Source organism: Typopeltis vanoorti, chromosome 1, assembly GCF_054136105.1.
Source record: "Typopeltis vanoorti isolate ZY-2024b chromosome 1, IOZ_Tvanoo_1.0, whole genome shotgun sequence".
Taxonomy (NCBI): Eukaryota; Metazoa; Arthropoda; class Arachnida; order Uropygi; family Thelyphonidae; genus Typopeltis; species Typopeltis vanoorti.
This window is the reverse complement of record NC_143549.1, coordinates 113,748,956-114,832,924: the sequence shown is the minus strand read 5'-3', so window position 1 is coordinate 114,832,924 and position 1,083,969 is coordinate 113,748,956. Positions and strand designations below refer to the sequence as shown.

The 1,083,969-nt window shown below is 35.8% G+C and overlaps 5 protein-coding genes and 2 pseudogenes across 5 annotated transcripts; 3 read left to right on the top strand and 4 right to left on the bottom strand.

Moving 5' to 3' along the window:
- Positions 1-37,726: 37,726 nt before the first annotated feature.
- LOC150110329 (macrophage mannose receptor 1-like) lies at positions 37,727-192,443 on the bottom strand. Its single transcript, XM_090392932.1, has 24 exons — positions 192,327-192,443; positions 161,067-161,234; positions 149,647-149,741; positions 146,096-146,191; positions 142,970-143,085; positions 137,385-137,548; positions 133,699-133,892; positions 129,416-129,528; positions 129,054-129,139; positions 125,619-125,789; positions 120,989-121,027; positions 119,504-119,673; positions 114,731-114,905; positions 109,944-110,078; positions 106,486-106,608; positions 95,525-95,682; positions 83,133-83,232; positions 65,584-65,837; positions 63,890-64,064; positions 59,875-60,024; positions 52,500-52,607; positions 49,718-49,882; positions 46,456-46,533; positions 37,727-38,125 (listed from the first exon to the last, which is right to left on the bottom strand). The coding sequence occupies exons 1-24, from the start codon at positions 192,379-192,381 to the stop codon at positions 37,902-37,904; spliced, it is 3,312 nt and encodes a 1,103-aa protein (XP_090249058.1). The 5' UTR covers positions 192,382-192,443; the 3' UTR covers positions 37,727-37,901.
- Positions 192,444-284,105: 91,662 nt separating this feature from the next.
- Positions 284,106-607,537, bottom strand: LOC150110328 (TOG array regulator of axonemal microtubules protein 1-like). Its single transcript, XM_090392920.1, has 14 exons — positions 605,307-607,537; positions 578,032-578,131; positions 546,508-546,689; positions 523,056-523,111; positions 441,406-441,656; positions 433,636-433,853; positions 421,750-422,158; positions 405,472-405,538; positions 392,803-392,961; positions 370,888-371,080; positions 342,861-343,009; positions 320,249-320,407; positions 304,440-304,566; positions 284,106-285,148 (listed from the first exon to the last, which is right to left on the bottom strand). Exons 1-14 carry the CDS (start codon positions 607,179-607,181, stop codon positions 285,062-285,064), a joined length of 4,032 nt encoding a protein of 1,343 aa, XP_090249046.1. The 5' UTR covers positions 607,182-607,537; the 3' UTR covers positions 284,106-285,061.
- A 148-nt stretch (positions 607,538-607,685) lies between these two features.
- On the top strand, positions 607,686-818,222 carry Coq8 (ubiquinone biosynthesis protein COQ8, mitochondrial). The gene is made up of 13 exons (XM_090398930.1): positions 607,686-607,848; positions 635,745-635,941; positions 651,959-652,390; positions 683,852-683,918; positions 696,669-696,869; positions 708,579-708,664; positions 717,080-717,220; positions 739,474-739,555; positions 744,402-744,495; positions 755,799-755,940; positions 770,364-770,471; positions 794,244-794,396; positions 817,702-818,222. The coding sequence occupies exons 2-13, from the start codon at positions 635,747-635,749 to the stop codon at positions 817,981-817,983; spliced, it is 1,983 nt and encodes a 660-aa protein (XP_090255056.1). The 5' UTR covers positions 607,686-607,848; positions 635,745-635,746; the 3' UTR covers positions 817,984-818,222.
- LOC150110327 (small subunit ribosomal RNA) lies at positions 617,872-618,820 on the top strand (annotated as a pseudogene; the record flags this gene model as incomplete).
- A 23,784-nt stretch (positions 818,223-842,006) lies between the features above and the next one.
- On the bottom strand, positions 842,007-842,128 carry LOC150110325 (U4 spliceosomal RNA; annotated as a pseudogene).
- A 780-nt stretch (positions 842,129-842,908) lies between these two features.
- TrpRS (Tryptophanyl-tRNA synthetase) lies at positions 842,909-1,009,661 on the top strand. Its single transcript, XM_090392909.1, has 8 exons — positions 842,909-843,439; positions 852,063-852,171; positions 860,605-860,724; positions 887,977-888,159; positions 925,282-925,495; positions 950,840-951,013; positions 986,781-986,921; positions 1,009,434-1,009,661. The coding sequence occupies exons 1-8, from the start codon at positions 843,277-843,279 to the stop codon at positions 1,009,590-1,009,592; spliced, it is 1,263 nt and encodes a 420-aa protein (XP_090249035.1). The 5' UTR covers positions 842,909-843,276; the 3' UTR covers positions 1,009,593-1,009,661.
- A 13,396-nt stretch (positions 1,009,662-1,023,057) lies between these two features.
- Positions 1,023,058-1,074,192, bottom strand: LOC150110323 (H2.0-like homeobox protein). The gene is made up of 4 exons (XM_090392896.1): positions 1,073,723-1,074,192; positions 1,058,896-1,059,123; positions 1,055,994-1,056,214; positions 1,023,058-1,023,436 (listed from the first exon to the last, which is right to left on the bottom strand). The coding sequence occupies exons 1-4, from the start codon at positions 1,074,072-1,074,074 to the stop codon at positions 1,023,203-1,023,205; spliced, it is 1,035 nt and encodes a 344-aa protein (XP_090249022.1). The 5' UTR covers positions 1,074,075-1,074,192; the 3' UTR covers positions 1,023,058-1,023,202.
- Between the last annotated feature and the right edge of the window lie 9,777 nt (positions 1,074,193-1,083,969).

The window sequence follows — 1,083,969 nt, the reverse complement described above, 5'->3', positions numbered from 1 at the left end:
ACGCTTCCGCCTTCCTTCCACATCCATCTGAATGACCCTTCTTCCCACATATTCTTCCTCCCTCCTCATCACATGACCAAACCATCTCAACCTTGCCTCCTGTGTTTTCGCTCCTAAGTTCGTAACTTTCACTGTTCCCCTGACATAGTCATTTCTCAGATGATCCTTTCTGGTCACACCGCACATCCACCTAAGCATTCTCATCTCTACTACTTCCATCCTGCTGATGTTATTTTTCCTCAGGGCCACAGTTTCTATAGCATATGTCATAGCTGGCCTCACTACTGTCCTATAAATTTTGCCTTTCAGATTGTTCGGCACCCTCTTATCGCATAACACTCCAGCCATCTCCCTCCAGTTCCTCCAACCCGCTTGTATCCTGCATCCCACTTCCTTCTCAGCTCCTCCATCTTCTTCCACTGTTGAACGTCAGTATCTAAAGCCTCTCACCTTCCTGATGACATTTCCTTCCAGCTCCTGATCTGTCTGCTGGCCACCGCTCACTGCGCAACACATATACTCTGTCTTACTTCTGCTCAGTCTCATACCTCTCTCTTCCAGTACTTTTCTCCATCTTTCCAGTTTAGTTTCCGTTTCTTCACTTGAATCTACACACAGCAAGATGTCATCTGCATACAACATTGTCCAAGGTGCATCTTCTCTCACCTCCTCTGTTACCACCTCCATCACAATATTAAACAGAAACGGACTTAATGCTGACCCTTGATGCAAGCCAACTGTTACTTGAAAACTTTCTGTCTGTCCCAAACAGGTCCGAACACTTGTCTTCACATTTCTGCACATTTCCCGCACCAACCTTACATATTTCTCCGGCACATTCTTCTCCCTCAGACACCTCCAGACTTCTTGCCTTGGCATTCTATCGTATGCTTTCTCCAGATCAATAAATACCAGATGTAGCTCCCTTTGTTTCTCTCGATATTTTTCCATCATCTGTCGTAACTCAAAGATAGCATCTGTTGTTGATCTACCAGGCATGAAGCCAAATTGTTCCTTTGTAATCTCTACCTCCTCCCTCAATCTGCTATCAAGAACCCTTTCTAGGATCTTCATTGTGTGGGACATCAACTTTATTCCTCTGTAATTTTTACAGTCTTGTGCATCCCCTTTACCCTTGTAGATGGGAACAAGAGTACTCTCCCTCCATTCCTCGGGTATATTTTCCTGTTGGCAAACTTTCATGAACAGGTCCCACAGCAGGTCAATTCCCTCTTCCCCCAGTGCCTTCCATGCTTCCACTGGAATTCTGTCGGGGCCCACCGCTTTTCCATTCCTCATCATCTTCATGGCCTCCGTCACTTCCATTCTACTGATGTTCTGCACCATCCCCTCAGAAGGTTGCCCATCTCCTCTGTGAGACCTTGCATTTTCCTCATTCAAAAGTCCCTCAAAGTATATTTTCCATCTGTTTCTTATGTCCACATCCCTGTATAATACTCTTCCTTCAGCATCTTTGATCTGCTTCACATGTAAGATGTCCTTAGCTGCTTTATTTCTACATTTCGCTAGTTGGTAAATTTTCCTCTGTCCTTCCTTTGTTTCTAATTGATCATACAGATCTTGATATGCCATGGCCTTCGCCTGTGCCACAACTCTCTTGGCTTCTTGCTTTCTCTCTTTGTACACCTCTCTGTCCTCTTTACAGGCGTGTACAAATAGAATTGGCTGAAACAGTATATCATTTTAATCAGAAGTCTGCGCTCTTTTTAAGTTGCACATGGTCTTGCGATTGCTTTATTACACGCTGTCATGTAATAAATACATCAGATATATTACTGTAATGTAATATATCTGATAAATAATCCGCAGTCTTTCTGTTGATTATATTTGAGGCGTCCTTGATGATCTGCAAAATTTAAACACAGATAGATTATTGTTATATTCCCATGATTGCTCGCTATTTATCTTAGAATGAACATAGGATCATGACAACTTCGATTTGGCCTGATCCCATTTTATTCATTCTTGTGTTTCTCTTCCACAAATTTTGTTAACTTCTACTCCATTCATGCATAAATCTTTCCGGTAAAGTACAGTAGGATAATTCCTCTATTCTTTACATACTACATTATTTCGCTTTATAAACAGAGTGTTCGTTAAATCTATGTTGTAATCGCTGGTGCAATCACGTTTCGAGTCTGCTGACGTAGCAGTTGTCGTGTGACAACCGTTGAAATAAGAGTGTGAGAGTGAAGCGTGAAAGAGTTGTGAAAAACTTTACTGTAAATTAGGAAAAACTGCTACAGAACTGTACAAGACCTAGAAACAGTTTACTGCCTTGAGTGAGCCGTGCGCAGTTATTTTCGCTGGTTTTCTACGTTTAAAGGAGGGAGGAATCCTAGACGATTAACCACACTTTGAACGGACGGCAAGTTTCTGCACGGCAAATGAAAATGTGGTGAACGCTAGGGAAATTGTTTCCCATCACAGGCGAATAATCACTAGGTTACTCGCCGTACCGCTTGGCGTCGGTAAGGAAACGGCTAGATTAATATTAGAAAGAGATTTGCACAAGACGAAGAATTGTTCAAGGTTTGTGCCGCACAAGTTAACACAGGGACTAAGGGAGAACATCGGGTTGCATGTTACCAAAAGTTCATACATGCAGTTGATCGAGATCGCGATGTGTGTTGAAAAGAATTGTCGCCGGTTATGACAGTTGTTTATTTTTTTCAGTTTGATCCGGAAACGAAACGCCAGAGCATGAACTGTCGTAGAACGTTTTCTCACGGGCAAAACAAAGTCACGTTGCAAAACTCATGTGTCAACACAACGGTCATTGCTGCTTTCGACACTGCTTGAATTATCCACCATGAGTTTGTTTCTAAATTTTGAAGTCATTTATGAGTAATGCAACGTCTGCACGCCGCATGCGATGTGTCAGGAAAGAACTGTTCCACAACAATGTTTCTGTTGCACGACAACATGCTTGAGCACTGTATTTTGCCTGTGAAGCAGTTTATGGCTTTGAAGTCATCTGTGTGATTGAACATCCACTCCCCCCCCCTTATTCGCGAGATTTGGCTCAGGTAGAATTTTTCTTCTTCCCAAAAATGAAGTGTGCCTTGAAAGAGGAGCACTTCAGCGACATTGAAGACATCCAACGCAGTACGACCCACAGATTGAACGACGTGTCCGTCCGTTCAGGATTTCCACCGTGCCTTCGAACACCTGTACGACAGATGTAAACGTTGTGTGGAGTTGGAGGGAGATTATTTTGAATCTTTGTAATTGACAATTCTAAATATAATTCTTTGTTTTGATATAATAACTGTTATCTGATTACTTAACAGGCACACGCTCTGTATAGATGGGCATTTAGCATTCTAACACCAGTACTGCATCAGAAAACCGAGAGTCTGGATTATGAAATGTAGCCATTGTAATAGCTTATCTAAGCATTTCTCGTCAAGAATCATCTGATCCAGCTGTCTTACCATATAATCCTGATATATATATATATATATATATATATATATATATATATTCTAAACTCATTTTCCGATTCATTATTGTTAAATATTCTTGATTGCATCTTCCTGAATATTTTCATTATTCTATCACTACCGAATGATTTTTAAATAATTATCCTACATATCCAAAATGTTTTTTTCTTCTGTTTTATATCATTTTTATTATTTATTATCTTACATTCCTTGTTTATTACTCTTCCTTCAATTCTCGGTTTTAATTTTTCAAATTGTGGAGCATTTTGCCATCTTCGCGATGTTCATTATGTATACGTAAAGTATACATTAGGAACATCGTGAACTGGGTTTTCGTATTTTTATAAGATTTTTCTGGACTTTTGTTTACCTACTTTTAAACATGCCTTACTTTTCTCACATTTTTTCTTGTGTTCACAGAGTACTTGCAGATTTGCTTTAAATAATTTTTATGTTTCTTCTTTTTCCAAAACTATACATGAATCTCTAATGAAATTTGGATTTTTCTGTTATTGCAAACTTCACCTCACCATTCCTTCTCTTAATCTATCAGAAATTTCTTCAGAATTTATCATTTTCTCTGCAAGGTTTAGTTCTTGTTTTCGAACTTGTTTATTTTTCTTCAATAATAGTTGCATATTTGGTTAACAGCGTAATTTTCTCGTGTATCGGTGAGAGGGCTTCAACCCGAAATACGCTTGAAAACTCGCAGTGCATTAATAGCTTTCCCTGGAAATGTGTGGAAAGTGTCGAAGTTCTATTTCCCCCAGAGTATGCGATACATTTGACAGGAACTTTCAGGTGACTGTTCTTTAGGATACTATAAAATTAGTGTGAATAATGGATCTATTGAGTGTATTTCTGATAAAATAATATAACTGAATGAGGAAGGTATTGCTTCACTTATTATAAATGCATCTAATATAAGTCATCGCTGGATTGGTTGAAATCTATTACTGATGCCTTTTGTCTCATGCGAGAAACTTTTCATCAGATTGAAAAACGTAGCATGAAATCAAGATTTGAACGATCGGTTTAAATGATGTTCGATTTCTTAATGTATTATTTGGCTACATGATGCGTTAATATCCAAATGCTCTTACTGAGAAATGTAAGTTATGGTTAAACAGTGATAGTCTTAAATGTACGTTCCAGTTATGTAGCATATTTTATACCCGTCTTGCTCAGAATTCATATCTGCAGGGATTTTTAGCTCAAATATAGAACGTTTGCTTCTCAATAAGTATAATCAGTAGTGTGTGTGTGTTTGTGTTATAACTTTGAAAATATTCGCTGTATCTGAGTTTAATTTCTTCATGTCAATAGAGGACAAAATAAGTAAAATTTTATTGAGCCGGTAAGTACAGTTTCATTTTATGGATGTTCACCTTACGAGAAGCTTGAAAAAGTGAGTTTAAATTAAAAAAAAATTACAGATGTTATTTTATATGCACTGTGTGCAATCAATAACCATTATTTTCTTCTGCCATTTCTTTCACTGGTTAATTATGCTATTTGTGTATCTCAAACCACACACTTTTACAGACAGTTGTATTCTCTGAGTTTGCTAATTTAATTTAGTAGTAAAAGATAAGTCTGAGTCAACTAACCGTGATTTTCCGGTGTTTTTCTTTAGCCTGCAGTATTTTGGCCCCTATGTTTTTAAAATTTGCAAAGTCCCTGCTCACAAACGTGTTCCGACTGAGAATATCAAGTAACGCTGATTTTCGTACACAGTGAAGCTTTATAAAATTCTTCTTAAACTTTGGGAAAATTTGAAATCCCCATGAAATAATAATGGTTGTTTAACTGATACTGATCCTCTAACAAAAGAATAAACAGAAATTATAATATCATTCTTAACTTTATTCGACGGAGGTATTTTAGCAATTAGGTTTTATCACAGGATAATAAAAAAATACTGTATTCAGATTTCCATTTTTTTTGTAAAGAGGTTCTTAAGTCTCATGAAAGATTCAAATCTGTATCAGTTTTTCCTTTTAAAATGTTATAGGTTATTATTGTTATTTTATTTACATAATTGATACAGAGTCAAAAGAAGATATCTTTCAAACAATAATTTTGATTGGAGATATTGAGCAATTCGAATTACTCAAAATCTCCAGTCAGGTAGCGTCGTAAAATATGGACTGTTCCAAGTGCCGTTTTTTGTAGATCACATTATTATTATTATTATTACTGTTATTGTTGTTGTTATTACACCCTCCCCCATAGTGTCAACACAGTGATTGTATGCCGATCGTCTGTCTGTTGAATGACGCTAGAAGTGTCATTCAACTGACAAAATATTTATCGTAATGAATCTTAAAATTATTAACACTCCTTGCATTAAATTCTCATTCCCGTAATGCGTTCCATTTACTCGCAATTGTCCATGCAAAAATCTACTCTTTACAGCCTTCTTCACCACACTCTTACATAGGGATGGCCTCTGGTTCCTCTCTTCTCGCCTTAATCCCCTCTGGATTCGTCCAATAAAATTCTCTCACTAACTTAAACGTAGCCATCACATCACTTCATTTCCTCCTATAAACCACACTCAGCAATCCACATTCCTTTAACCCTCACCATAGCCAATAATCCACAGTCCTAATATTGTTTAGTCACTCATCTCTAGACCATCTCCAATGTTTCCACATCACAATGAAAACCAAATGACAAATATGAGTACAAGAGTCCAAGTATGTCAGAACAGTGCTTTATACTGTGGCACAACGATCCGTTTATCCCTACGTGTAAGTGTACTTCTTATTATAAAAGTACAACGATCTGGAGTCTTTGCAACCCTTGTAATATGCACTCTAAATTTCAGTCGCTCTCAAATCTCGAATACACCCACTTCCTACATTATGCATTATGCATGCACTATTGCATTATATATACAGTATATTCTATATGCTCTCTAGATCAAGATCTAGATCTAGGGAGCATATAGTATCTAGATCTTGATCCCATGGCGATCAAGATCTAGAGGGAGCTGCTTAGTTTAAGAGGGTGACGGAATTTAGGTACCTGAGGTCTATCGCGACTGAAAACAACAAAGTTGAAGCTGATGTCCAGAGTCCGGTGAATGCCCGAATGTGGCCTACTACCAAGTGCGTCCCCTTTTTGCCTCGCGTATACTGTCTTGGACTACAATGGTGAGACCATACAAGACTCTGATTAGACCTGTTCTCCTCTACGGTGCTGAATCGTGGACTCTCACTTTGAGGCAAGCCGACCACCTGAGAATATTCGAAAACAAGATACTACGACGTATCTATAGAGGGGTCATGGCAGACGGAGTCTGGTGGAGGCGGTCTAATGCTGCCATACACGCTTTGTGCAACTCGGCAGACGTCTTGATGGAGTTGCGAGCCCGGCGTCTTCAGTGGCTGGGGCATTTGCATCGTATGGGGCTCCGAAAGACTTGTGAGACAAGTGTGGGAGGCTCGACACCGATCAGGGAGGCCGCCGGGCAGACTGAGAAGGAGATGGGTGGATCACGAGGAGGAGGAGGAGGACCTGCAGGTTGTCGGGCTGGAGACCGAAATGTGGCGGATAGTCGCAGAGGACCGTGCCCAGACTTGAGGCCAAAAGTCTCTCCGGGCTGATAGTGCCTAGATAAGTCAATATACTATATGCATTATATATTGTATGAATGCATTATTGTATGTCTACAACAATATACATGTATATAAACATAAATATAATACATGCATTCTATCAATAATAGGCAATAATTTGCAACTATTTCGTTTCCACTTTTATATTAGTCGTCACTGCCTTCAAATCATTTATAAATAATTTTACATATGTGTGATCTTTCTTTCTAAAATCTTGAAAGTTTCTACTGAATTTAAAATTTGTAAAATATTTCGAGAATGTATTTATTTCAGTACTTTTAGATACATAAATCATAATGTACATTATGATAAATGATGTACATTATGTGCTTAGGTAATAATTTTAACTGCATTCTAGGATACATCATTGATATTACACTAAACAAGAATGTAATTAAAAAGAAATTGTATATAATAGCATTTACTAAAATCATTCACAACTCTAGAATAAATTGTAAGCATCATTACTTATATTTAATTTATTCGATCTCTTACTTTATATAAAAGACTACAAAACAGTTAACAGTTAGCCAAGTGGTTAGCATATCCGCTCTCCAGCCAAAAGGCTGTGGGTCCGAATCCTGCCGTGGGCATAGATGTTTGTGATTGTCTGTGGAAATACCAGTGGTCGGAGGTATACGGTGTTGGTGTAGTTTCGGTCAGTTGCTGGATTGAGTGGTGGAGACAGAGTTGTAGAGCAGCTGTCCTCCCTCGATGAGCCTTTGGACTCCCTGGAGGTGTCAAATAATAATAATGATATAAATATTTATTGGCAGCAAAATGGTCACCAATATGCAGAACAAAATCTGAAAAATATTATTCCCGCCTATAATCAACAATATTGCAAATATTATCGAAAAGCCCACACATATACCTGATTCCGAGCCCAATTTGAATGGAAAAAAGAAATCAGAGATATTAATATATTCTTGATAAAGTCACAATCTTCAAATTCTACATAAATCAAAATCTCAGAAGATAGAGATAGGTTGAATCAGAAAACAAAATACTCCAAATTACATTAAAAAAGTAGACTTCAACACAATAAAAAAATGAATGCAAATCATCAGATAGGTAATAATACCAGGATATATCAGCAATTGTACTTTTGACTCGCTCGATCTATGGAATCAACACACACAATTCAAATAACAGGACTCTCAATCTCGCATATTAATATCTGAAGCATTCGAAAACATTGGTTAATGTTACAGGTTTATCTGAAAATTACACCGGTGTTATTGATATATTGATGCTAACGGAAGGGATTTTTACTAATGGTGAAGCAACTGTCTTCCAAATTCCAGGCTTTCAACAACACAGATGCTGCAGACAAATACAAGATATGGTGGAATATTAATATTTAGCGAACGCAATTTCATAGCAAAGGAAAGTGTTTATAAGATTGAGCATGCTGAAAACATTTGTATCGATATAATTTATACCGCCAATCAACTTCATCCATTAATACGAAATGATATTTACAGGTCAGCAAACTTAAATTTAATAAAACTTTTACAAGAACTAAATTGTTAGCTTACACACCAAGAATTATGCTAAACAGAATATCTGATAATAATCAGTGATATAAACATGAATATTGAAAATGCAAACCATAACAACACTATACAATACCTACATAGGTTGTCCACGTATAACCAAATACATACTATAACGCCATCCAACAGAGAAGAAATAGTCAGAAATACTACTACTGTTTCTTGATTAGATCATATAAACATTAGAGCACCACCACATATTTACATAGCAGCATTTATAAGAAAGAAAAAAGAAAAATCGAACTGGAAACAGATGCCTCACTAAATTCAATAGATACCTCATCCAAAAACATCAAACTCACACTAAAGGAAATATATACGAAAGCTGCAAAGAAAGTCAGAATCCGTTCAAAAATCAATGAATAACACAAAGCATAATCATAGATATACAAAGACAGTATAAATATCCTAATGAAATAATTAAAGCGATATCCAAATAAAGCATCCTTAAAAACGCTAATTAAGATAACAAGGAATCGCCTTAAACTCAGATTAGAAATGCAAAAAAGAAATTATTACAGAGGCAAATTAACCTCACAAATTGAAGTGAAACAAACCTGGCATCTGATAAACGAGGTGCTACATTGAGCTTCCAATACCACCGCCTCTGAAACCATAAAACGCAGCTTCATGAAAGACGCCAAATCTTTCCAACAACTACCAAATGACTTTAACCAATACTTTGTACATACACTTCATCCAAGAACTACAGAGCAATATCCCTTCATTCATAAAACACGATTCTCCACTCGGACAAGAAGCAAAACAGACATTATTGTTCCTAAACGTAAGCGAAGCAGAACTTCCTTTGTATTACATCAAACCAACAAATGGTCAGGAATCGATAGTATAAGACCTAAGGATATGGTGATCATACTAAAATTAATAAATAAACTATTTAAAACCGCACATATACCAGAAGGATAAAAACTACTGTAATCACTCTTATATACGAACATGTTAAAAGAAATATAATCAATAATTACACCCATAGCAGCATTACCCATTATTAATCAAATTATGGAAACGTGCTTAGCAAACTCGCAACATATACAAAGACCATTTATTATCATCCTCAAAACACTGTATTGTATTCAGAAGAATATGGGAACAACATCTCTCTTGGAAGATTTTACAGACGTAATTAATGCCGCCTTAGATAAAAACAGAATTGTCATGATATTCTTTAACTACTTGACTAAAGATTTCAAAAGAGAAGCTAAGATATGTCGGAATAGGCACACTTGTGTTAGAAACTACCTTCAATACAGAAAACAAATTATACGCATTGGAAAGTCCGTACTAGTGTTACCAGTATCCTTAGGAGCGTCACAGGGAGTTGCTCTAGCCTCAATTCTATTCAACATATATATGCACGCTATTAACCAGCTACCTCTCAGTGACAATATGCACACGATACAGCTATAGTACTTATTCATAATAATCCAAGCATAGCCCAAATAAAGTGCATAATGTCATAAATATGCTACGATTGGATCATCAAAACTTCCATATACCTAAACTCTTATAAGACAAAATTAATTGCATTCAGACATACAGAGTCAACCAGTTTTGTACTGAACATCGTAGCTCAATAAATCAACTTCGAAAACTGGTAAACAATAATGAAGTCATTGACGTCTTTCGGCATCAACATGTAGATAAAAAGTCCTACACATGGAGGTCAGCAATCACAGCAACCAATAGGCCACTCTGTCAAGCACGACTGGACAGATATTACATATCCAAACACACTGTTCCTCTAGTTAGAAACATCTCATACATTCCTTCCTACATCTCAGATCATTGCTTCATTAAGCTGCAACTTTCATTATCTTTGGAAGCATCCAAATCAGGAAGTGCCTATTGGATCTTCAACAATACTCTCCTGAAAGATCCACAATACATAATTAACACTCAAGCTTTAATAACCAACCTCATTCACATGAAGTGGAATACAGAACCAACGGAGACATGGTGGCCGCACCTAAAACCGCCAGTAAAATCCTTCATGCAGATCTACAGTCACCAGAAGAATCAGCAGAGAAACATTAATATCCGAAAACTCGAAGAACAGCTGCAGTATCTACCAGAAGAAAGCCCCGAATATAATTCAGCCCTCCAAGCCATGCAAAGACACAAGTATCCGCAAAGGGTGCCCTACTTAGATCGCGACATACACAAATACGTTTCTCAGATGCACCCACGAAATATTCTTTTATCTTTGGAAAAAAATACCAGGCAAAAATAACTGCATCTCCGCTATTAGGTTTCAAGATGGCCGCATCACAGAGGATCCAAGTGAAATCACTTCTGAAATCCTGCAATACTACAAGAATGCCTACAGCTCTATAGGAACATCCCTTCATGCCATTCAAGAAATACTGAAAGAAACAAAAAGAATCTGCAACAGATCGGATTCACTTAGTAAACCCAATCACTCTACAGAAACTGAAAACTGCATGCACATCTTTGCCAAAGAACAAATCTCCCGGCCTTGATGGTCTCACGTCTGAGTTTTTCCAAATCATCTGGAATCAACTCGGACCACTTCTCCTCAATATACTGCAAGAAGTCTACCTCAATTGGCTCCCGCAATCCGTCACGACATCAGCAGCACGATTTTTACCAAAGAAGGGAGACCACACGGATATCCGAAACTAGCGTCCAATCTCCCTAATTAATACCGATTGCAAAATCATTTCCAAAGATTTAGCAAACCGAATAAAGGCCAACATTGCCTGAAGTTATTGGCCAACATCAAACGTACTCTGCCCAGGAAGATCAATACGCACTAACCTCCATGTAATAAGAGATCTCATCCATCCACATCGCAAATAGCCAACACGAAAAGAAGGCTTTCGACAGCGTAGAGCACTAGTACCTTTATGAAATCCTATAGGCATTTGGCTATGGTGCTCTCATCATTGAAACAGTGCAATTGCTATACAGAGATGCACACTTCTGTTTAAAAATCAACAACAGGTTCACTCGCACTTTGTCATACTTTCGAGGGATCTTGTCGTACTCTCGTGGGATCAAACAAGAATGTCCTCGCTCTGGACAATTATACATACTGGCCATAGAACCTTTCTTAAAAAGAGTATATTACACCATCATCGCCAAATGAACCAGCATAATAGAGCCACACCAAAAAATAACTCTATAAGCATATGCCGATGATGTCACTGTAATAGTCCGAAATGAAAAAGAAATCACACTAACCGAGGAAGAACACAGACTATATGCACCAGCCTCAGGGGGCAAATTAACTAATGCAAAAACCACTGGCTTGTGGTCAGGCAGATGGAAGGCTAGAAATGATTCTCCAATGGAGTGTACCTGATCAAGTGAAGGACAAATATACTTAGGTATGCACCTTGGCAACACCAAAATATATAATGCACTGAACTGAACACAGCTACACAACCAATATAAACAAGTGGTAGGAAAATGGAACTGCTTTGTTCAATGTCTTCACTTAGAGGAAGAATCCTAATAATCAACCAGATGACTGCGAGTGTGCTATGGCATACCCTGAAATTTCTAACATCCCCCCCCCGAAGACTTTTTCCGTCATATTAAAAAGGCAATGAAACGTTTCCTATGGAAATACTAACTGGACAACCTACTCTGAACTCTACAAGCCACTCAATAAGCGAGGTCAAGGCCGGATTTCTCTTGAAAAGAAGATCATATCCTTCAGGATAATCCTTTGGCTAAAGACACTTCAGTGCAATCATACTTATGTAACTACCTACGATTACATAATGAAATCATCCATCCGAGGACTTACACTTTCAACAATCCTCCTAATGGCCAGTTCTGTACCATTACCTCCTAAACTACCTCTTTTTTTACAAAGATGCTCTACAGCAGTGGACAAATACAGAGCTTCATCACACACTGACAGGATCAACAGAGTCAGCTGTACTAACAGAAGCACTGTTTTCGAACAGAAACATAACAAGTCTCACAACTGGCCAGCACTTCCTTTTCCCTAAATGGAACTGGGCAGGAATATGAATCATAGGGGAACTCCTAACTCAGACGCTAAACTGGAAAACACTAACATGCCTACCATTAAAAAATTCCAAAATTGAAATGCAATATCAAATGATGCAAGTTGCCATTATAAAAGCCTTCCCCGATATCGCTACGCGTCAGGGAATCCGTATTACTTCTAGAAACTGCGGGGAGCCTACCTTTCATCTTGCATCATCTGAAGCCTCAGTTCCAATTCTTCCCTCTAACTACAAGAAAATATACCACTTCCTCATATCAGTGCCTCCAACTCCACCCTTCTTATATTCATCCTTAACCCCTCTCATTTACTAAGCTGCACATGCCACCCAGTTTTCAGTGAGATCTTCCATATTAATCGAGGTGTTCCAAAACAGATTCCGAAATACAGTGGAGGCTATGGCATAACATCATGCCAACTCCTACTAAGATCACAAATTTCAGCTAAAATCGGATCAGTGTCCATTCTACGACGTTTCAGGCACCTTGGAACACACATACCTAATCTGTCCTGCAAACAAAGCGATGATCACCTACGCCCTGAATACAGCCTCCATCACCTGTAACTATGCACACAGCCAAGACGACTACTGGAATTTAGTCCATACAGAAGAGAACAAACACAGAATATGCAATTTCCTCTTCATCTGCGCCAAGGCTGTCATTTACAGTTTCTACCTTAAGCACACACAAGAAATAACCGGCACCCATCCATCATTGTATCGAAACAAACCCTCATGTGTAGCGTACGTCCGAAACTACAGAGCAGGCTTTCACTGGAATTTGATTATCACAAAGAAACAGGAGCTGTCGCAAAATTCATAAAGGAGTGTAATCCAACTGGTACCCATTTTTGATTGCCGACGACAACACACTTCAGCTGAAGAATACCTAAAAGTGATAGTGAACTGTAATATTGACTTTTACTGAAACGTTACATCCTGTCTATAACTAATGTACTTTTTCGCTCATTTCTATTGTATATCCAGAAAGAAAATCCTTTTTTTCTCTGTAATATACATTCTTATAATATGTAAATAGCCCTTTTTGTTATCTTTCTTCTAATGTATATTTTATCAAGTTTAATAATATATATATTCAAAAAACAAAGTCACGCTAAATGAACTAAAATCTGCATGCACATCCTTACCAAAGATCATATCTCCCGGCCTTGATGGTCTCACGTCTTGAGTTTTTCCAAGTCATCTGGGATCAACTCGGACCACTTCTCCTCAATATACTGCAAGAAGTCTACCTCGATTGGCTCCCGAAATCCGTCACGACATCAGTAGCACGATTGTTAGCAAAGAAAGGAGACCACACGGATATCCGAAACTAACGTCCAATCTCCCTAATTAATACCGATTGCAAAATCATTTCCAAAAAGTTATAGCAAACCGAATAAAGCCAACATTGCCTAAATGGCAACAGCAGTTATTGGCCTACATCAAATGTACTCTGTCCCAGGAAGATCAATACGCTAACCTCCATGTAATAAGAGATCTCATCCATCCACATCGCAAATAGCCAACACGAAAACCTATCACTCGTCAGTCTTGATCAGTAGAAGGCTTTCGACAACGTAGAGCACTGGTACCTTTATGAAGTCCTAATCGCATTTTCCTATGGTCCTCTCATCATTGAAACAGTGTAATTGCTATACAGAGATGCACACGTCTGTTTAAAAATCAACAACGGGCTCACTCGCACTTTGTATTACTCTCGAGGGATCAAGAAAGGATGTCCTCTCTCTGGAAAATTATACACACTGGCAATAGAACCCTTCTTAAAAAGAGTATACGACACCGTTATCTCCAAATGAACCATCGTAATAGAGCCACATCAAAAAATAACCCTATCAGCATATGCCGATGACGTCACTGTAATAGTCCCAAATGAAGAAGAAATGACACTAACCGAGGAAGAACGCAGACTATATGCAAAAGCCTCAGGGACTAAATTAAATTCTGGCTTGTGGTCTGGCAGATGGAAGGCTAGAAATGATTCTCCGATCGAATGTACCTGGTCAAGTGAAGGACAAATATACTTAGGTGTGCACCTTGGCAACACCAAAATATATAACACAATGAACTGGGCACAGCTGCACAACCGATTTAAACAGATGCTAGGAAAATGGAACAGCATTCGTTCCATGTCTTCACTTAGATGAAGAGTACTAATAGTTAACCAGATAGCTGTGAGTGTGTTATGGCATACCCTCAAAGTACTCACACCCCTGAAGAATTTCTCCACCACATTGAAAAAGCAATGAAACATTTCCCGGGAACAATACTAACTGGGCAATATACCCTGAGCTCTGCAAGCCACACAGTAAGAGAGGTCAGGCCTGATTTCCCTTGAAAACAAGAGTAGATCCTTCAGGATAATCTTTCTCCTAAAGACACTTCAGTGCAATCATACTTATGTAACCATCTTCGATTATATCACGAAATCATCTACCAGAGGATTTACACTTTCCACAGTCCTCTGAATGGCTTGTCCTAGACTACCTCATTTTTAAAGAGATGCTCTGCAGCTGTGGAAAAACACAAAACTTTATCACACACTGACAGGATCAACAGAGTCAGCTGCACTTACAGAAACGCTAATTTCGAACAGAAACATAACAATTCTCCAACTGACCATCCCTTTCTTTTCCTTACACGGAACTGGACAGGAATAAGAATCATAGAGGACCTCCTGATTCAGACCCTAAAGTGGAAAACATTTCAAAGCCTACCAGTGAAGAATCCAAAAACTGAAAAGCAACATCAACAGATGGAAGCTGCTATTATAAAAGCCTATACAGATATCGTTACTTCGCAGGGAACCCGCATGCCTTCTAGAAACTGCTCTGAGCCGATATTTCATCTTGTACAATCTGAAACCTCACTTCCAATTCTTCCCTTCAACTACAAGAAAATGTATCACTTCCTCTTGTCAGTGCCTCCAACCTAGCCCTTCGTATATTCATCCTTAACCCTCTCGTCTACAAGGCTGCACGTGCCACTCAATTTTCAGTGGGATCTTCCATATAAATAAGAGTTGGCCAAAAGTGATTACGCCATACAGTGGAGACTATGGTATAACATCTTGCCAACTCCTTCTAAGCTCTACAAATTTCAGCTCAGAGAAATGGATCTGTGTCTATTCTGCGAAGTTTCAGGTACCTTGGAACACACACACACATATCTATCCTGTCCCTCAAACACAGCGATGATCATCTATTTCCTGAACACTGCCTGTAACTACGCACACAGCCAAGAAGACTACTGTAATTTAGTCCATACAGAAGAAAACAGACACAGAATATGCACTTTCCTCTTCATCTACGCTAAGGCAGTCATCTGCAGGTTCTACCTAAAACACACAAGAAATAACCAGCACCCATCCCTACCCGAATCGGCACAATCCCTCATGTATAGCCTACGTTCGGAAACTACAAACCAGACTTTCACTAGAACTACAAAGAAACAAGGACTGTCGCGAAATTCATAGAGTGGTATCCAACTGGTACCCTATTCTGCATTGCCGACTACAATATACTTCATCTGAAAGAAAACTAAGAGTGAAACTGAACTGTAATGTTGATTCCTTTATTGTATTTTCTATTGTATATCCGAAAGGAAAATCTTTCTTTCTCTGTATTTATATACTTATAATATGTAAATAGTCCTTTTGTTACCTATCTTCTAATGTATATTTTATCAAGTTAAATAATGTATATATGTAGATAGAGAGATAGATTGATTGATATAGCTAGATTTACGGTACACAGCCACGGAATTGCAATATCACCGGTATTATATTTTTGCATTTATTCCCGTTAAAGATTCCCCTAATCTTCTAGCTTCGCGTGATTCCTAAAATTAAACACAATATACTAATGCTTCATGAAGAGACTTTTTGATGCGTAAACATTGCTAACTCGTTCGCGTTAATAGTTCGGGTGTGCGGTCACACACAAACACTTTTGAGCCCTTCGAACAGACGTAAAGATGACAGAGCGAGTCAAATTCTTAGCGTTCCAGTGAAAACTCGCCCAGAAAGCCAGGCAGCGAGACCGCTGAGACAATAGCACCTAGAAATCAGTGGCTATGATTGGTTATTGTGTCAACCAGTCCTACTGAGTTGCTGCTTTTGTTTTCTGATTTTCATCTGTTTTAAGTGTGTGAGTGCGAATTGATGTGTTTCGGACACCGATGTAGTCAAATAATTTTCTATAAACGATTTATAACTTTTTTTATCCATATTACAATGGTAAATAGTGTTAACAATCTATTAATTCCCGTTTTTGCCAGAGTTTTCGCGGATTGTATTATTGATTATAGTCGAAGGAGGTTGGAACTTATGTATAAATAAGTAAGTAAAATTAGTTATTTCAACCTTTCTTTGGTTCAGTACGGGAAAATAATAATTTTCCAAGTGATTACTTTTTCCGATTTCTGTGTATGGCTGTATTTAAAGTATATATAGATAGATTTTATTTGTTTATTTATTTTTATTTTATTGTAAACATAACAATCTTATATATATACAGGATTAACCGGCTTTTGGTTATCTGCAGTCAGGCAGAGAGATTACATGCTCATACTCTTGTTGAGATATGTTACATCAAAATATCAGTTATAAGGTGAATTACATTTTTTTAAGCCGTTAGCAGTTATTTTGAGAACATACTGTATAAGAACATAAAATTTGGCATGTATGTGGAAGGACATAACAGTTGCTATAGGAAAATATCATATATTTCCATGAAAGTGAAAGCTGATTAATATTCGCGCTGTTAAACACAAAAAAATCTTTCTTCCCCCCTTTCTTTGGGGGAGGGGAAATGATGTCATTGCCCCTCCCCCAAATTTACAAATTATAATTAACAAAATATAATTAACAAACAAATAATTTATTTTGAATAGAACAAAATTTAGAATAGGTTCCTCTTCATTTTCCGTCCATGAAAATCCAAATTTCAAGCACCGTATTTTCTGGTGAATAAGACGCTGCTATGTATAAGACGCACCCAAGAAATTTAATACAATTTTCTGGAAAAAAACTAAACTTTAAAGTATGGTTTTTAAAAAAATTGATAAAATAATGGGTAATTTTAATAGTAAACTGACCTTTTAGAAAGAAATAATTTTGTCTTTATATACTTTTGGCATTTTTGGACTGATTTTTGTTTTTGTACGCATACAAAGTCCACTGCGATTCATGAAACGGTAACACCATGAAGCACCACCTTTAAAATCTTGAATGTTACGCTCACAGGCTACTTTGACTGCATGTGTACGAATCATTTTTTTTTTAAATGGCAATGCCATTTTGCCGATTTTCTTGCACCCATTTCAAAACTTCGGTCTCTAGTTCTGGCTACTTCGCAATTTTTCCACGTTCCGCGCGCTTTTCATTACGCAATTTGTACATAATCTCCTTCTGACCACGCCAAGTTCTAATCATTTTTTCTGTAGGCGGAGGTCCAAAATGTCTTTCAGCTTCCCTATTCCCGTGTTCTTCCGCATATTTTACAACTTGCAATTTGTAACTTGAAGTATATGAATGTAGCCTGTTTTTTTTTCCATCAATAACATCTACGGGGAAATATCAAACTGAACGCAAAATATTTCAACACGTCAACTCAATACTGATAAACATTGGTAACTGATTATTGGGATAAGATATTATGAAACTTGAATAGGGACTCCCCGTTCTTAGCCAATGACGAGCTAGAAGTCACGTGAAGGTCACGCATCAATTTGATTGCACCATTAACCGCCTACAAAGATCTTGGAACACAAAAGGGAGTGCGTATGACTTTGAAAAGAGGAAACAATCCTTACCTTCATTATATAATACGCACCCCATTTTTAAGATGAATTTTTAAGGTAAAAAGGTGCGTCTTATACACCGGAAAATACGATAATTCATATCATACGAAGATTTTCATCTTCCTAGTTGGTTCTCTGGAGATGTCAGACGACACACCCTTATCAATTTCATTTGATCCAGATACAATATCAACGTTTTCTTTTTGCTTACAGCTACTTGTTTGGTATATTGCTCTCTTTTGTGGGTTTTATAAATCCTGTCTTTAATGAATAATCCATACTTAAGAATTTGAAAGCTAAAAAAATTAACGTATTTATTCTAATATAACTCGCACTTCTTTCCCGAAATTAAAGCCAAAAAAATCGTGGTGCGAGGTATATTCCGCAATTTGCTGAAACTAAAGTTTTTAGGAAAAAAAAAACTGAAAATGGTGCGACTTACCAAGAAGCTCCTACTCACTATCGCTACTTTTGGCATCGAGAACAGTTTCCTTGTGTGCATCGTCAAAGCCATCTGCTCACATAGCTTCATCTTTTTTCCCATTATTTCAAGCAAAAATTACAGTGAAATTTACATAATTTGTGCCGTATTAACAAACGTTTGCGCAAACCAAAGACAAAGGCAAGCCAACAGTTGAGTTGAAATGCTAATTCTCTTCAACCGAATTCCATAATATCTGAAACACATTCACTATGTATTTCTTAGTTTTAACACGTTCACGAAGGGGTGGTGTCAAGCAAAACTGCATGTTGCACAGGGAACATGTGGCTTGGCTTTAGTCAATACAGCAGTTTCTGTTGGTGGAGAGATGTGATTCATTAGTTAGTGCAGTTTTTATTCAAGCTGTCTCTAATTGCACTATTTGTTGAGAAATGTATTACGCAGACTGCAAATATCTCTGTACCTTGACGCTGTTGGGGAGAGCGTATTATTTAGCGCAGGGAGCAGGTTACTATCGCCAGGACCTGAATTATGGCGATTGTAACTCGCAATTTGAGTAGGAGAATTCATACATGATATATAATTTATTGAGAAATATATACGTTTAAAATAATTCGTTTTTTCTTAATAATGATTCCATGCATTAATGATGCATAGCCGAAAATTACCACGTACCCACTGAAGACCTTTCGCGTTACCCCGGGGATATGATTACCACATTTTGAGAAATACTGGTCTAGGTTTACAAGACCCATTGTTTCGCTTTGTTTTTGTTGGCTATGCTTATGAGATCCCTTATGAGGTGTACGTTTTCGTGGATCGACCATCCAGGGAGGGAATAGCTCTGATGCTTATCTATTATATCGTTCAGAGCGGGCTTAAATTTGTTAGTGATGACTTTTGATATTATTTTACAGTCGGTGTTTATGATCGAGATGGGTCTCCACTTTCCTAATTTCGAAGCGTCTCCTTTGTTTGGAATAAATTTAATAACAGATGTTGTCATATTGAGTGGGAAGCCATTTTCATTGACATCGACATATACTCTGTAGAGGTCCAAGCTGTTCCCAGAAGTTCCCAGGACTGGTAATATTCAGTGGTGAGTCCGTCTATTCCAGGAGATTTATCTTTAGGTAAGGAGGTGCAGGCAGTTGTCAAATCGTGTAGCGTGATGGGGAGTTCTGTGGCACACCTAGTTGCTGGTGAGTGTCTTTTCACAAAGGAGAGAATTATATCCGTGCCGTCTATAGATGTTGAGTTTGCTTGGTATACATTTTTGCAGTACTGCAAGGTATATAAGAGGATTTCGTCATGATTTTCTATGATGTTTTCACTATCTGTTGTTTTAACAGACACAGTGTTTCACTCTTGTTGGCCTTTTTCCAGTGAGAAGAAATACTTCGTGGGTGCATCTGTAAAGTTAATGTGTTTGCATCGTGCTCCAGTTGGGAGCGTATGGTGATTTCCAGGGACTTGTATTCCTCAAATTCCGGATGATATAATTGCTGCTATTGTTGTTGTTGTTGTTGCAGATTGTTGCTTATTCAAATTCCTCTGGTGGCTAGATTGTTGGTTAAATACCCTAACTTTGTATTTAAAGAGTGACCACCACTCGAAAATTGATTCTGAAGTAGGTATATTTCTGATGAGCGTTCCGATATAGTTTTTGGAGGTTCTGAGATATTCTGTATCCTGTAGCAGACTGCTTTTAAATATCCAGTATGCTCCTATTTTGTGTGTCTCCAGGAGTGCAAATGCTCAGAAGGATGGAATCATGGTCTGATGCATGAGATGAATGGTATGTGACTCTCCATAAGTAGGGTATTGTGTGCATAGATGTGCAGTATCTATCGAGTGGTGCCTGGTATAGGACACTGGTAGGACCACCTTTGGCTCTCCAGGAGAACACTTTCTCATGTGGGTGCAAGTGTCTGAAGGTGTCGGTCAGCTCGTAGTCATTTATTACATCCTGGAGAAGCAGAGCTAGCGCTTGTTGATGTTCATGGCATTGTTGTCTGTTCATTGCAGAATCCAGAGTGCAGTTAAAATCCCCTGCCAGTATGAGATGGTTATTGACCTTGCTGAGGTGGTTTCGGATGAACTCTAGTACCTGCAGTCCAAGCTATTCGCTTTATGGCATGTATATACTAATAATATGTATTTTCTTTCCTGTCCGAGTTGTAATGAGCGCATATATTGAACACCCAGCAAAGGTATCGATTGTTCCTAATTTTAGAGCGCTGTTTTTGGGGATTCCAATGCTGACTCCCTTTCCATGAAGTTGTATTCCAGAACAATGGTGCATGGTATATGGGCAGGTCTTCCAGTGTTGATCTGAAGCTTTGCTGTTGCAATGAAAGTTAGGTTCCTGCAGCATAACTATTTCTGGCCAGTGGTCAAGGATATGTTGCAGCATGAGCCTGTTTCGTAGTGGTATAGCACATCCTCTAGCGTTTAGTGAGAGAAGGTTTATTGAGGTGCTCATTATTTTATGGTTTAGTTTCTTTGACGGGGTAACCCTCACTTCCTTTACGGATTGTTATGCTGCTGCAGGGATTCAAGCCTGTTGATCAAGTAGAATATTCGTTTCTTGAGTTTGATGGTTTTATTTCCTCTTTTTCCTGCCAGAACGGTTCTTAATTCTTCCGGGTGGGTGATAAGGCCACTAATATCGGCGGTGTAGTCATATGCTGTCAGCAGCTTTTGTGAAGAGCCTCGAATGTTTTTAAGAAAGCTCTGAAGCTGCTCATTCGTTAGTGGGCTTTCAGTGTGAAGAAGAACGGCATTTTCCATTTCCTCTTCATCATCTGAGGACTCAAAAAGCTCGAGCTCTTCATCCCCCCCCCCTCTCTACAATCTGTTGGGAGGGCTTCAGAATGTTTGGAGGCAAAGAACCCCTGTTACAGCTGCGCTGGTTCGTCTTTGGCTGTTTTTCCGTTTTTGTTTCTTGCTCCTCTTCGTTATTTTTATTTTTATGAGTCGGTTAGTTGTCCGTTTTCTATTTCCTTTTCTCTAGGATTTCTTTTAATCGATGTTGGTGGAGGTTCTTCCGAAAGTTGGGTTTCCTTAGTGCCACCACGTGATTTTGTCTCCTGGGTAATAGACTGAGAGTTGTTTTCACAAGACTTTGTAGTTTTTTTGGGGTTGGCTGTTTGCTGCTTCTGGTTCTTTGATCCGCTAAGGTTGGTAGTATCGTTAACCAGTTTCTCATTTTTGGGTATATATGGGCATAACTTCCTTACATGACCTTCTACGTGGCAGTAAAAGCATTGAGCAGCGATACTAATATAAAAGTGTAGGGTACTCCATCTATTTTTGTGTTGATTATTTACGTATAGAGCCGATTGTGTTGTCGCCAAAGTGCATTAGATCCTGTCTTATAAAGCTCTTGATGTGAGCGAATTCCGGCCTAGTTGTAGAGTTTCGTGGTGTTCAGATTTTACCTGTCACTGCGCCGTATTTTGAAAGTAATCCGCGAAGTATTTGATGGCTTATTTCCGGTGGGACATTTGAGACAGTTACTTTTGTGGAAACTAGCATTATTGGTGAGACATTTACATGGCATGCCCTTTTCAATTAAGATACATTGTTAAAGTACATTTGTATGGTTCCGGCAACTCTTGAAATCTGAGTTATATTTTTTGATGGAACATGCTACGTTACTGCGTCTAGGTATATAATTTACGTATATAGGTATATATATATATATACGTATTTAGGTATATATAGCTAACCAACCGCGTTTATCCGACTAGAAAAGTCGGATAAACGCGGTTGGTTAGCTCCAAGTTTGTAAGCGCGGTGGTCGTCGTCCCAGTAGTAGTAGTAACGCGGAGGTATTAGCTGCAATGTCGGCATAAGAGAGAGAGAGAGAGAGAGAGAGTACTGCACTGACTTTTGTCCATTGTCGTCTACGGGGGGGGGGGGGGGGCTGCGATTGATGTGTTTTCTTTCTCTGGCGCTGTGGCTGGTGTCATTTCCTTGGTTATTGGAATCCTGCGACCTTGGACCAATTCCTGTTGAGCTCGGGCGTGGAAAACGGCTGGTGGTGGTGATATAGTGGGGTTGCTTGAGTTTTTACTGGCCTTTGCTTCTGGTGAATCCGGGAAAACGTAAGCTATCACAATTTACCGTCGCTAGGGAACTTACCGGTGTAGCAATAACCAAAGAAACAATGAAGATTTTAAACATTTTAAATAACTTTGCCTAGCTTCGCAAATTTAATAAACAAATTTTACAACCCTCCCTTCCATAGATCAGTTGCTGACGATTATGCAGGTATAAAACTTGAAGTTCATTGGTGTATTAGATCGCACAATATCCAAAGCTAGGTATGAGTGACCTTAGACACGTCCGCTCCATTCCGCGTAATACCATCTCCAATATACAAAACACCTAGAACTGTAAAACAATTACCATCACACAGGTTGAAACAATACGATACCTTGGAATAATGAAAATGATGAAAATAATCATGAAATAATTTCAGTTCTATACATCTATACAATTCTGATTCTGTACGTTCTGATATATATAAAACTCTAATGATTTGTTTTATCAAAAAATATCCATCAGAATACTTTGATTCCAAATAAAGTACAACAAAATATATTGAAATTTATAATGTATCTGGAATGCCAAACAAGGATAATGTCACTACCATAAATCGACAATATTTGAATAACTATTCTCAGATTTGTAACACAGTTATTTTTAGCTTCACTAAAGATGATTTTAAAAGTAAAATATTTTACTTACTAACTGTTTGGAAACAATTATCTTCAAATCTCGTCTACGAAGAGAGGAATCTTTATCATCACTTTTCAAATTAAGACAATTTATTCAGAATCATACAGAGGTAGTGAATATTTCCTCCTGGAAACAGAAATTTTTTATCTTGCAGAACAGGCTGTCGATACCCCCCACATGATTATCATAATGTACGTCATATGTGAAGCCTGCTTGTTTGAAACGTACACTATATTTAAACACCATTGCTTACTAACCATTTTACTGTAATAATCTGTCGCCTAAGACTCCGAAGATAAGTGGAAAGTAATTTTATTTCCCCGATGTGAGGTGGCACCGTTATTTTGAAGGATTAAAGTAATTGAAGGAAGAAACGGAGGATTCATAAGTAAAATTCGTTATTTTCTGTAACAAAAGTAAGGAAAATATTCTTCACAGGGGGACCGCAGTAGTGGAGTATCTGATGACTTTTATTTAGATGTTCCACATTTTATTTTTGTAATAGTCTAGCGTATCAAACAATCTCATCAAACTTTAGATAAAGAGTTTTATATAATTAAATGCATTAAAAATTTCTCCTCTCCCTTTAATGTAATGTAGTGCAATGTAATAATATGTCGGGAAATTTAATTTATCATTATAATTTAACTCAATTTTCGTCTCCAAAAACACAATAAAAGTTGTGTTAATAAATCACTTTTTAAATTTCTTACGTTGATCTACTGCTGTTTTACTCCATTCGAGTTTCTTTCCCCATCACTTTGTGAGAGTAAGGAAAAACAGTCCCGAAAGTAATCAATCTTGCTTATAGCAAAACCATAGCAAAAAATTAGAGAAACATCCTCCATAACCGTAGTTTTTACTCCTCGAGACAGCTTAGCAGGTTCCTGCCATTAAACCTATCGAAATATAATTCGAAAAGTAATAATTTCTTAGGTTCCTTCAGCTAGAGAGGGAGGGAGGTATACTTTTCTACTGAACAACTAAAATTGAACGCGATAATATAAACAATATATTAGGACATACTAATTCCTTTTTAAGAGAAATTTATGCCACTTTTACACGTGAACTCAGTCTGAAAGCAGAGTAATTTCGTTGATTCTGTTTGATCTTTGCACATAAAAATTGCTGTTAATTGTAAATCTCTCTCTCTCTCTCTCTCTCTCTCTCTCTCTCTCTCTCTCTCTCTCTCTCTCTCTACAGTAGAGGCATTTTACGTAATATTATGATACAAAAATCAGCATTTTGCAAGGAACATGAACATCATAAACAACTCTACAATGTTCACGTTATCGAAATTTTGATTTCCAAGTTTCTTCTCACTAAGAAAGAATCTGCAGTCCAGATCAGCATATTGAATTCCAACCAGTAACGCTACTCAATAATGCCAGCCTCCATACAAAAACTTCTTGTTCGTCTAACATGAGAAGTATAAATCGTGATTTCTTATTGCAGCACAATCTTCGAGCTATCTACTGTGACCACAGAACATACACTGAGTGACCAATTTATTAGAAACACCACTCTATTTTTTCCTTAAACTACACTCCGTGTAGTTCGGAATGAGGATTAGAAAAATCAGAAAATGTAGTTCAATGACCAGTGCTTTCGAATAAACTCACATCTCTGTATGACCAAGTTGATAACATTCAGGAACACATGCTAAGCGAAAAGCAGTAAGATCCACCCTGCGACCGTTATTAAATTTTATCAAATTTATCGTACTGTAGTACATCCAGAGGAAATCGTAGCTATTTAAAAACTTTGCTTAGCGTCACGTTTCCTTCCGTCGCTTAATTACTTCACACGCAGTTCATCCGGAATACTCTAATTACGTAGCCATCAAAAGCCTTTGATAACACAGCACTGGAAAAAAAAAAACGATTAACTTTGTTTCAATAAGTGGTTCTCGGTCAGGCATACATGTGACTACAGGGTTTGTTAGATGTAATATGTTTTATGGAAGAATAAAACAATAATCAGGATATCTTAATTTACTATAAAGAATAGACTTTATTTATAGCCAATCATGAATCGATGTTATGACTGTTCATTACCATGACATTAGAATAATTCCTGAAGATGAGATTAATTCGGTACCTTCGATGAAATAAAAGAACCAAAATTTTCATTTAATGAAATAAAATGATGTCTTTTATCTTAAAATTTTATTGAATTTTGAAAATAAATTCAAAGCCTGTAAAATTTAATATCAAAACAAGTAATTTTGAAAAACTTTAATCACCTGATTCTTCTGTGACTTCATAGGAATGACTGTCTGAAGCTACAAAATGCAATTGATAATGCGAAACAAACTCTCTCATCCTCTTGGTATATACAATGGATTTCTACCCTGTATAATTTTGATAATTAATACACTATACTCACAAAACTATTTGGACATCTAGTTGCCGTCAAAACTTCATTGACATTACGTTTCTAGTACCGAGTGGGACCACCATTGGCCTGAATGACAAAAACTACCCTTAGGTGCATGCTTTCATGCTTTAGTTGCATGTTACTTCGCAACAGAAAACTTCCATTCCTCGCGCAACGTTATTCCCATTACTAATTATATAAGGCCGCTTTGGTCTGGAGCGAACTAGTCCTGATTCATCCCAAAGATATTCGATGGGTTGGAAATCTGGACTCTGAGCCAGCTAGTCCAATACGTCAACCATGTTTTGTGGAAACCAGTCTCGGACACGCAGTGCAGTATGGCATGGAGCATTGTTTTGTGGAAGCATGAAGTTGTCCATCAAACACTTCAAGGTTTTGGCCACATCTACCAGTGGACCAAGCTACATCCAACTAAAACACTCCATACCATTACCGAGCCTCCACCAACTTGACAATTGTAATGATGCAGTCCTGATGAAACGGTTCCATGGGTAATCTCCAGACCCAAGCACGACCATACGAGTAAAATATATCGAACCGTGATTCATCTCTCCACAGAACCATTTTCCAATCATGCATGATTCAGGAACAACGCGAAAGACGCCAGTCCAAAAGTCGCTTAGCGTTGAGGATGTGATGTGTAGCTTGTTCGCAGCTGCTCTGCCGTAGTAATCTAAAGCAGGCGTGCAGGTCTCTGCGGACAGTTTTAGTACTGACAGATTTCGCTGCAGCATTTTTCAGGTTGAGTGCGAGTTCCGTTGATGAGAGGTCCGTCGCTGCGGGATTCCCGAAAATTCCAAGACTTATAATATTTTATAATATTGATATATTGATTTTATAATTGTGATATTCTAAATTGTAAATGTAGGTTAATCAAAAAAACAAAACCCGTCAAGTATTTGAGCCTCCATATCGATAGCAATTTGAAGTGGAACTCCCATACCACTTTCTTAACAAATAAGTTAGATTTTTTAACATAATATATTATGTTAACAAATTTGTAAATGCAGCATTCTTAAGATGTTTATACTATTCCTGGGTAAATTCTTCACTGCAATATAGCATTACCTGTTGGGAAGGAGACTATTATAACAATCTGCTTCCATTAATAAGAATACAAAACAGAATAATTAGAGCCATAACTACTACCTACTTTAAACATTCAACCAATGATCTCTATATCGTTCATAATATTCTACTATTTCAGAAACTATATCTCTATGGTTGTCTGTTATATGTAAAAAGAAACACTGAAAGTTTCTTGGTATATAGTGTAGACTATGGATTGCGCTGCGGTCGAAACACGCTGGAAGTACCTAAGGCTAACAAAGACAATTTTCATAAATCTTTCGAGTACATTACGACGAGCAGCTATAATAAACTTCCGAATGAAATTAAATCCATAACCTCAGAATATGTATTCAGAAAAAGATTGAGAAACTACCTTATGGGATTAAAGAATGTTGACAATTATTTTAAACGTATAGTATAAGAGATCATTATAACTCTTATATCATAACCAATTAAGGTATTGATTTACAAATTGGTTCATTCAATTAGGAATTAAAATATCAACATGTACTTTATTATAACTGGTAAGGGAACCCTCTTAGATGCGTTCCCCGTACTCTCAGTGTCTGTTTTGAGCTAATTACTTTTCTAGTAACCAATATGGCTACGGCCCTTGGTTACACATATTTGCATTAACTAACTTACATTACTCGAAACCAATTACTTATCATAACTTTGAACGCATTCGAAATATATTATATTCTACTTGCATATATGAGAAAACTTTTTATTAACCATAATAAAATAATAGCTATAATAAGTGTTAGTACCAACAGAATATGATAGTAATACTTGAATTTTATTTTGTAACATTGTAATGTGCATTGAATTGTATTGTGAAATATTGCCATAATTATACAAGTTGAATATTATAATATGTATAATTTGTATACGTGATGTGAATAATAAACATAGTAATAATAATAATGATAATAATCCAAATCCATTTCTCCATTTATGCAACAGTCTTCTATACTGTTTTCTGTCAAAACCTTAGAAAAATCCGCAATTATCAGGATGTATCAATGGTATTCTACACTGAAAAGAAGAAATACTTTATCTCTTGTGGGCCTGACAGTTTCAAGTATGACGAGAGCAACTTTCAAATTCGAAATGTGATCATGTGATGCATTGTGCCTATGGTCCCATAAGAGGTTTTGGTAAAGAAGATCGGAAGAAAGTGTTTTTAAGTCCTTAATTAGCGCATCTAACGCAAAGGAAAAGAAATGACTGGGCATATTCAGAAACTAAACAGGAGAGAAAGAAATTAATACTAATCACACAGAAATACTATTAGGATATCCATTATTATAATATCTACTCGATTTCTGTACAGGATGAGGAACAGTTATCTCTAACACAATTTTTAACATAATGATATAAAAACACGCTGGTTCGAGTACAAAAGCCTATAAGGAATTTTTGAAATACGAATCACCATTTTCTTTCAAATACTATTAAGTTCGAGGGTGCATCGTCAAGGTACTAACTGTGTAATTCTTCACTGAAATAAATGATATTTATATCTTTTATTTTACATTAATTAGGATTTTATTATATTTCTCTGATTTACGTCTTTATGTTGTATTTAGTATATTTCCTGATATATACTCGAATGTCGAGATATTGTAATATTAAACTGGCGTCGTAAAATGACAACAAAAGAAACTCCTAAGAATAATAAAGCAACAACAAACACCTGAAGTTGAGAACAAGACTGCTTGTTCCCACTGAACAGAAACATGCAGGTATTGAAACAGTAGTGATATTGAAATTGAATTGACTTTCGATCAGAACTAAAGCAAATTATTAGGCCGGTGAATCAGGAAATACAAAAAAAGTGAAGACGAGTTTAAGGAGCAGAGAAAGGACACGAAAGTTAAGAAACATAGGAGAGACAACTAAGCGCTCAAGTACCTGCGATATTATTGCATAACAGTTAAAAAAATTGAATTAAACGAAGTACGTAATATAATATGTTCATCATTCAAGTTTAGGCCCAGTGGCCTGTTCTAATTTTATTCCATGTTTTCCTTTGGTCGTCCTTTACTTCTATGTCCTCCATGCTTTCAACATGATCAATCCACTTATTTCGATATTCGTATACCGTATTTTCCGGGTTATATGACGCTCCTATGTATAAGATGCACCCAAGAAATATAATACAATTTTCTGGAAAAAACCTAAACTTTAAAGTAAGATTTAAAAAAAATGGATAAAATAATAGGTAATTTTTAATAGTAAACTGACCTTTCAGAAAGAAATAATTTTGTCTTCATATTCTTCTAGCATTTTTGGACTGATTTTTGTTTTTGTACGCATACAAAGTCCACTGCGATTCATGAAACGGTAACACCATGACGCACCACCTTTAAAATCTTCAATGTAAACAATAAAGAAATTCTCTCTTTTTTTTTATCCCTTTTTATATTTACATATATTCACACAGTAGCGCACTGGATTTAATCTTGGGTGGTGAGTTGAGTAGATGATTGAGAATACACACTAGGCATTGCATACCACTTATGACTGAAAATATCTGCAATAATCGCTAATTCATAAGTAGTATAGAGATAGAAGACACGACACAACATAAATTTTAAAAAAAATGAATTTTACTTAGAAAATGATTTTTGGAAATTTTCTAGTGTTTTTTCCTTTTTCTTTGAGGTCAAAGACCAGCTGGTCCCCCGTCTGGGTGTGCCACTAATGAAGAGAACACATACGTGTTATAGAGGAACACAAACACAGGAAAAGCTGTGTGGTCTAAGCTTAATCACTATTCAAAAATACATTGGATGTTGGAACTGAAGTAAACAAAAAAAAAATTCATTTTATAATAAGGCCTTAACACAATTCCTAAGGAAAACCAGGAGATTGGAACTTGTGTATAAATAAGTAAAACGAATTCTTTCAGCCCTTCTTTAGCGGAAATTATTATTTTTCATTTCTTTTTTTTTTAAATAACGAAACCTGTGGTGCGTTCATAATTAGAAGAAACACACACCACAGTGAAAATTATTTAATTGTAAATATTTCATTCTAAGTATCTTAGGACATCATCAGTACGGTATTTAAACAAAAATTGGGAATAACATATAGTTAGGGCGCATGATTACAATAGAATCTCATGAAAACGTGCATAACGTGCTAAAGTAGTACAAAAAAAAAAAAAACGTTAATTATTTAACAGAGTTTTGTATGATAATTTCCCATACTTTAGGAATAGTAAGAACGTCGTTGCGGTTTAGGTTTGGTCTGTGTAGTAGGGCTTCAAAACTTTCTTTGTATAAACGTTCATGTTTAAATAAAGATCTATGCAAAAGTTTAGCCTTTTCCCAATGGATTCTATGGTTTGGATTTTCAATTCCGTGTTGAGAGAGGCCAGATTTCTGCGGTTTAAGAAGACGAATGTGGTCTTGATGTTCCGAGATGCGTTTCTGAACAGACCTACCTGTCTGTCCAAAGTAAGATAATTTGCATGAGCATGGAATCTCATAAACACCAGGTAACATCAAGGGTGAGAATTTGTCCTTAGGAGAAGGTAATAAGTTGGTAAATTTGGTTGATAGGTTTGTAAGTAGTGGCAAAATTGTATTTCTTCATAATTTTAGAAAGACGTTCTGAGATGCCTTTAACGTAAGGTATGGGAATCCTATGCACTTCTTCCTGTCTGGTTTGATGTATGCAGAAGTGACTGATGATGATGTTTTGAGTTGTTTTGGGATTATATCCATTTAGGATGGCTGTATTTTTGATAACTTCTAATTCCTGGTTTAAAGATTCTTCAGAGGAGCAGAATTTCCGTGCTCTGGAAATTAGTGATTTAATAATGCCAGATTTCTGAGATGGATGATGAGCAGGAAGAATTGTGAATGTAGCGACCTGAGAATGTAGGCTTGCGAAAGACGGAAGTGGCGATGGAACCGTCTTCTTTTCTTTTGATGTGTAAATCCAAAAAAGAGATACCCTGTGAAGATTATTTTTCTAACGTAAAGTTGATGCGATGAAGAATAAGGTTAATTTTATCTAGAAACAGTTGCAATTCAGGTTCGGGATGATTCCATACTGCAAATACGTCATCGACATATCTTAGCCAAATTTTTGGTTTGGGTTCAAAAGTGAATATTTTTTCCTCAAGGTGTTCTAGAAACAAATTTGCTAGGTTTGGTGATAAAGGAGATCCTATTGCTGTTCCTTCCTCTTGCTTGTAAATTTGACCTTTCCAGGTGAAGTAACCTGATGCAATAACAAACTTGAACAATTCAACTATATCAGACGGAAATTTTTGAGTTAGTAATTCTATTGTTTCTTTATGGGGAATGTTAGTAAAGAGGGAGACAATGTCGAAGCTGATTAACAAGTCAGTTTTTGATAGTTGAATGTCTTTAATTTTTGTGTGAAACTCAGTAGAATTTTTGATTGAAAAGACTGAGTGGCCTATGTGAGGGCGGAGAAGGTTAGATAAGAATCTTGAAAACTTGTACGTTGGACAGCCGATACAGTCTACGACAGGTCTAAGTGGAACATTAGTTTTGTGTAGCTCAGGTAAGCCATAAATTCTAGGAAGTCTTGCATGGTATGTCTTAAGTTTTTTGATTGTTTCTTCATCTAAGGAGGAAGTTTCAGTAAGTAGCTTATTTAATTTTCTGAGTTGACGATTCGTAGGATCAAAATCCAATTTGGAGTAGGTATTACGATCTCGAAGAAGTAAATTAATTTTTCGGTCATATGAATTGGTATCAAGAACCACAGTGGTATTTCCTTTATCAGCTCTAGTAATGATTAAATTTTTGTTACGTTTTAAGGAAATAATAGCTTTCATTTCCGACGGTGGGATATTTAATTCTGAAGGTTTGGCGTTGTAGATCACTTTAGCTACTTCGAAACGAAGTTTGTTGGCTTCAATACTGGAGAGATGCTTGATGTTTCTTTCTATATGTATAAAGTCTAAATATGGGAAACACTTTGGTGAAATCGCAAATTTATGGCCTCTTGCTAGAACATTTAATTCATCTTTTGTTAGTTGACGGTTAGATAAATTCACTAGTTTCCAGAGCACACAAATTCTGCTCCTCTGAAGAATCTCTAAACCAGGAATTAGAAGTTATCAAAAATACAGCCATCCTAAATTCCCAAAACAACTCAAAAAATCACAGTCACTTCTGCATACATCAAACCAGAGGAAGAAGTGCATAGGATACCTTACGTTAAAGGCATCTCAGAACGTCTTTCTAAAATTATGAAGAAATACAATTTTGCCACTACTTACAAACCTATCAACCAAATTTACAACTTATTACCTTCTCCTAAGGACAAATTCTCACCCTTGATGTTACCTGGTGTTTATGAGATTCCATGCTCATGCAAATTATCTTACTTTGGACAGACAGGTAGGTCTGTTCAGAAACGCATCTCGGAACATCAAGACCACATTCGTCTTCTTAAACCGCAGAAATCTGGCCTCTCTCAACACGGAATTGAAAATCCAAACCATAGAATCCATTGGGAAAAGGCTAAACTTTTACATAGATCTTTATTTAAACATGAACGTTTATACAAAGAAAGTTCTGAAGCCCTACTACACAGACCAAACCTAAACCGCAACGACTTTCTTACTATTCCTAAAATATGGGAAATTATCATACAAAACTGTGTTAAATAATTAACGTTTTTTTTTTTTTTTTTTTTTGTACTACTTTGGCACGTTATGCACGTTTTCATGATATTCTATTGTAATCATGCGCCCTAACTGTATGTTATTCCTAATTTTTGTTTAAATACTGTACTGATGATGTCCTAAGATACTTAGGATGAAATATTTACAATTAAATAATTTTCACTGTGGTTTATACGTGTGTTTCTTCTAATTATTATTTTTCAATCCGGAAAAATAATAATTTCCCCAAGTGTTACGTTTTCCGATTTCTGTGCATATTATATGGCTGTATTTAAAAATAGTATTAAAAAATTGCATTTATCCTCGTCTCACTCTAGTATTTACCAATGATAATCTGATGTCACCACGAAATGTAAACCTTTGTGTATGCTTTCCTTATTTAAAACTATATTACCATATCACGTTCACACATGGGTGTCTGTCGTTTTTTTTTCCCTGGCGGGTACTAGCTTTTAGCGGATGTATGCAGCTTTCACGTTGAGCGGTAGCATTTTCACAAAGTTTTGCGGTATATTAGTTGCAACTATTTTCGGGAGAATTTTATATCTAAAATTAGCATTTAGGTATCTGGATGACATCGAGCATCTGAAATACACTTCAAACTGATTTCAAGTTACATGTTTGCTTTTCATAAATTGAGCGCTTTCTGTATCCAATGGTTATTATAAACAGCTATTACACAAATTTCAGCTGCAACTGAAAATTGAAAGCCTATGTTTATTGCTACAATAAACGTGTTCTGTTTGTGTGCCTGCAGGATATTCTGGGGGAGCAGAGTGTTTTTTCATGTGTCATTCGAATTGTCTCTAATTACACTAATTGTTCCTAAATATAGCACGCAAATATCTTTTTATTGTATTTAGGATTAAACAAAACTACCTTTTTTCTGGCAAACTTCAACAGATGCACTATAGCATCTGTTGAAGTTTTCTTTAATGGTATATGGGCATTTTCATTGATACATTGCTAAAAATTCAATCATACTGTTACAATTGCGGGAATTTTGTAGATCGGTTTGCATAAACCACACACACACACACACACACAATATATATATATATATATATATATATATATATATATATATATATATATATATATATATATATATATATATATATATATATATATATATATATATATATATATATATATTTTTTAAACGTGGCCACAAGTTTGATCATTTCAAAGGATTTGAATAACTGTTTTCATCAATGGCAGAAGCAATAAGCAAAGAGTGAACTTAGAAGGATAATTTTAAAGGAAAATTTTAGAAGAATAATGTTTTAAAAGAAAAGTGAACTACAAGAGTCGGTTACTTCTTTTGGCAAACGCAAATGCGGATGATTTATAAACAAATTTCGTTGTGGTAAATTTGGGTATCTTACGATGAACAATATTTTGGCCTAATTTTTCTGTATTAGAAAACATATTACAATTACTGAAATTATGTTTATTGAGAAATTTTTAGACCGTTCTTTAGAACGTTAGATAGAGGTTTCGATTAATTATCATCGGAATGATTATATAATATGATTTTGGGATGATTATATAACATATCACTAAATTTCCATCTTGTTAGTTTTACTTAATGCATTGTGAAATACGTAATAACTAAGGCTGTTGCAGCGCTCATCCTCTCATTACATTCTACCAAAACACAAACAGTGCCCCTCTCTGGGGCATTGTTTGCGTTTTGGCATTCTCTCTCTCTCTCTCTCTCTCTCTCTCTCTCTCTTCATTTTAAGTTTTTGTTCGATTTCAGTTTTTCTCATTCTGTCTAGTTTTTGTTCGATTACTTGCGTTAATGGCTGTGTCGTTATAACCAAGATGGCACACTAGTTAAAAGCTTTTGTGCTGTGTTTAGGTTTTATTTTACTACACAGAATTTTTTTCTCAGTTTTACAAGATCCATACAATATCCTTGATTTCTTCTTTCTCTACTTCCTGATATATCTTTTTTCTAATGTAAAAGTTCCTCAAATGTATACATATTCTTACTTGCTTTATTTTATTATTGTCTATTGTTATTTCTATATTAGTCATTAATTAGGTTTTGCATAGTTTATATATAATCCTAATTTATATGATTCTGCATTTAGTTCATCCCTCTTTTCCTCTACTCTGTTATGTAGTTTGCTATTACTAGAATATCATCAGCGTATCGTTGTATTGTGTTGAACATTGTGTTGAATTCTTCAAAATTAACAAAAATTCTTCAAATACTATCTTTCATTACTGCTGATTGGTGCATATATTTTATGTTTTTATTGTTTTCTTTTCTGAGTGTATACTGTTATATATGCTAACCGATCCGATACTCTTGCCTGAATAGTAACCTTGGTTACGATTCATCTGTTTATAGGAAAAGCCTATTTTTTTCTCTTGTTTCACATTTCATCTTCCTTTCCGATGAAATCATGTCCCATTTTAGTGCTACTGTGTCTTCTAATTTTTTTGTACATCTCACTATTATCTATTGCATTGCATTTCATTTTATTTATTTCATATTCCATTTTTTTTAACTGTTCGCCCACTTCTTGCAGAAGGATCGGAACATTTATAAGAGTTACTATAAAAAAAGACAGAAGATAATTAAATATTATTTTGATTATCATACTTATTTATGAAAGACTCTTAAAATAGGGCCCCTTAAGTAAAAATAATTTTGCACGTAAAATGTTAGTTATCTTATTGTTTGAAAGAATTGTATTCGAATCCTCAGACTATATTATAGGACACAAAAAATCTTTATAAGAACGTTTCAGGTAAACATAAGTTTGCTGAAAAAGGAGGTTGCAGGCTTCCGAAAACTGAGATTTTCATTCGATGAAAGAACGGATACCACGCACAGTTAATAATAATAAAGCGATGTCACAGCTTGAGATGTTTTGGCCGTAATTCAAACCAAATCTACAAAATGTGTATAGAATAAGCATAAAACCGTTCGAAAGAGAGAGACGGAGAGAGAGCATTTCTTCTTTTTTTCGGTTTAATTTTGAAAATTTTTGAAAACTTCTCATGAAGGCTATTTTGTAAAGATGCAATTTAAGAATACATTTCATTATTTAGTAATTATTTTAAATGTTTCCAAACTGTCGCAACATTTCTGTTTACACGAAAAATTGATTAAAGACGTTGGTTGTGGAAAGTTATCCTGGGTAAGCACAGTTTGTAACGTAACCTCCACTGCATTTAACATCTAGTTTACAGATTCGTCCCTTGGTTGGTGTGCTTAACAAAATAAATACTACTTAGTTCAGGATTCGGAAGAAGAAATGTACAGTTTCAACAAGATGTCCATTAGTTTGCATTTCTTATTTACTTTGCCTCATACGGATGTAATCAGAGCGTATCTTCGTTACTACAACTTGCGCTATATTCCTAAAATGATTTGCAACATTACTAATGTTGCAAATTTTACTAACATTACTAAGGTTCATGACATACATATTTTGACTTCTAAATTATATTATGCGTAACATAAGCTATTTTGGCAGAAAATGAAGTACCTCAATTTGCTGAAATATCCAGTAGCCATTATATCCATTTTGCTTTCGAGAAGTTTTGTAACTACGCAATCAATCATTAAATATTTGCAGAATAACTTGACAATTGTCACAAAAGTTAAACTACTAAATAATTAATAATGCCAAAGAATCTGTGAAAGATCTATATGTAACTTTAATAGAATAGAGTTCTTAGTTATGATGGTACGAAAATATTTACTCGACACAGTATGGACGCAAATTACGTAAAACCTAATTGTCAATTTATCTTTCAGTGCGGTTACTGAATTCTGATCAAAAATGGATGGAAGTTTCTGCTTTCTTCTCTATCCAAGCATGAGGTGCTAATCATAACGTGTGTCAATATTTTTAGAAATGCATATTTTGAAGCCGAGTTTATTTCACAAAATTAGCTGCTCAGTGTTTATGTATCAATGCCCATTATATGAACTCTCCGGATAACTGAAGTTTCCAGTCTACAAGGATAGAGCTTTGCACGTATGGGTTTCCACATTGGCATAACCTTTTATGAAAGGCTTACGAAAGTAGATCAATTATATTATTTGGTATGAAACAAGCAATTCTGTTCATTGAAGGTTTAAAGTTTCCTGAAAAATATACTATTTTTGATTTTTAAACTGTGGTTAACTGAGTGTAGAACCACCTTGTCCCTCGCATGGTAATAAATGCAAACAGTTACAGCTTTTCATGGGTAGTTTGTCATTAAAATGAAGTGAAGGCTGCTATATTTAGACTAAATACTCTGTGATGAAGAAAGAAACTCTGAATAAAATTCCAGTATCTGTTCAAATAATTGAGATTCCATTCTTTGTGTTCAGAAAACACAAAATTAGTAATTTGTGAATAACAGACTACTATTAGTATATCCACTAATTATAAATATGCAATCATGGAGAGACCGATGTATGATTTTCCTAAGTAATTTCTTAAAACTCATAATGCGATATTTCCAAAGAATCGCCTGGAGAAAACCAAATTATTGTTTGACATCATTTTGAAGGTGCACTGAAGAAAACTACATTAAGCAGTAAATTCACTTTGTAAGCTAACAAATGGAAAGTAATCTGTAAACCTACAAACCAAAATATCATCTTCTCATTTCCTGATATATTTCTAAACGCTTCCGATAAGATAACCAATCATTTAGTGATAAAGAGTGCTATCTGCTGTTTGGAGGAAAAGATGCATTAAATATGGTCACATAGTCCTTTCCAGAAGTAACCAACCGACATAAACAGCTTTGCAATTTGAATACTTGTTAATGAGATTTGTCTAGAAATAGGTTTACTTCATTAGTGACAAAGAAGGCATTGTATCTTAATCATTTTGTTCCACGTGTTTAAAAATAAATGAGCACTTTGAAAAGCATCTTTTATTATTTATTATACAGTACTGTACAACATTACGAGGTTTCATTCAAATTCCCAACCATACAAGCTACCTTGATGATATCACCTGATCTTCTTGCTTACTTCCTGCGTCCATCTCTCAAAATTAACACGAAGTTCTTAAAAACGCAATTCTCTACTTTAATGAAACCTAACTTCGTCGACTTCAGTTTCGCCGTTTCTAAGAAACGTTGCATTATCGCACCCAACGTTCTCCTGTTCCATATTGCTTAAAAGTGGAAAGCGTTTCATTCTTCCATTCTTCCTCTTCGAATAAATCCAAATCGCCACTGCAACAAACAGATTGATTATTGCAAGAGAAGCCACTACTATTCCTACAGTGCCACCTGCTGAGATATTCTGTCCTGTAAAAAAGAATGGCATTTAATAAAGCATCTGCTCATATAAGATTATACAAATACAATAGGTACTAATCCATACAAAAAATATAATATTATCATTTTTAAGTTTCTACGAAGTATCAAAATACAACAATTTTGGCGCTGTTCTAACAGGATATTATAAAACGAATTTATGCAATTGCAGTATAATTTGAATGTAATGTAATGTGAGGTTACGTTACATGTTAAATTTCGTTAATGCTTTCGCTGACAAATTATTACGTCCAAAGATGAAGCTTAATTTGTATGAGATTTACATGTTCATTTTTGTGGTGTTTTTAACTGTCATAGAGGTATCTGTGACACATTTAGCACCGCCGGTAGATTAGCAATTACATAATCAGCGTAAAGCCTTTTTGCAAGACCATTTCAGACCTCTAATAAAGAGGGTGACGATCATATGCCGGATGATGAAAATCGTCCATAACCGGAAAGGTTTAACAAAATTCCATGCTACATAGATTTTAAATTCACAGCCTGTTGATCAGAGAGTAATGATGCTATCCTCTCAGTCAACTAACCTGCCAAGATTTGAAAAAGTTGTGGATTTGTTGACAGAAGAATAAAATCTGCGAAAATTCCTTCTCTGCTAATCTAGTTCATATGGGAGGTTTTAAGATAGTAATTAAAACACATTCAGTCTTAATATGATATTCGCACTGATTTCCTTTACTGAAACAATTGAAAAAAAAAAAAAAAAAACTGATACAACTTTCCTCCAGAAGCTACAGAGGAAAATATTTTAGACAACATTTCTCATATATATGTAGAGATGGGATTTTTGTGTGAATTGGAAGTGAGTTCTTCTAAAGAGATAAGGGTTAATTCCAAGCTTCAGATTTCTAGAAGGCGCAAAGCAGTAGTACGGAACGTCCTCATGAGATTTTCCTCTTGATATAATATTTTCGTAATCTTGATTGCTACAGATAGCCTGTGTAGCACAGTGGATGTGGCGTTTGCACACCATGGCGCTCTTGGCCGCACGAAGGAAGACTTGGTTTCGAGTCTAGTCGGACTAGAGGAAATTTTTCTAAGCCTTTTTTCGACCGGTTCCCGAGTTAGTCGCTCTGGCACGGGCAAGCAGGTTTTTCCTCCCGGAAACTCGAGTTTTTCGTCCTGTAAACTCAAGAAAATCGACCGTAGAACCCACATTATTTCAGACATTAAATATATTGTGTTAGGGTTAGGGCCCACGAGATGGCACATTTGAGCCGTCTCTCTTCACTGTGTACCGCTTAAATAGTGATAGCCTTGGGCCATCTATCTCTGATTGTTACCAGTGGAGATTGAACTGCCCACTCAGTCTCCAAACGTTAGATAGGGCTAAATGGCCTCGCCTACTCCCGTATACGGGAATAAAAAGGCGTTAGCTGATTTTTTTTTTTTTTTTGATTGCTACAGACAAACTTGAATACTCTTTCAATATTATTTCAAATGAGACGATTTTCACTTACTTCTCTCATTATTGTTTATTTAATTTTTATTCCCTATTCTGTATTTCTGGATTATTTGTAATTTTGTTTTACGTATATAAAGGAAAACATTAACATTTTTGAATCTAAATTTTTAGACCTGTTTTATTTTACGATAAAAATTATGTGTCGTTAATCAATTAATCACTTCATTTTCAGATGATTAACAAAATTTATAATTGTCTATCCTGTTGCTAGTGTTCAACTACAATGTGATGTTCTGTATCAGCATGTGCTTGCTCTTCATAATCCGTTCTATTCGGAAAACAAGAAGGATAAACTAATGTACGAAGGGTGTTTCGAATGAAAAGTAATAATAATAATAAAATAAAATAATAATAAAAAAACATATATCAGCGAAATGAAAATAGAGAAGATATTTTAATGTCTATATATTATCACCATATACTATTTCTGAAAATAATTTCGCTTGCATTGTGATTGGCCTGTGAATTTAAGATTCTTGTAAAAGTAGTGATTTTTGTCAGTTTCATTGTGTATTTCGCTTAGAAAATTAGTGTTTTATAGTACATTAGTGTAGATTTTTGTGTTTTAATCTATTTAGTGTTTTATAACATATTTTTATTAATATGTTGCCGTATTAAATATAGTTTAAAATAGCACCAAACGTATCAGAGAGTAATGATTGGGTTTCACGAGGAGTGAAAGCAGATTATTAGACAGACGACGCTGGAAATTACACAAAATAGAGTATAGATTGAATGACTATATGGAATAAAAGAAAATTAAGCAACAAAATAAGAAACAACAAAGCACGGAACCAGGTACGTCAGATAAGCAATGTTGATTGTAAAAAGAAGATATTATTTTATTTACTGTAAAAATAAGATATTGCCAGCCAGGTTGGCCGAGGGTTTAGCATATCCGCTCTCCAGCTAAAAGGCTGTGGGTTCGAATTCCGTCGTGAGCATGGATGTTTGTGATTGTGTGTGAAAATAAAATTGGTGGTGGTGGTGGGCGTAGATGGCATTGGTGTAGATGATGATGGTAGTTGCAGTTTGTAGTAGTTAGTGAATTAGGTGGTGGAGACGGAGTTGTAGAGTAGGTTCCCTCCCTCGATGAGTCCCTTGGATTCCCTGGAGGTGTAACGTAATAATAATAATAATATTTGTTATGGCGACTCTATCATAAAACATGCTGTTGATGAGCCGGTGATAACTACAGTTTCCCAGAGCAAAAAATTAAAAATATAGCACATGCAATTCAAACACAGAAAAGTAAACGGGATCAAAACTGTAGCGATTACTAAAGCCTTAACTAGCGATAAGTTCAGTATTAGAGAGGATATGCAAGGGTTGTTGGGAAGAAGCGAGTGTAAAGAGTGAGAAAGTGAAAATCGTAAGAATATTACCTCGATATGATAAAAATGAATTAAGAAGAAGGGTTATGATGGCAAACAATTCGATATATAGGATGTGTGGAAAGAATAGATTCGAATTTTTGAATATGTGGAATGAGTCTGGGAGAAGACTGGATAATTGGAATGAGACTAACAAAGAGAGTTAGAGGAAACTAAATTATAAGGAAGGGAATGGTGAGAATCTGTGTAAGAACAACAACAATGTTACGTAGCTATATTAACTAAAAGGAATGGGAATTATCGTGGATCTGATTACGAGGAGAGAACGATTTCGATTTTTTTTGTTCTTCTAGTTTTGACACATCCAACGGGTGCAAAGATATTTGCATATACTGTATAAGGCATCAGAGAATAACAAATATCTGAACGTTGTCTGTTTCGCGCAAATTAAAGACAAGAGTATACAAAGAACATGCAGGAAGCCTATTATATCCACTTTGAAACACATATACTCTGTCTTACTTCTGCTCAGTCTCATACCCTCTCTCTTCCAGTACTTTCCTCAACTTTCCAGTCTAGTTGCCACGTCTACTCTTGATTCTGCGCACAGCGTGATATCATCTGCAAACAACATAGTTCAAGGCGCGTCTTCTCTCACCTCCTCCGCCACCACCTCTATCACAATATTAAACAGGAACGGACTTAATTCTGACCCTTGATGCAAGCCAACTGTCACTAGAAAACGTTTTGTCTCTCCAAGCCAGGTCCAAACTCTTGTCTTCACATTTCTGTACATCTCCTGCACCAGCCAGACAAATTTCTCCGGTACCTTCATCTTCCTCAGATGCCTCCAGGCTTCTTACCTTGGCACTATCATACGCTTTCTCCAGATCAATAAATACCAAATGTAGCTCCCGTTGCTTCTCTCGAAACTTTTCCATTATCTGCTGTAAGCCAAAGATAGCATCTGTCGTCGATCGACCAGGCATGAATCCAAATTGTTTCTTTGCAATCTCCACCTCCTTCCTCAGTCTTCCATCAAGAACCCTCTCTAGGATTTTCATTGTGTGGGATATCAACTTTATTCCTCTGTAATTCTTACAGTCTTCTGCATCCCTTTTACTCTTTTAGATGGGGACAAGAGTACTTTCCCTCCATTCCTCGGGTATATTTCCTGTTGACAAAACTTTATTAACAGGTCCCACAGCATGTCAATTTCCTCTTCCACCAGTTTATCCCATGCCTCCACTGGGATCCTGTCAGGGCTCACGGATTTTCCATTCTTCATTCTCTTTATGGCCTCCTTCACTTCCACTCTACTAATATTGTGCACTATCCCCTCATAAGGCTCCCTATTTTCTCTGTGAGTGCTTGCATTTTCTTCATTCAAAAGCCCTTCAAAGTATATTCTCCATCTATCCAGATCCCTCCTTAATACTCTTCCTCCAGAGTCTTTGATCTGACTCACATGTACGATCAAAATCAGAAATACTAACTGGTATTGAGTGAAACATGTGCAGTATTTTAGGAAGGATAGACAGCATAGGAAAGAAAGGGGGGGGGGGTAATGATATCAGATACTTAAATCCATTTAGTGTTGAGACCTATGATTGTAATACTAATAACAACTTTTCATGTTAGTGAGTTTGAAGCCATATGGTGTGAAATGGAATCTAACAAGATCGGATACATAGTGGGGTCATATCACAGACATGGATCAGTTGCCAGTGATGAAAACCACCAAAGAAAGACGATGGATGCGAAACCAGTAACCATAATGGTGGACTTTACTTATCCAAATATTGACTGTAGCATTAAAATCTCAAGAGAATAATGAAACTGAATTTATTGATCTGTTGCGAGACAACTTCCTCAATCAGCATGCGACAGAAAGAACTCGAGATCAAAGAGTGTTAGAATTGATTATAGTTTCAGAGAGCGTTTCAGTTAAAGACGTAAGTATTCTACCTCCGGTTGATGACAATGATCATGCAGTACTCACATGGAAAGTGGATAAGTTTAAGAATGCTCCATTTAGAAAAGGTTACATGCTTACTACAAAGCAGGAATTATGACCAATTAAATACTGAGTTACGCGGAATACTATCGGTTCCTGGGTGGGAGGAATATCGACAGTGCATGGAAAGCATTTAAAAATATTTAAATAATGCAATATCAGAATGTGTACCGAGAGTTCGAAGAATAAATAGGGTGGAAAGGAATTTAATAGAAAATGATTAAGTAGAAGGAATACCAAATGAATAAGGATAATGTCAATTATAATAATTATAACCAGCAGGACAAAAGAGTCACAAGTGTTTTCAGGTAAGCTAATTCTGAGCAAGAAAAGAAACTGACACTACAAGGTAAAGACTATCTGAAAGAATTCTATTTTTATGCAGAAAGTCAAAGAAAGAATAACTCTATTGAATGCATATTCAGTAGAGATATTCTTTCCATTTTGTTTCCAATTCAACATTGAATTTCCATTCAGTGCCCATTTATTGTTAAAATCTATCAACCTGGTATACATAATATTGAGCTCACTGCTACCTTTTCACTGGATAAAGAAACGCAGGTGTATGAGCACGAGGTATTAGAGCTGTTGCAGAATCTGGATAAGAATTCAGCAATAGGAACTGATGGTATATCAGCAAGTGTGAACTCACTATTCCTTTGACCAGGCTATTTAATATGAGTCTCAGAACAAGGAAGACACCGCAGGAATGGAAAGAATGTATGGTAATTCCATTGCAGAATGCTAGTGAAAAGGCCCATGCATCCAGCTATCGACCAATTAGTATCTCAGGAGTGGTGGTGGAGTTTTGGAAAATTTGGTTAAGACTTGCATTCAGAAATGGGTTGAGAGTTAATCTCTACTTTGCAATGAGCAACATGGATTTACTAAGGGAAGGTCATGTTCTTGCAACCTGCTCGCAATTTATAATAGTGTTACCATTGAACTAGACAAGGGGAATGGAAACAACATTGGTACTCTTGGATTATTCTAAGACTTTTGACAGAATACAGCATGATAGACTGTTGCATAAATTGGAGAATATGGATTTGGGTTTTAGAATATTAGCATGCAGAAGAGGATGGCTGACTGACAGATATGAAAAAGTGGGATCTGGGGTATGTGAGTCTGCAAGATTTATGGTAACCAGTGGTAACCTTGGTGCACTGTTATTCAATCTCTACATTAATGATATTGGGAAGGATTTGATAAGCCAGATACAGTTATTTGCTGATGATGCAATGATAGATAGGGTAACCAGTAATGTTGTTGATATGCATTTCTTCAAGAATAATTTTAATAGACTGTAATTGAGGGCATGGGAAAATGTATGTAAGTTCAATGTCAGTAAAAGTAAAGTCATGCATTTTGGCGTGATTAGATATCTAATGTTGTATTATATTGGCGGGATAATGCTAGTGAAAACTGATCAGGTCACAGATCTTGAAGTGTTAGTAGATAGGAAGTTGAAGTTCACAGGCCATGTAGCAAATATTGCAATAGCAGCTCAAAATATAATTGCAATGCTGAAACTAACTTTGACATATGAAGATAAGGATGGCATTTTGCCTCTCTACAAGATCTTGATAAGACATCCCTTCGATTATTGTTACCAGGTCTTGGCTCCTAGTTTTCGTTGTGTTCCGATACAATGCAAAGGAGAGTGTTAAAAATGATATCAGGATTGTGGAATACTGATTATGAAGACAAATAGAGAATTTGTAGACACTAGCAAACAGGCGAAAAGGGATGATATGATTGAGACTTACAAACTTCTGAAAGAGTCGATCAGTATTTCAGTTAATGAATTTTTTCAATTTATGGAGAGTGGGGAAAGGATACGAATGCATCCTTGGAAGCTGAGAATGAATTTCGCTAAGGATGGGGGGAGGGGTAAAGGCTAGATTTTTCTCTTATAGGGTTGTGCGTGATTGGAATGGATTGCCTTTGGATGTTGTGCTGAGTGCGCAAGCCATGTGAATAAATTCAAGAACAAGTATGACCGCTGGTGAGTGTAGTATGTAGCCTCCCTTGTTGAGTTTGATTCCATAGAGGTCTTTCTTAATAATAATAATAATAATCTTTGGAATTTGCGAAATATTTGAAATTAGCAATAATTAGCAAAAATTTACAAATATTTTGAATTAGCAAAAACATATGTTCGTTTCTAGCTGATGCTATGAAATCATGGAAAACAACTTTAATAGTGAATAATGAACGATTTGGAGATATCAGCATTAAACGTGAAATTTTCCAAGGTGATTGCTTGTCACCATTGCTCTTCAACATTTCTTTGATACCTTTATCTATGATTCTGAAGAAAACAAAACTTGGATATGAAATTCCTAAATGTAATATTAAAATTTTCCATCTGTTGTACATGGATGACTTGAAGTTATGTGGAAAATCGGTCACCTCAATTTAGAAAATAACCAGAAACTCGATATAGTCAAGTCTTGATATTTGGGAGAATCGTCCCCAGCTTCAATCCGACCTTCTTGATAGCATTAGAATGAACGAGCTAATATCGAACGACGTTTTAATGTTGCTTGCTATATCATATTGTGGATTTATGAGCAAAGCATTATAGATTGATGTAACCAATATGAAGAATATTAGGATAATACTCTTATGCTGGTATAAAAAGCACCAGCATAAGACATACTGAGTGCAATAAAACTCGATACAGTTATGTTCCTCCTTCAATCCTATAAGAGCATACATTGATTTCTCAATATTCACTAAACCTCATAGTACAATGAGATATTAGAATAGAAAGCACTCTCGGTATCAAAGCCATATTTCTAACTATCCAGCGTCCGAGTTAAGCAAACAAATTTATAACTGTGATGCATGATGTAATTATCACTGCGTCACCATCATTAATTTCTTTACATTAATTTAAGATTTATTTTCATACTTTCTTGAAATATGAAAATATTTCGAAATACTACAAGATCTAATAATTTCGATGTTTTGTATGGAAATTGCTCTTACATATTCTGTAATACGTGTGTAGTTTTACAGTTGACTTGATTATATACATTCAATGGATACGGAATGGCATTTCACAAACCAATAAAATGGACCCTGAGACATATTTCGAACCTAACATAATCCAAAAATATTTTATTGATCATATTAGGTCGATTTAGGAGATATTTAGGAGAAACGACGTGTAGAAACGCTTGAAAAGGAAGGAAAGAAATATCTTTAAAAATATGAATAAACATTTCCTAACTAGATTTTTCCTTTGTATCTGATGACGTCCAACATTAAGTAATAATGTCTTAGATGAAATCAGCAATGGTCAGTAGAATTTACTATTTTTTTACTTCATTATATGGTGGTCGTGAAGGAACTGTACGTCGCAATTTCGCATAATGTGCTTGCAAACACTGCGCTTGATTTATGGAATTCGAGAGGTGACTATAGAAATTTGTTATTCTTAATTATTCACACAATGAAACTCAATTATACTTACCATTATGAGTCAAATGATCCATTTCTGGATTTTTTAAATGGTAGATTGATGCGGCCGTGGAGGATATATTTGAAGGAACTAGAAAACAAAATAAACTCCATTAAATCATATTTATGTTTTCAATAACCCAGAAAAGGGTTATTGAAATAACACCAACACCACCATAAAAAAGATACTTACTAAATTAGATTTATCAGGGATAAGTACGCTATCAAACAAGCATGATACATTAATTCAATCAGTAGAATTTACATATAGAGAAAAGTGCCTATGTCATTTCAAAGATCGTTTATTCTGTTTTGCTCTTAAAAGAGAGCGGGACATATCTGCTACTATTATCGCACTTAAAAAGCTTATCTCTCATATGAACGAAACCATATCCGGACAATTCATCGCGGGAAAATTCATCGCGGAGAAAATTCATCGCGGGAAAATTAATCGTGGGGAAAATTAATGAAAAAAAAAAAAAAAGAAATATTTCCCATATATGAAAAAATAAATATTTTATATATTATTTAATATTTCGATTACATTTAGCTTTCTTAAATTTTTATTCCGTATAAAGTTATTAATATTCTTTCTTACTACAGGCTCTGTAGATGGAATTAGAATAGTTATTAGGGAGAATAAATTATTTAAGAATATTTATTCTTTTAACCGTTTACTGTTTTTCTGTTCATTTTGGCACCCATCAATGTGTGATATATTTTTATCTGAAGTTATTCAGAAGGTGACGTGTTTCAGTTATTGAATACACATGTATTTTGAAAACGACTCCACTTTTCTGCATAAGAAAGTTATGTTGTACGCTCGTATCGTTTACAGAGCTAGTTTAAGATCATAGGTGTATTTTTGAGTAATTACCTTAAAGAAAATTATAATAAAATTATTACGAAAATCCTATCAGCATAAGGAAAATAGCTGTCTGTAATACAAGTCCTTACCTTTTCCTACAACACTAGTATTTTATAACACTAAGAAATTGTAATATTATTTATATTTACTCTTCTTTACTGGAAAAAAAAATATATATATATATTTCAGAACATGCATCTACATATATAGCTGCATGCTCCCAAAGTGAAATTAATAATTAATTACTTCACTTGTAAAACGTTCAAAAATAAACTGTAATCAGAAATATCATGTCGTTAACAACCGACTGGATAGCATACCCTCTCCCACCAACGAGCTGTGGATTCGAAACTCGCAATGGGCACGGATGTTTGTAATTGCTTTTAGGTAAGGGATGGATTTGGAGGGAGCCTGAAGTGGATTGAGTGGTTTCCATGTTTGGTCATGGAATTTGAGCAGGATTTCCGAACCAGGTTAAAATGAATAAACATTACAACGAAACAGAAATTAGGAAACTCACCGATCAATAAATATATTACTTTCATTGTATAAGAATAAAAATATTTTGAAAATCTCATTAAAATCTAAACAGATAATACATAAATACGTGAGGAAAAAGAACTATATTTTGTAAAATTCATCTTACCTACATTTATTTATCATATATTGGTATCAATGCAATATCATTTCAATTTTCCAGCGAATAGTGTTTTCTGCGATGAATTGTCCGTGAACCGTGAGGAACGAGGAGCCATAATGCCCACCTTAATAAGATGTACACCTTTTGGACAGAGGAAATAGGACTTACTTTCGCTGCGCTGACTGCATCAATCCTACAAACATAGTTTCCACAAGTATACGATAGCGATCAATAGGAATTTTGGACCATTCTTCTTGTAGGCATGTGATGAAGACCTGGATTATTAAATTAAAAAATTTATAGAAAAACAGTTTTCACAGATACGTTATCAAGGAAGGACTTGCCGCCTGAGTTTGAGTTAATTTCATGATGAATAGAAGAAATAGATATTGCATTCCAGTAACATCTCCACTTTACTGTGACCTTCAATCCTTGTTAACACCATTTCTTTGGACGGAAGGTATATGGAAAATCCTCCCAACTGACTAGATAACTCAGGATTCAGCCTACTAACAGAAATATCCAGGTGAACAGGCAGACTGCCACAGCATGAAATGAAAATATATTAAAATGGAAAAGATTCACCAATAGCCATGGAATACACTAATAGTATTGAAGTGGAGAAAGGAAACAGAAGAAAGAAGAATAGAAACTAGTGTATAGATAACATAACATATGTATGTTAGAAAAATTAAGACGTCCTTTAGCAACAGCTTCATTGAATTTGCAAATACTCACTCCTCTCGTGTTTCCTTAAGATTTTAGTTAACAGTAAAACAGAATGAAGATATCATTCTGAAAGACGTAGACTACTATAAGTGCATTAGATTTTAGTTTTAAGCCATAATTAATTTTTACAATCTCTTCGGTTAGTTCAAACTTACTAATATTTTAATTAAAAGAACACACGTATTAACCATAGTGAAAATTATTTAATTGTAAATATTTCATCCTAAGTATCTCAGGACATCATCAGTACAGTAGTTTAAAACAATAATAGGAATAACATACAGTTAGGGCGCATGATTACAATAGAATCTCATTAAACGTGCGTAATGTGTTACAGAAGTAAAAAAATAAATAAAAATAAATAAATAAAAAAATATTAAAAAAAATAATTATTTAACACAATTTTGTATGACAATTTCCCATACTTTAAGAATAGTAAGAACGTCGTTGGGGTTTAAGTTTGGTATGTGTAGTAGGGCTTCAGAACTTTCTTTGTATAAAAGTTCATGTTTATATAAAGATCTATATTTCTTACTATTCCTAAAGTATGGGAAATTGTCATACAAAATTGTGTTAAATAATTATTTTTTATTTTTTATGTTATTTTTTATTTATTTTTTTAAATTTATTTTTATTTTTTATTTTTTTACTTCTGTAACACGTTACACACGTTTAATAAGATTCTATTGTAATCATGCGTCCTAACTGTATGTTATTCCTATTATTGTTTTAAACTACTATACTGATGATGTCCTATGATATTTAGGATGAAATATTTACAATTAAATAATTTTCACTGTGGTTAATACGTGTGTTCTTTTAATTATGATCGCACCACAGGTTTCGTTGTTTAAAAAATTACTTATATTTTTTCTTTGAACTCCTTCAAGCCTTTAAAAATTAAACCAAACATTCCCAACGAGTGTTCTTAAAGAATATCATCGTCATATAATTCATTATTTGAGGGAATAAATACAATAATAATATTTCTATAATCTCTTTTAGATTGAAATTCATCAATTGCAATAATAAATTTACCTTTCTTAATCATGCAGATGTATCCCTTTCGATATGTACATTCAACATCATTCCATTTTAAATTATTTACAAGCATCTCAACGCAATGTTCTTCTTTGCTGCTGGGTTCTCCGGCGGCCCAATCGGCATATTCAACAGGACTGTTGTCAAACCAAGCAAATCCGCCTACAAATGACAGAAACATTCTCTGAAACGTACGTAAATGAGTACTATACCAATGAAAAGGAAGTAATGTTTTTTAAAGAAATGCTAATTTTTATTATGTAACTTTTGCGCAATTTAATTACATTTGATTTTTTTTATTTATTAATACATTCACTATCTATTTACACCTATTAAGAAACACCTCGTGTATATTCAATATTCATGTTTCCCAACTTTTATTTGATGATAACCAAAACATGCTCATCATATGTTAGCGATACTATGCTTAAGTAACTTACTTGATGTCTGCACTAACTCTCTACCTCTTCCCAAAGGAAATGTAGCTCCCATACCAAATTGTAAAAGTTACAAAAACCAAGCCTACATAATTCATAAAATAATCATTGCAACGATCCAATCATTAATTATCAACTGTATGTAGTTTTTAGCACTTTATAAAATAAGCTGGGAAACATAAGGTGAGAAAAACACCCTTTTCTAATTCAACATTTTAACAAAGAAGTCACATATTGCAATCTTAATGTGACATTGGAAATTTTTATAATTAATATCAAATGCGTATATTTCCAGTAATTAGTTCGTTTGTATCCTGCCATCAGTTTACCTTTCAAAAGATCCAACTTTTTAATCCTTCCTCAAATTCCTGAAAGACTGGAAATGGGATTTATTTTTCAGTGCATCGTATGTAAAATAAGTGTAAAGATTTAGACGTTTTGTTAAAAAAAAATACTGATTCCAGCTATTTCAATTTAGTGATATAAATAGAAGAATTTTTATAAGGAAAAGATCAACAGTATTTGCCTAATCAGTTGGATTACTGAGAATTTTTTTACAAGTAAAATCCAAATAATATTGTTTTGTCTTTATCAAATTTTTATGGTACTTCTGGAAACCTATGAAAAAATTGAAAGCCTATAGTATATTAGTGTCGTGATTGAGTGATGGCTTACATAAAACATATACAATAATTGAAAGTGCAATTATTAGAATGAAAACAGAAATTCATCTACCATTCAAGAACATACACAAACAATTAAGATCGAGTCCGAACCTACAATTATATGTTCGAAACTGCAACCGTTGTCCATATGGCCGTCCAGGCAATCTATAGGACAGTTACACATTTGTGCATTAAAGTCAATGACGAAAACGAATTTGCTTTTGGCAAAGATAGATTACGCATAATCTTTACTTGAAGGAACGAAAGTGAGGAATATTTGATTAGGTTTTTGATTTAAGGAAACAATAAATATAATGAATATGATAAACAGAATGTTATAAGAACATTTTTATCCCAAAGATATCAAAAAGAAGTTTAATAATTACATATTTTTTTAATTTTGCATCATTGAGCTTCAATGGTATCGATATTCAGATATCAGACAACTTTTGCAGGTAGTATCGATAATATCTAAGATAGTACTGATTAATTTTAAACAAATGTGACTTTAAAGTACTGCTGACGGTTATGGATAACTCAAGTCAGAAGTTTTGAAATCTGCATGACATGCGCGCGCACGTAAACACACACAGACAAGTTCGAAAGTACTCCCGACACTAATATACTAATAATAACATTAATAAGCTACTTAAATCTACTATTTATTCTGCAAAGAGTAACCTACTGACCATTTACAATGTCGCTAACTGGCTGCAAGACAAGCCCTCTGGATACATTTTCAAAAGACTAAGCACTAACGAGGATGGTTTGAAATGTTCTCGACCTAACAATGAAAAAACGAATTTATAATTTCAAATTATTATTTTTCTTTCTCAACATAATCTCCCTTAAGACTAATGCGTTTATTCCAGCGATGCTCCAGCGCCATTATCCCTTCCCTGTAGTGGTTTTCATTAAGATCTGCAAAACCCCCTCTACATCTGGAATAACCTCTTGATTCGAAGAAATTCGCTGACCTTTCCCATTGCCAAAACACCTTTGGGAGCAGGTGCATTGTCCTGATAAAAGATTATATGATTTTTTCCTCTGAAAACCGGATCTTTTCTCACGAATTTTTTCTTCTAGTCTGGTTAAAAGATTAGAATAATATTCCACGATTATTGTTTTACCCTTTTCGAGATAATTCAAGATAATCTTGGATCGAAACTGCCAAGTGTCACAACTTACTTATTCTTACGGATGGAGCAGAGTTAGTTTGTTTTGTGAGGTAGTGATGAGAAGTGATTTGTTGATTTATTCTTCCAAAACTCCAATTTGTTTTTTTACTTATTTTTGGTTTGTCTGTTTTATTCCAGAAAACAGAAAATTACTATAAAGGCAGTCAGAAAAATGTATGAATACTTAAATATTCAGGAATAACCCATTCGTTTTTCCTTTCTAATTATGTTCCAAATAAAAAAAAACAGCAAGTTTAAACCAACCTAGTCTTATAAATGATTATTAAGCAATAACTTAAAGAAGCATAAAATATCATTCCGATATAAACACTCTATTTCCAGAAAGGTGTTATCTGTATATGCAATAATTGTATATCCTCTAAAACTATGGGATGTATTTAGGAAATGCCTTTTTACTTATGCATAACTCATAAAAAGTATGCCTCTAGGTAAAAAATGTTTATCTAACCTATCAGAAAGCTACTAAAGATGCACGTACCATTGTGTTTCCTTAGCAATCCGATCCAGACTGAACTTGCAGCGCTCTTCAGAAATATCCCTAAGACTTTCTGTTCATGTTCGGAGTGGATACTGACAAGTGACCCTCCTGCAACACGTTTTAAACAAAACCATTCTTCATCCATTATGCAATGAAAAACATTTGAGACCATATTACATGCATCTACATGAATAAATTAATACTTAGCAATGGAGACAAATCGATAAAATATTATAATAATCGATAAAATCATCAAAGAAATTATCCTGCATGTGATAACGCTAATTAGATGTTCCATTTGTTTTGGATAAATCTGAAAATATTTCTGAAGAAATAGAATTATTATTATGAAAGTCACCTTTATCTTCCCTAGTACTGGGTAAGTCTTCTCCTATTGAGGGAGCATTGGATGCACTTCTCTCATGGTGACCCACTCCATACTGGAAAAGTGTGTATATTTATCACCATTAGAAAAGTAGACCCGATCCTCCTCCTCCTCTAATGAGAGAGCAACTTAAGTAATCACAAACTTCGATGTTATAGGTGGGATTCGAAGTCCCCGCCTTTTGGATCGAGAGCGAATACGCTTACCGCATGGCCAGCTAGCCCGGCGTTGTTGTTGTTGTTGTTGTTGTTGTTGTTTTATTATCAGCAACAACATAAAGAAGATCTTGTCATAAATGGTCTTTCTGAAACTGCACCTACAGAAAACCTAAGAGACGCAGTTTTAAATTTAGACGACGCAATTGATACCCCCCCCCCTTACAGCTTAACGACATTCAGACCGTAAATCGGATTCCTAGGAAGAGCACAAACCAAGGCTAGCCACGACCAGTTGTAGTTCATCTTACGAGCAAATCCACAAGAGACAATCTCATAGAAGCCAGTAGACAGAAAAAAAAACAGTTGCCAAGGGCTTGAACGCATTGCAAGACAACACGCCAATCTTTCTATCCAAATATTTAACACTATTCAACCAGAATCTGTTGTACCAAGCAAAAAAACCAAAAACAGAAAAACATTACCAATTTTTGTGGATCAGAGATGCCAAAATATTCTTCAGGAAGTCACAAACTTCAAAGCCGATACAAATTAAAAGCTCAGAAGACATAGAAAGGCTGCCACAGTGAAAAAAAAGCCTCCTAATTAGTTCAAAAATAAGACCACAATAAAAATGAATGTGAACCATCAAGACAGATGCAATAACACCAGAATATATCGGCAATTTCACTTCGACGGACTTTTCAGATCATTCATTTGACCTCCCAAACATCTGCCTACTTCCAACACAGCAATCAAATCAATAATAAAAAAATCTAACCGGTGTCATCCTTAGATAAGCTAATTGCAAAGCTTCGAGGATGCAAGCTGAGACATTACATCCCAAAGGGGTCAACAGAAAGAAAATAAGAAATAAATAAATAAATTATTTATTACATTGAAAAAAATATAATAAAATAAAATAATTTTTTTAAAATATTATTATTATTATTATCTTATTATTATTATCAGTCAGTAAGGTGTATAACAATAATGAAGATACTGATATTAAAAAAAATGTGTACATGTAAATAGCCTATATTATAATAAGCTATGATATTGATATTGAAAAAAAAATTAGGTACATTATAGTGATTCTAAAAAAAATCACTGTACTCTACATTTTGTACTGAACAGAAAATGTAATAGTATACTTTATTGTATATATGTAAACACTCTGCATGATGATAAACAAAATGTTATTACAGTTTTTAAAAAAAAAATATTATTATTATCATTATCAAAGAAGAGACCTCTAGGGAGCCACGGATAACCGCGAGAGGACTCATTTCACCCACACCAACAATTATGCATTTTCATGAATTCATTCACACTACTCGCAATCGCCAATTCAAAGGCAATTCATTCAAATCGCAGGGCACACTCTAAGAGAAAAATCTAGAAAGTGTTAAACGTGATATCGAGATCGATATCACATTTAACACTTTCGTTTGTACTCTCTCTCTCTCTCTCTCTCTCTCTCTCTCTCTCTCTCTCTCTCTCTCTCTCTCTCTCTCTGCAATCTACCAGCATCACCACAGAAACCAAACCTATGAACAATAGTCGAAGTGAGGTGGGGTTGCTCTTATCAAAGAACAAAAATTGCTCTTGTAAAGAACAAAAATTAGTTCCTTATCCTTAATGTTAGATACGTTTCAGCATTGCAATTTTCCTCTGAGTTTTTATACATGGTCCCCTTAATTTCAGCTCCCTATCTGCTAAAACTATAAAATCCATAGTCGGATCAGTTTCTTCTAGCATAATGGATTCTTCTAGCTGGCCTGTTTAGTCCAGTGGTTAGCGTATCTGCTCTCCAGCCAAAAGGCTACGGGTTCGAATCCGCCGTGGGCGTGGATGTTTGTGATTGTCTATGAAAATACTAGTGGTGGTGGATGGCAGATTGCATTGGTGTAGATGATGATTGTAGTTGCGGTTCGTTGTAGTTGATGGAGACGGAAAGTTGTAGAGGAGGTGCCCTCCTTTGATGAGTCTTTGGACTCCCTGGAGGCCATGTAATAATAATAATAATAATCCTACCAATATAATATGCCATTCGACATCTCCCTACATCCAAGTGCATACTTTTCATTTCTCAACATTGAACACTGAATGTTATTTTCATATAGCCCTGATTTCCTGCTTATTCAAATCACTCTGCAATTACACTATATCAATCGCAGTCCTGATAACTCAGAATATAAAATATTATAAAATATAATATAAAATATAAAGAAATATAAATATAAAATATAAAGAAATATAAATATAAAATATAAATATTAATTCAGTCTTGCAGACTCAGATCTCCAATCTACAACTTTTTAATATCTGACCAGAGATATGCTCTTATTCAGTCTAATATTTTATTATCTAATCACATATTCTTCAATTTATCCAATATTCTTCCATGTTGTATTCTATCACAAGTCTTCAAAAAGTTCAAAAGCATCATGATGTACCAATTCCCCCTGTCTAACTGAACTACAAAATGCTGCGGGTTCGAATCCTGCCGTGGGCATGGATGTTTGTGATTTGTTTGTTGGAGATTTGTCTGTAAAAATAATGGTGGAGGTGGTCGGCGGCAGATGGCGTTGGTCTAGATGATGAAGGCAGTTGCCGTTAGTGGAGTGGCGGAGACGGAGCAGGTGGAGGGCACCTGTAGAACAGGTGCCCTCACTCGATGAGTCTTTGGACTCCCTGGAGGTGTTATGTAATAATAATAATATTCCTTGATTAACGCCATGCTGTTCATTGCACAGTATAAAATCTTTGTCAACCCATTTCTGTATTGGTGCTCTTACCACTTTTTGTCGTGCTGTTAACTGCCACTCTAGAGATACTGATAGTTGATAGTTAGAGACATCAGTATTTGTACCCCTCCTTTGGTGCACTGGGATTACCATGCATTCTTTACACTCATTTTGAATTCTCCATGTTCTGAAACTCAGACTCACGATAGTCTGCTCAGAGGAACAGCCAGTTCAGATGAATTTTCTTTTAGCATTTGTGCTGATATCCTACCAGTTCTTCTTGCCGAATTGCCATTTAATTCATCCAGCTTCTAGTATCTTCTCCTCATACATCCTGCTTCTTCATACAGCGAAGAGGTAGCAGTGATCTTAATGCTGCATACACGGGGTTGATAGATTTTAGAAAAATAGATACTTATTAAGTGGACACCCTCTTCTATATCTGTCACCCGCATACCATATACGTGTATTCCTTCTTTCACTTTCAGCATAAGGAAAAATGTTTTGTTGTTGTTTCTAGGTCGGAGCCAGCTTCTTTTCATACTCAGACTTAACTTTCCGTACAATAGTTGTAGCCCTTGTGACAAATGCCATCAACCTGATATGCGCAGGTTATTCCTTTCACATAATCGTTTTTTTAAGAATCTGTTGCTTAATAGGATTGCTCATTCATTTCTTTCCTAAAGTAATGCCAATATCTTTCTATCTAGCAACCAGTATTGTTGAAGAGACCCTAACATACTCTCAGGTAGTCATAATTTCCTGCTTGTAGAATAAACAGTCTTGGATTTACTGAAGAGATTACATGTTTCAGAAAAGTGTTTCGTAGATTAAAATTAAGAGCAAATAATGAAGAGATAATGCACATCTCTAACAGTCTATACTCCTCTCTCTCTCTCTCTCTCTCTCTTTCTCTCTTTCCCTCTTTCCCTCTTTAAGACATTAATCAGATAATTAAGTGGACACCCTCTTGTAAATTAATTAGCAAAATTAATTTTGCTAATTAATTTTGCTAATGGGGGTACAAAGTATTTAAATATAAATACACTGCTTGGAAAGAGATCAACGAACATTATAGTGTGAGGAAGAAACAGCCATGGCACCCACCTTAATAAGATACAGGACCTCCTTTATACTACGATGACTACAGCAATCCTACGGGGTATAGTTTTCACAGCGTACGATAGCGATCATTGAGAATTTTGGGCCATCCTTCCTGTAGGCATACAACAAGGTATTCAACTATTGGGGGACGGACGTCTCTTGACCTCACCCGACACTGTAGTTCGCCCCACAGATGTTCAATAGGGTTGAGATGAGGACAATGTAGAAGCCAATCAAGTGTGATAGTGTTCATGTCCACTAACAACGCAGTTACTGCAGCAGCCGTAGGCCACTGTGACACGGTCTTATTGAAAGAGACAATGGTCAGTTCTGTAGAAACTCCACAAAGTAGGAAACATCGCATTGTTCAAAATGTTCAGATACCTCTCAGAGTTCAATGTTACTGGCCCCATAAACGGAGGTCCTAGACTAAACCAGGAAAAACAGAACCATACCATCACATCGCCACCTCCGAAATTTTATAGTTGGGGTGCGCCTCTACTCCGTCATACCTGCACTTGATTCATCTCCTCGGTACAGTGTGTAGTGATTCATTGCCCCATACGCAGCTTTCCAAGGTTTCAAGTCTCACTGTACATACTCTTTGCACCATTCAAGAAGAGGCTACATGCTGGTTCGGGTAATTTGGGGGCATATTGGTCCTAGCATGGAAATTCATGTTATGTTCTGTGCAGATTCATGTTCCAGCTGATGCTCTGAACTGCGCATTCATGTGTGGACTGACGAATGGCATATTTACATATTATCCATCGTAGCAGCCTGCAGTCACGTCCAGTAAATGTGGTGTGATGGGTCGTCCGCTGAGGTGAATGCGCAGCGGACGACCTGCGCATTCACCTCAGTATGGTATGGCTCAATTTTTCAACAGTTTGCAGGATATATAGGCCTGCAACATTATTCTATCACAACGGCTATTTTAAATTCTGCCAGTTCCCTTCTGGCAGCTATTTCACCCGTACACAGTTGCATTGACTTGGGAGCACCATGTTCCTCCAATGTATACCGGCTAAAAACACATGACTTGTTACTGGCACGATACACCATGCTCATAGAGGGGGGTGTCCGTTGGCGTCTTTCCAAGCAGGGTGTATAAATATAAATCAACTTTATTTTAAAAGTGTACAATAAAATTTGAACTTTGCTTTTCTTTTATATTGTTTCTGAATTATGTTCTCACTTTTATACATATTGAAGAATTCTTTATGATATGAATCATCCGAATTGACATAAATCCTTTGTAACTAAATCCATTATATATAGAAATTTCCGAATGGTATTTTTCATTTTTTGGTTTTAAAATTATCGGTTGATGGCCCATAAGTTACGTGGGATGACTATTTGAAACAGACAAATTAGTCTGGGAATATACCTGGCTAATTTGTGTCTGCCTATTAACAGACCTAATACACTCACAGGCTTAGTCGCTTCGCTATTATTCCAATGAAACTAAATATAACAAAACGCAGACAATGAATTATTGTTTCTATATATATAAAAACAAACAATGAACTCAGAGTGGTGTAACCGATCTTCGCTCAGTAAACTTCACACCAGCCTATGATCACAAATGAACAAGTCATTCTATTACCAAAGTTTGCAAAACTGTCTGTTAATTAATAAAGAAAATTGGTTAACACAGTCTGAACTAATTGTTTGTGAATCATTTCGTCCAGGTAAGTATATAAATTTAAAGGTAATTTTTCTTCTTTGTAAATGTCAATTAACAGTTCTTAAAATGAGTCTGACGGTCTGGATGACCAAGTGGTTAACTCATCCACTCTCCAACCAACAGGATGTGAGTTCGAATTACGCCATACTTTGGATGCTTCTAATTGTCTTTTGGTGGGAGATGAATTTTCTCGTCCGGTGTGAGACCACTGTTCCATAATTTGAGAACTGTAGTGGGTTCAAAACGTTCTATGTTTGATTTCCGGACTGCATAAACATAAATTTTAAAAATAATTTTAAAATATAAATAAAATAAACATTATTAAAAAACTTTCTTAGTACTACGCCGGTTCTAAAGTGTACTAGAGGTTTATAACATTTCCTGGGTTGAGGACATATAAAAAGTACTTAGTTAATCCATTTAGTTTAATTAGTAAGCAGCTCTTTTAAACATGATTGGTTATACCAGAGTTCTTTGGTGTTTGTATCAAGATCTGGTAAACTTCAAAACCCATCCTTTTACCTACATTCTTCGTTATGTCGAAAGTAATTTATAGATATTGAACAAAACAAATAAGTTCCATCTCTCTTTCCAAATCTATTCGATATTATATCAACAATGGGATTGACTTATTCTGATTTGTTTATTTTTTATTTATTCTAATTTATTTGTCTGTTTATTTATTCTCATTTATTTATGCTTTGTTAATTCTGATTTCTTTGTTTGTTTGTTTATTTATTCTGATGAATAAATTTATTCATTCCTAGAAATAAATAATTGTCAAGCAAATATTTCTCGACAAATTTTAATAAAAACCTGAATCCGAAATACAGGCTTTTTTGAGTCTGAAATGTTACACTTACTTTGTGGCATGCTTTCCATGAATGATTATATGTAATGAAGTGCTTAAAGACTGTAAGAGTTTTAACACTTTAACGCTTTATTATGTTTCCTAAAATACTTCTGTAATAGTAATATTTCAAAGAAATTTAGCAAAAATAAGACCTCGATTTTAGTACTATAACTGAGCCGTAGGTTACGTCAAACACTTTAGACCTATCCTTTAGTGTACAGCATACAAAGATTATGTCGTTAAAATATTGCGCACTCTCTTTTCTATAATCAAATGCTTCGGTTTGTACAACAGTACAAAAGGAAAAAGTAACTTTGTTGATGAAACTTTACAGACTTTTTCCAACTAATATGTGCAAGAAAAAAGCAGGTTTATTGATGAAACCTTAAAGACGTTTTCAATTGCTGTATACCTGCAGCTTTTAGCAAGCAAACTTACCCTTTTGGTAACAGTTCGAGCTAGCAGTACTCCAAGTAACCTTTTCCTTGGTTTCGATAAAATAGCAGTACCTTCCTCCTAAATCATGCAAATCGTTTACGTTGGGTGGACAGACTGTATTTTCTTCTCTTGACAATGTTAATGGGGTGTCTTGAAATCATGAAAAAAAAAAAAAAAAAACATGTTCGGATATATATCATCAGAACCTTATTTTAAATATGTAGTGTTGACTTAATTAAAACATTTCAAAGAAAAGTTATAATCATTACATTATGATATATAAGTTACACAATAATGTACAGTATGTTATTCAATTATCCAGCTAGACAAGAATGGTTTCCAAATTATCCTAGAAACTGATTCTGAATGATCGTTCACATTTAGATCATTTCAAAAACTATTTTTAAATTATTTTCTTCACAACTCAAAATTACTGCTGTGTATACGCGAGGTAATAAAATAACGGAAAAGACGAAATATTCTGTTGACAGGTTTCTTGAGCAGCTTAAGGCTGTATGCTTTTTTAAATCTCTCTCTCTCTGTTTCGAAGAATAAGAGAGAGAGAGAGAGAAATGGAAAAGGAAGAAATTAAGTTGCTGGACGATTTCAAGATGGGTATTAATTATAGCTGGTCCTGATCCTACAGTCTTGGAGAAAATTGCAGAAATGGTGGCTCCAGACGAGAACACCACTGGCCATGAAAAAAGACAAAAAAAAAAAAAAAGAACGCCTATAAGAAATTGTAGTTTTGGCTCAGCCACTTCCAATGTCTGAGCAGTATACCAAGGGTGGGAACATTCTGGATTTATGCAGAGTCACCAGAACTGCAAGTGAAGAGCAGTGCCATGGAGAGGTTGGCGACTCGAGTCATTCGAAGTATGGAAATCTTATATTTTTATATATGAGTATTATCAAAAAGCAAGAGGGATATGAGATTTTGCTTGCGAAATAAGACACAGTTGTATTTTGGTAGAACGAAATTTACATGGTTACCCTTGACAACCGAAGAATGGCAAGGATTAGATTTTAAGGCACCTGGCTAAGAAAGATCTTGAACCTTCGAAGGATTTTGCAGTAAAACGCTTATTAAATGAAGAAAAGGAATGTAGTGTTCCTCAGTAGAAAAGCTATATATAGGATCTAAAAGTAGTGAAGTATATCACTTGTGTACAAGAGAAGAGAAGAGACAGACTAAAAGTGCCAGCCCCTACAGCACTAGTTGGAGTGAAAAGAAGGAAACTGATGAGTAATCCAATAGTAAAAATTAGAAAACAGAAAATAGTTGAGTGAACAGGTCTCTGCCAGATCGACTCAAATACCATGAAAATCTTAGGAACCATTCCATGGCTTGCATATAATGGTGGATGGTGATGTCATGGAAATCATCAGGGTGAAATCTACAGTACTAGTCACTGAAGATCTACTAGCCTCCTTTCCATGAGTAGAATTTCGCCATTCATGACCTCTTCGTGATTTTTAGCGAATTGAAGAAAACAGCTGAAGATAATTGGCTGAATAATCACTTTTTTTTGGCATGCATATAATGCAGGCTTATTTCCGAACTGTCGAAGAGAGGCAAAAAATGAAAGGTTAAAAAACCAATACAGAATGGTAATGATTCTAGAGAGAAAGTTTTTTAGCACAACAGGGCATATACCATCAACATCAGAAGACTTATCAAAATACTCACCATTCTTCTGATTTCTTTAATCATAAAGATAAGCGAAGACTTTGAATAAATTGTTCTTAATGTTGGATGTAATTTGCTGACTGACTATGAAAGAGAAGGACGAAGGTAGCAGGTTTTTCTTATCATTATATGACGCTAATAAGGTAGCATCAAGGTGTGATTATTGTCCCCAACAACGGACCAGGATACTTTATTGCAGTATGAACAGGGAAAAAGGATTCTTGTTTGGTATTTAGTATATTTGGTATATACCAAGTATGGGTTGAGTAAAAGGATATGCACTGCAGCTTTTGTACTGAATCACTCGTGATATGCTTAATTATTTTCTTAGGCTGTGCTGACATATTTTTTTTCAATAAGGAAATATCGTGAGTAGGCATATTTAAATCAATTATAATACCGAAATAAACTAATGTAAAATATTATTTGATTAGTATAATTGTCGCCTAAGTATCAAAGACAAGCATGAAGATCTGCTTTATTAGGCTAGAACACAAGCCTTCCATTCAATAACTTGAGCTTGAATAGTCTGGATTTGCAGAGCATGTTATCAACACTAGACATAGAATTCATTGGAACAAGAGTCCTTTTCAAAAGTCTGTTCTTTGTGTAAAGGCTTTATAAAGAAATATGTGAAACCTTACTTCACTCTCCTAACTTAAAGAGATCCGATGGCCTACGTCTATCCCCTTGTATGAGAAGTACATTTGAATATCAGCTAATATTTCCTAATTTTATTTTATTTAATTGTATATATGTATTTAATAAGTTAGGAAATTTAATGACCTTTTTAGTTATCTTACATTAGCTACTTAGGTGGAGGAGCCTTTTGGAATTGTAAGTTATTGTTATATTAGCTTTTACATGTACTGAAGATTTCTTTGATACTTAGGAGAATTCTGTACTAAAAGAATAATATTTTACGTGAGTTTATTTCTGTATTATAATTTATTTAGACATATTTATTGGAGAACCAAGGCTTGGATACTGGTCTGAAATTATAAGTGGAATGGAAAAAGAAAGTCTTCAATCAAGTTAGAAGTAGTCAACGTGTTGAGGTCACGAAAACAAAAAGTTATAAAGTCATGCAAAGAAGTAGAAGAAGAAGAAATTACTGAGGTCACCGATTAAGACACTATTTCAATTCCAAAGGTCGAGAATGAGAATGATTTAGTGAATATTGTTCTAGAGTAAAAGAAACTTGAAGAAACTTAAGGTGTATTGCCAAGATGGCAAGGATTACCTGACGTATAGATTAACTATTTAGTTAGGTTTTTGCAAACTGCAAAAACCTTTGCGTTCCTTCCGGCTTGATCAGTAGAATTGGAGAAGTGAAGTCTGTTTAAATTTGGGATGTAATACTGCCCAAGATGATGAAATGGCTGTTTATATGTTTTGATAGTAAAAAAAGCAGAGTCCTCAAAGATAATAATCAAAGAGATCAAAATAGCTATTGTTTTTTGGTTTTTTTTGAAGAGCGACAAAGACAGCACATGAAAGTAGCAAAGTGTGGTAGGTGTTTTTTCTTCCGGAGCACACCAAACAGAAGTGGGGGATTCTATTTCTGGCAATATTTTTCGTTCAAATGCAAGATACGGTTTGTCGGAAATCAGGATTAGAAGGTGCTGCACTGCAGAAAACAGAGAGAGAGAGAGAGAGAGAGAGATGCAAAAAATATTGGTGCGATGGTACTGCATAAAACGAATTGAAAAATAAAAAGATTTATGCCGCTCACATAATGTTTCTTGGATTTCAGTTCTTATGGCTAGTGGCGCAATTCCCAGAGATGTATTAAGACGTCTGGGGGATTTTTTTTTTTTTGAATTTGGCGTCATCTGCTGTAAATTTTCAATATTATGAATTAAATAGTTGTTATTGGTGCTATCGTTACCGTCATTTTTTTTTCATTACTTCACTTACCTCATGTCATTATTGATCTATACTATTTTTTTTAAAAAAATTAAGAGCTCTTAATAGTAGAACTGAAAACAGAGGATGGCGAAATAAAAAAATAAAAAAAGAGACAACCGCTGTTGTCACAAGATATTTCAAGATATACCTGTCAAACTACAACACAAAACTGTAATGAAAACATTTATTATTAACGGTTTGTGAAAATTTTATAATAAATTTTATCTATGCATACTTGATATTCACTGCAGTACCTGTCTTTAGATTGTGTTTCCTTAAGATATTATTTTAAATTATACTATTATTAAGTAGAAACAGAAAAGAGTTCGAATAACACGTTTTGTTTCATTGTCTGTTTCCATATCAAGTGTACATCAAGGAAGAATAAAGTCCTTTCTCCTAAAGAAGACTTACCATGTGTCACTTCACAGAGAAAAGGTCGTCTTTCTTGGCAGTTGCTCGTCATCCAGGATCCATCAGCCGTCATTACTGTGCAATAAACTCCTAACGCATTTTCTGTTGGTTGATCTTTACCCCAATCGGTGTAAGTAACAGGCCAACCTGATACCCATGCAAAACGTCTTTGAGTCTATAAAATAATAATAATAATAACAGGAAATGGTTGCACATGTCTGCAAAACATATGATTTATAAACAGAAAATATTCATGCAAAATAGTTTCCTGTTGTGAAACACAGATCCATCTAAAATGATCACTAAAATCACTAATGTATATTCTAATACATGATATTTAGTTAAATAAATCCATTTTTTTAAAGTGCTGTCCTTTCTTTTTTCCATGATTAAATAAGCCATTTTTCCATAATAAAAAGAAACTGATCAGGTGAATCTTTAAATTCGAAAAATAATAAAAACAAATTATTTTTTATCCGCGGAAGGCAATCAGACTTCATATTTATGTCAATACTTGTTCCCTTATTGCGTAACATATAAAAATATTTATCACAAACATCAGGACCGAGGTATTTACATTTAAGTGCTAATTTTATTTGCTACGGGAAAATGTAGCGATGTTGTCAGACTGCAGTCCGGAGCTCACTTGTGATCAGAATCCAATTAGTATCGATAAGAATAGAAGTGTGTTTAGCAAATGGGAAGTGTTTGGATTAAAGTCAAATCAATCTGAGTACAAACCTTGAGTGAATATGCGTTATATTTTTTCCGCTACTTTAAGAAAATAATGACACTTTTCGAAACAAAAAAATACTCTGCTAGTTGATCAAGACTGACGTCGTCAGGCTTGGTCAAATAGCAGAGTATTTTTTTTCCCTGAAAAACAGAACTTTCGCTACCTACACAGTGTGCGGATATAGACCTTTTCAAAGAAGGAATCTTTTCAAGCAAGCCTTGGTTTGTTGTTTTAAAATTTCCATGGTTATCCTTGACAAATTTATCACATTTGATTCACGCGCCATGGAAATCAGAAATACATATTTCTGATTCAACTTAAAAATGAAACAAATAACAGAAACATTCTGCAAGCTTTGCTGTAAACGAGAAATGCTTTGCATGATATTTAAATTCAGCATCAAATTTTATTTTATTTTATTTTTTATTTTTATTTTATTTAGTACAACCTACTCGTTGCAGGTCATCACTATAAATTTAGACTAGATAGTTTGATTGGCAATATTAGCGAAGCTTTAACTCTGGTAATGTGTACACAGATGTTGAAGCAATATTAAGGGAACGTGAAGTGATTTTGATCTGCTTTTGCTGAATACTTTTTGGTGGATACTTCTTAGATTGCAACACATTTCGATTGCCGAATATCGCAAATGACGATATTCTGTTTCACTGAGTTTGCAGATGATTGCAAAGACATGAAATGGCAAATAATACTTGCCGAGAATATAGCGTTAGCGTAAAAAAATCTCTAGAAGAAGAGATTTAAAAACTCAGTTTTCTTAAAGATATTATGACATTTAGAAAATGGAAAGTCTTGTTGTTTTAATTTTTAAGCAGTATTTTTTTCAATTTTAATGTGATTAAAATGGAAAACAAGAATCTTTGGAAATTCCTATTTATTATAAAGTCCAAAATTAGAAATAGAAATCTGTAGAAATTGCATATGCTTGATAACTCACGTTTTTCCTGAGTCCAATCCACAAAGGTGAAGAGATATTAGAAAGAATATTAGCTTTGAGCAATGTGTGAATAAAGATGTCTCTAACAGTCACAAGATGTCCACTAAATTCCTTACAAAATTGCTCTGCTCGATGAAACGTCTTTTCCTGTCTAGGAAGGATAAATGCTTTATAACAAAAATGTCCTAAACGCATCCAGCCTTCTGGAGAACTACAACTTATAGGATCATATCCTGGTGTTGAGAGTGTGGCGTCTACAAAAATGAATAAGTAAATTATTATTACTATTATTATTATTATTAAAAACCTGAGCATTAAAAATCTGAAACCCAATATAACATTAATAAGGAATTACTTCAACATCACCTACCGAAACAATAGAGATACATATCGTATAACACGACCTACAACAACTCTATACATCCCCACACCCTTCAAAATCTCATACGGTTCTTTCGCGAGATCACATCAGATACCCACGCAACTCAACAACCTACCAAGAAATTTAAAACACATAGATAACTACAAAACATTAAAACACGAACTCTGGAAAATATACCAATAAAGTTAATATACAATTAACACTAATATGCACATCACAAATCACCAGCATCCAACGCCTACATGTCATACATAAACAGTAACAACAACAACATAAATATTGAAGACTAATCCCACTGTCTTCATAAAAACTAATCCAAGATTCGAAGTAGGTGGGATTAAATCACCTCATTCATCTACACGTAATCCTCATAAACAAAGACTGCAGATTATGTAACAAAACAGTCAGTAAGGTGTATAACAATAATGAAGATATTTAAGGTGAAACACTATGCCACTACACAGCCATGTTAAAACATTACCACAGCCCAACCTACAGAGAAAACAGAACAACATATCAGATAACAAGACCACAGACAACAAACTACATAACATATATACAGCAATCACTACGGGAAAGCCACCTGAAACTTCCACGTACCTGACATGATAAACAAACTGCCGTTCGACGACAGAAACCTAGGTACATACAGAGAGTTGAAAGAGGCGCTATATAAATATTATAGCGAGAATGAGAATTAGAGAAATTCCTCTTTCTCTCTCTCTCCCTCACACACACACACACACACACACACACACACACACACACACACACACACACACAAAACCTAAGACAAACCCCTCTCAAAAAACACAACACAAGAACACAAACACACCATATTGAAATTCAACCCTACTTGCAAAAACAAAAAGTTGGACTGTGTAAAAGCAGTTGTAGTCTTCCAAACAGGTACCTACAAACAGTAAAATCAACACCTGGCTTGCGACCGGTATAGAAACATAACCACGAAACAACTGCTATCTATTATCTTCCTCAGATAAGCTCAGCAAAACTTCGAGGAAGAAATCAGAAATGCCTCCCAAAGAAACAATTATTATTATTATTATTAATTGTGTATATGTAAATAGGCAGTATAATAATAAGCTACGATATTGATACTGGAAAAAAATACATTTATATTTAAAAAAATCACTGTACTCTACATTTTACACTGAACAGAAATTGTAATAGTATGCTTTATTGTATGTATGTAAAATACCCTGTATGATGATAAATAAAAGGTTATTAGAGTTAAAAAAATTAATATCTGATTCACACAATGGATACACAGTAAAACAAGATATCATTCAAACAACAGTTTGACTGGTGATACAGAGCAATTCAGATTCTTCCCAAGAATCTAAGAATAACCTGTCAGAAAGCGTCATAAAGATAGCTTCTCTGAAATTGCAACAAATGCGCCAAATAACTATTGAGATGATTTTGGTGTGTGTGTGTGTGTGTGTGTGTGTGTGTGTGTGTGTGTGTGTGTGTGTGTGTGTGTGTGTGTGTGTGTGTGTGTGTGTGTGTGTGTGTGTGTGTGTGTGTGTGTGTGTGTGTGTGTGTGTGTGTGTGTGTGTGTCACAGTCAACCAACTTCGATGGCAAGATCTCGATAGTTGTTTTTTTTGTTCCTTCTTTGTTGTCGATGTTGTTATCGGTAGATACTGCGATGTGAATAATCCAGACATCTTCGTGTTCAAAAATTCTGATGTCAGGTCTATTGTGTTCCAAATGCCGATCAGTTTGTATTATTCTAAAGTCCCAGAATATTCCTGCTGTTTTATTTTCCAATACTCTTTCAATTTTATGCTGCGATCACTTATCAGAAGTAGGAAAACCGTATCTTTTGCATAAATGCCAATGTCCACTTGGTCACGGCGGTATTTATAATCACTTTTGGCATTCTTGCTGCAGGCACTGATTAGATTCTCCAGTGCCTGCAGCACCTAATGTCATATTTCTGATCGCATAATCTGCATTTCCTGTTATTATTGATGTTCAAACTTTTTGCTTTGATTGCATTACTTTGTAACGCCTGTTCTTGAGCTGCTAGAATAAATCCTTTTGTTTCTTTTTAATACATCCATATTGTAACGATTGCCATCTTTTTCAAGCGAGCTCTTTCCTCGGTATCTCGAAGAAATTGACCATGCTGGGTTTATTTTTCCAGCCGACATATCAGTCATTTTGCTGTTCCTTTTTGTAATCGGATTTGTTCCTTATTGCTTTTAAAAGGCGTTCTTGTGAAATGGCTTGTTCTGTGCTATTGTCAATGTAATTTTTAAACTAATTTCTTCTTTTTCTGCAGTCACTAGCAGCAGACTTCGTCCACCTATTCTTATTGGTAGGTACAGCCGGCCAACATCACTTCGTGGATGTAATGCATGATGCATTGTATCATGCATTACATGAAACGTCATTACTTTTCTAGTTTTGAGGTCCAATTCGCCCAATCTATTATGTTAGCTGTGTACTGGATCAGTGTTATAGCCAATGAGTTCATTACACTAATCGTGTTTAATCCATTAACATTTGTTTTTAGAATATCTCTGAATCGTTTGGTGTATTCCGTTGCTGCCTGTTGTTTAATTTTAGAGTGAAGAATATCACTGGTTTCTAGTATTCCTAGCTATTTATTATTATTATTATTTCCGGCAACTCCAAGGAGTCGACAGACTCATCGAGGGAGGCCCTATCATCATGTCAAGAACAACTATTCGACATTCACACAGTATCTATCATACCTCGCCTTGAAAGCATTCATAGTCATAGCGCCCACAACAGACTCTGGCAGCTTGATCCACTCATTCACCGCTCTCCAAGTAAAAAACCTAGCTCTAACACCCTTGCTAACCACACTCTTGCCTAGCTTCCATGGATGGCCTCTAGTCCTCCCACCACTAGTCTTATTCTCAAAAATATCTTCTGAATTAATCTTATAGAAACCCTTCAGTAATATGAATGTCTCAATCATATCACCCCTCCTCCGCCTATCAACCAATTTTTGCAACCCACAAATCTTCAACCTGTTCTCATAAGGTTCATTCCATAGACCTGCTATCATCTTGGTCACTCGTCTCTGGATCCTCTTCACCTCATCCCCATTAAGAAGAAACCCAGGCGCCCATATCTGGGCACAGTAGCCAGATGGATTCTTATCAAGGCTTGATACAGAGGAACAATACCTTGTTTTTCTCTGCTTGATAAAGTATTCTTCAGCATCCAAGTGATTTGATGAGCTGATTTGGACACTTTTTCGATGTACCCCCTAAACTTCAACTCCCTATCCACCAACACTCCCAAATCCCTGGCCTCATCAATCTCCTGGAGTATTCTACCAATGTGATATAGTGCTCCTAATCTTTTCACTCCAAAATGCATGACATTACACTTTTCCACATTAAATCGACATCCATTTTCTTTAGCCCAGTCCTCCAAACTATCCAAATCATCTTGCAAAATTTTGACATCCTGTCCACTCACTATTGCTCTACCCAACTTTGCATCATCAGCAAGCAAGTGAACACTTCCTCTCAGATCCTTTCCTATATCGTTAATGAACAAATTGAAAAGTAGTGGTCCAAGAACAGAACCCTGCGGCACACCATTATTCACAAGCCGTCTTTTGGACTCTACTCCTGAATAAACCACTCTCTGATATCTCTCCATCAACCACCTTCCTATCCATCTCACCAACCTTATATCCATCCTCATATGCTGCAGTTTACTGATTAAAATTCCATACGGAATCCTGTCAAAGGCCTTAGCAAGGTCCAGTAGAATCACTGTGGTGTTCGTTAGCTGAAATTGCTTTTATATATTTCTCCTGGTCAAAATTAAAATTGCTAGGTTCATTAATTTTTCCCTCATTAATAAATAAAATTGCATGTTTATCTGACCCAAATTTCATTTTGATGTCCTGACTGGAAATGCGAATCGTGTTCAGTAATTAGTCTATTTGCTTGTCCAAGTCTAATTTCATATTTAAGTTTTGATTTCTCCAAAATCATAGACGAAGGAATCAAAAACATTTTCCTGAAGAGTAATTTTACAAGAAATCACCTTGGAAATTTCCCCGTTTAATACTAATATCTGTGATTCGTTCATTATTGACTGCTAAAGTTGTTTTCCATGATTTCATAGCAGCCGGCAGAAACGAATATATGGTTTTGCTAATTCCAAATATTTGTAATTATTTTAAGATCCAGGAGTGTGGGAGAAAATTGAATGCTTTCTTATTTTTTTTTTAATGATAATTTTTGTTAATGTTAATTTTATCATTATTATTATTTTTTTTATAAAAAGGAAAATATCTGAACAGTTATAGAACATTGAAAGCCGAACTATTGAAACTGTATCAGCACACGTAGAACTTCAACATTACCATACATTTCACATAAAACATATTAATCACCGTAGAAACGCTAATAAAGGGAAAATAAAAAGTTTAGTTAATCGTTAATGCACTGGCTTCAGAAAAGTTAACTCAAGCTACGAAGTCATGAACTCCGCCTGTTCATTCTTTTAGTGCGAATATTAGTATCCAAATCATTTCAATAAATAAATAAATATATATATATATATCACATTACCATATTATGCATGTAATATAAATCGAAAATTATTATTATTGAAGCAAAGTGGATGGAACTCATATTCATTAATATATCATTTCCTTTTTTTTTTTTACTTTACGTAAGATACACACACACACTCAAATATACTTAGTTATTCAAATAATGTTCTTAATTATTTTAAAAGAAATAAAAAAAATATTTATTGCATAAAACATAATTCAATTAATAGTAATATTAAAATTACTAAGTGTAATGTGATAATATTATTAGGAATATACGACTATATGCAGTGTAATAATCTTATTATATACCATATCAATATCAATATTACTATGCATAATGTCCGTGCGGTTAGCCGAGCAGCTATGCTCTTCGCAGCCATATGCTTGGGAAAGGTGTGTCATGGGCTCGATTCCTGTCGCCGACGTGAGGCGCTTAAGGATCTTTCTCAGTCATATCCAAGTTAGCTGGTCTTCGACTGCAAGGTTTTTCTCCCCAGTTTATCTGGGGTTTTTCCTCCCACAAGTAGGAAAACCGACCCCGTGAACACACGCATCTACAGAAACACCGGAATGCCTGGCTAGCCACTTTATCATCGAGACGGGTACGGCTTAGAATTGCTAAGGATAGCTCCGTAACAGGCCACTAGGCCTAATACGTGAAGAGAAGAAGAAGAAGAAGAAGACTATGCATAATGCAATAATACTATATAATATATGAAAATACAATATAAAAAAACTTTAATATTATAAAATATATGTAAATAATGAATGTACTGTATGGTTTCACGAGATAGTAGGAAATATATTATTTTAATTGTAAATTTAAGTACCGTGTATATTCAAACTCTGTCAAATTTTGAAGGAAAAAAAAAAACGTGAACTGCGACGCATTATTAACTAATTTATGTAACTATGAATTATATATGGCAAATTATCACTGTAATTTTTATTAATAATAAAAACAAATTCTGACTTCACAATCATACACACAAACATAAAAAATGTTAAGAAACACTGACTTACATTGATAACACTGCTCAACTACACATTGACAAACATAGACTAATCCTGCCCAAAGTTGCAATAAAAGAGAGAGAGAGAGAGAGAGAGAGAGAGAGAAGGTTTATTCATACAACATCAATCACTACCAGTCCTACACCTTACGTAGACCAAACAAAAGAGGAGACGGAATCAAGGCTTTCATCAAAGAAAAATACAATGTGATAGAAAAACAAACTGGTTTCGAACATGCGGAAACACTAATTTTGGAAATCACAAATAGCGACAAATACACGATAAATATAATATATAGATCCCCAGATGAAAATGCACTCAGCTTTCTGCACAAATTAGAAGCATGGCTAAGCAACATTGAACCTCGTACAACAACACATCGGTTCATCCTATGTGTTGTTGTACGATAGGAGACTTAATCTAGAGTCTAGAAAATGCTTATTCAACCATTAACACATAGCTTGATATACTAAGTCAGTACAACATAAACCCTACCATAATCTCCTCGACAAGAGAAGAAATACTCAGCAATTCACACACTGACTCACAAGGCTCCATATTGTCACCTACTCAATTCAACATATGCATAACGACGTTCATAACCTGGCCTCACGAAGTCAAATATATCAGTAAGCAGATGACACCGCGCTACCAGCAGTCTACACAGACATCAACACGGCTCTCTCCAAACTACAACAAGACCTAAATGAAATCACAATTTACTTCTACCAAAACAGCACCAAAATGCAGATGTTAATTATACATAATCCGAGAATCATGTGGCCGCTCCACTGTCGGTACACTGTCACATATACCGTTGAATTAACAACAAAAGCTGCCAATGTCCCAAAATCACATCTATAACGCATGCAAAATACCTCGATCTTTACATAGATTACGACATTAAATGGACAAAATGTATAGAATATCTACATACTAAACTCTGTATCATCGCAGCAAAACTCTTCCAAGTTAAAGAGATGATTCCATCTAATATAAAAAAAACTCCTATATATCACAGAATTTGCGAATCTCTACTCAGGTACGGTATAACAGTCTATGCAAACACATCAAATAGCCACCTAACAAAATTAGAAAAACATTACATAAGAAAATTATGTCAACTGTGATTTGGAGACCTTATATACAACATCCAATATCCGAGCCGCTTACGGCGATACACAGAATCCGGAACATAAAAATTTGAAATATTACATAATGTTACTAAGGAATTACTTCAACAACACATATCGTAACAACAGACACATATCGCAGACGCATAACACGACCAACAACAACACTTTTACACCCCCTAGATCCTTCAACAACACATATCGTAACAACAGACACATATCGCAGACGCATAACACGACCAACAACAACACTTTTACACCCCCTAGATCCTTCAACAACTCATCGGGTTCTTTTGTGAGATCACGTCTGATACTCACGCTACTCAACAACCTACCAAGAAATTTAAAAAACATAGTTTAGAATACCTTAGATCAACTACAGAACATTAAAACAAACTCTAGAAGCTATTCCAATACAGTTAACATAGCATGCACACTTATATACACTTCACAAATCACCAGCATCCAACGCCTACATTCCATCCATAAATTCTACCTAAGAAGATAAACAGTGAAGGCTAATCCCACCCCTCTTCAAAAAACCTAATTCTAGCTTCGAAGTAGGAGGGATTAGCCCAAATCAATCAACTAATCCTCATAATCATAGACTGCAAGTTATTGTAATGTATATGTCAGTACGGTGTATAATAATAAATCATGATACTGATGTGAAAAAATTATGTTTATTTATATTCAAAGAAAAAATATTTTTAAAAAAATAAGGTATTCTAAACTATGTACAGAGCAGAAAATGTAATAAGTTTTAATGGCATATATGTAAATGCTCTGCCTGATAATAATAAAAATATTATTAATCAAAAAATATTAAATTAGAGAAATTATTCTGTGTGTCTGTTACAAAAAGTGTAAAAAATCTGTATAATCATCCTTGTCAATATTATAATATTATATGTTGTAAACAATTATTATTATTATTATTATTATTATTATTATTATTTGTTTAAAAATAATACGTATGTGTAAGTATCTGTTATGCACAATTGTGATCATAATGAACTATAAATATTGTGAATAAATAATAAAGTTTGATTCAAAAAAAAAATTATTTTTATCATTACATTTTAGGGCCTGTGCAGCTCAGTGGAAGTGGCGCTTGCGTCCTCTGCATTTGGTCGCTCGAAATTAGACTTAGGTTCAAGTCCAATCGTCGACTAGCCGACGGGAGGAACTTTTCTAAGCCTATTTTCGACCGATTCCCAAGCTAGTCGATCTCTGGCTCTGGCAAGCGGGTTTTTCCTCCCGGAAACTCGGGTTTTTCGTCCCGTAAACTCAAGAAAATCGGCCATAGTACCCACATTATTTCAGACAGTGACATATCCTGTTAGGCTTAGGTACCAAGAGATGACAGCACTTGTTTGCCAGCCTCTTCATCGGTGGCTACTTATAATTAGTGATAGACATAGGCCAGATATCTTTGATTGGCTACCAGTGGGGACTGAACTGCCCACTCAGTCTCCAAATGTTAGATAGGGTATAAAGGCCTCACCTACTCCCTATAAGGGAATAAAAGCGTTAGCTGATTTATTTACTTTTTTATTTCATTACATTTGTTATTCATTACACAAAACTTTTTCGGGTTTTCCGTTCCCCAGAACAGGCAAACCGGCCCTGTGAACACATGTATTACAGTCATGAATACGTCCCAGCCATATGCCGCTCCCGAACACGGATAAAATTGGGGAAAAGCAATAGTGAACTATCTTGTAAAAATCTCACCAATAATACTTTATAGGCAATGCCTACAAAATCATCTACTGTCGGAAACGACTAAAAGAGAAAACAGGATTATTATTTAAAGAAAATTATAATTATTATTATTACCTTTTGAATATAGGAAGCTTACAAAGTACAAACAGTCTGTAAAGGACCTTAAGGAATTACTATGAACGAGAAATACACGCGCTACACACCCTACAAACTTAATGAAACACAATATAATAGTTCAGGCTTTCCAGTACAGCGACGCGTCAAGGCATTCCAAATTATTGTGTGTGTGTGTGTGTGTGTGTGTGTGTGTGTGTGTGTGTGTGTGTGTGTGTGTGTGTGTGTGTGTGTGTGTGTGTGTGTGTGTGTGTGTGTGTGTGTGTGTGTGTGTGTGTGTGTGTGTGTGTGTGTGTGTGTGTGTGTGTGTGTGTGTGTGTGTGTGTGTGTGTGTGTGTGTGTGTGTGTGTGTCTCTATCAAGCATCGGCCTACTTTCAACACAGCTATCAAACAAATATACAATACCTAACCGGTGTCATCCTCAGATAAGCCTAATATAAAGCTTTGGGGATGCAAACTGACTCATTACACCTCCACTGGGATCAAAACTCAAAGAAGAAAAATTGTCATCATCATCATCGCAAAATTCTAGGGCAGGGGTTCCAAACCCTATGCCCGCGAGCACCATGGCGCCCGTCGACCAATTTGTGTGTGTCCGCCGCTGTTCTACGGTGTGCCGTATAGTTTGAAATAATCACGCAACAATTCATGGCATGCTATATGACGCATGCGTTAATGACACATGACGAGTATTAAACGCATACAATGTAAAGTAGACGCGCATTCGAAGTTGTTCAGGAGATGATGATATTCACTGGAATATCATCATATTCTCCTAATTATGAAGCACTGGCCAATGAAATGCAATGCCAGAGATCACACTAACTTACATATATATATTTAAATTTTTATATAATGTAAACTTTTAAGTAATAAAACATTTGATTATAATGTAAACTTTGTATGTATTCATTTAACAAAAGAATTCAAAAAATTTGCTTGAAAAAATAGATGGCGCCAGTCGCCCTTCCGGTATTTTAGAATGTGTTCTAGGAAACAAAAAAGTTGGGAAACCCCGCTCTAGGGAGTCAATAACATCGAGGGATGTAACAAATCATCACCCTCATAGAAGGACTGTCATAGAAGGTCTCTCATATTTTTTTTCTATTATTTATTTATCGCGACAACTGCCAGCACTGTTGAACTCACGATGACAGTAACAGCTTTTCGTCGGTAAGGTAAAAGGCCTGTGGAGTTATTGTGTTTTCATTAAGTGCAGGGTTAGTGTGTTCGTCCAGAAAATGGAGAAGTAAAATCTTGAAAAACGTTATGCAATTACATTTCGTGTTAAACTGAAAAACTGTAACAGCGAAACGTTCGATAAAATTAACCGACCATGTGGTGACGATTCATTTTCACGTGGTCAAGTGTTTAAATAGCACAAGGTGTTTTTGGAGGACCGTAGTCCAGAAGACTTTATACCTCCTGGAGTGACTAGTTATCAAATTTACTACAAAAGAATCTCTAAGTCCATAGATTCCACATTATTAGATCTTGCATGATGACAATTGGATATATTTAGCCAAAATAAGGCAAGACAGTGTTGGAATAGCTACTGTATTCGCGCGCTTGTTTCCGTGTGACTTTTTTTTCTTGTTCTCAACCTCAAGAAGATGAAAGATCTCCATTTCGAGACTGTAGAAAACAACGAAAGAGCCGTGACGGGGATCATAAACGAGCTAACAGAAGAGGATTTCCAATCCTGTTATACACAATGGGACGTTACTTTGAAGTTGCGACGATATATCAGACGAGAAATGAATACACGATTACTTGATTTTATACGATTTCTGTCTCATTCTCATTAGTCTTCTGCTAGACCACGACCTTTTCCTCAACTCATTCACACTAGACGCACTCACCACTTCAACAGGGAAACTGTTAAACTCTGTTCTGCTGGAGAAAATTTCGCTCCATCCCTTTCTTAACTGCACACAAACTACCTCCATGAATGCCCACCCCCTTTGTTGTTCGAGTTCTTACCAACTTCTCAAAAATCTTCACCATATGTCAGTAATTAGAAACATGAGCTTTTGTACTACTTTTGAACAAGGGAACTATCATATTTCCAGAGATTGCTCAAATTATATAACCAGGTCACCGGCCTGACCAGTACATTTGTACATTACTCTAGCATTCTCTGATATTCTATCTGTTCCTTCTGCCAAACTTTTAGACAGTCTGCATTCTTGTTGGCTGCGTTGATCCAACACTGTCAATTTCTTTTCATACGCCTATTTTTCTTTCCGTATAATACTCGTATCTATTCTGGCATAGCTTTTACATAACTCCAGTCATCTTCATTCTGATTCTCACGAAATTCCTTCCACCTCATCTTCTTCTGGGTTTCTTGTGATGATGAGCTATGGATAACGGGCGTAGACTACAAGCCTTCGACCATATAGGCCTACTTGTTGCAGACGTCTTGCCACAGTTTGTTGAGATATCCGTTTATTTGTTCTAGAGTCTATTTTCAATGGACTCTACTTGCAAGTTCACCTGCCGTGGTGCGTCGATGACATTTTCCTGTTATAAACAAAAATCTGTCTTTATGCTCCGTGGTAGAGTGAAGGCGACCTCTTAGAAAACGTTTGGAATACATTCCGTTGGTTTGAAATGCTGCCCAGAGTTTGGATAAAATGCTATGTGAAAGTCCAAAGTCTCTGGCAATATCAGTAATTCTGGGCCTTCTTAAAGCTTTCCAATAATTCTTCCACGCGTGAAATAATCTAGATTCTGTCTTTGACACGTTAAAAGACATCCAAGTTTGTAATTTTATTCCTTCACGAAATGTTTCCTCCAAACAGAAGCACAGACTTTTGCTTTTTATCCTATTGAGTGCTACCACGTGACTCCTTTGCGTGCGATTCGAAAATTTGAATGTGTGCCCACTTTCCAATCGAAATCGTGATTTATACAAATTGCCACAAGCTGATTCGCCTGAATTTCCGGTTATACTCTTCAGAAGTGGTGTTTGCACTTAGGATGTGGACACCGGTGTAGTAGTATCATGAATTCTTCATAATTTCCAGATTTTAATTTCAGCAAGTATCATTTCCTGAATAGAACGTCCACATACTTCTAACACTATTTTTTCACTCAGCTAATTCGTATTTTCTTATATTAGCTTCTTTAAAAAGTTGTCTCGCAGCATCTCAATACATTCTGCTTGATTTTTATATCATGAGTATTTTCTTCTGTCCATGCAAAGATAGGAAAAATTAAGTCACTCATAATATTTACTCACAGCAATTGAATCATGAACCTCCGTAACTCAGTCAGCATAGATGAAGAGCCCTTTGGTCGGAGAGACCTGGGTTTGATTCTTGTCAGTGCTTGAGGAACCTTTATCTGGTCTCTTTCGACGAAAGGTAGGTTAACCGGTCTCATACGGAGGGAGGGGTTATTTTCATCCGGAAACTTGGATTGTTCGTCCTCCAAAATAGGCAAACCGGCCCCCGTGAACACACACATGGATTAGTCATGAATACGTCCGAGCCATGTGCCGGTCCCGAGTCCGGATAAAATTGGGGGGTTGGGGAAAGCAATGGTGAACTACCCTATAAACATCTCACCAGGAATACTTTGTGGGCAATGCCTACAAAGTCATCTACGGTCGGAAACGACTGAAAGGGAAAAACAGAATGCAAATTAAATCACGAGATTAGTAACAACTGAATCCTCAGGGCTATAACAACACTGTCATGTATTTCTTCTCCTTAGCTTCATCCTAGATAGCCTCAGTCTCACTACTACAAGAAACTTTATTACTATTGTTATATTTCTATCGACATAAATCATCTAATATCATTAGAATATCGCCATCCTCTTCTCACCTAGAAAGCACTACCTCCTTTACACTCGATTCCAGTTACTACGCATAACACTGAGAAACAACATTCCCTAATGACAACTATCTTAGGCCCACAGCGATTCTCTGAAGCAACAACTCTGCTCATGGCATTTGTATATATAGAAAAATAACAAGTTACATCCTGAGGTTTTTCGTATACTTACGTCTGCAGTCTTCTTGGAACTAGATGAAAAACTTTCTCTGTCCAATATCCACATAAATTCAAAAGCTAGAATGCACGTGAGTCCACTTCTTTCTCAAATTCATAACCATGCTGAGTGATATTTTCACGGCTACATATCATAGTCATTTATGCACAGATTATCACAGTTCATTGAATGAAGATCTGGTTTCCTAAGTGTTTCCATTAGATTAAGTCCGAATAAACAATTTTTCCAGGCTATTGATGCCACATCCATTGTTCCTGTTATAAAAGTTTTCCCATCTTTCTCGCTTCTTCCAGAATTCTTCCATATCCTCTCTCAAATTGTATTTATTACTAATTTAAGCATTTGTTCCTACAAGCACTATCTCTTTTTTTTTTTTTCGTTTTCTCTGTTTTGTATTCGTCGCATCTTGAATATTAATTCGAAAATTCGAAGTCTGACTATGGTGATTATTCTGAAAGGGTTATTTCATTTATCTCCTATTGAATTACTATTAAATAAACAGCAAGCTAATTGTATTAAGGAGTGCCCTTACGTTGCTAAGCTAGGTAGCTTTTACCCTGCAGTGATATGATTAAAACATAGAATGCAATGAAATTGTTACACTAATATAAGGAAAAATAGAAAATAACCGTACTGGGGGGGGGGAACCCCCCAGTACGGTTATTTTCTATTGCACTTGAGAAAGAAACCGACTTGGTTTTTTCTTTGCACCAGAGAAAGAAACCGACATCACAACTGGTGTGTGACTGCGTCTTCTCTTCTACTCTCAGGGAGATAGCGGAACAAAAACTTTGACTTACGAGTATATAATAATACCAAAACGTAGATTGAATACAATGTGAAAATAATTACAAAGAATAATAATAATGAACGTGCGTACAATCTTTAAAAACAAAGAGAAACTGATAATTCACCAATTAAAGCAAGTGTTATAACATGACCATTATGAAAAAATTAGTAAAAGTCACTTGTGAAGTTAAAAGTAAACATTTAAAAGCTATAAATGTATATCGTGAGAAATTAAGAATTGGAATTTTGTTATATAAATGATTCATGAAGTGAACGATAAACTGAAGAGAGATAATAATTGGTAAATACAAAGAATGCTAGGCATTTCGAGATGATTTGCCATCTTTTAAGGAAAAGGCTGATTGAATACTCTTCAAAGAAAATGTGAATGAATGACAGTTATAAGCGATAGACAGGTGGCGGTACTCAGAAAAAACAGAGGCTCTGTTATTGGTTGAGAAATTAGAAGTAATTTTAATACTGTTTAGTTGCTAATTCTGAGACTACATAGGGGCGGTAAATATTTAATTCTTTATTACTAGTTTTAATTCTTATGGTTTCGGCAATGCTAAAATTTTGTATCGATATTTTGAAAATCTAAAATCAGCTTTCTCTGTTAATGGTGTATGTTTCTCTTCTTATAAAGCATGGGCTGCAATTTTTTTTCTTTTTTTTGCTAGTGCTAGTTAGTTTGTTTCTATTCGAGAAACTATAAAAGATAACACATATAGAACAGTACTTGTTTTTTTTATTTATTCGTGTGGGGGTTCCCCCCCCCAGTTCCTCGACCGCCCCTTAGGACTGGTTGAGCCCTCTTAATGAGGGATGAAAAACGGCTTCGCCCCTGTTCCTCAACCGTCCCTTAGGACTGGTTGGGCCCTCCTAATGAGAGATTAAATATGTATTTTATGACTGTAGATCCATGTGTGTTCAGGAGCCGGTTTGCCTGTTCTGAGGGACGAAAAACCCATGTTTCCAGGTGAAAAAAAAAAAAAACCTCTACCCCCGTATGAAACACCGGCTAACTCACCTTTAGTCGAAAGAGAACACATAAAGGTTCCCAACGTCATAGACGAGAATCGAATTCAGGTCTTTCCGACCAAAGGGCTTCGTCTATATCGACTGAACTATGGAGGCTCATAATAGAACAATAATTTTAGGATATGCAGATGATACACATACTGGCTACTGAATTAGAAACGTTTATGCAGATATACGCAGATAAATACAAAATACTTCTTCCTTGCCTGTTCTATGCAACTATTTAAGTATGCTGCTGATCAATAATTGTCAATATGTTGATCCAATGGGAAAAACAAAGGATCTTTAGGAGTTCAATAAATGGCTTGTCGTGAGAGAGCGTCTGGCTGCAGGCACGATTTTCAAAACAGCACAGCTGACAGGTTTTCAAAACGTTAAATATGCCGCGTGTTTAATTAGTGGATAAATAATCCACATTCTTTGTCTACGAGGAACTGTGATCCTAATACAGTCTCCTCCCAGAAACGACATTGCATTCGACTGAAGACTTGTACTAACATATAGAACTTCCTGTGTGCAGGAATTGACTGAAGCATTTAATCAAAGCTGGGTCCTGTCTTACCGAACTATGAGCAGGAAATTGAAGAGGATTGGTACTGGCTGTCGCATGCCTATATGGAAACCACTGATTTCTGCTAAGAACCGAAAACATAGTCTACAGTTGGTGTTAGGAACACAGTGATCGGACACTTAAAAACTGGAAAAAGTCGTGTGGTACAAAGATACACGGTACACCTTGTTCTGTGCCGACGGTAAGCAAAAAGTTTGGGGGTAGCCCCATTTATAAACACAACCCAAGGTTTGGAAGGTGGTTTCATGGTTCGGAGCATGTTATTTTGGTATAATGGAATTCCCCTGATATTGCTGGAAGGGCAAAGGAATATCTGTTGCCAATCGGGTCCGTCCTGCAATGTTGACTTTTTATCCAGTAGGTGACGTTTGTTTCTTGAACGACAATACTACTGTCCATTACGCAAGAATTGTTCAGTAGCGGTTTAGTGAGCATGATAGTGTTATTTTCCGGATTCGTTAGTTAGCCGAAGATCCAGAAATGGGAGTGATCCATTAGTTTCTAATTCATTGGTACATCTTATGTTATAGTACTGACTACTCAGGTATTCGTGAAAAAGCAGAAGTAAGGTGGTCCTTGGTTTCGGACTAAGGATATATTGTCAATGTATTTTTCGTAAGCGTAAGCGAACTCTCGTCGGTCCGTAAAAGTAATTACTAATATAAAGAGCCAATGGGCAGAAGGGAGAATTGTAATCATTCAAATAAAACAAATTTTCTTTAAAATAATGATCTAGGCTTAAGTGTTCCTATGAGGTCTACACCAAATAAGAAAGAACGTAATCACAAAGGAAAAAAACAAACATTACTACAGCAGTGCTTGCAGGTCCAGATTTCTTCAGGGTGAAAGTCGCTTCGAAGAGACTCAGAGAGAGAGAGAGAGAGAGAGAGAGAGAGAGAGAGAGAGAGAGAGAGTGTGTGTGTGTGTGTGTGTGTGTGTGTGTGTGTGTGTGTGTGTGTGTGTGTGTGTGTGTGTGTGTGTGTGTGTGTGTGTGTGTGTGTGTGTGTGTGTGTGTGTGTGTGTGTGTGTGTGTGTGTGTGTGTGTGTGTGTGTGTGTGTGTGTGTGTGTGAAAACTTATAAAACTTAGACAGTCAGCTTGTAAACGAGTTGTGAGTTGAATGTCCCAAAAGTTACGATAAGAAAGGTTGAGCCGGTTTTGAAATGAATGAAGCAAGGTAACAGATCCTGGAAAAATAGGATATAAGTAGAATTGCTGAAATTTGCAGAAGACAGCAGCAAATTACCTGTCTGAGGCTTCCCACTTCATTTAAAACAGAAAACAATCCAGAAAGGCATTAATAACAATAATGGAAATAACGGAAAGGAAGTTATAAAAAAATTATTACCAGATTATTATGAGCAGTATATTTAGAAAAGTAATAAATAACAAAATAATGCATCAGTAGTTAGAGTATAAAAATCCGTGGAGCAGGCAGGATTTAGACGTAATTACAGTATAATTAATAATATCTATATTCTTAGATCATAGAATAGACAAATGAATATATACAGTGTAATACAGTCATGATTCCACTGTTGCTAACTGCAAATGAAAAGTGAAAATTCTCCAAAATCATTTACTTGTGACTTACAGGAAGTTTTCTCACGAATTGATTTGGGAAAAAGGATGAGTTAAAATTAGTGAAAAAAGTTTGACTCCTCTGTGTTTTACTGATAGTGTAACTATCTTGCAGAAGAAATAAGATTAAGGGAATTAGTGGCATACTGAGTCAAACTCAGTTGAAGCTAAAATAAAAGTGAAACCTGGACTTTAAATAAAATTTATAAAAAAAATAACAAATTTTTTTTGTTTTTTTTTTCCTTTGGGTAACTTTCAAGTTACCCAGAGAAAAAATGGAAAGGAATATATTCGGTGCGACGCTTTGAGAGAGGATTCTTATGAAATGTAAGGCAATATTTAAATACATTCATTCAAAATGGAGATGGGCCAGGCACATTGCAAAGTAAAACACAAGGTGGCCTAATTATTGACAGAAGAGAAACCAATAGAGAAAGATCAAAGAATAGACGGAAAGATGAAATTCTTAGGATTACTGGAAAGTAACTGAATGATGAGGAAAGCTGAAAAGAGAACAGAATGGACAAACTTTGGAGGAGACCATTCAGCGGTGTACTTATCCGAGTTCAAGAAGAAGAATATGCTGGCTTACCTTTATACCTCTGGCAGATGAAAGCCTTCTTATGATCACAGGGAGCATCGTTCCATTTTCCCAAGTGTTCCCTCTGCATTGTCATCTCCACACATTCTTCCTAAATAAAATTAAATAACTTTATGTATTTTGATTAATGAGAAAAAGAAGATTTTCTAAATAACTATTCAGTAACATACAGGCAGTACACTATTTAACTTCACATCAAATTTAAATTTCATAGCTAGCAGCCAGATGGAAATATACAGTTGATTCATGTGATTAAAAAAATTGTTAGCAATTCTAAATAACCTGTACAGTTATTATTCTTGGTGACGTTGATTGATCTGCTGTTCATTCGATGGCTTGCAAAGTTAAAACCGAAACAATAGTTTTCTGGGCTATATTACCTTCACAAATCATCACTCGTACACAACTTGGAATAAATGGATAGACTTAAATGAACACTGACTCAAGCAATGGAATGCATTCCGAATAGGATTATGGAGCATGAAAAGTTTATAAACTACTGAGGATTTAAAGAACTTTCCAATGAATTAACTACATATAAAAAAACAGCTTACGCATTTCATTTTCTATATGGAGTAGGCGAGGCCGTTTCAGTCCTATCTAACTTTTGAAGACCGAGAGGGCAGTTCAGTCTCTAGCGATAGCCAATGAGAGAGAGCTGGCCCGAAACTGTCAGTAATTATAATAAATGGCATCCTGTGAAGAGAACAAACAAGTACCGCCGTCTCTTAAACCCTGTCCCAAACCCAGGATATTATTTATCTGAAATGTTGTGGTTCCACTCTCGAATTTTTTTAAAACTACAGGACGAAACTCACGATTTTCCGGGAGAAACAAAAATCTATTTGCCGTCGCCAACTCGAGTAACTCAGAAATCGCTCAAAGAAAGCCTCAGAAATTAGTTTCTCGAGTATCGAGTTTTAACTGAGAACGGATTTCTTCGGGAGGACTAGCGGTACAGATACAAACAAAACTTCCACGGAAGCTACACAGACCATGGCATGAAATAAATATAGTAAAACTATAAGAAACGAGATGATAGAGAAAAGTAAATTGAAGAGATACAAAATGAATATTACTTTATGGTGGAAAGAACTCAAATCTAAGGCCCATGAGAGGTGGTGCAGGGGATACATCTTACCTGGGCCGGGAGCCAAAAGAGGGGAGTCAAAAATTTCCTGGGATCTTAGAAAATATTTGCATATACTGTATTGTCTGAAGTCTAGCATTCACATTATGTATAAGTAGGCTGACCATACCTACCGTTTTGAACGAGGCAGTACCGTTTTTTTTTTCATATTTTTCGACCGTCCCGTCGTTTTAATGAAAATGTCAATTTTGTCCCGTTTTAATAAACACTATAAATATACTTTAACATTGGTCAGTCATAAATTACTATTCAAAATCTATAATCTTATATCAATATCATGGATACCAGTAATTTGTATAATCAGGGAGTCGCATTGTTCGATACTAAATATCAATATCTGCAGTGATTTATTCAGAGAATATTAAAAAAAAATACGTGTTGGCAACGCTTGCGCGTCCCAGACGCGGCGTCTGTTCTGTTGTAGCGTTAATTTTTGTTTTGCTTGCATGCTAACCGGTGGTCTGTTATTATATATATATATATATATATATATATATATATATATATATATATATATATATATATATATATATATATATATATATATATATATATATATATATATATATTAACTTTTAAGTCTTATTTTTTAAAGCTTTGAGTCTATCCTTGCAATGTCAAAAAGGCAAAACTGCAGTTTTAAATGACGATCTCCAGAAAGAATTCAAATTTATTAAACTGGAGACAAGCTGTGTAGTGATGGAACAAAAATGGTATACCAAAATTGCAATATCCATTTCTCCGTTGATCATAGCGGCAGAAGCGACATTAACCAACATCTACGTAGCCAGAAACATAAGGATGCTGAAAAGATTCTGGCTTCAGTTAAAAACAGCAGCTCGTTTATGGTGAGACGTGATGGTGATAGCGAAAGTGATAAAATTGAAGCAAGTGAAGTTCTTGTTGCTTATCATACTGTGGGTCACGGACAACGTTTTCGCGCAAATGACTGCTTGTCGACATTGATCAATAAAATTTATGAACCAAAATTTTCTTCAGCACGTACCAAATCAGAAACAATAATTACCAACGTTTTATCGCCATACATATTGGGAAATTAAAACTTTTTTTATAGTCTTACTTTTTCATTAATACAGATTATTACATAACCCCCGTCCCGTTTTTGCCATCTCAATGTCCTGTTTTTGTCTCAAGGAAATCTGGTCAGCCTATGCATAAGCCTACATAGTTTTACATCGAAATATCGTAATTCATAGAAATTATGATCTATAATATTATGTAGTGTTGGAAAATGTAGATTTATAATGAATAATATTACTGTATTTACTTTCATCATAGTATCACTACATCAGTGTGATTTAACCCTTAAATGCATAATGGGGTTATATTTACCCCATCACTTTTCCATTTTTCTATATCACCATGGCAACCGCTTCAGTATTATTTTATGACAATTTAGTACAATTTTGAGTACTAAAGTACGCAAATAGTCAATAATACATGAGAATGGTATACCATATCTGGGGTTCAAACTCTACTGGAAAATATAATTCTAATGCATTTAATGCATTAGAATTTAATTAGAAACATATATATGCACATAGCATACACAGAACTACCAGCCTACCTGGAATTGTTTTATTGTATTTGGTAGTTTTTTTGGTATTTTTTAGTTATTAAATCTGGTACATTTAAAAATTTTTTGTGGCGACGCTTGTCTAATGGTTATTTGTCAGTGGGCATTGGGCATTTGTCATGTATATGTGTGTTTTATTTAAATGTTTTTCATTTTTCAGATACAGACCTAATTGGGGTAAAATATTACCCAGTATATAATTACAAGTTAGGTATTTTTTATAATGGTATTAAGCAAAATTGAAATAACTTATATTTAGAGGTTCATATTTTCTCTAACTGTGTATGTATCCCTTAGTTTTGATATCACAACTTCAGTTTTTTGTTGTTGTTGTTGTTTTGTTTTTAGGTATTATTTGCTATTATTTTGTCTAATAAATTCAAATAAAATTGCCTGTAAAAAGATTTTGAAATACAGTGATTGATTATTTTGCCTTGACCACAATTTGCTGGCCATTTTTATTGGATAAGTGATAACTCACATGTCAACTGTGCAAAGATTATCTTTATAACCTTACTTGTACTACTAGTAGTAATCTACTACCACTACTTCTATTACTATACTAAATTATTAGTATATAACAATTTTTGTATTATTGTCTTCTTTTTTTTCCTTTTTTCAGATATAAAAGTATAAATTATAAATCATCTCTCCAAAATGTATTCTCACAAATTAGCAGCCCAGAAAAGGAAAGACAAGAAAGAATGAAAGGAAAATGATAAAAGAATGGTAAACAAACGCTCTTTCAATTCGGATTTATTATTATTATTATTATTATTTGACACCTCCAGGGAGTCCAAAGACTCATCAAGGGAGGATACCAGCTCTACAACTCTGTCTCCACCACTCAAGCCACCAACTGACTGGAACTACACCAACGCCATCTACCGCCGACCACTACTATTTCAGAAAATCACAAATATCCATGCCCAGCGGGATTCGAACCCGCAGCCTTTTGGCTGGAGAGCGGATACGCTAACCACTCGGCCAACGTTTCAAAATTTAAAACGCTTCAAAACGTTTTTCATTGAACTCACTAAAACTGGAGCAAGAAGAAACTGTTGGAAACCTCATCCCCAAAGAAGAAGCAGTTGATTTGGGTAATCATGCATAGCATTTTGATGAAGGGGCAAAGGCAGAAAATGAAAATGGAAAACAGAAAGAAACAGACTTACAGACACATATGAAAATGAATTTGGAAGATGATAGGAGTAATCGTAATGTAGGCCTTGATATGGTTCACGGACAATTAATCACGCGAAAATCTATCGCAGGGAAAATTGATTACAGGAAAAATCATCGCAGAAAAAATTCGCTGAAAGCGTTATTCGCTAGAAAATTGTTTGGTTTAACATGTGTTATGTAAAGGTGTGTGATATTTGATAATAAACTGTATCTGAGAGATACCGCGAACTCCGATGTCAGTATAGTATTGGTTTAGTTTTTTTTTTTATTTGTTTCTTTTTTTTCACTAATTTCTAGATTGTATCTGAAAATAAATAAACCATCATATAGTGTTTTTTTTGTTTTGTTTTGTTTTTAATTTTATCGCATTTCAACGCATACTAGTAATGAATGTATCTCTCGGATGCATGCGACCTAAGATGCAATCTTTTCGATCGCGACTACTGCAGGGTTAAAGAAGGTATCAATGTACTTATCCATAGTTGAAATACCGTACTTACTCGAATATAATTCGCGTATAACTCGCACCACGCCTGATTTTACTTTTCGAAAAAAAGAAATTAAAAAATTTCGCATATACCTCGCACATGAAAAAAAAAAACTTAAACAAGCGCACGTTGGGGACGATAGTAACTGCTCCCGCGGTAATCAATACGCCCTCCCCAATAGTCACTATATTGCAGAGGCAAGAAAAACAATTATTTTTGTTGTCAGTGAATAAGGTATGAGCAGTTTGTGTAATATATTTCTCAACAAATAGTGTAATTAGAGACAACTTGGATAAAAACAACACTAAATAAATGAATCACATGTCCCCCTCATAGAAACTATGGTGTATAGACTCAAGCAAAACCGTATGGCAAACAAAGTATCTAACTAAAAACTATTGTTATTAATTAGATGTGTGTGTGAGTTCGCAAAGCAGCAATGAAATTCAATTGAACGTGTTAAAATTCATAAATTTAATACTAAGAAATATATACCGTATTTGCCGTCGTATAAGACGCACCCCCTTTTTTGTATACATTTTTTAGAAAAAAAAAAGTTTTTTTAGATCCTCTTCCTGATTCCGCCAAGTTCTTATCATTATCTCAGTTGGGGCTGACCCGAAATGCCTCTCTGCAGCCCTGTTTCCATGTTCTTTAGCATACGCAATCACACGTAGCTTGTATGCAATATTGTAGCAATTCTGACGTTTTTCCATAATTTGCCAAGAAATTTAGAGAACATTTAACGGCAGAAATTTATCACCGTTCACAACAACAATTGGAAAGTTTAAACGAACAGGAACATAGCTGTGATCTTCGATGACAGCGCATGCGTATCCACTGTCGTCTATGCAACTGGAATGCTCTCACACACACTGCAAGGAAGCAAGAAAGAAATCGAGTAACTCGGAACAGAGAAAATTTCCAGAATTTCCAAAATTTCCGGCGTATAAGACACTCTGTTTTTCAGGCCTATTTTCAAAGAAAAAACGTGCGTCTTATACGCCGGCAAATACGGTGTATAGTAAATGTTGTTATGGCAGTTTCACATATGGAATTCGGTTGAAGAGAGTTAGCATTTCAACTCAACTGGCGGTTTGCTTTTATCTTTCGATCAAGCGATCTTTTGTTAATACCACATCAATCATATGCACTTTTTTTGCTGTCTGTTTCGCGTTAGGCTTAATTACCGTAAAGGGAGAAAAGTCACGAACCAGAAAATTTTTCCGGGTCTGGTGTATAAAAAAGTTCCGGGGCCGGAACTCGGAGAGCCCCGGCTTAATTTAACCACTGGTTCCCAGAGTATAAAAGCTGCTGTTTCACTACTATGTTGGAGCTGCTGCTGTGAATATATTCCTGTTTAGATATTTGAAAGTGAAGTTCTGCACTAGAAATTTCAAATTAAACAGTTTTACGTTACGTGTTCTCAGAAGTCCGATCCCCGACATTTTATTCTTTTGGTAAGTGTTTAAAAGTTCGAAGTTTAAGAACCAATTTATAAATTAATTACAATTATTGCACGATGCTTCCAGAATTTATTTTAAGCGAGAAGATGAGTGATGATGGTCATTTATTTATAAAAGACAAAGAAAATGAAGAAAAGATTTTTTGGAAATGTGATCAGTTTCAAAAAATGCATTGCCAATTGTCGCCAGCTTTATGAATGCGCGTATTCATAAAGCTGGCGACAACATTATCAAACGAATTAACCAACATAATCACGCTGGTAACATAGCACGGGTTGAAGCAGCGAAGCTACTTAATGAGAATAAAGATCGAGCCCGTGCAGCTAACGATGGGACTCATCGAATTATGACGGAAGCATACACAAAAATATCTCCTGCTGTCATCGGCCAAATGACGAACAATGCCTCTGTAAAGAAGTCTATTCGAAGAACTCGAAATCAAGCAGGACAGGTCCACCAAATCGAAATTCGTTAAGTAATTTAATTATTCTGCCTATATATAAAATCACTATGGAAATGAAGAGTTCCTTTTGCATGACAGCAACGATGGCCGCAACAGATTGTTATTTTCTACTAAACGAAATCTACAATTATTGTCGGAATCGACAACATGGTATGCAGATTGTACTTTTAAAACTACTCCACCTCTTTTTGAGCAGCTGTACACAATTAATGGCATTATAAACGATAACGTGATTCCTGCTGTTTCCGAATTTGCAATAAAAATGCGCATGATATCGGCAATTGCTTTTGTGCCATCTATAAATGTTGTACCTGCTTTCGAAATGTTATGTGAAAATAATGACCATCCTGCTGAAGCTCAGTCTGTTCTGCACTACGTAGAAGAAACCTGGATTGGCAAACCTGATCGTCAATCACTTTGTCGTCCACTTAGCTTTCCCCCTGCTTTATGGAATTGTTAACATGCTGCTCTGGAAGGGTTACCAAAAACAAACAACTCATACGAAGGGTGGCATCGTGCGTTCAGCGAACTAATTGTTGCTTCTCATCCGGCAATATGGAAGTTTCTAAAAACTTTGAAGGATGAGCAACATTTCAATGAGGAGAAAATAGAGCAATACATAGCAGGCACCCAACCTCCTCCTGGTAAGAAACGCTATCGAGATACTTCAAAAAGACTTCAGCTCATCGTTAGTGATTATGAAAATCGTGAAACCCTTGATTACTTAAGAGGAGTTGCCCATAATGTTTTATTTTGAAAACTTTGTGGCTGTGCATTCACCTTTTTTGTTTCATTTTTTTTTCATACTGCTCAGTTTTGAATAGTATGAAATAAAAAGTGCTCCTTTTCATGATCATCAAAACATCCTTTTCAGGACTATAAATATTGATAGAGAGATGCCTGATTGCACTGATTCCAGTTCTTCTTGAAGATAAATTTTTAAGTTGTTTTAATAACGACAGGATAATAATTGCTCTTTCGAAGTGGCTACTAGTACAATTTTGAAGGAATAAAATAAAAATAGAACATCACGACATTCATGCCTTCTAGGTGCACAACACTTGTTTTAACAAGTGTTGTGCACCTAGAAGTATTTTCCCTAAATATTCTACTTTACAACACTATTTTTATTTTTACAACACTATTTTCACTAAATATTCTTAAATATGGTGCTCTTTCTTCCTCACCATCCTATCCCAGTTCTGTAACAATTAATATTCCATCTACACAGCCTGTAGGACGAAAGAATATGAATAACTTTATACGTAAATTAACAGAAAAAAAAAATTTTTTTTCACATATATCCGCGATGAATTTTCGTGCGATTAATTTTCCCCACAATTAAATTTCCAGCGATGACTAGTCTCGGCGATGAACTGTCTGGACACGCCTTGATATTGAATGTATCACAACTGAATTTCCAGCTCAAAAGGAAATAAAAAAAATTATGTTATGAATTGTTATATCCCTCTGCCTAAAACATTCCCAAAAGACACCTGCAATCAAGTTTTTCCAGAAAGCATTCTGAAATTTCAAAGCACTAATGGAGAATTACATGTAAGAGATCGGCTTGTCTGGAGTCAACAGAAACAAGCGTTATATTGATTTCCATGTCGATGATTTTGGCACATAATAGACAAGACTAGCACTTCTGCGTGTAAGTTTGCACTGGTATCTGCTAAAGGCTGGAATTCTAATGGAAAGTGGTCGAAACTTTCCTACAAGATCCCAAAACATGACAAAGGCAATAGTCACCGATAATGTTACCTAGCTTGGCGAGAACTAGAAAGGCGCCTGTTGTGTAGGACAGGAGTTAACATCATCTACATGAGTCAAATTGAAGCTGTGAAATGGTACAACCTTTTAAAGCACATCACCAATGTTGTACTTTCTTGGGAGAACATTGTCTAGCATGAAATTCAAACAATGGAAACTGGAAACTTTAGGACTCATTGAACTGCACTCCAAGTGGAAGCCCATCCTTCAAGAACATGTGATAAGAACAGAGGAGCCACAGAAAAGAAGTGAGCGGTTCGAGTTCATTATCAGTCCCCTGACTCACAAAATGAATTTATTGCTTGAGAGGCAATCTGCAAAGTACTTTGCAGCTATAATAGATTCCACGCCAGATTCTTCCCATATTGAACAGACATTTTTTTTTTGAGAGAGAGAGAGAGACGTATTTTTAAAAGAAACGCAGTATGCAATTCAAGAAAGATTTCTCAAGTTCGCAGATTGTAACAACAAAAGAGAAGAAATCGCTCAGTTGATAACTGATACGTACAGTGAAAAATACCATGCTCCTCTTTTCTGTGATTGTTGAGCTCAAGCCTCCTGTAATGGGGCAAATGTGGACGGAAACTAAAATGACGCACAAGAAAAAAAAAAAAATCAACAGCATTTCTTTCACCTTGCGGTTGTCACACACACACTCAACTTATGTAGAAATGATACTGCTGAATGCATACTTGAAGCAATAGCTATTTTGGGAACAATTCAAACTGTGTACCCCCTGTTCGGTTCAAGTCCTAAGCGGTGGGAATTACTACAAAACTGTTGGATGTTCTCTTCATGGTATGTATGGAACAAGATTGTCAGATCGTGTTGAATGTATAAAGCCTTTTGCAGCTCACCTTTCTGGCATTACATTAACACTGGAAGATCTCCCAGAGCTAAATTTGCCGTCCAAACCAAGTAATGAAGTCCATGCAGTTTTATCATATGTGACATCTTTTGCTTGTGTGTTAATGTCAGCCTTGTGGTACAAAATGTTAGCTAGCATAGATATTTGCAAGAGGGTCACATTCAAGCTAGAGATGCAACATTGGATGTTGAAGTAGCAAATATAAAATATTTCCTCACGCAGCTGACAAAACTTCGAAACAACTGGTAATGCATGCGGAATGCAGCCAAATTGGTTGCCCCAAAGCCAATTATAGAAATAAAACTCTCCAGTAGATGTGATGGAGTTATGTGCGATAGGGCAAGGCCACATGAACAGCACACCTAATGCTAACTTGGAAGAAATGAATGACACAGATGATACTTCAGAGGAGGTCTACTTCAGAAAGTGTGTTTTACGTTTTGGTAGACAATGATATATATCAGGATTAACTGTCCGATCGATTCAATGCTGTTAAGCAGTTGACAGAAAATTTGATTTCTTGTGGAAATATCTCACCATGTGCGAAAGTGATATGGAAAGAAACGCTTTATCTTTACCAGAGTAATATACTGCTGACCTTAATGGTAATGATTGTGGAAAATAAACTCAACATTTATCCTCATTATACAAAGCATATTTTATAAATTTACAGGTAAAGCCATTAGATCTATTGAATTTGTTAATAGAGTACAGACGTGATGACCTGTTTCCAAATGTTTGTGTTAGCTTAAGAATACTGTTAACAATTCCAGCAACAGTAACTTATGGAGAGGGAGAGATTATTTAGCAAATTTAAGCTAATTAATAATTATTAAAGGTCTACAAGGTCTCAGGAATTTCTTGTGGATTTGGAAAGGCTACGTATTAGTCAAACGTTCTGAACAATTAATTTTCATGCTGTGATTCGAAATTTTTAACAAAACAATCCAGAAAAGCGCTTTTTTGAGAGTAAATAGTACGTTTATCTACATTTGTTTAGTAATACTTATATCTTCTGATGATCGGATCCCATTGCAATATAAACGTGCGTTTCAATGTGAATTATTTCTCTTTATCTGTATTGCAGCGTAAACAAAGATGTTCAAATCAAATGTGCTTTCTTATCTCTGATCCTCTTTTATTTCATTTATATTTATCTTGGAGGGAATATAGGAACATAAGGCCTTAAATGCAGAAATTTAAGAGAGCGTTCCACTTCACCCGTCTTCCATATCCATGTTGACCTTACAGGTTACAGCTCCTTGCATAAAACCATAATGGATAATGGATAAAACAGAATGACTGATGGAGAAAGGAAAGGGGCGGCGCCTGTGATCGACTAACTCGAGACTAATTCGAAGAAAGGCTTAGAAAATGTTCCTCTAGTTGGCGATTAATCGAACTTAGAACAGTCTTTCTTCAAGGAACACAGCACTATCGATGGAAACGTCATTTCACCAAGTTACTGGTTAACACTACCCAAACTTCAACCATTGAGAAATAAATCTGCACTACATCATTCTCAAATAGCCGTGCAAGTAAAAGTTATTTGAGGTTGATTCAGGGGATAGTATGATGTACGCATACCAGCCACTAAATTAGAAATCTTTATGGAGAAGTACATAACATCACTTTCGTAGTATAATAAATAAAATAAATCAGCTAAAGCCTTTCATTCCCTTATAGGGAGTAGGCGAGGCCTTTTATACCCTACCTAGCTTTTGGAGACTAAGTGGGTAGTTCAATCTCCACCAGTAGCCAATCAGAGAAAGCTAGCCCATGTCTATCAATAATTATAGCAGCCACTGATGAAGAGGCTGGAAAACAAATGCTGCCATAACCCTAACAAGATATGCAAAATATTTGGTCTCGTGCATCACTGCCTGCTCTAGCCTACTATTAAAAAATGCTGATTATCAGTAATCGTCAAAAGTGTCGATCACAATGGAAAAAAACAAAGGATCTTTCGGAGTTCGATGAAGAGCTTATTGTATGTGCCCGTCTTGGCTGGAGCCACGATTCTAAAAATAGCAGAGTTCACTGGTTTGTCAAAAGGGGAGATATTCATGGCGTTTAATCAGTGGGAAAATGACCCCCATTCCTTCTTCTAAAAGGAATAACTGTGGTCCTAAGCCTTCTCAGATGATGGCGTTCTCGTCAGAGACGAGATTGCCGTCGTCTGAGAAGGCTTGTGAAGAAAAACAGAACTCCCTGGCTGCAGCAATTGACCGACGCATTTAATGAAGGATGTTCTCGACCCATATCTCACTGAACTATACGCTGGGAATTGAAGAGGTTTGGTATTGTCAGTCGCATGCCTATACGGAAACCAATGATTTTTGCGAAGTTTCTAATTTAGTGGCCGGCCTGTCCAGTAAACTCTTTCTCTTCGGCATATCCACTAGTATGGAAAATGGAATAGGTAGTAACATCAAAATGGTTATTTCGGGAGTTAACATTCTTACCTAATGCATGTAATAAATACAACACACCATGGATATTCTCAGCTTGTTCGGATACGCAGTCCGATAATTCTCCTCTCAAAAAAACCATAATAAAAGAAAAGAGTACAGCTCCATTTCCACTCATTGACACACTAGCCATTCCTGTAAGTCCAAATAAATTCATTGCCTTCTCTATATAATTTTCTCATAACCAGATAACCAACACACACAGTTATATCAGTTCACTCTAACCCTGAGCTTGAATATTTCTTCAAAATATCTCCTCATCAGCTTATACTTGCCACCATTTAAAAAATTCAGCTCTTCCATTGGGAATGTTTTCAACAATTTTCAAACAACAGTCTCTGTGCAAAACATTTCCACGCAGCTCTTTTACGAATGCTGTGTATAGTTTTCCTGTCGGTGCCAGTCTCAGAAAAAAGCGCTTATAAATTTCTGTGTGCAATTTGCTATGATACACTACAAAACTTTTATTTCCTATGTCACTTATGAGCATTTCTTGTGCATGCATTGCCATTCGTCTCTAAGTTATCAACAGATCTTAAGAATGTTCTCGGACAACTGAAAATTAGCTTCCTTTGAAATGCACACATTTTATAATTTCCAATACTGCTTACGCTTTGCTCTGCGTTGTTTGAACATCTACATTAACCTATGCTTTGTTTTAGCACTGTGCATTATGAGTTTGGCTTTTTTCTTGTCGCCTATCGTCATCTCATAGGCAGAGGGGACGATAATTAGAGCCACTTCAGTTCCATTATAACTTAGTGTTTGGGTGACTATATTTCACTATCGTGAACGTATATGTGTTGATGTTACTGAACAATTTCAATTATTAATCTTTAATAATTAAAAAATTATAAACCTGTAAAGTACGTTTCTTAAATAAATGAATTTCCTGGTAGCCACCTATAGTTACTATTACCTTTATCATAGCGTAGAAACGCGATGGTTCATTGGGAGTCCAGTGCACATAGTCAACAGGAGAATTATCAGCCCAGAAGTAAACCTCGTTGTCGACCTGGTTATGGAGGCCTATCCATGTGTTCGTGTCGAATTCGACCATCATACCGCTGAGGAAATCTAGAAAATTAAAGTTGTTGTAATAAAAGGATCAAAGAAATAATAAATAAACAATAAATATACAAATAATACAGGGAGATTTTAACAAACGTGCTTGGATTCGAAATTTGGATACTTACGGTTGTCGAACAGAAATTAGTAAATATATGCTTGCTTTATACCATCAATGGAGCTAATGAGAAATCTTTTTTTTTTCTCTGAAAAAAAATTTGCACGCATAGTTTTGAACAAATAAGCAGCCTGTTAGATATATGTCCGTGTATGTTCCAAAGAGGACTGTATAAACCTGTGGAAATGACGTTTGCTTTCATAATGCTAGTCCGCTATACGTTTGATCTGGATACAACTGTAAGAACTTTTCTAACCTTTCTTCCACCACTTCCCCAGTTAGTTGATTACTAGCACCAGCAAGTAGCTTTTCATAAGCTCATCCCCAACTCAAGACAATCGGATCATAGACCTCAAACTATTTCAGATGAGAATATTCAGTATTTCAGTTAGCGAACTATCAGATTTCATTGGCATCAGTTGTCTGTCATGTTCTCCGCCCTGAATATATGTAAACCCTGATAGCTTTGGGTCTGCTATCTGTGATCGCTTAGGGTGGAGATGGATTACCCTTCAAGTCTTCAAGATGATGGGACTAAACTGTCTCATTCACTTTCTATGGGAAAAAAGGATAAGGTGGATTTATATGTAAATACTATGCTCAGAAATTAATCTTATGGTCGTAATGTGCACAACCTTAACAGTGCTCGACATGATACTAACGAACTCCTTCCAGAGACGATCAGCCAGATAGGTCTCTTCAGCATTATGCTATGGCTTGTTAGGAAATGGCCTAATGCTTTTTCATTAGGTTCTTTCAGGGCTTATTAGTACTATACACTGCCACGAAGACAGACATTGGGCAGAAATATATCGCCCATATTGTAGGGAAATCAACTATTACACGTTTTTAATAATTAAGTTTGTTACCAGGCAACGAAAACCATCTCACTTGAATGACTTTAGAGTAACATTATCATGCTCACATAAACAAAGTCATGTCATGTTTTCTTCGAAAGAAGAAACCAAGAAATTAGTGTGTTTTCAAAGAAGACACTTGAATCTCACTTGAATGACTTTAGAGTAACATTATAATGCTCACATAAACAAAGTCATGTCATGTTTTCTTCGAAAGAAGAAACCAAGAAATTAGTGTGTTTTCAAAGAAGACACGACTTTGTCATGCCTTCTTTTTAAGACGCTCGCTGATATTAGTTGTAGCTCACTTTCGTAGCATACACACGTCACATCCATATCCGCATACATAAAAAAGTAGGTATACTTTTATTACTCAACCGTCCAACCTATGAATAATATTTTCATAAGTGCTGCGACATCGATAAAAATTCTTAATGCTATAAAACTAAAAATACGTAAGCACTTCATAACAATCAAAAAAGTCGATAGTTCTACTAAGTAGTTAGCTTTTCTCTCTCTCTCTCTCTCTCTCTCTCTCTCTCTCTCTCTCTCTCTCGCTCGCTCAAACTCATGCCAAACACTAATTCTCAAAAAGATACTGCCTTCCATAGATGCTGGCATACTGAACTAGTATCCACTTTTTTCTTCTATTTCCAATACGAACCTATAGCACGAGCCTCTCGTAGTCAATATCTATTCATATCCCCAGTACAAATCAAGTGAGTTAATTGTCCTCCTCTTTTTTCGTCCATTTATCTCCGTATTCTGGAACGATCTATGTTGCGTGTTCCCAAAGGAACATGTCCTCTTGCTTTCCTAAAGTTATCCATCCATGATTTATTCAACTTTTGGCACATTAGGCAGATAGGGAAGTAAGAAGATAGTAGAAAGAGATTAACATTAGATTTTAAGACCTGTACATTGTACAGGTCTTCAGGACATACATAAGTGAAACGTATTCCAGAAGACCACAGTAGAAGGAGTGAACAAAGAGAACGAACCGTTTCTTCTACGAGTTTCGAAAACGAAACTCACAAAAGAGAAAACCTACTTTTTTTAATGCTGGGTAAGTGATATTTATAATATGTTTACGCCAAGAGAAAGTTTATATTAATCCCAACCAGAGAAATTTTATCTTATCAAGAGATTAAGAGATTTTGAATGCCGTCAAAAGAAATATGGAAAAAATCGATTTTTTTCGGAGGAAAAAATATAATTTAATTTTACTAGCATTAAACGTAAGAGGATTATCAGAACATCATTGAAGAATGGTTTGAAGATAATAATTTTCTGTTATTCCGTCTATAATCTGAAAGCTTTGGATATCTATGAAGAGCTAGCCTTGTCATAAGAAAAAGACTGTTTCGGGGTACTATCCGATTAGCAGAAAAAAACTGTGGATGGGATCTTCGGAACTGTAGATTGTCGGCTCTTTATTTAAAGAAGAGAATCGGTGAAAGAACAAATCTTGCGTAATAGCATCATTAAATGCACAAAGATTGAGAATAAAGATTCATCTCTCTTCACTAGTAATGCGCATCTAAATAGAAGGCGGTCACCCTAAATGAAGAAGTTATCAGACAATTCTTTATTCCAAAATGTTTCGAGATATCAAGAAAGTAATTGGTTAATACTATCCAAACTTTCCCATGTCACTTGTCCAAAGGAGGATCACATAAGCAAGAATATTCCCTGTTGATTGACAGCGTCAAAATTCAATAAAGTGACCACATAATGATGAGAGGCCTCAATAAGCTTAAAAGTTGAATGTTAATTTTTTTTTCCGAAAGGACTGAAATGATTAATATTGGACAGTAATTATTATTATTATTATTATTATTATTATCTGAGACCTCCAGGGAGTCAAAAAGTCGTCGAGGTAGGCTGTAAATTACCCAACCCAGCAATCATACCTTCCCTTAAATTCATTTACACTAGATGCACTCACTACCCCAAAGGGCAAATTGTTGCACTCACTCACTGCTCTCTGAGAGAAAATCCTAACTCTTGCCCCTTTCTTGACTGAGAACAACCTTAACTTCCATGAATGCCCCCGTGTTCTCTCCCCGCCTTCCATATATCTAAAAATTTCATCATTTGAAGTGCTATAATACCCATTCAAAAGTTTATAGACCTCTATCATATCACCCCTCTTTCTCCTGTTAACCAGAGTCTGTAATCCACATACTCGCAATCTGTCCTCATAATCTAAATCCCATAATCCGGATATAATCTTTGATGATTTTCCACAGCTTCTTTATCCCCTTGAAACCCAGGGGACCAAATCTGTGCACAGTAATCCAAGTGTGGTCTTATCAAAGCCTTATAAAGAGGCAAAATCACTTCCTTATCCTTACATGTCAAGGTTCGCTTCAACATAGAAATTATCCTCTGAGTTGTATTTGCAACTTTTGCTATGTGACCTTTGAACTTTAAATTCTTATCCACCAATACACCAAGATCCCTTGCCTCTTCAGTTTCTTGTAGCATAACCCCGCTAATATAATATGCCTCTGGATCTCTAATCACGCCAAAGTGCATAACTTTACAGTTACTAACATTAAATTGACAGCCAATTTCGTTTCCCAGATTTCCAGTCTATTCAAATCATTTTGTAATTGCTGAATATCAGTAGCATCCCTTATTGCCGTGCCTATCTTCTCATCATCAGTAAACAATTGAAAATCTGATGATAGACCCTGATTGAAGTCATTAATGTACAGATTGAACAATAATGGCCCAAGGACTGAACCCTGAGGTACACTACAGATTATCTTAAATCTGGCAGATTCACACCCACTGTATACCACTTTTTGATATCTGTCTGTTAACCGTCCCCTGATCCAAGTCAATAGATTATGTTCCAATCCCATATTCTCCAGTTTACGCAATAGCCTATCGTGTGGTATCCTATCAAATGCCTTAGAAAAATTCATCATTATCGTAGTGTATCTATTTCCTTTATCCAACTCGGCCGTAATATTGTTATAAAATATGAACAAATTGCTAAAACATGACCTTCCTTTAGTAACCCCATGCTGTTCCCTGCAGAGTATAGAATGATTGTCTACCCATTTCTGTATGCGAGTTCTTACTAGCTTCTCTAAAATCTTCACTACCATACCAGAAATGCTAATAGGTCGGTAGTTAGACACATCAGTTTTTGCACCACCCTTGTGCAATGGAACTATATTACATTCCTTCCATTCCCGTGGTATCATTCCTGAGCTAAGACTCAAGTTATACAAATGTGTGAAAGGCCTAGCCAATTCAACTGAACATTCCTTTAACAAACGGGCAGATATTCCATCTATCTCTATTGACAAATTCTTATCCAAGTTATGCAAAAGCTCTTCAACCTCATTTTTATGAACCTCTAATTCTTCATCCAACGTAGCAGTAGCACTGTGCACCATACTACATACACCTCGTTGATATATCTTAGCAAAGTGAGCACTTATTAACTGAACAATCTCCTTAGCTTCCGACACTCGTGTACCATCTGGATTCAATAAAGTTATTCTTCCACATTAATTCTTTCTTTTGCTTGCGGCATAACGATAAAATTCTTTTGGATTGCCTTTAGCTTACATGGCCAATTTCTTTCCATACACCGTTTTAGCTTTTCTCACAATGCTCGTTACTTTTCTGGCCTATATTTCATAACTCCTCTCACTCTTATTCTCACGATACGCTTTCCACATCACCTTCTTCTTGTGGATTTCTAGCTTAATAAGGCTGTACATCCATTTCACTCCCAACCTATTTACTCTTCGAACACTAGGGATACATTCAGATACCGCCTCATTCAAGTACTTTTTCAAAGATTCTCATGCATTGCTGACATATTTTCCATTCAGTAACTGATACCATTGGACCAAAGATAGTATTCTTCTAAGTCGATCATAATTTCCAGCTTTGTAGTTCAGCATGTAGCCCGTTTTAATCGAGGCTTCAATACAAGTAGATACTTCCCTAGAAAGAACAGCATGATCACTGTCACCAATTGGTGGTAAAATAGCTATATTCTTGACAAAGATCTCTTCTGACGCTATGAGCAAATCCAACACTCTTTGACCTCGAGTTCCTTCTTTCACATGCTGCTTGAGAAAGTTATCCCGCAACAATTCAATAAATTCCTGTTCTTTCTGATCATGAGATTTCTCTTATACCCAATCAATGTTTGGAAAATTAAAGTCACCCATAATATTCGCTTGGAACCCATAAGGCTAATTTGGCGATGCATTTCTTCGTCCCCTACAACTGAGCTGCCAGGTCTGTAGCAACACCCCCACCATATATTTCATTCTGTTTACCTCCACTTCGCACCAAATAGACTCAAACTCATCGCTAAATGGGACATTGTAACCATTATTGTTTTCTTGTATTTCTAGCCTAACTGGACTTAAGTCATCTGATATCATTAGTAGCACTCCTCCTCCTCTCCTATCTCTTCTGTCATTCCTAAAAATAGTATATCAGTTACACTCGATCCCTCTTACCATATCTGATTCTGATAGCTATGTTTCACTAATGCCAACAATCTTAGGCCACATCGCATTCAATAAAGCAACATACTCAACCCCTTTGTTTCTAATGCTCCTGGCATTTGTGTATAGACATAATAAATTACGACCTACCTTATTCTTATAATTAGATATGCAATGTATTTGGCCTTGTTCTAGAATTTTCTCTTTTTCATCCCCAGACATACTTAAAAGGCCCGAACCCAAAGAATATTTTTCCACTACCACGCCACATACATAACCATGTTCAAGCGCATTTTTATCTTTATCACGTTTGTATACCATAGCTGAACCTTCACACACATTTTGCCCATTTCTCCCTTGATGATCTAGTTCCCTGACTCTCTGCATTAAGTCTCATACCAAGAAGTAATTTCTCCAAGCTTCTGATACCAAATGAATTCAAGTGCAGGCCACCATTCTTATACAAATCTTTTCTGCCATCAAACACACCCCCACACGTCTAAAACCTCACATCCGTATCTTCTACATAGCCTGCACGTGAAATCATTTGCTATCATCGCCCTCCTTCTTAACTCAGTACTATGATATCTAGGTAGTAATTCTACAATTTTTCTCTCTCACATTTCTTTCTCACTTCTTCCCACAGACCTTTCATATACCAGCACTACCATTTCTTTTACATTTCTTTTTTTGGTTTTCAATTACGTTTGTTGTAGTTTTAATTTTCGCTCCCGGGAAACTAGAAGTGGTGACTCCCTCGGCAAGCGCAAATTTTAAAATTGAGTCATCATACAATATTATCTCTTTTTTCTTCGATATTAACTGACTTACCTTGTTGTTATTAATATTTGATTTCCATGTTCAGTATTTTCCTGCCTGTTCTTGTTCTCATCCTTTTTCTTATCCTGTCGAAGTTTAAACAAACGTTTTTCCACGTTTTCCAATTTCCTGGTGGATTTCCTAATAATTTCTTTTAACCGAGCTATTTCTAATGTCAGCGTATCTTCAGATTAATTATTATCATCACTGAAATAGTGTTTTGGTTCAGAACAAACACTTTCTTCAGTAGCAACTTTAGCTTTGGTCATTGCCTTGTTAGGACAAATTTTTGGCGCCATTTTTAAGAATAGTAAAAACTAATATTTTTTCTGAAATTATGTTATAAAACACTTTATTACAATAACTACACTAGTAAAACTACAATAATATACAAAAATACACAATTGAATATAAGAAAACACTTAATAAATCAACAAAAATCACAAATCTTTTAGGAGCTCTCTGACAGTATGTCTTTTCAGCTGCTAGCCTCGATAATTTGATGTGGCAAATAATAACAATAATAATAACGCTGTGTAGGTATACGAACGGGCGCACGGTGAGTGATATCGTTGACCCCGATTTTTATAGGTTTTAAAGTGGTTCCACTTCCTGTTTTTAATTTGAAAGTGTTCCCAAGTAATTCTACTTGTCACGCCGAAGACAGTGATATAAAATTCACCAAAATCAGCTAAGAAGAAACCAAATTTTGAAGTGTTGAAAAGTAAACAGAGAGGACTGTGGTCAACAACGAGCGAAGAACAAAGTACGTCGCCATCTTTACAATCACGCCACAATTGCTCAAGGGAAGAAAGGTGAGTCATGAAATGCATCAAATGCCTGGAGGATTTATCGTCCGACGGAAATCAAATAACCTGTATGAAATGCAGTAGGATTCTACACTTAAAATGTGCCGGCTTTTCATAAATAACCTAGCAACGTAAAACCAATGCAAACACGAGGAATGAAAGTATGTAATCTGCAGGAGGAACAAAGAAACACACCTAAGGCAGCCACCTACAGTGCAGTCTATTATACCGGAGGCAAAATCAGATGACGAACTGAACAGACAAAAAATGCAGGTGAGTCCTATAATTTCAACTCTTTAAATATACTAATAGAAAATGGTCTAGAGACTATAAAAGCCAACTTAGTAGATCTTGTGCAAGAACTCTTCGACAAACAGAACGAAGAAATAACAAAACAACCTAACGAATATAAAGATTTGGTCAAATATAATAATAACTTAGCAGTGATAGAAGTGTTGCAAACGGTAAAAGACATCAAAATCAGCATTAACGGGCTAAATGATAGGCAACGCAATTTGATGAAAGAAACATCTCCGAACTCCACCAAGAACTTCATTCTCTAAAACTACAATACGAACGTTTAAATCAGCAACAACATAAACAAGATCTTAACATAAACGGTCTTCCTGAAACTGCACCTACAGAAAACTTCAGAGACGTAGTTTTAAAATAATCCTTGCAATTGACATCCCCCTACAATTTAACAACATTCAGACTGTAAATCGGATTCCTAGGAAGAGCTAAAAACAAGGCATGCCATGACCAGTACCAGGTCATAGTTCGTCTTGCAAGCAAGTCCACAAGAGACAATTTCATAAAAGCCAGCAGACAGAAAAAACCAGTTGTCAAGGGCTTGAACGCATTGCAAGACAATACACCAATCTTCCTATCCGAATATTTAACACCATTCAACCAGAATCTCTTGTACCAAGCAAAAACAGGAAAAAAATTACTAATTTTTGTGGATCAGAGATTCCAAGATATTCTTGAGGAAGTCACAAAACTTCAAAACCGATACAAATTAAAAGCTCAGAAGACATAGGAAAGGCTGCCACAGTAAAAAAAAAAAGACTCCTAATTAGTTCAAAAAGAAGACCACAATAAAAATGAATGTGAACCTTCAAGACAGATGCAGTAACACCAGAACATAACACCGGCGATTTCACTTTGATCAGACCTTTCAAATCGTTCATTTGAACCACCAAAACATTAGCCTACTTCCAACACAGCAATTAAATCAATAAAACAAATGCATATATCTAACCGGTGTCATCCTTAGATATGCTCATTCAAAAGCTTCGTGGATGCAAGCAGAGACATTACATCTCATCTGAGATCAACAAAAAAAAAGAATTATTTATTGCATTGAAATTGAAGTGCTGTAGTTACAGCGGTTAAAAACATTAAAAAGTAAAAATTGTGAAGTATACATAATTTGCTGTTATACTATAAATGCTGTTAAAAAATGTAATCTTATCCAATTGCAAACTATAAATTACCATCCATAGTAACCATTATTAACGCATTTTAGAATACAAAAATTTGTATGAAATTTACTGTAAATATGTGTGTGTGTGTGTGTGTGTGTGTGTGTGTGTGTGTGTGTGTGTGTGTGTGTGTGTGTGTGTGTGTGTGTGTGTGTGTGTGTGTGTGTGTGTGTGTGTGTGTGTGTGTGTGTGCGTGTGTGTGTGTGTGTGTGTGTGTGTGTGTGTAATATGTAAATATATGTAAATATGCATATATATGTAAATGCTCTGTAAGTTGATAAATAAAATGTTATTACAGAAAAAAAAATTAAACATGAATCCGTAGACTCATCAGGGCTGGGGCCATCAATCTTAACACTAACCATCGATATCTATACAATACTCGTCATATTTTTCTTTCAACTTAATCACCGACAAAGCACTCACAATTGACTCTAGCAATTCCTTTCGCTGATTCACCACTTCCAAGAATATATTTTTCTCGTGTTATCAATTTGGAAAAGATTCTTGTGATCTCTTTCTGAAGAAATATGAAGGGAATGGGAATGACTGATGTGTATTTGGAATTGTATTATGATTACCAATATCGTCTGCGCAAAAATTTGAGAAAAAGAAGAATCACGTCAGCAGATTGCCTTTTACTGTGAGTAGCGATGCAATAGAATCACGCAAGGGCAAAACAGAGTGGCTCTGAAGTTGAGAAGACATCAGAAAGTCCAGCACAAATTTGAAATACAAAGATTCTGCATTTTTATTGTTTCGAAATTAAATTTGGTGTGTTGATAATTTGATTACAGTTTCTGACTTTGTTATAAACAAAAAGGATATGGAGACTTTGAAGAAAACCAGTTGTGATACCAACAGTTCAAGTTGTAGACGAGATTCAAGACTGGGTCTTTCCAGCAAAAACAAAAAGAGCATAAATGGAGAATAAATGCTTCCATCCTGTAAAATAACTGCTTGGGTGATACGTTCTTGTGATTGAAATATGAATTATCAGTTTTGTGATTCAAATATGCACATATTTGAATCACAAGAATGATAAAAAATAAACGTAATTCAACAAGGGAAATGAAGTACAGAAACTTTTAAAAAAAATCAAAAAGAACATGCGTACTTCCTTCACTTCTTAACCCTTGCTCACATACAGCACTGTTGTTGCTTGTTTGGACCTCTTATAGAAATTGCGAGAAAAACAACTAAAGCCACAATATCAAGTCAGTTAAATTCGTGGTTTTCGACAGGTTTGTGTGTTTTGAGGTTAATAAACACAAGTTTCCTATTAGAATCACACTAATATGAGACCGCACTTTTTTTGTTTGCGAGATTAATAAAAAACAGGGTTGAAAATTAAATCAGAAACATGACTTGATTGAGTCCTACTCAAAATATTGATTGCTTTTAAATTTTGTTATTAAAATTCCGTCCGTAACATTCAAGTCTATAAATATGGCCGGTACATTGCGCCAGCTAATTTCGTGTGCTCTTTTCTAATGACCGAATGCCTCTTCTGAAGTATGAAATCTTGAGATTCCATCGTATTTAGTTGAAACCCGAGTCTTTTGAAACGCAAAAAGCTTTGTAGATACCGACTGAGCTATGGCGTATCTTAAATTTGGCACTGCTTATTCACTGAATATCTGTAGCATACATGTGATAAATAAGTGGTGATATACACACTCTGTCCTTCGAAAATAGAAAAAACTATTGGAGTCACCTGTTGTACCTGTTTGTTGTCGAAAGCGGCAACCTTCATTAGTGTTGTGTCAACTGTTTATGACATTTGTTTCATTAGAAGCCGAGTTATAGTGCCAAGAGTGACAGTGTGTTTTGACGAACAGTCGAAAAATGAGTTTCGAAGAGAGAACTGCGATTGACTTTTGTGTTAAATTTGGTAAAAGTTTTACCGAAATACATCGAATGCTTCAAAAAGTATACGATGATGAATACTTATCCCGTACACAAGTTTACGGGTGGTTTAAGCGATTTCAAAGTGGTTGTGAGACGGTTGAGAACGACGAAAGGCCGGGCAGTCCAAAAACTGGATTGAGCAAAGTTAACATCCAAAACGTGCGTGATTTTATCAAAGAAAACCCGAAATCGTCAGTGAGATTGATTGAAGATGAATTGGGGATTCCAATTGGTGTGTACACATAAAAATATTTTATTAATTAGGGAAAAAAATTACCAGAAGCGTACATGATGAAAAGCATTTCTAAAATATCCACTTACTTTGTTCTTTAATATTATGAATTGATGCCAAAACACCACCTAACACTGAACACCTCTCCGCAGCATTTTTCCAATCTTCTCGTCTTTTTTGATCCTTTCCGATCGCCATAAAACACTTATTTCCTGTAGATTCACAGAAACGAAAAAAAAAATTCACCTCGTTTCGTAAAGGTAGAGAAAAACATATTCAATTACTTCAAATAAAGTTTCTAAAAATTCGATTAAACAGATTTCTCACAGTGAACCCATTCAATATTATATTTTTACATCTGAAAAGAGAAAATAAGGTGAAAAACTAACTAAAAATATAGCCTGCATTACCAGCTTGCCACTTTACATGCAACCTGGAATGCTATAGGTTAAAATGATGAACGTTTAAGGATATTTTATAGAATCAAAATGTAATATTTAGAAAAGAAAATTTCTGTGTAATCAAAAGAAATATTTTCATGTATTTAGTGAAAACGTTTATATTCTTATATAACAATACAAAAGTTCCTACCAAATAAATCAAAATATTTATTTTGAAATAGATACTGGAATTTATTAGGTATAATTAATGTTTTATAATTTCTCTTTTACATCACTGAGTAAGAATTAAGAATGAGCTAAGAACTGCTAAAGAAATTAACTCTTGAAATGATGTTTAAATAGTCGCCGATGAAATGGCTAGACTGCTCATTGGAAAAGTGTTCAAGTACCTGAGAAACTCGCATAATGCACTTGGACCAAAAGCAAACAATTGCCAGATGATAATTTTGTTTCATTTTCACGTAGAGTTTACTCTAATAATATATATGATTCAACAAAATTAACAGAACTAAAGGTTTTTCATGAATTTATTTTCAACAGTCTCACCTAAAGCGAATAGTTGATATAATAAGACATTCTGATATGCAAATTATGAGTACTGAACAGGAAATAATCAAACATTGATCTGGTCCGCACATAACGAATATTATTCATGCCAATAAAAACAAGGATTGCAATCACATCATTTCATTTCCGTCTTTTTTCCTTGCTCAGTGAGATATCTCCAGTACGTTCAGGAAGTCAAGTCATCATTGAGATGTTTCTTTGAGATGGCAAGCAGTTAGATAACGATCGTCCCTTCGCAGGCCAAGATGGCCCGTTAACTTAATGTTTCACGAAGTGTAGTCTCGCCACTATGAATGCAGTTTCAGGAGAGAAATCATTAGAAGAAGAGTAATATTTAAAATGTAATTTTAAGACGTAATCCTATCGTGTACTTTCACTATCTCTTGAAGTTGCTGCGACCACAGGTGAAAACATTCCCACTGGACTGTGTCAAGAAGGCTCAATTCAAGTGGACTAAACAAAGAAGCCAGTGGTTTGTATCGCCTTTTGCAACCAAGGCCATCCGTTCAACATCAGAGAAGGGAACATTACAGTGGATATAATATTCTCATGTAGGGCAGAATAATGATCGATGGCTGAACTTCTCATGTTTTTAACCACCTAATCGGTCATTATGGATCAAATACGCATCCTCATACGCTTCGTATTTCAATGTAATATCAACGATATTGCAATTTTAATATGAACATCGCATCCATGATAACCTTGACGTCTATTGACGTTTTGGCCGGTAATGCGGTTTTAATATGGATACCGATAAGAAATCCACCTATTATATGTAGGAATCAGTAAGGGTACGTTAATCCAGATTTTCTTTTCCTGCATGATTATATACCATTGCCAATAGAGCTCAAGAGGAGGAGTATCTTGAAACTGCAAATATCCAACGGGTGCCGTGGCTAAAACATTTACCATACTTAAATCCGATCGAACGCTTGGTATGGGATGCACACGTTTGATGGGTGTCACATTGCATTCCGACAACCACCACTTCAGTCAGTAATGGAATATGTTGCAATAAAATCTTATAGACACCTTCTATATCTAGCATGATTCACCATTTAGCAGTAAGAACGGGTTCATACTCTGTACTGATGGTATGCGACAATATTTTTAAGCACATTATTTATGCTTCTGTCGTGTTCTTTCGCGATAATTCTTATATATACTATGTAATATTCTTTATAACTGTCCTATGTTTCTCTCGTCTCCTTATTTCACAGATATTGTATTATACCCCACTATACAAAATTTTGACCTACTTCATCGCAAACTGCACGAGTTACGCTATATTTTAAGTGTTTTGTTAATTTTGTAGTACTGGGTACTTAGTTCGTAACATTCAACTGATAACGCGAAAAGTACAAATTAGGAAGGCATGTGCCATTAAGACTATTGACCAAACAGCATGGATTCAAAGTCTTTATACTGAATACTACAGTTTTTACTAGGTTCAACGAATTTTCTTGAAAATGGGAAGTAGATACTGAAGTGTGCAAAAATGCTCGAAATATTACTGATAATAGTGCCAAAAAACAAGGTTTCAAAAAATAGGGGATATTTCTTTCCGCTTCTTTGCAACCATCAGTAATAAGAGATTTTTGCAGGTAAGCTGGGAAGAAAGCGTCCCTTCTGACGAAGATATCCCTTCAGTTCTCCCCATTCTGTTCATTTAATTTGTTCTTAACCCACAATCGTTGTGTTAATTTGAACAGTCTGAATGGTTCATGGCCTAACTTGTGTTTTCCTGATCTTCTCACTCTTGTATTCACAAAAATAGTCATATAATAACGAAGCTATAAGTGCTTCGATGAGACGAAAACAATGCTCTCATTTTACTAACTGTTTTTACCAAAAATAAGTGTTGTATCGATAAAATTGGACGAGACACCAATTCGCTAATGTACTCTTTACAGATGAGAGTTGTTTATGTCTTTCCTCAGATTCTCGACAACACTTGATCTGGCGAGAATTCATTTTTATTGATGTCAATGCATCACCACATCGTACACGAGCATTGGAGATACTTCTGGAGACCGAGGATATTAATGGATTCGAGTGGCCAGCATGCTCCCCTGATCTGAACCCTATAGAACACGTTTGGGACGCAATAGGAAGACGGGCTTCTGCTCAAAATTCCCATTCAGAAAGAAAACAAAGCCTTAACCTTGCTCTGAAGGAGAAGTGGGCCAGTTTGCCTCAAGAATTCCTGAATCACTTGGTGCTAAGCATGGTACAACGTTGTGAGATCTTCATTGCAGTTCCTGTTGGACATATTCTATAGTAAAATATTTCTCCACATAGCTTTCTGTAAGCACTGTACATTAATTCTTTATATACGTCCTTAGGAAATTTGTAACTTTTGCCAAAAAACATATCGCGATTTAATTTGTAAGAAATTTATGACACAATTTGGTTTGTGTGTAATATAATTTATTAATATGCTGGTAATAAATTTATGTCCACATTTGACTGTATTCATGAAAGATTTTTCATATAGAGGTGAAAATGTAGTTTGTCCTTAACTTTTGAACACAAGTGTATATGTTACTACAGATATTAACTAAAATTTTACTTACCAAAGGGTCTCCAAGCATGCGGGCAGTATCCAGGTAATGGAGTTGTTGAAGGCGTATTTATCACAGCTGTTGATGAGTTTTGTTTCTTGCATATAAACGATGTTTTCAAATTGCAGTTGTCATCATTCCACGTACCTGAAAATCGAAATGAAATCAGAGAAGAATTCTATTGACGTCGGTCTTCGATAAAACTGTACTGGTGCAATAATTAGCAACAAGCACGAAAGCGAATAAAAATAAATAAAATAGATTATACTTGGTAAGTAATACGAAACAAGGAAACAAAAGTAACCTTCAGAATGTATCAGTACTCTTTTTCGTAGCAGTTACTTTCGATTTATCGTAATTTTAAAATAAGCAAGAATAGAATAATTCAACTTTCTTTTTTCCAGATCTCTCCAGTACTACATTTATTGCGATGTTCTCTTTTGGGAGCTCAATTGGAACCAAAAGATGATGATGCAGATGAAACAGAAAGTACATGAATGCCCCTAAAAGCTGTAGAGTAACATTGGTCTGGTATGCCATTCTGCAAACCATTTTAACATTAAAGACAGAAAGCCTTTCATAAAAATCCTAAAAGTAACTTGTACAAAACAGTAACCGACTACAACTTTTCATTGAGACAACATATTTAATTCTGACGAAGGAAAACTAATGGGACTCCCATTTCGTTCTTTTTCTTTTCAGCTAAAAAATGATAACCCGGATCAAAGAGAAGGACCAAATGGTGAATCACTGCATTTAAATAACGCGATTTCTATTAATGCATCTTTATTTTTGATTCAACACATCATGTGTGTGTGTGTGTGTGTGTGTGTGTGTGTGTGTGTGTGTGTGTGTGTGTGTGTGTGTGTGTGTGTGTGTGTGTGTGTGTGTGTGTGTGTGTGTGTGTGTGTGTGTGTGTGTGTGATATTGCTTTTTTGCTTTTTCTTTCGTTTTAGAAACACGCTCACTCTCACTAGAGATACGCTTATATTTCTCGTGACACTAGAGGCGTAATGTGTCAAATATACGTTTCATGTTTAATGTCATTCGATATGCTCAGTAACTCTATTACAAAATGGAGTGACTCAGTAAAGAAATGATGGTTATATCCGCTGTTTATGAGTCAGCATTTGTCAATGCGCCAAACTAATAAATTCAATTATGATAGGGTTCATTTAATTTGACAACCAACCAGTCGGTCTTAGAAATTTTAGTTCTTTTTTTGATTTACATTTCTTGATTTAACCCTATACTATATTTATACTGTGATTATATGACTGCTCGTGCATGGAAATCTCAGTCTTCCTTAAAGAAATCCGTAAGAAATCAGCCACGAAAAGGAACTTGTTGCAGGTGTATTAACAATATTTTTTTGCGAATAATTTTTAACTACAAACACTTATCCTTCGAAAAGGATAAATGCTTTCGCAAAATGAAGTGATAATGATCTCTCATAGAAATTTATAATCTGTAGGAATCATGTATGACTTCAAACGAAAAACAATGTCTTCAAGAAACAACCTCGGTTTGGTTCTGAATCATCTCCTCAAGATATCATAAGATGTATTCGATGATGCAGACTTTAGTTGAATGACTCCTATATCAGACTACACTATTTACTAGTTAGTTTGAAAACACATGTTATCAAACTAACTAGAAATGTTCAACAATAAAAAAATGTTCGATCTATAATAATAAAATAATATACATCGAACATTTATACATTTATACATAACATATATTTCTCAAAAGATGCCTCATTACATATATTTCTCAAAAAAAAAAGCAATTCTACAATCTCTTAATGACTTAAAATGAACTTTCAAAAAAGTATAGGTAGGTGTCATCTGTATAAAGATATTCATAATCGTACAGTCTAACCACCAACATTTTTCAAATGTGTTTAAGATTGTAGGAAAAGTCAGAGCATCATTCCTCAGTAGCTTTTCATCCTTCAATATAACAAACCGTACAGAAAAAACTCAAAATTCGGATGCATAAAAGATGCCTGCTAGCCTTATTTGTTTCGACCATAAATTCAAAACAATCACTGCTGAGTTCTATTGCTTTCACTTTATAACTGATTGCTACTGGTTCGTAACATAAATTACGCATGTATGTCCTTATAGTCCTTATAAGGACTGGCTTAAAGGGGCGAAGCAAGAATGCTTTTCATCTTCCCCGTTATCTGTAGAGGACAGTGTAGGGATAAGGTGTTATTGAACTATTAAAGCTCTGATCATGGCAGGAGGGTAACAGCAATAGCCGAGCCTCAGTTAAAACTTCACTGGCTACAGCATTGCCATCCATTACCCTCCAAGGGTATTAATCACCGCATCTTACGGCCGATTTCCTTCTTCCATCCAAGCATGTATGCCAAGTTCTTGTATATATATATATATATGCGTAATTTATATGAAACATTCTGGGGTATATGAAACATTCTGGGCTTATAAGTAACAGCATATCTCATTTTTATGTGAGATATTGTGTTATCCCTTTTATAAATTACACAATAGCCTATCTTAAAAATGTTTCTGCTCCTTCGGAAAGCCAATTGTAACCTTATAGGCTGTGACCATGGGGATTTCTCTCAGAGTGCATGTTGCATTTCAAATGATAAACTCTGGTTGTCATTAATAGTAACTTCTGTCACTGTATCCTATGAATGAATAAGGAAACTAAACAAACATTTGCCTTCGAAAGTTTGTTTAGTATCTCAAGCCTCTTCTATATCCTACTGGACAAGTCAGAAAACAGTTTAAGATATGCATTCATCAGCTAAACATCATTACCAACTAACTAACAGCGTGTTTGGCTTTTATCGGCAGATACTGCTTGCATCCGTCTTGGCATCGACCCCACTAGACCTCGGAAGGTGTCCTGAGTTATTCTATATCAGATGGAATAACGTTACAGAGATCATCGACGTAGCGAGGCACTGGCATCGACCGAGGATGCTACGTTCCACATGATCATACAAATAATCAGTGGGGTTAAAATCAGGCGGGAGAGCACACGAAATGCTTGGATATTCTTTTCAAACCATGCTTGCACAATAGGTATCTTGTGATGTGGGGCGTTCTCGTGCTGGAAGAGTCCAGATCCATCGAGTTTCTTTGCCATCGTGTAGGGAAATACCTGGTAAGAATTAGCGGTTGGATCCAATCGGAATGAGAGGACCCTGAGATGACCCATGATGTCCATGAGAACAATCCCCATACTGACCATTTTCCAGCTGCATCCACTCGCAGCGACAGGGGTGGTAAAATCTTTACGCATGAGGGTATGCATTTTTAGTAACACTCTGGAATGTGTATTCGAAAGATTACGCAGTGATAAATTCGATCAGCAATGTAATAGCTAAAATCAGGATGTATGATATCGTTATTTCTTGAAATAATTATCAAACAAGCTGGTTTGATAATTAAAGTTTATTTGATAATTAAAGTTTATTTGATAATTAAAGCTTCGTGAAGAGTAGTAAGCGAAAACAATCCCTATTGAAAATTTAAAGCAATAATCATTTCAAAAAAGCATACGAAACAATTCATCTAAATGTAAACATCAGAAAGTAGCAAGGGATGCGTCAATCCGTTCCATATGAGCACAATTGCTTGCCAGTTAGGTGAACGGAGAACCCTTGGAAAATGCTATTCATTTCCAGTATCTTGGCGGTCATTTTTTCTAAGAAAATTCTGAGTGATGAAGAAACTGCGTCACTTGAAATGGGTCTGCATAACTTTTGCACATGTGAGAAACCTCGAGTTTGGCTTGAGTATGCACGATCATACTCAGACGTCCAAAACCTGAACTTGCACATTCAGTAACATATAGCAAATTGGGACGACAAGAGCACTATAAGGCGAGAAACATGGACCAAGACAAAAGCACATAAATAATCTGGAAAATATTACCAATGTTGCTATCGAAATATCTATGATTTTGGATTGGGAAGACAGGCGCACTTATATTTCCAGTTTGATTGCCGATAGCTGCATTAGTATTGGGGTAGTGGTTATCCACTTCAAACTTTGCTAAATGAATCATCTCTCATGTATGTTAAGATACTCGCCTTTCGAATCAGATCTTCTTCTGCCAACTAAAGGATAGCTTAAATAACAAAAACGGGAAATGAATTGCATTAAGTATAGCGTCAACGCAAATATGAAAAATTGTAACATTGGCAACAACAACAACGGCGAGGTACTGATTCTAAATCCGTCGAAAACAAAAGAAGGTGCCTGCAAGATCTCTGTATTTTGGAACAGGGAGGGATGCCACAAATACAGAGAAGAAAAAAAAAAGAAGAAGCGTGTGAGACCGCAGGACGTAAATGTTTCTCATCTATAGTAGCTCCTCCTGGAAAACATATCACCTTGGTGGAAGGTCGTACTAGTCAGTCTTTAGCCTAATCATCCGTCTTTTGACTCATCACAAAACAAACTTTGGAAATCAAACTCGTTCGTGTCTATAAGGTGGAAAATAAATGGGAGCCCTAGTTCTGATGTACGGAAGGAGCAAACTATAAAGATAATGCTGTTTTGCTAAAGACGTACTGCAGTTCCATATGTTAGTAAGAGATTAAAACATTGTGCGCTATAACCTCTACTTAATAATCCAATTAGTGCTTTAGTTTATTTTCTAGAAGAAAAAAAATCAGCTAAACCAAAAGGGAAAATTAGTTTTAGATATTACCGTGGGAGACTGATACAAAAAGATCAAATGGCAAAATAATACATTTTTCATATAAACGCAATGTTGTATCCTACGATCACAACACTGCAACATTTGCTTACCTGAATCAATAAACATAGTGACGCAGCCTTCTTGTTTCATAAAGTTATTCGGTTCATTCACATTCCACTTCTCAAAGTCCACCACTGATCCATCGCTCCATTCGAAAGCTCCATCGAATCCTAATGCATTAAGACCAATCCATATCCTGGTCTGGTCCAACGTTTTACTGGAGAGCTAGGAAAAAATTATTCATAAGTGTTTAACTGATAACAATAAATTAGGTTTTATATAAATATTAAGCTTTTTTTATTTTATTTTTATAATGTAAAAATGATTTTAAGAAAATAAACTTTTGCAAAATTAGAACAGACGAGACATTTATCGAACCAAGAAAAATAAATAAATCCTGTAACACCTTTTGTCCTGAAATAAAATAGGCAGGAGTTACTTCATCCCTACTAATGTTATGAGGACAAATGGACAGTGAGTTACCATCCTTCGCTTCACTAATGGTGAATATAAGCTATCAATGAACTACTATGTTCCGAAGAAAGAGAAATGACAAATAATTTACGCATCACCTGCCATAAACCCTAGGTCATGTATCGTGGTGTCTTTACAGTCTTTTTTTTTTGTTTGTTTGTTTGTTTTTGTTTTTGTTTTGTTGAGATGACAGATGAAAACACGATATTCCTGCAGCAAAAAAATACCTCTAGTGCCAGAGATCGACTAACTTGGGTACCGACAAAAAACACAGAAGCACATTTGCTGTTTATTTAAGAATATGTAACGTAAAATAGTTTTTGAATGCTATTATTCAAATTTCTATCGGGATTCAAGAAAAATGTGATTATATTTCTTCTACTAACCAAGCACAACAAATCATAAAGGTAGACTGGTGAATTGCACTGAAGTAAGGAATACTATAATGATTTTTATCCTTCTTTATATTTACTTTTATTTTTTGGAAAGATATAAATTTAAACTTCATTCACGTATCTTTTTTTACCAGAGACAAGCGAAAGATTTTAGAGTGATCAATGGGCCGTTGTAGAAATAATGACGAAAATGTGACATCAGCATCTAGGTTCGAATAAATCGCTTTAAATTGGTTAAATTGCACAGGACGTTTATATAGAAATATATGAGGAATTTGATTATCATGTTGATTTAATTATCTGGATACTAATATTAGCAAAGCAATTTCATCGAACTTTGGTGTAGATTCACTTTTATGTCATCATTAATAACGTAAATTTGCATTATGAATAATTTCCTATAGAAAATTTTCCTCCATATTACAGTAGTTTTTTTTTCAGGACTTCAGTTATTGATAGATCTTATATATCGGTATTCTAAGAAACTTCGTGCTGTATCAATCCTCCTAGATCAGCGTTTCTCAAATTTTTCCTACGACAGAACACTTCACAAATCCTGAAATTTTAACGGAACACCTTGGTTAGAGTCGAGTATCATCGGTGTCGTATTCAATGTAAAGCTAAGGGCACACTGTCGCCGAAGCAGACGACAGTGTGCCCTTAGCTTTACATTGAATCTATATCGCTTCGCAAAAATGCGACAGCGCACATTACAGGCGCCGGGTCGCAGCCCATCGCATTGACCTTGCTTGCGATCGCACGTTTCCTAGAATAGATACCTCCGTACTTTACTCGGTCTCGGAGGTGTCGACAACCGCGGGCGGCTGAGTCAAGGCCAGCGCGCGCTGGCCTTAATAGCACAGTCCGCAAGCAAAGTGAGGAACGCCTGATTTTCAAACATGTTTGAACTTGTTCGCAACATTTAAAACCATTCCAGGCTCATATCAATTTTGATAATTTTTCACGGATCAATTATTCACTTTCAGTAGTAAAGAGAACTAAAAGTTTAAAGCACAAACTACTAGAAATTACGAAAACTAGTTCATTTGTTGGTATTGTGAACATCTAAACAGTTCGTTAAAAAACTGAATAACAGATCTATGCAACCGTTAATTGTCCCCAGCAAACACGCATTAACGGTTGTATAGATCTGTTATTCGGTTTCTTAACGAACTGTTTAGATGTTCACAATACCAACAAATGAACTAATTTTCGTAATTTCTAGTAGTTTGTGCTTTAAACTTTTAGTACTCTTTACCTCTGAAGATGTTAGTCTTACGACTAACAAAACTTGTCGGGTGCTGTTTTTAGTACTTGTTTAGTTTTAAAAACAGTTTTCTTTAATAAACATGTGGTCATAAAACCGGAATAACTATATTGAACTGCTTTATCACAGAAACTTCCGCAATAATAGCAGTCGTAGCATTTCAACAAATATTAAAATACATCGAAAAAAGGAACATCTCAAAAATGTTCATGAAACCAACAGGATGATGTCGTGAAACGGAAGTTAACATTACGATGTTAAAAAGAATTCCATTTTGAATGCAAACCATAGCGATCTCGGTAAATATAACATTAGACGCGCCTTGGTAACACACTAGGTATCATCAATCTCTAACACACGCATCAAATAGACAACGAAGACTATTCCCACTAGTGGTCCAATTTGAGTGCAGGTTATGACGATTATCTTAATCTTATATCACTGTTCTTATTGTAATCTAACACAACAAGAACAGCGATATAATATTAATATAATTCTTTGAAAACACGTGAATGTGCCAAACAGACGCTACGATATTAATGTCAGATTCAAAATGGGATTTAAAATATTTTTAAAACCATTTTGATTATTCTAAGCATTTTTTGATGAGTATTTGAGATCGACAAATGAATCCTTTCTGCATTTTCATAGGTTTGAGCAGGTAGCAATGCTACATGATCTGTTATGGCATCTCTTTTCTTAGTAGACTACAGAGGAACTACGAATTATACAATTTAAGAACCTGTGTAGCTCAGCCGAAAGGACGTTTGCTTCCAGAGCGCTAGGCCACCCGAAGAAACAGCACCTTAAGTTCTAGTCTAGTTGCAGGCTAGAGGAAATTTTCTAAGCCTTTTTTCGACAGGTTCCCAAGTTAGTCGATCTCTGGCATGGGAAATGTATATATATATATATATATATATATATATACACACACACACACACACACACACACCTCTTGTTCTGGTCTCTCTAGACGAATACTGGAACGTTCACCTTGCATTAATCCTATAAAACCCTTTATAGGATTGATGCAAGGAATTTATGGGAATTTTTCACAGATCGCTCACCATCTTGGTCGCTCGTATCTTTTCCACCACTTCCTCATCCTCAAAAAGCAAGGAGACCAGAGATGAGCGCAGTAATCCAAATGTGGACGTATCAAGGCCTTATAAAGTATCTTAGTTTTATCCATCTATTATTGAATTCTCTTTTTGACCAATTTTTCCAGTACTTTTGCCACCACGCCTGAGATACCGATTGATCTACAATTTGCGACTGCAGCCTTAAATGATTCCGTTATTGAAGAGAATTATTTTGCCCTGTCTGTTTCCTCTTCCTTGGAACTCTACCAAAGCTCAGACTTAGATTAAACAGCTTGGTCAAAGGCATTACCAGTTACCTTGCACATGCTCACGAAACCATAGCTGATATCCCATCTAATCGCACAGCTGTATTTACATTGAGATTCTGCATTATCCTAAGAAACTCCAATTCACCCACCTCTATTTCCATATTAATGTCTGTCACATAGGTTAAAGCAGTAACCTAACTAGGATGATATACCCTTGCAAAGGTTAATCAATACCTCAACTATTTTATCAGTTTCCATCTCCTCGTGGCCATCACTCATTAAGGTTAATCTTCCATAGTCATTCTTCCTCTTACGTGCCACAAAACGAAAGAACTCTTTGGGATTTCCTTTGACCTGCTCGGTTAGATTCTTCTCATAATCTGATATTGCCTTCCTTGCCATGTTGATCACTTTTTCTTGGTTGAACCTTGTACTATTCATAAGTTTGCTGGTCACCTTTCTCCCTACATACTCTCCACAGCATTTTCTTCTTCTGCAGCTTAATCATATTACTCATCGCTCTAACTCCTGTCTGATTAAACTTCCTTACGTTAGGTATACAATTTCATACTGTACTGCTTCCTCTAGATAACTCTTAACTATCTCCCACGCACTACTATCATCGTTTCCTTGCAGTGCAGTGCTTTATGCCATGGCACAACTTTTAGGTTCCTCCTAAGCTTGTAGTTCCACATAAATACCCCTTCTTTCTAAAATATTCCTCATGTTTTATAATCTCCCAAATCAAAATCTCATGTCACTTTCGACAATCGGAGGCCATGTGGTCACCTTGGTTATCGGTAGCCCTTCTGATCCTATGACCAGGTCAATACTCTCCCCCCCCCCCAGTCCACACAATGACATGCTGCCTCAAGTAATTATCCCTCAGTCGGTGTAAACATTCCATTTCCTTCCTGTATTGTGATGTTTCTTCCTTCCAATTTATATCTCCATAGTTGAAGTCCCCCATAATAATCACTCCACCTGTATTCATTATAGTAATTTGTTAATACATATCTTCCAGATCATCAGTGGAAATCCCTGATCTATAGCAGCACCCAATAGAAATGGTTGATGCAAATGAGCAGAAAGATTGTTCAGTTTTCCAGTCATGTAAAATATACATTTTTAAGTAACATTTCTCTAAAAATATGCTAATGAAGTTTAAAGGTGATTGCTATTATGATTAGCCTACCTATCATTTGACACCTGTGGCCTTTACTATTAAAAGACACTTAAAGACACAATTTGAAATGTTTGTGCATCGCCTTTAGTCGGGATTTTAGTATTGCATTTATTACTATTAAATTTAAAAGTACGAAAAAACGTTCCTTACCAGTCGTAACAGAAACAAGGCTTCCTTTGTAGAGTGGATGGATGTAAGCGAGGCACCTTTGCTTTTGCAGTATTCTAAAGCACGGTGCCAGTTGAACCTTGTTACCTTGAGATGGTAGCAGTTGTCATCGAAAAAATACCATTGAGCTCCAAGCGAGCTACACTCGCGAACTGAAAATCGTGAAATGAAAAAAAATTAATAATAATAATTAATTAAATTTATTCGTGAGGACAAAGAAAATTACGTAAGTTATTTTCGTAAGTATATTGAAATTAATCATTATAAGCTTAGATGTTCTTCATATTCTCTTTTAATAATGTGATTTATACCATTATATTTATTCTTAAAATTACTTAAATTACCTAAAATTCTGTATCTCAAATGTGGGCAACAATAGACCAACTCTTAGTAATCTTTTAAATGTAAAGTCTTAATGAGAATAATATTTTTGACAATAATAAAGTTTATTATTATCTTGCAGAGTATTTGTATAATTAAAACATTATTATTACATTTACAATCACAGTGTAAAATGCTGAATACTTTTTGTTTCGATAAACACACGTAATAATAAAAAAATATATCCCATTGTTGCACTTTTCTTTGTTTGTTCTGGAAACATCTCTACTGAATCCTCGAATATATGTTAAGCTTATCTGAGGATGAAATTAGAATAGCATATATTCGAGGGGTTCCTATATAGAGAATATAACGAGTGGTATCAGCATATCTGCTGATAGATTTTTAAACCGAATTAGGTATACAAGGTTTTGCATATTGCGGTGGAGGAAAAAACTGTTTCAGTCCAGATGTAGGATGAATTAATATCATGGCTACATATGTCAATTTCCTGAACAAATTCCAGGAATGTAAATCATAGGCTTTGTAATTTCCGTTACTGCAAGAGTCAGAATTAATTGTGATGGAATTCTTTACGAAATGAAAGGGAAACAGAATCATCATTTATTTAAGGGTTCTGAATTTAGCTGGAATTACGGACGAGGCAGCTAAGGGTTCGTGTCCAGTATGTTAGGTCGGTTAATTGCAAGTGCGTTTTTCAGGTCTGATAGCCTCTTTTGTAGAATGTAAACCCTGCGTTTTCAGGAGCGATAGAACACTGCCATCACCATATGAGACAACTCACCTCACCAAAAGAGAAATCCTTATATCAGTTCCTGACTCTCTATACAGGATTTGAATTTAGGTTTTTCTAGACAACTGTTACCATATCACCACGATAACGCTATTGGAGCTTATTTAGGGAATGAAAAATGAATAATTGTAATAAAGTGGAAAGTGAGTAAATAGTTAATGGATGCTTTTCTTTAAACTATTTCTTAGGGTTATAGCTTAAAATAACAAAACTTATCATTTATAAGCTTGTATATCTGAGTTCTGCACACACATATACCCACATATACTTCTTTAAAAAAAATACAAAGAAATGAAATGTATTAATGAGATTTGGTCGGTAGGATAACTTACGTGGTTCAACAGTGATTTCCTTCAAAGGATCAGCTAAAGCTAAGAAAAATTAAAAAATAAATAATGATATTCAAAATGAAATAGTTTTGAGAAATTGCAAAATATTCATAATTCATAACATTTTAAAATCAATAAATCTTCATTGAAACCTGCTAACATAAATTACTATTTAATTCATTTAATTTTGAAGAGAGTTTTATATAAGGGATGGTAATTATGTTGCCTCAAGTCTAACTAGTCCCTCTTCAGGATTTATTCATATAGGTGTGGGAAGACTTAGTTTCAGATTCGTTTTTTTATTGTTTCAAAAAATTAGATTTTTTTAAAACAAAGTACTGTTTTAATGACAGCATATGTTGGAACAATAAAAGCTCATCACAAACGCTTTTCATGATCTTTCTTGAATATTATTCATACAAATACACATAGGTGTTTCACGTCTTTAAATAAGAACTTCCAACCACTTCTTACAAACAACTTGGACATCTGGATGGTATTACGCGCAAAGTGAGGCAGAATGTATCTTTTCTGATAAATATAGAAATGTCGCATAACTGAGTGTTGAAAAGCTGAATTTATTATTTCTTTTCCCCTTTAGTAGGCTTTTATAGAAATACGCATTTTAGAAATGAATATAAATATTAACGAGGTCGTGTATGTTTGCATATTACACGATACGGCTCTAGGAATATAAAGTATTGTTATCCACAAAGCTATGGACATGTTGGAAATCAGTTTGCCGATGAAAAATAATGACAAATGCAGAATCGTGAGACACACTGATAAGATTTAACGATAAATTATGGCCCACTTCAAAAGCATAAAGAGATTTCATAATAAAGTAAGTTTGCCGTCTTTCAATTTGGAAAAAAAAAACATTATCTGCTAAACTTTGCATTTAATACGATATCCCGTTTTTATGCCATAAGTAGTTGAAGTTATTATTCAAAGATGAAATTTCTCTTTTTAGAATAACAATAAATTTGACCTCATAGACTTCTCACAATCACGTGAGTATGATGAGGAATGATACTGAGCTGATCAGCTACTAATTCTGTATATATCTACGGAAATGAAGTTAGTCACAACTGAAGCAACTTTATAAACTTATTTGCTTCTCGTGTTACTCTCCAACACAGCGAAATTAGTAAACATGAACAGAACTAAAGAGGACTGTCGACCATAGTACTAGTTATCAACACTATTGTGCAATATGGTAATTTATATTAAGTGATAAAGAAATAAAATATTTACAGTTTACTGAACAGTAGATTTTTCAATATCAATCTCTTACATGTAAACAATATTCAAATTCCAAAAACGCACTACATGCAAATACAAGAAAAAAAAAAAAAAAAAATCCTTTAAGTCATCCACACAGATTATATCCCGTGTGAGCAGTCAGTTTTCTGTGTTCCTTTTAATAACAAATTGGTTCTTGACTGATTAATGATTAATATCATTACTGAATTTAATTAAATGGAAAGAAAGGAATGGCAGTTCGGAACTATACTTTCATCAAAATGAATTCGTAAATCGGATATTGACAAAGAAGTCCTGTAAGAAATCAAGGATAGAAAATGGAGGGAAAAAATAATTTTTTTTCCACAGCACAACAAATAATTCCTATTTCGTTAAATAATTAACAATCAATCCAAAGTACCTGATATACTGAATTGTTATCGATAGATTTTTGTGTAGATCGAAGTGTAAAAACTATGCATGTCCATCTCTGCCCATCATGTCCATGTCCATGTCTCTGTCCATGTCCATCATGTATGTTCAACGACCTACAATGCGGCAGAGATGTGCGATTCTCGCGTTCGCTTACTCTTCATCTTACAGAATGGTTCATCGTCCAAGAAAATAGGCTAATATTTTCATTTGAAAATATTGACCTATTTTTTTGGATGATTAACGTCTGACTTAAGGCTCCTGTATTTTTTTCGAAATTAAACACCAACTTAGATTCTTTTTTTTTTTAATTTGGCATAATTTTTTATGTAATACAATTTTCGTTGGAACGTTTAAGCTCTCAACCTCCATATTACACAGTTCCTTGATACAGTAATGTCACAAACTTCATTTTTACAGAACTAAGTGCAGATACGTCTTAGAGCAGCCGATTACAGTGAAAAGTGGGAATCCACTGTCTAATTATTGCAAAACAGTCGTCAAGTGCAAACAATCAACTACCAATCGACCGTCAATGAGAAAAAGGAAGTGTTTATCTGATCGAACGATCGTTACTCGATTAAAACAGAAGAAATATATTAGAATAGCTGAGAAAATATTTGTGACTGCGTTGTCAGCAGAAGAATTTAGAACACGAAGTAACATTTTCGTAAACTTTCTAAATAAATCTAATCATAGTCCTCTCATTTATTCATGCATTTGACTAATCCAAAATGCGAATGAAACTGGAATTCGAAAATAAACTGAAACAAAAATGATATAAGTTTAGAAGTTTACCTTTAGGTTGCAATTTTTATCTATATTTTTTCTTTCTTGTCCAAGCAAAGCAGCTCGATAATAAATAAATAAATAAATAAATAAATATATATATATATATATATATATATACACACACACACACACACACACCAGGGCAACTCATTGTAAAGGTGATAAAGCTCTGATCACTATTCTTAGTATTTTCCCATAATGTAAAGCACATCTTACTAGAAGATGTATATACTGCAATGCACCATGTGTGGATTGCCACTACCCAGACCGGTTTCAACCTTTTTTGAGGTCTCCTCAGTGAGTAGCTAGATCCTAAATACCAAGGTTATAGTAATACGGAGCCTTAACAACTTTACCTATAGAAGTTGCAACAAAGTGTTTTTATTTTTAATAAAAATCGAGATTTTTATTAAAAATCTCGATTTTATTTTAATATCTTTTTATTTCAATAAAAATCGAGATTTTTATTAAAAATAAAAACACCTTGTTGCAACTTCTATATGTAAAGTTGTTAAGGCTCCGTATTACTATAACCTTGGTATTTAGGGTCTAGCTACTCACTGAGGAGACCTCAAAAAAGGTTGAAACCGGTCTGGGTAGTGACCACACACATAGTGCATTGCAGTATATACATCTTCTAGTAAGATGTGCTTTACATTATGGGAAAATACTAAGAATAGTGATCAGAGCTTTATCACCTTTACAATGAGTTGCCCTGGTGTTGTACCATCATTAGACTTGAACTTTGTTTCAGGCGCAAACTTAATTGTTTGCATACTTGGGATTAGGAGTTAAAATAACCAAGTTTATAAAATAACTTGGTTATCCTAATATACAATATCCCCAAGTTAAAAAATTTATTACATATATATGTATGAAAGTAATCGTTCTATGTGATTATTTACTTATTTGGAGTATTATATTTCTCATGAACTATGAGAAATGCAATGCTTCAAATAAGTAAATAATTGGAAAACAAAATTATAAAATAATTGCTGCAAAACCTGCCTTAAATTCCACTTTGGAGTGGAATTTAAGGCAGATTTATGGTGGAAAAATATTTGACTATATTTGAATTATATTTTTGGTTACGCATATTTTAGGATGCATTTTCTTTAAACACATCGGTTACCTCGTAGATATCAAAATCTAACCAAATAAATAATTATAATAATTGAAAACCGAAAAATAATAAAAAATACTTTGTGAAAAGTAGAAAATTCACCTTTCTTGCCGGACAATTATTAAGTAAGACCCATTTAGTTTCCTCGTCTAAAGTATTAGGTAAACTGCATAATTAAGATCTTTTTTTTTTCTGATATAAATGGATGTTAGAATTCCGTTACTTAAGAACAGACGCTTTCAATTAAAATGTGCTATATCATTAAATTAAGTACTTCTGTAAATTGAAATTAATTTCGATTTACAGGAGTACAAAATAAGCTCCCCGTAGCTTATTTTGTGTGTGCATGTCATCCAGCAGTCATCTGTCAAATATCGCATAAACAATAAACGTATTGTGACAAATGAAGCATCGTAATTAAGAATTAAGGAGCATCGTAATTAAGGATTAAGGAAATAATGAAAATCATACAATGTCCTAATAATCACATTTTCGGGAACAGTTTAAAAATGAAAATTAATGTTTCGTACTGAAATGTTTTATTTAAATTGAATATTAAGACTTTCCAGCATGTTTTTCCTTTTTTTTTCTTTTTTTAAATTTCAATCTCTTCCTCACGAAATTTGAAAAACCTGCAACGAATATTGCAAAGTGAGTAGATCAACGAGTTAAATAAACCAGAAAGATTGCTCTAGACTCCAGTGACTAAACCTTGTGCTTTTACAATCGAGTAATTGTGGTCATTGATGGGTAAGAAAATCATCTGAAAGCTTAAGAACATTCAAGCAATCCATTAGAGAATAGTCAATTCTCTAAGAAAATTCCCATAAGAAAAGTCAATATTCACTCTAAAACTAAGAAAAGCAAATACTTGCAAACTTATTTCTCTGAGCAGATTTGCTGTATATTCTTTAACAGCTAAAAAAAATGATCGAGTATCTTAACACTTGTTACTGTTACATGTTTAAAATAATTATCATTATTTGATTTTAAAAAAAATGAGGAACATGATTTACAAGAGCAAAAATGCAAGCAACCTACCTGTTAAATCCGCTTTACATATGAAACCCAAACGAGCAGAACAGGCTTTAAAATCGAAATAAGGAGCAATTGGATAGTGAGCAGCGCAGCTGCCTTCGAGATCTAAGTCATCCTTCCCCAGATTTTTAAATGCCTCAGAATCATTCTTTCCAGGATCAGTCCGCACGTCAGCTGGATAATAAACAAAAAGAACACAACAACTGATTGACCGAACTCACCTCGATAATTATGCAGCGTTGATTTCTGTTTTATGAATACAGAATAAGAACTAAGCACTGATTATCTGCACCCAGTGATGAACGTTAGCGATTAGTTGCAATCCTCAAATCGCATTTCATGTGGATCTAGCGCTGACGTGAGCAAGTTTACTGTTCAACCAGTGTTCATAATTTGTTTATATAAAAATAACTAAAAAATAAAAAATCTCTATTCTGAACAAATTACGCTAAATGTTTGCTTATTTTGCGCTATTTTCGTTGGTCATGCTACAAGAATTTCTTTTTTTTTTTTTTTGAATTTTTTTCACCGATATGTAAAAGATAAACTAATTCATTAATGTTGTTCATATAAAGAAAATTAATTAGCGGTTTTTTTTAATGCTAAGAAAAAATGAGCTATAAAATGTTCATCTAGATAATTAAATAATTTAAAAGAAGAATAAAAAAAAATTCATTTTTCTCCAAGTAAGCAAATTGAGGTTTGGGTTAACAAAATTCTGAAGCTGCCTCAAAGTATTGCCACAGCAATAGCTTTCCGAAATTACGCGAACTTCGCACGTGTTACTTTCATTTTGATGATGTTAATAAAAGCAAGCCAAATAGGATCTCAGATAAATTCTTATTTACAAATCATATTAGGGATTTTATTCTAATAATAGTCCTAAAAAGAACAAAAAATTAGTCAAGCTCTTTTGTACTCGACGAGGTTGCTACTCTTATTCCACTGTTAGTATTCATATTCAAAGAAACCTCTGTATGTACGAGATCGACTTCCACGGCAAATCCCTAAAACGATGTTTTATCTAAAGGATTTTGCAATGACATAATTAATGTTAGGGATGATGATGATATTCAACCAGTAGAATCGCCACTGCTGGGCAAGGCTGCTCCATCTAATGCGGTGAGGGATTGGGTCTGCTTCTCCCATGATGACCCAATACATCTTAGAAGAGTTATATTTGTATGTACGAGTGCGTGAAAGACAATGACAAATATCGATGCTCAAGAAGAAACTCGAACGGGCAACCTTTTGTCTGGAGAGTGAATAACTAACCACTCACTCAAAAAGGAAGGCCATTAATGTCAGTACTCATTCCCTGTTTCATGTTTTTCCTTCAGATAGTAATGGCTATTGGTTTCTTACAGCATTACTTTGCTAACAATTAGCAAGAATTAAAAATGGAACGATGGTATTGTTGACAATGGGAGGGAAATACACTGGTTTCCATAAATTAACGATCAAACAGTAAAATTATGATAATTCAAAACTGTATGATAATTTTATGCACTTCGCTGATAGCTGTATAATATGAAATGAAAAAGAAACATTCACAAAAAATTTTAAATGAATAGGTTAATTCAGTAAAAAATGGGTACACGACGTTTGTTATTTATAACGAGACTAGTAAAGTGCCTCAAAAAGGAATGCGGCCGCCACCCCCTCATAGCTATACAGCGACAAAATTATGTTTCACAGGGTTTGTAATAGTGTCCAGGAGCTCAGTTAGTAATAATAACCATTGCTCCTGCAAAGATCTTCAAAATCCCTCCAGGCTTTCAGGAGGGAGTGTTGAGAGCAGCATCATATCTACCTAGAGTATCCCAGACACGCTCAATAGAATTAAGGTCAGCAGCTCTGGCGGGGCGGTACATACTGTAGTCTGTTCTTGAAGATATTGATCCACGAGCTTCGCTCGATGACAACCGACCATTATCATCTTGTAGGATAAATGTTTCCCGTATTGCTCCAGCATATGGAAGAACACAGTGGTCCAGGGCCTCGTCTCTATAAGTAGCAGCATTCATTGGTTCCATTAGGATGTACATACAAGTCAGTGAGTCCACTTAACGAGATGGTCCAAACCATTACACAACTTCCACCATAAGTGTCCTTTCACGGAGATTAGAGGGATGATAACGTGTCCGTGGTTCTACCCAGATCAGAGTACGCCTAGTATCATTTTATAGAGCAAATCGGGACTAATCTGGAAACAATACTGATCCCTATTGGTTTTGAGTTCAGTTGAAGTGGAGCCTGACCCATTGCAACCGTTCTTCCTGTGGTGTGGGTGTAGAGGAACGATATCGATAGATATCGGTTACCGATGGGTTACCGATATCGTATAGATCTCGGTAACCCATTACGACTGTAACCTTCCTTCATTGTATCTCTGGGATGCGGTTTATCTCTGTTGGAATTGGTTGAGCAGTCTGTGAACCACAGAATTGGTCACATACAACTGTCTGGCTAACTTCGCTTGACTTTGGCTGTCCTCTATTCTTACGATGGCTCTCCACTTGAATTCATTGGCCAAATGATGTCTTTCAGCCATATCCAAGACTTTTGCTATAACGAAATGTTTTATTCTCAATCCAGACACGAAATGGAAAACCACTCTAAAATGCCAGATTTTATGCCGTGGCTCATTTGAGTATACTGTTGACAGCGCCATTCATTTGTATACGATAACCAAACTCAGGGTCACTTTTACATGTACCTAACTCTCTCTCTCTCTCTCTCTCTCTCTCTCTCTCTCTCTCTCTCTCTCTCTCTCTCTCTCTCTCTCTCTCTCTCTCTCTCTCTCTTCCTCTTTGTTATATTATAAGTTTTGTATTATTGAAAAAGTTTTTACAAAATAAATAATTTAACAAAAAATTTAAATCTCCGTTCAAGAATATTTAAAAATAATCTCAGATAATCAAGATATTAATTAAAACTAATCATCGTTTTTACTCCGATCTCTGACTCGAGACAAGTTTTCTGTTTACTTTCTCTCTTGCTGGTCAGGCACGAAACTCTTTCTTTTTTTGAGGAAGTCAACATGCCATTTAATGGGATTAATTATAGTTTTTGTTAATAATATTAAATATATTATTCGTAATGGATTATGAATAAAATTAATTACGAATTCGAAATTGATGAATCTTATGTTGTTAGATAGAAGGAGTGATGCAAAACATGCATTTTCGTTATAGATTATAACGAAATCTGGGAAGACTTGAATTAAATTGTTCATTGTTATTTAAAACGTGTTATAGAATTAATGTGTTTGGGTCAGGAATGCTGTTTTATTTCGAATAAATTGTGAGCACTTAAAAGAGAGTCATTTACTACTAAACTTATCACTTCCGCTTCGTAAATTAACAGAAACAATCACCACGCTCAAAGAGGAGAGTCCAAACATATGTGAAAATATCGATGTACATTTTTACTTACCGCTCTCATTAGATTGATGAGGTTGCATTTCTATCCAATAAGGGAATGAAGCATTTGTTGCAATAATATGAGGAGACCCAAGAAGTCTAAAGGAAAGAAAACTTAACTTCATTGCATGTTAAGCTCAACAGTATCACTAAAAATGGTTCATAAACCCACAGCATTAAGTTTCCTTCTATAGATCTATAGATCTATAGACACAAATGCATAGGAGACATCTTGGTTTCTCCCTTTGTTATTTACTTTAAACACTTTTTATATAAATGATTTCATAATTACATGGATTAAATTAAAATGAAAATAATCATGTTTAAATTTTTATGTGTTCATGATTCGCCAAGATTAGATGAATAAGAACTTACTGCACGAGTTCTTCCTTTTCCTTTTCCGTATCACAATTAGCTAAGTTCCCTCTTAGAGTTTGGCAGTACTTTAAGGAATCGTTCCAGTTTAGGGTAAGAAGTGGCGGAGATACCTGCAGTAGAAAGAAAGTTGCAAGTTGACGCGCACACACAAAAAAATAAAATAAAAAAAGAAGATTAAATAATCAAAAAAACACAAAATAAAAATAGGACTCAAAATCCTATCTAATCAAAATCCTATCTAAAAAATCTGTATAAGGAAACCAAGAATTATAAACGACACTGGTTGATACTTAGGCTTCTAAAAAGCGGTTTATCAAAACCAATACGACGCAAGTGATACATATAAGACAGATTGAGTAGCCCCAATTACTAGTCTTCTATGTTTAAATTTATAATATAGCAATAACTTTTATGCTTTCGCTGCAATGTTTCCTACATAGCAAGCTATTTCTCCACCCCCACCCCCACCCCAGAAAAAAAATCTCCATTTTTATGGCTACTAATTTATCATTACACTACGTTCTTAAGTAAAGTAATCTATACTACAGAAATTAATTCTTAACCATATAATGTAGTAACTATTTGAGGTAGTGGAAGTGAAGAAAATGAAAAATGTTTCATGTCGAAGGACATACATTTGAATGTTATCGCGCTGCTTAAATTTTTGTAGTTGGAGATATAACGAAAAAATAGGATTTCGTTGAGTGAAAGTTATGAAATTAATAGAGAAATGGAAATGGCAAACCATGAATTGATCTGAAGATAAAAGCAGAAACCTACTTGAAATAAATGTTAATATTCAATGAATAAGAATTAATGTCCAACAATAATGCTGCTGCTTTTACCCAGCTTGTCCATCCAGTTTTTTTTCATTCTTCCTCCTCATTCTGTCCATTAATTTATTATTTGGTGGTCTTTATGCTGGCTGCATTTTGTCTCCTCTCATCTGAATATAAAAGCATATCTATTCCTATTTTCTCATCCAGATCTCTCCGTCTATGTTCTTACTTTATATCGGTTTTTTTTATATAACTCTCTGTTTGTTATGCGATTTCGCCAAAATATTCGTAATTTTGTAAATTCATTTTGAAACCTAGTAAAATATTATTTGGCGATCTTCCATGTTTCAATATTATTTGTTAAGGCAGATAAATCTCTCTCTCTTTTCTCTTCCTCTTTCTCTCTCATAACTTAGTCTTACCTTATTGAGCTATAACCTTGATATAACGTCTTTTCAAACTGTAGACTTTTTATCCAAATTCATTAGAATTTTGTTTTTATTTAGGATTACGGCTTAATCAGCTATTGTCATGAAGCCAGTTTATTGTGTTAATTCTATCTGTTCTTGCGGTTAGTTTGTGAAATTAAAAATACTTCCACCTTCATATGAGACCGGATAACTCACCTTTATTTGAAAATACCTGATAAAAGTTCTCATCCTAGACAGGATAAAACGGAAAAACTCTTTCCTTCCAAAAGGAATCACAGGTACCGATTGAGCCATGGAGACTGCCATCCATCAAGATGTTATTTTATATGAATATACAATATCTGCTGTCATGGGCTGTCATGGTGAATTCCTGTTATAATGTTTCAAATTTCATGTTTATTCTCAAGTTTCTAATATTTTATACGAGAGTGGTCTGAAAAGTTCTCGGCCTAACAATGAAAAAACGAAAATTTATAATTTCAAAATTATTTTTATATTTCAACATAATCTCCCTTACGATTAATACATTTATTCCAGCGATGCTTCAGCGCCATTATTCCGTCCCTGTAGTGGTTCTCAGTATGATCTGCAAAATACCACTCTATGGCTGCAATCACCTCTTGATTCGAAGAAAAACGCTGACCAGCGAGGAAGAGTTTTAGTTTTGAGAAGAGATACAAGTCACAGGGAGCCAAATCTGAGAAATAGGGTGGATGTTCCAACAATTTATAGTGCAGATCCCTTAATTTTCCCATTGTTAAAACACCTTTGTGGGCAGATGCATTGTCAGGATAAAAGATGATTTTTTTTCTTCTTCAACCGGGTCTTTTCTCTCGACGTTTTTCGTCTAGTATGGTTAAAAGATCGGAATAATATTCCCCGGTTATTGTTTTACCCTTTTCAAGATAATTAATGAACATAATACCATTAGCATCCCAAAACATCGATGTCATGACCTTTCCTGCTGATGGAACCAACTTTGTCTTCTTTGGCGCTGAACAACCGGCTTCTGTTCACTGTTTTCACTGCTGTTTGGATTCTGGTGTGTAATGGTGAATCCAAGTCTCATCGATAGTAAAAAATCAGATTTTTTCCTTTTTAAAACGCTCCAAGCACTGTTCAGAGATTTTTCATGAAAGAGTGTTTTTGATTTGAGCAAGGGCAGCACCCATCTTGCTCAAAGTTTATTTCATTTGCAATTCCTCATGCAAAATATATCCTACACGTTTTTTGCATTACCTATAATCTCAGCAATTTCACGCACTTTGACTCGCCGATTATCCAATAACATATCGTGCACTTGTTCAATGATTTCTGGTGTTCTTACACTCTTTGGACGTCCTTCACGTGGATCATCTTCATGGCTGGTACGGCCACGTTTAAATTCGACAGCCCATTTCTTAATTGGTGAACACGAAGGAAAAGAGTGCCCATAAACTTTTATGAACTTCAAATGAATTTCTTTTTGCGTTAAACCTTCTTTCACAAAGAATTTTATAACCGCACGATACTCAATTTTATTCATTTCAAGGGATGCAGACAACACTTGTGCTTTAGACAGCTGTATAAAGCAAACTTCTTGATACAATGACTTGCAATTTCACACAGATGCTTATGACAGATGTACTAACATAGAAAAAAATATAAATATATATATATATATATATATATATATATATATTATATATATATATAATTGCATTAATATATATATATATATATATATATATATATATATATATATATATATATATATATATATATATATATATATATATTAATGCAATTACTTAACCTTTGTGGTGAGACCTCAATAAAGGTCGAAACCGGTCTGGGTAGTGGCCCCTTGCCTTTAATGCATAGTATCATACATCTCCTCAAGGAGATGTGTCTTGCATTAAGGGTAAATATTAAGATTAGTGATCAGAGCTTATTCCACCTTTATCACGAGTTGCCTAAGACTTGCACTACTTTGCGGGTCACCCAGACTTGCACTACTTGCAGGAGCAAACTTGACTTACTTGTCTGTTTGCTTACTTGGGAAATGGATTAAAACCTGGTTTTAATCCAATTAATCCACATATATATATATATATATATATATGTGGGGCAGTACAACCTGTTGTTCTAGGTACTGTAGTACTTGTTCTTTTCTTTAAATAGTATCGGCCTTTTGTTTCATTCCGTCAATTAAAGTTTCTACTAAAGTTTTAGGCAATATTCATAGTAAACTAATTCCTCTTCAATTTTCACATTTTGGGTATTTTTTTTCTATTATTTGTGTTTTCAGTTTTTTGGGGAATTTTTCTTTCCCTACTAAAAATCTAAATTTTATTTTCATTTTAAGACGTCATAAAATTACAATTAAAACCAGTCCTTCACAGCTTCTTTTGTCGTGGTATATTCCTGTTATACTACTTATAAATATTTATATCCGGTGATCAGTGAAACTGATATTCAAATGCTCCAAGATATGAACGGTCTGTTCCGTAAGAACAAATGTCCGCTTTTTTTCTCGTCTGCCAAGTTAATTACAAGGGCGATCATCACATTGCCTTGCCACGAATAGCCACTGAATCATGATTTTATAAAGGCCCTAAAAGTGAACGAATTTATTATAGTTTTGTATCTTAACAATTATTTTGCGTTTTTTTTTCTTTTTTTTTTTGTTGTTAACCGAAGAGAACCGAGTACAACTTGATCAGCACAAAAACCTTTCGTAGCTCAATCGACTTGGGTTCGAATCCTGTCTAGTCTGCAAATAACCTTTATCAGTGGATAAATGTTATTTTACTGGAAGGCACGTTAGGCTGATCTCATGTTATTCGGCGTAGTTTGTTTGTTTTTTATTCCCAGAAACTTGGGATTTTCGTCTCATAATTAGCCAAACCAGCCAGAAGAACAAACACAAAAATATATATTTAGACATAACATTAACCGCCTTATCCTCAAATTACAAAAACTAATCTAAGACATGTCGGGGAGCTTAAACATCTGTCAATACCGCAGATTATTATTATGATTATTATATTTTCAAAATAAAAAACATTCAAATAGATTGAGTACCTACCCAAAAGCAGAAGCCAGAAGCCGCACTCTTAATCCATGGATCGGGACAATAATCTTTTGAAGAATTTTCATCTTTTCTTATTCGCCTTTTACACAAAGCAAACGCCTTACTTTCCTCACAATCTTGTGTGGCTAAATTAAGTTGTTCTGAGAATGGATTCGCTCTAATGGTTACACAGTTTCCACTGCCTAAAACTTAAATTATTTAATGAAAGATATGACTTAAATATAGTCATTTTACATAATGCAGCATTTTAATAAAATGGTACTAATCAAAAATCATTACGTTTTACTCCTTCTGTATTTATATACCTAAAACTGTTAATGAAAAGTGATTTAGAATTATAAATACTTGGCGAATCTTTTTTAATATGTACTTCCATCTTTACGAAGTCGATTGATGATTTGTGGCTAATTCGAAATTACTTGGTAAAAAAAACAAAACTCAGCAGATGACCAACAATATATGTTGAAAATTATTTCTTGCATTTTGTTCTTGACGAATGAATTTATAAAATTTTTGAGAACAAAACGATTAATCTTTATAATCATAATAAAAGTACAGTGGTATAATACCGATATAGCGACTGTTTTTCCTGATAATTCTCTAATATTACAAGAATTGTGTCCTCGATTGTATAAAAAATAGCCTCGTCCTAACACGTGGTTAAAAATATGCTCAGAGAAGTGTAATGCTGAAAGAAGGTCAAGCTACAAAACAAACTTTATATTTAAATGAGGTCGCTTAAAGGATCAAAGGGAACAAACTCCACAGCTCTCAAAGAATGTGGAGAACTGCCGCGTCTAGTATTCTATACTGACTTAAAGCAAAAACAAAATAATGATACAAAAGGATGAAATATCATGCCGGCTGGAGGGTAATTCTACATAAATGTAGAAAAGTGTGGATGGCTTGTTATAAAGCAAATTTTCTATACGGAATTTGGATAATGGTGGAAAATCGACTGCGGAAACAAATGAAACTCAGCATCCGAGTGGAAGATAAGCTCCGTCATACTAAGAATGACAGACAAGTGGAAATGGCAGAAGAATTAGAGAAGTAGCTTGCGTGAATAATTGGTGCTACTCAGATCAACAAGGTTGAAACAGGCAAGTTTTTACTTAATAGCCAATACAATATGAGGCAATAATGATTAGACAAAGTAAAAAAGAAGAAGAAGAGTAGTTTGGTATTCTAGATTAAGGGCAAAGATAAGATAAACTTCATGAATAGCAAGCAATTTCAAATAGAATGATGTATGAAAGTTACAAAATGGGGGAAGTGCGAAATGAGATTTATTTGTGCTTGTCATACCGCAGAATTTCCTAAAAAGAAAGAAGTATTGGAATTTCTTAAGTCTTTATAATAAGCAGTTGATACAAAGAAACGGGAAAATATGGGGCATAATCTGCTGGGTTAAACAGCAGATTACGAATACGTACCAAACATTTAGAATTGTTTTAGGGGAAAAAACAGAGAAAAGGACAAGCTAATTATAATAATAAGCACCTCATGCTGGATTTCTGTTAAGAAATTAAATATCGAAATGTATTGTCATTAGTAACACCAAATTCCAACATGAAAACGTTAGAAAATGTTCTTTTGTATATTATATATATATATATATATATATACAGGGTGTTCGGGATAAATTTGACAGTTTCGTAAGGAAAAAGAAAATCTTCTTTGTATCTATTAAATTTAATGAATTGACAAAAAAACATTACAGGCAGAGTTAATTACAATACTATCAACAAGATTTACTCAAAATAACCACCATTAGCATCGATCACAGCTTCAATTCTGCTTCGGAACCTCGAACAAGCTGATGCTACAGTCTCCAAAAGCTAGATAGGGCTAAATGGCCTCGCCTACTCCCCGTATACGGGAATAAAAAGGCATTAGCTGATTTTTTTTAGCTGATAAAAAAAAAAAATATATATATATATATATATATGCGTTAAAGATACCAAGCTATTTTATATGTATATAAATATAAATCTGGTTTTAATCCATTTCCCAAGTAAGCAAACAGACAAGTAAGTCAAATTTGCACCTGCAAGTAGTACAAGTCTGGACGACTCCGTACGTAGTACAAGACTTAGGCAACTCTTGGTAAAGGTGGAATAAGCTGTGATCACTATTCTTAGTATTTACTACTTAGTATATATTATATATTATACCCAAGGTAAAAATAAACTCTATACATATATCTTTCATCCAGAAATTTTTATTTAATAAGGTCAAAGCACCTTATGGTAACTTGTTTTGGTAAAATATTTATAAGCTCTGTATTACTTAAACCTTGGTATTTCTAATCCTGGCTCCCACTGATGAGACCTCAATAAAGGTCGAAACCGGTCTGGGTAATGTCCCCTTGCCTTTAATATAGAGCATCATACATCTCCTTAAGGATATGTACTTTGCATTAAGGGGTAAATACTAAGAATAGTGATCAGAGCTTATTTCACCTTTACAATGAGTTGCCTAAGACTTGCACTACGTACGGAGTCGCCCTGACTTGCACTACTTGCAGGCGCAAACTTGATTTACTTGTCTGTTTGCTTACTTGGGAAATGGATTAAAACCAAGTTTATATTTATATATATATAAAATAGCTTGGCATCTTTAACGTGTATATTATATACTATACCCACTGTAAAAAAAACTTTCTATATATATATATATATATATATATATATATCACTACTTGAGGTTGATAAAGCCAATCGGCACACGTAAAATTTGAAAGAGTAGTTGTTGTAGAAGGTATTTGAGTAGCAGTGCTCAAATATCAAACCAAAGATTTTACATCGACAATATTGATATGATTTCTGTATTGTTGAAGGTGAAAATCCGATCTTGGCATGGCGCGCAACGTTGCATAATGCAGAAGGTAGAATTCTGTGTGATTGGAGTAAAGCTCTCAGAGTATCCATCTATAAGAAAGGGAAATAAAACAAAATGTGAGAATTCAGATATATATTTTCCTACTCAGAATTACGGTTAAGATTTATGCAAGCATACTTGAGAAGGAAATAAAAATAGCATAAGTGAAATGTAGAGTGGAGATAATATGCACAGGTATTTTATGTCTGTTTCATATCAAATTATTATCCATTATTCATGCAGTTTAAATGCCAACTTACATCGTACATACGGTATAAGCTAGGGTATATACAGACCTCATTAACGTTCCTTTCAGACTATAGGATTGTAGCATTTTTGAAGTGCTCTTATTTAGCACTTAATCGTACAGGTTTTCCATATCTACGGAACTTAGATATGGAAAACCTGCAGAACTATGTTATATTCATATGATTTCTCAATTGCAAGTGGAAATTCGATCTTGGCAACCTGTACACTCTGTACACCCATCTGAACCTAGCATTCTTGCTGTCTTATATATTCATGAACTAACTTATACTGTAAATATTGTATGAATTTGACTTTCTCTCTCTCTCTCTCTCTCTATGAAAATTTTCAACCATAATTCAATATTACGGATTGTAAAACTATACCAGACTTCCTCTCTCAAACTAGTTAAACATCCTTTAGTTAAGTTTATAATCTTCTGAGCTTTATTACTGTTGCCATATCAATATGATTCTGTAATTTTAGTGTGTAGTTAACCGAAATATTGAAATCATTTTATGCATTAACTTTTCTTTGATCTTAAAACTTACCTTCGAATTTTCGAGTCCATATAAGATCATTAGTGTTCAGAGGCAATCCGCTGTACATGAGTAAGTTACCATTATATCTTTGAAGTCCGATCCAGTAAGGCAGAGTAAATAACCTAGTTTCTGGTGGTGGTAGTAGCAGAGAGAGTATAAATGCGTTCTCGAACCTTTAAATAAAGAATGTAAATTGTAACATTTAATTCAATATCAGAAATAAGAGCAATTTGAATTAATGGGATGAGAAGCCATGAAACGATCTTGTCTTAAGAAGAATTCAAAGGTCTTGAAACTTTTAAAATTATTCTAATTACTAAAATTAAGTAGATTTATTATTTTATGATAGCAATATTAATAACAATTCCTCAGTCTGACACTGAACACACAAACACACACACACACACAGTTCAAAACGAAAACTTAAAAATGTTAAATATAAAATAGAATAAGGATATATAATAAAGCCTATGAGTAGGAATATATTCACCGAATTCACAGATACATAAAATGCTCTTGAAACTTATTTTCTCAGACAAGAAAAAAAAAAAATACTACAGCTGTCCTATAAGTTTGGATATTATCTCTTGCATAATAAGCTCTATAGCCTGTCACGTCCAAGTAAATTGGTTTTTTTGAAACCAATTAATGCACGAGAGAGTGATTACTTCTACCTGAATAGTCTCTAAACTGCGTTATTCCTCTGGTCAGTTTGCCAGTTTCGTGTGATGAAAAACCGTTTCAGGATGGAAAAATCCTTCCACCTTTTGTATAGGGCTGGGTAACTCACATTCAGATAAAAAGTCCTGATAAAGATTCTTTACGTCCTAGAAGGGATTACTTATATTTCAATAATTGTGTCGCCCAGTTTCTAAAGGAGTTGATCCTTCATTAGCAGGCAATCAAACATCCATCGCGTTCATTATTGCGTCTTTTCATCCATACTACTCAGGTACTTTGCTCTGGCCGGGAGGATTTTAATCATCATCATCATTGTCGTCAACGTCATTGCCATTTTTCAAGGATTTAAGCCGATTATGCCTTGTCCTGCCTCGGAAGTTATTGGTAAGTCTGTAAAGTGAGACTGCGAATTTTCTTTTTGCGAATGATTTGTATTAAAGCACTTGTTTGACCAATCTTACTATTTGTATTCTTTTATAATCCTCCATCCAGCCATGTTTGTATTTATTTGCTCGATTATTGGGTCTTGGTTAAATTATTTCATTACGTTTTCATTTCTTTTATAATCAAGTAGATTATATTTTGTTTTTATTCTCATAAATTGCATTTCAGCTGCCATTAATCTTGGCTCACCTTTTGGTTTTTTTTCCCAAATATTAATTTCATAAAATAGTGTTGGTGTAGCTAGTATATCATAAACTACATGTACGGGTATGTAAACTTTACATATTTTCTAAATTCATATTTCTATCCTTTTCTTTTTATTTTTCATGTGACATTATGCATTAAAATATAATAAAAGAATTTACTTGTAAAAATGTTATGATTTATGACCATTTGACTTCCAGTTGAATCTTGCTCTTTAAACGCATTCCTTTCGATTTTTCTCTTACGAATGTCATTCCAAAATCTTCAGCTGTTTCCTTTAAGTTTTAAATATCTTTCTGAAGTTTATCTTCAGGATCAGTAATTATCACCTGACACACTCCATATGCCAAAGTATACGTGTGCTTAAATTCGTATTAAAGAACTGTTAAATATATTGATGGTTACTCGTATTCAATTTTATTTTTATGTTATTTAAGAGTATATTAAAAGTATTGCAGATAGGGGACATTCCTGTTTAACTCCGTGGTTAATGGAAACGCATTGTTTCAGAAAGAATTGATTTTATGTAATGATATATGGAATTTAAAATATTTCCCTTACTGTAATATTGGTGAATGACATTATTGGTGAAATGTGGATGAGCCAATCCTTTTATACTTCTGTTTTTACCCTCAAAAATTATCACTAATTTTAAAAAGCAGCTAGTGAGTTTCATAAAGAACCAAAAGCCTTCACATGGGCGATGTAAAATTATTTAAATTAAGGGGATATTAAATCCCGCATTATTTCAATGCCGAATAGGAAACTCAAAGATAGAAATCAAAAAGTTTCATGCCGAATATATATATATATATATATAGCAAATAGCAAACTATAAAAGTTTCGGCGGATTGTAGCGTAAGCTAAAGCACGTGGTTCAATACTAGGGCAACTCGTAGTAAAGTTCTGATCATTATTCTTGGTATTTCACATAATGTAGAGCACATCTCCCAGAAGATGTATGATGTTATACATTATGGTGGAAGGTTGATTTTATTTCTAAAAATAACATTACCCAGACCGGTTTCGACCTTATGAATAAGTAAAGCCGTCTCTAAAAATTCGGACGATCCCTAGGCCACTCAATTGTGGGCGAAAGACCATCTCAGCGTTGGCTCCACTCAGTGATGGCGTTCCACCCACCACAACCACCGAGCAGAACCGCTCATATTTTCCGAAGAAAAGCATTCACCGACAAAGCCCCTCACCGGGCCGTGCCGAAAAACACTTTCCCCGGAGACTCAAATTGCTCCCTTAAGGCAAAAACCTTAAAAGAGTGAACTCATAATAGCCCCCACCGGTTTCGACCTTTATTGAGGTCTCATCAGTGAGTAGGTAGATCTAGATAATACTGAGATTATAGTGAAGAGAACTTATATACTTTGCTATACGAGTTGTCAAAAAGGTGCACCAATAAATTACTGAAATAAAGAGACAAAAGGCTTCACTTCGGCGATGGAAAATTATTTAAATTAAGGGGATGTTAAATCCCACATTATTTCAAAGCCGAATTTTGCGGTTTCAAGAAAAAATGTAAGTTATTTTTAGAAATAAAATAAATAAAGTTCTGTTAACACTGTGTGTTCTCACTTCTGTTAACACTGTATGTTCTCACTTCATAAGAGGAAATTAGGAACGTATGTTCTTAATTTCCTCCGTTTACGTAGTGTATATAGTATATTGTATAAGGCTTTGATTAGCCGATATATGGATTATTGTGCACAGATTTGGTCACTTGGTTTTCAAAAAGATGAAGATGTATTGGAAATAGCCCAGAGACGATTGACTAAGGTGGTTTCTGATCTCTGGAATGCTGAGTATGAAGACAGATTAAAAAAATGCAATTTACAGAAACTGGTGGATAGGAAGAGGAGTAATGTGATTGAGACATTACGTTGTTAAGGAGTTATTTAGCAGATTAATATGGAAGAGGTTTTGCATAGAATGGGTGAAGACAGGAAAGAACAAGATATCACTCCTGGAAGCTGTATAAGGAGAGTGTGAGCAAGAGATTGATGAACAGTTTTTTTGCATGGAGAGTGGTGTGTGCCTGGAATGCATTGTTCCGAGAGTGTGATGAGTGTGGAGACGTTAAGCATATAATATTTAAGGCGAGGTATGATAAACTGTCTATGGGACAGTGGAACCTCACGTGATGAGTCTTTAGACTCCATGGAGGTTTGATAATAATGATAATATTGTTACGTGTACATACTATCCGATCATCCCAATTAGAAATATAACTCATTTATTTGAAATTATAAGCAGATCCAAATCAACTCTAAATATAATAACTATTTTTACTTAATTCGTTTTTAATTACTTTAGTTAAATTACATCAAGTATTAAACTTTTGCTTCTTTGTGAATAAATGAAGTATTTTAAAATACGTTAGATCAACAAAGTTAATAGAATATAGTTTATAACTTTGTGAGAGCGACGTAGCAGAATAACAGGCATTCTATATAAGGTTTCTTCCATTGTGCCAAAAGAGCCTCGGTAGCTCAGTCGGTATAGAAGAAGCCCTTGAGTAGGTTTCGATTCCCGTCCATGATGTGAGGAACCTTTAGGTTTCTTTCGATTAAAGGTGAGTTAGCCGGTCTCATCAGGTGGTAGACAGTATTTTTCTCCCGTAAACTCGGATTTTTCGTCCATCAGGACAGACAAACCGACTACGTGAACACACACTGCTACAGTCAAAAAATACATATTTAATACTTCATTACGGGGGCTCAACCAGTCCTAAGGAACGGGGGTAACCCAATACACATAACAAAATCGTGTCAAAGATTAATATATACATTAATATTCTCTTTTTGTAGTTTTACTTTCATAAATAAATTCAATATTAGATTAATTATCTTGATATCGTGAATTTATATGACTTCAACTTTTAATGGATGAAGATGGGAAATACACAATGAATGAAAATTTTATATGGCGTTTTGGTTGTTGAATGGGGGAGGGAAAAAATCCTCAAGTTCTCTGCTAGATAAAACAGCCACTTCTTTAAATGAATTTGGACTCCGTAAGTATAATACTGAATAAATAATATTGCAAGACAAACTGCATCAAAGCTAAGATCATTTTTTATTAATGCACATAAGAGCTGTGCAAGTATTATCCTTTTTTTATCCAATGCAAAGGTAGAAAAATTTCCTTTCAGAAACTCGAGATTTTCTTACCCTAAAACAAGAAAATCAGCCAAAAGAATAAACTCAATTATTAACAAACATAATTCATTTGTCTCATAGCTTTAATTGTTTTGGTAGTAATTCTCGACTACATCCTATCGATATATTGATTCAGAAATATGAACATGGATTATAAAGAGTTATGTCTTCCTCCGAATGGAATCAATCAATCTAATTTCACTCAGCAATCATGGTCTCTCAAGGGCTCGAAAATTGAAAACACGTTCTGGTTTTTACATAAGCATCGACGTTGACAACACTTTTAAATTTTTTTAATGAAAATCTAGGTTGGGAAGTTCGTTTTCTTACTTTTCATAGATAGAAGTTTACTATTACTGCAATAATAACATATTATTGTAAAATAAAGCATTTCCAAAGCTGATATTGACTCTTCACACACTTTGCATATCACTTATTCGAAGCTGTGAGAGGTAGTGGCAGTTGTGTAAAGTTGTGTTCCAGTTCCAATCAAAACTGTTACCACAATAAAGTAGGTTTTTCTTGCTGTGAACGATAGACAAGAAAAACTCTCTCTCTCTCTCTCTCTCTCTATCTCTCGCTCGCTCGCGCGCGCACGTGTGTGTGTGTGTGTGTGTGTGTGTGTGTGTGTGTGTGTGTGTGTGTGTGTGTGTGTGTGTGTGTGTGTGTGTGTGTGTGCGTGTGCGTGTGCGTATGCGTATGCGTATGCGTGTGTGTGTGTGTGTGTGTGTGTGTGTGTGTGTGTGTGTGTGTGTGTGTGTGTGTGTGTGTGTGTGTGTGTGTGTGTGTGTGTGTGTGTGTGTGCGTGCGTGTGCGTATGCGGGTGTGTGTGTGCGTGCGTGCGTATGTCGAGAGATCACAAAGCCCTGTGTAAACAACCGATTTGGAAGAAAGATGGAATCTCTTAATATTTTTCTTAAAACTATAGTAGTTGTGAAAACGATATAAAGAAGGATGTTCTAAATAAAAGAAGGAGATTATATGAAGGAGGTGGATGCCAAATTGATACTATAAGTTTGAATATCGACAGTGTATAGAACTTGGATTGCAGTTGCTCATGAGGAAACAACACAATCAGCCGGTTTAACTTACTGATTGCTAATATCGGATAGAAGACCGCCTTGCTTCATGCAAGATGCTTGGGCTTCACTAGCTGACCACCTCACATGTTCTCTCCAGTAGCACCAGTTGCCATATCTAGTCATGCCCTGCAAATAATTTGTTACATTAGAATAAAATTACAAAGTAAAAAATAAAACATAAATAAATAAAATTCAAATACTTAATCGTGAAAATATTAGTTGTATGTTATTTAACTAACAATAAATAAGCAGATGGATTATATAATCTTAACGCTTTTGTAGATTAATGTCAGCACATTTACCAAGTCCTTGAAACGGAATCTTCTAAAGAGAATTGAACTGCAAGTGAAAAATTGTTTGTCGTGTATAATGAGCATTGTTACTAAATTCACTACGGCTATTTCAATATATAATCCGTCGTATAGTTATTAAGATAAACTAAATATTTGTCTTGATTTCATCAGAAAATCAGTTCGATTTTATGAATTCCTGAACAATGACTTCATTCTGAAGCATTTGTTGCAAAAAAAAATAAATGATTGTTGCAAAAAATTAGTGTGTGTGTGTGTGTGTGTGTTTATATTTATTGATATGTTTATATTTATATTTATATATAAATTTATTATATTTTATTATTTAAATATATATTTATTTATATATATTTATATGTACGTATTCGTACTTTAACTTTTATATTTGCATTCATTTACATTTACATTTTATATATACATATTTTACACTATATAATAGAAACATTATGAGTAGTTTGTATCAAAATAAGAATAAATATTTTTATCAAAATAATTAATACTTGGAGAAATGGTGTGTTTTTTTCAGGTCGAGTCTGCTTCTGATAAGCGGCACAAATTCTGTTGTTCTTGATCCGTTGTTTTTTACATGTTTTCCATTTCTCTTCCCACAACTTTTGACTTATTTCTTCTGCCAGTGTTTTCATACTGCTTTTGGTAGGTTATTTCTAACATTTAAAGTTTACTTCTTTAGCCAGCTAATCGACTCTCATTTTCCTATTACCCAGTATGCACTCTCATCCAGCTGAACTTAATTTTCCATCCCGCTAGTGACATTCCTTAACAGATTTCGTGTCTGCTTTCTTAACTCTAAGTGGTTGTTTTGTTTTTTATGCTGTCAATAGCGCTTCTACTGTCAGTGTAAATTGTTGCGGTCTTTTGATGAGAGTGTTGAGTTCGAATTCCCAGGAAATATGCGAGTGAAGAAACTATAGCAAAATGTTATGCTTGGTTGTTTGAACAGAGAGAGAGAGAGAATGCAGTCTAAAACTGCGTTCTTGTATAATGGACTATCTATAATATACTATGAAGGAACAACCCACGTTTCCTTCTGTTTTACTCCCATCAGTGTATATGGTAATATGTGGAAATGTTGTGGTAGACCAGGGGTGGGGAACCTTTTCAGTATCAAAGGAGAAAATTGCTAATTGAAAAACTTCTGCGGGCGACTGGCAAATTTTAACTCTTATATATAGTGTATGTAGTGTGCAATATATATCTCAATAAGTAAATATGCAACATGTGCGCAGTAAGGATGCAATCTTTCACAAACTCACGTTCATTATGGGTTTTAAGTTTTTTTAGCAAATTGTTCACACAACGCATAACTAGCTTGAGTTACAGATGGTCTTTCCTGAATAAGCTTTTTAAAGAGAGATTGGCTTTTGATTATATTTTCTTTCAAAGTCGCTATCTTGTCTAAACGTTCTAATCCTTTTAAATGTTCATATTTTTTATGTTTAGTCAAATAATGTGGTTCAAGATTATATTTTTTGTAAACTGCAACATGTTCGTTAGAAATAAGACAAATGCACTTGTCATTAATTTCAATAAAGAAGTATAGTTCTGTCCATTTTTCAAAAAACAGAGCACATTCATCACTTTTTTATGCTTTTCACTACAACTTGTCATTTAAAAAAATAAATTGAATAAAGTTGTCAACTGGTTAATAACGAGTTGTCAACTCGTTTACAAGGCACTCGCAGTACTTCATGAGAAAAACAAAGTCAAAGTCAATATGTTTTGACATGCCGGAAAATGTCATGGGGGTAATTGGGAAGCAACCAATCAGAGAACGTCTGAACTTTGCCCACGAAATGTGCCCGATTTCTTTTAATTTAATGGCTAGTCTCGATTTGATGGTTGCCAGACGTATGACGATCATATTTTATGTAATATAGTTATTTTTGATTTTTTATATTTAATTATTTAAATGTAAATAAATTTAATTATAATAAATTTAAAATATTATAAAATTTTATTTACATGTACATCAGCAAAGGGGCGAATTGAAATAGACTCGCAGGCGAAATTTCGCCCGCGGGCGAGGGGTTCCCCACCCCTGTGGTAGACAAATCTTTTGTGGATTTCCCTAAATCCATCAACTTCCTGAAGAGGTGAAGGATTCATTTAAAATTTGAGCAAATTTCCACCAAATGAAAAATTGACAAGCTGTTGAAATACAACTGATGATTATGCATATTTTAAATTATAAATGTCCACTTGATTAGACAAGTGGTTAGCTTATTCCTCTTTCAAACCAACAGGAGGCAGATTACAGTCCCACCATAGGTGAGTATTTAAAGATATTGAGATGTCAGATAGGAGATGGATTCCATCTTTTCCTGTAAGATCACCAACTCTCTTTCTAGATGCACGAAGTGGCTTCAGACTTACCACGTTTAATCTCGAATGCAGGATTTTCGGATTATCTAATCCTTAGCCCATGCACGATATTAATATTAATATAAAAAGGGTAGGTTTTTAGTTTGCTTTATTAGTTTTGCAATTTCAAGGTGGAGATTGGCTTACCCATTCCCCCAGTCTAAACACGTTAGGATTAAAGGGTCTCGTCTACCCTCTTTGGGAAATAAAAGGCATTAGTGTTTTTTAATACAAACAATATTCTATTAAATAGAAAAAAAAACACTTCCGCTTAAAAAAAAAGTTAATTCATCCCTATTCAGTATTATTTAGTTATGTCAATTCTTTTCTCATTAATTTTAATGAAGCAGTAAAACATTGTGGTGGATGGTTATGAAGAATATTATGAATGGAAAGAGAGAATGAGCTGAATTTCATTACACTTTTTAAAACACATTTCTTACCTCAAGAGGACACAAATCTTCACTCTCATCAGTGCATGGTGGATCGCGTTTACAAATGACTCCTCTGGCACCGTGACAATCATTAAGATTAGTTCTCTAGAAAATACAAAGCAATTTGAAAACAGCAACTTTCTTGTTTTTTAATTTTCAGTCATGGAAGTTGGAACTATTGAAACTATACAATTTATATATAAAATTTCTTGGAACCGAGCAGATATGTCTTTTTTTATTGTTATTTTAAGGTATTGTTAACTTTAATAACTCTTTCCTCAAATGCATATCTTGAACCTGTGAAACCTAGATATATGCAATAAAAATGAATTAATTGCACTAATAAATAATTACTTTAGTTTAATTAAAATATGTGAAATATAAAATATACATAAATCGCAGTGTTTATGACAATCCTAAAAACTAAAGGTTGTTAAGCTGTAACATTATCTAGAAATTTAAACTGGACATACTGAAAGTACATATGACATTTTAAGGTGCAAACTTGTATTTGAAATACTATTTTAAATAAATGCATTCGAAGAAAATATATTGTGATGAAGCTATTTTGTAATATACAATCACTTATGCTGAATACGTTGCTAGATTTTTCAAGATAATTTTACTGTCAGGAAATAAGTAGGGTTGCAGCATTTGCAAAAAACCAGGTCCCCTCGACCGACATCCAACACAGAGTAAACATTTGATGTTTTTGGATATCTTCGAAGATACGTTCATATCCATTTTCTAAGGTACTTTTGACTAGGAATATTGACAGGCTCGGTAATATGGAGGAGCAAATGGCATATTTTTCTCACACACCAAATGATAAAAAAAAGCATTGATGTAGGAAAAAATAATTGAAAAGGGCCCAGTTTAAGAGAAAAAGTATAAATTTAAAATAGAACAGAACATTTCTTTTTAATTTAGTGTCGGTCTTAAGTGTTGATTTATTTAGGACACGTCCCTGAGTGCAAGCAGGCTGCATCCATGAACAATTCTGCTTCATTAAATTCTTTGCCCAACAGAGCAGTATCATGGCCATTCACAACAAAGCATTCAACGACAATAATAAGAAAATTAACCATTACTCTGTTTAAAGTCTTCATATTTCAATTAGATATATTCCGTATATGCAGTATTTGTTTTGGGGAAAAATGAATTAAAGCAACTGGAATATATATTAAGAGAAATCTCATCTGAGCCTCCATAGTTCAGTCGGTATTGACGAAGCCCTTTGGTCGGAAAGACCTGGGTTCGATTCGCGTCAGTGATGCGAGGAACCTTTATCTGGTCTCTTTCGATTAAATATGAGTTAGCCGGTCTCCTACGGAGGTAGAGAATTTTTTCACCAGAAATTTCGGGTTTTTCGTCCTCCATAACAGGCAAACCAGCCCCGTGAACGAACGCATCTACAGACATAGGATACACCGGGGTGCCATAGGATCAACCATCTTGTCCTCGAGTTCCGGTTGCAGTTATGAGAATAAAAAAACCTTGACACCGTAAAGATAAAAGAAGAGGATTAAGAAAGAAGAAATCTTATCTTCAAGGAGAAGACATTTTTCCACATAATATAAAGATAAAGCAGAGTTCAATTAGTTACACATTAACTTAAACGTGGTGTGCTGAATTCATGTTACCCATATCGGTTTGGGTAACACGTTCCATTCCACATTCTATTTTCATCTTTTATACCTGCATTATCAAGAAGTTTTCTAGTTTCTATAAGAACAGAAATAAAAATGAAGAGCAGAAAAAACAAAATAATATAATATACCAATTTTTTTGGCTTTCATAGATTATGAAAAAGCCTTCGACTCAACATAAAGAAAAAAACCTCTTGATAATGCAGATAATCTTTATATGGCAAATGTAAAAGATGAAAATGGAATACTGATTACAAACAGAACAAATATATTAGAGATTATTGCTAGATTTTATCAAGAATTATATACAAATAAAGGGAAGGTAATAGAGAACAATAAGAACAATAACAGAGAAAAGGAAACTGAAAACTATAATGAAATACCCTCAAAAAATGATGAAGTAAAACATGCACTTTGGAAAGGAATCTGGAAATGATGGAATACTAATAGAAATGCTAAAATATAGAGGAGATCTCTTTCATATATAAAACCAGCAGAACTGTATATATAATAAGTTGTTAATATGTGAAGTTCAACCAGTGTATACTTTCAACAATGACCTATGATAGTAAAACCTGGAGTCTGACCAAAGAACATCTAGATAAACTGAAAAACAACACAAAGAAACATGGAAAGCGCCATTTTAGGAATAATCCGGTTAGACAAAAAGAATAATATTTATATAAGGAAGCAAACAAAGGTAATGGACATTACCTTAGTAATAAAAGGCAACAAATGATGTTGGGTAGGACATGTGATGAGAATGTCTGACAACAACCAGACAAAGAGAACAACAGAAAGGACGCCAAGAACTGGTTAACTGAAACCATGTAGAAAAGTGGTAAGATGGAACGATGAGATAACAGGATGTTATGAACATTTATGGCGGAAAGATGTATAAGACCGGCCAAAATTTAAGAAGCATGGAAAGGCATTCGTCCATCAGTGGACTGAAGAAAGCTGTTGGTGATGGGGATGAATGTACACCTTTTTAATTGTTTTTTTTTTCACTTTTTAAAGTATAGTGGAGTAAACGTATCACTGCATTTAAATAGCAGCCAGTTCACCAAGAACAGCACAAAATAACTGCGGTCAACAACATATCGGACTACAATGCGTGCAAAAATGTGTGTGGTAAAGTGCTCTTATCATTTAGGCAGCAATGCTACGAAAATGAATTTCTGAATAGAGTAGGTATTATCCTTTAAAAGGAGCTGAAGAAATCAATATTATTATATGTGAAAAATTGTTCCCAATGAAAATGAGCTATGAAGTGAAGTATATAGGACTGCGATCCTTTCTGACAAAATGGATGACATCTCCCCATTCTACTTTACAGCATGTGCATTCGAATACCGTTGTGATGTGTGTCTTTAGGTTGTAATTTAGTTTCTCTGTCCTACCTCCCACCCTGTTTATTTGAAATCTGAATTTGCTGGAAAAATTGCTATGAGTGGTCTCCAGAGCAGAAATCCCAGATATCATCTAAATCTTAGTCCACCCATTCCACGGTAAATAATATGGCATATATTTATAGCCTTTCCTAAGCAGGACAATTAATTTATTTTGTCCCATGTTTATCACAAACTTTATAAAAATATCGTCTTGACATTTTGACCTTCATCCCGCACAAGATATGGTGCTGAAATTACCCTTTTCTTAATTTTACATTGATGCGTTTTACTGTTTAACACTAGTAAGCTATAGAAATTTATCGGATAAAGAAAATAATAAACCAGGTACGCAAAATCATATAAATAAAATCTTGAAAAAAAATATTATACATGTGAACATCTATAAATGAGTAATTTCCTCATTATTTTTCATTTTTATATAATTGCAAAATCTTCTTTTCTTAATAAAGTTAGAATAGGAAAGTACTAAATAATATTTCATGAAGCAAGGCATTACCTCTTTATCTAAATAAGCACATTGGTTTGTTGCATTGGGTGTGACAGTGACTTCCAAAAATTCACTAGTAAAAATCCAGTAGGTTTCCTGTGAATCTAAAAAGTCAAATTTAGTATTCTTTCAAGTATATCCATTGCTATTTTATCGAGAATACATTAATTCATAACAAGTAGAGTTGTTTATACATTATAACAACTTAACAAACTCGCATTTGTTTTAGACAAAATGCTTTAATCATCTAATTCTCACTAATTTATAGAATTAGCACTAACTAACCAAAGTTCGTAAGTTACTTTGATATGTCTATAGCATAAATTACACAGCATATATAATAATGAACTGTAGCCCACTTCGTTAAAAGATGGAAATATGACGGAAAAATTCCGAGATGTGGTAGAGCAGACAGAAATAGATCTTAGAGTGCTAAAACAAAAAAAAAATTTTAAAAAGAGCAGTCAGTTTCTCCTGTTTTGAATAAATGGATTATTTTAACCAGAATTCACGGAGAGAAATGACTGGAGAGGTTTGTGCCAGATTATTGTATGCTGAAAACTATACAGCTTCGGTTTCCATGGAAAGATTGTTGCACTCACGTCAAGCATTGCCCAACTAATGGCAATGTCAATTTGTCTGTGAAACTTAGACAGTAAACCGGGAACGCTTTAATATAGAGAAAAACCTTTCCACGTTTACTGCTATAAAGCTTTACATCGTTATTTGTAATTACATCCAAGCATCTAAAGTTATGAGGTCATTTTTTTCTTTTGCGAGATGAAGTATTTAGGCAATTTTGCCTAAATACTTCATCTTGCCACCTAAATACTAGGTGGAAAGATGTATTTAGGCAATTTTGTTTAATTAGTGATGAGTGAGTGGTGGAAATTGCGCAGATGAATGTCAAAAGGTAATGCACTATATTATATTGAAAGAGTTGTGGAAACATGAATGCCTGTGTTCGTTTAACACCTAAATTACAGTCAATTACTCATTGAAGTCAAATACCTTCAATATACAGCTGGACAGCGGTATACTGAAGTTTGTGAACCTCTCGGATTGACATCTAATTTTTTGAAACTTAGTGTATATGTGCTGGAAATGTTTTTTAAATGATGTATTTTATTTAAAATGGCGTTTGTTGTCTTACTTGATTTTCATACCTCGACGTTATACAAGTTGTGAGAAATAAGTTGCACGTACTAAATTTGTTCTGTCAAAATCTAAGTATAGTGCAAGACGATAAAAATTATCACCAAGAGATTACCGTAATCGTGACTACTATATATGATATATTTAAATTAATGCCTTGTTGGCTAATCTTGTTCATTTAAATTTATGAAAATTCATGCTATTCAGGAATAACAAAGGGCAAAATTAAAAGTGATGGCCAATTAATTGCAGATCTCCGCTAAATTATTCGTTCCCCTTAGGAGTTTCACTGCGGCTCTAGCGGTGTGGGTAGTGAGGAAAAAAATCTCCATGTTTTGTATTTCATTATAAAAAAAGAATAAAAATTGTTAATAAATAAATAATTTATTAAATGTTTAAATCCTTTGGTGATTTACCGGCTCCTCCCTGTACTAAATTTGTGAACAGCTGAACATGTGTACGTATTGAGTTAATTGTGCATATGTAACAGCAGTAGTAGGTGAAAGATTGTCGAAACTGGAGCATTTGTTTGCAATTTGACTTAATTTCTGATTTGATTATTTCTTGTATATCTTGAGATCTTCCTTGGATAAAAAAAGTGTTTTAAAAATATTTGTGCCCTGTGTGCATTCCTTTTAGCAATACTTATACAAACACCTACAGTAGTTTCGAGATGAAACATTTGTGTTTTCAAATAAGCAAATAAGGATTGCGTATACCCTGGAGTTAAACATCTAATTATATCATGAAGTGTTAAGTTGAACTGAAGTTGAATAAAAATGGCAGATTGATAATATTCCACTTTAAACCAGAGTTGCACCACTCAAGTTTTGTATATAATGAATCGTGTTATTAGTAGGTAGTCGGTGGTTAGTTACAGAACTCTGCTTAAGAGCATTGCTGTGACTCATTCGCTAGCAAATGTTTTCTCTCTTCTCGTACTCTTCTATCCTAAAAACGGGTTGAGTCCCACACAGATAAGAGCCATCCAACGTTTTCTGTTCAATGCAAGCTCTTTCATATGCCAACCGCTTTGAAAGGGCTTTATGGGCTCTAAATCCTTAAAATGATGATGATGATGATGATGATGATGATATTGAATATCATCATCACCACCATCCTTTCAGGGATTTTGACTCAGTGGTCTGTTCCGATCAAATCCCATATTTTTTCCCTGTCGTCAATGTCCTTAACTGGGTGGTCTTGAAGTATATTTTTTTGCCCATTCTTTCAATATGTTCAATCCACTTATTCACTAACTTCTTTCGGTATTTGTATATTTTCTCCAATACTGAGACTAGTTTCAGTTCTTAACGTATTTCTACGGTTTGTTGTTTTTGTTTTTCTCCCAGAGAGAGAGTACAGCCTGCTGTTATTCGTGGGAATTTCGTTTCTCCGGTTTCTGTTTCTTGTTTCTTTTTCAGTTTAGCAGTTTTAATATGCATAATTCACTTCTGTACAGTGGAGATGGTCCTTCCAAAACTTTATAAACTCTAATCCTTGTATGTTTTTGAATTTGGCTAGGTTTAAAAGCAATATTAATCATCTTCGTTATCATTAGAAAGTTTGAATTTTTGAAATTAATGTGTTAAGTTGAAATGAAGTTGAATAAAAATGGCAGATTGATAATATTCCACTTTAAACCAGAGTCACACCACTCAAGTTTTTTACATAATGAATCCAGTTATGCTTCTTATGTGTATGATATAGTGCAGTGGTGGCGAACCTTTTTATGTGCGCGTGCCAAAAATTTAGAAATCGAGTTGCTGACGTGCCAGGCAGTTTTTAATAGGGGAAAAATTAATAGAAAATTAATCTAACATAATTTATTTATTTATTTATTTATAAATTTATAATATATATATTTATTTATAATACTCAATAAATAATTATTTATAATTTTATAAATAATATTTTATTTTATTTACATTTATTTATATATAAATTTATAATATTATCATCATTCATTCATCTTCAAGGCTCACCATTCCTAACTCGGTTGTGGGGAAGCAGATGCAAGAGGAAATTCCAATGGTCATGATCCTCCGCCACCAAGCTCAGGTGTTCTGGTGGAACTCCCAAACGTATCCACCCAAGGTTTTGGATATAATCTATCCAGCGAGTCGTTGGCCTTCCACGTAGCTTGGCAAAAAGGGCCTGCTGCTGGGGGGGCCTCTCTTGTGTCGTTCTGACCAGGTGCCCGTACCTGGTCAGAATGTTTAGAGATCACAACGTAACTGTGATCTCTCAACACGGAGAAGCAACAGTTGAATATTGAGGGTTTCCCGAATTGCAAAGATTCTGACTCTGTCGAGTCTTGTCAGCCCCGCAGCCCCTTGAAGGCACCACATTTCAGCCGCTTGGATTCGTGTCCGCATTCTTTCGATCATTACCCAACTCTCATGACCATAGGTGAGGATGGGGACATCGATTGTATTGAAGATAGCCAGCTTTGCCTTTGGCTTAACTCCCGCTTCAATACTGCCGAACGGCCAAGCATCTGCAATATTGCGCTTGCTGAGCCAATCCTAGTATCTAGCTCTTCGTCCCACTTTCAATCACTCGTGAATACGGACCCAAGATATTTAAATTTCTTCACCTGCCTCAGTGGGACTCCACTCACATGTAGAGTGCACTGGTATGGTTGTCTTGAGACCATGAATGCTTCAGTTTTGGCCACACTGATCTCCATTCCGGCTTCTGCACAAACAGCTAAAAACCTATCCAGGGTCCGCTGGAGGTCATTTATGAAAGACCTAGGCAGAACTAGGTCATCTACAAAAAGCAGATGTCCAATGCTACATCTTACAATTTTGACACACTCACTGCCTCTGCTGTGCCTATCAATCCAGTCCATAAATATGAAAAGGAGGGGCGACAGAACACACCCTTGGCGGAGGCCAACGGAGACTGTGAAAGGTTCATACATGGACTTGATGGCAGCTAATAGTTAGCCATTCACTCAATACTCCTGTACTACTTCCCAAAGCTCATCCCGAGGAACCCGGTCATATGCCTTTTCATGTCCACAAAACATGTGTAGACAGTCTTGGCATATACCCAAGATTTCTCAAAGACTTACCTTAAAGTGAAGGTTTGGTCAGTTGTGCTTCTACCAGGACGAAAGCCACATTGTTCTTCCTGGAACTTTGACTCAACTATGCTCCTGCACCTTCTTTCCAAGCATCTAGCATATACTTTCCCAGGCAGGCTGATCAGAGAGAGAGAGATGCCACGATAGTTGCTGCAATTTCTCTGGTCTTCCTTCTTGAAGACTTGTATTATTATGCCTGTCTGCCTTTGCTTTGGTACTCTCCCAGATATCCAAGCAGCCTGACAGACTCGAGTCAGCCAGAGAACACCGTCTATATGTAAGGCTTTTAGCATTTCGGGCCGAATTTCATCATCACCAGCAGCCTTGTCCGATTTTAGCGATTTTATTGCTAAATGGACCTCTTCTTCTGTGAGACTAGTCATTGCACCGATCTGCACCTCTTGGATGTTCACAACTGCTGGGGCCACCTGGGATAAGAAGGCTCTTAAAGTATTCCCTCCATCTGTGGAGGACATCGTTCTCGGTTGTTAAAAGTGCACCATCAGAGGCATTAATTGCCTTTTCTGTGCACGATTTCCTCCTTTAAATGCTGCGGATGGTCTGCCAGAATACGTTGTTTGAATACAGAATACTAATCTTTCTCCAAAGCATTCCCAAGCATTCTGCTTTGCTGTCTTTACTGCCTCAGCAGCAGCTTTTCGTGCCTCAGTGTACCGGATACGCATCTCAGGTGACCTGACCCTAAGCCATGTTAGGTAGGCCTCCTTTTTTGCCCAGACAGCTTTTTGGACCTCTTGGTTCCACCAAGGTGTCCTATTTCTCACTGCCCGTTGCCACGTCGAGCCGCTTTCTGCCACAGCATGAGAGTGCAGAGGCAGTGACAGCAGTTCTGGAAAGCTCCCACTCCTCCTCAACATCTGCAGTATGCTTGGGAATCTCTTTGAACCTGGAGGAAATGTCATCTGCAAAATTCTTCCTCATAGCTTCATTTTTCAGTGCCTCACATTTCATGCAGTATAGCTGCTTAGGCCTACCTTAGGCTACTATCGGCGTTGATAGTAGCATCTGGTTTCTGAAGTCATAGAGTGCAGACAACAAGGTGATGATCAGTTGATAGTTCAGCCCCTCTCCTCACACGAACGTCCAGCACTAAGGAAAATAGGTCTGCTGAGACTATAAAGAAGTCAATCAGAGACCTTTGTCCAAGTGTATCCCTGTACCAGGTATATTTATGGACTTCCTGGTGTATAAAGAAGATATTCATTATGGACAAGCTGTTAGTACAGCAGAAGTCCAATAATTTCAACCCATTCGCGTTAAGATGGGGTCTCCGTTCCTCCCAACCACACCCCTCCACGTTTGGTCATTTATAATGTTATTCAGTGTAAAATTGATTATTTTATTATTAAATTGATTTCATTATGTTGGTTTGAAGAAAAAAAAACAGTAGTGAGAAAATATTTATGCATTAACTCACCATAGAAGTCAGCTGAGCAGGAGAAGTAGCAGAAGGATGTCAACTTGTCGGCGAAACGCGTACCATATTTACTCGAAAATAACTCGCCCTCGCGTATAACTGGCACCCCTGATTTTAGCTTGCATTTGCCATTATACTGCAGATGCAAGAAAAACAAGTACTTTTATTGCATCCCTGATTAAGGTACGGATGCTTTTGCAGTCTGTGTAATATATTTCTCAACAAATAGTGCAATTAGAGACAGCTGGAATAAAAACGGCGCTAACTAATGAATCAGAAGTCCCCTCTCACAGAAACTACGCTGTATAGACTCAAGCAAAACCATATGTTGTATCGAAACACAGTATCTAACTAAAAACTCTTGTCCAATTTTTCAATTACATGAAATAAGTGTTTGTTTTATTGCATTTGAAATTCTCGATGTCATTATGACAGATCACAAAGGCTAACTTCAAATAAAATTCTACCACGAATTGAAATATGCCATATAATGCATGTGTGAGTTCCTGTGCCAGCTCATACACAAACAAGCAGCAATAAAATTCAACCAAAGGTTGAAAATTTGTGTGAGTTGAGCCCACCGATAAAAAAAAGTTCCATCAGACCCAGTGGCGACTATTGAAAATTTTAAGTAGGGGTACTGCATATACAAAATTTAAAAAAAAAATTCTTTTTTTCTTAATCAGTAATCAATTTATTAATAAATAAATTTACATATTAAAAAATTGCTTTATTAAAAATATTTCACCCTCACCACGAACAAACACCAATAATAAAAGTTTCGTATCTTACAGAATTAACGTGCGCAAGCATGCGATACACTGCCCAAACGAGCAGTGTCGGATTCAATTGTAACGTGCAATTACAAGAGCAAACGAATATCGGCGAGATTAGCTACAATGTTAGATCGCAGTGCATTTGTTTCGTGTAACGATAATTGAAAAATATAATTCTTTTCATATTTTCAACAGTTACACTCGTCATAATTCAGCCTTGTATCTATAATAAATAAATAATTATATGTTATTTTAAACGAAATAAAATAAGATTTATAAAAAATAGTTCACTCCCAATACGAATACCCACCAATAATAAAAGTTTCGTATCTCACAGAAATAACGCGCTCAAGCATACGATACACTTCCCAAACGAGCAGTGTCGGAATCACTTGTAACGTGCAATGAGAAGCGCAAACGAATATTGACGAGATTAGTTGCAATTGGCCGAATGTGACAATTCCGACACTGCGTTAGATCTCGGTGTATTTGTGTCGTAATCTAAAGTTAATCGAACAATTCCAATTATTAACTATTCGATCAATGTCAAAACATAAGACGTAACCTATAACATGTTGTATTGCATTTATATAATGTTGTATTGCATTTATATAATGTTGTAAGCATTGTTATTATTTATAAACACAAACAAAATTAAATTTTTTCATTTTTTTTCCTTGGGGGTGCTGCCGTATTGCAGTGCTTATGTACGAGCCGCCACTGGTCAGAACGATAAACGACACCCGTCGTGAATGTGTTAAAACTAAGAAATATATAGTCATCATCATCATACGTATCAAGGATTTAGGCCTAGCATGGCCTGTTCCGGCCTTAGAAGTCATTGTTGAATCGTTTAAGAGGACGTCTTGGTTTTCTTTTTCCTAATGGCTTGTACTTTAGGCCGAAGGCTTGTTTAAGGCTTGTTTTGGTAATCTTTCAATTTTCATTCTTTGAACATGTTCCATCCATTTATGTTTATATTTTTTAATTTTTTCTATTGCTATTTCTTGGTTTAATTCTTTCATAATATCTTTTCTTTTGTGATCAAATAGAGTATACTTTGCAGTTTTTCTCATAAACTTCATTTCTACTGTTGTTAATCTTTGTTTGTCTTATAAGAAATATATAGTGAATGTTGTTATGACTGTTTCACATGTTATGGAATTCGGTTGAAGAGAATTAGCATTTCAACTCAACAATTGTAGGTTGCCTTTGTTTTTGGTCGCGCGACCTTTTGTAATACTCACCAATCATATGCACATCTTCATAGCTGCTCTCTGGTGTAAAACAAAATTTAACTTGTACGTCTTGTAACAATTAAAAAAAAAAGGTTGAATAATTTATAAGCGTATAAAAGGATATTACCTGTAAATCGTTGATGTGCCAGCAAAATTCTCTGACGTGCCACCTCTGGCACGCGTGCCAGAGGTTCGCCATCTATGATATAGTGCATTCGCGGTATCTGAAGCAATTAATTTCTTCTACAATGTCATTATCAATCATGATTTTACTTCTGACAGTTGATGGTCCATGTTTAAAAGTTGTGTTTTTGTGTTCTATGTGTTAATATTTACATTTCATTTTTTTATGTTTAAGGAATAATATATCGATCTCTGTTCATCTTCACTTATTGAGTGATCATTTGATTATTTGCAAACAAAAGAGCATTAAGTATATTTCCTGTTAAATTAAATTAAATTAAATGCTGGTTTTATATTTTCTTCCATTTTTTTTTACTATTTCTTCTATCTAATCTAATCTAATCCTGTGGCCTCCTCTTTAAGAGGGTTGCAGGTGATGAACAGTCCGCTTCCATGCCTCTCTATCTCTTGCTTCTGTAAGATTCTTGCCCGTCCAATGTTTGATGTTGTCTTTCCATTGCAGTCGGGGTCTTCCTCTTCCTCTCTTTCCCTACACCATCCCCTGCAATACTATTCTGGGAAGCTCTCCAGAAGAATCCCTCCCCCCCCCTCATAAAATGTCCTGCAAATGCTATTTTTCTTCTTTGGATAGTAGCCATATAGTCTTTTCATATTGAATCTTTTAAGAACCTCTTCATTGCTCACTCTTTCAGTCCAGCTGATACGATCAATTTTTCTCAATCATCACATTTCAAATGCATTCAATCGGTCACCCATCTCCTTATTGATCGTCCAGAACTCGCATCCATACATCCCCACGCTCCAGATCATTGTCTTGAGGATTCTTACTTTTAATTGTTTGTTCAGATTTCTGCTTCCTAATATGTGGTATATTTGGAAAAATACTGCTTTTGCTTTTTTTAATTCTGTTCTTAATTTCATTATTAGATCTACTGTTTTTTCGCTATCCAACTCCCACAGGAAGCTCTGCTTGGGAGACCAAAAATGGAATTGTTTTAATGCAATTCAAGCCTCCAGTAAGCGAGGAGGTGGTTTCACACCTGGTAATGATATTCGAAACGTTTTACATTTTATTTAAATTAAGGGGATATTAAATCCCACATTGTTTTTTTAATAAGTTCTTTTCGCTATACCTCAGTATTGTACTGTCCGCGCGGTTAGCCTAGTGGCTTTGCGCTTCGTAACCATATGCCTGGGGAAGGAGTGTCCTAGGTTCGATTCCCGTCGGAGACGTGAGGAGCTGAAGGATCTTCCTCAGCCATAGCCAAGTTAGCCGGTCTTGGGCGCGGGCAGTAGGGTTTTTTCCGCCAGTTTATCTGGTGTTTTTCATCCCGCAAGCAGGCAAACCGGCCCCGTGAACACACAGGGATACAGCCAAGAATACCTTGAGGCATAGGAGTGACCATTCTATCCTCGTATTTCGGTTACGAAATCCAAGCATACTTGGAAGGTTGTGGGCCTTAAAGGCCTGTTAAAGCCATTGGGATAGATCAAAATAAATAAATAAAGATCAAAACTGGTCTGGGTAGTGACCTCCCACCATAATGTATAACATCATATATCTCCTAGGGGATGTGTTTTACATTATGGGAAATACTAAGAAGAGCGATCAGAGCTTTACCCACCTTTGCTACGAGTTGCCCTAGTTTGTTCTACGTACTTGAACTACGTGGTTTAGTTTACGCTAGTAGTCGCCGATACTTTTATAGTTACTATATTCGGCATGAAACTCTTTGATTCCAATCTTTGAATTTCTTATTAGTTTATAAAACAATGTGGGATTTAATATCCCCCTTAATTTAAATAATGTTTACATCGCCGAAATGAAGCCTATTGGCTCTTTATTTTAAATAGCTTTACATTTTCTATTCTTTGTCCGTTCAAAGTGATTTCCATCCCATCATTTCCTTTCCTTGAAATCTTCATCACTTTTGTCTTCTGAATGTTTATTTTCATTTTATATCTCATTTCCAACTCTGTTCAGTCTGTTCTTTGCAAGCCTTCCTCTGTTTCGCTCATAAGTACAATGTCATCTGCATATCTTATTTTATTTATCAGGTGTCCGTTTATCTTTATCTGATCTTGGAAGATCAGATCCTCCAAGGGCTCCCTCGTCATCCATTCACTATAGACATTAAAAAGGAGTGGGGACATCCCACACCCTTTCTTATGGGGATCCATTCAGTATCCTCTCCTTCAAATCTGACCCTGGCTTCTTGAGTTTTGTATATTCTGAACAAACTTCTCATAATATTTTTATCTATTCCTATATTATGCAAAATATCAAAAAAAAGAGTGATTAACGTTCTCGCAAGCTTTTTCATAGTCCACAAAGCATATATATATATAAATATTTATTGCACTCGATCATTCTTTCCCCCCCCCCCCAATATCCGTAATCCTGTGATAGCTTCCCTGGTTCCCTTGTTTCTCCTGAAACCAAACTGTGCTTCATTTAATTCCCTCTCTATCATCTGTTCCATTCTTCTATATATTATATTGATTAGGACTTTTGCAACGTGGCTAATCAAGCTGATAGTTATGTGCTTGTTGCAATCCATTGTTCCTGTAGTCTTGGGAATAGGAATAAAAATAGATCTTACAAAGTCTTTAGGTATTGTATCCTGCTCCAGACTTCTATTAAAGATGATGGATAAAAGTTTATTACTTTCTTTCCCAGTCCTTCAGTAACTCTCCTTGAATATCATCCACTCCTGGAGCTTTTTTATCCTTTATACTTTTAATGGCTGCATTGGTTTCCCATTCCTTAATTTCCGGGGCATCATCATTTTCTATCTGATCACATTCCAGATTATCTTCATCTCCATAAAGTTCTGTAACATACTTCTTTCATCTTATCATATTTTCATTTTTTTCCAACAAAATCTTTCCTCTTTTATCCTTCAAAGCACTGCTTTTTATCCTTCTCTTCTTCCTTGACATCAAGTTCAAGCCTTCATAGACCTTTCTCATATCCTTTGCTGTATCAGTTTCCGCTATTTCTTCTATATAGATATTAAATAAGAGTAGTGACATTGGGCATATCTGAAGAACTCCTCTGCTTACTGATAACCATTCTGTAGCTTTTTCATTGATTCTTAGTTATTGCAGCGAGTATTGTAGGTGATTCCGAATGTTTGACTTTTTGAGTATGAGCCATAGTTTGTTTGTTAAGGTTTTGCCAAAGGCTTTCTGGTATAAATGCTATGCATGTTTCTATGTTGAATTCACAATGATGCTTTTCATTAGGATTTTTTAATGTAAAATGTGGTTCAAAATACAGTCGTCCCTTTCGAAAGCCATTTGGTTCTTAACAAAATTATTATATGCATATGAATTGAGTTTTGAAATTAATATTCATACAATATAAACGGTGGTCTAACACACGCTACTAGGTAGATGACCATAATGTTTTGGTTCATAAGTGTATCTTATATTATAAAAATCATCTTATACATTTTATATTATGAAAATTATCTTTCTAAAAATAAGCATAGATTAAATCATATAGTTAACTGGAATAACAGCTGAAATAAACAGTTTCAACAACTATAAACACATTGCGAAATATAAACGTTTCTCACAAAATTGAAATTGACTGATCAGATAGACCATCTCTCCTATATCTTCCACAGTCGCTTGGGTTCCATTCAGTTCAACGCATTTTGCAGAAACATCTGTCCACGTTACATTTTCTGGAACTAACAAATAACAGAATTTTCCATATTTGGTCCATGAAGAGACAGACGTAACTGAAAATAGGAAGAAAAAAAATTGTTAGGCACAATAACAACTCCCGAAAGTTAGCTATAGAAATTTTAATGAATTTAATATATATTTCGACACCTTTCTCCATTAATAAAGAAATTTCTCTTGAAAAATAAACTGCTCATCCTTTTCTCATACACCGAACAGTATATATAAAACAGTATTTATCCAAAGGAGTTTCACAGAAAGAAAAAAAAAAGAAAAAGGAAATGGCTGTTTACATTTCAATAACGATTTGTCATCATCATTCATAAAATAAGGAGATACGTAAGATACTCCTCAGCTACTCCCTAATTCTTTGCCCTGTTCATTCTTCTAAGATAGTTGAAAGATCGAGCAGGACAACTCGCCTTTCAACTAGTAAGAGAATTCAATTCGCATTAATGATATCTTTATTCCGACTTTCTTTCAGTTGAATGTGAGGTAAGCAGATGACATACGGAGATAGCATAGTTTCTCCACCCGGAATCTCGAATTTTCATCTCAAATACAAGGATATCTGCCAGAGAACACAGACAGTTAACAAAAACAAAAATATAATTAGTATAAAGTGGATGGCGTAGATGTGTGGGTGGTGTATTATGTAGTGTATTAATGTATGGTATTTGGTGCATTATTCTGATGAATAATTGCTGGCCTGGTTGGCCGAGGGGTTAGCGTATCCGCTCTCCAGCCAAAAGGCTGTGAGCTCGAATCCCGCCGTGGGCATGGGTGTTTGTGATTGTCTGTGAAAATACTAGTGGTGATGGTGGTGGTGGTCGGCCGTAGATGGTGTAGATGATGATGATGGTGTATATCAGTGCTTCCCAAACTTCTGGATGTCATGGCCCCCTTTGCAAAAATTAAAATATTTTACGGCCCCCTCGAAAAAAAATCGTAATAGAGAGATATATTATTATAATATTTATTGTATTTATATTCAATACAAAACATACACAGCGAATATTGCAAAAATGAAATGCATATATTATATTTTTTGCCTCTTACCGTTTGGTTCTGAAGACGATGCGGGCTGTTCTGGTAAAATATGAAATACGGTCCTTTTTTTTTTGAGTCTGTCTCTGCTTCTTCTGATTGTTCGCGGGATTTTTATTTTTTATTTTTTATCAGCCACTTATCAATCTCAGGGTTAAATTTTTTAACGTAAAATAGCTCAAATAATAACACCATTTACCGATACTGGCACACCACAGACTGATAACATTAAATTAGTGAATATTACCTGAATAAGGGAATCCCCGGACCAGGAACATTTTCCTCTTTTGTGACTTTTCTCCCTTTAAGGTAATTAAGCCTAACGCGAAACAGGCAGCAAAGGCAGTTTATTAAAACGTGCATATGATTGGTGTGGTATTAACAAAAGATCGCGCAAACGAAAGATAAAAGCATAGCTGACAATTGTGTTGAAATGCTAACTCTCTTCAACCGAATTCCATATGTGAAACTGCCATAACATTCATTATATATATATATATATATATATATATATATATATATATATATATATATATATATATATATATATATATATATATATATATATATATATATATATATATATATATATATATATATATTACTTACACTTTTACGAATTTTAACACGTTCGGTTGAATTTTATTGCTGCCTTGGGAAATCGAACTCACACACATCTAATTAATAACAATAGTTTTTAGTTAGATACTGTGTTTGCTCATGCAACATATGGTGTTGTTTCAGTCTATACAGCATAGTTTCTGTATGAGGGGACATGTGATTCATTAATTAGTGTGTTTTTATCCCAGTTGTCTTTAATTGCACTGTTTGTTGAGAAATATATTATACAGACTCCTCATACCTTATTCACTGGCATAATAAAAGTACTTGTTTTTATTGCCTCTGCAGTATAGTGGCTGTTAGGGAGGGCGTGTTGTTTACCACTGCAAGCAGTTACTATCTCCCCATATTGAACTTGTTTAAGCTTTTTTTCATGTGTGAAGTATATGCGAAACTTTTATTGGTAACAGAAAACTAGCTCGGATGACAATGATAATATAAAACGAGTTTTGATATGTATATAAAGTCAATATCAACAGTCCCTGATTACGAACGCGTTAAGAAAGGGACAGAAAGATTTGGAACTTCCCTGGAGAGCATTCGAAGTAAACACAATTAACCACTGCTTTGAAATGAAACATATGAATAAGCAATATTTACTAATATTCGTTAAGCGCCGAAATACGCAGGAAGCAAAATTTGTGAACCAACACCAATGTGTGAATTTTTCCATTAAAATATAAAAAATAACAAAAAAGAAATAATAAATAATAAAAGTTAAATACGTTTCTTTTAAAATAAAAAAATCTACTTAGTCTTAAAACATTTTAAATTTGTTTTCATTATTACACGGCCCCCCTCAACAAAACCTACGGCCCCCAAGGGGGCCGCGGCCCACAGTTTGGGAAGCGCTGGTGTAGATGATTGAGTGGTGGAGACGAAGAGTTGTGCAGTTAGGTGCCCTCCCTCAACGAGTCATTGGACTCCCTGGAGGTATTATGTAATAATAATAATAATAATAACGTGGTGTGTAGATGGTGAGCATCCTTTCCAATTAGATCTTGTACTCCATAGACGCGCGCGTAAAAACATACACACACACAGAATATATACACTTTAAGCCGATATAAAGAGCACATTCATCAATTTGAATTAATACTTTTGAAGCTTTCATAAAATAAAGAGCGAAAGGGCTGAGATCAGAACTGTCGATTGTCGAAATTTCTCTTCCTGAAACTATTATGATGTCATCAACAATTAATACTAATCAGTGAACTCTGTTGAGTACTGGTGCTTTGTAAAATTAGATTTAAAAGATTAAACTGCATCAGCTTTGGAGTTATGTCTTCTAAGCATCTAATTTTGTTTGCTTAATTTTGTTAAAAAATCTTTCTATTGAAACGAATGTTGAAACAATTTCACAAATTTTAATAGAAATTCTAAATATTAAATTATATTAAATTCTCTTAAATAGCAAATTACATTTAATTCCATCCAGATAGTATGTGGAATTATTAATATCCATTTGAATTATTTTGCCAATAAATATAAAAAGCATGAACTCCATCCAACCGGAAAGGAGTTATTGAAATAAATCTTTTCCAAAGATGTGTGTTCGAATTTTATCCCATTTGCTATACCTTTAACCCATCCGAGAAAAAACAAATAGCAACCGATCAACAAAATCAGTTTTATTTAAAAATTATGATAATGATGATAATGGTGATGATGATGATGATAATAATAATAATAATAATAATAATAATAATAATAATAATAATAATAATAATAATAATAATAATAATATTTTTTTAAAGTTTTTTTTAAAGTTTGAGAAAGAATGATTATACATACAAATTTCTGCATTTGCTTATAAGTATTACTTGTAGATGAGTGAGGCAAGTTAATCCCACCTACTTCGAAGCTTGGGTTAGCTTTTATGAAGAGAGTGGGATTTAGCCTTCACTATTTGTGTTGTTGCTACTGTTTATGTATGGGATGTAGACATTGCATGCTAGTGATTTGTGATGTGTATATTAGTGTTAATGGTTTCTTAACTTTGTTGGTATATTTTCCAGAGTGAGTTCGTTTTTTAATGTTCTGTAGTTATCTACATGTTTTAACTTTCTTGGTAGGTTGTTGAGTTGCGTGGGTATCTGATATGATCTCACAAAAGAACCGTATGAGTTGTTGAAGGGTGTGGGGATGTAGAGAGTTGTTGTAGGTAGTGTTATACGATATGTGTCTCTGTTGTTTCGATAGATGATGTTGAAGTAATTCCTTGTTAATGTCATGTAGTGTTTCAGGTTTTTAATGCCCAGAATTCTGTGTATCGCCATGTGCTTGTCGGATATTGGTTGTTGCGTGTAAGATGTCCAGATCACTGTTGACACGATTTTCCTGTGTAGTGTTTCTAATTTTGTTAGGTGGCTGTTTGATGTATTTGTAAAGACTGTTATTCCGTATCTGAGTAGGGATTCGCAGATACCGTGATATAGGAGTTTTTTTATGTTGGATGGAATAATGTCTTTAACTTGGAAGAGTTTTGTTGCGATGATCCGGAGTTTGGTGTGTAGGTATTCTATATGTTTTGTCCATTTTAGGTGGGAATCGATATACAGACCGAGGTATTTTGCGAATACCTCGGTCTGTATATTGCGAATACCTGCCAATGTTCCGAAATCAAACCTGTGTTACAGGTTTGATTTCGGAACATTGGCAGGTATTTTTGTTGTTAATGCAGCGGTATGTGTGACAATGTATCGATAGTGATGCGGGGCGTATGATTCTTGGGTTGTGTATTATCAACATCTGTGTTTTGGTGCCGTTGATTAGAATTGCGTTTTGGTGGAAGTATGTTGTGATTTCGTTTAGGTCTTGTTGTGCTCTGCAGAGAGCTGTGTTAATGTCTGTGTGGATTGCTAGTAGTGCAGTGTCATCTGCGTATTGAAATATTTGACTTCTTATGGATATGTTATGAACATCGTTAATGTATATGTTGAATAGAGTGGGTGATAATACGGCACCTTGAGGTACACAGTGTTTTACTTGTATACTCCAACTGTACCTATTTATGTTACTTGTGTTCTGTTTGAGAGGTAGTTCTTGAACCATGTATGCAGTGTTCCTCTTATACCTATTGAGTATAGTTTGGTGAGTAGTGTGTCATGTTCAAGTGTGTCAAATGCTTTGGTTAGTTCCAGCAGTATAAGGACGGCGTACTTGTTTTTGTCGAGAGCTTTGTTTATTGTGTCAGCGATGTCTTCTAATAAAGTAATGGTGCTTTTTGTTTTCTGAAAGCCGTATTGGTTTTGCGAGATGATGTTGTACTTCTGTAAATAGTTCTGTAGTCTGGTGTGTGTTATTTTTTCTAGAATTTTTGAAATGACTGGTAGTGTAGCTATTGGTCTGTAGTTCTGAGTATCGTTTCTTTTGCCGTGTTTGTATATTGGCGTAATTACTGCAGTTTTTAGTTGTTGTGGAATAATGCCTGTGTCGAACAATATGTTCACGAATTTCAAAAATATTGGATTTATTTGTTCAAAGTGTGTTATAAGGTCTGTGAGCCTTATTTTGTCTATTCCTGGAGTGGTCTTTGGTTTTAGTTTTAGGAGTGCTTCTTTCAGTTCCTGTTTTGTTATGGGTGGGAAATACATCGTTTGTTGTTAATAGTAGTTTTTACTACCGACACAAAGTCGGTAGTAAAAACTACCGACTTTGTGTCGGTAGTTTTTTGTTGATCGTTGGTAGTTTGTCTTTTTTGAGTTGTGTGATGTTGTTTGTGAAAGCATGGTTGAATGATTCTGCTAGTTCCTCTTGGTTTGTGTCCTGACTGAAGCTTTTTGCAATAAAATCTTGTGCTGAAGTTTTCTTTTTTCGGGTTACTATTCATTGAGTGTAGCCCATGTTTGCTTAATGTTGTCGTTATATTCCATGAATTTTTGGAAATAGTAGCATCTTTTTGCCCTACGAATTTTTGTTGTTAGTTTATTTCTTGTGTTTTTGTATAAGGTTTGTAAATGTGTTACTGTGTGACTTTTTAAGTTTTTTCCATACATTTTCTTTTTCAGTAACGGTATTGAGTATGTCGTCATTTATCCATGGATTGTTGTCTGTTTGTCGCCTCGTTTCTGTAGGTTTAGTTGCTTTTTTGTATATTTCTGTGAACTTTAGTTGAAAGTTCTCGTATAATGTTACAGGATCGTTTATTTTAAGTAGGGAATTCCAGTCTGTATTTTTTATTTGGTTATCGACAATGCTCTTTAGTATGATCGAGTTTTGTCGACTTTTGTGGTGGTGGGAGGGGGGGGTAGGAAGCGTAATAAAACGAAGTTGAGACAAAGTAGTGATCTGCAATTTTTACGTTAATTACTGATGATGTATGGATGGGAGCCCGTATATTGAAATGATCAATGCATGATTGTGTTAGTGAGTTATTGAGTATTTCTTCTCTTATCGGGGATTTAATGGTAGGGTTTATGTTGTACTGACTTAGTATATCAAGATATGTGTTAGTGGTTGAAGAAGCGTGGTCAAGAGTATTTATGTTAATATCTCCTATTAGGATGAGCCTGTGTGTTGTACGCGGTTCGATGACGCTCAGCCATGTTTCTAACTCGTGAAGAAAACTGAGTGGATTATTATCTGGAGGTCTGTATATTTTGTTTATTGTATATTTGATACTATTGTGGCTATTTGTGATTTCCAAAATTAGTGTTTCCGCATGTTCAAAGTGAGTTTGTTTTTCTGTCACATTGTATTTTTCTTTGATAAATGCCACAATGCCAGCTCCTCTTTTGTTTGGTCTGCATAAGTTGTAGGTTTGATAATTATTTATGTTGTATGCGTAAATTTCTGTGTCATTTATTGCAACTTCGGTCAGTATTAGCGCATCTATGTTTATTATGGTATAATTGAGCTGTGTTATCAATGTAAGTCAGTGTTTTTTTATACTTCTTATGTTTGTGTGTATGATTGTGAAGTTAGTGTTGGTGGAAATGTTGTCTGACCATTTCTTCAAAGAGTCAAAGACCTTGAAGTTTATGTTGTCTGACTGGATATGTTCGCCTATGTTTGAAATCTCCATGATATAGTTTTTAAATGAGTTCTAATCTTATTATTAAGGATTTAAATAGTTAGTGTTTTATATTGGTAGGCTGTGTAAGTCGGATTCACTTGTAATTATGTATTCTCGAGTGTTTTCATTCTTTCTCAATAATATCTGGGAATTCTTTGTCGATAGGAACTTGTAGTTTTTCTCTGTTTTTGTCTTCCTTGCTTGGTATAGAAGATTTTTGTAGTATGGAGTCCAGTGTTCCGTTATATAGATTATATAACGGAATAATAATAATAATAATAATAATAATAATAATAAATGCAAAACTCCTTTAATGCTTTTAATTTTGCATATACTGTAAAAGTAAGTGACTAATGGCCTTAAAGCTCAGCAAAAATTCTCCAGGTGAAAACCCATCAGTAGCTTAATGTGTAGGAAGGGAGAGAAGAAAACTGTATCACGCTAATATTTCAATCTCCGTTTATATCTACAGCAATCACTGATATATAGATACAAGTTGCCATATTTGTATTTATAAAAATAATCATATATAAAGTATCTAACGCGTTTAGCCTTTATCCTTCATAAATGACAATATTATTATAATAATTATATATATTGTAAATATAATGATAGCAACGTAATAATTTCATCACAACATTTTTGGAAATTGGAAGGCAACCCATCTCAACACATCAGCATCTTTGCAATTCAGCGTATTTAATTAACGTGCCAGACTAAAGAGATCGCTGAAACCCTTCATCTTCATCTCTTCCATCCAAGGATGTGCTGCGTTCCTTGCAAATTAGATTTACACGCATTTTAGTGGAACCATCTTGCCATTACTGCTGAATCAATCAGGGGTGAGTTTTATGTTTACAGACATGTGTGCCTTCACGGGGTCTGTTTGCCTGTTTGCCTGTTTGCGAAGGAAATAATCGGAGTTACCAGGGGAAAAAATCCTGTTAGCTGAGTCCAGTATGTCAGCAAATCACTCACTTTCAGTTCTTGGGGGGGGGGTCTTTTTACTGGATTCAAATCGATGCTTTTTCCAATGAAAGGGCATCGTTCTTACCAAATGAGCTAGAGGTTTTCTACAGTCCTGACTAATATTTATTTTTATGTACTGATATTTTGTGGTTGATTTTACTCAGTAGTGGAGTTATAAACCGGTTTAGTTTAGGGGAAAAATGGAAATTAAAGAAAAATAAATAAGCATACTTGTTGAGCTAAAGACCGATTAACTTTTGAATCAGTTGGGAAAATACCCTAGAAAAAAGTATAGACGAAGCTCTTTGGTGGGAAAGATTTGGTTCTATTCCCGTCAGCGAGGTAAGGAACCTTTATCTGGTCTCTCTGCAAACTCACATTTCGACGAAAGGTGAGTTTGCAGGTCTCATAAGGAGGTAAGGATTTTTTTCATCAGAAAACTCAGGTGTTTCTTTTCCCAGAACAGGCAAACCGTCCCCATGAACACACATGGATTACAGTCATGAATACGTCCTAGCCATATGCCGATCCCGAGCCCGGATAAAATTGAGGGAGTTGAGGAAAGCAATGGAACTATCCTGTAAAAATTTCACCAGAAACACATTGGGTCAATGCCTACAAAGTCACCTAGGGTCGGAAACTACTGAAAGGGAAAAACCACCACTAATAGAGCATACCCACGTGCACAGACCACAATGAATGAATGTTCAACACACTCAGCTATTTAGAAGATTAAAGGGAAACCCTGTATTATAAGCACCAAAACGTAAATGATCATTACCGTCATAATGAAAATGAGATAAAATTCTCTGTTTATGTGCAGACTGTAAATGTCAAAGTGCATGAATCTCATCTTCAAAAACAATATTTTGAGGTACTGCCAAAAATATTTTCTTAGCCTTTCTCTCCGTCTGTGTCCATTAGTTGGTCTGGTGAGAAAAAGAGAACTGAACATAGGTGAGAGAGTAGATGTCTAAATTAGTATCCCAATGACCTCGATTGACTTTTTTTTTCTCTTAGAAGCCTTTGCTTGCTTTCTTACAAGATTGATAGCATTTGGAATGTGATCTTGCAATGTTTAGTACATAATAATATTAATTGAAGCCATGTTATCCTAAAACTACTGATGATATTAACTCTGCTTGGAGCAGTGATGTTCCATGTCTCGGCACCATATATAAGTACGACTAAATACTGTGGTCATGGGTTTGGATTTTCAAATATTAAGCTTTTATGGAATTGAAGAACTTTATGTTCTTCAATTCCATAAAAATTTCTGTTGTTTTGTTTTCGTTATGTCAGTTAGAGTACTGAAGTAGGAACCAAGGTAATGAAAGTCTTTTACTTCATCGAAACAAATCGTGTGGGCGTAGAGGTTAATGTTTCCTTCGATTCTACGTTTTGGAACGTAATTAGTTAAACGTAAATTCTTTTTTTTCTCCTTCTTCATCCATAGTCTATGTAGACAGGACACTTTAAAAGTGACAGTCCTAACATATTCTTTCCAGGTGTTTCTGTCCTGAGATATCCGTAAAAGGTGAAGAAAAAAGAAGTAGTCCCTTATCTGATCTTATTTAACCGGGTGATTCTAGATCTCCCTCATTGTTTTTAACCAGAAATCAAGCCTTCTAGTGCTACTTTAAATAAACTATCAAATCTAGCCAAGAGCTTCCACTTGTTGCTTCTACTTCTTATTTAAAATAAGGAAGGTTCCTTCATTCAATGTCATTTGTGTTATGTCATCGAGGTTTTGATTATAAACGTGTACTGTCTTCTGAGAAAAGGTTAACTATGTATTCATGCCAACATCATAAGATTTCATCCTTACAAGTCAAAATTGTCATTTTCATCATCAGTTAACCATTTAGTATCAGTAAAGGGTTTGATAATCTGCTTATTATTTGGAAAGCACTTCTGAAGTTGTTTCTTTCTAGTTTCTCTTTGATATTTTTACATTCCATTTGGCATGACCAACTGAATTCATTTCCGAATTTAATTGATTTTATCTGTTTAAATTTTATTTCTTATTATTTTTATTTCTCTATTTTTTCTGCAGTCGATATCCTTGTTTATACTTGTAAGTTATCTTTATACTGGATTTTAATATTTTCCTTTGGTCACATAGCTGTAACATGCCTTCTATAATCCGGGTTTGATAATGCTACGAGATTTCCCTATTCTGTTGTCATTTTCAGTTTCAAAATTTGAAGTATTCAAATTTTGAATACTTCTAAATTCTTCTAAGAAAGTATTCAAGGAATCAACAATATGGGATTTATACTGTTCTCAGATATGAAGTGATTCCAACTTGTTATCTCTTCCTTTGTGTTAGGTTATTTGGTTACCTTTTATTTGTTTCAATTTTATATCTAATTTTAGATTATTCTGTCTTCAAAGAGGAAATGGATTATACAGCCACCGTATTGCATATTTCTGTCATAGTATTCCCCCCCCTAGTAAATCATTCTTAACTAACAACAAAAATAGTTTTTTTTTTTTTTTAAGATGATAGACATCCAATTTACTGCAATTACAAAAAGAAACTTGGAATATAACAACGGTTAAATTGATCAGAGAATGCATCACAAACACTTTAGCCATTTCCTCCAAGTCCCTAATCTCGGAGTCCAATTTTGATTATATCTGGTACTGGAAATCTCACGATCCACCTGAAACGACGTATTTAATTTCAAAGCTCCTGCTTTCACTTTCTGATTAGTTACGCCATCACAAATCCACAGATATTTTTTTACTATTATACATTAAGTCAAGGGAAACGGAACTTAGTCAACCGTACGCAACACAGTTCCAATTATTTTTCTTCACTCATAGGAGATAAACAGTGAAATATCGTAACTACATTCAGGAGAACTCTGAACACAAACGATAACGAAGTCTGTTTGTGAGCTGTAAGCAATTTCCCGTCAGATTGGCGTGGTAAATGACGCAATCGGAAGCTTTGCTTTACTAGTCATTTTCTACCCTTGAAAGGATGAAGCAATCGTTTTCTACGAATGCAACAACATATACACGAAGCATAATAAAAGCACTTTAATAATAATAATGATAATGCTCAGAAACACAGAAGATAACTTCCATACCCAATAAAACAAGAAACCACAATAACAAGGGCCAACATTTTGTACATAAAAACCGTGAAAGTAATAAATAATGTTAACTATTTTCATAGAAGCTCACTTTAGCATTGAAGTCATTAATTGCACGGCTCAAAATATTTTCTTCTATTATTATTATTATTATTATTATTATTATTATTATTATTATTATTATTATTGGTGGTAGTAGTAGTAGTAGTAAATTCACTTCATAAATGTACTGTTTTATTACATTTTAAGTTATAATTATAAAATATTGCTTATTTAATTCGCCTTAAACAGCTCATGAGTTTTTCCTTCTGTCACTCCTTTTTCCTCTCCTTCCTCCATTTGATTTTATATCATTCTATTATAGTAAAGTATCTATTATGCAGTAATGCATTTACACTTTAAGCACTGTAACTTATATCAGTCAACTAGTATATGTGAATTATACCAGTTGACTAAATTTCACAATAAATTAATGTTTGATCATGAAGGTTGTTTTCTTGATCATAAATTAGTAAATAATAATATTTGGTTAACCGATCAAGTGTTGATCAATTTTATTAATTAACTGGACCAACTAGTTTCGCCACACTTATCTGTTGGCTTCTTCAGGGCACGTACATATAGCTGTTCCCCTTACATAGAGGAAGATAACCATTCAAGAATTTTCAAAGAGGCAGCCACAGTCGCCCGTTCTACTGTCAACCTTAACCGAAATCAAGGCCTAATACTCCCAGAGATATGGAAAACCCTAATCAGAGCCTTAAAAACGGAAGAAATGAACTTTAATACAAACTACAGAAGGTTCCTCAGCAACAGCTAGCTGATCTTGTACACGCGATACGTGTTTCACTCACGTTCGATACTATTTTATTTGTAATTATTCTAGTCAGTTTTTATTCTTGTCAGTTTGCAGTTACGCATAATTGTGAGAATGTTTAAACCTATATGTAAGTGCCCCTGAAGAAGCCAACAGATAAGTGTGGCGAAACTAGTTGGTCCAGTTAATTAATAAAATTGATCAACACTTGATCGGTTAACCAAATATTATTATTTACTAATCAATGTTTGACTTGCGATCATAAAAAACTCTTGGATTATTTATTTATTCGCACAGTTGAAACACATCTAAAACAGCAGATATTAATCACAACAATTTGACTAGTGATACAGCTGAAGTTTGATTCTACCCACGATCCAAGTGACTTCCAACTGCATACATAATGTCGATAAATGAAGCGAGGAGGTCGAATATTAATATTAATAAAAACAATAAAGGTGAAATAAATTCACTGTAAACGTAAGCATCCGGAAAACATTTGTATTTAAATAATGCATGCAGTTCATCAACAGCACTATATACAGTATTTAATGTAATCTATAGGACACCAAACTTCCAGAATCAGGTGCAACTATACTTAATAGTAACTGGTGATATAAACAAAAACATTGCAAATGTAAATCAACAACTAATCAAAACCAAACAACACTGCAAAATACTCAGACCTGCCATTCATGCTAACCTAATAATCTAGGAAGAAAAAGTCCGAAATACTATCACAGCTTTCTTTATTGACCATGTAAGCATACGGTCACCTCCAAATAGCTACACAGCAGTAATCATAAAATGCAAATTCGTACATCATTTCGCAGCCCCTAAATCCGCACAATAGAACCCGCACAATAGATTCATTGCAATTTTCTGAATGTGAAAGCAATACGAAAATAAACGAAGAAGTAGTTAACCAAGAAATAAGAAATATTGACTACAAACAAATGACATTACCCCGGACTCGAGATACTTTATCCTCAACTATTAAACTCTCGATGGAGAAAAGCTATGATAAAATTACAAAGAAACTCAAATTGTTATTATTATTATTATTATTATTATTATTATTATTATTATTATTAAGAGAGATTTCCAGGGAGTCAGGAACTCATCGATGGAGACCATACTATTCGCAACAGCTGTCATACCTGTTCTTGAATTCATTCACGCTACTTGCACGCACGCACGCACGCACGCACGCGCGCACACACACACACACACACACACACACACACACACACACACACGCACACACACACACACACACACACACACACAATATCAACGGCAATCCATTCTAGTCACGCACTCTTTTAAAATATGCACAGAAGCGATCCAAAATCATTCGATAACAAAACATAATTTTATAAATACAAAAAAAGCATGGTTTATGGAAACAACTAAAACCATATCTAAGTGACGTCGTTTTAGTAGATGAATGCAAAATTCTGAAAGAAACAACCTTAAATGCAGAAGAAAAACGCTAAAAGAAATTACTATAGAAACATACTAACTTGTGCATAAGACGATGGTAAACAAACTTGGCATCTAATTAGCGATATAGTAGACTGTATTTCTAAAGCCACTACCTTTGAAATCATAAAACATATCTTAATGAAAGAGGCTAAATCCTTCCAACTGCTAACAAATGTCATTAACTAACACTTTGTAGACTCCATTCTACAACAGAAACGATCTCTTCATTCAAAGCACGATCCAAGCATTCAAAGCACGATCCAAGCATTCAAAGCACGATCCTCCACTTGCACCACAAGCAAATCAAACACTGTGGTTTCCGACTATAAGAGAACTAGAACTATTCACTGCAGTTAAGCAGATCACTCCTAGCATCCTAGGTCCGATCATGAATAAAATATCTGAACTGAATAAATACCCAACACCCCCAAAGGGAAAAGAAATTCAATAAGCCACTACAGATTCATACTTTCTCTCTCTCTCTCTCTCTCTCAACAAGCGAAAATGAAAGGACGTCGCCGTCTTTACAATGACACTATATATTAAAATCTTTAAAATCTTTACAATCACAGTTATATTAAAGTATTACTTCAATGCTAAGCGCAGAATAGGTAGAATTCGTATTTCATAACATCAGACAACTAATTCCATCATATATAAAGATAATGATTATTACAGAAAAGCCGCTCGGAATTTTTTTATTCCAAATATTAAACAAATTACCATTTGAAAATAAGAACCTTGCAAACAACAGTACTGTGAAAATAGCCTTAAAATTGAAAATGCAATCCACAGAGCCAGCACACACATCATGCAAGCTCCAGATTTAACATTCAGTGATATGTCATCATATTCCAAAGTGTAGTGTATGTATGTATGCATGGCGCGTGTATGTTTGTGATCAATGCCATTCTCCAGATAAACTTAAGAAAAGCTTCGAAGACACATGCTATTTACTATACCTTATCCAGGAGCAATATTATGAAAATGATTTTATTTATTATAAATACAGCATTATAAATATTTTGGTAAAATATGTAGGGCGCTGTGTAGGCAGACGGATGCACGTACGCTGTATCGCTGCTCCTAGTTTTATATGTTTAAAGTGTTATTTAATTCATGTTTCCAACTTGAAAGTGCTACAATTTAATTCTACTAGTCACGCTGAAGACAGGGACGTTCAAATTACCAAAATCGGATAAGTAAGATTAAAATTTTCAGTGTTGGAAATTCATAGAGTGTACTGCAGTCACCAGCCAACGAAGAACAAAGGACGTCGCCATTTTAAAAGTCGCACTATAGTCGCTAACGGGAAGAAAGGCTAAAGGTCACCGAGACAGATAAGTTCAAGCAAAATGAGCTGTAACAAATGCAAGAAGCCATTAAGCGATGAATGGTACGGGCCGCATTGTTCCGGATGTAACAAAAAACAACACTTCCACTGTTCAGGGATCTCAGAAAGCACGTGGAAAGCAAAAGGAGCTGTGAAACGGACCGAATGGCGATGTCAACAGTGCCGTGAGAAAACGAAGAACAAAGACCAGACACCAAAGAAAAGTAACGACGCACATCAAGGTAAGCCGCTTCCGGATCCTAAAATTACAGTTAACTTTGATTCATTTAAACTCATGGTGAAAGACTTATTAAATGCACACATGGAACAAATTAACAAAAAATTCGAGGAGTATGAACACTACATACAGTTCAATAACGAGACCTCTGAAGAAATGTTAGGAACCGTGCGAGAAATAAAGACGAAATTAACGATAGCGATAGAAACGCAAGAAACATTCCAACGCGAAAATCAAGAATTGCGGAAAGAAGTAAACATACTCAAGTGTCAAATGGAACACATGCTACAAAAAGAAAGAAAAAAAGAACTTCAAATTGAGGGAATAACGAAAGAAAATACAGAAGACTTAAGCAACATAATGCAACTGATCGGCAGCAAAATTGGAATTTAAATCACAACCACAGATATCACCTATATCAACCGTGGCCCACAAAAAAAATAAAGAGAGACCGCCACCAATCATCGCTCGTTTTACCAACAGAAATCTGAGAGACTCCATTCTTACAGCAAGCAAGAACACAAGGCCGACAACAACGATCCTAACTGATAAGAAACTCCCAACACCAATCTATATAACGGAACACTGGATTCCATACTTCAAAAATCTTCTACACTAAGCAAGGAAGACAAAAACAGAGAAAAACTACAAGTTCCTGTGGAAAAAGAATTCCCAGATATTTTTGAGAAAGAACGAAAACACTCGAGTATACATAATTACAAGTGAATCCACTTACACAGCCTACCAATATAAAACACTAACTTTTCACATCCTTAAGAATAAGATGAGAACTCATTTAAATACTGTATAATGGAGATCTCAAACATTGGCGAGCATATCCAGTCAGACAACATAAACTTCAAGGTCTTTGACTCTTTGAAGAAATGGTCAGACAACATTTCCACCAACACTAACTTCACAATCATACACACAAACATAAGAAATATAAAAAAACACTGGCTTACATTGAAAACACAGCTCAATTATACCATGATAAACATAGATGCGCTAATACAGACCGAAGTTACAATAAACGACACAGAAATTTACGCATATAACATAAATAATTATCAAACCTACAACTTAGGTAGAACAAACAAAAGAGAAGGTGGCATTGTGTCATTTATCAAAGAAAAATACGTGACAGAAAAACAAACTCACTTCGAACATGCGAAAACACTAATTTTGGAAATCACAAATGTCCACAACAGTATCAAATACACAATAAACACAATATACAGACCCCCAGATAATAATCCACTCAGTTTTCTTAACGAGTTAGAAACATAGCTAAGCAGCATCGAACCGCGTACAACACACAGGCTCATCCTAATAGAAGACATTAACATAAATACTCTTGACTACGCTTCCTCAATCACTAACACATATCTTGTTATACTAAGTCAGTACAACATAAACCCTACCATTAACTCCCCAACAAGAGACGAAATACTCAATAACTCACTAACACAATCATGCATTGATCATATCAATATACGGACTGCCATCCATACATATACATCATCAGTAATTAACGTAAAAATTGCCGATCACTACTTTATCTCAACTTCGTTTAATCACGTTTCCTACCCCCCTCCCACCACCACAATAGTCGCCAAAACTCGATCATACTAAAGAGCATTGTCGATAACCAAGTAAAAAATACAGACTGGAATTCCCTACTTAAAATAAACGATCCTGTAACATTATTTATACGAGAATTTTCAACTAAAGTTCACAGAAATATACAAAAAAGCAACTAAACCTACAGAAACGAGGCGACAAACAGACAACAATCCACGGATAAATGACAACATACTCAATACCGTTACTGAAAAAGAAAATGTATGGAAAAAACTTAAAAAGTCACACAGTAACACATTTACAAACCTTATACAAAAACACAAGAAATAAACTAACAACAAAAATTCGTAGGGCAAAAAGACGCTACTATTTCCAAAAATTCATGGAATATAACGACAACATTTAGCAAACACGGGCCACACTCAACGAATTACTAACCTGAAAAAAGAAAACTTCAGCACAAGATTTTATTGCAAAAAGCTTCGATCAGGACACAAACCAAGGGGAACTAGCAGACTCATTCAACCATGCTTTCACAAACAACATCACATAACTCATAAAAGACAAACTACCAACGATCAACAAAAAACTACCGACACAAAGTCAACAACAACAAACGATGTATTTTCCACCCATAACAAAACAGGAACTGAAAGAAGCAAACCTACAACTAAAATCAAAGACCACTCCAGGAATAGACAAAATAAGACTCACAGACCTTATAACACACTTTGAACAAATAAATCCACTACTTTTGAAACTCGTGAACATAATATTCGACACAGGCATTATCCCACAACAACTATAAACTGCAGTAATTACGCCAATATACAAACACGGCAAAAGAAACGATACTCAGAACTACAGACCAATAGCTACACTACCAATCATCTGAAAAATTCTAGAAAAAATAACAGACACCAGACTACAGAACTATTTACAGAAGTACAACATCATCTCACAAAACCAATACGGCTTTCAGAAAACAAAAAGCACCATTACTTTATTAGAGGACATCGCCGACACAATAAACAAAGCTCTCGACAAAAACAAGTACGCCGTCCTTTTACTACTGGACCTAACCAAAGCATTTGACACACTTGAACATGACACACTACTCACCAAACTATACTCAATAGGTTTAAGAGGAACACTGCATACATGGTTCAAGAACTACCTCTCAAACAGAACACAATTAACAAAAATAGGTACATGTCACAGTCGGAGTATACAAGTAAAACACGGTATACCTCAAGGCGCCGTATTATCACCCACTCTATTCAACATATACATTAACGATGTTCATAACATATCCATAAGAAGTCAGATATTTCAATACGCAGTTGACACTACACTACTAGCAATCCACACAGACATTAACACAGCTCTCTGCAGAGCACAAAAAGACCTAAACGAAATCACAACATACTTCCACCAAAACGCAATTCTAATCAACGGCACCAAAACACAGATGTTGATAATACACAACCCAAGAATCATACGCTCCGCATCACTATCGATACAATGTCACACATACCGCTGCATTAACAACAAAAATACCTGCCAATGTTCCGAAATCAAACCTGTAACACACGCAAAATACCTCGGTCTCTATATAGATTCCCACCTTAAATGGGCAAAACATATAGAATACTTACAAACCAAACTCCGGATCATCGCAGCAAAACTCTTCCAAGTTAAAGACATTATTCCACTGAACATAAAAAAAAAAAACTCCAATATCACGGTATCTGCGAATCCCTACTCAGAAACGGAATAACAGTCTATGCAAATACATCAAACAGCCTTCTAACAAAATTAAAAACACTACAGAGGAAAATCGTGTCAACAATGATCTGGACACCATACACGCAACAATCAATATCCGTCAAGCACATGGCGATACACAGAATTCTCAGCATTAAAAACCTGAAACACTACATGATATTAACAAGGAATTACTTCAACATCACCTATCAAAACAACAGAGACACATATCATATAACACGACCTACAACAATTCTCTACAACCCCACACCCTTCAACAACTCATACGGTTCTTTTGTAAGATCACATCAGATACCCACGTAACTCAAAGACCTACCAAGAAAGATAAAACACGTAGATAACTACAGAAAATTAAAAAACGAACTCTGGAAAATATACCAACAAAGTTTAGAAACCATTATCACTAATATACACATCGCAAATCACTAGCATCTAATGCCTACATCTCATTCATAAACAGTAGCAACAACACAAACAGTGAAGGCTAAATCCCACTCTCTTCATAAAAGCTAACCCAAGCTTCGAAGTAGGTAGGATTAACTTGCCTGACTCATCTACAAGTAATCCTTATAAGTAAATGCAGAAATTGTATGTTTTATCACTCTTTCTCAATTATTATTATTATTATTATTATTATTATTATTATTATTATTATTATTATTATTCTGTATACTCTGTATTCAAAAATTCTGTATACTCTTTATTGTTAATATTAGAAGAACATGTGTTGTAAATACATAATATAGAAGCAAAAAAGTATTATTAAAAATTTTAATTGAAATCCAATGTAGAAAATGCAGCACTTAGTGCTGAATGCTGTCAAGTTATAAGTTAAAATGTCACTCAAGATGTTTATTGTATGTGTAAATGTTTTAACAATCAATAAACATATTATTATTATTAAAAAAATATTATTATTATTATTATTATTAACTTATAACTATATATTAACTAATAATTATTATTAGTATTCAATAAAGAAAGCTCTCGAAAAACAAGTACGCCGTCCTTATACTGCTGGACCTAACCAAAGCATTTGACACACTTGAACATGACATACTACTCACCAAACTATACTCAATAAGTATAAGAGGAACACTGCATACATGGTTCAAGAACTACCTCTCAAACAGAACACAAGTAACAAAAATAGGTACATGTCACAGTCGTAGTATACAAGTAAAACACGGTGTACCTCAAGTTGCCATATTATCACCCACTCTATTCAACATATACATTAACGATGTTCATAACATATCCATAAGAAGTCAAATATTTCAATACGCAGATGACACTGCACTGCTAGCAATCCACACAGACATTAACACAGCTCTCTGCAATGCACAACATGACCTAAACAAAATCACAACATACTTCCACCAAAACGCAATTCTAATCAACGGCACCAAAACACAGATGCTGATAATACACAACCCAAGAATCATACGCCCCGCATCACTATCGATACAATGTCACACATACCGCTGCATTAACAACAAAAATACCTGCCAATGTTCCGAAATCAAACCTGTAACACACGCAAAATACCTCGGTCTGTATATAGATTCCCACCTAAAATGGAGAAAACATATAGAATACCTACACACCAAACTCCGGATAATCGCAGCAAAACTCTTCCAAGTTAAAGACATTATTCCACCCAACATAAAAAAACTTCTATATCACGGTATCTGTGAATCCCTACTCAGATACGGAATAACAGTCTATACAAATACACCAAACAGCCACCTAACAAAATTAGAAACACTACACAGGAAAATCGTGTCAACAGTGATCTGGACATCTTACACGCAACAACCAATATCCGACAAGCACATGGCGATACACAGAATTCTGAGCATTATAAACCTGAAACACTACATGACATTAACAAGGAATTACTTCAACATCATCTATCGAAACAACAGAGATACATATCGTATAACACGGCCTACAACTCTTTACATCCCCACACCCTTCAATAACTCATACGGCTCTTTTGTGAGATCACATGAGATACCCACGCAACTCAACAACCAACCAAGAAAGTTAAAACACGTAGATAACTACAGAACATTAAAAAACGAACTCTGGAAAATATACCAACAAAGTTAAGAAACCATTTACACTAATATCCACATCACAAATCACTAGCATTCAATGCCTACATCCCATACATAAATAGTAGCAACAACACAAACAGTGAAGGCTAAATCCCACTCTCTTCATAAAAGCTAACCCAAGCTTCGTAGCAGGTGGGATTAACTTGCCTCACTCATCTACAAGTAATCCTTATAAGCAAATGCAGAAATGTGTATGTTTAATCATTCTTTCTCAAACTTAAAAAAAAAATAAAAAATAAAAAATAAATAAAAAAATAAAATAAATAAATAAAAAAAATAAAAAAATAATAATAAAATGTTAAAAAATGTTAATTAATAATTAAAAAAACATCTGTAATAATCATCATTATGAATATTATAATAGTATACGTTGTAAACAGTTATTGTTATTATTATTATTTAAAAAAACTTTATTTATGAGAAAGTATTTGTTATGCATAATTGTGTTCATATAATGTACGTAATTTATCTGAGAAATAATAAAATGTTAAAAAAAAAAATATTTCTTTCTTAGATAAGCTCTGCTAAGCTTCGAGGAAGAAATCAGAAATGCCTCCTAAAGAAAGAATATAATGCATTATACAGAAGAAAAAAAAAAAACCTGTTGTAAATATGTAATATTATGTGTTGTAAATATGCAATCAGAATATGCAATCATAATTTCAATAATAATAATAATAATAATATATATATATATATATATATATATATATATATATATACAGTTATCATTGTATCTATATAATGTAATTTATCTAAGACATAAAAAATTATTATTATTATTATTATTATTATTATTATTATTATATCAGATGGTGCTGTGTAGACATACAAACGGGCACACGGTGATATCGCTGCTCCCGTTTTTATAGTTTTAAAGTGGGTCTAAATCATGTTTTAATTTGAAAGTGTTCCCAAGTAACTCTACTTGTCATGACAATGACAGTCATATAAAATCACCGAAATTGGCTAAGAAGAAACCAAATTTTGAAGTGCTCAAAACTGAACAGAGAGGAACGAAGTCAACAATGAGTGAAGAAGAAAGGACGTCGACTTCTTTACAATCACACTACAGTTGCTCAAGGGAAGAAAGGTGAGTCATAAAGTGCATCAAATGCCTGAAGGATTTATCATCCGACGGAAATCATATAACCTGTAAGAAATGCCATAGGAATCTGCACTTTACATGTGCGGGCCATTCAGAAACAACCTGGCAACGTAAATCCAATGCAACATGTTGGGAATGGAAGTGCATACTCTGCAGGGAGAACAAAAGAAATGCACCTAAGGCATCCACCTATAGGCAGTCGATTATACCAGAGGCAAAATCAGATTATGAACTGAACAGACAAAAAAATACAGGTGAGTCCAATAATTTGAACTCCTTAATTATACTAATATAAAACGGTCTAGAGACTATAAAAGTCAGCTTAGTAGATCTCGTGCAAGAACTCTTTGATGAACAGAACGAACAAATAACAAAAAATCTAGCAAATATGTGAATTTGGTCAAACATAATAATTTAGCAGTGAAAGAAGTCTTGCAAATGGTAAAAGACATTAAGATCAGCATTAAAGCGCTGACAGCCAACACAATTTTATGAAAGAGACACCCAAACTCCATCAAGAACTTAATTCCCTAAAACTACAATACGAACGTTTAAATCAGCAACAACATAAAGAAGATCTTATTATAAACGGTCTTTCTGAAACTGCACCTACAGAAAACCTCAAAGAAGACGTAGTTTTAAAATTAAACTATGCAATTGACATCCCCTACAGCATAACGACGACACTCAGACACTGAATCGGATTTCCAGGAAGAACAAAAAACAAGATTTGCAATGACTTGCACCAATCAAGTTCGTCTTGCAAGCAAGTCCACAAGAAACAATCTCATGAAAGCTAGCAGACAGAAAAAATTAGTTGCCAAGGAATTGAACGCATTGCAAGACAATATGCCAAACTTCATATCCGAATATTTAACACAATTAAACCAGAATCTGTTGCACTAAGCAAGAAAAGCAAAAACAGAAAATAATACCAATTTTTGTGGATTAGAGATGCCAAGATATTCTTGAGAAAGTCATAAACTTCAAAGCCGATACAAATTAACCCTCCTACCAGCCAAGGTGGATGAAATAGCAAGACTACCCCAGACGTTTCCATGGATCAAAACTTCATCGCATTCTATCTTTTATCAAGTATTTACCCTCCTCCGCTGTTAATCCCTTAACATGTTCATTGCCAATCACGCGATATCGCGCGATGCGAGTTCTCACCGACCGGCCGGTCACGCGTTATCGCGTGGACGTCGCTAACTAAAAAAAAAACTTTTTTAAATTTGGCCACCACACGAAATTCCAATTTTCAGCTTGGCAATGAAAGTGTTAACGGCGATTTGAGAGCCATTAGCGGATTAACTGTGGTCGAGCGACTTTTGTGTCACTTGTCTTTACATGTACTCTGTTACTTCGAATTTTCTTCACTGTACTAGGATATTTGATCGTTTTTTTTTTTTTTTTTGCTGAACAAATTATTTCTTGTGTCTCTTTCCAAAAATAGAAGTTTCACATCTGCCAAAATAAAGATTCAATCCTGAAATGACCATAGATCAGCCTTTGCAATGAATATACTGTAGTAATAGTTAATTTCCACCACTTTACTGACAATATAGATTCCTTTTCGCGAATTTTCAAATCTTTGTTTACGTTTAAAATATTTTGTCAAATATTTATATTTTTAAATAACATTTAATGAAATAAATATGAGATTTTGCTTTCTTTCTTTGCAAAATATCTTTATATGGATTGTCACATTTCAATTTCAGGAACGTTCTTTTCAGAACGTTCCTGAAAGAAAGAACAAAAGTAAAAAACTTAGCTCTAACACCCTTGCTAACCACACTCTTGTCCAACTTCCATGGATGGTCCCTAGTCCTCCCACCACCAATCCTGTTCTCAAAAATATCTTCGGAATTAATCTTATAGAAAGCCTTCAGTAATTTGAATGTCTCAATCATATCACCCCTTTTCCGCCTATCAACCAATTTCTGCAACCCACAAATCTTCAACCTGTTTTCATAAGGTTCATTCCATAGACCTACTATCATCTTGGTCACTCGTCTCTGGATCCTCTCCACCTCCTCCTCCTCATCAAGAAGAAACCCTGGCGCCCAAATTTGGGCACATGTTTATGTATAAATTATCGAAATCTATCAAGTACTTTTTCAAATTATGTTTTTCAAAATTGAGGTGTAGACAGTGGTCAGCGAATTGAGAAGAACAAAGGACGCCGATTATGTTAACAGAGCAGTAGGAGCAGCAGCTCGAGGAAGTAAGGTGAAGGTGAAATCATCAAGTGTATCAAATGCCTAACTTTAGGCATTTCTACACGTTATGTAATTTCCAGCGGAAATTACATTAAGTACAGAAAGCGCATAAAGTGCATATATATATATATATATATATATATATATATATATATATATATGTAGAAAGTATTTTACCTTGGGTATAATAAATGTTGAAGATACCAAGCTATTTTAAACCTGGTTTTACTCCATTTCCCAAGTAAGCAAACAGACAAATAAGTCAAGTTTGCCCCTGCACGTAATGCAAGTCTAGCTGACTCTGCAGGTAGTGTAAGACCAAGATAACTCATGGTAAAAGTAGAATAAGCTCTGATCACTAATCTTAATATTTACCCATAATACCCATATTTACCCTTAATATTTACCCATCAAATAATTCTTGGGTTGTATGTGTGTGCGCGCGAGTGCTCAATTTACTATACCTCATCCAGAACTAATATTATTTTTAAAAAAATGTTTAATTATTATTAAAAAATGCATCTACTGTAAATCTCGCATGTTAAATGCATATGTAATAAAAGCAAAATACAACATTGTTGTTATCATTTAAGTATGTTTATATAAAAATAGTTACACTAGCATTTTTACTGAGTCATTGGAATGAACATTATATCTAATATTAATAATAATATTTAAGTGTATATTTATAAATACGAGAGAGATAAACCAAGGAGACCGACAGGGATGTCCCCTTTCAGCAACTCTTTTTAATGTTTATCTAAATGAAATAATAATAAAATGGAATGAAAATTTCCATCAAGGCATTAAACTTTCTCCTACTGTGAACTTAAACACTCTCCTTTTTGCCGATGACCAAATAATAATTACAAATTCTGAAGATAACTTACAGAAAGGTATTTTAAATTTAAATGAGATAGCTAAAGCTTATGGAATGATAATATCAACAGAAAAATCAAAAACTATGGCCTTTAAAGGGCAAGTTCCAGTAAGAACTAAAATAGTAATAGATAACAAGATCTTAGAACAGTTGAATTCATTTAACTACCTAGGATGTATGACTACATATGAAAATGAAAAAGATATAAACCTAAAATTGCAAAATATTTAAAAATATCAGGTAATTAACCTCTGTATTTAAACCAAACCTAGTACAAAAAACAAACCAGACTAAAAGTATACAATACATTAGCCCTATCAGTCCTATTGTATGGAAGTGAAATCTGGACAATAAAAAAAAAGACAAACAAAGATTAATAACAGTTGAAATGAAGCTTATGAGAAAAACTGCAGAGTATACTCTGTTTGATCACAAAAGAAATGAAGAAATTATGAAAGAATTAAACGCAAATGGATGAAACACTTTGAAAGAATGAAAACAGAAAGATTACCTAAACAAGCCCTAAATTACAAATTTTTGGAAAAAAAGAAAACCAGGACGTCCTCTTAAAGAGATTCAACGATGTCTTCTTAGGATGGAACAGGCCACTCTAGGCCCAAATTCTTGATAGGCATGATGATGATGACGATGATATTTATAAATACACTGTATATATGACGATTATAATAAACTGATTATATCGTAAATTTATTATTATTATTATTATTATTATTATTATTATTATTATTATTATTATTATTATTATTATTATTATTATTATTATTATTATTATTATTATTATTATTATTATTATTATTATTATTATTATTATTATTACTACTACTACTACTACTACTACTACTACTACTACTACTACGGAAAGGCCACGCGAAACTTCTACATCCCAGACATGATAAACAAATTACCTTTTGAATACAGAAACCTTACAAACTACAATTGCCTGAAAAGAGCTCTAAGGACATACTACGAACAAGAAACACACACCCAAAATACCATACAAACTTAATGAAACACAATATATTCGCTCAGGCTTCCAATTCAGCGACGCATCAGTACATTCCAATTTATTGTGGTGGGTAGGGCGTGTGTGTGCGTGCGTGCGTGCGTGTGCGTGTGAGTGCGCGCGCGCGAATTTCTCAATCATAGATTCCGTAGCATCCTAACACAGCAAAAAAAAAAAATAATAACAATAATAATAACCAACTGGTGTCATCCTCAGATAAGCTTACATTTAAGCTTCGAGGATGAAAGGAAAAAAAAATTAGTTCTCATCCAAGATGTATCATATGTAACGAAATGCGTGTAATGTATGTATCACAAGAAAACCAATGTATGTATTATATGTAAACCAATGTACGTAATGTAAATATCACATGTAAACAAATGTAAAGTAATGTATCATATGTAAACAAATGAATGTAATGTATATAATAATTGTAACAAATGTATGTAATGTATATAATAACTGTAACAAATGTATGCAATGTAAACAAAAATTATCTTAAAAGTAAATCATGAGTTTACACCGTATGTTTGTGAAAATAAGGACACATAATATTCAGATTGCATATGTGTAAATACTGTTGTATAATCACACCTTTTCAAACTTGAAAAAAAAATAGTAAACCACAACATGTAATATTATACAACTTATGTAACTCTGAACAATATAATTGTAAATTATTATTATGATTGTTATTTAAAATTAAAAAAAAGCTACGTTATCATCATTGCTATTTAAATCTAATTATATGTAGCACAAAGCACTGAACCTGGTAAAATAATATACTGAATAGATGATCATTGTACATATGTAAATATTTGAAAGAACAATAAAATAAAATAAAATAAAAATTATTATTATTATTACTATTATTATTTTCTGAACAAATCCAAATGTAATTATTAATTTGCAACTTATAAAGCATTTCAAATTATTACAGAAAGTATTTCGTACACATTCGATTCACGCTTCATAACGGAAAGCATACGACTACCTAATTCAATGTTAGGAGATTATTTAAAAAATAACAAAAATAAAGAAGTACATTTCTAAATGTATTAAAGATGTACTTCTTTAACAAAAATCGCGGTCTCTCACTTCGTAAGAGACCGCGATTTCATTTGATTTTGATTTCATTTCTCAGCTGCTCTCCTTTTAAGAGAGTTAAATATATTCTTACTTCCAGGAATGTGAAATGGTTGGGACGGTGATAGTCATTGAGGTTGTATCTCACTGCCATAAATGACGCTGCGACATTGCTCACAATTACATAGACAGTAATTCAATAAACATAGCTTTTCTACCAATGATTAACTCATAAGCCGGTAAAGGTTGGTCAATTGGTAGAGCCTCTGCTACTAATGGCTCAGTTTAAGTTTGATCGCGGTTAGTAGTTGGAAGGGGACCAATCGTTCGATGCTGTTGGCATACACTCTCCCTCGATGAGTCTTTGGACTCCCTGGAGGTGTCAAATAATAATAATAATAATAATAAATTCTGGCGTCTAATAAACTGAGTAATACAAAGAGGAGATACTAAGCTGTTGCAATCTTTCATAATCACTCAATAATTCTGTAGTAGGGGGCAGATGGCATAGCAATACGATTGCTAAAAGAGTGTTCTGCTGAACTGGCTTTTTCTTTGTACAAGCTACACATATCATTTGATTTTCAGAACAGGGAGGTATCTACAGGAATTAAAAGAATATATGATAATTGCATTGCACATAGGTCGTACAAAAACTGATGATTCTAACTATCGCGTATAAGCATCTCTAAGCAGTGGTGAAGTTTATCTTCACCACTATGGATTTACTAAGGAAAGGCCATGTCTGAGCTGATATTTTATAATAATGTATTTTGCTAAGGCTTTTAGCAGGATACAGCATGAAAGACTTGCATTAATTAGAGGATGTGGATGGGATTATAAAGCACTGACATGGATAAGAGAATGGAACTGACTGACAGATAAAAGTGGTGTATGGTGATCCTGTAAAATTTAAGCCGACCATTAGTTCACCGGAAATCAGTCCTCATTGCATTGTTATTTATTTAGCTGATATTAATGACATTGGAAAGGATTTAAAAGGTGACATACAGGTAAGCTAATGATGTTAAGACAGAGAGGGTAATCAGAAATGCGACAGGATGCCGTACCTGCAGAATGATTTGAATAGGCTGAGACTACAGGCATCTGAAAATGGTTATCAATTCAATGTTAGTATAGTACACCCACAGTACGAGACCCTTCGAAACTTCTGCGCATGTCAAAAGAAGGAGAATCCATTCCAATAATAGGGTAATCAATCCGTATTATGGGATGAGTGTTTATTATTACACGTCGGAAAATTAACTTCTCTTTTATGACCATTGTAGTTTTTAAAGTGCTAACTATTTTGCTTGTATAACAGTTGGAAAATGTTAAGTATAAAGCACTTGATTTCGCGTGTTGGTGGCCAAATCGTACACTGCCTTATTTCTTTCTCCAAGGAGTCCAAAGACTCATCACAGGAGGGAATTCTACTCCACTCGACTCTCGACTACACATCTACCGTCTCCCCTACTACTTAATTCTTGTACTACACACAACTACCATCAAAGCCATCTACTGCCCATCACCACCTTCAACGGCATATTTTGTCTGTAAATTGCATGTATTCTGATGGCCGATTTGCCTGTATGAGGGATGAAAAATCTGAATTTCAGGGAGAAAAAATCCTGCTATCTCCGTATGAGATCGGCTAACTCACCTACCTTCAAAAGAAAAAAACCATATAAAGATTCCTCTAATATATTCAGTACGTAATAGTTAGTCTTCAGGAAAAGGAATAAGAAGCTATACTATTCAACACTAAACAAGGTGATAAACTTCTCGAATGGCAAGCAATATCAAGTATAATTATATGACTAAATTTCAGAATCGGAAAATGGACGTTGATGCATTTGGACATATAGTATCACAAATAGGTCTGGGGAAAAGGGAAGGAGATTGGCGATTTTGAGAAAAAGACCACAACCGTTTCAGCAAACATCCTGGAGTTTATAATATTCCATGTTCATGTGGCCTTTCTTACATAGGGCAAACTTCCAGAAGATTGGAGATATGAATAACAACAGAGGAAACAGCTCAGGCCTAGATTTCCACTTCTCATACACTCACCATAATATTGAATGGGAGAAGAGCTCCATGTCTGACATACAGGAAAACTTCAATACCCACAACATCAGAGAATCTACGATGATTATCCACTTACAAGGCACACTCAACAGAAACCAAGGAGCGATTCTAAGATATTTGAAAGTCACTTATTAGATCTTTCCACACGTGAGACTCTAACTTTGCTCTAACACCGATCGCGCACACTTACTGAGCAATGACTGACCTCTGACAGCTTCCACGTGTTTTTCTGTTTCTGTTTAGTTTTCTACTTTAGTGTAACAATTCGTAACATTTTTCCGATTTTTATTTATGTAATGGTTTCCGTTGACCCCTTTATTTTATTATTTTTTGTTTTGCTCTTCCTAACCCAGAAGACGCCACTAGCCTAGGTGATAATGTTACTGATGATTTCACCATTTACATTAACCCCTTCCTTTCAAGACTTCTTGAAATATGGCTTATTAGAATATGGTGGTGAAACTAGTCGGTATATTCATTTGTAATATTACTGCCTAATAAAACTCCATACGAGTTATTTAATCAAATATTACAATACATAGTAAAGAATCCCTGCTTAACGTGATAAATAAGCACGTAGCAACTCCGTTTAAAGAGACATTCACCATTACCAAGAGGTCGGGTACCGATTCAAACCCAAAGAAATCGAAAAACATCTAAATGAAAAATTAAATAAGGAACTATATCTCAGGAAGCATAAATTCAGACTTATAAAAAATCTGCTTAAAAAATCAAGGATTAGTAGAAGTTTTATTTAATTAAGAAGTAAACGAGAAACAAGACATTAAATCTCTAGCAGCTCTTTACGTAACCATCTTAATATTCCGTGAATGATTTCAAGAAATAAATAAAAATAGAATCAAATAATACTAGGCATTTCGGTTTACTTTTTTTTCCTTCCGTGATAGTTTTTCAGACTAGCAAGCAGTGTTCCTCTACACCAGTGGTTCTCAACCTTTTTTTCCACTTGTGTACCCATTTGAAACCCGTTTCTATAAATTGTACCCCTTGTTTTTAAAATAGCTGTTTTTAAATACTGAAAAGCTAAATATCATAACTAACGTTTTGCATTTTGTTTATTTTACCTAACTTTACTGGGTTTTTTTTTTTTTTTTCGCCATTACTGATTATTTTTCGTGTATCCCTGAACGGCCCAGCACGTACCCACGGGGGTAAGCGTACCACCGATTGGGAACCGATGCTCTACACCACCAATCTATCTATATACTTTGTCTGCAAATATCGTTGCGTAGGCTTCTATGGAGATAGGTCATTCAAGGAATATGTTTTCCGGTATTTTTTCACAAAATTCATATAGAAACTATCTGTTTATTTTCTCGACAAATTTCTTAAATATTCGTTTGTTTCACTTCATCAGGGTAATTACTTGAATAAACTAAAAAACTAGAAAACAAGTAAGAACAGTTCTAGTTTTAAGAGAAACTTCTGCCATAGTTCTATACAGTAAGCACAGCTAACTCGAATTTGAACACGATTAAACAATAGAAAGCGTGCATTCGCTTATTACGCTTTTTGCTGATTCGTAGTTTGCTGTATGCTACTGGCAGATACGAGTGTGTCGTGATGAATTTGACCGAACTTGATATAAAATCATCTTTTTTTTTCTTTTTTTTTTTTTTGCACTGTAGAGGATGCTTCATCATAATTCAGCTGATTCTTTTAACGCTCTTGAATAAAAAAATGGTAATCTGTATGGATTTTGACTGCATAATAATAGATAATACCTAAGCAAAACAATCCCTCCGGTAAGAGTTAGGGGTCAAGGTATGTTCATTGACGATCCCATGATGCTCATGAGAACAACACTAGAATCACTGGATCCTAACAGTGATATCCATGAGAACAATTTTCATATCAGAATAGCCGCACCACCGTACTGTTTCTTGCTCGTTAATGTATACATGTAGATATAACCACTACTTACTACTTAATCTGTGCTGCAGTATAAGCATAATGTCAACAATTGGTAGCTAGATAAACAAGACACATTTTAGAGAGTTTTTCACTCCTGATTGGGTATTTTTGAGTCCAGTCAGGAGGCAATTCAGAAATCTGATATGCTCAGCAAACTAATAACAGCAGTAAGTGCACAGCTTAAAATCTGAGCTAAAAGTATAAAAGTTAGCCAAAGCGTTTCCTTAAGTAATTAAGAGGAGATGAACTTTTATAAGAGCATTTTAACTGAAGATGAGCCTAGCTGGTCTCATAAGAAGCTAGGAAGGTTTTTCCTCCCGCAAAAGAGACTGGAAAACGCACAGAATTAAGGAACATAATATGCAAGTATTGCTTCTGTCGTAATTTCAACTCATTTTAGTAAGAATTTACAAATATAAAATAGAATCGTTAGCGTATTCTATTTTCAACTTAGTACATTTTTAGGAAAAGCGATATGTAGTTCAGACTTTCTTAATACGGTTAGTATTATCAACTATACATTCTACAGTACTGTTAGTCCTGTAACATATGATAAATATATGCCAAGGTGTCATATATTATAATACATGCTACAGTAATAATCTAAATATACAGTTTAAGATTGAATATGAAAATGCGTTATCATTGTCAAAATAGAAATGGAGCTTACCTGATATTAAGAAAATATATGGAAAGCATAGTACAACCAACCAATAACCGTTCATAACGACGTTTTCAAACTCCTGCTACCAAGACGAAGTGAGGAAATTCTAGCAACAAATATGCTTCCGTCTGACGCGGAACTTCCGCAATTTGTTATCAAATCACTGTAAAGCAGGCTATGAGCATTCGTGTTTGTTAGTAAATTTTGACATCATTCTTTAAATGTTGTAGATCTATTATTTCAACCACGAGAATATAGATGACTGCATAAAGTCCAAAAAAATATAAGTACTTTCCTATTTATGTACGAAATTTTTCAAATGAGATGGTATTTATTTTTTCTAGGAATATCTTGAGATCTCTAAAATGCCCAAGCCTAGCAGCAGCACATGTTACAGATAGGAGGCAATCATTCAATCAGGGCTGCATTAACCATTAAGAAATTAAGCACGTGCTTAGGGTATCATGGAAAGGAGACACCACAGGATTTCTGCTTTAGTTAGATAACGAATTTAATTTAAATTAACTTTTAATTAATTTTTCATTGTTTTTATCTTTTCTTACTGTTACCTACTTTGTTTCAATAAATAATGATGTGTAGAAGGCCTAATAAAACTCTAACCACGTGCATGACGGTTCGTTTACACCGTATTATCGCTCACGATGCTTTCTGGCACTACCATTGCGTCAAATGAGGTAATTTTTTATAATTAACGTAATTATTTTATTTTTTATTTTCCTGTCTGTTTTAGGTCTTGTTTTAATAAATTATGTCTTATAAAAGGCTCCAGAAGCAAATATAAAACAAATCATGTGGTTGTCTCAGAAACGCGCCTGCGGTAAAAGGCCTAGCTGTCGCAGAAGTGCGATTGCGGTAAAATAAGAGTTAATTAAAGCACGAAAGCATAAGATTCCGGAAATTAAATTGTTCGTTTGATTTTGCCTGTGATATGTGTAACTGTGTTGATTGCCACATAATATTCAACAAAATAATCTTTTTATTTCTGTATTTAACAGATCCTAAGAACCAAGATGAAGCGTGTTCAGTTAAATAGTGCACAAAAGCGAAAACTATCAAAAAAGAAACAAGAGGAGACTTTGGAATTAGATTCCAAGACTGCAAAGATAACTGATTTCTTTACACAAGTTCCACAACATTATATTCCAATTCCTGATCGGAGCCAATCTCCGTCATCAGAAGTGGACACAAATACCACTTTGATCACTTCAAAATCAAAATATGATGATGTTGGAATCATCAAGGTGTCACAAGCAGGTTCATCAAGCATATATCTCACTATTGACCTTACTTTGTAAATTTAAATTCTCTTGATATCTCTACTGCAAATGTTGATGCAAGTTGCTTTACAAAACATTCTGAGGTTGAAATAATTGCTGAAAATGAAAGTTTAGTGGGCCATGGTGATGGTAGTGAAATGATTCAGTCTGCAAAAGAAGAAGTAAATATAGCAAAAAATCCAGGGTTGTGGCTTGATTTCTCTGCTGATGACGTGGCTTATTGGCCTGCTTGTGGATCCAGTGACTGCCAACACCACAATGGGCCATTTGACAAGTCTTGCCGACATTTTGGTGGCAAACCAGTAAGATACTGTTCGCAGAAACTTTTTGTTGGGACAAAAGCCAATGGTGAGGAATACAAGAGAGAGTGGTTATTGTATTCACCATCAACGTGATCAGTTTATTGTTTTGTTTGTAAACTGTTTGCTCCTAAAAATTTCTCAAATTTTGTTACAAGAGAAGGGTTCAGTGACTGGCGAAATACTATTGTAATTGATCAACATGAAAAACGCACTACTCACCGAGACTCTATGCTAACATGCTTAATTCGTAGACAAGGTGTAGGGTTGGGAACAGTTGGAAAAACAAATTCAGGAAGAGTGTGATTACTGGGAACATGTCCTGAGGCGTGTCATAGCTGCTATTCGAACGTTAGCTGAACGTGGCTTGGCTTTTCGAGGAACGGAAGAAAGATTTGGATCATTGCAAAATGGGAACTTTTTAGGGCTCCTTGAGCTCATAAATCAGTTTGATCCAATTTTAGCAGGTCACATTACGAAAAATGGAAATTATGGCAAAGGAAATCCTTCTTATCTGTCCAAAGCCACCTGTGAGGAACTCATTCAACTGATGGCTCAAAAGGTCCACGTGCTTATTGTTGATGAAGTAAAATCTTCTGATTATTTTAGCTTGTCAGTTGATTCAACACCAGATCTGTCACATATCGACCAGTTAAGTGTTGTACTTAGGTACTTAAAAGATGGACAGCCTATTGAACGCTTTTTAACCTTTCTGGAAATGAAAAGCCATACCGGTGAGGAAATGGCAAATCAGGTGTTGCAGTACTTACGTAAATTTTGTCAGCTAAACTTTTCAAAATGAAGGGTCAGTCTTATGACAACGCTGCTAACATGTCTGGGCGTTATAAGGGAATGCAGCAAAATATTTTAGAAACAAACAAGCTTGCTATATATGTGCCCTGTGCAGCTCATTCACTAAATTCGGTAGGCGGAAGTGCTGTTGACTGCTGTCAAGAGGCGGTTAATTTCTTCTCTACGGTGCGGTTGCTCTATACCTTTTTTTCAGCTTTAACCAGCCGGTGGACAATTCTTAAAGGTTGTATTGGAAATGAAAATGTCTTAAAATCCCTCTCTGATACCAGATGGGAGGCACACGCTATGGCAACAGTAGCAATTTTGAAATCTTTCCTTCAAATTTTACAAGCGTTAGACTGTATAGCCGAAGACCAGTCACAAAAGGGAGACACTAGAAGAGAAGCAGATAATATTGCAAATAAGATGCAACAGCTAGAATTCGTTTTTATGTTGAATTTTTGGGATGAGATTTTGCAACATTTTCATAGAGTAAGCTAAGTTCTACAGAATGAGGATGTCAACTTAAAAACATGTGCAGATCTGTATGGATCATTAGCTGACCAATTGTGCACCTCACGAAATGAATTTGAAAGATATGAAGCAGCTTCAAAGGAAGTGCTACCAGATGTTGATTACAAGGCAGCTCAAACTCGCAAACGTATCAGAAAGAAGGTAGCCAATGACGGAGATGCCGTAGAAGTATATCTGAATGCCAGAGATAAATTTCGTATCACCACCTTTTACTTTTACACAATTGTTGACAAACTTGAAACTGAGATGAAAAGAAGAGGAGAGATATACAAAGAAATATTAGAGAGATTTTCTTTTCTAAGTGATGTGCCATATAATGCTACTTCAGTGACTTCATCATCTACTGAAATTGAAAAGTATTCTCAGTGTTGTCAAAAGCTGATTGATGCTTACCCAGAGGACTTAAACACTAATTTCTCAGCTGAGCTTCAGCAGTTTCACTCATATGTGCGCCATAAGTTCAGTGCAACAAAAAATGTAAAAACAAGATTCAATCATGCTGAACTTTATAAAATAATTGTAGAAGACAATATTGAGTGTGCCTTTCGAAATGTAGACATTTGGAAAGGCACACTCAATATTGTAAACAAAAAATGTAAAAAAAAGATTCAGTCATGCTGAACTTTATAAAATAATTGTAGAAAACAATATTGAGTGTGTCTTTCTAAATGTAGACATTGCCTTTCGTATATTTTTAACATTAATAGTCACAAATTGCTCAACTGAGGGTTCATTTTCTCAGTTGAAGTATATTAAAAATCCCATCAGAACAACTATGCAACAAGGCAAGTTGAATGCCTTATCTCTACTAAGTATAGAAACAGATGTGTTACGTAAGGTTAATTTTGAGGATCTGATCAAAGACTTTGCAATTAAAAAAAAGTAGGAGAAAACTTTTCAAATCTAAATAAAGTTGAAGTATACAAAAATAAACATTATTGTTCATCTTACTATACGTTTTGTTTCATTTTGAAAAATAAAAATTTATTTTATGGTTTATTATTGTTTATATTTTGGATTACATATATATATGGCACCAAAATCTTTTAAGTGCTTAGGGCCTCTATGGGTCTTAATCCGGCCCTGCATTCAATTCTAATCTTGCAGTATTCTGACGTCTCCAAAATTATACAATTTCATTAGAGAATTACAACAAGTGTGGATGGAATAGTCGTTTTCTAATCATAATATTGAAATTAAACATTTTGCTTTGAGATCATGCTAAATATTTCGTTCGAAAATAACGGACTTATTAGATTTCGAGGTAATGCGACCTTAGGATTTCTGAATATAGACTATATTCAAATATTTGATTTTTACGCCAAATTTATTGTGCATTGTGTGATTCTAATAAAGTATCTCACTTACATATGAACAAGAACAACGTTAAAAAGTTCAGACGCAAGCATAAGAGCCTCTGTAACTCAACAGTACAGACGAATCCCTTTGGTTTGGACCTTGGTTCGAGTACCGTCAGTGACGGGAGGAACTTTTATCTGGTCCCTTTTGACTAAAGGTGAGTTAGCTGGTCTCATACGGAGTAAAGTTTTTTTTCCCTTCCCACCAGGAAACTCGAGTTTTTCGTACCGGTCCCGCGAACAAACATGGATTACAGTTATGTATACGTCCCAGCCATATGCCGGTCCTGAGCCTGGATGAAATTTGGGGGAGGGGGGGAGAAGCAATGGTGAACTACCCTATAAAAATCTCACCAGGAATACTTTGTGGGCAACGCCCACAAACCACAAAGTCACCACGGTCGGAAATGACTGAAAGGAAAAATCAAGATCAGACGCAAGCATTTTATTTTTTTAGCAAGAATTCAGTTGTAATATTTTCAGAAAGGGAGATAATACACGCATCTTTTAATGTGGAATTCCAGTCAACATTTTGCATTTTTAATATCTAACAGAATGGAACTCAGAACTACTACTATAGTATATTCAAGAAAAAAAATCGATTTTTCTATCCGTAAAATTTGTGTTGATCTGCCGGTTTTATACAGTAAATTTCTTAACCATATGACTATATGTAGCATCTTGAAACTTTTGTTTCGCAGAAACAGTTCTTCATAGATTTTGCAAGTTCTTCATAAATTTTATCTAATTATACCGCTTAAATTAGACTAACGATAATTGCATGAGGATCTGGCAAAAGAAGTCTGGCTAAGTTTTCCATTGTCGTTTGTTCTATTTCATTATTTTCTTTAGTCCTTGTAATAGGACTCAAGAAAATCCAATACCTCTACGCTTTAAACGTCCACCATTCTATTCGCACAATATTCCCTGTGATTACAACAAATATTTCGTCTTCTGGATTATTTCTAAAGCATATTTCCTATACTTCCCCACTATTTTTTCATTGTATATCATCAGAAAATACTCTGTCCTCAACAAAGTAGCGAATATCCAAGTTATCGTCTATATGGATATTTTGAGGTGATCGATGTATATACATTTTTTTTTTCGCGCATAGTGCCTGCTTTGACTTCCAAACCTACCATCTATCGAAAACGTTCTGTATTGAGAGAGCTCAGTTTTTTTTTAACAAACATTAACACTCTATTAGATCCGCCACCTCGTCACCATGTAACAACCATCTCTCATTCCTCAAATGTCATGATTTATATGCGAAGGTTTCTGTGGTTTAGCAGTTCATAAGAAAGATTGCGGTAATTGGACCACATGTTTATTAAGCTAAATAAAAATAAAAAAAACAAACCCGACAAGTTTCGTAAGTCGTTTGACTTACATCTTCAGGGCTCAAAGGTAACTAAAAATTATGATTTATGATTAGTCATGATTTATGTCATTCTCAAAAAGGAAATTTTCTTCTTGAGACTTTGGACAGAGATAGGTGTTAAAGTTTCCTAATATCAAGCATTTCAATAACAAAATCATTATGATGATTAGACAAGTTTTCTATTTCGCCTTGTAAAACTGGTGTATTTGGCCAATTTCCATGACTGCATTAGATAAATGCTTTCTAATTTCAGTTTCGTTATACTGAATAGATAATTATGAGGTAACGCATATATCATAACATTATTACTAGACATACTACCTTTTTTTTTTAAATTCTTCTTCTTTTTCACTATTAAGCATAAATGCTTGTAGTGACCTTATTTTCAAAGACCATCTCGCATCTTTTCCTTGGGGGTTCCTCTAGAGCCAAGTTATTTTCTTTCATTGCCCATCTGTTATCCTGTATTTTTAATTTGTATTCTGACTTTTTCCATTTCATTTACTTCTTTTATTATTTCATTCATTACTAAAATTACAGAAGGTGGGATTTAACGAATCACCATATCTAATTACTTTGGTTATTTTAATTTCTTCAGTGTGACCTTGTTTTGTATTTATTATAAATTAAAATTATCAAATATTAAATAAATTTTAACAGGCCTGTGTAGCTATGATGAACACGAGAGAAAGATTGTCGAATCTAGGGAAATTTCTCTAGATTCTTCTCATATCAACAACAGCCTGAGTTTTAATCTCTCTGACGCACACGTTGCCTCTGTTCAGTACTGGCGCACTCGCGACAGCGCGTAGTATCCGTTTGTTTGGAACTCAAGCTCGCATTTTGTTTTCAAACACGCTACTGTCTTTTTGTACTTGTTCTGTTATTACAATTTTAAGTCTCTGTAATTCTTTATATTCTTCTTTGATTGTGACACCTGAAGATGTTGATCAATTCAACAAAACTAGTAAACTAGTATCAAATATATCATGTCATCTTTTTATCTCTCAGTATCAGTCATTAAAGCTTTTTCATAATGTTCCAACCGAGTAAAAATAAATTCTGAAAAAAATTGACAATTGACAATTGACATTTATGTCTTTAGGTCTGAAGCAAGATGCTTTTCATATTCCCCGCTATCTGTTGTGGTTACAGTGAAGGTAAAATTTATGAGTAGATTGCTCGCCCTGAATGGGCATGGAGATTATGCATCACTAAAGAGGCTAATATTGCTTTTGGTCTTCTATATTTGAATATGTCCGTTGGATCGAATGCTGCAGCTCGCTGAACCAAATCGTTGGGATGTGTGGACGTCTTTAGGAAAAAATTGGTTGCTAAGGATTGTAGAAAAGAGAAAATATAGGGAATATTTGTGTCTCTGTGGAGTTGATTGTTTTTAACATACCACGGGGCGTTCAGAATCATTCTCAAGCACTTGTTCTGCACTCCCTGTATTTTGATAATGTTAGCATTAGCCGTATGGCTCCAGGCCGGAGAGGCATAGATGATTATAGGACGAATTGTCATCTGGTATAGTTGCAATTTGATTCTGTTGCTGAGCTTGCTATTTCTATTAATTAGCGGATAGATCTGAGCTATGGCTTTAGATGCCTTTGTGCAAGCAGACTTGGTGTGCTGATTGAAAGATAGCTTTTTGTCGAGAATTACACCCAGGTAATTTGTTTCTGTCTGCCAGGGAATTTTAGTATTGAATAGTAACACATCTCCTATAGGAGACATTGGCCTTTTTGAGAAAAGAACGGCTGAGCTTTTCTGGGGGGTTGACTTCCAATCTCCACTTAGAGAACCAACTCTCCAGCTTTAGAATGTTTTCTTGAAGCTTTCTAGTAATGAAATTGGGTCTGAGAGATCTGGTTAGTATTGCCGTATCGTCCGCATACAGGGCCAAAATGGAAGTCATCGGATTGTGCGGGATGTCTGACATGTATATAGAGAACAACAATGGAGCCAGTAGAGATCCCTGCGGCACTCCAGCAAAGATGTGGCGCTGGGAGGATGTAGAACCGTTGATCTTTACTTGCATTGACCTATTCTGAAGATATGAATGGATTATATGAACCATTTTTAGTGAGGTACCAGCTGAGATAAGTTTGTGCAGGAGTCCAAAATGCCAGATTTTGTCAAATGCTTTGGATAAGTCTAGAAAAACAGCGCCTGTGCACTGGTACCAGTTGTAGCTAGTGGTGATGTATTCGACAATTCTGTGGATTTTCTGGGTAGTACTATGGTGTTGCCTAAAACCAAACTGTTCTTTAGGGAGGATGTTTAGGTCATTTACTGAGGTTTGGAGTCGTGAGAGGATGACCTTCTCTGCAACCTTACCCAGATTTGAGATGAGACTGATTGTACGATAATTTTGCGGTAGGTGTGGGTCTTTGCCTGGCTTATGTATAGGAATTACGTCAGCCAGTTTCCAGGTGGAAGGAAAATAATGAAATCTTAAAATTGCATTTATTATACTGGTCAGGTGCGCTACTGCTTTTCGGGGCAGAAGTTTAATCACCCGATTAGTAATGCCGTCTGGCCCAGAAGCTTTTTTGTTCTTTAATTTTTTAATAATGTCATATATCTCAGCAGGTGATGTTGGTGCAATACGATCAGTGCTGGTGATAGGAAGTTTGAGTGAGTGTCTGACCTTGCTGTGAATTTTATATATACTGTATATTCAAAGTCAAGGTTTCCATATGAAGGCCGGCATATCTCCTCTAAGATATATGCTATAACTTCCGCTTTGTCTATCTGTGTGAGCAAGGCCCTGGTCAGAGAATATTGGGGGAAGGAATCTGTCTTTGTGTTTGATATTTTTCAGTAGTCCCCAGATGGAGTGATCAGTAGGTGAAATGGAGGATAACTTTTCATCCCATACTTGGTCTCTATGAGCTTTGAGTGCATCTCTTACTGCCCCATTTAATCTGTTTAGATTTATTTTATCTTGTGGTGCACACGTGTTATGGAATCTTTTCCCAGCTCTTTTTTTGTCTCTGATCAAGTTCATGATGTCTTCAGGCAAACGATCTGGCTTGTGGGCAGATTTGTAGGAGGAAGCTACCTTTATAGCAGAATTAATTTGTTGTGTGAGATTTGTAACTGCAGTTTCTACTTCTTCTTTTGTGCGCATGTGAGGAACAGGTCCAATATAATCCTTGAGTGCTGCTGACAGTCTTTCCCATGCAATGTAGGAGTGAGAAGGAGGACACAGGTATTCTTGATTTCCCAGCTGTAGTTGAATTGGATTGTGATCGGATGATAGTTCATCCATAGATATGATGCTGTACTGAAGTTTAATATCCTGCAGGATAGCTATATCCAGGATGTCAGCAGTGCCGAACGTACTGAGACGAGTTGGTTCGGTGAGGCCTGCCACAACAGCGTTGCTTGATCCTAAGTAATTGGAAAGGATACAACCATTCTTGTTTGTGGTTGTACAATTCCACGCAGGATGCTTGGAATTCAGATCCCCGGCAATAATGGTGTGCTCTCTGATACATAAGATGGCATTTAGATCAGAGTGAAGTAGAGATTTTTGGGGAGGGTTGTAAGCTGAGTAGATTTTCAGTTTGCCAGTGGAGCTGGTGACTACTTCCACTCCTGTGATCTCAAGGTTAGTGGTAGAAGGATTGCTCACAGAGTGGTGCTTAATGTAGTTTTTAATGAAGATGGCAGTGTCGCCGCTTCTGTAGAATAGTCTGTCATTTCTATATAGGTGATAGCCTCTTATTGTAGGATTGTCTGAGGGTATTAAATGAGTTTCACTGATTAAAATAACATCTGGTTGACACCTATATGTGAGGTCTCGGAGTTCCAGAATTTTGTTTTTGAAGCCATTTGCGTTCCAAGCAACTATCTGAAGAGATGCTGGAAAGTTTGTTACTATTCATTTATGAGAGCTCTGGGGATGACCTGCGTTTCAGGAAGAAATCTTTTAGTGGAGGTTTCAGTAGGGTTTGATAGGCTGAAATTTTGTAGCATGTTTGCTAGTGAGGCCGTAATAACAGCTGTTAGGTGTTTAGGTGCTGTTGGTTGATTTTGTTCTGGAATTGGTCTAATTGTACGGGTCACATCGGCATAACTTCTTGTTTGCTTTTGGGTGTCTCTATTATTGGGGGTCTCTGACTGTGGCCGCTGACTCTCCGGTTTTGATGTCTGGGCCGCTGGTGTTCTTGTACTGTAGGAGGAGGGCTGATTGATTGCCTCCATCTATCTGTTCTTTGGGTGCTGAGTACATCCTTTGTAGTTTGCAGGATGAGGGCCACTGCAGTTGGCACATTTGGCCGAGGTGGCCCTCGGCTTTGTGCAGGTATTGGTTGGGTGGCTGTCTCCGTATTTTAAACATCTATATTCCGCTCTGGATAGATTTTGGGCATGGCCAAACTTCTGGCACCTGTGGCACTGCCCAGAAGATGATCTTTCATGGAGTGGTTCCGGTGTGACGATGAGACCACAGACTGTTTTTAATTTGTAGATATCCTTGTATATTTTATGAATCTCAACAAGGACTGATGGCATGGGAGTCTTGTCTGCTTTGTACATTCTGCTGATCTTGACTGGAGGCAGATCCTAAGAATTTAGGTCAGCAGCTATTTCTGCTGTGTCAATGTCTTCACAGACACCACGAAGGACTACTTTTAAGTTTTTTTTCGGAGCTGAGCGCAAAGGTATGATATTGGATGCCTCTGTCGTCCAGTTCTTTGGTTAACCTTCTATAGTCTGTCACTGTTGCTGGCTGGATCTTTATGCCTTCATCCATGTTTTTGGCCTTAATGAAGCCAATATGCAAATTGGACATTGTGGATCTTAAAGCTGCCCACTTATGCTTTTCTCTAAGGATGATCGGAGGCACATTTTCTTTAGGAGAAATAGCGGCGTCCGAACCCTGAGAATCCTGTTCCGTTTTAGTATTGTCATTGTGTGGTTCATCTGTTGTTCTTCGCTTTTTGAGTGCGCGCACTTCTACAAACTCTGAAGGAGTAGAAGGCACCGATTCTAAATGATCTTCAGCGGCAACGTCTGAGACACATTCGGGGGAAAAAGTGTCATACAATTTCACTTTTCCCGGCCAATTATCACTCAGCAGCTTTCCTAGTCTGATTAATTCCATGTATACTTCCTCGAATTTGGTCTCATTCAGAAGTTTTGCCATTTGAATAATTTAAAATGTGTTAAGATACAGATGGAGAAAGAGTGGGATTTCTCAGGCGTTCCGAGCAGGTAAAGATACACCTGTGGACATTTGAGGGTCCACTAACAAATCCCGTAAACACTCTTAGGAGTCTACCAGCAATAAAATGTCGCTATAAGAAACAAACAAAGGCGATACTAGCGGCTGTAGGCCTAGCATATCGCCCTTGTAATTACAAATGACTTACCTGGATAAAGCACTATGGAAAATAAAGTGACTGTTTATGGTAGCAAGCAATTAACTACTATTACTAATGAATAAGCATAAATATAAATCGCTAAAAACATATCAATCAAATTCACAATTCATATATTGTCATATATGAATAATACACGACGCGAAACACTAACACACGAGCCGCCATCTTTTTCTCCCGATCTTCTGAAAAAAAAATATATATATATATATGACTACTACTATTAACTCGTGGTTGGGATATGTTCATTTTTAATATTAACTGACTTAAAACCCGAGAATTATAACAAAATAAGATTTATTTGAAAATGCAACATGTTTCGTCGAGATTGACTTCATCAGGCGTTAAGAACATAGAAAGATATTAAAAGACACTTTATCTTTAAATAAATAAAGATATTAAATAATATCTTTATAAATAATATATAAATAAATAAATAAATAAATAATAAATAAATAATATCTTTCTATGTTCTTAACGCCTGATGAAGTCAATCTCGACGAAACATGTTGCGTTTTCAAATAAATCTCATTTTGTTATAATTCTCGGGTTTTAAGTCAGTTAATATTAAAAATGAATATATATATATATATATATATATATATATATATATATATATATATATAAGTCAATCTCGACGAAACATGTTGCGTTTTCAAATAAATCTCATTTTGTTATAATTCTCGTGTTTTAAGTCAGTTAATATTAAAAATGAATATATATATATATATATATTTTTTTTTTTTTTTTTTTTCAAAATTCATTTTTACTCGGAATATTATAATTTGGTTGGAATATTATAAAAAAAGGTTTAATTACTGTTACCGAGAGATAAAAAGATGATAAGATATATTTAAAAAAGATACTACTAGTTTACTAGTTTCGTTACATGAACATCCTCAGGTATCACAATCAAAGAAGTATATAAAAAGTTACAGAGACTTAAAATTGTACTAACAGAACAAGTATAAAAAGACGGTAGCATGTTTGAAAAAATGTAAGTATGAGTTCCAAGCAAACGAATACTACGCGCTGTCGCCAGTGCGCCACTACTGAACAGAAGCAACGTGTGCGTCAGAGAGAGAGAGATTGTAACTCAGGCTGTTGTTGATATGAGATGAATCTAGAGAAATTTCCCAAGATTCAACAATCTTTCTTTCGAGTTCATCGTAGCACACATGGATGTTAGAAGTTTGAGTCCAGTTTACAATGTGCTGGCGGCCTTTGTCTGAGTTAGCTGAAAAGAGAACGTGGCTAGAGAGAGCGCTAGCTCTAGTCCTGTTATAGGAGATATCTCTACAGTGTTCATCCAAACGTAGAAGGATAGATTTAGCAGTCTGTCCATAGTATGGCTTTCCGCAATCACACAAGATTTTGTGTGATTGCGGAAAGCACCTAGAAACTGAGTAGGAAGATGTTTCTGTTTATGTTTGCTAAGTAATGAACGAAATTTTGGAAGCATCGTGAAGCACGTTTTGAAGTTGAATTTCTTGAGAATCTTGGCCAATTTTGGTGAAAGAGACCTGATGTAAGGCAAGGAGATGAAGGCTCTTGGGGAAGAGGGATCTTCAGAAGTAGTTAAGTGCATGGGGGAAAGAAATTTGTCAATTTTCTTTGGAGAGAAACCATTGTTAATAAACGTTTTTTTAAGAAAACGGAGTTCATTTTCAATTTCTGTTTCTTCTGTAAGTAATGATTTGGCTCGGTGAGCTAAAGTGGAAATAATACCACATTTTTGTGGGGGATAGTGATGGGAGGAAGCATGAAGGTATCTGTCAGTATGAGTAGGCTTTCTAAAAATTGAGAATTTAATGCTCTCAGCACATCTGGTAAGCTTGAGGTCTAAAAAGGGAAGGCAGTCATCTGATTCCAGTTCGATGGTGAAAGAGATTTTTTTCATGGCACTTGTTTAGGTGGTCTAAAAATAAATAGAGCTTATTGACACCGTCTTCCCAGATGAGGAAAATATCATCAATATAGCGGGACCAGACTTTTGGTTTAAAGTGAAAGGAGTTAATAGCTTTTTCTTCAAAATCGTTGAGAAATATATCCGCAAGAATCGGAGAGAGTGGGCTGCCCATAGCCAGACCAAGTAGATCTTGTTATCATATTTGAAGTATCCTGACTTTATGCAATGGGAGAGAAGAGCAAAGAGTTTTTTTGATAATTTGTTCTTGAGAAGATCGAGGACTTCTTGAGCAGGTACATTTGTAAAGAGAGAAACAATATCAAAACTGGCCATTAAATCTGTTTTTTTAAGTTTGATGTCCTTCATTTTAGAGACAAAATCTGCAGAGTTTTTAATATGTGAAGAGGAAATTCCAGAAAGATTTCTTAGAAAACTCGCTAGATATTTGGAGAGATTATAAGTGGGAGAGTGTATGCCCTCAACTATAGGTCTGAGTGGGCAGTTATTTTTGTGAATCTTGGGGAGACCATAGAGATATCTCCTATAACAGGACTAGAGCTAGCGCTCTCTCTAGCCACGTTCTCTTTTCAGCTAACTCAGACGAAGGCCGCCAGCACATTGTAAACTGGACTCAAACTTCTAACATCCATGTGTGCTACGATGAACTCGAAAGAAAGATTGTTGAATCTAGGGAAATTTCTCTAGATTCCTCTCACATCAACAACAGCCTGAGTTACAATCTCTCTCTCTCTGACGCACACGTTGCTTCTGTTCAGTACTGGCGCACTCGCGACAGCGCGTAGTATTCGTTTGCTTGGAACTTACACTTACATTTTTTCAAACATGCTACTGTCTTTTTATACTAGTTCTGTTAGTACAATTTTAAGTCTCTGTAATTCTGTAATTTTTTATATACTTCTTTGATTGTGATACTAGTAAACTAGTAGTATCCTTTTTAAATATATCTTGTCATCTTTTTATCTCTCGGTAACAGTCATTAAACCTGAGTTTAATGACTGTTACCGAGAAATATATATATATATATATATATATATATATATATATATATATATATATATATATATATATATATATATAGTCTTTCTTTTGGTGTGCGGAAGAGAGGGCATCAATTATCAGGAATGCTAAGTTAACTTTATGGACTCGAAATATGTAATCAAATAATGGGGTGGTAAAATAGCTAACAATTAGAATTGTTAATAACAGTAATACAAAAGTATTGAGATTTAAAAACTGAATGTAATTAATAATGTCACGTCATGTAACTGTATACTGTTAAAGGCTATGATTAATTTCACAAAATGAATTACTTGTAACAAATGGTAATACCTTTAAGCAGGTTAAAGCATATGCAAAAAACATATGATGAATATATCTATCGATGATGTGTCTATTTTACTGCTGTGTATTTATTTTTATTTGTATAAAAATAAAAAATCAGCTAACGCCTTTTTATTCCCGTATGCGGGGGAGTAGGCGAGGCCATTTAGCCCTATCTAACTTTATTTGGAGACTGAGTGGGCAGTTCAATCTCCACTGGTACCAATCAGAGATAGATGGCCCAAAGCTATCACTAATTAAGCGGTACTCAGTGAAGAGAGAAGGCTCAAATGTGCAGCCATGTCGTGGTCCCTAACCCTAATGCAATATATTTAATGCCTGAAATAATGTGGGCACTACGGTCGATTTTCTTGAGTTTACAGGACGAAAAACCAGAGTTTCCGGGAGAAAAAACCTGCTTGCTCGTGCCAGAGATCGACTAACTCGGGAACCGGTCGAAAAAAGGCTTAGAAAAATTTCCTCTAGTCGCCGACTAGACTCGAAATCAAGTCTTCCTTCGTGCGGCCAAGCGCCGTGGTTGGTAAACGCCACATCCACTGAGCTACACAGGCTCTTATTTTTATTTGTATAATAACAGTAATACAAAGGTATTAAATTAAGAGTTAAACCTGAATGTAACTAATTGAAATGTCATGTAATTGATCCCTGTTAAAGACTATGAGAAGAAAATTCACAAAATGAACTACTTGTAACAAATGGCAATACCTTTAAGGTGGTTAAAGCATATGCAAACATATGATGAATATATCTATCAATGATGTATCTATTTTACTGCTGTGAAGTTATTTTTATTTGTATAATAACAGTAATACAAAGGTATTAAGAGAGTTAAACCTGAATGTAATTAATCCCTGTTAAAGACTATGAAAAGTAAACTCACAAAATGAATTACCTGTAACAATTAGTAATACAGTACCCCTAAGAAGGTTAAAACAAATGTAAATATGTGATTTATATATCTACTTATGATGTGTTTATTTTTATTACTATGTATTTATTTGTTATTGATCTGATAACAGTAGTACAAAGATGTTAAGAGTAAAACCTGAATGTAGTCTGTATGTATATATCTATTTATGATGTAAATATTTTAGTACTATGTATTTATTTTTTATCGTTTTAATGAAATATACTCAGTGGAAGTGGCGCTTACATCCTCTTCACTTGGCTGCTTGAAGTTAGATCTAGGTTCAAGACTAGTCGCTGACTGGAGGAAAACTTTTTCTAAGCCTATCTTCGGCCGGTTCCCGAGTAAGTCGATCTCGGGCACGGGCAAGCGGATTTTTTCTCCCGGAAACTCGGGTTTCTTGTCCAGTAAACGCAAGAAAATCGACCGTAGTACCCACATTATTGCAGACAATGACATATCCTGTTACGGTTAGGCATCAAGAGATGGCAGCACTTGTTGGTCTCTTCATCAGTAGCCACCTATAATTACTGATAGACATGGGCCAGCTATCTCTGATTGGCTACCAGTGGAGATCGAACTACCCACTCAGTCTCCAAAAGCTAGATAGGGTGTAAAGGCCTTGTCTACTCCCAATTAATGAATAAAAGGCATTAGCTGATTTATTTTTTTAAAATAAATTTTAAAATACCAAAATAAAAATTTATTTTCATATTATTCTTAATTAACGTGGTTTGTCTTTAACTGTATTTTATTAAATGCTTTTCTTAAATCAATAAAGCACATGTAAAGAGGTTTATTTTATTCCATTGATTTGTCAATTATTTACTTTAATATATGCCAGCAAAGGGTGGTCGATTGATAGAGCCTCTGCTACTAATGGCTCACGCAAAAAGTTAAGCAAGTTTGAGTGAGCGCGGTTAGTAGTTGGAAGGGATCAATCGTTCGATGCTGTTGGCACACCGTCCCTCAATGAGTCTTTGGACTCCCTGGAGGTGTCACAAAATAATAAGTATTATTATTATTATTATTATTGCATCTGTTGATCTCTTTTTCCTAAATCTTTGTTATTCATTGGATAATTCAGTTAAATTATTTATGTGCATATTTTAATGTTGTGTGGAGCAGAATTTGGAATTATCTTATCTCCTTTCGTAAAGATCAGTAGTGTTAAGATCTTTACCGAGTCATTTGTTATTTTCCATTCTATAGATGACCTTGCTACATTGTCTTTTTCTTGACACATTTCCAATTTTAATTGGTAGTTGATTTCCTGTAATGCTCCTGCTATACGTATTGGTGACGCTTTCATCAGTGGGACTGATTAAAGCGCCACCAAATGCACTAGATGAAAAATTATTTCATCTAGTGAAATAAATTTCACTAGATGGCAGAGATATAGTTAATAATCATTCAGACGAATGATTATAAACACATCTCTTAGAAGACAATGTCTGATTTTAAGTATTATATTTATAAAATTTATTAATTAAAATATTATGAACTATATAAATATAAATAAACATAAAACTATACTATTTTATTCTTATTTAAAGTAAATAATGTCGTCATTCTTCATTGCTCTTATGTTTGACATGTACAGTTAGACATGATCTGGACCTGTGAAGGGAGAAATGTTAGCATATTAATATACTGCAAATTGAAAGCTAAAGCTAAGGGAAACCATATAATCATGCAACCAAATATTCAACATATCATGAATTCGAAATAATAGTTTCAAGCATAAACTTAAACTCGAAACCAAATTTTGGTGAGAAAGAAACAGTATCCGAGTATTTTTATGAGATGATAAGTCAAGGAGTTTACAGGTTTACATAAAAGCCATGATTCTTTAAGGAAATCCGAATAAGCTGCAAAAGTAAAGAATGAATGGGTATGCAGGTTTAAGTTCTCCAAGTGTATGGTTTTGGACTTTAGGATCCGCATGAGGGGAAGGGGGAAGCTTACTTTCTTTGTGTAACTATACGGAAGGAGGAACTAGGTCGATCACCGGTTGGTGGCTAATAAAAATTTGAAACTGAAGGAAAATATCGCAAAAACTGTGAACACAAGTCGGAGGATTGCTGCAATGATAAACACGACATTGATTAGCAGAGATAAAATACTAATAAATGTAGTTCTAAACTATGATCAGACTATATCTGAAATGTTGTTCTTAGATTTGATCACCAGGATCTGAAGAGACTGTGTAGAGGGTAAAATGGTGGTTCACAGAAAAAAAGATTTAAATCTGTTGAACTGAGAATAGATTGAAGGTATATAGATTGTGGATTGCAGTAGATTGAAGACGCAGTGAATGACAAAGTGATATAGGAAAGATTTTCCAATGGTACAAAAAGAGAAAACAAAGGACTAGCTGTCATTTCTTAGATGCTGAAGAAGAGTTTGGTACATAAATTAGTAAATCTTCTCCCCTTTTATTTCTTTTTCTCTTTGAAGAATGAAGAGTGAGTGAATTTTTCGCATGAATGTTTTATAAATACTAAAATTTTGAAAGAATTTGAGATTAAGTATGATAAGCATGCTGTAGTCAGTAATAGACCTCCCATAATCAGAAAGATGTTTTCTTGTAAAAATCACTGCTGTAATAATTTGTAGCAAAAATTACTCCTTCAATAACTTTCTGATAAAAATAACAATAATTCCAGCTCTCCAGAAGAAAGACCGGCATATGTTTAATTTTAATTGTTAAATGGTATTTTTTCAGCCAGTTTCTTAATCCCACTTTGCTGTAAGCAAGCTTTTCTTCCAAAAACGTGAATTTATACACCATTTTACGATACTCTCAAGAGTCACACTGCTCAGAGTCGTGAGCAAAATTTGAAGCAACACAGAAGTGTCATCCTTATTATAATATGGAGAATTTATTCCTTTAGCGAGATTCTGATTACTGGCATTAGTCTATGAGGTAGGTTCTGGAAAGACACTGTTTAACATGAAAGAGTTCAACATTTGTATCATATACATACGGTATAACTATAAGTTATTTAACTTATTTACACATGTACAATTTCTAACAACAGCGTTGAATGCATACGACGTGACTAGGTTAATGCAACTTCTTATTATTATTCTCTTCAATCCTCAAAGTGGGTTGAGTCCCATGTGGATAAGATTTTTCACCGTTCTCTGTGCAAAGCAAGCTCATTCATATGCCAACAGCTTTGAATGTCCGATGTAGTTCTAAGGACCTTACATCATGTTGAACTTGGTCTTTCTCTGAATCATCTACCGTTCATATCATCCTCAAATGCCAGCCGAGGAAATCTGTCCGGTCCCATTCGCACAATGTGACCAAGCCAACGGAGCTGATGCCTTTTAATTGTGCCAAGCATTGTTGAGTTAGGGATATTCAAATGCACCACTTGTGCTTTAGTCTTATAGTCTGTTTATTTTTGCTAATCATTTCATTTCACAAGCCAACAGAGTCCTTTCTCCTTCATTTTTAAGGTCCATGTTTCTGCACCGTAGAGAACTGTTGGTAGTATTCTTCCTTAGCATATTTTTTTAGAGTTGTAGGAATATTGTAGATTTTCCTTATTTTATTGAGTTTATTTATCATGGACTATTCTATAAAGATTCTGTGATTAATTGTTGCTGTGTCATTTATATTTGAATCAAAAATCACCATCATCCTCATCGTCAAATTCCTGAGCTGTATCCTCAAGTGGTAAACAGGATATGATAGTAGTACATGAAAAACTTACATCACCCCAAACTTCCTATCTACAATATTCCTTCAAATCAATCTGTTACCTATCAAGGCTCCAAAATTATCGCATTTTAAATAGTGTCTTCTAAGGCACTTTTTACTGTATCAATCCACCTATATCTTGGTCATCCTCTGGGTCATTTTCCTGCCAATTTGGCAGAGAACACTTGTTTTGTTAATCTTTCCTCTCCCATTCTGTTTATTTACATGTCCATGCCACCTGAGATTAGCTCAGTAACATATTCCTCGATGCTAACAATGTCAAGTTCTTTCCTAATATCCTCGTTTCCTATTGTAGGATTCTCATATCTGCAGACTCCAGTCTTTGGTCAAGTGTTTTGTTTCTAACTCTAACCCAGCTCGCAGATCCATAAGTTAAAATTGGCTTGAACACTGTCTTGTATGCAGCTAATTTAGTGTTTTGACTAATTTCTCTCTTATTCCACATAAAGTTATTCAGTCAACTTCCTACCATACTTGCTTTGTCGATTCTGTTGTCTATTTCCATATTCAATTTACTATCTTCACTAAAAATTGTGTTTAAGTAGCTGAAATGTTTACTGGTTCTATAGGATCCCAATGTGCGGTGCATTTGCTATTTTCAATTCTTCTTCCTATTTCCATTTTCTTTTGACTTGTTATTTCTAAATTTCATGCATTATCCACTACAACAGTTATTCAATTTAGTAGGGAATCTTGCAGACTTGTGCAAGATTTATTTAAAAGTATACATCATCCGCAGAAAGTAAAGAGCTGAGATTAACATTTCTAATTTTGATGTCAGGTTTAATACCACTTTCCTTCATAATGTGATCCATATAAATAATGAATGACAGAGGGGATAATGTACACCCTTGTCTGACACCAGATTTAACATTAAACCATCTTCTTATACTTTCTTCAATTCTAACTGCTGACTGCGGACTTAGAACTCAAATAAAGACTAAGTATTTCTTGATATAATACCCCATTGACACCATACAACTGTAGCGTTTTGAATAGCTTTTCTCTTGTCACCTTGTCATATGCCTTTTCCAGAACTACAAAACTTAAATACAGATCTTTGTTATATTTCTATGATTTCTCAACCATTTTTCGTAAAGTGAAAATTCTGTCAGCCTCTATTTGGCTGGAATCCAGCTTGTTCTTCACCAAGCTTCCCTTCCACAATCCTTCTCAAGTATACTTGCACATATCTTACAAGGAACACTCAATAGAGAAATACCTCTGTAAGTTCCCAATTCAGTTTTATTTCCCATTTATATATGGGTACTATGAGAGCTCTACTCCAATTAGCTAGAAATCGTTACTCTGTGCAAGCCTTCTGAACTATGCAGTGCAGCCACTGTAAGACTATTATACCTCCATACTTGAGCATTTCTGGTTGAATATCATCTACTCCAGCTGCCTTTCCACATTTCAGGCGTTTGATGACTTTTTCTACTTCAATTATGGATATGTATTCCTATTTGCTTGCCTGTTGGGTGTTGTTTTAACCATTGTGCTGTCACTGATTATTTCATTTAGCAATTTTTCAAAGTAATTACTCCATGCATCAATGATATCTTTTTCTCCAGTTTTCATGTCATCTTTATCATCTCTAATTCCTTTTACAGCACTGTTTCCTACATTTCTGAGATTCTTCAGCAACATTACTGAATATCTTGCGCTTTCTTGATATTTATTTTCTGAATAAAATATACTCTTAGGTAATTAAAACCAATAACTTGTTCTACGGTTTCCTGATGAAGTGTTATCTGTGTATCTTACAAATGTCTTCCAATTTTTATTATTTTTATTTTACTTGAATTTATAATGATATTATAATTTTGCAGGTTTCTTGTAATTTTGCAACCTGTTATTCGAGATTTGATTTTTATCTCTTATAATTAGTACATCATCTGCTTATGATATGTGTAATTAGTCTTCCATATTCTTTTTCTCCTTTTGTTGATTATAATTATCTTACCTTTACAAGGTGCATACAGACAACTAAGACATCTACAGTCCTGTTTTTAGTTCTCGTAAAAATACACAAATAAATTGAGACAATAAATATATACAACAAATAGGATATATAAGTTCTTTCAAAGGCTGACATCGAAAAACTCTTATGAATTGTACTTCATGCAGTCTATCTTCTTCAATTGCGCCGTTATTTACACACAGTAGAAAAGATATATATCACTGTGGATTTGCATAGCTTTATGGTGCACGAAATATACCAGTCTGTTGGAAAAAGCAATTGTCGTACCATACGTACGATAATTGCTTTCAGGCAATTGTCGTACGTATAAATAGGAATACATATCCATAATTGAAGTAGAAAAAGTCATCAAACGTATGACTGTTTCATTACTACCGTCTAGCCTTCTTTCCCTTTTCTCTTTCAGAGTCCTATCCATCTATTCTTTTTCTTCTCTAGTTAGAAGACTATGCTATTGCTTACATTACTATTGCTTACATCACTGTTTCCTTAGTTTTTTCATAATTACCAACCTTATAATTCCACATATATCCCTTTCTAATAAACATCCTCAAATAACTGGTCACCCCTGCAAGCGATCACTCTCACCGACTGGTGGAAGATTTGATACTCAGTTATTATAACACCATCTGATGAAATAATCAAATTCATTATCCTTGATCCTCGTGTACTCCCTGTTAAATAATGCCTAAGGTTATTATCCCTCAAAAACTCCAGAAATTCATTTTCTTTGCCCTTAAATACAGTCTTTTTATTCCAGTCTACATTGCCATAATTAAATCACACATCATGATCACTCATTTGTTGCTAACTAGGCTACTTTGTCTATTCATTTCCTTTTCATTATCCTCCATATTACCAGGTTTATAGAAACACCCAATTAAATATTTCATCCTGTTCAACATTACCCCACACCATATTGCCTCAAAACTGCCACCACTATTTTCAACTTGCAAATCCACCCACATGAGATGGGCAACTCATCTGCTACCATCAACAGTACTGCTTTATTTTTCCCTGTCTGTCTTCAAAAAATCTCATATCCGTTCATCTCTATTCCTATCAGGATATCATCCCCATCTTACCATGTCACCAACAGTTCTGCTCCGAACTAATGCAATCAGTGCAAGTTTTGGTCCCCTTATTTCGAATACTTCTGGCATTAGGAAACAAACATAAGAAATCGTTTCTGGTTCTACAAGTCCTACGAACATCCCATCTTCGATGGGCCTCTTCACATCTTTTCTCAAACTAATCTTTCTCCTCTCATTCCAGGCCATCTCCATCATTTTTTTGCTCACACACATTCCTCTTTGAATTCAGCATCCACATGTTTCATAAAGTGTCGCCTTATCCACCCTGACTCTTTCGCCCTGTTTGTATTGTGCTTTTATCCTCTCATTTACTTCATTTATGATATTCATCTCTCCATTTGCAAGCCTCCCTACCCCACTTATTTCTTCTTTCATATCACCTTGCACCACCTCAGATCTATTCATTACAATCATTACCTCTCCTTCCAGCAACAATCTCTCAGGCAGACTCACGCCAAAACATTTAAATGCAGCCCGTTTTCTTTATACCGTTCCGTCCGTCCCTCAAATTCATCCCATACATTCACAACATGCACTTCTTTCTCCCTGTCTTTTTTTTATAGGCAAACACATCATTCATGATCTTTTCTTGCTGCCTCATTTCATCATTATCATATCTTGGCAACACATTGACTACCTCTCCTGCTACACTGTTATCTTTTACTTCTCTTAATAATCTCCTATTATCCAGTCTGGCATTTTCCTTCTTCCCATTCAAACCATCTGTCCTTACAACAACCAACTCTTTTGCTTTCTTATTCCTCATGTTCAACGCTTCAATCACTTTGCTCATTCTACCTCCAGGAAAACAACGTTATGCACCTTCTCATTCACCACACCTCTAATAATGGAAATTCCACAGAGAGCTACTCTCTGGAATCATTCGTTACATCTTTCGCATGGCTATCTTTCCTAACACGCTCCCACGCATGTCCGTAATTCTTTTCATTTCATTTCGCATGCACTTCATCTCTTCCTCATCTTCGACTGTGATGTGCAACTAAGGCTTTAGCTGCTTATGGCTTTAATTTTACGTGCATTTCTCAAATCCCTTTGAGAAATGCACGTAAATCAATAAATAATAAACGAAAATTTTGATTATTTTTAATATTAATGTTATAAAATCATTTTAGTTGTAATGAATTAATACTATAAATTAATACTATGAATTAATTTTATTGCACTTAATATAAAATATTTTTTTATTATTGTTCGAGCTGATTAGTAGAAGTGATTAGCTTGTATTCTAGCAGTGAAAAGTGTTCTTATTGCTATTTAATTTCGGAGGATTCTGCTGTGTGTATTTATTTAACTTGATTTATATTTTCATATAATTTATTTATTATTATTATTATTCAGCACCTACATAGTCACAAGATTCATCATACAAAGACATTTTACAAATAACTCTTGGATTCTCATTGAGTATCATGTGAATTAATTTCTTAATTCTTTCCATGAATGATTTCCTTTAAGTGTTTAAATAATATATTTGCCAGTTGGTGAGCCGCTGAAGACGACAAGAAAAAAATTTTTTTTTATTTAAAAAAAATGATATTTTAAGAAAACGCAGAAGAATATGCAATATATAAAAGAATTCTAATCATAAAAATTAATGTAACAAATTATATTTTCCGAAAAAACGCAATGTTGTTCTTACTGTTCTTGCTGTTTATTCACTTCTCCACTGTGGAAATGCTATCCACTAATTATTTTGTGGAAAAATCCTATCAATTTATTGGGTACATCATTATACTTTTAATAATCATTAAAACAAATTGGGGAGGGGAGCACTTAGGCCAGCACTTTTTTCATCTGTTTTTCTCGTGAATAATCGGGTTAATATTTCCATATATTTTGTAAATTTTAGAAATATTGCATTATATGGGTGCATAATGTGCTACTTGCACACAAATGTATTGGGCTGTTAGTAAACAACTTCCTTATGACAGAAGGAAATCAAGGTCAAAGTGTTAGCAGAAGCTTCAGTTGAAGAGATGATTGTTGGTGATAGATCATGCAGTAATGACCTGGGAAGTAGCAAAGAATATGGATGTGCCATTCAGAAAAGGCTGCATGCGAAACACACTGCAGGAAATCATGACAAACGAAGGGGAATACCATATTCAATCCGATTGGACAATGCATGGGAAGAAGGAAAAAAATAGAAACAAATGATACAATATCAGAATTTGTCCCTAGAGTTTGAAGAATAAGTAAAGCAGTATTATTAATCAAGAGATTCATAAGAATGAGATGATATTAATGGAATACCATGTGCAATGTGTCAGTTTTAAACATTATAAAATGCAGGCCAGAAGGAGTATAGGTATTATGCAGAAAGATAAATATGAGTATGAAAAGAAACAGGTTCTGCAAGCTACAGACAGCCCAAAAGGATTCTGTCATTATGTAAACAAAAGAAAGCATAAGGTGCAGAAGAGATTGTTCAACTAATCAGTGCAAGTTTTGATAAGATCTATTAACCTGGTGTATGCAACATGAAGCTCACTGCTACACATACACCAAATGAAGAAACTCAGATATAGGAAGAGGAGATACTAGAGCTTTTGTATAGCTGAATAAGAATTCATCAATAAGGTGAATAGGATATCAGCAGGAATTCCAAAAGAGTGGTCATCTGAACTTTCTGTGATTTTTTTTGAGGTTGTATAATTTGAGTAACAGCACAGGAAAGATTCCACAAGAGTGGAAAAAAAAATATAGAATAATTACATTGCAAGGGTGATGCAAAGAACTGATACATCTACTATAAATGTATCAGTATCAGATACTCTGGAATGGTGGCAAAGATTTTGGAAGAGTTGTTTGAGAGAGAATCTATATTTTGCAATGAACAGCATGGGTTCACTGGGGGAAGGTCATGTTTGAGCAGTAGCAGAGCTTGGTTTTTGGTGCCCTTGGCAAATTTGTAGATAAGTTTTTGTTTGTATTTTAGTCTGGTAAAATATTCTGTCACTGGCACCCTTGGCAACTCCCTCAATGCCATAGTGTTTCTATGCCACTGTGTTTGAGCAACTTGTTGACACTTTGTAATACTGTAACATTTGAGTTATTATTATTATGATGATGATTATTATTACATGACACCTCCAGGGAGTCATGTAATAATAATGGATGACAATAAACCGCAATAATAACAATGAACCGCAAGTACACCAATGCCATCTACCGCCCACCACCACCACTAGTATTTTCATAGGCAATCACAAACATCCATCCCCACAGCGGGAATCAAACCTGCAGCCTTTTGGCTGGAGAACAGATACGCTAACCACTCAGCCAAACAGGCCGGCTGCATGTCTTAGACAAAGTCAGTTATACAAAGGGATTGGATACATGATGATACTCTTGGACTTTGCTAAGACTTTTGACAGGATATGGCATAGAAAGCTGTTGCATAAATTGCAGGACATGGGATCAGATTATAAACTATTAGCTTGAATAAGAAGATGGATGGCTGACTGACAGATATGAAACCGTGGCACAATGTACATGGTTGTGTGAATGTGCATGATTTAAAGTGATGAGTGGTGTACCCCAAGGATCAGTACTTGGTTTATTGTTATTCAATCTTTATACTATTGAAATTGGGAAAGATTTGATGGGAGACATGCAGCTCTTTGCTGCTGATGTTGATGATGATGCCATGATAAGCAGGAATGCCACTGACATGCAGTACTTGCAGAATGATATGAAAATGCTGAAATTGTGGGAATGGAAAATGGCTGACCATTTGTAAAGTTATTCATCTGGCATGATGAGATATCCAATCATATTACATTGGATATTTTATCCAATGGATTGATGCTGGAAGAAACAGGTCAGGTAATTGAGCCCATACTTTTACTGGATAAGAAGTTCAAGTTTAGGGACTGTATAGCAAAGACTGCAAATACAACTCAGAAGGTAATTGCAAGGCTGAAACAAACAAACATAAAAGTCCTTGCCTCCTTAGAAATCCTTGATACAACACTACATGGACTATTGTGCACAAATCTGGTCTCTTGGTTATCGAGGTGATGCAGATACTGTGGAAGGGGTGCAAAGGAAAGTGTTAAAGATGACATCAGGACTGTGGAATGTAAATTATTATGAGGAAAGACTTTCAGAATTTGTGGACTGCAGATATTAGCAAACAGGAAAAAGAGATGACAACAGAGCCCTTAAAACATCTGAAAGGTCATATGGAATACCATAAAATGGAATTTTTCATTTTATGAAGTGTAATATCAAAAATCTTCAGAGCCATTCTCCACTCATATACACTTTGATAATAATTTTAATTACTTTTTTTTTTGGCATTCCAAAAAAAAAGTAATTAAATTTATTATCAAAGTGTATATGAGTTCAACCTTTATATCAATGACATTGTCAATGGATTATAAGGGGATATTCAGTTGTTTGCGGATGATGTGAAGCTATGAAGGGTTATCAGTAATAGTGCAGATGTGGCAGCCCTGCAAGAGGATTTGAATAAACTAGACAGATGGGCAAATGAATGGGGTTGTCGATTTAATGGAGCAAAATGTAAGGTCTTGAGGTTTAGAACACATCGATGGGATGCTGCGTACTCTATTGGAGGCAGTACCATCGACAGGGTGTAGCATAGAGGCGGCCTGCCTCAAGGTGCAGCTTAATAAGGGTGTTTTTTCAGCCTATTGCGGTAGGCACCGTCGCTACGCTAACAATTCCTGTTAGCATAGCAAGTGCAGAAACAAGAGGATTGCTATAATATTGATTAAAAGTTATTTGTAAACAACAATAACCAAAGAAAGATTGGTTGGGCTAGCAACTATATCGATAAAGGCGGATATAGCTTATACTTTCAATTTAGAAGAGTTTATAAAAAATTTTTTTTTTGTGTGATATCCCTGTTGAGCAAACATTTAATTAATATTATTATGTAATCGTTTTGCACAATGTTTCAAAACAAAATAGCCATTGAAGATTTTCTTATATTTTTGTCTTATAATTCATCAGGGGCGATATTTAAATGTTTGCTCACGGTGCAATCTAACCTGGCGATGGCCCTGATTGGAGGAGCTATACTGGAGGAAGTAGGGGAGACAAGAGATCTGGGGGGTGATGATTGAGAGAAACCTGAAATTCAGGGAGCATATTGCAAAGGTAGTGAAGGTAACCCAGAGGATTGCTGCAATGCTGAGAAGGACACTGACCTACAGAAATAAAAGAGTTATCGTTCCATTGTATAAGATCCTGATCAGACCACACTTAGACTATTGTTTTCAAATTGGTCCCCAGGATTTGAAGGAGATAAATTAACTGTGGAAAGGATACAAAGGCAGATAACAAAGATGGTTTCAGGACTGTACAATGTCAGTTACGAGGATCGACTGAGGGAATGTTTACTGCAGAGCTTGGTGGATAGAAGAAGGAGAGGTGATATGATTGAGACTTTTAAACTGTTGAGTGGCAGTTACAGGGTAGACATTGGGGAGTTCTTTCACTTGGTGAAATGGCAGGAAGAAGCAATGACAAGGGGCCATCCCTGGAAGGTATGAAAGGAAGCTGTGAGCAAGAGGGTGAGGAGTGGTTTCTTTGTGTGGAGGATGGTTGAACCGTGGAATGCACTGCCTGAGAGAGAGAGTGGTTAGAGCAAGAATGGTCAGTGAGTTCAAGGAGTGGTATGATAAACTTTGTGTTTCCTAAGAACGACCTCCCACAATGAGTCTTTTGACTCCATGGAGGCCTGGATAATAATAATAATAATAATATTGAAATACTGCAAAATGCAAAGTAAAAATCTGTATAGTAATGTTCCTGCCCAGTTGTTATTGTTATCAGTTTATATTTCCTTTCAAAGAGTGTAAAGACTCATTGTGGGATATCCATTCAACCCATGCACACCACTTATCATACCTATTCTTAAAATCATTCAAAGATAATGCACTCACCGCTTCTGCTGTCAATTCACTCCCACTTACTCACTCACTCACTCACCAACTGAAAAATCTAGCCTCGTTCACTATACCACCTTTGTGTGGTAGTGTATACCGATCTCATACACTAACTATAATCCTATTCAGTTTCCAGAAATAATCCTTTCTTTTCTATCTCCTTCCTACCATATACAAAAATATTTCTCCTACATCTGTCCTATAAATTTCTTAGTTACTTACCCGTATGTAAGTAACTAAGAAATTTGCTCTCTCTCTCTCTCTACTGTTTTCTCATTCCAAAACTTCAGAGACCAGATGAGATCATATAACTCTTTGTAAAAAGACACATAATGATTTTATTATCCTTATATCAGTGCCCATCATTGCTGTTATATTCTGCACATTTTTTATTACCCTTGAAATGTGGTTTCAGCAGAGCAAAGCAAAGCAAAACAATCAATATAATATGACATTCAGAATCTCTTCAACCTAAAATGTATAACTTTGTATTTGGTAACAATGAGTGGCTTCTGCTATCATTTGCTAATTATTATCAGTAATTAGAAAATTATTACTACCAGTCTATTTTGATCCCCTTGCAGTGATAAATTATTTAAATCATTCCATATAACCATAGCAAGCATATTATCACATAATCAATAAACAAACTGAACAGTAATAGTCTAAGAACAGAGCCCTGTGACACCCAAGGGGTCACCCCCAAGCTCATTAACTTGCCCCATCCATAATCCACTTTGAATACTTGTCATTGAGGGGAGAAAAAAAAACAAAAAAAACAGCTGTCATTTACCTGTCATTGAGTCACCTCCTTATTATTTTTGTTTATTTATTTCATTTTTTTATGTTTCCCATTTGCAGAAGGTTGTAAACTTATAGCACAATAGCACCATGGGGCAGGCTAAGGATTTTTTTTAATAATTTTATCTTTATTTTTACATAGTCCAGGAAACCGTGCTCTAGAGACCAAACATGGAACTTGTTCAAGCTACTTCAGGTCCCCAATAAGAGGCCTTAGTCTTACACTGGGTGATGAAATTCCTCCCTCACCTAAAGATAATCACAGAATCCATGCTCGCAGTGAGATTTGAATATGCAGCCTGTTGGTTGGAGAATGGATATGTTAACTATTCAGCCAACCAGGCTGCAAATAGTTTATATTCCATCCATATTTTTCTGAGTTTATACTGTAACGTTCATATGATATTCTGTTGAATGCCATAGCTTAGTCCAATAATATCATGGTGCATATCTAGTACTGTATTAGTATTAATATCATTATTACTCTTGAACCTCCATGAATTCCAAAGGTTCATCATGGAGAGGTCAAACTTGACTCAAAGCCATTCAGCATTAGAGTACTCACCATCCACACCATCAACACATTCACTCATTCTCCACCTGCCAAGCACAAAACTCCTTTTCACTTCCTTACTCACATGACCTTTGTACAGTTTCCAAAGTTGACCATCACCCATTATCCCACGCAGTAATTCCCCTGTATCTATCTGATAGGCTCTTCTCAACAACTTATATGTCTTAATAATATCACCTCTCCGAGCTCTGGAGACAACATTTCATTAATCTGGCCTCATATTCAAAATTCCAGAGTTCTGACCAGTTCTTTGTTATATCTGTTTCCCTTATTTATATTGTTCATAATTTTAGCATAAAATAAGAGCAGATTGCTGAGATAAGAACTCTCTTGGAGAATATCAGTTCTCTGTCTGCACATTCCTGACTTTTACCAACTTTTCAAATCTTATCTGCCACTCTAGAGACACTGATTGACCTGTAATTCACTGTATCTGTTTAGGCACTACATTATTGTCTTGTTCAATGGGACAATCTTTTTATTATTATTATTATTATTATTATTCAGGCCTCCAAGGAATCTAAAGACTCATCGAGGTCCTTCCTAAGGCATAAGGTCTGTCAAGACTCATCGAGGGGAGGTCCCCCCCTAAGAAACACAAAGTCTATCATACCACTCTTTAAACTCACTAACCGTTCTCACTCCCACCACTCCATCAGGCAATGCATTCCACGGCTCACTCCTTACCCTCTTGCTCACAGTTTCCTTTCGTAACTTCCAGGGATGGCCTTTTGTCATCACTCCTTCCTGCTGTTCAACCAAGCAAAAGAACTCCCCAGTGTCAACCCTGTAACCACCTCTCAACAGTTTAAAAGTCTCAATCATATCACCTCTCCTTCTTCTATCCACCAAACTCTGCAGTCCACATTCTCTCAGCCGATCCTCATAACTATCCTTGTACAGTCCTGAAACCATCTTTGTCATCCGTCTTTGTATCCTTTCCACAGTTAATTTATCCCCTTCAAATCCTGGGGACCAAATCTGAGAACAATAGTCCAATTGTGGTCTGATCAGAGACTTATACAATGGAATGATAACCCTCTTATCTCTGCAGGTCAGTGTCCTTCTCATAATAGCAGCAATCCTCTGTGTTACCTTCACCACCTTTGCAATATGTCCCCTAAACTTCAGGTTTCTATCAATCATCAACCCCAGATCTCTTGTCTTCCCTACTTTCTCCAGTATAACTCCTCCCATAGAGTATGCAGCATCCCATTGATGTTTCCTAAACCTCAAGACCTTACATTTTGCTGTCCGCAAACAACTGAATATCCCCCTGCAATCCACTGGCTATGTCATTGATATAAAGGTTAAACAATATAGGTCCTAGTACTGAGCCCTGTGGGACCCCACTTGTAACCCTCTGCCTCCTGGAAACTGCTCCACCATACACAACTCTCTGATACCTATCAGACAGCCGATCCTGAATCCAGTTGACCAATCTGGCATCCAGACCCATGTGCTGCAGCTTAAATATCAGCTTATCATGTGGCACCCTGTCAAATGCCTTCGCCAAGTCTAAGAAAATTGCAGTATATGCCTTTCCCTCATCTAATGTTCTTGTAACTTTATTATAAAAGGCTAGCATATTGCTTAAACAAGAGCGTCCTTTCACAAATCCATGTTGATTCTCACAGATAACATTACCCTCATCTGCCCAATGCTGTATACGGTCCCTCACTACTTTCTCCAAGATCTTAACAACTACTGATGACACACAGACTGGCCTATAATTAGACACTTCCAGTCTGTTACCACCCTTATGCAATGGCACTATCTTACCTTCCTTCCATTCCCTGGGCACCTTTGCCAAAGCCGGACTTTCATTGAAAAGCCAGGTCAAAGGAGCTGTCAATTCCCTAGCACATTCTCTCAAAACTCGTGGTGAAATACCATCCAGTCCCACAGCTTTACTGACACCCAGAGTACTCAGTATCTGAAACACACTCTCCTCCTGTACCTCCAGACCTCTAGCCAGTTCTATCCCTCTAGCATTAAAACTGACTCCTCTAGGATGAAATACTCCAATAAAGTGTTCATTGAACAATTCCACTATGTCCTCTGCATCAGTCACTCTATTCCCATTTTTATCCCACAGTATCATTCTTCCACAGTCATTTCTCCTCCTACTGGCCACATAGCTAAAAAATTCCCTAGGATTTTCTTTGGATCTTAGGGCCAATCTCCTCTCATATTCCAGTTTCGCTTTCCTTACCACACTAGTCACTCTTCTGGCCTGTGTCTTATATTCCTCATGCATCTCTTCACCTGTCTCCTTATATCTCTTCCATAGCCTCTTTTTCGCATGCAATTCCTGTTTAATATTGTTTGTCATCCACTTTACTCTAAATTGCGTCCTCTTCTTCACTCGTGGTATACAACTTACCACTGCTGATAACAAATATTCTTTCACAATTTCCCACACACTAGTGATATACCGGCCTTCCAATTCCTCCCTCCATGAAACTTCCCGACGTTGATGTCTAAGACTATTATAATCACCTGCCTTATAATTCCACATAAGTTCCCGTCTCTTTGATACTCCTGCATGTCTATTCATTTTCCAAGTCAACACCATATGGTCACTCTCTCCAAATGGTGGGAGAAACGTCAACTCAGTTATTATCAACTCTTCTGATGCTATAACCAAATCCAAAACTTTTGAACCTCTTGTTCCCTCTGTTATATGTTGCCTAAGACATTTGTCCCTCAAGAATTCGAGAAATTCCATTCCCCTATTGCTACATGCATCTTCCTCTCTCCAATTTATACTACTGAAGTTAAAATCTCCCATAACAATCATTCTTCTTGCACTTGCCAAACTTAGCTGTCTAAACATCTCCTGGTCCCCATCCTCTGTGCTCATGGGTCTGTAGCAACACCCCACTAAATATCCTGTCTTGCCTACCTCTACCTCACACCATACGCTCTCAAAATCATTTGTCTCACTTCCTTCCAAATTCTCCACTCTTAGAGGACATAGGTCATCACTTATCATAAGCAGTACCCCACCACCACGCTTTCCCCTCCTATCCTGACGAAAAATGCTATACCCAGCGACTTCTATTCCTGTTGTTATATCCCCTTCTGTCAACCACGTCTCAGTGATCGCAATAATTTTTGGCCAGGCTGATGCTATCTGCGCCACCAATTCCTCTCCCTTATTCCAGATACTCCTGGCATTAGTATAAAGCATATAAATGCCATTGTTTCTATACCCAGCATTATCCCTTCTAGACTCCACTGGGCTCAGTGTTACCTGACATTGTCTCCCTTCTCCCAACTATCCATTCCCACAAGAGGCCACCCCTGCTATCATCCTCCCTGGGACACACTGACTCGTTCAGAACAGCAATCTCTCCAGATGCCTACGTCCTTCCTCATTCAAATGTAAACGGTCTCTCGCATACAATTCCTCTCTTTCCTCAAACGCACTCCAAGCATCCACATATACCAGTCCTCTCTTGTCACACATTCTTGCTATTATGCCATTCAATATCACCGCTCTTCTGCTCAGCTCATCATTATCATACCTAGGCAACACGCACACTATTTTTCCTCTCTCTCTGTCTTCTTTCGTACAGTCTCAAGCAAAAATCTCATATCTCTCGCTGCCCGACTTACATTACCACTCAAGTCATTCGTTCCTACCATCACAATCATCTCATCCACCCTTTCACCTCTCTTAATTGCCATAGCCACCCTTTCTATTGTTCCTCCTGGCAAACACTCCTCACACATCCTATCTTGAACACCACAGATCATTGAGTCGCCATACATTATACCTCTTACCATTCCCTCGCTCCTATTGTTTCCATTCTCTCCTCTTTCATTCCCATACCTCTCTCTTCTACTGTTTCCATTCTCTCCTCTTCTAGCACTCCCATACATCTCTCCCATTCCCTCTCTCCTACTGTTTCCATTTTCTCCACTTCTAGCACTTCCATATCTCTCTCTCATTCTGTCTCTCCTACTATTGTTTCCATCCCCCCGTCTTCTAGCATTCCCATACCTCTCTCTCATTCCATCTCTCCTACCGTTTCCATTCTCTCTTCTTCTAGCACTTCCATATCTCTCTCTCATTCCGTCTCTCCTACTGTTTCCATCCTCTCGTCTGCTAGCATTCCCATACCTCTCTCTCATTCCCTCTCTTCTACTGTTTCCATTCTCTCCTCTTCTAGCACCCCATACCTCTCACTCATACTCCCTAAATTCTCTCTCTCTCCTACTCTGATTCGCCTTGCATTTATCTCTTCCATTCTCCTAATCTTATCTTTCATACTTCTGCTCTCATTCACAAGACATCTTGTTCTCCTTTACTCATCTAGATCAAACTTGTGTTAAGACTCAGATTAAACAGGTCAAAGGCATTACCTTTAAACTATTTCTTCTGCTTCCACCTTACTACCATCTGCATTCACTAAGATTATTCTTCCAAAATCATTCTTTTATTTACTCACCATATATCAATAAAACTCCTTGTGATTTCTTTAATCCTGCTCAACTAACTGCTTTTCATAATTCATAATCTGATTCTGCTTTCTTTACATGTTTTCCACTGCAGTTGGTGCTTTATACTGTTTGCATTTCTTCTGTTTATTCTTCTTCTTATAGTCCTTCTTTTACTTCATTATTTTCTTTTTATTGAGCACTTCCTTAATAAGCTTATTCATCCATTTATTCTTTATGCTGATTTATTGTTTTAGCTCTGGAACAGTCAAGTACACACACAAACACACACACACACACACACACACACACACACACACACACACACATATATATATATTATGTAGGTCCCACCCATGAAAGGTTGTAAACTTATTGCAAATTAGTACCATGGGTAGGGCAAGGATTAGATAATGTGGAAACTCTGCTCTAGATCAAACATAGAAATATTTCAAGCCACTTCAGGCCTCCAATAAGCAAAGTAATGCTCTTAACCCTGTTTAATGACATTCACAAATCTCCATGCCTACAGTGGGACTGAAATCCACCACTGACTGCTTCCTCCAAGCATGTCTTGACAGCCTCGTAAATACTACAAGATCATTTTCCTTGAAATGTTTGGTATCATGGCACTACTTCAAGACATCTTCTAAGTTTCTTGTAGATCCTTGTTCTGCAGTCTGACATATATCTTTTCTTGGTTAAAACTTTCACGTATGCCAGCCACATCTCCCACATCAAAATGTCACAGGCACTCTCACTAATTGGAGGTATGATCATTTGTGCTATTTCACCTCATTTATAATATTTCAGAAATATTCTTTGTTTCTTCTCATGTGCATTTTCATCTGCCCCTGCTGTATTCTCATTATAAAAATCAGCTATAATAATGACTCATTACCTAACAGAGATAATTTGCAGATACATTACACCCATCCATTACGCAGTTACCTATCTCTGAAACGCTCTATCTTATATTCACTCTCTTAGCATTTGCCTCACACCGTGAATGCATTGTCTCCTTGCTAACAGTCATTCTGAATTTTGGCTAAATTCCTCTATTGCCACCAGCAGAGCTTCTCAACATCTTATTCTACCTATTCTATCAAGAAGAGGTATTTGCGAAACTAAAAGGCAGGTGATGACATGCTTAGGAAAAAGCTTAAATCTGTACTATGGCATAAAACACTGCAGGTTAAGGATATTAGAAGTGCATTGGATATAGTTAAGGGTCTTCTATAGGAAGCAGTATTAATCTGTGTATCTAGGGTGAGGAGGGTTAATCAGGTAGGAGTTAGATGGATGAGTAATATCATTAAGCATGAGCTGCAGAAGAAGAAAATGCTGTGGAGGGTATATATAAACAAAAAGGTGACTGGCAAACTCATAAAAAGTACAAGGCAGGTACGAATGGTGACTAGCATGGCAAAATCAGATTATGAGAAAAATTAGCCAAGCAGGCCAAAGGAAATCCCAAAGAGTTCTTTCATTATGTGGCAAGTGAGAAGAAGAATAACTATGCAAGATTAACCTTAAAGAGTGATGATGGTCACAAGGAGACAGAAGCAGATAAAATAATTGAGTTACTGAGTGACCACTTTGCAAGCTTATATCTTCCTAGTGAGATTACTGCTTTAACCTATGTGACAGACACTTATGTGGAAACAGAGGTGGATGAATTGGAGGTTCTTAGGATATTGCAGAATCTCACTGTAAATAATCTACTGTAATATAAGAAATAAGAAGAAGCTTGCAATTACAATTATTTAGAAAGGGGCAGAAGAAATATCAGTTTGCTGAGAAGGCCTCTATACTGAATTCTTTCAAGTGCTCTGAAAACCTTAAATATTAAACAGTGAAAGTGTAGCTTGAATTCTGTGTTTTTTGTTTTTAAATTTAAGTGGAGACCTTATATCTCCACTTAAATTTGAATGGAATGAGTAGTGAAGGTCTTTACTCCATCAAGAATTATTTTACTTACTTGATTGAAATTTCTATTAAAAAAAAAAACAGGGAAACGTTAGTTTGATATACTTTCCTCCAGCAGAAGAGAAAGATGTATAAAGGTGACATCAAGGTTAGTCATAAAGCACAGATTGTTAGCATGTTAGAATGGCAGGTACATATCAACCTGCAATAATTTGATGCTATAGAATACTATTATTTCTCTCTCTCTCAAAAAAAAAAAAAAAAAATTAAGGGCAACACGAAATTTACTGTTTTTTCCAGAATGGTAGAAGGTAAGCTATCTAGATCATTATTATGAGAGTGAAGGAAAGCTCAATGCCAAGGTGGGCATGGCTTCTTTAGGTGATATTGCAGCGATACCAGCAAGATGCAAGAGAGAGAGAGAGAGAGAGAGAGAAGCACATAGACCAGCCATCATAACCAGTGGTGACAGCTAAGTCACAGATCTTGGGATATGAAGTAAACTTCTCTATACAGATTATCAGATTAGATTTTATTTATGGTTGTTTCTTGCAGTTGTTACATGCTTTTATATAGGCGTAAATTGTGGGTAAGGCGTTTTGATGCATGACAGCCATGATATTTTCCATTTTTTGTTTGGACTTCCTTGGCATGCTTGTTGGAAAAACTGATTTAGATAATAGGTGGAGATTTTGAGAGGAATAAGTGTTCTTGTAAGGAGATGAAACCACAGAAAAACAAACTGCTGTAAACAAATGTCAGAAAGTTGGTAGTGACATGGAATTGTATACTGTAAAAGAGGAAACTTGCCAAATTATAGTCAGAAGTACGAGGCTGACAACCACAGTATACTTGGAAGAACTGTTTGGAAGAAACAGTTCAAAATGTTGAATTAGAAAATTGAAGCAGCATAGAGTTAAAAATATCAGGGAAGATTACCTTACTGTTCAGGTAGTTTGAAGGGAGATAAAACAAGACTCATGCATAAAATGTTAAAGAGCTTGGGGAACAGTAGAGATAGCAACAGAAAGAATGAGGCCAGGAAATTTTGAGCTACAAAAAGATCAAATGGGGGGGGGGGGGATTCAAGTCTGAGCTTGCATAGCTGAAAATCAAATCTTCAAATGCCAGCTTAGTTGGCCGAATAGATAGCGTATCCACTCTCCAGCCAAAAGGCTGTGGGTTTGAATCCTGTCATGGGCATGGATGTTTGTGATTGTCTGTGGAAATACCAGTGGTGATCAGTGGTAGATGGCGTTGGTGTAGTTGCAGTCAGTTGATGATTGAATGGTGAAGATAGAATTGTAGAGCATGTGCCCTCCCTCCCTCGATGAGTTCTTGGACTCCCTGGAGGTGTCAAATAATAATTATTATTATTTTGGACTATTATTTCGTCTCTGTGTCATTTTGTGTAATAATTTCTTGTGGGTATAAAATAGAAATGGAATCAAAAATTAAAAAAAAGTTATCCGGTGCACAAAATCGTAAGCGTCATGCTGCGAAAGAAGCAGATGTTAAGAAACAAACTGGGGCTCTTAATAAATTTGTTAAAATATTAAAATATTCTGATGCAGATTATAACCAACTCGATACATCAGAAATCAGAGTTGAAGAACCATGTACATCATCCTGTTTGCATGAAAGTACTATTGCAACTATTGAACAAGATAACAAGATGCATGATTTAAGTGAAAAATAGTTAGGAGAAGATTTAGTTGTAGTTGACCACGAAACTAACACATTGTTAGTCTCTGTAAATTTAGAAGATCCAGGTGAATGGGGAAATATTCATGAAAAATTACGAGTTGTTTTAATTGAAATGGGGCCTGTTCAAAAGAAAAATATAATATATCCCAGAGATACATATGGTCATAAATTTGGCAACATGTATTATAATTAAAAAATGGAAAACAGTGACCTCGTGCCAAGAACATGGCTCATTTATTCCGAAACTTTAAATTCTGTTTTTTGCTTTTGTTGCAAACCTTTCGCACCTACCGAATCAAGTAGTCTTGATTCGGTAGGTTTGAAGGCTATAACCAATCGTTATAGCCTTGTAGAAGACTATACCGATTGGAGAAATGTAAGTACAACTTTGCATATACATGAGACTAGTTTAACTCACATGAAAAATTTCTTAAAATGGAAGGAAGTTGATAAAAATTTAAAAAACAAAACTACTATTGATTGAGAGACAATGGAAAAGAAACATTGGACGAGTGTTTTAGAATGCTTGATTAAAATTATAAAATTCCTTGGTAGCCAAAATTTAACTTTTCGCAGATCATCTGATAAATTATATGAAAGGAATAACGACAATTTTTTAAAATTAGTTGAACTGTTTGCAAAGTTTGATCCCGTTCTGGAAAATCATGTTGAAAGGCCCCTACAATCAAACAATAGAATACACTATTTGAGTAAAGACAATCAAAATGAAATATTGGAACTAAGTAATGCAATCAAGGATACAATTTTATTATCAATTCAAAAATCTAAATATTATTCCATAATTTTAGACTGCACACCTGATGTAAGTAAAACAGAACAAATGACCATTATTATTCGCTTTGTTTCCTGTGACAATGGAATTGTTAAGATCAGGGAAAACTTTTTTAGGTTTTGAAGATATATCAGATTCCACAGGACGTGATTTATGCACAACAATAATGGAACAACGGGAAAAATCGAACATTCCCATTGAATACATGCGAGGTCAAGGGTATGACAATGGGCAAATATGAAAGGGAAAAAATGTGGGCTCCAAAATTTGCTTTTAAACAAAAATCCTCGAGCTTTTTACGTGCCATGTGCTGCTCATACTCTAAATTTAATCATTAACGATTCAGCCAAAGTGAATGCAGATACAATTAGTTTCTTTGCAATTATTCAGGAAATATACAATTTCATTTCATTCTCTTACAAACGTTGGGCAATCCTTTTAAAGTTCGTAAATAAATTAATATTGAAACATCCATCAGATACGCGATGGGAAAGTAAAATTAATGCAATCCGCCCTCTACGATATCAGTTAGGAGAAATTTATGATGCACTTTTTGAAATTTTAAATAATGAAAATTTTAATAAAGAAACTCAGCATGAAGCACAAACATTATATGCTAAAATAAAGGACTACAAATTTATTTGCTCTCTTATAACTGGGCATGATGTACTTAACAGAATAAACCCTGTGAGTAAAATGCTTCAAGACAAAAATATGAACATTACACTTGCTTTAGAATCTATCGAAAACTTAAAAATATTCTTACAAGAGTATCGATCAGATACAAATTTTAAAGAAGTTCTGAAACGGCAAAAGAACTGAGTGAAGAGGTGGATGGAGAATAAGAATTTAAAACTGGTACGGAAGTCCAACGACGAAAGAAGACACGCCAATTTGACTACAAGCATCATGACGAAACGCCACAATTGCCAGAAATAAATTTACAGTGAATGTGTTTTATACACTTCTAAACGTTGCAATGTGTTCGTTAATAGAACGTTTTGAACAACTAAAAACATATGATAATTTCAATTTCTTGTATAGATTACTACAAATTAATAACGAAGATTTATGAAAAAATTATGATGATTTAGAGATTCTCTTGAAGGATGGCGACAATAAAGACATAAATGCAATAGAACTATATGAGGAGTTATGTACTTTCCGGGATATTTTTCGGAAGGATAATTTAAATATTCAAAATCCTTTCGATGTTCTTAATTTTATTTTGTCCAATAATTTATCTTTCCCTAACTTTTCAATTGCTTTAAGAAAGAAAACTATTAACCTTACCTGTTAGTGTAGCGAGCGGTGTACATTCCTTTTCCAAGTTGAAATTGATTAAAAGTAGGTTTTAATTTTAAACCTACTTAAGAACAAGTATGTCACAAAAAAGGCTTGTTAATTTGGCCTTAATAGCTATTGAAAATGATATATGTGTGGAATTAGACGTTAAGACCATTATTTCTAATTTTAAGAATATGCAATCAAAAACCCTATAATTCAGCTAATCAATCAGCTAACACCTATGTTGTTCCTGTATAGGGAGTAGGTGGGGCCGTTTACCATATCTAACTTTTGGAGAATGAGTGGGAAGTTCAGTCTCCACTGGTAGCCAATCAGAGAGATAGCTGGCCCAAGGCTATCACTGATTCATCGGTACACAGTGAAGAAGGCAGCAAGGTAGTGCCGCCATCTCATGGTCTCTAACCCTAACACAATATTTTTAATGTCTGAAAATAGTGTGGGTTCTACGGTCAATTTTCTTGAGTTTATGGGACAAAAAACCTGAATTTCCACCAGAAAAAACCCGCTAGCCGTGCCAGAGATCGACTAACTCGGGAACCGGCTGAAAAAAGCTTAGAAAAATTTCCTCTAGTCGGCGACTAGATTTGAACCACCAAATCCTTTCTTCGTGCGGTCAAGTGCTGTAGAGTGCAAACGCCACTTCTACTGAGCTACACAGGCTCTTAACCTAAAATTTTAATCTCAACCCTAAAATTTTAATTTAAAAAAATGTCAAGTATATTTATGTAATTTAATTTATTTTCTGTTATTCTGTAAAGATGTTATTTTTTGAATACTTATATTAAATGTTCTAATTATTTCTGAATTCTTTTCTTATTTTCTCATCTATCTTGAGTTTCTTTTATTTTCCTAAAAGATAGTTCCACTTATAAAAATTATTAAAAAAATTTTTACAAGTTACTAAGAATTTAGTAACTTGTAAAATGCAAGAATTTTTAAAACTTTAGTTCAAATAAATTTTAACTTTAATTAAAATTCATTTTAATTTTGTTAGCGATTCTGGTCGGTGAGAAGGCTATAATCCCTGTATCATTATATTCAACGATTAAAGTGAGGTGGCTTTATCAAAATTTGCTTTAACTTTTGAAAATTTTTTGAATATTCGAGTTTTTAACGATTATCCTGCTTAGTCAACACCCACGGTTCGTTACATTTAGCGAAGCAGCGTGTGGCTCTTCTGTCAAAATTTATTTAAGAAATTTCAAATAATTTACATTTTTATTATCGTAAAAGAACCGCACAAGCCCGGATCGTTACAGGGGCGCTTAGATAGACATTGCATGCGGGCGGCAAAGACCCTAGCGTCGGCTCTGATTATTATTACTATTCCCTCAGTCTGTGCTGAAAACCCTATACCAATCATATTCTATTTCATATACGACATATTCTATTTCATATGTCGTATATGAAATAGAATATACCAATCATATTCTATTTCATATACGACATATGAAATAGAATATGTCGTATATGAAATAGAATATACCAATCATATTCTATTTCATATACGACATATTCTATTTCATATGTCGTATATGAAATAGAATATGATTGGTATATTCTATTTCATATACGACATATATATATATATGTCGTATATGAAATAGAATATACCAATCATATTCTATTTCATATACGACATAGTCCTTGGATAAGACTGGTTATGGACCTAAAAATGAATTACTGTGTTTGTTTACAAATGTCAGAAGTATCAGAGATAAGGCAGATGAAATGGTTTCACTGATTGAGTTTATTTGCCTCAAAATCATTGGAATAAATGAAGCCTAGTTGAATGAAGATGATATCCTAATGAGAATACAAATGGGTGGATACAGTATTTTTCATGAGGATAGAAAGGACAAGAATGGAGGAGGGGGGAGGGTTGCTGACCACAACAGGGGAATTATATCCATATAAGGTCGACATGAAAGAGGGAAATAGTGACAATGGTCATGAGGCAGTGTGATGTAACATGGAGGTTGATAGGAACACATATTTAGTTGGATGTTGCTATAAGCCCGGGAATGCGGAGGGTGGTGATGAAGAAATGTATAAACAACTTCTATTAGTGAACAAAGGAAGGGTAATTATTATGGATGATTTTAATTATGACAGTATAGATTGGAATGAAGAGACAGCATTTGGGAATAAAGAAAATGAATTTCTTGAGTTCTTGAGAGATAACTATCTCAGGCAGCATGTCTAGAAGGGCATGTGAGGATTGAGAGTTCTAAAACTGATCATTTCATCACAGGATGTAATTGTGAAAGGGGATTTTCACACTTTCCTCCAGTTGGTGAGAGTGATCATGCATATGGCTAGCCACATGCAGACTTTTGTGAGGAAAGGAAATATGTGAAATTATAAGGCTGGTGATTATGACAATCTTAGGAGACAGCTTGGAGCTATAACATGGAACGAGGAATTGAGCAGTAAGGAAATTCATGCTGCATGGGAACTGACAGAGAAATACATAACAGCATCAATGTGTGAATATATTCCAAAGGCAAAAAGGCTGAATAAGGTAGATGTAAAATGGATGAATGTGGAGCTTAGGCTTGAAATCTGGAAAAAGAAGGTACTTTAGAGGAAGTATGAGATGAATAATGGTAATAATCAGTTACATGAAGAGTATAAAGAACAAGCCGGTAAAGTGATTAATTTAGTAAGGAAAACAAAATTGATGTGAGCAGAAATTGGCAAAACAGGCTAAGAAAGACCATAGAGAGTTGTCTATATATGTGGCAAGTAGAACGAAGAATGATCATGATAAGATGATATTAATGGATGAAAATAGTAGAATGGTAACTGCTGTAAAAGATTATTGAGGTATTCGGTGATCAATTTATAATGGTATTTCATCCTGATCAGGGTGGAATCACAAGGAACTTAAGTGTAGAGGAAGGAGAAGATGGCTTAATTGCGAGTGAGCGGGAGGTATTTGAGGAAATAAATAACCTTGATGTCAGCAAGGCAATAGGATTTGATGACATATCACTATGCATCTAAAGGGAATATTACAGGGAAGTGGCAGTAACACTGGCATGCTTGTTTGATAAGAGTCTTGCAACAGCACTGGTTCCAAGGGAGTGGAAAGAAGGTAAAATTGTTTCATTGCATAAAGGTATGGATAAGGCTGTGGCTTCAAATTATAGGCCAATCTGTATATCTGGAGTTATGGTGAAGATACTAGTGAGATTGGTGAGAAATAGGATACAGAGTTGGGTTGAAAACAGCAGTATTATTTGTGGTCATCAGCATGGGTTTTCTAAGGGGAGATCATGTTTCACTAACAAGTGAAATTAGATAACAAGTTAGATTTTGCAAAGGCTTTCGATAGACTGCCACACGACAAGCTGTTAAATAAATTGAAACAGATGGGATTGAATAACAGACTTCTGAATTGGATCAGTGACTGCTGTCAGATAGGTATCAGGAAGTTGTATGTGGGGGTGCAGTATTCCGAAAGAAGAAGGTCACTTGTGGTGTAACTCAGGGGTCAGTTTTGAGACCATTGTTGTTCAATTTGTGTTAATGATATTGGAATGGATTTAACTAGTGATATGCAGCTGTTTGCAGATGATGCAAAACTCGGGAGAGAAATGCAGAGTCAAGCAAATATTATACCCAAAGTGAAATACTTTTCACATTAAACTGATAGTTCCACTTAGCTGCCCATTCATGCAATCTATTCAAGTCCTCCTGTAAGGCCATAACATTTGCTTGACTCTGCATTTCTCTCCCAAGTTTTGCATTATCTGCAAACAGCTGCATATCACTAGTTAAACCCATTCCAATAAATAAATTAAAACCGATGGGATTGAATAACAGACTTCTGAATTGGATCAGTGACTGCTGTCAGATAGGTATCAGGAAGTTGTATGTGGGGGTGCAGTATTCCGAAAGAAGAAGGTCACTTGTGATGTACCTCAGGGGTTAGTTTTGAGACCATTGTTGTTCAATTTGTGTTAATGATATTGGGATGGGTTTAACTAGTGATATGCAGCTGTTTGCAGATGATGCAAAACTCGGGAGAGAAATGCAGAGTCAAGCACATGTTATGGCCTTACAGGAGGACTTGAATAGATTGCATGAATGGGCAGGTAAGTGGAACTATCAATTTAATGTGAAAAGTGTTTTACCTTGAGTATAATATATGTTAAAGATACCAAGTAATTTTATAACCTTGGTTGTAATCCTTTTTCCCAAGTAAGCAAACAGACAAATAAGTCAAGTTTGCGCCTGAACGTGGTTCAAGAGTTATGGTGGTGCAACACCAAAGCAACCCGTGGTAAAGATGAATTAAATTCTGATCACTTTCCTTAGTATTTCCCATAAATGTAAAACACCTAGGAGATGTATGATGTTATACATTATGGGTGGGGGTCACTACCACCGGTTTCAACCTTTATTCAGGTCTCATCAGTGAGTAGGCAGACCCTGAAATGCCAAGGTTTAAGTAATACAGAGCTTATCAATTTTACCTATGCAAGTTGCCACAAGGTGCTTTGACCTTATTGATTAAGAATCTCCAGATGAGAGAAAGATGTGAAAAGTATTTTACCTTGGGTATAATATATGTTAAAGATACCAAGTAATTTTATAACCTTGGTTTTAATCCTTTTTCCCAAGTAAGCAAACAGACAGTTAAGTCAAGTTTGCGCCTGAATGTGGTTCAAGACTTGTGGTGCAACACCAAGGCAACTCGTGGTAAACTGAGGCCTACTCACTGATGAGACCTCAATAAAGGTTGAAACCGGTCTGGGTAGTGATCCCCACCCATAATGTATAACATCATACATCTCCTAGGAGATGTGTTTTACATTTATGAGAAATACTAAGGAAAGTGATCAGAACTTAATCCATCTTTACCAAGAGTTGCCTTGGTGTTGCACCATCACCATAAGTCTTGAACCACGTTCAGGCACAAACTTGACTTATTTGTCTGTTTGCTTACTTTGGAAAAAGGATTAAAACCAAGGTTATAAAATTACTTGGTATCTTTAACATATATCAGTTTAATGTTACAAAGCATAAGGTTTTGAGATTTGGTAATCAATGATGTGTTAAACTTTTGGCTTTCTGTTGTTAATTAGTCGGTTTAATCTTATCATACAATAATTTATTGTTTCTTGATTCTATTCTTTTGCTTACTTAAAACCTTATATAATCAGATTCTTACTGGCTGCGCCATTGTCGTGTCGTCCCTTCTTCTGAGAAAATTTTCCTTCTCAGTCCATTTTCTTCTAAATTAGTTTTGTTTCTGAGAAAATTTTCTTTCTTCTGACTTGTCTTCTTTTCAGCTTCCTCCTTCCCTTCTCTAACTTCTGTGATGTCTGATTTTGGCTGAGTATCAGCTATTTGCTTCTCACCTTTCTCCTTTTGTTTCTGTTTTCCCACAGTGTTCTTTTCTTTTCCTATGAACCTAATTGTATCTTTGGGGTAGTCACAGGCAAAACCATGCTTCCTTAAAAAATCCTCTCCCAGTATTAGTTCTTCATTAGACGATGAGTCTCTGGGAAGGATTAAGAAGTTGTGCCAGACATGTAGACCATACCCTAGTATGTCTAGTCTCAGTCTTATGTACCTTTTTGCATAGGTCGAAGTGGCAGATATGCCTAATAGTTTGACTGGGTTCCTTATCTTCTTAGCCCTCCCACTTACTTTTGTCCCCAGTTTCCCAAGAATTTTTTCTGAGATCAGGGAAACTTGAGAACTAGTATCGAGGAGTGCTCTTAGATTTCTCCTGCCAATTCTTAGTGTTGCTGTTATTCCTTTAATTTGTCCCTCATCATGACTTGCTTCGCTATCAACTGGTCTTGCACAAATATGGAATGTGGCTTCAGGCTGATATCTGGGTATGACTCTTCCATTTTTTCTAGGTCTCATTGTGTATCTGAGGGAGGGGTCTTGGATCCTTTCTCCAAAATCTGCCCCTCCCCTTTCCCCCCTTTTGATTATGATGGTGGGTGTCTTCCACGAGATTCTCATCCAGGTCTTCATCATCTCTGGTATGTCTGGGAAAGTATTCCTCAGACATATTCTGTTCTTGCTCTCCGTTGTTACCCTTGTTGTTTTTTCGGAGTTGTTCTCCTCCCTTTCTCTTTCTACGTCTACCGCAGATGTTTTCTAGGGAATCGCCTAAACAGACTATCCTATCTGATCTACTCTTGTATAGTTTCAATCGATCAGAATGGACTACCAAGGTTTTTTCATTGTTTTCCACTTTTCTAATCTTGTAGGTGACTGGTGATAATTTTTCTGTTATCTCATAGGGTCCATCAGCACCCTTTCCAAATTTGCCTCCTCTCCTCCTTGCTGAGTTCTGTTCTAACAAAACTAGTTTTCCCAGATCTAGATCTTTGTACTTTCTCAACCTGTTTGCACATGTCCTGGCATGCTGGGAACATGTGTTGCTGGATTGAGCTACTAGTTTGTATGCTAATTTATTCTCTTGGATGAGATTTGTCAGGTACTGGTTGATGTCAGAGAATCCTGTATCTACTGTGGAGCTTCTGAAATCGCTGGGGAAAAGGGGCTCGAAGCCATATAGTATGACTGCGGGGGTCTCTCTGGTGGCAGCATGGAGGGCTGTCCTGCATGCAAAAAGGGTATGTGTGAGGTGGGAATCCCACTTGGAAACCTGTTCTTCTGTCAGCTTAGATAGGGTAAGCTTCAGAGTGTGATTCATCCTCTCGCACATCCCATTTCCCTGTGGGTGATATGGAGTGGTAAATAACTTCCTTATCCCCAATAACTTACATAGTTGCAGCATCACTTCGGCGGTAAAATTTGTGTCCTGGTCCGACAGAAGTGTCTCAGGCGTTCCATACCTCAAAATTATCAGTTTGAAGAGCTTACTCGCCACAGTCTTCGCAGTTTGGTCCTTCATGGCTGTGGCTTCGGGGAACCTGGAGAACATATCAATTATAACAAGTATGTATCTGTTCCCCTTCGAGGTAGTGGGGAGTGGCCCCACTATGTCCATGGCCACAGCCTGAAAAGGACGTGAGGGGGAGTGGGAAAGGTTGGAGAGGTGACCTACCAGTGATGAGTGATTTTTATTGGTATAGATAACATGATGATACATATGCCTCGATATCACTTCTCATCCCCCTCCATAAATACCTGTCAGTCACCCTTCCAGGTCCTATATATGCCTTGATGGCCCGCTAGGTCCGTGTCATGAAAGGTGTACAACACCCAAGGGATCATGACACTGGGAACGAGAATTCTTTCCCTCCACTTTCCAGTGATGCCTTGTTTGGACAATAGAAGGCCATCTTTGTTGATGAAAATGGTTTCATAGAACCGTTGGCTGTGCGATAGAACTTGCCCTTCTGATAATCTTTTGTATACCTCCCCCAAGGTTGGATCTGTCCTTTGTGCATCAATGATTTGCTTTTTTCTCCAGACTTGTAGCTGGGGGGGGGGGGGTATGGATTCCCCTTTTCCCTTTTCCTTTATCACCATCACAGGGCTTATCCTATCTGTGTCTATGTAGCGGTTCTCATTAGGGTTTGGGTTCCAGTGACCTGGATAAATAATCAGCTACCACGTTTTCTTTGCCAGGAATATAACTGACCTCCATGTTGAATTCCTGCATTTCAAGGAACCAACGCACTATTCTCTGATTTTTTATCCTTCATTGAGGAGACAAAGGATAAGGGTATGTGATCTGATCTGAGAATAATTCATTGTCCCAGCAACAAGTATCTGAACTTCCTAAGGCTGCATACGATTGCCAGGGCCTCTCTCTCTCTCTCCATAACAGAGTAATTCTGTTCAGAGGATGACAATCTCCTACTCATAAAGGCAACTGGCCTAAAACTTTCTCCCTCAGCCTGTTCTAATACAGCGGCAATAGTATTACTTGAAGCATCAGCAGCAAGGAAGAATGTCTGTTCCATCTTGGGATGAGTGAGAACAGGTGCTGAAACCAAGGCGTTATTCAGAGCACAGTGGGCTCTTTGCTGCTCTTCCCCCATGCAAATTTCACCCCCTTTTTCGTAAGCTTCACTATGGGGTCCATTAACTCAGAGCACTGGAGAATAAATTCCTATAGAAATTTACCATTCCTATATATCATCTGATTTGTCTAACGGTGGAAGGAGGCTTTGCCTCCAAGACAGCATTCGCATTTTCTTTGGAAGGTCTTATTCCCGTGCCACTCACAACGTGTCCAAGGTATTCGAATTGTTTTAAGAAAAATTTGCACTTGAGTGACAGACGTGCTTCGCTCAGTCTGTGTAGAACCTTCAATAGGATCTCCTTGTGCTCGGCTATTGTGGACGAGTAGATCAGCTGGTCGTCTTGAAAACATAGGACCCCCTTACCCAATACATCAGATAGTACGGTGTTAGTGAGGCTCTGGAAGCTCATTGCTGAGTTTCTCGCTCCCTGGGGAAGGCATCACAGTTGGTATTTTTGCCATTTTGTAGTGAAGGCGAAATACTGTCTGTCCCGTTTCCTAAGGGGAATTTGGTAGTAGCCAGAGTTTAAATCGAGTTTAGAGAACACCTTTGCTCCCTCCAAGCCCACTAGCAACTCCTCTATCATACACATAGCGAAATCAATAGGCACGATGACCTTATTAATCTCTCTAAGGTCCAACACGAATCTTAAATCACCGTTGGATTTTTCCACCAGAATGAACGGGCTGTTCCAATGAGAGTTCGACTTCTTAATGATTCCTGCCTTTTCATATTCTGCTAGGGAGGTTATCCAACTTGTCTTGGTGTTTCAGGGGAATCTTGTACTGCCTAGTATATATAGGAGTTTCCGAGGTGACCTGTATGGAATGTTCCACCACATTTGTGCAACAAAGGGAATTGATTTCCTCTGTGAATACTCCGGGGAAATTGTTGTAGCAGGTGTGGAAGAATTGTCTAATTTCTTCCTTGACCAGCTTAGTGTGATGCAGTTCCATTGCATCATGCATGAGCCTTTCCTTCCATTCATGGTCATTGTTTGGACTGCTTACTTCAACCTTCATGGTTTCATTCACACTATTTCCCTCCTTGGGGCTGTTACCAATGCGGAAAACTCTCCCACAAAGAGAAAGAGACTGATTTCCGAAATCACATGCGAAGTTGTTCCATTCCAAAAAATCCCGACCCAGAACATCCTGATTGCTAAGGTCTGTCATCTCAGGTAGAACTAATAGTTCGTGAGTGAGATCTATGGGAAAACAAGGTATAGATATATGCACTTTTACTTTCGTTCTGGAGCACAATTCTATTCTTGCTATGCCTATCAGTGTGCGAGGGGTTTTCCAGTTCTGTGAGGTTCTCGGGACCCAAGGAATCAAATTTTTTAAAGATTGAGTGAGGAACAACCGAAACTTGTGCACCTGTGTCTAATAGAATCTCACATGGCGTTCCCTCTATGAGTCTACGGACCATGGTTAGATTTCCTTCATTCTGTGTCTGTGTTGGGGTGACGCTCTGCATCCGAAGTGGTTCACATTTTTTTTTTCTTTGTGATCCTCTCTCCCCTTTAATTTTTTTTCCTCTGATTCTTTTGTTATCATTTTCCTCATCTCATGGGCCTGATCCAACTCTTCTAACATTCTCTCCCTTTCCTTAGTCGCTTCATAACATTCTTTTAAACCCACAATTCCCTTTGAATGTGCTGCTTCCTTTAGTTCGTTTCTCAGACCAACTCAGAATTGTTGAAAAACAGCCCACTCTAAATGGCGTTTTTCATCTTTGGGTACACTTAAAGAATTTGCAAAACTAAGCAATCTGTTGTGGTAATCTGAGATGCATTCTTTCTCTTTCTGGATGATTTTCTGGAGTTTCCAGAGATTCAGTCCTATGCCCTTGGCCTTTGCAAATTGAGAGATAAGGAATGATTTGAATCTCTGGTAGTCCATTGTTTCCTTCAGGAGAGGTGAGGAGTAGAAAAAGCTTTTAGTTTTTCCAGTTAGCTTACTGTGAAGCAATATAAGCAACTGGAAGTCGCTCCACCTTCCTATCTTTCTGAGTTCTTTAACAAAATCAAAGAAAGACCTCGCATTGTCGGTCTCCTCACCAGAAAACTGAGGGAAAATTTGCTGGGGGGTTGATGCTTCTGAAAAATTCCGGGTCACTTAGTTCTGTGCTGCTTGCTAGCGCCATACTTATCTTTTTTGCTTACAAAATTTATCTAAATTGCTCAAACTTTCCCTTCTAAAATTTAGTTCCTATTTTCTTCTCATGTGACTGACACCACTTCACTGTGTTTGATTTATTTACTTCTTTTTTAATTTATTAAACACATCCTGTCGACTGCTGCGCCATTATTAAACTTTTGGCTTTCTATTGTTAGTTAGTCAGTTTAATCTTATTGTTATTATTATTATTATTATTATTATTCAGGCCTCCATGGAGTCAAAAGACTCATCGTGGGAGGTCCTTCCTAAGAAACACAAAGTCTATCAAGACTCATCGTGGGAGGTCCCTCCTAGGAAACACAAAGTCTATCATACCACTCCTTAAACTCATTGACTATTCTCATTCTTATCATTCTATCAGGAAATGCATAACTTATTTTTTTCCCTCACTCATATTTGCAAATCATTCTTGCATGGCTCATGTGTGATCAATGTTGGTTCACATATTTATTTTATTTTATTTTTTTTATTTTTATGCAACTTTTCTTTACACTAATTTAAACAAAAAGGGAGTTATTGACTCGCTTCAATTATTATTATTATTATTATTATTATTATTATTATTATTATTATTTTTACATTTCATATCATACATATCATATCATACATACAATAAATTATCATACAATAATTTATTGTTTCTTGATTCTATCCTTTTGCTTACTTAAAACCTTATATAATCAGATTCTTACTGGCTATGCCATTGTCGTGTCGTCCCTTCTTTCTTATTTTTATGTGTATCTAGTATCCTTCTCATTGATATCTCGGGACAACGCATTTTATATTAGCCTTTCTTATTGCAGTTGCAGTATCAACATATTTGTAGTATCGTATATGTCTCTATGTTAAATAGATTGCGTCATTGTTATGCGATCCACATTAGTAAATTATTATTATTATATTACACCTCCAGGGAGTCCAAAGACTCATCGAGGGAGGGCACTCTACAACTCTTCGTCTCACTACTCCACCAACCTTCATCACCTAACACCAACGCCAACTACCACTTTCACAGACAATCACAAACATCCATGCCATGTCTGGATTCGAACCCGCAGCCTTTTGGCTGGAGAGCAGATACGCTAACCACTCGGCCAACCAGGCCGGCAGTAATAAGCTTAGCCTTACGTCTCATTTCTTTTATGCTCCTTCTTACTTAGCTTAACCTTTAAGGGCCACCAGAAGATTACCCGTTCCCTGAATTCTATATATTATCCTGATTACTCGAGCAAATTTATTTTTTTTCTGCACCAGCCTGAGCCTTTAAGTTAGAGATAGACACTTCCTTTAGGTTAATTATAGAGCATCAGGTTAAATTTCTAGAAACCTGGGTTCTCAGGCATAATTTTTACTCTTATTTGCAGTCATGCCCTTACTTTCAATTGGGGTATTCCCGCACACTCACACGTACTCAGGTTCGATTTTTTATGAAGGGTCAGAGTCAGTCAACATGATCAGAAACACATATAATTACAGAATTAAACATTTATTAAGTTCAATTAGTGATGCTACACAAGTTAAATTGGTCATCAAATTCTAAAGTTAAATCACTACCTTTCATTCACTCTCTCAGTCTTAAATAAATTTTAGCATTCTACTTCAAAGTATCAGCAATTCAATGTCTCAATAACTCAATACATATTACATTTATGATTACAATTCATTTTTAACACTAAGTTCAGAGTATTAGAACAATTCAATGTTTCAATAACTCAATATACATTACATTTTAAGATTAAATTCATTTTAACATTAAGGCACTTTAACACAGTCTTCAAACTCTCTCAGAACAAACATAACAGAATCTCTATCTGGTTGAAAGTTCCTAGAGTTCGTTTCAAGAAAACATAGTCATTTTTTCAGATCTAAACTTTTCACTCTTTCTTCTAATACAAATTTCAAATTTCGCTCTCTCTTAAATGTTAGTCAATCTCAAAAGGGCTAGAATAAGTGAGGGTACTTATCTATTCTTTTTCTTCGGTTTCCTGCTGTCCTTCGTCCTTTGTCTCGATTTTCAAAGCCACATGGGTTGCACGTGCTCACTTGGGCTGGACGCTATACTTCTGCCTAGGTTTTTACATAGATGAACTTCTCACTACTGCCTGCGGTTTATCTTGCCGAAACTCTACTATGGTGTTATACTGAACTCTGTCGTAAGTCAGCCCTCAAATATGAGAGCTGAACCGCGAAGAACTCTCGGAGCACACAGAGAGAAAATTCAGGAACAAGAAAAAACGGGGGTCATTTTCTTCTGTGTCACGGGTTATATACCTTCTCCTGGAGTGCCACCTTTTCGAGTTTGAAATTTCTCATCGTTTCACCCATTGGTTTCCGTTCGGGTGACTTCACTGATTAACATACGGGACTTCTTGGTTCAGGGAACGTATGCATCATTGTGCCTTCTAAGATGTAATGCCTGCGGGTATTTCTCTGATCTTATAGTATTTAGGGTGATCTTTGCCCTATGTCGTTGAATAGTTCGCATTCTTTCACTTGCATTATTTCATTAACAATTCCTCTCTTATTTTGTCCTTTTTTCTGACTTACATTTGTGCTAGACACTTAGGTATTAAGTTTTAAAATTCACAAATTATTATATAGGAAGTTGTTATAAACAAAAAACACATTTTTACTGCTAAAAGATAAGTATGCAAGTGTGATTTTATGTAAATTGTTAGATTCTGGAATGGTGACGTCAGGTAAATTCTGAAGTTGCCTATTTCAGATCTAACAGATGGATGCAAAATATACACTTTGTGCGGTAACTTTAAAGGAAGTTGAGGGAGATGAGGGATCCAGGAGTGATGGTGTACAAGGACATGAAATTCAGGGCCAATATTGCACAAGTTTTGAAGATGTCACATTGGATAATGGCAATGATGCAGAGGACCCTGACATGCAGAAACAGGGAGCTTATGATGCCATTGGATAAGGCCTTGATCAAGGCTCATATGGATTATTGTGCACAGATTTGGTTGGTGGGTTTTCATGGTGATGATGAGGATATGTTTGAAAGGGTCCAGAGAAGATTCACAAAGATGGTCAGTGGCCTTTGGAATGTGGAGTACAAGGGCAGATTGAGGGAATGTAAGTTGCAAAGCCTCATGAATAGGATTAAGAGGGGGGGAGGAATATGTTTGAGATATATATAAGCTAGTCAGGGGTTGTTATGTGGTTAATATAGAAGAGATTTTTCATATGATGGGAGAAGAGGGGGGGTAGAAAAAGAGGCCATTACTGGAAACTGTATAAGGAGGGTGTGAGCAGAGGAGTGAGGAGTAGAGGGAGATGAGTGCATAGCATCATACATGTCCCCATAATGCATAGCATCATGTCCTCAAGGAGATGTGCTTTGCATTATGGAGAATACTAAGGAAAGCGATCAGAACTTACTCCACCTTTATGATGAGTTGCCCCTGTCCTGAAAGGTTGCTTACACTTGGATCCCCCGAAACTTTCATAGTTTCTATATTCGGCAAGAAACTCTTGTAGTTTCTATATATTCGGCTTTGTAATAATGTTGGATTCAATATCCACTTAATTTGGTGAGTGGAATGCATTGTCTGAGTGTGTTGTGAATGTAGACACATTGAATTAGTTTAAAGCACAAGTGGATAAGCATTGTATGCAGTGGTGTGTACCTCCCATGATGAGTCCCTGACTCCATGGAGGTCAGATGTTAATAACAATAATAATAAATACTGAAATAAAGAGCCAAAAGGCTTCACTTTGGTGATGCAAAATTATACAAATTAAGTGGATATTGAATCTAACATTATTATCCACATCGATATCCACTTAATTTGTATAATTTTGCATCGCCGAAGTGAAGCCTTCTGACTCTTTATTTCAGTAATTCTTGGTACCTTTTAAGATGTGAACACCTTTTGGCAACTCATACGGAAAAGTATGACTTTTCCGTACTGCATCACTTCGACCTGGGAGAAGTGATGCAGTACAGAAAGGTCGAGAACCAGTCTGGGTAGTGACCCCTTCCCATAATGCACAGCATCATACATGTCCTCAAGGAGATGTGCTTTGCATTATGGAGAATATTAAGGAAAGTGATCAGAACTTACTCCACCTTTATGACAAGTGGCTCCTGTCCTGAAAGGTTACTTATGCTGCTTGGATCTGCTGAAACTTTCATATTTTCTATATTCGGCAAGAAACGCTTGTAGTTTCTATGTATTCGGCTTTGTAATAATGTTGGATTCAATATCCACTTAATTTGTATAATAATAATAAATATCCACATCTATCACATAATTTTGATAATGACAACAATTTAAAGCAAAAATGCACTTACAGAACAACAGTCTTTGTCCTCCTCCTCTTATTCTTGATATTCTGGCATTAATGAGCAGCCATAAGAATTGGCCTCATATCAAATACTACCCCACTTCTATTATGATTAATTTGTCTCTCAGATTAGTAACCTGCAATTTAGCATTCAGTGACCCTGGTGATAGTATTTAATGACAGTCCCATCATGCTAGAGGGCTATCATGAGATGTCATCATAGCAAACAAAGTTTGCATGTGAAATATCTTACAACTATCTTACAACTATCTTTCAAATTTGCCCTAGTATCCCATAATTCAAAGCACACTTCCTTTCACACATGTATATTGTTATATACATTATATACTACACATAGATCTGGTCATCTGGATTTTTTTTAAATGAAGAAGTGGTGGATAGGATCTAAAGTGGCATGACCAAGATGGTGAGTAGGCTGAGTGTGTAATGAAATAGAAATTACTGAAAGGATTTTATAGGATTGATGTAGAGGAAGTTTTTCAGCACTTGGCTAGAGGGAGCAGAATTTCTAGAGATGACCCTCTGTTCTCCTCTTCCCTTCCCCCAGCAAGGGTGTGGGGAAGACTACATTTTTTTGCGCTTGATGTGTAGTGAACGAGTGGAAAATGGTTGCAAAAGATTGTTGTGAATGCTTAAAGTTCATGAATGATTTCAAAAAAAGATATAATAGATATTGTGTAGATAGTGTGGATCTCCTGTGATGAGTCTTTGGACTCCATGACAGTTCCTGTGCAATAATCGTAATAATTATGGGAATGATCACTACTCAGATAGGTGTCAACCTTTATTGAAGTTTTGCAGGAGCTAAACCCATAAAAATGGAAAGAGCTAAATTCTTTAGCTCTCAGTATTTGTTTCCTCCCATTTAACTAAATCTATGCAGAACCCTCTAAGCTCTGGGTTCATCCCAAGAGATGGAAAGAGGGAAAATAGGTCCATTGCATAAGGACGCTCCAAGACTGATGTAGCAATTTACTGACTGTTCAGCATCTTGGAGGTCAGGGGCAAAATATTAGGAAATACATGGTTAGCATATCTGCTCTCCAGCCATAAGGCTGCGGAATAGAATCCCACCGTGGCACGGATGTTTGTGATTGTGAAAATACTAGTGGTGGTGGTGGGTGGTAGATGGCATTGGTGTAGTTGCAATTCATTGTAGTTGGTGGATTGATGGAGAGAGAGAGAGAGAGATGTAGAGTGGATGCCCTCCCTCAGTGAGTCTTTGAACTCCCTGGAGGTGTCACGTAATAATAATAATAAAATAATCAACATGGTTTTGTGAAGGATAGGTCCTATAACTTGCTCAGCTGAGTCAGATAAAGGTAATTGGTTTACAGTGATACTGGTGGACTCTGCAAAGGCTTTTCACAGGATATCACATAGAATTCTAATCAATAAACATCAGCACTTGGGGATGGACCTAAAGCTGGTGAAGTGGATAAGAGGGCAGTTGATGGGGAGATACTAGACAGTGTCTCCTTGGATTATTGGTTGCTGAAGAACACCTTGATGAGCAGAGATAAGTAGGTTATTATCTTAACAGGGTCTTGGTAAGACACCTTGATTACTGTGTGCACAGATCTGAGTTCTTGGGGATGAGAAGGAGCTAGAAAGGATTCTAAGGCACTTGACCAAGATGATGGCAAGGCTATGAAATGCGCCTTATGAAGATAGGTTGAAGATCTGTGGATTACAAAAATAAAAATTGGTTGACAGGTGGAAAAGTGGTGATATGATTGAGACATACAAATTCAGAGTTTTTACAAGATTAATACAGAGGAAATTTTTCCAAACAGGTCTGGTGGTGGGAGAACTATGGACCACACTTAGAAGTTGAAGAGTGTAATTAGCAATTTTTGCTTAGAGTGGTTAATGAGTGGAATAGGTTACAAGAGTCTGTTGTGGGTGCCTTGACTGTGAATGCATTCAAAGCAAAGTATAATAGATACTGAGCAGATATTTCACACACAACCTTTGTTGTCTCATGCTAGGGTAATGAGAAGAGGAATACAATTTCTTGTCTAGAAAAAAAAAAAACTTCCTACAACTATCCCTAATCCAGAATATTTTAATAATATGTTTTTAATATTTTAATGCTATTCATTTTTCTGTTTGTATCAATTCAGAAGCTGTATTTTTTATTTTTTTATTTTTTTTTTTTTTTATAAAAAAAAATGCAGTTTCTGCATTGATTTAGCTCAGGAAGTATCTCCAGGGATCTAGCTCCTACTGATGAATCCACAATCAAGGTTGAACCCAGTCTGGGTAGTAAACCAACTCATAATGCATAACAGTATACCTGCCCAAAAGGAAGTGTGCTTTATATTATGCAATACTAGGGCAATTTGATGTGAAGACATCTGCACTCCATATACAAGTAGCCTAGTCATGAATGTGTTTGATGCAAACTTTGTTGCTCATGCTTGGGTAAGGATTAAAACAATATAATTTCTTGCAAAGTATAATTTTGCAAGAAATTATAAAGAAATAATCATGCCACTATTATATGAGACTAGCTAACTCACCTTCAGCTGAAAAGTCCTTAGAAACATAGCAAAGTGTAAAGTCATGCACTTTATGATAAAGAGATTATTAAGTGGTGTACTATATCAATGGAACTGAACCAAAATGCAGAAACTGATGATGCCAATGATTTGGGGATTATTGTTGATAAGTAGTTGAGGTTTATAGGGCATATTGCAAAGGTGACCAAAACAGCTCATTAGATTACCTGGATGTGAAGAACACACTGACAAGCAAAAATAGAGAAGTTATTATTATTCTTTATAAGGCCACATCTAGACTGCTGAGCATAGATCTGGTTGCTCGGATTCTGTGGAAATGAAAAATTGGTGGAGAGGATCCAGAGGCAAGTGACCAAGATTGTGGCAAGTGTTTGGAATGCTCCCTGTTAGAATAGGTTGAACATCTGCTGGTTTCAACAATTAGCTGATAGGCAAATAAGAGGGAATGTGAAACATAAAAGTTATTAAAGGGATTTTATAGAGCTGACACCAAAGACTTGTTGTTAGTACATGATAGGAAGGAAGAAAACCAGGGGGTGTCACCCCTGGAAATTATACAAGAGTTTGATTAGCAGTGATGTAAGGGCTATATTTTTTGCTTAGAAAACAGTGAATGGGTGGAATTAGTTATCAATGTGGTTGGGAGTGCTTCTTCAATGAATATTTGAGGAGAAGTATAATAGGTATTGTGTGAACAATAGTTAGATTGGATCTCCCAAAGAAGTCAAGCTATGCTTCTCAAAATATTATTACTTTTTTTTTTTTTTTTTTTTGAGTGAGATGATAGTTAAGTTAAAAACTATCATTATGAGGTTACAAGAATTGCTAAGTGAGAAAAACATTTCACATCTTCCAATTGTGAGGCTCAAAAAAAAAGTTTCTAGTTAGTCCTTCACATTACATATATTAAACATTGTTTGATGAAAATTTTCATATATTTCTTCCAATTATTATTATACAGGTCTTTGAGTTCAGAAGACTCATCACAGGTGATCCATTATTCATACACTAGCAATTATTCATACAATACCTTTATATCTTTCCTTAAACTCATTCACTGACAAAGCACTTACAACCACTTCTGGCAATCCATTCACCATCCTCCAAGCAAAAAATCTAGCCCTAACACTCTTTCTTACCACACACACTCTTATACAATTTCCAGGGGCAATTCCTCATTCTCTCCCTTCCTACCATGTACCGGAAAAAAAAAAATCTTACATAGAAACTGAGGCAAATGAACTGGAGGTGCATATCATAATACAGAACCTTGACATAATTACATTCTTGAAGAGATACTCGAGATATGACCAATTTCTTTAATTCACACCAAAAACACAAGGAATAAGTAATACTAAAAAGAAAATTAAATGAGATCGTAATTGTAGTAGGTTCTAAAGACTTAACTAGTGATAAGTTCAGTATAAGAGAGAGGATATGAAAGGTTTGTTGGAAAAGGCGAGAGTGAAGAATGAAAAATTGAAGTAGTAACTAGAATATTTCGATACAATAAAAATGAATTAAGAAGAAGGGCTATGATGGCAAATGATTCAATGCATAGGCTGTGTAGAAGAAACAAATGTCAGTTTTTGGATGTTTGGAGTAAGTTCGAGGGAAGATTAGATTTGTATAAGAGGGACATCCTAACCTGAAAATGCATCTGGTATCAGGAGCTTGAAAAACTAATAACTGGTATGAGACATAACACAGAGAGTCAGGTAAATTAAATTACAATGAGAGGAATGCTGAGAATATGAGTGTAACAGTGGCAATGTTATATAATTGTGCTAATTATGGGAATGGGCATTATCATGTACATGATTACGAGGAGAGAATGATTTCAACTTTGTGTTCTTCCAGTTTGGATTCATCATACATGTGCAAAGTTGTCTATATATATAAGGCACTAGAGAAGAACAGAGATCTGCAAGTTGTCCAACTATGTCATGCAGACTGCAGAAAAGAGTATACAAAAGAACATGCAGGTAGCTTATTAGGTCTATATAAGAATGCCAGGAGTATCAGAAACAAAGGAGTAGAGTTCGTTGCCTTGGCCTATATGTTGGGACCTCCGACTGTAGACATCAGTGAGACCTGGCTATCAGAATCAGACTTACTAACTGGTATCGAGTGTAAAGGATACAGTATTTTTAGGAAGGACAGACAGAGAGGAGGGAGCGTGCTGTGATTGATATTTGATGACTTGAATCCATTTAGTGTCAAGACCAATAATTGTAATAGTTTTTCATGTGGCAGTGAACTTGAAGCCATCTGGTGCGAGGTGGAATACTATTAAGATCGATTACATAGTGAGGTGTTACAGACATGGTGGATTAGTTGCTAGTGATGGTGTGAAAAGAGTAATCATTAAGGGATGCTTTATTTATCCAAATATGGATTGGGTCGCAGTAAAATATCACGAGAAGAATGAAACTGAATTTATTGAGGTGTTGCAGGTCAACTTCCTCAAGCAGTATCTGACAGAAGGAAGAACTTGAGGTCAAAGAGTATTAGATTTAATTATAGTGTCAGAGGGTGTTTCAGTTAAGGATATAACTATTCTGCCTCAGGTTGATGACAATGATCATGCAGTACTCACTTGGGAAGAGATTAAGTTTATGAATGTTCCATTTAGAAAAGGTTATGTGCTGAACTACAATGCAGAAAATTATAAAAAACTAAGGAGTTAGTTCAGCAGCAGAGGTAAAGCATGAATTCTTGAAGAAAAAGGCATTATGGAGGCAGCACAAGATGAGTGGCAATAACTAGGTACATGAGGAAACACGCCGGCAAAAGTTGGTTGATTGGTAGAGCCTCTGCTACTAATGGCTCAGTTAAGTAAGTTTGAGCACGGTTAGTAGTTGGAAGGGGACCAATCATTCGATGTTGTTGGCACACACACTCTCCCTTGATGAGTCTTTGGACTCCCTGGAGGTGTCAAATAATAATAATAATAATAATAATAATGAGGAATACAAAGAGTAAGCAAAGAAGGTAAGGTAAGGGTAGCAAAGGTGCAGTTTAAGCAGCAGTTAGCAAATGAGACTACTGCAAATCCCAGGGAGTTTTTTTTTTCGATATGTAGCCAGCAGAAGGAAGAATGATTACGGCAGGATGATGTTGGTCAGTGATAATGGGAGAATGATGAACAGATATAGTAAAGGTGTTAAATGAATAGGTCATTAAGGTATTCCATCCTTGTGACTTTAACATAATGCAAGTATTTCATCCTTATGATGGTAACATAATGCAGAACTTGAGCTTAAGAGCAGTGGGAATGGGAGAGGAGCCAATGATGGTGAGTGAGCAGGAAATACTTGAGGAATTGAGTAAACTTGATGTCAATTAGGCCATGGGACTTGATGGTATATCACTGTGTGTCTTGAGAGAACATTCCAGCAAGTTAACAACAGCTTTAACTTAATTTTTAAAATGAGTTCCAAGTTCCAAAGCAGTGGAAAGAGAGGAAAATTGTTTTGCTTTATAAAAGGAGTGATAAGACTAGGGTTTTGAGTTATAGGCCAATCTGCTTGTATGGAGTTGTGGTCAAAGTGATGAGGAAGCTAGTGAGGACAAGGTGCAGAACTGGGTTGACAGCAGCAGAATTCTCTTTAATGGACTACATGGGTTTGCTAAAGGAAGATCTTGTTTCAGCAATTTGCTTGCTTACTTATAACTGTGTGATGATTACATTGGAGAAGGGGGAAGGGGTTGCATATACAGCAGTAAGTTAAAATTTTGCAAAGGCTTTCAACAGATTAATGCATGATAAGCTATTAGTTAAATTGGAACAGACAAGGCTAAATTAGTACATCGCATTGGAGGATTGGTGTCTGACAGGTATCATCAGGTTGGGTATGGGGGAGTGATATCCCAAAAGAGGAAAGTCACTAGTGGTGTGACCGTTTTGGGGCCATTATTATTTAATTTGTATGTAAATAACATTGGAAGAGGCTTAAATTATGAGATACAGTTGTCTGCAAAGGTGGGGAGAGTTATGAGAAGTAGAGCAGATGTAGCCTTGCAAGAGGGCTTGGATAGACTGTCTGAATAGGCAAGTGTGTGAAGATATCAGTTTAATGTAGCAAGTCCTATGCACTATCGACATCTCCCCCGCCCTCTCTCTCTCTCTCTCTCTCTCTAAATTCTTATGCCATTGCTCTGCTGAAAGCTTATTCTCAGCTTATCATAATCAGCTGCTTTGTACTTCCATAGATATCCCTTCATAACACAAAATTCTGCATGTCTGACACTCTCCCAAGTCAAGACTACACGATTGCTTTCCCCAACAGCATAGCTGCATTGGTACTGATGCCATGATCAGATTCAATACTACCAAACCTCATGTCCCATCAATTACATGCTGTGTTGGGTAGTGCTGCCTCTCAGAAGCTGTACAAAATTCCATTTCCTTCTCTTCATGTGACCATTCCTCCTCTCAATCTATGTCCCTACATTTGAAATCCATAATAATTACTCGACCTGCACTGATAATGCTAATTTGCTCATGCATGTCTTCCACATTCTATCCCCCCCCAGGATTAGAGTGGCAACTAATTATATAATTTGTTCTGTAGCTTCTATCTCACACATGGATAGCCTCTACAGCAGAATTCTTCAACCTTTTTACACCTGCGGACCGGAAAAAATAGGAGAAATATTTTGCAGACCAGCTGACGGCTAAGACAAAAACATAAACCAATGTAGATAGTATTTTATTTATTAAATCCGATATTAAAAAATTACAATTTTTAGCTAGTGCGACATCTGCTGCTGCTTAGAGGTTAAAAAATTTGATATATGTGGCTGGAGTGTTGTTTCTGAGAGATGAAGAAATTTTTGGCAGATCACCAGGAAATTTCCGCAGACTGACACCAGTCCACCGGCCACAGGTTGAAGAACAAGGCTCTACAAAACTGTCCCTGCCCTTCTTGATGTAGTTCCAATCTTTTTGCTTCAGTTCCTCTGATGTCATTAGCAAATCCTCTTTCCCTATCCTGTTTCTTCTGTTCTCTATGAAGATACTATGTTATTATACTAAGACCCTTTGGAGTCACAGACTCATCTAAAAGGGCCCTTTTGTCATATACACAGCACATCATACTGTGCCTTAAACACATTCAAATTCTCTACAGACCCCACATTCTCAGACAATGCATTCCAATCATTCACAACTCTCCATGCAAAAAAACCTCCTTCTCACTCCCATGCTCACATCCTCCTACAGCTTCCAGGGATGACCTTTTGTTCTCCACCAAAATGGTCCCCCACCATTTTATGAAAAACCTCTTCGATGTTAATTCTATAACAACCAGTGACGTTGAAAGAATGAAGGAACCATTAGTTTATATGGGAATTGTGGTGAATGAAGTGGAGGTGAATAGTCTATTACAGAACCTTAATGTGAATACATCTGTGGGATTGGATGGTATATCAGCATGGGTCTTATGTGAAGTGGCTAAAGAATTGTCAGTGCCCTTGACCTTATTGTTTAATCTGAGTCGCGGGTCTGGTTTAGTCCCGAAGAGGTGGAAAGAGGGGAAAATAGTTCCACTGCATAAAGGAGGATCCAAGACTGCTGTTGCAAATTACCGACCTATCAGCATATCAGGAATCATTGTCAAAGTCTTGAAGAAAGTAGTCAAGGGAAAAATACAGGAATGGATTGATGAAAATGAGATACTGTATGGAGGACAGCATGGTTTTGTGAAGGGTAGATCATGCCTCAGTAACTTGCTCACGTTTTATAACACAGTGACGGCTGAACTGGATAAGGGTAATGGGTTTACAGTGATACTGCTGGACCTGGCTAAGGCCTCTGACAGGATACCACATGGAAGTCTAATCCATAAACTGCAATTTATGGGAATGGATGTAGGGTTGGTGAGATGTATAGGTTGATGGAGAGATACCAGAGAGTAGTTTATTCAGGAGTAGAGTCCAAAAGATGGCCTGTGACTAGTGGTGTGCTACAGGGTTCTGTACTTGGACCACTGCTGTTTAATTTGTTCATTAACGATATAGGGAAGGAACTGAGAGGAACGGTTCATTTGTTCGCTGATGATGCTAAGTTGGGTAGGGCAATAGTGAATGCAGAAGATGTCAAAATTTTGCAAGATAGATTTGGATAGATAGGTCTGGGCTAAGGAGAATGGATGTCAATTTAATGTGGCAAAATGTAAAGTTATGCATTTTGGGGTGAAAAGATTAGCAGCAGTATATCGCATTGGTGGAACTGTACTCCAGGAGATTGATGAGGCCAGGGACTTAGGAGTGTTGGTGGATAGGGAGTTGAAGTTTAGGGGACACATCGCAAAAGTGGCTAAATCAGCTCATCAAATCACTTGGATGCTGAAGAATACTTTGATGAGCAGAGATAAGCAAGTTGTTCTTCTGTATCGAGCTTAATAAGACCCCATCTTGATTACTGTGCCCAGATCTGGTCACCTAGGTTTCTTCTTGATGGGGAGGAGGTTGAGAGGATCCAGAGGCGAGGACCAAGATGATAGCAGGTCAATGGAATGAACCTTATGAAAACAGGTTGAAGATTTGTGGGTTGCAGAAATTGGTTGATAGGTGGAAAAGGGGAGATATGATTGAGACATTAAAATTGCTGAAGGGTTTCTATAGGATTAATTTAGAGGATATTTTGACAACAGGACTGGTGGTGAGAGGACTAAGGGATATGAATGGAAGCTGGGCAAGAGCGTGGTTAATAAGGGTGTTAGAGCTGGGTTTTTTACTTTTAAAGTGGTGAATGAGTGGAATAAGCTGCCTGAGTCTGTTGTGGGTGCTATGACAGTGAATAAGTTCAAGGCAAGGTATGATAGATACTGTGTGAATGTCAAATAGTTATGGATATGATGTTTAGGGCCCCCCTCGATGAGTCTAAGGATTCCTTGGAGTCGCCCATAATAATAATAATAATAATAATAATAATAATAATAAAAACTTGTACAACTCCATCATATCACCTCTCTTCCTCCTATCCATTAGACTCTACAAAGTGCATTGTCTCAACCTTTCTTGATATTATTATTATCATTATTATTAAGAGAGACCTCCAGGAAGTCAGAGACTCATCAAGGGAGACCACATACTACATATTGCATACACCAGTTTGATAGCTTTTAACAAGATAGGCACTCATTAGCTGAACAACTTCTTCTGCATCTGTAACCCTCACACCATCTGGATATAAGAGTTATTCTTTCATATTAATTCTTTCTTTTACTTGCAGCATATCGATAGAATTCTTGTGGGTTATCTTTAGCATGTAGAGCCAGTTTCTTTTGATACTCACACTTTGCTTTTGGTACAACAGTTGTGACTATTCTAGCCTGCTGCTTATAATGTTACACATCCTACCCTATTTATTCTTTGAACTCTTGGACACATTCTGATATCACATCAAGTATTGTTTAATGCTTCCCATGCACTGTTGATATTCTTTCCATCCAGCAACCGATTCTATTCCACTGAACTCAGTATACTCCTCAATTGGTCATAATTTCATGCTTTGTAGTTCAGCATGTAACCTTTTCTGAATGAAACATTCATAAACTTAGTCACTTCCCAAGTGAATATGACATGATCACTGTCACTAACTGAGGCAGAATAGTTATGTCTTTAACTGAAACGTCCTCTGACACTATAATCAAATCTAATGCTCTTTGCCCTCAAGTTCTTTCTGTCACATGCTGCTTGAGGAAGTCAATATTCAACATTCCAGAGATCAGAAACTATTTTTAACATCTCTTCATATTTTTGAAAACCAGGTGACCAAATCTGTGCACAGTAGCCTAATCAGAGCCTTATATAATGGAACCTGAATATTCTTACTTCTACAAGTGAGCATCCTCCACATCATTGCCAGATTTTGTTGTGTTGTCCTCACAGTTTTAGCATTGTGTCTGCTAAGTTTTTAAATCCTTATCCATCATCACCCCAAGATCTCTTATTTCCAAGTCCACCTCCAACAATATATTCCCACTAAGAGTAAATTCTACATCCCATCTCTGTTTTCCAAATTTTTTTAAAACCTTACATTTCATAACATTGAACTGGCATCCTCCCCCACTCATGTACCCATTCACTCAGCCTATTCAAGTCTTCTTGTAAGGACATGACATCTGTTGTACTCATAGTTCATTCCAAGAAACTCACTGAAACTCATTTTCTTTACTATCGGTTGCTATCTCATCATTTAAGGTCTATGTTTTCCATAATTAAAATCATTATGATCACCCCTTTTCCCATTTGCTTGGTAAATTTGCTTATAAATTTCCTGGTCACTATCCTCCGCATTACCAGGTATATAGCAACATTCAACAAAGTATTTCATTCTATTCACCTCTGTCTCACACATTACTGCCTGTAAACCACTACCAATATTATCCCCCTTGCATCTCTACCTTGTATGGACAAAACTCTTTTTCTATCACCAATAGCACTCCAAAAACATCTTACTCTTCCACCTCTATTTCTGTTAGGATGTCATCCTCTTCCAACCATGCCTCACTTATTCCAACAATTTTGGGGTGAACAAACTCAATGAATGCCACCATTTCATTTCCCTTGTTTCTGATACTTCTAGCATTTGTATACAAACATAACAGCTCATTCCTGGATTTATAACAAGTTTCATTGAAACCACTTATTAGATGCGACTTCTCCATACTTTCCTCAAGCCACTTCTTTTTCTTCTTACTCATCCCAGAACCTTCTTCAAATCCAATTGTTTTCCCTACATCCCAGGTCATCCCTTCCCTTTTTGTCTACATAAGCATTCACATCCTCTTGAAGCATCAACCTTTCTCACGATGTGTTCGACTGTCCACCCTGGATCTTCCCATTTCCCTGTTTGTCTTAGTTCTTTCATTATCTACACTCATGTTACCCACTTCTTCATTAATCAGCACCACTTCAATCTCTCTTTCACATCGCTTCTTACTTGCTCAGATTCATTCTCTACACTTATTACTTTCTATCCTGCAGCAGTCTCTCTCTCTCTCTCTCTCTCTCTCTCTCTCTAGATGACTCATACCAATACCATTCAAGTGGTAAAGGACTTCCCAGATGAGTCTTTGACTCCATGAGGTCTTGGGATAATAATAAATGCAGTCCATCACTCTTATACAGTTCAAATTTTCCTTCAAACTCATTCCACACACATTAACAAACTGCACTCCTTTCTCTTCACACATTTCTGCTAACATATCATTCATAACTCTCTCTCTCTCTCTCTCTCTCTCTGTGTCTCATTTCATCCTGTCATACATTGGCAACACAGCAACTACATTTCCTATCACACTATTATCTTTCATCCTTCTCAACAACCTCCTGATATACAATCTTGCATTATCCTTGTTCCCAGTCAAGTCATTTGTTCCTACTATCACTGCTAACACCTTTGCTCACTCACTCCTCATATCCAGTGCCTCAATCATTCTATTCATTTTACCTCCTGGAAAACAAACCTTGTGCATCTTCTTGTTTACCACACCTCTAATAATCAAATCGCCATTACAATGCCATTTGTGAGTCTTTCATTACCTTTTTTTAGCTGACATCATTTGTTTTATCTTCTTCATTCTCTCAAATTCTCTTCATTTCACTCTGCATCTGCCTCATCTTCATTAACTCAGCTTTCATATCTTGCATCCTTTTTATGCTATTATTCAGTCTCATTATTTTATCATCACACACACACACACACACACACACACACACTTGTTTGCCATCAACTCCACTCACCATCTTACCGTTAATTGCATGGAGTCGAAGACTCAACTAGGAGGTCCCTTTGTCACACACACACACACACACACACACAGGTCATCATACTGCACCTTAAACATATTTAAATTCTCTGCAGACACCACACTCTCAGACAAGGCATTTCAATCATTCACAATTCTGCATTCAAAAAACCAAACCTACTTCTCTCTCTCTCCTGTTCACACCATTCTTATACAGCTTCCAGAGATGACCTCTTTTTCTCTCCTGACCTCCCACCATTTTATGAAAAACCTCTTCAATATAGATCCTATAATAACCCCTTACCAACTTGTACATTTCTATCATATCACATCCCTCTTCCTCTTCTCTGCTAGACTCTGTAAATTGCATCTACTCCATCTTTTTTTCATACTCAACATTCCAGAGATCAGAGGTTATACTGGTCAGTCGCCTCTGGAACCTCTTCATCCTTTTGAAAACCAGGTGACTAAATCTGTGCTCAGTAGTCAATATGTGGTCTAATCAGAGTCTTATACAATGGAACCAGAATATTCTTACTTCTACAAGTTAGCATCCCCCCTCCCACATCATTGCCAGGATTTGTTGTGTTGTCCTCACAATTTGGCAGTATGTCCTCTAAATTTTAGATCCTTATCCACCATCACCCCAAGATCTATTTCCTCCCACCAAGAGTAAATTCTACCTCTCATCATCTTTGTTTTCCAAATTTTAAAACCTTAAATTTTTCAACACTGAACTGGCAAACCCACATCCATTCCCATTCACTTAATCTATTCAAATCTCCTTGTAGGACCACAACATCTGCTCTACTCCTCATAGTTGATCCCAACTTTGCATCATCTGCAAACAACTCAATATCGCCATCCAAATCCTTCCCAATATCATTAACATACAGATTAAACAACAGTGGCTCTAAAACAGACCCTTCAGGCACATCACTAGTGACTTTTCTCTTCCAGAATATTGCTCCTCCATACACAACTTGCTGATACCTATCAGAGAGCCAATCTTCAATCCAATGCACTAATCTAATATCCAATCCCATCCGCTCTAGTTTGACTATCAACTTCTATCAACTTATCATGTGATAATCTATTAAGCCTTTGCAAAATCTAAATATACTACTGCGTATCTGTCTCCTTTGTCCAATGAAACCATCATCTCATTGTAATGAGTAAGTAGATTACTAAAACATGATCTCCCTTTAGCAAATCCATGCTATCTATTAAAGATAATAACATTGTTGTCAACCCAATTCTGGATCCTGGTTCTCACTAGCCTTTTCAACACTTTAACCACAACAACTGACACAGACAGGTCTATAATTTGAGGTGTATAATTATAGGCCTATAACTTAATTTACTTATCTTGCTGTAGGCCATCCAACAACTGATGTTTAACTTACATCACCTACTGCAGGATCAACTTTAGAATAGAATAGAACAGTATGCACTATCCTTTGCATTCTGTTCTTATGACTATATCATCCTCCATCAACCAAGTCTCACTAATGACTATAACTTTTGGCCAAGCTGAGCTAACCAATGCCAAAAAACCCCTTGCCATTATTCTGAATATGTGTGGCATTTTAAGAATCTGGAGTGCTACATTTAGCATCATGTGATCCTCCTCTCAGTTACTAACCTGTAAGTTGCCTGGACCCAAGCTCACCTGCATCCCCCCCCCCCAAACATTTTAGTTTTACTGAATTTGCACTTCTAAATTTTTACTGTATAACCCTTTCTCAAGACTCCTGAACCTAATCCATTGAAATGCAAGCCATCCACTTATAAATTCTTCCCTCCATTAAACTCACTCCACACATCTACAAGCTCTACAATGTTCCTTGTGCACAATCCGCTGACTGACTCATTTACAATCGTAACTCTTCATCTCACTCGCCTCTATCACCCCAAGAGTCTCACAACTTTTACTTTCTGATTCATCATTCTCTAAATGAGAATAGTGATATTTCCAATATTTTAAGAACAAGTTCTCAAGAATAATTGATACAGAATTAAAGAGCATTTTTAGTGGTACTTTAATTCATACACTTATGAAGGACAGTTGTTACAGTTTCATGTAAATAATATGAAACAACACATAATGATAGTATGTATGCAAATGAAATAGTTATTATCAGAATTAGATGCAATCCAATATGTGTTATTAAAAATCCACTTTCTGCATTCATATTTGGATTTCTTTTCCCCTGTCTTCAGTGTTAAAAGTGATAAGCATGGGAAATGATTTCATTTGGGCATTTCTTGTAGGGAATAACAGTACTTAGTACTTATTTTTGTTGGTTCTTCAAAAAACCACTGATGCCAGAAGGGAAAGACTTCAAGGAAGACTTTTTATACTGTCAGTATATATTGGCACATATGTTGTACGATTCACATTTAGTGAAAATGAAACATTGTCTGGTTCTGTTTGCGTATTCAAGTTTTCCTTCTGATCGGATTTCTAAAGTATGATTTACTACTTATTAAACTCTAAAGGATGGAAAAGAGGACAAGAGAGTTCTTTGAGAACTTGCAAATATATAATGATCTGCATATCACTGATTTTGCCTAATAAGTATTGTGTGAATAATGACTAATTTGTGAAAATTGAATCTCCCATGATGAGTCTTCTGACTCCATGGAGATACCTGTATTATAATAATAATAATAATAATAATAATTTATGAGGTTATTCACTATTATTATATGTATGCAGAAATAATAAATGTTTTTTCAACAATCAAAAAATATTATAAAAAAAAAGAACATTTAAAAAAAAAGAAAGAAAGAAAGAACAAGAACTGTTATTTTTCCCATCTATAAGCTAATATTTTCTTTTTTTTTATTTTATAGAACTTATTAAGAGTTTAATGGATACTGAAGATGATGAACTTCATTTTTTTAAGACTCAACAAAACGACCTTTCCATATTTAGCTGCATAACTCTTCCACTTGGAATTGGCATCTTTTTTATGGGATTATCAACAACAGTCCTTGCTTATGCAGTGGAACCAGTAACTCTAGCAGAGTACTACAACATTCCTATTCGTTTCATAGGACCAACTTTTATGGGTTTTGCTGTTGGACTAATACTTGTATCATACATAATTTATTTATATCTTTAGTGCTGTTTGGAAATAGCATCAATTCTTGAATAAACTATGTAAAAAAAAAATAAGATTCCACAGTAAACTATGGAATGCTATATTTCAACTTTTTATGCATGTATATAATTACAAAGTACAAATATTAAATTTCATGTTTATCTGGTGAGAAGTAGATTCTTTTTCGCATGGAGGGTGGGTGAGTGAGTGGAAATACTATTATAGTAATATCAAAATATACTATTTTTAAGATAAGTATATTAATTATGGCCATCTGGACATATTTTGATCATCCATGCTGAAATGAGTATGAAATTTAAATATTTCATTAAAATACTATAGTCTAATTAATTTCTTTCCTATATAAATGGAAAATACAAATGCCTACCTACAGTTAAATCTTTACTACACCAGTGGAATGCATTGTTTCATCAGCCTAGTTAGATACTGAAAAATGATTGTGTGTGTGTGTGTGTGTGTGTGCAAGCATGCACGTGCACTCACATGTGCAAATGAATAAGAAGAAAGGGAAATGGCTCCAGTCAATCATGGAGAGATCACATCGAATGAGTGTTATCAGTGGAACTAGCTGTAGATCCAGGAATGAGCTTTTGTGTTTATATACAAATGCTAGAAGTGTAAGAAACAAGGCAGATGAAATGGTTGCACTAATTGAGTCTGTTTTTTGGAATAAATGAGACATGGTTAGATGAGGACGACATCCTTACAGGAATAGAGATGGAAGGATATAGTGTGTTTCATGAGGATAGAAGGGATAAAAAGGGAGGGGAAGTGCTATTGATGATAGAGAAAGAGTTATGTCCATACTAGAGATGCAAGAGGGAAATAGTGCCAGTGGTTTTGAGGCAGTATGGTGTGAGATAGAGGTCAATGGAATGAAATACTTGGTTGGATGTTGTTATAGACCAGGAAATGTAGATGGTAGTGACTATGAAATGTATAATCAAATTAGCCAAGCAAACAAGAAAAGAGTGATCATTATGGGCGATTTTAATTATGGCAATACAGACTGGAATGATGAGATAGCAACTGGAAGTAAAGAAGATAAGTTTCTTGAGTTTTTGAGAGATAACTACCTAAGACAGTATGTAACAGAGGGCACACGAGGATTGGGGGTCTTCGATTTGGTCATCTCATCAGCAGATGTAATTATAAATGAAGTCTCAAATCACCCACCATTTGGTGACAGTGACCATGAGGTGATTACCTGAGTGGCTGCCAGTAGTGTGAGGACCTCTGTAAGAAAAGGGTATATGTGGCCCTACAAGGGGGAGTGATTATGAAGAGCTCAGGAGACAGCTTGCAGGTGTAGCATGGAATGAGGAGTTAGCTGGAAAAGAGATCAATGCAGCTTGGGGGATTTTCAAAAACTATCTACTAGATCTTCCTGTCTTGGGCTGTAGCCACATCCAAGTTCTTCGTCCTCAAGTCCTCCTCCACCATCTCCCTCCACCTCTTCTTTGGCCGTCCTCTTCCCCTGCACATCTATCTGCATGACCTTTCTTCCCACATACTCTTCCTCCCTCCTCATCACATGACCAAACCATCTCAACCTTGCCTCCTGTATCTATCCTCCTAAGTTCATAACTTTCACCATCCCCCTTACATAGTCATTTCTCAGACGATCCTTTCTAGTCACACTGCACATCCACCTAAGCATTCTCATCTCCGCTATCTCCATCCTGATGATCTTATTTTTCCTCAGGGCCACAGTTTCCATATCATACATCCATACATCATAGCTGGTCTCACTACTGTCCTGTAGATTTTGCCTTTTAGATTGATTGGCACCCTCTTATCGCATAGCACTTCAGCCATCTCTCTCCAGTTCCTCCATCCTGCTTGTATCCTGCATCCAACTTCCTTCTCAGCCTCACCATCCTCTTTCATTGTTGAACCTAAGTATCTAAAGTCACTGACCTTCCTGATGATATTTCCTTCCAGCTCCAGATCTGTCTTCTGGCTGCCATCCACTTTGAAACACATATACTCTGTCTTACTTCTGCTCAGTCTCATACCTCTCTCTTCCAGTACTTTCTTCAAACTTTCCAGTTTAGCTGTCACTTCTCTTGATTCTGCACACAGCACGATGTCATCTGCATACAACATAGTCAAAGACACGTCTTCTCTCACCTCCTCCGTCACCACTTCCATCACAATATTAAACAGGAACGAATTTAATGCTGACTCTTGATGCAAGCCAACCGTTACTGGAAAACTTTATCTCTCTCCCAGGCAGGTTTGAACTCTTGTCTTCACATTTCTGTACATCTCCTGCACCAACCTGACAGGTACCTTCTTCTCCCTGAGACACCTCCAGACTTCTTGCCTTGGCACTCTATCATACGCTTTCTCCAGATCAATAAATACCAGATGTAGCTCTCGTTGCTTCTCTCGAAACTTTTCCATCATCTGTCGTAACCCAGAGATAGCATCTGTCATTGATGCTATCTCTATCGACCAGGCATGAAGCCAAATTGCTCCTTTGCAATCTCCACCTCCTTCCTCAGTCTTCCATCAAGAACCCCTCTCTAGGATTTTCATTGTGTGAGACATCAACTTTATTCCTCTGTAATTCTTACAGTCTTGTGCATCCCCTTTACTCTTGTAGATGGGGACAGGAGTACTTTCCCTCCATTCCTTGGGTATATTTTCCTGTTGACAAACTTTTATTAACAGTTCCCACAGCAGGTCAATTCCCTCTCCCCCCAGTGCCTTCCATGCCTCCACTGGGATCCTGTCAGGGGCCCACCAATTTTCCATCCTTCATCCTCTTTATAGCTTCCTTCACTTCCACTCTACTAATCTTCTGCACCATCCCCTCATAAGGCTCCCCATCGTTTCTGTGAGTCCTTGCATTTTCTTCATTCAAAAGCCCTTCAAAGTTTTGAATGAAGAAAATGCAATTTTCTTCATTATAAAAAACATGTAGAAAATATATTCTACATGTTTTTTATATCCACATCCCTCCTTAATACCCTTCCTCCAGAGTCTTTGATCTGTCTCAGATGTGCGATGTCCTTTGATGCCTTATTTCTACATTTTGCAAACCGATAAATCTTTCGCTGTCCTTCCTTTGTTTCTAATTGATCATAAAGGTCTTGATATGCCATAGCCTTTACCTGTGCACCAACTCTCTTGGCTTCTCACTTTTTCTCTCTGTCCTCTTCCACTCTTGACTTGTCCCACTTCTGCTTTGCCTTCCTCTAAGCCATAACTGCTTCTTGTACATTATTATTCCACCACCAACCCTCCTGCTCTCTGGTTTTTCCAGATGTTTCACCAAGCACCTCAATTGCACAGCATAGAATTGCTTTGGAATTATGTCTCCACCAATCTTATACACTTTCCAGTCCACCCGAAATCCTCTCTAACACCTTCTCCTTGAAATGGTTCCTCACACTCTCTTCTTTTAAGCAAATAAGCAAAACCACTTAATTTTCTTCCTCCCATGGCTTCCAAAGGTTCTTGTCTTCAACTTTATTTTAAAGTCTATGCACAACAGCCGGTGCTGATGCGCCACTTGATCTGTTGGGATTACCTTACAATTTGTTACTACCTTAAGATGTTTTCTTCTAGTCAAAATGTAGTCAATCTGTGAACTATTGTTCCCACTTCTAAATGTTATCAAATGCTCTTCCCTCTTACAGAAAAAGGAGTTCACAATTGCCAGATCAAGCGCTACTGCAAAGTCCAAAATCCTCTCTCCTTCCTGGTTTATCATTTCCATTCCATGGCCACCATGCACCCTTTCACAGTCCCTATTCTGTCTCCCTGTGTGTCCATTCAAGTCTCCTACAATCACCATCTCGTTTTTTTCCAGTTCCCTCATTTCTTCATCTAGCACATTCCAGAATTCATCTTTCTCTTCTGCTGTACAGCTAACTTGTGGGGCATATACACATAAGACGACCAGTTGCTCTTCTCCAAGACCCAGTTTCATTCGCATGATCCTGTTGTTCCTCCTATCCAGTTCCAGTACTTCGCCCTTCATTCTGCCACACACCACAATTACGACACCATTTCTTCCCTCTTTATTCACTCCAGAGTAGAAGAATTTATACCCACCTCCTAGTTCCTTTGCCTTTTCCCCCTTCCACCTTGTCTCCTGCACTCATAAAATGTCCATACTTCCTTTTTCTCATCATATCTGCCACCTCTCTTCCCCTTCCAGTCATGCTTCCAACATTCAACGTTCCCCCGCAACATTCTCTCCACTTGCTGGGCTCACTTCTTAATGTATTCCAAGGGTGAGAAGGTTAAATAAGGTAGGTGTCAAATGGATGAATAAAGAGATTAAGCATGCGATACAGAGAAAAAAGGCATTATGGAGGCAGCATAAGAGAAGTGGAAATAACCAATTCCATGAGGACTACAAAGACCAGGCAAGGCGGATGACTTGGTTGGTGAGGGTAGCTAAAGAGAGGTATGAACAGCAGTTAGCTAATGAAGCTAAAAAGAATCCTAAGGAGTTCGTTTGATATGTAGCCAGCAAAAGCACTGATTGGAGAAAAGTATAAAGACAGCTGTTGCAGGTGTGGTGGAGATACTTAATGAGCAATTCATAAAGGTCTTTCAATCTTGTGAATGTGACTTCATGGAGAGATTGAGAGAGAGAGAGAGAGAGAGAGACTGACTGTAAGTGAGCAAGAGGTGTATGGGGAGTTGAGCAAACTAGATGTAAATAAGGCTGTGGGACTTGATAATATATCACCACGTATTCTGAAGGAATGTGCCAGGGAGTTGATACCGGCCTTGACATATTTTTTAATACAAGTCTTGCACTCAGTCAAGTTCCTAAGGAGTGGAAGGAGGGCAAGATTGTGCCACTTCATAAAGGAGGTGATAGAACTCAAGCATCAACCTATAGGCCTATCTGTGTGTCAGGTGTTGTAGTTAAGTTGCTGGAGAAGATTGTGAGAACTAGGATCCAGAATTGGGTTGACAACAATGGTATTATCTTTGATGGATAGCATCGATTTGCTAAAGGGAGGTCATGTTTTAGTAATCTACTTACTTATTACAATAAGGTGACTGCTTCCTTGGACAGAGGAGAAGGATACATAGTAATATACTTAGATTTTGCAAAGGCTTTTGATAGATTACTGCATGATAAGTTGATAGTCAAACTGGAGTGGATGGGGTTGGATATTAGATTGGTGCATTGGATTAGAGACTGGCTATCTGATAGGTATCAACAAGTTGTGTATGGTGGAGCAATATCCAGGAAAAGGAAAGTTACTAGTGGTGTGCCTCAGGGGTCTGTTTGAGGGCCATTACTATTTAACTTGTATATTAATGATATTGGTGAAGATTTGGATGGAGATATTCAGTTTTTGCAGATGATGCAAAGTTGGGATGAACCATGAAGAGTAGAGATGTTGTGGCCTTACAAGAAGACTTGAATAAATTAAGTAATTTGGCACAGGAATGGGGATGTGAGTTCAATGTTTCAAAATGTAAGATTTTAAAATTTGGAAAACATAAATGGGATGCAAAATTTAAGCTTGGTGAGGATATATTGTCAGAGGTGGAGGAAATAAGAAATCTCGGGGTGACAGTGGATAAGGATCTGAAATTTAGGGGGATACATAGCCAAAATTGTGAAAATAGCACAAAGGCTTCCGGGAATGATGCGGAGGACACAGACATGTAGAAGTAGGGAGATTCTTGTTCCATTGTATAAGGCTTTGATTAGGCCACACATGGACTGTTGTGCCCAGATTTGGTCACCTGGTTTTCAGAAGGACGAAGAGATGTTGGAGAAGGTCCAGAGGTGACTGACTAAGGTAGTTTCTAACCTCTGGAATGTCGAGTATGAGGAAAGAGTGAGAAGATGTAACTTGCAGAGTCTGGTGGACAGAAGGAGGGCAGAGATATGATAGAGACCTCCAAGTTATTAAGGGGTTGTTATAGGATCATTGCTGGACAGGTTCTACAGAAAATAGCGGAAGATCAGGGGAGAACCAGAGGTCATCCCTGGAAACTGTATAAGGAGGGTGTGAGTAGGAGAGTGAGAAGCAGGTTTTTTTCAGAGAGTTGTGAATGATTAGAATGCCTTGCCTGAGAGTGTGGTGTCTGCAGATGATGTCTTTGACTCCATTGGGTTTTGGGTAATAATAATGACAATATTCACATGTGGAAATTTTTCAAACTGAATTCAGGCCTCCAAGCAGGCCATTTCCCAGTGTCAGAAATGAAATTTCCCATAAAGACAATCACAAAATCCATGCCCACAGCATGATTTGAACTTATAGCTTATTGATTGGAAAGCTGGTTTATTAACCACTCAGCCCACCAGGCCAATACAATGGATTTCTGCCCAGAACATGGACTAGTCATTAATAAGACCATATTCCAATTTAAAAATGTACATAGATTCACATAGATAAAACACACAAGAAATAGCTCTTACTGATTTTGTTATTAGTAGTCTTATAGAGTAGGTTATTGTAGGCAGTATACAATTATTAGGTTTGTACTACTTAACACCTCCAGGGAGTCCGAAGACTCATTGAGGGAGGGCACTTACTCTGCATCTCTCTGTCTCCACCAACCTTCATCATTTACACCAACGCCATCTACCACCGATCACCACCACTAGCATTTTCACAGACAATCACAAACATGCATGCCCAGTGCGGAATACTCTCAGATTGGTTCAAGATACAAGAGTATAAAAGGGATTCGAAATAGAAAAGGTCATCATCTAGTTTTGAGCAAGATAAAGATAAGAATCACAAAAAAAAAAAAATTCGAATCCCCCAGCCAAAAGGCTGCAGGTTCAAATCTCACCATGGGCATGGATATTTGTGATTGTCTGTGGAAATATCAGTGGTGGTCGGCGGTAGATGGTATTGGTGTAGTTGCGGTCAGTTGGTGATTGAATGGTGGTGACGGAGTTGAAGAGCAGGTACCCTCCCTCGATGAGTCCTTGGACTCCCTGGAGGTGTCAAATAATAATAATAGTAAAATAATATATATATATACCCACCCACCCACCCACCCACACACACATGAAAGAAGATTTTAAGAACAATCAGAGGTAAATTGCATATTCATATATAGTGAATGCTCTCTATAGCAAATACTACTATTACAAACTTCTGAAAAATCTTTATCAACGCTTCATAGTAGCATGTAAAAAGAAGCCCACTATAGCAAAAACTATCCAGTAGAGCATATCATTTCTTTCAGTCCCAATGAGTTATCTATAATGAAAATCAATTGTATGTAATACATGGTGTTTCAAAAAGAATGTCCAGATTTGAAAATTGTATATCTCTGTTTTCATTATTAATTTTCATTATTTGTTAAAAATAAAGACAATATTATAGCACAGCCTATGATATAATATTATATCATAGGGCTGTGCTATAATATTGTATAGCACAGCATATAATATCGTATAATATTGCTATAATATATAAAGCAAATAATGAAAATTAATAATGAAAACAGAGATATACAATTTTCAAATCAGGACATTCTTTTTGAAACACCCTATATTATATTATTATATTATATTATATTATATCCCAGATGAGTCTTTGACTCCATGGGGTCTTGGGTAATAATAATAATAATAATAATAATAGCAGAAAAAATTAAGGTAAAATCTGAAACATGAAGTGGAGAGGATCCAGAGACGAGTGACCAAGATGATAGCAGGTCTGTGAAATGAACTTTATGAGAATAGGTTGAAGATTTGTGGGTTGCAAAAATTGGTCGATAGGTGGAAAAGGGGTGATATGATTGAGACATTCAAATTACTGAAGGGTTACTATAAGATTAATCCAAAAGATATTTTTGAAAATAGGACTAGTGGTGGGAGGACTAGGGGGCCATCCATGGAAGCTGGGCAAGAATGTGGTTAAAAGGGTGTTAGAGCTAGGTTTTTTACTTGGAGAGTGGTGAATGAGTGGAATAAGCTGCCAGAGTCTGTGGTGGGTGCTACGACCGTGAATGAGTTCAAGGCAAGGTATGATAGATACTGTGTGAATGTCGAATAGTTGACATGATGTTAGGGCCTCCCTCGATGAGTCTGTCGACTCCTTGGTGTTGCCCAGAATAATAATAATGATGATGATGATGATGAAACAAGCATTAGAGACCCAGTGGCAAAATATGAAGGAAACTGATGAATTCAGTTAAAAAGCATGTGGGAAAGATCAGCATGTATCCTTAAAGAATGTACAGAAAAGTTTATAAAAGCTGAAATTGTAAAAATGAAATCTGCAGAAGTAGCTAAACAAAAATCATAGGAAAAATATAGAGAAGAATAGAGATCTGCAAGTTGTCCATCTGTGTCATGCAGACTACAGACTGGTATACAAAAGAACATGCACGTAGCTTATTAGGTCTATATATGAATGCAAGGAGTATCAAAAACAAAGGAGCAGAGTTGGTTGCCTTGGTCTATATGTTGGGACCTCAGATTATAGACATCAGTGAGACCTGGCTATCAGAACCAGACATACTAACTGGTATCGAGTGTAAAGGATACAGTATTTTTAGGAAGGATAGACAGGATAGGAGAGAAGGGGGTGTCAAGACCAATGATTGTAACAGTTTTTCATGTGGCAGTGAATTTGAAGCCATCTGATGTGAGGTGGAATCTAACAAGATCAATTACATAGCAAGGTGTTGTTACAAACGCCTTTCTTTCAGGCTTGCACGGTGATCCGAGTACATTTTTTGAAAATTATGGAGACAACTATCAGTTATATTAAACTAAAGTTTTACAAACATAGTGGATCAATTGCTAGTGATGAAGAAATGAACCACCGAATAGAGACAATGTGTGTGAAAAGAGTAATCAAGATGGGATACTTCAGTTATCCAAATATTCATTGGGTAGAAGCAAATATCATGAGAAGAATGAAACTGGATTTATTGAGCTATTGTGATTAACTTCCTCAAGCAGCATGTGACAGAAGGAAGACTCAAGGTCAAAGGGTGTTAGATTTAATTATAGTGTCAGAGAGTGTTTCAGTTAAAGACATAACTATTCTGCCTCTGGTTGATGAGTATTCACTTGGGAAGTGACTAAATTTATGAATTTTCCATTCAGAAAAGGTTACATGCTGAACTAGAAAGCAGGATTTATAAGTAAAGGATGATGTGGAAGGAATACTGTGTGCATAAGCATGATATCCATTATGAAAATTATAAGCAGCATGCTAGAATAGTCACAACTGTTGAATGGAAAGCAAAGTCTGAGTATGAAAAGAAACTGGCTCTGCATGCTAAAAACAACCTACCAGAATTCTATCGATATGTTGCAAGTAAAAGAAAGAATGAATATGAAAGAATATGTCTTCTAAATGCAGATACAATGAACAAGAGGTTGTTCAACTAATGAGTGCCCATTTTGTTAAAAGCTATCAACCTGGTGTATGCAACATTGAATTAACTACTACCTCTTCACTAGATGAAGAAACTCAGGTGTATGAGGATGAGGTATTAGAGCTGTTGCATAAACTGAATAAGAATTCGCCAATAGGGACTGATGGGGATATAAGCACATGCGCTAAAAGAGTGTTCAGATGAACTGGATATTCCTTTGACCAGGCTGTTTAATATGAGTCTCAGAATATTCCACAGGAATGGAAAGAATGTATGCTAATTCCATTGCACAAGGGTGGTGCAAAGACCGATGTATCCAACTATCGACCAATTATTATCTCAGGAGTGGTGGTGAAGATTTTGGATAAATAGGTTAGGGCTCACATTCAGAAATGGGTTGACAATAAATCTCTACGTTGCAATGAGCAACATGGGTTTTCTGCATAGGTGGCCTACAGGGGATGCGAGTCTCCTAGATTTAAGGTAACCAGTGGTGTACCACAAGGATTAGGGCTTTGTCCACTGTTATTCAATCTGTACATTAATGATATTGTGAAAGATTTGACAAGTGACATACAGCTATTTGCTGATGATGCAAAGATAGGTAGGGTAATCAGGAATGCTGCTGATATGCAGTACTTGCAGAATGATTTGAATAGGCTGGAGGTATGGGCATGATTAAAGGATGTCAGTAAATGTAAAGCCATTCAGTTTGGCGTAATTAGATATCCAATGTCGTATTATATTGTTGGGATTATGCTAGAAGAAACTGATGAGGCTAGGGATCTTGAAGTGTTAGTAGATAGGCAGTTGAAGTTCAGGGGCCATGTTGCAAAGATAACTCAAAAGAGGCAATTGCAATGCTGAAACGAATATTCAGATGTAAAGATAAAGATGTTATTTTGCCTCTTTACAAGGCCTTGATAAGACCTCACTTGAATATTGCGTGCAGGTCTGTCTCCTGGTTGCCATTGTGATTCTGATGTAGTGGAGAGAGTGCAAAGGAGAGTGTTAAAAATTAAATCAGGATTATGGAATACTGATTATGAAGACAGATCGAGAATTTTGTAGACTGCAAACACTAGCAAACAGGAGAAAGCGGGGTGATATGATTGAGACTTACAAACTTCTGAAAGGGCCATACAGGATTTCACTTGATGGAATTTTTCAATTTATGGAAGGTGGGGATTAGACATGAGGGCATCCTTGGGAGCTGAGAATGAATGCCACTAAGAAGGTAGTATGGGCTAGATTTTTCTTTCATAGAGTGCTGTGTGATTGGAATGGACTGCCATTGTATGTTACGTGTGCAAGCAGTGTGAATGAATTCAAGAACAAGTATGACAGTGGCATGTGTAGTATGTAAGCTCCCTTGATGAGTCTCTGACTCCCTGGAGGTTTCTCTTAATAATAATAATATAGAAAATAAATATGATTAAGGCATCGAGATAAGCTTTTGGAAGTGCTTAGAAATGAAATGGATGAAAGGAATCACAGATCGTGCTGTAAAAGGAATCATAGGTGGTACTATAAAAGGAATCACAAATGTTAAAGGTAAAAGATGTACAAAATCTAAAATGTTGTAAACAGCTGGAGTAAATAATATTTGATCAGAAAGATTCAAATATGGAAGAATAAAAGTTTTATAATGACTATGAATAATTTAGGTCTGTCTGTCAGAAGACTGAATTCCAGATGACTGGAAAAGAGATCTTATAGTGCCATCTATAAAAAAGAGGGGAAATAATATTGAATATGAGAATTATGAGGGTTGTTCAATAAGTCCGTGTAAAAATGAAGAGAATAGTTTTTTGGGGACAAACATTTTTTATTTTTCAACATAATCTTTGAGGTCTATACACTTAGTCAAACGATGCTCGAATTTTTTAATTCTGTCTATATTGTATGATTTGTCCAACTCTTCAAAATAGGCAATTGTTTTGGCAATCACCTCATCGTTTGATGAAAATCTCTTTCCTGCCATTTTTTCATGTTTGGAAACAGATAGTAGTCTCAGGGAGCCAAATCTGGAGAGTAGGGGGGGGGGATGCAAAAGGACCTCGTAGCATAAATCAAACAATTTTGCGGTCACAATTGCAGAAGAGTGAGTGGGGTTGTCGTGGCGAAAAAAAAAATTTTTTTGGCAATTGTGGTCGTTTTTCCTTTATTTCATTATTTAAATGATCCAGAAAAGATGTATAATACACTCCAGTAATTGTTTTACAAGAAGTCTATGAAAATTATGCCACGAGCATCCCAGAAGACAGTGGCCTTCAGGGGCGAATGCTGGTCTCTTGAAATTCACACTTGCTCCTGTTATTGTTCAAGGAGTGAGAGATGTGACTGGTCTGATTAGCAGAATAATGAATTATTGATCATTTAAAACTATATATTTAGAAATTTATGTCCATTTAATCATAGAAATACAACATTTATTTTACAAATGATATTCTATCTTTTTTTAATTTAGCTACTTGAATACAAATTCTATCCTACGGTTCTTCTTTATGAACTGGTCAATAACATCTTCATAAAAAGTTGATTGTAACTTAATTTCCCCCAAGCAACACGCACACTTGTAAAGGCTAGCTGAAGCTCACTAGCTAGAGTTATGTTGGCTGCTTATGGCCTGTGTTTAAGCAACAGAGGGAGACGACGTGAAATGGCTATGCGCGCGCATGAAATCACAGTGCTGCTGCGAAGACCTGGAAGCTCCTACAACCGAGCAAGCCAAGGTAGCTTTGACTAGAAGAGCAAGCATTGGCTTTGATACACGATGCAAAGCTCAATTATTGCTGCACAAGCTTAAGTTGTCTTCCATCTACAAAAATAAAGGCCTAAATGGAATGCTTATAAATACATGCATTTATTAACAAATAAATATTAATTCTTTCTCAATTAATGAGCTTGCGCAGCAAGCATGGAGAATTCACCACTGGTGGCCATAACTTTTCCTGCTGAAGGAATAATTCCACAGGATTATTTTCATCATCCTGTGGAATCTTCCCTGGTGAGCATTCCATTGTTTCACCCATCCCATCTGCTCTGGCATAAGTGTGCCATCTGCATTCACTAAAGTTATTTTTTCACATTCATTCTTTCTTATACCTGATGCATAGTGATAAAATTCTTGTGGTTTGCCTTTATATGCATTTAGAGCACTGTATGGAAAGCTTTTAACTTTTCGGGTCTGTGCTTTATCATAATTCTTCTCACCCTCATTTTCATTATATTTATTACACATCATTTTCTTGTTATGGATCTCTACTTAATAAGGTTGCACATCCATTCCACTCTTACTCTATCTGTTCTTCCAACTCTAGGGACACATAGATATACATTAATTAAGCATCTTGTCAAAGCTTCACATGCACTACTGATATCATTCCCATTCAGTAAGTGATATTATGGAACCAAACATAGTATTCTCCTGAGATTTTCATACTCTCCATCTTTGTAGTTAAGCATGTAACCTTGTTCTAACTGGAACATCTATATACTTAGCTACTAACCTGGTCAGTAAGTACAGTATAATCAATGTCACCAACTAGTGGCAAAACAGTCATATCCTTAACTGAGACCTTCTGACACTATGATCATATCTTACTCTCTGATGCATGAGAAAGTTGTCTTACAACAACTAAAATTCTTCTTCATTCTTATCATAAGCTTTTTTTCTGCTACCCAATGCTTGGACAATTGAAGTCACCCATAATGATTACTCATTTAGTACTCATCAAGATAATTTGGCAATGCATTTCTGCATCCCCAATAGCTGAATTGCTAAGTCTTTAACAATACCACCCACCAAATATTTCATCTTGTTAGTTTCACTTCATACCAGATGGCCTTAGACTCACTGCTACATGGGAGATTATTACTATTATTGTTTTCATGATTTTCTACCTAAGTGGACTTAAATCATCTGATATCATTAATAGTACCCCCTCTCTATCTCTCATATCTCTTCTGTACTTCCTAACAATACTACTCTTTATACTTGATTCCATTTACTATATTGGACTCTGAGAGCCAGGTTTCAATCATCTTAGGCCACAATGTAGCCACCTAAACAACAAACTAAGCCCATTTCTTCTTGATGCTCCTAACATTTGTGTATAGATACGTTACCTCCTGGATTTTTTTTTTTTTTTTTTTTTTTTTTTTTTTTTGTATACTTGGATCTGCAGTTTGTTGGCCAAGTTGGGAACTTTATTTTTTTCCATTCTCAGACATGAACAAAAAGGCTCAGCCCAAAGTGTACAGGTCCACCGCCCTTCAACAGATTCATAACCATGCTCATTAACAATTGTATCACTATCATATTTACATACTGAACTTGCACACAAATTCTCAGTGTTCCTTCCAAGATGAACTAGTTTTCCGGACTCACTGCATTAGGTCTCACCTAATAAATAATTTCTCCAGGGTTCTGATGATAAATCTATCAAATGCAGGCTGTCTTTCTTATGCAAGTCTTTTTCGGCCATCAAACTCACTTCACACGTCCAAAGATTCACTAATTTCTTCTACACAACCTGTGCATTGAATTATATGCTATCTTAGCCATCCTTCCTAGCTGTGTACTCTCATATCTCAGTAATAAATTGACAATTTTTACTCTCTCTCTCTCACTTTTCTTTTTGCTTCTTCCAGCAATACTTTCATATCATCTGTCACTCTGCATTTATCAATACTCAAATCATTTGTTCCTGAAATCACTAACATCTCCTTTTACTTTTCTTTTCGATTTCTCTATTGCACTCATCATATTCTTTATTAGCTCCTAGGAAAGTTCAAAGTAGTAATTCCTTCGTCAAGTGCAAATTTAATTAGTAAATCACCGTACATTACTTTTTTTTGCATTGTAATTGACTTCACTTATTATTTGCTGATAACTTATTACCAATTCCAACTCTCCTGGCTCTTATTGTTCTTTATTTTTCTTATCCTGTCTGAGTTTTGTGAATGTCTCTTGACTTCCTATAATTCCCTGGTCAAATGTCTAATAATTCCTTTTAATCTAGAAATTTCATATGTCATTTTTCTTATTCATTTCTATCATCAGTATAAGTAATCTTATTTCATTATCTTTTTTCTTTCGATGCCACCCTATTGTTTTGTTGACTTTTTTGGTGCCATTTTTAAACTATCTTAATTTAACAATATGTCTATAAATATACTAGTAAATGCACTTAAATACATAAAACCAGTAAAAACCAGAATAAGATTCTAAAAATACACTAACTAATCTAAAAAAAACTCAATAATTAAAAAATACTTATTTTAGAAAAGGTCAATATTTCAATTCTTCCTGATTTTTTGTATTTGGAGATTTTTGTAGTTCAGCAGTCTTGTTCTTCTGTTATCCTTTTCCTTTTCCCATCTGCAACTTATCCTACGTAAGTTGCAGATGGGCCTTTCAAATCCTTGGAAATTTGAAGCCATTATTCTTGTTGAGATTGGAATGATGGATTAGAATCTCACTGGGTTCTTCAATTTTTGTTTTTTTCTTTCATATGAAGTTTTGATAGGATGTATGGATTGGGTACCAGTTTTTGACATGTTTGAAATGCATGATCAGAAGGGCCTGATTTTCCATAATTAAAGAATTTGTGTTCTTCATTTCTTATCGGGACTGTAAGTCCTGTTTCCCCTCTATCTCGAGTAAGTTACGGGTGATTTGAATTTGGTATAAACCTGGGTGGGCAATTTGATTTTGTGGATGGTTTCACTGTAACCTTAATACTGTATTTTTGTAGTGTTATGTCAATTTTCTCAAATAGTCCCCTAATTTAATGAATGGCTGTGGCCTTATTTTAACTTTTTTTATTTTTAATTGCATTTTTGTGAAGGATTCCATTGATTGGTTTCCTGTTGTAGCCATTTTTTATAAACATCTTACTATTTGAAACTCATGTATCATTTTTTTCTAATCATCAGAGCAAATTAGAGAGCTCTATTTTTGAGTGAGTTTTTGTGTTGGATGGGTGGCATGAGTCTTTGTTTGTGTTTGCGTGTGTGTGCATTTAAGGAGATAGCGAAGGAGAGACAGCCTGATGGAAGAAGAGTGACAAACACATCCAGAAAATGAAGTGGATTATTGTTTTTAGTTTCAATGGTGAATTGGTGTATATGCTGTTTGTTGGTGGCCACAGGGCCAAATAACAAATATATCATCAGCATATCTAAGCCAAGCTCTTTGGGTTTTAGAATCGCTGAATATACAACTCATTGCTCAATCTTCCATATAAAAGTTAGCTATAGGAGAGAAAGTGGTGAGCCCATGGCCCTTTCTACCTTCTTCTTTGTAGGAAGAAGTTATTTTGCCACACAAAATAATCAGAACAAAATACATGAGCAAAAAGGGCAGTGATGTCAGGTTGAAATTTGTTCTCTAAGAGAAGTACCATGTCAGTGATTCAAACATTCATGAAAAGACAATTATGTCAAAACTGATTAATAAATCTTTTGTTGGGCGATATTCCTAATTTTATGAAACGTTGTGTGTGTTTTTATACAAAGAGAAAGAGATAACTAATGACTACTTGAGTGCTGACACTAGTTTCTTGGCTAAGCAATAGGGCTGCCAATTTCTTCCACTATCACAGTGATACATTATTTTTGTGTATTTTTGGTAGACCATAAATTCTAGGGTTGCTGTAATAAATGCAGATAACAACAGGTAAGTTGATTTGCCTGAATTGCAGTTGTAATCTGCAAAAATAGTGTTCGTACTTAGGTTTTGGACACCAATGTAATATTGAAAGATGCAACAAAAAAAAGTATTTTCTTCATTTTCAAAGAGCCTGTGTCGCATGTATGTCCACAGAACTAAGCCACCCAAAGAATGGTGACTTAAGTTCAATTCTAGTCACCAACAAGAACAACTTTTTCTAAGCCTTTTTATGACTGGTTCCCGAGTTAGTCGATCTCTGGCACGGGCAAGTGGGTTTCTTTGAGAATGGGTGTCCGGATATTTTTGATTATGCAATAAGAGAAAGCATCGTAAGTTCAATTCTAGTGGCCAACTAGAGGAACTTTTACTAAGCTTTTTTTGACTAGTTCCCCGAGCATGGGCAAGCAGGTTTTTTCAAAACACTATGCTGAAAAATTTAAATAACAAAATAACAGACTAATTCTGCTTTATAGTTAGCTATTAAGATCACTACCTGAGTCCCCTCATATAACTTTTTGGGTGTCCAAGTCAGTTTTTAAAAAGATTAAAAAAACTTTTTAAAAATTTTATATTTTAAAAAGATTAAAAAAATCTTTTAATTTTTTCCAAAATTAAAGGCAGTTTATTTCATAAAAGAAAAATTTTACTCAAGTGATTTCCACTTCAGCAAAGTGTTCCGTATGTATGCCACTATATATGTCCACGTAAAACACAAAAAATCAGCCTTGTAGATTCAGTCTAGGATCTGCAAGATAGAGCACAAAATGGGGGAAGAGAATGCTGAAACAGCTAAAGCAAGTGGCCACCATCTTGAAAAAAATTATAGTCAGTATGAAAATGTAAATGAAAAAAGTGCACACCACCTTGAGCATCAATTAATCTGGATAATCCTTGCAAAATTGTGAAAATTCTGTGGATTGTGAAATAATAATGTCCACCATAATTAATGAAATGGCAGGAAAAATCTAAAACAAATTTTCTTACATCTAAAAGATATGCAGTATTTGCAGAATGATTTGAATAGGCTAGAATTGTGAGCATGTGAAAATGGCTGTCATTTCCATGTTAATAAATGTAAAGTCATGCACTTTGGTGTGGTTAGAGATCCAATGTTATATTATATTGGTGAGATTATGCTTGTTTTACTATTGTATATATTATATTGTTGAGATTATCAAAGTTTTACTATATTAATAATTTTCACAGATAAAAATGATTTAAAAGGTCACAATTATGAAGTGCAAAATGACATAAAAAAAGTTACTGGAAGAAGCAAAAGAGAAAAGAGTGATGATGTTTTTAAGTGTATTACAAAGGTATTGTAAGGGTGAATTAAGAAAAACAGCCATGATTGTGAATGAGTCAATATGTAAGTTACATAGGAGAAGTAGTTTGCAGACTTACAGAAAACCCACATTTACTGGCAGATACATTCAAAAAAAAAAGTCTGCACACCACATGTCTCAAAAATTTTGAATTCTTAAATCTCTAATTCATAGCGCACATAAAGTTTGCTCTTCCCCAATAATCTTACAACAAGAACTTTCCATCATTAAAAAGTTAATGGAATCAAATGATTACAACTCCAATCAAATCCAACAGATACTTAACTCTTATGTTCCAACACCTACAGTTTCTTCAACAGTTCGCAGAGTTCCTATTCCTTACATTCCAGGAATCTCAGAACCTATATGAAGAATTCTGAAAAAGTATCAATTGATTCCAACATATATTCCTATCAACAAAATTTCTTCTTTATTACCTTCTACAAAGGATAAACTGTCTTCTCTATCTTTGGCTGATGTTTACCAAATACCTTGTGAATGCGGTCTCTTATTATGGACAAACTGGCCGTTCTTTGGAAAAAAGAATAAAAGAACATCAATATTATATTGATTATAACAAACCTCTGAAGTCTGATCTGGCGCAGCAGAGTATTGACTCTACTCATAGTGTTCAGTGGGATAAAGCATTTCTCCTCCATAGATGCAGATTCAAATATGAACGCTTATTCAAAGAAAGTTGTTTAAATAGAAATGACTGTATGTCTCTCTCAAAGATCTGGGAGACTTTTATCTATGTAAAAAACCATCATCATCATCATCATCATCAAATTTCTGCCATGTACCCTCAAGGGGTGTACAGGATATGACAGTACTACATGAAAAAATTACATCATTACTAACTTCCTATCTACAATTTTCCTCCAAATCAGTCTGTTACTTGTCAAGACTCCAACATTATCAGATCTTATATTTCTATCGTCTAAGGCACTTTGTACCGTATCAATCCACCTATATCTTGGTCTTCCTCTGGGTCGTTTTCCTGCCAACCTGGCAGAGAACACTTGTTTTGCTAATCTTTCCTCTCCCATTCTATTTAAGTGACCATACCATCTGAGATTAGCTCTGCTAACGCATTCCTGAATGCTGACAATGTCAAGTTCTTTCCTAATATCCTCATTTTTAATATGATATTGCCATTGATGCCATCTGTTCACGCCTCTAATCTTTCTCAGGACTCTCATATCTGCGGTCTCTAGTCTTTGGTCAAGTGTTTTACTTCTGACCCAGCTTTAAGATCCATAAGTTAAAATTGGTTTGAACACAGGCTTGTATACAGCTAATTTAGTGTTCCGACTAATTTCTCTCTTATTCCATATGAATTTATTCAATTGACTTCCCACGATACCAGCTTTGCTGATTCTGTTGTCTATTTCTATATTTTGTTTACCTTCTTCAGTAAAAATTGTGCCTAAGTAGCTGAAATGTTTTACTTGTTCCACAGGTTCTCCATTCACAACACAGTTGACATTTTCAATGATTCTGCCTATTTTCATTGTCTTTGTCTTTTTATTGCTGACCTTCATACCATATCCATTACAACAGCTATTCAATTTAGTCAGAGAATCTTGCAGACTTGTAGCGGATTTATTTAGAAGTATAACATCATCCGCATAAAGCAAAGAGCTGACATTAACATTTCCAATTTTGATATCAGGTTTAATACTACATTCCTTCATAATGTGATCCATATAGATAATGAATAACAGAGGGGATAATGTACATCCTTGTCTCACACCAGATTTAACATTAAACCATCTTCCTGTACTTCCTTCAATTCTAACTGCTGACTCACAACTCAAATAAAGACTAAGTATTGCTTGATATAATGCCCCATTGACACCATATAACTGCAGCGTATTGAATAGCTTCTCTCTTGGCACCTTGTCATATGCCTTTTCCAAATCGACAAAACTTAAATACAGATCTTTGTTATATTCCCATGCTTTCTCGACTATTTGTCGTAAAGTGAAGATCTGATCCTGACAGCCTCTATTTGGCCTGAATCCCGTTTGTTCTTCACCAAGCTTTTCTTCCACAATTCTTCTCAATCGTTTCTCAAGTATACTTGCATAGATCTTGCCAGGAACACTCAGTAGGGAAATACCTCTGTAATTCTCACATTCAGTTTTATTTCCCTTTTTATATATGGGTACTATGAGAGCTCTACTCCAATCATCGGGAATTCGTCCCTCTGTCCAGGCTTTCTGAACTATGCAGTGCAGTTACTGTAAGACTCTTATACCACCATACTTCAGCATTTCTGGTCGAATATCATCTACTCCTGCTGCCTTTCCACATTTCAAGCCTTTGATGGCTTTTTCTACTTCAATTATGGATATATATTCCTGACTGCATGCCTGGTCAGTGTTTTTTATCACTGCTTGTTTCATTTAGCAGTTTTTCAAAGTAATTACTCCATACTTCAAGGATATCTTTTTCTCCTGTTTTCATTTCACCTTTATCATCTCTAATTCCTTTTACAGCACTCTTTCCTCCATTCCTAAGCTTCTTCAACAACCTCCAGAATATTTTGCCACCTTCTTGATATTTATTTTCTATATTCTTGCCAAAGTCCCCCCATGACTTTTGTTTAGCTAGTTTTACACACTGTTTAGCTTTCTTACATTTGTCTCTGTATTCTGTAAGAGTAAAAGCTGACTTATTTGCCAGGAACTTTTGATATGCTTTCTTCTTTTCCTTCACTGCCTCTTTAACTTCCTGTGTCCACCAGGGAGTTCTGATTTTTTTATCCTTGCACACAACCTCACCACATGCCTCTCTGGCAGAATCAATCAATGTTTCCTTCAGAGTTTGCCACTGAATCTCCAAGGTTTGATTCCTGTTCTCAAACGCTTTCATTTTCTTTTCAATAATATTTCTGTATTTTAGTCTACAGTTCACATCTGAGAGCTGCTCAACTTTTATTCGCTTTAAAGCTTTCTTACATGTTATTCTTTTCAATATGAAATTCAATTTTATCCTGCTCAAGACTAAATAGTGATCACTTCCAATTTCAAATCCTCTGTACACACCAGGGAGAAAACATCACTATCAACAATAACATAGTCAATGAGACTTTTCTTATTCCTAGCCTCTTCTCTCCATGCACATTTTTATGTTGGAACATGGTGTTAGTAATAACCAGTCCATGTCCTGAGCAGAAATACAACAGATATTTGCCATTATTATTAGCTTTGCTCTTTTCTCCAAATTTTCCCAAAATATTTTTGTGTCTCACAATCATTTCCAACTCTACTATTTAGATCCCCAACAAGGACCAACTTTTCCTTTTTCATTGTGTCAGTTGCTTTTTCTAAAGCCTCAAAAAATTCCTCCACTTCTACCTTAGTAGAACCTTCTGTGGGACCATAGGCACAAATAAGTCTCATTGTCCAGTTCCCCATTCTCATATTTGCCCACATTACTCTACTTGAGACTGATTGCCATTCAAGAAGATTAGCCTCGTATTTTGTGTTGACTACTATGGCTACTCCTTCTTTTCCTTGATTGTCATTGCCTGAATATAACATTTTGTATTTATTGCTCAGAAAGATCTCACCAATTTTGGTCTTTTTTGTTTCAGTCACGCCTATTATGTCGATCTGGTACTTATCTAATTCCTCAGCTAGCTCCATTTCTTTGCCATTCAGGCTTCTTACGTTGATAGTACCGATCTTTAACTCTGGTGATGTTGAGTTGGTGTTTGTTTTCAGATTTGTTCCAGTAGCTGACTTTTCGCTGTTCGCCCTGGTTCCCTGGCAAAAACAACGGGGGCCTTGTTTAACCGGGCGACGCCCCAGCCGGCATGAAATTTTGTCATGTTGTACCATCATTTTTTTATTTTGGTTTAACCAATAAGAATACAATTTGGTCGGCTAAATCCCAAATTGCCAGCCCATCCTCGTTCGTTCAGTATCAAAGTAGATACCCAACAGGGAGCACCACGAGAAGGTGAGGATTGGACATTAGGTCAGAAGCCCTGGTCGGTTCTCCGCATTCCTTTAAAGGCTATGTGGAGGTCTCCTCTCAGTTATACAGCTTTGACCCTTAAGCACCCCTGTAAAAAAAAAAAAAAAAAAAAAAAAAAAAAAAAAAAAAAACATTTATCTCAATAGATAAAAAACCATTTATCTTAATAGATTAAATTTGTTATTTCTATTATTTCCTAGCACACAGTAACAATTGTATTTTAATAGGTGATCCACCGAACATTTTGCTTGTATTCCATTCCCATTACTGTTACAGACCCTGAAGATGTACTATTAATTTTAGTACGAAATATCTGTCCTTTTACTAAGTAAAGATATCACTGTGATTTTTACGTGTTACTTTATTATTTAATTACTATGCCACAGGTTCCACTAAAAATCAGACCTACAGAGTGAATTTAATGGACAAAATGACTGATGGACTGCATATGAATGGGAAGTCTGCATGTGTATGTAAAACATCCTTTAGGCAGGAAATTGTGAAAATAAGAAAACTCAAAAAATAATTAATGCAGTTTCTCGAGTCTCAAATCTAACACTTGAAAACTGTCATTACAGTAATGACAGTTACTTTATTTCTGATGTTTATTTCTATTTCTAATGTTACAGCATTGACAACATCAGGTTTATGGGATGCATGTATATCTGACTTTGATATGCGAAGAATGAATAACTAGATGTAATTGTATATTTATTTTTATGTAACTATATATATTTAACTATACATTTATGCTATTATGTTGTTTTTGGTGTGTACAGAAAGTAATAATGGTTTAGCAGCTCTATGCTAATAGATTATTAATGAGCACAACAGAAATATACTGAACTTCAAATCTTTATTATATTTCATATAAATCTGCAAAACTCAACATCCACAGCAGCAGCACATATTAAAAACAGCTTACAGTCAACATAATGCTTATGAACTTTGAATATATATATATATATATATATATATATATATATATATATATATATATATACTAATATTTCCAAATTTTGGGGTTGTCATAACAATATGAATATAATGAATGACTCGGGATGGTTATCATGCAAAACAATGAAATTTATCTGTTGAATGATCAATATTCATATAGCATTTATGTTAAAATAACAATCTTGCAAATGTTTTTGGTATTTATTTCAAAGGTTTACCTCAAAATTTACTTAAACACACTGCCTGCATTCCATATCATGTGTTACATATCAACCAGCAACAATGCATGATCGAAATAAATTTTGTTATTTAATAATATCACAGCTAACAAACAAGCGATATTTTAATAACATTGCTGAAAATAATCAAACTTTCATTAATCTTTAACAGATAATATATAACCATTTTTTTTCTTAACTGCATTACAGAATTAAATATTTTACATAAAATTAGTATATGATATAAACATTCATATTCTACTCATACCAGAACAGTGTCTAAATATATAAATAAAAAATAACAGCTTCAAGATCTATTTGCATTTACAATTTGACTAGATGTTTATAAATATCATAAGGCAACATTCTAAGTTTATATCATTTCAGATAATTCTCATAAATCTCATGATAAAATTTTTTTTTTCTTTGGTGGTTTGCAGTTTCTTAGAAACTGCTTATAAAAATGTAATTATGAAAAACACAATAAAATTATAAATCTGACAACAATATTTAAAAGTCTATTAAAATATTTCATTTTAATTGCATAACACAATGATCCATGACTGACAGTTGCTGATTCTCTCTCTGTCACTCATGTAGGACATGTACAATGTCATGATATAAAAACTTTTGGGTTAAATAAATAATTTCCATAAATAACATGCATTACTGCTATTTTTTTTTCCGGGGAGGGGGGGGGTATCAGAGGTCAGTAAGAGAACAGCACAAGTTGTGCAAGAGAGAAAGAAGAAGAATGAAGGAATGCAATGAACTACATGGCTCTTCCAATGCGCCTCTGATATATATCTGTCTTTTGTCCTTTAGCTGATAATCCTTCTTTAGGCATATCCCCAACACCCTGAAAAATAAAAGTGAATAAAATAATTATGTATCAAATTTTAGCTAACACACACACAAAGTTCAATCAAAGCATAATATACTCATTGGCCTTCACACAATTAACTAAATTAGGCCACCAGTCTTCTGAATAATTTTATTTAATCCTTGACTAGTTATCAGAGATAGGATGTTCACTAATACTGTGTTCTGCATTTGAGATGGTTTAAATTACTGACAATTATATCTATTCACTTTAAAGCACAATTTGCTTTCAAAATTTTGTTTGAAAATTATCACATCCTTTATGTTGTTCTTTAAACACACAAGAAATGAACTTTAGTACCAACTATAAAATGTTCCTAAACAACAACAAGTGAAATCATGCATGCGCCACATGTGTATTGCACACATTCAGTGTTGTTTTGTAATTTATAATTAGAATTCTGTTAATGTCTAGTCGGTAACATGTTTTGTTAGCTTTAGTTCCTATCATCAGTCCTGTACCCTGAAGATGCCAACAGCTTAAGTTGGTGAAACTAGTTGGTATTAAAATAGTTTTTTCTCATGATACTTGATCAACATTTCCCAAATAGTCAATTTTACATAGCTTCTGTGGTCAAGAAAAAATATCATTTAATATTATCACATCCTTGTTAATAAAGAACTTTAAAGAACAATCTTTAAAAATAAACTGTAAAGAATTTAATAAAGAACAATCAAGTTTTGACCATTTTGATATGACTGACAAGCTGTGATAGTTTGCATATGCATGATTCCTGCTTTCAATGGAAAAAATGTGTGAACAGAATTTAGAAGAGCACATTAAATTGCATTTTGTGCAAAGTTAGGCAACAATGCAATTAAAACACTTGAGTTTCACTTGCCCTTTTGCCAGTGTATTTCAGTGACAAAAAGGATTTAAAGAAGAACAGGAAACTGATGAATGGGGTTGACAATAAAACTGAACCAAACTGTGAAAATATAAGTTTATGGTTAATGGAAAACAATTAAATTTAAATAGAGAAACAGTAGGGGAGATTTTTATGGACAGCTTCATTATGAGAAAAATTTCTGCAAAGATGGTTCCATGAATTCTGAGCAAAGATCAAAAGGAGCAGCAGCTTGTTTGTTCTGTTTTTTGCACAACTGGTTGTTTTTAATTATAGTTATTACAGGTGATGAAACCTGGTGCTTTCAGTACAACCTTAAAACAAAACCTTAAGCATGCAATGGATAAAATCATCTTCACCAAGACCAAAAATAGGTGTGAATGTCACAGTTCAAAACAATGGTCATTTGTTTTTTACAATGTCCTTGCACATGATGCAATAACAATATGGAAGTTTCTGTCTAAAAAATCAATCTCAAAATTAGACTATCTATATTACCAGTGGTAGTGGTCAGCGTTGTGGTCAGTTGGTAATTAAATGGTGGAAGCGAAGTTGTAGAGCAGGTGTCCTCCCTCAGTGAGTCCTTGGACTCCCTGGAAGTGTCAAATAATAATATTCACCAGCCTTAGTCCCTTGTGACTTTTGGCTGTTCTCAAAAACTGGAGAATGCTTTGAAGGACACAGATTTTCTGACATTCCAGAAGAAAGGTTTCAGCATTCTCCAGTTTTTGAGAACAGCCTCTATTTGAATAATGGAAGAATTATTCTATTATTCAAATAGAAGCATCATCTTAGCTAAGTCATACTGGAGTGACCACATGAATGTGAGCTTAGAGATAAGTCAATGTTTTAATATTCAATTCATGATATTTTTGATAATTACTGGTTGTACTATCCTTGTGTATGACTGTGTGATTGAGTGTGTTTTATTTATATACATATATATATAGGGTGTCCCAAAATTCACACAAGATTTAAATTTAGCGCCATTTGTGTGGTAAAGTGTTACCAACGAGAAAAAAAGACAGCGTGACAGCTGACAGTTCAGGGTAATTAAAAATGGAGTGCTACACGAAAGAACAACGCATTTTCATTGTTCAGCAATATTTTAAAAATTATGAAGGTTTGGCAGCTACAGTTCGCAATTTTCGTACAAAATATAGTTGGAATAGTGATTTAACTTCATCAACTGTGAAAAGATTAATTACAAAATTCAAGGAAACTGGATCAATTAATGATCTTATACACTCTGGCCGTCCTTCAACAAGTCGTTCAACAGAAAACATCGAAGCAGTTCGTGAAAGTGTTGCTGAGAGTCCAGGAACATCAATTCGGCACCGTGGTCTTGAATTGGGCATTTTGAGAAGCTCTCTACAGTGTATTCTCATGAAAGATTTGCATCTTTATGCTTACAAAGTTCAATTGACTCAAGAACTGAAGCCAACTGACCACACACAGCGAAGAGAGTTTGTTGAATGGATTATGGAACAACAACAAGTGGATGCTTATTTTTCGAACAAAATCATCTTAAGTGATGAGGCTCATTTTTATCTTGATGGCTTCGTTAATTGACAAAATTGTCGCATTTGGGGTTCAGAAAATCCACGAGTGATTGTTGAGAAACAAATGCATCCACAACTGTTTGGTGCAGATTTTGGGCTGGAGACACCATCGGGCCATTCTTCTTCGAAAATGCAGCTGGTAAGGCAATAACAGTTAATGGTACTCGCTATCGCGACATGATAATCCAGTTTTTTGTGCCTAAATTGCAAGATATGGATGTGGACGACATGTGGTTTTAATAAGACGGTGCCACATGATATACAGCCCGAGAAACAATTCAATTACTGCACGAGTCATTTCCTGGTCATGTAATTTCCCGTTTTGGTGATCAGAATTGGCCGCCCAGATCATGTGACTTAACACCATTGGACTTTTTTCTTTGGGGTTTTTTGAAGTCTAAGGTTTATGCCAACAAGCCCATGACCACCCACGCCTTGAAGGATGAAATTGAGCGCTGTATCAATGAAATTCAGCCACATTTATGCAAAACGGTCATGGAAAATTTCGACAAAAGAGTGCGTATGTACCAGCAAAGCCGTGGAGGCCATTCTCCCGATATGCTATTCCATGCATAACCCTATACTGTATACTTTATGAATCAATAAGAAATTACAATTTTTAATTAAAAACCTGTGTTTTCTATCAAAATTACTTCTTGCATGAATTTTGGGAGACCCTGTATGTGTGTGTGTGTGTGTGTGTGTATGTGTGTAAAAAGAATTTAAATGACTCTATACCAAGAAAGAAAAGTTTAATGTTAAGATACGACCAGTTTCATTGAAAATTCAACTTCTTCAGGTATCACAGGCAAAGAATTAAATAAAAAATAACAGAGACATGATAAAATACATTAACAGATCTAGTATAAAACACACAAGTACATTTACAAACAGGAATGCTTGCTTGAGTTCCAAATGAAGTTGACTACGTGCGTGAGCCGACATGAGTGTGCCAGTATTGGACAGTGGCAATGTGTGCATCAGAAATATTGTAGCTAAGGCTGTTATTAATATGAGATGAATCAAGTGATATTTCTCTAGATTCAACTATTCTTCTTTCAAGTTCATCATAGTACACATGGATATTAGAAGTTTGTGGCCAGTCTACGAGGTGTTGGCGGTCTTCATCCGAGTTGATAGAGAAGAGAACGTGACTAGAGAGAGTGCTGGCTCTGGTTCTGTTGTAGGAAATGTCTCTTTGGTGTTCTTCCATGAGTAAAAGGATGGATTTAGCTGTCAGGCCGTAGTATGGTTTGCCACAATCACACAAAATCTTATAGACTCCTGGATACTGAGTAGGAAGATGTTTCATTTTAGGTCTACTTTGTATGGATCGAAGTTTAGGAAACATAGTGAAGCAAGTTCTAATGTTGAATTTCTGAAAAGCAGTGGACAGAGAGAAATTTATTAATCTTTTTAAGAGAGAATCCATTGTTAACAAAAGACCTTTGAAGAAAATTGAGTTCATATTCAATTTCTGATTCATCTGTTAATAAAGATCTGGCTCAATGTGCCAGGGTTGAAATAATACCAAACTTTTGTGGAGTGTAGTGATGGGAAGAAGCATGAAAGTATCTGTCTGTGTGAGTGGGTTTTCTAAAAATAGAGATCTTGATGTTTTCAGCGCATCTCGTAAGTTGTAAGTCCAGAAAGGGTAGACAGTCATCGGATTCCAGTTCATATGTGAAATTGATTTTCTGATGAAACTTGTTGAGGTGGTCTAGAAAAAAGTTGAGGTTGTCGACGTGTTCCCAGATGAGAAATACATTGTCAATATCTCTCCCCAAAACTAGCCAAAATGCTTCAGAAATTCAACATTAGAACTTGCTTCACTATGTTTCCTAAACTTCAATCCATACTAAGTAGACCTAAAATGAAACATCTTCCTACTCAGTATCCAGGAGTCTATAAGATTTTGTGTGATTGTGGCAAACCATACTACGGCCAGACAGCTAAATCCATCCTTTTATGCATGGAAGAACACCAAAGAGACATTTCCTACAACAGAACCAGGGCCAGCACTCTCTCTAGTCACATTCTCTTCTCTGTCAACTCGGATGAAGACCGCCAACACCTCGTAGACTGGCCAAAAACTTCTAATATCCATGTGTGCTATGATGAACTTGAAAGAAGAATAGTTGAATCTAGAGAAATATCGCTTGATTCATCTCATATTAATAACAGCCTTAGCTACAATATTTCTGATGCACACATTGCCACTGTCCAATACTAGTGCGCTCATGTCAGCTCACGCACGTAGTCAACTTCATTTGGAACTCAAGCAAGCATTCCTGTTTTTAAATGTACTTGTGTGTTTTATACTAGATCTGTTAATGTATTTTATCATGTCTCTGTTATTTTTTATTTAATTCTTTGCCTGTGATACCTGAAGAAGTTGAATTTTCAACGAAACTAGTCGTATCTTAACATTAAACTTTTCTTTCTCGGTATAGAGTCATTTAAATTCTTTTTTACATACATTTTCTACCGAGTAAAATTATGAAAACACAACCATCCGTCTGGCCCTCTAGCGGGCTTCCCGCTAGAGGGCCAGACGGATGGTTGTGTTTTCAGAGAGCTCCCGAAAGCTAAGTTCAATTTTGAATAAAAAATTAGAATATAGGTTAAAATCATAACGTAATATTGCCTAATTTTGGTAGCTTGTTGTGTCTGTGGGATTTTGGTGTGAATTACATTATTTAATTTAGTATATAACGTTACGTTTCATAGATTTGAATATGGCGCCAATGCGACGTAAGATAATGGCGTCCAAAAATACGACGCCATTGTACAAAAACTATAATGTGAGAGAGTTTGTCCAATGTGATGTGTGTGGGATGTATGCATTCCCAAATGAGGCTGGAATTTGGATTGAAAGTGATAGTGGTGGGAGAATGTGTAGAAAGTGTAAGCAAACTGAGGAGTTGAAGTATGTGTCAGGTAGTGAGATAGTTATGGTTGAAGAAAGCCAGAATTGCCAGAATGTGAGTGAAAATAGTGGCGTGATAGAGAATTGTGATGTACAAGATGGCAATGAGAGCAGTGATCTAAGAAAGAGTGAAAGCAACCATACTGAGAGAGAAAATGGTTTAAATGATAAAAATAATGAGGAATTATTTGTAGGAAGTGAGATCGCTAGGTTGCGTGCAGTGATACAAAATGCGCAGCGGCAATTAGAGCACCTGCAAAACTCTTTCCAGAGTGATTCAAATAATGCAAAAAAACAGTGCAAGAATGAGAGAGTTTCTGAAAGGAAGGAAAGAGTGTTGTATGGTGACTCGTTATTAAGAGGGATGATAGATGGCAGTGTAACTAAATCGTACTTACCGGGTGCGAAATTTAAGGATGTAAGTGAGAGTATTAGAGTGCAAAAACAGAGGGTGAAAGAATTAATAATTGTGGCGGGTACGAATGAATTGAAAGGTGATAAATTTTTTATGAGAGAGGACTTGAAAGTATTGTTAAAGCTAGCGAAAGGAAAGAGTGACAGAGTTAGAATGGTTAGTCTGTTGCCGCAGTATGACAGAGAGGAGTTTAAGAGGAGGGCCATAATTGCAAATGACATTATGCGTAGGTTATGCAGACGGTGTGGTGTGGAATTCATGGACGTGTGGAATGAGTTTGAAGGGCAAAAGGACTTATACAAGATGGATGGCCTGCATTTGAATGGACTTGGTGTGCAGAGACTGGACAGAGTGTTGCTGAATGAAGTGAAAATGGATGTGCAAAACCAGGGAAACTAGAACTACCAAGGAGGGGGTGGGGATGGATATGCAGACATCAGTGAGACAGATGAGTGTAAGAATGTATATAATGTACCCGAGCCAGCACTAAGGACAAAAAATGGGAATGGGTCATTTAGAATAACCTATCAATATAGGGGTGGGACTAAGGGATCACTGCATTTCATGTATACTAATGCCAGGAGTATTAGGAACAAGAAGGAAGAATTTTTGGTCTTGATTGGCTCTTCCTGGCCACAGGTTATTGGCATTAGTGAAACATGGCTGACGGAAGAAGATATAGTTAGTGGGATAGAATGTGTAGGTTATAGTGTGTTTAGGAGGGACAGAGAGAATAAAATGGGGGGAGGGGTATTATTAATGATAGCTGATGAACTGCAGCCAAGGAGAATTGAAGTTGTATCGCAGGATAGTGAAAGGAGCTCATTTGAGGCTATTTGGTGTGAGATTGAGACTGGCAGAATAAAATATACAGTTGGGTGCTGCTATAGACCAGGTGATGGAATAGATGGTGGAGATAGTATGCATAGGGAAATTGATGAAATGAGTGGAAGGAGGGTAATTATTATGGGGGATTTCAACTATGGTAACATTGATTGGAAGGAGGAGAGGACACATGTGAGGAAGGAAAAGGAGTTTATTCAATTATTAAGGGATAACTATCTGAGACAGCATGTAATTGAAAATACTAGGGGTGTGAGAGTGCTTGACCTGGTAATAGCATCTGAGAATTTGACTGTAATGAATATGACCATGTTGCCACCTATTGGTGAGAGTGATCATAAGGTCTTGACCTGGGAGGCGGCTAAAGGTGTGGAATTTTAGATTAAGACAGGGTATATGTGGAATTACCATGCTGGCAAGTATGACAAGCTTAGGAGATTGCTTGGATCAGTGCCATGGCATGTACAACTGCAAGGGCTGGACGTCGATAGAGCATGGGAAGTGGTCAAGGAGCATTTACAGGAGGTAATGGCTGATTGTATACCTAGGGTCCAAATAGTAAAACAAGTAGGGATTAAATGGATGAATAACACCATTAAGCTTGAGCTGCAAAAAAAGAAACAACTATGGAGGGAATTTAAAGAAAGGGGTGACCTGCAGGCACACGAACGGTATAAAGTGCAGGCCAGAAAGGTAACGAGTGTGGTAAAAAAAGCAAAAGCGGATTATGAAAGGAAACTAGCTTTGCAAGCAAAAGAGAATCCAAAACAGTTCTTTCAATATGCTGCAAGCAAGAAAAAACTGTACACGGTAAAATGATTTTAAGGAATGACGATGGTAAGGAGATCACTGAATCAGTCGATATAGTGGAGTTACTGAGCGCGCACTTTGCAAAAGCATATCATCCAGGTGGTGACATTGAAAAAATGAAGGAACCATTGGTTTATATGGGAATAGTGATGAATGAAGTGGAGGTGACTAGTCTATTACAGAACCTTAATGTGAACACATCTGTGGGATTGGATGGTATACCGGCACGGGTCTTGCGTGAAGCAGCTAAAGCATTATCAGTGCCCTTGACCATGTTGTTTAATCTGAGTCTCAGATCTGGCTTAGTCCCGAAGGTGTGGAAAGAGGGGAAAATAGTTTCACTGCATAAAGGAGGATCCAAGACTACGGTTGCAAATTACCGACCGATCAGCATATCAGGAGTCGTTGTCAAGGTCTTAGAGAAAGTAGTCAAGGGAAAAATACAGGAATGGATTGATGAAAATGAGATACTGTACAGGGGACAGCATGGCTTTGTGAAGGGTAGATCATGCTTCAGTAACTTGCTCAAGTTTTATAACAAGGTGACGGCTGAACTGGATAAGGGAAATGGGTTTACAGTGATATTGCTGGATCTGGCAAAGGCGTTTGACAGGATACCACATGGAATACTAATCCATAAACTACAACATATGGGAATGGATATAGGGTTGGTGAGGTGGATAGGTGGTTGGGTGATGGAGAGATATCAAAGAGTAGTTTATTCAGGAGTAGAGTCCAAAAGACGGCCTGTGACTAGTGGGGTGCCGCAGGGTTCTGTTCTTGGACCATTGCTGTTTAATCTGTTCATTAACGATATAGGGAAGGATCTAAGTGGAACAATCATTTGTTCGCTGATGATGCAAAGTTGGGTAGGGCAATAGTGAATGCAGAAGATGTCAAAGTCTTGCAGGATGACTTAGATAGATTGGAGTTCTGGGCTAAGGAGAATGGATGTCAATTTAATGTGACAAAATGTAAGGTTATGCATTTTGGAGTGAAAAGATTAGCAGCAGTATACCACATTGGTGGAACTGTACTCCAAGAGATTGATGAGGCCAGGGACTTGGGAGTGTTGGTGGATAAGGAGATGAAGTTTAGGGGGCACACTGCAAAAGTAGCTAAATCAGCTCATCAACTCACTTGGTTGTTGAAAAATACCTTGACGAGCAGAGAAAAGCAAGTTATTGTACCTCTGTACCGAGCCTTGATAAGACCTCATCTCGACTACTGTGCCCAGATTTGGTCACCTCGGTTCCTTCTTGATGGGGAGGAGGTGGAGAGGATTCAGAGGCGAGTGACTAAGATGATAACAGGTCTATGGAATGAACCATATAAGAACAGGTTGAAGATTTGTGGGTTGCAAAAACTAGTTGATAGGCAGAGGAGGGGAGATATGATTGAGATATTCAAATTGCTAAAGGGATTCTATAGGATTAATTCAGAGGATATTTTTGAGATCAGGACTGGTGGTGGGAGAACTAGGGGACACCTATGGAAGCTGGGCAAGAGTGTGGTTAGCAGGGGTGTTAGAGCTGGGTTCTTTACTTTTAGAGTGGTAAATGAGTGGAATAAGCTGCCAGAGTCTGTTGTGGGTGCTATGACGGTGAACGAGTTCAAGACAAGGTATGATAGATACTGTGAGAATGTAATCGCATAGTTGTGTGGACATGATGTTTAGGGCCTCCCTCAATGAGTCTAAGGACTCCTGGAGTCGCCCGAAATAATAATAATAATAATAATATATATATATATATATATATACACATATATATTATTGTTCATAATAATAAGCCGAAACTAGTCGTATCATTCTTATTAAAATCTTTATAAGTTATCTCGGTTTTTAGTCATTAAATCTATGTTTTTTAAAAAAAAAAAAAAAAATATATATATATATATATATATATATATACACACACACACACACACACACACACACCATGTATGATAAATAAATAGTGTTATTTAAGGCGCCAATGAAAACAAGAACAATGGTGGCCAAGATGTTTTATGAACCAGAAATGTGAGACTTGTTGTAAGCAAGAAACTGAAGTAGCAGAAGTTAATGCTGAAAGCAGTGAAACTGAAAGTGTTATAGTGAATGGAGTTCCAGTTTTAAAGGATGGTGAAAGAAATGTGAAAGAGAGTATAAATGAGGTAAATGAAAGTAGTTGTAGATATCATATGCAAAAGATAAATCTATAGACTGTAAGATAACAAGAGTGATAGGTATTATCGAGGATAACATAAGAGCAACCTACCTGGTAGAGATAGCAGAGAGAAAGTAATTCAGGATATAAAAACAGAGTTGGTGAAGATGAGGCAAGACATGAAGCAATTGCCAAGCGAAATGAGGAGAATAACAGGTATGTATGGAAGGGAGAGGAAGGCTGGAATAAATGATGGCAGTGTGAAAGAGGTATTCAATGCTTTCAGAGTGACCATGTAAGGGGATTTGATTATTAGAGGTGTAGTAAATGAGAAGGTGCATAAGGTTTGCTTTCCAGGGGATAGATTGAGCAGACTGACTGAATCACTTGATATGAGGAGGAAGCAAGCAAAAGACTGGTAGTGGTAGCAAGCACAAATGATCTGGATGACAACAAGAAAAATATAAGGATAGATATCACAAGGTTGCTAAGGAGAGTGAAAGATAACAGTATGACAGGAAAGAGAATCAGCATGCTGACCAGGTATGATAGTGATGATTTGAGATGGCAAGTGAGGATTATGGATGGAATACTAGCAGAGATGTGTGAAGAAAAAATGAATTCATTTCATGAATGTGTGGTTTGAATTTGAGGGATAAATGAATGGATTTGGTGTGGGTCAGCTAGAGAAACTGCTGCTGCAAAAAATAGTCATGACTGAAGGGAGTTGAAGACCTGAGGAAACAAGAGGTGGTAGCAGTGACATGGAATAGCAGGTGAGTAGGGTAAGAGAGCTTGTGAATGCGGAGGTTAGTGGCATGAATGAAGAGAATTAAAGAGAAGGAACAAAAGTAACAAGGGAAATTAGAGAGATCAGAGCAGACAGGGAGACACTGCATGAGAAGTGGATGGCAGGTACAGGAGCAAATGTATATGTGTACAAGAAAGGATTGAGATGACCAGGGATGTGACAGAAACAAACAGGTCTGAGGAGAGGTGTAAAATCAGCGAAGACAGAGACAAGTGGCTAAGGGATGGGAGGAGGAGGAGATATAGAGGAGTCACAAATCAAAAATCAGGAGTTGGGGAGGCTTGTTATAGAACCAGAAACAAGCTAGTATGTATATTTACAAATGCCAGAAGTATTCAAAATAAAGGAAATGAAATTGCATTAATAGAGCATATTCACCCAAAAAATTGTTCGAATAAGTAAGACATGGTTTGATGAAGATGACATCCTGACAGGAATAGACATGGATGAATATGATATTTTTCATAAGAATAGACAAGGAAAGGAAAAGGGGGTTACTGGCTCCATGGAGTCAGTGACCATTGCCGGAGGTCTTCCAGTAATTTTATTACTTTACCTAATAATAATGCACTGCTGCACAAGAGGATTACTTCAAAGATGATGGTAGCTAGTAGTCTACTGATAGAAAAATATAGTTTTTAAATGTACATTCTAGGAATTTAATGTCACATCTCACAATATGAATAAAAACTGAATATCAAGTAAGCATTCAAATATTTTGACTGCCTCCTCTAGACAGAGTCAAAGGTTCCTGGATTTTTGTTGATTTAAAAGCAAAATTACAGTCTCCCAGATGTCTGGAAGTTATTGGTATCCATATTTGTTTAGATTAGGAGTGTTCTGTTAAAGTACAAGCAGTAATAATATGTCACTTTTGAATCATAGTTTTAGTCTAGCATTTTTTCTCCATCTAACTACATGTGTGATGTCGAGCACATGTTGTACTAACCCACTTTGTCCATATTAGTTCATAACTATGTAATCCTGATATTATTCTCTCTGTTTTGCTGCAGATCTGTCTGTAATATACCAGTTTACAGTGGAAATGTATCCATATTACTCCAGGGTATTATAATGAATGTACTTCAACCTTTGGAGAACGAATAAGAGAAGCTAGTTTTAACATTGGTTTATCAAAAGTTTGTAACTGGTATTTACTGAGTGTTTTGTTTTAATTTTTTCAGATACTTATTTATATTCAATATTTACTAAAACAGCAATTAAATTTTATTGCATTAAATGTGCTGTTAATATGCATTAAAATTAACAAAACATTTTTAGTGCATTTTTTTATTTTTTTTATTTATGATGTTTTTTTTTTTTGACCACTACATATTATAAGATGATATAAACTGGGTTTAATAGGTCGGAGATTTTGATACAGAAATGTTAGCCTACTACGCCATGTAACTAGTGGCTTCGTCTGGCAAGATAACTCTATACAAAGCAACTTAACGAACAAAAAACAAGCTTAAATTACAAGTAATACATAATCAAAGGATGAAAAATATCAAATTCATATGAACCGTTACACGGGCACATGGAGCGTCTATGTTAGCAGTTGGTTAGTCATTGTTTAGAAGGTACATCCTATAATTGGCTGCGAAGTTGAACTCTGATGTGCTGAGCGATCTTATGAGTGATTTCCATATGTCACCTTGGTGATAAAATAAAAGAAGCTGCAGTAGTGATCCGTTCAAGAGGTAGCCTAAACACAAACCAAGGGATAATTTTCAAACTCAGTTTAAAAGATTTTGTTTTTAGGTGCCATGATGGATAAGCTTCCCCAACCAGTATTCCGTGGTCACTACATATCTCTTGTACCTGTGGTCTATTTTACTTGAGCCAATCCAGAATATCCACAGCTGGTTGTCACAGGGGATATAAAAATTAAATTAAGCATTAGGAGCTGGAACAATCTGGACTTAGATAACACACTATCACCTGCAAGTTTTTTTTTTTTTGGGGGGGGGGGGGGAGAGTTGTAAAGCATTATTACATCATTCTAGTCTGAACAAATCTGATTATTTACATTACCTCCAATTTGAGAAGTTGTACTGTTTAATGCAAAGATCAGAGGAGTACTTACAAGAGTATAACAAAATCATGTTTCCATGGTGCAAAAAATTGATGATATTAGTCATGCCATCCAGATGCAAAAAAGAAAGGGGGAAAGAACTAATTGTCTTGGTTGGCATTAATGATCTGAGATGCAAGAAGTATTCTGTGAAGGAGTTACTGGACAAAGCAAAAAATTAAGAGCAAAAAAAGGTGAAGATTATAAATCTTCTGTGCCACTATGATACAGACGAATTGAGAAGGAGAGTGTTGATAGCAAATGAATCAATACACAGGTTGTGCAGAACGAAGGATGTATAGTTTGTGGACCTATGGTATGAGTTTGTTAGATCTTGAATGAGGACTCTTTCAAGAAAATAATCATTCATTCAAGATTTAACTAAAGCATAATACTAAGTAAGAAAATACTTGTACTGTTGGCAAAGTAAGAATATTATATGAGAAAACATGTCACATTTTCTTTAGAAAATGAAAATTTAGAAAAATTGCATATCTAAACATAAATGTATTGTTTAAAGCTTTAATGTTAAATTGTGCTCTATACAAGAACGTTTATCTAAGTGCTAACAAAAGTCCAAAGGTTGCTTGCTGATCTCCGCTGATGATGTAAACCCCGAGGCAGAGGTATTCGTGGAAAGTGAATGGAATTCGAGTTTCATGAAAAGAGTGCTTATCGAGGAGCAGAAATGTGATGCCACTTCGTAAGAACGAATAGGAATTCGCCGTGAATACGATTTGAAGGCGGAAAGAGGGCGCTATGGAGGATAAAAAGCGAGTTCAGGCATTTTTGAATCTTTCTCTTGTTTCCTTTTGCCTTCTTGTTGTTGCCTGTTCCTGTGTTCTCATGTGGACCAGCGATGCTGATGATCGGAAGGAAGCTTGACAACGATGAGCTGCAACCTTTCCCCATTGCTGACTCATGTGAGTCGGACAAGGCTATACGCGAGATGATGGCAGTTTTCCAATTCAGGCCATCGGTGAAGGTTTTACTGATGTGAGATAGCAAAGGATTCTCCTTGATGGCAGTCGAGCTAACGACAGCAAACCATGAGATGAGCATGTGTCTGTAGCAAAGAAAAATGCCCCATTTGTAACTAGCACATGACTTCCACGTGGCGGCAACCTACCATAGCAGAAAGATATCCCCCACACAAAGGATGGATGAAAGAATCATGATATCATCACGTCAAGGTGGTAAAGTACTGAAACCTTTTCTTTTACCTATGTAATAATTAGTTTTAGATGAAAAAAGGAACAAGAACTTTAACTAGGAGGAAAGAGAACTTTATAGTGGCCATGTGCAATGATTTATAGACTGTATTGGACTGGTAGTCTGAGAACTTAAGTTTGTGCGGTTCCCAATCTAATGTGAAGGAGTAAAGTGACAGAAAATTTAGTTTAGAAGTTGACTTATGTTTTGTGCTATGTGTGAATTTAATTTACCCATGGAATGTGAATAGCATACTTGTCAGTTTGAACATTTCTTATTTGCTTAACTAGTGATCTAGTAATGATAAAAATGTGATTAGCCTTTGACATGATAACTTATTTGTAATCTCTTTGACTACTTAATAAACATGTTTTTCTATGTAAGCTTGAGTTTTATCTGAGCATGAGACTGATTTTACCACTCATAAAACCACGGACCTATGCATAAGGGGAATAAAAAGGAAGCTAAGAGCATTTAGGCTTGACTGTATGCTAAGATTACTTTAAGCTACTTAATTCTTTTAATAAGGCTAGGTAATAATACTTGACCTCCAGGAAGGTTTCTTTGGACAAGAATTTTCTGTCCTAAAGCTCTGATTGGCGCAGCTAAAACAAACAAATATCGTCAGAGCTTGAAAAGGGAAACGGGTCCCAGAAAGATAGTTTAGAGATTTATTCTTATACGTGTGTAGAGGCTTAAGTGCTGTGAGGACATCATGTTGGAGGCTTAATGGATTTTTTATTTTTAAGATTTATTCTTAGTTGGCACAGAAAAATAATAGTAGTGAATTTATAGAAAACCAACGACGTAACAAGTCTGATGGAAAGAAGGATTTGCATAATGCTGATGGACCACATCTGAATGGTTTTGTTGTTAGGTGTCTAGAGAAAGCTTTGTTCACTGAGCATGTTGAAATGCAAAATCAGGAAAACTTAAGCAATTAGGGTGGATGCAGGTGTGTGTGTGTGTGTGTGTGTGTGTGTGTGTGTGTGTGTGTGTGTGTGTGTGTGTGTGTGTGTGTGTGTGTGTGTGTGTGTATGTGTGTGTGTGTGAAGGCACCCATGAGGTGAGTGAATGTGAGAATGACCAAAAAGAGACAGAATCTAGTCTCTCAAGCAAAAATATTGCATAGGGTGGTCAATGAAGAAAGTAAAGGTGGTTGGAGGACTAAAAGGGATGCTGTAGTTTCTATATAATAATGCCAGAAGTATCATGAACAAGATGGAGGAGATTTGGCATTGGTTAGTGCAACCTTGCCAAAAGTTATTACAGGCATTAGTGAGGCCTGGCTAACAGCAGATGCAGTTACAGGAATAGAATGTGAAGGGTTTAGTATTTTCAGAGAAGATAGGATGTCAGGAGGGGTACTGTTGGTGATAGCAATGGATTGCAGCCAAAAGAATAGGAGAGTGGCTGTTCATTTGAAGCTGTCTGGTGTGATATCAAGGCCAATAAGACAAAAGATACAGTCAGTTGCTATAGGAGGTTTCAGGAATGATCTGGAAGACATGCATCAGCAAATTACAAGTGCAGATTGAATGATTATTATGATTGAGTTCAACTACAGATATAGACTGGAAGGAAGAGAGACCACATGGCAGGAAGGAAATTAAATTTACTTAAAGGATTTTATACGATTGATGCAGGAGAAATGTTTCACCACTATACTAGAATGGGCAGAACAGTCATCCCTGGAAGTTGAATAAAAGTATGGTTAGTAGTTGGAGAATTGTGAATGAATAGAATAGGTTGCCAGAGTAAGTTTCAGTTGTCAGCACTTTGTGTGTTAACGTTCAAGGAGAGGTATGACGGCCTGTGTGGATAGTTTGGGTCATCCATGATGAGTCTTTGGACTCCATGGAGGTGCCGATACAACAATAATAACAATAATATAATATAGCTTATCTTAGTCCACCCAAAAACCACTAAAAAAAATTCTTTTTCTTTGGACATCAGTTATTACTCGACTGTATACACTACTTTACAAAAACTCATGATTTCCATGTCTTTGCTACTACTCCTATCATATGCATGTTTCTTCCAACTTTTTTTTTTATACTGTAGATGCCTATGACATTATTATGCAATTTTTTATTTTTTGTGTTAGTAAGAAACCAGTTATAATTACTCATTTGTATAAGAATTTACATTTCAATTAAGAAAGAATTTACCCTTAGTGAAAAATAATGTAAGTGGTAAAATGGCAATTTGTGTACAAAAAATCAGAATGTATATTTCTGGATGGATAACAGAGCAATTTTGAGATCTGTGTAAACACCACGGCAAAGGTTGGTCAATTGGTAGAGCCTCTGCTACTAATGACTCAGTTAAGTAAGTTTGAGTGTGGTTAGTAGTTGGAAGGAGACCAGTCGTTCGATGCTGTTGGCACACTCTCCCTCGATGAGTCTTTGGGCTCCCTGGAAGTGTCAAATAATAATAATAATAATAATAATAATAAAAATGCAGCACTGAATACTGAATTAATGTTAACATTAAATAACATGCTGTTACTCTGAAACCTCCTTCAATTCTGTGTACTCAGGCCAGGACTGGCGCATAGTATTTTTCTTGTGTGCACGATTAATGTTCGGCGCCTTTCCAAAAAAGTTTTTTTTGAATAAAGTGTGAATAAAACGAACAGGAAATGAAAAACAAATGAAAACTGCTTTACAGTATAATGTTACCTAAGGATTAGTCCTGCTTATACAAATTTTTTCAAGTTATATAAATTTTCAAAATAATATAAAATAATAATATAAAGTTAAGAGATTTATTCAAATATTCTTTACATTAATTTTGCTAACAGGGACTCGTCTGGCTTTCATTTTTGCGAAATCCTGTCACAGTACATCAATGTTGATAGACTGAGCAATATTATTTTCTATTGAAATTAGTGCCATTTAGTTTTTCTTGACTCATGCTTGATCGCAGGTAGTTCTTTATTAATTGTAATTTAGAAAATGTTCTCTCTCCCTTAGCAACTGAAACAGGCAACGTCAATAGTATTCTCAATGCAATCAGTGAATTTGCAAAGAGTTCTTCAAGGTTGTTGTTATAAATCCGATTCACCGATTATTTTGTGTCGCTGATGCGGCCCTAATAGCTCGCTAATATAACAGGCTCGAATGTCAAGAAGAATGAGTTATCAGTAGTAAGCCAACTTTTAGGGTCGGACCACATCCATCCAATCCGATTAAAATTAGGATACGGCCCTTACACGAAACTCAACAATTAATCATAAGTTGATTTATGATACATCAAAAAATAAAGAACTATTTAAATTATTTAAATTAAGGGGATATTAAATCCCACATTGTTTTAAAACCGAGTAAGAAACTCAAAGATTGGAATCAGAAAGTTTCATGCCGAATATAGTATAATAAACTATAAAAGTATTGGCGATTACTAGCGTGAGCTAATGCAAGTGGTCCTAGTACGTAGTACAAACTCGGGCAACTCGCAGCAAAGGTGGTAAAGTTCTGATCGTTATTCTTGGTATTTTCCATAATGTAAAAACACATTTCCTAGGAAATGTATGCTGTTATTACATTATGGTGGGAGATCACTACCCAGACCGGTTTCAGCCGGTATTAATTTGGTCTAGCTACTCACTAATCTCTGATTCCAATCTTTGAGTTTATTATTCAGTTTTAAAACAATGTGGGATTTAATATCCCCTTAATTTAAATAATGTTTATATCGCCGAAATGAAGCCTATCGGCTCTTTATATTTAAATAAAGAAGAACTATTTTAGGTATATTTTCGTAAATTTTAATCAAAAATTACAGTGATATAATCGGGTCTAGGATACAATTTCAGAATTTATTTGTTCGTTTCCGGGAAGATCTGAAGGGGCCCAAATGGAAGACGACATACATACATTCATAATTATATGTACCATTCGTTGTTCGTTTAAACTCTTATCTCATATTTTTTGACATCTTTTAGGCGCCTTTTCTTCTGCAGCGCCTGCGTATATTTGCACACTTCGCACATGCCACCAGCCGGGCCTGACTCAGGCTAAATGTTATTCATGTAGCATATGCAGATGAGAAAAGTTTCCTATCTAACAAAATAGTGATTTAGCATTTAAATTTTATATTCCTGTGTGCAGAAATTTTAGACGTGTTGATACACTACTTGAAAAAAATTAACAAAACTCTCAGTAAATGTAGAGAAAATTTGGTATGTTGGTGCACAATAGAATGACGACAAAATGAAGAGATAGTGAGAAATGTTAGACAAGCATGATGGATATTATATAAGAATTTGTATCAAATTGCAGAAACTGACATGATATGCTCAAAAATATAGTTACATAACATCATTATGGCATATGATCTCTAATGGATAAATAAACAGGCCTGACAGTGGTAGACCAAGCTTGACATAAGGATGTCTATAAAATTTTGTGGCAAATAAATCCCATTCTTCCACCAAAGCAGACTTTAGCTCACTGAAATGGTGGCTGTTGGCAAGCGATGTGATGCCCAAGGGCATCTACACACATTTGATTGGATTTTACTGGCTATGGCAACCACTGGATATCTTCAGTTTTGAGATACTCCACAACCAGTCAAGCTCTATGGGCAATGATGGTGTCATGCATGAAAATAAAATCTGGGCACCACACCCCTACAAAGTCATACAAGCTTCAAGGTTCTATTCTCAATACCTCTGTGCAGTTATAGAATCTCTATCAAAAACATCAAGAGGGAGTGGCCATTGATCATTATTCTGTTCAGCAGGATAACAATGCATTCACTGTAAATATGTCTCTTTTTCTGATGTTGAAGGGCTGGAACAGCATTCCCTGTTCTCTCCAGATTAGTCTAGAATCTGTTTGTAGGCTAAAACAAAACTCATCAGAACTATAATCCATTTGTCAGGGGCTCCAAGTCACATGGTCCTTGTGTCATAAAACCACAAATCAATCAAACCAAGTCACATGTTCATGGCACCAATTTTGACAAGTTCTGCAGCGGTTTGTGGTTAATGGGATACAAAGTACTGGGTTCCTTGCAAAAAGTCCTCTTGAACTGAACCTTCTTAACACAGTTTGGTTAGAAATGTTTTCACTTGTGGCCACAACAACATCAAGAGGCAATTGGTAACAGGACATTGCATTGTTGATCTTGCTGTTAAAGCCAAACGGCAGTCTGTTCTGGTTGATATGGCCCTTGGGGACCCTGCCCAGCACTATACTAGAAATGTAATGTTCTGCTAAAGAAACATTACAAGGTAAGCAGCCATTCTTTTCGCCCATAGTACAGAGATGACACTTCATGACACATTAAGTTAACATGGCACCTTCACCTGTGACTGGCTGGCTTCAAAATGTCGAACAGCCCACCAACAAGGAGTGTATAAAAATATAAGTTGCTATAATGGACAATTATGTCTCATTTGGTCCATTCATTTACTTTGCATTATATAACCTTACACAGTAGTATGTCTATCATCAATCCAATTTTAATTGTTTATAACAAAATTTCAGTGAAATGGTAATTTTTTTGACTGTTATGAACTATCATTTTAATGGACTTCTGCTGTATGTAAGTCCTTACATATGTATAAATATATGAAATATGTAAATAATAAAAATAATACCTTCTTTCGCACAGATTCTAAGATGCTATTTATGTTCCGTAGAGTAGCTGGCTGTACAAATCTTGCCATCATTTTATCAAATGAAGGATGAATTATTAAAGAGTAAAATATTTTCCTTCCATAATACCTAAAATAGAGAAAAAAAATTATACACCATGCAGCTTAATTTTCAGTGTGCATATTTTCTCAGAAACAAAAATCAGAAAAATATGTCCAAGAAATGTGAAATTTCAAATCTATGTATGACGACACATTCTTTTTTCCACTCAGAAGGAAATTCCAGTTTGCTAAATATAGATATTACTGTTTCATTTATAAAGGATAAAAAGTTCACAACCATGCAGCCTAATTTTCAGTGTGCATATTTTCTCAGAAAGAAAAATCAAGCAAAGAGTAAATCAGTAAGCAGCATGCACTACTGAAACTATTAGTTCACACTACTCATACCTATGCTTAACTTCACAAGTTCTTGCTCTTGCATCATACTGCACTACAAATGATAAAGCTCCCCCCCCCCCATTTCTCCTAAAAAAACTTGGTTTTTATATCCCAAAACACAGGCAATCTGGCCAGAAAAATAAACCTAATTAACACCACAGTATATTAGCTTCATAGCCTTAGTTGCTGCAGTCACAATTCCCAACAACCTAATCCTCTTTCCCCTGTCCAATTTCTGAATAACTCAGCTGCCAAATACGTTTAAAAAAAAAAAAAAAAAGACTAAGGTAGCAGACGAAAATTTTCCAGGTGCATTTATGTCTATCATTGGTTTAATTAAACAAATCTAGAAAAATATAAGAAATTTCCATGGAGCTTTTTTTAAAATTCCCTTTTTGCTCATATACAATAAAAATAAATAAATAAAATATAGATTACTTTATATAAGTAATATTTTTGTTATATATATAATTCACACTTCTGTTACTCCTCTTACCAATCATGACAGTTTAAAGTGTCCAGAAGTTTATTGTCTTTGGTATAAACTGCCCTATTCTAGTCAGACAGAAATTCAATGAGTTGTGTATGGAAGAGCATGTGAGAGACATTACATGTGGCAGAACTGGAGCCAGTGCACTATCTAAGCACATGTTATATCTTGGTTTATTCTTCTTTCTAGTCACTCGTACGTTCCTTATATACCTTCTCTCTCTCTATCACTCTATATTTTGCAGTCGTAATATGGTTTTACCTAGACACTGGTTCTGTCTCCTTTTTGGACATAGACAAATTTATATTTTATAGCTGCGCCAGCTTATATCCTATATTAGATAAGAAATACTATTCAGGGAGATGTTACCATTAATCTTACACATATATATTAATTCCTACTATCAGTCGTGGCCAATATTCTAGCATTTAATTCCCTCCAGCTTGTTAGGTTCAAACTTTAATGAGTGGTGAGTTGACTCATTATCAGGCAAGACTTAGATTTGAGATAAAAATACATATTTATTATCCACTCTATATGCATCCTATAACTATATCAAAATACACATTAGATAATTCACTTATACATATCAATACTAAATTAAGACGGTTACTTCAATTTTAAGAGTAGCTCAGTGGATGCTTTAAGTGACATTCAAATATACAGAATTCTCTTACAGATATCTCTCTCTATATCCTGGGATTACTATGTAATTTTCGGTTCGATTAAATTCTAACTAGTATTCTTATATATGCACACATTTAGATTCACCTCCTTCTAACAATTCAATCCAGTTCAAATTGACAATGGATATCAGGTCGTACTAAGTTGCACTATTCACTTAAAGTTCTCTATATTGCATTGTCCTGACATAAATTACATTACATATTAATTTCCTTCCTTCCATACGATCTCTTAATTAGGTAACAAAAGTCTACATTACCTTCACTAAACCTTGATTAGGTCTGCAGGTCTGGCTTGCCTTTGTTATGCCCGAGTGGTGGTTCCTTCCTTATCCCACGTGCAGCGTTGTATTGTTACTGGATAGGCTTTCTCATCCGCAAGATAGCTACTTCAATCTTCAGAGATTTCTTCGGAAGACATCTACGAGCTCACGAACGCTTATTAAAAAGACATTCGCTCACTCGCGCTGGAATTCTGTCTGCCGTATCGCTGGGAGACTACTTCAAATTCCTGCCGCCACTCATCTCTGCCTACTGCACTGCTCACATGACAAGGAAGCTCCGGGCACACCTCGGTGAGACGATCCAAGACCAGAAAGTTGAAGAAAAAAAGCCTTGTTTGTCCTCGTGGAATGCCTTTTATTCTCCTCGCACAATGCCCTATTTTTTTTTCCAGGAACTCCTACGCGGTGCTGTGATATTCTCGTCTTCATGAATTTCTCTTAACTTTCTCTCTGCTATGTCAGTGTAATTTCTTGGAATCTCCATACACTTTGCTTTCTGTGAACTATACTGCCTCGGGTCATATGCTAGCAAGTACAAAACCTTTGAACCTAATCTTAGAAGTTGTCCAGTGATTTAGACTTGTTTAAGCAAATTCCATTCAGTGATAGAATACAATATTTCCTGCTCATTAAAATTAAACAAATGACATGCTGCTTTGATACATTACTATAATTCATTACCTTATAAGATTGTAAAATTCCTGTGTTTTGCCAAGTGCAAGCCTTTCCTTTCATTAATTTTTTTAGTTATTATGTTAAGCCCTGAGTGATTTTTTTTTCTTGAACCAAAACCATTCAGGGTGCAACACACATTCTTAATTCTACTTGCCCTAATGAGAAAGATTCTATCATTCATCCAGTGATCAGGAAGAAATCAAAAAACATTTTTAAATGCTATAATAAATTGAGTTTAATCCTTTAACCAAGTGTAAGCAAACAAAGTTGCCAAAAGGTCTCACCTTTATTATTAAATTACTCTGGAACTCCTACGCGGTGGAAGTAATGGAGAAGTCATATTTACCTATATGAGTTGTCAAAAAAGTGTCTCACCTTATTATTAAATTACTCTGGATTAGAGAAAAGATGTTGGAATTTTTTTTTTTTTTTTTTTTAAATGTGGAAAAAACTTCCAACATCTTTTCTCTGTGAACTTCTATACCAATGTCTCAAACACTAATCTCTTGATCATTCTAATGAATTCCAATGATATCAAAACACAATCCTGTCTTCTTAACCCAGAAGAAAGATCACATTTTGCTCCCTCTTACGATAACATTTTGACTTCCAGTCAAGATCAGTTTTCTTTGGCTGACTTTCATATCTAGCTTATCCTCTCATAAATGTACCACACCCAGAGTCTCCTCAGCCTTCAAAAATCTTGATATTCTCTTCTTCAAAATAATACCACTTTCCTGCTCAACTTTATAAATCCCAAATTCAAGTGATCCTAGAGTAATGTTCTCACATATGAAGTGATGCACCCAACACTTCTCCAAGAATTCTTGATAACTGTATACATAGAAGGGCAATCTTAACATTTGATTCCCCCCCCTTCCCCAATCTCAGTGACACACATGCTCTCTCTCTCTCTCCAGCCACTTTCTCTTTCTCACAGCTGCTTTTAATGCATTATGGCTGTTTTTCTTCCCCCCCCCCCCAGTTTATGTGGAATGTTTTAAAATGTGTGGATTACATTTATTTAGCACTCTGGTTAGATTTTTTTAAATGTATCCCAAGAGATAATAGATAGGAATAGTTCTGATGTGATGATCTTGCATATCAAAAGAAGAGGAATGAAGAGGAGGGGAGCATTTATCTATTTTACATGGTTGCAGCAACTAGAAAAAGAAGGATGGGATAATTAAAGTTCTGTAGCAAGCAGTGGCGGCCCATACATAAGCACTGCAACACTGAAACACCCCCAAGGAAAAAATGAAAAAATTAAATTTTGTTTGTGTTTATAAATAATAACAATGCTTACAACATTATATAAATGCAGTACAACATGTTAAAGGTTACAGCTTATGTTTTGACATTGATTGAATAGTTAATAATTGGAATTGTTCGATTAACGCTTTAGATTACGAAACAAATGCACTTCGATCTAACGCTGATATTCGTTTGCTCTTGTCATTGCACGTTACGTCATTCCCAACTGCTCAAACGGCAGTGTATTTTTAGTAAGCTTATGCACCTTATTTCTGTGAGATATGAAACGTTTATTATTGGTGTGTGTGCCTGGTAAACTATTTTTTTTAAATCTTATTTTATTTTGTTAAAATAACATATAATTATTTATTTATTATAGATACAAGGCTGAATTATGACGAGTGTCACTGTTGAAAATATGAAAAGAACAATATTTTTTCAATTATCATTACACGAAACAAATGCACTGCGATCTAATACCGATATTCGTTTGCTGTTGTTGCATGTTATGTCATTAGATACACTGCCGCTTGGGCAGTGTTTGCAGCTTGAGCAGTGTATCTTATGCCTGCACTCGTTATTTCTGTGATATATGAAACATTTATTATTGGCGCTTGTTCGTGGTGAACTATTTTTTTCTAAATCTTATTTTATTTTGTTAAAATAACATATAATTATTTATTTATTATAGATACAAGGCTGAATTATGACGAGTGTCACTGTTGAAAATATGAAAAGAATAATATTTTTTCAATTATCGTTGCACGAAATGATATTCGTTTGCACTTGTCATTGCTATTGATATGAAACTTTTATTATTGGTCCTTTCTTTTAAGGTTACACAGTGATCAGCATTCATATTTATGAATTTAGGGAAACAAAACACACGTGTTGAAAAGATTATTTTACTGATTAGATTATTTGTGCTTATTGGTGTTTGTTTGTGGTGAGGATGAAATATTTTTAATATGTAAATATGTAAATTCATCTATTAATAAATTCATTACTGATTAGGGAAAAAAAGTTTTTTTTTTTTTTTGTATATGCAGCACCCCCCACTTAAAATTTTCACTAGCCACCACTGGTAGCAAGAGTTATTACATCATTAGAATGAATAAGCCTAGCCCTGTATTGTTAGTAATTTAAGGATATCATATTGTTGGGCTGGGAGGTGTGACTGTTAATGATCTTATATATGACTGCTTCTGGATCAGGTGCAATTGGAAAAGGAAAGCAAATTGGAGTTGTCAACATTAAAATCTCCAAAGAAAATGACTACACTATTAATAAAGTTGGTAAAGATGATAAAATCAACATATGAAGAAAGGAAAAAGTTCACAATCACAATCGTTTCAGTGATATTGGTAGAATGATAGAGATAGCAAATGGATTTGACAGAATGGGAGCAGGGAGATTTTTAGTCCAAGTATATTGAAAAGAAAGAATTATAAGCCAGGAAGTCTGATATTCTAACTTACAAATTTGGTTATGTATATACATAAATGCTGTCTATCTACAAGATGATAAAGAAGTGTATAAAAAAAAAATTGAGAAAAGCGGTGGTTGAAAAAAAAAACTGAATTTCTGTTAGGAAAAGTATATATGGTAGGCATGAGGGAAAAGTAGATTGCAGATGGAATGAAATATCAAGTCCATAAATGAGTATATTTGTATATCTGTTAAGTAAACTGGGGAAGTACTGGAAATTTGGGTATTTTGCATATAATTGTTTCCCTTTTTCTTTAATATTTATGGTTCCTGTTTAAAATGAGCTGAAATTAGGAGGGACATGGAATATAAAGTAATAGATTCTTTATTAAATCATACAGTTGAAGAATTTCATGGACCTCTTCTGCAAATCATGTCCTCTGTATTTCCCCCTATATATCACTGCTACTCAAACTTCCTCTAAGCACACTTGGAAGAATGGTGGCAGCAAATTATTCACTAGCCAACTTATACGCTTCCTCAAATATTACCATTAGGTTCAGTCTGATATATTATCTAGCTTCAGAATAACAGATTTACAGTTGTATACTAGAAAAGAAGAGATGCTCCCTCTTTCATTCTTTCTCTATCTCTCTCTCTCAAAATTTGAAATAATTCTGAAAATATGACTCATATTGCTTTTTATTTACTTAATTAACTTGAATTATTACTCAACAATTACTGGACAATTATTTGAAACAGCAATGATAGAGGGAATTTAGTGCCGTGAAATCCTGGATAGAAGAAAATGTATCATAACCAAGACAACTGATCTGCTTCTGAATGGGGGAGAGTGATCACATTCTTGTTCTGGGAAGTTTGCTAAATATGTGGAATCCTTGGTTAAGAAGTATAATTACAGATTCAGTAATTATAATAAACTTAAGAGACAACTTCGAACAGTGCCAGATCATAAGAAATCAAGGGATGAATGTTATTAGTGTATGGGAAATGGTCAGGAGACATTTGAAGGAAGCAGTATCAGACTATATACTCATAGGTCAGCAGAACCATTTGGTTGGGGCAAGGACAACAAAGAGCATACTGCACCAAACCAAAGTTACAGCAGTACTCAGGGTAATAATAAATAATAATAAAGAGATGAATTAGTAAATATCATGTTATGTACAAAAAAAAAAAACAACCAAATTTTAAAACTTAAGCAAATCATATCTACGTAGGCTGTTCAACAAGTTATAAGACTATATTTATACAGAAAACAGATTACCTTTAATCGTCATCATTTGCATGGTCTTTTTCGAAGTAACTACCGTGAGACGCGATGCATTTGTCCCAACGTTACATCCACTTCTTAAACACATGTGAAAGTCCGTTTTTTGAGAGTTCTTTCAAAACTGCCTCCGCAGCTTTTACACATGCTTTGTTGCTTTCGAAATGGTGGCCTCTTAGTGGTTTCTTGAGCTGAGAAAACAGCCAGAAATCGCACGGTGCGAGATCAGGACTGTATGGAGGGTGGTAGGATATCTATGTTGTTCTTCTGCAAAACGTCCACTACACCAGCACTTCCCAAACTGTGGGCTGCGGCCCCCTTGGGGGCCGTAGGTTTTGTTGAGGGGGGCCGTGAAATAATGAAAACAAATTTAAAATGTTTTAAGACTTAGCCGATTTTTTTATTTTAAAAGAAACATATTTAACTTTTATTATTTCTTTTTTGTTATTTTTTTATATTTTAATGGAAATATTCACACATTGGTGTTGGTTCACAAACTTTTCTTCCTCGTATTTCGGCGTTTAATGAATATTAGTAAATATTGCTTATTCATATGTTTCATTTCAAGCCAGTGATTAATTGTATTTACTTCGAATGCTCTCCAGGGAAGCTCCAAATCTTCCTGTCCCTTTCATCACGCGTTCGTAATCAGGGACTGTTGATATTGACTTTATATACATATCAAAACTCGTTATATATTATCACTGTCATCCGAGCTAGTTTTCTGTTACCAATAAAAGTTTCGCATATACTTCACACATGAAAAAAAGCTTAAACAAGTTCATGTGGGGAGATAGTAACTCCTTGCAGTGGTAAACAACACGCCCTCCCTAACAGCCACTATACTGCAGAGGCAATAAAAACAAGTACTTTTATTATGCCAGTGAATAAGGTATGAGGAGTCTGTGTAATATATTTCTCAACAAATAGCGCAATTAGAGACAACTGGGATAAAAACACACTAATTAATAAATCACATGTCCCCTCATACAGAAACTATGCTGTGTAGACTGAAACAAAACCATATGTTGCATGGGCAAACACAGTATCTAACTAAAAACTATTGTATTAATTAGATGTGTGTGAGTTCGATTTCCGAAGGCAGCAATAAAATTCAACCGAACGTGTTAAAATTCGTAAAAGTGTTAAAACTAAGTAATATATATATATAATGAATGTTATGGCAGTTTCACATATGGAATTCGATTGAAGAGAGTTAGCATTTCAACTGAATTGTCAGCTATGCTTTTATCTTTCGGTTGCGCGATCTTTTGTTATTACCGCACCAATCATATGCACATTTTAATAACCTGCCTTTGCTGTCTGTTTTGCGTTAGGCTAAATTACCGTAAAGGAAGAAAAGTCACAAAAGAGAAAAATGTTCCTGGTCCGGGGATTCCCTTATTCAGGTAATATTCACTAATTTCATGTTATCAGTCTGTGGTGTGCCAGTATCGGTGAGTGGTGATATTATTTGATCTATTCTACATTAAAAAATTTAACCCTGAGATGGATAAATGGCTGATAAAAAATAAAAAAAAAAAATCCCGCGAACAATCAGAAGAAGCAGAAACAGACTTTAAAAAAAAAAAAAAAAAAAGGACAGTATTTCATATTTTACCAGAACAGCCCGCATCATCTTCAGAACCAAACAGTAAGAGGCAAAAAATGTAATATGTGCATTTGAATTTTGCAATATTCGCTGTGTATGTTTTGTATTGAATATAAATACAATAAATATTATAATAATATATCTCTCTATTACGATTTTTTTTCGAGGGGGGCCGTGAGATATTTTAATTTTTGCAAAGGGGGCCCTGGCATCCAGAAGTTTGGGAAGCACTGCACTACACAACCAGCAATATGTGGCCTTGCATTATCATGGTGCAATAAGAAGCCATTTTTCAGCAATGGACGCTTCCTTTTGACGTGCTGTACTATTGTCCGTAAAACATCTGCATAGTACAAGCCATTTACAGTATTCCCGGGTTCTACAGTGTGTTGATAAATAATGCCTTCATAGTCAAAAAACATTATGGTCATAACCAGCCGATTTTACAGTTTTTGCTTTCTTCGGGGGTAGGCGAAGACAGCTGCTTCAATTCACTGCTTTGTTGTTTCATTGTAGGGTCATAGTGATACAATCAAGCTTCATCTGCTGTAATGATGCATTTTAAGAAGTTGTTGCCTTCTTGTTCCAGTCTTTCCTTCCATTCTGTGCACACATCCACTTGATGCTGCATTTGCTCCGGTGTCAAGAGTTTGGGAATCCATTGGGCGCAAACACATTTCAGTCCCAAATGTTCAGCCATGATTGAGTGAACACTTCCCACAGAAATATTCAGGACAACATGCAGCTGACGTACTGTAATTCTGCGATCCTCCTTGATGATAATCGCTGCTGTGTTGATCATTGTCTCTGTGATGGACGTTGAAGGTCTTCCCTCACGTTCAAGATCTTCCACATTTTGCCTTCCTTCCTTAAAAGTTTTAAGCTAGCGAAAAACACTTGCCCTCAACATTTTAACATGATACGTGAAGCTTTCCACAATGGTCTAATGACCATTGTGGAAAGCTTCACGTATCATGTTAAAAGTGTTCGATGCCGATTTTTGCAAATGCACACAAAATTGAATTGCATAACACTGTTCCAAGGATGCTTCCATTTTGACGACTGGTCGAGGCTTATAGGCACACCGAAACAAGCTTGCGTTTAGTCACGTGATACTCTGGTACATCAGCCCATATATGCCATCTATCAACATTTCTTCATTCCACAGAAATTAATATTGTGATGAGTGGTTTCGCGACAGTAAAATTAGTCTTATTACTTATTGAACAGTCCTTGTACATATGAATAGAATATACAATCAAACTCGTTTGAATAAATTAATTCTTTTTAAAAAGTTAAAATCTTCATACACTTTGTACGAGTCTGATAACAGCTACCGAGGCTATATGGCTCAGTCAGATTAGTAAAAAATTCATTTCTTTCTTGAAAGTAGTGCGAGCACTCCACAAGAACATGCCAAATGGTGAGACAGATGTTGCATTGTTCACACATAGGTTGGTCATTAGACCTCAGTAAACATTAATGTGTGGTGAGGAAATAAAGCATATTTCCTATGTGGAGCCTAGCAAGAACAGCTTCCTCTCTTCTGTTTCTATGGTGGCTAGGCTGGTCATGCTTAATTTTAGGCTTCATCTCATGCAATTTATTTGTCAGTGCTTCCGGCCATGATGAATGCCACTAGGTTATTATATTTGATCTTATGAACTGTCTGTAATCTATATACAGGACTGAGAAACAGTATGTAGAAAAAAATTATTGGCTGTTCCCTCAATTCCAACATGACTGGGAATCCAGGACAGCTGAATGTCAAAATTAAGGAACTTCAATTTGTACAATTGTAGAACCTCACAAAGCACTGGATGTAGCTTGTACAGTGACAAGACAGCCTGTATAGAACTCAGTGAGTCTGCATAAATCATACACTTTTGGTAGCAGTTTTCATTTATGTGCACAAGTGTAAGCTGAATTGCATGCAATTCTGATGTATAATTAATGCAATGAATGGGATCTGACTGGATTCAATCAAGTCAGGGAATACAGCAACACAACCAACAAAGGTCTTAGATTTTGAACCATCAGCATATATAGGAAGATAATCAGAGTGTTTTGCTCTGTGTGCTTATCAAATAACTGCATACAGACAGATGGAGTATGAGATTTCCTTAGTTGACACAATGAGAGATTACAAAATTGAAAGCAAACCTGCCCATGCATGTATGTTTTATTGCAGGTAATGTTAACATCCATAAACTCTTTAATATGCATGCTAAAGGAATGTATGGCAGTCTGGAAGAGACTTTATTTTCTGAGCATAGTTAAGAGACAACTGTTTCTGTCTAAGTGATCAAGTTGGTTCATTTGCTTCAACAGAAAGGCTTTGAGTGGGCAATGTTTGAAAGGCATCAGCCACTCAAAGCCTCATCATTGTATTCCCTGATGATCGATGGGATCCAACCAACCATTGCCGGTTTCTCAAGTCTATGGTGCTGCCTTGCAGCACCATAGACTTGAGATCCAATGCTCTCTTGCACTTTTCTCTTAGTTGATGAATGTGTGCAAAAATTATATAAGCTTTCTGTCAAAGATGAGTCCCAAGAACTAGGCTTCTGTGTGCTACTGGAATAATTGTTTGTCCCATTTTTAATTCAGGATCTGGGTGAAGAGTGCATTTTCAAAACAAGTGAACCCAGACACTTTTTCTGCTGAAAATCTGAATTCATTACTACAAGCCCATGGAGAGACATGATCAACTGCTTGCTGAAGTTGTCTTTTAATTACCTCCATGTTACAATAAATTGTGAAGTTATCAACATATAGAATATTGCCTACAATGGGAAGAAGATGTTCAGTGATTGAGTTAACTCTGACAGCTAAAAGTGTTGCACTTAAGATTGAGCCTTGGGGAACACCCTCTTCTTGATGATAGGGCTGAGAAAGCATACTTCCTGACTAAGACTTGGAAGACTCAGTTGGACAAAGTTTTTAATAAATAGAGGAAGATGCCCTCTGAGACCTACGTTATACAGATCTTTTAATATGCCATATCTCCAGGCTGTGTCATAAGCTTTTCCATGTCGAACAACACTGAAACCAGGTATTCTCAACAGACCAAGTAGCCCAACACTGAATAACGTCTACTAAAGCAACATTGCATACTGGAATGAAGATTGTTAATGTCAAAAGACCAGAGAAGCCTGGCATTAACCATTTTCTCCAATATTTTACTTTACAAAGTTAGCTGGCCAGAGTGTTAGGTCAATAACTGTTTGCTTGTATTTGATCCTTTCCTGGTTTTGGGATGGCAATGACAATAAAGTTATGCTAAGAATCCAGAAACTCTTTCAGCGTATGTATTTTGTTGCGTAGTAAGAGATGGAAATTCACAGTAAATGATGGAAGATGTTTTATCATCTCATAATGGATGTCATCGGGAACTACTGCAGTGAGGTAAGAAAATAAAAGACCTCTTTTTAGTTCCACCTTAACAAATGGCTGGTTGTACAGCTCTAGTCCATTAGTAGAAAAGTCTAGCCTGTTTCTCTTATTGCTCTTTCAATATTAAAAATGCATGAGGATATGAAGCTGTTGTTGAGATATGAGCAAAATTTTCTCCAAAAGCGTCTAAAATATCTTGAGATCATCAACACATTATGTTCCAGGATAGACAAACAGCATGTTTTATATATTTTTCATTTTCCTGATTTTATTCAATATAATTTTCAGAGTGGTTGTTTAATTAATTGCTAATGTAAATTAGATGAAGTTTCAGTTATGGTGAAATTTATGCATTCTAATATGATATATTTTGGGAAGGAGTCAAGGTGATAATCCAAGATACAGCCGAAAATTATCTTGGTCCAATAAGAAGACCAAGAGACCCATGGATATCAGATTCAACATGGGAACTAATCAAAAAAAGGCAGTTGAAAAAACAAAGAGACGGGGACTGAAGAACATAAGAGATTACATTCTTCAGTCCCTGACTGAAGAATATAATCTTCTTCTGACTTCAGAGAAGTCAGAAGAGCCATCAAGCAGGACAAGAAAAAGTTCTATACTAATAAATGCAAAGAGATAGACTTCCAGATGAGGGGAGACAATTATAAAACAATGTTTTATTTAGTTCATGACCTAAAGCACAAGTTTAAGCCCAAATTGAACATCATCAAAGACAGGAAGAGAGCATTACTAACAGGAGAATTGGAAATCAAAAACAGATGGAAAGAATACTGTGAGGAACTGTCCAATACAGTGGATAAAGAAAATTTGGAGGAGCCCTTTCACCAGGAAAATTCTGATTTTGGAACCTCCTCCACTTAGGCATGAAGTTGAAAGAGCAGTTAAGCAGCCTAACAGCAATAAGGCCCCAGGTGATGGAGGGATAAGAGTGGTGTTTCATAGATTGATTACAAGAATATGGAAGACAGGATCATGGTCTAGAGATTGGAAGAAGTTGGTTTTTCAAGCCATACATAAGAAGGGAAATATGAAGGCTTGCAAGAACTATCAGTTTAATATCTCATGTAAGCAAAATTTTATTGAAGATCATACTAAATAGGATTAAGGCCAAAGTTGAGGCAGAGATACCTGAGGAACAAGCAGGTTTTAGGAAAGGTAAGGGTACCAGAGATCAGATCCTTTGCCTTAGACACATCATAGAAAAATATAAAGAATTCAGACTCCCTCTGGTAATGTGTTTCTTAGACTACTCTAAAGCTTTTGACTGTGTTCAGCATGTGAAACTGTGGGAAGTAATGAAAACAATGGGTTTTCCTCAACATACTATCAGAGTGATAGCTAACTTGTACAGAGAGCAAGAAGCCACGGTAAGAACAGGTGTTGAATTGACTGATTGGCTTCAGGTTGTAAAAGAAGTTAGGCAAAGATGTTTACTTCCTCCGCATTTGTTTAATATATATGCAGAGGACATCATGCATGAAGCAATGGATAAGCTCAAGACAGGAATTAGGATAGGAGGTAGATTGATCAGTAATCTGAGGTTATGCTGATGATACAGTATTCCTTTGTAATAACAAGGAAGAACTAAGACAAATTCTTAATAAAGTTAACAAAAATCAGTAATAACAGAGGACTTCAACTCGATCCTAGCAAGACAAAGATTGTGGTTCTCAAAGGAAATACAAACAGGGAAGCTGTTGAGAAATAAGTGTACCTTTAATGGAGAAAGAATTGAAGAAGTCAGCAAGTTTGAGTACCTGGGATCCATTATTTTAATGTGAAGAATTACTGTTCAGAAGACATCAGAAGAAGATTAGAAATGGCTAAAACAACAGTCAGAGACTTGTCTAAAACCTGGAAGGATAAATCTATTTCCATGGGAACAAAGTTGAGGATTTTGGATGCAGTTGTTTTTCCAACAGCAACTTCTGGATGTGAGACTTGGAACCTAAAGAAGTCGATGAGAAAAGGATAGCTGCTTTTGAGATGTGATGTTACTGAAGGCTGTTGAGGATATTATATACTGAAAGACATATAAATGAATGGGTGTTAGAAAAGATCAGTAGAACTTTTAAGGTTCCTTAAGGATACTGATAGAAGAAAGTTAAAATATTTTGGACACATTGAAAGGATAGGAGGAGGACTTCTCAGAACAGTAATAGAAGGTAAAGTTCCTGGAAAAAAAGAGGAAGGGGGTAGACCATCAATTGGATGGATGGGGGTGTGGGTGTGTTCATGTGTGTGTGTGTGTGTGTGTGTGTGTGTGTGTGTGGAGGAGGGACTGATCTTCAGAGTGTTGAAGAAGCCTCCAGAAAAGCATACAACAGGACTACATGGCGAGGCTTGGTGTGACACATCACCGAGCATCGGAGTGACCATACGTCATCTGTGGATGCCCAGTGAACATATGGATGGATATGATATATTTTATTTTGTTTTAATTTTTTGTATTTCTTTTTCATCCTTCCACTTCTGACAAACACGGGAGCAGGCTGGATGATCTCCTTAACAGTTGACACATTTAGCTTTCGTTGCAGATCAAGATTTACTATCACGCTACCACCTTGGCCACAGGTTGTAGAGCACAATAGGCAGTTTAGGCATATTCATATTTCTGACATTTAAGCATCTCAATGGATTAGGGATGTACACCAGAGGTGGATAAAATGAGTATTGGACCTGGGATCCATTATCAAATATCAATTATCAAATATTAAACGATGACTTGCATCCTGAAGGTGTTGGATTCTTCCTGCATAACTGCACACTGATTCATTTGCAATCATAGCTCTTCATCTCAGCTCAACTCTATGATACCATGGCAACAGACTCATGACTTTTACTTTCTTACTTCTTTTTCACGTGCTAGCAACTCTTTCATATCTTCTTGCATACCACACTTGTCACCTGCTAAATCATTTGTGCTAGACAAAATAAACATCTTTCACCTTCACTCTGCATTCTTACAGCATCATGAACATCATCAATCTTGGCAAGAAAAACACAATTTTCACACTCTTCTCAAGCACTCCTCTTATTAATGAATCACCATTCAAATTTCTATTGTTGTTCTCACACTTTTGCTATTTCAGAGTCTGCTTTCTGATTCCTCACATCTTCACCTTCTTTTGCTTCTGTTTCATACCACACACCATACATTTCTCCAACCACTCAATCTCACATTTTGTTCTGTGGAGAAATCCACGTAAGTGCACTATCTTTTCTATTACCATCTGGTCATTTGTTGCTAGCTCTTTATTTTTCATTGCTTCATTTTTGCTGTCACTGATAGTGCTTATAATGTCAACCTCACCAATCTCATATTCACACGTTTCATCTTTCAACTCAAGGCTATTATTCTTCTTACTCTCACCCACTCTCCATCACACACCCACTCTCCATTTTCATTCTTCTTGTTCCATAAATTGCTTGTTGTACAAAGTGCATGCATTTCACATATGCTGCAGCAAACAAAATCACACACATTGAAATCACCCTGACATTGTTTTATGCATCAATGTCATGATGTACAATTTGGCATACAATAAAACAAACAAACAAAACAAAACAAAAAAAAAACTTTGACAACTATACAACCCTTAGAATTAAACAAACACTCATAAATATAATAATACAGAAAGAATAATCTAATTATCACTTAATGCTTTAGAAAAGAACTAATCTTTCAGTATTAAAAATTACTATGTGTAACACCTTCCGCTCTCTAGCAGCCTGCTATTTTTCTTGAACGGATAGTCTGTAATTCTTGAGACAAATGGTATGAAAGGTTATAAGGACAAGAAGTTCATTTTATACATTTTAAGTGAACAGTAAGCAGATGCTGACCAGCAGCTGCTCATGTTTTGACTGGCTAAAAGGAAATGGAGGAATGGTAGGAGCCACTTCAGCAGAGCAGTGTTAATGAAATTACCTATAAGAAAGGCATAAACAGTAGAAACAGTAAAGATAAAAGAAGAAAGAATGTCAATGAGAAATTGGAGTGTCTCAGTAAAAGATAATCAGGAGATGCTTTTAATCTCATTATGATGACACTGTACGAAAACTGAAAAGTTATATATTGTTCAATAATTTCACAGAAAAACTGAATAGGTTATTATAAGATACACACACACACACACACAATTGTACCTACTATTTTACAACTTATATTCCTGATTCAAGGAGAGAGAAATTAAATTTTTAAAATATTTTAAACATATCTCAATAACTCTACCTTGTTAATGGTGTTCCATCCATAACAAACTGAGCTGCTGTTGGCAGAAGACGTTCTGTTAATTCCTTACTATTTGTCAGGCATTTCGCTGCTCCCATTCGATCGACAATAAGTGACAAAAACTGTCCTGTTGTTTTCCTCACAGTTCCATTTCGGTGTCTATAAGATAAACAAAAATATTTTGTTATTAACATACCTCTATGGAATGAATACACTTACTGTAGGTCATTTCACTAAACTAGCAAGATATCTATCCTACTGAACATTTAACTCAGTGACACTCTTGGCATTAACAGATTCCAGTAATGCATTTTACTTTCAAATCACATATCACTCTCCATGTAAAAAATGTACTTCCCACATTCTTGTTCACCACACTCTTATACAAATTCCATGGATGATCAATTATTCTGTCCTTTCTATCTTTTCAATGTGTAATCTGTTAAAATCTTCTACTTTCTGACAAATCCATTAAAGTCAACACTTTGCATTTATTCAGAGTTTTCATATCACAATGCAAACCAGACAAGCAATTTTCACATATAAATCTATGCCTGGTAGATGAATTTCACCACATAGTGAAAAAAGACCTTGTTGAAAGTTGTGAAGTGACTTCATATGCAAATTTTGTTTGCTAAATAAAGGATGAAACCAAGAATATAATTTCTTGCCATCCTTAATTTACAGTGTCAGACCATTATCCTGCTTACTGAATGACTAAAGTGGTTTAGAGAGTTCTATGTTTCAGAGCTAAGTAAATACTCCAGATATCCAAAATATCTTTAATTTCAGTTTTCAATCTTTATTATCTTTAATTTCAGTTTTCAATCTTTATTATCTTTAATTTCAGTTTTCAATCTTTATTATCTTTAATTCCTTTTACTGTATAATTTTTTCTATTCTCAAACTTTTCCAATATATATGGAATATTTGCCTTCAAGAATATTTTGTCATTCCTGATATGTCTTCTATATTCTTATCAAAGTTTTCCCATGACTTTCATTTAACTACCTATACACACTACTTTTTCTCTTAATGCACATGCCACCTTACTGGCTAGGACCTTTTGATATGCTTTATTCTTTTCCAGGACTGACTCTTCAACTTCTTGCATCCACCATGGAGTTCTAATTTTTCTATCTTGCAGACAACTTCATCACATGTCTCCCTAAGTAAATCAGTCAGTATTTTCTTCAGAGTTTGCCAGTAAAACTACAAAGTTTGGTTCTTGTTTTCAGATGCCTTCAGATTTTCTTGAGTTCAGTCTAGAGTTCACCCATAAAAGATGCAATTTTAATTCTTTTTAAAACTCTGTTACATGTTATTATTTTCAGTGTGCTATTTATTTTAATTCTGCTTAAAACTAAATGAGGATGCCTGCAAATTTCAAATCCTCTATATACTCCTGTATCTTGAACTGTATAAATATCACTGTCAATGATAATGCAGTCAACAAGACTTTTCTTTTTTTCTTGTTTCATCTCTCCACGTGAATGTGTATACATCTTTATGTTAAAAATTTGTGTTGGTGATGACTAGTCCATGGACTGAACATAAATAAAGCAGGTACTTAACATTATTATCAGCATTGTTCTTTTCTCCAAATTTTCCCAAAACATTTCTACATGCCTTTCATTTTCCACCCTGCTGATCTCAACTTTTCTGTTTTATTTATGTCAACTGCCTGCTCTTCAGCAGGCAGTCGACATAAATAAAAATAGGTTTCATTATCCAATTCCCCATTTTGAAATTTGCCCACATAACTCTAATTGAAATTGCCTAACAATCAAGAAGTTTATCTTCTTATTTGATGACAAATGCTATCATTAATCCTTCCTTTCCCTGATCACTACTGTTCAATATAACATCTTATTTCATCATTTTTTGACCTGTTGTGACTTTCTTTGTCTTAGTATTTCCAATTATCTCATTGTGGCACTTCTCTTCTGCCAGTTCAACTTCGTTTCACTGGTGCTGATTGGTTTGTATCTTTAATTCTGCTGATGTAGAATTTGTTCCAGCAACTGACTTTTATACTGTTTGCCCTAGTTCCCTGAAGAAAACAGTGGGGACCCTGTTTAACTAGGTGACACTGTAGCTGGCATGAAATTTCAACATGTTTGTTTCTGTTTTAAGCCAATAAAGAATACGATTTGGTCAGCTAAATCCCAAATTGTCACCAAATCCTCATTCATTCAGCATCCACTGGATAACCCCTAATTGGGTGCACCACATGAAGATGAGAACTGGACATTTCATCAGAAGCTTTGAGGATTCGGTGACAATTTGGGATTTAGCTGACCAAATATAACCTTTAAGGAATGCAGAGAACATATGGAGATTTCCTGCTGGTTATCTAGCTTGGACTGTTAAGTTACCTTTCAAATTATATATAGAAAATCTGAAAGAGAATAAAATATTTTTTATGCTGAACCCAAATGTGTGACTATACAATCTACAGCACACAAGCATTATTGTAAAGGCAGAAAAAGAAGAAAAAAAAAACATTACAGGGTGGCCATAATTAAAAAGGATGTGTTCAGAGCCCTGTAGCAAAAAATGCATTGGACAAAATTCAACCAAACTTGGTGTACATACAGTCTGGAACATAGGATTTTGATTTACAAGAAAAAAAAAAAAAATTCTCTTCCAGCAGACAATTGGAACTAGAATCATGTGATACTTGCATAATCTCACTGTTTCTACTGACAAGTTGGTGGATATAAGGAAGAATGAAATGCATCATTCTGATAAGACTGAAGTGCTATGGATCTCACCTTACTGGTATGTCCATTGCTAGTCAAATCTACTATCAACTTCCTATCTATAATTTTCCTCCAAATCAGTCTGTTAAATGTCAAGACTCCAATATTATCAGGTCTTATGTTTCTGTCTTCTAAGGCACTTGTCAAAACATTAAAAAAGATTGACATGGATAATACAGACCATGAACTACTATCAGCAAAACTAAAAATCAGTTTCAAAAGCAAGAGAATAAACCACCAAAAACAAAAGAAGATTGACATCTCAAAACTCAAAGATAGTTTGACCAGATATAACTATCAGAGAACATTGAAAGAAAAATTATATAATCTTGCTTTAGATACACTTTTGGAGTCGTGGGAAAAAGGTAAAGACATTATTAAAGAAACAGCAACAAAACACCTGGGCTACCAGACAAGAATAAATAACAATTGGCTTACACCAGAGATTTTGGACTTATGGGAGAGAAAAAGAATATCCAAAACTAATCTCTCAGAAAAAGATGAAGAAAATAGAACATTGTACAAAAATTTTAAAAAAGAAATAGACAAAAAATACAGATTAGCAAAAATCACATATTTAGAAGGAAAAGCAGGAATGTGTGAAGAAGCATACAAAAAAACATGACTCCAAGACCATTTATGAAATAGTTAAAGAGATAACTAAAACATACTCACCCAACCCAGTTTCAATATTGCAAAAAGATGGAACCACAACAAGTAGCCATGAAACAATAAAAGAAACATGGACTAATCATTTTAAAGAAACATAGATTAAGAGGCCTTCAACCCATAAGAAACTTCTGACACAAAAGACATCCTAAACGAAGAAATACATATAGCAATCAAACAAATGAAAAATGATAAAGCACCAGGCATAGACACATTCAAAAAGAACTTCTGGAAAAAGGGGGAGAAAGCATTATAAATTACCTAAGGCAGCTATTCAACAAAATACTAAAGAAAGGAAATTTACCAACAGAATGGAGAACACGCCTGATCATACTCATCACAAAAAAGGAGATGTCAGATCCTGCACTAACTGTAGACCTGTTACCCTTCTAAGTCACTGATATAAAATATTTATCAGGATTCTTCAAAACAGAGTTAAATATTCCTATGAAGAACAAAATGGAAGAAGAGCAAATGGGATTTAGAAATAGGAGAAGCACAATAGATGCAAGTTTCATATTAAATGATTAGGATCTTATGAGAAATAAAAATATAAAAAAAACTCTACTGCTGCTTTATTGACTTCAAACAAGCTTTTGACCCAATAAACAGAAGCAAACTCATTAAAAATTCTAGAAAAATAGAGGGTTCGACAAATACCTACTAAATTGTATCAAAAATTACTATTCAGAAATACAAGCAGTAGCAAAATACAAAAACATAGAAACAGATCAAATAGCAATTAAAAAAGGAGCTATGCAAGGCTGCCCATTGTCACCATATTTATTCAACCCATAGCTAAAAGTAGTAGATGAAGGACTACAGATGTGTGAAGGCATAATTATAAATGGAAGAAATATAACACATTTAAAATATGCTGATGACATAGTTATCACTATAGATAGCCAAGAAAAATTAGAAAATATCCTGACCAAGATGCATCAAACAAGTAAGAAATATGATATGGAAATTGATTTCAGTAAAACAAAACTAATGATAATAGGAAGAAAAAGGGAAAAATTCCAAATGAAAATAGGAAACAATCATATAGAACAAGTAAAGCAATTCAATTACCTAGGATCAGTGATCACTGAAGATCTAGATACTATTTTGAAACCATAAAACACAGAATCAATAATGGATGGATAACAATGGACAGACTACAAAAAATATGGAACAATAAAAGATTAAGTAAAGAACTCAAAGATATCTAAAACAATGATAATTCCCACAGTACTCTATGGCTCAGAATGCTGGATCTTAAGATAAAAAGAAATAGATAAACTCAATGCTGTTGAAATGAAATGCTTAAGAAAAATCAACAGAACAAATTGGACAGAAAGAAAAACAAATGAAAAACTCAGAGAAGAACTTAACTTTAAAGAAACAATAATTACAGCACTAAAAAAGACCATGTCTATACCAACTAAGCTGGTATGGACATGTTTCAAGAATGAACCCAGAAAGACTACCAAACATACCATTAAATGGTAGAATTGGATTGACAACATTAAAGAAAGCACCCATTTAAACTCCATAATAGAACTACATAAAAAGACAGCAGACAGAAAGAAATGGCAAAAATCCATCTTTGAGAAACTCAACCCACCATGAGCAGAAAAGAAGAAGAATTCTCCAAGAAAATGTTGACAATGGCTTTATAGAATTTAATGGATGAAAGGAGAAAGAAATTGCTATGAGTGTCTTGAGTACATAAAAATATTACAGGACTTGTTGCCAAGGGTACAGCAAATAGGCTTAATGACAAAAGTCTAGCAGAGTGGATGAGAATTGACAACACCTGTTGTTCATTACTATACTGAGTTCAAAATTACAGATATTGTTCTGAATCGTGATAAAAATAGTGAGATTCACAGAAATGATAGTGACGAAAATTTGAAAATTGTGAATTAAACAAAGGGGTTAGAGATTTTTGTGATGAAACAAAACAAAGTTTTGTTTCATCACAAAATTGTCACAAATCATCACAAAATAATCACAAAATTTTGTGATGAAACAAAACTTTGTTTTGTTTCACCACACCTTTATGGTGAAACAAAAGTTAATGAATTTGCATTTATCATATGAAAAATTAAGCAGGGAAAGATTAAGCACATTAAACAACTTAATTTCAAGATGTTCTGTACTCCCTCTTCTCCCATATTAAAGATCTATGATGAATCAGTTAGCTATGAAACAGATAGTAATTTGGACAGTGCCTTTGATTAACACTACAATACTAATAAAATTCTAAATTTTGACCCTTTGGAAGCAGTATTATTGTAACATTCTTTATAAATACTGATTAATAAACCTGTTTTAATCTGTGCAGTACTGATAAATCTGTATCATTTTTATCGATACTAACATATGTTCACTTAATTCATATGTATTCATGTTGGAGGTTTAATGGAATATTATCAGCACTGAGAAAGGATAAAAACTCATTTTTAATGCTTCCAATATTTCATCTCAGTCACAAAGACATCTTCAGGGATTACAAATAGCTTTTTGTAACAACACACACAATTACAATACAATGATAAGTAAACCAAATGAGTGAAACTAAAGTCCTATCTGGGTGGTGCACCCTCTATGGGCATTTGCAGGTGGCCTAGGATGTAAAGAGGGATCTCTGATAATTAATGTTTCCTAAATTATTCTCTGGGATCGCGCTACCTACATACCACGTGAACACGATCCCACAAAAACTCAAGTTAAAAAAATTAAAAAACTTACTTTAAAAAAAAAGTGTCCTCCTGACATTACAAAAAAACTCAAACCTTTCAGTTCTCATCCTCCCCCACCCCCCATGATATACAGTTTACCTAAAATCCACAAACCTAATTCTCCCTTAAGACCTATAGTAGATGCCACTAATGCACCTTGCTACAAATTGTCAAACCAGCTAGCTAATTCTCTGAACCCCCCCTCCTCCCACTCACTGATCTTACCACATCTTATGTAAAAAACTCTACCCACTTTAAAAACTTAATAGAAAATCTTACTTTAAATAATACAGAGATATTGGTCAGCTTTGACATCTCACTGTTTACCAATATTCTCCACCTTAACACTCTTAAAAAACGTTTTTCCTTCTGATATCTTAGAGCTCTTTTCCTTTGCCATCGATTCTGGTTATTTTTCTTGAAAGAACAAAATCTACAAACAGATAGAAGGAACTGCCATGGGTCTCCCCCCTCCTCTCTCTCACCCCTTCTTGCCAATTTTTACATAGAAAATTTTGAAAAACGAGCCACAGGCTCTTACCATCTAAAACCTTCTATCTGGCTAAGATATGTAGATGATGTGTTTCTCTATTTGGCCTCATGGCCCAGACACATTAGACTCCTTCCTCAATCACCTCAATAGCCTGCATCCAAGAATCCAGTTTATGATGGAAAAGGAAAATAACAATAGTTTATCCTTCCTCGACACCTTAGTAACACGCCTTCCAATGGTAGCCTTTCTTTCTCTGTATATAGAAAACCTACTCATACAGACTGATACATTCACAAACTCTCCCACCACCCCTCTCAACAATATGGCATTATTAAAACTCTAACCAACAGAGTCCACAATCTTTGTACCAGTAAAACTGCCCTTTCAACCAAACAAATACACAACACCTTCCTCTCCAATGGCTACAGTGATTACAGAATTAAAAAAATAACCAATCCCTTCTCCATTCCCCAACCATCTCTTCAGAAGAACGTCAGAAATGCCATCACCATACCTTACATAGAGAAACAGGTTTTTATGTTGAACTTTCGTAAAATTCTTTTTAGTTTCGTTGAGAGCGAGCTGATATATGGTAAGGAGATATAACCTTTGGGATTGTCTTGTGTTTCTGAGTTGCTTTGATGGCGGCGGTATAGATGCTTATTAATAGCATAGTCGAGTCTAAGGAAATTGTTATGGACCTTCATCACATAAATAATAATCTTAGCTATAATCTACCGGACTCTTTCAGCTCTGCTATCCGATATTGGCACACCCATGAAATCAGACGCATGCAGCTGCTTAACAATAGAACTTTAACACGGACTGTAGCTACAGTTCAAAACCAATTGAATAGCCATTTGTATAGTGATACGATGTTTCTTATAGTGTTTATTTGCTTTCTATGTTCCCACGCCTGAAGAAGTCACACAATCCAATGAAACGTGTTGCGTTTTGAATAAATTTAATTGTTATTCTAGTCTCGGTTACAGTCAATATATATAAATATGAACTTATCCCAATACCGGGTTAATACTACAAATTGCTCTCTCTCTCTCTTTATATATATATATATATATATATAAATTTATTTATTTATTTATATATTTCTTTCATATATATATATATATATATATATATATATTGTTATTAGGATTGACTCGGGATGTATACATTTATAAAATTAATATTTAACTGACTAGAACCAGAGAAAGTATAACACAAAAAACTTTAATAAATCACGACTAGTTTCATCAGTGTCCCGACTTCATCAGGTGAGTAAGAAATAACAATACACATATATATATATATATATATATATATTAGGAGAATTCATTTTTACTCGGTTGGAATATTATAAAATAAGTTTAATGACTATTACCGAGAGAAAAGATGGCAAGATATATTTAACAAGATACTACTAGTTTCGTTACAAGGACATCGTCAGGTATCATACTCAAAGAAGTATATAAAAAATTACAGAGACTTAAAATTGTACTAACAGAACAAGTGAAAAACAGTAGCATGTTTGAAAAAATGCAAGTATGAGTTCCATACAAACGAATACTACATGCTGTCGCGAGTGCGCCAGTACTGAACAGAAGCAACGTGTGCGTCCGAGAGATTGTAACTCAGGCTGTTGTTGATATGAGAGGAATCTAGAGAAATTTCTCTTGATTCAACAATCTTTCTTTCGAGTTCATCGTAGCACACATGGATATTAGCAATTTGAGTCCAGTTTACAATGTGCTGGCGGCCTTCGTCTGAGTTAGCAGAAAAGAGAACGTGGCTAGAGAGAGCGCTAGCTCTAGTCCTGTTATAGGAGATATCTCTACGGTGTTCATCCAAACGTAGAAGGATGGATTTAGCAGTCTGTCCATAATATGGCTTTCCGCAATCACACAAAATCTTGTAGACTCCTGGAAACTGAGCAGGAAGATGTTTCTGTTTATGTTTGCAAAGTAATGAACGAAGTTTTGGAAGCGTAGTGTAGCACGTTTTGAAGTTAAATTTCTTTAGAATCTTTGCCAGTTCACTTTCACTTTAAACCAAAAGTCTGGTACCGATATATTGATGATATTTTCCTCATTTGGGAAGATGGCGTCAATAACCTCTATTTATTTTTAGACCACCTAAACAAGTGCCACGAAAAAATCTCTTTCACCCTCAAACTGGAATCGGATGACTGTCTTCCCTTTTTAGACCTCAAACTTACCAGATGTGCTGAGAACATTAAAATCTCAATTTTTAGAAAGCCTACTCATACTGACAGATACCTTCATGCTTCCTCCCATCATTATCCTCCACAAAAATGTGGTATTATTTCCACTTTAGCCCACCGAGCCAAATCATTACTTACCAAAGAAACAGAAATTATAAATGAACTCAGTTTTCTTAAAAAAAACGTTTATTAACAATGGCTTCTCTCCAAAGAAGATTGACAAATTTCTTTCCCCCAGGCACTCAACTACTGCTGAAGATCCCCCTCCCCCAAGAGCCTTCATCTCCTTGCCTTACATCAGCTCTCTTTCATCAAAACTGGCAAAGATTCTAAAGAAATTTAACTTCAAAACGTGCTACACTACGCTTCCAAAACTTCGTTCATTACTTTGCAAACATAAACAGAAACATCTTCCTACTCAGTTTCCAGGAGTCTACAAGATTTTGAGTGATTGCGGAAAGCCATATTATGGACAGACTGCTAAATCCATCCTTCTACGTTTGGATGAACACCGTAGAGATATCTCCTATAACCGGACTAGAGCTAGCGCTCTCTCTAGCCACGTTCTCTTTTCTGCTAACTCAGACGAAGGCTGCCAGCACATTGTAAACTGGACTCAAACTGCTAATATCCATGTGTGCTACGATGAACTCGAAAGAAAGATTGTTGAATCAAGAGAAATTTCTCTAGATTCCTCTCATATCAACAACAGCATGAGTTACAATCTCTCGGACGCACACGTTGCTTCTGTTCAGTACTGGCGCACTCACGACAGCGCGTAGTATTCGTTTGTATGGAACTCATACTTGCATTTTTTCAAACATGCTACTGTTTTTACACTTGTTCTGTTAGTACAATTTTAAGTCTCTGTAATTTTTTATATACTTCTTTGAGTATGATACCTGACAATGTTCTTGTAACGAAACTAGTAAACTAGTAGTATCTTGTTAAATATATCTTGCCATCTTTTCTCTCGGTAATAGTCATTAAACTTATTTTATATATATATATATATATATATATATATATATATATATATATATATAAATACTGCATCAGCCTGTAAAAGAAATGTCAGGTTTTCTGTGTTAGGATGTCTGAATAATTGAAAACGAAACACGACATTCTTGCATGAAGCAATTTAGTGCGACTTCTGGGAAACTTTCTCTGGGTAATTTCCCTCCAGCTAAGAGGATTATTGTCCAGCATTTCTAAGACGTATTTCAGAAATAGCAACCAGCAGCAGTAGAAATAGTATTTATTAAATAAAAAAAAATAAAAAAAAAAAAAAAAAAACTGAAATTTCTTTTGTGTGGTATGCATAAACAGTTTTACATATTGAAAATATAGCATAGTATTTCTAAATCTTAGAATAATTTCAGCAGACCGCTGAGCAGCTGATTTCAGATGCAAAGAAAAAGTACAGAATTAGAAGCTTCGAATATACAACAATATTATTGCTTTATTTCTTTTGTGAAAATGGTAAACTGAAATAAGAGATTTTGAATACTGTCTGAAAGCTTTCAAACCAGTAGAAATTTAAAGTAGTTATGTAACTGAGTTCCAGGAGAGGGGAAGGGGGAGTTGTAGTAAAAAAAAATCTTAAAAATGAGTATAAATTTTGATTTATTCCATACAGTACATCCTTCCTATTGTATTTTCAACATATCTACATGGTTAAGCACTGGATATTACAGTAATGTGCATCCTACAAAAAAAAAAAAAAAATCTGTTGTAATTTTAAGCAAAACAAGAAAGCAAAGAGTCTCTGATAAAATACCATTGGGTATAAATTTTTGATACTAAAAAAGACACAATCGGAAACCGAGTAATGCAGTTTATAATCATTTGTTCATAAAAAAAAAAAAAGGTCCTAAAATTGAAATGTGACGATCCGTATAAAGGTATTTTGCAAAGAAAGAAAGCAAAATGTCATTTTTATTTCACTAAATGTTATTTAAAAATAAAAATATTTCACAAAATATTTTAAATGCAAACAAACATTTGAAAAGAATAGAAAAAGATAGAAAAAGAAAAGAATCTATATTGTCAGTAAATGAAGGAAATTTACTATTACTAAAATATATTCATTGCAAAGGCTGATCTGTGGTCATTTCAGGATTGAAAAACTTCTATTTTCAGATAGAGACACAATAAATAAATTGTGCAGCAAAAAAAAAAAAAAATCAAATATCCGTACAGTAAAGGAAAATTCCAAGTAACACAGTATATGTAAGGACAAGTGACTCACACACCACAGTTAATCCAGGATTAACGGAGGAGGACGGAAAATACTCGATAAAAGATAGAATGCCGATGAAGTTTTGATCCATGAAAAATTCTGGGGTAGTCTGGCTATTTCATCCACCTCGGCCGGTAGGGAGGTTAAGACCACATACTACCCCTTTGACTGCCAGTTTGCAATACACAAACCAAAGTATCTGTATTTTAACAGATAACATAACTACAGTAAAAATTTACTGGCGTTATGTGCTTTCTTATTTAAATGGATATTTCACAATTGTCTCTCCATTAAAAGATGCTGAATTTGATTTATGATGTTTCTACGATCTTTTCTTTCTAATCTGATTTTTTTAAAAAAAATAATTATTCACAAGCTCTGTAGTTCAGCTGGCATGGATGATGAACTCTCTAGTTTGAAAGACCTGGGTTCAAATCCTGTTTAGGATACAAAGAACCTTTATCAGAACTTTTCAGCTGAAAGTGAGTTAGCCAGTATCACATGGAGGTGGCAAGGTCCCCCCCTCCCAGAAACGTTTTTTTTTTAATTCTGCAAAACCAGCAAGCCAGCCAGAAGAACACATGCAATTTACAGACAGCAAAATGAAGGAAAGCAATAATGCAGAGAGGGTTAACTACACTAGCATAAATAGTAACCAGATTTCTAAGAAACTATAGTTTGCTATAGTGAATTTAGGTTTGAATTGCATTGTGCTTATGCTTTGGTCAATACCTGTCAGTAGTTTGTTTTTGTGAGTGATTTTGTCATAATGATGTTTGCTATATACAGAAGAGAGTTGACCGTACATTGCTACAAATGCTGAACCTTCAATTTAATTTCCTGTCTTCGTGAGACTTAGCCTGTTTACATATCGAATTTTATCTACCTGTAAACTTGGGCAGACTAAACTAAGAGGTGATCATGCAGCTGTGAAAACTATATGCTTTAAATGGGAATGTCGAGATAGTTTGTATCAAGATTAAGCTAATGCTAATAGCTTTAGTATGTATGTGCTATTAGCTTTAGTATATTCATTAATGTCGGAGTTTTGAGAGATAACAGATTAATTTAGAGGAAAATTATTGATTTGAAGTTAACAATCGTGTAACTTTTTTATGTAGTACTATTATAATTTCCTGTATACGTCCTTGAAGGTGCATATCAGGAATTTGATGATAATGATGAGTAAAATGAGTAAAACCAAATCAGTAAAAATGTGTTAAATTTTGCTGACTATCTAAAAATCCAGAAATCTATGTAATTGTATAGATCTCTGAAGTAGGCTTCCCATTAGGCCAACACACACACACACACTCTCTCTCTCTCTCTCTCTCTCTCTCTCTCTCTTCTGGCTTAGAATATGCTATCACAGACCTGCAAGATAAGAAATACAGCATACAGTACTGCAAACTACCCAGTGATACATTCATACAGTAAAAAAAAAACGCTAGATTAAACTAGCAGTAAAGTACATGGATAATTATGTTGACAGGTAAATGAAAATAGGATTCAGAAATTTAAAAACGATCTTCACAATGCTTTCTGGTGTGAATTACTGAGCTTAAGATTTCTTTTTCTTAGAGATTTTTATAATATGCTGTGACAAGCGCTTTACAAGTGACTGATGAAAAGTAAGTTAGTTACACTGTAGCTGAATAATTATTTCTCATCCCATCATCTCTTTTTGAGGCTAAATGGATTGTCATTGTCTACAGTTCTCTGTATAGAGAAAACCAATTCAAACTGGCAATTATAACTCAAATCATCTCTCCTGTCAGAAATATGGTATAGTTAAATCTTTAGCTGAGAGAGCTCATAAAATCTGTTAATTGATTCTCTTATAAACAATGAACTGTCTATTATCAGAGCTACCCTCATCTCTAATGGTTATAATGCAAACACTATTGATAGAATAATCACTAATTATGACCTTCATTTTAATCCTCCTTGAGAACAAGTTTCTAGAATTTGTCTTTCATAAATTAAAGAACTATCAGAAAAAATAGCAAGACTTCTTTGCCAGATTGACTTACAGGTCTTTTCCCATCCAGTTCATAAACTTAATACCTTCCTTCTCTTTCTCTCTAAAAGACAAATATCCTCCTCTATCTTGTCTAGGAGTTTACAGAATCTGTTATTCTTGCAGTTTATGTTATTATGGACAAACTAGTCATTCTGCACAAATTAATTTTGTTATTATTATTATTATTAAGTGACACCTCCAAGGAGTCCAAAGACTCATCGAGAGAGGGCACCTATTCTATAACTCTCTATCTCCACCACTCAATCCACCAACTACAGTGAACCACATCATCTACACCAATGCCATCTACTGCCCACCACCACCATCACTAGTATTTTCACAGACAATCACAAATATCCATGCCCATGGTGGGATTCAAATCCACAGTCTTTTGGCTGGAGAGCAGATACACTAGATACTCTCAGCCAGCCAGGCTAGCAATTTTAAAAACATCAAGCATATCTTTCACTTAAAGAACACGATAAATCTATTTATAGCGAGTAATGCTTATCTACAAAAAATAAAATTTGATAGAATAATACTAAAGTTCTATACAAAAGTTATTTTCTTCTAGATTTGAGGGAAACTTGTACCATAGTATCATAAATTATCTATGTGTAAACACAAGGAGAGGTATTATTTATTAAATATGTGCTATCATCAGTGGCCTGAACAACATTTTCTTATTATTACTTTCTTCTGGAAAGATTGTACAAAAAATGCTGTGAAATACACATTCACAATCCTAACTGATTGCATTAAACTTTCTCAATTTTGGGAAGTTATTGTAACTAATACTTACTATTCATGTGTTCCATAAAAATTTAATTAATTCCTTATAAATGGAGTTATATTTCTGCAGTTGATAGAACATGCAATATCATGCACTTTCAATTTTGTTGTTCATTTTTATTTTATATCTTTTTTACTGTAGTGTATCGAAAACAGCTAAAAACTCTGCAGAAATATATATTTACGTAAGTGACTTCTGTAATTATTTATTATTATAATGTCTCCCACTTATGTCCTGGTTTTTAAATCAATAATAATTACTTAATAAATAAAGAAACAGCAAAACAAAGGTATAGAAACCAGTGCATAAAATAAGTGTAATAAGATTTATAAAAGCAAGTAAGAAGTTCATAAAAAATAAATAAATAAAAGACCTGGTTTTAAAAGCTAATATACAACTACATTTTATATATAAAAATAATATATGCAAAATATATACATAATCTACAGACAGTGATAAATACTGACATTCTGTAAAAACTTCAGACTGAAAATCTTGATGAATCTGTTAATATCTGCCTGACTGTATATTTCTCAGATGGATTGTGAATATAATATAGTGACTGCACTCATTGATGAACAAGGGAAATTGATTACAATGTGAATGAAGGTAAATCCAGTACAACAGAACTCTCACACACAGGAATGTCATCACCCCTCAACAGGAAGGAATGTATAAGATGGTGATCTATGCAGAGCTAAACAAGAAACTTCCTCTTCAGTTGGCACAGATTGCAACAATATGATTTCAGGCTTGACTTGATAGAGCTTATTACTGGTCTCTATTCCACGTTGACTGCCACTGAGATGAAAGTTTCTGATCAGAAGCTTATTTCTGTCTTATGAGCTGTCTGTAATCAGTGTAGGGAACAAGCAGATGGTGAAAGCTTGAGAAACAAGCTGACTAATCTGCAGTATCTGCACTCTCATGACTGGGGATCAAACAGAAGCACACATCCAAATGTATCTTCTATAACTAAGAGAAGACATGTTCGATACAAGAAAGCCCTGAATGTTTCTGCAGCTCTAGACTTCTTACTGCCTGTACAGAGCTCCATGAATACACACATAACACGCCTTGGGTAGTGTTTCAATGTTAAGTAATTCTCGTAGAAAGGCTTATACATGGCTTGCACATGATTACTAAATAACTTAAGGAATTCACAACGTATACTGGAATATAAATTAAAATAAACTTTAATATATACTTCCTATATTTCGGCAACGTCACATTGCCATCTTCATGGGAACATAACATTAAGACATGTGCACATAGGCACTAAAACAGCAAATGAGGTAAAAGCAAGGAAACTACTGTTTTTCCTAAAGTACTAATGGTGCCCCTAGTGGGCTATATTAGGTGTTCTTGGCCATTGGGCTGAAGTTCTCAAGATGTATGTCTCCCAAATTTGGGGCAGTCTCATTCCAAAATTGTTGAGGTTTGGCATGTTTCTTAGGTCTGAGGCTGATTTTATGAATAGTCTTTCAAATTTATACTTGCTGCAGTGTATTACTGTGGCTTTCTTCCACCTTATTCTCTGGCATGTATCCATAGCATGGTCTGCCAGCCCAGAGTGGCTGTACTGGTGAAACCAGTCCTTGTGTTCCAAAATTCTGATATTCGCTGTCCTGCCTGTTTGGACAAAGTAGGACAGCTTACAGCTGCAAGGGACCTGGTATACACCAGGTAGGTCTAGGGGAAGTGGTTGGTCTTTAGTGGAGCAGATAAGGGATGCCAATTTTCTATAAGGTCTATAACAAGAGGTCAGGTCATGTTTATTCAGGATTTTGGTAATTTTTTCCGAGGTGCCCCGGATGTAGGAAATGGTGATGAATTTAGAGTAATCTTTTTTGTGAAGGGAGGAGGGGGGGGGTTACTGGTTTTAATATTTTGGGATTTTTTGGGAGTTATAGTCATTAGCTGAGAAAGTGTTAAGATGTGATTTAGTTCAGTGGTTAGGGCTTTGTCATTTGAACAGATTAATTTAGCCCTGTTGTATAGTATCTTAATAACTCCATATTGTTGTGATTGGGGGGAGGGGAGAAATTGTTGGTGAATGTACCTTCCTGTATGGGTGGGTTTTCTATAAACTGAGAAAACCAAGGTTCCATCAGGCTGGTGGGTGACTAGTGTATCTAGGAAAGGAAGGCTGTTGTTTTCCTCTTTTTCCAGGGTGAACTTGATTCTGGGATGTTGGTTGTTTAAGTGCGTTAAGAAGGAGAGGAGTGTATCAGAGCCATGTGGCCAAATAGTGAACACATCATCAACGTAGCAAAGCCATAGGGTAGGTTTTTGTGGGGCAGAGTTTAAGGCTTTCTCTTCAAAAGTCTCCATAAAGAAGTTGGCCAAGGGTGGGGGGGAGTGGTGAACCCATGGCTGTCCCCTCTATCTGTGTAGAATTTTCCCTGCCAAATAAAATAGCCTGAGTTCATTGTGAACTGAAATAGGGCTGAGATATCGGGAGGAAATTTGGCTTGGATGAGCTCTAAATTTTCCTTGAATGGGACATTTGTGAATAAGGAGGAGAAGTCAAAACTGACCATTATGTCAGTATGTTGGAGTGTAAGGTTTTCTACACTGGCTTTGATGTGGGCCGAGTTTTTTATGTGTGATGGTGTGTTGCCAGTATAGTGTGCGAGTGCTTTGGCTAAATGTTTGGCTAATTTGTACATGATGGGGGAATCAATGCCATCCACTATGGGACGTAATGGCACATTTTATTTATGTATTTTTGGGAGCCCATATATACGGGGGGGGGGGGGGGGGTTAGAGTTATAAGGTTTTAATTTATTAGTAACTTCCACACCTTCTTAAGGGGCCTATGAAGTTTTCTGATTTGTGAGTTGGTGGGATTGTATTCAATGGGGAGGTAAGTAGCCTGATCTAATAAGAAAGTATTAAGCTTACCTGTGTAGTCAGTATGGATGAGCACCATGTTGACATTCCCCTTATCTGCTTTGGTGATTACTATTTCTTTGTCTTTCTTCCTTTCCTCTAGAGCCTTATATTCACTATTGGATATGCTGGTTTTTGGTGATCTTGCTTTGGTGAGAACACAGGCTACATCCAGTCTAATATTGTTGGTGATGTGGTTTGGAAGGTGGCAGATCCCGCATTCAATCTGGATCATAATTTCTTCGGCCGGTATTTTTCTAGGAGCAATGGCAAAATTGTGGGCACCATCCGGACTTTAGGAAAAACAGTAGTTTCCTCACTTCTATATCATTTGCTGTTTTAGTGACTACGTGCACATGTCTTAATGTTAAGTTCCCATGAAGATGGCAATGTGATGTTGCCAAAATATAGGAAGCATATATTAAAGTTTATTTTAATTTATATTCCAGTATACGTTGTGAATTCCTTAGGTTATTTAGTAATCAATCTTAAGTAGTTTAAGGGAAGATCTATACCATACAGTTCACAGCACTGAAGTTGTTACATACTGAACATATATTATTCTGTCTGTTAAGACAGCAGAAGATCCCACTATAGACTCTGATTTTGAATCATCTGTGTAATGGACACAAAATCAGAATATTCCATTTGATATACTTGAAAGGGCTGTTAACAGAAAACAAGAGGGATGGAATGTTTGTGTAGCACTGTAAAAAGAAAAGCTGCATGGTGGTATATATAAATGCCATGATAGTATTTGATGGTATCTGTACAATATTGTCTACACTAACATCTAGAGTTACTAAGAGTACTTTTGTTCATGAAACATATCAACGGTCACATGGCAGTCTGATGATCATTCTTTCAGCATGGGCAAAAAACGGTTGGCCATGTGGAATGATCTAGCAGAGATTTTATTTTGGTAGCATATAGCAAAGACAGCTGTTTAAGTCGAAGTAACAAAAGTGGTTCATTGGCCTTGAAGTCCAGACTAGTGATATATAAAGATCAAAATGCTCCAGTTGCAATTCATATGGCTTGGTAGTGGAGGGGATCTACTCATTACAGGTTTCCACTGTGGGTCCCAGGGTGATGCTGGGCGAAGCATCACCCTGGGACTCACAATCAAGTACTGATATCATCAGTGCACAGTCAGAACAAAGAACATATGTCAGCACTCCAAGAAGTGGAAGACGGGGTACAAAGAATGTTCACTGCTTTACGACACTTATCTTGCAACTGGCATATCTGAGGAAGGAAACTAAGTTTCCTTCCTCAGAATTTGGCTTCTGTTGCAATTGGGATTAATGTTTGTCTCCTAGTCTGAGCTCTGGAGGATGGAGACCACAACTGCAGCAAAAATGCACACAAACTGTATTCTGATGGAAAACCTGAACCTATTCACAAGCACCCATTCTGAAAGATGATCACTTGCTTGCTGCAGCTATCTTTCTATAACCCTCATTTACATGAATACAAGAAGATGGTAAAATCATCCACATAAAAGAAATTACTTACAGTTGCAAGAAGATGTCTGACTGTATATCCTATTGGGTATAGAGGTTGAGAAAGATAGTAGTTCCTGCTGACTTGGAAAATTCAGATTGGATAAAAAGTTCTTGATAAAAACATTGGGGGGGGGGTTCCTCTAAGACCAAAGTTGTGCTGGTCTTTCAATATTCCAAATCTCCAGGCAGTATGACATGCTTTTTTCTATATCAATGAAAACCAAAAAGGGTTTTGGTTTTTTAAGTGCTCACATTTTAGATGAATGCATTTAGTCAGACAAGATGATCAATTGAATGATATTTGTGGAAGCCAGATTGTGTTCTAGGGGGGAAAAAAAAAAAAAAGAAAAAAAAAAAAAGAAAAAAAAAAGCTGTTTTTTTCCAGAAACCATAAATGATGAGACTTAACCATTTTTTCCAGAATCTTGCAAAAGCAGCTATTCAGAAAAATTGTTTGATAGGTTTATTTGGGATATTGGTTCTTTCTTTGGCTTAAGAGAACTAAAAATAATTGCATTCTAACAGGTATCAGAAAACATGTTCTTGCAGAAAATTTTATTGATAGGTACAGGAGTTGATCCATGGGAGATGCTGCCGGATGTTTGATCATCTCATAATGGAGGATGGAGGTTATCTTGGCCAAAAGCAGTTGGACAACATTTAAGCAAAACAACTTTCATTTCTTGTTTAGTGCACAGCCCCTTGTAATCTTTTGTACTACTCGAGGAGAACAGAATTTGTTCTTTTTTTTTTGCTTTATAATTTTGGGCAACAAACTCCTGGAGGATAAGAAGATGTTGCTGATGTTTTGGCAAAAAATCTCTCAGAGAATGTTGTCAATTGCTGTTGGGTTAGTGCATCCATTATGTTCAAGAATGGATTGTATATCTGCCTTTAATTTCTAAGTTTTTATCCCATACTTCTTTGTTGTTGGTTGCACTTGTTATAGAAAATGTGCAGTGGATTCAGGATTCCTTCTCCGTATGAAACACGAACTGTGTCTTGCTTGGACCATTTGAAATCAGTGAGGATTAATGTTGCATATGCAGAAGATAAAGATACTCTGAACTTTCTGGACTGCTGTGTATTAGCATTCCACCATGGTTTAGGGAAAAGTGGAAACCAACTAGATGTTTTAGGAATTACAGTTGTGGCAGCTTGTGTAATACAGTCTATCACATGATTCTCTCCATCACTGATAGCAGCTGAGTTGACTGTTGCAGAATCAAATTCTGCAATGGTCAGCTTGGTATAGTACATGGTTGCACATGCAAAAAATGGATATCATGGAGAAATGATCATCCCGAATCAAGTAGTTCCCTACTTAAACAATGGGAGGAGAGAGAGGAGACAGTTAAGTTAATGGCAGGTATGCATATAGAAGAAGGTGTTGTTTCATGTGTTCAAAGGAAAAATGTCATCGAGTTATATGCCACTCTATAACCCTTCCTCTGACATTAGTTCAGACAGTATCCCAGAGTGTTGTATCTGCTTAAATTAAAAGTAAAAGGGATTGTAACTGTAACATGATATCATCAAGATTATCCTGAGAGATGGAAATAAGTAAATGCAGCATATTGTTATAAGAAATTCTAATGAGTCAGATGGAAATTGCCTCTATATCTGTAATAAATGGGACTTGCTGGAAGTGAGTATAACTGACCACAAGGATTACAACTCCATGGTAGTCTGTTTCCCATCCTGTCCATAAAAATTATAGCTATATTTTTAATGTCAGACAATTATCGAGCTTCAGGTATATTTTCTGCAAGCAAAAACAGATTGGTTTATACTTCTTCAGCAACAGAGCCTTGGTGTCATTGATGTTTTGATAGAATCCACTATAATGAAAACATTTATATAATGAAAAATTATAAAAAAAAACATTTATATAATTTCATTATATAAATGTTTTCATTATTATTTTTGGTGGTGTCATTTGGCTTCCAATGTTGTGTGACCTTGTTTTTGGATTTTGATTTTATTTTTTCTGGAGAATTGTGAATGGTGGTGTTCATCATTTCTTCTTCATCAGGAAAAAATCTAAGATATCATCAAATTGTGTTCTAGGAAAAAAAAGAAAAAAAAAAGAAGAAAAGCTTTTTTCTCCAGAAACCATAAATGATGAGACTTAAACATTTTTTCCAGAATCTTGCACAAGCAGCTATTCAGAAAAATTGTTTAGTTTATTTGGGATATTGGTTCTTTCTTTGGCTTAGGAGAACTAAAAATTACTCCCACAAATTAATGGGTCTTTGATGCTCTGTGACACATGTTCTATTAATTTTTACACTAGAGGAATCTGATGTAACAGGACCATTTTTTCACATGTTCTTTAGGAGTAGGCTCATATTGATTTTTCACTTTTAATATGCTTTAAAAAGACAGAAAGCAAATCATACTATTCAGGGATGTTGTAGTTATAAGATGGGACATGCATATGTGTCACTGTCCCTACTGACACTTTCTTTACAGTTGTCTTCTCAGCAAAGAGGGTTTAGCACTAGATGTTGCTACTTTTGAGATATACTGATATTTGGTGCTCTAATCAGAATATAAAAACTAATCAGTTTTTATATTTTAGCTCTCCTTTTCTTTTTAGGAATTTCTGTATTATTCCACAGATAGAATAAGAAACTATTTTTATGGATTTCTTGGCTTGTTTCATGATGATTGTTTGTTTCATATCATCAAGATAATTACATGAATAAACTAAAAAAAAAACTAGAGAACAGTTAATAACAGTAAACAAGCATAATGAAAATATTTGAATATGAATAACAATGGGAAGCATGCATTTGCTATGAACATTATTTGCTGGTTCATGGACTGCTGCATACTGCTGGTAACTACATACATGTCATGGTGAATTAGAGAAGACCAAACCAGATGTAACATCATCCTCTCCCTCCAAAGAAACTTACACAATGATATTTCCCTTTCTTTCTTCCCCCTTCATATGCTCAGGATTACAATGGGTGATCTCCCTCACAATTGTTTTGTTCTTACAGTCATTGCTCTCATGATCTTTACTGCCACATAAAGCACAGATGCCAGTGCCATGACAGGAAGTTTCAGAATGATCATACTTCTGACATTTAAAGCAATGCAAAGGGTTTGGGATGTAGAGCCTAACTGGGCAGTTGAGATATTCTGCTTCACAGATGGTGATTTGGGTGTGTTGAAAGTATAGATAATGTTCCTGGGAGGGAACCAAGTGACCATCCTTACATAAGAGAATTCTATTTATGGTTGTCACTCCTTGGTGTTTCAATTCAGAGCAGGTCTCCTTTTCTTTAACATCAAGGAGGTCTCTCTCTAATATTACTCTTCAAGAATGGTTCAATGCTTTGTGAGGAGCAACTGTGATGGATATTGTATGAAAAAGTTGCTCTGATTGTGTCTGTGTTGTTTCTATAAGAACATCCCCTAAACGGAGAAGTTTCTTGACTGATTTCAGATATTTTGCCAACCCTCCCAAATCCTTCTGGATGAAGAAGAATGACATTTTCCTGAATAGATGTGCTTCCAAAATTTTGAATATTGTAGGCATGTTTATTGCTGTCATCTCCAATGTATTTTTTTTTCTTGACTTTATTATTATTATTTTTTTATAAGTATTGGAGCACAGGAGCAGGGGGGGGAGCATGAAATATTCATTTTTCCTTTAATGGTCAGTGTAAGAACTTCAATTAAAGTAGTGAACTAGAGTCAGTTCAAAATTCAAAAGAAATTCAATATACCAAACCTTCAACTACAATGACATAATCCTTTGGTCCTTACAAGTTTATCTAGTGAAAACTGGCTGCAGTTACTTGTATTTATGTATGTACAGTTTATGATACTTTGCATTCCCAATAAGCATGGCACAAAATCATTTAAATCATGTGCCATCCAGTTTATCTTATTCTTTTTTATCTTATTTTTTTAATATCATTAATTATTTTTCAAAGCTGGAAAGGGTATTTAATGTTATGTATACTATAAAGATAACATTACAAAATATATAACAATCTGGGAAAAAAAAATTGACATAAAACTAATAATGAATGCTAAAGTGTTAAACTAACATACTATCCCGTGACAATGACATTTGCACATAAATGCATAAGCAGAAAGTATCAACAAATTACTTGTCTCATTTAATATTACTATTTATTAACACAATGCAGAATTTCAGAATTTACTACAGAAGCTAAGGAAAGGGGGAATAAGGAAGATACAACATGCAATAAACATAATAAATGAAATAAACTTTAAGTAAACAACTTTACCCTGCTCCTCCAGCAATTAATGCCAAGGCAGCTTTATTCAAAGAAACTCCCTCAAGCATATTTTTCAAAGTTTTCTCAATATCATCACGGATAAAACCAACACTTTCACCAGATTTATGCAGAAGTGTTTTAACAACTAGATCCAAGTCCTAAAAAAAGGAGAGAGAGAGAGAAGTAATGAAATATGCCATTCTGATCACATATATATAAAAGCAAATATATTATTAATATAAGAAAAGTTCTCAAATTCTCAAATATACTGTCAAATACATTAAGTAAATACAGAAGGGGGGGGGGGGAACCCATATACAATATAAGAGCACAAAACCAGTGAAGAACTTTTACAAAAATTGAATGTAAAATCTTATCAACAATCTAAACTGGGTGATCACTTTTGCAAATATGTGTCGTTCAGGGGAAATGTTATGGTGATGGTGTAGCAGAAAGTGATGTGAGAATAAAGGCAGATGCTGGCCTGAATGATCAAGTGGTTAGCATGCTTGCTCTCAAATCAACAGGTTGTGGGTTCAAATTGCACCATGGGCATGTACGTTTAGTGAATGTTTTTAGGCGGGAGAAGAATTTCACTTGGTGTGAGACCAATGGGACCATTTGTGCATGCATGTGCAAATGGTCGCAATCAAACTTTAGGAGTTTTGGGAAGTTCCTTTTGAATGTTGATTTAATTTACATTTTATTTATTTTAATTAATTAAATAAATTAAATTATTTTTTTTAATTTAATTTTTAAAATTAATTATGAGATCATAAATTAAAGATATACCAAGAAATTATATTCTTGATTTAACACGTTCGCTGCCACGCTACTTCGGCAGAGTCTGTTCCCGTACGCCGAGCAATTTCACTTCTTCAAGGTCAGTACAGTAATCTCGTTGCCGGTGGTAAGCGTCATACAAGTATATTCGTAGCTGGCTTGTGTGGCTGGTTTACCAACTACGAGTATACTCGTAGTTGGCAGCGAACATGTTAATCCTTTATCTAAGTGTAAGCAAACAAAGAATATGCACGAAGTAATTTCACGACTGGGCAATTTGTATATAGAGGCTAATGCCTTAGTATCTCATAATGCAATGTAATGCAATGAATTATGGGAAGGGTCACTACACATACCAGTTTTGACCTTTATTAAGGTCTCATCAGTGGGAGCCAGACCCAGAAATTATACCAGGGATGAAGCAATGCAGAAGTCATATTTCCATATACAAGTAGCCAAAGGTGTCACATCTTATTACTAAAATACTCTGGATTAGAGGTAGATGTTGAAAGTTCTTGAAATTTGGTTATACAATAAATTAAAGATACCAAGAAATTATATTCTTAGTTTCATCCTTTATCCAGTGTAAGCAAGCAAATGCACATGAAGTAACTTCACAACTGGGCAACTCATATATAGAAGCTAATGACCTCACATCACTTGCCTTAGTATCCCATAATGCAAAGCACATATCCTTACAAACATGTATAATGCTATGCATTAGGGGAAGGGTCGCTACTCAGACTAGTTTCGACCATTATTGAGTTGACCACTCATGAAGTTCAAAGAATCTGATATATATATATAGATATACAATTAATTTTAAAAAAATAAACAATTAGTATCAATCACTTCCCAAAATTTAGAAATCAATCTGATTAATTACAGACTAATTATATTAATCTTCTTTAACTGCTTTATTAATAAATTTTGATAATATCTGAGATGCGCAGCCAAATATCAGTGGTGTATTAAAAAAAGATCATCTCGTGGCAATTTGTATAACTGAGGATTTCGAGTAGAAAGTGGGTACACATTCAGATTTTCAAATTGAGCACAAAGGGGTCACATGGTAGGGCAAAAGGATGCCCTATGTGAATTGTCTTTGAAGGAAGTTCTTTTCATCAAGGAATAAAGTTGCAGACTTGGATGTCTTGTTATATCTCAAAGACATCATCTGAAGAATTATTGGAAAGCTTGAAGAAGGCCACAGAACTACTGATAAAGATGACTTAAATAGAATGGGTGAGGAAAGGTAAGTAAAACAGGTGTTTGATGCCAAGATTGCAGGAAAGAGACACAGAGGTAGACTAAGATCTGTTGATTCAGTCAGAAGTGCCTTAGAAGCACGAACTGTTAGATATAACAATACTGGAGTGCTCAGAAGTAATAGATGCTTTGGAGGAAAATTGTTGATAGAAGATTAATAATAATGTAAATGTAATCATGTAGTTTTGTCATAATAACCCGAACCTTCCTTGAGGATACATATCAGGAAATTGATGATGATGAAGTTTCGCAAGAAAGCAATATATTAATTTAAAATGTAATGAATTAGATACTCTTAATGGTGAAAGCTGTTGTGAATTTCTGAATATATTATTTAAGGTATTGGCATTTTCTGAGAGCAGCTGGTTCTAGTAATAGCTTATATGATCTTCTATACTTGGATTAGGTATAATCTAAATCATCATCATCATTAGTGTTCTGTCTCTTGACAGGCCCAATGGTATAAATCAGCAGATTCTCTTCCCCCAATTTCCTCTGTCTCTTGCTTCCTCCATCATTTCCTGATATCTTCTTGTTCCCATTATATCATCAAGCATCGTTAGTCATCTTCTTCCTCTTGGTTGCTTTCCTTCAATTTTCCCTTCTATCATTCTTTTCAGTAGGCTGTCTCCTCTTAATACATTAATACATGTCCTATCCAGTTATGCTTTCTTCTTCTTATGGTCTTTAGTAAATTCCTTTCTTCTTCAACTGTTTGTAATACTTCTTCATTGGTGATTTTTTTCAGTCCACTTTATTTTCTCCATTCTTCTCCATAACCACATTTCAAATGCCTCCAACATTTTAGCTTCTTTCTTCCTAACTGTCCATGTTTCTGACCCATATAAGGTCATACTCCAAATATAGCACTTAATAAGCCTTTTCTTTAGATTTTTATTCATGTTATTAATAAACAAATTTTTCTTGCTATAAAAGGTATGTTTTCCTTTGTTAATTCTTTCTTTTATTTCCATGTCACATTTTCCATTTTCTTGTATTATACTACCAAGGTATTTGTATTGTCTCACTTGCTCTACACTTTCTCCATTCATCATCACCTTGATACTTCCTGGTTTTCTGGAGACTCTCATCACTTTTGTTTTCTTTGCATTAATTTTCATACCATATTTCTTGCATATATTTTCAAATTTTTGCATTAGTAGGTGCTGTAGTTCATCTTCGGTATTAGCTAATATTGCTTGATCATCTGCAAATCTAATATTTTGTATTGCTCTTCCTCCAATAGTGATTCCTCTTTCCTCTTCATAAAATGCTTCTTTTATCATTTCATCTGCAAATATATTGAAGAGCGACAGTGACAGGCAGCATCCCTGTCTTACACCTCTGCCAATCACACATTTTTTAGTTTTTCCTACTTTTGTCTTTATTATGGCCATCTGGTCATATATAATTCAGCTATTAACCTTCGGTCTCTCCAATCTAAACCTATTTTGCATAATATTTCCATCAGATTTTCTCATTTCACCATGTCAAATGATTTTTCAAGGTCGATGAAACAAATATAAACTTCTTTATTTACTTCTATATTCCTTTTGCATATGGTCCTCATTACTCCAATTGCATCTCTGGTTCCTCTGTCTTTTCTAAATCCAAATTGATCATCCCCCAGAAAATATTCCACTCTATTATACAATCTTTGATTTAATATTCTTAGTAGTACTTTGGAGGCATGTGAGAGTATGCTTATAGTTCTGTAGTCACTGCACTTAGCAGGATTGCTTTTCTTTTCAATTGGTATAAGAGTACTCTCTGTGAAATCTTTAGGCCATACTCCTGTTTTGTAAATGAGGTTGCAGAGTTCCATGTTTCTGTTATACCTTTGTTCTCCAGTTGTTTTAGGATTTCACTAGGTATTCCATCCACTCCTTCCACTTTTTAATTCCTTAATTGCTGTTTTTTCTACTTCTCTCTTTAGTATTTCAGGACCTCTTTCTTCTGTTGAGATTTCATTTTGCTCTTAAAATTCAATTTTTGTTGGTCTTTCATTTTTTGCGTAAAGTTCTTCGATGTATTCCTTCCATCTTTCACCCTGTATTTCAATATCATAAATCAGTTTTCCTTGCTTATCTTTTAATGGCAGATTTCTTATGCTTTTTCAAACATTTTATCATATCGCTCCCTTTTTTTTCCATTTCTTCACATTCTGTTTTTAACCATTCCTCTCTTGCTTTATCAGTTTCTCTTGTTCATTATTTAATACTTTGTATTTTCTTCTTCCCTCTTCAGTGTTTACATTTTTCCATCTTCTTCTTTCTTCCATTTTTCTTATCATTTCATTTGTAATCCATGACTTTTTAATTCTTTTCCCTTCCAAAAAACCTATCTCTTCAGCAGCTGTTTCATATATCAAGTTTTTCAGTTGATTCCATTTTGCATTAACATCCATAGTTTCTTTAGATATATTCTCTTTGTTCCTTATTTTATTTTCCAGTTCTTCTCTGAATTTCCTACCTGCATCTCCTTGGAGTTTTTCTAGGTTTTGCTTTTATCTTTGTTTATTTTCTTATATCGTATTCTTAATTCCATAACAAGCAAATTATGGTCTGAGTCAATATCAGCTCCTGGAAATGTTGATATCCTTTTTTACACTGTTTCTGTACCTGTTTTGTATTAACATATAATCAATCTGGTATCTTGCGATATCACCTGGCATTTTCCATGTATATCTTCTTCTCTTTGGAAGTTTAAATCAAGTATTACCAATGATTAGTTTGTGTCTTTCACAAAACTCTATAAATCTTTCACCTCTCTCATTCCTTTTTCCAAGGCCATATCTTCCTGTTATTCCTTTCTCTACCTGTTCACCTACCACCGCATTCCAGTCTCCAATCCAGATGGTACATCTTTTAGTTCTGTCTTCTTCCATTATCTCTTCTATTTGATTATATATCTCTTCTACTTCATTTTCATCATGATCACTTGTGGGCATATATATCTGTATAATCATTATGTCCACAGGCTTTGCTTTCAGTTTAATCATAATCACCCTGTCACTTTTATATTATATATTATTTTTTCTACTGAATTTTTAACCTTTTCATTCAAAACAAATGCTACTCCATTTTCCCCCTGTGTTCTACAGGAATATATAATTCTATAACCATCACTTTCAAAATCTCTTGTATCTTCCCATCTGACTTCACTTAGACCAACCACATCCAATTTATTCCTCTCCATTTCTTTCTTCAAGTTCTCTAATTTACCAGCATTGTTCTTACATTCCAAGTTGCAACATGTATAATTTCTATCTCATTCTCTCTTGGATGTCTTATTTTCTTCCTATTTTCCTCAATATTTGGGATCCCATCCTCATTGTCCATTTGAGGATTTCGTAGGTTAACGACATGAGAAGCCTCATTTCTTCTTCTGCCGGGCATGACATCCATCGTTTGCCGATAGACCCCATTTTTGCCAGTTGTGGAAACTAAATTTGCCGAGTTCACCATATTTCTTGGAAATAATATTGAGGTGGTTTCCCGCTGCCTTCCTCAGGAAACCAGTATGGTATGGTTTCAAACCTGGGAGAGCAGCAGACTCCCACTGCTTAAAATAGGCTACTCTTCTCACTACTAAAGGTAGAAAATAAAGTAAATAGAAAAGATTCACCCCTAACCCTCGAATTACACTAATAGCATTGGGGGGGAATAAAAATAAGAAGAGAGGAAGTATAAAGAAAGGGTCCAGCATCAGGTACCTCAGGTTTGCCATTCCTGTACTCACTAGAGTGAGCCCTCGAGGACGATAATCTAAGTATAGAAGATCATATTTCAGCTAGCACAAGGATTGTGCTTGTGCTAGCTGAATAAATGGGATATACTGGGATATATTTTTAAGGGTAAAAACTAGATAACTGAGACAAGAACTTCACAAAACCTGTAAGAAATGCTGACAGTTGAAGGTATCAAAGAAAGTCTTATTTTGGGTTACAAAATGAGATATCACTTTTTAGTTGAAATATGAAAAGTAACTGAAAGAGTATAGAAGAATCACTGTTTCAGTTAAAAGCAAATGAACCAAGGATAAAGAATTATCCATATAAGAGGCATCATGGAAAAGAGGAAGAGATGGCAGAATTACAGAAATATCATTTCAACAATAACTGATATCAATAAGCTAAAGCGAGATTTTTAAGGGGATTTTTTTAAGCACTTTGGACCAGGGGAAAGAAGAGTGCCTTCAACATTAAACTTTTGGAATGGCAGCCAATAGTGTGGTCAAATTACAGAATGAGAAATTACACAGTAAGACTTATTTATACCAATGTCTCACAGAAGTTTCCAGTAGGGAAGAAGTAGAGGAATTTTTCAAGTCATTAAAGATGGAAGACAACAAAAAAGGAATAGTACTTACAGAGGAATAGAAAAGCAAAAACAAATGGAAAGGGTATTGTGAGGTACAGTACAGCAGACAGGATAAGGAAAATTTGGAAGAACCCCTTAAGAAGTGAATTTTGATCTGAAACCACCTCCACTTAGGCATGAAGTTGAAAGAGCAGTTACATAGCTTAATAAGGCCTCAGATGCAAATAGAATCCAGGAAAAGTTAATTATGGTCACAGAGGAGGGGAGAATATGAGAGTGCTTCATAGATTGATCATAAGGATATGGGAGACAAGATTATGGCCTAGAGATTGGAAAAATCAGTATTCATACCATTACACAAGAAAAGTTATGGACTGCAAGAACTATGGAACTATTTGTTTAATCTCTCATGCAAGCAAGATTCTATTAAAGATCACTGTAAACAGGACAGAGACAAAAGTTGAGACAGAGATGACCGAGGAACAATCAGGTTTCAAGAAAGGCAAGGGTATTAGGGTTCAGATCATTTGCCTTACACACATCTTTGAGAAGTATAGAGATAGACTTCCTTTAGTGTTTTATAGACTTCCTTTATGTGCTTCATAGACTATTCTAAAGCTTTTGACTGTGATCAACATGTGAAATTGTGGGATGTAATGAAACAAATGGGTTTTTCCTCAACACATTAACAGGTTGGCAGATAACTTGTACAGTGAGCAAGATGCTATGATAAGAACAAATGTTGGATCTGCAGTGTTGCCAATTTAGCTCTTTTGGAGCTAGATCTAGCTCTTTTTTTTTTCTTCCCTAGCTCCAAAAATTTTAATCTAGCACCTAGCTCCAAATCTAGCTCCTTCAGAACTAGTTTCAGCTCTTTTTAGTTCAGCAGCAGCAACATCCTTTTCTGTTTTCAGCATTATTTCTAAGATGGAAGTAACAGGTTCTTTTATACATTTTAGGGTATTGTCAACAGAAAAAGAAGACATCACTCTTAAAATATTCAACTTTTCAGGCAGACTTTGCTTTAGCTGTTTGAAGAGACCAAGAAGAAACTGTCTTGCTCATCATTTTGAGTTATTTTCTTTTGTATCATCAGCTCTGAAATTTTTCTTTCAAATCTGTAACTAAGATTTGGATTGGGATCCAAATAGTCATCGATCTCTGACTCTAGAGGGTTGACTGTGGATGATGGTAGCACTAACATATTAGCAATAGAGCAAATCAGATGAGAAAGGTCTTCAAATAATCTCATCATATCCACACTGTTAGATTCAAAAGGTACAACAGATTCCTTTCATCTTTGTACATCTCCCACAAAATTTGAGCTTTGTAACATTTCTCTATCACACTCATGACTTTGAAGTGAGTTTTTAATTCCAATCACTGGCTGAGAATTCTGTCTATGGCAGGTTCAATGGAGAGCCACCTCGTTGCACAGTTGCTTACAATTTTCAGAGGAGCATCATTTTCGTTGATAGTTTGATATAGCTCTTTGTATGCTGCTTGTCTTGAAGAATGTGAAAACCACTTATACATTTCAGCAACTAAAAATTCTAATTTTCTTGGGAGAGATTCTGCACAAGTGTGAGACATTGCCAGTTGTAATGAATGGCATACACATCTAATTAAAATGAAGGAGGGAATATATGCCTTCAGTTGTTTATAAACACCATCATTGACACCAACCATAACACTGGCATTGTCTGTACCAATTGCAATGAGATTTTTAATGTCCAGTTTCCTTGGGCAAGAGCTCTTTTTTCAGTGCAGCCACAATACCACCAGAGTCACACTTTTCTAGAACCACCATGCTCAGAAATGTATGCATAATTTTGTTGAATTTCTTGCTTTAATAAATGATGGCCATTCTTAAAATCTTATTCACTGTGATATCATTTGATTCGTCTATTAGCAAGCTGAAATTTTCATCTCGAATGTCCGCAATTAGATCTTCTTCAAAATGCTCACTTAGAATATTCTTTACAATTGCAGAGCACTTAGTTTGCTGCATTTTTACCTTTGGCATAATTTGACTGTCTGGGATGACATTTTTGCAAAGATCTACTAGATGATCGCAACTATTGAATGATGAGTGACAACAAAGAAATAATGCTAACCTACCTTCAAAGTTCGCGATTTCATTAGACTTTTTCACTAGCATATTTGTAATAGGAACAGCCTTATATGGAACTGCAGCAAGATGTTTCTTAATTTCACTATGCTTTAAAAGCTGACAATATTTAGCAGCTATATCACACCTGCAAAACTTACAGTGGCCTTTTGTAGTGTCACCAGGAACTTCACACAACCATTTACTAAACATTCCCATTTGCAACCACTCCTGCCTAAATTTTTGCTTGTAAGCTTTATTTTTCTCTTTGCTCATTTTTGAAGAAGGGTATACAACTCTTTACTGATACGAATTACGGTCAGTCTTTAAAAACTTCCCACTCGCTATCGTAACTACCAACCAGAACACCATGCAAAGACAAACTTGTAGCGGTGCTATCAACGTTAAGGCGACAAAATGGCAGACTGTTGGGCCACGTGACTGTCTGACGTCATCATGGGTTTGAAACATGTATGATGCTCGCACCAAATGTACAATACAATTGCTTATCAAATGTGAACATCTGGAAAACTTTTATAGTATTGTATAAAAAATTGTATACAGTGGATAGTATTGTACCAGTACAATACTATCCACTTAAATAAATGGACAAATATAGAAAACACTGAGCTATTCTGGACTGAAGTACGAGAATATAAAGATGCATTTGGAATGAATCCATTTAAAGCAATTGCTCAGTGTGCAATAAATTTATTAATACTGCCAAATTCTAATGCGGAAATTGAACGAATTTTTAGTTCCGTGAATGTGGTTAAAACTAAATTAAGAAACAAGATGGAATTGCCAATGCTGACAGCTATTTTGTCAGACAAGTATGGCCTCAGGCATAACAACAAGTGCTGTACAGACTATCATTTACCACCATCTACACAGAGTAATATTGGCACAATGGCCACATATAATAAAGCTGAAAATCTAAGTGAAAACATGGGTGAATTAAGGGCAGACCACATGGAAGATGTATTTAGCCACTTATATGCAAGTATCACTTCAACTTGAATAAAGTAACTAACTTAAAAGTATCAACTACTACTTTTAAAATTTTAGCTTCAAATTTTTATTTTTAACTCCTTTTTAGCTTTTCTTTTTTTTAAAGATTTAGCTGTTTTTAGTAAGTTTCATTTGGCAACACTAATTAACTGATTGACTTCAGGGGAGATCGGCAAGGTTACCACTTTTTTTTTTTACCAGTTTAGTATCTATACTGAGGGCATCATACATGTAGCATTGGATGAGCTTAGGAATTAGGGATAGATGGCAGATGGGTCAGCAATTTGAGGTATGGTGATGATACCAACTTTTTTGTAATGACAAGGAAGAACTAGGATGAAAATTCTTGACTAAGTTAATGAGAACAGCAAAAACAGAAGACAAACTCCACACCAGCAAGACAAATATGGTTCTTGAAGGAAATATAGACAGGGAAGATTTCCAGAAACAAGTGCTTCCTTAATGGAGAAATAATTGAGGAAGTCAGCAAATCTGAGTATCTGGGATCCATCATTAATATGAAGAATTGCTGTTTGAAAAACATTGGAAAAAGATTAGGAATAGCTAGAACAACAGTCAGAGACTTATCTGAAATCTGGAAGGACAGATCAATCACTACAAGAACAAAGCTGAGGATTCTGGATGCAGCTGTTGTGTCAATAGCAAAGTATGAATGTGAATATTGGAACCTAAAAACATCTGACAGAAAAAGGATAGCTGTTTTTGAGATGTTGAGAATCTCATATACTGAAAGGCAGAAAAATGGATGGGAGATAGAAAGGATCAGTAGAACTTTAAGACTCCTTGAGGGAAATGACAGAAGAAAGCAGAAATACTTTGGACACACAGAAAGAATGGAAGGCAAAGCTATCAAAACAGTAAGAGAGGGTAAAGTTCCTAAAAGAAAAGGAAGTGTTAGACCCGCTATGAGATGGATGGTGTGTCGGGAGTGATTGGTTTTTGGACAGTTGAAGCCTAAAGAAGAGACTATGACAGGATCACCTAGTGAGGGTTGATGTGCTGCATCAGTGATGATAACAAAAAAGGAAAAGCTGGTTTACTTGATACCGTTCTAAATAACAGAACAGAACATAAACCCAAGATATATATATATATACAGGGTGTTCGGGATAAATTTGACAGTTTCGTAAGGAAAAAGAAAATCTTCTTTGTATCTATTAAATTTAATGAATTGACAAAAAAACATTACAGGCAGAGTTAATTACAATACTATCAACAAGATTTACTCAAAATAACCACCATTAGCATCGATCACAGCTTCAATTCTGCTTCGGAACCTCGAACAAGCTGATGCTACAGTCTCCCTGGGAAGGGCCGCAAAAACTGTTTTAATTTTATCCATTAACTGGGCTTTTGTATTACTGGAAGTGCGATTGGTGTCTTTTTCAACTGCGCCCCATACAAAATAATCCATGGGGTTAAGGTCTGGGGAGTTTGGAGGCCAAACATTTGGACTGGTGAAGTCGTAGAAATTTTCAGACAACCATTTTTGACTTTTCCCAGAGGTGTGGCAAGGGGCCGAATCCTGCTGCCATACATACGGCCTACCATTGCCTACCCTTGTTATCCAGGGCTTGACTACAGTTAGCAACTCCACGAACAAAGCCCGAATTCCAATGCCAGGGTTCTTCAACACCTGTTCCTGCAGATTTGCGAGGAATTCTGCTGTACGAATGCAATCAGATCGTCTGCTAGGGATCTTTCTTCTTGCTACATCCTCGTAGTCACCATTGCAAGTCTCTAGTTCATGCCTGATTGTTTTTACTGTATTCAGGGAGCATTGGGCAGCAGTCTTAATATCCTTATTTTGATGGCGGGCACGAATCATCATGATACAAGTTATTCTCTTCCATGATTCAGGTGGGTTCCAGCTATCCATCCTTTCTGACATCTTGTATGTGAATGAAGAAGGGTCCAAACTTTTAAATGAAGAGAAGTGTGTGTTAATACATGTAACTTACGGAAAAATATAATTAATTATAAATATGTCAAATTTATCCCGAACACCCTGTATATATGTATTCTTGATCTTCTACTCAGTTGTAATGATACATTTTAAAGAATAAATTTTAAATGACTTTAAACCGAGATAAAATATTAAATTTTAATGATACAACTAGTTTCAGCCTTCTTCAGTAGAACACAGTAATAAAAAATTGAAGTTACAAAAAACTGAGAATTACAGGCAAAAAATGCAATACATAATTGACATAAAAATGATTGTATTTTTCAAGTCGTTCTATCTAACGTGCTATTGTTTGTTGTATGCGTGCTTGCAGGTTCTCGTGAGCGCCGGTACTGAACAACTGTAGTATGGCAATTAGGGATGTTATAACTCAAATTGCTGTTCAAATGTTCCGGATTAAGGAGGATTTCTCTGGACTCCACAATTTTCCTTTCAAACTCATCACTACAGCGAATAATGTTTTTGGATTTATCCCATCAAATTGAGTGACTCTGTAGATCGTCATGAGGGTTATTAGAGAAAAGAACACACACACACACACACACACACACACACACACACAGGCAGCCGTCGGTTTATGCCTAACTTCCGTTCCTGAAAAAACACGTAAAACCGAATCGGCATTAAACGAACCCAATTTTAATGGGAGGTACAAAGCTATGTTCCGCGCAGTCAAAAAATATCCACCTGAAGTACGTGTAACATTATTATATTTAAAGCTTTAATAATACATACATATATATTTATTAAAATAAAATTATTAATAATGAAAACAAACCATGATTATATACAAAAAATACAAAACTTTGAAAAGATATTACATATTTCTCTGTTGTTGAAGTTCCTGGTTTCGGATCACCTGCATTTTTTTTGAAAAAAGTATCCAGTGTTAACTGCCTAGATTTTCTTTTTCTTTCTTTAAGGAGTTCAGTGTAAGGCTGAATAGATGCAATTACACTCCTTTTTACGTTCACACTCCGTTCCCAATTGTGGTCCATTTCGCAGAGTTCATCAGTCAATGTCTCTGTGCTTGCAAGGATACGCTGTAAATCAACCATTTTTATATCTCTCAGAGGACCTGCTTCATTTTCTTTCTCCTCCTTTGGATGTTAACTTAATTGTTCAGCTAATTCTTTTAAGTCTTCATTGGAAAGTGGTTTATCATGGCTCTCTAAGACTTCTGTCACATCTTCAGCTGTAATATCATCCAATCTCACCTCTCGCGCATGTCTTCTTGGTAACGTCTTCAATAACATTCTCCTCTTGCTCTAATTCCTCAAACAAAATCGTGCATAAATGCTGGATGAAGTTTTCACCATGCTCCTTTTAAACACTTTGCTGACAATATTGTTAATGCCCTTCAAAATATTGAATGACCGTCAATGGTCTTTAATAGTTTTTCCTGAAGTGTCCAAGACTCTTACCATTTCCATAAATGTTAAATGGAAGTAATAGACTTTGAAGATTGATATAATCCCCTGATCAATCGGTTGCAAAAGCGATGTTGTGTGGGGCATGTAAACCTTGACATCCAATGGTGTTCTTACTTCAGCAAGGTTTTGAGGATGTCCAGGGGCATTATCCAAGAGAAGCAATGCCTTGGCTGACAAATCATTTTCATTACAGAAGCGAAGCCCAGTAGGACAAAAATAATTTGCGTACCAATCTATAAAAACTTGGTGTGTAACCCAAGCTTTCTTGTTCCATTTCCAATAGACTGGCAGCATGGCTTTTCCCATGAAGGTGCATGTTGTCTGTGAATGGTACACCAACACTGGTTTAAGCTTCAAAGTTCCAGAGACATTTGCACCCAACAAAAGCGAAAATCTATCTTTTACAGCTTTAAAACCTGGAGAGGAATGTTCTTCAACGGAAATGAAGGTGTGTGATGGCAATTTTTTCCAGTAGAGCCCCCAGTCCCATCAACATTAAAAATGAGATCAGGAGGATAACTTCCTTGTTCTACACAGTCTTGAAATTCTTTAGGAAATGCTGCCATCACCACAACATTTGCACTTGCCACCTCATGACTTAATTTGACACTATGGCACTTACTTCGAGACTTAAATCTCATGAACTAACCTTTCCTTCCTAGAAATGTTTCTTAGCCTTTATCTGCCTTTTTAAGATCCTCAAAAACTGTTTTTGCTTTCTCAGTTATAACAGCCTGCATCAGAGGAATGTTTTATTGATTCAAGTCATCCACTCATAATGATAATAATTTTTCCATTTTTTTCATGAAGTTTACCCCTGCTATAACTTACATGTTTTGCATTTAGTACTGCCATAGATTGTTACACAGACTGTTTTATTCTATCTGCAGTTTTTATAATAGTAGTAACAGTCGATGGAAGTAAGTTCATACTTCTACAGACATTAGCACGTGTCTGCCCATCTTCCATTCTTTGAATCACCTCCATCTTCTTTTCAAGTGTGATTGATTTCTGCGCCTTCTTAACACCAAGTTCTGCTAACTTTTCTGCACTTCTTTTATCAGACATGGTATGTAATTACATACTTTTTCAATTTAAATACATATGTATGTAAAAAAAAATTAAACAGAACAATTAGGTAGATTCAACAGTAAAACTAGGTTTGATACATATCGTCGTAGTAGCTCGGTAAGCACTCAAACACTAGAGCGCCTGATAGCATCATTTCTCAGTCAGACCACACTACAGTAAGAAAGCATCCGGAGTTATTGTGAATCGGCGTAAATTGAACCGTCGCAAACCGAAGGCTGCCTATATATATAACTGTTTCTGGAAAACTTTGAGAAAATGGCAAAACTAATTAAATGGCTGCATCAAAATTGTTGGCCAAGTTATGGAATAGTCATTAATTGCCATGAAACAACATAAAACATATAAATTCACATTGAGAGAAGACACAAAACAAAAAATGTCTTACTTATGTAAGACGTTTTTTGTTTTGTATTTAAATGCAAAACAGAAAACTAAAATTTTAAATTTAAATTAAAAAAAAAAGATTATGATTGATAGTGATGTCGTCTTCAGATTGGTCCAAGATATATAGTATACAGGGGATTTTAAACAGGAAGAGACCATCAGTTCTTAAAAGAATCAAAATTGAAGAAATCTCAGATATGAACTGTAGACCAATATAAAAGTATTACTGGAGAAAAAGCGTACTGCAGTTAGAAAGCAGAACTAAACCAGAGAGAATAAAAGGACAGAAAAATAAAATCTTGATGGTGAATGATGGAGTAAAAGAAATCATAAGAATTCCTGGCTAAAAAATCCACATTGCTTTTAAAGAATACAAATAAAAATACAATAAATCTAAGTTACAGATAAAAGTATGTAAAAAAAAAAGAAAGGAATGGGGCAATTTTGGAAAGAATACAAGAGATTAATATCATGAAGGTGGCAATATATGTTTTTGAGGTTACTAAAAAAAAGCTTAGATATGAAATCAATGATAACATAAAAAGTGAATAAGGATATTCTGGATAACCTCGAGCACTTAATTTGAAAAGTTATCACATGACATGAAAAGTGAAAGAACACTACATATAAATATTTGAGATAGAAAAATGCAGAATGACAACTAGAATAGAAGATATTTGACCTGAACCTAAACCTAATTCTTCTCCAAGAATTTTCAACAACTTTTCTTAGATTTCTTTTAGTTCTGGATGCTTATTGAAATTTATATACTTTTTAACAAATTGTTGTTATGAGAACTGTAATAATCTGAGATTTGACCAACCTTCTCACAAGACCTTTTGAATTATACAGGGGTGGAGTGTTTCCACAAACAAGACTCTAGCACAGCAGGCAGACAGTTGCCATTAAAACCTTCTTCTCCAACTTGGAAATGTATCAACTAGATACCTAGGAGGTAGATCATTTTCACCTCCATAAAATAATATCAACTTGTCAACTGGAGGCCTTAAGTGGCTGTTGCCATGTTGGATCTCCAGAACAAGATCGAATATTATTATTGTTATTGCATGACACCTCCAAAATCACCTCACTATCACATATAAATACAATGAATATAACAAGAACATGCTTAACATAGCATATGTAGTTTATTAAAAAAAAATAATAATAATAAAAATAAAAAAATAAATAAAAAAAAGGAAGAGGAGGGAGAATATTAGTAATTGTGCCATTATGAAGATGATACTGTTGTTGTGGGATTGTTGCTCTTCTGCAAGTGCTAGGAATTTCACAGAGAATCTGTCATCTTTCTGCACCCATTTTAATATTAAGGTAGAGGTTTCCTATTTTAAGAATATGCTTTGTTTCTATTACATGTGCCAATGTCTCTGTGGTATATCAGGAGTGGTCTATCTGTGCATCCTGGCAATAACCAGAGTAAGTAGACAGATGAATTTTATAATTTCTAAAGTAAATTTAGTTTAATCCTTTATCCAAGTGTAAGCAAACAAAACTTGCACCTGAAGTATCTTCAGGACAACTTGTGGTAAAAGTGGACTAAGCTCTCATCACTTGTCTTAGTATCTCCCATAATGCAAAGTATATCTCCTTGCGGACATGTATAATGCTATGCATTAAGGGAAGGGCCACTACCCAGACCGGTTTTGACCTTTGTTGAGGTCTCATCAGTGGGAGCCAGACCCAGAGGTGGTGATACTAAGGAGTAAGTAACTAGTAACATTACTGGCTTAACGGGTGAAGCAAAAGCTTTTCATATTCCCGGCTATCTTAACAGAGACTGTGAGTGGAAAGAGTTTATGAGCTATATAGCTCGCCCTGATTGGGCTAGGAGATTAATCCTCAGTGAGTGGGTTTAGGATGGCTTTAGGTCTTTTGTGCTTAGAATAGTCCATTGCATCATAGTCAGCGGCCAGTTGGATCAGTCTGTTAGGATGCACACTTGCCTTTGAAAAGAATTTGGTTGCTATAGTCCGCATGAAGGTGTAAATATAGGGGACCTCCGTGTCGCGGTGCAGTTGGACAGTTCGGATGAACCATGGAGCACCCAGGATCATTCTAAGACACTTGTTCTGAATGCGTTGTAATTTAATGATATTTGAGTTTGAAGTATGGCTCCAGGCCGGTGAGGCATAAGTGAGTATTGGACGAACCATCAGTTTGTATATGAGAAGTTTGATTCTGGTGCTCAGTTTGCTGTTTCTGTTTATTAGCGGATAGAGCTGGGCTATGGTTTTGGATGTGTTTGCACAGAGAGTCTTGATATGGGAGTTGAAAGTCAGTTTACTGTCCATTACTACACCAAGGTACTTGATCTCTGTTTTCCACTGAATTTTTGTGTTAAAGAGGAGAATATCTTCTTTGGGAAGCACTGATCTTCTCGAGAATAAGACGGCTACGCTCTTCTGAGGATTCACCTGGAGACGCCATTTGGCAAAATATTGCTCTATTTGCAGTAGGTTTTCTTGCAGTTTCTTGATGGCTAGGTGAGGCTTTAATGATCTGGCCAATATCGCTGTGTCATCCGCATAAAGAGCTTTAATTGAAGATAATGGGTTGTGTGGTATATCATGCAGGTATAAGGAGAATAGGATTGGTGCTAGTAAGGACCCTTGTGGAACTCCAGCCAAGATGTGTTTCTGTGAGGACACCACTCCACTTAGTCTCACTTGCATGCGCCTATCGCAGAGGTACGTCTTTAAGAGTTGAATGATTCCGATTGGGATACCGGATGATATAAGCTTGTATAGTAAACCATAATGCCAAACCTTGTCAAATGCACTGGCTAAGTCTAGGAAGACAGCCCCAGTGCATTGGCACCAGTTAAAACCTGTGATGATATGTTCCACCAATCTGTGTATTTGTTGTGTGGTACTATGCAACTGTCTGAAACCAAACTGCTCCTCAGGCAGGATGTTTAACAGGAGTACAGAATCTTGAAGCCTAGTAAGAATTACCTTTTCAGCAATTTTTCCGAGATTAGAAATGAGACTGATTGGTCTGTAATTCTGTGGCAGAGTGGGATCCTTTCCAGGTTTATGAATTGGAACAACGTATGCCAATTTCCAGTAGGAAGGGAAATACTTGTAGTGAAGTATGGAGTTGATTATGTTTACCAAATGAACAATAGCTTTGCGAGGTAGAAGTTTTAGAACTTTGTTGGAGATGCCGTCGGGTCCAGGAGCCTTTTTATTTTTGAATTTCTGAATAATAGCATATATTTCAGCAGGTGAGGTGTGTGTGATTTGAGTAGAATGTGTGGGAGCAGACTTGAGTGAATATCTGACATTACGGTGTATCTTGTAGATATGACTAATGTCAAGGTGACTGTATGCAGGTTTGCATTGATTTTCAAGGTGATTCGCTATTGCCTCAGCTTTATCAGCATCGGTGTGGATGAGACCTGAATCTGTTTGCAGAGGGGGAAGAGGTTTATTTTTGTTCTTGATCTTTCGGATAAGATTCCATACAGAGTGGCTGTCAGCGGAGATGGAGGTCAGTTTTTCTTCCCAGAGTTGAGTTCTATGAGCTGCGAGTGCATCTCTCACTGCAGAATTTAACCTATTTAAGATCCGTTTATCTTGTGGCGCCCTAGTGTTATGGTATCTTTTTCTAGCCTTATTTTTTTCCCTAATCAGATTCATAGTATCTTCAGGCAGGTGGTTGGACTTGTGGGTGGTTGCAGGGGTAGTAACTGCTGTACAGGCTGCTGTAATCTGTTCTGTTAGATTTTTGACAGCTATGTCAATTTCCTCTTTTGATTTAATGATGGGAACAGGTCCAATATATTTCGGGAGCATCTTGGAGAGCCTTTCCCAAGGAATAAATGAGTGAGGGGGTGGGGATGATTTTTCAAGATTTCCTAATTTTAACCTTATTGGATTATGATCTGATGATAAATCATTGATTGTTATTAGATTGTATTGGAGTCTGATGTGCTGCAGTATGGCTATGTCCAATACATCGGCCCTACCATAGGTGTTGTGATGGGTGGGATCAGCTGGGCCTATTACGTGAAGGTTGTTGAAATCAGCATAATTCTGTAGTATCTGTCCATTTTTGTTAGTGGAGTGGCTATTCCAGGTAGAATGCTTGGCATTTAAATCACCTGCCACAATGGTAGGCTCTCCAGTGTCAAATATGGCGTTCAAATCAGAAGGTAGTAGTGCTTTTTGTGGTGGATGGTATGCTGCAAAAATTTTTAATTTGCCTACTGAGCTCGTGAGAATCTCGATGCCAGTGATCTCAAGATTGGAGGTAGTAGGAATGTTTATGGAGTGATGAGAGATAAAATTTTTGATGAAAATTGCCGTGCCTCCACCTCTGTGGGTTGATCTGTCAGTTCTATACGACTGATATCCATAGATTTTGGGATTGTCAGCTGGTCTTAGATGCGTTTCATTTATTAGTAGAACATCTGGCCGATGTCTGTGGGCAAAATTTTGGAGTTCTAGGATCTTATTTCTTAAGCCGTTTGCATTCCAGGCTATTATCTCTAGGGCTTCTGGTTTTAATTTTTTACTGTTCATTAGTGAGCGCTGAAATTATAACTTGAGTATCTTTTAGAAATCTGTTAGTAGAACTTTGTGAAGGATTAGATCTGCTGAAATCTAATAGCATATTTGCCAGGGACGCAGTAATGATAGCTGTCATATTTGGGTGTGATGTTGACTGTTGTAGGGATGTCTGTTTAGGGCGGGTTACATCCGCATATGTCCTGGGCTGCCAGCTTAGAGTCGTTTTTTGAGGGACCTCAGTTTTCAACAGATGGGCTTCTGAGTTTTTATTCTGTACTTTAGGAGACTGTGAAGTAGCCGCAGATGTAGGCGAGCTGATGGAAGGAGAGAATGGTCCCTCTTCAGATTTCCTGTTACGTGGATTGTACAGACATCCTCTGTAGTTGGATGTGTGAGGACCGCCACAATTGGCACATTTAGCAGGGGTAGATTTTGATTTAGAACAGGTGTTGGTTGGGTGACCAACCCCACACTTCAAACATTTAAATTCGGCCCTACACATCTTCTGGGCATGCCCAAACTTTTGACATCTATGGCATTGTCCAGTAGAAGCTCTCTTCCTTAACGGTTCTACCGAGATTTTTAATCCACAGATGGTTGTCAAGTCATATATGTGTTTATAGGTTTGACTGATCTCGATCAGCACTAATGGCATTGGAGTCTTGTCCCTCCTGGTCATCCTGCTGACCTTGATAGGTGGTAAATCATTTGAGTGCAGGTCTGTGGTGATTTCATCGGTGGAGACATCCTCAGGCACGCCTCTAATCACAACCTTGAGATTTTTTCCCGAACCGAGTGAGAAAGTATGGTACTGAATTCCTCTGGAATTTAGTTCTGCTGTTAACCTACGATAGTCTGTGACAGTTTTAGGGTGAATTTTTACACCATCTGTGATATTCTTTGCATTGTTATATGAGATCTTCAGGTTGTTCATTATGCTCTTTAGAGTCATCCATTTGTTCTTCTCACGCAGGATAATCGGGGGGATCTTTTCCCTTGCGGAGGTAGGTGAGTCTGGGGCAGAGCCATCTTCTTCCATGACATCTATAATTGGTGTTTCGGAGGTCACAGTTTTGCGCTTTTTGCTTGCGCGAACCTCCTGGAAATCAGTGTGGTCAGTACGGGAATGATCTTCAGCCGTTGTGGTTTTTTCCGTAGCGTTGTCTTGGAGTAGTTCAAGAAGTTGAACGTCGTCCGTATCAACTTCTTGGATTTCATGAACTACTACCTTACCTGGCCATTTTGTGTGTAGCAGATTTCCAATATGCTTGAAAATAGCCAGGAGCTGTTTGAAGGTGAGTTCCTCGTACGGCAGGTCTGTGGTTGGACCCACATTTTGTTCTGGATAACAGGACATGCTTTCCATTTCTGTCTACCGTATAGTGAAAACAGGTAGTTTCTAAAATAACAACTGATGTAATGAAACAATGGCGATGCTGATGGCAGTAGGCCTAGCGTATCGCCGTTGCTTCGGAAAAAAAGGTTAACTTACCTACTGAATTAGTTTTTATGAGCCTATACAAGAACCAAACCGGTTGACTATATCAGTAGGACTATTCACTGTCAGTAAAAATATTTGTCGAGTTCATTAAATCACATTTTATATCAAATATCAGAATCGCGAATCAGATGTATGAGCACTAGGCAAGACGCCATCTTCCTTCTTCGATACTAAGGAGGAAGAGTAATGGAGAAGTCATATTTCCTTATGCAAGTTGCCAAAAGGTGTCTCACTTTATTATTAAATTACTCTGGATTAGACAGAAAGATGTTGGAAGTTCTTTCCCACTTGGCTAGACTTTAATAAATTAAGTTTAATCCTTTATTCAAGTGTAAGCCACCACCTCTGAGTCTAGCTCCCACTGACAAGACCTCAATAAAGGTCGAAACCGGTATGGGAAGTGGCCCTTCCCTTAATGCATAGCATTATATATGTCCGCAAGGAGATGTGCTTTGCATTATGGGACTGAGACAAGTGATGAGAGCTTAGTCCACCTTTACCGCAAGTTGCCTCAGTCCTGAAGATACTTCAGGTGCAAACTTTGTTTGCTTACACTTGGATAAAGAATTAAACTAAATTTATCATAGCCTAACTAAGTGGGAAAAATTCCAACATCTTTCTCTCTAATCCAGAGTAATTTAATAATAAGGTGAGACACCTTTTGGCAACTCGTATAGGTAAATATGACTTCTTCATTACCTCCACCTTAGTCTCACCACCTCTGGGTCTGGCTCCCAATGACGAGACCTCAACAAAGGTCAAAACCGGTCTGGGTAGTGGCCCTTCGCTTAATGCATAGCATTATACATGTCCATAAGGAGATGTGCTTTGCATTATGGGAGATACCAAGACAAGTGATGAGAGCTTAATCCACCTTTACCATGAGATGCCTCAGTCCTGAAGATACTTCAGGTGCAAACTTTGTTTGCTTACACTTGGATAAAGGATTAAACTAAATTTATTATATGATTATTAAATACTTAAGAAATTGACAGTGTATACTAGAAATATAAATTAAATCAAACTTTAATTTATATTTTCCAATATTTCAGCAACATCACGTTGCCATCTTCATGGGAATTTAAGAAAAAGACACGTGCACGCAAGTACTACACGACAGCAAATGAGAAACGAAGTGAGGAAGCAACCGTTTTCCTAAAGTCCTGATGGTGCCCCCTGGCAGACTACATTAGGTGTTCTTGACCTTTGGGCTGAAGTTCTTCTGATGTATGTTTCCCAAATTTGGGGCAGTCTCAAGCATTCAAATTTGTTGCTTTGGCATGTTCCTAAGGGCTGAGGCTGATTCCATGAATAGTCTTTCATATTTCAACTTGCTGCGGTGTATTACTGTGACTTTCTTCCACCTTATTCTGTAGCAAGTATCCAGAGCATGGTCTGCAAGCCCAGAGTGGCTGTACTGGTGAAATCAGCTGTAGTCCTTGTGTTCTGAAATTCTGATATTTGCTGTCCTGCCTGTTTGGCCAAAGTAGGACAATTTACAGCTGCAAGAGATCTGGTATACACCAGGTAGGTCTAGAGGAAGTGGTTGGTCTTTAGTGGAGTGGATAAGTCAATGCCATTGACTCCCCCACTTGCAAACTAGCTAAATATTTAGTCAAAGCGCTCTCACATTATACTGGCAACACACCATCACACATAAAAAACTCGGCCCACATCAAAGCCAGTGTAGAAAACCTTACACTCCAACATAATGACATAATAGTCAGTTTTAACATCTCCTCCTTATTCACAAATGTACCCCTCAAAGAAACCTTAGAGCTAATCCAAGCTAAATTTCCTCCCAATATTTCAGACCTATTTCAGTTCACAATGAACTCAGGCTCTTTCGTTTGGAAGGAAAAATTCTACAAACAGATAGAGGGGACAGCCATGGGTTCACCACTCTCCCCACCCTTGGCCAACTTCTTTATGGAGACTTTTGAGGATAAAGCTTTAAACTCTGCCCCACAAAAACCTACCATATGGCTTCGTTACATTGATAATGTGCTTGCTATTTGGCCACATGGCTTGGATATACTCCTCACCTTCTTAACACACTTAAACAACCAACACCCTAGAATGAAGTTCACCCTGGAAAAAGAGGAAAACAATAGCCTCCCCTTCCTAGACATACTAGTCACCCACCAACCTGATGGAACTTTGGTTTTTCTCAGTTTATAAAAAACCCACCCATACAGGCAGATACATTCACCAACAAATCCCCCCCCCCCAATCACAACAATATGAAGTTATTAAGGCACTATTCAATAGGGCAAAACTAATCTGTTCAAATGACAAAGCCCTAACCACTGAACTAAATCACATCCTTAACACTTTCTCAGCCAATGGCTACCCCCCCCAATCCCAAAAAAAATCTAAAAAATACTAAAATCAGTTATCCACAACCTCCCCTCCCCTCCCCTCACAAAAAAAAAGATTACTCTAAATCCATCACCATTCCCTACATCCGAGGCACCTCGGGAAAAATCAACAAAATCCTAAAAAAACATGACTTGGCCTCTTGTTACAGACCATATAGAAAATTGGCATTCCTTATCCGCTCCACTAAAGACCAACCACTTCCCCTAAACCTACCTGGTGTATACCAGGTCCTTTGCAGCTTTAAATTGTCCTACTTTGGCCAAACAGGCAGGACAGCAAATATCAGAATCTCAGAACACAAGGACTACATCCGATTTCACCAGTACAGCCACTCAGGGCTTGCAGACCATGCTCTGGATACTGGCTACAGAATAAGGTGGAAGAAAGTCATAGTAATACATTGCAGCAAGTTGAAATATGAAAGACTATTCATGGAATCAGCCTCAGCCCTTAGGAACATGCCAAATCAACAAATTTGGATGCATGAGACTGCCCAAAATTTGGGAAACATACATCAGAAGAACTTCAGCCCAAAGGTCAAGAACACCTAATGTATTCCGCCAGGGGGCACCATCAGGACTTTAGGAAAACGGTAGCTTCCTCACTTCGTTTCTCATTTGCTGTTGTGTAGTACTTGCGTGCACGTGTCTTTTTCTTAAGTTCCCATGAAGATGGCAACGTGATGTTGCTGAAATATTGGAAAGTATATATTAAAGTTTGATTTAATTTATATTTCTATCATACGCTGTCATTTCCTTAAGTATTTAATAATCATGTTAACCAGCGTATAAGCCTTTCTACAAGAATTAAATTTATTATAGTCTAAACAAGTGGAAAAAACTTCCAACAAATTTCTAAAGTGTCTGAAGGCTCAGAATATGTAAGCATGTTGAGAGTGGCAAATAAGATAAATATGGACAAATAATAAGACAAATCATACAGACCATGTAGGAAAGGGGGGGGGGGGGTTCGGGGATGATCTGGAAGATATGCATCAGCAAATTAGTGCAATGAGTGCAGGTTACGTAATTATCATGAAGGACTTCAATATGGAGATATAGACTGGAAGAAAGAAAGAAAGATCACATGGAAGGAAGGAAATGGAATTTATACATCTACGAGAGAGGCAGCATATGATGAAGGAGACTCATGGTGCAAGAATACTGGACTAGTTCACAGGATCAGAAGAGCCATCCATAACTAAGGTGGCACACTGCCTACAAATGGAGAGTAGTCATGCTTTGTTGCTTGAGAGGTTGCAAAACATGAGAAATAGTCTGTCGAGAAGGGATATATGTGGAACTACTAGGCAGATGATTGTGACAGGATTAGGAAGAAGATTGAAGCCTTGGCATGGGATAAAAAGGATTTATTCTAGACAGGTTTTGCACTGGTTGTTTGAATAATCGATGACATAAATTTAATCCAGGATCGTTCTTGACTCATGTGTCACAGATAATGTGCTTTGGCCCCAGCATGTTTAAATGCTATTAAGTTTAATGTGGTAGAATATCTATGAAATATATCCCATACTCTACCTTGATCTTTTTTTTTGGCTGATTAGCACTCGGTTCCACCAAGGCTTTGGATGGAGCGGAAACTGGGATGATGTTTTTGAAATTGCTGTGGTAGCTGCATGGACAATACAATTTGTGACATACCTTCAAGACTTCATTAATAGGTGATTCACTGACTGCTTCAGTATTAAATTTTGCAAGATGTGAATATGTATTTGAGTCAGCCTGGTCCATTTTCAACAATGGTATCTGTGAAGACAGTGCTGTGAAGAAGAAAATTATAGTTTTTATATATGTTTTCATCAATATCCCATGTGAGCACAGTACAAATAGGCATGGAAGCAGACTGTCAGATCGATTGCTGCATAAGAGCAGGTAGGCACGTGGAAGAAGGTATTTGCTCCATTATTAATAGGGTTTTTTTTTTCACCAAGAAATTCAGGTTTTTCATCCCCAGAACAGGCAAACTGGCCCCGTGAACACATGTATCTACAGACATAGGACACACCAGGAGGCAGAGGGCTAACTACCTTACCCTCAAGTTATGGTTGCGAAGTCCAAGAATACTTGGAAAGGTCGTGGGCACTTAAGTGCCTGATAGTGGTCATATCCTGGCCACTTAGTGGCCAGGATATGACCACTATCTCCTCCAAGACAATACACCATATCATAAGGCTGCAGCTGTAACTGCATGGTTTTTTTTGACGTGAACATCACCACACTTGATTGGCTTCCACAGAGCCCTGATCTCAATCCTATTGAACATCTGTGGATGGAATGAACTGAACCATCAGGTGAGGTCAAATGGCATCTGCCCCACAACAGTCCAGGATTTCATTCATGCCTACAGGAAGAATGGTCCAAAATTCCCATTAATTGTTTTAGTACGCTTGTGGAAAATATGCTCTGTAGGATTTCTGAAATCATTGCAGCAAAAGGAAGTCCTACATTTCATTAAGGTGGGGGAGCCATGGCTGTTTGTTCCTCGCACTATGGTGTTCAAACATGTCTTTCCCATTAGATTTTGAGAAGTATGGATGACCAGGGTCCATCTCTTCCTCTGGAAAAATATCCAATACATCATCAAATGTGTCAGGTTCAATGGATAAGTTCAAGCTGCTTTTGGTGGATACAAAAGTATCCATTTTTTTATATGAAAGGGTCAGCTGGTTTGTCTTTAAATGTGGCCTTGCCATAATTTTTTTCACAAATGGAACCATTTTTGGAGTGTGACAATACAGTGTGCAAATGATGCACTCAACAGAGAAACAGTCACGATCCTAAAGTTCAGATGTGATGAAATCAGGAAATGGTGGAAAAGACATGTCAGTTTGTGTTGCTGTTGATATTTTCAGAACCGTTACCTTCTCAGCATAAGAGGATCTTAGAGCAGATATGGTGGTGGTGGCTAACTTTCTTTTTGCATCCCGATATGATATGCTTTGTTCTTTTTTTTTTTATTTTTTGTATTTCTTTCTCATCTTTCCACTTCTGACATGCACAGGAATACACTGATGATCTCCCTCACAATTTACACATTTCCTTGCAGAGCAAGACTGGTTATCATGCTCTTTACTACTACATCAAGCACAGGAAGCAGAGCCAGGACAAGCAGTGTGGGCATGTCCATATTTCTGGCATTTGAAGCATCTTAGTGAATTAGGGATGTATAGTCTAATAGGACAACTGAGATATCCTGTTTTAACAGATGTTGGAAGCTTAGGAGTATCAAATGCAAGGATCATGTTTCTGGTTGGAACTAGTCATACCTGTCATCCCCTGATCTTTCAGCTCTGAACATATCTCCTCAATAGGAACATCTAGGAGATCCTGCTCTGAGATCACTCCTCTATAGGAATATAGGAATTGAGTATTTTACGGGGTGTAACTGGTATTCCACCCAATTTGGTTCTGAGCAGTTTTTTGACATGTTCTTTCTGCAAGAACATCACCAGAACTAGTTTCTTAACTGTTTTGGGAGAACTTGCCAATACTTCTAGACCCTTTGGAATGAAGTGACATTTTCCCTATTGGCTTTTCACCTGTTGCACAGATGATTAGGAAAAAACTGGTACATTTGTACTAGTATCACGTATTTTGTTTCTTATTTCTGTTATCGAAAGGTGTATCAATGGCATCATTACTTTGCTGGGACTCTGTTACAGCATCCTGAAACAATTGAGAATGAATCATTCATGCATGAGAGGTTTTTTTTATTCCATGCCAGAGCTCCCCACCCACCACAGAGCCACATATGGACACCCACTCACTGGCAAGCAATGACTGTGCTCGGGAGTGGAATGCCAGTGTTATCCTGGATGCTATACAAGCAACACAGCAAGCCTTGGGGACCCTGTCCCCAGACCATGGAGAAGGAGACCTACTGCAGCACTTTGACCCATGCAGACAAGTCCACTAGTCAACTGATCCTGTCCTGGCCATTCAGGACTGGCTGTTTTTCTGAAACAGAAGCCAAACTTGTGCAAAATACCAAGAATCCCCCCCCCCTTTCCAGATGTCCATGGGTAGCACCACACAGCAAACAAAGTAGCAAGGCAATGAATCCCAGTGATGTGGTCTGGAAAATTTGATAGCAAAAGAGAGACTCAACAGAAGCAGAGCAAAGAATATGGGGGGAAAAAAGCAAAGAGAAAGAGCAGGAATGAAAAGGTCCAGTTCCATCATTAAGAGGTCCTGTCCACCATGAATGGGTGCCCTCACATGGAGGGGGTAAAACATTAAGATTCTTCATGTGCTTTTTATAAGCTGTTTGCTTCAGATAGACCTTTAGTCCAAATTTAAACTGGCAGAATATCATCCAATAAAGCAAAAGTTTCCTTCAGGTAATACTTAATTAATTAGAAACATTCAATAATCTATTATAATATACAATGACAGATTCCTTATTTCATTTAATACATGGATGAATTTTTTCCATATATTTGGAGTAACTTCACTTACTTTAGAATACTGAACAATTTCTGAAAGGTATTATAATTATTTGTATTCCTCAACAGGGAATTATAAAAGAAACTTTTAGCTTTTCCCTATAATCAAGAACAAATAATCAGTTTCCCAGTCATCCAACCTTAGCATGTTCAAAAATATTTGATATGAATCATTTGCCTCAGTAATATATGTAGAAATTATAAAAAGAAAATTCACTTATTTTATAAACTTCACATCTTTTATGGATTCAATTTGGTCTGAAAAAGATTTGATCTTTTACACTTGTTCAATTTTTGAATAATTCCTGAGTTTAAATTTAAATTTAATCCAAATATTTAAATTTAATCCAAAGAATTCAAAATTATAATAGAAAGAAGATCTAATGACCTATCAAAGTACTTAATAGAGCTAAATTTAAAGTGGTTTGCAACTGCCGAGATGAAGGTAGTCTTAAAATGAACATCTCCAGAAATTCTGGTGAATTACTACAGCTATACTTGCTGAGGTTTAAACTGCTTCACTGCTAATGTCAATTCCATGTAGTGGATTTGAATTTATTCATGTTTTATTAGTATCCAACTACATAACAAAACTTCCAAATAAGTAACTTTTTTTTATTTCTATTGAAAGGGCTTAATATTACTTGATTCATTATGTGATAATAATACTCCAAATTATTAAGCTTATATAATATATGATTGGTGGTCTGAAAATATATTACAAAAAAAAAAATTTTTTAATATTACTTTTTTTTTTCTTACCAATTCCATTCCTTTTTTCATGGTAAGAAAAAGTTCTGCAAAAGTAAGAATGGCAGTCCGAGACACTGATGATCGAAGGTTTCTCACTTCTGCTTGGAGAGCAAGAACCACAGCATGAATATGTTCCTGGAGTACATAAGGATGATGACTGGCTAGTCGTGTTATTGCATGCATTCCTTCAATTTTCACTGTCCTAAAAATATTGTCATTGTTTAATTAACTGTAAACCTAATAATTCATTTTGGTAAATTATGGAGACTACAACCATGTTAGGAATAATTACTTTAATTTCCTAGTGTTTCGATCTCATATTAAGGTCATCATCTGGAGTGTACACATATATTTATGAAGACAAGCTATATTACATTTAATAGTATGTCAAAGTAACAATGATTTGATCAACCATAATTCTACCAGACCCTCTAGTGGGGAAAAAAAACATCAGTTATATCTTATTTATAGCATAATCAGAGAACAAATTCATATTAATACTTTTAATGCAGCAAAACTGGTGGCCTAATCAATAATTTAATGTATGGAATCCCTTTAATGTATGGAATGGCTACAGTTTTACTGTAATCTAGTTTATTTTCGTTTTTGTTATATTAAAGCCAATATTCTAGATTATTACAGTTCTAATTATAATGAACTCTTAGGTCAAAAGAGTTCATTATAATTAGAATGCGGGTAGAATACATGCCATCCATATTCTTGGGATTTTTAGGTGACCATTATTGTTAAGATTAGAGTGGTTGATAAGAATTTCCCAGGCCTCTTTGAATTTATACTCATACCATATTTTGGTGTGATGTAAAGAACAGGTGCCTTTCCAATAAATTCTATGTAGAGTATTCAAGGCATGGTTTACCATAGTTATTGAATTTAATATGCCATTTATGTTCCTTATTTTTTTTGGATAGGAATTGTGTGTCCCATTTCACCTATTATAGGACAAATTAAGGGTGCAATGAATATGGTGCTCCAGGGTAAGCTAGTGTAGAAAATGGATCCATTGGATGAATTGAATAAGTTCTTTAATTTTGCAGGAGATTTAAAGGTGGCATCAAGGTTATATTTCTATAGTATTCTGTTTACTTTATCTAATATCCCTTTAATGTATGGAATGGCTACAGTTTTACTGTAATCTAGTTTATTTTCATTTTTAAGTGGAGTCTTGTGAAGAATTTTGTTGACAGTATTTCTGCTGTAGCTATTTTTCAGGAAAGTATTGCTGAAAACTTTTAATTCATGTTTAAGTGCATGCCCACTAAAGCAAATCTTTAAAGCCCTATTTTTTAGTGTGTTAATGATACTTAGCTTTTGTGCTGAGTGGTGGTAAGAGTTTATGTGTATATTGACCAGTATATTAAGCTTGAGTTGCAAAAAAAGAAACAACTATGGAGGGAATTTAAGGAGAAGGGTGACCGGCAGGCACATGAACGGTATAAAGCGCAAGCCAGAAGGGTGACGAGTGTGGTAAGAAAAGCAAAAAAGGATTACGAAAGAACATTGGCCATGCAGGCTAAAGAGAATCCTAAACAGTTTTTTAGATATGTAGCAAGTAAAAGGAAAAATGTACATGGCAGATTGATTTTAAAGAATGCTGATGGTAGGGAGGTAACTGATAGGGAGGTAACAGTTGAGATAGTTGAGTTACTGAGTGAGCACTTTGCAAAAGTATATCATCCAGGTGGTGACATTGCAGAAACGAATAAACCAGTAGATTATACGGGAATTGTGGTTAATGAAGTGGAGGTGAGTAGTCTATTGCATAACCTCAATGTCAATACATCTGTGGGATTGGATGGTATACCAGCTCGTGTTGTACAAGAAGCAGCTAAAGAATTGTCAGTACCCTTGAACATTTTGTTTAATTTGAGTCTCGGGTCTGGGTTAGTCCCGAGCGGGTGGAAAGAGGGGAAAATAGTTCCACTGCATAAAGGTGGTTCCAGGACTGCTGTTGTAAATTACCGACCGATTAGCATATCAGGAATCATTGTCAAGGTCTTAGAGAAAATAGTCAAGAGGAAAATACAAGATTGGATAGAAGAAAATGGGATACTGTATCGGGGACAGCATGGTTTTGTGAAGGGTAGGTCATGCCTCAGTAACTTGCTCACGTATTATAACACAGTGACGGCTGAACTGGATAAGGGTAATGGGTTTACGGTGATTCTACTGGACCTTGCCAAGGCCTTTGACAGGATTCCACAAGGAATTCTAATCAGTAAATTGCAGCATATGGGAATGGACATAGATTTGGTGAGATGGATAGGAGGGTGGTTGACGGAGAGATATCAGAGAGTGGTTTACTCGGGAGTAGAGTCCACAAGACGGCCTGTGACTAGTGGTGTGCCACAAGGATCTGTTCTTGGATCACTGCTGTTTAATTTGTTCATAAATGATATAGGAAATGATCTGAGAGGAACAGTTCATTTGTTTGCGGATGATGCGAAGTTGGGTAGGGCAATAGTGAATGCAGATGATGTCAAAATTTTGCAGGATGATTTGGATAGATTGGAGGTCTGGGCTAAGGAGAATGGATGTCAGTTTAATGTGGCAAAATGTAAGGTTATGCATTTTGGGGTGAAAAGATTGGCGGCAGTTTACTGCATTGGTGGAACCGTGCTCCAGGAAATTGATGAGGCACGAGATTTAGGAGTGTTGGTAGATAAGGAATTGAAATTTAGGGGACACATTGCAAAAGTGACCAAAACAGCTCATCAAATCACTTGGTTGCTGAAGAATACGTTGACAAGCAGAGACAAGCAGATTATTGTTCCTCTGTATCGAGCCTTGATAAGACCCCATCTAGACTACTGTGCTCAGATTTGGTCACCTAGGTTTTTTCTTGATGGGGAGGAGGTGGAGAGGATCCAGAGGCGAGTGACCAAGATGATAGCAGGTCTGTGGAATGAACCGTATGAGAACAGGTTGAGGATTTGTGGGTTGCAAAAATTGGTTGATAGGCGGAGGAGGGGAGATATGATTGAGACATTCAAATTACTGAAGGGTTTCTATAAAATTAATTCAGAAGATATTTTTGAGAACAGGGCTGGTTGTGGGAGGACTAGGGGACATCCATGGAAACTGGGCAAAAGTGTGGTTAGTAAAGGTGTTAGAGCTGGGTTCTTTACTTTTAGAGTAGTGAATGAGTGGAATGCGCTCCCTGAGTCTGTGGTGGATGCTGTGACAGTGAATGAGTTTAAGGCGAGGTATGATAGATGCTGTATGAATGTCAAATAGTTGTGATGAATATGATTTGGGGCCTCCCTCGATGAGTCTAATGACTCCCTGGAGTTGCCCGTAATAATAGTAATAGTAATAATAATATGTAGGCTTATGGTAAATAGTGAAGGAAAGACTAAGAAGGAAGACAGTGCATCTAGAAAAGGAAGCATGTTCTGATTTTCAATTTGAATTGTGAATTGTAGGCATTTGTTTGTTTGGGTGCATGAGGAAAGTGTCTAATGACTGGAGGCCATGGAACCAGATAATGAAACCATCATCAATGTATCTAAGCCAGACTATGAATTTTAAAGTAAAGGAATTTAGAGAACATTGCTCAAAATCTTCCATATAAAAGTTAACGGCAAGACCGTGGCTGTACCTTCTCTTTCTTAGGTCACCAGTGTTGCTGTATTAAAAGTATTAATTATTATTATTATTATTAAGAGAGACCTCCAGGAGTCAGGAATTCATTGAGGGAGGCCACATACACACACACCAGCTATCATACTTATTCTTGAATTCATTTAGACTGCTTGTACCCACAACATCCAATGGCAATCACGCACCACCATATAAGAGAAAAATCTAGCCCTCATCCCCTTCTTAGCAGAATTCATTCTTAGCTTCCAAGGATGCCCTCCTGTGCTTTCCCCACCTTCCATAAATTGAAAAATTCCAACAGCTGAAATCCCATATGACCCTTTCAGAAGTTTGTAAGTCTCAATCATATTACCCCATCTTACTTCTGTTTGCTAGTATCTGCAGTCTACAATTTTTTAATCTGCCTTCATAATCAGTATTCCACAATCCTGATATCATTTTAACACTCTCCTTTGCATTCTCTCCAATATATCAGAATCACAACAGAAACCAGGAGACTAGACCTGCACACAATAGTTCAAGTGAGGTCTTATCAAGGCCTTGTAAAGAGGCAAAATGACATTCTTATCTTTACATGTGAATGTTCATTTCAGCATTGCAATTATCTTTTGAGTTGTATTTGCAATCTTTGCTACATGGTCAGAGAACTTCAACTTCCTATCTACTAGCACTCAAGATCCCTAGCCTCATCAGTTTCTTTTAGCATAATCCCACCAATATAATACGACATTGGATATCTAATCAGGCCTAAGTGAATGACTTTGCATTTACTGACATTGAATGACATTGAACTGACATCCATTTCCTCATGCCCACAATTTCAGCCTATTCAAATCATTCTGCAAGTACTGCATATCAGCAGCATTCCTGATTACCTTACCTATCTTTGCATCATCAGCAAGTAGATGTATGTCACTTGTCAAATCCTTCCCAATATAAATTTATGTACAGACTGAATAACAGTGCACCAAGCACTGATCCTTGTTGTACACCACTGGTTATCTTAAATCTTGCACGCACATCCCCTGTATACCACTTTTTGATATCTGTCAGTCAGTATCCTCTTATCCATGCTAATATTCTATAATCCAAACCTATATTCTCCAATTTATGCAACAGTCTACCATGCTGTATTCTGTAATATGAATTTGTTCTTTAATGATGTTATAAATAGGATACAGCTTTGATGTAGTTTTTTTTTTTTTTTTTTTTTTTTTGTCACTAGAGATCAGGCCAGTAGAATAAATAAATAAATAAATAAATAAATCAGCTAACGCCTTTTTATTCCCATATATATAGGGAGTAGGTGAGGCTGTTTAGCCCTATCTAACTTTTGGAGACAGTGGGCAGTTCAATCTCCACTGGCCGAGGCTATCACTAATTAAGCAGCACGCAGTGAAGAGAGAGAGAGAGAGACGGCTCAACAATTGCCGCCATCTCGTGGTCTCTAACCCTCGTATTTAATGTCTGAAATAATGTGGGTTCTACAGTTGATTTTCTTGAGTTTATGGGACAAAAAAACCGAGTTTCTGGGAGAAAAAACCTGCTTGCCCATGCCAGAGATCGACTAACTTGGGAACCGGTCAAAAAAAGGCTTAGAAAAATTTCTTCTAGTCGCCAACTAGATTCGAAACCAATAGTCTTCCTTCGTGCGGTCAAGCCACATCCACTGAGCTACACACGCTCTCAGTAGAATAAAGGTTGATCAAATCATGCTGGAGTTTTAATGGAATATTTATAGCACTAGGAAAGGATTAAAACTGATTTTAATGCTTCCAATATTTCGTTTCAGTTACTGAGACATCTTCAAGGATTACAAGACTATTGTAACACACACTCAAATACAACACAATACTAAATGAAACACATGAGTAACTAAATTCCTATCCAGGCAGTGCATTTGTAGGTGGCCTAGGAAGTAAAGTGGGATCTCTGATAATTAATGTTACACAAATTTTGGAAAGTTTTATGCAACCATATTTATTTAAATTCAGTTGATTTCTGAGTGCCGCCACAGATTTTAGAAGTCTTTCTTTTTTTGAATTTACTATGGTGGAGCATGATAGTTTTTCTCCAGGAGATCCTGTGGGTTGTATCCTAAACATGGTCTGCAAGCCCAGATTGACCATAGTCATAATTGCAGATGTATGATTTGTGTTCTTCTATACAGATGGTTGCTGATCTACCTGTCTGTCCGAAGTAAGCCAGCTTGCAAGAACAGGGTAGTACTTTATAAACTCAAGGCACTGAGAGAGGAAGGGGCTGATCTTTGGTAGAACAGATAATGGTAGCAAGTTTACAGTGGGGCTTAAATGCTGTGTGGAGGTTGTACTTTTTTTAAGGACCTGGCTATTGTTTCTGATGTGCCACAGATGTAGGGTATGGTGATGGCATTTCTGAAATCCTTCTGAAGTGATGACTGGGGGAATGGGGTAGGAACTAATTATTTTTTAATTCTATAATCGCTGTAGCCATTGGAAAGGAAGATGTTGTGTATGTGGTTGAGTTCAGTTGAAAGGAAGGTCCCACTGGAACAAAGATTGTGGGCTCCATTGATTAGAGTTTTAATAATGCCATATTGTTGAGAGGGAGTGGTGGGAGAGTTTGTGAATATATCTGCTTGTGTGAGTAGGTTTTCTATATACAGTGAAGGAAAGGTTACCATCAGGAAGGAGTGTTACTAAGGTGCCTCTAGGATTGTTATTTTCCTTTTCCATTATAAACTGGATTCTTGGATGTAGGCTATTGCGCTGACTGAAGAAGGAGTTTAATGTTTCTGGGCCATGAGGCCAAATAGAGAACACATCATCTACATGGCCAAGACACATTAGACTACTTCCTCAGTCAGCTCAATAGCCTACATCCAAGAATCCAGTTTATAATGGAAAAAGAAATTAACAATATGGCTCGTATATTTCAAAATATTTCTTGTAAAAATTGGCAAGAGGGGGGTGAGAGGGAACTGCTAACCAATAGCAGTTCCCTCTATCTGTTTGTAATTTTTTTTTCTTCCAAGAAAAATAACCATAATTGATGTCAAAGAAAAAGAGATCTAAAATATCTGAAGAAAAAACGTGTTTTAAGAGTGTTAAAGTGTCGTTTAAGGGAATATTGGTGAACAGTGAGGTGATGTCAAAGCTTACCAATATATTTGTATTATTTAAAGTTAGATTTTCAATTAAGGTTTTAAATTGGGTACAGTTTTTTATATAGGGTGTGGTAAGTCCAGTGGGGGGGGGGGTTAGAGAGTTATCTAGCTGCTTTGACAGTTTGTAGCATGGTTCATCTACTATAGATCATGGGGAGGGAATAAGGTTTGTGGATTTTTGGTAAACCATATATCCGGGGGGACAAGAACTGAAAGATTTGAGTTTTTTTGTAATGTCCTTTTTTAAGGTTGTTAATTTTTTAACTTGTGTTTTAACTTGCATAACTAACTGGAGAAAAGCCACCATGCTCTACCATAGTAAATTCAAAAAAGAAAGACTGTTTTCAGAATCTGTGGAGGCACTATCAACTGGATTTAAATAAATATGGTTGCATAAAACTTCCCAAAATTTGGGAAATTAATTATTAGAGATCCCACTTTACATCCTAGGCCATCTACAAACACCCATAGAGGGTGCACCACCTAGATAGGACTTTAGAGTAACCCATGTGTTTTACTTAGTATTGTGTTGTATTTGAGTCTGTGTTACAATAGTTCTTTTGTAGTCCTTGAAGTGACTCTCTTCAAGGATTATACCTCAGTGACTGAGACGAAATAGTTGAAGCATAAAAATCAGTTTTAATTCTTTCTTAGTGCTGTAAATATTCCATTAAACCTCCAACAAGATTTTCTCACAGCACTTAGACCTCAACACATGGTTGATCAAATCCATGTCACTTTGGCATACTGTTGAATAGTAATATAGCTTTTTTTTGTGTGTGTGTGTGTGTGTGTGTGTGCGTGCGTGCACACACGCGCTCTCTCTCTCTCTCTCTCTCTATGTAGGCATGGCACTCTAGATAATGACCTAAATATGAAATGTAGGAAATTAAAATAATTATTCGTAACACAGTTGTAGTCATCATAATTTACCAAAATGAATGCTGATCACCATGTAACACCAAAGGAAAGGACATAACCTAATAAGTTAAATTTTAATAACTTATCTATATATAAATTAAGAGATGACACAAACTGAAAATTTTATTCTTACAGACTTATTTCACTAACTTTGATTATAACTTTTATCCATGAACAGCTTATGCATAAATATGTATTAAAATGAATCTAGAAAGACAGAAGGACCTGTATTCCTTTGATAATATTTAACAAGTAAAACACAAAAATATAAATTTCAACACTCGTCGTGTAAATTTAACGAAGGTTGCATGTATGCAGCCTTTTGTCACACCTCAACATCAGACCTCGATGTACTCTTTATATCATTAAATAAAAATAAATTTGGAATGGAAATTTTTGCCACTACATATTATGATTATTATTAGATCTCCAAGGAGTCAAGGAGAGTCATAAGTCACCTGCTCCAGCTGCCATGTCTTCTCTTAAACTCATTCACACTAGATGCACTCACTACTTCAACAGGCAAACTGTCCTATTCAATCATGGTTCTGAGAGAAAAATCTAGCTCTCATTCCTTTCTTAACCACAAGCAAACTTAACTTCCATGGATGCCCTGTGTTCTCTCCCCACCTTCCACATAATGAAATATTTCATTAGACAATATCCTATAATGCCCATTTAGAAGTTTACAGACCTTGATCATATAATCCTCTTTCTCCTATTAATTGGAGCCTGTAGTAAACATACTCGCAATCTGTCCTCATAATCTACCCATAATCCAGATATAATCTTTGTAACTCTTCTTTGCACCCTTTCCACAGCTTCTTTATTCTCTCTGAACCCAGGAGGCCAAAATGTACACAGTAGTATCAAGGTGCAGTCAAATCAAGGCATTATAAAGTTATTATATTCTTCTTTTATTTTTTCCATTATTTTCTTCTTCTTCTTATGGCTCTACAGGCCAAACTGACCTTGACTTCCTGGATTTGTTGCCTCCAACCTTGTCTGTCCAAAGCTTTACTTCTCCAGTTTGGACACTGCAGTATGATGTTGCTCTCTTGACTACTGGTGTCTGTTCATCTTGTTCTAGGTTTTCCTTTTGGTCTTTTAGAAATAATTTTACTATTCATTGTAAAATCAGATACAACATAAGATGATATAACTCATGGTTGTATCTGATTCTCCAGAGACTAAATTATCATTTACTGGTCCAAATATTTTTCTAAGGATTTTCCTTTCAAAATCTGAAATCAAATTCTCATTCAAATGAATGAATTATCAATTTATATATTTTTACTTTAGCATTCCAATGAATTATCTTTTGAACTGAGAGAGAATAGAAAGCCTGATTGCCTCTGTTTATTCAATTCTGCACTTTACCATCTCATTTCGTTGGATGGTGATCATTACTCCTAAATATTTAAATTGTGACACTTTTTCAATTTCAAGGTTTCCAATTTTCACACTTGCATCAGTCAATTGATAGCAACTATCATCTGGGTTGTATCTGAAATTTTTATCGTGTGACCTTTGAACTTCAAATTCCTTTCGACCATAACTCCATACTCCAAGCATAATCCCACCAATACAACATGCTGTTAAATGTCTCATCAAGCCAAAGTGCATATAACACTCACTAACATTGAACTAATAGTCACTATTGTTTGCCCACACTTACCCACCATTTATCCCCAATAATCCACCTATGTCGCAGAGACATCATCTAGAATACAATGCAGGGTGTTCGGGATAAATTTGACATATTTATAATTAATTATATTTTTCCGTAAGTTACATGTATTAACACACACTTCTCTTCATTTAAAAGTTTGGACCCTTCTTCATTCACATACAAGATGTCAGAAAGGATGGATAGCTGGAACCCACCTGAATCATGGAAGAGAATAACTTGTATCATGATGATTCGTGCCTGCCATCAAAATAAGGATATTAAGACTGCTGCCCAATGCTCCCTGAATACAGTAAAAACAATCAGGCATGAACTAGAGACTTGCAATGGTGACTACGAGGATGTAGCAAGAAGAAAGATCCCTAGCAGACGATCTGATTGCGTTCATACAGCAGAATTCCTCGCAAATCTGCAGGAACAGGTGTTGAAGAACCCTGGCATTGGAATTCGGGCTTTGTTCGTGGAGTTGCTAACTGTAGTCAAGCCCTGGATAACAAGGGTAGGCAATGGTAGGCCGTATGTATGGCAGCAGGATTCGGCCCCTTGCCACACCTCTGGGAAAAGTCAAAAATGGTTGTCTGAAATTTTCTACGACTTCACCAGTCCAAATGTTTGGCCTCCAAACTCCCCAGACCTTAACCCCATGGATTATTTTGTATGGGGCGCAGTTGAAAAAGACACCAATCGCACTTCCAGTAATACAAAAGCCCAGTTAATGGATAAAATTAAAACAGTTTTTGTGGCCCTTCCCAGGGAGACTGTAGCATCAGCTTGTTCGAGGTTCCGAAGCAGAATTGAAGCTGTGATCGATGCTAATGGTGGTTATTTTGAGTAAATCTTGTTGATAGTATTGTAATTAACTCTGCCTGTAATGTTTTTTTGTCAATTCATTAAATTTAATAGATACAAAGAAGATTTTCTTTTTCCTTACGAAACTGTCAAATTTATCCCGAACACCCTGTATAAGAATTGTAATAACATACACAAGCAAACACAAAAAAAATTAATGGAAAGTCAGACTATTAGCCTAAAATTCTAAGATGAGTGTCCTCTATGGCAGCAGGTCAGCACCCTTGGCTAATGGACAGGAGGTCCAAGAATTACCGTTTCCCAATTTCTGGGAAGTTTCACACAACCATATTTATTAAGGTTCGGCGAGTTATTTAAAACTCCATTTAATTCCAAAAAGAAAAAAGAAAAAAGTTTGGTGTTTGCATTTAATGTGTGGGAAAAGTGAAGCACAGTGTATTTCTTATGATGCTGGTCAGGTTTCCAAAGCATTCAGCTAGACCTTACTGACCATAATTATGGCAGCAGATACATTTCCTATATTATTGAAGATGGATGTTAACAGATCTTCCAGTTTGTCCATAATATGACAAGTTGCAAGAACAAGGAACCTGTAACTCTTAGAACCTGAAACTGAAAAAGGAAGGAGATGATTTTTAGGAGAGCAGATTACAGCAGCAAGATACTTTTGAAAGGGGAGGAGGGTGATGGTAAAGTTGAATGTATACAAGATACTTTACAAGTTGCTGCATTATGGACAAATATGAAGATCTGCTGACCTCTTTTTCAGGAAAATAAGAAATATATTCATCATCACAATTACAGTCAGTCAGGTCACAATGCCTTTGACAGTTGTACAAAATTAAATGGGAAAAAAATACTATGTTGTTCACTGTTGTTGATTTAAAATAAAATAAAACATTAATAAACATGGCTGTGTAAACTCCCCAACATTTGAGAAATAGTGAATCTTACATCTACAGAACAAAGGCTAAAGATGCACACCAGCAACTATACAAGATACCCCTAGGTAAATTATTTAACAGTATATCAGCAGGCACATCACTACTCAGTTAAACAAGGTAGCTGCTGCTGTTTTCATCAGGAAACATGAATATGAAAGGTCGTTTATTGGAACACACACACCAACTCAATATTAGGCAGAATTTAAGCGAGGCAGCATTAACATATGAATAATCAACAGAAAAGAAGTGCAACTTGCAGAAGAATTAGATAAGTACAATGCTGACGTTGACATAACTCGTATTATTAGCGAAAAAAAAAAAAAAAAACAGGAGGGATTCTTCTAAATAACAAATACAAGATGTTATATCCAGACAACAACGATTAGAGAAAGGAAAGAGGAGCTATGGTATTCACTGCAAAACACAAGAATGTTATCCTTGTGTTTTGCAGTGAATATCAAACAGAGTGATGTGAAAAATATAAAAATAGGGAATTCAACAATGATACTTATTTGTGTCCATGGTCCCACAGAAGGTTCTACTAAGGAAAAAGTGGAAGAAATTCTCGAATCATTAGAGAGGATAGTCTATATAAAATTGGTCCTTGATAGAGACTAAATGATAATGTGAAAAATGAATATCAAACATACAAAAATGGTTAGAGAAAATTTTGAGAAAAGAGTAATACTACTAATAATAGAAAGTACTTATTGGATTTCTGTTCGGGACATTGACTAGTCATTACTAACACCATATTCCAACATATGGTGGAATATGGTGTTAGTAATGACTAGTCAATTGGCACAAATGGCACATATGGCACAAATTCACATAGAGATAAGATAAAAGAAATAAGAGGTCTCACTGACTATGTTATTCTTGAGAGTGAAATCTTACTAGTTCAGTACATAAGAGTATACAGGAGATTTGAAATAGGAAGTAATCACCATTTAGTTTTCAGAAAGAAAAATAAAAAAAAACACAATGGAAAGAAAAGCAAGTAAAAAAGTTTCAGAAAGAATCAAAGTCAAGCCACTTTCAGAGGTTAAACAGACCCAAATATAAAAATATTATTCAAGAAAAAATAATAAAACCTTGGAAACTCAATGGCAACGCATAAGAGAGCATTCACTAATATAGCAAGAGGGGGGGGGGGGCATCTGGTGAAGTTGTCTGCAGGGATCCATGTTGGATTCAGGAAGTTAAAGAGGCATTCAGGGAAAAGAACTAGTTTTTAATGGCTTATGATATAATAATAACTAGAAACATATTCACAAGAATAAAAAACAATTTTATTAATGCAAATATTGTGGTCTAAAATTAACAGACTATCAATCAGTGCATCAGCATAATCACAAGATGAAGCAAGAACAAAGAAATGTTATTCCTTTCTACAGAGTTGAGCTAAGTGCCAAAGTGCCACCAAACAGGTAGTTACAAAATAAGATAATATTACAAAGTAAAATAAGATGAGATCACAATTAACACATTGACCGCCATAATGTTAAAAAATTTTTTGATCCCCAGGCCAATTTCTTTTTGTTTTATAATTTGCTGAAAGTAACATAAAAGAATCATATTTTATGATTTTTTATCTATTTCATGCAGCTAAATAGTAAGTGCGAATCACGTGTGCACGGCGTGGCCTGAGAAGAATTTTTTTACTGAGTGGGCCGAGTGATGCACACATGATTCGCACTTCACACAGGTCAAACTTGCATATCTATGATGCTTACGAACAGTTATATGTGTTCAGTGTTTTGTCCAGTGGAATAAATTTGTTATAGTGATAAATATTGTTATAAATTGCCCTAATATGGGAGACTACAAAAAAGAGCAACGTCATTTAGAAGCCTTGATAAATGAAGTTCTATCTGATGACGAACCATACGAATATTCGTCGGAAAGTTACAATGGAAGTGATCTTAGTTCTGTGTCTTCAGATTCTGATTTTCTCATTGCTAGAAATACAACTGGTAATACCGAAGTTTTCGCTCCTAGTACATCTCAGTTTACTGCTGCTCATTCTGTAGAACAAACAATTGATGTTATAAGAATCTGCATTTGACTAATGATTCTTCCTCAGATGAAATACTTGGAAATGTGAATTCAACTGACCTACAATGGAATGAAATTACAGGTGATAATCTAAAACATTTTCAGTTTGGGAATAATAATTTTGGAATAAAACAAAATGTTATTGAAGAAATGCATGATAAACAGCCTGTAGACTTCTTTTTTATGTTTGTTGATGAAGGACTGCTGGACCTAATGGTGCAAGAAACTAACAGATACGCTCTTCAAAAACTCAGTAAGACAATTTTACCAAAAGCAAGGATAAGAAAGTGGAAAAACACAAATCCCAATGAAATGAAGATATTTTTGGGTCTGCAAATTTGGTTCGGTTTAGTGCAGATGCCAAAACTAGAGTGTTATTGGTCGGATAACATCCTCTATTCTACAGAAATCAAACAAGTTATGTCAAGGAATCGGTTCGATCTTCTTCTCAGTAACTGGCACTTCATAGACAACAAGGGTGGAAATACTTCTGAAAGACTTTATAAAATTACACCTCTCATAAATCATATAAGAAAAAATTGCCAGAAAATAATGATGCCTTCGAGTAATATTTGCATTGATGAAACTTTAGTTCCTTTAAGGTCATCTTGCCTTTCGTCAGTACATCAAAAATAAACGACACAAATTTGGCATAAAACTATTCAAATTGTGTATTGAAGATCGATATACATATGATTTCAAGATATACTGCGGCGCAGAAAAGACCAGTACTACTAATAGTGTTCCAACTTCAATTGTTATGGGACTTTGTGAGAATCTACTTGACCATGGACGCACAATATTTGTAGATAATTATTATACCAGTATTGAATTAGCACACAAACTTTTGAATAGACAAACACACCTTGTAGGCACTTTGAGAAAAAATCGAAAGGAATTCCACAGGATGTTACCTAGAAGAAATTGAAAAAGGGTAAAATAATTGGTAAAGAAAGTGACACAGGGGTGGTGGTAATAAAATGGTGTGATAAACGTGAAGTGCTTATGTTATCAGCAAAACACACAAACAAAATGAAATCCCTTACAGCAAGAAATGGTAATGAAGTGCAAAAGCCGGAAGCAATTATGGACTATAACAAAAGAAAGTTTTATTGATCTATCTGATCAGGTAAAAGCCTATGCTTCTTGTCTTCGAAGAAGTGTGAAATGGTACCGAAAACTTGCAGTTGAAATTCTTTTAGGTTCTGCTGTGGTGAACGCTTTTATAGTATATACGCGAGTTACTGATAAAAACATTAGCATCACGGAATTTAGAGAAAAAATCGCAAAAGAGTTATTAGGAATTACACCAAAGGAAAATAATGTCACTTCGACTTCAGACATGGAAAAACATATTTTAGAAGAGGTTGGTACCAGTAATAGGAGAAGATATACGTACATCTTGCTACAAAAAGTTAACCGAAGAACATAATAGAAAATATGCAACATCTAAGGCGACACAAACACAGTGGAAATGTGTTCAGTGCAAAAAATTTTGCTGTGTCGCTGTTTTACTATTGTGCATAACTGTAGTTTGTAATTGTTTAGTAATAATTTCACCTAATTATTTTTTTCATGTCTATTTGTCTATTATTTGACATTTTTTTTGTTTATTACTTTTTCAATTTTTTTATAAGAAAAATTTATGATTTGACACATTTCTAATGACATATATTATAAATAAATATTTAGCACCATTGTTATTGTTTTATTCAACATTAGAAAATGGCCTAAATCAGGTAAAAATAAAACCCCTATAATAGGCCACCTGTTGTACATGTAGTTGAAATTCTACTGTGCTAACTATATAAACCTGCTTACCAGGCCCCACATTTCCATTATCCATAAGCATTTCATTTAGATATGAATCACGGGTGAACTACACAGCCTGAAAGAAAAATCTTTATGCAAATCAAATATGATTCACAAAACGCATTGAAAAAATGCAGTGTGAATCGTATTTGATTCATACGGCGGTCAATGTGTTAAAACTAAAATTAAAAATGAGTTAACTTTGAAATACAACAAAATGAGATGAATAAAATGATTGGATAGACATGACTAAAGGGAAGTGTTATCGCTTGCCATTTGTGAGGATGAAACACTCCTAAATCTTGGAAAACCTCACAAATCATAGAAACATAGCTATTCCAATTTAAGTTTGGTGGTAGAGAAGTGCTTCAGCATTCTCCTTAAACAACTTCTCAAACTTAAACGGCACCGATGTAAAACACGAGTATTGTGCAAGAGGATATTGTGGTTGGTGTCCACTCTGTTCTATACTAGGCCAAATTTTTCAGGTTTGTCTAAAGTATGAGTGGAAGCAATCATATTGAACCTAATAAACACCACAGAGGGAAGGGGGGGGGGAAATAATGGACCATTTGTCTTTCATGGTAAGCAGGAGGAAATTTTGTTGAGAGTGAAAAACATAGGATCTAAACTGTATCTCTTCAGTATCTTTACCATTGCCTCAAAGTTAAATGTCCATGATATGCAGAATTGGAACTCAACGTACATATTCAGGGTTCTTAAGCTTGTAAGTGTTCAGGATATATTTAAACATTCTTGAGGCAAAGCCACTCTGCAGTATGATGCTTTGGATGGTGTCCAGTTCTTGTCAGAGATCCTAGGAATTGAAGCAAATAACATGAGCTCTATTGTACAAGGATTTATTCTGCCCATTTTTTATATGGATGATACTTTCCTATCCTAGTTTCCTAGGATACTCAGGAAACCTAGTTTTTCCATCATTTTTTTTTTCCCCATTGTGAAGTTGATGTGGGGGTGTAGGCTGTAAATTTTGGGTTAGGAAGGTCAATAGAGATCCTTCAGTTCTGGCCAGATGGCAAACACATCGACCATGTAGCATAACCAAAAGGAAGGTTGAAGTGTACTGAAGAGATTCAAAATGTTCCAAGTAGATATTGACTGTGCAGAAGACAAGGGGCTTCTCATCAAGGGTCCTTCAATCTGCTTGAAGAGTTGTTTTCTGCAAATGAAGTAGTTTGAATGCATGAGAAAATCAAACAGTTTGACTATGTCTGGAGGGAATGACTCAGGTAACAGATGACGAGTGTCAGTAAGAGGTACACTAGTAAATAAAGATTGGATGCTGAAATTGAACGTGATGTCAGTAGGCTGTAAGAAGAGGTTTTTATTTTTATTTTTATCAAGAATTCTGATGAATTTTTCAGAGGCTTATGTGTGGCCTGTGGCCAAGCGCTTAAAAGACTATTCAGAATTTAGCTAGGAAATAGGTAGGAGCATCTATGCAGTTGACTATTGGTCCAAATGGGACTTCCTCTTTGTGGATTTTAAGAGGTCCATAGAAATGAGAGGTTCTTCCAAAATGGGTCTTCATTTTTATTTATGGTATCTTTATCCAAGCTTAGGATTTCTGAGTGGTAAGTGGTTTGATCTTTTAACAGAAAGGAAATTTTCAGCTGTACTCTACAGTATCCATGACTACTTCATGTTTTCCTTTATCTGCTTATGTAATGGCAGTCTGGTTGCTTCATCACAAGAATTTTAGGGCCTTGATTTCATCAGGGAACAAGTTTGAGGTAGGAAAGAGTTTGGCTCCAAGTAGTACCAATGATGCTATGTGTCATCACTTGAGAAGATGGGAAAGTTCCACTGAATGTTATGCAGTTACAGAATTTTTACAGAATCCAGGTACAGAATTCTTAGAACACTATGGCAATATCATCTGTAGTGAGGGGTGCAGGTTACCCCCACCTCCTCACTGCAGAAGGGAGGGATGAGGGGGAGCCCTCTTCACTCCCACAGAAACTTCACTCCAGATGATGATAGTGATCATGCCATGGACTAAGGTGCTCACGGACTGGAAGTGATCATGCCATAGCATGATCACTGTCACCAAATGGTGGAAAAAGTAATTCTTAACTGAGAATGGAAATCAACTAACAATACAGATGTTCCAATTAGAAGACATATGTTGACCTACAAAGCTGAAATTATTACAAACTCAGAAGAATACTATCTTCGGTTTTATGGTATCGGTTATTGAATGGAAAAGATATCAGCAATGCATGGGACACCTTTTCAGTGTCCCATGCATTGTTGATTCACATACTGCTTAAATAAAGCAGTATGTGAATGTGTCCCCCTACAGTTCAAAGATCAAATAGGGTAAAGGTCAAATGTATGTCGAAGTAACCTTATTAAGCAAGTGATCCATAAGAAGAGATGATGTGGAAGGAATACTGTGAGAATAAGAGTGAGAGAAGAATGATATATATCAAGGGCAGGCCAGAAAAGTTATGAGTATTGCATAGAAAGCTAAATGTTTAAAAAGAAATAACTATGCAGGCTAAAGGCAACCAAAAAATTTTTTTATTCCTGGTACTGCAAGCAAAAGAAAAAATGAAAGCAGAAGAAGAACTTCAGTGAATCCAGATGCTAGCCTTCTGCCAGAAGCAAATGAGACCATTCAAATAATGACTGCTTAGATGATAGAGATGTATGAGAATAAAGTTAAAAAGGTGTTGCATAACTTGGGTAAGAATTTGGTAACAGGAACAGATGGGATATCAGCATGTATACCAAAGGGATGTTCAGTCAAATTAGCTAAGCCCTTGACATGTTTGTATAATTTGTTCCTTGCTAAGGCTGTATGGTGACAGTGATAAGTTTTGCTCTTCCATTCTTCTTTATCTCTCTCTCTCTCACACATACATATCCAGATACCATTGTAATTTATACTTGACAAGAAATTATATTCTTAAACGCGTGGATAGGCTTATGTGTTCATCACATGTTGAACTGGATTTAAACGGTATGCATTTAATACTAAATGCTACCCAGAAATCCCCCCGCTATCTACCACAGAAGACTACAAAACTATCATTATCCCATACATTAAAGGCACATCTGAAAAGATATCTAAGGTGCTTAACAAACACCAAATGCACACTGTATTTAAACCTTATGTGAAATTGGCAACTCTCATCCATTTACCTAAGGATAGATTCACTCCTTTATCACATCCAGGAGTCTATGAAGTGCCCTGTTCTTGTCATCGAGCCTACTACGGACAGACAGGAAGAACTGTGAACATCCACCTCAGTGAACACAAAAAATATATCCAGCACTTTCGTTATGGCAAGTCGGGTCTGGCAGACTATTCTTTGGATACCCCAGCACACAGGATCAATTGGAAAAAAACAAAAGTACTGCACTGAAGCTTCTACAAGTCAGAGAGGTTGTTCCTGGAATCAACAGAAGCCTTAAAACATACTCCAAACCTTAACAAGTATGGCTGTATAAATCTACCAAAGATTTGGGAGACAGTCAGCCTAAGACCAAATTAATATTTATTTATTTTAATTTTTTTTTTTTTTTTTTTCAAAACACTTTGGACTACTATTTTTCAAAAGTTTCAAGGACTACTATATTATTTCAAAACTATGGACTACTGTTTTTTTTTTTTTTTTTTTTTTTTTAATATATAACTCAGATGGCACCGTATTAGGACTTTAGTCTTGTGTGTTGCATGCTGCAATTACTTATACTAGCCCCACTGTTACACCGAATTGTAGTTATCTCGTATTTGTAACAAACTTTGTTTGTGTGCTCTGAAGATGCTGGATATAATACCAGCGAAATATTAGCTTTTAAGTTAAAATGCAAACTTATTTAATACTGACCATTTACAAACAAACTTATATTATAGCCTACCAGTTTCGCCAGCAAACTGTCTGGCTTTTTCAAGGCGTTTACGGAAAGACATAAAAACTAGTAAATGTAAATTGAAAGGAACATAAAAAACGTTGTAAACCAACTAGTAGTTAAGGTTACATGTTTGCGTGACAGAGAGGACTTATTGTTCTTATTCATTATCACGCATGCGTGTTTGTTGTAAACGTGTAATGTGATTACTCGCTAGCTGTAGTTCAGATTGATTTAGAGAGAGGATCAAGTTTTTCCGTGAACTGTTTAGGATTGTATCCTGCTTTCTGTTGAGGTTTCCGCTGGTTATTAACACTATTGTGGCTTCCTTGAATAAACGATGTCTGTAGTCGTCATCCAGATATGGCATGGAGCTGTTTTGCCACTCTATCGTGTGGTTAGATGTACAGAAATGATGTGCTAAGCCGGAAGAGATACTTCTGTTGTGGTTTACATCAACAACATGTTCTTTTTTGTCTGATTTCTAAACTCCGTGAAGTCTGTCCGATGTAGGCAAGACCACAGGAGCAAGGAATGTAATATACTCCTGGATATTTGCAGAATGGCACCTTATCTTTTGGGGATCCTAAAACTTGTCTGATGCTAGTGGTCGGTTTGAAGACCACTCTGATGTTGTAGGCTCTTAGTATTCTGGCTATTTGATAAGAAATTGACTTGATGAAAGGGATCACTACAGTAGAAATGTGCTGGGAGCGTGATTCTTCTTGTCTGGGGTTGTCACTGTATAGATATTTTTAAAAAATATCTATTATTCGCCTTGAAAAAATCCTAGACAGTTTGCTGGCAAAACTGGTAGGCTATAATGTAAGTTTGTTTGTAAATGGTCAGTATTAAATAAGTTTGTATTTTAATTATAAAAAGACCAAATATGTTTAGTTTAAACAGCTTTTAAGTTAAAGTTAATAAATAGTTATTTTCTTATCAATCTGTGTTCGCATCAATACTGTTTAAATCCAATTCAACAAATTATATTCTTGTTTTAATATATTATTCAAGCAAAAGCTTGCACGCAAAGTCTCTTCACAACTAGATACCTGAATATAGAAGCAGTTGACTTTATTTCAAATTGTCCTAGTATCCCATAACATATAACACAGTTCCATTCACAAATGAATGTTGGCTTCACATTCAACTGCCTCTATATACATGTAGCCTAGCTGTGAAGAAACTTTCCATGTCAATTTTTCTTTGCTCACACTTACGTAAAGGATAAAAATAATAATATAATTTCTTGTCAAGCATAATTTGCCAGCCTGGTTGGCCAAGTGGTTAGCGTATCCGCTCTCCAGCCAAAAGGCTACGAGTTCGAATCCCGCCTTGGGCATTCGAACTGAATGAATTGATTGTCTGTGAAAGTACTAGTAGTCGGCGATAGATGGCATTGGTGGTAGATGATGGAGGTTGGTGGAGTAGTGAGACAAAGAGTTGTGATGCTCTCCCTCGATGAGTCTTTGGACTCCCCTGGAGGTGTGATGTAATAATAATAATAATAATTGCTTTCAGACCAAGGAAACAAAACATGTTAAAATGGTACCATTGTAACATCATCCAAAGATAAAGCTGACTTCAATTCTCCTCCAACTTTATAGATACAACCAAGGCAGGAAAATACACCTTCCATTATTTGATTATACCAAGTAAAGAAACTCATTGCATGACTCCCCTGATGTTTTGCCAGAAAAACATCCGAGATAGGACACAAACAAGTCTTCAGGTAAATTAATGATACCAAGAAATTATATACTTGAATAAAGGATTCCATAATGCAAAGCACTTGCAAGTACTTTGCATTATGGGATACTAAGGCAAGTGATGTGAAGTCATTAGCCTCTATATATGAGTTGCCTCAGTACTGAAAATACTTCAGGCACAAACTTTGTTTTCTTACACTTGGATAAAGGATTAAAACAAGTATATAATTTCTTGGTATCTTCAATTTATAGTATAACCAAGTGGAAAAACTTCCAATAAATCTTCAGGTCTTGATCATATCTCCCAAACTGTGTTCAAAAATTTTACTCCATACAAACTTGGATCTTGTAACTATCCAAAAGCATGGGAATTATCTAATATTCACTGAATCCTAAAAGCAGGAGATGAAACTCACCCAACAAATCATCATCCCAATACCTTCACTACATTGAAGGCAAGTGATGTGAATTGAAGCCAAGTTACTCTAATTTTGGAAACAAGACATGGAGAAGTCACTCATACAATCAACCTTGATATGATCACATTTGGCATAGAAACCTGCTTGCCAAATTATCATCTTATGGTCTCTTTACAATTCAGTTGCTAGTATCCTATTTTCCTATTTTCCCCACCACACACACCAATGCTGTTGTAACTCAGGCTCTGTACTTTCATCTATGCTTTATCTATTATATGTTAATGATCTTCTCTCATTAACCTCTAATCTTCTCCATAGTTTTTCTAATACATATAGTATTAGAAAAATGCTGCATTCCTCTTCATTTTACAAACCTTGTATTGCTAAAATATTCTGCACATCAACATCGTCCATAATGGCTACCATAAACACCAATTTCTTTGCTATTTTCCACTGAAGTGAGGACAACCTAGTGTTCTTGCTGTTTGGAATTACAGCTCAGGCCATAATATCAGGACATTCTGCTATTATTTGTGTATATGCAAAAGTATAAAGCATATGAAAAGTATAACTAAAGTATATGAAAGTGACAATTATCACAACCAGTCTAACTGCCTCCAATTTTCCTCTTTGGTTTTTTAACCATGTCAATTCAACAAAAATGAAAACTACAAACTCTAATTTTACTATATGTACACATGTTCTAAGTTTATACACAAATTCTTCTTTATTTGTATTTTGGCAAAGTTCTATAATCTATATAATGTAATATGAAATCAATTAAAAATTATAGAACCAAGAGTATGTGCTCTCTATGTGCTCTCTCTTGCTTTTCAATATCCAGTTCAATCAAAAAGAAAAAAAGTATTTTTGAACTAATAAACAAATGTGAAACAGGACTGCATACCAAGATTCATTTGACAGAGATTTCAGAGCTTTCTTTAGAGCCTCTTCAGGATGAGGATAAGAGAGACTTCCATGGCTATCATCAAATAAGGTAAGAGAACTAGCGGCCAAATTCTCTGATGTTAGAGAAAGGTTTCTGTATGATGCTGGCTGAAGGTTTCTAAAAAAAAAAATTTTTTTAAAAATCAGTCTTCCATGAAACAGAGGGATTTATTATCAAATAAATGACAAAAAATGCCATAAAAAATTCATATAATTTTTTATTGAAGAACTGCAATGAACTCACATTAAATAGAAAAACTAATAAACTTAATCTTACATGGCAGACACCTCTAGAAATAAAATCAAGCTAGTTTTGTACAGGCATGAGATAATGATAAATTAAATAAAACTCTATAGAAAAGTGAATACATACACATATGAACAAATGAAAATAATATTCACCTAAACGTACAGAGAGCAGCAAGCAAGAGTTTGGATCTTTACAGGTGAGATAATTTGGTAATATTTTGGCATATGTTAAGAAAGAGAATTAAAGCTTTTTCCATTAATTCAATAAAAGAAATAGAATACAAATACCTTGTGTTATCATGTGATCTTTATTCTGGAAATTTCACCTAATGGTCACATACAAATATATCAACCCAATCAGTCTACTTTTACCTTCTTCAAAAGACAAAGTGCACCCCTGTTGCTGTCTGGAGTCTTTACTACATAAAAGCAGCTTACAGGTTTGAATGTCATTTTTAAAGAAAGTGCTGAAGTTCTTCTCCATCATTCCAACCTCAACAACAAACTATCATACCCAGAAGTTATGCAACTGTTTGCACATTATATATAACTGTTACATTATTTAGGACCTTTGTGTGTATATGTATATATATATATATATATATATAGACAAAAGGTCCTAAATAATGTAACAGTTTATAGCACCTTGCACATACACAAAAAATATAACTACTGCTTATAACACGTATAACAAATTTTCATAATTTATTTTCTTACATAAATGGTTTGAAAGCAACAAACTGAAATATCTATATTTACATTACAGCTTGTTAATTAAATGTGGTTTAAGAGATACTTGTGCAATGAGAGTCTTTTTTAAATTAACACGAAAAAAGCAAGGAATAAGAAATACTATTTAGTGAGGATACACTAAATCTACTTTCAGAGGCATTTCCACAGGATAGACTAAAATTATTCGACTTTGTTATTAACTCTGGATATTTTATGTCAAAATAAGTTTTACAGTCAAGTTGAAGGAACCACAATGAGAAGTTCACTCTCCCCAACATTGCTAACTTTTATTTCTAACATTTAGAAACCATCCTTTTCTTGCCGTACACCCTCAGCCTTCATTTTCAGTTCGTTATATAGACTTTTTTTTGCTATCTGGCCTCATAATGAAGACACATTATCTACTTTTTTTTTTTATCTAATATAAACAATCTACAACCATGAATTAAATTGACCATGGAAATGGAAAAAGACAACCATTGTCCTTTTTAAATATTCCATTCCTTTGCTCACCATCAAGTGAATTAATTACTTCAATTTATCAAAAGCCTACTTTTACTTGATGTTACATTCAACAGCAACTGGCTCATCATGAATCAGAGAAGACTAAAATTATAAAAACTTCACTGCAACATGCTCATACTATTTGTTCTACATCTCAACTATTACAGTAGGAACTCTTAAACATCAAACAATATATGAAACTTAATGGCTTCTCAGAAAGGACCATGCAAAAGCTTTTTAGTTCAAATAATTCTAGCTCAAATAACAAGGAATCAGTGTGTCGAGTTCCAATCCCATACACTTTTGGAATCTCAGAATCCATTTCCAGAATTCTTAAGAAATACAATTTAGTGGCTACTTTTCTTCCTATCAATAAATTATCAGCATTGTTTTCCATCTTCAAAAGATAAACAGTCTCCTCTAGCTCTCTCTGATGTCTAATAAGTTCCTTGTGACTGTCAGCATAGCATTCTTACTTTGGACAAACTGGATGATGTGTAGAAAAGAGTTTACAAGAACACAGATCTTATATTAGCAACAGTCATCTGAAATTGATGTTAGTATACACTTGAATGCTTGTTTCCACAGCTTCTTTATCCCCTTGGAACCCAGGAGAAAAACAAATAGTAGGAGCACAGTGAAGTCTTTATAATTTTAGTCTTCTGTGATTCATGATGAGCCAACTGCTGTTGAATGTAACATCAAGTAAAAGTAGGCTTTTGATGAATTGAAGTAATTAATTCACTTGATGGTGAATTAATTACTTCACTGTCTGAATGTAAATTGAAAAGACTGCCATTCTCTATCTAAGATAAAGGAAAGTCTTATTTTAATCACACATCAATTTTTTTTTGTTTTTTAAATAGCTAATGAATATTACTATTGCAATATTTCCTGTTATACTATTGCATTATTTTATGTATAACAACATGGGAATCTTACTTTTTCAAATCAATCTGTTGTTTGCATTCTACTTTGTAATTAACTATTGTCACCACTGATGATGGCCTGTAATATTCAGGCTGAAACATACATTCTTGAATAAACAATTTTACTTATTCCTTTTTTTTTTTTTGTTGTTGTTAATTAAATGTTTCTTACTGTGGATACAATTTTTATTATATTTACAGTATAATAAAAATATGTATCCATAAATATATATATATACACACAGAGAGTAGTGAACAAATTAATCAAAACAAGCTGAATTCTCATCAAGATTTTAGTTTTGGTTTCATTATTATTATTATGACACCTCCAGGGAGTCCAAAGACTCATTGAGGGAGAGTGTGCCAACAGCATTGAACGATTAACTCCTTCCAACTACTAACTGCGCTCAAACTTGCTTAACTTTTTGTGAGCCATTAGTAGCAGAGTAGCATTAGTAGCATTATTATTACTGTCTCTATGATGTTTATTAATAATGTTGTGCATTTTTAATAGTAAACAAATTGATAGTCATAGTCTTTTATTCATTTTGTGTAGCTATAAAATCCAAGAAAGCGTTCAAAAATATGTACTCTTTCTCAGCACACATCCATGACTCCGAGACAAATTGCCAATGAGCATGGTGCCGGTTTGAGTACTGTTAGTGCAATTTTAAAGAGGTTTAGGGAGACAGGTACCTTTTCACCTGACAGAAATGGAAAATGTGGGCAAAAAATAAAAACTACACTTACTCAAGATTGTTTACTAGTTAGGAAAAGTCAGTGGGAAAAAGTGTACAAAGATTGGACTGTTTAGAAGTAGAAGAAGGTCATATACTCAGATGAGCACCATTTCTTTGTCCAAGGAGAGCGAGTACCCTATGTTCACAAATCAGGCAGCTGAGAAGACTTCTTTCAACCACCTTCAACAAGTTTCTAAACACTCAACTAAAAGGATGTTCTGGGGTTGTTTTATACATGATGGTATGATGAAAAGTTACCAATACATAAAAATATTGGAGAAAAGAGTGGTCCCATAGATCCAGAAAGACAAAGAATTCATCTTCCAACAGGATCTCACTCCATACCACACTTCAAAAAAAGTGAAAGAGTTCCTAAAAAAACCACAACACCCAACTGCTTCAGTGGCCAGGTAACTCTCCTGACATTAACCCAATAGAAAATTTGTGGGCCATATTGATAAAGAGACTTGGAAAATTAAAACTGTGATACAAAGGATAACTTAATACAATCCATTATAAAAGTGTGGTTTCGAGATGCAGAAATAAGAAAAATGTGTTCTACATTGATAGAGTCCGTGCCTAAGCGAATTAATGAACTTATTGGGAACAGAGGAGCACACATAAATTAGTTTAGTTTTTGTATTTATTTTCTTGCAAAATTAAAATTTTTCTGTAAAATGTGAAGGTGCAGATTAATTTGTCCCCAGACAATCCAAGAGCTGATTCAAGAATATTCATGTAGAAATTAGGACACTGTTGCAAGAAATATTAACAGCTGTCATGGAACATGTAGAAAGGTGCTGTCTTTGTGAAGTGAAAATGGAAGGCATTTACTTGATGTGGTTTTTCATAACTAATGAAGAAAAATCTCAGGTATGGTATTTCATTATAACAAAAAAAAATAATAATAAAAAGAGTAAATAAATAAAGATATTAAATGTTTAAACCCCTTTGTGACTTATGGGCCACCTCAAAGGAGATAACCGTGATATTGAAGCAAACATTGACATGTAAGAATAAGTAAGTCATTTAGCTTCTTTATCAGGCCTTGATACAACTGCACCTGGATTGATCTCCTGAGTTCCAAGGGGATAAAGAAGTTGTGGAAACAAGCATTCAAGTGTATACTAAGGATGCACAGAACATTTTAAAAGATTATGTTGGGATTATGGAATTTAAATTATAAGGAGAGATTCTGAACATGTGGACTACAGAATAGTTACCAGGAGAAAGAGGGACAATATGATAGATATCTATAAACTTCTGAATGGGTGTTATAGGATGAAATTTTTCATTATATGGAAGGTGGAGAGAGAATACATGGGGGGGATCTATAGAAATTAAAATTCTTTGCAGTTAAGAAAGGGATAAGAGCTAGATTTTTCTCTCACAGTGCAGTGAGTGAGTGAAATAGTTTGCCTGTAGAAGTAGCGAGTACATTTAGTGTGAATGAGTTTAAGGGAGGGTATGACAGCTGGTTTGGATGATACATAGCATCTCTCAATGAGTCCTTGACATCGAGGTGGTCTCTGATGATGATAATACTAATAATATCTTACAGTGCATTTAATCAGGACTACTACCTTGCCTATTTGCATAATGATCACGTGTTAGATATCTTTAGGTAAATCATGTACTCTGATTCACATTCAGTTTCTCTTTTGAGTAAGAATTAAGCTGTAGACTGATTCAGAAGTAAGGATGAATTTGTACAACAATTAGATATGTTTGTGCCCATCACATAGTAGGTTCTACTAAATGGAGAGCTAAACAGAATATTTCTTTTCTGAAGCCATTCTGTTGCTCATTTATTATTGTTTCTAATATCTGATTCTGTTTTTCTGTATTTTAGAATATATCTTATAATCTGTGTTTAATAAACTTATTCCTCCATAGCTGTCACAATTATTCTTGCTTATACAGATAACCCTCGTATAACGCAGATGTTAGATTCCATAGAAATGCCACGTTATATAAATCGCGTTATGCGAGACTCAGATCACATAGAAAAAGTAGGGTTATGTTCCGAAATCGTTTATTTATTTATTTATTATATAAACAACAATGACATATCCAACAAAAAATATTTTTATTTAATTTAGGTAATTTATGTAAGTTAAGAAAACATAAACTATGAAACAAATATATAATACAGTTTATAAAAATAATTTATAAAAAGTTACAAATTGTACATAAACTTCATTGCACATAATGCATAAATGTTTTAGGCAAAATAAAATCAAGTGCATATTTTAATCATCATCACAGTCTTCAAAATTAACATTTGTAGATATTATTTATTTATGAGTGGCCGGACGTTGTCATCACTTGAAATTTCTTGGACATCATTTGTATAATTCTCATTGCATACTTCAGCTATTTTAGTTATCAAGAAGTCAGTAATAAGACCTTCCTTACCACTATGCTGTAATTTTTTTATTAAGTTCATAATATGAGCTAAACAAATATCCAATTACCTTGTGAATTTTACGGAGGGCTCCATTGAGGGATTATTATGCATAAAATAACTTCCTAACTTTCTTGCCAAGTCCAATCCTTCTGCTAATTTCTTTAAACTGAATTCTTTAACAGATTCATCACAATCAGAATCTTTGGCAGAACTTCACCTGCCATTTGGTTCGACGTCATCTATTAACTGTACTAGTTCCTTCTCATTTAAATCTATTTCCTAATCAATCAATTCACTAATTTCGTTTTCAACCATATCACAAAAGACCTCTAAGTGGCCATTACTATAAAAATGAATTTTCACATAAAAAAAACATTACATATTGTATATAACTCACCAGAAAATAGTGCTCAGATTGAGATTAACACAGTTATGATTTTAATGCCCTTTCTTGGCAAAAAACGAAGGCTATTTTCAACAATAAACATTTTATATGGTAATCGAAGTACATGCGTGCTAAAGGATATTTTCCCTAATATAAATTTGCTTCTTATAAATTCGCTACATGCATGATATGGGCAGACGCAAATTTGACAAAGATAAAATTTGATTTTTAAATAGCACGGTGAAAAATATATAAAAAGATAAAGGGTTACTACAATTTGTAGATGGTGTTATATCGAAACTGCATTGTATAAGTACCGCATTATACGAGGGTTACCTGTATTATTAAAGCTGAAAATCACAGTTGCATGGTTCCAGTCAGAGGTATACTTCATACTCATTTATAAAAGTACTATTCAAGAAAACATGAAAAGGTTTGAAAACAAGAATCAATTGGAGATGTGGAGTCAAGATGAAGAAAACATTGATTGATTGGGATAGGAAAGTAAGTGGTGAGATGCAGCATGCAAGGAGAAAAAAATTCAAACTCCATGGTGAACTCAAGGAGCTAAACATGTAGTTCTAGAAAAGAAGAAAGCATTCTGAAAGTTATTAGAAAATTAGTCAGTAGGTGCTCTCAGATAATGCAGAAAAAAAAATGTAACAGAGTGAAGTGACGTATAAAATTAACTAAACCAAAGTAATAGGAAGACTTTGGTAAGAATTATCATCACCATCAATTTCCTCATATCTATCCTCAAGAGGTGTATGGGCTACTATGCCAGTACTACATGATCAAGTTAACATTGTTACTAGGCTCCTAACAACAATTTTCCTGGAAACTAATCTATTACTTCTCAGCACACTAATATTATCGTATCTAACATTTCAGACTTCTAAGGCACTTCAAACTGAATCGATCAATCTAGATTTCGGTCTTCCTCTGGTCATTTTCCTGGGTCATCTTGGCATCAAACACCTGGAGAGGGAAATTTAGATTAGCCATGCTCACAAATTCTTGAATGCCAACAATGTCAATATCCTTCCTAATATCTTCATTTTCAAAATGATTCTGTCACTGATGAGATTTATTCACTCCACTAATCTTTCTCAGGATTCTGATATCTGTGATATCTAATCTTTGATAAAGAAAGTGCTTTATTTATAAACCAACTCTCAGATCCATCACTTAAAATCAGATGGAATACGGTCTTGTATATGCTATAGTGTTTTCGCTAATTTCTCTCTGATTCCCTATAAATTTATTTGGATGGATCCCAACCATACAAAATTTGTTCTATTCTATTCTGTTTAGGCACTAAAAATTGTGCCTAAACAGCCGAAATATTTTACCTGTCCTATAGGTTCTCCACTGAGAATGAAGCTGAAGTTTTCTATGTTTCTACTATTTTCATAGTTTTGGCTTTTCTTATTCTGATTTTCATGACAAATTTGTTACAGTAGGGTGCTTAAGGGTCAAATTTGTATAACTGAGAGGAGACTTCCACATAGCCTTTAAAGGAATGTGGAGAACCAACCAGGGCTTCTGACCTAGTGTCCAATCCTCACCTTCTCATGGTGAAGATTGGACATTCAATTCATTCAGTTCATTCAGTATCTACCTGGATACTGAATGAACAAGGATGGGCTGGCAATTTGGGATTTTAACCGACCAAATTGTATTCGTATTCGCTTAAACCAAAATATAGAATGAAGACACAACATGACAGAATTTTATGGTGGCTGAGGTGTTGTCCGGTTAAACAAGGCCCCCATTGTTTTTGCCAAGGGAACCAGGGCAAACAGCGAAAAGTCAGTTATTGGAACAAATCCTAAAACTCACCCCAACTCAACATCACCAGAGTTCAAGATCGGCTATCAACATAAGATGCCTGAATGGCAGAGATATGAAGATAGCTGAGGAATTGGATAAGTACCAGATTGACATAATAGGAGTGACTGAAACAAAAAAGGCAAAAACTGGTGAGATCTTCCTGAGCAATAAATACAAAATGTTATATTCAGGCAATGACAATCAAGGAAATTTCCTCCTTAGGAGAACATTCTATGGGACCATAGACACAAATAAGTTTCATTGTTCATTTCCCATTTTGAAGTCTGTCTGCATAACTCTACTTGAAACTACCTTCCAATCAAGAAGATCATCTTCATGTTTGGTGTTGAATGCTATCACTACTCCTTCATTTCCTTGATCATTATTGCCTGAAAATAACATCATATTCTTATTTAGTAGGATCTCACTTGTTTCTGTATCGTTTGTCTTGGTAATGCCAATTATCTCCATATAGTAGTTCTTCACATTTTCTACATGTTTGATTTCCATCCCATTAATACTCCTAATACTGATGGTTCATCATCATCATCATCAAATTCCTGACATATACCCTCAAGGGGTGTACAGAATATGATAGTACTACATGAAAAATTTACATCATTACTAACTTCCTATCTAGAATTTTCCTCCAAATCAGTCTGTTACTTGTCAAGACTCAACATTACCAGATCTTATATTTCTATTGTCTAAGGCACTTTGTACCATATCAATCCACCTATATCTTGGTCTTCCTCTGGGCCGTTCTCCTACCAACATGGCAGGAGAACACTTGCTTTGCTAATCATTCTTCGCACATTCTTTTTAAGTGACCATACCACCTAAGATTAGCTCTGCTAACACATTCCTGGATGCCGACAATGTCTAGTTCTTTCCTAATATCCTCGTTTTTTACATGATATTGCCACAGATGCCATCTGTTTACGCCTCTAATCTTTCTCAATATCTCTCTCATATCTGTGGTCTCTAGTCTTTGGTCAAGTGTTTTACTTCTGACCCAGCTCTCAGCTAAATAAGTTAAAACTATTTTGAACACTGCCTTGTATACAGCTAATTTAGTGTTCTGACTAATTTCTCTCTTATTCCATATGAATTTATTCAATTGACTTCCTACCATACCAACTTTGTTGATTCGGTTGTCTATTTCCATATTTAATTTACGATCTTCACTAAACATCATGCCGAAGTAGCTGAAACGTTTTACTTGCTCAACAGGTTCTCCATTCATAACACAGTTGATATTTTCAACGATTCTACCTATTTTCATTGCCTTTGTCTTTTTACTGCTGACCTTCATACCATATCTATTACAACAGTTATTCAATTTAGACATTCAATCCTGCAAACTTCTAGCGGATTTATTTAGAGGTATAACATCGTCCGCATAAAGCAAAGAGCATACATTAACATCTCCAATTCTGATATCATGTTTAATACCACTTTCCTTCATAATGTGATCCATATAGATAATGAATAACAGAGAGGATAATGTACATCCTTCTTTAACCAGATTTAACATTAAACCATCTTCCTGTACTTCCTTCAATTCTAATTGCTGACTTGCAACTCAAATAAAGACTAAGTATTGCTTGATATAATGCCCCATTGACACCATACAACTGTAGTGTGTTGAATAGCTACTCTCTTGGCACCTTGTCATATGCCTTTTCCAGATCGACAAAACTTAAATACAAATCTTTGTTATATTCCCATGCTTTCTCCACTATTTGTCGTAAAGTGAAGATCTGATCCTGAACGCCTCTACTTGGCCTGAATCCAGCTTGTTCTTCACCCAGCTTTTCTTCCACAATTCTTCTCAACCGTTTCTCAAGTATACTGGCATAAATCTTGCCAGGAACACTCAGTAGGGAAATACCTCTGTAATTCTCACATTCAGTTTTATTTCCCTTTTTATATATGGGTATTATGAGAGCTCTACTCCAATCATCAGGAATTAGTCCCTCTGTCCAGTCTTTCTGAACTATGCAGTGCAGCCACTGTAAGACTTTTATACCACCATACTTCAGCATTTCTGGTCGAATATCATCTACTCATGCTGCCTTTCCATATTTCGAGCCTTTGATGGCTTTTTCTACTTCAAGCATGGATATGTATTCCTGACTGTATGCCTGTTGAGTGTTTTTTACCACTGTGCTATCACTGCTTGTTTCATTTAGCAATTTTTCGAAGTAATTACTCCATACTTCAAGGGTATCTTTTTCTCCTGTTTTCATGTCACCTTTATCATCTCTAACTCCTTTCACAGCACTCTTTCCTCCATTCCTAAGCTTCTTCAACAACCTCCAGAATATTTTGCCACCTTCTTGATATTTATTTTCTATGTTCTTGCCAAAGTCCTCCCATGGCTTTTGTTTAGCTAGTTTTACACAGTGGTTAGCTTTCTTACATTTGTCTCTGTATTCTAAGAGCACAAGCTGACTTATTTGCCAGGGACTTTTGATATGCTTTCTTCTTTTCCTTCACTGCCTCTTTAACTTCCTGTGTCCACCATGGAGTTCTAATTTTTCTATCCTGCAGAAAACCTCACCACATGCCTCTCTGGCTGAATCAAGGTATTCTTCAAGGCTTGCCACTGAATCTCCAAGGTTTGGTTCCTGTTCTCAAATTCTTTCATATTTTTTTTCAATAATCTTTGTGTATTTTAGTCTACGGTTCACATCTGAGAACTGCTCAACTTTTATTTGCTTTAAAACTTTCTTACAGGTTCTTCTTTCAAATATGAAATTCAATTTTATCCTGCTCAAGACTAAATAGTGATCACTTCCAATTTCAAATCCTCTGTAGAAAACATCACTATCAACAATAACATAGTCAATGAGACTTTTCTTATTCCTTGCATCTTCTCTCCATGTGAAGTTGTGCACATTTTTATGTTGGAACATTATGTTAGTAATAACCAGTCCATGTCTTGAGCAGAAATCCAACAGGTATTTGCCATTATTATTAGCTTTTCTGTATTCTCCAAATTTTCCCAAAATATTTTTGAATGTCTGACAATCGTTTCCTACTCTGCTATTTAGATCCCCAACAAAGACCAACTTTTCCTTTTTCATTGTGTCAGTTGCTTTTTCTAAAGCATCAAAAAATTCCTCCACTTCTACCTTAGTAGAACCTTCTGTGCGACCATAGGCACAAATAAGTCTCATTGTCCAGTTCCCCATTCTCATATTTACACACATCACTCTACTTGAGATTGCCTGCCATTCGAGAAGATTAGCCTCGTATTTCATGTTGAATACTATGGCTACTCCTTCTTTTCCTTGATGGTTATTGATGGTTTCTATCTTCAATTCTTCTAACACTGGGTTTTTAATTTTTCTTCATCTAGATGATGAGTTGGAGTTTCATCTGCCCTGGTTCCTGATGAAAACAGCAGAGGCCTCTGTTTAACTAGGAGATGCCCTAGCCAGCATAAAATCTCATCATGTTGTATGGTCAACTAAGTTCCGAATTGCCAGTTTCTTTTGTTTAGTACTGAATGGATATCTACTGATGAGTAGCACTATGATGGTAAGGACTGGCCATTGGAAATGTCAGAATCCACTTTCAGTTCTCTGCATTCCTTTAAGCCAATGTGGAAGTCTCATCCTATTTATCTGGCTTTTATCCTTAAGCAACCTCCCCTCATATCAACAATTTCAGATCACTTTTTAGACTCCATCATTAAGTTCGTGACCTACAAATAAAACTGTACTGGACTCACTTCTATTTTAATTGGAGAACAAGAAAGTTTTCTCGAGTTTGTTTTAACTGAAGTGTTATAAAGATTTACAACTATAATGAAAGTCATCACAATGTTTAAGCAATTTCCTTTCTCATTCCTCCATTGCCAACTTTATTTCACTTTCTGTTGAATCTCCATACAATCAAAATACAGAAATAAATGCAGCTCTCTTTTTCTGTGTTCTCTTCTCCTCTCTGGAACAGCTTAAAATTTTAATATCTGTTATCATCCTTTTCACTCCTGGTAATGCTCAGAAATACAGCAGAACAACTTCTGCTGTATTTCACTAATGTGCACTGCTATTATTAATTACATTGCTTTGCTCGAAAAGGTTATAAAGTTCTTTCATAAAGCAGGAAAGTCATTCAATAATAATTCTGTCATGAACCTAGCATATATGATTTCTCCCCCACCTACCCACACACAAGGTTTAAATATTAGCACCTGATGTTTGAACTGATATTGTAATCATATTGATATGATTACAATATGAACTGATATCAATATCAGCTCATTTAATTACTTCCACAATGTGAATACAACAATGCATTTTACATAAGTAATAGCATATAACAAAAAATTTCAAATTGACAAATCATATGAATCTATTTATGTGGTAAAATTCTTATCTATATAATTTCATTTATACCTAAGCAAGACTTCAGTAACCAACATTGCCAAAAAAAAAAAAAAAAAAAAAAATTATGTCTCAAAGTATCTTGCTTGTGACATCCAAAAACAAATAAGATGAAAACATGTAAATCACTTTATAACTTTAAATAATTTTATATAAATTAATAGTTTATCTAACCTGCTTAACTCAGAATTTCTTTTTCTTTTTTTTTATTCTGTGTAATATCAAAATATATACAGAAACCTACACACCATTCATCATCACATGCAAACCAACGAGAAAGCATGTATTTAACTGACAATAACATATTCATTTCACAGTTTTAAATGAATACAGCATAATCTAAAATAACTATACTTAATGCATATCACTGAAACTGCTAATAAACTAATTATATATGTTTATAAAGCAGCAACAAAAAACAAATCCTAAAAAAAATACAAACTCACTTTGTAAATTTTCTTAAAGTACCAGGCGTCTTCAATGAGGAAGAACGGGAAAGTGGTTTTAGTTCACCTAATAAAAAAAACAAAACTTCATACTACAAATCTTGTATAAACATAGTGTTTTCATTAGTTTATTTACTTATTTTTAAAGTTATTTTGCTTTAGACTAGATTACAGCCATATAAAAATTATAATAATACAAAAAAAGGGTCTATGCATAATGCCCAACTTTTCAGAATTATAAATATATGTTATAGATGTAAATAACCAATTTCATATTATCAACAGGACAACCACCACAGAATGTTGAAAGTTTATTTTTCACTTGGTTAGAGTATAATAAATTTAGTTTAATCCTTTATCCAAGTGTGAGCAAACAAAGTTTGCTCCTGAAAGTATCTTCAGGACTGGGGTAAGGTGGTACAACACTAGGACACTCCTTGCAAAGGTGGAGCAAGCTACCAACACTCCTGTCTCAGTATCTCCCATAATGCAAAACACATCTCCTTGTGGATATGTCTAATGTTATGCATTAAGGGAAGGGCCACAACCCAGACTAGTTTCAACCTTTATTGAGGTCTCTTCAGTGGGAGCCAGACCCAAGTGGAGATACCAGGCAGAAGCATTAACAGGTCATTACTACCTATAGGAGTTGCCAAATGGTGTGCCACCCTTTTTTTAATAAATTACTCTGGATTTAGAGAAAGACGTTGAAAGTTTATTTTTCACTTGGTTAGAGTATAATAAATTTAGTTTAATCTTTTATCCAAGTGTGAGCAAACAAAGTTTTCGCCTGAAAGTATCTTCAGGACTGGAGTAAGCTGGGCCTGGCTCCCACTGAAGAGACCTCAATAAAGGTCGAAACTAGTCTGGGTAGTGGCCCTTCCCTTAATGCATAACATTATACATGTCCGCAAGGAGATGTGTTTTGCATTATGGGAGATACTGAGATAAGAATGTTGTTAGCTTGCTCCAACTTTGCAACAAGCTGCCCGGTGTTGTACCACTTTACCCCAGTCCTGAAGATATTTTCAGGTGCACACTTTGTTTGCTCACACTTGGATAAAGGAGTAAACTAAATTTATTATAGTCTAACCAAGTGTAAAATAAACTTTATACTAATTTCCATTATTCTTCCAATTTTCTTTACACCCAACCAGAATACCAGACAATACAAATTATTTTTGGATCTGGATTGTCCAAAGTTGATCTGGAGCAGGTTAGGACATTTTCCTAACCTGCTCACTTTTAAAAATACAATGCTGATGTTAGCTCTCCCAATGGCAACTTCAACCATAACTTGTCTCCATTTCCTTTTCTAGACTGACCTTTTCTTGGCCTCAAATTAATGGCACTACATTAGTGCCAAATAGGATGAAGTTCAGGATGATTATTGTTTCTGCTTTTCTAATCCAAACCCTGCTCAGAATGAGAGACTTCATTTCTTCCACATCACACAAAAACACCCCCACTATCCATGCATGCATTCCTCAACAAGTGAATCAAGTCAAAAACCCCAGTTTTGTACTTAAATTTGAATTTCTGGTTTTCACTAAGGCTACTGGGAAGAACAGTTGTCTATGCTTCTACCTTTTTTCATGATAACTGTATAATTCTCTAGGATTTTGCTTTAGTTCCTCAGTCAATCTCCTTTCATATACCAATTTCTCTTTCCTCAATATGCAGTAAAAACTTTCATCACTTCTAAAACTGTACTTTATGCTCATCTTTAAATGCAGTGCTGAATATAAGCTAGTGAATTTTTGTGCTACCAAAACAGAATCCGTATAATGAAATTAATAAAAACATTCAAGATCGAAACTAGTCTGGGTTGTGGCTCTTCCCTTAATGCATAACATTAAGGGAAGGGCCACAACCTATCCGCAAGGAGATGTGTTTTGCATTATGGGAGATACTGAGATAGGAGTGTTGGTAGCTAGCTCCACCTTTGCAAGGAGTGCCCTGGTGTTGTACCACCTTACCCCAGTCCTGAAGGTACTTTCAGGCACAAACTTTGTTTGCTCACACTTGGATAAAGGATTAAACTAAATTTATTATACTCTAACCAAGTGAAAAATAAACTTTCAACATCTTTCTCTAAATCCAGAGTAATTTATTAAAAAAGGGTGGCACACCATTTGGCAACTCCTATAGGTAGTAATGACCTGTTAATGCTTCTGCCTGGTATCTCCACTTGGGCCTCGCTTCCACTGAAGAGACCTCAATAACGGTCGAAACTAGTCTGGATTGTGGCCCTTCCCTTAATGCATAACATTAGACATATCCACAAGGAGATGTGTTTTGCATTATGGGAGATACTGAGACAGGAGTGTTGGTAGCTTGCTCCACCTTTGCAAGGAGTGTCCTGGTGTTGTACCACCTTACCCCAGTCCTGAAGATACTTTCAGGTGCAAACTTTGTTTGCTCACACTTGGATAAAGGATTAAACTAAATTTATTACACCACAGAATGAGTATGAGCTGGTTCTATGCATCCAGCATAAAGAAATAAACAGCTCACTGGCATCTACTATATATCCTTGTTTTGATTTGCAAGTTTACATATATATATATATATATTTTTTTTTTAACTCTTAAAATTGTTTCATTCATAATGTTCATTTTGAAAATTTGCCAACCTGGAAACAACCTGAACATCCTAGAGGTGTACTTCAAGCAATGGTACCTGAAGCCAAGCCAAGCTAAGCCAAGCCCAACAAAAACTGTGGTCACAGCATTTCGCCTGAACAATACAGAGGCAAATCGACACCTCAATCTCTCTTTCTGTGAAAAATGGTAGAACATGAGCCTCACCTGAAATATCTTGGAGTGAGCCTGGACAGAAGTCTAACCTATAAAAGGTGCATCACCATCCTGTCCAACAAAGTTAAAATGAGAAATAATATCATCTCACAGCTTGCTGGAACAACCTGAGGTTGTGGTGCTGATGTCTTAAGGTCATCTGCACTAGTCATCGCATTCTCTGCAGCAGAATACTGTGTCCCTGTCTGGGAAAAGAAGTGTGCACACTAAAGACACCCAGCTAAAGCTCTACCATGTGCACAATTAGTGGAACACTGAGAAGCATCCCTTCTTCCCCTGGCTGCCTGTCCTATCTAACATTGCTCCACCAAATATATGGAGAAGACAAGCCTCGATAAAAGTATTTACTAAAGTAATGAGCAACCCGCTCCTGCCCCTGCACCAGACTCTCATAAATCCACCTAGTATTCGCCTAAAATCACGAAAACTCTTTCTAGTCCATGGATGAACTCTCTTCAGCTGCCTTACCATCAATACCTGACATGTGGAGAGAACAATGATCCAACAACCTCCTAACAAATGGTTTCCTGGTTGAAGATCCCTGTGCTCTGCAGCCTAGTTTTGCCCTTCCTAGGAAGATTTGGTCATCTATCAACAGGATCAGAACCAACCAGGACAGATGTGGATACCTACTACATAAATGGAGACTATCAGACCACCCTTATTGTGACTGTTTCCCTGTGGCCCACACAATCACTCATATTGTGAATGACTGCCCAAGGAAAGCAGCTACAGGTCAATGTCCAGACCAGAAAGCCAATTCAGGGTATTATCTATCCTGGATGGAATTTCATGGCGGTGGCCTCCAGGACATCCATGCAGGACAGATGATGCCCTGGATTGGCTTTCTAGTCTGGACATTGACCTGTAGCTGCTTTTGCCATAAGAACAAATAAATAAATAAATAAAATTCATAATGTTCATGAAAATACAGCATGATATAATACTGGACTGTATACTTCTTTGCACCATTTTTCATATTTAGTTTTCAATTATTCAATCCTTCTCAATCCCAATTTCACATAAGTCAGCTAGCACCGATTACTGTATTTGTATTCTTCACTACTTAAATATATAAACAATATAGTTAAATGGATAAACAGTGAAATCAGGGAAGGTCAGTGGAAAAAGATGTCGAGGAGGTACAAGAAATTGATATCACCAGATACATCAGGAACATAAAGCGCAGCTAGAAAGGTGACAAGTATGGTAAAGAAAGAAAAGTGTAACATGAGAGGAAACCAAAGTTATGAGTCAAATCCCACCAGTCAAGTCAATGATAGTTCAAAGGAATTCTTTCATGTGGAAAGCATAAGGAAGAATAACTATGGAAGGCTGATAATAGTAGATGATTATTGGTAGCAGAATGACAACAGCAAAATTATTGTATATCATATTGGCAAAAATTGATGTCATGCAACACATAGAAGGGATGCAAAAAATAGAATTTGAAGGGAAATAATCAGATTTATCAAGTTAAGTTAGATGTTAATAAGGCTGTGGCAATAGATGACATATCCCCATGTATTTTTAAAGAATGTACAAAAAATTTGCCATGCTCTTGATGTGGTTATTTAATGGAAGTCATGCAGTGGGAAAGGTTCTTAAGGAGTGGAAAAAGTTCCTGAGTAGAGGAAATAAGGCACAATAGAACTAATCCTGTATTCAATTCCTAACCAATCACTTCAATATATTGACTACAACTGTAGATATATGAATGTTTATAACTGAAAACATCTATACTAGAGGTTATGACTGTCGGATGAGGAAGATTCATATATAGCAGCATTTTTGCACTTTGTAAAGAGAATTTCATAGATTATCACATGATAGATTGGAGTATACATACCGCAGAAGATAGAAATGGATAACCAACTAGGTAGATGGATTACAGATTTGCTCTCTGAATGATGCCAGCAAGCAGCAAATGGGACAATATTCCCAAAAAATAAGATAACAAGTAGTGTACTGCAGATTTCTGTTCTTGGACCCTGCCATTTAACTTATTTGTTAATGATATTTAATATGAATTGACTGAGGATCTAAGGCTGGTTGTTGATTATGCAAAATTGAGAATTACTGATGTCAATTTCCTTGAGGAAGATTTGAGTAAATGTTTAGCTTGGACAAATGAGTTATGTCATAGATTTAATATTAAATAAGCACAAGGTGATGCATGCACTTTGCAGTACATGAAAAGAGGCTGTGTAATGTATTGTTGAAAGTGTGCTTCAGTGGTGAGATTAAAGATTTGGCATGATAGATAACAGTGAACTGAAGTTTAAAAGGCACACTGCAAGTGTTGCAAAGACTACATATCACATTGCTGCTATGTTAAGGGGGTGTCTGACAAGCAAGAATAAGGAGGCGGTTGTGAAACTTGTGTTTATGTAGTCTGACCAGTATATAAGTACTGGTTAGACAACATGGGCTATTGTGCTCAAATTTGGTTCTCTCTTTTTATTATGATGTGAAAATAATGGAGAATGTTCAGATGAGTGACCAAGGTAATATCAGGACTCTGGTGTGGATAGGGAGAGGCTGATGGCATGTAAATTGCACAGGTTGGGAGATAAGTGGAAAAGAAGTTATATGATAGTGATAATTAAGTTAGTGAGGAGATTTTATCAGATTAATACAGGAGATCAAAAAAAGAATGGAAGGTGGGAGAAGAAGAATGAGAAATCATCCCTTGAAGGTGGGAAAAGGTGTGGTCAAAAGGGATGTGAGGAGTATATCTTTTACGTGGAGATTGGTGGGTGAGTGTAACATATTGCCAGAATGCACTGTGAATTCCAAGATCACTAAGATGTTTTAAGGTTCAACATGATAAATATGTTGCTAGTGAAATGGACCTCCAATGAGTGTGCAAACTCCACGAAAGTTGCTGAAATAATAAGTCAAACATATAAAGAAAATAAAGAAACTAATAACTAAAAAAATTTGTCATAATGTACCATCATTTTTTATTTTGGTTTAACCAATAAGAATGCAATTTGGTCAGCTAAATCCCAAATTGCCATCCCATCCTCGTTCGTTCAGTATCCAAGTAGATACCCAACAGGGTGCACCACGAGAAGGTGAGGATTGGACATTAGGTCAGAAGCCCTGGTCAGTTCTCTGCATTCCTTTAAATGCTATATGGAGGTCTCCTCTCAGTTATACAGCTTTTGATACTTGAGAAATGGTTGAGAAGAATTGTGGAAGAAAAGCTGGGTGAATAACAAGCTGGATTCAGGCCAAATAGAGGCTGTCAGGATCAGATCTTCACTTTACGACAAATAGTCGAGAAAGCATGGGAATATAACAAAGATCTGTATTTGTTTTGTCGATTTGGAAAAGGCATATGACAAGGTACCAAGAGAGAAGCTATTCAATATGTTACAGTTATATGGTGTCAATGGGGCATTATATCAAGCAATACTTAGTCTTTATTTGAGTTGCAAGTCAGTAGTTAGAATTGAAGGAAGCACATTAGTCCCCTCTGTTATTCATTATCTATATGGATCACATTATGAAGAAAGTGGTATTAAACATGATATCAGAATTGGAGATGTTAATGTATGCTCTTTGCTTTATGCGGATGTTGTTATACTTCTAAATAAATCTGCTACAAGTCTGCAAGATTCCCTGACTAAATTGGATAACTGTTGTAATAGATATGGTATGAAGGTCAGCAATAAAAAGACAAAGCCAATGAAAATAGGCAGAATCATAGAAAATGTCAACTGTGTTGTGAATGGAGAACCTGTGGAACAAGTAAAACATTTCAGCTACTTAGGCACAGTTTTTAGTGAAGATGGTAAATTAAATATAGAAATAGACAACTGAATCAGCAAAGTTGGTATGGTGGGAAGTCAATTGAATAAATTCATATGGAATAAGAGAGAAATTTGTTGGAACACTAAATTAGCTGTATACAAGACAGTGTTCAAACCAGTTTTAACTTACGGATCTGAGATCTGGGTCAGAAGTAAAACACTTGACCAAAGACTAGAGACTGCAGATATGAGAGTCCTGAGAAAGATTAGAGGCATGAAGAGATGACATCAATGGCAATATCGTATTAAAAACGAGGATATTAGGAAAGAACTTGACATTGTCAGCATCTAGGAATGCATTAGTAGAACTAATTTCAGGTGGTATGGTCACTTAAACAGAATGAGCAAAGAAAGATTAGCAAAACAAGTGTTCTCTGTCAGGTTGGCAGCAAAACGACCCAGAGGAAGACCAAGATATAGGTGGATTGATACGGTACAAAGTGCCTTAGACGATAGAAATATAAGATCTGATAATGTTGGAGTCTTGACAAGTAACCAACTGATTTGGAGGAAAATTGTAGATAGGAAGTTACTAATGATATAATTTTTTTCATGGAGTACTATCATATCCTGTACACCCCTTGAGGGTACATCGCAGGAAATTGATGATAATGATGATGATAACTAAAAAAAAAAAAATCTCAAGTTATATTAATCAAATAATTTCACAATTATATGACTATTAAGAATGAAACTTGGTTTTTAACAGTTGTTAAGATACACTAAAAGATAAGCAAATACCAATTAGTTTCACTACAGGAGGGCTAGTTGCTTGGCTACGGATTATATACAACACGTGATTAAACCATTAGAATAGAAACAATAAGAATGAGGCTGAACTTCTCATTCTTGCAATTCTAGCAGTTTATCTGACATATGATTTAATTATGTAGATGTAAAGGATCATATGACTTCTAGACATCATTTAAGATAAATCCATGGTATCTGTTGAAGGAGCCACATAAGCAAATAACAGTCAATTCAGATAACAGTTGTCTTCCAGATAAGGCACATTGGCTATATCCCAATCTAGTGTTATCTGTGGTGAATGATTGATATGAAAGATCTGATGTTTCTTTTGTGTGCATATATCATAGAGATGTTTTTTTTTCCTTATTTCAGTACTTCTGCTTTCCTGAAATGTTGAATAATACCTGGATATGGAAAGGGTAATTGTCTTTTGTCAAACAGTCTCGTTACAAAATAGCATTTTTTAGATGGTGTCCTTTAAAGGCCCATTAAGGATGAAGTGATTCAACAGATTCTGGAGCTCTTCTTTTAGTTTTTTTTCATTGCCTATAACAGTATAAGGTATTTTTCAGCATGTGAATTGTGCCTAATTTCTGAGGGGGGAAGTGAAAAAAAGGAATAGAGGTTGAATTATCAAATTCTCAAATGAGGGTGGAATTTTGGTAATTATCAAAAAGCTGACATGTAGTTTTTATTTATTTATATATATATATATATATATATATAGAAAACAGATATCAAGAAATGGTAGCTTCCTTTCATTCTTTAATTCTAGAATAAACTGCATTTTTTTGATGGAATGAACTGAGGGATCAAAATCATAGATGTGTTTCCAAACTATAAATATGTTATCAGCAGTATCGATATATACAACACACACACACACAGAAACAAACACATATCCCCATAAATAACATTCACCGACAATAATGTCAACTGGCAGAGCACTTTCTACAATCTCAATCTAAATAACTGCTTCCTGTTTCATTCACACTGTGATCAAATAACATAAATAACAAATGTATCTAGTTTAAGGTAATGAAATTTTAGGTATAGAAGATTAAAAATGGGAAATTCTCTATGTATTCTTTGATATGTGATATCAAAGAAGAAAGAATTATGTACCTAATGACACAGTGGATCTGCTTCAAAACCTTTTCCCACCAGACACAGACAGACTATTCAAACACTGTATGGAAAATACTATTTTCATATTTCAGGACAAATATTGGGAACAATAAAGGACTTGCCATTGGTTTCCCCCCTTATCTCCAGCCCTGGCCAACCTCTATATAAAAAATTTTGAACTTGTTACAATGCCCAACAGCTCTATATTTAAATCTTTTACCTTTTCATAAAATGTAAGCTATTTTTCACATATTCTGTTTTTCCTATATGAGAACTACCAGGTTCGACAGATACTTTGCAAAGTTTGAAGCTGGGGAATCTCCCACCTACAGTTTGTCATAACAGAATATCTTTTTTGTGTATTTTTGGTGATTCATAAATTCTTGGAACTAATGGATGTTTTGATTCCAGATTTTTTAAATTCCTCTGGCCAATTTGGTAACTTTTTGATCAAGTCATTCGTTTTATCATGTGTATGCCATGTGGGATCTCAGTCTAAGTAGGTGTTAAGTAATAGGGTGTTCATTTTTCTTACATATTCATAACCACTGTTGCATTTTCTTTGTCTGCTTTAACCATTACTACGAACCCAGTAGCACCACCCATAAGAAAAACAGAATCATATGTGAAGAATAGCTTACATTTTATTGAAAAAATAAAAGATTTAGTCTTCATACATCCTAACAAGTTTAGATGTACTCAGTCTTTTCATCAATGTATCTAGAAATGACACAGTGAATCTGCTTCAAAACCTTTTTCCACTGGACACAGTCAGACTATTCAATCACTGTAAGGAAAACGCTTTTTTTTTTATATTTCAGGACAAATATTGAGAACAAAAGAAAGGACTTGCTATGGGTTTCCCTCTTATCTCCAGCCCTGGCCAACCTTTATATGGAAAATTTCAAAACGAACACTATTAAAAAAATCACAAGAAACCAAAAACTTGGTTACATTACAATGATGATATTATTGTTATTTGGTCAGGAACAATGGATGAATTAATTCATTTTAAAGATTATCTGAACAGATTGCATTCCAACATACAATTCAGTCTTCTACTGGAAGATCTCAAAAAATTACTACCCCTTGTTGAAATAAACAAAGAAAAATGACCTTCTCAGTATAGAGAAAACTTACCAACTGGAAGATCATCCATTACAAAAGATAGGCATGATTAAAACATTACGAGATATATCATACAAGATGTTCAGTATGTTAATTAATAGGAATGAAGAGCTACACTACCTGAAACATCACCTTATTCTCAATAGTTATGAACCCAAAACACTCAACAAATTTCTTATTACATCTCCTACAACTCCTATACTTGAACAAGATTTTAAGAATGCAATTTTCAAGAAACTTGTTAATAGATTCCTTTCTCTTTCTAGCCACTTGCCCACATATGGAACTGCTGTGCTATATATTTTGTGACCTCTCATGCATGGTGGTTAACATAAAACAAACAAACACTGATTTTTTTAAGCTTTTTCTTTCTCACTCTGTTTAAGTGATGAGAAATTTAAATAGTTCTGCTCACATATTATTGTTAAAAGTCAATGATGTCATTGATAGTGTTCTCTATGTTCTTTAAGTCAGTGGTTCTTAACCTTTTTACTGGCACACAAGTGAACTTCACTTTACATTCTCGCACCCCCTTTGAAATATGTATTTTTTATTTTAGAAAATAAAATTTATTGCAAAACAATTTATTGAAAAATACATATACATATATGTATCAACATAAAATCAAAAGAACATATCAGTTTTTAGTGACTAATATGTTGCTTTTTCATAATAATATTTTGAAAGCGAGGTTCCTCTTTCGAAAGGGCTACGCGCATATCATCACTTGCATTTAAGAGATTTCGGGTGTTTGTTTTTATGTGCAAAAGTGATGAAAATCCCATTTCGCAAAGATAGGTGGCAGTAAATTGTAGAAGCGTCTGCAATGCTGCCTTCGCCAGTTGTGGGAATGGTTCTGAGTACACCAGAATTGTTCTAAATCCAATTCCAGTGTCTATCCTGCTCTTTGCCAATATCTCCCATGGAAAAATATCCATGAAAAGAATCAATAAATTGTTGCAAATGTATTATAATTTCAAATAAAATTGTGATTTTTTTCGTTTTCCAGAACAATTTCATCAAGAAAGATGAAAGTTTGCAAAATTACCATTTTCAACTCAACATATTCAAATTTTTAGTTTTTCAATAGAAGCAAATAATTTTTCACTGGATGTTATTATGTTCTTACCATACCCTTGCATTGATATATTTAATTCATTTAGGTGAGCTAAGTAGGCCAATCGAGTTACTGCATTTCTTCTTTCAAAGTCTTGAACGAAATTACAATTTTGGTTATTAAAAAACTGAATAATCTCCTCCCGCTTTTCAAAAACCCTGCTAAGCATACGGCCCTTGGAGAGCCATCTAATGTCAGTGTGATAAAGAAGCACACTATGGTTAGCACCAATTTCTTTGCAAAAAGCACGAAAGATACGATGATTAAGCACCAGTCTTCAAATATACTTTACTATGTTTACTGCTGTAGCTAAATATTTTTTTTAAAGTTCTCTGGCAAAGTTTTTGATGCAAGTGTGTGGCGATGCAATGTGTTATTGTAACTTGTGGTACTTCTTTTTTGATATAGGCAAAAAAAAACATAACTATTGCCTAACATCGCAGGTGCACCATCAGTACATATTGAGCTAATCACATCTATTGGTATTTGATGTTTCAAGAAAAAGATTTTAATGTGATTAAAAACATCACTTCTTTTGCCATCAGTTCAAGTTGATCACAAAATAAAATTTCTAAATATGATATGTAGAAATACATATCATATTTATGTATTTTTATCACATAAAAAAAATATAATAAAATATAAAAAATTTCCATTTTTGATTTCAAAAGCCTCAGTGAATTAACATTCGCTACAGGGGTTCCGCAACATGTTAGCATTCGGTACGGGGGGGGGGGGGTCCGCGACATCAAGAAGGTTGTGAAATACTGCTCTAACCTATGCAGAGCCTAGCAAGAACAACTTCCTCTATCTTCAGTTTTTTTCACTAGTTAGACTACTGGTGCTCAGTTTCAGACAATATTTGTCAGTACCTCCTGCCATGATGACTACAATTGGGTTATCAGATTTAATCTGTCTGTAGCCTGTATACAAGACTGACAAACTGTATGTAGAGAAATTCTCACTGATCTAGCAGCTGCCATCTCATTTCTCTCATTTCCAATGTGACTGGGAATTCAAGAGGGCTGAACATTAAAATTAAGAATCTTCAATTTGTATAATACTTGTAGAACCTCACAAGACACTGCATATGGATTGTACATGGGAGACAAGATAGCCTGTATAGAAATCAATGAGTATGTATAAATCACACACTTTTGGTAGTAGTTTTCCTTTATATGCAAAAGCCAAATTGCATTCAACTCTGCTGTACAATTACTTTAATTAGCTGGAATCTAATTGGTTATTTAATGTGTGCATTAAATAACTGCAGACAGACAGATGATGGAATGCAAGACTTCCTTAGTTGTCACGGTGAGAGATTGCAAGAAGGATTGCAAACCTGCCATGAAAGAATGCTGTTATGTTTGATGTAGGTAATGCATAAACTTTAATGCCAATAGTTTGCATAATCTCTTTAACATGCATGCCAAAGAATGTATGGCAGTCTGATGTGTGTGATATTGATCTATCCAATGTACAGAAAAGATACTAGCTCACACAGGATGATCTGAAATAGACTATTTTAACTCAACTTATAACCCATTGGTAAATAATGGGACATACTGTAACAAGAAATCCCATAGATATGTGAATAGCTACTGCTTCTAGAGCAATATTAAGCTGACCACGATGGAAAGGAGTGTGGTTGCACTCTAAGATAGCAAGCTTGCCATGAGCAGGACCATCTACAGTTACAAACAATAGTGAAGAGCCTTAAGGTGGGGTCCTCATTGGGTTTTAAACATTTCCTCCTGCAGACAGAAACAGAATGGTTTGTGTTTCTGCAGCAGAGCCTTGATATCAATATTTTCATGAAATCCACAACATTCAATTGTGAAAATTTTCCTATTTTGACCTTGTAGATTTGCCTGATTTCTGAGACACTGAGGGGCTTGCTTTTGTCAGGTTCATATTTGTCTGCTGAAAAATAAAACCATCATCAAATGATTCTGACACATCAGATGTATGAAATGTGTCAGATCATTTGGCGAGTTTAGTTCACATTCAGTGGATGAAGAAATATCCATTTAGGGTGGTCTGGTGATTTTTCTTGTACCAATATCTTTTCCATAATTTTTTTAGTTGAGTTCACATCACATGGAATCATTTTTGGAACTGATTTAGGAGTGCAACCATAGACCATGTAACTGATATGTTCCACAGAGAAGTACTCAAGATCACAAAGTTCAGGTAATGCAAAATTATGAAATGGTAGAATAGACATATGAGTTTGAGTAGCTATTGATATTTTCTTACCTGTCACCTTCTTAGCATAAGAGGATTTCAGGATAGGTCTAGTGGTGGTGAACTTTCTCTCTGCATCTTGATATATCTTGTTCTGTTTTAATCATTTGTATTTTTTTTTTCATCTACCACTTCTGAAATGCACAGGCTGAATGATCTCTTATTGCTGACCATTTACCTTTCTTTACAGAGTGAGATTTGTTATCATGTTCTTTGTTACCACACTGGACACAGGTAGTAGAGACAGCCAGTTTGGGCATAGCCATATTTCTGACATTTAAAGCATCTCAGTAGAATAGGGATACACAGCCTAATAGAACAATTAAGATACCTTGCTTTTGCAGATGTTGAAGGCTTAGGTATCAAAAGTAAGCATGATCATCTCATTCCAACCACAAACATCAGTTTGTGGTTGGAATGAGATGATCATCTCTACGTATCAGGAAACCAGTCACTCCTTTACATTTGAACATATTTCCTCACCAAGAAGATCCCATCCTGATATCACTCCTCTACAAGAGTGTAATGTTTAATGAGATGTCACTGTAACAAGTATTCCACTCATTACTGTTGCCTTTAGTAATGTTTCTGGGTGTTTCTGGCTAGATGCTGCTACAAGGACATCACCAAAGTGTAGTTTCTTAACTATGTTGGGAGATTCTGCCATTCCTTCTAAATCCTTTTGAATACAAAAGGTGATTTTCCCTATTGGCTTTTCACCTGTTGCATGGATGATCAGAAACACTGACACATTTATACTGGTATCACATCTTTTGTTTCTTACTTTTTAAAGTTATGAGTACATTTTAAAGCTGCGATTGATTCCAAAAACAATCTCTCTGACTTATGACTCCTGTGTAGCACTTTTGTTTTCTTCCATTTGATCCTGTGTGAAGGGGTATCCACAGAATGATCTGCTAGACCCAACTTACCATAACGATAGTGTCGAATGTATATTTTATTTTTTTCACTCACAAGTCTACTGTTTCAGCTCTGCATTTTTTATATATAGGTATTCCACAGTATCACATATAGGTATCACTGTTTCACAAAACTGGCAACTACCATTCCTTCACATTCTGCTCAATCTGTTAAACAGAGCAGCATATGCCCAAAATTCCTTTTCTGTCCAACTGTAATTCCACCAAACCTGCTGCTGCTTCTCTCTTCCTCATTCATTCCATCTGCTGTTGTCCTCTGAAACAGCTATCTCATGAAATATTTCAAAACATTTGCAACCTACCTCTTTAAGAAAAATATCAATAAATTTCTTCTTTCCCAATCCTCACCTACACCTCACACCACTGATTGTGCTAGAGGCTCTTCTACCTCTCATTTATGAGATCAATATTAAAAAAAAATAAAAATTCTCCACTATATAAGCTATTCTTCTCAACCAAACAAATGATATTCTACAATTTCAGCTCTATCTTTTCTATAGATATTTTCATGTGTATCATTCTGTTGGTACTCGTGTATTTATAATTTCTCTGCAAACAAGAGTTGTGAAAAAAATAATAATGGAAAATCCTCAGGCCTAAACATATCACATCAATAAATTCATCAGCCTTTAAAAAACTAGGCATTCTTTTCCTCCATCTAGTGGCTATGTACAAATCTCAAATCCACCCATCCTTAGAATACTGTTTGCATGATAGGTATTGTGTGAATAATGGATTTCCTGTGATGAATCTTCTGACTCCATGGAAATACATGTATAATAATAACAATAACTGTATTAAAGGTTATTTAACATCAGATTACATGGTTGCAGATATAGCCAGCAGGATTACATGAAGATGCATAAATGGTGGACAGGATCCAAAGGCAAATGACAAAATAGTGGAAAGTGTATGGAAAGTTCCCTATAAGAATAGACTGAAGGTCTGTGAACTTTAAAAACTAGCTGATAGGTGAAAAGGAGGAGACATGATAGAAGCATCTAAGTTATTGTATACACATACCAGCCACTGAATTAGAAACTTCAGAATTCAGTGGTTTCCATATAGGCATGTGGCTGACAATACTGATCCTCTTCAATTCCCTATGCAGAGTTTGGTGAGACATGAGTCAGGAACAGCCTTCATTAAATGCTTCAGTCAATTGCTGCACAAAGGAAGTTCTATTTGTCTGTATAAGATACTTCTCAGACAATGATGAACTTGTTCCTGACAAAATATCATCATCAAATTCCTGACATGTACCCTCAAGGGGTGTACAGGATATGATAGTACTACATGAAAAATTTACATCATTACTAACTTCTTATCTACAATTTTCCTCAAAATCAGTCTGTTACTTGTCAAGACTCTAACATTATCAGATCTTATATTTCTATCATCTAAGGCACTTTGTACTATATCAATCCACCTACATCTTGGTCTTCCTCTGGGTCATTTTCCTGCCATCCTGGCAGAGAACACTTGTTTGCTAATCTTTCCATGCCCATTCTGTTTAAGTGACCATACCACCTAGATTAGCTCTGCTAACGCATTCCGGGATGCTGACAATGTCATGTTCTTTCCTAATAAAATGTCTTATGATACAATTATACCTCTTAGATAAGCAATGTGTGTTATTAAACCCCTGGGATATCTTACCTTTTGAGAAACCAATCAGCTCTACCATTTTCAAAATCATCTCTCCAGCCAGATAAGCACCAACAATAAGCCCTTTATCAAACTCCAAAAGATCCATTGTTTTTTTTTTCCCCTTGTGATCAATCAACACCATTAACGATTACCGACCAGAAGCATTCTTAAACAGTTGCCTAGAACACTAGATAATGCAAGTGACCAAATATTTTGCATGTATGCATGAATTAGTGATGTACACGTATATCTGTATAAAGGTTTCTAATTCAGTGGCCAGTATGTGTAGGATTTGACACTAAAGACTTTTTTTTTTGTATACATGGCAGAAAAGGAGACCCATGGAAATTGTGTAAGAGTGTGGTTAGCAAGGGTGTTAGGATTACATTTTTTGCTTGAAGAGTGGTGAATGGGTGTAATGGATTGCCAGAGGTGGTTGTGTGTGCTGTGTCAGGGAATGAGTTTAAGGAGAGGTATAATAGTTATTGTGTGAATTCCCACAAGTCTTCTGATTCCATGGAGATAACTGTATAAGAATAATGATAATAGTAATATTTACTAAATTAAAAGTTTTTATTTTAACATTTATAATCTTTAATTAAGGTATAAATAAGAACCAACTAAAAGAAAAGCCATGAGAGAAAGAGCTTTAAATCACATACACGATTACTACATACCAGGTTTACCAAAAACAGTATTGTCTTCTGTCACCTTCTGAGCTATATCCAATCTGGGAGGAAGAGACTCGGGAATGCTAGAAATTGGTCTACTTTCTTCTATATTAATACTTGAATTTTTTTCCTTGTTGTCTTCAACAAAATGTGTTTCATTCATACCAGATGATTCAGATCCATCATTATATGAATTTTCTTTATCCTCGAGCAATATGGCACCCTCTTGAATATTCTGTTTCAAGCGTTCTTGGCGTTTTCGTTCTTCATGGATTTTTTTTTCTAAAATTTGTTTCCTTTCTTGCTGACTGCGTTCTCTTGTTACTCTTCTTTCTTCTGTTTCTTTTAGAATTTCTTGCTGCCGTTTTAAAAGTTTTTCAGGAGTAATTCTAGATATGGAAGTACTAAAATTATTCTGAAAATATAATAAAAAAGAATAATTAACTAAACATTGAAAAAGTAAACCAGACTGCGCACTCACACACACAGTCTGGATCAAAATCTCAAAGTCATAGTTCAAATTAACATAATTCTGTGAAGTAAGATGATTGGCATGTTGCTCTAAGAACATCCTCTGATAGTCCAAGCAATGAGGCTACAGTCAACGTTCTCTCTATTGTGCCTCCCCCCACCCCCCAAATTCTGTGCAAAGAAACCACCTCCTTTAAATACATCTCAGAAGTGCAAGCTCTAGGTTTCCTTTGCCAGAATGCCAATATTGTCATCATGAAGGCTGACAAAGGTAATGCCACTGTTGTCATGAATACCACAGAATATAATCATAAAATTAATGTCTTACTAAGAGGATAGGTCAACATACAGTGTTATCAGCAGGGATCCAACAAAAAGTCAAATCAAAAAATTAAACAAATTATTACACAATGTACAATCATGGGATGCCACTACCCGTCTGCCTAATCTTCATGGTCTTCCAAAAATATATAAGAATGGCAATGCACTGCACCCAAAAGTGGACTGAACCGGATCTCCCACTTACTACCTTGCAAATCATCTATTTCGTCATCTTCGAAATCTCACTGGCCATACCAGTTCTTGTATCAAAAACAGTCTTGACTTTCAAGACAAAAAAAAAAAAATTACATCTGTCTAATAACAAGATTATGGTTTCTTCTGATGTAGTCTCACTTTTGACCAACATACCGCTATAAGACTTTGGTTTTTAGAATCTGATTTCCCACAGGATATTATTAACCTATTTAAATTCACCATCAATGCTATTTTAAGTGGAATAATAAGTTATTCAAGCAAAGAGAAGGAATAGCAATGGACAGTCCTGTCTCATTAGACTTAGCAGCTTTTAATGAACATCTAGAAAAAGAACTCTTTGATACTATATTCCCTCAGTCTCGTATATGGTTACATTTTGTTGATGATATATTCAATGCAATCTGAATTCATATTGCGAATATATCATCTTGTGAATATTCACCGATTCAGAATTACTCAGTTCACACATCCTCTTAACATCATTCATAACAAAAAATGGGTATTATCAACAACAGTCTTATGCATAATGCTCATACGATCTGCTCTTCTGATTCTCCTTTTGTTAAATGAACTGAATAACATTAAAAGCAGTCTGATACAGGTAACCCTCGTATAACGTAGTACTTATACAACGCGGTCTACAAATTGTAGCAACCCTTGTTCAATGCAGTCTCGATATAACGCGGTCTACAAATTGCAGAAATCCTTTATCTTTTCATATATTTTTCACTATGCAACTTAAAAAATCAAATTTTATCTTCGTTAAATTTGTGTCTGCCCCATATTGCGCATGTAGTTATAAGTAGCAAATTTATATTAGGGAAAATACCCTTTAGCGTGGATGTACATCAATTGTTTACTGTGTAAAGTGTTAATTATTGTTGAAAGTTGTCTTCATTTTCTGCCAGGAAAGCGCATTAAAAATCATAAATGTGTTAATCTTAAGCTGAGCATTTTATTTTCTGGTGAGTTACATACAATATGTAATGCATTTTTTATGTAAAGAAATTATTTTTATAGTAATGGCCACATAGAGGGCTTTTGCGATATGGTTGAAAAAGAAATTAGTGAATTAATTGATGGGGAAATGAATTTAAATTAGGAGGAACTGGTACAATTAATAGATTACATCGAACCAAATGGTGGGGAAAATTCTACCGAAGATTCTGATTGTGATGAATCAGTTAAAAAATTCAGTTTAAAGAAATTAGCAGAAGGACTGGACTTGGCAAGAAAGTTAGGAAGCTATTTTATGGAGAATGATCCCTCAATGGAGCGCTCCGGAAAATTTCACGAGACAACTGGATATTTGTTTATCTCCATATTATGAACTTAATAAAAAATTGCAGCATAGTGCTAAGCAGGGTCCTATTACTAACTTCTTGGTAACTAAACCAGCCGAAGTATGCAATGAGAATCATACAAATTATGTCCAAGAGATTTCAAGTGATGACGACATCTGGCCACTCGTAAATAAAGAACATCTACGAAATGTTCGTTGTGAAGACAGCGACAATGATTAAAATATGCACTCAATGTTGTTTTGCCTAAAACATTTATGCATTATGTGCAATGAAGTTTATGTACAATTTGTAATTTTATAAGTTTATTCTAAATATTTGTTTCATAGTTTATATGTTTTCTTAACTTACATGAATTACAGGAATTAAATAAAAATATATTTTTGTTGGGTGTGTCATTGTTGTTTATATAATTTAAAAAAAAAAAAAAGATTTCAGAACATAATCCTACTTTTTCTATGCGATATGAGTCTCGCATAACGCGATTTATATAATGCGGCATTTCTATGGAACCTAACATCCGCGTTATGCAAGGGTTACCTGTATATGTAACGGATACAATAAAACTACCATTCAAAAAATTATTGATAATTATCATCCTTCCCCCAGATTACAATCTGATGTGAAAAGAATTTCAGTACCCTAGCTTAAAGGAACCTTAGAACAAATAGCAAGGATTCTTCAAAAATTCAGTCTATTCACACCAGCTCAGAAACTGTCTTCCTTTCTACCATCCCACGAAGGATGTATTACCACTGTTTCCTTAGTGTCTATCAAGTACACTGTTCATGCCATCTTTGTTATTTTGGACAGACTGGCCATTCTGCATTGATTAGTATATGAAGAACATCAAGACTATTATGACAAGCCAAAAGGCTTTATAATATATTGTTATTACTACTATAGCAAGCCAAAAGGCTTGTTATAGTAGTAATAACAATATATAAGTACACCAGTTTAGCGATGCGTTAGTAGAGGCATATGTAAGTTCGGTTCACTTAAAACCTTGATATTCCAGGTCTACCTACTCACTGATGAGACCTCAAAAAGGGTTGAAACCAGTCTGGATAGTGACCACTTCTCATAATGTAAAACAGTAATACATCTCCTAGGAGCTGCGTTTTACATTATGAGAGAATATTAAGGATATTCTCTCATAGTGATGGAGCTTGCTCCACCTTTGTTCCGAGTTGCCCTGGTGTTGTAGTACCCAAGTGATTACTTACACTTGGGCTCGCCAATAGTTTTTTCAGCATGAAACTCTAGGATTTCGATGGATTTCAATCCAAGTTTCGTACCCGGCTGTAGAATAATACAGGGTTTACCATCTCCCTTAAACTTAACATCAAGACTATATTAGATTTTTGGAATACAACAAATCTGGCCTTGCTTCGTATGCTACAGACACTAGGCACAGTATTCTTTGGAACCAGAATAAACTTCTTCAATCCAGCAAGTTCAAATTCGATTGTTTTTTCCTAGAAATGTGTGAAACTCTATGAAACTGTTCAAAACTTGGAATCAAGATTATATGCTGAAGTTTTGAGAAGTGATGATTATTAACTGTTCATAAGTGTTTTTTTTTTTTTTAATCTACACAACTTTTAATAATTGTTTCTTTGAATTCTAATACTGTAGTATCATGTACTTCAATTGCCTGAGACACAACTAATTATGTGCATGAATTATGACTCATTATTGTGATTCATCTTTTGAATGTAGTTAGCAGTCTGTCTCCCTAAAGAAGTCCACATAATATTAGATTAAATATACTGGAGTTTTTAAATAAAATTCTATATAATTTTTGGTACATGTGTAAGCTTGTAAAGTTACTTTATAATGTCCCATTAAAAATATTTACATAATCAACAGTTTTTCTATTTTGTTATCCTTCGGCTTTTAGTCATTAAATTTCTTCAAATTAATATATATATCTGTTTTAGCCCTTGGTGATTACATCTATGCTAGACTAGATGGTTTTACTTCTGGAGGTTTGAATTGGATTGAAGTGCATATCATCATTCCACCTGGACATAAATCTTATAAAAGATTCAAGGTTATTATCCATTTTACCAAGATATATATATATATATATATATATATATATATATATATATATATATATATGTATATAACACACCTAGTAACTGGGACATGGCCCCCACAAGGGTAGGGCTGAGAGGGCTCTAGCCTTGCGGGGCTGGAATTAGAGGGGGATCCGTCTCGTTGGGTCGGCCAGTTAAGTGAGACTAACAAAAGACAAAAAAGAAACTTTATAAAATAAGAATGAATATGTGCTGAGAGGGACTACTAGATTTTGCAATCGTTTCCAACCCATTATCCATCTTTTCAGATTTATGGTTACACTTCTGAACTTCCCATTTGAAAGGATTTACTTTAGTTTTCATTTTTCATTCACCCACCTCGCTTTCTATGCATGGCGTCGTTTCAATGCGGACACTGTCCGACGTTACCAGCACACTACCCTACCAGTGCATATGCTACGGATGCTGAGAGAATTTTATTTTATTCATAAAAGAGAAAGCTTTATTTGATAGTTTTAGTTGGCTAAGTTAATCTCAAGAAACTGAAAGTTTTCTACAAAATTCTTTATTTGAGAAGAATTTGTTTTACTTGAATTAAAATTTTGCTAGTTAGTAAGTAAAAGAAAATATAAAGCTTTTTTAGTTATGATTTTTTGTATGAAACAAACTTAATTTTTTTTCCAGATCATACAAATTTGAGATATTAAAAATATTTAAATAAATTGCTCTCAAAGCAAGCAAAGATGCTTCAGTTAAAATAAATAAAATTCCAATGTCTGATTCAAAGTATAAACATAAGTCCAGAGCTCAGAAGAGGAAACTTAAATCCGAGAGAGAGAGAGAGAGAATCAAAAGCATCACAAGGTCGTCAATTCATAACCAAATTTTTAAAATCTGAAAATGAAAAGAACATAGTTCCCAGTACTGATCATAGTGAAGGTGGTGATAATGTTTGTGACATTGAAATCCAAACAGAATATCAGTGTCAAATCGAAACTCATAAAGCAGTCGAAAGTCAAGCGACTGTTACATGTGAACCTCTTGCAACGGAAGAAAAGGCCGCAAGTGAAAAACCTGCAGGAGGAGTGACTATGGAAGAATATGATACAGTTGATGCTTCAGTTGCAGGCCCTGTTGAAAAATCGAATATAAAATATGATGACCCTAGTATTTGGCTTAGAGTAATCTCAAACAATATGCGGGAAGAGACAGTACGAACTATTAGCTTTCAAGAATTCCAAAAGATTTATAAGGAATTGCCAAGAGATCTTAATGGTATGAAATTTCAAGATTTTTTGCTCTATATGAAAATGAAAGATGAAAGAACAAGTGAATATTTTCCAAGAGAATGGTTAACATTGTGCGTATCGAAAGAAAATCTCACGAAAGGACATGGAATCAATAAAGACTTACAACTACAAATTCAATATGAAACAAATAAGTGGAGAACACTTTTGCAATGGATTGTAGATGTAACGTTATTTTTATCACCCAGAGGTTTAGCATTTCAATGAGAGAACACGAAGATTGGAGATGTTCATAATGGGAATTTCTTAGGTATATTAGATATAGCCAAGAACAACTTAATTCCCTAGCAATTTTGTGCATCGAAAATGATCTGGCTAAACTTTTGTGTTATCATTTAAAGTAATTGATCCTAAACCCTGTAGAGCAATGTGTTGTCCTTAACCTGAATGACAGGTAGGGAGCCTGCCAAAAATCCTGACCTGGGGGCCTGCTTCAGGATGTGGGGGTCCCTGTTTACTGGGGACAGAAATTCTGGCTTTCTGAATCTTTAATTAACAGTCAATAATTTTTTTAACGTATTTTAAAAACAAATTATAAGATTAATCATACTTGTCACTTATTTTATTTAGTAACTGCTCCAATATTACTCTAACCCATTTAACTTTAATACAATTTAATTATTTACTTTTAACCTGTGCCATGTAGACAAATTGACTCTGATGTCAGCAAGTTGCAGAGGCATATTTGTTTAGAATTGTCTACAGTCTAGGCAGGAATCACTTGAATATGCCAGCAAAGTTACATTCAAGTGTGTGTATGTGTGTGCATGAGAGAGAGAGAGTGAGTGAGTGAGATCTTAATTACAACTTACCCAGAAAAATATTCATTACATCCAAATACCTTTTCTTTTTTTTTTTCCTGAAAAATCACACTAATTAAGGTGCAGTGACAAAAACCTACTATTCCTTTGAATTTCCAACAGTAATGATGATGAACTGCTGTAGAACATAAATTATAATATGAACTGTGGTCAAAATCATTTTATAAATATCACTAAATATAAATATCTTTCAATGTCAATGAATGCCAAAGTTCACTAAACTTGGGTTTTTCATCCAATAAAACAGGCTAATTAGCTAAAAGAACACGTGCAATTAGTAGATATGACACACTGGCCTCATAGCCTTCGTTGTCTGGGCTGTAATTTAAACAGCACAATCCAAAATTTATGATCCTACACAAAATAAAAAACACATGGATGTAACAATAAAAATTCTAATAACAAAGCATGAATACTCAACTGATATGAAATGGTAAATTTAAAACTTTATGGCATGGTGAATGTACAATATATTAATTAATATATAATTTCAATTATTCCCACCCATGAGAAGCCACATGGCCTATAGCAAATAATTGTTTTATGTGGGCTGTGGGTCAACAGCAAATAATTTGTTGATATTCTTCTTGAATAGCTGGAGGTTGCAGTCCTTGGGAAATACTTCATAGGAAAGGCTGTTCGACAGAACTGATGTTGATGGAATAAAACACAACTTGTACTTTGTACAACTTGTACTTGTGTTCCTGAAGGTTTATCAGAAATGTGAGATATAATAGATGTTTGTTCTACTGAACAATGCCCATGGAAATATCTATAGAAGAGACACAGTGCAAAAACTGTCTGTGAGACAATGCAGTGGCTGAAGACTGTATGGGGGGGGGGGGGATTAATCTCTCTTCTAGATTGCGTCAAGAATTTTCAGAGAAGTCTTAGGTGCATTATTCCAAATGAGCTAGTGGTATTCCAAGGTTGGGCATGTATGAGATTTGTACTGAATAAAAAAAACAAGCAAAATTGTATTTTGGAAGCACTGAAAATGACTAGGTAGTTGTTGTTGTCCCATTGCAGAATTGTGGAAAGATCAGTGTTTAAAGTACTCATCGAAGATAATCTTGAAGCTTGAGATGTTTGAGCACCGTGAGTGTATCATAAAAATAGGATGAGCAGAGAATGCTATAATCAGCAAAATTGTGAATAGGGTTTCAGGTCAGTGAGAGTAGAAGATTCATATATATAAGAAAGACAACTGATGAAATAACAAATCCTTAAGGAAGACCAGCATTAACAGGAAAAGCTGAAGAGAGAACATCTTCCAAACTATACTGAAATTATCAACCAGAAAACAATTTTATGCTTAAAAAAACTCTAAAAAAACACCCAGCTAACAAAGCTTTATGAACAGCAATTTCTTAAAAAGGAAATAGGAAAAATAAGAAAAAGCAGAAATTATACTAAAAATAGAAGGAAAAATAGGAAATGTACAGTCCATAAGTGATCTGCCATATAGAACTCAAAATAGGAAGCAAGACTTAAATCTGCTTGAACAACGAAATCTCAACTTCCCGAATAATCATGACAAACAATACTAAAAAATAGATAGCTGATCGACAATAGAGCATCAAAGGTTGGTCGATTGGTACCACAGGTTCTCCATTCACAACGCAGTTGATATTTTCAACAATTCTACTTATTTTCATTTTCTTTGTCTTTTTATTGCTGATCTTCATACCATATCTATTACAACAGTTATTCAATTTAGTCAGGGATTCCGGCAAACCTGTAGCGGATTTATTTAGAAGTATAACATTGACCGCATAAAGCAAAGAGCTGACAATAACATCTCCAATTCTGATATCATGTTTAATACCACTTTCCTTCATAATGTGATCCATATAGATAATGAATAACAGAGGGGATAATGTACATCGTTGTAGTTATAACCATCTTCCTGTACTTCCTTCAATTCTAACTGCTGACTTGCAGCTCAAATAAAGACTAAGTATTGCTTGATATAATGTCCCACTGACACCATATAACTGTAGCGTATTGAATAGCTTCTCTCTTGGTACCTTGTCATATGCCTTTTCCAAATCGACAAAACTTAAATACAAATCTTTGTTATATTCCCATGCTTTCTCCACTATTTGTCGTAAAGTGAAGATCTGATTCTGACAGCCTCTATTTGGCCTGAATCCAGCTTGTTATTCACCCAGCTTTTCTTCCACAATTCTTCACAACCATTTCTCAAGTATCAAAAGCTGTATAACTGAGAGGAGACCTCCACATAACCTTTAAAGGAATGCAGAGAACCGACCACGGCTTCTGACCTAGTGTCCAATCCTCACCTTCTCGTGGTTCACCTTGTTGGGTATCTACTTGGATACTGAACGAACGAGGATGGGATGGCAATTTGGGATTTAGCCAACCAAATTGTATTCTTATTGGTTAAACCAAAATAAAAAATGATGGTAAAACATGACAAATTTTTTTAGTTATTAGTTTCTTTATTTTCTTTATATGTTTGACTTATTATTTCAGCAACTTTCGTGGAGTTTGCACACTCATTGGAGGTCTCCATTTCACTAGCAACATATTTATCATGTTGAACCTTAAAACATCTTAGTGATCTTGGAATTCCCAGTGCATTCTGGCAATATGTTACACTCACCCACCAATCTCCACATAAAAGATATACTCCTCACACCCCCTATGACCACACCTTTACCCACATTCAAGGGATGATTTCTCATTCTTCTTCTCCCACCTTCCATTCTTTTTTTGATCTCCTGTATTAATCTGATAAAATCTCCTACTCAATTCTTCTCAACCGTTTCTCAAGTATGCTTGCATAAAGCTTGCCAGGAACACTCACTAGGGAAATACACCTGTAATTCTCACATTCAGTTTTATTTCCCTTTTTTATATATGGGTACTATGAGAGCTCTACTCCACTCATCGGGAATTAGTCCCTCTGTCCAGGCTTTCTGAACTATGCAGTGCAGCCACTGTAAGACTTTTTATACCACCAAACTTCAGCATTTCTGATCGATTATCATCTACTCCTGCTGCCTTTCCACATTTCAAGCCTTTGATGGCTTTTTCTACTTCAAGTATAGATACGTATTCCTGACTGTATGCCTGTTGAATGTTTTTTTACCACTGTGCTATCACTGCTTGTTTCATTTAGCAATTTTTCGAAGTAATTACTCCATACTTCAAGGATATCTTTTACTCCTGTTTTCATGTCACCTTTATCATCTCTAACTCGTTTAACAGCACTCTTTCCTCCATTTCTAAGCTTCTTCAACAACCTCAAGAATATTTTGCCACCTTCTTGATATTTATTTTCTATGTTCTTGCCAAAGTCCTCCCATGACTTTTGTTTAGCTAGTTTTACATGGTGTTTAGCTTTCTTACATTTGTCTCTGTATTCTCTAAGAGCACAAGCTGACTTATTTGCCAGGTACTTTTGATATGCTTTCTTCTTTTCCGTCACTGCCTCTTTAACTTCCTGTGTCCACCATGGAGTTCTAACTTTTCTATCCTTTCATATAACCTCAACACATGCCTCTCTGGCTGAATCAATCAGGGTTTTCTTCAAAGTTTGCCACTGAATCTCCAAGATTTGGTTCCTGTTCTCAAACTCTTTCATATTTTCTTCAATAATCTTCGTGTATTTTAGTCTGCAGTTCACATCTGAGAGCTGCTCAACTTTCATTCGCTTTAAAACTTTCTTACATGTTATTCTTTTCAATATTAAATTCAGTTTTATCCTGCTCAAGACTAAATAGTGATCACTTCCAATTTCAAATCCTCTGTACACTCTGGTGTCCTGCACCAGAGAGAAAATATCACTATCAACAATAGCATAGTCAATGAGACTTTTCTTAATCCTTGCTGCTTCTCTCCATATGAATTTGCATACATTTTTATGTTGGAACATGGTGTTAGTAATAACCAGTCGATGTCCTGAGCAGAAATCCAACAGGTATTTGCCATTATTATTAGCTTTTCTCTTTTCTCCAAATTTTCCCAAAATATTTTTGTATGTCTGATAATCATTTCTTACTCTGCTATTTAGATCCCCAACAAGGACCAACTTTTCCTTTTTCATTGTGTCAGATGATTTCTCTAAAGCATCAAAATATTCCTCCCACTTCTATCTTAGTAGAACCTTCTGTGAGACCATAGGCACAAATAAGTCTCACTGTCCAATTCCCCATTCTGATATTTGCTCACATCACTCTACTTGAGACTGTGTGCCATTCAAGCAGATTAGCCTCGCATTTTGTGTCGAATACTATGGCTACTCCTTTTCCTTGATTGTCATTGCCTGAATATAACATTTTGTATTTATTGCTTAGAAAGATCTCACCAGTTTTTGTTTTTTTGTTTCAGTCACCCCTATTATGTCGATCTGGTACTTATCTAATTCCTCAGCTAGCTCCATTTCTTTGCCATTCAGGTTTCTTATGTTGATAGTACCAATCTTTAACTCTGGTGATGTTGAGTTGGGGGTGTGCTTTCAGATTTGTTCCAGTAGCTGACTTTTCGCTGTTCACCCTGGTTCTCTGGTGAAAACAATGGGGGCCTTGTTTAACTGGGCGACGCCTCAGCCAGCACGAAATTTTGTCATGTTGTACCATCATTTTGTATATTGGTTTAAGCCAATAAGAATACAATTTGGTCAGCTAAATCCCAAATTGCCAGCCTATCCTCGTTCGTTCAGTGTCCAGTAGATACCCAACAGGGTGCACCATGAGAAGGTGAGGATTGGACATTAGGTCAGAAGCCCTGATCAGTTCTCCGCATTCCTTTAAAGGCTATGTGGAGGTCTTCTCTCAGTTATATAGCTTTGACCGTTAAGTACCCCTAATAAAAATAATAATAATAAAAATAAAGTAAAATATACAATGTGAGAAAAGAAATCATTCAGTTTCCGATTAGTAAAGGTTCATGTACTACATTTTTATACATTAAGTTTTCTTTCTACTTGTTTCATTCTGTCTGCTACTCTGAAAGTTACTAATCATAATTATGATTAGCAAAACATGTCTGGAATTTAATTCCTTTATTAACTGACAAAATATTCTAGTTAATCCAACTTATTACTGTAGAATAATTGCCAATGAAACTATCAATAATGCATCTAGTAGAATATTTTAGTCTTTGGTTGGTTAGTTGATTTGGATTTATGGCTGAAGCAACTCAGGTTATGAGACCAGTGTATCATCTCTGTTAATTGGGTATGTTCTATAGCCAGTTTGCCTGTTTCACAGAGTGAAAAACCTGACTTTTTTGGAAAGGAAAAAATTTTGGTCTTTCTCTGCAATCCACGTTTGTATGCCTGGATGACAGAGAAGAATCAGAGCAGATTTAAATAGTATATATTAAAAAGAGTGTTGATGGTATAAATATAAACTAAAAATTTATAAATGGAAGTACATACCTGGGCATCCAAGCTGATGTCATCATTGTAAACTTCATCAGCTGCATGTTTGTTAAGAGCATCAACACAGCAGTTTCCGTGCAACCCACATATTTTATGAGGATGGCTACATGAAGATTCTACATTATTTTCATCCAAAGTGGGCTTTAAAAGCTCTGCTGAAGGCCAACTCTGAGGACTAGGACTTGAGGGAATCTTCTCAAAATCGTTTTCATCTACTAGAAAAAATAAAAAAAAAAAATTAAAATGAGTGATCATTATATATATATACTAGGAGGCTCTGCCCCCTGATGCCTATGGCGCCCAACCATAAAATACATAAAAGGTTCATTGGATTTACAGATGTAAGTGATTATAGAACACCTAGTGGTCTTTTTAAACATGTTGTAAACAGAATTGAGGAATTTAATATTAAGGACAAATTAGTGTGCCAAACTTATGATGGTGCCTGTAAAATGAGTGGGCATATTAATGGGGTTGCAAAGGAAAGTTATTGAGGCATATCCTTTAGCAATATTTGTGCATTGCTATGCCATGTTTTGAATTTAGCTATGAAGCAAAGCCTTTTGAATATCAAGGAATGTAGATTGTTTTTCCAAACTATCAGTGTACTGGCAGCATATTTTTCTAAATCATCGAAAAGAATAAATGCTTTGCAAGATTTTGTTACTAAAAAATTATCCTCCATTGCACTAACCAGATTGAACTTTACTTCCCGTTTAGTAAGCAGTAAAACGTCACAGAAGTCAACTCATTGAATTTTTTTGAACACATAGTAATGAATTCTGGAGAATGGGACATGAATACTGCAATCAAAGCTCATGATTTTTTTGCATTTCTTGCAAGATTTTCAAACAATTTTCTTCCTAGAAATTTTTTCTGTTCTATTTAGCTATAGTGATGTCTTTGATAGTATACTACAAGCTTCATCCTATGATATACTGTACTGTTGTAAAAAAGTGCAGAACACTATGAAGCAGCTTAGAAATGACAGAGAACATGGATTTATTATTATTTGGATTTCTGCATCAAAAAGGAAAAGCATACAGTTGATGAGTCAAGACCTAAGAGACGAAAAGGGCCTGAAGAGATGGAGAAGAGCATGTGTCTTTGATTATACTAAGGAATAGCTGACTGCATATGCCTGGGAATCAAAGATACCATTCACTTTTGAAACTTGAATATTTTCAACTCCTTTGTAGTGAAAGATGTGGTCAGTATGCAAAGATGTTTACTGATGGTATTTTAGAAACTTAAAGGATTTCTATGGCCCAATTTTTGGCTACATTTGCTTGAAAATGAACTGATGAATTTGCCAGGAAACCAGTGCATCACCTATTAAAACTCATGTCAGATTGCATTCAAGGATATTTATAAGTTAGCAGAACTCGTCATGTCGATTCTGAGCTCTAACACTACAGTTGAGCATTTTTTTTTTTTGGCTATGAAGAGAATAAATATGTGTTATAGAGGAACACAAACACAGAAAGGCTGTGCAGCCTAAGCTTAATTGCTACAGAAATTTCATTAATGATGATGTGATAACACAATTCATAGGAAAAAAGGACAATGGAACTTGTGGTGTATAAATAAATAAGTAAAACAAGTTATTTCAGCCATTCTTTGATTCGATCCAGAAAAATAATAATTTCCCAAGTGACTATTTTTTCCAATTTCTGTATGTATTATAGAGCTGTATTTGAAAATTATATCAAAATTCAAATTATCCATGTCTCACTCTAGTATTTGATAATCTAATCTCACTAGGAAGCATAACAAGCACATCCTTTGTGCTTGTCACAGCACGCATGAAGCATAGCTATTGTTCATTTGACCTTTATGCTTTCCATATTTACAATTACATTAACAAGTCACATTCACACCTGGCAGTGTCTGCCATTTCTTTATTTCCTGGTGGGTACTAGCTTCAGCATATGTATGGCTTCCACACTGAGCAGTCACATTTTCACAATGCTTATATACCATTAGTTTCACCTCTTTAAGCAGAATTTTATTTCTAAAATTAGCATTTGTTAAGTGTCTGGATAATATTGAATAGATGCAATTTAAACTCATTTCAAGTTTTATATATATATATATATATATATTCATTTTGCTTTTCCTATATCCAATGATTGTATTATAAACAGTGTTACACGTATATTCCGGAACTGAAAATTTGAAAGCAGATGTCAGGATAAATGTGTACCGCTTGTTTACTGCTAAATTAATCTGTTCTGTTTGTATGTATGCAGCATAGTCTGCAGGAGCAGTGTTTTTCCATTAAGTGTGTCATTCGAATTATCTTTAATCACAACAATTGTTCCTAAATATAGTACACAGATGTTAAATGTCTGTTTACTGTATTTAGTGATAAACAAAGCAACCTGTTTTTCTTGCCTGTGCAGTATAGCATCTGTTGAGGTTGGAAAGGTTTTAATGGTATAGGGACATTTTTATTCTAGTCTTCGAAAACAACAGACATAGCAAAAAATTATTTATACTTTGCAAACAAATCTCTCTCTCTCTCTCTCTCTCTCTCTCCTCATGACGTTTTTTTTTTAATTATGCCATCATAAATTCACTTATTCATCTCTAACCTTTATAGGATCACATGCGATTTGCTCTTCCCAGTATAGGACACATATCAAAATATTAATTATTAATAATTCATTTGCCATTAATGAAAGTATTTCTACTCACACTCATTATTTCCTTTAGATTTCCCATTCTCACATGATTTACTAATGATAGCGTACATATTTACACCTTTGAGTAATTCAAATATACCAACCAAATATAGCATTCTCCTTCATTACTGTTTTCTAATATATCTTAAAACAAACACGTTGTTCCCTCACTCAATGCATATTTGGTTACAAATAATTAAAGTATTCAACGTTATCCTACAATATAATTAAGATGAGTGCTGATGCACTATGTACTCTTAACTCTTTCATACATCAGCAAAAATGCAATCATACAGTCAAACTGACATGAATTTTGTAGTGCGGGTTGCATAAGCCACACTCAACCGAAATGGGCACGTGACACCACTGATATTTATGTAGGTTTACTGTCATGTTAATATTCAAATATTAAGAGGAAAAAGTGCAAGGAAACGTACTGTGGGAGGTTAGATCACCCATACTATGAGCATCCGGTCATAACCATACCATAACATAGCCCTCATAGTGTCCCTCACATATCATTACATGATGTTTCTCCAGGCATGGTGAGACAGCATGGATAGCAGTGAAACTATACACCGGCTATTCAAGAATTCATGATTAAGAATTTAGGGAGACAAAACATGTGTTAAAATAATTATTTTACTTAATATTAGGAAAGTAACATTTGACGTTTCGACCTCTGCATTGAAGTTATCATCAGAAAAATACATATGTATAAGAACCCGAGCTACATGCTACTGCACATTACAAAGGCGAAATGAATCTAAGCTGCTTATTAATCTTTTATCTAACCTGACCTCTAGTGGGGGGGGAGGGAAATATTTAAAAATAATAATAAAATAAAATAAAGTTTTAAAAAAATTAGATATAAAAATATATTAAAATCAGAACTACATTAAACATTTCTAAAGTCCTCTCATATGGGCTTGTTCCAGTTGTTATAAGGGTCGCATATGGGTCCTCCACATTCTTGGAATGATTAGTCCGTCATTTTTGTTCAGGTTTGAATCGTGTTTTAGCATTTCACAGGCTTCTTTAAATTTTCTCTCAAACCAGGTTTTGGTATGGTGTGGGGACTTGGTGCCTTTCCGGTCAATTCTATGGTATGTTTGGAGTGTGTGGTCTGATAGGCCTGTGAACACAAATGACATATTAAATACCTCCATTATGGAAAAACAGGTCTATCAGACCACTCCAAACATACCATTTTTTGTACATCGCATGCATGAACAGTTGTAAATCTCATTGTCCACTAGTATTATGGATGAGCCAAATGCATTACTAGAAACCATATCCTGAAGACCAGAAGTGGAACTTTTTCAAGCTACCATAGGCAACCAATAAGCAGGGTGGTGATCAAATACTAAGCAATGAAATTTTTTCTGCTGCCTAAAGACTTTACAAACATCCATACATCCTATGTCACAGGGATAATAAATTAACAGCCTGCTGAATGGAGAGTGAATCCACTATCCACTCAACCAACCCAAGTCAGTAAACTTAACTATAAAAAATATATATATATATATATATATTATTGTGCTTAAGATTTTCAATTTATTATATTATGTGGTTTCAGGGTTGTTTTTTTTTGATACTTATTAATATTGGCGATGATATTTCAGACTGGTAAAGAGTATGCAAAATAAAAGTGATCACTAAGAGCAAAAACCTTATAAAATGAGTGAATAAAAGGTTACCTGATCAGCCAAGAAAGTATGTGGTGACAGCATATTGCAAAAGTAGAAAATAAGAACTCTATGGCAGACATAACAAGTTATAAAAAGAAAAAATATATATAAGAAGTTCCTGACAATTAAAAGATAATTTGTTCATATAGAATGTATAAAAAAGCAGGGAAGTTGAATTATGTGAAATGCAGCTAACAAAAACTCATAGGAAAAGTTTGAAGAGAATATAGAAAATAAATAATAAATATTGTGAACATGGTAAGATGTCTGGAGGTAACCAAAAATAATGTTAGAAATGGAGGGAAGGGAAGAGTATCACAGAAAGAATCAGAGATTATTAAGGTGACATAAACATTGAATATAAGGAAATTCTGGATATCTGGAGTAAATACTTTAAAAAATCATTAAATGAAGGACCATCCAGAAGCAATGATTGCCATAGTGATGGGAAGCTATCAAAACCTGTAAGGTTAAAAGGAAGCTGCCATAGATGATATTTCACCACAAATGCTGAAATGCTATGGAAGTGACACAATAAAAAAATCTACAGTGGCTAGACAGCACAATCCAGAAGGCATAGTCATGAGTCTGAATCCCACATGACTGACACAGAGCGCTCGCATTTAAACAATTCATGAAAAGGGAAATAAAGTGAGAATTATAAAGGAATTTCCTTACTGGGTATTCCAAGAAAGATTTATACAAAGAATACTTAAGAAAAGTATAAGTAAAATTGCTGAAAGGAAAATTAGTAAGAAACAAACAGATTTAGACTGAATAGGGGTTTCAATATGAGATTTTTACCTCAAAACAAACAGTTGCTTTTTGGTTTTATATCAGATGGTCTGACATAAAACCAATGCCGCACAAGAGATGGTGCACAAGAGTGAGGCATCTGCACTGCTATTTACAATCTATTTGGATCAACATTATGAAGTGGCATTAAACCTGATATTAAAATAGGAAATATTCAATTTTACTATTTATTTAATGAAGATGATGTTATACTTATACTCCTAAATAAATCAAACGCAATTTTAGGACACAAAGTAAACTGAATAGCTGCTGTAACATTTTTGATGTGAAAATTAGGAATAAAAGGACAAAAAACTAACAGAAAGAAATAATAAAAATCTCGACTGCAGATCAAATAGATTAAAAATATTTGCTTCATGTCCATATCATTTTTTCTATAATATCCAATGATTATATTGACTTCAGCTGATATTTTGTCCATCTAATTATTGATGTATATACAAATATACAGGCCAGTACAGTGCTTAAATGAGGAATCCATAAATCTGGAAATATTTTAGCTATTTAGGCTCTTCAATTTTTTGTCAAGATGGCTAGAATAAATAAAATGGGTAAGGCGGAACAAATATGCAATAAGAGAAAAATTAGCCAAAAAAAAAAAAAAAAAAGATAAGACAGTGTTCACACTACTTGTAACTTATGGATCTGAGGTGCTGGTTCAGAAATAAAACAGTTGTTTAAAGACTAGAGATCACCAGTATAAGAGTTCTGAGAAAAATTAGGAGAGTGAAGATGACATTAATGGCAGAATCATTAAAAATGAAGATATTAGGGAAAATACTGGGTATTGTTAGTATTCATTGATGTGTGAGCAGAGCTAAAGTGGTGTAACTTCCTCAAAAAATGCAAAGGTTAGCAAAACAGATGTCTGATCGAGGATAGCAGGAAAAGATCTGGAAAAAGACCAAGATCTAGGTAGAGTGATCTGTTAAAAGCTCTAAAAGAGAGGAATGTACTGAAGATCTGGCAATTAAGATATTAATTTGGAAGAAAATTGACAGGAAGTTAGTGATAATATAAGCTTAAATCATGCAGAGCTATCAGTACATCCTGTACAGAGAAATTTAATGATCGTAAATTTAAAATTACAGATCTATGTAATAAGAAACTCAAGAAACACTCATTAAAATAGTGCATTACTATATTGCTTTTTTGGCACCTACCTGAAAGAAAAAAATTTAACATATAAGTGAATGTCATAGTGATAATATTTCACTAACAATAAAGTGCATAAATTAATGGACTCATAACATTAGTTCATTACACTATAGCTATTAGCCCTGGTAGATGAAGTACAAGTGTAGACTTAGTTCCAACCTACTTGATGTGAAATTTAGTTTTGTCTCTGATGATATGCATCCTCCCCTTTTCCCCCCACTTCTAATGTCAGATTATTCTTAAATACTGACCTAGCTCTGTCTCCCAAGGTAGTCAGAATCCATATAATTCATTATATAATAATGAGTAAGACAGTAAATTACACGAGTTCTAACAGCAGTATAGTAGTGTAACAATTAGAAATATTTCTAAAGATATTTCAATTGTTTTCAAACAAAACTACATATAAATTCAGTGGTTATTAGAGATAATATAATCACGAGGCACACAGAAAACTAAAAATAAACTTCTGCAATACGACTCTAATCCATGAAAGTAGCCCTTGTTACCTTGGTGTCACACTTAACAGTAGTTTAACTTACCAAAAATATTTGGGAAAAAAAAACTCAGTTAAAGATATTTGCCAGGAACAACACCATAAACAAGCTGACAGGCACAATTTGGGGTTGTAGCGCCTCAACTCTTAGAACATCCATCCTGGAGCCAAAGTCGCAATGCAACTCTTGTGGACATGCAGCATAACATAAGGAGAGCCATCTCTGGCACCTTATGATGCACTCTTCCCCCTTGGTTACCTGTTCTTTCCCACATCACTCCTACATGCTTCGGAAGAGAAGAAGTTATCATCAAAGAAATAAAGAAAATCAGAAATAATATATATCTTCCTATTCATCAAGATATCTCACCTACAACACACTGCCTTGCCTCAAAATCTCCCATATGGCTTGTGGAATCACCAGAATTACCAGACATAACATTAGTTCATTACACTATAGCTATTAGGATTCAATCTACCTCTAGCCCTCTGAAATCAGCTAAACAGATTGAGGACTGGATAAAGTCACTGTAATAAATGGGAACTGTGCCCACTTATTACATCTGTGGGTAATTTCACAGTCACCCCTTTTGCATGTGTAGTGCTGTGCAGGCTATGCATCAAATCACTAATGACTGCCCCATACACTCCTTTCCTAGAGGCTGGAGGAATTTGCATTTACTCCCAGCTAGTGCCATCAACAGGTTAACTGAACTGTCAGTCTGTATATAGTCTTGCTCAATAATTTTTTGTACTTCTCCCAAATACTAAATAAATAAATATAATTGTGTAATGCAACCATAAATGTGCAATGCTCCATTAATAAAATTCTCCTCTATGATTGAAATATACAATGCTATTTATGGTTTCTAAGTACTTATCTTACTCAAGCAAAATAATAAGAAAAAACACTTACCACTTCCATTCTCCTCATTGCTTTTTTTTTCAGCAGCAGGAGAAGAAGAAATAATAGGTTCAGATGATGTCCTGAAATAGGACTGTATGCTTCCCATTTGAGAAGTATTCTTTTCTTCTGAACTAGTTTGCTTAGGGTTTTCATTGGTCTTCTGAGGTAGTGGTTGTTGTTTTAGCTGAGTCAAAGATGGTGATCTTACCAATACTGGTTTACCTCCAAAAGGAGCACCAGGATCAGGGGAGACTTTTCTCCTATTCATAAAAAATATAAATTAAATGTTATAAATAAAATAATTTTATATAGAAAATCAGTTGCTGATTTCATGATTTGATATTTTCTGCATATACATAATAGCAAAGCTTTTTTTATTTTTTTAAATTAAAAACTAGTAATCATATCTCTGATAAAATAAAATCAAAACATGATACAATACTGATAGAACGTCGATAGTAGTTTGTTTCCTATCTGATTTTCATCCCAGCATGCAACCAAATGGCATACTATTAAACATGTGCTTAACCACGCTACTGGCCAGGACGTATATATACGTCCACATTTCCATGGATGTGAAGTGCATATGAAAATTGTAATACCACTGATATTACATTGAAATTTATGATGGATACGAAGCTTTTGAGGATGTGTATTTGATCTTTAATGGCCCGTAAGGTGGTTAAAAGACTTTTTACAAACTGTGTCAACAACATATTGCTTTTCATTCAGTATTAAACAGTGTATAGTATTCATTATAAAAGATTTACAGAAGAGACACTACTGTTTATGAATAAAATAACTTTAATTAAAATAATTCTCTATTTCAATATGAATCGGTCATTTAAAATTATTATTATTGAAATACTAATTTAATCAACAAATAAAGAAAATTATGATCTCTCAGGTTATCATAATCCCCTTTCCTCAATGCTTAGTGATACCTTTATATTACATCTCCCCCTGCCCCAAACCCTACTTTTTTAGGAAATTATTATTATTATTTTACAGCACCTCCATGTAGTCCAGAGACTCATTGCAAGAGATCCAAATCAACCATCATCCACACAAATCCTATCATACCATAAGAGAACTCGCAACCAATTCTGGTCCATTCCACTCACTACTCTCTACGCAAAAAACCTGGTCGGCACATCTCCCTACTAATTCCATTCTTACACAACTTCTCCAGATGATCCCTAGTTCTCTATTTGTCATATCGAAAAATTTCACTTACATCAATTTCGTAAAACCCCTTTAATATCTTAAAAGTTTCTATCATGTCTCCTTCAACCTATCCTTGTAGGGAGTATTCCACAGACCTGTCACCATCTTGGTCACTCATCTCTGAATACTCTCAACCACCTCCTGGTCCCCCAAGAAACCCAGGTGACCAAATCTGCACACAGCAGTTAAGAGGGATAACAACTTTCTTATGTTGTTAGCATGTTTTTTGCCATCCTAGTAATTCCTTGAACTATTTTTTTATCAACATTTTGCAATCTGCCCTCTGAACTTCAACTCTTTGTCCACCATTATCCTCAAGTTCCTACCCTCATCAATTTCCTGCAATCCAATACCATCAATATGATACACTGTATGCAATACTTTTCATCCAGAAGTGCATAACCTTACATTTTGCAACATTAAACTGACAATCATTATCCTCTGCCCACAATGTCGATTTATTTAATTGACAGGATATCATCATCCTGCATGATATCTACATCACCTTTATCAACTATTGCTCTTCCCAGTTTCACATCATCAGCAAACAACTGAACATCCCCTCTTAAATCCTTTCTCCCCCCTATGTTATTGATCTACAAATTAAAAAGTAGTGGCCCTAGTACTGAACCCTGTGGTACTTGACTAGTCACTATCATTCTCCTAGATTCCACTCCACCATACACTACTCTCTGGTGTCTGTCTGTGATATGCCATCCAGTCCCACCCGAGTTCACATTCATATTTTTTAAATACGCTGAACATTTCCTATTCATCTACTCAATGTCCATCTACATTTGCAAAATGATCACTCAGAAACTCAACTATTTCTTTTGGTTCCATCACCTTCCTAGCATAAACATTGTTTAAAGTCATTCAAACATGGTCATTTTCCCTCTTACTTGCTATATTATATATATAAAAACCTCTTTTGGATTTACTTTGGCCTGTTTGGCCTTCCTTATCATACCAGTCACCCTTCTTGTTTGCACTTTGTACTACTCAAGAGTATGCTGATCACTTTTTTTTTTTAATATTTACTCCACATTTTTTTTTTTTTTTTCCAGCTCTTGCTTTATATGCCTACTCATCCACTTAATTCCAACTTGGTTTATCCTCCTGACCTTGGGTATACACAGCCTGATACTGCTACCCTCAAGCAATCTCTGACCACCTGCTATGTACTACTGACATTCTTTCCTTGCAGTTTTTTCAAGCCAGCACTGTTCCAAGATGACGCCTGAGTCTCTCGTAATCACCAGCCTTATAGTTGAACATAAACCCTTTCTTGACAGAGAACTCCACATGTTTGGCAACTTCCCAGAACAAGACCACATGGTCACTCTCCCACAATTGGAGACTGAGTGTCTACCTTGGTTATGAATACATCTTCTGATGCTATTATCATATCCAACACTCTCAAACAACTTGTCCCCTCTATAACAAGTTGGTTTGTAATTATCACTTAGCAACTGTATAAATCCCACTACCATCTTGCCATGCCCCCCTTTCCTCCCTCCAATCAATGTCCCCGCAGTTAAAGTCTCCCATAATAATTGTTCGGCCTACACTCATTGTGATTATCTGCCAATACATGGCATCTACATCTTCCTGTGAACCCCCACAGTCTATAGCAGCACCCAACAATGTATTTTGCCCTATTTGCCTCTATCTCATATCGGACAGCCTCAAATGAACCATCTCCCTCAACACCTAAAATCCTCTTTAATTTCTAATCATCAGTAATACCCCACCTCCTGTTCTGTTCCTATCCTCCCTGAAAATACCCTTTACATTCTATTCCTGTAACTATATCATTTTCAATCAACCAGGTCTAACTGATGTATAATTTTTGGCCAAGTTGAGCTTACCAATTTCAAAAATTCCTCACCCTTATTCCTGATATTTCTTGCATTTGTGTACATACATTTCAACATTCCTTTGTACCCATAGTTACCCTTGTGTAATGTCATTACCAACCAATTCACATTGGAAACCTGTGAAATCCCACTCAGCATTGCATAATCATTATTGTACACATGCTCCTTTATCACAGGGATGGCCAGACACATGCTTGATTTCATCCTCCCTAATATCTCTAGCTTCCCTGGTTTTGCACTAACATACTCTCACAATTCTCGTGAAAAGGCTTAGACGTTGGTTATGCATTTTTACTAAATAGCTTAAGGAAATTACAACGTATACTAGGATATACATTAAAATAAATTTTAATACATTTCCAATATTTCTGGAACTATAATGGCAATGTGACGGCAACGTCACATTGCCATTTTCACAGGACCTTAAAAACAAGACACATGCACGCAAGCACAACAAACAGTAAATGAGGACGAAGCAGGAAGCTATTCTTTCTCCTAAGAGTCCTGATGGTGCCCCCTAGCCGGCAATGTTGGTATTCTTGGGCTGAAGGTCTTCTGATGTAGGTTTCCCAAATTTGGGGCAGTCTCATGCAACCAAATTTGTTGAGGTTTGGATTGTTTCTTAGGGCTGAGGCTGATTCCATGAAAAGCCTTTCATATTTGAATTTACTACAGTGTATTATCGTGGCTTTCTTCCACCATATTCTATGGCGGGGTATCCAGCGCATGGTCTGCAAGACCAGAGTGGCTGTATTGGTGAAACCGGATGTAGTCCTTGTGTTTTGAAATTCTGATATCACTCTCACAAGCAGCACTTTCTCTAAACATCTAATTCCAAAACCATTTAATTGTAGTCCATCGGCATATATAAGTCCTTTCGTTCATCAAATTTACCCTACATCAATAAACTGCACACCATTCCTCCTACTTTCCTCTTAATCTTATTGCACATCAATGCCATTTGTGGGCAAATTAAGAGGAAAGTCTATGCATTTCCTGAACAGTTGAAGGTTGTCATCTTTGGATATTGTTAGATCTGAAATAGGTGACTTCAAGTTTTACATGACGTCACCATTTCAGAATCTAACAATTAACAAAAAAAATATATGCATACTTATCTTTTAGCGCAACGTAAATATGTTTTTTTTTTGTAACATCTTGTGTGGTAAACTGTGAATTTAAATTAATGTATCTAAATGTCTAGCACGAATGTAAGTCAGCAAAAAGGGGCAAAATACGAGAGAAATTATTAGTGAAATATCGTAAATGAAAGAATGCATATTACTTAGCAACATAGGGCAAAGATCGCCTTAATACTATAAGAGCAGCATAAGCATTCGCGGGCATTACATCTAAAAAGGAATCATGACATATACATTCCCGGAAACGAGAAGTCCCGCATGTTGATTGGTGAAGTCACCCAGCCGGAGACCAATGGCTGAGACGATATGAGAAATTCAAACTTGGAAAGGTGGCGCTCTAGGAGAGCGAATAAAACCCACGACATGGAAGTAAATGACCCCGTTTTTTCTTGTTTCTGCATTTCTTTGTGTGTGCGCTCCAGGAGTCCATCGTAGTTCAACTCTCATTTTTGAGGGCTGACTTACGATAGGATCCGGCAATGACACCGCAGTAGATTTTCGGCAAGATTAACCGCAGGCCGTGATAAGAAGATCAACGACGTAAAACCGTAGCAGAGGGATAGTGCCCAGCCCAGGCGAGCACGTATAACCCACGTGGCAAAAAAATCAAGATGACCAGAATCGAAACAAAGAAGGAAGGACGGAAGAAATCCGATAGAGAATAGATAAGTACTCTCACTTGTTCTAGCCCCTTTTGAGAATTGACTAACAGTGTTAAAAGAATGCAACTTAAGATTTGTAATGAAAGAAAGAGTGAAGAACTAAGATATATGTAAATGATTATGCTTTTGAAATGAACTTTAAGAACTTTCAGTTTGATATAGATTCGGTTGCAATTAATCCGAGAGAAGTTATAAAATGTGTTATAAATTGCCTTATTGTCCAATTGAGCTGAAATTATGAACGTATTATATGTTGAGTTAATGAATTTGTTAATACTTTGAAGTTGCATAATTGTTTTTAACAGTGACAGAGTGAATGAATGGTAGAAGTTTAACATTAGAATTGATAACCAATTTAACTTGTATGGCATTATTTAATGAGTTTAATAAATGTATTGATATCTTACATGTATCTCTGATCATGATGACTATGACCCTTCATAAAACTTCGAACCTGAGTGAGTGTGTGCGCGCGCACGGGAATACACCAATTGAAAGTAGTAGGGCACGACTGCAAATAAGAAAAAATTAGCCAGTGAACCCAAGTTTCTAAGAATTTAATTTACATTGTTAGTGGCACCTGATATTCTATGATTATCCTAAAGGCTGAGTTTTCTCTAACCTTAAGGCCCAGGCTGGTGCAGATAAAAAATAAATTTGCCTGAGTGACCAGGATAACTCATAGAATTCAGGGAACGGTAATTTCTGGTGGCCCTTAAGAGATTGAATTAAATGAGACAAGGTATAAGAGAAGCGAGACTTAACGTTAGATTTAATATTAATGAAGATCACATAACAATGACGCAACCTACTTAACAAAGAGGTATATGCGATAGAACTTGATATAGCGACTGAAATAGGAAAGGACAAAGTTAAATAAAGTGCCTCGATATATCAATATCAAGGATACACGTGTACAACAGTATGATATATGAGAAAGGCTGTTCTGAAGAGCAAAAGTAGATGAATGAAGCAACCAATAGGACTATAGGTACCTCCATCAAACAATAAACAAAATGTTAGGCCAATATTTAATAATTCCTAGATAATTCATAAGCTCCATAAGCAACTAACAAAACTCGATATTTCATATGATGCTGTTTTAAAACAGGCATTAGAAATTAAAACTGTATCCTTTTGCCAAGCTATTTCTATTTAAATGAGTTCAATAAATGATTTAAAAAAAACTGAATAATTTAGTATAGCATAATAATACTTGATGCAATACTAAATGATTCAATTTATATTCACTGTTCAAGTTCTCAGGTTATCACATCAAAACATATATAAAAACTAATTTATAAGATTTTTCTTCTCTTCGTTATTATGCTTAGGTACTGTCAGTGTTATTGTTTAAGACTATTTCTCCATCTTCACCTCAAACTTTCTTTTCCTTTGGATTCAGTTCTATACTACTTTTGTCAATTGATTTCCTGAATTTTTTTCTACATGATTTTTCCCTTAATTTTCAGACCCATTAATGTATTGGTTGTATTTTACACTTTCTACCGATTTATGTGTGCCTAACTTCATTTAACATTGCTCAAGTTATCATATCAAACCATAGATATCATATCATATCAAACCAACTTCAATTCTTCTCAATGCTGCTGTTTCTTTCAAGTTTCACCTGTTGTTTCTGCCACATATGTTAGCATTGGCCTTTCATAGATTCTAAGTTATTTTTCTTTCTTCTAGAAAGGATTTTCATCTTATGTTTGATGGTATTATACAAAACCAGAAGAACAAAATAAGATATTTATTAAGCAGCTGATATTTTAAAGGATTTGAAACCAGTCTCTTCAAAACACAAACTTATTATAATTACTGCACAAGAACCTCCATAAAGTTAAAAGACTCACTGCAGGAGACACACCTACTCATATAATAGCTCTTGTATCTCTCCTTAAATGCATTCACCAACAAAGCACTCAACAGATTCTGGCAACCCATTCCACTCATTCACTAGTCTCTCCAAGTAAACTAAGTAAATCCTTTCTTTTAAGCTTACACGGTGATCCGAATGCATTTTTGAAAATTATGGAGACAACTACCATGTTTGAATAAAAACTTTAGTTTAATATAACTAAAATCGACATTCGACCTTTATGTCAAGGTCATCTTCTGGAGCACACAACTATACACAGAAAACAAGCTACACTACAATCAAACTGGTTTGTTAAAGATACTGACCAACCGCTCCAACAATTGTTGGCCTGACCTCTGGTGGAAAAAAAAAAAAAATATATATATATATATACATCAATGCTAGAGTCCTATTGTTAGTGTTATCTGTTGGTTGTAGAAATACACTGGGCGCAACAACAAGTATCTATCTATTCTGTATCTATTCTCTATCTATCAAGTATCTATACATATATTAAAATCATGATTATACTTGTACATTCCAGCCAGTTGGTATGGAATGGTTTCTAATACTAGCTGAAGATTGGTCCTGACTTATGTTGGATCTTATATATTAGGTAGGCTGAACGTGTGCCATCCAGATCCTTGGAATTTTCATGCCATCTTTGTTGTTGATATTTGGGTGGTTTATCAGGATTTTGCAGGCTTCCTTAAATTTCCTTTCGTACCAGGTTTTTGTGTGGTGTAAAGAGTGGGTGCTTTTCCAGTTGATTTGGTGTAAAGTGTTGAGCGCATGGTCTGAGAGGCCTGCTTCACCATAATGGTTATATTTAATGTGTCTAATGTATTCTTTCTTGCGTATGGGGATTGTCCATCCTGTTTCACCAATGTAAGTTACAAGTGCAGTGGATGCAATAGACTCCAGGATGTGCTAATGGGAGGAGAGGATCCTTAGAGGAGTTGAATATGGTTTTAAGTTTAGTGGGTGGTTTAAAAGTGGCATTGAGGTTATAATGTTGTAGGATTCTGTTGATTTTTTCTGATAACCCTTTAATGTATGGGATTGCTATGGTTTTACTGTAATCTAGATTCGTTTTTGTTGTTGTTTTATGGAGTATTTTCTTAATAGTATTTTTGTTATAGCCATTATTTATGAATGTGTCGCTGATGATTTTTAGTTCTTGTTTCAGGGCTTGTTGGTTAGAGCAAATTGTTGTAGCTCCATTTTTAAGGGTGTTAATGACTCCATATTTTTGTGATGGATGGTGGTATGAATTAGCATGTATGTATTGGCCAGTGTGTGTGTGTGTGTGTGTGTGTCGGTTTTCGGTAGACCGTGAAGGATAGACTGCCTGAAGGAAGACGTGTGACTAGTGTGTCTAGGAACAGGAGCGAATTTTGATTTTCAATTTTGATGGTAAATTGTATGCGTTCGTGTTGTTTGTTCAGGTGGCTAAGGAATGTGTTTAGCATTTGTCACCCGTGCGACCAGATTGCGAACACGTCGTCAACATATTTAAGCCAGACTGTCAGTCTTAGCGTGGCAGAATCAAGAGCCCTTTGCTCAAAGATTTCCATGTAGAAGTTAGCGATTGGGGGGGGGGGGGGGAGGAGGAGATAGAGGTGAGCCTGTGGCTGTACCTTCTTTTTGTAGGTAAAATTTGTTTTGCCACACGAAGTAACCGGACTGTAGTACGTGGGCAAAGAGGGCCATAATGTCAGGTGGAAATTTGTTCTGTAGTAGGAGAATTGTGTCATTGATGGGGGACATTAGGGAAAAGGGCAGAAATGTCGAAACTGACTAATAAGTCGTCTTTGTCAAGTGTTATGTTTTTAATTTTGTTTATAAAGTGTTGTGTGTTTTTTATGTGGGGGGGGGGAATGACCTACCAACTCCTTAAGTGTTGCTGCTAATTTCTTGGCTAAGTGATAATTGGGACTGTCTATTCCTTCCATGATTTGTCGAAGGGGCACATTTTGTTTGTGTGTTTTTGGGACCCCATATATTCTGGGGGGGGGGCAGGCATAGTGGGGTTTGAGTTTTTTAAGTGTGTCTGGTGGCCAAAAAGTGATGGACTTGAGTAGCTTCTCTGCTTTATCCTTTTTGTTGGGTTATAATTTACCAGTTTATATGTGTTATTATTGGGTACTAGTTGATTCATTTGAAGTACGTATGTTGACCTGTCAATTACAACAGTGGCATTGCCTTTATCCGATTTCGTTATATAAACGTTATATAAATGTTATAAACTCAGTAAACTATCTAGTCCTCGTTGTTAATCATCTAATAATTCAGTTTTCAGGGATGATTCTTGTTCTTTCCCCTCTAGCCAAGTGCTGAAAAATTTCCTTTGATCAATCCTATAAAACCCTTTCAGTAACTTAAAAGTTTCTATTATATCCAATCTTTTCCACATATCAACCATTTGCAATCCAACCCGCAAAACCCCCAGTCTATCATCGAAGGAATATTTCAAAGACCACTCACCATTTTGATCACAAGCCTCTCAATCCTCTTCACAATTTGCTCATCCCCAAGAAATTAGGTGACCAGATGCATAGTGATCCAGATGTAGTTGCATCCAAGCTTTAAAAAAGCATGATATCTTAAGACTATTACACTTTTTTTATATAATGTTCGTCAAGTAGCTTTATTTTATCGTCCTACATGTTTTGCCAAAAAAAAAGTGCAATATAAAAAAAGTGTAATAGTCTTATACATAATAATGGCAAAACATGTACGAAGATAAAATAAAGCTATTTGACGAACATTATATAAATAAAGTGTAATAGTCTTATACATAATAGTCAAGAAAAAATTCCACACGGCATGATATCTTCTTATCTCTGCTTGTTAGTGTGTTCTTTAATAATCAAGTAATCCTATATGCTACCCTGGCTAATTTTGCAATAGGCCTTCTGAATTTTAAGCTCCCTATCCATCAACATAAAATCCCTGGCTTCACCAATTTCCTAGAGTACAGTTTGATCAATGTAGAACACAGCTCATAATCATTTAACCCCAAAATGCAAAACAAAAAATTTTCTACATTAAATTGGCACAAGTTATCTTTTGTCCATATTGCACACCTGCTTACAATTTTGCATCATCAAAAAACTAAATGTTTCCCCTTCATATTATTTCCTATACTTTTTTATAATATACAAATTAAATAGCATGATTCAAGCACAGAGCGTTGCAGAACACAACTAGTCACTAGTTTCTTCAGGATTCTGCTCTTCTATATACAACTCTTTGATATCTGTCCATGCCACCCTCAACATCTATATCACGAGCTTCAAATCCATCCAAATTTTCAACTTTTTCCAATTTGTATAACAGGGTTCCACAAAGTATTCTATCAAACGATGAGTCTTTGAACTCCCTGGGGGTGTCAAGTAATAATAATAATAAACTTTTCACAACACATAGGCAATAACACTGTTGCAAAAAAGTCAAAGTAAAAAACAAAATAAAAGTCCTAATTTGGTATCTTCAAATATAGAATAAAAATAAAGAATTTTCTTCCTTGACTACTTGTATAATAACTAAAACACTTTTTTTGAATGTTAGTCAAGTGGGTTTTTAATTTATTGTCCTAGATGTTTTGCCAATTTTTGCTATCGTCATCTTCAGGGAATACAATTGGTAAGTTATATGAAAGTAACAAACTAGGTTTTAACTGACAGTTCTAATTCATACAAAATTAGTATTGTGTGAGACAATGCGCATGTCTCGGAAACATGATTTATTTGTTACGAGACATAACATAATTGGCATAAAAGTTCATTTCTCCAAATTTCCGGCAGGATTAGACCTTGATTCTTATTCTTATTCTGTTACCTTCATATAGCTTACCAATTGTATTCCCTGAAGATGCCGATAGCAAAAATCGGCAAAACATGTAGGACAATAAATTAAAAACCCACTTGACTAACATTCAAAAAAGTGTTTTAGTTATTTAAAAAAAAAGTTTACCACTGTTAGATTGGATTTGGTCTTAAATGACTTCCTCAAATTTTGGTAAATTAATGAAGCCATTATTATTGAAATTAGGGGAGTCTTTCATTGGTACTGCGCTGCAACTCCAAAAAATAGTCTTTCCAATTTGTATTATTCTCACCCTCTCCCCAATCTTATCTTGTGTGAGTACACAAAGAAGTATGCAAGTCCTGAAATGATACAATGATGGCAGAAAATGTTTGTCCCAAAGATATTCACAGATCTTCCTTCCTGTCTGTCCATGCAAAGTTATAGGCACAGGGACTTCATACTGCTTCATATGTTTCTGAATTTGATAGGGGATGGAGAAATCATTAACCAGTTAAAATTCAAATTTAAAAAAAAAAAAAAAATCGGATATCATGATTACTTTTGCTATTACTTCCCTGTTTACTAATATACCAATAACAGAGACTCTTGATTTAATCAAGTCCCATTCACCCTAAATATATTTGAAATATTCAGATTTACACCAGATGAAGGTTATTTTATATTAAAAAAAATTTGTAAACAAACAGATAGAACTGCAATGGCTAATTCCCTCCTTAGGCTATTTTCTATTCAGAGTGTATATATTGCTATACAAACTTGGACATTAGAGAGAGGGATGATGAGAAGTTAACACTGGCAACCCCAGTGCAGAGTGAAACTGCCTAAACCGAATGCAGATGATAAATAGGAATACATCGGGACTTCCCAACAGCACATCATAATCAATGAACATGAGTAAATGTGGCAATTTTAGTGGTTTTGATTGTGAACGTATTATTGGTGCAAGACAGATGAGTCTATTGCCAAAGTGACAAAAACCCTAGGGTTCTTGAGGACTCTATATCAAGGGACTACCACTAGTATACAATCAATAGGTGTACCAGCAGCCAGTGAGCAAGTTGTGGCCGACCACATGCCATTGATGACTGGAATAGATGTAGACTGCCAAAGCTTGTACAGACCAATCACAAGGCAACAGCAGGACAAATCGCATCCAGTTTCAATGTAGGATGTCCAAGCAGCATCAGTGAGCGAATGAGTACAAAGTATGATAGATACTGTGCAAATGTTGGATAGTTCTTAACATGTTTAGGGTCTCTCTCTCTCTCCTTGGAATAGCCTGTAATAATAATAATAATAATAATAGAAAGACAACATAGTGGAAGATACATAAACCATTATCATCGTGGTATCCTTAAAAACTACTTACAGAGCAATGGCTATTTGTTCTAATGACACAGTTCTTGCCACTAAATTTGACTACTTTAGCCACATATTTTTAGCCAGTGGCTATAGTCTCTATAAAATACTACATGACCCTTGCTAAAGACACAGAAAGTAACAGTTCTTATTCCCCTATTTACTCACCAAAAGACAAACTCCATCCTCTATCAACATCAAGAAGTGCTGATGTGTCTGTAACTTGAACATATTGGACAGACAAAAAGATCTCTTAACATCTGCCTTGTATGACACAAGATATATACACTGTTGTCCAGTCAAAATATGACTACCATTAATAGTCCTCAACCCTTGCTGTCATGAGTGTTGCTATGCGACACAGCATGGACTCTATGAGGCCTTTGATCATTGAAGATATTATTCCAGCAATGTTCCTGCAGGTCTATAAAAGTAAATTTTTGGTTGAGAATTCAAATACTGGATCTCACAATACATATAATCCCAGAGATGTTCTATGGAATGTAAATTTAGTGGCCACAATTTAGTGGCACAAATTTGGAAGTTAAGTGTCATGTTCATGTTTAGCAAACCATTCTCAAACAATACTGGCAATGATGCACAGTGCATCATTGCCAGTGCGGGAATAAATTTCAGCATTATCGTGCTGGAATAAATTCCCAGGAAATAAGTATATTTTAAAAATATACTCCATATCATAATATTGTCCCCTCCTGCCTCTTTCTGTCAGACCACATTATCAGGGTGATTCCTCTCCCAAGTTTTCATCTAACCCTCTGCCTATCATCCACAATGGATGTAACTTAAAACATGATTCAAACATCATTGAAAGACAACTTTTTTTCTATTTTTCAATGGCTGTGTGACATCTTTGAAATATGAACTACAGAGGTAGTTATCCATGATCATGCAGAGCATGGATATCTTGACTGGGTACTTACTTCAGAGAAAGCCATAGAGAGGAAGATAGACTGAATTGTGGTCTGGATAACACTGTCATTTTTACACTGGTTAAAATACATGATCAGCATTTCCACAATGCCAAGTTTAAGGACGTGTGAAAAGCAGATACCTTACATTTGCCACAAACATCAATGAGGTGTGAGTGGCAACTGTTGCTGGGCTCCGTATCCTTCAACTCTTGGAACATGCTAACTACAATACTCTACAACATCGGTTCCTAACTGGTGGTATGCATATCCCCCCCAGGATGGGGGGGGAGTACATGCTGGCTGTTCAGGGGGTACATGAAAAATAATCAGTAATGGCAGAAAAACAAGTAAAGTAAACCAAAATGCAAAATGTTAATTATGGAACAATAAATGTCAGTATTTAAAAACAGCTATTTTAAAAACAAGGGGTACAATTTATAGAAATGGGTTTAAAAGGGGTACACAAGTGGAAAAAGGTTGGGAACCACTGCTCTACACAAACAGCCTAAAATATAATAGTTTCCTGGATGCTACCACCATTCAACTGGTACCTTACTACAATACTTTTTTCGAAGTCCATCAGATTACACCCCATAATCCATGTCAAAAGCCTAAATGAATAATACCTCAAATACTTCCATTATCATGTATACCAGTTTTCACAGTGATATGAGTGCTACCTGCAGGGAGGAATGGCTGATTATGAAATAAAACAGCGTCATAATGCTAGATTGCATATTCACTATTATAATTGTGCAAGTCAAGAGTCTGGAAGACCATACTTTGAATACTCTTCATGATTAAAACTACACTGCTATACAGACATCATTTTCAGTTAAGAGACCACATCTGGAATCAACAGCAGCGACAAAATATTCTGCTAACCGCAACAGTAATGGCTATGCATAATGTACTGAAAATTTGGGAGACAGTCATATTAAGACCAACTGCAACAACCTAACAACCGTGAACTACTTTTTTTTTTTTTTTATCAAACTTCAAAAGTCATCAAATTAGGACTTTAGTTCTTCTGTTTATTACAATAAATTAACAGCTTAGTTATTTTGATCATAACAATTTGCATGGTTTCCAACACTACTGTTAGCCAGGGTGCTGAGATGACAAATTTTTGTGTTCTGAAGACACTGGTTTTGAAATCTGAAAAAATATATTATTTAATAAATTGACTTATATTTTTGCATTCTGGTGATGCTGAATACTCTTCAACATAACTACCATCATACAAGCCTGTCTACATGTTCCATTCTAGTATCATATCCTATATGTTGCTTCATGTAAATAGTATCACTATTTAATTTCTAAATATTTTATCTTGTTCTTGTGAATTCTCTAGAAATTTCACAATTTAGTTCTTTTGTTAATATCTGCATATTTTTCTTTGCTGTATTTAATCTTCAGAGCTTTTTTTTTAATGAGTGCTTTTTTTTTCAGTAGTAACCATACCAGGAGGTAATTTATTTCCTACATACCCCAATGCATACAACACATATATTACATCTAGCTTCTAAATAATTAACATTTACATTTATATTTTTGTATCAATATTCATATTTACATTTTTGTTTTTTCATCTATATTTACATATCCATATATTAGCATCCATATTTACATACATTTATATTTTCATACCTACATATTTTACATTATATAACTGAAACATTACGAGTAGTTCATACTACATTACAACAATTGGAAGTTGATCCTATTAACAAAATAAAATAATTCTGAGTGATGCTTTTCAATAAATCTCCACTTTGATACTGGCCACTTGTCTCCTGAAGTGATGATGATGTGTTGAATTAGGGACATCTGTCCCTGATTCAACACATCATCATCACTTCATCAACACATCATCATCAATGAAATCCAGTAGCAGACAGTCATAGAGAAAGAGATTGACAGTCTGTTGGGAGTGTGGAGAACAAATGCATGATGGTGACTCCAGGAGAGATGGTGTCTATTTTCCACCAGAGTCTGCTTGGCACAAATTCTTTTGTTGATCAGTTTTTAGGTGTTTTCCATTCTTCTTCCCATAAGCTTAAGCTTTTTTCTTCTGCAGTGGTTGTGGTTTTATAGCTGATTTTGGGTACTTCTGATAACTGTTCATTTACAGCTGCTTCTTTAGCTAGCTGAACAGCTTTCTCATTTCCTGTTACCCCAGTATGTGCCCTCACCCAACAGGATGTAATTTCCATCCCATTAGAGAGAGAGATTCCTTATCAGATATTACATCTGCTCTATTAAGGATAGGTGGTTGTTGTGGTTTTTTATGTCGTCAATAGTGCTTCTACTGTCACTGTAAATTGTTGTAATATTTTGAGGAGAGGTGTTGAGTTCTAATTTCTGGAGATATGTGAGTGAATAAACTACAGTAAGTTGTTCTGCATGGTTGAACATAGCGGATGCAGTCTAATACAGCGTTCTTTCTATAATGGACTGTCTTTAATATACTATGAAGGAACGATGAACATTTCCTTTTGTTTTACTTTTTACTTCTGTCGGTGTGTATGTGGTATTCATCACTTTCAGAGCTTTCCTTCTCTTTAATATATGTTTTCTTTCCTGGGTGAGGCCACTTGCTGTAGTGAAGTGAAAGTTCATCATAAAATATTATTACTTGGATCATGTAAATTAAATGTCTTTATTTCTAAAATTTTTGGTTAAGTTTCATAGCCAATGTCAATACGATTATAGGAAAACATAAAAGAGAGAGAGAGAACAATCTCCAAGTGAAACCATGTGATATTACGTGCACTATTGGCTGCAGGAGAATTGCTCCATCTGCATTAATAAATATTCAAAAAAAGTGGAGGTTCTTAGTGGTCTGAATCAATGATGGCATTTCTGCTAAACCCTCTAGAAGGGACTTCATATATAAGACAGAACTCTTGCATCTTCAGGCAGTTGGAGTTAGACCAACAATAATGAAATCTGCCTCAAAAGATATTGTCCTGTAACCTTTAATTATTCATATGGCTATAAGGTGCGAAACTCTTATTTTTATTTTTTTAATTTTTAATGGAACTCATGCCATTATAACATTTATTAGACACATTTTCACGAGAATGTAGTAATTTTATTACAGCAAATATTTCGACCAGAAACTACTGGTCATCAGTTCATCAGCATAATCATATAGTGAAGCTACAACAAAGAATGTTAATCGTATTTACAGAGCTGAGCCATGTGCTCTAGTGGGTGGTTACAATATAATAAAATAAGATTACAATTAAGGCCAAATTTAAAATGAAGTGATTTGAAATAAAATTGATTTAATTAGATAATGAAATGACACAGCATTATATTAAATTTAATTTAAAACCAATAATAATTAAAATGATGCAGATATTACTGCTTGCCATTTATGAGGATGAGATTCTCCCAAATCTTGGCAATAGAGAGACAGTCATTCCAATTTAAATTTGGGCGGTGTAGAAGTGCTTCAGCACTCTCTATAAATAACAGCTAAACCTGCACCGATGTAAAAGCCAAGTATTGGACGATACAATATCATGGTTGGTGTCCACTCTGTGCTGAGCTAGGCCAGGTTTTTCGGGTTTATTGTTGTTGATGTTCTGTATGGCTGTAAAAAATCTGTTATAATTTTAACTATATGTAGATACTGTATTCCTTGGCTTGGTGTCTTGTACATGCATTTTGTTTATTTAACTTGTTTATTTATTTAATTTTTTTTCAACAGAACATCCTGTTTGTCCAAAATATGAGAGGAGGCATTCACACTGAACCTCATAAACACCAGCAAGGAAGAGATGGGGGGGGGGCTGTTTATCTTTTGTGGATGGTAACCAAGTAGAGATTTTTGTTGACAGGGAAAAGTGTATGTACTTTTACAAGCCCAGAACCATGAACCTGTACAGCATATCCCTATCCTGTACATTGCCGACATCCATTTGGGATCTTATCAACAGTCTCAGATTGGTTTGGTTTATAGTTTATTTGGCACAAAAACTACAAAGATCATACTGTGCCATACTAAGGTTACAACTATACATAAGCAGTTAAAGAAAATTGTAAACAATATGCCTGTACAAGAATTAGGTTCCACAAAACAGTATCTACAGATTGCTGCAGAGGGTACAGCAACACACAAGGTTAAAGGTTACAGTAGTACAAAAATTCTCAACAATACAAGTTAAATAAACAAAATGCATGTACAAGACACCAAGCCAAGGAATACAGTATCTACATATGGTTAAAATTATAACAGATGTTTTTACAGCCATACATAAATAGGCAAAAAGGAATTATTATATAACATGCATGCATAAAAATAAAATTTGGCAATGTGGTATCTACATATAAATAAAATTACAAGAAGGTTACACAAATATACAGTAATACATAATGAGTCAAAAAAAATTAGTAAATAATATGTATACACAAAAGTTAAGCTGGGCAACAGTATCTACATATAAACAAAATGACTGCAGCATTTAGGGCAGTATGTAATTAGACAACAATACAAGTTAATAAACAAAATGCATATACAACACCAAGCCAAGGAATGCAGTATCTATATATAAGATTACCACAAATGTTATTACAGTAATACAAATTATTAAATAGGAATTATTATACAATATGTGTGCATAAAAATTAAGTTTAGCAGCATGGTATTTAAGTATTAACAAAATTACAAGGTAACACAAGGCTACAGAAATACATGATTGGTCAGAAATTAAAGTAATGAATAATATATACATTAGTACTCAACTCCTGCACATATACATCACAAACATATTTTGTAATATATATGTACAAAAATTAAGTGAAGCCATACAGTATTTACATATAAACAAAATTACAGTAAATTAATTCTTTGTATAAAATTAAAAACATTCTGCAATCTGCCCGAGTCTGTCAGCATCTGCCTAAATGTATATGGTCTGGCCAGGTAAGCAAAAATTTCATTCCTCTCTCGTACAAAGTGCTGGCACTCTACCAGTATATGATAAATAGTGAGATGTGTATGCATTTTTCACATATGGGAGGGTCATTAGCTCTCAGTAAATCAGAATGTGTAAGATGACTGTGACGTATGCAAAGCCTAGTGAGAACAACTTCCTCTCTTCTCTTTATTCATTGACTAGAATGCCAATGCTTAATTTCAGGTTTAATGTCATATAATTTGTTTGTTAATGCTTTCTGTTATGACGACTCCATTGAGCAATTAGCTTTGATTGTATAAACTGTCTGTAGTCAGTATATGGTACTGTCAAACAGTATCATATACATTTTGAGAAAGTTTGAACTGATTTAGCAGCTGCATCTACAGCCTCATTTCCCTTAATTCCAATGTGGGTGAAAATCCAGCACAAAAATTAAGGATTTTTGTTAAACAGGTGTAACACCTCATAAAGTATTGGTTGTGATTTATACATAGGAGAGGAGATAGCCTGTAAAGAACTCAATGAGTGTGTATAAATTATACACTTTTGGTAGCAGTTTTCCTTTATATGAATAAATGCAAGCTGAATGGCATGTATCTCTGTTGTATAATTGTTGCAATCAGGTGGGATCTGGTTGGAGATAATAATATCAGGAAACACAGCAGCACACCCAACAGAGATATTAGTTCTTAACCCATCAGTATAGAGAGGCAAGAAATCAGAATGTGCATTAAACAATTGGAAGGTGTGCAAACCTGCCATGGAAGGATGCTGTTATGTTCAGTGTAGGCAATGTTGTCAACATTTATGCAAAGAGCATGCACAGTCTCTTTAACATGCATACCAAAATGATGTATGGCAGTTTAAAGTGTGTGGGATTGAACTTCCCAGTGCAGAGAAAAAAGAGACTAGTCCATGTAGAATGATCTGAGGGAGAGACTTTAGGGCATAATTAAGAGACAACTGTTTCCATTGAAGCGATAGAGCTGGTTCATTTGCTTCAACACACAGAGACAATGAGTGTGTGGGTATTTGGATAGTAACTATCCATATACCCCGATGATTGATTGATGGAATCCAACCATCGCAGGTTACTCTGTTGCAGAACCATACACTTGAGACCCATAATCCAGCTTTAAACATATAAGTGCACAATAAAGATGGAGCGATGAAGCTCAATCAGCACCCCACGCAGTAGAGAATATAGTGCAAATAGGTTTCAATGCTCTCTTGCACTTTTCTCTTAGTTGACAAATGTGTGCTAGAAATGTAAGTTTACTGTCAAAGATCAGTCCCAAGAACTTGGCTTCTGTAGTGCGTTTTCAACAGAAGTGTCTTTTTTCTGTTGAAAACCTAAACCCATTACTAAGAGCCCACAGAGTAATGGGTGTTAGGTTAGAGTGAGAAAGCAGATATTGAAAGACAACTTCAGCAATTGCTTGCTGAAGTTGTCTTTCAATTACCCTCATGCTACGGGAGTGGCAGTAAATTGTGAAGTCATCAACATATGGAGCATTGTCTACAGTGGGAGGAAGTTGTTCAATGATTGAGTTAATTTTAACAGCAAAAATTGTCACACTTAAACAGAGCCTTGGGGAACACCCTGTTCTTGATGATATGATTGAGATAGCATATTTCTCACTCTGACTTGGAAAATTCGCCTGGAAAGAAAGTTTTTAATAAATACAGGAAGGTGTCCTTTAAGACCCAAGTTATAGAGGTCTTTTAATATGGTTTTAATATGCCATATCTCCAGGCTGTGTCATAAGCTTTTTCCATGTCAAAAAAAAAAAAACTAAAGCAAGGTGTTCTTGCTTCAGAAATGCATCTTTTATACAAGTTTCTAAATGAACCAAATGGCCTAAAGTTGAGCAATGTCTACGGAACCCACATTGTGTATTGGAGAGAAGATTGTTGCTTTCTAAATACCAGAAGTCTAGCATTAACCATTTTCTCTAGTATCTTACAAAGACAGCTGGCCAAAGCAATGAGTCGATAATTATTTACTCGTTTTGAATCTTTTCCCGGTTTTAGGATAGCAATGACAATTGACTTATGCCAAGAATTTGGAAATTCTTCCTCTGCAAGTATTCTATTGTACAGTAAGAGAAGGAGATCCATAGAAAATAACAGTAGATGTTTCATCATTTCATAATGGATGTCATCAGACCCAACTGCACTAGGGTGAGATAGTAGGAGAGCTCTTTTTAGTTCCTCCTTAATAAATGGCTGATTGTATGGCTCAAGAACATTGGTAGAAAAATTTAGCCTTTGTTTTTCTTTCTGTTCTTTCAGAATTAAAAATTCAGGAGGATATGAAGCTGTTGCTGAGATTCTGACAAAATTTTCTCCAACAGTGTCTGCAATGGCTTTGGAATCAGCAATAATACTTCCATTATGGTCTAAGGTAGATAAACAATGTGTTCTATATCTGCCTTTCATTTTCTGGATTTTATCCAATACAATTTTTGGACTGGTCATGTGATTAATTGATATAGTAAATTGGATCCATGATTGATTGGATTTTAACAGTATAGATGCGAACATAGATTGAAAAGAAAATACCTATTTATTGACTTAATTGCTAATATTTCACTGATATTCTATCCAGCATCTTCAGAGCACACAAACAAAGTTGTTACAGTAGGAAGACAACCACAATCCAGTGCAACAGTGGGAATAGTATGAGCAATTGTAGCACATAACAAAAAGACTAAAGACTAAAGTCCTAATTAGGTGCCATCTAAGTTGAAAAAAAAAACAATAAAGAAAGCAGATATTAATTTGGTCTCAGGACTTTAGCCTTTGTGTTGCATCTACAATTGCTCATACTAGTCTCACTGTTACACAGGATTGTGGTTGTCTTGCTACAGTAACAAACTTTGTGTGCTCTGAAGATGCTGGATAGAATACCAGCGAAATATTAGCAATTAAGTCAATAAATAGGTATTTTCTTATCAATCTGTGTTCACATCTATATGTGAACACAGAATGATAAGAAATGAACATAAGTCTTTTGACACAGTTGGATCCATGATTGTTTTTGGCTCTGATGCCTCACATAGTGTGCTTTGGCTGGAGCACACTTGAAAGCTATAAGGTTTGATATGGTGGGATATCTACGAAATATATCCCATGCTCTGTGTTCATCTTTTTTGGCTATCTGACATTCTGGGTTCCATGAAGGCTATGGATAGTGGAAACCGAGATGATGTTTTTGGGATGAAGGCTGTTGCTGCATGGACTATGCAGTCTGTTATATATTTTACCACTTCATTGATAGGCATTTGACTGATGGCATCAGCATTAAATTTTGCAAGATGAGAAAACGTGTGTTCCAGTCAGCCTGGTGAATTTTCCATATAGGTATCCGTGTGGGTGAGCATGGTTCCTGTGAAGACATTGCGCAGAGAACAATAAAGTGATCACTTCCATATATGTTCTTTTCAATGTCCCACATGAGCAGTGGAAGAATGGAAAGGGAGCAGATTATAAAATCAATTGCAGAATATGAACAGGTAGGCATATGGAAGAAAGTATTGAATTTATTATTTAAAAGGGGAGAGGTTATTATTATTATCAAGAATTCTTTCAATGATTTGACCTCGTCTATTAGTGTTGGCACTACCTCATAGAGTATTGTGACCATTAAAGTCACCCATCAAAAGTATGGGGTCAAGCAGTTGCGAGATAAGGTTATCAAGATCAACTCAGCACTTGGCGGTAAATAAATTGAACATACTGTAATAAGAAATCCGACGGGGAAGAGAAACGCTACTGCTTCCAAAGAAGTATTAAGTTGGATCTGATGGAAAGGAATATGACTGCCCACTACGATAGCTACTCCTCTATGAGCAGTACCGCCTCCAGTTCTATCGTTGCTTACAACAGTAAAATTCCTAAAGGCAGGGTCCTCATTGGATCTTAAGTGTGTTTCCTGTAGACAGAAACAGAAAATTTTGTAAATTTAGGGACACAAAAACACACATGTTGAAAAGATTATTTTATTAATTATTAATAAAATAAAACTTGATGTTTCGACCCCTGTGTTGAGGTCATCATCGGAAGAATACAAGTGTATAAGGAACCAAGCTACGTGCGCATGCCCTGTATACCGGTAAAGTAAATTTACATAGTTAATTAATCCTTTTCCTTAGCCTGACTTCTAGTGATAAAAAAAATAATAATAAATAAAAAATATAAAAATAAATAAATAAATACAACTACAATAAACTGCTAAAGTCCTCATGTATTAATATTCTTCTGGATAGTTCTGATTGTTTTAATATGATTTCTTTCAGTTGCTGTTGAATGTTACAAACACTTCACCAGGTTGACTTCTTGTAGTGGGATTTTTCTATGGCTAGTTTAGGCTGTTATACAGGTTGTAGATGGGTCCTCCAAATTCTTGAAATGGTTAGGCCATCATTTTTATTGAGATTTGGGTTGTGTTTGAGCATTTCACATGACTCTTTAAATTTTCTCTCAAACCAGGTTTTGGTGCAGTGTAGGGACTTGGTATTCTTCCAATCAATTTTGTGGTATGTTTGGAGTACGTGGTCAGAAAGGCCGGTTTTTCCAAAATGGAGGTATTTAAAGTCTCATTTGTGTTCGTCTTGTCTAATTGGGATAGTTCACCCTGTTTCCCCTATGTATGGTATGTTACATGTGCATTATATTTTGTATACCCCTGGGTGGGCTAGGTGTGGAAGAGAATCTTTAGAAGAACTGAGTAAGTGTCTTAACTTATTTGGGGGTTTAAAGGTGGTTTTAATGTTGTATTTGCGTAGTGTTCTGTCTATTTTTTCAGAAATGCCTCTAACATAAGGAATGGCAATAGCATTCCTGAAATCTTTTTTGTTCTTACTGGTATCTTTATGGAGGATCTTGTGAATAGTTTTTTTACTGTATCCATTTTTTATAAATGTTTCGTTGATGATCTTGTATTCCTGATTTAGAGCCTGTTCATTAGAACAAATAGTAAGAGCTCTGTGTTTGAGGGTGCTTATGACACCTAGTTTTTGTGTTGGGTGGTGGTAAGAAATTTTGTGTATGTATTGGCCAGTGTGTGTGTAGGTTTGTGGTAAACTGAGAAGAGAAACAGCCAGAGGGAAAACGTGTGACAAGTGTGTCTAGGAAAGGAAGAGAGTTGTTTTTTTCCATTTCAATGGTGAATTGGATACATTTGTGTTGTTTGTTTAGGTGGCTAAGGAATGTATTTAGAGCTTCACGGCCGTGGGGCCAAATGACGAAAATATCGTCGACGTATCTGAGCCAAATTTTGGGCTTTAGACATGCTGTCTCTAGAGCACGTTGCTCAAAAGTCTTCCATATAAAAGTTAGATATTGGGGGGAAAGTGGTGAGCCCATGGCTGTACCTTTTTTCTGAAGGTAAAAATTGTTTTGCCACACAAAATATCCAGAGCGGAGTATGTGGACAAAGAGGGCCGTGATGTCGTGTAGAAATATGTTCTGTAGGAGCAAGATAGTGTGTCATTGATTGGGATATCGGTGAAAAGGGAAGTTATGTCAAACTGACTAATAAATCTTGGTGGTTGAGTATAATGTTTTTAATTTTATTAATGAAATGTTACATAAAAAATATGTAGGAAAGGGACTGACCTACCAATCCCTTGAGTGTGGCCGCTAATTTTTTTTTGCTAAGTGATAATTTGGGCTGTCAATTCCTTCAACAATCGGACGTAGAGGTATGCCTGGTTTGTGTATTTTTGGCAGGTCATAAATTCTGGGCGCACGAGCATAACGAGATATTAATTTTTTTTGTTTCTTCGGGCCATGTGTGGACGGATTTGATTAATTCAGCTGTTTTCTTACTGTTACGTTTTGTGGGGTTGTAGTTTACCATTTGGTAAGTGTTGTGGTCCGATATTAAATGGTTCATTTTTTCAATGTATGTTGTACGGTCTAAAAGGACAGTGGCATTGCCTTTATCTGCTTTCATGATTATAATACTAAAATTTAAACTAAAGAAGAAGTTTAAATCAGCCAAAGTGCTCCGTATTTATGCCCAGTTGGAAAAAGCCTTGTTGCAAGAATAAATCCATGAGGCATGTAAAAATCTAGCATCCACCAAAGCCAAAGTTCTAACTTAAATTAGAGCTATACGACTACGTTATTCCAGAAATTTGGGAGATTTTAGACAGGATCACTGACGACTCAGCCAAGCACTCATTACTGAAAAACAAAGAAAAATTAGTAATGAAATTTCAAGCCGTACAACAACAGAAAAGCTCAAGACGATCAAGACGCCATAACGAAAGGAACAGTCAATCACAAACCAACATTATAAGAAGCAGCTAATCGCCCACAAACAAAGTTAGGAGCAACCAACCACCATCGGACCACTGCTTGGTTATCAACCAATCAAACCACAATCTCACCCAAGGTGAACTCTCACTGCTAAAGAATTGAACTATGCCATTGCTCCGAGGTCAGTGAACAAACTTGATATCATGTATCATATCGAGAGAGGTTTAAGATCCCTTCCCACCATTTTGGCTGATAAAATACGAATGGAAACATCGTGTATACTAAATTCAAAGAAAAAACTAAGCACCAACTTAAACAAAACCGAAAATCTAGCCCTTAAATCCTTAAAAAATAACCAAGACATTATACTCACGAAAGCAGATAAAGGCAATGCCACTGTCCTTTTAGATCATACAACATACATTGAAAAGGTGAACCATTTAATATCAGACCACAACACCTACCAAATAGTAAACTACAACCCCACAAAACTTAACAAAAAGAAAACAACTGAATTAATCAAATCTGTCCACACATGGCCCGAAGAAACAACAAAAAAATTAATACCTCATTATACCCGTGCGCCCAGAATTTATGGCCTGCCAAAAATACACAAACCAGGCACACCTCTACGTCCGATTGTTGAAGGAATTGACAGCCCAAATTATCACTTAGCTGAAAAATTAGAGGCCACACTCAAGGAATTGGTAGGTCAGTCCCTTTCCTACATAAAAAATAATAAAATTAAAAACATTACACTCAACAACCAAGATTTATTAGTCAGCTTTGACATAACTTCCCTTTTCACCAATATCCCAATCAATGACATTATCTTGCTCCTACAGAACATATTTCCACATGACATTACGGCCCTCTTTGCCCACGTACTCCGCTCTGGATATTTTGTGTGGCAAAACAATTTTTACCTTCAGAAAAAAGGTACAGCCATGGGTACCTTTAGCTAACTTTTATATGGAAGACTTTGAGCAACGTGATCTAGAGACAGCATGTTTAAAGCCCAAAATTTGGCTCAGATACGTCGACGATATTTTCGCCATTTGGCCCCACGGCCGTGAAGCTCTAAATACATTCCTTAGCCACCTAAACAAACAACACAAACGTATCCAATTCACCATTGAAATGGAAAAAATCAACTCTCTTCCTTTCCTAGACACACTTGTCACACGTCTTCACTCTGGCTGTTTCTCTTCTCAATGACACTATCCTCTCAGTTTACCACAAACCTACACACACACTGGCCAATACATACACAAAATTTCTTACCACCACCCAACACAAAAACTAGGTGTCATAAGCACCCTTAAACACAGAGCTCTTACTATTTGTTCTAATAAACAGGCTCTAAATCAGGAATACAAGATCATCAACGAAACATTTATAAAAAATGGATACAGTAAAAAAACTATTACAAGTTCCTCCATAAAGATACCAGTAAGAACAAAAAAGATTTCAGGAATGCTATTGCCATTCCTTATGTTAGAGGCATTTCTGAAAAAATAGACAGAACACTACGCAAATACAACATTAAAACCACCTTTAAACCCCCAAATAAGTTAAGACACCTACTCAGTTCTTCTAAAGATCCTCTTCCACACCTAGCCCACCCAGGGGTATACAAAATACAATGCACATGTAATATACTATACATAGACGAAACAGGGCGAACTGTCCCAACCAGACAAGACGAACACAAACGACACATTAAATACCTCCATTTTGGAAAAACCGGCCTTTCTGACCACGCACTCCAAACATACCACAAAATTGATTGGAAAAATACCGAGTCCCTACACCACACCAAAACCTGGTTTGAGAGAAAATTTAAAGAGTCATGTGAAATGCTCAAACACAACCCAAAACTCAATAAAAATGATGGCCTAACCATTTCAAGAATTTGGAGGACCCATCTACAACCTGTATAACAACCTAAACTAGCCATAGAAAAATCCCACTACAAGAAGACAACCTGGTGAAGTGTTTGTAACATTCAACACCAACTGAAAGAAATCATATTATAACAATCAGAACTATCCAGAAGAATATTAATACATGAGGACTTTAGCAGTTTATTGTAGTTGTATTTATTGAAACCCAGCCACTGGGGGAGGGCAAATTAGTCTTCTCAGTGCCGGTCCCAAGCCTGGATAAATGGGGAGGGTTGGCATCAGGAAGGGCATCAGGCCATAAAAAAAATATGCCAAAACCAAGGATGAAATGTTGGATAACAGAGAAAGGACCATGGCTAGGGCGTCCCCCGTAAGCGATGTGCAGTTCTGTCACCCGATGACTGTGAGAAGTGGGCTATGGCTACTGACCCAAGGACAGGTTCGGCTAAAGAAGTGAGTCCAACAGAAAGAGACTGTGTGTAAAGTAAGAATCGGGTCGCTGAATGTGGGTACGATGAATTAGAAGAGTAGGGAGATAGCGGACATGATGAGAAGAAGGAAGCTGAAGATCTTGTGCGTGCAGGAGACAAGGTGGAAGGGCAATAAAGCAAAGGAGCTGGCAGAGGGATATAAACTGTTTTATAGCGATGTGAATGAGAAGGAAAGAAACGGAGTTGGAATTATCATCGATAAGGAGCTGAAGGGTGGAGTCTGCGAGATGTGCCGGAAGAATGATCGGATTATGAGGCGTTAAGCTTGAGATGGGAGGAAGTGTGGCTACTATAGTGTGTGGCTATGCCCAACAAGTAGGTTGTGATGAGGAGGAGAAAGAGACATTCTAGAGAGAACTTGACCAAGTAGTAATGGGAATACCTGAAGGTGAGAGAGTGATCATCAGAGCAGATTTGAATGGGCATGTAGGAAGGTGACGAAGCAGTGAAGAAAGGGTACATGGGGGTTGGAGTAGTGGTGAAACAAATGAAGAAGGTAAAAGAATCATAGAATATGCTATGGCCTTTGATCTGGCTATAGCTAACACGTGGTTCAAGAAGAGAGAGTTGGACATCTGTTAACCTATAAGAGCGAGGATAGAATGAGTCAAATTGACTATATTATGTGCAGAAGGAAACATCTGAAGGAAGTGAAATACTGTAAAGTGATTAATGGAGAAAGTGTAGCAGCACAGGTTGGTTGTGGTAGACTGTGATATAAAAGGGGAAAAGAAGAACAGATGGAAGTGGTGGATACAGAGGAGAATAAAGTGGTGGAAATTGGAAGAGGAAGGCCCAAGGAATAAGTTTAAAGAAAAGGTATTGAAAGAAATGAAGTTACCAGAGGATGTGGAAAAATGGTTGGACATTAATAGTCGGAATATCAGAAAAATTGGAGAAGAGGTGCTTGGTATAACATCAGGAAAGGGACCATCTGAGGATAAGGAGGCATAGTGGTGGAATGAGGAGGTGCAGTTGGAGATCAAGAAAAAGAAAGAGGCAAAGAAAAAATGAGCCATGACTGGAACTAAAGCCAACAAGGAGGCATATAGATTAGCGAAGAAAAATGCAAAGAGAGCTGTGGCAAGGGCTAAAGTGAGGGCAGCTGATGAGGTTTATGAAGAACTGGAGAGAAACAGTGGTGAAGCTCAGTTGTTGAGAATAGCAAAAGCCAGAGATAAGGCCTCGAAAGACATAACATCAGTCAAGCAGATAAAGGATGCCTCAGGAGTAGTATTACAAGAGGAGGACAAAATCAGAGGAAGATGGAAAGAATATTTCTGTAAACTACTAAATGAGGAGAATCCGAGAGAGAGAGGTGTGAGGATGCAGAGTCAAACGAGAGACCAGTGCAAGACATAAGTAGAGAGGAAGTGGATTGGGTACTGAGAAAAATGAAGAATGGAAAGGCTGTGGGGGCAGACCAGATACCTGGGGAAGTGTGGAAAAGTTTGGAGAGTGAGGGCGTGGATATATTATAGGATCTGATGAGGAAAATAGCCCAACAGGAAAAGATACCCGAGGAATGGAGGAAAAGTATTCTTGTCCCAATCTACAAAGGAAGAGGAGATGTTCAAGACTGTGGCAACTATAGAGGGATCAAGCTGCTGATGTCACACACGTTGAAGATATGGGAAAGAGTAATTGAAGGGAGGATATGGCAGGAAACGAAAATTGGTGAGGAGCAGTTTGGAATTATGCCAGGAAGAGGGACAATGGATGCGATATTTGCGCTAAGGCGACTGATGGAGAAATATAGAGAGATGCAAGTGGAGCTGCACATGGTGTTTATAGACCTGGAAAAGGCATACAACAGACTGGCCAGGCAGGAGGTATGGAAGTGTATGAGGAAGAAGGGGGGGGGGTGTCGGAGAAGTACGTGAGGTTGGTGAAGGAGATGCATGAGGGAACAGAAACTCAGGTCAGGTCTAGTGTCGGCATGACAGAAGGGTTCCCCATTGTTGTAGGGCTACACCAAGGGTCAGTTCTGAGCCCCTATCTCTTTGACCTGGTCATGGATGTACTAATGGAGGATGTCAAGAAGGAGGCACCATGGAGCATGCTGTTTGCCGACGACACTGTTCTATGTGAATCATCTCGAGAGAAGCTTGAAAATACCATGGAAGAGTGGAGAAAGGTATTGGAGGAGAGAGGCATGACAATTAACCGGGAGAAGACTGAATATATGTCAATGGGGAGTGACGAGGATATGGTCATACGACTTCAGGATGAAAGGCTAATTTCAGGGAAGAAATTCAAGTACCTTGGGTCAGTTGTCGAGAGGAATGGTGACTTGGATGAGAAAATACAGCACCGAATAACATGCGGTTGGATGAACATGCGGTTGGAGTGGGGTCCTGTGTAACAAGAGAGTGAGTTGTAAGATGAAAGGAAAGCTGTATAAGATGGTGGTGAAGCCGACGATGCTCCATGGCACAGAGACGTGGCCTATAACAAAGGTGCAGGAGAGGAAGATGGAGGCAGCGGAGATGCAGATGTTGAGATGGATGAGCAGTGTGACAAAGAAGGACAGGATAAGGAATGACTACATCAGAGGGACGGTTAAAGGGGGACCAATTGGCAAGAAGATACAAGAAAGTAGGCTGAGGTGGTTCGGACATGTAGAGAGGAAGGGTGAGTGGAGTATATGGAGTTGGAGGGAAGGAGGAAAAGAGGCAGGCCCAAGCTCAAGTGGAAGGATAAGGTGACAGAGGATCTTAGGGAGAAAGGATGGAGTCCGAAGGACGTCCTGGACTGGAGAACTTGGAAGAGGAAGGTTAAAGATCAGTGCGCCGACCCCGTTTAACATGAGATAAGGCATAGTGAAAGAAGAAAAGAAGATTAACACACTATCATATTACAATGGTAACTTGTAACTTATTGACATTGTATGACGTGGATTAAAATGGCTGCGTGACAAGTAACTTCCATTCAGTGTTGCCAACATTTGATGATACAAACATGATACAAAGAACTGTAGTAATAAGTTTTACTTTTGTTTAGAGCTGTCATAAAACATTTCAAAGTTTGAATTTTTTTTTTTCTGTTTTAATCCACACAGGATGTTAGAAACATTGATTTGTAGAAAAGAAATCGTTAAGGTTGCAAGCTGGATACGAAGCATTCGCGGGCCGCAGTTTGCAACCCCAGGTTTAGTGATTTAGAACCTAACAGTAACCTGCAGTTGTCTGTAGGTTATGGTTAGGAATATCTAGGTAAGGTTACGGGTATTCCCCTTCACAAAAGAAATATCTCAGTCTTGCACCCTCACAGAAATAAAAAATCGATGTCCAACTATCCCTTCGTTACTTCGAAAGCATTATATACAATTTTTATCTTCGACACAATCAAGAGCAGGTAGCACAACATTTTCGCCCAGAGAGGCAGCTGACTATCTGCTACCAGCCTTTAAACAAAAGTAAGAAGCTGTCGTCTCAATGAGAGTCATTAGGGGCAGAAAAACACCAAGACTCGAATTACTGGGTTTAAACTCTGGTTGAGCAGGGCGACTGCATCACAGTCTACTTGTAAGCTCAGAAGGAACATCGTTGTCCCTACCCAAAAAAGAGGAAAGAAAGAGATTATCCTACTATTTAATGAACCGATCATATAACTGTTATTTTCGTGTAAATTTTAATATTATCTAATAAGAGCTTGAGACACAACCAACAGCGATTTTCTTAACACAGAGCTCAAGTATTTAACACAGGTTTTCAAAAATCGCAACTACCCCACACATCTAATAAATTACGCGAACCATACGGCAAAATCCCGTCTTAACAATAATATAACAAAAGCAGACTTCCCGACACGTATGGTCATCAAATTGCCATACATCCAAAACACATACAAGGCTTACAAATACATTTTCAAAAACACTGACTATAAGCTAGTATTCACCACAAACCAAAAATTAGCTACTCTCCTGAAACCTACTAAATCTCTCACTCACAAAGAAATATTCGAACACCACAACGTAGTCTACAAATTTCCTTGTCAAAAAGACTGTGACGTCACCTACATGGGCTATACAATTAGGTCGTTATGGACTAGACTACAAGAGCACTTCAGGGATTACAATATTCCCATTCCAGAATATCTGAACACAAAAAAACATCGCAACATCAAAAAGAAAAACAAAACACAGAATACAGGGAAGACAGAAATTGCAGCTCACGCCCTTGAACTAAAACACATCCCCCAAATTGACAAAGCCATAATCATTGACAAACAAGAAAACGAAACAATGCTTAGAATATCCAAAACTATTGCCATAAAATGCGATGGTAATTTTATCAACGTCCACTGCCCCTACCTAATTTCCAAATGTTGGACGTTCCAAAACTTGCAAATTAAGCCACGCCTCCAGCCATTTAGCGACAACAAATGCCCAAATTTGGCAGATGCAACTTGCAGTCTTGACATAGCTCTACAGTCATTCCCACAAAGTTCCGACAATGGTCAGACGATGACCAAAACGGTCCACGCCCCGTAAACCCTTGCCCCAGTTTCCACATAAGGATACCCTTCCCCTTCATTTTTCTCCCCTCTCCCCACAACAAAATAATATATATATATCTATTTATATATATATATTATTAATAGTAACCCAGGTTTCCAAACTTATTTCCCCGTGTCTCAAGCACATCCCCATGTTCTGTCCCTCTTCCCCCCCCCCATTTACATACAACCTTTCAGCAAGAGCTTGGATTTAGAAGGCATCTTTAAAACTGAAAACAAGGTATGTACAAAATTTTTCCACATTTTTTATTCTGCCATAATTGCCTTCTATACTCACCCGTAATGCCCTAAAATATATATATATACAGGGTGTTCGGGATAAATTTGACATATTTATAATTAATTATATTTTTCCGTAAGTTACATGTATTAACACACACTTCTCTTCATTTAAAAGTTTGGACCCTTCTTCATTCACATACAAGATGTCAGAAAGGATGGATAGCTGGAACCCACCTGAATCATGGAAGAGAATAACTTGTATCATGATGATTCGTGCCCGCCATCAAAATAAGGATATTAAGACTGCTGCCCAATGCTCCCTGAATACAGTAAAAACAATCAGGCATGAACTAGAGACTTGCAATGGTGACTACGAGGATGTAGCAAGAAGAAAGATCCCTAGCAGACGATCTGATTGCGTTCGTACAGCAGAATTCCTCGCAAATCTGCAGGAACAGGTGTTGAAGAACCCTGGCATTGGAATTCGGGCTTTCTTCGTGGAGTTGCTAACTGTAGTCAAGCCCTGGATAACAAGGGTAGGCAATGGTAGGCCGTATGTATGGCAGCAGGATTCGGCCCCTTGCCACACCTCTGGGAAAAGTCAAAAATGGTTGTCTGAAAATTTCTACGACTTCACCAGTCCAAATGTTTGGCCTCCAAACTCCCCAGACCTTAACCCCATGGATTATTTTGTATGGGGCGCAGTTGAAAAAGACACCAATCGCACTTCCAGTAATACAAAAGCCCAGTTAATGGATAAAATTAAAACAGTTTTTGCGGCCCTTCCCAGGGAGACTGTAGCATCAGCTTGTTCGAGGTTCCGAAGCAGAATTGAAGCTGTGATCGATGCTAATGGTGGTTATTTTGAGTAAATCTTGTTGATAGTATTGTAATTAACTCTGCCTGTAATGTTTTTTTGTCAATTCATTAAATTTAATAGATACAAAGAAGATTTTCTTTTTCCTTACGAATTTATCCCGAACAAAAACAGGCTAAAATAGCCGTTAATTATATTAATAAGAGCTGTTATTTTCATGTAATTTGTAATCTTATGTAGGAAGGCAAGGAAGTGGTGAAGAAAGGGTGCACAGAGGTTGGAGTAGTGGTGAAAGAAATGAAGAAGGTAAAAGAATCGTAGAGCATGCTGTGGTCTTCGACCTGGCTATAGCTAACACGTGATTTAAGAAGAGAGTTGGACACCTGATAACCTATAAGAGCGGGGATAGGATGAGTCAGATTGACTCTATTATGTGCAGAAGGAAACATCTGAAGGAGGTGAAAAACTGTAAAGTGATTAATGGAGAAAGTGTAGCAGCACAGCACAGGTTGGTTGTGGTAGACTGTGATATAAAAGGGGAAAAGAAGAATAGATGGAAGTGACAGAAAGATAGGAAAATAAAGTGGTGGAAATTGTAAGAGGAAGGGTCCAAGGAATGAGTTTAAAGAAAAGGTATTGGAAGGAATGAAGTTACCAGAGAATGTGGAAGAATGCTGGAACGTAAACAGTCAAAATATTAGAAAAACTGGAGAAGAGGTGCTCAGTATAACATCAGGAAAGGAGCTGCCCGAGGATAAGGAGGCATGGTGGTGGAATGAGGAAGTGCAGTTGGAGATCAGGGAAAAGAAAGAGGCAAAGAAAAAATGGGACATGACTGGAACCAGAGCTGACAAGGAGGCATATAGATTAGCGAAGAAAAGTGCAAAGAGAGCTGTGGCAAGGGCGAAGGCAGTTGAAGAGGTTTATGAAGTACTGGAGAGAAAGGGTGGTGAGGGTAAGTTGTTGAGAATAGCAAAAGCTAGAGATAGGTCTCGAAAGACATAACATCAGTTAAGCAGATAAAGGACGCCACAGGAGTAGTACTAGAATATTTCTGTAAACTAATAAATGAGGAGAATCTGAGAGAGGTGTGAAGATGGAGAGGCAAACGAAGAATCGGTGTATTGGGTTTAATCGGTGCAGAGAGGAAGTGTATTGGGCACTGAGAAAAACAAAGAATGGAAAGGCTATGGGGCAGGACCTAGAGAAGTGTGGAGAAGATTGGGCAGCGAGGGCATAGACATGTTATAAGATCTGATCAGGAAAATAGCCCAATAGGAAAAGATACCAGAGGAATGGAAGAAAAGCATTCTCGTCCCAATATACAAAGGAAAAGGAGATGTTCAAGATTGTGGCAACTATAGAGGGATCAAGCTGATGTCACACACATTAAAGATATGGGAAAGAGTAATTGAAGGAAGGATACAGTGGGAAACAAAAATTGGTGAGGAGCAGTTTGGATTTATGCCAGGAAGAGGGTCAACGGATGCAATATTTGCGCTGAGGCGATTGATAGCGAAATATAGGGAGATGCAGGCAGAGCTACATATGGTGTTTATAGACCTAGAAAAGGCGTACAATAGAGTGGCCAGACAGGAGGTATGGAGGTGTATGAGGAAGAAGGGGGTGTCAGAAAAGTACGTGAGGTTGGTGAAAGAGATGTATAAGGGAGCGAAAACTCGGGTCAGGTCTAGTGTCAGCATGACAGAGGGGTTCCCCATTGTCGTAGGGCTGCATCAGGGATCAACTCTGAGCCCCTACCTCTTTGATCTGGTCATGGATGTACTAGTGGAGGACGTCAAGAAGGAGGTGCCAGGGAGCATGATGTTTGCCGATAATATTGTTCTCTGTGAATCATCCTGAGAGAAGCTTGAAAAGACCCTGGAAGAGTGGAGAAAGGTATTGGAGGAGAGAGGCATAAAAATTAACCGGGTAAAGACCGAATATATATCAACGGGGAGTGATGAGGATATGACCATACAACTCCAGGGTGAAAGGTTAACTTCAGGGAAAAAAATTCAAGTCCCTTAGGTCAGTCATCGAGAGGAATTGTGACTTGGATGAGGAAATACAGCGCTGAATAACATGCAGCTGGATGAACTAGAGGAAGATGAGCGGGATCCTGTGCGACAAGAGAGTGAGTTGTAAGATGAAAGGAAAGCTGTATAAGATGGTAGTGAGGCCGGCGATGCTCCATGGCGCGGAGACGTGGCCTATAACAAAGGCACAAGAGAGGAAGATGGAGGTGGCAGAGATGCAGATGTTGAGATGGATGAGTGGTGTGACAAAGAAGGACAGGATAAGGAATGACTACATCAGAGGGACGATCAAGGTGGGACTGATTGGTAAGAAGGTACAAGAAAGCAGGCTAAGATGGTTTGGCCATGTAGAGAGAAGGAGTGAGGAGTATGTTGGTTAACAAGTGGAGCGTATGGAGGTGGAGGAAAGGAGGAAAAGAGGCAGGCCCAAACTCAGATGGAGGGATAAGGTGGCAGAGGATCTTAGGGAGAAAGGATAGAGCTGGGAAGATGCCCTGGACCGGAGAATCTGGAAGAAGATTAAAGATGGGAACGCCGACCCCATTTAACACGGGATAAGGCATAGCAAAAGAAGAAGATTAGTGACATCACTGTAGATGCTATTAACAACCAAAATGAAGGGGAAAAAATCCGATGTCCATCTGGTTGTGAATTTTGTAACCCGTTTTTTTTTTTTTTTTTCAAAATATCACTTCCACATGATGTACAAAGTATTCCTGTAAAGTTTTGCAGCATTTGGATACCAGATCATACTCCAAGCCTTAAACAGGGATAACTTTAATTCTGATTACCTTGTGCACACACACACAAGTGCCATGTCATGCACCTTATCTTGAAAGTTGCTTTGCTGTCCTTTGCCTTTCAGTTATGTTTGCTTATAACTGCAAATGACCTAAGTCTTATGTTCCCATGGATCTAACAGTACCCACCTGACAAGCCAGAGTGTGACAGAACAGAAACACTATGTAATCTTGGTTCAGTTCTTTCTTGATTCATGTAATTTCAGCAGTTGGTTGTATGTCTCTCTGATGATGTGATGAAATACTTATCACAAAATATGCTTGAATTAAATAAATTCTTTATTTTATTATGTAATTTACATATATAGTCAGTGGATTGTGTCTTACATTTATGTTAGTATTAACAATCAAACTGCCTCAGCATCTCATAATACAAAGTACAATTAATTTCAGGCATGTATATTGCTAAGCATCATGAGAAGGATCACTAACCAGACCAATTTTGACCTTTATGGAGGTGTCATAAGTTGAAGCAAGATCTAGAAATTGAGGTTAAATCATCAATGCAGAAGTTATATTTTCCATACACAAGTAGTTATATTTTCCATGTGACTTCTGCACTGATTTTATCCCAGTATCTTCCTAGGTCAAGTTCCCACTGATAAGACCTCAGTAAAGGTCAAAACTAGACTGGGTAGTAACCATTCCTATAACATAGAGAAAAGATATCATCCAAAAGGAAACAGGTTTTTCATATTGGGATACTGAGGCAACTGACATGAAGTCAACAGCATCTACACTATCTACCAATAATTGTCTGGACACTAACAATTTACAATTGATACCAACAGGCAAACCCTAATATCAGGTATGTCCACTTTTGGCTTTGATCACCTCTTGCATCCTTTGAGGGAGGCTTTTCACTAATGTGCAGCAGATGGAATTTGCATCAGATGGAATGTGCATCAGGTGGAATTTGTCTCCATTCATCATCAAATTAGCACTGAGTTCAGCAACAGATTGAGAACATGCTGCTCTGGACCTCAATCGCTGCCCCAATTCAATTCTTCCCACAGGTGTTCGATGGGGTTGAAGTCAGGACACTGCACAGGTCAGGGGAGTCGTTTAACACCCATCTCTTCCTGTCATTCCATAACAGCTGCAGCTTTGTGGCATTGGGCATTGTCATCTTGATAGTAACACGGGTCCATTCAATAAAACTCCACAGTGTAGGCAGCACCTGATTATCCAGAATATCAAGGTACTGAGCTGTCTTCATGGAACCACTAGTGGTCCCACTCTAAACCAGCTGAATGCACCCCCACATCATTACTCCACCACCACCAAACTTTACTGTGGGTAAAACACACTGTGTTAACAAGCATTCACCAGGCTGCTTCCACACCCACACTCTGCCATCAGACTGGAAACAGGTGAACCTTGATTCATTGCTCCAGAGTACTGTTTTCTACAAGTCAGCTGCCCAGTTCACATGCTGTTTTGCACCAGGCCAGACAAGCTGCCTTGTTCATTGTTGTGATGTTTGGCTTGTGTGCTGCTGCTCTTCTGTGGAAACCCAGTAAATGGAGTTCTTTTTGTACAAATTAGTGCTCACCATGGTGTTACTGGCACTCTGAAACTCATCACAGATAGTCTGTGGTAATTGTAGCCAGTTTTTGCATTCCACCCATTTTAACATCTTCCTGTCCCTGTCAATCATTTTCAGCAGTCGCCCTGGATGTTTTCCTGCACTAGTAATGCCGGAATGTCTCAATTTGCTGATCACATAGCCAACTGTTGATCTTAGATGCTCCAGTTGAGTGGCAATGGCACATATGGACATGCCACTAATGTGACAGTCCGTGATGACACATCTCTCAAAATCACCGAGTTCACATCGTGTTGCCATATCACCTGTATTCAAATGCTATGACAAAATACCGATTCCTACTATCTGTACACCAGTTTTTATGTTATTAACAAACCTTGAATGTTCCATAATAGGGGGTGTCCAGACAATTATTCGTAGTTAGTGTATATACAAATATGTGAAGATACTTCACATGAAAAATTTCTTTGCTTACATAGGTAAAGATTAAAACAAGAATATCATTTCCTTTCAGCTTTCTAACCAAGTGAAAAAACTTCTCATAACTATCTCTAATCCACAATATTTTAATAATATGGTAATACAATTATACTACTTATATATGGAAAATATGTCTTGTGCATTGATTTAGCTTAAGTAACATCTTACATCATCAGGGGTAATGGTACATAAAAGTTTTACACAACAAAAGCCCAGTAACAATTAATTACACATATTAGATGTTTTTGATAACTTCAAAACTGTAACATATAATTGATAAATCAGAATACAAATGGTAAATTTGTAATTGTATGCATGTTGGAACATTGATAGTTGTTGCTATCACATTCTGTGGTATCAGACATGTTATATCCTAGGTCTGTAGCAGAAGAAATGTTTTCTCTGCATCTAATTGCCCTGTCCATGATAGGCTATTGTGCTAGTCATCATCAAAATTAAATTCACTCGGTAGCATCAGGGACCTCAATTTCATATTAGAGATCAATGTATAAGATCTCTTATAGTTAGAAATTATGTACCAGCAGGAGTAGAGGATGGGTGTATGCTTAGGGAGGAAAATTCTTGTAGAAAGGCTTATACGTTGGCAACACATGACTATTACATTATTTAAGGAATTTACAACGTATACTGGAATATTAATTAAAAGCAGCTTTGATAAATACTTCCTATATTTTGGCAATGTCACATTGCCATCTTCATGGGAACATACAAATATGGCACGTGCATGCAAGCACTACAAAAAGCAAATGAGGCAGAAGATAAGAAATTACTATTGTTCCTAAAGTTCTAATGGTGCCCCCCACTTCCCCAGTAGGCTATATTAAGTTGTCTTGGCTGTTGGGCTGATGTTCTCATGATGTAAGTCTCCCAAATTTCGGGCAGTCTCATGTACCCAAATTTGTTGAAGTTTGGAACGTTTTTTAGAGCTAAGGCTGATTCTATGAATAATCTTTCATACTTAAACTTGCTGCGGTGTATTACTTTGGCTGTCTTCCAACATATTCTTTGGCAGGTATCTAGAGCATGGTCTGCAAGCCAAAGTGGCTCAACTGGTGAAACCAGATGTAGTCTTTGTGTTCTCAAATCCTGATATTTGTTGCAAGTTTGAAGTCTACATAAGACATGGCTAATTAAAAAAAAACCGTTTTGAACCTGTACAAGCTTATACAACTCATTGAGATTTTAAGGCAGGGCTTTAGGGAGGAGGGATTATAATAAATAAATAAAACAAACACATACAGTGTGTTGGTACACCAATTTTAACATGTGAATCTGAGCTGAAGGACAGATGAGAGACACACACACACACACACACACAACAATTTATCAACGAATGGAAAAACACTGATATGCGAGTTTAATGAAAATTACAGAAATTATCTATAGCATCAATAACATCATATTAAAAATGAAAGATTAACTCTGTACTGATTCAACTTTAATATCTCTTCTGGGTCTGGCTCCCACTGATGAGACTTCAATAAAGGTCAAAACTGGTATATGCACAAAACTGGTCTATCATTATGCACATCCAAAAGGAAGTGTGTTTTGCATTATGGAATACTAAAACAACTGATGTGAAGTCATCAGCCTCTATCAGGTAGCCTATTAATGACGATACTTCATATGCAAACTCTGTTTGCTTGCATTTGGTTAAAGGAGCAAACAAGAATATAATTTCTTGGTAAATTTAATTTAAGCATTACTAGTATGAAACTATTCAGTATCCTATACCCTTTGAGGATGCATTCCAGGTAATGTAATTTTTTTAATGCTTTATTATATTAATTATTATACACTGTAAACAAGATTTTAAACTAAGGATGTTTAAAAGTATGAAGAATTCTCATTCTCTCTGAATAACCACATAAACAGCATTTTGAATCTAGCAATAATTAATAAAATAAATCCCTTGATCTTTTAATGAGATTTGGACAACTATAGATAAAACTAATAAAGTAAGAAATAACATACTGAATAAAAATTCAAAGAAAATGGATGAAAACTTTAATCTGATGAAAATGTAAATAAACTGTGGAAGGATGAATGAATGAAATTCAATTTTTACCCATAGTTAAATAGGATTGAAGTATTATTTTTGGGGTACAGATAATTTTAAATATATATTAAAAAATCCTATTACTCATAAAATTAAAAAAAAAAGTCTAAAATTATCAATTATTCAACCAATCAATTTAAAAAAAGTAAAACTTTAGGAAGTTCAAAAACAACTGTTTACTGTTGTTACTTACCCACATGGGAAACAACACCTCATAAGTTAGGAATTATCCCATGGCATGATTTGCATTCATACCAATTAAAATATACCTAGGTAACTGCATGAGCACAGAATAGCATGTGCTTTCAAGTGCAGTTTGTATTACTCATGAAAAAGTTCTCTAGAGACATTTCTAGTTACCAACTAGAAAAATACACAATATTCCATGTTGCCATGTTGCCACAAGCACTACAACAGTAACAGGTATAAGCTACTGATAAGAACACCTAAGTGGATGACTGACCTACATGGAGTAAATAATGAAGTGTACTTTAGAGTCACCATGGTAGCCAAGCACAACAAAGGCTAGCTACTGAAACACCACCATACACAGAGAAGGAAGCAATAAAACAATATTTTACTGAGTGCAATAAACTTTGTAGATGATCACATATACTAGTAAATATATTTTAAATTTACCTAATGATTTCTAATGATTTCATGAGAATTATTACATAATAACAGAAAAAAATTTTTAAAAAACTTTAACATTACATAAAAACATTTTTTATTTTTATAAATATATATAAAAGGAAAATCTATTCCCCCAGACAAAAGAGTGGATTGTATTTATAATAATCAAAGTATGGGATAAATTTTCTTAGTAAGAAAATAATGAACCTGCACTAGAGATGTATACAATTAACTTTTTTCTGTTTTTGCTTTGTATTATAAAAAAATGAGATGAATCATTTCATTAGTATTAAATTTAAATATATATTTATGTCTCAACAAATCAATAGTGCAATAAGCATATGCATTTAAATGTTAAAGTTACTCACAAACTGACGAAGAAAGAACAACAGATGAAACTCTCATAGAATATTTATCAAGTCAACAATTTATCATCTGTAAATCACTGACTTCATAAAATGTGACTGTATTAGGATAAAGCTGACAGACCACTTGTCAATTCTGATAAAACTGCTATTATTCCGCAAACTGAAGATTTTGATTTTTAAACTGCACATACCACAAAACTTAAATTTTAAAGGTGACTAGTCTGTTGTATGTAAAAGACTTTCATCAAGTCATAACTGGATTACTATTTGCAGATCTGATCACTTAGTTTTCAAATCTTAGAAAAGGTGCAGAGGCAGATAACTATGATAAGTAAAATGTAAATTATGAAGATAAATTGATGGAGTGCAAAATACAGAGCCAGTTAAATGGGAGAAGAATGGAATATATGAATGAGACATCTAAGTTAGTGAAAAGAGTTTATAAAACAGATACTGGAGAAACTAAAGGTGGAAAGAATGAAAGGTCATTCCTGAAAATTATATAAGGTTATAAATAACTATCTAAAAATGCAAGAGTACTTTTTTTTTTTTTTTTGCATGAGTGGTAAATGATTAGAATGAATTTGAGATAAGGTATGAAAGATACTTGACATTCACATTACATATTTCACAATGAGTTATTTGGCAACATGAAGTTGAAACAATAAAATGATGTCATCAAGAATTTCAAAAGAATAAACAGGATCAAAATCAATGGATTAGATTCTATGTATTTTAGAGGGCAGAACTTAAAAATGAAACTGATTTTTTCCCAACATATCAGGTTTTTGTTACAATTATATCAAAACATAAGCTGTGCTAATTATCATTCAATGATTTTAAAAAAAAAAATTGTTTATTAGGAAAAAAAACTGCATTTTGGGAAATGAATATACAGTCAAATTCCAGTACTTTGGAACAGTGACCATGGAAATACCCATAGAAGAGACCCAAAGCTGAAACACTGCATCTGTGAGATAGAGGATGAAGTACGTGAGTCTGTGAGGGGAAGGGTTATCTGTGAGTCAAATTGTTTCTCCTCTGGACAGCATTAAAATGTTTTTGGGAAGTTTAGATTCACCATTCCAAACATGTGAACAGTATTCTAAGGATGGCAGGCTTGGGATTTGTATAGTTAGTAGTTGAACAGGTAAAAAATATCACCTTGAGTGGAAAAGAATACCTACTTTTTTAGAGGCAGAGGAGGTTACTAATGTGATATTTATGTCGGGAGAGACTGTAGATAAATATCAGTCCAAGCAGAGAGAGATCTGATCCTGTCTGGTGATCACAATGTGTATTGGTGAGGATGAGGAAAGGTGAGCTGAGATCCCTTTTGAGATAGAAAAGGGCAGGACTGCATTTTGGTGGCACTGAAGGTGACTATGTTATAATAAGTTTTGTTTAATCCTTTATCCAAGTGTGAGCAAACAAAGTTTGCCCCTGATAGTATCTTCAGGACTGGGGTAAGGTGGTATAACACCGGGCAACTCGTTGCAAAAGTGGAGAAAGCTCTCATCACTCCTATCTCAGTATCTCCCATAATGCAAAGCACATCTCCTTTGCAGATATGTGTAATGCTATGCTTTAAGGCAAAGGCCACTACCCATACCAGTTTTGACCTGTATTGAGGTCTCCTCAGTGGGAGCCAGGCCCAGTAGTGGAGACACCAACGCAGAAGCAGTGAGAGGTCATCCCAACCTATCAGATGTTGTCATGTTCTGTTGTTCACGTTCACTCTGTCCGAGGCTGACTTAGGTATATTTTTTATGAATGCTGACCAAACTTGGTGTAGAATTAGGTCCTGGTTTTTGTTGCATTGCATTGTGAGTCTAAACATATTTGCAGCTGCCTTCAATTTCCTTGTGAAACAGTTTTTTTCAATATAAGACATGTTCGTTTTATGCCACAGTACATTATGGCCAGTGGAAGTTGTGCTGGAAGCTAAGCCTGATTTGTGTTCCTCTTTTTTTGCACGTCTTTTTGATGTTCGTTCATACAAATTTCTCCTGATCTTCCTGTCTGGCCTACATAACAGATGCCACAGGAACAGTAAATTTTATAGACACCTGGTTTTTTTAAAGGGCGATGTGAGGTTTTGGGGGCTGTAGAAATCTTGATATTTTTTCAAGAGGTAAAAAAGCTACTTTAACGTTATGCTTGTATAGTAATTTGGCCAATTTGTCCGTAACATTCTTGATTCTATGGTAGCATAATTGCATTCTTGAAATCTTGCTTTTGTGAGATGCTTGTAGAAGGTGTGTTGAGGATTTTCTTAGGTTCAAAACCATTTTTTGTGAGGATCTGTGTTAAATAATGTAATTCTTCCTTGTGCTTTTCTTCTGTGCTGGAAATATTGTAAGCACTATCCCCTCAAGGATTTTATTAAACTTAATTTTTGCATGGGGTGGTGGTGGTGTGAGGCAGCATTAAGAAATCTTCCTGTGTTAGTGGGTTTCTTTAAATGGAGAAAGATAATCCGTTTTCTTTTTCATTGATTTCTATTAGGATATCGAGAAAAGGTAGTTTTTTATGTTCATCCTGTTCCAAAGTAAATTTTATGTTGTTGTGCAGATTATTAAGATAATCTTTAAAAGCAATGAGTTCCTCTGTTGTTCCTTGCCATATGATGAAAATATTGTCTACATAACGATGCCAAATTTTCGGTTTTTTATGATAGTTGTTTAGTGCATTATTTTCAAAATTTTCCATATAAAGGTTTGCTAAAGCTGGGGAAAGGGGAGGAGGGGGGGTGGGGGTGCCAGTCCTTTTTGTTCCCAAAATTTGTCTTGATACATGAAGAACGCATTTTTTAAAATGTTTATATAGTTCTACAATGTCCAGTAGAAAAAGATCTTCAAGGAGATTCCCTGTTTCATTTCTGGGAATATCTGAACTTGATCAACCATCTGATATTTTTAATCCAATGCAGAGATAATGAAATTGTTCCAAAATTCATTAAAATCAAATGCACATTCCATTCAACCAAAGCTAAACAGAATTAGCTATATTGAGGGAAAGGATTGCAGTCACTAGGTCAGAACTAGCACAGATAAGCCAAGATACATTTACTCTTCACAATGAGTTAGCCACATTGCTTCCTTCTAACCTTTGGAATAACATTGAAAATTACATATAACAAAGCTACAGTGAGTTCTGACCAAAAGAAATGTAATTTAGTTAAAAAATTTAATGTACTTCTTCAAGAAAAAGAAAACCAATAAAAACATGTAGATCACTGCAAAGTAGTAATTAACCTTTCTTCAAGAGTACTATCAAGAACTGAAAAAAATCTACTTTTGAAAGGTTTCAACTTTGCTTTAATGACACGCCACATCCCAAAAATTGATATCACAGCTCAAATCGAGAAAGGAATACGAAATCTGCCTGGAGATGCATCAGATCTCATTTGCATACAAAGTACAGCATCACTATTACAAAGCATATTACCACCCAGGAAATTACCATACAAGGAATCCACACCCCTCAAAGAACTAAAATCAGACAAAAACATCATTATAATTAAGGCAGATAAAGGGAATGTGACGGTAGTCATGAACTCAGAGGATTATAGCGAAAAAATGAAAATTCTTTTTGAAGATTCCAATACTTATACACCCTTAGACAGAGATCCCACTTGGCGAGCTCGCAATAAAACCAATGATCTACTTAAAAATATACCCAATTGGACTGAAGAACTAAAAAGAACTCTACAATCAAAACACCCATTACTTCCTAGAATATATGGAGTACCAAAAATACATAAGAAAGATACTCCTTTAAGACCGATAGTGGATGGACGAGACTCTCCGACATCAAATTTGGCAAAATATCTCACTAACATGATTTTACCACACAGGAAAAACAACATCATTCATTAAGAACAGTGTACATTTCATTGAGATGATAAAGGATATATACATAGAACCTTCAGACATATTGGCTAGTTTTGATATAGTTGGCCTTTTTACAAATGTTTCCAGAAATGAAACATTGAATCTCCTTGGAGATCTTTTTCCATTGGACATTGTAGAACTATATAAACATTACATAAAGAAATAGGTTCTTCATGTATCAAGACAAATTTTGGGAACAAAAAGAATGACTGGTAATGCCCACCCCCCAGCTTTAGCAAACCTTTACATGGAAAATTTTGAAACTAATGCACTCAACAACTATCATAAAAAACCGAAAATTTGGCTTCATTATGTAAACGATATTTTCATCATATGGCCAGGAACAACAGAGGAACTCACTGCTTTTAAAAATTATATTAATAATCTGCACAACAACATAAAATTCACTTTGGAACAGGAAGAACATAAAAAACTACCTTTCCTTGATATCCTAATAGAAATCGATGAAAAAGAAAACAGATTATCTTTCTCCATTTATAGAAACCTACTAACACAGGAGGATATCTTAATACTGCCTAGCACCACCACCCCAATGCAAAAAATAGGTTTAATAAAAATCTTGAGGGATAGTGCTTACAATATTTCCAGCACAGAAGAAAAGCAGAAGGAAGAATTACATTAATTAACACAGATCCTCACAAAAAATGGTTTTGAACCTAAGAAAATCCTCAACACACCTCCTACAAGCATCTCACAAAAGCAAGATTTCAAGAACGCAATTATGCTACCATACATCAAGAATGTTACGGACAAATTGGCCAAATTACTGTATAAGCATAATGTTAAAGTAGCTTTTCTACTGCTAGAAAAAATATCAAGATTTCTACAGCCCCCAAAACCTCCACATCACCCTTAAAAAAAACCAGGTGTCTATAAAATTTACTGTTCCTGTAGCATCTGTTACATAAGCCAGAAAGGAAGATCAGGGGAAATTCGTATGAACGAACATCAAAAAGACATGAAAAAAAGAAGAGAAAACACAAATCAGGTCTAGCTTCCCACACAACTTCCACTGGCCATAATGTACTTTGGCATAAAACATATGCAATTATGCATATGGAGACTGTAAATATGCTTAGAATCCCAACACAATGCAACAAAAACCATGGCCTAATTCTACACCAAGTTTGGTTAGCATTCATAAAAAATATACCTAAGTCAGACTTTGGACAGAGTGAATGTGCACAACAGAACGTGACAACATCCAGCATTGTTCAAACATAGCATGCTTTAACATATGTATCGATTCTGCATTCGGATTTTTTAATTTGATGAGCAGTTAGATTGCCATAACAACATCTAATGAACTATTTTGAGTAATTTCCCATTTCCTGTGTTTAAACTTTTAGTTACCTTTAACCCCTGAAGATGTAAGTTGAACAACATACGAAACTTGTCAGGTTTGTTTAACTTTATTTATCTTATTAAACTTGTGGTCGCAGTACCAAAATCTTTCTTTTGAACTGCTAAACCACAGAAACATACGCCTACAATCCCCTATCATTTTTATAGTCAAGTAAAGGCAAACACTAAATTATACTAGACAAGAATTATATTCTTGCTTAATATTATACCCAAGTGTAAGCACACAAAGTTTGCATGTGAAGTATCTTCTGGACTAAACTACTTATACATAGACTGCTGACTTCAAATCAAATGCCTCAGTATCCTAATAAGACATGGCAGACTTCTTTTTAGAGATGTATGTTGTTATACATTATGGGAAGAGATGCTACCCGAACCAACCCTTTGTGAGCTTTATTGAGGTCTGATACCAGTGGGAGGCTATACCCAGGATGATATTATGACTAATGGAACCTCACTAAAGGTCAAAACCAGTCTGGGCAGTGACTGTTCTTATAATGCAGAACAATATATGTGACTGAAAGAAAATGTGCTATGCATTATGGCATAATGAGCCAAATTGTATGAAGGCAATAGTCTCTTTATACAGGTCATGAAGATACTTCATGTGCAAATCTCATTTGTTTATGCTTAGGTAAAAGATTAAAACATTATAAATTAAAGATGCCAAGAAATTATATTCTTGGTTTCATCCTTTATCCAATTGTAAGCAAACAAATTTTGCACGTGAAGTAACTTCAAAGCACATATCCTTATGGACATGTATAATGTAATGCATTATGGGAAGAGCCACTACTCAGACTGGTTTCGACCTTCATTGAGGTCTCATCAGTGAGAATCAGACCTAGACGCCTCGGTCTAACTCCCACTGATGAGTGAATCAAGGGATACTAAGGCAAGAGATGTAAAGTCATTAGCCTCTATATACAAATAGCCCAGTCATGAAATTACTTCGCGTGCAAAGTTTGTTTGCTTACACTTGGATAAAGGATGAAACCAAGAATATAATTTCTTGGCATCTTTCATTTATAGAATAACTAAGTGAAAAGACTTTGAACATTTACCTTGAATCTAGAATATTTTAGTAATAAGGTGTGACACCTTTTGACTACTTGTAAATGGAAATATGACTTTTGCATTACATTATATAAGTAAAATATGATTTGCCTGAAGATGGTGGTATTGATCGAGTTTGGATTTTGATAGTTGATATAAATGTGATTTAAGAAATTTTGACTAGTTAATTTACTAGTAGTAAATAGTTTTACTACTATAATCAATCGGTTTATTTTTCAAATAGGTATTTTATATACACCAAAGAAATCAGCTACGTAGGTAAGTCAACAAATTTCAAAACAAGGGCGATATGTTAAGCCTACTGCCATTAGTACCGCCATTGCTTCATTCACTTCATTAGAAACTGTCTATTTATTATTATGGAAAGGGAAAAACATGTCCCGCTCTACAGAACAAGGCTTGGGTCTAACCATGGATGCATCGTATGAAGAACTTAATTTTAAACAGCTTCTGGCAATATTTAAACATGTAGGCTTCACACAAAATGGCCAGGAAAAGTTATAGTTCATGAAATAAAAGAAGTTGATCAACTCTTAGAACTTCTTCAAGACAGAGAAATAGCAATAACTACTGAGGATAATCCCCTTACAGACCACACCGATTATCAGGAGGTTCGCACTCGCAAAAAGCGTAAAACTGCAGCCTCTGAACAACCCAATGTGGATGAAATGGAAGAAGATGGCCCTGTCCCGGACTCTCCTACCTCCGCAAGGGAAAAGATACTGCCAATTATTCTGCATGAAAAGAATAAATGGATGTCGCTAAGGACTACAATGTACAACTTATGGATCTCATACAGCCAAGTGAAGAATGTCACAGACGGTATTAAAATCCAACCCAGGACAGTGATGGATTGTTGAAAAAGTGTGGTACTGAATACCAGAGGTATTCAGTACCACACTTTTTTACTAGGATCAGGAAAAAACCTCAAGGTAGTGATTAGAGGTGTATATGAAGATGTTTCCACAGAAGAAATGACTGCAGATCTACACCAGCAAGATTTACCACCCATAAAGGTCAGCAGAATGACCAGGAGAGACAGGACTCTAATGCCACTGGTATTAGTAGAGATCAGTCAAACCTACAAGCACATATATGATCTGACGTCCATCTGTGGACTGAAAATTACTATGGAACCATTAAGGAAAAGGACTTCAACAGGGCAATGCCACAGACGTCAGAAGTTTGGTCACGCCCAGAAAATGTGCAAGGCTGAATTTCCACCCCAGCTAAATGTGCCAACTGTGGTGGTCCTCACACTGCTAGCTACAGAGGATGCATGCACAATCCAAAAAATAGAAAATCAGAAGGAACATACTCTTCCTCTCTTAGCACACCTACGTCAGAGACTACTTCACAGCCTCCTAAAGATCAACATAAAGGGTCAGAAGCCCATCTGCTGAAGTCAGAGGCCCCTTAAAAGAACAACTCAGCAACAACAGTCTAGGACATATGCGGATGTAACTCGCCCTAAACAGACATCCCTGGAACAGCCAACATCACATCAAAATCTGACAGCTATCATTACCTCTTCCTTGGCAAATATGCTGTTGAATTTTAGCAGATCCAACCCCTCACCATGCTCTACAAATAGATTTCTAAAGGACACACAAGTCATTATCTCAGCGCTCACTCATGAACAGAAATAAAATAAAACCAAATTCTTTACAGATCATAGCATGGAATGCAAACAGATTAAGAGGTAGAACCCTCGAGCTCCGGGAGTTCACCCAACGGCGTTAGTCAGATATACTCTTGATAAGTGAAACCCATCTCCGACCATCAGATAATCCAAAAATAAATGGATACAAGATGTACAGAACAGACAGATTATCCTGCAGAGGAGGCGGCACTGCTATTTACATTAAAAATTACATCAATCATCACTCTATAAATATTCCATCCACCATTAATCTTGAGATTACAGGCATAGAAATTCCCATGTGGACGGTGGGCAAACTAAAGATTTTCGCAGCATATAATCCTCTGCAAAACACATTACTGTTTTCAGATCTGAATGCTGTACTTATCAACAGGGAGCTTATCATCATGGCTGGCGTCTTAAATGCCAAGCATCCTATCTAGGAATAGCCGTTCCACAAATAAAAATGGTCACATCCTCACTAACTACTCTGGATCCAACAATGTGGTTGTGGCAGGCCCCACAGCGCCTACCCATCACAACACATATGGTCAGGCTGATGTACTAGACATAACTACAGAATGTAAGACTCCAGTACAGTGTAGCGACTCTAAATGATCTTTCATCTGACCACAATCCCATTCTATTCAAGCTAGGAAACCAGGATAACCTGTCTCCTGTCCTCCACTCATATATACTTTGGGATAAGCTATACAAGGTATTCCCAAAATATATCGGTCCTGTACCACTGATTAAATCCACAGAGGAAATTGAAACAGGTATAAAGGATCTAACTAAACAAATCAACACTGCCGTTGCAGCAGTAACTATTTCCAGAACCACCCCCAGATCTAACCACTTGCCAGAAGACATTATGAACTTGATCAGAGAAAAGAACAGAGCAAGAAAAAGGTATCACAACATGCAAGCACCTCAAGATAAAAAGAATCTTGAACAGATTCAACTCTGCAGTTAGAGATGCCCTCACAGTGCACAGAAATCAAATTTGGGAAGGAAAATTGAATTCTCTCTCTCCTGACAATCACTCCATATGGAATCTTATCAAAAACATCAAGAATAAAAACAAATCTCTTCCTCTTCTCCAAACAGATACTGGACTTATCCATACTGACGAAGACAAAGTCGAGGCAATAGTAACATATCTAAAAAAGCAATGCAAACCCTCATATGACCATCTCGACTTCAATCACATATACAAGGTCAATCGACATGTCAGATCTTCGCTCAAACTTTCTGTCACATGCCCTAGTCAAATTGCACCCACATCACCTGTAGAATTATACGACATAATCAAGAAGCTTAAATACAAAAAGGCTCCTAGACTTGATGGAATCACAAACAGGGTAATAAAACTACTACCCCGCACAGCTATTGTGCATCTGACTAACATTATAAACTCCATCTTACACTACAAATATTTTCCTTCCCACTGTAAACTAGAAGATGTAATACCAATCCATAAACCTGGAAAAGACTCATGATCACCTCAAAACTACAGACCAATTAACCTCATCTCCAACCTAGGCAAAATTGCCGAGAAAGTCATACACACTAGACTCCAAGAACTAGTGCACAAACTAAATATTCTTCCTGAAGAACAATTTGGATTCCAACAATTTCACAGTACTACACAACAAGTATACAGATTAGTAGAATATGTCACCACAGGATTTAAATGGCGTCAATGCACTGGGGCTGTTTTCCTTGACATAGCCAGTGCATTCGACAAAGTCTGGTACTACGGCTTGCTATATAAAATGATAACATCTGGAATACCATTGGAAGAGGTTCATCTGATCAGATCATACCTCTATGATAGGCACATGCAAGTTAAGTTAAATAGCACACTCTCCATACAAAAACGCATCTTGGCTGGTGTCCCACAAGGATCACTACTGGCACCGACTCTTTTCTCCATTTATATGTGTGATATTCTGCACAACCCACTGTCATCTATCAAAGCCTTATATGCAGATGATACAGCGATATTAGCCAGATCTTTAAAACAGCACCTAGCAATAAAAAAACTGCAGGAAAATCTAATGATAATTGAACGATATTTCACCAAATGGTGACTCAAAATAAATCCTCAGAAAAGCGTACTTTCAGCTCCATATCAAGTCTCAATGTCTAAAGACATCAAAAATCATTGCACAGCTCTATCCTCTAAGAAACAGAAACAGCAAATTGAGCACAGAATCAAGCTCCTTATATATAAATCGATGATTCGTCCTATATTCATCTATGCTTCTCCGGCTTGGAGTCATACTGCTAATACTAATATCCTCAAACTATAACGTGTGCAGAATAAATGTCTCAGAATTATCCTGAACGCACCATGGTTCATACGCACTGTGCAACTTCACCGGGACACAGAAGTCCCCTATATTTATACCTTCATGCAGACTATAGCAACTAAGTTCTTTTCAATAGCATCTGTGCATCCTAATAATCTAATTCAATTAGCTGCAAATTACTACGCAACAGATTACATCAAGTACAAAAGACCAAACTATTTTAAACTGCAACCACAATGATTAATCCTCAGACCCACTCAGGGCGAGCAACAGGTTCATTAATATTTTCCCTCTCACAGTTTTCCTCATCAAATAGCAGGGAATATGAAAAGCATCTGCTTCACCCTTTAAGCCAATAAAGTTGAAAGTAAGTAAAATATTAACTTCATTAATGTTTTAATGATTAAAACATTAATATAATTTCTTGTCTAGTATAATTTATTTTGTAAGTAGAAAAACTTTCTACACCTACCTCCTATCCAGAATATTTTAACTGTATGTGCATATACTACTGGTATAAGAAAATATATGACTTCAGCAGTGATTTAATTATGATATCTTCCTGGGACAAACTCCTACTGATGAGACTTCCATAAATCAAAACTGGTCTGGGTGATGTCCTTTCTCATAATGCATAGCAATATATGCATCCAAAGTGAAGTGTGTTGTGCATTATAGGAATAGTGAGGATACTGTCGTCCTTCAAAGCAAGCCATACTAAAGTGCTTAGAAGAGGAAATGTCTGTCATCACATTTTCCCCTGGCATTAAGGAAAATATTTTTTTCCTATTTTTTTCCATCTGGACTTTCCTGAAAAAGGTTTTCATGAAAGTCCAGATGAGAAAGAAAGAAAGTGAACTTTAGTGAGATCCTAGCATCCACTTTGTGATCCTTTGTTATAAATTGTTCAACTTTTTTTTTTTTTTTTTCAGCTTACAGTTGCCCTGAAACACTTCAATAATAACTATTATCTCTGAACGATCTCTAAGCTTCTAGTTCTATTTTAGTGAGGCTCTTTTCAAATTCTTTTTAATATTTGTCTAATCTGAATCAAATATACCTTCCTAAGACGAGTTAGTGAATTTTTTGGAAATAATGCTATCAAGCAATGAAATGCAGGTCAATTTTTGTCCAAATGCAATTTAATAAAGATTTTCAAAGAATAAAAGAAATATGTTCTTGGGATAAATAGGATGGAGGGCCATTTATGTTCCTCGTGTAAAATCTTTTAGTTTTCTATAACAGCAAATTTCATCACTGGCACCACAAAAATCACAGACCACTCTCTTTTCTCTGATATTCAACCTACTTTTTATCTTGATTTCCTATTTCACATCCAAAGTCATTAAAGTATGACATCCTTACTATGCAAGTGATATTATGTCACTGTTTAACACTTGTAAATAAACCACACACACACACACACACACATACATACAAAGTAGTCTGTAGTTGTTTTACTGTAACTTTTAAATGTGACATAACAAATATTAGATATTCAAAAACTCTGAGCACAAATCAAAATTCTCACAAACATGGTTGTGTACAGGTTCAGATGTTCAAATCATGCCTCCATTCATTTTCAAACTTACTGCTACATGTTGAGAGTAATCAACTACAAAAGCAATAGTGACAATTTAAAATTTTAGGCATTATTATTGGCTAATTAGATTGCAAATCCGAATTCAGCACATGAAATACATTCAAATCGCACGTTAATTTCAGTTATATATATAAAAAAGAAAAAAAAAAAGGTTTTAATCTGCTAACCAGTGTAATCTTCAGTCTTTTTAATAAAAAATGTTATAAGCCACTGATTTCTATAATCAATTTGTCCAATGATGTTCTAGAACCTTTTGCTCTATGATAGTGTTTCTGTTTTTGGCCCAAGGATACTGGTCTAAAATTTCAATGAAACATCAATATTTTAATAAATTGTCACATGTATTTTATTCTTGCATGTTTTGCATTTTAATAAATTGTATTGCTGTTGAGAGACAATACTATAAAAAGCTAACATGAATAATAGCCAACACTTAAGTTTGCTATCATTCTGTTCATTACAATAATATATTTTCATATTTCTGTGCATACTAATATTAATTTCAAATCTTTCATAACTCCATGTTCCATTAACATGAGGGCACTGCCTGTTGTTTCTACAACATAAATTCATGACCATTTATTCTTATCACAACTCATTCACATCACATCAACATGTCATGCAAACAGTTACTTGACAACTCCCTTCACAAGGCATATCTAATGCCATACATTACAGTAAGAATCAAACATGTATTAAGGCTATTAAGGCACAGGTGCCGGTTTAATTAGATTTAATTATTATTAGATTATTATACAAGCTTAACACGTTTGTTGCCAACTATGAGTATACTCGTAGTTGGTATATGAGCCACACAAGCCAGCAACGAGTATACTCATATGACCTTGAAGAAGTGAAAATGCTTGGCTTGTGGAGCTAGCAGCAAAACTGTGTATACTCATAGATGGAATATGCTCCGCACAACCCAACTACGAGTATACTCATATGTCGATTACTGCCGGCAATGAGATTACCGTATTGACCTTGAAGAAGTGAAATTGCTTGGCGTATGGGAACAAACTATGCCGAAGTAGCATGGCAGCGAACGTGTTAATAGATCCAATATATCATCTCTAACAGAGACATCTGGGGATACAATATAAAAATTGTAATAACACACTCGAGCAACAAAAAATACATGGAAGATGTTAGGCTAGAAGACTCAAGTCCTAAGAGGAGTACCCTCTATGGATACTGGCAGCTAGCCTTGACTTGAGTGGGTGAGGGGGCTAAGAATTATTGTTTAGCAAATCTTGGGAAATGCTATTTTAGGAAATGAGAAACAACCATTTATTTAGATTATTCTGAGTCTTAAAATCTGCTACTGATTTAAAAAAAAAGTCTTTCAGGTATGCATTTACTGCAGTGAAGCAATTTTTTTTCGATTTGATTATGTGCAAGGCATGGTGCGCTAGACCTGACCAACCATGGCTGTGGCAGCAGACATATTTCTTATGTTCTTCAAGGCAGATATCAATTTATCAATAATATGAAAAGTTGAAAGAACAAGAAACTTTGCAAGCACACACATGCACCTAGAACAAAGAAGGGAGGGAGGAAAGGGAGTTGACCTTAAGAAGAACAGATAAGGACAGTCAGATTCATATGAGGTTTGAAAGCACTGCAGAAATAATATTCCTTTTAAAGTTCTGGCTATATTTTCTGTGGTATACCAGATATATGGAATAGTATTAGATATTACTATAATCTGCATGTTGAGAGCAATGTGAGATGACAGGAGGAACAACTATTTTGTTGATATTTTTGGAAATGTAGTCAATGAACATCAAGATACAAATAAAATACATATCAATACATCAAGATACAATTAAAATACAAATAAAGAAGAGTTCAGTTGTGAAAGAGCCTGGTTGGAACAGAGGCTGGAGCTTCTGTTAACAAGAATTTTTATGATATATATGGATTTCCATAAATTAAAGAACAAATAGAAAAATCATGATGGCTGCAATGAATTGTTATACAATTAGGTGAAAAAAGCAGTATGACATGAGATGTGAAAAAAACACCCACAAAAACTGTATATCATCATCATCATCACGCATATCAAGGATTTAGGCCTAGTATGGCCTGTTCCGGCCTTAGAAGTCATCGTTCAAGAGGACGTCCTGGTTTTCTTTTTCCTAATGGCTTGTATTTTAAGGTTTATTTTGATAATCTTTCTGTTTTCATTCTTTGAACGTGTTCCATCCATTATGTTTATATTTTTTAATTTTTTCTATTACTGGTTCTTGGTTTAATTCTTTCATAATTTCTTTTGTGATCAAATAGGGTATACTTTGTAGAGTTTCTCATAAACTTCATTTCTGCTGTTGTTAATCTTTGTTTGTCTTTTTTGTTTTATTGTCCAGATTTTGCTTCCATACATTAAGACTGGTAGGGGCTAATGTATTGTATACTTTTAGTCTGATTTGTTTTTGAACTAGGTTTGGTTTAAATATAGAGTTAATTACGCCTGTTATTTTTAACTATTTTGTGATTTTTATGTTTATATCTTTTTCATATGTGATCGTACATCCTAGGTAGTTAAATGAATTCACCTGTTCTAAGATCTTGTTATCTATTACTATTTTAGTTCTTATTGGATCTTGTCCTTTAAAGGCCATAGTTTTTGATTTTTCTGTTGATATTATCATACCATAATCTTTGGATATCTCATTTAGATCTAAAATAGCTTTCTGTAGTTTATCTTCAGAATTTGTAATTATTATTTGGTCGTCGGCAAAGAGGAGAGTGTTTAAGTTTACTGTAGGAGAAAGTTTAATTCCTTGATGTAAATTTTTATTCCATTTTATTATTATTTCATTTAAGTAGATATTAAAAAGAGTTGCTGAGAGGGGACGTCCCTGTCGGACCCCTTGGTTTATCTCTCTTGTATATGATAGCTCAGGATTTAATCTTATTTGTATTTCATTATTTTCATATACTTGTGATAGCTTTTAGGATATTATTTGGTATTTGTCTTTCTTTTAATATGTTAAATAATATGTTTCTTTTAACTTTGTCAAATGCTTTTTCAAAGTCAATAAATGCAATATGTGTTTCTAAATTGTATTCTCTTCTTTTCTCTATTATTAATTTTAGGCAAAAGGCCGGGTCTATACATGATCGTCCTTTTCTAAATCCATTCTGTACTTCTAAAATAAAGTTTTCGTAATATTTCATTAGGATTTAGGATTCTGCTATATATTTTGTAACAGGAATTTAGTATACTGATACCTCTATAGTTTTTAGGGTCATCTCTATTACTTTTTTTAAAGATAGAAATCACAATTGCTTTTTTCCATTCTATTGGGGGGGGGGGATACCAGTTAAAAACTGTATATAAAAAGTTTAATTCAGTAACAAATGGGTACATGAAGACAATGATCAAAAACAATAGGACAAAATGAGATTACCCAAGTAGCTCAAAAAGGAATGTGATCACTCCTCACAGAAAGACAGCACTCACAACAATATTTCATACTGTTTATAATAGTGTCATTGTGACTAGAAGCTAAGTGGTAACAACCATTACTTCTGCAAAGCTCTCTCAAGTCCCTCAAGGTTTTGGGGGAGAGGGGGGGGTTGAGAGTAGTAAGGCTTTCTAGGGCATCCCAGGCATGCTCAATATGGATGCCTGGCTGACACCAGTTCATATCTACAATAGTCTCTTCTTGAAGATATTGGTTCATGAGCTTCACTTGATGGGGACTAGCATTATCGACTTGTAGGATAAATGTCTCTCCTACTGCACCCACATATGGACAAACATAGGATTCAGAATCTCATCTTTATAAGTATAAATGTTTCATAGTTCCACTAGAAAAGTGGAACCGTGAAAGCACAAACAGGTCAATGCATCCACTCAACAAGATGCCTTCCAAACCATCACACCACCTCCACCATAAGTGTCCCTTTCACAGATATTAGAAGGATAATAATAATGTGTCCTTTCTTCTCTCCAGATCGGAGCACACCTGGTATTGTTCTGTAGAGCAAATCAGAACTTGTCTGTAAACAATACTGACTCCATTAGCCACCAGTTGACACAGAGCCTGGCCCATTTGAAACATTCTCTCCTGTTGCACTGAGCAGGCAGACTAACGGGTGCCTAGTATACAGCCCAACTTTGTAATGCCATCTGCATTACAGATGGCATTACAAAGTGGAAGCAGAAACCAATGTTTGTGTGGTTAACTTGAAGTCAGATCAGAGATACATTAATGGAAGGACTTTCAATTGGAGTTATCAGTCGGTGATTGATAACTCCAATTATCTGCATGCTAAAACAGTAGTGATACCCTGATTTAGCATGCAGATAATTGGAGTTATCAATCACCGACTGATAACTCCAATTGAAAGTCCTTCCTTTAATGTATCTCTGGGATGTTGTTCATGACTGTCGGAATTGGTTTCACAGTCTGTGAACTACGGAATGACTCACATGCAATGATATGGCCACCTCTACCTGACTCTGGCTGGCCTTTAATCTTTTGATAGCTGCACCGAATTCATTGTTTAAATGATGTCTTACAGCCACATCCAAGCATTTTGCTATCATAAAATGTCTTTTTCTCACTCCAGACACAAAATAGAAAATCACTCCAAAATGCCCACTTTTATGCTGTAGTCATTTGCATATCCTGCTGCAGTGCTACTCATTTGAATACAATAACCAGACTTCATGGAAGGCAGCGTATCTTTAGGAGGAGAGAATGTAAAAGTCTGTGTATGGATCTACCTATGTGGATAGGTTTTCTGTAAACTGAGAAAAAAAAAAGGGTGGCATTGGAAAGATGCATGATAAGAGTGTCTAGAAATGGCAGACTATTGTTTTCTTTTCTATAGTGAGCTGGATTCTGAGGCTGGCTGTTGAGGTGGAGGAGGAGGAGGAGGGAGTGTAATATGCCTGAGCCATGTGGCTAAATGGAGAACACATCACCAAATATCTAAGCCAGATAGAAGGTATGAAAAAGGACGGATCAAGGGCATTGTTTTCAAAAATTGCTCTTACATAAATTAGCCAAAGCAGTGGAAGAGCTCATGGCTGTACCCTCAATCTGTTCATACATGGAAACATTAATTCTTGATCACCCAGAGAATAGCCAATTATAGCTACCAGAACCATAGAGGGACAACCCTCAATAGATGCTGTAGATAGCATTGCAAGATGTTAGACTTAAGACTTTAGTTCCCAGTTTAACATCTTCCATTTATTGTGTGCTTTTGTGTGTTACAATTTTTATACTGTATTCCAAAATATTTTATCTCTGTCTTTGTGACAGAGATAAATATTGTAACTATTATACCTGCATTTAATTATTTCTTTGTGCTGTTTTCATTCCATTAAATTTAATTATGAGCTGAAACAGTAATAACCACTTCCCAAACTGGTTTTTACCTTTTAAACATCATCTGTGGGAAATGGATTCATGGAGATACTCTTATTTATCTATTCTTATGGCAAAAGGAATATAGAACAGCTACAGATCAATATCCAGTCTGAAAAGCCAATCCAAGGCCTTATCCGTCACCTTGTGGATGTCCTGTAGGACAGCACCGTGAAATTGGCACCTTGGGCAGTCGTTCACAATATGAGTAATTGTCTGAGCTACGGTAGAACAATCACAATAAGGGTGGTCTAACAGCTTCCATTTATGTATCTGCCCTGGCTAGTTCCGATCCTGTTGAATGATGACGAAATCGTCCTAGGAAGAGCAAAACCAGGCTGCAGAGCACAGGATTCTTCTAACAGGAAGCCATTTGTTGGGAGATTGTTGGACCAGTATTCTCTCCACATGTCAGGTGTTGATGGCAGGGCAACTGAAGAGAGTTCGTCCATGGACCAGACAGGCTTTCTAGATTTTAGGCGAAGACTAGGTGGATTTATGAGAGTTTGGTGCAGGGGTAGGAGTGGATTGCTCATTGCTTCATTAAATTCTTTAATTGAGGCTTGTCTTCTCCGTATGTTTGGTGGAGCAATGTTAAATAGAACAGGCAGCCAGGAGAGAGGAGTGCTTCTCACTGTCCCACTAATTGTGCGCATGGTAGAGTTTAGCTGGGTGTCTATAATGTTAGTGTGCGCACTTCTTTCCCAGACAGGGGCACAATATTCTGCTGCAGAGAATGTGAGGGCTAATGCAGACATCCTTAGAACTTCTGCTGCACCACAACCCCAGGTTGTGGTGCAGCAGAAGTCCTAAGCAAGCCTTGAAATGATATTGCTTCTCATTTTAATTTTGTTGAACAGGTTGGTGATGTGCCTTTTATAGGTTAGGCTTCTGTCCAGGCTCACTCCAAGGTATTTCGGGTGAAACTCGTGTTCTACCATTTTTCCACAGAAAGAAAGGTTGAGGTGTCGATTTGCCTCTGCCCTGTTCAGGTGAAATATTATGAACACAGTTTTTGTTGGATTTGGCTTCAAGTACCACTGCTTGAAGTACTCTTCCAGGATGTTCAGGTCTGTGTTCAAGATTGATTCCAGGTTGGCAAAGGAGGTAGATTGATGTAGGATCGCTAGGTCATCAGTGTACACGTACTTGCTTGAGCTGGTATGTGGTAAGTCGTACACATAGATGTTAAAGAGTAAAGGGGATATCACTCTTATGGAGATGCTCTATGCTACCTTGACAGCAGTCGTATTTCTCACATACAAAGAGAAAAATGACATTGTGTATTATGGGATACATAGAGCAACTTGGCATGTAGTTAGTTGCTTTATATATGATGAGTGACCATGGTTAGCACCCTGGTGGTTGCTAAACATGTGAAGATTTCCGTGAGGAAAGGGTATATGTGGAACTACAAGGCTGGATTATGAGAAGCTCAGGAGACCGCTTGCAGCTATAGCATAAAATGAGGAGTTGGGAAGAAAGGAGATCAATGCTGCCTGGGTGATATTCAAGAACTATCTAGTGGAAGCAATATCTAAATATATTCCAAAAGGTCAGAAGATTAAATAAGGTATTTGTAAAATGGATGAATGAAGAGATCAAGCATGCAATAGAAATTAAAAAAGGCATTATGGAGGCAACATACGAGGAGTGGTAATAATCAATTCTATGAGGAATACAAAGGACAAGCAAGGAGAGTGACTCAGTTGGTAAGGGTAACAAAAAGTACAGTATAAACAGCAATTGGCTAATGAAGCCAAAAAAAAAAAAAAAAATCCTAGATAGGGGTTCTTTCAATATGTAGTCAACAAAATAAGAATGATCATGGAAGGATAACATTGGAGAAAATGGTATAAGAACAACTGCTGTGGAGGATATAGTTGAGATATTTAATGAGCAGTCAGAAAGGTCTTTCACCCTTGTGAATGTGACACCATGGAGAGTTTGAGAGCAGTGAATGATGAGGAGAGACTGAAAGTGAGTGAGGAAGAGGTACATGGGAAATTATGCAAACTTGATATTAATAAGGCTGTGGGACTTGTTATATCACCACATATTTTGAAAGAATGTGCCAGAGAGTTGACATCTACCTTGACATATTTGTTTAATATGAGTTTTACATTGGATCAAGCTCCAAAGGAGTGGAAGGAAGGCAGAATTGTACTGCTTTATAAGGGAGGTAACAGAACTCAAGCATCAAATTATAGGCATATCTAAGTATCATTCTTGTGATTAAACATTCGAAAGGCTGAGAAACAGGATTCAGAATTGGGTTGACAACAATGGCATTATCTTTGATGGACAGCACAGATTTGATAAAGAGAGGTGGTGTTTATTAATCTACTTATTACAATAAGTTGGAAGTTTCTTTTTTCATTTTTTCCACTTGGTTAGACTATAATAAATTTATAGTCTAACCATCAAACTGTCCATCGAAGATAATACCATTGTTGTCAACCCAATTCTGAATTCTGTTTCTCAGCCTTTCAAATGCTTTAACCACAAGAATGACACTTAGATACTTTTACCACGAGTTGCCTAAGTCCTGAAGATACTTCAGGTGCAAATTTTGTTTGCTTACACTTATTACAATAAGGTTACAGGAACAGCACTGGATGTGAGAAATGGATACACAGTGGTATACTTAGGCCTTGCAAAGGGTTTTGATAGACTACTGCATGATGAGGTGATAGTCAAACTAAAGGAGATGGGGTTGAATATTAGACCAGTGCATGGTCTTCACATGCACTGGTCTAATATTCAACCCCAATGGAGATTGGCTGTCTGATAGGAATCAACAAGTTGTATATGGGGGAGCAAGATTCCAGAAGAGGAAAGTCACTAATGGTGTGACTCAGAGGTCTGTTTCAGGGCCATTGCTGTTTAAGCTGAATGTTAATGATATTGGGGAAGATTTGAATGAGTCTGGTTGGTTGGTTTATAAGTTTATTGGCACAAAAACAACAAAGGTTATACTGCACCATAGTAAAGGTTACAGCAATATACACAAGGTCAAAGGTTAAACTATACATAAGCAATCAAAGAAAAATTGTAAACAATGTGCATGTACAAAAACCAAGCCAAGTATTATGCAGAATATACATATAAGCAAAATTACAACTAACGTTACAGAAACACATATACATTCAAATAGAAGCAACATGCAAGCACAAAAATTAAGGTCCACAATGCAGCATCTATATATGAACAAAATTACTGCAGAGGTCACAGCAACACACACACAAGGTCAAAAGTTACAGCAGTACATAAATAGTCAAAAAGGAATTAGTTTTAATATTTTTGATTTTTCAGCAATGTTACATTGCCATCTTCATGGATCACAAAACAATGATATGTGCACACAGGCACTCATACTAAACAAATTAGGCTGAAGAAAGGCAACTGAAGTCAGTCCTAGAGTTCCTAAAGGTGTCCCCTAGCGGGCTAAATTGTATTGTCTTAGCCATTGGGCTGATGATCTTAGAATGTAAGCTTCCCAAATTTGGGGAAGCTCATGCATCCATCTGTTATATACTTTACTTCACTGATAGGCATTTGACTGACAGTATCAGCACTAAATTTTGCAAGATGAGAAAAGAAGTCTTCCAGTCGGACTGATCCATTTTCCATATAGGCATCTGTGTGGGTGAACATGGTTCCTGTGAAGACATTGTGCAAAAAACAGGAAAATGATTGCTTCCATATATGTTCTCTTCAATGTCCCAGTGAGCAGTGGAAGAATGGAAGGGGAGCAGATTGTAAGATCAATTGCAGAATATGAGTGGGTAGGCATATGGAAGAAAGTAGTCTATTATTCAAAAGGGAGAGATCAATATTATAAAGAATTCTTTCAATGATTCTACCTTGTCCGCTACCCCCCACAGAGTATTCTGATCATTAAAATCACCCATCAAAAGTATGAATTCAGGCGGTTGCAAGATAAGGTTATCAAGATGAATTTCATTTAACTCAGCACTCAGTGGTAAATAAATTGAACATACTGTAATAAGAAATCCCGTGGAGAGGTGAATCACTACTGCTTTCAGAGCAGTATTAAGTTGGACATAATGGAAAGGAATATGACTGCCCACTAGGACTGCTACTCCTCCATGAGCAAGAATGCCTCCAGTGCAGTCCTTGTGTACAACAGGGAAAATCCAAAAGGTGCGGTCTTCATTGGGGTCTTAAGTTCGTTTCCTGTAGAAAGAAATAGAAAGGTTTGTGTTTTTGCAACAAAATCTTAATATCATTGATATTCTAGCGAAACCATGACAGTTCCATTGTAAAAATTTTCCTATTGTTATGGCTTTATAGACTTGTCTGATTTTTGAGAGGTTGAGGGCTTACCTTTGTCAGGTTTATATTAATCAATTGTTTTTGGGAAGTATGGATGGCCAGCATCCATCTATTTCTATGATAGAATATTCAATACGTCTGATGATAAGTTTAATTTACTTTCAGTGGATAGCGAAGTATCCATTTTTTTTTTTTTTTTTTTTTTTTTGTGGGGATGTCTGATGGTTTATCTTTAAGTGATATCTTTGCCATAATTTTTTTTGACAAGTCTCATCGAATAGGACCATTTTTGGAGTTGTCTCTGGAGTAAGGCCATAGGTCATGCGATTGATGCACTCAACAGAGAAGCACTTGCAATCATAAAGTCCAGGTATTGTGAAATTATCAGATGGTGGAATAGACATACGAGTTTGAGTTGCTGTTGGCATTTCTTAACTGTTACCTTCTCAGTATATGAGGATCTCAGAGCAGGTGTGGTGGTGGCTAGCTTTCTTTTTACATCCTGATATGATATATTTTGTTCTGTTTTCATTTTTTGTATTTCTTTTTAATCTTTGCACTTCTGACATGCACGAGAGGAAGTTGGATGATCTCCCTGACAGTTTACACATTTAGCTTTTTTTTGCAGAGCTAGATTTGTTATCATGCTCTTTACTACCAAATTGAGCACAGGTAGTAGAATTATGACAGGTAGTTTGGAAATGCCCATATTTCTGACATTTAAAACATCATAGAAGATTAGGGATGTACACTCTAACAGGACAGCTGAGATATTCAGCTTTTACAGATGTTGGAGGCTTAGGTGTATCAAAAGTAAGAACAATGTGCCTGACTGGAACCAAGCGACCATCCCTACATATAAGGATGCACCTCACACCCATCACTCCCTGATCTTTAGGCTCTGAACATATCTCCCTATCAGGAACATCAAGAAGATCCCACTCTGATATCACTCCTCTACAGGAATTGAGTGTTTTATGAGTGTTACTGTGATTGGTATTCCATCCATGAATGTTGCTCCAGTAGTTTCTCGGAATGTTGCTGACACAATATTTCCACAAGGATATCACCAGAACATAATTTCTTAACAGTTTTGGGAGGTCCTGCCAGTCTTAAACCCTTCTGAATAAAGAAGGGTAACATTTTCACTATTGGCTTTTCTCCTGTTGCATGAATGATCAAAAACACTGGTACATTTAGACCAGTATTATATATCTTTTGTTTCTTACTTCTGTTACCAAATTCTGTATCTACGGTATCAGTACTTGGTTGGGACTTTGTTAGGAGCCCTAAAACATTTGAGGATGAAGAATTCATGCTCAAGGAGTTTTTGGTTTGACACTAGAGCTCCCCACCCACCACGGAGCCACACATGGACAACCACTGACTGGCAAGCGATGACTGCACTCAGAAGTAAAATGCCAGAGCTACCCAGGATGCTATACCAGCACTACAAGAAAGCCTAGGATCCCGACCCCGGACCAGAGTGAGAGACACTGCAACACACCGTTGATCAGCCCACTAGCCAATTCATCCTGGCCAGGCCACCCATCTTGCAGAAGCAGAGGCCAAAGTAGTGCAAGACTAACAGGATCCCCCTTTTCAGATGTCCACAGATCACACCGCACAGAAGACAAGGCAGCAGGGCACTGGATCTTAGTGATGGCTGTCTGGAATAAAGGATAGTATATATATAAAAAAAAAAAGACGCAGGAGAAGTAGAGCAAAGAATAATGGAAGAAAAGAAAAAGAGGAAGAATGAAAAGGGTCAGTACCATCACTGGGATGTCTCCTCCATCAAGAACAGGTATCCCACATTGAGGGGTTTGAATGGGGATATACAGTTGTTTGCAGATGAAAAGTTGGGATGACTATGAGGAGTAGAGTAGATGTTGTGGTCTTACAAGAAGATATGAACAGACTGAGTGAATGGACACGAGAGTGGGGAAGCCAGTTCAGTGTTGAAAACTTTAAGGTTATAAAATTTGAAAAACAAAGATGGGAGATAGAATTTACTCTTCGTGAGGATATATTGTTGGCGATGGAGGAAATAAGAGATCTTGGGGTAATGATGGATAAGGATCTTAAATTTAGAGGGCATATTGCCAAAACTGTGAGGACAACACAACAAATTCTGGCAATGATATGGAGGATGCTGACTAATAGAAGGAGATTCTGGTTCCATTGTATGCTTCTTCTTCCTTTTGTGCCTTATCCCATCTGTTTGGGGTTTGCTTTCTTTTATCATGATGCAACATTATGCATGCAATCCCAACTGACTTGTCGCATAGCCTGATTTGGGGGGGAAAAGGTATTTTTTGTCTGTAGATGTGTGTTCTGGTTCCATTGCTTAAGATTTGAATTAGGCCACATATGGACTAATCAGGTGACCAAATCTGTGCACAGATTTGGTCACCTGATTTTCTAAAGAATGAAGAGATGTTGGAGAGGTTCCAGAGGCAACTGACCAAAATAGTTTCTGATATCTGGAATATTGAATATGGAGAAAGGTTGAGACAATGCAATTTGCAGTCTAGTGGATAGGAGAAAGAAGATTGATATGATAGAGACATACAAATTGGTAAACAGTTGTTATAGGATTAACATTGAAGAGGTTTTTCATAAAATGGTGGGAAATTAGGGAAGAACTGAGAAACAGTTTTTTGCATGGAGAGTTGTGAATGATTGGAATGCACTGCCTGAGAGTGTAGGTGTCTACAAAGAATTTGAATGTGTTTAACACACAGTATGATGGGCTGTGTGCATGACATAAGGGATCTCACAGATGAGTCTGTGATTCTATGGGATCTTAGGATGATGTTGATAATAATAATAATACATATAGGAGATTGGTTGTGAAAATATTCGGGTAAAATATAGATGAAAGCAAAAAATATACTTTCTTATCAAGTATAATATACTTTAATTAGTGTGTTGTTATGAAAGCTATATAATTAGAATAATCTGTCTAACTGGTTAAGACAGATAATTTGCTTTAAATAGAGTATTACATGACAGTTAACCATGCTACCAGCCAAGACGTCTATAGACATCGAGGTTATCATGGATGCGAAGTGCATATTAAAATTTTAATATAACTGATATTACATTGAAATATATGATGGATACGAAGCGTATGAGGATGTATATTTGATCCATAATGGCCGGTAAGGTGGTTAAAGGTCTCTGGAGCCAATGTCCTTACAATGGACAAGTATTCTAGTGCTTACTGAGTTACTCTGTCTCTTGCTCCCTCCCCTTTCTTAATTTTAAAAATAAAGGATACTATAGAACATGACCATGAGAGAGAGACTTAAAGTCTTACTCCTGACAGACTGATTTGGTAAAATAGGAAGTTGATAATAGTGTTTTTGACTATTATAGGACAGTAGTTTATTGTTAAACTTTGGTTATTGTGAACACTTATTTCCTGTTTTGGTATGTGTGTGTGTATGCTGGATTACAAAATATTTTGCTAAGGGAGTCAAAAGACTCATAACAGGAGGTTCCACTCTCTCTCACACACCTCATCACACCATGCCTTAAATGCATTCACCATATTTCAAGCAATGCATTCCAATCATCTACTACTGCCCATGCAAAAAACCTATTCCTAATCCCACCATGCTCACACCTTATACAGATTCCAGGAATAGCCTCTTGTACTCGTTCCATATTCAAACTAAGTATCTCATCCTTTCCTTTCTATCTCACACCATGCTATCTCAAAATCACTACTACTACTATTTGTTCTTTGTATCTCCATTTTGGATGGGCATAACTCCTCTGCTACCATAAACACTCCTCCTTCCTTTATGCCCTGTCTTCTTCACAAAAAACATCATGTCCCTTCATCTCTATTCCTGGCAGGATGTCATTCTCATTCAACTGTTTCTCACTTATTGCAACAATTTTTGGACAAATTAACTTTATCAACACAACAATTTCATTCCTCTTATATCAAATACTCTGTCATTCATAAACAAGCATAACAGCTCATTTCTGATTCAATAACAGTCCCATTGATACCATTTCTCAGATGTGGTTCTCTCTGATTCACCCACCTTTTCACTTACCTTTTCATTCACAAGCTCTCCTACCCTACTTTCCTGCTCTTTTTCATCATCTCTTACTTCCTCACTTCTGTTCACTGCAGTCAATGCTCTCTCTCTCTCTTTCCAGCAACAGTCTCTCCATGACTTGCACCAGATCCATTTAAATGCTGTTTTTTCTCTCTCTCTTATAAAGCTCCATCCATCCCTCAAATTCATCCTATACATGCATAACATGCACTCCTTTCTCCTCACACAGCTCTGCTAACATACGATTCATAGTCTTTGCTCTCCATCTCAACTTATGACTATCATACATGGGCAATGCACTATGTTTCCTACCACACTGTTATCTTTTGTCACCATCACTATTGCTGAGATGATGTAAGAAATATTTAATGAGATCTTAACGCATTGGGGGCGTTGGCAGAAGTTTCAGCAGAGAAGCATAGCACTTAATATTTCCGTTTTTGTATTATTTACTATCTCTCTCTCTCTCTCACACACACACACACTTCAATCTTTTCTAAAGTAAAGAAATTAATTAACAGTTAATTACAATACTATCTGGAAACTTTCCAACTAATTGCCATTATGCTATATAGATTCACATACAGATCATCTGCTTATATCAACTGCCAATGGACAAATACCACACTACAGTTTGGAGAAAATTCTACAAACAGGCTTTCAGATTTTTTATTTACTTCAAGTTTAACCCCGTTTTTTTCTGGCAGAGAAGAACAGGAAAAACAGAGAACATTACATGGAGGGAATACAAGTGCAGGAAGAGTAGTTCTTTATTTATTTTTTTTACTCTGACTTTATTAGTCAGTGATTTCACAAAACTACCTAATGCAATTTTCTCAAAGATAAACACTTAGGCAAGTATTTCGTAATCTTTTGTTTTTAGTGTGTGTATTAAGAAGGCCCACTGATAACCTTACATTAGAAGCAAAATACCAGAGTAAAAGATGCCTGCACAGCCTTAGCAGCATCTATGATGTCAGATTTGCAAAGGAAAAGCTTTACAGATTACATTCTTATTGCCATCTAAAGAAACCTTTTCTAGACCTTTTTTTTTTCAGCTGGGTTCCAGTTAGTTGGTATTGATGTAGCAAGCAGTGTTTTTGATCTCAGAAGTATCTTAAATCAGAAATATCAACTGTTAAACTCCTACAATAATACTAACTAGAATTAGAAACATGAGTTAGCCGCAGTTGTTTGCATTCTTATATCATTATCATCTATGCATGCAGACTAAATTCTGGGATTGATACAGTGAAAACTACACCAAATCAATTTCTTAAAAAAAGTCACAACTAAAGAGTGCAGTCTGTTCTCTTTAAAGTATCAAAATGCACAGAAGATTCAGTTTTGAATCTTTTAAACCACATGATAACTGCAGATAAATGTAGCATCAATATGAAAAAAACTAATAAAATTGTCTTGACCTCTCAACAGACTAGCTTTCCTGAAACAAAGCCAGGAGACAGGAGGTACTGCCTACATGAGCTGAAGCCAAATAGCAATTTTAACTGTGGGGATTTAAAAATACTACTTGAATCTTAAATATGCTAAGAGAGCAAAATCAGCACCATACCTATGCAATACTATACACTCTCAAGAGCCCAACTTATCTCTTAGGGTGGAGGGGAGTCAACACGTCAGGATAAATGGCCTTCCTTTGTTCAGATTTCCCATCAGTCAATGCTAGAGTATCCTAGGCCTCTGTACTTTTACCATGCTCTTTCTCTTATTCATAAATCTCAAACTGTAACCGTCATTTTGCTGATGATGGTATGCTCCCTTCTTTTTTAATTTGCAAAACCACTGAAATATTCCTAACTACAAAATCTTCCATAATCAATGTCTTAAATATTTGCTACAGTTCAGGAAAACAGGACAACCTAGTCAAATCGAATTCCACATAAACACAATCTTTATTTCATGTAAGAACAACTGCACTTCACTTCTCCCTCACCTTTAATTAATACCATCTCCATTCAAGATCTGGGTGTATTACATTACATTCATAGTCTCCTGCAAAAAACTAGGTGTGTGTGTGTGTGTGTCCTTTTCTGCTCAAAAAAAACATTACTTCTTGCACTGTAACACCTATGCATCAAACTATCTTTAAACAAAAAAAAAAATACATAAATAAAATAAAATAAAAACATGCTTGATGCCACTTAGAAGAGGGCAATCTGGTTAACTTGTGATCTCTCTCTCACAGAGACTAGCTGCTATCTCAGATATGTGCTATTATTGCCTTTTCTACAGGTATCTTCATGGGCACTGCTTTCTGCTGAACTGGCTGAAACCACGGATGTTGACCAGAAGTTGCTCGTTTCCTCCCATAAGCACAAGAGGAACTGCTGATAACATCCATTCACTATCCACCTCTAAACATAAACTTGTTCTACTCTTTCATCAAATCTATGTCTGTGCTTCTCCACATTCCCTAGCATATAGCAACATCCAACTAAATATGTCTTCCTGTCCACCTAACACCACACTGACTCAAAACCATTGCCACTATTGCCCTCTTTCATGTCTACCTTATGTGGACATAATTCCCCTGCTATCATCAACAGCAGCACTATCCCCTCCTTTTTTGTTCTTTCTATCCTCACAAAAAACACTGTGTCCTTCCATTTCTATTCCTGTTAGGTTATCATCTTCATTCAACAAGGCTTCACCTATTCCAATTATTCTGGGCAAATAAACTCAATCAGTGAAACCATTTCATCTCACTTATTTTTGATACTTCTGGCATTTATAAATAAACATATAGTTCACTTTTAGGTCTATAACCAGTTCTACCCAAGCTTCTTGTTGGTTGTGATTTCCCCACCACACCTACCCTTGCCCAATCATCTTTAATCACTTGCTTACCACATATATCCACTCAGTCTCAACTTCTCACCCACATCCCAATCTATTCCATTTGTATGCTGATCATCCTCATACACACATTCACTACCACTTCCAACATCCACTCTCCCTATGCCATGTTTCCCTGCCCAACCAAGCTCCTGCTATTTCCCTGTTCCTCTTGCATTGCCGTTCTCTTTTCATCTCTCACATTACTACTGTTTCCACTGCTAAGCACTTCTTTCTCCTCAATACCACTCTCTTGATCTTACACCTCATCTCTTGCTTCTGATCTCTTGCTTCCATCACACACTGCACTTCTATCTAGCAATACTTTCTCCAGTGCACTCACTCCAAAGTCATTTAAATGCTGCCCATCATGTCTGTATAATTCCATTCTTCCCTCAAACACATGCCACACTGTACTCCCTTCTCTTCAGACAGCTCCTAGCATACCATTCATGATTCTGGCTCTCTGTCTCAACTGATCATTGTCATATCTCGGCAACACACTGTCAACCTTTTTTTCCCCCTATACTGTTATCTTTCACTGTTCTCAATACCTCCTGATATTTGCCTTTACATGCTTCTTATGTCCACTTAAATCATTTGTCCCCCACAATCACCACTAAATCTCTTGCTCATTTCCTCCTCATGTCCAAAGTCTGAATTATCTTTTGTTCATTCTTCCTCCTAGATAGCAGACCTTATGGACTCTCTCTCTCTCTCTCATTAACTAATCCTCTAACTATGGTATCTCCATACACTGCTATTCTGGAATCACTCATCACCTCTTTTACCCTTTTCTTTCTTTCTATTCTTTTGCAAACTTTCATTAGTTTCCACAAAAATGTCTAATATCACTCTGCATATTCCTCATTTCATTTTAATTTTCAGTAACTGTTTCATCAAATCTTGCATTCTGACAATTTCACTCTCTGTCACTCCCGCAGTCTCGCTACTTCTCGTTCTGCTATCACTCCCTTATCACTAACTTTCGCTTTTATATTTTTGCATTATTTCACTCCCTAATTCAGAAGACTTTTGCAAGTTTGTTTCATATTATAAGATCAGTATATCCACTTCAACTTTTCAGGAAACTGAGAGGCTTTTTAGAAAACGTTTAAACACTGTCCAACAATTGTTTGGTTTCAAAAAGAAAATCAAATTATTCAGTCGATTTTTTAAATGTCTACATGCAGATAAAAAATATATTTCAGATATATAGTAAACTGCATGCAGAGTGACACTGTCAAAATTGATTCCATCATTTTTTTTATATGACTCCCACCATGAAAGGTTTTTGTAAACCTATAGTACACCTTCTGTCCAAAAAGAAACCGAACTTTTTGAAAATAGAAGAAAATAGTGGTGCCACCTGTTGTATCTTTTTGTTATCAAAAGCAGCAACCTTCAATAGTGTTGTGTCAACTGTTTATGACATTTGTTTCATTAGAAGCCGAGCTATAGTGCCAAGAGTGACAGTGTGTTTTGACAAACGGTCGGAAAATGAGTTTCAAACAGAGAGCTGTGATTGACTTTTGTGTTAAACTTGGTTCAAGTTTTATCGAAACGCATCAAATGCTTCAAAAAGCATACCATGAGGAATACTTATCCCATACTCAAGTTTATGAGTGGTTTAAGCGATTTCAAATGGTCATGAGACACTTGAGGACGACAAAAAGCCGGGCCATCCAAAAACTGGACTAAGCGAAGTTAACATTCAAAAAGCACATGATTTCATTAAAGAAAACAAAAAAAATCGTCTGTGAGATAGATTGAATGTGAATTGGGAATTCCAAAATCAACTGTGCACAATATTTTGACCGAGAATTTGGGCTTTCATTATCAAACAACAACAATTTGCAATTTGTTACCCGCAAGTTGACCGACGACCAAAAAATGTATCGGCACTGCCTCATTAAAACACTCATAAGGACTCATTAAAACACTCGTAAGGACTAAATTATTTCTAATTTGCATTTTAAATTTTGGAATTTAAATTCAGAAATCATATTGGTAAGAGACAACTAGTTAAGATCAAAAGATTGCAAGTTTAAAATAAAATAATTCTTCAATTGCAAGAAAAAAATTTATGATATCCTCATGCAGTCAGCTCTAACTTTAGAACTATAACAAACTATTGAAAATATTCCAACCTAAGTCTCATGGTACAATGCTAAAAGATTTTTACTACAGCAAACTATCCACTTTCACAAACTAGTCCAGTGGTCCCTATGAGTCAAACTGGAAATATTCAGAGAATATTCATTATGAGAATGAAGGAACCGTGTTATGATAGTTAAGAAAATCAGTTAATTAGCTGTAATTTGCTGAGTTTATCTACCAGGAGATAAAGAGGGTTCAGAATAATTCATACGATAGCAGAAGTTGTTCCATGACAGAACCAGACTCTACTAGAGTACATAATAAAAAGTTATTGATGAAGAGGGTTAAAACATATATAAGAAGGGTTTTTGTTTGCATGAAAATGTGTAAAATTGCCTCTAGTGATGAAAGGTTTCATACATCTAAATGATTAAAACTAGGATGCTACTTATTTTCAAATCTATTCAAAATTTATCTAGAGAGAGAGAGAGAGAATAATGAGGGAATTGAATAAGAAATGTGAAAATAATTAACATAAAAAAACGAGGATAGACATATACTCTTCCTGTTCTTCAAAGATGACTACCTAATAATCGCAGAGAATAGAGAAAATTGGGAATTTGTGATAAGAAAATTAGATGAAGGATATAGAAATATGTTTGGTCTCTAGAAAAGTATTTCCAGATAATATAAAAAAAATCAATAAATAAAATAGGATAAAAAAAGATAATAAAAACCCTTAGCCCACCCACAGTATTAACCACCTTACAGGCTATTATGGATCAAATACGCATATGCTTCATATCCATCATATATTTCAATGTAATATCAATGGTATTACGATTTTAATATGCACTTTGCATCCATGGTAATCTGGACGTGTGTGTATATATATATATATATATATATATATATATATGTCTTGGCTGGTAGCGTGGTTAATGTACCATAGGCTTACAACCATTCATGAGTGTTATATAAAAAAAACGTAACTTGGCTTCACTTACACCAAATTAATACCATATTAATTTATACCACTTTTATTATATAACAAGACAGTTAATCCTATCAGCATAGTCAGTTATGTCTGTAAATTGCAAGTATGCTCTAGCTGGTAGGATGAAAACCTGAATTTAAGAGATGAAAACCCTGCCACCTCTGTACGAGACTGACTAACTCAACTTTTAGTTGAAAAGCTCCTATAGAGGTTATTTGTACCCTAGAAGAGTATCAAACCCAGATATTTCCAATCTAAGGGAATCATCATTACCAAATGAATTATGGTGACTCTTAAAAAGAAATATAATAAAAGAATGAAAGAAATAATATCTGAAAGTGAATAAACATAAGCCAGTCTTATGGGGTAGTGAATGTCATGATACATGTATTGGTTTGGCCCTTAAGGTGATTACCAAGCATATGGCTCTGCTACTGTTCAATTTTAACACCAGTTAGTCAATTTTGGATTAAAGATAATACTCATCCAGATATTGTAGTTTCCTCTTTGAAACATAAAACCGACCTTGAAGACATTTGATAATATGAAATAATGTCAGTGGTCTGCGAAACCCACAACATTCCCACCACAGATGGACAAAAGTTGCTTATGCAAGAACAACAACAAAAATCCATCTTTAAGTCTGATGGTATCAAACAACACCAAAAACAAAATAAATAAGATATTTACTGAGTAACTTGATTTCCAACCAGCATCATCAACAGATAATTAGTATGTCACAATACACAGGTAATAATATATTCATAAAATGGTAGCTGCCAAGCAGGTCCCTGTGCAGAAGCATGATTAAATGTCTCGCATTACCATTTACATTTCTCCAAATCTTTCCATTGCTTGTGTTGAAAGGTAGGTGTGATGGCAAGGAGATAAAGAAGTGATCCATACTAATCATTAAGTGGCTGGCTGACCTCCAGGTAGTGAATTTGGCCAGCAGTTTGGCAGAAGATGACAAATGAACAGAAAGATGAAAAGACAATATAGGACAGGCATTAATTCTGGAGCAGAAGCTTTAACATGACAGGAGGGTTATCATCTGGACCAAATGGCTTGTTTTCAGCTCAGAGCTATTCAGGATTCTTCTGATTTCTTTCTGACGAAGGACAAATGGAGTATGCAGTGAGCTGTTCTTGGTACAGTAAACTAGAGTGTCTAGAAAGGCTATACAATTATTTTCTTTTCCAATACAAAACAAATCTTAGAGCATTTACTGTTGATGATATGTTCTCTAATCAGCAATAAGACATGGATTTAACAGATAACAAACAATCTAGGGTCTGTTTTACTGCTGGGGAAAAAAAAAACTTCTAGATACTTATACAGCTTACAGAGAAAAATATAATATTTTATTTAAAAAAACTGATATACATTTCATTCAACATCACATCGATGTCAATAGGAACCAGTAACTACATTAAAGCATGAATCATAAGAAAGTCACATAGCATATGCTTACTAGCTCATGTCTTGGTTGCAGCTAAGTTGACAGGATTTCACTATTAGAGTTCAAAGGAACAGTTTCTACAAATTAAAAAATTTGCAGTTTCTGCAAATTAAATAAGCTTAAAAAAAGTATTATTACGAACAGTTAATAATAATCGCTTCCCACAAATTAGAGACTGAATACAAGTCACAGTAGTTAAGGTTCGGAGAATTTCACAGTGTTTCATGTATTTCAAGGAAAAGATGATCAAATATGAACCTGCTAGAATAAAGAATCATTGTCTACTTCCAAAGAACTCGGCCTAGTGTCTAATGTTCCTTTAAGGTAGTGTGCTGAAGTTCTTTTCACATCAGATTATAGTCTGGTTGATAGATGATTATTATTATTATATGACACCTCCAGGGAGTCCAAAGACTAATCAAGGCAGGGCATCTACTCTACAACTCTCTGTCTCCATCAACTACAACTAACCACAACTACACCAATGCCATCTACCACCACTAGTATTTCCACAGACAATCACAAACATCGAATCCCACAGCGGGATACAAACCCGTTGCCTTTTGGCTGGAGAGTGGATACACTAACCACTCAGCCAACCAGGCCGGCTAATAACTGTCAATAATTTTTTCGATGGTAGTTTGTTGTAACCATCAGATATTTAATTTTATTTAATTCATCTAACAAAAGGAAATCAAAAAAGCACACTGCATAAGCTCTATGTACAAGACTTTTGATAATACTTATCTTCTACATTGAATGATGGTGTGAGGACAAGTGAATGTATCTGAAAGTAAAGGTTGGTTTTTGATCAACTGAAAATTCAACATGTCCTGTAGGATTACGAATTATTAAAGAATCCAAAAAAAAGTAAATGGTTGTTGGATTTACATTCAGTAGTGAACTTCGTACAAACAGTATTTTTTCCAGGAATTGAAATAATTATGTCTTCATGGGAGAACAAATTGCAAAGCTATCATAGACAAAACAAGTCCATATATGAGGTTGAAGGAAAATTGTACAGGACAGCTGATTTTATAGATGCTTCATAAAATAATCAGCTAAACCAAGTAAGATAGACTGCCAATTCCTGCGATGTGTTTGAACAACTTGTTATGCCACGTAAAATAATCTGCACTGAAGGTAAATTTTAAAAAGTTTACATCGGCTTCAAAAAAATCACATTGCAAAAATGGAAGTGCCTCTAGTAATGGGATATTGGTGAATAGACAGACTACATCAATATCTATAATATCATCATCAATTTCCTGACATGTACCCTCCAGGGGTGTACAGGATATGATAGTACTACATGAAAAATTTACATCATTACTAACTTCCTATCTACAATTTTCCTCCAAATCAGTCTGTTACTTGTCAAGACTCCAACATTATCAGATCTTATATTTCTATCGTCTAAGGCACTTTGTACCATATCAATCCACCTATATCTTGGTCTTACTCTGGGTTGTTTTCCTGCCACCTGGCAGAGAACATTTGTTTTGCTAATCTTACCTCACCCATTCTGTTTAAGTGACTATACCACCTGAGATTAGCTCTGCTAACACATTCCTGGATGCTGACAATGTCAAGTTCTTTCCTAATATCCTCGTTTTTAATACGATATTGCCATTGATGCCATCTGTTGATGCGACTAATCTTTCTCAAGACTCTCATATCTGAGGTCTCTAGTCTTTGGTCAAGTGTTTTACTTCTGACCCAGCTCTCGGATGCATAAGTTAAACCTCATTTGAACACTGCCTTGTATACAGCTAATTTAGTGTTCTGACTAATTTCTCTCTTATTCCATATCAATTTATTCAGTTGACTTCCTACCATACCGGCTTTGTTCATTCTGTTGTCTATTTACATATTTAATTTACCATCTTCACTAAAAATCGTGCCTAAGTAGCTGAAATGTTTTACTTGTTCCACAGATTCTCCATTCACAAGGCAGTTGATATTTTCAACAATTCTGCCTATTTTCATTGTCTTTGTCTTTTTATTGCTGACCCTCATACCATATCTGTTACAACAGTTATTCAATTTAGTCATGAAATCTTGCAAACTTGTAGCGGATTTATTTAGAAGTATAACATCGTCTGCATAAAGCAAAGAGCTGACATTAACATCTCCAATTCTGATATCATGTTTAATACCACTTTCCTTCATAATGTGATCGATATAGATAATGAATAACAGAGGGGATAATGTACATCCTTGTCTCACACCAGATTTAACATTAAACCATCTTCCTGTACTTCCTTCAATTCTAACTGCTGACTTACAACTCAAATAAAGACTCAGTATTACTTGATATAATTTTCCATTGACACCATATAACTGTAGCATATTGAATAGCTTCTTTCTTGGCACCTTGTCATATGCCTTTTCCAGATCGACAAAACTTAAATATGGATCTTTCTTATATTCCCATGATTTCTCAACTATTTGTCATAAAGTAAAGATCTGATCCTGACAGCCTCTATTTGGCCTGAATCCAGCTTGATTTTCACCAAGCTTTTCTTCCACAATTCTTCTCAACCGATTCTCAAGTATACTAGCATAAATCTTACCAGGAACACTCAGTAGTGAAATACCTCTGTAATTCTCACATTCAGTTTTATTTCCCTTTTTATATATGGGTACTATGAGAGCTCTACTCCAATCATCGGGAATTAGTCCCTCTGTCCAGGCTTTCTGAATTATGCAGTGCAGCCACTGTAAGACTTTTATACCACCATACTTCAGCATTTCTGGTCAAATATCATCTACTCCTGCTGCCTTTCTGCATTTCAAGCCTTTGATGGCTTTTTCTACTTCAAGTATGGATATGTATTCCTGACTGTATTCCTGTTGAGTGTTTTTTGCCACTGTGCTATCACTGCTTGTTTCATTTAGCAATTTTTTGAAGTAATTACTCCATACTTCAAGGATATCTTTTTCTCTCATTTTCATGTCACCTTTATCATCTCCAACTCCTTTTACAGCACTCTTTCTTCCATTCCTAAGCTTCTTCAACAACTTCCAGAATATTTTGCCACCTTCTTGATATTTATTTTCTATGCTCTTGCCAAAGTCCTCCCATGACTTTTGTTTAGCTAGTTTTGCATGGTGTTCAGCTTTCTTTCATTTGTTTCTGTATTCTAAGAGCACAAGCTGACTTATTTGCCAGAAACTTTTGATACACTTTCTTTTTTCCTTTCACTGCCTCTTTAACTTCCTGTGTATACCATGGGGTTCTAACTTTTCTATCCTTTCATATAACCTCAACACATGCCTCTCTGGCTGAATCAATCAGGGTTTTCTTCAAAGTTTGCCACTGAATCTCCAAGATTTGGTTCCTGTTCTCAAACAGGAACAAACTCTTTCATTTTTTCTTCAATAATCTTTGTGTATTTTAGTCTGCAGTTCACATCTGAGAGCTGCTCAACTTTCATTCGCTTTAAAACTTTCTTACATGTTATTCTTTTCAATATTAAATTCAGTTTTATCCTGCTCAAGACTAAATAGTGATCACTTCCAATTTCAAATCCTCTGTACACTCTGGTGTCCTGCACCAGGGAGAAAACATCACTATCGAGAATAACAAAGTCAATGAGACTTTTCTTATTCCTTACCTCTTCTTTCCATGTGAATTTGTGCACATTTTTATGTTGGAACATGGTGTTAGTAATAACTAGTCCATGTCCTGAGCAGAAATCCAACAGGTATTTGCCATTATTATTAGCTTTTCTCTTTTCTCCAAATATTCCCAAAATATTTTTGCATGTCTGACAATCATTTCCTACTCTGCTATTTAGATCCCCAACAAGGACCAACTTTTCCTTTTTCATTGTGTCAGTTGCTTTTTCTAAAGCATCAAAAAATTCTTCCACTTCTACCTTGGTAGAACCTTCTGTGGGACTATAGGCACAAATAATCCTAATCTACTTTGAATCCTAATGCTTATCTACCTTGAAGGTACCCGGCTATTAAGCGACCACCAGTACAGATTCCGTCAAAGCCGTTCAACAGGAGATCTACTCTCATACATCACATATCACTGGACAAGTGCCATGGAGAAATTCGGTGAATCCCAAGTAGTTGCACTTGATATCTCCAAAGCCTTTGACCGAGTCTGGCACAAAGGCTTACCAAGCAAACTCCCATCATTTGGACTGCCTCAGGACATCTGCAGATGGACTGCCAGCTTCCTGTCTGGATGCACACTATGTGTGATGGTAGACAGCTCCCTATCCTCTCACCATCCAACTAATGCCGAGGTCCCTCAAGGCTCAGTTCTCTCACCGACCCTCTTCCTTCTATATATCAATGACCTACTTCAGTTGACCTCTAACCCAATACACAGTTTTGCAGATGACAGCACACTGCATTCCTCCCTTTCATTTGACAAACCCTTCCCTATACAACTCACTTCAGCCCACAGAACATCAACCACCACCACTGCCCTTAATTCTGACCTCCAAGCCATCCTCCGATGGGGCTCAGACAACCTTGTCAACTTCAACGCTAGTAAAACCCAGTTCTGTCTTATTTCTCACAAAAAAGAACCATTTTCCCCCAGCATTGTTTTCGATAACACTCAAATTCACAGACAAGACGAAATTTCTCTTCTAGAAATTACCTTGACATCAAGCCTCTCCTGCAATAAACACATCACAACCATTGCATCCTCAGCTTCCAAAAACTAGGTTTTCTCTTTTGCTCAAGACACTACTTCACTTCTAAACAGCTGTTAACACTATACAAGTTACAAATCTGCCCAGCTCTCAAATACTGCTCTCATATCTGGAGTGGGGCTCCAAAAATCTCCCTCAAAATGCTTGACTCAATACAGAGGAGAGCAATTAGACTAATAAATGATCCATCCCTCACCAACTCGCTCCCCCCACTTTCACATAGACGCTTGGTCTCTGCAATCTGTATATTCTATAAATACTTTCACGGGAAAGGTTCATCTGAAACAGCATCAATAATTCCCCCACCCTGTACCAAGCCCATTGGAACACGTAAAGCTGCCACCCAACATCCTTTTACAGGACACCTCGAAACCAACAAAACAAGTTTCTTCTCCTCCTCATTCATCCCTGCTACTGCACTACTGTGGAACAGTCTCCCCCCCCCCCCCCCGACGTATTTCCCAAGGAATACAATATAAAGGCATTCAAATCAAATGTAAACAAGTTTCCTTTCACAACCCATCACCCATATACGGTACGAATGTACTATAGGTTAACCAGCCAACCTCCTGTATATGGGCCCAACATAAAGTCTCATTGGCCCCCATTCTGATATTTGCCCACATCACTCTACTTGAGACTGCCTGCCATTCAAGAAGATTAGCCTCGTATTTTGTGTTGAATACTATGGCTACTCCTCCTTTTCCTTGATTGTTATTTGATAAATTTTTTGCACAGAACATGATTTTATTTTATCCTTGATTTTTACAAAAGTAGAAATAATATCAGCAGTCTGACAATGCTTAAGGAACACAAGTATATTATGTAAACTAGCCTTTCTTCAAATGCAGCTTTATCAAATCTTCTAATAGTTTCCAATATTCCTCACTATAGAGATTATAGTAATTAAACACTTTAAGAGAACATGTGTATTAGACATATTTCTAGATACTTATACAGTACACATGTGTAGAAAAAATAAAGAATTTCATTAAAAAATTTATTTTGAATGTAGTTGCTGGTCTTTCTCCATGATGATGTCCATTTTACATTGGATGAAATATATTGGAGTTTTTTTATAATCAAATTCTATATTTTGTCTATATGCATAAGCCATGTCTAGAAAATATATTCCCTTAAAACATTTAATAATTGTCTACCTTTTCTTGACACTCTAGTTACCTGCCTATCCAATGGATCCTTATCTTTCTCTGTCTACAAGAAACATAACCACACAGATAGGTACATCCACCATCTTTCATATCTCCAAAGAGTATGGTGTTAGAAGAGCTACAATCATCTGCTCAAACTATATTAGCTTCACAATGAAATCAACTAAATCCACAATACTTTCTTTGCCAAATACTCACTCTTAATAAAATAAACAAAACTGCATACCCCTCCAAACACAACAGACACAACAATGGAACAAAAATTCCACCAATGTCAATTGTCATCCCTCAGATCTGGAGCATCCTGAAAAACAGCACATATTAAAAAAAAATAATATTCTTATCTCCTTCAAGCCTTGCCAAAATTTACTTATCCTCTCCATCACCTAGATCATCCTGGTTCAGAGGTTGCAGACCATGCCATTGATTTAGATCATCACATTCAGTGCATATTCAAATGCAGATTTAAATCTGAAAGAGTGTTTTTGAAATCTGCTGCATCCCCCTTGGACCTAAATAAATACTGTTGCTTTATACCATCAAAAATCTAGGAGATTATTATTGAGACCATCAACCCAACAATTAAGATCTCAATAGTGAAGTACCTATAAAAGGCAACAATTAAGTCCATCATCACTTAGTATTCAGTATAGTATTTACCTTCTTTCTGTGTGTCTGTATGCACAGTATGTTATCTTTATAATTAAACAAAATTCAGTTAATTATTACCATTAGATATGTTTCTTCTATTAAACCAAATATGAATGATAATCAGCATCTAACTATTCGTACTTCATTAGCCAGTAATTTTAAGATAATATATTTCTGGGGAGGAAGGGGATTAAAATACATTTAATTGGAAAAACAACAATCCTGTCCTACTCCTCAGAAAAAAGACTCCCTCACTAATGAAATCATTCTGCTTACCAACACCAAGATTGAGTTTCTCTTCTTGGATTGACATTTGGCCTCTTCTGGCATAACCACATCATGTCCATAGCCTCTTCCCTCTGAACAGTTTGGTAATTTTTTTTTTTCTAAACATTACTTTTTTTATTTGCTGGACTCCTAACACTTTATAAATCTTGAATCTACCCAACCTTAGAATACTGTTCTTATATTTGGAATGACATACCAAAAAATGATGAGGGTATATCCAAAAGAAAACTATTTGTTTAATAGATAACTGCTCTCTCAAGGACCCTATCCAATCACTTTCCCATAAATTCTCTGTCTCTGCATTGTCTTTTTCTAGATATTCTCATAAATGCTACTCAAACGAACTTGCCACCACCGTTTTTCCACTTTCGTCTAATCACATGCAAACACAGGCAACTGTTGGTTAACATCTATACAAGATTCAGCTCCAAACTCACTGAATCAACCCAACGCCTCTGTCCTTTGGAACAGCCTTTCCCATACCATTTTGCCCAATGAATATAATCCCCACTCTTCAAGAAACATATTAAAAGATATATATATATATATATAAAATAAAATAAAAAATTGTGAATTACGTATGTGTGTGTGAGAGAGAGAGTGTAAGTTTTCTTTATATACTAAGAAAGACAGAGTGCCACTGGGGAGATGCACTATTAAATTGGATGGGAAATGAAGAGTGTATACAAAAAAACTGGCATCATCCTCAAAAGATGTAGACACTATACGAACCTCTAAATAAAGTCAAATTTGCACAACAAGAGCACTGCAGGTGCAATAAATTTTCTCTATAACATGAATAGATCACTACCTGTACAGCTATAACCAATGCAACTGTTGGCTAACTACAAATTAAGCAAAAATAATCTCAATTGAATCAAATTCACATTCCCTATCTTTGATAATAATATTCAAATTACAAGATAAGGCTCATCTTAAACTGGCATTTACCTTTCCTGACACAAACACTTCACATTAACAATTTCCTTGACCTCTAAAAAACTTTGTATCGTTTTCTGTTCAAGGTATATTTTTCATTTGTTTAGTTACAAACTGGGTGCAAATCCCACCACAGCTGCCTAACCTTAGAATACTATTCTCATGTTTAAGGTGATGTGCAAAAGCTTCTCTAAAATTCCAAAATGCTTTTCATTATGGGATACTAAGACAATTAATGTGAAGTCATTAGTCCCTATATACAAGTAGCTTAGTCACGAAGATACTTCACATGCAAACTTTGTTTTCTTACACTTTAATAAAGGATAAACCAAGAATATAATTTCTTGGAATCTTTAATTTAATCACCAAATATTGTTCAATTTAATTCATAAATTATGGTTGCTATCTTACTAAATACAAAAATTTAATATATAGATACATTATCGTATTGGATTATCTCTATGCCATAAAATTCAACACATGGCAACAGTAAACTGACTTTCACTGATAACCACAAACAACTAAAGTTTGCAATTATCATTGATACAATAGTTTTTTTTGGTTTTTTCATAATGTATACAATAAGTTGTGGCTTGTATAAGCAGTTATGCTTGTGCAATGCCTTACATTTATAACACCAGTAGGCAATAGCTCACACAGAAACAAAGTCAGTTCCAATACATACAGTTCAAATTATTATATGCTTATATTATAATTAAAACATGGCACATTAAAAACCATTCACTATTTAAAATGCAATTTCTCAAAATTATGTACAAAAAATATTCAAAAAAATTTCAAATCTTACCGTCTAGGTAACATATCAGATTTTGAAAAAGAAGGTTGCTGTGGTTTTGAAGTAATCTAAAAGCAAAGAAGAAAAAAATTAAATTTTATATTAATTTTCAAGATGGTGTTGTATGAAACATATATAAAACGTACAGGAAAAAAAACAGTTGGTGAAATTAATACTTGGCATGATTTTTTTTTTTTTTTTTGCATTTGAAGCATTAGTTTCAGCTTTACATAAAGCTGAACATCTTTATTAGATGTTCAGCTTTATGTAAAATAAATATGGTTTTACAACAGAAAAAACATTAATCATGAACAATAGTGATTAAATTAAATATAATGAAGCAATGCACATTTGTTGAGTTATTTAGTCAGGGAAACTAGAGCTATTGGGGGGGGGGATGTTTTCCTCCCAACAGTAACCCTACCAGGAGGTAATTTATTTCCTACATGCTCCATTGCATACAATGCATATATTACATATAGCTTCCAAGTACTGATTAACATTTATATTTATATTTTGGTATCAATATTTATATTTATACATCTATATGTATGTATTTCGACCTTTACATCCATATTTATATTTATATATACACATATATTTACACTATATAATTCACACAATATCAGCAATTTTTGTTATATTACAATGACTGGAAGTTGATCTTATTGGCAAAATTAAATAATTCTGAGTAATACTTTTGGATAAGTCTCTGTTTTGACACTGGCCACTCATCTACAGAAGTGATGCATGATGTATTACGGGGCATCCAGATGGAGTCCAATAGCTGACAGTTATAAAGTAAGTGATCAACAGTCTGGTGATGGTGCAGACAACAAATGCATGATGGCGATTCCAGGATATGGAATCTGTGTAGGTGGTGTCTTAATTTTCTATGTCCTGTTATTAGCATAGTTAAACCTGGAGAGAGAGAGATGCTGTGTTTTTTCAGGAGGAGTCTGCTTCCGATACTTTGCCAGAATTCTTTTGTTGTTGATCCATTTTTAGATGATTTCCATTCTTCTACCCACAAGTTTAGGCTTATTTCTTCTGCAAGTGTTGTTTTTATAGATTTTAAGTACTTTTGGTGACTTGTTCCTAAACATTTGTTTATAACCACTTCTTTAGCTAGCTGATCCACTCTCTCATTTTCTGCTACCCCAGTATGTGCCTTCACCCAGCAGAACTTGATTTCCCATTCCTCTAGAGCAGTGGTTGTTAACTGGTGTACCCCCAGAACACTTGTGTTCCTGTTTACAAGTGTTCCATCGGTAAAAGTTGTCACATGACACAGTTCTGAATGTAATTGGCAACTCTGATCCTAACAACTGAAGACTGCTTTTTGAAATTTTAAAATTTCATGGGAGCTGTGTGTAGGAATTTGTACGGACACTGCTCCATCAATGGTAGGCTCTACCCTTGCAAAGATAATAAACCCAAATATTATATCAGCACACTGTTTTTTGAAGAGAGAAGTTTCAAAAACATAGTTTCAAAAACATTACCGGCAATATTAAAACCTGTACTAGACTAAGGTGTGAATATGGTAAATTACATCAAATCAAGAAACCTTTAAAAGCACACCTTTTTTAAAAAAAAATGTGCATATCTAAGGAAGCCAAGTACGAATATTTGCTTTTGCACACTTAAATAAGATGGTTATCCAGAGATAAAGCGCAATTCCAAATTTTAGAACTTAAGAATGAATTATTGGCCTTTTTTCAAAATGAAGGTACAGATACTTTTGTAAAAATGTCTTCAAATGATATTTGGTGTGTTAAAATGGCATATTTAGTCGATATTTTTAATTACTTAAATAGCATTAATACAAGTATCCAAGGGAAAAATGAAAATATTTTGACATCCACTGACAAATAGTCAGCTTTTCAGAAAAAAAGCATTTCTTTGGTAAAACCACATATCAGAAAAAAATACAGTAGATATGTTTCCTTTGCTCCATAATAAAAATGTCGAGGGAATTATTTCCATTATAACAAAACATTTAACAATATTGGAAGAAAAGATTTCAAGTTACGTTCCTTCCTTAAATACACACAATTATGACAGGATACGAAATCCATTTGGCACAGTTAATACATCGAGTTGTGAATTTTCATTACAAGAAGAAGAACAATTAGTTACCTTGTCAACAGATCGTACTCTAAAAATGAAATTCTCTGAAATAGCTCTTGAAGAATTCTGGATTTTTGTCCAAGATACTACCCAGCTCTCTCCACAAGGATACTGAAAATTTTGTTACAATTTTCAACATCATATTTGTGCGAGCTTGGTTTCTCAATATTATCTGAAATCTGCAAAAGCCGACAAGCTCAAGTATCGCATTAAAATAAGTTCAATTTTTATAAAAGGCAAGTCCATGCATATTTTTAGTGTTAGTTTTATGACCCTAATGCTTTTGGTGCTCCCCAAATTTTTCTTATAATGAAAAGTGCTCCGTGACTTCGAAAAAGTTAAGAACTACTGCTCTAGAGTGAAATTCCAAAGTAGAGTTCTTGTCTGTTCTATTAACATTGTTTGGTTGTTCTGCTTTTTTATGCCATCTATAGCTTCTACTGTCACTATAAATTATTGCTGTCTTTTGATGAGAGGTGTTCAGTTCTAATTCCTGGAGATATGTAAGTGAATGAATTACAGCAAGTTGTTCTGCTTGGTTGTTTAGAGCAGTATTCTTATATAATAGACTGTCTGTAATATGCAATGAAAGAACAACCGACATTTCCTTCAAGTTTTGCTTCCATCAAAGTGTATATATGGAAATCATCACTTTCAGAGTTTTCCTTCTCCTTAACATATGTTTTCTTTGCTGGATGAGGCCACCTACTGTAGTGAAGCAGACATATGTGTGGTTCCCTATGATGTGAATGAATGAATGTGAGAATTACCAAAAAAAACAAACAAAATGGGATAGTCAATACAAAGCATAGAGTTAGAGGTGGTTAGTGTGGTTATGTAAAGTTAGAGTTAGTTGTCCATGTGGTTAGCCGAGTGGCTATGTGCTTCACAACCAAGTGCCTGGGAAAGGAGTGTCCTAAGTTCGATTTCCGTTGCTGAAGTGAGGAACTTTGGATCTTTCTCAGACATAGCCAAGTTAGCCAGTCTTGACATGGACTGCAGGGTTTTTCTCCTCAATTTATCTGGGGTTTTTCATCCTGCAAGCAGGCAAACTGGCCTTGAGAACTCAATGCTCCTACAGACATAGGATACACCAGGAGGCATAGGTCTAACCACCTTATCCTTGTGTATGGTTGCGGTTAAATGAATAGAAATCCTTTGACTGGCAAGGTAAAAGAGGGAAGAAGAGTTAGTTGTGGGCCCAACAGGTGGAGTTTATACATATTAATGCCAGAAGCATTAGTATGCATAAACTAATGCGACAAATAATGTGAATAAAACAAAAGAAGCATTAGTAAGAGACACCATTAGTAAGAGGCACCAGCCAATTATAAAACAGTAGTTTTATAATTGGCTGGTGCAACTTTGACAAAAAGTTACAGGCATAGAAAGATTTGCTTGACAGCAGATAATGTAGATAAAAAAATGAAATATGATAGATATAGTATTTTCAGGGAGAACAGAGAGAACTGGAAGTAGGATTGGTACTGCTGATAGCAGATGAGTTGCAGTCAAAAATGAGTTCAATCACCATGAGACAGTGATGTGTGGAAGGCAGCGTAATCTGAGACAATCTGGTGCAACAGAGAATCAAATTAGATAAAATATAAACTTCATTGCTACAGGCCAGAGAATGCAAAGCTCTGCTAACTAATGCATTGTAGGTGACAAGCATCAGCAAATTAACAAAATAAAGTAATTATTATGGAAGGATTCAACTACAGGAGCTTAGATAGAAAGGAGGAAAGATCTCAGGGAAGGAAGAAATGAAATTTATTCATCAACTATGAGATAATTACCTGAAACAGCATGTGAAGGAGGGAACGTCGATTTTGTGAAAATGCTGGATCTGATTACAGGATCAGATCCAGCATTTTCATGAAATCAACATTCCCTCCTTCACATGCTGACAAACAAAGAAAAGGGAGTTCATTATTCCTCTTTATAAAGCCTTGATATGACCACATCTGTTTTATTGGTCACCCAGGTTCCCTGAGGATAAGGAAGTTGTGGAGAGGATCCAGAAAAGCATGCCAAAAATGGTGAGTACTCTGTGGAATGCTCCTTATGAGGAAAGATTCAAGGTTTGTGGGGTTGGTTGATAGGCAAAAAAGGGAGAGAGTATATCATGGAAACATTTAAGTTACTTAAAAGATTTTATAGGTTTGATATATAAAGGAAATATTTCAGCACTTGGCTAGAAGGTGCAGAACAAGAAGTCATCCCTCGAAGTTGGTTGAGAGTGTGTGGCTAGCAAGGACATAAGGACTAGATTTTTTTTATTGGAAAGTGGTGAATGAATGGAATTGAGTTGATGAGTCAGTTATCAGTGATTTGTCTGTTAATGGTTTCAAGGAAAGGTATGACAGATACTCTGTTGATAGTTTGGATCTCCCACGAAGAGTCTTAGGACTCCATGAAGGGACCTGTGCAGTAATAATTATAATAATAAAATGCATGTGTTCTGGCTGGTTCACTTACTTTGCAAAATGAAAAATCCCCTCACCTGTGTATGAGACCAACTAACTCAGATTGTCAAATGAACTATGCAGGCTCTAAAATCAGGTAGGAGTTATGTGGATTACTAGTGCCATAAGTAATTTAGTTTGGAATTATGGCCAAAACAACTGAAGTTAGGACCAGTGTATTACATGTGTTAATAACCTTTAATTAGTTACATGGGGTTTATTTGACCCCAGCCATCATTCAAGTTCGATTTCTGACAAAACTAATGACGAATTTTTTTGTGATTTTGAGTAGCTGAGTTTCTTGCTGCTAACATTAATAATTAATGTTACTAGAAGTTAACATTAATTATTAATGGAATTAATGGAAGACAAAAGAGCCAGGTTGACAGGAAAAAGATCCAGAGGAAGACCAAGACATAGGTGGATTGATACAGCAAAAAGTGTCTTAAAGAAATATAAGATCTGATAATGTTGGAGTCTTGACAGGTAACAGATTGATTTGAAGGAAATTGTAGATAGAAAGTTAGTAATGATGTAAGTTTTTCATGTTGTACTATCATATCCTGTATGCCCTTGAAGGTACATGTCAGGAATTTGATGATAATGATAATTAATATAAAAATAAAGCAACATTAACAATCTGTTTATTTCATTTTACTTACTATATCAACCTTGTCAATAAATGAAAATAAATAAAATTATTTCATGAGAAATATTGAGAAATTAAAGAAATATCATAACTTTAATTTTGGGGTCAAATAGGCCCTAAGCGACTAATTATGTAACAAAAAAAAGTGTAACTAATTAAGTTAAGGAAAAAGGCAAACAGCAAGCTCATGAGCAGTTCAAGGTACAGTTAAGAAGGGAAGCCAAAATCAAGTTATGAGAAGAAATTAATTGAGAAGGACAAAGGAAATGTCAAAGAGTTGTTTTGCTATGTGATAAATAAAAGGAAACATAACTATGGAATAATAACCTTAACGAGTACTGATGGTAAAGAGGCGACAGAAGCAGACAAACTAGCTGAGTCTGTCTGAAATGCTGCTTCTTCCATCCTCTAAACCAGGGCTGTCCAACCTTAGGTAATCCAAGGGCTGCATTACAAAAAAAAAAAATAAATAAATAAGATTTATCTGAGGGCTACATCCAGAATAATAAATACAGTATATATATTAAATTACTTGGAGAGTCCTACCATATTCTCTTAAAATGCAAACCAATATCCTATCCAATTCCACAGCTGTATTTGCATTCGTATTCTGCAATATCCTGAGTACCTCCAACATAAACCTCTGTTCTCACATCAATCCCCCATCACCTCTGCCATAACAATAACTTCACTTGGATGATATACCCTTGCAAAATGATTATTTAGCAGCTCAACAATTTCATCTGCTTCAATTACCTCTCTAGCACTTGCATTCATTAAAGTTATTTTTATTTTTTTTTTATTATTTGACACCTCCAGGGAGTCCAAAGACTCATCAAGGGAGGGCGCCTGCTCTACAACTCTGTCTCAACCACTCAATCCACCAACTGACTGCAACTACACCATCTACTGCCAACCACCACCACCACTAGTATTTCCACAGACAAACATCCATGCCCATTGCGGGATTCGAACCCACAGCCTTTTAATAGGAGAGCGGATACGCTAACCACTCGGCCATCCAGGCTGGCTAATTATTATTACGCGACACCTCCAGAAAGTCCAAAGATTCATCAAGGGAGGACACCTATTCTACAGCTCTCCATCTCCCCCACTCAATCCACCAACTACAACGAACCGCAACTACACTAACGGTATCTACCACCCACCATCACTGCTAGTATTTTCACAGACAATCACAAACATCCATGCCCACGGCAGGATTCAAACCCGCAGCCTTTTGGCTGGAATATAGATACGCTAACCACTCGGCCAACCAAGCCAGCTCAAGTTATCCTAGCAAACTCTGGGATTTCCTTGCACCTGCTCAGCTAACTTTCATAACCTGATTTTGCCTTCTTTACCATGTAAGGAGGAAGGAGGATATGACTGAGACATATAAGGTAGAGGTTTGTTATCAGGTTGACATGGAAGAGATTTTTCATAGAATGGGAGAAGGGGGGGGGGGGGAGATAGAACAAGCGGCCATCCCTGGGAACTGTATAAGGTGGGTGTGAGCAAAGAAGTGATAAGGTTTTTTACATTTAGTGTGGTCAATAAGTGGAATGCATTGCCTGAATGTGTTGTAAATGTAGACACATTGAATCAGTTTAAGGCACAGATGGATGAGCTTTTTGTGTGATAGTATGTACCTCCCACAATGGGTCTCTGACTCAATGGAGGTCAGATGTTAATAATAAATAATTTTTTATTATCACATTAATTTATTTATGAGGTCTCCAATATGATCAAATATTAGATTTCAGTCTTTTAAGAAATAAAATACACCTAGACCTTGGATCTTCCTCTAAGTCTTTATCTTGAATATCCAAGTATTATATGCCTTTTATGCAAACCTTTTCTATCCCATTCTCTTTATGTGACCATACCATCTTAGATTAGCTCTGCTGATATATTCTTAAATAATAATGGTGTCAAGTTGTTTTCTAATATCTTCATTTTCCATATGATTCTGCAAATTAATGCCATCTGTTCAATCCTCTAAGTTTTCTCAAACCTCTCATATTTGTGGATTCCAACTTTCTCTCAAAGGTTTAATTTCTAATCCAACTTTCTGATCCATAAGTAAAAATTAGTTTAACATCACCTTGTTTACTGCTAATTTAGTGTTCTGTACATAAATTCCATATAAATTTATTCAAGTGAGTACTTATTAGGAGCCTCCGTAGGTCAGTCAGTACAGACGAAGCCCTTTGCTCAGAAAGACCTGGGTTCGATTCCCATCCATGACATGAAGAATCTTTATCTGGTCTTCTTTCAATGAAGAGTGAGTTACCCGGTCTGACTCACCTTTCGTATAGATAAGAGGTTTTTTCACCAGGAAACTCAGTTTTTCACCCCCCAGAAGGAAAACCGGCTCCATGAACACATGCATCTAGACATAGAACGCTCTGGAAAGCATAGGGCCAACCACCTTGTGTTCATGGGGCTGGTTTACCTGTTGTTGGAAGGTCATGTGCACTTACGTGCCTATTAGAACCACTGATGGATGGATGGATGGAGTACTTATTATACTCAGCTTTCCTTATTTTGTTATCTATATCCAAATTAAATTTCCTAATTTAATTTGGATATAGATTAAATTGCCCTAAATAGCTGAAATGTTTTACTTGTGTTGCAAGTTCTTCACTGAGGAATGCTGCTGTTGTCCATATTACTAACTATTTTCAAAATTTGTCTTTTTGTTTCTAATAAAAGACCATATCTATTTAAGAATATAGTATCATTAGTTTAATTAACTGAATTTAACATCTGAATGAAATATTAACTTGAATGCTACTTTCCTTCATAACATGACCTAAACAGATGATGAAGAGAATCAAGAGAGTGTGCACTTTTGTCTTATACCTGATTTTACTTCAAAACATTTTTCTGTATATCCATCAAAACTGGCCTAACTTATTGCCAATACTGCTCTGTATTCACACAGCCCTGTTCATACACCCTCTGTCCAAAAAGAAACCTAACTTTTCGAAAATAGAAAAAACTAGTGGCACTATCTGTTGTATCTTTTTGTTGTCGAAAGCTGCAACCTTCATTAGTGTTGTGTCAACTGTTTATGACATTTGTTTCATTAGAAGCCGAGTTATAGTGCCAAGAGTGACAGTGTGTTTTGACGAATGGTCGGAAAATAAGTTTCAAACAGAGAGCTATGATTGACTTTTGTGTTAAACTTGGTTCAAGTTTTACCGAAATGCATCAAATGCTTCAAAAAGCATATCATGATGAATGCTTATCCCGTACTCAAGTTTACGAGTGGTTTAAGCGATTTCAAAGTGGTCGTGAGACACTTGAGGACGACAAAAAGCCAAGCCATCCAAAAACTGGATGATTTCATCAAAGAAAACCCAAAACCATCTGTGAGATTGATTGAAGATGAATTGGGGATTTCAAAATCAACAGTGCACAACATTTTGATAGAGAATTTGGGCCTCTGTAAAGTGAATTCGCGATTTCTTCCCAGTTGACTGACGACCAAAAAATGTATCGAATTGAACACTGCAAGGACCTCATTAAAACCTCTTGTAAGAACTCAAACTTAGTTGAAACGATTGTTACTGGTGACGAAACGTGATGTTTTCAGTATGAGCCTGAAACTAAGCAGCAGAGTGCTGAGTAGAGACCACCAGAAGAGGGGCATCCGGAAAAAAAATCGCTTGGAGAAGTCAAAAGTAAAGACAATGCTGATTTGTTTCTATGATTCCAAGGGCATTATCCACAAAGAATTCATTCTGCCTCACGAAATGGTCAATGTTGAGTTTTATTTCGAAGTTTTGAAGCGATTGATAGTGAAAATTAGTTGCGTACGGCATGATGCAAGCAAATGGTCACTTTTGCACGATAATGCACCATCTCATCGTTCAAATATTGTGAGACAGTGCAAAAATCAAGTTTCTGTGTTGGATCACTTGCCATATTCACCTGATTTAGCACCCTGTGACTTCTTTCTCTTTCTCCCCCCTCCGACTTCATTTACCAATGAAAGGAAAGCGACACGACACCATCAAAAACGTTCAAGCGGCAGTAACCACAACCCTCAATAGTATCCCAAAAACTGATATAAAAAACTCATTTAACAAATTAATTGACCGTGCATGCTGTATCAAAGCTGAGGGAGAGTATATTGATTGAAATAAATTATTTGAATAATTATAATTGGCCTGTGTTTTATTTTCTATCAAAAGTTCGGCTTCTTTTTTTGGACAAAGGGTGTATAATAGAATTCTGAAAAGTGTTTTCCTGAGCATCTTATAAGCATTTTCCAAAACTATATAAATACAGATCCTTGTTATTATTATTATTATATTATTAATTAATTATTATTAATATTATTATTAATAATAATAATATTATTATTATCCTAAGACCACATGGAGTTGCACTCATCTAGGAAGTCCCTTTTATCATACACACAGCTCATCATACCGTGCATTAAACACATTCAAATTCTCTGCAGACATCACACTCTCAGGCAGTGCATTCTAATTATTCACAACTCTCCATGCAAAAAAAAATCTGCTTCTTACTCCCCTGCTCACACCCTCCTTTTACAGTCTCCAGAGATGACATCTTGTTCCCCCCCCCCCCCAGATCTTCCACTATTTTATGAAAACTCTTCAAAGTTAATCCTATAACAACCTCTGACTAACTTGTAGGTCTCTATCATATCACCCCTCTCCCTCCAATCTGCCAGACTCTGTAAATTGCATCTTCTCAACCTTTCCTCATATTCAACATTCCAGAGATCAGAAACTACCTTAGTCAGTCAGCTCTGGACCCTTTCCAACATCTCTTCATCCTTTTGAAAACCAGGTGACCAAATCTGTGCACAGTAGTCCATATGTGGCCTAATCAGAGCCTTAAACAATAGAACCCGAATCTTCTTACTTCTAGAAGTCAGCATCCTCCACATCATTGCCAGAATTTGTTGTGTTTTCTTCACAACAAAGTGGTGTGTCCTCTGAATTTTAGATCCTTATCTACCATCACCCCAAGATCTGTTATTTTCTCCACCTCCAACAATATATCCCCACATGAATAAATTCTACATCCCATCTTTGTTTTCCAACTGAAAGTCACACTAGTGACTTTCCTCTTCCAGGATACTGCTCCACCATACACAACTTGTTAATACCTATCAGACATCCAATCTACATTCCAATGCACTAGTCTAATATCCAACCCTATCTGCTCTAGTTTGACTATCAACTAGAGGAGACGTGGTTGATATTAGACTTTGCAGTAAGCTATCAAAAGCCTTTGCAGAGTCTAAGTATACTACTGTGTATCCATATTCCACGTCCAACGCTGCTGTCACTTTATATTTCACAGATTTAAAGTAAAAAGCTGATCCTAACAATACATCCAGCCTGAAAGTAACTTATTCCTCACTAAATCATACCTAGAACACTCTGTAGAGAAATTCCACAGTAATTCTACATTCACTACAAATGCATTTCACATTATACTTTACTAAAAGCTATTTGCCTGGATATTTTCTACCACTGTTCAGCCACTAGTTATTTGATACTGTATTTACTTGAATATAACTCGCACTTTTTTCCTCAAAATTAAAGTTAAAAAACCGTGGTGCAAGATATATGTGGGGATTTTCAGAAACTAAAGCTTCTCAGGAAAAAATTAAATTGATGTCTATAATTAAATTCTATTCGTTATAATTTATAACTGACTGCTCACATTTATAAAATGAATGCATTTAAATTTTAATTATCAACATTACGCGGTCGGCAGCTCACCTTCATCACACAATATATTTGAATCTTTCGTAATAATGCTTATGTAATTAAAACAAATTACATAAAAAAAGCAATAATGAAAAAGTTTCATTATTGCTTGTCCTTTTATCATTTTGGAATCATAAGATCACCATGTTGCCAGCAATGGTTGGTCGATTGATAGAGCCTCTGCTACTAATGGCTCAGTTAAGTAAGTTTGAGCGCGGCTAGTAGTTGGAAGGGAACCAATCGTTTGATGCTGTTGGCACACTTTCCCTCGATGAGTCTTTGGACTCCGTGGAGGTGTCAAATAATAATAATAATAATGTTTTAAAAGTACTGAAAATGGGTATGACTTACTAAGAATCTACTATTTGCTATCGCTACTTCTGGTCTCGTATATGATTGGTGCGTTATTAACAAACGATTTTGCAACTCAACAACAAAGGCAAGAGGCAACTGTTGAGTTAAAAAGCTGTTTCTCTTCAACCGAATTCCAAAATATCTGAAACTGCCATAACAATATTCACTATCTATCTCTTAAAGTTTTAAACTTTTTTTCATGTGCATAAAGAGTATGTGAAATATGCAAAACTTTTTCATTTCTTTTTTCATAAAGTAAAATCAGGGGTGCGATTTATATGCGAGGGTGAGTTATGTTGAGTAAATATGGTATTTTTTCAAAGTAATAACTCCAAACATCCAGTTTTCAAATCACCTTTATCATCTCTGATTTCTTTTAAAGTACCATTTCCTACATTTCTAAGCTTTTTTTTATAACCTCCAGAACATTTTTCCACCTTCAATATTTACCTTGTATATTCTTCCCAATCTTCCCTTAATTATTAACTTTAGACAAAATTTTAGTTTCATGCATTTTTTTCTCTATTCTCTAAAGGCACATGCTGACAGACATGACTTCATATTTTCTGTAATTGCCTGTAATTTCTTTAGTTCAACATGAAGTTCTCTCCTTCCTAAACTTACTGTATATATCCCTGTCAAAATCAATATGTTCTTCATATTTTCACTGGTCTCCAAGATTTATTTCATCATCATCATCATCATCAAATTCCTGCCACGTACCCACAACGAGTGTACACGATGTAATACTATTACATGAAAAAATTATATCATTACTAACTTCCTATTTACAATTTTCCTCCAAATCAGTCTGTTACTTGTCATATCAGATCTTATATTTCTTCGTCTAAGGTACTTTGTACCGTATCAATCCACCTATATCTTGGTCTTCCTCTGGGTCGTTTTGCTGCCAACCTGGCAGAGAACACTTGTTTTGCTAATCTTTCCTCGCCCATTCTGTTTAGGTGACCATACCACCTGAGATTAGCTCTGCTAACGCATTCCTGGATTTTGACAATGTCAAGTTCTTTCCTAATATCCTCATTTTTAATATGATATTGCCATTGATGCCATCTGTTCACGCCTATAATCTTTCTCAGGACTCTCATATCTGCGGTCTCTAGTCTTTGGTCAAGTGTTTTGCTTCTGACCCAGCTCTCATATCCATAAGTCAAAACTGGTTTCAACACTGTCTTGTATACAGCTAATTTATGTTCCGACTAATTTCTCTTTTATTTCATATGAATTTATTCAATTGACTTCCTACCATACCAGCTTTGTTGATTCTGTTGTCAATTTCCATATTTAATTTACCAGCTTCACTAAAAATCGTGCCCAAGTAGCTGAAATGTTTTACTTGTTCCACAGATTCTCCATTCACAAGGCAGTTGATATTTTCAACAATTCTGCCTATTTTCATTGTCTTTGTCTTTTTATTGCTGACCCTCATACCATATCTGTTACAACAGTTATTCAATTTAGTCATGAAATCTTGCAAACTTGTAGCGGATTTATTTAGAAGTATAACATCGTCTGCATAAAGCAAAGAGCTGACATTAACATCTCCAATTCTGATATCATGTTTAATACCACTTTCCTTCATAATGTGATCGATATAGATAATGAATAACAGAGGGGATAATGTACATCCTTGTCTCACACCAGATTTAACATTAAACCATCTTCCTGTACTTCCTTCAATTCTAACTGCTGACTTACAACTCAAATAAAGACTCAGTATTACTTGATATAATTTTCCATTGACACCATATAACTGTAGCATATTGAATAGCTTCTTTCTTGGCACCTTGTCATATGCCTTTTCCAGATCAACAAAACTTAAATACAGATCTTTGTTATATTCCCATGCTTTCTCGACTATTTGTCGTAAAGTGAAGATCTGATCCTGACAGCCTCTGTTTGGCCTGAATCCAGCTTGTTCTTCACCAAGCTTTTCTTCCACAATTCTTCTCAACCGTTTCTCAAGTATACTTGCATAGATTTTGCCAGGAACACTCAGTAGGGAAATACCTCTGTAATTCTCACATTCAGTTTTATTTCCCTTTTTATGTATGGGTACTATGAGAGCTCTACTCCAATCATCGGGAATTCGACCCTCTGTCCAGGCTTTCTGAACTATGCAGTGCAGCCACTGTAAGACACTCTTATACCACCATACTTCAGCATTTCTGGTTGAATATCATCTACTCCTGCTGCCTTTCCACATTTCAAGCCTTTGATGGCTTTTTCTACTTCAAGTATGGATATGTATTCCTGACTGCATGCCTGGTCAGTGTTTTTACCACTGTACTGTCATCACTGCTTGTTTCATTTAGCAGTTTTTCAAAGTAATTAATTCAAGGATATCTTTTTCTCCAGTTTTCATGTCACCTTTATCATCCCTAACTCCTTTTACAGCACTCTTTCCTCCATTCCTAAGCTTCTTCAACATCCTCCAGAATATTTTGCCACCTTCTTAATATTTATTTTCTATATTCTTGCCAAAGTCCTCCCATGACTTTTATTTAGCTAGTTTTACACAGTGTTTAGCATTCTTGCATTTGTCTCTATATTTTCTAAGAGCAAAAGCTGACTTATTTGACAGGAACTTTTGATATGCTTTCTTATTTTCCTTCACTGCCTCTTTAACTTCCTGTGTCCACCAGGGAGTTCTGATTTTTTTATCGTTGCAGGCAACCTCACCACATGCCTCTCTGGTAGAATCAATCAATGTTTTCTTCAGAGTTTGCCACTGAATCTCCAAGGTTTGATTCCTGTTCTCAAACTCTTTCATTTTTTTTCAATAATCTTTGTGTATTTTAGTCTACAGTTCATATCTGAGAGCTGCTCAACTTTTATTCGCTTTAAAACTTTCTTACATGTTATTCTTTTCAATATTAAATTCAGTTTTATCCTGCTCAAGACTAAATAGTGATCACTTCCAATTTCAAATCCTCTGTACACTCTGGTGTCCTGCACCAGGGAGAAAACATCACCATCAACAATAACATAGTCAATGAGACTTTTCTTATTCCTAGCCTCTTCTCTCCATGTGAATTTGTGCACATTTTTATGGAACATGGTGTTAGTAATAACCAGTCCATGTCCTGAGCAGAAATCGAACAGATATTTGCCATTATTATTAGCTTTCCTCTTTTCTCCAAATTTTCCCAAAATATTTTTGTATGCCTCACAATCATTTCCTACTCTGCTATTTAGATCCCCAACAAGGACCAACTTTTCCTTTTTCATTGTGTCAGTCACTTTCTCTAAAGCTTCAAAAAATTCCTCCATTTCTACCTTAGTAGAACCTTCTGTGGGACCATAGGCACCAATAAGTCTCATTGTCCAGTTCTCCATTCTCATATTTGCCCACATTACTCTACTTGAGACTGACTGCCATTCAAGAAGATTAGCCTCGTATTTTGTGTTGAATACTATGGCTACTCCTTCTTTTCCTTGATTGTCATTGCCTGAATATAACATTTTGTATTTATTGCTCAGAAAGATCTCACCAGTTTTGGTCTTTTTTGTTTCAGTCACCCTGATTATGTCGATCTGGTACTTATCTAATTCCTCAGCTAGCTCCATTTCTTTGCCATTCAGGCTTCTTATGTTGATAGTACCAATCTTTAACTCTGGTGATGTTGAGTTGGGGTTTGTTTTCAAATTTGTTCCAGTAGCTGACTTTTCGCTGTTCGCCCTGGCAAAAACAACGGGGGCCTTGTTTAACCGTGCGACGCCCCAGCCGGCATGAAATTTTGTCATGTTGTACCATCATTTTTTATTTTGATTTAACCAATAAGAATACAATTTAGTCAGCTAAATTCCAAATTGCTAGACCATCCTCATTCGTTCAGTATCCAAGTAGATACCCAACAGGGTGCACCACGAGAAGGTGAGGATTGGACATTAGGTCAGAAGCCCTGGTCGGTTCTCCGCATTCCTTTAAAGGCTATGTGGATCTTTTCCATGTGATAGCCATTTCTACCCTGCTCAAAACTAAAGGGTAATCACTTCCCATTCAAAATACTGTACATTCTTCTACAATAACAACTATGAAGATATCACTATCATCAACAAAGTCAAGTTCAATTGTGTTTGTGTTTTTCTTCATGTGAATTTATGCACATCTTTATGATGGATCATGGTGTTGGTAATAACTAGTATATGTTATATATTCAGACAATAATGATCAGAGAGATAGGAGTAGCCATGGTATTCAACACCAAACATGAAGATAAATTTCTTGAGTGGCAAACAATTTCAAGTAGAGTCATATGGGCAAAACATCAAAGTTGGGAATTGGATGACAAGACTTATTTGAAGGAATATAACGAATAAGTACAGGAATTTTTCAAAGCATTAGAGAAGGCAGATGGCACCAAAGAATGGCTATATAAACAACAAAGTAGAAGAATACCAAACATATAGAAATGTTCTGGGAAAATTTTAAAAAAAGAATAAATACAACGGTATAAATAACTGCTGGATTTCTGTTCAGAACATGGACTAATTATTACTATAATCCGACCACAGATACGAGAGCTGTCATTGGCTTGGTGCCAAGAAGAATCAATTCATGTTAAAGGGGAGAAAGAAATAAGGCAATGTACGAATTGGTCACCAACACGCGAAATCACATACTTTATACGTACAATTTTCCGACTGTTATAAAAGCAAAATAGTTACCACTTTAAAAGCTACAATGATCATAAAAGAGAAGTTAATTTTCCGACGTGTAATAATAAACACTCATCCCACAATACGGATTGATTACCCCTATTATTGGAATGGATTCTCTTTCTTTTGACATGCGCAGAAGTGTCGAAGGGTCTCGTATCTGTGGGCGTACTATAATACCATGTTTACAAAACAACCTAAGATGCACACATATTCACATGGAGAGAAGACACAAAAAATAAGAAAAGTCTCATTTGCTTTGATCATAGTGACAACTTCATAGTGGTTCAGATCATTAAAGTATACAGGTGATTTGAAAAAGGAAGTGAGCACCGTTTAATTTTGAACAGAATAAAAATGAATTTCTAACTGAAAAGGTATGTACAAAAGTTTTAAAAAGGCTGAAATACACACATGTTATTGGAGAAAAAATAAAAGCATTTCAAAACGAGAACCAAACACTGATGAGGACCAAAACTCTGATCAAAACATTTGACTGATTCAGCTAAGGAAAACATATGGTGAAGTAATTTGGAAAGATAGAAAAAACAGAAATGCATGATGGATTCAGGAAATTAAAGAGCCAATCCTGCCAAAGAAGGATATTGAAAGTTCTAAAGAAGTCAGCATGTGCTAGGAAAATATACAAAAGTAAAGCAATATGTAAAAGTAGCAAAAACCAAAATTCATGACACAGATATAAGACTGCATCAACAGAAATGCAAGGGTATCATCCAAGTAACATAGAGGAAGTTCAAAAAAACTAACACTAGAAGACCAAAGTGTCCCTGAAATAGTGATGTGGAAATCTTAGATTCAGTGTAGAAATGATCAACCTTGGTTGATCATTTCTAAAAAAGATTCTATGGGGGAGTCAGGTTAGTAGTATGCCAGTCCAGCGCTGCTTTCTATTGAAGGATAGTTACATGTAAGCTAAATTTCAACTGCAACACAAGCTATACTGATGCAAAGGAAATTATGACTAGTGAAAATGTAGTGACTAGTGAGTGAGTGAGTGTAGGTGTAGATGCCTAAGGGAACTCCCCATACCCAAGTGCATTGCCCAACTGTGAAGTCTGGTGACAGAGGTATCTGGCACTCTTTCTTGTACTACAGACATGGATGTTTTGTGTGTTTTATCATAAAATGAATGTTAGTATACACATAACACTTTTAAAAAATATGATACTTGACCAGACTTGAGCACAGTAATCCAAATGTGGAAGTATCAATGCCTTATAAAGGGGGGAATAATAACCTCTTTATCTCTGGATGTTAGTGTGTTCTTCAATAACCAAGTAAACCCATGTGAAATCTTGGACACCTTAGCAATGTGCCCTCTGAACTTCATCTCCCTATCAACCCCCCCCCCCAAGTCCCTAGCCTCATCAATCTCTTGATGTACTGTTCCATCAATGTGGTACACAGATGGTAATCTTTTAATCCCAAAATGCATAACTTCACACTTTTCCACATTGAATTGACATCCATTACCTTTTGCCAGCTTATTTAAATCATCCTGCAAACTCTCAACATCAGCTTTATTTTTTATTGCGGTATCCAAGTTTGTATCATCAGCAAACGACTGAATATCTCCCTTCAAGCCATTTCCTATATCATTTATGAACAAATTAAACAATAACGGCCCAAGCACAGAGCTCTGAGGCACACCACTGGTCACCCGCCTCATCCTGGACTCTGCTCCCCCATACACTACTTTCTGGTATCTTTCCATGAACCATTTTCTTATCCATATCACCAGTTTAGTATCCATCCCCATCTGCTCTAATTTGCACAACAGTATTCCATGGGGTATCCTGTCAAAAGCCTTAGCAAAATCCAGTAGTATCACTGTGTAGCCATTTCCATTGTCCAACTCAGATGTCATTCTATTATAAAAAGTTAATAAATTACTAAGGCAGGATTGACCTTTAATAAAACCATGTTGGCCCCTATAGAGTATCATATTCTGATCCACCAATTCTTGAATTCTGTCCATAACCAACTTTTCCAATACTTTTACCACCACTCCCAGTATGGTGATTGGTCCGTAATTAACTACCGCAGTCTTAGAGCCACCTTTATGCAAAGGAACCACTTTGCCTTCCATTCCCTAGGGACCACACCAGAGTTCAAACTTAAGTTAAATAACCAAGTAAGAGGCGTTGACAATCCCTTTGCACATTCATGCAACACCTGAGCTGATATTCCATTTAAACCTACAGCAATGTTTGCATTTAAATTCTGCAATATACTAAGTACCTCTGATTTATTAACTTCAATTCTCACACTGGTTATTGCTACAGGTACAGAGATATCCTCTACATAACAGAAATATCCTCACTTAGGTAATAGAATTTTGAAAAGCATTAATCAGTAACTCTACTCAGTAACTCGACTACTACATCTGAATTGGTCACCTCACTACCATCAGCACCCACTAAGGTTATCCTTCCAAAGTCATTCTTCCTTTTACTTGCCACATAGCAGAACTATTTGGGATTACTCTTAATCTCCTTGGCTAAGGTCTTCTAATAATCTGATTTAGCTTTTCTCACTATGTGGTAACCTTCCTAGCTTGAGCCTTGTACTGCTCATGGATGTACTGATTGACTTTCTCCTTGTAAATTCTCCATAACATTTTCTTTTTTTGCAGATCAAGCCTAATACTACTACTACTCATCCATCTAACACCTACCTTGTTTGTCTTCCTGACCATGGGGACACAATCTGATATTGCCTTCCTCAGATACCCGCTGATTTTATCCCATGCGCTGCTAACATCTTTCCCCTGCAATATGTTCTGCCATGGGACCATGCTCACTCCGAAGCTTGCTATAATTACCTAACCTGTAGTTCTGTTATATACCCCTTCTTAAGAGAGAAATCCACAAATTTTACAACCTCCCAAATCAATACTACATGACTGCTCTCACCAATTGGAGGTAACGATAACACCTTACTTATGCATATGTCCTCTGAACCTATGACCAGATCCAACACTCTCACACCATGAGTCAGTTCCTTCAGTTATATGCTGTTTCAAGTAATTATCTCTTAGAAGGTGTATGAATTCTATTTCCTTTTTGCCACGGGATATTTCCTCCTTCCAACTGATATCACCATAATTAAAATCCCCCATAATAATCACTAATCCTGCACTCACTGCACTAATTTGATGATAATGAATTCAATATCACCTCCTGTACCCCCTAGCTTATAGCAGCAACTAACTATATATTTGGTTGTGTTGGTCACTATTTCACACCAGACCACCTCAAATGAACTCTCATTCACACGTCTATCTTCTTGATATACTACTTTCTTTGGCTGCAACTCATCAGCTGTCATCAACAGTACTCCTCCCCCAGTTCTATCTTCTCTATCCTCCCTGCAAATACTGTACCCATCACATTCAATTCCAGTAACCACATCTTCTGCTGACAGCCAAGTTTCACTAATGCCTACAACTTTTGGTGAGATTGCACTGACTAATGCCCCAAATTCTTCCCTCTTATTTTGAATGCTTCTTGCATTAGTATACAAAATTGCATACATATAAAAATATAATTATATATTTATATTTATTTATTTTTAATAATAAATTTATTAAATAAATAAATTTCTTTAATAAATTTATTAAAAGTGGGAAAGAGTATGAGAGTCAGGCCGGAGTGTGGCATGTTTGGTCTGGGTGTACGTAACCCGTGGCGAAAGACTGTCTGAATTTGTCCGTGCTAACAGATTAGTTATTACCAATACCTGCTTCCAGAAACATCCACGACAGACCTATACTTGGACATCTAACATTGATAAGTCAAGGCACCAGATTGATATCATCCTGGGTCTCCAGCGGTGGAAGACAAGCATCTCTGATGTGCATACTTGTCCTGGAGCAGATTGTGGTACAGACCATCAGTTAGTAAGATCCAAAGTAAGACTAAGACTCCGAAAACTTCCAGGTCAGGCACATCCCACTACATTGCATTAGAGTAATTCCTAGTGGATTCACAGAAGAAACATCAACTCGGTTAGATTATTTTTTGGAGACCAATCAGGAGAACTCACCAGAATTGCTTTGGGAAGGAGTCAAGGTGATAATACAGGATACAGCGAAGAAGTACCTCAGCCCAATAAGAAGACCAAGAGACCCATGGATATCAGATTCAACATGGGAACTAATCAAAAGAAGGTGCTTGGAAAAAGAAAGAGATACAGGGACTGAAGAATACAAGAGATTACACAGAGAAGTCAGAAGAGCCATCAAGCAGGACAAGGAAAAGTTTTACTAACAAATGTGAAGAAATAGAGTTTCAGATGAGAAGGCACAATTATAAAAGGATGTTTCATTTAGTTCGTGACTTAAAGCACAAGTTTAAGCCTAAATTGAATGTCATCAAAGACAGGAATGGATCATTACTAACAGAAGAGTTGGAAATCAAAAACAGATGGAAAGAATACTGTGAGGAACTGTACAGCAGAGTGGATAAAGAAAATTTGGAGCCCTCCCACCAGGAAAATTTTGATTTGGAACCTCCTTCACTTAGACATGAAGTTGAAAAAGCAGTTAAACAGCTCAACAGCAATAAAACCCCAGATGCAGATGAAATCCCAGCAGAGTTAATTAAGGCCACAGGGGATGGAGGGTTAAGAGTGTTTCATAGATTGATTACAAGGATATGGGAGACAGGATCATGGCCTAGAGACTGGAAGAAGTCAGATTTCATACCATTACATAAGAAAGGTGATATAAAGGCATGCAAGAATTATAGAACTATTAGTTTGATATCTCATGCAAGCAAAATTTTATTGAAGATCATGCTAAATAGGACTGGGGCCAAAGTTGAGGCAGAGATGCCCGAGGAACAAGCTGGCTTTAGGAAAGGTAAAGGCACCAGAGATCAGATCCTTTGCCTTAGACAGATCATAGAAAAATATAAAGAATTCAGACTACTCTGGTAATGTGTTTCTTAGACTACTCTAAAGTTTTTGACTGTGTTCAGCATGTGAAACTATGAGAAGTAATGAAAAGAATGGGTTTTCCTCAACACACTATCAGGTTGATAGCCAACTTGTATAAGGAGCAACAAGCCATGGTAAGAACAGGTGTTGGATTGACTGACTGGCTTCAAGTTGGAAAAGGAGTTAGGCAAGGATGTTTACTTTCTCCTCACTTGTTTAGTATATATGCGGAGGACATCATGTGTGAATCATTGGATGAGCTCAGAACAGGAATTAGGATAGGAGGTAGATTGATCAGTAATCTGAGGTATGCTGATGATACAGTACTCCTTTGTAATGACATGGAAGAACCAGGACTAATTCTTGACAAAATTAACAAGATCAGTAATAACAGAGGACTTCAACTCAATCCTAGCAAGACAAAGATTATGATTCTGAAAGGAAATACAAACAGAGAAGCTCTTGAGAAACAAGCGTACCTTAATAGAGAAAGAATTAAGTAAGTCAGCAAGTTTGAGTACCTGGGATCCATTATTAATGTGAAGAATTGCTGTTCAGAAGACGTCAGAAAAAGGTTAGGAATGGCTAAAACAACAGTCAGAGACCTATCTAAAATCTGGAAGGATGGATCTATCTCCATGGAAACAAAGTTGAGTATTTTGGATGCAGTTGTTTTTCCAACAGCAACTTATGGATGTGAGACTTGGAACCTAAAGAAGTCAGATAAGAAATGGATATCTGCTTTTGAGATGTGGTGTTACAGAAGGCTGTTGAGGATATCATATACTGAAAGGTGTACAAATGAATGGGTATTAGAAAAGATCAGCAGAACTTTAAGGCTTCTTAAGGATATTGACAGAAGAAAGTTAAAATATTTTGAACACATAAAGGATGAAAAGGGGGACTTCTCAGAACAGTAATAGAAGGTAAAGTTCTTGGAAAAAGAGGCAGAGGTAGACCATCAATGAGATAGATGGATGGCATGTGTGGAGTGACTTATCTTCAGAGAGTTGAGGCCACCAGAAAAGCCAACAACAGGACTACATGGCGAGGCCTGGTGTGGCACATTACTGAGTATCAGAGTGACCATATGGCATCTGTAGATGCCCAGTGAAGTGAAGAAGAAGAATTAAATAAATAAAAAAAAATAAATAAAAATAAAATTATTTAAAGGAAACTGAACATTGCTTAAAAAAACCAAATTGCATAGATCGTCCTTTCTTGCTCTCTCTCTCTCTCACACACACACACACTTCTTTCACTACGCGTTATTCCCGCTTCCTATGCAGGGTCCGCGTGTTACTTAGATGCGACTACTTGTTAGTACCACTCCCAACCGACCTGTCGCCTAGTCTGCTGCTGGGGAGGGGGGTATATTTTTGGCTGTAGAGGCATATGTTCACAGGGTCGGTTTGCCTGCTTGCAGGATGAAAAACGGCAGATAAACTGGTGTAAAAAAACCCTACTGCCCGCGCCCAAGACCGGCTAACTTGGCTATGCCTGAGGAAGATCCTCAAGTTCCTCACGTCTTCAACGGGAATCGAACCTGGGACACTCCTTCCCCAGGCATATGGTTGCAAAGCGCAAAGCCACTAGGCTAACCGCGCAAACTCTCTCTCTCTCTCACACACACCATTAACTCAAAAAATCCTCTACACAGAAATAGATGATATTCATACCAGCTGGAAAGTGCTAAAGAACTTATTTTAAACTTGATGCAAACATAAGTTTCTGTGGTTTAGCAGATTCTGTGAGAAGTTTTCAGTATTGAGACCATAATATGATGTAAATAAAGAGTTTAATAAAAGTAAGCAATTATTACAAAACTTGTTGGGTTTTAATTGCTTATTTTTATTAAATTCTTTATTTAAATCATAATTATTTTAAACTTGTTTAATATTTTTTAAATGCTTTCATTTATTTAAATCCACAATAATCAATAAACAAGAATAAAAATATAATAAATCCATAATAAATAAAGAACTAAATAAAGAAAAAAATAAATCCAATAATAAATAAAGAACTTATTTTAAACTGAATTTAATTAATTAACTTAATAAACAAGAATAAAAATATAATAAATCCATAATAAATAAAGAACTTATTTTAAACTTGATGTAAACATAAGTTTCTATGGTTTAGCAAGTTCTGTAAGAAGTTTTTGGTATTGAGCCATATCATATAAATAAAGAGTTTAATAAAAGTAAGCAATTATGAAACTTGTCAGGTTTTAATTGCTTATTTTTGTTAAATTCTTTATTTACATCATAATTATTTTAAACTTGTTTAATATTTCTTGAATAAAATAAAATAAACAAGAAAAAAAATAAAAACAAGAATAAAAATTAACAAACAAGAATAAAAATCTAATAAATCCAATACAATAAACAGCATGATATAACAGTTATTGTTATTAAGCACCGAAGAAGCTTTATTAAAAAAAAACCGACCTCATCTATGTACAGTCCATTACTTCCAGTTTTCCAATATCTTGATATATTGCTGGATTCATGAGGTGGGGAATCTGCTTGCCGACAAGATGACATTCGCTTTGAATGCCAACCAGCTGAAGAGGTTCTAGCAATAGCTGGTGTTGTTAAAACAGATTTTTCTTCTGAAATAAGCTTAACACCTAATGAAAAAATTGTGCCATCATCAAATGAATATTTTTAACAATCAAATTAAATATAACTGCTGTTTCTGAAAAAGAAAAATCATTTTAATATTGCTATACTAGATCTATCATATGCATATTATGCAACACACAAATATATTATCAATTAATCAGATAATACCTCATTGTGTTATGATATTATGTAATTAAAAGACAATTATTATTTCATTCTCAAAGGTTGAAAGGATCATCCTAAAATTCCAACAAATGATCCAGTAGCTCTGTGGTTACTACTCTGTACAAAATCTTGGAAAAAATTGTTAACTCTTGTCTTTTTATAGTTTTTTTTGGAATCAGCTTCAGCCCTAAGAAACAACCCAAACCTCAACAAATTTGGCTGCATGAGACTGCCTCAAATTTGGGAAATTGCCCAAGAATACCAACATTGCCCACTAGGGTGCACCATCAGGACTTTAGGAGAAATAATAGCTTCCTGCTTCTTCCTCACTTACTGATTGTTGTGCCGGCGTGCACGTGTCTTGTTCTTAAGTTTCTTGAAAATGGCATTTTCAAGAAAAAATTTTAATATATTGAAATATATTAAAATTATTTTAATGTATATCCTAGTTTACGTTGTAATTTCCTTAAATTATTTAGTAAAAAATGATAGAAACATAGCAATGAACACCAGTATGCAGCAGAAGAGGTGTATCACATATCACAAAAGCTGTTCATTGCTCTTTGGCACTTATCTTCTAGTTGGCATGAATGAGGTAAGAAGATTAACTTTTTATCAAAAATGAGTTCCAAGAACTTTGCCTCTGTCACAGCTGGGATTATCATTTGTCCTAATAATCTCAGTTCTGGTTCAAGACTGCATTTCAGCAAAAATACTTCAGAGAACACAAAGCTTCTTTCGATGAAAACTGAAGGCTATTTGCAAGCACCCAAGTAGAAGCGTAGCTAATGCTTGCTGGAAATGTTCATCCTCATACTGCATGAATGAAAAAAAAAAAAAAAAAAAAAAAGTGGTAAAGTTATCAATGCAGAATGCATGGATAACTTTATCACTTTTTCTATGAAATTTCTAGGACTTTTTCTATGAAAATGGGAAGTCCTCTTTCTCTGGCTTTAGCCAACTTTTATTTAGAACATTTAGAAAAAGTCCTCTTCGCATCTATTTTCCTTCAACCATCTTTTTGGGTAAGATATATAGATGACATCTTTACTATTTGGCCTCACAGCAAAAATGCTTTACCTTCTTTTTTAAACAGTATTAATTCCTTGCATCATCGCATAAAGTTTACCATGGAATTAGAAGAAAACAACCAGTTATCTTTTTTAGACGTTCTCCTCATCCAGTCACCTTCAAATATTCTTACAACTACAGTATACAGGAAACCAACATTCACAGGTCATTTTATATTCTTAAAGAATCAGCCCATCATCCATGTCAAAAAACAGGAATTATAAAATGCCTCATCAGAAGAGCCAAAACGAATTGTTCTACTTTTGATTATCTACAGAAAGAACTTTCTACTATCCAACAACACATGAAACTCAATGGCTTTCCTGGAAAAAGTACTCAACGTCTTCTCAATTCTTATAATCCTCCACAAAACAACAAAGTTTCAATACATCGAGTGCCTATTCCTTATATCTCCAGTATTTCAGAACCCATCACAAGAATTTTAAAGAAATATGATTTAACAACTACGTATTCACCTATTAACAAATTGTCTTCTCATTTTCCTTCTCCTAAAGACAAATGCTCAACTTTATCTCTTCCTGGAGTTTATCAAATTCCGTGCAACTGTGATCTCTCTTATTTTGGACAGACTGGACGTTCTCTTGAAAAAAAGAATCCAAGAACATCAATCCTCCATTCTTCACAACAAATCTGAAAAGTCTGGATTGGCTCAACACGGGATTGAAACTGACCACAGCATCTTTTGGTCCAGGACTCGCCTCTTACATAGATCCCGTTATAGGTTCGAACGTTTGTTCAAGGAAAGCGGGGAGGCCTTGCTCCATCGCCCCAACCTGAATCGTAATGACTGTATATCTATATCAAAAATCTGGGAAAGTCTAATCAAGATTACTCATTAATTAAATAATTGATTTTTTTTTAAATAGCAAATTCAATCATGGTTCTACTTCAAAATATTCCGTTTCGTACTTAGTGATATAACATCACGTGCCGTGTTCTAATTTTAACGATCTATTATTGGTATTCTAGCTTGTATTTTTTAAACTGTTCTTGTAATACCACTGAAGATGGTCTGCTATTTCCAGACCGAAATATTTGGTTAAATAAATATCTTTCTTGTGGTTACGTGATTATATCATTTAGATCAGGGTGATCCATGGAAGACGGTGATAGATGTCTGGCAATCTTACAATGGATATCATCTGGTCCTACAGCAGTTAGTCAACAGCAAAACATGAAATGGCAACTGCAACATAAGTTCATCACGGTCATCCAATAATATTGCTGGGCCAATTTTAATAAATTTGTGTCGATATTAAAATGCCATGTGTGACAGACAGCACCATCTATGGGGAGCTTAGTGTACCAGTTTCAACTCTCTACCTGCATCATTCAGTTGCAGGCACACATTTGACTAACACGTGACACACTAAGTGGCTGTAATGTTAAAAATAAAGTTTTTCATCAAAGAAGGGCTTTCTCCAAGTGCTATCAAACAGCAATTGGATGTGTTTATGGGGAAGCTTCTCCCTCATATTCCACCATGAAGAAATGGGCTAAACAGTTTCGTCTAGGGAGGGAGGGAGGGAGGGAGAGCACTGAAAATGATCCTCATGATGGTCAGCCTGTGGAAGTGATTACTAAAGAAATGTCTCTTGTTGAGGCGGAACTGCTCAATGACAGATGGCAGAAGCTCAAAGAAATCTCAGCAAGGTTGAGGCTTTCTATAATAACTGTCTTTTGCATCATTCACAAGAAGCATCACATGACAAAGATCAGTGCAATGTGGATGCTCCGACTTCTCTCTTCAATTCAGAAGAAGCATCGTGTGACCTGTTCCCACAAGTTTTTAGAGTTTTGCCAAAGGAATCAGAGAGAAGTGCTGAAATCCATTGTCACCGGGGATGAAACCATGGTCCTTCATTATGATCCTCTTTCCAAAAGGGAATCCATGGAGTGGTGCAAAACAGGCAAGCACGGCCAAGAAAAGCCAAGGTCACTGAATCCACCAAAAAAAGGTCACGGCAACAATATTTTGAGATTGCTGGGGAATTCTCTCGATTGACTTCAAGGAAAAGAATACCACCATGAATGCAAAATACTATGCTTCACTCCTGCACAATGCCATAACAGAGAAAATACAAGGAACGATAACAACAGAGAGGACAGTTCAGGCTTGGCATTCCATTTCTCCCACACTCACCATAACATTGAATGGGATAAGAGCTCCATGCCATATATAGAAGAAGACTACAGTTCCCGCAACATCAAAGAGGCTAATTCACTCACAAGGTATCTAAACAGAAACCAAGGGATGATTTTGTGTGTCATTTAGATATCACTCATTAGATATCTAAACACATCATAGTTTAATTTCTCTGCTAACTATCAGACACCTGCTGAGCAATGCCTGACCATGTGCCAGTATCCACGATCCACGTGTTTCAGTTGTACTTGTGTAACGGTTCCTATGCATTCAGTATTTTTTTAGTAATGTATTGATTAATCAAAGTTGTTGTGACTCTTTCCTCTCAAACTGTAGTTTCCACTATCTACTAAAAAAGGCAAGTCTAGTTGTCTTAAGGTGGCAGCCCCACCACTAGGATACCTATCGTCGTGCTAGTCAATTAACATATTACTTTCAAGTCTCAATGAAATCCAAACCGGACAGAAAACATGGGAAACGACTGCAAACTGGAAAAGGTTAAGAAACTTTAGAAAAAGAAAAACGTGGTGAAATATGGAACATTAGAAGCATAGCACATAAAGAAGAAGAATTAGAAAAAATTTTAAATGACGAAAATATAGAAATTGCAGTTCTTATAGAAACAAAAAAGAAACTTAAAGGAACAAAAGAAACAGCTAACTACAATATCATACATAGTGGACAAACAAATACATGCAAAAGCTGGTGTAATGATTTGGATCCATAAATCAATTAAAGCAAAAATAACTCATTATACATTCTGGAATGAAAGAATATTAGAAGTGTGATTAAAATTAAATAAAGAAAATTTAGCAGTTGTTGGAGTGTATATCCCTGAAGAAAGAAAAGAAGAAGAAATGATTACTTTTACAAAGAGTTACAAGGAATATATGAAAAATTAAATAAAACAGACCATATAATTATAGCCATCTGGAGATCTTAATGCCAGAATAGGAATGAAAAAAATTAACAATAATATACAAAAATTTGGAGAACTAACAGTAAATAAAAATGAAAAGCGACTCATTGATTATATAATGTATAATAATTTAAAAACAATGAATTCATTTTACAAACATAAAAATATACATAAATATACGTGGTGTGCAAGAGGACAAAAATCAGTAATAGACTACTTTATAGCAAATGAAAAAAGCAGCAAACCTCTTCCTAGACGTTAAAGTTAGAAGAGGGCTAGAAATTGTCACAGATCACTATTTAGTACAGGCAAAACTAAGATTTCCACCAAACTGATTATAAAAAATACAAAAAATAAACAAACTAGAGAAACAAAATCTAATTACAAAATAAGACTAAATGATTCAAGTATAAGAAATTTATACCAACTGAGGATTAATAACTACTTAGAAAAAATACAAGAAAATGAAGACATTAAGAAAGAATAGAATAATATAAAAGAAATTATCGCATCAGCAGCATATGAAAGTCTAGGAACACACAAAAAAATCATAAAAATAAAAAATTATATATATGGGACAATGAAATAAAAACAATAATTGAAAATAAAAAGCTGGCATTCAAAAGATGGTTAAGTAGCAAAAAAACAAGAAGATGAAATTGAATATAAAAAAAGACATAGAGAAAGCTGGGAAAAATTTGTATCATATCTAGAAAATGCATATACAAAATAAGACCCAGTACATACAAAATACTAAAACACATGAATGCAGATATAAGAGAAACTACAAATATAAATTGTGAAATAGATGTAATTTCCAAATCTGGCATGGCAAGCGGGTTTTTCCTCCTGGAAACTCGAGTTTTTCGTCCCGCAAACTCAAGAAAATCGACCGTAGAACCCACATTATTTCAGACATTAAATATATTGTGTCAGGGTTAGGGACCACGAGATGGCGGCACATTTGAGCCATCTCTCTTCACCGTGTACTGCTTAATTAGTGATAGCCTTGGGCCATCTATCTCTGATTGGTACCAGTGGAGATTGAACTGCCCACTCAGTCTCCAAAAGTTAGATAAGGCTAAATGGCCTCACCTACTCCCCGTATATGGGAATAAAAAGGTGTTAGCTGATTTTTTCTGAAAAAATTTCATCAAAGATTACTAAAATTTTTAAATAAAATATATACAAATGGACAAATACAAATAGAATGGAATACAAGCATAGTAATACCTATATTTAAAAAAGGGGATAACACAAAGCCTGCTAACTACAGAGGGTATTAGTTTATTGAATACATGCTACAAAATATATAGCAGAATATTTAATGAAAAACTAAAAATACACAGTGAAAAAATGTTATTAGAATGTCAAAATGGATTTAGAAAAGGATTCTCTACAACTGATGCAGTTTTATGTTTAAAACTACTTATAGAAAAAAAGAAGAGAATTTAATTTGGAAATTCATCTTTTGTTTATAGATTATGAAAAAGCATTTGACAAAGTAAAAAGATATATACTGCTTGATATATTACAAAGAATAAATATACCCAATATTTTACTACATGCAATATTGAATATATATAAAGATAATGAAATAAAAATAAATGAAAAGTTGTCTGAAAAACAATCTATAAACCAAGGAGTAAGACGTCAATGCCCTCTGTCTCCAACACTTTTCATTATCTGCATTAATGAAATATTAATACAGTGGAACACCTTAAACAATCAAGGTATAGCAATTTCCCAGAATAACAAAATAAATACGCTATTATTTGCATGATCAGGTAATAATATCAGATAAAGAAGACAATTTACAAAGAGCAATATATAATTTAAACATTATAGCAGAACAGTTTGGAATGAAAATTTCCATAGATAAAACTAAAACAATGCCATTTTGTGGACAAACTCCAGTTAGAAGCAAAACAGTTACTAATAATAAAATAATAGAACAGATGTCCGCACGGTTAGCCTAGTGGCTATGCACTTCGCAACCATATGCCTGGGGAAGGAGTGTCCTAGGTTCAATTCCCATCGATGATGTGAGGAGCTTAAGGATCTTCCTCAGCCATAGTCAAGTTAGCCAGTCTTGGGCGTGGACAGCAGGGTTTTTTCCACCAGTTTATATGGTGTTTTTCATCGCGCAAGCAGGCAAACCGGTCCAGTGAACACACACACAGATTACAGTCAGGAATACTGACCCAGCCATAGGTCTCATTCATCAGCTATGCCGGTTCCGGAGCCCGGATAAAATTTGGGGGGACTGAGATGGTGCCGTACCTCCCCATAAAGGGGACTCGTGGTCGTGTATCATCATACGATTATTATTATTAATAGAACAGATAAATACTTTCAGTTATCTTGCATGTGAAATATCACATGAAGAAGAAAAACACATAAAATTAAAAACTTCAAAATTTTTACAGATTATAGGCCTGATAAATAGAACACTCAACCCAAATATAGTACAAAAAGTAACATGCTTGAAAATATACAATACTTTAGCAGTGCCCACATTATTATATGGCAGTGAAATTTGGGCAATAAACAAACAAGATAAACAAAGAATAAAAACAAGTGAAATGAGATTTATGAGAAGAACTGCAAAATACACATTAGATCAAAAAAGGAACAAAGACATTTTAAAAGAACTAAAAACAAAATCAATAGAGGAAAAACTAAACAATTATAAATAAAAATGGATTGAACATGTAAACCAAATGGCTAACACCAGACATCCTAAACAAATACTAAAATAAAAGCCAACTGGAAAGAGAAGGCAGAGTAGACCTCAAAAAAGGATATTGGATGGATAATGAGACCGGAACAGATCAATATGGTCTATACCCCTTAATTAGTGTTATGATGATGAAAGTTGTTTATTTATGTTCATCCAAACCCAGATGAAGTCACCAGTTTATGTGGCGACACTAGCAGTATCAAATCTTTATGACCAATAAACCAATTTGCAATCAATTAGCAGTATTATTTTTGGTATGTTTCAGGGTTGAAGCCATAGTCGTTTTTTTAGATTAATTTGCTTTAGGGCAAAAAGAACTAAATCATAGTATTCAGTAATGATGTAATTGTGAGGTGAGACAATCATCAGTACCGTTGACAGAGTGTAGCATAGAGGCAGCATGCTTGATGGCGTGGCTTAATAAGGGCGCTTGTTCAGCCATATTGCGGTAGGTGGCATCGCTATGCTAACAATTCCTGTTAGCGAATATTAGCATAGCAAGTGCGGAAAGAAGTTTTTCCAAGCTTAAACTGATTAAAAATTATTTGCGAACAGCAATGACCCAAGAAATATTGATTGGTCTAGCAACTATATCGATAGAGGTGGACATAGCTTATAATTTAAATTTAGAAAAGCTTATAAACAGTTTTATTGTGCAATATCCCTTTAGAGCAAACATTTAATTAATATTATTATGTAATCATTTTGCATTAATGTTTCTCTTGTGATAAAAACAAAATAGCAATTGGATATTTTCTTATATTTTTGACTAATAATACACCAGGGGTGATATTTAATTGTTAATGTTACGTTATTAATTATTAATTGTATTTAATTGTTAATGAAATATTAATGTTTCTCTTGTAATAAAAACAAAATAGCAATTGGAGATTTTCTTATATTTTTGACTTATAATCCACCAGGACTGATATTTAATTGTTAGATCTTGCCCCTCAGGGCACGATCTAATCTGGCAATGGCCCTGACAATCATGAGTGTTAAAGTCCCCTTACTTTTTTTTTTTACTGTTAACTTTTGATATAAAATGTTCCCCTTTGTCTTAATCTTCTGAATCTCTTTCTCATCCTTCCATTTTAACATGTTTGCTGGATGTTCTCCTTCACATGATTAGTACATTTTTGTGTTTTGCTTTTGCAATTTTTATTTTCATGCTCTATACAGCCACAATGGACATAAATAGCATGGTCATGACAAGTAGTCAGAGCATGACTGGAATTTGAAGCAGCACAGAGAATTTGAGATGTCAAGTCTGAACAAGGCAGTGCAGGTGGCTTGTTTGCAGTGATGCTGGATGTTTAGGGGGATTTCATGTTAAGGATTCCTAATTTGTATTACCAATCCAAAGTATGAGAATTCTTCTTATGGCTATGATATTACTTCTCTCAAAAAGTTCAATGTTTAGTGCAAGAGTTACCATAGTAGGCATTCCCCCCAACAGATGTTGCTTAAAGGAGCTGCTCTGAATGTTTCTTGGTTTCTACTACAATGTGTCCTGAATGGAATTTTTCACTGATTTTGTGATATTTCCCAATTGGACATTACCTGTTACATATATCATTAAAACACTAAGTGAAAGTGCATTTGCATTTTTTTAGGCATCTCAGATATTGTTTGTTTATTGTCCTTTGTTTCAGATCGCGTATCAATGGTTTCTGAACAGTTTCTTAACAGAGGTTTGTTGTGGATCCATGTTAAACATGAGAATAACAGACTCAAACTCAAAGGAGATTGATTTAGTACCAGAGTACCCCACCACCAAAGGCCCACAAATGAATAGCCCTTATCCAGCAAGCCTTAGACCCTTTCGACAGTTCACACAGAAGGAGACTTACTGAAACACCACTAGTTAAGTGATCCTGATGGGCCTTTCAGGACTGTCCATCTTGCCAAAGCAGGTGCCAAAGTAGTGCATGCATTCCATAAGGATCTTCCCCTTTCTACATGTCCACCAGTCACACTGTATGGCAAATGTAACAGCAGGATGTTGGATCCCAATGGTGGTGGTCTAGAACACTCAAGAGTAAAAAAGTCCAAAAAGAATACAGGAAGAAAATAATAGAAATCTATGAAGAATAAAAACAAGAGAGATTGATTTAGTACCAGAGTGCCCCTACCAGTTGGAGACCGGATAAACCATCCACTCAACCTACACGGCCAAATTAGTGAATAACACATGGCAGAAAATAGGTAATAAGTTAAAGAATTTCAGCAGATGCAGCAGAGATTTTATCAGATGAGACAGAAGAGAGAGAGAGAGAAGATGAAATACAGGTTAAGAGCCCTGGAATTTGTATATAGAGTATATTAGAATAGAAGTAACGAATACATTTTTTTATATGACAAATGATGGAATGTGTCACAAATGCAAAAAGTGCAAATAAATTTGAGTTACAACATGATAAACATGTTGCTGACAGAGTGAGATCTTTCAAAACGAGTTGAGTGTTCAATGCTGGTCTATTAATAATAAACTCTGTAATCCCAATAATCTGATCGTGAAAAACACCAATTTCTATGTAATAACAGCTAGGGTCCATTTGCCTTGTGATGCAACAGTAGTTGCAGAAACTAAAAGTCGGAAATACAAAATGTATCTGGAATATTCACTTCACAAACCGTGTACATTATTTATTTATTCATTATTCAATTATTTGTTATTACATATACATAGGAGCAAAGACCCATTAAAAAAGTTCCAAGTATCACAATGTTGCACAGTAACCAAATGTTGCAAAGACATCCACTACTGGATGAAGGCCTTTCCAAGATGACACCAAAACTGTCTGTCAATGGCTTTTCTTCCCCATGTTATTCCTACAAATCTGGTGATATCATCAACCCACCATGATATTGTTTGGCATCGTGGTCATTTTTACTAACATGGAATCCAATCCAGTACTTCTTTCATCTATTGTTGATCTTGTCTTTGAGTATTATGCCATTATGTCTTTGAGTATTCGTCCATTGCCACTTCAGATATTTCACTCTTCCTATGATGTCAGAGACTTTGGTTTGATGTATATTTTTTATGTACCTCCCACCCATGAAAGGTTGTAAACCAGTAATATACCAGGTTGTACATCAGTAATGTGGATAGGGTAAGGAATTTTTTATTTATTATTTTAGTTATTTTTTATTATTATTTTTTTTTTGTATTGGCATATAAAGCAATATCAAAGATAAAATAATAATCATTGCAACATAAAGATAAGGTGCAAGAATAGATGAAATGAAATAGATTAAATGAACAGAAATCATGTGAGAACATATTAAAAGAATGTAAGAAATATGAGAATATCAAAATATACAGAAAGTTCAGTCTCACTCGTAAATATCCTTGACATTCCAGATTTCTCAAAAACGGTTTCAGTGGTAGGATAGAGAAATGTCAGGGAAGATATCAAATAGTGGAAAGAAGGATCACATGATAAAGCAAGTGCATTAAGGTTGGAAATTGCAGAGCAATATTTTAAGAGAAATTAATGGGATATTGATGATATCAAAATGTATAGAAAATTCATTACCATCTCTTAATTAATATCTTTGTTATTGTAGTAGAAAGGCACAAAAAAGTTGAGTGAATATCTCAAAAATGAAAGACTTTGAGTTAGAATTCAAGGGGTTTGTAATGATCAATATGGTTATTAATTATTTTATATAATAAAGTTAAGTCGGGCCATTTGGGCACAAAGAGTAAATGCTTGAATAAGCTCTTAAGTCATTTTGGCATGTTTCCTGAAAATTCGTGATACTAAAGTTTGTGAATAAAGAGAGAAAGAGTGACAAAGTCAAAACTTCAAGGCCTATTTTACCTCTTGCTGGAAAGCACAGTCTCATTTAAATATAAGATTAATGAAATAATAAAATGACAAAATATTATTAAGATAGCAGCTCAACTCAAGATTATCTGGATTTCCTTGCTATGCATGGACTCAAACAATTCATTAATGCTGTCGTAGTTACTTTCCTTTGCACTTTCTGAAATTTTTTTTGTTGGCTTACCACGGTACCTTATCTTACTTATATATCCTTTCTCTCTTCTATCAAAATCTTACTGGCCACGCCATTATTTGTTATAATATTTAACTTTGTATTGCACCCCTTTGACTATGCCCCTTGTTCAACGTTCTTTCCCTTTTTGCTTTACCTTGTGCATTTGTTACTTGTTTATTATAATGCTACTGTTATCTTAGCTCTCTCACATATGCAAGTAAATCGCTTGTCTCCTATCAAATAATTTTTGTCTTAAGATCTTTGCAGTCTTATTGGCCTCTTTATTTTCTAGACATCATCTTATCACACAACAATCTGATGGAGTTCACCCGATAAGTATTAACACATTTATTTTTTCACTGCACCAGCTAATACCGAGGATAGAAAGGATTCTTGCTCAGGGTGACCCCTTCAGAGTGATACATGATAATTTGATCAAGATTAATCTTATCCCTCCGCTTGCTTATTTCTTTCTCACAGTCGTGGCTTGCTTAAAATAATTGTACTCATGGGTTTATCCTTATCCCGCTTAGTTCGTTGATATTTTTATGAGCGGTAGTTTTGAATTCATATAACATAAGCAGATCAGGCAATTACTTGAATGAAACAATTTAATGAGCCTTAAAGTGATACACAATTATACAATTCAAACAGGTTATCATGAATGCACTCAAGTTAGATCAAAGGCTCTAATTAATTTATACTAATCACACATATTAATTTGCAATAACCACTAATACAATCAATTTAGTATAAATTCATAGGTAATCATCAAGCCATTCTGATACACGTGGCCATGAGTTAACACAATAACACACTTTATACATTAAATTTAGTGATCAGATATCTACTCGGCCTCGTGGGCAAATAAATCTTAACACTATCTCAGGCCTATGCCGAAATATAGACTATTCTTACAGTCCCTTAAAGTTTAGTCCAATGCAAAGGTTCTCACAGGGAATTCACTCTCTTCTATAACTGGAAATAGGAATTCAAATATCTATTACCATCTCTGTCCTTAAATTCTTAAATTTCTTCCTGCCTTGTCTGGTCATCAAGGCCTTCAGTATAGACTTTTAAGAGGATATTTTCCGTTGATCTGTGCGAGTAGAATTTCAGCAGGAAAACTGGGAGGTGGCACGGTAACGTTGCCTTGAACGGACGGCATCAATTTGGTTCTTCCGTCGCACGACAATGCACAGCTATCCTAGAGCATGGACATAGCTTGGCCCATTACGAACGCTACGACAGATGAACCAAATGCCTTCCACGACTGGCCAGGAACTTCCCCGACGACGAGCTCGACCACTGTCTGAGAGATCAGGAACCAGGAATCCAGGAAAAAAGATCCGGAATCGTCTTTGCAAGGCCTTTTTGTTTAATTTTCTCCTCTCGGCAATTCTCGATCTTTGCTATGCGTGCCAACGCGGTCACGTGTGATAACGTCAATCTCCTTAGCTCCCTCTATTTTAGTCGCACATGTGCCTGCTTTCCTTTCCTGGAAGATGCTTATGTTTCCTTTTCTCTCCCTTCTTTTGCATAATGCAAGATGGCAAAAGTAACCCTTGAACCCTGACTCATAGGCCTTGCTAATTTAGTACTAGAGACTGGTTTTTTTCACAGCTTACATGGATCTCTGTATCTGGTCTACACTTAATACAGATTACATATAAAAGCTTATTATACAAATTTATGTAATTCCTAAATTTTAATTGTTTTGCACTTGTAAACAGCTTACACTTATCCTATTGCCAACGTTCCATATTCTCTGCCTAAGTTGTATTAAAGTTGTGACCTGACTAATGTACATTAAACATTTCTTAGCCCTTTCAGGACATAACAATGCCCCACGAAAGAATTCAATGATAGTGTATCATGCCTAGATCATGTATTTGAGAGAACTTCTAAGTAGAAAAACAAAATTTATGAAGCAGTTCTGTGTTAACCTCCTGTAGATGGTCACTTTCCAATCAGTATTAAAGTACAATTGAATAAAGAAAGACAATCAAACCAAAAACGTCCCTTCCTAAACAATTGATTACAAAGTATTAAAATATATCTTGAGCACTCTCTCTCTCTAGGGAAGAAATAACAATGGAAACAAATATTGATAACTCATATGATAAATTTGTTGATTTCTATAAAGTTCATAATATTGATTGTGTGGATATTTTTTATACATTTTATTGCTAATTTTTATGTAGTGTCCTGGTACAGAGGAAATTGGACACTACATAAAAATTAGCAATAAAATGTATAAAAAATATCCACACAATCAATATTATGAACTTTATAGAAATCTAATAAACTATAATTTAAAAAAAAAGTAAAAAAGAAATACTACAGAAATGAATTTCTAAAATGCCATGGTATTCATGGAAAGTTCATGAATACTTTAATTGGCAAAGATCTGTGAACAAACCCTTTCTACACTTAAAGATATCAACGAGAATGGAGAAAACAGAGATAGAGGATTAGCTGAAGAATTCAATAATCACTTTGTCACACAGTCAGCAAAAAAATCAAAAAGTTAAAAATGTTAAATCCACCTTTCTGAATTACACTCCAAAAAAATTGTTTACTCCATACATCTTTTCCTCACTTGTGAAAATCATAAGTGTTATAGCTAGATGAAAAACAAACAAATCTTCAGAATATGACTGGATTAACACTAGCACTGTAAAAGAACATCGAATGTACAGTTTCACTTATCACTGATGATAGGCATGTTTCCATTGGATTTTAAGAAGGCCATGTATTGATTTATAAAAAAAAAAAAGGGGGGGGGGCCAAAAAATGACTTGAAAAATTGCAGACCAATCTCCCTTCTACCAGTCTTTTTAAAAATATTAGAGAAACTGGTAAAAATTACATTCATGAAATTTTTAGACAAAAATAATTTCTTTTCAAAGAATCAATTTGGGTTCAGACAAAGTTTAGCACAGAACATGCTTTAGTGAACTTTACACAGTTTATACCCCCCCCCCCCAGATGACCATTAAACTAACATTAGAAGTATTTTTAGATTCAAATCTTTTGACATTTCATGTATTCCATGAAATTTTAACAAAAAAAAAAAAAAATTAGAAGTCATAGAAATACAAGGTACGGCCCTAAATTGGTTCAGAAATACTTAAATGCTAGATCAGGAATTGTAAAAATAAACAACAGCTATAGTAGTTCCAAAACAGTTGACTGTGGTGTACCACGAGGATCAGTCTCGGAACCAATTTATTTAGTATTTATATCAAAAACTTCTGCAATCTTAAACTAAACAGTAAAATAATGCTTTTGCAGATGATACGGTCTTAATTTTCTCTTTGGACACAGCCAAACAAATGAAAACCATTCTGAATGCTAATCTTTTAAAAGTAACAAAAAGATTCCAGTCAAGTAAACTCAATCTGAATGCCTCAAAAAATAAATATTATTATTTGACACCTCCAGGGAGTCCAAAGACTCATCGAGGGAGAGTGTGCCGACAGTATCAAACGATTGTTCCCTTTCCAACTACAGGGTGTTCGGGATAAATTTGACAGTTTCGTAAGGAAAAAGAAAATCTTCTTTGTATCTATTAAATTTAATGAATTGACAAAAAAACATTACAGGCAGAGTTAATTACAATACTATCAACAAGATTTACTCAAAATAACCACCATTAGCATCGATCACAGCTTCAATTCTGCTTCGGAACCTCGAACAAGCTGATGCTACAGTCTCCCTGGGAAGGGCCGCAAAAACTGTTTTAATTTTATCCATTAACTGGGCTTTTGTATTACTGGAAGTGCGATTGGTGTCTTTTTCAACTGCGCCCCATACAAAATAATCCATGGGGTTAAGGTCTGGGGAGTTTGGAGGCCAAACATTTGGACTGGTGAAGTCGTAGAAATTTTCAGACAACCATTTTTGACTTTTCCCAGAGGTGTGGCAAGGGGCCGAATCCTGCTGCCATACATACGGCCTACCATTGCCTACCCTTGTTATCCAGGGCTTGACTACAGTTAGCAACTCCACGAACAAAGCCCGAATTCCAATGCCAGGGTTCTTCAACACCTGTTCCTGCAGATTTGCGAGGAATTCTGCTGTACGAACGCAATCAGATCGTCTGCTAGGGATCTTTCTTCTTGCTACATCCTCGTAGTCACCATTGCAAGTCTCTAGTTCATGCCTGATTGTTTTTACTGTATTCAGGGAGCATTGGGCAGCAGTCGTAATATCCTTATTTTGATGGCGGGCACGAATCATCATGATACAAGTTATTCTCTTCCATGATTCAGGTGGGTTCCAGCTATCCATCCTTTCTGACATCTTGTATATGAATGAAGAAGGGTCCAAACTTTTAAATGAAGAGAAGTGTGTGTTAATACATGTAACTTACGGAAAAATATAATTAATTATATATATGTCAAATTTATCCCGAACACCCTGTATATGTAAATATTAACTTGCAAAATACAATAAATAAAATAAACTTGGTTGCACAATTATTCTCACATGATTGGAATTGTAGAACAAATTCACATAGTAATATGGAAATTGAAAATAGCTTATTTGGTAATAAAAATTGATAGTGAATTAAGTTGGAAACCACACATCATTGATGTCATAAATAAAGTGAGGATTATGTTAAACAGACTTTACTATTTAAATAGATTTTTATAATAGGTAAATAATAAATAGATAAATGCTAAAAATATTATCTTCCGTATGAATTAAAAGCATACAATAATACGGTATTTTAATTAGGGAAGAATTTATCATCCTATACTGAAACTTCTAGTTTTGACTCAGAATAAAGTAATTTAAATTGTAACCAGAAAAACAAATATGAGGATACTTCCATGTACAATAAATACACCACACTAAACATACTGTCCATTAGATATTTATATATTTATGGTTACTACTAATATTCATAAAAAACAATAATGAATATGTAAATATCAAACAAGTTGTTTGCTTTAGTAGACATAAGAGCATAAAATATATATCAAATAAATCAAATAAAGCAATGCACAAACATAGTCAATACACTAAGGAATAACTAACCAACCAAACAAAATGCTAATCAAAGAATATTTATTATTATTATTATTATTGTATGAGCACTTCCATGGAGTCTGAAGACTCATCATAGGTGACCCATACTATCCACACAATTTGTCATACCTCTCGTTGAATACATTAACAGAAAAAGCACTGACAGCCGACTCTGACAACCGATTTCATTCATTCACAGCTCTCCAAGTAAAAAGATTTAGTCCTCCCATACTAATCACACTTTCACTCAACTTCCAGGGATGACCTCTTGTTATTCCCCCTCTAGCCAAGTGCTGAAACATTTCTTCTACATCAATCCTATAAAACCCTTTAAGTATCTCACATGTTTCTATCATATATCTTCTCTTTTTCACCTATCAACCAACTTCTGCAGTCCACACACTCAATCTATCCTCATAAAGAATGTTCCACAGACAACTCACAATGTTGGTTGCTAGAATCCTCTGAATCCTCTCTACCATTTCCTCATCCCCCAAAAAAACCCAAGAGACCAGACCTGAGCACAGTAATCCAAATGTAGACATATCAAGACCTTATAAAAAGGAATAACAACTTCCTTATCTCTACTTATTAGTGTGTTCTTCAATATCTCATACTGACAGCCTATTTAGATCATCCTACAAACTTTCCATGTCACCTTGATTCGCTACTACTTACCTAATTTTGCATCATCAGCAAACAACAGAATATTTGCTTTCAGGTGATTTCCTATCTCATTTATGTACAAATTAAACAGGAGTGGCCCTAGCACTGAATCTTGTGCCACACCACTAGTCACCATCTTTTGATTGGATGCAGCTCCTCCATATACTACTTTTTGATATCTGTCCAGCAAATGTCATATCCACCCCCATTCTTTCTAATATATGTAACAGATTTCCATGTGGTATTCAATCAAATGCTTTTGCAAAATCCTTACTTTTACCACTACTCCTGAGATACTGATTGATCTATAATTTGCTACTGCAGTCTTAGAAACTCTCTTATACAAGGGAATTATTTTGCTCTCTTTCCACTCCCTTGGAACTCTACCAGAGCTCAGAAGCATTGACAGTTCCCTTGAACATTCCTGCAAAACACAAGCTGTTATCTCCATCTAATCTCACAACTGTATTTACACTGAGATTCTGCAACATCCCAATTCATCCACCTCTGTTCCCACATAAGTCTTCAAAAAAACAATTTCTTTTTTTTTTTTGCAGCTCAAGTTTAGTGATACTACTCATCCATCTAACCCCTAACTGATTAACCCTCCTTACAGTTATACAATTTAATATTGCTTCCTCAAGATGCTCCTTACTATTTCCCATGCACTACTAACACTCTTCCCTTGAAGGGTTTATGCCAATAGCACAGCTTCAAGCTTCCTCCTAAGCTTGTCATAATCAGCTGCCTTGTAGTTCCACAAATACCCATTCTTGACAGAATATTCCTCATATTTTTACAATTTCCCAGATCAAGATCACATGGTCACTTTCCTCACTCAGAGGCAATGTGGCCATATAGATAGCTCTTCTGATCCTATGACCAGGCCCAATGCTCTTGCACCCCAAGTTCTCTCCATCGCATTCTCTACCTCAAGTAATTATCTCTTAGTAGTTGTATAAATTCCATTTCCTTCCTGCCATGTGATCTCTCTCTCTCTTCCTTCCACCCTAGTTGTAGTGAAGTCCCCCCATAATAATCACATTAATACAATCACCCATTGTACTAATTTGCTAATGCATGCTTTTCAGATCATCCCTGGAACCCCCCCCCCAGCCTATAGCTACAACCAACCATGCCATGTAGTTTGTCTTATAAGCCTTAATCTCACACCAAATAGCTCCAAATGAACAGCTGCCCTCTCACTTATCTTCTATTCTATTTGGCTGCAATTCATTTGATATCATCAGCAGTAGCCCCTCCCCCCATCCTATGTTCTCTATCTACCCTGAAAATATTAAATCCTTCACATTCTATCTCTGTAACTACAACATCTGCTTTAGCCAAGTCTCACTAATGCCTATAACTTTTTGTGAGGTTACACTAACTAATGCCAAAAACTCCTCCCTCTAGTTTCTGATACTTCTGGCATTAGTATATAGAAACTGCAGCATCCCTTTAAGTCCCCAACCACCTTTACTGCCTGTAGTGACCACCCTATTCAATAATTTTGCTTTGGAGACTAGATTTGCACTTGCTGGTCATTCTTATACACAATTAGCCTGCATCAACCCTAATTGCTTAAGTTTCCCTGCATTTGAACATCAGCATGCTTGGTGAACAAAGCTCTTTCTCGCCCAAAACCAATTAGATGCAGTCCTCATCATTATGCATACATATCCTTCTTTCCATCAAACTCAGACCATAGATCCACAAACTCTACATACTTCCTTCCTTCTGCACAACCTATGTATTGATTCATTTGCTATCAAGACCCTCCTCCTCCTCAATTCGCCTGTATATCATAGCATGGTAGAGACTTACAATCTTCACCTGCTTGCTCTTCATTTTTGCTTTGTCCAACAACTCCTTTCCATCCTCCCTCACAAAATATGTCATCTTTCAGATCATTAGTGCCAACCAAAGACAATTAGTTTCTTTCCTCTTACCTTTTCTGCATCCTGATGGATGACTAATATCATTAATTTCTGTGACAAGGAAACATGATTTTGTTATACTTCTGTTAAATACTCCTCTGATCACAATCTCCGTAGATAATTTTTTCCTTACCTTGTTTTTCTCATTTGTTCCCATTATCTCGTTTTTTTACATCAGACCACATGCTTCTTTCTCTTCTCAGCACTGCTAATCTCTTACTGCCTGTAACTTTTCGATTTCACACTTTGTCTGATGAAAGATAACATGCAGGCATGCTATTTCTCTATTTAGGCCTATTTCATTCTCCTGTATTTCCACCGCCACATGTTCAATATTAATTCCAACATCAACATTTTCCATTTTACTGTCAATACTATCTACTCTACTAACATTTTTTTCATTCCCACCACCCTGGCACTCGCTTTTGAAACACTTAATACACACTCATTCACCAATTTCATTTTCCTTTACATACTCAGACTAAGCTTTCCGTACAACATTGTGACTCTTCTGGCCTGCTGCTTATTATCATAACTGGCATCATCCTTATGCACACGATATTCCTTCCACATCATCTTTTTCTTATGAATATCTTGCTTAATTAGAACTCTTCGAACTCTAAGGACACATTCTGATATCGCATTACTTAAGTATTTTTTAAAAACTCCCCATGCATTGTCGATATCCTTCCCATCCAATAACTGATACCATGGCACAGAATCCAGCGTACCCCCTCAGGTGGTCATAATTTCCTGCTTTGTAGTTCAGTATGTAACCTTTTCTGAATGGAACATCCATAAACTTAGCCAATTTCCAAGTGAGTACTGCATGATCACTGTCACCAACTGGAGCAGAATAGTTGCATCTTTAATTGAAACACTCTCTGACACTATAATCAGATCTAATGCTCTTTGACTTTGAACTCCTTCTGTCACATGCTGCTTGAGGAAGTTGTCTTGCAACAGCCTAATAAATTCAGTTTCATTCTTCTAATGCGATTTCATATCTACCCAATCAATGTTTGGATAATTAAAGTCCCCACGTTATGATTACTCTTTTCGTACCAATCATATTTATTTATTGATGCATTTCTTTGTCACTGGCAATCAATCTACTAGGTCTGTAACATCCAACTGTGTATTTAATCTTGTTAGACTCCACCTCACACCAGATGGTTTCAAACTTACTGTCACGTGAAAAATTGTTACTAATATTGAAGTCATAGGTCTCAACTCTAACTGGATTCAAGACATTTGATATCATTAACTGCATGCCTCCCTCCTCTCCTATTATGTCTATCCTTCCTAAATATACTGTATTCTTTGCACTCGATACCAGTTAGTACGTCTGCTTCTGATAGCCAAGTGTCACTAATGCCTAACATGAGGTCCAATATATTAACCAAGACGACAAATTCTACTCCTTTGTTTCTGATACTCCTAGCATTCATATAGCAAGGCTGGAAAGGACACTGCAAACATTATACACAGAAGGAAAAATATATGACTAAATGTCAATTTTGAAAAAACTAAAAACTCAGTTTTGAAAAAAAATTTATATTCGTACAACAGGAGTTACTGAACAAAGTTACCATTGAAGGCTTTCAACTGGAAAATGTAGAACACTTCACATATCTTGGATGCCACATGACGCATGACTTGGACCCAAAAAAAAGAGGTAAAAATTAGAACAGCCAGAGCAACGGCTATATTAAAAACCATGGACAAAATATGGAAGAGCCGAGCTATAAAGATGAACACTAAACTGTGCATTGTGAAAAGCTGTATCTTCAGCTGCATGCTCTATGGATGTGAGCCCTGGGTACTCCTGAGAGAATCTGAAATACTAGCATTTGAGAGAAAGTGCTATAGAAAGATCTTGAGAATAAGCTGGATCCAGAAAGTGAACAATGAGGAAATCTACAGACAAATACAACCAAAAGAAAACCTGATACAGAAAATAATCAAAAGGAAACTACATCTATTTGGTCATATATGTAGAATGAATGATGAGAGAAAATTAAAAACGTTGCTGTTTGGAATGATGGAAGGAAAGAACAAAAGAGGAAGACCAAACAGAGAATGGGGCAATGACATCGTCAAATAGTGTGGAAACTCTATACATAAACTAAGTCATCTTGCACAAAATAGAATGCAGTGGAAGAATCTTATCAAGATGGCATCAGACACCTAGGCGTTGAACCCACGGTCATTGTTGATTAGCATTCATGTACAGACATAATAAATTACCTTCATACTCTTTTGCATACACTTGTCTGTGGTCTGCATGACACAATTTGACAACTTGCAGATCTCTCTTTTTATCTAGTTCCTTACTTATGGACATTGTTACATATGCTTGATAAGTCCAAACCATACGAAGACAGAATCATTCTATCTTCATAATCATTTCCATAATAATAACCATTCCCATTATTAACACAGTTACATAACATTGTCGCACTTACACACAGTTCTCATGATTCCTCCCATCAGAATTCAGTTTACCCGACTCTCTGTTTTAGGTCTATATCAATTAATAATTTTTCAAGATTCCTGATGCCAAACGCATTCAAGTGTAGGCTGTCCCTCTTATACAAATCCAATCTTCCCTCAAACTCATTCCACACATCAAAAAAACTTGCATCCATTCCTTCTACACATCCAATGCACCGAATCATTTGCCATCATAGCCCTTCTTCTTAATTTATTTTTATCATATCGAAAAAATACTTACTATTTTCACTTCCTCACTCTTTACTCTTCCAACAACCTTATCGTGTCCTTTCTTATAATGAACTTATTGCTAGTTAAGTCGTTAGTGCCTACCACAATTATGATCTTGTTTACTTTTCCTTTCTGTTTTTGAACTGCTTGCATTATATTTTTAATTTTTGTACCAGGAAAACTAGATCTTATAACCCACTCATCAATGGCATGTTTAATTATAAAAAATTTTAGATGAATAAACATTTTTATTATCCCTGTGATCCCCTAAATCAGTGCTTCCCAAACTTCTGGATATCAGGGGCCCCCTTTGGAAAAATTAAAATATTTCACGGCCCCCCTCGAAAAAAATCGTAATATAGACATATTATTATAATATTTATTGTATTTATATTCAATATAAATAAAACATACACAGTGAATATTGCAAAAATCAAATGCAAATATTACATTTTTAGCATCTTACATACACATTTGACATGGCACATTATCTCATATTTTTATATAGATAGATATATTGTTATTGTACATTCGCAGTACAAGCACATGAAATGTAAAACGATTAGTAATAAAGAAAGAATTAAAAACATAAAAGAAGTTTAATAATAATTTAACGTGATGGATGTGTTTCAACACTGTTACACAAAAAGTCAATATCAGGTGAAATATTTGAAACTGCAACTCTTAGCTTTCTGCTTTGAAATGAAACTTATATGAATAAGCATATATTTACTAATATTCATTAAGCACCGAAATACGCAGGAAGCAAAATTTGTGAACTCGCACTAATGTGTGATTTTTCCCATTAAAATATAAAAAATAACCAAAAAGAAATAATAAATAATAAAAATTAAATATGTTTCTTTTAAGATAAAAAAATCTACTTAGTCTTAAAACATTTTCAATTTGTTTTCCTTATTTCACCCCCCCCCAACAAAGTCTATGGCCCCCAAGGGGCCACAGCCACAGTTTGGGAAGCGCTGCTCTCTAAATCAGTGCTTCCCAAACTTATGGATGTAAAGCTTCCTCCCCCTTGGAAAAATTAAAATATTTCACAACCCCCATCGAAAAAAAAAAATCGTAATACAGACATATATTATTATAATATTTATTGTATTTATATTCAATACAAAACATACAGAGAATGTTGCGAAAATCAAATGCAAATATTACATTACCCAAGAAATTTTAGCATGTCAAATGTGTATGTAAGATACACATTTGACATGCCGCACTTAGTCTTAAAACATTTTAAATTTGTTTTCATTATTTCACAGCCCCACCCCCTCAACAAAACTAATGGGCCCCAAGGGAGCTGCAGCCCACAATTTGAAAAAGTGCTGCTCAACTATCTGTAGTTCCCTCATCATCTGTCCAATAATCTGCTTTGGCCTAGTGATCTTGGAGATTAAATCATTTTCAATATTGTCTTTAGTGGAAAATACCATCTTGTTCACTATTTCGCTGCTCTTGTTAGCATTTTGTTTATTTTGCTTTTTGGCAGCATTTTACACCTGTATTTAATATTAAAATATTACAATAAAAATATGTTATAAGACATTATATACTCTAAAAACACGAACATCTTCTCTAATATACAATAAAACTCTTAATTTTCTAATGAAAAAAACACAAACAACAGTTGTAAATTACACTGACCACTCACAATATTATTAACTAAAAATGAAAAAATGATTTATCTTTCAGCAGTGCTAGTAACAACATAATACACACAAAGTGTGCCCTTTCATGGTCCTAAGAAAAATTTATTCTTCTACAAAATGAGGAATCTCTGTTCAAAATAATTGTATAAATTATTGGTTTTACATAATGGTTTCTAGCATATGCTCAAAGATCCAGGCTCATGCATAAAATGCAAGTGCTTTTAACTACTTTGTTTTATTTTGGTCCAAACCTTAATTAACGTTTAGACTATTCATATTTGGTCTTTATATACTTAAATAAGCATAAAAACTTATTCTGATTGAAAGACCATCGGTTTAATACACATATGTACAAGCACGTCGACTAGTTTCACTAGCATACTGTCTAGCTTTGTCAAGACTAAAACGGTGAAAGAAAATAATAAATGCAAAAAAACGAAAGAACACAGTAAACCTTTAACAACAGTTAGGCAACCAAATTTGACAGCTTGCATGACAATGTATGCATTATTGTGAATATTCATTACACAGTTTTTTGGCATACTGTAGTTCTGCTATACTTAATGAATTAATCAGATTTTTCCATGTATCTTTCAATACTGCTCCTTGATTTCTGTTCAGGTTCGTAGGACCACTGCTGCTTCTTTGAAAAAATCGGCATCTGTAATCGTTTTCTATATATGGCATTGAGCTAGTGGGTGGCATAGCTAGAGCTGTTGCCGCCCGGGGCTGTCCCTGAGTTTGCCGCCCCTCTCAATATACACCAAAAATACTACAAAAAGTCAAACCACGTATAGGGAAATAAATTAAAACACTATGTTTATTTTTGAAGTAAAACCTTAATTTTAACATTCTAAAATGTTATTTTTCTTGCTTTTCTGTTAGCAAAATCGATGACATTGGCAAAGTCTATTTCATAGTAATGTAGGTAATTCTTAATAAATTTTATTTAGAAACACTCCTCTCACAATTAGCAACACTTACAACAATTGTGAGGAAAATTTGCAGTAGTATTACAATATTTGGAAATGAGTTCTCAAGACTGTATTTTAGAATTAACTGCAAAAGTTCAAAAAGGTTCAAAGTGCCACCTAGGGAGGACCGCCCCTCTGCACCCCCCCCCAGCTATGCCACTGCATTGAGCTAGATATATAGAAGACGATTACAGATGCCGAATTTTCAAAGCAGCAGCAGTGGTCCTACAAACAGGTAATAACCTGAACAGAAATCAAGGAGCAGTGTTGAAAGATACATGGAAAAATCTGATTAATTCATTAAGTATAGCAGAACCACAGTATGCCAAAAACTATGTAATGCATATTCACAATAATGACTGAAGCATCTCGTTTCATGCATACATTGTTACATGAGCTGTCAAATTTGGTTGAATAACCATTGTTAACGGTTTACTGTATTCTTTCGTTTTTTTTGCATTTATCATTTTCTTTCACCTTTTTAGTGTTGACAAAGCTAGACAGTATGCTAGTGGAACTGGTCGACGTTCTTCTTGTATGTATGTGTATTAATCCAATGGTTTTTACAATCAGAATAAGTTTTTATGTTTACTTATTTAATGTTGTATGCAACTTTCTTTCTGTATATATAAACACCTTCTCTGTATATTGATGTACATATGTCTATATATAATGATGATTCATCACATAACTCAGTGTCACTTCCTATTTCAAATGGAAAGAAAAGTATTTCTAAAAATTTTTTTTTTTAAAAACTCAAATATACAAATGTAAACTCTTAATCATGTAGTGCCATTGTAATATCGTGTACATCCCTTGAAGATTGGTTGATTGGTAGAGCCTCTGCTACCAATGGCTCACGCAAAAAAGTTAAGTAAGTTTGAGTGCGGTTAGTAGTTGGGCGGCGTCAATCATTCAATGCTGTTGGCACACTCTCCCTCGACGAGTCTTTGGACTCCCTGGAGGTGTCACATAATAATAATAATAATAGTAACTATACGCATATAGTAACCTGGATGAGTTGCTGCTCTTAGATTACACATTATTATTTAAAGTTGTGTTGTTTAGAAAAGGGAAAAAAAAAAAAAAAAAACAGATAAGGAGGATTTTATAGCTCAGTCAGATGAAAAGACCTGGCTCCTAAATCTCCCCAGATGGGAAGAACCAGTTTTGTTTTGTTTGTTTTTTTCCCCGACTCCTACCCATGAAATTTGTAAACCTATAGTACATTAGCAGAGTGGGCAGTAAGGCTTTTTTTAATATCATTTTTTATTATTTCTTTTGTTTGGAGGGAAGGGGGATCGAAAAGTTCTGATGAACACCTAGTACAAAAATGACTGGTTTGCACAAGGGAAAATTTTTTTTTCTGAGAGAGGATTGCAAATGATGCAGAAGAATTGTAACAAGTGTATAACACTTTGTGGGGAATATGTAGAACAGTGATGAGCAAGCAACCTTTATTCTTCAGTGGACCACAATTAAAAACCTAGTATTCCATACAGGCCGCAACAAACACAATATTAAATACTTTAATATATTCATCAAAAAATTTTAATTTATGGGGTGGAATTTGTTATTTTTGAGATAGATTTACAATGAAAAGTTTTTTAAAATTTTGAGTTTCTTTTTATTAGTAATACTTTCAATATATACACAGTATACATACAAAATTTTTTAATCAAAAGAAGTTAAATAGCTGTTGAAATTTAATTAATGAGATATTTGGCTCTGTTTTTCATCAACAAGCTTTTCAATATTGGGAGGTATGTTTGAAATTGTGACTGTTTCACAATTTTTTAGCATTCGTCATCAAGGCGATTTCGAAGATCATCTTTTACAAGTTTCATTTTCAAAAAGAGTTGCTCACACAGATAAGTAATAACAAATAAACTCCTTATTTGCCTAGAATGGGTAGCCAGCAATGGAAATTTATCAGTTGGAAAGTAACTCTTATAAAAGTCAATAAGACTAGCATTTTGAAACATTTCTTAGTTCAGTGTTGCTTTGCAAATCAATTATTTCCATTTGAAATTCTTCGGGAACCCATTCAATGTCTATATTAAAGGGTGATGAGAATATCAAAATCACTTTCATTTTTGCATCAGTTTTTGAATAACAAACTGAATTCTTCTTGTAGCCTCTGTATTTCCTCTGCATATTTTTTCATTTCAGGTGGATTTTTTTTTCTCAAAATTGGAAAATGAGCAATATTATTAGATTCCAGTCGCCAATTCAAAAATTTTAGTTTATTTTCAAAGGCTTTTATTTTATCGAACATTTCATCAATAAGTTTGTTCTGTTCTTGAAGATTTACATTTAATTCATTCAAATGTTGAGTAATGTTAACACAAAATGCAAAATTGCACATCCGGTCCTTGTCATTAATTCTGGAAACAGGCTGTCTTTCATCTCCAAGAATGGCTGAGTATCACTCTTCAAATCGTACACACACTTAAGCATGTGCTGGGACTTAACCATCAAACCTCGATGCTGAAAAGGATATCACCATATTCGCTTTCCATATCTCTCAAAAATTCCTTACATTTGCGATGATTCAGTCCTCGAGATCTAATACAATTTCTAAATTTAATGATCAGTGGAACAACATTAGACATTGTCAAAACTTTTGCACTCAAATTTTCTTGATACAAAATGCTCTGGATAATAATCCTAACATGCATACTAGACATGGCTTGAGCTCCATCTGTTGTTATACCGATGATCTTTTCTATTGGGGTATTTAATTGATTAAGAACAGTTTTCAGTTCCCTATATATCTTTTCCCATAGTAGTTCCTTTCAATGGAACTAAAGATGGAAATTCTTCGGTAATGTTTAAACTAGAATCTGTTCCTCTCAAAACGACATCAAGTTGTCCCGTATCATTAATATCACAACTTTTCTCCAAAGCCAAAGAAATCCATTCTAACTTAAAAATGTGTCTCTGCAAAATTTCCTCAATATTTTGCAAAAGATCGTCAATCCTTCTTGCGAATGTAAATTGTGGCAAGCTGATTTTCGAAATATCTTTTTTTTTTTTATCAGGGAAAGCGACTTCTGCTACCACTAGCAAAAAGAATGAAATCATTCTCTGATGGAGAAATAGTAAAAGAATGCTTTCATTCTTTTTGCCAAAATTTGACTAACGATGCAGCTTGTACGAGCTGCAGTATCTGCAGTAAATGAAGAAGCTAAATACATTTTGCTGTTGTTTAAGATTTTTTTGCAGTTGATTCACTCTGTGCAACTGTCCTTGCAAATTGTTAAATTTTGAAGAATGTTTAGTTTTATAATGCCTGTTGATGTTATATTCCTTGAGAACAGATATCTTTTCACAACATATCAAGTAAACATCATTGTCTTTTATGCAAGTAAAGAAATAGTCACATGTCCATCTTTTGTTATACTGATGATTTTGCATTTTCTAGATTTTGAACTCATTGATGAAACACAGGGTTCTGTTTGTAAAAAAATAAATAAATAAAAAACTGTAAAGATGCAACTTTTTAAAAGAAAAAATTATATTACCATTTTATATTTATAATTTGCTCAGGTTTTCAAATAGCTTGTACCAATAAATTTATTCAAGAATAATATTTATGAATTTAGGGACACAAAATACACGTCTCTCCTTCTCAGTCTACCGCAAACCTACACACACACACACACACACACAGGCCAGTACATACACAAAAATTCTTACCACCACCCAACACAAAAACTAGGTGTCATAAGCACCCTTAAACACAGAGCTCAAACTATTTGTTAAAATGAGCAAGCTCTAACAAGATCCTCCACAGAGACACCAACTAAAAACAAAAAAATTTCAAGATTGCTATTGCCATACTTTATGTTAGAGGCATTTCAGAAAAAACAGACAGAGCACTACAAAAATACAACATCAAAACCACCTTCAAACCCCCCAACAAAATTAAGACACCTACTCAGTTCTTCAAAAGATCCTCTTCCACACCAAGCCCACCCAGGGGTCTACAAAATACAATGCACATGTAACCTACGATACATAGGGGAAACAGGGCAAACCATCCCAATTAGGAAAGACAAACACAAACAACACATTAAATACCTCCATTTTGGAAAAACCGGCCTTTCAGACCACACACACACTCCAGACATACCAGAATTGACTGGAAAGGTACCAAGTTCGAGAGATTCAAGAGGAAATTTAAAGAAGTATGTGAAATGCTCAAACACAATCCTAACCTGAACAAAAATAACAGTCTAACCATTAATGTGGAGAACCCATTTGCAACCATTATAGCAACCAAAACAAGCCAAAGAAAAATCTCAATACAAGAAGACGTGAAGTGTTTTAACATTAAATAACAACCTGAACTATACAAGTCCAGAAGAAAATCTTAGTATAGCAACCTGAACTGTACAAATCCAGAAGAAAATATTAGTACGAGACAACATTAGCAGGGTTTATTGTAGTTTTTTTTAAACCACTAGAGGTCAGGATCAGTAAAAGATCAATTAACAGCGTAGATTCAATTTATCTTTGTAGAGTGCAAGAGCACGTAGCTTGTTTTCATATACACATGCATCTTTCTGATGATGACCTCAATACAAGGATCGAAACATCAATTGTTATTTTATTAATAATAAGTAAAATAATCATTTCAACATATGTGTGTTTTGTGTCACTAAATTCATAAATATGAATGCTGATTACCGATAACTTTAAAAGAAAGAGTTATAAGAATAATGCAAGTACATTCATATACCATTAAAGTATAACTGTTCGTGTGCGACTGAAAATGCAAAGAAGACAAATTGCACAATCGTGGGAACTATCGTTGCTAGCAAATATTTTTCACATGACCTCTTAACGTGTACTTCATATTGATAACACATTGTTCTTTTTGCTAAAATTTTTACACTTCAGCTAAATGGTGCAATGTTTCAGCGAGCCGCAGGTTAGTAGTTGGAGGATTGCATGCAACTCATGGGTTGCTCATCACTGATGTAGAATAATGTGTAAGTTACATGGTTCTACCTCAATTCCTTCATGGTGATTATCACAACATCTCAGCACACTCTTGTATTTTTATTTATTTTTTTACATAATCTAGAAACCCTTCTCTACAGAGCATCATATTTCTCCTTAAACTTATCACATACAGATTACTAATATCTATACACTCATTCATCACTTTCACAGTAAAAAAAAAAAACGTTCATCTGTGCAAACTATACTTTTACACAACTTCTAATGATGATCTCCTCCTGCCATGTATTGAAAAAATTCCCTTTTAATAGCTTATATGTTCTCATTTATCAGTGTCAGTTTTTGTAACTCCCCCTCTATCTTGGTCACCTACATTTGAATCATTCTTTTCTATTACTTCCATATCCTTTAGAACAATAATCCAGATGCAGACATAACAGCTTTATAAAGAGGAATAATGACTTTTTTTTTTATCCATTCTAGTGTTTTTCATTCAAGTGATCATTTGTGTTGTGTTGCCAATTTTGACACTATGGACTCTAAACTTCAGTTCCCTATCAACCTAGACAACACTTAAATCATTAATTTTCAAAAACGAAACTCCATCAATATGCAAAATTCCAAAAGAAATAAATTATCTTACTTATCAAAAAAAAAAAAAAAAAAACCTTAAAAGAACTGTATGGGAATATGTAAATATACTAGCCATAGAATGAGAGCAAATGACTTCTCAAACATGCTGGAGGCTTAGGTGTATCAAAAATAAGGATGATGTTCCTGGTCAGAACTAGTTGATCATCTCTTCATATTAGGATGCACCTCATACTTGTCACTCCTTGATCTTTAAGCTCTGAACATAGCTTCCTCATCTTGAAAATCGAGGAGATCCCATTCTGATATCACTCAACTTTTGTAGATAAGTGTTTTTTATGAAGAATTACAGTAACTGGCATACTGCCCATTCATATTGCTTTTAGCAGTTTTACTGAGTGTTGTTGATATGATGTTTTAACAAGGATATCACCAGAACATAGTCTCTTAAATGTTTTGGAGATCCCACCAGTCCTTCTAAACATTTTGAATAAAGAAGGATGACATTTTCCCTACCAGATTTTCACAAGTTGCATGGATGATCAAAAACACTGATTCATTTATACTGGTGTCATATCTTTTGTTTCTTACTCCTGTTATGAAATGATACATCTATAGTATCAGTACTTTCTTGGGACCCTGTGAGGGCACCTGAAAATTTTGAGGATAAAGAATTCATGCTCAAGGAGGGGTTTTAGTTTTTTTTTTTGTTTGTTTGTTTGTTTGCTGCTAGAGCTCTCCATCCATCATGCAGCCACACATGAATGCCCACTATCCTGCCTGCAAGAATTACTGCACTTGTAAGTGGAACAACAGGTTTACACTGTCCCGAGACCACTGATTAGGAGACTTATTACAACGCTGTTAACCCTTGCAAGCAAGTCCACTAGCTGAGTGGACTTGTTTGGACCATCCAAGAGCACCCATCTTGCAGGAGCAGAGGCCAAAATAGTGCAAGACCATCAGGATCACCCCCCCCCCTTTTTTGGATGTACATGGGTCGCACATGTGGCAACAATGTGGCAGGGCATTGGATTCAGTGATGGTGGTCTGGAAGACAGGAAAGTAAAAAAAGACAGGGAAAAATGGAGCAAAGAATATGGGAAGAAAAGCAAAGAGAGAAAATGAAAAGGGCCAGTACCATAAATAGAAGGTCTGAAGGTCCCCTCCAAAACAAACTGGTGTTCCACAGGGAGGGGACAGGCAAGAATGTTAACCTGCATGATAAGGAAAAGAAAATCAGATTAAGAGGAAATTAGCATGGAAGGACAAAAGAAATCCCAAAGAGTTCCTTCACTATATGGAAAAAAGAAAAGAAACGATTATGGAAGAATAACTTTAGTGAAAAGATGGTGGGATAGTGAAAAAAGCAGAGATAATATCATGTAGATGATGTAATCATTACTAAGATAAATAAGACTGAAATAAGTCAAATTCTGCTCTATAAACAAACATCAGATGATTTATTAAAAAAAGAGTGATCAGAGGAATGGAAAGAGTAGAGTTTTCAAACATCTTGCTCTCGATGGGGAAAAAAAAAGCTAATTTGACATATATATAAAAAAATAATAATAAAAATCAGCTAACGCCTTTTTATTCCTGCATATTAGGAAGTAGGCCACATTGCCATATATATATATATATATATATATAAATCCCTGAAACAATAGCTTAATAATTAGAAAAGAGAAATCATACCTTCATTATTTGTCATCTGGCTTGAATGGGATGGTGGCAATTTTGTAAATGGTAAATGTCTTCCTTCTCGAAGTGAACTGCATTTCTTACCATTAATATTCTGTAAAAGTGTTCAATAATTATAATTATTATGTAAAATTACCTGAAAATAAATGATAACAATAGATAAATGAGTTGAGAAATAATGCTTTTGACGAATGCACAAATACATAGGTGACACAATAAAACTACATAAAAAAAATTTGCAGAGCCTTAATTTTGTCAGTTTCCCGATAAAGAAAAAAACAAAATTTAAAATTAAAAATGACACCAAAATATTTTGTCAAAAAACATGAATAACTGAATGTATCAAATATCTGAAAATAAGATAGGGTTCCTCACCTCCAATTCTTAAAATAAAAAGTAACATTCAACCAATATCTGGTATTTTCCATTGCAGCAGTACTCTTCTTCTTCATTACTGTCAATTCATAACAGACAAATGATTCCTCCAAGATCTCTCTTTGATGCCAAAATTTGAAGACATTATTAAGAAAAAATAACAAACAAAACAAAATTAAAAGTTTAATCAAAACAGTCTACCACTGAAGAATGAGAGGCTGAAGTCAAATAAAAAGAACCAAGTCAATAAGTTTCACTTATTTATTTTTTATATTTATTTATTTGTTGCAGCCAACTTGATATTATGCAATTTACTGTTCAATAGTAACCAAAGATCAACTTATACTAGTGAGTGACTCCAGGCAATTCCATATATTCATTCTATAACAAATTCTATAACTGCACATCTGGATGGTTTGGGTGTGAATCATCTGGAGAGGCTGGTGCTGGAAAAAAAAAGAGTAATGAGTGCAGAAAATGGATCTGAGCAAGTAAGAAACTACGTGGAAGTGCAGAAGAGTAGAGAAAGAGAGGTTGAAGGAGTGCTTATGAGTGGAGAAGTAGGTGTGGAGAAAATGAGATAACAGATGTACAGGACAGACAGAAAAATGGAATAAGTTGGGATGAACAGGGGATGTAGCCTGAGAAAGGTCGATGCTCAAAGAAGTGAATGTATGAGTAGACAAGAAAGGAATGGAATGGCCTGGGATGTAGAAAGGGAGAGCAGTGGGATTTGGAAAGGATTCTGGAATGGATAATGAGAGAGAGAGAGAGAGAGAGAGAGAGGAATGGCTTGGGGAAGACATGGAGAAGCCACATCTATTAAGTGGTATCAGTGAAACTTGTTATAGATCCAGAAATTACATGTTGTTTACACATGAATGCTAAAAATATTAATAAGAGAAATCAAATCATTGAACTGAATGAATTCATTCTCCCAAAAATTGTTGGAATATATAAGACGTGACTGTATGAAGATGCCAGAATCTGAAAGAATAGCAACCAAAGGGTATGCTTTTCACGAAGATATAAAAGTTCATGTGTAGAGGCTTAAGTGCTGTGAGTACATCATGTTGGAGAATTAAAATGGAATTTAATACTTCCTATATTTCATCCTAGTCACTAGGACATACCCAGAGTTAATGGCAAAGGAAAAGAGATCTAAGATGCCACCAATGCACCTTGCTACAAACTGTCTAAACTGCTGGCCAGCTCACTGACCCCCCCAACCGGAAGGTCCACTTCCTATATAAAAAACTCGACCCACTTTAAAGTCCTCACAGAAAATTTAACCTTGAATAATACAGACATATTGGTAAGCTTTGATATCTCCTCTTTGTTTACCAATATTCCCTTAACTGACACCATATCTCTCTCTTAGAAAACGTTTTTCCCTCTGACATCTTAGATCTCTTTTCCTTTGCCATTAACTCTGGGTATTTCTCTTGGAACAAAAAAATTTACAAGCAGATAGAGGGAACCGCCATGGGTTCCCCCTCTCACCCCCCCCCTTGCCAATTTCTATATGGAAGATTTTGAAAAACGAGCCATGCGCTCAGCCCCACTCAAACCTCCTATCTGGCTAAGATATGTAGATGATGTGTTCTCTATTTGGCCTCATGGCCCAGACACGTTAGACTCCTTCCTCAGTCATCTTAATAGCCTACATCCAAGAATCCAGTTTACTATGGAAAAAGAAAAGAACAACTGTTTACCCTTCCTAGACACTTTAGTCACACGCCTGCCTAATGATACACTTGCTTTCACTGTATACAGAAAACCCACACACACAGGCAGATATATTCACAAACTCTCCCACCACCACCCCTCACAACAATATGGCATCATCAAAACTCTTACTAAGAGAGCCCACAATCTTTGTTCCGGTGGAACCACTCTTACTACTGAGCTTAACCACATACACAACACTTTCCTCTCCAATGGCTACAATGAACACAGTATCAAAAAAATAATCAGTTCCTCTCCCATTCCCCATCCTTCTCATCAACAAGATTTTAAAAATGCCATCGCCATACCCTACATCAGTGGCACATCTGATAAAATAGCCAAGATACTAAAAAAAGTACAACCTACACGCAGCATATAAGCCCTACCGCAAACTTGATACCCTTATCCGTTCTACGAAAGATCAACTCCCTCCTCTCTCGCTGCCTGGAGTTTACAAAGTACCCTGTTCCTGTAAGCTGGCATACTTTGGACAGACAGACAGATCAGCATCCATCCACCTGGATGGACACAAGTCTTACATATGCAAACATAACTATGGCCATTCAGGCTTGGCTGACCATGTTTTGGACACCACCCACAGAGTATCATGGAAAAAAACTACCATGCTCCACCACAGCAAATTCAAGAAAGAGAGACTTTTCTTAGAAGCAGCAGCAGCAGCTCTCAGAAACCAACCAAACCTTAATAAATAGTTGTATTAAGCTTCCGACGATTTGGGAAACACTCATCACCAGAGGTCGCGCCCTACATTCCAGGCCACCTACTACCGCTCTTACAGGGCGCTCTACCTAGATAGGACTTTAGTGTCGCCCACGTGGTTTGTAAGATTTGTGTGTGCATGTTACATTAATTGTTTTTGTAATCCCTGTAGATGTCCTAGTGACTAGGACGAAATATAAGAAGTATTAAATTCTATTTTAATTCTTTTTGAGTGTTGTAAAATATCCATTAAGCCTCCAACATGAAGATATAAAAGGTAAAAGGGAGGTGGAGTGCTGTTGATGATAGAAAAAGGGATTATGTTCATGCAATGGGGGGGGGGGGAGAGTGCCAATACTGTATGAGATAGAGGTGAACAGAATGAAATACTTGTTAGATGTTGCTACAGACCAGGTAATATGGAAAGTAGTGACCATGAGATGCATAAGCACATTAGCCAAGCAAATAGGAAAAGGATGACCATTATGTGATTTTAATTATGGTAATACAAACTGAGGTGATGTGATATCATCTGGAAGTAAAGAAAATTAATTTCTTGCCTTTTTAAGGAACAATTACCTCAATCAATATATAACAGAGGGTATGAGAAGATTGAGGGTCTTGGATTTGACCATCTCATCAGAGGATGTCATTATAAACGAGGTGTTAAATATCCCTCTATTTGGTGTGAGTGACAATGAAGTGATTACCTGACTGCATGTCAGCTATAATGACTTCTGTAAGAAAAGGATATATGTATAACTAATACGGCTGGTGATTATGAAAAATTCATGAAATAGCTTGCAGTTGGAGTGTGGAATAATGAAGTGAGTCAAAAAGAGACCAATGCTGCTTGAGTGGTATTTAAGAACTATCTAGCAGTAGCAATGTCAAAATGTATTCCAAGAGTCAGAAGGTTAAATAAGGAAAATGTGAAAATGGATGAATGAGGAAATTAAGAATGCAGTACAGAGGAAGAAGGCATTGTTTAAGTAGACTGGTGAGGAGAACAGAGAACAACCAAAGAGGATGAATGGGTTGGTAAAGATAACAAAAGTGCAGCATAAACAACGGTTAACTTCTTCTACTACGCGTTATTCCCGCTTCCCATGCAGGGTCCGCGTGTTACTTTAGATGCGACTTCTTGTTAGTACTACTCCCAACCAACCCGTCGCCTGGTCTGCCGCTGGGGGGGGGATATATTTTTGACTGTAGAGGCATATGTTCATGGGGCCGGTTTGCCTGTTTGCGGGATGAAAAACGCCAGATAAACTGGCGGAAAAAACCCTACTAACCGCGCCCAAGACCAGCTAACTTGGCTATGCCTGAGGAAGATCCTCAAATTCCTCACATCTACAACAGGAATCGAACCTGGGACACTCCTTCCCCAGGCATATGGTTGCGAAGCGCAAAGCCACTAGGCTAACCGCACGGGTTATAAACAACAGTTAACTAACAAAGCAAAAAAAAAAACTAGAGTTCTTTTGATATGCAGCCAGAAGAAGAAAGAAAGAATGATTATGGAAGGACAACACTGACTGGAGAAAATGGTAAAAGGATAACTGCTGCTGAGGATATAGTTGAGGTATTAAATGATCAGATCATAAAGGTGCTTCATCCTTGTGAATGTGACAGCATGCAGAGTTGGAGAGCAGTGGAAGGGAAGGAGGTAGAGAGGTTGACTGTGAGTGAACAAGAGGTATACAGGGAACTGAGTAAACTTGATCTTAATAAGTCTGTAGTACTTGATGATATATCACCATGTGTTTTGAGTAAAACCACCAGTTGACATATGTTTGGCATACTTGTTTAATATGAATCTTACACTGGGTCAAATTCCAAAGGATTGGAAAGAAGGCAAAATTGCACTACTTCATAAGGGAGGTGACAGAACTTAAGCTTCAAATTATAGCCCAGTCTGTGTATCAGGTGCTGTGGTTAAGGTGTTGGAGAGATTACTGAGAACAAGATAAAGAACTGGGTTGATAGCAGTGGCATTCATTTTTATGGTTTTAGCATTCTGCTCACTTATTACAAGGTGATAGGTGCACTGGACAAAAGAGATGGATGTGTTAGATATGTTAGATTTTGAATGATAAGTTGATAGTCACTAGAATGGATGTGTTTAGACAATAGATCAGTGCACTGGATTGGATATTTTCTACCTGATAGGTATCAGCAAGTTGTATGTGGGGAAACAATATTCTGGAAGCCACTGATGGTGTGTCTAAAGCCATTGATATTTAGCTTCTATGTTAACAATATTAGGGAAGGTTTGAATTGGAATATTCAGTTATTTCAGATGATGCAAAGTTGTGGATTGTATTCCTCAGGAAACACATAAGATTAAGATGGCACTGTTCCAGAGGACAGCAATGGAAGGGATGAACAAAGAGGAGAAATTTGTTCTGTGAATTTGAAGATGAACTGTGTGGAAGTGTTGATTAGTTGTAGGACGTCTGATCTGATTTCAGAGAGAGAGAGAGAGTGTGGATATTACTGATGCTAATTCTGAAGAACAGTGGCCACATAAGTATTCGTAGAAAATGCAAGCAGTGGAAACTGAGTGCGTGTGTGAAAGTAAGTGAAGCACTATTATTATTAGTAGTAGTATTATGTGACACTTCCAGGGAGTCAAAAGACTCATCAAGGAAGGGCACCTACTTCCCAACTGTCTCCACCACTCAATCCACTAACTACAACAAACCACAACTATCAACATCTACACCAATGCCATCTACTGCCCCCACCACCAACACCATACCACTAGTATTTTCACAAGCATCCATGCTCACGGCAGGATTCAAAACCATAGCCTTTTAGCTGAAGGGCAGGTACACTAACTACTCGGCCAACTAGGCCACTATGTTAGTCAGTGAGAGGTCATTAATCAGTCTGACTGTGCTTTTGCACTTTTTTGTACAGTCAATTATTCAATAATATTCAGTGGTTTGGACAGATTTGTGACTTGTATAAAGTTAGAACTATTTGGATTGAAAGTAACAACTCAAGTGAAAGAGAAAACCTAATCTTTTGGAGGCACAGGAGGCAATATTTATAATATGTTCCAGACAAGAGAATTCTTGTTCCAAGAATTCTCTGGCCTCACTGTCAAAAGTGAGGCTAGAGAAGTTCCTTTTTTTGTGGGAAATAAGACAGTTGTGTTTTGCTAATAGTGAAAGTGACAAGATTATCCAACCCCCACTGATGAATGTTCTGGAGATCTGTATTTAAGTTGTTAGTGATTAAGGTTCTGGAGATTGTGGTTATTTGTACATTGCTGAGTTTGTCATATGAAAGGAAGGAATGCAATGTGCTGTTATGCAATGTTAAAAGGCCTTTGTGCCAAACCCAGTTCATAATCTCAAAAGCTTTGGAGATATGATTCACTTGGGACTCACCAAACTTTTCCATTGCATTTATCCAGATATGGGTGACATAACTGAGTAGATCACCTGTCGACCAACAGTGATGGAAACCATACTAGCAGTCTTTATTAGTCATAGCAGTTTAGTGTCGATAGCTCTCTTTCCATTACTTTGGAAATAACTGGAGTAAGAGAAATTGAATGATAGTTTGAGGATATAAATTTGTTGGCCTTTTAAGGAATAGGTTGGGTATGGGCTAATTTCTCCAGCCTGCAAGGTAAATAAGAATAAGAAGTATAAAAGATGACATAGAATAGAAGCCAACTTTGGAGCACAGACCTACAGGACAATCCATCAGGGCCAGAAGACTTTTTTTGGTATCCAATTTCAGCTAAATTTTCCTTATCTCTTTTTGGCAAAAGGGCACTGGGCATTGGATGTAGAGTGTGTGGGATGGTTACAGCCATTTACCAAAATCAACAGTAGAAGAATTGGAGGAGAAGTAGGAAGCCAGGAAATTGGGTTTTTTTATGTGATGATGTGGTGATGATGTAACACAACCCATCAGGATGCAACACTGGTGGGAGTGCCATAAGGCAGAAGTTGTGATTAATGGGTTTGGCTAGAGACCAGAATGCAAGTTTCCTACTTTTAGTTCTTTTTGTTGGGCTGATAGTTTTCTTGCAACTATTCAGGGCTTTTGTATTATAAGCAGTATAGGTGGATGGAGTTTTGGATGCAAGCTTATTATGGTATCCTTGATTCTTCTCTTGTGGCACACCTGTGGGAGAACCAAGGCTTAGATAGGGGATGGGAACTTAGGTTGGAACAGGAAATAAATATTTTCATGCTGATAAGAATTATTTCAGTGATACATTCAAAACACAGATTTGGGCCAGATGTGTGGAAGCAATAATCCATCCAGAGAAATATGGTGTAGTATTTGCACAGATCATTCCACTTGGCTTTCTGGTAATGCCACATGATGCATGGGTACAAGTGATTATGTTCATGTTGTTTCATGGGAGAAGAGATCAGCATGACAATGTGACTTGGAACTACCTAGAGGACAGACTACATTCACAGTGTACTTGAATGGGTCACTAGTGAGGAAGAGGTCAAAGGCATTTGGAGAGTGGTTAGGGTTATCTGGTATTCTGGCAGACGTGTAATTGCAAACAAAATATAACACAACAGGTCCAATGAAAGTTCAGAATTCATTATAACATATCATCCCATCAAGACCAACCATACGGGCTTAGAATAAAAAGTTTATGGAAATGAAAGTGTGGAGCACAAGAAAGGAGCAGGGTTCCTTTCTTGTGCTCCACAAATGTGTAAAGAAACATCAAGTGTATTCAAGAGGCCATTGTTCCAAGTCCACGCAGGCTGTTAAATGGGACAGTTGTAGCTCACGTGATGCAGTTCATGTCAGTTGCATCCATATAGGTTGTATCTCTTGCATTCATTGGATATGTATATCAGACTTTATTTGAATAAACCACTCATCACACTGTGCTTTCTCTTGAAAATTCATTATGATTAAGGGAAGAAATAAAGATGTGAAAAAAAACTTGTCAAAACTTTTATCAGAAAATCTTAATGAGTTTCCCTGTAAAATAGGATAACCCCAGTATTTCTACACCTCCTGGTTGATTTTTTATATTGGATAAAAGCTGTAAAGATAATTGTCAGACACCCTGTATATCAACCACATAGAGATCACAAAACCTATAATACAAGAGTACTGTAAAATAAAAAAGCCAAACAGCTATTTTTTCTGGCAAAGTTAATTAAATTAAGGGGATAACTACCGGGTGTTCACTTACGCTTGGATTCTCTGATAGTTCTTCGGCATGAAACTCTTAGATCGTAGTTTTCGATCTCAGAGTTTCGCATACTGGCTGAAAAATAATAAGGGATTTTTATCCCCTAAATTTAATTAACTTCGCCAGAAAAAATAGCCGTTCGGCTTTTTTATCTTAGTTATAATATATGGTCACACCTTTCTGGCATTCGTATAGTGAAGGTATGCAAGTTCTTTTCACTTAAACTTTGATATCATCCAGGTCTACCTACTCACTGATGAGATCTCAAAAAAGGTTGAAACCAGTCTGGGTGGTGACCTCTCCTCATAATGTAAGGCAGTATTACATCTCCTAGGAGCTGTGTTTTACATTATGAGAAAATATCAACGATAGTGAGGGATCTTGCTCCACCTTTGCTTCAAATTGCCTTGGTGTTGTACTACCAGGTGTTCACTTACGCTTGAATTTGCCGATAGTTCTTCAGCATGAAACTCTTAGATCGTAGCTTTCGATCTCAGAGTTTCGCATACTGGCTGTAAAATAATAAGGGATTTTTATTCCCTTAATTTAACAAGAGTACTGTGTCCATGCAAATTGTAAGGGAAAACCAATACAGTTCTTAAGGGGAAAATTGCATGAATACAAGAGGAAATTAGCTGTATAAGCCAAAGATGTTCTCAAGGAGTTCATTAATACATGGCAAGTAAGAGGAAGAAGGATTACAGTAAATAATTCTAATGAATACTGATGGTAGAGAGGTAACTGAACTGACAAAACAGCTAAATTACTAGCTAATCACTTTATAACAGTATATCGTCTAGGTGGAGGTGTTGCAATAACAAGAGAGGGAAGAGCTGACGTGGAAACAGAGATAGATGAACAGGAGGTGCGTAGGATATTACAGAAGCATGATGTGAATACAGCTATGGGATTAGATGGTATATCAGAGTATTAAGAAGCTAGAGAACTTGCAGTGCCTTTGACCACATTGTTTTAATTTAGGTCTCAGCTCTGGATTGGTTTCAAGGGGATGAAAAGAGAAGGAAAACAGTTACACTGAATAAAGAAAGCTCCAAGTTGGAGTGGAAAATTAACAAGCAATCAGAATCTCATAAGTGGTGATCAAGATAGTGGAAAAGTTGGTTAAGGGAAAAATCCAAGGGTAGACAGAAATGATATACCTTAATGGGGTGGGTGGGGGGGGGACCATGGTTTTGTGAAGGATAAGTCATGCCTCAGTAACTTTTTTTTATAATAAAGTGACAGATGAGTTGGATAAAGCTAATGGCTAGATGGTGATACTCACAGACTTTGCAGCCTCTTTTGACAGGATATTGCATGCAATTCTGATATATAACTTGCAGCATAGAGCCTCCATAGCTCAGTTGGTATAAATGAAGCCCTTTGGTTGGAAAGACCTGGGTTCGATTCCAGTCCATGATGTGAGGAACCTTTATCTGGTTTCCTTTGACTAAAGATGAGTTAGCCAGTCTTATACAGAGGCAGAGGGTTTTTTCACCCAGAAACTCAGGTTTTTTGTCTCTCAGAACAGGCAAACCAGCCCATAAACACACACACATGGATCTTCAGTCATAAAATATAGTGTAGTGGTTGCGTAGATCACTTCACTCGGCTTTCCGGTAATGCTATATGATGCATAGCTACAAGTGATTATGTTCTACCAGTCCTAAGGGATAGTGGAGGAACAGGGGGGAAGGAGCCTATATGAATAAAATAAAATTAAAAAAAAAACTTGCAGCATAAGGTTTTAACATTTTAAAAATTGTAAGGTTATAAAATTTTAGTAGCAAAGATGATATGCAGAGAAGACTGATGGGAGATCTTAGAGGAGGTTAAGGAGATGAAAGATCTGAGGATAATAGTGGATAGGGACCTGAAATTTCAGAGACATTTTGCTAAAATTGTAAGACCAGCATAGTGGATGATGACAATGATGGGAGAACACTGACGTGTAGAAGTAAGGATGTTATGATTCCACTGTACAAGGCCTTGATCAGACCATGTATGGATTACTTTAGAGATTTGATCGCCTGGTTTTCAAAAGGATAATAAGTTGTTGGAGAGGGTTCAGAGATGACTAAGTTGGTTTTGGGTCTCTGGAATGTTGAGCATGAGGACAGACTGAGAGAATGCAATCTGCAGAGCCTAGTGGACAGAAGGAGGAGGTGGTTTGGTCGTGATGAGACATATAAGTTAGCAAGGGCTAATGACCAGATTAATGTGAATGAGATCTTTCATAGAATGGCTGGAGACAATGGAAAAAACAAGACACCATCCATGGAAGCAGTATAAGAGTATAAGGAGGGCAAGGGGTTGAGGAGTAGGTTTTTTGAGTGGAAGGATGTGGGTAACTAGAATGTATTGCCTGAAAGTGTGGTGAGTGTGGAGACAGTGGTTGCATTTAAGTCAGTATGATGAGCTGTGTATGTATGTATATATGAGTGGTACCTCCCATAATTAGTCTATTGACTTCATTGAGGTCTGATGATGATGATAATAACCACCAACAACAAATAAGCCTATCTATACATATAATTGAATATCACTTTGCAGTTCAGTGACATCCACTGACATAAAGGTTAAAAGGTAAAAAGGTACTGGGACAGTAATAACAGTCCCAGTATCGAGTCTCGTAATACATTTTTTTCACTAATACTGTTACTACATAATTTATATACACATTACTCATTTGAAAATTTTGAAGAACTGGCTGGAATTATTTGAAATCTTAAGTTGTGAGGCGAGGAATCTTTATATGGGATTTTTTCAACTGAAGGTAAGTTAGGTCGATCTCATAAAGTCGTAGCAGGGTTTTTCCCCCAGAAAGTTGGATTTTTCATCCCACTTACAGATAAATCGACCATGAGAACATAAGCAATTAACAGACAAAAATGTACTGTTGTTATGGTGGGTAGTAGATAGTATTAGTGTCGTTATGTAGTTGGAGAACTGAGAAGTAAGGAAGATGGTAAGATGTATAGTGGAGTAGAGTCGAGTCGAGTGTCCTCCTGCGATGAGTCTTTTGACTCCTTGTAGGTGACATGTAATAATAATAATATAGATGTTCATAAGGCAGTGTTAACTCATTATTAAATGAGAATCTATCTGGCAGGCTTCTCTCACCAACTTATATGCCTCAATCATATCACTATCTTGTCTCGTATCTTCCAAGCTCTGCAAACTGAATTCATTTAATCTACCTCATGCTCAAAAGGACAGATTAATTGAATTCAGTCTTAGCTATTGACCTCTGAATGCTCTCCAATGTTTTCTTACCACTGATATAGCGTGACCAGAAATTCAAATGTGGCCTGACTGGTGATTTATACAGTGGAATTATCACTTCCTTATCTGTACTTGTGAGGATTCTTTGCATTATGATAGAAATTTTATGGGTAATCCTTACAACATTCACAATATATTCCCTAAACTTCAGTACCCTATCCACCAAGATCCCTTGCTTCTTCCACCTCCTGAAACCAAATTCCACCAATATGATAAATCTCATTCCATCTCTGATCAAACTGCTTCTCAAAACTGAAGTCCCATTCTTCAGCCCAAAGCACCAACCCATTCAAATTCTCTTTCAACAACATCGCATCAGAATTTCCTGACATTACTTATCTTCTTTATGTCCCATGGCACATAAGGCCGAAATCCATTTCCTCCAATTACCTCTGTCTTGCGCCACTAATTCTGCTATTCTTCAGCACTCTCAAGCAACCATTTTTCTTTCCTTATGTCATTCTCTGCTAAGTTAGTTTAAGCCTTTCCATGTTGCTTCTTATTCCCAGGAATGCATGTCAAACTACTCTTGGAATCTATCAACTGTCCATTCTCAGTACATATCCAATGCATCTTTTAATTTAAATGCCGATACTTTTTTGCTCAGTTGATTTATATAATTCATTTGTTATACATTGGGGCCAAATTTTTTTTAATATTTTACAGAAACACTTTTGAAAAGTATTTAATTTAGTTTCCTGTGTCATTGATCAATAAAATTAGACACAGCCTTAACATTGCTATTGAAGATTTTTATTTTAGCTTCATGATAATAGTTGGATGATTTCCATATATTATTCAATTTCTGAAAGCAGTATTTGTTTCGACAATCTTTACGTTATATCCTGTCAGTTCCACCTTTAGTATCAACATTAGCTCCCAGCCATGGAAAAATTCTTAATTTCTTCTACTGCATGTTGACTTATTTTAATTTCTTTCTGGCATCTGCTTTTCAATTTAAGAATGTTTGTTTTATTCATTTATTTTAAGACAATTTTTTTTTTCCAGCTACTTCATACAATTCTTCCAGTTTTTCTTATATATTATCGTATTTTGATTATATCAAAAATATTTTCTTCCAGCTGTAATATAGGATGCATTTAATTCTTCTTCAACCTCTAACTTTTCTCATGATCCAATCAATAATTATGGTAAACAGTAATCCAAACATTACGCAATGGTCTCATACCAGTCCTTATCTCAAACCATTCTGATGTAATAACAAACACCTTGCACATATTAAAACCACAACCCTACTTCTTTGTCCAAGTAAAACATCTATTCAAATATTTCTGAAGGGAATTAACATCAGCAGTGCTACTTATAATTCTTCCTAACTTTGCATCATCAGCAAATAACTGAAGATCCCCAGTCAGTCCACATGATATATCATTTGCAAACAAGTTAAACAGTAAGGACCCAAGAACAGAACCCTGGGGGCATGCCACTGGTTAACCTCCTTTTTTGAGGCACTGTCATACACAACTTGCTGGTATCGTTCAGAGAGACAATCTCTGATCCATCTAACCTGGCCTGGTATGGGAATATACTATCTATTCCCATCCTCTGCAGCTTGTACACCAACTTATCATGTGGTAATCTATCAAACACTTTTGCAAAGTCTAAGAATATCACTGTATATGATTCTCCCATTATCTAACACACTTGTCACCTTATCATAAAATGCAAGTAAATTACTAAAACAGCACCTACCTTTTACAAATCCATGCTGACCATTATAAAGAATGCTATGTCCATCAACCCAGTCCTGTATTCTATTCCTTACCAATCTCTCCAACACCTTGACCACAACTGCAGTTATACAGACTGGTCTATAGTTTATTCTGTCTTAGAACCATGCTTGTGGAGTGGTACTATTTTGCCTTCTTTCCACTCCTTAAGAACCCTACCCACTGCAAGACTTTCATTAAATAACCAGGTCAGGGGCACAGCCAACTGTGGTGCACATTCCTTAAGAACACATGGTGATATGCCATCCATTCCCACAGCCTTATTCACATCTAACCCAATCAACATCTGATACACCTCTATTTCTTTCACTTCCAATTCTCCTAATACTTGCCTCTCTTCTATATATTCCACCACATCATTTACACCAGTATGATATACACTGATAAAGTGCTCATTCAATAATTCCACTATATCCTTTGCAGCTGTTAGTCTCCTGCCATGACTATCAACCAGTGTTAATCTGTTATAATTATTCTTTCTTTGCTTGCCATGTAGCAGAAAAATTCCCTTGAGTTAACCTTGGCCTGACCAGCCAATCTCCTCTCATACTGCACCTTTTCTTTCTTTATAATAATTATAATATAATAATATTGGAGTTTCTTCCATAACTGAACTTCTTACTAAACTTCTAAAGGGGAATGTGGAAGGCAGTGAGAAGGAAATGTTTAACCAAATTGGTCTGGCTACTAAGAAAAGGGTGATCATTATGGATGATTTTAATTATGGTAATATAGACAGGAATGAAGAGACAGCATTGGGAGCAAATATAATGAATTTGAGTTTCTGAGGGACAACAATCTTAGGTAGTACATAACACAGGATACACACCAAGCAAGGGTCAAGGATTTGATTACCTTATCGGAAGATGTTATTATAAATGAGGTACTGAATCTCCATCCAGCTGGTGAGAATGACCAAAGATGATTACTTGGGTAGTGGCCAGTCATATGAAGACTTCTGTGAGGAAAGAGATATATGTGGAACTATAAGGATGGTGATTATCACAAGCTCAGGAGAAAGCTTGCAGCTATGTCATGAAATGAAGAATCGAAAGGAAATGCGATCAACGTTGCTTCGGAATTGCTCAAGAAATGTTTGGCAGAGGCAATGTCTGAATGTATTTCAAAGGCCAAGATGCTGAATAAGGTGGGTGTGAAATTGATGAATGACAAGGTGAATTTGAAAGAATAAGACATTATAGAGGCAGCATAAGATGAGTGGCAGTAATAGTTAGTTGCACAAGGAGTACAAAGAGCAAGAGAGGTAACTTGCAGGTAAGGGTAGCAAGCAAAAGTGCAGTATGAGCAGTAGTCAGCTAATGTGGCATAAAGGAATTCTAGGAGGTTTTTTTTTTTATATATGTGGTTAGAACAAAGAATGGTTATGGAAGGATAATACTGGTTGGAGAGAATGATAGAATAACAAAAACTCTGAGGAAGATATAGTAGAGATGCTAAATGAAAATTTCATCAAGATATTTCATCCTTGTGAAAGTAATACTATACAGAACTTGAGAGCAGTGGAAAGGGAGGAGAAGGTGCTGATGGTGAGTGAGCAGGAGGTATATGAGGAATTGAGATAACTTGATGTCAATAAGCCATAGGACTTGATGGTATATCACTAGATGTCTTGAGGGAATGTTCCAGGAAGTTAACAACAGCTTTAACTTACCTCTTTAACTTGAGTCTTAGATTTGCCCAAGTTCCTAAGAAGTGGGCATAATCGTTCTACTTCATAAAGGGGGGTGATTAGACTAAAGCTTCAAATTACAGGCCAATCTGCTTGTCTGGAGTTGTGGTAAAGATGCTACAGAGGCTAGTGAGAACCAGGATTCAGAATTGGGTTGATGACAACATTCTCTTTGATGGACAGCATGGTTTTGCTAAAGGAAGGTCACGATTTAGCAATCTACTTACTATAACAGGTGATGGGTGCATTGGATGAAGGGGAAGCATACATGGCGGTATATTTAGATTTTTCTAAAGCCATTGACAGATTGCCTCATGACAAGCTGGTAAGAGATTGGGTTGATTGAAATAAGTATAAGATTGCACTGGGGTGGAGACTGGCTGTCTGGTAGGTATCAGCAATTTGTGTATGAGGGAGAGATATCCCAGAGGAAGGAAGGAAGTCTGTTCTGGGTCCAATGCTGTTTAATTTATATGTAAATGATATTGGCATGGGCTTGAATGGTGATATACAGTTTGCAGATGATGCAAAGTTGGGAAGAACTTTGAGGAGTTACAATGGATGTGGTAGCCTTGCAAACTCAAATAGACTTTCTGAATGGGCACATGAATAGGGCAACCAGTTCAACATACCGAAGTGTAAGGTTTTAAAGTCTGGGAAGCACAGATGAGATGTAGAGTATAAGAATGGTGAGCATATCTTAGAGAAGGTGGAGGAGATGATTGATGTGGGGTTGTTGGTGGATAAGGATCTGAAATGAAATTTCAGAACATTTTAATAAAATTGTGAGGACTCACAGTGCATTATGGGAATGATGCAGAGAACACCGAGATGTAGGAATAAAGATGTTATGATTCCTCTGTATAAGGCTTTGATCAGACCACATATGGATTATTGTGTGCACAGTTGCTCACCACGCTTTCAAAAAGATGAAGGGATGTTGGAACAGGTTCAGAGATGATTGACTAATATGGTTTCTGGTCTCTGGAGTGTAGAATATGAAGGCAGATTGAGGGAATGGAAATTGCAGAGTCTAGTGAATAAAAGGACAAGGAGGGGAGAACATGATCGAGACATATAAATTGGTAAGGGGTTATTACTGGATTAATTTGGAGCAGGTTTTGCATAGAATGGGTGGAAACAGGGGGTGGGGGGAGAACAAGATGCCATCCTCGGAAGCAATATAAGGAGAGTGAGGAATAAGTTTGTTGTGTGGAGAGTTGCGGGTGGGCAGAATTTACTGCCTGGAAGTGGTAGCCTTGCAAGTGTTGTGAGTGTGGAGACAGTGAATGCCCTGAAGTCATGGAATGAAAAGCTCTTTCTCTCTCTCTGTGTGTGTATGTGCGTGCGCACGCATACCTGCGTGTGAGTAATGGATCTCCCATGATGAGGCATGGACCCCATGGAGTTCTACTACTAATAATAATTATCTTATCGGTTACATTGCTTTCTATATATAAAATGTTATTAAAGTGCTCTCTCCATCTTTTAACAATCTTATCTTCTTCAGTTAGTAGCACACCATGTACATCCCTTAAAGCATTTTCTTGCATCCTTTCTTCAGGGTATATTTTCCCTCATGCAATTTTCTAAATACTGCAGCTATTTGTGCTTTAGCCATGCTATCCATATAATTCCTTTTATTTTATTTTGTGAATATTATAATTAATTTGTTTTTCTCTTTATAATTGCTGAAAGGGATTTTTTAAATTCTCTGAAACTTAGCATTTTCAAACAGCATTGTAATTTTGTCTTTCATCTATGAGTTTCAGGTGCTGTTTGATAACCAATCTTTGTTCTTCTTTCATTCTCCAAAATTTGAAATTGATTTTGTATCAAAGCAGAAAAATTTCCTTCATTTAATTTGTTTTTAATTTAAACATATCATATCTTATCCTTCCATTTTTTACTCCTATGCAGTTTTTATTTAATTTGATTGTCACCAAGTAATGACATGATTCTACACCTCTGAATCAAAAAATTAGAATAATCAAAGAAAATGTGTTGAATGATTTGCAATTCTAATTTATTCCATAAAAAATAATTACTACTAAATATGAATTGGCATCATCTAAATCTACATACTTTATAGATTATATAACCATGTAAACACATAAAAATGTAATAAAAATTATAAGAAAACTGATATTATTTGAAAACATTCGCAAAATTAGAATACTTGTTAATGTGGTTCAAAATATTAGAATAATGCAAAAATAAATGCACAAAAATTACAGTCAAAGGGAAACAACATGATAATTAGTACTTTTTTGCATCTTCGCTTTTATGACCATTTGTAAACAGTTGGGCATATTATTTACTAGCAGTTCACAGTCTTTTTTTTATCAAAACATGCCCATATGGTCTGCAGACTAGAAACAAGTTCATTTTTGTCTCTTGGGACAACTTTTTGAAGATGTTTCTTCAACAATTCTCCAAAAATTCTCAATGGGGTTTAAATCTGGTGACTTTGCTGGCCAAGGAATTATACTGATTTGCCTTTCTGTGCCATATAACAGTGGTCTTAGAAGTGTGACAAGAAGATGAATCTTGCTGAAAAAGGAAATCACATAACTCTTCCAATGCCAGTAACAAAGCGCTCAAGAATTTCTTGGCACATTTTGGAATTCACTCTTTCGTACACAATACAGCCTACTTGGACCCTCTGCGGTCCAAGTAGGCTGTATTGTATACGAAGGAGGTTGCAAATTTCACTGAATGCTTCATGCATTCTTTATCAAATGCTTCTTGTTTAAGATGCCAAACATGTATCCCTTGATGACCACAGAACACGCAAAACATGCTTTCATCACTAAAAAGTACCTTTTCCACTCCTCTTGACTCAACAATCTTTGCATACACCATTGCACTATAGCTGCCTTTTGCTTGGAAGTCATAAGTGGCTTCATCTTAGGAACACGTGATTTAAGATCCAATTTGTGAAATCATTTCAACATCGTAGATTTAGACACATCCACACCTAGTTCTTTCCATCTCCTGTGAAAATACCTTACTCTTCAGAAGCAGTTTTTTATATGATATTCTTCAATCTCCTCTCATTTCTTGATGTAGTTATTATCTTTCAACTACTGCAGCGATTATTTTGAAAACTCCAGTTATTAGAATACTGTCTCAATTCTCTACTCATGCTTGCTTGAGAACATTTCAATTCCTTAGCTATACACTGTTGAGTTTGACATTCTTTGTATAAAGATACCATACAAAACTTCTTGGCTTCCAATATGTCACTTGTTCGACCCATGTTTTGCGTGTGGATTAACTGAAATCCACATGCAAACGATTCCTCACACGAGTCAGTGCCACAGCTACTAAAATATATGCTATTTCTATGCTCTCCTCAAAACCAATCACAAAATTTCAGTCATTTTTAGTCACAGCTGACATAACGAAAATGATCCTTGGACCTTGTTGGAGATCTAAACAGCAGAGGAGGAAATGAATCCCACCAGGCATATAGGAACATTTTGGAAAACTTTGGAGAAAAGAGTAAAGCATAATATAATGGGAAGTACCTGCAGGATTTCTGCTCAGGATATGAACTAGTGATTACTGTCTTTCTTTGAATCTTGTTCCTGCATATTTATATAGTTCTGAACCTAGCTTATCTTCTCCAGTTTATCTTAAGCGCCTCTGTAGCGCAATTGGAAGAACGACGGTACATTGCGCCCTTCGATTGGAATAGGCCTAAGTTCGATTCTCGTCGCGACAGGAGGAATCTTTATCTGGTCGATTTCAATCGGAGGTGAGTTAGCCGATTTCATACGGAGGTAGCAGGGTTTTTTCTCCCGGAAACTCGGGTTTTTCATCTCGCATACATACAAATCGGCCCTTCAGAACACACGCAATTTACAGACAAAAATTACTAGTTGTGGTGGTGTTGGAGGTGGGCGGTAGATGGCGTTGATTCGTAGCAGAGGTTAGGTGTAGAGACAGTTGTTGGTGTCCTCCCGCGATGAGTCTTCGGACTCCTTGGAGGTATCAGGAATAATAATAATATTCTAATATTTTGAACCAATCATCATCATCATCATACGTATCATCCTAATGGCTTGTACTTTAAGACTTGTTTTGGTAATCTTTCTGTTTTCATTCTTTGAACGTGTTCCATCCATTTATGTTTATATTTTTTAATTTTTTTTATTACTGGTTTTTGGTTTAATTCTTTCATAATATCTTCGTTTCTTTTGTGATCAAATAGGGTATACTTTGCAGTTTTTCTCATAAACTTCATTTCTGCTGTTGTTAATCTTTGTCTTTTTGTTTTATTGTCCAGATTTCGCTTCCATGCATTAAGTCTGGTAAGGCTAATGTATTGTATACTTTTAGCCTGGTATGTTTTTGAATCATACAGACAAAAATTACTAGTTGTGGTGGTGTTGGAGGTGGGCGGTAGATGGCGTTGATGGAGATGATTCGTAGTAGAGGTTAGGTGTAGAGACAGTTGTTGGTGTCCTCCCGCGATGAGTCTTCGGACTCCTTGGAGGTATCAGGAATAATAATAATATTCTAATATTTTGAACCAATCATCATCATCATCATACGTATCATCCTAATGGCTTGTACTTTAAGGCTTGTTTTGGTAATCTTTCTGTTTTCATTCTTTGAACGTGTTCCATCCATTTATGTTTATATTTTTTAATTTTTTTTATTACTGGTTTTTGGTTTAATTCTTTCATAATATCTTCGTTTCTTTTGTGATCAAATAGGGTATACTTTGCAGTTTTTCTCATAAACTTCATTTCTGCTGTTGTTAATCTTTGTCTTTTTGTTTTATTGTCCAGATTTTGCTTCCATGCATTAAGACTGGTAAGGCTAATGTATTGTATACTTTTAGCCTGGTATGTTTTTGAACTAGGTTTGGTTTAAATATAGAGTTAATTACACCAGTTATTTTTAAATATTTTGCAATTTTTTGGTTTATATCTTTTTCATTTTCATAAGTGATCATACATCCTAGGTAGTTAAATGAATTCACCTGTTCTATGATCTTGTTATCTATTACTATTTTAGTTCTTGCTGGATCTTTAAAGGCCATAGTTTTTGATTTTTCTGTTGATATTATCATACCATAATCTTTGGATATCTCATTTAGATTTAAAATAGCTTTCTGTAAGTTATCTTCAGAATTTGTAATTATTATTTGGTCGTCTGCAAAGAGGAGAGTGTTTAAGTTAACTGTAGGTGAAAGTTTAATTCCTTGATGTAAATTTTTACTCCATTTTATTATTATTTCATTTAAGTAGATATTAAAAAGAGTTGCTGAGAGGGGACATCCCTGTAGGACCAATTGGTTTATCTCTCTTGTATATGATAGCTCATGATTTAATCTTATTTGTATTTGATTATTTTCATATACTTGTGATAGCTTTTAGGATATTATTTGGTATTTGTCTTTCTTTTAATATGTTAAATAATATGTTTCTTTTAACTTTGTCAAATGCTTTTTCAAAGTCAATAAATGCAATATGTGTTTCTAAATTATATTCTCTTCTTTTCTCTATTATTAATTTTAGGCAAAAGGCCAGGTCATTACATGATTGTCCTTTTCTAAATCCATTCTGTACCTCTAGAATAAAATTTTCGGAATATTTCATTAGTTTGTTATTTAAGATTCTGCTATATATTTTGTAACAGGAATTTAGTATACTGATCCCTCTATAGTTTTTAGCGTCATCTCTATTACCTTACTTTAAGATAGGAATCACAATTGCTTTTTTCCATTCTTTTGGGGGGATACCAGGTGAGTAAATTTTATTTAAAAATAATAAGTCTTTCTTTGAATCTTGTTCCTGCATATTTATATAGTTCTGAACCTAGCTTATCTTCTCCAGGTGATTTTCCGTTTCTTGTTTCTTTCAGGCTGATTTCTAATTCTTCTTCAGTTATTTCCTTTTCGTTTTCGTTAATTGTTTGCCAGTTGTCTTTTTTAAAATATTTGTATGTCCACAGTTCTGTGTAGTAATTTAGAAATTCTTCTAATTTCAATTCAGTGTTTAATATTATGTTTTCTTTGGTATCTGCATTTAGGTGTTTCAAAATCTTATATACATTGGGTCTTATTTTATATAAATCATGTTCTAAATTAGAAACAAATTTATTCCATGATCCTCTATGTCTTTTTCTGACTTCTTTTAGCTATGGCTCTTATTCTTTTATATTCTATTTCATCTTCTAATCTTTTACTGCTTAACCATTTGTGATAGGCTTCTTTTTTCTTTTTGATTATTTCTTTGATTGTATCATCCCAGATCTTCAGTTTTTTTCTTTTATTGAATTTTTTGGTCTTTCCTAAGCTTTCATTTGCTGCTGCATTTAGTATCGTTCATTTTGAACCAGTAATATGATCAATTTGGGTTTTGGTTTTGCCATTTCATAATATCTAGGTCATTTTATGCACATCTTCATGTTTAACTCTGCGGAGGTCGTGGCTGATCTGACAGATACAAATAGTTTAATATAAATATTCTTACACATATCCAGTGTATAGCTTGGAGGTCATGAGTAGCAGCGCATACATATATTACGAGTGATATTCCACACTGTTTATACGATCAGTTTTGGTTTAACAAGTGTTATCTAAAGGCGTGTGATATTTCATAGTAAATTGTATCTGAGAGATATCGCAGCCTCGGATATCAGTATAGTATTGTTTTTTTTTTATTATTATTATTATTTCCCATTGAAAATGGCTGGAAAAATATATCGACTGGATAATCCATCAGATGTTGAAGAGATTCAGCGATTTTGTTACTCGAGTCCAATGATGAGAATGATAGTTGAATGTGAAAGTGATATTTGATAGTAAATTGAATCTGTGAGATACTGTGAACTCTGATGTCAGTATAGTAGTTGTTTTTATAGTAGGTGTAGTTGTTGTTTTTTCTTTGCTCAATAATTTTTAGATTGTAACTGAAAATAAATAAACCATCATATATTATATTTGCAGTGTTTTTTTTTTTAAATTTGATCGCATTTTAGCACATACTAGTAGTGAATGTATTTCTCAGATACACGCGACCTACGCTGCAATTTTTTCAACCGTGACCTCAGCAGAGTTAAATAACCTTCCTCCTCTCAAAAGATAGTAGAGTTGGATAGTCTACAAAAGTAGAATGTGAGCAGAAATTGGCAAATCAGACAAAGAAAAATCCTAGAGTTTTTTAGATATGTGACAAGTAGAAGGAAGAAATGATGGTGGTAAGATGAAGTTAATGGATGAAAGTGGTAGAATGGTAACTGCTGCAGAAGATATTGTTGAGGTATTCAGTGATCAATTTATAAGGGTGTTTCATCTTGATCAGGGTGGAATCATGAGGAAATTAAGTGTAGAGGACATAGGAAGGGGATGACTTAATGGTGAGCGAGCAGGAGGTATTTGAGGAAATAAATAACCTTGATGAAGGCAATAGGATTTGATGACATATCACCATGCATCTTAAGGGAATGTTCCAGGGAATTGGCAGTAGCATTGGCATGCCTGTTTAATAAGTCTTACAACAGCACAGGTTCCAAAGGGGTGGAAGGAGGGTAAAATTGTTCCACTGCATAAAGATGGTGATAACACTGTGGCTTCAAATTATAGGCCGGTCTATATATCTGGAGTTGTGGTGAAGGTCCTGGAGAGATTGGTGAGAAGTAGGATACAGAAATGGATAGATAACAGCAGTATTCTCTGTGGTTATCAGCATGGGTTTGTTAAGGGGAGATCACATGTCACTAACTTATGTACTATAACAAGGTGACAAATAACTTGGACAGGGGAAATGCATATACAGTGGTGTACTTAGATTTTGCAAAGGCTTTTGATAGACTGCCACACGACAAGCTGTTAAATAAAGTGAAACAGATGGGATTGAAAAACATACTTCTGAGCTGGAACAGTGACTGGCTGTCAGATAGGTATCAGAAAGTTTTTTTATGGGGGTGCAGTATCCCAAATGAGAAAGGTCACTAGCAGTGTGCCGGGTGTCAGTTTTGAGGCCATTATTGTTCAATTTGTGTGTTAATGATATTAGGTTGGGTTTTACTAGTGATATGCAGCTGTTTGCAGATGATGCAAAACTGGGGAGAGAGCAATGCAGAGTCAAGTGGATGTTACGGCCTTTCAGGAGGACTTGAATAGATTGATTGAATGGGCAGATAAATGGAACTGTCAGTTCAATGTTGCAAAGTGTAAGGTTTTGATATTTGGTAAGCAACAATGAGATGCAAAGTATACACTTGGTGGGGAAAATTGAACAGAAGTAGAAGAGATGTGAGAGAGAGATCTAGGAGTGATGGTATAAGGACCTGAAATTCAGGAGCCACATTGCACAAGTTGTGAAGACATCACACTGTAGTGATGATAATGATGCAGAGGACTCTGACATGCAGAAATAGAGAGGTTATGATTCCACTGTATAAGGCCTTGATCAGGCCTCATATGGATTACTGTGCACAGATTTGGTTGCCGGGTTTTCATGGTGATGAGAATATGTTGGAAAGGGTCCAGAGAAAAATCACAAAGGTAGTCAGTGGTCTTCGGAATGTGGAGTACGAGGACAGATTGAGAGAATGTAAGTTGCGGAGCCTCATGAATCAGAGGAGGGGGAAGAGGATATGACTGAGACATATAAGCTAGTCAGGAGTTGTTATCGGGTCAACATGGAAGAGATTTTTCATAGAATGGGAGAGGGGAGTAGAACAAGAGGCCATTGGTGGAAACTGTATAAGGAAGGTGTGACCAGAGGAATAGGTTCTTTGTATGGAGAGTGGTTGGTGAGTAGAATACATTGCCTGATGTGTTGTGGGTGTAGACACATTGAATCAGTTTAAGGCATGGTTGGATGAGAATTGTGTGCAATAATATGTACTTCCCACGATGAGTCTCCGACTCCATAGAGGTCAAATATTAATAATAATAATAATAATAAAAGATTATTCATTTCACAAAATGCAAACAGGCATTATTCTGATTTCTTTGACCACATGTTTCATTACCTACTGTTCTCTCTTATGTTCATTATTTCTTTCAGGCCAACTTTTGCATTAATGTCAATTCATAAGAATAATGTCATAGAGCACGATTAGTAGTTGGAAGGGGACCAATCATTCGATGATTTTGGCACACTCTCCCTCGATGAGTCTTTGGACTCCCTGGAGGTGTCAAATAATAATAATAGTTTGGTACTCATTCTATATACACTTTGGTAATTTATTACAAAAGATCTATTCTTCAAGATTCTTCTCATTTGTTGATGCACTGAAGTGACATCCCCATTCTTTGTCCAAAAGTAACAACCTATTCAAATTTTCATGCAACAATATCATATTGGAACTTCCTGACATTGATCTTCCAATTTAACACCATCAGCAAACAACTCGATATCTCCTCTTACACCCTGAATTATATCACTGATATACAAATTATATAACAGCAGTCACGGAACCGAGCCCTGTGGTACCCCACCTGTCATCTTCCTTTTTCAGGAAACTGTACTCCCATACACAATTCGCCAGCTAACAGCCAACCATCCCTGTAACCAAGGTACCAACTGACCATCCATCCCCATTCTGTTCAATTTCAAAAGTAGTTTATCAAGTGATATTCCTCTATCAAATGCTTCAACAAAGTCCAGATAAATCACAGTATAAACATCTCCTATATGATGTTTAGGGCCTCCCACAATGAATCTAAGGATTCTTTAGAGTAGCTCGTAATAACGATAATAACATATCCAATATACCAGTCACACTATTCTAAAATATCACTAAGTCACTAAAGCAAGACCTTCCAGTAATAAACCCATGATGCTCTCTTGAAGGATTTTCATTCTAATCAACAGAAGTTTGTATTCTGTCTCTAACCCCTTCACTATTACACCTGATATACACACTGGCCTATATGAGACTAATGAATTGGATTCTCCCTTATTGTCCCTCTGAAATTCCACACATCTCTTTTGATCTGTGGAACTTGTGCCTTCCTAGCCACTCTGCACATTACACCCACATGATCACACTCTCTTTCTCTCTCTCTCTCCAATTGGCAGCATCATGATAACATCTTCTGTTATCACTGTATAAGATTATTTTTTGAATCCAACACTTTTTCCCCGTGTGTTGCTTCAACACTACATTCTGCATAAGGTAGATGTCTCTAAGTAGTTCAAAGTATTCAATCTCCTTACTCACACTGTTTTTCTACTTCCAATTAATACTTCCATAATTAAAGTCACTCATTAGTCTCTGATCTGTCTACAATTTCAGAATCAACTCCCCTTACATTTCCTCATCTGCAGCAACACTATACTAAATATCTAAAATTCATGCTTAACCTCACCAAATGGCCTCAAAAACATTATCAGTATCGCTTTCTTTGAGTTGCAAATAGAAGGATCCAGCTCTTCTGAATCAGTAATACCCACTCCTCTTTTATCTTTTTCTGTCTTTCCAAAAAATACTATAACTATCATATTTTAATCCTCTGAGTACAAAATTCTCCCATAATGTCTCACTGATACCAGTGATGTGGAGTGACTAACTGTATTAAGATATTATTATTATTATTATACAGTAATCAATGGAGCTAAGAGACTCATCACAGGAAATCCATTATTCATGCAATACCTATCATACCCATCCTTAAACTCATTCACTGATGACCCATTCCACCATTCACAACCCTCTAACCATTCTTACACAATTTCCATGGATGACTTTTTCGTTCTCTCATTTTCTGCCATGTACTGAAAAAAAGTCTTCAGTATCAAGCCTATCAACCCATTTAATAACTTATATGCATCAATCGTGTCTCCTCTTTTTTGCCTATCAGCTAATTTTTGAAGCCAACAAACCTACAATATATTCTCATAGGGAGCATTCCATAGCTCTCCCACAATCTTTATCACTAGCATTTGGATCCACTCCACTACCACTTCATTCTCACAGAATCCAGGTGATCAGATCTGCAAGCAGGAGTCCAGATGCAGCCTTATAAAGGAAAACAATAAGTTCTCTATCCCTGCTTGTGTTCTTCAACAACTATGCAATCGTTTTGGTTACTTTTGCAATATACTCTCTAAACTTAAACTTCCTGTCCACAACCATCCATGAGTCTGTAGCCTCATCAATTTTTTCCTGCAGTTCATTCCATCAATAGAGTATATAGCTTGTTATCTATTCTTCCCAAAGTGCATTTTACACTTGGCCTTACATTACCTTACACTTGGCCACATTAAACTAGCATCATTTACCTTTGTCCTTACTGCTAGTCTATTTAAGTCATTGTGCAGAATCTCCACATTACCTTTATTTACTATCACTCTTCCAAGTTTTGCATCATCAGCAAACAATTTTACACCTCCCATCAAATTGTTTCCAATATCACTGATGTACAAATTAAACAATAAAGAACCAAGTACTGAGCTCTGTAGTACAGCCTGACTTTTCCTGGACTTAACTCTTCCATATTTAATTTTAATATAGTGCATACTGTTTTAGAAATGCTATAGTCTTGGACTAACACTTATTCATCTGGACTGGTGAATACTATTTAGTTATTTAGATTATGTAAAGATGAAGAAAGTTGTCAAGAATAATAATTATGTAGACTTTTGGATGTGAGCCAAAGACAATGCCACATAAATTACATAAATATGTGATAACAGTTCAATATAATCAGGTGAAGTTCAAATCAGAGACCTAAAATATTAGACCAATTTGGAAAAAAGTTGTTGACTGGAACTCATCATTGAATATTGTGTTAAACTATCTTATATAATATCTCATATATTTCTTGGGAGTACATCATATTTTGATATGATGAAGTGACTTCACTGAAATGCTGTTGAGGATCTTGAGTGAAAGATACAGAGATACTGAAAATCATTATATAAAGATGTAATAAACAGAGACGCTGCAGCATCTAATAATGCACTATATCTTAAAGGATATGAATTTAAAATACAGCATGGTAGAAGATGAGTTTTTGACTCCATGAGGTCTTAGGGTAATAATAATTCTTTCTTTCTTAATCTTTCCCTCTTTTACCTTTATGGTCTCAAGGGTTTCTATTCCTTACAACTGCAATCGTTATACAAGGATAAGGTGGTTGGCCCTATGCCTCCCAGTGTATCCTAAGGCCGGTTTGCCTGCTTGTGGGAGGAAAAACCCAAGATAAACTGGGGAGAAAAACCCTGCAGTCCAAGCCCAAGACCCGGCTAACTTAGCTATGTCTGAAAAAAATCCCAAGCTCCTCATGTCAGCGATGGGAATCAAACCCATGACACCCCTTTCCCATGCATATGGTTGTGAAGCACTTAGCTAATCGGCTAACTGCATGGATGGGTAATAATAATAAATTAAATTCATTGATTCCGCAGAGATGATGATAATGATAAAAAATAACAAAATTTCAAAAATAATGTGCATACTGTTTTAATATTTGCATAAACCTAAATTTACTGAATTTTGATGTGTATACATAATTAGAAGGTATTCAGATAAAATCAGAAATGCATACCTTTCCATTCTGAAAACTTCTGATGTTACCATTTGGTGGTAATCCTTGCTTTTGTCTCCAGTCACTATTACCATAATCAGAGGTAAAGGAAAACTTTCTATCAGCATTCCCTGATAATACATTAGTTGTATTAGCATTATGAGGATCTACAGAAGTCCTAATGTTGGGAAAGGACCTATCTCTACTTCTTGATGGGGGAGTGCTACAACCTGCTGATCCTGTTGCTGCCATTATCCATTCCACATCCGCTCCAATAGGAAGAAGCTGACGACCTTGATGACCAGCTGATGATGGAACTGTAAGTGCATAGCAAACAACACCATCTTCTGAACATCGTGGCAAAAGTCGGCGGGCCAATCTAGCTTGTACTGCTGCCATCAAACCATCTGCACTATAGTTCAATTCTATATTATCAAGTGATGAGACTAAAATAGCCAGGCCTGATGGACCCACTGCTTGAGCTAAAACAGAAAAACATTCTAGGGCAGCAAGCCTCACCCGCTGTTTAGTATCAATCAACAATGGAGACAAAAATTCACATAACGTAGAAAATTCAAAGCTGTAACTAGGAAAAGTAAGAACTGCTGCTGTTACCCGATTCACTATCTCCTCTCTTAACCTTGAGTTCCTGTGAGTTCTATATTCCAACAAAAAAGCAAGAACTTGGCTTGGAGGGAAACAGTGCATTAGTTTATGTATAATATGTATACAATGTTCTCTAATGACAATTTTATTATCACCAAGACGTTTCAATAATGAGCCAATAATTGTATGGAAGTGTTGTTTTAGCTTAAGCTTCACTTTCTCTATGAGAATCTCATAGAGATTAAGCACAAGTACTACAACTTTAAAATTTGAATGATCGAGAAGCTTATCAAGCATTGTCAAAATATCTTCAATGTTATTAAGAAAAACATCAACATTATAAGTATTATTTAAAATTGCCTTCATCTGCTCCAGCCCTTCAACCTGTAGTTTTAATTCTTCAGAATTTAACTTACTCACAATAGGCAATTCATAAATCCCATAAGCAACACTATTTGCTGTTTTGTTAGATGCTGCATCAGTCTGTAAATCATAATTTTTATCATATGGTTCAAAATCAAAATGATTTGTGTGAGTGGCCACATTAAAGTTTGAATAAAATTTGCTTGAAACTCTTTCATAGGTTTCAAATGTTTCTTTATCAATTCTTTGAAGGAAAGAATTAAATGCAGATGTACCAATTACACCTTCGAGTTTCTGTAAAGCTAGAAATATAGGATAAAAAAGTGCAGCATCTCCATGTACAAGGTGATTTGCTAGAGATTCAATTAAAATGGACAGATTTTCACTAGAAAAGTCTTCATTAAACAGCATTCCGATGCTTGTTACACACCCCTTCCTTGTAAGGTAATCATGGTTCTCTAAACCATGCTGTATAAACATTTTTTGAAAATGCTGCAAATTATTTGTGAACCTTATGTATACATGAAGTACTTGGAGTGTAACACGGCGGACATTAAGATTTTCATGACCAAGGTTGGCTATTATATTTGGTATTACTAGTGTAATGCAGGGGTCTAAATCTTCTCCAAGTTGTGGAATGACAGCACAAATTAAAAGAAGACAATGATAACGCACTTCCCATCTAGCATCTTCTAAAACTTGTTGCAATGCTTCAAAGACAGAATACTTGCTATCATTTTGAAACAGCATATAGCCTTTATTATTTTTAACAGTTTCTCTAAGGAGACCTAAAATTTCAACCCTCTTAGAAGCATTTTTATCCAGAAGATGCTGAATTAATGTTCTCGTATCAACATCACTATGCTTCTTTGTGGTTATTCCAAATGACTGCTCAACGTTTGTGCTTTCCGTGTCGGTGAATATCATTTTGAATAAATTTTTAGCCTATAAGTGACTAGAATGGATGTGACAGATCCATAAGTTATACCGTATATTTGCCACCTACATAACGAAAAACCACTTCATATTATACTCATATAAAAACATAAACTAATCACATTTTCAATCTCTCAATATTTCCCATATTTTCGCATTATCACAAGAAAAGTATTGCCTATATTATATTAGTACGATAATTAAGGCACTAACATTTTCTAGCGATGGCATCGCCTCTGTGTAGCATTACAGAAAAGCTTGTTCTTAAGCTTTCGATCCTGATACAAGATTTGACAGAGGGCACATCATTCCATATGTCCATCACAATCTTTAGCATACCTTGGAAAATCCATAAACATGCAATATACACAAGTCGTCAATTTGGAATACATACATTGATTTTTATCGTACGAAAGATGGCGTTAGTAATGTTATAATCTCAACACCAATGATATCAAAGTATTAAAGAAGAAATATCAATCATGCGGAAATTTTAGTGTGTGAGAATGCGTGATCGTTGTTTTGGTAAACTAGCGTGTAGTAATTGATTATGCGTCTTAAAGCTTTACTGAAAATCGATATGAATTAGTGATCTATATATACATTTTACTTTAAATAATAATAAAGTACATTGATAATAGAGGAAACATTTTCCTAGGTAAACTTTTTTTTTTTTTTTTACAGATATTTGGAGAATGAAGTTTCAGTACGAAATAAATAATGTACTGTATCATGTTATATTAATATCTAACTACAAGTTCTTTGTAGAGAGAGAATAAATTGATATTGATAGGGAAAAAAGACCAGTGGAATAACTGATAAGTAAGAACAGTGAGAATAACACTATGAATAGATGGTGATTGAGGTCCCGGTTATGTTAGTGTGTCCATATTGTGAACTGGGAAAATTAGATTATATTTTTATCCCCTTAATTTAGATTATATTTTGTTTTGAGCACATGGTAATTCATGATTACGAGGAAGAAAAGAAAATCACTATTTTATTTTAATTATTTTCACTTAAATGTTACGTTTGCACTATTTACCTAATTTGGATATAACCATGCAGAAAATGAAATAGATTAATGTACTGTATATAGTTATATTAGAGAATATTTATCCCTTATTGTTTTATATAATGCTACGAAATGTAAAACAATTCGTAACAGAGTGGACATTTACCATATTATGAATCAGAATAGGTTCTCTGTAGAGAACTTGTTATCATCATGTGGCAAGGGAATTTTCCTGTAATAATAATTCTCAGATGTCATGCATCTCTGATCAAGCTGTTTAGTGTAAGCCTCAGAACTGGGAAGGTGCAATTGGAGTGGAATGATTGTGGTAGGTCTATGGAAGACTCGCTATGAAATGTTGGAAGTTTTTTTGCACTTGGTTAGACTATAATAAATTTAGTTTAATCCTTTATCCAAGTATAAGCAACAAAGTTTGTGCCTGAAAATATCTTCAGGACTGAGGTAAGGTGGTGCAACTCCAAGCAAAGGTGGACCAAGCCCTCATCACTCCTTGTCTCAGTATCTCCGATAATGCAAAGCACATCTCCTTGCAGATATGTATACTGCTATGCATTAAGGGAAGGGTCGCTACCCAGACCAGTTTCGACCTTTATTGAGGTCTCATCAGTGGGAGGCAGACCCAAACATGGAGATACTAAGGCAGAAGCAATAGAAGAGGTCATATTTATCTATACAAGTTACCATCAGGTGTACCACCTTATTATTGAATTACTCTAGATTTAGAGAAAGATGTTGGAAGTTTATTTTGCACTTGGTTAGACTATAATAAATTTAGTTTAATCCTGAAGATATTTTCAGGTGTAAACTTTGTTTGATTACACTTGGATAACTAAATTTATTATAGTCTGACCAAGTGCAAAATAAACTTCCAACATCTTTCTCTAAATCCAGAGTAATTCAATAATAATGTGGTAAACACTGTTGGCAACTTATTGTTTGAACGTATACTACAGTTAGTCCAACCCGTAAGTTGAGGAAGCAGTGTGGACTGCTGAAATACCTAGAATATTTTCCCATTAAATAGGAAAGATAAAAAAAAAATTATTATAAAAAAAAACTATCTTTTGAAACAAGTTGTTTCTGGACACTCAACAACAATAGAACATGATAAAACAGTGACCCCTTATTACATTGTACATGACAAGTAATTGTATACTTGTTTTAAACTTTTACCAAGCATAAGCAAACAAAGGTTGTATGAAGAACCTTCATGACTAGTCTACTTGTATATAGACTGCTGTCTTCACATCAGTTGCCTCAGCATTCCCTAACAGAACATCCTTTTGGATGTGTATGTTGCTGTACATTGTGGGATGGTCATTAGCCAAACCAGTTTTGACATTTATTGAGGTCTCATCACCATGAGCTTGCTCCTATATTTCATAACTTGGAGCTAGCACACATTGATGGAATCTCATTAAAGGTCAGAAGTGGTCTGGGTAACATGTCCAAAAGGAATGCAGATAAGAATATCATTTCTTGTCAAATATAATACACTTTGTAACCAAGTGGAAAAAAAGTATCTGTAATTCAGAGTATTTTCATAATATGGTGATATGCCATTTTACTAATATATGATTCCTGTACTGATTTAATCTTAGTATCATCTGGATCAACCTCTCACTAATGTGACCTCAATAAAGGTCAGAACCAGTTTAGGTAGTGTTCTTTCCCCATAATGCATAGCAATATATGCATCCAAAAAGAAGTGTGCTTTGCATCATGGGATACTGAAGCAATTGATGTGAAGCCAACAGCCCCTACATACAAGTAAACGAAAATAGGCTTGTCACGAAGGTATTCACATGCAGAGTTTGTTTATTATTATTATTATCCTAAGACCCTGTGGAGTCACAGACTCATCTAGGATGTCCCTTTTGTCAGACACAGAGCTCATATCACCGTGCCTTAAATACATTTAAATTCTATGCAGACATCACACTCTCAGACAGTGCATTCCAATCATTCACAACTCTCCATGCAAAAAACCTGCTTCTCACACCCTCCTTATACATTTTCCAGGGATGACCTCTTATTCTACCCCAATCTCCCACCATTTTATGAAAAACCTCTTCACCATTAATCCTATAATTGCTTACTAACTTGTATATCTCTATCATATCACCAATCTTCCTCCTATTCACTAGACTCTGCAAATTGCAATTTCTCAACTTTTCTTCATATTCAACATTCCAGAGATCAGTAACTATTTTAGTCAATTGCCTCTGGATCCTCTCTAAGATATCTTCATCCTTTTGAAAACCAGGTGACCAAATCTGTGCACAGTAGTCCATATGTGGCCTAATCAAAGCCTTATACAATGGAACCAGAATCTCCTTACTTCTACAAGTCACCATCCTCCACATCATTTGTTAGAATTTGTTGTGTTGTCTTCACAATTTTTATGTGTCCTCTAAATTTTAGATCCTTATCCACCATCACTCCAAGATCTCTTATTTCCTCCACCTCCAACAATATATTTCCACCAAATTTTAAAACCTTACATTTTACAACATTGATTTGGTATTCCCACTCCCATGCCCATTCACTCAGTCTATCCAAATCTTGTAAGGCCACAACATCTGCTCTACTCCTCATAGTTTGTCCCAAATTTGCACCATCTGTGAGCAACTGATATCTCTATTCAAATCTTTCCCAATATCATTAACATACTTTGACTCTTAAACAGACCCTTGTAGCACATCACTATTGACTTTCCTCTTCTGGGATAAATATCTCAACTATATCCTCTGCAGCAGTTGTCCTTATACCATTTTCTCCATTCGTCATCATCCTACCATAATTTTTCTTTACTTTACTTTTTTTTTTTTTCCTGGCCACATATCGAAAGAACTCCCTAAGATTTTTTTATCTTCATTACCTAACTGATGCTCATATTGTTGATATCAACTTGTTGATTCCTATCAGACAACCAATCTCCAATCCAATGCACTAATGTCCAACCTCAACTACTCTAGTTTAATTATCAACCTATCATGCAGTAATCTATCAAATCCTTCGCAATCTATAGTGGGAGATGGATACACAGTATACTACTGTGCATCCATCTCCCACGTCCAGTGCTGCTGTCACCTTATTGTAATAAGTGAGTAGATTTCTAAAATATAACTTCTCTTTAACAAATCTGTGTTGTACATCAAAGATAATACCATTGTCATTAACCCAATTCTGGATTCTCACCAGCCTTTCCACCACTAACCATAACACCTGACACACACAGATTGGCCTATAATTTAATGCTTGAATTCTGTCACCTCCTTTATGAAGTGGTACAGTCTTGCCTTTGTTTCCACTCTTTTGGAAGTTGACTCAATGTAAGACTCATATTAAACAAATATATTATCACAGATGTCGGCCTCCTGGCACATTCCTTCAAAATATGTGGTAATATATCATAAAGTCCCACATCTTTATTAACATTGTTGGCTTAACATCATCCATTGCCTCTCAGACTCCCCATGATGTCACATTCATAAGGATGAAAGACCTTTATGAACTTATCATTAAATATCTCAACTATATCCTCTGCAGCAGTTATCCTTATACCATTTTCTCCATTCATGGCCATCCTACCATAATTTTTCTTCTTTTTTTTTTTTCTTGGCTACTTATCAAAAGGAACTCCCTAGGATTTTTTTTTAGCTTCATTAGCTAACTGATACTCATACTGAACTTTTGCTGTCCTTACCAACCAAGTCACTCTCCTTGCCTATTCTTTGTATTCCTCATAATTGATTATTCCCACCCCTCTTGTATTGGCTCCATAAATCTTTTTTCTCTGTATTGCATGCTTAATCTCTTCATTCATCCATTTCACAAATACCTTATATAACCGTCTGACCTTTGTAATACATTTTGACATTGCTTCTACTAAATTGTTCCTGAATATCACCCAAATAGCACTGATCTCCTTTCCACTCAACTCATTCTATGCCACAGCTGCAAGCTGCCTCCTGAGTTTCTTATAATCACTAGCCTTGTAGTTCTACATACTCTTTCTCTCATAGAAGTCCTCACATGGTTGGCATCCACTCAGGTAATTACTTCATGGTCACTCTCACCAACTGGAGGGTGATTTGACACCTTATTTATAATACCATCCTCTTATGGGATGATCAAATCCAAGGCCATCCTCAATCCTCGTGTGCCTCATCTGTTATATACTGTCTGAAGTAGTTGTTCCTCAAAAATTCAAACTCATTTTCTTTACCTCCAGTTGCTATCACCTAATCCCAGTTTATATTGCTGTTAATTAAAATCACCCATAATGTTCACTCTTTTCTTATTTTCTTGGCTAATTTTCTTATACATTTCCTGGTCATTACCCTCCACATTACCAGGTTTATAACAACATCCAATGAAGTCTTTCATTCTGGTCACCTCGATCTCACACCATATTGCCTCAAAACCACTAGCACTATTTCCTCCTTGCATCTCTACCATGTATAGACATAATTCTTTTTCTATCACAAGTAGCACTCCATCTTCCTTTTTACCATTTTGATCTTCATGAAATACATCATACCCTTCCATCTCTATTCCTGTCAGGATGTCATCCTTATCCAACCATGTCTCAAATATTCCAACAATTTTTGAGTCAACAAACTGAACAATGCAACCATTTCATTTTCCTTGTTTCTGATACTTCTACCATTCATATACAAAAATAACAGCTCATTCCTCGATTTATAACAATATTTGTTATTTGCTTATGCTTGGATAAAGGATTAAAACAAGAATATATTTTTTTGTTAAGTAGAATATACTTTGTAATCAAGCCAGAAACTCTCTACTGTGATTCACCTTAATAAAAGGAGCTTGTTTATAACTGAAGTTATTAGAATTGCCAGCACGATATCTTATTAATTAAATGAAAATGTTTAGTTATGAACATTTAAGAACTAACCCCCTGGTAATAAATTAATGAGAAGTTTATATCATTTCATGGTTGTAATTTAAGCATGTTGGATTTATAAATTTGGAATTTATTTTTGTAATAACACTGCCTGTGATATATGGCTAAAAGTTTTTACTGTTAAATAATTAACAGTAATTCTGTTTTGCTATTTAATGTAATTAAGTCTACTATGTCTCTGTTTTAAAGCAAATATCATATAATCTCTTTTGCACCTATTCATTGAATATTGCAATTTGTGGGTGATTGTGGACAGAGAATTGAAGTTTAGAGGGCAGATTGCAAAGGTGGCCAAAACTGCACAGTAAATAAGACTCTAAATTTTTCAAGAAATGATAACGTATACTAAAATATTAATTAAAAAACTTTAATCAGTACCTTCCTATACTTTGGTAGTGTTACATTGCCATCTTCTGGAAATATAAACCTATGATATGTGCATGCAGGCACTAACAACAAGCAAATAAGGCTGAAGAAGGCAACTAAAGTTGGTCCTAAAGGTGCCCCCCCCCCTCCCCCCAGCAGGCTAAATTGGGTTGTCTTGGCTGTTGGGCTGATGTTCTTAAGATGCAAGCTTCCAAAATTTGGGGCAGTCTCATGCACCCAAATTTGTTGAGGTTTGGGAAGTTTTTTAGAGCTGATGCTGATTTCAGGAATAATCTTTCATACTTATATTTGCTGCGATGTAATAACATGGCTTTCTTCCAGCATATTCTCTGGTGGGCATCTAGTGCATGGTCAGCAAGTCCTGAGTGATTGCATTGGTGAAGCTGGTGCAGTCTTTGTGTTCAGATATCCTGATATTAGCTATCCTACCTGTTTGGCCGTAGTAGGACAGTTTACAACTGCAAGGGACATGGTATACTCCAGGTAGGTCTATGAGAAGTGGATGGTCTTTGGTGGAACGTGTAAGAGATGCCAATTTCTTGTGTGGTTTGTAACAGGTAGTCAGGCCATATAGTCATAGTAGTCAGGTGCACAGTAAATAAATTATATGATTGTTGAAGAACATGCTGACAGGCAGGGATCGTAAGCTATTGTTCCATTTTATAAGGCCGCATCTTGACTACTGTGCACAAATCAGGTTTGCCTGGATTCCTTGGTGATGGAGTGGTGGAAAGGATCCAGAGGCAAGTGACAAAGATTGTGGCATGTCTGTGGTATGCTTCCTATGAGAATAGACTGATGGTCTGTAGGCTCCTAAAACTATCTGATAGGCATAATAGAGAAGATATGATAGAAGCATAGTTTTTAAAGGGGTTTTACAGGATTGATGATGATTACTTTTTTTCAGTACGTGCTCGAGGGGAGAAAACAAGAGGATCATCCCTGGAAATTGTGTAAAAGTGTGGTTAACAAGGATGTTTGGACTAGATTTTTTTGCCTTGGAGGATGGTGAATGGGTGAAATGTGTTGCCAGATGTGGTTGTGAGTGGTTAGTCTGTGAATGAGTTTAAGGAGAGGTACGATAGGTACTGTGTGAATAATGGCTAGTGTGTCAATTTACTGTCTCTTGCGATAAGTCTTGTGATTCCATGGAGACACCTGTTATGATAAAAATATTTTGCTCAGAAAAAGAAATAATAACTTAATACACAAAGAATTATTGCAGTCTTAGAACCTCCCTTGTATAAGGATGATTTTGCTGGATTTTGCAAAGGCATTTGACAGAATACCACATGGAAATGTGTTACCGAAATTAGAACAAATGGAGATGGATATGACACCAGTTAAGCAGATAAGAGGGTGGCTGCTGGACAGATATCAAAAAGTGGTATCTGGAGCGGCAGAACGAGGCGAAAACAAGAGACTAGTGGTGTACTGCATAGTTTAGTGCTGGGACCATTGCTGTTTAATTTGTACATAAATGATATAGGAAATAACTTGAAGGGAATTATTCAGTTATTTGCTGATGATGTAAAGTTAGGTAAAGTAATAGTTAATCAAGTCAATGTTGAGAGCTTGTAGGATGATTTAAATAGGCTGTCCATTTGTACAAAAGATAATCGATATCAGTTTAATGTTTAGAATGTAAAGTTATGCATTAGGGACAGAGGTGTGCTGGCCATATGTGCAATGTGTGCAACGCACACAGGTGCCATAGAGGAGGAAATAAAAAAAACGTTTTTTTAAAGTGATTTTTTTATTGGAGGGAGGCAGGATAGGGGGCACCAACTAAAGTTTTGCACACAGGCACCGGACACTACTGGCATGCTACTGGGTATAGGGGCACCAACTAAAGTTTTGCACACAGGCGCCGGACACTACTGGCGCTCTCCTGATTAAGGATAAGTAGATTACAAGCCGTGTATCACATTGATGGCACTGTACTCCAAGAAATAGATGAAGCTAGAGATTTTGGGGGGGGTAGGCAGAGAGAGAGTTAAAGTTTATAAGACATATTGTTAAGGTTGCTGAGGTAGCCCATAAGATTACTTGACTATTGAAGAACACATTAACAAGTAGAGATAAGGAAGTTATTATTCCTCTTTATAAAGCCTTGATATGCCCTCATCTGGATTACCGCAAGAAACTCAGGATCCCCTGTCTTGTGGATGAGGAAGTGGCGGAGAGAATTCATAGAGGAGTGAAAAAGATAGTGAGTGGCCTATGGAATTTTCCCTATGAGGATAGATTTGAGGGTGAGTGGATTGCGGAAGTTGGTTGATAGAAGAAAAAGAGGGATATGATAGAAACGTTTATGTTGCTTAAAGGATTTTATAGGATAGATGCAGGAGAAATGTGAAATTCATCTATGATCAGAACAAGGGGGGGGGTCATTCCTGGAAGTTGAATAAAGGTGTGGTTAATAGGGGGAGGACTATAATTTTTGCTTGGAGAGTTGTGAATCAGTGGAATGGGTTGCCAGATCAGTTGTGAGTGAGTGCTTTGTCTGTTAACGGGTTCAAGGGAGGGGTATGATAGATTGTTTAGATAGATGGGGTTTCCCGCAGTGAGTCTTCGGACTCCATGTAGGTGCATGTATAATAATATGTTCATTTATTGGGAAGACAGTATGGAGAATATGTGAATGCTTGGTGGAACAGCACCCCCTTAAAAACCTATAAAACAGCAAATCTATGAGAAAGTGATTGAAAGGACTTTATGAATGGGGGGGGTCTTCTATTTTGTTGATTGCCTTCACTTCTGAATAGTAGCAAACATCTTTAGGAAGCACTGACCAAGAGTTCACTTAGGAAAAATACATTTCTGTGGCATTTCGATTTCCTTAGTACTGAACGAGAGTTTTTGCTCTCTTAAAGTTTCTGTCTTGTCTCCAAAGAGAATTAACCAGTTTGAAACAACTGTCAGGCCAGTGATACCTTTATTGAATGGACTAATAAAAGGCAAATATATGGACCCTTGGGCAGCACCCATGTCTTTTAAGTAGTCCAAACTATGGCAACTCAGGGGGTGCTGAGGATTGTATTCTATCAGGTCAGCTTATGAAATTGTTATAGTTTCTACAAACATTCAGCTTTGAAATAATGTTAGATTTAATATCCACTTGTCCTATGTAATCCTTAGGAAGCTTTTGGTGTATCGTCATAAAGTTGAGAAGTGATTGTTAATAGAAGAGGATCCCAAGTTTTCTTTTGGAGACAAAAAGGTAATCAATGTGATGTATTTCTGCCAGGATAGGTTAATTTTCACATAGATAACCACAGAAGAGAAAGTTGATCTTGACTAGAAACTGAAATATTATCAAAAGTAAAAGAGAGTGAATAAGATTGTTTTTCTGGTTATTATTATTATTTAGACCTCCATGCAGTCAAAAGACTCATCGCGAGAGGTCCTTTCTAGGAAACACAAAGTCTATCAAGACTCATTGCTGGAGGTCCCTCCTAGGAAACACAAAGTCTGTCATACCATTCCTTGAACTCATTGACTGCTCTCACTACTCTATCAGACAATGCATTCTGCGGTTCAACCACCCTCCATGCAAAGAAACAACTCCTCACCCCTCTTGCTCACAGCTTCCTTTTGTAACTTCCAGGGATGGCCCCCTTGTTATCACTCCTTTCTGCTGTTCAACCAAGCAAAAGAACTCCCCAGTGTCAACTCTGTAACCACCTCTCAACAGTTTAAAAGTCTCAATCATATCACCTCTTCTTCTTCTTCTATCTACGAAACTCTGCAGTCCACATTCCCTCAGCCGATCCTCATAACTAACATTGTTAGTTGTGAGGTTACAGTCCTGAAACCATCTTTGTTATCCACCTCTGTATACCCTTTCCACAGTTAATTTATCCCCTTCAAATCCTGGGGACAAATTTGAGAACAATAGTCTAAGTTTGGTCTGATCAGGGTCTATACAACGGAATGATAACTCTTTTATCTCTGCAGGTCAGTGTCCTTCTCAGTATTGCAGCAATCCTCTGTGTTACCTTCACCACCTTTGCGATATGTCCCCTGAATTTCAGGTTTCTATCAATCATCAACCCCAGATCTCTTGTCTCCCCTACTTCCTCCAGTGCAACTCCTCAAATAGAGTATAAAGTGTCCCAAACCTCATGACCTTACATTTTGCTGCATTAAACTGATACCCACCCCATTCAACACGGAGAAAACTTACCCTGCCCGTACACTGGAAAGATTGGCAGATTAAGAGCTCTTTCTTGATTCAGTGAATCAAGAAAGTGATGGTGCATGGCCGTTCTTAGTTGGTGGAGCGATTTGTCTGGTTAATTCCGATAATTAACAAGACTCTAGCCTACTAAAATATGCTTGTCTCAAAGATTAAGCCATGCATGTCTAAGTACAGGCTTAAGCAAGGTGAAACCCTGAATGGCTCATTAAATCAGTTATGGTTCCTTAGATTGTACCTTTTTACTTGGATAGAGCTAATACATGCAGCAGAGCTCTGGCCTTCAGGGATGAGCGCTTTTATTAGACCAATTGAGCTTCAGTCCAAAACTCCTGGTGACTCTGAATAACTTTGAACATATCGTATGGTCTCGTACTACCGGCGATTCATCTTTAAAGTGTCTGCCTTATCAACTGTCGATGGTAGGTTATGTGCCTACCATGGTCATAATGGGTAACGTGGCATCAGGGTTCAATTCCGAAGAGGGAGCCTGAGGAATGGCTACCACATCCAAGGAGGGCAGCAGGCGTGCAAATTACCCACTCCCGGCACGGGGAGGTGGTGACGTAAAATAACAATATGGGACACTATTGAGGCATCAGAATTGGAATGAGTACACTCTAAATCCTTTAATGAGGATCTATTGGAGGTCGAGGCTGGTGCCAGCAGCCACGGTAATTCCAGCTCCAATAACATATATTAAAGTTGTTGCGGTTAAAAAACTTATGGTTTGACCTCAGTTCCAGAATGGTGGTTACTGCCCAGCCTGAACAGTCTCGCTGGTTTTCCTTGATTCTCTTCACCGAGTGTCTTGGGTGACTGGCACGTTTACTTTGAAAACATTCGAGTGCTTATAGCAGGTGTAATGTCAGAATAATGGTGCATGAAATAATGGAATATGACCTCAGTTCTATTTGTTGGTTTTCGGAACACTAGGTAATAATTAAGAGGGACAGACAGGGGCATCCATATTGTGACGCTAGAGGTGAAATTCTTGAACTGTTGCAAGACGAACTACTGCAAAAGCATTTGCCAAGAATGTTTTTATTAATTTCATTATATGGATTCTGTTTTGGTTGCACAAAAATTCACTAACTTGTATTCAGCACTGCATTTAAAGATGAGTATAAAGTACAGTTTTAGAAGTGATGAAAGTTTTTACTGCATATTGAGGAAAGAGAAATTGGCATATGAAAGGAGATTGACTGAGGAACTAAAGCAAAATCCTAGAGAATTATACAGTTATCATGAAAAAAGGTAGAAGCATAGACAACTGTTCTTCCCAGTAGCCTTAGTGAAAACCAGAAATTCAAATTTAAGTACAAAACTGGGGTTTTTGACTTGATTCACTTGTTGAGGAATGCATGCATGGATAGTGGGGGTGTTTTTGTGTGATGTGGAAGAAATGAAGTCTCTCATTCTGAGCAGGGTTTGGATTAGAAAAGCAGAAACAATAATCATCCTGAACTTCATCCTATTTGGCACTAATGTAGTGCCATTAATTTGAGGCCAAGAAAAGGTCAGTCTAGAAAAGGAAATGGAGACAAGTTATGGTTGAAGTTGCCATTGGGAGAGCTAACATCAGCATTGTATTTTTAAAAGTGAGCAGGTTAGGAAAATGTCCTAACCTGCTCCAGATCAACTTTGGACAATCCAGATCCAAAAATAATTTGTATTGTCTGGTATTCTGGTTGGGTGTAAAGAAAATTGGAAGAATAATGGAAATTAGTATAAAGTTTATTTTTCACTTGGTTAGACTATAATAAATTTAGTTTACTCCTTTATCCAAATGTGAGCAAACAAAGTTTACACCTGAAAATATCTTCAGGACTGGGGTAAGGTGGTACAACACCGGGCAACTTGTTGCAAAGTTGGAGCAAGCTAACATCACTCCTATCTCAGCATCTCCCATAATGCAAAACACATCTCCTTTCAGACATGTATAATGTTATGCATTAAGGGAAGGGCCACTACCCAGACTAGTTTCGACCTTTATTGAGGTCTCTTCAGTGGGAGCCAGGCCCAGCTTACTCCAGTCCTGAAGATACTTTCAGGCGAAAACTTTGTTTGCTCACACTTGGATAAAGGATTAAACTAAATTTATTATAGTCTAACCAAGTGAAAAATAAACTTTCAACATCTTTCTCTAAATTCAGAGTAATTTAATAAAAAGGTGGCAACTCCTATAGGTAGAGATGACCCTGCTAATGCTTCTGCCTGGTATCTCCACTTGGGCCTGGCTCCCACTGAAGAGACCTCAATAAAGGTCGAAACTAGTCTGGGTAGTGGCCCTTCCCTTAATGCATAACATTATACATGTCTGCAAGGAGATGTGTTTGCATTATGGGAGATTATTATTATTATTATTAGACACCTCCAGGGAGTCCAAAGACTCATCAAGGGAGAGTATGCCAACAGCATCGAACGATTGGTTCCCCTTCCAACTACTAACTGCGCTCAAACTTACTTAACTGAGCCATTAGTAGCAGAGGCTCTACCAATCGACCAACCTTTTTGAGATACTGAGATAGGAGTGATATTAGCTTGCTCCAGCTTTGTAACGAGTTGCACGGTGTTGTACTATCTTACCCCAGTCCTGAAGATACTTTCAGGCGCAAACTTTGTTTGCTCACACTTGGATAAAGGATTAAACTAAATTTATTATGGAAATTAGTATAGTCAAACAGTGCTCCAGATCCAAAAATGATCTGTATTATCTGGTATTCTGGTTGACTGTATTCAGAGGAGAGGTAATGAAAATGAGGTTTGTTTGGTAGAGGTAGAAGTTGACTGTGAAAATAACTATAGACATTGCAGAGACAGAATATCTGTTACAATGTGATTAGAGTGACCTTATGTGGAAGAGAGAGAGAGAGACAGACATCAATTAATCGTATTTTCATCTTCTGGATAGCATTAAGAATTATTTGGGAAGTTTTAGTACACCACCCAAAATATAAGAAGTATTTGATTTGAGATTCATGTAGGTATAGTAGATGTATTACAAGAAGTAATTTTGAGTAAAAAAAGAATACAGTTTTTTAAAGCTGAGCAGTCTCTGACAGTATGTATTTATTTTTTGCCAAGAAAAGTTGTTAGTGTAATTCACTTCAAAAAGAAAAATTTGATCTTGTCTACAAGTTTGGATATTATTCAAGATATCTTTTTTGTATTGAAAAATTTCTTTAGTGTCAATCTCATAGATTCCCTTTAGTAACTTTTAACTTTCTATCATGTTGCTGCATCTCCTCCAGCTGTTAACTAAACTCTGCAATCCATCCTCATAGGGAGCATTCTGCAGACCTGTCAACAGCTTGGTTACTCATCTTTGAATCCTCTTCACCACCTCCTGATCTGCAAAAAACTTAGGTGAACAAATATGTGCAGTAGCCAAGATATGGGCAAATCATGGCCTTATAAAGAGGGATAATAACCTCCCTATCTTTACTTGTCAGTGTGTTCTTCAATATCCAAGTAATCCTTGAGCTATTTTCCCCATGTTTTGCAGTATGTCCTCTGAACTTCAAACCTCTATCCACTGTCACTCCCATATCCATAGACTCATCAATTTTCCTTTAATCCATTACCATCAATATAATACAGTGTATGTATTTCTTTCATCCTGAAGTGCATTACCTTATATTTTGCAACATTAAATTCACAGCCATTGTCCTTTGTCCATACTACCAATTTATTTCAATCACCCTGAAGGATATCTACCTCACCTTTATCAACTATTACCCTCTCCAATTTTGTATTGTCAGCAAACAACTGAATATCTCCATTAAATTTTCTACTACATGTAGTATAGCACTTACAACGGAACCTGTTGTAAGTCCTCGACTTACAACAGGTTCCGTTCCAACGTCTCCATCGTAAGTCGAGGACTTTTTTAAATTCTTGATTTGTTTGATTTCTGTTATAATATTTTTATAAATTAGGTTTCCATTTTTAACCATTTTAAGTTTCTATTTACCTTAAAATGGTTAAAAATGTATGAACTTACATAAACATTTATAAATTATTTATTAGCAGGTATACATATAAATACAAAATTAAGAAAGAAAAATTTAAGAAAAAAATACATAAACACATATCAGAAATGGTGCACTTACTTTCATTTGAAACTTCTTTAAATATTAGTTAACATAAACATAAACAAAAAACTTATTAACGGTGTCTTTAATTAAACAAGTGAGTAACTCACTCATTTGGATGATATGGTTATTTCTTGAAATCGGGAGTAGCTTTTTTTAATCAGAAAATTGGTTAATGTTGTCTGTTGGGTTTTTTCTTTTTTTTTCTTCATATGTTTCGTGATAACATCTGACTGTTTCTTGAATTTGCTTTTCGACTTTGGTGAAGCAATCAGTGTCTTGATCCATATTTTCGAGTAGCTGAAATCCTTGATTTAGTTTAGAAAATACTTCAGCTAATCCTTTTATAGTAAATTTTTTCAACAATTTCTCTTCTTCATCTTCCTCATTATTTCTTTCTTCTTCTACAACTCTTGTTTTGGAAAATTAAGTCTTGGTCAATCAGTTCACCTTCTTCTTGATCTGCTAATTCCGGTATTATAGTGTGGGGGATTTTTCTTGCCTAAACTAAAATACGAAATCGTTATTATTAGACCTAGTAACCGGCAGAGAGAAAGAAAATGGCGGCAGCATTGTCATTCCATGATTTTAATTTAGATTTCAGTCGTTTCGTTAAGTGTGAGGTCTGTTATATCTATTCCTTTGATTACATAAATGATTTGTGGATGTTTAGTGCGGATGGAAGAAGGGTGTGTGTGTGTGAAGTGTGATCTGAACGAGGAACTGATGAATGCTAATATGAAATTGATGACAGAAAGTGTAACTACCGATTGTGTCGCAAGTGCACGTTTGAAAGAGAAGGACGGTGAGAAAGAGAAGTGAAAAATGTTAAAAAATCAGGAAAAAAAGAAAAAGAGCAATTTGAAAACCGTAATGGATGTTAAAAGGGACGAAAGTGAGGCGGAAAGAAACGAGATTGAGAGAACGAATGAAAATAGAAATGGCGTGATGCAGAAATTGCAAGTGAACAAAATCGAAAGAATAAATGATAGCGAAATAAGAGATGGCGAAAGTTGGACGCATGTTGGACCGAAAGTACTGAAACAAAGAAAGATGAATGACAGTAAAAGTGAGAAGAATGATAGTGAAAGTTGGACGCATGTTAGTCCAAAAGTACGGAAACAAAGAAAGATAAATGAGAGTGAAAGTGAGAAGAATGATAGTGAAAATTGGACGTATGTTGGATGACCGAAAGTACAGAAACAAAGAAGGATAAATGAGAGGGAAAGTGAGAAGAGGGGGTCGAGAGTTAGAAAGTTGGAAAGATTTAATGATAGAGAGAATGTGTCGCCAGATTCGGAAGGTGAATTGGATTGGATGAGGCAAGAAATGAAATGGATGCGGAATGAAATTAAGAGAATTCAGATCAAAACTATTAAAATAAATCATGATGGCATGAAAGAGTTAACGAAAGATGAGTGAGTGGCGTTGTATGGCGACTCCATTATTAAAGGTGTGCTAGAGGATAAAATGCACAAGGTATGTTTTCCAGGCGGTAAAATGAGTAGAGTGATTGAGGCATTGGATATGAGGCGGGAGCAAGCAAAAGAGTTAATTGTATTAATTGGTACAAATGATTTGAGAGAGAACAAAGAGCATGTCAAAATGAATGTCAGGAGACTGCTTGGAAAGATAAAAGAGAATAGTGTGACAGGAAGGGTAGTCAGTGTGTTGCCTAGGTATGATTGTGGTGAAATGAGGCGGAGAGCAAGGATTATGAATGATATTCTGGCTGAAATGTGTGAGGAGATGGGAGTACAGTTTGTTAATGTGTGGAATGAGTTTGAGGGACAAAGTGAGCTGTATGGGAGTGGTGGACTGCATTTGAATGGTTATGGTGTGAGTCGCTTGGAGAGACTGCTGCTGGAAGGTAGAGAAGTGAATAGAGAAAATGAATCAGATCGAGAGGGGAGTGATGTGGAAGAGCAGGAGAGTAAGACAGGAGAGATTGAAGAAGTGGAAATGAATGGGAAAGTGAGTGGTATGAGTATAGAAAATGAGAGAATGGGTGTGCAAGAGGAGCAGGGAAACGGGGAGGCTCAGGGTGGACAGGAGTACACAGCGTGAAAAGGTGGATGCTCCAAGAGGAGGTGAGAGCATGTGTAGGCAGGAAAGAAATGGGATGACCAGGGATCAAGAGGAAACAGACGGAATTGCAAAGGGTTCTAGAATGAAGAGGCAGAAAGGGAAATGGCCCCAGTCCAGCGTGGAGAGAGATCGCATCGAGTGAGTGCTATCAGCGGAACTAGCTGTAGATCCAGAAATGAGCTGTTGTGTTTGTATACCAATGCTAGAAGTATAAGAAACAAGGCGGATGAAATGGTTGCACTAATTGCGTCTGTGCACCCAAAGATTGTCGGAATAAGTGAGACATGGTTAGATGCGGACGACATCCTGACAGGAATAGAGATGGAAAGGTATGATGTGTTTCGTGAGGATAGAAGGGATAAAAAGGGAGAGGGGGTGCTATTGATGATAGAGAAAGAGTTATGTCCATACAAGGTAGAGATGCAAGGGGGAAATAGGGCCAGTGGTTTTGAGGCAGTATGGTGTGAGATAGAGGTGAATAGAATCAAATACTTGGTGGGATGTTGTTATAGACCTGGTAATGTGGATGGTGGTGATAGTGAAATGTATAGTCAAATAAGCCAAGCAAATAAGAAAAGGGTGATCGTTATGGGTGATTTTAATTATGGCAATATAGACTGGAATAAAGAGATAGCAACTGGAAGTAAAGAAAATGAGTTTCTTGAGTTTTTGAGGGATAACTACCTCAGACAGTATGTAACTGAGGGCACACGAGGATTAAGGATCTTGGATTTGATCATCTCATCGGAGGATGTAATTATAAATGAGGTGTGAAATCATCCACCAATTGGTGAAAGTGACCATGAGGTGATTACCTAGGTGGTTGCCAGAAGTGCAAGGACCCCTGTGAAAAAAGGGTATATGTGGAACTACAAGGGGGGGGGTGATTATGAAGAGCTCAGGAGACAGCTCAGGTGTAGCATGGAATGAGAAGTTAGCTGGAAAAGAAATCAATGCAGCTTGGGGGATTTTCAAAAAATATTTAGTAGATGCAATGTCTAAATGTATACCACGTGTGAGAAGGTTAAATAAGGTAGGTGTGAGATGGATGAATAAAGAGATTAAGCATGCGATACAGAGAAAAAGGGCATTGTGGAGGCAGCATAAGAGAAGTGGAAGTAACCAATTTCATGAGGTCTACAAAGACCAGGCAAGGAGGGTGACTTGGTTGGTGAGAGTAGCTAAAGAGAGGTATGAACAGCAGTTAGCTAATGAAGCTAAAAAGAATCCTAGGGAGTTCTTTCGATATGTAGCCAGCAAAAGAAAGAATGATTATGGAAGGATGACATTGATTGGATGAAATGGTATAAAGACAGCTGTTGCAGAATGTGTGGTGGAGATACTTAATGAGCAGTTCATAAAGATCTTTCAATCTTGTGAATGTGACATCATGGAGAGATTGAGAGCAGTTGATGATGGGGAGGAGAGACTGACTGTAAGAGAGCAAGAGGTGTTTGGGGAGTTGAGTAAACTAGATATAAATAAAGCTGTGGGACTTGATAATATATCACCGCATATTCTGAAGGAATGTGCCAGAGAGTTGACACCTGCCTTGACATATTTTTTTAATACGAGTCTTGCACTAGGTCAAGTCCCTAAAGAGTGGAAGGAGGGCAAGATTGTGCCACTTCATAAAGGAGGTGATCGAACTCAAGCATCAAACTATAGGCCTATCTGTGTGTCAGGTGTTGTGGTTAAGTTGTTGGAGAAGCTTGTGAGAACTAGGATCCAGAGTTGGGTTGACAACAATGGTATAATCTTTGATGGACAGCATGGATTTGCTAAAGGGAGATCGTGTTTTAGTAATCTACTTACTTATTACAATAAAGTGACTGCTTCCTTGGACAGAGAAGTAGGATACACAGTAATATACTTGGATTTCGCAAAAGCTTTTGATAGAGTACCTCATGATAAGTTGACAGTCAAACTAGAGCAGATGGGGTTGGATATTAGATTAGTGCATTGGATTGGAGACTGGCTATCTGATAGGTATCAACAAGTTGTGTATGGGGGTGCAATATCCAGGAAAAGGAAAGTCACTAGTGGAGAGCCTCAGGGATCTGTTTTAGGACCATTACTATTTAACTTGTATATTAATGATATTGGCGAAGATTTGGATGGAGATATTCAGTTGTTTGCAGATGATGCAAAGTTGGGACGAACCATAAAGAGTAGTGAAGATGTTATGGCCTTGCAAGAAGACTTGAATAAATTGAGTGATTGGGCAAGCAAATGGGGATGTGAGTTCAATGTTGCAAAATGTAAGGTTTTAAAATTTGGAAAACAAAGATGGGATGCAGAATTTATGCTTGGTGAGAATATATTGTTGGAAGTAGAGGAAATAAGAGGTCTTGGGGTGATAGTGGATAAGGATCTAAAATTTAGGGGCACATCGCCAAAATTGTGAAGACAACACAAAGACTTCTGGGAATGATGCGGAGTACACTGACGTGTAGAAGTAGGGAGATTCTTGTTCCATTGTATAAGGCTTTGATTAGGCCACACATGGACTGTTGTGCCCAGATTTGGTCACCTGGTGTTCAGAAGGATGAAGAGATGTTGGAAAGGGTCCAAAGGCGACTGACTAAGGTAGTTTCTGACCTCTGGAATGTCGAGTATGAGGAAAGATTGAAAAGATGTAATTTGCAGAGTCTAGTGGAGAGAAGGAAGAGGGGAGATATGATAGAGACCTACAAGTTGGTAAGGGGTTGTTATAGGATCAATGGTGGAGAAGTTCTACAGAGAATAGTGGAAGATCAGGGGAGAACCAGAGGTCATCCCTGGAAACTGTATAAAGAGGGTGTGAGTAGGGGAGTGAGAGGCAGATTTTTTTCGTGCAGAGTTGTGAGTGATTGGAATGCCTTGCCTGAGAGTCTGGTGTCTGCAAGGAGTTTGAATGTGTTTAAGATGCGGTATGATGAGATATGTGTGAGATAAAAGGACCTCCTAGATGAGTCTTTGACTCCATGAGGTCTTGTTTAATAATAATAATAATAATAAATATTAAATGCTACTCCAGTCAGTTCTAGATAAAGTTTCTATCCCACAAACTTGAATTATTATTATGGATGACTAATATCCAAATATTGCTTGGGTAGAAAAGAAATCTCATAAGTATGAAGGAGAGGTTATCAAACGTTGTGATACAGCTTTCTCAAGCAGCATGTGAAAGAAGGAATTCAATGTCAAAGAATATTGGATCTAATCATATAGCATCAGTAGAGGTCTCAATTATGAACTTGACTATCTTGTAACCAGTTGGCAACATTGATCATACCATACTGTCCTGGGAAGTAGCTAACTACGAGGCAGGGCCGAAAGGTTCTGATAAACACCTAGAATGAAAATGATATTAAAGCAACTGATATAACCACAAGAAAGAGCATATCTTAGAACCATTTAACCCTCGTGTTTCTTCAAATTGTAATAATTTGTTCTTTTTTCTTTTAGGATATATAAGAAAACATGTCAGAGGTTTTGAAGACACAGAGGTGTAGGCTGTCATCAAGTTTTTTGTGCTGCAAGAAAAGTCCTCAACTGAGATTCACTAAACTTTGTGCTAGACTTTAGGGAACTGTGCCCTGGAATATTCAACAGTTGTCAGATGGGTGGCAAAGTTTATAACTGAGTATCCTGAGACAACAGATGCAACCAGATCAGGAAAACCTTATACAACGATCATACCTAAAAACATCAATGCAGTGCATGCCATGATCTTTGATGATAGACGAATACCAGCCAAAAACATTGCAAAGACTCTGGGGATATCCAGGGGAACTAGTTACTCATTATCCACCAACATCTGGACATGCAGAAGCTCTCAACGAAGTGGATCCCCAAATGTTTGAATGCCAACTAAAAGAGATAATGTGTGCTGTCATCTCAAGGGCTTTTTGGTCATTTTTAGAAATCATGTGCAAATTTTTTGGCTCATATTGTGACTGTTGGTAAAACATGGCTTCATCACTATGACCCAGAATGGAGTGGAGAAACAAAGGTTCTCCATGGCCAAAGAATATCCGAACCTAAAAGTCAGCAGGGAAGGTTCTTACCATTGTCTTTTGTGCCGGCCTGGTTGGCCGAGTGGTAGTGTGTCCGCTCTCCAGCCAAAAGGCTGCGGGTTCAAATCCTGCCATGGATGCCAAAAACATTGCAAAGACTCTGGGGATATCCAGGGGAACTAGTTATTCATTATCCACCAACATCTGGACATGCAGAAGCTCTCAACGAAGTGGATCCCCAAATGTTTGAATGCCAACTAAAAGAGATAACGTGTGCTGTCATCTCAAGGGCTTTTTGGTCATTTTTAGAAATCATGTGCAAATTTTTGGCTCATATTGTGACTGTTGGTAAAACATGGCTTCATCACTGTGACCCAGAATGGATTGGAGAAACAAAGGTTCTCCATGGCCAAAGAATATCCGAGCCTAAAAGTCAGCAGGGAAGGTTCTTACCATTGTCTTTTGTGCCGGCCTGGTTGGCCGAGTAGTAGTGTGTCTGCTCTCCAGCCAAAAGGCTGCGAGTTCAAATCCTGCCATGGATGTCTGTGGAAATACTAGTATTAGTAGTGGGTGGTAGATGGTGTAGTTGGATTGAGTGGTGGAGACAGAGAGCTGTAGAGTAGGTGCCCTCCCTCGATGAGTCTTTGGACTCCCTGGAGGTGTCACGTAATAATAATAATAATATGAATGGTGTAATCCTTTCCAAATACCTCAAAAAAAAGGTGAAACTGTTACAGCAGCAGTTTATTCAACAGCTCTGAAGGAATTCAAGAAAGCACTGAAAATAAAGTACCACAGGAAACTGAGCAGAGGCATGTTGCTTTTGCAGGACAATGCACCAGCTCACATTGCTCATGAAACCCAACAGACAATACACGACTTGAGCTTTCATTGTCTGCCTCACCCACCCTATTTGCTAGACTGACTATTTCCTATTCCCAAATTTAAAGAAACACTTGAAAGGAACAAAATTTACCACAGATGATAAAGTCATATCTGCAGCTGAGGAATGGTTTGTGCAACAAGGGAAAGATTTTTTTCTCAGAGGATTGCCAATGATGCAGCAGCAGCATTGTGACAAGTGTATAATACTTTGTGGAGAATATGTAGAATAATGTGTAAGTTAATGGTTCTACCTCAATTCCTTCATGGTGATTATTACATCTTCTTAGAACACCCTTGTACCACTCTGATATTACACCTCTAGAAAAGTTTATGGTTTTGTGGGGGTAACCATAATTGGCATTAACCCATTTTTAAGCACACTCTCATATAATGATGTTCCAATTAGGTCAGGTTACATGCTGAGCTATATAGCAGGAAATTATGAAAATTTAAATGAGTACTATCTTTGGTGCTTGAATGGGAAGGATATCAGCAATGCATGGGAAGCTTTGAAAAATTGCTTAAATCAGGCAGTATCTGAATGTGTCCCTAGAGTTCAAAGAACAAATAAGGTGAGAGTGAAATGGATAGGCAACTGTATTAAACAAGAGATGCATATGAAGATTTTATGGAAGGAATATTGTGATATTAATAATAAGAAGAGTTATGAAATATATAAAGCACAGTCCAGAAAAGTTACAGGCATTATACAGAGAGCTAAGTCAGAGTATGAAAAGAAACTGTATATTCAGAATAAAGGCAACCCAAAATAATTTTATTTTTATGCTGCAGGTAAAAGAAAAAATGAATGTGGAAGTATAATTAGTGAATGCAGACTGTGTCTTGTGTCAGAAGCAGATAAGATTGTTTACTATGCTAAGATCAATCACATGGTACACGAAAATGACACATATGCAAAAGGAATGATCAGCCGAATTGGTTTAGCCTTTGACATTTTTGTATAACTTGAGTCTCAGCTCATGTAAAATCACACAGAAATGGAAAGAATGTATGATAGTTATGTTGTATAAGGGTAGTGCAAAAACCATTGTCTAACTATGGACCTATCAGTATCTCTGAAGTAGGGGTTAAAATTTTATTATAGCAAAGTATACTTTGCAAAGAATGGCATGGAGTTACTAAAGGGAGGTCATATTTTAGCAATTTGCTCATGTTTTATAATGTTATGGCTGAGCTGGATAAAGGCAATGGATACACTATGATACCGTTGGACTTTGCTGTGGCATTTGATTGAAAAAAATGTGATTTTACCATGTGAAAAAGCTGTTGTATAAACTGGAAAATATAGTTTTGCATTATAAATAACACCAAGAGGTATGGAAATAAATTAATTTATGGAATCTGTTAATATTGCACTGGTTTACTATCCAACATATCAGAGCACAAATTATAACTGTGACAAGTGCACAGATACTAAATTAAATCATTAGTAGCAGTTCAGGAATTTGTAACTGAAAACGGAACTGATGTCCTCTGTGGGCCGCTTAACCATAAAGTTAATTTTTAAAAAAAATCAGACATCTCATTCTCATCTCTCTCTCATCTAGAGTAGTGAGAGTCCTTCCCCAGCAAGTTTTTGTATGGAGATCCCATTGGTGCACTCTCTATCAGTTTATATATAGTACTTCCATCTGAAGTAGCTTGCATCAATAGCAAAACTGAAGATATCTGGGGGGGGGGGCATTTTTAAGTAAAGTTAAGGTGTCAGCAAGGAGAATATTGGTGAATAAAGAAGTGATGTGAAAACTAGCTGTGAGTACTGCTTAAAACTAAATTCTGGATTAAAAATTTGAAGTGGGTAGAATTTTTATATAATGAAGTATGACTGGTTGGGGAGGAGGGGAGTTGTCAGTAGCATCTGCTGTGGGATGAAAAAAGTTACTGGACTTATGAATTTTGGGGAATCTATATTCGGGGGGGGGGGGGGACTTAAAGGTTTGAGTTTTTTTATTTAATTCATATGGCAATGAGGTAACATTTTTAAAAAGTTTTTAATGTTTTTCTTCTGGGAATTAGTGGATCATAATCTAAAGGTTTGTCTCCAGTGTGTGTGTGTGTGTGTGTGTGTGGTCTCTAAATGAAAGAATTAAGCATATCGTAATTCTTTTGTACAAGTTTCAATTTTTAATAATACAAGCTTCAGTCACCACCTAGGCCTAAATACTTGAATTCCTATTATCCAGATATCTGGTCAACCTGATCTATTATTATTATTTTCAGGCCACCATGGAGTCAAAAGACTCATTGTGGGTGGTCCTTCCTAAGAACATAAAGTCTGTCAAGACTCATCGAGGGGAGGTCCCCAAAGTCTATCATACCACTCCTTAAACTCATTGACCGTTCTCGCCCTCACCACTCCATCAGGCAATGCATTCCACGGCTCAACCACCCTCCACGTAAAAAAAACCACTCCTCACCCTCTTGCTCACAGTTTCCTTTCATAACTTCCAGAGATGGCCTCTTGTCATCACTCCTTCCCGCTGTTCAACCAAGCGAAAGAACTCCCCAGTATCAACCCTGTAACCACCTCTCAACAGTTTAAAAGTCTCAATCATATCACCTCTCCTTCTATCCACCAAACTCTGCAGTCCACATTCCCTCAGCCGATCCTCATAACTATTCTTGTACAGTCCTGAAACCATCTTTGTCATCTGTCTTTGTATCCTTTCCACAGTTAATTTATCCCTTTCAAATCCTGGGGACCAAATCTGAGAACAATAGTCCAAGTGTGGTCTGATCAGAGACTTATACAATGGAATGATAACCCTCTTATCTCTGCAGGTCAGTGTCCTTCTCATAATTGCAGCAATCCTCTGTGTTACCTTCACCACCTTTTCAATTTGTCCCTTAAACTTCAGGTTTCTATCAATCATCAACCCCAAATCTCTTCTCTCCCCTACTTTCTCCAGTATAACTCCTCCCATAGAGTATGCAGCATCACATCGATGTTTCCCAAACCTCAAGACCTTACATTTTGCTGCATTAAACTGACACCCCCATTCATTTGCCCATCTATCTAGCTTATTCAAATCCTCTTGCAGGGCTACCACATCTGCACTATTACTAATAATCCTTCCCAGCTTCGCATCATCCGTAAACAACTGAATATCCCCTTGCAATCCACTGACAATGTTGTTGATATAAAGGTTAAACAATATAGTGCAAACAGTGTAACAATATCTGTGCAAAGAAAGCCAGATGTAAGCTAGCTAGTCTGGTGCAGTATATAATGGAACCCCCATCACTTTCTTATTCCTGTTGTCAATGTCCTCATTAAGCAGCAATATTATTATTATTATGATTCAGGCCTCCATGGAGGCCTGAATCATAATAATAGTCCATGCAAAGAGACCACTCCTCACCCTCTTGTTCACAGCTTCCTTTCATAACTTCCAGGGATGGCCCCCTTTGTCCTTGCACCTTTCCCCCTGTTCCGCCAAGCAAAATAACTCCCCAGTGTCAACCCTGTAACTACCTCTCAACAGTTTAAAAGTCTTAATCATATCACCTCTCCTTCTTCTATCTACCAGAACTCTGCAGTCCATATTTCCTCAATTTGTCCTCATATCTAACATTGTACAGTATTGAAACCATCTTTGTTATCTGCTGCTGTACCCTTTCCACAGTTAATTTATTCCCTTGAAATCCTGGGTACCAAATTTGGTCTGATCAGGGTTTTATATAATGGCATGACCACTCTTTTATCTCTGCAGGTCAGTATTCTTCTCAATATTGCAGCAATCCTCTGGGTTACCTTCACCACCTTTGCAATATATTCCCTGAATTTTAGGTTTCTATCAATCATCATCCCCAGATCTCTTGCCTCCTCTACTTTCTCCAGTACAGCTTCTCCAACAGAATATGCAGCCTCCCGTCGATGTATCCTAAACGTCAAGATTTTACATTTTGCTGCATTAAACTGATATCTCCCATTCATTTGCCCATCTGTCCAGTTTATTCAAATCCTTTTGCAGGGCTGCCACATCTGCACTATTACTAATAACCCTTCCTAGCTTCACATTATCTGCAAATAACTAAATATTCCCCCTCCCTGCAATCCACTGACAATGTCAGTGATAAAAAAGATTAAACAGTGCAGTATTCTAGGTAACTTTTGCAATGTGGCCCTTCAGTTTCGTTCATCTGTCTGCCAACACCCTGAATTCCTTGACTTCCACACCTCCTTGAATAAAATTCCTCTTATAAAATAAATCTTGTTCCATCTCTCATTTCAAAGTTCGATTTTAGTTTTGATTTAAAAAAAAAAAATGCATTTCTTAAAAATTGTAATATTAACTAACTTTGTTTAAATACAAAATATGTATTTAAACAAAAATTACTGTAGCCTTTAAAAATAATAAGATGAAGGAACTCAACATTGTTAGTATTCAGGAATATGTGAACAGAGTTAATTTTAGTTGGCATGGCCATTTAAACAATGGGAGAAGAAAAGTTAGCAAAGCAAGTGTTTGATTCCAAGATATCAGGAAAAAGAACCAGTTGAAGACCAAGATCAAGGTAGAATGATGCAATCAAATGACAGAAATATAAGATATGTCAATATAGTGCTGAAAGCTAAAAGACTAAATTTCAAAGAAAATTGTTGGCACGTGACAAGCAGTAATGTAAGCATAATCATGCATAATCATAGTATTCCATGCACTCCTTAAGGATAAATATAATGAAATTGATAATTATTATTATTCATAGAACTAAAATAGAGAGAATAAGACAAGTTGCCATCACTAAAAGTTTTATGTTGCTGGGGATCAGTTAAGCATGAAGTGGTTGATTAAGTGGAATGCATTACTAGAGAGAGTAGTAGAAGCAAAAATGGTATATGAATTTAATATAAATGCATTATAATGAATCAATTATTAATTATTATTACATCATCTCCAAGGACTCATTGAGGAAGGACACTCCACTCCATATAAACTACTGTCACTACTACATGATCCTTCATTTACATACAACAGAACTGACCACTACCAACACACAACACCAAAGATTGTGATGATTGCTAATGGATATGAGCAAAACTCAACCCAAAGAATTCTTGTTAAATATCATCCCCTAACCAGCCTGCAATCAGATCAGGTAATGGGGAACCTCTGGTGATGAGTCGCTTGTGATTCCCCAGAGGTCTGATAGCGATAATATCATTTCTATAAATTAAGTAACAAAGAAATCATGAAAACTCAGGTCAAAAAGGGGAAAAACATATGAAAGTCAAGTATACAAATTGTATACAAGTATGAAAGTATACAATCTGGTAATTGTATACAAAGGAGTAATGTTGTCAGTGGTATATGCAAATTACCATGCCATGTTGGAGTGGTTCTCCATTTTGTCTCTGAAGTGAGAACAAGGCATTTTGTGATAGCAAAATTCTTGGATATGGCTGCAAGACATCATAGCCTCATAAAACTAGATGCTGGCCAAAATCAGGTGAAGATAGCCAGATGTTGGCATGTCAATTGTTCCATGGTTCACAGAATGTAGAACCAATTCCAACAGCCACAAACAGTATCCCAGAGATATAGTGAAGGAAGACCACTGGCTACAACTGAGTAGGTGACCAATATCTCTGATTATCTGCTCACTGAAACAGGAAGACTACCCTGAATCAGCTACAATCCGACCTTGCGTCAGCTACAGGAACATTGGTATCTGCTTCTACTGTGCTCAGAAGTCTTCATGATGGTACTCTGTATGCTAAGTGACTGGTAGTCCTCTGTGCCCCTATCCCCCACAACACAGGAAGAACATTTGAAATGAGTCAGGCTCTACTTCAACTGGACCCAAGACCAGAAGGAGTTGGTATTGTTTAAAGACATGTTCCAGGGACACATTATCATACCCCTAACATCTGTGTTAGGGGTATTATCATGTTAAACCTGTGCATGTTTAACATGACATTGTTCTGCTAGGAAGCACATGCACAGATGTTAAACCTGTGCATGTGCTTCCTAGCAGAACAATGAATGCTGCAACTTATAGAGACAAGGTCCTGGATCCCTATGTGCATCCATTTGTGGGTGCAATAGGCGAGATCTTTATCCTGCAAGTCAGTAATGCTCATCCTCATCAAAAGAGTCTCATGAACAAGTATCTTCAAGCCAAGGCTATCGTAAGTATGGACTGACCATCCAGACCTCCTGACCCTAATTCTATTGCTAGCATGCCTGGGATGCCCTAGCTAGGAAAATATGTTGATGCTCTCAGCCTCTCCTTAAAACCTTCAGGGACTTAGACGAGCTTTGTAGGAGCACTGGTTGTTATTACCAACTGAGTTGATAACAGTATGAAACATTATAAGTGCTTTATGGGTATGCGGCTTTATTGTTATATTAAAGGTAATATAAATTATTACCATTTAATTGCGGAATGACTGCAATCCTTATTGGGACACTTTGACCATCTCATTTTGATATCTGTTTTTGACCATTGTCTTTATGTATACCCATTTATTACTGAATTAAACTATTTATTTACAATGTTTGTGGGTGTTTCTTTCACATCTCATATCGTACTGCTTTTCACTGAATTGCATAAAAATTAATCATAAAAGTTCTGAGTTATCGTGTTTTTTTTCTCTTTCTTCCTTAATTTATGGAAACCAGTGTAGATAAAGTGACATGACTATGCAAGAACAGGATGATGTGTTTGAGGTCCTTCTTCAAAATTATCAGATAACCTGATACAGTATTATGAACAAAATTTGTGAATTGGTATGATTATGAGAAGCCGATTCTTATATCTTAATACTGAACATTATCAGTCATTTTCATCTGTGGAATAAAAATATAAATTATTACTTTTTAATAATTTATATTATTTTAAGGTAATAAAATAAAAAGTAAATATATGAAATAAAATGGATAAATTATTCATTCTAGAAATGGTTGGAACAAAAACTAAAGACTTCTTCATTGTTTTAAGAGGGTTACAGTTTGTTACTAAGTCTGCATTGTCACTTCAAGAAAAACAGTTAAAATCAGGATGGAAAAATTCTAGTCTACTTCCACTTACTCAGCAGTTTCTGTTTTGTTTGGAAGAAGCAGCAAGTTCAGTTATTGCTAGAAAACCTTCAAAGGTAAGTGTTTAAATTTCTGGGATGTTGTAATTTATTTAGTACCATTATGCAGAACTATTTCATGCTATTTACTTGGGAGAATGATTGGACATTTTGCTTTCAATGTTGCTTATAGGTTGTTGCAGATTTCAAAACGTCACCAAGTCTGACCTATGTATATCTTTCCAGAAGAATACAGAATCTTGAATACACCCTGATATTTAAAAAATGGAACTTTGTCTTTAGGGGGGAGCATAGAAAGCTTCATAAGGTGTTGAGCAGTTTGAAGGCAGTTTTAATGTTGACTGCCTTTAATATTTTTGGCTATTTTACTTGATGCATAGCCAACGTATGAAATGGATACTGTGCTTTTGTAATTAATTTCTGGGTTATCACAGGATGGTTCATCAGAATATAAAAGTTTTTTGAGTATCCATTTTTGGAGGAAGTGGTTAAATAGGATTTGAAGTTCTTGTTTTCATTTGATTTCATCATTTTTTAGTATGCTTAAAGTTCTGTTATTCAAGGTTGAAAACAAAAGGGGGGAAAAAAGTAGACTCGTAGCACACATTCTCAAAGAACATCACACTTTAAATTGGGAAGCATCCTCCATGCCCTACTTAAGAGAAATACTTTGACAAGTTGTTCAAGGAGTCCTTCAAGGGCATTTGTTCAAAATGCACACTAAACAGAAATCATGGAATGATCTTTCATGACATCTGGAAGTCATTAATTAACATGTGTAACATTCAAGATCTCTTCTATGCCAGCAATCGCATACAGAGTTTATACAACAGTGTAGAGATTGGATTGCATGTATCATGCCTAATTATACTTGTGATTAAACTATCATTCCAATCTTTTCAACTTATAGATATTAACTGTTATTGGAAAACATTTAATTTTTTTGTTAGTGTTTACTTATGTTAATCAACCTCTTGATGATGCTGTTAGCCACATGGACAGCAAAACATGTATATAGGAATTACATCTAGTATAAATTTTAAAATAAATTTATATAACAGATTTTTTGTTCCTTTTATTCTTTATTTTCAGCTCTTGTAAAATTCATAGTTTGCTTTATCTATTTTTTCATTTTCATTATTGATTTTATTCACACTTTTTTTTAGTTATTGTGAAGTGACAAAAAAAAGTTCAGTAAATACTAAAATCGACATAATTAAGTGATCTGAAAATGGCAAATTACTTGATTCATTAATCATGTTTATAATCTTTCTCCACTTGGCGAGAGTGACTATGAAGTGATCGCCTGGGCTGAAAGTTCTTTGTGAGGAAAGATATCTGTGGAATTTTGAAGGCCTGTGATTATGAAAAACTTAGGAGACAACTAAGTGCTTTAACATGTCAAGAGGAGTTGAAGGAAGAATAATATAGAAGAAGAATAGGAGGGCAAGATTGTGCCACTTCATAAAGGAGGTGATCGAACTCAAGCATCAAACTATAGGCCTATCTGTGTGTCAGGTGTTGTGTTTAAGTTGTTGGAGAAGCTTGTGAGAACTAGGATCCAGAATTGGGTTGACAACAATGGTATTATCTTTGATCATGTGCTAAAGATAATGGTATTATCTTTAGCACGTGGATTTGCTAAAGGGAGGTCATATTTTAGTAATCTACTTACTTATTACAATAAAGTGACTGCTTCCTTGGACAGAGGAGAAGGATACACAGTAATATACTTAGATTTCGCAAAGGCTTTTGATAGACTACCTCATTATAAATTGATAGTCAAACTAGAGCAGATGGGGTTGGATATTAGATTAGTGCAGTGGTGGCGAATCTTTTTATGTGCACATCCCAAAAGTTTATAAATTGAGTTGCTGTCGTGCCAGCGTGTGCCAAAAATTTACAAATCAGGTTGCTGAAGTGCCGGGAAGTTTTTAGTAGGGGAAAAATTAATTAATTAATATTATATAATATTTTATAAATAATTATAATTTCAGCAAAAAAAAAAAAAAAAATCAGGTAACGCCTTTTTATTCCCGTATAGTGAGGTAGGCGAAGCCATTTAGTCCTGTCTAACTTTTGGAGACGGAGTGGGCAGTTCAATCTCTACTGGTACCCAATCAGAGATAGATGGCCCAAGGCTATCACTAATTAAGCAGCACACAGTGAAGAGAGACAGCTCAACATGTGCAGCCATCTCGTGGTCCCTAACACAGTATATTTAATATCTGAAATAATGTGTGTTCTACGATTGATTTTCTTCAGTTTACAGGAAGAAAAAACATGAGTTTCTTGTAGAAAAAACCCACTTGCCCGTGCCAGAGATTGACTAACTTGGGAACCGGTCAAAAAAAGCTTAGAAAAATTTCCTCTAGTTGCTGACTAGATTCAAAAGCAAGTCTCCCTTAGTGCGGTCAAGCGCTGTGTTGTGCAAACGCCACATCCACTGAGCTACACATGCTCCCTATAATTATAGTTTTATAAATAATATAAATAAAGAGCTAATAAGCTTCATTTCGGCGATATAAACAATATTTCAACAATATTTTAAATTAAGGGGATATAAAATCCACATTGTTTTAAAACCGAATAAGAAACTCAAAGATTGGAATCAGAGAGTTTCATGCCGAATATAGTAAACTATAAAGTATCGGCGATCACTAGCGTGAGCTAATGCAAGTGACCCTAGTATGTAGTACAATATCGGACAACTCGTTGCAAAGGTGGGGAAAGTTCAGATCGCTATTCTTAGGTATTTTCCATAATGTAAAAACATATTTCCTAGGAAATGTATGCTGTTATTACATTATGGAGGGAAGTAGCTAGACCATAATACCAAAGTGTATTATGGTCTAGCTACTCACTGATGAAGCCTCAAAAAAGGCTGAAACCGGTTTGGGTAGTGACCTCCCTCCATAATGTAATAACAGCATACATTTCCTAGGAAATATGTTTTTACATTATGGAAAATACCTAAGAATAGCGATCTGAACTTTCCCCACCTTTGCAGCGAGTTGTCCGATATTGTACTATGTACTAGGGTCACTTGCATTAGCTCACGCTAGTGATCGCCGATACTTCATAGTTTACTATATTCGGCATGAAACTCTCTGATTCCAATCTTTGAGTTTCTTATTCGGTTTTAAAACAATGTGGATTTTATATCCCCTTGATTTAAAATATTGTTTATAAATAATATTTAATTATAAAAAAAATTATATATATAAATATATAATATTATTCAGTGTAAAATTGATTATTGTATTATTAAATTGATTTTAATGATGTTGGTTTGAAAAAGAAAAAAAAAACAGTAGTGAGAAAAATATTTATGCATTGTAACTCACCATAGAAGTCAACTGAGCAGGGAAGCTGCAGAAGGATGTCAACTTTTCAGCGAAATGCTGAACCGTATTTACTCGAATATAACATGTCCTCGCACATAACTCACACTCCTGATTTTAGTTTACAAAAAAAAGACATCAAAAATTGCATATAACCTCGAACACAAAAAATGTTTAAACATATTCACGTCGGGGCGATAGTAACTCACTCCCCGTGGTAACAACATGCCCTCTCCAACAGCCATTACACTGCAGATACAAGAAAACCAAGTGTAGTTTTATTGTATCCCTGAATAAGGTACAGAGGCTTTTGCAGTCTATATAGGGTGGCCATTAAATAACTTTCCCTCTTTGGAGGAATCCGCAGCTAAAACCAATAAACGGAATGAGACCAAATTTTATATTGAGACTTTTGAAGGCATGGGGGAGATGAATTCCGTGAAAAAAAGATTTAGTACCAAAAGTCGACGATAGGGGGAATATTGGCGCTGGCTTAGCCGAAAATGAGCAGATAATTACATTAAAGTCAGATAAAATGCAATTTGTTGTACACAAGAAAGGTCAGCACATTGAAAATCGTGTATGTGGCCCAGGAGACCCTGAATTTGATTAATAAAACATTATTTCCTGTGAGTTCAATCACTACATTAATTTCTGTCTCTTGCAAGTTGTTCATTTAGTTTAATTATTATTATCATCGTAACATGCCACATATCCAGCTGGAATGAGTGACGCAAATGTCACTTACACCGTTGAAATGTTATTATTCCATTTTATCTGCCTTTAATGTAATTATCTTTTATCTGCCAAAATTTCCCCTATCGGCGACTTTTCATACTAAATCTTTTTTTAGCAGAAATCATCTCCCCATGCCTTCAAAAGTCTCAATATAAAATTTGGTCGCATTCCGTTTATTGGTTTTAGCTACAGATGCCTCCAAAGAGGGAAAATTATTTTATGGCCACCCTGTATTTCTCAACAAATAGTTTGATTCATTAGTTAGAGCAGTTTTCATTCCAGCTGTCTCTAATTGCACTATTGTTGTCCCCTCCCAGATAAACTATGCTGTAGAGACTCAAGAAAAACCGTACGATGCACTGAAACACAGTATCTAACTAAAATCTATTGTCCAATTTTTCAGTTACATGAAATAAGTGTTTTCTTTTTATTGCATTTGAAATTCTCGATGTCATTATGACAGATCACAAAGGCTAACTTCAAATAAAATTCTACCATGAATTGAAACATGCCATATAATTACAGTGACCATACGTCCTTTATTTAAGAGGACAGTCCTTTATTTCACTGCTCATTCCTTTAGATTTTTTTTTTCTATAATGGCCATTTTGTCCCTTATTTTGTGAATTGAAATAGTAAATTGAATATTGATACCCACATATTTAAATATGCAATTCATAAATTTTACCAAACCTGCATTGATTATTTAAATAACTGAGTCAGCTCTTGCGTGGAAATGGAAGTATTTGCATGGGTCCTACTATGAGATCCCTCTGCGGGCGAAGATCAAGGAAAGTGTTTTGTTCACTTCCAGTCACTGGAACCTAAACATAAATGACGGCGAACTATTTGATGAGTATTAAAAGTTATGTCACCAGTGTAAAGATCGAAGAATGGTGACAAAATGACGAGTCATGCCAATGTAGATGGCTTGAAATTTTTAAATATTGCACAGATAAACACATATCTTATAAAAACATTTTAAAAATCGTTGAATTTTGCTTATGTCTCCCTGGATCTAATGCCCCCAGTGAACGAGTATTTTTATTTTCATTAGTATCAGTGAAAAAAACCAATTAAAAATCCAAACATTGAAAGCATGCGTTTATACCAAATGGAACTTTGACATGAATTGTATACAGTTTTATGAATTTTTAAAACACAAACCTGATTTATTAAAAAAAAAGTTCATTTTTGTGAAAAGTATCAAAATTAAATTTTTTAAAGTAATATGATTGTTTAAAATGCTGTGTATATGCTTATATTTTACAATAAACGTTATAAAGTTTTTAGTTTTAGTGAAACAAATAAACACAACCTGTTTTTATCTCATCTCATCTTCCTTATACCCTCTTTTACCTTGCGGTGTCAAGGGTCCGTTGATCATCGGACCTCACTCCGTTTACAGGATAAGGTGGTCAGCCTTATGCCCCGGTGTATCCTATGGCCTGTAATGTTGAGTTCTCAAGGCCAGTTTGCCTGCTTTGTGGGATGAAAAACCCCAGAATAAACTGGGGAAAAAACCCTGCTGTCCACGCCCCAAGACTGGCTAACTAACTTGGCTATAGCTGAGAAAGATCCTTCAGCTCCTCACGTCACCGACGGGAATCGAACCTAGGACACTCCTTCCCCAGGCATATGGTTGCGAAGCGCATAACCACTAGGCTAACCGCGCGGACCTGTTTTTATTTATTTATTTATTTATTATGAAACAATTTCTGATTTTTCTTTTATTTTCTCCAAAAAAATATGGTCACTATACATATAATGCATGTGTGAGTTCACCTGCCAACTCAAAAGCAAACAAGCAGGAATAAAATTCAACCAAGGGTTGAAAGTTTGTGTGAGTTGAGCCCACCGGTAATGAGAAGTTCCGTTGGAATGATAAACGACACCCCGTCGTGAATGTGTGAAAACTAAGAAATATATAGCAAATGTTGTTATGACAGTTTCAGATGTTATGGAATTCGGTTGAAGAGAATTAGCATTTCAACTCAACACTTGTCGGTTGCCTTTGTCTTTGAGTTGCGTGATCTTTTGTTAATACAGCACCAACCATATGTACGTCTTCATAGCTGCTCTTTCGTGTAAAACAAAATTTAACTTGTACGTATTGTAATAATTTTTAAAAAAGTTGAATTTATAAGCATATAAAAGGATATCGCCTGTAAATCGGTGACGTGCCAGCGAAATTCTCGGATGTGCCACCTCTGGCATGCGTGCCATAGGTTCGCCATCTATGGATTGTTGCATTAGATTGAAGACTGGCTATCTGATAGGTATCAACAAGTTGTGTACGGGGGAGCGATATCCTGGAAAAGGAAAGTCACTAGTGGACTGCCTCAGGGGTCTGTTTTGGGGCCATTACTATTTAACTTGTATATTAACGATATAGGTGAAGATTTGGATGGAGATATTCAGTTGTTTGCAGATGATGCAAAGTTGGGACAAACCATGAAGAGTAGTGAAGATGTTGTGGCCTTACAAGAAGACTTGAATAAATTGAGTGATTGGGCACAGAAATGGGGATATGAGTTCATTGTTGCAAAATGTAAGGTTTTAAAATTTGGAAAACAAAGATGGGATGCAGAATTTATGCATGGTGAGGATATATTGTTGGAGGTGGAAGAAATAAGAGATCTGGGAAGGGGGGGGGGTGATAGTGGATAAGGATCTGAAATTTAGAGGACACATAGCCAAAATTGTGAAGACAACACAAAGGTTTCTGGGAATGATGCGGAGGACACTGACATGTAGAAGTAGGGAGATTCTTGTTCCATTGTATAAGGCTTTGATTAGGCCACACATGGACTATTGTGCCCAGATTTGGTCACCTGGTTTTCAGAAGGATGAAGAGATGTTGGAAAGGGTCCAAAGGCGATTGACTAAGGTAGTTTTTCACCTCTGGAACATCGAGTATGAGGAAAGATTAAGAAGATGTAATTTTCAGAGTCTGGTGGAATCCTATAACAACCCCTTACCAACCTTCAAGTTGGTAACGGGTTGTTATAGGATCATTGCTGGAGAAGTTCTACAGAAAATAGTGGGAGATTGGGGGAGAACCAGAGGTCATCCCTGGAAACTGGGATTCTGGAAACTTCAGAATTTGTAATTATTATTTGGTCGTCGGCAAAAAGGAGAGTGTTTAAGTTTACTGTAGGAGAAAGTTTAATTCCTTGATGTAAATTCTTATTCCATTTTATTATTATTTCATTTAAGTAAATATTAAAAAGAGTTACTGAGAGGGGACATCCCTGTCAGACCCCTTGGTTTATCTCTCTTGTATTTGATTATTTTCATATATACTTGTGATAGCTTTTAGGATATTATTTGGTATTTGTCTTTCTTTTAATATGTTAAATAATATGTTTCTTTTAACTTTGTCAACTGCTTTTTCAAAGTCTATAAATGTAATATGTGTTTCTAAATTGTATTCTCTTCTTTTCTCTATTATTAATTTTAGGCAAAAGGCCAAGTCTATACATGATCGTCCTTTTCTAAATCCATTCTGTACTTCTAAAATAAAGTTTTCAGAATATTTCGTTAGTTTTACTATTTAAAATTCTGCTATATATTTTGTAACAGGAATTTAGTATACTGATACCTCTATAGTTTTTAGGGTCATCTCTATTACCTTACTTTAAGATAGGAATCACAATTGCTTTTTTCCATTCTATTGGGGGGGGGGGGATACCAGTTGAATAAATTTTATTTAAAAATAATAAGAGTCTTTCTTTGAATCTTGTTCCTGCATATTTATATAGTTCTGAACCTAACTTATCTTTCCAGGTGATTTTCCATATCTTGTTTCTATCAGGCTTATTTCTAATTCTTCTTTAGTTATTTCCTTTTCTTTTTCGTTAATTGTCTGCCAGTTGCCTTTTTTAAAACATTTGTCTGTCCACAATTCTGTGTAGTAATTTAGAAATTCTTCTAATTTCAATTCGGTGTTTAATTTTATGTTTTCTTTGGTATCTGCATTTAAGTGTTTCAAAATTTTATATACAGTGGGTCTTATTTTATATAAATCATGTTCTAAATTAGAAACAAATTTGTTCACGATGCTCTCTCTTTTTCTGACTTCTCTTTTAGCTATGGATCTTATTCTTTTATAATCTATTTCATCTTGTAATCTTTTACTGCTTAACCATTTGTGATAGGCTTCTTTTTGATTATTTCTTTCATTGTATCATCCCAGATCTTCAGTTTTTTCCTTTTATTGAATTTTTTGGTCTTTCCTAAGCTTTCATTTGCTGCTGCATTTAGTATAGTTTTTATATTAAGCCATTCTATTTCTATTTCTTCATTTTGTTTTATTTTGGTTATTGGTTAACTAGATATTGGTTAATTCTTTGTCCATATAGCCATTGTACGTTTGTGTCATTCAATAGTCTAGTTTTATAAACAAATGTTTCAAATTTTCTTTCTGATCTTGTTACTTGTAGCCATTTAGCTGGTAATCTTAATTTTATTTTAACAAGGAAGTGGTCACTGCTTATTTCACATCCTCTGTGAACTCTGACATCTAATGAAAAAAAATTTTTTTTTCATTTAATGTAAAATAATTTAATATTGATTTCCATCCTCTTGCTGCCCAAGTATATTTATGTATGTCTTTATGTTTATAGAAGGAATTCATTATTTTTAGTTTATTAGAAACTACAAAGTCGATCAGTTTTTTACCATTCCTGTTTAGAAAGTGTTCTCAAAGTATTCCTATATTATTATTAATTTTCGCATTTTAAATTCTTGCATTTAAGTCTCCTGCTAAAATTACGTAATCATTTTTATTTATTTTATTATATATGTTTTGTAGCTGATTATAAAAATCAATATTATCCTGTTCTCTTCCTTCTTCTGGGACATATAAACCAATTATTGTTAAATAGCCTCTATCTATTTTTATTCTAGTTTCTATTATTCTTTCATTCCATAATTTATAATGTTTTAACTGTTTTGAAAGGGAGTTATGAATCCAAATCATGACTCCTGCTTGTGCCCTTTGGTCTCTGTCAACTCCACTATATATCACATTAAAATTTTTAGTTCTCATAGTTCCTTTTAATTTCTTTTTTGTTTCAGTGATTACTGCTATTTTAAATTTTCTTTTATTTAATATTTGGTCTAATTCTATTTCTTTATATGCTATTCCTCTTACATTCCAGTATGCTATGTGTATTATATTTTGTCATTCCCATTTTTGTTTTACCTTTTCCATTCCAGGGTCGTTTTCCATAGATTCAATCCGATTATCTTTTTCTGTCAGCTTACAAGTCGAATTATGTTCTCCATCTCAGGGGACTAGCCTAATGTTGGTATAGTTCAGTGGTAGGGCTGCTACCTTAAGGCTTCTGAACTAGCCTTCTTCCAAATTTATCGAATGCTCTCGAGAGGACCCTGCAACCCCTAGAGAGCGCATACCCTGGGTGGCAGATAAGGGAGCCCACCGCGCGCGCGCGCGCGTGTGTGTGTGTGTGTGTTTTCATGCGTACATGGGTGTGTATATGGTGGGGTGGTCCGAATATACTGAATAAGGACTCGTGGACCAACAGGGCCATTAGGGGCAATCATCGTGATTGTAAGGGAAGTGGCACTACCATGGATCCCTAGCTGGATCTATCCTCTTCTTCTTCTACTTTGAGGAAGATCCACTTACTTTATTCTTTCCTATAAGGCCTTATCAGCCAACTCTTCTTATTTTATGACCCTTATGCTATTAGAGTACTCAATTCTATAGCAAGGCTTATACGTTGGTCATACATAACTGGTAATTAGTTTACGGAATTAACAAAAAAATCCAAAAAATACTCAAACCAGTAAACCACAACCACTATCCCCCCCCCCTCCACAATAAAGATTACACCAAGTCTATCACCATCCCCTACATCCAGGGCACCTCTGAGAAAATAACCAATATCCTCAGAAAATATGACCTTACTTCCTGTTACAGACCATATAAAAAGTTGGCATCCCTTATCCGCTCTACCAACCACTTCCCCTAGACCTACCTGGTGTATACCAGGTCCCTTGCAGCTGCAAATTGTCCTACTTTGGCCAAACAGGCAGAACAACAAATATCAGGTTTCAGAACACAAAGACTACATCCGGTTTCACCAGTACAACCGCTCTGGGCTGGCAGACCATGCCTTAGATACCCACCATAGAATTCGTTGGAAGAAAACAAAAATAATACACCACAGCAAGTTTAAATATGAGAGATTATTCAAGGAATCTTCAGCAGCTCTAAAAAACATTAGTAACCTCAACAAATTTGGGAGACTTACATTTTGAGAACTTCAGCCCAACTGCCAAGTCAACCAAATTAGCCCACCAGAGGGCACCAATAGGACTTTAGGAACAATATTAGTTTCTTGCTTTCTTCCTTATTTGCTTTTGTTAGTGCCTGCGTGCACATACCATATCTTTATGTTCCTGAAGATGGCAACGTGACGTTGCCGAAATATAGAAGTTATTTATTAAAGTTATCTTTAATTAATATACTTTATATGCGTTGTTAATTCCGTAAACTAATTACCAGTTAGAGTACTCGAGGGCCATGGGGTCTTTTCATTTCTGGCCTTTCAACTATGACCTTACTATATAAATCTTACTATAATTCTTCTATAATCTACTCTTTCCCCCTTCAATATACCCTATTCCTCCTATGGGTTTATGATATCATAAATATGATATTTATGAAATCTCAGAAGCATTTGCAGAGCCTAGTTTGATCTATCTTCCATTTCCACTTAGAAACCTGGTTGAAGTTAGAAGATACCTTTTTATCATCTATTGTCAGATGTGTAACTAATTCATAAACCTCTCAACTGCAGTATAAGCCAAAACTATTATACAGTAGCCTCACTCCGCCTTATCTGTGGATATGCTTTCTGCAGTTTAAGTTACCTGCAGTCAACCCCAGTCTGAAAATATCATCATCATCATCATCATCATCAAATTCCTGCCATGTACCCACAAGGGGTGTACAGGTTATGATAGTACTACATGAAAAAAATTACATCATTACTAACTTCCTATCTACAATTTTCCTCCAAATCAGTCTGATACTTGTCAAGACTTGAACATTATCAGATTTTATATTTCTATTGTCTAAGGCACTTTGTAGCGTATCAATCCACCTATATCTTGGTCTTCCTCTGGGTCGTTTTCCTGCCAAACTGGCAGAGAACACTTGTTTTGCTATTCTTTCTTCACCCATTCTGTTTAAGTGACCATACCATCTGAGATTAGCTCTGCTAACGCATTCCTGGATTTTGACAATACCAAGTTCTTTCCTAATATCCTCGTTTTTAATATGATATTGCCATTGATGCCATCAGTTCACGTCTCTAATCTTTCTCAGGACTCTCATATCTGCAGTCTCTAGTCTTTGGTCAAGTGTTTTACTTCTGACCCAGCTCTCAGATCCATAAGTTAAAACTGGTTTGAACACTGTCTTGTATATAGCTAATTTAGTATTCTGGCTAATTTCTCTCTTATTCCATATGAATTTATTCAGTTGACTTCCTACCATACCAGCTTTGCTGATTCTGTTGTCTATTTCTATATTTAATTTACCATCTTCAGTAAAAATCGTGCCCAAGTAGCTGAAATGTTTCACTTGTTCCAAAGGTTCTCCATTCACAAGACAGTTGACATTTTCAATGATTCTGCCTATTTTCATTCTTTGTCTTTTTATTGCTGACCTTCATACCATATCTATTACAACAGCTATTCAATTTAGTCAGAGAATCATGCAGTCTGGTAGCGGATTTATTTAGAAGTATAACATCATCTGCATAAAGCAAAGAGCTGACATTAACATCTCAAATTTTGATATCATGTTTAATACCACTTTCCTTCATAATGTGATCCATATAGATAATGAATAACAGAGGGGGATAATGTACATCCTTGTCTCACACCAGATTTAACATTAAACCATCTTCCTGTACTTCCTTCAATTCTAACTGCTGACTTACAACTCAAATAAAGACTAAGTATTGCTTGATATAATGCCCCATTGACACCATATAACTGTAGCGTATTGAATAGCTTCTCTCTTGGCACCTTGTCATATGCCTTTTCCAAATCGACAAAACTTAAATACAGATCTCGGTTATATTCCCATGCTTTCTTGACTATTTGTCATAAAGTGAAGATCTGATCCTGACAGCCTCTATTTGGCCTGAATCCAGCTTGTTCTTCACCAAGCTTTTCTTCCACAATTCTTCTCAACCGTTTCTCAAGTATACTTGCATAGATCTTGCCAGGAACACTCAGTAGGGAAATACCTCTGTAATTCTCACATTCAGTTTTATTTCTCTTTTTATATATGGGTACCATGAGAGCTCTACTCCAATCATCGGGAATTCGTCCCTCTGTCCAGGCTTTCTGAACTATGCAGTGCAGCCACTGTAAAACTCTTATACCACCACACTTCAGCATTTCTGGTCGATTATCATCTACTCCTGCTTCCTTTCCACATTTCAAGCCTTTGATGGCTTTTTCTACTTCAAGTATGGATATGTATTCCTGACTGCATGCCTGGTCAGTGTATTTTACCACTGTGCTGTCATCACTGCTTGTTTCATTCAGCAGTTTTTTTTTTTTCAAAGTAATTACTCCATACTTCAAAGATATCGTTTTTCTCCCATTTTCATGTCACCTTTATCATCTCTAACTCCTTTTACAGCACTCTTTCCTCCATTCCTAAGCTTCTTCAACAACCTCCAGAATATTTGGCCACCTTCTTGATATTTATTTTCTATATTCTTGCCAAAGTCCTCCCATGACTTTTGTTTAGCTAGTTTTACACAGTGTTTAGCATTCTTGCATTTGTCTCTGTATTCTCTAAGAGCACAAGCTGACTTATTTGACAGGAACTTTTGATATGCTTTCTTCTTTTCCTTCACTTCCTCTTGAACTTCCTGAGTCCTGATTTTTTTATCCATGCTGACAACCTCACCACATGCCTCTCTGGCAGAATCAATCAGTGTTTTCTTCAGAGTTTGCCACTGAATCTCCAAGGTTTGATTCCTGTTCCCAAACTCTTTCATTTTTTCTTTGTATTTTAGTCTACAGTTCACATCTGAGAGCTGCTCAACTTTTATTCGCTTTAAAACTTTCTTACATGTTATTCTTTTCAATATGAAATTCAATTTTATCCTGCTCAAGACTAAATAGTGATCGCTTCCAATTTCAAATCCTCTGTACACTCTGGTGTCCTGCGCCAGGCAGAAAACATCACTATCAACAATAACATAGTCAATGAGACTTTTGTTATTCCTTGCCTCTTCTCTCCATGTGAATTTGTGCACATTTTTATGTTGGAACATGGTGTTAGTAATAACCAGTCCATGTCCTGAACAGAAATCCAACATATAATTGCCATTATTATTAACTTTGCTTTTTTCTCCAAATTTTCCCAAAATATTTTTGTATGTCTCACAATCATTTCCTATTCTGTTATTTAGATCCCCAACAAGGACCAACTTTTCCTTTTTCATTGTGTCAGTTGCTTTCTCTAAAACATGAAAAAATTCCTCTACTTCTACCTTCTGTGGGACCATAGGCACAAATAAGTCTCATTGTCCAGTTTCCCATTCTCATATTTGCCCAAGTCACTCTACTTGAGACTGACTGCCATTCAAGAAGATTAGCCTCGTATTTTGTGTTGAATACTATGGCTACTCCTTTTCCTTGATTGTCATTGCCTGAATATAACATTTTGTATTTATTGCTCAGAAAGAGCTCACCAGATTTTGTCTTTTTTTGTTTCAGTCACCCCTATTATGTCGATCTGGTACTTATCTAATTCCTCAGCTAGCTCCATTTCTTTGCCGTTCAGGCGTGTTATGTTGATAGTACTGATCTTTAACTCTGGTGATGTTGAGTTGGGGTGTGTTTTCAGATTTGTTCCAGTAGCTCACTTTTCGTTGTTAGTCCTTATTTAACTGGGCGACGCCCCAGCTGGCATGAAATTTTGTCATGCTGTATCATCATTTTTTATTTTGGTTTAACCAATAAGAATACAATTTGGTCGGCTAAATCCCAAATTGCCAGCCCATCCTCGTTCGTTGACTATCCAAGTAGATACCCAACAGGGTGCACCACGAGAAGGTGAGGATTGGACATTAGGTCAGAAGCCCTGGTCGGTTCTCCGCATTCCTTTAAAGGCTATGTGGAGGTCTCCTCTCAGTTATACAGCTCTGACCCTTAAGCACCCTTCTGAAAATATTGAATGGAAAATTCTAGAAATACATAATTCCTAATAAATTTAGTTTAATCCTTTACCAAATGTAAGCAAACAAAGTTTGCACCTGAAGTATCTTCAGGACTGAAACAACTCGTGGTAAAGGTAGACCAAGCTCTCATCACTCCTTTTCTTAGTATCTCCCATAATGCAAAGCACATCTCCTTGCAGACATGTATAGTGCTATGCATTAATCGAAGGGCCATTACCCAGATCAGTTTTGACCTTTATTGAGGTCTCGTCAGTAGGAGCTAGACCCAGAGGTGGTGATACTAAGGTGGAAGCAATGGTCAAAACTGGTCTGTGTAGTGGCCCTTCCCTTAATGCATAGCATTATACATGTCTGCAAGGATGTGCTTAGTATCTCCCATAATGCAAAGACAAGGAGTGACAAGAGCTTGGTCCACCTTTCGACGAGTTGCCTCAGTCCTGAAGATACTTCAGCTGTAAACTTTGTTTGCTTACACTTGGATAAAGGATTAAAATAAATTTATTATAGTCTAACCAAGTGGGAAAAAACTTCCAACATAATTCATAAGTTTTAAATTGTGCACCGTTCTGAGTAGCATGATGAAATCTTATGCTGTGCTTGGAACGTGGATCATCCCATTGTCCACCATATCCATGCCGTACTGTGTACACGACCTACAATTACTAATCACTTAGTAGCAGAGGTGTAGCTAGGAGGGGTGCAGAGGGTGTGGTCCACCCCAGACGGCATTTTGAACCTTTTTGAACTTTCGCAGTTAATTCTAAAATACAGTCTTGAGAACTCATTTCCAAACATTATAATACTACTGCGAATTTTCTTCACAATTTCTGTAAGTGTTACTAGTTGTGAGAGGAGTTTTTCTAAATAAAATAGATTAAGAATTACTTACATTGCTATGAAATAGACTTCGCCAATGTCATTGACAATTCTGCTAACAGAAAAGCAAGAAAAATAACATTTTAGAATGTTGAAATTAAAGTTTTACTTCAAAAATAAATGTAGTGTTTTAATTTATTTCCCTATACGTCGTTATGATTTTTTTGTAGTATTTTTGGTGTGTATTGAGAGAGACGGCAAAAACTCTAGCTCCACCACTGCTTAGTAGCTGTCTTGGTTATCAGATTAACTTTCACAGTGCTTGTGTTCAAGTAACCCTTATTTTACTTTATAATTGCCTTAAAGTGCACGAGTGGTGATGCTGGCAATTCAGTATGTCAAAGAGAAACTATAAAATGCTTCCTTTAAGTGAAAAGGTGAAAGTTCTTGACTTCATAAGGAAAGAAAAAAAATCACATGCTGTGGTTGCTAAGATTCCATTCACATAACTTTTATTACCGTATAATGTTCTGTTTTATTATTAGTTATTGTTGTTAATCTCTTACTGTACCTAATTTATAAATTAAGCTTTATCATAGGTATGTATGTATGTATGTATGTATGGGAAAAAACATAGTATATATAGGGTTCAGTACTATCCATGGTTTCAAGCTTCCACTGGAGGTCTTGGAACATATTCCCTCCAGATAAGGGTGGACTACTGTAAATGATTATATAATCACATGAGAAAATACATGTCATGCTTGGAATAATCTATATGTTACATACTGAATCCAAACAGGTAATATTTCAGTTGCTGTTCTCTTAAAGAATGAAATAGAGTATATGCAAATAAAATATTATGTTCCTATAGTGAAACCTATTGTGTTTGTCTGTTGTATTCATTTTAACAAGCTTTTTATGTTTAGGACTTATCATCCATATCAGCTGACCTCATCTCAAGATCATCACTTCTGTGTAAAGGTATTTTACAGTATGTACAACTTACATCTGATGCTTTATATGGGAAAGCAAACAGACAGAAACACAGTATTTCTGTTCATGATATCAACAATGAGTATGACTTTTATTCTGCAATTACAGAAACAGAACTAGCAGAACAAAAACAATTACTAAAACAGAACTCAGAAAAAAATAGCAATACATCACCAGTTTTGAACAAACAAGTTAATGACAATTCATTTTCTTTGCAAAGCAATTTGCAAGATATTCAAAAATCTAAGAGCTATCAGGATTCAACTAAACTAACAGTGTCAAACTCTTCATATCTAAACAGTGTAGCTCAAAAACATCAGCAGCAAAAGAAAGATGTGTTACTTAATACAAAATTCAGTCAATCGGTAAGTACTTTTTTAATAATATTATATGAATGTAGTATATTTATTTGCATAATAATAATAATAACCACTTTTTCTTCTAGTGTTTTAGTCTGAAAATATGAATGCATCCTCTATATACGAATTTTTTACTGAGAATCAAGTGGAAATATTCATATGCCTTCATTCACTAATTAAAAATACATCTTCCTTTCTTTTAGTGTTACATGGTGATCAGCATTCATTTTTGAAATTATGGATTCTACAGCCGTATTAAATTAACTCTTTTTATTATCCTGATGTTCGATCTTCATATCAAGATCATCATCTGGAGCATACATAAATATACAAGACAAGCTGCATTACATTTCAAACCGTAAGCTAGAGAAACAATGATTTGATCACATGCTACTCACTGGAATGACCTCTAGTAAAAAAAATAAATAAAAAAAAATTACATCAAGCTACATTTAATTTATGATTACATGAATAAACATTCTTGCTTACAGATGATTTTCCTTCCAGTAACAGTGATGTCCTATTTCTATTATTACAATTGTTATTTTTGATTTTTAAAAAAATAAAATAAAATAAAATAAATTTATGAATTACAACATGAATAAACATTCTTTCTTATAGATTTTTTCTTTAACAGTGATGTCTTATTTTTTATGATTAAAGCTGTTATTTTAGATTTAGGATCCTGCATTTTCTACAGTCCTGTTTCTAGTTGTTCTTAGAGAGGAAGGATTCGTGGGATGAATATATGCTTTCCATATGTATGGGATTTTTAGACCATCATTATTGTTTAGATTGGGGTGGTTGATAACGATCTCACACGCTTCCTTAAATTTGCGTTCATACCATGTTTTGGTGTGATGTAGACAACTAGTGCTTTTCCAGTCAATTCTATGTAAGGTGAACAGGGCATGATCAGAAAGGCCAGCTTCACCATAATTATTATATTTGATGTGTCGTTTATGTTCTTTTTGCCTGATTGGAATTGTGCATCCTGTTTCCGTTATGTATGGTATGTTGCAGGTGCAGTAAATACGGTATACTCCAGGGAGGGAGTGGAGGGAGTGGGTCTTTGGATGAGTTGAGTAAGCTTTTTAATTTTTGTAGGAAGTTTAAAGGTGGCTTTGAGGTTGTATTTTTGTAGTACTCTGTTTATTTTGTCTGATGTCCCTTTAATGTAGGGAATGGTTATAGTTTTACTGTAGTCTGGTTTGTCTTTGTTTTTTATTGAGGTCTTGTAGAGAATTTTGTTAATAGTGTTTTGGCTGTATCCATTTTTTTGAAAAGTATTGCTGATCACTTTAAATTCGTTTTTCAGTGCCTGTTCATTGGAGCAGATCTTCAGAGCCCTGTTTTTTAGTGATGACACCTAGTTTTTGTGTTAGGTGGTGGTAGGAGTTTATGTGTATATATATTGGCCAGTATGTGTCGGTTTCCGGTAAACAGTGAAGGAAAGATTGCCGGAGGGAAGACGTGTGACAAGTGTATCTAGAAATACACTTGTCGCACATTGCTTGTTTAGGTGGCTAAGGAATGTGTCTAGCTGCCATGAGACCAGATCGCGAAAACATCGTCAATGTATCTTAGCCAGACTTTTGGTTTTAAAGGGGAGGAACCTAAAGCAAGTTGTTCAAAATGCTCCATATAAAAGTTAGCAATCAGGGGGGAGATAATGGCGAGTCCATGGCTGTGCCTTCTTTTTGTAGGTAGAAAGCGTTTTGCCATACAAAATAACCAGAACGTAATACATGCGCAAAGAGATCCGTGATATCTGGAGGAAATTTGTTCTGTAAAAGAAGAATTGTTTCATTGATTGAGACATTCGTAAAGAGGGCAGAGATGTCAAAACTGACTAATAGATCATTTTTTCTAATGTAATGTCTTTGATGATGTTTATGAAGTGTTGTGTGTTTTTGATATAGGAGGGGGGATGACCTACCAGCTCCTTGAGTGTTGCTGTTAATTTTTTGGCTAAGTAATAAGTCAGGCTATCAGTCCCCTCAACTATAGGCCTTAGCAGTGTGTTTTCTTTGTGAATTTTTGGTAGCCCATAAATTCTCGGGGAACAAGAGTAGTGTGGAAATAGTTTTTTGACCGTATCTTCGGGCCATGTGGTAATTGACTTAAGTAGATTCTCTGTTTTCTTTTTTATTCTATTAGTTGGGTTATAGTTAACTAATTGCTATGTGTTATTGTCTGAGACCAGCAGATTCATTTTTTTCACATATATGGTTCGGTTTAAGATAACGGTGGCACTTCCTTTATCTGCTCTGGTTATTAAGATGTTCGGATTTGACTTGAGTGATTTTATCGCTGATAATTCATGTTGAGTTAGGTTGCTTGTTATTGTTTTGTTATGATTTAAAATGTTGGCGGTTTCTAAACGTATTTTTTCTGCTATGTTATTTGGGATGAATCTTAGGCCTCTTTCAATATTACAAATAAATTCAAGTTTGTTTATCGATTTGGGTGCTATGGCATAATTTAAACTTTTGTTGAGTATTGAGATTTCATCTTTGTTTAAAGCGTGGTTGGATAGGTTAACTATATTACTGTTACCTGTAGGTGATTGGTAGCTCCTGTTGTTTGGTTCTTGCTTCTGGTTGGTTCAATTGGACATTCCTTCGGTACTCTCAATCTGTTTCAGGGCCTAGAATTCTCTGATCATTGATATGCTCAAGCGATCATTTCATGACCACCTCGGTCATGGCCTTCGGGATGCGTATTTTATTTCTTCCAACTCTAAGCGGCATGGCCTGCTGCTGCTTCCCAGGAGTCTGTGACTAGGTTTCCCACAGAAACATCGTCCGAGTTCTCAGGAATGGAGTTGCTCCCACAACCGTCCAGCCAACGAAAGCCCAACACCAAGAGAAATGGTCAACGACGAGGGGAAACGAAAAAATAGAAGAGACCTGGGGGGGGTCCTACCCTTTTATATCTCCTCCCTACCGGCAATCACTGTAACTTAGGTCGTTCACCCGCCACGTAGAATTTTCATCACATGGGTCTGACCTGACAACGTGAGTTCTCTCTCCGCTTGTTTTCTTCACATGCTGTGAGGACGCGACTGCCGGAGGCAACCGTCTGCTTGCCCTAGAACTTTGAGCTTTTGTTCACACGTATTATCTTTGCTGTTTCTCTAGCAAGTTATTTTCTATCAAAGGTAATATCAACTCTAAATCAATATTATTAACTTACACTTATCATTGGCATTTTTTCCCATATATATATATATACATACTTAGAAACATACAAAATACAGACACATACTTAGAAACAAGCATATATTTAAATTTCTTATAGGGTCTTTGCCTGTTAAACGATGATAAGTGGAATCTTAGTATTCTAGACTTATCAAAGTTTAACAAACTACTTAAATCAATTACCACATGGCCCAAAGATACCATCAAAAAACTATTTCTGCCCTACGCTCGTTCCCCAAGAATTTACGGACCACCGAAAATACACAAACAAAACACACCACTCCGGCCGATAGTCAAAGGGATAGATAGCCCGAATTATCACCTAGCCAAGAAATTAGCGGCAACACTCAAGGAGTTGGTAGGCCATTGCCCCTCCTATATCAGAAACACACAACACTTCATAAACATTATCAAAGACATTACATTAGAAAAAGATGAGTTATTAGTCAGTTTGACATCTCCGCCCTCTTTTTCCAAATGTCCCAATCAAATTATTTTGTATGGCAAAACGTTTTCTACCTACAAAAAGAAGGCACAGCCATGGGCTCGCCATTATCTCTCCCATTGCTAACTTTTATATGGAACATTTTGAGCAACATGCTTTAGATTCCTCTCCTTTAAAACCCAAAGTCTGGCTTAGATACATTGACGATGTTTTCGCGATCTGGTTCCATTGCAGCCAGACACTAGACACTTTCCTTAGCCACTCAAACAAACAACACAAACACAATTGAGATTGAAAACCAGAACACACTTCCGTTTCTAAATTCACTTATCACACGTCTTCTGTCTGGCAATCTTTCCTTCACTGTTTATAGGAAACCAACACATATTGGCCAATATTAATACTCTAAAAAAATGCATGTTGATTGGAGATCTGCTCCAATCAACATGCATCAAAAGACGAATTTAAAGTTATCAGCAATACTTTTCTAAAACATTGTTACAGCCAAAACACTATTAACAAAATTCTCTACAAGATCTCAATAAAAAACAAAGATAAACCAGACTACAATAAAATTATAACCATTCCTTACTTTAAAGGGACATCAGATAAAATAAACAGAATACTACAAAAAATGCAACCTCAAAGCCACCTTTAAACCTCCTGCAATATTAAAAAGCTTACTCAACTCATCCAAAGACCCCCCCCCCCCAACGGCCCACCCTGGAGTATACCACATTTATTGCACCTGTAACATATCATATACAGGGGGAAACAGGACGCACAATTCCTACCAGACAAAAAGAAAATAAACGACACATTAATATAATAACTTTGCTGAAGCTGGCCTTTCTGATCATGCCCTGACCACCTTACATAGAATTGATTTGAAAAGCACCAGTTGTTTACATCACACCAAAACATGATACAAATGCAAATTTAAGGAAGCCTGTGAGATTATTATCAACCACCCCAATCTGAACAGTAATGATGGTCAAAAAATTCCAAACATATGGAAGGCACATATTCGACCCACGGAACCTTCTTCTCTAAGAGTAACTATAAACAGGACTGCAGATAATCCAGGATTCTAAATTAAAAATAACAATTGTAATGCTAAAAATAGGACATCATTGTTATTGAAAGAAAGCTATCTATAAGAAGAATGTTTGCTCATGTTGTAATTTATAAATAATTTATTTTTTATTTTATATATATATATATATATATATATTTTTTTATTAATTTTTTTTTAAATCAAAAATAACAATTATAATAATAGAAATAGGACATCAATGTTAATGGAAGAAGAACCATCTGTTAGCAAGAATGTTTATTCATGTAATCATAAATTAAATCTAGCTTGATGTTTTTTTTTTTTTTTTTTTTTTTTCACTAGAGGCCATGCTGTTGAGTAGCAAGTGATCAAATCATTGTTTCTCTAGCTTACGGTTTGAAATGTAACGCAGCTTGTCTTGTATATTTATGTATGCTCCAGATGATGATCTTGATATGAAGATCGAAACGTCAGGATAATAAAAAGAGTTATTTTAACATGGTCGTAGAATCCATAATTTCAAAAATGAAAAATACATCTTAGTAATTGTATGTATGTAATATTGCATGCACAATTACATCATGATGCCCTCATTTATCATTACCTTTCTGTTGCACATTACCTTTCTCTTACACATTGCCAACTGCCTATTACAGAGCCCTTTTTTAGGGTATTGATGACACCTAGTTTTTGTGTTTGGTGGTGGTATGAATTTATGTGTATATATTGGCCAGTATGTTCCGGTTTCTAGTATACACTGAAGGAAAGATTGCCAGAGGGAAGACGTGTGACAAGTGTATCTAGAAAATATTAATAAGAAATAAAAGCCAAGAATATCTGTGAGATTATTTTCACTTCATTAAATCCCTGCATAATGTAATTACATAAGCAAAGTGAATATTAGATCCAGCATTATTTCAACACTGCATGTAGAGATTATGAAAGTTTCGTAAGTTGACCAGAGAGCTTGCAGGAATACATTCCTCAGCATATCCAAGTTGCTTTAGTGTGATTACTTAAAAGACATAGGTGCTGCTCACACGTCTATATATTCACCTTTTATTACTCTATTTGGATAAGGTTTCACTGGCCTGAGAGTTGTTTTGAACTGGTTGGTTCTCTTCAGAGACCACTATATAAGTAAAGAGTCTGCTCCAAAACAAGATAATCTCCCAGATCACTTTAAACTCAATGAGTGACCCAAAGGATCATTTAACTCAACAGTGGTTCTATTCAGTGACAGGCTGACCCCCACCACTGAGCAGAACTGCTCTTATTCTAGGGAAAAAGCATCCACTGACAGCTCTGATAGAGGCCTTCCCAGAAAACACCAATTCCCAGGTTCTCGGAAGCTCTCTCAAGGCAGAAACCTTAAGAGAGAAAAAACTTTCATTCACTACTAAGGAACTAGAAATGTCGGAGAAATGTATTTTCCTTAAGCAAACTCTTGGTCAGTGCATAAAAGTAATTACTAAAATAAAGAGCGAAATAAAATAAAAAGGCTTCGTATAAAATTGCATAAGCAAAGTGGATATTTGATCCAGCATTATTTCACTGAAGCCTTTTGGCTCTTTATATTAGTAATTATTTTTATGCACTGACTAAGAGTTCACTTACGAAAGATACATTTTTCTGACATTTCAAGATCCTTAGTACTGAACAAGGCTTTTTGCTCTCTTAAGGTTTCTGCCTGATCTCTGAAGAGAACCAACCAGTTCGAAACATCTGTCAGGCCAGTGAAACAGTGAAACCTTATCAAAAAGCAAATGTATAGATGGTTGGGAAGAACATATGTCTTTTAAGTAGTCCATATTAAGGCAACTCAGGGATGCTGAGGAATGTGTTCCCACAAGCTCTCTGGTCAACTTATGAAACTTTTATACTTTCTACATTCAACTTCGAAATAAAATTTCTACATAGTTTCTACATTCATTCAGCCTTCAAGAGTGAGAAAGTGAAAATTGTCATTATTTTACCTCGATATGATAAAAATGAATTATGAAGAAGGGCTATGATGGTAGATGATTCAGTCTGTAGGATGTGTAGAAGGAATGGATGCAAGTTTTTTAATGTGTGGAGTGAGTTTGAGGAAAGATTGGATTTGTATAAGTGGGACAGCCTACATTTGAATACTTTTGGCATCAGTTGGGATTTTTGAATGGACTTTATCATGGAAATATTGACAAGGAGAGAACAATTTTGACTTTGTGTTCATCCGGTTCAGACTCATCAAACGTGTCCAAAGATGTCTACATGTATAAGGCACTAGAGAAAAATAGAGCTCTGCAAGTTGTCCATTTGTGTCATGCAGACTGCAGACAAGAGAATACAAAAGAACATGCAGGTAGATCATTAAGTCTATACACAAATGCTAGGAGTATCAGAAACAAAGGGGAGGGGGGTTGAGTTTGTTGCCTTGGTCAATATGTTGGGACCTCAGATTGTAGGCATTAGTGAGACCTGGCTATCAGAATTATTAGACATACTAACTGGTATCGAGTGTAAAGGGTACAGTTTTATTAGGAAGGATAGGAGAGGAGGGGTGTGCTGCTAATGAAATCAGATAACTTGAATCCAGTTAGTGTAGAGACCTATGATTGTAGTACTGCTAACAGTATTTCATGTGGCAGTGAGTTTGAAGCCATCTGGTGTGCGGTGGAATCTAACACGATCAATTAATAGTGGGGTATTATTATAGACCTGGTGGATCGGCTGCAAGTGATGAAGAAATGCATCACCAAATAGAAAAGATGAGCATGAAAAGAGTAATCATAATGGGAGACTTTAATTATCCAAATATTGATTGGGTTATCAGTAGCATCTTATGAGAAGAATGAAAATGAATTTATTGAGCTGTTGCGGGACAACTTCCTCAAGGAGCATGTGACAGAAGGAGCTTGAGGTCAGAGTGTTAGAGGGCACTTCAATTAAAGATGTAGCTATTCTGCCTCCGGTTGGTGACAGTGATCATGTGGTACTCACTTGGGAAATGACTAAATTTATGAATGTTCCTTCAGAAAAGGGTTACATGCCAAACTACAAGCAGGAAATCATGACCAACTGAGGAGTATACTGAGTTCAGTGGAATGATTGGAATGAATGATTTGGATCAGTTGATGGATGGGAAGCATTTAAAGAATACTTAAATGAATTGATATCAGAATGTGTCCCAAGATTTCTAAGAATAAATAAGATAGGAGTCAAATGGATGTGTATTATTAAGCGAGAGATTCAAAAGAAAAGAATGATGTGGAAGGAATACCTTGTGCATAAGGATGATGTTCGTTCTGAAAATCATAAGCAGCAGGCTAGAATAGTCACAACTATTGTATGAAAAGAAACTGGCTCTGCGTGCTAAAGACAACCCACAAGAACTCTATCGATATGCTGCAAGTAAAAGAAAGAATGAATATGAAAGAATAACTCTTCTAAATGCAGATGGTGTGTGAGGGTAACAGATGAAGAAGAGATTATTCAAACTAATGAGTACCAGTACCCATTTTGTTAAAAGCTATCGACCTGGTGTACGCAACATTGAGCTCACTGCTACCTCTTCACTGGATGAAGAAACTTGAGTGTATGAGGATGAGGTATTAAAGCTGTTGCACAAACTGAATAAGAATTCAGCAATAGGGACTGATGGGATATCAGCACGTGTGCTAAAAGAGTGATCAAGCTGAACTGGCTATTCCTTGACTAGACTGTTTAATATGAGTCTCAGAACATGGAAGATTCCAGAGGAATGGAAAGAATATATAGCACTTCCATTCCACAAGGGTAGTGCAAAAATTAGTGTATCCAACTATTGAACCAATTAATATCTCAGGAGTTGTGGTGAAGATTTTGGAAAAATTGGTCAGGGCTCGCATTCAGAAATGAGTTGACAGTGAATCTCTCTCTCTCTCTACTTTGCAATGAGCAAAATGGGTTTACTAATTGAAGATCATGTTTTAGCAACTTGGTCACATTCTATAACAATGTTGCCATTGAACTAGACAAGGGGAATGGATACACCATGATACACCAAAATCCAAATCATGGATACACCATGATTTGGATTTTGCTAAGGCTTTTGACAGAATACATCATGGTAGACTGTTGCATAATTTGGAGAATATGGGTTTGGATTATAGAATATTAACATGGATAAGAGGATGGCTGACTGACAGATATCAAAAAGTGGTATATGGGAGATTAGAGTCTGCAAGATATGTAACCATTAGTGTACCACAAGAATCAGTGCTTGGTCCACTGTTATTCAATCTGAACATTAATTAATATCATTAATAAAATTCTGCAAGTACTATTGATATACAATACTTGCAGATTGATTTGAATAGGCTAGAATTGTGGGCATAGGAAAATAGATGTTAGTAAATGTAAAGTCATTCACTTTGGCATGATAAGATATCCAATGTCATATTATATTGGTGAGATTACTTTAGAAGAATCTGATGAGGCTAGGGATCTTGGAGTGTTAGTAGATAGGAAGTTGAAGTTCAGGGGGGACCATGTAGCAAAGATTGCAAATACAACTCAAAAGATAATTGCCATGCTGAAACGAATGTTAAGTATGTCATTTTTCCTCTTTACAGGGCCTTGATAAGACCTTGCTTGAACTATTGTGTGCAGGTCTGAAGTTCATTAGCTTATATGGTTTCCTTTGTAATTCTGATATAGTAGTGGAGAGAGTGCAAAGGAGAGTGTTAAAAATGATATCAGGATTGTGGAATACTGATTATGAAGACAGATTTAGAATTTGTAGACTGCAGACACTAGCAAACAGGGAAAAGGGTGATATGATTGACAAGAGGGCATCCTTGGAAGCCGGTGATGGCTAGATTTTTTTCTCATACAGTGGTTTGTGATTGGAATAGTTTGCTATTGGATGTTATGAGTGCAAGCAGTGTGAATGAATTCAAGAATAAGTATGATAGCTGGTGCATGTAGTATGTGGCCTCCCTTGATTAGTCCCTGACTCCCTGAAGGTCTTTCTCTTAAGAATGATAGTAATATTAATAATAATAATGCTGGATCTATTATCCACTTTGCTTATATCATTTCACATTGCTGAACTGAAGCCTTTTGGCTCTTTATTTTAGTAATTACCTGTATAATGTGATTTTCACATTTTCCTGTTAGGGGTAAGTCAGCAATTACATGAAATCTTTTTCAAAATACTATATTCATTTGCATGAATGATAGTCAATTATTTTCATTAAAAATTTAATGAGTTGTCAGCATTTAAAAGTAAAGCTATTGTTCTTGCAGTTTCATTTATACTGTACTCTACTATACTGTACTGATAAACCTGTGTCATTTTCACATATGCTGATATATATATATATATATATTTTTTTTTCATGAAATCATTTAATTCACATTTAATTTGCAATGAAGACCTGTTTAATTAATAATCCTGTTTCATTATTACCACAAAACTTGTACTGTATCATCTCATCTCCATTTATACTAATATATTTCATATAATCACTTCATTTACATTTAAAATTCATTTAATATTTAGGTTTGGTTTCTAGTGGTCCATCATTCTTTAACGACATGGGAGAGAATTATTGTATCAGGGTTGTACCAGTGAATTATTGTTACATGACTTCCATTGGTCCAGCAAAACAGCTACTAAAAATCCTTGACCCACATACCATACCACATAAATTCTTATCACCTCTGAAGAAGCCCACCTGACTCACTAACAATGATTTGCACTTAAGTTAATATCAATAGGAACAGTATTACGATATTAAATTTTTTTTTAAAAATTACCATTTAATTTATTTTATACAGTTCCACCCATGAAAGGTTGAAGATCTTATCATATTATGGAGGAAATAAGGACTGATAATCTGGGAATCCTTCCCTTGAAACCAAACAGAGAACCCTTTTCCTAAACCTCTGAGCAGGTTGGTGATGTCACACTGAGCTGCAAAAGTTCTTTACCACTTAGACGTTCAGGAAACAGAGATGCTCTCCAACATACCAGTCAGTCAGGCATTGACTGTTATTTAAGTAGGGTTCTCATTTTTTGCTGCCCATCAGTAGACAGTACCATTATAAAGTACTGTTGAGACAGTATATACTGATAAAGACACTTTTGGATTCTAATGGTTTGTTCTTCAGCATCCAAGTAACCCTCTGAGCTATTTTGCCAACTCTTACAATATGTCCTCTGAATTTCAAATCTCTGTCCACCATCACCCCCCCCTGGATCCCCTAGCCTCATCAATTTCCTGTAAACTAGTACCATCAATATGATGCAAAGTATTATTATTATTATTATGTGACACCTCCAGGGAGTCCAAAGACTCATCGAGGGAGGGAACCTACTCTACGACTCTGTCTCCACCACTCAATCCACCACCTGCCAGGAACTGCAATTACACCAACGCCATCTACTACCCGCCACCACCACCACCACCAGTAGTATTTTCACAGACAAACACAAACATCCATGCCCACAGCAGGATTCGAACCCACAGCCTTTTGGCTAGAGAGCAGATATGCTAACCACTCGGACAACCAGGCCAGCATGTAATCTTTTCATCTCGAAGTTCATTAGCTTACATTTTTCAACATTGAATTGACAATCATTGTCCTTTGCCCACTCTGCCAATTTATTTAAATCATCCTGTAAGATATCTACATCATCTTTATCAACTATAGCCCTCCCTAGTTTTGCATCATCGGCAAATAACTGAATATCCTTCTTCAAATCTTTTACTATAACATTAATATACAAGTTAAAGAGTAGTGGTCCTAGTACAGAGCACTCCACTAGTCACCCTCATTCACTTTGATTTCACTCTACCATACACCCTGTGACGATGTCTATCATCTACCCTCCCAATCCATGCCACCAGCCTCATATACATTCCCATTTGCTCAAACTTATGTAATAGTTTTCCATGTGGTATTCTGTTGAATGCATTTGCAAAGTCCAGCACTATCATGATGTAGCCTTTCCCTTTATCCATTTCTGCTGTCACCATATTATAAAATGGGAAGAAATTATTGAGGCAGGACCTACCTTGTACAAAGCTATGCTATCCCTTATAGAGTATCATATTCCTATCTACCTATTCCTAAATTTTACTTTTAGCCAACTTTTCCAATACTTTAACCACCACTCCAGAGGTACTAATTGGTCTGTAATTTGCTACGTCTGTCTTGGAGCTTCCTTTATGTAATGGAACTATCATACTCTCTTTGGAACCTTGCCAGAGCTGACTTAGATTAAACATCTTCATCAGAGACTCTGCCAGTTCTCATATGCCATCTCATATCACATGAGATGGCATACTGTCCAGGCCAACTGCTGTATTCACATTAATATTTTTCAATATACTGAGTACCTCCAGTTCATCTACCTCAATGCTCACATCGGTCTCTGTAACCTCAGTAACTGCAGTTACCACCTGGATGATATACCTAACAGAGTGATCACTTAGTAACTCTGTTTCTGTCACTTTCCTACCATTTCTCTTACTTGCTACATAGTGAAAAAACTTTTGGATTTACTTTGGCCTGCTTAGTTAATTTTCTGTCAAAAAATGATTTAGCCTTCCTTACCATACTAGTTACCCTTCTCACTTGTGCTTTATATTGCTCATGGGCATGCTGATCACCTTGTTGTTTATATTCCTTCCACAATGCTTTCTTTTTTTGTCGCTGCTGCTTTATATTGCTAGTCATCCACTTAATCCATATTCAGTTTATCCTACTGACACTCGGTATGCTCTCTGATACTGTCTTGCTCAAACAATCCTTGACTGCTTCCCATGCATTAATGACATTAATTCATTCTATGTAGTTGCTTTTGTGATGGCACTGCACCAAGTTGCCTACTAAGTTTTTCGTAATTTCTAGCCTTGTAGTTCTGCATAAACCCTCTCATGACTGAAACTTCCACATGTTGAGCAACCTCCCAGGTCAAGACTGCATGGTCACTTTCCCTGCTCGTAGGTAGAGTTGCTACTGTAGTTATAGATGGATCTTCTACTGCTATTACCAGATCCAGCACTCTTAAACCCTGGTCCCTTCCGTCACATGCTGTTTCAGGTAATTATCCCTTAGTTACTGTATAAATTCTATTTCCATTTTGCCATACCCTTTCCTCCTTCCAGTCTATATCATCATAGTTTAAGTTTCTGATGACAATTGCTTGCCCTGCATTCATTGTGCTAATCTTCTGATGCATGCATCAGAAGATTAGCACCATGCATGTTGTCCACATCTTCTTCTGAACCCCCCCCCCACCATTACTATAGCAGTAATCAACAATATATATGTCCTATTGGCCTCTATCACACATCAGACAGCCTCAAATGAACCATTTTCATCAATTCCACAATTTTCTGGACCCCGCAGTACTATAGCAGTTACCAACAATATATGTTGTCCTATTGACCTCTATCATACATCAGACAGCCTCAAATGAACCACTTTCATCAATTCCACAATCTTCCATCTATTTTTATTGGTTGAAGTTCTTCTTCAGCCATCATTAATAAAACCCCTCCTTCTCTTACCCTATTTCCTCTATCTTCTCTGAAAATACAATATCCATTATATTCTGTCCCTTTTAACTACATCATTCTGACAATATTGGAGTGCTGACAAGTAATAAACTAATTTTTAGTAAAATGGTTACAATAATAAAGAGACATTGTAGTGCAGTCAATGTCCATTGCCCCTCTTATGATCTCTGAGGTCTGGCATCTCCATAATGTAAATATACACAAAAAACGTTCTCCCAATCAAAACATCACGGCTCATTGATAGTCTATATATACAGGGTACACAACTAATCCTCCATTTTTCAGATGATGGCCATACCAAAATGGTCTTTTCACCCTGTAAATATGCAAACTCTCTTTTTTTATTCATGTCATTTTAACAGTATTTTACATTTATATTTTATTATGTTCTCAGATTTTCTAGATCTTTTAAAATATTGTCTTTACTTTGTCTCACAGTTTTAATTTAGCTTTTAGAGTTTTTATATTTTTACTATTTTAATTCCCATTTTGTGGTTGGCTGAGTGGTTAGCATATCTGCTCTCCAGCCAAAAGGCTGCGTGTTCAAATCCTGGATATGTGATTGTCTATGAAAATACTGGGAGTGGTGGTTTGCAGTAGATGGCAGTGGTGCAGTTGTGGTTCATTATAGTTGGTGAATTGAGTGGTAGAAGCAGAGTTGTAGAGTAGATGCCCTCTCTCGATGAGTCTTTGGACTCATCGAGAGAGGGCATTTCAATGGATGTCAGTTTCGTGCCTGGAAGTGTTACATAATAATAATATTTATTATTATCATCTTAATATCATTATCTCCTGTATTCCATTGCTCTTATATATTTTTAACTTAGAGTTTTATTTTTATCTATATTTAACTTCAAAACATGTGGAAATTCCAGTTAAGAAGAAGGTATATGGAACTATAAGACAGGTGATTGTGATGCACTTAGGAGGCAGCTTGAAGCAGTATGCTACAGCATAAAGATCTGCTAAGGATGCTCACAATGCCTTGGAGATAGTCAAGGGATATCTGAAGGAAGCATTATCACACTGTATATCCAAGAACAGGAGTGTAAATTGGATAGAAGTTAGATGGATGAGTAGTATTGTTAAGCATGAGCTGCAAAAAAAAAAAAAAAAAATGTTGTGGAGGGTATATAAAGAGAAAAGCATGGTAAGGAATGCAAAATCATATTATGAGAAGAAATTAGCAGAGCAGCCAAAAGGAAATCTCAAACAGTTTTTCATTATGTGGCAAGTAGGAAGAAGAATGCAGATGATAGAGAAGTGACAGAGGCAAATGAAATTGGTGAGCTAGTAAGTGACCACTTTGCAAAGTATGTTATCCAAATGAAGATATTGTTACGATACAGGTGACAGGGACTGATGTGAGAACAGAGGTTGTTGAATTGCAGGTACTTAGAATATTGCTGAATCTAAATGCAAATACAGCTGTGGGATTGGATGGGATATTGTCTTATGTTTTAATAGAATGTGTAGGGGAACTGGCAATCCCTTTTAATAGGCTGTGTAGTTTAAGTCTTGGCAAAATCTTAAGAGAGTGAAAGGAGGACAAAATAATTCCTTTCCATAAAAGTCTATGGTAGCAAATTATAGACCAATTAGTATCTCTGGAGTGGTGGTAAAAGTAGTTGGAAAAGTTGGTCATAAAGAGAATTCAGGACTGATGTAACATGGTTTTGTGAAGGGTCAGTCATGCCTTGGTCTACTAACTTTTTATAATAGAGTGACAGCTGAGTTGGATAAAGGAAATGACTACATGATGATACTGCTGGATTTTGCAGAAATGTTTGACAGGATACTGTATGAAACTGTGTTATGCAAACTGAAACAGATGGAAATGGATATGAAACAGGTGATATGGATAAAAGGGTGGCTGATAGAGAGATACCAAAAAGTAGTAATCGGAGCAGCAGAATCCTGGAGAAGGCTAGTGGCATGCCAAGGGCTTTGTGCTTGGACCACTGCTGTTTAATTTGTGCATAAATGATGTAGGAAGTAATTTGAAGGGAGATATTCAGTTGTTTGCTCTGATTCAAAATTGGGTAAGTAATAGTTAATCGAGGTGATGTAGAGAGCTTGCAGGATAATTTAAACAGGCTGACAGTATTGCAAAACATAATGGATGTCAATGTAATGTAGAAAAGTGTAAAGTTATACATTGTGGAATACAAATATTACAAGCTGCACACCACATTGAAGGAACTGTACTCCAGGAAATTGATGAAGCCAGGGATTTGGGAGTAGTAGTAGTAGACAGAGAACTGAAGTTTAGAGGGTATATTGCTAAAGTAACTGGGGCAGCTCAGTGGTTTACTTGATTAGTAAAGAACACTGAAAAGCAGAGATAAGGAGTTATCATTTCTCTTTAGGGACCCTTAATATGACCATATCTAGATTACTATGCTCAGGTCTGGTCACCTGGGGTTCTTGGGAATGAGGAAGTGGTAGAGAGGATACAAAGGTGAGTGGTCTGTGGAATACTCCCTATGAGGATGTTGGTTGATATACAAAAAAAAGGGGAGGAGTACAATAGAAACATTTAAGTTATTTAAAGGATTGTATAGAATTAATACAAAGGAAATATTTCAGCACTTGGCAGAGGGGCAGGACAAAAGGTCATCCCTGAACATTGGGTAAGGATGTGGTTAGCAGGGATAGTAGGACTAGATGTTTCACTTGGAGGGTAGGGAATGAATTTAAATGGGTTGTCTAAGTCAACTGTCAGTGCTTTGTCTGTTAGTAATTTTAAGGAGAGATACAATAGATATTGTGTTGATAATTTGGGTCTCCCACAGTGAGTCTTAGGACTCCACAGCAGTACCCATGCAATAAAAATGATAATAATATTTTAACCAACTCTTCAAACATATATCTTTCCCAGAGTAAACCATTAAAAATTAATCTCAAATGATTTGCTGTTTCGAGAAAAGGTCATACCACTAAGGTGAGTTGATGATATTACATCATTGTTCTGATTATCTTTTTCTCTAGTATTTTAATTTAAAGCAACTGTAGCCAAAAATAGTTCATTATTGTTGGTACTCCATAACAATGAAAAACCATTGCTTATCATTTTATACTAAGCCAAAGGAACTGCATGAGCCATCCATCCATTTCTCATCTGTCCAAGACAAGTTGACTCCCACTAAAAAGGCAATTAATGCATCCAGTTTGCCACTCCTCTGCTGTATGCCTTAAAGGAGAGGAGGTACGAGTGTTATTTTATGTCTGTGAAATATGTGTTCATGGGACTGGTTTGCCTGTTTTGAGAGATGAAAAACTCAAGTTTCCAGGAGAAATACCTTCCACCTTTACTTTCATATGAAGGTGGCAAAGTTTCGAAATGGAGGAAAGAGTACTGTAAAAAAAAAAAAAAAAAAAAAAAAAAAAAAAAAAAAAAATCACAAATTATAAAGGTGGCATGAAATGTATTGATTTAAGATATTCTGGGTGTCTTGAGTAATTACTTTGAAAGATTGTTAAATAAAACAAGTGACAGAGCAATGGTAGAAAATATAGATAAGGAACACAGATAGATATTAATATACTTGCTGTAGGGGGAGGGAATAAACCTAAAATGTAGAGCAGTTGGAGTTGATAATATTCAACCAAAAATACTCAAATATGAGGGTATAAAAGTTTTGCAGTAGTTATACTGCAAAATTATGGCTATCATAATATCCCCATCTGTGAAAAAAAAAAAAAGAGAGAGAGAGAAATAAAACTAAATGCGTGAATTATGGAGAAATTTCCTTGCCGAGCATTCCAGATAAGATTTATGCAAACATACTTGAAAAGTGGCTAAGAAAAATTGTGGAAGAGAAACTTGGATAACTTGAGTTCATTCCAAATAGTTTTCAGGGCCAGATTTTTACTTTTACAGATGGTGAGAAATCATTAAAATATATCAAATACTAGTATTTAAGTTTTATCAATCTGAAAAAATAAGCATATGATAAGGTACAAAGAAAATTTGTTCAAAATCCTATGTGGTGTAAATAGAACATTATATTGAGCAGTATATAACCATGCCCCTGTCATAACCTTTAAAGATATATTCTATGTCCTCAAAGTTAATGAAAATATTCCAGTAAACATGGGTCCAGAAATAAACCCCTCATGTCCAAGATAGTCTTTTAATAAACATGAATCCCTTGATGCTGGGAGAGGGCAGCATGATAAATGTACCATACAGTTGTTGTTCAAAATGACTTCTGTTATGAACTGTTGAGACATCTCACTATTGATAGCCTTACTCACTTGAAAGTTCCTGGCAGATATCTGATGGCAGTGTGTGCATAGTCTGTATGTTCTTACAGTTCTCACCAATGAGTTCCAGTTGCCCTGCAGATTAAAATAAAAATAAAGGATTAAGGTAACCAAGGAAATTATGTAACACTGTTCAAACTAATTTTAATATATGGATCAGAGAGTTGGGTTAGAAATAAAACAATTAATCAGCAACTAGACACCACATCCATGAGAATTCTTAGAAGAAGAATTAAAGTAGTAAACATAATGATAAAATTATAAAGTAAGGGTATGTTGCAAAAAATTACTTAATATTCATAGAATTTTTGGCTAGGCTTTCTAGCCATTATCAGTACAGTTGAAAAGAGAAAACACTTAAATTGCAAGAATACGACTATATGCTATCAACTGCAGGAAGATAACTCCATCTACAACTATTAGAATTCAAAGAAATAAATTTAAATAATTACAAGTTTATGAAACATAAATTGAGGAGTGTTATTTAGGGTGACTTCCCAAAATTGGGAAAGTTTAAGGCAGTCATTTATGTTTAAGTTTGGACTGTGAATGTGAATTTCTTTTTTTTTAGCTATGTAGATAGTAGGAGGAGAAATGATTGTGGAAGAATGACATTGCAGGACAAAAATGGGAATAGAGTGACTGATGCAGAGGAGGACATAGTGGAGTTGTTCAATGAGCACTTTATTGGAGTATTTCATCCTGGAAAAGAAGGTTTTAATACTAGAGGGATAGGGCAGGTTCAGGGTTTAGAGGGGGAGTTGGTTCCAAATACTGAGAACTCTGGATACCAGTAAAGCTATTTCACCAAGGTTTTTGAGAGAATGTGCTAAAGAACTGACAGCTCCGTTGACCTGGCTCTTCACTAAAAGTCTGGCTGTGGGAAAGGCACCCAAGGAATGGAAGGAAGGTAAGATAGCGCTGCTGCACAAGGGTGGTAGCAGACTGGAAGTGTCTAATTATAGTCCAGTTTGTGTGTCATCAGTAGTTGTTAAGGTCTTGGAGAAATTAGTGAAGGACTATATACAGCATTGGGCAGATGAGGGTAATGTTATTTGTGAGAATCAACATGGATTTGTTAAGGGGTGTTCTTGCTTTAGTAATATGATTGCCTTTTATAATAAAGTGATAAGAGCAATTGATGAGGGAAAGGCATATACTGCCATTTTTTTTTTAGATTTTGCAAAGATGTTTGACAGGGTGCCACATGATAAGCTGATATTTAAGTTGCAGCACATGGGTTTAGATGTCGGATTAGTCAACTGGATTCAGGATTGGCTGTCTGATAGGTATTAGAGAGTTGTGTATGGTGGGGCAATATCAAGGAGGCAGAAGGTTACAAGTGGTGTTCCACAGGGCTCAATACTGGGACCTGTATTGTTCAACCTTTATATCAATGACATTGTCAATGGATTGCAAGAGGATATTCAGTTGTTTGCAGATGATGTGAAGCTGGGAAGGGTAATCAGTAATAGTGCAGATGTGGCAGCCTTGCAAGAGGATTTGAATAAACTAGACTGATGGGCAAATGAATGGAGGTATCGGTTTAATGCAGCAAAATGTAAAGTCTTGAAGTTTGGGAACCGTCGATGGGAGGATGCATATTCATATGATAAACCTTGTGTTTCCTAAAAATTACCTCCCACAATGAGTGGAGGAGCCTGGAGGAAGTAGGGGAGACAGGAGATCTGGGGGTGATGATTGATAGCAAACTGAAATTCAGGGAGCATATTGCAAAGCTGGTGAAGGTAACCCAGAGGATTACTGCAATACTGAGAAGGATGCTGACCTGCAGAGATAAAGAGTTATCATTCCAATGTATCAGACCACACTTAGACTATTGTTCTCAGGTTTGGTCCCCAGAATTTGAAGGGGATAAATTAACTGTGGAAATGGCACAGAGGCAGATAACAAAGATGGTTTCAGGACTGTACAATGTTAGTTACGAGGATCGACTGAGGGGAATATGGACTGCAAAGTTTCATAGCTAGGAGAGGTGATATGATCGAGACTTTTAAACTGTTGAGAGGCAGTTACAGGGTAGACATTGGGGGAGTTCTTTCGCTTGGTCAAACAGCAGGAAGGAGTAATGATAAGGGGCCATCCCTGGAAGTTACAAAAGGATGCTGTGAGCAAGAGGGTGAGGAGTGGTTTCTTTACTTGGAGGGTGGTTGAACCGTGGAATGCATTGCCTGAGAGAGAGAGAGAGTGGTTAGAGCAGGAATGGTCAATGGGTTCAAGGAGTGGTATAATAAACTTTGTGTTTGCTAAAAACAACCTCTGACGATGAGTCTTTTGACTCCATGGAGGCCTGGATAATAATAATAATAATAATCTTTCTTCCCCATGTCAATATCCTTCTGAAGGAGCCTTAAAGTTCTACATCTTTTCTAACTGCCATTCATTTGTTTGCCTTTCAGTATATGATATCCTCAAAGAAGAAATTAACTTTTGTTTCAAACTTTAGTTTTATTTCAATGAATTATATGCCTAGTCGATAAGGCATGGCTGTCTAAACCAGGCTAATCCGACTTTTGAGGTAATATATACCATATATATCTATTGCAAAAGCAGATGATGATGAAAAAACTATTGGTAATAGATAAAGACGACCAAGAAGATAGACCTCCTTTTAAAAACAGGATACATCCTCTTACCAAGAAATATATAACCCTACCAAAACACAGATGAGCATTTAAAATTTTTAGAGTATCCATCATTTATATGGTCTCCCAAAAATATAGAAATAAGGCTGCCCTGTGAGACCCATTGTGAACCAAACCATATTTTTTACAAAAAATCAAGGATACTTCCCTTGAAGCTGATATGATATATGTAGTCACATATATCACCTACCTATGGTATCACCTATTCACTGGCATCCCCTAAACATATTATTTTCCTTCTATACAAAGATTTCTCTCCAGATACCATAAAGATATTCAAAATCATAATACAATCAAGATGCTGGAAAAATATGATTTACATGCAGATTGAACATACACCTAAAGGGAGCCCTCTGTCCCCACCATCCATATGTTCACTGGGCATCCACAGATGCCTTATGGCAGGCATGGGCAACCTTTCCTAGTTCGGGGGGTCAAATTATCATTTCTCCGAGTCAAGGGCCGGACCATATTATTAAATAATATAAATTAATATTAAATGAATTAAAACAAGTTGCTACTTCATATTTCATTTATTTATAATATAATGCTTTGGTATAAAGCTCTACATCAATTTTATAATATTATGAACGATATAACAATTTAATGTGAAGATTGGCCTTGTACTTCAACTATGAGACTATCAATATTGACATTAATATTACTTAAGGATGATCGCATAGAATTTTTGAGGTTTTCATCCGTTATTCTTGTTCGAATTTTTGATTTATTGTATTTCATCCTCGAAAAAACTGTTCACACATATATGTGCTGCCGAAAAAAACAAATGATTTTTCTTGAAAAGGCATGTAAATTTGTATATTTTTCTTCCACCAAATAAAATTTATAAAAATCCGTCAAAGCAATGTTGTTAAATTGTGATTTTAGCACTAAATCTGCCTGAAGCTCAATAAGTTCCATCTGTAAGTTTTCTGGCAAATTATTTACATCAGCATCCATCGGATGAGCAAATAAAGCGAATGTGGATTCTTTGTTTTTGAAGTCGGCAAACCTTGTATCAAATTGCTCTATTAGTGCCTTCAGTTCATCTCCATAACAATTATCAGGGATATTTTTATGAGTTGCTAGAGTCGGAAAATGATAACAATTTGTAGCTCTTATCTGACTTTCCAACAATCTTAGTTTATTACAAAAAGCTTTACATGTCCATGCAGTTCATGAATCAATTGTCCTTGTGTTTGCAATTTAAGATTCAGTTCGTTTAGGTATCCGGTGACATCTCCAAGGAATGCTAAATCACACACCCACTCATCATCTTTTGCTTGGTTAATTGTGTTTCCTTTTATGTCCATAAAATCTGCAATGTCTTATCTCAGATCATAAAATCGTTTTAACATTTTACCTTTACTCAACCACCTCACTTCTTAATAATAAGACACATCTTCATAATCCAAAAATAGGTCTGCCAAATACTCCTTAAATTGGCAGTGATTAAGTGCACGTGACTTAATAAAGTTAATACTGACAACTTCCATAACATTTGTGAATTTAATCGATTTTGCACACAGATTTTGTTGGTGGATAATGCAGTGAAAATTTGTTAAATTTTCCGGATGGATCTGTAATTCTATTGCTCTTTCATGAACTATTCCAATAAATCCCTTCTGTGCACCAACCATTGCAGGGGCTCCATCAGTGCATATGCCAGATAGTGAACTCCATTTAAGCCCAAATCTCTCGAAGACTGTGTCGACTGTTTCAAATATATCTTCACCAGTAGTTATTCCTTTTAACAGCCGAAGCACCAATAATCCTTCTGTGATGTTGAAATCCGCATTAACTCCTCGAATAAATATTGCTGGTTGTGCTGTATCGGAGGCATCGGTGCTGTCATCCAAAGCAATTGAAAATGCTTCCAATCTAGCAATCTTCTCTTTTAAACTTTTTTTTGATATCATCAGCCATAATTTCTATCCATCAGACAACAGTACATCTCGACAAACGAATATTCTCAAAGTCTTTTTTCTTTTCAGGACATATTATACTTACAACATCCAGCAGACATTCTTTGATAAATTCTCCTTTACCAAATGACTTAGAATGCTTAGCGATTTTTTCGCTTACCACAAAGCTGGCTTTGACAATGCTGTGGTGCTGCATTCTTTGCTTGTTGAACATTTGCTGCTGGGTATCCGGGTTCTTCAACTTCTGTATTTCATCTTTTCATAGTTGTCCATCAATTTTTGGGTGATCCGCATGTCTCGAAGTAAAGTGTCTCTTCAAGTTGTATTCTTTGTTGACGGATACAGATTCGTTGCACAGCAAACATACAGGCAAACCTTTATTCAGAATAAAATAATAATCTTCCATCCAGTTGTCTTGAAATTGATGATTCTCTGCATCTACTTTTCTTTTTTCTGCAATAACCCCTGACATTGTCCCAAATTTATAAGCGATATTCAGAACTCTCAAACAAAACTGTCTTCTACACCGCAGGCACCGAACAGAACACAACATCAACGCAGGCACCGAACAGAACATAACATCAATGCAGGCACTGAAAACAAAGCACAACACCAATGCAAGTACCGAACTGACACGTTCTAACACGTTCACACACACCGCCAGTCAAAGTGAGAAAGAGACCTTGGTTGGAGAAAACATATGTGTTTTGCGCAAGTCATATGATGTCAACTTAATGTGAGTTAGTAGAACACACCATGTTTTCTCCCACCATGAATCAGACAAACTTTGCTGAAATAGATTAGGGCCAGATCAAAAGAAGCAGAGGGCCGGATCTGACCCATGGGCCAGGGGTTGCCCATATGTGCCTTATGATCACTCTGATGCTCGGTGATGTGCCAGATCAGTCACTCCACACACCATCCATCCATCCACCTCATTGATGGTCTACCCCTTCCTCTTTTTCCAGGAACTTTACCTGCTATTACTGTTCTGAGAAGTCCTCCTTCCATCCTTTCAATTTATCCAAAATATATTAACTTTCTTCTATCAATATCCTTAAGGAACCTTAAAGTTCTACTGATCTTTTCTAACACCATTCATTTGTGCCTTTCAGTATATGATATCCTCAACATCCTTTTGTAACACACTACATCTCAAAAGCAACTATTCTTTTCTTATCTGACTTCTTTAGGTTCCAAGTCTCACATCCGTAAGTCTCTGTTGAAAAAACAGCTGCATCCAAAATCCTCAAATTTGTTCCATGGAGATAGATCCATCCTTCCAGATTTTAGACAAATCTCTGACTGTTGTTTTAGCCATTCCTAATCTTCTTTTGATGTCTTCTGAACAGCAATTCTTCACATTAATAATGGATCCCAGGTACTCAAACTTGCTGACTTACTCAATTCTTTCTCCATTAAGGTACACTTATTTCTCAAGAGCTTCCCCATTTGTATTTCCTTTGAGAACGATAATCTTTGTTTTGCATTGAAGTCCTCTGTTATTAATGATCTTGTTAACTTTATCAAGAATTTGTCCTAGTTCTTCCTTGTCATTACAGTGGAGTATGGTATCATCAACATACCTCAGATTACTGATCTACCACCTATAATTATCCAATGCTTCATGCATGATGTCCTCCGCATATATACTAAACAAGTGAGGAGAAAGTAAACATCCTTGCCTAACTCCTTTTCCAACCTGAAGCCAATCATTCAATCCAACACCTGTTCTTACTGTGGCTTCTTGCTCCCTGTACAAGTTGGCTATTAACCTGATAGTGTGCTGAGGAAAACCCATTCTTTTCATTACTTCTCATAGTTTCACATGCTGTATTTAAATTGTTCTAAAGAACACATTACCAGAGGGAGTCTGAATTTTTTATATTTTTCTATGATCTGTCTAAGGCAAAGGATCTCTGGTGCCCTTACCTGAAACCTGCTTGTTCCTCAGGCATCGCTGTCTCAACTTTGGCCTCAATCCTATTTAGCATGATCTTCAATGAAATTTTGCTTGCATGAGAATAGTTTATTAGTTCTTGCAAGCCTTCATATCTCCTTTCTTATGTAGTGATATGAAAACTGACTTATTCCAATCTCTATGTCATGATCCTGTCTCCCATATCCTTGTAATCAATCTATGAAACACTCTTATCCCCCACCCCATTCCCTGTGGCCTTAATTAACTCTGCTGGGATTCCATAACACCATATTGCTGTTAAGCTGCTTAACTACTCTTTCAACTTCATGCCTAAGTGGAGGAGGTTCCAAATTGGAATTTTCCTAGTGAGAGGGCTCCTCCAAATTTTCTTTATCCACTCTATTGTACAGTTCCCTCACAGTATAGTATTCTTTCCATCTGTTTTCGATTTCCAATTCTTCTGTTAGTAACGCTCCATTCCTGTCTTTGATGACATTCAATTTGGGCTTAATCTTGTGCTTTAGATCTTGAACATAATTAAACATCTTTCATCTGTAACTCTATCTCTTCACATTCGTTAGTATAGAACTTTTCCTTGTCCTGCTTGATCACTCTTCTGACTTCTCTATGTAATCTTTTATATCTTCATTCCCTGTGTCTCTGTTTTTCCATCTGCCTTCTTTTGATTAGTTCCCATGTTGAATCCATGGGTCTCTTGGTCTTCTTATTGAGACAAGATATTTCTGTCCCCACACATGGCTAATTATTATTTAAACTACCTAGAAGATATTTTGTTTTTAACCATTCATCCTCAGCCTTCTTTCTGAGTTCTTTATATATTTGATTCTCATTTGGCCTCATTCTGAAAAAGAATTACCTTACTGCATCAAAATAACAGCCTACATTTAGGCTGTTATTTAGACTTGATTAATCAAGAGTGTTTATAAGTGGTACATTGGTAAATAGAGGTGACATCAAAGCTAACCATTATGTCTGAATTTTTTAAGATAAGATTTTTAATTAGTGTTTTGAAATAGACTGAATTTTTTACAAAAGTAGAGGAGTTGCCAGTAAGGGGAGCAAGCGACTTGGCTAACTTGGTCCAGTTTATACATGGGACTATCTATGCTATCGACTATGGGGTGTAGGGGGATATTAGGTTTGTGTATTTTTGGTAATCCATAAATCCAGGATGGTTTAACATGAACTAATTTTATGTTTGTGATGATTTCTTTGGGCCAGGACGTCACTTTTTTCAGTAATTTTCGGACTTTTTTTCTTTTGAGACATAGTGGGGTCTTGATGTATAATTTGGTACGTGGAACTGTCACATAGGAGATCTTGCATTTTTCTGTTATAATCTTCTTGATCCATGATCAAGAAGATTATACTCGTATTATACAAGAAGATTACACTCATATTCTGTCTGTTTGAATTGCTTCTTTGGTCCACACTGATTGTGTACTGTTAGTTTTGGAAAGAAATATTTGTACTAATTTCATTAATGTTCAAGTTGCAAATGTATTGTTTCACTCACTCACTGTCGCATGTACAAGTGTGTTGTGCTCTGATCATGCTGATTTGAAATTCAGCAAAATATAAGCAATTAATAAAACATCTTTTTGATAAAATTGTTTGTCTCAGTCATATTCCCCCTCCCCCAGCTCTCTTATCCACTAAGCTGCAAGTTGCATTTCCTCAATATTTCTTTGTGTTCAGCATTCCAGAGACCTAAAACAAACCACCTTAGTCAATAATCTCAGAACCCTTTCCAATATCTATTCATCCTTTTGTGAAAGATATATACATTGAAGTTCTGCACATCCTACTTCCCATAAAATTGGAGTTGTCAAATCTTTAGTTAAGAGAGCACATAAGATTTGTTCTTCTTCATCATTACAACAAGAACTCCTCACAGTCAAAGCTTTAATGGAATCAAATGGCTATAAAACCTTTGCATTCATTGAATACACACATTTAATTCACTGACTCCTATATTCCTTAACTATGCTCAGTAATACTGCAATAGAACACAAGAGTTCTGACACAATATAGTTATGGCACTTATAACCATATAGGCAGAATCTGAAGTTTTACCTGATATCCATATACTTTCTAATCAGCAAAATTTCTGATCCATTACTAACTAAAAAATTATCAACTTTCACTTTTGTCCCTTGCTTGTGTTTACCAGATTCTTTTACATGCTTTGGACAGATAGATTGTTCCTTGGAAAATCAATTAGTGAACATCAATACTTCACTGAATATATCTTAAACTTCAAAAATTCAAGTCTGCTCACCTTCTCCATAGAAGCAGTTTTAAATATAAAACTGCTTCTTTTTTTTTTCTTTTTTTTTTTTTTTTTGATGATTCTGTCGTGACGACTCTTTTCTGTGGTGTTCTAAATCTATCTAGTTTCAAGTCACCTTTATGAATAATACAACTAATTACGAAATGATCACCGATCCAAAAGTAGGGAAATTTATATTTATACTGCGCCACCCTATTCTTAGATTAGTCTATATAAATAGTAGGATCAGTTCTAAATTAAGTTAACAGTCATCTCATTAGGCCGAATCATCTATTATCATTTTTACTTGGGGTTCCCGCAAGATTCGAATATTTATGAACGGTGCAATAATAAGGAATTCAGGCAAACACAATATTTAGATCAACAAAATAAAACATTTAATATATGATATGGTTAACAAATACAATAACTCTATTTTAAAATGGAACTATACAATTAACTTAATACAACTTCTTAGGTCACTCATGCTAAATCAATGTTCTAACTTCCATTTACAATTCACAGTCTCAAAAACACAAATCTACTTATCTCAGGTTAACATAACAACTTCACAATTAATCAGTCTTCACAAATCTATCAGCTCAATGTTTATATTCACAGCAGGCAATAAACTACGTAAGCAATATTCCAAGCAAATATATTCCGGACCTTGAGCATCGGAAATATATCACAGTTAATGCTAAATTAGACAAACTTATACAACTATTCTTACCAGACAGATTCTTCAATACATCAATTTATTGAGAGAGCACTTATGAACAAACTTAATTAACGTTAGCGGAACACACATAATAAAAATTCTCTACAGTTTAAACTGTACTATTGTTAGTCGCACTTCACTATTCCAAACAACAGTAATTAAGTACTGATATCTTTTCTTGTTCACTTTTCTCCAAGTAATCAATATAACTCTTTCCTAGGGCAACATAGAATTTAATCGTAATCCAGATTAACTGGCATTAATCAGAATTTTCGCATTGACTGTCCATTTTCCTTTTATCTGATTACGGCATCAACCTTTCTTCATAACAACAGCAGATTTCGCTTATAACATTAAACTTTATGTTTCACTACTTATAGGTTCACTTCCGAACACTTTACTCATAAATTTCTGCCCTGAGGATTTTATAATCTTGGTTCCGCAAAACTCTCTCCTCACTCGCTTAATAATAATTCTTCTCTTCCTCTCTATCTTATCTATGACCTTCCTTCACTTTTCTCTTCTCTATCTATGACCTTCACTCCCACCTTACTTTCGAACGCCACGCTCTCTTCACTCGTGGTTGTTTACGCGTGCGTCTCCATGACAACAGACTAAGCGTAAACATTTCGCTAATGTAATGTATGCTCTTTTACTACTACTACAGTGATTACATAACATTGAATATTTCACAAATAAGAACAACAAAATATTTAAGCTACTTCATCAACTTTTTGATTACATATACAGTTAAATATAAAATAACATTTTACGTTACATCATATATATTTGGTTATACAAAATTCTATACATTTTAATATTTTATAAAATAATAGTAGGTCAGGTTTTGAATAAATATTCAATTAGTAATTCTCAATTAGGGAATAATAAATAATTTTATATAAGTCATGATTAATATTTAATAAGCAATGTTAAATGTGAATGAAAAATAATAAATTACATAACATAGCTTCATTCACAATTTAACAATTCCTCATCATCAAAAAAACTTCAAACCCTTTTTCACTGGCCTTATTTAAATTTTAAATAGGAATGATTGCATCTCTTTCTCTCTCTCCCTCCTTCCCCAAAAATTTGAGAGATTCTCATCCTGTGTAAATATCAGAAATGATTTATTATATATTTGACATGATCCGTCTAGCATGTGATCTTAGCTGTTATTGGTTAAATGAGTGTTGTATTTGCCTCGTATTCTGTCTCTTTGGATTGCTTCTTTGGTCCACTGATGATGTACTGTTAGTTTTGGAAAGAAATATTTGTACTAATTGCATTAAATTTTATATTTACTTTGTCTAATTTATTTCACTCAAGGTCAGGGTGGATTGATTCAGCTAAAAGTGCCTTGGATGTCAGAAATTTTATTGGAGAAATAACAAATAACAGATTAATTTGGAAGAAAATTGTGAACATGATGTTAGTAATTATATAGTACATATCAGAACTTTGATTATTATGACATGCTGTTCCTTACTAAGAACTTTCAGTACAATTTCTTCTTTACCCACCCTGCCTCTTTTAACATTGTAAGTACATCATCCTCTTTTCTTATCTTTCAAAACAACCTACTTCACGTGCTTCGTCACCTTCTTCCTTGGTTTAATCAACATTTTATTCATATTTGGGCTATTTAGTCTCTAAGAGTTGGCTTTTGTTTTCAAATTGTTTTACTTATTCTCTATATTGTATATTTATGCAAACAGCAGATTCCATATTTGAATCTGCTGTTTATGTGGGAGAGCTGTTTAAGATTTTGATTCTTTTAAAAACTTTCTTAAATATATATATGTGAGCCTGTGTGGTGTGTGTGTGTGTGTGTGTGTCACTTTTATCACATGCCCATTTAGGTTGGGTGTGCTCTGTCAGGTGGCTTATGCCCTACAAAATTCACATCAGTTTGACTGTATGATTGCATTGTTATTGATGTATGAAAGTTTTAAGAGTGCATAGTGCATCAGCACTCATCTTAATTGGTCCAATGCAATTAATTCTAGGATAACTTTGAATACTTTAAATGATCAATTAATATAATTTTAAATATGAAGGTCAAATGAACAATAGCTATGCTTCACGTGTGCTGTTTATGTGAGAAGCTCATAGGTTTACGCTTTGTGATAAGATTAAATTATTATTGGCTAATACTAGAGTGAGACACGGATAATTTAAATGTTAATACGATTTTTAAATACAGCCATATAATACACACACACAGATATCGGAAAAAGTAATCGCTTGGGAAATTATTATTTTTCCGGATTGAAACGAAGAATGGCTGAAATAACTAATTTTTCTTATTTATACACAAGTTCCAACCTCCTTTGACTATAATCGATCATACAATCTGGTAGAAAATGGGACATTCAGGAGATCGTCAACAATGTTTCCCATTGTAAATATGGGCAAAAAAGTTATAAATTATTTATAGAAAAATTACTTGTCTATATCAGTATTAATGTACTCATGACAAATGACAGTTGTTCAAAATTGGATTGGATGACACAATAACCAATCACAGTCACTGATTTCTAGGTGCTATTGTCTTAGTGCTCCCCCCTGCCTCGCCTTCTAAGCTGTTTAAAACCACTGGAATGAACGCTAAGAATTTGACCCTCTGCACCATTTGTATGTCTGTTCAAACTGCTCAAAGGTGTATGTATTTGTGACTGCACACCTGGGCTATTAACACGAATGTGATGCAATGTTTACTCATCGAAAAGGTGTCCTCTTCATGAAACATTAGTATATTGTGTTTAATTTTAGGAATGATGTGAAGATAGGAAACAACTGGAAGAGTCTTTAGCGGAAATAAATGCAAAAATATAATATCGGTATTATTGCTATTCTGTGGATGTGCACTGCACACCTAGCACACCTGGAATATTCACCCTTGATACCTTGATACACACACACACACACACACACTCACACCCTCAGAACATTACAGATGGGAAGTTGACCCTGCATCCCCAATGCAGAGTGATGAAACATACCAAACACCACACGCAGACAGTAAATGGCAGACATCGGGGGCTTCCCAACAGTGTGTCGCAATTGACAAACATGAGTAAATGTGGTGATCTTAGCAACTTTGATCATGGCTGTATTATCAGCACAAGACAGATGGGTCATTCTATCGTCCAAGTGGTAAGAACCATAGGGTTCTCAAGGGCAATCGTACAAGAGTCTACCATGAGTATACGATCAACGGACTTACCAGCACCCAGCAAGTAAGTGACTGCTGACCACACGCCATTGTTGACCAGAGTCGACATAGGCTGTCCAGGCTCTTACAGACCAACTGCAGGTGGCAGCACAAATCACATCTGGTTTCAATCTCAGAGGTCCAAGCAGTTTCAGTGAGCAAACAGTACACCATACCCTGCATACCATGAGCTACAGGAGCCAATACCCTAAATGTGTACCACTGTTGACAGCTTGTCATTGGGCATTGCACCGCCTAGTGTCAGGACGATCAAAACTGGGCCTCTGCAGAGTAGACCAGAGTCATGTTGATCTGATGAATCCCATTATCAGTTGTACCTAGCTGACCTGAGGGTACAAGTGTGGCATCGACACAAGGCCATGGCCCTGTCGTGCCAGGTTGGGGATGTTCACGGAGGTGGTGGCTCTGTGATGGCTTAGGGAGCTTTCGCATTAGTTCCCTTAGTGTGTGTCTGGAGAGGTCCTTAAACACTACGAATTACCAAAATGTGCTGACCACCTGCGCACTCTCATGGCCTTCACACATCCTGCAGCTGATGGTCTGTTTCAGCAGGACAATGTGCTGGTGGTTGCATGCAGCCCACCCAGGCATGGCTCAAGGAAACACTCGTCTGAGTTTGGGACCATCCAGCAGCCCCAAGGTCTCGAAACATCAGACTTACATGTATCCAGGACCAACATCTAAGGCACAGTTATAGTCAATAACTGTGCCTGTACTCTCCGAGGCATTGACTCCACCAGATGCTGGAGATAATTCCAGCCATGCCTCGGAGAGTACAGGCTGTTATTTGTGCTAAAGGAGGAGAGGATAAACGGTATTAGGTAGGTATCTGTAATGTTTTGTCCAGTGTGTGTGTATGTCCATCCAATTTTTCTCATTTTTATGCTATTTGGTATCCATGGTGATAATTCTTTATCTAATTCGATAATGTATACTTTTGTATCTTTGAATTAGACTCAAGTTTTTTTTGTCATAAAAAGAGAGGTTTTTATGCTTTGACAGTTTTCTGTTCTTTATAAATATTAATTTGGAATAGTAATAACATTTATGATTATAGTATTTTTAAACATGAATAAAATTATGTACTGACTTCCTAATATACTGACTTCCTACAGTGAGTCAGCAGCTCCTTGATTGTACAGTTATTCTAATAAACTGTTTCTATCTGTAGTTAAATGAACGTTCCAAAGAACGAAAAGTTCCTGCCTCAAGAGTTGGTAGATTAATGTCATATGGAGGTAAGTTGTACATCACTGGTAAATCAACTTCATATGCCTTCTTTAACTAGATGAGTTAGTTTCTTATCTCTGACATGGCAGAGGTTAGGTACTAGCTAATCTGGAAGTGTCTCCTTGAAGTATTACAGTTATATTTATTCTTATGTGCTATTTAGTGGCACATAAATATACAAAATCTTTGCCATCTATCAACAAATTAAAAAAAAAAAAAAAAAACTTTTTTTCGCATTCAGTTCACAAATATATCTATGTAGTGTCAGTATTAACACAATTAATTTTCACCACTGTTTATAATCATTGAAGTAAATTTTCAGTCTCTTATGCTTAAGAACCTCTACTTATTATATGATTACTTCAGGCACAAAAGTGGTACCATGTATGTTCAGACATCTCATTCCAGAGAATATATCTATGTAGTGTCAGTATTAACATAATTAATTTTCACCACTGTTTATAGTCATTGAAGCAAATTTTCAGTCTCTTATTCTTAAGAACCTCTGCTTATTATATGATTACTTCAGGCACAAAAGTGGTACCATGTATGTTCAGACATCTTCTGTATACACACACACACACACACACACGCACACACAGAACAAATGAATGAATGCATGTGTACATGCATTCATTCATTCTCTGGCCACTTTTCTCCCTTTTCACAGCTGATCTCCCTTTTCAGAAAGAAAGACCACAGAAAGTTTACAATCTTCATATGAAACCAATTCATCTTTAGGTGAAAGACTTATAAAGGTTTCTTGTGGTTTTTTTTTTTTTATCATATGCCATCTGAAAGTATTTTAGACAGTAAATGATTTTAGATGGCAGGAGAATTTTTTAGTAAATATTTTTTTCAATCTTGGTTTGTAAATTTTCAGGTACAGTTTAGAATACAATATATTAAAAATCTTATTAATTAAAAAAAAAAGTTATTCATAATTCTTACTTTACAGTTAAATACTACTTTACAAGACTCCACAATTTTGTACTTACAGATGCATATGAACATTCACCTCCACTGATAAAATATGACCTATCATTAAAAGGTGGTGTGTGAAGGCTAGTGGGCTGCAGCTAGAAAAGTTTGAGTAACACTAGTATAGATAGTCAAAGCAGAAATCCTGTTATCATTCCACAAACTATCCACAGTATTCCACCTCTGAATTTTTTCCAGCTGGACATCCAAAAAATACTCAGTAGCCTTGATACCAATATGTCTACTGCCCCCTGATGATATTCCTCCATCTGTGCTAAAAGCTTGTTTCAGAACTTACACCTATCTTATATCTTCTACTTGAGATCACATTCTCACCTGCTATCTGTCCAACTGTTTGAAGCAAGCTTTTTTTTTTTTTTTTCCAGCCTGTTCCCAAAACCTTCAAACTATTGCCCTATTGTTCAGACCTCACTACTCTCAAAAATAATTGCAAAGATCATCAACAGCAACTATTTTACTACTTGGAGACTTACCAGTTAGTGATCACCAATATGAATTTCACCATTTTGTTTCACAGCTGATCTCCTAGTCAGCCTCACCCACCTTTACACCCAGGCCTTGGAGAAATTTGCAGAAACTCAAGTGGTCACTGTTGATATTTCCAAGGCATTTGATCAAGTTTGGCATTACTGCCTTCTTACCATTTTATGGTATTCTTCCTTCCCTTTGTGAATGGATTGCCAGCTTCCTCTCTCATTCATTGTGAGTCATGGTGGATGGTTTCCTTTCAACAGATTTTTCAGTATTAATGCTGGTGGACCCAAACCTAAGTGCTGTCACCTACATGCTTTCTCCTATACCACATCAGTGATTCTCTCTCTCTCTCTGTGACTTCCATTCCTGTTCATAATTTTGTCAACAAATGACAGTGATAGTACACTTTTTTCCTCCTTCATTTTCCAAGCCTAGTAGTGCCCAGATAATTCATGCCTCCAGATCTTCTTTAACAATACTGTAAACACTGATCTCCTTGCCATTCTCAAGTGGGATGAAGACAACCTGGTGAATATTAATGCTACCAAAATGCCATCCTATCATTTCCAGGATGGCATTTTTATAGCATTAAAATTCACCAGGATTAGATGTGCAAGGTTAACTCGCACATCTAATCTATCATGGTATAAGCGCATCTGGTCTATAGCTTCTTCATCTTCCAGAAAGTGTTAGCAAGAGAGAAGTGCTCAACTGTTGATACTTTATAAAGTTTAAATCAATTCACTCAACTTTACATTGGGGCATTACACATTAGACCACCTTTAGAATACTCAATTGTATTCAGAAGTGGACAGTTTGCTTAATTGTGATAACCCCCTGACTTACTGACTCCCTCCATTCACTTTCATATAGATATATTTTGCTGCATTACTTCATTCCCTACACCTCTGTTCTTTGGAACAGTCTTCTCCATTACTGTTTTTCTCAGTGATTACAAAATTCAGGTCTTGAAAAAACACATAAACAAATTCTTTTCTTCTTCCTAATCACCTCTCACACATTGTGACCTCTCATTGTGGGGCTGACATTAAAAACAAACAAAAAACACTTTTGTCAACAACTCAAATGGTTGTTTATAAAAACTCCAGCTTCACTCTGTGTACACTGAAGCTCACAATAGTTTCATAAAAATTCATCAACAGATTTTTTATTATCATCATCAAATTCCTTCCATGTACCCTCAAGGGGTGTACAGGATATGATAGTACTTCATGAAGAATTTACATCATTACTAACTTCCTATCTACAATTTTCCTCCAAATCAGTCTGTTACTTGTCAAGACTCCAACATTATCAGATCTTATATTTCTATTGTCTAAGGCACTTTGTACCGTATCAATCCACCTATATCTTGGTCTTCCTCTGGGTCGTTTTGCTGCCAACCTGGCAGAGAACCATTGTTTTGCTAATCTTTCCTCATCCATTCTGTTTAAGTGACCATACCACCTGAGATTAGCTCTGCTAACACATTCCTGGATGATGACAATGTCAAGTTCTTTCCTAATATCCTCATTTTTAATATGATATTGCCATTGATGCCATCTGTTCACACCTCTAATCTTTCTCAGGACTCTCATATCTGCAGTCTCTAGTCTTTGGTCAAGTGTTTTACTTCTGATCCAGCTCTCAGATCCATAAGTTAACCACGCTACTGGCCAAGACGTATATATACGTCCAGTTTATCATGGATGCAAAGTGCATATTAAAATTGCAGTACCATTGATATTACAATGAAATATGATGGATATGAGGATGAGTATTTGATCCATAATGGCCAGTATGGTGGTTAAAACTGGTATGAACACTGCCTTGTATACAGCTAATTTAGTGTTCCGACTAATTTCTCTCTTATTCCATATGAATTTATTCAATTGACTTCCTAGCATACCAGCTTTGTTGATTCTGTTGTTTATTTCCATACTTAATTTGCTATCTTCACTAAAAATCGTGCCTAAGTAGCTGAAATGTTTTACTTGTTCCACAGGTTCTCCGTTCACAAAGCAGTTAACATTTTCAATGCTTCTCCTATTTTTATTGTTCTTTGTCTTTTTATTGTTGACCTTCATACCATATCTATTACAACAATTATTGAATTTAGTCAGGGAATCTTGCAGACTTGTAGCAGATTTATTTAGAAGTATAACATCGTCTGCATAAAGCAAAGAGGTGACATTAACATCTCCAATTTTAATATCATGTTTAATACCACATGATATCAAAATTGGAGATGTTAATGTCAGCTCTTTGCTTCATGCAGACGATGTTATACTTCTAAATAAACAGATTTTTTACTTTGCAAGAATCAATCAATTAAATTCACTTCCTGTACTGATGCCAGTAATGCCTTCCAGTTCCTTAACAGAGCCTTGAGGTAATTTCTGTGTTTCTGTCTTTCCCAAAAACACTTGTATTTTCCAAGTTTTTAATGACACTTGTGATATAGTAATGAACATTAGGCACATGTATTCACAAAAATAAAGAATAATAATTTTATTATTGCAGATATTTCAGCCAGCAACTAATGGGCCATCATCAGCATAAGCATAATCACAAGGTGAAATTAGAACAAAGAATGTTTATCTCTTATTTACAGAATTGAACCATCTTCCAGAGAGCCACTAGTGGGTGGTTACAAAATAAAATGAGATTACAGTTAAAGCCAAAACTAAAATTAAAATAAATTTCAAACACTAAAATAACAAAAATTAGATAAATAAAATGATTGACAGAATTATATATTTAAAAGGAGAGAGGAAGAGGGGGAGCATGTTGTTGCTTGCTCTCCCTTTATGAGAATGCTACTCTCATAAATCTTGGCAACAAATAGACAGTCACTCTGATTTAAGTTTGGACAGTGGAGAAGTGCTTCAGCAATTCTTTAAATAACTGCTTAAATCTAAACTTGCAACGATGTAAAAGACTAGCTGACCAGGATATCGTGTTCAGTATCCACTTGATGCTATGCAATGAGGTGAAGTCATTTTACGGTATAATGCATTGAATGGTGATCAATTCTTGTTGCAGATCCTTGGAATTGGAACACATAATATCTGTTCTATTGAGCAAAGATTTTACGATACCCATCATCCATCTCAGAAAATAGGTATCTTTTAAATCTTTGCTCAATAGAGCACATGTTAACTACTCCAACTGTAAGGATCTCTAACAGAACTGGGGACCATCCAGTGATCATATTGCAGAACAGCTTCACCTCAAGGATATTTAAAGGAGTCTAGACACTTGCATGCCTTTCCCTAAGAACCTGTACAGGTTCTTAGAGAAATTACATTTAATGCCTCCATAGCATAATTGGAAGAATGACAGTACATTGCATCCTTCTATTGGAAAATGCCTTAGTTTAATTCTCTTTGTAATGAGAGTAATCTTTATATGTTTTTTTTTTTTCAATTGAAGGTGAGTTAGCCAATCTCGTAAGGAGGTAGTAGAATTTTTTTCTCAGAAACTCGGGTTTTTCATCCTGCATACAGACAAATCAGCCTTTAGGGTACATGCAATTTACAGACAAAAAATACTAGTGGTGGTGGGCAGTAGATGCCATTGGTGTAGATGATGAAGATGGATGGAAGTGGTGGAGAAGGAGAGTTGTAGAGCAGGTGCCCTCCCTCGATGAGTCTTTGGACTCCTTGGAGGTGTCACAAAATAGTAATAAAAGTCCTTATCCCATACATCATGGATATCTTAGAGGCAATTGAAGATCCTGAAAAATATACAGTTTAGTCTCTACATTATTTCCTGTCAACAAAATCTCCTCCAGGTTACTATCCACAAAAGATAAACAGCTCCCTCTCTACCTTGCTGGTGTTTACTAGATCTGATATGATGATCTCCACTTGTGCTTTAGATAAACAAGACATTCAGACAAAAAATGATTAAAAGAACACTGAATCTGAAAAATCTGGCCTTCCACATCATGGAGTGGACACTGATCATAATATCCTGTGGTTCGGTACTCCCTTTTACATTGGTTGCCACTTCAGATTTGAGCAGTTATTTAAAGAGAGTGCTGAAACACTTTAACACTGTCCAAACTGAAATTGGAATGACTGTCGATCGTTGCCATGATTTGAGAGGGTGAGTCATTCTCATAAATGTAAGCAGTAGCATGCTTCCCTTTGCACCCCCCCCCACTTTTTTTTAATATATGATGCTGTGTCATTCAATCATTTTATTTATCTAAATTTTGTTATTTTGTATTTCAGTGTCAATTATTTTTAGTTTTACCTTTATTTGCAATCCCATTTTATTTTGTAACTACCTGTGTGGTGGCACTCTGGCACATGCCTCAGTTCTATAAATAGGATTAATGTTCTTTCTTCTAGCTTTACTTTGTGATTATAGTGATGCATTGATGATGGCCCATTAGCTTCTTGTTAAAATATTTGCAATAATAAAATTATTGTTCTTTATTCTTGTGAATGCATGTGTGTAATAATCAAACCTATATTTTCTATCTCCTGGCCCTGTTGTTTTCATCCAGCTGCATAGGCATTCAAAGCCAGTTACATCCTACTATACAATAAACAATTCACTGTATGCTTCTCTGTTTTTTGTCAGAAATCTAGAGAAGCCCTCTCCCTAGGTTCAGAGTCTGTACTCCAAATTAACCCATTTGCATTGTCAGCTGCCATCTACATTACAATATAAAAACCATGTTATATTCATTATCCTTATGAATATTCAAATGCATCTTCAGTATCCTGATATATATCCTCAAAGAAAGTATGTACAGAATATTATGAATGTACTATACAATTAAGTTTACATTATTACTCATTTCCTGACAACAAATTTCCTCCAAATTAGTCTTTCACTTGTCAGATTACAGTGTTTGCCAAATCAGATATTTCTGTCCATTAGAGCACTTCTGACTGAATCAATCCACCTAGATCTGGTATTCCTCTGGGTCTTTTTTCCTGCCATCTTAGCATCAAACCACTAGATGACAGTACCACCTCAGATTAGCTTTGCTCACACATTCATGAATGCTGACAGTGTCATGTTCCTTCCTAATATCTTCATTTTGAATATGCTTCTGCTATTAATGCCATCTGTTCACTCCCATAATTTTTCTCAGACCTCTCAGATCCATTAGTTAAAATTGGTTTAAACACTGTCTTGTACACCTCTAGTGTAGTGTGTTGGCTAATTTTTCTCTCACTTTAAATAACATTATTCATCTGGCTACCCACTGGACCAGCTTTGCTTATTCTGTTGTCTATTTACATATTTAATTTGGCATCTTCACTAAAAATTGTATCTAAAGAGTTGAAATATTTTACTTCTGTAGGTTCTCTATATTATTATTTTATTATTATTAGCGTATGATGTACAGGTCTCAGGATATTACATACATATTACATAAAACAACAGAAAAACAATTTTAAAAATCATATTAAAAGGGATACAATAGGTTGAAATGATTAAACATTAAAAATTAAGAGTCAGGAATCAGAGCTTAATCCTTAAATCCCGGATCCACTCCAGGGATTCTGGAGGTCAGTTTAAAAAAGTGCCTACGAATGAGTAGATAGAGCATTCAACTACAATGTGATTGATAGTCTGGATCCCACTTCCACATTCACAGTTTGGAGTATTGGACCAGTTTCATTTATGCAAGAGATGCTTACATTTCCCATGTCCTGTTCTGATCCGATTTAAAGTGATCCATACATGTTTAGGGAGATCAAAGCCGTCCAAACGAGATGTTGAATTTGAAATGGGAATTTGAAGATTGGAGGTATGTTGACGCCAATACTCTCCTCGTGACATGCATAGGTCGAAGTTCTGGTTGTTCATTTGTATTGCACTCCTCCAGGAACAGGAGGAGTGCAATACAATCTTTGTGAGGTATGGAAGGAAATATCTTGGTGGATAGACAAGAAACTGTTTCCAATTATTTTTGTCTGTAATTTGCTTAAGGCTTGGGTCCTGGGAAGTGAGGGAGGGGCTATATTACTGAGAATTGGGAGCCAGTAGCCAGGAGTAGATCTTAGTGCACCAGAGATTATCCTCATAGTTTGATTCAACTGGACATCAACTAAAGAAGCATGTGCGCTGTTCAGCCACACAGGAGCACAGTACTCTGCTGTAGAATAGACAAGAGACAGTGCGGTAGTATGCAGTGTGTTGGCATCATCACCCCAAGAAGTACCAGCAAGCTTATGCATTATATAATTATGAGTTTTTAATTTTCCAGTGATATTTTCTAGATGATGATTTAAATGTCAAACTTTTGTCTAGGGTAACTCCTAAGTATTTTGGATGATTATTATATTTCACCAGGTTATTTCCGAAGTAAAGTTTTGGGATATAGTTGGCCTGGATATTACTTAAATGGAAGGATGCGACTTCAGGTTTGTTCAGGTTAGGTTGTAATTGCCATCATCTAAAGTATTATCAAGTACAGCAAGATCTTCAGTTAAGATGTTCTCAGCTTTTTGGAATGTAGAATGTTGAGTTGCAATGGCAATATCGTCAGCATACATGAATCTCCGTGATGTTATCACTGGGATATCACTAATACATAAGTTAAAAAGCAATGGGGCGAGAATTGATCCCCCTGAGGTAGGCCATTTTTAATCTTAAAGAATTTACTTTTGGATTTATTGAGAGATACTTGTATCCATCTGTCTGCTAGCATTTGATTAATTAGGTTGGCTAGTTTTGGTGATGGGATAGTTTCTAAGAATTTTAAAATAAGACCCTCTCTCCACACTGTGTGTCATAGGCAGCAGAGAGGTCTACAAATACCGCTGTTGTTTTCAATTGTTTTTCAAACCATTCTCTCTATGAAGGTTGTCAAAGCCAGTACTTGATCACAACAACTTCTATCAGGTTTGAAGCCAGCCTATTCCTGAGGAGTTCTATTATGTATGCTTGGAGAAATTCTGTTGTATATCATTCTTTCCAGAGGTTTCAGGCAGATGCTTACAAGGCAATAGGATGGTAGTTGGAAGCAGTTGTAGAGTCTTTGCCAGGTTTTAAGACAGCAATGATTTTAGATTTTAAAAATTGATGGAAGCATGCCAGAGTCCAGGATATTATTATACATAGCAGTAAGCCATTTAATAGTTTTTGGACCGTAGTCCTTGATGAATTCAGGATAGATGTTATCGAGTCCAGCTGTCTTCCCAGTCCTCAATGAATTGACTGCTTGGGTAAGTTCCTGGGAAGTGAAAGCCTGTGATAGTAAAGAGCGAGCCACCGCAAACAACCTCAAAAGCGAGATTGCACCCAAAGAAGATCATGCTCTCTGTGTCGTAGGATTATAAAGGTGTTGTCCACTATGAGGTGTTACCGTCAGGCAGAACGATTGATTCAACTGTCTATTGCTCACAATTAACGCGACTGGCCCGTGAAATTAGCACAAAACATCCTGAATTGGCAAATCAGAAAGGAGTTTTAAAAGAGGTATACCGTGAGTAGACATATCGATACAAAATTAATAACGGAAAAAACTCACGTACAAAGATTATTTAATAGTATATATTAAATAATATATATATTATTTATTTTTTTAGGAAAGTTATTGGCCTTTTTAGTTATCTTACACCAGCTACTTAGGCAGCACTTTTTTGAAATTGTCAGTTATTGTTTAATTTGAGCTTAATGTACTGAAGATGCCTGTGACACACAGGCAAAAATTATACTATTAAATAATCTTTGTACGTGAGTTTTTTCCGTTATTAATTTTGTACCCAGAAAGGAGTTGTCTTTCACCACAACAATGCCAGACCCCACACATCATTAACAACCCAGAGTAAATTGTTACATCTTGGCTGGGATGTTTTGCCGCATCCGCCGTATTCACCGAACCTGGCACCTTCCAATTACCACTTATTCCGATCATTGCAGAATTCTCTGAACAGGCAAACTTTCGCTAATGAGGAGGCTGTCAAAAGACACCTGGATCAGTTGTTCACCAATAAACCTCAGGAGTTTTATGAACGTGGCATAATGAAGTTGGTGGACAGATGGCAAGAGGTCATTGATAAAGAGAGTCAATATATAACTGACTAGTATGTATTATATATATTAAATAAAATGTGTTTCATTCCACTCTGAAATGATACACATTTCAGAGTGGAATTCCAAACAAACTTATTTGCCAGTCCGATATCTGGTTTGCAATGTGTTTTGGATTTATGGTGAGCAGTTTACCAGAAGTCCTTGTATTAGGGTCAGACTTCCCAATCAGGGACCAAACTTTATGGCTGGAATGAGTAAAATTAAAATTGTTCATTGTCTTAATCCACTTGTCTTTCCTAGCATTGTTGAGACTTCAGCAGCTCAGTGACTACTGTAGGATTATTATTATTATTAGAGAATTCTTTATACAGTCTTTCACTGTCACTATTCCAGCTTGGAATATAATCTCTCCTAAAACCTCTTGGAATAGTTCATTTGGCAGCACCAATAATAATGCCAAAATCTATTGTAGTCATTTACAGTGGGCTTTATAAATCTTATAACAGTGTCAACCTGTTTCTTAAAAGATTTCCAGTCAGCTTTGAGAAAGTTCCACCTAGGTCTTAATACTGTTCTTATGATTGGAATATTTAGGCCTACTTTATAGATTATAGGTCGATGTTGGCTATTTGGAAAATTATTTAATACTGCCCTAGAGATGGGGATGTGGCATCCATTATCATCTGCAGTACAAAAACATAATTCAGGGTTATATCATCTTTCCCATCTAGAGGAGAGAAAACTCGGTTTATCTTTGACATCAGAGATCAGATAGAGGTTCTGATTTTCCATCCAGTTCACTAGTAAGGTACCATTTAGATCATCCTCTCTGTAGCCCCAAAAGGAGTGATGACTATATTAAAATCTCCCATGATTATGCTTGGATGTTGTTGCTGGGACAGTACTTGATCAGACCATTTAACTAAGAGAGGTTTATACATGTTGGTTATAGTATAACCAGATATTATAATGGATACATTATATATGTCCTCGCTAATGCTTGGTTCACAGATCTTATAATTTGGTTCTCTATTAAAAATGTAGTAGATATTTTCATGCTCTTACTTACTTTCATATATAGGACTGTTTATTTCTAATTTTCTTGCTAAATTGTTATAGTTAATTAGTTTAAAAATTCTGGAGAGCTGAACTAGATTTTACTCAAATCAGATTCAGATATATATTGCTCTGTATGAAATTCCATTTACTCCATATAATTATAACATGTTGAAAAGCTTTTCTCTTGATGCATTGTGATATGCTTTTCCAGATCTACAAAATTTAAGAACAGATCTTCTCACAATGTTCTTAAGTTATATTCCCATGATTTCTCAACCTTTTTGTTGTAAAGTGGAATTCTGATCCTAGATCAGCTTGTTCTTCTCCAAGGTTCTCTCTTCCACACTTTCTCTTAGCCTCCTCTCAGGTATACTTGCATAAATCTTACCTGGAACATATAGTAGAGAAGGTCATCTGAAATAATTCTCGCATTCAGTATTATTTTCCTTTTCATGAGAGGCTCTGCTTTTTACCTTCTGACTAAGCGTTCTGAATTATATAGTAGAGCTACATGTTTCTTTGTGGTAAAAGCCAATACAGAATACAATTTATTCAGCTAAGCTCCAAATTCAAAATGGAGAATTGGACAATGATCCTTAATTGTGCATATAATCCCACAGAAGGCTCTCTCAAGGAAGTATGAGTCAAGGAATTTTTGCAGTTGTAGGACAAGGCAGCTGACTTAAGCAAAATGGAAAAGCTAATTCTTATTAGAGATCTAAACAGCAAAGTAGGAAATGAATCCTGGCATATAGAAAGGTTTGGGAAAATTTGGAGAAAAATACAATACACAGAAGTATGTAAGAGAGCTAAGCTGTATGTGTGAAAGTAGCTAAACCAAAGTCATGGAAAGACTATGGTAAGAATATAGAAGATAAATATCATGGGTAAAACTAATAATAATGCCTACTGAATTTCTGTTCAGGAAGCAAACTAGTTAGCACTGACACCTTGTTTTAAGATGAGATGTAAAGATGTACACAAATTCACATGGAAAGAAGAAAAATCTTGACTGTATTATCATTGATAGTGATATTCATACTGGTTCAGGATACTACAGTAGAATACACAGGGGATTTGAAATTGGAAGTGCTCATCACTTTGTTTTAATTAGGATAAAATTGGATATCACATTGAAAATAAAAATATGGATGATGTGTTTTAAAAAGAATTAAAGTGGAGCAGCTTTTGCAGGTGAACTATGAATTCCACTATTCAATATTATTCAAGAAAAAATTAAAGAATTTAAAAACAAGAACCAAACATTGGCGTCTCAGTGGCAAACCCTGAAGAAAATTTTGATTAATTCAGCTGGGGAACCAGTGAAGGATAGAAAAATCAAAACTCCATTGTAGGCAAAGTTTAAAGAGGAAGTCCTGGAAAACAAGAAATCATTTTGAAAATAGCAAATGCCCTAAGACAATACAGATAAAAATGTAAGAGAGCTAAGCTAAGTGTTAAAGCAGGTTAACAAAAGTAATGGGAAGACTCTTGTAAGAATATAGAAAATAAATATCATGAAAGGTGTGAAATGCTTTGTGGGTGTTGAAAAAGATGAGAAATTGCAAAAGTACTGTTAAAAAAAAACATGAAAAGGCTCCTAATAATTGCAAGGTAACTGATTGATTTTGGCCCAGAGATATTCTCAATAATTTACAACTTATGGCTTTCTATCCTTTTTAATTCAGAATCCAGTTTCCTCTGATCATCCTGCATATGTTGGACAGCTTCCTTTCAAATTTCCCTATCAATATAGGAGTGTCCTAGGATCCTAGTTTTTCTGATGACAGCGGTACATTTCATATTCACTCTTCATGTTTGCAAGGATAATATAGTTAATTAAAATTGGTCATACATCCTTATTTTGAATGAAAGTAATACAAACAGTTATTTCTCTACACCCATATATTTCATAAAAAAAAACTTGTCATTTAAGATATTTATGAGATTCTCTTAACAACTAAAGTTAAACAAACCTCTAACCACTAAGTTCCATCATCCATATTCTTTTTTATGGATTTATAATGAGATGTCATACACCAGTTCCCAAAAGTTCACTTAGCATTTGTCTTAGCTTGGTTAGAAATAAGAAGTCAGGCTATTTTCTATTAAGTTAGCATTTTACGTCATAGCACATTTCACTGAATATATGGATGAAAATCAAATTATCAGAAATTCCTGACTCTTTTTTGGGGGATTTTTTGGTTTTTCAGGACTTGCAGCAGGATTGGGTTTTGGAGCTTTGGCCGAAATTACAAAGAGAACCCTTGGATTGAGTTCTGAAAAGAAAGAAGAACCTTCTCTCTTTGAGCACAATCCATTTCTGACAGAAGCTAATGTGAGAAGAATAGTAGACACCTTATGTCGAGTGAGAGGAGCTGCCCTTAAAATTGGACAGATGTTAAGTATTCAAGGTAAATGTGTAATCAATGATTTTATTTATTAAATTGCTCTTTTAGTGAAAAATTTTGTTCCCGTCTCATAATCCATAAAATTTTTAGAAATTTTGATACATATGCCTTTTAACATAACATGAGGGTGATTTTATTGAAATGTTGTTGTTATTATTATTATTATTTATATAGGTACTCCTGGAGTCAAAAGACTCATCACAGGAGACACATTACAAAGACAATATCTGTGTTTCCTATTTACATTATTTCAGGTGTCTGATATCGCGGTTATTCCTTTCTAATGGATCTTTTTATAATTTTCAGATGTAAATTTTCTTTGTGTGGGCATGTACCTTGATAGAGTAGGCCACAAGATTACAGACTAGCTGATTAACAAGTCACCTGAATCATATCGTTCAGTTTTTCTATCTGAACATGGGAAAGCTGTCTCATTAAATAATAAACATAGGATGTTATATTCAGAAAATAAGAATTAAGGAAAGCAAGAAGTAACGATAGCATTCAACACTAAACATGAAGATAAACTTCTCATTTGAAGGCAGTTTCAAGTAGAATGATGTGAGAAAACTTCAAAATGGAGAAATGGAAATGAAACTTATTTGTGCCTATGGCTGCACAGAAGGTCCTAAAGAAGAGGTGGAAGAATTTCATAATTCACTTCAGCGGACAGCTGACATAAAGAAAATGGAAAACATGGTCCTTGTTGGAGATCTAAACAGCAGAGTAGGAAATGAATAGGACCATTTGGGAAAATTTGGAGAGAAGGACAAAGCTAATAATAATGATAAGTATTTGCTGGATTTCTGTTCAGTACATGAAGTAATCATTACTAATACCATGTCCCAAAAGTAATCATTACTAACACCATGTCCCAACATAAAGATGTGCACTAGTTCATGTGGAGAGAAGACACAAAAAATAAGAAAAGCCTCATTGACTATGTCATTGTTGATAGTGATGCTGGTTCAAAATACAAGAGTGTACATCAGATTTCAAATTGAAAGTGACCATTACTTAATATTAAGCAAGATAAAAATGGATTATTACATTGAAAAGAAAAGAACAAGAAAGTTAAAAAAAAAATTAAAGTTGACCAACTTATACAGGTAAACTGTTGACTCAACTACATAAGTTGAGTCAACAGTTTACTAATTGCAGGGTTTGTTTCTGAAAACGAGAAACAAACCCTGCAATCTTGGTGGCAAACTCTGAAGAAAACATTGATTGTTTCAACTATAAAGGCATGTGGTGAAGATGGCTGCATGGATAGAAAAATAAGAACACCATGCTGGACACAAGAAATTAAAGAAGCAGTCCTGGAAAAGAAGAAAGCATACCAAAAGTTCTAGCAAATCAGTTGAAGATGCAATTAAAGAATACCCAGAATAATGTAAGAGAGCTAAGCTATGTGAAGAAAAGTAGCTAAACAAAAGTCATGGGAAGACTTTGGTGAGAATATAGAAAATAAATACCACGAAGATAGCAAAATGTTCTGGAAGCTATTGAGAAAGCTTAGAAATTGAGAAAAGAGTATGTAAAAGGAATCAATTAATGATAAAGATTATATGAAAACTGAAGATAAGGATATCCTATATCTCTGGAGTAATTACTTTGAAAGATAGTCATTTGAAACAAGCAGCGATAAAACTATACTAGAACATTTTCAAGAGTAATACAAAGAGAAGTACATATTAATACTTAAGGTAGAAAAAGTTGTCCAAAACTTGAAATGTGGACAGATGAAGTAGATGATATCCACCAGAAATGCTTAAATATGGAGGTATGAAAGTCTTGCTCTGCATAATTCAGAGGGCCTTGTCAGAAGTTCAAATTTCAGATGATTGGAGTAGAGCTCTAATAGTTCTCATCAATAAAAAAGAATAAAGCTAATACAGAGAAATTTCTCTACTGAGTGTTCCAGGAAAGATTTATGCAAAGTACTTGAAAAGAGGTTGAGAAAGATTATGGAAGACTTGGTGAAAAACAAGCTGGGTTCAGGCCAAATAGAGGTTGCCAAGATCAGATTTTCAATTTACAACAAATAGTTTAGAAATCATAGGAGTATGACAAAGATGTGTTCTTAAGTTTTGTAGATATGGAAAAGGCACCTGACAAGGTGCCCAAAGAAAAGCTTTTCAAAACACTACAATTATATGGAGTGAATGGAACATTATACAGCAATACATAGTCTACATTTAAGTTATAACTTAGCAATTAGAATTGAAGGAAATACAGGAAGATGGTTTGATGTAAAATCAGGGGGGGGGCAAGACATAAATGCACATTATCTCTACTCTTACTCATTATCTATATGAATTATATTATGAAAGAAAGTGGCATTAAGCCTGATATTAGAATTGGAGATATCAAACTTAGCTCTTTGCTTTATGCAGATGATGTTGTACTTCTAAATACATCTAGTGCAAGTCTCCAGTATTCTCTAACTAAATTGAATAACAGCTGTAAGAAATTTGGCATGAAAATCAGCAATAAAAAGACCAAAACTATGAAAACAAGCAAAAACAGTGAACACGTCAACTGCATTCTGAATGGAGAGCCTATAGAACAAGTGAAATACTTCAGTTATTTAGGCACAGTTTCTAGTGAAGATGGCAAGTTAAATCTGAAAATAGACCAAGAATGAGCAAAGCTGGTATGGTGGATAGCCAGCTGAATAAATATATGTTGAATAAGAGAAATTTGCCGAAACGCCAAATTAGTGGTATACAAAACAGTGCTCAAACCAGTTTTAAGTTATGGATCTGAAAGTTGGATTAGAAGTAAAGCGCTTGATCAGACTAGAGACCACAAATATGAGGATTGTGAAAAAAATTAGGCAGTGAACCAATGGCATCAATTACAAAATCATATTAAAAATAAATTCTTTCTTGACATTGTTAGCATTCAAGAATGTGTCAGCAGATCTAATTTAAGGTGGTATGGCTACTTAAATAGAATGGGTGAAGAAAGGTTAGCAAAAAAAGGTTAGTGTTTGATGCCAAGAGGAAGACCAAGGTCTACGTGGGCCTGCTTGTAGCCTTTCCACAACTTATTTATCCCTTTGAAACCCAAAGACTAAATCTGCACACCAGCTGCAGCCATATCAAGTCCTTGTAAAGGGGCAAACTGACTTCCATTATCCTTACATGTCAATACACGTGGATAGGCTTATGTGTTCATCAGACATGTTGTAATAGGTTTCACAGTATAATAAGAACACAGATGGTTAAGAAAATAACTATTTAACTTAAAGCTAATATTTCGCTGGTATTATATCCAGCATCTTCAGAGCACACAACACAAAGTTTGTTACAAATGTAAGACAACCACAATCCGGTGTAACAGTGGGGGCTAGTATAAGTGATTGGAGCGTGCAACACAAGACTAAAGTCCTAATATGGTGCCATCTAGGTAAAAAAAAAAAAAAAAAAAAAAAAAAAAAAAAAAAAAAAATCAAAGTTTTGAAATAGTAGTAAAAAAAAATTCAAATTGAAAAAATATAAATTAAAAAATATTAATTTGGTCTTAGGATGACTGTCTCCCAAATCTTTGGTAGATTTATACAGCCATACTTGTTAAGGTTTGGAATATGTTTTAAGGCTTCTGTTGATTCCAGGAACAACCTCTCTGACTTGTAGAAGCTTCTGTGCATTACTTTTGTTTCTTTCCAATTGATCCTGTGTGCAGGGGTATCCAAAGCATGGTCTGCCAGACCTGACTTACCATAGCGAAAGTGTCGGATATATTTTTTGTGCTCACTGAGGCAGATGTCCGCATTTCTTCCTGTCAGTCCGTAGTACGTACTACGTACGTACTAAGTATTACGTAGTACGTACGAAATATTAGCTTTAAGTTAATAAATAGTTACTTTCTTAACCATCTGTGTTCTTATTATACCGTGAAACCTATTACAACTCAGAGTTATCCTCTGAGTTGTATTTGCAGAAACAGTTTTTTGTTATGTAACCTTTGAACTTCAACTTTCTATCCACCATAACTCCAAGATTTCTGGACTCATCATTTACTCCAGACATAATCTCACTAATATATGTTATTGGATATTGAGTCAATCCAAAGTCCATAACTTGACACTTACTAATATTGAATTAGCAGTCATTATCGTTTGCAGCCTAGTCAAATCACCCTAAATGCTAAGTATCAGTAGCATCTCTGATTGCCCTGCCTATCTTTGCATTCAGCAAACAGCTGAAGATCTCCTGTCAGCTCCTTTCCAATATCCTTAATGTATAGATTAAACAGCAATTTCCAAGGACTGATCCCTGGGGCACACCACTAGTCATCTTAAATTCTGGCAGATTCACATTTCTCATATACCACTTTACCTGTTCATCAGCCACCTAATTATCCAGACCAATAGTTTATATTCCAATCCCATATTCACTAGTTTATGCAACAGCCTTTCATGTGGAATTCTGTCAGATGCCTTAGCAAAGTTCAAAAGTAGCATAGTGTATCCATTCAATTTATCCAACTCAGCTATAACATTATCATAAAATATGAGAAAATTGCTCAGAAATAACCACCCTTTTATGCACACTGTTTCTTACCAACTTCTCTAAAATCTTCACAGTTACTCCAGAGATACTAAGAAGTCAATAGTTAGACACATCAGTCTTTGCACCACTCTTGTGCAATGGTATTATCATATATTCTTTCCATTCTTGTGAGATCTTTCCTCAGCTGAGACTCAAATTATACAAACATGTCAAGTGCCTAGCTACCCCTGCTGAACATTCCTTTATCACACATGCTGATATCCCATCCATCCTGAATGATATATGCACGTAAACACAAGAAAGATATTTAATTAACCAAATATTTTTATACTTAATACTTAGTGATATAACATCACACGGCGTGTTCTGTTTTTAACGATCTATTGTTAGTATTCTAGCTTGTATTTTTTTAAAACTGTTCTTGAATACCACTGAGGATGGTCTGCTATTTCCAGACCGAAATATTTGGTTAATTAAATATCTTTCTTGTGTTTACATGCATATATCATTCAGTCTTATGTCACAAGTATCCTTAAAACAGCAAACCATCCATCCTAATTGCTGTATTCTTATCAATGTTATGCAACAGCTCTAGAACCTCCTCATGCACCTTCATCTCTTCATCCAACATAGCAGTAGCACTGTACCATCTGCATTCAGTAAACTTTTCTAGTCTAAGCCTTATATATTTCATAACTCCTCTCACTCTTATTCTTGTGATATTCGTTTAACATCATCTTCTTCATATGGTCTCTTGTTTAATGAGATTATAAATTCATTTCACTTCCATCTTATTGTTCTTTGAATACTAGGGACACATGCAGATGCTACATCATTTAAGCATCTTTTCAAAGCTTCCCAATTAACAACTGATACCATGGAACCAAAGATAGTATTCTCCTGAGTTTGTCATAATTTCCAGATTTGTAGTTTAACATATAACCTGTCCAGATTTGAACATCCATATAGCTGGCTATTTCCCAGGCTAGTTAGGCATGATCACTGTTTCCAACTGTGGCAGAACAGTGACATCGTTAACTGAAACAACTTCTGACACTCTGATCAAATCTATCACTCTTTGTCCTCGCATTGCTTCTTTCACATGCTGCTTTAAAAGTTATCAGCAATATTTCAATAAATTTTCCTTCATGCTTGTTAGTTTTCTCTGCTACCCAATCATTATTTGGATAATTTAAGTCATCCATAATAAGGACTCATTTGGTACTCATCAGGGTAATTTGGTGGAGCAGTTCTTTGTCCATCCACAGCAACTGAACCTCCAGGTCTGTAGCAACATACCACCATGTATTTCATCATGTTAGCCTCTGCTTGATTCCATATGGCCATAACTCAGTGGTACACAGGACATTAATGATGATGATGATCATCATCATCATTAATTTCCTGATATGTGTCCTACAGTCATGTTCTGACTACTTACAGCACTGCATGATTAAGTTTACGTTATTTATAGTTGCCTATCAACAATTTTCTCCAAATTAGTCTGTTACTTGTCAGCCCTCCAGTATTATTGTAACTAACATTTTGTTCAATTATTCTACTTCTGCCACACAATAATAGACTCATTTTAGGAAAAACCAACAAAAAAGACAACTGCCATATTCCTTGATATGACTTCTGCTTTTGATCGTGTTTGGATAAAAAAATTAATACAAATAGTACATGATATTGGAATTAGAAGATATGCTTTAATCTGGATCGCTGATGTCATGAGAGGAAGAAAGAACAAGGTTAGAATCAATGCAGCAATATCTACAGAGTGGAGAACCTGGGCTGATGTTCCCTAGGGCTCAGTACTAAGTCCCTTACTATTCCTTTTATATGTCAATAACATTCATCCTTACCTTACAGAAGGCACAAAAGTAGCTTGCTATGCAGACGATATAGCCATCTGGCACACTAGTGATAAACTTAAAGAAACAGAAGAGATTCTAAACAAATCCATGAGAGGATTAGAAAAATGGTCAAATGAACTTAATTGTATAATCAACAACATGCTAATTTTATAATTAACATGTTGTTGATTAAAAAAGTTGCAAATCCAAATTACCTTGGTATTATGCTTGATGAGGAATTACGTTTTGCTCAACACCTCTCTGACACTTCCAACAGGGCCCTCAGAAAATGAAATATATTGAAAAGGCTTTGCAGAACAAACTGGGGCTCAAAGCCAAAAATTCTCAAAACTGCTTACACTACACTAATAAGGCCAATAATGGAATATGCAGTACCTATCCGGTCACCTTTGGCTTCATCAATAAAAGAAAAATTAGACAAAGTGCAAGCAAAAGCATCCAAGATTATCATCGGTGTAGTCTCATCCACTAACCACATCAGAGCCCAACAGGAATGTGGGCTTGACCTGCTGGAGAACAGACGGAAATTTGCCACAATAAAATTCATTAATAATATCAGAAGCTACCAAAGCGATCATATCTCCCTAAAAACTTATGAACATTGGAATCAAAAATGCAGACTTCACAGACCTTCAAATACCTCCATAAATCTAAACCTTACCAAATCCTGAACAAAAAAAAAAGAATCAAAGGAAACACTCAGAGAAAAAGGCCTAAATACAATCGACCTTCTTTCATCCTCCAAACAAGTTATTTGTTATACTGACCGATCGTCAGACACCAGTATGATTAATGGAGGTGCTGATGCTCTCCTTCTACTCCCGAAAGGTGAAAAACTTTCAATAAAAGTTGGGCCTAGGAGAATTGCTTCCAATTTTACCAGCGAACTCCATACAATAAATAAAGCATTTAAAGCTTATTTAAAATTATTATCATCTCAACAATCAGAGGGAATTATGATGTACAGTGACTCAAGATCAGCTATGGAGGCAATCAAAAATGGCAATACCAAGCTCATACAAGACATCCATAAACTCTTAAACCCAACTAAAGTGTTTGGGAAAAGGTTGCATTTTACAATGGATTCCTGCTCATGTAGACATTGATTGCAATGAGGCAGTTGATAAATTAGCAAAAGAGGTCAGAGAACTCAACCAAAAAACTGACATGATAACTCTTGCTGACTAATGCACTAACAAAATCTAAACTAATTCCACTAAAATCAGGGATATACCACCAAATTCCCGAAATGTTGACAGAAAGACCTCCACCATGATAGCAAGACTCCGAACAGGACATTTTAGAGGAATGAAGATCAATACGGATGATAAGAGAACATACAGAAACTGCAATAACTGTCCTAATACTGAACTGACACCCACTCACATTTTTACCTGTCCAGCAATTACAGCAGCCTTGCAAGCTATAGACCCTAATCCTGAACAACGACTCTATATGAACAAAATCATCAACATAGCCAAAGCAGTTCAAGGAGCACATGGAAATATCTAAGACTCTTCGAAGAACAAAACAACAACAACATTTTGTTTTTCTAAGGCACTTTTGACCGAATCAATCTACCTAGACATTGGTCTTCCTCTCAGTCTTTTTCCTGCCATCAACACCTGTTTTGCTAAACTTTCCTTTCCCATTCTGTTTAAGTGACCATACCACTTTAGATTAGCCCTGCCCACACATTATTGAATGCAAACAATGTCAAGTTCCTTTCTGATGTCTTCATTTTTAATATGATTCTGTTATTTGTTCAAGCCTCTAATATTTCTAAGAACTCTCATATCTGCACTGTCTTTGATGAAGTGTTTTATTTCTAACCCAACTCTTAGATTGATAACTTAAAATTGGCTTGAACACCATCTTGTATACTACTAGTTTAATATTTTGGCTAATATTTCTCTTATTCCATATAAATTTATTCAACTGGCTTTCCACCGCATGCTTTGCTTAATCTGTTGTCTGTTTACAGATTATGTTTGAACGTGGTGTTAGTAATGACTAGTCATGTCATGAGCAGAAATCCAGCAAATACTTACCATTATTATTAGCTTCGTCCTTTTCTCCAAATGTTCCTATATGTGTGTGTGGTGGGATTCATTTCCTACTCTGCCATTTGGATTTACAACAAGGATCACTTTTCTTTATGTCAGCTGCCCACTCTAGGGACTCGTGAAATTCTTCCTCCTCTTCCTCAGAAGGACCTTCTGCGCAACCATAGGCACAAATGAGTTTTATTGTCCATTTCTCCATTTTGAAGTTTGTCCACATCACTCCACTTGAAACTGCCTTCCAATTAACGTGATTATTATTAGTGTTCAGGCACCTCCATGGAGTCCAAAGACTCATCGTGGAAGACCCAAACTATCCACACAATCTGTCATACCTCTTCTTGAACCCATTAACAGAAATACACTCACAACTGACTCTGGCAACCCATTCCACTCATTCACCACTCTCTCTCCAAGCAAAAAATCTTATCCTCACATCCCTACTGAACACACACACATGTATTCAACTTACAGGGATCACCACTCGTTCTGGTCCCTCTAGCCAAATGCTGAAATATTTCCACTGCATCTATCCTATAAAACCATTTAAGCAACTTAAATGTTTCTATCATATCCTCTCTTTTTCTCCTATCAACCAACTTCTGCAATTCACACACCTTCAATCTATCCTCATAAGGAACATTCCACAGGCCATATACCATCTTGGTTGCTTTCCTCTGAATCCTCTCCACCGCTTCCTCATCAAACCCAGGGGACCAGACTTGAGCACAGTAATCCAGATGTGGGCATATCAAGGCCTTATAAAGAGGAATTACAACTTCCTTATCTCTACTTGTTAATGTGTTCTTCAATAGCCAAGTAATCTTATGGGCTAATTTAGCAACCTTAGCAATATGTCCTCTAAACTTTAACTCTCTGTCTACCACCCCTAAATTTCTAGCTTCATCTGTTTTCTGGAGTACAGTGCCATCAATGTGATATACAGCTTGTAATCTATTTATCTCAAAATGCATAACTTTACATTTCTCAACATTAAACTTGACACCGATTAACTTTTGCCCATACTGACAGCCTATTTAAATCTTCCTGAGCTCTCCACATCGACTTAATTAACTATTACTCTACCTAATTTTGCATCATCAGCAAACGATTGAATATTTCCTTTCAGGTTATTTGCTATATCATTTATGTACAAATTAAACAGCAATGGTCCCAGCACTGAATCTTGTGGCACACCACTAGTCACCCGTTTTTGCCTTGATTCTGCCCCTCCATATGCCAGTTTTTGATATCTGTCTAGCAGCCGCCCTCTTATATACTTAACCAGCATTGTGTCCATCCCCTATTTGTTCTAATTTGTGTAACAGTAAATATATAAAGCTCAGGCCAGATTAGTAATGGCTGTTGTGCAGAAAGCTAAATCAGAGTATAAAAGAAATTGGCTATGCAAGCTAAAGGCAATCCAAAAGAATTTTATCATTATACTGCAAGCAAAAGAAAGGACAAATGTGGAAGAATAATTGTATTGAATGCATATTGTACTCTAATATCAGAAGCTAATGAGGTTGTTCATTTAATGAGTACTCACTTTGCTACGATATATAAACCAGGTGTATGTAACATGGTGCACAGTGCTACTACTACAGCATTGGATGAAAAGTTAGAGATGTATGAAAATGAGGTTGAAGACTGTTGCATAATCCAGATAAGAATTTGTCAGTAGGGACAGATGGAATATCTGCATGTTTGCCAAAGAAATGATTAACCAAATTGGCTGGGCCTTTCCCATTTTTTTGTAACTTGAGTCTCAGCTCAGGAATGATACCACAGGAGTGGAAAGAATGTATGATAGTTCCATTGTACAAGGATTGTGCAAAAACTAATGTATCTAATTACTGACCTATCAGTATCTCTGGATTGCTGGTGAAGAGTTTAGAGAAGTTGGTGAGAACTTGTATACAGAAATGGGTAGACAAACAAGCTATATTCTGCAAGGAGCAGCATGGGTTTACTAAAGGAAAGTCATGTTTTAGCAATTTGCTCATATTTTATAACAATTTTCAGCCAAGTTGGATAAAAGTACTGGGTACACTATGATAATGTTAGATTTTGCAAAGGCATCTGATAGGATACCACACGAAAAGCTGTTGTATAAACTGGAAAATATGGGATTGGAATATAAACTCTTGACTTGGATATCAGTGGATGGTTGACCGACAGATATCAAAAAGTGGTATACAGTACAGTGGGTGAATCTGCCAGATTTAAGGTGACCAGTGGTGTACCTTAAGGTTCAGACCTTGGGCCATTGTTGTTTAAGCTATACATTAATGACATTAGGAAGGGTCTAACAAGTGATTTTGTAATCCTCATGGAATTGGTTATTACCACTTCTCTTATGCTGCCTCCATGATACTCTTTTTCTCTGTATCGCATGCTTACTTTCTTCATTCATCCATTTCACACTTACCAGCTACCTCCTCATTCCATGCTACACCTGCATAATTACCACCCTTGTCATTCTACATATACCCTTTTCTCACAGAGGTCCTAGCACTACTGGCAACCACCAAGGTAATCACTTCATGATCACTCTCACCAACAGGAGGGTCATTTTACATCTCTTTTACAATTACATCCTCTGATGAGATGATCAAATCCTAAACTCTCAATCCTCATGTGCTCTCTGTTACATGCTGTCTGCAGCAGTTATCCCTCAAAAACTCAAGAAACTCATTTTCTTTACTTCCAGTTGCTATCTCATCATCCCAGTCTATATTGCCATAATTAAAATCACCCATAATGATCACCTTTTTCTTATTTGCACTTCATGGTCACTTCTGCATTACTTCAACCTTGGTATCTTTTCTGGATCTGGCTCCCACTGATAAGATCTCAATAAAAGTTGAAACTGGTCTGGATATGGACATGTATAATGCTATGCATTATACATGTCTGTAAGGATGTGTGCCTTGCATTATGGGACACTAAGGCAATTAATGTGACGTCGTTAGCCTCTATATAAGTAGCCCACTTGCGAAGTTACTTCACATGCAAACTTAGTTTGCTTACACTTGGATAAAGGATGAAACCAAGAATTTAATTTCTTGGCACGTGTGTGTGTATGTGTTCATTGCATGAGCGCATTTAGTACACACAAAAATTTGCTATTTTTTTAAATACTGATGTTAGTTCATATTATGAACTAACATCAGTTAAAATCAGAGAAAAATAATATTTTGTTTTTGCAAAAACATTTCATATTTTGTTTACTTGTTTCTTTGTTTTCAGATAACACAATGATCAATCCCCAACTTCAGAGTGTGTTTGAACGGGTTCGGCAGTCAGCAGACTTCATGCCAACCTGGCAGATGGAAGTAAGTGCATCAGTAAAAGTCCCTTCTAAATGAATAAAAATTATAAGAGAAATATTGAATAGCTTTTCACAATTTTTCTTTTTGTTTACAATTCTTAACAATTTCTTTTCACTTGTTTCGTAAATTTCATAAAATGCCTTTCTCTATTAATGAGATATATATCTGTCTGTTTTATAGTGATATATTGGATGTATATTACTCAGAAACTTAGCATGCAGAAACATTTTACAGAATGCAGTAATTCCTTATGTTATAGAATATTGCATTCTCTGAAATGTGGATAGATGAATGCTAGGATATAGATGTTGCACAGTATCTGTTTATTTCTTTTCAAATTTCAGTGAGTGAGTTACACAGTGTTCAGTATCCTATCAACCATTCCAGTCTTTTGACCTTCTAACTTTAATTTGAAAATATCATGAAATTTTATTATCTTCTATATAAAAGTAGCCTTAAGCACAAAGGTACTTCAAGTGCACACTTTGTTTGCTTACATTTGTTTAATCCTTGGATCGAGGATTAAACAATTCATATAGCAGATATGGTTGATTGCTAGTATATATTTTATAGGTTAAAAATAGTAATTGAATATATGTATGCATTTTAACTTGAATTTTTATTTCTTTATTTTGCTTTGTAAAAAACCATTGTTAAGTTAGATTACAAAACACAGATTATGCACAGTTATGATTTATTGAAAATTAACAATATACAGGTAACCTTCATATAATGCAGATGTTAGGTCCCATAGAAATGCCACGTTATATGAATTGTGTTATGCGAGACTCAGATCACATAGGAAAAGTAGAGTTAGGTTCCGAAATTGTTTTTTTTTTTTTTAAAGATTATATAAACAATGACATATCCAACAAAAATATATTTTTATTTAATTCAGGTAATTCATGTAAGTTAAGAAAACATATAAACTATGAAACAAAATACATAGTGTAAACTTATAAAAATATAAATTGTACGTAAACTTTATTGCTTATAATGCATAAAATGCTTTAGGCAAAATAAAATAAAGTGCATAATTTAATCATCATCACTGTCTTCAAAACTGACATTCCGTAGATGTTCTTTATTTATGAGTGGCCGGACGTCGTCATCACTTGAAATCTCTTGAACATCATTTGCATAATTCTCATTGCATACTTCGGCTGGTTTAGTGATCAAGAAGTCAGTAATAAGACCTTGCTTACCACTATGCTGCGATTTTATTAAGTTCATAATATGGGGCTAAACAAATATCCACTTGTCTCTTGAATTTTCTGGAGCGCTCCTTTGAGAGATCATTATGCATAAAATAACTTTCTTGTCAAGTTCAATCCTGCTAATTTCTTTAAACTAAATTCTTTAACAGATTCATTGCAATCAGAATCTTCAACAGAACTTTCCTCATTTCGACGTCATCTATTAATTGTACCAGTTTCTCCTCATTTAAATCTATTTCCCCATCAATTAATTTGCTAATTTCATTTTAAATCATATTGCAAATGCGCTCTAAGTGGCTTTGGAGCGCTCCTTTGAGAGATCATTATGCATAAAATAACTTTCTTGTCAAGTTCAATCCTTCTAATTTCTTTAAACTAAATTCTTTAACGGATTCATTGCAATCAGAATCTTCAACAGAACTTTCCTCATTTCGACGTCATCTATTAATTGTACCAGTTTCTCCTCATTTAAATCTATTTCCCCATCAATTAATTCACTAATTTCATTTTAAATCATATTACAAATGCGCTCTAAGTGGCCATTACTATAAAAATTAATTTTTTACATAAAAAAGCATTACATATTGTATGTAACTCAGCAAAACATGAAGTGCTCAGCTTGAGATTAACACATGATTTTTAATTCGCTTTCCCCAGCAGAAAACGAAGACAATTTTCAACAATAATAGTAAGGGATTAGTCAATAAAAATCTACAACATGGAGGTCTCTTCCTGGTTATCTAGCTTTGACACCTTTACCAACACCATGAAATACTTCTTTTTGTAATCTTCTACCATTACTACAGCATCTGTTTAGCCAATCAAATTTACTATATTATTACCAATTTTTATTCCAATTTAATTTCTTAGCTTTTAGTTCTGGTATTATTTCATTCATTAAAATATTTAACAGCAATGGAATATCACCTTGTCATATTCTTTTTTTTTTTTTTTTTTTTTTTTTTTCATTTCAGTTTCTTTTGTTTAATTTTGCAGCACCATATAACACATTTATCTATATACTATATACATATCTTTAATTAGCTTTTCTATGTATGTGTTCATTTTTCTTTTCATTGTTATATTTAAAATATCTTAAAATTTTATATTATCAAATGTTCTGTGTAACTATAAAGCACATAAAAATTGGAGTGTTATATTCTATGTAACAGTTTTTATTAATTTTCTGTTGGTTGTTTTAAATATAAAATAACTTTGAAGTATCCTACCCATGCTGGTTGGAAAAAGGATGCTCCCTGTTGCACATGAAACCACAACATTGGAACTTGGAATGTTAGAAGTATGAACCAAGCTGGAAATAATAAAGATGGAATGCAAGAAGCTGGATATATTGGAAATAAGCGAACTTAGATGGATAGGAATGGGCCATTTTCATTCAGAGATGCTATATGGTGTATTACTCAGGACATGAGACAAGTCGTAAAAATGGAGTATCTTTCTTACTCAGGAAAAAGATGGCTAGGTATGTATTAGGCTATAATCCAGTGAGTGACAGAATCATTTCTCTCAGAGTCAGTGGATAGCCAATAAATATGACCATCATACAGGTTTATGCACAGAGGCACCAGAAGAAGACATAGAATTTTATGACAAGTTGCAAGAAGTGATAGATGCAACACCAAAGCAAGATTTATGGCTACTTATCGGAGATTGGAATGCAAAAGTGGGAGAAACTGAGGAACAAGGAATAACAAATCATTTTGGTTTAGGTATTCGTAATACTGCAGGGAAGAGAGAGTTTTGTGCAGAGAATTCTTTGTTTGTTGCTAACAGAAATCAAATTGACTATATACTTGAACAAAGACGATGGAGAAGTGCAATTCAGTCTATCAAGACTTTTCCAGGTGCAGACTGTGGAACAGACCATGAATTATTAGTGGCTAAGATACATGTGAAATTACAGAAACTGAAAACATCACAAATGTCGATGAGATATGATTTTGGAAACATACCAGCTGAATACAATATTAGTATACAGAACAGATTCATCACACTCAATTTGTGTGAAAGAGAACCAGATGAACTATGGGAAGAGATTAAAGATATAATTAAAACAGAAGCAAAGAAGAATATTCCAACAGTTTGTAAGAAAAAGAAGTTTAAATGGCTGTCAGAAGATGCCATCAAAACTGCTCAGGAAAGGAGGAAAATGAAGTCCACAGGAAATTTTTAGGAAGTGCAGCATTTGAATGCAGAGTTTCAATGACAAGCCAGAAGAGACAAAGAAAAATACTTTAATCAGGAATGCAACAAATAGAAGACCAAAACAGGAAAGGAAAAGCAAGAGATCTTTTCAAAAAGATCAGGGAACTGACAGGGAAGTTTAGTGCCAAGGTGACAATTTTGTAAAGTAAACACAAAGGATATCTTACAGAAGCTGCAGACATCAAAGAAAGATGGAAAGAGTATACAGAAGCCCTTTACAAAAAGGACTCAAAAATTACCGAGAAATTTGAAGAGCAGGATTATACACAGGAGCCAGTTCCACTGGAGAGTGAAGTGATGTGGGCACTGCAACAGCTATCCAGTAAGAAAGCACCAGGAGGGGATGGAATACCTATTTGAGCTGCTCCAAGACTTAGGAGAAGAGTCAGTTAATATTTTAACAGCTCTATGTCGAATTTGGATCACAACTACATGGCCTAAGGAATGGGGAAAAAATCAGTTTATATACCTTTATTGAGAAGGGCGATGCAAGAGAGTGCAAAAATTACAGAACTATAGCACTGATTTCTCATGCAAGTAAAGTCTTACTTAAGATTATTCATGAAGAGAGAAATGCGAGATGAACAGGCAGGATTTCGAAAAGGCAGAGGAACAAGAGATCAGATTGCTAATGTGAGATGGATAATAGAAAGAGCACAAGAATATCAAAGGAATGTCTACCTTTGTTTCCTTGACCATAGTAAGGCTTTTGACTCTGTAGGTCATGTGAAACTGTGGAATGTGTTAAGAACAATGGGAGTACCAGAGCATTTCATTATCCTTCTGATGAATCTTTATTATGAACAAGAAGCTACTGTCCGAACAGATCTTGGAGAAACTGAATATTTCACAATAGGTAAATTGGCGACAAGGATGTATTTTATTTCCATACCTGTTTAACTTGTACAGCGAATATGTTTTAAGAATGGCAGGGCTGGAGGAGTCTTCAGTTGGAATTCAAATTGGTGTAAGAAATATTAATAATTTCAGGTATGCAGATGATGCCACCTTGCTAGCAGAATGCAAAGAAGATTTGGAAGAACTTATTATGAAAGTTAAAGAAGAAAGTGCTAAATATGGCCTTAAACTTACCTCAAAAAGACAAAAGTTATGACAATGTAAACTTAATGATTTTGAAGTAGATGGGGAGAAAATGGAAGTAGTTAACAATTTTGTGCTCCTAGGATCCCGAATTGATAAAGATGGGTATTGTACTGAAGAAGTTAGAAGAAGATTATTACTCGGAAAGAAAGCAATGACAAATTTAAGCAAGATCTTTATAAAGATAAAGATATTAGCCTCGCAACAACAGTCAGAATCGTGAAAGCAATGTTGTTCACGATTATGTGGTGCTGTATGGATGTGAAAGTTGGACCCTGAGAAAGAGTGAAAGAATGAGGATAGATGCATTTGAATTATGAGTTTGGAGATGCTTACTGGGAATACCATGGACTGCAAAGCAAACAAATAAGTGATAGACCGAATAAAGCCAGATTGCTTCCTCAAAGCTATGATCATCAAGCAAAAATTGTCATACTTTGGACATATTATATGAGCAAATGACAGTCTGGGGAAGATGATGGTGATGCTTGCTAAAGTTGATTGAAGTAGAAGAAGAGGAAGACCAAGAATTAGATGGGTGGATGGAGTTAAAGAAGCAACTGGAATGCACCTGGAAATTCTGAAAGATATGGCCAGGGACAGATCTGAATAGAGAGTATATGTTCATAGAATCACCAGAAGTCGAAAAACTCGATGGAACATAACACAACAGCATCATACCCATCTTTCTATTTTCTTTTTATTATTGTTTATTCTTATTGCCTTGTTTGTCTTTAATATGTTCTATTCTTCTTTTCTTGCCTGTCATTGTGTTTATGTTATTTATGATTTGTTTTTAATGCATGATCTTTTGGATCTCAAATTCCTTTATCAGATTCATTTATAATTTCTTGAATAAATTTTGTATAGATTTTTAAGGTAGTTCATTCTAGATTAATCCAAGTTTGGAACAGGCCACTTTGTCTTATATCCATGATAGGAAGAAGAAAACGATTATTTGAGTTATTGAGTATCTGTGCTGAGGACAATAATGCATGTAGCACTGAATGAGCTGAAAACAAGAATTGGATAATAGGTGGCAGATAGGTTAGCAATCTGAGATATGCTGATGAGTACTCCTCTGTAATGACTAGGAAAAACTTGGATGAATCCTTGATGGAGTTGATGCAATCATGTAGAACAGGACTTAACTCTAGCAAGACAAATATTATGGTTCTTGAAGGAAATATAAACAGGAAAATTCCTGAGAAACAAGTGTACATTAAGGAAGAATAATTGAAGTCAGCAAAATTTCAGTACCTGGGATCCATTATCAGTGTGAATAATTGCTGTTCAGAAGACATTGGTAGAAGATTTGGAATGGCTGGAACAATAGTCAGAGACCTGAAGTCTAGAAAGAGAGTTCCATCTACATGAACAAAGCTGAGGATTGTGGATATAGCTGGTTTTTTTTTTTTTTTCAGTAGATACTTGAAATATAAAGAAGTCTGATAGGAAGAGGATAAGTGCTTTTGAGATATGTTGAAACACTCATTATAGCTTTTCCGTTGCAAGTTTGAATTGTTAATATGTATTATTGTAATATACAGAAAGATTTCCTCTGCATCAATCCTGTAAACTCCTTTTAGTAACTTATACATTTTTATCATATCCCCTATTTTTTGCCTATCAACCAACTTCTGCAAACCAAAAAACCTGAATCTATTTTCATTGGGTGCCACAGACCACTTAACCCACTTGATCACTCACCTTTGGATCCTCTCCACCACTTCTGAAAAATCCCAGTGACCTTGATCTCTGTGCAAAATAATCTAGGTATGGCTGTATTAAAGCATTATAAAAAGGGATAATAATGTTCTTATCTCTGCTTGTTCTGTTGTGTGTTTAACCAAATAATCCTTTGGCCACTTTTGCAGTACTCTCTGGACTTCAGCTTTCTATCCACCATCACACCCAAGTCCTTAACCGCCTCAATTTTTGCAGAATTCATTTCCATTAGTGTGGTACATAGCTTGTAATCTGTTCATTGCAAAGTGTAACTTTGACCTTTCTTCATTAAAGTAGCATCCATTATCCTTTGTACACAATGTCTGTCTGTTTAAATCATTCTGCAGGATCTCAGAATTGCCTTTGTTTACTATTAGTCTATCCAATTATGCATCAGCAAACAATAGAGTTCTTTTCCTTCAGATCATTCCCTTATCATTAATCTAGAAATAGCAGCAATCCTTAAACAGAGCCTTTCAGTATCCTACTAATCACCTGTCTTTCCTGGATTCTACTCCTTTATATATTACTCTTTGGTATCTGCCTGTCAGCCACCCTCATATTCACCTCACCAGCATCGTATCATTCCCATTTTCTCCAATTTGTGTAATAGGGTTTTGTGTGGTATCCTATGAAATATTTTGCAAAGTCCAGCAGTATCAGTATCACTTTGTATCCATTCCCTGTATCTAACTCAAATTACTTTAAAAGTAATTTATCAAACCTGCATCCTTGATGAGTGGTGTTTCAAGGATGTAGGATTTAATCTGGCAAAATATCAGTTGATCTATTGAATCTATAATATTGAATATGAATTTAATATTGATCTATATCAATATTAAATTCATAGTTTACTTTGCCTTAATTTGGTATTGTTAGCATTGGCAAAAAAAAAAAAAAAAAAACATGAATAATAACCACCATAATAACAGCTGTCTTGCTATATATGTGCCAGACAAGAAAACTTCAATACTTCACATTTCTAAAACTGTTTATTTACAGAGTTATGTTGTATTCATTTAATGTATAAGAAAAAATCTATTTTGTGGTTGTATTTGAATTGCTTTTGTTTCAGGTTCTGTATTTTCCTGATGGTATGTTAGATCATAGTGTGCTATAACCTCACCCTAGCATGAGTAGGTTTATTTGTTTTATAACTCATGGATATTTTGCATGCTTGTGAACATTATGCAGTTGGTCATGAATGACAGACTATTTTTAAGAGAGAGAGGAGGGTAAGATTTGAAGTATGGGTATTTACTTATGTTTGAGGAAGAGAATTTTGGGATGTGTTTTTGGTAGGTAATAGCAAGAATAAGATTTGTGGCATTATTGTTTTCATTTTCACCTGAGCACTGTAGTCTAATATAGATGTTTAGGTTTTTTTCCCAGAGAAGAGATCAGAAGCAAGGTAGATGAAGACCATTATTATGAGAGCAGACTAGCCTGATGTTACTAGCTCTGCTGCCTATCACCCCACACCCATAAAGTTCGGTTTTTATTGCTTTGCAATAGGCAAATTGGCTAGAAGAATACACGCAGTTTCTATAGACAATACATTTACCTCATATCCTTAATTGCTTTACTGTCATACCAAACCGACAACCTTCTCCCTTCTTCTCCCTCCTCCACAAAAATATCTTATAAAAACATTGAAGAAATGTTCCATTTTTGCATAAGAGAAGACTGAATTTAATGATTTCATATTGATCCAGTTTTCCCTAACTATGTAATGGAGTTTTGCTGCATATTTACATTAGTGTGATATTACTACTTGATCATTCCTAAAGGTCCAAATAGCTAAGTAAGAGCATGAACAAATTATTGAGCTTCACTTATTAAATATATAGTCTTCTTCTCTCCCTTTATAATCACTAAGATATAAGTGAGAAAACTATTAAATATATGGTATTTTAGTGTTCTAATGCAATGACTAAATTTACTAATTTCATATTACTTTATTTAATAAATAAAGTAATATTAAATAATATTACTGTAGAATATTTAAAGGAATATTATTATTTTGATATTTTAATTGTTTATGTAAACTGTTTATGTATATTTTTACTGTTTATGTACTTGTTAATAAAATTGTGCATTAATCCAGATCAATGAAAATAATAAACTATATATCTTTTTATCCCAGAAAGTTCTTAAAACAGAACTGGGAGAGAATTGGAAAGACCATTTTAAAAAGTTTGAATCAAAACCATTTGCAGCTGCCTCGATTGGCCAAGTACATTATGGTATCCTTTGTGATGATACTGAAGTTGCTCTGAAAATTCAGGTTTGTGTAATATTCATTATAAATTTAGTTGGTTAAAAAAAAATAAAAGCTATGTGTTAACTATTCAGATTGTTTTGACCTCTAATGAAATATTATATATGCAATGGTATTATGTGTAAATGAATGTTTTGAAAACTTCTTTTGGAGGTGAAAAAAAATTCTGTATAAGTGCTTGCTGAATTTTGTGAATTTTCTTATGTGTTAGCACATTACATGTAGAGAGAGAGAGAGTTAAATGCAGTAACATGATTTATATTGTGCACTCACTTTGTATAATATTAAGACAAAATAGCTATTTAAGATTCTTCTCCTGTGTCTCCATTTAAAAAAAAAAAAAATCAAAATGTCACAGTACTTATGTAGTAACACAGCTTTTTTTATTTTTATTTATTTGCACCATCTGAATCAGGGTTCATGTGAACATATAATGCATGGGTTTCCCTTTTCCAATCAAACAACAACAGTATATTGTTCTTTGATTGGAAAAGACCACAGTTTAATTCTCATCATGATAAGAGGATTCCTTATATGGGCTTTTCCAAGTGAAGGTGTATTAGCTAGTCTCATTTGAAAGTGGTAAGATGTTTTCCTCCTAGAAAGTCAGGATTTCATCCTGTATACAGGCAAAAATACTCTTAGTACTTGATAGATGGTATAGCATGTAAATGATGGATATAATATGATGTACATGGAGGATCATGATAAGAGGATTCCTTATATGGGCTTTTCCAAGTGAAGGTGTATTAGCTAGTCTCATATGAAAGTGGTAAGATGTTTTCCTCCTAGAAAGTCAGAATTTCATCCTGTATACAAGCAAAAATACTCTTAGTACTTGATAGATGGTATAGCATGTAAATGATGGATATGATATGATGTACATGGATGATTAAGCAGTGTACGAGGTTGGGTTGTGTGGTGTAATGTACCCTTCTGCAATGAGTCCTCAAACTCCTTGGAGGCATAATAATTAATGATTATATTATTGTTTGGTGTAATGAATTTAATAAATGAAAGTATTTTTTCTTGATCTCAGGAATAGATGTTTTCAAAAGTGTAGCATATAGTGGGGTAACATACAACTTTTCAACCATTCCTGCATGTCTCTTAAGAACTGGATCTCCCTTCCCAAGCATTTTAATTGGGATTGTAATTTCTCAAGAGGCTCATATTGCTTAACTCTGCTGTGGCATGATGACTGTGTGACTTTTGACATGTAACATTTTAAGCTTTGAAAATAGTGCCATCTTATGATCATAAAAATGAAAAACAGTAGGAATTGACAATATCCCATCAGAACTCCTTAAAGGGGGGGGGGGGGAGAACCTATTGTTAGTGCACTTCACAAAATTTGCCAGCAGGTGTGGAACACTGAGATCAGGCCAAAAGTTATTGTAATTCCTATTCCAAAAAAAAAAAAAAGGAAACAGCAAAAAGTGCAATAATAATACAGTTAGCCTCATCAATCATCCACGCAAAATATTTTTGGAAATCTTACTCTCATGTATTGAAACAAAAATGGAATCCAATTTTTCAGACCACCAGGTTGGATTTAGAAAGATCAGAAGTACAATTGACCATATATTTACACTCCATATCATTGACGAAAAATACATAGAACATAATAAAGTAATATGCCATAATTTTATTGATCTACAGAAATCCTTTACTTCTATTTGGCATGATGTCCTTTGAAAAATTCTGCAACATTATGAAGTAGATAGCAAAATAATACAACTGTTTGAATCTCTCTGCTCATCTTCTGAAATAACGGTTGAAATAAAAGGAAATTATAGCACTCCCTTTTCAATGGCATATGAAGTAAGATGGGTGCAAATTATCACCACTGTTATTTAACTGCTTTATCGAATATGTTGTGAATTAAGCCCTGGAGAACTGTAATATTGAAATGACAGCAGGAAGAAGAAGAATAAACCATCTAAAGTGGGAAGGGGGGTTATGGACAGGGAGTTGAAGCTGAGAAGCTTTACATATTGTAAAAGTGCCCATTAGGTCAAATGATTTTTGAAGAATACACTGACAAGGAGGGATGTGGTAATTATATCCTTTTATAAGGCTTTAATGAGGCCATTTCTGGTCACTCTGATTCCATAGGGATGAGGAAGTGTAGAAAATTGAGAAGCAGGTAACCAAGATTGAAGCTTGTCCATGGATTGAATAGTTTGAAGGTTAGACAATTCGATAGGCCAAAACGAGGAAACATTAAAAGGTGTTTTATAGGATTGACAATGAACACTTTTATTTTTTATTTTCTTCATTCTTCACCGCATAGCAGGATTGAGAAAGATGTCACTCATGGATATTGTGTAAGAATGTGATAAGCAAAGACATTAAAACTAGATTCTTTGCTTTCAGGCTGTTGAATGACTTGGCAGAGGCAGTTGTAAGTGCTTTGTCAGGGAATAAATTCAAGGAGAGGTATAAGTGTTGTGAGAGGAGTGTGGACTCCCCCAAAGATTTATTGACTCACTGGAGATGCCTAGAAAATAATAATAATACTATATGAAGTATTAATTTTATTCTATTGATATTACTTATCATTTTATTTCTGATATATTTGAATTAGAGAATTCTCGATGAATGTCTGACTTTATGGTGTTCGGATGTTAATAATAATTAAAATTACAGCATAAACTCAGAAATGCAACAGTTAAATTATTTGCCCATGAATATTTCATGCTTGGTGCCATCTGATGAGTTGTTAATAAACATGTAGAAAAGCTTAAATGTTGGAAGTTATTCATTTTTGATTTTTTTTACAGTTTGTAACATAAAGATAAGAAAAATATTTAATGAATTAAATATCTTTGTTATTTTTAAATATTTGATTAATTAAATATTCTGAGTTATGGGTCAAAGCTGTATAACTGAGAGGAGACCTAGACATAGCCTTTAAAGGAATGCAGAGAGCCGACTAGGGCTTCTGACCTTAATGTCCAATCCTCACCTTCTCATGGTGCATCCTGTTAGGTATCTACCTGGATACTGAACGAACGAGGATGGGCTGGCAATTTGGGATTTAGCTGACCAAATTGTATTCTTATTGGCTTTAACCACAATATAAAATGATGGTACAACATGACATAATTTCATACCAGCTAGGGCATCGCCCGGTTAACAAGGGGGGGGGGGGCTATTGTTTTTGCCAGGAAACCAGGGCGAACAGTGAAAAGTCAGCTACTGGAACAAATCCTAAAACACACACACACCCCAACTCAACATCACCAGAGTTCAAGATTGGTACTATCAACATAAGAAGCCTGAATGGCGAAGAAATGGAGCTAGCTAAGGAATTAGATAAGTACCAGATTGACATAATAGGGGTGACTGAAACAAAAAAGACAAAAACTGGTGAGATCTTTCTGAGCAATAAATACAAAATGTTATATTCAGGCAATGATAATCAAGGAAAAGAAGGAGTAGCTATAGTATTCAACACTAAATACGAAGCTAATCTTCTTGAATAGTGGGCAATATGAAGTAGAGTGATGTTGGCAAATATCAGAATGGGGGAACTGGACATTGAGACTTATTTGTAACTATGGTCCCACAGAAGATTATACTAAGGTAGAGTGGAGGAATTTTATGAGGGTTTTAAAGAAAGCAACTGACATAATGAAAAATGAAAAGTTGGTCCTTGTTGGTGATCTAAATAGCAGAGTAGGAAATGATTGTCAGACAGATATACAAAAATATTTTGGGAAAATTTGGAGAAAAGAGTAAAGCTAATAATAATGGCAAATACCTGTTGGATACCAGTGGAAATACTACTACACGAATTAGACAACTACCGATGTGAAGTGATTGGACTCTGTGAAATCAGATGGACCAGAAAAGGAGAATTTCTCCACGGACAGTACAAAATCTTAACTTCAGACAGGGAGGACAACAAACACCAAGAAGGAGTAGCACTTATATTAAAACCAAAGGCTCAAAACTCTCTATTGTTCTACAATCCTATCTCACCTAGGATAATTAAAGCAAGATTTAAAAACATCGATCGGATCACTAATATTATTCAAGTATACTCACCAACTTCGACATCATCATCATCAGAAGAAGACATTGAGGAGTTCTATATAGATTTGCAAAAAGCAGTACAGCAGACATCAAGTCAAGATCGCCTAATTGTAATGGGGGACTTAAACTCAAAGTAGGCAAAGACTAGGATACCTGGCCAAGAATAATCGGAAAGTTCCGGTATGGAGAAAGCAATGAACGTGGCGAAAGACTGCTAAACCTCTGCTCAAATAATAGACTAACGATAACCAACACACTCTTTAAACATCCAAAACCCCAAAGAAAATGTACATGGATATCACCAGACAGACAAACCAAGAATATGATAGACTATATTATTGTAAACCAAAGATGGAAATCAAGTATCCTAAACTGCAGATTGTGGATCAGACCATAAGCTAGTATTAGCAAACCTAAGAATAAAGTTAAAATCTGGAAGTACTTTTAGAGTCAAAAGGAGACTGAATGTAAAAAAACTACAAGACAACAATATTCTAAGAAAATATCAACTAGAACTAGATAAAAACCTGAAGAAACTACCAAAACAGAATATAAACATCGAAGAACATTGGTGCAAATTAAAGAAAATAATATTAAATTCGGCAGAAAAAAACAATAGGTTACACAGAAAGAGAAAGTAAAAAGGATTGGATCTCGAAGTAAAAAGGTTAAGCGATCAAAGGAAAAGCATGAAACTCTGAAACAGAATTATAACAGAAATGAATATAATAGATTAACCAGAGAAATCAGAAAACTAGTTAAAAGAGACTAGAATAACTGGTTAGAAGAAAAATGCAAAATGGCAGAAAAGCTATCAAAAAAAAACAACCTTCATGGATTATATAAACATATAGACCAAATTAGTAAGGCACGGACAACAAAAATTATAATGATCAAAAACAAAGAGGGACAATTAATTGAAAGTAAGACAAAAAGAATGGCAAGATGGGAAGAATACTTCAAAGATTTATATAATAAAAACAGCTCCCAGGATATTACGATTCTAGCCACTGAAATGGAAGAGGAAATAAATATCTTTACCAAAGAAATAATAGCGCACAGCATAGAAAAACTCAAAACTAGGAAAGCACCTCTCATTGATCAAATACATGCAGAATTCTTAAAAGCAGGAAAGGAACAACCTTTTGGAACCATTAAAAACATTATTTGAAAGGATCTACAAAAACGAAGCAATGCCTACTGATTGGATTAAATCAGTCATAACTTCTATATACAAAAAAGGAGATAGAATGCAATAATTACAGAAGCATTAGCCTCCTCAGTATTGCAAGTAAGGTTTTTACGAAAATACTCCAAAAACAAATTAAGCCATATATAGAACAGGCACTAGGAGAAGAACAAGCCGGTTTCAAACCAGGGCAAAGCACAATTGATCAACTATTCACCTTAAGACAGCTAAGAGAAAAGACACTAGAGTACAACCAAAGTTGCTACATAAATTTCATAGACTTTCGTCAGGCATTTGATTCAATCCATAGAAGAGAACTGTGGAAAACTATGGAAGAATTTGGAATTCCCAACAAAACCATAAGAATAATAAAGAATCTGTATGAGAAATCTGAAAGTGCAGTACGAACGGAGGACACCTTAACCAACTGGTTCCACACAGAGAGAGTAAGACAGGGATGCAATCTGTCACCAGACCTGTTCAATCTTACACTGGAAGAAGCAACCAATAAGGTCTTAAACAATGAAGACTCTGGAATCAAAATATATGGGGAAAATGTGACAAATTTAAAATTTGCAGATGACATTGCATTACTTGCAAGCACAGAAGAAAATCTACAGCGAATTTCTGTTAAAATAAAGGAGTGTATAAAATCTGGATTAAACATAAATATAGACAAAACAAAATTATGCAAATAGGAAAAAGAAGCACCAATCTGAAAATTGAAATTGATAGTAAGAATCTAGAGTAGGTAGAAAACTTCCACCTACCTTGGAAGAGTTATTGAATACAATGGTGAAATTATAAAAAATATAAACAGACAAATCAGTCAATCATCTCAAACTTTTGGACAACTTAATAAAATATGGAAGTCAAGAGACATCAAACAAGTAACAAAAGTAAAAATCTATGAAACAATGGTCCTCCCAATACTCCTCTGTGGAAGTGAATGCTGGAAATTATAAAAGATATAAAAGACAAATCAAAGCATCTCAAACTTTTGGACAACTTAATAAAATATGGAAGTCAAGAGACATCAAACAAGAATAACAAAAGTAAGAATCTATGAAACAATACTCCTCTATGGAAGTGAATGCTGGAATCTCAAAAAGGCTGAAGAGAAAAAATTATTAGTCACTGAAATGGGTTGGCTAAGAAGATTACTTGGAGTATCTCTGCTGGATCGACTAAGAAACGAAGACATAAGGAAATGACTAAAACAAGAAATATCAATAATAGACAAAATCCAAGAAAGAAGACTGCGATAGTTTGGCCATGTGACCAGAATGGGAACAGAAAGACTACCATCTAAAGCCCTGAATACAACAATGGAAGGTAAAAGATCCAAAGGACGGCCCAGAATTAGATGGATAGACAAAATAATAGAGGACCTGAACACCAAATCACAACAAGCGACACCAAACTGGACAGAATTGTTCGGACTTTCCCGTGACAGACAGAAGTGGAAAGAATTCATTCGGCCTCGTCCACATAGATGATGGAAGAGAGAAAAAGAAGACTTGTTGGATTTCTGCTCAGGACATGGACTGGTTACTATTAACACAATTTTCCAACATAAAAATGTGCACAAATTCACATGGAGAGAAGAGGCAAGGAATAAGAAAAGTCTCTTTGACTATGTTACTGTTGATAGTGATGTTTTCTCCCTGGTGCAGGACACTAAAGTGTACAGATGATTTGAAATTCGAAGTGATCACCATTTAGTCTCAAGCAGGATAAAATTGAATTTCATACTGAAAAGAAGAACATTTAAGAAACTTTTAAAGTGAATAAAAGTTGAGCAGCTCACAGATGTGAACTGTAGACTAAAATACACAAACATCATTCAAGAAAAATTGAAAGAGTTTGAGAACTGGAACCAAACCTTGGAGATTCAGTGGAAAACCCTAAAGAAAGCATTGATTGATTCAGCTAGAGAGGCATGTGGTGAGGTTGTCTGCAAGGATACAAAAATCAGAACTGCATGGTGGACAGAAACTTAAAGAGGCAGTGAAGGGTAAAAAAAGTTCCTGGCAACTAAGTCAGCTTGTGCTCTTAGAGAATACAGAGTTAAATGTAAGAAAGCTAGACACTGTGTAAAAATAGCTGAACAGAAGTCATGGGACGTGGCAAGATATCTGGAGGTTGTTGAAGAAGCTGAAATATGAAGGAAAGAGTACTGTAAAAGTAATTAGAAGTTATAAAGGTGACATGAAGACTGGAGCTTGAAACAAATGAAATAATATCAACAATCAGTGATAGCACAGTGGTAAAGAAGACTCAACAGGCATGCAATTAGGAATATATATCCATACTTGAAGTAGAAAAAGCCATCAAAAGTCTGAAATGTGGAAAGGCAGCTGGAGTAGATGATATTCAACCAGAAATGCTCAAGTATGGAGGTATAAAAGTCTTACAGTGGCTGTGCATAGTTCAGAGGGTCTGGACTGAGGAATGAATTCCAAATGATTGGAGTAAAGCTTTCATGGTACCCATATATAAAAAGGAAAATAAAATTAAATGTGAGAATTACAGAGGTATTTCTCTGAGTGTTCCTGGTAAGATTTATGCCATTATACTTGAGAAACAGTTGAGAAGGATTGTGGAAGAGAAGCTTGGTAAAGAACAAGCTGGATTCAGGCCAAATAGAGGCTGTCAGGATCAGATTTTCACTATACGACAAATAGTTAAGAAATCATGGGAGTATAACAAAGATCTGTATTTAAATTTTGTAGATCTGGAAAAGCATATGACAAGGTACCAAGAGAAAAGCTATTCAAAATGCTACAGTTATATGGCGTCAGTGGGGCATTATATCAAGCAATACTTAGTCTTTATTTGAGTTTTAAGTCAGCAGTTAGAATGAAGGAAGTACAGGAAGATGGTTTAATGTTAAATCTGACTTCAGACAAGGTTGTACATTAATCCCTCTGTTATTTATTATCCATATGGATCATGTTATGAAGGAAAGCAGTATTAAACCTGATATCAAAATTGGAAATGTTAACCTCAGTTCTTTACTTATGCAGATGATGTTATGCTTCTAAATAAATCCAGTGTAGGTCTGCAAAATTCCCTGACTAAATTGAATGACTGTCGTAATAGATATGGTACGAAGGTCAGCAATAACAAGACAAAAACGATGAAAATAGGCAGAAGCATTGAAAATATCAACTGCATTGTGAATGGAGAACAAGTAAAACATTTCAGCTGCTTAGGCACAATTTTTAGTGAAGATAGTAAATTGAATATGGAAATAGACAACAGAATCAACAAAGCTGGTATGGTAGGAAGTCAATTGAGTAAATTCATATGGAATAAGAGAGAAATTGGTCAAACCACTAAATTAGCTGTATACAAAACAGTATTCAAACCAATGGATCTGAGAGCTGGGTTAGAAGTAAAACACTTCACTGAAGACGAGAGACCGCTGACATGAGAGTCCTAAGAAAGAGTAGAGGCAAGAACAGATGGCATCAATGGCAATATCATATTAAAAACGAGGATATTAGGAAGGAAATTGACATTGCTACAGCCAGTAATGTGTTAGCAGAGCTAATCTCAGGCGGTGTAGTCACTTAAACAGAATGGGAGAGGAAAGATTAGCAAAACAAATATTCTCTGCCAGGTTGACAGGAAAAAGACCTAGAGTAAGATCAAGATATAGGTGCCTTAGAAAATAGAAATATAAGATCTGATAATGTTTGAATCTTGATAGGGAACAGATTGATTTGGAGGAAAATTATAGATAGGATGTATGTAATGATGTAAATTTTTCATGTAGTACTATCATATCCTTTATACACCCCTTGTGGATACATGTCAGGAATTTAATGATGATGAGTTTGCTGGTGATATTGATCTCCTAGCAGAAAACAAATCAGATCTTCAGGAAATCACCAAATTATTTCTTACTCCTAAAAAAAATATAGCTTAACCTGTATATATTGTGTTTTCACTGCCGTTTTTGTTTCACTATAACGTGTAAAGATGACGTCCAACACGAAACGTACGTCAGTGGCGCGCAGGACTTCTACTACTACACGAAAGGCTGCCTCAGCATTAGATTTTTCGCAATGGATGCGTTGCGGAAACTGCTACATGTATGCACCGAAAAATGTGCAGGATCTGTGGTCGGTCTGGCAAAATGAGAAGAAAGAAAATGTCGACGTATGTGAGAAGTGTCGGGATAGGCTGGAGCGTTTAGGAATGGAAGCTGACATCGGGACCGTAGCGGAAGAACTTCGGCGGGAGTTTATGAAAATGAAAAATGACCTTCATCTTCTTCATGAGGAAGTGGAAGTGATCGGTAAGGAGATACTGGAAGTTAAAGCTGAGTTTAATGTGTTAAACAGAGAAATTAGGACTATAGAGATTACTTTAGCTGAAGTAACTAGAACAGGATTACATATGGGTGAGTCTTTGGTGAATGATTCAGTAATAAATAGTATGGGAGTGATTGGGAGTCAACATAATAAAACCACAAGTGGCCTAGAAGAAATGAGATGTAGTGAGAGTGGGGGGTAAGTAATAGAGAGTTGAGTAATGAAGCTGGGAGAGTCATGCTGAATAGTGTAGAGAATGAGTCCATGAGTGTGGACTTGAATGAAGTTAAGAGTGGTAAAATATATGGTGATTCTATGATTAAGGGTATGGAGAGTGGTATGCATGAGGAGTGCTTGGCTGATGGGACAATAGAAAGAGTGGCTTTAGCAATAAAGAGAGGGCATGAAACAGACAAGATGATAGTTATGGTGGGTACGAATGACCTGAGAGGTAGTATAAATCGGGTAGGAAAAGATTTAAGAACATTATTAGATATTGTGAAGAGGAAAAGTGTCAATGGGAGAATAGTGTGCGTGCTGCCTCGTTTTGACAATTACGAGTTAAGTAGACGAGCAATGATAATGAATGATATGATTGCAAGAATGTGCAGAAAAAGAGGTCTGGAGTTTGTTGATGTTTGGAGTGTGTTTGAAGGAAAAAGGCAGTTGTATGCTAGAGATGGACTGCATCTTAACATGGAAGGACATAAGCGATTGAAGAAGTTATTGTTTTCTGAACAGGTTGAAGTTATTGGGCAGGGAAACTAATATTGAAAAGGTTGAGTGTAAGAGAGAGAAACTTTAGCACTGATTGTGTATTTATTGATCCTTATAGGCAGAATAAATTGCAGAAGAGAGGGGATAAAAATCGGCATAGGACTACGGTAGTTAGTGACTTATATATCAGTTCTAAAGCCAGTACAAGATCTAGAGGGAATCTGCAATTTTTGTATACCAATGCTAGAAGCATTCGAAATAAGAGAGAAGAATTTTTGGCATTAGTCAGTGAAATCTCACCTAAAGTTGTAGGCATTAGTGAAACTTGGCTGTCAGCAGAAGATGTGGTCACTGGAATTGAATGTGATGGGTACAGTATTTTCAGGGAGGATAGAGAAGATAGAACAGGAGGAGGAGTACTGTTGATGATAGCTGATGTGTTGCAGCCAAAGAAAGTAGTATATCATGATGATAGACATGTGAATGAGAGTTCATTTGAGGCAGTCTGGCGCAAAATAGTGACCAACGCAACCAAATATACAGTTGGATGCTGCTATAGGCCAGGGAGTACGGGGGAAGATATTGAATTCATGCATCAGCAACTTAGTGCAATGAGTGAAGGTTTAGTGATTATTATGGGGGATTTTAATTATGGTGATATCAATTGGAAGGAGGAAATATCACGTAGCAAAAAGGAAATGGAGTTCATACATCTTCTACAAGATAATTACTTGAAACAGCACGTAACTGAAGGGACACGTGGTGTGAGAGTGTTGGACCTGGTTATTGGTTCAGAGGTTATATGCATAAGTAAGGTGTCCTCGTTACCTCCAGTTGGTGAAAGCGATCATGTGGTATTGACTTGGGAGGTTGCAAAATCTGTGGATTTTTCTATTAAGAAGGGGTATGTACGGAACTACAGGTTAGGCGATTATAACAAGCTTCGGAGTGAGCTTGCAGCCATCCCATGGCAAAACATATTGCAAGGGAAAGATGTTAGCAGTGCTTGGGATAAAATCAGCGGGTATCTGAGGAAAGCAATATCAGATTGTGTCCCTATGGTCAGGAGGTCAAACAAGGCAGGCATTAGATGGATGAGCAGTAGTATCAAGCTTGAACTGCAAAAAAAGAAAATGTTATGGAGAATTTACAAGGAGAAGGGCGATCAGGACACCCATGAGCAGTACAAGGCTCAAGCTAGAAAGGTTACCAGCATAGTAAGAAAAGCTAAATCAGATTATGAGAAGACCTTAGCCAAAGAGATCAAGGGTAATCCCAAAGAGTTCTTCCGCTATGTGGCAAGTAAGAGGAAGAATGACTTCGGAAGGATAACCTTAGTGGGTGCTGATGGTATTGAGGTGACAAAATCAGATGTAATAGTCGAGTTACTGAGTGATCACTTTTCAAAAGTCTATCACCCAAGTGAGGATATCTCTATACCTATAGCAATACCTAATGTGAGAATTGAAGCTAAAGAATCAGAGGTATTAAATATATTGCAAAACTTAAATGCAAACACTGCGGTAGGCTTAGATGGAATATCAGCTCGGGTGTTGCGTGAATGTGCAAATGAATTGTCAACCCCTCTTACCTGGATATTTAATTTAAGTTTGAACTCTGGTATGGTCCCTAGGGAGTGGAAGTTAGGCAAAGTGGTTCCTTTGCATAAGGGTGGCTCTAAAACTGCGGTATTGAATTACAGACCAATCACCATCTCAGGAGTAGTGGTAAAAGTATTGGAAAAGTTGGTTAAAGACAAAATTCAAGAATGGGTGGATCAGGATATGATACTCTATAGAGGCCAACATGGTTTTGTTAAAGGTAGATCCTGCCTTAGCAATCTATTAACTATTCATAATAGAATAACATCAGAGTTGGACAAAGGAACTGGCTACACAGTGGTACTTCTGGATTTTGCTGAGGCTTTTGACAGGATACCCCATAGAACACTGTTATGCAAATTGGAGCAGATGGGAATGGATATTAAATTGGTGATATGGATAGGAGAATGGCTCAGGGAGAGATACCATAAGGTGGTGTATGGAGGAGCCGAGTCCAGAATGAGGCAGGTGACCAGTGGCGTACCTCAGGGCTCTGTGCTTGGGCCAATGTTGTTTAATTTGTATATAAATGATATAGGAAACGGCTTAAAGGGAGATATTCAGTTGTTTGCTGATGATGCAAAGTTGTGTAGTGCAATAAAAAATCAAACTGATGTTGAAAGTTTGCAGGAGGATTTAAATAAGCTGGTAAAATGGGCAAAAGAAAATGGATGTCAGTTCAATGTGGAAAAGTGTAAAGTCATGCATTTTGGGATTAAAAGATTACCAGCTGTGTACTACATCGATGGAAAGGTACTCCAAGAGATTGATGAGGCTAGGGACTTAGGGGTATTGGTAGATAGGGAGATGAAGTTCAGAGGACACATTGCTAAGGTGTCCAAGATTGCACATAGGATTACTTGGTTGTTGTGGAACACACTGACATCCAGAGATAAAGAGGTTATTATTCCCCTTTATAAAGCATTGATACTTCCACATTTGGATTACTGTGCTCAGGTCTGGTCACCTGGATTCCTTGGAGATGAGGAGGCTGTGGAGAGGGTTCAGAGAAGAGTGACCAAGTTGGTGAGTGATATAAAAAATGCTCCCTACATTGATAGATTGAGAGCTTGTGGATTGCAGAGATTGGTTGATAGGCGAAGAAGAGGGGATATGATAGAAACATTCAAATTACTAAAAGGTTTTTATAGGATTGATGCAGGGGAAATGTTTCAGCTGTGTGATAGTGATGGAAGAACAAGAGGTCATCTCTGGAAATTAAAGAAGAGTGTGGTTAACAAAGGTGTCAGAACGAGGTTTTTTGCCTGGAGGGTGGTGAATGAGTGGAATTCATTGCCTGACTTAGTTGTGAGCTCTTCGTCTGTAAATGAATTCAAGAAGAGATATGACAGATATTGTTTTGCTAGTTTGGGTCTCCCGCGACGAGTCTACTGACTCCATGGAGATACCCGTAATAATAATAATAAAATAATAATAATAAGTACCCAAAAATCAAAAATAATGATAAATATCTGTGCTTCTGACCAAGACAGGATATTAGAAAAAAATTGCAAAAGTAACAACAGAACTCCAAAAACTAAAACTGCTATGGACAGATAACAAGCTTACAATTACAAACAGTTATGCCTTATGGACATACTAGAAGATGAAAAGAGGTTGCTAGCATTTGAAATGAAGTGCTACAGATGACTCCTGAAGATTCCATACACTGATTATATCACAAATTTTAAAATAAAACAAAGAATCAATTCTTTTGCCAGTCAAAGAGATAACATCATGACTAACATTCAAAAGAAACAATTCATCTTGCTTGGTCATATCAGCAGATCCAATGGCCTCCCAGTGCAGTTTCTTGAAGGACTTATTCCAGAAACTCAGAAAAAGAGGCACACCTAGAATAAACCAGATAGACAATATAAAAAATTGGGCAGGTCCTTCATTTACAGAGCTGAAAGCAAAGTTTCAATCAAGGACTAAATGGAAGATTTCTATGGGGAATATTTCCTGATATCTACTCAATGGCCTTTTGTTGACTATGTGAAGAAGAAACTAAAATCTTTGTCATATTTTCATTTCATGTTTAGTATTATTTCCATAAAAATAATAAATTTTGATTATGAACTGGACAAAAACTTCCATTGAAACTGTTAGTTTTGTAGTCTGTATAGCAGGCATTATATTAACATTAACAGAATTGTAAATGTAAATGTACTGTAATGCAAATTATGATGGTATGTGAAGTTAGCTATTATTGTATGAAATCATTGACAGTAAATTATTGCTTATTACCTCAACATTAATCAAAGATAAGTTATTTCTCTTACTTTAATTATATATGAAAGCTTGAGGTACCCACTGAATAATTAATTAACACTCTATAGTATAATTTATCATGAAAAAAGGGAAAGAAGAAAAATAGATAAGAATTTACTCCTCTCTCGCATGTGAAATGTTGTATAGTGTAAAATATTCATTCTAAAATATTTATACATTGAACTGCTATCTAGGGAATAAGAAGTTATTAAAATAAATTATTACACTTGGATTTCCAGTCTGTTTTGAGGCCATCTTCAGAATTATATATAGAGTATATACAGAAAACATAAACTTATAACAACTGTGGTAATTCATTTCCCTAACTGTAAGGCAGAACTACCTTCTAGGGGGAAAGGGGACCATAATGAGCATAATTGCCAAAACTCTAGGTTCTAATATCAATCCTAATAATTAATGTCCAGAATACATTTAGGATTGATATTAGAACTTTAGAGTTTTGGCAATGAATAATGAAGAAACTTGGGTGGCAAGTTGAGAATCTAGTACAGTAGGCCATTTTACAGTAGGCCTATCTGTTTAATTTTCAGCACGTGTTATTATCAGATCTTGAACTATCTAGAACAAAGTTATTCCTGGACATAGTGTACACTAGTAAATTATAAATTTGAAGCAAATGACATTTACTGTCATAATTCTTATCTTGGCAAGTTTTCTGGGCTCTTTATGTTTATTGCAAGTATTCTGAGTTATTTCAGTTACTCTTATACTGGAGTTTAGTGACATGTGGAGAATTGGTGGAGGATGAGGTTGAATCATAGTTGGCTAAATTCTTAAAATATTGAAGCCAGAATGGTAGAATGATTTTAATGAATACTGATGTCAGGGAGGTAATTGAATCAGTCAAAATAATAGAATTACTAATTGAAGACTTTGCAAGAGTACAGCAATCCCTCGATTAATGCACCTAATGTGTTCTTTAAAACAGGTGCATTAATAAAAAATGCACTAATCGAATATAATAACCTATGGGAAAAAGTATAATTCATTCCTCAAATTTATTTTTTGATCCTGAACTTTTTTATAAAATAATTAGGGTATGTCTCAGGGACTATTTAAAGGAAAACCATGAAGCTGAAAGACAATAATAAAGCATATTCAGAATATAAATTTATTATTCTACTTCCTAACAGATAATTGAGCTAACATAGTTTAGCAGCCATTCTGTTTCTTTTTTCATACAACTGACGGTATGGCCTTATTGCCTCTCTACTACTTCTGCAAAGTTTACTGCTTCTCTCTTCATCAGGGTCAACCTCTAAGCATTGTTGCTTATAAACTTTGATTTTCTGAAAAATATTTTCAAATTGTTTCTGTGAAATCTCTTTGGGCTTATCAGTGATTAAATTTTCTTCATATTCTTCAGGATCATCCCACTGTGCATCTAAATTTAGCAGGTCGGAATTACTCAATTTCTCAGAATGAAATTTAATTAACTTAGAATTTGAAAAGCCTCTAAAATCATTTTCACAAAGTGGAAGAATGTGCTACCAAACAGCTCGTTATTGCTAGCAGTAATTTCATTCGACTTTATAACCAGGATGAGATTTCTCTTATTTGGCCAGAAAAGTCTTTGAAGGCATTCGTTTCCAAAAAAGGTCGGTTCGGTTTCATCAACATTAAATATTTGTTGGTCACAATATCCCCCCCCCCCCTTCTTCCACAATTTTCTTCGAAATCTCTGGCTAATTTGTGGCCATCTCCTTATCTGCACTTGCAGCTTCACCTGTGATTAGAACATTAAGTAGGCTATTTTCTTTATGAAACGCTCAAACCACCCAGCACTAGCATGGAAATTTTCTTCTTTTCCATCATTGATAGCCCTTTCAAGCTTGCAGAGAGACTTAATGCTTTAATAAGGATTTAATGATTTAATAAGGTCAATGCTTAGTGGGATCCGTTTTTGGTTACAATCTTTGATCCATGTAGAAAGAAGTCTCTCTAATTCAATCGTATAGTTGATTCACCCATTTTATGTTCTTGTCCTATCGTCTTTTTCATTTTTCTTTATTATTTCAAGTTTTTCTTCAAATGAGTAACTTTTCGAATCTTTTTCACACTTTCACTATTTTGCTTACTAATTCTTTTACTTATAATTAAAGATTGGAAAAATACTTTAATTTTTGTTTTCTTTTGTTTGAAAAATTGTTTTCCTTACTTGTAAACAATTGCAAAGGAGGCACGAGATATGATCAGCAAAATTCTATGTAATTAGCTGACGACATAAATTTTGGCGGTAAATTTGGAACATAGTGTACATGGAAATAGTGTAGTATGCCATTAAAAAATAACTTTGTAAAATGTTTTAAATCGGTAACTAAATTATTTATCCTGGCGAGTGATTTTTTTAAAATAGTTAGCCATAAAAAAAATGTATAGATAGAAAATTTTAAAATCTGTAACCCCATCTTGACTACTTCATGTAGATCTGGGTGCCAGGATTTATTAGTGATGAGAAGTAGGTGGAGAGGATCCAGGAGTGAGTTGAGTCACCAAGATGGTAGCAGGTCTATGGAATGAACCTTATGAGAACAGGGGATTACAGAAGATTTGTAGGTTATAGAAACTGGTTGATAGGTAGAGAAGGGGTGATATGATTGAGATATACAAATTACGAGGGGTTTTTACAAGATTAATTCAGAGGAAATTTTTCAGAGCAGGTCTGGTGGTGGTGGTGTTAGCAAGGGTGTTAGAACTATGTTTTTTGCTTGGAGAGTAGTGAATGCATGGATTAGATTTCCAGATTCTGTTGTTGGTGCTATGACTGAATGAGTTCAAAGCAAAGTATAATAAATAATGTACAAATATTGGATATTCTTGGCATGATGTTTAGGGCCTCCCTCAATGCATCTAAGGACTCTTTGGAGTAGCTCATAATAATAATAATAGTAACTGAAAGAACTCAGAATACTTGCAACAAACATATTAAGCTCAGAAAAGCAAAGTGTTTATATAATTTTAGTAACACTGATGTACCCCCCCCTCCAAAAAAAAAAAATCAGGCAAAAGCAATTTGGAAGGTTATTTTTATTCAAACATAAATTATTATAGAGGTATTTGATTTTTAACATTTGCATTATAATAAATTACAGGCATGTGAAACATTTTTTTAATCATTAAACGTTTTTATTAGTTATACAAATCCATTATACTTACAGTAGAAAAATTATTTTCAATAATAAAAATGTTTAATGAAACAAATGAAATTTTGGGAAAAGTTCCAACTGCTCAAATGAATTTAAACTTTTAATGCAATCAATTTGAACCACTAATTTTCAATGCAATTGCGCTGTTAGCTAGATACAGCCTAACAGAGGTCAGTTGATATATGTCAAGAGACACCTTTTGTTTATAACTTCCTTTAGATTTTTTAGTTATTGAAAAATTGATTATAGAGTAGACCTGCATTTATCTATGACAAAATAGCAACAAAAGTATAAAAGTAAAAAAAAAAAAAAAAAGAAATTTTAATTTAAAAAAGGTGGTTGTATCCCTTAAAGACATCTTGCATACTCCTGGGGTTATGCGTAACAAACTTTGAGAAACACTGCTCTAATTATTAAGCTTACTTATTTTTTTAATAGCAATATTTAACTTAATAAAAAAAATCTTTCAGTTTATTATTATAGTTTAATATACTAGGCTGCCTCCTAGAATTTTTCATGGTAGGCAGCATCCCATCTTATGGTTAAGAAACAGAATCAGTTTACAATATACTTTGTTGTAAGCCTCTGTGTGTGTGTGTGTGTGTGCGTGTGTGCGCGTGCGTGTGTGTGCACGCACGAGGGTTGTTTGAAAAGTGTGGTAAAAAAAATAAATAAGTTAAACACATTTTTTTGGAAAAAAATCATCTTTATTTCTCAACATAGTCTCCATCAAGGTCTACACATTTGGTCCTGCGAGTTTCCAATTTTTTCATCCCATCTAAAAAGTAGGATTTGTCAAATTGTGAAAATAATCATTGATAATCAAATCAAAATAATCACAGCCTTGATGACATCCTCGTTCGAAGAAAATATTTTCCCACCAAGCAAATTTTTAAGTTTGGGAATGAGAAGAAGTCACAGGGGACCAAGTCTGGAGAATATGGTGGATGTGGAACCAATTTGAACCTCATTTCATGCAATTTTGCCATTGTGACAGTCGATGTATGGGACGGTGCATTGTCTTGATGAAAGAGCACTTTTTTTGTGCACCAATCTTGGCCTTTTTTTTTCTTTAGTTCTTCTTTTAAATAGTCCAACAATGACACGCATAATAGACTCTTGTTATTGTCTTGCCCTTTTCCAAATAGTCTATCATGATAATTCCTTGGGAATCCCCAAAAACAGTGGCTATCACCTTCCCAGCTGACAAAACAGTCTTCCCTTTTTTTTTTTTTTTTTGGTGCTCTTTCTCCGGACATTATCTACTGCTTTGACTGCTGCTTGGACTCAGACAATGCAAAACCCTGGTTGAAACGTCTTTTCACATGCGTTTTTGATCGGCAGTCAACATTCGCAGCACCCATCATGCACACAGCTTTTTTCATGCAGGATATTATACACCTATTCAGTTGAGATGCCTACAATCTCAGCTATCTCACACACTTTCACTCGGTGGTCTTCCATAAAGATACCATGGATTTTGTCAGTCATTTCCTTCGTAGTGACCTCAGTTGAGCGTCCGGGGTGCGCTTCATCTTCAATGGACTTACAACCACGTTTAAACTCATTTATCCAAAAATAAATAATCTTTAATGCTGGCACAGAGTGCCCATTAACTGCATCTAACTTGGCTTTGATCTGTGCAGCCATCCACTTCTTCAAATAAAATTGTTTTATCACTGCATGAAACTCATTTTTCTCCATTTTTATGAAGAATGCAAACATGGTTGTTTTGAATGTTTGCCAAATGAGAACTACGCATTGCATATAGCTAAAATTTGCTTGCTAGGGGTCATGAAAAAGATTATACGTGCCGACACAGTTATAAATGAACGAATTGTGTCACCGTCTATTGGAAATTTACGAAACTTTTCAAACAACCCTCGTATATATATTCCTGAGGATGGTCTTATCTTAAAGGCTGAAATGTCAAACATAATAATTATTTCTTAAATTTTTATTCACTAAATGATGGATTACAGTGAAAGATAAATTAATAAATGTAGCATTTGAAAATTAACAACTACATTTTAAGCGCTATATATATATATATATATATATATATATATATATATATATATATATATATGCATAAAATTAAAAATAAAGAATAATAAGACAGTATTCCAGTTCGTTGCTGCTATAGAGCAGAATGGTGCAAAGAAAGATGTAGATGATTATGCGTCATCAAATTAGCAAGAATGCAGGCTGAGTAATGATTATGGGGAAATTCAGCTACTGAGTATACAGATTGGAAAGCAGAAGGATCACATGTTGGGAAAAAAATGGAATTTATTCACCTACTAAGAAAATAATTGAAACAAGCATCAGAGGATCTGTCCTTAACCAACGTAGCCACATTGCCTCTCGCTAGGAAGAACAATCATGTGGTCTTCACTTTGAATGTTGCCAAACTTGTAGAATTTTCAGTTTAAAAAAAAAAGGGGGGGGGATATATATGAAAGCATGGGAGAGGTAATTGTGACAAATATAGGAGGTAGCTTGAAATAGTGCCATGCCATAAGAATCTGCAAGGGGAGGATGTAAGCATTGCATTCATTCATTCATTTTGTATGGTGATTCAATGACTGTAAGCTCCTTTTACGGGGAGGTACGGCTCCGCCTTAAACCCCCCCCCCCATTTTTATCCTGGCTCGGGACCGGCATAGCTGACAATTCAGACCTATGGCTGGAGGGATTGTCTTAAGTATTCCTGACTGTATCCGTGTGTGTTCATGGGGCTGCTTGCGGGATGAAAAACCCCAGATAAACTGGGGGGGGAAACCCTGCTGTCCACACCCAAGACTGGCTAACTTGGCTTTGGCTGAGGAAGATCCTTAAGCTCCTCATGTCAATGTCAATGGGAATCAAACCTAGGGCACTCCTTCCCCAGGCATACAGTTGCGAAGTTCATAGCCACTAGGCTAACTGCATGGACAGCATTGCATTGAAAAATGGTGAATGAGTGTTTGAAGGAAGCAGCCTCAGGCTGTATATCCAAGATCAGAAGGTTAATCAGTAGGAGTTACGTGGGAGTAGTATCATTAAGCAGGATCCGGGGGGGGGGGGGGGAGTTTTTGGTTGTTTTTTTTTCACTTGGTTTATACTATAAATTAAATATGCCAAGAAATTATTCTCTTGGTTTAATCCTTTATCCAAGTATAAGCAAACAAAGTTTGCACATGAAGTATCTTTGCAACTGGGCTACTTGTATGTAGAGGCTAATGACATCACATCAATTGCCTTCATAAAGAAAGACTTAGGTGTTGTTCATTATGCATAATAAGCTTAATACTATAACCAACACAAAGAGGGAAAAAATAAGTTTATTAAATTCTGACTTAAATCAAATACAGGCTGTAAATTGCTTAGTATACTGTTCCATTTACACTACATACTGTAACTGTTCTATATTGAACCACGTTTCTCTTGGCACCTTGTCATATGTCTTGTCCAGATCTACAGAGCTTAAATACAAATCCTTGTTATATTCCCATGATTTCTCAACTATTTGTTTTGTAGTGAAAATCTAATATAGCTGAGTGTCAACCCAGCTTGTTTTTTTGCAAGTGGTCTCTTCCACAGTTTTTCTTGTGGAAGAAAACTTTGCAAAGTATACAGTTTTTTCAAGTATACTTGTATAAATTTTACCAGGACTATTATTATAAAGAAATTCCTCTGTAATTCTCACATTCAGTTATATTTCCCTTTTTATAAATGGGTACTATGAGAACTCTACCTCAATTATCTGAAAATTGATCCTCTGACTATGCCTTCTGAATTATACATTTTAATCACTAAAATTTTTATCCCTCCTATTTGTGCATTTTTCTGGTTGTTTATCATATGTTCCAGTCTTTCCATATTTCAGGATTTTGGTGGTTTTTCTACCTTAAGTATTGGTATATGCTGCTAATTACATTCCTTCAGAATATTTTGCCACCTTCATGATATTTATTTTCTGTGTTCTAATAATATTTGTTTAACTAGTTTTAGACAATGCTTCATTTTCATTCGTTTTTTTTCTCTGTATTCTCTCGGAGCCCATGCTGGAAATTTCTGTATGCTTTCTTCTTTTCCTATGACTGCCTCTGACTTCCTGAGTTCTACCGTGTAGTTCAGATTTTTTTTATCCTTGCAGAGAACCTCACCACATGCCTCTGGCTGGCTGAAGGCTGAATCAACATTTCCTTTAAGGTTTGCCACTGAATCTCCAAGTTGCAGTTCTTGCTTTCAAATTCTCTCTCTCTCTCTCTCTCTCCCTTGAATAATATTTGTAAATCTCATCTTTGATGTGTTTTAAAATTTTATTATACACTTTTCTTTTCAATACGATATTCAATTTTATCTTCTCAAAACTAAACGGTGATCACTTCTGATTTCATTTGCATACAGAAATAACTTGAGGATAATGGTTGGCCAAGTGGTTAGCATATCCATTCTCCAGCCAGAAGGCTGCAGATTCAAATCCTGCCATGGGCATGGATGTTTGCGATCGACTGTCAAAATACTAGTGGTGGTGGTGGTGGTAGATGGCTTTGGTGTAGATGATGAAGATAATTGTGGTTAGTGAAATGAGTGACACAGAGTTGTAGAGTAGATGACCTCCCTCGATAAGCCTTTGGACTTCCTGGAAGTGTTATGCAATAATAATAATTAGAATATATTTGGAACAGATTAGAACATTCAAAACCTGTTGTTGTAATTATAGCAGTAAATCTAATAGCATATAATATAATGTAATAACTTTAATAGTGAGGTATTGTCTTTCAGATATTTTCTTGGAAATGTATAAAAATTTTGATGAATCACTAATTCAATGAAATATGAAACTGCTTAGACTGCTCTCTCACTAGTCCTCTTACTTATAAGTTTTTTTTGTTTTCCCTCTGCATTATTATAACACCTTTTTATATTGTTGCCTCTTTTGTATTTTTAATAGTATCCTGGTGTGGCAGAGGGAATAGAAAGTGATATTAATAACTTATTAAGTATTATGCATATATGGAATATTTTACCCAAAGGTATGAAAATTTTTAATCATTTTTGTACTCAGAATTCAAAAACTTTTTTAATAAATTTGAAAAGAATTTAATTTGAATGATTGTCTTAATATTTTTCAGAACTTGAGTATACAAAAGTGCTATTTAATAGGTACATAAAAACAGTAAAACCTTTCTTTTTTCTTCTTTCAAAAGCAGTCCCATGAATTGTTGCAAAAATGTGATGTTGGAACGTGGTATTAGTAATAACTAGTCCATGAAGAGGAATCTAGCAGAATTTGTCATTTTTTATTAGCTTTACTCTAATTTTCTGTTTTTATTTTTTCTATTTTTTGCATCATATAATCTTTAGAGAGTATTCAAGTGTATCATGAAGCAAGTAAGGATGACACAATTACCCAAAAGGATGTGCTACAAAAGCAGTAATTAGTATTATTACTTATTTTGTACCCAGTAGTGGATTGTGCAAAAAGTTGAGAAAGAATTATTGCAGTTTTTTTCTTTATTTTTACAAACTATATAATTTCTTTATATTAATTCTAATAATGTAACCTAAATGTTGTTTGTTTTCCCAGGTGCCATAATTTCATACAGCATGCTGGCCCTGTCCATCTGCCCAATGTTTCGACCATTCTGAATTCAGAAAACTAATATTGTTAATGCATGTATGACACAAATGGTTTTATTTAATTGATAGTTTATATGATTTTGAATATTTTTACCATTGGCATTTGTTTAAGATTAAAGAAATCGACTTTTTTATAAAATAATTATTATTATTATCTGAGACCTCTAGGGAGTCAAGAACTCATTGAGGAAGGCTATAAATCACTCAAACCAGCCGTCATATCTTCCCTTAAATTCAGTCATACACTAAATGCACTCACTACCCCTAAAGGCAAACTATTCCACTCACTCACTGCTCTGTGAAAGAAAATCCTAGCTCTTACTTCTTTCTTGACTGTTAAACTTAATTTCCATGGATTTCCCATGTTCTCTCTCTCTGTCTTACATATAATAAAAAATTTCATCAGATGATATCTTATAACACGCATTCAAAAGGTTATAGACCTCTATCATACATCCCTCTTTCTCCTGTTAACTAGAGTCTGTAATCCACAGACTCAATCTTTCTTCACAACCTAAATCCCATAAACCAGATATAATCTTTGTACCCTTTCCATAGCATCTTTATCCCCTTGGAACTTGGGAGACCAAATCTGCACACAGTAATCCAGGTGCTTATCAAAGCCTTATAAAGAAGCAAAATGAACTATCTTATCCTTACATGTCAAGGTTCACTTCAACATCATAATTATCCTCTGAATTGTATTTACAACTTTTGCTATGTGACCTTTGAACTTCAAATTCCTATCCGCCAATATGCGAAGATCCCTTGCCTCCTCAATTTCTTGTAGCATGACCATGCTATATAATATGCTGCTGAAAATCTCATCATGCCAAAGTGCATAACCTTTACACTTGCTAACATTAAACTGATAGCCATTTTTGTTTGCCGACATTTCCAGCCTATTCAAATCATTTTGTAAGTGCAGAACGTCAGTAGCATCCCTGATTGCCCTGCCTATCTTCGCATCATCAGCAAACAATTGCACATCTGATGTTAGACCCTGCCTGGTGTCATTAATGTATAGATTGAATATTAAATGGTCCATGGACTGAGCCCTGAGGTACACTACTGGTCACCTTAAATCTGGAAGATTCACACCCACTGTATACCTATTTTTGATATTTGTCTGTCAACCATCCCCTATCCAAGTCAAGAGCTTATATTCCAATTCCATATTCTCCAGTTTATACAACAGTCATAACATTGTTATAAAATATGAGCAAATTGCTAAAACATGACTGTCCTTTAGTAAACCCATTCTGCTCCTTGCAGGGTATAGTTTGTCTACCCATTTCTGTATGCGAGTTCTTACCAACTTCTCTGAAATCTTCACCACCACACCAGAGATATTGATAGGTCAGTAGTTAGACACATCAGATTTTGCACCACCCTTCTACAATGGAACTATCATTCCTTCCATTCCTGTGGTATCATTCCTGAACTGAGACTCAAGTTATACAAACATGTGAAAGACCTAGATAATTCAATTGAACATTCCTTAAGGAAACAGGCTGATGTTCCATCTCTTCCTATAAACAAATTCTTATCCAGATTATCCAACAGCTCTTCAACTTCTTTTCATGAACCTCTAATTCTTCATCCCATTTAGCAGAACACTGTGTGCCATGTTACATACACTTGATTGATATATCTTGGCAAACTGAACAATCTCGTTAGCTTCCGACACTCAAGTACCGTTAGCATTCAATAAAGTTATTCTTTCACATTCATTCTTTCTTTTGCTTGTGGCATAACAATAAAATTCTTTTGGATTGCCTTTAGCTTGCATGGCCAATTTCTTTTCATACTCTGATTTAGTTTTCTGCACAATACTCGTTACTTTTCTGGATTGAGCTTTATATATTTCATAACTCCTCTCACTCTTATTCTCACAATATTCTTTTCTCATCATCTTCTTCTTGTGGATGTCTTGCTTAATAAGGTTGCACATCAATTTCACTCCCAACTTATTTATTCTTCAAACACTAGGGAATCTATTCCTAGTGTTTGAAGATTTCCTCCACATTTAAACACTTTTTCAAAGATTCCTGTGCATGGTTGACATTTTTCCATTCAGTAACTGATACTGTGGGACCTAAGATAGTATTCTCCTAAGTTGATTATAATTTCCAGCTTTAGTAGTTCAGCATGTAATCTGTTTTAATTGGAGTATCAATATAATTAGATACTCCCAAGAAAGCACAGTATGATTACTGTGACCAATTGGTGGTAAAATAGCCATATTCTTAACAGAGATTCCCCTTCTGACGCTATGAGCAAATTCAACACTCTTTGACCTCGAGTTCCTTCTTTCACATGCTGCTTGAGAAAGTTGTCATGCAACAATTCAATAAATTCCTCTTCTTTCTTATCATGAGATTTCTCTTCTACTCAATCAGTGTTTTGAAAATTAAAGTCACTCATAATGATCACTCATTTGCACCCATAAGGCTAAATTGGCAATGCATTTCTTCATCCCCTGCAACTGAGCCTCCAGGTTGGCAGCCACACCCCACCATATGTTTCATTCTGTTAACCTCCACTTCACACCAGATAGACTCAAACTCACTGTCATATGAGACAATGTTACCATCATGAATATTTTCTTGTGTTTTTACCCTAACTGGACTTAAGTCATCTATCGTTAGTAGTACTCCTCCTCCTCCTCCTCCTCCTCCTATCTTTTCTACATTCCTAAAAATAGTATACCCATTACCTTCGATCCCACTTACTATATCTGATTCTGATAGCCAGGTTTCACTAATACCAACAATCTTAGGCCACCACTTCCTATTCAATAAAGCAACAAACTCAACCCCTTTGTGTCTGATGCTCCTGGCATTTGTGTATAGACATAACAAATTACCACCTAGCCTATTCATATAATTAGATATGCAATCTGTTTGGTCTTGTTCTAGAATTTTCTCTTTTCCCCTCCCCAGGCATACTTAAAAGGTCAGAATCCAATGCCTGTTTTTCCACCCCTTTACCATACATCACCATGTTCGAAGACATTCATATCTTTTATCATGTTTTCATACCATAGCTGAACTTTCACACACATTTTTCCCATTCCTCCCTTGATGATCTAGTTTCCCTGCCTCTCTGCATTAGGTCTCATACCAAGAAGTAATTTCTTGAAGCTCTTGATGCCAAATAAATTCAAGTGCAGGCCATCCCTCTTATACAAGTCTTTTCTGCCTTCAAACACACTCCACACATCTAAACACTCGCATCCATTTCTTCTACACAACTTGCTCGTGAAATCATTTGTTATCATCGCCCTCCTTAACTTGGTACTGTCATATCTGGGTAAATGATTTAAAACATACTATAGGTCTTAAAACTGAAAAAAATTTTAAATTATCATGATTGTTAATAAATAATTATAAACCTTCATTTTGTTCATAAGTGTGTTCATTCATAAATTATGAGTGTTCATTGCTATAAAATGTATGATATTTTTTCCCTTCATATCTCATCGATTGATCACGCTAATATATAAATAGGATTTTTTTTTTCCTGTGTTACAGTCATAGGCCAGTTAGTACAGTGGGAGTACTATGTTTTGCATAATTTGGAAACCTTGTTCTAGAGACCAGACAGAATTTTTCAAGCCTCGTCAGGCCTCCAAACAGGGCAGCAGTTATCTCATACCAGGCTATTAAATTCATCTCTTACCTAAAAGTTAACAAATTACTTCAATTGGTAGTTACACAAGGTAAAAATTAGCCATTAAGAAAAGCATATAAATTGACAGGTACAAGATTAAATGTGTGACAATGACGAGTCTCAAAGTTCTATCAGTCCTTTCTAACACCCATCGAAATGGATTTTGTCCACCTTTCAGTATATGAGATCCCTAACGGTCTTCTGTAAACCACATCTCAAAAACAGCTATCCTTATCCTATCAGACTTCTTTAGGTCCCAAGTTTCACATCCATAAGTCACTGTTGGAAAAACATCCAGAATCCTCAGCTTTGTTCCTGTGGAGATAGATCCATCTCTCCATATGAATCTATCTGGAGAGACAAGTTACTTAAAGACTTCTCTAAAATTTGGAGAGATGGATCTTAACCATTCCTAATCTTCTTATGTCTTCTTTTCATTATGTCTATGGAAAGTGCATATTGAAGCAGTTAAAATTATAATAAATGTTAAGTAAAAAACAAGTTAGAAAATGTCATGAATGAAGAACAATTTATTAAATAATGTTGTACTCTTTTTTTTTATAGGTCTTTATATAGAAAACATAGCAACAATTGCTAAAAAGGAATTGGCTTGGGAAGTAGATTACATACGTGAAGCTGAATGTGCAAGGCGATTCAAGTAGGTATAAATAAAAACAACAAAGACGAACTTACAATGTAAAATTGTCATGCCCTTTAAATTCTTTTTTTTTTCTATCTATTGTAAGAGAGAAAACCTGTACCACGTACAAAAAGTCCATATAGCTTCATTCACTGAGAGAATAGATGTGCAAATTCAAAGAAACTTAAAGTTATTAGGGTTGGCGAAGGTAATTATGTGTACAGGATCACTTGTGGTGAGTATGGAGCTGAGAAAGAATATTGAATGCAGATTCTCAGGTCTCAATTAGTATATCTTACTAATGCATTAGTATGCATTCATTGCAGTGAATGTATACTAATCTCTTCTAATTGACACTGGTTAGCTCATATTGGGCAAAAATTATAGGCATGGAGACTTGGTTAGCTGAGGAAGATATTGTCATGTGGTAGAATGTAAGAAATGTATATTTCAGGAATGATAGAGAAGAATGGGATTGAGGGGGGGGGGGGGGGGGTTGGCTAATGATAACAGAAAGAAATGCATCCAGCAGAAGCAGGAAGGCATTGCTGAAAAAGGCAATACATTTGAAATATTTAATGTGAGATAAAATCAAATACGACAAAATATATAGCTGATTGCTGCTATATGCTTGGGGGGGGGGGAGAAGATAAGATGATGTATCAATGAGGTTAGCTTAATGAGCTTGGGAACAGATAATCATTATGGAGGACCTCAGCTATGGTTACATAGATTGGAAGAAGGAAAGGATACGAGAAGGGAAAACAAATGGTATTTATTCAGCTTTCATGGGATAATAACCTCAAACAGCATGTGATGGAACTTACCCAAAATTTGTTAGTATTGGATCTGGTGATAGCATCAATGAATTTAACCCATAACTAAGGTAACCTAAAACCACTCTGCCTCCAACTGGGGAGCATTATCATTCAATATTGGCCTGGAAAGTGATTAATCATGTGGAATTTTCAATTAAAAAGATTGTAATTAATTATGGCATTACATATACTTCTTCATATACAGGAAGTTCCTACTTTACAAGTTTCCAGGTTTCTGAGTATTTTTCATGTGTCACCAAAATTGAAATTACGAACCTTAACTGCAATAAATAAATGCTGAACATTCATAAATACAGTATTTTAAACCACATGCAGTGCTATACAATGATTTTGAGGGAACCATCAGAGATTGTATGAAGAATAAAACAGCAGCAGCAGTTTGTTAATATTGCTAACCATATGCAGCTTGAGGTTTCTACAAATGATGTCACTGATCAAGCACACAGTGGAGAGCTCACAAACTATTTCAAGCAAAATGTTAGAAGCTGAGAACGAAGAAGATTTAGCCGAAACTCGTGTTTGTTCCTTCACTCTCAAGGGCAGTCTTGTCAAAGCATTTCAACACATAGAAGAAGCAATTAAAATTTTCAAGTCAGTGTTTCATATTTCGAGTGCACTAAAAAAATTGCAGATTAAAAAATGATTTTGCATGCTATCATGAAATTTATAGAGAAAAGAGAACTGTCTTATAAACAAATGACACTTATAATCGTCTTGATTCTAAAGGTTATGTTTTCCCTTTTATGAATAAATAAGTCATTATCACTTCTGTTTTTTAACTTTATTAGTTTGTTGTTGTTATTAAAGCTCTTTCCCTTCAGTACTACCTGAATTTTCAAGAAACGAAAAATCAGGTGTGCTAAGTGATAATGCTATATGTGGCCAGAAATTTTTTCTCAAAGCAGAGATGAACGAGTAGGGGCATTACTGTGGTGAAGTAACACTCCAGTGTATTTAATGAGTCATATATTTACACAGAGCATCCAGTTAAAAATCTGAGTGATAATACTGGCCCTTTTCATTCTCTTCCTCTTTTACTTTTCTCGCCATATTCTTTGCTCTATTTCTCCTGAATCTTTTTTTTTTTACTATCCTGTCTTCAAGATCCAGTCTCATCACCATATGCCATGCAGTGCAGCCCATGAATATCCTGAAAGGGAGAGATCATGATAGTTTTACACTACTTTAGCCTCTCCTTCAGCGAGACAGGTAGTCCTGGATAGCCTAGACATGATCAGTGAGCTAGTGGGCTTGCTGCAAAGATCGACAGTGATGTGCTGGAATGCATCCATGGCATTCCATTCCTAAGCCTATTCATTGCTTGCCAGGGAGTGGATGTTCATGTTGCTCCATGGTGGATGGGAATCAACTGCTGAATCAAACTCCTCCTGAGAATGAATACTTTTTTATCCCATTGTTAAACTGGGGTCCTGAACAATTTCCAGCCATGTGCACAAGCAATAGAGACATCAACTGAACATCAAAATAAGAAACAAAAAACGTTACACATTACACCAAATGCACCACTTTTCTTAATCCTGCATTCAACAAAGTCACGTCCACTTGGAAAAATTTCACTCTTCTTCATCAAAGTTAGACCACCCGGTATGACTTCTAGGTCTGTAGGTAGCTCACGTGCTTTATCTTTGCCTGCCTCCGTTAAATGCACCCGGAATATATCCCAGACTAGCATGCTTTGTTGACCTAACAAGCTGCCTGGACGTATGTTCCATACTTGATCCATCCACAATTGTACATCTTCATCCATCCAACCTTTCTGATTGGCACGAACAAAGACACCTGGTGGAAATTTCATATGCTTTGGAATTGTCTTCCTTTTAAATATCACTGTCGGCTTTAATTTGGTTCCGTCTGCCATGCATGCTAGAACAACGGTAAAATGCGTTTTTTCATGTTCTGTTATTTTTATGAGGACACTCTTTTCTCCAACTGAGTTTACTGTTCGATTCCCAGGCATATCAAAGTACATGGGCATCTCATCCATATTGCCTGTTTGGGAAAGTTCATATCCGTGACACTTCCTTAATTTTATGATAAATTTATGGAAGGACTCCACTTTTTCTTCAGGCTGCTTTGGTAACTTCTGCACAATTTTTGTTCGGTGTTGTAATGTTAATGCTTTGCATTCCATAAATCTGTTGCACCACCTAGGCGAAGCAAGAAAAGATGAAATACCTGGTGTGTCCTTGAATTTACCATTCTTGAGTTGTAGAGCTCGAAAACGAATTGCATTTCTTGTTACTATAATGCCATCTTGTCGTTGCATCAAAATCCATTCATTTAGCTCTTCTTCAAGTTCTGGAAAGGATGCTACATCTCCACAAAGGGCACGTTTCGTTTTGGGGATTTTTTTAAGACTGCCTTTTTGCTTATGCCAAAGTCTAATATTACTCTCTGCTACACCAAATTCTCTCATAGCAACATTGTTATTATGTTCTTCTGCAAACTGCACCACACGCAATTTAAATCCTGCTTCAAAAGATAAACGTTTACGTTTCTGTTGGCTCATTTTATTTAACGAATAATATTTAAAATGAACTGTGGTTAAACTGATATAACTGTGCTAATATCCCACCAAGGGGGTGGAATATTAGCACTACTTACATTACTGGCTTTATGTGCAGATACGATGCTCGCTCAGTCGCCGAATGTGAGTGGGTCAGGTAGATTTGGTTGCATAAGCATTAGGTAGTATTAAGAGGTTATATTTTTTAAGATCCACATATAATGCGAACCCCTAATTTTGGACCATAAATTTTAACCATAAATTTTTCGCATTATATACACGATAATATACGCATTCTCCCAAAGTGAAATATATAATTAATTACTTCTGTTGGGAACTCAAAAATAAACTGTAATCAGAAATATCATGTCGTTAACAACCGGCTAGATAGCATACCCTCTCCCACCAATGATTTGGAGTTCGCAGTTACAAACAGTTACAAACATCCATGACCATTAATAGTCATGGATGTTTGTAATTGTTTTTAGGTGAGAGTTGAATTTCATCGTCTGTTATGAGACCACAGCACTGTTTATTTGGAGGCCTGAAGTGCCTTAAGTGGTTTCCGTGTTTGGTCTCAAAACAGCGTTTCTGGATCAGGTTAAAATAAATAAAAATTACAACAAAAAGTAAATAAAATAACCAAAATGCTAATAACAACATTTCCTGGCCAGCCCAATGTTGTACAGCTATAGTACATGCCGGTAGTAGCCATAAAAATATATCCTCCCCCCCCCAAAAAAAATAATAATAATAATAAAATAGTGGAATCACCGTGCAACATAGCTGCACTTTGTTCTTCTTCCCAAAAGTGATTCGGAAATTTTGTGAGGTTTGAGATAATTAGGCAGAATTAATTTACAAAATTACTTCATCCACCTATAAAAGAAATATCAGCATTTTTGTTTAGAATTATGCAAAGGAATGCAGCTGGAAATTTCTGACTTAAACTAGTTATTACTTGTGGCTCTCTAGTGTGACTTCTGGGAATTGTATCATCTTAAAGATGATAAGATTTTGTCTTAAAGATGAAACAGAAATTAGGAAACTCATGGATCGATAAAATATTACTATCACTGTATAAGAATAAAAATATGATGAAAATCTAAATAAAGAATACATAAAAAAACTATCATTTGTGAAATTTATCTCGCACTGCATTTACTTTTCATATATCAGTATCAATGCAATATTGTTTCAGTTTTCTAGTGAATAACATTTTCAGTGAATTTTCCCGCAATGAATTGTCCATGAACTTAGCTAATTTAGTATTTTGACTAATTTCTCTCTTATTCCATATAAATTTATTCAGTTAACTTCCTACCATACTGGCTTTGTTGATTCTGTTGTCTATTTCCATTTTTAATTTACCATCTTCACTAAAAATTGTGCCTAAGTAACTAAAATGTTTTACTTGTTCGATAGTTTTACCATTTATGATACAGTTGATATTTTCAATGTTTCTACCTATCCAAATTGTCTTTGTTTTGTTATTGCTGATTTTCATGCCAAATTTATTACAACAGCTATTCAATTTAGTCAGAGAATCTTGCAGACTGGTACTGGATTTATTTAAAAGTATGACATCATCTGCATAAAGTAAAGATCTGAGATTAACATCTCCAATTTTGATATCAGTTTTAATACCACTTTCCTTCATAATGTGATCCATATAAATAATGAATAACAGAGGGGATAATGGACATCCTTGTCTGACACCAGATTTAACATCAAACCATCTTCCAGTACTTCCTTCAATTCTAGCTGCTGACTTATAACTCAAATAAAGACTAAGCATTACTTGATACAATGCCCCACAGACACCATATTACAGTGCGTTTTGAATAGCTTTTCTCTTAGCACCTTGTCATATGCCTCTTGCAGGTTTACAAAACTTAAATACAGATCTTTGTTATCTTCCCATGATTTCATTACCATTTGTTGTAAAGTGAAAATCTGATCCTGACAGCCTCTATTTGGCCTGAATCCAGCTTATTCTTCACCAAGCTTCCTTTCCACAATCCTTCTCAACCGTTTCTCAAGTATACTTGCATTAGTCTTACCAGGAACATCATATGGAATCTCTGTAATTCTCACATTCAATTTTATTTCCCTTTTTATATCTGGGTACTATCACAGCTCTACTCTAATCATCTGGAATTCAACCCCCTCTATCCAGGCCTTCTGAACTATGCAGTGCAGCCACTGTATGACTTTTATACTTCCTTACTTGAGCATTTCTTGACAAATATCATCTACTCCTATCCCTTTCCACATTTCAGGCTATTGATCGCTTTCTCTACTTTAAGTATGGATATATATTCCTGATTACATGCCTGTTGAGTGTTTTTTTACCACTGTGTTGTCACTGCTTGTTTAATTTAGAAATTTTTTTGAAGAAATTACCTCATACATCAAGGATATCTTTTCTCCAGAACAGCCTCCTGAATATTTTGCCGCCTTACTGATATTTATTTTTATTTTCTTATCAAAGCCTTCTCATGACTTTTGTTTAGCTAGTTTTACAGAGTATTTAGATTACTTACATTTGTCTCTGTATTCTCTAAGAGCACAAGCTGACTTATTTCCCAGGAATTTTTGATATGCTTCCTTCTTTTCCTTCACTGCCTCTTTAACTTCCTGTGTCCACAATGCAGTTCTGATTTTTTTCTATCATTGCAGACTACATGCCTCTTTGGCTGAATCAATCACTGTTTTCTTCGGGGCTTGCCACTAAATCTCCAAAGTTTGGTTTGGGTTCTCAAACTCTTTCATTTTCTTTGAATAATATTTGTGTATTTTAGTCTACAGTTCACATCTGAGAGTTGCTCAACTTTTATTTGCTTTAAACTTTCTTACATATTCTTCTTCATCATCATCGTCATCATCATCAAATTCCTGTCAAGATTCCAGCATTATCAGACTTATATTTCTATCTTCTAAGGCTTTGTACTGTACAATCCACCTATATCTTGGTCTTCCTCTGGATCGTTTTCCTGCCAACCTGGCAGAGAACACTTGTTTTGCTAATCTTTCCTTGCCCATTCTGTTTAAGTGACCATACCACCTGAAATTAGCTCTGCTAATGCATTCTTGGATGATGACAATGTCAAGTTATTTCCTAATATCCTCGTTTTTAATATGATATTGCCATTAATGCCATCTGTTCATGCCCCTAATCTCAGGACTCTCATATCTGCGGTCTCTAGTCTTTGGTCAAGTGTTTTTACTTCTGACCCAGCTCTCAGATCCATAAGTTAAAATTAGTTTGAATGCTGTCTTGTATACAGCTAATTTAGTGTTTTGACTAATTTTTCTCTTATTTCATATAAATTTATTCTGTTGACTTCCTACCATACCAGCTTTGTTGATTTTGTTGTCTATTTACATATTTAATTTACCATCTTCACTAAAAATCGTGCCTAAGTAACTGAAATGTTTTACTTGTTCTATAGATTCCTCATTCATAATGCAGTTGATATTTTCAATGCTTCTGCCTATTTTCATTGTCTTTGTCATGTTTTTGCTGACCTTCATACCATATCTATTACAACAGTCAGTTGTAATAGATATGGTATGAAGTGGTATGATATGGTATTCTATTTAGTCAGGGAATTTTGCAGACTTGTTGCAGATTTATTTAGAAGTATAGCATCATCCACATAAAGCAAAGAGCTGAGATTAACATCTCCAATTTTGATATCAGGTTTAATACCACATTCCTTCCTAATGTGATCCATATATATAATGAATAACAGAGGGGGATAATATACATCCTTGTCTGATACCAGATTTAACATTAAACCATCTTCCTGTACTTCCTTCAATTCTAACTGCTGACTTACAACTCAAATAAAGACTAAGTATTGCTTGATATAATGCCCTATTGTCACCATATAACTGTAGCGTTTTGAATGGCTTCTCTCTTGGTACCTTGTCATATGCCTTTTCCAGATCTACAAAACTTAAATACAGATCTTTGTTATATTTCCATGATTTCTCAACTGTTTGTTGTAAAGTGAAGATCTGATCCTGACGGCCTCTATTTGGCCTCAGTCTAGCAATGCATAGCAATCGATTCTTTTCACTGTGAAATTCGATTTTTATCCTGCTCAAGACTAAATGGTGATCACCTCCAATTTCAAATCCTATGTACAGAGGATTACATACATAGTGAGAAAACATCACTATGAACAATAACATAGTCATGGAGACTTTTCTTATTCCTTGCCTCTTCTCTTCATGTGAATTTGTGCTATTTTTATGTTGGAACATAGTGTTAGTGATAACCAGTCCATGGCCTGACAGAAAACCAACAGGTATTTGCCATTATTGTTAGCTTTACTCTTTTCTCCAAATTTTCCCAGAATATTTCTGTATGTCTGACAATCGTTTCCTACCTTGCTATGTAGATCTCCATCAAGGACCAGCTTTTCCTTTTTCATTGTGTCAGTTGCTTTCTCTAAAGCCTCATAAAATTCTTCCACTCTCCCGTACCTTCTGTGGGATCATAGTTACAAATAAGTCTCATTGTCCAGTTTCCCATTCTGATATTTGCCCACATCACTCTACTTTAAATAAATTAAAGAGACCTAGAAATTATACTTAGTTTAATCCTTTATCCATATGTAAGCAAACATAGTTTACACCTGAAGTATTTTCAGGACTGGACTGGGGCAACTCGTATATAAAAGCTAATGACTTCATATCACTTGCCTTAGTAGATCATAATGCAGAGCACATATCCTTACAGATATGTATAATGCTATGCATTATGGGAAGTGTCACTACCCAGACTGGTTTCGACCGTTATTGAGATCTCATCAGTGGGAGCCAGGCCTATTGCCTGCCATTCAAGATTAGCCTGGTATTTATTGTTGAATACTATAGCTACTCTTTCTTTTCCCTGATTCTTATTGCTTGAATATAACATTTTGTATTTATTGCTTAGAAAGATCTCACCAGTTTTTGTCTTTTTTATTTCAGTGTCTCCTATTATGTCGATCTGGTACTTATCCACTTCTTCTGCTTGTTCCATTTCTTTGCCATTCAGACTCTTTATGTTGATAGTACCAATAGCAAAAATAATGAATTCTGACCTTTTCTAAATAAACATTTGACTCTCTCTTTCATGTCTGATACGTAATTTTCTGTACCAATATATTTTCATAAGGATTTAGTGTGCTTTCCTCCACCACACACACACACACACACACACACACACACACACCATGTTTCCATTGTGAAATCAAATAGGAATGAGTAAATTGCTAAATTAAAGGAAGACTGTGAGGCTAGTGATTTTCTCATTTCTGTTGGACATATATGAAAATGGTGATAAAAAAGTATGTATATCTTTATGCAATGAATATACTGCTTATGAATCATGCTCTGTACAGCATGCCTCAAAGGGATACCCTATCATGTATTCACAATTTTAAAAAGTAAGTATGTTTATTTTTGCATTTGTTATATATGCCTGTTATGTTTCATCTTGCAATATTATATTGCTAGCTGGCATGATTCCTGATATTTTTTATACCAAAACTAATTTTCACTCATGTTAAGAAATCCTGTTCTAAATTGTTACATTTTTCAAGTAGATACAACAAATTAAAAAATATTTTAAACAAATATTTCAACAACAACCGAGAAAGTGTGGTTTACAAATACAAAATTAACAAATCTCTATGATAGCACATTGAATATTACACTCACTCATGCAGTGACTGGTGTATCTTTTAAAGTAGTTTCTACTAAAACTTGACAATAGAGGATAAAATTCCCATTTGACCATTTTAGCAGGGCAGGAAAGAAAAAATCAGAGCCTTCCGCACATGCTGTAATCAATATTTCTGATTATTCATTCTTATGATTTAATATTCAGTAAATAAGGATCTGAATTTCTGTAGAGACCAGAATGAGCTTGTGAAAAGAAATTTTTTAATAATTTAATCCCATCTTTCAATATGTATTAGGCTGAGCAGCCTGTTACAGTCCAGTAATTTGACTTTCATAACCAGGTTTGTGCTGTGATAGTACAATAAATCTTATCATTATAATCTGCTATATCTACCAATGTATATGTTTGTTCTCATGTACTACTCTTTTCAGTTAGTCTGTTTTTTTGTCGGGGGGGGGGGGGGATCTTCTGAGATTCTGGAGGGTAAGATCTACCTGTGAGACCAGTTAATTCACCTTCAAATCTCATATGTGTTTTTCATATTCTAGGCAGGATACAAACCCAAGTAACTAGTTCTTTCTGGCTGCACTATAGAGGTGCTTAATACAGTACAGCAGGCACTATTATAACAAACTAATTTATTAAAACAAACTGCTGAAAAGTCTCATCCAAAAGCTCTACATTATCAATACTGTACAAGGGAGGGGGGAGGTCTGGAAAGTTTTGATAAACACCTAGAACAAAATGATGTTAAAGAAGCAGCTGATATAACCACAAGAAAGAACATACTAGTAGCAGAGTTATGAAGGAAACTTTTCTTATATGCTTGTATGTTCTTTCTTGTGGTTATATCAGTTGCTTTAATATCATTTTTGTTCTAGGTGTTTATCAGAACTTTTCAGAACCCCCCTCGTAGTAAAGGAAATTCATGATAGTAATCTTTTACTTTAACAGTTACTTTGCCCCACCCCCCTTCAAGTTTTCTCTAGTGTGAGTTCACTGTAACTTAATCACATGTCATGATATGGTTGTGCTAGACAAGAGCACTGCATATAGTGTGATATTTCTGGTTTTTTGTAAGATAATTGCTGAAGACTGCAAGCCAAATTATTGTATAAGTACTTAAATTATGCAAAATGGAAACTGATAATAGAGTAATGGTTTTGATAGGAGAATGAATGAATGTCTGCTTGATATCAGAAAGTAGTCTCTGGAGAACAGTTTAAAAAAATAATTAATATTCTAGTTCTCTTCTTGAAGCATATATGTGTGTACTCATTTATAAAAGTTATGAATATGGATGACCTTGTATTTAAAGGAAAATTTAAAAAAAAAAAAAAAAAAAAAACTTATGCAGTTGTATATATGATTTTCCATTATTTGCAAGAAGTTGAAAGAAATGTACTATATTGATGAGAAGTCACTGCAAAAAAAAACTGAGCAAGAAGCAGGAATGGATCTGTAGGTACTAGCAGACAGAGATTCAAAATGTAGGGAACATATTACAATGTGAAATAACGTTTAAGAACTATTCCACACCTGACTATCTATATGATTGCTTATACAAGGGGGTGGGTTTGGAAAGTGAATTATTATTATTATTATGCGACACCTCCAGGGAGTCCAAAGATTCATCGAGGGAGAGTGTGCCAACAGCATCGAATGATTGTTCCCCCTTCCAACTATGTTCAAAACTTGCTTACCTTTTTTTGTGAGCCGTTAGTAGCAGAAGCTCTACCAATCGACCAACCTTTGTGGCAAACTCTAATAAACACCTAGAACAAAAATTATATGAAAACAACTGATATAACCACAAGGATATAAGAATATAAGAACATGAGTTACCTTGATAACTCTGCTACTAGTAGTATGTTCTTTCTTTTGGTTATATCAGTTGTTTTAATATCATTTTTCTTCTAGGTGTTTATCAGACTTTCTCCCCTCCCCTTGTATTTATGAAAGCTGAAATTATCTGATATAACCATAAGGATATAAGAATATAAGAACATAAGTTACCTTGATAACTCGGCTACTAGTAGTTGATTATATCAGTCGCTTTAATATCATTTTTCTTCTAGGTGTTTATCAGAACTTTCCAGACCCCCTTCCTTGTATTTACGAAAGCTGAAATTATCTGATTGATACAGACTAAATTTTCTATAGATGTATGAGGAAATCCACTGCCTTAGAATTGATGAATTCTTTGAATAAATGTGCATTGCTCCACAGAGGTCTAATAATAATATAATACCACTTTTTATCTTTCTTTTAGAGAACTTTTGGAACCTTATCCAGAATTTTTTGTGCCACAGGTGATTGACAAATTAAGTACCAAAAGAATCTTCACCACTGAACTGATTAATGGTACTTCAGTTGATAAATTATGGAATGCTAGCCAAGAAATAAGAAATAAGGTAATTAATCGATTTTACAAATTATAATAAGAATTACAAATTATAAAAGGAATCACAGATGATAAACAAACACAAAATAAAGATAGGAATAAGCTGAATGTAATTCCTTTTAAAAATTGTTAACTGAGATAATCACAGAAAATAGGCAATAGAAATGCATTTATGGATACATATCAGTACTTGATCAGATCAGAGACTATCTATCTCTAAATGAGTTGATATTCAACCAGAGATGTTCAGATATATATATATACACACACACACACACACACACACACACACACACACACACACACGAGGGTGGTCTGAAAAGTTCTTGACCTCAACCATAGGTGGCGGGACTATTGGCAAGATTTTTTTTTTTAAGTTAGTACATCTGTCATAAGCATCCATGTGAAATTGCAAGTCATTCTATCAAGTAGTTTGTTTTATACAGCTGTCTGAAGTAAAAGTGTTGTCTGTATCCCTTGAAATGGATAAAATTGAGTCTCGTGCAGTTATAAAATTCTTTATAAAAGAAGGTTTAATGCCAAAAGAAATTCATTCAAAGTTCATGAAAGTTTATGGGCACTCTTCTCCTTCATTTTCAACAATTAAGAAATGGGATGCCAAGTTTAATCATGGCCGTACCAGCCTTGAAGATGATCCACGTGAAGAAAGTCTAAAAAGTGTAACAACACCAGAAATCATTGATCAAGTGCACGATATGGTATTGGGTGACGGCTAGTCAAAGTGCTACATCAGTAGCACTTTGACTAGCCATCCTAGCAATTTCTATAGTCTGAGTATATTTTTATATGATTATTATAGTCATTTCAAATAAACGTGTAGGATATATTTTGCATGAAGAATTGCATATTAAAAAAGCTTCGCGCAAGATGGGTGCCACGCTTGCTCACAGCAGATCAAAAACACGCTCACATGAAAATCTGAACAGTGCTTGGAACATTTTAACAGGAATCAAACTGATTTTGTGCGTTCGATTTATTACTATGGATGAGACTTGGATTCACCATTACACACCAGAATCCAAACAGCAGTCAAAATAGTGGACAGAAGCCTGTTGTTCAGAACCAATGAAGACAAAGGCAGTTCCATTATCACGAAAGGTCATGGCATCAATATTTTGGGATTATAAAGGCATTTTGTTTATTAATTATCTTGAAAAGGGTAAAACAATAACCGAGGAATATTATTCCGATATTTTAACCAGACTAGAAGAAAAAATTTGTGAGAAAAGACCTGGTTCGTAGAAGAAAATTGTCTTTCATCAGTACAATGCACCTGCCCACAAAGGTGTTTTGGCAATGGGAAAATTAGGATCTGTACTATGAATTATTGGAACATCCACCCTATTCTCCAGATTTGGCTCCCTCTGACTTCTGTCTCTTCCTGAAACTCTTCCTTGCCAGTCAGCATTTTTTTTTTTTTTTTGAATCAAGAGGTGATTGCAGCTGTAGAGGGGTATTTTGCAGATCTTACTGAGAACCACTGCAGGGATGGGATAATGGCACTGAAGCATCGCTGGAATAAATGTATTAGTCTTAAGGGAGATTAGTTGAAAAATAAAAATAATTTTGTAATTATAAATTCGTTTTTTCATTGTTAGGCCGAGAACTTTTTAGACCACCCTCGTGTGTATGTATATATATACAGGGTGTTCGGGATAAATTTGACATATTTATAATTAATTATATTTTTCCGTAAGTTACATGTATTAACACACACTTCTCTTCATTTAAAAGTTTGGACCCTTCTTCATTCACATACAAGATGTCAGAAAGGATGGATAGCTGGAACCCACCTGAATCATGGAAAAGAATAACTTGTATCATGATGAATCGTGCCCGCCATCAAAATAAGGATATTACGACTGCTGCCCAATGCTCCCTGAATACAGTAAAAACAATCAGGCATGAACTAGAGACTTGCAATGGTGACTACGAGGATGTAGCAAGAAGAAAGATCCCTAGCAGACGATCTGATTGCGTTCGTACAGCAGAATTTCTCGCAAATCTGCAGGAACAGGTGTTGAAGAACCCTGGCATTGGAATTCGGGCTTTGTTCGTGGAGTTGCTAACTGTAGTCAAGCCCTGGATAACAAGGGTAGGCAATGGTAGGCCGTATGTATGGCAGCAGGATTCGGCCCCTTGCCACACCTCTGGGAAAAGTCAAAAATGGTTGTCTGAAAATTTCTACGACTTCACCAGTCCAAATGTTTGGCCTCCAAACTCCCCAGACCTTAACCCCATGGATTATTTTGTATGGGGCGCAGTTGAAAAAGACACCAATCGCACTTCCAGTAATACAAAAGCCCAGTTAATGGATAAAATTAAAACAGTTTTTGCGGCCCTTCCCAGGGAGACTGTAGCATCAGCTTGTTCGAGGTTCCGAAGCAGAATTGAAGCTGTGATCGATGCTAATGGTGGTTATTTTGAGTAAATCTTGTTGATAGTATTGTAATTAACTCTGCCTGTAATGTTTTTTTGTCAATTCATTAAATTTAATAGATACAAAGAAGATTTTCTTTTTCCTTACGAAACTGTCAAATTTATCCCGAACACCCTGTATATAAAAGTTTTACAGTCACAAAATTTCTTAATCAGAAGATTGAATTCCAAATGATTGGAAAATAGTTCTCATAGTACTTCTATAAAAAGAGAATCAAACTGAATTGGAGAATTAGTGAGGAAATTCTCTTCTTACCAGTTCAATTAAGATTTATGCAAGCATATACTGGAGGAGAGAGTAATTAAAATTAAGACTCTTAAAATTAATAGAATCAGTAATACATATCAGTACTTGATATGTATTGACAGAAAAAGCCCCGAAAAACCTGATATATGGAAGTAACTGATGTAGATGATATTCGACTAGAAATAATCCAATATGAAAGCAGAAATGTTTTATAGTGATTATGCTGCATAATTAAGAAGGCCTGGTCACAGGGTCAAAATTTCCAGGTGATTTGAATAGAGCTTTCATAATACACATCTATAAAAAAGAAAATAAAGCAGTGAGAGAATTACAGAGGAATTTCCCTACTGAGTGTTCCAAGCGAGATTTATGTTAATACTTTCTTACATGTTATTCTTTTCAATATGAAATCCAGTTTTATCCTGCTCAAGACTAAATTGTGATCACTTCCATTTCAAATCCTCTGTACACTCTGGTGTCCTGCACCAGAGAGAAAACATCACTATCAACAATAACAGTCAATGAGACTTTTCTTATTCCTTGCCTCTTCTCTCCATGTGAATTTGTGCACATTTTTATGTTGGAACATGGTGTTAGTAATAACCAGTTCATGTCCTGAGCAGAAATCCAACAGATATTTGCCATTATTATTAGCTTTGCTCTTTTCTCCAAATTTTCCCAAAATATTTTTGTATGTCTGACAATCACTTCCTGCTCTGCTATTTAGATCCCCAACAAGGACCAACTTTTCCTTTTTCATTGTGTCCGTTGCTTTTTCTAAAGCCTGAAAAAATTCCTCCATTTCTACCTTAGTAGAACCTTCTGTGGGACCATAGGCACAAATTAGTCTCATTGTCCAGTTCCCCATTCTCATATTTGTCCACATTACTCTACTTGAGATTGCCTGCCATTCAAGAAGATTAGCCTCATATTTAGTGTTGAATACTTTGGCTACTCCTTTTCCCTGATTGTCATTGCCTGAATATAACATTTTGTATTAATGCTCAGAAAGATCTCACCAGTTTTTGTTTTTTTTTTTGTTTCAGTCACCCCTATTATGTTGATCTGGTACTTATCTAATTCCTCAGCTAGCTCCATTTCTTTGCCATTCAGGCTTCTTATGTTGATAGTACCGATCTTTAACTCTGGTGATGTTGAGTTGGAGTGTGTTTTCAGATTTGTTCTAGTAGCTTACTTTTCGCTGTTTGCCCTGGTTCCCTGGCGAAAACAACGGAGGCTTTGTTTAACTGGGCGACGCCCCAGCCAGCATGAAATTTTGTCATGCTGTACCATCATTTTTATTTTGATTTAACCAATAAGAATACAATTTGGTCGGCTAAATCCCAAATTGCCAGCCCATTCCTCGTTCTTTCAGTATCCAGGTAGATACCCAACAGGGTACACCACAAGAAGGTGAGGATTGGACATTAGGTCAGAGGCCCTGGTCGGTTCTCTGCATTCCTTTAAAGGCTATGTGGAGGTCTCCTCTCAGTTATACAGCTTTTACCCTTAAGCACCCCATTTGATAACAATAATAATGGAAAAGACATATAATAAAAATTGATCAGAAAAAAAACAACAAAAACTTTACAATTATGTATAGCATTTTGCATGTTCGAAAAGGTGTTGGCTTTGCATTATGGGATACATACTAAGGTAAGTGATATAAAGTCATTAGCCTCTATGTAAAAGTAGCTCAGATGTGAATAAATTTCACACACAAAACATTGTTTTGCTTTCTTGGGTAAAGGATTAAAACCAAGTATATAATTTCTTGACATATTTATTGTATAGTAGAACCATGGTAAAAAAAACTTTCAACATCTTTCTCTCATCCAGAGTTTTTTTAATAAGGTATAGCACCTTTTGGGCTACTTGTATATATTGAGATATTTATGACTTCTTCATTTCTTCAACCTTGGTATCTCTCCCGGCTCCAGTTGATAAGATCTCAATAAAGGTCAAAATCGGTCTAGGCAGTGACCCTTCCCATTATGCATAGCATTTTACATGTCTGAAAAGGTATGTGCTTTGCATAATGGGATACGGGTGGTCGTATTATGTGTATATGCCCCGCAAGTTAGTTGTACAGCAGAGGAAAAAGATGAGTTCTGGAACGTGTTAGATGAAGAAATGAGAGAATTGGAAGAAAATGAGATGGTGATTGTCGGAGGAGACTTGAACGGGCACATAGGAAGACAGAATAGAGACTGTGAAAGGGTGCATGGTGGGCCACGGAGTGGGAATGATGAACCAGGAAGGAGAGAGGGTTGTGGACTTTGCAGTAGCATTTGATCTGGCAATTGTGAACTCGTTTTTCTTCAAGAGGGAAGAACATTTGATAACATTTAGAAGTGGTAACAACAGCTCACAAATTGACTACATTTTGACTAGAAGAAAACATCTTAAGGTTGTGACAAATTGTAAAGTAATTCCAACAGATCAAGTAGCACAACAACACCGACTGCTGTGTGCAGACTTTAAAATAAGATCGAAGATAAGAACTTCTGGTTGCCATGGGATGAAGACAATTAAGTGGTTTCACTTAAAAGAGGAGAGTGTGAGGAATCGTTTTAGGGAGAGAGTGTTAGAGAGGATTTCGGATGGACTGGAAAGTGTACAAGATTGGTGGAAACATAATTCAAAAGTAATCCTGAGCTGCGCAATCGAGGTGCTTGGTGAGACATTTGGAAAGATTAGAGAGCAGAAGGAGGGTTGGTGGTGGAATAATGATGTACAAGTGGCAGTGACAGCTAAGAGGAAGGCAAAGCAGAAGTGGGATGAGTCAAGAGTGGAAGAGGACAGAGAGGTGTACAAAGAGAGAAAGCAAGAAGCCAAGAGAGTTGGTGGCACAGGCAAAGACCATGGCATATCAAGATCTGTATGATCAATTAGAAACAAAGGAAGGACAGAGAAAAATCTACCAACTAGCGAAATGTAGAAATAAAGTAGCTAAGGACATCTTACATGTGAGGCAGATCAAAGATGCTGAAGGAAGAGTATTATGGAGGGATGTGGACATAAGAAACAGATGGAAAATATACTTTGAGGGACTTTTGAATGAGGAAAATGCAAGGACTCACAGAGGAGATGGGCAGCCTTCTGAGGGGATGGTGCAGAACATCAGTAGAATGGAAGTGACGGAGGCCATGAAGAGGATGAGGAATGGAAAAGCGGTAGGCCCCGACAGAATTCCAGTGGAGGCGTGGAAGGCACTGGGGGAAGAGGGAATTGACCTGCTGTGGGACCTGTTCATGAAAGTTTGCCAACAGGAAAATATACCCGAGGAATGAAGGGAGAGTACTCTTGTTCCCATCTACAAGGGTAAAGGGGATGCACAAGACTGTAAAAATTACAGAGGAATAAAGTTGATGTCCCACACAATCAAGATCCTAGAAAGGGTTCTTGATGGTAGATTGAGGGAGGAGGTGGAGATTGCAAAGGAACAATTTGGCTTCATGCCTGGTAGATCAACAACAGATGCTATCTTTGGGTTACGACAGATGATGGAAAAATATCGAGAGAAACAAAGGGAGCTACATCTGGTATTTATTGATCTAGAGAAAGCATACGATAGAGTGCCAAGGCAAGAAGTCTGGAAGTGTCTGAGGGAGAAGAAGGTGCCGGAGAAATATGTCAGGTTGGTGCAGGAAATGTACAGAAATGTGAAGACAAGTGTTCGGACCTGTTTGGGACAGACAGAAAGTTTTCAAGTAACAGTTGGCTTGCATCAAGGGTCAGCATTAAGTCTGTTTCTGTTTAATACTGTGATGGAGGTGGTAACAGAGGAGGTGAGAGAAGATGCACCTTGGACAATGTTGTATGCAGATGACATCTTGCTGTGTGTAGATTCAAGAGAAGAAGCGGAAACTAAACTGGAAAGATGGAGAAAAGTACTGGAAGAGAGAGGTATGAGACTGAGCAGAAGTAAGACAGAGTATATGTGTTGTGCAGTGGGCTGTGGCCAGGAGACAGATCTGGAGCTGGAAGGAAATGTCATCAGGAAGGTGAGAGACTTTAGATACTTAGGTTCAACAGTGGAAGAAGATGGAGGAGCTGAGAAGGAAGTGGGATGCAGGATACAAGCAGGTTGGAGGAACTGGAGGGAGATGGCTGGAGTGTTATGCGATAAGAGGGTGCCAATCAATCTGAAAGGCAAAATTTATAGGACAGTAGTGAGGCCAGCTATGACATATGCTATAGAAACTGTGGCCCTGAGGAAAAATAACATCAGCAGAATGGAAGTAGCAGAGATGAGAATGCTTAGGTGGATGTGCGGTATGACCAGAAAGGATCATCTGAGAAATGACTATGTCAGGGGAACAGTGAAAGTTACGAACTTAGGAGCGAAAATACAAGAGGCAAGGTTGAGATGGTTTGGTCATGTGATGAGGAGGGAGGATGAATATGTGGGAAGAAGGATCATGCAGATGGATGTGCAAGGAAGGCGGAAGCGTGGGCGGCCAAAGAAGAGATGGAGGGAGCTGGTAGAAGAGGACTTGAAGATGAAGAACTTGGATGTGGTGACAGCCCAAGGCAGGAAGGTGTGGAGGAGACTCATAACAAACGGTGACCCCACTTAAGTGGGAGAAGCTGTAGAAGAAGAAGATAATAGGATACATACTAAGGCAAGTGATGTGAAGTCATTAGCTTCTATATATAAGTAGCTCAGATGTGAATATATTTCACGTGCAAAACATTGTTTTGCTTCCTTGGGTAAAGGATTAAAACCAAGTATATAATTTCTTGGTATATTTAGTGTTTTTGGTGTAAATAGTATATTATACAGGGCATTGTATAGTTAAGAATCGAAAGTTGTACAGAAGATTGTGTAATGTAAAGTCAGATATAAGGTAATGAGTGGCAAGTACACATTGAAATGGCCCTAGAAAGGTTCTGCATAAAGCATAGCTTCCTCATGGGGTGACCGTCAGCACCGATATTCTCATAGAGCCCACTTGTACATAGAGGCTAATTGCGGTAAACTACGAAGACGAACTTGAACAATTGCCCAGCCACCACCACCAGTTCGCATAAACCACCATAAATAAAGGGTCAGCCATGTGAGCGAGGTACTCAGCAGAGCTGGTATAGTTGTCCCTCTCGCTGTTGTATGACATGATGAAGAACTCCTCCCAGTTGTCCACCATGTGGCTCATGATTAACTCACACACATCCTTAGCCATTAGTTGAGTGTCATATATGAGATAGAAGAGGGACCTTAACAGGCAGGCTCCATCTCCTATAATGGGGACAGTAGCGTGAGGCACCATCTCCCCATTAACATTTAAAAACTCAATTGCCATACCGACTTAAAAATAAAAAAAAAGGGGACAAAATGCACTAAAAAGTGAAAAATAATCCTTTCTTAAATATATGAATATAAACTTTTTGGAGTCATTGCCAAATTTAATGCGAACTAATTACATACATTTTCAGTTACACAATAACCTATTTAATTGTTGTCAAATATTACTAAAAGTTCTGAAAAGAACTGATTCAGAAGTATGGAAAAATAACTGAAACATGAGGTAGTCCTAAGAACAAATAATTATTCACAGAATACTCATATGCATCCACAGATTTAGCCTCTCAGCCACTCATAATTATTAACACAAGTCACAACTTCTCTTGCTAGAGCTCTGTCACCTATGCCACTAACACACTGCTACATGTCTACTCATCACCTAGCGGATACAGGTGAAACTACAGAAAATAGTGTACCTGTACTTTCATCTTAAGTTGCTTATATTTCTGCCTCCTATGCTAACTCCTTTAAATTCTTCTAATTGCTGGAAGATGTTTTCAGTATAGATGTTAAACAATATAGGAGAAAGAACACAGCCTTGTCTGGACACCCCTTCTTTACTGGAAATTCCTCCTAGGTTTCTCCTGATATTTTTATTGAGGCAGTTTTTTTTGCTCCCAATATAGATTTATCAGTAATCTGGTATCTTTGCCATCTACTCCTAATTTTCTGATGCATTCGATTAGTTGTTCATGTTGTATATTGTCAAAGGCCTTTGTGTAGGTAAGTAGACTTCTTTCTCCAGATATCTTTCTATAATAGTTCTAATATTGAAGAGTCGTTCTCTAGCTCCTTTATTTTCCTGAAAACCAGATTGTGTTTCATTAATTTCCAATTTGATTTTATGTTTATTTCTTTCCAGGATGATATATAACATAACTTTTGCTATCTGACTAATCAGACTGATTGTTCTGTACTCTTCACATTTGATTGTCTTCGATTTTTTAGGTATTGGTAGGAATATCAAGTGCTTAAAATCTTTTGACAGGTGTCCAATTTCGTATATTTTGTTATGTATGTCAATCAGTGATCTTATAGCCTTATCAATTAAGGGCCTTTAGATATTCTGCCATAATTCCATCCATTCCTGGAGCTTTTCCTGGTTTCAATTTCCTAATGGCATTTGTTACTTCCAGGTAAGAATAGTAGTCCCCTCCAAATCTTCTTGCAACAGCTTATCTATTCTATCATGATTGTAGAGTTCCTTTGAATACTCTACCCATCTATCCCTTATTTTGTCTTTCTCCATTAGAATGTTTCCACTGGTATTTTCAATGCAATGAGAGCCCACCCTTTTGCAAGATTTGCTAGTTAGCTCTATAACTTTTTCATGAAGTTCTCTGGTTTTGTGCTTTTTGTCCAAAAGTTCAATTTCCTTGCATTTGTTGTTGAGCCATAGTTCATTTGCAATCCTACATTCTTTCCTGATCTCCTTGTTTAAGTTCTTGTATTTAGGATGATATTTGTGTTTCTTTCTTTCCTCCATCATTTTCAGTATCTTGCCATTCATCCAGGGTTTACTCATCTCAAGTTTGGGAATTGTTTGTTTTACTACCTTTTTTATGTCCTCGATAGGGTAAGGATAATCAGGAACATTAACAACAGTGGATTGTGCCAGTTCCTTTAAAAATTTATCTTGTATTTCTTGATTTTTAAGGGAGCCAAGAGATCATATTTGGGTCAGCTAATTACAGATAATGGAAAGTGTGATAAGGAAATGTTAAGAAGAATAGAAATTGCTAGATCAACCTTCATTAGCATGAAAAACATTCTGGCCTCAAGGGAAATTCACACAAAAACAAGAATTAGGCTGTTCAAAGCTATGTATGGTCAATACTGCTATATGGAGCAGAAACCTGGACAATATCAAAATATTGTGAAAATAAACTAAAAGCCTTTGAGATGTGGATCCTCAGAAAAATTCTTAAAGTCCCATGGACTGCCCAAAAAGACTAATTTAGAAATATTAGAGATGATTGGAGAAGATAGGACTCTGTTGAAAACCATTAAGAAAACGAAAACCACCTAGTGGAAGTTTTTCACTTGTTTAGACTGTAAATTAAAGATACCAAGAAATTATATACTTGGGCTAAGTGTAAGCAAACAATTAAACCAAGTTTGGATTAATGACAAAGCTTGGATTAAACCAAGTATATAATTACTTGAAAACCACCTACCTTGGTCACACACTAAGGCATCAATCCCTACAAAAAAACACTTCTAGAAGGAATGATACAAGGAAAAAGAAGAAGAGGGAGACAAAGAACAGATTGGATGGGAAATATTAAAGACTGGACTGTTTCGTCCTATGAAGAATGTAAAAGAGTAGCACAAAACAATACATGGTGGAAGCTCATGGTAGTTAACCTCCTGGAAGGAGATGACATCTGACAAGGATGAAGTAATGATACATAACTTCCAATGCACATACTCACTTTTTTGGTAGTATAAGTACGTATAGCTTGTGAACTATACTTCGTATAGAGTTAATTTGTTTGTTAAATTTGGCGGCGACTCCAAAAAATTTAAATTCATATATTTGAGAAAGGATTATTTTTCACTTTTTTAGTGTGTTTTATCTCTTCTCTTTGAAGTTAGTTTTATTGTTTTTTAAAGTTTCTTAGCTTTGTTGTTTCATTTTTATAAAGACATAGATAAGCCTACAGAAAACTGTTAGAGGACCACTGGAGAAACATCCTCTTTTGAATAAGAAATACCCCTTTAAGGGTGAAATTTAAAAAAACGTTGAAGCACTTTTTAAAGATTTCAAAAAGACACCTATATGCCAAAAAAAATGTTATAACTCAACAAAACAGGAGATACAAAAGGTTCTATAATTCACCCCCAAATTTAGATTTGCCACTTTAGGGGCTGATTAGGGCAAAATCCTGAATTATATTTTTAAGCATTTGTATGGGTAACCTTTGTGAGCAAAAACCAAGTCTATATCTCATTGGGCCTAAGAGATATTAAGGAATCTGTGAAAATTTATACTCCCTGAATTTCATGTTTTTAGGTCTAGGGATTTAGGCTGGGCATTGATGAGTCAGTCAGGACATTTGTTTCTTATATATCTTCTTATTATTCTTTTCAGCCATTTTTCCTTTTTACCTCCTTAGGGGTTGAATTTCTAAAAATCCCTTTTTAGTGCGTGTTTATGTCATGGACAGAATATACTCCCCAAATTTCATGTTTCCAGGTCCAGGGATTTAGGCTGGGCATTGATGAGTCAGTCAGGACATTTGTTTTTATATATATCTTCTTATTATTCTTTTCAGCCATTTTCTGTTCACTGCTAGATGAAGGCCTCCTCCAGTTCCTTTCACCTTTCTCTGTGGTTGGCAATGGTGGACCAATTTTTCCCAACAAAATTTAACAATTCATCACTCCACTTTCTTTTAGGATGTCCTTGGCCTCGTTTCCCTTCTTTTGGAATCCAGTTCGTTAGTATGGTGGTCCATCGCTCACCTTCTCTTCTGGATAGATGTCCAGCCCATTTCCAGTTTAGTCACTTGTGGTGAAGAATGATGTCAGTGATATGAGTCTGACTTCTTATCCAGGTGTTTCACTTCTTATCTTTTAATGTAATGCCTAGCATCAGCCTCTCCATCTTTCTTTTTCTTTGCTAGTTTATTTGTTATTACTGCTTTTTGTTAGAGACCAAGTTTCACAATCATATGCTATGACTGGAAGTATACACTGTGTCTTCCTTCTTAAACAGAGTGGGATATCATTGTTTTAAAAAATGCTTTTCAATTTTCTGAATGCTCTGGAGTCCACAGTTTAGATCAATGAGATGACCTAAATATGTATATGAAGAGACTCTTTCCAAGAAATTGATTTCTATTATTATGTTTTTTGGTGTTACAAAATGATTAAACATGATTTTAGTTTTTTCTCTGTTTATTTTTAGGCCAACTTTTCTGCTTTCATGATAGGTCTTCTGGAGTGTTTGCAAAAATTATGATATCATCTGCATATCTTAGGTGTGTTAAGTTTCTGTTATTAATTTTTATACCAAGGTTTGTCCAGTTTATTTTATTAAATATTTATTGAAGGACTGCTGTAAAGATTTTGGGTGATAGAGAGTCTCCTTGTCAGACACCTTTTCAATAGATATTTTATTGCTACTCATGTGAAGTTGGATTGTTGCTGTTGCAGTGTGGTATATTTCCTGGAGGAGGTACATATATTCCCAGAAACTCCCTGATTCTGGAATGCTTTGATTATTTCATTAGTTTTGATGGAATCGGATGGTTTTTCATAATCAATAAAGGCTAAATAGAGAGACAATTGGTTTTCTTCTACTTTTTCTATTATTTGTTTTACTGCATGAATATGATCAAAAGTCTCTATGGATTCCTGCTTATCTGCAGGTTGATTTGAGTATAGAAGAGGAGTTAACCTGTTTGTTATTACTTTTGTGAGAATTTTATACAGATTAAAGAGAATACTAATTGGTCTATAGTTCTTTACTTCTTCTTTGTCTCCTTTTCTTAAATAACAGTATCAGAGTAGCATTTTTCCAGTTTTCTGGTACCTTCCCCCTCTTCTAGACATAGATTTAGTAAGTTTGTGACATGTTGAATTATGTTGTTTCCTCCCCATTTAATTAATTCTATGTGAATTAGGTCTTCACCAGGACATTTTTCATTTGTTTTAATGCTTGTTTTATTTCATCTGAGGTGAATGGGGGGATGAATTCCATGTGTAATGGGGAAGAGTTATTTATATTTATCACTATAGAGTTCTTTATAAAATTCTTTTAGTCTGCTTAGGATTTGTTCTTGGTTCCTTATTGTAGTTCCATTCTTAGCTTTTATTGCAGTTATCTGACTTTTACCAATGGATAAATGTTTTCTTAGTATTTTCATATTTTTATTGTTTTCAGTTGTTTCTTTTATCTTTGTAGTGTTATAAAATCTTATTTCATTTCTCATCTTATTGTTTTGTATAGTTCTGCATATTCCATTTTAGAAGTTAAGTTTTTTGTTTTGTTTCACTATGTCATCTCATTTTTAATAGTTATAAAATTCGGTTTTTGCTTATTTCGTTTGTATTCTTCAAATATGTATATTAAGTGTCTATTTTTTGATTGAGTTTTTCTTCATAATCCTTCTTTTTGCTTTCAATAGTTTTTAATGCAAAACTTCTTGATTTTTTGATGTTTATCCATTTTATTCTTTGCAATTTGGGGTTTATTTTAATTTTGACTCTCACCAGTTGGTGGTTACTTCCTATATATAGATAGATAGAAAAAGAGAAAAAAAAATCCCTAGCATGCCCACAGTACAAAATGTGCTTTAGATTTTCAAATAACCTTTCTTGGGTAGGCACAACATTAAAAAAAAAAAAAATTGAAATGAGAAAGCCTGATAAGAGAGTGAATAATCAACAGGTAGATGAGATAGTGATTTTTCAGAGAATGACCAATAGAGTGTTTCATGGTTTTTTATGGGACCACTGCTTTTCATCTTGTACATTACTAATATTACTTAAGGGTCTGAAAGAACTATCTAATTGTTTGCTAAGATCAAAGTTGGAAAAAAAATGTGATGTTAACAGAATCACTTTTATGTATTATCTTTTTTCTGGGTGATCTGATTAAATTGATACTGTGGATACCTGAAAACAGATGTCAGGGTAGTGTTACAAATTATAAAATTTTACACTTTGGATTGAAAGTTAAGCATGCTATGATGATGAGACAAGTGAGATGTTGGAGAGATGCAGGAAGCAAAGCAATCTGGGAGATAATAGTGGAGTTCAGGAGACTTACTACATGTGTGATTAGCACAACATGGAAAATTGCTGCAGTCATGAAATGGATTATGGTAAGGCTTATATGTTGGCTATTCATACCTGTATTTTTTAAGGAAACTACAATGTAGACTAATATTAACTAAAATAAATTTAATATTTCCAATATTTCACAAAGTCAAATTGCCATCATCATCAGAGAACAAAATATGAGATACATGCATTCAGGTATTACACTAATTAATGAAGATGAAGCATGTCAACTGGGAGAGTCAAATTGCCATCATCAGAGAACAAAATATAAGATACATGCATTCAGGTATTACACTAATTAATGAAGATGAAGCATGTCAACTGGGAATAGAACTCTGAAAGCTGAACAAATTTGAGGTCAGTAAGAGAGTGATGATTGAATATAATGCCTGAATGGATTGTTTGTGTGGGTTTTGCATTGATTCTCAGTATTGATTTTAAGGGAGATATAACAGGCATGCTGAATACTGGTGGACTTCTCACAGTAAGTGCTATTGTGTTTTTAAATTTACAAATATAACACATATCGCTTGTAATAAATATGATATGATATCGGGTTTTCAGTTATGTTGAAAAATAAAAATTTGTTAATTTATGCTCATGTTTTTGCTGTTTATTAATCTAGGTCTGCAGTCGATTACTTAATCTGTGCTTAATGGAAGTCTTTCAGTTCAGATTTATGCAGACTGATCCTAACTGGTCCAATTTCTTTTATAATACAGAAACGGATCAGGTATGTTCTAAAACATATGACAATTGAGCATTATTTCTGTAATCCATGCTAAATTCTTGAATTCATTTTTTTTATATAATACATCCTTTAGAAAATAAATTTTGGAGTGTTGCAAATATTTGTTTTTTAATTCTCTATAGTTACTACTGATTAAATGTTTAACTGAATCCATATAATTTTAAGAATGCATGTTTTAAAACAGTCTTATTAGTAGTAGTATTACATTTACCTCAGTGTAATAAAGAGATCATAATGGATGAGTATCTTAAATATGAAATTGTAATTATCATAACTTAAAGGATAACATTAGTGAGGTAATAATTTGCAAAACAGAAGGAAGTTGAAACAAACCATCAGTACTAAATGTATTCAGTACCTATCATACTTCAATTTGAAGTATGAAAGTATTGGTGGTTCACAGAGAGTTAATCCTCCTACATTCAGGTCTGTGACTACATGAAGACCTGAAATTTCTAACACTAGATGTCATCATGACACTAAGAAATGAAACAGAGATAAAAAAAAAAGTGGGAATGATGTCTATCTCTCTTTCTCTCACTGTGTGTGTGTGTGTGTGTGTGTGTGTGTGTGTGTGTGTGTGTGTGTGTGTGTGTGTGTGTGTGTGTTATTCAACTTAGATATAGATGTTTAATGGTCAGAAAATGTCACATTACTAATAATTCTTCACCTCTTAACACTGTGAACAGATTTAACTTCTATAGATCCTCCCCCCCCCTTGTCCTCTCTCCAACTTCTACATAATGAAAAGTTCATTGACTGATATCCTATATATATATATACATATATATACACTCTTAGTATATATTTTGAAGGAATATAACTAGAGGACAGATCAAAAGTGTGTGGACTACAGCACCGAAGTAAAAAGGAGAAAGAAGGATGCTGTGGCCTCATAATCTACATTCCATAATCCTGACATTTCATCTTTTTAACTCTTCTTGTACACTCTTTCAGCAGCTTCTTCATCCCCTTGGAACTCAAGAGACACCACATCTACAACTGGATGCTGTGTGCAGATGTGGTCTGCACACACATCTACAACTGGATACTATGTGCAGGTGTGTGCAGACCACATCTGCATGCAATAGCCAGTTGCAGTCATATCAAGGCCTTGTGAAGAAACAAAATGATTTCCTTATCCTTATATGTCAGCTTTTGTTTCAGAATCACAACTGTTCTATAAGGTGTAGTTGTATTCCAATGATTTCTCACCTATTTGTCTTCGATTGAAAATCTGATCCTGTATATGACCTTTGAACTTCAACTTCCTGTCCATTAAAACTCCAGAATCTCTAGCCTCATCAGTTTCTTGTGTAATATAATCCCACCATTATAATATAACAATGGAAAGCTCATCAAGCCAATGTGCATAACTTTACACTTACTAACAATGAGTTGAAACCATTAAAATTTTCCTAGAGTTCCAACTTCCTTCAAATCATTATATCAAGTACCATATATTAGTAGCATTCTATTTGTCCTGCCTATCTTTGCATCAGCAAAAAAAATTACCATCTCTTGTCAGGTTCTTCCTAATATCATTAATGTATAGATTGAGCAACAATGATCCAGGGACTGATCCTTGGAGTGCCTACCTTGATCACCTTAAATCTGGCAGACTCACATTCTCTGTATCCACTTTCTGAATACTTTCTATTAGTCACCCACTTATCCAAGTCAGTAGTTTATATTTCAGTTCCATTGGAACAGTCTTTCATGTGGTATCCTATCAAATGTCTTACCAAAGTCCAACAGTATCACGACGTATCCATTCCCTTTATCCAAATCAGCCATAATGTTATTATAAAATATGAGCAAATTGTTTAGACATGTCCTCCCTTTACTAAACCCTTGCTGTTCCCTGCAAAATATTGCTTGTCTGTCAATCCATTTCTGTATGATGTGAGCTCCTACCAGCTTCTCTAAAATCTAAACCACCACCCTCAGTTTTGGAACCACTCTTGTATAAGGGGCCTACCATACATTCTTTCCATTTCCGTGAGATATTTCCTAAACAGTGATAAATTATATAAATACTTCAAAAACCCACCTAGTTCTAATTAAACATTCTTTTAGCATATGTTCTGATATCCCATCTACTCTTATTGCTGTATTTTCATCCAGATTTAACACGTTCTCTGCCACGCCACATGCATCTTCCTCTTCCCAATTTATACTACTGGAGTTAAAATCTCCTGTAACAATCATTCTTCTTGCACTTGCCAAACTCAACTGTCTAAACATTTCCTGGTCCCCACCCTCTGTGCTCCTGGGTCTGTAGCAACACCCCACTAAATATCTTGTCTTGCTCACCTCTACCTCACACCATATGCTTTCCAAAGTCTCCACTCTTAGAGGACATAGGTCGTCACTTATCATAAGCAGTACTCCACCACCATGCTTTCCTTTCCTATCCTGCCGAAAAATGCTTATTATATCTTATTCCTCTTATTATATCCTCTTCTGTCAACCATGTCTTAGTGATCCCAATAATTTTTGGCCAGGCTGATGCTATCTGCACCACCAATTCCTCTCCCTTATTCTGGATACTCCTGGCATTAGAATAAAGCATATAAATGCCATTTTCTATACCCAGCATTATCCCCTCTAGACTCCACTGGGCTCAGTGTTAGCTGATGTCATCCCCCCCCCCCTTCTCCCAAGTACCCATTCCCACAAGAGGCACCCCTGCTACCATCCTCCCTGGAACACACTGACTTGTTCAGAACAGCAATCTCTCCAGATGCCTACGTCCTTCTTCATTCGAATGTAAGTGATCTCTCACATACAATTCCTCTCTGTCCTCAAATGCACTCTAAGCATCCACATATTCCAGTCCTCTCTTGTCACACATTCTAGCTATTATGTCATTCAATATTACTGCTCTTCTGCTCAGCTCGTCATTATTATACTCAGGCAACACACACACACTATCTTTCCTCTCTGTGTCTTCTTTTGTACCACCTCAAGTGAGAATTTCATATCTCTCGCTGCCCTATTTACACTACCACTCAAGTCATTTGTTCCCACCATTACAATCATCTCATCCGCCCTTTCACCTCTCTTAACTGCCAAAGTCACACTTTCTATCGTTCCTCCTGGCAAACACTCCTCGTGCATCCTATCTTGAACACCACAGATCATTGAGTCCCCATACATTATACCTCTTACCATTCCCTCTCTTCTATTGTTTCCATTTTCTCCTCTTTTCTCATTCCCTCTCTCCTACTGTTTCCATTTTCTCCTCTTCTAGCACTCCCATACTTCTCTCATTCCGTCTCTCCTACTGTTTCCATTCTCTCCTCTTCTAGCACTCCCATACCTCTCTCTCATTCCATCTCTCCTACTGTTTCATCATCATCATCATCATCATCAAATTCCTGCCATGTACCCTCAAGGGATGTAAAGGATATGACAGTACTACATGAAAAAATTACATCATTACTAACTTCCTATCTACAATTTTCCTCCAAATCAGTCTGTTACTTGTCAAGACTCCAACATTATCAGATCTTATATTTCTATTGTCTAAGGCACTTTGTACCGTATCAATCCACCTATATCTTGGTCTTCCTCTGGGTCATTTTCCTGCCAACCTGGCAGAGAACACTTGTTTTGCTAATCTTTCCTCTCCCATTCTATTTAAGTGACCATACCATCTGAGATTAGCTCTGCTAACGCATTCCTGGATGCTGACAATGTCAAGTTCTTTCCTAATATCCTCATTTTTAATATGATATTGCCATTGATGCCATCTGTTCACGCCTCTAATCTTTCTCAGGACTCTCATATCTGCGGTCTCTAGTCTTTGGTCAAGTGTTTTACTTCTGACCCAGCTCTCAGATCCATAAGTTAAAACTAGTTTGAACACTGTCTTGTATACAGCTAATTTAGTGCTCCGACTAATTTCTTTCTTATTCCATATGAATTTATTCAATTGACTTCCCACCATACCAGCTTTGCTGATTCTGTTGTCTATTTCTATATTTAGTCTACCATCTTCAGTAAAAATTGTGCCTAAGTAGCTGAAATGTTTTACTTGTTCCACAGGTTCTCCATTCACAACACAGTTGACATTTTCAATGATTCTACCTATTTTCATTGTCTTTCTCTTTTTATTGCTGACCTTCATACCATATCTATTACAACAACTATTCAGTTTAGTCAGAGAATCTTGCAGACTTGTAGCGGATTTATTTAGAAGTATAACATCATCCGCATAAAGCAAAGAGCTGATATTAACATCTCCAATTTTGATATCAGGTTTAATACCACATTCCTTCATAATGTGATCCATATAGATAATGAATAACAGAGGGGATAATGTACATCCTTGTCTCACACCAGATTTAACATTAAACCATCTTCCTGTACTTCCTTCAATTCTAACTGCTGACTCACAACTCAAATAAAGACTAAGTATTGCTTGATATAATGCCCCATTGACACCATATAACTGCAGCGTATTGAATAGCTTCTCTCTTGGCACCTTGTCATATGCCTTTTCCAAATCGACAAAACTTAAATACAGATCTTTGTTATATTCCCATGCTTTCTCGACTATTTGTCGTAAAGTGAAGATCTGATCCTGACAGCCTCTATTTGGCCTGAATCCAGCTTGTTCTTCACCAAGCTTTTCTTCCACAATTCTTCTCAACCGTTTCTCAAGTATACTTGCATAGATCTTGCCAGGAACACTCAGTAGGGAAATACTTCTGTAATTCTCACATTCAGTTTTATTTCCCTTTTTATATATGGGTACTATGAGAGCTCTACTCCAATCATCGGGAATTCGTCCCTCTGTCCAGGCTTTCTGAACTATGCAGTGCAGCCACTGTAAGACTCTTATACCACCATACTTCAGCATTTCTGGTCAAATATCATCTACTCCTGCTGCCTTTCAGCATTTCAAGCTTTTGATGGCTTTTTCTACTTCAAGTATGGATATGTATTCCCGACTGCATGCCTGGTCAGTGTTTTTTATCACTGTGCTGTCATCACTGCTTGTTTCATTTAGCAGTTTTTCAAAGTAATTACTCCATACTTCAAGGATATCTTTTTCTCCTGTTTTCATTTCACCTTTATCATCTCTAATTCCTTTTACAGCACTCTTTCCTCCATTCCTAAGCTTCTTCAACAACCTCCAGAATATTTTGCCACCTTCTTGATATTTATTTTCTATATTCTTGCCAAAGTCCTCCCATGACTTTTGTTTAGCTAGTTTTACACACTGTTTAGCTTTCTTACATTTGTCTCTGTATTCTGTAAGAGTAAAAGCTGACTTATTTGCCAGGAACTTTTGATATGCTTTCTGCTTTTCCTTCACTGCCTCTTTAACTTCCTGTGTCCACCAGGGAGTTCTGATTTTTTTATCCTTGCACAGAACCTCACCACATGCCTCTCTGGCAGAATCAATCAATGTTTCCTTCAGAGTTTGCCACTGAATCTCCAAGGTTTGATTCCTGTTCTCATACTCTTTCATTTTCTTTTCAATAATATTTCTGTATTTTAGTCTACAGTTCACATCTGAGAGCTGCTCAACTTTTATTCACTTTAAAACTTTCTTACATGTTATTCTTTTCAATATGAAATCCAGTTTTATCCTGCTCAAGACTAAATAGTGATCACTTCCAATTTCAAATCCTCTGTACACTCTGGTGTCCTGCACCAGGGAGAGAACATCACTATCAACAATAACATAGTCAATGAGACTTTTCTTATTCCTAGCCTCTTCTCTCCATGTGAATTTGTGCACATTTTTATGTTGGAACATGGTGTTAGTAATAACCAGGCCATGTCCTGAGCAGAAATCCAACAGATATTTGCCATTATTATTAGCTTTGCTCTTTTCTCCAAATTTTCCCAAAATATTTTTGTATGTCTCATAATCATTTCCTACTCTACTATTTAGATCCCCAACAAGGACCAACTTTTCCTTTTTCATTGTGTCAGTTGCTTTTTCTAAAGCCTCAAAAAATTCCTCCACTTCTACCTTAGTAGAACCTTCTGTGGGACCATAGGCACAAATAAGTCTCATTGTCCAGTTCCCCATTCTCATATTTGCCCACATTACTCTTCTTGAGACTGACTGCCATTCAAGAAGATTAGCCTCATATTTTGTGTTGAATACTATGGCTACTCCTTCTTTTCCTTGATTGTCATTGCCTGAATATAACATTTTGTATTCATTGCTCAGAAAGATCTCACCAGTTTTGGTCTTTTTTGTTTCAGTCACCCCTATTATGTCGAATCTAATTCCTCAGCTAGCTCCATTTCTTTGCCATTCAGGCTTCTTACGTTGATAGTACTGATCTTTAACTCTGGTGATGTTGAGTTGGGGTTTGTTTTCAGATTTGTTCCAGTAGCTGACTTTTCGCTGTTCGCCCTGGTTCCCTGGCGAAAACAACGGGGGCCTTGTTTAACCGGGCGACGCCCCAGCCGGCATGAAATTTTGTCATGTTGTACCATGATTTTTTATTTTGGTTTAACCAATAAGAATACAATTTGGTCGGCTAAATCCCAAATTGCCAGCCCATCCTCGTTCATTCAGTATCAAAGTAGATACCCAACAATGTGCACCACGAGAAGGTGAGGATTGGACATTAGGTCAGAAGCCCTGGTCGGTTCTCCGCATTCCTTTAAAGGCTATGTGGAGATCTTCTCTCAGTTATACAGCTTTGACCCTTAAGCACCCCCTACTGTTTCATTATATTCTTAAATAAATACTTTTCTAGTACAAGTCTTCAAAATTTCTTAAGAATAACTGTTGTAATATATTTGGTTTGAAAATCAGCAAGAAAGGCAGGAGCAGAAAACTTCAACTGTATTCTCAATAGAGAACTTATAGAATAATATTTCAACAATTTTTAGTGGAAATGGAAAATTAAATATGGAATTAGAAAAGCTAGTATGGGAATCAACTGAATAAATTAGTCAAAACATTAAAGTAACTGTATACAAGGATCTGAGAGCTGGGGGCAGAAATAAAACATTTGATGAAAGAAATTTTCAAGAAAAATCAGAGCGAAGCAATCAATCAGTGACAAAATGATATGAAAAATGAAGATATTAGGAAAGAACTTGACAATGTTAGCATTTAGGAATGCATAATTAGAGATAATTTCAAGTGGTATGTATGGTCACTTTAACAGAATAGAGAAGAAAGGTTAGCAAAACAGATGTTTGATGCCAGGGTAGTGCTGATAGATCCAGAGGAAGACCATGATTTAGATGGATTAATGCCATTAGAAGTACCTTAAAAGACCAAAATATTATATTTTTACTGATGGTATTGGAGTTCTAACAGATGACAAACTAATTCGTATGATAATTGTTGATACAAAGTTCCTAATTATCTAAATTTTTCATGTAATTAATCATAGTATCTATCCTGTATTCCCTTTACTTTAACAGCATATTACTATCCGAATTTGGTACTGTGCTGTTAAACCATCCTTATTAGTAATTTGTCAAGATCAACATAAATCTTTCAAGAAATTTTTCCGTTTCAGGAATAGAAAGAGGTTTGACAGAGCCATATCAGTCAAATAATGGGATGGTGCAGCAACAATTCAAAGTCAAGTTCATAAAGTTTGGCCACTTCAGTTGTGGATGTATAAAGTGCATTGTTGTGCTGAAACTGTACCTTTTCTCTTGGCCATGCCTGTCCTTTTCTCATGTTTTTTTTTTTTTTTTTGTACAACTGTTGTTGTAGTTTTGCATGATACTCTCTGTTTATTGTATTTGGCCCTTTTGGTGATAACCAATCATCATTATGTACCCTCAGAATCCCAGTAGACTGACACCATGACTTTACTAGCCAATAGAACTGGCTTTGTCTTCTTAGGTGGAGATTTGGGATGTTTCCATTGTTCTTACTGTACTTTCATCTCTGGTAGTGGAGAATCCAAATATAGTCACAAAATCTCAGAAATTTGGATGAATTCTTCATAAAAACAACAAACACTCTTTTGAAATTTGGCGTGTTTATGTTCCAGTGTTGAAAAACATGGCACCCACCTTGTAAACACCTTTAACATACTCAGTTCTTCCATAAGGATATAGTGCACCTGTTCGGCTGAGATGCCTACAGCTTCACCAGTCTTTCACACTTTAATTCAGTAGTCTTTCAACACCATTGTTTTTTTTTTGTTTTTGTTTTTTTTTGGTAGTTTTTTTATTTGTTTTTTGTGGACAGTCATCCACTGCAAGTGTCATCTTCCAAATTCTCTGCCATGTTTAAATAGAAAACACTGCCCACTTCTTACCATCAAAATGAAGGAGCAAATGATCTCATAGTATTCCATGTTGGTATCATACCTTTCTTTATGAAATAATTAATGACAGCCATGAAGCTGGCTGGCTGTTTCCATTTTTTTTTTTTAAAAATGCAACACAGATGAGCTACTGAACAAAAACTATGTAACAGATGATTATGACATTTCATATTTTCATGCTAAAAAAGAGTTATGATTCTGAAAAAAGTTTGATGATTCAGGCACCATTGTCAGGTCATGAACTTTTCGTACACTACTGATACAAATCATGAAGTTGATAAGATGAGTATAACTGCTTGTATAAGCTGTGCAAGATAGGCATTTATTCTGGAACATACGTTTTCAGCATAGTTGGAGGAACACCATCTAGAACAGTAGATTTATTGGTATCTATAGTAATGAGGGCTTTTCTCATATTTTTCTGGCAGAAGAGTGGAGATGCCTCACGGGGAGGGCTGTTCATAGTATAGTGGGAATGATTTTCCTAGATAATACACATACTGGCCATCGAATTAGAAACTTTTATTTAATACCTTGTTAGACTTCCTTTAACCAGAATTACAGCACATATGCTGTTTGGCATAGATTCCACCAGGTGTTGGATTGTATCTACAACATACTAGGTTACTGGCTCAGATTTGATGGAGGAGGACTTTGCTCCCAGATTTGTTTTTCTAACATGTCCCATACCTTCTCAATTGGGTTCAGATCGAAGCTTTGGGGTTGCCAGGGAAGGTGGTGGTCACTATCATGCTCATTGAACCACTGCTGAACAATTCTTACGCTATGGGAAGTAGCATTGTTGTCCACGAAACAACCTTCGCCTGTTAGATTAAAAAAAAAAAAAAAAAAGTCAACATTATGGGATGGACTTGATTGCCAGCAATGTTCAGATATTCCTTGGAGGATCCCCAACCTTCCAGCAGTATCAGCAAATCTGTTGCATATCAACAGAACATGCTCGACACCATGACACCACCTCAGAACCTTGAATTGTGTTGACAAGGCAAGCTGAGCTCATTGCTTGATGGGGCTCCTTCCAAACTCTCTGCTTTCCATCAGTACAGAACATGGTGTGCTGTGACTTGTCAGACCCCAGTGACTTTTCCAGTGTCTAGTCACAGTGTCCTTGACAACACTGCAGATGAATTTCAGCAATTCTTTGCTGAAATTGGGTTCTGATGCAGATGTTTACTGTGACTTGAAAAAATTGTGGCAGTCTATTTGAAACAAAAGATAAGACCTCCTCAACTCTGGAGTTGTTTTGATTCACAACAATAACTTTCATCTTTTTGTCCACTTGAAGAGATTTTTAACAGCTGAACAGTTCAACAGTAATGATGACATGAAGACAGCCATGTAGGTCAAACACTAGGAACAGACTACTTCAAGGCGGGGATACAAAAACTTGTGCCCTAATATTCTCATTTTATGTAACCATCAAAAATAGTTTTAATATTATTTTTTAATATATTAATTTCTAGCATGCAGCAACAATTTTTAAATGGTAAACTGATTGTTGTATGTACCTTGTATTCCCATTTCTTTGATTTGCTTGTTTCTGCATACTAATGATGTACTGTTATTTTCAGTATGAAATATCTGTACTTTCATTCATTGAAGTTAATTACTGTTATCATATAATGTGTTCTTTGTGCCCTAATATGAGAAATATCTCTATCTAAGGGACAAATATAATGCAAGAAAAGGGAAAGGAATGCTTGACTAAGAGAGAAGGAAAAATCAAGGAGTGAGTCTGGTACGGCATTTCTATTATAAGAGGTGTGATTGGTGAGAGATTGACAAAATTCTGCTTCCCAAGTGCAAAAATTAATAATGTTATTGAGACTATTAGAGCACAAAAGGGTAAAATGAAAGAGTTGATTGTTTTGGCTGGAACGAATGATTTGAAAGGAGAAAAATATGTCATGAGGGAAGACATGAAAGAATTACTGAAAGTAGCAAAAGAAAAGAGTGAGAAAGTTAAGATAGTGAGTCTGTTACTGTAGTATAAGAGAGATGAGCTGAAAAGGAGGGCCATAATAGCGAATGACCCAATGCATACAATAAACTTCACATTATGCAGGAGGAATAATGTGGAGTTTCTGGATGTGTGGAGTGAGTTTGATGGGCAAAAAGACTTATACAAGAAGGATGGTTTGCATCTGAATGGATTTGTGTTCAGCATCTGGGAAAAATGTTGTTGAATGAAGTGAAAGTGGATACATTGTACACAAGACTTAGGGCACATTATGAACATCAAAGATGAAAACGGAAAGACCCTGCAGACATCGAAAGATATATTACATCATTGGTGAAACTACTTTGATAAGATCAGTAATAAAGAGTTCCCACACCCACCATTGCAAACAGCCACAGCAGTCTTTGGACCTGTGCCCTTTATCAGCACTGATGAAATACATACTGCAGTCCATCAAATGAAAAAGAATAAGGCCACTGGCCTAGCTGATATACTAGCTGAAATCTGGAAGCTATTCAAACCACAAAGAACACAATAGCTAACAATGCTGTTTAACAAGATCATAAACGAAAATGAAATACCATCAGTCTGGCTAATCAGTGTAACAATTCCCATCTGGAAGGGCAAGGGGGACATTGGTACTGCTCAAACTACAATCCGTTCAGTTACTTTGCCATACAATGAAGATTTTCAAACAGATGCTCTATGCGTGCCTTAGAGCCATCATCAATATCTCACCAAATCAGTGTGGATTCATTAAAAATTGTGGAGCAACAGCCGCAATCCATGCCATTCGGCTCTTAACGGAGAAACATCCAGAAAAGAAGAAAAACATACACGTGGCTTTCTTAGATCTGGAAAAGCATTTGACCGTATACCACACAATCTTACTTGGATGGCATTGAGAACACGTTATGTACCTGAGGCCTATGTGCAATGCACAAAAATGCTATATCAAAATGTCACGAGCACAGTACATTGCGCTGCAGGAAACTCTGACATTTTCCGAATAAATGTAGGAGTTGGATCTGCCCTCTCACCCCTGCTCTTCATCCTTTGTATGGACACCATAACCAAAGATATTCAGAAGACACATTCCTGGACATTATTACATGCTGATGATTTAATACTTAGCACTACATCACAAAATGAACTCTAACATCTCGTGCAGAAATGGAAAACTCACTTGTATGAGTTTGGAATGAGGCTTAGCATCAAGAAGACAGAATATATGCAAGGGTAGAGATGACCAAACTGATGGCGCACTCACAATGGATGGCATGGAGCTGAACAAATGCACCTGATTCAAAAAGCACTAGGGTTCAGCATTAGCTCAAATAGCAATACAACAACAGATGCTGCAGCCTGAGCCAGTGCTGCCTGGATGAAGTAGCAATAAGTCACTGGAGTTCTTTGTGATAAGAAGATCCCACTATACTTAAAATCAAAGATTTATAGAACAGTCATTAGACCAGTAGCCATATATGGAGCAGAATGCTGGCCAACAACAAAGAAACACGAGCAAATCCTCCATATCTGGAAATGAAAAATGCTGAGATGGGCACTTGACGTCACCAGACTCGACCAAATACCAAACACTGACCTATACAATATCCAGCATCACACCAATAACAGAGAAGATGAAAGAGACTATACCTAAGATTGTACAGCCGCTTTCTACATGGCAATGAAAACTCTGTGGCAAAATCGGCCATGAGGCTTACTGTCAACAACCAAGAGGCCAACAGAGACACATTGGTTTGACTGCCTAACTAAAGACATGCGCACAGAAATATCAACAGTAGAAGTGCCCAAGACCATGCAAGATAGAGGAAGCAGTGCACATGAGCGGACCCTGCCTCAAATCAATACGAACACTAAGAAGAAGAGGAATAAAATGAAAGTGGATGTGCAAAATCAGGGAAACTAGAGCTTTTGGAGGGGGGGGGGAACTGTTGAGTGGGTAAGCAGATATCAGTGAGGCAGCTGAGTTTAAGAATGTGCATGAAATGCTTAAGTTAGTACTGCTGGTAAAAAAACAGAATAGGATAGTTAACTAAGGAGATTTTGCGCTTGTATATTAATGCCAGGAGCATTCAGAACAAGAGGAAGGAGTTTTAGGCATTGATTAGTTTATCCTGGGCAAAGGTTATTGGCACTAGTGGGGCATGACTGACAGAAAATAATATAGTTAGTGGGATAGAATATGAAGGGTATATTGTGTTCGGGGAGGATAGAGAGAAAATAATGGGGGTGGGGGCGAGTAAGAGTGTTATTGATGATAGCCAATGAACTGCAACCAGAGATAGTAGAAGTTCAACTGCAGGTCAGTGAAAATAGCACATTTGAGGTTATCTAGTGTGAGATAGAGACTAGCAGAACAAAATATACAGTCAGATGCTTCTATGGACCATGGGATGGAAAAGATGATGGGAATAGTATGCATTAACAAATGAGTGGAGGGTGGATAATTATTATGGAGGATTTCAACTGTGGGAACATAGACTGGAAGGAGGAGAAGACACACGTGCAATATCAGGAAGGAAATGGAATTTATGCAGCTACTAAGGAATAATTACCTCAAGCAGCATGTAATAGAATATACTAGGGATTTCAGAGTGCTAGATCTAATAATTGCATCAGGGAATTTGCCTATAACCAATATGACCACGTTGCCACCAATTGGTGAGAGTGATCATATGGTTTTGACCTGGGAGGTGGCTAAATGTGTGGAATTTTCAGTTAAGAGAGCATATATGGGGAATTACAGGGCTGGTAAGTATGACAAGCTTAGGAGATTGCTTAGATCAGTGCCATGACATATGAAATTCAAGGGCTGGATATTGATAATGCATGGAAAGTGACATAACTGACCGATCGGCATATCAGGAATCATTGTCAGAGTAGTGGAGAAGTTGGTAAAAAGCAAAATGCAGTAATGGGTAGATGGAAATGGGATACTGTTTGGGGACAGCATGGTTTTGGTAAAGGAGCGTTTGAGGGAGGTAATGGCAGACTGCATACCTAGAATCAAGAGAATAAATCAAGTGGGAGTTAAATAGATGAATATCATCATTAAGTTGGAGCTACAAAAGAAGAAAAACTGATCAAGGAAATTCAAGGAGAAAGGTAACCACAGGCACATGAGCAGTACAAAGCACAGGATAGAAGGATAACTAGTGTGGTAAGAAAGCCAAAAGCAGAGTATGAATGGTAATTAGCAGTGCCGACCAAAGGTAATCACAAAGAGTTCTTTCAATATGTTGCAAATAAAAGGAAGAATGTTTATGGCAGAATGATTTTAATGAGTGATAATGGTAGGAACGTAACTGAATCAGTTGAAATGGTAAAATTACTAAGTGGACACTTACAAGAATATATTATCCAGGTGGAGCAGTAATGAGAGAGAGAGAGAGAGGCAAAGACTTATGTGGAAACTGAAGTAAATGAAATGCAGGTACATAGCATATTACAGAATCTTGATGTGAATACAGCTATGGGATTAGGTAGTATATCAGCTTGAGTTTTACGTGAAGGTGCTAGGGAATTGTCAGTGCCTTTGACCACATTGTTTAATCTAAGTCTCAGCTCTTGGTTAGTCCCAACGGGGGTGGAAAAAGAGGAAAATGGTTCCATTGCATAAAGGAGGCTCCAAGACTGATGTAGCAAATAATTGACCGATCAGCGTATCAGGAATCATTGTCAGGGTAGTGGAGAAGTTGGTCAAAAGCAAAATGCAGTAATGGGTAGACGGAAATGGGATATTGTTTGGGGGACAGCATGGTTTTGTGAAGGGTAGGTCATGCCTCAGTAACTCACTCACATTTGATAATACAGTGACAGCTGAATTGGATAAAGGTTTACAGTGAGACTGCTGGACTTTGCAAAAACCTTTGACAGGATACTGCATGGAATTCTAATCAATAAAGTGCAGCACATGGGGATTGGTATAAAGCTGGTGAAGTGATAAGAGAATGAATGGTTGTTGAAGAGATATCAGAGAGTAGTTTATTCCAGAGTAGAGTCCAGAAGAAGGCCTTCCACAGATTCTGTTCTTGGGTTGCTACTATTTAATTTGTACATTAATTTGATATAGGAAGGAATCTGAGAGGAACTGTTCAGTTGTTTGCTGATTATGCAAAATTGGGTAGGGCAATAGTTAATAGAGATTATGTTAAATTTTGCAGGATGATTTGGATAGACTGCCTGGGCAAAGGAGAATGGATGTCAGTTTAATGTGGCAAAGTGTACTCTAATAAATTGAGAAAGCCATAGATTTGGGAATGTTAGTGGATAGGGAGTTAAAGTTTAGAGGTCACAAAGCAAAATTGGTTAAAGCAGTTCATCAGATTACTTTGTTGCTGAAGAATACTTTGACAAGCAGAGACAAGCAGGTTATTATTGCTCTTTATCGAGAGCCTTGATAAGACCTCATCTTGAGTACTGTGTGCAGATCTGGTCACCTGGATTTCTTGGCAATGAGGAAGAGGTGGAGAAAATCCAGAGGCAAGTGACCAAGATGGTAGCAGGCCTATGGAATGAACCTTACGAGAACAAGTTGATGAAAATTGGCAGGTTACAGAAATTGGTTGACAGGCAGAAGAGAGGTGATATAATTGAGACACAAATTACTGAAGGGTTTTTTACAAGATTATTACAGAGGAAATTTTTCAGAATAGGTCTGGTGGTGGGAGAACTGTGGGTCATCCTTGGAAAGTGAGCAAGAGTGTGGTCAGCAAGGTTGTTAGAGCTGGATTTTTTTTTTTTTTTTTTTTTTTTTTTTTTTTTTTTTTTTTTTGCTTGGAGAGTGGTGAATGAGTGGATAGGTTACAGAGTCAGCTGTGTGTGCTGTCACTGTGAATGAGTTCAAAGAAAAGTGTGATGGATACTGCACAAATTTTGGGTAGTGCTTGGCATGATGTGTAGGGCCTCTCTTGATCAGTCTAAGGACTCCATGAAGTGCAGTAGTCCGTAATAATAATAAAATGTAGAAAATTAGATGACAGTTTATGTAAACCTTTGACGTTAAAGTAATATTGAAAATGTCATTTCATGCATTTACAATCAATCAGAACTTAGTTTCTGGACATGCCTCATATTTAGTGGGTTAGTTGAAACTTTATTATGAAATCTGATTTTTTTTTATATATATATATATATAAAGGAGGGGAGTGTTGTTGCCTGGGAGAGATTTTGTTTACTCTGTGACAAATTTATAAACAGGACTGTGCGAATTTTTGTTATCTCAAAAATCTGAGATGGTTTTTCATAATAACCTTGAAAAGAAACACAACCAAAGTGAAAAGGATAAACTCTTTAATAATTTGAATTAATATATTTCATTTCACTTTCAGTAACACACAAAACATCATCTGTATATTAAAACTAAGAACAATAGGAAATTCAGATGCAAGATTATCACTATATGCTGTAACAATAACTTTTTTTTTTTTTTCAGATTCCATCATGTTTATATTAGGAATATTATTTATTTATTTCATATGGTTCCCATCCTCCCCTTTCCTCTCCTGACTGGTTGAGCCCTCTTAATGAGGGATTAAGTATGTATTTAATTCCTTATATCTCTTAAATTAAGTATGTGTTGTGACTGTAGATCCATGTATGTTCACAGGGCCGGTTTGCTTGTTCTGAGGGGTGAAAAACCCAAGTTTCCGAGTGCAAAACTCTATCTCCATAAGACCTCTGAACTCATCTTTAGTCAAAAGAGACCAGATAAAGGTTCCTCATGTCATACAAGGGAATCGAACCCAAGTCTTTCCGACCAAAAGACTTTGTCTATGCTGACTAAGCTATGGAGGTTCTAGAAACACTATTAAAAACTCGAAGGAAAAAACTATTACAGTTTCCTAAACTTTAGGAATGGAATAGTGCATTGTAGTGATTAAGATTCAGACAATATAGCAAGGTTCGGAACTTTCTTTTAAAAGACTAGTATTTAATGATACAATGAAACAGTTTGTTTTTATTCCAAACAATCTTATAGCTGGTGTCAACTCCATGCATGGACTAATCCATGCATATGAGATTGAATTAACCAAACTAATGCTGATGTTTAGAGATTCCCTTCTCAACCAAATATTCTGTTTGACCATATGTGCATAAGTTGCAAGAGCATAGGAGACGTGACAAACATTTGGTGGTGGTGAGGAAATAAATAGCTGGTGGATTTCATTATTTCATTGATAAATTTGAAGATAGCCTTAAGCTGAAACTTCTTGAGTATCTTCAAGGACTTTCACATACAATATTAAAAATCTTTAGATTTCATTTTGTTAATAGAGATTTAATTATTGCATATCTTTAGGATGGATAATGAGCAGTGGACTGGTTTGGAAAAAGAACCATCAATGGCATGATTGAAGTGAACATTCAAAAAGGTTAATCCTTGTGATTTTTCTCAATAATAAATTTGGTTATAGGATGAAAATGATTGACATTTTATAAAGATACCTGTTCTTGATCTTTGTGTTTCTAAATGGTGCATTAACATAAAAGATCCACGAGGATGGTTTTGGGTGTAATAGTACTCAAAGGTTGTTTTTTTTTCCCTTCTAAGTTTTATAAACATTCTAACTTTTGTAATCTTCATCATTTTCCCAACACTCTGAACCCTTTCTTAACTAGCTCTCCCTCCAAATATACCTGAATGATTTGTGCATTGCCACACTCCCATATTTCTACTGCATTGATTCTGTTTGTTTCTGAATTTCATTGACAGACACACAATACTTCCCAAATATAAACTTTTATAGAATCACTTGTAACTGATCAGATCCTGTTCTCATTACAGCTAATAAACTATTGATCCATAATTAAATTATTTATCTCATCTTTCCTTTAGCTTGTTAGATGGATCATTTATCATGGCCAAATAACATTATAGAACCTTAAATAATGATATAGCAGGTTGATTAATTCTGTCTAACAAACCAACCATCTACCCAAACAGTCTACTATTCTCTGGTTGCTTGGTTGGTTGGTTGGTTTGGATTGGATTGGTTAATTGTTCAGATAAACCCAAGGTTTCAGGGTCACAACCTCCATATGAGACCAAACTCACCTGCAGTTATAATGACCCTATACAGGTTCTTTGTATCTTAGACCCTCTTTTGGACTAAAGAATGGTTATTAACAACTGAATTATGAGGACTCTTTTATTATTTGTCTTTTTCTTTCAACATGCTTCTCATCGCCATATTCATTAAACAAGTGGTCACAACTCTAGAAACATTTCTTCTTTCCTAAGTGTAGAATAGTGCTTACTTTTAACTATTACTGAAGGAGGACTTCATTAAGTGCAGATGTACTGAGAAGGTCATACATATATAAACATTGCAAGAATGATTGCTATTCATAGCATGTCCAACTGTTCTACATGTATTATCATTGATAAACTTGTATATTGTCTCATTTGTGCATTAAGAGTTATGGCCTTGTAACTGACAAGGTACAACTAAGGTTTGTATTGAGATTACTATAACTCAGAATAATTTTTGTTGATTCCAATATCTTTCTTTCAGTCTGATAATAATATCAGTTCAAAATCTCAGAGATATTTCATTTCATGTCTTATAGACTAGTTATTGTATGAGTCTGTAGAAGATAGTACTATCGAGCTAGTCATGTACGGAATCTCCCATAAGTGTCTGTGATATATAGTTATTAAAAGCCTGCTAATGTTTTTGTTTTATATAAGTTATATAAATCTCACACCTGAGTTAATATAACTGATTATGTTGAAATAGAAAAGTAATATCCCTTTCACATTAAAAAAAAAATGAAAAAATAAACAGACTACTGTTATTATTATTATCTCTTCAGACTATATTTTGAATAACATAATGTGTTCAATATTGAAACAAAGAATTATATAAAAGCCAGAATAGTATAAACTAGTATAAAATAATATATACTATGACACCACTCAATTAAAACTACTAAGATTCATATTTTCACTTGTATATTTTAATAGCAAGAAACTTTTGCATGTTTTGCTACATTATCATTATTAGCATTAATAATAATATTGCAAAATTAACATATGATAGTAGGAAGGTAACAAGATCAGAGAAATGTAAAATAGACTCTCTGAGGACTCTAATAGCAGTTATTTTTGATAACTGTGGATAATGCATGAAACAGGTCTAATATGTTACTTAGGCATGTTGAGAGTTCCAGGTCTTATGTAGGATAAGGCTCTGCTTTCTGTTCAGCATGCCTTATGAGTTTATGATGACTTTGGTTGATTTGTTGAAGATCCTTGATCAGGATATCAGGAGTCGTTGTCAAGGTTTTGGAGAAAGTAATCAAGAGAAAAATACAGGAATGGATAGATGAAAATGGGTTACTGTATGGGGGGACAGCATGGTTTTGTGAAGGGTAGATCATGCCTCAGTAACTTGCTCACATTTTATAACACAGTGATGGCTGAACTGGATAAGGCTAGTGGGTTTACAGTGATACTGCTGGACCTTGCTAAGGTCTTTGACAGGATACCACATCAAATTCTAATCAGTAAACTGCAACATATGGGGGGTGGATACAGGGTTGGTGAGATGGATAGGAGGGTGGTTGATGGAGAGATATCAGAGAGTAGTTTATTCAGGAGTAGAGTCCAAAAGATGGCCTGTGACTAGTGGTGTGCCGCAGGGTTCTGTTCTTGGACCACTACTATTTAATTTGTTCATTAACGATATAGGAAAGGATCTGAGAGGAACTGTTCATTTGTTTGCTGATGATGCAAAGTTGGGTAGAGCAATAGTGAATGCACACGATGTCAAAATTTTGCAGGATGATTTGGATAGATTGGAGGACTGGGCTAAGGAGAATGGATGTCAATTTAATGTAGCAAAGTTTAAGGTTATGCATTTTGGGGTGAAAAGATTAGTATCAGTATACCACATTGGTGGAACTGTTCTCCAGGAGATTGACAAGGCCAGGGATTTGGGAGTGTTGGTGGATAGGGATTTGAAGTTTAGGGGGCACATTGCAAAAGTGGCTAAATCAGCTCATCAAATCACTTGGTTACTGAAGAATACTTTGACGAGCAGAGACAAGTATGTTATTGTTTCTCTGTATCGAGCCTTGATAAGACCCCCATCTTGACTACTGTGCCCAGATCTGGGCACCAGGGTTTCTTTTTGATAGGGAGGAGGTGGAGAGGATCCAGAGGCGAGTGACCAAGATGATAGCAGGTCTATGGAATGAACCTTATGAGAACAGGTTGAAGATTTGTGGGTTGCAAAAATTGGTCGATAGGCAGAAAAAGGGTGATATGATTGAGACATTCAAATTACTGAAGGGTTTCTATAAGATTAATTCAGAGGATATTTTTCAGAACAGGACTGGTGGTGGGAGGACTATGGGGGCCATCCATAGAAACTGGGCAAGGGTGTTAAAACTAGGTTTTTTACTTGGAGAGTGGTGAATGAATGGAATAAGCTGCCAGTCTGTTGTGGGTGCCATGACTGTGAATGAGTTCAATGCAAAATATGATAGATACTGTGTGGATGTTGAATAGTTGTTCTTGACATGATGTCAAGACTCCCTTGATGAGTCTAAGAACTCCTTGGAGTTGCCCATAATAATAATCCTTGACACAGCAGAAATGTGGATGACAAATTCCTTTCTTGATATTCTGCAGAAATGTGTAAATGAGACCAATTTGTTGTCATTTTTGTATTTAGCATCACTCAGGGGTGTTCTTTTTATGGATTTTGAAACCTATTCCAGTTTGACCAATGTAGGCTTTTCTACATCAACAAAAAAAAAAAAAAGAAAAAAAAAAGTATTTTATACACCAGTGTTTTTGACAGGGAACAGTGCCCTTTAGAGAATATAGAAAATTCTGTAGGATCTGAACTAGTTTGAAAATAGTTCTGGCTTATTTTAAAAATTGAGATATATATACACAGAGATATATTCTTGATATAGATATATATATACATATATGCCGGTCTGGTTGGCCAAGTGGATAGCATATCTGCTCTCCAGCCAAAAGGCTGCGGGTTCGAATCCTGCCGTTGGCATGGATGTTTGTAATTGTCTGTGAAAATACCAGTGGTGGTCGGCGGTAGATGGCGTTGGTGTAGTTGTAATCAGTTGGTGATGGAATGGTGGATACAGAGTTGTAGAGCAGGTGCCCAGCCTCAATGAGTCTTTGGACTTCCTGGAGGTGTCAAATAGTAATAATAATACACACAGATTCCACTGACTTTTAAATTTGACGTCAGTGACAGCATGTGTAGATTTCTTGGAGAACAATAATTTGTTTAATATTAGAGCCTCCATAGCTCAGTCAATGTAGATGAAGCCTTTTGCTCAGAAAGACCTGGATTCGATTCCCATCCAAGACGTGAGGAACTTTTATCAGGTCTCTTTTGACTAATGGTGAGTTAGCCGGTCTCATGGAAGTATACGATTTTTTCACCCAGAAACTCAAGTTTTTCGTCCCCCAGAACAAGCAAATTGGTCCTGGGAAAACACACACATACACACTTCTACAGTCATCAAAATTGTCCCCCCCCCCAAATGCCAGACTCTGCAACAAGTCAGTTGGGGTTTTCCGCACAGTTGCATAAGCATAGTGGGCCCTGCACTAAGCAAGATGAAAGCTCTATAAAGAGGAAGAATAATAATTTGTTTAATATCATTTTTAATAGCTATTTTGAAGAAACTCTTGAAACAAAAGTTTAAGTTCATATTTTTGTTTTTGTCTGATTATCTTTAATGATGCTTGTATCTCAATTGTCCAGATTTATGTTGTGGATGAAAAAATGAAGTGGCATGAAAGTATATCTTCCTCTTAGGTTGGCTTCCTATATACAATGCTTGAAAATTTTTGTGCTAGCTCACCAGTCAGAAAAATCTCTCACTTGTCAGGTGTTAATCTGTGTGCACTCTACTATGGTTGTCTTATATATCATACTCACATTTATTCCTGAATCCTAGTCAATTTATAAGTGTTTTTTTTTTTTAATGCTTTGGCCAATTTTAACACTGTATAGCTACCAGTGTTGAAACAAATATGTTAACTACTGACATATTAGTGTGTTTATGTCTGTGAAGAAAAAATTTCACACACCTTCTACTACTTACTACCTTTATGCAATGGCACTGTCTTTAATCCCTTCCACTCCTTGGGTACCTTTCCCATAGCCATACTCATTGAAAAGCCAGGTCAACAGAGCTGTCAGTTCATTAGTGCATTCCTTCAAAGCCTGTTGCAAAATCCCATCTAGTCCCATTTGTTCTACTGACATCCAGAGTACTCAATATTTGAAACACTCTCCTCTTGCACTTCTAAAACCTCGAACCTTTAATGAGTGCAGAGTTCATTAAACAACTCTGCACTCATTCTTCCTCCTCCTCCTTGGCCACATAACAAAAGAATTCCTTTGGATTTTGTTTGAATCTCAAGGCCAATCATTTCTCTTATTTCAGTTTTGCCTTCCTTGCCATACTAGTCACTCTCCTGGGCTGAGTCCTATATTCTTCATACATCTTTTACACCTGAAGTTTCCATTTGTTATTGTTTGTCATCCACTTTACACCAAATTGTGTTATTTTTTCACTCTAGGTATACAACTTGCCATTGCTCTCAATAGATATTTCTTCACCAGTTCCCATGTAATGATGATATCTCGCCCTACCAATTCCTCCATCCACAGAACTGCCTGAGATTGGTTTCTAAGATTATTATAATCACCTACTTTATAATTCCACATAAATTCCTTTCTCTTTGATATGCCTGCATGTCTGTTCATCCTACAAATCAAAACTACCTAGTCACTCTCTCTAAATGAGATTGCATCTATTTTACAGTCAGATCTTCTGATGCTATGACCAAATCCAAACCCTTTGAACCTCGCGTTCCTTCTATTACATGGTGCCTAAGACATTTGTCTCTCAAGAATTCCAAAATATTCATTCATTTATACTGTTGTAGTTAAAAACTCACATAATAATTATTCTTTTTGTACTTGCCAAGCTCAACTGCCTAAACATTTCCTGCTGTTCATCCTCAATACTCCTTGACTTATAGCAAGACCCCACTGAATATCCTCTCTTTCCCACCTTCATCTCACCACATGCCCTCAAAACCATTAGTGTCATTGCCCTCCAAATCCTCCACTCTGAACAGACACAAATCATCACTTATCATAAGCAGTACTCTACCGCCACCACATTTATCCCTTCTTATCCAGCCAAAAAATTCTGTATAACTACTTCTATTCCTATCAGTAATTATCTTTCATCAACCTTGTTTCACTGATCCTGATAATCTTTAGGCAGGCCTAGGCTATCAGTGCCACCAGTTCTTTTCCTTTATCCCAGATACTAGCATTAGTATGAAGAATCAACACATTGATCTGAACAAGTGAGATTGTTGGTGTAGGGAAACTAGAATTATTAGGGTAGATGGTATCAGGGGTGGCCTGTTTCTGTACCTATCATTATTCCATCCAGATTCCAATGGATTCTGCATTATACCATGTGTTTTCTCCCAAGTGACTATTCCCACAACAGGCCACCCCTGATACCATCTACCCTAATAGTTCTAGTTTCCCTACACCAACAATCTCACTTGTTCAGATAACACCAAATGCCTGCATCCTTCCTCATTCAAGTGCAAGCCATTTTGCATACAGTTCCTTTCTGTCTTCAAATGTACTTCCACATAATTCAGGCCTCTCTCTCTCTCTCTCTCTTTTGACACATTCTGACTGTCATACCATTTGTTGATGCTCTTCTCCTTAGCTCTGCACAAACTCAAGCATGAACCTCAGATCTCTTACCACCTAATTCACACTGCCTCTCAAGTCATTTGTACCCACTATCACAATCATCTCCTCCACTCTTGTACCTAATTTAATTGTCATAGTCACACTTCCTATCATTCCTCCAGGCAAACATTCCTCTGGCACTCTACAGGAAATTATGTAGGAAACAGATTAAACTATCAAGGTCTTTTAGTATATCTTTCCAAATAATTAATATAAATTATCATCTGTGTATTACCACTATGCATATTATTTTAAGGTGTTTATGCCAAAATTTTCTCAAAGTTGTCCATAAATAAATTAATTACTGAAGGTGATAGCGGGGAAACCCATTGTTAAACTATATTTCTGGATATAAAGTTTGCCTTTTCAAGCGTAGAAGGATGACTTAAGGCAGTATTGGGAAAGTTTTCAGTATCTGGGAGAAATAATAATAATTGCAAAATATATAGAAGTTGATTATCTCAATTAACCTTGTAATTCGCCTTCATTAAACTTTAAGTATTTTTATATATTGCTTTAAAATTCCATTTTTGTTTAAACTCAAAAGAATCTGAATACTTTATTCCAAATAAGATATTAAGATAATTTGGAAAATTCAGCAGTATGTTAGTTGATTAGCATTCAGTGTGAAAAATCAGAGTATAAGAATTTTTCAAAAAATTATATCCTATTATGTAATTTCTTGCAGATTTTGTTACTTGATTTTGGTGCTTGTCGTGCATTTGACAGAGAATTTACTGATAAATATATGGATGTTATCAAAGCTGCAGCAGATCAAGACAAAGATGAAGTTTTGAAATTTTCACTTAATCTGGGTTTCCTTACAGGATATGAAAGTAAAGTAAGTATTTTTTTATTTTAATGAATTAGCAAACATTAGTGTTTTACTACTCTTTATTTATACTTTATTATCATCAGTCTTCATGTTCATATACATTTTTATAATACGTGTTAATAAAGTAAGCTTATATTTTATATACGTCACCTCTGTAACAGTTCATTTTGATTGTTTTAGTAGCATAAACTTGAGGACAACATTCTACATCAAACCACATCATTCTACTTAAAAATGCTTGCCATTCAAGGAGAAATGATTGTGGAAGGAATGACATTGTTGGACAAAAATGGGAGTAGAGTGGCTGATACAGAATATATGATAGAGTTATTTAATGATCACTTTACTGGGATCTAGAAAAGTAGGTTTTATTACTAGAGGAATGAGGAGGGTTCAAGGTCTAGATGTGCAAGAGGAGAGTATGTTACAAAAAGTAAGTACTCTGGATATCAGTAAGGCAATGGGACTGGATGGGAATTTACATGTGTTTTAAGAGAATGTGCTAAGGAACTGATAGTTCTGTTCACTTGGATTTTCAATGAAAGTCTGGCTAGGGGAAAGGTGTCCAAAGAGTGGAAAGAAGGTAAGAGTGGTGGTAGAATGGAAGTGTCAAACTATGGACCAGTCTGTATTTCTCCTCTAGTTGTTAAGGTTTTGGAGAAATTAGTGAGAGATCATATACAGCATTGGGCAGATGAAAATAATGTTATCTATAAGGGTCAGCATGGATTTGCTAAGGGGTGCTCTTGTTTTAGAATCTAATTAAGTGACAAAAGCATGTTTTCCAGTTGCAAAAATAAAGGATGTTAGTGAAGCTTTAAGTTTGCAGAAGAAAGAATGAGTTAATTGATTTGGCAGGCACAAATGATTTGAAAGGTGAGAAATATGCAATGAGAGAAGATGTGAAAGAGTTATTAGAAGAAGCAAAATGAAGAGTAAGAAAGTAAAGATTGAGTTTGCTGCCTCAGTATAATAGCACAGAATTGAGAAGAAGGTCCATGATTGTCAATGAGAAGATTGTGCAGGAGGAATGGCGTTCAGTTTATAGATGTGGAGTGAATTGGATGGATGTAAGGACCTGTATATGCCTGATGGACCGCACTTAAATGGTTTTGGAGTTTTAGGTGCTTGGAGAAAGTTTGTTCAATGAGAGTTTAGAAGTACAAAACCAGGGAAACTAGAGATATTAGGGGGAAGAATTAAGTATGTGTCTCGCCACCCCTGCTATAAATGAGTGTGAGTACAGGAATGACTGTACAGAAGTAGTCACCTCTGAGATAGATAAATATGAGTGCAGGAATGACTGTGAAGAAGTGGGTGCAGTTTCCTAGGTATCAAATCTGAATGAGCAGACAATGATATTATATAAGGATAACTGTATGCTCAATGGGATGTTGAAATGCATGTACACAAATGCCATCAGAAGTATCAGAAATAAAGGAGAGGAGTTTTTGGTATTAGTCAGCTCAACTTGGTCAAAAACTGTTGGCATCAGCAAGACCTGGTTGTCAGAGAATGATGTACTTATAACTATAGAATGTAATGGATATTTATTTTCTGAGAAGATAGCAGAAATAGGGCAGGAGGAAGAGTATTATTAATGATAGCTGAAGAACCTCATCCAACAAAAATGTAAGTTAAGGAAGATTGTCAACCTGATGGAAATGGTTCATTTGAGTGTCTGGTGTGAGATAGATGCCAATTGGACAAAATATATTTTTAATAGCGGAAGAAGATGTGGATGACATTCATCAGCAGATTAGCACAATGAGTGTAGGCCAAAGAATCATGGAAGACTTCAGCTATGGTGATATAGATAGGAAGGAGGAAAGGACACGTGGCAAAATGGAATTGGAATTTATACAGTTACTAAAGGATAATTAATGGAAACGGCATGTGTGATACAGACCAAGGTTTGAGTGTGCCAGATCTAGTAATAGCATCAGAAAATCTATCTATAACTATGGTAGTGACCATGCAGTCTTGCCCTGGGAGGTTGCTCAACATGTGGAAGTTTCAGTCACGAAAGGGTTTATGCAGAACTACAAAGCTGGCAATTATGAAAAACTTAGGAGGCAACTTTTGCCATCACAAAAGTAACTACATGGAATGAATGTCATTAATGCATGGGGAGCAGCCAAGGATTGTTTGAGCAAGGCAGTATCAGAGTACATATCCAGGGTCAGTAGGATAAACTGAGTATTGATTAATTGGATGACAAGCAATTTAAAGCAGCAGCTGCAAAAAAAGAGAGCATTGTGGAAGGAATATAAACAACAAGGTGATCAGCATGTCCATGAGCAATATAAAGCACAAGCGAGAAGGGTAACTAGTGTGGTAAGGAAGGCTAAATCAGATTTTGACAGAAAATTAACTAAACAGGCCAAAGTAAATCCAAAAGAGTTTTTTCACTATGTAGCAAGTTAAAGAAATGATAGGAAAGTGACAGAAGCAGAAGAAAGAGATCAGTTACTAAGTGATCACTTTGTAAGGTATATTATCCAGGTGGTGACTGCAGTTACTGAGGTTACAGAGACTGATGTGAGCATTGAGGTAGATGAACTGGTGGTACTCAGTATATTGAAAAATATCAATGTGAATACAGCAGTTGGCTTGGATGGTATGTCAGCTCATGTGCTATGAGAATGGGCAAGGTTCTAAATCTAAGTCAGCTCTGTCAAGGTTCCAAAGTGATTAAGATGGTTCCAAGACAGAAATATCAAATTACAGACCAATTAGTATCTCTGGTGTGGTGGTTAAAGTATTGGAAAAGTTGGCTAAAAGTAAAATTCAGGAATGGGTAGATATGAATATGATACTCTGTATCATATTCCCATCTATGTATATTGGAGATTGGCTATCTGATAGATATCAGAGAGCTTTACATGAGGGAGTGCTATTAAGGAAGCAGAAGGTTACAAGTTGAGGACCCTCGAGGCTCAGTATTTGGGACCTGTATTTGTTTAATTTTTATATCAGTGACATTATCAGTGGATTGCAGGGAGATATTCAGTTGTTTGCAGATGATGTGAATCTGTGAAGGGTTATTAGTAATAATCCAAATGTGGTCGTCCTTCAGGAGGATTTAAATAAGCTGCATAGATGGGCAGATGAATGGGGGGTGTCAGTTTAATGCAACTTAATATTAGGTCTTGAAGTTCGGGATCCATCAGCGGGAAGTTGCTTATACTCAGTACCGCACCGTGAGTAGGAGGTGCCCTTTTTGTGCAAAACTTTTTTCAGCACCCCATAAAATAAGTTTCCATGAAAAATTTTACTTTGTTAAAAGTACAAAACAGTTTATATGCATATAAATAAAAATAAATTTTATTTAACAGTAGTAGAACATTGTAATTACTGAAATTCATTAATAAGGAATTTTTAATAATAAAAATTTTCTAAAATGTTTATTCCTCATCATCATCTTCATCATCAAATTCCTGCCATGTACCCTCAAGGGGTGTACAGGATATGATAGTACTACATGAAAAAATTACATCATTACTAACTTCCTATCTACAATTTTCCTCCAAATCAGTCTGTTACTTGTCAAGACTCCAACATTATCAGATCTTATATTTCTCTCGTCTAAGGCACTTTGTACCGTATCAATCCACCTATATCTTGGTCTTCCTCTGGGTCGTTTTCCTGCCAACCTGGCAGAGAACACTTGTTTTGCTAATCTTTCCTCTCCCATTCTATTTAAGTGACCATACCATATGAGATTAGCTCTACTAACGCATTCCTGGATGCTGACAATGTCAAGTTCTTTCCTAATATCCTCATTTTTAATATGATATTGCCATTGATGCCATCTGTTCACGCCTCTAATCTTTCTCAGGACTCTCATATCTGCGGTCTCTAGTCTTTGGTCAAGTGTTTTACTTCTGACCCAGCTCTCAGATCCATAAGTTAAAATTGGTTTGAACACAGTCTTGTATACAGCTAATTTAGTGTTCCGACTAATTTCTTTCTTATTCCATATGAATTTATTCAATTGACTTCCCACGATACCAGCTTTGCTGATTCTGTTGTCTATTTCTATATTTAGTTTACCATCTTCAGTAAAAATTGTGCCTAAGTAGCTGAAATGTTTTACTTGTTCCACAGGTTCTCCATTCACAACACAGTTGACATTTTCAATGATTCTGCCTATTTTCATTGTCTTTGTTTTTTTATTGCTGACCTTCATACCATATCTATTACAACAGCTATTCAATTTAGTCAGAGAATCTTGCAGACTTGTAGCGGATTTATTTAGAAGTATAACATCATCCGCATAAAGCAAAGAGCTGACATTAACATCTCCAATTTTGATATCAGGTTTAATACCACATTCCTTCATAATGTGATCCATATAGATAATGAATAACAGAGGGGATAATGTACATCCTTGTCTCACACCAGATTTAACATTAAACCATCTTCCTGTACTTCCTTCAATTCTAACTGCTGACTCACAACTCAAATAAAGACTAAGTATTGCTTGATATAATGCCCCATTGACACCATATAACTGCAGCGTATTGAATAGCTTCTCTCTTGGCACCTTGTCATATGCCTTTTCCAAATCGACAAAACTTAAATACAGATCTTTGTTATATTCCCATGCTTTCTCGACTATTTGTCGTAAAGTGAAGATCTGATCCTGACAGCCTCTATTTGGCCTGAATCCAGCTTGTTCTTCACCAAGCTTTTCTTTCACAATTCTTCTCAACCGTTTCTCAAGTATACTTGCATAGATCTTGCCAGGAACACTCAGTAGGGAAATACCTCTGTAATTCTCACATTCAGTTTTATTTCCCTTTTTATATATGGGTACTATGAGAGCTCTACTCCAATCATCGGGAATTCGTCCCTCTGTCCAGGCTTTCTGAACTATGCAGTGCAGCCACTGTAAGACTCTTATACCACCATACTTCAGCATTTCTGTTCGAATATCATCTACTCCTGCTGCCTTTCCACATTTCAAGCCTTTGATGGCTTTTTCTACTTCAAGTATGGATATGTATTCCTGACTGCATGCCAGGTCAGTGTTTTTTATCACTGTGCTGTCATCACTGCTTGTTTCATTTAGCAGTTTTTCAAAGTAATTACTCCATACTTCAAGGATATCTTTTTCTCCTGTTTTTATTTCACCTTTATCATCTCTAATTCCTTTTACAGCACTCTTTCCTCCATTCCTAAGCTTCTTCAACAACCTCCAGAATATTTTGCCACCTTCTTGATATTTATTTTCTATATTCTTGCCAAAGTCCTCCCATGACTTTTGTTTAGCTAGTTTTACACACTGTTTAGCTTTCTTACATTTGTCTCTGTATTCTGTAAGAGTAAAAGCTGACTTATTTGCCAGGAACTTTTGATATGCTTTCTTCTTTTCCTTCACTGCCTCTTTAACATCCTGTGTCCACCAGGGAGTTCTGATTTTTTTTATCCTTGCACACAACCTCACCACATCCCTCTCTAGCAGAATCAATCAATGTTTCCTTCAGAGTTTGCCACTGAATCTCCAAGGTTTCATTCCTGTTCTCAAACTCTTTCATTTTCTTTTCAATAATATTTCTGTATTTTAGTCTACAGTTCACATCTGAGAGCTGCTCAACTTTTATTCGCTTTAAAACTTTCTTACATGTTATTCTTTTCAATATGAAATTCAATTTTATCCTGCTCAAGACTAAATAGTGATCACTTCCAATTTCAAATCCTCTGTACACTCTGGTGTCCTGCACCAGGGAGAAAACATCACTATCAACAATAACATAGTCAATGAGACTTTTCTTATTCCTAGCCTCTTCTCTCCATGTGAATTTGTGAACATTTTTATGTTGGAACATGGTGTTAGTAATAACCAGTCCATGTCCTGAGCAGAAATCCAACAGATATTTGCCATTATTATTAGCTTTGCTCTTTTCTCCAAATTTTCCCAAAATATTTTTGTATGTCTCACAATCATTTTCTACTCTGCTATTTAGATCCCCAACAAGGACCAACTTTTCCTTTTTCATTGTGTCAGTTGCTTTTTCTAAAGCCTCAAAAAATTCCTCCACTTCTACCTTAGTAGAACTTTCTGTGGGACCATAGGCACATATAAGTCTCATTGTCCAGTTCCCCATTCTCATATTTGCCCACATTACTCTACTTGAGACTGACTGCCATTCAAGAAGATTAGCCTCGTATTTTGTGTTGAATACTATGGCTACTCCTTCTTTTCCTTGATTGTCATTGCCTGAATATAACATTTTGTATTTATTGCTCAGAAAGATCTCACCAGTTTTGGTCTTTTTTGTTTCAGTCACCCCTATTATGTCGATCTGGTACTTATCTAATTCCTCAGCTAGCTCCATTTCTTTGCCATTCAGGCTTCTTACGTTGATAGTACCGATCTTTAACTCTGGTGATGTTGAGTTGGGGTTTGTTTTCAGATTTGTTCCAGTAGCTGACTTTTCGCTGTTCGCCCTGGTTCCCTGGCGAAAACAATGGGGGCCTTGTTTAACCGGGCGACACCCCAGCCGGCATGAAATTTTGTCATGTTGTACCATCATTTTTTATTTTGGTTTAACCAATAAGAATACAATTTGGTCGGCTAAATCCCAAATTGCCAGCCCATCCTCGTTCGTTCAGTATCAAAGTAGATTCCCAACAGGGTGCACCACGAGAAGGTGAGGATTGGACATTAGGTCAGAAGCCCTGGTCGGTTCTCTGCATTCCTTTAAAGGCTATGTGGAGGTCTCCTCTCAGTTATACAGCTTTGACCCTTAAGCACCCCAAATGTTTAATTAATTAATAAAATGTTTATTCTTTAATATATAAATACAACAGAATATATATAAACAAAAATTAATTTTATTTTAATATAAAAAGAAATATTACATAATAAAGATAATTTGGAGATATGCTTTTAACTATATAACAATTAGTATAAATGTAGATTTATTTTACATATTTATCCGTCTTGCTTTAGCCCCCACAAAATTTTTAATAATATCTTTAATGTCTAATGAATCCATAATATTATTTTCAATTGATATAATTGATAAATCCGTTAGACGCTCTCCAGACATTGTTGACCGCAAATAATTTTTTTATTAGTTTCAGTTTTGAAAAACTTCTTTCCCCTGCTGCTACAGATATTGGTAATGTTAAATAAATATGCATCACAATCACAGTATTCGGAAACATGTCGATTAATTTATTTTCGTATATATAATTTAAAACATCCCGAGGATCCGACTCTTTTTTAATAAAACATTGCAAAGTTTTAATTCCTCAAATAAAGTCATACCATCAATATCACGATTGTCGGAATCTTGATTGTCACTCAGTTTTAAGTGCAAATCTTTACAAAGTTACATTAAATCTTCATTGTTCCAATCTTTTAATTTGCTAATGTCTCTTCTAACTTTAAAGTCCTCGCTATGTTGTTTTAAGAGTATGAATCTTTCAGTAACTGAAGTTATTGTCGTGTCTAAAATCGCGAAGAAAAAATTTATTTGAAAATTTTGTTTAGGACCATGCGTTGTCTCCTCTTATGTTTCATAACCAAACATTTTTGTTTTTGTTCTTTTGCGAATGTCTGGAAAAATGGGATCAATATTAAGATCGTTTATTACTTCTTTTGCAGTTCTAATAATATTTGCAAAATATTGGTCTGTTCGGCGAGTATTTAATTCTTGTATAACATAATCAAGATTTTCTGTAATTTTTCCCATATCAAATGTCAGATTCTGCATTATTTTGCTTGCAACATTTACGAGACTTAAGATTTTGTACCAAACCTGAACAGAGCAAATAAATTTAAACGAATAAATCTTCGAAATTAAGTTGTCTGCCTGAACTCTAGAATCGATATCTTTAGTTTCATCTTCCATAATATCAAAAAGAGCCTGGTAAATTTCCTTGATGTTATTTTTAAGTGGCTTTATTGCTTCTACTCTACTTTCCCACCTAGTAGCAGAAAGTGGTTTCAAATTTAAAACATGAATGTTTTTTTAATATAGCCCAACGCTTCACAGATATTGAAAAATAATTATATAATTCCTGTATTACCCCAAAAAAATTTACAGTTTCACAGGATATCTTAGCTGCATCATTAACTACCAAATTTAATGAATGAGCAGCACACGGAATAAAAAAAAGCCCTTGAATATATTTCAAGGATTTTTTTCTGCAGTCCATTATGTTTGCCTCGCATATTTGAACCGTTATCATAAGCTTGGTTGCGTAAATCCAAAATATTAATATTCAATCATTTTAAATAATTTTTTATAAATTGAAATAGTCCTTGCCCAGTGGTATCTTCTACAGATTGAAAACCCAAAAAATGTTCATGAATTTCTACTATATTTGTATCTTTATTTTGATTAACAAATCTAATAACAATAGATAATTGTTCTGTGTGCCTTATATCCAGAGTGGTGTGAAGAATTAATGAATAGTATTTCACCTCTTTAACCATTTCTAAAATTTTTTGTTTTGTAGCTTCAGAAATTATACGGATGATTTCATTTTGTATTTCATCACCTAAATAATGAGCAATGTTCCTTTTTTGTGATGTTTGGATGTGATGCAAGTGTTCTGCCATTATCGAATCAAATTTAGCGACAGTTTCTACTAACTTTAAAAAATTGCCGTTATCATTTTCAAAAAGTTTTTGTGAAGAACCTCTAAAAGCTATACACCATCTTGATAAATATTATACTATGTAGATTTACTGTTCTATAACAGATTGCGAATATTTTTTCTCAGTTTGGTATAATCGTTGTTGTGTGCAATCAATAATGCATTTCTTAATCGACATTTTTAGTTCCATGTATTTTGAACAGTTTTTAATGTACGTAGAACTACTTGTGTCGTGTATTTTTAGTATATGACTCAAATTTTGCCAATCATTACAACTGTATTCATTAGTAAGTTGGGAATTTTGACTACCAAATATTTTGCAATAATAACAGAAAACCGAATTTCGCAATTCTGAATAAACTAAATAACTTCGTAAAAGTTTTTCTCTATTTGCTAAGTTCGATAATAATATGAATCGGAAAACTTGCGGCCAGATTCATCTTTGGTAGATTCTTTATTAACTACTTGATGCGGGCAATGCTCAGCCAAACAATCTCTAACTTTGGTAGTTATATGATTCGGCCAAGTACCTGGATCATTAACATTAAAATTTAAAGTAAAATTTGAAGTTTCGTGTTTCGCTGAATCGGAATCCAATATTTCTTCTGCTGCAACTTCTGTAGATGGTCCAGTCAGGCCAGTTTCATTTTCGCATGTAACATTTGTTTCTTCATAATTATCTTCTCGTAGACAGGCTTATACATTGGTTATGCATTTCTAAATCACTTAGGGAATTGAAACAACGTAGATCCGAATATAAATTAAATAATACTTTAATAGATATTTCCGATATTTCGGCAATGTCACATTGCCATTTTCTAAAGGAACTTACAAAAAAGGCAGGTGCACACAGGCACAAACAATACAGTAACTGAGAATGAAGATATGAAGCTATCGTTCTCCTAGAAGTCCTGATGGTGCCCTTGCCCTCTGGCGGGCTAAGTAGGCATTCTTGGCCGTTGGGCTGAAGGTCTGATGATGTATGCCTCCCAAATTTGGGGCAGTCGCATACAACCAAATTTGTTGAGGTTTGGAGAGTTTCTTAGGGCAGAGGCTGATTTCATAAATAATCTTTCGAATTTATATTTGCTCCGGTGTATTATTGTTGCTTTCTTCCACCATATTCTGTGGCGAGTATCTAGAGCATGGTCTGCAAGACCAGAATGGCTATACTTGTAAAACCGGATGTAGTCCTTGTGTTCAGAAATTCTGATATTCGCTGTCCTGCCTGTTTGGCCAAAGTACGACAGTTTACAACTGCAAAGGACCTGGTATACACCAGGTAGGTCTAGGGGAAGTGGTTGGTCTTTGGTAGAGCAGATAAGGGATGCCAATTTTCTGTAAGGCCTGTAACAGGAGGTGAGGTCATATTTTTTTAGAATTTTGGTAATTTTTTCTGAGGTGCCTCGGATGTAGGGAATGGTGATGGATTTAGAGTAATCTTTTTTGTGGAGGGGAGGAGGAGGAGGGGGGCTGTGGTTTGTAGGTTTTAATATTTTTTGGATTTTTTTAGGGGGGGTAGCCTTTGGCTGAGAAAGTGTTGAGGATGTGATTTAGTTCAGTGTTAAGGGCTATGTCGTTAGAACAGATTAGTTTAGCCCTGTTGTATAGTGTTTTTACCACTCCATATTGTTGTGGGGGGGGGGGAATTGTTGGTGGATGTATCTGCCTGTATGGGTAGGTTTTCTGTAAACTGAGAAAACCAAAGTTCCATCAGGCTGGCGGGTGACTAATGTGTCTAGGAAAGGGAGGCAGTTGTTTTCCTCTTTTTCCAGGGTGAACTTGATTCTGGCGTGTTGGTTGTTTAAGTGTGTAAGGAAGGAGAGCAGTGTTTCAGAGCCATGTGGCCAAATAGCGAACACATCATCAACGTAGCGAAGCCATATGGTTGGTTTTTGTGGGGCAGAGGCTAAGGCTTTTTCCTCAAAGGTCTCCATAAAGAAATTGGCCAAGGGTGGGGAGAGTGGTGAGCCCATGGCTGTCCCCTCTATTTGTTTGTAGAATTTTCCCTGCCAAACGAAATAGCCTGAGTTCATTGTGAACTGAAATAGGGCTGAGATATCGGGGGGAAATTTAGCTTGGATTAGCTCTAAAGTTTCCTTGAGTGGGACATTTGTGAATAAGGAGGAGACGTCGAAGCTGACCATTATGTCAATATGTTGGAGTGTAAGGTTTTCTATGCTGGCTTTGAAGTGGGCTGAGTTTTTTATGTGTGATGGTGTGTTGCCAGTATAGTGTGTGAGCTCTTTGGCCAAATGTTTAGCTAATTTGTATGTGGGGGAATCAATGCCATCCACTATGGGACGTAATGGCACATTTTCTTTATGTATTTTTGGGAGTCCGTAAATACGGGGTGGGGGGGGGGTATAGAGTTAAACAGTTTTAATCTGTTGGTAACTTCTACAGGCCAAGAAGTAACTTTCTTAAGGAGACTGTGAAGTTTTCTAATTTGTGAGTTGGTGGGATTGTAATTGATAGGGAGGTAAGTAGCCCAATCTAATAGAAGAGCATTCAGCTTACCTTTGTAGTCCTTTTGGTTAAGTACTACAGTTGCATTTCCTTTATCTGCTTTGGTGATAACTAATTCTTTATTATTTCTCAATTCCTGTAGGGCTGTAAATTCCTTGTTGGATATATTGGTTTTGGGTGGTTTTGCTATGGAAAGGACACAAGCTACATCCAGTCTTACACTTTTGGCGATTTGATGTGGAAGGTGGCAGATTCCTCTTTCAATCTGGATCATAATATCCTCACTTGGTATTTTTTTTGGAGCAATGGCGAAGTTGTGGCCACGTGAAAGCACGTTGAGAGCTTCAGGCTTCAGGGTGACTGAAGAAAGGTTGATTATGGTGTTGGTAGCAAGTTTTGGATTGACGGTAGAATTCTTTTTTAATTTATCGAATTTCTTCATCTATCAGCCTCGTGTCTTTTCAAACTCTTTGTCTGCGGCGGTACACGAGATGTCATGTAAAATTGACCACAGTTCGTGATTCAAAGTGCACGAAAGTTCATCTTCGAGGGTACGAATAGCTTCGTTAATTTCGGCTAAGCCTAACCACGTGGCGGTGATTTGTTCGCGAAGTAACACGTAGCTAGCGCGGTTGTATATACGGAGCGCTTTTTGCGAAACAAAACAGTGCTTCAATTTTACACAGTTCGGGATTACCTTGTTATCCCGGCAGCATTTCAGGAAAGTCAGACGATTTAATTGTCTAGACAGCTTCAACTTCATTTTACCATATTGGCGAGCCTTCCGTGCGATCGTATCTCCGTGGATGATGTTAATTCTCATAGACAGCCTTATACCTTGGTTATGCATTTCTAAATCACTTAGGGAATTGAAACAACGTAGATCCGAATATAAATTAAATAATACTTTAATAGATATTTCCGATATTTCGGCAATGTCACATTGCCATTTTCTAAAGGAACTTACAAAAAGGCAGGTGCACACAGGCACTAACAATACAGTAACTGAGAATGAAGATATGAAGCTATCGTTCTCCTAGAAGTCCTGATGGTGCCCTCTGGCGGGCTAAGTAGGCGTTCTTGGCCATTGGGCTGAAGGTCTGCTGATGTATGCCTCCCAAATTTGGGGCAGTCGCATACAACCAAATTTGTTGAGGTTTGGAGAGTTTCTTAGCGCAGAGGCTGATTTAATAAATAATCTTTCGAATTTATATTTGCTCCGGTGTATTATTGTTGCTTTCTTCCACCGTATTCTGTGGCGAGTATCCAGAGACAAATGTCCCACTCAAGGAAACTTTAGAGCTAATCCAAGCTAAATTTTCCCCCGATATCTCAGCCCTATTTCAGTTCACAATGAACTCAGGCTATTTCGTTTGGCAGGGAAAATTCTACAAACAAATAGAGGGGACAGCCATGGGCTCACCACTCTCCCCACCCTTGGCCAATTTCTTTATGGAGACCCTTGAGGAAAAAGCCTTAGCCTCTGCCCCACAAAAACCAACCATATGGCTTCGCTACGTTGATGATGTGTTCGCTATTTGGCCACATGGCTCTGAAACACTCCTCTCCTTCCTTACACACTTAAACAACCAACACGCCAGAATCAAGTTCACCCTGGAAAAAGAGGAAAACAACTGCCTCCCTTTCCTAGACACACTAGTCACCCGCCAGCCTGATGGGACTTTGGTTTTCTCAGTTTACAGAAAACCCAACCATACAGGCAGATACATCCACCAACAATCCCCCCCCCACACACACACAACAATATGGAGTGGTAAAAACACTATATAACAGGGCTAAACTAATCTGTTCTAACAACATAGCCCTTAACACTGAACTAAATCACATCCTCAACACTTTCTCAGCCAATGGCTACCCCCCCCCCAAAAAAAATCCAAAAAATATTAAAACTTACAAACCACAGCCCCCCTCCTCCCCCTCCACAAAAAAGATTACTCTAAATCCATCACCATTCCCTACATCCGAGGCACCTCAGAAAAAATTACCAAAATTCTAAAAAAACATGACCTCACCTCCTGTTACAGGCCCTACAGAAAATTGGCATCCCTTATCCGCTCTACCAAAGACCAACCGCTTCCCCTAGACCTACCTGGTGTATACCAGGTCCCTTGCAGTTGTAAACTGTCGTACTTTGGCCAAACAGGCTGGACAGCGAATATCAGAATTTCTGAACACAAGGACTACATCTGGTTTTACAAGTATAGCCATTCTGGTCTTGCAGACCATGCTCTGGATACTCGCCACAGAATACGGTGGAAGAAAGCAATAATAATACACCGGAGCAAATATAAATTCAAAAGATTATTTATGGAATCAGCCTCTGCCCTAAGAAACTCTCCAAACCTCAACAAATTTGGTTGTATGCGACTGCCCCAAATTTGGGAGGCATACATCAGCAGACCTTCAGCCCAACGGCCAAGAACGCCTTCTTAGCCTGCCAGAGGGCACCATCAGGACTTCTAGGAGAACGATAGCTTCATATCTTCATTCATAGTTATCTTGTGTCCTCTCTTTTTCTGTAGTAGAGCTACACGGAGTACTTGCATCGTCAGAACTTTCTGCTCGTCGTTTTTTATATGATCTTGAAGTTAAAAATTTATTCAGCGATCCAGCCAGTTTATGTTCCAGTTGTACTCGTTGCAATTGTCTTTTCCTGTTTTGTGCACCAGATAACTTCTTTGGCTTTTTTTTCCCCCTACATCTAGGGGTTAACACACACACTTGGTTAGACTTTTAAATAAGAAGAGCGTTAAAAGTTGTCCACCAAAATAAATAATAATTTCTGAAATTTTCCCTTAAATTTATTTTTTAACCCCTTAACCGACTATTATTTTTAAGTTGAATGGCCCAAGACTGACTTTTTTTTTTATTACAGAATTTGATTTTTCAGATGTTTTGAATAATAAATATGCTTACATTTTAGATATTTTTTGAAAATTAACATGTAGAGATATTAGCCACTGATTGATTTCTCAGTGATATTTATTTAATATTTTTTGCATTCTGGTAATTGTTTAATAATTAAGAAATTTCTAGAATATTAAAATTATTTATTAAAGAAATTAGTAAAAGGATCCCCCAATGTCTTCCAACCAGAACAAGAACAAATATATAAATAAATCTCTTATTGAAAATTACTTATTTTCTAGAAGTCTACCCAAAATAACAAAAATCTTTTGTTTTCAAAATAAGATAATTAACTAAAATGAAACAATTTAACTGATTTTCAGACTTAGCAAAAATATAATAGATGTACTTACTTTACGTGAATAATAATCCAAATTCACAAAACATTTACTAAACAACAATAAATATATTTTATAAAACAAAAGGCAACTGCACAGTAACACTGTTACTGTAACGCACAAAATAAAATGATGCAAAAATACACCAAAAAAGTATCAAGAAAGGGCCAGTTGCAGTATGTGTAAACAAACTTAGATCATCTAGAGCAGAGGGTTCTCAACCTTTTCCAGTGGCGTGCCACTATATTTAATTCAAGATATTAGATGTACCAGTAAGACAGTGGCTCACATACCACCAGTGGTATGCGTACCATAGGTTGAGAATCCCTGATCTAGAGTTTTATGGCTCATAAATAACCTATGTTTATTAATTTAATTCGAGCCGCATCAACCTGACACGCTGATAGTCAACCCAGCATATATACGTTAATTTTAGCTGTGGTCCCTCAGCTGATTAATATGTTTATAATTTATAAACTATTATCTTTAAAATTTTATTTGTCTATCAAATATCCAAAAATAAGTACACAATTAAAATCAAAGTCACTTAAACACAGAATACACAAATACACTCAATATGTTTCACATTCGAAATTGAAATGACGCTGAAAAAAATATAACCGCATATTTGGATAGACGCTATTTCGTCTATCCAAATTCGAAGCAGAATTTAAGAAAACGAACATGTTTTAGATTAAATATATATTTTTGGATAGATCAGTGTTTCTGAAACTTCAGATATCCGTGTACCCCTCTTTAATTTTCATTATTACCAAGTACCTTTTCAAAATACACTTATCGAAATAATAATAAATAAAAATATATTTCATTGTAAATGTCTGTTTTATATGAATTTAGATGTATATTTAAACAAAAAAAAATTATTTATTTTTAATAGAACAAAATTTATAAAGATACTATACATTTTTACTTAATATAAATAATGTATTGTCAATGAGAGGAGTGAAATTGCTTATTTCTATATCTGCTGTATTGCTCTCTTTTGTGCATTTTATAAATCCAGTCTTTAACCAATAATCCACACTTAACAATTGGAAAGCTAAAAAAATTACCATATTTACTCGACTATAACTTGCACTTTTTTTCCAAAATTAAGGCTAAAAAATCGTGCTGCGGGATATATGCGGGGATTTTCGGAAACTAAAGTTTTCAGAAAAAAAAAAACTGAAAATGGGTATGACTTACCAAGAAGCTTCTATTCTCTGTCACTTCTTCTGTCCTCGAGAGTGGTTTTCTTGTGTGCAGTCAAAGTTATCTACCAAAATAGAGTCATCTTCTTTCCCATTATATCAAGCAAAAATAACCACTAATTTAAAACTTGAGATACGTAATGAACAATCCTTGAAAAATTACTAATAAGAAGTAATTTGTCAAGGATTTTGTTAATTTGTCATTAACAAAAGATCGTGCGACCCAAACAAAACAAGCTGACAATTGAATTGAAATGCGAATTCTCTTCAAAAGATTTCCATAATATCTGAAATGCATTCACTATATATTTCTTAGTTTTAACACGTTCATGAGGGTAAGGGGGGGGGGGTTAGTGTCAAGCAAAACCATATGTTGCTTCTGCAACATGTGGTTTGCTTGAGTGTATATAGCAGTTTCTGTTGGAGGGAAGATGTGATTCATTAGTTAGTGTTTATATTCCCAGTTGTCTGTAATTGAACTATTTGTTGAGAAATATATTACACAGTCTGCAAAAATGTCTGTGAACCTTATCCAGTGACATGATAAAGCTAATTGGTTTTCGTGTTTCTGTAGTATAATGGCTGTTGGGGATGGCGTATTGTTTACTGCAGGGAGTGAGTTATCACTCCAATGTGAAATTCGGGGTGATAGAGACATGCAATTTGAGCAGGAGAATTCATGCATAATATAATTTAATATATATATATATATATATATATATACTATAAAAGTTTATGAAATTCACATCGTATGATACTTTATGGGTTGTTTTCTTAAGTATCTAATAAGTGGGTTCTAAAATGTTTAGTTTTAGTATGTATGACTATAATTTTTTTATTAATAAAATATGATAAGCATATATTTAACTGTCAATGGGAAATGGCGCCTTTTTTATTTGGTAAATTAAACGCTGTATTTTTGTAAAATATCTTGTTGCTATAATACGGCTGAACGAGCGCCCTTTTTTAAGCAGCGTCGTGAGGCAGGCTGCCTCTATGCTACATCCTGTCGACGGTACTGGGCAGAGCACAGCTTAAGAATGAATTCACGGTCTGTCTTAAACTAACAATTTCCACTAAAAATATAATAAATAATCGAGAATATTTATACAATTTTCGCTGAGTCGATGCTTACTCTGTGAAATAAAATCTGTGGTAATACTGATAACGTTTCACTTCAAACAAATTATAATAAAACTAATGTGTGATGTATTAAGTTTAAAAATGTTGTTAGATTATTAAGAATTCATAATAATTTAACTGATTTTAAATTTCATTTTTATTGCATTTAACTATAATTTGTAATTGTGTAATTTATATAGTACGATATTATTCAAGAATAAGAAAATTTATATATTTTTTTTATTATTTTCCATGGTGAAATGGCACCCCTATCTTCAAGCACCCTTGTGTGGTGCACAATCTACACAACCGCACGGTGCGACCCTGCTTATACTGTTGGAGGAACTGTATAAGAGGAAGTTGAAGAAGCAAGGAACTTGGTGTAATGATTGATAGAAACTTGAAGTTTAGGGAACATATCGCAAAGGTGGTGAAGGTAACCCAGAGGATTGCTGAAGTACTGAGAAAATTGCTGACCAGCAGAGATAGAATAGTGGTTATTCCACTATATAAACCCTGATCAGATCCCATCTCAATTACTGTGCTCAAATCTGAGCACAGTAATTGAGATCCCATCTCAATTACTGTGCTCAGATTTGGTTGCTGAAAGGCATGTAACAAAAATGATATCAGGCTGAACAATGAGGATAGACTGAGGGTATGCAGACTGCAGAGTTTGGTAGATAGGAGTGGTGATATGATTGAGACATTTAAACTGTTGAAAGGTAGTTACAGGATTGGCACCAGGGAGTTCTTTCATAGGGTCCCACCTCTGGAAGTTAAGATTTGAAGTGGTAAGTAAGAGGATGAGGAATGGCTTTTTTTTTTGCATGGAGGGTATATGGACTGCAAAATGCATTGTCCGATTGGGTAGTGAGAGCATGAACAGTGAATGAGTTTAAGGAATGGGATGATAGACTTTGTGTGGTTTAAGATTAGTCTCCAATGATGAGTCTTATGACTCTATGAAGCTCCTGAATAATGATAATACCAATTTTGTCAGCCAGTTCACATGTTTCCATTGATGGTTCCTGTCTGTCTTGAATTCTGCTGATGTTTGAATTTGTGTTTGTTCCAGTAGCTGACTTTTCAATGTTCACTGCAGTTCCCTGGCAAAAACTGCAGCAATCTTAACTAGGCAATGCCCTGCCATCATTTTCTTTTGGTTTAAGTCAGTACATTTTGTTTGGCTAAATCCCAAATTGTCAAGCCATCCTTGTTTGTTCAATATTCAAATAGATACCTACTAATGAGGTACATCACAAGACAGTGAGAATTGGGCATTTGAAGGCTTGATTGGTTCTCCTCATTCCATAAAGAGCTGAATGGAAGTCTCCTCCAACTTATCTTGCTATGACCCTGAATTGACCTCAGGGTGGCAAATGCATAAACTAAACAAATTCCCAGAAGCCCAGTTTATACCTTTTCAATACATATGACACTCTTACCAAACGTGTCAGAAGTCTCTGGCTTTTCCCAGTTTTTGAGTGCTTCATGGTACCACATGTGAGTTGGAGAGACTAGAAAAACACTTTGCAAATGGAATGGACAAAAGGGAAAGTTAGATAGGAAATCGAACGTGTAAAGACATAGAGGAAGGTTAACAAAAAAAAAAAAAAAGGATCTGACAACATATGTTGATTCTACAGTTGGGAACATGTTAAAGAAATGAACAATGAAAGTATATTTTCTGGAACAAAGATTCGTGACTTAACTGAGCTAATATATAAGTGGACTGAATGGATGATGCAGTTGTCAGTTGGAACAAATTATTTCAAAAGAGATAAATAACGTATTGTATTTTGTATTTTGTATTTTTCCCTTCAGCCTTCTGGCTGGTGGGGTAGCGAATATATGGTGCTATACCAGGGAGATGATTATGAAGCAAGGTGGTTTCCTGTTGCTTTCCTTGCCGTAAGTATTTATGACTGTAGATGTGTGTGTCCATGGAACGGTTTGCCTGTTTTGAGGGATGAAAAACCCAGGTTACTGGGAGAAAAAACCCTCCACTTTCGTATGAGACTGATTAACTCACCTTTAGTCAAAAGAGACCAGATAAAGGTTCTTCACATCATAGACGGGAATCGAACCCAAGTCTTTCCCGTATCTTGATTTTATTCCAAGGAACTGTCTAGCTAGTATTCATTGGTATGGAAATCAAGGACAAATATCAGATTTCAAAAACTTGATGCAGTCTAGTTGGGAACGTGTTAAAGAAATGAACAATGAAAGTATATTTTCTAGGAGCAAAGATTTCAAAAACTTGAAACTAATATCACTAAAACAACTCACCTGTCCAAAGTAGCAAAGTCAGTGGGAAGAGCAAAGTACTTAAACACCAGGCAAGGACAGAGAATGTAATTTATCCTTGGTGGATGGAGAAAGGAAGATAGTTTCTGAAATGGTTTGAAGTTGGTGTGTAAATTAAAATTCCAAAGAACCCATTCTGTTTGTTCTAATTTTCCTTTAAGATAAGGTATGGTGACTCTTTTAACATCCAATTATGGTGGTTGGGGATGATTTTTATTTTTTGTAGTTCTTCCAACAGAATAGTATTAGTGGTATGGTGTTAACAATTGGCTCAGCCCATCTGACTCAACAATTGGTCAGACCTCAATAAAGGTCGAAACTAGTCTGGGTAGTGGCCCTTCCTTTAATGCATAACATTATACATATCCGCAAGGAGATGTGTTTTGCATTATGGGAGATACTGAGATAGGAGTGTTGGTAGCTTGCTCCACCTTTGCAAGGAGTTGCCTGGTGTTGTACCACTTTACCCCAGTCCTGAAGATACTTTCAGGTGCAAACTTTGTTTGCACACACTTGGATAAAGGATTAAACTAAATTTATTGTTATGGCTTAGCCCATTGTTAACACCACCTCAAGTTCATCATCAGCTCAGGCTATTTTACATAGCAGAACAAATTATACAAACAAATTGAGGAAACAGCTGTGGCAAGTTCTATCCATTCAGCATTGGCAGACTATTTTATGAAACACCTAAAAAGCCCACGCTGCAGTGTCATATTTCCTTGTATTTGGTTTTCAGTTCATAGCCAATATACTCCAAGACTTTTTTTTTAATGTGGCTTCCACCCACAAAAGATTATTAGTAAACATATAGTGCATTTGTGCCATGGATGGACTAAGGATTTTTTTATTTATTTATTTATTTTTACGTAGTCCAGAAACTCTGCTCTAGTGATGACCAAACGTGAAACTTTTCCGAGGCTATTTCAGACCAATAAGTGGGGTGCCAGTGGTCTCACACACACACCAATCGATTAAATTCGTCTCCCACCTAAAGACAATTACAAACATCCATGCCCATAGCAGGATTCGAATGCAGCCTGTTGGTTGGAGAGCAGGTACACTAACCACTTGTTCAACCAGGCCAGCAAAATTATTATAGTTTCTAGATAAAATAAACTTCTTATGTCCTCATATCAAGTTCACTATTGAACATAAATCTAACAACAGCCTTCCTTTTTTGGATACTTGAATAACACACACTTCTACAGGTAATATTCATTTTTCTGTTTATCAAACAATTCCTTTTACTGTCAGATATATCCATCATTCTTCACATCATTATCCATTGCAGAGAGGTAAGTGTCATGGAAATTGTTATACTCCAATCTGATCCATCTGTTCTACTGATGCCCTTCTGTTGGAAGAACTACAAAATATAAAAATTACTATGATTGCTTTTTTGTTTGAACACTCTTCTAAAACAAGCTTATAAGTAGCTTTATTGGAGTAATGTTGCTTAATATACTACATAGAAAAAGCCTTCTCTACTAGCACATCAAACATCAAGAAAAAATCACACCTGAAAATCACAGAATGAATGCAGTCCTGAACAAATCTAAAGCAGAACAGAGACAGGGTACTAGGTTGATGATGTGACTTTTTACAAACTATGATCCTGAAGAAGTCGATAATGCATATAAATAAAATGCATATAGATCTGTAACTTTCAGTTAGTAACGAAAAAAAACCTTGTGCAACGTATTATAAACAATTTTCCAGTTGAAAAATCACATCTGCAAAACTCTCCTGGAAATGGAAATTATTGATGTAAATTATTGATAAGATGTAATTTCTAGGTGATTGTGCGATGGTATGGTCCTGGGTTTTTCTCCTGATGTGGCCTTGGACCTCTGTTTGTGGTGCCACGAACATCGAACTCCAAGAGATATCTGAACATTCTGGATAATGCAATGCTTTCTACAGAACTGTCCATTGTCTCTTTCAGCAACATGTCATGAATGTCCCCCACGCATGACAGGGTACATGTGGAATTATCGGGCTCGGTAAGTATGACAAGCTTAGGAGTTTGATTAGTTCAGTTCAACCAATTAGATTAGTTCAACCTTGCATGTGCAACTGCAAGGGCTAGAAGTTGATAGTGCATGGGAGGCAGTTGAGGAGTGTTTGCATGAAGCAATGGCTGACTGTATACCTAGAGTATGAATAATAAATCAAGTAGAGGTTAAATGGATGAATAACACCATTAAGCTTGAGCTGCAAAAAAAGAAACAACTATGGGGGGAATTTAAAGAAAAAGGTGACCGGCAGGCACATGAACGGTATAAAGTGCAGGCCAGAAGGGTAACGAGTGTGGTAAGAAAAGCAAAAAAGGATTACGAAAGAACATTGGCCATGCAGGCTAAAGAGAATCCTAAACAGTTTTTTCGATATGTTGCAAGTAAAAGAAAAAATGTATATAGCAGAATGATTTTAAAGAATGCCGATGGTAGGGAGGTAACTGAATCAGTTGATATAGTCGAGTTACTGAGTGAGCACTTTGCAAGAATATATCATCCAGGTGGTGACATTGCAGAAATGAATAAACCAATAGATTATATGGGAATTGTGGTGAATGAAGTGGAGGTGAGTAGTCTATTGCATAACCTCAATGTCAATACATCTGTGGGATTGGATGGTATACCAGCTCGTGTCATAAGTGAAGCGGCTAAAGAATTGTCAGTACCCTTGACCATTTTGTTTAATTTGAGTCTGGGGCCTGGGTTAGTCCCGAGGAGGTGGAAAGACAGGAAAATAGTTCCACTGCATAAAGGAGGTTCCAAGACTGCTGTTGTAAATTACCGACCGATTAGCATATCAGGAATCGTTGTCAAGGTCTTGGAGAAATTAGTCAAGAAAAGAATACAGGATTGGATAGATGAAAATGGAATATTGTATGGGGGACAACATGTTTTTGTGAAGGGTAGATCATTCTTCAGTAACTTGCTCACGTTTTATAACACAGTGACGGCTGAACTGGATAAGGGTAATGGGTTTACAGTGATTCTACTGGACCTTGCAAAGGCCTTTGGCAGGATACCACATGGAACTCTAATCAGTAAACTGGAACAGATAGGGATGGATATAGGGTTGCTGAGATGGATAGGAGGGTGGTTGATGGAGAGATACCAGAGAGTAGTTTGTTCAGGAGTTGAGTCCAAAAGACGGCTTGTGTGCTGCAGGGCTCTGTTCTTGGACCACTACTTTTCAATTTGTTCATCAATGATATAGGAAAGGATCTGAGAGGAAGTGTTCACTTGTTTGCTGATGATGCAAAGTTAGGTATGGCAATTGTGAGTGCACAGGATGTCAAAATTTTACAGGATGATTTGGATAGTTTGGAGGACTGGGCTAAGGAAAATGGATGTCAATTTAATGTGGCAAAGTGTAAGGTTATGCATTTTGGGGTGAAAAGAATAGCAACAGTATATCACATTGGTGGAACCGTACTCCAGGAGATTGATGAGGCCAGGGATTTGGGAGTGTTGGTGGATAGGGATTTGAAGTTTAGGGGGCACATTGCAAAAGTGGCTAAATCAGCTCATCAAATCACTTGGCTTCTGAAAAATACTTTAACAAGCAGAGACCAACAAGTTATTGTTCCTCTGTATCGAGCCTTGATAAGACCCCATCTAGACTACTATGCCCAGATATGGGTGCCAGGGTTTCTTCTTGATGGGGAGGAGGTGGAGAGGATCCACAGATGAGTGACCAAGGTGATAGCAGGTCTGTGGAATGAACCTTATGAGAACAGGTTGAAGATTTGTGGGTTGCAAAAATTGGTCGATAGGCAGAAAAGGGGTGATATGATTGAGACATTCAAATTACTGAAGGGTTTCTATAAAATTAATCCAGAAGTTTTTTTTGAGAATAGGACTGGTGGTGGGAGGACTAGAGGCCATACATGGAAGCTGGGCAAGAATGTGGTTAGCAGGGGTGTTAGAGCTAGGTTTTTTACTTGGAGAGTGATGAATGAGTGGAATAAGCGGCCAGAGTCTGTTGTGGGTGCCATGACTGTGAATGAGTTCAAGGCGAGGTATGATAAATACTGTGTGAATGTCGAATAGTTGTTCTTGACATGATGTTAGGGCCTCCCTCGATGAGTCTGTAGACTCCTTGGAGTTGCCCGGAATAATAATAATAATATCTTACCCTTTCACCTGCAAGTGTAACGTTTTATTCTTTACACATTGCTATTTTTTATATTTTTCCGTCTAATTCAGTACAAAGTTATGTAAATTAGTCTTTTTTTAATCTAAGAAACCTTTTGAAAATTATCAGATGAAATATTTAAAGTTTATATATTTATTTCAGGTAATGGAAAAGGCTCATGTTGATGCTGTAATGATCCTTGGTGAAGCTTTTGCTTATGATGGGTGTTTTGATTTTGGTTACCAGTCAATGACACAACAGATACATGATCTAATTCCAATAATGCTCAGGCACAGGTTAACTCCACCTCCTGAGGAGAGTTATTCACTTCATAGAAAACTTTCAGGGGTATTTTTGTTATGTGCTAAGTTAAAAGCCAATATCAACTGTAAAGAACTCTTTGATAGAGTGTATGATCAATATGTTCATCAAGATTCATCTTAACTGTTAATTGCCTGCTTTATGGGAGAAGTAGATGTACAGCAAAGTAAGAAAATATCATCAAAACATCTTTAGCACGCTCTGCTAAAAAGACAGATATTTAAATCATAGTTGTTTACACTTTTGATATAATTCTCCATAATCAAATGTTGAGTAATAAAAATTGAAAATAGTAGAAAATGCTAGTGTTATATATAAATTATTACATATAATATAGATGAAAGGATTAAAGAATGTGAGCAAACAAATTAAAGTTTACTTTATTACTTAATTATCTTTATAAGCTTACAAATTAATTTAATGAATGTTATTTTGGGGCTGGAGGAAACACTAATTTATAAAGAACATATCTGCAAATTACAAATTGACTAGTTTTCACAATATCCAGACATTTTGCCAGATACACTTTTGATTTTTTAATGGAATAATATAAATATAATTTCCAAGAGGCATTTGTCATCAACAGAAAAGATTTGCTGAGAAAGTAAAAGCACAGATTACCTGATCAGAGAATGGTGGTAGAATCATTGTTATATTATATCATTATGCACCATCTAACTTAACAATCATAATAGTGACATGACCAAAAACGAATTCTCTGTTTTGTTTATCAGATTATCATAAACAATGTATTTAAAGAGGTGTTGAATGTCACAAGACTTCCTTTGAATGTGATCTGGAATAGATGAACAAGTGTCAGAATTACTGGAGATCATGAACAGGTGTCCTTTTCCCATAACTCTGAGTTCAGTGGGCCAGTTTGAACTAAAATGAAAATGGTGCAACTAATTTTACTTAGTGTCCCAAATAGCTGGTTTTCATCAAGTAGAGTATTTCTTGTGACATGTACAAACAGTGCAGTGCTCATATTACTTATAATTTGCACATAGCATCTGCTTTCAATAACTCATGCTGATAATGTTTCCAGTAATACATTCCTTGACAGCCTAAGAATGCATAACAACAAATCTAACATGTACAGACCTTTGCAGTGTAATATGTGCTTCACTTCCTCATTTTCTCTTTCTCTTCCTCTCTCTTATACACACACACACTCAGAGAGAAATTTATATGCTCATACACCTCAGAAATATCTTTCAGAATTCCAGTTACCAGTGACATAGACAGAAACTTTAAAAATAAATTTTTAAAAAATGCTGTTGTGTCCTTGTGTATGCGTACACTTGTAAAGAAGTCAACAGACACCTCCATGGGCAAAGTACATCATGTCATGTAAATAGTTACATGTTTGTAGCTGGTTTAAATTGGAGAAATATGATGCTCCGAAGCAGGGCCGGCCATCTCGGGGATGCGGTGGGTGCAATGCACCTGGGCCCCACGAATGAGTTGGCACAGTCGGTACACATTTGCAGAAATGTATTATATTTCTAATGTGTTTTTTTTTTTTTTTGTTTGTTTTGTTTTCCTGTGACAAAATCATTTGCAGGTAAGAGGTTTTACAATACGTTTATTTCAAATCCTTTAATTTTTACCTTTGAAAAATATTTTAAGGCCCCAAAAGGTTTCTTGCACCCAGGTCCCTTTATAGAGAAGGCCGGCCCTGCTCCGAAGTCAGTGCAACTGTGTCTAGCAGCAAGAAGGGAACTGATGGAGTTTGAAAGAGGCATCGCGATAGGATGACATGTTGCAAACTTATCTGTTCAGCAAATTGTTGACAAATTGTGCCATCCAAGGTCAATACTACCATACTGAGATGGAAGTGCAAGGAGTCAACTGCAAGTGCTACCCACAGTGGATGACCCACCACATCTATGGTCACTCACTGAATGTGACCATAGAGTGCTACAAAGGATAATATGTAAAACTGCTATTCATCAGTTGACAGGTTGAATGTGAAGTTCCAGACATAGACAGGAACACAATTCTGCACAAAAGCATTCAGAACCAAGGCTCACAACATGGGTTTCCATGGTAGGACCGAAATATGCAAGCCGTACATTACCTGAACCAACATGCAGTTTCATCTTCAGTGGTAGAAAAAAGGATGTTCAGTAGGACATGAAAACTTAGAAAACTATGTTGTGAACATCTCTTACTAGAGTGTGCAACACTAACTATGAAATTTTTAGGTGATTGTGTGATGGTTTGGTCCTGGGTTTTTCTTCTGATTTCGCCTTGGACCTCTGTTTGTGGTGTCACGAACATTGAACTCCGAGAGATATTTGAACATTCTGGAACTGACCATTGTCTCTTTCAGCAACATGTCATGAGGCTGTAACTGCATGGTTTGTGAACATGAATGTCACCACACATGACTGGCCTCCACAGAGGCCTGATCTCAACCCTGTTGAGCATCTGTGAGATGAACTAGAGCATCAGGTGAGGTCATGGATGTCTGCCCCACAACAGTCCAGGACCTCATTATATGCCTACAGGAAGAATGGTCCAAAATTCCCATTGATTGATATTGTACACTTGTGGAAAGTATTCCTGCCCCATAGGATTGCTGTAGTGATCACAGCAAAAAGAAGTCCTACATCTTATTAAAACGGGCATCATAACTGTTTATTCCTCACACTGTGGTGTCCATTCTTTCCAAGCAGTGTATATATAATGTGAAATATTTGTCCCATTAAACAAAAATTGAATCTGGACTGAAAATATCTTTTTATTTGCCAAATAAAATGAAACTTAAAAAGTTTCAAAATTGTGGTGGTGAAGATTTTAGAGAAGTTGGTAAGAATTTGCATACAGAAATGGGTAGACAAACAAGCTATACTGTGCAAGGAGCAGCATGCATTAGTTACAGAAAGGTTATGTTTTAGCAGTTTGCTTATATTTTTTAACAGCCATGTTGGATAAAGGGAATGGATACATTATGAGAATGTTGGATTTTACTAAGGCATGTGATAGGTTACCACATGAAAGGCTGTTGCATAAACTGGAGAATATGGGTTTGGAAGTTAAACTCTTGACTTGGATAAGTGGATAGTTGAGAGACAGGTATCAGAAAGTGGTTTATAGTGGGTATGAATCTGCCAGAATTAAGGTGACCAGTGGTGTACCCCGAGGATTGTGTCCTTGGACAATTGTTGTTCAATTGTTTGCTAATGAAGCAGAGATAGGCAAGGCAATCAGGATTGTTATTGATATTCAGAACTGACAGAATGATTTGAGCAAATGAAAATGGCTATCAGTTCAATGTAAGCAAATGTAAAAGTATATGCACTTTAGCATGATGAGATTTCCAATAGCATTGTTATATTATTGGAGTCATGCCACAAAAACTGATGATGCTGGGGATCTTGGCGTAATGGTGAATAGCAATTCAAGGTTCATAGGTCACATAACAAAAATTGCAAATACAACTCAAAAGATAATTGCGATGTTGAAGTAAAACTTGACATGTAACGATATGGAAGTCATTTTGCCTCTTTACAATGCCTTCATAAGACTACATCAGGACTACCGTGTGCAGATTTGTTTCTCTTAGATCACAAAGAAATAAAGAAGCTGCAGAAATTGTGCAAAGAAGAGTTACAAAGATTGTATTGTAATTATGGAATTTAGATTGAGGACAGATTGCAAGTATGTGAACTACAGACTGGTTACCAAGAGAAAGAGGAGTGATATGATAGAGGTTTGTGAACTTCTGGATGAGTGTTATAGGATATTGTAGGATGAAATTTTTCATTATATGGAAGGTGTAGAGATAACACAGGCGCATCCATGGCAGTTAAGTTTGTTAGCGGTCAAGAAAGAGATAAGAGCTAGGTTTTTCTCTCACAGAGCAGTGAGTGAGTGGAATAGTTTGCCTTTAGAGATAGTGAGTGCATCTAGTGTGAATGAATTTAGCAGAAGGTATGACAGCTGGTTTGGGTAATGTGCAGCCTCCCTCGATAACTCCTACCGAGTTATCGAGGGAGGATTTTTATTGTTTCTTACATTCTCACTCACATTTACCTGCCTTTTGCCATTCTACCCTTCACATGCACTTCCTTATTTTCCTCACACTTCTAGCACTCACTCTCAAAACATTTTATACACATGCACTAATACTCTCTTTCCATAAATTTTTGATTCTTCAGAGGAATATTTCACGCATGCTGAAGCAAACAAATCTGCAAATTAAATTCAGTTATAGTTCATTTATTATGATATTTGTTACGAATAAATACTTTATTATCATTGTACTGAAATATGAGTTGGCATTGCCAGTATTATTTTATAACATGTATTCCTGACATAGAAGGAATATTATAATGGATTTTATTAATAAATAATTCTCTTTATTAAGGATGTGTAGGAGACTACGCTACATGATCAAATTTATGGTCTTGCTGAGCAGTTAACACTTTTCCTCCAAATTAATCTTATTTGTCAGGACTCCGGTGTTTCATTTTTCTAGGTTGATGCTAACCCCATGTGGATCTTGGCCTTCCTCTGGAACTTTATCCTGGAATCAAACATGTTTTGATAACCTTTCATATCCCATTCTATCAAAGTGGCCATACTTCAGCTTTGTCTGTTTTTGAGTATTAACAATATCAAATTACTTTCTAATATTTTAATATGACTATGCCATTTGTAGCAGCTGTTCACTTTCCTAATTTTTCTCATACTGTGATCACTAGTCTTTTGATCAGCTGTTTTATTTATTATTATTTTTTAAAATTTTGTATTGATCCCATACACAAGAGATCGAAGGATCTATATGCACATCTAACAGATAAGCTTAGGTGTTGACGGTTATTCATGACTTAAGTTTTTAATGGTATTAACAACACCAAACAATTTAATCTAAAGATGTTTAATTAACTGTTTAATTTAATTAACAATAAAATTGCAGTGTACAAAAGATCTAAAGTCCTATTTATGTGCCTTCTAATGTTGAAAAAAAAAAATCATTACATCTATGTGGGAGTTGCTCTTATGATAACAGTCTCCCAAATTTTGGGCAAATTAATGCAACCATACTTGTTCAGGTTAGGAGAATTGTTCAAAGCCATTGTTGACTCAAAAAATAATCTTTCAGATCTGTAACAACTCCTAAATAGCACATTTGTTTTCTTCCATCTAATCCTGTGTGAAGGAGTATCCAAAGCGTGGGCTGCCAGTCATGACTTGCCATAGCAATAGTAGCAAATGTATTTTTTATGTTCTTCCTGGCCGATGTTAACTGATCTTCCTGTTTGTCCATAGTAGGTCAAGTCATAGTCACAGGGAATTTCATACACTCCTGGGTGTACTAAAGGGTAACGTTTATCCTTAGGCTAGCAGATCAGAGTTGCTAGTTTTACATGCAGTTTGAAAGTGGTGCGAAGGCCATGTTTCATCAGTACTTTGGCTATCTTTTCTGATGTACCTCTGACATTAGGAATAGAGATGGTCATGTTGTGCTCTTGTGTATTGGATTGGGGGGGGGGTAATGGGGCTGTGTAGTATTTTATCTATTTTGTAGGGATTGTAGCCGTTGGCTAAGAATATATGGCGCAGATATTTGAGTTCTGTGGTCAGAGCTGTATCGTTAGAACAAATGGCTCTGGCTTTGTGTGTGAGTATTTCTAAAATGCCATACTGTTGGACTCGATGATGATGTGATTGTTTATGTAGGTATCTTCCTGTGTGTGTGTGTGTGTGTGTGTGTGTGTGTGTGTGTGTGTGTGTGTGTGTGTGTGTGTGTGTGTGTGTGTTGGCTTTCTGTAAATGGAAAAAGATAGTGATCCATCTGAAAGGGGGCGTGACTAATTTATCAAGAAATGGTAAACAGTTATTAGATTCTTTTTCTAATGTGAAGTGGATTTTGGGATGTTGACTACTGTTTAGGTAGGTGACAAATGCATCCAAAGTGTCTTGTCCATGTGGCCAAATGGCAAACACATCATACATAGCATAACCAAACTAGTGGCTTGTATGTAGCTGTGGTATGTACTTTGTTTTCAAAGTGTTCCATGTAAAAGTTTGCTAAAGGGGGGGGGGGGGGGACCCATAGCAGTACCATTAATTTGTTTGTAGATTTTTCCTCCCCATGTAAAGTAACCTGCATACATAGTAAATTTGGATAATTCAAAAATATCAGGGGGAAATTTAGACTTGATCAAATCCAGAGTGTCTATAAGTGGTACATTGGTAAATAAAGAGGTGACATCAAAACTAACCATTATGTCTGAAGTTTTTAAGATACAATTTTTAACTAGTGTTTTGAAATGGACTGAATTTTTTACAAAAGTAAGAGGAGCAAGTGACTTGGCTAACTGTTAGGCCAGTTTATATGTGGGACTATCTATGCTATTGACTATGGGGCGTAGGGGGTTATTAAGTTTGTGGATTTTTGGTAATCTATAAATATGGGGTGGTTTTAAAATGAATTGGTTTTATTTTTTTGATGATTTCTTTGGGCCAGGAAGTCACCTTTTTAGTAATTTTTGGACTTTTTTTCCTTTGAGACATAGTGGGATCTCGATCTATAATTTGGTATGTGGAACTGTCACATAGGAGATCTTGCATTTTTTTGTTATAATCTTCTTAACCCATGATAACTGTAGCATTTCCTTTATTGGCTTTTGTAACGATAATATTTTCATTCTTATATAACTTTTTTAAGGTAGTTATTTCATTACGTGGTATTGCATTTTGGTGGGTTAGCTTTGTTCAGAATATTTGCAATAACTAAGTACACATTATTGGCCATTGTTGGCGGAAGATCATAGATGCCCCGTTGTACCTTCATCATGATTTCTAATTTTGGAATTTATTAGATGCGATGGCAAAGGCACATCATATTAATTGATGAGCAAGTTTTGCGCTTCTCTGAGAACAAATTGACACTACTTGCATATAACTTAGTAAGTTAAACAGCTCTATTGCTGCTCTACAAGAAGAACTAATCAACGTCTTAAATCCTGAAATGTGGACTGTCCTACATCGCATCTCCAACTGACATTGCAGCAAAAAAAGAATTTACAAAAGTTAAAAGCAGACACCTAAAAAAATATCAACTCCTGCAACAGCGCCAACATACAAAGTTCCGACCGCAACTTCAGCGAGATTGCATGGTCATAAATCTGTTGTCAGAAATACTCACTGAAGAAGCCAAGATAACTTTGCCGTCACTCCTAAACAAATTCCAGAATTAGAAATCATGATGAAGGTAGAACGGGGCATGTACAATTTTCCTCCGGCAATGTCCAATAATGTGCGCTTAGATATCGTAAATATTCTAAACAGAGCTAAACTACCAAAATACAATATACCACGTAATGAAATAACCGCCTTAAAAAAGTTATATAAGAATAAAAATATTATCATTACAAAAGCCAATAAAGGAAATGCTACAGTTATCATGGGTTAAGAAGAGTATAACAAAAAAAAAATGCAAGATCTCCTATATGACGGTTTCACATACCAATTATAGATCGAGACCCTACTACGTCTCAAAGAAAAAAAGTCCAAAAATTACTAAAAAAGGTGACTTCTTGGCCCAAAGAAATCATCAAAAAAAATAAAACCAATTCATTTTAAAACCACCACATATTTATAGATTACCAAAAATCCACAAACTTAATAACCCACTTCGCCCCATAGTCGATAGCATAGATAGTCCCACATATAAATTGGCCCAACAGTTAGCCACGTCATTTGCTCCTCTTACTGGCAACTCCTCTACTTTTGTAAAAAAATTCAGTCCATTTCAAAACACTAGTTTAAAATTGTATCCAAAAAACTTCAGACATGATGGCTAGTTTTGATGTCACCCTCTTTATTTACCAATGTACCACTTATAGACACTCTGGATTTGATCAAGTCTAAATTTCCCCCTGATATTTTTGAATTATTCAAATTTACTATGTATGCAGGTTACTTTACAAGAGGAGGAAAAATCTACAAACAGATTAATGGTACTGCTATGGGTTCCCCCCCCCCCCTTTTAGCAAACTTTTACATGGAACACTTTGAAAACAAAGTACGTACCACAGCTACATACAAGCCACTAGTTTGGTTATGCTATGTAGATGATGTGTTTGCAATTTGTCACCTACCTAAACAATCAGCATCCCAAAATCCACTTCACAGTAGAAAAAGAATCTAATAACTGTGTACCATTTCTTGACACATTAGTCACCTGCCTTTCATATGGATCACTATCTTTTTCCATTTACAGAAAGCCAACACACACACACACATACACGGGAAGGTACCTGCATAAACAATCACATCATCATCCAGTCCAACAGTATGTCATTTTAAAAACACTCACACACAAAGCCAGAGCCATTTGTTCTAACGATACAGCTCTGACTATAGAACTCAAATATCTGTGCCATATGTTTTTTGCCAACAGCTACAATCCCTACAAAATAGATAAAATACTACACAGCCCCATTACTCCTTCCTCCTCTAATACACAAAAACACAACATGACTATCTCTATTCCCTATGTCAGAGGTACATCAGATAAGATAGCCAAAGTACTGATGAAACATGGCCTTCGCACCACTTTCAAACTGCATGTAAAACTGGCAACTCTGATCCGCTTGCCTAAGGATAAACTTCATCCTTTAGCACATCCAGGAGTGTATGAAGTTCCCTGTGACTGTGACTTGGCCTACTGTGGACAAACAGGAAGATCAGTTAATATCTGGCTGGAAGAACATAAAAAATACATTCGCTACTATTGCTATGTCAGGTCAGGACTGGAAGACCACGCTTTGGTTACTCCTTCACATAGGATTAGATGGAAGAAAACAAATGTGCTATTTAGGAGATGTTACGGATCTGAAAGATTATTTTTTGAGTCAGCAATGGCTTTGAACAGTTCTCCTAACCTGAACAAGTACGGTTGCATTAATTTGCCAAAAATTTGGGAGACTGTTATCGTAAGAGCAACTCCCACATAGATGTAATGATTTTTTTTTTTTCAGCATTAGAAGGCACATAAATAGGACTTTAGATCTTTTGTACACTGCAATTTTATTGTTTTACTTACTCACTGTCATGTGTACAAGCGTGTTGTGCTCTAATGATACTGATTTGAAATTTAGCAAAATATAAGCAGTTTATTAAACATCTTTTGATTATATTGTTTGGTGTTGTTAATATCATTAAAAACTAAAGTCATGTATAAGCACATTAGTGCTATGTCTAGGGTGCAGGTGAGGACCTAGAAGTTTCACTTTTTGAAGAGTTACGGGTTGTAGTCATTTGGAAATGCTTCTTATGGTAGACTGTTCCACAGGATAGATATAGATGGAATAAAAGGGGAAGAAGGAAAGCCAGTTCATTGTGTTTGCAGTTGCACAGTGAAGTGACTCTGGGCAGCTGCTGTTCTTTTATTAACATGTGCAACAAAAAGTGGAAAATGATTTCTAACGATTCTGAGATCAGTAAGTTAAAATTTATTTGAACACCATTTTGTATACTGCTTGTTTAGCATTTTAGTTAATTTCTGTGATATTCTTGCATATACATTTATTCAAGTGACTCTGTAGCATACCAATCTTTGCTTATTCTCTTTTCTATTTACATATTTAATTTTCTGTGTTCACTAAAAATTGGTCCTTAAAAAAAAAAAGAAAAAAATCAGCTAACGCCTTTTATACCCTATCTAGCTTGGAGACTGAGTGGGCAATTCAGTCTCTACCAGTAGCCAATCAGAGATAGCTGGCCCATGTCTATCACTAATTATATATGGCTACTGATGAACAGCCCCACAAACAAGTGCTGTCATATCATGATGCCTTACCCTAACAGGATCTGTTACTGTCTGAAATAATGTGAGTACAACTGTCAATTTTCTTGCATTTCCGGAACAAAAAATCCGAGTTTCCAGGAGTAAAAACCCATTTGCCCATGCCTGAGATGTCTTACTTTCTGTAGGTCTCCATTAAGAGTGTGCAATTTGCTCATGTTCCTCACTAGTTTCACAGTTTTCATCCTTTTGTTTCATTTTTGTAGCAAATTTGTTGTAGCAGTTATTCAGTTTAATTAGAGACTGAAGGCTCATGAATTTATCCAGGAGTATCTGCATAAAGAAAATAAGTTCAGTTGAATATTTCATACTTTTATATCAGGTTTAATGCTACTTTCCTTCTAAATGTGATTAATATAGATAATGAATAACAGTGGAGAATCAATGGAGAATCCAAAACTAGATTTTACATTATACCATCTTCCTTTCCTCTTTCGATTCTAAATACTGTTGTACAACTTTTTATATCAACAAGACACAAATCCTTGTTATATTCCCAAGATTTCTCAACTGTTTGTCTTGGCAAGGCCATGACTTGATCCTAAGACTCCACTGAGTCATAGACTCATCTAGGAGGTACCGTTTGTCATACACGGCTCATCATATCATGCCTTAAACACATTCAAATTCTCTGCAGACATTATGCTCTCAGGCAATGCATTCCAATCATTCACAATTCTCCATGCAAAAAACATGGGATGACCTCCTTTTCTCCCCCAATCTCCCATCATTTTATGAAAAACCTCTTCAACATTTACTAATTATATGAAGAGCCAAAGGCTTCAATATTGTTTCTTAGCCAAATAAGAAACTCGAAGAATTTCATGCCGAATATAGAAACTATATAAAGTTTGGTGATTCCAAGCGTAAGCAAATACCTGGATAGTGCAACACCTGACCCATTTGGTAGTGCAAACTGAGGCAACCCTTCTTGGTAATTCTCATAGAAGGAATGTTAGTTCTGTTCACTACAAACTTGATATTAACTAGGTCTACCTACTCACTGATGAGACCTCAATAAAGGTTGAAACCGGTCTAGGTAGTGACCTCTCATAATGTAGAACAGTAAATACAGCTCCTAGATGCTAAGTTCGCATTATGGGTAAATACCAAGAATAGTTATCGGAGCTTGCTCCACCCTTACTATGAGTTGCCTCAGTTTGTACTACCAAATGGGTCAGGTGTTGCACTATCCAGGTATTTGCATATGCTTGGAATTGCCGAACTTTATATAGTTTCTATATTCGTCATGAAACTCTGAGTTTCTTATTCAGCTAAGAAACAATATGGGATGTAATATCCCTTAACTTAAATACCCTCTTCAACATTACTCCTATAACAACCCCTTACCAACTTATTACCCCTCTTTTTTTAGTCAATCGCCTCCAGACCTTCTCCAACATCTCTTCATCCTTTTGAAAACCAGGCGACCAAATCTGTGCATATATGGCCTAATCAGAGCCTTATAATGAACCAGAATCTCCTTCCTTCTACAAGTCAATATTCTCCACATCATTGCCAGAATTCATTTTGTTGTCCTCACAATTTTGGCAGTATGTCCTCTAAATTTTAGATCCTTATCCACCGTTACCCCAAGATCTCGTTTCCAACTTGATTTTTTATTTTCTTATTTCCACCTCCAATATATCCCCACCAAGCATAAATTCTGCTTCCCATCTCTGTTTTCCAAATTTTAAAACCTTACATTTTGCAACATTGAACTAATATCCCCACTCCTTTTCTCATTCATACAGTCTATTCGAGTCTTCTTGTAAGGCCACAATATCTGCTCTACTCCTCATAGTTTGTCCCAACTTTGTATCATCTGCAAATGAATGTATATCCCCAGTCGAATCTTCCCCAATATCATTAAGGTCTTATTATTGAGGACTGGTTAGCATGAGCGAGACTTGGGAAGGTTATTTACTTATCCTCTTGACATCCCATCCTGATATCCATTTCATCCAGGTTATCTCTATCTCCTGCAACTAATTCTCTTAACCAACCAATCTTCTTTCTTTTTCTCTCATTCTCTGCAAAGTTAGTTTATGCTTTTCCATTTTCCTCAATGGATCCATATCAAAGCTGGCCTTGGAATTGCACTCTTTTCCGATCCATCTATTTCCATATGCATCTTTTAATTTTACTGATGATGCTTTTTTGGTGTAGCTCACTTATATAATTAATCACATTTTATAACATTGAGGCTAAAATATTTTTAATATTTTATGCTGTGTATATGTATATATATATATATATGGTGTCCATGCAGTTAGCCTAGAGGCTGTGCGCTTCGCAACCACATGCTTGGGGAAGGAGTGTCCTAGGTTCGATTCCCGTCAGAGATGTGAGGAGCTGAAGAATCTTCCTCAGCCATAGCCAAGTTAGCTGGTCTTGGGTGTGGGCAGTAGGGTTCCCCCCCAGTTTAGCTGGGGGGTTTCATCCCGCAAGCAAGCAAACTGGCCCCATAAGCACACACGGACTACAGTCATGAATACCTCCAATGGGGATGCAGCAGAGGAGTGCCGTGCCGGCTTCGTTATTTTGCCATGACTCCTTAGTAGGAGGAGACCCAACCTGTCTGAATCAGATGGAAGGGAGAGATAGATATATGGTGGGGTGGTCCGAATATATTGAATAAGGACTCGTGGACCAACAGGGCCATAAGGGGGCAATCAGCTTGATTGTAAGGGAAGTGGCACTCCCATGGTCCCCTAGCTGGATCTATCCTCTTCTTCTTCTACTTTGAGGAAGATCCACTCACTTTAATCTTTCCTATAAGGCCTTATCACCAACTCTTCTTATTTTGTGACCCTACCCTTATGCTATTAGAGTACTCGAGGGCCATGGGGTCTTTCCATTTCTGGCCTTATAACTATGTCCCCTTCTATAAAACCTTTACTATAATTCTAATCTATTCTACTATAATCTGCTCTTTCCCCTTCAGTATACCCTATCCCTCCTATGGGTTTAAATTTGGAAGAAGGCTAGTTCAGAAGCTTTAAAGTAGCAGCCCTACCACTGAATTATCCATCAGCAGGCTAGTCACCTGGCATAGAAAACATAATTCTACTTTTAAGCTGACAGAAAAAGGTAATCGGAATGAATCTATGGAAAAGGTAAAATGAAAACAACAAAATATAATACATATAGCAAACTGGAATGTAAGAAGAATAGCATATAAAGAAATAGAATTAGATCAAATATTAAATGAAAGAAATTTTAAAATAACAGTAATCACTGAAACAAAAAAGAAATTCAAAGAAACCATGAGAACCGAAAATTTTAATCTGATATACAGTGGAGTTGATAGAGATCAAAGAGCACAAGCAGGAGTCATGATTTGGATTCATAACTCCCTTTCAAAACAGGTAAAACATAAATTATAGAATAAAAGAATAATAGAAGCTAGAATAATTAGTTTATGTGCCCCAGAAGAAGGAAGAGAATAGGATAATATTGAATTTTATAATCAGCTACAAAATATATATAATAAAGTAAATAAAAATGATTATGTAATTTTAGCAGGAGACTTAAATGCAAGAATTGGAAATACGAAAATTAATAATAATATAGGAATATATGAAGAGCATACTCTAAACAGGAATGGTAAAAAATTGATCAACTTTGTAGTTTATAATAACCTAAAAATAATAAAATCTTTCTATAAACATAAAGACATACATAAATATACTTGGGCAGCAAGACGATGGAAATCAATATTAGATTATTTTATCTTAAATGAGAAGACAACAAAGTTTTCGTTTGATGTTAGAGTTCACAGAGGATATGAAATAAGTAGTGACCACTTCCTCGTTAAAATAAAATTAAGATTACACCTAAATGACTACAAGTAACGAACAAAAAAAAATTTAAAACATTTGTTTATAAAACTAGACTATTAAATGACACAAATATACAATGGTTATATGAACAAAGAATTAACCAATATCTAGATAAAATAAAGCAAAATTAAGAAATAGAAATAGAATGGCCTAATATAAAAACGATACTAAATGTAGCAGCAAATGAAAGCTTAGGAAAGACCAAAAAATTCAATAAAAGGAAAAAAAACTGAAGATATGAGATGATACAATCAAGGAAATTATCAAAATAAAAAAAAATAAGCCTACCATAAATGGTTAAGCAGTAAAAGATTAGAAGATGAAATAGAATATGAAAGAATAAGAGCCATAACTAAAAGAGAAGTCAGACAAAGTCATAGAGAATCATGGAAAAATTTGTTTCTAATTTAGAACATGATTTATATAAAATAAGATCCAATGTATATAAGATTTTGAAACACTTAAATGCAGATACTAAAGAAAACAAAATTAAACACTGAATTGAAATTATAAGAATTTCTAAATTACTACACAGAATTGTGGACACAAATATTTTAAAAAAGGCAACTGGCAAACAATTAACGAAAATGAAAAAGAAATAACTAAAGAATTAGAAATCAGCCTGAAAGAAACAAGAAACGGAAAATCACATGTAGAAGATAAGCTAAGTTCAGAACTATATAAATATGCAGGAACAAGATTCAAAGAAAGACTCTTATTATTTTAAAATAAAATCTATTCAGCTGGTAACCCCTAAATAGAATGGAAAAAAGCAATTGTGATTCCTATCTTTAAAATGGAGAGATGACCCTAAAAACTATAGAGGTATAATGGCCTCGCCTACTCCCTATTAGGGAATAAAAGGCGTTAGTTGATTTTTTTTTTTTTTTTTTTTTTTTTTTTTTTTAAAGCATTTCACAAAGTTAAAAGAAGCATTTTATTTAACATATTAAAAGAAAGACAAATACCAAATAATATCCTAAAAGCTATCATAAGTATATATGAAAATAATCAAATACAAATAAGATTAAATCATAAGCTATCATATACGAGAGAGATAAACCAAGGTGTCCCCTCTCAGCAACTCTTAATATTTACCTCATCATCATCATCATCAAATTCCTGCCATGTACCCTCAAGGGGTGTACAGGATATGACAGTACTACATGAAAAAATTACATCATTACTAACCTAAATGAAATATTTACCTAAATATTTACCTAATATTTACCTAAATGAAATAATAAAATGGAATAAATATTTCCATCAAGATATTAAACTTTCTCCTACTGCAAACTTAAACACTCCTTTTTGCCGACAACCAAATAATAATTACAAATTCTGAAGATAAAGATATTTTATATCTAAATGAGATAGCCAAAGATTATGGTATGATAATATCAACAGAAAAATATTATTATTATTATGATTTGACACCTCCAGGGAGTCCAAAGACTCATCAAGGGAGAGTGTGCCAACAGCATCGAACGATTGGACCCCTTCCAACTACTAACTGCGCTCAAACTTACTTAACTGAGCCATTAGTAGCAGAGGCTCTACCAATCGACCAACCTTTGCCAGAAATGGCCTTTAAAGAACAAGATCCAGTAAGAACTAAAATAGTAATAGATAACAAGATCTTAGAACAGGTGAATTCATTTAACTACCTAGGATGTATGATCACATATGAAAATGAAAAAGATATAAACCTAAAAATTGCAAAATATTTAAAAATAACTGGTGTAATTAACTCTATATTTAAACTAAACCTAGTTCAAAAACAAACCAGACTAAAAGTATTCAATACATTAGTCCTACCAGTCTTATTGTATGGAAGTGAAATCTGGACAATAAAACAAAAAGACAAAGATTAATAACAGCAGACATGAAGATTATGAGAAAAACTGCAAAGTATTCTCTATTTGATCACAAAAGAAACAAAGAAATTATGAAAGAATTAAAATATAAACATAAATTGATGGAATAGGTTCAAAGAATAAAAATAGAAAGATTACCAAAACAAGCCTTAAAGTCAGTGGCTGCTCGTACATAAGTACTACAACACTGCAGCACCCCAAGGAAAAAGTGAAATTTTGTTTGTGTTTATAAATAACTGCTTACAACATTGTATAAATGCTATACAACATGTTAAAGGTTACAGCTTATGTTTTGACATTAATTGAATAGTTAATAATTGGAATTGTTCGATTAGCACTTCAGATTACGAAACAAATCCACTGCGATCTAACGCAGTGTCGGAAATATCACGTTCATCCAATTGCAGCTAGACGCCGATATACGTTTGTTTTGTTTTTGCACGTTACAAGTGATTCCGACACTGCTCGTTTGGGCTGTGTTGCTTACAGATAAATTGTATGCATGCCCGCGTTATTTCTGTGAAATACGAAACTTTTATTATTGGTGTTTGTTCGTGGTGAAGGTGAAATATTTTTAATAAAGCAATTTTTTAATATGTAAATTTATTTATTAATAATTTGGTTACTGATTAGGAAAAAAAAATTATTTTGTATATGCAGCACCCTCACTTATAATTTTCACCTTGCTTAAAGTACAAGCCATTAGGAAAAAGAAACCCAAGACGTCCTCTTAAAAGATTCAACGATAACTTCTAAGACCGGAACAGATCACGCTAGGCCTAAATCCTTGATGCCATGATGATGACTAATTTTACTTTTTTTTTCTTTTTTTTTTTTTTTTATCAGTTTCTGTCTCTGATTCATATAATAATTTGGCCTTAATGTTGCTGTTTGAAGATCTTTATTTCGATTATTATATACATTATTTTGATTATTTCCATGTTATTCAAATTTCTGAAAGTAGTATTTGCTTTTCTGAATCTTTGTATTCGATCCTTCTCAGTGTTCCATTTCAGTATCAATATTAGCTCCTATTTAAAATTTTGAACTTCTACATCATATTAATCAGTTTAAATTTCTTTCTTGCATTTGCTGTTCAGTTTAAGAAGTTTTGTTTTATTTGTAAATTTATTTTAAGATCAACATTTTGAGCTGGTTTTACAATGCTTCCGATTTTACTTGTATGTTCATGTATTATTTTGATTATATCAAAACTGTGTCCTCTTCATAAGCTAGGTCATCCAGCTGTGATATACTATTCCATTTATATCTTCTTCTTTTTTTATAACTTTTCTCATAATCTAATCAACGATATAATTTTTCTTTCAAAACTGATAAATGCTTTTGCAAAATCTATAAAGTTTAGGTGTAACAAACTCCTAAAATCTGTACTTTTTTCGATTATATTCCTCAACATAAAAATGTCATGTACAGTACACCTACGTGTTTGAAGTGCTTCATTTTCTCAAAATGAGCGACGCTGACGCCCTGGTAGAGTCACTAAACAGGGGGATAGCCATAAACATACTTAAAAAGATTATTAAAAAATTTGAAATCTATTTTTACTCTATGTCGGGGGACGACGAAGAGGGTGACGACAATGCTCTAACAGAGGAGAAGCTGGACTTGGTGATTTCCGCCCCCCCCCCCCCCCCAGACTTCACAGAGGAACGAGCAGGTCCAAGCGAAAACCAACGGCCTCTGAACCACCAAAAGAGGATGGAATGGAAGAAGATGGCCCAGTTTCGGACCCCCTGCCTCCACTACAGAGAAGGTACCTCCAGTCATACTCCGCAAAAAAACAAAGATGGATGTCTCTTAGGGCCACCATGTGCAATCTAAAGTTCTCTTATATGTCACCGACGGCATCAAGATACAGCCCACCGCAGTGATGGACTACTGAAATCTGACAGGAGAAATGAATGCCAGAGGCATTCAGTATCACACCTTCTCGCTCAGCTCAAAGAAAAATCTGAAGTTAGTGCTCCAAGGAGTATCGGAAGGCGTATGCACAGAAGAGGTGGCTGATGATCTACACCATCAGAACCTGCCATGCATCAAGGTCATTCAACGGAATGACCAAAAAAAGACAAGACTCCGATGCCACTAACATTAGTTGAGATCCATCAATCTTACAAACAAATTTATGACCCGACGTCAATCTGTAGACTTAAAATCAGCCCAGAACCCTTAAGGAAAAAGGCTTCAACAGGTAAGTGACACAGATGTCAAAAATTCTGCCATGCCCAGAAAATGTATAAGGCTGAGTTTAAATGTCTAAAATGTTGGGACAGACACCCTACTAATATCTGTACAAAGCCAAAAACCACCTCGACTAATTGTGCCAACTGAGGTTTCCTCCACACAGCCAACTACAGAGGATGCATTCAAAACCAAACAAATAGAAGATCGGAGACAGACACTCTTCCTCCCCGAGTAGATCCACGCCAGAGGCCTCAGCTCCACAGCCTCTTACTCACCAGCAAAAATTGTCAGAAGCCTATCTGCCACAGTCAGAAGCCTTTAAAAGAAAAACAACAATGACATATGCGGATGTAGTCCGTTCTAAACAGATAACTCATGAACAGGATCAGCCAATACCACACTCAGACCTGACAGCTACATCATCTCTTCTCTGGCAAATATGCTATTAGTCTGCAGCCCTACACATCCTCTACTAAAAGATTCGTAAAGGATACACAAACCATCCTCACAGCGCTCTTTCATGATATCTGGAATAAACTAAAACCAGACTCATAAATAAGATCTAAGAGCTCCAAGAGTTCACCCAAAGACATCAACCGGATGTAGTTTTGATAAGTGAAACGCATATGATATCATCGGACAACCCCAAAATCAGGGGGTATCATCTGTACAGAACTGACAGGCTGACCCACAGAGGTGGCGGCACTGCCATTTTCATTAAGAATTACATTAGTCATCACTCTGTAAATATCCCACCTACCACTAATCTTCAGGTTACAGGTGTAGAGATTCTCATGAGCTCGGCTGGTAGACTAAAATTCTATGCAGCATACAATCCTCCATTAAAATCATTACTGTCCTCGGATTTGGACGCCATCTTGGGATCAGAGAACCTGTCATCATTGCCGTGACTTAAACGCCAAGTATCCCACCTGCAGCAGTCCAACTACCAAGAGGAATGGCCACATAGTTGCTAACTATACAGGATCCATCAACGCGGTTGTGGCAGGTCCCACTAAACCTACCCATCATAATACGTATGGCACTGCTGATGTCATCGACATAGTCATACTGCAGAATGTGAGACTCCAATACTGTTTAATGACATTAAATGATCTTTCATCTGATCATAATCCAATACTGCTACAGTTGGGAAACCAAGAAAAACTCACCCCTGCACACACACACACACACACACACACACACTCATTCATATCATGGGAAAGGTTGACCAAAGTACTCCCAAAATATATTGGTCCTGTTCCGCTTATAAAATCAAAAGCAGAATTTGAAACAGCTGTTAAAGTCCTGACCCAACAATTAACAAAACCTTTACAGCAGTCACTATTCCCACAACTGCCCTCAGGCCCAATCATTTGCCAGAAGATATCATGAACCTGATCAAGGAGAAAAATATGGCCAGAAAAATGTTTCATAATACTCGCACACTGCGACAAACGAATCTTGGGTAGGTAGGCTCAATTCTGCAGTGAGAGATGCCCTTAAAGCACATAGAAGTCAATTTTGGGAAGAAAGATTGACTATCTCTCCTGACAATCACTCCATTTGGAATCTAATCAGAAAGATCAAAAACAAATCTCTTCCCCCTCTCCAAACAGATCTGGGCCTCATCCACGCCGATGTAGATAAAGCCGAGGCAATAGCAGAAAACTTAGACAAGCAGTGTAAACCCTCATATGAACATCTAGACTTAAATCACATCTACAAGATCCAACGACATGTCAGATGCTCATCAAAATCTTCTGTAACCTGCTCCAATCAAATTGCACCCTACATCACCAGCAGAAATATATGATATAATCAAGAAATTAAAAAACAAAGGTTCCTGGACCTGATGACATCACCAACAAGGTTATAAAGCTGCTGCTTCGTATAGCTATTGTACATCTGACCAACATAATTCCATTTTCCGTTTCAAACATTTCCCTTCCTGTTGGAAGGCGACGGATATAATTCCAATCCATAAGACCAGAAAAGACCCTGACCTGCCTCAAAATTATCGGCCAATCAGCCTCATCTCAAATTTGGGTAAAATCGCAGAATATGTTATTCTTACCAAACTCCAAGCCTCGTACACAAGTTAAACATTCTTCCTAAAAAGCAGTTTGGGTTTCGTCAATTCCATACTACCACACAACAGATACATAGACTAGTCGAATACATCTCCATTGGATACAATTGGCACCAATGCACTGGGGCTGTTTTCCTTGACATAGCCACTGCATTTGATAAAATTGGCATTTCAATTTACTGCATAAACTGATCTCAACTGGAATACCATTGGAAATGGTTCACCTAATCATACCTTTTTGACAGGCATATGCAAATCAAGATCAACAGTACAGTATCAGTGCGAAAACGTATCTTGGCTGGAGTCACACAAATATCCTTACTAACACCGATTCTGTTTTCCATATACATGTCTGACATCCCGCACAACTCATTGTCATCTATCATGGCCCCCTCTACGCGGATGATACAGCAATATTAACTAGATCTCTACAGCCTCATATTGCCATGAAAAAACTGCAAGAAACCTACTACTGATTGAAAAAATGGTCCTCCAAATGGAGACTGCAAGTGAATCCCCGAAGAGCATAGTCATGCTATTCACCAGAAGACGGATGCTTCCTAAAGGGGACATCTTCCTGTTTAACACAAAAATCCTGTGGCAAACAGAAGTCAAATACCTTGGTGTACTACTGAACAGAAGGCTAACTTTCAGCTGCCATACCAAGGCTCTCTGTGAAAAAGCATGAAAAGCCATTGCTCAACTCTATCCACTAATCAACAGGAACAGGAAACTAAACACCAGAATCAAACTACTTATCTTATCCACAAACTGATGAGTCCTATACTCATGCTTCTCCTGCTTGGAACCATACCGCTGATACAAATATTCTCAAATTACAATGAGTGCAAAATAAATGTCTACGAATGATCCTAAACGCTCCATGGTTCGTAAGAAATGTGCAACTCCATTGGGACACAGATGTCCCCCTATATTTACACTTTCCTGCAAACTATAGCAACAAAGTTCTTTTCAAAAGCATCTCTACACCCCAACAAATTGGTTCAACTAGCTGCAAATTACGAAGCAACAGACTACTTCAAACATAAAAAACCAAAAGCCATCTTAAACTCCAATTCTGATGTTGAATATTCAAGCCCGCTCATGGCGAGCAATTTCACTGTTTCCCTATCAGATAGCGGGGAGTATGAAAAGCATTTTGATACATCCTTTATTTTAGAAATGTTAATCGTTAATCGTTAAAAAAATTTCAAACTTCACCAGTGACATACAATCGATCTTGTACGAATTTCAATTCATTGGTTGCAGTCGCAGTTTGATTTGAAGTACTCGCAAGTGTCTGTTCAGTAGTACATTGGATTTTGAAGTCCAGTGTTTTTATTAATTTTATTAAAAAATCTTGTTCAGTTCATCAAAATATTATTATTTAGATTTTTCCTTCAAACATGAACAAGTGGCAAGAAAAACTTTCTAAATTTAAATTCGATTCTAAATCTCAGGAGAAAAAGTGCAATGCATCGGTTAGGAACGTACATAAACGAGCCAGTGAAAATGAAGATCTCAATGCCCGCCCTTCCCTCTCACAAGAAACCACTTCTGACACAGGTAATTCAGATAAAAGAGAAAGTGCTGCTAGTTATGATTCAGATTCAGGTTTTACAAGGTTCTTCTAAAAAGATCAAAAATTCATATAAGCAAAAATTCAAAGAAAACTGGTTGGAGGATCCCATTCTTAAATCGTGCATCTCTTCAGGTAAAAGTAAAGGACAAACTGTTTATAGTAAATTTTGTGATAAAAGCATTAATGGTAGCAAAAGTCTACTGATTCGTCATGCAAACATTTCAGAACATAAACAGAATGTAGAATCTAAAAGAAGCACGCCAGGTATAATGTTATTGTTTAAATCCAGTTCCAAATACCAGTCGGAAAAACAAATTAAAGAGGCAGAATTAAGATTATGTGCATATATTGCAGGATCTGCCTTTGTGGCTTATGGGTACCCTTCCAACTCTATTGAAAGCAATTGCCTCTGATGGTGAAATTGCTAAGAAAATACAGTGCGGACGCACTAAATATAACTGTCTTATAAAAACTGCTTTGGCTGTAGATTCACTCAATGAAATCTAAAAAAAAACCTTCAAAATATATATTTTTCTTTAATTATTGATGATTCAACTGACATTACAGCAAATAAATCTCTAGCAGTTGTGGTTCGTTACTATGATGATTCCACAAAATCAGCAGAGGAATCCTTTTTAAATATCACTGATGTTAGTGACGAAACAAGTTCAGCTTTCTTTGAAGCTTAATAGAATTATTAAACAAGCTGAAGCTGCCTCTTGCAAACTTATTAGGCTTTCCTGCTGATAATGCTTCGGTTATGATGGGACAACATTCAGGCTCTCCTTAAATCATTAAATGAACATTTATATGTCGCCAGATGCATATGTCACAGCTTTAATTTATGTGCATGTAAGAAACTTCCAAATTCATTAGAAGAATTATGTGCAGATATTTACAATTTCATACAAAAGAAACCGAAAAGATTAACAGAATCTAAACAAATTCAGGCGTTATCAAACTTAAAACCACATAATTTGCGGCGGTTGGGTAAAACTCGTTGGCTTTCAGTGCATGATGTTGTGCAAAGAATAGTAGAACAATGGAATGCTTTGAAGATGGAAGTAGTAGAAGATGGAATTGAGCAAGCCAAAACAGGTTTAACTGCACTACAAAATCCCTTAAGGCATACTTTCTCTTTTTAGCATTCATGCTACCAACAGTAGTAAATCTAAATTTAGATTACAAGACATTGAATATCGTCTTCATCTTCTAATGTCATCAGTAGGAGATAAAATGAAAATGATCATGAAAACTCAATATGTTGCAAATACACCAATCGAAAAGATAAATCCAGCTGATAATGGTCAGTTTTTAGCCATAGAAAATTTATATCTAGAGGCGAGAGTGGAAGCACTTCTAATGAGTTTAGATAACAGTGAAATTCCAGAAAGAGACATAAGACACTTGAAGGTGAAATATTTGTCCTTCTATGTTGAGTTCTGTAGCCAAGTTTTCAAACGAATAAATTTCAAATATCCTGTATTAAAAAGTTTAGCGATGCTGAATCCTGAAATATGCAAATCAGACTGTTTTTAAAGTATTATATTATCATTTGACACCTCCAGGGAGTCCAAAGACTCATCGAGGGAGGGCACCTGCTCTATAACGCTGTCTTCACCACTCAATCCACCCAATGGCCGCAACTACATACACCATCTACCGCCTACCACTAGTTTTTCCACAGACAATTACAAACATCCATGCCCACGGGGGGGGGGGGATTCGAACTCGCAGCCTTTTGGCTGGAGAGCGGATACGCTAACCACTCGGCCAGCCAGGCCATGATGCCACTTACAGTAAATTTTCCTAATGTTATTGAAGAAAATAGTTATGATAGAGAAGGCAACTATTGAAGACTGTAGAAGCATTGAAAAGAGGTCAAGAATTCATGGTTTTTTGGAATAAAGTTTTTGAAATGAAAAATGCAGTAGGAGAAAAAATGTTTCCTCATTTAATAACATTAACTAAAGCTGTACTGTGCCTCCCTCATTCATCAGCAGCAACTGAAAGAATATTTTCAGCAGTGACTATAAATAAAAATAAAATAAGAAATCAACTACAAGCTCCCTTGATGAATGGATTACTTTTGACAAAAGAAAAAATTGAAACATGCATCAGCTACAGACTTTACTATTTCTGAAGAGTTAATTAATTTAGTAAAATCTGTTAAAAATAATGAATAAATACTTCCAGTGTTTTTCTTGTGAGTTATAACCCCTGTATTTAAGTTAAAGGGATACTACATCCCATATTGTTTCTTAGCCGAATAAGAAACTCAAAGAGTTTCATGCCGAATATAGAAACTATATAAACTTCGGCAATTCCAAGCGTAAGCAAATACCTGGATACTGCAGCAAACTGGCCCTTTAGGTAGTGCAAGCTGAGGCAACTCATATCAAAGGTGGAGCAAGCTCCGATCACTAATCTTGATATTTACCCATAATGTGAACTTAGCTCCTAGGAGCTGTACTATTGTTCTAGATTATGAGAGAAGGTCACTACCCAGACCAGTTTCAACCTTATTGAAGCCGTCTCAAAAAAATTCGGACGATCCCTAGGCCACTCAATAGTGGGCGAAAGACCGTCCATCTCAGCGTTGGCTCCACTCAGTGATGGCCTTCCACCAACCACCACCATCGAGCAGAACCGCTCATATTCCGGAGAAAAGCATTCACCGATAAAGCCCCTCACCGGGCAGTACCGGAAAACACTTTCCCCGGAGACTCAAATTGCTCTCTTAAGGCTAAACCTTAAGAGAGCGAACTCATATTAGCAATATTAGCAATAGCCGAGCCGCAGTTAAACTTCATTGGCTACAGCATTGCCAGACCGGTTTCTCATAATGTAAAACGCAGCTCCTAGGAGATGCATCGCTGTTTCACATTATGAGAGAAGGTCACTACCCAGACCGGTTTCAACCTTTATTGAGGTCTCATCAGTGAGTAGGTAGATCTAGTTAATAATACCAAGTTTGCAGCAAACAGAACTTATATCCCTTCTATGAGAATTGCCAAGAGGTGTCCTAATAAATTACTAATTATATGAAGAGCCAAAGCCTTCAATTCGGCGACATAAGTAGGTCTACCTACTCACTGATGAGACCTCAATAAAGGTTGAAACCGGTCTGGGTAGTGACCTTCTCTCGTAATGTAGAACAATAATACAGCTCCTAGGAGCTAAGTTCACATTATGGGTAAATATCAAGAATTGTGATCGGAGCTTGCTTCACCTTTGATATGAGTTGCCTCAGCTTGCACTACCTAAAGGGTCAGTTGCTGCAGTTTCCAGGTATTTGCTTACGCTTGGAATCGCCGAACTTTATATAGTTTTCTATATTCGCACGAAACTCTGTGAGTTTCTTATTCGGCTAAGAAACAATATGGGATGTAGTATCCCTTTAATTTAAATAAGTTATGTCGCCGAATTAAAGGTTTGTCTCTTCATATAATTAATAACCCCTGTATATATTTAAATAGCATATTAAATAACTGAAAATTTAATGTTACATTATTTATAAAAATCTGGTACCTTTTTCCTGCATAAGTCGATACAAAATTTTTTTGCTGGGTGATCGCCCTGCTTTAATTACCTCTAGTGAATGTAGGATGCTTTTCAGAACACGAGGTATTTAGTCTGCGGCTCTGCATTTTATCAAAGAATTTTGTTTGATAGCATTCTGAGTACGTATGTTGTGGTCATGCCTCCCAGTATACGAGATCAATTCAGGGATTGATGTTTCTTGATATTTTCGTCATTTATATTTATAATGAAGAACACAAGCGTTTAAAGATGTGTGAATGAGATCTGTCGATACTGATCATCCATAGAGGAACATATGTCAAGGATATTTTATTTCATTAGTGACTAGGTTTATTATAAAGCTGTTTATTTATTTCAGATTTTCGCTGCTGCGACAGTTTAATATTTTGACTTAGTTGTGTTTTTTAAAAATCATCCTAGAAATTCATTTACTGGATAAGGTGATGTCAGGTTGCGATTTTATTGCTGAAGAAGTGGAAAAGCTAGTCGTTGATAATGATGTTGATGGACGAGGAGATTTAAACGAAACCGTTGATGATGATGTTGTTAATCCTTGGAATGTAGTCAGCACATCTGCAACTGGAATTGATTATGATAAACTGATTGGTAAGTTTTTTTTTTTAATTATTATTATTTAGGATAGATTTATACGGTGGTTAAAGAAATATAGTAAGAATAAGAAATGCTTGGTGAGTGTTGGGATGGGGAAATGACAAGTACTGCAAAAGTGATGACACTGAAATGATTCAGAAAAACGTTTGATGAAGATAGATTTCAGTAAATTGTTATAGCTTTACATGGGCTCACCCAGGACTTTTTCAACAGAATCTCACCACAGTGACCAGCTGTGAAATTTTTATTAGTTTATTTTACCTTTCATCTAAAAATACTTTGTTCTCATATTGATTTAAAATTTTATCCTAATGTGATCCCATTATTGTGTTCCAGCATTACCCATAGATAAATTTCCATAAATGAATTTAGTTAAAAGACACTCCCAAGAGGATTCCAGGGATGAGTAACTGAAACGATATCATGGAAATTCGTATTTATTATTATTAACATTCGACCTCCATGGAGTCAGATACTCATTATAATCCCCCCCCCCCCTCTTCTTTCTAGCATCTCTGTAGGGTGCAAAACTTTTTTTTTTGGGGGGGGGGATTTTCCACATTTGAGGAAATGTAAATTGTAGAAGTATTTAGGTGGAAGAAAAGGAGTGATATGATAAGACATTTATTCGATTTTAATAGTAATTTTTCTATCTCCCTCCAATCTTAAACATAGGGTGGTGTAGAGGGGGGGGGGAGAAAAAACAGAAACCATTCCTGGAATTGTATAAGAATGCAATGAATAAAGAAATTAAGAACAGATTGTTTACATAGAGAGTGGCAGGCAAGTCAAATGCATTTCTGAAGGTTTTTCCCCCCCTCCTATTATTTTTATTAATTTTATATATTTTTGATGTTATTTATTTTTAATGTAGTCCAGGAACCTGCTTCAAAGAGCAAACATGAAACTTATTCAAGCCACTTCAGACCTACAATATGAATGGCAGTAGTCTCACAATGGGTGATGAAATTCATCTCCCATCTAAAGACCATCACAAATATCAGTGCCCACAGTGGGATGATTTAAACCCACAGCTTGTTGGTCAGAGAATGGATATGCTAACCAGACCAGCATGTGAAAACCATGGATGAGATTATGGTGTAGTACAATAGATCTGTTGCTAATCGAGTGTGATCTCCCATGATAAATCTGTAAATTGCACATAGGTATGTTAAAGATAATTTCTAGAATATCATTTTAGAATATCACTTTAATCCTGGTGAAGATAATTAAGAGTAAGACCCACTATATACCACTTTTTGATACCTGTCTCTCTCAACCATGCACTTATCTAAGTCAAGCGTTCATATTCCCAACCCATATTCTCCAGTTTATGCAACAGATAGTGGTGTCTTATCAAATGCCTTAGCAAAATCCAACAGTATCATAGTGCATCCATTCCCTTTATTTAGCTCAGCGATAACATTGTTATAAAAGTTATAAAATATGAGCAAATTGCTAAAATGACTTTCCCCATTAGCAAATCCATGCTTTTCTTTGCACAGTATAGCTTATCTGTCTACCCATTTCTGTATGCGAGTTATTATCAACCTCTCTAAAATCTTCACCATTACCAGGGATAATGATAGATCAGTGCAATGGAACTAACATAGATTCTTTTTATTCCTGTAGTATCTTTCCTGAGCTCAGACTCAAGTTGCACAAACATATCAACAACCTAGCCAGTTTGGCTGAACATGCCTTGTGGGATCTGACCCAATTGCTGAATTCTTATCCAGGTTATGCAACAAATGTAAAAAAAGTCTTATATAGATGTAGCAGATATCTTAATAATAGATGCAGTGAAAAATATAAATTGCATTAAATAAATAGCTTCTTTGCATACTAGGTTAACATGTAAAAAAATTATTGAATATTACAAATTTCTAAATGTACTTTATTGGCATGTCACACAAATCACTCTTTATAAAGATGCAAGTGTGTCATACCATTGTGTTCTATCTCCAAAAAATCACTCATCATCATCACGAATCATGGGCTCACTGCCCGTTGATGTCTGATGCCTGTTTCACTATCTTCTTCCACCTTTCTTTGTCCAGTGCACAGTGTCGCAGTTTTTGTTACACCCATTCCACACCAGTCTTTTATATCGTCTATCCATTCTCTGTATGGTCTACCTCTTTTGTTTAAACCATCCAAAATACCAAACATAAATGTCTTTATCTTCCAGTCCTCACTCATTCTACAGATGTGTCCAAATAATTGCAGCTTCCGTTTTATAATCTTCTGCATTAGATTCTGTTTTGGTTGTATCTTCTGATAGAGCTCTTCATTAGTGATTTTCTGTACCTACCGGTCCTATTCTTAGAATCTTCCTGTAACAAGTTCTTTCAAATGACAAAATTCTTTTTCTTGATTCCTTATTTATTACCCACGTTTCAGATCCATACAGTACACCGCTGAAGATGCATGTTTCCAATACTCTTAGTTTTGTTTGCAGACTGATCACTTTACTTTTCCAGATGTTATCCATGGCTTTCAGATTTGTTCTTCCCTTTGCAATCCTGATCTTTATTTCTTTTTTACAGTCCAAGTCATGTCAGTTTACTTCCCAAATATGTGAATTGTTCTACAGTTTCTATATCATTTCCATCCACTTGTATCTTTTATTTCATGTTCTTCTCACCAAATACCATTGTCTTTGTTTTTTCAAAGTTCATAACAAGTCCAAATCTCTTCCCTTCCTCATTTAACAGTTTCAGTGTTTTTTGTAGTTCTCTTTCGTCTTCAATAATAACAATGTCATCTGCAAATCTCAGATTGTTAATTCTCATTCCATGTACAGATATTCCTTTGGCATCTTCTTTCATTTTATCCATTGCTCTTTCTAAATGTGCGATAAAAATGCTTGGTGATATTGGGTCTCCCTGTCTAGTACCTCTGCTTGTTTTAAACCATTTCCTCAAATCATCACACCTGTTCTAACTGCTGCAACTGCATTCTGGTAAACATCTTTTAATATAGTTATTAGTTTTTTATCAATTCCATAGGATTCCAGAACTAATGTCACTTTCTGGTCAATACTGTCAAATGCTTTCTGAAAGTCAACAAAGCAAGTATATATGTTTTTGTTTTTTCTCCTAGCTTTCTCTGCTATTAACATCATTGTCAAAATTTGTTGAATTGTAGTTCTATCCTTCCTAAATCCTGCTTGCTCGTCTGCAAGGTATGCTAAAAATCACTGCTGCTTAATAAATCCAGTAAAAGTTTCAGGATTCCTAGACTAAATTGAATAACACTAATAAATTGGGTATGAAAATCAGCACTAAAAAGACAGAGACATTGAAAATAGATGGGGGAAAAATACATCAGCTGCATGGAGAACCTATAGAACATGTAATTAGCTATTTGGGCAAAATTTTTAGATGGTAAAAATTATTGAAATAGACAAGAGAATTAACAAAGCTGGCTTGATAGGAAATCACCTGAATAAATATGTAATGAGAGAGAAATTAGTTAAAATACTAAACTAGTTGTGTATATTAGCACCTCCGTAGCGCAATTGGAAGAACGACGTATATTGCGCCCTTCGATTGGAATAGGCCTAAGTTCGATTCTCGTCGCGACGGGAGGAATCTTTATCTGGTCGATTTCAGTCGAAGGTGAGTTAGCCGATCTCATATGGAGGTAGCAGGGTTTTTTCTCCTGGAAACTTGGGTTTTTTCATCCCGCATACATACAGATCGGTCCTTCAGAACACACGCAATTTACAGACAAAAATTACTAGTTGTGGTGGTGTTGGAGGTGGGCGGTAGATGGTGTTGATTCGTAGTAGAGGTAAGGTGTAGAGACAGTTGTAGATGTCCTCCCGCGATGAGTCTTCAGACCCCTTGGATTTATCAAGAATAATAATAATAATATACAAGACAGCATTCAAACCCATTTAACACATGGATCTGAGAGCTGTATTAGTAGAGTAATCTCAGGTGATCATAGACTAGAAATCACAGATTTCTAGTCAGGGACGCACCAGTAGTGTCTGCCACCTGTGTGCAAAACTTTAGTTGGCGCCCCTATACCCAGTAGCGCATCAGTAGTGTCCAGTCCTGTGTGCAAAACTTTAGTTGGCACCTTTACTATCCTGGTGCCTGTGTGCATTGCATACATTGCACATATGGCCGGCACCCTGTTTCTAGTCTATTTTTACCTGAGATTACTCTACATAAGCAGCAGTGGTTTAATGGACTGAAAACAACACAAGGAATGAATCAACAGAGGTTTAATGAATCTTATTTTTTGACTTTAGCACACAGACATCACTGGAGGATACATTATAAGAATGTAATAATTTCTTTTGATAGATTGCCACACGACAAACTCTTAAATAAATTGAAACAGATGAGATTGGATAACAGACTTCTGAGTTGGATCAGTGACTGGCTGTGGACAGGTATCAGAAAGTTGTATATTGGGGTGCAGTATCCCAAAAGAGGAAGGTCACTAGCGGTGTGCTGCAGGGATCAGTTTTTGGGGCCATTGTTGTTCAATTTGTATGTTAATGATATTGGTTTAACTTGTGATATCAAGCTGTTTGCAGATGATGCAAAACTGGTCAGAGCAATGCAGAGTCAAGCAGATGTTATTGCCTTACTTGAGGACTTGAATAGATTGCATGAATGGGCAGATAAGTGGAATTGTCAGTTCAATGTTGCAAAGTGTTAAGGTTTGAGATTTGGTAAGCAACGATAGGAAGCAAAGTATACACTTGGTGGGGAAACTTTAAAGGAGTAGAGGAGATGGGAGATGTAGGAGTGATAGCGGACAAGGACCTGAAATTCAGGAGCCACATTGCACTAGTTGTGAAGATGTCATATCAGATATTGGCAATGATGCAGAGGACCCTGACATACAGAAATAGAGAAGTTATGATGGCATTGTATAAGGGCTTGATCAAGCTTCATATGGATTATTGTGCACAGATTTGGTCACTGAGTTTTCATGGTGATGAGGATATGTTGGAAAGGGTCCAGAGAAGATTCACGTAGGTGGTCAGTGGTGTTTGGAATGTGGAGTACAAGAACAGATTGAGAGAATGTAAATTCAGAGCATTGTGAATAGGAGAGGAGTGAGGAGCAGGTTCTTTGCATGGAGAGTGGTTGGTGAGTGGAATGCATTGCCTGAGTGTGTTGTGGATGTAGACACATTGAATCAGTTTAAAGCACAGTTGGATGAGCATCATGTGTACCTCCCATGATGAGTGTCCCACTTCATGGAGATCAGATATTAATAATAATAAATATGAATACCACACAAGGTAGAAGATATTAATTGAAAGCCTTCCTAAGAGGGATGTTCTCTGTGGGTGCAGGTATGCAGTCTTGCTATTTTTATTTCCTTTTTTTCTTTTTTTTTAATATACATGTTTTTCCCACCCACAAAAGATTGTAAATCTATTGTATATTAGAACCATGGATAAACCAAGGAATTTCTTTTTATAAATTTTTTATTTTATTTATTTTTTATCTGGTCTGGAAACTGCTGTTGACATTATACATGGAACTTTTTTAAGCCACTTTTCAGGCCCTATATAAGCAGAGCATTGGGCTAACGGTGTATGATGAAATTCATCTCTCTCTCTCCCTCTCTCTCACTTAAAGACAATCAAAAACATCTATGCTTACATCAGGATTCAAACCTACAGCCTGTTGGTTGAAAAGCATGTATGTTAGCCACTCAGCCAGCCAGGCCAGCAAAAAGTCTATGAATTACTTCCTCATATTTTGGGAAGTTTCACACAACTATATTATTATTATTTTTGGTAACCTCCATGGAGTGAACAGACTCATTGTTAGAGGCCCACTCAACCAACATCATCTTTCATAATGAGCCTCTGAAGTTGTATACACTACCGGCATTCATAATGCACTCGGTCAATGCATTCCACTCATTAACAACTCTCCACATAATATCATTTCTTCTGTATTAATCTGATAGAATCCCTAATATTTGTGATCTCAGAAAAGGTGGTCAAGATCTTAAAAAACACAATCTGATGATCACTCATAAACTGCACAGAAAACTAGCAGTCCTTATCTGCTCCCCCAAAGTACGTGGTACACTCTAGATAAATTCAGTGACCATAGTATCAGCAGTTGCATAGCTTTAACTGCTGATAACCCAAACAGCCAGGACAGCCAACATCCTTATATCAGAGCACCAGGACTACATCTATTTCCACAACTATGGCCACTTGGGGTTAGCAAATCATACCCAGATATCCAACACAGGATCCATTGGGAAAAATGCCACTTTACTCCACTGAAGAAAATTTAAATTTGAGAGACTTTTCCACAAATCTGCTTCAACTCTTACCAATTATCCCAACTTAAACAAATATGGTTGTATCAAACTGCCTCTCATATGGGAAACCCTCATCAGCAGACATTCAGCCCAACAGCTAAGCAAGTACATCCAACCAACCAAATAGGTGGTGTAATTATAATGTAGATCACCCTGTATTTCTCTTGTTCCATTTTTGTTACTGAAGTGTGCCTGCATGCATGCATGTGTTTAATACTAGTGTATTAATCCCTGAAGAAGCCAATTTAACTTGGCAAAATATTGGAATTTTCCCTCCTGTAAACTCAGGGTTTTTTACTCCATACAACACACACACACACACACACACACACACACACACTAATAATAATAATAATAATCAAATTGGAACACCTGTGTTCATTTATTTCTTTTTAATTCATTAAATTTTTAGCTATGTTTCATTGCCATTATCAGTACAGTTATAGGAAAACCAATCGCAAAAAAGAGAACATCAATTCAGTTGAAAGCGCATGATATTATATGCACTATTGGCTGCAGCAGAATAGCTCCATCTGTATTAATAGATATACAAAAATAAATTACAATAAAATAATTGAACTTAATGCCTTCCTTATCTCTCTCTTAAGACAAATATCCTCCTCTTTCTTATTCTGGAGTTTACAAAATTTTATTATTTTATTATTGACAGACTGGTTGTTCTGCAGAAATTCGTCTGAAAGAACAGCAAATATTTCACTTAAAGAACCTCATAAATCCTGTTTAGCAGGCCATGCATTATCTACAAAAATAGGATATTTTGAAACAGGACCAAAGTATTACATAAAAGTTATTTTCTTCTGGAAAGACTCTATAAAGAAAAAGCTGTGAAGCACATATTCACAATCCAAGCCTTAACAAAATCGATTGCCTTAAACTTCCCATCCTAGCCCCATAAACTTGAAATCATTGGTATTTTGAACTGAACTATTGGAAAAGTGTAAGGGGCAGAAACTGACCTACTGATTTATCGTAATAAGTTAGGACTAAAAGATGTTGGAAATTTTTTTCACTATGTTAGACTATAAATTATATATTTAGTTTAATCCTTTATCCAAGTGTAAGCAAACAAAGTTTGCACCTGAAGTATCTTCAGGACTGAGGCAACTCGTGGTAAAGGTGGATCAAGCTCTCATCACTCCTTATCTTTGCATTATGGGAGATACTAAGCACATCTCCTTGCAGACATGTATAATACTATGCATTAAGGGAAGGGGCCACTACCCAGACCGGTTTCGACCTTTATTGAGGTCTCATTTAGTGGGAGTCAGACCCAGTGGTGGTCATACAAAGATGGAAGTAATGGAGAAGTCATATTTACCTATACAAGTTGCCAAGTCTTACACTTGGATAAAGTGTAAGACTTGCTTACACTTTATCCAAGTGTAAGCAAGTGTTAGTATCACCACCACCACTGGGTCTGGCTCCCACTGATGAGACCTCATCAGTGGGAGCCACTTCAATAAAGGTCAAAACCAGTCTGGGTAGTGGCCCTTCCCTTAATGCATAGCATTATAGATGTACTTTACACCATAATGCAAAGCACATTTCTGCAAGGAGATGTGCTTTGCATTATGGGAGATACTAAGGCAAGTAATGAGAACTTATACCACCTTTACCACAAGTTGCTCCAGTCCTGAAGATACTTCAAGCACAAACTTTGTTTGCTTACACTTGGATAAAGGGTTAAACTAAATATATAATTTATAGTCTAACCAAGTGAAAAAACTTCCAACATCTTTCTCTAATCCAGAGTAATTTAATAATGAGGTGTTACACCTTTTGGCAACTCATATAGGTAAATATGACTTCTTCATTACTTCCACCTTGGCATCACCATCTCTGGGTCTGGCTCCCACTGATGAGACCTCAATAAAGTCGAAACCGGTCTGGGTAGTGGCCTTTCCCTTAATGCATAGCATTATACATGTCCACAAGGAGATGTACCTTGCATTATGGGAGATACTAAGGCAAGTGATGAGAACTTATACCACCTTTACCACGAGTTGTCCCAGTCCTGAAGATACTTCAGGTGCAAACTTTGTTTGCCTACACTTGGATAAAGGATTAATCTAAATATATAATTTATAATTTATAGGACTAAAAGAGTTTTTGCCTTACTCCTTCGGAAAGTAAAAACTACTTAGGGATTTTTTAATGCCTTTTGCTTATCCTCTTTGATTTCAATTTTTAGTATAGTTTGCATATGGCATATTCTGTAAAACTACTATCCTTCTTGGAGGAAAATATCCATTTTTAAAACATTTCTCTCATTTAGTTAGATTTGGCTCTTCTAAAATTGATGAGAGTGTGATTACAAGGTTTGAAAATGTAACCAGACAACCTGCACATCATTTGCTTAGAAGAGGAATATTTTTTTCTCACAGGTAAGCAAGCGGCTTTCATCATTATGATTTTTCAGATATTTTTAATTAAAATATTTTAGTGTAGATGCTACCAACTCAAAACAGAGAAGTATATAGTTTTCAGTATTTAAAACTGTCATTTGGGAGAATGGCAGTTCTTGCTGGTAACCATTGTGTGTGTGTGTGTTCTCAGAAGTATTTGGACAACTTTTAAAAGTAGTTAATGATAAATATGTATAAAAATGGAACTAGTATATAAATGTACAGTACACATTACAATTTCAATACTGATGAATTGAATTGCAGTAAGGAGTTTACAAATTTCATAAGGGGTTCAAGGATATATATATCTTATTATGAAGGATGTGTGAAACAGTTGTTCAGCATCTGTTTAGTTGAAGTAACATATGTGGTCCCAGAAGGAGATAGCAGTGTTAGATTTAGCATTCTTATATACTGAATTCATTCATTATTACTACAATTTGGACCTATTTTTGGCAGATATAGCAATAGATTTGTTTTGGCTAATTTTGCAATTAATGTGGTCAAGTTGTAGTGAAAATAATATATAATTTCAAATCATTGGCTCACAGTAAATATAGAATTATAATGGGGAAGGGAGAGATAACCAAATAAACTTGCATCAAGCTGTCTTGAACCTTGAGTTAATTTAACGACAGTTAGTGCACCGAAGCATAGCATTTTAACTGCACAGACATTAAGAGTAGTAGTGCTTATAATTGTTTATGTACAGGATGATGATAATTAAAGTTCACATTTCGAAAGGCTGTAACTGGATAACTACTCAGTGGAATGATTTAATATTTAACACGATGATGTGTGCAGTAATGGAATTTTATTTTGTGCAAAAACCAACATTAGTTCTAAAAGTTATTGCTAGGAAAATGCAATAACATATGTAATGGTTGCAGTGTCTCACTGCAACTATACCATTTATGCAAATGTCCCCAATGATATTGCTTCAAAAGAAGCTTCTATAAAAGCAGGTAGCTGTGGAATGAATCAGTTCATTGCCGAGTAGAAAACATGTTAAAGCACAATGTCATCATTACCGAAGGATTGCACACTTCTCATGAAGTTATTTTACCAAAATAACATTGAAATTTAAGGATTAAAAATGGGTCCTATGACTGCATATTGTTGACAAAAAATGATCCAGAAATTTGAAAAGATAGGTTCCTTAGATATCAAACCTGGCAGAGGATGGGAGCCAGCCCATGGAATGGCACACATTTTATTTATTTCTTTTACGTTGATTATAAACCTATAGTACATTTTATACCGTGAGTGAGCTAAGGAGATTTGTTTTCTATTTTTATCAATTTTTATTTATATATATTTTTTTGTGTGTGTTTTTCATTTATATTTTTACATAGTCTGGGAACCCTGCTCTAGAAGTTCCATGTTTGGAACTTTTTCAAGCCACTTCAGGCTTCTAATAAGCTGGTGGTGGTGGTCTCACACCAGGCAATAACATTCATTTTCCATCTTAAAACAATCGCAAACATCCATGCCCACAGTGGGATTCGAACCCACAGCCTGGTGGTTGGAGAGCAGGTACTCTAACCTCTTAGTCAACCAGGCCAGCAATGCCATGCATCAGTCCAGTGGTGATACATAGTGCTGCAATACCATAACATTTTAGAACTAATGTTGGTTTTTGTGCAAAATAATATTCCATTGACATACACATCATCATCATGTTAAATATTAAATCGTTCTGCTTGAGTAGTTACCCAGTTACAGTCTTTTGAAATGTGAAATTTAATTATAATCACCCTGTATAATAGTTATACAGGGTGATGAAAAGTAAAGTATCCCTGTTTAAGACCCTGTGGAGTGCCATCCAGTGATCCAAATGCTGCAAAACTTTGCGGGAATCATGCAGAGGCAATATCTGAATGGGAGGAAGCATTTCCAAAATTCACCATCCGAGGGTGCTCTATGATGTACTGAATGTAGATGTAGTAATTATTCTCTGTGTGTGTGAGGAGAAAAGTGACATAAACATAAATAACACATTTTTATTCATTCCCATTATGCATTCACAGGCTGTACTGTTCAGTGTGCTGCCCTTCTTATGCCACAGACCACATCCTTTGCATGGTCAGGGCTGGTGTTGCACACCTGCTGCATTATGTTTGTCTTTCAGTACTGGTAAGTTATCAGAATCACCTAATAAACCCTGTCTTTGAGAAATCTCCAGAGCCAGAAGTCAGATCAGGTGAACAAGGCAGCCATGCAGTGGGGAAAGGCACAACTGATCACTGTGGCTTCCATGAAATGTTGTCAAAGAACCTCCTGTGGGGATCAATCAATGTGTGGAGGGGGGGGGGCATTCTGCATGAAAATGACTGAATCCATGCACAGGCACGACAAAATTGTTTACCATTGTGATATGCTGTAGGCAGTAACTCAGCTGGCACATTTGCCAGTAGGCAATAACCCCATTGGCAAATGTCCTCAAAGAAGAATGATCCAATGATGAACGATTGTAAACAATCAAATGTAAACCTGTCCCAGACAGTAACTTTAGGTGAATGTAAAGGAATTTGTTGCATTGCATACTGGTTTTGTGTAGCCCATACTTGGAAACTGTGGGTATTCTCAGTTCCATCCATGTGAAAGCGAGCCTCATCTCCCCAAAAAATCATCCATGGCATGCAGCATCCAACTTTGCTCGAGCAAGGAACGTTAAAGCAAATGTCAGTCCTGCTAGCAAAACTCCTGTGTCAGGGTTATCTTGAATGGGTAAAAATGCAGAATTTTCCATAGAATTTTACAGACAGTTGTGTAGGGCACATCCATATGTCTTGATACAGTATGTGCACTGCAGAAACCAACACTGTTATTCATGGCCTGCTCCACAACTGCAGTAGCAACTTCATTCACTTGTTATGAACTGATTGCTTTGCGACATCTGCCAGGTCTAACTCCCAACAATCCCATTACTTCAAAATTATAATCATTCATTGTAGATAGTGGTGGACCTCATTGGCACTTGTTCAGGCATTGAAATTCGCAGTGCCACAGCATTGCAATTGTTTAAGTAGTTTAGCTTCACGAGCAAAGCACATTGGGACAAGATTAATGCCATCACTGTGGACAGTATTAACAACCAGAATGAAGGGGGAAATCCCATGTCCATCTTTTTAAACAATTCTGGCACCTGCTGAGTTGCTTGATATGCAAATTCCATGCATTTGATATTTACAATGTCCCTGGTAGTGGATTTTGGAACTTTTTTCCCCTCAGATATCACTTCCACATGATGTAATGTATTCCTGCAAAGTTTCACAGCATTTGGATCAGTGGATGGCACTCTACAAGGCCTTAAATAGGAACACTTTAATTTTGATCACCCTGTATATGAAGTAGAGTTGAATTTTGCAGTTATAGATGTTTTCATTGTTTTTGCAAGCACTATTATAATGTCTGTGGCAAATTTACATCATTCAAAGAACAACATAAATCTCTTCATGGTGTAAAAAAACTTTTACATCACAGGGTTTACAAAATAAATCCTGTGATGTAAAAACTGACATGTGTCAAAAGTTATAGCACATTTATTGATCTGCTTTTGGCTTATGTACTTCATACAATTTTATTTTTGCTTCATTTTGTCACTAAATGGTTTGACTAAAATCTATATTGAAATGATTTAATAAGTTTTAATAGAAATCCTAATTACCAAATATCTTTAAATTTGGTGTTTGTTGCCAAATTAATATCAGTTTGACTCATTTTGCCAATAAAATTATACTAATTGACATTAAAATTGAATTTTATAGACATCCTCAATTCCAAATTTTCTTAAATTCCATCTAGAAAAAATCCAAGGTTGATAAACCATACCTTCACAAACACCAACGTACAGCCCTCCTGCAGAAGTATAAGCCCTGTGTTCTCCAGGAGACATGCTTAAAGTTTCATGAGGATACTTTATGGAATATTACTATTATCCATATGGGCTGGTCCATTCTTGTGGGCAGCCATATCCCATTCCAACGAGTCTTTTTCAGCACTAACATAGAGGCAGCCATCTGCACAGCTCTTGGTAGGATTTCTTATTACTATATGCTGCCCATCTCTGTAGATGACTTGACCATAATTTGTCATTCTGGAAATATTGAGGATCATAGAAAAACAGCTGTAGAATGCCACAGATAACTTTCCACCTGGGCACTTGTATATTGGTCAGGTTTTCACCATAGAAGACCATTTGTGTGCACCTTTTCTGTAGATGTCTTCATTCTGACCCAAAGCTAAGACTGGAACCAACAATAATCTCAGTTGGGACAGACAAAGTCTTATGACTTGTACTCAACAAAAAACTAGTCCTGAAAAAATAAACTGGTCACACCCTGTCTTTCACTTCCTGGGTTGCAGACCAATATTCTTTTCTCTGTCTCTTCTGAGCACTTATCCTATAAAGATGCTACCATTAGTTCCCAAGTTTATGCTTCTGCCTGTGCCTGAAACAGTATGCTTCATCAGTGGATTCTCCATCATCAGACAATCAGAATCACTACTGAAATCATTGGATGATGACAACTGCAGTATATAACAAAATAAAATCCATGTCAGATCATCTGTTGTGGACGAGCATTTTTTGTCTGTGTCGGGAAAGCTTATATAACACATGATAGACTGCCATACAAACTTCTGAACTGCATATAAAAAGAATTAATATAAGCTCTATATATTGCTATAGACAACATTCCATGAATACCTCTGGATACATTACCATCTTAGTATAACTGCATTCCATCATGCATTTTTTTTTGGTGTGCAAATTAGAACAAACATTCCCCTCTCCATCTATCAGCAGCTCTTGTAATTACACAGCGAATACTCTGCACAGATGGTTCAGAATCAGAGTCTAGTAGAGTCTACCCTGTCTTCTTAGTGAATATAATTGGATCCCACTGGAATCATATTAACACTTCTTCCTGAGCCCTTTTTTTTTTCATGTTGCTCCCACTCATGAAAGGTTATAGGCTAAAGATTTCTTTTTCTAATTTTTTCTAATTTTCAGATTTTTTTTTTTTTTCATGTTGCTCCCACTCATGAAAGGTTATAGGCTAAAGATTTCTTTTTCTAATTTTATATATACATATATTTATTTATTTACATAGGCTGGGAACCCTGCTCCAGAGACTAAACGTCGAACTTCTTCCAAGCCCTCTAGTAAGCAGGTTGGTGGTCTCACACTGGGTGATGAAATTCATCTCCCACCTAAAGACAATCACAAACATGTCCATGGCAGGATTCAAACCCATAGCTTTGTTAGTTGGAGAGCAGCTATGCTAACCACTCGGCCAACTTGGCCAGCAAATCGGATTGTTATCTGATTCTCTAATACAGGGCTGTTCAAAGCACTGCTTGCGGCCTGCAGTGTGATTTTGTGTGGCCCGCCTGTCAGGTTTGATTTTCACAAGCGAAAAAATAAAATAACAATTTGAATGGAATGCGTATTAGATATTTTAATTCTGTCGGTAATTTTATTTGGTGTTTTTACATCACTATATACTCCCTTGTTTTTCAAATATTAGATGTGTCAAAGAAGTGTTTTTACACTGTTTTGTTCCAACTTGCGTGCTCCCGGCGCTCAAAAGGGGAAAGTGAGCGCACGATTAGTGCACAATTATTGTCGTTCATTTGTTCAGCTTTCGAGGTTGTGTCACTGCTGCTCACCAAATTACTAGATATGCATTGTGATGTGGCCCTCGGATTACCTAAAGTTGGATAACCCTGCTCTAACATATTATGTTTTTAAATTTCTTCCAAATATTAACTTTTATGTTCATGTATAGATGTATATATTCATTCATTGTAAAGTGAAATTGCTTTATTAATTTTGCATTATATACTACTAATATTTTTCAGAATGCATACTTGATTTTTATACTATGGTTTTATATTATATTTTAACCACTGACATGGCCTTAGTTGCTAATATGCCAGCATCCATCCATCCATCCATGTTTGAACTGCACCCACCACTATTTTATTGTCTGACTTGATAAACATTTTTTTCTGAATTCCAATAAATGTCACTTTTTGTGACTTTCTGGAACCATAAAAATGCACATCACTTTGAGAGGCATTGGGAATGGTATAACAGTTCAGTAGAAGTACTACCTGCAAAAAAAAAAATAATAATAAAATGAATAAATAAAATGTTACTAATATTAATGGGAATACATCTTCATGTTTTCATCCATATTTTAAAATGTTCATAGCAGCACAATATAAACTAAAAAATATCAGTAGAGACTTTTTTGATGTACACACAATTTGTACTGCATTAACAGATGAAGTGTACTTACGAACATATTTGTATATGTTTATAAACTAAAATAATAAGAATTACAAACTAAAAAATGTCAGTAGCGATGTTGATTTAGATGCAGTTTATGCTGCATTTACAGATGAAGTGTACTTGTGAACATAAATTGTCTCTTTAGCAAAATAGGATGAATGATGGCATATTGCAACCTTTGGTTGGAAAAGGCATAAGTTCAATTCTCGTCTTGACAAGAGGAATCTTTATACGTTTTTTTTTTCGATTGTGGGATGAAAAACTCGAGTTTTTTATCCCACAATTACAAGCAAATAAGCCTTGAGAATACACGCAATTTATAGACAAAAAATGCTAATAGTGGTGGTGGTGAGCAATAGATGGCATTGTGTGTAGATGATGATAGTAATGTTTCTGTGTAGTGGATCAAATGAGAGAGGGAGAGTTGCAGAGTGCCCTCCCTCGATGAGTCCTTGGATTCCTCGGAGGTGTCACATAATAATAATATTCATTAACTGCAGTACAATACTATGTTATGATATGAAATATGCGATAAAAGGCTAAGAATCAGATCACGCTATTGACAGAGCAGTATATAAAGAAATTATATTGCATTTCAGAAGGAGATATAATCATTTTTCTCTCTTTATAAATTCAAGAAAAAAAAAATATATATATATATATATATATATATATATATATCGATGAAAGAGAGTAGGTGAAAGAACAGTACCTTGTGGAACCCTAGCATTAGTTAAAGAAAGGTCAAGATAATGATACATCTGACATCACACATAATCCAGTTACAGAAACGGACCATATGATAGGGGAGCCCACTTAGTAGCCTTTGTACAAACAGTGAAATGTAGATATATCAAGAGCAACCACTTACAGTTGACAAAAATTTTTAGATAGGTAACAAAAGCAAGATCGCTTGTTGGTTGACAGTGGCAGAATCTATATTAGCAGTCATGTTAGTCATGATGATTTTCTCCATTGCTTCAGAAAGAATTGAAATGAGAGAAATTATATGGTTAACTGATGGTAAAGATTTGTCATCCTTATAAATTGGTGTGAATATGGCTAATTTCTAAGCAGCAGGATAGTGAAAAAATAAAAATATGATACAGGACAGGAGAGTGAAAAAATAAAAATATGATACAGGACATGAGCCATCGCTTGAACACTGACTTTCAGAACAATCAGAAAATTGCTATAAGCATCAGGAGACTGTTACACATGTAGTTTGGATAAAATTCATTTGCTCTTGTTCTGATAAAAGTTGGGATGAGGGAGGGGGACATAAATATTTAGAATGATTGGAGGTCATTTAAAAGTTTCCTGTGGGTTTTCTATTTTCTGGCAATTAAAAATCAGTTTGTATGTGGATATGCTGATAATTTGCTTAAACTATTTTGAGTTGTAACATAAAAAAGGAAGATATAGATTTCACTGAAACCCTAATTATGATATGCTTGAATCTTCTCCTGTACAGCCTTGGCATGTCTTGGAGAATCATCTTAGATAAGGGATACAGATTTAAAAGGAATTGGTAAATGAATGTTTCAATACTGATAAGTTTTTTTAATGGAAGACTGAAAACATTAGTCCAGCAAACAAAATGAAAAAATAATGAAGCTCATCATCCCATTTGGCATTCTTACATGCTAGAAAACTTGAGAATAACAGTCATTTTGTGAATGTTGCTCCATGGAATTAGAAATCAACACTACATCATGATCTGGGTGAGTTAACTGTCTCTTGTACAAGAGACTATTAAATTTGTCTAGAAATTGCAGTTTTTTTTTCTTGCTTTTTTTCTCTTCTTTTTTTTTTTTCTTTTTCTTCTTTTTTTTCCCTCTCAGGAAACTTTGATTTTAGTTCAGAACAGAGAAATAACCAGGAACTATGTGCAGTTCACAAATGTTATTCCAACTTTAATGGCTTTAGTTGCTTTCATTTTCTATTTTTAGGTCTTTGAATTTCTTATTTAAATATATTTCACAGAATTTTAATTTGTCTTATTAGGACAAAGTAACATTGTTTTGTTCATTTTTGAAATTTATTCTTGTAAGTACAAACTGAAACATTGACATAATGTAAATGTAACATAGTATATTGTATTACAGAGACTTTCATCAGATATTGTCAAGATATGAACAACAAAAACCATTCTTTTTGTATACTGGACGTGGACCATCATCAGATGCTCTACATTTGGGCCACCTTATTCCTTTCTTTTTTACTAAGTATGAAATGATTTTACACCTGAAATTCATATATAAATGCATATGTAAATTTGTTTAAGTGAATTTTAGATATTTAATACTGTAAGTTGTTTATTTGGTCTTTTATCATTGAGAATTTTAACTCCCATTTTAGTCCAGATTAGCATGAAGGAAAGGGTTAGTCCAGATAAAAATATGTACAGCTTGTTTTTTAAACAGTTGCAACAGTCACACTATGACCAGTAAGCATGCATGTGAGTCTTTTGTTTGTTTTTTTTGTTCATATACCACTGATCTGTGTTGTGAAAATTTAACCATCCCACTTTACAGTGACATGTTGTACATCCTTCTCAGAAAAGATCCAAAGAAACAAGCATAATTTTTTTTTCCATAGAAATGATCAAGCTTTTTTTTTTTTTTTTTTATGGAGCTCCCTGCCATAAAGAACTCTTTTTTGGTTACAGTTAGTTTAAAATTAAATTACTGAAAGATATTTTTGCATTACTTAATGCTTTACTCAGATGTGGCAGCCCTGCAAGAGGATTTGAATAAACTAGACAGATGGGCAAATGAATTGGGATGTTGATTTAATGCAGCAAAATGTAAAGTCTTGAAGTTTGGGATACATCAATGGGAGGCTGCATACACAATTGGAGGAGCTGTAATGGAGGAAGTAGGGGAGACAATAGATCTTGGGGTGATGATTGATAGAAAACTGAAATTCAGGGAGCATATTGCAAAGGTGGTGAAGGTAACACAGAGGATTGCTGCAATACTGAGAAGGACGCTGACCTGCAGAGATAAAAGAGTTATCATTCCGTCGTATAAGATTGATCAGACCACACTTAAACTATTGTAGTTTGGTCCCCAGGATTTGAAGAGGATAAATTAACTGTGGAAAGGGTACAGAGGCAGATAACAAAGATGGTTTCAGGACTGTACAATGTTAGTTATGAGGATCGGCTGAAGGAATGTGGACTGCAGAGTTTGATGGATAGAAGAAGGAGAGGTGATATGATTGAGACTTTGTAACTGTTGAAAGGCAGTTACAAGGTGGACACTGAGGAGTCCACCTCATTTCTATATCTTTCACTTGGTGGAACAGCTGGAAGGAGTGATGACAAGGGACCCATCCCTGGAAGATACAGAAGGAAGCTGAGCAAGAGGGTGAGGAGTGGTTTCTTTGCATGGAAGGTGGTTGAACCGTGGAATGCATTGCCAGATAGAATGGTAAGAGCAAGAATGGTCAATGAGTTCAAGGAGTGGTATGATAGACTTTGTGTTTCCTAAGAAGGACCTCCCATGATGAGTCTCTTGACTCCATGGAGGCCTGAATAATAATAAAATAATTAATGTGAATAATAACATATGCGTAATGATGTTTGCCTGCTTTTGTAGTAGTGATTTCAAAATCAATAGAATCATTGGAAATATATTAATTTTCAGTTGTTTCAAGGAGAAAATCAGTAGAATTATGAAATTTAAAATTATGTAAAGATCATAGAATAAGAATGCTAAAATTGTAGAATAAAAAAGAAAAGAAGCTTGAGATCAAAATGTAATATAACAATGGAATAAATAGGGAATGCAAAACAGAATATGAAAATAATACTAGATAAAAAAAAATACTAAAAATCACAAGACATTCATTAAAAAGAATATAGAAAATAGGATAAAATTTTCTTAGGAATAAAACTGGAGTAGAAATTAACTTTTTTTTTTTGAAAGATATAGAAACCTAAAAATATAAGTGTGTACACATTAAAAGTAATGTTAATAATTAACATTTTTACAGGGTGAAAGACAGTTTCAGGGCAGGGATTGGCTGTCTTCAGAATGTAGCAAGATTTTAGTGAGGGTGCTGTATATATAGTCTGCATTGGATAGCTTATAGTGTTCTGATTGGCTGAGAGTTTTGTATGTATTATTACATAGTGGAGCTGTCAAACCTCTGTGATGATATAGGGTTGAGGAACATTAATGGCATTGTGGTGTGTTTTTATTGCTGTGGATTTTGATATTCTTCATTTGATTTCATTTTCCTGAAAGTCAAGCGCACTCACTTTCCCAAATTAGAGAATGTGGTTATAATTCAATAGTATTGGCAGCTATTTCTGTAGTTGCTTGTTTGGAATTTTGGTTAGTATGTATTTTTTTTTTTAATGAAGATTGTCAGGGATAGGGATTTGGCATTCATAATAAGTGTTCATATAGGCAAGAACATAGGGATCTAATGGCAAACTCAGTATAGATAGTCACAGTTTGGTTGACAAGAGAAGTGATAAACCACATTGCAATGCTGAAGAAGTTCCTGATCTGCTTGTTTTTCTCTGGATTTTAGGTTTAATAGTTTTATGTGACTAATGAAGAATATTTAAATACCATATTTGCCAGCGTATAAGATGCACCCCCTTTTTTGTACACATTTTTTAGGAAAAAAACTTTCTCATTGAATATTATAATCAATTTACAGTATTTCAAATATAAAATAATAAGTAGGTCTACTTTCAACAAATACCTAATCTAACTAGGAAAGTGTCCCATCTTTTAATCTTCTTCGTCAAAACCCAGAAATTCATCTCCAGAGCTAAATGAAGAGACACTTGAAACCTCTTCTAAATCAGAATCCTGAGTTCTCATACAACAAATTGTCCCCTGTACCATCCAGTGCATTACTAATGCCACACTTCTTAAATGATTTAACCACTGTCTCAGTTTTTGCAGCATCCCATGAAGCTTTGACCCACTCACAAACTTGCGAAATACTAGGCCTCTTCCTTCTTCCTGATGGTGTGACCTCAAAATCTGAAGACTGCATCCAGCTGTTCTACTTCTCTTTTCATAAATCCCTTAAATGGTTTATTAATACAGACATCTAAAGGTTGAAGCTGACTAGTTAGACCTCCTGGAATTACAGCTAACTGAGTTTTTAACATCTTCTGTTCTGTGAGAACGAAACTGATCCCATACTAACAGGGCAGGCTTCTTCAACAGTCATACAGGGTGCCTAGACCAAATTTTATCTATCCATAACTTTATTCCTCCTCCATCCATCCAGCCTTTTGCGTGAACATGTACAAACACTCCTTTAAGCAGTTTTTTCTTTGTGTAGCGTCTTTCTTTTAAAAATCAATAGTGGCAGCAATTTTATCCCATCAGCACAGCAGGATAAAACAACCATGTAGTGAGTTTTTTCATGCCCAGAAGTTTTAACAGTTACACTTTTTGTGCCCTTGGAATCTACAGTTTTGTTTGAAGGCACATCAAAAGTCAGCATCTATGTTTCCTATTTGCGCAAGTTCAAAATTTTCTTGTTTCCTTCGTTAATGACAGATCGATGAAATTCAATTTGTAGACACTGAAAGTCCCGCTTTTCTGTGGTCTAAAATCCATCAGTTCTGTCTCAAATTCTGGCCATTTTGCAGTTCCACTTCATAGATTATGTTTATTGTGAGTTGCTTTTTTTTTTTTAGATCCTCTTCCTGATTCCATCAAGTTCTATCATTTTCTCAGTTGGGGGTAGCCCGAAATGCCTCTCTGCAGTCCTGTTTCCATTTTCTTTAGCATATGCAACCACACGTAGCTTGTACGCAATATTGTAGCAATGCTGACATTTTTTCAGCCATAATTTGCCAAGAAATTTAGAGAAAATTTAACGGCAGAAAATTATCAACATTTACAACAACCGCGACAACAATTGGAAAGTTTAAACAAACAGGAACACAGCTGTGATCATCTATGACAGCGCATGGGCATCCACTGAACTCTACATAACTGGAATGCTCTCACACAACGCAAGGAAGCAAAAAAGAAAGAAATCGCTTAACTCGGAACAGAGAAAATTTCCAGAAATGAAAGTAATAAAAAAAAAAAAAACTGAATATCGACGTATAAGACCCACCCTGTTTTTCAGACCTATTTTCGAAGAAAAAAAGTGCATCTTATATGACGACAAATACAGTACCTATTTCATGTTTTATATGAATTGCATATGTATAGGAATTTTAAAATTTTGCTGTGAGGAACATTTATTTTATACTGAGGGTTGGCAATGCTTACTATTTCTAAAGGGAATTGTTGGGGATAAAACAGTTTAAGAAAATCTGTTCCAACTAATTAATCTATCTGTTTAGATCTTCAGAGAGTGTTGCATATTTATATGCATTAATAAGCTGTGTAAGTGCAATTGATTACACTTTGCTATTGAGCTTGAGCAAAATAATTCCATTAACGTTTTAAATTTAATACCAACAAGATCTGAGGAAAACATCATAAAAGTTTATTATAAGTCTACAAATGTAGCAACTCTCTGAACTTTGACACATATCATCCTTATACTATAAAAAAAATTGTTGCACTTTTTTTTTTTGTTATATTTCACATAATCTTTGAAACCTTGGTCTAGAGACCAAATATGGAACTTTTTCAGGCTACTTCAGGTCTCCATTAAGCAGAGTAGTGATATCACACCAAGCAATGAAATTGATCTCATAAACAAAGACTATCACAAACATCTCTGCTCATAGTGGGATTTGAATGCAGCATGTTAGTTTCTGAGCAGATATGCTAGCTACTCACCATCCAGGTTCCTTGCAGTTCTCTCATACTTTGCAACATTACATTGAGAAGAGAACTACAAGAATATCAGTCCTAAATTCTCTATTTAAAAAAAAAAATAAATAAAAAATAAAAAGTCTGGTTTAGCATAGCACTGAGTTGACACTGACCACAGAATCTTCTGATTGAAGACCAGTCTTTTACGTAGATATTATTTCAAATTTGAGTGCTTACTCAAAGAGAATTGCTGAAGCATTACTGCACCACACAGCACTACTATATTTCATTACCAAAAATTTGAGAAATTGTTATCCTTATTATAGTAAATGCACATTATTGCAAATACCACTATAATAAACTATAGAAAAGCTCTTGCTTAAGTTCTCTAGAACCAATGCTGTTTTATGCTCACTATTTTAAACGCTCAAAATCTTCACAATGGTTAACTAAATACCCTAGTAAATGAAGTCACAGTCCATTCTTAGCAATTTTTCTTTTGCTGAACACGTGTATATTTTTAACTTTATCTATCTAGAACAATAACGTAATATCTGCATGGCAAGTAGATGTGAAAGACAGCCACCACATCTTGGAGGAGGAGGTGGGGGAGTCTATCTATGTGTAATGTTTACACAACTTGGCTATTTGAAATCAGCTCAAAAACAGCCACTGGGAGTAATGCTGGATGAAATTTGAAGTGCTGGATACAATTTATTAGTGTTTTGTATTGAAACTAGAAAATGTATTGACAAAAGCTGAATCAAATTCATGTTGTGAATCAGCTTTAAAGATGGATGAAATTATCTATAGTAAAATGAGGGAAAAATTTAAGGGGAGAATACCCTAAGGAAATAAAACACAAAGGAAATGACAGTTCTTTTGTGTTTTTGTTTATTTGTATATTGATAACAAAACACAAAGGATTGGCAGAAATTACACATACAGTGTGCTAAATGACAACACCAAAAGAAAATTCAAAGAATAATGGGAGACATATAAGAAAGTCGAATTTTTGAGTTGAAGGATTAAAATCCCAAGTTTCCAGAAGGAAAAACCCTACTTGCCAATGCCAGAGATCAACAAATTTGGGAACTGATTGGGAAAAAAAAAAGACTTAGGAAAGAGTTCCTCTAATTGACACCAAGAATCTAACCTCTAACTGTTTTTTAAGTATGCTTCATACAACCTAGCACTGTGGATATAAATGCCATATCTACAGGGCTACATGGACTTAATGTCATTTATCTGAAATATTCATAATGAACTAAATGTATGCAGTCTTTATCATTAAAATCCAAAATAACCCCAAAACTTTGGGTGTTAATCAGCTTTATAATTGGTTACTTCCAGTTACAAACAAGGAGGCAGCATAAATAATGAACAGGTAGTCTTCATTAGTTAACTTAAGAGGATTAAAAAGTGGTTGCTGGTATGAATAAAGCAGCTTCCTAATCAAACTATGACCTAATGATTGACAGCTGGCAGAAGTTGATACTGTTCTCTTAAAACTGTAAATTAAAAAATATGATACAATATATAGTATTTCTTTTTTTATAGTCAGTTTTGCACAGTTTATCGTCTGATGTTTCTCACGAAAAGGCCATTGCTATCGTCATATTGCTGGTCCTGTGTATATTTTGCTAGTTTCTGTTCCTTTTTGGTCTTAAACTTTTTTGTTTTCAGAATCTGTAATTCATTTGATTCATTATTCCCTTTGTTTACTGATTTTATTTATGCTTCATTATCAGCACCATTCTCTTACCACATGTTCTCAGCTCAGTCAAGTTTGGCTCCACATATTTTGTCATCTCCACCTTCTAAAAATATACAACCAGATATGTATTTTAAATGACTCTTTCAGCATAAATTAAACATTTTATGTTATCATTTAACTTCGCCTCTGGTTGGAGATATGGGTAGCTCCATTACCTAATAAACTTTTTGTTATTATATCAGGAGTGACATGAAATCTAGTGTTCAGAAAATCCTTATACAATATTTCGTTAATCAGGATTTTAATGAACACCTAAGAAGTGTTTTGGTTAACAGCTCATTCTGTATTTAAAAAATTAATTCTTTATCCATAAATATAAAATAAAAATACTACAGCTGAATATAATATTATTTACTCATGATTCATTAGGAAAAGCTTTAATTCCTTTCCTAATGATAATAAAGTATTTTTGATATGTAAATGCAATGTGCCCGTTAAGTAATGAGATTGATTTTTTAAAGGGCAGCCCTTTGAATAAAAGTAACAAACATTTTTATAGTTTTAGTTTTGATTGCTAGAGTGTGTTCAGCAATGACACACTCTAGTGACACAGCACTTTTTGTGTGGCAGCTGTTGAAGTAACAGTGTGAGTGGAGCATGTTAGAAGTTGCATCATGGAGCAAAGAGCTGGGATAAAAATTTTATTGCAAATTAGGAAAAACTGCTACAGAAGCGTATCAAGACCTAAAAAAAAAAAAAAAAAAATTATGGTGATGACTGTCTGAGCCATGCACGGGTGTTCTGCTGGTTTCCAACATTTAAAGAGAGGGAGAAAGATGAACCACACTGTGGATGGCCAGTTTCTGCACAGACAAATGAAAATGTGGTGAAAGCTAGGGAAATTGTTGCCCATGACAGGCGAATAAGCACTAAGCTACTTGCTTATACAGCTTGGTATCAGTAAGGAAAGGATACTTTTATCTTAGAAAGAGAATTGCACAAGAGGAAGATTTGTTCAAGGTGTGTGCCACTCATGTTGACACATGAACAGAGAGAGAGAGAGCACTGGGTTGCATGTTGTCAAAAGTTCATCCACAGTTGATCATGATGTGTTGCAAACAATTGTCACCAGTGATGAAAGCTGATGTTTTCAGTTTTTGATCCAGACACGAGGTGCCGGAACATGGAATAGTGTGGAGCGTCTTCTCCCTGGCAAAAGAAAGTCTGGTTGCAAAAATCACATGTCAAGACAATGGTCGTTATTTTTTTGATAATGGTGGAATTATCCACTACAAATTTGTTTTTGAGGGCACTATAGTGAATAGTCAGTATTTTTTAGGAGTAATGCAACATATATATGCCTGCATGCGACATATCAAGAAAGAAAGCATCAAGCAATGTAAGATCAGGAGAATGTCATGGCCAGAAACTGCTCACCATGTGGTGACCTCCTTGCTGTGAAGATGTTCCTCTTGGACAAATTCCAGTCTCAGAATGTAAGTTCATCAGTTTACATGATTGCTTAGATGGAAATGTACTTTGTCTGAGACCCAGACATTATGGAGGAAGGATGAATCTTCACAGATATTGGCCAGCATTCGTGCACAGTATTCCTATTGTGCAGCATAATCTGTTGCTGTTTAAACATTGGTCCACCTGAATGTACGAAAAGGCACCCAGTTCCTTAAGGATTTTCTATGCAGTGACCGCCTCAGTATCCCAAGTTTTACAGCTGTTCAGCATTGATTATGTTTCAGAGACCGCAACACTTTCTCCAGCACATGCCCATAATTCTCATTTGTTAACAGTTCATGGTCATTCTGAATGCCTTTTGCATTGTGGCAGAAGACCCCCCCCCAGCACGTTTGAACCTCTTGATTATTATTATTACACCCTCCACGGAGTCGACAGACTCATTGTGGGAGATTTATTCAATTGACAACATATATTCTGCTAATGCATTCCATTCACTGACAATTCTCCATGTAAAAAATCTACTCTTCACACCCTTCTTCACCACACTTTTGCATAACTTCCAGGAATGACCTCTGGTTCTTCCCCTCTCACTTTCTGTTCTTTTTATAATCTACTCTGGTTTAATCTGATAAAATCCTCTCACTAACTTAAACATCTCTATCATATCACCTCTCTTCCTCCTATCCACCAAACTCTGCAATCCACACTTCTTCAACCTCTCCATAGCCAGCATTCCAAAGTCCTGATATTGTCTTAGTCACTCGCCTCTGGACCCTCTCCAATTTCTCCACATCACATTGAAAACCAGGTGACCAGATCTGAGCACAATAGTCCATTTATTTATTTATCATATAGCATATACACATGGTTAAAAAGAAATAAAATAAAATTCATATGAATATAGATAAGATACAATATATAAAATTACAAATAAGAAGTAAAACAACATAAACAAGCAGATAAAATACAGGTATTAAATATATGACAAGCATCAATCAAAAAATTAGTCATATTTTTACAATTAGATTTTTAATCCAATTGATCACCTCTGGGGATAAGACAAAAACATGTCCTTTAGTTCACCTGGATATGCCATTAACTCACATTCCTGAACTGTATGATGAATGGTTTGGGTCTCGGCTCCACAAAGGCAATGGGGATTCGATATCTTTCACCATTTTAATAGTAAGTCTCCGCATACACCATGACCTGTACAGATCCTGTTAGCAGTCTTCCATATATTCGTGGGCAGGTCAAATCCAGATGGTTTTTGAAGAATATTTATGTAGCTAGACTTCAGGTGATACTGCTTGAGTCCACAGTGCATCTCACTTATTCATCAAGCTGGCATTACGACTGAGAAGATTACAGGCAGTTTTAATGGTGGGTCTTCTGGATTTTAATTTATCAGATAAAGCATCTAGAATAAACTTATGTATTGGGAGATTTTGGTTATTTAGGATTCTTTTATATTCATGAAGCAGAGCTTCCTGTCTTCGCAATTCTGGAGGAGAAATATAGTAAGAGTGTGCTTCTGATGCAGCCCGTTATTAAATGCATAGTGTAATTAAGTTAAACATCTAATTTGTTGATGTGGTGGCTATTAAGCCAGACAGGGACACCATACTCAGCTGCGCTGTAGACCAGTCCCAAAGCAGTGCACTGTAGAGTTGTGGCACTTGAGTCCCACGTAGTACTACAGAGCTTCTGAACTGTATTATTTCTAGTATATACTTTAGCAGCGATATTAATCATATGTTGTTTATATGACAGAGTTCTATCCAAGGTTATCCTCAAGTATTTAGGTGGCGGATTAAACAAGATTAATGTCCCATCAACATATATCTCTGGTTTTTGATTTGCAAGTCTGTTATGAAGGTGAAAACAAGAACATTCAGTTTTACCAGGATTTGGTGTTAATCTCTATTTTTTATAGAACTGCCATAAGGCCGACATATCATTTATCAATATTTCTTCAGTTCTTTCTATAGATTTATCACTGATTACCAAAGTTAAATCATCTGCATAAGCAAACTTTCTACTAACTGTTTCAGGGATGTCTGTGATGTAAAGACTGAAAAGCAGTGGTGCTAGCACCGAGAACTGTGGTAGCCCATTTTTAAGCACTCTTTGTTTATTTACTGATACTTCCCCCCATTTACCACTCTGAAATACCGATTATATAATAATTTGTTTTGAGGTGCCCCGGTGTTTTACATGGGATGATCTTGAGGAATTTGTATACGAGTCCCTCCCTCCAGACAGTATTGTAGGCTGCCATCAAGTCAACAAAGACTGCAGTAGTCTTCAAGCATTTTTGAAACCCTTCTTCAATTTAAGTTGTTAAGCTAAGGACCTGATCTGTGCATCTACGATCTCTTCTGAACCCCGCTTGTTCTGTTGGAACACATTCCAGAATTTTCCCACTGATCCTATTCAGAATCAGTCTCTCCAGCAGTTTGTAGGTTGCACTTAAAAGGAACATGGGGATGATAGCTTTCACTTCTGTCTGCTGGCTTACCAGATTTTAGCACAGGGATGATTTTTGTCCTTTTAAATTCCCTGGGGATATAACCACTTTCAAGTATATCGCTAAAGAATTTGGCCAACCACAATCTAGCATAAGGTCTACAATGTATCAGGAATTCATTATGAATATTATCGAATCCAGGAGCCTTCCTTGTTTTGATGTTTTGAAGCTCCAAAGATATTTCCTCACAAGAAAAAGACAAGGAGAATTGTAGGTTCTTTTGAATTACAGTCTTCATAGCCTTTAATTCACTTTTACCTCTCTAGTATGTTCTTTGTCTATAGGGGTTCTAGAAAGTGAAAAAATACGAGCAGCTATCTGATTTGAGTCGACAGGTGAAGGTTTCTTTGGTATAAAGGGGCTTGGGCTGAGCTTCTTGAGTAGTGACCAGGCTGCTAGAGTGTTTTATGTCTATGTTCTCAGTTAATTGGATCCACTTTTCCCTTCGAGCAGCATTAAGACTATGAAGCAGTACTTCTCGTAATCTCAGGATCCTTACTCTCAAGGAATTCCCAATACAGGGATTCGCTTTGGTTAGTCCATCCAGGCACATATTCTTTTCGGTAGTCTTGAGGGATGTATCTTTTTGCCACCGCTATGACTACTCCAGTGAACCGTGTATAATTTTTATGGGTTGGGGGAATTCTTCTAAGACATGGGATGTTTTAGAAATGGGATGTTTGGAAAAACCTTGAGAATACATGGAGACCTGAAATGGTTGCTTTTCGCTGTCAGTGGAGACAAATGTCAAATCAGGATTCAAACTCTTGATCTAAAGGTGCCTTTTTCCTTGGCATCAAAAACCAAGTGGAGATGATGTAGACCTGCCCATTCAGTTAATGTTTCCCCATTTCGATCATTCCAATCATATTTCCAAGAAGTATGGTGACTATTAAAAGTCTCCAGAGTACACTGTTGAATGGAGGGTATGTCTGTAAAACATCATTTGGCCAAGTGGTTGCAGGTGGTTTATACACATTTCACAATCGTGATGTCCGCTATTCTAAGGATTTCGTCATTAGTAGAAGAGGTCATCAGCACAACATTCTCAATATGATTTTGGACATATGTTATGTTGCCATAGCAATAACTATATGTTATTCCAAGAATATCATAACCAGGAATTGTTGCTCTAGATTTAACTTGGTCTTCAGATTCGATATGTGATTTTTGAATAAGTAGATCGATGTTTTCATCTCGTAGGAGTTAAGAAAGATATTGACACTTTGTTCCGCTAATACCCTCAACATTTAATTGGCAGATATGGATACTATGTCCAATGTTCCTTGTCATCTGGTTCTTGAAGGAATCATTGTGAAAATTTTGAATTTCCATGTGTAAATATGGTCAGGAGATTGCACAGTGGTCTGGCTGCCAGTTGCTCTAGCTCTTTAGCCTGACTCAGGGTGCACCACAAGGAGGCGAGCTAGAATTGCACCTCCAGTAGTCCAAATAGACTATTATGTGATAACACATACTATTGCTTGGGACACGCTAACAAACTGCTCACAAACATGTCATAGACTTGGACCATTTTCTCTACCAACTCCATATGAATGGGGAAAAAATAATGCTGAACAACAAACATCTTTTCAACATAATCACCTTTGCTACAGCTAAATGGTGTCGCATCATTTGACTGCATGTACATTAAATAGAAGATCATGCAGTCGAATGGTGTATCTCATACCATGTGTACTAAGGGTTGTCGAAGTTGAGTACTTTTTTTTTTGTGTGTGTGTGTGTGTGTGTGTGTGTGTGTGTGTGTGTGTGTGTGTGTGTGTGTGTGTGTGTGTGTGTGCGTGCGCCGTACCATATTAACATCATTAATTCTGCCATTTAGTTTCCTGAACCCTTCCTTCCTACACACCAAAGCAGTCAGTTGTGCGGTGCATTGCAAAATTATTGCTGTTAAAATTTCTGTATACCATTGTATACAGAATTATTTACTAGGAAAGGAATTAAAGACTGTATGGTTATCATCTAACAACAGTTTCAAATTTTTTACGTTATGGATGAGGAATTAGCTTTTCAAACACAAAAATAACTATTACCCTCACAACTTTTAATTAAAGAAATGCTGTACACTTAAAGCAATCAGTAACAACTTACACTAGCTGTCAATCATTAGGTCACTGTCCAATTAGTAAGCTGACTTGTTCCCATGAACCGTGCAAATAACTTTTCCCATCCCCCTCAGGCTGGCTGTTCATCACTCGTGTCTCCTCTCTCTTTGCAATTGGAGGCAGCCCATTATAAAGTTGACTGACTGCCAAATTTTTCTTGTTATTTTTGCTTTTAATGTTGCAAAATACACATATTTAATTCATTATAAAGATTTCAGACAAAGTGATATTAATTTAAGTCGTAACTTTTTTGAAATATTCCGGATTTCATTTTTATAATGTTATACTTTTCTAGTTTTCTTCTTGTTGTTGTCTTCCCATATTATGCAACTGTTTACCTGTAATATTTTCAAGGGTTTAAAAAGTCTTCTGCCCATCTCTTCCTGGGTCTTCCTCTTGATCAATATCCATTTCGTTTATAATTGCAGGCGATATTTGGCCATCCGTCTTCATTTATTCTTTCTATCTTCCTCTTGATCAGTGTCCATTTTGTTTATATTTGCAGGAGATATTTGGCCATCTGTCCTCATTATTCTTTCTATAGTTTGTGATGTCATCTGTTATGCTAATTATGGATAACTGTTTTCTTATTTCTTCATTTCTTATCTTGTCTATTATTTTATAGCCTGCGAGCAGTCTTAGGAACTTCATTTCTGCAGCTTCCACTTGTCTTTTATCTCATTCTCCCCAAGTCCGTGTTTCACTGCCATATTTCAGAATTGGTTTGGCTATTATTTTATATAGTTTTATTAGGGTTGTTCTTGACATCTGTTTACTGAAGTGTCTGTTCAAAGTTTCAATGACTGCTAGGAATTTTTGCTTTTTATATGCAATGTCAATTTCTCCATTGGGACTTACGTAATTTCCTAGATATTTAAATTTGTTCACTTGTTCTATTACTTTGTTGTGGACAACTAGTTTGCATCTTTTGATTTCTTTACCTTGAAATGCTATTGATTTCGTTTTCTTTATTGAAATTTTCATGTCATACTGTTCTATTGTTTTTTTTCAATACGTGTAGATTTTTCTGTAATTGGTCTTCATTTTCAGCAAAAATAACTTGATCGTTAGCATACAAAAGAGTGGTTAATTCTTTATTTCCCATTTTAATTTCTATGATTTTGTTTTTCCTCCATTCTCTTGAAATTTTTTCCATATATATATTGAAGAGTATTGGTGATAATCCACTTCCTTGAATGAGACCTCTATTGGTTTTAATTTTTTTCGCTTGTTTCATTATTAATTTTAATATAGCTTTCTTCCATTATTATTGCTATTGCTTTTGTGATTTGAGGTGAAGCTTTCAATTCATACAGTATATTGATTAATTTTGTCTGTTGATTTGATCATATGCTTTCTCTTAATCTAGGAAGGCCATATATGTTGGCAGATTAAATTCTATTCTTTTTTCTATAATTTGTTTGAGTGTAAATGTGGGATCTGTACAGCATCTTCCTTTCCTAAAGCCACATTGTTCTTCTCCAATAATTTTCTTGGCCCATCGCGTTAATTTACTTTTAATTATATCTAGATATATTTTATAGCATGTATTTAATAAGGATATTCCTCTGTAGTTTCTGCAATCCTTTCTGTTTCCTTTTTTTTATGACTATTGCTGTCTTCCATTCTTGTGAAATGTTTCCTTCTTCCCATGTTCTGTTTAGAAATTTAATTAATTGTACTTGAAATGGTTTAGAGCTGTATTTGTATAGTTCTGAATTTATTCCATCTTCTCCTATAGCTTTTCTATTTTTTAGTTTTTCCAATATTTTCTTTAGATCATTTAACTGTATTGGTTCTTCACTTGTTTCTTGACTTATTACTTGTTTTATTTCAATCTGATTATTATTGTTTAGAAGCTGGGTGTAGTGATTGGTCCATTCTTTTGTGGAGGAGCCTTCTAATTGTAGATTATCCTTTGTTTCTTGAGACATTTTTTTAATGATTTTATAGCTCTTTAGCTTAGGTCCATTTATGTCATGCTCTAATCTTGATACAAATTTTTCCCAGTCTTGTCTTCTGATATGCCTGGTTTCACTTCTTGTTATTGCTGTGATTCTTTTATGTTCTATTTCATTTCCTATGGTTCTGTCGTTAACTATTTAAGGTAGATTTCTTTTTTCTTTCTTATTAAAGATTCTATTTCTGGGTTCCAGGTTCTTAGTCCTTTCCTTTTTCTTTGCAGTTTTTGTTCCTATGGCTTCATATGCTGCTTGTTTTACTATTTGTTTAATGTTTTGCCATTTATTTTCTATATCTGTATCTTCATTTAATTTCTTTGTTTGATTTGTAAGTCTTCTTTGATATAGTTCTCTGATACTATCTTGCTGTAACAGTTCTATCTTAAATTGCTCCTGCTTTTGTTTTTGTGTTCATGTATTGTTTCTATTTCTCTTGTTTGGGATCTTAATAGTACTGAATAATAAATAGTGGTCTGAGTCAATATTGCATCCTTTGTATACTCTGCAGTTTCTTACCAACTTCTTTAGTTTTTCACCCACTATTATATAATCAGTGATGCTTTTATATCCTCTGGTTTCCCATGTATATCTTTATGTTTAAAGAAGCTGTTAGTAATTTTCAAACTATTATATAGGCCACAAATTCCCTGTGTTCTCTTCCATTGTTATTTATGGTGTTTTCTCCTTGATTACCTATTAAATCTTTAAATGTCTTTGATCCGATTCTAGCATTGAAATCACCTACAATGATTAAGTAATCCTGTTTATTTGTGATCTGAATTACCTTTTGGAGGTTTTTATAGAATTATTCTGTTTCAGATTTTTTCCTTCTTCGGATGCATATATTCCTATGATTGTAATAAATTTCTTATTTAATTTAAGTCTAGTCTTTTTATTCTTTTAGAGATCTAGTTATATGATTCAATTTTGTCTTTCCATTTATTGCTGATCATGATGGCTATATCTACAGCTGCTCTTTTTCATTTATACTTCATTATATTAAACTGAAGTTCTGTAGAGCCTTTTTATTTTTATTTATTTATTTATTTTTCTGAAATTACTGCTATTTCTATTTTCATTTCTGTTAGATCTTTTTGTATTTCTTCGATCTTGTGATTGATGCCTGTTATGTTTACTGTTCTGATCTGTATCCAGTTCATAGTCCTTGTTTCCACTTCCATTTCGTTATCCATTTGGGCTGTCCGTTTTTTATTCCCTTGAAATTTACGAGTAAAAGAATTTATCAGCTGGGCTGGTTACCAACTATCCACAGCCTCTGGTGATAGGCCTGCCATCTTAGGGCTTCCAGACATGCCCACTTTGGTCCGAGACTGCCTATTGGGTATTCACAGCCAACCACCATTTCCCCTATTCCCCATTCCCCTATCTGTCACCTGGGGACCTGCCTGGTCACAGTAGCTCTGCTCCAAGTTCTAGTTTTCTGTTACCCATTATTGTTTGAGTTTGTGCTTTTTTCATGTTGAGGTTTTGGTGTTTTATGGTTCTTGCAAAGCCTTTGTGCCTGTCTCCCTCCATTTCCTTTGTTTGTTGACTTCAACTACAGTTTTCTCATTAAATTTATCACTGTGGAAGAACATAATGTTTTATTGGCTAGAAAATATTATTAGCTTTTTTTTCCTCCTCCAAGTAGCAGTTTTTTCTTTCTTCTTCTTCTGCAGCTTTTCCCACTTAAGTAGGGGCACTGTTTGTGGTGAGTCTCTTCCACAACCTCCTGTCCTGGGCTGTAGCCACATCCAAGTTCTTCATCCCCAAGTTCTCCCCCACCATCTCCTCCCTGGCTGTCCATGCTTTCCCTTCCCCTGCACATCCATCTACATGACCTTTCTTCCCACCACCACACAACCAAACCATCCCAACCCCGCACCCTGTATCTTTGCTTCTAAGTTCGTAACTTTCACCGTTCCCCATACATAGTCATTTCTCAGACAATCCTTTCTGGTCACACTGCACATCCACCCAGGCACTCCCATCTCTGCCACCTCCATCCTGCTGATGTCCCCCCCCCCCCAGGCCACAGCCTCCACAGTACACATCACAGCCAGTCCCACCACTGTCCTATAGATCTTGCCTTCTAGATTGATCATCACTCTCTTATCACAAAGCACTCCAGCCATCTCTCTCCAGTTCCTCCAGCCAGCTTGTATCCTACATCCCACCTCCCCCTCCAAGTAGCAGTTTATGTTATGAAAATTATGGTGCTCAAAATTCTGTATGTCATTGTGCTAGTTTAACACTATTCTACTTTATTTCCTAATTTTTTTGTCTTTTTTTTTATTCTCTTTTTTGCTATTGCTAACATACTTAGAAAGTTTGATGTTTTTTTTTTCCTTCTATGTCATTTATGCTTTTGTCAGAAGAAAAATTGCAAATAATATCTCTGAGTTAAAACCTAAAATTTTTTAATTGAAATATTATAGTACCAAATGTGAAATTATAAGTTGACAAAAGATTCCAATTTAGTTCTTATCTATTCAGAAATTAATATACTTTATTACTCAGCATCTAATACATTAAACCAGGCATGGCCAACTTCATTCTATACGAGGGCCAATATATGATGAGTGGTAGCATCACAGGCTGCACACTTTTAGACAGAACTTAAATAAAAATGAACTGCATTTTTTCAAGGCAATAGTTATATGTATTGAATTATTATATTTGTTAAATCATTTTGCTACTGGGAGAACAATATAAAATACTTGATTGATTTAAATATGTTGTTAAATTAAATTCAATTACATATTTCTGGTTTTTTTACATGTAACACAACTTAATGAGAACACTGTGGGCGTTCATGTGCAGTAACAAGTTCATCAAAGTCTATTTTCAACGATGATGATGATATTCGTAACAAATCCTGAAGGTGTCATAAGTCAGTCGGCTTCTTTGTGATGATTTTACTGCCCTCGTAGTTGAGAAAGTGCATTCATATATGTATGTACTTCCAAACATAGATGTAATTCTCAAGTTGAAATCACTCAATGCAGGATATTTTTCCCTTCGTACCAGTTTCCAAAATTCAATACCTATCTCCACCCTTGACTGGAAAAAGGGGTCATGAAGGTCACACAACTCCAATTGAATAGTGCCATGCTGCTCTGAAATGTCACATTTCATTAGGTTGTTAAATAATGTCAGTTGTGGTTGCATGTCACTGAAGTCAGAAAATCGCTTACTGAATTGCTCTAAAAGTTGGTCTAACATTGGCACAGAAAACTTGAAGTCAATGCCATGGCTCTGCTCCATCAACTCCCTGCAGAAAGGTAAATGTACCAAGTTTCCTCTGACTCGGGTGAATTTAAAAACCTTCAGTCGACTTATGAACCCATCTAGGTGTCCAACTAAATATGAGAGTGTTTGGTTACGTCCCTGTAACTTCACGTTGAGGTCTATTACAAAGACGAGTAAGCTGTTAAAATGAGGATCACATAGTTTTGTGATTAGTTCTTTGTTTGTCTTCTCGTGTCCCTCTAAAAACTGTTTTATTTCCTTTCTCAAAACAAAAAACCGTTTCAAACAGTTCCCTCTGCTTAGCCAACGTACTTCTGTACAATACTAAATCGTCATATTCTGCCTCCATTTCTGTTAGAAAAGAAAGAAACTTGCGGTGTGTCAAGGCCCGATTTCCATCCTTAATTAGATTCACACACTTCATTAGTTTTCATAACATGCTCTATCTCCAGAATTTTACCACACAGATCCTCCTGATGTATAATGCAGTGCAATACAGGGCAATTGATTCCAGCCTTCCTTCGTAAGCCAACTAAGCCTGTTTGAGTACCACACATTGATTTGGTGCCATCTGTCACAATAGCTGTGAGATTGTTGATATCACCAGTACCATTTACAACCTTCATAACTGCATCATAAATGTCTTGACCTTTGACTGTGTTATGCAATGACTCTAATGCTAGTAGCTCTTCATTAATAACAAAGTCTTTGGAAACAGTTCGATTGAAAATTAGAAGTTGAGCTGTATGTGTTATGTCGGTTGATTCATCAAGAGCCAATGAGAAGTAAGCTGAATATGTAATAACACTTTTTAATTTATTTAATATGTGAAGAACTTATTTCTTTGACTCTTTTTGTTACAGTTTGTTTTGATAGTGGGACGCTTTCAAACTCACTGGCAATTTTATCCCCCTCAAATGCACATGCCATATTCACAGAACAGTGTTTTACAAATTCACCATCAGATAATGATTTTTTTGCTTTTGCTATCTCTGCACTTACAACAAACAATACCAAGAGTGAGCTTTTTTGTATTGATGTTGGTTTAGTAAAAAGATTTCTCAGCGCTAACCTTTCTCTTCAAATTACGTACAATTTTAGTACGTTCTTGTCCAACGTGTTCTTGGTATTTAGCAGCATGGTGCCGTATGTAGTAGCGTTTGAAGTTATATTCCTTGTGCACAGACAATACTTGCAAACACACAAGGCACTGTGGTTTGTTGACGTTATTGTTTATAAACAGAAATTCATTTTCCCATTTCTCTTGAAATGACCTGTTTTTTTTCACAGATCTTACGTTTCTTACTCATAGTACACAAAGGCTGAAGTAACTGACCATTGGACACAAACCACAACAATAACACTGTTAACTGTGAAACTGAGTCTCTGAAACTGATTACCGTAACCAGAGCAGAGCACGTAACTTTCAATGATGCGTTACTCTGGAGCGCATAGAAATCTACCACTTCCCCTCTATTACAACTTGCACAGAGAAGCAGTACATTTTATAAATTGAGTAATCTTTTTAAAGCAATTTTGATTCCGTGTTGAGAATATAAATTGTTTCCGTCATCAGAAATAATGAATATCACTAGTATATCAAACAGAAAATCTGCAGTCGAAACTAATAGCTAAATTGATAATACATAGAATTTAATATAGTTTTTATCCTGCATGGGCCTGCTGTTGGCCATTTATGCATTAAACTGTAGCATATTAGGAGAAGGCGAGTAATCCCAACAAACATGCTAAAGAATGCTGGGTATTTATTTCCTGGGAATTGAGAAAATGGGAACGGCAGTCTTCCCCCCCACACACACACCTAAATTTGCATATTCAAGTTATGCACAACACATTCATATTGAAGAAAACAATTAGTATTACTGTGATTTTGTTGAAAATACTGCCATTGTCCTTTAAAATTGGTCACTTAATCGTCAAAAAGAAGGAGTTCGAAATTCTTTGTTATCAGAATTAATTCAGTCATTAAACAGCTTCATCCCCACAGTAAGCAATGCTTGTTATGTCAAGGCTTCATAGCCTGCATGGGAGTAATCGAAAGACAACTTCAAGAAGCAATTAATATTATTAATTATTATTCCAATATTATTCTAGTAACACAAGAGGCCATATTCTTGGGAGCTCATCTTTGACAGAAAGCTTACATCCTTTACAAACGTTTGTCAACTTAAGGACAAAAAAAAAAAAAAATATTTTTTGTGCTCTATCCTCTACCACAGTGTTTCTCAAAGTGTGGTACGTGTAACTCCGGAGGCATGTGAAAGGTCTTGAGGGGGGATATGCGGCAATTTTCAGCTATGCATCATTAATGCATGGAATCATTATTCAGAAAAAAATAATTATTTTAAACATATATTTCTCAATAAATTATATATTATGTATGAATTCTCCTACTCAGATTGCAAGTTATTATTGCCACGATGTTCACGTCCTGGCAATAGTAACTCGCTCCCTGCAGTAAAACAACATACCCTCCCCAACAGCATCACTATACTAGTTTTTATACTAAGTAGTTTTATTGTATCACTGAATAAGGTACAGAGACATTTGCAGTCTGTGTAATATATTTCTCAACAAATAGTGCAATTAGAGACAACTGGGATAAAAAAAAAACGGCACTAACTAATGAATCACATCACCCCTCCAACAGAAACTGCTGTATAGACGAGGAAAACATATGCAACATATGGTTTTGCTTGCTTGAGTCTACACAGCACTCCCCGTCGTGAACATGTTAAAACAAAGAAATGTATAGTGAATGTGTTTCAGATATTATAAAATTCAGTTGAAGAGAATTAGCATTTCAACTCAACTGTTGGCCTGCCTTTGTCTTTGGTTCGCGCGATGTTTTGTTAATACCGCACCAATCATATGCGCTTCTTCATAGCTGCTCAATCTCTATTGGCCTATCATTGCTGTCTGTTTCCTGTTCTGCTTTTACTTCTCATTAGTCATTTGTGAAGGATTGTTCATTACATATCTCAAGTGTTGTAAATTACTGTTAATTTTTACTTGAAACAATGGGAAAGATGATGATGCTCTTTGGTAGATTACTTTGACAATGCACACTAGGAAACTGTTCTCGATGCCGAAAGTAGCAATAGCAAATAGGAGCTTCTTGGTAAGTCGCACCATTTTCAGTTTTTTTCTGAAAACTTTAGTTTCCATCATTTTGTATTTTGGTTTAACCAGTAAGAATACAATTTAGTCGACTAAATCCCAAATTGCCAGCTCATCCTAGTTCGTTCAGTATCCAGGTAAATACCAAACAGGGTGCACCACGATAAGGTGAGGATCGGACATTAGGTCAGAAGCCCTGGTTGGTTCTCCACATTCCTTTAAAGGCTATTTGGAAGTCTCCTTTCAGTTATACAGCTTTGACCCTTAAAAAAAGAAAACACACACCCCCCAACTCAACATCATCAGAGTTAAAGATCGGTACTATCAACATAAGAAGCCTGAATGGCAAAGAAATGGAGCTAGCTGAGGAATTAGATAAGTATCAGAGCGACATAATAGGGGGGACTGAAACAAAAAAAAAAAAAAAAAAAAAGACAAAAACTGGTGAGATCTTTCTGAGCAATAAATACAAAATGTTATATTCAGGCAATGACAATCAAGAGAAAGAAGGAGTAGCCATAGTATTCAACACAAAATACGAGGCTAATTTTCTTGAATGGTAGGCAGTCTCAAGTAGAGTAATGTGGGCAAATATGAGAATGGGGACTGGACAATGAGACTTATTTGTGCCTATGGTCCCACAGAAGGTTCTACTAAGGTAGAAGTGGAGGAATTTTTTGAGGCTTTAGAAAAAGCAACTGACACAATGAAAAAGAAAAAGTTAGTCCTTGTTGGGGATCTAAATAGCGGAGTAGGAAATGATTGTCAGACATACAAAATTATTTTGGGAAAATTTGGAGAAAAGAGCAAAGCTAATAATAATGGCAACTATCTGTTGGATGTCTGCTCAGTACATGGACTGGTTATTACTAACACCATGTTCCAACATAAAAATGTGCACATTTTTATGTTGGAACATGGTGATATCAAATTTACATGGGGAGAAGAAGCAAGGAATAAGAAAAGTCTCATTGACTGTTAATGTTGATAGTGATATTTTCTCCCTGGTGCAGGGCACCAGAGTGTACAGAGGATTTGAAATTGGAAATGATCACTATTTATTCTTGAGCAAGATAAAATTGAATTTCATATTGAAAAGAATAACGTGTAAGAAAGTTTTAAAGCGAATGAAAGTTGAGTAGCTCTCAGATGTGAACTGTAGACTAAAATACACAAACATTATTGAAAAAAAAATGAAAGAGTTTGAGAACAGAAACCAAACCTTGGAGATTCAGTGGCAAGCATTGAAGAAAACCCTGTTTGATTCAGCCAGAGAGGCATGTGGTGAAGTTGTCTGCAAGGATTGAAAAATTAGAACTCCATGGTGGACACAGGAAGTTAAAGAGGCAGTGAAGGAAAAGAAGAAAGCATATCAAAAGTTCCTGATAAATAAGTCAGCTCTGTGCTCTTAGAGAATACAGAGACAAATGTAAGAAAGCTAAACACTGTGTAAAACTAACTAAACAAAAGTCATGGGAGGACTTTGACAAGAACATAGAAAATAAATATCAATTAGGTAGCAAAATATTCTTGAGGTTGTTGAAGAAGCTTAGGAATGGAGGAAAGAGTGCTGTAAAAGGAGTTAGAGATGATAAAGGTTACATGAAAACAGGAGAAAAAGATATCCTAGAAGTGTGGAGTAATTACTTCGAAAAATTGCTAAATGAAAGAAGCAGTGATAGCACAGTGGCAAAAAACACTCAACAGGCATACTGTCAGGAATACATATCCATACTTGAAGTAGAAAAAGCCATCAAAGGCTTGAAATGTGGAAAGACAGCAGGAGTAGATGATATTCGACCAGAAATGCTGAAATATGGTGGTATAAAAGTCTTACAGTTGCTGCACTGCATAGGTTTAGAAAGCCTGGACAGAGGGACTAATTCCTGATGATTGGAGTAGAGCTCTCATAGTACCCATATATAAAAAGGGAAATAAAACTGAATGTGAGAATTACAGAGGTATTTCCCTATTGAGTGTTCCTGGCAAGATTTATACAAGTATACTTGAGAAATGGTTGAGAAGAATTGTGGAAGAAAAGCTTGGTGAAAAACAAGCTGGATTCAGGCAAATTGAGGCTGTCAGGATCAGATATTCACTTTATGACAAATAGTTGAGAAAGCATGGGAATATAACAAAGATCTATATTTAAGTTTTGTTGATCTGAAAAAGGCATATGACAAGGTGCCAAGAGAGAGAAGCTATTCAATATGCTACAGTTATATGGTGTCAATGTGGCATTATATCAAGCAATACTTAGTCTTTATGTGAGTTGTAAGTCAGCAGTTAGAATTGAAGGAAGTACAGGAAATTGGTTTAATGTTAAATCTGGTGTGAGACAAGGATGTACATTATCCCTCTGTTATTTATTATTTATATGGATCACATTATGTAGGAAAGTGATATTAAACATGATATCAAAATTCGTAGTGTTAATATCAGCTTTATGTGGACGATGTTATACTTCTAAATAAATTCGCTACAAGTCTGCAAGATTCTCTGACTAAATTGAATAACTGTTGTAATAGATATGGTATGAAGGTCAGCAATAAAAAGACAAAGACAATGAAAATAGGCAGAATCATTGAAAATGTCAATTGCATTGTGAACGGAGAACCTGTGGAACAAGTAAAACATTTGAGCTACTTAGGCACGATTTTTAGTGAAGATGGTAAATTAATGGAAATAGACAACAGAATCAACAAAGCTGGTATTTTAAGAAGTCAATTGAATAAATTCATATGGAATAAGAGAGAAATTAGTCTGAACACTAAATTAGCTGTATATATACAAGACAGTGTTCAAACGAGTTTTAACTTATGGATCTGAGAGCTGCTTCAGAAGTAAAACACTTGACCATTCTCTAGAGACCACAGATATGAGAGTCCTGAGATAGATTAGAGATGTGAACAGATGGCATCAATGGCAATATCATATTGAAAAGCAGGATATTAGGAGAGAACTTGACATTGTCAGCATTCAGGGATGCATTAGTAGAACTAATCTCAGGTGGTGTGCTTACTTAAATAGAATGGGTGAGGAAAGATTTGCAAAACAAGTGTTCTCTTCCAGGTTTACTGGAAAACGACCCAGAAGAAGACCAAGATATAGGTGGATTGATACTGTACAAAGTGCCTCAGACGATAGAAATATAAGATCTGGTAATGTTGGAGTCTTGACAAGTAACAGACTGATTTGGAGGAAAATTGTAGATACGAATTTCTTATGTCACCATCACACATGAAAGGCTTCAACACAGTATCAGATAAATGCCATTATGGCATGGGTCAGAAGAAAAGTAATCCATTGACATTACATTTTGAAGAGCTGGAAGTTGTAATCTGTGGAATACTTCATGCGTGTAATTAGCAGGTTTGGGATTAGAAGCTTTTCCTTTAAATGGTTGTTAGACAGTTATTTCTTGTGTAAGTTTAGCAGAAATGGTGGATGCTAGTTTCTGCTGTATAGCACCTGTGGAAATATCTGAGTCAATGAGAAAACTCTCTGTCAGTGAGAAGGGACTAGTGAGGTTGCAAGAGAGGTTCATCAGTTATCCAAAATGCATTCTTCTGAAGAGCATTGAGAATATTTAGAATGGTTTTTTGGTGCACATCCCGAATGCATGTGTAGCATTCTAAGTTAGTAATGATGTAAATTTTTCATGTAGTACTATCATATCCTGTACAGTCCTTGAGAGTACATTGCAAGAATTTGATGATGATGATTATTTGAAAATTCTTCGTCTCTTTTGTATCATCAACATACATTAATTCGTTGCCACGTTATCTGTTTTGACAACTTATCCCTGATTCTTATACATGATAATGATGTATGATACACAAGAATGTGTTGTAAATATCATTAACTTGGTCTAGACATGCCATAACACACACACACACACACACACATACACACCTCTCTCTCTCACACACACAATTTCTTCTCTCCTTGTAGGCTGTGGTCAGGGGGTCTTGCAAAGGAACTACAGATTGTTCATCATCATTGCTATAGAATGTTTTGCATTATCCAGGAGTAAAGTAATTATGGAATATCTCCATTACTTTATACCAGTTTCACACTGACTTGTGGTTTTTTTTTTTTTAAATGTATAATTCCGTATGTTAATTATTTTTATTATATCTGTAATTCACTAAATAAATTTTCAAAGGCATGGAAAAGTTGCATGCATTGGAAAATTGGGAGGTATGATTTACTAGAGGTACAGTCTCTTTATTGATGTTCATAAAGTCCATTATAGTATGCCCAGCGTTTGTAGGTCTCTCGTTGGTATTTTGCCAAGAATAGTCGATTCATGCTGTGAAAGGCAGAAAGAAATGAAGGATGTACGAATTGGTGGCCAACGTGCGAAATCACATACTTTCTTGTCTGTCGCTGTACTAGTAGTAGCTTGATTTTTGTTGTCGCTATTTTTGCATTTTTTTTTTATTATTAATTTGTATGATGGATCCAGCACAGTCAACAAGTTCGGTTGTTAAACATTTCAGTAGCTCTTGCAAAAGAATATTGAATAATGTGCTGACATTCTGCGAAAAATAATCATCAGAAGGCCGTCTCCTTGTTCCCCTTTCTCAAGTCATAAAACATGCAAGTTCAATTGCGGTGTATCAGGGTCGACTGTTAAAAGAATTCATAGGGATTCAAAACGTGAAGGTAAGCCAAAATTTAAATCTCCTAAAAAAAAAAGCACCAGAGAAAGGAAACCATCGAAACCATAGCTTTGAATCATTTGATGTAGACGTTATAAGAACTATTCACAAATTTTACGTTGTCGAGAAAAGAGTGCCAACTGTTCCGAAATTGATTCCTCTGCTTAAAGAAAAAATTAATTTTCTGTGAAAAAGAGAAACTTTAAGAAAAATACTTCATGAAATCGGATTTTGTTTTAAAAAGTCCCAGAATAAAAGGAAACTTATCATGGAATGAAGTGACATTGTTTTATCTAGAACGCAGTATTTGAGAGCAATAAGACGTTTCAGAGAGGAAAAAAGACCGATTGTGTATCTAGATGAAATTTGGATTGATAGTAATTTAACTTATGGAAAATGTTGGCAGTCTAAAGAAGAATGTGGAGTGCTACAAACTGGAAATGCTTCGTGGCGCATAATAATTTTGTGTGCGGGTGGAGAAATGGGATTTTTACCGAATTCAAACTTACTATACAAAGCCAATTCAACTACTGGAGATTGCCATGGACAAATGAATTCTATGATCTTCGAAAAGTGGGCAGAAAAAAACTGATTCCAAACCTTCCTAAAAGTGCTGTTGTTATAATTGATAATGCTTCATATCATTGATTAAGCAAAGTTCCAAACTGGTCTAATAAGAAGCAAGTTCTTATGGATTGGCTCTCTGCAAATAACATTTCTCATTCCCCAGATATGTGAAAAATTGAATTGCTTAATTTGGTCAAAAGAAACTTGCCCACAACTATACTATTTAAATTCGACACGATGCTCAAAGAGCATAGATTTCTAGCTTTGAGGCTAACACCATATCATTGCGAAATTAATGCTATTGAGTATATTTGGGCAAAAGTGAAAAGTTTCATTCGCCATTGCAACGTAACTGGGGATATTGACATGTCTAAACTTTTTAAGCTTTTAGAACAGGCGATTGAAAGTATTACAGTTCAAAACTGGGGAAAATATTGCTCTCATGTCACCTCATTGGAAAATATGTATTGGGACAAAGACGGAATTATCGAAGAATTATGCCAACCCTTGGTGATCAGTTTAAGTGAAGGTGATGGCGATTCGGACACCGATTCAGATGACTCTGAAGATTAAAAGGATTTGATAATGGTATTTTTTTCCAACGTTTTTTTTTGCATGGGTTTGTTAAAAGAGTCACAACAAGTCATAAATAATTAATCAGTTTAGGACATTAAAGTGTTTCAGTTCTCTCAACTGTAAGTTTAGAATATCTAAGTTCATTTGAAAAAATTTAATGTTTTTCTGTATAATTATTTTTATTTTATAGAAAACTTTCTTAAAAATAAACTTAGTTAAATTTTTGTTTTATGCTATACCTTTTTTTTTTTAATTTTGTTAATACTCTACACATATTTTTCCAACTGTTATACAAGCAAAATAGTTACACTTTAAAAACAACAATGTTCCGACCTATAATAATAAACAAACTCATCCCAGAAGACAGATTGATTACCCTATTATCAGAATGGATTCTCCTTTTTCTGACGTGTCGAAGGATTTCTAATCGGTGGGCGAATTATAGCAAACCCCTCCCCCCCGACTTAGTTATGTAGTTAATTTCTACAAGTTGTGTGATTGTCATATTTTGCATTTAAAGATTATTGTATGATTCTGTATCATTGTTCATATAAGTATTTTATACAAAATTTTACATTAGCATTTAATCAGAGAGGGAGAAAAAGAGAAGAGGTTAACTTATTTTAATGATCTTTCTAGTTTAAATGTCAATTTAATCTTATATTTTGAAATAAATTTAGTCATTGCATATTGTAAAATATATTAGGTGGCTACAAGATATTTTTGATGTTCCACTTGTAATTCAGTTAACTGATGATGAAAAATTTCTCTGGAAAGATCTAACAGTAGAACAGGCCAGGAAACTTGCTATAGAAAATGCAAAAGATATAATTGCTTGTGGATTTGATGTGGAGAAAACATTCATTTTTTCAGACTTTGATTTTATTGGGTAAGTATGCAAATAAATTTAAAATTTAAATGTCATGCAAAATACAATATATAGTTATTCTGTAGTGTTCAGTAAATTCAATAAATGTTCTGAAAATTGCTATTTTATTATATGGTATCTTCATTGAGTCTGGAGACACATCATGGGAGATCCACACTAATGTTTATACACACAAGACCTCATACCTCTCCTTAAACTCATTTACTGTCTGGGCACTTGCAACTAATGCTGGCAATTCATTCCACTTGTTCACCACTCTTTATGCAAAATATCTAGTTCACACATCCTTACTAACCACACTCTTACACAACTTCCACAGATGACCCCTAGTTCTCTGACCTATTTGTCACATATTGAAAAATTTGCTCTGCATCAATTTTATGAAACCCCTTTAATATCTTATAAATTTCTATTATGTCCCCTCGTTTCTAAACTTTGTAACCCACATATCCTCAGCCTATCCTCATAGGGAGCATTTCACAGACCTGTCACCAGCTTCCTAGTCTCTGAATCCTCTCTACCACCTTCTGATCTCCAAGAAACCCAAATAACCAAATGTATGCACAGCAGTCAAGATGCAGTCAAATCCTAGCCTTATAGTGGAATAACCTCCCTATCTTTATTTGTTGGCATGTGTTTTCAACATCCAAGTAATCCTTTGGGCTATTTTGCCAACTTTTGCAGTATGCCCTCTGAACTTCAACTCTTTGTCTACCATTATTATCAAAAAGTCTCTCGCCTCGTCAATTTCCTGCAATCTAATACTACCAATATGATACACTGTATGCAATCTTTTCAACCCAAAGTGCATAACCGTTCATTTTGCAACATTAAATTGACAATCATTATCCTTTACTCACAATGCAGATTTATTTAAATCATTCTGAAGGATATCTAGATCACCTTTATCAACTATTGCCTTCCCCAGTTTTGCATCATCGGCAAACAACTAAATATCTTCCTTTAAATCTTGCCCTATATATCATTGATATACAAATTAAAGAGTAGTGCTCCTAGTACAATCCTGAGGTACCCCCACTAGTCAGCTTAATTCTCCTAGATTCCACTCCACCATATACTACTCTCTGGTGTCTCTCAACAGCCCCCCCCCCTCCTCCTCATCCATATTACTAGCTTCATATCCATTCCCATTTGCTCCAATTTTTGTACTAGTTTTCTATGTATTATTCTGTCAAAAATTTTCTTTTCAAAGTCCAGCAGTATCATGGTGTAGCAAATTTCCTTTATCCAGTTCTTCTGTCACTGTATTATGTAAAATGTGTAAAAATTACTAAGACAGGACCTATCCTTTACAAAGCCATGCTGCTCACTATAGAGTATTGTATCCCTATCCACCTGCCATTGAATTTTACCTTTAACCAATTTTTCCACTGCTTCAACAACCACTCCTGATATATTATTAATTGGTCTGTAGTTTGCTACTTTTGTCTTGGAGCCACCTTTATGTAAAGGAACTATCTTGCCCTCTTTCCACTCCTTTGGAACCTTGCCAGAGCTGAGACTTAGATTAAACAACTTCATCAAAGGCAATGCCAGTTCAGTACATTTGCTGACATGCCATCCACTCCCATTGCTGTATTCACATTGATATTTTTCAATATTCCAGACACTTCCTGTTCGTCTACCTCAATTTTGACATTCAACAACTGTAAAATCTCTACCTGGATGATACACCTTTGCAGAATGATCACTCAGCATCCCAATATTTCTTCTGCCCCCTTCATCTTCCTGCCATCAGCATTGATTAGTCATCCTACCATAGTTATATTTCCTCCTACTTGCCACATAGTAAAAAAAAAAATTTTTTTTTTATATTTTACTTTGGCCTGCTTAGCTAATTTTCTCTCATAATTTGGTCTTTCTTACCATACCAGGCATCCTTCTTGATTGCACTTCGTACTGCTCACAACTATGCTAATCACCTTTTTCTTTATATTCCCTCCACAGTGTTTTGTTTTTTTGTAGTTCTTGCTTTATATCCACTTAATCCCTACTTTATTTATCCTCCTGATCTTTGGTAATCAGTCTGATACCCTTTTCTCTCAAACAATCTCTGACCACTTCCACTGCACTACTGACATTCTTTCCTTGTAGCTTCTCAAGCCATGGCACTGCTCTAAGATGCCTCCTAAGTCTGTCAGAATTGTGAATTTATAAGGAAATTATGAAATTTTTAAATGCAGTATTTAAAATACTTGTCAATATCTAAAAATTGGGAAAAAAATTTAATTAGTGATTTTCCTATGTTTATTTCAAAGATACAGTAAATGAAGATGCATGAAATGTTCAATGTATCAAAATGTCAAAATGTTATAAACTGAAGGGAGAAATTTTGAAACAGTGAATGATTCGATCCCAGAAATGTTGTCAAATGCCATCGTTTCGGACCCATAAACAAAAGAAAGGACGGAATGAACTTTCCATGTCTCGTGAAAGTGATCTGCGACATACCAACAAACACATCCAAATTTATAATGGTGATAAACAACAAGCTAAAGGACACTTGTCCCAGGTCGAGCACATATGCGTGCTTGACCTGGTTTAACCTTTGCCCAGAGAGAACAAAGATGCCAACTCCACAGACAACTAGAAGAAAATCGCCAAAATAGAGACAACAGTTGGATGATAGACTACAAACAAACCAAACTAGTGCAAAAGCCAAGTGACGTCACTAGTAGCCACCAAGGACAACAGTATGCAGACACTGCATAGGAAACGTGCAAGACCCTTGCAGTCAAATCCATGCCTCACAGAATCCTGCATATCCACTTCACCAACATTCATGGCCTCAATTTCAACCTTAATAGCATCCACTACCATCTGCAGTCCACCAAACCTCACCTACTGCTTTTAACAGAAACTCAAATCTCACCTTCCCCCAGCACTATTCATCTCAACCTTCCTAACTAAACACTATTTAACTCCATTTGACCCAAGGGTGGAATCTGTGCATATATCTGCTCTGACATACCCTGCCAGAGAGCACCTAACCTAGAATCACCCAACTACGACCATCATTGGCTGAAGATATCCCTCCCCCATTCAGTCAAATTCATCTGCTGTCTCCATCGCTCTCTTAATACCACCAATCACTCTGAGCTCTTTCATTTCCTCTCCCTAAAAGTTGATTTTCTCCACTCCCACTCTCCTAACAGTGAAATCTGGATGATTTTAACGTCCATAACACCAATTGGCTTTCCTCTTCCAGTTGTACAGATCCTGCAGGCAGAGATGCTGAAACATTTGCCATCACTAATGACCTTACACACATTGTTCAATTCAAAAACCAACCAGAATACCAGATAACCCAAACCACTCCCCAAATACCCAAGATCTCTTTCTTACTAATGACCCCTCCAAATATGCAGTGAATGTATGAGCACCCTGGTAATTCTGACCACAACCTAGCGTGCATCTCCTCCTCCATGCAGCAATGCTTACACAGTCACTCCCACACAAGAGTAGTTTGGCATTATAACAGTGCCAAATGGGACAGTCTCCAAGACTACTATGCTTCATTCCCATGGTTGGACTATTGTTTCCAGTCTTCCAGTCCAGATGTAATCACCAAAGTAATCCTCACTTGCATGAAAACATACATTCCCCACACTACTCAGAACTGCTGTCCCCTAACTAAACCATGGTTTTTCAAAAAAATGTGCCAAGGCTATACAAATGAAAAATCAGGCATACCACAACTGGCTCAAATCAAGAACCCCATCCTCCTTCAGTGCCTATACTGAAGCCTGAAACAGATGCAAGAAAATTATCAGTGCTTCTAAACTATTAAATTATTTAAGGAATTTACAACGTATACTGGAATATTAATTAAAAGAAACTTTAATAAATACTTCCTATATTTCAGCAATGTCACATTGCTATCTTCATGGGAACATACAAATATGGCACAGGCATGCAGGCACTACAAAAAGCAAATGAGGCAGAAGATCAGAAACTATTGTTGTTCCTAAAGTCCTTATGGTGCTCTCTAGCGGGCTATATTGGGTTGTCTTGGCCGTTGGGCTGATGTTCTCATGATGTAAGTCTCCTCCCAAATTTGGGACAGTCTCATTCACTCAAATTTGTTGAGGTTTGGAACGTTTTTTAGAGCTGAGGCTAATTCTGTGAATACTCTTTTGTACTTAAACTTGCTGTGGTGTATTACTTTGGCTTTCTTCCAACGTATTCTGTGGCGGGTATCTAGAGCATGGTCTGCAAGCCCAGAGTGGCTGTACTGGTGAAACCGGATGTAGTCCTTGTGTTCTGAAATCCATGATATTCACTGTCTTGTTTTGGCCAAAGTAGAACAGTTTACAGCTGCAAGGGACCTGGTATACCCCAGTTAGGTCTAGAGGAAGTGGTTGGTCTTTGGTAGAGCGGATAAGGGATGCCAACTTTTTATATGGTCTGTAACAAGAAGTAAGGTCATATTTTTTAAGGATTTTGGTTATTTTTTCAGAGGTGCCCCAGATGTAGGGAATGGTGATAGTTTTAGTGTAATCTTTATTGTGAAGGGAGGTTGTGGTTTGCTGGTTTTAATATTTTTTGGATTTTTTTGAGGGGGGGGGGGTTTGTAGCCATTGGCTAAGAAAGTATTAAGGATGTGGTTTAGTTCAGTGGTTAGGGCATTGTCATCTGAACAGATTAATTTTTCCCCGTTATATAGTGTTTTAATAACCCCATATTGTTGCAAGGGGGGGGGGAATGGTGGGATTGCTGGTGAAAGTGTCTGCCTGTAAGGGTGGGTTTTCTATAAACAGAGAAAACCAAGGATCCATCAGGCTGGCGAGTGATTAGAGTGTCTAGGAAAGGGAGGCTATTGTTTTCCTCTTTTTCCAAGGTGAACAGGACTCTGGGGGTGTTGGTTATTTAAGTGTGTTAAGAAGGAGTGGAATGTATCTGGGTCATGTGGCCAAATAGCAAACACATCATTCACGTAACGAAGCCAAATAGTGGGTTTTTTGTAGGACAGAGTTTAAGTTTTTCTCTTCTGAAGTCTCCATAAAGAAGTTGGCCAAGGGTGGGGAAAGTGGTGAGCCCATGGCTGTTTCCTCTACTTGCTTGTAGAATTTTCCTTGCCAAACGAAATAGCCTGATTTCATTGTGAACTGAAATAGGACTGAGATATTGGGAGGAAATTTGGCTTGAATGAGCTCTAAGGTTTCCTTGAGTGGGACATTTGTGAATAGGGAGGAGACGTAAAAACTGGCCATTATGTCAGTATGTTGGAGTGAGATGTTTTCTATACTGGCTTTGAAGTGGGCTGAGTTTTTTATGTGTGATGGTGTGTTGCCAGTATAGTGTGTGAGAGCGCTTTGGCTAATTTATGCGTGGGGGGAATCAATGCCGTCCACTATGGGACATCACAGCACATTTAGTTTATCTATTTTTGCAAGTCCATATAATCGGGGGGGGGGGGTCTGAAGTTAAAAGTTTTAATTTGTTGGTAACTTCCACAGACTAAAAAGTGACCTTCTTAAGAAGCCTATGGAGTTTAAGTACGAAACATTATAAGCAGCAAGTTTAAGTACGAAAGATTATTCATAGAATCGGCCTGAGCTCTTAAAAACATTCCAAACCTCAACAAATTTGGGTGCATGAGACCGCCCCAAATTTGGGAGGAGACTTACATCATGAGAGCATCAGCCCAACGGCCAAGACAACCCAATATAGCCTGCTAGGGGGCACCATTAGGACTTTGGGAACAACAATAGTTTCTGAACTTCTGCCTCGTTTGCTTTTTGTAGTGCCTGTGTGCACGTGCCATATTTGTATGCTCCCATGAAGGTAGCAATGTGACATTGCCGAAATATAGAAAGTGTTTATTAAAGTTTCTTTTAATTAATATTCCAGTATACATTTGTAAATTTCTTAAATAAATTAATAGTTGTGTTGCCAACGTATAAGCCATTCTACAAGAACAATGCTTCTAAAACAGAATTTGAATGGGCAAAAAGCAGGAATCTTGCAGCTGTCCAAATGGCAGCCATGCCTTTTGGTCTCTTGCCAAGGCAATTCGCCATAACTTTTGCCCTACAGTATTCCCACTTCTATTAATTGAACCATCTGGGTATGATAGAAGTGGGAATAGTGTAGGACAAAAGTTAGAAAAAGCTCACTTCCTGGCTTCACACTTTGCCTCCAATGCACACATAACTGACAATGGCAAATGCCCTTCAGCCATTCCAACTGCCCAACATACAATGCCTCTGTATCCTTTTGCCAAAAAGATAGCATAAACCTATTGTCTAAATTAGACACAAACAAAAAAGTCTGACCCTGATGGCATCCCTCCAATTGTCTTGAAGGTCTTTGCACTAGAACTGACTCCTTTCCTATGCCATCTGTGCACACTCTCTTACTCCACTGGTTACTGGCCTATATTCAACCCGTTCCTAAAAAGGGTGACATACTACCATCTAACTACTGCCCTATCTCATTCACTTCAGTCATATTTAAAGTGATGGAGAAAACCACCAACTCTTAACTCCTAATATACCTTGAAGGTACCCGGCTATTAAGCGACCACCAATACAGATTCCATCAAAGCCAATCAACAAGAGATCTAATCTCATACATCACCCATCGCTGGACAGATGAAATGGAGAAATTTGGTGAATGCCAAGTAGTTGCACTTGATATCTCTAAAGCCTTTGACCGAGTATGGCACAAAAGTTTACTAAGAAACTCCCATCATTTGGACTGTCTCAGGACTTCTGCAGATGGATTGTCAGCTTCCTATCTGGATGCACACTATGCGTGATGGTAGACGGCTCCCTATTCTCTCACCATCCAACTAATGCTGGGGTCCCACAAGGTTCAGTTCTCTCACCAACCCTCTTCGTTCTATATATATATATATATATATATATCAATGACCTATTTCAGTTGACCTACAACCCAATACACAGTTTTGCAGATGACAGCACATTACACTCCTCCCTTTCATTTGACAAGCCCTACTTTACACAACTCACTTCAACCCACAGAGCATCAACCACCACTGCCCTTAATCCCGACCTCCAAGCCATCCTCCAATGGGGCTCAGATAACCTCGTCAACTTACCCAGTTCTGTCTTATTTATATTGCATTTAAAATGCAATCATTTATAAAAAAAAGAACCATCTTCCTCTAGCATTGTTTTTGATGATACTCAAATTTCCCAGACAAGATGAGATTCCTCTTCTCGGAATTACCCTGACATCAAGCCTCTCCTGCCATAAACACATCGCAACCATTGCATCCTCAGCTTCCAGAAAACTAGGTTTGCTCTTTTGTTCAAGATGCTACTTCACCTCTAAACAGCTGTTAACGTTATTCAAATCACAAATCCTCCCAACTATTACTGCTCCCACATTTGCAGTGGGCTCCTAAAAGCTCCCTCAAAATGCTTGACTCAATACAGAGGAGAGCAATTACACTGATAAATGACCCATCTCTCACCACCTCACTCCCCTCATTTTCACATAGATGCATGGTCTCTGCAATTGGTATATTCTATAAATATTTCCATGGGAAATGTTCATCTGAAACAGCATCAATAATTCCCCCACTCTATACTAAGCCCATTGGAGTACATACAGCTGCTGCCTAACATCCTTTCACCTTGAAACTCACAGAACAAGTTTCTTTTCCTTTTCCTTCATTCCTGCTACTGCAGTACTGTGTAACAGTCTTCCCTCTGACGTATTTCCCAAGGAATACAACATACAGGCTTTTAATCAAATGAAACAAGTTTCTTCTTTCCCAACCCACCACCCATATACGGTACTAACGTACTATAGGTTGACCAGCCAACCTCTCGTATATGGGGGCCCAACATTAAAAAAAAAATTTGAAGTATAATGCTGTAAAGATTACAGGACAAGAAAGATATCTGTATGGAATACAGTAAACTCTCGATTTAACGGATATTAAGGGCTAAGGAGTGTCCATAAAATCGAAAGTCATCAAATCGGAATCTTAGAAATAGTATTGAAGATAAAACACTTTCAGTGGTACAGCATTAATATATTTTAATGAGAACATTTTTTATGTAAATACTGTTTTTATTGAGTTAAGGGACACAAAACACACATGTTGAAATGATTATTTTACTTATTATTAATAAAATAACAATTGACGTTTCAACCCCTGTATTGAGGTCATCATCAGAAAGATACATGTGTATATGAAAACAAGCTACATGCTCTTGCGCTCTACAAAGGTAAATTGAATCTACGTTGTTAATTAATCTTTTACTTAGCCTGACCTGTAGTGGTTAAAAAAAAAAAAAAAAAAAAAAAACTACAATAAACCCTGCTAAAGTCGTCCCATACTAAGATTTTCTTCTAGATTTGTACAGTTCAAGTTGCTATTGAATGTTAAAACACTTCACCAAGTCCTCTTGTATTAAGATTTTTCTTTGGCTTGTTCTGGTTGCTATAATGGTTGCAAATGGGTCCTCCACATTCTTGGAATGGTTAGATCGTCATTTTTGTTCAGGTTAGGATTGTTAGTGGTTATTGTGTCAACCAATCCAACTGAACATTGTCATTTGTCATGAGTTGCTATTTTTGTTTTCTGAGTTTCATCCGTTTTTGCGTGGGTGAAGTGTGAACTGATGTGTTTTGGACACCAATATAGACAAATATTTAATATCTAATTTTATATAAATAATTTATAACTTTTTTACCTATATTTACAATAGGAATCTGTGTTGACAATCTACTGAATACCCTGTTTTCTGATAGAGCTTTTACAGATTAATGATTGTAGTCAAAGGAGGTAAGCCCAGCCCTGTCCTCCTCTTCCAAATTTACTGAAATAATTTGGATGCAACACTTCTCTATTTCAAAATACTTGTTTAACACATTGTCCCCCACCATATGTAGATTTAGTGTTACAATTAATTGATAAATTAAAGTATTCAAACTTATTTTTATTATTATTATGTGACAGCTCCAGGGAGTCCAAAGACTCATCGAGGGAGAGTGTGCCAACAGCATCGAACGATTCAGTCCCTTCCAACTACTCACCATTCCCAAACTTGCTTAACTTTTTTCGTGAGTGATTAGTAGCAGAGGCTCTATCAATCGACCAACCTTTTGCTGGTATTCAAACTTATCCTACAATTAATTACATTGGACCAATTAATATGAGTGCCAATGCTCTATATACTCTTAAAACTTTTATACATTGATAAAAATGCAATCACACAGTCAAATTGATGTGAATTTTGTAGTGAGGGTTGCATAAGCTATTAATATATATATATATATATATATATATATATATATATATAATTAATATATTTATTAATTATAGAAGAAATTGAAGAAATCTGGAGCAGCTTTAAAGACAGAGACAATACAATAATAATGGGAGATTGGAATGCTTTAGTGGGAGAAGAGAGCAATGATAATGTTTTAGGAAGATTTGGTCTTGGATGTAGAAATGAAAGAGGAAAGCAATTAATAGAATTTTGTACACAAAAACAGTTAGTTATAGCAAATACGCTATTTCAAGCACCAAAAAGAAGAAGATACACCTGGAAAGCACCTGGGGATTCAAATAGATTATATATTGGTCAAGAAAAGATACAGAAACCAAATAAAAAATTGCAAAAGCTCTCTAGGTGCCAACATTAGTAGTGACCATAACCTTGTCTTAATGAAAACAGACTGAAACATAGGAAACAAATCTAAAGATACAAACCAATAAGATGCAACCTTGAAAAATTAAAGAGTAAAGAAGTAAAGAGAGGATACCAAGAGGCAACTGATCATAACATTCCAGAAAACATAAATAGTCAGAATAATATTGAAAATCAGTGGAATATGATTAAAGAGTTAATTACAAATTCATCAAATCAATTATTGAAAAATGCAGAAAAAGAAAACATTGGATAACAGATGAAATACTTGGCCGTATGGATGAAAGAAGAATATATAAAAATGCTGTTAAAGAAGATGATGTGGCCAAATATAAATATCTTAAAAATCAAATTACAAGAAAATGCAGACAAGCCAAAAAAGAATACCTGGAAGAACAGTGTAATAACATAGATGAATTATTTAAAAAAGAAAACATAGAGAAAGCCTATAAAGAAATTAACAAACTGACTTTCAAATTTAATAAGAACAGCAAAAACAATGCCATCAAAGATGAAAATGGAAAATTACTAATAGAAGCTGAGGATATATTAATGGAATGGAAGAATTATCTTGAAAATCTCTATAATGGCGACGAACTTGATGTTGATATCAGCATAGAAAATCAAAATGAAGATATCTAGGACCCCCAATAATGCGAGAAGAATTTGATAAAGCACTGTCCGAAATGAGTAATGGAAAAAGTCCAGGTGTAGACAATATTCCTATAGAACTGCTACAAAATCTAGGTGATGAGACAAAAAACCTTACTCTATCAATTAATAGCCCAAATCTATGGTAGAGGAGAAATACCAAAGGAGTTTATGAAATCAACCATAATACCAATACCAAAAAAGAATAATGCAAACAAATGCAGCCAATTTAGAACAATAGCTTTAATCCCACATATTAGCAAAATTCTGCTAAAAATTATTCAAAATAGAATTTATTCAAAAATAGATTGTCTATTGGATGAAGACCAATTTGGATTCAGAAAGAATAAAGGAACAAGAGAGGCAATACTCTGTTTAAGAACAATAATAGAGAGAAGATTAGACCTTAGTCAAAATACTTACATTTGCTTCCTTGATTTAGAGAAAGCATTTGATAAAGTAAACCAGCAAATACTTCTAAATTGTCTAACTAATATCGGCATAGATTTGAGGGATAGGAAAATAATTTATCAAATTTAAAAAATCAAAATGGACGGATTAAAATCAATAAGGACAAAATTATAAATATCAGGAGTGGAGTAAGACAAGGATGTATACTTTCACCACTTTTATTTAATTTATATATTGAAAAGGCCATTCAGGAAACTAAAGATAAAATAAATAGTGCCATAAAGATAAATGGTGAGCAAGTCATGTGTATAAGATTTGCTGATGACATAGCCCTTGTAGCAGAAAACAGAAGAACATTAAAAACAATGCTAGAATTACTAAATAATAACCTTGAAAAATATAAAATGAAAATCAAAACAGATAAGACTAAAATCATTGTTTCAGGCAAAATCCCTATCAATACAGAGCATATAGACATCAGCGGGGAACAAATAAAACAAGTGAAAAGCTTTAAATATTTAGGTTATCTGCCATATTCTGTTATCTTCTAATAATAGAAGATGGCAGAACAAGAGAAGATATAAGATCAAGACTAAACAACGCAAAAGCCCAGTTCTCTAAGATGAAAAGCATTTTAACAGGAAACCTCAACCTACAATTGAAAAAAAAATTAGTAAAGACATTGAAATGGAGCATTGCACTGTATGGATGTGAAACCTGGATTCTAGGCAGAGAAGATGTAAGAAGATTGGAGGCTTTTGAAATGTGGTGCTGGCATCGCATTAATGAAATAAAATGGACAGAAAAAAATCAAACCAACAAGTCCTGAGAGAGATAAATGAAACAAGAACTCTAATAAAATTGATCAAAATTAGAAGGGCTAGGTGGTTTGGACATATACTTCCACATGATGGACTTGTGAAAAGAATAACTGAAGGCAAAATAGAGGGGAAAAGAAGAAGAGGCAGACCAAGGAAAGGCTTTCTTGACCAAGTCAAAGACATCACCGGTTTGAGGAGTTACCAGGAGATTAAGAAGAACGCCAATGACAGAGCGGAATGGAGGAAATTGCTGCTGAGCTACCAGTCCCAAGACTGATGCAACTGATAATGATGATGATGATATAATTAATATATATAAAATATTATATATATATAATATTTTTTTTCTTCACCAGAGATCAGGCTAGTACATTTGGTAGTTGACCAAATTAGTGATACTCTAGCACATCATGTAGATTATAATGTAGTGTGTGTATGTGTGTGTGCACCATCTGATGGCAGTAATATGAAGATTCACAACTTTGGATAATTATTTTTATATTAAATCAGTTATTACTCTAACACAGTAGTAATCTCTATAATGAGTACTAATACTAACCTTTTTACATTTGAGTCCAAATTACATTACAAATTTATATATATATGTGTGTATGTGTGTGTGTGTGTGTGTGTGTGCGTGTGCGTGTGTGTATGTTTACTAGGAGAAAAAACAATGAAATAATCAATATGGGATGCACTATAGGCTATTGATATTTATATAAATAATCACTCCTCTATACGAAAGTCATCAAAACCAGTAGCATATGAATGCCATTGTGGAGAGGTCAAAAGAAAAGTAATCCATTGATATTCTTTTTGAAGAGCTGGAAGTTTAGTTGCAGTCTTCATGGAATACTTCATGAAGGAAGACTGTTTCGGATAACAGGGTATATGAAATAAAAGATGAATGGAATTAGTAGGGTAGATGGCTTAGTTTATCCTGTAAATGGACATTTGGCAACTGTTTCTCATGTAAGTTTAGAGAAATGAGGGAAATGGTGAATGAAAGTTTCTGCTGTACAGCACCCATGGTACAGTAAATTTTTTATGTAGAAATATCTACATAAAAAACACAATGAGGAATCTTTCTAAGATAGTAGCTGAAGACATTAACTGCAAAAGAACTTGATCTAGTTTTCAATCACATTGAGCATTCTAATGAAATTTTGTTTGATGCTGATCCTGATATGGAATGAAGCTTTGAAGTCCACCGAATTCTTGATAAAGCGATCACCAGCTATCGCAAATACCATGGCAAGATGAAAAAGTCGAGCAGGATTCAAACTTCTTTACTTAATTTTTTTTTTTGTAAAAAAAGTAGCTGAATGAGATGTTTAATATAGTTATACTGTAATTTTTTTTCAAATTTATACTAACTGATGGATGAATTATAATTATTCCTATTGTTTATTCTATTCGCTTAACACGATTTCATTTAGCTCACATTAATTCATGGATTAATTAATGTACGCTAAATGAAATATTCACTATAGGAAATTATCGCATTAAGCGAGGTTTTCCTATAGTGAAAGTGATGTCAGGAAGTCAGCTTTTTAATTTTAGGTGAGGTAACAGTACCATCTGGGTGATTGAGAGAGCGAGAAATGTACAGAAATTACATCCAATTTCTCTTGCAAGGAACCAGAAAATATGACTTCCATATGCTCAAGAGGCAAGTTTGGCAGCAAGAATATCCACTGATAACACTAGACCAAGGCAGAAACAAGATTGTTATATTCCATATTACCTGAGAATGGGAAAATGCTCATATAAGGAAAAAGTAGTCATTAATAAACTTTAGTATAATTAGCATAGAATTCCATTAGGCTGTTTTATTTATTATATTATTATTATATATGCATCTCCAGAGCTGAGTATCTATCAAGGGAGGGATCTTCATAGGTCATGCACTGCCAAAGTACCTGTTATACCTCTCTTGAAAACATTAACCCAAAATAATTTCAGTGTCCACTATCAGATTATTCCATTGACTTACCACATTTCATTAAAATGATATGCTTCCAAATCCTGCACCCTTACTTAGCTTCCAAGGATGACTTATACCATACTAAGTATTTATACCATATGTTCCTCTTCAACTTTTATGTTTGTCATATTTCTTCTTCTGTTTCTCAAACTTTGAAGACTGCATTTCTTCAAATTTGTCTTACTTACTTATGTAAGTAAGTCAATGGCGGTACAAACCCATGGAATGGTCCTGTAAACCACTGGTAATCTTTTCAATTCAAATTGCATAGCCATACACTTTGCCAAATTAAACTGATATCCATTCTCCTTTGCCCATATTGCCAGTCTATCCAAATCATTGTGCAAAATTTTAACATCATCTTTATTAACTATTGTTCTACCTAAATTTGCATCATCAGCAAGCAATTGGATAGTTCCTCGCAGATCTTTTCGTATATCATCAGTGTACAAATTAAACACGAGGAGTTTTTGAAAAGTAAGGTAACACATTCTTTTTCTTAATAATGGTGAAGGGAATGAGATAAAACACTGTGAACAAATAGACCCATTAATAATGTTCAAAAAGACTGCCATTGCAGTGGCACTACTATTGCTACACTGCAATACTAATTCCTATTGTTGAAGTCTGCCATAATAATTACCTGTCCATCACTCTTTGAGCTTATTTGCTGATCATGCTATCCACTGGTCTATAGAAGCAACCAACTGTATATTTTGTTCTACTGGCCACTATCTCACTATTCTCTTCCAAAATCTGAGCACTGGAAACTAAGCTTGAGATACTCGATGACCAGTGCCTGATCACAAATGCACCTGTGCCTGCTAACAAACTCCCCGATCTAATCGCATCAATGGTATTTGACTGCAAGGGTCTTGCAGTCAAATTCATGCCTCACAGAACCTTGCATATCCACTTCACCAACATCCATGGCCTCAAATCCAACTTAATAGTGTCCACTACCATCTGCAGACCACCAAACTGCTACTTACTCTTTTTAGCAGAAACTGAAATCTCACCTCCCCTCCCCTCCCTTCCCCAGCACTATCCATCTCAACCTTCCAAACTACACACTGTTTAGCTCCTTTCGACGCAAGGGTGTGGTGTCTGCGCATATATCCCTCTGATATACCCTGCCAGAGAGCACCTGACCTAGATTCACCTAACTTTGATCTTCTTTGGTTGAAAATATTCCTTCCCTACTCAGTCAAATTTATCTGTTGTCTCTATCGCTCTCCTAATGCTGCCAGCCACTCTGAGCTCTTTAACTTCCTCTCCTTAAAAATTGATTTTCTCGAGTCCCACTCTCCTAACAGCAAAAACATCCTCCTAGAAGATTTTAATGTCCATAACACCAACTGGCTTTCCTCCTCCTCCAGTTGTACGGATCTTGCAGGCAGAAACATTTGCCATCATGAACGACCTTACAGGAATTGTTCACATGCCAACCAGAATACCAAATACCTAGATCTCTTCCTTATCAATGACCCTTCCAAATATGCAGTGAATGTAGTGACCACATTCTGACCACAATCTAGTGCTTATCTCCTCCCCCATGCAACAATGCTTACACAGTCACTCCCACACAAGATTAGTTTGGCATTATAACAGTGTCAAGTGGGACAGTCTCTCTGATTCTACTATGCTTCATTCCCATGGTTAGACTATTGTTTCCAGCCTTCCATTCCAAACATATGCACCGAACGTATCACCAAAAAAGTAATCCTCACTGGCATGGAAACACATACACTTCTTTGAATTTCTGCTCTTATCTAAACCCTAGTTCTCCAAAAGATGTGCCAAGGCTGTACAAATGAAAAATCAAGCATGCTACAACTGGCTCAAATCAGAACTCCATCCACATCTTTAGTGCTTATATTGAAGCCCGAAACTGTTGCAAGAAAACTATCAATGCTTCCATACAGAATTTGAATGGGGAAAAAGCAGGAAACTTGCGGCCTGCCCAAATGGCAGCCGTGCCTTTTGGTCTCTTGCCAAAGCAATTGGTCGTAACTTTTGCCCTACACTATTCCTAACCCTGTTATACCCAGATGGCTCTATTGCATCATCACCCACAGGAAAAAAAAACTAATCTCCTGGCTTCACCCTTTTCCTCCAATGCACGCATACTGACAATGGCAAATGTCTCCCCCCCCAGTCATTTTAACTACCCATCATACAATGCCCCCTATATTCTTTTGCCAGAAAGAGATCAGAAACCCATTATCTAAATTAGACACAAAAAATCTTCTGGCCCTGATGGCATTCCTCCAATTGTCCTGAAGGTCTGTGCATCAGAACTGACTACTATCCTATGCTGCCTGTTCTTACTCCACTGGTATATCCCAAGGCCTGGAAATCAGCCTATATTCAACCCATTCTAAGAAGGGTGACAAATCACTGCCATCTAACTCAGATACCCAGCTATTAAGTAACCACTAGTATGAATTCCTTTGCTGCTGATCGACAGGAGATCTACTCTCCATGGCATTTGTCAGGAGATCTACACCTTTTCCATGGCATTTGTCCAGAGATGGGTGATATATGAGAGTAGATCTCCTGTTGATCGGCAGCGAAGGAATTCATACTAGTGGTTGCTTAATAGCTGGGTATTAAGCAACCACTGGATATTAAACAATAACTATAATATTTGGCAAATCTACAGTGGTTGCACTTGGTCTTTGGATATCTCCAAAGCTTTTGACCAGGTCTAGCACAAAGGCTTACTAAGCATCATCATCAAATTCCTGCCATGTACCCTCAAGAGGTGTACAGGATATGACAGTACTACATGAAAAATTTACATCATTACTAACTTCCTATCTACAATTTTCCTCCAAATCAGTTTGTTACTTGTCAAGACTCCAACATTATCAGATCTTATATTTCTATCGTCTAAGGCACTTTGTACCGTATCAATCCACCTATATCTTGGTCTTCCTCTGGGTCGTTTTCCTGCCAACCTGGCAGAGAACACTTGTTTTGCTAATCTTTCCTCTCCCATTCTATTTAAGTGACCATACCACCTGAGATTAGCTCTACTAATGCATTCCTGGATGCTGACAATGTCAAGTTCTTTCCTAATATCCTCATTTTTAATATGATATTGCCATTGATGCCATCTGTTCGCACCTCTAATCTTTCTCAGGACTCTCATATCTGCGGTCTCTAGTCTTTGGTCAAGTGTTTTACTTCTGACCCAGCTCTCAGATCCATAAGTTAAAACTGGTTTGAACACTGTCTTGTATACAGCTTATTTAGTGCTCCGACTAATTTCTCTCTTATTCCATATGAATTTATTCAATTGACTTCCCACCATACCAGCTTTGCTGATTCTGTTGTCTATTTCTATATTTAATTTACCATCTTCAGTAAAAATCGTGCCTAAGTAGCTGAAATATTTCACTTGTTCCACAGGTTCTCCATTCATAACACAGTTGACATTTTCAATGATTCTACCTATTTTCATTTTCTTTGTCTTTTTATTGCTGACCTTCATACCATGTCTATTACAACAGCTATTCAATTTAGTCAGAGAATCTTGCAGACTTGTAGCAGATTTATTTAGAAGTATAACATCATCGGCATAAAGCAAAGAACTGACATTAACATCTCCAATTTTGATATCAGGTTTAATACCACTTTCCTTCATAATGTGATCCATATAGATAATGAATAACAGAGGGGAGAAGGTACATCCTTGTCTCACACCAGATTTAACATTAAACCATCTTCCTGTACTTCCTTCATTTCTAACTGCTGACTTACAACTCAAATAAAGACTAAGTATTGCTTGATATAATGCCTCATTGACACCATATAACTGCAGCATATTGAATAGCTTCTCTCTTGGCACCTTGTTATATGCCTTTTCCAAATCGACAAAACTTAAATACATATCTTTGTTATATTCCCATGCTTTCTCGACTATTTGTCGTAAAGTGAAGATCTGATCCTGACAGCCTCTATTTGGCCTGAATCCAGCTTGTTCTTCACCAAGCTTTTCTTCCACAATTCTTCTCAACCGTTTCTCAAGTATACTTGCATAGCTCTTGCCAGGAATACTCAGTAGGGAAATACCTCTGTAATTCTCACATTCAGTTTTATTTCCCTTTTTATATATGGGTACTATGAGAGCTCTACTCCAATCATCGGGAATTCACCCTCTGTCCAGGCTTTCTGAACTATGCAGTGCAACCACTCTAAGACTTTTATACCACCATACTTCAGCATTTCTGGTCGAATATCATCTACTCAAGCTGCCTTTCAACATTTCAAGCCTTTGATGGCTTTTTCTACTTCAAGTATGGATATGTATTCCTGACTGCATGCCTGGTCAGTGTTTTTTATCACTGTGCTGTCATCACTGCTTGTTTCATTTAGCAGTTTTTCAAAGTAATTACTCCATACTTCAAGGATATCTTTTTCTCCTGTTTTCATGTCACCTTTATCATCTCTAACTCCTTTTACAGCACTCTTTCCTCCATTCCTAAGCTTCTTCAACAACCACCAGAATATTTTGCCACCTTCTTGATATTTATTTTCTATATTCTTGCCAAAGTCCTCCCATGACTTTTGTTTAGCTAGTTTTACACACTGTTTAGCTTTCTTACATTTGTCTCTGTATTCTGTAAGAGTATAAACTGACTTATTTGCCAGGAACTTTTGATATGCTTTCTTCTTTTCCTTCACTGCCTCTTTAACTTCCTGTGTCCACCAGGGAGTTCTGATTTTTTTATCCTTTCACACAACCTCACCACATGCCTCTCTGGCAGAATCAATCAATGTTTTCTTCAGAGTTTGCCACTGAATCTCCAAGGTTTGATTCCTGTTCTCAAATTCTTTCATTTTCTTTTCAATAATCTTTCTGTATTTTAGTCTACAGTTCACATCTGAGAGCTGTTAAACTTTTATTCGCTTTAAAACTTTCTTGCATGTTATTCTTTTCAATATGAAATTCAATTTTATTCTGCTCAAGACTAAATAGTGATCACTTCCAATTTCAAATCCTCTGTACACTCTAGTGTCTTGCACCAGGGAGAAAACATCACAATCAACAATAACATAGTCAATGAGACTTTTCTTATTCCTAGCCTCTTCTCTCCATGTGAATTTGTGCACATTTTTATGTTGGAACATGGTGTTAGTAATAATCAGTCCATGTCCTGAGCAGAAATCCAACAGATATTTGCCATTATTATTAGCTTTGCTCTTTTCTCCAAAATATTTTTGTATGTCACACAATCATTTCCTACTCTGCTATTTAGATCCCCAACAAGGATCAACTTTTCCTTTTTCATTGTGTCAGTTGCTTTTTCTAAAGCCTCAAAAAATTCCTCCACTTCTACCTTAGTAGAACCTTCTGTGGGACCATAGGCACAAATAAGTATCATTGTCCAGTTCCCCATTCTCATAGTTGCCCACATTACTCTACTTGAGACTGACTGCCATTCAAGAAGATTAGCCTCGTATTTTGTGTTGAATACTATGGCTACTCCTTCTTTTCCTTGATTTTCATTGCCTGAATATAACATTTTGTATTTATTGCTCAGAAAGATCTCACCAGTTTTGGTCTTTTTTGTTTCAGTCACCCCTATTATGTCGATCTGGTACTTATCCAATTCCTCAGCTAGCTCCATTTCTTTGCCATTCAGGCTTCTTATGTTGATAGTACCGATCTTTAACTCTGGTGATGTTGAGTTGGGGTTTGTTTTCAGATTTGTTCCAGTAGCTGACTTTTCGCTGTTCACCCTGGTTCCCTGGCGAAAACAACGGGGGCCTTGTTTAACTGGGCGACGCTCCAGCCAGCATGAAATTTTGTCATGTTGTACCATCATTTTTTATTTTGGTTTAACCAATAAGAATACAATTTGGTCGGCTAAATCCCAAATTGCCAGCCCATCCTCGTTCGTTCAGTATCAAAGTAGATACCCAACAGGGTGCACCACGAGAAGGTGAGGATTGGACATTAAGTCAGAAGCCCTGGTCGGTTCTCCGCATTCCTTTAAAGGCTATGTGGAGGTCTCCTCTCAGTTATACAGCTTTGACCCTTAAGCACCCCGCTTACTAAGCAAACTTCCATCATTTGGACTGTCTCAGTACTTCGGCAGTTGGATTGCCAGCTTTCTGTCTGGATGCACACTATGTGTGATGGTAGACAATTCCCTATCTTCTCACCATCCAACTAATGCTTGGGTTCCACAAGGTTCTGTTCTCTCACCAACCCTCTTCTGTATATTAATGACCTACTTCATTGATCTCCAACCCAATACACAGTTTTGCAAATGACAGCACATTGCACTCTTCCCTTTCATTTGACAAACCTTCCTCTACACAATTCACTTCAATGTACAGAACACTGCCCTGAATTCTGACCTCGACCTCCATGTCATCCACCAATGGGGCTCAGATAACCTTGTCAACCTCAATGCTAGTAAAACCCAGTTCTCTCTTATTTCTCACAATAAAGAACCATTTTCCCCCAGTATTATTTTTGATAACACTCAAATTTCCAGACTTTCTCAAGATTTTCAAGACAAGATTTTCTCCTTTTGGAATTACTCTGACATCAGGCCTCGTTTGGCATAAACACTTCACAGCCATTTCATCCTCAGCTGCCAAAAAACTAGGATTTCTCTTTTGCTCAAGACGTTACTTCACTTCTAAACAACTGTTAACCTTATACAAATTGCAAATCCACCCACCTATCAAATACTGCTCTAACATTTGTAGTGGCGGCTCCTAAAAACTCCCTCGAAATGCTTTACTCAGTACAGAGGAGAGGAATTAGGTTGATAAATGACCCACTCTTACCAACTCGCTCTCCTCACTTTCACATAGACATTTGGTCTCTGCAATTTGTGTATTCTACAAATATTTCCATGGCAAATGCTCATCTAAAATAGCATCAATAATTCCCCCACTCAATATACAGCCTGCTGTATACAGTACAGTATACAGTACCCAATACAGCCTGTTGCCAACATTCTTTCACAGTACACCTTGAAACCCCACAGAACAAGTTTCTTTTCCTCCTCCTCCTCCATCACTGGTACTGCTGTATTATGGAACAGTCTTCCCCTGATGTATTTCCCAGGGAATACAATATACAGACTTTTAAATCAAATGTAAACAAGTTTCTCCTTTCCCAATCCACTATCCATATACTGTACTAATGTACTATAGGTTGATCAACCAACCCCTTATGTATGGACCCACCATTAAAAAAAAAAAAAAAAAAAAAAAAATCACACCAGATAGTCTTAAATGTACTATTTTCATTTGTCTTCAGATGAACTTCTAATCTTTTTGGTTGACTATAATCAATTATACTACTTCACATTCTGTCCCACTAACTACATCATCTTCTGTCGGCCATGTCTCACTAATTGCCAGTAACCTTTGTTAAGGATGAACTAACCAATTCTTAAAACTCCCCCCCCATTACGAATGCTCCTGTCATCTTCTGCACATTCTTATACTAAGTGCCTCACTGGTATTTACATACTTGCTCAGCAGCTTTTTCCCTAAAAGCTCTAGTTTCCCTAATTTTGCACATCCACTTTCACTTCATTCAATAGTACTTTTTCCATACTCTGAACACCAAATCCATTCAGAAGCAAACCATCCTTGAATAAGTCCTGTCATCTGTCAAATTTGCCACTTCAGGTCTCTAGTTCAAGAGGCAGTCTCACACCAGGTAATGAAATTCACCACCTGTATCCATATAGTTAAAATAATACATGATGATTGTCCTTATATACATGAGGTTAATCTGCCTGTAAGCTTCACAGTTCTCTTAAATTGACCCTGGTCTACAGCAGCATCCAGCTGTGTATTTTGTCCCATAAATCTCTGCCTCACACCAAGCTTAGAGTCTTATTCCTGTATTACTCATACTGTCACTGCCATATCCCCACTCTTATTCTATACTGTGTTCTCTGAATATACTGTACTCACAACATTCTGTTGTCTTCTGTCACACTAGCCTCACTGATGCTGCTGGAATTAGTGAACATGCATGATAGCTGACCACCACCACCACTCTGATGGATATTAAAACCTGATCCATTCAAATAAGTAGCCTGTGATTCCTCACTTCTCCTGTCTGAAAAAAATTAGTAGGTCTACTTATTTTTTTCAGACATGAAACACACACACACACACAGTTGCAATGTGTCCAAGCTTTCATATAACTATCCCAGCATATCTAGTTTCCCTGACTATTTGTTACCCACTGAACAGCAGTTTCTTCTTGACTCTTTTATCAAATCCATCGTGCAAGTACAAATCCTTCCTGCCATAAAAATCACTCTCCATATTATTATTATTATTATTATTATTATTATTCCTGATACCTCCAAGGAGTCCGAAGACTCATCGCGGGAGGACATCTACAACTATCTCTACACCTAACCTCTACTACGAATCATCTCCATCAACGCCATCTACCGCCCACCTCCAACACCACCTCAACTAGTAATTTTTGTCTGTAAATTGCGTGTGTTCTGAAGGGCCGATTTGTATGTATGCGGGATGAAAAACCCGAGTTTCCAGGAGAAAAAACCCTGCTACCTCTGTATGAGATTGGCTAACTCACCTTCGATTGAAATAGACCAGATAAAGATTCCTCCCGTCGCGACGAGAATCGAACTTAGGCCTACCTATTCCAATCGAAGGGCGCAATGTACCGTCGTTATTCCAATTGCGCTACAGAGGCGCTTTTGACATTAACTTGACATATAGGAATGTAAGACATGTTAATTAATAAATAATATAAAGCAGATTACTTATGTATATATATTTTCATTAGTATGAAATTTTTACCTATTCAGTATATATCAACCAAATAGAAATAGAAATGATGGACTTAAATTATCTCTCTTATGGAGAATAGTTCTTCACAAATTCCAGAATTAACTTAAATTTAATTATTTGTTATGTTTTATATTTCATTATAACCTTTATGAATATAATTAGACTATGACACTCTACATCATGTACATGCAGTTCTCATTGTTAAATATACTGGTTTCTGTTCTTGTTGTTTAATTTAGAAATACTGAAGATGCCCTTGATACCAGGGCAGAAATTTTATACTAATAAAAATATATACACAAGTAATCCGTTTTATGTTATCAAATATCAAAATATTGCACATCAGGTATTTTTTTTTGTGACTCCCCACTCATTTTTATTATCAACAGACCTCCATAGAGTCAAGAGGCTCATTGCAGGAGGTCCCATTCTCATACACACAACTCATCATACCTTGATTTAAATGTATCTGCTGTCTCCAGTTACCACACTTTCAGGTAATGCATTCCAATCACCCACCACTTTCCATGCAAAAAATCTATTCCTCACCTCCCACCCCTTGCTCGCACCATCCTTATGCAGCTTTCAGGGATGGCTCAATCAATGGAAATTGATTGAATTCTTCATTCCATGATATCACTGCAGGCTGCCTACTGAGTTTATCATAATCACCTATCTTATAGTTCCACCTACACCACTTACACCAACGGAAGGAAGATGTGACATTTCATTTATAACAATATCTTCTGATGAGATATCAGATCCAAGACTCTTGATCTATGTGTAGCCTCTGCTATGTACTGCTTTTTTTTCTTTTTTATTTTTTTATGTTAGACCCCCTATGCGAGAGGTTGGCTGGTCAACCTATAGTACTTTAGTACCGTATATGGGTAGTGGGATGCAAAAGGAGGAATTTGTTAACGATTTGAAAGCCTGTATATTATATTCCTTGGGAAATACCCCAGAGGAAGACTGTTCCACAGTACAGCAGTAGCAGGGATGAAGGAGGAGGAAAAGAAAGTTGTTCTGTTGGTTTCATGGTGTACTGTGAAGGGATGTTGGCAGGTAGCTGTATGTGTTCCAATAGGTTTAGTACAGAGTGGGGGAATTATTGATGTTGTTTTTTCAGATGAGCATTTTCCATGAAAACATTTGTAGAATATACAAATCGCAGAGGCTAAACATCTATGTGAAAGTGGGGGGAATGAGTCCGTAAGAGATGGATCATTTATCAGTCTAATTGCTCTCCTCTGTATTGAGTCAAGCATTTTGAGGGAGCTTTTAGGAGCCCCACTCCAAATGTGAGAACAGTATTCGATAGCTGTGCAGATTTGCGATTTGTATAAAGTTAACAGTTTGAAGTGAAGTAACGTTTTGAGCGAAAGAGAAAGCCTAGTTTTTTGGAAGCTGAGGATACAATGGTTCTGATGTGTTTATGCCAGGAGAGGCCTGATGTCATGGTAATTCCGAGAAGAGAAATTTCATCTTGTCTGGCGGGATTTGAGTGTTATCAAAAATAATACTAGGGGAAAATGGTTCTTTTTTGTGGGAAATAAGACAGAACTGGGTTTTACTAGCATTGAAGTTGATGAGGTTATCTGAGCTCCATTGGAGGATGTTTTGGGGTCTGTGTTAAGGGAAGTTGTGGTTGATGTTCTGTGGGTTGACGTGAGTTATGTAGGCTAAGGTTTATCAAATGAAAGGGAGGAGTGCAATGTGCTGTCATCTGCAAAACTGTGTATTGGGTTGGAGGTCAACTGAAGCAGGTCATTGATGTATAGAAGGAAGAGGGTCGGTGAGAGAACTGAACCTTGTGGGACCCCAGAATTAGTTGGATAGTGGGAGGATAGGGAGCCATCTACTATTACACATAGTGTTCGTCCAGACAGGAAGCTGGCAATCCATCTTCAGAAGTCCTGAGACTGTCCAAATGATGGAAGTTTGCTTAGTAAGCCTTTGTGCCAGACCCAATCAAAGGCTTTAGAGATATTGAGTGCAACTACTTGGGATTCACCAAATATTTCAATGGTATATGTCCAGAGATGGGTGATATATGAGAGCAGGTTACCTGTTGATCGGCATCGGCAGAATCCGTATTGGTAGTCGCTTAATAACTGGGGGAAAATGATTCTTTTTTGTGGGAAATAAGACAGAACTGGGTTTTACTAGCGTTGAAGTTAACTCTCAACTATTACTCTACCTTGAAGATACTAGGGTACCTTCAAGGTAGAGTAATAGTTGAGAATTGATGGTTTTTCTCCATCATTTTAGATAGGATTGAGGTGAGTGAGAGAAGGCTGTAGTTAGATGGCAGCGATTTGTCTCCCTTTTTGGGAATGGGTTGAATATAGGCCAATTTTTAAGCTTTGGGATATATGCCAGTGGAGTAAGATAGTATGTGCAGATGGCATAGGATAGGAGTCACTTCTGCTGCACAGACCTTGAGGACAATTGGAGGAATACCATCAGGGCCATAGGCTTTTTTTGTGTCTAATTTTGACAACAGGTTTATGATCTCTTTCTGGCAAAAGGATACAGGGGGCATTGTATGTTGGGCAGTTGGAATAACTGGGGGACATTTGCCGTTGTCGGTTATGCATGCATTGTAGGCAAAGTATAAAGCCAGGAGATTAGCTTTTTCTGTGGGTGATGTTGCAATTGAGCCATCTGGGTATAATAGGGGTGGGAGTAGTGTAGGACAAAAGTTGCAACCAATTGCTTTGGCAAGAGACCAGAAGGCATGGCTGCCGCTAGGACAGGCTGCAAGTTTCCTGCGTTTTGCCTGTTCAAATTCTGTTTTGGAATCATTGATAACTTTTTTGCATCTGTTTCAGGCTTCAGTATAGGCACTGAAGGAGGATGGAGTTCTTAATTTGAGCCAGTTGTGGCATGCTTGATTTTTCATTTGTACAGTCTTGGCACATCTTTTGGAGAACCAGGGTTTCAATAGGGGACGGCAGTTCAGAATGGTGTGGGGAATGTATGTTATCATGCCAGTGAGGATTACTTTGGTGATGTGTTTGGTGCATATGTTTGGATTGGAAGACTACAACCAATAGTCCAACCATGGAAATGAAGCATAGTAGTCTTGGAGGCTGTCCCATTTGGCACCGTTATAATGCCAGACTACTCTTGTGCAGGTGTGACTGTGTAAGCGTTGTTCCATGGGGTATGAGATGAGCACGGGGTTGTGGTCAGAAGTACCGGGGGGGGGGCTCACTACATTCACTATATATTTGGAAGGATCATTGGTAAGGAAGATATCTAGGGTATTTGGGAAGTGATTTGGGTTATCTGGTTTTCTGGTCGGCTTGTGAACTATTTGTGTAAGGTCATTGGTGATGGCAAATATTTCAGCATCTCTGCCTGCAGGATCTGTACAACTGGAAGAGGAAAGCAAGTTGGTGTTATGGACATTAAAATCACCGAAGAGGATGATTTCACTATTAGGATAGTAGGACTAGAGGAAATTAAAGAGCTCAGAGTGGTTGGTGGTATTGGGAGATCAATAGAGACAGCAGATGAATTTTGCTGAGTGGGGAGGGATATTTTTAGCCAAAGAAGGTCAGTGTTGGGTGATTCTAGGTTAGGTGCTCTCTGGCAGGGTATATCAGAGCGGATATATGTGCACTCACCACCACCCTTGGGTCGAAAGGAGTTAAATAGTGAATAGTTTGGATGGTGCCGGGGGAACGTGAAATTTGAGTTTCTGTTAAGAAGAGTAGGTGGGGTTTGGTTGACTGTAGATAATAGTGAATGCTATTAAGGTTGGAGTTGAGACCATGGATGTTGGTGTAGTGGATATGCAAGGGTCTGTGGGGCACGGCTTTGACCGGAAGGGTCTTTGACGTTTGCTATGCAGTACCTGCATACTGGTCTCCTTGGTGGCTACTAGCGGCGTCACTTGATTTTTGCACTGGTTTGGTTTGTTTGTAGTCTATGATCCAGCTGTTGTCTCCATTTTGGCGTTTTTCTTCTAGCTGTCTTCGGAGTTGGCGTCTTTGTTCCCTTTGTTCAAAAGTTAAGTCAGATTGAGCACGTGCATACGATTGGGGGCAATTGTCCTTTAGCTTGCTATTTATCACCGTTATTAATTTGGAAGTGTTTGTCAGTGTATGACAGATCACTTTCACTTATAAAGTTTCTAATTGGAATGAGGAAACCGAGAAGAAACTCAAGTATTACAATGGGCATCCTACTCATTTATACGGAGTACGAGGAGTTCACAAAATGAATATTTCATTACAGTTGATTTCCTTGGCTCTCCATGTTACAAAATTGCAAAACATCTTTCCAAATTGCTTTCAGCATTCACGGGAAAGTCTTCTTCATTTATCAAAAAGAAAAGACATTAGAGCTTCGTCTTTTCCAAGGTGATCATTTTAGTTAACGTATTGTGTCCTTATTCACAAATGTTCCTTTAATTGAAACACTTAACTTCCTCAACAAGATTTTTTTACATATATTGTCAGTGTGTTTGACTTTATCATCATTCTGGCTACTTCATATGCCAAAACAAACTTTACCAACAAAGTTAGGGTACATGAATGGGTTTCTCCCACACTAGCTAACTACTTCATGGAAAAATTTGAACAACAGATACCGAATAGCATTCTTCCTAAGGTACAGATGTGTTGAAGATGTTTTTGCAGTTTGGCATTGGTCCTGTAAAGATCTACAAGAGTTTTTCAGTAAGATCAACACTTTTACTATCATATACAGTTCACCCTTGAGTCAAAAAATTACAATTGAATTACCTTTTTAGATCTCCTATTACTTTCTCAACCTAATGGTAATCTTCACCTCTCAATATTCAGAAAGAAAACACATATTGGACTTCACATTCATTCATCCTCTTTCATGCCATCATAATTGTCAAAAACTGGCACCATGAAGACTTTAGTACATCGAGCGCACACTCTTTACTTCATTGAATTACTGCTCTCCCAAGAAATAAATCGCATCAAATCCACCTTCCTTACTAATGGCTTTTTACCAAATCATATGTTAACAAAATAATTAATAATTAAAGGTTCTTTGTCATCTGCCGCTCATTGAAATAAGGAATTGAGGTGGTCCATCGTGTCACTATTCCCTTTGTTAAGGACATTGCAACAGTTATAGCCAGACTACTTCAGATTTGGCCTCCAAGTGTTCTTCCATCCTATCAACAAGATGTCTACTTTTCTAGGCTCAGCTGAAGATAAACTTTTGCCTTTAGCCCACCCTGGAGTGAATATGATTCCTTGCCAGTGTGGACTATCATATTTTGGCCAAACAATTGATTCTGAAGCCTTGTATCATGATAAACATTCAGAATATGTTAAGTTCCATTAGCCAGAGCATTCAAGACTCATAGACACATAAATTATCCTGCTTATGGAAATAGTTCTTCACAAATTATAGAATTAACTTCTATTTAATTATATTTATATTTTATATATTTCTTTAAATTATTATTAAAGCTTGTTGAATTTATTTTTACTAGAACCTTAATATAATTAGATTATGATGCTCTGCATCATGTATGTACGGTTCACGCATGTCAGTGTTGAATATACTGGTTTCAGTTCTTGCTTAATTTGAAAGTCCTAGGGCATAATTTTTATACTAACAAAAATATATATACCTAAGTTAAATCAATTTTATGTTATTGATTAATTATCATTTCTTACATTCCGATACATCAAGTTATTATATGATATTCTAATGCAATTAAAATTTCATGACTAATTTTCCATTAGTAATTTTATTCCAAAGTATTCTTTTGTTTTTAGGTCCTTGATTTGACCAGCTTTTGCATTTCAAACTTCTAAAATATTTCTTAAACTTTGTAAAACTGCAGACCCCTGCATAAAAATATTTCTTTTTCATAGAATCCCTATGAAAATTAAAAAAAAAATATTGCAGTTATGACAGTAAATAGTTATGTGAAAATTAAAGTAACATAACTGTTCTAGAAAAAAGTCATTTTAATAAAAATTAGTATTTTTTTTTTCCATTCTCAGTTTTTTCTCCAACATCTAATACAAATTATAAATGTCCCCGTGGAAACCTGGGCGGGCTACTGCAGAACACAGTTTAAGAAACATTGTTCAAAAGCACACTCCTAACTCCATCAGACTGACCACCTTATGGTCTTTATCCTGTCATTTTGTTTGAAGTACTTATTTTCTAATCTTTCATTTTTCATTCTGTTGAATGACCAGACCACCATCTTAGATTATCATTGCATATACACGCTTTTGAATATTAATGTCTAGTTATTTTCTAATATCTATTTTTAATATGGTTCTTTCATCAGAACCCTCTTCCCTAGTCTCCAGTCTTTGATCAACCTGACTTGTTCCACATACATTTATTCATCTGGCTTCCTAAGATATCAGGTTTACTTATTCTGTTATATATTTTTATATTTAATTTGCTATCTCATTAAACATTTTAGCTATTTAGGCAGTTTTTAGTATTAGATTAGTGGTGGTGATGATGATGAACTTGATTTCCTACCTTGTTTTTCATAATGTATTTGTTTATTTCTGATTTTCATACCAAAGGTGGTTTATATACCACCTTTACCATGAGCTGCCCTAGTCCTGAAGATACTTCAGGCGCAAACTTTGTTTGCTTACACTTGGATAAAGGATTAAACTAAATATATAATTTATAGTCTAACCAAGTGAAAAAAACTTCCAACATCTTTCTCTAATCCAGAGTAATTTAATAATGAGGTGACACCTTTTGGCAACTCATATAGGTAAATATGACTTCTCCATTACTTCTACCTTGGCATCACCATCTCTGGGTCTGGCTCCCACTGATGAGACCTCAATAAAAGCCGAAACCGTTCTGAGTGGCCTTTCCATTAATGCATAGCATTATACGTTTGCAAGGAGATGTGCCTTGCATTATGGAAGATACTAAGGCAAGTGATGAGAACTTATACCACCTTTACCACGAGTTGTCCCAGTCCTGAAGATACTTCAGGTGCAAACTTTGTTTGCTTACACTTGTATAAAGGATTAAACTAAATACTGCATATTATCGCGTATAATGCAAAAAATTTATGGTCTAAAGTTAGGGGTTCGCATTATATGCGGATCTTAAAAAATATAACCTCTTATTAGACTTGCACACACAATATATACTACCTAATGCCTATGCAACCAAATCTACTTGACCCACTCACATTCGACGACCGAGCGAGCATCGTATCTGCGCATAAAGCCAGTAATGTAAGTAGTGCTAATATCCCACCCTCTTGGCGGGATATTAGCACAGTTATATCGGTTTAACCACAGTTCATTTTAAATATTATTCGTTAAACAAACCTAGCATGAAAATGAGCCAAAAAAAGTTGGCGGGATATTAGCACAGTTATATCGGTTTAACCACAGTTCATTTTAAATATTATTTGTTAAACAAACCTAGCATGAAAATGAGCCAAAAGAAATGTAAACGTTCATCTTTTGAAGCAGGATTTAAATTGCGTGTCATGCAGTTTGCAGAAGAACATAATAACAGTGTTGCTATGAGAGAATTTGGTATAGCAGAGAGTAATATTAGACTTTGGCGTAAGCAAAAAGACAGTCTTGAAAAAATCCCCAAAATGAAACGTTTCCATCGTGGAGATGTAGCATCCTTTCCAGAACTTGAAGAGGAGCTAAATGAATGGATTTTGATGCAACGACAAGATGACATTATAGTAATGAGAAATGCAATTCGTTTTCGAGCTCTACAATTCAAGAATGGTAAATTCAAGGAAACACTAGGTATTCATCTTTTCTTGCTTCGCCTGGCTGGTGCAACAGATTTATGGAATGCAAAGCGTTAACATTACAACACCGAACAAAAATTGCGCAGAAGTTACCAAAGCAGCTTGAAGAAAAAGAGGAGTCCTTCCATAAATTTATCATAAAATTACGGAAGTGTCACAGATATGAACTTTCCCAAATTGGCAATATGGATGAGACGCCCATGTACTTTGATATGCCTGGGAATCGAACAGTAAACTCAGTTGGTGAAAAGAGTGTCCTCATGAAAACAATGGGACATGAAAAAACGCATTTTACCATTGTTCTAGCATGCATGGCAGACGGAACCAAATTAAAGCCGACAGTGATATTTAAAAGGAAGATGATTTCAAAGCATATGAAATTTCCACCAGGTGTCTTTGTTCGCACCAGTCAGAAAGGTTGGATGGAAGAAGAAGAAGGTGTACAATTGTGGCTGAATCAAGTATGGAACATATGTCCAGGAAGCTTGTTACGTCAACAAAGCATGCTAGTCTGGGATATTTTCTAGGCACATTTAACAGAGGCAAGCAAAGAGAAGGCACGTGAGCTACGTACAGACCTAGCAATCATACCGATTGGTCTAACTTCTGTTTTGCAGCCGCTTGATGTCAGCTTGAATAAGCCGTTTAAAGATCACTTACGTGAAAAATGGAGAGAATGGATGTCATCTGGTTTGGTGAAGATGGCAAATGGCGGGAATTTTCAGAATCCTGAGATCACCCTAGTCACCAGCTGGGTTAAAGAAGCTTGGGATTCGATACCATCTGAAATGATTCAACGCTCATTTCTTGAATGTGGAATAAGTAATTCAATGGATGGATCAGAAGATGCCTCATATGAAAGCGAGGATGATGCACAACAAAATGGAGAGCATGATGATGACAACTGCTACACTGATGACGCAATGCCTACAGATGAATTTATAAATGAAATGTTTGATGACTCAAAAGATGAAGAAAAATTTAAAGGATTCTGACATTTTGTTTTAAAATAAATATTTCTTTCGTTAATTCATATTGTATTTTGACATTTTGTTTTAAAATAAACATTTCTTTCGTTAATTTGTATTGTTTTATAATTTTAGGGAACAATGGCATTTTAGGGCTAGTTTTTAAACAAAATTTCTAGTTCGCATTATATGTGGATCGCATTATACGCGAAAATATATAGTATATAATTTACAGTCTAACCAAGTGAAAAACTTCCAATATTGATTGAATTCAGCTAGGAAGGTATGTGGTGAAATTGTATGCAAGGATACAAAAATTATAACACCATGGTAGATACAAGAAGTTAAAGAAACAGTCTGGGAAAAGAAGAAAACATACCAAAAGTTTCTAGCAAGTAAGTCAGCAGATGCCTTAAAAGAATACAGAGAAAAATGTGAGTTAAGCTATGTGTAAAAGTAGCTAAACAAAAGTCATGGAAAGACTTTGGTAAGAGTATGTAAAGTAAATATCAAGAAGGTGGCAAAATATTCTGGAGACTATTGAAGAAATAGCCTCTAGAATCTGGAAATAGACAACAGAATAAGCAAAGCTGATATGGTGGGTAGCCAGATGAATAAATTTATATGGAATGAGAGAGAATAATAATAAATTTAGTTTAATCCTTTATATATATATATATATAAAATAAACTTTGAATAAGAGAGAGAAATTAGCCAAAACACCAAACTAGCAGTATGCAAGACCATGTTCAAACCACAAAGAATGGAGGAAAGAGAGGAAAGGAATCAAAGTTGATAATGGTGACATGAAAACTGAAGATAAGGATATCCTAGATATCTGTAGTAATTACTTTGAAAGACTGTTAAATGTACCAAGCAGTGACAGAATTGTAGTTGAAAATTTTCAAGAGGAATGCAAAGAGGAGTATATCAATACTTGAGGTAGAAAAAGCCGAAATCCAAAAATTTGAAATTGGAAAGGCAGCTAGAGTAGATGATGTTCAACCAGAAATGCTTAAGTATGGAGGTTTAAAAGTTTGCAGTGGCTACACTGCAGAATACATATGAGGGTTTCTATAGGATTAATTCAGAGGATATTTTTGAGATCAGGACTGGTGGTGGGAGAACTAGGGGACTCCTATGGAAGCTGGGCAAGAGTGTGGTTAGCAGGGGTGTTAGAGCTGGGTTCTTTACTTTTAGAGTGGTAAGTGAGTAGAATAAGCTGCCAGAGTCTGTTGTGGGTGCTATGAGTGAGTGAGTTCAAGGCAAGGGTGATAGATACTGTGAGAATGTCGTATAGTTGTGTGGACATGATGTTTAGGGCCTCCCTCGATGAGTCTAAGGACTCCCTGGAGTCGCCCGTAATAATAATTCAGAGGACCTGTACAGAAGGTCGAATTCCCAATGATTGGAGTAGAGCGCTCATAGCACTCGTCTACAAAAAATAGGGAATAAAGCTGAATGTGAGAATTATAGAGGAATTTCTGTACTGAGTGTTCCAGATAAGATTTATGCAAGCATACTTGAAAAGAGGTTGAGAAAGATTGTGGAAGAGAAACTTGGAGAAGAACAAGCAGGGTTCAGGCCAAATAAAGATTGTCAAGATCAGAGTTTCACTTTGAGACAAATAGTTGAGAAATCGTAGCAATATGACAAGGATCTGTACTTAAGTTTTGTAGATCTGGAAAAGGCATATGACAAGGCACCCGAGAAAAGCTTTTGAAAACACTACAATTATATGCAATGAATGAAGTATTAAAGAGAGCAATCCATAGTCTATATCTATCATAGCAATCATAGAATAAGACGTGTGTTTTTGTGTCCCTAAATTTACAAATATGATGGTCTATATTTAAGTTGTCAGTCAGCAGTTAGAATTGAAGGAAATACAGGAAGATGGTTTGATGTAAAATCAGGGGTAAGACATGAATTTACATTATCTCCATTCTTATTCATCATCTATATGGATCATATTATGAAGGTGGCATTGAACCTGATATTAGAATTGGAGATATCAAATTTTGTACATACTTTGCTTTATGCAGATGATGTTGTACTCCTAAACACATCTAGTGCAAGTATCCAGAATTTCCTAACTAAATTGAATAAGAGCTATAACAAATTTGGCATGAAAATCAGCATTAAAAAGACCAAAACTATGAAAATAGGCAAGAAAATAGAAAACTTCAGCTACGTTGTGAATGGAGATCCTATAGAAGAAGTAAAATATACTGCTCAAAACAATTAGAGGATATTTTGGTTTTCTTGTAAATTATAAAGTTATAAAAATAATTTACGAATGTAACACGTTTATTTTAAAATATTCTTAATATACAACAGTGTAGAATAGAACATGCAACTGTGTACAAAATCATGTTAAGACTTGTCAAAACATGTCTTAGCCGTATTAGCATGTGTGCGTTGGGGGGTATAAAAGCATGGCTTGTTGCGCTCACTTCCACAGTGCATAATTATCACTTCAGTTGTAAACTTATGTCACCTACCACCCATTATTTTGTTAAAAAGGGAGAGCAACATGATATCCCAGACTCCATGGCTTGGAGAGCCATTGGTCGATTAGAAATTGGACAAATGCAGCAAGTTGTCACTCAAGTGTGTTGTGTATCTCAAAACGTAATTCACAACTTTGGAATCACTTTCTGGAGATGGGAAATGTTCAAAATCATCTTCATACCATAGGTTTATATGCTCGAAGATCAATGGTTTGCATTCCACTTACTGCAACTCACAAAAGAGTCCGAAGAATTTGGGCACAGGAACATTACAATTGGACAAATGAGGATTGGGCTTGTGTACTTTTTAGTGATGAGTCCAAGTTCAGTCTGTAACCAGATAACCGACATATCTTTTGATATGGCATGAAAGTGGAACAAGAAATAATCCACAGTTTGTTCGTGAAAGACTCCAACATCATGGTGGGAGTTTGATGGTATGGACTGGAATAAGTATAGGTGGCCAAACTGATCTCTATTTTATCAGAAACAGTTCCTTAACAGCCCAAAGGTATTGCAATGAGATTTTGGAACCTATAGTTCGTCCATATGCTGCTGAAATTGGTTAAGAATTCATTTTTATGGATAACAATGCAAATTTGGTACGAGTGGTTTGAGGAAGAAGGTATTGAATGAATGGACTGGCCTGCTTGTTTCACCCTATTAATCCAATTGAACATGCCTGGGATGCTCCAGGTAAGTGCATTTCTGCTCGACTGGCACCACCACAATTGCTTCAAGAGCTCAAAATTGCTCTTACAGAAGAGTGGGGAAATATCCCACTCTTTGTGAGATATTTCCCCACTATTTTCTTTGGCTGTTATGGAGACCACATGCTTATTAAAAATTAACAAAAGCGATTTTGGCTATTCTTGTTGTTATTCTTGTTAAAGTTATTTAACGCTAAAATCTATAATTTGTTAAATTTGTAAGAAATATTGATTATTTTAAACAATATCTCATCAATTACACCCTATCCATAAGTAAGAAATATTTATTCATGTTATAAAGTACCCAATAGTTATAATTATTTGCAGAAATTTATAATTATCCGACAGAAACTAAAATATCCCCTAATTGTTTAGAGCAGTGTATTTCAGCTATTTAGGCACAGTTTTTAGTGAATATGGCAGATTAAATCTGGAAATAGACAACAGAATAAGCAAAGCTGGTATGGTGTGTAGCCAGCTGAATAAATTTATATGGAATAAGAGCAAAATTAGCCAAAACGCCATGTTAGCAGTATACAAGACCCTGTTCAAACCGGTTTTAAGTTATGGATCTGGGAATTGGGTTAGAAATCTAGCACTTGATCAAAGACTAGAAACCGCAAAATTATATACAGTCATTCCCCGAAGTTACACGGTAGGTAACTTCGGGGTATGACTGTATAAGCACGTAAGTCGAATTCGCATGACTCGGGTATAATTTTGCATGTAATTATATATACAAACATACAAAATATTAGTTAATTGGGACCAAAGATTTACCAAAACACCTATATTTTTTAAGAAATATAATCATAATTGTAGTTTTTCGACATAAAAAAAAAAAGAAAGTTATTTTGATGTCGATGGTTTCATAAAATCTAATAGATTCGTCTGACGGCATAATGTCTATTTCTTGTCACGCAAAATTTCTTCATAGCAAGCTAATGATTTTTTTATTCCTTGCTTTGTGGCTACAATTCATTCCTCATCAGAATCTATGTCCTCCAAAATCTGTAAACTTTTGATTGTTCTTACTGTGGATTCCTGTAGATCGAACTTCTTTACTAGCTCACAAATTTTCATTCCACCTTCAAAATCCTTAATAATGTTGAGTTTTGTTTCCAAAGTCAATGTTTTTCTTTTCTTGCTTGCTGTAGAAGAATCGGACTTTCTTCCTTTGGATGACATTATTATTTTTTATGTGATAAAATTTTTATCAAGAACATAACATTAAACAATCGCAAGGTTTATAGACTAAAAATCATGTATGAATGGAGACCGTGCGAAACACGTCAGTGCTTGTTCACAGCATGTGTGACACTGGCAAACGCAGCCAACACCGGAAAGATACGACTAGTGGTCAGGCATGAAGCGGGATGGGAATACGTACATATAAGAAACCACGTAACTTCGGATTCGCGTAAGTCGGGGTATGACTATTTAGTTTAATCCTTTATCCAAGTGTAAGCGAACTAAGTTTGCACCTGAAGTATCTTTAGGACTGGGGCAACTCGTAGCAAAGGTAGACAAAGCTTCACATCACTTGCCTTGGTATCCCACAATGCAAAGCACATCTCCTTGCAGACATGTATAATGCTATGCATTATGGGAAAGATCACTACCCAGACCAGTTTCGACATTTATTGAGGTCTCTTCAGTGGGAGGCAGACCAGAGGTGATACCAAGGTTGAAGCAATGCAGAAGTTATGTTTACCTATATGAGTTGCCAAAAGGCGTCACACCGTATTATTAAATTACTCTGGATTAGAGAAAGATGTTGGAAGTTTTTTCTAACATCCTTCTCTTCCAACTTTCAACATCTTTCTCTAATCCAGAGTAATTTAATAATAAGGTGTGACACCTTTTGGCAACTCATATAGGTAAACATGACTTCTGCATTGCTTCAACCTTGGTATCACATCTGGTCTGCCTTCCACTGAAGAGACCTTAATAAAGGTCAAAAATGGTCTGGGTAGTGACCCTTCCCATAATGCATATCATTATACATGTCTGCAAGGAGATGTGCTTTGTCCTCCTTTGCTACAAGTTGCGCCAGTCCTGAAGATACTTCAGGTTCAAACTTAGTTTGCTTACACTTGGATAAAGGATTAAACTAAATATATAATTTATAGTCTAATCAAGTGAAGAAAAAAAAAAAATTCCAACTAGGGACCACAGATATGAAGGTTCTGAGAAAAATCAGTGGGGTGAATCAATGGCAGAATCATATTGGAAAGAAACTTGAAATTATTAGCATTCAAGAATGTGGCAGCAGAGCTAATCTAAACTGGTATGGCCACGTAAATAGAATGGATGAGGAAAGGTTAGTAAAACAGGTGTTTGATGTCAAAATCATAGGAAAGAGACCCAGAAGAAGATCAAGGTCAAGGTGGATTGATTCATTCAGAACTGCCTTAGAAGAATGAAATGTTAGATATGACAATATTGAAGTTCTTACAAGTAGTACACTAATTTGGTGGAAAATTGTGGATAGGAGATTAATAGTAATGTAAATTTAATCATGTATTGCTTGAATTTACATTACTATTAATCATAGTAACTGTCATAGTAACCTAAACACCTCTTAGGGGTATATATATCAGGAAATTGATGATGATGGATATATATCATTTATATGTTGTAATATATTAAGAAGACATTATTTAATTTGCTTAATAGAATAGTAAAGTTTAATGTTATAAGAAGTTTGTAAATTACAAACATGTTTACGTAATTACATGTTTGTAAATTACAAACATGTAATTACGTAAGTTCAGAATTGCATGTCTGATATGCGGTATGTTACTAATTTAGAAAATCTCCAGGATTTTACCAAAATGTAGTACGCATTCAAAAGAGTGTGACTTTTAATCAAGTAAAAGGCATTTTTGGATTTGGTGATAGTGACTGCATTGGTAAAATAAGTTTTCCAGCAGTACAGGCTGCACCTTCTTTCAGCTCATCCTTTCCCCATATATTTGGATCAAGAAAAGATATTCCATGTTTGATTCCTTGTGCTATTGATCAGGTATGTCATTATTTAAAGTAATTCTTAAATTACTTTCAGCATAATTTTTATTTATTTTTTCCAGCTGAGATTATATTTTACACATATCTTAATTTCATTATAAATTGTGATTTGCTTGTTCATTAGATTTTGCAGAACAAATTTTTTTAATACTCTTTTTTTCTATACCATATCTCCAGGTTTTAAATATACATCTTCAGATTTGAAATAAATTAGCTAGAATTTTTGCAAAAGTGTTTTTTAACAAATAGTATTTAATTGGTTGGTCAAGTGGATAGCATTTCTGCTCCATAATCTACAGGTTATGGATTCAAATCCCCCTGTGGCATGGATGTTTATTAGGTAGTAGCTGATTTTTGTTGATACTACCTGCTTGCTGGATGTCTAAAGTGCCTTGTAAGCATTAACCACGCTTCCTGATTATTAACTGTTGAGTGCTGTTGTGTCCCATTCTACGATTTTTATTCTATCTAGTAATTTTCTCTTATCTATGTTCTTCTATTATCTACGCTCGAGATATCACCAAAATTTTTTACTAATACTTAAATTATTTCTCCCCTTAGTACCCCTAATATTTGTATTTATACTGCGCCTTTTGGGATATTTAGTTTAAGATATTATATACAAAACAAGGAGAAAGAACTCAGATATGTCTGAAAGTGAAACAATGTTGCAGTCGTGACACTTTATCTCGTTTCTTAACACATTAATTTCCCGCGTGATTAGGTTCATAATTTTTCAAGTGGTGCATTGGACCGCAATTTCAGACAACTGTTTTATCATTGAACAAAGGTTTATTAAATTCCTTAACACGGTACAATTCAATTTTTGTGATTACTCAATTTAATGCTAAACTAAATACTTACAAACTAACATTAGCTTATTACAAGTAATTAGGCTATGATCCTATAATGAGTATTACAATCATGCCGCCATAACAGTTCAAACATAAATTCACTTGACATGGACAAATAAGATTAATTCACACTATTTAACTATTCAAACTTAAGTAGATTAACTAAACCTTTTTCCACTAACACACAACTATGACATTTTAACTTTCCCATACATTACAATAGACATGTAAAATTCTCAGGACACTTAATTTTTCACATAACATTAACACTAGCCAGCTTACTTTTAATATATTCTGTCAGATACTAAAGTCCTAGTATAAATTTTCCTTGGTCACTTCAACAGTTCCGTATTAGAATAATGATACTTATCACAGACAAATTTTAGTTAATATTAGATATATTTTACAGTACCTTTCTTTCTTGAATTTTCCATATGGGCCTTTACCTTCTTCTGATTGAACTATCTTGATATAACCTCACCGATAATCTGCTTCTCCTACGTTCTTTTTGGAGTTGAACTAGGCTTACGCTGGCTTATCCTTTCGTAACTCCGAACACACTTTGAATCATCTATATATCGGCTGTGCAACTCGCCTAGTGGACATCGATTTCTTTACTTCCTTCCCCTTCTCGTAGTTGTCACTGAAGTCGAAACACAAAGAATATGCTTTCTTTTCCTCGACTTTATGGCATTCTTCGCTTCTCACATAGGAAATACGGAACCGAAATTCCGCTCACTTTTGTTTCCATGTTGTGACGCCGGAGATATAACCCCTATATCGCCATTCAGGAAATCACCGTGAAATCCCTACGAAAGAGCTCGCGAAGGACTCCTTTGGAACAGAATCAAAACCAAAACCAAAAAAGGCCTGGGGGGGGGGGTTTCCAACCCTTTTATACCTGTTCTCCTAACGGCACTTTTTCTAACTTCTTTTCTCTGCCCCCTACTTGTTTTTACTTCACCGACCAATTAAGGTGGCATTTTTCTGCCAAACGTCCTTTGATCGGCGAGCCCGTAACGATGTCTCAATCCGGGAATTGGCTCTGAGCGATAGTCTGTTGTTTTCCTTTGCTAGCCTCTAATTTAATCCCCTTTCCAAAAATTTTCTATGAACTTGCTTAATAACTTAATCTCTAACCTCTCACATACCATCTCTTATGACTAATCCTTTTCTGTCTTATTTAGTTAAATTTTCTCTTTTAAATCATATCACAATATTAATATATTCTTTCTTTTGTTAGTTAGTTTAACAAACACCTTTATTTTTTTTATATTTTATTGGATGCAAGAATCTTTCTTTTTCTTTTAATTAATTCAACTATTATCTTTTATGCAGGGTTTTAATTTATTTTATTTATTCTTCATGTTACACCATGATAGTTGAGAATTTTATATTCTTAAGGTATCAGGTGTAACAGTGCTAATGTACTACATGCTTACAGTTTTATCTGGCGAGATCCCCATAAAAATAAATATCTAATAAGGGCTGAATATAAAATAAAAATTTAAGACTCCAGAATTTTACCAAAACGTAGTATGTTTTCAAAAGAGTGTGACTTTTAATCAAGTAAAAAAAAAACATTTTTGGATTCCAGAATTTCACCTTGTAATTTGAAAATTAAATTTTGTTAGTATTGCATTTAAAGTTACTTTGCATGGGCAATTTTTTATGAATATCCTTCAATTTGAAAAATTTATTACACACATCATTACAATAAAAATAAAAGTTTTGGCCATATTCTTGATCTGAAAGTTTTCGGTTCCAACGTATATTTACACTGAAATCTTCAAACAATGTATCTTTACTAGAGATGAGATCTGATCAGGTAATATCTCCTTTTTAAATCATTTCCTAGATTTGAACAGTGTCAAAGTGCATGGTATAACTTCAGCCTTCACATTGAATATTAGCTCCCTTATCCTGGAAATCTCTGTTTCACTTTGTAAAATTTTAACTCATCACTCCTTTCCTGCAACTTCATTTGGGTAGGATAGGTCATTTGATATTTATTTTGAATATCAGGTCTCCTACCAAGTGTTATCTTCATCATTTTGCATGACTCCTTTCCTGCAGATGTGAGTCAGTTTAATTTCTGTTACTGAGTGTATTTTTGTTGTGTTGCATTTTGCTACACATAAGAAAATTTATTGTGTGGCAAGATGCAATTTTTTCCCTCTTTCTCTGAAGAAGATTGGGAGGGGGCTTTTTTTTCTTCTTCCAAGGCCAGATTTCTAAACAGATTGCCATCTTATATCATACTGCGCTATGATCTTGCAACACAAACATGACCGAACTTATTATCATCATCGATTCATATTGCCTCATTATTATCATAGTAGGAACCATTAATTCATATATGTAAGTACCTTGTAAATGCACCTTGTATATTTACTTCTAGATCTACCCTCATATGCTTCATTAAACTGTGTTGACTTCACCTCTTTTCATTGATTATCATCATCATGCTTTTTTTCAAAAATCAGTGAATAAATGATGATGCTAATCTTTTGACTGTTAGGAATATATTAAATGAGAAACATGAAACTGTTCTCTATATTAAAAGCACATATCTTAAAATATCCAAAAAGACAGCAAATTTTGTTCCTGACTCTTACATTTATAGATTGCCATATAAATCTGATATTAAATCTGTTTATGGAATTGATGGTGTCAATTGCATTTTGTGACAACAGTTATGACAAACCTGCAGTATTTGAGCTAAATACCAATCTTTATTCCTTTTTGCCATTTTCTGTACTACTTCAGTTTCTCCTCTCCATTCTCCTATTCCCAGCCTCACAACTACCATCTTCATCATCATCAAATTCCTCCAATGCACCCTCAAGGGGTGTACAGGATATGATAGTACTACATGAAATATTTACATCATTACTAACTTCCTATCTTCCATTTTCCTCCAAATCAGCCTGTTACTTGTCAAGACTCCAACATTATCAGATCTTATATTTCTATAATCTAAGACACTTTTGTACCATATCAATCCACCTATATCTTGGTCTTTTTCTGGGTCGTTTTGACAGAATAACAGAGGGAATAATGTACATCCTTGTCTCATACCAGATTTAACATTAAACCACCATCTTCATGTATTTCCTTCAATTCTATCTGCTGATTTACAACTCAAATAAAGACTAAGTATTGCATGATATAATGCCCCATTGACACCATATAACTGTAGCGTATTGATTAGCTTCTTTCTTGGCACCTTCTCATATGACTTTTCCAGATCGACAAAACTTAAATACAGATCTTTGTTATATTCCCATGATTTCTCAACAATTTGTCGTAAAGTGAAGATCTGATCCTGACAGCCTCTATTTGGTCTGAATTCTGCTTGTTCTTCACCAAGCTTTTCTTCCACAATTCTTCTCAACCGTTTCTCAAGTATACTGGCATAAATCTTGCCCGGAACACTCAGTAGGAAAATTCCTCTGTAATTCTCACATTCAGTTTCATTTCACTTTTTATACATGGGTACTATTAGAGCTCTACTCCAATCATCAGGAATTTGTCCCTCTGTCCAGGCCTTCTGAATTATGCAGTGCAGCCACTGAAAGACTTATATACCACCATACTTCAGCATTTCTGGTCAAATATCATCTACTCCTGCTGCCTTTCCACATTTCAAGCCTTTGATGGCTTTTTCTACTTCAAGTATGGATATGTGTTCCTGACTGTATTCCTGTTGAGTGTTTTTTACCACTGTGCTATCACTGCTTGTTTCATTTAGCAATTTTTCGAAATAATTACTCCAACATTCAAGGAATATATTTTTCTCCTATTTTCATGTCACCTTTATCATCTCTAACTCCTTTTACAGCACTCCTTCCTCCATTTCTATGCTTCTTCAACATCCTTCAGAATATCTTACCACCTTCTTGATATTTATTTTCTATGTTCTTGCCAAAGTCCTTTTATGACTTTTTTTTAGCTAGTTTTACACAGTATTTAGCTTTCTTACATTTGTCTCTTTATTCTCTAAGAGCACATGCTGATTTATTTGCCAGGAAATTTTGATATGTTTTCTTCTTTTCCTTCACTACCTCTTTAACTTCCTGTGTCCACCATGGAGATCTGATTTTTCTATCCTTGCAGGCAACCTCACCACGTCTCTCTTGATGAATCAATCAGGGTTTTCTTGAAGGTTTGCCACTGAATCTCCATGGTTTGGTTCATGTTCTCAAACTCTTTCATTTTTTCTTCAATAATCTTTGTGTATTTTAGTCTACAGTTCACATCTGAGAGCTGCTAAACTTTTATTTGCTTTAAAACTTTCTTACATGTCATTCTTTTCAATATGAAATTCAATTTTATCCTGCTCAAGACTAAATAGTGTTCACTTCCAATTTCAAATCCTCTGTACACTTTGGTGTCCTGCACCAGGGAGAAAACATTGCTATCAACAGTAACATAGTCAATGAGACTTTTCTTATTCCTTGCCTCTTCTCTCCATGTGAATTTGCGCACATTTTTATGTTGGAAAATGGTGTTAGTAATAACCAGTCCATATCCTGAGCAGAAATCCAACAGGTATTTGCGATTGTTAGTAGCTTTGCTCTTTTTTCCAAATTTTTCCAAAACATTTTTGTATGTCTGACAATCACTTCTTACTGTGCTATTTTGATCCCCCAACAAACACCAACTTTTCCTTTTTCATTGTGTCAGCTTTCTCTAGAGCCTCAAAAAATTCCTCCACTTCTTCCTTAGTAGAACCTTCTCTTGGACCATAGGCACAAATAAGTCTCATTATCCAGTTCCCCATTCTGATTATTTGCCCAAATCGCTCTACTTGACACTGTCTACCATTCAAGAAGATGAGCCTCGTATTTTGTGTCGAATACTATGGCTACACCTTCTTTTCCTTGATTGTCATTGCCTGAATATAACATTTTGTAATTATTGCTCAGAAAGATCTCACCAGTTTTTGTCTTTTTTTTTTTTGTTTCAGTCACCCCTATTATGTTGATCTGGTACTTATCTAATTCCTCATCTAGCTCCATTTCTTTGCCATTCAGGCTTCTTATGTTGATAGTATACCATTGAGTTGGGTTGTGTTTTCAGATTTGTTCCAGTAGTTCCGCCGTTCACCCTTGTTCCCAGGCGAAAACAACGGGAACTTTGTTTAATCGGGCGATGCCTCAGCCTGCATGAAATTTTGTCATGTTGTACCATCAGTTTGTATTTTGGTTTAAGCTAATAAGTATACAATTTGGTTGGCTAAATCCCGAATTGCCAGCCCATTTTTGTTCGTTCAGTATCCAGTAGATACCCAACAAGGTGCACCGCGAGAAGGTGAGGATTGGACATTAGGTCAGAAGCCCTGGTCATTTCTCCCCATTCCTTTAAAGGCTATGTGGAGATTTCCTCTCAGATACAGCTTTGACCCTTAAACACCCCAACTACCATCCTTTACCTTCATTTTTTTTCACCCCAAACTCCATTGCTTTTAGAGTATTTGAACTATGTTTTTGTTTTTATGACTGTAAAATGCATCAATTCTTGTCTTTATGGAAATGAAGAGAAAAAAAATTTCCAAGGACATATTTATAAAAGCTTCAAAGGTATGGCAAAACTAATAAAAATTCATATTGTCAATCTCTTTCAGAAACTAAGGGTGACAGTATTCAGAACTTTGTCATCAGAACATAAACACAGAAACTTGCAAATCATAAAACTATGAAACTACATATGGCTACTGACAATGTAGACTCCTTAGCAGATTTAGAAGAAGAGATTCATTACATAAATGGGACATGAATAGGGAAACACTTGGAAGAACTAAAGGGTGACTCATTCACTCTTAAGTTTTTCAAATAAAGATCATCATCCACTTGTAGTAAGGATGAAAATAAAATAATATGATACTGAATTTTTCATTTAAAAAAAAAATAAAAAAACAGGATAGAAAATTTAGAATTAATTTCAGAGAAAGAGTATGTCAAACTAAAATAAGAACTAATAAAAGATGGTAACTTATGAAAATGCAAGCATAATTAACAACTAGCAAGAGAGATAAAGATATAGTATATGATCAGTTAAAGTGATGAAGATATATTTATTTTAATATGATAATGGAAGATTTTAATGCCTAGGTAGGAAAGAAAATAATCCTGATGCTGATTAAGAAGGAGAGGTTTCTCCTGCTTTTCAATCATCCAGTACTCCAGTAGAAACTGTTAAGTCAGGTAGATCAAAGCTCTCTATTTCTTTATCCTCACACATTGTTTCTTCACAGAAACTTCTAACTCGAGTTCCTTCTGAATTGGAACAGTGGTCATGTTCACAGCTAAACTTTGAAGTGGGCATCAACATATCCAAATGAAATACGAATTTCTTATGTCACCATCACACATGAAAGACTTCAACACAGTATCAGATAAATGCCATTATGGCATGGGTCCGAAAAAAAGTGATCCATTGACATTACATTTTGAAGAGCTGGAAGTTGTAATCTGTGGAATACTTCATGTGTGTAATTAGCAGGTTTGGGATTAGAAGCTTATCCTGTAAATGGTTGTTAGACAGCTATTTCTTGTGTAAATTTAGCAGAAATGGTGGATGTTAGTTTCTGCCGTATAGCACCTGTGGAAATATCTGAGTCAATGAGAAAACTCTCTGTCAGTGAGAAGGGACTAGTGAGGTTGCAAGAGAGGTTCATCAGTTATCCAGAATGCATTCTTCTGAAGAGCATTGAGAATATTTAGAATGGTTTTTTGGTGCACATCCCAAATGCATGTGTAGCAGCATTCTAAGTTGGGCAGATTTGAGATTTGTATGGATTTAGAAGCTGGACAAAATGAAGATAACAATTTTTAAACAGAGTATGTGTAGAAGTGATGTAATTATGTCAGGAAAGACTAGGAGTTTTGAGTCAGTCCAAGAAGAGAGATCCTGGTCCTTGATTGTTGAGATGACCAGTATAAAAAGTAAGGAAGAAAAGTTTTTTTTTTTTTGACATAACATAAAATTCTGTCTTGGAAGCATCAAAGGTGACTAGGTTGTCATCATCCCATCGAAGGCTGGTGTGAAAATTTCAGTCATGGGCATTGGTTGTGGATGATCTTAAGTTTAGAATGTGTGAACATTATAAAGTTTATTGTATGAGTAATGTAAAGTGTTGTCTCTGACAAAACTGTGGATAGGATTTGAGATAAATGAAAGACGGTCATGTTTATGTGTGAAGAAGAGGATGGGTGACATAACAGAACCCTAAGGAACCTGCATTAGTAGAGAAATCTGAAGAGAGAACGCCATCCATCACTACACACAATAAATGACCTGAGAAAAAATCACAAGTCTATTATAAAGAGTGGTGATTTGCTGAGATTTCTCTGCTAGATTATGTCTAATACCTTGAAAATATCTAGTGCAACAGCATATCAAATTATCATGCAATATGTCTAATATTGCATGATAATTTGATATGCAAACCTTTCCACTGCTATGGAACTTGAGTAGCAGAATCCATATTGTTGGTTGCTGATTAACTGGCACTTCTCCAAATAATGTGATGAGGAAGTTTGCTGTTTTCTCGTTTGATCTTTTCCATTAATTAGCACTCACTATAGTGCTTAGAGAGCACTATAGTGAGTGCTAATAGGTCCATAATCTGACACCATTCATTTCTTCTAGAATTGGCTGAATATGGGTGTGCTTTTCATCATTTGCCTATATTATAAAATGTTATAAATTATTCTATAATACTATGGAATATGTTATAAATAATAAGTATATATTATAAAATAAACAGACTATATTGTAACTAATAGGCTACCGTATTTTTTGGACCATAAGACGCACCTTTTTTATGCACAGAAATCGACTTAGAATTGGTGTGCATCTTATGGTTTGAAGGTAGGTGATACCGGTAAGCCTTGGATTCCCATGTTTTCAATGTGAGCCAAACACGTGTCTCGCTTCATATGTGGGAATCCCCGATATTTTACATACAAAAACTTTACTGCCATCAATAGTAGTTAGTGGGCAAGCGTATGCAGTTTTGAATGGACAAGACAATTATTAAGTCTTTTAAAAAATGCAGCATAAGTAACACGATGGATTGTACTGAAGATGACTTAGTTTTTGAAGAGAGTGATAAAAATAGTTCAGACAATAATACAAAAAGTGACAGTAATGTCACTTTTTGTATTATTGTCTGAACTAAGACGAGTGAAGACAAACTGAATGCTGCTGGTACAAGTTATGGTAATAATAAATAAAATTCAAGGTTTGTGAATATTTTTATATAATAATATATTTTTTCTAAAAATTGTCTCATAAATTTGGGGTGCATCTTGTTGTCCGAAAAATAGTATGTGTCACTCACATTATGTATTAAACTGTATTAGCTGAACATGAATCATAATTTTTTTTCTTAAGTATTTCCCATTCATACATCTCTTCCTTCAAATTCTTTCATCAGCTGTACTGCTGCAAGCTGGTTTCTAAGTCTATGATAGTTGCCTACCTCATAATTCTACATAAATTCTTCTTCCTTGATATATCTACTTGTCTATTTATCCTCCAAATCAGGACTACAGTCACTCTCACCATTTTGTCCTGCTCAAAACTGAAAGCTTCTGATTTTAATTCCTCTGTATACTCTTCTCTTAAACTAGGATGAAGATATATCGCTAACAACAATAGTCAGTGAACCTTTTCTTATCATCAGTGAGCCTTTTGCATCTTCTCTCCATGTGAATTTGTGCACATCTTTATGTTCGAACATGGTGTTAGTAATAACTAGTCTATTTTCCTTTTTAGTTGTCAGCTGATTTCTCTATTGCCTCAAAAAATTCCTCCACTTCTTCCTTAGGAGAACCACCTTCTGTAGGATCATGGACTTAGATCTCATTATCCAGTTCCCCATTTTGATATTTGTCCATGTCGCTCTGTGATATTGTCTGCCATTCAAGAAGATTATCCTCATATTTAGTGTTGAATATTATAGCTACTCCTTCTTTTTCCTTGATTGTTCCAGAATATAACATCTTGTATTTGTTGTTAGAAAGATCTCACCTGTTTTTGTCTTCTTTGTTTTGGTAACACCTATTATGTCAATCTGTCGATACTTATCCATATTTTCTGCTAGTTACATTTCTTTTCCATTGATACTTATGTTGATGGTGCCAATCTTGACCTCTGCTAAAGTTGAGTTGGGATATGTTCTGGTAACTAATTTTTCACGCTGATTCCCTGGCAAAAACAATGGGGAACTGGTTTAATCAGATGATGTCCCTGCCATTATGAAATTCTATCATGTTATTCTGGTTTAAGCCAATAATAAAATTTAGTTAGCTAAATCCCAAATTTCCAGCCCATCCTAATTAGTTCAGTATTCAGGTAGATTACTAACATGGTACACCACAAAGCAACATAGTTTTGCAGATGACAGTACACTCCAGTCCTCTTTTTTCATGACAAGCCTTGCAATGCTCAGATATTCTCTGAGATCTATCATTATCTTTATCTTAAATGCTGATCTCCTTTTTCATATTTTAATGGATTGAGAACAACTTTATCAACTTTACTGCTACAAAAATATAATCCTGTCTTATTTTGTTCCAGAAAGATTACACTTTACCTTCCCTAATCTCTGATAATACCCAAAGAGATCTGATGATGCTCCATGCTTGATCAGATCTCTTTGGATATTGTCACAGGTCAAACAACTGCTGGGTATCTGCTTACTGTCCAGCTTCAAATATGCTAGACCAGCTTCTTATCTACTATTTCCATTCCACTGACCTCTGCTTTGGAACAGTCTTCCTTATAGTTTCCCCTAAGGGTTACATCCTCCATTTCATAAAACATAGCAGCAGTTTCTTTCTTCTTACCTACTGCTATGGCCAGGGTAGGTGATAACCTCAGCACATGCTGAGTGGTGGAAACTTTTATCTCCTCTCTAAAAGGATGACTCAATTAAACAGTGAACAGTTACATGTGACTGCTTAGATTTCAGGAATGGCATGAGGTTATAGTAACACAATTTAATTGGAACAAATAATACTACAGATATGAGAGATTAGTTGACAACATCTGTCTGCTATATTTTTGGTTAAGACAACAGAGATTTACTCTCTGCTGCTTAATTAATGCAACAAAGACTGATTGTTGTTACACATCTAATTGATAGAGCAACCACACTTAATCTGTGTATTAATTGTAAGTTTTTTTTTACATAGTTTAAAGCATTGCTTAAATTAACTTTAGACAATTGAAACACTTGCCTTAATGGTAGCTTTAGTTTCACTAAATTCTGCCTTTAAAATCTTACTTGCCTTTCAATTCACAACACAGTATGTGTCGGGATGTTTCTACAACTACAAACACAGCTCTCACTGAACTACTACTTAGAACTGTATTTTTACATATTTCAGCTTCAGGTGAACCAAACAAAATTTCTGTCTGTTTTGAAAACACAAGCTGGAATTATTCTCAACAAGAAGGTTATCTTTTGCTTTCTGAACTAAGATTAATGGCATACTCTTTTTGGCAAGTGTGTCGACTAATTTTGATTGATGGATCATTCTGTACCTTAATACTACAGATGCAGTATTTCACAGATTTCTACTTATGAATCACTGTCTTTGCCAGTAATTTCCAGCAGTAATTCTTGGCTCCAGTTTTACAACTCTCTCTTTCTTCCTCTTTGTTTTAACAGCAAAGTCCTAGCTTCTTACAAACACATCCTGACTTCTTTATAACTGATGATGACAAGTTCATTGGTCATAAACGAGTGAAGTGCAAGAGAGGGAGAGAGAGTGTCCTTTTTCTCTCATCTCCTTTTTTATATTGCTATGTCTTGCTATTGCTATCATCATCAATTCTCATCAGGTCAAGGCAGGTTAAGTCCTCTAATTAAGGGTTTCTAGGAAATTTAATGCAGTCAGTTTGCCACTCCTCTGCTGCACCTCCTAAAAGCAAGTATTTACGCATGTAGATTTGTGTGTTCATAGGACTAGTTTGCCTGTTTTGAGGGACAAAAAACCCAAGTTTCCAGGAGAAAAAAATCCTCCAACTCCGTATGAGACTGGCTAACCATTTGATTGAAAACATCCAATAATGGTTCCTCATGTCATAAACAGGATTTGAACCTGGGTCTTTCCAACCAAAGGGTTTGTTTATATCAACTGAGCTATGGAGGCTCGTCTTGCTCCATAAATATGTGTATTACGGGACCCCTCTTTGTATACAACTATGATTCTTCTTTCAGGAGTGATGCTGTATATTTGACCATTATGAGGAATATATATTTGAGTCAACCTTGAGACACATTATGCTAATTGCTTATAAGCATACATCTACAACAAAATGTTTCCTCACATGAAAATGAATGCTTGCACCTACTTGCCTGCACACAGCCCCTCACATAGAGTTGATTTAAAGGGGGGGCTTCATAAAGAAATAATAGAGATTGCATAGTAAGTTGATATATGTAGGCTGTATGTTTGAATCATACCACCAAGTTGTACAATTCAGACAGCCTATTCTCAGATAATGTTTCTCACTGTCTTAGAATAGGAAGGTAGTGGCATGCCACAGTTCTATTCATGGAACACTACTGTGCACCTTATTTATTAATGATATTTCATGTAGAGATATTCAGTTTGCTGATGATGCAAAGATGGAAAGGGTTATAAAGAATGATGCTGAAGTCTCTTCAGGAAGACTTAAATAGATTTAGGTTGGACAGATGAGTGGGGTTGCCATTTTATTCTTAATAAGTGCAATGTTGTTGCACTTTGGAATTCAGTAGTATAGCTATGGTTATGTACTATTGATGTAACTGTGTCCCGAGAGGCAGATGATATTTAAGATCTGAAGATTGGTGATGATTGACCAACACTTGAAATTCAGAGGCGCATTACAAGTGTTATGAATGTTGTGGTGCATTGCTCCTGTGAGAAAGGGTGCTGACATAGAGATAAGAAAGCCATTGTATAAAGACCTGATAAAACCACATGAACTGTTATATGGAGATTGAATCACTGGTTTCCATTGTGGAGGTGGTGGGAGGGGTCTAAAGACAAGTAGCTAATACAATGACTGAAATCTGGGTTATGGGGATGAGGTTGAGGTAATGTAAATTGTAGAGTTTAGTGGGATTTTACATAATTACTATGTAAGTGATTATGCATAGAAAGGGATGCTGAGAAGGAAGAAATGAGCTCATTCCTGGAAATTGTAAAGAATATGTTGTCGGAGTGTATTGTGAATGTCAGGAGTTACCAATGAGTTTAAGGTTCAGTACAGCAGACTCCTGAGATAAGTCTGTTGAATCTATGGAAATTTGTTATTAATAATAACAGTATAAACTGTTAACCATTTGTTATTAAAGTACTTATAGCTTATAGTATTTATGACTAACCTTGGTTATTTATAAATAACTGTTTATAAATTTATTTATAAACAAACAAAGTAAAACTCATCCTTTTATTTGTGTTTTTATGCCATTGCTTTTTGTAATCTAACTGATCTTTGAAGTTGTTACACTAATTCTAATAAGACTGCGTTTGAAATCAATATATTTATTGTTTTATGCCATCTTTACCAGTTTAAATTAAGCAACTATATTTAGTTAATAAAGAATTTAATGTGAATTCTAGATACTTGATTCTATGTCATATTTTCTGCATATATGTTACCCAAATCCTACTAAGTAATATTCCATCAGTGTCTCCATTATTTTGCCTACTCTGCATATCATAAGTCATCACCATTTCCTGATATGCATCTTCAAGGGATGTACAGGAAATTGCCAATTTCTTGCCCATCCCTGTGATAATAGTCTAACACACTTAATTTTTCATTATGAATAGCTTCTTATCCATTAGTTTTTTTTTTTTTTTTTCAAATTAATTTGTTATATTTCAAGTTGCCAGTATTATCAGCTCTTGCATTTTGGTATAAGTCATGCCATCTCCATCAACCCTAGATATTAGTCTTCCCCTGGATTTTTTCTGTTTATGTTGCAGCAGATACCTGTTTTATTAACCTTTCCTGTTTAAGTGACATTGCTACTTAGATTAGATCTGTTTATACATTCTTAAATGCTAATCATGTCAATTTCTTTCTGATATCATTATATTTTTTATATACAGTAAAACCCCGTTTTTACGTTCCCGCAATTTACGTTTTCCTGCGATTTACGTCATTTTTTGTTGGTCCCATCTTAAGACTTATTCTTACGATATATTGTTTTCCTTCCCGCCATTAACAACTTGATGTGGACGTTATTTTCCATGATTTGCGTTTTTTTCTCGGGTGACAATACTGATTTTCTAATTGATTTCTGTGGAAATCTGCGCATTTCTGTTCCCAGATGGCATTGCTTTCGGCTGTAGTTTCATTTCCACTATCACGGTCACTTGCACACTTGCAGCAGTAATGTAGTGATGAGCGATACCATGATTTTTCAATCACAGTACGAATTGATATTGCAGAATTTCTGCTACATAATTTAGCATGTGAAAGTTGCTTTCAAGTTGCGGTGGTGGATTATCCATGTTAGTAACATGGAGAAGAAAGACAGAAAATGTATTTCTGTAGAAGAAAAGATGGTAATTCTGCAACATGTAGATTGGCATGCCGGAACACGTGAGCATTAAGCAAAAGATCTTGGACTCTCCGTGTCCTCTTTGAACATGATAGTAAAAAACAGGTCAAGCATTGAACCCGATGCAAAGCAATTTGGTGCTATGTCCAAAAAAAATACGAAAAGCAAAAACGATCAACAATTAAAGATTTTTTAAATAGATAAATGTAAGTAATTGTAAATTCGTTTATTTTGAGTTATTAAATTTTGTAATCTAGTATATAGACTTACATACTAGCAGTAAGTCATATTTTAGCCTTTTTAAAATTTTTTTTTTACATTTCCTGCTTTTTACACTTTTTAACATCAGTTCCCTGAAAAGTGTAAAAAAGGGGTTTTACTGTATATATATATTTCTGTTCATTCCTCAGTTTTTCTTAGAAATCATAATTATTATTCCTAATCTGCAATCAGCTGTTTATTTATAGGTCTGTAGGTTAAATATTCATTGAACAGTGTTTTATACTAATTTAGTATTTTGATTAATTTTTCACTTGTTCCACATAAATTTATTCTGCTGATTCCCCACCAAGCCATCCTTGATTTCATTATTTATTTGCATATTCAATTTACCATTTCATAAATTGTGCCTAGACTTAAATTGCCCTGGGGTTCACCATTGAGAAAGCAGTTAATATTTTCTAAGCTTCTGTCCCTGTTTTCATAGTTTTTTTTTATCTTTTTTTATTGTAGATTTTCATATACTTTTTTTTTTCAACTGTTATTCAGTTGAGTTAGAGTACTGAAGTTGTATTATGTATTTTCTCCCAAATAGTTGGATTATTTTCCTCAGGATCTTCTGTATTCATACATGCTTTGATTTTCTAATTTCACTTTAATTACCCAATCTTCCTTCCTCCTTGAACCAGTACTTAACCAACTGTTCTTCCAAATTTACTAAGTGTGACCTTCAGAAAAGGATATGCCATAGAAAAGAAATCTCAATGACTGAGATTTTTTTTCCTATGGCATATCCTTCACCACATACCACTGTCAGTCTTATATCCTCTAGCATTAAATTGGTGTTAAATGAGATTATCTCTGTGATTTCTACTCTTCATTTTGATGATTTGATTGCTATTCCTATTCCCCTTATCTAAATGCCTGCTCTGACCAAACAACAAATAATTTTGACTGACAGGACGGCCTTTTTCACTCCCCCCCCCATTCTATCTATCATTCCGACCACAGCATGCATCTTCTTGGCATTTGATAGAAGGACATCAACAGATTTCTGAATGGTTTGAATACCAGTCTTCTGGTCCTGATGATATCCTATTATTCCCCCCCCCCCTGCAATTTGTATTCTAGAATTCACAGCCAGCCTGTTTTGTCTTTATAATCTTTGATGCATAGAAACAAGTCATATTTAGCCCATCCCATGGGCTAAATGAGGAGGTCAAGAGAAAGGAGATCAAGTCAGCTATTAAGTTATCATGGTGTTTTCATTTCAATTCTATCAAAAGTATAATGGAGAGGGTCATCAACAGTCAACTTCTTCACTACTTGGCAGCTCACCAGTTAGTTATTGACCACCAGTATGAATTCTGCCACTACTCTACAGCAGATTTAATAGCAAAAGTTATCCACCTTTTAACACAAATCATGGAATGGTTTGGAGAAACCTTTGTGATTGTCACTCTGGACATTTGTAGAGCATCTGTGTTCTTGCACAGAGGCCAGCTTACTATGCTACCAATTATGGTTTGTTTTTGATATTGGCAGGTTCTTCTATGCTTATTTATTGTGTCATAGTGGATGGTTTCCTCTCCTCTGATTTCCTATCAATATCAGAATACCCTATGATTCTGTATATTTGCACACAGTTATCCACCTGTACATTAATGTTTTCTCACCTTTTCTAACCTCAAATCCTAACCATAGTTTTGCCTAATGGTCCATCCTTTCATTTCTCTCCTTCATTTGACAGATCTTAAATTACTCAAGCATTCCTTCAAGATAACTACTGCCCCAAATTCTGATCTCCTTGCCATTATCCAGTGGGGAATAGGTGATCTTGTAACCTTTATTGCTACCAAAATATAGTCCTCTTTCTCTTAAGAAAGAAATTACTTCACTCTTAAGACCCCTCCATGTGGGGTACCTGTTCTGGGTTGAAGGACTTCCTAATAATGGTGCTGGCCCTTTTCATTCTGAATATTTTTCTATTCTTTTCTTTATTTCTCCTGAGTCTTTTTGGCTCTCCTATCTTCCAGATCTCAGTTACTGGGATCCAGTACCCTTCTGCCATGTTTGCCAGGCAGGTGTGACCTGTGGACATCTTGAAAAGACAATTCTGATAGTCCTGCATTACTTTGCCCTGTTGCAGCAAGATGGGTGGTCCCAGATGGCCCAGCCAGAACCACCAGTCATCTAGTGAATACGCCTGCAAGGAGTCAGCTATGTTACAGTAAGTCTAGGGGAAGGACTTAAGGATTGCTGCAGTGCTGGTATAGCATCTGAAGTAATCCTGGAATTCCACTTATTTGCTAGACAGTAGACATTTATGTGTGATGCTGCAACGTGCAGGGATCTGTGGTGCCGAACCAAAAAACCTCTTTGATCATGAATCCTTCATCCTCAAATTTTCCAGGAGTCATCACAAGGCCCAACTAAGTAAAGATTACATATATATATATATATATATTTTTTTTTTTTTTTTAAATCATAAATAAGAAACAAAAGACATCTGACACACATACCATAAATATATCATGGTTTCTTATCATTCATGCAACAGGTGAAAAGCCAATAGGGAAAATGTTACCCCCCTTTATTCAAAAGGGGTCTAGAAGGATTGGCAGGATCTTCCAAAAGTACAAAAAAATTTACATCCCAGTGTTGTGATCGGAACATCATGTCAACAACATGATGTTCCGACAGGAAAACAACTGCGAGCAACGTGTGTGTGTGTGTGTGTGTGTGTGTGTGTGTGTGTGTGTGTGTGTGTGTGTGTGTGTGTGTGTGTGTGTGTGTGTGTGTGTGTGTGTGTGTTGGGGGAGGGGGGGGGATGCCAGTTATGTTACAGTAGCGAACAAATTAATCCAAACAAGCAATTTTCATCAAGTTTTGTTTTGGTTGTTGTTTCAATTCACAATAGTTTTGGTTTTGTTTACTATTTTCGGTTTTGGTTTTAGTTCACTATTTTGGTTGAGTGCTGCATGTTTTAACTTTCTCTGTGACGTTTATTATTGGTGGTGTGTGTGTTTAATAGTTTAACAAGTTGACATTCATAGTGTTTTATTCATTTTGTGTAGCTATAAAATGGATACATATCCAAGAAAGTGTTCAAAAATATGTACTCAACACACATCCATGACTCAAAGACAAATTGCCAATGAGTGTTGTGTTGGTTTTGGTATTATTGATGCGATTTTAAAGAGGTTTAGAGATGGGTACCTTTTCTCCTGACAGAAAAGGAAAAATATGAATCCAAGACTTAAATAGAGACTTGGCAGCTAGTGGGATTAATGTGTCTTACATGACAGTCCGTGAAAGATTGTTGAAAGTAGGGAGGACTGCCCACAGACCAAAAAAAGAAACAACTGTTGACGAAGGCTATGCAATAAAAAAGAGGCTCCAATGGGCAAAAGTGTACAATTTCTTTGTCCAAGGAGCGTGAGTGCCAGCCTCGTTAGCCAAGTGGTTAGCGTATCCACTCTCTAGCCAAGAGGTTGTGGTTTCGAATTTCACACACATCCATGCCCTTGGTGGAATGTCCTTCCAACTCTCTGTGGAAAAGGACATCAGTGACCCTACCATTTCTACTGTCAACTGCAGTTGCCCCCCCTGGCAGGGGGGGGGGGGCTAACACTAGGCAGGAAGCCAATGGACAAGGAATCGAGCAGCATATTGGTGGGTGGGGGGAGGCATTAAATCCAGGCATTAAAAAAAATTCAAGTTCCTAACCATTTAACTAAAAAGTTGTTCTGGAGTTGTTTTACATATGATTGTCCAGGATCGCTTGTCTGTTGATGGTATGATGAAAAAGGGACCAGTACATAAAAATATTGGAGAAAAAAGTGATCTCACAGATCCAGGAAGACATAAAACTCATCTTCCAACAGGATCTCGCTCCTTGCCACACTTCAAAACAAGTGAAAAAGTTCCTCAAAAGTCACAAAATTCAATTACTTCAGTGGCCAGATAACTCTCTTGACATTAACCCAATAGAAAATTTGTGGGTCATAGTGAAAAAAAGACTTGGAAAATTAAATTGTGATACAAAGGATAACTTAATAGAATCCATTATAAAAGTATGGTTTCGAGATGCAGAAATAAGAAAACTGTGTTCTGCATTGATAGAGTCCATGCCTAAGCAAATTAATGAACTTATTGGGAACAGAGGAGCACATATAAATTATTAGGTGAAGTAAAAGTTTAATTTTTGTACTTATTTTCTTTCAAAATTAAAATTTTTCTTGAAAATGTGAGTATTCGGATGAATTTGTTCACTACTGTAACATTTCAGTAAAATATTCAACTATTCTAGCAATGTGATTATGATATCAGAATGGGATCTCCTTGATGCTCCAAATGAGGCAATATGTTCAGAGCCTAAAGATCAAGGAGTGGGAGGTATGAGGGCATCCTAACACATTAGGGATAGTCACCTGGATCCAACCAGGAATACCATCTTTACTTTTTGACACCCAAACCTCTAACATAGTGAAATCAGAATATCTCATCTGTCCTGTTAAGCTCTACATCTTTAATCCCTTAAGATAATTTAAATATCAGAAATATGGGTGCCCAAACTGCTTGTCATGGCTCTACCATATGTGTCCAATGCAATAGTAGAGAGCATGAAAATAAATCGTGCTCTTCAAAGAAATCTAAATGTGTCAATTGTGAGGACGACCATTCAGCCTGCTTCCATTGCCAGAGGTGGAAAAATGAACAAGAGATTAAAAAGCTAAAAACCAAACGAAATATTTCATATTGGGATACATAGAGGTAGCGGAAGCTAGCTGCTACACTGGAAATCCTCTTACACCTGAGAAGATGGCAGTTAAAAAAAAATCAAAAGCAACACAAACCTATATGTCTATTCCACCAGCTGATAATTTCAGGATACCTGAACTTTAAGATTGTGAGTGCTTCTCTTTAGAGTGCATTAATCACCAAACTTATGATTTTTTTCATTCTTGAAATATTATTGTAAGTGTCACTAAAAGAAAAGCCATCAGACACCTCTACGTAAAATATTAATTGACAAATACAAGCCAGACAATGATAAGCCCTCACCTTCTCAGAACTGTAATGTCTATAGAGCCAATATAACAGAGAAATTCTTACAGTGGAACTGTTGCAGATTCTGTCAAAATATCAAAGACATCAAGGATCTTCTGCTGAAACAAATCTATCTGTTTCTATCTCCTTCAGATAGAAACCCAGTGTGGACTCCATCTTGAGGCATTTCACTATCACTCATAAAGGGCAGAACTGGAAATGGACCTGTGCTCATGAAGGAGTCACTATTCTAGTAGGCAACCATACTTCTTTTCAGTGTCCAGCTTAACACTATTCTCGAAGTGGTAACCATTTGCCTGTCACCGAGATATCTCATTTCAGTATGTTTCATTTATTTACCATCAGGTTCATAGTTAAATCAAACCAACCTTCATAATCTTTGCACACTTACCTCAGCCCATACTTCTTATGGGTAACTAATAGGCACCACACTCTGTGAGGTGGTGCCAACATGAATGGGCCATATTGTTGGCACCCCCCCCCTCTCTCTCTCTCTCTGTCTCTCTCTCTCTCTCTCTCTCTCTGTCTCTCTCTCCTTAATAATAGATGCAGTACCTTCTTCCATATGCCTAATCTATTCTGCAATAGATCTTACAGTTTGCTCCATGCTATTCTTCTACTGTTTATGTGAGGAGTCAAAGAGAATATATGTGGAAGTGAACATTTTCCTGTGATTTGCACTATATCCTGATAGGAAACATGTTCCCCAACACAGATGTCCATGTCAAAAACTGGCCAATCTGACTGGAATATTTTTATTCCAGTCAGATTGGCACATCGCAAAACAGTTATATTTGTAACAGGTTGTACTGTTCAGGTAGCAACAAAAACTGCAATTACACAAACATCTCGATTTCTACTATATGCAATGCCAAGGAAACCCTGAGTGCCAACCAGCCAAAATAAAATAAAATAAAACAGAGAATGAATGTTATTTCAGAGATACCCTACCACATCAAATCTCATTGCTTTTAAATATACTTGGGCCAGAGAATGGTATATTAAAAATCAGAATCAAAAGCATTTGTGAATCAAGTTTACATAGGCTGACCATATTTCCTCGAGACAAAAATGGGACAGGGGTTATGTAATATTCTGTATTCCTGAAAAAGTAAGATGATAAAAAAGCTTTACTTAGCCCAATATGTATGATGATAAAACGTTGGTAATTACTTCTGATTTGGTACATGCTGAAGAAAATTTTGGTTCATAAATTTTATTGAATCAATGTCGACAAGCTATCATTTGCACAGAAACTTTGGCCATGACTCACAGTACGATAAGTAACAAGAGCTTCACTTGCTGCAGTTTTATCACTTTTGCTATCACCATCACGTCTCACCATAAATGAACTAATATTTTTAACTGAAGCCAGAGTCTTTTCAGCATTCTTATGTTTCTGGCTATGTTGATGTCCCTTCTACCTCCATGAACAAAAGAAAAATGGACATTACAATGTTAGCATACCACTTTTGTTTCATCACTTCACAGCTTGTCCAGTTTAATAAATTTGAATTCTTTCTGAAGATCATCATTAAAACTGCATTTTCACTTCTTTGACATTGCAAGGATAGATTTAAAGCGTTAAAAAATAAAACTTAAACTTTAAATAATTCGAAATTTAAACTACTGGCATTGAATAACAAAGCCACTGGTTAACATACAGACAAAACAAAAACTAATGCTACAGCAGAACAGACGTGCAAGTGTTGCCAATATGTATTTATTATTTTCTCTGAATAAATCACTGCAGATATTTAGTATCGAACAATGTGACTGCATGGTTATACAGTACAAATTACTGGTATCCATGATATTGATATATGATTATAGGTTATGAATATTAATTTATGATTGACCAATATTAAAGTATATTTATAGGTTTTATTAAAAATGGGACAAAATTGACATTTTTATTAAAACAGCAGGACGACTGGGAAATATGAAAAAAAAGGTACTGTCCCATTCAAAACGGTACATATGGTCAGCCTAAGTTTACATCATCTAATGATTGTGCAGTGATGCAAACATTGTAGGGATAAAATCCAGAAAATGATAGTTAGATTTAGAAATACCATTTATCTACATAATGGATGTATAGTTGCAGAACCCAAGGCAATTGCAAACATTTTTAGAAGAGGACTTTATCAGAATCTCAGCTACTGCTTTGTATCCTTCTAAATTTTTGATGTTGAAAGAACAACAAGAGAAATAGCAGCTCAACTTTTCTACAAATCTGCTAGAGCCATGCACTCAGTTTTTCCCCTTGAGGTAAAACTAAAAGAGCACTTTTGCTCTCTCATGTCAGTGCAGCAGGTCCTGATGATGTCCATTAAGAGATGATAAGCTGTCTCATTCTCTTAATATGCAACAGAATTATTACACAACAAATCCAAGGAGTCCAAAGACTCATCAAGGGGAGGGCACCTACTCTGCAACTCTCTCTCCGCCACTCAATCCACCAACTGCAGCGAACCGCATCATCTACACCAATGCCATCTACTGCCCATCACCACCACCACCACTAGTATTTTCACAGACAATCACAAATATTCATGCCCATGGTGGATTCAAACCTCCTTTTGGCTGGAGAGTGGATATGCTAATCACTCTCAGCCAACCAGTCTGCTACTGTGGAGGAGTTTCCAGATTCGTGGCATAAGTCAGTTGTCTTTGCCATCTCAAAACCAGGAAAAGATCCTATACAAGCAAACCATTATCAATCTATTGCACTGACTAGCTGTCTTTGTAAGATATAGGAAAAAATGGTAAATGACAGAGTTATCTGGTATTTAGAAAATAATGATCTCTCCAACATGCAATGTTGCTTTCTTATATACCATTTCTTATAGACTATTTCTTCCATCTAGAAACATGTAAGAGATGCTTTCTTGAAACATGAACATCTGGTTTTGGTTTGATGTGTAAAAGCTGATGTCACAGCCTGGAGATGTGGCATATTAAATTACCTTTACAACCTTAAAAACACTCCTCTCCACCGAGCCTTGCAAGTTCAAGCATGAAGCACATTATTATGTCATTAAGAAGAGGATGTTCCCTAAAGCCATGTCTTAAGCATGACATTCTATTCTTTGCTATCAAACTAAACTCCTATCCTATCCTTCTTATCTGTCTAGGATGGGTTGAGTCCCCTCCTAATGAGGGGGTAGCTGGCTTATTAATGCAGTCTGTTCACCACTCCTCTGCTGCATCCCCTAAGGGTGATATTCATGACTGTATCCGTGTGTGTGTTCACGGAGCCGGTTTGCCTGCTTGCAGGATGAAAAACCCCAGATAAACTGGGGTGGAAAATCCTGCTGTCCATGCCCAAGACTGGCTAACTTGGCTATGGCTGAGGAAGATCCTTAAGCTCCTCACATCGTCATCGACGGGAATCGAACCTAGGACACTCCTTCCCCAGGCATATGGTTGGAAAGTGCATAGCCGCTAGATTAACCGTACAGACAAAGTAAATCAGTCACTGAAATTCAGCTTTCTCCCATAGTAGACAGTTCTCTGTATGTGAAGGTCATTGAAAATGAACTTCAAGAAGCAATCAATTATATCTATTCATGGGCTCATAGTAATGAGTTCAGGTTTTCAGAGAAAAAAATGTCTATGTACACTCCTAAAAATGCATCAAAAGTCAGCTTCAGGATAGAGTGCAATTGAATAGTCGATGCTCGCATGCACTTTTCTTTTAATTGATGAATGTGTGCAAGGAATGTAAGCTTTCTATCAAAACTTAATCATAAGAACTTGGTTTCTATTATCCCAGCAGCAATGGAAGCCAAATTCTTGGACTCGTTTTTGATAGAAAGCTTATTCCTTGTACACATTCATCAGTTAAGTACGAAAGAGCATTGACCATTCCTCTATGCTCTATTCTGTACAGAATTGGATACAGTTGATCTTATAAATAGGGTATATAAATAGCTGCTGGTGCATTTCGGTTTCCCTATTCAAAGTCTTTACATCAAAGTAAATGATTTTACTCTATTTTGATGGAAACAGTCATCTCCTAACTAACTGTGCTCCAAAAGTAGTCTCTTTAACATCCTATGTGGACTAGTATTTTTTCTATAGGATAAGAAGTTAAAATTGCACACATTAGACTGCCATTTGTCTGTTTGGTATGCATGTAAAAGGATTATACAAGCTATTAACATGAATGTTGACATTTCTACCTCCATGGCAGGTTTGCACTCCTTCATGCATCTTCTCACTGTGCCTACCATTAGCCTTGCACAGCAAGATGCCATCCTCTCTCTCTTCTGCATGATCCACATGCAGTGCTTTGTTTGTTACTTTCTCTGTTTACTTGTTTGTCAGTCCCCTATCTCAGACAGTTAATAAGAGCAAAGTTAATAAATGTTAGTCATCCAAGTACTAACAAATAAATTGTGTGCAAGCAAGCTAGTCTATAGAATCTATTAACAGCTGATGATCCACTTATATATATGAATAATGTAACACTCATCTTACAATATGCCATGTTCTGATGAATTGCCATCATTTCACTTGAGAGAGAGAGATAAAGATATGCAGTTTTTTACTTATCTGGGGCCATGTACTCCCTGGTAGATCTTATCAAACTCAAAGTGCATATAATTTTTAACTTTTTTGCAAAGAATTAATTTATACACATGGATTTGATCATAAATGCAATTTGATATGAAGATTACTTGATTTTTTTATATTTCTTTTCTTCTATATAACTTATTATTTACTTATTTATCTATTTATTTTTTCTTCCCGTCAGTACTGCTGAAGCTTTTATGTCACATTATGACTTTTGCTATTGCTAATAAACCAACCAACCCTCTACCTTTGATAATACTATAATCTTCAGGCAAAACCAGAATTCTCTGATTTATACCTCTATCCTTTCTTGACACAGTACACAATATATCCATAACCTCCTCATTCCCAAAAAAGCTTGGTGTCCTCTTCCATTCAAGAGGTACTGCTTCTCACCTGTACACTACAAACACTATAGAAATGGATTTTAGGCATATCTGCCCAAATTTTAGAATACTATCGTATTTGGAGTAATGGGCAGTGCAGTTAATGTATGATCCCTATCTCACAGATTCATTCTGGGTGCTTTCATGATATTCTGTTTCTGTCGTATGCCTTTTCTGTAGATATTTTCATAAGCACTGTTCTTTACACTGGTCACTATCATTCCTCCACTTTCCTTTAAGCCTATAAAAATTTAAGCATCTACTAACTAATATATCTGTATAGTTTATCGTCAAACTTACTTGAACCATCTTCTCCTCCTCTTCCTACATTTGCCTCTGTTCTTTTTTATTTAACAGTCATCCTTGTGCTATTTGTTTCCCAAGAACTACTCCAACTATTCAAAAAAAAAAAAAAAAATCCTTTTTTTCTCAACTACTGGTCCACACATGACACTGTCATTTAGATTTTTCAGCCTGTTATGTGTGGAGTTAAAAATTAGCAATGTAGTGTCATCTACTAAAGTAAAGAACTGATTTTAATATCTCCAATTTTGTTAGCAGGTTTACTGTCCTTTCTTCTTTTGAATTAGTAATGATGATATTGAAATTGTTGAAATGTTATTTTAATTTTTTTATTTACATTTTAGGATCCTTATTTCCGCATGACAAGAGATGTTGCTCCCAGGTTGGGATTTAAGAAGCCTGCTCTTATTCATTCAACTTTCTTCCCAGCTTTGCAAGGCTCCCAAACAAAGATGAGTGCTAGTGATCCTAATAGTTCGATTTTTGTGACAGATTCACCAAATCAGATTAAAAATAAGGTATTTTATATATATATATTACACATATGCATTGTAATTTTCATTAACTGGTGTGTGTGTGTGTGTGTGTGTGTGTGTGTGTGTGTGTGTGTGTGTGTGTGTGTGTGTGTGTGTGTGTGTGTGTGTGTGCGTGTGTGTGCGTGTGTGTGTGCGTGCGCACGCGCGCCCGCAATAAAATACACTATACCTGACATGTTTCAGGGTTTTTTAATATTCTGAGTAATATGATTATGCAAAAAAGATTTTTTTTTTATTCTATGTTCAAAATTAGAGAAAGTAAAAATATCATATGCAAAACATTAAAAAAAATGTTTCAATTTTAATTGCAATATATCATGTTTCAATATATCATGTATTTATCAAAATACATGATATATTGTCATTCTTTTTGCTGTCTATTAACTCAAATAGCATGGGAGAATGAAAGTCTAATATTAAAAATGTGTTATACAAATATTAGTTTGTTAGGTTAAGTTTGTCAAGATGCTGTTCATTAGACTGAAGAATCCTGCCATTGACATGGATGTTTGTGATTGTCTGTGAAAGTACTAGTGATGGTAGTCAGTGCTAGATGGCGTTGGTATAGATGATGACGGTAGTTGCAGTTCATTGTAATTGGTGGATTGAGTGGTGGAGACAGAGAGTTGTAGAGTAGGTGCCCTCCCTCGATGAGTCTTTGGACTCCCTGGAGGTGTCACATAATAATAATAATAATAATAATAATATTTATTGAAACAAATAGCATACAGCAGTAATAAATATTGTAAATGACAGTTTGGAGTAAGTTTTCTTGAGATGAATAAGTTCAGTGTGAGTTTGTTGTACAGCTCAGTTTACATCTTACATAAATCAGGTCTTGCCATGTGCATTCCAGCATTTCAGGAGTAACTGTAGCTACTAATTTTGTCTTTTAACTCACTTGTGATGTTTGTAATGCGATCCCATATATACAAGAAATTCAACCTATAGTGTCAGTATCATGGAGGGCAGAAAGTTGAGGAGAAAGAAGAAACATATTACCATTGGATTTGAAGATTAATGGATTGTCCTCTAGGAAAAATCCCAAGGACAGCAATACAAGGAATAAACAAAAGAATTTGTTGACTTTTTTTCCCCACTTGGTTATAAATTAAATTAAAATGCCATGAAATTATATTCTTATTTAATCCTTTATCCAAGTGGAAGTAAGCAAAGAGTTTGTGTACATGAAGTATCTCAAATAGGCTACTTGTATATAGAGGCTAATGACTTCACATTAATTGTTATAATATGCCATAATACAAAGCATGCATCCTTTTGGATATGTATTGCTAATTTACTAGAGGTTTATTTATTCTATATATATTACATTTTACAAATATTCTCCTTAAACTTTTTACAGGTTCTTTCTTCAGGCCTATATATTTGTTTCATTATGCCACATATGAAAACTATTTATTTTTTTATATATTTCACTAACAATGTGTGTGTGTAATGTGTGTCAGGGGTGAGTATTCTGAGTGTGCTAGGTGTGCAGTGCTCATCCATGAAATATCAGTATTACCAATATTATATTTTTGCATTTATTCCTGACTTTGTGTGATTCCTAAAATTAAACACAATATACTAATTGCTTATTGCCCTCTTCATGAGGGCAATGAAGCATTAGTGCTTCATGTAGAGGGTACTTTCAATGTGTAAGCATTGCATCACATTTGCATGAATATCCCAGTTGGCTTTCATGATACATACACTTCTAAAAAGATATAAAGAGGGCACAATAGATCAAATTCTTAGCATTAAACTGCTGGGAAAGCAAGATTGTGTGACCTCTGAGACAATAGCACCTAGAGGCTGTGATTGGTTATTGTGTCAACCAATCCAATTGAATGTTGTCATTTGTCATGAGTTTCTGATTTTGTTTTCTGAGTTTCATCTGTTTTGCATGCGTGAAGTGTGAACTGATGTGGTAGGCAAGTTTTTATATATAATATAGACAATTTTTTAATATATAATTTTCCATAAATTTATAATTTTTTGCCCATATTTACAATGGGAAACAGTGTTGACGATCTTCTGAATGTCCCGTTTTCTGCCAGAACTATTGTGGACTGTATGACTGCTCAAAGGAGGTAAGCCTCATCCTCTTCTTCTTTCAAATTTAGAGAGAAAAACTGAGTATATGAGACACCTCTATTTCACAATACAGTACAGTATAATGGTTAACTGGATGCGAAGTGCAGTCAAGACTTTTTTGTTGGCCTTGTCTATTATTCTCCAGAGAGAAAGGCATTTGGAATAAGCATGGATATTCTGACTTAACCATTTAACAGCTGTAGTACAAGAACATGAGCACTCCTAATCACATGTTCAATCATTTTTAAATCTCAAGATGTTTGGAAGGAAAACAAAGAATTTACATTTCACTGACAAACAAAAAAAAAGTTGAAGTTACCCATCATAATGAACAGGTGAAGAAAAATAGAGCCATTTTAAAAAGATTAATTGATGCTGTTGTATGCTATTTGGCTGAGCAAGGGCTCCCCTTCGAGAGGTCATGATAAGTCTGAAGATTCAGCTGATCAAGGAAATTATATGAGGTGGTATCAAGAAGTTTCGAGACTAGTTCTGTCACCTATCACCTTCAAAATAGTCCCCTTGCATAGCAATACAGCACTCCCAGCGTTCCTGCTACTTTTGGCATGTGTCCTGGAAGTCTTCTTTTCGAAGAGTGTCAAGCACCTGCGATTCGCGCTGGAACTCCACAGTGGTGCCAAAATGACGACCTTTGAGCTGGATCTTCATCTTCGGGAGGAGGGCGAAGTCCTCAAGAGCCAAATCTGGCGAGTAGGTTGGGTGCAGAAGTGAGATCGTGTTGTTTCTGGCAAGAAACTCGCGTATGAGGAGTGCTCGGTGACAGGGTGCATTGTCATCATGAAGCATCCAGTTTTTTGCATGCCACAGATCCAGTTGCTTTTGCTGAATGTCCTCCCTCAGACACCTTAAAACCTGGCAGTAGAACTTGCTATTGACAGTCTGCCCCTGGGGACAAATTGTCAATGCACAATGCCGCGAATGTCGAAAAAGACGATGAGCATGCACTTGGTCGAGCTGCGAACCTGCCTCGCCTTTTTTGGTTGTGGAAATGATGGGCTCTTCCACTGCGAAGACTGTTGCTTCGTCTCAGGGTTTACCCAAGTTTCGTTACCAGTAATGATCCTCGACATCAAGGACGGGTCATCACATGAAATCGCAGACATGGTAATGCACTTGGTCAGAATAGCACCAGTTGCACAGCTCTCGATGTACACAGGATGATGTCTTTTGGCACACTGACTTATGAAGGTCGGTGCTCCCTGTGACTGTGCATGCAGCCTTGTGCTGCCATCTGTTGGCGTGTTACGAAACTAGTCTCGAAATATTTTTGATACCACCTCGTATAGAATTTTTAAATGTGCTCAGTGAATAAGATTCTCTTTTAGATAGTCATTTAAAGGATTCGACTGCATTTCAAGGAACTTCTTGCACAGTACAAAATGATATTATTAGTGCTATATCTGATGTGGTTTAAAGATGCTATAAAAAAAGAAATTGCTGCCACTACATTTGTGACCATTATTCTGGATGAAACATCTAATGTCATGCCAAAATTGCAGCTATCAACTGTTTTCTGTTTTGTCTGTAATGGGCAAATACACAAAAAGTTAATCAGATTTACAGACCTAAGTGATGATAGAACGTCTAGTGGTCTTTTTAAACATATTGTAAACAGAGTTGAGCAATTTAACATCAAGGACAAGTTAATGGGTTGCAGTGGAAAGTTATCAAGGCATAACCTTTAGCAATATTTACACATTGCTATGCCCACATTTTGAATTTATTTCTGAATCAAAGCTTCTCGAATATTAAGGAATGTAGATTGTTTTTCCAAACTATCAGTGCATTAGTGGCATATTTTTCTAAATCATCAAAAAGAATAAATGCTTTGCAAGATTTTCTTGCTAAAAATTATCCTCTGTCACACCAACTAGATGGAACTTTACTTCCCATTCAACAAGCACAGCAAAACATCACAGAAATCAACTCATTGAAGTTTTTGAACATATAGTGGAGAATTTTAGTGAATGGGAAATGGATGCTGTAATCAAAGCACGTGTTTTTTTGCATATCTTGCAAGATTTTCAAACAGTTTTGTTGCCAGAAATTTTTTCTGTTTTATTTGGCTATACTGATGTCTTGAATAATATACTGCAAACTTTATCCTGTGATATATTGTACTGTTGTAAAAAAAAAAAAAAAAAAAAAAAAAAAAGTGCATGACACTCTGAAGCAGCTTAGGAATGACAGTGAACATGGATTTGATGATATTTGGGTTTCTACATCAAAGGAGAAGAATACAGTTGATGAGTCGAGACCTAAGAGATGAAAAGTACCAGAAAAGACAGAGAAGAGCATGTGCCTTCAATTATACCAGGGAATAATCAACTGCATGCCTGGAGATGGAAGAAAGATGCTCTTCACTTTCGAAACTTGAATTTTTCATCTCCTTTGGAGTGAAAGATATGGTCAGTATGTGAAGATGTTTCCTAATGGTATTTTAGAAAATGGCCCAGTTTTTGACTAAATTTGCTTGAAAAATGAACTGAAAGTATTATTTGCTTCTGAAGAATTTGTCAAAAAACCAGTGCATCACCTATTAAAATGCATGCAAGAAAATCAACTTCAGTTTGCATTGAAGGAAATTTATAAGTTAGCAAAACCTGTCATGTCAATTCCGAGCTTTACTGCTACGGTTGAGCGTTCTTTTTTGGCTATGAAGAGAATAAATATGTGTTATAGAGGAACACAAACACAGGAAAGGCTGTGCAGCCTAAGCTAAATCGCTGTTGAAAAGACATTGATGATGGAACTGAAGAAAAAACCTTCATTTTATGATGTGCTAACACAATTCCTAAAGAAAAACAGAAGATTGGAACATGTGTATAAATAAAGTAAAACGAGTTATTTCAGCCTTTCTGTGATTCAGTTTGGAAAAATTATAATTTCCCAAGTGATTACTTTTTCTGATGTAAATTATATATGGCTGTATTTAAAAATCAAATTCAAATTATCTGTGTCTCACTCTAGTATTTGCCAATGATAATCTAACTTCGCCAAGAAGCGTAAACCCTTTGTTTCTCAGAAAAACGGCATGTGTGAAGCATAACTATTGTTCATTTGACCTTTATGCTTTCCATATTTAAAATTATGTTAACACTTTGTCACGTTTGCACATGGGTGTCTATCATTCCTTTATTCCCTGGGAGGTACTAGCTTTTAGCATACATATTCTGCTTCTGCATTGAGCGCTCGCATTTTCACAAAACATATATGGCATTGTTAATAATTGGTGGATTTTTATATTGATAAGATTATTCATAGAATTATATCTTAATATTAATCCTACCATAGAAAATGATCTCTGTTTCTAACAATTATTTTTTTAATTCCGAGTGCACCTATATGTTATTATATGCACAAGGGTTCACTCCAATTGGTGCAGTGATCTTAACTCTTTCTTTCAGAATCCAAATAATCACTGACTCAAGACCAAAATACAAAATAAACACATTTAATAAAACAAAAACAATATATATACATTTCAAACAAATATTACATAACTAACTACAAATTAAGTGGATCCAATGCCTTTTTAAAATAAATTTACACTTAAGTCTAGACTAAACACTTTGTTTGCACAATCAGAAAATGTTCATAGCCAGTTTCTTTCTCTGTCAAGGCCCTTTTCTGAAGATATATAACTCTGTTATTTATATATGTGTATTATATATAATATTTCATTTACTAACAATTATTTTTATTTTTGACTCCGAGTGTCCCTATATGTTATTATATTTGCACAAAGAGTTCACTCCAATTGGTGCAATGACTTTAACTCACTCTCTCAGAATCCAACTAATCATTGACTCAGTACCAAGTACAAAATAAACACATTTAATAAAACTTAAAACAATATATATACACTTCTAGTAAAAATACATAACTACAACTACAGATTGTATGGATCCAAGGCCTTATTAAAAAATATAAACTTACTCTTAAGACAAAACACTTTTTCTTTCACAATCACAAAAAAATGTTCATAGTCTTTTTCTCTTCCTGTTAAGGCTCTTTTCCAGAAGTTACAAGGTTCTGTACTTCATTTTCAGGATCCCTTTAAAATTCTTTTTTACTGCCTCACACAAAACAAAATCAAGCTCCTTCCTACTTGAATATATCTTGGCCAGTTTATAAAAACTTAGTTTCAAGATTTCCTTTTTCTTTACTTATTCCTTCTTGAAACATATTATTTCCACTATTCCTTTTTCGGAATACAATATGAAATTTCCTTTTAATTGCCGCACACTAAAAAATCAAGTTCCTTCCAACTTGAATATTCCTCGGCCAGTTTATAAAAACTTAGTTTCAAGATTTCCTTTTTCTTCTGTACTTATTCCTTCTTGAAACATATTATTTCCACTATTCCTTTTTCGGAATACAGTATGAAATTTCCTTTTAACTGCCGCACACAAAAAATCAAGTTCCTTCCAACTTGAATATTCCTCGGCCAGTATTCTAAAAAACTTTCCAAACGCTCTCTTGTTTACCACTGTAACTTGGATACACAACGCTTTTCTTGTCAGCTGTCAATCAAACATCAAGTTCTCTCCGGGAGCATGCGCACTTCAACAACGTCAGAAACTACGCATTGTAATAATATGGCTGACTCGCTGTATCCACCAGCGCTGAAGAAAGTCTTTCACAAACACAAAATTCAACATTTAAAAATACAACAAACTTTCTTATAAATAATACAAATAATCAATTAAGTAAGTACTTCAATATTTTTACTTCTTTACATGTTACTTCTAATATAATAATATCATAATGAGCACATCACAAGTGCAGACACTGCGTGTATGAAAACAAAAACTAACAAGCAAAATTAATACGTAAAAATATTCAGAATTTTTAATATGATTATTTTTACAACTCCATTCTTCATTTTTACAGGATCCTTTCTCATCAATTATGTAGCACACATTAATTCTTCCGAAATTAATTCTATCTCTTTTCTTCAGTAGAAATATTAGTCAGATCCGGCGTCCTTCATACAGATGAAACTTCATATTCAGAATTTTCTCGACCATTCCTTTAGAACGTAAATAGCTAATTCTTCTTTTATTCACTAAATGCTTATTGACAGTCTTAACTCTTCCAATAAAAAAACTTACAGTTCTATGATTCCCTTTTCGGAATCTACTATTAATCTTTCAATTAGTGTTTCCTCCAACATTCCGTTTAAAATGCATATAGCAATATTTTCTTTTATTTATCCACATACTTATTCCACATTAAAACTTAATAGTTCCACGATTCCTTTTTCGGAATATACTATTAATTTTCCTCCGACTGTCACATAAAAAACTTAAGTTCCTCCGAACCTAAATATCTGCTGGCCTGTGTTCTAATTTCCTTCCGAACGCTCTCTTGTTTTCAGCCGTTACCCAGATACCAAACGCTTTCTTGTCAGCTGTCAATCACTCATCAAACTTCTCCGCGAGCATGCGCACTCCACTAAAGTGGCAAGCGATAAAGTTAGGTATAAATAATGGCTGATACGCTGTCTCCATTAGCAACATGAGAATGTCCTCATAAAACACAACTTTTGATAATTTTAAATTACAATAAATTTCTTGGAAGTAATACAAATATCAAATCTAGTAAGTGCATCAATTTTTTAACATCTTTACATATCACTTTGGACAAAGCAATTCCATAACGGGCACATCACAAGTGCCGACAATGCGTGTTATGAAACTAAAACTAATAAACATTTTAACATAAACAATTCGTAAAAATATTCAGAATTTTAATTATGATTATTTTTACATCAGTTTCATCTTTCTCTGAATTTTTTTTTTTTTAAATTTTTAAATATTTAAACTATATCTAACAAAACTTTTAATGCTTATTCTTAGATATTAAAAAATAACGTGATTCTTGCTCATCATTATTTACACTTTTGGAATCACTAGTTTCAGAATCATCTGATGCTAGAGATGATTCAGAATTTACATCTTCATCATCATCATCATCATCAAATTCCTGCCATGTACCCTCAAGGGGTGTACAGGATATGACAGTACTACATGAAAAAATTACATCATTACTAACTTCCTATCTACCATTTTCCTCCAAATCAGTCTGTTACTTGTCAAGACTCCAACATTATCAGATCTTATATTTCTATTGTCTAAGGTACTTTGTACCATATCAATCCACCTATATCTTGGTCTTCCTCTGGGTCGTTTTCCTGCCAACCTGGCAGAGAACACTTGTTTTGCTAATCTTTCTTCTCCCATTCTATTTAAGTGACCATACCACCTGAGATTAGCTCTACTAATGCATTCCTGGATGCTGACAATGTCAAGTTCTTTCCTAATATCCTCATTTTTAATATGATATTGCCATTGATGCCATCTGTTCACGCCTCTAATCTTTCTCAGGATTCTCATATCTGCGGTCTCTAGTCTTTGGTCAAGTGTTTTACTTCTGACCCAGTTCTCAGATCCATAAGTTAAAACTGGTTTGAACACTGTCTTGTATACAGCTAATTTAGTGTTCTGACTAATTTCTCTCTTATTCCATATGAATTTATTCAATTGACTTCCCACCATACCAGCTTTGCTGATTCTGTTGTCTATTTCTATATTTAATTTACCATCTTCAGTAAAGATTGTGCCTAAATAGCTGAAATGTTTTACTTGTTCCACAGGTTCTCCATTCACAACACAGTTGACATTTTCAATGATTCTACCTATTTTCATTGTCTTTCTCTTTTTATTGCTGACCTTCATACCATATCTATTACAACAACTATTCAGTTTAGTCAGAGAATCTTGCAGACTTGTAGCGGATTTATTTAGAAGTATAACATCATCCGCATAAAGCAAAGAGCTGACATTAACATCTCCAATTTTGAAATCAGGTTTAATACCACTTTCCTTCATAATGTGATCCATATAGATAATGAATAACAGAGGGGATAATGTACATCCTTGTCTCACACCAGATTTAACATTAAACCATCTTCCTGTACTTCCTTCGATTCTAACTACTGACTTACAACTGAAATAAAGACAAAGTATTGCTAGATATAATTGCCCCATTGACACCATATAACTGCAGCTTATTGAGTAGCTTTTCTCTTGGCACCTTGTCATATGCCTTTTCCAAATCGACAAAACTTAAATACAGATCTTTGTTATATTCCTATGCTTTCTTGACTATTTGTCATAAAGTGAAGATCTTATCCCGACAGCCTCTATTTGGCCTGAATTCAGCTTGTTCTTCACCAAGCTTTTCTTCCACAATTCTTCTCAACCGTTTCTCAAGTATACTTGCATAGATCTTGCCAGGAACACTCAGTAGGGAAATACATCTGTAATTCTCACATTCAGTTTTATTTCCCTTTTTATATATGGGTACTATGAGGACTCTGCTCCAATCATCAGGAATTCGTCCCTCTGTTCAGGCTTTCTGAACTATGCAGTGCAGTGCAGCCACTGTAAGACTTTTATACCACCATACTTCAGCATTTCTGTTCGAATATCATCTACTCCTGCTGCCTTTCCACATTTAAAGCCTTTGATGGCTTTTTCTACTTCAAGTATGGATATGTATTCCTGACCGCATGCCTGGTCAGTATTTTTTACCACTGTGCTGTCATCACTGCTTGTTTCATTCAGCAGTTTTTCAAAGTAATTACTCCATACTTCAAGGATATCTTTTTCTCCTGTTTTCATGTCACCTTTATCATCTCTAACTCCTTTTACAGCATTCTTTCCTCCATTCCTAAGCTTCTTCAACAACCTCCAAAATATTTTGCCACCTTCTTGATATTTATTTTCTATATTCTTGCCAAAGTCCTCCCATGACTTTTGTTTAGCTAGTTTTACACACTGTTTAGCTTTCTTACATTTGTCTCTGTATTCTGTAAGAGTAAAAGCTGACTTATTTGCCAGGAACTTCTGATATGCTTTCTTCTTTTTCTTCACTGCCTCTTTAACTTCCTGTGTCCACCAGGGAGTTCTGATTTTTTTATCCTTGCACACAACCTCACCACATGCCTCTCTGGCAGAATCAATCAATGTTTTCTTCAGAGTTTGCCACTGAATCTCCAAGGTTTGATTCCTGTTCTCAAACGCTTTCATTTTCTTTTCAATAATCTTTCTGTATTTTAGTCTACAGTTCACATCTGAGAGCTGTTCAACTTTTATTCGCTTTAAAACTTTCTTGCATATTATTCTTTTCAATATCAAATTCAATTTTATCCTGCTCGAGACTAAATAGTGATCACTTCCAATTTCAAATCCTCTGTACACTCTGGTGTCCTGCACCAGGGAGAAAATATCACTATCAACAATAACATAGTCAATGAGACTTTTCTTATTCCTAGCCTCTTCTCTCCATGTGAATTTGTGCACATTTTTATGTTGGAACATGGTATTAGTAATAACCAGTCCATGTCCTGAGCAGAAATCCAACAGATATTTGCCATTATTATTAGCTTTGCTCTTTTCTCCAAATTTTCCCAAAATATTTTTGTATGTCATACAATCATTTCCTACTCTGCTATTTAGATCCCCAACAAGGACCAACTTTTCCTTTTTCATTGTGTCAGTTGCTTTTTCTAAAGCATCAAAAAATTCCTCCACTTCTACCTTAGTAGAACCTTTTGTGGGACCATAGGCACAAATAAGTCTCATTGTCCAGTTCCCCATTCTTATATTTGCCCACATTACTCTACTTGAGACTGACTGCCATTCAAGAAGATTAGCCTCGTATTTTGTGTTGAATACTATGGCTACTCCTTCTTTTCCTTGATTGTCATTGCCTGAATATAACATTTTGTATTTATTGCTCAGAAAGATCTCACCAGTTTTGGTCTTTTTTTTGTTTCAGTCACCCCTATTATGTCGATCTGGTACTTATCTAATTCCTCAGCTAGCTCCATTTCTTTGCCATTCAGGCTTCTTACGTTGATAGTACCGATCTTTAACTCTGGTGATGTTGAGTTGGGGTTTGTTTTCAGATTTGTTCCAGTAGCTGACTTTTTGCTGTTCGCCCTGGTTCCCTGGTGAAAACAACGGGGGCCTTGTTTAACCGGGCGACGCCCCAGCCGGCATGAAATTTTGTCATGTTGTACCATCATTTTTTATTTTGGTTTAACCAATAAGAATACAATTTGGTCGGCTAAATCCCAAATTGCCAGCCCATCCTCGTTCGTTCAGTATCAAAGTAGATACCCAACAGGGTGCACCACGAGAAGGTGAGGATTGAACATTAGGTCAGAAGCCCTGGTCGGTTCTCCGCATTCCTTTAAAGGCTATGTGGAGGTCTCCTCTCAGTTATACAGCTTTGACCCTTAAGCACCCCTTAATTTGTAAGTATAGTAAATTAGAAGATTTACATCTTCTAATTTACTATACTTACAAATTTCATTTCTATACCTTTCAAATATTTCATTTAAATTATTTGAATTATGCCCTAAATCTACAGAATCATCACTATCAGATATCAAATTCTACAGGTGCCTGAGATTCTACAAGTTGAGATTCTTTATCCTTACTAACTAAATTAGAGGTATTTTCATATTCCTCTGGCTTACTTTACTCTATATTAACTAACCTATGATATTTTGCTATAATTTCATCCATGTTAGAGTCAATTTGATCATCATCACTCTTATATTGTACATTATCTGAATTATGCGACTTGATATTTCTAAAATTTCCTGCATTAGGTTTTGTTTTACCCAAATTAAATTTTCTCCTTTGCTGCATGTTTGAATTATGAGCTTTAAAACTATTCTCTTTTTTACTATTTGATTGTGAATGAGATGCACAATTAGTACTAGGAAAACAACGCTCATCTTTCAATATTTTATTCATATTGTCTCCTAATGTAACTAAATTTCTACTCCCTAAAAAGTACCTTTTTAACCTATCAGAGTACACTTAAAATTTTGCTAGGATTTTTTACATCTTGATTCCTAAAATTCAAGGAGAAAATTTGTCTAAAATTCTATATGGACCTAAAGCTTTCTTTCCTAATTTCCCAACTCTTTTTATACTAGATTTATCATCTAAAAATACTAAATCTCCTGGTGCAAATGACTTATACTTTCTAAAACGATTTATGTACTGCCTAGTTTTCTGAGAACTTAATTTACTTATTTCACCTACTAATCTGTGAGTAGTGGAAAATTTATCTACAACTGTCTCTAGATACTCATTTATGTCATTATATCCTGGTGCAAATGACTTATACTTTCTAAAACGATTTATGTACTGCCTAGTTTTCTGAGAACTTAATTTACTTATTTCACCTACTAATCTGTGAGTAGTGGAAAATTTATCTACAACTGTCTCTAGATACTCATTTATGTCATTATATCCTGTATTAGGAATGACTGAAACAAGTTCATTAGGAAAAATTTGCTCAAAGCCATATAAAGCAAAAGATGGTTTTTCTTTGATAGCAGAATGAAAAGCAGATCTGCATGCAAATAATGCTTGAGAAATATATGTATCCCAATCATTCATTTTAGTGTTTGCCAGATTGGAAAATATTTGCTTTATATTTCTATTCAGCCTTTCACACATACCATTACACTGTGGGTGGTAAGTTGTTGTAAAAATCTTCCTAACGTTGAGTAATTTACATAACTGTAACAACAGTTCAGATGTGAAATTTGCTCCTTGATCTGAAAGTAAGGTCTGAGGAGTTCCATATCTACAAATAATCATATTCAAAAACTTTCTTGCAATAGTCTTTGCAGTTTGATCCTTTATTGACACTGCTTCAGGAAATCTATTTAGCATGTCTATGCTACTAGAATATACCTATTTTCTTTTTAAGTAATTGGCAGTGGACCTACCACATTAATAGCAACAGCCTGAAAAGGTCTAGTTGGAATTGGAAATGGTTGTAATGGAGCTTTTCCTCTAAAAGGGGATCTTATTTGGCATTTATGGCATGATTTGACATATGTGAGTATGTCACTCTTCATACCTTTCCAGATGTAACGATCCTTTATTCTTTCCCAAGTTCTAGAAAATCCTTGGTGTCCTGCCAAATCTGAATCATGGAAAGTGTACATGATTCAAGGAATCATTTGAGTTGGTGCCAATATTTTCACTTTCAACGTTCCATCTTCCATTTGTCTAGATAAGAGTAACCCATCTTTATCTAAATACAAGTTTTCCAGGTTCAAAAATGTATCTAGCTGAGTTTCACCCTTCAATACTGCTTCATAGATAGTTTTGAGTATGAGATCATCTTTCTGAGCTTGGACAATCTTATCCTTTTCCCAAATTTGTGAACTAGGTTCCTTATTCTTTAGAGTCTCAATATTAAACAGTTGATTATTATCATTAGTGTCTTGAAAAACTTCAGGAGACTGCTCTAATTTTCCATTGTCACCTGATTTCCTGTCTAAATGGTATTCTAGTCCACACAAGGACACTGTATTATCAACAAAATTACACACAAAATCATGACGTTTCAGAAAATCAATTCCAAATATTACTTGTACATTTGGATTTGAGGATTCTGGAAGAACTATTAATGGATGACAAACTTTCAATGGAAAACAAGGAATTGAAATGAAAACATTTATTTGCTTATCAGCTGAAATTTCTGATTCAAATATTCCCTTTAATTTAATTGGATAACTTAAAACTGAAATATCATTTGGAATTAGAGACTTAATTTTGTTAAACAAACTATAAGAAATGAGTGAGATATGTGCACCTGTGTCGAGTAAGATTTCACAAGGCACATCTTCAATAAATCCTTGTAGAACTGTCAAAGGATTACCTCCATTAGCATAAGGAGCTAATGCTACATCAAACTCTCTTTTAGGGTTAGAGCTGTCTTTAGCTTTACCCATGTCTAGTGAATAGTTTGACATTTCTGTCCTTGCCAGTATGATATTGGAATAATAACTATTTCCAGATTGTTCTTTATTCTCTAATTTCTTATGTTGAAAACAAGATTTATCTCTGCATAACAGTTTTTAGCAAAATGACCAGGTTTATTGCATCTAAAGCATTTTGGAACATATTTGGAACAAGATGTTTTATTCCTGTCAATACCATCAGATTTACAAGAGAAAGATTGATTATCTGTATTATTCTTGGATATTGTTAAATCAGATATCATTTTTAAACAAAAGTTCCTGTCCTTTTATTATTGGTCTCTGTTGTCTTTCTATTTTTTCACTCAGAAATGTTTTCAGTTCCTCTAATTTTCCCAAAACATGTAATTTTACCTTAGAATCAGATTCTGGAACATTTACCATTAGATTTTCAGAATTTCCTTAGAATGAGTTTCATTATACTGAGAAAAGTTCACCTGTTTATTATTTTCAGAATGAAATATATCTCTAAGTATCTCTTCCTTATCCTTAACAATTTCAAAACACTGTTCAAGATTTTTAACCTTTTTCTTGTGTGCTGTTTCTTTCAAATTATCTTTAAGGCCAAGCCTAAATTGATTAAATAGCAACCATTCCAAAGAGGATTTCTCTTCAGATGAAACATTAAATTCATGAGCAATGCTCCAAAGTCTGTGATAATATTCTGAAACAGACTTCCTATTAATTCAAGGAATGCAACAGTGCATCCCTTGAATGCACTGTTGAATTTTCCAAATGTTAGGCCCTAATTCTCTTACACTTGAAAATTCTGATATTAGCAAACTTTTAAAAGTTGCATAACTGTCAATGTCTCTTAGTAAAGGAGATGTGTTTAAGAATGTTTTGGCTTTGCCCAACAATTTATTCCGAAGTATAATCAACAAATGAAAATCTGACCATTTTCCCAAATCTCTAATTTTTTCTGCATATCTGAAAAATGTTTCTACACTTTCACTGCTATCTCCTGAGAAAGAAGGTATTACTAAAGTTGGATTAATTAACCTAAAAAATTCCTCATCTTTAACTAAAGAAACTTCACTACTAGAATTACTATCTCCGGTAGCCATTTTACTTGAGTCAAGATTTACTTTCTGGATTCTAAAAATAAAGTTAAGTCATAACCAATCCTGTCGACTGCACCATTATTAATAATTGGTGGATTTTTATATTGAGAAGATTATTCATAGATATTATATCTTAATATTAATCCTACCATAGAAAATGATCTCTGTTTCTAACAATTATTTTTTTAATTCCGAGTGCACCTATATGTTATTATATGCACAAGGGTTCACTCCAATTGGTGCAATGATCTTAACTCTTTCTTTCAGAATCCAAATAATTACTGACTCAAGACCAAAATACAAAATAAACACATTTAATAAAACAAAAACAATATATATACACTTCAAACAAATATTACATAACTACAAATTAAGTGGATCCATGGCATTTTTAAAATAAACTTACACTTAAGACTAGACTAAACACTTTGTTTGCACAATCAGAAAATGTTCATAGCCAGTTTCTTTCTCTGTCAAGGCTCTTTTCTGAAGATATATAACTCCATTCTTCATTTTTACAGGATCCTTTCTCATCAGTTATGTAGCACACATTAATTCTTCCGAAATTAATTCTATCTCTTTTCTTCAGTAGAAATAATAGTCAGATCCGGCGTCCTTAATACAGATGAAACTTCATATTCAGAATTTTCTCGAACATTCCTTTAGAAAGTAAATAGCAAATTCTTCTTTTATTCACTAAATGCTTATTGACAGTCTTAACTCTTCCAATAAAAAAACTTACAGTTCTATGATTTCCTTTTCAGAATCTACTATTAATCTTTCAATTAGTGTTTCCTCCAATATTCCGTTTAAAACGCATATAGCAATTTTTTCTTTTATTTATCCACATACTTATTCCACATTAAAACTTAATAGTTCCACGATTCCTTTTTCGGAATATACTATTAATTTTCCTCCGACTGTCACATAAAAAACTTAAGTTCCTCCGAACCTAAATATCTGCTGGCCTGTGTTCTAATTTCCTTCCGAACGCTCTCTTGTTTTCAGCCGTTACCCAGATACCGAACGCTTTCTTGTCAGCTGTCAATCACTCATCAGACTTCTCCGCGAGCATGCGCACTCCACTAAAGTGGCAAGTGAGAAAGTTAGGTATAAATAATGGCTGATACGCTGTCTCCATTAGCAACATGAGAATATCCTCATAAAACACAACTTTTGATAATTTTAAATTACAATAAATTTCTTGTAAGTAATACAAATATCAAATCTAGTAAGTGCATCAATTTTTTAACTCCTTTACATATCACTTTGGACAAAACAATTCCATAACGGGCACATCGCAAGTGCCGACAATGCGTGTTATGAAACTAAAACTAATAAACATTTTAACATAAACAATTCGTAAAAATATTCAGAATTTTAATTATGATTATTTTTACAGCATGTTAGTCCAACCTCCATGTTAGAATTTTATTTCTAAAAACATTTGTTTGTCTGGATGATATCAAATATCTCAAATGCAATTCAAGTTGATTCCAAGTTATATACATATTCATTTTGCTTTTCATAAATTGAGCTCTTTCTGTATCCAATGGCTGTATTACAAACAACTGTTACATATTTTCTGGAACTGAAAATTTGAAAGTGGATGTTAGGACAAATGTGTTTAATTAGGTGTTATATTTAGTGCTATAATAAATCTCTTCTGTTTGCATGCATGCAGCATAGCCTGTGAGAGCAGTGTGTTGTTTGAGTTGTCTTACACTAATTGTTCCTAAATATAGTATGCAGATGTTAAATATCTGTTTACTGTATTTAGTAATAAACAAATATAATTGTTTTTCTTGCTTGTGCAGTATATGATCTGTTGAGGTCGAAAAGTTTTTAACAGTATAGGAACATTTTTATTATGGTCTTCGGAAACAACAGACAGTAAAAATTTATCTATTCCTGAATACAAATTAATACTTCTGTGTATTATAAGAAGTTGATGTACAACAAAATACCAACATATGTGAGAAGATTGATAAGACAGAAGAGCACTGACACTAAAACAAAAAAAAACTAATAAATGTAGGATTCCCAAAAGTGTGGTTAATTCCAATAGTGATTGGATATTATGTATCCTATTATTGGATAAAATGTATACTGAGTCTCAGTAAACAAAAAAAATTCTTAGAAAACAGAGCGAAATATGCATAAAACCAGAGAAATACACATAATATGCACAACAAATTTTGAGATGATTTCCTGTTCCATCAAACCACATTCCTGCCATGCCTAAATGAAACACTCGATCAACATTATTAGTTCATTGAATTAGCCTCTCCCTATATTTTTTAACTGAACTACTAAATGTATTAGTGGCTGTTTATTATTGGTTAGTTATTTATACTTTACAACCAAAGCTCTTTTCCTCTCCTCATCCTTTTTTTTTTTAATTATGCCATCATAAATTCGCTTATTCATGTCTAGACTTTATATCCAATTACAAATGTTACTCTTCAAATGTTACAGATGCTGTACCCAGCAACTATGGGACACACATATCATAAATGTTAATTATTAATAATTTGTTTGCCATCAATGAAAGTATTTGTAGATGACGTTGGTGTAGTTGGTAGATTGAGTAGTGGAAACAGAGAGTTGTAGAGTGGGTGCCCTCCCTCGATGAGTCTTTGGACTCCTTGGGGGTGTCACATAATAATAATAATATGTCTACTCACACTTATTCTTTCCTTTCATTTCCCATTCTTACATGTCTTATAAATGATGGTTCACATATTTTCTTCTTTGAGTAATTTAAATATACCAACCAAATAGAGCCTTCTTCTTCATTGTTGTTTTCTAATAAATACCAAAACAAACAGATTGTTCGCCCTCTCTATGCAGATTTGGTTACAATTAATTTCATTGGACCAATTCAGATGAGCGACTCTCAAAACTTTCGTACATTGATAAAAATGCAATCATATGGTCAAATTCATGTGAATTTTGTAGTGCAAGTTGCATAACTCACACGACAGCATGCCCAACCAAAATGGGCACACAACGCCACTAATATATATACAGGTAGTTCCCACCTTTACGAATTAATTGGTTCCTGGCAACCATTCATAAAGCAGGATATTTGCATTAGAAATAACATTACAATCAAGAGTTACATTTGTAAGAAGGAATATATAAATATAAAATAAATATTAAATGATAAGAAAAGCCTACAGGCCAAAGATTTACATATTTAAAAATAACATAAGAAACATTTTAAATTAGAAATGATTCTTTGAAAAAAAAATTAGCTCATTTCTATATCACCGGATGAATTGGTACCTGTTGAGGTAACAGAAGCTATATTAGGAAGCTTCAGTACATCTTTTTTTTTTTTCAAAGAAGGCTTCACGTGTCATCTGCTTCATTGACTTTTTCTTCTTTTAATTTAAAATCGCTCAATAGCAAGTAGAAGGATTATTCATTTTGCAGGAAAATTTACTAAATCATTCAACGTCTGAATCTTGTGATTCAAAGTTTGCTTGAGCTTTTTCAAGAAGTTTAAATGCATCTTCCAGGCCATCATCATCAAATTCTTGACATTTATTGTCAAGGGGTGTACAGGATATGATAGTACTACATGAAAAATTTACATAATTATTAACTTCCTATCTACAATTTTCCTCCAAATCAATCTATTACCAGTCAAGGCTCCAACATTGTCTTCTATCTTCTAAGGCACTTTTTACCATATCAATCTACCTATATCTTGATCTTATTCTGGGTCGTTTTTCTACCAACCTGGCAGAGAACATTTATTTTGCTAATCTTTCCTCGCCCATTCTGTTTAAGTGATCATACCACCTGAGATTATCTCTGCTAACGCATTCCTGGATGCTGACAATGTCAAGTTCTTTCTAATATCCTCATTTTTAATATGATATTACCATTGACGCCATCTGTTCATGCCCCTAATCTTTCTCAGGACTCGTATCTGCAGTCTCTAGTCTTTGGTCAAGTATTTTACTTCTAACCCAGCTCTCAAATCCATAAGTTAAAACTGGTTTGAACTTTGTCTTGTATACAGCTAATTTAGTTTTTTGACTAATTTCTCTCTTATTCCATATCAGTTTATTCATTTGATTTCCTACCATACCAGCTTTGTTGATTCTGTTATCTATTTCTATATTTAATTTACCATCTTCACTAAAAATCATGCCTAAGTAGTTTAAATGTTTTACTTCTTCTATAGGTTCACTATTCACAATGTAGTTGATATTTAAAATGTTTCTGTCTATTTTCATTGTCTTTGTCTTGTTATTGCTGATTTTCATACCAAATTTATCACAACAGTTATTCAATTCAGTCAGGGAATCTTGCAGACTTGTAGCAGATTTATTTGGAAGTATAACATCGTCTGCATAAAGCAAAGAGCTGACATTAACATCTCCAATTTTGATATCATGTTTAATACCACTTTCCTTCATCATGTGATTCATATAGATAATGAATAACAGAGGGGATAATGTACATTCTTGTCTCACACCAGATTTAACATTAAACCAACTTCCTGTACATCCTTCAATTCTAACTGCTGACTTACAATTCAAATACAGACTAAGTATTGCTTGATATAATGCTCCATTGACACCATATAACTGTAGTGTATTGAATAGCTTCTCTCTTGGCACCTTGTCATATGCCTTTTCCAGATCGACAAAACTTAAATACAGATCTTTGTTATATTTCCATGATTTCTCCACTATTTGTCGTAAAGTGAAGATCTGATCCTGACACTCTATTTGACCTGAATCCAGCTTGTTCTTCACCAAGCTTCTCTTCCACAATTCTTCTCAACCATTTCTCAAGTATACTTGCATATATCTTACCAGGAACATTCAATAATCCAGGCATTCTGAACTATGCAGTGCAGCCACTGTAAGACTTTTATACCACCATACTTCAGTATTTCTGGTCGAATATCATCTACTCCTGCTGCCTTTTCACATTTCAAGCCTTTGATGGCTTTTTCTACTTCAAGCATGGATATGTATTCCCGACTGTATTCCTGTTGAGTGTTTTTTACCACTGTGCTATCACTGCTTCTTTCATTTAGCAATTTTTCGAAGTAATTACTCCATACTTCAAGGATATCTTTTTCTCCTGTTTTCATGTCACCTTTATCATCTCTAACTCCTTTTACAGCATTCTTTCCCCCATTTCTAAGCTTCTTCAACAACCTCCAGAATATTTTGCCACCTTCTTGATATTTATTTTCTATGTTCTTGCCAAAGTCCTCCCATGACTTATGTTTAGCTAGTTTTACACACTGTTTAGCTTTCTTACATTTGTCTCTGTATTCTCTAAGAGCCCAAGCTGACTTATTTGCCAGGAACTTTTGATATGCTTCTTTTCCTTCACCGCCTCTTTAACTTCCTGTGTCCACCATGGAGTTTTAATTTTTCTATCCTTGCAGACAACTTCACCACTTGCCTCTCTAGCTGAATCAATTAGGGTTTTTCTTCAAGGCTTGCCACTGATTCTCCAAGGTTTGGTTCCTGTTCTCAAATTCTTTCATTTTTTCTTCAATAATCTTTGTGTATTTTAGTCTACAGTTCACATCTGAGAGCTGCTCAACTTTTATTTGCTTTAAAACTTTCTTACATGTCATTCTTTTCAATATGAAATTCAATTTTAACCTGCTCAAGACTAAATAGTGATCACTTCCAATTTCAAATCCTCTGTACACTCTGGTGTCCTGAACCAGGGAGAAAACATCACTATCAACAATAACATAGTCAATGAGACTTTTCTTACTCCTTGCCTCTTCTCTCCATGTGAATTTGTGCACATCTTTTTGTTGGAACATGGTGTTAGTAATAACCAGTCCATGTCCTGAGCAGAAATTCAACAGGTATTTGCCATTATTATTAGCTTTGCTCTTTTCTCCAAATTTTCCCAAAACATTTTTGTATGTCTGACAATCACTTCCTACTCTGCTATTTAGATTCCCAACAAGGACCAACTTTTCCTTTTCCATTGTGTCAGTAGCTTTCTCTAGAGCCTCAAAAAATTCCTCCACTTCTACCTTAGTAGAACCTTCTCTTGGACCATAGGCACAAATAAGTCTCATTGTCCAGTTCCTCATTTTGATATTTGCCCAAATCACTCTGCTAGACACTGCCTGCTATTCAAGAAGATGAGCCTTGTTTTTTTGTGTTGAATACTATGGCTACTCCTTCTTTTCCCTTGATTGTCATTGCCTGAATGTAACATTTTGTATTTATTGCTGAGAAAGATCTCACCAGTTTTTGGTCTTGTTTGTTTCAGTCACCCCTATTATGTCGATCTGGTACTTATCTAATTCCTCCGCTAGCTCCATTTCTTTGCTATTCAGGCTTCTTATGTTGATAGTACCGATGTTTAACTCTGGTGATGTTGAGTTGGTGTGTGTTTTCAGATTTGTTCCAGTAGCTGACTTTTCGCTGTTGACCCTGCCGAAAACAAGGGGGGGGGGGCTTGTTTAACCGGGTGATGCCTCAGCCGGCATGAAATTTTGTCATGTTGTACCATCATTTTGTATTTTGTTTATCCAATAGGAATACAATTTGGTCAGCTAAATCCCAAATTGCCAGCCCATCCTCGTTCGTTTAATATCCAGGTAGATACCCAACAGGGTGCACCACGAGATGGTGAGGATTGGACATTAGGTCAGAAGCCCTGGTCGGTTCTCCGCATTCCTTTAAAGGCTATGTGGAGGTCTCCTCTCAGTTATACAGCTTTGACCCTTAAGCACCCCTGACTAGCTGTAATGGTTGAAAAAGATGTAGGCCAAGGAAATAGGTGGAACTGGATGTACATCTGTTTCCACCATTACATCCACTCAGGACTTTCTGACTATTCTTTGGATACTCTGTTACTCTATTATCACACATTCAGCCCACTTAAGTTCTTGAGTTTCTTCAGCATACCCTTATTTTAGGACTCTAAGAAATGATTTCAATCCTTATTGTCCACCATCTATATCATTTTATTCTAATTTAATTATTATTATTATTATTATTATTATGTGCCACCTCCAAGGAGTCCAAAGACTCATTGGGGGAGGGCACCTACTCTACAACTCTGTCTCCGCAGCTCAATTCACCAACTACAGCGAACTGCATTATCTACACTAATGCCATCTACTGCCCACCACCACCAGCATTAGTATTTTCACAGACAATCACAAACATCTATGCCTACGGTGGGATTCAAGCCTGCAGCCTTTTGGCTGGAGAGCAGGCATGCTAACCTCTCGGCCAACCAGGCCCATGTGAGAGCTTGTTGCTCTCTACCTTAATATATCTCTTAATGATTTGTAAACAAACAAATAATAATAAAATTAATAATAGGATTCTAGCTTTGATGTAGTAAAGGAGGAGGGGTCACCAGAGGTCAGGCCAGTAGTGTTAACAGTTGATCAAATTATTGTGATTTTATCATACTATGTAGATTGTAATAATAATAATTACAGTAAAACCCCTTTTTTACACTTTCCAGGGGGACTGATAGAAAAAAGTGTAAATAGCAGGAAATGTAAAAAAACATTAAAAAAGGCTAAAAGATGACTTACTGCTAGTATAACTCTACATACTAGATTACAAACTTTAATAACTGAAAATAAATCAATTTAGAATTACTTGCATTTATCTATTTTAAAAAAATCTTTAATTGTTGATTGTTTTTGCTTTTTCTGCACTCTTATCAGTTCCACCTGCCTCTCCATAGTGTATAAGGCATTAAATGCCCCATCTTCTCCTGATGCACTTGCAAAAAACAGAGATAGCTTCCTTTGCTTCTTTACTAGTAGGGACAGTAGGTTCTTGATCACCTACTGTCTTGATCTTCTTCAGCCACTTCTTCCTCTTCTTCTTCACCAAGGTGGTTGGAAAGGATGTCTTCTACACTTGGTACCATTGATGTGATCACACCATCATCAGCATCAACATAGTCTTGAAATGAGGAAGATTCATCCATTACATACCAGTTGTTGGGCTCTAACATATCTTCTTCTTCCTCCTGTAGTTGTTCCTCCTCCTCTTCCACAAATGTAATTCCTGCCTTCCGGAAACAGTTGGATATGGTTTCAGGAATAACATGCAGCCATGCTTTGGCCACATAATGCATGGCATCAAGAATTGATATGGTCATTTGTTTTGGGTCCATACCATTATCATGCATAAACACAGCTTTTTTCAACAAGCATTTTTCTATATTTCCATTTAAATGCATGGATGATGCCCAGCTCTAATGGCTGAAGCTCACTTGTACAATTAGGGGGGAGAAAGAACACTAATCTAATGTTTCTTAGCTGCAGATCTTCAGGGTGTGCAGGACAGTTGTCTAGCAGTAGTAGTAGTATTTTGCAGTGATTTGCCCCCATTTTAGCATCCAGAGCATGCATGGTGGATGTGAAGATGCTGTGCTGTTGGCATCATGCTTAGTAGGTAGATTTTTCACGTTCTTAAAACACCTCGGCTTTTTAAATTTACCAATTACCAGTGGAGGTAATTTTTCTGTTGCATTAGCATTGACCATGAGCAAAAACAGTTACCCTCTACTTGCACTTCTATGACACTTCTCTCTTTTTACTTGACAGAGTGTTATAAAAGAGCCTAGTTTCATTAACATTGAAAATATTTTTCGGTTCATAGTCTTTAGTTCATGTTTCCACTGGTTTACAGTTTCCCCTGCAACACTATTACTTTCTCCACACACTTGATTATACACAGTATTATGATGAATCTTGAAACGATCAATCCATCCATTTGACGCAGTAAAACCATTAATCCCCAACCCCGCAGCAAATTCAAGGGCTTTCGCATAGAGTATAGTACCATAGACTGGAATACCTGATGCTCTCGTAGAAACAAACCACTCTGCCATAAGTTGATTCAATTCATCATATGTCGATGTCCGGATATATTTTTGTTTTTTTTTGATATAGCACCACATTGCTTTGCATTGAGTTCAGTGCTTGACCTGTTTTTTTACTATCGTGTTCAAAGTTGACATGGAGAGTCCAAGATCTTTTGCTAATTGCACACTTGTTCCTGCATGCCAATCTACACATCACAGAATTGCCATCTTTTCTTCTACCGAAATACATTTTCTGTCTTTTTTCTCCATGCTACTAACATGGATCATCCATCACTGCAACTTGAAAGCAACTATCACACACTAAATTATGTAGCAGAAATTCTGCAATATCAGTTCATACTGTGATTGAAAAATCATGGTATCGCTCATCACTGCTGCAAACGTGCAACTCACCGTGATGGCAGAAATGAAACTACAGCTGAAAGCAATGCCATCTGGGAACAGAAATGCGCAGATTTCCGTAGAAATCTATTCGAAAATCAGTGTTGCCACCTGAGAAAAAAACACAAATCACAGGAAATAACATCCACATCAAGTTGTTAATAGTAGGAAAACAATACATCGTAAGAATAGGCCTTAAGACGGGACCAACGGAAAATGACGTAAATTGCGGGAACGTAAAAACAGGGTTTTACTGTATTATTATTATCTGAGACCTCCAGGGAGTCAAGGACTCAAGAGGGGCTATAAATTCATTCACTGCTATTCCTTTCCCTTAAATTCATTCACACTAGATGTGCTCACTCTCCTAAGGGATTATTGTTTTGCCCTAGCTTTTATCCCTTTCTTAACTGAGAACAAACTTAACTTTCATGGATGCCCACATTCTCTCTCTCTCTCCCCCACCTTCCTTATAATAAAAAATTTCATCAGATGATATAACACCCATTATATCATCTGATATATTCTATCGCATGATATATCCTATAACACCCATTCAGAAGTTTGTTGACCTCTTATCATATCATCCCTCTCTTTCTCCTGTTAACAACAGTCTGTAATCCACATACTTGGAATCTGTCCTCATAATCTAAATCCCATAATCCAGATATTATCTTTGCACCCCCTTCCACATCTTCTTTATCCCTTTGGAATCTGGGAGACCAAATCTGCACACAATAATCTAGGTGCAGTCTTATCAAGGCCTTATAAAGAGGCAAAATGACTATCTTATCCTTACATATCAAGATTTGCTTCAACATTGCAATTATCCTCTGAGTTGTATTTGCAACTTTTGTTATATAATCTTTGAACTTCAAATTCCTATCCATCATTATGTCAAGATCCCTAGCCTCTTCAGTTTCTACAAGAAACTGAAGCAGCTAGGGATCCCTGCTAATATAATATGCCACTGGAAATCTCATCACATCAAAGTGCTTAATGTTAAACTTACATTAAATTGACAGCTATTTTCTTTTGCCCAAATTTTCAGCCTATTCAAATTGTTTTGTAAGTGTGCTGGTTATCAGTATCATCCCTAATTACCCTACCTATCTTTGCATCATCAGCAAACAATTGCACATCTCCTGTTAGACCCTTCCTAATGTCATTAATATATAGATTGAACAACAATGGTCCAAGGACTGAACCCTTAGGTACTCCACTGGTCATCTTAAATCTGTCGGATTCACACTTGCTGTATACTACTTTTTGATGTCTGTCTGTCAACCATCCAATGATCCAAGCTAAGAGTTTATATTCCAACCCAATATTCTGCAGTTTATGCAATAGCCTCTCATGTGGTATTCTATCAAATGCCTTAGCAAAATTCAACATTATCATGGTGTATGTATTCCCAACTCGGCTGTAACATTGTTATAAATTATGAGCAAATTGCTAAAACATGACCTTCCCTTAGTAAACCCATGCTGCTCCTTGCAGAGTATGGCTTGTTTGTCTACCCATTTCTATATGCGAGTTCTTACCAACTTATTTAAAAATCTTTACCACCACACTAGAGATATTGATAGGTCAGTAGTTAGACACATCAGTTTTTGTGCCACCCTTGTACAATGGAACTATCGTACATTCCTTCCATTTCTGTGGTGTCATTCCTGAGCTGAGACTCAAATTATACAAACGTGTGAAAGGCCTAGCCAATTTAGTTGAACAGTCCTTCAGCAAACGTGCTGATATTCCATCTGTCCCTATTGACAAATTCTTATCCACTAGTAGTAATGTAGCTTGTTTCTTTGTATACATTCGAGATAATGACTTTGATATGAAGGTCGTAACATTGGGTGATTATTTTGCTATTTATTAAACTGAAGTTTTACTGTAACATAGTAGTTATTTCCAAAGTTTTTTAATAATGAATTTATCCTTGTTTATAAACAGCTGTAACAACTGTAGTGCAAGGTAAGTTTAGCCTGCAACCCCTCTGTATTCGATACACCATCATCACTAAATTTAATAAATTTAATCTTAGTATCTAATATAATATTTTACAAGTCTTTCTTTTCACTGGAAGCAGCTGTACCCTTACTTTGAATTTTATCTGCCATTATTAACAACAATAAAATAATAGTTGATAATGCATGTAAAAACACCAAAACACAGCGATTAATAGCAAGCAATGATGTTGTAAGTAAACAGAGTTCACAAACACTGCATTAGCTGATTCATAATAGCATCATGTTGCTAAAGCTATCATATGAGCAAGTGCAGTGTTGTACAAATGGGCATGGGTCATAATTGAAAATTGTCACATGATCAGATAGTCTTACAGTGAAGCATCATAACGTGGATGTATTATTGTGTTTTCTAAAGTTTCAGTTTATATTTTCTATTACACACACACACACACACACACACACACACACACACACACACACACATACGTTGAGTGATATCATACTTTCTCATTGTAGAAACATGTCTGCAACTTAGCAAGTGGAAGGCATTTCCAAATTAATTTCATTATCAGGGGTGCTTAAGGGTCAAAGCTGTATAACTGAGAGGAGACCTCCACATAGCCTTTAAAGGAATGCAGAGAACCGACCAGAGCTTCTGACTTAATGTCCAATCCTCACCTTCTCGTGGTGCACCCTGTTGGGTATCTACTTTGATACTGAACGAACGAGGATGGGCTGGCAATTTGGGATTTAGCCGACCAAATTGTATTCTTATTGGTTAAACCAAAATAAAAAATGATGGTACGACATGATAAAATTTCATGCCGGCTGGGGCGTCGCCCGGTTAAACAAGGCCCCCGTTGTTTTCGCCAGGGAACCAGGGCGAACAGCGAAAAGTCAGCTACTGGAACAAATCTGTAAACAAACCCCAACTCAACATCACCAGAGTTAAAGATCGGTACTATCAACGTAAGAAGCCTGAATGGCAAAGAAATGGAGCTAGCTGAGGAATTAGATAAGTACCAGATCGACATAATAGGGGTGACTGAAACAAAAAAGACCAAAACTGGTGAGATCTTTCTGAGCAATAAATACAAAATGTTATATTCAGGCAATGAAAATCAAGGAAAAGAAGGAGTAGCCATAGTATTCAACACAAAATACGAGGCTAATCTTCTTGAATGGCAGTCAGTCTCAAGTAGAGTAATGTGGGCAAATATGAGAATGGGGAACTGGACAATGAGACTTATATGTGCCTATGGTCCCACAGAAAGTTCTACTAAGGTAGAAGTGGAGGAATTTTTTGAGGCTTTAGAAAAAGCAACTGACACAATGAAAAAGCAAAAGTTGGTCCTTGTTGGGGATCTAAATAGCAGAGTAGGAAATGATTGTGAGACATGCAAAAATATTTTGGGAAAATTTGGAGAAAAGAGCAAAGCTAATAATAATGGCAAATATCTGTTGGATTTCTGCTCAGGACATGGACTAGTTATTACTAACACCATGTTCCAACATGGAGAGAAGAGGCTAGGAATATGAAAAGTCTCATTGACTAAGTTATTGTTGATAGTGATGTTTTCTCCCTGGTGCAGGACACCAGAGTGTACAGAGGATTTGAAATTGGAAGTGATCACTATTTAGTCTTAAGTAGGATAAAATTGAATTTCATATTGAAAAGAATAACATGTAAGAAAGTTATAAAGCGAATGAAAGTTGAGCAGCTTTCAGATGTGAACTGCAGACTAAAATACAGAAAGATTATTGAAAAGAAAATGAAAGAGTTTGAGAACAGGAATCAAACCTTGGAGATTCAATGGCAAACTCTGAAGAAAACATTGATTGATTCTGCCAGAGAGGCATGTGGTGAGGTTGTGTGCAAGGATAAAAAAAATCAGAACTCCCTGGTGGACACAGGAAGTTAAAGTGGCAGTGAAGAAAAAGAAGAAAGCATATCAGAAGTTCCTGGCAAATAAGTCAGCTTTTACTCTTACAGAATACAGAGACAAATGTAAGAAAGCTAAACAGTGTGTAAAACTAGCTAAACAAAAGTCATGGGAGGACTTTGGCAAGAATATAGAAAATAAATATCAAGAAGGTGGCAAAATATTCTGGAGGTTGTTGAAGAAGCTTAGGAATGGAGGAAAGAGTGCTGTAAAAGGAATTAGAGATGATAAAGGTGACATGAAAACAGGAGAAAAAGATATCCTTGAAGTATGGAGTAATTACTTTGAAAAACTGTTAAATGAAACAAGCAGTGATGACAGCACAGTGATAAAAAAACACTGACCAGGCATGCAGTCAGGATTACATATCCATACTTGAAGTAGAAAAAGCCATCAAAGGCTTGAAATGTGGAAAGGCAGCAGGAGTAGATGATATTCGACCAGAAATGCTGAAGTATGGTGGTATAAGAGTCTTACAGTGGCTGCACTTCATAGTTCAGAAAGCCTGGACAGAGGGACGAATTCCCGATGATTGGAGTAGAGCTCTCATAGTACCCATATATAAAAAGGGAAATAAAACTGAATGTGAGAATTACAGAGATATTTCCCTACTGAGTGTTCCTGGCAAGATCTATGCAAGTATACTTGAGAAACGGTTGAGAAGAATTGTGGAAGAAAAGCTTTGTGAAGAACAAGCTGGATTCAGGCCAAATAGAGGCTGTCAGGATCAGATCTTCACTTGACGACAAATAGTGGAGAAAGCATGGGAATATAACAAAGATCTGTATTTAAGTTTTGTCGATCTGGAAAAGGCATATGACAAGGTGCCAAGAGAGAAGCTATTCAATACACTACAATTATATGGTGTCAATGGAGCATTATATCAAGCAATACTTAGTCTGTATTTGAGTTGTAAGTCGGCAGTTAGAATTGAAGGATGTACATTATCCCCTCTGTTATTCATTATCTATATGGATCACATGATGAAGGAAAGTGGTATTAAACATGATATCAAAATTGGAAATGTTAATGTCAGCTCTTTGCTTTATGTGGACGATGTTATACTTCTAAATAAATCCGCTACAAGTCTGCAAGATTCTCTGACTAAATTGAATAGCTGTTGTAATAGATATGGTATGAAGGTCAGCAATAAAAAGAAAAAGACAATGAAAATAGGCAGAATCATTGAAAATGTCAACTGTGTTGTGAATGGAGAACCTGTGGAACAAGTAAAACATTTCAGCTACTTAGGCATGATTTTTAGTGAAGATGGTAAATTAAATATAGAAATAGACAACAGAATCAACAAAGCTGGTATGGTAGGAAGTCAATTGAATAAATTCATATGGAATAAGAGAGAAATTTGTCGGAATACTAAATTAGCTGTATACAAGACAGTGTTCAAAACAGTTTTAACTTATGGATCTGAGAGCTGGGTCAGAAGTAAAACACTTGACCAAAGACTAGAGACTGCAGATATGTGAGAAAGATTAGAGGCGTGAACAGATGGCATCAATGGCAATATCATATTAGGAAAGAACTTGACATTGTCGGCATCCAGGAATGCGTTAGCAGAGCTGATCTCAGGTGGTATGGTCACTTAAACAGAATGGGCGAGGAAAGATTAGCAAAACATGTGTTCTCTGCCAAGTTGGCAGGAAAACGACCCAGAGGATGATCAAGATATAGTTGGATTGATACGGTACAATGTGCCTTAGACAATAGAAATATAAGATATGATAATGATAATATTGAAGTCTTGAGAAGTAATAGACTGATTTGGAGGAAAATTGTAGATAGGAAGTTAGTAATGATGTAAATTTTTCATGTAGTACTATCATATCCTGTACACCCCCTTGAGGGTACATGTCAGGAAATTGATGATGATGAAGAATCAGAAAAGTATTTCCATTACTGTAGTGAAGGAATATGAAATTCAAGAGCCCAAATCATTTGATTAGGTGGCTAATGACTGTTATCTTATACTTCACTATTCATGCAACTTGTTATTAATGCTTATTAGAGATTTAACAACTGATAGTAACTTTAGTACTAAGGCTTATTGTAATACTATCTACTGCATCCTTCCATACCAAGCAGTTCACAGCATGAATATAATGTCCCACAGACTTTCATGACACCAGTCATTTTTTACTCTGCTTTGTTACCACCAGTATTTATGCATGCATGCATAATTTACTTTTAAATGCTTGCATTAGTCTTTCGTGACCATGCATATAACCAGATGAGGTTATAAACATTTACAAGATTAATGCATGTAACATTCATTCGTACATAAAGATAAACAAATGTGCACACACACATGCTACATTGACAGTGTTAGTTAATTAGTATCAGCCTTTCTCATTCATAAATGTATCTTCAACTTAGCAAATGGAAGGCATTTCTCAGTTAATTTCATTATGAGGGAATTAATTTGGAAAGTGCGGTTAGCTGTGATATCTTCACAGCTAGTTGAAGCTATAGATATAAGGTAGAACTTGGATGGGCTCACTGATTTGATGAGAGAGAGAGCATAAAGCCATAAAAAAATTCTCAACTTGGTAAAAAAAAAATAATAATAATAATAATCTTAAAGACCCTACAGAAGCGTAGTGTAGCTTGTAAAAACTATAGTTGTTCTGAAAGGTAGTAAGCAGATAAAACTTAAACCATTTAAATTCTCTTTTGACAGTAAGGAAACACATTACATCAACCAAGTAGATATGAGGAAATGAATCAGGAGCAAAGCTTATTGCTTTACAATAAGTTCAAACTTAATTTACTCTGCTTTTTTGTATCATCATAAAATTAGCAAACAGTTATCTAATTCATCATGATTAGCATCAGTATATCCTCACTCTCTGTCAAATCGGTTTAAACATGTGCAGTAACTAACACTCCCTCGCAGTGCATCTTCACTCACAGAACAAATTTTTACTCCTCTTTGTTTATTCCCTCCACTGCTGCTCTCTGAAACAGTTTGCCATTGTAAAAATTATCATAATTTACAATTATGAATCTTTTTACAATTGTTTCTCTGTTCTAATATATCATTAGTTTTGGTTTTGTAACACATATATTGGTACTCGCGATGTGCTCATTATTGATATTATTATTGTCAAAATGAAATGTAGAGCAGTTGAAAATTTGATGTACTTACTAGATTCTGATAATTGTGCTACTTTCAATTTTTTTTCTCATCTCATCTTCCTTTTCCCTCTTTTACCTTGCAGTGTCGAGGATTTATTAATCATCGGCCCTCAAACCGTTCACAGGATAAGGTGGTCAGCCCTATGCCCCGGTGTATCCTATGTCCTGTAGCACTGAGTTCTCAAGGCCAGTTTGCCTGCTTTGCGGGATGAAAAACCCCCATAATAAACTGGAGAAAAAGCCCTTCTCTCCACTCCCAAGACTGGCTAACTTGGCTATGGCTGAGAAAGATCCTTCAGCTCCTCACATCACTGACAGGAATCGAACCTAGGGTACTCTTTCCCCAGGTATATGATTGCAAAGCAGACAGCCACTAAGCTAACCACACAGACCCAATTTTTTTTTTTTTTATTGTAATTTAAGATTGTTACGTGTTGAGATATTTGTTGTAGTTTGTGAGAACATTCTGTTTGTGCTAAGAGAGATGTATCAGCCATTATATGTAACTTCTCGCTTGCCATTTACATGGAGTGCCATGCTTGCCGAGGTGGATGAGTGATTAACAGCTGATAGAGAGAGCATTCAGTATCTTGAGAATGGGGAAAACAGGTAGAGAGAGAGAGAGCTAATGGAAATTTGAGAACAGCAACTGGAAAATTTTGCCCTTAGGAATTTTTTAAGCTTTATGTGATAGTCGGGAGAATGTTAATAGATGATTCCAAAAAGTAATCGTAGAACTGTGAGTCTTTATAATGGAGCAGTTGAGAGCGTCAACAAGTATTTAGTAAATAAAAGAAGATGAATTGTTCAAGGAAACACTGAATGGAAAGTTTCATCTTCTGTCTTAAGGACACTGGATTACCATAAAAAAAAGCAATTGGTGAAGTTTGAAACTGTAAAGTAGCTTAACATGAAGAGCTCAACTTAGATATATTGTTTATGAAGTAGTAGAACAAACTTCTTTCTTTGGTGCAACAATTAGTAAATTGTGCATCAAATAGAACTGCAAGAGGTAATAATATTTATACTTCAGTGAGACAAGAAGAATAATATTGTATGCTACATAAGGGAAATAAAAAAGGATCCCATGGAAAAGAAGAAAATTATATTTAAGTTAAGGGATATTACATCCCATATTGTTTCTAGCCGAATAAGAAACTCAAAGAGTTTCATGCCGAATATAGAAACTATATAAAGTTCAGCAATCCCAAGCGCAAGCAAATGCCTAGATAGTGCAACACCTGACCCATTTGATAGTGCAAACTGAGGCAACTCATAGTAAGGGTGGAGCAAGCTCCGATCACTATTCTTGGTATTTACCCATAATGTGAACTTAGCTCCTAAGAGCTGTATTACTGTTCTACATTATGAGAGAAGGTCACTACCCAGACCGGTTTCAACCTTTATTGAGGTCTCATCAAGTGAGTAGGTAGACCTAGTTAATACCAAGTTTGTAGCAAACAGAACTTACATCCCTTCTATGAGAATTGCCAAGAAGGTGTCCTAATAAATTATTAATTATATGAAGAGCCAAAGGCTTCAATTCGGCAACATGAACTTATTTAAGTTAAAGGATATTACATCCCATAATGTTTCTTAGCTGAATAAGAAACTCAGAGTTTCATGCCAAATATAGAAACTATATAAAGTTTGGCGATTCCAAGCATAAGCAAATACCTGGATAGTGCAACACCTGACCCATTTGGTAGTGCAAAAATGGATCAGGTGTTGCACTATCCAGGTATTTGCTTATGCTTGGAATCACCAAACTTTATATAGTTTCTATATTCGGCTAAGAAACAATATGGGATGTAATATCCCTTAACTTAAATAAGTTCATGTCGCTGAATCGAAGCCTTTGGCTCTTCATATAATTAATAAGAAAATTATATATTTTTGGAAAGGGCCTAACAAAGAAACTGATTCTGATGAACATTTTGTTTGTTGTTGAAAACAAGGTTTTTTTAGTCTGGTAGATGTGATAAGTACCATATTTTCTGGTGTATAAGACGCACCTGAAAGAAATTTAATACAATTTTCTGGAAAAAACCTAAAAAAAAACTTTTTCTGTAGGCAGAGGTTCATAATGGCTTTCAGCTTCCCTATTCCTGTGTTCTTCTGCATATTTTACAACCTGCAATTTGTAACTTGAAGTATATGAATGTCACCTGTTTTTTTTCCATCACTAAAATCTACGGGGAAATATCAAACTGAACACAAAATATCTCAACATGTCAACTCAATACTGATAAACATCGGTAACTGATTACTCGGATAAGACGCACCCCATTTTTAAGATGAATTTTTAAGGTAAAAAAGTGTGTCTTATACATCGGAAAATATGGTATATGTCAAACAATCCAATAATAGAATAAGTCAAAGAATGAATAATTTTAATATTTTTGGATAAGAAAATCTCAAATGTGTAGATTTATTTTAGAAGGCTTTGGATCCAATTAATTTTGTACTTATTAATGTAATTTTATTTAAAGTCTACATATTATTTTAGTTTCATTAAATGCATATATTTTTTTTATTTGATTTTGAGCCAGTGATTTTCTGCATTCTAAAAGAAATAGTTAAAAGTCATTGCACCAATCGGAATTGAGCCCATGTGTAATTAATAAACACTCGAGGGGAGGGGGGGGGGAAGTAGCACCATCTTATGTGTTTCTCAAGGAATATAATCCACAGCTTTTCAGTTCAAGATAAATATGAATAAGTTCCTTCTTGCCCATCCATGGTGCTAGTGTACTATTGATTGACCAGCCTCTTGTGGATGGGTTTCCCCATTAAAATGGATCTTGTAAGGACCTTTCACTTCTGATTGCTGCATGTAGTTAGTAGCCAGGAGATCTGTGGATAGACTGGCTTCCATGATCGCTCTAGCTCATATAGCATTATCCAGGGTGCATCACAAGGAGGTGAACTAGATTTGCACCCCAAGACTGGATCAGCGAACTTGATCTTAACTTATAAGTGCTTTGTCTGCCGAAAGTGTAACTGCCTATGTTTTACTTTAATTGTCATTTACCTTTTACATATTTGTACTGATTTATGTACATGCACTTTTATAACTGTATGTAGATTGCCATATGATAAATAAATAAATCCCCATTAAAAATAATTTTTTTTTAAAATTACACTGCTATTGTTCTTAAATATTTACTCTGCCTAAATTATTCTAAAAATATTTCATATTTTTCATGCCACATGGAAAATATAAATTATCTGATTGCAGTATATGTGTATATATTTTATTTTTGTTTTTTGATGATAATCACCAATTATATTGGTGGGATTAGGCTAGAAGAAACTGATGAGGCTAGGGATCTTGGAGTGTTTAATAGATAGGAAGTTGAAGTTCAGTGGCCATGTGGCAAAGATGCAAATACAACTCAAAAGATAATTGCAATGTTGAAACGAATGTTCACATGTAAAGATAAGGATGTTAGTTTTACCTCTTTACAAGGTCTTGATAAGATTTCACTTGGACTATTGTGCGCAGGTCTGGTTTCCGTTGTGATTCTGATATATTGGAGAGAGTACAAAGGAGAATGTTAAAAATGATATCAGGATTGTGGAATACTGATTATGAAGACAGATTGAGAATTTGTAGACTGCAGATACTAACAAACAGGAGAAAGAGGGGTGATATGATTGAGACTTACAAACTTCTGAAAGGGTCATACAGAATTTCAATTGATGGAATTTTTCAATTTATGGAGGGTGGGGAAAGGACGAGAGGGCATCCTTGGAAGCTGAGAATGAAGGCCATCAAGAAAGGTGTGAGGGCTAGATTTTTCTCTCAGAGTGTGGCACGTGATTGGAATGGATTGCCTTTGGATGTTGTGAGTGAAAGCAGTGTGAATGAATTCAAGAATAAGTATGATAGCTGGTGTGTAGTATGTGGCCTCCCTTGATGAGTCTCTGACTTCCTGGCGGTCACTCTTAATAATAATAACCCTTTTTGAAAGGTCATCATCAAAATGAGATTAGAAGGTTAGAAATCTGTAGAATGGTGAACAGGCTGGGTTTAGTCTAGAACCCATGTGATGGGTTCCCAGTCTCCTTCAATCAAGATCTGCAGTGAAAAGGATTATAGTAATACACTCAGTAATGAAAATCATCTACCACCTGAAGATTTTCAAAAATATCCATGAAACAGTACATTTTGAACCAACAGCTTAGTGGTAAGACCAACTATTTAGCCATGCCATCAGTAATATAATTTACTATAATCTTCAAAAGTATTGTATAACTAGCCATTTATCTTAATTAAACCTGAGAAAGAATAATGGACAAGCAAATGCATAAAATTCAGTTTTATAAATAAAACACATGTTTTGCTAATGAATTTATTTATTTTTTTTTAAGATAAACAAATATGCTTTTTCTGGAGGCGGTGCCACCATTGAAGAACATCGTGAAAAGGGTGGAAACTGTGATATTGATATATCTTATCAATATCTTCGCTTTTTTATGGAAGATGATGAAAAGCTTGAACAAATAAGAAAAGTATGTACTAAACAGATTAATATAAAAATTCCTTCATAAATGAAATTGGATAATATTGGTTAACTTTTTTGTGATTTCGAGAATATTGTACTTCTATTATATTTTATTTCAGTTTAGTTTTATGTGGCTCCCACTCCTGAACGGTTTTTGTAAACATCTATGATGCATTCATACCATGGGTGGGCAAAGGATCTTTTTTTTTTAAATATTTTTATTTATTTTTAACATAGTTCAGAAACCCTGCTCTAGAGACTAAACATAGAATTTTTCAAGCCGCTTATTTATACCAGGCACATCCAGAAAGTAAGGTCCGTTCAGAATTTTCTGCCAAATAAAATATGGGAGAGGGGTCACACATATGTTGTATCCTAAGAGTGACTCATTAACTAGTTGTTGACCATTTCACTTTCATCACATTATCATTTGTTGTCTTCTATGAATAATTTATAATGAGTGCTCTGATAAAAACTCTTACCAGTTGCATGGTTTGTGGTGTGATATGGTTTTTGTTGGCAGAAAACAATAGTGCTGCAGAAATTCACCAGTGACTGTGTAAGGTTTACAGGCTTTACAAGTTTAGGCATGAACTTTATGACCACCCATCCACCCTACCCTACCCTAACCTTGCACTCAGTGGCTACCTGTTGTTCTTGCATATGAAGCAGTGGCTCTCATCTCACTGCTTTGAAGGATGCAACAATGTTCATGATGAAGAGCACAGTGGCAACAGACAATTTACTGAAACGAGCAAACAAAAATTTGTGAGAATCATCATCCCACAATTATGGAACTCTCTTTTGAATTCCTGGAAGTTTCATTCTCAGTCATTTATGAAACTGAACTGTGGCAGAAAAGCTTGGGTATAAGAAATTGTGTACCAGATGGGTCCCAAAAATGCTGACCTATGCACATAAATAGCAAACAAAGAAATCAATGCACCATTCATCATTTTCAAAAGCAAAATAATTCAGGCAGGCACTGTTAGTCAAAAAAAATTATGGGCACTGTCTTCTGTGGCAGGAAAGGAATCTTGCTTGTTGATTTTTTATTTTATTTTATTTTATTTTATTTTATTTTTTTTGTTTGTGATTAACCACAATTAATGCTGATGTGTATTGTGAAACACTGAAGAAACTCAGACAAGCAATTCAGAACAGAAGACGAGGAATTCTAACTTTTAAAAGAGGTATACCATGAGTAGACATATCGCTACAAAATTAATAACGGAAAAAAACTTGCGTACAAAGATTATTTACTAGTATAATTTTTGCCTGTGTGTGTGTCACAGGTATCTTCAGTACATATTAAGCTCAAATTAAACAATAACTGACAATTCCAAAAAGTGCCACCTAAGTAGCTGGTGTAAGATAACCAAACAGGTCAATAAATTTCCTAAAAAAAATAAAAATAAATTAAAAAAATAAAATAAAATAATTTTTTTTTTTGATGAAAAATGCCAAAAATTTTTTAAAACAGTAAAGTCAGAAGTTTAGGTGTGAACTTTTGACCACCCACCCACCCACCCCTACCCTGACCTTGCACCCAGTGGCTACCTCTTGTTCTTGCATATGAAGCAGTGGCTCTCATCTCAGTGCTTTGAAGATGAGGAGGAACTGAAGAAAAGCATGACTCAGTGGTTGAACTCACTGGCGACAGACATTTTTGATGCAGATGTGGAAGAAGCTGGTACCATGATACCAAAAATGCCTGGAAGTCAGTGATGACGATGTATAAAAATAGTGTGTATGTGTGTGTGTATATATATATATATTTATAAAGGTATTTTAGCATATAATGAAACTTTTTTTTCTTCTCTACCAGTTTTTTAAATTCTTGACCAGAACCTACTTTCTGGGCACGACTTGTATAAGAAATTCACTATAAAAAATTGTTCATTATGTAAACTATTGTGAGAGTTGACTGTATTTTTCAGGAATACATAAAATAATTTCTTATGCCAGTGCCTGATTGGCCAAATGGCATCTTTGTTTGCCAAGCCAGCAGGTCTTGGTTTTGAATCTTGCTACAGGCATGAACATTTCTGAACATACGTCTTTCATTGGGAGGTGAATTTCATTACCCATTGTGAAACCACCACTCTGCTTGCTGGAGTCTTTAAAAAGTTCCATGTTTGGTCTCCAGAGCATGATTTCCAGATTAGGTAAAAAATGAATTTAAAAAATATAAAAAAAGAACAAAAAACATTAACCAATCTACATTGCTCAACTACTCTAGGTTTTCAACCTTTTGTAGATAGGAGTCACATAATAAAATATATCTAAATGTATTTTCTAGAATTTTATTTCTTTGATGACAGAGGCTCCCACATAGCCATGTACTAAATGCTAACATATAGCTGCTGACTCAATGTCCAGTACTCGCCTTCTCGTGATGTGTTTTTCTCTCATAGTTACACAGTGATCAGCATTCATTTGTAGAATTTATGAAGACAAAAACACATGTTAGAGCAATTACTTTCTTACGATTAAGAAAAATAACACTCGACGTTTTGACCTCTATATCAAAGTCATCATCAGGAATACATGTGTGAAAAAAACAAAAGTTACATAAAATTACACATAAGTAAGCTGAAGCATAACTACTTTGTTAACTGTTTACACGATCGGACCTCTGGTGAGCAAAAGAAAGAGAGGAAGCATTAAAAAATGAATAAAATTTAAAAAAAATTATTAATAATTTTTATAATAAAAAAAAGTATAGAATAAAATACAAATGATAGAGTTTAAAAAAAAATAAGTGGAACTACAACAGTGGCACCTCTTTTCCCCCTGATCAGGGTTTCTTGTGATGGAGTTTTGCCATCATGTTCTTCTGAATGTTATACGAGTATTAGATGGCTCTTCCAGACTCTTAGAATTGCCAATCCATCATTCTTATTGAGATTTAGATGATAAATTATGCATCTCACAAGTTTCCTTGAATTTTCTTTCAAAGATGGTTCAGTGAAGGGACTTGGTGCTTTCCAGTTAATTCTGTGACAAGTTTGTAGTTCATGGCCAGATAGGCGTGTTTTACCATAATGAAGGAATTTAATGCCATTTTTGTTTGTATTTTTTTATTAAAATTGTGCATCTTGTTTCCACTATGTAGAGTAAGTTTCAGGGCTGGATTTTGCAAACCTCTGGATGGGCTAGTAAAAAAAAAGTGGGGGAGGGGGGGATGTTTGAGTGTTACCTTGCTTGTATTTATGCTGCATTCTATTTATTTTTTTCTGATATTTTCCTAATGTAATGTATGGCTATGGCATTTTTGCAATTAACCTTTCATAGCATTATTGTGAAGGAGCTTATGAACTGTTTTTTTTGTTGTTGTTGTTGTTATTGTAGCCATTCTTTATAAAGGTTTGGCTAATAATTTCATGTTAATTTTTCAGCACATGCTCATTAGAGCAAATTTTTAGGGCTTTATGTTTGAGGGTTCTGATGATCCCTAATTTTTGTGTTGGATGGTGGTGTGATTGTGTATATATGTATTGGGTTGTGTGTAGGTTTGCTGTAGACCACTAAGGAAAGACATCCTGAAGGAAGACATGTGACAAGTGTATCTAGAAAAGGAAGAGAGTTCATGTTTTCAAATGCAGTGATGAATTGGATACATTTGTGTTGTTTGTTCAGGTGGCTTAGGAATGTATGTATGTAACGGCTGAAATTTAGGTTTTTGTGAGGAAACAGATGGGAATTTGCAATGAGCAGGTGACGAATGAATGATTCCATTGTTTGACTTCCACTTGGATTTAACCTTGGTATTTTCTTTAGCCTGGCTCCCACTGATGAGACATCAAAAGAGGTTAAAACCCGTATGGTTAGAAATCCTTCCCATAATGTTTTTGCATTATGAGATACCAAGGCAATTGATGGAAAATCAACAGCATCTATATACGAGCAGACTAATTGTGAAGTTACTTCATGCTTATACTTATTCATAGGGTTAAAACAAGAATATAATTTCTTGTCAAATATAATATACATTGTAACCAAGTGGAAAACTTTCCACAAATATATGTATATCCTTTCTCCAAGCATATGAAGTAAGATCATGAGAGGGTACTTGTATATGGATGCAAATGATGTCAACATCAAATATGATTTAGCTCTCAGTATTTCCACTGGTCAGACCACAGTAAGAGTAAAAACCAGTTTGCATAGAGTAGTGCATTCCTATAATGCATGGCAATATACACATTCAAAAAGAAGTGTGTTATGGTTTATGGGATACTATAAAAATGTGAAGTCATCTGTCTCCATATATAAGTAGCCTATCTTGATATTATTTCATGTGCTTCTGCCTATGTAAAAGGATGAAAACAAGAATGTGATTTCTTAAGTGCAGTTTACAGTTCTTCCTAGTTTGTGTTAGTAATAGTAATGTGTGAGAAAGTACTGCCAGAGCCCACAATTTGTAGTGGAGTTCCATGAAATATTTCGTTTGCACGGTTTAGCAAAGATCTCATTAAGTTCCTGTTATGTGTACCCTCAAGGGGTTGATGTGTGTGGGATACTATGATAGTTCTACATTGTTAAATTTACATTATCACTAACTTCTTATTCAACAGTTTTCTTCTGAATTTGTCTCTTATTTGTGTCAGGATTCCACTGTTGTCAGATATTATGTTTTGGTCTTCTTAAATACTTCTAATTACATCAGTCCTCCTAGATGATTTGTTCTTTGTCTAAATCTTTTTCTGTCATAAAATGTCCATTTTGCTAATCCTTCCTCTTCCATTGTGTTTAAGCGATGGCCAATGCCACCTTAGGATATTCTGGTCATACAATATTGAATGATAACAATGTCAAATTCCTTCTAATATCTTTGTTTTAATATGATTTTGCAGTTGATGCCATATGTTCACTCCTCTAATTTTTGTAAGAATGCTTGTATCTGCAGTTACTAGTCTTTGATTAACAGTTTTATTTCTGTCTGAACTCTCAGATCCTTAGGTTAATGGTTTTGAACACTGTTTTATATACTTCTAGTTTAGTTTCATTTCATACAATTTTATTCATCTAATTCTTATCATATCATATTATTCTGTAGTTCTTCATTGAAAATGCATTTGATTTTGGATAGTTCCTGCAATTGTTTTCATATTGCTTATTTGCTGATTTTGAAGCCAAATTTATTAGTGTAGTTATGGTTTGGTTAACGAGGCCAAGACAAAGACTTGTGCTAGATTTATTTAGAAGTATAACATCATCTTACATAAAGAAAAGAGCTGAGATGAATATATCTCTAGTTTTAATATCATCATCATCATCAAATTCCTGCCATGTACCCTCAACGAGTGTACAGGATATGATAGTACTACATGAAAAATTTACATCATTACTAACTTCCTGTCTACAATTTTCCTCCAAATCAGTCTGTTACTTGTCAAGACTCTAACATTATCAGATCTTATATTTCTATCGTCTAAGGCAGTGGTCTCAAACTCAAATTGCATGTGGGCCAAATGCACGATGTGAAAGCAGCTGACAGGCCGGAATTTTTTTTTTTTAACAAAATGAGAGTGAATATATATATATATATATATATATTGAACCATACTTACCTGTAATGTATGGATGCCACCCCTTTATAACCTTTATAATTATGAAACCCTTTTATAACCTTTATAACTTGAGAATAAATAATGACAACCTATTCTCTTTCTTTTATTTATTAAATTTTTCTTCGACACATACAGAAAAAATACATATGTTTGTATATAAATAATTATAAACTTCTTTATTTCTTACTGCAGCTTGACACTTGATGGCGTTTCGATTCTGATAAAGTTTGTAGCCTTGGAGAAAAATTACTAGAAACTATCATCATCACGGAATGTAGATGCTCATCGGTCAATCGGGTTCTTTTCTTAGACTTATTAATTTTCAACTGCGAAAAAAATTGTTCACATATAAATGTACTCCCAAACAAAGCAATTATTCTTATTGGAAAAATTCGTAACTGAGGGTATTTATCTTTTGACAAGTATGAATAAAAGTTAATCAAATTCAAATCTTTGAATAAGATTTATATCACACTGTAAATTAATTAGCTCCATTTCTAGATTTTCTGGTGCCTTTCTCATGTTTGTTTTTAATGGTAATGAAAATAATGTAAAATCGGACTCCAAATCATTAAAATCTTTAAATCTTTCTTCAAATTCTTGTCGTAATAATGCTGTTTTTCTTGCATATTCTTGAGATTTGTCATTTTAAATAACAGGGCAGGATTTAAGATGTAAGAAATGTACGAAATTTTTTAATTCCAGTTGTGTTTCCCATAATTGCAATTTAACTTTAAAAGCTTTAATACAAGCATACATATCAGCGATAAGTTTATTCTTTCCTTGCAGCTCTTTATTGAGAATATTTAAATGGCCGGTTAAATTAACAAGAAATGCTAAATCTGTTATCCATGTATCATTACGTAGCTCGTCGATGGTTTTTTTTTTTTTTGTGTCATGAAAATTTTGATTTCATTTATTAAATCAAAAAACCATTTTAATACAACTCCTCGACTTAACCACCTCACCTCGTTATAATAAATCATTTCTCCGTACTCACTTTCAATTTCTTCAAGCAATGCAACAAATTCTCGATGATTTGGAGCTCGTCCACGGATAAAGTGTAATGTTTTAGTTACTTTTTCCATAACATTATCCATCTACAAACTTTTGGCACAAAGTGCTTCTTGATGAATAATGCAATGTATAGTGCAAAATTTATTCTGAAATTTTCTTCTTTCACTATATTTCTTAATTTTACCGCTACTCCATTTTTTTTACCAACCATAGCAGCTGCACCATCACTTGCAAATCCAACCATTTTATCCCAACTTAATTTATATTTATCTATTACAGTTTTAATTTCAGAAAAAATATCCTGTGTACCAGTTTTTCCTTTCATAGGAATTATTTCCAATAATTCCTCAATTACTTCAAATTCATCAGTAACACCTCGTATGAAAAAAGCAAGTTGCGCTATATCTGTGATGTCAGTACTCTCATCAACTGCTATTGAGAATGCTGCAAAATTTATACTTTTTTCTTTTAACTGACATCGTAAATCACTAGCGATTTCATTGATACGTTTCGCTACCGTGTTGGCTGACAAACTAATATTTTTAAATAATTGTTTGTCAGGACAAAGAAGTTCAGCAGACTTAGTCAAACAACCTTTAAGGAATTCGCCATCAGTAAATGGTTTTGATTGTTTTGAATGATGTGCGCGAGAGCAAAACTTGCGTGAACTGCTGCTTCACTGGATTTATTTGCTTCAGTAAAATATTTTTGCTGTTGTTGTAAGCCAGATTTCAGAAACTGTAACTTTTCTTCCCTCAATTTGCCTTCCAACATTTCAAATTTTTCTTCATGATGCGTTTCGTAATGGCAACATAAATTGTATTCTTTTGGAACTGATGTTCCCTTATTACAAATAAACATACAATTTTATTGTGCACAACACCACAAAAGTACATAATTTCCCATTTATCTTGAAAAACATGTCCTTCTTCATCCACTTTTCTTTTACTCTTTGTTAAAGACATGGCTTGCAGTTTAATCTCTTAATTAAAATCACTATTATAATTTTATTTACAACTTTAATTCAACAAGATGAATTTTCGTATAAAAGCAACACTCAAAATTTATGCACAATTCTAAACGATAGGTATTGATATAATATAGATCTAACGACAATCACAAATAAACAGGTTTTATAAGCAACAAAACTTAAATACAGATCTTTGTTATATTCTCATGCTCTCTCCACTATTTGTCGTCAAGTGAAGATCTGATCCTGACAGCCTCTATTTGGCCTGAATCCAGATTGTTCTTCACTAAGCTTTTCTTCCACAATTCTTCTCAACCGTTTCTCAAGTATACTAGCATAAATCTTACCAGGAACACTCAGTAGGGAAATACCTCTGTAATTCTCACATTCAGTTTTATTTCCCTTTTTATATATGGGTACTATGAGAGCTCTACTCCAATCATCAGGAATTCATCCCTCTGTCCACACTTTCTGAATTATGCAGTGCAGCCACTGTAAGACTTTTATACCACCACACTTCAGCATTTCTGGTTGAATATCATTACTCCTGCTGATTTTCCACATTTCAAGCCTTTGATGGCTTTTTCTACTTCAAGTATGGATATGTATTCCTGACTGTATGCCTGTTGAGTGTTTTTAATCACTGCTTGTTTCATTTAGCAATTTTTCGAAGTAATTACTCCATACTTTAAGGATATCTTTTTCTCCTGTTTTCATGTCACCTTTATCATCTCTAATTCCTTTTACTGACTAAATCTTTCCTCCATTTCTGAGATTCTTCAACAACCTCCAGAATATTTTGCCACCTTCTTGATATTTATTTTCTATGTTCTTGCCAAAGTCCTCCCATGACTTATGTTTAGCTAGTTTTACACAGTGTTCAGCTTTCTTACATTTGTCTCTTTATTCTCTAAGAGCACAAACTGACTTATTTGCCAGGAACTTTTGATATGCTTTCTTCTTTTCCTTCACTGCCTCTTTAACTTCCTGTGTCCACCATGGAGTTTTAATTTTTCTATCCTTGCAGACAACTTCACCACTTGCCTCTCTAGCTGAATCAATTAGGGTTTTTCTTCAAGGCTTGCCACTGATTCTCCAAGGTTTGGTTCCTGTTCTCAAATTCTTTCATTTTTTCTTCAATAATCTTTGTGTATTTTAGTCTACAGTTCACATCTGAGAGCTGCTCAATTTTTATTCGCTTTAAAACTTTCTTACATGTTATTCTTTTCAATATGAAATTAAATTTTATCCTGCTCAAGACTAAATAGTGATCACTTCCAATTTCAAATCTTCCGTACACTATGGTGTCCTGCACCAGGGAGAAAACATCACTATCAACAATAACATAGTCTGTGAGACTTTTCTTATTCCTTGCCTCTTCTCTCCATGTGAATTTATGCACATTTTTATGTTGGAACATGGTGTTAGTAATAACCAGTCCATGTCCTGAACAGAAAACCAACAGGTATTTGCCATTATTATTAGCTTTGCTCTTTTCTCCAAATTTTTCCAAAATATTTTGGTATGTCTCACAATCACTTCCTACTCTACTATTTAGATCCCCAACAAGGACCAACTTTTCCTTTTTCATTGTGTCAGTAGCTTTCTCTAGAGCCTCAAAAAATTCCTTCACTTCACCTTAGAGCCTTTTGTGGGACCGTAGGCACAAATAAGTCTCATTGTCCAGTTCCTCATTCTGATATTTTCCCAAATCACTCTACTTGACACTGTCTGCCATTCAAGAAGAAGAGCCTTGTATTTTTTGTTGAATACTATAGCTACTCCTTCTTTTCCCTTGATTGTCATTGCCTGAATATAACATTTTATATTTATTGCTCAGAAAGATTTCACCAGTTTTGTCTTTTTTGTTTCAGTCATCCCTATTATATCGATCTGGTACTTATCTAATTCCTCAGTTAGCTCCATTTCTTTGCCATTCAGGCTTCTTATGTTGATAGTACCCTGATCTTCACAACTCTGGTGATATTGAGTTGGGGTATGTTTTCGGGTTTGTTCCAGCTGGCATGAAATTTTGTCATGTTGTACCATCATTTTGTATTTTGGTTTAAGCCAATAAGAATACAATTTGGTTGGCTAAATCTCAAATTGCCAGCCCATCCTCATTTGTTCAGTATCCAGATAGATACCAACAGGGTGCACTATGAGAAGGTGAGGATTGGACATTAGGTCAGAAGCCCTGGTCGATTCTCTGCATTCCTTTAAAGGCTATGTGGGGGTCTGCTCTCAGTTATACAGCTTTGACCCTTAATCATCCTCAGTTTTTAATATCATGTTTATTATTTAAACTTTTTTTTTTAATCCTACAGAACATTTTACCATCTTTATGATATTGAGCCTCTATATTCTTGCTAAAGTCTTCTTTAACTACTTTTACACACAGTTCAGGCTGCTATACATTTTTCTCTGTATTCTCTAGGGAACCTGCTGATTTATTTTCTAGGAACTTGTGATATGTGTTTGTCTTTTCTAGTGCTAACTCTTGAGTACCATGCAGGTGGGATTTTTTTGTCCTTTCAATCTTCATCACATGCCTTCCCGACTGATTAATTCAGTCAGGAAGCCGTGTGTTCATCTTGTTTATCCTGAACAACATCATCCTTTTCCTTGTCAGCTTTAATAATTAAATTGTTGTAATACTTCAAGGATTTCAGCACTTTAAATTCAGGTAAAGAAAGTGTAGGATGAGGGGGCTTAGTACTAAAAAGATGAAACCAGTGGGAAAATTCTGCATAGAATTTTCCCACTTATAAGATATCTAAATACTTATCCAATTTACTTGCTACTTCAATTAGAAGAACTGTTACTTATATAAAAAAACACTTTGGATTATAAAAATAAAAATTCTGAACTTCATGTGGACACTTCCAATATTATGATTAGTTTAGATGTTGTATCCTCATTTACTAATATTCCTTTTTATCAGACATGATTGAATTACTTCAAGAAAAATTTCCTTCAGATGTTAAACTGTTCGATTTTGTTATACATTCTGGTTATTTCTCCTTTAAAAACAAATTATATCAACAAATTGAAAGAACAGCTATGGGCAATCCTATTTCTCTTACTATTGCCAACTTCTTCCTGGAACACTTTGAACAGTGTATCTTTGATAACATTTCACCTAGACGTACACATTGGTACAGATTTGTGGATGATGTCTGCTGCAACATCTGTGGATGATGCTAGCCTGGTTGGCCGAGTGATTAGCATATCTGCTCTCCCTCCTGCCAAAAGTCTGTCGGTTCAAATCCCACTGCGAGCATGGATATTTGTGATTGTCTATGAAAATACTAGGGTGGAGATGGAGAGTTGTCGAGTAGGTGCCTTCCTTCGATGAGTCTTTGGACTCCTTGGAGGTGTCATGTAATAATATTTTTGCAATTTGGAATGGTCCTTCCTCTGAGTTGAAGCAGTTTCTTTCCAAATTAATTGCACTTTATCTCACAATTCAATTCATCTTAGAAGAAGAAGAAGTAAATGACCAATTAGCCTTTTTAGATATTCTAATTCTTCTTAACTAGATGGAAGCTTAAATTTTCAGTTTTTTTTGGAAGAAGAGTCATACAGACCATTATATCCATGCTGAATCTTACCACCATCCTAGTCAAAAGGCTGGAACTATTAAGACTTTAGTATATCGTCCTCATTCTTTATGTTCTTCAGATGAACTTTTACAGAAAGAATTGCAGCTTTGTAGCATGGGGCATTGTCATCTTGATGGTAGCACAAATCTGTTCCATAAATACTCCACTGTGTAGGCAGCACCTGATTTTCCAGAATGTCAAGGTACTGCCTTCACGGAACCACGGACAATGACCAGTGGTCCCACTCCAAACCAGCTGAATGAACCCCACACCATTACTCCTCCACCACCAAGCTTTACTGTGGATACAACACACTGTGGTAACAAGTGGTCACCATGCTACCTCCACATCCACGCTCTGCCATCACTAGAAACCGGTGAACCTTGATCCATTGCTCCAGAGTACCGTTTTCCACAGGTCAATTGTCCAGTTCATCCGCTCTTTGCACCAGGCCAAATGAACCACTTTGTTTGTTGTTATGATGCTTAGCTTGTGTGCTGCACTTCTGTGGAAACCCAGTAAATGGAGTTCTTTTCATGCAGCATTAGTGCTTACCATGGTTGTTACTGGTGCTCGGGACTCATCACAGATGGTCTGTGCCAATTGTAGCTAGTTTTTGCGTGTCACCCGTTTTAACGCCCTCCTGTCCCTGTATGTCATTTTCAGCAGCTGCCCTGGGTGTTTTCCTGTGCTAGTAATGCCAGAATGTCTCCGTTGATTTTGGATGCTCCAGTTGAACAGCAATGGCACGTAGATATGCCATTAGTGTGACAGTCCATGATGAAACCTCTCTCAAAGTCATTGAGCTCATGCCACGTTGCCATACCACTGGTTTTGAGCACTACAATGAAATACTGCTTCCTATCTGTATACTGATTTTTATATCATTAACAAACCTGGAATGTTCCATAACTTCAAGTAACAGTGGTGTCCAGACAATTATCGGTAGATTGTGTGTGTGTGCGTGCGTGCGGTCATCCCTGTCATTTTAATTTTTAAACCTTATAAAACTGTACTGTACTGTACATTACTGCTGCCATAAAACAGGAGAATAATCACCCAAATCTTCCTCACGATCATATCTTCATTACTTTCTCTATGTGGCCAAGCTGCAGTTCATTGTTTTTTTGATGAAAAATGTCCAATTGGGGGTCCATGTCTTCAGCCATTTTTGAGAACATTTCTGCAAGACCCTTCACTGTGAACTGCCGCTTCTTCTTTCTTTTTTCCCCTCTTCCTGTTCTCGTCTTCCTCTTATGACATTGTTTCTCCAGTTCAACAATTCTTCATTGGTAAACTCTTCAGGAGCACTTTATGAGTTGAACTATGTCGTCATCATCATCATTCACTTCGAGATTCAGATTGTTTGCTAGGCCCTTATTTCTTCACTCAATTTACAAAGGTCTTCATTTTTTTCAAAACTTCCAGAATCGTGCACAAACCTTTTTAATGTCTTTTTTCCATATGCCACTCATACGTTGAGAGATCACTTTGTCCCAAGCCACAGCAATATTTTTAATAGCATGATAAATATTGAATGCTTTCCAGAATTGCATAAGAGTTTGATCATTTCCTTCAGTGGCAGGAATCGCTTGTGAAAAAGTTCTCCATAGATAAATAAGCCTTAAACACTGCAAGAACTCCCTGATCTATCAGTTGAATCAATGAAGTAGTGTTTAGAGGGAGAAACTTGATCTTGGAGTGAAGATGTAAGGTGGATGCATTATCTAGAATTAATGACATTTTAAATTCTACATTTTCTTTCACACAATAGCTTTCCATTTTACTTGCATAACAGTTGATGAAGGCATCCTCACACAATTTTTGAGTCATCCACAACTTCTTATTTCTCCTGTAATGAACTGGAAGAGTATGCTTCCTAATGTTTTTGAAGGCTCGTGGATTCTCACTGTGCCATATCACAAATTGTTTCAGTTTATATCCAGCCGCATTATCCCCTAACAGTGTCGCAATATGGTCTTTAAGAGCTTTGAAACCAGGCATAGATGAATGTCTGCTCAGGCAATTTTTTCCAAAACAAGGAGATCTCATCCATATTAAATATTTGCTGTGGCAAATTATTTTCCTCCGTAATAATTTTATCCAATTTCCTCCACAAACTCCTTGGCAGCCTTCTCATTGGCACTTACAGATTCACCATGCATTTTCACATTATGTAGCACAAAATGCTGCTTGAATCTCATGAACCAACCAACCAAAAGAAGCATTGAATTTGTAGTCATAATCAGGCCCTGCTTTCTCTTCAACATGTTGAAGGGACTTAGTACGTTAGAGGTTATGGTCATAGTGCTAAGGGGTATGCACTTTTGGTTCCGGTTCTCTATCCATGATGAAGGTAGCTTTTCCATATCATCGATAGGACCTTGTCATCACTTCATCACTATCGTTGATTTAATGAAAGTAGATCCTTTCACAGCCTCTGTGATTTTATCCTTATTTTCAAAATGGTCATCATTGTAGAATGAGACCATCCAAAGTCATGTGAGATTGCATCGATGGGCTTCATGTTGCTTTATAACTTGCGACTTCATTTCACGATCAGTTGCTCACCCTTTTTCTGCGATTCTTTACTAGGTTTTTTTGTTTGGGCATGTAGGGGCCATGTTGCACAAAATGTTGTGAAATATTTAACGATAAATACACAAATAGCCTATTTCTCAAACACAAAATCAGCAGAGGAACTCTTGAAAATGTGCCAGTTTCTGACTGTCGAGGGTGGTTGTCGCTGAATGCACTGCACATGATGCATTGTTACTAAATAGAAACCTTCTTTCTTTATGCTTGCTTGCATCTTGTTCAAAAGTATAGTCAAAAATGTTATTTATTTCCTTATGGGATCATGGGCGTAATTCGAGGAATAACTGTGTGTGTGTGTGTGTGTGTGTTTATTTATTTATTTATCTGTCTATCTTATATTGACTACTTAGGTGGTGGTTTTTAAAATTGTCTGTTATTATTAATAACTTTTAATTAATAAATAAGGTACAGATATTTCATACTAAAACTAATAGTACATCTTCAGTGTTACAAACAGATAGGAATGGAATACAAGTAACGAACATTCGGTGGATCACCTAATAACTTTTAATTAATAAATAAGGTACAGATATTTCATACTAAAACTAATAGTACATCTTCAGTGTTACAAACAGATAGGAATGGAATACAAGTAACGAACATTCGGTGGATCACCTATTAAAATACATTGTTGTCGTGAGCTAGGAAATGAAAGAAATTAATAAATAATTAATATTTAAGATAATTGGATTTTTTAATGATTACGTAAAATAAGTCTCCCAGATCTTCTTTTATTTTAATCATTAAAAAATCCAATTATCTTAAATATTAATTATTTATTAATTTCTTTCATTTCCTAGCTCGCGACAACAATGTATTTTAATATGATGGGTGTCTAGGCTAGCTGGTGAACGGACATGCTATCGGAGAGCTCCTGAGAGATTTGTGATTTTTGTTGATTTATTGATGTTTTGGATTCAATGTAATGGACTTAAGTGTGTAATTTTGGTATATTATTGGGCTTTATTAGCGTGGTTAGTGTACTAAAGTGTTTTATAACATAATCTATGTCGGGAAGTCGCCGCTAGATGAATTCGTAATGTGTAGTGTTCGTGCAAGCTCCAGATAAGATAAGTATCATTTTCAGTTATCGATACAAATTACTTAATATTGTGTAGTTTTGTTTTGTTTGCCTCCTTGCGTATTTTAGTGCGTCTGTTTTTGGTGTGTTATAACGTATAATTTGACAAAACACATTGCAAATAAGTATGGCACCGTGCGAAGGAAAATGGCAGCCAGTAATGAAGGTTCACCATCCTTATCAAAGAACGGTAGTATAAAAGAAATGAGTCAGTGTACTAGCTGTGAAATGTACGCTTTGCGGAGTGTGGTTAGATGATAATAAAGGATTGAATGTGTGTAGAAAATGTAGGGAGAATGAGGAATTGAAGTGTATTTCGGATCGTGAGTGTGATATTTTTGTCAACCTTCAGAATGAAGGAAATAGGGATATGACAGGAAACGGCAAGGTTGTACAAAAATTGTGAAAGTGTGAATGTAGAAAGTGTGAATGATAGTATAAATGGTTTCTCAGAGAATAAAAAAGATGAGATAGATGCATTGAGTGAGATCGCGTTGTTGAATAGTGCGATAGAAAGAGCAAAACAGCAGCTAGAGTGCATGAACAAAAGTAGACTGAATGAACCAACCAATAATAAAAGGTATGACAGGAAAAATAGACGTATGAATGTGAATATGAACAAAATGAAGGATAGAGTGCTGTATGGAGACTCGTTAGTACGAGGTGTGTTAGTAGAGGATTTGACAAAATCGTACCAACCTGGTGCGACCATAAAGGACGTAACTGAGTCTATTAGAGAGCAAAAAGAAAGGGTGAAAGAAATTATTGTTGTGGCAGGTAAGAATGATTTGAAAGGAGATAAAATGGAAATGATAGAAGACCTGAATGAATGTTTGAGGTAGCAAAAGAAAAGAGTGAGAGAGTTAGAATGATTAGTCTTTTGCCACGGTATGACAGTGAAATGTTTAAAAGGAGGGCCATAATTGCGAATGACTTTATGCGTGGGTTATGTATGACGAGTGGTGTGGAATTTGTGGATGTGTTGAGCAAGTTTGATGGACGAAAGGATCTATATAAGATGGATGGCTTGCATTTGAATGGTTACGGTGTAAGAAGACTTGAGAAAGTGTTGCTGAATGTAGTGGATGTGCAAATTCAGGGAAACTAGATTTGTTAAGGGGGGGGGGGGGTAGATATACAGTCCTTATAGAGGCAGTTGAAGGTAAGAATGAATATAATATGCCAGAGCAAATAAGGACAACTAATCTGAGTGGGATAGTTAATATAAGGCATCAAGGTAGGGTTGGGGCTAATGGGGGTCTTAAATTCATGTACGCTAATACTAGGAGTATTAGGAACAAGAAGGAAGAGTTTTTGGCCATGGTTGGCACTTCCAGACCACAAGTTATTGGTATTAGTGAAACATGGCTGACTGTAGATGATATAATTAGTGGGATTGAATGTGATGGGTATAGTGTGTTCAGGAATGACAGAGAGAATAAAATGGGGGGAGGAGTATTTTTGATGATAGCTGATGAGCTCCAGCCAAGGAGAATAGAAGTTGAATTGCAGGATAGAGAAAAGAGCACATTTGAGGCCATTTGGTGTGAGATTGTGGCTAGCAGAACTAAATATACAATTGGGTGCTGCTATAGACCAGGTGATGGAAAAGATGGTGCTGACAATATGCACAAGCAAATAGAAGAAATGGGTGGAAGGAGGGTGATTATTATGGGAGATTTCAATTATGGTTGCATTGATTGGAGTGAGGAGAGGACACACGGAAGGAAGGAACTGGATTTTATGCGGTTATTAAGGGATAACTATCTGCGACAGCATGTAATGGAAAATACTAGGGGTCAGAGAGTGCTTGACCTAGTAATTACATCTGAGGATTTGGCTGTAACAAATATGACCACATTGCCACCAATCGGTGAGAGTGATCATAGGGTCTTAACTTGGGAGGTGGCTAAAGGTGTAGAATTTTCAATTAAGACAGGGTACATTAAGAAGTGCTTGCATGAAGCAATGGCTGACTGTATACCTAGAGTCCGAATAATAAATCAAGTTGGGGTTAAATGGATGAAGAACACCATTAAGCTTGAGCTGCAAAAAAAGAAACAACTATGGGGGGAATTTAAGGAGAAGGGTGACCGGCAGGCACATGAACGGTATAAAGCGCAGGCCAGAAGGGTGACGAGTGTGGTAAGAAAAGCAAAAGAGGATTACGAAAGAACATTGGCCATGCAGGCTAAAGAGAATCCTTAACAGTTTTTTAGATATGTAGCAAGTACATGGCAGATTGATTTTAAAGAATGCCGATGGTAGGGAGGTAACTGAATCAGTTGAGATAGTTGAGTTACTGAGTGAGCACTTTGCAAGAGTATATCATCCAGGTGGTGACATTGCAGAAACGAATAAACCAATAGATTATATGGGAATTGTGGTGAATGAAGTGGAGGTGAGTAGTCTATTGCATAACCTGAATGTCAATACATCTGTGGGATTGGATGGTATACCAGCTCGTGTCATAAGTGAAGCGGCTAAAGAATTGTCAGTACCCTTGACCATTTTGTTTAATTTGAGTCTCGGGTCTGGGTTAGTCCCGAGCGGGTGGAAAGAGTGGAAAATAGTTCCACTGCATAAAGGTGGTTCCAAGACTGCTGTTGTAAATTACCGACCGATTAGCATATCAGGAATCATTGTCAAGGTCTTAGAGAAATTCGTCAAGAAAAGAATACAGGATTGGATAGATGAAAATGGGATATTGTATGGGGGACAACATGGTTTTGTGAAGGGTAGATCATGCCTAAGTAACTTGCTCACGTTTTATAACACAGTGACTGCTGAACTGGATAGGGGTAATGGGTTTACAGTGATACTACTGGACCTTGCCAAGGCCTTTGATAGGATACCACATGGAACCCTAATCAGTAAACTGGAGCAGATGGGTATAGATATAGGGTTGGTGAGATGGATAGGAGGGTGGTTGAAGGAGAGATATCAAAGAGTGGTTTATTTAGGAGTGGAATCTAAAAGTCGTCTTGTGACTAGTGGAGTGCCACAGGGCTCTGTTCTTGGACCACTGCTTTTCAATTTGTTCATCAATGATATTGGAAAGGATCTGAGAGGAAGTGTTCACTTGTTTGCTGATGATGCAAAGTTGGGTAGAGCAATTGTGAGTGCCCAGGATGTCAAAATTTTACAGGATGATTTGGATAGTTTGGAGGACTGGGCTAGGAAAAATGGATGTCAATTTAATGTGCCAAAGTGTAAGGTTATGCACTTTGGGGTGAAAAGAATAGCAGCAGTATATCGCATTGGTGGAACCATACTCCAGGAGATTGATGAGGCCAGGGATTTGGGAGTGTTGGTGGATAGGGAGTTGAAGTTTAGGGGGCACATTGCAAAAGTAACTAAAACAGCTCACCAAATCACTTGGCTTCTGAAAAATACTTTAACATGCAGAGACGAACAAGTTGTTGTTCCTCTGTATCGAGCCTTGATAAGACCCCATCTGGACTTCTGTGCCCAGTTATGGGCACCAGGGTTTCTTCGTGATGGGGAGGAAGTGGAGAGGGTCCAGAGACGAGTGACCAAGATGATAGCAGGTCTGTGGAATGAACCTTATGAGTATAGGTTGAAGATTTGTGGGTTGCAGAAATTGGACGATAGGCGAAGGAGGGGTGATATGATTGAGACATTCAAATTACTGAAGGGTTTTTATAAGATTGATCCAGAAGATATTTTTGAAAATATGACTGGTGGTGGGAGGACTAGGGGCCATGCATGGAAGCTAGGCAAGAGCATGGTTGACAAGGGTGTTAGAGCTAGGTTCTTTACTTGGAGAGTGGTAAATGAGTGGAATAAGCTTCCAGAGTCTGTTGTGGGTGCTACAACCGTGAATGAGTTCAAGGCAAGGTATGATAGATACTGTGTGAATGTTGAATAGTTGTTCTTGACATGATGTTAGGGCCTCCCTCGATGAGTCTGTCGACTCCTTGGAGTTTCCCGGAACAATAATAATAATAACAATAATAATAATAATAATAATAATAGGTGATCCACCGAATGTTTGTTACTTGTATTCCATTCCTATCTGTTTGTAACACTGAAGATGTACTATTAGTTTTAGTATGAAATATCTGTACCTTATTTATTAATTAAAAGTTATTACTGTGAACTTACGTGTTCTTTAATAATTATACTATGCCACAGGTACCTCTAAAAATAATTGTCTGTTATTGTTTAATCCATTCTGTGATCAGTTGAAACTGGTCTTTAACAGTGTGCTAGAGACTGAAAGGATAACCAAACAGTGGAAAAACACAATGAGAACTATAATTCCAATTAAAGGAAATCTCACTATATGTGAAAAGTGGAGGGGAATTACTCCACTATCAGTAACTGAAAAATCATGTAAAATATTGATAAATATGGTTAAAAGTGAAATAGAAAAGATTTTAAGGCATGAGCAATTTGTTTTTAGAACAAGTGGGAATACTGTACTGTGCATTGTATATTTTTTAGCCTAAGAAACATCATTGAACTAAGCATAGAACTTAGAAGATTTTTAAATCTAATTGTGACAGTATGACAGAGAAACATTATGGTTAATTATTAGAAGCTGTGGAGTTCATGACAAATATATGAGAATAATCAGTGAAATGTATAAAGGAAGTAAAAGTAATGTTAATACACAGGAAATTGGTTCGAGATAAGGACTGGTGTGAGACAGGGTTATGTAATGTCTGGTTTTCTGTTTAACATAGTCGTTGATTGGATTATGAGAAAAAGTTAGGATTACATTTAATTCCTTTTCTTACACCTATGTCACAGTTGGAAGATTTAGATTATGCCAATGTAGAAACAAACTCAGAAGCATTGGATAAAATAGGTTGGTCTTAAAATAAATATCACTAAAACAGAAGGTCTTAATTTGAACAGCAAATGCTACAAAGAAATCAAAGCCAATCAACATGCAGTAGAAGAAGTTAAAAATTTTACATACTTGGGAGTAGATGTAGATACTGATGGTGGAACCAGTGGTTGAAATGATTCTGAACCACAATAAAATGTTCCTCTTGGAATAATTCAAAAGGCTTAATTTGTTGTTGTTTGTTTGCTTTTAAATCTCAAAAATTATAATCATTCCAGATAGAAATTTTTGTCTGTCTGTATAGCTATCCAGATTGGAACAATTTACTTATTCCTCTGAAGATATATTTCTTGGTTGGTGCAAAAAATTTCACTCCTAGAAAATAATGCTCCATCTAAATATATATATATATATTGACTATTCGATTAATTTAAGAATTCTATCTAACATTCTCATCCATCTAGGATGGGTTGAGTCCCCTCCTAATGAGGGGTTACTGGCATATTAATTCAGTCTGTTTGCCACTCCTCTGCTGCACCCCCCAAGGGGTGATATTCATGACTGTATCCATGTGTATTCACGGTGCCAGTTTGCCTGCTTGCGGGATGAAAAACCCCAGATAAAGTGGGGGGGGGGATAACCCTGCTGTCCGCGCTTAAAACCAGCTAACTTGGCTATGGCTGAGGAAGATCCGTAAGTTCCTCATGTCATTGATGGGAATCGAACCTAGGACACTCCTTCCCCAGGCATATGGTTGCGAAGCGCATAGCCACTAGGCTAACTGCGTGAATAGTTTAAGAATTATGATAGAAAAAATATGATGAAAAAATTATTTATTTTTATTAACAGAGAAAAAGAATATTGATAATTTAAATTTATTGAATACAAAATGGAAATGACAAAAAAATTTTATTTATAGAGAAGGTATAAGCAGTGTGTGTGTTTTCAGATAGAGGAGCATTATTTTCTGAGAATGAAAGTTTTTGCTCTGAACCAGAATGATTTACTGGGGTGAAAAAAATTCACTCATCTAGATTAATTCCTCAAAGATGGATATCCTAGAACCTAGAACCTAACATCGATTGTCTTTAGTAGGGTAGAAATATATTTCCAAAAAAATATTCTGTTCCAATTGTCTGAGGATCAAAGAGTTTGTTCTTCAGATATTTATTACAACCCCTGGGTGGAACTAACAGAGATAATAGAGATTATTATTATATCTCAGTATGCTTTATACAATATTACAATCCAAAAAAAAAAAAAATGTTCGCATGGTTAGCTTAGTGGCTATGCGCCTCGCAACCATATACCTGTGGAAGGAGAGTCCTGGGTTCGATTCACGTCGCCGATGTGAAGAACTTAAGGATCTTCCTCAGCCATTGCCAAGTTAGCTGGTCTTGGGCGTGGACAGCAGGGTTTTTTACCCCAGTTTATCTGGAGTTTTTCATCCCGTTATCAGGCAAACCACCCCCATGAACACAGATCTACAGCCATAAATACTTAATCCTCCATGGGGGGGGGGCTCAACTCGCCCCAATAGGGATGGGGGAGAAAAGGGAGGAAACTCCATATGAATAAATAAATAAATACAATCCAAAATCAGTCTTTGGGAAAATATATCGTATTGAACCGAATATACTAAGTCTTTTGACTAAAACTTTTTGTAACTTTTTTTTTTAATTGTATGCCACTCAGCTTTCATGTAAAGCAAAAATTAACAAAATTAGCCATGTGTATCTATAATAGAATTGATAAAGACATTTGACAAATAAAATTAACAGTTGTAATATAATGATAGCTTTGAATGTTATAATTATGATTTAGAATGGATAAATTTTCAGTTAAGATATATATTCCACTAAGTTTTTTTTATTATTATTACTATTAATATTATTCTAGTAGTAAGACTTATACGTTGGTTAGACATAACTGGTAATTAATTTATGGAATTAACAACACATATAAAGTATATTAATTAAAGGGCTGGCAGACCATGCCTTAGATACCCACCATAAAATTCATTGGAAGAAAACAAAAATAATCCATCGCAGCAAGTTTAAATACGAAAGATTATTCAAAGAATCTTCAGCAGCTCTAAAAAACGTTCCTAACCTCAACAAATTTGGGTGCATGAAACTGCCCCAAATTTGGGAGACTTTCATTATGAGAACTTCAGCCCAACTGCCAAGACTACCAAATTAGCCCGCAAGAGGGCACCATTAGGACTTTAGGAACAAAATTAGTTTCTTACTTTCTTCCTCATTTGCTTTGTTAGTTCCTTAGTGCACATACCATATCTTTATGTTCCTGAAGATGGCAATGTGACATTGCCGAAATATAGAAGTGATTCATTAAAGTTATCTTTAATTAATATACTTTATATGCGTTGTTAATTCCGTAAATTAATTACCAGTTATTAATATTATTCTCTCTCCCCATTACTTCTGTAGTATATTTGCAAAGATAACACCATATTTATACCCTTTGATTGGAAAGACTGGATATGAATCCCATAATCTAGGATGCAAAGAATCTAGGCTTCTTGGTTCTTTCAACCAAAAAATCTATATATAAAGACTCTTCAACCAAAGGTAGATTAGCAGGTCTCATAATAGACATGGTTGAGTTTTTCTTTTTACAAAACAAACAATTTGGCTGAAGAATAAACGTTAACAACATAATACTTGTATACTAGTCTCATAGCCTTAGTTTCTTCAGCTGTAATTATAACCAAACTTTTTATTTCTGCACCCCCTCTTTTTTTTAACTCTAAAGATGTATAGGGGGGTTGCAGTATGTGTGTGTGTGTGCGTATATATATATATAAATATGTATTTTCATACTTTTTTGCAGGAATATTCCAGTGGACAATTATTAACAGGTCATCTCAAGAAAGAACTAATTAGGATATTGCAGCAGTTAGTGGAAAAACATCAGGAATGCAAGAAACAAATCACTAATGATTTAGTTCACCTATTTATGACACCTCATAAATTGAAATATGAATTTTGACCTAAATTCAGCATGTAATTATTAATTATACTGTAAACTTAATATTAAAATAAACCTTTTAAGCACTCATTTTTGAATATTTCTTGTATAAGATAAATTGTTTTAGTTATTAAAGTGCAACTTATAAAGCAAAACATGGTAATCTTCTAAACTTTAAATGCCCAAGAGAAATAGCATGGCTTGCTGATTATAATCCACATCAGTTATAGCAGTGTTATGATTCCTTTCCTTTATGGTTACACTGTGATCAACATTAATTATTAAAAATTATGAAAACAACTACCTTGTTATAGTAAAACTTCAGTGTAATATAAACCAAAATAATTACTGTGCGTTTTGACCTTCACATTAAGGTTATCATCTGGAGTATATACATATATATACACACAAACAAACAAGCTACATTACAATCTACTTTTTTTTTTTTTTTTTTTTTTAATGTTGCACCCATATACAGAAGGTTGGCTGGTCAACCTATAGTACGTTAGTACCATATATGGGTGATGGGTTGTGAAAGGAGAAACTTGTTTACATTTGAATTGAACGCCTGTATATTGTATTCCTTGGGAAATACGTCAGGGGGAAGACTGTTCCACAGTACTGCAGTAGCAGGGATGAATGAGGAGGAGAAGAAACTTGTTCTGTGAGTTTCGAGGTGTACTGTAAACAGTTGTTGCCGGCAGCTGTACGTGTTCCAATGGGCTTGGTACAGGGTGGGGGAATTATTGATGCTGTTTTACATGAACCTGGTATGCTAAAGGTACATTAATTTGGTCAGAACCAGCAAAGTGCATATAAACAGTGTTGCGATAAGTGACTACAAATTTCAATGAAAGTAATCAGAAAGGGTAAAAAAAAAAAAAGATTGCGTACGAGGGATGACCCTCAGCATGATAGGATAGAATACATCTTATGCAGTAGAAGCACTTAACAATAAGAGATGGGGAAGGATATTATATTGCAAATCACTGATTGGCATCATTATGACATCAAGCAATGCAAATTATCCAAAAATTCTTAGAATAAGTGAGACTTGATTGAATATAGGAGGAATTGCCTGAGAATAGAATATGATGGGTACAATTATCACAAATCATGGGTAGGCCCATGATTTGTGATAATTTGAATATCTGCTAGTTTGAAAATTTTCTAGTAATTTCCTTGGTTTTCCTGATAAAGTGTTATGAGTCCTTTCCTTTATGGTTACACTGTGATCACTACTGCCACCAAAAAAAAAAAAAAAAAAAATGCTACAGAATAGCACTACTGGGTAGATTGAGCATTGTGTCTCTGGTTAGAATGTTGCATCTGATAGTGGCTCTCTACTAAATAAATTTATCTTAAAATTTGACTTGCGAACTTGTTTACTGTACTGTGTTTATAATATCAGTGCTACATTATCTAGGTTTATTCTGTACTTTATTGCACCTTTTTAATAAATGTATTCTTTTAAAATAAAAAATAATAAAACTGGAACTGTCTACTATATACACATAAGTGCAACTGGTAGTGAAAATGGTTCTAAAAAATTACTTGGATCTGTAAATACCAGAAAAAAAGATGCAAGTTATTAACTGTTTCTAGGAAGCTGTTGAGAGGAGAGGGTGGGGATAAAAAAAGTTCTGATAAACATCTAGAACAAAAATTATATTAAAGCAACTGATATAACCACAAGAAAGACTATATCTTAAAACACTTTAATCTCCATTTTTCATCAAAGTGTAATCATTTGTTCTTTTTCTTTTAGGATATGTACAAAGACACATATCAGAAGTTTTGAAGAAATTCAAAATTATCACATTTCAGCACACCCTTTTCCCCCTAAACTAATAACAATCATGAAAGACATTAATAAAATGAAAAAGATAATGCAAATTACACAAAAGAAAACTACTTTCATTCTTAGATATTCACATGGTCCTGTGATTAGAAGAATGAAACAGTTGTTTTCATGGATTAATGAAAACAACTGTTTTTATTAATCCATGTAATTAAATGAAAGAAACATTCCTTGCACACAAAGTGTTATTTGTGATAAAGCAAAGATTTTGTTGGATGAAATAAAAGGAATGCGGCAGTGAAATTTTCATATCAAGCCATAGTTAGTTCGTTAATTTCAAATAGTTAACTCAAATTTAGAATATGAAAATAACAGTTGAGGTTGCAAGTGCTGATAAAGAAGCATCAAGAGTGTATTCTGAGCATTTCATTCAGCTCATTGAGAAAGGTGGATACCCCCATCTTAATTTTAATGTGGACAAGATCAGCCTTTATTGGAAGATAGTGCTTTCAAGAGTTTTTATCTCCCTTGAAATAAAACGTACTTCTAGATTTAAACCAGTCACAGACCATTTAACTCTCCATGGTGAAAATGATTAAGGAACTGTAAAACTGGAAGCAATTGGTTGTCTATCACTAAAACACCAAGGATGATGATGGGGTTCATTAAAGCAAATTTATCAATCTGTTTGTACTTCAAGTAGTATAACTTGGATGTCACAAGATAGATACATCATTTTTGTCCAATAGTACATTCTACTATGATGAAAATAATTATCTAAGAAGGACACTGCTGCTGTTGGGCAATGATCCTGGATATCTGCCAACTGTGGCGAATTCTCCATGCTTGCTGCGCAAGCTCATTAATTGAGAAAGAAGTAGAAGAAGGGCTATAGTGTGTATATTTTAATGCTACACAGGCAGCACTCGAATCATTGCTCAATCTATTTCTCCCTTTTCATTTGATATTATTTAAGGCAGAAAATAGAGTTTCACAAGAGATGTAGAAGAGAAAATTGTTAGAAGAGCTTTAGCAAAGATTTTAATAGCATGAAAGTTTTCGGGAAGGCTATTCTACACGCTTAGAATTTCACAGTCTGAATTTTTACGTGCGGTATCATGCAGACGTTCCCGCTCAAGTTTTTCTAATTCATTTCTGAGAGCAATTAACTTTCTTTTCCAGATAGGATTACACCAGAAGTGAATTCTCCATGCTTACTATGCTTGTTGCACAAGCTCATTAATTGAGAAAGAAGTAATATTTATTTGTTAATAAATGCATGCATTTATAAGCATTCCATTTAGGCTTTTATTTTTGTAGACAGAAGACATCTTAAGCTTGAGCGGCAATAATTGAGCTTTGCGTTGTGTATCAAAGGCCGATGCTTGCTCGTATAATCAAAGCTACCTTGGCTTGCTTGGTTGTAGAAGCTTCCAGGTCCTCGCAGCAGCACTGTGATTTCATGTGTGCGCATAGCCATTTCATGTAGTCTCACTCTGTTGCTTAAACCACAAGCCATATGCAGTCAACGTAGCTCTAGCCAGTGAGCTTCAGCAGCATTTACAAGTGTGTGTGTTGCTTGGAAAAATTAAGTTACAACCAACTTTTTATGACGATGTTATTGACTAGTTCATAAAGAAGAACCGTAGGGTAGAATATATTCAAGTAGCTAAATTGAAAAATATAGAATATGATTTGTAAAATAAATGTTGTATTTGTATGATTAAATGTACATAAATTTCTAAATATATAGTTTTGAATGGTCGGTACAGGTAACTCTCGTGTAACGCGGTTTCAATATAACGCTGAGGAAGATCCTTAAGCTCCCCGCGTCGTCAACGGGAATTGAACCTAGGACACTCCTTCCCCAGGCATATGGTTGCGAAGCGCATAGCCACTAGGCTAACCATGCGGACATTTAAATTCATTATTCTCAGTCACTTCCAAGGTACTCAGTTGTGGTTCTGACACACAACATCTGCAAAATCTTTAGCTGTATCCTGTGATGGGCAAAAACCTGCTACCAAGCAGAGCTGCTCATCTCCTATGGCAAGAACCCCCCCCCCCTCCAAAAAAAAAAAAAAAATGACCAGTCAAGGCCATCTCAGTAGTACCATACACAAGCACATGACAGAATGCAGTGATCAAGACCACTTCAGTGGGTGGTTCCTATCTGAAAAATCACATCACATCTAAAATCACATAGTACATCATATACTAAGGTAGAATCAGTGCAGAAATCATATATTTGCTACAAATAGTAAAGTGGTGTATTATTATCATATTACAATACTTTGGATCAGAGAAAGTTGTAGGACTTTTTTTTTTCACTTTGTTATAAAGTAAATTATGTTTGAAAGAAATTATATTCTTGTTTTAATCCTTACCCAAGTGTAAGCAAACCAAGTTTGCGAGTGAGGTATCTTCACAACTAGCCATACATAGCACTTTTCCTTTTGAAAATGTAGGGTAATTGATTTGAAGTTAGCCTCTCTATGCAAGTAGGCTAGTCATGAAGATACTTCACATGCAAACTTTGCTTACATTTGAATAAGAATTAAATCAAGAATATTTCTTGTCAAGTATAATATAATATACTTTATAACAAGTGAAAAAAAATATTCCTATAATTGCACATTTATTCACTTTCATTTTTTCAGTTTAGTGAAAAATATAGATAAATAATAATTTAACAAACCTGTAGAATATTAATTTATGGCTCAAATATACTTGATCTCAAATCATATATTCCTGTCGGCTAATTTATATGCATGTATCAACCCAACACACGAGAAGTCAGAAAATTTATAACACAAGAGTGTGATGTGTGTGAGCAAGTGATTAGAAAGAATTAAAAAAAAAAAAAAAAAAAAAGGAATCTGTTAATATATGTTTCTTGAAAAGCCAGGGGTTATATTCATTGCTGGAAATTTCTTTCATACCATCTCCAGAGGTAAGTAGAATAGAAGAGGAGAATTTTGTTAGATAAGTTTGGAGCTGTATGGATGTATTGTATTGCCAAGTAGCTGCTTGTATTTTTATGGGATTAGAGAAATGGCAGTGACCAGTTCTGTGGAACAGGAAAAAAAACATAATACTGAAAAAGAATATTTATAGGAAAGAAATTAGAGGTTGTCTGTCTGTGAGAGAGAGGGGAAAGGGATGAGATCATCTGTTAAATGGATGGACCTTTTAACAGTTGTGGTTTTTGCATGTATACCAAATTGGGAGAACAGTATTCTAAGGTAAGGTAGTTAGGATTTATAAAGTGTTAGGAGTTTGAGTAGGCAAGTATTTTGAATGAAAATAAGTGTTTTGGAAGCTATGGATGTGATATGTTTCCAAGAAGAGAAAAATTGATCTCTTGACTGTAGATCAGACTATTATCAAAAGTAAGGGGAAGTGATAGATCTTTCTTCCAAGTAATAAGATAGCACAATCTTTTAATGGTATTGCAATGCAATTCACGAGATTTTCACTCCACTTGATGATAGTGAAGAGATTAATGTTTAATGCATTGGTTATAGAAGATCTTGAAACTTGAATCATTTGAACAACACTATAAAGTTTCTTGAATGAAGAAGAGGAATGGAATGTATTTCCTTAATTAAAACTATGGATAGTATTTGAGCTTAGAAAGGTACTGAAGGCATTCTTTCAATGCTAGTACATTCCCAGCAATGAAAGATAAATGGGATGAGAAGAAACTCATTAGAACCAATTAAATGTTGAAAATATCGAATGTGAATAGATTAGTTTTTCCCAACTTTTCCATGACCATGGTTTGTGTCAAAAGGTAGGTAAGTTGGCTAAATCTGCTGTGGAATAAGAATGCATGATCCATATTAGTGATTAAATTAATTGGTAGCATCTCCTAATAGTGAAGAAATTGGTTGTTAATGACCATCTCCATTTTGGGGAGTACTGAGGTTAGGTAAATGGGATGGTGGTTTGATGGCTGACTTTTATCTTCCTTCTTAGAGACTATTTAGATAAAGGCTTGCTTTTATGCTTGGGTAGATGTCAGATGAGTATAAAAGCTTGAGTGATAGAGGATGGTTGTTAATTATGGTGTACTAGTTTTAGCACAGTTGAAGGGAACAATAACCTCCCTATCCCTACTTGTCAGCATGTTCTTCAAACACCGTGTATTGTAATTTGATATGATGTTATGGCTACATTTGCAGTATGCCGTCTAAACTTCAACTCCCTCTCTACAGTCATCCCCAAAGCAAATTGCCTCATCAGTTTCCTGCAGTTCAGTCCATCAATATGGTATACTGCCTGTGATCTCTTCCCAAAGTGCATCACCTTACACCTGGTCCTGTTAAACTTGCAGCCATTTACCTTTGCCTATACTGCCATTTTAAGCCATCTTTCAGAATCTCTGCTACACGTGCATTTATATTGCTCTTCCAGTTTTACATCATCATCAGCAAACAACTGAATATTTCCATGTACAAATTAAACACCATAGGGCCAAGTACTGAGCAGCCCTGAAGCACACCATTAGTCACCTGCCTTCTCCTGGACTCAACTCCTCCATAAACCACTCTTTGATATCTGTCTTTTAGCCATCACCTTTGAATTCAAATTACCAGCTTCATGTCCATTCACATTTGCTCCACTTTATGCAGAGTTCTATGTGGAATCCTGTCAAATGCCTTTGTGAAGTCCAGTATTACTGAATAGCCTTTATCCAACTCCATTGTCACTTTATTATAAGAAAGTAAGTGAATCACTATTGCAAGACCTACCCTTCACAAAACCATGTTGCGCCAGTCCTGAATTTTGTCTTTTGTCAATTTCTTTAACCACCACTTCTGAGATACTGATTGGCCTATAATTTGCTACTTCTGTCTTGGAGTCTCTATTATCAGGATTATTTTCCCCTCTTTCCAATCCATTAGCAAAATTAAACTCCAATTAAACAGCTTGCACATTCTCAGGCTGTGTTTGCATTAAGATTTTGTAGTATCCTAAGCACCTCCAATTCTCCCATTAGTCAGTGGTACATCTGGCATTGCAATATCACCTCCTCAAGGTGCACCCTTGCAAATACTCACTTAATAATTGAACTATTTGGTGTGCTTCTGTTGTCTCCAACCATCAGCATTTTTTTAAAGTCATCCTTCCGACAGTCATTCCTCCTTGCCACATAATGAAAGAACTCGGATTTCTTTTGGCCTCATCAGCTAGCCTTCCCTCATAATTAGCTTTGGCGTTTCTTACCATACAGGTCATCTTTATTGCCTTTGTCTGTGCCTTATACTGCTTGTGGACATGCATGCAAATCACCTTTTTCTTTATATTACCTCAGACTTTTATTTTAGCAGTTTAATGATGCTATTCATCCATCTAACTACTTGATTAATTCTTCTGAATCTATATATATGGACATACCTCTTTCTTCAAAAAACACCCCTTAATTCGACATTAGTAAGGTGGGGTGTCACATAACAACCCGAACATATATCAAAAAAAAAAAAAATCAGCTGATGCCTTTTTGTTCTCATATAGGGAGTAGGCGAGGCCGTTTTTAAGCCCTATCTAACTTTTGGAGACTGAGTGGGCAGTTCAGTCTCCACTGGTAGCCAATCAGAGATAGCTGGTCCAAGGCTATCACTAATTAATCGGCACACAGTGAAGAAGGCAGCTAGTGAGTGTCGCCATCTGGTAGTCCCTAACCTTAACACAATATATTTAATGTCTGAAAATAGTGTTGGTTCGACGGCCGATTTTCTTGAATTTATGGGACGAAAAACCCGTTAGCCCGTACTAGAGATCGACTAACTCTGGAACTGGTCGAGAAAAGGCTTAGAAAAAGTTCCTCTAGTTGGCGACTAGACTCGAACGCCTTTCGTCGTGCGGCCAAGCGCTGTAGAGTGCAAACGCCACTTCTACTGAGCTACACAAGCTCTATATTCAATATTGCATGACCCCTCTCTCACTTATGTTTAGGCTGCCTTGGACCCACACTCACCGCATTCATACTAAACATTCTAGTTTCCTTGACTATGCTTTTGAACTCTCACTGAACAGTACTTTCTCAAAGCTACTTTACCTCAAATCCATTCGAATGAAAATCCACCTTATATAAATTCTTTCTTCCATCAAATTCACTCCACACATCAACAAACTCCACACCATTCCTCCTGTACAATCGGCGCATTGACTCATTCGCAATCACGGCACTCTGTCTCAGCTCACCTCTATCATACCGTGGCAACAGCAGACTTACAACTTTAACTTTATAAGTCTTCTTTTTTCACTTGTACTAGCAATTTTTTGACATCTTATCACACTTGACACCTAATAGATCATTTGTACTAACCAAAATAAACATCTCCTTCACATTCACTCTGCATCCTTGCGACACCACTAACATCATTAATCTTTGTTCCAGGGACGATTTCATCACACTCTCCTCAAATACTCCTCTTATCAATGAATCACCACACAAAATTTGATCCTTATTCTCACACTCTCGCTCTTTCTCTTCCCATGCATTTATCCCTTCTTTCACTTTTGCTTCATACCTTCCACCAGGAATTCCCCCAACATTCAATCTCACGTTTGTTCTGTGGAGAACTCCACGTAAGCGCGCTATCTTTTCCATTACCATTTCGTCATTCTCTTCATTTTCATTTTCCACCGTTTCACTGCATACAGCATGACCTCGCCATTCACAATCGCATTTCAACGTCTTTCAACTCACTGTTATCATTCTTCTTACTCTCCTCACACTTCTGGTATTCGTTTTTAAAACACAACAAACCTGCTCACTAGTTTCATCCTTTTCCCATAAATCTTTTATTCAGTATTTCATTGTATTTCACTAGATTTCAAACAAGAATTGAGTATGTACAGTAACACCTAACTGTATAAGAAAACCAGGAATTCCTTTAATTCAGGTAATGTTTTTGTGTTCTATTATGTCACTTATTCTTTGTCATTACTAGATTAAGTTTGGAACAGATCAATGAATTATTCTATTAAGTGAAGAGTGAAGTTTAATAAATAACTATTAATGGACAGATAGGTTGTGAAAAGGAACTGATGAATAACGAAATGAATTATTTTTAAGTTTATAATTTTTAATATCAAAATACACTGATATTTGTTCCATTCATTTTTACACTTTAAAAGTTACCCTGTTCTTGTTTTAACTAAAGCAAAAATGATGGGCTTCTTAACTTTTTTTTATGATTATTATTGTTAATAAAGACAGTTGCTATTCTGATGATTCGTTATTCTAGAGATATCTCCAGAATAATGTCAATGTTGGGTAACAAAAGAAGAAAACGTTGCTAAAAGCACCATAACATTTTTTAACAATGATTTTTAAAGAATACTCGCCCACAAATGAGTCCTCAGACTCTCCTATGTGAGGTCATGGAGTCTTATAATAATAATAATAATAACAGATTTCAAAATACAGTAATATAGATATTATTTACGTAATTGTTGAAGTTAAAAAATCAAAAAAGGAATTCATCCGGAAATTTTATAGCTATAGTTTGTATATTTACATGAAATGTTTTTTTTTAATGATCCTTGTAGCATGGGGAGATTCAGAAAATAAAAATTTAAAGAAAACTAACTGTTTTGATCATAATGGTGCATAAGGATAACCTATAAATGCAAATCAGATATTTTTCTTGTCTTATCAGTATTTTTACAAACAACATTTATTTTATAAATCACAAAATATACAGAGTCCCGTTTATTATTATTATTATTGATTTGATTTCTTAGGGGAATCTTTGGTTAAATGAACATATAATATCATGTATGTTAAGAAAATCTCCAAATACACTTTAACTATCATTAATTTAGTTCTGTTGACACTAACAGAAAATCTGGTGGAAATGTGAATTTAATACCTTCTTTACTTATTTTTAAAAGTACATGTTGTTAACATCCTTGTTTATTGAGTTAAAACATTTTTCTTTCTTTCCCTCCTTTTCCTGTGGATAAGATTGAACGTAGGGCTGGTTAACTGAAAGTGCGTGACTGGTGCATCCCGCTCTTCATTCGTTCGCTCCCCTTGTAAGTCTCATCAGGCATCATAGATGTGTCATTGGTGCCAGATGATGGCACGCATACGGCCACCGGACGGGTCGTTGGGCCACGTGCATGGGACATATCACTTCACGCGCTGCCTATCATTGCCCCGTGCAAGCTGCGAGCATCCCTAAAAGACGTTGCTCTGGTCTCTATCTCGGGAATGTCTGTTTATTGCTTTAGCATCCCTTACTCGGAGCTGAGCCCTAAATATTTGTAACGCGATTGCTAATTGACAGACGGAATGGTGCCTAAATGTAGCCCATTACGGCGAAAGGATGAAGGCAGACGCGAATTATTCGACACACCACCTTTTAACCATCAGCTCCTTTCACTCGTTCCAAACGTACGGAACCCGCTACATTTATTTGCTCAGTCTAAACAAACTTGCTAGTTCTATGTCTCGAGCACCTTCATTACGCCGCCATTAGAGGGAGCTGTGAGTTAAATTTGGCTTCTAAAAGATTGCAGCTGTTGCTTGGGTAGTTCTAGTGGCATCTTTAGTTTGAAAGGAAATCGGAAACATTTTACGTTACTCTTAAATTTTCATGTGTATCTTGCGTTCTTTTGTATATCACGATTTAAAAAAACGTGAAAATGAGTTAAACTTGTTCTTTCAAAATAACACAGCGATTTTGTCTAAGGCGTCCGAGGAAAAGTGTGAAAAATAGCTACAGTGGCTGCTGATTGCCATACTCTAAAATGCTAAAGAAAACTTGTTTAAAACGAATATAATTCTTCACATGAAATTCCTTTCCGAATTGTTTTGCTTTTCATATTTCCATTCAGTGTTCGTTGAAGTAATAGAACCAAAAGCGTCGCATATCTCTATTTTTCTCTGCAATCTTAGATCTCTTCTGAGAAGAATGACCTCTCCTCTACACCACCGCATTCTGACATGGGCACACACACACACGCTCGTTAAAGTTAAGCTCTCTTCTGTAGATACTCTATTTTTCTATTTTCAAAATGTTCTAATTCTTTCATTATGTGAATATAATGTTTTAAATATGACAATTGTTTTAGAATTACGGACAAGGAGCAACTAAAGCAATGAACCCAACGTGGTATATCTGTAACAGTGGCCAGTTTGTTTTGCAGAAGAAAAATCCTAGTTTTGGGGAAGAAATTTAACAGTATTCTCTTTCTCTCTCTCTCTCCCAATGGGTGGCTCGATAATATTCACTATGAAACCACAGTTACAGCAGGTCAAATTTGAGCCTTCGTGATTATTGTATAATAATAATAATAATAATAATAATAATAATAATAATAATAATAATAATAATTCCTAACTTTCGACGGTATTCGGTTTAAGAATCTTTGTAACTTTTGATATCCCTTCGCTCAATTTGCATCTGTAATTTTTCTAATCTTCCCATTACAATTTACAGTTATTCAGTCAAATTTTAACCGGTTTTTACTCTCTCGTGCGAAACATTGTTATACAGGGTGACTCATAAGTCCGAAGGGGCTTAAAATGTGAATAAATCATAACTATCAATAAAAATAAAAATAAAAACTCAAAGTATTTCATTATAACAAAAAAAGACTAAATTAATAAATAAAAGAGTTATTAAATGTTTAAACTCTGTGACGTATGGGCCACCCTGTATAAAAAAAATAATAAAAATTAAATCTATTACTGAAAAAGAGAGCCAAAAGACTTCATTCGGCGATGCAAAATTATTCAAATTAAGTGGATGTTGGATTCAATATCCACTTAATTTAAATCTATTGTTTCATTGTTGTAGTGACTGACATCAGTTGTAAAGCTATAGTGCCTTTATTTCTTATTTTTTTATGTGAATTCCACTCTCGAAAGGTTATAAACGTATCATACATTTAGTACTGTGAGTAGGCTAGGGGTTATATTAATCGAGAAACTATCCTAAGACCAAACATGGAATAACGTCTCCGATCCGCTTCAGACTTCAGACTTAATAGGTAGAATGATGGTATTACACTGGGCGATAAAATTCATCTCCCAACTAAAGACATTGACAGGCATCCACACCACAATAAGATTCAAACAACGCTTATTGGTTTGAGAGCACAGATGCTACCACTGACCCAACCGGGCCAGCCGATCCAATACATATATTAGAACTTTTAATTTTTACTAGTTTAAGACTGTTTTGTTTTATATTTAAGTCTTAAAATAGCATGTGTTATTCTTTATTTCGAGCAGGGTTTTTTTTTTTTTTTCATTAGCATTGTAACAGAATTTACACACACACACACACACACACACACACACACACACACACACACACACACACACACACACACACACACAGAGAGAGAGAGAGACTACAACTTTATATAGATTATTTCCAGGAAGAATCTGCCTAACTCTGACAGTTGATTCCTTAATAAGCAGAAAAAGTTTATATTAACACGGGTTCGATCCTAGCTTGGTGGATAAATAATTTAATCGCTAGCATTGCTGTCTAATTGTGTACGTATCATGGTCTAGTTCGTAGCCTAATTCTCGTAAGTGTGCTCGACCTTATCAGCAATTCCGTACTGTTATTAGATCGGCTGTGTTTATCTGTGCACTTGTACTGGAAAGATGCAGGCCAGGTTTTCATCCGCTTCATTTACTGTTTTTGTAACATCACTGCGAAAGCTACTGCTTCATTAAGGTAAATATCGACGTTACCAGGAAAGTGGATAATTTTGCCATTGTATCTGAACTTAACTAATCAAGTTCTGAACGACGTATTTCGAGCAGCACAACACAATTCTTGAACGACAGTTGTGCTTCCTTTTAAAAAGAAATGACTAAAGAATGTTTATATCGCATGGTTTACAAATTCAGCACCTTGAAAAATCAAATTAAACTGATGAACTGCGAATGAACATTTGTTATTGGATACTCTTATATCCTCACGTGTGGATGCAGCTCGTTGAATGATGAACCCAGCGTTTCCTCCAGATAGTGAAACATACTTGTAATAAGCATTTGTGTAGTGGTGAAAATCCTGATGCGATATGTGTTCAATGACAGTTTAAGTGGAGAAGCATAGTTACGAACGTTCTTGGGAGTAGCGCGTTTGTGACATTTCACCTGTTGTTGGCTTATGTACGTCAGACGTCATTTTTGCTTAATTTTCTACTAGAAATTGTCCGATTGACATCGAAATTGAAAGGACACAGTTTAATAGCGATCCAAATTTCGTGTAATTGCCGTCACCATAATTCAGTTATTGTAAATTCCTTAATTTTTTGCCCCTCTGTTCCCCTGCAAATGGTTCCATTGAAATAACAACTAGGCTGACACAACAAATTTCTGTAAGGATTCCAATAAAATCGGTTTAGCTAGAGTCCTGTAACTGTAATAGCCAGTATCCGATCGAACAGATGGATAAAACGAATCTAATAGATGCTTACGCATTTTGCTAAACGCATCTTTAAAAGCCTTTAAGTTCAGTTGGTTATGATAATGAACAGTGTTACTATATAAAATACTATCGCAAAACTCGTCTTTTTATAATTATCTCCGGTCACTTCCTTTTTTTTTTTTATCAGACTGCAGATGCCTCCAGTATATTGAAATTTTACAATTTTTTTTTGTATTGCGTAATTTGATCGAAAAATTGCGATTTCTTTTATTATAACATCTTTATTGAATAAGCTACTTTCATTAAATTTGTAAAGACAGATTGAATTGCTTCATTCATTCATGATGGGGACTGCAGTAAGTGGGCCGTGAGGATTTACAATGAAACCTTTAAGCGACAACAAGCTTCAGTCTATGTCACAAGACATTCCGACATACACCTGTGGTTTTCACAACTGTCTGCCTTGGGCTAGGCTCCGGTGTACGTTCTGTCGTACCTCCTGATACATTTCCCACACTGGCATCAGGGATTCGATGTTGAGTTTCTTCACTGCTAGGTTTCTCGGAGTGAGGGACAAGTCTACCGATTTCTTCTCTTCCTTCTTTAGAATGCCTCCATTTCATTCTTCTGTTCTGGAACCATACTTTGACCTATAAATAATAATAAATAAATAAATAATAAGTAGAACATCACTTTTTATGAATAATAATAGAAAATCATTTCTGCCTGAATCTCGTTTTTGTCTTTTGAAAATCTCAAATAGCGGACACACCAGAATATCGTACATGACGTTATTCTCTCTCTCTCTCTCTCTCTCTCTCTCTCTCTCTCTCTGTCACACACACACACACACACAATAATAAATAAATAATAATGCAAAGGTCTCTTCTCAGTCGATGCCAAAATTTAGACACGAAGTATTTTACAACTTTTAGATTAATCCTAACATCTTGAATTACATTACATACACAGATTAATACATTTATTAGTAATTTTGATAATTAACAATACATGAGCCATAATACAAAAATATGTCAAATTTAGTCTAACATAAAACAAATTAAAATTACTTCTTTACTCATTAAGAGGTGTGTGCGTCGTGATGTTTAACATGCATATCCCGAAAAGCAAAAGTCCATCAATGTAAAAAGAAAATTCTTGGATAGGTACATCTGCCAACTTTATCTGATAGCCGAGAGACACGGCCTTAAAAGCGCATAACTATCCATGCTACATAACCACGACATTCAGACGGGAGGAGTTAGGCCGAGCGAAAACTCTTGTGAGACACAATAAAAATTTGGAAGTTTTAAAGAGGCATGGGACCGTAAACTCTTAACTCGTAATAAACTGGCAAAAAGCTGAGGAGAAAGGATAATAGTGGGTATAATAAGAGAGAGGTATACTTTTCTTTCGAGAGAAAAAAATAGGAATGGAAAGTGGAAATTTTATGAAAATTATTTATTATTAAAACATGTATAAACTTGATATTAGGTCATTAAAGTTATATTTTACTTTATATAAGCTGCTCGTTAAGCTTATATTTGAATAGAGAAGCAAAAGTATCCCTCTGATTCAATGAAAGATACATATCTCCATGGGTAAAAAAACAAAAAATCGAGTTTTTTTTCTTTACCCATATAAAAAAAAAAAAAAAAAAAAAAAAACGATTGTTTTTAAATATGTGGACTGAAAGTAGAAAGCACAGAACTCCATCACTATTTCAGAAAAGAACGGACAAACGTCAGAAAATAAAATTGTAATTGAAGAGTAAGTATAAACTGTGGTATATTTATAAATCCATAGATACTAATAAGAAATATTTGCTGTTAAAAAGATGGTTCGATTAAGGTATTTAGTAGTTGGCGCGTGTTAACATTAACTGATCGTATAATTCTTTCTCTGCCTACACAAGACATCCACATACATACTGGTTAAATCGAAACATGTTATCACATTTCTTGAAGTACAGCAGTCCCCCCCCCTTCCCTTATCCGCGGGGAATACGTTTCAAGACATCCCCGCAGATAACTGAAACCGCAGATAGTACCGAACCCTTATATATACTTCCCCCCCCCCCTATACATACATACCTATGATAAAGTTTAATTTATAAATCAAGCATATAGGATTAGGGGGAACTACGGTATCGGACTGCAGATGCAAGAATTTTGCTCTCTGCTATTACAGCAAAGATGTATTCGTTTCTCTGAGCGTTCCCATTGCATTTTATGTCGCGTTCTGTAATATCGGAATACGATATCTATCCGGGAGCGATTGCGATACAAAATTTTGTAGTATAGCATTTGCACTATTATGCGATTTTTTTTTTTTTTTTTTTTTCGTATTCCTTCGTTCGTAGGTCTGTTGATTCTTCCGGATGTTTCCTAGTTTCGTGTTTTGTCTTGCCTGATCGAATGTCGGCTTAAGTGAGCGGATAGACGGTGGTTCTAATTTTGTCTTGACGTGGAATTTTTGCCAGTGTGGTGTGTGTGTGTTCTTTATTGCCCTATTTCTCAGTGAGGGAATTCTCTCTCGGGATTATAAACTTGTTGATAGCTTCGTGTGATAACCATCGTCGACGAAGTCATTGGTTAAATGCTTTAATTATATGTCGAGAGATGGTGTTTTATCTTGGGCGATGAGTTCTTCTGCCACGTGTAGATATGATACTTCTGACGGTGCATGTCGGTTGGTGGATAAATATCGAACCCCAGTTTACTGTTTGAGGTTTTCCTGAAAAATATATCTACGAAAGGGAAGATGTTATTATCACTTTCAAATTCCAACATTAACTTTTTTTTTTTTAAATCTGTGTTGAGAATTTCTGATTTACGAATAAAAGCAGAGAATAAAAACTAGTTCTAGTTTTTATTCTTTGCTTCCAAATCATGATTGTCTAAATATTCCATGGACTACATGGACCCGGCTGGCTCGGCTCTTCAACCAACAAGCTAAGGGTTTGAATCCCATCGTGGATATGGACGTTTGTGATTGTCTTTAGATGGGAGATGAACGCATCGCACGGAGTGAGACAACTACCCCATTTAATGTAGGCTAAGTAGCTTGAAAAACTTCCAGGTTTGATCTCTCTTGCAGGACGTAAGAACTATGCAAAAATTAAATAAAACATACAAAAAATAAAGTAATAAAAACGATTAAAAAAATTCCTTAGCTCGCCGAAGGTACTGATGTACTATACATTTACAATCTTTGGTGGGCGGGAAACACATTTTCAAATGTAAAAAAGTCATTTCCATTTCTGGATTTAAAATTATGGTTATTTATTCTTTAGTTACGCATACACACGCGCGCACGTTCCTGCCTTTTCACCAAGTAGGTATTATTATTATTACGTGGCACTTCCAGAGTTAAAGGACTCATGCGAGAAGGCATTCCACTCCACTATACACAACTCACCTTCTCCCCAACTTAATCTTCCACTTACTATTAACATCGACACGCAGCACCATCTACCGCCTAGTACCACCACCAACAGTATTTTTTGTATATAAACTGTGTATGTTCCGTAACCAATTTGGCTGTTTCATCCCAAAACTCGGGATGAAAGTCCCAAGTTTCTGAGAGCAAAAAACCCTGCTACCTATGTAAAGTAATGCTTGAGCTAGTAAAATCTCTAAATATATAAGAAACTACTCTACAGTGACCTGAGTTGACTTAATATTGAAGTAAAAAGTATGTATGCTCAATTTTTTTAACTGCTATATTTAGATGGGATTCAATCTCATTTTATGTATGTACTAAACTAATCCTTCAACCTTTTGTATTCTCTTTAAATATGTTTGTTATTAAGCAACATGGTAAACCTTATTGACTGTCCGTAAAACCGATGAATCAGCTGAAGGCGGAAAGTGCTGTCGGACAAGGCTAATAGGAAGTGAGGCCATCTAGTAAGTATGGATACAAAAATGTAAACTCTGACAGATATAAACTAAGAACGCCATCTGTAAGTAACTGCTGAATCATCATACGTTGAAGAACATTTAAAAATTGTTATATATCAAGTAAATAAAACACACGCGAGCGCGTGTGCAAAAACGATGACTGGCGATAGCAAGCATCAGCACCATCTAGTTTTTTAAACATACACATAGGATAAAATTGCAAGAAGCACTTGGGACCCGAGTAAAAGGCATATAAATCGACAATAGCAAAAAATATAATCAGTAAAGTTTTTTTTTTAAAATATAAGCTAGTTTAAGAACAAACTACTTCATATGAAATCTCCGACTCACTTAGACAAGTTAATCTCGTGTTGGTGAAAGCGCAGTTTTTTTAGGATTTCTGACTCCAAGAAAATCGATTCTGTCTGGAATCAACACCACGTTTTCAACTCTATTTGTATCTCGTATCTAACTTTAAAAAAATTGTCACCAACTGCTACCGAATCAAACGTCCTTCTCCATTGTAGCCGATTATACTTGAAACTTCCGTGGCATTTATTATTATGATGATGATTAATTGCAGTTTTTATTAAATTACACACACACACACACACACACACACACACACACACACACACATATATATATATATACACACGAGGGTGGTCTGAAAAGTTCTTGGCCTAACAATGAAAAAAACGAATTTATAATTTCAAAGTTCTTTTTATTTTTCAACATAATCTTCCTTAAGACTAATACATTTATTCCAGCGATGCTCCAGCGCCATTATCCCGTCCCTGCAGTGGTTCTCAGTAAGATCTGCAAAATACCCCTCTACAGCTGCAATCACCTCTTGATTCGAAGAAAAAACGCTGACCAGCGAGGAAGAGTTTTAGTTTTGGGAAGAGAAAGAAGTCAGAGGGAGCGAGCCGAATCTGGGGAATAGGGTGGATGTTTCAACAATTCGTAGTGCAGATCTCTTAATTTTCCCATTGCCAAAACACCTTTGTGAGCAGGTGCATTGTCCTGATGAAAGATGATTTTTCTTCTGCAAACCTTGTCTTTTCTCACGAATTTTTCGTCTAGTCTGGTTAAAAGATCGGAATAATATTCCCCGGTTATTGTTTTACCTTTTTCAAGATAATTAATAAACAAAATGCCTTTAGCATCCCAAAACATCAATGCCATGACCTTTCCTGCTGATGGAGCCGACTTCGTCGTCTTTGGCGCTGAACAACCGGCTTCTATCCACTGTTTTGACTGCAGTGAAAGATCCAAGTCTCATCCATTGTAATAAATTGCACAAAATCAATTTTATTCTTGTTAAAACGCTTCAAGCACTGTTCAGATATTTTCATGCGATTGCGTTTTTGATCTGCTGTGAGCAAGCGCGGCACCCATCTTGCGCAAAACTTTTTCATTTGCAATTCTTCATGCAAAATATATCCTATACGTTCTTTTGAAATGCCTATAGTCTCAACAATTTCACGCCCTTTGACTCGCCGGCTAGCTAATACCATATCTTCACTTGATTAATGATTTCTGGTGTTACACTTTTTGGACGTTTTTCACGTGGATCTTCTTCAAGGCTGGTACGGTCAGCCTTGAAGAAGGCAGCCCATTTCTTAATTGTCGAAAACGAAGGAGAAGAGTGCCATTAAACTTTTATGAACTTCGAATGAATTTCTTTTGGAGTTAAACCTTCTTTTATAAAGAATTCTATAACCTCACGATACTCAATTTTATCCATTTCAAGATATACAGACAACACCTTTGCTTCAGACAGCTGTATAAAACAAACTACTTGATAGAACGACTTGCAATTTCACATGGATGCTTATGACAGATGTACCAACTCAAAAAAAAAAAAATCTTGCCGATAGTGTTGCCATCTATGGTCGAGGCCTTTTCAGACCACCCTCTTATATACTAGGAACCTATTTTTGCCTCAGTTAGTGGCTCCCCCTAACTTCTATCATATGAGTATATGTTCTATTTACGTATGGCCACAGAAGTCAAGTACAGTATATTATTATTATTTTGACACCTCCATGGAATCCGAAGACTCATCGCGTGAGGTCGTACTACACGATCTAGATCAGTGCATCCCAAACTTATGGATATAAAGGCCCCCTTTGGAAAAATTAAAATATTTCACGGCCCCCATCGAAAAAAAAATCGTAATATAGACATACATTATTATAATATTTATTGTATTTATAATTCAATTTTTGTCGAAAACGTTCAAAAATTTTGCTTCTTGCGTATTTCAGCATATATTTACTAATATTCATTAATCGCTGAAATACGCAAGAAGCAAAATTTTTGAACCAATACCAATGTGTGATTTTCTCCATTAAAATATAAAAAAGAACAAAATAATAATAAAAATTAAATACGTTTCTTTTAAGATTAAAGAAAATCTACTTAGTCTTAAAACATTTTAAATTTGTTTTCATTATTTCACGGGCCCCCTCAACAAAGCAAGGGGGGGGGTGCGGCCAACAGTTTGGGAAGCGCTGATCTAGATAACAGGGTGTTTTCTCTGAAAACTCCGGTTTTTGACCAGTAAAACAAGCAAATCAGCCAGAGAACATACGCAATTAACAGGCAAAAATAATGTGTAATAAATGGTACAGTGTAGCCAGTGATGGTATATTGCTGTCTGGCTTATTCGCCTGTTTTTGGGATCGAAATATTGACTTTTCCGAGGAAAACACCTTGCTATCCCTGGATGAGATCGGCTAACTCGTCTTCATCTGAAAATGCCCATATAAAGATTCCTCTCCGTGATGAGAATCGAAACAGAACACTTTTTATGTAGAAATGCGTATATCCCATTTGTTACACAGTGAATTTTCCATAGTTGTTTTCCAGCTGATGTCCTATCAACTTTGTAATCTTACTCATTCGACTATCTGATATCTTAGGAAGACTGGCTATGTAACCTTCATCGTAAATTATTCACTTTAACCTGACTAAACAGGGAATCTAACGAAGAAATGTAAATGAGAATGTGGTATCAGAACATCAGGTACTATATTCTGACTTACACTTCAACGACAACAACATCCTACACGAATTGTTTGAAATAATTGCCATATATATGTTACGGTTAAAGTGATAAATCCGGTTATTATTAATAATTACCGGTTAAAGTAAATCATTTACGAGAATTAATCACTTTAACCGGTTAAAGTGAATAATTCCTAGAGGAGTCTGGTAAATGTAATAAAAACATGTTTATAGGTTTTTTATATAGGTTTTCATTCTCAATAGAAATTATAACAGCTTAAGTTAGGTTAGTTTATAATGAAAAAAGTAAGGAAAGTATTTCTTTTGCACTCAATGAAATCAGAAATCATTATACACTAACCTAACCTAATCTAAACTAACCTGCATGTCGCATGTCGAACCAGAGTGTAGTTGTAATTTGTCATAGGCAGATTAATTGGGATGAAAGATAAACGTTGTTGAGGGCAGATGAATGGGATTATAGATAAATCAGAGAGGAACTGATCAGTGTTTTTCTCCATTGATGAGGAAAGAGGTACAGCAGCGACGTTTAATTATTATCCCCATTCATCTGCCGACAACAACTTTTATTTGTTATCCCCATTTATCTGCCCGCAATCATTAAGCTCGACACACACACAACGTTTATCTTTTAACCCCGTTAATCTGCCCACGACAAACTACGACTACACTCTGGTTCGACATGCGACATCCAAATTAGTTTAGGTTATTTTATAATGATTTCCAACCGGTAATGGTTAGGTTCGGTTAGGTTAGTTTATAATGATTTCCAACCGATAAAGGTTAGGTTAGGTTAGTTGATAATGATTTCTGATTTCATTCAGTGCAAAAGAAGTACTTTCCTTACTTTTTTCATTATAAACTAACCTAACCTGTTATAATTTCTATTGAGAATGAAAACCTATATAAAAAAACCTATAAACATGTTTTTATTACATTTACCAGACTCCTCTAGGAATTATTCACTTTAACCCGTAATTATTAATAATATCCGGATTTATCACTTTAACCGTAACATGTATACTATTCCAAGAGTAACACTCCAACAGGATTTGACAATCTTGCTCAAAAAAAAAAAAAAAAAAAGTTTTAAACGTATACCACATTAGTACTGTGGGGGTGGGGGGGGGGCTCAGGATTAGATAATCTGTAAACCTAAACTCTGCTCTAGAGAACGAACACGGAACTTTTCCAAACCACATCAGGACTCTAGTAGGAGGCAGAGTATTTGATTCAACATTTGGCAATATGGTGATCCTAAACAAGCATAGATCGCTGTTGCTAAATTGAAATGATATTACCCTCATTTATGTAGTTCGCTTAGAAAACTTGTAAGCATCAACACTCACCCATTCATTCAACTATTTATTTATTCGCGTGGGGTTCTCCCCCGTTCCTCGATCGTCTCTTAGAACTGGTTGAGTGGTGAAAAAAATCTTTTACCTCTCTATGAGACCGGCTAACTCCTTTAGTCGAAAGAGACCAGATAAATCCCTTTCTGACCAAAGGGTTTCGTCTATGCCGACTGAGCTACGGAGGCTCTCATTTAATACTGAAAAAAATCTGAATGCCTGCCTCGGTACTGTTGAGACATGTTGGGAGTCCATCCAAGTATGGGCAAATGGCCGAGGAATACACGTGAATTTTTGTGTTAATTATTTCATTTGAGAACTTTTTATTTGATATTTATAAAATATTAATACAAAACTACAAATACATATGAAACTTATAAACACAATTTCATGTCATACAAGTAAAATTCATTGTAGTTGCACAATTAACTATGCCAGATAATAATGGTTGCTGAAGTATATCATAAAGTTTAATCGTAAACCTAATCTTTGATTTAAAAATGGTTAGTTTTACTAATATTCGTAGCACTTTGATCTCTGGAAAGGAAGTGACCTTAGATTAATTTTTAGAGTTTGGACATTTTTAAATAAAATAAAAAGGAAGCCACTTCTTGATATTCCTTTCTCTGTAACGTAAGTTGTTTGTTTGCTTTCATGGAATGATGTGAAACAGAGTAATACAAATAAATTTATTACATCGATATTTATGCAAAACCTTTAGATATAGTTTCTCTAATTTTGTGGGATATATATCTGAAGTCCCGCAAAATCCCGTATTTGCAATTAGACATGCAATAGAATTGCCAGGTTTCAATTTGGTCGTCCTACTGCATGTTATTTGGGTATTCCGGATTACAAAGCATACGAAACATAACGTTAGGCCTTGTTGAGATTAAGCCACAGAGAATGTAGATAAAAGAGCCGCGATTATATAATTTTTTTCCAACCACATGTAAAGAAATACAGCAATATTAAAGTGTGATTGGTTGAAGAGGGCTTTGCTGGAAGTGAAAGAGATAATTTAAGACGAAGCTATAAATTGTGACGTAAATCTGTAGTTGACGAGTGCCCTGTTATGTAAATAATACGAAATTAAAGATGCATAAATGTATACTCTTAATTATATGATATTTATCAAATCCCTCTTAAATAGTGAAATTTGAGTAGCGAAACTGTCTGAACATCTTTTTTTCTTTTCATGTTCTTATTCATAAAGAATAGAACTGCCGTTTTTACACTTAAGATGTGCGTGCTTACCAATTCCACTAAGCTACTTTTAAAGTGGTGATCGTATTACTACACAGAGGTTTCAGTATTTAATGCGAAGTTTCAGGGGTCAGCGTGATAATAAAGGGACACAAATATTTTTATGTAGTTATAAAACTGTAAATAGGGTCATTAGGTGCGTGAGGGGTTTCTTTGTAACTCCACTTATCGGGGTAGTATAGTCTGGAGCAGTAGCCTTGGCTCCCTGAAAGTGGCCAGCACTCGCGTTACATGCCGACCGGCCACAATAGCTCGCCCTCTCCAAACTGCTCTGATTATGAATTTGCTGTCTTAGTCAAGGAGGAAAGGCGTCTTTAGGTCGGGTACTTCACACTAAAATAAACAGTTTTTGTTCCCTCTGTTCGCAAACAATACCGCATTTCTGTCTGATAAAAGTGAACAGGAAGAGTTTTGTGCAGACAACTTCGCACTAATCTGAATACACCCGAACACCATTTAGGGTCAAAACAGTAAAATCAATGCCACCTCGAATATACGTTGGGGAGCACAACGTGTTATCCGAATAGCTTTGATTCCTACCATTCGAGCGGATCTATGAAGCAATGTTGGAATTAAATATTTTTCTGAATACTGCATGTTTAAACTTTACAAATATGTCGAATAACCGAGAAAAGAAAGTAAATATAGATGTCGTCTCCCCCCCCACACACACACACACACAAACTTTCAAATGAGCCCATTGAGGGGTGCGTGACTTCTGATCACTTTCAATAAGCCTTCTAAGCCCTTGGGTTCCATTCTCTCCATGGTTTGCCGAACAATAGATAAGCCATTGCTCGTTCATTTTCTCTAGAACCACTGACTGAATAAAAGAGGAATGTGTGTAGTAGTAGTGGTACTAGCAGATGGGGGTCACTGCTGACGAATATCAAAATTCATTTCCGTAGCTGAAAACAATATCATGTACTTTTGTGTAATAATCGCTTTTCAGTCCCTGTGATTTCTCATATAAGAAAATCTTTTTCTGAGCCATTTATATTGACATTAAAACCATAAATAAATACAATTATATAAAAGTTACCACTTGCTTTCTCCTACCATCATCTCCCCAGCAAAAGATTTATAAACTTTTCTTAGCAGAACAAGTCTGGATTCAACACTGGTAGTTTACGTAACTATACTCTTTAGTGATCTCCTCCTTCCTCCTGCAACTAGTTTTCAACAAGTTCCTGGTGAGCTTTCGTAATAATTCCCCGCAGAGTTTCGCTTCCCTTTCCTTCTCCGCTGTAGAGTACAGTGATATTGCGGTTACGCCGCTGCGTGAGTTTCTCTTTCCGAATGAACTCTGTTCCGACTACAGCAACAGTGATTCCTAATATTTTTCAGTTCCCTGGACCCTACTCGTTAGTGAGTAGGGTCCAGGGAACGAGTAGGGTCCAGGGACCCTACTCGTTAGTGAACAGGCAAATCAGTCACCCTAACAACGAATTCTATTCTCCTTATATCACCACGGAATCTTTCTTGTTCACGGTTTTTCTTGTGGATTTCCCAAATAGTTCCCTCCGATGAGCAAAATAAATAAATAAAATAATAAAATAAACAAATTCTCGAGAAGAATTATCTTGCTGTTTTGTGATATTAGATATGATAAACTGGTAGCAAGAAGGAAAGCAAAAACTCAAATTACAATCTGAGCATCACTTTATTTTTTAACTATGGTTTAATATAAATGACAGTTGTCCTCCCCTTATCCGCGGGGGGATACGTTCCAAAACACCTCGCGGATAGTACTATGTTTTTTCTATACATACATATCTATGATAAAGTTTAATACATAAATTAGGCACAGTAAGAGATTAACAACAATAATAATAAAATAGAACAATTGTAACAACGTACTGTACTAAAAGTTATCTGAATGTGAATGGCATCTTAGCAACCTCGGCATACGTTTTTATTATTTATTTATTTATTATTTTATGAAGTCGAGAACTTTTACCTTTTTCACTTAAAAGGAAGCACTTTACAGCTTCTCTTTGGCATATCCGAATTGCCAGCATCGCTACTCTTGCGCTTTGGGGCCATTATTAAGTAAAATAAGGGTTACTTGAACACAAGCACTGCGATACCGCGACAGACGATCTGCTAACCGAGAATTACTCAGAACAGCACGTAATTCCTGATATTCCTGATTTCCAAAAGGATGCAAGGTGGGTGCAGCTTTCTCCACCTTTGCAATGAGCCTGGTGTTGGATTACTAAAAGAAAGATCCATACGGCTTCATTTCGGCGATGTAAAAGTACATATGCAAAGTGGATATTAGATCCAACATTAGTACAAAGCCGAATGTTTGTTAAGTTGACCTAGGAGCTTACGAGAATACAATCCTCGGGCATCCCCGAGGTGCCTTAAGTCAAGTAGGTAGTGCAAGCTAGGACAACTCGGTGATGCCGAGGATTGTATTCTCGTAAGCTGTCAGGTCATCTTACGAAACTTTCATAGTTTCTACAAACATTCGGCTTTGTAGTAATGTTGGATCTAATATCCACTTTGCCCATGTAATTATAAGTTGTTTATTTCTGGAATTTTCCATTTAATATTTTGTGACTTCGGATAGCGAACCCGCGGATAATTGGGAATACGCTATAAGAATTTATTGAGGATAGCAAATCCAAGTCATTGCAACTAAGATAAGTTATTATCCATTTGGAAAACATTGCGCGGTCTCCAGTGATAGGCTTAGCTGAATTTAGAACTTGATTCTCACCGCAGACTTTTTTCTTGTTCTCTCTCTCAAACTTAAGTAAAACAAACAACCAGGTATTGTTATTATTATTTCAGCCTTCCACAAGGTAACATTAATTCAGTTACGGCGACAACTGTCTTGTTGTTGTGTGGGATTCCCCCCCCCCCAGTTTTTCTCATCTGTCCCTTAGGACTGGTTGAGCCCTCCAACGAGGGAATTTTAATTATTATTATTATTATTTTATTTATTATTATTTTTTTTTTTACTGTAAATCCGTTCACGGGCCGGTTTGCATGTTCCGAGGGACACAAAACCCGAGTTTCCGGACAAAAATGCCCTCTACCACCGCATGAGACCGGCTAACTCACCTTTAGTCGAAAGAGACCAGATAAAGGTTCCTCACGAGGTGGACGGTAATCGAACCAAAGGGCTTCGTCTATACCGACTGAGCTACGGAGGCTCTGACAACTGTCTTAATTCCAGGAATTGCCGAATTCTTGCCGTGTAAGCTAAGCATCATTAAAAAATGTGTTCGAGGTTGGCTTTATGTCTACATAAGTATATAAATGAGCACAATCATCCACGTCAATGCCATCAAAACTCAATCATAGCCAGAACAGATCAATCAGGTTAGTCGAGGATGCCTCTCTCTCTCTCTCTCTCAGAGACGGTCAACTCACTTTCCCACAGACGCTCTGTCTTTCTACCTTAAATTTCCTTTAGAGATATTTTCATGGCCTTTTGTGTTAAAATGGTTCCCATCCCTCTACCACTTTGTTTTAATAATAATAATAATAATAATAATAATAATAATAATAATAATAATAATAATAATAATAATAATAATAATACGGGCAGTTGCTGGTCAATATCTTTTCGCAGTCTATTTCTCTTCCTCCTCTTTCATTTTATCTACCTGTGCTCTGTGGAACAGTCTCATTCACTCTTTGCCGAAGACTGTAACCTCTGGCTGTTAAGAAACCTGTGAACAGGTTCCTTTATTCCTTTCTCTTTTATTCTATGGGAAAAGTTAACTTTCTCCTTACAATAAGGTGCGGTGACGATAAGAAACATGCAAGCCATTCTCACTTCACATGTATACTAAAAAAGTCACGTAAATTTCATTTGAAATCAATCTATTATGATACGTGTGTAAGTTCTCAATTGAATGAGTGAATAACACTAGTTATTCACTCCTCTTTTTTTATATAAAAATCATGAAAAATATTATTTTGTATTCAATAAGAACAAAATCTTAACTACATCTCTATATCAAAAATTTAATCTCTGATGTATTTGTGTGATATATCTGCTACGCTACTGTTGTTAGCAAACAGTAGCTACAGTTAATTAGTTATTCACATGTGACGTCAATGGACGCCGTATATGGTCACTTTCATAGGGTTCTGAGAGCGAAGCATTCTCTGGTATATTTCACTAGAAGACTGTTTAAACATGTTCAACATAGACGAATAATGTATAATGAACTAAAAGCTATTGGAATAAAGAATCATTATAAATTATTACTAGCTTTATAAAAATAACCGCATTCTTTTTACTTAGCTTGTAACGAGCGAGAGAGAGTCCAATCGTTACGCTTTTTTTTATTTATTCATCATTATTTTATTTTATTTATTTAATATTACTGTCTTTTTTTTTTGTAACAAATAAATTGATGGTTTCAAGATTTTCGGACGAGCGCTTGCAACAACAATAAACATTAAGCGTGGTCATTAATTCTAAAATATTAGTTTTCTAGAAAATATAACTTTCTGTATACTTACAGCAGATCAAACTAATGGTGTCGTTAAAAGCATTAGTGATCTCTGAACAGCTTGTAAAAGTTACGACCGTTTTTAAAGATCCCAAGTAATTTACAAGTGGACCTCCCTAGATGAGTCTTCGAAAACTCCTCCATGGAGGTTTTTATAAATAAATAATATATAATAATAACTAAATAAATAAAACCGTTATGTTACTATTCCTTGCATGTAAATAAAATTAAGTAAGTTAAAAAAAAGTCGGATCAAGCTATTTTTTTTTTATCCCTTTCACTTACATTTCTATAAGTGAAATGTATTCAAGCAAGCTCTTTGAATGCATCAACACAAAAGCATCTTCGACTCTAATCAGAGTAGAGAAATGCAAACCTTATTAAGCCTAAACTAAACTAAAGTAAAGAAACGCTTATTACCACTCAACTAAAGAAATGTAGCAGGTATCCATACCAGAGAAACTTGATGAACCGGCAGTATCGACGCATGAAACATGCAGAAAGATAGTAAGCATTTAAGAAAAATCCAATTCATTAATAACTACTAATTAATTAGTGGTCGCAAAAAGTGTGGGGGGGGGGAATAGTAACACTCATATTTTTACCACCGACTAGAGAACTCTTGGAGTTACAACTACCGCGGCTCAAATCAGTCGACAAAAAGGATGTCCTAATGTTGGAAAGGCCTGTGTACGAATCCCATCTAAGACAAAAAGAAGTTTTATAAGTAATTTTCAACTGAAGGTGAGTCAGCCGTCTCATAAGGGGACCGAAAAACCCTTCCTGATGGAGGGTTTTCCCTATTGGAATTCTGTTTTCATCCTCTCAACGCAGGAAAACCGACCAGAGGAGTGTACGTAATTTAGGCAAAAAAAGAAAGAAAAATCAAATATATATATATATATATATTTTTTTTTTTCTTTTTAATTTTATTTCTTATTATTTTTCCCCCTACTAAATTAAGTAAGATTATGGAACCAATAATACTTGGCAGTCTGGGTTTTATAGGTTAGGAGAAGATCAAAGTAGAAGGAAAAGAGTCATTATTGGCTCATAATTGATTAATGGACAGAGTAGACAAAACAGGGAATATTTATTATCGAGTTTTCGAAACATAGTTGAAAATTTAAAATATTATTATGGATGAAATATGGATACAACAATCTCTGGGGGGGGGGGAAACCACGTACGATGACAAGCACTCCAAATCATAAGAAATTCCACATACTGCTGCTCAACAGCCTACCAGCTGTTTTGAAAGTTTCATTGACTCAATAAAGTATTCTCTAATACAAAGGTTTTTCCACACACACACACACACACACACACACACACACACACACACACACACACACACACACACACACACACACACACACACACACACACACACACACACACACACAAATGGCACATCTCACCTGAATAGAGGAAGAGAAGGTTATTATAATCTCTTTCTTCGTGCAACAACGAAATGACATCACATCGGAGTCTTGTCTATTGCATTCTATATTTTTTTATAAAATATATTACTGTCTTCTTCTTTTCCCCCTCTTCTGGTGCATATGCATCAATTATTGTTATGTGACCTCTTAATGTTTTCTATCTAATTTCTAACTAATTTCTATTAGTCTTCAAATAGTTCTAATATACAATATTGTTCTTTAGAGATTTATATACCATAATCAAGTTGCAATGCGGTAGGACAACTGAAATATCATCATAATTGGAGGCACGTTACATAATTGGATTTTTGCATGTTAGGAGTGCCGCACCGGCAGAAATTCATCGCCAATTATTAAAAGTGTACGAAAGAAGAGTAAGTAGCACACATTCATCAACTATCCTGCCATTGAAGCATACTACTACTACTACAGTAAGACACAAGTTTAAGACAAGCAACAAACGGCAACAAAACTAGGAGGCTCCATCCAGACCACCAGATACACAGCCCAGACTTGCATCCCGTGACTTTCATTCCTTTGGATTACCGCAGAAGTACCTAACTGGAAAGTAACTTTCAAACAACACGCGATCTGCAGGATGCCGTCGTTTTAAGTTACTTGATGCTGATGTATACCAAAGTCAACTTTTGTGTTACACCTGCACCTCTGTTTGAATAAACTCCTCCACACAAGACGACTTATTAACCTTATTTTTGAAACAACTTCTTCGAATGCCGAGAATCAACAATAGGAGAAGAGAAGTTCGAAAACGTGATGAGAGAAGAAGAAGGTCTCAGTAACATTCAGTTAAACTCGACCTCAGTATTCAAAATGCCATGCCTACAGGAGTAAACTATACAGCGCTTAAGTCAGAAAAGCAAATAAAAAGAAAACTTAAACAAACGCACATTATCGATTTTAAAATATAATTTGGAAAGATTTGAAACAGACTGAATATACGAAGTTGCTGTTCAAAAAATCCCTATATGTTTGTACCCATTGCACTTCCGTTTCTCTTTTCATCGTGTTCACTGAGGTCTTTTAAAGATATGCTTTCGACAGATTCATTTTCTATTTTAGTTGCAATCTGTATTATTCTGTATTAATATATCCGTTTATGTAGCTACAGTTCTATTTCTTTTTCAGTTGCTAATCCATCTTCTTTATTCTCCTCTCTCTGAAGATCATATCAATCTATTTTTCTATTCGATTTCACTGATTCTGGAGTTATATATTCTAACGCTCCACTCGCATTTCCATCATGACATTGTTCGGTTATTGACTCCGCTTCTGCTGTTTCTTCTTGGATTATTTCTGCATCGTATATGTATGTTTTTCTTTTTTTATTTATCCAGCATCTTCTCCGTGGAGAGTGCTGTTCTTCAATCCATATACCTTGTTCTTCATTGCTTTCTGTTATTTTTTTTTAATGTGAATCCCATCCACGAAAGGCTGTTAGCCTATCGTACATTAGTAGTAGCAGTAATAGTAATAGTAGCAGTAGTGCCTTCGGTGGCCTAAGACTTAGATAGCTCATTAAATATTTCCAGTGGCGCACTCAGGATTTAATCTTGGGGGGAAAACCCAAGAACTCAAGATTTAATCTTGGGGAGGGGGGGCAGGTTTAGTAGACGATTTGAGAACAGACACTACGCATTGCATACAACTATGACTGAGCATCTGCAGTGTTCGCCAATACATATAACCCGTGATCTCCTCTGGCCCGGCATAAGGTATTCCCGCGTTATGTGAACAGCTAATCCATGAGTAGTATAGAAATAGAAGACGCGACACAACATAAATTAAAAAAAATGAATTTTAATTAGGAAAAGATTTTTGGAAAATTTTCTACTGTTTTTTTTTTTTTTTCCTTTTTCTTTTTTGGAGGGCCGAGTCTTCTTCACCCCCCCCCCCCTGGGTGCGCCACTGAATGTTTTTACAAAGCGTTTTAAATTATGTTAGCCGTCTTTTGCAGACATTACTGCACCAGGACCAATGAAACAAACTGGCAAATCGAGCTGCGCGTTATCACTTTTTGCAGGATTCTAGTTATCAGGACCAAGGAATACCCCACTCTCTCTCTCTCTCTCTCTCTCAGAATGGCCGCAAGCATATATGACATATCCTAATTATCTACATCTCAAAGATATTCCTTGACTCTTCTGCATAAGTCTGCGATCGGATTACAACCCTTAACATGAATTATCCGTGTAATGACATGAGTTCATCTCTTTTAAAGTTGTGTAATACCAGTGCAACTCATGCTGAAGGTTGGAAATTTCGTAAACATTTGATCATTTTCGAAACTTTAGAAGTTTTAAAGAAGCACTGCCAAGAAGGCAAACAATGTTTTCTATCTTCGCAAAGTTTGAATTTTCCATTTTGGCACTCATGAGTACTGTATTTTAAATAACGATTAATTTTATAATAATTAACTATTAATTCTATAATAAATAATCGTTATTTAAACGATTAAAATTTGTTATTTTGACGTTATTATATAGTATTACAAATTGAAACTGTTTAAATTTATATTATATAAAATTATTCTTGTTTAAGTTATACAACATTTGGTTGAAAAGATATTTGGTGCTACACTGTTGCCAATCTTGCTTATGTATATATGCAAAACTGCTACTTTTTAATTAAAATCCTAGCTACAAATAGTTGTAAACCGATAGTACTTTAGCAATGTGATTGGGTTAATGGTTAAATAGTCAATAAACCGAGCAGTAGCCTCATATCGGGTGATCAAAATTATCTGCTATCTTTTCTCAAACATCACGTCCGCAGTGGGAAGATTCGAGCCTGCAGGCTTCCAGAGCGAGACGCTATTCACTCCAGACAGACGTACTTAGTACAATATATTTATTATTCTTACTTTTAATTAGGTTCCATGTCAAGTTGAAGGTCTTTAAGGGGTTTTTTCTCGTCAATAAACATACACATACATGCATGTATACATAGTTGGAAGGAGACACATAATTAGCAGTTTGCTGAGCTCAAAAACAGCTTTATTTCAATTGTAAAAGGTAATCAAAGAAGCCCTCTGTTGATAGCACGTTTGGCGCTGTTGGTTGAGAACGGTACTGATCTTGATTAATTACTAAGGCTACTTTAACGCTTAAGTTAGGTGAGCCACTTGTCAAACGGAATCGAGAAGCAATCTGTAAAAATCACTCGGACTGCATTGTGTTTTTGTGCCTCAGGAGATGGCAATATCCTTCCTCATAAACAAGCAAGATACAGAACTGTGATGGAGAAACACGATCATTGCACGTGATCGAGTGAAAAATTCGTCGTGAAAGATGGGCTGCTAATTGGAAGTCTTGTGGGAAGCAATGTGTCAGCAGCTGTTCTCCGTGTCAAGCCCTTTGCCCTGGAACCATAAACACGTTGTCTGACTATTGCATTGCTTCTGGAGGGACGTAGCTGTCACCAATTTTGAGAGACACGTGGTTCCTATCACACGTAACCTTATCGTAGATTTATTCGAGTAAACGGCGTTCTCTGAAGACAGAACCAAACAACGTTTGCGAAAAACATTTGGAGAGGATTGTTTACGGAAAGCGAATCTCAAATTAACACTTTTACACAATTAGCAACGACCAATCTACACCAATTATTGTCTTTTTTTTTTTCGTGAAAAATACTTGTCTCCATACTTTACTTGAACTGTTTTTCGCAATTTAAATATTTTGTAGTATAATGATTGTCTATTTCAAACATCCTTCTTCATCATCATCATCAAATTCCAGATATGTATCCTCAGGAGGCGTACAAGATAATTATGATAGAAGTTACTCCATTACTAACTTCCGATCAACAATTTTCCTCCAAATCAATCTGTTACCTGTCAAGACTCCAACATTATCAGATCTTATATTTCTGTCTTTTAAGGCACTTTTTACTGTATCAATCCATGTACATCTTAGTCTTCCTCTGGGTCTTATAACATCCTTATTAATCTTAACAATGTCCATGCTCAACTTCATATATTGTCGTAATATTAAATCAATTGAAACATTTCTAATTTCTCTGTAAAAAAAAATGAAAGCTAGGGGAAATACCTAAGGTATTTCTTAAATTTTGGGGTGGTCTTGAATTTCGTACTAAAATAAAATAAAATATATAAATTTAAAAAATAATGAAAGAAAATTGTGGGCTACTACATCCTCCAACCTGTACGTTTTCGTTTGAGTCCATGTAAATCTGTTGCATTCATTGTGAGAAGGGAAGGGGGAAAAAAAACATATCCCTTTATCGAAAAACACATCACTCGTTAATGCAATTCTTCAATCTAACCAAGTTTTTTAATGGATTTCTTTGGTCAACATATGACCAAAGTATATACGGGAGATAAATTTCATCGGAGATGCGAGCACACCACCACCCTACTTACTGGAAGCAGGAAGTGAACGTTTGAAAAATTCGAAAAACATTCTCGCGTGTTAAATTTCTGGAATAGCGTGTCAGATAATTTAACCCGTTGCACTCCCATTGTATTAAATGGGTGCTGTATTGATGTTATTGTTAATTTGGATATTACTTTGTGATTACGTTTATTTTATCTTCGAACCAATATTAGCTCATACTTTAAGCATTCTTATTTTAGTTATTGGTTTATTTAATTTTTATTTATTTGTTTATATTTTTATCTTTGGAAATAAACCCAACATTTATTAGTTTCAGCTCATGGTTCATTGGTCTGAAAAAGTTACCCAAAATTCCAATGAAACTCGAACATAAATGTGTTGTTCAAATACTTTTTTGTTTTATTTATATAATTCGTTTCACATTTGACCGTTACACCTAAATAAATTTTAAAATATATGAGATTTAAGAGAGATTTAAAATAATATTTACTCTTATTTCAAGGCTAAAAGTCTTAAATTTAGTTCGGGACTATTCACTGTACACTAAACACGGCACTAATGTATTCTTCTTTTTTTAGGAGCGCAACATAATCCTATTACGCATGTAATAGGATTATAATCACATAATCCTATTCCTTTTGACAAAGCAATTTAAGAAATGATGATGTTTCAGACGACAGCAGAAATACTCATACGATGATTATTGTAGCGATTTACTCAAAATCTATTATTTCCATGGAAACATTAGGTCACACTATTCTTTTTTAAACTTTTCATGGGAATGTCGGCATAATAAAAATAGAGAGAGGGAGAGAGAACTAAATTAGTACCACATGTTTCAACAGAGATGAATGATTTCGTATTTTCAAACTAATATATGAACAATTTGTGTTCGGAAAACTGAGTATATAAAGTATCCTTTATGGAACGAATAAAAAAAGGCATATATTTTTCCTAAAAGGTATTTTGCAAAAATAAATAAATAAAAATAAATCTTATCCACCCGAGAAAAAAATTTAAGTCTCCCCCCACACAAAAAAAAGTTGATGTTTACATTTTTTTTTTTTTTTTGCTTAAAAAACAAACAAACAGGAAAATAGAAATTTTGTAATTATCAACAGAAAAGCGAAGAGGCTTCATTTCGGCGATGTAAAATAACATAAATAGGAATATTAAAAGATCCATTTTAATTTCATAGCTGAATATATATATATAAACTATAAAAGTTACAAAACATTGACCAGAGAGCTTATGAGAATGCAATCTTTGGTATCAGAGTTGCCTTAGTTTACACTACTTAAAAGACACGATCGCTTCCCGGGAGTCCTTATATTCGTCTTTTATTAGTGCCTTTGATTAGGGTTTCACTGGTCTGACTGCTTCGAACTGTTGGCTGTAATCACTTTAACGTTAATCAGAATACATGCGTATGCCACGCCAGTTTGAGGCTTGCTTTTCTGGTGCCTACAGCTATCTATTCCTGTTTTAATAACAATACTACAAAAACAAGTGTAAGGCATTTGAAATAACCATTTAGAACAGAACTGTACAGGAGCTCTCTATAAATAAGATGAGATAGAATATTTTTAATCTGAGAATTAACTGCAACGCAGTATTATTTCTCAAAAGATATATATATATATATATATATATATATGACAGAATGATCATTGACTCGGTTAACATACATAGTTTTATGAAAAATATTGAATGACTAGAACCGAGATTTAATTAAAAAGGTTTTAATATAAACACACTACTAGTTTCGGCCTGTAACAGCCTTCTTCAGGTGACATTATAAAAGAAAAAACACTAAACATTGAGGGTTAAAAGACTATGAACATCATAGACAGTCTTTATACATAATTAGCATTAAAACGTTGTAGTTGTATTTGAAGCTGTTCTTTAAACTAAAAATATCGATATATAGAAAACCCACACATACCAACAGATATCTGCACAGTCAATCTCATCATTTCCCTCCTCATAAGCTTGGAATAATTTCCACCTTGGGACATAGAGCCCGTTCTCTTCTTGATGATCCAAATGAACTGCTTACAGAAATAAACCATCTGAAAACTTCTTTCGAAGTTAATGGATATTCCAAGAAAATCATTAACAAATTCCTTCTTAATCCTCCCAGACATCACTCAGAAGAAACAAATAGATTCAAAAGCAATATATCTATTCCTTACATAAGTACTGTTTCACATAAATTAGCAAAAGTTCTAAAAAAATACAATATCAGAACCTTGTTCACTCCACTTCCAAAGATCCGTTCCTTAATTAGCCACCCAAAACCTTGTCATCATCAACTCAAATACCCTGGCGTATATAAAATATTATGTGACTGCGATATTCCTTATTTCGGGCAGACAGACAAATCTGTCGAAATGCGTATGGAAGAACACATGAGAGACATTACTTACAAGAGACAGCGAGCAAGTGCATTATCAAGTCATATCCTCTTCTCGGCTAATCCTAATGATAATAACCAAAGTCACAAAGTCTGCTGGGAAAAATCTACAAACATCTTCCGTTGCAGTGACGAAATAGAGAGAAAAATTGTGGAATCGAGAGAAATCATCTTCAATCCTGTTCATCTAAATAACAACTTAAGCTACAACCTCCCGGATAGTCATTCAGCTGTAATCATGTACTGGCGTTCACGTGATGCAGCAAGCACGCACTCTCCCAACAATGCAACAAATGAAAGAACAGCTTCAAATACAACTACAACGTTTTAATGCTAATTATGTATAAAGACTGTCTATGATGTTCATAGTCTTTTAACCCTCAATGTTTAGTGTTTTTTCTTTTATAATGTCACCTGAAGAAGGCTGTTACAGGCCGAAACTAGTAGTGTGTTTATATTAAAACCTTTTTAATTAAATCTCGGTTCTAGTCATTCAATATTTTTCATAAATATATATATATATATATATATATATAAGGTTTAATGACTATTACCGCGAGTGCGCCAGTACTGAACAGAAGCAACGTGTGCGTCAGAGAGATTGTAACTCAGGCTGTTGTTGATATGAGAGGAATCTAGAGAAATTTCCCTAGATTCAACAATATTTTTTTTTCGAGTTCATCGTAGCACACATGGATGTTAGCAGTTTGAGTCCAGTTTACAATGTGCTGGCGGCCTTCGTCTGAGTTAGCTGAAAAGAGAACGTGGCTAGAGAGAGCGCTAGCTCTAGTCCAGTACTGGCGCACTCGCGACAGCGCGTAGTATTCGTTTGTTTGGAACTCATACTTGCATTTTTTTCAAACACGCTACTGTTTTTTATACTTGTTCTGTTAGTACAATTTTAAGTCTCTGTAATTTTTTATATACTTCTTTGAATGTGATACCTGAGGATGTTCATGTAACGAAACTAGTAAACTAGTAGTATCTTTTTTTAAATATATCTTGTCATCTTTTCTCTCGGTAATAGTCATTAAACCTTTTTTATAATATTCCAACAGAGTAAAAATGAATTTTGAAAAAAAAAAAAAATATATATATATATTATTTTTTTTTAAAGAATTGAATGACTAGAACCGAGATTTAAGTAAAAAGGTTTTAATATAAAAACACGACTGGTTCGGCTTGTAACAGCCTTCATCAGGTGACATTATAAAAGAAAGAAAAAAGAAAAAACACTAAAACACTGAAGCTTAAATAAACTATGAACGATATATATATATATATATATATATATATATATATAAATTACATCATTACCTTATCATTACTAAAAGGCGCATTTGTAGCTCAGTAGGTAACTACAATGCCCTGTGGTTTGAAAGGCTTGATCCTGTGTAGGACCTTGAAGAACTTTTATAAGGCCTTTTCAACTGAAGGTGGAAGGATTTTTTTATATTTTTTTATCCAGCAAGATAGACAACTGGCCGGAGAATACAGTTGACAGCCATAACATACTGTGTAGATAACATTACCGACCTATCAAAGCATCAGGTTTCTATGAAGCCAAGTTACTTGGCCGTGGCAGGCCACTGAGGAGGGATGAAGATCGTTACCAAATTTAAGTTTATAAGAAGCCAAATCACTTGGTCATAACAAGGTAGTAGGCCCAATAAGCGAGACAGAACTTGACAAGATCCAAGAAAGAGATATGTAAACATAGTTAATTAAAGCAGACCTGAAATTGGAAACTTGCATTTAAAGGTTGATTGATATCGGCCAGAATGTGATGTCAGCGTGACTTCAAACATACGAGGAGAAATACAGACTGTCGTGAACACTGATCTTCTAAAAGTAACAAACCGCTTTCATTCGAATAAATTTAAACTAATATCAAATAAGGTGAACATAAAATATGCATTTTTTTACTTGCAAATGTAATATGAAACCAATATCTCCATTAAACCATTCTAGCCTGATTAGAATTGCAGAGCAATTCAAACTGCTCTACCGTTCTAATTGAACTCCCAACACTTTAACTTATTTAAGATTAAAATTAACTCTAATTTAAGTTGGCAAAACGACACATCGCTAATGTAATTGGTTATTGACTTCACTATTTGCGAATTTTAAGTTGCAAACGTTCCCTTACTCGGAAACCTCTAATTTCTGAGCCGTACAAAATAATTCGGATAATTATTATAAATAAATATAAGGATACTGCAATGTGCAATAAATATGCAGTTTGCAGTATCCTTTTATTACGTTCAATATAGTTTTCGAAGCTTAGTAAACTATATTGAACGCATTATCCTCTTAGATACGAATATCAATATCAAACATGATGTTCTCTTGAACAGACCATAAGGCAAGAAATATCTAGCTTCTAAATTACTTAAAGAAATAATGCACATTTTTGGTCAACCTATTTTTTGTCAGCTATTTTTGGTCAACCAGGATCTTTAATAATCTATCGTTATCAAATCAAAGAAATCAATCCAAGAATATATCAAATTTTAACCAAAGAGTATTTAACCGTCTACGGAAATTAGAAAAATGCATTTAGCATATTGTGAAGATCAATGTGGTGTTTTATAACTACGCTATGCATATTTTGGGTCTGTAACTACAATCAAAAGGCCTTCGGAGTTCAGTTCGTATCGAATTTTTCTTAAGGCATCGATGCCCTTTCTCTGAAAAGACCAAGGTTCGACTCCGTCTAGAAGAATCTTTATAAGAGATTTTCAACTGAAGGTGAGTTATCGGTCCCATGTGGAGTTTGAAAGTTTCCCCTTCCTGGAAACTCGGGATTTTCATTTCACAAACTGACCAGGAGAACAAATGAAGCCTTATATATATGGCATAAGATATCTAACCTAACCTTATCCTATTAAAATATTATGGTTATGGGAGCCAAATATACCTGGCAGGTCATGGAGTCCTAAGGACCTGTAAGCAGAGGTGTAGTCGGGCCAGGGCGACGCCCTAGTACTTTTTTAAAACTATCAACATTTTTAAATTCATTATAATAAATTATAAGAATTATAATAATGAGACTTATAATGCAGTTCCAGCTTTCGGTCAAAAAATAGCAGCTTGCCGCTATTATTATATTATTTAATATATAATATAATATAATATTAATTGAAATATATAATAATTAATATAATATAATATAATTAGAATTACTATAATAATAATAAATGCCGCACTTTATGCTCTGGATTTTTGTTTCCAAGGTAGAGCCCTGGCACTATTTCTTTTAGGACTACACCCCTGCCTGTAAGTACTATTGATGAATGAATGAACTATAACTTTGTATGCTGGGCTTATTTCCTACATACTTTCCCCTGCGCGTGCGCGCGCGCGCGTGTGTGTGTGTGTGTTGCTCTTTAATATCGGTACTAAGTTGACATACTTAAAAATTAGCCACGAAAACTAAAACTTAACATGAAATAAACTTCTTCTTCCCTTCCCTAGTGGCCTGTTACGGCTAGCCCTATACCTCCAGGTGTGTCCTGTCTGTAGCTGCGTGTGCTCACGGGGCCGGTTTGCCTGCTTGCGGGAGGAAAAACCGCCGATAAACTAGGGAGAAAAACCCTGCAGTTCACGCCCAAGACCGGCTAACTTAGGAATGTCTGAGAAAGATCCTGAAGCTCCTCACGTCGACGACGGGAACTGAACCCAGGACACTCCTTTTCCCAGGCATATGGTTGCGAAGCGCATAGCACTCGGCTAAACGCACGGACGAAATAAACTTAATAGTTGTAAAATTTTCGCCTATATATCAATAGGCATCCTCAGTACATTGAAATTGGAACAGCCTGTGTAGCTCAGTGGATGTGGCGTTAGCATACCACGGCGCTTGACCGCACGAAGGAAGACTTTGTTTCGAGTCTAGTCGGCGACTAGAGGAAATTTTTCCAAGCCTTTTTTCGACCGTTCCCGAGTTAGTCGATCTCTAGCACAGGCAAGCGGGTTTTTTTTTCTCTCGGAAAGTCGGGTTTTTCGTTCCGTAAACTGAAGAAAATCGAGCGTAGATTAGATCGCATCGTGAGGCAAACAATTAAATATCGCCCCTGATGAATTATAAGATAAAAATATAAGGAAATCTCCAATTGTTATTTCGTTTTTATTACAACAGAAACATTAATGCAAAACAGTTTCATAATATTAATTAAATGTTTGTTCTAAGGGGATATCGCGCAATAAAACTGTTTATAAGCTCTTCTAAATTTAAATTATAAACTATGTCCGTCTCTAGACCAACCCATCTTTCTTGGGTGTTTGCTGTTCGCCAACAATTTTTAATCAGGTTAAGCTTGGAAAAACTACTTTCCGCACTTGCTACACTAACAGGAATTGCTAACAATATCCTTCGGACGGGTTTACGTTGGGATAAATTTCTACAAGATTTTGGTTATATATACAGATATCCCTCGATTAACGCGGCTAATTAATCCCACGATGTTACCGTGTACATCAAAATCGCGTTAATCAAATCTAATAATCAATGGTAAAAATTACAGTTCGTCCATGATCGATTACTGCATTAATAATTCGTTTTATGTGGTACTCTTTTTAGGAAAGATAAAAAATGAATGCAAAGTAAATGTTTAATAAATGCTTGTACCTACATTATTTACTGCAATTTTTTTTTATCAAAAGAAATTATCAAGAGTCGTTTGAACAGTTTTAGTTTTTTTCTTATCGGCATAAATTCTACGATAACAAGCAAAATGACTCTCCAGACCTCGGCAAACAAGCAATAAAACATAAAGAAAAAACACTTGCAAATATAATACATGATGGTACAAATTAAGCGGATATTGAACCCAACATTATTTCATAGCCGAATATAGAAACTACAAGAGTTTCGTGCCGAATATATAGAAACTAAAAGTTTCGGCGGATGCAAGCATAAGCAACTTTATGGGAAACTCGTAGTAAAGGTGGAGTAAGCTTCAGATCACTTTTCTTAGTAATTTCCATAATGTAAAGCACATTACATAACATGTGTTAACAAATCAAACTGACAGCAAAAAACAGTGCCACTCATAACATAAGAATGCACAGCTACTCCAGACCGACAAGCTTATACACTGAATTGTGTAAGAATATTCATATTTATATTAAATTAAACATTTTGCATGTATATGTCAGATCAGCTGCGAGCTCCGCAGGGTTAAAGGCACGTTAATCAAAACTCTTGCCGCATATATCAAGGGATTGCCGCAATTAATTTCGCCGCGCTAATCAAATCCCGCCTTAAGCAAGGGATACCTGTATATGATAAAATTGGGTGAGGACCACTTTTCTCTTGTATTATTTTTGAGAGCATTTTTAATTCTTCAAATAAATCTATTGCATCTACATCAAATGTCGTAAAATATCTTGTTGCCCTAATACGGCGCCTACCGCAATATGGCTGAACGAGCGCCCTTAATTAAGCGGCGCCGTGAGGCAGGCTGCCTCTATGCAACACCCTGTCGACGGGACCACGAGATGGCTGCAGTTGTTTAGCCATTGTCTTCACTGAGTGCCGCTTAATTAGTGATAGCCTTGGGCCAGCTATCCCTGATTGAGTACCAGTGGAGACTGAACTGCCCACTCAGTCTCTAAACGTTAGATAGCGCTAAAACGTTAGATAGTCTCTAAACGTTAGATAGCGCTAAAACGGCCTCGCCTACTCTTTTTTATTTCCGTATAGGGAGTTAGCTGATTTTTTTTTTTAGGAATCATTTTCAAAAAGCGCCCTATAGCGTTAAATAACAACAAACGGTCAGTGAATTATTTTTAAAAAAATACAATAATATAATAATCAGGAATTTGGATAGAAATGATGTAATACTATGTCCCATCAAGAGAATAACTGAAAATCAGATCTGTTAAGTCTCGACCATCTCGACCAAACATAGAAAAAAAAAAAAAAAAAACTATGTGTTGGGTGAGATGGCCTATTCTGCTAGGTCAACTAGCGCTTTTTGATGATGATTCTTTAATTGTAATTTTATAGTGAGTTCCATTGTCAATAAACTATGATACATAGGCGAAAATGTTACAACTATTAAGTATATTTCATGTTAAGTTTTAGTTTTCGTGGTTAATTTTTCTAAGAATGTGTGTGTGTGTGTGGGGGGGGGGGATACAATGATGATGGCGATAATGACAATGTGACGATAACTAACTGTAAATTTATTCCATTGATGACTTGGATGAACATTTGCTCTTAGGGTGTAAGTCGACTCTTCATAAAGTCTGTACTTCACTCTGAAACTCAGAAGAAATTGATTGATTTTTACATGGCTTTACAAGGTAAATACGAACTAGAACAATGGAAATACTCTATACAGAGTTACTCGTACGTTAAGTGGCACATTGGTCGAGATTCGTTGATACAGAGAGCTTTTTGTATTTGTGACATGATGAAAAATTACATCAGCTGGAAATCCCTTTAACAGATGATATGGAAGAACAAGAAATTGTCTTAAAACTTTTAAAAAAAAAAAGTTAACAGCAAAGGGAAGACAACCGGACCTTAGTAGAACAATCCACAGCGTAACCAATCGACTCAAAGGAGACTCGTATATGCAAGAAACTCGGTGCCAAGAGAGACAGTTGTTGTTGTTGTAAGTTATAGAAACTAAACGAAAATAGTGTAGTGTTCGCGTGACTGGTGGTGTAGAAGTATGCTAGCCGGAAAAGACTTGTTTCGTTCTCAGGGAAATCGGAGAAACGACTATGAGAGACCTCCTGGTGTGAGCGCTACAACGTCGCTAAATATCAGATCGGTACTGAATTACTGATAGACTAGGAACTATTTACGGAAGATTTTAAGCGACGAGAGAAAAGCAGGGGAACGACCGTTGATATGAATTCTTTTTCTCAGAATGAGCCTATCTTTCATGAAGTGCTATTACTTGATGGGTGAATGACTGTGAAAAATTGAGTTGATCAAATGATGAAATCGGAGCGTAGACATAAAAGCATTCTGTAAATATCCCCCCCCCCCAAAAAAAAAAACTGTTGACAGCGATTGCTAATTATATTATTCTTAATTGATGGTGTCGATTTATGATTCATATTAATTCCATTCAATATACTACAAAGATATAGGACTGAAAAGCAGAAAATGCTTTGATTGAGTTTTTTTTTTTTTTTATTTGTAAAAATAAACTCGACAGGAAAATTGTCTTTGTTTTTAATTTTTAAATATTCACATTTTAAATCGGTTAGTTGCTTTAGCTGAAACTCCGTAGCTCCGTCGGTATCGCTGATGTACTCAGATTGGAAAGATCTGAGTTCAATTTCCGTTTAAAATGCGAACTTTGATGGGACATTTCACCCGAAGATGAGTTAGCTAGTCTCACACTAAAGTAGAGGGGGGAGGAGTGTTGATTCCCAGAAATTCGACGTTTTCTTCTTGCAGTACAGAAAAATCAGGAACATACACTTGTACCATAAAGAGGTGCAGTAAGCTACGGAAATAAATCCGTCGGATTTATTTTTGAAAGCCTGCATAGTTAGGTGTGGACCTACGCCCAAGAGTAAACGGATGATAATGATCATTAGCTTTAGCGTGTTGTGAAAAGTAAACCCAACACCCAGTGTGTCTGAGAAAACAAACGTAGCGCTAGGTGTGTCCACGACATACAAATCGTTGAAGGCCATATAAATAGTTTATCATATAAACTGTCTGCATTTTTCAAAAGCTTTACACTCAAGCGACACTTGGAAGTTATGTTTGTAAAATCGTCCATGAGAGCGAAAGGAGCGAAGTACGAGAGATGTAAAATAAGATGAATACTTTATTACTTGGGGGGGTGGGTGAAGAGAGATTGTTTTTCATACTCTCTGTAGATATAAAGATAGCAAACTGTATCCATCATATAGTTAACTGTTAAACTACTTACTTAAACTTGGGTTTAACTATTACAAAAAAAACTCCAATCTAAATAAAAATAATTGCTTTGATCTCACCATGTTTCTGATGACCATTCCATGAAGAAAGTAGAATAAGCCAACTAGAAATAAGTGATAACGGCAATACCATAAACCTTGTAAATTCGCGTACTTAATTCCTGTGTAATAATGTAAAGAGTCTCAATTAATATGAAGAAAATATTTCAGTACAACGCAAGAAGATACATTAAGTATTAGAAAATAAGTTTTGGACACTCCCGTTTTAGAATAAAAAGTACTAATATGTGTATATTCCTCTTCATCACATGCAGCCTTATAATGCAGCATAAGCATACAGATGTCATTGGTCTATCTGTTCATGACAATGATAAAAAAACTGCATTATCCAGATTCAATTGTAAGCAATCGTATGAGCTATTGAAATGTGAGGATGTCATGTGAGCTATGAACGTCCAAACCGATTAAGGAGATTAATACACGGGGATAAAAGAATGCTTGGAAGGACAGTATGGAAATAGAAGCAGCGAAAACGATCAAGGGATAGGAGTTGGACAATGCTACTGTGGTTCAAGTTACTGCATAAAGAACTATAATTTCAGTTTCTATGGAAGGGCAGCTGCACATAAGATAAACATCATCGATGATACCCTTTGATTGGAAATACCTAGGCTCGATTCGGTTTAAAACGTGAAGATCTTTATAAGAGATGTGATGTTGGATGATATACGCCAGGGACTTCAATTTTCGACCAATCTATGGATATACTGCCGTGTGCAGACACAACTAGATCATTAAAAAATAAATAAATAAAAATCATAATTAGTTCTGATAATCTTTTTTTTTTTTTTCAGAAAAAGAGTAAGGGAGGTAGGGAGAATCATATATAAACCTTTCGCCTAATAGAAGTAATTTCTTTATCAAAGCAAAGCAGTCCCAACATAATCAGTTTTATTTTTAATGATAGGTTTTATGGAAACTATCTGGCGTTTTATCAGCATAGATTTTTACACATGGTCATATCAAGCAACTTAGCAAAACAGCAATAGTAGAAACAATAAACGTTAGAATTGTATCTAAATATTTAGACACAATTCATAGCTGCAACATAGCTATTAATGACTAACGCGTAGTACAGAAATTCTAGACCAGTCTGTATCCCTGTAGTAGTTATTAAGGTATCAGACAGACAGGTAAGAAATCGCATCCAGAGGAAGGAACATAACACCTTAATCTTTTATAGAGCATAACACGGCTTGTTAAAACTAGATGTTGTTTTGTTAAGGGGATAAAAATCCCTTATTGTTTTTCAGCCAGTAAGCGAAACTAAGATCGAAAACTACGATCTGAACGTTTCATGCCGACGAACTGTCGGCGTATCCAAGCGTAAGTGACTACTTGGTAGTGCCACACCACGGCAACTCGTTGCAAAGGTGGAGCAAGTTCCTTCAAGCTCGCTTACTGGCTGAAAAACAATAAGGGATTTTTATCCCCTTAACTTATCAACCTCGCCAGAAATATAGCCGTTTGGCTTTTCTTCTTAGATGTTGTTTTATCAATCTACTCATATTTCACAGTCGAGTGACAGGGTTAAATAAGGGTAACGAATAATGATTATTTCGATTTGCCAAAGCATTTTGACAGAATTCCATACAAGAGATTGTTATATGTATGAATATCAAGGAGTGATCTATAGAAGAGCGGTCTAAGAGATTGGGGGGGGGGGTAATAGAATACTACAGGGTTCTGTATTTCTAACACCCATGTACATAAATCTTGCAGATCAATGATGTTGGGCATGGTGGGAGAGAAAACATTTAATTATACAGTATGCGGATGGTATAAAGCTGAGTCGGATGATAAGGAACACTTCTGTTATAATCTGACTTGAACAGACTGATTCAATGTGCAGAGTATCAGGTTTAATGTCGCTAGGGGGAAAGGGTGAAGACATTGCAGATTAAGTATTATATTAATGCGAATTTGCTGCAAGTGGTTGATAAAGGGTGGACTGCGAGTTAACGTTAGAGGACACATTGCAAAGGTGGTTAAGACGTCACATCGGATGATATCCGCAGTATTGAAAACAAAAACTAACTTGCACTTTACAGTGACTTAATAAGACCATATATGGATTGCTTGTACTCAGATATTGTCGCCTAGTTCCATGGAGATGAGGAAATAGTCGAAAAGGCCCAGCACCGAATAATCAAAATCATATCAGGCTAGTGAAACTTTGCCTATGAAGACAGACTGAAGGAGATTGTGGAGAGCTAGAAGGAGAAGGAGAAATAGATACAAACATACAAACAAACATAGAAACAAATTAATAAAGGATTCTTGCTGTATGATGCAGGCAAGATTCCGACAAAACAACGTCTAGAAGTAGTAATTTTGAATGGCAGCAAAACCCGCGAAATTGTATCTCAAACATTAAAAACATCTTTTTTTTATTTTTTTAAAGTTTACATATTTTCTTGAATTTAGGTGCGCCAAATGCGCTTGCGTAGGAGCGTATATATCCTATAGTGGATGCAGGTGGAAATTTTTTTGCAGCTATGGCAAGTAGGTTATCCCTACAAAGCTGAAGAAGGATGTGCTCTGGAAAAATGTGGAGTCCAGGTTCTTTTCATGGAGTGTTGTGAGTGAATACAATAAGCTGCTGATGGACATTATGAGTGAGTCTTCGGTGAATGTATTTTGAAGAAGTGTGATAGGACATGAAATTACATCTTTCATGTGATTCTCTCTTGATGAATCCTTTATTCCTGTATTGCCTATATAAGAACAACAACAGCAACAGCAAAAAAAAAAAAAATAATAATAATAATAAAACTTCGACGAAACGTTAAAAGGAAACTATAAACAACAATAGATAACTTAAAGAAGTGAATTTACTCTCCACTCTAATAATACACATAACGTACCCCTTTAAATATTTAACTATATTATTATTATTATTATTATTATTATTATTATTATTAACATCATTTAAGTCAAACTGCTCACTGACCTGGGCATCTGTTAGTCCAAGGGTGGCTGCTAGTTGTCGACGATCGGGCTTGGTGATATATTTCTGAATTGTAAATCTCTTTTCTAATCCCTTTCTTTGTAGATTGGAAAAAACTGCACGCGACCAAGACCTTTTCCTTTTGCCACTCACTGTGTGACCTGATGTTGGACTGTCGCAAGTGATGTCGCTTTCCACTGACGTCGTCCCTGGGTGAGGATACACTGGAAAAGCAGAATAATAAAATTCATAATAAAAATCGGAAAATCTGAATATATATATACACGCAGGTTCAATGTGAATCCAATTCACGAAAGGTTGCACACGGTTATATACCAATTGTACATTAGTACAACATGAACTAGGAGATTAATAATCCTGGAACAGCTGCATAGCTAAGTTTTTAGCCTTTGGCAAATTCATAGCTATGCGCCTTTTACAGTGTGACAATTTTGATAAATTGGTAAAATATCCTGTCGCTATCGCCCTTCTGATACTGACACCTTTAGCAACTGTCTCAATGTCAAAGAGTTCTTACTGATTTGTCCTGGAATCCCAGCTCTACTAAATATGAATTTTTTTAGGTTTGTAGAAAATTAAGTAGTCTCACAACTGGAAATGAAATTCCTCCCCCTAAAATATACACAAGCGTTCATGTTCGTAGTGGAATTTGATGCACAAGAACGATGGATTATTGTTAGCTTTACTAATTAGTATTATACATTATCAACGTGTAGACAAGTGGAACAGCTATTTATAGTGCCAAAATGTAATAAACAAGACGTTATGAATTTTTCTGAGTGATGACCACCATATCAAGTCTTGCCTACTCCTACGATCCCCAAATTTACAGAGTTGATCACTGGTTTGCAGAAGGAAGATATCAACGTCCATGTATTTGTAAAGAAAATAGTTATTTTATTATTGTTGTTTTTGTTGCTGTTGTTATTATTAAGAATGGGAAGCATGACTTCAAGCAAACAAGTTCGAAATGCCTTGCTCATTAATGAATACGTCAGCATCCGTTAAGTGAGAAAAGTCATCCAATTACCAATCTCAATCGTTTTGAAGAAAAGTTTAGTCCTTTCACGACTTTCGTTTACTGAAGCTCGAGTGGATCAGGAATTCAGGAAAAGAAATTAAACAGCTGAAGTACTTTCAGTCCATCCATCTTTCTCTATTGCTAATATTATTTACAGTTTAAAAATGAATAAGGTAGAAAAATTATACAAAAACGGAAAGAAGAACGCTACTACTTCCTTTACTCTCTTGAAGTTCGTTAAACTTAATACCGCAATATTTTCTACATCAGTCTCTCTATTCAGAGTATATTCTTCAGTCTTACCCCGAGAACACAGAACCAGTTAGTGGATTTGTTTCTGTTCAAATTTCAGAAACCAGTTCAGTTTTTTTTTTTTTTAATTTATTAGTTTGTGTAAAGATTATCGATGTCTTCCTTCCTTACACATGTTTACTCTAATGTCTGTCCTGGCGAAAGGAAAACTACGCAGCTACAACCTGGATCCAAAGAGCTTAAGAGAGAGTGATTTTTTTTTTTTTTTTTTTTTTACAAAAATCTAGACTTTCCGGAATGAAATTCTATAAAGAAGTGCTTAAAGTAGGTTTTTTTTTTTTTTAATCTCTCATATATAAAATCGAACCTAGGTTCCAAAATCTCGAAGATGCAATAGCTTAAAACTCTGAAAGATCCAAGAAAAGGAACCCTCGTAGTGGAATTAAAGATAATGATCATAATAAGATCTTAGAAAAAATTTTTCTTCGGTTACTTCAAAAAAATTTTTTTTTCTGTATCCCATCCCATTCCAGTGTCATTTCCTATCTAGGAGGGTGACAACCATGGTATGACTTATGGTTAACTACAAGTGTTACGACATGTGATGAGGACCCTATCTCTTTCACATATTGTCACAAGTATTCATGGCTGTAAGCATGTGTATGTTCACAGAGCCGGTTTGCCTGTTCTGGGGGAACAAAAAATCCAAGTTTCTGGGTGAAAAAACTCCCTACTTGCGTACGAGACCGGAAGTTATAAAGGTTCCTCACGTCATGGATGGGAATAGAACCCAGGTCTTTCCAACCTAAGGGCTTCATCTATACTGACTAAGCTACGGAGCTCCTCTTTACAAATTAACTCAGTAAATTAGGAGAATGTGAAATAATGCTGGAAAAAATTCATTACAAGGGTGGTTATTATTTTTTCAGCTATAAAGGTATTATTTTATACATTTTTTTCTGTATAGCAACAGCTTATTTCTATTCAAGCGAACGCATTTATTTGCTTCTACAAACTCTTGATTATCTCTAAATGAGGTAAATCAAGAAAATTCAACAGGAACAAACGAAAGCATAGCATAACTGTTTTCAGGTTCTTTACAGATCATAATTATTATACATCCCCCCTTTTTGCTTTTTTCATTCGACTCAGGATGGAAAGTAGGAAGATAGCTCAAGTTCGCAGCATAGACGCCGTAATCATCTTTTAAAAATAAAAATAAAATAAAAACTGAAGAAATGAATAAGCTATTTTCGCAACCATTAGCAGAAAAAAACCGCAATTTAGAAACATGAAGACTGCGATTTAATTTAATTAGTCAATCAATGGTTGTCTTTTGTTGATTTTAATAGCAACGCATATCAGTACATGAACCGATAAACAAAATACAGGTCACGGGTCAGAAGAATTTAATAGAAAACTGAAGATAAAACCGAAGCTATGATCTTGAATTTGATAATCAATATTGCAAACTCTGTTCAGAATTATTTGTGCTTAAATAATTTTAACTTTATCGGCAAACAAAAAAAAAAGTAAACTACAGACAGATGTTACGACGATCTCCCATTAATAGAAATAATAATGAAAAGTGCTTTTTGCATTCATACTCACCCTGGTTAAAATTAGAAACGAAATGAGTGCTGCAAGGAAAGGTATAACGATAGCTCGTTCGGAGGATGTCGTTGTACGGTTGTCCGCATTGACAGGAACTGATGCTTAGCTGACTTGGCACCGTGAGGACCGTGGATCTGGCAGTTGAACTGATGGCCGTTGTGAAGAGGACGGACGGGGAAGGACAGATCGGACAATGACTGTAGTCGATGAAGTTGTTCTTGGACACTGGAAGAAAAAAAAACAAAACATTCCAGTAATTCTAACACCTTTCATTAGATAATGAGTTGTTTTAATTTTAGCTTATCATGCTTTCGATTATAAACGAAAATTTAAAATGCGGATGTGAACTGCTATTCCATCAACTTGTAGTTTCGATGTTTCATTCAGCTTTAAACTCGCGAAGAAGAAAAGAAACTCAATGTGGACCAAAAAAACTTCACTTGCTTTCATTTGGATTTTAAACTTATGCATGGACTAGGCCGTAAATACGCATAACCACAGAATTAAGAGAGAAAAATAATCCCACAAAAATGAGGTTTTTAAATAGATGAAGCTAGTTACTTTTATTTAAAAAAAAAACTGATATTTTCATTGAATTACAATGGCAAAACTTCAGTCAATATGAAGATTAAAATTAAAAGGAAAAGAAACGTATACTCTTTCAAAAAACGTACATTGCTTCGCACTTCTTCAGTCCATTGGTCCCTTAGGACGAATTACGATGAATTCGTGCAGCCAGCATGCGACCTCCTCTATTGCATTCCCTAAGAACAAGTATTTTATGCCTGACGATGTATATGTTCACGGAGATGGTTTGCCTATTTTGAAGAATGATAAGAAGTTTCCGGAGAAAAATCCCCCCTACCTCCGTATCCGACCGACTAACTCACCTTTGATTGAAATGCCCCGATAAAGGTTCTTTGCGTCATAGACGAGATTCGAAACCAGGTGTTTCCAACCAAAGGGTTCGTCTCTACCAACTAAACTACGGAGGCTTGCTTTGCACTAAGTAAACACTTTATTGTAAGTGTTTCACGCCTGAATCGGATGAAAGACGTTCTTCGAATTCTCTCAACGCTTCCTCTTCTCATGCACAATATATTGAACAATGAAGACCATTCCAAAACTTTTCATGAAAATGACTTCGCCTTTTTCTTCCCAATTTCAAAAGAGTTGATATAAGAGGGACGAAAAATATAAGCAGCATATCTAAAGCATCCTATAAAACATTTTTTTCGAAAAATTTCTGCAAGGTCTCACGATAATTTTTGGCATCTTGTGCTTCCCTATGAATTGTCTAAATAGGCAATATCACAAATGACGTAACTTCGGGGCCATGATTAATTATCTATTTTTGTGAACTGTAGTTGGCGTGTTTGCACTAAGATATTTTCCATAGGCAGTCTCGTACTAAACATTTTTTGTTTTTAATTTTCAATATTTATGTCGTGTCTAACTAATATATTTGGAAGATAACTTACATTTTTTTTTAAAATTTTTGAAAAGACTTTTTATCTGTTCTCGTCAGGATAGAAGAAATCTTGACATTTTCAAAAATAAAAATAAAAAATAATTCGAGAGGCTAAATCATCTTAAAATGGAATTTCTTTAATAATATAACTTTACAGTAATTATGTAATCATTACAGATATATTTTGAATTAACCTATTCTCGAGCCATAAATATGCACTTTTTACTTAAAGTTACATAAATCCACCGCTTATTTAACCAATTTATGAAATCCATTCTTCATGGTTTCGAACCTAGTAGTAAATTTTAATACTTCTTAAGATAGTAAGATTTTATTTTTGTTCCGATGACAATGATTTGTAATATTTCGTTCTTTTTTTTTTTTTTTTCCCTGTAAAGGCAGAACAGCAAGATCACCAATGCTTATAACCTAATTTAGCTTTCCTAACAGTTCTTGTAAGGATATATGAAGCGTGAACTATTTGCAAATGAGAAATTTATCTTTAGATAGAGTTCTAATTACGTTATATTGGAACAAATTATACTTGACAAACATTATATTCTTGTCTATAATTATTCGCGAGCAAACAAAAAGTTTGCACGTGAAGTAACTTCACGACTATTATGGTTGTAGATGACTTCACATCACATCTACTTACAGCTTATATTGACGCTTTGTTAACCTTGCCTCAACAATCACAGATAATGTTTCATCACGCGGAAGTTGTTTATTGTCATTGCGACTTGCGTTCTCTTTAAATGCCCTTCTGTATTTAGTAATTAGCTTTGGTGTCGCGCACCTGACATATTTAACAATCTTAGAATCATCTTCGTTTTTTGCTAAGCGACAATTCATTTGAGCAATGTGACTTATTTCCATCCCGGTCTTTCAATTTTTAGAAAATCAGCAGAAGGCTTAATGAACCTCTTTTGTGTAGGCATCAAATGCGAAGGATATGTAATATTTGCTTCTAAATTTTCCTTGTTCAAGGCAAACCATTCCTTCCCATAATGATGTTTGTCACTTAACTTTAAAATCAGAGGTCAAAGGAAATAATTTCAAATGTGAAATTATTTAACGTCTGAAATTTAAACTCAAAATTGTGTTTAGCGAAAACTAATGATCCTTGAGCAGTTTGTTATTTCTATAACACGGCGGTGGTTCAAATATCCACAATGATTGTCACATTTTTGTGACGGAGCAATTATGTCAAATAACGTCTTCTGCGTCTTCTTCTTCTTCTCAAAGACAAATTCGAGTAATTGCCACGTAAATCTGTAGAAAAAAAAATACAAGTAAAAAAAAAAAAAATTAAAGTATATACAGCAACAAATGGCTTCCTGACGAATGGAAGTATGCGATAAATGCTTTCATAATTTTTGGACAACAAAAGTACATTCAATAGCATCATTAAAGTTTACATCGAAAATCTTCAGAGGTTAATTAAAATCTCAAAGTATAATACAATAGTTAGAAACTGAAAAAAAATAACGAAATGGATGTGTGTGTGTGTGTGTGTGTGTGTGTGTGTGTGTGTGTGTGTGTGTGTGTGTGTGTGTGTGTGTGTGTGTGTGTGTGTGTGTGTGTGTGTGTGTGTGTGTGTGTGTGTAGTAAAATAATTTTACAGATCTCCAACTTCGGAATTTATGTTATCATAACATCTCAAAATAATTTTTATGGATATGAAATACGAAGTGTAGATTCTTCCGATAGTAAATTCGTTACATAAACTGTCAATTACTTTGAAATGAGGTAGAAATACAGATAATTACTCCATGATTCTGGAATTGGAATTTCTTCGTGCTCAGTTAATTTCTTTATTGAAATATTCAACTTTAAATTTCGGCTTCTGGCTAGTTGGGAGTAAAAAGAAAGAAAAAAAAAGCCTCTCCTCTTTGCTAGTTTACTATGAACATTGAATAACTTTCTTTTAGCAAACGATCGTTATAGGAACTGATCAAGTGCAGAACAAGACAGAGAGAGAGAGAGAGAGATTATATAAAGCGAACGTTTACATTCGCTAAGTATTTCTTGCTATTTGAAATCCATGTATAATAAGATCGACAACTTACTGCATTTCCAAAAGTGTGAAGTCTAGAAATTAAAATATTATATGCGAGATGTTAGTTTAACTCAAATCTCACTTACATGTATGATAACGAGACTGATAAGAAATGCCATATCTATCACCTGAAAATCAGATAACACGTAGCATCATCAAGATAATGAGTTTCCTTTCATCCATACGGATGGTAGGGGCAACTATGCTACCATACTACGGAAGTAACTATGAGCAAAGTGGTTTCCCGTTTCCTTCCTTGCCGTACTATATCCTATGTGTTCAGGTTTGCCTGTTTGGGGGATGAAAAACCCCAGGATAAACTGAGGTAAAAAAACGGCACTGTCAACGTCCGGCTAACTTGGCTATCAGCTGAAGATCCTTCAGCTCCTCACGTCTCCGACGAGAATCGAACCTAGAGCACTCCTTCCACCAGACATATGGTTGCGAAGCGCAAAGCCACTAGGCTAACCTCGCGGACATCATCAAGATAAAAATATTATATTGAAACCAAAGTTTCTGTCTCGTTCTGTCAAACTTCTGAAAATAGCATTCCTGTTATTTTTTTTTCTAGAAATTCGTAGGATCCTTTCTGGCAATCAGAAAAAAACTTTACCTATGGCATCTACAATGGGGATTAATTATGGTGATTAATAAATTTCAACACCATAAATTTGTTGCATACTTGCAAAATAGAATACTAACAGAAGCGACAGAAATATCGTATTACATAACTATGATAGTTTGTCTTAATACTTTACACAGTTTAAAGCATGCCAGTAGAAGTTCAAATAAGAGATTTCGGAAACACTGTTGCGTGTTATACTGCACTGTCTATTTCATCGCGATCCGATGAGGTAATTAAATATTTTCACGAGGCATTACGAAAACATATAAACCCTCGATTTTTAAATAATACTACATCACTGAACCCTTGCAGTAAGCGCAAGTGAAAGAAAAATTCAAGAATGATTTGTGATCTAACACATTGTAGTGCACTAAACTGTATTCATGGGTGAATGGGATGATATCGTCATTCACTTGATTTTAAGGTCCTAAATTATTATTATTATTATTATTACAGAACAACGAGAAGAAATATTTCTTTACAATTAATTTTAGAAAACAAAATACATTTTTGCAGTCAGTCACTGAAATGCGAGAACCATACAGCCAAAACCGAAATGTTTCAGCTGAAAAAGAACCCGCCCCCCAATGAGATTCCTGAAATTTTCTGATATTTCAAGCGGTCTGTACTAATAATTAACTGACACAGAGTTTTAAATAGGTGGGAGATTCTGATACTTTGTTCCTGCACTTAAAGGAAGATTACTAACAGAAACAAAGAATTTACAATACAGTATAACATCCACGAGGCTAGAAGTCGGTCACTGTAATGCTGGCGTTCAAAGCGCGCGTTGTCCAGTGTTCATTATTCGGCTCTTTCTGCGGTATTTACACTCTGCTGACAGTTCTGCTCATCCGTCATTATCCTTCATCACCCTAATCTGCTTCTTACGTAATACACGACGGTAACAACAAATAACTGTTGCCCACACAAGTTCAAGCGCACAGCGAATTAACTTGGGAAATATTTGAACCAACCAATTTGCCATGTTTGCTCTTTTCTTTTTCAGTACTCTCATCAAAATAGGGGGGGGGGGAGAGATAGCGGGAAGAAAGATTTCTTGACAACGTTAACTTTAGAATGAATCTTAAAACAGAAGACTGAGCGCATTATGAGTCAGATATATATATATATATATATATATATATATATATATATATATATATATATATACAGTATTTTTTTTTTTTTTTTTTTGCAGAGAGAGAGGAGAGGAGAAACATATTAAGATCATACCTGACCCCTCTCCATGTCGTGGGTTAGGCTCACCCTCACTTAAGTTTCACATTACTGATTGCTATTGCATGGAGATTTTATGAACTGTTTTACATTTGAAGCAGAGCAGCTAAACAACCTAAAATAACAAGCAAGGAACTTATGTACAATATAACACTGCAGGCACGGTCGCGATAATATGATACTCAGTGACTAAATAAAGATGAGTTTGCGAGTCTCATGTGGGCGGCAAAATTTTTTCTCTAAAAAAGTTGGTGTTCTCCCTTCTCTACCCGACCCTCCAAAAAAAAAAAAAAAAATCTGTGACGACACGTATTAATAGATATAATAATATCTATAGAGCTACACACACACACACACACACACACACACACACACACACACACACACACACACACACGATTATCCACACGGAATCAAAATATATTCGAATAAAAAAAAATTGAAAATTGTGATCGCAGGGAATGTCTACAGATAGGGCCATAAATCACAGCAAAAATCACCAGAGTTCTGCGAAACATTTCTAGAAATGCTCTATAGAACATTTTTATAGACATCGCATCTGTGTAGAAACGCTACCTGAACATACCAAAAATGTTTTCAACCCAGTCGCTGCATTCTCCATAAATGAAAGTCAAATTAAGACGTTAGAAATGCTTAGTGATCAAAAATAGAACCATAATTAGACTGCCATTTAACAAATTCCTACGGTTTATCCCATCAGTCAATTTATGTTTAAAAACCACAACATCATCGAAAAATTTCAAGCAAATCTGCGTTATAAATCATGACGAAAAAAAATAAAATAAAATAAAACAAAATAAAACTTCGAAATCACTCGGTTTACAATTATTAAAGAAAACATAGCGGAGCATCTTTCATGCTCATTTTATCCCCACATACGTTTACAATGGTAAACTGGGGCTAGAATAGATAGAATTTATTTGCCTAGTTAGTCACAATAAAAATTTCTCACCTCAACAAATTCATTTGGATTCAACGAAAGGTTTTTCCATCTTCTCAGTCCAGCATTGAATATTTCTTGTTATATCTAATAAGTCTACTTTTGAATGTTTTATGTTTCTGGCATATTTATGATTTTCAAAGACTAATAAACATATAAAAGGAAAAAAGTATATATTATATATGCGCAAGGATGACACGCAAAATCGTGAAGCGTTCCACATTTTGCGGCCTGGTTGCCCGAGTGGATAATGTATCCGCTCTCTAGCCAAAAGGCTGCGGGTTCGAATCCCGCCGTGGCATGGATGTTTGTGATTGTCTGTGGAAATACTAGTGATGGTGGTGAGCGGTAGATGGCGATGGGTGTAATTGAGGTTAGTTGTAGTTGGTGGAGACAGAGTTGTGGAGTAGGTGTCCTCCTTCGATGAGTCTTTGAACTCTCCTGGAGGTGTCATGTAATAACAATAATAATAACATTTGTATTTGATTTTAAAATTACTTTGCTTTTTTTCTGTACAGTTTTATATAGATAATTATGATTATTGTTTTAAAATCCTTAAACTTTTGCATTATAAATGAGCTCATTTACATGAAATCTATTTTTCTGTTCTATGCCATGCTTAGTAAGTTGAGAATGCTCAGAAACTCGGTAAAGTTTTATTTTATTTTATTTTATTTAACTTATTTTCTTAACTTGGATGATCTAAAACTGCTTTGTGGTTGTATTATTTTAGGAAAATTTGATTTATAATTATATATATCGGAGAGGTTATTTTTCTGTAAGCGGAAATATTCATTTTTTAAAATAGAAAACTTTTCACTAGAAAGAGATGCAGCAAAAGATTTGGGATACCAAATCTTCACTTTTTTTTTTTTTCAGTAAATGGAACTGCAAAACATGCTACTGTAATTAACGGGTTTGCTATTGCAGTTTGACAAACCTAATAAGCGGTACATCGATGACAATAATTCTTAGCTACACGTGCACGCGCACAATAGGAACTCGAATTAGGAATAAACAAGTTTATCAGATTATTCTATTTGAAAATGTTTTTTCAATAAATTCAGTAAATTTGAGATACCTTCGTATGAATTCATTCAATGTGGCTACTCTCATTTGACAAAGTTTTTGAGAGTTCCATTCTGAAATACTCTGAAATATATATATATATATATATATATACAGTAAAACCCCTTTTTTACACTTTATTTACATTTCAGGGGACTGATGGAAAAAAAGTGCCAATAGCAGGAAAGTGTAAATAGCAGGAAATGTAAAAAAAAAAAAACATTTAAAAAAAGGCTAAAAGATGACTTACTGCTAATATGTGAGTCTACATACTAGATTACAAAATTTAATAACTGAAAATAAATGAATTTACAATGTACTTAACATTTATCTATTTTAAAAAATCTTTAATTGCTGATTGTTTTTGCTTTTCGTTTTTTTTTTTTTTTTTTTTTTTTTTTTTTGACTTAGCGCCAGATTGCTTTACATTGAGTTCAATGCTTGCCCTGTTTTTTACTATCAAATGTTCAAAGTGGACACGGAGAGTCCAAGATCTTATGTTAAATGCACATCTAAATGCAAATGCACATCTTATGCTAAATGCAAATGTTCCGGCATGCCAATTTACACGTCGCAGAATTGCCATCTTTTCTTCTACCGAAATACATTTTCTGTCTTTTTTCTCCATGTTACTAACATGGATAATCCACCACCGCAAAGCAACTTTCACACGCTAAATTACGTTGCAGAAATTCTGCAATATCAATTCGTACTGTGATTGAAAAATCGCGGTATCGCTCATCACTACAGTACTGCTGCATGCGCGCAAGTCACCGTGATGGCGGAAACGAAACTACAGCCGAAAGCAACGCCACCTGAGAACAGAAATGCGCAGATTTCCGCTGAAATCGATTCGAAAATCGGTATTGCCACCGAGGGAAAAAAAAAAAAAAAAAAAAACGCAAATCACGGGAAATAATGTCCACGTCAAGTTGTTATGGCGGGAAAACAATACATCGTGAGAACAGGTCTTAAGACGGGACCAACAGAAAATGACGTAAATGGCAGGAAAACGTAAATTGCGGGAACATAAAAACGGGGTTTTACTATATACAGTATATATATATATATATATATATATATATATATATATATATATATATATATATATATATATATATATATATATATATATATATATATATATAGAAAGTATTTTACCTTGGGTATAATAAATGTTAAAGATACTAAGCTATTTTAAACCTGGTTTTACTCCATGGAGTAAAACCAGGTTTAAAATAGCTTGGTATATATATATATATATATATAATACACATTTCGGAAATTATGAACTACGCGTCAAATATGGAGTTTGAGATGTTACTTCTGTTTTGTATGGCACTGAATCCAGCTGAGTCTTTTATGTATAAAATTAAAACTAGTTTTGAGCATGCAATTATGTTCAAAATGCAGTCAATTGTAAATTGATTATTTTTTTAAGAAAAAAAAATATAGATGACATATAGTAGCTGTAGTTGTCGTTACATCAATTTTCGATGTCATGCGACAGCAAAATAGCAACGGATGCTCGGTGAGTTTTAAAGTGTAACTTTACTTACATCAGGTTTTTCATCAAGTAGTGAATATGCATCTATACTCCGTCTCAAAATATTGCGGCGAAAGCATCTTTTTCTGAATTTTAATGATTTGTGCATTTATTATTACATGAAGTTCAGAAGATGAAGTTCTCTCATGAGCGAAATGTGGACTCAGCCATCGTGTTCTACATCATTGGAATTAGGATTTGTATATTCAGCTGGAGATTTAATAAGCGAGTCGGATGAAATGTTTAAAAGCGACAAGCCACCTCCATTTGAGACTTCTACTAAAGATGATGAGGAAGAAGAAGAAGAAGAGAAAGATGAGTAATCTGTTCAAATAAGACTAATAAATTCACTAAACGGAATTTGTTACAAAGGATGACATTCGATTAAATTAAGTATGTATTGCTCTGATCAAACTCTGGGGTCGAAAACGAACTTCCTAATCGCGCTCGGGATTCAATTATTGAGAAAAAGTCAATAGATTGCATTAATAAATGGCACAGAACTTTCCTATTTAAAACATTGTCTTTTTGGATTAGCCACTAATAATCCATTTCCAAGTTTCCTTAAATAATCAGAAAGAGAATCTTTTATTTTATTTATTTATTTATTTTTTTTTAAAAAAAGGAAATGTTTTAACTTTTACCGTTATTACAATGGGAATCGGCAACTTTTGGGATTTTCCGATAGAATATAATAAGTGAAAAAAAATCATAATCTCGTCTCTTTTTGGAGTTGTTCTTCTTAGCAGATTTGTATCAGCACCAGGCTAAACACAAAGTCGCAGCTAAAATAAAAATTAATTCTCCAACCCCGAAATTCTTGACATCTTTGATGGAGTCTGATTGGTGCCTTTCACTCCTGTTTCTGATCTGCCATAATTTTATTCTAATTACAATCTTCAATTTACAGTTCATATGATCTGTAAATTGAAGCACGTAACTGAGGTTAGTAACTGCAGCTTAACATTTCTGGTAGCAATTATTCTATGATGCTACGTGACAGTCGTAGCATCTTCAGAGTTATTATGTTACAAACTTAGTAGATACATAACAGCAGCGAACAAAGACAAAATTTCCGTCCGAAATAACTAACATGTACATATTATATATATTATATTTGTTAAGCATATTTTAGTTATTTCTCAGTCAAAAAAATAAGAGCTTAAACGATAATGAAAAGAGATCAGAATTAAAAAGATATTATTTCTGGAAAATTTTCCATGTTACTCCTCCAAACACCCAAGACAAAAACACCAAGCCGATATGACATAGCCTTGATATATATATATACAGTATATATATATATATATATATATATATATATATATATATATATATATATATATATATATATATATATATATATATATATATATATATATATATATTTTTTTTTTTTTTTTTTTTTTTCACTGCTGGTTGTCAAAATATACATCAAACAGGAAATTAGCATCAACATAACTTTTTAAACCGTGGATGGGCTAAGGGTTTTCTTAATTTTTTTATATCATTGATATAAAAAATGGGCGATATAAAATATAAAATGATGGGCGATAGATGGCGTTGATGTTAGTAGTGTCGTAGTGGGGAATTAGGTAGCAGGAAAGATGCATTTAGCGAAGTAGAGTAGTGTGCCCTCCCACGATGAGTCCTTGGACTCCCTGGAGGTGTCACGTAATAATAATAATAATAATTGATATATTTCTTTACATAATTCGGAATCCCTGCTCAAAGACCAAACACACAAGTTTTTTAAGCTATTTCAAGTACACCTTACAAAACCTCGGGATCAGCCTCCTCTCCCTCAGTCTAATCATACGGTTTTAAAGAATATCATTAATTAGATTGTCACTCAACGAAATACCTATTATAACAAAACCGAATTATTATTTGGGGAGATAGAATTTTCCAGACAACGTCCTCCTTCCCGGTTAGTATAGCATCATCCTGCATCATCTGTTTGATCCAAGCGAAAAGAGAAAGCGTCTTCATGTTCAGCTGCAGACATTATATAAAAAGAACAGAAGCGTTTGTGCTATAACAATACTGGATGAAGCATCTCCTTCTCCTCCAAGTGAGATGCACGAGGAATTGGTCCACTTTTGGATGGATGTCCTTTCTACTCCTCCACCATACCTACCTATTTATTCCTTCCTTCTGAAGGGAGACAATTTCTTTTGATGAAATATAGTCTTCACTTCCAACTAGCTCATCAGCTGCGTAACGGACGGCTTTACTGCTGTGGAGCTTCAACGGGTTCCTCTGCCTATTTTGCAGGATTTAACTGATCTACTTCTGTTTTTACCAAATGTCTACCATCATATCTCTGCCAGTCAAGAACACTGTTCATTCCAAAGAAGGAAGATGCATCTGTACCCTCTGACTACCGTCTAATTACGGTTGCTGCTATTCTCTTAAGTCTGTTTCATAAAGTGTTAACTAAACGTCTGCAGTCAAACATCCAATGATTTTAGGCAGAGAGCCTTCACCCCTGCGGATGTCTGTACTGAGAATATATTCATTCTTTTCTCTCTTCTCGCTGAATCCCGATATCAACTCCGACCTATTTTTATGGCGTCCCTGGACCTCCAAAAGGCCCTTGATAGTGTTTTCCTTCAAACTATACTTCGAACTCTGTGTATCACAGGATGTCCGGAAGCTTTTCTCATCTACATATCAGAGATTTACTCTGGAAATTCCCTTACTATCAACCCTGGGTTCCAAATCAACGTCCATCCCAGCACTTAAGGGGGTATACAACAAAGAGATCCTCTTTCTCCTATTTTCTTCAATGGCGTCATTGATGAGTTTCTTTGCTATCTTCCAAGCTATGGCTACTCTCTTGACACGGCCACTGTTAATGTTATGGCATTCACTGATGACCTTATACTCATAGTCTCTACTAGAGGAGGCTTGCAGGACTCCTCAACGAAGCAGCCTACTCCTTTCAAGTTCAAGGCTTAAACATCAATGTAACAAAGTCGATTACGCTTTCTCTTGTCCCATCAGGTAGAGAGACAAGAAATTCAAGATCGAGAACTGTGAGTTTCCCCTCAGTTCTGGAGGAATGGAGATACCTGCAAGCCTTCTCTTCAACAGGCCGTTCCTCTTTCCTATTCACTCTAGGATCTTTCTTTCTTTTTCTCGTATAGCTCCAGTTAAACCTCAACAGAGGCTCTTTATTCTAAATTATTTCCTTCTTCCTAGACTCCACTTCAGAAGTATGTCTTGCTGCTTCTAAGGACTTCATGTATTAATAATAATTATCGATGTGCCTCTCGATGGGGGCTTGATGGAAGGACACCGATTAAGACTACCTTGGTTGAACAAAGGAGAGCAGATCATGAGAAAGCTGCCTACTATGTTGAAAACCAAGACTTGGTACGGCTGCTTCAGGAAGAACACCACATCGCACCAAAATTTACCTCTGCAACTGCATCTTTTGTATGGTGTCAGCAGAGTTATCGGAACTTATTAAGCTTTTGACTCGTTCTCTGGGTGATTTTAAGGTACTCTCTTTGCGTGCCTTGCAGGGCACACTGGCTGCATGGAGGACTTACCAGAGAATGATTTTTTGAATCCCTAGGTCTAGAGTTGGAGAGTACAGAATATTGCTGGGGCCTAGGCCTCCTCTGGTCCTACATGTGGGACCATAGTATGTAGCACTGTTTCAGTGCGAAGTTAGAAAAATGAAATAAAAATTAAATTAAATTACGTAATCTCCAATAAGCATGCAATGGTCTCACATTAGGCAAAGAATTTATTCCTACTTAAAGCAAAAAAAGTAATAAAATAAAGCCATGCGAATATATGCTAGGTAGTCTGTCAACCGTGTCGACAAGTAAGACCACTACTGGAATATTCTTCTATAATATGAAATCTGTGCCTTTAATATGACGTCAATGATGTAAAGCAAGGGAAAGGATATGAAAAAGATATTTTACTTAACTTTTTTTTGTTGTTGTTTGTAATACAAAATGTTCTGTGTGATGCACACTAAAATAGTACTTATAAGTCAGTATGAAAACCAACAAATCTCATTATGTAGGGTTGTGTATTATTATTATTATTATTATTATTATTATTATTATTTTCGTGACACCTCCAAGGAGTCCGAAGACTCATCGTGGGAGGACACTTATTGTACAACTCTTCGTCTCCACCTCTACACCGAACCTCTACTACCAATCATCATACCATATTGGCTGCGTTGTATCGATAATCAGTTATTCTGCAATGAGACTGCGTAGGGCGATATCTTCAACTGTGAAAAATAATTCAGTTTTGTAGGTAGACAGCATTTCAGTCTATTCCCTTGCGAATTAAGTTGTTTAGTAAATAATTTGAACAGCTTCGAAAAGGAATTACAGTTTTAGAGCATAATTAATTCGCATCGAAAGTAAAAGCAATTTTTAGAAGTCCTAATAATAGAAGTAATACTAATAGTAAGTTAAATTGAACTTAACTTTTTTAACGAAAGAATTCCTGCTTTTCATTTATACATACATTTCTACATTATAGAATTTTAATTCACGCGATGTAATTCATCTACTGCTGAAAGACAATACTCAACATCGATGCCTACGATGGAATTCGACCACGTATTAGTCGAAAATAGAAGTAGTAGTATCCACGACCGATCGACAGTTGGAATATACTTCGTCTACAAATTGTTTGTATTCTCCGTTAGGGTTACCTGCTTTTCGAAAGGAAAAATCACTCCAGAAAAAAAAAGAGAAAAAAAAACGAAACCCACTATGCCGTATGAGAACGGCTAACTCACCCTTAGTCGATAAAACTCTCAAAAAGGTTTTCTCACTTCATGAAGAAAATCAGACTTTTCCAGCCAGAGGGCTCACGTGCTACCAATCACTTGCACATAGGACGATTTTAATTTTGTTTTATATCGGTCTAATTCTGGAAGGAAAAATAAGAAATCCTAAATACAAATGATATTAAATTCCGTGTAATCGGAGTGGAGTCCTTATTTGCTATACTTTGGAATCGTTTTGCTTATCGGTCTCGATCGGCATCTAATTCATGTAAAAATTAATTATCAAACAATATAATAACAACAATAATAATAAATTAGAACTGAGCAAAATTTAATGATGACAAATACCAAATTTCATTGAAATTTCCAGACAGAACTTTAGTCTGGAAATTTCCAGACGAATCTAATATGAAACTTTGCAAAACGTATTAACAAATACTAATATTTGGTAGTTCACTACTTTTTTTTTATGGTTTTCCTTTTTTTTGTCTATACAAATAATATTATAGTGCTACTATTATGTTTAGTAGCACTGAACATATTAGTATCACTATCACTATGCAACTAATATGTTTAAGTTAGCATCTTGTTACAACAGCTTATTAAATGAATTTGTTTAGAAATATAGTCAGGAGTAATTTATATAAGGAGTAGTTTACAGTAAGAAGCAATTGACTTACTAGTGTTCTGTAAGCAATCACTTTCACATTATTTTCACTCAAAAAAAGAGGATGTGAATTGTGTTGTTACTTCATTGCCTGCATGTGCTCTTTAAAATGCAAGAAATAGAGTAACTCTCTCTCTCTCTCGCATCAGGGAAAATATTTAGCATGTATCACTTGAGAATTTTTGTAGATCCCTGAATATTTTCTATGGGTTCACTAACCTCCTGGATCGCATTAAACTCCAAACGGACTCAATGTATATTCTCATCACACTTCGCGGTATGGTAGTTGTGGAATTGTATAAGTTTATTGTGGTTTGTTGTAATTTAAGCAAATTAAACAATAACAACAAAAATAACAATCTTTAAGATCTTAAATTCCGAATCCGGATTTTATCGGCAATCCAAACTCACCTTTATGTTTAACAGGTACGATGTCCGAAGACAAGATGCGGTCGATACCAAATTTCAAATCCCTCCTGGAAGATTTCGTTGTGACAACGTTGGTCGTAGTTCCAGGATGTGCTTCCGGGTGGTGAATGGCCGGTGACATGTCTTGACATTCACCGAGGGGTTCTGCGATAGAGGTCGTGCGTATTTCTGTCGGGCAACACTGTGAACTGACTCTTCGTAGTATGTTGCCGCTATCGGCCGAACTTGTCGACGTAGGTGTTGAATCGCTGTAACACGCTGCTTGTGCTGGCACCGACTGCACTAGGGACGATAAAACGGAAGGGCAAATGACGGGAGTACCGGCGATAAACATTGCCCGCCTTTCGTAACACGGGGACCACTAACCGCCGACGGAGAAAACAACGACCGTTGCAATGTGGCCAGTGAGTAGATGTCAATCTGGCTTACGAGCATCTGTTCGGACCACTTATACGGACGCTTAAAGGTCCAAAAGAGGCACATTCATCTCCCTCAATAAGGCTATTATAGTTTGTTAGGGAATATACGAGGCACGCGAGCCACTTGTATCTGATGACGGACATGACAAAGAAAGTCTAAAACATGGAAGTAAATGAAGTTTAATTCTAGGATGACTTCAGACTCCCACTCTTTTACAAAGAGGTTTTGACCTGCAAATGAAATAGACGTCTTTAAATGATAACGATTGAAATTATTATATTCAGATTTTATACACAGATCCTGTTTCTTAGAGAGGAGTATTTCTGTCATTTTTCTGTTATTTTCACTGAACTGGAACATACGATTAAAAAACAGAAAAAAAAATCAACCTTCGGGTAAATGTATCTAGAATTAGGTCTAGTCTATTTGAAAACCTATACAGATCAAAGGTTTTATTATCCTACATTCAGAAACTTAATATATATTCAATAAACAGACCCAATCATATTTTCTCTGCTTAAATGCATACATTCTCTACCGGACTAGTTGGCAAAGTGGTTAGTGTATCCGCTCTCCAGCCAAAAGGCTGCGGGTTCGAATCACGTCGTGGGTAGGGGTGATTGTCTATGAAAATATAAGTGCTAATGGTTGGTGATATATAGTTGGTGTAGTTGAGATTCGTTGTAGTGGGTGGTGCAGAGTTGTAGAGTAGGTGCCCCTCCCTCGATGAGTCTTTGGACTCCCTGGAGGTGTTACGTAATAATAATAAAAAAATTATAATAAACTGTCACCTCTTTTCTCCTCCTTTTCTGAAAGTCCCTCGAAATTAATATATCCCCGATTTTTTTTTCAAACTACTAACTGTAATTAATTGTCGGGGAAAGAAATCTCGGGATGAAAAAATAAAAATCCCTCTGTAGCCAGTGAAGTTTATTATTTTCCTTATCTGATAATATGGCTAAACTTCGGTTAAGAGCAAAGGAAACTTCCAGTCATATTTGATTCGAATGATGTTAATATGGAAATACCTTTACTAATCTTGAGGAAAATTTGGCTTAGATATCATCCATTCAACATTTCATATTCCTCTTTGGATTATTGTAAGAATGCGAAGCGGGTACCTACTCGCTGCAGTATTCGTCTTATACTGCTGACAACTAGTTCTCATCTCAGGAGTAAAAAATTATCAAATAATAAGTCTTGATCCGTTCTGAAATTATGAAATACTATCGAAGGAACGGAAAGAAGTCTTTTGATTCCTCTTTACCCGAAAGTTAGTTATACAGGGTGTTCGGGATAAATTTGACAGTTTCGTAAGGAAAAAGAAAATCTTCTTTGTATCTATTAAATTTAATGAATTGACAAAAAAACATTACAGGCAGAGTTAATTACGATACTATCAACAAGATTTACTCAAAATAACCACCATTAGCATCGATCACAGCTTCAATTCTGCTTCGGAACCTCGAACAAGCTGATGCTACAGTCTCCCTGGGAAGGGCCGCAAAAACTGTTTTAATTTTATCCATTAACTGGGCTTTTGTATTACTGGAAGTGCGATTGGTGTCTTTTTCAACTGCGCCCCATACAAAATAATCCATGGGGTTAAGGTCTGGGGAGTTTGGAGGCCAAACATTTGGACTGGTGAAGTCGTAGAAATTTTCAGACAACCATTTTTGACTTTTCCCAGAGGTGTGGCAAGGGGCCGAATCCTGCTGCCATACATACGGCCTACCATTGGCTACCCTTGTTATCCAGGGCTTGACTACAGTTAGCAACTCCACGAACAAAGCCCGAATTCCAATGCCAGGGTTCTTCAACACCTGTTCCTGCAGATTTGCGAGGAATTCTGCTGTACGAACGCAATCAGATCGTCTGCTAGGGATCTTTCTTCTTGCTACATCCTCGTAGTCACCATTGCAAGTCTCTAGTTCATGCCTGATTGTTTTTACTGTATTCAGGGAGCATTGGGCAGCAGTCGTAATATCCTTATTTTGATGGCGGGCACGAATCATCATGATACAAGTTATTCTCTTCCATGATTCAGGTGGGTTCCAGCTATCCATCCTTTCTGACATCTTGTATATGAATGAAGAAGGGTCCAAACTTTTAAATGAAGAGAAGTGTGTGTTAATACATGTAACTTACGGAAAAATATAATTAATTATAAATATGTCAAATTTATCCGGAACACCCTGTATGTGACACTTAGTCACATTTATACGATTATAGTTTTCTATTTTCCAAAACAGCAAAACGCATGATTCTTATGAGCACATGATTTTCATCGTCCTGTGTAAGACCACTATTCTGCTTTATTGAAGCTGAGTGGCTGCTTAAAAAAGTATCGTGTGTTTAGTGTCTAAAACAAATCCCTGGATTATCTAACCCTTAGCCACTGATTACAATAATTCTGTACTCTAGTTTTCTAAACCGGTGTGGAAGTATCATGAAAACAAAAGGTTACATCTTAAGAAAAATTAAAAGTGAATTTAAAGTTATATCAATAGCTCATAATTCAAAATTAGTTTTAATTAAAATTTTTCAAACATTAAATTAGTTTAAACCAATAGGAGCAGACTTGTTTTCACACAACCGCTATATAATAATGCAAACTCGAGCAATAGCAGCCAATTAATCAATAGCAAAAATCCGGGTATTTGGCAATCTGAAATTAATAGACACGAGGATTTGGGAGTTATGGTAATGATTAACAAAAAAAAAAAAAAAAAAAAAAAAGTTGGTTTCTGTTTGGAAATTCGACTTAATGATAATTTCAATTCCATTATTGAATCTGTTCAGTGTAATAACAAACTTAATAAATCCGATAATAAAATCATAAAGGATGGGAATTAGTTACAAAAAAATAATTTAGATCGCAATGAATTTTTCCAGCATCAAAAGAAAGTCAAGCAAAAATAAATCTGTTAATGGAAAGCTTCAATTTACTTGTGATTAGCTATTGTTAGATATCTGACTCCTAGTACACCTTTTACTGATCTGTTAGACAATTTTTTTTTATTGTCATGTAAGATATGCAAGAGTACCCGAAAGGAACCATTCTATGCGATTACGTTAATACGGACCTACTTGCAGTGAATGATCACAATGTTTTGCTGTGCAGCAAAACACTGTGTTATAAATGTAAGAGATTTGATTTTTCCAAGGGAGATTTTTCCGACGACAAATGCTATCTTTGGGTTACTGCAGATGATGGAAAAGTTTCGAGAGAAGCAACAGGGGCTATATCTGGTATTTATTGATCTGGAGAAAGCGTATGATAGAGTGCCAAGGCAAGAAGTCTGGAGGTGTCTGAGGGAGAAGAAGGTAATGGAGAAATATGTCAGGCTAGTGCAGGGTACAGAAATGTGAAGACAAGAGTTCGGACATGCCTGGGAGAGACAGAAAGTTTTCCAGTGACAGTTGGCTTGCATCAAGGGTCAGCATTAAGTCCGTTCCTGTTTAATATTGTGATGGAAGTTGTGACGGAGGAGTTGAGAGAAGATGCGCCTTGGATTATGTTGTATGCAGATGACATCGTGCTATGTGCAGAATCAAGAGAAGAAGTGGCAGCTAAACTGGAAAGTTGGAGGAAAGTACTGGAAGAGAGAAGTATGAGACCGAGCAGAAGTAAGACAGAGTATATGTGTTGCAAAGTGGTGGCAGCCAGGAGACAGATCTGGAGCTGGAAGGAAATGTCATCAAGAAGGTTCAACAATGAAAGAGGATGGTGAGGCAGAGAAGGAAGTGGGATGCAGGATACAAGTAGGATGGAGGAACTGAAGAGAGATGACTGGAGTGCTATGCGATAAGAGGGTGCCGATCAATCTAAAAGGCAAAATCTACAGGACAGTAGTGAGACCAGCCATGGCGTATGCTATAGAAACTGTGGCCCAGAGGAAAAATAACATCAGCAGGATGGAGGTAGCGGAGATGAGAATGCTTAAGTGGATGTGCGGTGTGACCAGAAAGGATCGTCTGAGAAATGACTATGTGAGGGGAACGGTGAAAGTTACGAACTTAGCAGCAAAGATACAGGAGGCAAGGTTGAGATGGTTAGGTCATGTGATGAGGAGGGAGGAAGAGTATGTGAGCAGAAAGGTCATGCAGATGGATGTGCAGGGGAGGAGGAAGCGAGGGCGGCCAAAGAAGAGATGGAGAGAGCTGGTAGAAGAGGACTTGAGGATGAAGAACTTGGATGTAGCTACAGCCCAAAACAGGAGGTTGTGGAGGAGACTCACTACACAGAGAGAGAGAGAGAGAGAGAGAGAGAGGGAGAGAGAGAGAGAGAGAGAGAGAGAGAGAGAGAGAGAGAGAGAGAGAGAGAGAGAGAGAGAGAGAGAGAGGTTTATACCATTAACAATTGTATACATTAATATAAGAAGTATACATGTTTACAAAAGTCCACAGACTTATCGCGGAAAATCTTTCCTACCTACAATAGCTCTCATACACTGAAGCCTAAACTCTTTCATACGCTTAGTATTCACATGTTTAGGAAATGCTAAATCACCCACTACTCTCCACGTAAAAGTTAAAAAAAAAATACTCCTCATTCTCTTATTCACTACTCACAAAATTTCCAAAGATGGTCTCTAGTTCTTGTACCTACCTTTTGTCCCACCATCTGAAAAAAATCTCTCTATTTGACATCGGATAAATACCTCTATACAGCTTAAATGTCTAAATCATATCATCCCCTTCTATCTCCAACTCTGCAGATTACAGGACTTCAATCTGTCCTCAAAGCTAACATTCTACATCCCTGAAATCATTTTTGTCAGCCGTCTCTTCATATCACCCAAACTCCGGTGACCAGATTTCAGCACAGTAGTCCAGATATATCCGGATAAGGGTCTTCTAATAATAGAATCACTACCAGTTTTTTTCTGCTGATGAATGTTCTTATTAATACTGCTGCAATCCTCTGAGTTGTCATTATATTGAGTGGGTTGAATGTTAATAATAAACAAAAAATTTTGTAAAAGAAATTATACATTAAGCTGGTAGCTTCTTTATACCAGATGAGATTACTCAAGAAATAAACCAGAATACACTTTATGATATTTAACTGCATTTCTCTAATTCGTATAACTATTTTTCGCATAATAAAGCTGATTTGAATTTCGCATTTTCACACATTTTGTTAGAAAATGAAATTCAAAAAATAAAATAAAAAAAAAACAAATGTTTCTATTTTTTTTTTTTCATTTTTAAAAATATGTTGTTGTTGTTTTTTTTTCTCCCACAGAACAGCAGCTGCGTGTATCTTATAGTTTGTTGCACTTTCTTAATTCACTTTCTTGAAACAGTCGAAAAATGAAAGGACTTTCTGAAACATTCAGAGAATAAACAAGTCGGGGTTGTGAAGGGTTGACCAGTAAATTGTCACAAATTATGTGGTAACGTATGGAATATCAAACTCGCAAGTTGCGAATTGATTTACTTCAATTGTAGTTAAGTGGAAAGCATTTTGCGTTTTTGTGTGTTTGTTTCTTCGAGAAACGACATCTTTATTTATGCTATAAATTGATTAATATATTATTACATAAATAAATCACTATGCATATAGTGATTTGTTTATGTAATGATATCTGCCATGTGCATACATATGGCAGATATCACTGTCAGCACGTGCATCTTTGGCATGGCAACTCTCGGCACATTATTCTACAAGGTCTGTCCTAATAATCGCATATAATGGATAATGGATAAGACAGTGGAAAAGGGTCGCAATATTTGATTTAAAATAATAACATCAACAATTGAACGCTGAGAATAAGAAAAATCGTTTTGCATTTTGGATAGGGAGATTTGGATTGCGAACCATCTCCTGATATTGATATCAGGAGATGATTCGCAATCCAAATCTTCTCTCTCTTTCTCTCTCTCTCTCTCGGCACATAATCTACAAGGTCTGTCCTGTTCATTTTGTTAAAGAGTTGTTGTTACCCTTTCACTAGTATTAGAAAAGTACTTATTCTTGAGAAAACCTTTACGTTTCACCTCTCAAAAGAGAATTTTTAGTTATGCTTTGTCCGTTCAGAATGTATCGAGAGTGATAACACTGCACGAAGAAACTTATAGGAATCGGAGCCTATACGTCTCTTCTGAAGCTTCTTTTGAATTTTTTAGTTATTTTTTTTTAACATTCCAAAACAAGTTTAAATAAATATTTCTAATAGTGGATAAGATTATGCAGTAGATGTGTTGCTGCAGAATGGAGGTAATGCTGTGGCTCAATTGGTATCGATAATATCTTTGGTCAGAAAGAGCTAAACTTGCATCCCGTCTAAGACACTACAGTCTAATACAGGGGTGCAGTGTTTTCTTTCCGGAAACTCGGGTTTTCATCTTACAAAGAGCACACCGACTAAAGCCATAGCTGCTTTACCCATAATTCCAAACAAAGATGCAAAACTTTAACCTTAAACTTTGAAGGAGACTCAAATCCGATTCCTACATGTTTCCTTTTTTTTGTGCATCACTTCTGAAATGATCTCGTAAGTCTTCCGATTTAAAGAAGGGATCCTGAAATCTTCTCTTTTTGATATGAAATGAAATGTGATATGAAATATCACATTTCATTGGCCGTTTTCCAGATTTTTGCTTTGTATTTTCAGATATCGTAAAAACTGACACTAACCTGTGTAGCATAGTGGAAAGACGTTTACATCCATAGCGCTATACTGCCCAAAGAAAGACCGTTATAAGTTCAATTTTAGTCACTAGGAAATTTTTCTAAGCCTTTCTTTGACAGGTTCTCGAGTTATTCGATCTCTGGCACTTGTAAGTACGATTTTTTCTACGAGAACGTCTGGTTTTTAACTTTGCAACTCAAGCAAATTCACAATGGAACGTACACTATTTCGGCCAATATACAGTCTTAGGGTGAGGGATCACGAGAAGGAGGCAGTTTCTGCCGTACTATAGTCCCTGAATGCCTATTAAATTAATTAATAGTTTTGGGCTAGCTATCTGATGGCTAAGGATGAAAATTGGCTTCTCTTCAAAAGTTAGCTAGGAGATAAACGGCCTCTCCAACTCCCTTTTGGTATAAAAGGCGCTTAGTGGATTCATTTATTTTATTTACCAAAACAAGTTTTGCTTTATTGACTTACCACTTTTAACGGACTTTATATAGCAACCAGCAGCTTAGAGACTACTGGGACCTACCTACCTACCTACCTACCTACAAGACTGTTCAGGCATGTTGTGCATGGTTATAATAACCCGCCTGCTGTCTATATGTACACTGCTTGGAAAGAAAACAACGGAAACCGTAGTATGAGAACAAACAGACATGGTGACTACCTTAATAGATGTAGGACTTCCTTTCTCTGCGATGACTGCAGCAATCCTACCGGGCACAGCGATCAATGGGAATTTTGAACCCTTCTTCCTGTAGACATGTAATTAGATCCTGCGTTGTTGTGTGTGTGTGTGGGGGGGGGGACGTCACTTGATCTCACCCGACGCTCCAGTTCATCCCACAGATGTTCAATAGGGTTGAGATCAGGGCTCTGTGGAGGCAAGTCAAGTGTGGTGATGTTCATGTCCGCAAACCACGCAGTTACAGCAGCAGCCTTATGACACGGTGCACTGTCTTGCTGAAAGAGACAATGGTCAGTTCTGTAGGAACACCACAAAGTAGGAAGCATTGCATTGTCCAGAATGTTCAGATATTTCTCGGAGTTCATTGCTTGTGGCACCACAAACTGAGGTCGAGACCATACCATCACACTACCACCTCCAAATTTCATAGTTGGGGTTATGTACTCTGGTAAAAGATGTTCACCAGGCATCGACCACACCCACATCCATTCATCACTTGGTAGAGGGTGCAGCTTGATTCTTCGCTTCATAACAGTTTTTCAAGCTTCTATGTCCCACTGCACACGCTCTTTGCTACTGAAGATGACACTACATGTTGGTTCGGGTAAATAGGTCTTGCATATTGCGGTCGTATCATGGAACCCCATGTTGTGAGCCTCGGTTCTGAATGTTTTTGTGCAGATTTGTGTTGCAGTCGATGATCAGAATCCACATTCCACATGTCGGCTGATGAATGGCGGCTTTAACATATTATTCTTCGTAGCACGGCACAGTCACGTTCAGTGAGTGTGGTGGGTGTCCAATGCAGGTAGCACTTGCAGTTGACTCCCTGCACTCGCGTTTCTAAATACAAACGATTTTACTCGTTCAAGCAGGGTTCCATGACTTTTATGCCATTAGTTAGGGTAGGTTAGCATGAAGTAATTTAAAGAATGAAAACAAACAAAAACTGACTTATGACACTGCATGTAAAAATAAGGACAGTCTATTTAGAAAGGAACTTGATAATATATCTAGAAATATGTAAGCAGAGCTAATCTAAGTTGTCTGATCAACTTACAGAGGACAGAGATGAAAATGCAAAAAAATGTCTGAAGAAAGGGGAGTGGGTGTTAGTGTATTATGTCCAGGCTGCGAGATGAAAAACCGATTTTTCGAAAGGAAAAACTTTGTCATTCCTATATCACACTGGCTAACTCAGCTTCAGTTGAAAGACTCTTCGCGTTCCAGACAGGATTCAAACCCAGGAACTACAGAGGCCCTAATGGATGCACTTAAGAGTGACTTGGAAACATCTGACCATAGTAAAGGCCTAAAATATAACAAAGGAAATCGGAAGAAATTTGTAACAGGAAACTAATATAATGAAAAATTGTCGGACTATGATTGTATCCTTTGCATCCAATAAAGTCACAAGCCAAGAAATCATAACCCTGATAACGCTGCAAGATCGTTTTATCTGGATAAAATAAATAACTAGTAATCTTTTCGAAATGAATACCCACCAAAATTGTTGGCTCTATTCCTGATCGATGACTCATTATTCGTTACTGCTTTGACAGCTCTTAAAAAAAATTTCTGAAGGAATCTTCCATGTTTATTTTTTTATTTTTCAAAAATTGTTCAGAAAAGATCACATAAATTCAAAACACGCAAACAAAAATATTCTGATAATGTGATAATATAATTCCAGTGTCACCGAAATAACCTGTGCATCAAACAGAATTATTCCTGAATACCAGGAATCAGTTTGACGTCAGTCTTTTGATTGGTATTATTTTTGTAATAAGATTCAAAGAAAATAAATAAAAATTAAGTAAAAAACTTAAAAATATGACCTTTCTAAAGTCCAAGTTCTGACTCATACAGATTCCTTATCTATTATAATTTTATTTACAATCAGTAAATATAATTATTTTCTATTTACACTTTCACTCACGTTGATAAGATTACTACTAAAGAAATGCTGACTTTCTTCTGGAATAATAAATTCTTGCAGTGATGCTATCACTCAAATCATTGCTACTATCATCCGTTGTTGGCAGTTCACCCTCTCTCTCTCTCTCTCTCTCTCTCTCTCTCTCTCTCTCTCTCTCTCTCTCTCTCTCTCTCTCTCTCTCTCTCTCTCCCTCTCTCTCTCTCTGTTTTATCCGCTTAGCACATTTTTATTTAATTCTTCAGTATATTCAATAAAAGAAATAGCAAATTTTCGAATAAACATCCTGTCTATTTTCTGATGCAACACAAGCACACAAAGATGGTAATCGTATCATAAGAATATGATAAATCTTTCAGAAAGTTCATATGATGAACCCGTCCCACAAAGTGCTACCATCTCGTGAACATATGGCTGATCTGCTTCTCGTCAAACGGCAGCCTGTGGTCTTTGATAGCGGTGTTAAAATCGTTAGTGTTAGGGCTGATATCCGGCTCGTGCCTCCTTTCGCTTGTGTTTACGCCATATTTTGCTAGAT

Excerpts from the sequence above, each read along its gene's own strand:
- LOC150110329 (XM_090392932.1), bottom strand. The coding sequence starts at position 192,381 with ATGAACGGTTATTGGTTGGTTGTACTATGCTTTCCATATATTTTCTTA. Across the intron at positions 64,065-65,583 it reads GGATTGGACTCAGGAAAAAC|ACTCAAAGACGTTTTGCATG; the intron begins GTGAGTTATCAA and ends ATTATTTTATAG. Across the intron at positions 60,025-63,889 it reads TCTCTGTGAAGTGACACATG|ACACCCCATTAACATTGTCA; the intron begins GTAAGTCTTCTT and ends CATGATTTCAAG.
- TrpRS (XM_090392909.1), top strand. The coding sequence starts at position 843,277 with ATGTCAGGTTGCGATTTTATTGCTGAAGAAGTGGAAAAGCTAGTCGTT. Across the intron at positions 925,496-950,839 it reads TTCCTTGTGCTATTGATCAG|GATCCTTATTTCCGCATGAC; the intron begins GTATGTCATTAT and ends TTTACATTTTAG. Across the intron at positions 986,922-1,009,433 it reads AGCTTGAACAAATAAGAAAA|GAATATTCCAGTGGACAATT; the intron begins GTATGTACTAAA and ends ACTTTTTTGCAG.
- LOC150110323 (XM_090392896.1), bottom strand. The coding sequence starts at position 1,074,074 with ATGTTTATCGCCGGTACTCCCGTCATTTGCCCTTCCGTTTTATCGTCC. Across the intron at positions 1,059,124-1,073,722 it reads CGTACCTGTTAAACATAAAG|TGTCCAAGAACAACTTCATC; the intron begins GTGAGTTTGGAT and ends TTTTTCTTCCAG. Across the intron at positions 1,056,215-1,058,895 it reads CGTTTCTAATTTTAACCAGG|TGTATCCTCACCCAGGGACG; the intron begins GTGAGTATGAAT and ends CTGCTTTTCCAG.
- LOC150110328 (XM_090392920.1), bottom strand. The coding sequence starts at position 607,181 with ATGATATTCACCGACACGGAAAGCACAAACGTTGAGCAGTCATTTGGA. Across the intron at positions 523,112-546,507 it reads ATGGACTGTACATAGATGAG|ATTACTTCAAAACCACAGCA; the intron begins GTCGGTTTTTTT and ends CTTTGCTTTTAG. Across the intron at positions 405,539-421,749 it reads TACTGTTTTTGGTAAACCTG|GTGAACTAAAACCACTTTCC; the intron begins GTATGTAGTAAT and ends TTTTTTTATTAG.
- Coq8 (XM_090398930.1), top strand. The coding sequence starts at position 635,747 with ATGGTTGGAACAAAAACTAAAGACTTCTTCATTGTTTTAAGAGGGTTA. Across the intron at positions 635,942-651,958 it reads TTGCTAGAAAACCTTCAAAG|GACTTATCATCCATATCAGC; the intron begins GTAAGTGTTTAA and ends TTTTATGTTTAG. Across the intron at positions 755,941-770,363 it reads GCCAAGAAATAAGAAATAAG|GTCTGCAGTCGATTACTTAA; the intron begins GTAATTAATCGA and ends TTATTAATCTAG.